The 1,132,603-nt window shown below is 47.8% G+C and overlaps 1 protein-coding gene across 2 annotated transcripts; it reads left to right on the forward strand.

Moving 5' to 3' along the window:
* Positions 1-62,602: 62,602 nt before the first annotated feature.
* PRR14 (proline rich 14) lies at positions 62,603-800,664 on the forward strand. 2 transcript variants are annotated; one of them, XM_069651623.1, is made up of 10 exons: positions 62,603-62,723; positions 158,055-158,248; positions 213,820-215,272; positions 321,935-321,975; positions 470,058-470,161; positions 597,784-598,909; positions 641,182-641,347; positions 641,457-641,572; positions 701,466-701,537; positions 798,886-800,664. In XM_069651623.1, exons 2-10 carry the CDS (start codon positions 158,148-158,150, stop codon positions 799,145-799,147), a joined length of 3,441 nt encoding a protein of 1,146 aa, XP_069507724.1. In that variant the 5' UTR covers positions 62,603-62,723; positions 158,055-158,147; the 3' UTR covers positions 799,148-800,664. The 2 variants fall into 2 exon arrangements, with proteins under 2 accessions (XP_069507724.1, XP_069507725.1); XM_069651624.1 differs by having other exon boundaries at positions 62,669-62,792; positions 798,886-799,356.
* Positions 800,665-1,132,603: the final 331,939 nt, after the last annotated feature.

Raw genomic sequence — 1,132,603 nt, forward strand, 5'->3', positions numbered from 1 at the left:
TAACTGGTATGAGCATTCTTACCAAACATGGATTTTCCCAATACCTGTTCGGGATTGCACACCGCACACTATTACCCAGTGCATATGCTGGTGGGAGTTGGCCATGGGATCAGTTCTCTCCGAACGATTGTTGTGGGTTACCGTCTTGCCCATTCCTCTCCCTCTTCAGGGTCAAGTTTTCTACTTGCAGTGTTCCTGGTCTCTATGCCTTCTAGAATGTGTCAACTGCTTATGGGTCTCAAGACCCTGCACTACTTGTCCGGACGTCTGGGGAGAGCGTACTCTGGATGTTGTGCAGGGGGGGCGCTTGCTGGCTGGTTTGGGCTGGGTTCTCAGAAGGCAGTGTGTCTCAGTTCGCCTGTTGCTGAAGTTATGGGGCACGTGGCGTCTTGCGTGTTTTCCGGTTCCTTGAGCCCGTCTTCGGTTACATCCCCTGGTGTCTTATACTCTCTTCCACTGGCTTCCGACGTCTCGGCTTTCGTAGTTGTGTTTTCAGTGTCCCCAGCGCTGCGAGTCTCCCTGCTGTGGTGGCGGGGGGTTTCAGGTCTACATGCTGAGGTGTGCATGGTCCATCCTCCTGTGGCCTCTCTTACTTCTGATGCCGGCAGAAAGGGTCTACAAGGGTTGTGAGATCTGGGGAGAGCCAGCGATCATCCAATTGGCAAGAGTTGTGCCATTGTCCAAGCTCTGGTGTACTACAAGGAGTTGCTGGACGGTCGGCAGTTTTGATCCGATCGGAAAATACGACGGCCTTGGCATATGTCAACTGCAAAAGGGGTTCCGGCCGCTCCTTGAATGCTCTGGCAGCACTGATAGGCACCTGGGAGAAATCTCATCTGGTGTCTCTGGTGGCCTCACGTATCAGAAGGGTGGACAATGTTCAAGCAGATCTTCTCAGACGCCGGTTTTCACTCCTCGGCAGAACTGGTCCTGTTGGCCCAGGTCTTTGCGGTGACCTGTGTCAGATTAGGGTCCCCGGTTCTAGACCTGTTTGCATCCCCGGCCTCAGCAGAAGTTCCCCTCTTCTGCTCTCGGTTTCAGGACGGGGGGATTGGGGAATGTACGCCCCTCTCTGTACAGTGGCCTTGGGGTTTTCCTTTATGCCTTTCCGCCTATTCCCCTTCTACCCCGGGTGGTTTGGCGCATCAGAGTGTCCAGGGTGACTGTGTTGTTGTTAGCTCAGTTCTGGTCCCGCCGGAGTTGGCTCTCCTCTCTGTTGGAGCTTCGGTCCTAGGAACCTTGGCTGGTTCTGAGGTGGCCGTGTCCCCTTCAAGGGGATCTGCGGTTGGAATTCCACTGGATGCAATGGGCAGTGTGGCTATTGCTCGGTCTAGGTTGATATCTCAGGGGTTCTCAGATCCTGTAGTTGAGTACATAATGGATGCTCTTTGACCCTCCGTTCTGAAGGTGTTCGGCAGGCATTGGGGCCATTTCCGAGACTGCAATGGGCGGTCTGGAATCCCTCCCCTGCGTTCAGGCCTCTGCTATCCTTCAATTCCTCCAGAAGAGCTTTTGACAGGGGCCTGGCAGTTTCTTTTTCAGGCTTCACTCTCAGTGGGCCTCCATGAAATTGATTTTGGGGGACTCTGATGGTCACTTGGATGAGGAGGGGTTGGTGGGGAAGTTGCTCCAGGGTTTTTCTTCTTCCCGTCCTTGTGCTGATAAAGGGCTTCCCCCTTGGGATCTCCCTCTTGTATTACGATTCCTTCAAGGGCCTCCTTTTGAGCCCTTTTCCGCGATTGATATCAAACATCTTACACTGATATCTGCTTTTCTTATTGCCCTCGCTCCTGCCCGTAGGCTTGGGGAGATTGGGGCTCTCTTGTGTCACCCTCCTTTCCTGAGGGTGCTGCCAGACTCGGTGCTCCTGAGGTGTGGTCCGAAGTTCCCCCCTTAAGTTGTATCTCGGTTTTTCACACCTCTCAGGATCTGGTTCTCCCTGACTTCTTTCATGATCCGAGAATGCATGAGGAGGTGGCTTGGCTTAACATTATGTCCGGCGGGACGTGTTGGAGTATTTGGCTAGGTTTGCTTTTTTTCACCAATCTGATAGTCTTCTGATTGCTTGTGGTCCGGCTGGGGCTGGGCATATCACATCTGTGGTTTCCATTTTCCGATGGTTCCGGGTTGTGATCTCCAGGGCCTATGTGGCTTTTGGCTTGCCTGTGCCTGCGCAGGATCAGGGGCGGTCCACCAGGGGTTTGGCGGCTTCCTGGGCCGATGCAAGGAGGGTTTGGCTGGTCTTGGGATTTTCATCAACCGCTATGGGTTGAGTTTCTCCCACTCGGGGGGTTGGTTCCTTCGTGGTTGGAGTTTTATCTGTGGGGATATGAATTAAGAGTTATTGTGGGTGTGTTTGCTGCACTGTCTTTAGCTCTGTGTCTCATTGGGACCTTTTCCCCGTTGCTGCTTTGGTATACCTCATGAAGTAAGTACTGGGACGATGAAGAGTGGACGTGGAGGTAATGCTCTGATTACTTACCGGTAATCTTCATTACTCCTAGTCCTACTCTTCCACAGAAGCCCTCCTTAAGGTGCCTGAAAGTCTAGGAAGGCAGGATGTGAGGGAGGGATCTTCGGACCCCTGCCATGAGTTCCACTGGTAACCCAAGTCGCACTCCTGTTTGATTGGCTGAGGGGACTGTCCTTGCCAGGACAGCCACCCTGCTGTGTGATTGACAGCCAGGCTGTATGAATGGGGGAAAACTGCATAAAAAGCAGGTCTCTGGGACTGGAAGAGCACAGTCACCACTGGAACGAAAGAACCAACGAGGAACTGGAAAAAGAGGACCCCTACAACAACTGAACCGCCCGGTGAAGCCCTGCTGCAGGTCCGAATATCCAGAATCCAACGACAGAGAAGATCCTCCAGGAAACTTCTTCCCTTGAGCTGGTGGGACCAACCAGTTCACCCAAACTGCAAGCCAGGACCCCTCCTCTGGTCGAATTCGCTGTACAGAGCTACAATGGGCCGGATAGCCAGGAAGGTCGGACCCTGCTTGGGTTTTAAGGAGCACACCTTTTATTCATTGCTTTGCTCTGCTGCTGGTTTCTTCCCTGGGTAGTGCAGGACCCTCCAGTCTTCCTACTTCTGATCAGTCCGACAGTCGCTTCAGGAACTGTGAGCCTGCAGGAACTACCAGGAATGTCTGCCCCAGCTACAGCTCCCCCTCTGTTTTAAGGTACTGTGCAAATCCGGTTGTTCGTTTCGTTCAACCGCAGTGAAAGTGTTTGAAATCTTTCTCCAATCGGAGGGCTTGTCCTTCTCCTCTCTTTGAACTAACTTTTCTACCAACCAACCTCGTCCAGAAACCGTGCCACAAACTTTACCGCGAACTACCCTGAACTGTATTATCTTGAGCAAAAGACTTTTGAACCATTGACTTTGGCCCTAAGCCTTTTCTATCTGATTTTATCACTGTAGTCTCTCTTGTTCGCTTGCCCTGAGTACTTACCTGTTGGTGTGGGTTCATTTATGTTAACTTCTGTCTTTCCCTCCCTTTTAAATTGCTAGAGTGCCCTTTTGCTCCCACTTCATTTTGTGAGCTTAACTTGTCTGGAATTTAAGGGAAGTGGTCTGGTGTATTAAGAGAGTGATTTTTAGACTGCTTATAAAAGTGTAATGTTATACAACTGAAGAGTGAAATAAATGTATATTCTTTTACTTGAAAACCGTGAGTCAGTAATTGCTGTCCTTTGTGTAACTATTTGATACTGCTCACTTACTCCTGAGATAAGTCTGGCTGCTCTGCTACTGCTACCACTTTAACTGTGTAGTACAGGCTTGTACCAAATATGAAATTGTACTGTCACTTGTAGTCTTAATTGTGTGTGGTGTTCCCAAAGGGTACTGCATATAATTCTGCCTAACACCCCTACCAGATCCATCTCTTGAGTTCTCACTGAACCTAGGATAGGATCCAAGCATCCTGAAACTAAGAACCCGAATCGAGGAACCTCTGGTGATCCGCTGGAAGGTTTGCCACCCTATGCCCGCTGTTGTCCCGCAGGACCCCTCTGCATCTGATCGAGCTTAGAAGGTCTGCAAAGGCGCTTTGACCCATTTGTGGGAACAACTATTCACGGCACCTTAATCTTAACCTGCAAGTGAGCCTCTTCGGGAGTGTTCCTAGGCCAACCAGTGAACTGACCAGCTTGCGCAGGACCTTTGTTCTGAAACCTCTGCCGTTTCTTGAAACTTGGAATATCATAAGCACTGGGTCCGAGGCGCTCTCCTGTCGAGTTTTGTACACCTAGACGCCCTACGTCTGCTATTAGGAGAGGACGCCTGAAGCAGAGTGCAAACGGTCACTGTGTCGCCCAGCCGTGGTGACTAAGTTCGCAGGTGCCTTGCTGCTGTGCCCTGAATCCTGCTGCTGTGAAAGTGGCCTGATCCCTTCATCAGGAGCGGAGAAATCGCCACTGTCCTGCCACGGACTCATCAATGTAACTCAGCTACTGAAAGCTGCAGAGCCGCACAATTGCCGCATTTGAACCTGCAACCAAAGTTGACTGGACTGCTGAAGTTTGGTCTGGAGTGCACAGGGGGCCGGTGAGTACTTGGAACCCTTACTGGTGGCCCCTAGCGCATCCACCCATTTTTACGCACAAATGTCCCCTGAGGCCAACTCATCTTTTCACAGGTAGCCTGTACTACCGCCCTATTTCCAACTCCTGGAACCTGTTCTGGGGAGACTCTCCTTGAATAGTGAGAACCTATTCTTTTTTGCCTCACCCACCTTCCTGAGTCGCTACTGTCCCTGCAAGAGACCCTGTTTTCGCTCTACCACACCATCGCGTACACCTGCATCCAAAAGTACATTTGAGTGCGAGGCTCCACTCTTCGTAGGGGATTGATTGATGAAGAACTGCCTAAAGTCTATTTGAACTGTTTGCTCCCTTTCTTCATAGGTTGTGGACCCATTCTGTGCACTATTCCTTTAGGGCACTTGGTAACTGTATATATGTTTCATAGTAGTGTTGTATTGGTCTGAAGCATTTGCTTTGTGTTTGATTTCAAAGGCCTTGAATACATGTATATTTGTTTTTGATATATACACCTGACTGGGAGTGATTTGTAGTGTCCTTTACTGTGTATGCTCATTGTGGGCTTTCAGTCACCCTCAACCCTCCTTCGACCTAGTCTTGACTGCCGCCGATGCTACCTTGATTGGTCTGGCTTCTCCAGAAGGTTACCCTGTTCCAAGAAACTAGGCTTGCTTTCTGAACCTCTGCCCACCAGGGCATAACATGAAAGGTGCAGGAAATATATTTTAAAGCATCAATCAAGTCAAATAACTTTTTAATATTATTAAAACATGGCAGCCGCCATTTTGGAAGGAAAAATAGCCGACAAATTCACCACAAAGTAGACATTCAACAAAAGAGTGCAAAAAGAGGTGTGTCGTGTGGTGGCAATGGGTGGAAAACCTTATTGGTTTCACTTAGCGATGGGCGTTAAATGGGTGGGACACATATCCAAACTACCATGTATCCATCCTCATATGCCAATCTGCATTGAAAAGCATTACAACAAACCTGCATCCAAAGCCCCTGTTTCAAGCTCATGTAAAAGATCTTATTTTAATGACCATAGTTTCGGCTTTATAGGTAGCGCTTGCAGAGCCACCTAATACCCAAAACTAAAAAGAGAGAGGTAGGCAATTTTTTTTCTCCCTTTTTTCCAAGAGGACATGCGTGGACAGATGGAAGAGGTGGTTAGGAAAGCTGAATGGGAAGACAGAAAGCCATACATTTCTGAAAAGTACACAACATTCCAAGGGGTCATTTGCACAGGTCAGGCAACAACTATGTAGGTAAAATTCGCATAGTTTGGGAAAAAATTGGAAAAATGACTGAAAAAAAGATAATGCTGAACATGTTCGGACTTGTAAGGTAATGGTTTCTGTGGATATTGAGAAAAGCAATGCACTGCTACATTCCCCTCACTATTCCAGTTAGGAAATCACACAATTTTCGTAATATTTCACAAAACAAGCAATACCACAAGCAAAACACAGAACCATGGTAGACAGGATTTTTATGCTGACGGCCTAAACAGACGTACGAAGCATGTGAAAATAAAGAAAACAAATGTGGTGAGGAATGGCAAGCATACATTTTTTGAAAGAACACATGCAGACCTTTTGAAGTATAGTGACTCGTGCAGGTTACAAAAGCGTACAGTGCCTAAAGCAGCGTCTAGGTTGCATTTAGGAAAGTAAAGGGTTGTGTAACAAAGTACAGTAGCAAATATAAGAAAACCTTATCAAAACCAAGAGAAAACAACAGATGTCCTACCTTCCCACAGGTGTCCCAACGAAAACGGTACCTCACATGTGTGGGTGAACATACCTGGGCGCAAAGGGAGAAGGCTAATCACTGGTACTTCAAATGCCCTGTGGAAGACTGGATTTGGCTTTGTGGACGACCCACAGTTTTGAGCTTGGGTTGTCACAGCCACCGAGGAAAACTGGGAACCCCATGCATTTCTGAAATGAAGACACCCAAAGGATTTCAAAGAGGTCTGACTTGCGCGAATCGCCCTAGAAATTATTACCCACAATCATTCTGAATTTAGGGGGAAAACTCAATTTTCAGACATTTGCTGCCACGAAACCACTGAAACACCGGCAACAACACATGTCCTACCTTCCCACATGCCTACAGGTGTCACGAGGAAAACGGTACCTCACTTGTGTGGTTGCACCTACCTGGGCAGAAAAGAAAAAAGTGCTGACCGTCCACAAGTCCAATGGCAGTCTCAGGGAGCCCTGGCAGGGTCCCAATCCGGAGTGAAAAGCTGTAAGCAGCGCAGCTAGAGATCTACGACGGTAAGCGGTGATGTCCTGGCCATGGGCACCCATCTCCCATGTGGGTTGATCGTCCCCAAGGCCAGGGCCGGTCCCAGGGAGCAGCGGCAGGGTCCCTGTCCCTTCCCAGAGGGGAATTCTGTAATGCAGCCCAACCAGAGCTCCACGCTGGGCTTGGGGATGGTTGACCCACATGGGAGACAGGTGCCCAGGGCCAGGGATATCACCTAGACCATCCTGGAGCTCTGGCTGGGCTGCGTTACAGAATGTACCTCCAGGAAGGGAGTGGGACCCTTCTGGGGCTCCCTGCAACCTCCGCTGGGCTTGGGGACGTTCAACCCACATGGGAGACAGCAGCCCAAGGCCAGGGACATGACCCCGACCATCCTGGAGCTCTGGTTGGGTTGCATTACAGAATTTCTCTCCAGTAAGGGATGGGGACTCTGCCGGGCTTCCCTTGAACCACAGCAGGGCTTGGTGATGTTCAACCCACATGTGAGACAGCCGTCCAAGGCCCGGGACATGACCCTCCTCCACCTTCGAGCTCTGGCTGGGTTGCGTTACAGCTTCTCCCTCTGGGAAAGACCAGTGACCCTGCCACAGCTCCCTGGAACCACCGCTGGTCTTGTGGACGGTCAACCCACATGAGGGACAGCCACCCAAGGCCAGGGACATCACCTGCGACCATCCTGGAGCTCTGGCTGGGTTGCGTTACAGCTTCTCCCTCTGGGAAAGGACAGAGACACTGCAAGGCTCCCTGCAACCGCCTCTGGACTTGTGGATGGTCGACCCACATGGGAGATAGGCGCCCAAGACCGGAGGCATCACCTCCGACCATCCTGAAGTTCTGGCTGGTCTGTGTTACAGCTTGTCCCTCCAGGAAAGGACAGGGACCCCGCTGGGGCTCCCTGGAACTGCTGCTGGGCTTGGGGATGGTAGACCCACATGGAAAATGAATGCCCAACCCTAGATGGCACCGAACCCTAGATGTAAACTCTACCAGATGTTGACTATGTAACGAAGATGATTCGATTGAAAATCTGCAACATCTGGTCATGGACAGCACGGCTTTGTTACCACAAAGAGAGCTTCTAATGACTGCTGTGATAACCATATATGGGCACCGACCCAAAGCACTATGGTGGACGATGTTGTTGTCAGGCGAGTACATTTCAACAACTTTGGTCTTGGTGGAATTGTTAATTGTTATTCAAGGAAAAATAGCCGATGTTTGATTAATTCATTTTTTCTTTTGATTTTACTTAGCACTGTTTTTCTCCTTGATGCATTGAACAATTAACTCGTGATTAAAGGTTGTAACTTGTATAACCATTTAAATCACGTTAAATGAAAAATAAAAAAAGTATTCGAATGAACAACATCAGAGCGTTTTTTTCCCCAGAGGGTTGCCCTCTGATTTTCTGATCCACCTTGGTGGTGGCCTGGCTGCTCACCTTGTGGGTTACTCTGGGGCGTCATCCTGGCAACCCCCAGAGATCGACCCTACCTCTTCGACAATAAAAGCCACTGTCTCTCCGATGAGAAAGATGGCCAGAAGCAAGTGGTACGAAGATCACCTCTTCATGAATCTGACATTGAAAATATTGAGTGAACTGAAACTTATTGAAAGCACTTTTGAATGCCACACAGAGTGTAAAGCAAGTTGAATGCTACTGAAATTATGTGATAGCAAATTACTACATGTAGCATATATCATGGAATGTATTGTTTGAAACAAGTATTGGCCCAAAGCTTAGAGGGGTTTAGCAATTGCAGGCTACAAGCAAACCTGTGTTGGCAAGATCCAGAGGAGTACAAAAAAGTATAACAAAGTGAATGAGCAAGTAACAGTACAGTGTCTGAAGAGTGTGACACTGGGGAATCAACTAAACATCACTGTCAGGGACTGGCCACCAGGGGTGCGGATGGAGGTTGCCTGATCATGTCCCTCCGTCGTCACCCGGGCCCCGAAATAGTAAGTGTGCACCCACTTACACCCCCCAGAGAGGAATGGTTGGAGGCAGACGACCGAGGATCCCGATGGGCATATCTGGCCCCAAAAAAGGAAAGAATCATCCACACACAGCCAGAGTACCACCGTGTGAGAGGAGCGGGAAAGCAAAAGTGCTTTCCCAGCGAGCAAGTCCGCTTGAGAAGCCAGCTCCCAGTCGGAGCAGCTAGTGGTCTGCAGGGGGCTGGAGCCTTACACCCCTCCACCCGCCCACCCCGCGGACAAAGACAAAAATAATCAAGAGGATCCCAGGCCATCAGGGAGAGATCCACATCCCTGACCGCGTAACCCCCATCTGAGGGACGTGGCTTGGGCAGTGATCAGCGGGAGGAACCACCTTTTTGGAGCAAGGAGCTGGCACGGAGGAGTGCAGCGACAGGTACGTTGGCCCACAGGGTTGCTGGAAGAGGTCAGGAGTGGCTCAACCTGTTGCTCTGGAGCACCCAGGGTCCTGAGGGAGCCAGGAAGGGACAGTGAAGAGGCAATCCGATCCTGGGAGTGGGCTGCCCCTTGGATACAAGAAAACCATCTGGGAGGTGTGCGCCCCGGCACTGGGGCGTGTGTCCGCCTTCTGGCCCTCTGTGCCAAGGAGTGGCCAGGAGACTGGAACTAGCTGGCGGTTTCTGTCAGTGTTTTGGGGGTGGTCACCTTCCCCAGTGCGGAGGGGCAGTGATCTACGAGGGGAGCCTTGGCACACAAGGCATTGACAGGGGACCGCGTGGCCGCGGGGGTGAAACCTGACTGGGTCCACCTTAGGAGGAACTCTGTGGGAGGTATGGACTCCCGATCCCACAGCGTGTGCCTGCCTCGCCTGGGGTTTCCCCCCGTACACCAGAGAGTATTCAACAAAGGACATGTGGTGGAGAGGCAGTGTCAGCCCCGTGGGCCTAACGGGGGGTACCGCCCAGTTTGGTGTACTGCTGTATGGTGTTTAAAGCGAAGCTGGCTAAATTCGCCTACAATGGCGCAGTGGATTGCATAGACCATACCCCAGGGAAGACCATGGTGGCCGGCTGGGGGGGGATTTGATGGCCACCAAGAAGGATGTCGCCTCCCTGTTAGAAGAGATCCGAAGTATGAGGGCCGACCTAGGGGGCAAGGTTGACAAGATCAATGTGCGGATTGACAAAATGGAAGAGAGACAGAAGGCAGTCAAATACAATCAATCCTCTTTGGACACCATGGAGACCTAAATCGACGTGAGAATGGGCAAAACTGAGCGGAGAGATGCTGAGATGGTTTTAAAGATGGATGACTTTGAAAACTGCGAAAGGAGGAATAACCTTAGATTTTTTGGGATGCCAGAGACAGAAGGGGAGACCGAGAGTGGCCTCAGGCGGAGGATACATGAAATCACAAAACTCCTTTTCGAAGATGACTCAATTAACGAGACAAACATTTTGAGAGTTCATAGGCCCGGTGGCTCGGGTAGAGGCCCACGGTCAGTTTTGGTACCTTTCCATAACTATCTGGACAAACTAAAGATATTGGAGAAGGCTAGAGTGAAGGGCCTTGTGACCTTGGGCACGGCAAGAATCGCATTCTTTCAGAATCTGTCCTCCCTTACCCTTGTGAAGAGAAGATTGTGCTTGATACTAACGAAATGGCAGAACCAATAAGGGGTCAGATATTGATGGAGATTTCCATTCTCAATCTCTTTTGAACTGGATGGTCGTAAGTACAGGTTGGGCACAGAGGAAGAAATAAACAGAGTCTTTGGAGAGCTGTGGAGAGTCTACCACGGGCCCTGAAGGAGACAATGGAGATAGAGAATGGTGCATTAAAGGACCCAATAGAAGACAAATCCCTGGCTCAAGGAAATGTATGAAGCTCAATACTTCCCTGGCTAACACGTTGTGATTGCACTTCTGGTTGATGGCGGAGGGGGGACTCTAACGGTTCCAACATGGCGGAGTCCGCCTGCAGATTCTGGGTGGAGGGGAGTTCAAAATTAAACTTGTATGGATGAACAGTATTGATATTATATTGATGTTATTTGTCCGGGTTTACGTATGTGACTTCGTGTGGAGAAGAAGCAGTTAATGGTTAATGTTCGGATAAAGGATGGTTGTGGGGGCACCAGATTTGGAGGTGACAAGAGCGGGGTGTGAGGTTGCAGGCTTGGTTGGTGGTTCGGCGCTCGACTAGTGAAAGTAACTGGAAGGGGCCGAACGCCTGTAAGTTGGGGGGAGGGAGGTTTGGGACCAATGACATGGCCATGGTATTGCTCACTAATGGACTTTATTATCACACTGGCAGGGTGGTGACTCGTAGGCGAAAAGGTTTTTTTGTCTAGGGACGTTCTAATGTTCGACCCGGCGAAGGGGAGGACTGGGGACATTTTGCGGGTAGGCACATTCAATGTGAAAGGACTTAACTGTCCTGCCAAGCGGTCTTTGTTTCAAGGGAATTCAGTAGGTCTGAGATTGACGTCTTATTCATACAGGAGACCAAGCATCTGAGGGGCGAGGAGCATAAGATTCCCTGTGGTCCGATTTGGGGGGACGGGGGAGTACTGGGGCTCAGGGATAACAAAGAAAGGTGGAGTAGGGATTGTGGTCCGTAGACGACTCGGGATGGAAGTCACTATGGTGTGGTGAGACTCTGAGGGGAGGGCAGTTGGTCTCAGGTTTGATCAAAAAAATTAGGTTCACATTTGCCAAAATCTATGCCCCAAATCAGAGACAAAGGAGGTTCCTGCAGAGGACCTTGGAGAAAGTCATGAGTGAGGGACTGGGTCATCGTATAGTGGGGGGGAGACCTTAATGTTCAGATGGACCCTGATCTAGACAGGCAGTCGAGAAACCCAGGGGGATTGGAACCTCAGAAACAAGGGGGAAGGGCACTCAAAGCCGCCATGGAGCGATACAGGCTGAGAGACATATGGCGCCACCTCCACCCACAAGTGAAGGGGTTTACCTACACTTCGGCCCCAGATGGGGCCTCGACCGGAATAGATTATCTCCATATTTCAAGGGATTTATGGGATCTGGCACTGGGATCAGAGTTTCACTCTGTTAGTTGGGCAGACCATGATATGGTGTCAGTCGATATTGGTTGGAGGTGTAATGAGTCCCCGTTGCAGGACCCTGTGTTTAGAGAGGAAATGGAGGGGGGAATCAAAGAATCCATTAGCAACAGTGAAGATCATATTTTGGAGGCCAGGGGAGCCAGGGACAAATTGAGACTGTTGGAGGAAGGGAAAATAGTCAGAAATGTAGAATTTCTGAAACAGACATTTTACGAAAAGGGTGACAAGGCTGATGCTCTTCTTGCCGTGAGGTTAAGGGGGCAAAGGGAGGAGAGATGGGTGGCAGAGCTAGAGGTTGGGAACGGGAGAACAGAGGTCTCACCAGAGGGTATCCAGGAGGCCTTTGCTTTGTTCTATGAGGGCTTATACAGGAGTGAAGGGACCGCCATGGCAGAGGAGATTAAGAACTATGTGAAAGAGTCCTGTCTCCCTAGTTTAACGGGGTAGGAGTCCGGAATCATAGACACACCAATAACGGGAGGAGAGATCAAGCTTGCGATAGGGCACCTTCGGCCTGGGAAAGCACCTGGGGTAGATGGTTTCACCTCAGGGTTTTGCAAATTTTTTGCCTCGGTCCTGCTCCCCTTCCCGACAATGCTCTTCAATGACATAATGGAGACTGGAAGGGCTCTGGACTCATTTGTCCGGGCCCTCATCTCAGTGATACCGAAGGAAGGCAGAGACCCGCAATTCTGTGGCTCATATCGCACAATTTCACTTCTAATCATAGGCGCAAAGATATATGCCAGAGTTTTGGCTGCAAGATTGGAGGGTCATCTGCCAAGATTGGTTCACTCAGACCAGGTGGGGTTTGACAAGGGACGCCAGGGGGCAGATACCATGAGGAAAACGTTACACTTGATAAATGAGTCTCGAGGCTGGCCGGATGACCCCACTATCCTCTCTGTCGATGCTGAGAAGGCCTTTGATAGGGTGGAGTGGGCCTTTCTGGAAGCAGTGTAAGGAAATAAGGGCTCCAGGCAGCAGTGATGAAGAAACAGTAATTTATTTCATTACAGCGACAGCGGCCTACGAGAGCCAAGTGCCAACATGGCTCTCTCCCTGCAGTCTGAACTGTAACCCATCAACATTCTTAGAATAACATTCTTAGAACGTAATGAGCTCATAGTGCAGCTCAATGCTTAACTAGGATCTGGTAATACATTTTTATGAACTTGTTTTAACTTACACTTACATCATAACACATCTCATCCCTTATGTGCATACAGCTGTTTACTCCACATAATAATCCTTAAACCAGCTGGGTTTGTTCTTGACTCTATTTGAATGTGTCTCTGCTGCAGACCTTGAATTGTTGTCATCCTTGGAACACTTATCTATGACACTAGAGTCTCTGATACTGTTATTAGCAAATTCACCATTGTCATGTTCACCATTGTCATGTTTATCATATGCATTGTCCTTCATGCATTCTGGACATTTCACAATTCTGGACATTGACCAACACTCCCCCCCTTCTACAATTACTACATTGTTTCTTACTGCAGATATTTTCTTGGGACCAATGTATTTGCTTTCTACACATTTGGGAGTGAATCTAGGGTTCTTTATGAGAATACAAACTCCCACTTTCCAGGTATTACTTTTGACACTCTTGTCCTCATCAAATCTTTCTTTGTACACATCCTGTGCTTCTTTGATGAGAGTCATAATTCTCTCGCAATCAATGTTGGAACTCTTGGCTAAGTCCATCCACCCTGGACATAGTTTTGTTCCAGGTTGTCTCCCTTTCAATGACATGAACGGAGATACATTTGTAACTGAGTGTGGTGTGCTACAGTAGTTCCATATCATTTCTCTTACTACACCAAACCATCTTAGATTAGAATTCATGGCCAATTGCAAACCACCCTTTATGAACCTATTGGCTCTCTCAACGAGGCTGTTGGCCCTTGGATGATATAAAGCAGTTATAGTGTGTCTGATGCAAAATTTCTTCAGGAAAGTTAACATCCTTTCAGAACAGAATTGTACTCCGTTATCAGTGATTAATTCTGTCGGGAAACCCTTCCTGTAAAACACTTCCTCGAAGATTAACACCATCTCTGCAGTGGTTGCCTCATGCAAAGCCTTCCATTCAATCCATTTGGAATGGTAGTCTACTAACACAACAATGTATTTATACCCATTGTCAAGGTTTTGTAATGGTGCTATCAAAACAACCCCTAACACACTTCTCTGCATCGCTGTCAATCCCAGGCCACCAGAAATATTGCTGCAAATATCTCTTTGTTCCTCCCATGCCCAGGTGACCTTGATGTGCTATATTTACTAAATTAGATCTGACTCCACTGGGGGGTATTATCCTAGTTCCTTTTCTAAGTTTACATCCGTCCTCAGACATACTTAACTCATCCTTCACACCAAAATATCCGTCAAACTCTTTTCCCACTATATTCTTGAGAGGCCATCCTTCTCTGGTCCAAATCATAAATTGATTCAATATTAAATCCTCCTCACAAGCTCTTATCCACATCTCTTTATCAATGGCATCATGCTCAATTTCTGCAATGCTCACATCTTGAAATTCAGGTGCTCCCTCCAATTCACCATCACACACAGGTCATCTGGATAAACAATCTGGTACCACATTCTCCCTCCCGGGAATGTAACACACCTTGAAATTATAACTCAAGAGTTCTACCATTCACCTCAAAACTCTTGGAGACCCTTTGGCCCACTCAGAACCGTTCATCAATTGAACCAAAGGCTTGTGATCTGATCTGACAATAAAAGGTCGACCCCATAGAAAGAACTTGAAGTGCGTGACTGCCCAAAATACTGCTAGTGCCTCTCTTTCAATGACCGAGTAATTTTTTTCTGCTCCTCTAAGTGGCCTGGATGCAAATGCAATTGTGTATTCAGTTTTACCTGAGTCAAACTGAGTCAAAACTGCTCCTAAGCCAAGGGTACTAGCATCAACTGAAAGCAACGTTTTCCTGCCAAACATGAATCCACTTAAGGATGGGGCCTTGACTATACAATCTTTGATTTGCAAGAATGCTTCCTGACACTCTTTGGACCATGTGTACTTCACGATCTTTTTTAGTAACTCCCTCAATGGAGATGAGATGGATGCAAATCCATTCACAAATTTATGGTAATATTCCGCTAGTCCCATGAAAGAACGTAGTTGGTCCTTGTCTTGGGGCTGAGGAGTATTACTAATACTTTCTATGAGTGACTTTTTGGGAGAAATACCTTCTTTCAAAACTTTGTGTCCCAGATACTCCACTTCCTCAACACTTATTTTACATTTGCTTCTTTGGACCGTTAACCCAGCCTCTTTCAGTCTGCATAGTACTGCCCTAAGTACTCTGTCAAGCTCATGCTCATTACTTGCAAAAATCAGAATGTCATCTTGAAACACCTTAACATTTTCCAACCCTTTTAACACTTCCTCCATCACCTTTTGGAACACAGATGCGGCCGAGGCCAACCCAAATGGCATGCGATTGTATTTATAAGTGCCTTCAGGTGTGATAAAGGCAGTGAGATGTTGCGATTCTCGGGAAAGGGGAACTTGGTGATAGGCAGCAGAGAGATCAATGACAGAGAACAATTTGGGTTCGCCAAGAGTGGAGAGTGTCTCGGAAATGTTGGGTAGGGGATGTCTCTCCACCAGAATATTGTGATTAAGACTGAGCAAATCTACACAGAGTCTTAATTTACCATTATTTTTGGCCACTAAGACAATGGGGGACAACCACTCTGTGGCCTCAACAGGTTCAATGACACCCTTATCTACTAAGTTATCGAGTTCACTGCGTAGTTGCGCTCTCATGTTTAACGGCACATGTCTCACTTTATGAACAATAGGCTGAGATTCTTTCTTTAGTCTAATATGATGTTCGAAGTTCTTGAGTCTGCCCAGACCTTCGGTGAAGACCTCTGGGAACTCTCTTGACACATATCCACATATCATCAATCTCGGCAATGGTGACAGGCTCAGTGGCACTAGCTTGCACCCTGACTCTCAACTTCCTTTGTTCCTCCCAACCTAAAAGGGAGGCTCCCTTTCTTGCAACCAAAATGTCATCTATGCATTCTCCACCTCTGTATTGCACACTTGCAGTAAACTGTCCCAGCATCTCAATAGGGGATTCCGCATAGCCGCAGGGCCGAATTCTTGGTGGATCCAGCATTGATTCATCCTTTTTTAGAACATCTTTAAATGTCTCTTTAGAAATGATGGTCCATGGGGAACATGTGTCAACTTTCATGAGTATTTCTTGACCATCAATTACAAAAACATCTGTTGGACCTTTGCTGTCTCCTCCTCCAATGGTCGAAATCGCGAAGACATGTCTGGGGTTGTCTTGCGAGGAGTATACCTCCTGTATGTTGTAAGCTGAGTGAGCACCTTCTTCTTGGTTGTGTCTGCTTTCTAAGAGATTTATTGATGACCTCTTGCATACATTAGCGAAATGTCCTCTGGTCCTACACTTGAAACATTCAGCATTCCTTGCTGGGCATGAAGGTTAATTCGGACCATGCTTGACACTGCCACATCTGGTACACTTCGCACCCCATGTTCCTTTCCTGCTTGTATTGACATTAAGTCTCTTCCTGTGATCAACTGCGCACACAGCTTGGGTACTCTGTTTGTCAGACTTCAGTTCTTTGACATATTGTGAGGTTTGTTCTATGCTTCTGGCTAGGTCCACTGCTTCATCCAACTTCATGTCTTTTGCCAACAATTTCTCCTGTATCCTAATATTATGTGTGCACCTCACTAACTGATCTCTAATTAACGAGTCAGATAGATGTTCGAATTCACAGGAGTGGCTTAATGTTCTTAATGAGGCTATGTACGATTCCACGGATTCTGAGGACTCCTGCGTACGCTGAAAGAACTTGTGCCTCTCGAATGTAACATTTTTTTTAGGCTCAAAATGATCCTTGAGTTGTTTAATCGCAAGGGCATATTCATCTGCATCCTCCGCTTTACCAGCTTGTGCACTGCCTAACCCATCAAACACTGCACGGCCTTCCACACCAAGATTGTGAAGTAATAATGCCTTTTTGCGAGTTGAGCTGAATCTCTCTCCTCCCATTTCCACCAGGTAGTTTTCAAACATGTCTTTCCACCTGTCCCACCTAACCTGGGGGCGTCCAGGTTCATTCAAAAATGACATTGGCGGAGGTATTGAAGCTGCCATGACTTAAGCGGTAAAAAAAGTCATAAAGAGTGGGCTTGCTAGATGCAACCAATAGACTCTGGATCAGTTCAAGTATGCCCAGTGGATGCACAGACTGAGCAGTGACAGTGCTGTGCTATGCAGACAAAGGGATCAGTCTTGTATGAGTACAATCCCTTGTGTATGATGTCACAATCCTCCTTACATCAGTCTGAATTGGAACGTGATGGCTGCTCATCCACAGAATGGATACATGTCATAATGGCTGGCTCCTGAAACTTGCCAGAACTGCATGGGCAGGTTGCTCAGCAACGATAATGTCAATGCTAGGGAGGCCACGCCCACTTCCTTGCTCAGTGACTAGTGCTCGAGCCAGGGATCCTTGAAAGTAAACACTGTTGCTTTGAGATAGAGTCAATACAGTAATGGGGAAGGCAAGATTACACCCCCAGGGGACGCGCCTGCTGACCTGTTGTTCCGCTCCTCCTGACCTTCCTGCAGCGTCCGCTGTCGCACGGGAGTGTGGAATAATGCAGGCCGCGCTATGACGAGACTTCAAAGGAGTAGGGAGACACTGCTGAGAGCCATCCTCGTCGCCAATGAGGAAATAAGGGCTCCAGGCAGCAGTGATGAAGAAACAGTAATTTATTTCATTACAGCGACAGCGGCCTATGAGAGCCGAGTGCCACCATGGCTCTCTCCCTGCAGTCTGAACTGTAACCCATCAACATTCTTAGAATAACATTCTTAGAACTTAATGAGCTCATAGTGCAGCTCAATGCTTAACTGGGATCTGGTAATACATTTTTATGAACTTGTTTTAACTCACACTTAGATCATAACACAGTGCTTGCCAAACTTGGGATGGGCAAGAGATTCATGAGGGGTATTATGGCAGTCTATTCTTCCCCTAGGGCGTCTCTGGCAGTAAACTGGAGATACTCGCGTTGGTTCGGCTTGAGCAGAGGGACGAGGCAAGGTTGCCCGCTTTCCCCGGCTCTCTTTGTGCCCTCACTGGAACATCTGGCCCATAGGCAGAGAGAGGACTGTGAAATAGAAGGATTTAGGGTAGGAGAGAAGATGTACAAAGTCGGACTCTATGTAGACGACATGCTAGTAGATGTGGTTAACCTGCTGACATCGGTGCCGGCTGTGGTTGGCTTGATTGAGCAATATGGCCTTATGGCAGGATTTAAGATTAACAGGGGCAAATCAGTTCTCTTCCCACTAGATAGAAAAAGGGAAGACGATATAGGGCGTTTATCATCCCTGGGTACGAAAGTCACCCAGGGAATGATTCGGTACTTGGGTATAAATGATATGATAGAGCTTGGGGGTTATACAAAGCAAATGTCCCCCTCTTGACGACTGAAATGGAGAAAGATCTAAAGAAATCCAGCACACTAACGGTCTCCTGGATGGGGTGCTTGAATGCGTTTAAAATGGTGGTTCTCCCTAGGTTTTTAGACCTGTTTCAAATGCTTCCAATTCGATCCCCGACCTCTACTTCAGAGCTACCAAGAAAACTCTTCTGAGGTTTCTTTGGCAAGGGAAAAAGCCCAGGGTCTCTAGTGTGGCCCTAAGTCTCTCCAAGGACAGTGGGGGTGTGGGACTGCCAGATATACACTTATCCTACAAGGCTGCCCAGCTTAGGGTACTGATCCCACATCTTAGACAGTGGGGAGACCCACAATGGGTAGGCCTAGACAACCTCCATCTACGACCGGCCACGGTGGAAGAATGGTTAGGGGTCGCCAGGGCTCAGTTATTATGCAGGATACGGGAACACCCTATTCTAGGAACTATTTGGAGTATTTGGCATCAAGGAATGGGAATGAGTGGCATTATATCGTGGCCATCACGCCTTGGACACCTGTGGGTTCCGGGAGATGCCATACCAAACCTGGAAAGGTTTCAGACATGGTACAAAGCGGGGCTAGAAAAGGATTGGACAACTGCGGAGGGATGGAGGCTTCATTTCAATAGTTGGGCTAGAGGAGGCCCTAGGACTGGGTACGCTCTCAGTCTTCCAGTACTTACAATCGAAGGGGCACTTATGTGTGGGGCATGGAAAAGAAAGTTACAAAGGGAGCTCAAACCCTTTGAAAAGATCTTAAACTCACCGTCTGACTCTAGTTGATGGATTGGTGCACTGTATATCAATGGATAAATTGAGACAATGGTGGGAGGGAGACCTGGAGATCGAACTTTACCCTCAAACCTGGCAGAGACTGTCATTTCACATAGCATGCCATTAAGCTATTGCACAGGTGGCAATATGACCCGGTCAGACTTTCAAAAATGTATCACTCTGTGAGTCCAATGTGCTGGCATGAGTGCAGATCGAGGGCCGACTACTGGCATATGTGGTGGGGTTGTGTGATGGTCCAGTCCTATTGGGACGAAGTGCTGAGCTGGATTAGGGATCTAGATGGGATCCCAAGAGCTAAAACACTGATGCTGGTTTTGTTTGGGCTACGGGAAGTGGAGGAAGTGGAGGGTGAATACATAAGACTGCCAAAAAAGGTTCACAGCCTGTAGCTGCCTGTTATACTCCTCCTGCTCTTGGATATTGCCTCTCAACATTGCCGTCTGGAAGAGGAAGCCCTAGTGCAGGCGCAAGACTGTGTCGCCTGTCCATTTCTGCTTGGACATACAAACAACTTGCATCCGCCCCAGGCACGCCCCCTGCCTCCCGCGCCTCTGGCCACGATCCACTTCCTATAATTGGCTAGATGCTCGCGCATCACGCGCGCACATCAGAAGTGGGATCAGAAGTGGCTGTTAGGCTGCCTGTAGCTGCCTGTTATACTGCTCCTGCTCCTGGATATTGCTTCTCAACGTTGCTGTCTGGAAGAGGAAGCCCTAGTGCAGGCGCAACACTTTGTCACCTGTCCATTTCTGCTTGGACATACAAACAAGTAATTGGACTTTAGTGACTATTTTCTCAGAATTCTCAGAGTTTTGATGCCGCGGTGTTTGTTTTTTTGATCTGTTTGCTGTAATTGTCACGTTACGTTACGTTCCACTAAGCGTTACAGCTATATTCCTTTTTTCTTTCTCCAGCTTGCATCCGCCCACAGGCACGCCCCCTGCCTCCCGCCTCCCGCGCCTCTGGCCACGATCCACTTCCTGTAATTGGTGTTATAGGTAGGCGCCGTTCCACGCGCCTCGGCCCGCAGCATCGCCGACGCCTGAAGGATCGGGTGTCATTTCGAGCTTCCCCGTTCTGGCAGCATTGGCGGTTGCTGGGGAAACCACATCGTACGGCTGAGCGGCGGTCCCCCGATCAGTTGACGGATGCCTGCCTCAGTGGACCAACGTGCGTAGACAGCTCGCGCCCTCTTCCGCATAAATAACCACGTGACACGAAGCTCAGCGCTTCTAATTAGCGTTTGTGTTTCACCGTTTTACCCTTGTGCTGAATCAAACTCTCCCCTGTATTTTTGATCCTGGAATTGTTTACCGACCTTGCTACCGCGCGCCCCTTGTCTGCCATTTGGATCCACCGGCTGTGCTTCAACTCTGGAACGTTTCTGACCTGCCTTTGTTTGTTCCCTCTCGGTCAGCAGATTCCAATCCGCAAAGATTCCTGACCTCGCTACTCTGCCACAATTCTTCCGGGTGGCTGCGCATTCCCAGGCACCTCTGGTGGTGCTCCACATATACTTTTTGAAGTTTCCCTTCCACTAGCCATCTTCCTGATATCAGCAAGAACTCTTCCATGGCAAGAACAGTCAGCCATCTGTGACTTTTGTGTTCCTTTACGTTCAGTCATCTGTGACAGCAACCTGTTTGTGTTAATTGGACTTTCTGGTTCCTACCACAAGTGCAAGTTGGACGCTCTGCTGTATTACTTGCACCATCCCGACTGTAGCTGTGACCCTCGTGCCGTTCGGGAAAGTCACCCTCTACTAACCCTTCCTGTTTATTATTTTATACATCCGTTGTCTTCTTTCTGGACATTCTCATCAACCAGGGGGGTAAGGCTTCTCCATATTCTTCTATTTAATCTACCCATTGAACAGAACTTCAATTGTGTGACCTTTTCTTCTTTTCCTTCTTTAAGATCTCTTCTATTCAACTAGCTGCCCATCCTTTTCAGGTACTTCCTACTTCCTAGACCTCTCATAGTTCTGGTTCTTATTCCAGCATAACCTGTATTCTTGTTTCTTTCAGCTTGGTGTGGCGGCGTGGTTTTCCCTGCTCTTTTGGGTAATACACCAACCTGCCTGTTCTATTTGTACAGTCAAGGCGGTCCATTATCGTAAAGAGCTGCCTCAAGTGAGGTAGTCCGGTCTGAGGGGTCCTTTTGGGCTATTCTCAGCAGTGACAGAAGTTTCCCGGTCCATTGGGTACTCCGTCTTCTCAACGCCCCGGCCAGTCCATCTGGTGGTGAGTGACAATTGGCTAGATTCTCGCGCATCGCGCGCCCGCATCAGAAGTGGGATCAGAAGTGGCTGTTAGGCTGGTTGGCGTGGTGGTGGGAGTGCGGGCTGGGATATGGTATCTTTTGTATTTATTTGTGTAAATTTGGCTGGAGGTGCTAGGCTATGAGCATATTTGCCTGATATTAATCTGGTTATATACGAACTACTTAAACGTAGTTTGTGCCTAGGTAACGTGTTAACCTGTGGTGTTATATAGGCTTTGAATTGGAGTCTTTGGCTCTTTGTTTAAAGCATTAAGACTATGGTGAATGGACTCAGAAGCGGTAAGAAGCTTACAGGGGTGTTGAGTCCAGTCGCAGTATTTATAGAATCGACAAATGAACGGCCCTCTTATGAGGTCCTAAGGAATCCGGATGTTTCTCAGGAAGAGGGCATTCATTTTGAATGTAGTGAACATAGTATTGTTCATCTACCTCTGCCTCAGAGTATAAATGACGAAGGCGTTGCAATTTTGAATGCCTCCAAAATTTAACTGATGCAGAGTATGGAAGAGGAAGGTGGGGTAACTTTGGATGTTTCAAAGATTGACCAGCTTCAGGGTATTATTGAAGAAGGTGTGATAGCTAAGGATGCTCCCAAGATTGTACAGCAAAATAGTAGAACAATCTCCAATCTTGCCTCATCACCGATCAAATTTGATGTTAAAGAGGTAAATGACTACAATATGCGTGCTAGCATTGATCCTAGCAAGATAGATTAATGGATGAGAAGTAAGGTTGACACAGAGAATGTCACTAATAGAAAGATGGGTGGTTTGAATGACTGCTCTATTCTCAGACCCACTATTGAGATGGAAGTGGGCAAGAGAATGAGATTTTCTCTGGGGCCATCCACTCCTGTATCGCATAGAGTAATAGGAAGAGAAGATGTCCGTATGTTTAGCCTACCAAATCATTATAATCATAACCTCCGCTCCTTTACAGGAAATTTGACTGAGGAAGCGGATCATAGTGGCAAAAATATTAGAGGAAAGGGACATGAAGGGGAACTATTGGTGAAACCTGCACTCCAATTAGTAACTAAGACCAATCCCTTCATGAATCCTAGTGAACAGATTGAACAATTTGAAAAGAACACAAGTATGCTTACTAAAGCTAATATCTGTGATGATGTTAGCCAGTATGAGGAATTGGACTTACGTGCGCGGGATGCCCCAGGTTTTGGTGTAGACTTCCCAGCACTATCAAGGATCTTAGACTTGTTGGATAAGGGTCACGAAAGAACACACTGTGATCTAGTTGATCAGAGAGCGGTTCTAACAGAGCTCTTGTGTAGGGTCAACAAAGTTGAGGGGCTCCTGTTTACGTGTGATGTTGTGTCCAATCTAGGATCTAACAAAACCAAGGTATCTCTTAAGGATTGCTCTACACAAACTCCTGGAGATGAAAGATTGGTGAATGCAGAGATGAAATCATTTGCAGAAATGGCGGCTGTATCTTTAGGCCGTCAGCTAAACCCGGTGCTGAAATCTTCCGACCCTTATGGAAGCTATAGGAGCTTTGGGTAGTGACATTAAAATGCTCAAATTGGATTTCGAGGTCGTCAAGAAATCCGTTATGGGGGAAGTTAAAAATAGGATTTAAGTGTTTTTGCTCGCCTAAATTGGATTCTGTGTCTGTTAGAGAAGAGACAGATAGTCCCTCAGTGCTTCTAGATTTAATTGACTTATATGATGATAAAAATGAAGGGATGAGTGGAAGTATGATTGACTCTGACCTTGAAAGTGAGAGTGAAAAACAGAAAGTGGTACTAACAAGGAGAGAAAAAAAACATAGCGCATGCACAGAAAAGGGAGGCAAAGAGGAATACGTGTCAAAATGCAAAAGATTAAAAAAAATGTAAAATTGAAAAAGGGTGTGGAGGTGGTATCGCATAATGAACTCAAAGCTATGGAAAATAATGTGTGTGAGGAGAGGGGCATTGATCTCCATCAACTGGACGAAGAGTCCAAAGCCCATTTGAATCTCTTCTCAGAGGGCTGTAAGGAAGAGCCAATGCCCCCGAAAAAATGTACACAAAAGATCAAACACTTGAATACAGAAACTGGTCACAGTGGGAATAGACTTGGTAAAGAATGTAATCCCTTGCCTCCAAAAAAGGGTCAGTCTACATCCATGGGTGTTGGTATATCGGGTGTACAAACTGCCCTTTCGCAATTTTACCTGGTAAATAATAAAAGAACTGAAAAGAAAAACAAAACATCTTTAAAAAATAATAATTCCTCTGGCAATAAAGATAATATGAATGTGCCCACTGATGAATGTGACAAGATCGAAATGGTTAGTGGGGATATTCATTGTGAAGATGGAATGAATAATGATGAGGATGGAGAAGAGGGTTTAGAGCCTAGGGGAGGGACTAGACCTGTGATTAAGTCAAAGAAGCAATCTTTGAGTGCAATGAGTGGACCAAATCCTAAACTAGATGTGAATGATGAGGAAGTGAAACAAGAGTTGTGTAAAGAAGAATGTGAATCAGAGTCTGGATTTAACAAAGTGACTCATGATGAAAAACTGGTTCCAGGTATGCCAATTATTATGGGGTGGGAAAGCAATGTTGAAATGAATGGCAGAACCAGTTTAAATAGAACATTCATGATGAAAACCTTTCAAGCCATTCCCCCACTAAGAACTCTTTGCTTAGATGATCTTGACTAGGTACGGTGTCAGTCTAGAAGAATGCATACCTCTACTTTGTGACCGCAAACGTATTTTGGTAGCCGTGGGACAACCGTCTCATGCACGATATGACAGAATATAGGTTTTCAAGTTTGCCAATGAACGGCCATTTTGATGTAACAAGAATCGGCATTTTGTTTTCTAACCATCTCTCATTGCTTTCTGTTCCTATTGCTTCGCAGTGTAATTTCCGCTTACACTGCTCGACTGTAAAACATTGTTGTCTGTATGTGAAAAGGACAAGGCTGCTGGGCCGAGAGGATAACAAGAGTTTGCTGAAACACAAACGTAGGCAGCGCCAGGAAGAATGCCTGGCTCCCTCCCGAATGTAGCCTTGAAGCAGAGCTGCAGGGCATTTAATCATTTCGCAGCTGCCAGCCAGTCTCGTTATATGGTAGAATATGTTAGAATAATACCGCTAAAGGCTTGAATTATGCTTTTCTTACGGCCCCCCTTTGCTGAGCCCTCTAGAGCGTGTCGGCTCCCAGGACGCGAATAGCACCTAATAGATAGCAAGGTCCGGAAAGCAACTCTTCCCCCCCTTATGTAGCTCGCTTCCAAGAACAGAAGCGCTGTGTTCTATTCAACAACTGAAAGATGCCTTCGCACTCACAAATTGCAAATTGTTACTAGAATAGATGTTTGAAGGTGTCATAGTAGTCGGAGATGTCCATCATCACACCAAGTTCAAAGAAACCCAATAAAGGGGGGGTGTTAAACATGTCATAGCTGATTGTTTGATATGCATTTTGTATATATGTAACTGATGTACGTAATTCACTCTCTTGTGGCCCTCAAGGTCTAGAGATACACGTCGCGGGGCGTGAGACCGAGTTGGCCAACTGAGACTTTTGCTTTGCAATAAACCCTAGCTTTGGGAATACAACCTCGTGTCTGGCGTATCTATCGTGTGTGGTGACTCGCCTTGTTTCCATAGACATCAGGGTCCCCTAGGGGCCCCTTTCAACGGCTTGGCAATCGTTGTAATCATTGTTTGTTATACAGTTTCCAGTCAATGATAATTATGAAGATAGTTTGGGAACAAAGAGAGAATGTTATTGCACTGGGTCTAGTTCCATCTGTGTTTATGAATATTAAAGATGCAGAGGAATTCTTAGCAACCCCACAGGTGATTAAAAAACCCAAAGAGGTAGATATGCAATCGGTGCCTCAGTGTAACGCTCACCTGAATCCCTCAGAGGCGCAGGTCTGGGCTGGGGGTTCTCGGAGTCTTCTAGGGTCACGCGCAGGCCTCGAATGCCACCCTGGAAAGGCCCTTTCCTCACTGAGATCTTGATCTGAAGGGTGAGGTGTCTGCAATTATGAGAGCAAGGGGTTAATATGGATATATAAGCCTGACTGGGTAAGCTGCCTCCCCTTCCTGGTACTCCCAAGTAGTTCGTAGGCTAAATGTGCTCACCTTATGTAGGTGAAAGCGGAGCTCTCCATCTTGCGTCTGTGCAGGGGCGCCGAAGCCAGTTACTTCACTGGTTAAATGTCCAGCCTCTTGGTTGCAGAGGATGAAGATTTGGAGCTAGGCCATTGTTAGCAGCACGAACGGCGGTTGCTTGAATATGGAGGTCCGGAGAGCGATGGAATGGCGAAGGTATTGCAGGCAAGTAAGTAGAAAATGTCAATTCGAAGTTAAAAGCACTTCTTAATGTCTCTTTTCCTTTTTCAGGTCGCAGAAGCAGCTGGGTAGAAAAATGGATGTCGAGGAATGCACCGAGGAGTGAGAAAGATGAGCGCTGCCCAAAACACGTGCGTATAGATGGAGTTTTGTCTTTCTTAATGATGTCCTTTTGTTTTGCAGATGCGAGTAGCAGCGTCGGCGGAGGCGAGAAGAATGCAGCGCAGGTAAGGAAAGTTTCACAGAGGTTTACTAACCAATGTCTTTGCTTCCACAGGGTGCCGGAAAAATGGAAAGCTGCAGCCCGTGGCTTGAGATGCACCGATGGACTGGGTAAGTGCTGCGCTGGTTTTTATCTCGTGCTAACCTGGTGTTCTTTTCCCTTTTCAGATGCTGCTGAAGACGAAGATGGTATTTCGGAAGGTAAGATTGCGGATTTCTCTTCCCCAGATGCAGAAGTTGAAGATTCTCTGGAGCTGACACGGTGAGCGTCCTGCTGCTATTGCAGAATAACGCGAAGCACGTTGCTCTGATCGGGCGTGGTTTAAATAGCTTACTGGAGTGCTTAGGTGTCTCCTTCCACAGCAGCCTCGCCCAGGTAAGAAGTCCCAGCTTCCAGAATAGTTCCAGTATCCAGTCCCAGGGAGTGGTGCTGGCCACACCCAGAAGGTAAAGTAGTTCCAGCCATGGATGGATGAGGATTTCATCCTGCAGGTGAGTGAGCAGCATGGTCTGCAGCAGGTAGGTCCACCCAAGCACCATTCCTTACATCATGAGCCCGGCACGTCCTGTGCCGGGACTGGGTCCCCTTATGAGCCTGGCGCCACTGGCGCCAGGACAAGGTCCATAAGGCCGCTATGGGAGCCGATGGGTGCCTGGAAATGAAGTTGTGACCCAGTTTCTGAGGCAGTTGGGCTAAACCTGACTCCTTGGAGGCTGCGGTCATGACAGCACCCCCCCCTCAAGGCCCCTCCCAAGCTTGTCTTTTCCGGAGGTTTTGGCTTGCTGGGAAAAGCCCGATGAAATTTTCGGACTAGACGAGGTGCATGTACATATTCTGAGGGTTCCCAAGATCTCTCCTGGGGTCCATATCCCTTCCAATCAATCAGGTAGTATAGTTTTGATTTGGAAATTTTGGAGTCCAAGATGTCTCGAATTTCAAATTTGGATTCTCCGTCAACTTGGATTGGCTCAGGAGGTTTAGTCAAACGGGTTCCGGGTTGCACAGGTTTCAGGAGAGAAACATGGAAGACAGGATGTATCTTCATTCGAGTAGGTAATTCTAGTTTGACAGCCACTGGGTTAATCACGGCCGTGATCGAGTAGGGTCCTAAATATCTTGGGTTGAAGGTGCGTGGCCCTTTTAAAGATAAATGTTTAGTGGACAGCCAGACTTGATCTCCTTTTTGATATTGAGGAGCCTCTTTTCGATGTTGGTCTGCTCCTTTTTTGTATGATTCTTTAGCTCGTTGAAGATGAGCTGTGGCTTCTTTAAATGCTTGAGTTATCGTCGAATGCAGATGGTCAACAGCAGGTGTTCCGAGAGCTTGAGGTGGGTCCAGATTTGAGGTTTGAGGATGACTTCCATACAGCCGGAAAAAAGGGGTTTTTCCCGTCCCAGAATGGATTGAATTATTGTAAGCGTATTCAGCAATCCAAAGGACATCCTTCCAAGTACCCTCGGATTGATGCAACATGCAGCGCAGATATTGTTCTAAAGTTTGGTTAGTTCTCTCAGTCTGCCCGTCGGTTTGAGGGTGATGGCTGGTGGAAAGTCGTACATCAATTTGTGCTAAACGACAACAACTCCGCCAAAAATGGGAAATAAATTGGCTCCCTCGGTCAGAGATTAGTACTGAAGGGAAACTGTGCAACCGGAAAATGTTTTCAAGAAATTCTCGGGCTAGAATGGAAGCTGTAGGTAAACCCTTCAGTGGGATAAAATGAGCCATTTTTGAAAAAAGGTCCACGATCACTAGAATTGTGTTGTATCCGGAGCAAGGGGGTAAATCTGTGATAAAATCCATCGAGAGCGTGTGCCAAGGGCCTGGTGGAATGTCTATTGGATGTAGTAATCCTGCTGGTTTTTCCTTCTGACTCTTGTTTTGTGTGCAGATACCACAAGAAGCCACAAACTCTTTAACATCTTTCCTCCAAGATGGCCACCAAAAATGCCTTTTAATTTTCTCTGAGGTTTTGGCAACTCCAGGATGTCCTTCCATTAGAGAATCATGGTAGCAGATGATGACCTGTCTTTGTAAGTCAACGCAGGGTAAGAATAGTCTTCCTTGGAAATACAATAGGTTCTGATCTATTGTAAAATCCTTTTCTTTCAATTGCTAATTCAATGAATCTTCGGGAGTTATGAGCTGATTGACCCTTGCTTTAATCTCTTCGAGGGATAGTGTGTTGATTGCTCCTAGTATCTTTTGTTCAGGAATTATTGGCACCGGCTCCGGATTAGCTGTAAGTTCGTCTATCCCTATCCGGGAAAGGGCGTCTGCTTTTCCGTTCCTAACGCCTGGTCGATATGTGATCACAAAATCGAATTCTGCGAAGAATAAAGCCCAGCGTAGTTGCCTCGAAGATTGAGCTTTAGCTGACTTCAGGTACTGGAGGTTACGGTGATCCGTGATTACAGTTACTGTGTGCCGGGCTCCCAAAAGATAATGCCGCCAGGCCTTAAAGGCGGACTTAATTGCCAAGAGTTCTTTGTCCGTAATTGTGTAGTTGATCTCAGGAGCCGAAAATTTGCGAGACCAAAAGGCTACAGGGTGTAACTGGTGCGTTTCGGGGTCTCTTTGTGACAGCACCGCCCCCATTGCAAGACTGGAAGCGTCTGTCTCGACGATGTAGGGAAGTTCTGGACGGGGATGCCTTAAGACTGGAGCAGAGATAAATTTGCCTTTTAATTCTTGGAAGGCTTGTTCGGCTTCTGGAGTCCACTCGAATTTTTTATTCTTTTTCAGAAGAGCCGTGATAGGTTGGACTACCCGAGAGAATTCAGGAATGAACCTTCGGTAAAAATTAGCAAAGCCCAGCATGCTCTGTACACCTTTCACGGAAGTTGGGGAAGGCCATTTGGTGATAGCATCCACTTTTCTTGAGTCCATGTGAACTCCGTTGGGTGACAAGATGAACCCTAAAAATTCCACTTCCTTTGCGTGAAAGGTGCACTTCTCCAGTTTAGCAAACAAGCAGTGTTGGCGAAGTCTCTGTAAAACCGCTGTGACGTGTCTACGATGATCAGTTTCTGAGGCTGAGTATACCAGGATGTCGTCAATATACACGACTACGCACACATCAATAAGTTCTCTGAGGACATCATTCATGAAAAACTGGAAAGCGGCCGGTGCGTTACATAGTCCGAAGGGCATTACTTGATACTCAAATAATCCATATTTAGTGCGAAAGGCCGTCTTCCATTCGTCGCCCTCCTTAATGCGTACCAAATGGTAAGCTCCTCTGAGGTCTAACTTTGTGTATATGCAGGCGCCTTTTACCTGGTCCAATAATTCAGGAATCAAGGGCAACGGGTATCGGTTTTTGACTGTAATCTGGTTCAGGGCGCGATAATCGATACAAGTTCTTAGGTCACCTTCCTTTTTCGGGACGAAGAACAAAGCTGAGGAAGCCGGGGATTTCGAGGGGCGGATGAATCCGTTAGCCAAGTACTGGTCCAAGTATTGCCTGAGATGGAGGTTTTCTGGTTCAGTGAGGGCATATATTCTACTGCACGGAGGGGTGGACCCAGGTATTAGGTCTATCTGGCAGTCGTATGACCGATGCAGAGGCAGGGTGTTGGCTTGATCTTTCTGAAAGACGTCGCTGAACTCTTGGTATTCCAGAGGTAATCGGGGGTCCTCGGAAGTGATGGCTGCTAGCTTGATTTCGGGCTGAGGATAACAGGTTGAAGCGCATTCTGGAAACCGAATTACCTTGGCTCGCCAGTCTATCTGAGGATTGTGCTTTTCCAACCAAGGCATTCCCAGAATCACCTGAAACTGCGGGGCCTTGATTACATCAAACACGATCTTCTCCTGATGTCCGTCTTGACATAACAACGTTACCTCCATGGTGGTATGAGAAACTGGTCCGGAAGCTATTTCAGTACCATCCACTGTAGTGATTACGTCCTTTACCATCTTGGGACGTAGGGGAAGATCCATCCTGATAGCCAAGTCTTGGTCCCCATAATTACTGATTGCTCCGCTATCAATGTATACTTTGATAGCATGCATGCGATCTGGTCTATTGGAACTTATGAGGACCATAGGCATTACCAAATGCGAGGTCAAGGAACTGGTTTTAACGCTCGGCAAGCGGACCTCTACGCTTGTCGGGCGAGGTCGTTTCCCGATTCCAGTTTCTCAGCATTTTTATCAGAAACTCCTACTGTCTTCTTGACCGGTTTCACTGAGCAATCACGAAGGAAATGTCCAGAATTCCCACAGTATAGGCACAGCTGTAATTGCCTTCTTCTTTCCCGTTCTTTCTGAGTTAATGGTCCTTTTACTACTCCTATTTGCATTGGTTCCACAGAGTCATTCCCTTTAGCGGAGCTCTGAGGTCTTGAAAGTACCCGGGTTTCAAATCTGGATCGATCAGTCGTCCTGTTCTGTAGCCGATGATCTAATTGGACTACTAGGTCGATATAATCTGAACAGTCTTGCGGCGGATTAACCACCTGTGCTAAAACGTTTTTAAGTTCCCCACGTAGACCTCTGTAGAAGAGCGTGATTCTCTTATCTTCAGGCCACCTGGTCTCAACCACCAGTCTATTAAAGGACGCTATGTAAGCCAGGAGATCCTGATTACCTTGTCTGAGTGACAGGAGTTCATTGTCCAAGGCCTGCCCCTGTGAATGTCTTGCGAACAACTTTTCCATACTGGTCTGAAAGTCTTGAAAGTTATAGAGGAGCGGGTCATCCTGTGTCATGAGAGGAATGGACCAATCTGCAGCACTACCGCTAAGATAGGAAAGTACAAACGCTACCTTGGCTTGGTCCGTTGGGAATGCGGCGGGTCTACACAGAAAGTGCAAGCGGCATTGATTGATGAATACTGCATATCGCTTTGGATCACCGGAAAAACGTTTGGGCGGGGCCAAAGGCACATTCCCTGGCAGATTAATTTGCACCGGATTACTTGAGGTTGTAGGAGTGCCGCCCCCTCCATAGGGAGGCAGTGGCGTCTGTCCCGCTTGAGCCTGTAGCAACTGTCTGGCCAGATCATCCGTCCGTTCCTTGGCAATGATCAACTCCCTTCGTAAAGCGTTTGTTTCTTGGCGAGATGCGTGTACTTCTGCCCTTAGTTCCCCAAGCAATTGAGCCAGTTGATCTGTGTCCGAGGTTTCCATTGCGCCTGGGTGGGAAAATTGCGGTAGGCTTCGCGTTCTGTAACACTCACCTGAATCCCTCGGAGGCGCAGGTCTGGGCTGGGGTTCTCGGAGTCTTCTAGGGTCACGCGCAGGCCTCGAATGCCACCCTGGAAAGGCCCTTTCCTCACTGAGATCTTGATCTGAAGGGTGAGGTGTCTGCAATTATGAGAGCAAGGGGTTAATATGGATATATAAGCCTGACTGGGTAAGCTGCCTCCCCTTCCTGGTACTCCCAAGTAGTTCGTAGGCTAAATGTGCTCACCTTATGTAGGTGAAAGCGGAGCTCTCCATCCTGCGTCTGTGCAGGGGCGCCGAAGCCAGTTACTTCACTGGTTAATTGTCCAGCCTCTTGGTTGCAGAGGATGAAGATTTGGAGCTAGGCCGTTGTTAGCTGCACGAACGGCGGTTGCTTGAATATGGAGGTCCGGAGAGCGATGGAATGGCGAAGGTATTGCAGGCAAGTAAGTAGAAAATGTCAATTCGAAGTTAAAAGCACTTCTTAATGTCTCTTTTCCTTTTTCAGGTCGCAGAAGCAGCTGGGTAGAAAAATGGATGTCGAGGAATGCACCGAGGAGTGAGAAAGATGAGCGCTGCCAAAACACGTGCGTATAGATGGAGTTTTGTCTTTCTTAATGATGTCCTTTTGTTTTGCAGATGCGAGTAGCAGCGTCGGCGGAGGCGAGAAGAATGCAGCGCAGGTAAGGAAAGTTTCACGGAGGTTTACTAACCAATGTCTTTGCTTCCACAGGGTGCCGGAAAAATGGAAAGCTGCAGCCCGTGGCTTGAGATGCACCGATGGACTGGGTAAGTGCTGCGCTGGTTTTTATCTCGTGCTAACCTGGTGTTCTTTTCCCTTTTCAGATGCTGCTGAAGACGAAGATGGTATTTCGGAAGGTAAGATTGCGGATTTCTCTTCCCCAGATGCAGAAGTTGAAGATTCTCTGGAGCTGACACGGTGAGCGTCCTGCTGCTATTGCAGAATAACACGAAGCACGTTGCTCTGATCGGGCGTGGTTTAAATATCTTACTGGAGTGCTTGGGTGTCTCCTTCCACAGCAGCCTCGCCCAGGTAAGAAGTCCCAGCTTCCAGAATAGTTCCAGTATCCAGTCCCAGGGAGTGGTGCTGGCCACACCCAGAAGGTAAAGTAGTTCCAGCCATGGATGGATGAGGATTTCATCCTGCAGGTGAGTGAGCAGCATGGTCTGCAGCAGGTAGGTCCACCCAAGCACCATTCCTTACATCATGAGCCCGGCACGTCCTGTGCCGGGACTGGGTCCCCTTATGAGCCTGGCGCCACTGGCGCCAGGACAAGGTCCATAAGGCCTCTATGGGAGCCGATGGGTGCCTGGAAATGAAGTTGTGACCCAGCTTCCGAGGCAGTTGGGCTAAACCTGACTCCTTGGAGGCTGCGGTCATGACACTCAGCTAAACATCAGTGCAGACACGCTGAAGCAATTGCTTGCACTAGTGGTTGCACTGAATGGAGTCACCTGTGGGACAAGTGGAACTTTATGTCCACCTGTAAAGGCAAACGATGATGTATTAGCGTAGCGAGGGTCCGCTTAGAATTACATCCTGGAATTGTTGCGGAGTCGCACATTTTCAACGGTGGTTCTATAATGTGAAACTTAGAAAAAAATCATGAAATAATTCTTCAAGAAACGATGCATATGTCTCCTTTTGATATTGCTGGTTATAGTTCATACATTATGGAAGCAACTAGAGGCTTAAAAGGTAGGCTTTCTGGTGGTCTCGCAGTACTTGTAAGCAATCGATGTAAATTTGATGTTATGATGTTGTTTAAAGATGAATGTTTACTGGTACTTCAACTTAAGCCAAAGAGATCACAAGATCTGGTATTAGTAATTATATGCCTGTATTGGAACAGGGCTCGTATCACTTGGGACCAAATTGTGAATATACTTGATGAAATCCTGGAAGATATATTTGTAACTATGACGTATGTTGGGATGATCATAGGTGGGGACTTTAACTCATCTTGCTATGAGATCAAGTACCCTGGAGTGTGCACGGAAAGGAAGAATTTACCTCTAACTATTACAAACGGATGAAAGTGGGTGCGATACCTCTTGGGTTGGGACATGCAATTAATTAAGCCACGGCAAGGATCTCACATATTTACTTGGAAGCGTGGTGATGCTAGTTCTTATATTGACCATTTTTTCTATCCACATGTCTGTGTAATCTATGTGAACCTACTCAAATCCTACATTTTGGCTATGGGGACCATCTAGCTATCTCCATCAGCCTAAATATAAAATATTGGAGTTTAGGTATGGAAGAATCACTTCAACTTGTTGAGGTTGACAGGCCAGGCCTGTCTATTAGATGGAACAGACATATATGTGGAAAACTAGATTGCCAAACTTAAGGGTGATGTCTTCTTTATCTCTATTAATCAGAGCTCCGAGATTTTGAATTCTGAAATCAAAACGAGGCTTGGTAATATAATTCAGGCTTACTTGTTGGAAATCGCCCTTGATCATAAACCGCTTCCAACCTTAAAGGAACACAAACATGCATTCGACTTAAGAGTTCACCAGTTAAAACTCCTCAAGAATTGTAATTTTAGGAAACTTGCTAGATTGAATTTGAGTCTTGCAGCCTATGGAATGGAAAAGAAGCGTATTATTCTTTCTTTTAAGAACCAGATTAGGATATTCAGACAAGAAATTGCCATTAAGGATAACCAGTGCATGATGTATAACATATTGGCACATGATACTAGGAATATCTGGACTCTTATTAGAAATCTTAATGCCCCTAATGGCTCAAATGAACCTTCTATTTCAGCCGCTACCTGGGTTAAATATATTTTGGGAAAATTTGTATTACCTAAATCTTTCCACATTGATAAACCTATAGAGTATGCAGTTTATTTTAGAATATTGTCCTTGGACTGTTGAGGATGTGACAGATGCTATTATCATGTTAAAAGATACTAAAGCATCTGGACCTGATGGTATGCCTGCATGTGTACTAAAATTTGATCCGCATTTTTGAGCTGGAATTCTCAAAGTTAAATTTGACACCATTTTTGCTACGAAACACATTGCTAGTTCATGGTGTTCAGCCATTATAGTCCCCATCTATAAGACGGGCCCTTCCAATGACCCACAACATTTTAGACCCATAGCATTAACCGATGCCTCTGCAGAGGTTTTTTCTCAGCTCATCCTAAAAGAAATGCAAGACTTTCTGTTTGGGAATGATATCCTGTCCAAATATCAGATTGGCTTTCGTAAGGATAAGGGGTGTACTCTTAATGCTACTATCTTATCGCTCCTCCAGTGCCAAACTAAAAAAATGGGAACTGGTGCAATCTATCTGGCTGAGTTAGACCTCAGTTCCGCATTTGACACTGTGATAAGATGTAAATTATGGAGGATTATGATCGATTTAGGGATCCCTGTACATTTAGTTGCTCTCTGTGATCAGAGGGATATGGACGGCATGAAAGGGAAGAGGCGAGAGGAGGGACCACAGGAGAGAGAGCACCCGATCGAAGGAAGACCACCTGAGAGGGGGTACCAACCGACCAAGCTGCGAGGTCGGGAGAGCACAGTCCAGATAATTAACAGTCTTGGGACCCCGGAAGACAGCATTAAGAGAGACGTGGACTAAAGGACTACGGCTGACACCGCTTACATGAGTATAGGATGCACGGGAAGAGTTTGTTCCAGCGAACGGAAAAAACGGAACGGAGGCGATTGGGCCGTCCTTCCAGGACAACCGCTGGCTTACCGGGGCGGGGTTCTGCTCCGAGTGCAGCATGGACCGTGGCAAGCCGAACGCCTTCACAGGCAGATGCCGGCTTCCCACGCGGTTCCTTTCACAACACGGTCGAGGCCATACCCAGTGACGCGGAAGGCAGAGACCCGCTTCCGAGTTCACCGCCAACACTCACCTTCAGAAAGCGTCACAGAGACCTCGAGGGTGCCAGGCCTCTTCAAGACGGGGGTTCCTCGCGGGGACCCGGACTTGGCGGGCCGGGCAGGCAACCCTCCTTCAAACCAAGAGAAAGGGGGCGGGGCTTATGGGGATATTTATAGAGAACCAAGCCAAGTCCGTGCTGATTGGCTACCTGGACCCCAACCCCTATACAAGGTAAAAACCAATGATAGACTATGTGTTTCTTTGCGATTCTCTTCTAGGACTTCGAGAGAGAGAGAGCTGTGCCTGAGACGCTGTGGGTTTACGAGGACTAGCTGCAAGGTCGAGAAGCCACATCCATATTCCAAGAAAAAGAAGCATTCTTGAACTTTTTGTTCCTTTTTGAATTCCTGTATCCTGAATAAAGGTTTTACTTAAGTTCCACTCCTGGCTGCCTGTCCCTCATTCACACTCTCATAGCATTAGTGTACTCCAATACTAACTATATGGTACGTGTTAACAAAATAGGAACACTAACTGAAGAAATTCCGACTGAAATTGGACTCAAACATGGTTGCTCTATGGCTGCGATATTATTTAATTTATATCTTTCTGATATAGAATTGCTTTGGAAGGATTTGATTACTTATCCGGCAGGTCTTGGCCATCTCAAATTAAACTGTATATGTTTTGCAGATGATCTTTTATTTTTTGACAGAACTCAATTTGGCTTACAAATAAGCTGGATGCCTTCCATCTTTTTGCAGAGGATCAAAATCTAAAAATAAATGGGGCTAAATCAAGAATTTTGATTTTCTCTGATGGCAAGAAAAAATCCAAGAAATATAACTGGTCAATTGCAATGGAGGAACTGGAGGTGGTTAGTGAGTTACACTATTTAGGCTATACTCTTACTGACCAGAATTCCAAGACTTGGTGGTCAAAACTTTTAAGGGAAAGAATTAAACCTTTCACATCGCAAATGAGCATTCTGTATAGGAAATATTGTACCTTTTCTTTAATACCCCATTATTCAATTTTATTTGTTAAAAATTGAACCGTGTATATTATATATACTTGATCTATGCATGGTAGAGATGGAAGAATTCCTGGATATGATTCAAGGTCGATTGTGGAAAAAGGTATTAGGCTTAGCCAATTCTGTTCCAAATGCCATTATTTTGCATGAACTAGGATTGTTGCCTCTTTCTGCAAAATGGAATTGGAGACAATTTAATAATTATAGAAAGATGCTTAGTCCTCTTAGGAATTCCCTATATGTACATCTGGGCAAAATAAAAGAACATTATTCTTTATCTATTTTAACAAAATTTGCTAGGAAAATTGATTGTATTCTAGAAGTTACCAATATTCCCAAAGAAGATTTCATATTATGTCTACCTGCAAACAAACGTAAATTCCAACTGTTGGCTTGGTGTCTGCAATCAGATTGTATTGGTAACATTAAATCGTTTAAAGAATATGCACTATTTAGAAGAAAAATGGGCGTTTTGCCCAGGTACATATATCATTTTCCAAATTTTACTGAAAGTAGTTTATATATGCGATTCCGACTAAATCAATTCTGTACTTATGATCGTACTTATTACTGGGCTGGTAATAGCATTAAATCCAGCAATCGAGGTATAGAATGTCGCTTTTGTCAAATACATGGTACTGTTGAATCACTGAAACATCTGGTGATATATTCTAAATACTTTGATGATATTAGAACCAGACATTTGGGAAGCCATTTGTATTTTGATACAGAATTTTCGAGGTTAACATTATGGAATAGATGTATGTGGGGGAACAGTGTCAAACTGCTTATTAGTGTGACAAACTTTCTAAAAGTATTAGCGAAATGTACTTCAGCAACAAATTCAGTAATGAATTGACATTTTTAGCTTTTTTATCTTGTTTAATTCTTTAAATTAGGGAATATGTGTTTGAAACTGATGTATTTTATGTATTTTTTGTATTATTAAGAAGGAAAAGAATTTAACATTTTACTATATTGTTATCTTTGAAAATGAATTGTAAAGTTTATTTCATGAATTAAATACAAAAATAAAAAATAAAAATAAAAGGTTCACAGCCTACTTCTAGCGGGGAGGGCATGCCTGGCAACACATTGGAAGAGAGAGTTGCCCCCCGGAAAGAATGGGTCAACATGGCCTGAAATTTGTACTTAATGGAACGCTTGACAGCAGCGATTCATGGAGACCACGGATCGGTGGAAACAGAATGGGTGGACTTTTGTACTAAATACATCCATCATGGGTGACGAGAACACAACCTTGCTTCGGGTGGGAGAGACTAGGATACACGGAGTACCCCCTGTGTCGTGAACTGGCACTCAGAAGGACGTTATAAGATATCGCAGAGTACAATGACCCTCCCAAGAGTTGACAAGTGAACATGAGCAGGTTAATGCCAGTCTGAGGTAGTTCTGTGAAAAGTGGTGGTGTGGGGGGGAGGTGGGACAGAGGGGAGAACACATTTTTGGAGTGTTAGAGGTGTTCATTCGCGAGTAGCAGATTATCTGTGAGTGCATTGAATAGTGTGTTTTTATTTTTACTCTCTTTGCCTGGAAAATGTTTTAAAACATCATTAGCACATTAGCAGTGGGTAATTGTTGATGTAAGAAGGGGTTTTGGTTGAGTGACCTGTTATGGGTGGACCGTGTCTTCTGACAACTGCGCCTAGACTGAGTGCCTTCCATGGAAGAAAAGAATGAAAGTATGCATAAAGAAGCTTGTGTTTTGCAACAGCCTTAAATGGGAATTTGAATTTAAGAAACGGAACAGCCTAAATCAACTGGTACAAGGTATTAATATAAAAAGAGCGGGAAAGTGTCCAAAGATTTGAACTCTTGGAGAAAGGAACCTCGATATTTTGTGAACTATTTTGAATTTAGGGAAGGGGAAGCTAATCCTAAGTCAAGAGCTGGAAGAGGCTGTGAACTGTCTTTTGAGCACTATATTGATGCTGACATCCCTACACATTGTATACATATACTTGTGAGGGCAAGTATAGGTTTTGGACACACAGTTATGTGATTTGGACATCCTGACGCACACTATCCTGAGTTTTCTTTATGTAGGGAAATCCCACCTTAGCATAGGGCAAGTTAGGCCTTCCTCCAGCCTATATTTTAAGTTAAATAACACTTTTGAAACCAAATTTGAATCTGTTGTCTGTGTCTTACTCATGATGCTTTCACAGGTGATAAGGAGGGAAAACAAGAAGAGTGTGAAGGAGACTACATGGGTGGTGAGGGGGAATCAAGAGTTAGGCAGAGGAGAAGGAGGTGGTGAGAGGAGAGAATGCTAGCACAGGAGAGGAGGCAAGTCAAAGCAGAGGAAAGTAGTTGAGAGTGATATTGAACAAGGTGAAGAGGAGAGTCAGAAAAAAATGTGTTGGAAGGGATTAAATGGGAAGAGGAAGTGACATTGAAAGAGGGTATTGTAAATGACAACTTGAGAGGAGAAGTATACAACGAAGGAGGTTGGAGAGGATACAACAGACTCTAAGAAGACTGAGGCAATTGTAAAGTTGCACGAGGCAATCTAAACCTGAAAAGGGTGAATCTGGGATGATGGTGGAGAAACAGAGCACTGAAGAGGTGCAGGTGAAGCATCAGACTAGGAAGAAGGAAGAGGAAGGTATAACAAAGGTAACTCCTGGTGATACTTGGAGAGCAGATGTGGAAGTGTTGAACAATGCCCACAGGGATGTGAGGGGATAAAGAAGACAAGGAGAGTGTGGATGAGAAGGTAACCCTGGAGCAAGGGGCAGAGTGTGGAGTTACAAAGGAGAAAGAGGGGTGAGTATGTAGATCCCCTTAGACAGGAGGCAGTTGCCACTTGTCAAGGATGTAGATGAGAACTATGTTGAGGACTATTCAGGAACTCAAGACAGGGAGGTAAAGGGGACCCTCACTCACACCTGTAGGGAAGCTGAGGGGGACAACCTCCTGATGCAAGTTTTTTTCTTCCACCTCGCCCAGCCACATCTGCCACTCGTGCACAGGCCTTAAGTGCAGGAGCATGAAGGACCCCAAGACCCAGACTAAGGGAACTCCCAGGAGATTGGGACGAGACGTAGAGGAAAGAAGACTTGCATGGAGACTACCCAGGGAAGAAGTCGCCTGGAGGCTAACCCAGGGAAGAGGTTTCTGGAGTACGAAGCCAGGGGAAAAGAATCTTTGAGACTTTTTCACAGCGTTCTGGACACCAGTGAAACCCCACCATCCTAACTGCACAAGTAAAATATTTTGTCTGTGTCTCAGGTGTAGAGTTGGTTACAATATGCAGAAAGATTCATGCTGCCCCTAAAGCATGTTGCTGTGAATTGAACACAATCTGCCAAAATAGAAAGGTCTCTATGCCAGTTTTTCCATGAATCTGGCTCCACGCCACATGCTTCTGCAGGAGTGGGCCTGCCGACAGTGCTCTTGGGCAGTGCTTAAGGTCCACTATCACATCACACCTCCCTTGGGTGTCTGAAGCCCATGGACAACCCAAAAGAAATCCGGTGCTGTTCCCGCAATAATGAGAAAGGGAGTTTGCGCTGCAAAACCAGTAGGCCACTGTAAGGAATCAGAAATTAAAGTCGGACACAAGGTTCTCATATTCTTGCTCAAAGAAATATTTATTAAAGAAAAATGGGTTGGAAAAATGCCTCTCTAGCACTATTCTAAAGACAAACTTCCCTACCTAGAAAACACAAACTAAGGATCTGTCTGTGTCAGGATGTCAGTAACTGAAAAGCAGTCGGAAAACATCCTATCCTCATACTATAAATAAACAACAAAAGGGTGCAAGGAAATGTTGACTTGATGTTGGCAAAAAGTGTTCAAAACCAAGAGTGACTCCATGTTCTCCCAGGTAAAAACTCTTGGATCCAGAGGTTGATTTCCTTCCCCCAGATTGTTAAACAGGATGGCAAAAATGTTTCTTTTAGCTAACAATTCTTTTCTGTTTTCACCAGACTCCCAAAGTTCTGCTTAAAGCAAGATTTCTGTAACAGTCTTTCTGTAGCAGTTCTTGTAACTTTGCAGATTACCTGGTCTACTTCCCTGCCAGGAATCTTTCTACAATTTCAGCTGCCTGGAGTACTCGCCTGCCAGGACTTCTCCTTAGGGTTTTCAGATCACCTGGTATACTCTACTGACAGGGATCTTTGCACAATTTCAACATATATTGCACAGTTCTTTGATATAGCTTCCAGGTCTTCCTATGCGTTTCACAGTTTCTTGATACACCACAATAGCATATACCATAAGGTGCTTGGTATATCTATCCGTGGTAATATTTCCTCAAACATATTGACTTCACCTGATGATCTCCACTGATGCCGAGGTGTCCATCTGCCTCCTGTGGGCTTTCTCCACCACCCCCTGAACAGGTGGGGTAAGCCTGACTTTTTTGTACAGAGCGCACGTGGCGCGGCACAAATTACTACAAACTGCATCTAAATTTGAAATGCATTATACGCACGTCGTGGATTGACTCTTGGGAGGAGCGTATCAATGTTTTATGTGTTAATTGTGCCCTCGTGTATGATCCTGCATCCCTGCCTCATTGTGCCTTTTCCTTACCAACATGGCTGCACTTTTTCTGTGATTTGAACTGTTAGCCTTCGTGGTCTGGCCCAGCTCCTGTAAGAGGATTCAATTCAACACTACAGCTAAGTCAACGCCTAGTCTATAATACTGAATGAAAACCCTTATTGATATATCTTTATGTCCAGTTCATGCATTCTGGATGACTACCCCTATATAACACCCCTCTCTTGGAATCCTCCTGACCCCACTGAGCCAAGAAGTAGTTCTGTTTTGCAAGTTAAAAGGTTTAACTGATAGTTTAAACAATAGATATATATATATCACACTTTAGAATAAATTAATAATTAAATAGCACACTTAATCTGGTATGATAAAGATTAACAACGGAGAATCTGGCACTAGCACACTGTCATGATCTCTGCTTCCAAAAGGTCAGGGTTTTCCCAACTCCCTTGGAAGCAGATCCATAACCCAGGTTCCGAGTGCCAACCAGTCCCAATTGGGACCTTTTGGACCCAGTCCTGGCGCCAGTGGCACCAGGCTCATAAATATGCCCAGTCCCAGCGCTGGAAGCGCCGGGCTCATAATGCTTGGGTGGACTTACCTGCAGCAGACCATGCTGCTTACTTGCCTGCCAGTTGAGCCTCTGATCCTCTTCTGTTTGGAACTACTTTTCCTGTTGGGTGGGGCTGGAGCCACTCCCTAGATTTAGAACACTGGAACTCTTCTGGAAGGCAGGAACTCTTTTCTTACCAGGAACTGTTTTCTTACTTAGGCGTGGCTGTGGAAGGAGACACCTAAGCACTACAGGAGGCTATTTAAACCACACCCGGTGGATGAATCTTGCTTTGCGTTATTCTGCACCCTCTGCAGCAGGACGCTCATCGTGTCTTCTGCATCCAGTCCTGGGCCTAAGGAAAAAGGCTTACCATCCTGAATCCAGTCTTCAGCAACACCTATAAAGACAAGAAAGAACAGGTTAGCATTCCGGCATCTGAAAGGCAAAGGCTTACCATCCTGAATCCAGTCTTCAGCAACACCTATAAAGACAAGAAAGAACAGGTTAGCATTCCGGCATCGGAAAGGCAAAGGCTTACCTACTCTTCGTGCGCTCCGGAGGTCTTCATACTGCATTCCGGCATCTGAAAGACAAAAGCTTACCAACTCTTCGCACGCTCCGGAGGCCTTCGGCGCTGCTTCCGCATCTGAAAGACAAAACAAGGTGCGTTTAAAGACATTGGGGAACTTTAATACTCACGTGCCATTACTCCTTTCCACATCTAATCCAGTGGGTATTCCGGCACCCTGCAGCCGCTCCGAACTCGTACCTGCAAAATAAAAAGACAGTTAGAGCGCATCGTGAAGCAGGCAACAAGCGCTTACTCACGTGCTTCCAGGCGCTTCTATTCATCACACGGGCTCCATCTTCAACTCACTTCAGCCCGTCATCCGCAATCGCTGGAACCCTGCAAAACAAGAGACATCATTACTAAAGACTTTAAAAAGACATTTGAATGACTCGAAACTTACCGTTCGTGCAGTAAACGACGGACAGCAGTCCTCTGAAGTCAAGAGGCCTGCGCTACCTATCCAGTGAAGAAACTGGCTACAGCACCCTGCCCCGAGGCAGATGGAGAGCTCGGCATTCACTTACCTAAGGTGAGAGCGTTAACCTTTGGGGTCTACAGGAGAGGAGAAGAGGAAAGAGATAGGGACACCCCAATAACCCCAGTTCATTAACCCCATATTTTCTATCTGCAGACATCTCACTCTACACGTCAGGCATACAGTGCACAGAGGTCCAGCCCAAAGAGCCAACCGGGTGCTACACATCACCTTTGAAGATACGGTAGTCGCCCAGTCAAGACCGGCGCCTCTGCGAGAATCAGGTGAGCGTTACAGAACGCAAAGCCTACCGCAAAACTCTCGCCCAGGCGCTATGGAAACCTCGGATACTGACCCCCTAGCCCGGTTACTTGGGGAACTAAGGGCAGAAGTGCATGCAACTCGTCAGGAAACGAATGCTCTAAGAAGGGAACTAATTATTTCCAAGGAGAGAACAGACAATCTTGCTAGACAAGTGCTACAGTCACAAGCCGGACAGACCCCGTTACCCGCATCAGGGGCAAATCTTCCTTCAACATCCTCTATGAATCCAGTGCAGATCAACCTACCTGGGAATGTACCTCTGGCTCCGCCCGAGCGATTTTCTGGTGACCCAAAGAGGTTTGCAGTATTTATCAATCAGTGCCGGTTGCACTTCTTATGCCGGCCAGCAGCCTTTCCAACTGATCAAGCTAAAGTAGCTTTTGTACTTTCGTACCTTAGTGGAAATGCGGCAGACTGGTCGATCCCTCTAGTTCATCAAGATGATCCGGTTCTCCATGATTTTCAAGCCTTTCAGCTTAGTATGGAAAAACTGTTCGCAAGACATTCACAGGGACAGGCCTTGGACAATGAGCTTCTTTCGTTGCGACAGGGTAATCAAGACCTTTTGGCTTATATTGCATCTTTCAATAGACTAATAGTGGAAATGGCCTGAGGACAAAAGGATTACGCTGTTTTATAGAGGTCTACGTGGAGAGCTCAAAGACGTTTTAGCCCAAGTAGTGAATCCCCCACAAGACTGTTCGGATTACATAGACTTGGTCGTTCAAATAGATCACAGGCTGCAGAACAGGAAGGCCGATCGTTCCAAGTTTGATGCTCGAGTATTTTCCAAACCGCCAACTCCTTCCAAAGGAGTAGACTCCGGGGAATCCATGCAAATAGGGGGTCTGAGAGGTCCTCTAACACAACGGGAGTGGGAAAGGAGGAAACAGTTGCAATTATGCCTATATTGCGGAAACTCAGGGCACTTTCTTCGAGACTGTCCGGTGAAACCTGCCAAGAAGGCAGTAGGAGCTGCAGTTACCAAAGTTACAAACTCTGAGCAGGGAAACGACCTCGCCCGACAAGAATAGAGGTCCTCTTGCCGAGCGTAAAAACCAGTTCCGTGACCTCGCATTTCGTGATACCTATGGTCCTCATTAGCCCTGATAATCCGGATCGATTACATGCAATTGAAGCTTACGTCGACAGCGGTGCCATCGGCAATTATGTGGATCATGAAATGGTTTTGAGGATGAATCTAACTCTTTGTCCCAAGGCTGTAAAGGACGTCATTACTACGGTGGATGGTACGGAGATAGCCTCCAGGCCAGTAACGCATACCACTCAAGAAGTGACGCTAGTAAGTCAAGATGGACACCATGAGAAGATTGTGTTCGATGTGATCAAGGCCCCTCAGTTTCAGATTATTCTAGGAATACCTTGGTTAGAGAAACACAATCCTCTGATCGATTGGCGAGCAAGAACGGTCCAGTTTCCAGAATGTGTCTCTACTTGTCACCCTCCACCTGGTGTTGCACTGGCCGCAATTTCTTCAGAGACTCCCCAGTTACCTCCCGAATACCTAGAATACCAAGATGTTTTCCGGAAGGATCAGGCTAACTCTCTACCTCCTCATAGGTCTTATGACTGCCAGATAGACCTGATACCTGGATCTACTCCTCCTTGTAGTAGAATTTATGCCCTCACCGAGCCTGAGAACCTTCACCTTCGACAATACCTGGATCAATACCTGGCAAATGGGTTTATTCGTCCTTCCAAGTCCCCTGCTTCTTCAGCTTTGTTCTTCGTTCCAAAAAAGGAAGGAGACCTTAGAACTTGTATCGATTATCGCTCCCTGAACCAGATCACCGTTAAGAATAGATATCCGTTACCTTTGATCCCTGAACTCCTGGACCAAGTCAGAAAAGCATGCATATATACAAAGCTGGATCTTAGAGGAGCTTACCACTTGGTACGAGTAAAAGAGGGCGATGAATGGAAGACGGCCTTCCGCACCAAGTATGGGCTATTTGAATATCAGGTCATGCCCTTCGGACTTTGCAATGCCCCGGCCGCCTTTCAATATTTTATGAACGATGTCCTCAGAGAGCTCATAGATGTATGTGTTGTTGTTTACATTGACGACATCCTCGTTTATTCTTCATCAGAATCTGAACATCGGAAACACGTGAAAATGGTCCTCGAAAGATTGCGTCAACACAAACTTTTCGCTAAGTTGGAAAAATTTGTTTTCAACGTGACTGAAGTTGAATTCTTGGGATTCATATTATCACCTGGCGGGGTGCGTATGGATTCAAAGAAGGTCGATGCAGTTCTCAAATGGCCATCACCATCCTCCGTAAAAGGTGTGCAAAGCATGTTAGGCTTCGCTAACTTTTACCGCAGGTTTATCCCCGAGTTCTCTCGAATAGTCCAGCCCATCACTGCCTTGTTAAAGAAAAACAAACGTTTTGAATGGTCTACCGAGGCGGAACAAGCTTTCCAGGATTTGAAGACTAAATTTATCTCTGCACCAATCTTAAAACACCCTCGCCCCGAACTCCCCTACATCGTGGAAACTGATGCTTCAAGCCTTGCCATGGGGGCAGTTCTATCACAAAAGGAACCGGTAACCAATCAGTTGCATCCCGTGGCATTTTGGTCCCGCAAATTCTCGCCTCCTGAAGTCAATTACACGATTACTGACAAGGAACTTCTGGCTATCAAGTCTGCCTTTAAGGTTTGGCGGCATTATCTGCTGGGGGCCCGACACACCGTTACTGTGATTACGGATCACCGAAACCTGCAATATTTGAAAACCGCAAAAGCCCAATCCTCTAGACAACTCCGTTGGGCATTATTCTTTGCCGAGTTTGACTTCATAATTACCTATCGACCAGGTACAAAGAACGGTAAAGCCGATGCCCTTTCTCGGATGGGAGTGGAAGAACACTTGATCAACCCTAAACCTGTACCAATCATTCCCGAACAAAGAATTCTGGGTGTAATCGCCACAGAATCCATAGAGGAAGTTAAGGATAAAGCCAAGCAACTTGTAACTCCAGCAGATATACAGAATTGGCATCTGCAGGGAAAGGACTTTGCAGTAAAGGACAACTTATTGTATTTCCAAGAACGATTATACCTACCCAGCACAGATTTACAGAAAAAAGTAATCTCTTGTTATCACGACTCTTTAATGGAAGGTCATCCCGGTATAGCCAAGACCTCAGAAAAGATCAAGCGCTACTTCTGGTGGCCGTCTTGGAAAAAAGATATCAGAGACTTTATAATGTCCTGTGGAGTATGCGCCCAAAACAAGAGTCAAAAGGAAAGACCAGCAGGCCTCTTACGCCCTATTGACATCCCACCTCGCCCTTGGCATACGCTTTCTATGGACTTCATCACCGATCTACCTCCATGCTCCGGATACAATACGATTCTAGTAATCGTGGACTTATTCTCCAAGATGGCGCATTTCATTCCGCTCAAAGGCTTGCCAACAGCAGCAACTCTGGCCCGAGAATTTCTCGAAAACATCGTCCGACTGCACGGTTTTCCTTCGGTTCTAATTTCGGATCGAGGTAGTCAATTTATTTCTCATTTTTGGCGAAGTTGCTGTCGGTCGGCTCAAATTGATGTGAGACTATCGACCAGTCACCACCCTCAGACCGACGGACAAACCGAGAGGACCAATCAAACTCTGGAACAGTATTTACGCTGCATGCTGCAACAAACTGAAAAAACTTGGAAAAATATCCTTTGGATAGCCGAGTATGCCTACAATAACTCTGTCCACTCGGGAACTGGGAAAACCCCGTTTTTTCTTTTGTACGGCAGTCACCCTCGAACCTCGGAGTTGGATCCCCTCCAAGATCTTGAAACACCAGCAGTAGACTACCTGCATTCTACAATCACCCAAGCCTTTAAGGAAGCTGTTTCTCACCTTCAAAGGGCTAAAGAACAATACAAGAAAGGAGCAGATCAACATCGGAAGGAAGCCACTCACTATCAAGTAGGGGATCAAGTCTGGTTATCCACCAAATATCTATCTCTAAAAGGGCCACGCACATTCAACCCAAGATACCTTGGTCCCTATTCCATCACTACCATAGTAAACCCAGTAGCGGTCAAGTTGGACTTGCCCCCGCACATGAAGATACATCCGGTCTTCCACGTCTCTCTATTAAAACCCGTGCAACCTCAAACCCGACTAACCAAATCTCCAAAACCTATCCTAGTGGATGGAGAACTCGAGTTTGAAGTCAAAAGCATTCTGGACTCCAAGATCTCCAAAGAGAGATCCTGGGAACCTGCTGAATATGTCCACGCTCCTCGCCTAATCAAAAGATTTCACCGAACATTTCCTGACAAGCCAAAACCCCCGGAGAAGCCCGGTTTGGGAGGGGCCTTGAGGGGGGGTACTGTCATGATCTCTGCTTCCAAAAGGTCAGGGTTTTCCCAACTCCCTTGGAAACAGATCCATAACCCAGGTTCCGAGTGCCAACCAGTCCCAATTGGGACCTTTTGGACCCAGTCCTGGCGCCAGTGGCACCAGGCTCATAAATATGCCCAGTCCCAGCGCTGGAAGCGCCGGGCTCATAATGCTTGGGTGGACTTACCTGCAGCAGACCATGCTGCTTACTTGCCTGCCAGTTGAGCCTCTGATCCTCTTCTGTTTGGAACTACTTTTCCTGTTGGGTGGGGCTGGAGCCACTCCCTAGATTTAGAACACTGGAACTCTTCTGGAAGGCAGCAACTCTTTTCTTACCAGGAACTCTTTTCTTACTTAGGCGTGGCTGTGGAAGGAGACACCTGTCATGATCTCTGCTTCCAAAAGGTCAGGGTTTTCCCAACTCCCTTGGAAGCAGATCCATAACCCAGGTTCCGAGTGCCAACCAGTCCCAATTGGGACCTTTTAGACCCAGTCCTGGCGCCAGTGGCACCAGGCTCATAAATATGCCCAGTCCCAGCGCTGGAAGCGCCGGGCTCATAATGCTTGGGTGGACTTACCTGCAGCAGACCATGCTGCTTACTTGCCTGCCAGTTGAGCCTCTGATCCCCTTCTGTTTGGAACTACTTTTCCTGTTGGGTGGGGCTGGAGCCACTCCCTAGATTCAGAACACTGGAACTCTTCTGGAAAGCAGGAACTCTTTTCTTACCTAGGCGTGGCTGTGGAAGGAGACACCGAAGCACTACAGGAGGCTATTTAAACCACACCCGGTGGATGAATCTTGCTTTGCGTTATTCTGCAACCTCTGCAGCAGAACGCTCATCGTGTCTTCTGCATCCGGTCCTGGGCCTAAGGAAAAAGGCTTACCATCCTGAATCCAGTCTTCAGCAACACCTATAAAGACAAGAAAGAACAGGTTAGCATTCCGGCATCTGAAAGGCAAAGGCTTACCATCCTGAATCCAGTCTTCAGCAACACCTATAAAGACAAGAAAGAACAGGTTAGCATTCCGGCATCTGAAAGGCAAAGGCTTACCTACTCTTCGTGCGCTCCGGAGGTCTTCACACTGCATTCCGGCATCTGAAAGACAAAAGCTTACCAACTCTTTGCACGCTCCGGAGGCCTTCGGCGCTGCATCCCGCATCTGAAAGACAAAACAAGGTGCGTTTAAAGACATTGGGGAACTTTAATACTCACGTGCCATTACTCCTTTCCACATCTAATCCAGTGGGTATTCCGGCACCCTGCAGCCGCTCCGAACTCGTACCTGCAAAATAAAAAGACAGTTAGAGCGCATCGTGAAGCAGGCAACAAGCGCTTACTTACGTGCTTCCAGGCGCTTCTATTCATCACACGGGCTCCATCTTCAACTCACTTCAGCCCGTCATCCGCCATCGCCGGAACCCTGCAAAACAAGAGACATCATTACTAAAGACTTTAAAGACATTTGAATGACTCGAAACTTACCGTTCGTGCAGTAAACGACGGACAGCAGTCCTCTGAAGTCAAGAGGCCTGCGCTACCTATCCAGTGAAGAAACTGGTTACAGCACCCTGCCCCGAGGCAGATGGAGAGCTCGGCATTCACTTACCTAAGGTGAGAGCGTTAACCTTTGGGGGTCTACAGGAGAGGAGAAGAGGAAAGAGATAGGGACACCCCAATAACCCCAGTTCATTAACCCCATATTTTCTATCTGCAGACATCTTACTCTACACGTCAGGCATACAGTGCACAGAGGTCCAGCCCAAGAGCCAACCGGGTGCTACACATCACCTTTGGAGATACGGTAGTCGCCCAGTCAAGACCGGCGCCTCTGCGAGAATCAGGTGAGCGTTACAACACCTAAGCACTACAGGAGGCTATTTAAACCACACCCGGTGGATGAATCTTGCTTTGCGTTATTCTGCACCCTATGCAGCAGGACGCTCATCGTGTCTTCTGCATCCAGTCCTGGGCCTAAGGAAAAAGGCTTACCATCCTGAATCCAGTCTTCAGCAACACCTATAAAGACAAGAAAGAACAGGTTAGCATTCCGGCATCTGAAAGGCAAAGGCTTACCATCCTGAATCCAGTCTTCAGCAACACCTATAAAGACAAGAAAGAACAGGTTAGCATTCCGGCATCGGAAAGGCAAAGGCTTACCTACTCTTCGTGCGCTCCGGAGGTCTTCATACTGCATTCCGGCATCTGAAAGACAAAAGCTTACCAACTCTTCGCACGCTCCGGAGGCCTTCGGCGCTGCTTCCGCATCTGAAAGACAAAACAAGGTGCGTTTAAAGACATTGGGGAACTTTAATACTCACGTGCCATTACTCCTTTCCACATCTAATCCAGTGGGTATTCCGGCACCCTGCAGCCGCTCCGAACTCGTACCTGCAAAATAAAAAGACAGTTAGAGCGCATCGTGAAGCAGGCAACAAGCGCTTACTCACGTGCTTCCAGGCGCTTCTATTCATCACACGGGCTCCATCTTCAACTCACTTCAGCCCGTCATCCGTCATCGCCGGAACCCTGCAAAACAAGAGACATCATTACTAAAGACTTTAAAAAGACATTTGAATGACTCTAAACTTACCGTTCGTGCAGTAAACGACGGACAGCAGTCCTCTGAAGTCAAGAGGCCTGCGCTACCTATCCAGTGAAGAAACTGGCTACAGCACCCTGCCCCGAGGCAGATGGAGAGCTCGGCATTCACTTACCTAAGGTGAGAGCGTTAACCTTTGGGGTCTACAGGAGAGGAGAAGAGGAAAGAGATAGGGACACCCCAATAACCCCAGTTCATTAACCCCATATTTTCTATCTGCAGACATCTCACTCTACACGTCAGGCATACAGTGCACAGAGGTCCAGCCCAAAGAGCCAACCGGGTGCTACACATCACCTTTGAAGATACGGTAGTCGCCCAGTCAAGACCGGCGCCTCTGCGAGAATCAGGTGAGCGTTACACACACTTCTTGATAATCACTAAGGAGTTGACATGAAATGGATAAGATAGCAACAATACTTTTATGGTTTCAAATGGATGCAATGTGGAATGAAATGCAGTACAGAAAATACTCAATATGATTTCAACAAAACAATGTAATCACTTTCTTGGACAATTCACCCCCCCTTTTTATGCAATGCAAGGAAATGGAGGGAAGACACACAATTCTCAGAAATGCAATTAAATGTGATTCAGTTAACCCCAGCAACTTAGACTACAGACGTTGAAAACACAGGCAAAATGCTTTGATATGTGCTGGCAATGAAGAAAAAATATGCTAAAATGCTTTTAATTCCCTCTAGAGGTTCAGGGTGAGTGAAATCAAGTTATTATTAGTCCAGGCTCACTTTAGCAAGGATTCAGGGATGATTAGCAGGTTAAACGAATTTCTGGCAATGAAACTGCTGTTTTCACACGTGGAGAAATTTGCAAATCGCGGTAAAATTCGCGAATGCGTGTTCCGCGATTGCGGTAAAACTATAAGGGGTAGGAATGTGGTTCTTGGTGCGATTAAAAGCTAAGATTCTCAGCTTTCAGATGAAAGTTACTGCAAGTCTCTAGCACAAACGGTTGCAGAGATACGAGCGATTGAATAAAGGTCGTTTTTCAGATTTGACATTTTAAAGTTCAAAAAGACAAGTGCAGCTTGCAACTAGAAAATGACAAGTGACAGCTTTGCAAATGACAGGTGACAGTTAGGAGACAGTTCTACTTAGATTAAAATAGATTGAATTATATTATTCTAACTAAGAGATTGGTTCTGCACAGTTTTGCTGGGTACTCACACTATATTCTTGAATTAGAATGGACGTCGCCACGGATCTGGTCAGGTTTTAAACTGGACTCTGGTCTCTGCACTTCACAGTGATCTGGTCTCTGGAACTGCTCTCTCTCTGGGTACAGCACTGCTTCTGGATTCTGGAGATTGAGGGATTTGAAATCTCTGGTTTATCTTGGAGTCTAAGTGTTGGCTCTTTGAAGGTTGATGGAGGTAAAGTATGGATTTTTCCGGCAGAGCTTCCAGCTGCAGATGGATTTGAAGGTCCCTATCTGTCCTGTCTCTCTGCTTTTATGTGTTTTTAAAATGGGTGTGTGTGAGCATCACTAGACCCTACCCCTCTCCACTTGCCATTGGTCAAATTTCCATTTCTCACTTGATTGGGGAAGGAACTGTGAGTCAGAGCGATGTCATTTTATGGCTTGCAGAGAGGACACTCCCCTGTCAAATTGCACACAATCTATATTTGATATAAAAAGACATATTTGCACAGGTAAACATTTGTTTAAAATTACATGCACCCCTCACATATCACAGTAGGTATCCCCTGTTCAAACTCTGCTCTTCCTGAGAGCTTGCATTCAGAAATGGCAATATTTTGCACTTTTTAACTGGTTTGCAATACCGTACATTACCCCAAATTTACACACATGTGCGCAAGGAGTATGGACATTAGTTGATAAAGTGTCAGATTTTTCACATGCACACATTTTGAGTAATATCCTCTTAACTGCTAGTTTGCCCCCAGAACATCACACAAATTGGAGTTTGGGCTTGAATTGAAGGTACATTTTTTAAATTAAGGCTCTCAAAGTTATACATTTCTGTCATTTGATTACAAAGAGTTATCAGTGTTTTTGTAAAATATATATTTTACTTTCAATTCAGTCCTCAGAGTGTTGGAGTCCGCCTCCAAGACTTGGGTGGGTCAGTCACATGCATCCTCTGGGCAGGCAGGCCTTTGTTGACAGGAAACAGTAAAAATCAACATATTCCTTTCAGAGGAGAGGGGCCATTGTGTGGTCTCTGGGAAGCTCCCAGCCAGTCTGCCTTCTATCAATCAAGAGGTCATGTGAGATTCTAACTCCTGGTGTGAAGCTCTGGAGGTGAGAGGGTTTCCCAGGCTTCAGGCCTCTGGGAACAGCATGTGGCTAATTTTTAATTAAAATGCAGCCTTTGAAGTCAGCTGAGTCAAATCCCTTTGTCAGCAACTGCACTCAATTCTCCTGTCAGAGTTTAGACCGCCAGTGCCCCCTTGAGGATTTTGTTGGTACTGCATGCAATTTTGGGATTTTCTTGGATTAATGCATTCTAAACAGGAATGGTTCTTACATGGTAGTAAATCCTTGCTTAACATTGTTTTGATGGGGCTCCTTACAGTAAAATGGTTATGTGGAACCTCACAAAAAGGTTGAATCTTTAAAGTGGTCCAATGAGTCACGATTTCAGCAACTTTTGACATCAGTAACAGTGGATTTGGTTAACAAAGACCTTTCTTTACACTGGTGGGTGGCAAGTTAGGTAACCATTTTGGTGTGCACACAACTGCGCAGCTCTCCTGGATTCTGGGATGAAAGGATGGGCGGCGACAGCGCATCCCCATCTTTACCCACTCCAATGATTTATTTTTGTTCTGGGGTAAAATGATGGGCAGCGACAGCTTAATCCCCATATTTACCCCATCTAATGATTCCACATGGGTCAAAACCCTCCACACTCCCCCTCCCATTGGTTGCACGTGGCTTGTTAAGCCAATGAGAGCAACCGGGAGGCGGGAGCTGGCCATCCACCAAAGGCCACAACAAAGGCCCTGTCTACCCCTGTCCACCATGGTACGCCGGATCGCCGACCCCTGTGAGTGTCTGTGTGCCCCCATGCCCCCGTGAGTGTCTGTGTGCCCCCTTGCCCCCCTTTTAGTGTCTGTGTGCCCCCATGAACTCCGTGAGTGTCTGTGTGCCCCATGCCCCCCCTTGAGTGTCTGTGTGCCCCATGCCCCCCATGAGTGTCTGTGTGCCCCCATGCCCCCCGTGAGTGTCTGTGTGCCCCCATGCCCCCCTTTGAGTTCTATGTGCCCCCATGCCCCCCTGTGAGTGTCTGTGTGCCCCCATGAGTGTCTGTGTGCCCCATGCCCCCTGTGAGTGTCTGTGTGCCCCCATGCCCCCTGTGAGTGTCTGTGTACCCCCCTGCCCCACTTACCTGCCTTCTACCCTTTTCCCCTATCCACAATTCCCTCCTCTTCTACTCTCTTCCTACTCCCTATCCTACTTATTTCTCCCTCCTCTCAGCCTTCCCCCTCCTAGCACTTACTCCTATCATCTGTTCCCTTGACTTTTGATAGCAGCTTGTCTGTCTCCCCTCCTCCCCCCTTGTTCTTCTCCCTCCTCCCCCCACCCCTGCTTTTTAAATTTGTCACTGACAAATTTGCTCAGTAGCGTGCCTTGTTCAACTCCTTCTCCCCACTCATATACTACTATACTAGAGTTCTATGCAGCTCTGTGGTCACACGCCAGCTTTCCCTCTCGGACCGGTGTGGAGAATGCTGTTTTGTCGAACAGGCCCACCTCCAAGAGCTCTTATGCGGCTCCTGGTGTATCCACAGCCTCTCCTGCTCACACGCAGTGTCTGTTTTCCTGTTCCGGTGGCCTTCTCTGCTTTTTCAGCCTTGTCGGTGTGCCTCACACATTCAGGAGCCTTCGTGTGGATGGCAACATCTCCTCCTATACTGCTTGTCCCCGTATGACGGTTGATCGCTTCAAATGTCCTGCTCAATAAAGCCTTTGAAAAAGGACTAGTCTTCATGTTGTGCTTTGAGCACCTGTTACTTTGCACAAACTCCCTTGTCCGCCTCCTCGTCTTAGTACCTGGGTGGTTATGGGAGTTGAAGTCCATACCCGTTTTTTGGTTTTTAACTTCCAAATAGTTTTTCTCATTAATTTCACATAAATGGTTCATTTAAACCAAAAGGTGTTATGTGTGAGATCTGGGTGCTTGGGAGAAAAGTGGGGGCCGGACTGGAATGATAAAAGGCCATCAAGAACTCTGGTATCAGAGGGTCTTCCTCATGGGGACGGGGGGACACTGGGACTCCTTCAGTGAAGTCATAACATCTCCCTGCTAGGTGTCTCCTCCCATGTGATCCTCCCACATATTACTAATCCCAAGGATAGGATCAGGTAGCGGTTGCTGTCCCCTAGCCACATGGGAGGAGGTCTGCGCCGAGGATTGTGTGATGGCTCCACTCCACTCTGCCCAGCCATATACTTCGATGATGTCACTATGTATTATGTATTGTACTGTGTATTATAAATATTGTATTGACAAGACTCTAGATACACACTCTTCCTGAAGTTCCTGCACTGCGTTCCTGTTCCATTCATCATCCAGATTCCAGACCCCAACTACAAGGCCAAAGCATTGCTGACCCTACTCCAGGGCCCACTGCAAAACCCAAGCAGTGCTGATCCTATTCCCAGCAAGGCCTCAAATCCGAAAACCCACTAATCTCCTATTAAAAAAGGGAAAGCTGTGGTACCTTTTGCATCCTGAACCAGCCTGGCTTGCTGCCCACTAACTGCATGCCCGCTGCCATCCTGCTATCCTGCAATCCTGCCATCCAGCTGACATTTAGTATCCAGTGACCAGAATTGCCAGTCCAGAAGTGCCATCCGGTGACCAGAACAGCCCAGCTGTTTGCCAGGCGCGCCGCCGTGTAGTGACCAGAACCGTTGACGGTTCAAAAATCCCAAACTGAAAGTGGACTGTAAGTATAAATCACCATCCCACAGAAATCCATAGTATACCTTGTCTTGCCTGTGTCCTTATCCCACTCTCTAAGCCATCCTATCCTTAAACTGATAACCTGTAAAACTGTCAGAATTATCCGTGCAACATTGCCATTGATTTCTAGTGCTAGGGCCATCTCTCTTTTCAATTTTGTCTTGTGTAATCCTATGCCATCAGTCATATTTCGAGTGATCTGACTAGTTTCCGCCAGGGTTGGGCTCTGGCATCATAGGGTTGAACTTGCGAATCAACCTTGGATCTTACTGTGTCCATCTTTCGTGGTCTAATCTGAATACTCTAGTGAAGAGTAAAACTGTTCTTGTCACAAATGATTCCCTTTCCTATTTCACCGTTTAATTTTACTCAAAGCCATCCAATTTACCAGCTATAGACTTACTTTTACTTCCATATTATCCCTGTGATATACCTCTATCCCCCAGCACTCCAAATCAGTGGATTTCACCCGTTTTTAGTAAAAACCGTTTGGGTAATTTAAGGCGGGAATTGAAAAATTCAACTTTTACACGTGTCATTTTGCTGCAATCTGTTTTAAACTTGCCACTCATTTTCGAACTGTATGCTTTTGGTAATCCATTCTTTGTGATTGTTGGTGTCTTTGCATTGTTGCTTTACTGAGGAATTATATTTGCTTGAAGGTTTTTAACACACATTCATTATTTATTTGTCCATTTCCTAGTATCATTTCATAACATTGCAAGGGGTTTATTTGCAAGGTCAGATTTGGATTATGTCTCCTGTTTCTCATTCCTGATTACCTGCCGCTTCTGTTCATCCTCTCAGAATTGATTATTTGTGGGTCGAGGGAGCATTGCAAGGGGAGATCCTAACTTGTGTGCTATTTTTCCTAAACCAAAAAGTGCTCCTATTCCACTGTGCTGTGTATCTGTTCCACTAGAAGGTTAAACCCAGTGCATTGCTCACATTGTCATTGTAATTATCACCTCATTGGTGATTGCTGCCCCATATTAAAAGTGTATGATTTCTTTTGCATTTTAAAATAAATAAATATATATTGCATTTTAACAACCAGCCTGGTTCATGGTCCATTGCGACCCGGGGTACTTGAAAAGGGGGTGTGATATGAGTGGTGTACCATCCCAAAATTGAATCTGCATCAAATAAGGAGAAACGCATCTCAATTGTGCGCTACATACTAGGCCGAGACCAAGGTGCGTGTCGCTTCATTGAAATCCTTAACAACACCAATGCCTGCAGTTTTTCACATCACACAACGCAAGATGATTGTGACTTAATTGTTTTAATATAGACAGTCAGATCCCACATATAGGCAGGTAGATGAGAAATTATAGTGAACTGCATGAACACATTTCTTGTGTGTCTGCAGGTCCACCCAGGAACATACTGTGCATATCCGCTCTCTGCAGGAAAGACAAAACTTCAGCAGGTGGCACCATAATAGTAAGTAGTAGTAATGCTTAGAGCACAGAGGTTGAGAATGTTGGTGCTCGAAGGTTAGTGGGGGGCGCGGTTGGCAACTTAGACCATTCATCCAGTGAGGCCCTGGTGGCATTGCATAGTGTGCCCTACAGGTAAGGTACTTTTGAGATTTCCTGAGGCATCCTTCTATGGGCTGGCATCTCTAGCAGTGGACAGTGTGCAGTGACTGGTTCTGGATGGAATTGGGGAAAACTGGGAGGAGTGGAAGACACAGGGAGTGTGTGGCATTAACAGACAACTGTCAATGCAACAAATTTAACGCCCAATATCTGGTACCCAGTTATGCAAATTGCGTTGAGTAACGGGTAGCGTAAACTTGTTAGGGCACTAGCTGCATTGAGCACCGGTTGCTAAAATCACAACTGGGCACCGGGTTACAAAACCCCATATGAGCACAATGAGACACCCAGGAGCAACAAAACAGTGAGGCAAATTTACAGTGGGACACATTCATTTGTCTTTTATAATGCACTGAATATGGAGACCAGTATATAAGCATGGGACCGGGATTCAAACCTGTCCTGCTCTGCATTGTCTTGCTTTCAAGACATGCGCATTACCTCCCGGCCCCATGGGAGCAAATCCCAGCAGGCGTAAACATAGTGGGACACCTGGGGAGCAGTACAGTACAAGGTAGAAAGTAGGTTAGTGAAGCGTGTAAACAATCAAGCCACACACAGCAAGGCATAACATGGCTTAGCAGACATGATACGGTACGACAATCTATATCAAAGCATTAGAATGCATAGCAAGCATTAAAAGGCCTAACAAGGCAAAACCGCCTTCTCTCATCCCCCTACCTAGGCTTTTCAGACAGCTTTTGTTTCCTCTCCCACTTTTTTCACTCTACCCTCGATCTTAAAGGGCTTTCCCTTATCCCCCCATCCCTTCTCCTGCTGGTCTCCCCCTCCCCGTCTACTTGGTTGCCTGGTTTTACCTCTCTCCCTCCATCTGTCTCTCTATCCCTCCACATTCCTTCTCAGATCTTGCTGCTCGCTGTCTTTGCCTCGCCTGTCTCCCCTCCCTCCAACATTCCTGCTCTCACCACTGCAGCTACCCCTACCCTCTGCTACCTGTCTGTCACTTCCCTCTCCTTCACACACACCCACACTCTGTCTCTCCAACTCTCTTCCGTGAGCACAGCGTTGAGAGAGCAGCTCGCCGGCAGTCCAGGCATCAGAATCAGGCCCCATCCGGCGCTCGGGGGTCCTGTGAGGTTTTTATTTCCTCATTTCTTTGTTTTTGCAATAATTGTGTTTGCTTCTGCGCTCCGAGTGCACGTTGGTTTTCCCCCTCCCCCCACCCCTGCAGCCACTTCCTGGTCCACTCCTCCCTCCCGCCTCCCTGCCCGCCCACCACCCCCCCACCCCTGTGTTCGCACATCTCTCTCTCTTAACGGACCCTCCTGGGCAGCCCCCTGCCCGGCAGCCCCCACGGCTAAGGGCCACTCAGGCAAAGGGCGGCTCCTTCGGTGTCTGCAGGGGAAGCCAGGCACCTGCCCCCTCCTTTCGACCCCCTTGTTCACCCTTCCCTCCGCTTACGAGCTGTAATCCTCTGCTGTTTCACTTGCAAATTCCGCCTGCCTTATTACCGCACTGTGAAATCTAGGCTTTTTTCTCCCTCTCTAGGATTCTCATTTTTTTTGGGAGAGCGCTAAATTGTTTGTTACGGTACCACCTACATAATTTCATATCGTGTTCTGCAACTTGTGGTAAACTAGGGCTTTTTCTCCCCTCACAGGATTCTCAATCTTAGGTGGCCTCTCCACTAGTTACCTAATACTCATTTCTGTGTGTATTTTTGCTCTGAAATGTGATAAAACTTGGGCTTGCCGCTCACTCCCTGTCTGCTTGCTCTCGTCTGTTTCCTCCCCCCTCTCTCCTATTCCATGGTGCTCTCTATCTCACCTATCTTCTCTAACTGCTTCTCCATTGACTATCCTGCTCTCCTCACTAAATCTGGTAGGAAAAAGTTTTAAAAGGACATCCTGGTCTCCAACCCAGGCCTCCCTATCGCTGACACCTACACCAGTGCCTCTTCCAAGGAAACTCTCACTGAAATTCTCTTTTTCGTGCCTTCCCCTGTCCTATGGACCCTTCATATGGCCTCTGTGCTCGCTCCTTTCTCCTTTTCTCCCATAAATGGTGGCACCCGCTGGGATGTCCTCTTGGCCTCCTTCCACTCCTCTAAGGCCATTATTAATGTCTACACTAATGGGACTGTCTTGGTCCAAGGCCCTCAGACCAACCTTCACCTCTTTGATAGACACTTCCCGCGCCTCATCAAGTTCCTGTCCTCTCCTGCTGTCCCCCCTCCTCTGTCCTCGGCTACCTTGCCTCCACCCTCCCTCCCTACCCCCTCTTGTGCTCCTTCACCTCCACTGGGCGTACCTCTGATCTGTACACCTCCCCGGAAGTCCTTCAAGGCTGGCAACCTTCTCTACATTGCCACTGTAAACTCTCGCTCTGCTGTCAAACATTCCTCTGACATCTGTCACCTTCTAGAAAAACTGGACCTTGACGTCCTCGGTCTCACTGAGACATGGTTCACGGACAGCTCTGTCACCAGCTTTGATACACTCCTATTTGACGGCTACAAGATCCTCTCCGTTCCCAGGCACAACCGTGCTGGGGGGGGTGTGGCCCTTATCTTCCCTGAGTGGATTCCTGCCACTGTCACTCCTACGCAGACTTACTCCTCTTTTGAATGCCTTGTCTGTCGACTCTCTCTCTCCTAGCCATTCCCTTACCGTGTCTACTATCTAACGACCACCTGGCCTAATCTCCTCCTTCCTCTCCGAGTGGGCGGACCTCTCCTCCTAACTCCTGTCCTCAACCACTCAACTCCTCTTTCTTGGAGATTTCAACATCCACCTGGATGCCTCCTGTCCCCCCTCTGGACTCTTTCGCGACCTATGCGACTCTCTCTCACTCTCTATTCTCCCTTCTGGGCCGACTCATTCTGCAGGGCACACTCTTGATGCTCTGATCTCTTCTGACCTTCCCCTCTCTCTCCCAATCTCCACTCCTCTCTCCTGGAGTGATCACTTTCTCCTATCCTCCCAGCTCACCTTCCCTACCCCACAGGCAAAGCCACCCTCATCACTGCCACCCTCCTTCTCGGTCATCCGACCCATGAAGCGCATGTCAGTTGAGGCTTTTGCAGCCACCTTCTCGCCCTCCCCTCCCCCTTCGGCTGACTCCCACCCTGACACAGCCCTCTCCACTCTTCACTCTGCTATATCTGATACTCTTGATATCCTTGCCCCTGTCATGAGAATCCGCCTGAAGCCCAAAGCCAAATGTAACTCCTGGTACGACTCGGATCTCGTCACCCTTAAACGCAAGTGCAGGGTGGCAGAGAGGAAATGGCGTGCTTCATGTGCCTCCTCTGACAAACTGGCCTGCCGCCTACTCCAAAGGCAATATCGGCTCTCCGTTCTCACCAAGAAGAGAGCCCTTATCCAAGCCCGCATCTCTGCGGCATCTAACAATTCGGCCGAACTCTTTAAAATCTGCAAGGAGTTGGCCAACCCTGATGCAGTCTCTACCGCTCCTGTCCCCTGCCAAGCCCTCTGCACGGCACTGGCCACTCACTTCATTTCTAAAACTCAGGACATCCTGTCCTCACTCTCCTCTTATCACCTCCCCCCCTCTATTCCCTGCTCTTCCTCTGGCCCTTCTGCAGCCACCCCACCTCCCCCTTTCTCTGCCTTTGCCCCTTTTCTGCTGACGAGGTTTCGAGACAAGTCTGATCTATGAAAGTCTCGTCAAAACAGGTCCACCCATGCTCCTCCAAAACTATCAAGGACCACATCGACTCCCTGGCTCCTGCCCTGGCTGACTTCTGCAAACACTCCTTCGCCTCTGGAGTCTTCCCATCCCCCCTCAAGCACTCCCTTGTGCACCACCTTCTGAAGAAACCCTCTTCCGACCCCTCCTGCCCGGCTAACTATCGCCCAATCTATATCACTGCCTGCCTGGGCAAGCTCCTGGAGAAGCTGGCAATCTCCTAGCTTAATCTCCATGCTGAATCTGTTGGTAGTCTTCACGACCATCAGTCTGGTTTCAGAGCTGCCAGAAGCACGGAAACTGCTCTCCTGAACATCTGTGAGGACCTGCTCTCGAACCTTGACTCTAACACTCCATGTGTTCTCATTTTGCTTCATCTCTCTTCTGCCTTTGATACTGTCAATCATACCAACCTGCTCAACCCTCTCTGTGATAACCTGGGGATCACTGGTCAGGCTCTGGCGTGGCTGACCTCTTTCCTTTCCAATCGACCCTCCCAGGTCCAACTGGGTTCCTTCCTTTCTGACATCTTTTTCTCTACCTGTGGTGTCCTCCAGGGATCTAACCTCTCTCCCTGGCTGTTTGAGCAGTACCTGGCACTTCTTGCCCACTGCATCGCTGCTCTCTGCCCCTACTTCCAGTGCTATGCGGATGATACTCAGCTCATTTTCAGGCTACCCTCGGCCTCCTCTTCTCCTTCCCTCATCTCTGACTGTCTTTCTGCTATCCTGGAATGGTGTGCCGCCAATGACCTCTGCCTTAATGCCAGTAAGACTGAGATTTTACTCTTCGGCACATCCGCTCCCTCCTTCCCTGCAGCTCTCTGGCCGGCCTCTCTTGGCCCTCTTCCTGCTCCTACCTGCAAGGCAAAAAACCTCGAAGTCATCTTCGACTCCACGCTCTCCTTCTCTCCTCACATATCTGACATCTCTAAGAAGTCACACTACCAGCTACGCCTCCTCAGAGGTATCCTTCCTTTCCTCTCCTTCCCCCAGAAGCTCGCTGTCTCTAGAGCCCTGGTTCTCTCGAAGCTGGACTACTGTAACAGCCTCTATCTAAATCTGCCTGCTTCTTCTCTCCGTCCTTTGCAACTCATCCAGAACAGGACTGCGAGACTTGTCCTTGGCCTCAAGCCCAGGGATCGTATCTCTCCAGGACTGAAATCGCTACACTGGCTCCCAGTGGTCTTGAGGATTAAGTTCAAAACCCTCTGCATTGTCCACAATGCCTTCTGGGGCCTTGGGCCAAAATACCTTCAACTCTGTCTTCCTAAATATCTTCCTTCTTGAGCCCTTCGCTCATCCGTCTCCAACTACCTCAGGGTCAGCCGCTCCTCTAAGCAACGAGTTGGGGGTAGATCTCTCTCCGCAGCAGGGGCATCCCGCTGGAACAGCCTCCCTGCCTCCCTGAAACTTGAGGAGAACCACCTCCGGTTCCAGAAGCACCTCAAAACCTTCCTCTTTGCCTCCGCTTTCTCCCCCCTCTCCCCTGCTAAAATTACTGAAACTGCACTGAATCTGCAAGTGGGCCACTCACCGAAATTCGGTCCTTGGCCCAGCCACTCTCCCCTGCACTGCCTCCCTGGCAACCCCTGCACTGAGGGACTGTCTTCATATCCCTACAGCCCCCCTTCCCAGCACTTGTATGCACTTACCTTGCACATGCCACCAGCTGGCCCTTATTTATTATTTATGTTGTTATACTACTAACCCTGTACTGCACTTCCCCTCTCCCCCTTGCACTTTCCCCTCCCCTTTTCCCTTGCACTTGCGCGATCTGAATGACACCTGGCCTAGTAGGATCGTTGTCTGTCTCCCTTCCCCCCCCCGCGCCTTGAAACACTTGTGTATAGGCGCATTATAAATGCCATATCATATCATATCTCCCCCTTCTACTCTTGCGCTCAGCTTTCAATTCACTCCATTATACATACCGCCCAATTGGTGCCATTGTCTCAGGCCAAAGACCTTACCATCACCCTCTATAATAGCATGTCAACAGTCCCCTCAGAATCCCCTAGGATCTGACCTCATCCAAACACCTTTCAGACTTTTTTTTTTAGCTTAGCCTTTCCTGTTGCGGAGTTCCTCCGGGTTTCCATTGCCCCTCCATGGCACATATGTAACAATACAATTATGATGGGTATAAAAGTCTTGAAAAGCAACCTTTCACCTGAAACATGAAGGTAGAATAATTTATGTAGGTCAAGTCACTATTCCACAACACCACCTAGTAGCTGAGAATTCACCTGCAGTTCAGAGCCACATCAGCAACGCATTGTGGGTATGCAAATTGCCCCAATTTCAAGCCTTACGCGAAGTTATTTCATCTATGCTTTGCATAATTTAGATCTACATTTTGCTATTTGTTAAGATCTTGTTTTGTTTCTGAGTTTGTATGTGTTACTTCTGTTCTCATCTCATTACTTTTCAAAATTAAGTGAAAATATTTTAACAGAAAATAAATTCCATTGTGTTACCCTGTTTCATAATATAACTGACCGGTTCCATTATGCCCACTATGACAGGTTAAAGGAAATTCGCTTTTCCTGTTTCAAAGTGTTCCCTAGCCAACTAAGACTGTGGCAGTCATTTAACTACACTTGCTAAAGGCTCTGGTAACAGGGACCAGAGGCCACATTCATACCGTTCAAAAATGGCGATACTGGCCGCAATTCTCTCACTAAGCCGAGTAACTGCTCCCTTTCCAAAATGGTTCCCGGGCATTTCGGTGACGTAAATCAAAGCCCTCCCTTCGGTGTTTACTACCATGTTTGATTGGTGTTTTACCGGAATCTCCTTATGTACGGTGGTCTGTCATTCGCTAAGAATGGTGGGACGAATGTGCTGCCTCTTGTGATTGCTCGAGTCGTGGCATGAGGCAAACACTGCTCATTTCGGTTGGCGGAGCTCCGCCCCTGGACGCCCTAGAGCAGTAGCCGGAGCCGGGAGGTTCAGAGGTAAACAGTCCCGCCGAAACGGCGTGGAAACCGGATGTGACCACAGCCATATCGGAAGCACGGGCATTGGTGGGTGGTCGGTTCGAAGAGGGAGGGTTGCATGTGAATGGGCTCATGTGAGAACACCTTAGTAAAGACTGATGCCAAAGAGAATGGCGGTTCCCAAAAAGTTAGAACTATGGAAAGACTCGTTAAGTTGCCTTAAATGGACAGGAAAGGTGGTCCGAGAGTGAGCGGTTCTCAGGGTAATCGTTAAGGGTGTTTGCGGCTTGGCACTCTTAGGCCGCCTCAAAGCGCTTATGACGAAAGGAGTGGGAACGAGACCGTGGTTGTTAGTCTTGCCATTCATAAGTGGGCTGGCTATACAATCATTGTTTTACAGTTTCCACTCACGTACTTTTAAATATACTACCCAGTTTAATTTATTGGGCGTCCCAGCATGTAAAACAGACGTGCTTTGGTGCAAGTAATTCAAACAAGGGATGGGTGGGGTTACTGTATAAGGCCACGCCAAAGTTCCATGCAGCCTCTATTCTGTGTTGGGATTAACCTATAGAAGGAATTCCCTTGGCAGCTGTGCGCTCCCAACTTTGGGTGAATAGCACTATAAAGTTCCGATGCTTATGCAGTTGATGCTTATGTGGAGTGAGTATGGCTCCTTACGTTCTTATGAAAAACTTTAAGTTTACTTTGGCAACGTTTTAAAAAAACCTTACGTGGTCGTTTTGAGGTGTTGCTCGGTATGCAGTCCACTGGAAGAAACTACTGAGTGCCTTTATTGAAACGTGAAAAAAGTTTACATTCGAGGCATTCTTTCTGGTAGTCGTTGGTGAAGTTTATTTTTTTTAATTATTTTATTTTGCTGATGGAGTGTATTCATTTGGTCACCTCCCGATATGGCACGAAGGGTTTATTCTGCTATATGGCCGCCGAACCTTTAATTTACTGTAGCTTTCTTAGTTTGTAGACCAATGTTTCAGGTGGTTACATGTCTTGATAGCGAGGTAATTTATAACGAATACCCTTATAGCAAATCTTTTATCGTGAAAACATTCATAGCAAATGCATTTTTGTGTTTTGTTTGGCGGTTCCCACCCAAACGCCCGTTTCCCAAAAATATTTAACCGTTTATCTCACCCTAAATACATTCATTATAAAGATTTTCAAGATAAAATATTCGATATATGGGTATTCAATGTAAAGGATTCAATATAAACACTGTATACTATTTCAGGCCTGAGCAAACGTGTTCTCCCACTACCCCCATTTTTTAAATTTAGTTTTATCATTTTACAATATTTACTTTTACTCTATTTGTATTTATAATCCTTGATATGGGCATCGTTTTAATATAGTGCTTAATTTTAGTATATTCTCTTTTTAAATGTGTTTTATTTTACATTTTTGTATTAATACAATCACATAAAGATCAAATCTAAATGCAAAAAGAACACATCTATTATCTTAACAAACCATATTCGAATCCCGATTCCCCCCCCAAAGACAATACACAAAATAGACACACGCACTATCATCTAAACATATGCCACTTCCCAAACCATACACGTCCAAATCTAAAGATTCAGATGACACATATAAATCATTGAAGAACATCCATTTCTCAAAGTAGACCTCAACCATACCTTTTTTTTGTAAATTAAATCTTCTCATTGTTCGACAAAATCTGTAATTCACAAATTCAATAATCAACCTGTGTGTTTTTTTTCTTTCTGTATTTTCAACACTTTCATTATTTGTTTGATGACCACTATCAATGATCCATCTATCCATTGGATATTTGTCCGGGCTATAGTAAATCTTCCAGATTTTGATAACAAAGCTGAAGTGGGCAGACGAGGAAAAGAAATGCCCATTACCAGCTCCTATCTATTATATCCTTCAGTAGTTACTTACTCTTGTACACACTCCCATAACATATTTAGTAAAGCACCTGTCTCCAAACCACAACCACCAACACAAGTCACTATCAACCAGCCCAAGTTTATGCATACGTACTGGCGTCCAATATAAGTGACCCATTACCTTCTGGTGAATCAGCCTCCTCTTTAAATCCAGTTTTGCCCTAGAGCCCCCTCTCAATCTATTTCCAATGTTCCGGTGTAATATCGCACTGTAAATCCACCTCCCATTCATGTCGCAATTTGTCTCAATGATCCACAAATCCCAGTTCCGTTGGGAATCATTTAAGAAAGGTAGAGGCTTATCGTGGAGGTGTTGAAGATTTCACACAAACCTGATCTCCTTACAAGGGGTGATTGTAACAAACTCATTCTATGTAATAACCTATGGAGGATTATATACTTTTTGTCTCTCATTTCAACGCTTCAAAATGTAACATATTTTCATTCTTTAAAACGTCACCAATCTTTTTAATCCCTTTCAAACTCCAGCTCTTCCAATTCAGTGTTAGATTATCAATCTGCAGTGCAGGATTAGTCCATATGGAAGCCTCATAAGTTAACCCCCAAATCCTGTTTCTTCTCATCAAACCAAATAACCAACGCCACACGAGTAGCCTCAATCGAGGGTACAACATTACTTCTAGAGTCTCGTTTATCCCTAGAATATACGTTGTCTAATGAAAACGGTTTTACCACTTCCCTCAAAATCTACCCAACATGGAACCCTATCCTCCTGAAGCAAACTAAGCCACCTGTTTTAGCATGAACCTTTTTTGATACATACCCATATCAGGATAACCAAATCCACCTTCTCTAACCCCTCGCATCAGCATGGATCTAATTTTTGGTCTTATCCACTGCCCCATAAGAATTTCTGAAAAACGCGGTCAATCCGTCTCAAGTTTTTCTTTTTAATTTCAAGGATAACGTCTGAATGAAATAAAGTACTTTTGGAAGGAACTTCTCCTGAAATTGTCCCCATCAATCTAGCAACATTGTAATCCACTACCTTATTCGGATTCCGCAAAATATAAATTCCTAGATATTTCACCTGTTAATCTGACCTTTTACAGTCCCATGACTGAAAACAATTCTTTGTACACGTTGGTGATAAAGGAAAGACCTCAGTCCTATCGCAATTTATTTTGTGGCCAGACAGCTTTCTCAAATACTTTCTTTAACAAGGCACTACCTTTATTATTATTTTTTTTTAGGTTAGTTAAAATCACAACCATTTCATCGGCATACAATAGTACCTTATGTTCCCGGCCCCCCACACACATGCCTCAAATACCAATCTCTTGTCTAATACGCTTTGCCAATGGTTCTAATGTCATTTTAAATAGGGGGAGAGCGGGCAACCTTGTCTATTGCCTCTCATCAAGCAACTTTCCTTCCAGATAACACAATTTAACCAGATCCTCGCCTTGGCAAATCTATTGCACCCACAAAAACCTCTGCAAAGACCATCTCCTTCATTGTATGTTTCAAAAAAGAAAAGAAAGTTATCAACAGCCTTTTCTGCGTCCAAGAAACCCATTGCAGCTCCAGCAGTCATCTAACCACGTAACCCCAAAATGTCCATGAGAAGTTGTCGTACCAGACTCTCTGCTGCATAAATCCAGATTGCGTCTCATGAATAATTTCACCAATTCATACTTAAGTCTATTTGTTAAAATCTTTGTAAAAAGTTTCAAATCAACATTGAGTAAAGATATTGGTTGATAATTGCCACACTTCGTGTGATCTTTATCTGGCTTTGGAGTAAGATGAATGAGTGCCTCACGCATGGATGGACATAGGTTCCTGTTTTTTAGAGAAAGAAAATCCCACACAAGAAAGACAGTTTTTCCTGAAAGGTCCTATAAAATTCTCCTGGCAAACCATCTAAACCTGCTTACTTACCAGCCTGAAGTTCAGAGATCGGTTTCCTAATTTCCAGTACAGTAATCTAAAGATCGACCTACTCTCTGGCGACAACTTTGTCAAATCGATAATACTGAAAGAATGATCTAAATCCTGCACAGATAGATAATTTTCACTGTACAGAGCCTCATAAAAGTTTCAGAAACACACTCAGATCTCAGCATTTCTTGTCACCTATGACCCACTATCATTCACCACACCCTTTATCACTGTTCTCTCTGCAATACCTTTCAGTTTATTCGCTAACAAACTGCCACATTTATCACCACTCTCCCAATATCTCTTTCTGATGGAAAACCCCCTTCTCTATCTGAGAATTCACCACAGCCTGCAGAGAATCGTAAGCTTTTTTCTCCTCCCACCTGTCTTTACGATTACCTTTTGGTGCATAATTCTGCTGGATATCAGGCAAATCTTTTTCCAGTTTTCCGATCTCCACATACCCCACTTTTAAGAGCAATGGGGAGCAGGTGCAAGTGGATCTAGGTCACCTGGCCTAAGCACCACCCACCTTCTTAGCCCTTCCTCATCTTTCCTGCTCTTAACTATTAGATCAAGGGCGTCTCTCGCCCGGGTGTTCTAAGTGAAGGGCTGATAAAGAAAAGGGCAATTCCTGTTTGGACCTGTTCGGACCAGGAGGACCCAGGGCCCGACCCCCTGCTCAGACAGCAGGTAAGCATGTACCAACATGTGTTACTCCCTCTGTCCCCACAGGCCATTCCCACCTCCTCTGGTCCCCCCGAGATGTTCACTTGTGCCCCCACCATTCTCGTGCACAGGTGTTGCCTGTTTTGCTTGATTATTCTACCCTGCTCCCACCTCACCCCCCTCAAGCCTACTTCTGCAGGAGTCTGTCCTGATAAATTCTGGTTTCACCATCACCGTCTTGTGGCCACTGCTGGATTTGACTTTTATTGACTTCATTGATACACGGTGCGTCACCCTTTCTCAACTCTCATGCTGGACTTCCTTTGCATTTTATACTCATGGTGGCCCTGAATCATGCTGTTCCCATCTTCATCTTGTATCCTGGCATGCAACATTGTGTTACTACTGACTGCTGCAATTGTATTTACTCTCCCCTCTCGCTTCTCCACTCTTTTTGACTGCTAACTCTCTGTTCTCTCCTCATTTCTCTTTTCCTATCTCCTCCCCTTACTTTCTTCTATGCACTTACTCTATCAGAATTGTCCCTGGATCTAGTATGATAGCAACCTCGTCTGTCTCCTCCCCACACCCCCTCCTGCACTATCTGAAATATCGTCAGGCCTAATATGATAGTCGCTTGTTTTGTTCCTCCCCTACCTTTCTGCACCCCTCTCCCTCACCTCTTGTTTTTCTCCGGCTTTACCAGAAATGTCGTCAGGCCTAGTACGGTAGTCGCCTGTCTGTTTCCATTTCCTTCCCACTCTCCCCCTCCCTTCCTTATCTATGTCTTAGCTCTTGCACTATCTGAAATGTCGTCAGGCCGAGTACAATAGTTAATTTCACATCCTTACTATTCCTGGCCTCTAAGAATGTCATTGTATTTTCCCTTGTTCCCTCCCTTGCCTTGAAGTGCTTTGAAACACATTGTGTATAGGCGCTATATAAATAAACTATCATATCATTAGCTGATATGCAGAGCCGTGATTCTCTAAAGAAAACTTTGATAAATGTAGACAGAGCGACCACCAAATCCTGAGCCTTCAACATCCCAGTCTTCATTCTCCATGTACTAAAGCCATCCTTTTCTGCATCAACATCTATTTCCAAATCTGTTAATGCGTGGTCCGATATCCCCTTTTCCCTAATCATAACAATCTCCACTTTTTCCAATGGACATCTGAGGGATTTCATATCCTCCATATATAGATAGAAATCATCAATAAAGCAATTAAGATTCTGACTTGCTTTAACATTGGTGTATCTGCCAAACAATCCAATTTATGTTCTGGAACACAATTGAAATCTCCCCCTATAATCCCCTATGCTCCCATTACATTCTGAAATAAAGGTGACATTGTAGTAACAAAAACTGCCTCCCGGAGTACCAGGTCTGTATACTGAACCAATAGTGAATAGGACTCCGTCTAACAACACTTTGACCAGGATTATCCTAACCTCACTATCCTTGGATACCTTCTCAACAATTACATCCCCACTTTTGCAAATTAGGAAACACACACCTCTAGTTCTCACAGTACAATTGTTTGAGAACTTGTGAATACCTCACACTCTTCATGTTGATCTCAACCTCTTCTATTAGATGCATTTCTTGAAGAAAAACCACATCTACTCTGACCCTCCAAATTCTGGCCAATACTTTTTTCCTTTTCTTAGGACAATTTAGTCCTTTTGCATTCCAAGATGCAAAAGAAAACGTTCTCATTTAATATTCCCGCTGTTAAAGTTAACTTTTAGTCAATAAATCGGGTATCCTACTAATTTAGAATATCCTACTTAATTCAGGACACCTTTTTTACATGAAAAAATATATTCAGTCTTAGGAAGTCAAACACTCCACACTAACAAACCAGGACAACACAACAAAACACAAATAGACATAAATATATACTCTATCACCTGCATAAAATCAAGCAGATTATAACGTTCAAAATTAAATTCAGAAAATTCAATTCTTTATATGCCCTCCAGACTCTAAGCCTCCAACTAGAGTATTAAACATAAGGAATAAAATCACTCCCACCCTTTCCCTTCTTAAGTGTAGTCACTTTTTAAAATTTTAAATCCATAAATCATTCCATCGTTACCAGGCTAAATATAGGTGTACGTGAAAATAAACATTTTAACAATTATAAATATAGCCGTTTCAATGGAACACACGGCAGTAGTACACCAAGGCAAATTACGTTTATCTCCTTATTATGTATTGCCCTAACCCACCCACAAACCCTACCAAAAGTGCCACTTGTAACAGAACACCTATAAGCGATCTGCCCTCCAATTAGTAACTAGATGCAATACAAGCTAGCATCTCACACCTCATCTCCCCGTTGCTCCATATATGACGTCTTAATCAACCCCAAACCCTCGCAGTTTAAAATCTATTCAACTTCTGGGTGAAACACCACACGTTTGTCTATTGCAAGCGCACTAAAATATGCCATGATTTCTATACTTAACCATCAACTTCTGTCATTCTCAATAATGAAAGACAAGGGAGGAGCCACAGATATCCAAACATGTCTCCTGATTGACGTTTGTTATGGGAGCAATGTATTAAGTTTTGTGCGTCCCATTTCCACCTTGCCCTCCACCTATTGTTTCCCCCAACTGCTGCTCCAAAAGCATACCTCCCCTTCTCCCATGCCCCCTTCTACATGTCTCTTGACTAAACATGGGGCATACATTTCAAGGGTGTAAAGAATTTTATCTGTACTCCTGCTCTCTATATGGCAGAGGAGAGGCACAGAGGACCCCCGCCAAGATTCTCTATTTGGTAAAACGTGGGCAAGCAATCAAGGTCTAGCTCTCAGGAGGAGATGCAGGCTGGGTCTTAAGTACAGTGTAGTCCCCAAGCACCCACAAAGGAATGTCCACACACTTAGTGAAAACACAGTTCTTTATATAAATAAGGTTCACAATAACACATGGCAAATATATACACAGTTCTACTACTATCAGATTTCATTAAGTGCATCCACTGTAATTGGTTTCAATGTCGCACAAATCAAGTAATAAAGAGAACAGTAGACATAGGAGGAAAATCAGTTGGCTAGAACAATGGGCAGTATACTGGCCCCTACCACTAGCCACAGCAGATATCGTACAAGCTCAGTTCATATATTGTTTGCCAGAGTCTTATTTCCTTCTAAATAGTTCTACAACCCCAATGTACCTGGAATAGCCGAGTTCGACGTCGGGTCGTCGACCGATCCTTCTTGAGCGGCTCCCTTTAAGGCAGGAGCCGCGGATCGTGGAGATCCCACGAGGAAAACCGGTGAACACTGTGTTGCGGCAGCAGCTTTGGTTCTTGCGGTGTTCGTTGAGGATCGGTCATAAACGTCCTGCAAGCGGAGCCGTGCGGTGCACCTAGACGACAAGTGTTCGTTGCTGCAAGAGTCAATGAAGAACTTTAGCCCAGCAAGGGCGTCAAGTCATCAGCGTCTCTGCAGTCTTCGGGTGGCGGGAAACCCACCAGTGGATTCTCCTTGGTCGTCTGCGGCCTTGACTCTCTCAATGACGAGCAAGGGATTCCTTGTTTCAATGTTCTTAGGCAAAGGAGCAATGCGGCTCCGGTCGGCGACAGCGGTCGTCGACAGTGATGGACTTCAATGTTTGGGCGCTTCGCTTCGTGATTCCGCGGCGGTTCCCGTCTCCGGTCGGCAGCCTTTCGAGGGTCTGACATCCAGGGAGCTTTGACAAAGATCAGCTGGTGCACAATGGTCACTCGTAGCTCTTGAAGAGGTCTCCTAGCTAGGTGCTCTCTTGGATCAGTTCCTTGAAGGCACAACAGCTTTCAGATTAGCGAAGGACAGCAGCAGCAGTTCTTCTTCCAGTGGACTTCAAAGTTAAGCATCAGTTTTGACTTCAGCTTCTGAACGATTTTCTAGCAGTGAGAGGCCCCCAGATATACGGTTCTGTCTCTCATTCACTCTGCTGGGTCACACTCAGTCAACCAACCACTCAGAAGGGCATTCAGCAGGCAGGCAGCCAATCGGCTCACAGTGCATTCGGGCCATTCTTCTCCATCCAGACACTCACAACACAGAATGTGGATTCGGACAAGTACCCAACCATTCAGCACTCCACACTGCATTCATGCCAGTTTTGGGTAGGGCTGTCTCAGTCATTGTGTCAAACCAGATACTAGACACCCATAACATGAAATGCGTATTCGTCACACTCCGTTCACCCGGGTCCCACCCCACGGGTGTACCCACAACATACAGTCATTGGGAAGGCTCCAGCCAGTCTGGCCTGGACTTCCCCCCCACACTACCATATATGGAACTTCCACCCAACGGCCAGTCAGGGGGAAGGGACAGAGTCGGGGCTTCCCGGGATTTCGGGAACAGTAAGGTAACAGGCGATAGAAAGCAAGAGGCCACAGGGGCCATCTTGTTTCCTATCAGGAATCAACTGATTCCAATGACCGGGCCTGGGCATCTCAAAATGGAGGATGCGCAGGGCACCTACCAATTCAGCATTGAGCTGCCACCAACCCGTACCCTGCTTTGTGGGCCACACCCAGGTGCCCAAAAACATACACTGGGAGTACAGGGTTGTACTTCCACCCATGGGTGCCATAAGGGTATCCCAAGGGTCTGTTCACCAAACCAAAAAGTAGAGCTGCACCGCCAGGAATCCCACATGATCTACTGCGTGGAAATCAATACAGAACACATGATAAAGCAATGAAGGACAAGGATATGGCGGCCCTGTCCCTCTAATGCATTTCCAGCATCACAGGGGGGAAAAAGAGAAATGTAATATTGTATAAGTGAACGCATGACTTTTGCAATTGATTGTCCCTCCTTATTCATTTCCTGTTTCAAAGCACTAACAAGCCGGGCTTTACAAGCTGCAAAATACTGTCTGTATAGTTTCCCCAATCTCCTGACGGTGATATGTCACGACCTCAGTTTAGATTTTTTATCCATTCTCTCGAGTAACGCTAATAGTCTTAATCCCAGCAACCTCCCAAAATTGCACATGTGCTCTATCATGCGCTGTCTGTATTTGTACAGTACATGGCATGAATCCTTGCCAGCAAGCACCTATTGAGGAAAGCACAATTTACTACGTTTTTAGAACATTTTTTATTGTATTTGGTTTACAACAAACCTTTACAAAACAGCATATTTACATGAGTTAAAACTGAAATACGTATTAGATCCTAACAATAAGATTGATATATCAAAATAAACATTAAGCTACATACAGAACAAAACAAACAACTAAGTCAAATTGATATTTGAACGTATGAAATTGAAAATACCTACAAACTAAAGCAAGGAAATCGATACATTCACACAAACGAAATTAAGACTAGCTAGACAACATAGTCTACTTTTTTGATTTAAGAGCGGATAAGCTGGAAAAGGTTTTAAATCTTGTTTACAGATTTCACAATTATCCATCTCAATCATTAAGAGATACTACAACAGATTAACATGTGTCATATATTGCATTTTATGTAACCAACTTGTCATTTTATAGAATCTAAAATCACTGCAAGTTTAAAAGTCAGAGTTTAGCTATTGCCCCACATACATCTACTCCAGTAGATTCTCTTGAGAGCTCTGCTCCTGATACACGATAGGTGTCAAATGTCCTGGTCCTGATGTCTTCAAAACACTCACAGTACATAACAAGATGTTTAAGTGTTTCTTTCACTGATTGCATAGTACAGAAACGACAAAAACCTAAGGGACCATTGATAGTGTTTTTTGTCCCATGCTTTAAGCTTTTCATTGGTAGGAATTAGATTTGTATCGCATATAAATCTTTCATACTTTATTGCATGGAACCATAAGAATATACATTGCTCTCTCCCCCCATTTTCTGGGAAATTTGCTACATTCAATAAAAGACTTATAACCGCAGATTTTGTCTGTAAGAATAATCCATTGGTATTTTTGAAATTATATTTTGCACAGAGCTCTTCATTTGATACCAAAATAGCCTCAAGAATTGAATACATTTTTGTTATTTTTTTAATAGAGGGAGATTTGGGCTCAATATACATACGGTGCAGCTCCTCATACATGGAAATTCTAGGCGGCTGTATATCAAGCGCCAGTTCCATATCGCAGAAAGGGGAAGAAGTCCAAAGCAATAGCATATGACATTTGGAGTTGATAAAGGCAAACCCACTACCAATTTTCATAGTCTGCCTTGCAGCATATCTAAGCATCCATCTCAAATTGGCAGATATCGATCCCTAAAGAGTAATCGGTTCTAATTTTAACAAATGGAACTGGATGAAGGGTAACAAGGAGAACTTAGAATATCTGTGAAAAATTTTCATTTGGGAAGTAAGAGGTTTGATTTTATTATTTAAAGTAGCTTGCCACATTTCTGCGGAATAATTATCAGTTAAGGTGTAACCAAGATAACGTATTGTAAGTGTCTGTGATTGGTATTTCTTCCAGTTCCCAAACAAACATTAATGTTTTGCGCTTCCCATCTGAAAAAGTAAAGATATGACATTTCAAAGGATTTGCTTGAAGATTATGCTGTTGAGCAAACCGTGCAAACAGCTTTAGCTTGTTCTGTAGCCCAAAAGGCGTCCTATCAAAGAATAAGTCGTCTGCAAAACCAGTACAATTCAAGGAGAGAGGACCCAATTTTGGCAGGATATATGGCACGCTCTTTCCATGATTTATCTAGGTCAGATATATAAAGAGTAAAAACTACCGCTGCCAATTTGTAACCTTGTTTAACTCCCATGTAAGTGGGGATAGGCCCCTTCCCGACTGAGTCTGATCTTATAGTAGATATTGCGATGTGATAGGGCAATGATAGAAACAAGGTGAGAGGGAAAACCCAATTTGAGCATTTTTACCCAAAGTACTTCTCTATGACTGAATCGAAAGTAGCGATTAAATCAAGGGCTGCCATGTAAATCAGGCCCGTTTTAGAGGGGTTTGTTTGATAATGCAGATGTGCTACAATAGCTGCATTGAGAGGACATCCTATAGATTTGCAAAATCCCACCTGATTCCGAGGCAAGATATTATTTTGGGCAATAAAGGATTGCCCTTAGTCCAATAGAAGTATCAAACATTTTAGAAGATGAGTCCATTAGTGCAATAGGTCTAAAATGTTGAGGATCACACGTTGGACCTTTTTTTTTTAATAAACCGGGGTGATGCCAGCAGAATACCAAGAGTGAGGCAATACGCTTGATTGATCAATGCCATCGAATTTCAATTTTAATATCTTGGCCCAAAACGGAGGATCTGTTTTCAGCAGGCAGGGGGGAGACCATCGGGACCAGCAGCCTTGGAGTTCTTAATCCTATTTATTACATGTTCAATATCCTTCTGTGAACAGGACGAATGCCCAGCAATAAAATGATTTATCATTTACCCAATTGGTTACGTTAAAGGTAGGGGTAAACAATATTTCTAGTTAATATAGGTTGACCATACTTCCGCAGATATCGAGGGCTTGGTATGCGTTACAGCATCTGAGGTAAGGGTACGTAATGTGGCCCATATCTGCCTATTGTCTGGCTTTATTAAATTATACAACATTTGTTGATTATCTGCGGTAGGCAGACTGCTTTATATTCTTTTTGTTGTTCAAGTTCTGTCTAATATGCTTGAGTTGTTTGATAAAATCAGTCTGATGAACATTCGATCTATATAAAAGTCTGCAATGGTCGCATTGTACTGATGTAGGTGCTTAACCGGAGGCAAATTGTGCCTGCTATCAGATGCATGGCGATGACATGATGTTGAATTCGCCTTTGATTGAAATCCTCTAGCTCAGCAATATTGCCACCTTGAATAGGTGCACTGAGCTGAATAGCTGGATCAGATTGTATTTGATCAAGTAATAACCAACAGGTTTTAGAATTCCATCTGACTGAGAGCTTATCCCGATCAGGTTCTAATAGCGAAAGGCCTGCTCTGATAGTAAGGGAAATGGGCTGCCCAATTCAATTATCATATGGTCGCCACATGCAGGATTAGAAATCTTGATCTGATCTGGCAATACATATAAGGAAGAAGATATAAAAAAATCAATAAGGGATTGAGAATTGGCTTGTGCCCAAGTATAATTCTACTTTGTCGTATCCTGCTGAACCATTGAAGATCCCATTCTAAAAATAAATTGACCCATCTCTGGCCATTTGATAGTGAAAACAACTAATAATTACCCCGTTCGCTGCCATGGTCGATAAACGAGGAAGCACAGGTAGCATTAAAGTCGTCCCCTATCACAATTCCAATTTGTGGATTATAACTGATTGCTTGTTCTAAGATGGAAATAAGTTGTTGTGCTATATTAAACAGTTTAAGCATTTTATTCCAGTAAATGCAGACAACTAGAATGCACTCTGTAATCCCCATCAGAATTTAGCTGCACAGCCAAAATACAGTAATCCTTGTAAATAACACAGGATGAAATGTTATAGGCGTTATTGATTAGTATCGCCAAACCTCCAGAAGGTCGCTCCTTAACACCTTTTTTAGCCTCCTGAGAATGGAAAGTACAGCCTTCAACGTAAATCGGGGAGCTATGCATTTTCTCCTGCAATAACATAACCACTGGTTTCTCGTGAGTTTTTAGTGATTTGAACCAAATTAAGTTATTATCCCCACATTCATTCCAAGAGATAATTACCAAAGATTTGTAGCTCCCGTTGCAAGGGCAGCTCTTTCATACCCGAAGGTTTATTCATATGACTCTAGCCAAGGTATGTCTTTGATGGCAGGTGCGAGCGCCGTAAATTCTTAGCAAATTTCATTAAGCTGAGCCGGCACACCACTGGTTGAGGCACCAATCGCTGTCTCTAAATTTTGCATCAGAGTAAGAATATAATTGCCTCGTCAGACGAATTAAACACATAAGTAGTCAAACCTATGTATTCAAAGTCTTCACGTTGGTCCCATGTAAATTTCATGATATGTGAAATATAAATGGCATATTATTCTGTTATGATTGTTAAAGTTAAGCTTTATCCAATCTATGTCGTCTGATCTAAGTGTTCTGACAGAGGGTATTCTCTGAAATGTTTTCAGCATATGTGATCGATTAAGGCAAATAAGCCTTCAGAAGCCGTATTGATCTTCCACCCCATTATAGTAGATATATCTTGGGTGAATACAGTTGGAAGCAGGGGAAGTTCGGATTTCTTCCCAAGTATGTTCTTTCCACCCAGCCTAACGGGATCTTTTTGAGGGATGGGATTCTTTTTCACACCCTCATGTTTAACATCCTTCTGAATTCGAGTGAGGGTTGGGGTCATAATCCCCTGCGCCAGCATTAGGGTCTCTGTGGGCTGATTATTGGAGATGGCCTTCTGCGCAGCACAACTGGACCCACCACCAGCGGTTAATCTTACATTCTTTCCTGGCACAGATCCCTTAACTGATCCCAATATCACATTTGTAGTACTTTTAATCCCTGTTGGGAAATATATACATAGATCAGGTTGTTTGTATTTAATTACCGGGGAGAGTGTAAGATCTTCAATTTCTACTTTTACCAAAGCTTTAGGGATGAGGCTAGGAACATTACTAACATCTGGTGAATTAATCCATCCATTGGTTTATCTTTTTGAGGAAGATTCTTCTTCTTTTGACCTAGCTTTTGATTGTCAGTTTTGATGTTCAATAGTACTTTCGACAACTCATTTAATTGGTAGAGATCAATGATTGCATCGGGATTTGGTAGCTTATTAGAATGAGTGGGCTTAAAATTATGGTTCTCACATTTATTTTTTTGGTTCGTTTTTTTCTTTGTCAGCTTTTACTTGGGCTTTTTTTTGGCTTACATTCCTTTTTATGTGCAGGTGTGTAATATTTTATATATATATATATGTCATTTAGATCTTCCTGTGTATGTTTTTGCGGCAGTTGATCTTCATCAAGAGCAGTTAGGTCTGTGAGGGCAGATGGACTATCCGGGCTTTCAGTGCGTGATGCTGCACCTTAGCTATCAATAACATCCTCTGCTGATTCAAATCTGAACTCTTCTACCTCATTGCCAAGTTTAGCTATCTGGGTAATGTTAATAGCAATGTTTTTTGAGTATAGCCTCCTCGGCTCTAGCTCCAAATAAACTCTGCATGGTATCGTTGGAGGCCGGAACCTCAACCTGTAATTATTGATAATGCTGTAAAGGACAAGCCCATTCAGAACTTTGAGAGGTTTTCGATGCACCACTGGCCCCCTTTTGTGGGTTGGCAACAAGTGCTGCTATTGCTTCGCATGTGAATAAGAGCCCCTCAATTTTGCTTAATTTTCCACTTAACTCAATCAGGGAGTTCCCCATAACGCAAATCTCCCAGTGCGTTTGCTTTTGGCTCCTATCGAGCAAATTAAGTACACGGGTCCTGACTGGGAAGTTTGCGTCAATGAGGGACTCTTCAAGAACAGACGGAACAGATAACGACTCTGCGCCAGTACCACCCATCTCTATTTTGGGTAGTTGTTGCTCTATTTCTTGTTCCACGAGCTTAATTTGTTCAAATGATTAAGCATTCAGTAGATCTATTACTGGGGAACTAGCCCTTTGAGGGGATCTATCCACAAAAGGGATATGATCAGTGTGAGAGGTATTAAAGGCCTCTACTTGGAAGAGTTTGTCGGGCTTCCCCTACTTGCGGCTGTACGGGATTAGCACGTGGGTGATTGAATAGAAAGACATTTTCTATGCCTGATCTACATTGAGTAACGGGTGTAGATGGACCCAACGACAACCTCCTGTGCCTTGCTAATTCAGCCTGGATTACTGGAGCCAGCATAGAACAATCAGCAATGTGGTTATTAAAGCATTCTGCCTCAATCATGGACTTGGACCCCTTATTCGTTATAATGTCCACATTGTCAACAGATTCCATGCTTTTCTGATGCACATCATTTACCTCATCTATTTGGTACACTACATAGGCTAGGCCCATTTATACATGGAGCACGGGTTTGTAGCTCCTGTAGGGCGTTTACATGCTCAATGGATGATGGGGGGGGGGAGGGGATCAGAGGGATTAGATTTCACTACATGCAAGGCCCCTTCCTGCATTACATCCTCATCGGAGAAATTCAATAAGCCTGAGTCTTCCAATTCCACATTAGTGCTAACAGTAGTTGTGAGATAGGATGGTTTACAACCACTTCTTAGGACATCGGCCATAGCTTACCAATGGAAGAAGATAACACCAAGAATAGAACTCAAGACAGCAATGCTACTATACTGCTTAACCAGGTCGTAACCTGGCCATGCAGCTTTTCCTCTCGGCTCCGTCTGTCAATCGCTTAAACTGTCGGTAGATGTAAGCCCTATGTACTTCTCAAGAGCTGACCACATATTGTAAACCGGGTAGAGCGAGTAGATGGCGGTACCGACATTTTGGTGAAAAATGCCCTTCATACAATACTTTGAAAGTTCGCTACTCCACTCAACTCAATACCCCTGCTTACCTTGGATAATAAGTATGCACCATCCTCTGTTCTATTATAGGATGTGGGCCAAACTATTCTAACAGCCCAACAGCAGAAACACTTTGAACACTTCGAATGTGCGTGCAAAATGCATGTGCACCCGATGTTATGTTGGGATTCTGGGAGTATTGAGAGGCGGGGTCTTTGCAAGGGATCTACAAATTGAATCAGAAAAAAACACGGTGTAGTGTCACAAACAACGTTAGTATCACAAGTCACGTTCACGCTACCATACAAATGATGCTCAGCCTAACCCAGCCCAGCCACCTTGCCACCCAGCCCAGCAGCTCCTCGCACAGTTCGACCTGCGCAGTGAATGTTATTTACTTTGGTAGATGTAGTGGAGTACAAGCAAGTCCTTGAGGCGTTTCGCCGCCGATAAAAGCTCAGAGCTTACTCTTGCCCATGCACGTTTTCAGCTCTTGCCAAAGTTCAAAGTAATCAGACGGCAATCCGGTAGTCGTCAACAGCCCAACAGCAGAAACACTTTGAACACTTTGAATGCGCGTTATTTGCCATCTATGAAGAGATCTGGCAGATTGTTACCCTTACTCGTCGAGTAATTCAGAGTCAAAGGGTAGGAGTTGGGCTTGTGCAGTAAGCTGCCAACCTCTCGCCACAGGGGTCCCCCTCCCTATTCCCAATGTACTTTCTCAAAGTTTTATAAATCCATTGGCACCATTGCATTCCCCATGCCATGGAATAGACAACATTAGGGTCTCCTTGACCGACCTTTCTCACATGCATCTCCGTATATCAATGTGCCCACAAAGCCAACCAAAGGTTAATTTGGGCACCTACTAGTAGCTTGGGGATGCAGTAGCGCGGGGGTCCGTCCCTCGGAAGAAGCAATATCTCGCCTGCAACAGTCACCATTATAGTCCTCTTACCATGGAGTTTGCGCACCATAGAAGTGATACGCCATTGTAGGATTACAGACATCTATCATGTTCCACGTTAGAGGGTGCTCTTCTCTAACCATCACTCTTGAGCTTCGACACTAGCATTCATAAACAAGTTTAAACCTCAACCGTAAAAGAAAAGTAACAGTGAGATCAAACATTGAAAAATAAATAAAATTGAGTTATTGTAAAAAAGTACATAATTCTAAAACGCTATATAGTCCCAAGAACACTCCAATAAATGTTGATGTACAAAACAGATTACAGCAAATCCATTACCTTTTCTTCCTTGTTGTCCGTAGTGCTGAACTCTCAGTTGGTGCGGCTTCCATGGGTTCACTGTCCAAATCGGATAAAAATGCTTCTGCTCTTTGGTTATAAGTGAATGAGTAAACTTGACCCTCCAGTATCAACCTGAACACCGCAGGGTATATAGCATGTGGTATTTTAAATGTTTGCTTTTGCTTTGTCGGTTGCTGTGTTGAAAGCGCGTCTTCTAACCAGAATATCTTTGCTTAAATCGGCAAAAAAATTACTTTATTGCCTCTGCAGGCAACATCTCCCAATTCACAAGCTTTTTTTATAGCCATTTGTGTCGCCCATTGAGAAGGTTGACCATCCAGCGTTCTCCCATAAAGTAGCCTTATTCGGTGTTCCCCGATGGTTTACACCGTTAATGAAGGATTTTCATTTTGGTTCTTGGACTTTTATTGCTAATATTTGGTGCAGAAATATCTGGAAAATGCCATACTTAAAATTGTCTCTCTTAGGGATGCATATACTCCATGTGCAGAACTTATACTTCGTGGGTGAGATGTTTTCCATCAATATGGTTGCAGTCTATGTATCATGCGTTATGCATGCAGACAACAATAATATCATGGATATGACATCCGAGACTGACTGCAGCAGGAACAATCGTACAGTGGTGAATATTGATGTCAAAAAGTTTTCTCGCAACATGGGATGCAAGTGAATTATTTGTTTTATAGAATGGCCGGTGCTGAAATATACGTATCTTCGCATGTATTTTGTGCCTGTGGTTTTTTGGGTAGATAATCTTATTGCAGAAGCTAATCTTGTTGACCGAGTCAATTGATTTGAAATGAGGTTTCATGATTTTCCTCCTAACGGAAGCTTATATTAAAAAACAGAGCTATTAATGTCTGGCGTAGTGTTAAAGGTAGCATGTATTTGGGCAAAATGAAAGAATGTAGGAGGAAAGCTCCGGGTCCAGAAGGGGTTTCTTTTGGTCAACTGTCCTCTAGAGTCTGTTTTGTCTTGTGGGATTGAGTATAAATACCTTACGCAATTGCTCTCCCGTTCTTGTTGGCCATTTGCAGGGAGTAGTCCATGGAGTCAGATTGCCATAGAGGTGGCTCCAAAAAGCACTTGTGTACTGCTTGCGTTTTTTCGCTGTCTGGTTCGTTTGGATTGCTCACCAACACAGAAGCTCTAAAAGCTGTTCTTAAAAGCTACATTAGGGTACCTGTAATTTAATGCAGTATTGGGAGCTAGAAAAGTTGTTTTGTGGGGCCAGCATCATTCTGAATGTGGCAGAACACTGGAAAGTATAAAACATACATTTTGAAGTTGCTTTGCTATTTGCAAGTGATTAGAAACCATTCAAATGCTAGGATTGTCCCCCCACCCACCCTTTTGGTTAGGCTGGTGTTAAATGGATTCTGTATGTATCAATGTTTGCTTCGGTTGAAAACCTAAATAAGAAAGTAGAAATGGCACTAATCAACTTTTGGATTCATGGCGGCTTTTGCAAATTAACAGATGGTAAAAGAAAAGGTTACAAAAGTAGTGTGCTCCATGCCTTTAGCTAATTTGTACAGTCGTGATTTTTACATTTCAAATATATATTTTTTAAAAATATTTTTATTTTATTTTGAAGTCAAACAAACACACTACAACTGTTTCGAAGCATAGAAAGCATCATAGTCCAACACATTTTCATTAGAACTCCCCAACCCCCCCCCCCTTTAAACTAGAGCCGGTTCTCACATGTCATTTACATGACCATCATTGGGTAGCACAGTACTTAGGCAGTCGTCATCCGGGTTCTCTGTACCGTTGTTACCCTGATGAGAGTTTGCCACAGAGGCCACCAATTGCCAGGCCAGCAAGGGCCCTACTTCCTCCTCGCCCCCCCTAGTGACCGCTTCAAACCAGACTACAGATTCAGCTTCCGCCCACCATAGCTCCACCCTGGGTCTGTGGGCCGCCTTCCAGCCCATGGCAATCCTGCGCTTGGCCAAAACACAAGCCAGGTCCTTCATCTTGCTTCTGTGTTTTGAATGCCGTGGTCTAGGAAAAAGCCCAAGCATGCAAGACCAGGCCGATTCCACATCCAGCACCACCCCCCCACCAGCCAGTTTCGTCTTAACCTCGTCCCAAAATCTGTGCACTTCGAGGCAAGCCCAAAACATGTGTAGCAGTCCCGCATTCACCGCCCCACACCTGGGGCATTGCTGCGTAGCTGGTCCCCCAAACTTTGCAATCTTCCCGGGAGTTAAATAAGCCCTATGGGTAACATACAATTGAAGCTGTTGGAATCTCGCGTTCCGGGACACCTTTTTATGGTACCTCTGGGCCCATTCTCATTGCCCGTCTGTCATGGGTCCTCCCACCTCTTCCTCCCAATCTTGTCTCAATTGAAGCAACTCCTTCCCTGCCCTTGCTATATCCTCGATATTTCGTGCCTGCCCTCCGATATATCATACATAGTTTCCAGGGAGGCGTCAGGGTCTTCCGCTAGCACTATCTCAGGCCATCTTTCTCTAGTCTTTTTCACAAGCCTAGTGTAGCTTATATATTGGCCACCATGTACCCCCGTCTCTTCCTGCAACCTCTGAAAGTCCAATGCCTCCCCTTCCTGCCATATGTCCCAAAGGGTGGCCAGGCCTACCTGTTTCCAGTATCTACGGACCGATTCAAGTAGTTGAGTCGCTCCCGCACAGCGCCGCCAAAGGGGCCTGCTGGGAGTACGGCTCCGAATCCCCCCACCCCCAATCTTCCATGTCCTGTGCCAGATCTCCCAGCCCAGCCTCAGTAGCCGCCCCCTGCCCACCAGTTTGTCTCTGCACAACCACACCACTTCCATAAGAAAGTATGGGGCTGAGTCTCCACGCAGAAGCCTAGCTTCCGCCGAGTCTTCAGCCGAAAGCCACCTGGCCACGTACTGCAGCTGCCCCGCCAGGTAATAGAGTTCAAAATTAGACAGACCTATTCTCCCCCCCCCCCCCGTCACATGGGTTCTGGAGCTTCCACAGAGCAACCCTATTCCTAGAGCTGCCCCACACAAAGCCCCTACACACGCTGTGAAGTTTCGCGAATAGGCTCCTAGGTATCAAAAACGGGACATTCACGAAAAAGTGCAAGAGTCTAGACAGCACCACCATCTTGAGCAAGGCCGCCCTCCCCATCATGGTCAGGGGCAATCTAGACCAAAATACCATGCTGTTCTTGATCCCCTCTATTGCCTTTTCCGTGTTATGCTTGTGTTCTGCCTCGACCTTGTGGTAAATATTTTTCCCAAATACCTAAACGTCACGGGCTGCCATGGTATTGGTAGGACAGGCAGCCTCTGTACCCGGACATTCCTGTATCTGCCCAAAGGAAACAGACTAGACTTTCTAGGGTTCACCGATATGCCAGAAAGGGTGACGTACCGTTCTATTACCTCCAGCACATACTGCAGGTTTTCTTCTGGATAACGCAAATAAAGGAGCATATCATCCGCATATAGTGATATCAGGTGCCCTCCACTGACAGTGCTTATTCCCACCTCCCCATATTGTTGTCGCAGGCATATTGCCAGCGGCTCTAATGCCAGTATATATAGCATGGGTGACCAGGGGCATCCCTGTCTGGTCCTCCTGCAAAGTTGCCAGGTATCTGAGATTGTGGACCCTGTTTTGACTCTCGCCATCAGGGTGCTGTAAAACAACTGGACCCATCTGAGGTATCCAGGTCCCATTCCGCACCCCTTCAGAACTGCTTTCAGCCAGGGCCATCGTACCGAGTCGAAGGCCTTGACCGCGTCTAATGACACTATAACCAACTCGCCCGTGTCCTCCTCAGTTTGGTCAATTATATGGTGTAGCCTCCTGTGGTTATCGGTGATGTTCCTGCCTGGAACATATCCCGTCTGATCTGGGTGTATCAGTTTCCCAATCACCTTCAGTCTATTGGCCAGCACAGCCGTAAGTATTTTGCTGTCCTGGTTAAGCATGGACAACGGTCTGTAAGACCCGCACTCCACGGCCGGCTTGCCTGGTTTCACGAGTGGGATGGTCACAGCCTCGCGGAGGTACAATGGGAGTTCCCCCTGCTCACAGGCCTCGTTGTGGCAAGCAGTGGCTGAAGCAGCTCTTGCTTGTATGTTTTGTAGAACTCACTAGGCAGCCCATCCGAACCAGGCGCCTTGCAAGTGGGCAGATTCCGAATCGCTACCTCCAGGTCATCCGAGGTGACGGGTGCGTCTAACTCCGCGCGTTCTAGGTCATCCAGGGTGGGCAGTTCCATGTCCTCCAATGTGTCCAGTATGTCTTGACACATATCCTCCCCCGAGTCCTCATACAAGTATCTGTAAACCTTAAGGAACTCATTTACCTCTTTCTGAGTGTTGCATATGCAACCTCTACCATCCTTGATCTCACTGATCACCGAGCGGGGGGGGGGGGGTCTCACTCTTATACAGCCAGGCCAGCAGTCTGCCTGGCTTGTCGCCCCCTGCGTGTATCCTCTCCGTATATTTCCTGTAATTGAGTCTGCATAGCCTATCCCAGAGTGCGCTGCAGGAAAACTGTAGCTCCTTTACTTTGGTTCTGTTATCATGAGCGGTGCTCTTGCAACGCGTGAGATCCTCTAGCTTCCTTTCCGCCTCTTGGAGTTCCTTTTCGATACCCCCCGTAGCCCCTTAGCTTGGGAAATGGCTACCCCGCGCACCACCACCTTAAACGCTTCCCACAGTGTGCCCACAGAGCTGACGCTTCCCGTATTTATATCAAAGTATTCTTCGATGGCATCCCTCAGGCCCTCCCGAAACCCCTGGTCCTGCAGAACCTCGGTCCAGAGTCTCCATGTAGGGATCCGTGGTCTCGGGGGCTGGTGTCTCCAGTCCACCACCAAGGGCGAGTGGTCAGATCGTACTTGGGCCTTCTATTCCGCTCCCTCTGTCTCTCACTATCTCGGCTGTCACAAACGTGTAGTCCAACCTTGTGTGCAAGTCATGTGGCGCTGCGAAGTGTGAATACTGCCTATCCATGGGATGCAGCCTTCTCCACGCATCCTCTAGGCCTAGGTTTTTCAGTAAGGTACCCAGCGCTTTGGCCGCCGGTGCCGTTTTCCCTACCATGTCGTTGGACCTGTCAATTCTGGGATTCACGGTGCAGTTAAAGTCCCCCCCCTAAACCCCCCCACACACTACCGTGCCCCCTGCCAGGGGGCCAAGTTTACTGTAGAGGGTCCTAAAGTAAGCCGCTGTGTCGTTATTGGGGGCGTACACATTTATTATATGCACTTCCCTGTTTTCCAGGAGACCCGTCACCACCACCATTCTACCCTCCGGGTCCACCGTAGAATCAAGCACCTGAAACGGCACATGAGCCGCCACCCAAGTAATGACCCCTCTGGCGTACGCTGAGTACGCCGCCCCCACAACATTGCCCTTCCATTTTCTCCTGACCACCTCCAGCCTTTCCCTAGTAAGGTGGGTCTCCTGCAGCAGGGCTATGTCTACACGCATCCTCTTTAAATAAAACATCACTTTATTACGTTTCAGGTAGCTGTTAAGGCCCCGTACATTCCAGGTCACAATTCTGAGATTACCCGATGCCATCTGGTCGCACTATCCCCATCCCATCCCATCCCATCCCATCCCTTCCCATAATGCTCCCCGTGCTAGTTTGTTTCCTGGCTCTCTCCCTTCTATTCACAAACAACACCCCCTCCCCCGCCAACCTCCAACAATAGCCCAGTTCCATCCCTGGATCTCAGGCCTACCCACGTCTGGACCTGTCTTCTATCCGAGGACAAGGACCCTGTGGGGTGTCACCTATCTAACAGTGACCTAACTAAGTGTACTACTATTGGGTACAGAGGGTGCTCCCCAGGAGCTCCCAGTCATCTATTTAGGAGAAGTGCATTCAACAGGACCCGCCAGCAGATACCATGACTTCCTCCCCACAAGCACAATATCGTACTATATTCCAGTCCCAATGTCGTAACTATGGCCTCACGGGTGCCTCTGCAGCGTGTTACTTATCTCCAGCCGCTTCTGTCTGGGCATCCGATTCCTGAGGTCGACCCTGCATATCCAGCCACTCCATCGCTTCGGTCGGCGTCTCAAAGAAGAGGGATCTATTCTTATAAAACACCTTTAACCTAGCGGGGTAGAGCAACATGTAGCGATGGCCTGCTTCTCTAAGCTTCCTTTTCACCGTTCCAAAGTTCATTCGACTCCGCTGTACGAGCAGCGTATAGTCCGGATACACCGTTATTTTTTTCGCTGACCCCCTTTCTATCGTACCTCCTTTTCGGAAAAATTTGAGGATCTTTTCGCGGTCACGATAGTTCAGGATCTTCGCGATCAACGGCCGCTGGGGGGTCTCCTGGGGCCGGTCTCCTGGTCAGGGCCCTATGCGCCCTTTCAACCGCGAACCCCTGGGTCAGCTCCCCGCCTGTAATCTCCTGCAAGAGCATGGTTTCAACGTATTCCGTGGGGTTCGATCCTTCCATTCCCTCCGGAACACCCACTATGCGAATGTTGTTGCGCCTGGCGCGCCCCTCCGCCTGCTCTGCCTTCCAGATTGCCCATTTGTTGCACGAGGGCATGAAGCTCCTTAGCATGTGCATTGCACGCCTCCGTGGTCAGGGCCAACTCCTTCTCCAGTTCCCCAGTGCGCTCCGCGATCGTTCGCACGTCCTGACGCAACAGGTTCACCTCTTCTCGGACCGCTCCGATCTTAAGGTCTAGGCCCTCCTGCAGCTCTTTCATGGCCAGGCCCAACTTCGTCTCCCAAGCCACCTGAAAGTCGGCAATTGCTGCCAGCACCTCCTGGATAGTACCTGGTGGGTCTGTCGCCGCCGCAGGTGCTTCTTTGCTCTTGCCCCCTTCCACGCCCAGGGGTGACCTAGCATAGGCCTCCATCGTGGGCTGTTTGATCCGGGGTCGCACCACCTTGGAGGACATCCTCCTGCGTCGGTTGGGCACACGTGCCCAGCTGTGTCTCCGGCGCTGCGACCCCTTCACAGCAAGGCTCCTCTAAACTCGGGTTCGCTCTGCTGGCACGCCACGATCCACGGCCTCCTGAGTGGGGGCCCGCACTTATGTTCCTGCCACCGGCCAGAGACGCCTGCGACGCGTCCCTCTGGTTGGGCTAGCCCCTGCTCTGGCCGGCTTTGTCTTCCTCAGCTCCACGGGCGGCCATCTTGGGTGCTGCCCTTCCACTGCGCGAGCGCCACCTTCTTCGAAGTCTAATTCTGTGGATATGCAGTCTCGCTGGCGGGGAGGGCACTCACCATGTGCCCCCCACTTTCATGCACCCTTGGATGCACCGTGGGCTTGAAAGTCTGCCGAAAACCATCACTTCTTCCCAGGATCAAAATCGGATCATCGGGAGCTCCTCCAAGGAGCGTCCTCTCACGTAGCCATCAAGCCACGCCCCCGTTTACATTTCAAATATGGGAATTCAGTCTCTGCCAATATGATTTTAAAGGTTATAAATGCATTGGTTGTTTTGAATGTGCTATTTATTGGATGGATATAAAAATATTGATGGTGATTCTGTAAGGATGATTTAATATTTTGTTTATCATTCTCTCCATTCGCGTTCTGTGTGTAATACCGATTGTGTTGGGATGGTCGTACAGTACCATAAGATCTACTCTTGTTGGACTGACTTGGAAGATCTACTCATCTCTGGGAGCTGGTGGCATGGAAGGAAATTATAGGGAAAGGTGAAGGGCTGTAGCTTGTGTAATGCTTTTACTGATTCAAAGCCCTGAGAAGAAAACTGGAGTGGAGGGGTACGGCTGAGCAGGGAGGCTGGTTATTTTTATCCTTCTTTTACTACCTTCAAATTACAATACAGCAGTGTGAAGTAACAAAAGTGGGAATTGGATGCCGAACATGAGGTAGAAGCGAAACGATTGGGAAAGCAGTAAGTGGTGGGAGTGTGGAGGGGGCGGGGGGCACGATACTGTCATGTTGCAACGTGATTCTTGTAGCCATCCCACATCGTTATGTGGGTGGCTCTCCGCTCAGGCCATAGGACTGGGTGGGTACAGGGGGGGGTCACGTGGGTCGGGGTTTTGGCAGTTGGCCATTATGTAGTATGTGAATAAAGACATGTAACTAGTACCTCTGCGCGTATTTTATGGCCCTGTCAGGGCCAGCTAATGTGCCACATGAGAGCGAGAGCCCCTCGCACTGTATGCTTGATGGTGCCGACAACTGGCAACGAGGGATCTGCGTGTCCGAAGTCCACACTGTGACAGAAGCTAAGTCTGTCGGTATTACCCAAATAGATAGTTTACAATTGTTCGAATGAACAATTGACCGAATTTAAGTCTGTCACAGAATGAGGAAACTGACGAGGAGGGTGCCATCGGGCACTGCACACGCGCATCGGGAGCACCTCCATGTGCCGCTGGTGACAGACAGGATCGCAGGTATTTACTAATTAAATGATACCGGAAGCCTGGCATCGTCCGTGAAAGCAAAAAAAAAGAAAAATGACATACCCTTTGTGTTGGGTACATACCTTTTTGTGTTTGGTACCCACTATGCGCGCACAAATTCCCCCCCCTACCCACAATATAGAAAGAAAAAAAAGAAGGGAAGAAGCGGAGCAGTTTGGAAGCCCGGCACCGTTATTATAAAAGAAAAGGAAAATATAAAAATAAGGGGTTCCATCAAGGAGCCCAACATGCACGCGGTATGGCAATAAAGCTTCGCGTAGTTGTGTTAAAAAGCCAGCGAGCACACAAGTAAGGTGAAAGGCGATTTCAGCTCACAATTTAATTTATAAAAGAAAAGGCGTCAAACATATATATTTCACCATCGTGAGTGCGAGCCACGTGCATAAGGCTCAACAAGAAACCTATTGGTTACTAAAAACGGCAGGAAGCTAAAATAAAGAAGTTCGCAAGGAAACAAAGCTCAAGGGATCCAACAAAAAACCCTGAATAAAACGGATATTGTTACAGATAAACTTTAACGAATGCAGTGTGTGAATGCTATATATTAAGTCAGCCAACATGTCTGAGGAAGATCTCACGTCCTCTACAGGGGCCACCCCATGAAATGAGACACAAACCACAAGTGGAGACTCACAAGTATTACAACTACCACATGCCTTTGACATACGAGATACCAGTAACTTGGGACCAAGATGGGCCACGTGATTTCAATTTCTACGTAGGTGCCATAGGACTTAAAGATGACACCAGACTCAAGAATACCCTATCCATTGCAGAAGGTCCTGCAGTAAGAGATACAGTAGTAGAGTTAATTAATCTTGATACTGCCTCATATTATGAGTTACACTTCAAATTGACAGACTATTTCACACCACTGACCAATGTAAATTATGAGACATATTTTCCATGCTACACGTCAAGAGAAGGGAGAATCCATGGACAACTGTAATGTGATTGCGCATCAGGTTGAAGCACTGTGAATTTCATAGTTACTCCAATGAGGAGGCACTTCGATCCCAGGTAATAGCTGGGTGTGACTCGCAAAGGTTTTCGCAAGAAATGTACTACAAAAACAACAGTAACTTGATGAAATTCTTGCCCTGGCCCGCAAAGAGGTGGCAGTATAATCCCAATTAGACAATCTAAGCAACGTCACTATACAGATGGAATCATCTGATCAAGAAGCAGTCAACAAATTGTTTTCATCAGCCAACTCAATATCAAAATGCAGTGAGGCGACCTGTTACAGATGTGGTTATGAGTACCCCCATGCAGGAGAGTGCCCTGCCCTGGAACAAAAATGTGCTGCCTGTGGAGGCTATGACCATTGCAGAGCCATGTGTAAAAATGCAGAAATTCAACCCAACTCCTGGAGAAGTTTCAATGAGCCAAGAAGGTCTGCACCAACAAGCCCGCGTTAAGGAGGTCCTGATGCAGACCAGAGGTGGCAAAGGCGAGATGATAGACTATAAGAAAACATATCCGAAAGATGAACATAAACCATCTGACCCCTCACGACGCAGCAGGCGAAAGCGCTATGTCTGCCATATTGAAATGAAGTCACCTTCCAGTAGTGAATCGTCTTCATCAGGAGATGACCAGCAGAAAAAAGGGGTATATGTGGGCTTTAAATAACAAACACTGCAACTCAACATAGCCAAATAACAAACACTGCAACTCAACATAGCCCTGTTCTGAGCATTGAAGTAAACCACACACCCATCGATTTCCTCATTGACACTGGTGCCACTGTCAATATAATTAGTGAGGTAGCCTATGGCTCTCTACCAAGTGCCCCAGAACTCAAGAAAGCTCTGGTAGACACCTACCCGTATGGCTAAACAACGCCCCTGCCCTGCAAAGGAGTCATTTCAGTTATGTGCTCACACAAATCCCATGTTGCAAAAGTTGCAGGTACATTTACTCCAGACTGCATCAAATGTGGATGCATCCTCAGCTTTAAGACTGAAGTGGACATGGGACTAGTACACATCTTGTACCAATTGATGGCTCACAAGTATTTTTCTCGGCCAGAGGACATCAAGGCGACTTTTCCAAGATTATTCAGAGGACTAGGGAAGCTAAAAAAAAGGAAGGCTCAGCTTCATATTAATCCAGAAATAAAACATGTCGCCCAACATTACTGGGGCATACCTATTATTAATATACAACCCAAAGTTGAGGATGAAATCAAATTATTAAAGCAACATATCATAGTGCCAGCGACGGGGCCTACTCCACGGGTGTCTCCAATAGTACGTGTACCGAAGAAATCACCAGATGGGTCAATCTGGTTGTGTGGCTATGAGAAGAGCAAATGAGGCCATTGAAAGAGAAGGCCAAATACTTTTCGAAACTGAATCTCACAAAAGGACATCATCAAATCGAAATTGCCCCAGCGTCCAGATACATTACCACCTTCGTATCTCACTTGGGACTATTTCAGTACAAAAGACTCTGTTTTGGTATTTCGTCAGCGGCAGAGATCTCCCAGGAAGAAATCCATAAGATCATCCGCCATGTCCCGAACTGTCTGAATTACTTAGATGATGTACTGGTTTATGGAAAATCCAAGGAAGAACATGATGCAGCTCTCCACAAAGTGTTTACCGCACTTAAAATAGCTGGTCTCGCGCTTAATCAGACAAAGTGTGAGTTCCGAAAAGACTCTGATTCTGTGGAGACACTTTTTCAGAAAAAGTAATGAGACCGGACCCTGAAAAAGTGGCGGCGCTCAACTCGGCCCAACCACCACAAAACATATCGGAGCTACAATCTTTTCTTGGGATGGCTAGCTATTGCTCTCGATATCTACAAGATTATACAAAGGTAAATTATCCGGTACTTCTACTCGCACATAATCATTTGAGTGGTCTTCAGAGTGTCAAACAGCTTTTGAAACCATCTGCGACAATATCACCAAAGCAGATAACATGGCATACCTTGACGCGGATAAGAAAACTGAAGTAATAGTTGATGCCAGCCCAGTGGGACTCTGCGCCATATTGACACAATACAACCCAGCAGAACCGAGTGAAAAATGTATAGTGGCGTATGCAAGTAGGAGCCTTACAACAACAGAAGAAGCCTATTCTCAGGCAGAAAAAGAAAGCTTAGCAGTGGTATGGGCCTGTGAATATTTTCATCTTTTTATATATGGCAAAGCATTTACCATCATCACTGATCAACAGGCACTCCTTACAATCTTCGGTGACCCCAAGGCAAGAATGCCCCCAAGAACAGCAAGGTGGGAACTACGCCTCCAAGATTATAAATTTGATATTTTACTCCGCCCAGGATAAGAAAATAACCCGGCGGACTACTTTTCAAGACACCCTGCAGGTCCAGCCCGTGCCAGTCCCTCCATCGCAGATAATTACATCAACTACATCATACATCACCTTCAACCGCTGTCGGTGGAGTAGGCCACAATAAGTAAAGAATCAGAAAATGACCAAGCCCTTGCTATGATAACTCGCTGTATACGGACTGACAGGATATCACATGCCAAACAAGAAAAAGAGACTGTGAAAGATGTGAAGGCATTGGAACCTATAAAGGATGAGCTGACAGTAATTGAGAACTATATTGTGATGAAAGGATCAAAAGTCGTCCTACCTTTGTCGCTACCGGAACGTGTGGTTGAGTGAGCAAATGAGGGCCCCCGAGGACTAGCTTCCACGAAACATCTTCTGCGTGACAAGGTCTGGTTTCCAAAATGAGTTACTCTGGTGGAAGAAGTTGTGGGTAGATGTGAGCTATGCGCATCAGTGGTTCCCCAGCCGCACTCAAATCCTTAACAAATGTCGACACTACCCGGAGGTGTCTGGGAAGAGGCAGCAGTCTATTTGTTTGGACCACTGCAAAATGGAAAATACGTAATAGTACTCATTGATTCCCAGATGCGCGACTCATTGATTCCACGTCAGCAACGTGCGTCATTCCAGCGTTAGACCGAATGTTGTCTGTCTATGGCATACCAAAGGTCCTGATATCAGATAATGGACCCCCATTCACAAGCTATGATTTTGAGAACTTTACCAAATACATGGTTTCCTACACCGCAAGATAACGCTGCGATGGCCTCAAGCTAATGGGATTGTTGAACGATTCATCGCCGATGTCAAGAAATCCTGATCTAGAACAAAAGATGAAAGAAAGAGCTGACACACGAAGGAAAGCACAATAGTGTGAGATAGATCTAGGAGATCAGGTTGTAATGTGCCAGCCAAAGGTCCGGAAGGAAGATCCGGCATTTGCTCCAGAAATGGTGATAGTGACTGCCAAAAAGGGCAACATGGTCACTGCCAGTAGAGACTGCCAACAAGAGATGACGAGAAACTCTTCTTGTTTCAAGAGACTTCCAGGTCGCATACCTGAGAGATGGGAGTGGTCAAGTGACGATGTTGATGGGTCATTTTCAGATGAGTCGCACTAAGGAGATGATGAACCCTCTGATGAAGAACCGCTTGGAGGAAAATGTTCAACTGCCCGAGAACCTCTGTTATCACAGAAGACCCCAACGCAGCTGCCTAAAGCCCCTCAGACTGATTTGAAGAAATGGGCTAAAAGGCGTGGGCAAAGTTATACTCTAAGGGGGTGGAGATGTGGCGTTGCAATGTGACCCTTGTAGCCATCCCACATCGTGGCTCTCTGCTCACAGGATGAGGAAAGGAATGTTGGGCTAGGGAAGGGGTTGGGTACAGGGGCTCACGTGGGTCGGGGGAGAGAGAGAGAGAGAGAGAGAGAGATTCTCTTTCTCTCGAGGGAGATGGATAAAGAGATAGAGAGATAGATATGGCTAACGTGTGAATAGACCTATGCAGCAAACATAGAAAGCTGGGACACAAACTTGACGGCATGTTCTTTTTCAGTGTTCTCAGCAGTTAGTGTAGCTATTTTCTGGATGTAATGGGCTTATTGGGAGAAGAATTATGTTTTCCATTTTCTTTGCTGACAAAAGCATTGTCTTGGAAGTTCTGACGGCAATCATCTTCTAGCAAATGCATTTTCAAGAACCTATTCTATCATTTTCCTGCCTTTTTTCATCTTCTGCAAAGGGTGCCTAATGGAAACCACATTTAGGGGGTATTTGAAAGGTGCTTCTGTAGGGTTTAATTTTTTCTGAAGATAGTTATTTTTATTGTGCACCCAACGTAGTTTGGTGAGCATCTGGGTTGTATGTGGTGCTCGGCAAACAATAAAAAATCATTAAACGGATGGTTTACACTGGCCAATAGAGGCTTCGGAAGTATACATCGTGCTTTTGCAGCTTTGTTTAATGCTGATGGATACAGTGACGGCCTTGTCGGAGTTCAAAATTAAGATTGGATAAACTGGAGCTAAAAGCATATCCTGGGTATCCAGGATTAACCAATGTCCAGGAGCTACCACTGGGGAACTAGGAGCTAGTGCATAGCATTCCGCAATTCTAACTTCCACATAAGATGGAAACCTATAATTTTGTTCATTATTTAGGACCCCCTTATGCTTTGTGTCCTAAAGGTTATAGATTGTCCCAAATGCGCACAGTTACATTAACTTAGGTGTTTGTTTGCCATGAGGCCTAAAAGTAGCTCCTGGTAGCTGTTGGTGACAAGCTAACCAGGCTCTTCTAGGCTACAAGAAGGAGCTAAATGGCTCCCAGCTCCCCTCCATTTCGAACTCTGCTTGTTTTACTGAATCGCTACTAGCACTTCCATCCAGATCCATTTCTAAAATCAATTTCTTCTAAGTCAATATTGTTAGTAAAATGTGTCCTGGAAACTATCATTAGCTATTTACTGCCCTATCGTGGGTTGCAAACATTCAAGAACTGTGCGCACAAACATTTCATTTTCGCACACGGAGTGAAATAATTAGAGGGGATATTGCCCTAGTCCCTGTACAAATCCTATCTTCCCTCCTGTAGGAGTAGAGAGTTGTAAGTTCCTGTACAGGTGGCCGAGGGAATGACTCTTGGATCTGGGGAGCTTTTGAATACATGTGGTTGCCCCTTTAGCAAGTTGGATAAGGGAGTTTACGCTTGGCTGTAATTGTTGGTCCCCTAAGGACATCCTTTTTCATGTAATTCCAAAGCTACGCTTTGCTTAGGATAATGTCTTGGACATTTGACAGGGTCTATTAGCTATCCGTCAGATACTTCAAGGGTTATGTTTGCTATGTGAGACTCACTAGATAGCTTGGTGTGTTGCAGGGATCTGTTCAACAGAACCTCTTGCCCATCCAATGTACTGTCTACTACAATGATCCTGGTTGCTCATCTACATGCATTCGAGAGGGGGAAAATCCCTTCTTCGTCCAGGTTACTGTCTTCTCTTACCTGAATACAGGCAGGAGCGATCTCTGGGATGTCATCCTCAAAATAGCTCTGCTCTTTAAAGTCACGGGTGAGGCTTAAGGCCTTCAAAACCTGTAGCCCCTAAAACTGTCTTTGTGGTGGGCAGAATTTCCATTGTCCTAGTGTTGTTCCGAAAGTATCATCCTAAATGACCCCACCCTCAAAGGCCTTAACTATTTATATTCTGGCTCCCTGAAGGGAGGGACAATATACCTGACCAGAACTAATCTGCTTATACTTATGAGAAGTCACTTTGTTTTTGTGGGATTCACTATGGGGTACATGCAAGTGAGTAGATGCTGCGATCTTCCGTGGATCAAGCTCCTTGGAGTTGGAAGTAAATCTGGGTAACAAACATTAAAAATGTTCTCAAACCTATCTAATTTTAAGGATTCTACATTGTGACCTCTTGCTCATCCCTGCAAGTCTTTCAAGGAAGCACTCACTAAAACAGACCAGGTTCTGTCTTGTATTTCCTAAGATTCTCACAATCAACCCCTTTCCCATACATTCACAAGTCTCGTCCTCATTTCATACAGTTCCAGCAGTGCTTTTAAAGCACTTTTAGGGAGTTACCTGTTCAGAATCGGACAAACTAGCTGTTATGCCAGCTCTTTCAAAGGACTTAAAACACAACAGGACATAATTCCAATACTCAAACCCGTTGGAAGTTTCAAAAAAGGGTCCTGACCCCACTTTGTGCTCTTGGCCTATGCTGCTTCAACCTTTATCTTGAGTTTTAGTGACACCTTGTTAGGGAGAATTCTCTTATAAGGCTAATTTCCCAAACCTAGTGAGTCGCCCAGCAGCTTTGCTGGATTTATTTTTTCTTTCTTTTTCTCCTGCTAAGAGTGAGACTCTTTTACTCCCACTCTTCGGCATGATTTGAGATATGTCTCTGACTATTTGTGTGGTTTTTGGGCTATGGGGTCTTTTACTCTATAGGGTATCATCTAATTTTTGTTTGTTACACAGCACCCTCAGTGCAGTAACACAGGGGTGTCATAGTGACCCCCAAACATAGACTCCATGCCCTGGGACTGACTACTGTCTCCCTGGGCATGTAAAGTCACCATTGACTTTACTAGTCTTAAATTGTGAACAGAACCAGTGCAAACCATCATATTGTGGAAGTACTGAAAGCGGTTAATTATATTGCCCCTTGGTCTGTTTTCAAGGGGGCACTGTCCAGTCCTCCCTTGTCGAGTTTCTGGCTGGTGGCAGTGGTTACCACGTGAAATATTCCACCGGAATATTCTCTATGGGATTTTTCCATTGATGTTAAACACACCACTTTTTGGTGCAATGTTAAAGATACCGCCGGTTTATTTATTTAATATTAAATTCACGGTTGGGTCTTTTTGCCAGAACTCTTTTCTAAAATGGCGTTCGTGTCCGTCTCTGTAACTCTGACCAAGGTCGAGCCCTTTGTTCCACTTTTTGGCGGGCTTCTCCACAGAAGCCCTCCAAATGGTGCCACTCTGTCTGGGTTCCACAGGATGGGTGGGGAGGGGAATTGGCACCCTGGACTGCGTTGCCTTAGCAACTCAAGTCCTGGAACTTGAGGTCGCCACAGGACCTAAGAATCCGAAGAGGGAAGAAGCTGAGCCATCTGCAACGACTACACCACCGGTGGAGCCCTGCTGCAACGATCTCACCACTTTCCTGACGATGAGAAGATCTTCTGCTGGATGAGTCTTCTTCCTCTGAGCTGGTGGGACCAACCAGTTTGCCCTTTTCGCCTTCCAAAGACGTCTCTTGGTCGAATCGCCCGTGCCAAGCACTCCGGCGGCCGGATAGCCAAGCTTCACCACTTTGACCGTGAATAAAAGGAACGCTCCTTTTATTGACGAACTCTGCGGCTGGTTTCATCCCTGGGCAGTGCAACGACTCCACGTTTCCTCCTCGACGAGATCCTCTCTTCCCCTGGTCGAAACAACGAACTGCAACCACTGCCAGGAACAACTGCCACCGCTGGAGCTTCCTCTCTGTTTAAGGTACTGTGTCCTGCCTGGCCTCCCTTTCTTCGGTTTGCCCAAGGTGACCCTTAAATCCTTGGCTTGCCAATTGGGTTGGGCCCAGACCTTCTAACTTTACCTTCTTGAATCACCCAAACCTCTTTTGAAACATTCTGCAAAGACTTTTAGTGCATTTTAAACAGTGTGATCCTGGGCACATTTCGCTTTGCTCCCTAAAGTGGGCCTGGCCTATGAACTTTGGCTCTACAGTCTATACTGCCTTTATTCCCATGCTGAGAACTCCTAACATTGTTGGGATCTGTTTTACTTCTATGCTCTGTCTTTTTCTCCCCCTTTAACTGAACTATTGGAGTGCCATCAGGTTATGTGCTCACATCTGTTTAACAAATCGTGGTCTTTTAATTCTGACTTGTCTAATAGTTATTAAGGGAGGTGTGTATACTTTACCTGACTGTGTTTTAACTTGCTTTTGATTTAGAGTGCTAGTATATTGCTTTAAGTGGGTTTTTAAATAAATAATTATATATTTTTTATACAAAGCTCTGGTCAGTGTTTGTTTGCTCTACTGTGTTTTTGGCCCTATTGTGTATACTCTATATACTGCCTCACTCTTCTTGAGAGAAGTCTGACTGCTCAGCCACAGCTACCAGGTAAATCTGGGTGGTGCAGACTGCTACCAATTGGGTTTACTGCTTACTCCTGTAGTCTTAATCTTTTTGCAGTGTTCCCTAAGGGTACTGCACAGGTTTCTGCCTAACACAGCTCCTTAGCTCTATCTGCTATGGCCTTCTCCTGTTCCAGCCTTTCTACTTTTTCTGCTCTGGCCTTGGCTTCAGGTGCTCCAGCTTTTTGCATTCAATTTCCCTGTCCTTCTGTTGTTGCTCTATCTGCTGTAGTCGGAGAGACACCTCTGTAGCAGGGTTGGTGGAAAAGAGATGGAGCAAGTGAAGCGGTAGATTCAGGAGTTTCTTCCTTTGGCCTTGGTACTGAGATATGGCCTCTATTAGTGTAAGGGTAGGCCAATTTACCGGGGTATCCCCAATTATAAGGGTACCCCTAATCACGCTGACACCAGAGTAAAGTACACCCCTCTAGGGAAGTAAGGCCAAGAGACTATCCTGCAAGGAAAACAAATTTAATCTTTACAGAAATGAAGATGGGGCAGAGAACTCTGCTCCCTGAACAGCCTTCTGTCCCTCTTCCGTTCCTTTATCCTGCAAACCGGTGCCAGGCAGGAGCTTTTATACTCTTGGCTTGGTCACTGGTTATGGGCATGGCTCCATCCCACACCGACCTGCTTCCATGCAAAGGATGCTCCAGTCTTTCTTTCTTCATGGTCGGATTTCTGTTTAGGACATGCAACTTGGCATATTGGTAGCCTATGCAAGATGTACTGTAGCTTCATTTTTTTCCTTCATTTTGCTTTCTATGAAAATGTGTGTATATATAAAAACATGTTCCCGTCATGCTCTCGATACTTCATTCATTCTGCTCATATTTTTATCTGGTCCAGTAATCCCCCTTAAACCTTATTTTCATAAGTCTGCATGTTGTGCACTGAGCATGTTAAAATCCCCATTTAGCATACATGGGCTTTTGACATACAGCAGACAGCTGCTGAGTTATCTCATGCTCTCTGCCAGCCTCAGTGACGCAACGTCGCATGAGCCCTACAATCCATTTTTAGCACAGGCTGCATTCTTCCCGGCAGAGAGCCTACTTCTATTGTGTACTTTGAGATTCTTAGAACTACATAGAATTTGACATTTACAAATATTATTCAGCTAATAGTTATTTGCACCTTGTGTTTATTATATTTGCATAAGAGAGCTTTTCTAGTGGCCCACCTCCCCCCCTGGTTCCTTGTAGTGCCTAGGAGTCAAAAGAAGTCTTGCCTAATTCTAAAGCGCTTGGGGGCGCAGGAAGGCGCTAGCTCCTTCCCAAGATTAGCTCTGCCTTTGTGCCAGCTGAATCACTTTCAAAACCCAATTCTCTTGTTTCTCAACTTTGAATTTGTTGTGGACATCTACAGTGGACACTCTGTCTCGTGTAGCAATACTTTTCTAGGCAAGTAAATCTCTACTGTACACCATGTTGGTAAGTCTCACAGGTATTTTACCACATCATACTCACTGTGCTATGGAACCAGTATCTACACCGCTGAGCGCCCCTTCTTAAGGAGATTTACCTGTGGACCATGACCAGTCCTTTAGAATAACAAGGCATAAATTAGTTTTCAAAAATTGATTAGCTAAATTTACTAATTAAAATGTTCTTGATTAGCAAACAAACTTATTTGATTAACAGTTTAGTACGGATATTTGTAATGTCACCAGAAGTTATTTCTACCAAAGACCTAAAATGAGCAACAATACAGCATTTTGTGTACCACTTAAGTAAGAGATTAGTGAGATGCGTGTCTGTAAAATGTTCAGGTTAGTTCCATGAATGGACACACATAGTCTAAATCTATGGGCAACTGGATTCAGCCAGTGTTGAACAGGGCAATGTCCTGTATATTGTAGGGTTGCCCCCCATCATTTGCTGTGTAAGGAGAAGTTGACAAGTTTTGTGAATGAAAAAGTTCACAATGTTATAGGAAAGTCATACCTGGAGACTAAATACATAGTATGGTGTTGCCACAGACACGGTAGATGTTAACTTCAGGTGGACAAGTTGGCCCTTGCTTGTCATCGATATTGACTGTTTTGAATACAGCGTTCAATACCAATTTTGCGGAGGGCAGGGCCACTTAAAGTTCCACAAGCCAGAGCCAGGTAGGCTCAAGCACAGCAGTGCAGCCCTGCGCAACCATGAAAGCCATGGCTATTGGTACACTGAGCCCCATCTGGGGGCAATACCCTTTGGAAACAGGATATAGTTTGCTTAATACTTTTGGTTTGCAATTATTGAAAAAGAGAGATTTCTTCTTGCCCAGCACTCCCACACAGGCCTTTGGCACTTTGAGTGGAGCAGATGGGTACTGCTGCACTCTCTCTGTTAGTCCCTTTGAACTTGCAGTGAACAGAGACCAAAGGGTGGAGAAAGCCCTGAGGAGAAGAGGAATGCAGGTTGAGCTGTGCTTTCATTGAACATAATTTAAATGGCTAGCTGTGCTACACAAGTGTCAAATTAATTGGCAAACCTACAGAATTGCACAGCAAATTGCATAAGTGACACTGATTATTTTATGCCTTGGCAAAATGTCCCTAACCTTGTCAAAAAGCAATTGACTGCTAAATTGGCCACAGATTGGAATAAAGATTTGATAGTTAATTACATATTCTTGGTATGCAGCATTATACCGTTAGCAGGAGCAGCCCCTGGAAAAATTTGGTGGAAGGTAGCATTGTACAAATATACATTCCACATGGAATGCGAGCTATAACTTTTCTATTACTTTTCTGTTACTTTTCTTTTGTTACAAATGACCCAGTATGCTTTAAAAGTATTTGAGGTTCCCTAGTACACAGTTCGACTCCTTCCAAAACACACAGAGTAAATGTCACATAATTATACCGGTTGGCATAAGGAGTCAGAAATAGCTTTTGCTAGTGGTTTGTGTCAAGGTAAACAGATTTCTTCTAATAACCTGGAGCTAAATAGCTCTCAGCAATTTTAATCCGCCCAGGCAGAATGTAAACTGCAATGATGTGCACATTCAGTTCAAATATACTCTTAGGGTATCTTCAGCTATTTAGTAATTTATAGGGGCATTCACACCTGGATTTTTACGTTTCTCAACTTTATTAATTTTAACATAAAAACCACAGCAAAAGATAGGAACAAAAATTCAAAACAACGTCGGAGAAGAGGCTTGGATAAAAAACTTTACTGCACTATTTCAGAAACCTGTCCAAACCTTCTTGCCTAAACAGCAACTGGAGGAAACAACCTGGTACCTGCCGCATGATACAGAAACAATCATGAGCAAAATGCAAAAACGGAACAGTTTATGAGCTCCTGGACCCGACGGCCTCACTCAAACCCATCTGAGACAGTCGCCGGATGAATGGGTGGTTTTTATTCACGAGGTAATAAAAAAAAAAATCATCCTCACAAAATCAATACCATCGACTTGGACATCATCAATTGTAGTCCCAATATATAAAAGCGGCCAGAGAGAAAGTGCCAAGAACTATAGACCAATAGCATTACTGGACTTCATCGGCAAGCTGTATGGCTCACTGCTATTGGATAGTTTTCAGAACTGGGCCAAGTAGGCAGACGTTGCAGACCCTTTTCAATCGGGTTTTGTGAAAAACGCAGGCACATCAGTGAACATCCTCTGAGTATATTAAAAGGCAGGATAAAAGCGGGAAGCCCCAGAATTTTGATGGCCTTTGTTGACCTGGTCTAGGCGTTCGACCAGGTACTCTGGGAAATACCTCTGACAAAAAACTGCCTGAGGAATATCTTGGAACCAATTCAAGCCTTGCACGAAAACACTTCAATGATAGTTCAACTAAATCAAAATGGTGTCTTGTCACAACCCATTTTGACGGCCAAAGGGGTGAAACTGGGGTGCCCTCTTGTACCAACTCTCTTTAATTCATATCTTTTGGGACTAGAAAGAAACAACTTGATGTGCGATCTTTTATGCCGGCCATGGGAGGAATATCAATATCTCGCCTCTTGTATGCGGATGATTTGATTCTGTTAGATCAGATACCTATAGTGGGCCTTCAGCGCCAGCTGGCTAACCTGACCACATATATTGGAAAGAACTGTCTGGAGTTTTAACAAAATGAAAACAAAAGTAATGATCCCAGAAAAAACGACAAATGGTATTTGGCAGGGTGTAAGAATCCAAACTGTGTTGGAATTTAAATACCTAGGAGTCATCTTGAGCAACAGTCAAGAGAAACAAACATGCAGACAAATCTCTTGGATAAAGTCAAAAAACTAACAGTGCAGGCGAAGTCTATAGACATAAATTCTGCTGCTTCTCCCTGACACCAATTCTTCAATTCTATAAAACAAATGTAGTGCCCTCATTGGACTTTGGGGCAGACAAAAGTTACTTCTGGCGAAACGTCTTGCCGTTACCAACCTCAACACCAATTGCATTGATCAGAAGGGAATTATGTATTCTTTCACTTCAGACCATAGTAGCGAGAAATGGTCTGTTATACCGAAAAAGAATCCTATCAGAACGCACCAAAATCTTCGACATATTATACAGGGAACTCCAAGGGGCAAAAAGCAAAACTCATGTAATGGGCAAAGAAAAATCAGGAAAAATTGGCTGAGAATAGAGGCAACAGAAGAACTAAAGAACAATCCCAACAAGGTAAAAACCAAACTTGAAAGATGGGACTGGATAAAAACCTTGGATAAAGCAGCATGGTACAAACTGACATAACTGCCACTATCGAGCAAAGGACTCGATGAAATCAGGCCGTATTTGGGGAAAATTCCCAAACAAAGTATCACGACAAACATTTGAGGGCCTGCTTTAACCTTTTGATGTCCAACGAAGTAAGGGCCATAAGAGGAATTGTCTAATAATCTCTGCCGTTTATGTGCTCTATCGGACCAAATTGAAACAGTTAAGCACCTACTTCTATCATGCAAGGGACTAATAAAAGAAAGAAACATCCACATGGCCCACCTGTTTAAAGACTTCTTATCAAACAACGAAGAGGACTGGTGCAACTATCTGATAGGAGAAAGAACCAGAGACGGGATTGCCGTGACACAATTTCTGCAAAACGCAGACATTCAGAAATGAGAAAAGACCTGCCTGGAAAAAGAGTGAGTGAGAAGGAGATCAAATGGACACAACCTAATGACAAATTTGAAATTGACTCTGAAATGGACATCTTTGTATCGGACTACATAGATCAGCCACCTTGAGCTGGCGAGAACTCCTTATATTTAGCATTGTATCGAGAGACAACTAAAAGTGGAATTTTTAGGGACTCCGGATGATTGAGATAGGATGTAAGATGTCAACGCAGTTTTAAGGACATGAAATTGTAAAAATTGCACATGCAATTAAATCAATAAAAAAAAGGAAAATATTTAATTTATGGCCCTGAATATTTTTTTCTTAAAGTGAAAATTCAGGCTAACTGCACAAGGGTTTTCTGTTTTTTTCTATCGTAATATCCTACCTACATTGGCAGTTGAGTTAGATATTTCGTCCACATCTACAATTCCTAACAAACGATGTACCACAGTTACAGGTCAATAATTTAGTTCTTTCCTAAAAACCTGGTGTTTTTCATTGTTATACCAAACTTTGTAATGCATTCTTGTGGCTTTGCGTCGGCTAAGTTACGCGATCCACCCCAGATGTGATGTCAGCCAGTATATCAGGAGTTGCCATGCCCCAAGAACTCCATTTCCTGGGAACACCATTTAGCTACATCATTTTGGACTTTGGCTTCATGCCCTCTGCGGATTGTGGGAGACATTATCTTTCTCCGAGCCCCACATGATCTGACTGTATTGTTCTGTGGAAGACCCTGATCAGTTGGATTGCGAGTCATGCCAATCCATGCATCCCAAGGCCCTGTCGGATAGTGCTGCAAAGTTCTTCACCTTTTGCTACTGTAATTGCAAGAGAACTCGTGAGTAGAGAAAGAAAAAGGCCACTGTGCAGTCCGGAAGGACAAGAAGAATCGGCACGAATGAGATCCCACTACCCATGTGACTCATCCAGGCATCATTCTTCTTCTTCATTGAAGAAGAGGAGCCACCGCTCCAGGGATTCTAAAAAGAATTGGCCCCACCGTACTTGGAAAAACGACAAATTCCTTGCGACTTGGTAAAAGCACACCTACGAGGTTGGGCCTGGCTCCAACAGACAGATTCAACCAGGTGTGTGGTGTTCCAACCTCCGGCATCGAGATCTCTGCACCAGCTCCACTCGCTTTGCGCCGTCACTATCTCTCAGGGCTGCTAATGCCAGTGCCGCCCACGAGCATGCCCTGCTTCTGATTGCTTTGCTTATGTCCACAATGTCTGGCATTTCTGACTAGGGGGGTGATCCTATTCCATTTGGAGTGGAGCCCCAATACTCCTAAGGGATAGGAGAATTCCCTGAAGAGTTCTACGGCGAGGGAGGACCTGCCTGCAAACGTGCAGGAAGCCAGCGGCCTTGACACCTCCCTGTAACTGGACATCCTTCTGGAGCCAACTCCAGGTAAACCATATACTTTTTAGAAGCTAATGGCGATGGTGGTAAGAACACTGGGTTTATCGGCACCGACCTGGCCCAAGATTTTCCCTCGACTGACCGAAGTCCTGGTTGAGGGCCTCCAGAGAGAGAGCCCTTGATGCCCCTGCTCTCGGCAGTTGAGGCCTGGCTGTTTAAGACCTGGGAGAAGCCGGTGTTGACACTTGCGGTGAACAGAACCTTCCCAAGAAGCATCACCTGGCACCCTCTGATCTGGCCTTGCTCTCCACCCATGCATCCCCAGAAGGTAAACTGCTGGGGGAAAAGGGTGCAGGGTGTTGGCGTCCTGCTGGTCTGCTGCTATTTTCTGTTTGAGCCACCTTTTGAAGGCATGAAGCAAGACACAGACAACAGATTCAGAATTCAAACAAAATGTTTATTAACCCCTTAAGTGCCACCGATGAGCCGGCTCGTCGGGTTTGGCACTCTGCTTTGCTAAATCCAACCCCGGGCTATGTGAGGGGGAGGTCCCCCCTCGCTGCCGGGGGGCTGGATTACCTTCAGTTTCACGTCGGCGTGCGTAAAGCACGCCGGCGTGAAACTGAAAGTAAATTCCCCGCAGCAGCCATTTTCGGCTGCTGCGGGGAAGAGAGAAGGTAAGAGCCCTTCTTGCTCCACCTCGATCTCCGGCTGTATTTCAAGCCGGAGATCGAGGCGGGTATCGTTGGAAAGGGGAGATTCTCCCCTTTACGATACCCCTGTGTGGCATTGTTACCTGCGGATCGGGCGCAGGGCGCGCGATTCACGGGCAGCAATGTCACCGGATCAATACAGATCCGTTTGTGACGCGGGGCTGCTTACTAAGTAAGCGGCCCCCGTGGCCCCAAAGCATGGGGCCACAGCGCCAGAGACCCCTGGGGGCAGATGATCACTGCCCCCAGGGGTGAAAAAGAAGAAGAAGAAAAAAAATCGGTGGGAGGGGGTTTGGGGCCTGGGGCCCACTAGACCGCCAGGGATATGGCAAAAAGTGGTATTCTTGGAAAGGGGAGGTTCTCCCCTTTCCAAGGACACTACATATGAGGCATTGCTGGTCACGGATCGGCGCAGAGCGCTCGATCCGTGACCAGCAACCCACTAGACCACCATGGATCCGTTTGTGAGTTGGGGGGGGGGAGGGGGATGCTTCAAGTAAGCAGCCCTCTTCTCCCCCCCCCCCCCTTCCGACCCCCCAATGCAAGGGGGCACATGCATGTGAACCCTGGGGTGGGGCAGATGGCTGACCATCTGCCCCAAGGGAATGTAAAAAAAAACATGATGGGAAAAGGGGGTGGGGGTAGGGGTGGGGGTGGAGGGCCACTAGCCACCATGGATTTTTTACTGAATGAAAGGGGGGGGGCCCCCCAACCGAAGTAGAAAAGGGGGCACCCCTTGTAACCCTCCCTGGGGGCAGATATCTGATCCTAGGAAGGGGCTTCTGACCCCTGGGAGGGATGCATGAGGTGGGGCCCTCCATTTGGGGTGGGGTTGGGGTGAGGGCCACCCCCCGTTGCAGTACATCATTCGCTGCCAATTTGGGGTGCCCCTCAGCCCCCCCTAAAATGCAGCCTACGATTTTGTATTATTTTCTTTGTTTACCCAAGTTCGCTTGGCGCAGATGGCCACATTAGTGTGCCAATCTGTCCCCAGGGTGCCCAAATCCTACTGCCCCATCTATTGGGGGTCCTGCCCCCCCTTTTGTGGTGGCCCTCTCCCCCTACCCCAAATGGCTGGGGGGGACACCTCATGCAGCCCTCCCTGAGCCTCCTAGGAAGGGCTGCATGATGTGTCTCCCCCCCCGTCCGGTGTGGGTGAGGAGAGGGCCACCACAAATGGTGAGACAGGCCCCCCAATAGACGGGGCAGTAGGGTTTGGGCACCCTGGGGGCAGATTGGCACACTAATGTGGCCATCTGCGCCAAGCGAAGTTGGGTAAACAAAGAAAATAATACAAAATCGTAGGCTGCTTTTTAGGGGGGGCTGAGGGGCACCCTACATTGCCGGCGAATGTTCTACTGTAATGGGGGGTGGCCCTCTTCCCTGTGGATTCCCACGGGTGTCCTCTTTTGGAAATGCCTGGGGTTCCCTGTTTTCCTTGCTAGCTTCGACACCCTTGGCCCAAATCTGTAGGTTGCCCACATGAACAAAATGGGCAGTGGCGAAAGGCTTGGGGTTACCAGTGGGTTACCCTTTTCCTTTTGCACCCCCGGTAGGTGCACCCACACATGTGAGGTACCTTTTTTGTCGGGACACCTGTGGGAACGCGAGAAGGTATGACATCGGTTGTTGGCGACGTGTTTCGGTGAGTGGACACAGGGAAATGTCTCTGAAATTGGCTGGAAATGAAGACAATTCTCAGACATTTCGCTCTGGCCACCCACCGAATGTTACTTATGTGTGTTCACACCTGTTTTCATTTGTATTTTATTGATTTATAAAGCACCTAACAAAGAACAACCTGATACATAAAACATGAACGATAAACTGTTGAAGCATAACAATATGAATCAATCAATCAATCAAAACAATGGAAAGAGCAATTAACTGAAAGGGGAGGGGGGAAAAGGGAGAAGGGACAGGTTGGGGGTGGAGTGAAGGAGGAGGAGGGCAAAAGGGGGAAAGGGAGGGAGGAAAAGGGGAGGTAGAGGAGGGGAGGGAGAGAGTCGGGGAAAGAGAGAAAAAGGGGGAAGTAGAAGGGGGTAGGGGATTCAAGGAGGATGGAGAAGAAGAGATTTCAGGGAAGTGCGGAATTAAGGGAAGGTGGGGGAAGAACGGATGGCAAGAGGAAGGGAGTTCCAGTGTAAAGGAGCTAAGAGCTGGAAGGAGCGAAACCGGGAGGAGGCACAGGGAGGAGGAGGTGAAGTGAGAAGGAAATGGTCAGCTGATCGGAGGGAACGGGAGGGAGAGTAGGAGAGAAGGGAGGAGAGATGGGGGGGAGGGCAAGACCATGAAGAGATTTGAAGACAAGACAGAGACATTGAAATTTAAGTTGTGAGTGAAAAGGAAGCCAGTTAAGGTAGGAGAGAGAGGAAGAGATGGAATCACGGGAGGTAAGGGGACAAAGGGTGCGTACAGCAGAGTGGTAGATGGATTTAAGAGGGGCAAGGTGAGAATTAGGGAGTCCAAAGAGTAAGGAAGAGCAGTAGCAGAGGCGGGAGAAGATGAGGGAGGAGATTAAGAGTTTAGTAGCGTGGAAAGTGAGGGGGGCAGATTTTGCGAATATTGAAGAGGTGGAAGCGGCAGGAGTGAGAAGCGTTGGGAGAAGGAGAGAGAGGAGTTGAAGCGAACGCCTAGGTTGCGAGCCTGAGAAGAGATAGGAGGGAGGGAAGTGAATGAAAGGGGGAGGAGCGGGAAGGGGAAGAGAGTTAGAGGGAAAAATAAGACTTCTGTTTTGTCGGTGTTAAGAGAGAGAAATCGAGAAGATATCCAGTTCTTGATGGCAGTGAGGCAGGAAGAGAGCTGTAGGTGGAGGTCAGTTGAGAAGGAGAAAGAGAGGAAGAGCTGAGTGTCGTCGGCATAGAAGTGGTGAGCGATGCCAAACGAGGAGATAACCGGGGCAATGAGGGAGGTGTATAGAGAGAAGAGAAAAGGGCCAAGAACAGAGCCTTGGGGTACGCCATAATCAAGAGGATAGTTAGGAGAGGACCGACCACCCCAGGTGACTGTAAAGGAGAGGTAAGAGGATGACCAGTTGAGGACGGAACCTTTGAAGCAAAAGGAGGAGAGTGTGTGAAGTAGGAGGGGGTGACCAACAGTGTCAAAGGCTGCAGAGAGATCAAGGAGAATAAGGATAGAGGATTCTTTAGCATGATGGGCAGTAAGAAGGGAGTTCAGAATAGAGCTGAGAGCAGTTTCAGTGGAGTGTTTAGGACGAAAGCCTGATTGGGAGGGTGGTAGGATAGAGAAATTAGTGGTGAAGGATGAAAGTTGAGAGTATGCAAGGCGTTCGAGAAGCTTGGAAAGGAAAGGGAGAAGAGAGATGGGTCTGAAATTCTAGGTGAGGCATGGGTCAGCAGAAGGTTTCTTTAGTATGGGGATGACCGTGGCATGTTTAAAGGCAGAGGGAAAGGTAGCGGAGGAGTGACAAATGTTGAAGAAGGAAGTGAGGTAGGGGACAAGAAGAGGGAAGGGAGAGCGTCAGTAGGGGCAGATGTGGGATGGGCTTTGGATAGGAGGGTGGAGACTTCAGAGGGGGAGACAGGTGAGAAGGAGGACATACAGGAAGGGGGAGGGGAGGGCGAAGAAGCAGGGAAGTCGGAGGTGGAGGTGAGAATTTCTTGCCGAAGGGAGACAATCTTAGAAGAGAAGAAGTTAGCAAAGTCAGAAGGAGAGAGTGAGGAATTAGAGGAGGGATCAGGAGTGGGGGGTAGAGTGGGGGTTTCATTCATGTGCTTCTTAAAGCTTTCACTTAGTTCAGTATTCACTAATGCTGGCAAAGCTTTTCTTTTAGTACGGTATTAATAATTTCTTAAAAGTTCCTTCACTTTACAGCTCATCGTTTGCTCGTAGTATTCAAAGACCCCTTGCTTTAGGATCAGTATCACTTGCACATAAAGTTCTATTCAGTTGGCATCACTATATGCCCTGCAATAGCCCCAGGAGAGCCCCTGTGCAATTGTTCCGTCTGATTCACTCACTGGTCCACGGCGGTTCCTCCAGGCGTTCTCTCTCCGCAGCGCCTTAATTCGTCCACAGCCCACTCTGGCCACGCTGCCAGTTTCTCTTTTTGCAAAAGCCGGCGTCCTGGCATCAGGGCAGGACCCTCCTCAGCAACCACCCTTTTCTGCAGAAGTTATCCCTTCTCAGGCCAGTCTCTTCCAGCCTGGCGTCTCTCTTCTGCTGGTTTTCTTTTCCTTGCTGTCGGCTCCACCTTTTATGCACATGTGACCTATTAAAGGGTTGCAGGTGTGAGCCCTTGAGTGTAATTGTCTGACTAAAGTTACTAGTGTTCTCTGGACATGCCTGACCCTCGCAATAAGTTCCAGGCTTCTTCCTTGTCTCAATACCAGACTGGTGTAGCTGCATGTTTGTGTGTACAATTTCTCTTCCTCGTCTCAGTATCTGGGGATTTCTGAGACTTGAAATCTAAATTGAGAAACTTGGAGTTCTTTTGAATTTCTGCCTTATAATTATTCTTGGATATTTTGCGGATGTTAGGATTTTTATCCTCCCTCGGTGCTATTCTCCCCCCAGGTGATCCGCCTCCACAGCACCGGGCTGAGGACTGAATCGGGAGGTGTCTGCCGTGTCCTGGCCACATGAGGAGTCCTCGATCGGATTTGGGAAGAATCAAAGCTAATTCTTCACATACCACACCCCGGATCATCCTGCCCACCTCACCTGCAATACCATTTAGCTTGGATTTATCCCCTGCAAGGGCGAAACATGTGGGGTAAAAGAGCGCAGATTGTTGGCGTCCCACTGGGGGTGTTAACGGACCGGCTGTGGTCTCGGGAGCCGGCCATTGAGGCCTGAGGGAGATTCACTCTCGGATCAGTGTTATGGAGGCAGCTGCATTTGCATGTGGGGCAGCGTGCGGACAGACCTAATTTGCTCAACTTGCACGCTGTAATAATGTAACACATTCATCAGGAGCACGACTCGGGAGCGGGAGCATTCCGGCACTAAAGATGGGTACTGTAATCCTATCTAAATTGGATTACTGCAATGCACTTTACTTGGGCAACAGTAATCACAATACTAACAAACTCCAAACTCTCCAAAACAATGCTCTAAGAACTGCCCTAGGCATCCCTAAAGGTCACCATATCTCTGGAAAAAGACGATCCATGAACTGGCTAGCCATTAAAGACCGAATCAAGCTCAGAACACTTAACCTGACATACAAATGCCTCCATAACAAGGCACCTATTTATCTAACGGAGAGATTCACCAAACATACTTCAGAACAACATATTAGAAAGGCACATTCAAGGGGATTGTGTCCACCGACGTATTCCACATCTATGACAGTAATCACCACAGCTGTGCTGCCTCGGAAATGTGTTTGGCGTGCTACGTCGATGACGTTGTCCTCGAGGGCCCCTGTCAAGGGTCCACGTCACCGGATGTTATATATAGGACGCACGGCACCCGTAGCCTCAGTTAAGTTTTTTCCGCCAACGTGTTTGCCTCGGAATATCGGCACGCTCGATTATTCTACTTCGTTTGTGCAATTGGTATACTTCGTTTGTGAAGATGTCTTCCTCTTCTTCTACCTCAAAGTCCAGCTTCAAGAAGTGTCAGGACTGCAGTGCTAAAATGTCCATTACAGACCCGCGCAACGTCTGTTTCTGGTGCCTGGGTGAGAGCTACGCCACCGACGACTGCGATGACTGCCAGTCCCTGACCTCAAAGGCCATGCGGGAGCAGAAGAAGAAATTGTCGGTAGGTAAAATTTCTAAACCCCGTAAGTCGAAATCCGCTGGGCTCTCGACCGACAATTCCAGGGCCGACTCTGCATCAGCGTAAGTCCAGGGAGGTCTTGGTCCCGGAGTGGTTCCCACCATTCCTCTGCCTCTTCTAGGCATTCGCGGAAGCGCTGTCACCGGTCGCCTTCCCCATCCTCGTCCGAGGACTCCGTCAGAAGGCGAGTAGCTTGTCCCAACAAGCGTTCATCACCGGCGCAATGGGACGCATTTCGCAAGGAGATGATGGTGATTTTTATTATTTTTTTAAATATTTTTTTAACTTTTATTTTATTTTTTTTTTTTATCGCAGGGCACCATTCCGTCCGCACCTTCCAGAGAAGCTGGCAAGGAACGAGCTAGGGCCCCCGCTCGCACGCCTTCGGGCTCGGGTGGTTGTGCGATCATCAGGAGCCGTCGAGGTCCCGATCTGATAAGGTTGATCGCACTAGCCGTGCCAGGTCCCGGTCCTCGATGCCCTCGAGACCATCGGAGCCTGTGAGGCCTTCGAAGAAGGAATCCACCCCATCGGCGCCATGTCTGTCGAGGGACTCTCTCCAGGCTCTGAGGAAGACGTTGACGCCATCGGAGCCGAGGCCATCGAAGGACACGCTTGGGGCTCCGGCCTCGAAGCCGTCTGCACCTCGGTTGACGCCGATTCCATCGGCACCCACAGCGCCTTTCGAGGATAATTTACCAGAGGTACCCCGGAGGACAGTGGAAACTCTGAGGAAGGCCCTGAGTAAATCAGTGAGGTCTGTTTGTGACTTTTTCTGTACCCTCATCCAGGGATTTATTCCAGCCTTTGGATTACATCTGCGAGGTGGAAATGGGGTCAGTTGAGGAGGGGTTTGTACCTCCTGAGGTTCCTGATGACCTGTTGTCTGGTCACAGCCAGATGGAAGACCTATGTCGGTCCTTGCATGACGCCAGGGGCCTGGACACCTCTCCGGAGGTTGAGTTTGGCAGGCCTGAGACTGGTACACATGCTGAGTCGTTGTACAGGCGTCTCATGTGGAGGGTGACTGAGTATTTGGGGTGGTCTGCTCCACCTGTGGATTTTCTGCAGGATGACCTGACGGATGTATTGGGCCCGGTGCTGCCATTTCATATGGCCTTACAAAGAAGGGTGGCGGCTTGGACTGCTACGGAGAGTCTCCCGGCAGTGAACATTTTTCGCTACCGAAAAAATACCGTCCAGCCATTGGCTACCCCTGCTACTTGTCATCGCACCCTACGAGAGTTTGGTGGTGCAGGCAGCTACGGCCCCAGCAAAGCAGGCGGCGTACCTTACCATCCCTCCTGATAGGGACGACAAGCGCTTCGATGGTTGGGCGAAGAAAGTATTTTCATCTAGGGGGGGGGGTATGGCTTTAAAGGCAGCCAACTCAGTTTGTGCCTTAACAAGATTCACTCACACTCTGTGGAATTTTTTATCTTTGGCAGCTGAATATATTCCCAGTGCAATGGAGGGGAGCTTCCTTTCGATACTAATCTACCTTTGGTAGATCGAGGGGAGCTGCCAGTCAAAGGAGCCAACGTAGGAGTACCAGAGGTGGAAAACAAGGTACTCGAGGTGCCAAAGCCGCTTGGGCAGTTGCCTCTTTGCCCTCAGGCAATGCTGCAGCCGCGTCAGCTCAGTCATGAGGCCATGCCCCATGGTTCGACGGTTGTGGGAAGGCTGGCGCAGCATCTTGTAGAATGGCGTGCCATTACTTCACATATGTGGGTTCTGGAGATCATAGCCCACGGCTACTGTCTTCCTTTCCGGCAGAGGCCTCGCGACAGTCCACCAAGGAAGCTCTCTTTGAAGAGTCCGGATCCGCTCCTTGCGCAGGAAATCAAATCCCTGCTGGAGAAAGGCACCATAGAACTGGTGCCTGTAGCGGAGAGGAACAAGGGATGGTATTCCCCTTATTTTTTGATCCCGAAAAAGGACTGGGGATTGAGACCCATCATGGACTTGCGTGGTTTGAACAAGCTCTTCAGGAAGGACAAGTCAAGATGCTTACTCTCTCTCAAGTCCTCCAGGCCCTTCAACTTCAGGACTAGTTGGTGTCTCTCAACCTCAAGGATGCTTACTTTCATGTGCCGATTCATCCCAAGCACAGGAAGTACCTGAGGTGTGCGGTTGGCGACTCGCATTTTCAGTTTCGGGTCTTACTGTTCGGAGTGACCTCTGCCCCGAGGATCTTCACTAAGCTAATGGTGGTGGTGGCAGCTTCTCTCAGGAAAGGGGGGATTCACGTCTACCCCTACCTGGATGATTGGTTGATCAGGGCACACTCTCCCGAGCAAGTCCTGGATCATCTGTCTGTCACCTACCACTCCCTTCACAAGCTGGGCTTCTCCCTCAACTTAAAGAAGTCCCACTCGACACCTACCCAGCGGCTCCAGTACATCGGAGCAGTGCTCGACTCTTCCTTGGGGCAGTGTTCGCCTCCCCAGGTGAGGGCTCATCACATTTTGCAGATGGTGGACAAATTTCAACATGCCCGGAGTCTCCCGGCGTTCGAGTTCTTGAGGTTACTCGGCTTCATGGCATCCTGCATTCTACTGGTGCCAGAGGCCAGGCTGCGGATGAGATCTCTGCAGTGGGCTCTCAAGATGCAGTGGTCGCAGTCTTCTGGCAGGATTTCGGAGCCCGTTCAGGTGCTGCCCTCGGTCGCCCAGGATCTTCTTTGGTGGGCCGTCGAAGGCAATCTGATGAGGGGTGCACCATTTTGGCTACCCTGGCCGCAGGTGACGATCGTGACGGGACGCATCCCTCACGTGTTGGGGAGCTCATGTCAACGAGCTGACAGTCTGCGGTCGTTGGTCTCTGTCGGAGTCCAGACTCCACATCAATCTGTTAGAGCTGCAGGCTGTCAGGCTAGCTCTGAAGGCTTTTCTGCCATCTGTGCGGGGGAAGAATGTCCTGATTCTGACGGCCAATAGAGTGGCCATGCACTACCTCAACAAAAAGGGGGGGGGGGCAGGGTCTCTCCCACTGTGCAGAGAGGCGATGCAGCTCTGGGTCTGGGCCATCCAGCAGGAAATTTCGATCTCAGCAGTAAATCTGGCCGGAGCCGAATACGCGGCGGCGAATGCTCTGAGCGGGCAGTGCACGGTCTCTCACGAGTGGGTGCTGGCTCAGGATGTTCTGTTGGAGATCTTCGCCCTTAGGGGGACCCCACAAGTGGATCTCTTTGCCACCAGAGTCAGAAGTGCGAAAGATTATGCTCGTGGGAATTTCCTCTAAGAAGAGCATTAGGGGACACGTTCGTATTGGAGTGGTCCTTCCCACTGCTTTACGCGTTCCCTCCAGTCCCTGTCTTTCCGCAAGTGTTGCGGAGGTTGCAGTGGTTTGGTTCCCGAATGATCCTCATTGCTCCAGCATGGGCCAGCAGTGCGTGGTACCCGGACCTTCTCGACATGTCCATCTTCCCTCTACGCCTTCTTCCCTACCGAGACGATCTTCTCTCATGGGATGGGGGTCGGGTTCTCCATCCAGAGGTCAAGTCACTCCGCCTTCATGCTTGGTATCTGAAAGGTTGAGGTATACGGATTGGGACCTCCCTGAAGATGTGATGAGGTGTTGCTTTCGGCCAGAAGGCCTGCAATGAAATCCCTGTACCATTGCTGTTGGAGAAAGTTCTGCGACTGGTGCAGGGTTAAAAATGTGGATCCTTTTTCATGTGCCATTCCTGTGGTTATGTATTTTTTGCTTTAGTTAGCCCACAAGGGCCTGCAAGTAGGTACCGTTAAAGGTTACCTGGCGGCGCTGTCCATATTTAAGCGCTCGTCTGAGGAGTGTTCTTATTAGTTTCTGAAAGGGCTCACTAATGTGTTTCCACCATCACTTTTCCAGTTGCCGGGATGGGATTTGAACTTGGTTCTGAAGTTCTTCATGGGAGCTCCGTTTGAGCCCTTGCATTCTTGTCCTTTGAGACTGTTGTCATTTAAGACTGTATTTCTAGTTGCGGTTACTTCCGCTCGCAGAGTGAGTGAATTGCCGGCACTTTCTGCCAAGCCACCTTTCAAGGTGTTCCTTAAGGAGGGTTGTCCTTAGGGTTCGTCCTTCTTTTCTTCCGAAAGTTGTGTCGGAATTTCATTTGAGCCAGAAGGTTATTCTTCCGGGGTTTTACCCTCCTCTGCATCCTGGTAAGAGGAGAGGCTCCATAGGTTAGATCCTAGGAGAGCTTTAAGTTTCTATCTCTCACGGATGTTCCGGCGCAGAGTGGGCGATCAGCTCTTTGTTGGATACGCTGGAAGGCGTTTAGGTCAAGCTGTTTCTAAGCAGACCTTGTCCAGATGGATTATCTTGACGATCTCTGAATGCTACAGTCTGGCGGGTAAGGACCCTCCGGTGGGTTTACGGGCTCATTCCACTAGGGGTGTGGCTGCCTCCACTGCTCCGCAGAGGGGTGTTCCCATTTGTAATAATTGTGAAGCAGCCACATGGGCCTCTGTCCATACCTTTGTCAGACACTATTCCCTGGATTCCATCCATGGGCAAGATTTAGCCTTTGATAAGGCGGTCCTCTATTCTGCAATGATATGATATGATGAGTTATTTATAACACGCTTAATACCCAGAGGTTTCTAAGCTCAGACCCGGGGATCGAACCTGTGTGGCTCTGTGCCGTCTTGCTTCCAAGGCGAGCCCGTTCCCACTGAGCTATCCTCCCAATTTGATTGGGCATTCTAAAATGCTAAATTCTTTTCCCACCTCCATACGTTGGTACTGCTTTGGGAGTCTGTCATAGATGTGGAATATGTCGGAGGACATAATCCCCTCGAAGAACAAGTTACTTTCTTACCTGGTAACATTCTTTCGATGGGATGTTCCTCCGACGTATTCCATATCGCACCCTCACAGCCTGCCCCGCTACAGAATTTATTATGCGATTGCAGCTTACGTTTCCGCAAGGCTTTCTGCAGTCATACTGGCAGGAGATTGGTGCCACACGTTCTGGGGAAAAAACTGAGGCTACGGGCGTCCTATATATAACATCCGGTGACATCGACCCTTGAGGACAGCGTATCGACGTCATCGACGCAGGATGCCTACGCCGAAAGTTTTTCCGAGGCAGCACAGCTGTGGTGATTACTGTCCTAGATGTTGAATATGTCGGAGGAACATCCCATCGAAAGAATGTTACCAGGTAAGAAAGTAACTTGTTCTTCTGATAGTATTAGAATCCCTAACTTTAAACTTAAAAATACAGGAGGATCCAGCTTTCCAGTCTTGGCAGCACATTTCTGGAACTCATTACCGGACACTTTAAAAGCATTACCCTCCCTCTCCTCCTTCAAGACTAACATCAAACAATGGCTACACGCTAATGACCACTGACCTCCTTACCCATGAACTGTATAAATTGTATTTACTGTATGTATATTTTTGTACTTATCCTGCACACTCATATATGCCTGTAAAGAATCTCTGTATATTGTGTTCTACTGTATTTTTATCTTCTCATATGTACCTGTAACCTACATTTCTGCAAGCGCCCAGATGCCTGACGGCCCGGTGCACTCTATAAATAAACAATATTGTCTTTGTTTTTGATTTTTTTTTTTTTTGGTCGGTGCTGGGATTGGGAGGCCGATGGCGGCCTTGCTTACTGAGCAGTGAGCGATAAGGTTGTGATGAGGCACACAGTATTACCGTTCCATGTACAAACAATACATGCACATCTGCTTCCTCCTTTCCTGTAGCTCTCTGCCCGGCCTCGCTTTGCCCCCTTCCTGCTCCCACCTGCAAGGCAAAAAATCTCGGGGTCCTCTTCGACTCTACACTCTCCTTCTCTCCTCACATCTCTGACGTCTCTAAGAAGTCACACTACCAGCTGCACCTCCTGAGAGGTATTCTTCCTTTCCTCTCCTTCCCCCCCCAAATGCTGACTGCCTCCAGAGCTCTGGTTCTCTCCAGGCTAGACTATTGCAACAGCCTCTTTCTAAATCTGCCTGCTTCTACTCTCCGCAACTTATCCAGAACAGGACTGCGAGACACTTCCTTGGCCTTAAGCCCAGGGATCGTATCTCTCCAGGACTGAAATCTCCGCACTGGCTCCCAGTGGCTGCGAGGATTAACTTCAAAACCCTCTGCTTCGTGCACAAGGCCTTCTGCGGTCTGGGGCCTCAATACCTTCAACTCTCTCTTCCTAAATACCTTCCTTCTCAAGCTCTTCGCTCCTCTTCCTCCAACTCCCTCCAGGTCAGTGGCTTCTCCAAGCAACAAGTTGGTGGTAGATCTTTCTTCGGCTGGGGCCTCCCTCTGGAACAGCCTCCCTGAAACTTGAGGAGAATCCTCTTCGGTTTTCGAAGCACCTCAAACCCTTTCCCATTGTATCTGCTTTTTCTCCTCCACTCCCTTGCTGATTTCCTGGCGGACATTGAAACTGCACTGGTTACCTGGCCACCCTCTGATCTCGGGCCCAGGTCCAGCTGGCCGCACTTTTACTTATTGTTTATTATCTTATCCCATGTACTGCACTGTCCTCTTCCCCCCGGCACTTCTCTTCTGTCCCCTGCCCATGCACTTGCGCAATCTGAATGACACCTGGCCTAGTAGGATTGTTGTCAGTCTTCCCTCTGTTCCCCCTCCCTTGCCTCGTCGCGCCTTGAAACACTTGTGTATAGGCGCGTTATAAATGCCATATCATAATCATACAAGCCCCGAATTGCCGGTCATTGTTTATTTAAGAAACAACCCCTGCTAATAACTGTTACTAAAAGCATAGCTCTGACTGCCTGAATATTGGGTGCTGCAATCTGAGCTTGCACTCCCCTTTGGAGAAATCGTGCAGAATCATTGGCTTGCGCGCCCTCCTGACTTTTCCATCTAGTTGTATTTCCAGAGGGGCAGGTGGCAGGGGGTGGGGGAGGGAAGCGGCAGCATGGCACAATTTTAAGCTGAGCACCTCGGAGGTGGCCTAGCTGACCAGCGCCTTTTATAGTGCTGCCAGTGGGCGGGGGAGGCAGCGAGACGGACTCTGGCGCCGTTTTAAGCTGTTGGGCGGGCCTCTCCTTGAGCGTAGCGTTAGCCTGCCTTCAGCATCAACTGATTATTAACAGGGTGGACTATTTTAATTTCAGTGGTGGACATCATGGGGCAGTTTGAAGGCATGTGGCTCCAGACGTTGTATGCTGCACTAGCGAATCTTGAAGGTTACCGGTTTACAAGTTAATTGGATTTTAAAATATGGACTCAATATTTTAGGCTTCATAGATTGTATTCACTTATATATATTAAATCTTAAATTATATGTACTGTATATTTAATGTTTGGACAGTTACTAACACCCCATTGAACATCTAGAACAAGGGGTTGGGTCCCAAGACAGGATTTTACTTGCTGACTTACCATTGGTCATACTTGTATCGTATTTCTAAGGCATTTTTATAACTCCAGTTCTGGATTTTATTCGGTACCGAAATATATGTAGCTGTTTAAATTAAGTTTTAATTTTTTTTTATAAGATTCTCCTGATTTCTAGACATATGTTGTGATTACAATTGCACTTGGGCAACAGCACTTAGACAGTGACCAACTGGGGGCTAACAAGTGTTGGAAGCACACAGTTGGCATAAAGTCAAGGCAATCTTGTCCAAAGGAGAGGCTGCAAGCCCGCCATCTGACCTCATCGATGGGAAAACAAACGCCTATGTTTTTTGACTGAATAGAGGAGACCAAATCAAAGATTGATGAAATTGCAGGGTTTTTGTATTATATTGAAGGCAGGCCATCCACTAAAGGGCCCAGTGCCCAGAGGAAGGCAGGCGGGGCTGGGGGGGGGGGGCCCTAAAGTAAAGAATGTAGACTCAAATTGTAGTAGGGTTGTAGTGGGGCCATTATTGACTAGAGAGTGTGTTCAGGCTCTGCCCGTCCCCCTGCCTTCCTCAGAAGAAACAAAATGTATAAGATAAGCAAGGACTCATTTGAAACTGCACCTTAAATTCCCCTGGAAATGCAGCTGACACAAAGAGTAGTTATTTGGCTCTCCACAAGCAGGGAACAGATAAGGCATTTGCTTGCACAATTACTGTGCTTCGAAATAAAATAGATTAGGTGACGGGAAGGCGTGTACACAAACTAGGGATTCGCTACACAAGTAGGACAGAAAATTGTATGTAGATAAGGTTGCTGCATACACGTAGGAAGGGAAATAATGTGACCGGCATGCACCAGGAAATCGGTAGATGGCAAAGCAAATGTTTCCTGCAGATGAAAAAACATGACAAGCAGTTGACATTTTACATTGCACCAGGACAGCAGAGAATTATGCTCTGTAGCTTTAAGAAAGGACCCAGCTAAGCATACTATTTGAAACAGATACATTTAATTCCGGAAAATGCTGCGGTGGCTGGAAATGGCTACCGAATGTCAAGGCTGAGGACACCGTAGGGGACGTTTACATAACGGAACAAGATACCATTGTGAGCGTTCAACTATTAAGGTAAATCAAGTTACGACAACACGGCAGACTGTTTGAAGTTCATGGGACGCACTGAACATCTCAGGAAATTACCCAAGTGGCTGACAGTTTAATGTCTCGGCGATTGGCTAGGCGTGACAGAAACGCAGATGCAGCTATAAAGACAAGTGATTTGTTAAGCTTATCTGGTATCCACGGGGACGCCACCCAGCCAGTTGGTCGTTGGTGCCCTTCTCTATGACTCCCTGGTGTGGTTCTCGGTGTCGATGGGATTCCGCCTGGAAATGAAGACTATATTAGGACTGGACGACCAAGGTAAGTTTTTCCCCACCTCCCTTGTGTTTTCAGCCCCTCCGGATTCTCTTCTCAACTGGCTGTCGGAATTGGTGAGCTCTCCGTCCTGGTTCAGGTAGGTCTTATTGCGATTGATGGCGTTGTTATTCTTGCATGCCTTTTCTCTGTTCTAAAATGTCTTTTTATCACCCTTAGGAGCGCGGAGTATCCGCTTGGAGAACTGGGTAGGCTGGTTCACACTGGTAGATGATGGCGCACAATGGCGCTATGATGCGGTAAGGAGGCGCTTTGCGCAGCAATGTCTTGTCCTCACTGACCTGTGCTTTTCTCTTTTTCGTAGGTCGCGGTGTGCTCCCAGCGCAGATGGAGTTCCGGAGCTATGCCAGTCGAAAATCAGCCAGCCAGGTAAGTCTCTAAGCACTTCGTGGTTGTAATGTCTCTTTTACCGCCTTTAATAATGTCTTTCTCCCCTTTTTCAGGTCCTTCGATCCGGACGGCAAAATCTTCAAACGGAGCTGCCCGGGAGCTGCAAGCAGTGAAGGATGGAGATTGTAGGTAAGATTCTGCTGCTAACGATGTTCTTTGTTTCCTGCAGGTCCGGAATTCGTCAGGCTCGTGAGAAAGCTGGACACGGTGAGCGTCGCGTTGCTAGTAGCAAAGTAACGTGAAACGTGTTGTCTTGTTCGGGTGTGGTTTAAATAGCCACTGCAAAGTAGTCCAGGTAAAGTAGTCCCTAGGCCACCACACCCAAAACACTAGACCGCATAGCTTGGTTCTAGGAATCAAGCTATGTGGATGCCTCACCCTAAAAAGTAGTTCCACAAGCAGATGTCTATCTTTGTTTATGAGCCTGGCGCCAGTACTGGCCCCAAGAAGGCCTGAGAAGTGGATGCCAGGCCTTATAAGTGATCCAAGTCCTGATTCCACCTGGCCAATGGGCTTTCCAGTGGGGATCGGGGCTGAGGGTCGTGACATGATTGGCGTGACAAAATTAACATGGTGGAAGTAGCATGACTCACAAAATAGTTATTCATAAATGTGTCGAACAGAATGGCGTGGTTACTATTGCAAGGACAGGGAGGCCCGGAATTACTGGAATATGGGCAAGAACAGGTCCTTGAAACTCAGACGACATGGGGGAGAGAACATGGGTTGTTTTATTTAATTAAGAACAAAAGCGATACGCTTGTCCTCTCCTCCCATTTACATAAACATGTCATCATGCCGCCAGTTCAGAGTGTGTGACCGCATATTAACTGATAATCGTATGTCCTTTTCACCGTAGAAGTAATTTAGAGCTTGCCAATAATATTCAAGCATGATAAGGGCGTACATTCTTATGGTATGTTTTATAGGTGGGACCTTAGATAGATACCCAATCAGTAGGGTTGGACATACAGATACTCTATGTAGCTTAGCAATTAGGACCTATGATCAGTAGAGAGGTTTCCATAGCTTAGTGTTTATGATGACATCAGAGTCACTCATCTACATTATATAAACTGTTTGCTGTTCAAAACGGAGAGGAATTTGAGAGGGAGGGCTTTGCTGTTGATCTTGTGTTCTCCCCAGCTTTGCATACTTCCAATAAAAGCTGGGTTACCTTGCATTTGGCATACCACACTCTACTCTGTCTCTTTATTGTCAAATACCAGGTAGAGGGCTTTACTGGTTTTGAATCTCTGATTTCATCTGCTAGCATGGTACGGATGGAGTTCTGTGGACTTTGGGGTGCCCCCCGCCACCCTCCTTTTTGGATAGTGGATTGGTCAGGAGAGTAGTATATTATTTTTTGTGCTCAATTTAACAGGAGGACAGCAGGAGCTGGCTTTGTAGTACAATCCTGCCTCGTCTTCCACCGCCTGTTGGAAGCTAAGTGGGAGCTGGATAATTGATGGGACCCCGGCACCCACAATCCTCAAAGGTCCACGGAAAAGTGAGTATGCTATGTGCATGGTAACTTTGGCAGTTGGGAAATGTATTGTATGGTATTTAAGAAACCGTGAAGTTGATAAAGGATATACTTTGACAAGGTCTTGGAAGGCTGCGCAGTAGGACCCAACTTTCTTTTAGAGTAGCGTGATAGAGAGATGTATACCCTAGGGCAAAAGAAAATAACGGAAGACATTGTGTTTTATTGTGTTTTATATTTTGTTTTAATTGATAAAAGATTGCCTGCATTGTTTTGTGTTGTAAGGCAGGTCCTGTAGAGGTGTATTTCTTTGTGTGTTGTGAGCGTAGCAGATAGTATTGTTTGGGAGAGGTTGATGGGGTAAGTATGACATTTAGATTGTGAGCAGATTTTCTTGTAACCCGGAGGTAGGATTTGGACATTGGGGCGTGGCGCCAGACAATGAAAACTGATTTAATAGGTGGTGTATATTTGAAGTGGGGAGGATGTGTGAATAAGGAAAAAGTGTGAGTGACTTGTGAAAATTTTTGTTCTGATTATCGGTAAGCTGATCACTACTTGTATTATTTAGTCTGTGTAAGTGCCAAGCTGTGTGCTGCTTAAAAGTTCTCACCATGTCAGATACCCCAATAATTCGCCTAAGCAAAGCGTTCCCTAGATATAGTACTAAAATCATTAAGTATCATGCTAAGTGGGTGAAGGGGACTGCTGGAAAGATGTACATGTCATGGCCACAAGAAGGCACTCACTTGAAAGATGTATTCCAACATATGTGACATACTTACACGCCATACACAAGGGCAGGAAGCTTAAGAACAGGAACAGACCAATTATTTTTGAGCTCTGGGAGGCCTTTGAGGTAGAGACGGAGGGGCCTAAGACGGAATGGCACACCATTCGTACCAGTGGAGAATGAAGCATGGCGCAGCGCAGACAAAGTTTAGGGATGAGGAAGAGTATAGCGGGCTACATAGCTTAGAAAAGCAGCTAAGAGCAGCTAATGAAGAGCTCCGGAGAGTGAGAGGCATGCAGATGGTCAACTGGTAAGCAAGTGTGCCCATAGTTAATGGAGATAGTGGAGAGACAATGATGGAACCCGAGAAAAGGGTAGGAGGAAAAATTGTTGAAACTCGATGGGAAAGGCACATAAAATAATTATGTGAAGGTAGTGGAGTATGAAGGAAGCAGCCAGGGAGGAAGTCAGGAGGGAGACATAGGAAGAGAGAGCGCAAAAGACACAAGGGGAGAAAGGGGGGGAAAGGAGAGGCAGCAGAGGAGATGCAGAGAGGAACAGGAAAGACAAAGAAGGAAAAGGGAGGTAGGAGACAGGATGTGTATGTGAAGAGGCTAAATGAGAAGAACAGGAGAATGGCAAGAGAAAAGGAAGAGGTTGAAAAAATGAGGAAGGAGATGAGCCAAAAGATGAGCAGAAATACAATGTCAGAGATGTGGGGAGAAGTGAGTGGGACAATAACCCCAGATACCAGGGGCAGAGATGTATGGCCAGAGATGATGAGTGGAACATACGCAAGGGAGCCTGTTAAGGGAGTGAGTTTTGATCTCATACTTGGATGACGAAGATGGAGAAAGAGACATGGAGACAGATTGGGTAGATTTTGATGATGAAGAGTGGGGAGAGGAGGCGGCGCAAGCCCCACACATGGATGCCATAGGACTAGGCGTAGGAGAGATAGCAGATCTGTTGGGGCCAAACTTATGCCTATATCCACCCCTCACATCAGTACCCTCCATAAATGAAGACCATAAAACACCATATTTCTTAAGAAACGTGCCTGAATGCCAGCGACACTGTGTAGCTGAGACATTGAAAAGGAGAACTTGCGCAGCATCATCTTTTGCGCAAGAAAGGGATAACCCAATTCCCACTGCTCCACAAGGGACTAGGGCAGCCCCACTATACTCCATGGAATTAGACAGACAAAAATAACTTGATGGATAAGCTGCCATCACTAACAGCAGGGGCTGGCAGGTGGATCTACAAGCTAGAGCGAGAGACGGCTGGAATAGCATTAGCTAAAGTTGAGAAGCCTATTTGCATCCATATTGGGTGACCAGGCAGAGGACGTGTGGAAGCGAGCAGGCTATTTTGCAGTGACAGAATTTACACCACTAAATGTGATGTCACCATTCAATAATTGTAGAGATAATGTATGGAAGTCATTGAGGGTGCTATTTCCAGACCAATCTGACATGAGCGCCATAATGACTAGGAAAATGGGGCCTACTGAGGACCCCTCTGCCTATATTCCAGACATTAAGGTACGTTGGCGTTTGGAAACTAAAAACCATTGGGATAAAAATATATCCTATTTTATGTCGGGGCCACCCGAAGAAGTACAGAGACAGTGGAAAAGATTGTGGGGATTGAAATGAGACCATGGCCAGAGATACAATTGACTGTTGCCCATCACTGTAGGTTAAATCGGGAGAAGGATCAAAAGAAAATAGAGGAAAGGCAAAAGGAAGAAGCAAAATTGGTACAGAAGAAATTATCCAAAATTGCGGTACAACAAGCAGTATTGATAAATACAGGAGACTAGAATAATGGACAGGGAGCTGTCATGCCACAACAGGGCATGGGTGGTTATTTTGCAGGAAGAGGGGAGAGTCTTTTTTTTTTGTTTGTTTAATTTTTTACCCCGGAGGATGAAGAGGATTTGTTCAGAGAGAGGATTTGGGATTGGTGGGGGAACAGCCCCACTTCGAAGGACCTGGGGGCAGTGGAGCAGTATGTTGGACATGTGGGAAAGTAGGACACATTTCACAAGTGTGTAGAAGTAGAGTAGCAATGCAGCAAAGTGCAATGGAAGATGGGCCAAGAGTGGAATGGCATATCCAGCACCTATGGTGCAAGACTATGGTTATGACTACACACAATATTCACCAAATAAGTCACAAGCACAGCAGGTGCAGCAGCCACAGCAGACGTTGACACAGCAACCACAGAATGCAGCAGACACACATTGGGATTCAAACGTTTTGTCACAGGCACCGCGGATAGGAGGTGTGATGGCGGTTGGGGGCGGAGGGGTTTAGATAGGGACCTTTTACAGGGACAGGACTGAACATGTAGCCCCAATAGGACAGCTCACAGAATGGACCCTGAACAGGAACAGGGGTAGAGGTATATATAGGCAACCAGACTCTTTTGATTTTAGTTGACACTGGGGGCAACAAAATCTTGTGACAGTAGGAGCGCAGACGGCCTTCCTGGCCAAACTCAATATGTCACTATCATTCACCGAGGACAGCATAATATGTTCGACTCCAGGCATACATTTCCAGACAGCAAGGGAATAAATACAAGCCCTTCATGGACATAAAGTACAGAGGAGAGTACCAGTGGATCCTGAAGTATATTTCTATGGAGTACAAGTGATGTTAGCATGGCTTCCCCGCATTGTGGCAGCTATTGAGACTACCCACAGATTTTGTATTCAGAACACGGTTACCTACAGATGTAACTGAAGGGGGACGGGTTCCAATTGAGCTACAGATGGCCGTAGTGAGGGAGGATAGTGATTTTACCCGCCACTGATGAGGAAGGGGTGAGTTGGTGCACAGTAATAGCATTTGGTGCATCACACAGACTGACCAGTTGACAGATGAGTTGTTTGACTACAGTGACTCTGATAATGTGATATTGTTTGAGATAAATATACCATGCCAATTGAGAATAGAGTATGCAGAGGTGCCACAACAATGATAGCTAAAATGCACCATTTATGGAAGATTTGACCATGGTACCCGGCACACTATGGACGACCAGTCCATAGGATGTGGGGTTGTTAAAAGGGATTGGAGCAGCAGAAATCAAATTAAAGAAAGGTGCAATTTTACCTTGAGTGAAACGGTGTTCAATGTCCAAAGAAGCAGATGAGGGTATTTATGAAAGAATACATTAACTTATTAAGCAGGGAGTGATGGTGCCATCAGAATCTCCTAGCAACACTGCTGTATACATAGTGAGAAAATCTCAGAGGGTTGTGGAGATTTATTTATTTTACATTTATAAAGTGCACGAAACACTGGGACATCACGGGATAGCAAGATTGCGTGACACGCTGCATAGGGGATGGCTGTATTATGTGCACGCAGACCGATGCCCAAAACACTGCGACTGTTAGGGAATGAGTTACATGACTATTTGATGTCCGTGACTACCTCTCTCATTTTTTACAGGGAAGGGAAAGGCAGGGAGGTATCGCTAAAGGCACAGAAAAAGACGAAATAGAATTGAATACTACTGCAGTTGTCGAGGTCAACGATACAAGAGTGCCGCCTCCCTGCCCAACTACCAGGTTTCTTTTCTTTAATTTGTTTTATTGGATTTACATACTATTTCTCACATATCACAGCAGCCAATCATTTATCCTTGCAGTAATGTCTAGCCTACCCCAAGCCATTCCACTTTACCCAACAACCTCCCATCCTCCGTCTCACCCCCCCACCCCCAGCTTTTATGATACAGTGTATGATATTTGCATTGGTTCCAGTACCCTGATTATCTGTGATCTTTGCTGAACATGGTTACAGTAACGGTTATCCCTTGCATCAGGTCCGGACCAGGTACCTGCTTTTGCTCATTCAGCGCTTTCTCCATTACCCCCGTTTCAGCTGTCAACCATTTTCTCAGGTCATCCCACTCCCCGTTCACACTAGGAGCAACTTTGGCCTTCCATGCCATGGCTAGGCGTCGCTTCGCTAATACATATGAGGTCTTTAATCTTACCCGTTGCTTTTTGTTTCGTTCCTCTTTTGAACTGCCCCAATATGCATGCCTCCGGTGACTGTACCTCCAAGACAAACCCCCCCCCCCCCCCCCCCCCTCCATGCCGCCTTGGTGGCTATATACTTCCAAAATTCCTGTATTACTGCACATTCCCAGAACACGTGTCATATTTGCATTCACTGTGTCACATTTGGGGCACTGCTGACTGCTTGCTCCTTTGAATTTGGCTATTGCCTCCGGTGTGAGGTATGCCCTTTTGGGTAATGTAAAATTGGAACATCTGTAATTTAGCGTTTCTGGACACCTTTTTTTGGTCTACAATTATTTCTCCCACTCTGTCTTCAAAAACCTTAACCAGCTCTCTCTCCCACCCAGCTCTGCATTTAATTTCCTCCCTTCAGGTGCATCCAATTAGGGTCTCTCATATCCCTGATATAGCATGCCCACCTTCCGAGACATGTAGCATAGTTTCAATGTCATCATTCGTTGTTGGGGCCCAGTCTGCCTCTGGCCACCTATTGTTTTTGCTATAGTCCTGTGCATCAATAATTGGCCATTTTCTATACCCGTGGATGTCTGTAGATTCGGGAAAGCCACCTGATTTTCTCCCTCCCATAGGTCTCCTATTGTCGCTATACTGCAAGGTTCCCAATGTGCCCTGACCCCTGCATGTAGACCTCTTTTGTCCGCCATAACACCCGCCAGCGGCTTCTGTGGCGAAATCGGGTACCTGATCCCCATAGCCCTGCAAGCCGTGCGCCAGATTTTGATGCCCAGGGAAGCAAGGAGCGGATACCTGCTGTGCTCTCTCCCAGGTATCCATATAAGATCCCTTAAATGTGGCTGCTCTAGCGCGGGTTGCAGAAGAGCAGTGTTTCCCATAGGTTCATCTGCCATCCAGTTTACCACGTATTGCAACTGGCAGGCTAAGTAATATAATTCAAAATTGGGTGTTCTCTATCCGCCCTTATCATAAGGGTCTTTGTAACATGATTAGTGCAACCCTGTGCCTACCGCCCTGCCATATAAAGCTCCTACAATCAGTATCCAACTCGTGGAAAAACTTCTTGGGTATGTCGTACGGCACATTCCCGAAGCAATGCATCAGCCTAGTTAAGGCAACCATTTTAAGAATTGAGAGGTAGCTTGCTCCAGAATTGCATTGACTTGCTCAGCCTCTCTTTAGCTCGAATGGTGTTCCGTTAGTGCTCCTGCTTGGGATCATGGTATATGTGAAGTCCAAGGTATCTGAAATGGGAGACGCTCCATGGCAGGGGGAGTACCGGCAAGTCTGTGTTGCGTACCTTTGCCATTTGGGCTAGGGGGATACATTGGATTTGGTCTTGTTTATCCTGATCCCTGAAAATGTACCAAAGTTGTCCAAGACCTCTAGCACATACTGCAGGTTCTTCTCCGTGTCGCGCAGATATATCCACATCCCATCTGCGCACATTGATACAATATATGCGACCCGTCTGTGTTTATGCCAATTTCACTGTATTCCTGTCTCAAGTAGGCAGCTATTGTTTCTACCGCAATGATGTACAACATCGGGGACAATGGGCATCCCTGCCTAGTACCCTTCTGGAGGTTCCATCTTTCTGAATCGGTTGTTCCCATCCTGACCCTTACTATTGGGTCAGTATATATCAATCTTACCCACTTCAGATAATTGGGACCAAATCCCATCTTTCCCATTATAGTGTACAACCAGTCCCAGTGAAGGGAGTCGAATGCCTTAGTCGCGTCTAATGACGCTACTGCGCAATCTTCTCAAATGTCCTTTGTGCTATATATTACGTGGAGTAGCCGCCTTAGGTTCCAGGATATGTTCCTATCGAGGACATACCCTGTCTGTACCCAGTGTATTAATTTATGTATCACTTTACGCAGTCTGCCCGCAAGCACTGCCATAACGATCTTACTGTCCTGGTTTAATAATGACTGAGGCCTGTAGGATCCACAATTGGCAGCACTCTTGTGCGGTTTTAACAATGGGATTATCAGGGCCTCCCTCATGCTCCGGCAGAAGTTCACCTTGATACGCTTCATTGAATACTTTTGCCAGGTACGGTGCTAAGATGTTTGCGTATTGTATTCTTTGTCGTATTCGCCCGGCAAGCTATCCTTACCTAGAGTCTTGCCACTTGGGAGAGATCTTATTGTAGCTAGAACTTCCTCTGCAGTGATGGGTTCCTCCAGCCTTCCTCTCTTTTCTTCATCCAGTTCCGGAAGGCTTATTAAATCTAATACATCTAAGAGAGCCTCTTTATGTTATCCCGGTGTGTGTCTGTATACAAGTTTTTATAGTATTCTTGAAATGCTAAATTGACTCCCGCCTGTGTATGGTCAACCGTGTCTTCTGCTGTTTGTATTGAGTATATTGAGACCCTTTTATCACTGCTCTTACACAGCCAGGCCAGCATTCTACCAGGTTTGTCCCCTAGTGCATGGGCCCTCTCTACATGCTTAGTGTAACTGAACTTGCTCAGTCTGTCCTAGTGTGTGAGACAAGCCTGACGAAGGCCGATCTTCTCTTCTCGGTGCCCCCCCCCCCCACTATTGATCCTCTCCAATTCAGCAATTTTCGCTTGCGTCTTTTCTAGATCGGTGATGATGGATTTTCCAACTCCCCCGTAGTGGCTATCATTTCGCCCCTAATGACTACTTTATATGCTTTCCAGACGGTGCCTGTATGTTGGACACTGCCTTCCTTAACCTCCATGAACTCTGTTGTGTGTTTATGAATGTGTTCCTTGAATGCAGTGGCCAGCAACGCTTTGCTCCCGAGTCTCCATTTGGGTATAGGAGATCTTGGAGCCGCTATCAACCATTTAAGCAGGAGGGAACGCATGATCAGAAAGTACTTGAGGCAATTGTGTGGTCTCAACAAATTCAGGTGTGTGCTCTGAGGAGGTGAAAAAGTAATCAAGTCTGGTGTATACGCGTTGTGGGGGCTAGTAGGGAGAATAATCCCTATCCTCCTCATGTAGGGTCCTCCATATGTCCGCTAACTGGAATTGCGATAGGAGTGTGTTAAGAATTTTGGGTGGAGGGGCCGGTCACTTGAATTTGTCATTAGATCTATCAATCAAGGGATTTAGGGTGTAATTGAAATCGACTCCCCATATCATCGCTCCATCCCTATATGGGCCTAGTCTCATATACTGTGACTTAAAAAAGATAGTAGCATCATGGTTGGGCGCGTAAGTGTTTACTATATTCACAGTCCTGTTTTCCAGCAGACCCTGTATGATCGCCATTCTGCCTTCATTATCTATTTTAGTGTGCAATCCTTTGAAAGGGGTAGTGGGTGCTATCCATTCCAGAACACCTCTGGCGTATGTAGAATAATTGGAGCCCACTACCAACCCTCCGCCCCCATTTTCCAGCCAGTTTAAAAAGCTTCTGCTCAAATAAATGTGTCTTGTGACCTAGCTATGCCCACTTTATTTCTTCTGAGGTATGCGATTACCCTCCGTCTCTTGGTATAGTCATTTAGGCCCCTCATGGTCCAGGTCATTACCCAAGTCCCCAGCCATTGCATACATAACCACACAAGTACAATTAAAGCAGTGGACTGGAGTATGTACTATCAACAAAGGCATTTCAATACTGTTTACTTTCGCCCCCTTCCCCTTTAGTACCCCGAACCCCTCCCATTCCATATAACATAACTACCCATAACTTAAACTTTCTAGCTATGCATCGCATGCTTAGTCTTAACGCTGCTTCCCGTAACTCGAATTCCCGCCAGCTGGCAGGGCTCCTGGTGCCCAACGGGTGGGTATTACTATGTACCCCCAAATAGTGTTATGAGGTAATGGTGGGCTTGTCACAGGTGTATCCTGCCGACAAGACTTCCGAACCCAAGACGTGATGCTCCTATAGTAATCCGTATCTTCGTGTTGCCCAGTCCGTGCTTGGGCATCCTTTCCAGTTTGTCTCTTCAAGTATCCAATGCCGTTATCTGGGCACTGTCCATCCAATCTTTTGTGGTGTTTCAAAGAACAAGGCCTTTTCATTGTACAGGATTTTGTCTGGCAGGATAGGTCAGCATATATTTGAGTCCCGGTTCACGCAGTCTTTCCTTCGCCGTGATGAATTGTGATTGTCTTCTCTGTTTGGAACGTGTAGTCTGGAATGAATGCTTAGTTGGATGAAGCCTGCTGTACTTTGCCGCCATTTCTGGAGAAAGCGAGGATTTGTTCTGTCATTATAATTGAGGACTTTCTCTATGATGTGCCTCAGTAGGGCGCCGCGGTGGTGCTCTCCTCACTAGGGAGCGATGCGCTCTCTCAATGGTAAAACACTGGGGTAAATGCTCTGGCCCCAGTTCTTGTACCAGTAAGTTCTCTATATAATTAATGGGGTCCACTCCCTACGTCCCTTCAGGTAAGATGACAATCCTAATGTTGTTGCGTCTCACTCTCCCCTTGGCATCTTGAGCTCTATCCTCCTGCAGTTTGACCTTTTGTTGTAGCATGTTAACTTCCGTGATCATTTTCACCCTCTCAGCGGTATTCTCCTGAACCTGCATTTCCAGCGTACTCATACGTTCAGCCAGACCTCGCACGTCTTGTCTCAGTAGGCCAACGTCCACCCTAACTTCCTCTATTTTGGCTTCCAGCGTTTCTTGCAGCGCTGCTTGCAGCGTTGCGATGGCGCTCAGTATCAGTTGATTCCCTTGGTTAGCCATTTCTAGCTGCTCTGCACCCTCTCTTCATCATCAGTCTCCTTATCTTTTCCTGGGCCGTCTTTGCTCCTGGCTTATGACTCCATGGTGGTTTGTTTGCCTTTGTTTTCATTGTGCTTCGCCACCATTGTAGTAAATTCAAACGCACTTCCTCAGTGTTCTTATCCCACCAACTCAATGTGTCAACGTTTCTGCAAAACAAAGGGGGGACTGGGAGTCTCTCTACCAGCCCGAACACAGCCCATTGACCTGTTCTTGGGTGGATGGCCCCTGGGAGAGTCTCAACCTAGCCTTTAGCTCACTGTCCCTTTCACAGAGGAGAAATATCACTTTGATTTGCATATTAAGTAACTTTAGGTCTCACCCTAAGTTAACGTTGCAATCCAGACGTGGACCCCCTGCTCACTGTTCTCAGAGAGGCACAGCTCCACCTCAACGATGATGCCCAACAAGGCAGAAATGTGTGTATGGGCTGCTGTTGGTACCCTTGTTCAGAGAAGAAATGCCTAGCATTTCGGTGCTGGACTGCCCCTGGGCAGGACAAACGCTGATATGCAGGGATATTTCTCCTCTGTGAAAGGGACAGTAAGCTAAAAACATGGTTGAGACTCTCTCAGTGGCCATCCACCCAATCACAGGTCAATGGGCTGTTTTCGTGATGGTAGAAAAACTCCCAGACCCCCCTTTGATTTGTCAACCTGTGTGTCACCAGTGGGAGGCCTGCTGTTGTCTTTGCTCAGCACGTGCAATATGGTGTGGTCTCTTCTGCCTTTACTGCCCTATTTTTGCCTTGGCCACAGAACTGCTTTTTGTAGGGGGGTTAGGGGGCCCACTGCCCACCATCAATAGCCTGTGGGACTAGCCTGCCACGTTTTGGTTGGCACCCGGCTTTGTCCGGTGCCCTGGAGTCTGTACTGGTGTCCTCCGGGTCCTACAATATGGTGGTGTTACGAGGGGGGGTGTTGGGTCCTCTCTCCTCTGGCCAGTCTAGGCCCACGCAGTGCATCATTAAGTGAGGCACGCGAGTACCCCTGTCAGCGTGTTCCCCCTCTTAGAAGTGTCTCTCTATCTCATGGCCCACAGTTATCCAGAGGTCCTTCCCCTCTGAACTAGACTGTTATCCCCCAGACCCGCAGTAATGCGTGCTTTTTCTACGAGGCAATGATAGTAGCCCTTTATGCTCCATGTCTGGCCCCCTGCATGCTCTGAACACAGGCCCCGTGTATCAGTCCCCCTGGGCGCTGCCCACCCTGTACCTATCTTCTCGTGTCCATTCACCTTGGTGTAGGGCTCAGGGGTGGAGTTTGTTTTATTCGTGCCCGCACTCCTTCCCTTGCCGGGCCGATGCCTCACTCAGCCGCTTTGTCTGCAGCAGGAGTTCGCCCGACATACCCCCCCCCACCCCCCCCTCCTCCTCCTTACGCTGATGTATCACAAGGCAGCCGTGTCTGCATATCTATTAAGTCTTTTGTGCCGACAACCTCCACAGTGCGCTCCGTGCCTCTGTTGATCTGCTCCTGCACGGGTACTGCGCTGCACTATGCAGTGATGTTCTGTCACCCGGGCCGCTGTTGCCGGGCCAGGATTCCTAAGCGTGCGCTCGTCCCTCGGGCTAAGGTCTCGATCGGGCCGGCAAGTTACACAGCAACTCTCCTCCCCAGTCTTGGGCTGTGGGCCAGCGCTCCTCCGCTACGCTGCTCCGGTGCCGTGGTTATTTCTGCTCCAAACTGTGCCGTCAGCTGGTGCCTTGCTGCTCCTTCAGCTCACTCATCCCTGGCCGCCATTTTTTCGGATAGCAGACGGCCGCAAAGGTCTTCACCGCTCGCCAGCCAAAGGCGTGCAAAACCTCAAACACGCCTTTTCTGGTATGCTCAATGCTCTGACGTCTTTTTGTCAGTTGGAAGTCATTTTTAGTCAAAGAAGCAACACTTCAGCTGATCTTTGAACGGATCGTACGGCGCTATCACAGGGCACGTCCATTTACATGGCTGTTAGCCACACCCCCAGCCACATATATATATATTTTTTCTCGGCACTATTTTTATATTTTTCAATGAACCCCATAATAATGGAAGTGGTTTGAAAGAGTTTGAAAGAAGAAAAAACTATCTTTTACATTATCGTTGGTTGCAAATGCTTTGAAAAAGGTATGTACAGCTCACCTCACTCACCATTGAAAAAAAAAACAATAATTGCATGGTGCTAAGTAAACTGTACGAATGTTTTCATAACCTTATGTTCCTGATATCTTCATAATACCCCGATCAATAGGCCGCAGGACACCTCTGCAAACGACTGACATTATGGCTATTTCGGTCCTTCCGTTTTCCTTTTCTCATGTTTTTATTTCCTATTCTTTTTATTTCTTATTTTATCTCACAATGCATTTGACTGATTATGATAAGATAAATGTGTCTCTATGGCATAATGTTAGTGAAGAAGTTAAAGTAGATTTCCAGTTAAAGCGGGAAATGGTATTCCGCCCAGTTGTGGAGACAGTAAGGGCTAGGAGAAGTATTGCAGATGATGAATATTACATGAAAAGGTATTTTCACAATTCCATAAAAACGAAACTCATGGTATAGGCCAATGGAGAAGGTGGGCAGAGAGAGAGGGATCAAGGGACAGCTGCTTTATTTGCTCACTTATCCCCTAATCCTCTATGCAATGACAGCCTCTCGAGTATTTATACCTCAATAAGTACCTGAGTCCAGAGCATACTTCTTGACACATCTCGCAGAATTCCTGACCAGAGGACAATTTCAGGGACAATCGGCCATGATGAAGCATCTCACAGGATCAGAATTCCCATACCTAGACGACTATGTAAAAGAGGCACACATGATGTAGAATATAAGAATGAAAAGTAAGGTGCTCAAGTACATACTATCAGGTCCAAAAAGAGGGGACGTTGAAGTAGTGGCCCACCAAATATTAAGGTGTACAGATGCCCAGTTTAATTTGATACCTCGTCATGCTGACAGATCACAATTACAAATAGAAGGGAAAGTATATTCCTTGGGAGGATTGGCTGATGAAGTAATTGGATGCAAAGCAGAGGCAGTATGGACTGTGCCAATATAAGTGATAAAAAACACAAGACCGTGTTCCGTGAGGAATGGAAACAAACTGCTATTTTTTTTATCATGGGTGGTATGTGAAGCAGGACCACTACCCATAACCAAACTACACGCGCTGACACTATGCTTTAGAAATAATGGTTCAGTAAAGCTTGGTAACAATGAAGGGTGCAAACGCATTATGGATTTACCAGGTATGAAAGTGGCCACAGCTGTACTAATGGACCATTACCGGGCCTGCGGTACAAGAGCTTATATGCACCTTCCACCCAACTGGGGTGGCATATGTACAATAGTGCTACTAAATACACTAGCATTGGTAATACCACAAAGCGAGGTTGACATTGGGACTTTTCCTTCAATGGCACACCACAGGAAGAAAAGATCCCTAGGCCTAAAACGCACAACCTTTTTTCCCCAGGAAGCCAATACTGCATTCGATGAAATCCCAGAGAGTCGTAAGTTGTTTGGTAAAACGACGTTCTTCACATCCTTTCTAATGCCTCGCCTGCAAGCATCAGCAAATGTACATTGGATCCAGCTAATTAGCTGGGAACTGGTGCAGACTATTCATGCCACAATAAAAGGCTTCAATGCCATCAAGATTGATGATCCCCACAGAACAGGTGTGTTCTGGACCTCCTAACAGCCATGCAGGGAGGAGTGTGCGCAAAGATAGGGCCAAGTTGCTATACATATTCACCCACACATGATGAGGAGAATGGGACCTTGACAGAGGCCTTATACTCGTGAAAGAGATACATGATGAAATGGAGGAGGAAGTGGATGACATTGAGGACAATAGTTGGTTCAGTTATCTATTCTCCTGGATGCCTTCCTAGCTGACCGATGCATTCAAATTTCTGTTGCCAATTTTGGTACTGGTACTAATGACTTTTTGCATCTTGAGAATAGCAATAAGCCAATGTAAAACGACTGGCAAGAACGCACTCCAAATGACCGTAAGGGTTAATGTGGCTGACTGCGTACATCAGTACACTCAAACTGATGACAGACAAAGTTTACTGTCCCATATACCCATCGGGTCCTGGAGACTTGTTTATATTCCCAAAAGATACCCATAACTACAATGAGCACTGGATGAAATGTGATGAGAATGGCGAGTGCTGGCTAATGACATGCAGTCCAGCAGAATACGTAGCGCAAGGAGGTAACTTGAGGGGGGGTCACCAGAGTGTGGCTGCCCAAGGATGGCTAGAATATGATGGGACAAAATGAAGGAGTGGTCGAAGACTCGACCGGGGGTGGGGAGGGGAAGAGAAATGTAGTGGGGCAATTATTGACTAGAGAGCATGTTCAGGCTCTGCCCCCCTGCCTTCCTCGGAAGAAACGCAATTATAAGAAATGACACATTTGAAACTGCACTTTAAATTCTCCTGAAAATTCAGCTGACACAAAGATTATTTTGTGCTACACAAGTAGGGAACAGATAAGGCATTAGCTTGCACAATTTGTTTTAAAATGGAATACAGAAAGGCGTGTACACAATATAAGGACTCGCTACACAAGTAGGACAGAAAACTGTAGGTAGATAAGGTTGCTGCGTACACATAGGGAGGGAAAAATGTGACAGGCATGCACCAGGAAATCGGTAGATAGCAAAGCAAATGTGTCCAGCAGAGGAATAAACGTGGCAAGCAGTTGCCATTTTAAGCTGCACCAGCACAGCAGAGAATTACTGTGTAGACTTAAGAGACGAAATTTCATAAGTGGCTGACAGATTAATGTCTCCGCGATCGGCTAGGCGTGCCGGAGAAACGCAGATGCGGCTAAAAAGACAAATTGCTGCCGCAAAATCTTAGCCTAGTGGAAGTAGCATGACTCTCACAATAGTTATTCATAAATGTCTCAATAACAGAATGGTGCGGTTACTGTTGCAAGAACATGGAGGGCCCGAATTACTGGAATATGAGCAAGAAGAGGTGCTTGAAACTCACATCATGGTGGAGATCACATGGGCTGTTTTAATTGATACTCTTGTCCTCTCATCCCATCTAAATAAACATGTCATCATGCTGCCAATTCACGGAAAGTCTGACTGCATGTTAACCGATAAGCATATTGTTAGGAATTCGTCATCTTCATGGTCCTTGTGGCAACGGTGGCGTCCCCCTTTTGCTTACTGCATCCTCTGACAGCCGTTTCTCATCTCACGGCTTCTGCAGCTTCGGCTGCCTTTCTAACTCCTCTCGGTTCCTGTTGCATTCACTCGCATCCTGGTTGTTGCTACTAATATCACGGATCCTTAGCCTGTCCGAACTGGGATTCCACAGTCGGTGTGTCTATCGCACTGAGGCAGTGTATCAAAGACATATCAGCCTTACATTTATACAGTCCTACTCTTCTGCAGAAGCAAGAACACCTGCACAGGCTTTTTCCCTTTCAAGAGTTTTCCCCCTTTTTTCTTTTGGGCTTGGCCCAAGGAGTTCCTCCAGAGTTCTTTTTCTCATTCAGGACTCTGGAGGGATTTCTGGGCCTTGAACCATTCACGTCATTCCACCCATCAAGGCTTCAAAGAAATGCAGGCAAGTTCTTTTTCTTATAGACTGCTACAATTTTGTGCCATTGGGTCGTCCTGGTTGTCAAGTTGTAACACATGTCCTTGCACCGTAGAAGTGATTTAGAGCTTACCAATAATATTCAAGCATGACGAGGTCATACATTTTGGGTGGGACCTTGGATAGTTACCCAATCAGTAGGGTGGGACATATAGATACTATATGTAGCTTAGCAATTGGGACCAATGAGCTGTAGAGATAGGTTTCCATAGCTCAGTGTTTATGACCTCAGTGACTCATCTACATTATATAAACTGTGTTTGCTGTTCAAAACTGAGAGGAATTTGAGAGAGAGGGCGTTGCTGTTGATCTTGTGTTCTCCCCAGCTTTTCATACTTCTGATAAATCTTGGTTACCTTGCATTTGGCATACCACAATCCACATTGTTGTCTCTCTTTATTGGCAAATACCAGGTAGAGGGTTAGGCTGTTTTTGAACCTCTGAATTTCAGGGCCATCTGTGAAGTGGTTCTAGAGCTGGCTAGTAAGGAAGCAAGACCATGTATTTGGGCAAGGCAGATGCATCTTCTGAAACTTGCCCGGGAGAACATGGGTGCCCATAAATTGAGCCTAATTGCTCTAGTGGAACTGGGTAAAATCTTGCCTGGTTATGAAGTACCTACTGGTCTGCCCTGCACAGCATGTAAGAAAATCTTTTAGCATACCAGTAGAGGTTAACCAACATTCTATTGAGGCTTGCACTGAGGGAATTGGGCGAGTGGGGTGGATTAGGTTAGTGGTACACCACAGGCTGATTCAGATGTAACTTTATGCCTCAACTATCCCCTTGAAGTTACCATCAGCAATCGATTTGCGACCCTGTGTAATCACAAATCTGACCCCAAGGCAACCTCCGAACCCACGTCTTCTGGCCCCACATCACAGATGGTAGAGGAAGTGAATATCGGAAGGGTAGATAAATGGACTTTTATTTGTGGGGGCTGCAAGCATGTTTTACTGCCTGTAGCTTCTCTCCAGAAAGAAAAGGAGGAATTTGAAAAAGAAATTGAGTAAGCTTAACAGAGTGGTAGAGGGGCTTGGTGCTACACTCACTACATGGGAAACATGTAGCAGAGGTAGCATCGACGGCTAGGGGTCCAGAGTCTGGGAGGAGGGATCAAGGTGAAATTCACAAAAAGTAAAGGAGTTCTCCAGCATGAGGTCTGGCATGGATTCACATGCTCATGAATATTCCCCATCGTCGGGCTGGGAATCCTCTGTAAAATAAACTGTTTCACTTAAACTTACAAATTGTATTTCGTATTGATTGTCCTCCCACGTATTCCTCATCTATATTTCATATCGTCGGCTTTGCTGCTTTGGAAAAACAAATGATCGGCAGAGGGCGCTATACACTATGCCGTTGTGTCGATGTCCTTCGAGAGCCGACGTCATCGTTGGTAGAAATAGCGCGCGCAGTGCCCGTTGGCTTCAGTTCTGTTTTTCTGAAAGCTTTCGCTTTGAGTGTTTAACTGCGCACTTCACTTTTCATCAAAAATTATTCATCTTCAACTCCTTCGACCCCAAAGTCGGGATTTAAGAAATTCTACGACTGTGGGTCGAAGATGTCCATTACCGACCCTCACCCTGTCTGCCTGTGGTTTCTGGGCTCCAGGCACTGGACCGATGACTGCGGGTCCTGTGGGGCAATGACAAAGCTCTCAGGGAGCGCAGAGGTAAACTGGCGGTGGGGAGGGCGACTTCGTAGTCGTCTTCGAAGAGGGATAAAAAGTCTGGAGAGTCTAGAGACTAGTCCTGGTGCAAAAAGTCAGAGGTCCCGGTCGAGGAGTCGATCGAGGCAGTCTTAGTCTTGCTCTTCGAAGAAGAGACTCCATATGTTAATGTTAAAGGATATTTGTACCGCACACTATCGCCACAGGAGTGGTCCCCTGGCGGCTCTGAAAAAGGGAAGGGGGTGTGAGTTAGTGGGAATAAGCTGGAAAAGTGCAAGAGAGCAGTGATGTGCTGTTGGCAGCCTCAGCCCGGTGGGTCCGTTGGCTGGGCTTGGGGTGTTTTACGGTCGGTAGTCGTCGTGTGCTGTTGTGCGAGTCTGTGGTTTGTTTTGTTGTTGCAGTGTAGTGAAGTTTGTGCAGATTGTTGTGTTGTGGTTGTGTTTGGTTAGAGTTTGAGATATGTATGCAGAGGGCTGAAATTGTTAGTGGATCGGTTAATTCCATCTGGGTGTGGCACTTGCTAATCTTCAATAGCCTATCCAGATGTGAGGCAGGCTAGTGATCACAATTCCATCTAAGTGGCGCTTGCTAACATTCACACCTCTATCCAAGTGCGACGCAGGCCAAAGTTAAGAATTCCATTCCATCCAAGTGTGGCACATGTTAACATTCACATTCCTATCTAGGTGGGACACAGGCCAATCTTCAGTTTTCTCTGTGTGGCACTAGTTAACATTGGCAAGTAAGTTAGTGTGTAATGCAATGCAAGATTTACAGTCCAGCCATTAATAGTTTTAGGCTGGTGGTCACAAATCTCTTAAGTATGCATGGTGTAAGTCTATGGCAGTCTACATTATGGAAAGGTAAGAAAGAGTGGGAGGGGCTTTCTGGAGTAGAGTAATTGCTCTACACCCCCCCCCGCCACACTTCAAGTTGTTGTTGGTGTCTGTTGACTGCTGGCTTCATTGGCTTCCCCTGCTGACACCTGCAGACACGTCTTGGAGCTGCCAATGTAGGAGCCGCCCTTAGCCGAAGGGGCTTCCGGGCAGGGGCTGCCCTGGGAAGGTCAAGTCATGACCAGGTGGGCGTACCAATCAACGGAGATGGGCGGGTTGGAGGGTGGGAGGGGGAGGGTGGGACTGGAAAAAGGCCAGACACAAACAAAGGACTACACCCCACGGACTGCACCCTCTGGATGCAGCCCAGCACACAGAAAAAAACAGGCTCAGAAGACACAAAAGCACCTGACAAACGCACCAGATTAGCACACAGTGCTCACCAAAAATAAATAAATAAAACATTTAAAAAACTCGCACCACTCCAATAGAGAACATAAAGCAGGCCAAAACCAGATTACAATCATTGTGAAACTACTCACTCAGCAGCAACCAGCCCCTAAAGATGCTTCCAAACGGGTTTCCCTGCCACATCCTTCCACGTGGCAGTCCACAAAGCAAGTGAAAATGGCTGCTGGAGCCAAGACCCAAACGCACCTGACTTTTCCAACCAATTGCAAGAGGGGATGGTGGGACTGGGAAAAGGCCAGACACAAACAAAGGACTAAACACCACGGACTGCACCCTCTGGATGCAGCCCAGCACACAGGAAAACAGGCTCAGAAGATACAAAAGCACCAGACAAATGCACCAGATTAGCACACAGCACTCATCAAAAAAACATTTTAAAAAAGTAGGTCTCACTCTACTGATTCCTCTTCCGAGGTAATCGGGTGCCCCACCAAATCAGAAAGTGGGATGTGTTTAAAAATGGAATAATACGTATATTTGAGAATGCAGCCTCAACCCCCCTGGAAGGAATCACGCAAATGCCATGCCCCGGTCGCTCCTTCGGACGATTTAGGGAAGTGAAAAACTACAACTTCAACGCCAAGCGTTAAGCCGGTGATTTGTTCTCAGGCAGACGAGAAATTGTCGAGGGTATCGACTCAAGAACCGAATCTTATCACCGAATCTTTCTCCGATAACTCTGAAAAAGAGCAAATCATCGACGCATTAGTCGACTCCATCGGAGTTAAGCCTGTCGACGCAAATGTCTAAGGTAGCGCCGAGCAAACCTGGCGCCAAGTCATCTTCGACACCATTGGCGAATCCATCGTCGACTCCATCAACGTTACTTCAATGTTATCGAAGCCTTTGTCCATTCCGGAAAAGCTTTATAAACTTCTCGGATGAACGGGCCTCTGAAGAGGATTCCCCACCCTTTTGTGTTGCGATAAGGTACTGAAAATGCTCCTGAGGAGCTTATTAATGAGGAATCCAAGATGAGCGATCCCTATGATTGCCTCCAGTCGGCTGTGGTATTGACACTTCGCCAGTGCTCGAATTTGGCAGACCTGACCCATCTGAACATGCAGATTCCATGTAAAGGAGCCTCCTGAATAGGGTCACGGAATATATGCATTGGAGCAGGGCTTCTCCTGCCTATGAACAGGATGATATGACCGATAACCTGAACTAAGGCCCTCAGAAGGACCCAGTGTTACGCTTTCATGCAGCCCTTTAGAGGAATGAACAGGAACCTTGCTAGGAAACGCAGGCCTTCTAGCAATGATCCAGGGTATCTAACCAAGCACCCTACACCCGAGAGCTCGCTGGTTCAGGCCGCCACATCCACAAGGCAATCTTCTTATCCCTCTATTCCCCCGGATAGACGACAAGAGGGAAGATGCCTGGGCTTGTAAGATCTTTACAACAGGCAGTATGGCCTTGAATTCTGCTAATGTCACATGCACTGTTTCAAGGTTCACTTACACCCTGTGCCATGGCGGTTGATCACATCCCGGAAGGCGCGAAGAAAGAGACAGCTTCCTGAATATAGTTAAGGATGTAAAGGAGGCAATGGGAGAATGTCTCCAATCGGGACTGGATACTGCTGACCGCATCAGAAGATCCATGGCTTCTAGCACCTTACTACACAGGTTTGTGTGGTTGAGAAAGTCGTGGTTTGCACCAGAGGTGCAAGCCTGACTACTCAATAAGCCCTTTGATGGCTCAAGATTGTTTGGCAGCAAGGCGGATGAGTCTGGAGAAGCTACAGACCTCCAAGGCGGCGGCTAAATCCATTAGCGCCTCAATTCGACAACCTCAGCAACAGCCCTATTCAGGTTCATCTTCCTGGAGGGCTCGCCCTTTTCGTTTTATTCCTCATTTGGAAGAGGAAGAGGACAGGCTGGACAAAGGGGACAAAAAGATTCCCTCGTGGTGGATGAGGAAGGGGTGCCAAATCTGCCCCAGAAGCAGCATCTTTACCCTCAGTCGCTGCTGCCGCCCCCTCTAAGCCACTCAGGACTTAACACACAAGACCCCGTGGGAGGCAGAATCTCAGCATCTGAACGAATGGCGGGGCATTACTTCAGATGTTTGGGCACTGGAAACAGTAGCCCAGGGTTACTGCCTTTTCATTGATTGGGCCAGGAGGACATGGTACCCGGACCTTCTGGACATGTCCATCTGCCCTCCAATATGTTTTCCACAAAGAGAGGATCTTCTCTCGCAAGAGCAAGGTCGTGTTCTCCATCCAGAGGTCAAGACACTCAGTCTTCATGCATGGTTTCTGAGAGGATGAGATACAAGAATTGGGACCTCCCTGATGACGTAATGTAAATTTTGCTTTCGACCAGAAGGCCAGCAACCAAATCCTTGTACCGGTGTCGTTGGAGTACATTCAGTAACTGGTGCAAGGATAGGAATGTCGATATATTCCAATGTGGCATACCTACAGTGCTTTTTCTCCTGTTGCATTTAGCCAATTTGGGGCTGCAGATTGGAACTGTAAAAGGATACCTGGCTGTGCTTTATATTTTTAAGCGCTCCTTGGCAGAGGTCTCTTATTTAAAAAAAACCCTTGATTGTGCAATTCCTGAAGGGTTTCACTAACGTGGACCCTCCAGTCCCATTTTATATGCCGGTTTGGGACTCAAACCTAGTACTAACATTTCTCTCATGTATCCCATTCGAGCCATTACATTCATGTCCTTTAAGGATCCTTACACTGAAAACAGTCCTACGCTTTAAAGCCTGCAGGGTAAGTGAGTTGCAGGCTCTTACTTATAAGCCTCCTCATACCATTTGCCATAAGGATAAAGTCCTCAGAGTCAAATCATCTTTCCTACCTAAGGTAGTCTCTGACTTCCATCTGTCGTAGAAGATAACACTACCAACATTTTATCCTCCTCCTCAGGTAGGTAAAGAGGAAGAGGGACTTCACAGGCTAGACCCAAAAAGGGCTCTAAGCTTTTACATTTCAAGGTTGGCTAAATATCAGCAAGATTATCAACTTTTCTTTGGGTATACCGGCCCCAAATTAGGCCTGGCAGTAACCAAACAAACTATATCCAGATGGATAATACTAGCCATTGGAGAATGTTACAGAATGGTGGCTGGTAAAGAAGGGCTAAGAGCTCATTCCACTAGGGGCATGGCAACCTCTGCAGTTCTGCAAAGGGGTGTCCCAATACATTTTGTGCAGCAGCCACCTGGTCGTCCATACACACATTTGTAAAACATTTCTGTTTAGACTATTCTTCCACTCGAGGGGGCCATTCTTCAATTGGTCCATGACTAAATCAATTTTTTACGCCCTCCTTCAAATTGTCACTGCTTTGGGAGTCTATCATAGATGAGGAATACGTGGGAGGACACAATCCATTCGAAGAACACATGTTCCTTACCACCGGTAACATTTTTCCGACATATTTCTCATCGCCCCTCCCAGCCTACCCTGCTGTAAAATTTACGTGTTTTACACGCTGCGCTTTGTGAGAGCTTGCAGTCTTGGGGTACGGTACGCCTGGTTAATTCCTCGAAAGAAAGATATCTGAAAAACGGAACTGAAGCCAACGGGCGCTGCACATGCTATTTGTACGATGACATCTATGTTTGACGGAGGCACTCAAAGGAAATCGACATGACTGCATTCTGTACAGGGTCCTCTGCCGAGAATTATTTTTGGCGAAGCAGCAAAGCTGCCAATATGAAATATCATAGATGAGGAACATCCAGTAGAAAGAACTTTACCAGGGGTATGTGACTTGTTCTTCTCCTCTAAAACAATCACTGTACTCTGGGACATACTGCCCTCAGCCAATGACATTCCTCTCCCTAAGCCCCTCACCTGGCAGCCATCTTCACATTTTTTACCCAACGTTCGAGTGTTACTCCTAGAGTGTTGCTCTGTGAGCTGCTTCTACAGTTTTCTTTTTTCGACGGGAAAAGTTGCAATTTTTGTCACAAAAGACCCTGTGTGCTCTTCTTTCCATCTGCCGACAGCAGGGATCCGTTTCTCTGTGAATTTCAGCATCCCTCAAGGGCAAGGTTTGTCGAAGTTTCTTTGAGGTTTCCAGAAGGCAATTGGGCTTATTCTCCACCTCCTGCCATGACGGAGGTGACAAAAAAAGGAAGATCCCTCTTCAAGCTCTGCACCAAATTCGGATTACGGAACGTGTTTATTGAGGACAAACCTCTTCAGTGCCTCTACTGTCTTCTGGACCACAAACGAGGAGAATGTTAGATCTGGCTTCTCCAAGAAAATGATGAATTGACACAGTAGACTAGCGGCATGACTAAATGCCAAGGCCTCTGCCCCGTGCCCCAGGCAGGGTCATGCCTCGCCCAGGACTGGCCAGTCTGTGGAGCGAGCTTTTAAGTCTTTTGAGGGTGCCTCATCCGTGGGTTCCCAAAACTAAGCCAAGCACCCTGAGTCTGGTTCTATTGGGGTCTCCATGCAAGCGAGTCCTGCAATGGGCAAGGCCCAATAAGTCACCATCTGCCTCCATCGCCAGCCAGCGATCGAGCTCCTCAAAGAGGAAACCGTCCAACCCGGCTAAGGTGCGGGAGAAACCCGAGAAGCCCAGGATGGAGGAAAAGGTGGCCGACTTGCCCAAGAAAGCCCAGGCGGCGCAGGAGTCGCTGAAGAACATCTTCGACGATTGAGCTGGTGGCCGATGCTCTCTAAAGCCAAAAGGGCTGACCCCGTGAAGGTAACCCCTACTGTGCCTCTGGTGTCCCTGCCTCCAAGACAGGATGCCTCCGCGGGGTGGCGCAAAGCTTGTTTGCATGCCGGAGAATAGGATGTCGTGCCTGAGCCCGGCCCAACCTCTCAGGGTGCCAAAAGGGAAGCGGGGGGAGATGACGTCCCAGGCCATGGAAGTTTCATTCACGGACGAGGCCCAGTAGTCCCTGCACACGGTCCACGAGGACTTGGAGTGGGACGGAGGCAACACCGACTACGGCACAGGGCAGAGTGTTCTGACCACGCCAGCTCAGCCGAGAGATTTATCCCTGTACATCCTAGCAACCCTCCACACCTTGGTGTCGGAAATTTAGAAAAGGATGCCTCAGGCCCCAGTCACTGGGGCCCCCCGACCAGCCGCTGGCTAAGAAGAGGAAGTGCCATCAGACGCCCCGTATCAACCTCCATATCCTTGCCAGGGGCCCTTTTCCGGTAGACCCGGGGACGGACACGTTGATGACTGACTCCAAAGATATTGTCACGGCAGGTGGATCCCTGCAACAGAGGGTGTCCCCATCGGATCAGGTGGGGTTGTTTCATTCCATGGTCGCCAAAGCGTCCAAGCTTTTCCAGCTTAAGCCCGTGGAAACCAAGAAAGAGGACTTCCTATACCAGAGGCACGAGGTCAAGAGGAAGACCATCATGGCAGTTCCCCTCCTGGACGACGTGTGGGAGTAGGGCCTGGCCCTCTTTAAGAATCCTTGTTCGGCCCCGGCCAAGCGGGATAGACTGGAGAAAAAGTACTGGGTGCCGGAGTCCGCACCCAAGTGTCTACAGTCACAACCATTGCTGGACTCCCTTCCTCGTCGTCCTCGGTCCTTCCAGACAGCGAGGCGAAGAATTTGGACGCCATTGGGAGGAAGTTTATTTACACCGCAGCGTCCACCATCAAGGCGGCCAACGCACTAGCAATCCTAGCAAGGTACAACAGGGAACTGTGGTACAAGCTGGGCCTGATTCTGGAATTTCTTCCAGATGAAAAAAGGATGGAGGCGATTGCCCTCTTCCAGGAGGGAGAGGTCGCTTCAGACCATGCCATCACAGTGGCACTGAACATCACTGATAGTTTCGGCAGATTGGGAACGGTGTCTGCCTCCGTCGTCAAGGCTGGCTGAAGGCCACAAATTTCCACCAGGAAGTCCAGGCGCGGGTACTGGACATGACGTTCGACGGCGATAACCTTTTTGGGAAGGTTGTCGACCAATCCCTGCAGCCCATCAAGGCGGATACAGAGACGGCCCGTGCCCTGGGCTCTCCCCACCACTCTTACTTTTGCAACTCCAGAGGAAAGTCGGGCAGGTCGACAAAAGGTTTCTCCTCGTCGTACCACCAGCCCTCTAGGTCCACAGCCCAGGAGGGCTACAGAGACCGTTCCAAAGCCTACGGTGGAGGTGGTCAGCGCCGCCGTCGCCCTCAATGCTGGATGCCGACCCCGAATCGAGATTAAACCGGCCAAGACGTGGGAGGCTGGCTGACGGGTTTCGTCAGCGAGTGGGAGAAGATCTCCACCGACAGATGTGAGCTGGACTCTCTCGCCCACGGACATACCCTAGAGTTCCAACACAAGTGTCTGCGGATCCTTTCCGGTGGCAGCACATGCGTCAACTCTTGGAGGAGGTACGGGCCAGGCTACGAAAAGGGGCGATAGAGCGGGTTCCAAGACGACTGTGGGGCTTCGGTATATATTCCAGATACTTTTTAGTCAAAAAGAAAACCGGGGGCTGGTGGCCAATTCTAGACCAAAAATTCAGGATGGTCATGTGATCGGCCAACTGGAGGAAGGAGACTCGTTGACGTCGCTGGACCTAGAGGATGCCTACTTCCACGTTCCCCCCTGTCTCCCCATTCACAAGAAGCACCGAAAATGCCTACTCTTTGTGGGGCATGGACGGCACTACCAGTTGAAGGTCCTCCCCTTCGGCCTTAAGTCAGCCCCTAGGGTGGACACCTGTGGCGGCTCATCTGCGAGGGATGCACATGTACCTGGATGACTGGCTCATTCAGTCTAGTTCGTGAGAGTTGGCCATCTATGACGCACAGACTACTGTCCAGCTGCTGACAGATCTGGGATTCTCCATCAATTTTCCAAGTCCTGCTTGACGCCATCGCAGAACGCACTGTTCCTAGGAGCCAGGCTCAATAGTGTCTCCTGCCTAGCGTTGCCCTCGGAAGAAAGGGTAGCGGCCATTCTGGGGAAAGTGCGACAACTGCTGTCACTGAAGACTGCCACAGTGCAGACCATCTAGTCACTTCTCGGCATGATGTCGTCTTGCATCTACCTTATCCTGCTCTGCAGGTTACGGATGCGACCTCTTCAGGAGTTCCTGGACGCTCGCTGGGTTCAGGTGTCCGGAAGCTTCCCAGACCAGATCCTGCTCGATGAGGAGTTCGGGGTGATACAGTGGTGGGGTGTTCACTTCATTGTGTCACCCGGAGCACAGGGTTCCAAAGTCCCCCCCCCCCCCTTTGTTAGGAGACACTCACCACGGATGCTTCCATGGAAAGCTGGGGAGCCCACATCAGACGTCTGCCTGGCAGAGGCTGGTGGCAAAGGAGAAGGATCTTCACATCCATGTCCTGGGGCAGTGTACAGGGCCCTCAAGTCATTCCTTTCGTCTCTAAAGGGCAAGGTGGTGAGGATCTTCACGGCAAACACCACCACAATGTTCTACATCAGGAAGGGGGGGGGCACCCGATCCCCAGCGCTCTCCTAAGAGGTGCAGGACTTGTGGCACTGGGCCGTTGGGCAAGTGATGTTCCTCTTTCGACTGGCGGGAGTCCAGAACACCATCGCCGATTCCCTCAGCTGGGAGTTGCGCTTCTGCCACGAGTGGGAACTTCGGCAGGACCAGGTGGACTGCATCTTCATCCAGTGGAGCAGGCCCCAGATCTATCTGTTTGCGACGACAAGCTCCAAATGCCAGAAGTTTGCCAGCAAATTCCACCAATCGGGGCGCATGGAAGGGGCGTTCGCCTTTCCTGTGGGAAGGTATGTTTCTGTACGCCTTCCTCCATTTCCTATCCTACTGCGAGTCATCAATCGTTTCAGAGTGCGGATGCAGGATGATGCTCATCGCCCTGGCGTGGCTGAGGCAGATCTGGTACTCTCCCTCTCGGGCATCTTTTCTCTCACTGTTGAATCCCCCTTCAAACCTCGTCCTCCTATCTTTATAGTTGCTGACACGTCTCCTCCTGTCTTGGTTGCCTACAGCGGCTACTGCTTCCTCAGCACCTGGTTGTATGGTTTTCACAGCTGCTTTCACTGAGATATCCTTAACTCTGCCCTCCAGTGTTTTTACACACTTTTCCATGTGCTCCACTTCTTTGGCCATCTTCAATACAACATCTAACGATGGGTCATCCTCTGTCCATAATTACTCCCTAACCTTGCTACTGTTACACTCCAACATAAATTGGTCTCTCAGTCTCTCCTCTAATTGTTGATTGAATGTGCCGGTTATGGCCAGATATCTGAGCCGTGATGTACTGCTCGACACTCTCCCCTTCCTCTTGTACTCTATTCCCGAATTTATATCTTTCTAATATGGTACTTTTCTGATGTTTGTTAATCTGCTTAGAATCACATACTGTGCATAGTCCGACATCCAGTGGTCACTGCGGAGTATTGCATTTGTTTTTCGTAGTCGAAAAGGGGACGTCGACAAGGCGTGTCTGTAACACTATCCCTATAGTGACGTGCGGTGTACCCACAATCCCTCACGCGTCGAGGTCCCTCAGATTATTTTTTTCCGCCCATATATTGGTCGCCTTTACGCGGAGCATCTCGAGAGACATTGCAAATTCATTTACTCGACCTTTGGTCATTCTTTATTAATATCCCTTACATAGATCCCTCCCTTGACGTAGCTGAGAAGCTGTTTTCTCCGCCGAGCAAGACTTTCGACGGCGGGGGCGAGACGGAGGAGATCCTACGGCGCTGCCGAACACGTGGCCTGGCCTCGCCGGCCTTAACACAGTAGGGAGAGTGGGGTCATGGGACAGATCTTGTTTCCCTCTGCGAATGCCTTTCTCTTTCCCCTTCCTTTCCCTCGGGGTTGTTCAAGGGCAAGTTCACCTGGAAAGACGAGCATAAACGGTGTAACCTAAGCATAAACGGTGTAACCGTTGCTTGCCCCTCGATCACAAGGAAGACGGTTGCATGGCTTGTCAGCTTCTTAGGCCTAAGACTTTAGAGGACCGCAGGGTCAAGAGGTGGGCGGCCTACGCCATGTCGATGTCCGATTCCTCACCTGCCGCGGCTGCCGCAGAAAGTGACAAGGAATGTGATAACCCGACATCCGTTTCGGAAGTCGTACACCTCTTGAAGGAGCGCTCGCGCTCCTCGCCGTCTGTCCCCAGCCCCGACAAGCTTGGCTCACGCCCTGCTTATGGGGATGAACACCCCGGCGACACTGAAGCAAACAAAAAACACTCCCATAAACACATAACCCACGGCTCTTCTTGGTCGAAGACAAAGAAACCACCAGCGCCAACGGAGACGCAGGTTCCACTGGCGTCCTCCTCAGACCATAAGGGTCTTAAGCCCACTCGCAACCGCAAATGCGACCAGCGACTGGGCTTCCCACAGATAAGGGCGCTACCCCCAAACCACCAGACGAAGCACTCAGTCAGAGAGCGCCCGTCGAAGTATAACACGCGACGCCCGTAACATTGAGACCAGAGCCCTCCACAGACAAATTAATCGTCGAGAGCCTGGAAAGGATCGTTTCCACCGATAGTCAGAGGCGGATGCCGAAAGATACGTCGAATACCGCTCAGAAGGCTAGAGAAACTCCGAAAAGGCCGGAAGGAAGACAGGAACTGCCCCCTTCATCTAGAGGGACTCCTAGCCTGCCAGAAGGCTTTTCAGACGGCGACAGAAACCTTTCTTCGACGTTATGGGAGAGGTCGAAGCGTTTTCAGGCCAAATACCCTATTCCCCCCCCCCCCCCCCACCCCCCAGACAGCCCAGGGGTACCTCAGGAGACCCTGGAGAGACTCCAGTTCTATATGGAGAAGATGGAGAGGTTTATGGAGACTCAAAACCTACCAACACCCAAAAGGGCAAGAGGGGGAGCTCGGGAGGACCCCAGGGCTAAATTCCCTAGGTTGTTTAATCCCTCCCAAGAGGATGTAGATTTATACAACCTCACTGGAGAGGACCCCCTCTTCTAGGAGGATGAATTTTTAGGCAACGAAGAGGAACAAAACCCAGAGGAGGAGGGTTTTGAAGGGAATATAGATAAAGGTGAGGGGGGCTTCGGAGAAGACCCAGAGGAGGGTGCTTCACAGCCCTGGCTGTCCCCATCAGCGTTTTCAGACCCTGATGCCCTAAACCTGTCCCCTCCCCTGGACTCGCCCAATAGGAACACGTCACCTATAGACGATCAACCTACATTTAATGCACTACTACGCAAGGCAGCAGCGCATTTCAAAATAGACACTGGGGAGATTTCTCCTGACATTGACTTTGTGGAGAAGGTAATAAAAGAGAAACCCCCTGTCAGCCAAACCATTCCCCTCCTCGCCTCAATAAGGAGACAAATTATCCCTTCACTATCTACCCCAGCGTTGGTCAGAGGGGTCAACCCGAGGATAGAAAAACTATTCAGTTCCTCGCCTTCAGACCCTTTGTACGCCAGGGGCCACTCTGAACCAGACTCCCTAGTGGTGACAAATACAAGAAAAAGAGCAGGGGTCCCGCTGTCAACCAGCGAGGCACCACCAGATAAAGAAGGTTAATTGTATGCCCTAGGGAAGAGGATCACAGCCTCTGCTGCTTTTTCTGCAAGGATTGCAAAGAACTCCTCCTTACTGGCAAGTTACGCAGATGCACAATGGAGCAAGCTACGTAAGGACGTCGAGGAGGTTCCAGAACCCCTACGTACATGGCTTCTAGCCACGATTACTGAAGGGACCCTAGTCAACCAAAGCATCGTGAAAAACACTCTGGATGCTGCAGAAACGGCTGGCCATTCCCTAGTACAAGGAATACTCCTTAAACACCATGTCTGGCTGCGTAATTCAGGGTTTAAACCTGAAACCCAAGCATCTCTGATCAACAAGCCTATAGAAGATGCCAACCTCTTTGGGAAGGCGGTTGATGAGGCACTAGAAACGGCAAAGAAGGAGTTTGACACCATCAAAACCCTAGACCAGATTTCTAGTCCTCATAACCGACGTGGCTATGGCAATGGGCGCTTTTTTCAAGGCCAACGCCAGCAGCAAAATCAGCAGCAGCAGTACTCTGCAAACAACTGGTTCTCTAACCAAGGTAACAGTGGACAATACAACCAGAGGGGACAACGCCGTGGCAAAGGGAGAGGTCCTCCCATGCATCACCGGTCGGGGGTCGGTTAACATCCTTTCTTCCAGCATGGGAGGGAATAACATCAGACCGCTGGGTACTGTCAACCATAGCCCACGGCTACTTTATAGAATTCAACAGTTCCCCAACATACAGACCCCCAAGGGGACAACGCATGACACCAGAACACCTCGCCATCTTTTTGCAAGAAGTGGACCAGCTACTGGAAAAAGGGGCCATAGAGGTTGTGCCTCTATCTCAGGTAACGGAAGGTATTTATTCAGTGTACTTCCTTGTACCCAAAAAGGACTTAACCATGCGCCCTGTACTAGATCTGCGCCCAGCAAACAAATTTGTCAAACCTCAAAAGTTTCGTATGGTGACCTTACAGGAAGTGATCCCCCTGCTATCACAAGGAGATTACATGACAACACTGGACATTAAATATGCATTCTTTCATATTTTAATGTTGCCAGCGCACAGGAAATACCTCAGGTTCATGATAGAGGGCAAACACTACCAGTTCAGAGTGCTACCCCTCGGCATAGCATCAGCACCGAGGGTATTCACGAAAGTACTGGCAGTAGCAGCGGCCCACCTGTGCAGGTTGTCCATCCCAGTATACCCTTAGCTCGACGATTGGCTCATAACAGGGGATTCTTACGAAACATGCTTCTCAAATACCCAAAAGACTGTAGACTTTTTGTTCCAACTGGGCTTCTCCATCAACGAGAAAAAGTCCAGCTTAGACCCCAGCCAGATCAAACAATTTGTAGGGGCTCTAATTCGAACAAAGGACGGCCTCGTCTTCCCCTCAAACGAGAGGGTCCAAAACATGCTGTTTCAGATCCCTCAGTATGTGGCAGGTCGAGAGGTGACGGTACGCACAGCAATGCGCTTGCTAGGAATGATGGCGTTGTGTATTTATTTGGTACCTCACGCGCGCCTGTGCCCAATGCAAGAGTGGCTCAACGGCCAGTGGTGTCAGGCCAGTGGACAATGGGACGATCTAGTGGTGGTCTTGCAGGCCTTGGTTCTCTCGCTACGGTGGTGGTCGAAGGAAAACCTTGTAATTGGGGAAACCATTGCCAACCCCGCAGTGGAAGCCACTCTTAACAGACGCATCCCTCACAGGATGGGGGGGGAGGGGGCCTCACCTATCCCATCGGACTGCTCACGGAGTGTGGACTCCGAGCGTAGCATCCAAGCACATAAACTTACTGTAACTACTGGCTGTGTTCAAGGCACTAAAAGCTTTCCAGGCACACCTACAAGGGAAAACAGTGATGGTCCTCACGGACAGCACCACAGCCATGTACTACCTCAACAAGCAAGGGGGCACTCACTCTCCAGGACTGTCCAAGCTGTCCCAGAACATCTGGAAGTGGGCTCTCAAACACATGTTCCTACTTTCACAACATGTACCAGGGGAACTCAATCTGCTTGCAGACGAACTCAGCAGAGACTTCCCTCTGCCCTCCGAGTACGAATGGCGGTTACACGAAGACATCGTCTGCGACTTTTTCACACAATGGGGATTCCCAGAAATAGACCTGTTCGCAACTCTGGAGAATTCACAATGCCAAGTTTACGCCTCCAGGTACCCCCAGAACCAATCCAAGGGGAACGGTCTTTCGATTCCATGGTCAGGGAAATTTGTTTACATTCCCCCCCCCCCCCCCCCACTCCCTTTCTCAACCAGATTGTGCACAAGATGCACCAGGAACAAGTTACCATGATACTAGTGACCCCGTCAGCCATGGTTCGCTCACCTGATGGTGATGTCTCTATCTCCTCCAGTGAAACTTCCCTGCCCGTACAACATGCTGTCACAGGACAAGGGCAGGACACTGCATCCATGCCCTCAGACCATGAACTTAGCAGCCTGGCTCCTGAGATCATAGGATTTGGACATTTACAGCTCCCGCAGAGATGCATGGACATCCTCAGGGAGGCTAGAAAGCCTAACACTCGTCACTGTTATTCTAGCAAATGGAAGAGATTTGTCATCTGGTGTAGAGGTAGAAGCATCAACCTGGTTGACTGCTCTCCCACGCACATTGTTTTGTACCTGACCCATTTACTGGACTCAGGTCTAGTGTTCAATTCTATTAAAGTCCACCTAGCGGCACTTTCTGCATACACCACTTCCCAACTTAGTGTCATGGTGGAAAATCCCAGTTATCAAAGCCTTTATGGACGGGGTAAAGAGGATACACCCTCTGGGCCCTAAATGTGTTACTTACCAGGCTCATGGGCTCACCCTTTGAACCCATGCACAAGGCAACTCTTAAGGACCTCACCCGTAAGACTGCTTTCCAAATAGCTATCACCTCCATTAGACGAGTAAGTGAACTACAGGCTCTTTCTATTCTAGACCCCTTCGTAACAGTTCACAAAGATAAAGTGGTTCTACGCACACACCCGAGGTTTGCACCGAAATTCATCTCAAAATTCCATGTCAACCAGTCAATAGAACTACCAACGTTCTTTCAAAACCCTTCAAATTTGGGAGAAAAAAGCCTGCATACACTTGATGTGCGCAGAACTGTCATGTTTTATATGGTAAGAACTAGACCACTAAGAAAGACTAATCAGTTCTTTGTCTCGGTGGCAGCAGGAAGAGAAGGGGATGCAGTCTCAAAATCCACTACATCTAGATGGATTGTTCAATGCATCACCCTCTGTTACACTCTCGCTAAGAGAGAACTACCCTTCAAGCCAAGAGCACACTCTACTCGAGGCACTGGGGCATCCATAGCATTAATTGCAAATGTTCCCCTCGAGTCCATTTGCAAAGCGGCAACCTGGAGTTCTGTACACACCTTTTCAAAACACTAGTGTCTAGATGCTCACTCTAGATCTGATTCCCAGGTGGGACAAGCAGTATTAAGACATCTTTTCTCTACTGTTCCTTCTCACAACCTACCTCCAACTCCGGGTACTGCTCGCTAGTCTATGCACAGCATGTGATTCTAAGCAGATTAACAAACATCAGAAGACAATGCATTACTTACAACCATCAGAAATGCTTTTACGGTATCTGCTTAGATTCACATGCGCCCACCCTTCCTCCCCGCTCGGATGGAAGGAACATAGACATCTTTTTATATCTCTCTTTTCTGTACTCACTCACGTCTAGAAGGCTCCCTCAGGGCAGAAACATATAAACAAAGGGACCTGGACGCGTGAGGGATTGTGGGTACACCGCGCGTCACTATAGGGATAGTGTTACAGACTCGCCTTGTCAACGTCCCCTTTTTGACTACGAAAAACAAAATGCAATACTCCGCAGTCAACACTGGATGTCGGACTATGCACAGCATGTGAATCTAAGCAGATACAACCATCAGAAATGCTTTTACGGTAAGTAATGCATTGTCATCTTCTCATAATGCCGGTTCATCTTCTGTATGGGTTTCTCATACTCGTTCATGTCCCCAGACTCACCAGCCGGAAGGTCAGGCAAGACTTAATATTTTTCTTGCCCAGCCGGTCCCAAGCAGTGCAACAGCAAGAATGTTTTGCTCTCTACACTGTAATTTGTGCCACACACTACATTGGCGTAGTGTTCAAATGTCTTGAGCCATCTCTTCCATGGCACTGCAGGTTCACCAATCTCGGGTAAAAACATTTGTGGAGCTGGGACACTGTGTATTGACACACACACCTCCCGCACCTCCTCCAGCAGCCGTGATGGTTCGAATATGTGAGTTTTTTATTATCACTGTTAGCCTCCAAATGTCCTAATATCCACACAAACAGTGAGAGTTCTCCACACAGTATTGCCTTAAATGATTAGTGCATTATTCCACTTCTACCTTAGGTTGGAAAGATTGTAGAATATACTGATAGTTTTTCACTCTCCTTCCTGCATTGACTTTCGCTTTTCGGGAGTTCTTCCTGGACTCCCACTTCTTTTAATGCCTTGAGATTGAAATCAGCCAAAAGTCACTTCCTTTCTAGGAGCATCTTCATTTGCTGATACATGTAGACATGGCCGTATAGGCAACAAGTAGAACCAAAAAAAGATATTTTGCAAATGAAGTAGGGAGAAAAAAAAAAAACTGACGGAAGGAGATGCTGAATAAATGAGGATGAGTAACCCTTGAATGATGGCTGGCCTTCCAAAATGGCCGATGGCAACGTGCTAAGGGCTACGTTGCTCTGTCCTTTCTTCTAATGTGCTTCAGCTGATTATTCCTTACTCGCATGTGCAGCGCGACATAGATTTCAACATGAAACCATCAAATGTCGCTCGATCAGCTGCTGTCAGCACCGGAGCACAAGGGACCCGCAGTCGCCGTGCTCTCACCCGAGTGCATCTAAAGCTTCAGCCGGAGATCATTCTTGACTGCTTCAAATCCTCGTCGCCACTGAAGCATGGGCCGGCGCTGGGTAATTGCCACACAGGATTTATTGGTAAGACTTAACACGCGTGTGGTAGTATTACATTAACTAAATACATTTAACTAAAATAAGGGCTTTGGAGACATGAACGCCACTGTCGTCTGACTGCTAGCTCTCTGCCGTTCTTCAACTGTCACTGCTCACTCGCCACGTTCCATCCTTCGCACTCCCTCCAGCGTTCCACTGATGACGGTGAGACTGCACCATACTACAATGTCTTTTGCCTTGGCTAATTTCTCATTTGGCCTCTGGACATTTTCCGTCTCTGATGTGGCAGAGAGTCTCCGGTTTGGAGAGCTGAGTGAGGGCTTTGAGGCCCAGACAAGATGGCAGGGGAGCGGCACGCCAGATGTTGCAGTCGGGTCTTGACTTGTCCAACTGTAGCAATTACATGGTCACAGAAACCGGGAAGAACTTCTATATGAGAACCTTAGTTTTGCCCGGGAAATTGTGGTAAAACTCCTGGATATGCCTGCAATAGACATAATATTCTTTGATGCAAAAACATTTCAGACCTCTAGAACCAGTGCTAAATTCCCATCGTATCCCCCTTTAGGGGTGAGGGCCAGTTTCCGCCAACACCAATATGTGGCAGAGCCCGGCTATTACCGATGCAGGAAGAAGAATAACAGACAGAAGTCGGAGCTCCTATGCTGCAGTCCCTTTAGCTGCACAGCACACTCCAGCATCCCCTGGACGCCTGAAGAGTCCCAAGCAGGGTCACTAGACCACCCGATGCTTGGACCAGAGTGGCGGCTGCTCGGACTTAACTCACGTGGATACGCTCTTCGGTTACCCGACAAGACAGGGGCACTGTGCAGCGCTGGCCACCTTCAAGCAGCCCTTTGTGGAGAGAAGGGGTGGGGCTTAACCCACCATTTAAAACATTGTCATGCTGGTCCTTGGTTGTTGCAGAGGACTGGGCCAGATTGATTTGGCCAGAGGACCAATCTTGAGGATGAAAGGGCATTAAAAGAAGCCAATGAAACAAGGTGTGGGTTTTTTGGGTGAGGTCCAAGGAGTTGGCAGACCAAGAGACCAGCAGGTGCAAGGACTGTGGTGGTGATTGTGGAGGCGATTTCTGGAGCAGATGAGGCATTGGTTAGTGAATGCAAGTACTACTGCGTTGAGTTTGTATGCAAGGGTGGGAAGCGTGTTTTCAAAGGAAGTGAAAGGAGTGGTTTGAGTAGAAAGGTGAGGAGGAGGAGGAGGAGGAGGAGGAGGAGGAGGAGGAGTAGTAGTAGTTTGGTTGGGGGGGCACTAGTATCAGGTAGCAAGTAACATTGAAGGGGGCGGATTGACAATGTGAAAGGGGCACCTGGCCTCCATCTCGGTCTGTAAAAGGACCTCTGAACCTGACTAAGGCTCTTTCTTCACACTCCACACAGTTATGCAATTTCTGCAGGAATTGTGCAACCAGTTTCCCCCATGCTAGTTTGTTCCTTGAATTTAATGTTGACTTTCCTTATGGGTGCTTTGTTTGCGACCGTACATTCATTTTCGTTGAGGTTGCACACTCTTAGGATGATTTTCCTGGTGGCTATCCCTTCTGCAAGACTGGTGAGTGAACTCCAGATGTCTATTAAACCTCTCAAGCAAAATGAGATTTTGAGAGCGAGACCGTCCTTCCTCCTCAAGGTTATTTTCGGACTTCCATCTCTATGAGAAGAACCTTTTTCCTGTATTTTTTCCTCCACCTTACCCTTCCAAGATTGAGGAGCAATTCCATCGGCTTGATTAGGAGTGGGCCCTCAGTTAATACATCTCTCGGATGATGGACGTCAAGAAAGATTACCAGCTTTTTGTGGGTTATGTCGGTGCTCATGCTGGCAGGGATGTGACTGAACAGACCCTGTCAAGGTGGATCAACATCTTCATCTCAGAATGCTACGAACTGGCTGGTAAGGATGTGCTTGAGGGTCTTCATGTTCATTCAGCCAGATGCCTGCCTCCCACATTTGCCCTGCAGAGGGGTGGAGGGAGTCCCTGCCTTGGACATATGCGAAGCGGCCATGTGAGCCTCTCCACACACGCTTGCCAAACATTATTGCTTGGATTCCTCTAACTGATTCCTCACATATGATAGACTCCCATATTAGTACGTAACTCTGGTGGAGAAAGGAGACCAAAAGGACACTACCTAAACCAGAATGACTGGAGGAGTGCTCGACCAAAGCGAGCACTTGGACCAACACTGTGCAGAATGTGGGATGTGCGACATGTTTATCCACAAATGTATGTGGGCAGAGGGTATGTACAACCATCGTGCCGGTAAAATTGCAGTCATTCGACATACTATCTGTACAAACACAAAGCTTCCTGTGCTGATCCAGATAGGAGATTGTCACAATTGCACATAATAAATTGTCAGTCCGTTGCGGAATGTTGCACAGCTCACCATAAATACACTCTTTACTGGGAGTTGTGTGAAGCCCCAGCTCTTGACACATTGTAGTGGATATGTTTGAATTGTTTCATCATTAATACAATACTAGATTATATATTTAAGACCTGCCTTGTCAAACTTGGAGAACATATTCTATTCAACAGTCCTATGCGAGTAAGGTTTGTTTTTCTCAAATACAGCTAACCGCTAGAAATTTGACTGTTTTTAGTGTAAACTTTGTTCTCGGCTTCCTGCACTTTTATGGTCCTTTTGGCAAATGCAGTCATTCCAGACCTGTAATCGATGCATACATTTTCGCAATGGAATATAAAATGAAAATGCCATTTGTGGTTATTTGTAAAGATTTTTTTTTTGTTTTAAGTTGATTTTTCAATCATTTTGTTCTGCACCATTTGATGTAGTCTATGGGATTTAGAAGACTAATGCATTGTTCCATTGCTGCATAATATTTCCAGTGAATCCTATAAAAAGTATCAAAACCTGCATTTTGTTTTATGTATCTTATATTCAAGCTGTCCGTCATACTGTGGAAGTGGTGCTAAGGTCAGACTTTCAGCACAGTCTCTGTGGTTTTGATGGTTTGCTGGAATTGTTTGGTATTGGATTGGGGTAGACTGGGGTTCGGCTTATAGAGGGGGGGGCACTTTTTGGGCACCAAAATGCTTTTGGGCTGCTAATGCAACAGTTATTCGTATTGGTCTAAGTAAGGTCCACTTTTATTAAACGTCCGGGTGCATCGCCTGGCAAAATAAGTCAGTTTGGGGATGCAATGGGTTAAACCAGAGCTGTAGCAGGTGAGATCAGGGATGGCTGTTAGCATGACTTTACTGCTGCTTAGTTTTGCAGTTGTCTGGTCCGACGTGAAGTTTCAGTCCACGTTTCAGTACTGAAGGGATAGCGTGGCATACGTTTTTCCAGGGGAAATTGGGAGTCCTATGTTTTAGTCTGGGTTTTAGTGGGTCATGCCCAGGATAGAGGGGCAACCAGAGCAGATTTTCCAGAGTTGTATTTTTTTGTGGTTGGCGATAGTCCCGCTTTGAGATAGTGTTTAATGTTTTCAGTGAGTAAAACTGTTTGGTACGCTATCTGTAGGGAGCATGTGACTGAAAAACTGAAAACAATTTTGTGATATGACTTAACCACAGACAAAATATGTGATGGATCCATATTTATTACATAACATTAATGGAGAAAATACATACTATCGCAAAATACAAAACCGTTACCGAACAAATACTTTGCTTTTGCCAGCATGTCATAGGTTTAACTATTAATTTTCTTTTCCATCTACTAGGTGCCCTTGCTGGTGTCTGAAGTAAAGATGCATCGGCAGTGTGTGTGCTGCCGTTCTGGGCAAGAGCGCTGAAGCCCAAACCGATGACAAGCCATGGACACTGGCTTCATGGTGGAGCTGCCAGAGGATGCCAGTGCCAACTCCATCTCAAGCTTTGACCGTATCCATCGACGTCAGAGACTTCTCATCTACCGGTCAGTCATCCACGTTGCTTTGTTAACATATGCCAAAATCTCTAATTTCACAAAAATAATAGGAAACGGTAAGAACGAACCGAGACAGTAGAATGAGCTGGTGTCTCATTTAAACCCGCACTATCTCTGAGCTCGCCCTGTTTAAAGACAAGTAACTGATTCTGCTCGTTCAGCTTGTGAAGTGTGGCAGTTGACTCCAAAAAGTGGCTATGGAAGAAGGAATTGTTTATATAGATTCCTGCCCTTTAGCTGTGTTAGTGCAGTACCTTGCAAAATTGTTTGTTTTGAGCTCAATTAGTACATCGGTCCCTATGACCGGCTTTGGAGAAGGGCCTCTTTCATATACACGTTCTTATTTCAGAAAGTTAACCATAACTGTACTGAACACTTTGTTGTTTACCGTTTTTTTTTTGTTTTTTTGCTTGATCGCATGTCGCCATATCATCCACTAAGCATATACTGTGTGCCCACCCACAGGACCCATTGTTCGTGGCCGTGCGTGGGGACACCAGGTTTAGCAAACCTAGATCCATAGTGCACACTAGGCATGGCCTCAGTGGACACTGTGCGTGCGTGCGTGCGTGCGTGCGTGCGTGCATATATATATATATATATATATATATATATATATTTCTGTGGCTTGTGGAATATGCTTAGATCACATGCTGTGCATAGGCCGACATCTAGTGGAAGCGACCGTTTGTTTTTCGAAACTCGAAAATGGGCGTCGACCTAGGGTGCAGTAATACTATCCCTAGTATGACGTCCACTGTACCCATGATCCCTCACGCGTGTAGGACCCTCAGATTATTTTTTTCCGCCATACTTGTCGGAAGCATAGTTGCAGAGTTCCCTGGCTTTCAGCTATTTTGTCATAATTCATCTAAAATTCCCCGTTCTTCAAATCCTACTTTGAGATTTTGAAGATCGGCGCCGGTCCGAAGAACTAACAGCCGTCGAGACTGCACGACGTTCATTGGGCCTCGGAAGGCCTCTGGCCTCGGCCATGCAAGTAGGGAGAGTGTGGGGTGGACATGCTCACTTATTTTCCTACATACACTCGCCCGCTCCCATAGAATAACATATGGAGAGTACTCCATTTAAATTCTTCCCCAAGTGCAACCGTAAGTTCCCTTGGGTAGATGAGCATAACACCTGTAATCTCTGTCTGCCTAGGGACCACCCCGAAGCAAATTGCAGAGCGTGTAAGCTCTTTAAGGCTAAAACACTAAAGGACCGCTCCACTAAATGTTGGGCCCATTACGCCAGACAGCTCGAGGCCATGGAAGCGGTGGGTTCCTTCAGTGATGGCAGCAACGCCGCCGTATCGGACGGAGAGGGCACAGGGGTGTCGATAGACACCCAAGCGCTAGTCCCCGGCCTCCGAGGATTGTCCAGCGGGGCAGTTATGGGGACCACACCCGGTGACACGAACGCTACCCACACAACTGCTCCTAAGCACACTAACCCCAGCCGAGACTCGACACGCGTGTCGAGTGATCGGAAGAAAAAGGCACAAAGAGAGCAGTCCGCAGAATCGGTGTCCTCTGGGCGTTCCAGGTTGAGATCGCCTTATGACACACAGCAACCGTCTACGATTGCTAAGGGTGCCTCGTTCCCAAAAGTCATGGAGGTTTGGTCGTCGGAAGACTAATCCGACCTCTAACCCCAAGCAGCACGCTTTAAGTCTGCTCTGGCAGTCCTTTCCACGTCTGCCTCAGAGTCGACACACCCCCTCTAAAACTACAGAACCTAGCCAATCCACCTCTGAATCTCGACGCCAGGCGTCAAAAGATTCAGCGAAGGGCAAAGAGTCAGGGAAACATGCCTCTACTCATGGTAAAGGGGAGAAACACCAGAAGTCATCAGAAAAAGCATCTGAACCCCACGTCCAGAAGAATAAACCTAAATCTTCAGATAAGTCTAAGACCCCTGACCCTATCACTAGGCCTAAGATTGTCCCTCCCACTCCACAAGATATGGGAATAGAAGAGGAACCTCAACAAGAGGTGTTAATTCTCAGTTCCCGGGAATGGAGCTCTGAAGACATCGACAGGGTGATGAGGAGAATTTCTTTTATGGCTAATTTCTATGAGAAAAACCCTGATTATTTTCTGAGTTATAAGAATACCCCTGATATCTCTACTCCTTCAGTATCAAAAGACCCTTAGCCTCCTAGTAAAAGACCTCGTAATGAGACTCAAGCTCAGGGCCTGATTTCAGACCCACTCTCTATTCAACCTTACCATCAGTATGCTGAAGATCCAGACATACAAATACTGGATGACCAGGCAGGGGTTGATTATTAGGGAGACGACGAGGACCAGGAAGACGAGGCAGAGGCCTATAGTCTAGACTCACCTATTACCAAAGATCCACGGGTCAATGACTCACCAGTGGATAATCAGCCACTACTGAATGAGGTCTTAGCGAAAGCTGCAGAGCATTTTCAGATAGACACTCAAGGGGCTCAATAAGAGAGGGACTTTGCAGAGGAAATCCAAGGGGGATAAGAAGTCCATTGCCCAAGCCATACAAATTCTTAAGTCCATTCAACGCAGAATTGACCCCTCCCTCCTCACCCCTAATCTCACCTGGGCAGTCACCCCCAGAATAGAGACATTATTCAGGGCCGGCCCTTCCGACCCACTTTTATATAAGGGGTCAGCTTAAGCCCGACTCATTGGTAGTTACCACCACCAGGAAAAGGGCAGGGACACCTCTAGCATCATCTGAAGCTCCACCAGACAAAGAGAGCAAGAAGATAAATGGGCGAGGAAGGAAAGTGGCCTCCACTTCCGCTTACCAAGCAAGAATCGCTAATACCACCACTCTGCTGGCAAGTTACAATTGTCACCAATGGGAGCAAGTAGCTGCCCTCATCGGCTCCGCACCTGTACCGCTAAAGGGCCAGTTGGCCCAGATTGCATCCGAAGGGAGATCGGGGTCCGGGTGCATTCTCAAGGCGACTTTTGACGCAGCAGACAATGCAGGCCGGCTCATCACAGAAAGCAGTCATCAAGAGACACGCTTGGCTGAGGCAGTGGGGGTTCAAACCCGAGACCCAGGCCACTCTTATCGACATGCAGGTGGAACCAAATGTCTTGTTTGGGAAGGCGGTAGAAGAGGCACTCAAGACAGCCAAAGAAGAATGATACCCCAAGGGCCCTTGGACAATTACCCAATAAACCTACGAACCAATGAGGGAATAATTATTTTCGTCGCTCTGGCGGCCAAAATTCCCAGAGCGGGGTCTAATTACTCACAAGGGCAAGGTTCATTGTGGGGAGGCAACCAACAGGCTACCCAGAGTTACGCCAGAGGTCACAAGAGGGGCCGTGGTAGAGGCAGAGGCAGCCCAGGTGGAGGCGGTATGCCTCCCAGCAAACAGTGATGCTGCGCTCAGGGTCTCTTCCCATGCATCCCGATTAGGGGGGCGCATTTCCAGCTTCACCCACGCATGGGAAGGGATCACCTCGGACAGGTGGGTGCTGTCCACAGTGTCCGCGGGATACTGTATTGAACTGTTGAAACGCCCCCGCGACCTTCCTCCAAGACAAAAGATACACTCCTTGGAGCACCAAAAGATCCTCCTCGAGGAAATCGCCTCTAGCAAATCTAGCAAAGGACGTGATCGAACTCGTCCCGGGCAACCAGGTAAGCAAGGGTATTTATTCAACTTACTTCCTTGTGCCAAAAAAAGATCTGCCAATGCGCCCAGTATTAGACTTACGCCCTGCAATCAAATATGTCAAGCCTCAAAAATTTCGCATGACTACACTTCAAGAGGTAAACCCCCCTACTAAAGAGAGGAGATTACATGGCAACATTGGACATGAAAGTTGCCTATTTTCATATTTCCATGTTCCCAGCACACAGAAGATTCTTGTGCTTCAAGGTGGACAGTCAGCACTACCAGTTCAAGGTGCTGCCCTTCGGTATATCCTCGGCTCCAAGGGTATTCACCAAGGTACTGGCCGTGGTGGCGGCACGCCTATGCATGGAGGCAATCCCAGTGTACCCTTACCTAGACGACTGGCTCATCACAGGGGAGACCCCAGTAATTTGCAGATCCAACATCCACAGAACGATCGACCTCCTCTTCGAATTGGGCTTCTCAATCAACGAGAAAAAATCAAGCATGGAGCCAAGCACCTCCAAACAGTTCTTAGGAGCTGTCCTAAACACTCGAGGGGTTGGCCTTTCCATCAGAGGAAAGAATTCGGAATCTATTACTGCAAATTCCTCAACATCAGTCCGGTCATCAGATAAGGGTTCGCAAAGCGATGTGTTTGCTAGGCATGATGGCATCATGTATTTACCTGGTTCACCACGCGCGCCTGCACAAGCGACCCATGCAGGAATGGCTGGCGAAACAGTGGTCTCAGGCAAGTGGTCAGTGGGACGATCTAGTGGTCGTTTCACCAACGCTAGTACAGAGTCTTCGCTGGTGGACAAGGGAGAATCTTTCAAAGGGGAAACCCTTTTAGGATCCAGAAATATAGGATGTAGTCACTACAGACGCGTCCCTCTCAGGTTGGGGAGCACACCTCCTTCACCACACAGCGCAGGGCCTCTGGACTCGCGCAGTGGGCAAGAATCACATCGATCTGCGAGAGCTTCTGGCAGTCTTCAGAGCGCTTTGGGCATTCGAACCCCACCTATCGAACCTGTCATTGCAGATCCTAATGGACAGCACAACAGCAATGTTTTACATAAACAAACAGGGGGGCACTTGTTCGCCAAATCTGTCTAAGCTTGCCCAGAAAATTTGGATATGGGCACTCAGACGGAACATTTACCTGTCATCTCAACATGTTCCAGGGGATCTCAATTCACTAGCAGACGCCTTGAGCAGAGATCCCCTCCCAGAAGAACACGAATGGTGTCTACACGAATAAGTCGTAGGAGACCTCTTCTCACAGTGGGGTTTCCCCACTATAGACCTATTCGCCACAAGCGAAAACAGACAATGCCCAGGATTCGCATCCAGGTTCCCCCAGCCAGGATGAACTGGTAGGGGATGTTTGCCTATGCTTTTCCACCAACCCCTCTGTTGAGGAAGGTGGGTCAACAAGATGCACAGGGAATCGATGATGCTCATCCTAGTTGCTCCCATGTGGGCGAGACAACCGTGGTTCCCGCACCTGCGCAAACTGGCAGTCTGCGAACCCATCACACTCCTGTGCTAGTACAACCTACTCTCCCAGCACGAAGGACAAACCATGCATCCTCGAACAAACTCTTTGAACTTAGCAGCATGGCTCCTGAAGTCATAGAGTTCGGCCATCTCAATTTACCCCAGAGATGTGTGGAGAGCTTAAAAGAATGAAGGAACCTAACACAAGGCACTGTTATTTTGATAAATGGAAAAGATTTGTTATTTGGTGCCAGAATAAGCAAATCAACCCAATTGATTGCACTCCTTCCAATATTGTCACCTACATGCTCCACCTTCTGTACGTGGGGTTGGTATTTAATTCACTCAAGGTACACCTGGCGACGCTGTCAGCCTACACCACCTCCCATAACAAGGTGTCATGGTGGAAAGTGCCAGTTGTCAACCACTTTATGGAAGGGGTGAAGAGACTCCATCCTCCAATTTTTAACCCACCACCAGGGTGGGACCTTTAATGTGGTGCTTGTTAAACTCATGGGGCCCCCCTTTGAACCAATACATAAAGCTAGTCTCAAACACCTGACCTATAAAACTACCTTCTTAGTAGCCATTACATCCATAAGAAGGGTCAGTGAAATTCAGGCTCTGTCAGTGCAGGATCCTTTCATTACTGTTCATAAGGATAAACTGGTTCTACAAACTCATCCTAGGTTCTCACCTAAGTTCATTTCTAAATTCCACGTTAACCTGTCCATTGAGCTACCGGCCTTCTTCCAAGAACCCAAAAGCTCTGCTGAGGTGAAAGTACACACTAGATGTGCGAAGAGCTCTACTATGTAGACAAGACCAGACCGCTAAGGAAGACAGATCAACTGTTTGTCTCCGTAGCTACAGGCAGAGAAGGATATTGCATCTATAAAGGTGCCACCTCGAAATGCATAGTCAAATGTATCCAGCTGTGTTACTCCCTTTCTGAAAAAACTCTGCCCTTTACGCCAAGAGCCCACTCTACAAGAGTCACTGGGGCCACTCTGGCTTTCATTGCAAATGTACCCCTTGACACCATTTGTAAAGCAGCTACATGGAGCTCTATTCACACTTTTACTCGGCACTACTGCATTGACGCTCATTCCAAGACAGATGCTCGAGTGGGACAAGCTGTTCTGAGACATCTGTTCGCTCATGACCCTTCTCACATCCCACCTCCTCCTCCTTCTATCACTGCTCGCTCATCTATGCACAGACTGTGATGTAAGCAGATTCCACAAGCCTCAGAAGGGATACATTACTCACCGTAATTGTATTTCTGATGCTTGTATCTGCTTAGATTCACATGCGCCAGCCCTTCCTTCCCTCTGAGAGAAGGTGCATGGATGCTTGTAGTCTTATCTATCTGCTTGGATAATCTGTACTCTTGCTGCTCCTCAGGCTACCTCATGTAAAAAAAAATACAATCTGAGGATCCTACACGCGTGAGGGATCATGGGTACAGTGGACGTCACACTAGGGATAGTATTACTGGCACGCCCTATGTCGACGCCCATTTTCGAGTTTCAAAAAACAAACTAATACTCCGCAGCTTCCACTAGATGTCGGCCTATGCACAGCATGTGAATCTAAGCAGATACAAGCATCAGAAATACGATTACGGTGAGTAATGTATCTATATATATATATATATATATATATATATATATATATATATAATTTGTAGAGTGCTCTAAACCCAGAGGCATCAGGGCGCTAGTTATAGAATTAGACAACAGAAATCTGGTTACATTGAAGAAAGGGAGTCAAATGTTACAAGGTCATAGGTGCTTGGCTCACAAAAGGCAGGGGCCCTGGGTGAAAAGCAATGTCTTGAGGTGCATTAAAAAGGACCAGTATGATTGTTCTGCTCTTAGGTCAGTGGGTGGTGAGTTCCAATTCTTGGTTGCCGTGACCGGGAAGCCCAGCCAGTTCTCTTTAGTCTGAACTTTGGCGTTACCAGCCAGTGAGCGTGATAGGAGCAGGTAGGTGTTAAGGATTGTGCTTTTTTGATTATTTTAGTTTGTTTGGGAGAGGTAAAATGGAGCTGTATTTACCAGGCATTTGTGGGTGATGGCTAGAGTTTTGAAAATAGGCTCACGTATAGGAAGCCAGTGGGCATTTCTTTTGGTGGCTGTAATATGCTTGTTTATGTATAATTTTATAATTGGTTATTTATAGCTTGTTTAATACCGAAGAGGTTTCTAAGTGCAGATCTGGGATTTGAACCTGTGTTGCTCTGCGTCGTCTTGCTTCCAAGACAAATGCTTTGCCACTGAGCTATACTACCCGTGTTTCTTTTGGAATGCTGAGGGCATTGTTCTTAATCACCAGGAGTTTGTTGCTCCCTCAGATTGTTTTTTCCGCCATTCTAGAAGGACACGTGTAGCGGAGTTCCTCTTTCGGCGTAAAGCCATTGACTTATTTCAATTACCATAGTTCTTTCTTTTTATCCTTTATTTCACCAACCATCGAAATATCACACCAGTGAAGACAAAGACTGCCCGTCGAAAGACTACCACGATGGACCGTTCAGCGTTGGAAGGCCGCCCCGGACCTCAGCCCATACAGTAGGGAGAGAGGGGGGCGGTCATTCTAGGATGTATATGCCCCTTTTCTTACACTACTTTTGCCCAGCTGCCATATTTTGTAGTTATCGTCAAGACCCCCTTTAAATTCTGCCCCAAGCGCAATAGAACATTTCCGTGGGTCGATGAGCATTTAGTCTGTAACTTGTGTCTCCCAAGAGATCACGTCGAGGCTTTTTGTTGAGCGTGTAGGCTCTTCAAGGCAAGACTTTAAAGGAATGATAGACAAAACGCTGGGCCCACTACGCCAGGCAACTCAAGGCCATGGAGGTAGAAGGTGCTTTCAGTGATGGCAGCAACGCTGCCGTTTTGGATGGCGAGAGCGATTGGGTAGCTTTGGCTACCCAAGCGCAGGACCCTGACCCCCGGAGGACAGGCCGGCGGCCCTGATGTGGGGACAACACCCGGCGGCCCTGATGTGGGGACAACACCCGGCGGCCCTGTTGTGGGGAGAACACCCGGCAGCAGAAGTGATACAATTCCATCCACCACTAAACACATAACCCCAGGTCGAGACTCGACTCATGGGTTGAGCGGTGGACAACACACGACACCCGGGGAAAGGAAGGTCAGTTGAGTCCCTGTCCTCTGGGCACGCTCGCTTGAGACCGCCGCACGACAGGACCCTACCGTCGAAAGACGGTGTGGGAGTCACTTGCAAAACTCCCACCGCCGAGGGCAGATCGTCTGCAGACGAGGCCTCGGCCCTACCCGCATCCGAAAATTGACGCTCTGCGTTAGGTCCGGTATCAAGCCCCAAACAGTCGGATAAACATGGCTCAGGGTGCCAGAGGGGGTGGATAAATAGCTCAAGAAAAAGACCTTAAAGACCCCAAAACCCCTCATAAAGAAAAAACTCCAGAATCTAGGCCCATCCCCCATAAGGATAAATCTCTAGAGGCTAGGCCTAAACAGTCTGGGGTAACTCCTCCCACAGATGAAGATTTGGGACTTCCTTCCCAACCCTTGGTCATCCCAGGTTCGGCACAGTGGTTAGCAGAAGAAATAGACATAGTTATGAGGAAAATGTCCTTTATGGGCAGTTTCTATGAAAAAGACTCTTGCCTATTTCTAGAGTTTCCACTCCATTCCCCCTATTACTGCTCCCTCTGGGTCACAAGTCTATGCTCCACCTTCTCAACCCCCTACTAAAAGGTCTTGTTTCGAAATTCCAGTGCGTAGCACAGTCATGGAACTCTATGACCCGGACTCCGAACATGAAGACCTCTCTATTTTAGAGGCAGCAGACCCTCAGTACGATGAGGATGCAGCAGACTCTTATTAGGGGAATGATGAAGGCCAAGAGGATGACCAGATGCCAATATGTACCCACCTATTGATCAAGACCCCCCAGATCACTGATTCCCCAATTGACAACCAGCCCCTTCTAAATGAGGTGCTAGCCAAGGCGGCAGAGCACTTTCAAATAGAGACCCAGGAGGTACAAGAGGATAAAGATTTGTAGAACAAATCCTTGGGGACAAGAAGACTGGTGCAATTTATTCCTCTCCACAAGTTACTACAGCGCAAAATGCAGCCGTCATTAGAGACCCCTAACCTCACACAGGCTGCAAACTCCTGTATAGAGGAGCTATTTAAATCCGCACCTTCAGACCCTCTGTACATTAAAGGTCAACTAAAGCTTGACTCGTTAGTCGTAACTACAACTAGGAAAAGAGCGGGCACCCCCCCACCCTTGCTTCCTCTGAGGTTCTGCCGGACAAGGAAGGCAATAAGCTTGATGCTATGGGCAGAAAGGTTGCCTCCTCCGCGGCTTACCAACCCAGAATTGCAAACAACGCAACCCTCTTGGCCAGTTACAACTGCCACAAATAGGAGGAAGTGTCGGCCTTACTGTCATCTGCCCAGGAACCATTGAAGTCCCATCTAGTTCAGGTGCCCGCAGACGGCAGAGCAGTGTCAAGTCAAGCTGCTTACTTAAGACCAACCTTGACGCTGCGGACAACGCCGGAAGGATTATTGCACAGGGTACTGTTATTAAATGTCACGCGTGGCTGAGGCAATTGGGTTTTAAACCGGAGATGCATGCCACCCTGATTAACATGCCTTTCGAACCCAATGTGCTCTTCGGCAAGACCGTCGAGGACACCCTTAAGACAGCCAAAGAAGAGTATGACACACTTTAATCTTTGGGGGCAACTCGCCAACAAGCCACCCGACCAGAGGGGCAATGGCAATTTTTCGCTGTTTTTGCGGCCAAAATTCACAGCGGGGATCCAATTACAATCAAAGCCAAGGGGCACCCTGGGGAAATAATCAAGGTCAGTCCTCCAAAAACTATCCTAGAGGACTGCGCAGATCCCGAGCTCATGGCAGGGGCAAATCCTTCTCGAGGGGGTACCCCTCCGCAAAAGCAGTGACTATCCAGTTCAGGAGCCCTCCCATGCCTCTCCAGTAGGAGGGCGCATTTCCAGCTTCACCCACGCATGGGAGAGTATCACCTCAGACAGGTGGGTGCTGTCCACAGTAACGGGTGGATACTGTATAGAACTTCTCCAACTACCCCAGAACCACCCCCCATAGCAGAAGATCCATTCAAAGGAACAGCAGCGTATCCTCCTTTAGAAAGTCGCCACACTTCTACTAAGGACGCTATCGAAATCGTCCCGGCCAACCAGGTAAACAAGGGTATTTATTCAACCTACTTCCTTGTGCCAAAGAAAGATCTGACCATGCGCCCAGTATTAGATTTGCGCCCTGCAACCAAAAATGTAAAGCCACAAAAGGTCTGCATGACTACGCTACCAGAGGCAATCCCTCTACTAAAAAAGGGGATTACACAGCAACACTGGATACGAAAGATGCCTTTTTTCATATTTCAATTTCCCGGGGGCACAGCAGATTCTTGAGTTTCAAGATATCGAACCCACACTACCAATTCAAAGTGCTAGAATCTGCTCCAAGGGTAGTCACAAAGGTACTGGCGGTTATGGCAGCACACATGCGCAGGCAGGCAATCCCAGTGTACCCTTACCTAGACTGGTTCATTACAGGGGAGTCCCCCCTAATTTGCACGCAAACATTCAAAAAATTATCAACCTTCTCTTTCAATTGAGCTTCTCGATCAACGAGAAAGTCAAGCCTAGTGCCAAGCACAACCATGGAGTTCTTAGGAGTTGTCTTAAACACACAAGAGGGGTTGGTCTTTCCGTCAGAGGAAAGAGTCCAACATATGTTGTTGTAAATACTACATTATCAAGCCGGCCGCCAGATAAGGGTGCGCAAAGCAATGCGCTTGTTAGGCATGATGGCATCTTGCATTAACCTTTTTCCACACGCGCGCTTGCAGGAATGGTTGGCGAAACCATGGTCTCAGGCAAGCGGTCAGTGGGACGATCTAGTGGTCGTTTCGCCAACACTAGTACAAAATCTTCGCTGGTGGACGATACAAAATCTACTGAAGGGGAAACCCTTCTACGATCCAGAGATACAGGCAATTATCACGACGGACGCCTCTCTTGCTGGGTGTGGGGCACACTACCTTCACCACACAACTCTGGGTCTGTGGTCTTGCGCGGCAGCTCAGAACCACAACAATCTGCTAGAACGTCTGGCAGTATTCAAGGCTCTTCAGGTGTTCAAACCCCACTTTATAAACCAATCTGTGCAGATCCTGACCGCATTACAGCATTGTTTTACATAAACAAACAGGGAGGCACACGTTCTCCAAATCTGTCCAGACTTTCACAGCAAATTTGGAAATGGGCACAAACAGAAAATATTCCTATCGTCACAGCACGTTCCAGGGGAACTCAACACTCTCGCAGACTCATTGAGCTGAGATCCCCTACCAGAAGAACAGGAGTGGCAACTTCACGCAGAGGTCGTAGAACACGTCTTCTCTCTATGGGGTTTCCCCACAATAGACTTGTTCGCTACAAGCGAAAACGAGCAATGCCCAGACTGTGCGTCCAGACTGTGCGAGGGAGCGCCCTATGGATGAACTGGTCAGGGAAATTTGCTAATGCTCCACCCCCACTCAACCCCCCTCCCCCCCTCCCCCCAAAACACCGATCCTTGAGGAAAGTAGTGAACAAGATCCACAAGGAACAGATGACCCTCATCCTAGATGCTCCCATGTGGGCAAGACAACCCTGGCATCCACATCTGCGCAAAGTGGCGATGTGCGATCCCATCAGACTCCTGTGCTCGTACAATCTGCTCACCCAGCACGTGGGACTAACCGTGCACCCTCAACCTCACTCTATGAACTTGGCAGCATGGCTCCTGAAGTCATAGAGTTTGGACATCTTAAGCTGACAGAGATGTATGGATATATTGAAGGAATCGAGAAATCCTAACACCAGGCACTGTTATTTTGACAAGTGGAGGAGATTTGTAATTTGCTGCCAGACAAAACAGGTTAACCCCATAGAATGTACTCCTTCCCACATTCATACTTATATGCTTCACTTGTTAGATGCAGGGTTAGTATTCAACTCCTTAAAGGTCCACCTGGCGGCTTTGTCAGCATATACCACTTCCCACAATGAAGTCTCATTGTGGAAGGTACCTGTCATCAAGGCATTCATGGAGGGATTGAAGCGACTCCACCCTCCAATTTCAAACCCGCCGCCAGGATGGGATCCCAATGTTTTACTCGCTAAGCCAAAAACCTCAAGTATGCCTGGGTCATGCCCCTGCTCAAAAAGCTTAACCTCGACCCCAACACTCGCACTAACTACCGACCAATAACCACAGTGCCTTTTCTCTTAAAAATATTGGACCAGGCAGCCTATTTCCAAATTCAGAACCTTCTTGAGACCAACAACATTCTAGGCCTCAGACAATCCGGGTTTCGCCCCAGACATGGGACAGAAACGGCCCTATTGGATTCGAAAATACAAATGGGTGAGGCAAGAGACAACAGAAAACCTGCCTTACTCCTCCTACTGGACCTGTCTGCAGCGTTCGATCTACTCGATCACAAGATCCTTACCAACCATCCAACCACAGCAGCCACCTTTTCCAACAAATCGGCAGCTTGGGTCAATTCCTTCCTCTTGGACAGATCCATGAATGTCTTCTCCCCTACTTCCTTAGCCGACCCAGCCCCCATTTCATGTAGAGTCCCACAAGGTTCTTGCGTCTCCCCCACCCTACACAATAAATTCACAAAGCTCCTATTTGACCTCCTAGATGACCTTTGTGTATCATATACGAACTATGCCGATGATACGCAAATTCTCATCACACTCTCAGGCGACTATCAAACAGATTCCACTCTCCTAAATAATATCATCAAATTTTAGTCCTGGATGGCCACGCATGGATTATGTCTCAACGACGATAAAACTGAGTCATTACTCATTGGATCAAAATTGACTTCCCCCAAACTTGTCCCTAATTACTCCACCTTCAACATTGATGGCAATCTCATCAAAGTGGACAATGAAGCCAAACCCTAGGCTTTTACCTTGATTCGGCTTTAACCCTACAAAGACAAGTTAACTCCACCTCATCCACATCAGCCTACACATCAAAACTAATAAAGGCCTGCAGACCCTTTTTGTCCACTAGCAGCTGCACCAACCTTGCAAGAGCCCCGATATTGTCCAAATGTAACTATTGCAACACCCTCTACCTCAGCACCAGTCAAAGAAACCTGCATAAGCTTCAAGTATTGCAAAACAATGCCCTCCGAACTGCCATCAACATCATATTTCACAAATACGACGCAACAAAAACTGGCTCCCTAGCCAAGATAGAATCACGTTCAGAACACTCATGATCACCTAGAAGTGCCTAAACAACTCTGCCCTAAGTAATTCTCCAGGAACAGAACCACCAGTCCGACCAGAGCTACTTATACACGCTGCCTCAGCATTCCCAAATTCAGGCTGTCCAAAGCAGGAGGGTCCAGCTTCCCTGTGCTTGTAGCCAAGGCCTGGAACAAGCTACCTCTAGCTCTTAGATTAGACACTTTGTTCCTCTCCTTCCGACACAAAGTAAAATCCTGGCTATTCTCACAAGCCAACTAATCACCTGGCACTTCTACCACTCCCCAGCTCCCCTGCACATTCCTGTATATTGCCAATGTCTGTAATTCTTGTATACCTTTTGTATATTATCTTGTTCATTAATGTAAATTCTATTGTATGTATTCTGTAACCATGATGTTCCTCAAGTCAAGCGCCCAGATATCCTCGGGTTCGGTGCACTATATAAGCAAATAACACAAATATATGGGACCCCCTTTCGAGCCTATGCACAAGTCTAGTCTCAAAGACCTGACTTACGAAACTGCCTTCTTAGTGGCCATCACTTCCATAAGAAGAGTTGGTGAAATACAAGCATTGTCCGTGCAGGACCCATTCTTTGTTGTACACAAGGACAAGCTGGTTTTACGTACACACCCTAGGTAAGTTCATCTCAAAATTTCATGTAAACCAGTCTGTTGAGCTACCGGACTTCTTCCAGGAACCCACCAGCTCAGCTTAGGTAAAACTCCACACACGATGTGAGAAGAGTGTTCCTCTACTATGTAGACAAGACCAGACCGCTTAGAAAGACAGATCAACTGTTTCTCTGTAGCGCCAGGTAGAAAAGGTGACTGCATTTCAGAAAATGGCAACTCTAGGTCGATAGTCGGATGTATACAATGTTGCTATTCCCTATCAAATAACACACTGCCTTTTACGCACAGGGCTCACTCCACAAGAGGTACAGGAGCCACCCTGGCTTTCATCGCAAATGTCCCTCTAGACAGCATTTGCAAAGCAGCTACATGGAGCCCAAGTCATACTTTCACCCAGCACTACTGCATTGACACTCATTCCAAGACAGATACACAAGTGGGACAAGCGGCTCTAAGACATCTATTCGCTGATGAACCTTCTCACATCCCACCTCCTCCTCCTTCTAACACTGCTCGCTAATCTATGCACAGCATGTGATCTGAGAAGATTCTACAAGCCTCAGAAGGCAAACATTATTCACCGTAATCGTATTTCTGATGCTTGTATCTGCTTAGATTCACATGCGCCCACCCTTCCTCCCCTCGGAGAGAAGGTGCATGGATGCTTAGGAGCTTGTCTAATACATATCTGCTTGGATACAACTGTACTCACACTACACCATGTCAGAAAAACAACAATCTGAGAGACCTCGATGCGTGAGGGGTCATGGATACAGTGGACGTCACACTAGGGATAGTGTTACTGGCACTCCCTGTCGACGTCCTTTTTCGAGTTTCGAAAACAACTGTAGCACTCTGCAGCTTCCACTAGATGTCGGCCTATGCACAGCATGTGAATCTAAGCAGATACAAGCATCAGGAATACGATCACTGGCGCTTGTGAATCTGCTTTGAATCACATGCAATGCATATACTGACATCTAGTGGTTGATGCAGAGTATTGCAGTTTCTTATCTTTGAATTTGAAATGGGGATTTCCTAAAACACTATCCCTAACCTATCTGTGTAGTTACCCATGCTCCTTTACGTGTCGCTGTCCTCGAATAAAAAATAAAATAATTCCCGCTCTCCGGTTGCAAGCATGCTGCGAAGTTTTATTTTAAGTAATACTCAAGTTATTGCTTGGCAGCAAGTGTTTGGTATTATCATTACCAAACTATTGGCGACGCATCCATCGAACGCCAGTTAATCCTCAAAGCAGATCACCGCTTAAAAAAATCACACTCCCTCCAGGAGACGGACTACAGTCGAAGGCTCCTAGTGGCCGAAGGCTAAGATGGTACGGCGAGTGGGTGGAAGCTTATTGGGCTTACACACCTGTTCATCAGAGTAGAATGGCTTTACCCCACAATATTCTAAAACCGTTTGGCATCCACTCTCACTTCAAGCCCAATGAAGAATACTCAATTTACATTGTATCCTTCTTGCAATTTAAAATTCCTGTGGGTAGATATGCACTGCTTATGCAGTCAATACCTACCGAGGGATCACAGAGGACAAATGTGAGACTTGTAAATTTTTGAAGCCTAAAACTGAAGAGTGCTGATCTAAGCAATGTGCAATGCACATGCAATGCAGGCCCAAAACGAGGCAGTCACCAGCCAATATGGAAGACTTGGAAGTCGAGGAGGAAAATATTGGCTTCGAAAGCGATGCTGAGGAGCCACATTTGTAGGAATATTTCCTCGCCACCGGTTCACCGCTCCAGAGGGCTGACGTCAAAGTCTTGCTAAGGAAGCCACACTTGGCAACATTAAGGCTAAACATATAAATCGCAGACCACCAAGAGACGTGACCGAAGTTGAGCACACATACTAAGACCTAACCGGTCGTCGACTGTGCAAAACCTGGTCCCCACTTTGTGCCGAAAACCAAACCCAAGACAACCTGTGTTAAACCGGTGCAAGAACTAGAGTAAGCAAACAGATGAGCATTCAAAACCAAAATCATGGATGTCAAGTTAGACCATAAAAGCAAGGTTGCACATTGCTAAGGGACAAGAGGACACTTTGTCAAAGGAAATGCATAAAAAGGACTAGGGCAACATATCCCAGTATCAGAGCCATAGACAACACAAAGGTTTCAAGAAACAATGGAGAAGGACTTCTTTCATGGAGTTAATCTGAAAACATATAACCAAAAAAGTTCCTCCATTCACCTTGACATCCTCAAGGAGGAAATCCAAATTCTGTAAAAATAAGGAGCCATTGAGCTTGTGCCCCTCAGAGCAAAATCAAGGTATTTATTCAATTTACTTCCTTGTTCCAAAGAAAGATCTGACAATGCGCCCAGTGCTGTACCTGCGCCCTGCAAACAAATGTCGAGCCTAAAATATTCAGGATGAAAAAGTTCCAGGAAGTCATTCCCCTATGGAAAACCGGGGATTACATGGCAACATTGGACATGAAAGATGCATGCTGTCATATTTCAATGTTGCTGGCGCACAAAAAATACCTTGGATTCAAATTGGGAGAAGAGAACTACCAATTTAAAGTGCTACCATTTGGCATTGCATCAGCCCCAAGGGTATTAACAAAGGTCCCAGCAGTGGTGGCCACACACTTGCGAAGACAGTACATTCCAGTTTACCCTTACCTAGACTGGCTAATTACTGGGGATTCTCCCTAGATGTGCCTTCAAAACACGCAGGGAACAATCCATCTGCTGTTCCAATTGGGCCTCTCCATAAGAAGTCGAGCCTAGTACCCAGCCAAGTAAAGCCATTTTAGGGGCACTAATGAAAACCGACATCTGGCTAGTCTACCCCTCTCTGGAAAGGGTCCAAAACATGCTTTTTCAAACACCTCAGCATGTAGCCAGTCGTCAGGTGATGGTACGGAAGGCAATGCCCCAGCTGGGAATGATGGCTTCCTGCATCCATCTAGTGCCTCATGCCAGGCTGCACATGCGCCTGATGGAAGTGTGGCTAGCGAAACAATGGTCACATGCAAGCGGGTTGTGGGACGATCTAGTGGTGGTTTCACGACCGCTGGTTGTCGCTACAGTTGTGAAACTGAGTAAATCTGCTAAAGGGATACCCTTTCTACACGCCAGTGATCAAAGCCACTCTAATAACAGACTTGTCTGACAGGGTGGGGCACTTACTTGCTTCACCATACCGCTCGTGGCCTGTGGACACAAGCACTGACCAGGAAACGCATCAACCTTTTGGAACTTCTAGCAGTTCTCAAGGCACTTAAAGCCTTCATACCTTGGCTAGCTCAAAAAACAGTCTTATTCCTCGCAAACAGCGCCACAGCCATGTTTTACATAAATGAACAGGGGGGGGGGGGGAGGAGTAACACTCTCCAGGGCTGTCCAAACTAGCCCAGAACATTTGGCAGTGGGCACTGTATCGCAACATGTTCCTAGTGGCTCAACATGTTCCCGTGCGACTCCATTCTCTGGCAGACTTACTAAGGTACGGAACGGGGGGGGAGTAACACTCTCCAGGGCTGTCCAAACTAGCCCAGAACGTTTGGCAGTGGGCACTGTATCGCAACATGTTCCCGTGCGACTCCATTCTCTGGCAGACGTACTAAGGTACGGAACAGGGGGGGGGGGGGGAGTAACACTCTCCAGGGCTGTCCAAACTAGCCCAGAACATTTGGCAGTGGGCACTGTATCGCAACATGTTCCTAGTGGCTCAACATGTTCCCGTGCAACTCCATTCTCTGGCAGACGTACTAAGCAGGAGTACAATGCTACCCTCGGAGCACAAATGCCAATTAAACACAGATGTGCTACACGACGTCTTCTCAAACCGGGGGTTCCCAGAAATAGACCTTTTGCAACCAAAGAAAACGCACAATGCCAAAATTACATGTCCAGGTTTCCCCAGAAAGGATCTAAGGGGAACACACTGCTGATGAACTGGCCAGGGACATTTGCATACGCCTTTCCCCCAATACTCCTCAAGAAAATGGTCCACAAGCTACACCAGGAGCAAGTAACTCTAAATCTGATGGCTTCAATGTGGGCCTGCCAGACCTGGTTCTCACACCTATAAACAATGTCCCTGTGTCCTCCCATGAAATTACCCTGCATGGACAACCTGTTGATCCAAGATCAGGGAACAACGTGCCCTCAGAAGCTGAATTTAGCAGCTTGGCTCCTGAAGTCAGAATTTTGTCACCTCAACCAAGACCATAGGTGCATGGAAATACTCAAGGAGGCAAGCAAGCCTAGCACACAACACTGCTATTTTAACAAATGGAAATGCTTTGTGTTGCGGTGCCGATCACTGTTGCTCAATCCAACAGACTTTTCACCAACCAATATAATCCACTACCTACTCTACTTAACTTGACTCTGGATTAGTCTTTAACTCGCTCAGGGTACACCTAGCGGCTCGCTCCGCTTACACCTCTTCCCAGAACAGAATCTCATGGTGGAAGGTGCCCGTAGTTCAGGCTTTCATGGAGGGGGTCAAAAAATGGTACCCCTACCATCTCTAATCCTACTCCTGGATGGGACCTCAATGTCGTGCGCACAAGGCTCATGGGTACCCCCTATGAGCCTATGCACAAAGCCAGTCTTAACCACCTCACATAAAAGACAGCCTTCCTAATAGCCGTAACTTTTATTAGAAAGGTTAGTGAACTATAAGCTGTGTCCGTACAAGACCCCTTTGTAGTAATACACAATGACAAAGTGGTGCTACGCACACACCCACGCTTCTCACCCAAATTAATTTCAAAATGCCATGTCAAAGTAGAGAGCTGCCTGTGTTTTTCCCAACCCCTTCAAACGCAGCAGAAATTCTACATACACTGAATGTATGCAGAGCTGTCATGTTCTACCTTCAAAAGACAGTCGATCAGAAAGACACCTCGTTTCTTTGTATCTGTAGCCGCTGGAAGAGAAGGGGACCATAACTCTAAGGCAGCAATTTCTAAATGGATTGTCAACTGCATCCAACTCGTTACTCTCTTGCCAAGAGAACATTGTCCTTGAAGCCCAGAGAACACTCAACTGGAGGCACTGGGGACAACCTTAGCCTTCATGGCACACGTGCCTCTAGATGCCATTTGCAAGGCTGCCAATTGGAGTTCAGTACACACCTTCACCCATCATTACTGTCTGGACTCACATTCTAGGGGTGATACACAGGTGGAACAAGTGGTGCTGAAACATCTATTTTCATCGCTACCTTCTAACAACCCACCTCCTTCTACTAGTACTGCTTGCTGATCTATGCAAAGCATGCAATTCTATGCCGATCCACAAGCCTCAGAAGGGATACATTACTCGGCGTAATCACATTTCTGATACTTGGATCTGCTTGGATTTACATGCGCCTGCCCTTCCTCCTCTCTTGGAGCAGAAGGTGCTTAAAAAAGAAGCATGGATCTTTCGCACCTCATGGTGTCTACATACACTTTGCTTACAACTTAATCTCCCTTTTGTCCAAAACAAATAATCTGAGGGGCCTCGACGCGTCGGGGATCATGGGTACAGGATACGTCACACTAGGGATAGTATTACAAGTCATGCCCTGCCAAAGTCCCCTTTCAAACTTTGATAAATTCATGTGCAATGCTCTGCGACTTACACTAGATGTCGGCTTATGCAAAGCCTGTGAATCTAAGCAGATACAAGCATCAGAAATACATTGCAGCAAGTAGTGTGTGTGTGTATGTTTGAGGCTTGTGGGTCTGCTTAGATCACATGCTATGCGTAGGCCGACATATAATGGTTGCTGCAGAGTATTATATTTTTTGTTTTCGAAACTCAAAGGACCTCGATAGGGCTTGCCAGTAATACTATCCCTAGGGTGACGTCCACTATACCCAGGGTCTTTCACACGTCGAGGTCACTCGGATTGTTTTTTCCGCCAGTGTAGTCGGACGCATATCGCGGAGTTCCTTCTTGGCCGATGCCATTACTTTGAAAAAGTTTGAGGTTGGACTTTCTTTCTGTCCTTTTGACGACAATACACCGCAAGATCTCTGGCAATGGCTTTCAAAGACAAGACCATCTGTCGATCACAGGGACTCCCGTCTCGGCAAACCTTATCCGCGGCCTGCCTAGGCCCCAACGGCTTTTGGACCTGTACAGTATGGAGAGCAGGGGGAGGTTCATATTCCATCTCACTTGGAGAATGGATATTCCCCTTTAATTCCTTCTATTGCGCCAGGCTGCCATCTTTGTACACAATGGAAAATGGTCCTTTTAAATTCTGTCCTTCCTGTAACAGGAAGTTTCCCTGGAAGGATTCACACAGTGTGTAACTTTTGCTTCCCTAGGCACCACGCCGAAGTCTTGCAAACTGTTTAGGCCAAAAACTTCAAAGGACTGAAAAATGAAATGCTGTGCCCACCACGCCATGCAGGCCGAGGTCGCCATGGATGTCGAGGGAGCCTCCAGCAATGGTAGTGTCCGCATCCTAAGTGACGCAGAGGGTGATGGGGATCAAATGGATTCCTGCGTGCGAGCCCCTGACTCCCAACAGGCAGGCAGGCGGTTCTGCTACGGAGACGACACCTGGCTGCTCAAGCACCTCCATTACATGTCACAGCAAGCACTTGTCCCGTGGCCGACAGTTGACCACGTCATCAACCGATAGGCCACATGCGGTGTCAAAGGGAGGGTCCAAACATTCCTTGTCCTCTGGGATATCGTGGTCGCGATCACCACACGACAGGCCCCCGAAACAGATGCCGAAGTCCGTCTCCAACAACACGTCCAAATCTGTAAAGTCTTTGGGTTCTGGCGGCCGTGCGTTGAAAGCGCAAATTACGTCCCTGACACCCTACTGAAGGCGAGAACGTCAAAGCTCAAGATCCTAGATGCCCCAAGCCTCAAAATCGCAAGGAGGGATTATTCTACCCCTGAGGGCACCCTTTCAGGGGCAATGCTTCACAAACAGCCCCCTGCTCCAAAGACCCTTCCTCCTACTGCTCCCTGTTGCCAATCTCCTCCCTATGGATCACAGAACAATTTGATAGGGACATTAGGAGAATATCCAGTTTCGTAAATTTGTTTGATCAACACCCAGATCAACTCCCCAACCTTCAGGGCCCCCCTCAAGGCGAAATAGCTAGCAAACAGCCCGACTCCAAAGCCTGGATGCTACACAAACTAATACCTCATCATAGCAAGACGTAGGTCAGGACACATTACGACACTGAAGAGACCTGGGCTCATTTACAGACCCAGAAGACCAAGGGGACAGGGGGGGACTTAGACCCATACTATGTTGATGACAATGATGACTTGTACTTCATCAAATCCCCAGACCCATACCGACCAACCAGTAGCTGATTCTCCGTTGGACAACTAGCTGCAGTACAATGACCTGCTCTTAAAGGCTGCAGAACATTTTGAAGATGAGTACCCTGGAAGCTAAAGTCGATAACGACTTTGTAGATGACTGTTGGGCAAGAATTGATGTAGTATCCCTGTGGGAGACTACACAGCCCTTGTCCTCTTAGTATTAGGTAACCCACCTATTGGTATAGGCCTGCACTACACACGTTGGTAGTGTGACTGAGCAGCCAGGCTTATCTCAAGAGGGGGTATGTGTGAGCTGTAGAGGTGTAGCAATGAAAACCACAAATGCAAGTAACCCTTATACTCAAGGTTTGTAGTCCAAGTAACACTTATACTCAAGGTTTGTAGTTAAAATAATTATTTATTTAACAATAGTTTTTAAATAAGCATTATTTTAAAAGGGCAATATATGTAGTAATCAAATATATTTCAAAATACTTTCTCAGAATCAAAACAAAGCAAGTATATACTCTTTAGAGATGCTTCATGCACACTTCCTACACCCTGAGGTGACTTCACTAACAATGACTGTAATGGCATTTATATATAACTTGTATACTGTGTAAATTCTGAGTTGTAGAAAGGAAAGGTTAAAGATAGGAAAAAAGGTTAAACAGGTTCTCAGAGCATGTGAGCACTTTAAATCTTCCAATGAAGTCTAGATTAAAACCTTTCCCAGCAATGTTAGTTTAAAACCAATGCATCACCGATGAGGGACAGTAAGAATCAAAGTCAAATGGAATAGAAGTCTGCAGGGAGCCAGGACAGCCAAAGTCAATTGGAGCACATGGAGCTGAGGCACTTCTTAGATAGTAAATGTCTTTCACAAACTTAGTATGTTGCAGAAACATCACTGTAGGGTCACAAGCTGTTACACTTGTGAAGGGTAGGCTGAAATCAACTCTAGAAAGGAAGGTTCTAATGGATGTGTTCTCCCATGTATTCCTCATCTTTGATATTCGTATCACTCAGCTGTGCTGCTTCAGAAAAAGAATTCCCACTGCTGTGCTCGATGTCGTGGCGTTGACTTTCCTCAAGGGCTGACGTCATGTGACGACATCATCCGCAGCATAAGTAGCTCGAGTAGCGCCCGTTGGCTTCAGTTCCTTTTTTCCGAAAGCTTTGCTTCGAGTGTGAACGGCGTGCTTCAGTTTTCTAAGGAAAATGTCTTATAACCCTTGTACCCCGAAGTCTGGCTTAAAGAAATGCCTGTAATACGGTGCGAAAATGTCAATTACCTACCCCGACCGTGTCTACTTGTGGTGCCTGGGTTCTGAATATCGAACCTATGACTGTGGGTCCTGTCAGGCCATGACGGAGAAAGCTCTCAGGGAGCGCCGAGGTAAACTGGCGGTGGGGACGGCGACTTCTAAGTCCTCTTTGAAGATGGGTAAAAAGTAGTGAGCCCAAAGATACGTCCCAACGCAAAAAGTCCCAAAAATCTTGATCGAGGAGTCAGTCGAGACAATAGTAGTCGTCTTCGTCAACGAAGGCAAAAAAGAGACGACATAGGTCTCCATCATCCTCTTATTCCTCTACAGAGGTTATCAGGTGCCCAACCAAGACTGATTCTCCACAAAAATTGGATGATTTCAAGAAAGCAACGCTTCGAATCTTAGAGAAGGCGGCCTCAGCCCCCCCCCCCCCTTCCAATCAAAGGATTCACGCAGAAGCCATGACCTGGTCGCTCCTTTGGAAGACTCGGGGTGGTCCAAGTTTTCTATGGCTAGGCCGGCTACCAAATAGGCAAGCCACCCTCGATCCAACGAAGAATCGTCAAGGGTATCGTTTTGAGAAAGAAGTATCACCAATACCTCAGAAAAAAGAGAAAAACATCGAAGCACTCGACAAAGTAGTCGACTCCATCGGAGCCAGACCCTTCGAAACATAAATCGAAGGCAACGTCGAATAAATCAGCACTTCTGACGAAACCTTAGTCAACACCTTTGTCGAAGGCTTCATCAACGCCATTACCAAAAGCATCAACTCCATTGTCGATGACTGCGTCAACGCCTTCGACGTTCACTTCGACTATTCCTAGGCCTCTGCCCTTGCCAGACAAGGGTTTTCATCCTGCGCCCAGGAAAGACTTTTTCAAGTCCATGGTCCCAATTTATTAGGAAGACCAGGCCTCTGAGGAGGATTCTCGTCCTTTTGGTGTGAGGTATGGCACAAAAAATGTTCCTGAATGACTTATTGATCAGGAGTCCAACATTACTGATCTGTAGGACTTCCTTCAGTTAGTGGCATAGACACCTCGCCAGAGCTCGAATTTGCAAAGCCTGAACCAACTGAGCATGCAGATTCTGCATACAGAAGCCTCATTAATAGTTATTGAATACATGGGCTGGAACAGGAGCTCTCCGACCTACGAACAGGATGACATGACGGATAAATCGACCGAAGGCGCTCAAAGACCCGGCGTTACCTTTTCATGCAGCTCTGCAGAAAAGAGTTTTGGTAAACTGGGATACTCCAGAATCTGGACCCGCTATAAATAAAAACTTTGCCAGAAAATATAGGCCTTCCAGTATTGATACGGATTACTTCACAAAACATCCTAAACCCGAAAGCGTGGTGGTTCAGGCAGCCACATCAACCAGACAGTCGGCCTAGCCATCTATTCTTCCAGATAGGGACGACAGGAGGTTGACGCCCCGGCGCGTAAGATCTTTTTCTTTTTTCTTTTTCGGGAAATATAGCCTTGAAATCTGCTATTGTTACCTGCAGCCTTTTGAGGTTTACTTACACCTTGTGGGACTGCATTAGTTTGGTGGCTGAACACTTTCCGGAAGGCGAGGAGAGAGACGGCTTCCTGGCTATTGTGAAGGATGGGAAGGAGGCAATTGGGGAGTGTCTCCAGTCAGGACTAGACACTGCTGACAGCATCGGCAGGTCCATTGCTTCTAGCACCGTGCTACGCAGATTTGCGTGGCTGAGAAAATCTGGCCTTGCACCGGATGTGCAGGCCAGGTTACTCAATATGCCCTTTGACGGCTTGAGGTTGTTAGGCAGCAAGGCAGGTGAGTCTGGAGAAGCTGCAGACCTCTAAAGTGGCGGCTAACTCACTTAGTGCCTCCATATGTCAACCTCAGCAACACCCCTACTCGGACTCATCTTCCTGGAGGGGTCATCCTTTTTGTTTGTTTCTCATTTGGAAGGGGAAGAGGACAGGCTGTACAAAGGGGACAAAAAAAGATTCCCTCGTTGTGTACGAGGAAAGGGTGCTAGATCAGCCCCTGCAACGGCAACTGTACCTTCAGCCACTGTTGCAGCTGCCTCTAAGCCACTCTGAGGCCTTGACCCACAAGACCCCGGTGTGAGGCAGAATCTCTCAGCATCTGAACAAATGGCGGGGCATTACTGCAGATGCTTGGGCAATGGAAACAGTAGCCCAGGGTTACTGCCTTCCCTTTCAAAGAAGGCCTCCGGATCATCCACCGGGACCCAACTCTGCCAAAATTCCAGATCTGCTCCTTGTGCGGGAAATCTTGCACCTGCTAGAGAAAGGTGCAATAGAACATGTACCTGTAGCGGAGAGGAACAAGGGTTGGTACTACCCTTATTTTCTCATTCCCAAGAAGTATGGAGGATTGAGACCCATCTTGGACTTAAGAAACTTGAACAAGTTCCTCAGGAAGGACAAGTTCAAGATGACAACCCTTTCTCAGATCCTTCAGGCTCTCCAACTCCAGACTGGCTGGTATCATTGGACCTTCAGGATGCTTACTTTCATGTGCCAATCCATCTCAAGTACAGATCCATCTCAAGTACAGAAAGTACCGGAGGTTCACGGTTGGTGGTTCTCATGATCAGTCTCGGGTTCTGCCATTGGGGCTGACCTCCGCCTGAGGGTTTTCACCAAACTGATGGCGGTAGTGGCAGCGATTCTCAGGAGTGGGGGGATTCACGTCTACCCCTACCTGGATGATTGGCTGATCAGGGCACGTTCCCCCGAACAGGCCCTGGAACATCTTGGCATCACCTGCCGCCACTCCCTATGCAGACTGGGCTTCTGCCTCAATTACAAGAAGTCCCATATGCTACCATTCCAAAGACTCCAGTTCATCGGAGTGATCTTGGACACTTCCTCAGGGAAAGCCTCACCTCCCTAGGTGAGAGCTCATCATATTCTGCAGATGGTAACAAAATTCCAAGATGCCCAGAATCAACCGGCCTATGATTTTCTGAGGTTGCTCGACCTCATTGCATCATGCATTTCCTCTGGTGCCAGGGGCCCAGTTGAGAATGAGGTCCCTTTTAATGGGCCCTCAGAACTCAGTGGTCTCAGTTTTCGGGGAATATGTCAGATCTTGTGCAAGTTCCGACCAGAGTGGCGCAAGACCTTCTATGGTGGGATTGCAAGGACAATATTCTCAAGGGAGAGTCTTTTTGGCAGCAATGGCTGCAGATAACGGTAGTGACGGACACCTCACTCGCAGGGTGGGGACCCCACACCAACAATCTGACAATCAGCAGTCGTTGGTCACCATCAGAGTCCAAACTACACATCAACCTTTTGGAGCTGAGGGTAATCAGACTAGCGCTGAAGGCCTTTCTTCCCTCTGTACGGGGAAAGAATGTCCTGATAATGACAGACAACACAAGTGGCCATGAACTTACTCAACTGAGGAGGCGGCATAGGGTTACTACCACTGTGCAGAGAGGCAATGTAGCTCTGGTTCTGGGCAATACAAGAAGGAATCTGTTGGCAGTTCACCTAGCTGGAGAGAAGAACACAGCGGCGGACGCTCTGAGCAGGAAGAGCAGTCTCCCACGAGGGGGAACTAGCTCATGAAGTCCTTCAAGAGATCTTCACCCTCTTGGGAACCCCTCAGGTGGATCGGTTTGTGACCGACATGAATCGGAAGTGAGAATTGCATTGCTCAAGGGAATTTCCTCACAGAGGAGTTCTAGGGGACACGTTCGTAGTGGACTGGAAATTTCTGCTCCTGTACGCGTTTCCTCCAGTCCCCGACATTCCTCACGTGATCAGGAGGTTGAGAAAGTTCGGGAAATCCATGATCCTAATTGCTCCGGATTGGGCCAGGAGGACGTGGTACCGGACCTTCTTGACATGTCCATCTGCCCTCCAATACGTCTTCCGCAAAGAGATAATCTTCTCTCACAAGAGGAAGGTCTGGTTCTCCATCCAGAGGTCAAGATACTCCGCCTTCACGCATGGTTTCTGAGAGGCTGAGATATAAGGATTGGGACCTCCCGTACAAAGTAATGGGAGATTTTGCTTTCGGCCAGAAGGCCAGCACCAAATCCTTTTACTGGTGTCGTTGGAATGAATTCAGGAACTGGTGCAAGGATAAGAATGTGGATCCATTTCTATGTGGCACTCCTATGGTGCTTTCTTTCCTGTCTCAATTAGCCAATCTGGTGCTACATACCTGGCTGCGCTTTCCATCTTTAAGCACTCCTCTGAAGAGGACTCCTATTTCAAGATACCATAAATTGTGCAATTTCTAAAGGGTCTCACTAACGTGTGTACCCTCTATTCCATTTTCATGTCCCTGCTTGGGATCTGAATTTGGTATTGAAATTTCTCAATTGTATTTCATTCGAGCCATTGCATTCATGTCCTCTAAGGCTACTCGCATTAAAAACAGTCCTATTGGCTTTAGCATCAGCACGCAGGGCAAGTGAGTTACAGGCTCTCGCAGGTTAAGTGAGTTACAGGCTCTCTCTTGTAAGCCTCCTTACACCGTATTCCATAAGGTTAAGGTCATCCTCAAAGTCAAACCATCATTCCTGCCTAAAGTAGTCTCAGACTTCCATTTGTCGCAAAGGATAATACTAGCAGCCTTTTATCCTCCCCCCGCATGTAGGCAAGGAGCAAGACATTCTTCACAGGCTACATCCAAAAAGGCCCTGAGTTTTTATATCTCAAGACTTGCAAAATGTAGGCAAGATGATCAACTTTTCATTTGATATACCGGCCACTAGTTGGGCTTGGCCGTAACAAAACAAACTATAGCAAGGTGATAATTTTAGCAATTGGAGAATGTTATAGACTGGCTGGCAAAGAACCACCAGATGGGCTAAGAGCTCACTCCACTAGTGGAATGGCAACTTCTGCAGCTCTCTAGTGGGGTGTCCCGGTACATGCTATCTGTGCAGCAGCTACACATTCATAAAACAATACTGTTTAGATTAGACATCGTCTCAAGAGGGTCTTTTTGCAAAAGCTGTTTTGCACACAGTGCATGACTGAATTAGACGCTACTCCCTCCTCAAAATGGACACTGCTTTGGGAGTCTATCAAAGATGAAGAATACGTGGGAGGACACAATCCATTTGAAGAACAAGTTACTTACCCCTGGTAACTTTCTTTCGACTGGTTGTTCACCCTTGTATTTCTCATCGCCCTTCTCAGCCTACCTCGCTGTACAATTTATGTGCTTGCACTCCGCACTTCCTGAGAGCTTACGGTCTGGTGGTACGCCTGGTGAACTCTTCAATTGATAACGAAAAAACAGAACTGAAGCCAATGGGCGCGGCTCGAGCTATTTTTACTGTGTATGACGTCCCGCGACGGCAGCCCGCTAGGAATGTCGACTCCACAACATAGGGCACAGCGCCCTCTGAGTGATATGAATAGCAAAGATGAGGAATACGTGTGAGGAACATCTAGTCGAAAGAACGTTACCATGGGTAAGTAACTTGTTCTACTGCAATTTTCAACTGAGAAGAGCGGAGCTACAGACAATGAGTACCCCAAGTCAGAACAGTACCTTAGGTTAGAAGAAGAGTGGTCCAGCTGGCTTCTGTCTGGTTGCAGTGATGCAGATCCTGTGTTTCTGGGCCTCAGTCGTGGGGACTTGAGGGAGGACGTTTGGAGGTCTCCTGCACAGCAATTTGAAGGTCTGCGGCAGCTACGGGCTCTTTTTTTGAATCAGCAGCACTTTGCGGAGTCAGCGCTGGTAAACGGCACCACTGCGGATCTTGAACCACCGGTTGGGCTTCCTTCACTCCTTGAGTCGTGCACTCTGGTGAGGGCACTCGAGCTCTGGTCGTCCTGCTTCTGGAGTGTTCTGGGAGATTTCTCGACCCCTGGCATTTGGTTCCTGCAGCAGCAAAGAAGTACAGCCTATTGGGGGAAGGTCTTTCAGCAGAGTTCGTCTCAGGGTTAGTTGGTCCCAGTAACCCAAGGGAAGGTGTCCTTTCCAGAGCTTCTCTTGTCGATTTAGAAAGTTTCAGCACAGCAGCAGGGCTTCACCGGGCAATTGAAAGGTCCAGGAGGATGTAGCAAGCTTCGCTTACGGTTTCTTCGTTAGGTTGTTCTTCCCAGTAGTCGACTGTCTTCAGTCCCAAAACCCTTGCTTTTTAAGCAGGTTTCTCCCATTCATGCACAGCCTAGCTGTCACTCAAACATCAGGGTGGCTGCCTTGCAAGGACAGCCAGCCAGCCAATCGAGACCAAGGACAAGGGAGTTTCGGGAACCTCCCTCACTTCCTGCCCTTGCAGACACACTGGAGCCAGAGGCGGGTTTCAGTACTGAAGCCCGCAAAAGGAACAAAGGGGTCAAACCTGGCTTGGCGTGCAGAACCCAAGAAACACCTCACAAACAGAAAATGGTGAAAAAAGACGACCAGGGTCATTTTGACACAATGGTCATCCATAGGTGCTATACGGCAGCTGAGGATTCAGCCTGTGGTAGAAAAGCACAATGGTAGGATAATTAAACTACCGCCACCAGCCATTTACAGTAGTGAGTTTAACATAACAAATGTTAAAGGAGTAGGTAGGAACAGGGGCTACTAAGGAACCCCCTAGCACTCCACATAAGACAGGGTGTGCTGGATCTACAAAGAGAGAGGGTAAGTAAAGTCAATTTCACTTTAGTATTCGTGGGAACTGTAGTTCACCCAAGAAAAGCAATTTAAAACCTTAGGAGAAATCTAAAGGATTTCTCTGTGCCACTGCTCTGAAGGCGCTTTGTGTCACCATACAAAACGCAGATGCCTATGGAGTTTGTTAGACTAAAAAAAAAAACAAAGGAAACACTTAATCCAAATTGGGTCAAAACACATGAGAGCGTGAGAAGGGCTCACTCCACGTTAATATTAAAAAGTCCTGAAGTGCAGCAAAGGAGCTGGGAGTCTCTAAGGTTGTAGGGAATTGGCACAGAAATGAGAATTCTCCCTAACCAGGGCCTCCTTGGGGATAAAAGATCTGCAGCACAGTTCCTGCGTCTGCTTCAATCTGTCCAGAGGCGTATTCAGTCCTCTCTACCCCCGATCTGACAAGGGCAGTAAACCCACGCATTGAGAAAATGTTCAGACCAGCCCCATCAGTACCTTTATACATTAAAGGGCTGCTAAAGCCCGGCTCTCTAGTAGTCCCCACCACAAGAAAGAGAGCAGGAACACCCCTAGCCTCGGCCGAAGGCCCTCCTGACAAGTAGAGTAAGAAAATCTATACCCTGGGCAGGAAAGTAGCCACATTGGCTGCCTATCGAGTAAGGATAGCAAACAATGCTACGGTATTACCCAGCTATAATTGCCACAAGTGGGACGAAGTCGCACAACAAATAGACTCTGTTCCACAGCCCCTAAAGACACAGCTTTTACACACTATTACTGAAGGGAGACTAGTAGCAAGATGCATTCTTAAAAATAACTTGGACGCAGCAGACAATGCAGGACAAATTGTGGCAGAAGGTACACTCATCAAACACCATGCATGGCTTTGTCAATCAGGTTTCAAATTGGAGACCCAGGATACCCTTTTAAACCTGCCCAATGCATTATTTGGCAAAGCGGTTGAGTATGCACTAAAAATGCAAAGGAGGAATACGACGCCCTCGAATCCCTGGTACAACTCGCTAACAACCCCTTTGGGCAGAGAGGAGGTTCAAATACACGCCGGTTTAGAGGACAAAACTCCCAGCGGTCCTCCAATTACAACCAGGGTGGTCCCCCCACACTCGGCCATTTCCCCCCACACTCGGCCATTCCTCACACAATGTGTAGAGCAGAGAAAAATAATTTGAACGCAGGTAGGCGAAACAATAACTCACAGCCAAATACGCAGCTAGTGAAATAATGAGCACTTATACGGCTATTTATTCATAGCTTGGAAGCAAAAAGTGATAACACAGAAATAAATCACAGAAAAGACAGAGAATTCAAAAGAAAATACATCACCGTGGGCGTAACTGAATACCTCATCTTGCCAGGAGCGGCTGGAAGACCCCGGTAACAGCCAGGCCGAGAGCACAACAGCCCACAGGTATGTCGGACAAAGGCGTCCCCCTTCCGACTGAGGTATTTGTGCTCATCTCGTCTGACCGCTGAGGGGTTCCACATATGTGCACTCCTCAAACAGGGGTGGCAATTTCTCTAACCTTCTAGCAATGCGCTTGCGCATTGATAAGTGACTATTGGTTGCCAGCTGGGTCAACCAACAGTAACCTCAAGGTGCAAAGCGCTTCCCTCCTCTCCTAAAAACAAACGCCACGGAAAACCGTTCCATAACTCATAGCAAGACATAACAAAACCAGCTTTCCCAGCAGAATGTCCTTGACTGGCTGCATACCAGGTTTGGAAAGCATGTTTTTTTTTCAGCAAAGGCAATTCAGCTCTCAGCAAAGTAAGTACAGCTTTTCACTGAGGCATGGAATAAATATCCATTATGGCTCTGAGTGCCCCCAGAATGCACTGGGCACCAGCGCCATGTTTTAGCTCGAGCATAACAGGCGGCCAACGCATTGGCGATCCTGGCCAAGTACGACAGAGAACTCTGGTACAAACTGGACCCGATTCTGGACTTTCTGCCCGATGACAAACGGGTAGAGCCAATCTCCCTCCTCCAGGAAGGGGAAGTGGCGTTGGACCATGCCATTACGGTGCCCCTATACATCGCGGACACCGGCTTCCGACAGATGGTGAACGGTGCCTGCCTATGTCGTTGAGGCTGGCTGAAGGCCACCAATTTCCACCAGGAGGTCCAGGCGAGAGTGCTGGACATGCCCTTCGGGGACAACCTCTTTGGGAAGAGCGTTGACAAGTCTTTGCAGGCCATCTAGACTGATGGGTAGACGGCTCGTGCCCTGGGCACTCTTCAGCGGCACTGCCCTTCCTTTCATGCCTCCTACGGAAAGTCCAGCATATCGAAGGGGTTCGGTGGAGGTTCCTCGTCATACCGTCAACTCTCCCAGTCCATGACCCAGGAGGCTTTTCCAAGGCTTTTGGGGGAGGTGGCCAGTACAGTCACACCCAAGGCAGGACGCAGGCACCAAAGCAGGACTGAACCGCCCAGGACTGTGGGGCCCCCACCCATGCCACCCCGTTGGGCTGCCGAGTTTCGTCTGCGAGTGGAAGATCTCCACCGACAGATGGGTGCTGGGTGCTCTTGCCCACAGACCTACCTTGGAGTTTCAGCATGGTGGCCTGGCAGGGGGTATGGACAATGCTACGAAAGGGGGCGATAGAGCTAGTTCCAAGACATCTCTGGGGCTCTGGAGTCTACTCCAGATACTTCTTAGTAAAGAAGACCGGGGGCTGGAGGCCCATTCTAGACCTGCAGTGTCTCAACAAATACCCCAAGTTCCAAAAATTCAGGATGGTCACGTTGCAGCACGTGCTCGGCCAACTGGAGGAAGGAGATGTCTTGACGTTGCTGGGTCTGGAGGACGCATACTTCCACGTCCCCATTGATCGGAAGCATCGGAAGTTCCTGCGCTTCGTAGTGCAGGGAAGACGCTACAAATTAAAAGTCCTTCCTTTCGGCCTGAAATCGGCACCTAGGGTGTATACAAAGTGCCTGTCACCAGTGGCAACCCATCTACGTCTGCAGGGGCTACACGTGTACCCGTACCTCGATGGCTGGCTCATCCGGGCCAAGTCAAGGGAAGTAGCCGTCTGAAACACAGAGAGGACCATTCAGCTGCTGATGGATCTGGGATTCTCTGTCAATTATCCAAAGTCCTGCTTGACCCCATTGCAGAATGCAATGTCCCTGGAAGCCAGGCTCAACACGGTTTCCTGCCCGTCGTCGCCCTCGCGAGCGAGTGTAGCGGCCATACTGGGGAAGGTGCAACGGCTGTTGTCACGGAAGGCTACCACAGTGTGGACCGTCGAGTCGCTGCTCGGCATTGTCATCGTGCATCTACCTTATCCGACTCTGCAGGTTACGGATGCAACCTCCTCACGAGTTCCTGGACACCCACTGGATACAAGTGTCCGGAAACTTCGCAGACAAGATCCCTCAAGACGAAGAGTTCTGTCGGGCAATAAGGTGGTGGGACGTCACACTCTCTCTTGGCATGGGGGTTTTGAAACCCTGTGCAACAGACTGTCACCACGGACGCTTCCCTGGAGGGCTGGGGTGCCCACACTGGATGTCTGCACACCAGAGACCTGTGGCCGGAGGAGAAGGATCTCCACATCCATTGTTGCGGTCACCTGGTATCCACGGGGACGCCACTCAGCCCGTGTTGGTTGCCGGAATCTTCTCCCCAGTTTCCCTGGATGTTATCTACAGAGGATGTTCAGCCTGAAAATACAGGAGGGCTCAGTTCAAGACTGGCCAACTGAGGTAAGTATCCTCCCACCATCCCGTGTGACTTCAGCCCCTCTGGGCCCTCTGCTCACCTTGTTGTAGAATTAGGCGTGCTCTCCGTCCTGCCTTCTTGGCAGGGGCGCGTTGTCTTCTGTTGGCGTGTGTGACCATGTTACTTCACTGGCGCGTGCCCGTTTAAGTGTCTCTCAGGTAGGTCTTATTGCAGCAGTTCTGTATAGCGTTGTTATCCTTGCATGCCTTTCTTTGTCCAATAATGTAATTTTGTTCCCCTAGGTGTGCAGAGCTTCAGCGTGGCGAACTGGTCAAGTTGGGCCTCGCTGATAAAGGATGGCGCTTGATGGGTGCTATAATGTGGTGAGTATGTGCTATGCACGGTGCTGCCTTGTCTTGCTTTTGTTAACCGGTTTTCTTCCTTCCTTGAGGGTCATGGTGCTTCTCCAGCGTGTGTGGAACTCCGGAGCGGTGCCGACCGGGAGGTGACCAGCCAAGTAAGCTTTCTGTGCTGTTTGTAGTTTAGCAATGTCAGAGTATGCCTTTTCTAATATTGTCCTCTTCTTTCCTCTTTCAGGTCTTTCGAGCCGGAAGGTATGCGGTGTCCAGAAGCAGCTGTTCACTGGACCTGAGAGTGGACAACAGGATGGAGATTGCAGGTAAGGTGCTGCTAACGATGTCCCTTTTATCTCCTCTGCAGGTTCACTTAACCGAGGCTCGTGGGTATCACAGGACACGGTGAACGTCATGTTGCAGTCTGCAAAGTAACGCAAAGTGTGCTTTGTTGCTTGGGTGTGGTTTAAATAGCCTCAACAAAGTAGTCCGGGTAAAGTAGTCCCTAGGCCACCACACCCAAAAAACTATACTGCATAGCTTAGTTCCTAGGAACCAAGCTATGTGGGTGCCTCCATGTTAGCTGCAGGCCCAAATGAAAAAGGTAGTCTCCTTTTACAGATGTTCTTCAAAGTGTATGAGCCTGGCTACAAGAGAGTCTTGGGAGTGAGTGCCAGGCCTTCAAGGCCTTAATGGAGCCCCAAGCCCTGATCCTACCTCGCAAGTGGACTTGCCAGTGGGGTCTGCGGTAAGGGTCGTGACATCCATCCTGGAGCTGCAGCCAGTGGTCTGGGCCCTAAAGTTATTCCATCCGTCCCTGAAGGCAAAGTTTTGAGGATCTTAACTGTCTACACCACCACAATGTTCTACGCCCGGAAGCAGGGGGGCGCCCGATCCCAAGCGCTCTGGCTGAAGCCAAGCTGGTGGCGCATGACCTCATGGAATCCACAGTGGCTCATATCGATGTACACTTGTGTACGAGCGCGATAGAAATAAAATATCAATCAATCAATACCTCAGGCCATGCCATCTGTGTTGCCACGGACATGGCAAGGCATAAAATAAGCTGTATCGCATCGCAATTTGCGATATAATGTTTTGCTGTGTATTTTAATCATGTTGCACCAACTGCGATATGATTTCCACAGTAAAAAGAAAAAAAAAAGTGTGCCTTTTAAAGTTGTTCTGCCTCTGTGCACAGCGTGCACTGCAGGCGAGGCAGAAGCACCCGGGCGGGGCTAAAAACATTGTATCAATGTTATGTCAGGTCTCACGTCGTGAGAGGAGGATATCGGCCCCCTCTCACACTCCGGCTCAATGTTCTCGGGTAAGAAGGCCGAGGGAGTCAGTGCTAGGAGAGGTTTGGGTGGGGGAGCTGGGCGCATTTGATGCAAATGTGTTTGGGTGCTGGTGTAGGTGTCCGACGATAATAATTCTCCCGCCCGCCCGTTCGTTCGTTCGTTCTGAGCCACTTGCTAACACCAGCACCTGCAGTAATAAACGCAGTCTGGCGGGAGAAATATTATCGTCGTCAGACACTTACACCAGCACCTGCCGCCGTAATAACGCAGCCTGCTGCCTTCTGCGAGCAGGCTGCGTTATTATGGCGGGTGCCTGGTGTTGGAGAGCAGCCGCTCTCTAACACTCAGTTCAAATTGAAATATGCATAATTCATTAAATTGCCTTTATACAACCACCCAAATTGCATAGGACAAAAGGCATTCGCCTTCCATAAAATCAACATGTTAAAATGTGCACATGTAAACTCCAAGAACCAATACAAAGGTTTTCCCTGAAATTTGTAGTATCGAACTTGGACATTTCACCTTAGTTGTTTTTCATCAGGTTATGTCGTGCAGTGGTGAGTTGTCTAGCCTGCAAACCTGATGGCTGTGGTTGAATGGGGCCGTGTCCACCCTAACCTGGGCAAAAAGAATGAAAGCAAAAGAAATGCATGTTAGCATTGAAAGTCTGCAAAAAAGAATGAAAGGTGAAGCAGAATAAACATGTTATTTTGCTTCAGCTGCATTCTTTTTGCCAATGTGCTGGAAGCGTTGGTCATTGCTGCAGCGATAAAGCCACACTCAGGCAGGGAGTCTGCGCCGGCGCAGTCCTGCAAGCATAACAAAAAAAACAAAAAAAAAGCAATCAGTGAAAGCTTTCCCCCCATCAAAATTCCTGAGATTCCAGGGTCTTTCCTCCCTCCACTCCCCTACCGTCTCCCTGCAAACTCCCACATATCCCACCAGACCCCTGTTTTTCATTTCTTTTGTTTGTCTCCTCCTTCCCCAAATGGCATGCGCACACACATTAACTCCCACACATGCCCTCTCGCTCTTCTGGCCTCCTACCCTCGCGCTGGTAACTCATGCAGGCACCCATCTTTCACATCCTCTTTCTCCTGCCCTGCACATTTCGTATCTTTTAACTGACCCTTATTTTCAACATTTCACCTTTCCTGGGCTCATTTTCACCCTCCCAGCACTCCACATGCAGGCACCCTTTCTAGCACCCTGCTTTCTCTCATGCACCCAGTCACAGAAACATGTACTCTCTCTACCAGCTTCCCACAAACCCCTTCTCTTGCACCCTGGCTCTCCCCAACACCATCTCTCACACTCTTTAACCCTGGCTCTTTTGAAGCCTTGCCCAAACTAGTCTCTCGCACCATAGTTCTTGACTCTTGCACCAAAGCTCTCGTCGTCCCACCATAGTTCTCACTCTTGCATCGTAACTCACACTTATCCCTCTCAACATGCACACTCACTACTCTCGCACTTCTACTTTAGAGGTACATAGAAACCATTTCTGCATGCTTGTTCATTCTACTTGGGGTACAACTAATTCTGGCGATATTCAATATTGGTACAAAATTGCTAATCAAATTAGTTCATTTGCTAATAAAAAAAATGTAATTAGCAAAATCTGCTAATCAATTTTTGAAACTAATTTCTGATGTTTGTTAATCTGCTTAGAATCACATGCCATGCATAGGTCCCACATCCAGTGGTCACTGCGGAGTATTGCATTTTGTTTTTCGTAGTCGAAAAGGGGACGTCGACAAGGCGTGTCTGTAACACTATCCCTATAGTGACGTGCGTTGTACCCACAATCCCTCACGCGTCGAGGTCCCTCAGATTGTTTTTTTTCCGCCCAGCTACTGGTCGCCTTTATGCGGAGCTCCTAGAGAGACATTGCAAAATAGTTTCTTCGACCTTTGGTCGTTTGTCATTAATATCAATAACTTGGATCCTTCCCTCGAAGCAGAGCTTTTTCTCTGCCGAGCAAGATCTTTGACGGAAGGACGAGCGGAGGGGATCCTTCGGTGCTGCCGAACACGTGGCCTGGCCTCGCCGGCCATACACAGTAGGGAGAGTGGGGTTTTGTGGTCGGTCTTCTCTTTAAGAATTCCTTTCTCTTTCCCCTCCCTCTCTTTCGAGGTCGTAGTCCCACTTCTTGCCCTCAGCTATGGAGAGGACGCCATTTGGGTTTTGCCTGCTTTGCAAGGGTAAATATACCTGGAAGGAAAAGCACAAACGGTGGAACCGTTGCTTACCCCTCGATCACCAGGACAACGGCTGTGCGGCCTGTAAATTACTAAAGCCCAAAACTCTAAAAGACCGCAGGGTCAAAAGGTGTGCGGCCTACGCCATGTCTAGGCCTGACTCCTCGCCCGCTGCCGCCGAGTGTGACGAGGACAGTGACTACACGGCCCCTGTAATGGAGGCTGTAGACCTCTCAAAGGAGTGTTCACGCTCCTCGTCGTCCATCCCCGGCCCCGACAAGCCCGGCTCACGCCCAGCTTATGGGGATGAACACCCCGGCGACAAGGACGCACACGGAAAAACACCAAAGCACATACACCCCGGCACGCATTTGTCGAAGACGAAGGCAGCCATAGCGCCAACCGGGACGCCGGGCCCACCGGCGTCTTCCGCCGACCGTAAGGGACGTCAGCCCTCCCGGCCACCGCTTCCGCGACAGGCAACTGGGCACTCTAAAAATAAGGGCGCTAACACCAAAACCTCCGGCGACGCGCATCGTAAGAGAGCTCACGTTGCCAGCAAGGACTCGACGAGCAAAGACTCGACGAGAAAAGGCTCGACGTTACATAGCGCAACGGCGACCGATCCCTCGGAAGAGAGAATGATCGCCGAAAGCCTCGCACGCATAGCATCTAAGGACGGCCAGAGACGTACGGCGAGTGAGACGCCGAAAACCGTGCACAAGGCCAAAGATACGCCGAAAGCGCCGGAAAACAGATCAGGCCAGTTCCCGACGCCGACGGAAGGCCCTAGCCACCGAAAAGGCTACTCAGAAGGCAAAGGCTCTCTTTCTTCGACGTTATGGGACAGAACCAGACAACTACAGGAGGAAGAAACTCCTTTTTCATTCCCAGACCGTCCTGGCCGACCTCAGTGGACCTTTGAAAGGTTCCAGACCTGTATAGATAAACTAGACAGGTTCATGTCCATCCCAGAAGACCGGGCACCCAAGAGACCAAGGGAGGCACCCCTGGAGAGTCCAAGGGCTAAATACCGGAAGTTTTATAACCCCATACAGGAGGACATATACTCTTACAATCTCACTGAGGAAGATGAGTTCACCTATGTTGAAGACCAACAAGAAGAGGAAGGGTTTCACAAGGACACTAACCTAGGTGAGGAGGGATTCCAGGAGGACACAGGCGAGGGCGACCTCAATCCCTGGCAGTCACCAGCTAGGTCGACAGACACAGGCAGTAGCAGTATAGTCATCAGGTCTACTGAAACTAAACCAGTCAGGAACCCTTCGGCTGTTGATGATCAAGCCACCTTCAATGCACTGCTGAAGAAGGCAGCAGCACATTTTGAAATTGAAACTGGGGAGGTCACCCCAGACACCGATTTCTGTGGAGAGGATTATCGACTAGCCAAATTATCCCCATCCTCGCCTCAGTTAAGAGACGTATTACCCCTTCTCTTTCCACTCCTGCATTGGTGAGAGGGGTCAATCTGAGGATTGAGAAACTGTTCTCTCCCTCTCAATCAGACCCATTATATATTAGGGGTCACTCAATCCCGGACTCCCTGGTCGTGACCAACACCAAGAAAGGGCAGGAGTCCCACTATCTACCAGCGAGGCACCCCCAGATAAAGAGGGGAATTAGCTGTATGCCCTAGCCAAGAGAATCACCACCTCTGCAGCATTCTCTACTAGAATTGCCAATAATAATACCCTATTGGCAAGCTACACTGATGCTCAATGGGCAAAGCTCAAACAGGACATTGAAGAAGTTCCCGAACACCTAAGGACTCGTTTGCTGGCTACAGTTAACAAGGGCTCTCTGGTCAACCAAAGCATTGTGAAGAATACCCTCGATGCAGCAGAGACGGCTGGCCGCACTTTGGTACAAGGAATTTTGCTGAAGCGTCACGTCTGGCTTCGCAATTCCGGATTTAAGGCAGAAACACAAGCGTCCCTTATTAATAAGCCCATAGAGGAGTCCAACCTCTTTGGGAGAGCAGTGGATGACGTGCTGGAGAACGCGAAGAAAGAATTTCACACAATAAAGACATTAGAACAAATTTCAAAACCCCCCTAACAGGCGGGGATTTGGTAATAAGCGCTTTTTTCGTGAACAAAGCCATTAACAAAACCAACAACAGTATTCTACCCGCAACTACCAAGGTAATAGTGGCCAGTACAATCAGAGGGGTCAACGCCGTGGCAAAGGGAGAGGCAGGGGTTCCACCCCAGAGGCTCCCAGCCAACACCACCAAGTGACGCGAAGATTCGCGTCCCCTCCCATGCAACGCCGGTCGGGGGCCGGGTAACATCCTTTCTTCCAGCATGGGAGGGAATAACATCAGACCGCTGGGTACTTTCCAACGTAGCCCGCGGCTACTGTATAGAGTTCAACAGTTGCCCAACATACAGACCCCCGAGGGGACCCCGCATGACACCAGAACACCTCGCCATTCTTCTCCAAGAAGTGGACCAACTGCTGGAAAAAGGAGCCATAAAGGTTGTGCCTGTAACGCTCACCTGATTCCCGTAGAGGCGCCGGTCTTGACTGGACGTATACCGTATCTTCAAAGGTGATGTGTAACACACGGCTGGCTCTTTGGGCTGGACCTCTGTGCACTGTATGTCTGGGATGTCTGCAGATAGAAAATGTGGGATTAATGAACTGGGTTATTGAATGTCTCTCTTCTTCCCTTTCTCTTCTCCTGTAGAACCCCAAAGGTTACCCCTCTCACCTTAGGTAAGTGAACGCCGTGCTCTCCATCTGCCTCGAGGCAGGGTGCTGTAACCAGTTTCTTCACTGGATAAGGGGAGCAGGCCTCTTGACTTCAGAGGACTGCTGTCCGTCGTTTACTGCACGAACGGTAAGTTTCGAGTAATTCTAATGTCTTTAAAATCTTTAGTAATGATGCCTGTTTTGCAGGGTTCCGGCGATGGCGGATGGCGGGCTGAAGTGAGTTGAAGATGGAGCCCGTGTGATGAATAAAAGCGCCTGGAAGCACTAACGCTCTAACTGTCTTTTTATTTTGCAGGTACAAGTTCGGGGCGGCTGCAGGGTGCCGGAATACCCACTGGGTTAGATGTGGAAAGGAGTAATGGCACGTGAGTATTAAAGTTCCCCAATGTCTTTAAACGCACCTTGTTTTGTCTTTCAGATGCGGGATACAGCGCCGAAGGCCTCCGGAGCGTGCGAAGAGTTGGTAAGCTTTTGTCTTTCAGATGCCGGAATGCAGTGTGAAGACCTCCGGAGCGCACGAAGAGTAGGTAAGCCTTTGTCTTTCAGATGCCGGAATGCAGCGCGAGGCGTTGGTGACAGCCGATGGACCCAGGTAAGTGAAGAGCTGTCACTGAAGACCGTAATGCTAACCTGTTCTTTCTTGTCTTTATAGGTGTTGCTGAAGACTGGATTCAGAATGGTAAGCCTTTTTCCTTAGGCCCAGGATCAGATGCAGAAGACATGATGAGCGTTCTGCTGCAGAGGATGCAGAATAACGCAAAGCAAGATTCATCCATCGGGTGTGGTTTAAATAGCCTCCTGTAGTGCTTGGTGTCTCCTTCCACAGCCACGCCTAGGTAAGAAAAGAGTTCCTGCTTTCCAGAAGAGTTCCAGTGTTCTGAATCTAGGGAGTGGCTCCTGCCCCACCCAACAGGAAAAGTAGTTCCAAACAGAAGAGGATCAGAGACTCAACTGGCAGGCAAGTAAGCAGCATGGTCTGCTGCAGGTAAGTCCACCCAAGCATTATGCGCCCGGCGCTTCCAGCGCTGGGACTGGGCATATTTATGAGTCTGGTGCCACTGGCGCCAGGACTGGGTCCAAAAGGTCCCAATTGGGACTGGTTGGCACTCGGAACCTGGGTTATGGATCTGCTTCCAATGGAGTTGGGAAAACCCTGACCTTTTGGAAGCAGAGATCATGACAGTACCCCCCCTCAAGGCCCCTCCCAAACCGGGCTTCTCCGGGGGTTTTGGCTTGTCAGGAAATGTTCGGTGAAATCTTTTGATTAGGCGAGGAGCATGGACGTATTCAGCAGGTTCACAGGATCTCTCTTGGGGGCCGTAGCCTTTCCAGTCAATTAGGTAGAATAGTTTAGATTTGGAGATCTTGGAGTCCAGAATGCTTTTGACTTCAAACTCGAGTTCTCCAACTAGGATAGGTTTTGGAGATTTGGTTAGTCGGGTTTGAGGTTGCACGGGTTTTAATAGAGAAACGTGGAAGACCGGATGTATCTTCATGTGCGGGGGCAAGTCCAACTTGACCGCTACTGGGTTTACTATGGTAGTGATGGAATAGGGACCAAGGTATCTTGGGTTGAATGTGCGTGGCCCTTTTAGAGGTAGATATTTGGTGGATAACCAGACTTGATCCCCTACTTGATATTGAGGGGCTTCCTTCAGATGTTGATCTGCTCCTTTCTTGTATTGTTCTTTAGCCCTTTGAAGGTGAGAAACCGCTTCCTTAAAGGCTTGGGTGATTGTAGAATGCAGGTAGTCTACTGCTGGTGTTTCAAGATCTTGGAGGGGATCCAACTCTGAGGTTCGAGGGTGACTGCCGTACAAAAGAAAAAACGGGGTTTTCCCAGTTCCCGAATGGACAGAGTTATTGTAGGCATATTCGGCTATCCAAAGGATGTCTTTCCAAGTTTTTTCAGTTTGTTGCAGCATGCAGCGTAAATACTGTTCCAGAGTTTGATTGGTCCTCTCGGTTTGTCCGTCGGTCTGAGGGTGGTGACTGGTCGATAGTCTCACATCAATTTGAGCCGACCGACAGCGACTTCGCCAAAAATGAGAAATAAATTGACTACCTCGATCCGAAATTAGAACCGAAGGAAAACCGTGCAGTCGGACGATATTTTCGAGAAATTCTCGGGCCAGAGTTGCTGCTGTTGGCAAGCCTTTGAGCAGAATGAAATGCGCCATCTTGGAGAATAAGTCCACGATTACTAGAATCGTTTTGTATCCGGAGCATGGAGGTAGATCGGTGATGAAGTCCATAGAAAGCGTATGCCAAGGGCGAGGTGGGATGTCAATAGGGCGTAAGAGGCCTGCTGGTCTTTCCTTTTGACTCTTGTTTTGGGCGCATACTCCACAGGACATTATAAAGTCTCTGATATCTTTTTTCCCAGACGGCCACCAGAAGTAGCGCTTGATCTTTTCTGAGGTCTTGGCCATACCGGGATGTCCTTCCATTAAAGAATCGTGATAATAAGAGATTACTTTTTTCTGTAAATCTGTGCTGGGTAGGTATAATCGTTCTTGGAAATACAATAAGTTGTCCTTTACTGCAAAGTCCTTTCCCTGCAGATGCCAATTCTGTATGTCTGCTGGAGTTACAAGTTGCCTGGCTTTATCCTTAACTTCCTCTATGGATTCTGTGGCGATTACACCCAGAATTCTTTGTTCGGGAATGATTGGTACAGGTTTAGGGTTGTTCAAGTGTTCTTCCACTCCCATCCGAGAAAGGGCATCAGCTTTACTGTTTTTTGTACCAGGTCGATAGGTAATTATGAAGTCAAACTCGGCAAAGAATAATGCCCAACGGAGTTGTCTAGAGGATTGGGCTTTTGCGGTTTTCAAATATTGCAGGTTTCGGTGATCCGTAATCACAGTAACGGTGTGTCGGGCCCCCAGCAGATAATGCCGCCAAGCCTTAAAGGCAGACTTGATAGCCAGAAGTTCCTTGTCAGTAATCGTGTAATTGATTTCAGGAGGCGAGAATTTGCGGGACCAAAATGCCACGGGATGCAACTGATTGGTTACCGGGTCCTTTTGTGATGGAACTGCCCCCATGGCAAGGCTTGAAGCATCAGTTTCCACGATGTAGGGGAGTTCGGGGCGAGGGTGTTTTAAGATTGGTGCAGAGATAAATTTAGTCTTCAAATCCTGGAAAGCTTGTTCCGCCTCGGTAGACCATTCAAAACGTTTGTTTTTCTTTAACAAGGCAGTGATGGGCTGGACTATTCGAGAGAATTCGGGGATAAACCTGCGGTGAAAGTTAGCAAAGCCTAACATGCTTTGCACACCTTTTACGGAGGATGGTGATGGCCATTTGAGAACTGCATCGACCTTCTTTGAATCCATACGCACTCCGCCAGGTGGTAATATGAATCCCAAGAATTTAACTTCAGTCACGTTGAAAACACATTTTTCCAACTTAGCGAAAAGTTTGTGTTGACGCAATCGTTCAAGGACCATTTTCACGTGTTTCCGATGTTCAGATTCCGATGAAGAATAAACGAGGATGTCGTCAATGTAAACAACAACACACACATCTATGAGCTCTCTGAGGACATCGTTCATAAAATATTGAAAGGCGGCCGGGGCATTACAAAGTCCGAAGGGCATGACCTGATATTCAAATAGCCCATACTTGGTGCGGAAGGCCGTCTTCCATTCATCGCCCTCTTTTACTCGTACCAAGTGGTAAGCTCCTCTAAGATCCAGCTTTGTATATATGCATGCTTTTCTGACTTGGTCCAGGAGTTCAGGGATCAAAGGTAACGGATATCTATTCTTAACGCTGATCTGGTTCAGGGAGCGATAATCTATTCAAGTTCTAAGGTCTCCTTCCTTTTTTGGAACGAAGAACAAAGCTGAAGAAGCAGGGGACTTGGAAGGACGAATAAACCCATTTGCCAGGTATTGATCCAGGTATTGTCGAAGGTGAAGGTTCTCCGGCTCGGTGAGGGCATAAATTCTACTACAAGGAGGAGTAGATCCAGGTATCCGGTCGATCTGGCAGTCATAAGACCTATGAGGAGGTAGAGAGTTAGCCTGTTCCTTCCGGAAAACATCTTGGTATTCTAGGTATTCGGGAGGTAACTGGGGAGTCTCTGAAGAAATTGCTGCCAGTGCAACACCAGGTGGAGGGTGACAAGTAGAGACACATTCTGGAAACTGGACCGTTCTTGCTCGCCAATCGATCAGAGGATTGTGTTTCTCTAACCAAGGTATTCCTAGAATAATCTGGAACTGAGGGGCCTTGATCACATCGAACACGATCTTCTCATGGTGTCCATCTTGACTTACTAGCGTCACTTCTTGAGTGGTATGCGTTACTGGCCCGGAGGCTATCTCCGTACCATCCACCGTAGTAATGACGTCCTTTACAGCCTTGGGACAAAGAGTTAGATTCATCCTCAAAACCATTTCATGATCCACATAATTGCCGATGGCACCGCTGTCGACGTAAGCTTCAATTGCATGTAATCGATCCGGATTATCAGGGCTAATGAGGAGCATAGGTATCACGAAATGCGAGGTCACGGAACTGGTTTTCACGCTCGGCAAGAGGACCTCTATTCTTGTCGGGCGAGGTTGTTTCCCTGCTCAGAGTTTGTAACTTTGGTAACTGCAGCTCCTACTGCCTTCTTGGCAGGTTTCACCGGACAGTCTCGAAGAAAGTGCCCTGAGTTTCCGCAATAGAGGCATAATTGCAACTGTTTTCTCCTTTCCCACTCCTTTTGTGTTAGAGGACCTTTCAGACCCCCTATTTGCATGGGTTCCCCGGAGTCTACTCCTTTGGAAGGAGTTGGCGGTTTGGAAAATACTCGAGCATCAAACTTGGAACGATCGGCCTTCCTGTTCTGCAGTCTGTGATCTATTTGAACGACTAAGTCTATATAGTCCGAACAATCTTGTGGGGGATTCACTACTTGGGCTAACACATCTTTGAGCTCTCCGCGTAGACCTCTATAAAACAGCGTAATCCTTTTGTCCTCAGGCCAGTGAGTTTCCACTACCAGTCTGTTGAAAGACGCAATATAAGCCAAAAGGTCTTGATTACCTTGTCGCAACGAAAGAAGCTCATTGTCCAAGGCCTGCCCCTGTGAATGTCTTGCGAACAGTTTTTCCATATTGAGCTGAAAAGCTTGAAAATCATGGAGGACCGGATCATCTTGATTTACTAAGAGGGATCGACCAGTCTGCCGCATTGCCACTAAGGTACGAAAGCACGAAAGCTACTTTAGCTTGATCAGTTGGAAAGGCTGCTGGCCGGCATAAGAAATGCAACCGACACTGATTGATAAATACTGCAAACCTCTTTGGGTCACCAGAAAATCGTTCGGGCGGAGCCAGAGGTACATTCCCAGGTAGGTTGATCTGCACTGGATTCATAGAGGATGTAGAAGGAAGATTTCCCCCAGATGCGGGTAACGGGGTCTGTCCGACTTGTGACTGTAGCAATTGTCTAGCGAGATCGTCTGTTCGCTCCTTGGAAATAATCAGTTCCCTTCTTAGAGCGTTCGTTTCCTGACGGGCTGCATGCACTTCTGCCCTTAGTTCCCCCAAGTAACTGGGCTAGCTGGTCGGTATCCGAGGTTTCCATAGCGCCTGGACGGGAGTTTTGTGGTAGGCTTTGCGTTCTGTAACGCTTACCTGATTCCCGTAGAGGCGCCGGTCTTGACTGGGCGTATACTGTATCTTCAAAGGTGATGTGTAACACACGGCTGGCTCTTTGGGCTGGACCTCTGTGCACTGTATGTCTGACTCGAAGGGTAAGATGTCTGCAGATAGAAAATGTGGGATTAATGAACTGGGTTATTGAATGTCTCTCTCTTCTTCCCTTTCTCTTCTCCTGTAGAACCCCAAAGGTTAACGCTCTCACCTTAGGTAAGTGAACGCCGTGCTCTCCATCTGCCTCGAGGCAGGGTGCTGTAACCAGTTTCTTCACTGGATAAGGGGAGCAGGCCTCTTGACTTCAGAGGACTGCTGTCCGTCGTTTACTGCACGAACGGTAAGTTTCGAGTAATTCTAATGTCTTTAAAGTCTTTAGTAATGATGTTTCTTGTTTTGCAGGGTTTCGGCGATGGCGGGCTGAAGTGAGTTGAAGATGGAGCCCGTGTGATGAATAGAAGCGCCTGGAAGCACGTAGGTAAGCGCTTGTTGCCTGCTTCACGATGTGCTCTAACTGTCTTTTTATTTTGCAGGTACAAGTTCGGGGCGGCTGCAGGGTGCTGGAATACCCACTGGGTTAGATGTGGAAAGGAGTAATGGCACGTGAGTATTAAAGTTCCCCAGTGTCTTTAAACGCACCTTGTTTTGTCTTTCAGATGTGGGATACAGCGCCGAAGGCCTCCGGAGCGTACGAAGAGTTGGTAAGCTTTTGTCTTTCAGATGCCGGAATGCAGTGTGAAGACCTCCGGAGCGCACGAAGAGTAGGTAAGCCTTTGTCTTTCAGATGCCGGAATGCAGCGCGAGGCGTTGGTGACAGCCGATGGACCAGGTAAGTGAAGAGCTGTCACTGAAGACCGTAATGCTAACTTGTTCTTTCTTGTCTTTATAGGTGTTGCTGAAGACTGGATTCAGAATGGTAAGCCTTTTTCCTTAGGCCCAGGATCAGATGCAGAAGACACGATGAGCGTTCTGCTGCTGAGGATGCAGAATAACGCAAAGCAAGATTCATCCATCGGGTGTGGTTTAAATAGCCTCCTGTAGTGCTTAGGTGTCTCCTTCCACAGCCACGCCTAGGTAAGAAAAGAGTTCCTGCTTTCCAGAAGAGTTCCAGTGTTCTGAATCTAGGGAGTGGCTCCTGCCCCACCCAACAGGAAAAGTAGTTCCAAACAGAAGAGGATCAGAGGCTCAACTGGCAGGCAAGTAAGCAGCATGGTCTGCTGCAGGTAAGTCCACCCAAGCATTATGAGCCCGGCGCTTCCAGCGCTGGGACTGGGCATATTTATGAGCCTGGTGCCACTGGCACCAGGACTGGGTCCAAAAGGTCCCAATTGGGACTGGCTGGCACTCGGAACCTGGGTTATGGATCTGCTTCCAAGGGAGTTGGGAAAACCCTGACCTTTTGGAAGCAGAGATCATGACAGTGCCTCTATCTCAGGTAACGGAAGGTATTTATTCAGTGTACTTCCTTGTTACCCAAAAAGGATCTAACCATGCGCCCTGTATTAGATCTGCACCCAGCGAACAAGTTTGTCAAACCCCAAAAGTTTTGTATGGTGACCTTACAGGAAGTGATCCCACTGCTATCACAGGGAGATTACATGACATGAAAGATGCATACTTTCATATTTTAATGTTGCCAGCGCACAGGAAATACCTCAGGTTCATGATGGAGGGCAAACACTACCAGTTCAGAGTGCTACCCTTCGGCATAGCATCTGCACCAAGGGTATTCACGAAAGCAGTGGCAGTGGCAGCGGCCCATCTGCGCAGATTATCCATCCCAGTATACCCTTACCTCGACGACTGGCTCATAACAGGGGATTCTTACGAGACATGCTTCTCAAACACCCAAAAGACTGTAGACCTTTGTTCCAACTGGGCTTCTCCATCAATGAGAAGAAGTCCAGCTTAGACCCCAGCCAAGTCAAACAATTCCTAGGGGCTCTAATTCGAACAAAGGACGGTCTTGTCTTCCCCTCCAACGAGAGGGTCCAAAACATGCTGTTTCAGATCCCCCAGTATGTGGCAGGTCGAGAGGTGACGGTGCGCAAAGCGATGCGCTTGCTAGGAATGATGGCGTTGTGTATTTATTTGGTACCTCACATGCGCCCAATGCAAAAGTGGCTCAACAGCCAGTGGTGTCAGGCCAGCGGACAATGGGACGATCTAGTGGTGGTCTCGCAGGCCTTGGTTCTCTCGCTACGGTGGTGGACAAGGGAAAACCTGATAATAGGGAAACCCTTTGCCACACCCGTGGTGGAGGCCACTCTAACCACGGACGCATCCCTCACAGGATGGGGGGGCTCACCTATCCCATCAGACTTCTGGACTCCGAACGTAGCATCCAAGCACATAAAGCTACTGGAGCTACTGGCAGTGTTCAAAGCACTAAAAGCCTCCCAAGAACACCTACAAGGGAAGACAGTGATGGTCCTTACAGACAGCACCACAGCCATGTACTACATCAACCAGCAGGGGGGCACCCACTCTCCAGGACTATCCAAGCTGTCCCAGAATATATGTAAGTGGGCTCTCAGATACAACATGTTCCTACTGTCACAACACGTACCAGGGTAACTCAATCTGCTAGCAGACGAACTCAGCAGAGACTTCCCCCTGCCCGAAGAGTACGAATGGCGATTGCACGAAAACATCGTTTTAGACGTCTTCACGCAATGGGGATTCCCCGAAATAGACCTGTTTGCAACTCTGGAGAACTCACAATGCCAAAGTTACGCCTCCAGGTACCCCCAGAACCAGTCCAAGGGGAACGGTCTGTCGATTCAATGGTCAGGGAAATTTGTTTACGCCTTTCCCCCGACAAAGTTGTGCACAAGATGCACCAGGAACAAGTTACCATGATACTAGTGGCCCCGATGTGGGCCCGGCAGCCATGGTTCGCTCACTTGATGGCGATGTCCCTATCTCCCCCAGTGAAACTTCCCTGCCCGTACAACATGCTGTCACAGGACAAGGGTAAGACACTGCATCCATGCCCTCAGACCATGAACTTAGCAGCCTGGCTCCTGAGATCATTGAATTTGGACATCTACAACTCCCGCAGAGATGTATGGACATCCTCAGGGAAGCCAGAATACCTAATACTCGCCACTTCTATTCTAGCAAGTGGAGAAGATTTGTCATCTGGTGTAGAGGAAAGAGCATCAACCCGGTTGACTGCTCTCCCACACATATTGTTCTGTACTTGACCCATTTATTGGATTCAGGTCTAGTGTTCAATTCCATTAAAGTCCACCTGGCGGCATTTTCTGCATACACCACTTCCCAACTTAAAGTGTCGTGTTGGAAGATCCCAGTTATCAAGGCCTTCATGGAGGGGGTAAAGAGAATACACCCTCCGATAGCTAACCCAGCTCCCGGATGGGACTTAAATGTGGTACTTTGCAGACTCTTGGGCTCGCCATTTGAACCCATGCACAAGGCACCTCTTAAGGACCTCACTCTTAAGACTGCTTTCCTAATAGCTATCACCTCCATTAGGAGAGTAAGTGAACTACAGGCTCTTTCTGTTCTAGACCCCTTCGTAACAGTTCACAAAGATAAGGTGGTTCTACGCACACACCCAAGGTTTGCACCGAAATTAATCTCTAAATTCCATGTAAACCAGTCAATAGAACTACCAACGTTCTTTCAAAACCCTTCCAACTTGGGAGAAAAAAGTCTGCATACACTGGATGTATGCAGAGCTGTCATGTTCTACATGGAAAGAACCAGGCCACTGAGAGAGACTAATCAGTTCTTTGTCTCGGTGGCAGCAGGAAGAGAAGGAGATGCAGTTTCTAAGTCCACGATATCTAGATGGATTGTTCAATGCATCACTCTCTGTTACACTCTTGCTAAGAGAGAACTACCCTTCAAGCCAAGAGCACATTCTACTCGAGGCACTGGGGCTTCCATAGCATTCATTGCAAATGTTCCCCTTGAGTCCATCTGCAAAGTGGCTACCTGGAGTTCTGTGCATACCTTTACAAAACACTACTGTCTAGATGCACGCTCTAGATCTGACTCCCAGGTGGGACAGGCCGTATTAAGACATCTTTTCTCTACTGTTCCTTCTCATAACCCACTGCCAACTCCGGGTACTGCTCGCTAGTCTATTCACAGCATGTGATTCTAAGCAGATTAACAAAAATCAGAAGACAATGCATTACTTACAGTAAAAGCATTTCTGATGGTTGTATCTGCTTAGATTCACATGCGCCCAACCTTCCTCCCCGCTCGGATGGAAGGAACATAGACATCTTTCTACATCTCTCTCTTTTCTGTACTCACTCACGTATAGAAGGCTCCCTCAGGGCAGAAAAAATACAAACGGAGGGACCTCGACGCGTGAGGGATTGTGGGTACAACGCACGTCACTATAGGGATAGTGTTACAGACACGCCTTGTCGACGTCCCCTTTTCGACTACGAAAAACAAATTGCAATACTCCGCAGTGACCACTGGATGTCGGACCTATGCACAGCATGTGAATCTAAGCAGATACAACCATCAGAAATGCTTTTACGGTAAGTAATGCATTGTCTTAGGCCTTGCATGAGAAGAATAGCCCCTCTCTGGGCAATAAAGTTCAACTCGGATGTCCAGGAGTGCATTCTAGATCTACCGGTCGAGGGGGGAAACGGGGGGCTCTTCCACTCCTCTACGGACGAGGATCTGGACAAAAAGAAAAACAGCTCAAAAACGTATCCATCCTTACAAAGACCACGCCCAAATCGTACACCCAATCTCAGCAGCGCTCGGAAAGGGGGGTCATACATATGAAGGGTTCTGCGGATTCCAGTAACGCAGATCCAGGCAGCCGGACCGCAACGAAGGGGGGGGGGGGGAGTGAGGGCTTTTTCCAGTCCCCCTCCTCAGCATCAGGCTCCGAGGGAAAGCAAGCATGACAGGCCCCTGCTGGTCCACACGTCTCTGGTGGGGGACAGGCTTCCTCTCTATGCACAATTCTGGTGCCAGAATTTCGTGGACCCCTGGATCCTATCCGTAGTATCCACATGGGTACCGCCTTCCTATCCCAGCCTCTCCTTCCTCCTCCCCTCCACAGGTTGGGATAGCAACTCTTTTGGCGTTGATCTGTTCGCTCGTAGAGAGCCAGGCAGTAGAGGAAGTGCCAGCCTCCCAGCTAGGCTTTGGCTTTTACTCCAGGATTTTCGCCATTCAGAAGAAGAACCAGGCGGGCCTGAGAGTTGTGTTGGACCTTTCCACCTCAACCTCTCTTTACCCCTGCAGAAATTCAAGATGGTTACGCCAGCTTTTATAGTGAAGACATTGGACAAGGGAGACTGGATGTGCTCCCTTGATCTGAAGGACGCGTACCTACATGCCCTGATTTGGCAGTCCCATCGTTCTTTCCTACGGTTCAGGATCATGGGCTACCATTTTCAATACAAGGTCCTTCATTTTTGGCCTCAACTCAGCCCCTAGGGTCTTTACCTGACTCATGAATGCTGTGGCGGCCCTCCTCAGAGCTCAGGGTCTCCAAATCTACCCATATCTCGACGACTGGCTCGTCGGGGCTACATCTCCGGAGGCGGTTCACCACTCTGCCCATGCCCTTATGAACACACTGCACGATCTGGCCTTCTCGCTCAATCTCAAGTCACAACTGCAGCCCATGCAGACTGACTTTCCTGGGCCTCATCTGCGACATGCGACACGTGCTCCGAGAAGGTCTTCCCGTCGCAGGACAAAATCTCGGCCATCAAGAGGGCCACTGCCCACTTCCTCAGCAGAGAGGTGACCTCGGCATGGTGGTACCAGCATCTCCTTGGTCTACTTGCAGCGGTCCTAAGGATGAGGAGGATTCAGCTGCACTTTGCGTCCTCATTGAACCAGGAACTGGGCGCTCAATCCGAGATGATAAACGTCCCTCCACCTCTCCACCCGGACCTTACATGGTGGTTCAGGGACTGCAACCTATGTACGGGCAAGCCCTTTCGGCCGCCCTCCCCGCAAGCCACCATCACCAGAGACTCCTCGCTTGAGGGCTGGGGTGCCACCCTGGATGGCCTCTCGGTCCACGGCACCTGGACTCGACAGAAGCAGGAATACCACATCAACTGGTTGGAGCTGAACGCCAGAGCATTCCTACTGCTTCTCAGGGGCAAGGTTGTCCTCCTCCAGACAGAAAACTTGACCAGAATGTACTACGTCAACAAGCAGGGAGGCACCAGATCCCCTCCTCTGTGCAGACATGCGATCAACATGTGGAAGTGGGCCCTGGAAAATGACATTTACCTCACGGCAGTCCACCTCCCGAGGGAGTCCAACCTAGAAGCGGACAGGATCAGCAGGCTGGGAGCGGACAATTACGAGTGACGGCTAAACAACCTCGTTATTCAGGGGATCCTCAACAGGTGGGGTCACCCCCACGTGGATCTGTTTGCCACCTGGCACAACAAGAAGTCTCCCCAGTTCGCATCCTGGCAAGGTCAGGTCCCCGGCTCTCTGGGCGACACATTTCACCTCCAGTGGACCGGCATGAAAGCCTATGCCTTTCTGCCCACTCCCCTGATCCACAGGGTAATCTGCAAAATCAAGGAGTCTTGCCGCCGACTCATTATTCTGATAGATCCATGGTGGCCGGCCAGACCATGGTTTTCGGAGTTGCTCAGCCTCTCGGAGCTGCCCCCGATTCACCTTCCGACGGGCCCAGCACATCTTCTGTCACAGGAGGGGGGCAGAGCCATCCACCCTTCCCCAGGGGAAACTAGCCCTCACAGCGTGGTACCTCAGCAGGAGATCATACAGGGTGCCAGGAGCAGCACCACCGGGGCCCAGTACAAAATCAAATGAACTAGATTCTGCCACTGGGCAGACTCCAAAGGCATCAACCCTTTAGCTTGCACTTTGGACACTGTGCTCTCCTTTTCGGCGCACCTCGCTCATTCCGGCGTGCAGGTGGACACCTGCCGCACATACCTTGCAGCCATTGGGGCTTACAGGAACGCGGAGGAGGGCATTTTCTCCTCCTCCAAACCTATCGTCAAACATCTGACTGGTCTCGCTAGGCTCTACCCGCTCGTCAAGGGACAGCACCCTGTGTGGGACCTTAACATAGTCTTGGGCACCCTGGCACACAAACTATTCGATCCGATGGCTTCTGTGGACATCAGGCTGGTCACTATCAAGACTGCCTTACTAGTCGGCCTTACCTCGGCTCGTAAAGTCAGCGTGATCCAGGCACTGGTCGCCTCGGAACCATATACCACTTTTCACAAAGACAAGGTAGTCATGCGGACGCCCATGGTTCCGTCTGCGTTCCACTTAAATGAGGAAATAGTCCTTCCTACGTTTTTTCCTGATCCCAAGGACGAAGCACAGAGTGCTGCGCTGCCTGGATGTCGGGCGTGTCCTGAAATTCTACTTGGACAGGACCATGGGCTTTCCGCAAATTGGACGCCCTGTTCGTCACTTTCTGAGGCTCAAGACCAAGCTATTGGGCCTCTAAGGCTTCCATATCCCGCTCGATGGTCTCTGCCATCAAGGAGGCTTACGAGGGCAAGCACAAGCTGCTCCCGGCCAACATGCATACGCACGCAGTCAGGGCCAAGGCAACGGCCATCACATTCCAGCGGCATGTCCCTTGGCAAGTCATAAGCAGGGTGGCCACTTGGGCCTCCGCCTCGGCTTTCTGCAAGCATTACTGTTTGGATGCCGGCTCTAGATCTGATCCGGCTTTCGGACAGAGGGTTCTAAGGAACCTATTTGCTTAAGGATGGTCTCCTCTCCACCCTGGGGCTACAATCATTGGTAATCACCCATACAGTATGGAGGAAAGGGTACAGGACGTAAGAGTAATTATAAGTTACTCACCATAGTGACTAACGTACTGTTAGTCCATGGTCCCCTTTCCTCCATACGTCCCACCAACCTCCCCCCCCTAATAATACTGGTGTCATTAGGCAATGTTAAATCTAATGTCGACTCTTCAATGGGGACTGAGGTGTGGCACCAGAGGGCGTAGTCAGGCCAGTGGATGCTCCCTGGGCCGCACCCCCATGCGCCTCTAAATTTAAAGGGGAAGGTTTTTTCTTCTGAAAAGGTTCTGTCTCCCATCCCTTGGAAGGGTCGCCCATAAAGTATGGAGGAAAGGGGACTATGGGCTAAGAGTACGTTAGTCACTACAGTGAGTAATTCATAATTTCTCCAAACAACTACACTTTGTAACCCTTTACTTTATTCTAGCATACACATATAATACACCATACTATCCCAGTTAGTACCTCTTTCTCTTTCTCTCTCTTTCTCTCTTTCTCTCTCTCTCTCTGTAATCTCTCTCTCTCTCTCTCTCTCTCTCTCTCTCTCTCTCTCTCTCTCTCTCTCTCTCTCTCTCTCTCTCTCTCTCTCTCTCTCTCTCTCTCTCTCTCTCTCTGTAATCTCTTTCTCTCTCTCTCTCTCTCTCTCTCTCTCTCTGTAATATCTCTCTCTCTCTCTCTCTCTCTCTGTAATCTCTCGGTCTCTCTCTCTCTCTCTCTGTAATCTCTCGGTCTCTCTCTCTCTCTCTCTGTAATCTCTCGGTCTCTCTCTAAATACCTTACCTGCAATCGCTCAAACTTAGCCGCTGTCAGGGACTCTTCATACCTGATGGAATCCCAAGGCTTATCTGGAATACGATAAGGCCTGTCCCCTCTGTCAACCACTGCAACCTCTTATTGGCTACAGAGATGGAAGGTCTTCCCATGGGTTTCAGATTCAAAATGAAAGAAAAACACTGGACTAAAAATCTTAGGCGGTGGAAATCCTCCTATGTCGTTGACCGCGCAAGCTGGTCTGGTAAGCAGCAGAGGTCAACTGCGAAGGTAGTTCTGTACAGGATAATGCAGTTGGCAACAATGAAGAGGGAGATGTATACCAACCCACTGAAAAGAATGTTCCAGAGATAAGCGGGCAAGAGAGAGTGAAATGGAGGCTAAGGAAGTGGTTGGAAGAGGAAACCAAGGACAAGTGCTACACCAACAGGTCGGAGTGAACGTCTCTATATATCCGGCAGGGGCAGTCTGCAATCTTGTTGTGGGTGCATAAGACCTCATGCGGCCACCATCTTGGTGAGATTGGATGTGCAGCAGGAAACCTGCCATCTTGGTTTGGGTCCACTGACTCCTTGGTTACCATACGGACCAGGCACAAATCCAATTCTAGAGCATGCTCTCATCATGCTGCCCCTGGACCCCCTCCTCCCCAGTTTCCATTGATTGGACCGATGGAATATTAGGTCATGGACTTTGTTGTCAAGATCTTTCACATGGTGCATGCCGCTTCCAATCCATTCGGCGTAGTTCTCCACGTCCGTAATGTGAGTCGCAGATTTGTTGGGCTTCATACACCAGGTTGTTCGGGTGGTGTAGAGGGGCCTTTGTTCTTTGCGAATAGTGTCCATATAGATAAGTCTTCAATAGTGAGATATGCAATTCGAGATGGATACTTTTCCAGAAAATGGCATTATGAAGCCACAAGATTAACTGCTTTGGTGATCCTAAATGGTCCAAATGTATCGGGGCTAAAACATGTTTGGTGCTAAGTGAGTAGGCAAGTAAGAGAATAGCCATACCTAGATGATATATGGGTGCGTTGTTGCATTTTTAATTGGCATATCTTTTTTCTCTTCGTAATTTGCATGTGAAGTATAGCAGAGCCCTCAAATGTAGACAGTTCTCATTGGAGTTGATAAAATAATTCCTAATAGCCCGTTCCCTTTCAGTGCTGCGACCCACAGAATATGGCTAAGTCCCGCAGAATCTTCGGTTCAGCTGTCACACAAGCACTGACTTAGTAATCTTCTTTGCACCTGAATACTCTACATTGAAACGGCTAGTGTAATGTCTTGAAACTAGTCACCTTTGTTTTAAGACCACTAATGCACAGATGTGTGCAGCACAAAAAAGACAAATAACAAACTTTCTTCCTGTTAAAATGTCTTTCCCCCACTGCATTCGCAGTGCCAAATATGGGAATCCATATTCTTTCATCTGACTTTTTGCCTTATTGGGTACACAAACTTTGGTAACCCACACAGAGTGTGGTAACGTACAATTCATGTAAATATTTGAAATTCATATTTCTTTATAATTAACGCCAACACTGACCGTTTAGTCCAAGGGTCTGCAACCTTCAGCTTTTCAGATGTTTAGGACTAGGACTCCCATTATTCCTCACCTTTGACTATGCTGACTACGGCTTGTCTGGTGAGCCAAACGTTGCAGACCCCTGTGTGACATAGACTGTAAAATTTGTCTACTTTGATGATGCACATTTGTTAATTTATGTAACAAATATCTGCAATTCCAATGCTTGTATGGTAATTGTGAATGTTTCTAATTTCTTGCCTTTCCTTACTTAGACCTTCCTGCGACAGCCCATCGCCAAGCCCAAGAACCCACCATAAACAGGGGAACCTGAAGACTGAGGATACCTGTCCCACTCCTCGCCGGACACCCAGGAACAAAGCTTTTAACTTTGAAGATCCAAGCTTTCACAGTTTTAGTCAGACTCTAGTAGAAAAAGACTCTCCTTCCCGCCAGGTGGCCCAGAATGCACAGCTGACCAGCATTTCCCCTCACCACACACAGAGAGCTAAAACTGTCCACCAAGACTATCAATATCCCTGCAGTGTCACTCTCAGCGTAGTAGAGAGGTGTTCCACCACTTCAGTAGCAGATAACACTGAGAAGACTTGCACAACCCTTCGACGTACCCCTAGGGCTGTCTCTCTTGACTGTCCTTTTGATAGCAGGGTCACAGAAAACTTGGAAGTGAGGCAGCCAACAAGCCCCCAGGGGCATCCGGGCACAGGCCAGACGACCACCACCCCTCGTCGGACACCCAAGGCCAGGCCTCTCCACCAGGATGACCCTCTACCCACCAGCAGTGCCATCAAGAACTTTGTAGAGCAGAGCTCCCCTGCTTGTCAGGACACTCCAGACATTGGAAAGCTTTGTAAAACCCCTTGTCGGACCTCCAGGGCTGTCAACATTGATGTTAATTTCCCCAATAGTATTACCCAGATCTTTGAAGGGCAGCAAGATACTTCTCACCAAGAGCCGGCGCATGCAGGCCGAACTTGCACCACCCCTCGTCGGACCCCCAGAGCTGTCAACCTTGATGGTCTTCCCATTGACGTTGCACAAAATTTGGAAGGATGGTGTCCTACTTCTCTCTGGGAGCCTCAGGATGCAGGACAAACCTGCAACACTCCCCGCCGGATCCCTAAGACTAGGCAAGTACAGCATGACATCCCACTCGCGGCCAACAGTGTCACCCAGGACATTAATCGGTCCCCTCCTGTTCTTGAGAAGGCTCCACACACGGGCAAGACTGTTTCTCGCTATAGACAGACCCCCAGGTCTTTAAACAGTGACAGTCCTCTACCCAGTCATGTCACCCCAAACTGTATAGGGCTGCACCAGCCTTCCACTCCCCTGGAGAACCAGGGCATGAGGAAGTCTTGTACCACTCCACACAGAACTCCCAGTGCCATACCTGCCATTCATGGTGATCCTCTCCCTAGCAGTGCCATCCGCAATCTGATGGAAACTCGAACACCTGCTCGCCGCAAGGACAGAGTTTACCTGAGTAACGAAGAGGATTTGAGTAAGAGGAGGAAGATGGAGGCTGGATTGCTTATAGAAACACCGGTTTCCCGTATGCCACGTACGACTTGCAAACCTCCAAGAAAGAGAAAACGGAAGAAGAACTTTGGTGTGAACATTTCTCCTATTGAGAAATCTAGCCAAAGGTTTTTAGCTGTAGTTCTCCATGATTTCACTGGTGAGCCTCAGGAGAATCAAGAACAGGTACGTTTTATCCTTCCATGCTATGCGAAGAGTGGAACTGATTTAAGCCTGGTGCCTCTTGTACCACAGAATATCTTGGGTTACTGGTTTTGGTCGGCAATGACGGATTGGCGATTTCGTTCAGCTGCAAATATACAATGTTTTACATAATACAGAGTGTAACAGTCTATTTGGCATTCTGGCTTGAGTGGAATGTTTTGAGTGCGCACAGGGGACTCCTAGTGGTTACTTTAAACTGTATCTGTTTAAAATGAATTTTCTGACATGTTAATCGGGTACAGTACTTTGAAGTTGTCAAATGGCATATTGAATGTAAAAATGTCAGTCAAAAATATTTTCAAGAGTTTTTTTTAAAGACTGCTGGAGTTCTTCTTCAGTTAACCGATTTCAGGTATGCCAGTATGTTTTTATTCACCGCAGTTGAAATCATATCCTTATGCCTTATAATCATTTGCTGATTTCAGACTGCATCAAACTCACAAATTGTTTAATAAACCGGGTTGGAAATGCAGTGAAACTGTATTCCAGTTCTCTAAAAAAATGTATATGGATGCTTGATGACTCCCTAAATATTTGTCATACGAAAAGCTATCCCAATTTTTGAGGGCTAACTGAAGTCCACCAAAGCTATTGTAGTAGAAACAATCTCAAAGAAAATCGCTCTGCCATGCCAAAAGCTGTCTCATGATGCCACCCGAAAGTGCTCCAGTTTTGGTTGGTGGTTCTGTGTGCATTCTTTCATGAATGAATTTGTGTGACAAGTGATAGGCAGCCCATACTTAGAGGGGTACCCCTTAAATACGGGTACCCTTAATCGTGCTCACACCAGATTAAAGTTCATCCCTCTAGAGAATTAAGGCCAAGAGTCTTGTCTTGCAAGGATAACAAATTTAATCTGTACAACGATGAGGATGGGGGGGGGGGACTCTGCTCCCCGACCAGCATTCTGTCCTTCTTCCGTGGCCGGCTCCTCCAGACTTATGCCAAGCAAAGCGGGCGCCTTATATACTGTTTGACTTGGTCACTGGATGCATAGCTCATCCAAAACTGTCCTCCTTCCCATACAAGGGACGCTGCAGTCTTCCTTCTTGCATGGCTGGGTTTCCATTTAGAACAAACTACTTAGCATACTGCTGCCTATGCAGGAATACATTGTAGCTCCCGTTTGTCATTTGCTTTATTATAATCATCTATATATAAACACACCTTCCCCCATACTCTACACACTTCACTCACTATAATCATATTTTATCTGATCCAGTAATTCTCTTTCAATCCTTGTTTTTCCATCGTAATGTGTATATCGTGCATTGAGTTTTTAGTCTGCATGGGACAAATAGCTGCTCAGCCACTTTGTGTGCTCTGCCAGAGCTAGCCATGCCCCCCACAATGCCTGTAGTTTATTTTTTAGCACAGGTTGCATTCCTTTTCCTTTTGGCGCAGAGCTCTTTACCATGTTCTGAGAAAAACAAACTACAATTTAACATTTTTAAAAATGTATTCGGCTAAATAGTTATTTGCACCTTATATTTAAATAGTAACTATTTTCACACCTTCACCATCCTTTCCCCTCACTCTGACCAGCCTCTTGGCCCTCCTACCCCTAACTACGAGGCTAAGAACCTCGGGGTCATCTTTGACTCCAAACTTTCCTTCTCCGCCCACATCTCTGAGGTCACTTAAGTCAAACTTCCTACTGCACCTCCTTAGAGGTACTCTGCCTGTCTTGTCTCCTTCCCCAAGATGCTCACTGTCTCCCAAGCTCTGGTTGTCTCTAGGTTGGACTATTGTAACAGCCTCTTTCTTAATCTACCTGCCTTTACTCTCCGCCCTCTGCAACTATTCCAGAACAGGACTGCAAGACTTGTCCTTGGGCCTCAAACCCTGGGATCGTATCTCTTCAGCTCCAAAATCTCTCCATTGGCTCCCAGTGGATGTAAGGATTAAATTCAAAACCATCTGCATTGCCTACAAGGCTTTCTGGGGCCAGGGTCCAAAATGCCTTCAGCTATCCCTCCGCAAATAGACCTTGAGGGAATCAGAGGAAGAGGAGCGAAGGGTTGTTGTTTTTCAAAGAAACAAGCTGGTGGGTAGAGCTCTGTCTTCGGCTGGGACCTCCCTCTGGAACAGCTTCCCTGCCACTCTAAAAATTGAGGAGAACCACCTCCGGATCCGGAAGCACCTCAAGACCTTCATCTTTGCTTCTGCCTTTGCTCCCCCTCTCCCCTGCTGATCTGCTCTCTCTTGGCACTGTGCACCTGGCCACCCTCCTGCAGTGCCTCCTGGCCACCCCTTGCACTTGGGGACTGTATCTGTACCCATACAATCCCCCTGCCCATTTTCTTCTTCTTTTTCTGCACCTATTAGATTTACCCAGTTCTGCTGCCGATAACACAGCACTTGCCACTTGCTGGCTGCACTACCACGGTTTACTGCCTCCATTATCTATTTATTTTCTGTTCTCTTCTGCTCTGCACTTTCCACTCTCCCCCTTCCATGCACTGTTCCCCTTTCCCATGCACTTGCACGTTCTCAATGTCACTGGGCCTAGTAAGATCATTGTTTTGTTCTCCCCTGTTCCCCTCCCTTGTCGTGCTCTGAAACACTTGTGTACGAGCGTGATGCAAATAAAATATATCATATACAATTTCCACGCCTCCGTGTTATTATTTTTGCATGAAAAAAGCTTTCTCAGTGCTATAGTGCTTTGAGAAGTCTTGCCTAATTGTAAAGCACTTTGGTACAGGAAGGCGCTAGCCAAGGGACTAGCTCCTCCCCAACATCCCCCCCCCCTTTTGTTACTTCTACAGTAACTCACTCATCCCCACCTGACATATCTATAACTCCAGAAAAATGAGTTTTGCGTTTTAATGTATGGCAAGGTGTTTTAGAACCCCCCCCCCCCACAATTGATACAATCAACTTCACAGTATTAGGATTATATGAACACAACATCAGAGACCCAATTGACACGTGCAGACGAGGACCAAGGAGAACATGATCACAGGCACCAGTAGTTTTACTGCTGCACCCAGCCATGACGGGACCCAATCAAAGGGAAGCGATGGCCAATCTGTGTTCTGAACTCCACCACCTTTCTTCATTTGAACACCTAGATTGTGCACCGTCTTGATCCGGTGGGATAGTGACACCACCTCATATGGACCTTTAAACCTGGGGCGGATCAGTTCCCCAGGTAATAATGGCCCAGTTGTAATATGGGCCATGCTGTGCATGGAACTGTGGTCTCACTTTCTACAGGGGTGGTCCCTATTTCTCCCCCCCCCCCCCTTTACCCTGCCCCACTACCGCCCCAGTGTGCCTCCGTTCTGTCCTCTGGTCAATTATTTATGACCCATCAACATATAATATGGCTCCTTCCGTCAATGCATGAGCCGTCCATCAGAGTGGGAAAATAAAGACAACTCCTGTGTATAATCCGGAGTTGCTAAAGCAGGGGCTGTGCAAACCGCTTCTTTTAAGTCCTCAAATTGTCTAGTCGTTTCTTCAGTCCATTCCAAGTCCTCTGTCCTTCCCTGAGACTTTGTTATGGTGGCCTTGTGTAGACTGCGTAGTCTAGGATCCATGCCTTACAATATTTACAAAAGCCCAAAAGACTGCTACATTTCCTTCACAGTACTGGGCCTAAGGGTGGCGCACATTGCCGCCTCCCTATCTGGTAATGGTTTTTCCCCATTGCAAAAATTAGTTGCCCCAAGTATAGTACCTCCTGTTGACTGTATTATAGCTTCTTTTCATCTGCCTTGTACCCTTCACGAGCCGGCAATTGCAATAAGGCAACAGAATCCCTCCTGCACTGATTTTCATTTTCACAACATACCAACTGATCATCCACATACTGGATGATTGTGCTAAGCACCTGACTTCAATGTAATCTGTACTGGGCCACATCTCTCAGTAAGCCGCCATCATGTGGATTAACAGTCCATAATTGTGCTGGCACATATCACATGTCCTCCTCAAAAAATAAAAATGGCTGGTTCACCACTGCCATTAGGGGGCACTGTACCTTCCTATACTGCACTATGATATCACAGGGGATGCAGCTTTCCAAAATCTCCCCATTTTGTTCACTGTCCTCAAATAACTCCTATGGAGTCATTTTCTTCAATTGTACTGTCGAGTCTACACATAGGACTATGCGCCACTCTTCCTGGTCTGTTCCAGTCAGGACTACTCTTTTATCTGATACTACTAGTCCTTATAAATCTAATGACAATATTGTCCCTGCCATAACCTCGGGTGGCACCATGGGTTGGAAAATAAAATCTGTAGGCACTTGCCAACATTTTGTCGCAATTGGAGGCACTGCTTTACTAATGCCTTAATACCATAAAAATAAATATATCTAGGACCCGAGGCACCCCATGAACTACTGATTCCCTTTCTATTCCATTGATTATTACCATTGCTCGAGTTACATGCATCCCTGGAGTGGAACACGCTACCCCTTGGTCTGTGAATGATAATTCTATTTAGTTTACTGAGCAGATCCCTACCCAACAAGTTCACAGGGGAACTCTCTGAATATAACAAAGGGGCTCGTAATACCTTCCCTCCCAGTTTTATATCTAGCTCCTCAGTGTATGGAACTGTAACAATAGTCCCAGAGAGTCCCTGCGTGTAAAGAGTTTTACCTGATAATGGAAAGTTCCCCTCCATGATGTACGATTTAGTTGCACCTGAATCTACCATAAATATAAATTGCCTGTTTCCTATTTACTCTTCCACTAAGAGCTCCTCTTCAGGGTGTGCTGTCATCAGTAGGATTGGACATGCGCGTGCTCTGTGGGCTATCCTGATCAGAATATGTATTTATCCCGGGGAATGAAAAGGGGCCGCCCTCACCATTGCAACTCCTTGGAATGAGGCGCTTGTTCCCCCTGCCATCCTGTTAAACTGTGTTCCTTCACCCTGTTGTAGTTGTTGCTCACGTTGCCCTTGCATGTCAGCCCCATAAGGGATATGATTTTGAAACCCCTTGCCAAAATTGCTGTTGTCCCATTCTTTGAAGCCCTTGGAATCCCTGCCCTGGAGGTGATGGCCCATAATTAAATCTCATCCCATGCCTGTTCCTGCACTCCCTTGTAAAATGCCCCCATTTCCCGCAATACCAGCACTGTGATGTTCATATCCTCCTCCCCGAGGCCCTATCCTCTCAAGGCCTCCTGCTCTTGTTCCTCGAAATCCTCCTCTTCCCCTTGGTGCTCCTTCATACTGCCACTGTGGGTTGGGGTACTGTTCCCCCCCCCCATTGTTCCTGTCCTTCACCCCATAGTGCCGCAAATGTGGCATTCCCGATTTGTTGAATGTCTCCTGTCCTTTCCCCCTGAGCCGGTGCCGTCACTGGTGCTTGACGACAACCTTATTTAGTTTCTTTTCCACTAGTTTTGCCTCGTCTGTTTGCCGCTTCTGGGCTGTCTCCCTGTCCCGCTCCTGGATTCTCTTACAATTGTGGACTATTATACGTTGCATCTCTGTCCACCCTTTGGCTTCAATTCCCACAATTTTATCTAGTGCCTTCAGGACCTCTTTTGGTAGTCCCTTCTTTACAATAAAATAGAAAAATTGTACTGTCTCAACTCTCCATGTTTCCTGTAACCTAAGAATAAACCTAACTGGTTCCTCATCACTGCACTGCATTAAAGAATGTAAGTTAGGGGTATCTGGGTACATCCTTCGTAGGGCATACCATACCCTTACCTCATTAAATGCTGCTCCATCATGTTCATTATCTGAAAGACTTAGCCCAGAGTACCCCGCCCTTGCCCATATGTCCCCAGCCTGGTCCCCAACCATGCTGACCAGTAACTATAAAATCTCCTAGTGCTAAAGCTACCCCTGCTGTTTGTTTTTTTTTTTTTTGCTTTTATCAATCTTTTGATTTTGCAAAGTAGTTTGCTTCGTGTCCTTTCTTTTTCTATGTTTTTATTTTCTGTTTATCGTTTTGTTTCCCACCATTACTTTATGCAGTAGAGTTTTCTGTTGGGCGTTCTGGGACCTTCTTTGCGCATTCATCCAGGGAGGCTTTTAGCATTTTTGCCGTCGCTATGGACCACGAAGTCCTAGACCCACTCATTAAGCGAGACCACCACACTTCTTCATCGTATTGAGAGAAAGGTTCCAATAGGGGGCAGAGAAAGGATCTTCTCCATATGATGGTCTTTGGGCAGTTTAAGAGGAGGTGTTTTATTGACTTTTTCAGATTGGCTCTTGCACAGGCGACAATGGTTTGTAGCAGAGAGGCCCCTTATGGGCCGGACCTCGTTGGTTAGCAGTAAGTTCAGCCTTGCCCTGAGGAGAGTTGCACGTAAGACTCTGTCTGGAAATCTTTTGAATAATTCGAGAGTCGCATCCAGTTTTTTCGGTTGGGCAGGTAGGTGATTTAGAGTTTATTTCCGCAATTGTGTGGGTTTCGATCCAGTCTTCCTGTTCCATTTTCTTTTTTATTTTTATTGGATTTCTGATCAGAGTCTCTTCTGTGCATGCAATGTCTTCTAGGGAAATTCTTTGTTTGGATGCCCATGTGGTCAGCATTTTGCAGGTCTCGTTGTTCTTTTCTGTGTTTATCAGGTTAAAGAGCAGAGGAGATTCAGGCATGAGAATTTTCCTGAAGAGTGACATTTCCCCGGCCTCTTTGGCTGCTTTCAGGGATCTGAGGCCTAGTTCTCGTCTGATCCCTGCGATCAGCGTCGAATTAGGAAGTTGGAGTACCTTCCGCCAGAAGTACCCCTCCAATTTTCCCCAAATCGCTGTGGGAAGAGTGGGCAGGGCATCTCCTCCATAGACTAGACAGGGGACCACTTTTCCTTTGTAGAATTTCAGGACCGGTAACAGAGTGAATCGTCCATACTTCCTGTCGATGATCTGCGCTTGTGTTATCTTTCTGTATTGCGACTTCTGATTTGGAGCTATCCATCATCACACCGAGGCATTTGTAGTTTTTGACAACCTCCAAGGCTGCTTTTTCGATGTGCCAACTCGATTTCTTTTTTGACTTCTTCCCTGTTGGTTTTTCCATTATCAGGATTTTGTCTTTTCTTTGTTAATCTCCAGATTGTTAGCGGATATGTATGAAGCCAGATTGTCTAGTTGTCGTTGTAGTCCTATTTCTGTCTGGTCAAGGAGGATGATGTCATCAGCGTACAGAAGTCGACCCAGTGGTGTTTGACCTATTTTTGGAGGGAAAGATCTTATTCGGTTTGCTCTTTCTTTGTAGTCACCCAGAAAGGAGATAAATAAGGCCGGGGCCAGGGGGCATCCCTGCTTGACTCCTCGGAATGTTGGAATGACTTTCGAGAGTAAGCCTTGGTGGTTCAGTTTAACTCGCATGGAGGTTTCTTTGTGAAGGGCATTGATGGGTTCCAGTAGCGATGGCGGGCAATTTCAAGCGGACAATTTGGACCATAACCTCTCTGTCGACTTGGTCGAAAACCTGGGTAAGGTCTATGAAAGCTAAAAAGACCTTCCCAGAACCTTCCTTGATTTTGCTCTTCAGAATGCTAAGGATCAAGATGTTGACTTGAGTTCCGCAGTTTTTCATGAAGCCCGCTTGAAACGGGTCGTTGCAGTGAGCCGATTTTGCCCAAGTTTGAAAGCTCCTTTGTAGGAACGAGCCGTAGATTTTTCCAATAGTGTCCAGCAAGGCAATGGGGCGGTTGTTTACAGGACCCGACCTGTCTCCTTTCTTGTATATAGGGGCGACAACTGAGGTGGACCAAGAGACTGGAATCGAGTTGGACAGGGTACAATTCTGAAAGACTTGACTGATGAAGGAGGCCCATTCTGACGGGTGATTTTTCAAATCGATGTTAGTAATTCCGTCGGGACCTGGGGCTCTTGAAGATTTTAGCCTTCTTATGGCCGATATAATGTCTTCGATGTCGGAGAAGTCCTCCCAAATATTGTGAACTGATGGCGGGGTTGTACTGGGAGCATTCGGCTCGGGGAGTTTGAAAATAGTGGAGAAATGAGTTGTCCAGGCAACCTCGCCGACGCAGTTTGATGTTGAGGAGGATGATCGGTTGTCATACGTTTTTATCAGCTGCCAAAAGGCTCCGGAATTTTTGTCCGCCAATTTCTTTAGCATTTCTTCAGCGTCATGTTGGTATAAGGCCGATCGATGGAATCTTAGCCAGGATTTGTAGCTTTTTTGCTCTTGGAAGTAAAATTTCACTGCATCGCTTGTTTTTAAGTTTGCCGCTTGTCTCTTCAGTTTCCGAAGTTCTCGCCTTCTGAATACTAGCTCTGAGTTATACTCATGCAGCGGGTTGGTTGAAGGCCAGTTTTTTTTGTCGTTTCACGTAGTGTGGAATTAGCAGAGGTTGGTAGTCTGCTAGATGGTTAGGAGGCCCAGATTCTCTGTACTGTTGACTTCCATATCTTTTCGTCAGTTCTCTGATTTTTTCGCTTGTAAGTCTGAGTCGGTTTCCTTGAGCTGTGGGTCCCGGGGCTTCAGGCAGGAATATTCTTGTGCTATGCTCCACCGGCCAGCTGGCTTTCAGGATGTTGTGATCGCTCTCAACGGTCTGCAGTATCTCGAATGAGGTCATCCTGGCTAACATCTCCTCGGATGTAAAGATGTAATCTATAGTCCTCTTTTGCGCGCCTCTTTCCCAAGACGGGATGGGGTTTGATGGGAGGAGGGCCTCTTCGATGTTATGGAGGTTTCTGGTATTCATCAGTGTCTGCCATTTCTCACCTTGTGACTCAGCCGTGGTGTTTTCTCTCAGGTAGATGGTTTTTTGTCTCTTTTTTGGGCACGTCGCGTTTAAGTCGCCGCTTATTATTATTTGCACTTCTTCTTTGGCTGCCAAAATTCCATCTATCACTGTTTCGATGATAAGGAATTTCTCGTCCGTGATCGACTGCAGGTTCCAGTACGCAGTGATTATGGCCAACCAATGGGTCTCATTTTGGTTTTTGTTTCTGTTCTTGTATTACTCAGCCTTTGCATCGAAAGAGAGAGCCCATTCAACAAGGACTGCTAGGTGGTTTTGAGTAGCGGCCATCGTTTCTTGATTGAAAGACCCACACCGTTCCGGACTGCTATCAAGAGACCAGAGGACAGGCGACCCAGACGACCCTTGCTGGCAGGGGCAACCATGACAGAAAAGCCATAGATACCTGGTTTGTCAAGCAGCCATGTTTCTTGTAGCGTTATAATGTCATATTCCGCCAGATTGACTTCACCCGGTCTTGTAAGTTGACTGAAACCTCTTGTGTTCCAGGACATCATTGTGATGTCTGAGCGGACTTGAGTGGTTATGTGTTGTGAGGCTGCTGAAATTGAAAGTTGGGTCGTTTCTCTGTTTAGCAGACTCACTGCTGTTGATTGCTATTTTGTCGCCGAGTACTTCCGTGCTTTAGGCAACCACGCTAGGAGTTGTTTTATAGGCGCGATTGATGATGCAGAGTTTGAGGCTTGCGGGGCTAACCTCGCACTCGTCTCTTCGTTTGAGGTGGCGTTCATTTCTTTGCTTGATGTTTTAGGAAAGCCTTTTGGAACTGGGCTTGTGTTACTTCCTTTTCCTTCTAACTCCGATGGATTTAGGTTTGCTTTCCTTTTAGGGCCTGAGCCCTCTTTGGCAAGGTCATGTGAGTGAGCCGTCCGTTGGCTTGAAGGTTTGACTTGATCATAGGTGCTACAGTTTGTTTCTGTTGCGGGTTGGTATTTGGTGGACTGAGCGTTAGTCGCAGAATTGGTTTCCTTTTCAGCAGTACTTGTCCATTCTGTGATGGTGTATCCGCATTTGAGGAAATCGCTGGAGTCGGCTCTTGAACCCCTTCTCACTGCGTGAATTTTGACGTGGAGGAAGGCCTTAGCCCTATGCCCTTTATGGTAAGGTTCCACTAGCGTAAGGTCTGCCATTCTCAAGTGGTTTAAGGTTTTGGAGTGTTTCAGGATTTTTAAGACCGTTCCTCTGTTCAATGTTATGGCTTCTGAATTTTGTGGAGTCTGTTCAATCTTGAAAATAATAGACGGCGGGTTGTTTTTCTTAGGTCTGTGGAATCGTGAAGAGAATTTTAGTCTGTTCGGACTAATTTGCCTTTTTGGGCTGTAGCGTCTTCTTGGGCTGTCCGGACTGCTTCTACTTCTTTTCTTGTGGTAGTCGTTATCCTTTACTTCCGCTTCTCTTTGGCGGTTTTTTGTTGGTGATAGGCGTTTTCTTATTTCTTGTGGGCCTCTCGTGTTTCTGGGGGTATTAGCTTGAAACTCGTCCTTGCGAGGGCCGCTCTGTCGTCTACGTTTTTTCTGGAGAGGAGAGACGGGCTTGTTGCTTTTGGATTGGCTTTTTTGGTAACCAAAGTGCCAGTTCTGTGGTTCGGCAGCACTCGTCGTGACAGGTGGATTGTTAGGTTCATGAGGTTGTCGTCTCTCATAAAGTCCTCCGTTGTTATTGGGGACTTTCTTGAGTTGGCGGGACTCGAGGATTCTTTCTGAGGCGCACCCAATGATGTTGGTCTCGGAAGTTCTTTTATTTTGGGCCTGGCTGAAGGGCCGGTTTGAAGCGGTTGGAGATTTAAGGCCTTGTGTGCACCACACTGAGGTTTTGTCTGTCCGTAGTGATGCCTTTGCTGTCTCCACCCTCTTTGGGGACGTTGACACACCGTCCAAAGTTTTCCTGTGGTTCTGGAATTCCTGCAGCTTTGTATGTTGCACTTTAGGTTGTAGGTGCGGGGTAGAGGGCTCTCGTGACCAGTTTGCTGTCGGAAGTACGTTGGTTAGGGCCGGAAGAGCCAGGAAGGACAGGCTGTCTTTTTGTTTGTTCAGAAGAGCCGGAGAGTTGACAGAAGACTGCTTGTTCCACGGCCCTCGTTGGTGGGATGTCAACTGTTGCCCAAGTGGGAAGCCGTTTTCTGTATGGGAGCCTTGGTCTGCGGAATCTTTGATCTCGATGGGTCTCTGAGACTTGGCTGCGTCGATGTAGGGGTCACTCTGGTGGTCGTGAGCAGGATTTTATTGAAAAGTTCAGAGTCCAGTTTTTCTTTTGCTGCAATGTACCCTTCCAGGTAAATCAGTTTCGGATGGGTCATTGCAAGCAAGGTAGTTTGATCTTTGAGTGAGTCACTTATTGCCTCGTATAATTTGCCAAACGGGGCAAGTGCGATGGTAATTGCAGACATTAGGGTTGCTATGTCAAGCCGCTTGGGAGATGACTCTTTCTGAGTTTCGTCCTGTTGCCGCTCCCCTGATTTGCTTTTTCTTCTTGATGTTCCCACGGGCGGTGTCAAGAGAGGGGATGGATTTTGCTCCCGACTCTTTATCTTGTCTCTCCAACTCGAGTCCCTCGCGATTGGAGATAGGTTCACTTGTTGTGGTGAAAGGTTGATGGGGGAGCTGGTCTGGTTTCCCTGATTTAAAGACGCTGAGGGGTATTCTGTTTGAGGAAGAGGTTCCTTGGAAATCTCCGCTTGACCCATATTAGGGGAGAGAAATTCCGGCAGCGACAGTACACTTGGCGTAAGCAATGGCAAAGGGTTCGGTGTGGTGGAGTTGGGGGTGACTGGTTCCAGAGCTTCACAGTTAATAGGGTCCGTATAGTTGATAGGAAATGCTGGATTTTCAGGGACTTGTGAGGTTAACGGACGCAGGGGTGCCTGGATTGCCTCTCCTTTACAAGGAAGATTAGATGGGTCTTTTGCTTTATTGTAGTTTCTGAAGTCAATTTGGGCAGGCATGCTTTGAATTTGTGCTGTTGGGTGCTCAATGGTTACTTCTAATATCTCTGCGTCCGTGAGTTCTTTTAGGACGTCCAATTTTCTTTTCCCTTAGCTCACAAAGTATTCCTTCAGGGAATTGCATATCACCGTGTTGGGCAAAGATTTCAGGGCAGATGGTTTTTTTTTATTTATTTATTTTTTTGGCCGGTTTGCTGAATGAGTTTTGATTTTTTTAACACTGCTGGATGTGCCGCCTTAAGACCCAGTCTAGGTTTGTAGGTTTTTTTTCTTAAGAGGAGTCGTCATTGAAGGCGAGGTGGAGGACTCCGTAATGTCTTATTCCACGATCAAGTCGTCTATTTGGACACTAGCTTCCGGAGATGTGGCTTGCAGCCTTAGCCCCTCAGACGACATCAAGTTTTCTTCTGCTTGGCACCGCTTTGCTCTGCCTTTACTTGGGGGCGGGGTCGCGTTTTCGGAGGCGTGGAATAAAGCCGCCGTCCGCCTCTGTTCTGATGACGATCCTTGGCCCTCCACACCCTCTGGTGCGGCGGGGAAGTTCAAGCCCGATACATCGACGGGAGATGCGTGGATTTGCACGGCGAGTGAGGAGCGTCCGTAGATGGCGGCGAGGAAACGGTCGGTGGAAGTCGGTTCCTGGGCTCCGAGATGTGATCCTTACACGGCTCGTGCGTGGACCCAGGGAAGCAACTCAAACCGGCAGGCAAGTCCCTCGCAGTCCGCCCTTCGGCAGGCTGCACTGGGGGCGAGCCGGGTGTTTGCCCCGCTACGGGTTGCGCCGCCTAATGAGGCACATCCTTTGCAGGTGTCTGTGAGCCTCTCGGAGTCTTCGGCCTCTTCCGGTCTGCTTGAATTGGTAGACTCTACCGTACCCGGGACGGCTGAAGTGAATGTCACCTGGCTAAGGGGGGTAGGAGACCCCACTCGTAGCATCAGAGTTACTGGTGGTGAAAGCCCGCTAATGGTCCCTGAGGCGCTGGTACCCTTGGGGGCTTTGGTGAGAGATAGAATTAGAGGCGGGCAACCTCGAGAGCCTGTGGTCAATCGGGTCGATGAGCCACTGGAAGGCTCTGGTCTGTTGTGTGAAACGCTGGTGCTCCACATCCAGCGCCTATCTTCCTCCTGATCCAAAGGGGGTTTCAGGACCATAGTTGGGAAGCTGCTCGTCCTGCTCACGGACTGCCACAGACTGCAGCTACTCGACTCTGCTGCCAACTCTGCGGCCGCTGCGCAGTTCTGAAGGGGTTTTATGCACCTCCCACACACACTGGCACTGCAACTGAAGAGAGACTCGGGTCTCTGTAGGGAAGGCCAGAGTAGACTGCCACAGACTGCAGCTACTCAACTCTGCTGCCAATTCATAGATCCATTTACTAGCTCTGGCAATAAGCTGGGGGAGAGCTTTAATCAAATAATTTGTCCATTTGAGTCCATGGCACATACTGCGTTATCCCTATTCCTTTATGTATAAGAGGCATCTGCATATCTTTTTTTGTTTTCTACCACTTTAGTATTCTTCTGATCTTGTACTACTATGATTTAAAATCTGGTCTGTCCCTCCTCACTGCCTCTTGTGGCAGGGACAGGTTTCTCACCATCTCCTCTCCTTGATCTCCTTCTTGCCCTGCCTCTTCATTATTTCTACCACCTTGATCTTCCCCTCCATTTTCCCTTGCTTGTTCTACTCGTTAACCCAGGACCGTCCATACCCTCTGCCCATCATCTTTTTCAACACAAACATAACTTATTGCCCCAAGGTTTAATCTAACCAAAGAATCTCCTGAATTCCAATCCCCTATTTTCTGCACTGTGCCCTTATTTCTGGTGATACTTCAGGTTCTTGTAACCTGACTAACCTTTCCCGCCATGCTCTTAACTCGTTATTAGTCTACTTGTGGACCCTCTGGGTACACCAATGCTACAGGCATATCCGCGCTTGTGGATGGGTTATATGGAGGTGCTACACTCTTGAGTCCCTGCCTCCCCCCCACCCCCCTCCCCTAGTTGCTAATCCTGATAATCCTGTTGACACTCCCTCTACCACTGGATGTTTATAGATTGGGTTTGTATACCCTACTGCAAGTTTAGGCGTTGCGTGGTATGTCCCCTTACATTGGATCTCTTTCTCACCTTCCTGATCTTCCATATCCTTGAATAATTCCCGAAGATCTACAATCTTGAATTTTTTGGGACTTGTTCCCTTTATATTTTGCTGCTAAAAAGATGGACATTTTGTCTAGCATGTTTCTGTTTGGGAGCCCTACTCTGGCCAGGTGCAGGACGTACCCTCCTTCCTTTGTTTCTACTATCCATTGTTTATTTATTCTGTGCCAATACAGTGGCAGAACCCTATGCATGTGTTTTTATTGGAGTTTCTTCCTCCATAATGTTGCGTGCATCCCCTAATACTTCACTTAGACCCTACTGCTATGCTGCACACACAGCTATTTTTTTTACACAAAAATACAGATCAACCCACTTTTTCCCCCAACCCCCTCACATTTTCACACTTTTTCCACTTTGATTTCACACTTTTTCCACTTTGATTTCACACTTTTTCCACTTTGATTTCACACTTTTTCCACTTTGATTTCACACATACACACCGCGACTCATCCACCTTCCTGTACCACAAAAGACAGCAAGAGAAAATATACAAAAAATAATGTACTAAAATCCAGGCCCATTCCTTATACCGAGCCACTACTGTTTTTCCTTTTATCCTTTGTAATACAACTTATTGCTTTTATCGTCATAAAAGAAAATTTCATGGTACTACCTTCTCAACCTGTTATGGCTGAGGATCCCTTACCTCCTAGTCCTTATAAGCTGGGCTCCCTTTCATCTCACTCTTTTATATGCTGAGGATCCCTTTCATCTCAGTCCTGTTATATGCTGAGGTTCCTTTTCCATTATACAAAGTAGAAAAACAGAAATACGTGACGATTTCAATACATAACCCACCTCCTATCCAATTTAGTCCATAACACATCACCTGAGATCCTATTCCATCATACATCACCAAAAGTCCTATTCTATAATGCATCACCAAAAAATCCTATTCCATTGACCTCGTACATCATTCACATCACCATAGTATCATTCACATCACCAAGTATTTCGTTCACATCACCATACTATCATTCACATACATATTCCCATGTTGTCATCACTTGCAAGAGTATACTCACGTCGGCGTTGTACACACACCCTGCTTCAGTGAGCAGAGCGGATTTCTTTTAAAATGACTCCTACTAAAGTCGCTCAACATACATGGGGTTTTTGATTCGGGGGACCGATCTCTGTAGATGGGCATGTCTCCTTCTCAGTCACTAGGCCTGGCCCTCTCAAAGTACGGGGGAAAACTGACATCATGTAGGGGTCACCACTGAAAGGCAACCCATACTTACAGGGGTACCCCTTAAATACGGGTACCCCTAATCACGCTCACACCAGATTAAAGTTTTCATCCCTCTAGGGAATTAAGGCCAAGAGTTTTGTCTTGCAAGGATAACAAATTTTAATGTCTACAAAGATGAGGATTGGGGGGGCAAAGGACTCTACTCCCCGACCAGCATTCTGTCCTTCTTCCATGGATGGCTCCATCAGACTGATGCCTAGCAGGCTCCTTTTAGACTGTTTGACTTGTACACTGGATACTGGCATAGCTCATCCAAAACTGTCCACCTTCCATACATGGGATGCTGCAGTCTTCCTTTTGCATGGTCGGGTTTCCATTTAGAACAAACTGCTTAGCATACTTCTGCCTATGCAGGAATACATTGTAGCTCCTTTTTTATCGTCATTTGCTAGATTAAAAACATTTTATATATGAACGCACCTTCCCGCCATACTCTCCACACTTCACTCAATATACTCTTATTTTATTTGATCCAGTAATTCTCCTTCAACCTTGTTTTTCCATCATACTCTGTATGTCGTGCATTGAGTTTTTGGTCTGCATGGGTTTTCCATGGACAGAAACAGCTGCTCAGCTACTTTGTGTGCTCTGCCAAAGCTAGCTGGGCTACACGCAATGCCTGTAGTCTATTTTTAGCACAGGCTGCATTACTTTTGGCACAGAGCTTTTTACCGTGCTCTGAGAAAAACGAACTACAATTTAACATTTCTACAATGTATTCAGCTAAATAGTTATTTGCAACTTTTATTTAAATACTATTTTCATTTAGTGCCTGGCCATGCTTGTGTCTGCTTATTTTTTGCATGAAAAAAGCTTTCTCAGTGCTGTAGTGCTTTGAGAAGTCTTGCCTAATTGTAAAGCGCTTGTGGGGGTGGAGGGGGGCATCAGGAAGGCGCTAGCCAAGGGGCTGGCTCCTCTCCAAGACATGATAGGCAGGCAGGAATAAGTACGCCTTTACTTTTCCAATGGTTAGCCACCATCTCCAGCCTTTTCTGAATGAGTCTGCTTTCCTATAGCCATGACCCCCAGCCCAACAACTGTAAGCCCACCCATCATTGTGTGGGGTGGTATTATCAGCAGAGGCTACTGTTTGTCATTTTCTTGGAGGTCACCATCCTACCCACTGAATTAGGTGGCCTATGTCATGAATTGGTGTACTGAGCGAGCTGGTAGATATTCTATAAGTAGTTGAGTGTGTTGAGATCCATGCCTGTGAGCTGCAGAGTGTGTAATACTTTGGTAAGTCATGACTGAAAAGGCATTATCACTTTACTCAAGAAGACTTCATTACTATTCTCTACTGTTTGCCAATACACATTTACTCTCCCACAATGCACTGTGCTTATCTACTGCAAGGCCTTAATGCCTAATGTTCATTACTACAGGCCTTCATAATACACTGAGCTGGTCTGATTGAAGACCTGGAGCCGTAACATGCACTTTTCTACACTACATCCACCACACTGTGCTGGTCTATTTCAAGACATGGAACAGGCTTATGACCTTTCCCACACTTAATTTACTGCCCACATATATTTACATTGATGCATGTCCACAGTTGATGCATTGGCATTGGTACAGAGGCATCTGTGCTTATATCGGTTTTGCTTATTTTTCAGGGGCAAAACGGATATGAAAAAGAAAGTGGTATTGAAAACACAAGTGCAAAGGGACCACCTATTTGGGGGTATTCCACCCAATAAAAAAAAGAAAATGTAAATACATAGGTCTAAATTAACACAGATGTTAAGACGGTACATATCGCTTCTATACTGAAATCTTGTGACACTGAATCTCCATTTTCTTTTTTAAAGCTTTCGTAGGCATTAATGCGGAATACAATATAGTAGATACTGCTTCCCACATGCATTGTACTGTTTCACTCTAAGGCCTGGAACCTGAATATGAACATTTCACTCTCATTAAGAGTGAATATCCATGTTTTTAAAACCTCTGAGATTGAACCTCAGTGAAATTTGAAGAGCATTAGCGATTGCAGCTGTGCAATGTTGTGGAGGGTCTTTTGGCCTGAATTTTGCAATTCAATTGTATTCACTTTTATTCTTCAAAACATGCACTGCTTTATGGTGAGACTGTGTTTTTCACTTCAGTTTAGTTTACTTGCAGCCTTCTCACAGCTGCCCGCACTCCGTACCATCAAGCACTTGCAATCCGTACCAATAAACTCCCTCACCCTTCCTCCCTCTGGAGAACCATTTTCCACTCTAGATTCTGGCACAGAGCAATTGGGCTTAGTATGAAAGTACAGTAAAATCTACCCTCTGTAGTAACTATTAAACCAATAGTCTATAGTCCCATTTCGCCATACTCTTGGGCGTTCTGTCCATGGGAAAGGGAGCATAGCCATTTTTATGCAGCAGAAACAATTCCCCATATTTGCTCCTCAACGCTCAGTCCTCCACCTCATTAGTCCTTTTGTATTTGCCTATATAGCACTTGACAGATGTCTACATTTAGTGGGGAAGATGGTGACGGTATGTATGGAGTAAATGGGACTATATAATAGGAATACATTAGTCCCTAGAGCAAGTAGTTTTTACTTTTGGCCCATTGCCTTTACTCCATACTCTTATAATACCAAGAATGATAACCTTGAGCAAAAAAAGACCGATCATTAGCTAGCAAAAAAGATTTTGTAACACTGTTTGTCCAAACAGAGCATCAGCCCCATAGCTGGCTTACACAGTTATGTTTGCGCAAAAGCAGATTCAAAGGCTACCTTTGCAAGGAACATATCCAAGGTGTGTGAATCCTTGCTCCTATCCATGTAAAACGTGAAGGCTCGAAGAAGGCGAAGAAGGTACAGATTGTGGTGCACTTTTTTTTTTTTTTGAAGTTTTAAGAAGAGGTTGGGACTAGACCTTTCCTAGTTTCGGTGAAACGTCTGCTTTAAGCATAGAGGAAGTGTGGACCAAGGACACAATGTATTCTTGTGAAAGGCAGTGTTGTGTTCAGAAGAAGACTATGCCTGTAGCTTGGCAAGTCAGAGGGTTGCAGAGGATTGCCACCATACAACCGTCTTCCATGAGGCAAGATGGTTATCTGCTATGGGCCAGGGCAGAGAGATCCACATAAAGGTCACAAAGAGGGAACACGGTTTGCAGGGACTTTCCCATCTTTTCCCTGTTATCAAAGTATTTGTTTAACTTCTTTTTATTGGATTATGGAACATGTGAAAGCACCAAGTACAACAAAAACGCTTTGCCACAACTTTGTTTGTGTAGTCCCCCTCCACCTCCCTTGGCCTCCCACCCCGCCAAAAAGGCAGGAAAGAATATAAACTAATTCAGGGTGACAATTTGATGGATTTAACTTATGTCCAATAACTTCAGTCTCTGCGGTCACCATTGTATTCCGTAGTCCTCTTTCGCAAAGTCCAACACTGCCTCTCAATCTCTTCCGTTCATTTTAGAGAGCGTATGTAACCCATTCTAGAGACACAAATTCCCAAATTTTACGCAGCTAGTCTTGGAATGTAGGAACTTCTCACCCTTCCGCCATTGGCTAACAACCACATTGCTGCTAATATCAACATAATAAATGCTCTACACTTGGCACTCGGGCAACTTCGCCGCCCATCCCCCTCCAGCCCCACCAGAATGCCCAAAGGCACAGTCTCGCAACTTTCCCCGAAGATGGTTGTCACTGCTTCAGTAACGTCTGTCCAGAAATAGTTGAGTTCAGGGCATTTCCACACAATGTGACCAGGCCCCATTTTCCCTGCACCCTCTCCAACACCACTGAGAGCTGTACGGATACATTGCCTTGAGCCTCGCTGGTGTATAGCGCAATATCAGTCGTTTGTACCACATCTCTTGAATTTACATAGATTTAGTTAGCCTGGGGATGTCTTTCCATAGCTTCTTCCATATCGCAGACGTGATTTCCTCCCCCAGAGATATTTCCCATGTACGACCACTTAGCTTGCTCCCTTGCTTTAACTAGGATCCTGTACAGGTCAGAGATGAGACCCTTCGTGCCATCCTGGGTGTTAAGGTATTTCTAATGGCAACTTGTTATGAGCGATAAGAGCAGCCAGTGGGCAGCTGCTGACTTTCAAAACCTGGGTTGATCAGAATGACCCTTTCGTGTCCTCCCACGTATGCCTCATCTTTGATATTCGAATCTTGCCAGCTTTACTGCTTTGGAAAAATATTTTCTCATCAGGGGGCGCTGTGAACAATGTTGTGGCGTTGATGTCCCTTGAGGGCTGCTGTGGAACGTTGATGTCATTGGTAGTATCTATAGCTTGTGCAGCGCCCTTTGGCTTCAGCTGTTATTCCGAAAGCTTTCGCTTCAAGCACTAACGGCACACTTTGTTTTTCTGTGGAAAAATGTCATTTTAAACCCTTCGACCCCAAAGTCGGGATTTAAAAAAATGTTACGACTGCAGGGCTAAAATGTCCATAACAGACCCTCACTGCATCTGTCTTTGGTGTCTGTGCTCCAGGCCCCGTACTGAAGACTGCGGATCCTGTCAGTCCATGACAGAAAAAGCTCTCTGGGAATGCAGTGGTAAGCTGGTGGTGGGGAAGGAAGCTTCGAAGAGGGAAAAGAAATCCAGGGAGTCTAGAGACTCCACTCGGTATAAAGAGTCGAAGAGGTCTCTGTCGGGAAGCCGATCGAAGCAGTCATCTTCTTCGACGAAGAGACGCCATAGGTCTCCCACTTCTTCCTCACACTCCTCTACGGAGGTTCTCAGGTGCCCGACTAGGTCTGATTCCCCTAGTAAATGGGACGCTTTCAGAGTGGAGATGATGCAAATCTTTAAGAATGCAGTCTCAACCCCCTAAAGAGTCACGCAAGGGCCATGTCCCGGTCTCTCCATCGGACGACTTGGGGAAGTAAAATGCTATCTCGGCAAAAAACGAGTAAGCTGGCTGTTCGTCTAGAAACTCGAACTGACGAAAAGGTATCGACAATCTAGTTCATCACTGATACCGTCAAAAGTCTAAATCGTCGAAGTCGTCGACGATTGTGTCGACGCCATGGGTGCGGACTACTTCCAAGTCGATGCCAATTCCTGACAAATCGTCCCCTTTATCGGAGCCATCTTCGACATTGTCGACGGAATCTTCGATTTCATCGAAACCCATATCGGTTCAGACCACATTTAAACCTGCACCGAAAATACTTTTCCTAGTCAATGCCCTCCACATATAAAGAGGATAGTGCCTCTGATGAGGAGACTGCATCTTTTGGGGTGCAGTTTGGCACAGAATATTTACCTTAAGAGCTCATTGATCCTCCATCAAGGATGAAAGACCTCTGTGACTCCCTGCAGCTAGTGGACTTGATACTTCTCCTGAAGTGGAGTTTGGCAGGCCTGACCCATCAGAGCATGCTTACTCTGTTTACAGAAATTTGATGAACAAAGTCACCAGAGTATATGGAGTGGAGTGGGGCTGCCCCGGCATGTGAGCAGGATCACATGACAGACCTCCTAGATCAGGGACCTCAGAAGGACCCAATCTTAACCTTCCACAAAGCCCTTCATAGGAAGGTTGTGGCCAATTGGGAAGCTCCAGAATCTGGGCCTGCTGTGAACAGGAACTTCTATAGGAAGTATAGACCCTCGAGCAGTGATCCAGACTATCTCACAAAACATCCTACCTCGCAGAGTCTAGTAGGTCAGGCTGTTACTTCAACCAAACCGTCTGCCCATCCCTTTATCCCCCTCTGGAGAGAGACAATAAGAAAGATGATTCATGGGCTCGCAAGGTCCTCGTATCAGGCATTATGGCCTTGAAGTCTACTAACGTTACGTGTACATTAGCTAGATTTTCTTACACCCTGCTGCGATTGTGTTGCCATGGCGGCAGATCACATTCCGGAAGGCGAAGAAAGGGACGTCTTCCTAAATTTAGTTAAAGATGGTAAGGAGGTGATGGTAGAATGTCTCCGATTAGGATTGGATACTGCTGCCAGCATCGGCAGATCCATGGCTGTAAGCACCGTACTGCTCAGGTTTGCGTGGTTGAGAAAATCTGGGTGTGCACCAGACTTGCAGGCCAGACTGCTCAACATGCCCTTCACCGGCTCAAGGTTGTTCGGCAGCAAGGCGGATGAGAGTCTGGAGAAGCTGCAGACCTCGAAGTCTATTAGCACCTCCATTTGACAACCTCAACACCCCTACTCGGGCTCATCTTCCTGGAGGGGTCGTTCTTTCTCTTTATTCCTCAGTTGGTAGAGCAAGAGGACAGGCCGAACCAAGGGGGCAAAGAAGATTCCCTCGTGATGGACGAGGAAGGGATGCTAAATCAGCAGCAGCATCTTCACCCTCAGCTGCTGCTGCAGCCACCTCTAAGCCACTCGGAGGCTTTGACCGAAAAGACCGCGGTGGGAGGCTGAATCTCTCAGCATCTGAACGAATGGCAGGACATTACTTTAGATTCTTGGGCACTGGAAGCAGTAGCCCAAGCTTACTGCCTTCCTTTTCAAAAAAGGCCTCAGAATCATCCAACGGGAGCCAACTCTGTCAAAATTCCAGATCCGCTCGTTGTGCAGGAAACTTTAACCCTGCTAGAGAAAGGTGCAATAGAACATGTACCTGTAGCGGAGAGGAACAAGGGTTGGTATTACCCCTACTTTCTCATTCCCAAAAAGGAAAGAGGATTGAGACCCATTTTGGACTTAAGAAACTTGACCTCAGAAGTTTGTGATTTTTACCCTTTCGAGTGGATTGTGTCCTCCAACGTATTCCTCATCTTTGATGTTATTCCATCCAGCTCAGCTGCTTCGGAATTTTTTTTCAGTAGAGGGCGCGTTCGTTGATGTCGAGTCGATGGTCCCTCGAAGGCCTCCGTCGAGGGTGACGTCATCGGGATTAGAAGTAGTACGCGCGGCGCCCGTTTGCCTCAGTTCTGTTTTTTTGCAGTGTACGTTGCTTCGGAGAATCGGCGCGCCTCGAGTTCTGTGAAGAAAAGATAAATAACAAAATATGTCTTCATCATCGATGCCGACCACGACCCCCGAAATCGGGTTTCAAGAAATGTAAATCGTGCGGCTCAAAAATGTCGATTACCGATCCGCACCGAGAGTGTTTATGGTGCCTTGGAGAGGGCCACGACATGGAAGCCTGCATGAAGCATCAATCGATGACGGGGAAAGCCTTACGAGAGAGGAGGGTAAAACTGCAGGTAGGTCGTAAATCCGACCGAAAAGCCTCTAGCGTTGAGTGGAGGTCCCGTGAGGAGAAATCTCCTCGACGCGAAAGGCATCGTTCGGGGTCCCGAAGCGATTCCCATCGTTAGTCGGCTTCGACAAAAAAATAGAGGAAACGACGCCATAGATCACCCTCCACTTAGTCTTCGGACGAATCCACAAAAATGATGAAATGTCCCACAAAACATTCATCATCCAAAGAATGGGAAGCTTTTAGGATGAAAATGTTGGAGGTTTTTGACAAAGCGAAGCCGCAGTCCGCGCCTTCCTCGGAAGCCGGCCGGTAGCGCCATCGCTCAGACACTCGTGCGCCCTCGAGCCCGGGTGATCGAAAGAGGAAGGCTAGAGAACCTTCTAGGACGTCTAGCGAGAAAAGCCGCTCGAGTCGACCGATCGAGGTCAACGACACTGTCCGAGACCGAACACATCTCGAAGGGTGCCTCGAAGTCGTCGACGTCGGATAATACGTCGAAGTTATCGCCGCCTTTGTCGACATCGACGCCAAAGCCCTCGACGCCGAAACTTACAGCTCGACGAGATCAGCTAGGAAGAGAGAAAGAAAAGGCAAAAGCACCTGGGTTGCATTCAGGACCCAGTAGCACTCCTCCGATACCACCCCCAGAGAAGGTTTTTAAGCCTTTACCTAGGAAGGAGTTCTTCAAATCCTTGAGCTCAATTTTTGAGGAAGAAGAAAGATCTGATGAAGAAAATGTTCCCTTTGGCCTTGAATTTGGTACTCCAAATGTTCCTGAATGCCTGATTTTAGAGGAAAGCAGGATGAAGGATTTGGTGGAATCAATACACAATGCAAGTGGTATTGATACGTCCCCAGAGAACGAATTTGGTGGACCAGAGCCAGGTGAACATGCTAATCCATCATATCGTCAGTTAATGACTAAGGTTGTGGATTATTTGGGCTAGGCCAGGCCTACAGCCCAATTTGTCCAATATGATCTTACAGACATATTGGACCATGGTCCTACTGAAGACCCAATTCTACCTTTCCATGTGGCCTTACAAAATAGGGGGGCCAAAAATTGGGAGACGCCAGATTCTATTCCTCCAGTGAATAAATCCCTTTCCTCAAAATACCGCCCTGCCAGTGGAGACCCCAGCTATCTGTCTAAGCATCCCTCTCCAGAAAGTTTAGTTATACAGGCAGCCACAGCTTCAAACAAACTTGCATACCCGTCTATCCCTCCAGACAGGGACGATAAGCGTGTGGATGGCTGGGCAAGGAAGGTATTTTCAGCCGGGAGCATGGCATTAAAATCCGCCAACTCCACCTGTGCCTTGGCAAAGTTTTCGTACACTCTTTTGGAATGTATTGCAATGTCGGCGGAGCACATACCAGAAGGGGAAGAAAGGGAAGGATTCCTAGCCATTGTTAGAGATGGAAAGGAAGCTATGCAGGAATCCCTTGAATCTGGTTTGGACACTGATAGTGTGAGCAGGTCCATGGCCACTAGCAGGGTAATGCATAGATTTGCATGGTTAAGGAAGTCGGGTTTTGCACCGAACGTGCAGAACCGTCTTCTGAACATGTCCTTTGACGGGTCTCACCTTTTTGGCAGCAAGGCTGACGAGAGCCTTGAGAGGTTGCAGACCTCAAAGGCTGCTGCCAAATCGTTGGGAGCTGCTATCAGGCAACCTCAGTCCTTTCTGCGACAAATCAATCTTGGAGGGGACGATCCTATTGTTACTACACCTCATATGGAAAGGTGAGAGGAATGGCCAGTGAAAGGGGCCAAAGAAAGGCCACTCGCGGTGGTCATGCAAGACGTGCAAAGCCAGCTCCAGCCTCTTCGCCATCAGCGGCTGCAGCAACCGCCACAAAACCACTTTGAGGACTTGCATCACAAAACACCTGTAGGAGGCAGGCTGTCGCAGCATCTGCAAGAATGGTGGGCCATTACTTCAGATGTTTGGGCCTTAGAAATAATAGCCCAAGGTTACTGCCTTCCTTTTCTAACGCAACCTCAAAGTAATCCACCAGGGAGACACCCCTTGAAGTCTTTGAATCCGCTCCTACAGCAGGAAGTTCTAACCCTGCTGGAGAAAGGTGCTATAGAACCAGTACATGCAGCGGAAAGGAACAAGGGATGGTACTCCCCGTATTTTTTGATCCCCAAAAAAGGACGGAGGATTAAGAAACTTGAACAAGTTCCTCAGGAAGGACAAGTTCAAGAAGGTTATATTTTCTCAGATCCTGCAGGCCCTTCAACTTCAGGACTGGTTGGTGTCATTGGACCTCCAGGATGCTTATTTTCATGTGCCGATTCATCTCAAGCACAGGAAATACCTGAGGTTCGTGGTTGGCTACTCACACTATCAGTTTCGAGTCCTGCCATTCGGATTGACCTCCGCCCCGAAGGTCTTCACCAAGTTAATGGTAGTGGTAGCAGCGCACCCCAGGAGAGGGGGGATTCATGTCTACCCCTACCTGGACGATTGGTTGATCAGGGTGCGTTCTGCCGAACAAGCACTGGATCATCTGAAAGTCACCTGCCACTTCCTCCACAAACTGGGCTTCTCCCTCAATTTCAAGAAGTCGCAAATGACACCTTCCCAACAGCTTCAGTACATAGAAGCTGTATTAGACACATCCTTGGGAAAGAGCTCGCCTCCCAAGTCGAGGGCTCAAGACATTCTCCAGATGGTTTACAAATTCCAAAATGCCCAAAATCTCCAGGCTTATGACTTTTTAAGGTTGCTCGGCCTCATGGCATCCTGCATCTTCCTGGTGCCAGAGGCACCCTTGAGGATGAGATCCCTTCAGTGGGCGTTAAAGACTCAATGGTCCCAGTTCTCAGGTCAAATGACGGATCTTCTCCAGATTCCGAACAAGGTTCGACAGGACCTTCTATGGTGGACTTGTACAGAGAACATCCTAAAAGGGGAACCTTTTTGGCAACCATGGCCGGAGATCACAGTAGTGACGGATGCCTCACTCAAGGGGTGGGGAGCTCACGCCAACGATCTGACAATCAGCGGTCGTTGGTCTCCATCGGAGTCCAAACTACACATCAATCTTTTGGAGCTGAGAGCAATCAGACTAGCGCTGAAGGCTTTCCTGCCATCTTTCAGAGGGAAGAATGTCCTGATAATGACGGACAACATAGTGGCCATGCATTATCTAAACAAAAGAGGTGGTGTAGGGTCACTACCTCTGTGCAGAGAGGCAATGTAACTCTGGTATTGGGCAATTAAAGAAGGATTCTCTTTAAGGGCAGTTCACCTAGCCGGGGAAGAGAATATGACGGCAGATGCTCTGAGCAGGCAGAGCACGGTGTCCCACGAATGGGAACTGGCTCAGGAAGTCATTCTAGAGATCTTCGCCCTTTGGGGAACCCCTCAGGTAGACTTATTTGCTACCGGTACCAACCAAAAGTGCAAAAAGTATTGCTCAAGGGAATTTCCCCCGAGAGGAGCCTAGGGGACGCGTTGGTGGTGGAGTGGAATTTCCCACTACTGTATGGGTTCCCTCCGATTCCCGTCATTCCTCAGGTCATCAGGAGGTTGAGATGGTTCGGGAGCTGCATGATCCTAATTGCCCCGGATTGGGCCAGGAGAACGTGGTACCCGGACCTTCTAGACAGTACGTCTTCCTCAGAGAGAACCTTCTCTCGCAAATGGAAGGTCAGGTTCTCCACCCAGAGGTCAAAACGCTCAACCTTCATGCTTGGTATCTGAAAGGCTGAGATACAGGGATTGGAACCTTCCAGATGACGTTATGGAGGTGTTGCTTTCGGCAAGAAGGCCAGCAACAAAGTCTCTATACCGTTGCCGTTGGAAAAAGTTTTGCCGCTGGTGCAGAGAAAAGAATGTCAATCCTTTTCTATGTTCTATCCCGGAAGTACAATCTTTCCTTCTGACCCTAGCTCATAGAGGTCTGAATATTGGAACAATAAAAGGTTACCTTGCAGCGCTTTCCATCTTCAAGCGCTCGTTGGAAGAATGCTCCTACTTCAAAATTCCTTTGATAATACAATTCTTAAAAGGACTCACTAATGTGTTTCCTCCTCACCCATTTCAAGTACCGATTTGGGATCGCAATTTGGTCTTAAAAATCTTAATGTGTGCTCCTTTTGAACCGCTGCACACGTGCCCATTGAGATTGCTAACATGGAAAACTGCTTTTCTAGTTGTCTTAACATCTGCAAGAAGAGCGAGCGAATTGCAGGCACTGTCTTCTGGGCCACCCTATACTGTGTTCCATAAGGACAGAGTTGTTTTGAAGGTCAAACCCTCTTTTTTATCAAAAGTGGTATCTGAGTTTCACTTAAATCAAAACATTTTGTAAGACTTTCTATCCTCCACCCCATCCTAGTAAGGCGGAGGAAAGACGCCACAGGTTGGATCCAAAAAGAGCTTTAAGCTTTTATATCTCTAGGCTGTCTAGGCTTAGATTGGATAACCAACTGTTTATTGGCTACCCAGGAAAAAGATTGGGTCAATCAGTAACAAAACCGACCATATCACTTTGGATTGTCCTTTGCATTTCAGAATGCTACAGACTGGCGGGGAAAGACCCACCAGAAGGTTTAAGGGCTCATTCCACCAGGGGCATCGCTTCGTCTACAGCCCTGCAAAGAGGTGTTCCTATAAAGTCCATTTTTGAAGCAGCGACTTGGTCATCACTGCATACTTTTTCAAAATTCTACAACCTAGATGCTTCCCAATCTAAGGAGTTAAATTTTGGCAGAGCAGTTCTATACTTGGCCATCTAAAAAAAAAAAAGAAAATCTAATCCCTCCTCCATAAGGTTTGTCCTTACTGCTTTGGGAGTCTATCAAAGATGAGGAATACGTTGGAGGACACAATCCACTCGAAGAACAAGTTACTTACCAACTGGTGACGTTCTTTCGATTGGATGTTCCTCCAACGTATTCCTCATCGCCCTCCCAACCTACCCCTCTGTAGATTTTTCCCGGGCTATTGCCACTCCAACTCTCGCAAGGCAAAGTACCTGTCTACCGACAGTCTGCTTAGTGTATATCAATAACAAAAGAGGGGGAAAAACAGAACTGAGGCAAATGGGCGCTGCACGTGCTACTTATACACCCGATGTCTCATCCTCGACGGAGGCCTTCGAGGGACCATCGACTCGACGACATCGACGCACGGCGCCCTCTGCCGAAAGCATTTTTCCGAAGCAGCTGAGCTGGATGGAATAACATCAAAGATGAGGAATACGTTGGAGGAACATCCAATCGAAAGAACGTTAACAGTTGGTAAGTAACTTGTTCTTCTCAGATCCTTCAGGCTCTCCAACTCCAAGACTGGTTGGTTTTATTGGACCTTCAGTATGCTTACTTTCATGTGCCAATCCATCTAAAGCACCGAAAGTACCTGAGGTTTGCGGTTGGCGGTTCTCACTATCGGTATCGAGTTCTGCCATTCGGGCTGAAGCTGATGGCGGTAGTGGCAGCAAGTCTCGGGGGGGGGGGGGGGTCGGGGGGGCCATTTACATCTACCCCCTACCTGGACGACTGGTTGATCTAGGCTCGTTCACCCGATTAAGCTCAGGAATATCTCAGTATTACCTGTCACTTCCTACACAGACTGGGCTTCTCCCTCAATTACAAAAAGTCCCATATGATACCATTCCGAAGACGCCATTGAATCGGAGCTGTCTTGGATACTTCCTCTGGGAAAGCCTCGCCTCCTGAGGTGAGAGCTCAACACATTCAGCAGATGGTAGAAAAATTCCAGAATGTCCAACATCTTCAGGCCTCGATTTTATTTATTTATTTTGAGGTTGCTCGGTCTCATGGTGTCCTGCTTTTTCCTGGTGCCATAGGCCCGATGGAGAATGAGATCCCTTCAACAGGCTCTCAGAACTCAGTGGTCCCAATTTTCAGGGAATATGTCAGATCAGCTGCAAGTTCTGAGCAGATTTGCTGAAGACCTGATACAATTTTCTCAAGGGAGAATCTTTTTGGCAACCATGACCGGAGATCACGATAGTGACAGACGACTCAGTCACAGGGTTGGAAGCCCACACCAACGAACTGCCAATCAGCGGTCGTTAGTCTCCATCGGAGTCCAAACTACACATCAACCTTTTGGAGCTGAGGGCAATCAGACTAGCGCTGAAGGCTTTCCTGCCCTCTGTACGGGGAAAGAATGTCCTGATAAAGACGGACAACACAGTGGCCATGTACTACCTCAAGAGAGGAGGTGTAGGGTCACTGCCACTGTGCAGAGAGGCAATGCAGCTCTGGTTCTGGGCAATACAAGAAGGAATCTGTGGGCAATTCACCTAGCCGGAGAGCAGAACACGGGGGCGGACGCTCTGAGCAGGCAGAGCAGTCTCCCACGAGTGGGAACTTAGCTCAGGAAGTCCTCCTAGAGATCTTCACCCTTTGGGGAACCCCTCAAGTGGATCTATTTGCGACTGGTGCCAACCGGAAGTGCGACCAGTACTTCTCAAGGGAATTTCCTCAGAGAGCAGCTTTAGGGGACGCGTTCGTAGTGGACTGGGCATTTCCACTCCTGTACGCGTTTCCTTCAGTCCCTGTGATTCCTCACGTAATCAGGAGGTTGTGAAAGTTCAGGGAATCCATGTTCCTAATTGCCCCGGATTGGGCCAGGAGCACTTGGTACCCAGACCTTCTGGACATGTCAATCTGCCCTCCAATACATTTTCCACAAAGAGAGGATCTTCTCTCACAAGAGGGCGGTCGGGTTCTCCATCCTGAGGTCGAGACATTCGGCCTTCACGCATGGTTTCTGAGAGGCTGAGATGCAAGGTTTGGGACCTTCTGGACGACGTAATGGAGATTTTGCTTTAGACCAGAAGGCCAGCAACGAAACCTTGTACCAGTGTCGTTGGAATAAGTTCAGTAACTGGTGCAAGGACAGGAATGTGTATTCTTTTCAATGTGGCACTCCTGTAGTGCTTTTTTTGCTGTTGCATCTGGCTAATCTGGGGCTCCAGATTGGAACCATAAAATTATACTTGGCAGCGCTATCCATTGTTAAGCGCTTCTCTGAAGAGGTCTCCTATTTCAATATGCCCTTAATTGTTCAATATCTGAAGGGACTCACTAATGTGTATCCTCCAGTCCCATTTAATGTCCCTGCTTGGAATTTAAACCTTGTGTTAAAGTTTCTAACTTTTTCCCCTTTTGAGCCTTTACGTTGCTGCTCGTTAAGGCTCTTAATTCTGAAAATGGCACTACTTGTGGCATTAACATCAGCCCGCAGGCTGATTTACAGGCTCTTTTTATGCAAGCATCCTCATACAACATTTGGTAGTCCTCAGCGTTAACCCAGAATTCCTGCCGAAAGTAGTCTGACTTCCATCTGTCGCAAAAAATAACACTTCCAGCTTTCTATCCTCCCGCTCATTTAGGTAAGGAGGTGGAAAAGCTGCATAGGCTGGATCTAAAAAGAGCTTTCAGCTTTTATATTGCGAGAATGGCAGAATTTCACCATGATGAACTATTTGTGGGATACACTGGCCCTAAATTGGGGCTTGCGGTAGCTAAGCAAACCATATCCCGGTGGATTACACTGGCTAGTGGCGAATGCTACAGGTTAGCGGGCAAAGACCCGCCAGAAGGGCTTTGAGGACATTCCACGAGGGGCATGGCAACTTCTGCGGCTCTTCAGAGGGGAGTACCGATAATTGATATCTGTTCTGCGGCGACCTGGTCGTCCGTTAATACATTTATTAGGCATTATTGCTTACACTTCTTCCCATCAAAGAGGTCTTTTTGCTAAGGCAGTCCTTCATTCCATTCATGACTAAATTAAATAGTACTCCCTCCTCCAAATTGTCACTGCTTTGCAAGTCTTTCAAAGAGGAGGAATACGTGGGAGTACACAATCCATTCGAAGAACAAGTTACTCACCCCTGCTAACAACTTTCTTTCGACTGGATGTTCCTCCCACGTATTCCTCATCGGCCTGACCAGCCTACCCCACCGTACGATTTACGTGAATTACAATCTGCGTTACCGGAGAGCTTGCGGTCTGCGGTACGCTTGGTTAGTTCCTCGATTTATGGAATGAAAAAACAGAACTGAAGCCAATGGGCACTGCACAAGCTACTTATACTACTGATGACGTTGACGATCCACGGCGGCAGTCGAGGGACATCAACGCCACAACATTGTGCAAAGCGTCCTCTGCCGAGAATGTGTTTTTCCGAAACGGCAAAGCTGGTGAGATATGAATATCAAAGTTGAGGAATACATGGGAGGAACATCCAGTTGAAATAACGTTACCAGGATTCTAGAACTTACAGCTCCAGGGAATGGCAGCTTGAGGGCTGAGCTCCTGAGCCCTGTACTTATCTCTCTGTTGATTTTATAATATGGCTGAGAAAACACCAGAGAAGCTACAGCCTTCCAAGAGGCAGAAAGGGGAAGGTGACAGAGTAGATGGCGAAAGCAGAGAAGAAAAAGTCTTGGGCATGCTGACCATAATGACTGCTGACATTGCTGAAATCAGAGCCAAGCTGTTTGCCTCAGAAGAGAGAGATGGTGAATTGACTTCCAAGGTTACCTCTGTAGAGACTCATTTAACCATGATGGATGAGGATTCAAGAAGGATGGATGAGCAGATAGTTACAAATACTAGCAAAGATTGAGTTTGAAATGTTCTGAACAAGAACATTTCTCGCGTAGAAATAATGTGCGCATAGCAGGATTTCCAGAAAATATTGAACAAGGATGCCCCGCAAAGTTTTTGGAAAATGCTTTATTCAAGATGCTTAAATTGGATCTGAAAACCCCACTGGAAATTGAGAGAGCTCACAGATCCCTGGGACCCAAACCTGCCATTTGGCAGAGACCAAGACACTTTATTGTTAAATTTTTGAGATTTCCAGTGCAAGAATTAATTCTGAGAAGAGCTTGTGAGTTGAGACTTGAACTGGGGAGGTAACAAAATTATGATCTTTGGAGATCTTAGTAAAGATGTTGTGGAGATGAGAACATTTAATGTAGCCAAGGATAAAGCTAGAAGTAAGCATCTGAAATACTATATGCTTTACCCGGCAGTGTTGAGAGTGGTTTCAAACGGACAAACTCATTTACTGATTTTCGTAGTGCGGAAGCCTTTCTCTCTAATCTGGAAGTTGAACCCATGGAAGACTCAAGCACACAGAGAAATGGATTACATGGGAAGAAGAAAAGAAGAGACCTTTGGATTTTGATTTGCTACTGTTGGCATTTGTTTTATTTACTTTATTTACTATATTTCATAGTATTCATTTTGCCTAGTTGTATTTTAGTCGATTGCCGTTGGAACTTGTTTTTATTTGGATTTGTAACTAGAGACGCGCGACTTTGCAACCAAAATATTGGTGAAAAGGACCTGATTGGAGTAGGCAACATGATACAACGTGATGTACGTGATGAGGAAGGCGTGGTAGCTTTTTGGAGACTTGCCGGGATCGGAACGTATGACTATGGCGTGAGCGAGGCAACTGAAATTCGATCCTCGGCTGGATGTGGTGATAATGAGGTGAGGAGTGGAAGTGAGGCTGGGGTCTACACAGTGCTGCGAGGCTTATGCTGAGACTTCAGAGAATCGGTCTAACTGTACCTTTAATGTATGCAGGCATACGTCATCCCGCTGTATAAGGTACTAAACACTGGTCGCTGCCTACGTGCAAGCTAACTGGGCCTAGTTCTGAAGCGAGTGTTCGTTCACGGTGCTCTGCTTAACTGATTCCGTGATGCATGCGCTATGGTGATCCCAAACCAGCTGGCAACAGAAGCACAGGCCTGGTCAGTAGACTTCCCTCGTTGCCTAAAGCCGCACTACGAACCTCTCAGCGCAGCCCCATTCAGTAGACAATGACTTGTGACGGCTGTTAGTGATTGCATCTTTCCTCGCTTTTGGTTACAGAGTCGCTTTCACAATCACTATACACCGTTTAAAAAAAAAACATGGATTCTAAAGCTTCTCCTTCATGAATACTGCACCACTTTTGCCGGCTGCAAGCTGCCAGTTCCTACTTGGTTGCCCCTCCGCTTCGCCTGTGTTTCCCACATGCTCATTCGTCATCCACACAGTGACCTGGTTTGATTTTGTTTTGATGCCTTGTTTGCCTAGCAACCGGGATGATATTACTGTAAATTGGCTTTTATTTGGTTGCAAGGAGCATAACTTGTATCTGTGCCCTTTGGTGCAGTGGAATCGTTGGGTGGATTTAAAGTAATAGTCGTCCCTCCAGACATTATGTCTAGTGTATATTGCTACAGACCCTATTGGACCTTTTACGGTTGCTTGGGGGTGTAACGTGCCTCCATAACACATAGCCTGGCCTGAAGGCGTACCTGCAGGTTTAGTAATTATTGGGCACTACCACTGGACATGGAATCGAGCTATAGTGACTACGTGCTGTAGTGACACTTTCAATAAACTTACACTCCAGATTGACTTAAAAATATTTATAACCAACTGTGCATGCAATTTGATATTTGGAGCTTTTGGGATTGGTGTGGTATTTAGTACTGGATGTCTCTCGCGTCCTGCACTTCTATTACTTATATGTTGTGCACCATCATGTTGCGGTGGCTGTGGTTGTTCAATAGACTTATTTCTCTGGTACATTGTGAAGTTGTTTTGCTTTGATTGCAGTATGTTTATATACAGTGGACTGTCTGACTATCGGACAATGTTTGAATGGGGGTGTGCTTCTGAATGGGAGGTTATTATTTAAATACGGTGGACTCAACCCAGGCGAAGGGGGGGTGGTAAAGATTCATTGATGTGATCTTGGGCTGTGGGTTCCAGATATGTCGGGTGGTTGGTGCGTTTTGGTGTTTCTTCGTGCAAGTACTTAGTATGTTTGGAGATTGTGTTATTTATGTGGTCGCTCATTTGAAGCAGCTTGCTATTTGCACCAGGGTTTAGTTGTTGCGTGGACATGATCTGTTGTCTCTTGTAATGATTTGGCTATAGACTTCTGTGGTTGAGATGGGTGTGGGGATGTTTAAGTGTTTAAGTGTTTAAGTGTTTTAGATTTGGATTGGATTGTTCGACAGATACTTAGGAGTATGCATTTGTTCTGTTGTTGGCTTGGACATTATCTAGCTTAGTGTGAAGGGGAATTTTAATTGTTCTAGTAAAGGATAATACAGTTATTTTGACCGTTTGCTGCATATTAAGTGTAATACTCATGCCTCTGTGTAAATGCACTATTTTGGGAGGGTTTTGGGGGATAATTGGGGGGTTTAATGTGTTAATTTGAGTAGAGGTTTTAATTTGAAGAGAAGGAATTCACTGATACTGATTTTGTGGGCTGGGAGGAGATGGGTTGGAATGCGCTATATGCGGGAGGGACATGCACTCATATGAAATCTGGAGGTTGCATCCAGATACTAAAGTGGTTTTGTTCTTTGATGGTTTGTGTTTGTGCTTGTGTGTTTTGTTTTCTGTTTTTGTTTTTGTCTTTGTGGGTTGTTTGTTGTTGGGGATCCTCAATAAGTTATCATGGTGGATTGGGATGTTGGATTCTTAGGTGTATATGTCATTGTTTGGTACAGTGCTTTCTTGTTCAATGTATGGCGGAGTACTATGCAATGTGGTTTCGGATTGTTAATGGAATTTAAGCATTTGAGTGGATTACTATAGTGTGATGGGTACACTGGCGGCTTTGACTTGGAATGTCAAGGGTTTGAATTGTCCACGTAAGCGTAGGAAAGTTATGGCGAGACTGTGGAGAGTGAGAGCGGATATTGTGTTCTTGCAGGAGACACATCTGGTGAATGAGGACAATCATCTTTTACTTCGAGATTTCGTAAACAGTTTTCTAATTTTGTCTAAATCGAGAGGGTCAGCATTCTATTTAGGAAAGGTTTGCAATTCAGTGTTGATAAAGTGGTAATGGATGGAGAGGGTAGGATGATTTTTGTCTATGTCCAGTGTTGTGGTAAGAAAATCACATTGGGGTGTATATATGGTCCATATTCACCGAGCAAGTTATTCTTTGCGGACATTTCACGATTACTCGGTGAAATGCATGGAGAGCCGATTATTTTAGGGGGGACTTTAACTGCGCTAGAGATTATAAAATTGACTGGACTAGTCAATGTAGGAACACTAATTTTGGTATTTGTAATGAGTTTTTCTTCTTGCAGAAGTTCGGTTTAGTGAATGGAGAGAAGTTCATCCTTCTTCAAGGGAATATACATTTTATTCTCCGGTGCATGATACGTTTTCTAGGATAGATTATATTTTGGTGACTGATAAATTGTTGGATAAAACTATTGCTGTGAATATTAGGGAAAGGGAGATCTCGGACCATGCTCTTAGGGACGTGCAAGTGATCATGGATCGAGAGATTCCCACATTTATTAGATGGCGTTTTAAAGTGGGGGTTTTGGATGATAGGGAGATTTGTGACAGCATCCAGACGTTAACGGAGAAGCATTTTGAAGAGAGTGAAGGGTCGGCAGACTTCGGGCTAGTGTGGGATGGTTTTAAGGCTGTGTTAAGAGGGGAATTTATAAGTAAAACTGCACACTTGAAAAATAAGCATTTGAGTGAATTGAACTGTATGGAAGATAGGCTGTCGGATTTGCAACTAATATATGCGCAGTCAGGTATGCTTAAGGATAAAATGGGAGTTGTTACAAGCTCGGAAGTTGTTGGCTATTAAGACTGACCTATTGACTAAGAGGGGCACTTTTTAAACGAAGCAGACATTTTGGGAATGTGGGGATAAGAGTGGGAGACTACTTGCTAGTAGATTGAAGGGAATAACGGAGAAACCATTTGTTCAGTCTTGTGAATGAGCATGGTGATGTGGTGGTGAAGAATGTCGATATTTTAAGTGTTTTAAGGGATTTTATGAGAAGTTGTATTCAGAGGATGTGTTCCCGTCTCAGGTGGAATTGGAGGATTTCTTTATGAATTTGGATCTTCCTAAATTAACGTTGGAGGAAAGCAGGGAGTTAGAAATGGATATTGAGATGGATGAGATTTTAGGGCTATTGAGCAACTTGGTGTAGGTAAATCTCCAGGAATGGATGGTATTCCTGTGGAGTTTTACAGGAAATTTGGAACTTATTTAGCTCCTACTCTGTGTAGGTTGTTTAATATGTTTGTACATGAGGGTGATCTGTGTCAGTCGATGTGTGAGGCAATGATTACTTTGATACCGAAAGAGGGGAATGATCGAAAATATTGTAGCAATTATCGACCCATTTCATTGCTGAATGTGGATGTGAAGATATTTGCTAAGGTTATGGCTAATAGTTTGGAAACCTGTATAGGGAAATTGATTCATGCTTCCCAAGTGGGATTTTTGTGGAACAGATTTGGGTATGATAATATTAGAACTTTGATATAATGAGTTTGAAGCAGGAGGATTTGTCGAACGCAGCACTGATTTTTATGGATGTAGAGAAAGCGTTTGATAGTGAGTTGGAGGTTTTTGCAGTTTACGATGAGGCAGATGGGATTTGGGAGTGGATTTCTAGGGATAATCAGTTGTCTTCAGGGTGGTGCCAAGGCAAGGATCTGGGTGAACAGTGTTTTATCTGAGACCTTTGGGCTAACTAGAGGGACAAGGCAGGGATGTCCTTTGTCACCCTACTTGCTCAATCTCGCTTTGGAGCCATTGTTGGCATATATACGTGGGGAACAAGGTATTGGAGGTCTAAAATTTGGTCTTATAGTTCTTTCATATGCAGATGACATGGTGGTGGTTCTTACGAATACTGAGCGAGGTATTGATACGTTAAAGCATAGCAGCGCGTCCGCTACCTGTCGAGGTTTAACTTATAAATACGTTCTCCGTGCAACTGCAAGCTATTGGGATCCCAGCCTACAACTTCTATTTCATTTAGTCTCAATTTCTGCACACTACTTAAAGACAAGCCAAGACTAAGCCTCAGTAGAAGAGCATGAAGCTCGAAACACGTGTCAGGCTGCAATGTTGTTGATTAAAACCACTTAATATAACTAGCAATTGTGCTTTCTATTTCAATTGTGTGCGCAGTGTGAGAGCTAACCCATTCTTCTCCTAGCTCTTTACTTAGTGGGTAATTCGGAAGGTTCCCACTCCAGCTCTCAGCCGCAGCCCATCCCCAACCACCTAAATTGCCATTGATGCGCTGCACCCTGTAGGGTCCTGTTTCTGCCACTTTCTTCCTTACTCTTAACTGATCCGACCAAGGCAGCCCTCTGCCTGGCAGCCCCTGCGGCTAAGGGCCTAAGGCAAAGGGCGGTTCCAAGTAGTGTCTGCAGGTGTCCGCAGGGGAAGCCAGTGAAGCCAGCAGCTAACAGACACCAACAAACACTTTAAGTTTAGCATGGGTTGGGTGTAGAGCAATTACTGTACACCAGAAAGCCCCTGCCACTCTACCTTACCTTCAATAACATAGACTGCCATAAACTTAGACCATGCATCCTTTATTTGTGACCACCAGCCTGATTTTATCCATGCTAACGGTGGACATGTTGCCTTGCATTGTATCCTAACATACTAGTCAATGTTAACAAGTGTCACTCCTGGAGGGAACTATGGACGCTAGCCTGCGTCACATCAAAATAGGTTAGTGAGTATCTGCATCTGCCCCACTTAGATAGAATTAGGAAAGTCAGCATGTAGCACACTTGATAGAACTCTGATATAAATTACAGAAATATGAATGCTGGCAGGCACCACACTTAGATTGAATTCTTAACCTTAGCATGCTTCGTATCTAGATAGGATTGTGGATGTTTGCATGCGCCACACTTGGAATCGAGAACATTAGCCTGCTCCGTATCCGGATAGGATTGCGAGTGTTGGCATCTGCCACACTTTGATGGAATTGTGATCATTAGCACATGCCACACTTAGATGGAATTGTGAATGTTAGCATGTGCCATACCTGGACGTAATCTTGAACATTAGCCGGCATCGCATTTAGACTTAATTGTAAAACTAGCCGGTGTCTCAACTAGATAGGTTAAAATGTCAGCATGTGACACACTTAGAATTGTGATTGTTAGAATGTGCGCAATTAACCAATCCACTAACAATTTCACCCCTCTGCATATACCTCTCAAACCCTAACCAAACACAACCACAAACCTATAACACAACAATCTGCACAGACTTCACTTCACTAAACTGCAAGAACAAAACAAACCAAACATAGACTCGCACAACAGCACACAACGACTACCGACCAGAAAACACCCCAAGCCCAGCCAACGGAATTCCGGGTTGAGGTCGCCAACAGCACATCACTGCTCTCTTGCACTTGTCCAGCTTACTCCCACCAACTCACCCCCCTCCCTTCTTTCAGACCCGCCAGAGCACCAGGGGACCACTCCGGTGGTGATAGTGCGTGGTACAAATATCCTTTAACATAAACTAAATCATTATAATGAACCAAAACAGAGTCCTTAAGCATGGGGTAAACGTAAACCTCGTCTATGTAGACAATACAAGATAGGTACTGTAAGGAACTCATGGTGGCAACAATAAAGACTGACACAAGTGACCACAGTTCAAGGGTGTTTATTGAACTATAAATGCAGGGTGTAAAAACACCTAAACTAAACCTAAATCAAAGATGGAAGCAAGCGTCGACCATCAAATGAAAAATAAGGCAGTCTTTGTGGCGTTGTCCAAAATAAAAGGGCCTATACTAAGAAAAACCTATTGCCAAATCCTTACAACTAATCACAAAAAGAATGTGGGACAGGGTATCACAATTAAGGAAACAGTGTTCAAATATCAGTCAGAATGTGATTGCTTTGAGGTCTCCCTTCCACAGGTTTTCGCACGGGACAATTAGTCTCTTGCCTTCGAGGCCTGATGCTCTCAAGAAGCACAAAAGTTCTGTTCTACAAACATTTTTAGGTGATTGCTTCACCTCTGGGTCCCCCCTCTTCTGGGCGCTGATCCTTCAGAAAGTTTGAGTGAGGGTTTCACCCCGGATTCATCCTCTTTTGGGCGCTGACCCTTCACAACACTCCACTAATTAACTTGTCCGTTCCTTTTTCAGCAATCTTTGATAACTTTCCACCCCTTGATCTCCCTTGGAGGAGCTCGGATCTCCAAATGGCAAAAGGCACACTTCCCTTCCCCCTATCTTGAAGTACACTTCTTGCTTTCACAAATCTTACTGTCTATTTAAACAGGTTTTCGGGCTTTGCCCTTCTCTGCCGGGATCACTCTCGCGACTTTTGACTGTCTGCTTCCCTCTGCCTGGTTCACTCTCGTTGACTTTTACCAATAATTCCTCACAGAATTTTCCGACTCCATCCCGTTTCATTAGCATCCCTCGCCCAGGTTCACTCTTGCTGATTGCCACAGTTCATGTGTTCGTTTTCAACATGTGGGATTCACTTCCCTTAGATTTCACTGTTCTTTGTCGGTCAAAGACTTTCGACATTACAGAGGATTTTACGAGACCCCTGTATGATCACTTTGACTGTTCTAAGCCTCTTCCCAAGGGCTTCTGGTTACAGTAGTTTCTCTATTTTCGGGTAATCGCCGAGAGTTTCCTGCTTCAGCACCCATGTGGGGCTGTACTACTCTGTTGCTGGTTTATCAATGTATCATTAATCATTTCAAAGTTCTAATTAGCCAATGGATACTTTTCGTTCAACACCGTTCGGTTTCTTATAGATTCTCCCCTCGACTCACTGGCTGTGATGCACCACGTGCATTTCTTTATCCTTGGAGTTAAGGTTTGTATCATTGAGACCAGCGTCCTTCCCCAGCTTGATTATCAGCAGAGGAGGGTCTTGCGTACCATAGGCATCTGCTGCAACACACGCTGGCTATTGTTCGCAATCTTATACTTTCTGCAGAGGTTTCACAGTCCTTGGTTGGAAAGGGAAAGTTTGCTTCTCTCCTTGTCACCCTCTCTGCCTGTGATGTCTTTCTCCCCCTTTTGAGCTTTCGTGCTGAGTTAGCTCTCACGTCGTGCTGTCTGCCTTGCTCTTACTGTGCTTGTATTCTCTTGCTCCACCTTTTATCCCTATGCGGAAAGTAAATGGCCGTCAGGTGTGTGTGATTCTGGTTAATTGCCTGACTCTGCCTGACCCTTGTGTCGGGACATGTCGGGTAAACCGCTGTTATCTTCCGTGGGGAAAGACCGTGTTCGTGTTGGAATGAAAAGGGGTTGGAGTGTCAGAATAGCCTTCTGGACAGGATGGGGAAGAGGTGTTCTCCAGCATTGGATCTTTCATAGATTCAGATGCTTGAATATTCCCGGTCAGGCTGGGAATCCTCTGTGATTTAAATAATTATAAAACATTTTTAATATATATACATTATTGCCATAGAAAAAGAATGTAGATAGTCAATTAATGAGCCATTGAATTGTGTAGTCCCTCCACCTCACTTTGGTCCTTTATGGCCCCAACCAATGAGGTGGCAGGAATTAAGCTCTGCCCCAGGCAGCCATCTTTGGACCTTGAGCTGTGGCTCCATATGTCCAAGCTGACCAAGCACTTGCCTGGAGAACTGCAAGAAGAGGCCAAAGCAATCATATCGGATGGTGAGGCTACCTCCGACCATATGATCGACGCAGCTGTCAACATAGCGGAGTCGGGTTTCAGACAGATGGCCCATGGTACGGTCTTGAGGAGACAAGCCTGGATGAAGGTTACCAACTCTAGACCTGAGGTTCAGGCCCAGATACTGGATATGCCTTTCGATGGGCAGGACCTCTTTGGAAAAAAGATAGACGACCATCTCAAGGGTATAAAGGCTGACACTGATACAGCGTGAGCCATCAGTTCTCTTAAGGACAAGGATAAAGATTGCAGGTCCTTTCGTTCTTTTCGAGGTGCGTCTTCAAAATACAGTTTTCAGTCGCCCCTCCTACAATCAAGACGCAAGGTACCTTTCAAGACAGATACCATCAGTCGACAAGCAGATATACCCATAGGGGTAAACGTGGTTCGAACCACGCCAAGACCTAGAGCAAGCAAAATTGACAGTCCCCCTCCCTCAACGCACCCTTTGGAAGGAAGCGTAAGCAGTTTTTACCAACGTTGATTAAAAATAACATCAGACAAGTGGGTGCTACATGTGGTTCGTGAAGGGCACACCATCGAATTTCTGGATCAACCTCAGTTTCTTGCCCCCGTTCCACGCAAGGTACATAATTTGAAGCAGGTTATGCTGGAAGTTCACAAGCTACTCCTAAAAGCAGCGATAGAACCGGTACCAAACCAGCAAATGAGAAGAGGCTTCCACTCCTGGGGTTTTCTGGTGAAGAAGAACATTGGCCAGTGGAGACAGATTCTGGATTTGAGAGCTCTCAAGTTTATTAAGCGCATCAAGTTCAAAATGACATCCCTTCAGAATGTTCTCCCGTGGCTCAACAAACAAGACTTCTTCTCCACCCTCAACTTGGAAGACTCCCATTTCCACATTCCCATTCATTTTCAATTCTGTGTCCTCCCATTCGGTCTAAAATCAGCACCAAGAGTGTTTACCAAATGCCTCGCTCTGCTGGCAGCATACCTCAGAAGATAGAGAACAGAAGTCTTCCTGTACTTAGACTGGCTCATAAGGGCAAGCTCATTCCAACTTGCGAGCTTTGCGGTGGAGAGAATAGTAAATCTCTTTCAAGAGTTCGGTTTCTCGATAAACGAGGAAAAGTCCTGCCCCATTCCCAGCAAGACGGTGCTTTTTCTGGGAGCAGAACTAAACACCAACATACCCAGAGTAAGACCATCAGCAGACCGAATATCTGCTTCGACTCAGCGGGCTTCATGGTTTCAAAGCAACGGGACAGCCACTGTCCTCTCCCTCAAATCTCTTCTGGGCATGATGCCCTCATGCATATTTCTTACACCAAATTGCAGGCTTCACATGAGGCCGATCTAAGAGACCCTGGATTGCCAATGGAAGCAGGCAGCCTGGTCATGGGAGGATACCGTAAAACTACCAGCAGCCTTTCGCTAAGCCCTCCTATGGTGGGGCATACCTCAAAACCTACTACAGGGAATGCCTTTCCAAGCTCCAACTCTTCTCCTCAGGACGGATGCTTCACCATCCGGCTGGGGAGCACACTTGCCAGATCTACAAACAAAAGACACTTAGTCCTCTCAAGAATCCCAACTGCACATCAATGTCCTGGAGCTCAGGGCGATACGGTGGGCACTGAAGGCTTTTCTACCGGTACTTGCAGGGCAGACGTTGACCGTCCAAACAGACAACACGACATTGATGCACTACACGAACAAACAAGGGGGAACGAGGTCTGGGTTGTCTCAAGAAGCTCAAGAACTATGGACCTGGGCTTTACATCACAAGAGCCACGTCAAGGCAGAACGCCTACCGGGAGTGGACAATGTTCTGGCAGACCTGAGCAGAGACTATTCAGCATCCCACGAATGGGAGCTAGACGAAGGAGAAGTCTGATGAATTTTCCACAAGTGGGGGCATCCACAGATCGATCTTTTTGCCACCAAGGCCAACAGAAAATGCTGCAGGTTCGCCTCCAGGTATCCAGAACATCTCTCGTTTGGGGGATGCCTTTTCAGTGCACTGGACAGGCAAGTTCCTTTATGCCTTCCCTCCGATCCCGCTCATAGCGAGAGTGCTACGCAGGCTGAAGCAAATAGACCTGCTTGATGATACCGATGGCGGCAAATTGGGCACGCCAGGTTTGGTACCCGACCCTGCATCACCTGTGTCTATGGCCCCCTATTCGTCTCAAAGTTCATCAGAGTCTCTTAACGCAACGGGATTGGAAAATGCTCCACCACGACACAGCGAGCTTGTCACTCCATGCGTGGTTCCTGAGCGGCGAAAATGTATTAACCTGAATCTTCCTGCAGAATGCTGGGACATAATCAAAGCCTCTAAGGCCTCTTCTATATGAACAACTTACAGTAGGAAATTGACTTGTTTTACTCAGTGGTGTGAAACATCCTCAGTGAACCGGCTTTTTGCTTCCATCGAACAGATACTGTCATACCTGTTGCACCTAGCCAAAGCAGAGCTCCCCCTTTTTTAATCCATCAAGTGGCATTTGTCCATATCAGCATACACAAATAACCCAGGTCAACAATCTTTGCTCACCAAACCAGCTGTCAAAATATTTTTGAAAGGTTTGATCCGTACTTTCCCGCCAACTCCTACACCGGTTCCGGCATGGAGTCTGAACACTGTCCTGGCAATGCTCATGGAGCCACCATATGAACCGATTCACAGGTGTGACATGTTCTTATCGTGGAAAGCAGCTTTTTTAGCAGCTTTTTTAGAAGCTTTTTCAGTAGCTATCATGTCGTCCAGGAGGATTAGCGAGGTGCAAGCCCTGTCTTCAGAACCTCCATTCACCTTGTTTCTCAAGGACTGCATCATACTGAGAATGCAATCGAAATTCTTACCTAAAGTACTGTCAGAAATGACGCTCACTGAGCGCATCGTACTTCCAACCTTCTTCATGAATCATTCATCTGATGCGGATAGATCCTTGCACTCCCTAGATGTGGCTAGGGTTCTAAAGTTCTACATCCAAAGAACTAAGGAATTCCGCTCCTCGACTAGACTTCATCGCTTTTGCTGGCCGTACTAAAGGGCAGCACATTTCGAAGCAGAGTTTGGCGAGGTTGGGTTTCCCAATGTATCAGTCACTGCCACCAGTCTAAAGGCAATCAACTCGCCAGACCTCCTTCAGCCCACTCCAGCAGAGGGAGGGCAGCTTCGGTTGTTTTTCACGCTGGAGTACCATTGTAAGACATCTGCAGAGCTGCAACCTGGAGCACTCTGCATACGTTCGCCAAACATTACTGCCTGGCAGAAGATACCAGCAAAGAGTCAGCAGTGGATCAAGCGGTTCTTCGCCATTTCTTTGCTTAAGGTAGGAGCAGCCTTCTCTTCCCGCCTTCCCTGGTAATGTAACATATTCAGTTGTATAGTAAGGTGTTCAGAAGGATCTGCAGAATGTACATGATGATGGGCATGTTTTAACTGCTTGGTATTCTATTCAAGCATCTGAATCTATGAAAGATCCAATGCTTTACTTACCTGTAACTGCATTTCTGATGTTTGTGAAATCTGCTTAGATCACATGCTGTGCATAGGCCGACATCTAGTGGAAGCTGCGGAGTATTACAGTTTGTTTTTCAAAACTCAAAGGGACGTCGAACAGGGCGTGCCAGTAATACTATCCCTAGTGTGACGTCCCCTGTATCCATGATCCCTCACGCGTGTAGGACCCTCAGATTGTTTTTTTTCCGCCATACTAGTCGGATGCATGTTGCGGAGATCCTTCGGCGCTATGCCGTTTTATAGTTCAATTAACGTTAAAGCTTCTCATTTTCGACCTTCAACCGTATGATGAAGACAGACGCCGGTGAAGACCGGAGAAATCAGCAGTCGAGGACTGCCACGACGGACTCCAGGCCTTGGAAGGCCTCTGGCCTCGGCCCTATCTGTAGGGAGAGTGGGGGGTGGTCATATAGCTTCTCTATTCCCCCTTTTATTTATATTTTTATATATATATATATATATATATATATATATATATATATATATATTCGCCCTGCTGGCATATTGTACCTTATGGAGAGTACTCCATTCAAATTCTACCCAAAATGCAATAGGAAGCTTCCCTGGGTGGATAAGCACCTTACGTGCAATCTGCGTCTCCCCCGGGACGACCGCGAGGCTACCTGTCGAGCCTGTAAACTCTTCAAGCCGAAGACCCTTAAGGGGACTGCTCAACTAAGCGCTGGGCCCACTAGGCCAGGCAACTAGAGACCATGGACGTAGAAGGGACATTCTGTCAGAGAATTCTTCCTCTGCTTGTGAAGAGTCTGATCCCCTGTCCTCCCCTTCCTCCTCACCTCTGATCTTTCGATGTGAAGCAAGCTTCGGATTGTCTTGTGTTCGATTCTTTCCCTTTTTTTTTTTTGCAGGGAAGGACGACCGTGAAAGAACGCCACAGTGACACCCAATGGGTGAACTGTGGCTACCCTCCTCAGCCGTAATACTGTGGGGAAAAAGCCGGCGGCATAAAAAACCCCAGAAAGGAATGCTTCAACTGAAGAGATGTGTGAACTCGGAATATCCGGATTAACCTGAGTAGGTCCAGTAGTAGTAAGTTTGGATCGCCACAACAATGTACAGGAAAAGGCAGGCAGTCCGTAGGCAAGCAGGAGTCGGTGCACAGGAAGAACAACAAAGTCACTGGGATAAGGCAAAGCAGTCCGTTACACAGAAAGTGGTCGATACACGGGAAGTAAACTCGTAGGTAAGACTGGAAGGAGGAAATGAAGGAAGGTAAGGCTGAAGTAAAGGAACACCAGGAGGAAGAAGGGAGCGGAAGGTAGAAGGAGAAGGGTAAAAGGAACGGAGGCGAAGAGATAAGGTGGAAATACAAAGAGCAAGGACGGGAGGAAAGCGAGGCAAGAAAGAGAGGGCAAAACTCTGAAGAGCGAGTACAAGGAGTACGAAAGCGCAGGCGATCAGGAAAACTGTTCGTTGCAACGCATCCGACCCCGGAAGTGAGCGGCTTATAAACGGGCGTCGGAATGCGTGAAAAAGACTAGACTCGTACTCTGCGCTTCGTTGTACGTGAAGGAACCAGTAATGGAGGACGCAGCTTCCATTTAGTCCACAGCCGCCAGGTTCCTTGAGGTATGACACATTCAGCGATGGCAGCAACGCTGCCGAATAGGATGGTGAAGGCAAAGGGGTGACTTCGGACACCCGATCGCAGGCCCCCGACGCCGAAGGACGGGCCGGCAGCTATGTTGTGGGGACTACACCCGGCAGCAAAAGCGCTACTCTCTTCCACCACTAAATACATCAGCCCCGGCCGTGACTCGACACACATGTCGAGCGATTGGCACCGGACGACACCTCGAGACTGTTCCAATGAATCTTTGTCCTCTGTGCGTTCCTGTTCGCCTCATGACAAGGCCCAACCGTCTTCGGTTGAGAAAGGTGTCGTCCGAACAACAGTCCCCGAGGCCCGGTCGTCGGATGATGATCCGGCCCGGCACCCTCAAGATGCTAGACGCGATGCATCTGACTGTACACCCGAGATTCGACGACGTCCTTCGAATCCCGCCTCCGAAACTCGGCACGATGCGTCAGACCCCTAAAAAGTCAGGTAAACACTCCTCTCGCCACGGGGGAGGGGATAAGCAACAGAAAAAGCCATCTTCGGATCCCCACGTTCATAGGGAGAAGCATTAGGCCCCAAAGGTAACTGGGAAGTCAAAGGTTTCGGAACCTACCCCAAAGACAAAACTCATTCCTCCCACTGCTGAGGATATGGGCACTAATGAGGATAAATGGGCATCACTCTGGAACCAGTAACTATTCCTAGCTCTAAAGAGTGGAGCTCAGCAGACATTGACATGGTCATGACAAGGTTAACATACATGGCTAACGTTTCTGAAAAGGACCCTAACTACTTTCGTAGTTACTTTAACACCCCTCCCACCTCTGACCCTTCTGGGTCCAAGGTAACACCCGTGTCCTCTCAACCCCCTACTAAGAAACACTGTTATCACTTCTATAAGAAGAGTATGTGAAATTCAAGCTCTACCAGTGCAGGATCCTTACTTTTCTATTCATAAGGATAAACTGGATTTGCGAACCCACCCTAGGTTCTCCCCTAAATTAATTTCTAAATTTCATGTAAACCAGTCTATCGAGCTACCTGCTTTCTTCCAGGAACCCAAAAGCTCGGCTGAGATAAAACTCCACACACTAGATGTGAGGAGAGCGGTCCTCTACTACGTAGACATGACCAGACCACTAAGGAAAACTGATCAGTTATTTGTCTCCATCGCACCAGGCAAAGAAGGCGACCGCATTTCCAAGATCGTTATCTCTAGGTGGATAATCCGTTGTTTCCAACTGTGCTTTTCTCTGTCAGATAAACGTTCCCTTTTAGTCCCAGGGCTCACTCTACAAGAGGCACAGGAGCCACTCTGGCATTCCTTGCAAATGTCCCGCTAAACAGTATTTGCAAAGCAGCTACATGGAGCTCTGTTCACACCTTTACTCGGCACTACTGCATTGACAATCATTCCAAGACAGATACACAAGTGGGACAAGCGGTTCTAAGACTTTTGTTCGCTCAACACCCTTCTCACATCCCACCTCCTCCTCCTTCTAACACTGCTCGCTAATCTATGCACAGCATGTGATCTAAGCAGATTTCACAAACATCAGAAGGGATGCATTATTCACTGTAATCATATTTCTGATGCTTGTATCTGCTTAGATTCACATGCGCCCGCCCTTCCTCCCCTCTGAGATAAGACGCTTATCTATTTTATCTGCTCGGATACTCTGTACTCATGCTACCTCATGTCAGAAAAAATACAATCTGAGGGTTCTATATGCGTGAGGGATCATGGGTACAGGGGACGTCACACTAGGGATAGAATTACTGGCACGGCCTGTTCGACGTCCCTTTTCAAGTTTTGAAAAACAAACTGTAATACTCCAGCTTCCACTAGATGTCGGCCTATGCACAGCATGTGAATCTAAGTAGATACAAGCATGAGAAATAAGATTACGGTAATGTATGCCTTCTCCAGCATTGATATCTTTCATAGATTGACATGCGCCCACCCGCCTCCCCTGAGAGGCTGCTCTCTCTCCCAGGTGCCATCTATTAATGTAGTCTTCTAAGGCTCAAAATCTGAAGATGGCTGCCTGGGGCCGAGCTTAAACCCTGCCACCTCATTGGTTGGGGCCTTAAAGGACCAAAGTGAGGTGGAGGGACTACACAATTGAATAGCTCATAGGCCCTAATTGACTATCTACATTCTTTTCCTATGGAAATAACGCTTCTGATGCTTGTTAATCTTTTTAGAATCACATGCTGTGCATATGGTCCCACATCCAGTGGTAACCGCAGAGTATTGCATCTTGTCTTTCGGGGACCGAAAGGGGACGTCGGCATAGGCGTGTCTGTAACACTATCCCTAACGTGACGTGTAGTGTACCCAAAATCCCTCACGCGCCGACGTCCCTCAGATTGTTTTTTCCGTCAACATAACTGGTCGCCCCATTTCGGAGCTCTTCATAAGAGACCTTGTTTATCCTTGTTTACCGACTTTGGTGGTTATTTCCCTACAGTCACTTCGATGGTGCTTCAAGATACTACGACGAAGACTGCGGAAACTTTTGACGACTGTGGACCTCTACCCTCCGATCCGGCAGCAGAGTCTTCCATGTGGCCGGGCCCTCTGGCCTGCCTACACAGTAGGGAGAGTGGGGTCGTGGTGGTCATATCTTTTGCTATGTCTCTCCTATTTCCCCCTCTTTACCCTCTAGGTCTGCTCATTATTTTCATTACCTTTCGCTTTGGAAAGAACACCATTTAGGTTTTAACCCTCTTGCAGGGTCAGATACCCGTGGAAAGACGAGCACGAGAAGTGCAATAATTGTCTGTCCCTTGACCACGACTAAGCGCAGTGCGCGGCTTGTAGACTCCTTAGACCCAAAACTCTTGAGGAGCACTGCGTTAAGCGGTGGGCTGCCTACGGCATGTCGCGGGCTGGATCTTCTCCCCCCCCACTGCTGCACCCGCTGAAAGTGACAGGGGCACCAGTGATGACCAAGCATCCGTATCGGATACCATTCACCTGATGGACCCTTCTAAATCCGCCACACCCACATTAAGCACACAACCCCTTCCCCAATTTCTACAGGTTCGTCGAAACAGGTGAAAGCGCCAACAGGGCTGCTGAAAATTCCGACGGTTTTCTCTGATCTTGCAGATCAACAGCCGTCCCTGCATCCGCAGCAGCGTCTTGCGACTGGGCCTTAGAAAACGATGGGCACTACCTCAAAATCACATTTGACCGGCAAAGCACGATCATCCGATGCTCCGACTCCCCCTATGGCCCTGGTAGGACAAAAAGCTACCGTTAGGCCTTCTGATCAATCGGTAGGCGAAAATCCTACTGGTGGGCTCATTCTGCCTCTAGGCCTCCTTCTACTGCTAGACTTACGGCACGCCCTGATTCACCACCCATCAGCGAAAGTATCGCAAGGATCACTTCGGCAGTGGGGTTGATTCTTAAAGAACCGCTGAAACGCAGGAAGCGTGCCGCAGACACTTTGGAAGACGCGCCACAGCACTGCGATGCTTGCGAAGATTGAGGATAGTCGGGACCCTTTCTCTAGCGTTATTGCTAATAAATTTGGCGCCAAAAGAAAGGAAAATGAAGAATTTCCACCTTTTGCACCTTTTACTTGGTCTAAATGGACCAGGGAAAAGGGTGCATGGACAGCCTGGAAAGGATTGTCACTCTCAGAGCATCCTACACCTAAGGGACCTCGTGTGGATCCTCTTTCTATGTCAACCTTTAGATTTCGTGGCTATTTAGAATCTTCTACCCACCCTTATTAAGAAATTCAAATGGACACATACCAAGATATTTATGATGAGGAAGAAGAGAATAGCTTCCTACAAAACTATACTGCAGATTACCAGGCGGATGCCACGGACAATTGGGAGGATTCTCACCAAGTTGACACGGAGCCATGGGCATGAGTCTCTTAAGTCCCTGCAACAGATCACACAGAAACCCTCCCCCCAAACGGGAAGTGGTTCCCGCCGGTCCTTTCGAGGCAAATCCCGTTCCGCCCAAAACAGATAATACACATGAAACAACTGGAACTCAAATCAAGCATCCAGCACCCCTGCTAACTGTCCATCTAGGGGTCAGCAACACAGGAAAGGCAGAGGCCTCAACTCCAGGGGTGCTGCAGCCTCCGGTCAGAAATGACCTATGGATCCAGGTCCCCTCCCATGCCAACCCGGTCGGGGGACACTTAACATCTTTACTTTCGGCATGGGAGGGGATTGCTTCAGACAGGGGGTTCTAAAGACGGCCGCCTGTGGGTACTGCGTGTAATTCGCCCGGCCCCTGCAGTTCAGACCGCCCAAGACAAGACGCCTGACGCCAGATCGCCTGAGAATACCGAAGCAAGAGGTGGAAGCACTTCTGGAAAAGGACGCCAAAGTATCCGTCCCTATGCTTCAGGTAAACAAGGGTATTTACTCAGTGTACTTCCTTGTACCCAAAAAGGACCTCACCATGCGCCTTGTACTAGACTTGCGCCCATCGAACAAATTTGTCAAACCTCAAAAGTTTTGTATGGTAACTCTGCAGGAAGTAATTCCACTGTTGAAGCAGGGGGATTACATGGTAACATTGGACATGAAAGATGCATACATTTATATTTCAATGTTGCCGGCGCACAGAAAATACTAAGGTTTATGATAGAGGACAAGCACTATCAGTTCAAAGTACTCCCCTTCGGCATTGCCTCAGCGCCAAGGGTGTTTACGAATGTCCTGGCACTGGCAGCCGCACACCTGCGCAGACTATCCGTCCCTGTCTACCCATACCTCGACGACTGGGTCATAACAGGGGACTCTTACGAGACATGCGTAAGAAATACTCGGAAGACAATAGACCTCCTATTCAGTCTAGGATTCTCCATCAACGAGAAGAAATCCAGCTTATACCCCATTCAAGCCAAATAGTTCCTGGGTGCTCTGAGACAAAGGAGGGTCTTGTCTTCCCCTCCAACGAGGGAGTTCAGCGCATGCTTTCTCAGATCCCCCAATATGTAGCCAGTCGGGAAGTGACGCTACGCAAGGCTATGCGCCTGCTAGGTATGATGGCGTCATGCATTTATTTAGTTCCCCGCGCGCGGCATGCGCATGCGTCCCATGCAAGAGTGGCTCAACAGCCAGTGGTGTCAGGCCAGCGGACAATGGGAAGATCTGGTAGTTGTCTCGCCAGCCCTCGTTCTCTCTCTGCATTGGTGGTCGAGGAAAAACCTCTTGATGGGGGAAGATCTTCTCCACCCCGGCAGTGGAAGCCACTCTCGCGACAGACGCATCTCTCACAGGTTGGGGGGCTCACCTACTTCAGCAGACAGCGCATGGAGTGTGGTCCCCACAAGTAGCATCCAACCAAATAAATCTAGAGCTACTAGTAGTATTCAAGGCACTAAAAGCCTTTCGGACTCAACTACAAGGGAAGGCGGTTCTAGTCCTGAAGACAGCATCACAGCCATGTATTACCTGAACAAACAAGGGGGCACACACTCTCCAGGACTATCCAAGCTGTCCCAAAACATTTGGATGTGGGCTCTCAAACATAAGATGTTCCTGTTGTCCCAACACATTCCAGGGGAACTCAATTTTCTGGCGGACGTGCTCAGCAGAGATTTCCCAATGCCCTTAGACTACAAATGGCGTCTACACGAAGACCTAGTCTTCAACATCTTTGCAGAATGGTGTTTCCCAGAGATGGATCTGTTCGCTACTCAGGAGAACGCCCAATGCTAAGACAACGCCTACAGGTATCCCCACAACCGTTCCAAGGGGAACGGACTCTGGATAGCGTGGTCAGGGAAATGATTGTCTACGCTCCACCCCAACAGCCCCCCCGACTCCCATACACAAGATGGTGCACAAGATGTGGGCCCGCCAACCCTGGTTCGCTCATCTAATGGCGATTGCCCCTTCCTCCCCCCGTAAAATGACCCTGCCCGTACAACATGTTGTCTCAGGACGGAGGGCGGGGGGAGAGAACACCCATGCCCCCAAACTCTGAACTTAGCGGCCTGGCTCCTGAGGTCATAGAGTTTGGACACCTTCAGCTCCCTCAGAGATGCATGGACATACTCAGGGAAGCTAGGAAACCTAACACGTGCTATTGCTATTCCAGTAAATGAAAACGCTTTGTCATCTGGTGTAATACCAAGGGCGTCAATCCCATCAATTGCTCACCCACTCACATTGTGCTGTACCTAACCCATTTCTTAGACGCAGGACTGGCCTTCAATTCCCTAAAGGTTAATCTGGCTGCTCTCTCATCCTACACTACGTCACAACAGAAAGTGTTGTGGTGGAAAATACTGGTTATTAAGGCTTTTATGGAAGGGGTTAAGAGAATCCATCCCCCCATTTCTCACCTAGCTCCTGGATGGGGATCTAAATGTGATTTTTAACCAGACTCATGGGACCTCCCTTTGAACCAATGCATAAAGTAAGTCTAAAAGACCTTACTTACAAGACGGCATTCCTAGTGGCTATCACTTCTATTAGAAGGGTTAGCGAACTACAGGCCCTTTCAGTCCTAGACCATTTTGTTGCAGTCCACAGGAATACGGTGGTTCTGCGCGCTCATCCAAGATTTGCTCCTAAATTCATCTCGAAGTTCCATGTGAACCAATCAGTTGAACTACCCACTTCCTTCCAGAATCCCACTAGCATGGCGGAAAGAAGCCTACACACACTAGATGTGCGCCGGACAGTCCTGTTTTACCTGGAAAGAACAAAACCACTGAGGAAGACAAACCTGTTTTTCATTTCAGTGGCAGCTGGTAGAGAAGGGGATCCTGTCTCTAAATCAGCTATCTCAAGGTGGATTGTCAAATGCATCACACTGTGTTACACTCTAGCTAAGAGAGAACTGCCCTTCAAGCCTAGAGCACACTCTACTTGGGGCACTGGGGCTTCCATAGCATTCATTGCAAATGTTCCACTAGAGTCCATTTGTAAAGCGGCAACCTGGAGTTCTGTACACACCTTTACAAAACACTAGTGCCTAGACACTCATTCTACATCTGATTTTCAGGTGGAACAAGCATTATTAAGACCTCTTTTCTCTACTGTTCCTTCTCATAACCCACCTCCAACGCCGGGTACTGCTTGCTAGTCTATGCACAGCATGTGATTCTAAGTAGATTAACAAGCATCAGAAGCCATGCATTACTCGCCGTAATAGCATTTCTGATGATTGTATCTGCTTAGATTCACATGCGCCCTCCCCGCTCGGGGTGGAAGGAACATGGACATCTTACTACTTCCTCCTCTTTATGTACTCGCTTAATAGCCTTGGGGCTCGCTCATGGCAGAAAAAATACAATCTGAGGGACATCGGCATGTGAGGGATTTGATATGACCACCACGACCCCACTCTCCCTACTGTGTAGGCAGGCCAGAGGGCCCGGCAACATGGAAGACTGTGGACCTCTACCCTCAGATCCGGCAGCAGTCGTCAAAGGTTCCTGCATTCTTCGTCGTAGTATCTTGAAGCACCATCGAAGTGACTGTAGGGAAATAACCACCAAAGTCGGTAAACAAGGATAAACAAGGTCTCTTATGAAGAGCTCCGAAATGGGGCGACCAGTTATCTGGGCGGAAAAAACAATCTGAGGGACGTCGGCGCGTGAGGGATTTTGGGTACACTACACGTCACGGATAGTGTTACAGACACGCCTATTCCGACGTCCCCTTTCGGTCCCCGAAAGACAAGATGCAATACTCTGCGGTTTCCACTGGATGTTGGACCATATGCACAGCATGTGAATCTAAGTAGTTACAATCATCCGAAATGCTATTAGGTGAGTAATGCATGCAGTGCTCCAGATATGATTTTGAGGTGGGAGTATTTTACGCATGATTTTTCAAATTGGAGCGTAAATGCAATTTCAAGAGAGTAAAAAGGAGTTTTCTCCTCTGCAAGAGAGTAAAACCTATCCAACACATACGTTATGGGTATGAACACATTTTAAAAGGGTTGCTCGCTTAGCTGTCACAGATTTGGTTTTGCAGTTGGAAATTCACCATCATGCATAAGAAGGCTATGTTGCTGACAAAAGAAATGCTACAGTGCCATGTAGTGGCGAAAAGTATGTTTTTTTTAATGAATAAATCAAAGCGTACACGGTACGCAGTACAAAATGAAATGATCCGTATTTGCCATATTTACATGCGTAAAAGGGCAAGATACGCACGCTAACTGGTAAGCTGAATGCGTGTCGTCAGGGGACAACCCAGACATACCAGGGAAGGGACGTAGGGCATCAGTAAGAGTGAATAGCTTGGTCTTTGTCCTATTGATACAGTGTCTAGAGAATTCAGAGTTTTCCACCATCACAGGACCGAGATTCGCCTCCGGGTCTTGGATATATAGCAATGTGTCGTCCGTGTACAATATTATTTCTGGGTGCCCAGCGATGTTTATGCCCCTATGTCCATGTTTAGCCCTGATGATCGCAGCCAGTGGCTCTATTGTTAGTGCAAAAGAGCAGCGGAGAGAGCGGGCACCCCTGGCGCGGGCACCCCTGGCGCGTCTCCCTCCCCAATTGTATACTCAGAGGATGTACAATTTGTCTGCATCCTGGTAGTGGGACATGAATAGAGAAGTTGTACACAATTTAGGAAGTAATACCGTTCAAGTACTCAATAAGGGCCCCATCCGAGCTAGCATTCCTATTCGAGTATGTCGCATAAAAAGCCCTGAATTCCCCGTTAATATCTTCAGAGTTGATTATAATTCCGACACCCCAGTAATTCCCATTATGTTGCGTGGTTTGGTTTCAAATCAAATTTGGCTAATCTGAAATTCTTCAATGGGGTAGTTTGGGAGGGCGATGAGGAATATGTGCGAGGAACATCCAGTCAAAGAACGTTACCAGAGGTAATTAACGTGTTCTTCCAATAGATTGTGTCCTCCCACATGTTCCTCATCTTATGATAGACTCCCAAAACAGTATTAACTTCTTTTGGAGGAGGGAGTAGAAATTTGAGAGTTAATGGTTGTCAAGAATCGAGCATAGAACTGTCTTTCCAAATCTTCCTTCATTGTTCGAGATGTCTAAACAATGTTTTGTGAACGTGTGGATGGTTGGCCATGTAGCTACCTCGCGGATGTCCTATATCCGAACTCCCCTCTGAAGGGCAGAGGAAGTTGCCATGCCTCTAGTGGAATTTGCCTTTAAGCCTTCTGGGGGATCTTTCCCAGCTAGCCTCTAGCACTCTGAAATAGCTAGTATGATCCATCTGGATAGTTTTTTTTGGTAGCTGACTGACCCCATTTGTGTCCTGTATAGCCAATGAAAAGTTGGTAGTGCTGTCTCAACTTTGCCATTCTTGAAACACAAAAGCTTAGAGCTCTCCTTGGATCTAGTCTATGAAATCTTTCCTCTTCCTTGCCAGGATGAGGTGGAGGATAGAAGGCCAGACGCACAATGTTCTGGCTAAATGGTAATCCAATACAATCTTAATTAGAAAAGAGGATTTGACCTTCAGGACAACCTTATCCTTGTGAAATGTAGTAAAGAGGTTTACAGGGTAAGGAGTGCAACTCGCTCACCCTCTGGGCTGATATTGTTACTAACAGAATAGTTTTGTAAGTTGGCAACCTTAAGGGACAGGAATGGAGTGGCTCGAAAGGAGCACATTTCAAAAATTTTAAAACCAAATTAAGGTCCCAAGTTGGTGTTTGGAAAGGTGTAGGAGGAAATTATTATTAAGTATATATAGTTTTAAAAGACCTTTTTCAAAATACTATCGCAAAATGTTTTAAAACAATTACATTTCATTTCATAACGTGTCTAACATTTGAAATGTATACATAATTAAAAAATTGAACAAATTTAGCATTTTCAACCACACTTTAAATTTTCATCTTCGGATTTCCAATAATTGTAGACTTTGTAATACAAAGATATACAAGGGAACTTATGCAGCAAGCCCAGATTACTCTATCACACTGCCACATGCAATGGATACAAAATCAGAAATATTTGATATTCAACCCCAGCAGCCGGAAGCAGATTTATATAATTTTTCGTTAAAATAATAAATATTAATCAATTTAAAACCAATAGTAAACTAAAATTTCCCCTAACAATAGGGGCATCTAAAAAAAAAAAAAGACAAGCTGCCTCCATTTCGCTTGCTTATAATAATCCACAATCGGTACAATGCAAGGTGCATATTTTTTATTTATTTTGCCTTTTTAAAGCGCTCACACAGCCCGGGGGCCATCGAGGCGCTGTTACAGGAGTTGTTTATCTTAGTTGCGTAGTTGTTTCTTAGTTGCGCATATATAACGCGCTTAAATACCCAGAGGTTTCTATGCGCGGACCTGGGGATCGAACCTGTTGCTTTGTGTCGTCTTGCTTCCAAGGCGAGCACGTTGCTGCTGAGCTATCCTCCCGGGACTTTCAGTGTTCGTGTTAAGACAATAGTCCCAGAATGTGTCATCCTTTATAATATCGTAGCAATACACCATATGACTCAAGGTATTCATATGTTCAGAGCTCAATACCGAACATTCTGTGAATAGGTGTTTTGCCGTCTCTAATATACCATGTTTTTGCACAGACGGCAACATCTATCTTCATATGGAACGCCCAAGCGAACAACCCACAGTCACATATGTCGGTAATAGATTTGTGCTCAATCTTAATCGAAATCTCTGAACCAATAGATTCAGCATTGCCTCCATTATCTCTGGTGTTTCAAATATTTATGCACCACTCTATATACATACTCGTGACTTCTAAATGTCGCTAAATGGGTGTGGTTGCTGACCCATTCCCATTGTTTAAGTCTGTTTAAAAATGCATTTAAGAGTTTGGTAATTTGTCCCTCTCTTAAAATTTGGGCACCAACCAATGTCCTTGTATAGGCCACTTGCCAAAGCATCAAACTGGTCTGTACCCCGCCGAATAGTAGGAATTATACCTATATCCAATACTGCAGGCAATTTACATTTAGGGCACGTATTCATTCTAATGTGTAACAGGCCTCTTCTAATAAGCAGCTCACTTCAAATGGATTTTGTCCTCTCATGTATTACTCATCTTAGATATATTTGTATCTTCAGCTTTGCTACTTCGGAGAAAATCTTTCCACCTGGGGGCGCTGTGCTCGAGGTCGTGGTGTCGATGTTCCTCGAGGGCTGCCGTCTAGCGTCGACGCCATACGCAGTATAAAAGGCTCGAGCCGCGCTCATTGGCTTCTGTTCCATTTTTCCGATAGCCTTCGCTTCGTGTCACGAAAACGGCGCTTCAGTTCTTCGAACTGTCTTCCTCATCGAATCCTTCTACGCCAAAAACTGGCTTAAAGTGTCAAATGTGGGCAGATGATGTCAATCACCGACCCCCATCGAAATTGCATCTGGTGTTTGGGTCCGGACCATCGGGTCGACAAATGCGGTTCCTGTCGGGCGATGACCAACAAAGCTCTTAAGGAACAAAGAGGTAAACTGGTGGTGGGGAAGGAATCCTCAGTTGTTTTCGAGAAGAAAGAAAGACTCGGGGGCGTTGAGTGGTAAATCTCGACCAAAGTCTTGGAAATCAAGATCGAGGAGGCAATCGAGGAAATCGTTGTCTTGTTTGTCAAAAAAATCAAAGAAAAGACGACACTGATCTCCCTCTTCCTCATCTTCGTCATCTGAGACAGGGGTTATCACCTGCCCTTCAAAGCACGATTCCCCCAGAAAATGGGATGCTTTCAGAGCCTCGATGGTGAACATTTTCGAGAATGCGGCCCAGAACCCCTCAAAAAATGTCGTATGAAGACCATGCCCCAGCTCACTCTAGACATGACAGAGGGAAGTCCGAGACCAAACGTGCTAATTCCGGCGAAAAGTCCTTGAGGGTGTCATCAGAAGAAATTTGTCACCTTCTAAAAAAAAAAAAAAAAAAAAAAAAGAAAGAAAAGCAAAATAAGCCTACCGGTGCATAAATCGAGGGTTACTCTTGACAAAATGGCGTTGACTGTTCATCCGCCATTGAAGTCTGTGTCGAAAGTCTCATCGACGCCACTATCGAAGGCTTACTCGATACCGGCATCGAAGGTAGCGTCGATGACTTACTCAACAACGCTTATGTCAAAGACTCCTTCAACAGTGTCTATGCCTGTGTCAATGACATCGACACCTTTCTCGAGGCCAATGTTAATTCCGGCTCCCAAATCGACCCCCTTGTCGAAGCAGAGACCCATTAGATCGGATAAAATGTTCCATCCTGAGCCTAGGGAAGATTCTTTTTCAAATCTATGGCTTCCATTTATGAGGAGCCATCCTCTGAAGAGGAGGTTTCCCCTGCTGGGGTAAAATTTGGAACAATGTATGGGATGGAACAGAAATTACCCTATTTACGAGCACAGCGACATGACATACATTCTCAGTGAAGGCCCCCAAAAGGACTCTGTCCTTACCTTTCACACAGTACTGCAAAAAAAGGGTTATGACCACATGCAAAACCCCAGATTTGGGACCAGCTGTGAATAAGCAATGTGTAGGGAAATGCAGGCCTTGCTCGTCTGATCCAGAATATTTATCAAAATATCCGTCGCCTGAGTTTATTGGTCCAGGTGGCCACATCCACTAGGCATTCGACTTATCCTTCAATCCCCCCAGATAGGGGCGATTAATAAAATTGATGCCTGGTCCCGAAAGATCTTTTCTTCGGGCAGCATGGCCCTAAAATCGACAAATGTGACTTGCACCCTTGCAAGATTCACATACACCCTGTGGGATTGTATGATGGCAGCGGCTGAACACATACCTGAGGGCGAGGAACGGGAAGGTTTCCTCGCAATTGTGAGAGAGAGAAAATAGGCTATGGGGGAATGCCTCCAATCGGGACTGGACACTGCTGACAGCATCAGCAGGTCCATGGCGTCTAGCACAGTGCTACTTAGATTTATGTGGCTGAGAAAGTCTGGTTATGCACCAGATGTGCAGGCCAGGCAGCTCAATATGCCATTTGACGGCTTGAGGTTATTTGGCAGCAAGGCGGACAAAAATCTAGAAAAACTGCAGACCTCAAAAGCAGGCTAAGTCACTTAGTGCCTCTATAAAACAACCTCAGCAACACTCCCACTCAGGCTCCTCTTCCTGGAGGAGTCCTTTTCGATTCTACTCATTTGGGAGAGGGAAGGGACAGGCCAGTCAAACAGGACAACAAAGAAAATGTCCTCATGATGGAAGAGGAAATACTGCTAGATCAGCCCCAGCCCCAGCAGCTGTCCCCTCGGCCGCTACTGCAGCCGCTGCAAAGCCACTCTGAGGCCTTCACCCACAAAACCCCAGTGGGAGGCAGGATCTCTCAGCATCTGAACAAATGGCAGGGCATTACTTCAGATGCTTGGGCACTGGAGACAGTAGCCCAGGGTTACTGCCTTCCTTTTCAACAAAGGCCTCTGGATCATCCACTGGCACCCAACTCTGTCAAAATTCCAGATCCGCTCCTTGTGCAGGAGATTTTAACCCTGCTAGAGAAAGGCGCAATAGAACATGTACCTGTAGCGGAGAGGAACAAAGGTTGGTATTCCCCTTACTTTCTCATCCCAAAAAAAGAGGATTGAAACCCATCTTTGACTTAAGAAAACAAGTTCCTCAGGAAGGACAAGTTCAAGATAGTAACCCTTTCTCAGATCCTTCAGGCTCTCCAACTCCAAGACTGGTTGGCATCATTGGACCTTCAGGATGCTTACTTTCATGTGCCGATCCATCGCGAGCACAGAAAGTACCTCAGGTTTGCGATTGGCATTTCTCACTATCAGTTTCGAGTTCCTCCATTCTGGCTGACCTGCGCCTGAGGGTTTTCACCAAGCTGTTGGCTGTAGTGGCAGCGAGACTCAGGAGAGGGGGGTTCACGTCTACCCTTACCTGGACGGCTGCTTAATCAGGGAGAGTTTACCCGAACGAGCCCCGGAACATCTGACCATGACCTGCCACTTCTTGCACAGACTAGGCTTCTCCCTCATACAAGAAGTCAAATATGATACCATTCCAAAGACTCCAATTTATCGGAGCAGTCCTGGATACTACCTTGGGCAAAGCCTCCCCTCCTGAAGAGAGAGCTCATCACATTCTGCAGATGGTAACAAAGTTTCAGAATGCCCAGCATCTGCCGGCCTTCGACTTTCTGAGGTTGCTTGTACTCATGGCATCCTGCATTCTTATGGTGCCAGAAGCCAGATTGAGAATGAGGTCCCTTTAATGGGCTCTCAGGTCTCAGTGGTCCCAATTTTCGGGGAATATGTCGGATCTTTTGCCGGTTCCGACCAGAGTGGCTCAAGATCTGCTGTGGTGGACTTGCAAGGACAGTATTCTCAAGGGAGAACCTTTTTGGCAACCATGGCCGGAGATAACGGTAGTGACGGGCGCCTGACTCACAGGGTGGGGGAGCCCACACCAGCGATCTGTCAATCAGTGGTCGTTGGTCTCCATCGCAGTCCAAACTACACATCAACCTTTTAGAGCTGAGGGCGATCAGACTAGCACTGAAGGCCTTTCTGCCCTCTGTACTGGGAAAGAATGTCTTGATAATGACGGACAATACAGTGGCCATGTACTAACTCAACAAGAGAGGTGGTGTAGGGTCACTACCACTGTGCAGAGAGGCAATGCAGCTCTGGTTCTGGGCAATATAAGAAGGAATCTCTGACGGCAGTTCACATAGCCGGGGAGAACAACACCGCAGCGGATGCTCTGAGCAGTCGGAGCACAGTCTCCCAAGAGTGGGAGATAGCTCAGGAAGTCCTTCAAGAGATCTTCACCCTTTGAGGAACCCCTCAAGTCGATCTGTTCACTACCAGTGTCAACCGGAAGTGCGATCAGTACTGCTCAAGGGAATTTCCTCCAAGAGGAGCTCTAGGGGACGCCTTCGTGGTGGACTGGGAATTTCCCGCGTTCCCTCCAGTCCCCATGATTCCTCACGTAATCGGGAGGTTGAGAAAGTTCAGGAAAACCATGATCCTAATTGCCCGAGATTGGGCCAGGAGAACGTGGTACTCGGACCTTCTGGACATTTCCATCTGCCTTCCAATACGTCTTCCACAAATAGAGGATCTCCTCTCGCAAGAGGAAGGTCGGGTTCTCCACCCATGTCAATCTGGAAGAATGAATACCCTTCATTTGAATGATAGACGTAACTTGATGGCCGTGGGCCAACCGTCTTATGCACCGAATTGTAGAAATATAGACTGTTATGCTTGACCAACAAGCGCCCATTTTAAACGTAGCAGAATTGCCATTTTGCTTGTTAACCATTGCTCATTGCTTTCTGTCTAAAAACTGCTTTGCAGCTTGCAATTCTTGCGGATTCTCCTTACTCTGCTCAACTGTTAACATTGTTGTCTGAATATGAAAGGACAAGGTCGGGGGACTGAAAAGTTTGCTGAACTTCTCATGAGTAGCCCAGAAAGGAATGCCCACGCTCCCTCTCTGTAGCCTTGGGAGGAAGCTGGAGGGCATTTAATCACTTCACAGCTGCCAGCCAGTCTCGTACGATGGTAGAATATGTTAGAATAATACAGTTAAAGGCTTGAATTATGCTTCTCTTACGGCCCCCCTTCGCAAAACCCCTTAGAACGTGTCGGCTCCCAGGACACTAATAGTACCTCATAGATAGCAAAGCTTGGAATGTGGCTCTTCCCCTGTGTGCAGATTGCTTCCAAGAACAGAACCACTGTGTACTAAAAGATCCCTCCGCACTTTCTAAATTGCACATTGTTACTAGAATAGAAATTGAAAGCATTATGATCGTCATACTCGTCGGATATGTCCATTGTCATCCCGAGTTCAAAGGAACTTAATACAGAGGGGTGTTGAACATGACTTTGCTGATTGTATGATATGCATTTTGTATATATGTAACTGATGTACGTAATTCGCTCTCTTGCGTCCCTCGAGGTCTAGGAAACTCGCGGGGCGTTAGGTCAGAATTGACCAATTGATACTATCTTTTGCTTGCAATAAACCCTAGCATTGGGATTTTGAAACCTCGTGTCTGGCGCATCTTTTCGTGTATGGTCATTGCCTTGTTTCCATAGCACGAGGGACCCCTAGGAGCTCCTTTCACCCAGAGGTCAAGACACTCGTCCTTCACGCATGGTTTCTGAGAGGCTGAGATATAAGGATTGGGATCTCCCGTACGACGTAATGGAGATTTTGCTTTCGACCAGAAGGCCAGCAACAAAGTCCTTGTACCGTTGTTGTTGGAACAAGTTCAGTAACTGGTGCAAGGACAAGAATGTGGATCTGTGGATCCATTCCTATGTAATACTCCTATGGTGCTTTCTTTCCTTTTACACTTTGCCAATTTGGGGATCCAAGTTGGCACGATAAAGTGATACTTGGCTGCGCTATCTATTTTTAAGAACTCCTCAGAAGAAGTGTCTTACTTCAAAATGCCCTTGGTTATTCAGTTCCTGAAAGGGCTCATGAATGTGTACCCTCCAACCCCTTTTCAGGTACCAGTCTGGGATTTTTAAATTTTGCTTTAAAATTCCTCATATGTATTCCATTTGAGCCCTTACACTTTCGTCCGCTAAGGCTCCTTACTTTAAAGAGAATACTTGTGGCAATTACATCAGCCCGCTCTCTTGTAAGCCTCCTCACACCATTTTTCATAAAGACAAGGTTACTCTTAAAGTCAAACCCTCTTTTTTGCCAAAAATAGCCTGACTTGCACCTGTCACAAACACTTTACCTTCCATCTATCTTCCTCCTCATGCTAGTATGGAGGAAGAAAAAACTACACAGACTGAACCCTAAAGGGGCTCTCAGTTTCTATATCACCAGAGTGGCTAAATTTAGGCAAAGTGATCAACATTTTGTCGGGTTTTGCACAAATTAGGACTAGCAGTAACCAAACACACATTGTCCAGATGGATAATACTAGCAATTACTGAATGATATAGATTAGCGGGAAAAGATCCTCCAGATGGGCTAAGGGGCTCATTGAACCAGAGGCATGGCAACTTCAACTGCCCTTTTGAGGGGTGTCCCGGTGCAAGACATTTGTACAGCGGCCACCTGGTCCTCTATCCACACTTTTGTGAAGCACTATTCTCTAGATTCAACATCATCACAAGGGAGCCTTTTTGCCAAAGCCATCCTTCATATAATCCATGATTAAAACGGACTAGTACTCCCACCTCCATTTTTATATACTGCTTTGGGAGTCTATTGAAATTGAGGAATACGTGGGAGGACACAATCCATTCGAAGAACAAGTTATTTACCAATTGTAACGTTCTTTCGATTGGATGTTCCTCACACGTATTCCTCATCGACCCTCCCAGCCTACCCCACCGTACAGTTTACGTCAATTGCACTCTGAATTCCTTGAGAGCTTGATGTCTAAAGATCGCCTAGTCAACTACTCAGCTGGTTATATCGAAAAAACAGAACTGAAGCCAACGGGCGCGGCTCGAGCCCTTTATACTGCGCATGACGTTGACGCTCGACGGCAGCCCTCAAAGGGACATCGACACCGCGACCTTGTGCACAGTGCCCCCTGGTTGGAAAAAATATTTGCAAAGCAGCAAAGCTGAAGATAAGAATATATCCAAGAAGAGGAATACGTGGGAGGAACAACCAATCGAAATAACGTTACAGTTGGTAAGTAACTTGTTCTTCTGAGAGAAACCAGCCAACCAGGAGGAAACACATTTGTGAGTCCTTTAAGAAATTAAGGGTATTTTGAAGTAGGATTCCTCTTCTGAGGTGCTCTTGAATATGGAAAGCACTGCTAGATAACCCTTGGTTGTTCCAATCGGGAGTCCCAGATTTGCTAAATGTAGTAGAAATGAGAACACCTTTAGATGTATATAACAATTTGCAAAACAAAATGTCGGGCGCGATGCAGCGCAATAGCGAGGCTGTCGTCCATCTGGTTGCCTAGCAACCTTCGTTTGAAATAACAAGGCATCCGCCGGCAGGCGGAAGAGCCAGCCCCCCGAAGGCCATCTAAGGCCCTGTTTTGCCCCTGTTTGGCTGCTGGACGGCTCATGGCGACTACCACGAGACCCTACCTTATGACCATAATCCTTCTGTGAGTACGCACATGCAGTCAGCCTGTTTGCCTATCCTGAAATAGTGTTATGCATACGCCTCTTGACGGATATTGTTGACCTGCTGTAGCCATAATTATTCAGCATTTCTGCATACCATACGGCCGCATAATCGCTCATAATGCCATGTACCCTGGTTAGCAAATGCTCATACCGCGTGTTATCCCTATAGACTACTCTACTCTGCTCTAGCTGAACTAAGTCATTCGTACGCTATATTCGTGGTCAGTTGTTTGCATATTGCACGAGTATTCGCTACAGACAACCTCTTCCACTATGCATCATCATATTAAGTGATGCCCACTCAAATACCTGCACTCACGGCTTAAACAGCAGCTTCCATGTTCTTTGCCTAACGCTGCCCCTATAACTGATGTGCACCCTGCTAGTGAATAATGCACTGGGCCCATTTGCGGCTTGTTATGGTTTGTTGCATCTCGCTGCACATTGCACTTTTTATTAGTGCATACCTGCTTGTACATTGTATTTCAGCATTTAATGTGTAACTTAAATCTAGTTGAACCCTATTGCCACAGTTGTACCTGCCTGCAAACTGCTTTTTTTAGCCTTGCTATGAATTTCGAATTTAGGTGAACCTTTACTGTTATAATTGTACCTTCCTACTGCTCATGACATCTCTAGCCTATTGTTTTCCCATTGCAACCCCTATTGCTACAATTAGCTTACAGCGCTAGTGCAGTGATTTGCCATAGCCGTCAATAATGTTGCAATTCCTCTCTCACTTGTATTGCATGAGTGGATGTACTACTAGCTGTGTCTATTGTAGTTAGTAATATCACTTCCTGCCAGTATAACGTTATGATTTTGTGGCCAACCATAGTAGCCGATCGCAATATACATGATTGTAGTTACTAATTCTCTGTCACTGCCTAGATCTGTACCTCTAGCTCTCCAAACGACTTAGTGGATTATTAGTGTTATTGTTTTCCCAGACCCCTCTCCATAGGTGTTGCCATTAGCTACCCTACGGATAGTAGACGCCTAGCCTTCTAAACTTAATTAAACCATGCCAGGCTGGTTATTACTTATGATGTTTCCCTTTTGTATTGTACTGCATGATTTGCCCTGTACAGGCTCCCACTTTATTACCCATGATAATGGCCTCTCTAGAGCAGCATGCCCCTGCCACAACCCCATTCCCTGTCCACACTCACTTCTTACCGCTTACCAATCCTTTTCCCCAGTATCACCACCAGATCAACATTCAAACAGACTATATATCGACCCAAAAGCCACAAATTGCCAGCAAACCGCACTCATCCATTACCAATAAATTGCCTAAAACGCCCTATCTGGTCCTTAGTGCACTAAGACGCACCAGACTTAGATCACCATTCATTGGTGTCCAATGAGGGACTTCACCAACGTTAAGCAAATAAAACAGATCCCATTACAAGGTCTCATTAGAACCCAAAGACTCAGATCCTGATTCATAAATCGCCCTAGCACACATGCCTCTGCCACCATAGGAAGCGCACCACTACCAGCGACCCAAACTAAATCCTCCAAAAGGATTACCACAACCAAACAACAAACCACTGTCACAGGGACCACCAACACTTTCCCTTCTCCTTTAGTCCAAGCGCCACCTCTTCCTATGTACCTCAAAGCAGCCCTCATAAATGCACGCTCCATAGCTGCACATGCCACAGAGATACAGGACTACATTACTGAGCAACAAGTCGACCTACTTATAGTGACTGAAACCTGGCTCCACCAAGCCTCCGGACCTTCACTTTCTATTTCCATTCCTCCGGACTACACTATCCTTAGGACGGAATAGAATTAAGTCAGTAGGTGGGGGAGTAGCTATTATTGCTAAAACCCATCTCAAAATAAGAGCCTGCCCCATAGAGAACTCTGACGGGTATGAAGTCCTGCTAGCCAAACTAGATACGAACCATAAGACTACTATAAACATAATAACCATTTACAGAGCGCCTAATACTAAATCTCAGCCAGAATTAGACATACTCTTACTACTAACGCCACTCTTTAAACCCAACACAAAATGTATAGTCCTTGGTGATTTGAACCTTGGATTCAATGATACCCAAGACCATAAAGCAGAAGCACTACACAGTGCACTCAAAGACATGGCATTCACACAACTCGTGAACGCCCCTACCCATACAAAAGGGAGAATACTAGACTGGATACTACCACTCAATACAACAGTATCCATAGATTCCATTAACATAGTACCCTGGTCAGACCATCATAGTATAAACTTCTCTATCCTGTGCAATGAACCAGACCTACCTAAAACTTATCATAGCAGAATCTTACGTAACCAGAAATATCCGTAAACTCTCAGCAGAAAACCTCAACCCATTGTTAGCTAGCGCCCTCAATGACCAAAGGATCAATAATGACAACCCCTGTGCCTTGGCCGACACCATAAATGCCTCACCAACACGAGAGATACCTTAGCACTTTGTGACAACAAAACCAAACGTAAGGACAAAAAAATCCTCCTCCTGGTTTAATGAGGAATTAGTTTCTCTTAGACGGATTAAACAATCGATTGAACACCGTCTAAATAAAACCCACACCTTAGAAGCCATGGACGTATTCAACACCGCAAATAAAACGTATAAAGCAGATGCCCTTAATACCAGAATCAGAAATGCCTCCTCTGATACAAAAGAGTTATTCACCATACTCAAGGAGCTGGAGAATCCCATCCCTATCATTAGCCCGGTCCAACCAAGTAAAGAATGGTGTACCACCATTCAAGATGCTCTTGCCACTAAAATCAAACTATTAAAAAACAAAATGATCTCAAATCTCCTATCCGATAAACACCCCACGTCTAACCAAATCACCAAGCACATAGGAGACACTACTCCTTCCTTCAATTTCACCCGTCTCCCAAGATGTAGTACGTAGTACTATAACCAAACTCAAACCATCAAACTGTAAAGGAAACAACTTCCCAGCACACCTAGTTAAACTACGCGCCCCTACCCTCACACCCATAATCACCAATTTTGTGAACGCCTCCTTCAATTCCAATCTGGTCCCAGTCAGCATTAAAGCGGCGTGGGTCACCCCACTACTAAAAAAAGCCTACACTAGATCCACTAGCCCCCACTAATTACCGGCCCATAACAACTGTCCCCTTCCTACTTAAAATCATTGACAAAATAGCTTACAACCAAATACAAACCCACCTTGAACAAAATAACCTATTAGGAGCTAGACAATCTGGCTTCAGGCCCAACCACAGTACTGAGACGGCCCTCTTGGATCTGAAAATCCAATTAGACACTATCAGAGACATAGGCAAACTAGCTGCCCTACTGTTGTTGGACCTATCAGCAGCATTCGACCTGGTAGACTGTGACACCCTAAAAAAAAGACTAACTTTTCAAACAACGCCACACTCTGGATCAAATCCTTTTTAACGGACCGAACATCCAGAGTTGCCATCGGAAATTATGCAGCTGACCCTACAGCAATTCCCATAGGAGCTCCCCAGGGATCCTGTCTCTCCCCTACTCTCTACAATGCACATACAAAACTCCTATTCTCAGCCCTTGACGACATGGGTGTCATCTACACAAACTTTGCAGATGACACCCAGATCCTCATCCCCATTACAGGTGACTACACCCAAGACATGTATACCATCAATAAAGTTGGATGGACCTAAACAGCCTTTGCCTTGACGAGAAAACAGAGGTTCTCATCGAGGGCTCACAAAAAAGAATAAGCACCCTCCATCCCGACTATTCACATATCAACATTGACGGCACACAGATCCCAGTACTCAAGCAAGTCAAAACTCTTGGGGTATATATAGATACCAACCTCACTATGCACAAACATCAGCCCTCTCCTCCTCTACAGCATACACAGCTAAACTTATTGCACTCAGCCGCAAATTCCATACCCCCACAAACTGTATTACTTTGGCTAGAGCGCTGATTTTAACGAACCTGGACTATTGCAACATCCTTTTTTTAGGAACATCCAAAACTAACATTAATAAGATACAATTACTACAGAACAAAGCCCTTAGAGCGGCTCTAGGTATAAAGAAATCCAAACACATATCCAACATCAGGAGAGAAAATCACTGGCTGCCAATTGAAGGCAGAATCATTTTCAAAACACTTGGTGTCGTTCATAAATGCATCACAAACAAAGCGCCTAGCTACCTCAACAATACCATCAAGAAAAAAAAGAACTCCTGTAGGACTCTTAAATCCAATAAACTGGCTCTCTTGGAAGTACCACAATACAAATACAGCAGAGCTGGAGGAAGTAGTTTCAAAGTCCTAGCCCGACTCATTGGAATGCATTACCACTCAGCATCAAAAATGAGGACACTTTACTAGGATTCAAAAAAGCGCTGAAAACATGGTTATTCAACAAATATTAACCTCGGCTATTCCCAATCTACTTTAGCACCAGAACGTCCTGACCTAACTGTTTTACAGAATTGAAATGCCAAATGCTGATCCCATGGCCCACATGTATGTCCAGTGGTCGCTTTAGACCCATATCTAGAGTTTTAAAAGAACTGCGATTTCACTGCTTGCGGGATTGTAACACTGCATAAGAAATGTGATAATATACCTGCAATTTCGCCGTGATACCTTTGGGTCTTGGCAAGTAATAAATGTAATAAATAAATAAAAATAAAAAATCGCAATGAAAAGGGTCCACATCTGTCTCTCTACACCAGCTGCAGAATTTGTTCCAACGGCAGTGGTATAAGGATTTTGTTGCTCGCCTTCTGGCCAAAACCAAAAACTCCATTCCGTCATCTGGGAGGTCCCAATCCTTCAATCTCAGCCTCTCGGAAACCATGCATGAAGGCTCATTGTCTTGACCTCTGGATGGAGAATCCAACCCTCCTCGCGAGAGAAGGTCTTCTGTTTGTGGAAGACTTACTGGAGGGCAGATGGACATGTCTAGAAGGTCAGGTCAGCATGTCCTTTAGGATCATGAATTTCACGAACTTTCTAAACCTCCTCTTCACGTGAGGAATAACGGGGTCTGGAGGAAACACCCAGTCCACACTACAAACACGCCCCTTAGAGCTCCTCTTGAGGGAACATTTCCTGGAGCAGAACAGTTCGCATTTCTGGTTGGGACTGGTTGCAAATAGATCTACTTGAGGGTTTCCCCAAAGGATGATCTCTTTAAGGACCTCCTGAGCTAGTTCCTACTTGTGCGAGACTGTGCTCTGCCTTCTCAGAGCATCCATCGCCATGTTCTCCTCTCTGACTAGGTGAACTGGTGATGGGGAGCTTCCTTCTTGAATTGCACAGAACCAGAGCTGCATTGCCTCTCTGCACAGTGGTAGTGACCCTACGCCGCCTCTGTTGTTGAGGTAGTACATGGCCACTGTGTGGTCCGTCATTATCAGGACCTTCTTTCCCCGTACAGAGGGCAGAAAGGCCTTCAGAGCTAGTCTGCTTGCCCTCTGCTCCAAAAAACTGATATGTAGTTTGGACTTGGATGGAGACCAACGACCGGTGATTGTCAGATCGTTGGCGCGGGCACCCCATCCCGGGAGTGAGGTGTCCATCATTACGATTATCTCCGGCCATGGTTTCCAAAAGGGTCCTCCTTTCAGAATGTTGTCCTCGCAGGCCCTCGCATAACCACAATATACAATTGCATATTGCTCATCATACCTCTGTTTGGTTCCTGCCTCCGTTTGGTTATCTCAGAACTTGATTTGAATCCGGGTATGTACACCCTTAATGCTAATTTCCTTTTTTTATCAATAATTGTTTCATAAATGAACAGATTTACGTAAATGTTGATTCATTGCCAATGACCAACTGCCTATTTTGGGTGTCTGTAACCCGACTTTGTGATTTTCTGTTCTTCACTTTTATTACTTTTGATTTAACTTTTTTGATTATAATGTATGGATTTTATTTATGTATCTGTTATTTCATAATTGTACACACATGATCACTTATAACAGCCTTGAGGACGACCTTATTGGTCAAAACACGCGTCGGCGACTGGCCACCAGGGGGCGCGCGGATGAGTATCTCCTGCGTGAGCTCCGTCCCTGTGGTCCCGAAAAGCGGAATGAGCCTCCGCTGATGGATCCCCCCCACGAAAGCTCGAAATTTTGTGATCTGAACGGACCCCCCCGCAACTGAGAAAAAACCCGATGAAAATCAGACCCGCTTTGACCGAGAACTCGGCAGTCTCAGAAGTCCATAATCACTGCGCCACGGAGGGCCCGAAGTCTGGCGTAGTCCGGCCCGTGCGATAGGCGTTACCCACGGTGCGCATCTGTGACCTAAACTTGTGGTGGTGATCCCTCACCCGCGTGAGATAGCCTGCCCAAAGACTCCAAGGATACCGGGCGACTGCACGGGGTGAGTGAGACTTTTACGCAAAACTCCACGACACCAGAGCCCGTGCCTGGTGGTGCCACGTAACACGCGTGACCCTCCGACCCGACCTGCACAACATACTACGCCGGAGGAAGAAGAGCGGCCGGTTGGACTTCCTCCAACTGCGCACCCCAGAACCACACATATCCGCCGTTTAGGGTCGGAGCTGCCCCACATCATATGAAGTGCTGGAGACCGGAGACAATACGAAGCCCACAATCCGAGCCTCCTCATAGAGGGTAGAGCCCCCTCCTCAGGGGCGTGTGCCTCCTCTACCCAGGATTGTGTTGCATGGACCTACGCCACAAACTGGCCAGATTTGCCTACGAACCGTGCGTCTCGCCTTGCGGATCTACAGATGCAATGACCACGGACCCATCAGAAGCGGGGGCCGCCGCCACCAAAGGTGACATCGGCACACTATTGAACGAAATAAAAAATATGGGAGCTAACCTCGGCGGCAAGATTGACAAAATCACACAGAGGATGGACAGATTCGAAGAACGCTTGGAAAGTGTGGAAAATAGCCAGGCCTCGATCGACACCCTTGAGGTTCAGATGGACGTACGGATTCGAAACATCGAAAAGAGAGAAGTTGAGGCGAGGCTTAAGATGGATGTCTTAGAAAACAGAGAAAGGAGAAACAACCTCCGCTTTTTCGGTATTCCGGAACGCGAAGGTGAAACTGAAAAAGATCTCGAAGACACCATCCACGACGACATTCGAATATTGACCGCCGATGAAGACATCGACGAGCCCAAAACCAAACGCATACATAGAGCCAGTGGACCAACCGGCGGCCCGCGGTCTGTTCTGGCCAGGTTTCACCGATATCAAGACAAAGCTAGAATTCTGGAGAAGGCCAGGTCTGGAGGCCCGCTCACAATGGGAGGCGCTCAAATCACCATCTTCCAAGATCTATACTCGTTAACTTTAGCCCTGAGATGCCTCTGCAGCCCCCTCACGAAATGGCTCAAGGATCAGGGCACAAGGTGTACATTGTCGCTTACATTCGAGCACGACAGCAGGAAAATAGTTCTACGCTCTGAAGACGAGATCAAAGACTGCATCGCAGATCTCCTCGGTGCGGACCCGCGGAGCAAGGAAGGCGGTGACGACGGACGACCGGGATCGCAGTGGGAGCTCTGGGGCCCGAGGCGTAAGAGGGTAAAGGGATCGAGAAAGTTTAGAGCCCCAATAACACCCCCGATCATGATTAACCAAAAGAAACAGCGCTGGAATTGTACTAGCTACAGTCACATCTAAAACACGTGGCAATGTCTCCCACGAGGGATGCAACATAGCGGAAGCACACGCTGCGGACAAAGCACCCCCCAGGAATGGAAGATGAAGTGGACTCCAGTGGAAAGTCCTGAAAGCCACATGTAACGTTGAAACTTTCATAAGTTTATGGTTATTACTGTTACTGCTAAAATTGCATAATGTTTGGGGGTAAGAGGGAAGAGATGGGGGCTCACCCTTAAGCTACGATGGTAAATTTGCTCGGGACCATAGGTCAATGGTCCCCACTGATGGTCCGCCGACGGACTGCAAATTCTTATCCAGTCTGTCCCGGACGCAGTCAACAGCTGCCAATGCAGCACCCCCTGTTTGCAAGCTCAAACGAGCACCACCATTTAAGGTGGAATACGAGAAAAGGGGAGAGAGGTAACGAACACTTGGGACATGTACAGATAACAATAAGTTTGCTTCGAAGTATCGCAGCCAAGATGACACAGGGCACCCACTTGCCCCTCTGCTCGCTGATGGTGAGAGACCCTAGTCTCCAAACCGCTCATGGCATCACATGAGAAGTCTAAGGGCAAGGGTCTCCTCAGAATTGGGACTATCAATGTGAAGGGACTGAACTCCCCTACTAAGAGATCGCAAGTGCGCAGGGAATTCCGAAGATCCGACATTGACATTCTCCTCATACAAGAGACGAAATTTGCCAGAGAGGAGCGGGCGGTCCTGGGGAAACGGGGGGGGGGGGGGGTTTGGAATTTTGGGGCTCTGGCCCACTCAAGAAGGGAGGAGTTGGGATCCTCCTCAGGAAAGGAGTAGGCTTTGAGATAGAAAAGACCTGGTCAGATGTGAGTGGACGAACCCTCCTGATAGTGGGGAAGATCGCGAGAGTTCAGGTCACGATCGCTACTATATACTCGCCTAATAACGGACAAGCTGCATTCCTTCGGAAGACAATTCCCAAAATAGTACTGGAGACTGCAGGCCACCTCATTATAGGAGGCGACTTTAATCAGTGTGTGAACCCGACTGTTGACTGGAAGCCAGGCAACCCCGATACGCGGGCCCGGCATTGGAGGGATCACACTGAATTCGCTGCCATGATGGAACTTTACGATCTACGAGACGTGTGGAGAAAACAACATCCTGACGAAGGGGTTTCACCTTCTACTCGAACCCCCATCGCACATTCTCACGCATAGACTATATATTCCTCGCACCTGACCTTGCAAGGTCAACAAGTTATACCAACATTATCCCGACAACATGGACAGATCATGACATGGTCCTAGCAGACGTCGACTGGAACGACCTGCCTGCCGCTGGGGGATCCTGGCGATGCAACGAGTCCCTCTGGACCGACGCGGCGTTCAGAAATGAAATGGAAACCGAGATTGAGGAATATTTCAAGACGAATGACAATGGGGAGGTCTCCAAACAGGTGATTTGGGAAGCGGGGAAGGCCACGTGGAGAGGTATCTTAATACGTCAGGGCTCCTCTAAAAAGAGAGAGCGTAAGATTGTAGAAAACAAACTCCGCAAAGAAATATACCAGCTGGAAGCGGGAATAAGAGACGAAACGACGGTGGACCCCTCCAAACTCGACATGGCCCAACGTAAAAGAGCGGAACTTTGGCTGTTAGAACATGGACAGGTGGTGAGGAAGCTACAATTAATGAAACAGACATATTATGAGAAGGGGGATAAGGCCGATGCACTCCTAGTCGCCAGGCTCAGGGAAAGGAGGGAAGAATGCAAGGTGAAAGAGATAAGAGCCCAGCAACCCCTCGATACATCCACCCCACTCGATACCCGAGAGCTTCACCACCTTTTATGAAAACCTATATACCTCTGAGCTGCTTGCGGCTCACCCTGATATATCCGCTTACCTGTCCCCAATTACTATGCCCACAATATCACACACAGAGTCCGAACTCCTCGATAGCCCAATAACCGAACATGAGACACGAGAGGCGATCAAACGGCTTACACTGGGGAAGTCACCGGGCGAGGATGGGTATACGGCCGGCTTCTATAAGACCTTCGCCGAGCAGCTCTCACCCTTTCTCACGGAGCTCTTTAATGAGATAATGAGCTCTGGGATCGCACCAGATTCCTTTAGGAAAGCCCTCATAACTGTCATCCCTAAAGAGGGTAGGGATCCCAAATTATGTGGGTCATACCGCCCTATTCCCCTCCTCAACCTCGATGCGAAGATTTACGCACAAGTGCTGGCAGCCAGACTGGAAACTCTAATGCCCAACTTGGTCCACCCTGACCAGGTGGGATTTATCCTGGGGAGGCAGGGCGCCGACACAATGCGTAAAACCCTAAACCTTGTCCACGCAGGGCACAGTATAGCAGATGACCCGGCCCTCCTATCGATCGACGCAGAAAAAGCCTTCGATAGGGTGGAATGTGAGTTCCTGGGTGAGGTACTCCAGAAAGTAGGGATAGGCTCAAAATTCCACGATGGAGTGCGAGCAATATACACCTCTCCCAAAGCATCAATATTTGTGAACGGGGAATATTCCAGATGGTTTGAATTGCAACGGGGGACCAGACAAGGATGCCCACTCTCCGCGATCCTGCTTGCACTTTCCCTGGAGCCCCTAGCCCAAAAGATAAGGAACGACCCCCGACTAGAGGGAATTCGCCTGGGGGGGATGGAATACAAAGCAGGGCTGTATGCTGATGATATCCTTCTACACCTAACGAAACCGATGACCTCCATACCACATGCCCTAAATCTAATAAAAGAATATGGCCGGTTCTCCGGGTTTAAAGTAAACACGTCCAAATCCATACTCTTTCCACTCCAAGGTACCCCAGACGATAACGACACTAAGTTCCTCCCCTTAGGACTCAAGGTAGATCACACAACATTACGATATTTGGGCATACAGATCACCAGAACCCTAGGCGAACTATATGAGGCTAACTTCCCCCCGCTCCTTCAAAGCTTTGAGAGAGACCTTGAGAAATGGAGCAAACTGACGATCTCTTGGCTGGGGCGCATCAATGCCATCAAGATGGTATGCCTACCCCGCTTCCTCTACCCCTTTCAGATGCTACCGATAGAGATACCCCAAAAATTCCTCGTGGATGCCCGTAAGATCATGCTGTGGTTCCTCTGGCAGGGAAAAAGACCAAGGATCTCATATGACATGCTTATTCTCCCCAAGGACAGAGGTGGATTAGGGCTTCCCGATTTGAGAAAATACTACAATGCCACTCAGTTACGCGTCCTAATCCCACACTTCAGAGACCACAAACACCTGCAATGGGTCCAGATGGACAAACCACTACATGTCCCCCGCCACGGTGGCGGAGTGGCTGTGGTTGCCACACCAACGGGTCCAGAAGAGAATTAAACTCCACCCTATACTATCCACCATATGGGCTATATGGCGCACTGGGAAAGAGATGCGCGAAGTTACCACCTGGCCATCCCCACTCAGTCACTTGTGGTCTCCTGGCATAAATGACCAAATCCCGAACCTAGACCGGTTCCAGTCATGGTACGAGGCAGGACTGGAGAGGGTGGGACACCTCCAGAAAAGAGATGAATATATTACACTACCTGAACTGACAACGGCACTGGGGATAGGCCCTCTATCGACGTTCCACTTCATTCAGCTAAAAGGGGTGTTAACGAGAACCGAATGGAGGGAAAAACTGAGAAGAGATCTCACCGCCTTTGAGAAACTCCTGGACTCTAGAGCGGAAATGAAAGGCCTTATCTCAATAATGTACCAAACGCTATTGTGTGCAGGCGGCGGGAACACGGAACTCCTTAGGACCAGATGGGGAAAAAGACCTAGGCAAAGAGATACTTCCCGAAAAATGGGAATTAATGTGCAGAGCAGCGCCTAAATCCTCCATATCCAACAAATATAATCTGCATGCAATAAAACTCCTACACCGATGGCAATACGATCCCCTTCGACTCTCCAAAATGTCCCAGTCCATGAGCCCAAAGTGCTGGAGAAATTGCGGAGAAACTGCCAACTACTGGCACATGTGGTGGAGCTGTCCGCGCATCAAAGTGTTTTGGACCGAAGTCCTGGGATGGATCAAAGAAGTAGACTACATCCATAGAGAACTTGACCCACTCCTTGTCCTGTTTGGCCTTGGGAGAGTTGAGGAGGATTGGTTCCGGGTCAAAGGCCTGGCTCCCCAGCTATTACTGGCTGCGAGGGCCCTAATAGCGACCAAGTGGAAATCCCCTCAGGTTCCAGGTAAGACCGAATGGATTAAATTGGCCACGAACATTTATGTAATGGAAACAATCACTGCCTCCCTGCACAATAAATCCGTGAAATGCAAAACTCTATGGATGGACTTCAAGAATACATATATCACGCCTACTCATGACTCCCAACCTGAGGAGCCCCCAAAAAACCGACCGAATGAAGCCACACCTAAGGAACACTACAAAGGACTAGACCCTTACTTCCAGCGACGATGGTACTATCGGATGCAACGCTGTCAATCATATGATACTAACCCTTTTGTCAAACTATTGTACTTATGAGATACACTAACCCAAGTGGGGGAGGGGGGTGGGAGTGGGCTTTGGCGAACAGTCGATGAGACACTTCCAGAAAACCGGGACTGTCGCACTACCAAGAGAATCTAGTATACTGTTTTTACTATTCATTGTCTGTTCGACTTACGCCTCTGGCAGATGTATGATCCTGTTTGAATACTGTTTGCTTCTTTTTGTTTTTTGTAAAACCAATAAAGCTAAATTAAAAAAAAAAAACACATGTCGGCTGTGACCGGAATAAATCAATTTCCACATAATTGGATTTCTTTCTTATTCAAGACATTTGAGTTCTCATTTTACTGTTGAGGATCTGACCATTTGAATACGGAGTCCTCTGCGCACTATAACTGCACAAACTCTACTTCATGCTACCCACTGACAGTTGAGCGTTTTGCTCTTTGAAGGCCTTACCTGTCATCGACTGACTGGATTGACAGTCGGCGGTCTGGTGCTCGACGCCTAGGCACCAGATGCATATTTCATGCAGGTCTGATAAAAAAATTTTGGTGCCTCAATCTAGGCACTTTTTGAAGCCGGTCTTCGAAGTAATAGGAGTCCAAGACGAGGCCATCTCAAACTGGAAAACTGAAGCGCACCGTAATTCTAGAAGCAATCGCATTTGCAGAAAAACGGAACTGAAGCCAATGGGTGCTGTGCATGGTATATCTACTAGATGATGACGTCAGCTGAGATGAAGGTCCTCGCGGGACATTGGTTGATGTGTCTCGACACACAGCACCCTCTGCCAAGAAGACATTTTTTTTCCGAAGCAGCTGAAGCTAGAAATGAAAATATCCTAATATTCAGAATACATGGGAGGACACAATCCAATACCCAATGGTGACTAGTTACCGGCACAAAGGGCTGCAGAAAAGAGGTCCGCATAGCGAGAATCGATGCAGAGTCCGAGGTGTTTCAGGCCCAGGAGAACATCTAAACAAGCCAGCTGTGCGGCATGTGCATTCGCAATTCATCAGCTTTTAAGACTGTCATGGTGACGCGACATGTCCGTATTTCCGCCGAGATACGAGGCTAGATAATCCTAGTTGTAGGTGATTTAAATTCCTACACATGAAGACTGTTTTGTTACTCCTTCAACTACTTGCAAGTTGGCTGAGAAGTAACCCTTCAAGGTTGGCGCCAAACAGTGATAAGAGCCTCCTCAAAGATCTGCCCCCCCTGCCCTTGCACCAAGTCACATTGTCAATCTTTGGATGTGTTCATATAATTGTAATGCCAATTGTTGTTCATAGTACATCACCCCTGAAGAATTTCCCGTCAACTATCTATCCTCTTGAAAGAAAATGGGAATGAAACATGTCGGGTCTTTTTTCTGTGAGAAAGATGTCACAGTTACAATTAGGCATTTAGAGCCACTTTGGATCCAGAGTCAGTAATAGAGAATTGTTATTCGCCAAAGAGATCCAGATTATATATCCGTAATGTGGGTGAACCCAGGATACTAATGTTCTTTTTATATATATTTCTTATGTTATAAGTGTTGTTTAGCATGCAATTGGTTTTGTTTTTGTTGTGTAATAACACCACAAAGAGCAGTATTTGTAATTATAATTCTTTTTTTCTGCTTTGTTGTTGTTTTTCTCCTTCTTTTCCCCCCCGTTTTATTTGGTGGTGGTGGTTCCTTCACGTTTATATGGAACTCTAGAGTCCTATCGAACGACTTTTTGCTTGCCCTCATTCATTCTTTTTTAGTCCTGCATTCAATCATTGTCTGTTTCTGCTCAAAGATATCAGGATTTTTGTGGTTGGTATGATGGTTTTAGGAAAGAAAATCAAATAGTTTTTTAATGCAAGATTTTGTAATAAAATAGAACTATATATATATATATATATATATATATATTTTTTTTTTCTTTTTCCAATTACAGTTGTAAGTGTGATTTGTTGCAACTAAGGAGGGGCAGTAATAAGGTGTTCAAATAGTTGGATTTGGACCCCTTAGAGAAATGAGTTGAGAGGAGCTAGGACTCTTTTGTTTTAGACAACACGAGTAATTTCTTGGGCGCCGTCCTAGACCTCTCCAAAATAAATACCCAGCACTTCTCTAGTCTTATGGTTAGTGTCATCACACCACATGACTGAGCAGTATATTGTGTAAAACCTTTGCTGGCACCATTTGTGGGTGAATGACTCATGCGCTGATGCCAACGTACGAGTCTCCTGCAACAAGAGGACCTTAGGGCATGGCTCTCGATATAAGCCAATGGCCTCCTAGCCTTAACCGGGATGTTAAGCCCTTGCACGTTCCAGGAAATGAACGTTGATTCCCCAGCCGTTAAACCCTCATTCCCATCAGGTATAGTCATCCGTCAAGCCTATTTTGTTATTCAGCAGTGTAGTCTGGTCAGTATTGCAATGCATCGTACCGTTTGCCGAACTATAAAAGCACACCGTCCGCCCAAACATGACAGTGAACCTCCAAACCAAAATGTCTTGATAAATCGTGGTAGTACAGTATGAAAAGCAAAAATTCAGATATATTTTGAGTCTCCGGCCTAGCTTAAAGGATGAATCATTTAGCCTCAAGAGGAAAGCCAGCATCTGAGAAGAAAGCCAAATCGGAGAAATGTAGCTAGCTATTTCCGTATGCCGATGGCAGACTCCAAGATTAACGCGCCTTTCCAAGACTTCCAGTAGGCGGCAACGTGATCAGGGTAATATAAGTGCAAACCTCTCAAGAATTCTCCCAAAAATGTGCCCTACCACCATGCTGTATACAAAGTCTCGATGGGGGAAAAAAAGGATTGACTAGGGAATTTGTCGATCACGTAGTAGGTGCTTGATAGTCCTAGGGTCTCCTGGCGGACTGGACAGCAGTTGAAAAGTCAGGATACATTGAGATTTTACTCTCGTCATATTGCAATAGTCTTTGCTCCCTTGACAATTTAAGGATTTGATCATGCTCTCTTTAATTCAACAATCTCGCAATAATGGTGCAACAAGGAAATGCAGTGAAAATTGTGTATCGGCCAGCAAGTTCTTTAACTTTCCACAAAGTGTTCCATAGGACCCTTAACTGCGTGCTCAGGTACACCCACAATGCGAATATTGTTCCGTCTGGAATGCGATTCGAGGTCCTCACACTTCGACAGTATTGCCGCTAGCTTGAGTTTCAGTCATATTGATACGCCCACTGTTTGTCCAATTTTGCACTCAGTGAACTAATATTGGTCACAATGTCATTCAGCTTCAAATTGACAGATTTAAAGCCTGTCTCCGTTGCAGCCATCAAGGGGTCCCCACGTGCCTGATTTTCACCCGAGGGATCTGCCGCGTCGGTGTCCACGTCCACCTCCATTTGCTTATCCCTTGCTGGTGTACTAGTGAATTAATCCATCGGCCAACGCTTCTTTCTTGTACCCCTGGTCAACGTCATTGGCTTGTGGGCTACTTTTCCAGGCAGGACAGGGTGTCTTGAGCAGGCACAGCAGCAGACAGGCCCAAGTGCACAGATGATAGTTGGGTACTGACTGCAACAGGACACCCCGTTTGGGTAAGAACAGCAATGCAGAGCCCTTCTGTCTCACAGTGCATCCAACAATCTATTCCAGCTCACCTAGGCCACTCAGTAGCCTCAACAAATCAAAACTGCATCAGATTTTTGCTGCGCTGCCCATGGCCATGCAATCCGGGGACACGGCCCACAACTTCTCCCCAGCACTTCTGCAACACCCAGTTATTGCCTCCAAGGCCCAGCAGACCACTTCACCAGCCATGGCTCCGATCCCCCAGAACCAGATGCACTAAATAAACAACATAAGTTGTACCTTGCAGCAGTATGAAATGGTGCCAAAGACTCTCCAGGCTGTTGCAAGAAGAGCAGAGGAGAACTCTGCCCTCTGTCCCAGGGAGGCTTCAGACACCCGTGCCGTCCCCTGACCTTAGCAGTCCAACGTCTGCAAGGCTGAGGGAAGCTGCTGGCTCGGGTCCCAACGGAGCCCAGCAGGAGCAGTGCCTCGGGCGAAACGCTACCTCCGCTCTCACTGCTGCCCACAACTGACCTCTGCAATAGGCTCAGTCAGCACGATGCGCTCGCAGAGTGGGCACCGCCTTCCCCACGTAGTCTGTCCACCTATGTTGCCTGCCAGGTATGAGGCCCAATGTCAGATTTATTTATGAAAGGATATGTGATGTGGCTGGAGCATGAGATCAAGCAGCCATGCCAGTTGCTGCTCAGAAACACCCTCCTTTCTTGGTAATTTCCAATGGAAGATAAAAGGACCAAAATGGTGTGCACATCCCCATTTACAATCCCGAAATAATTGAGAAATGGGGATGCATTAATCTAGATCTGCAGGGCTCCTACGTCCTTGTTCTTGTAAGAAGTTTGCATTAAGTTTCTGTGCTTTGTTGTTGGTGCCCTTTCCAAATTGCATTTCTATTTATTTTGTCTGTAGTCTGCTTCGACTGTCTTTAAAAATGTTTATAGCACTTGTAGACCTGCACCAGCCTAGGCATGGGTCGCAAGTAATCCTTAACCAGACTGCCTTTTTTAAAGTCTCAACCCCAGAGGTAGCAGGTCAGCCATAACCCAGGCAATAACCTATTTTTACAAAGTTGGGCACATTATTTTAGAGAATTGGCGATCTACCCCTCAATAGATGGAAATACCTTCATAGCAAAAAAAAAAATGGTGTTGTATACTCTTTACCCAGCCAGTCTGGGCAATCTTTGTATATCCCCTTTGTGGTTACTAAGCCACACTCTACTAACGATTCTTCTTTTGTTTCTCCACTACTTTGGTAATGTTGCATACATGTTTGTTTTAGCTCTTATTAGTAAAATCAAGACCTCTCACCACACCCCTTTACGATTTCTGCACCATGTTCCAAGCTATCGTTCCTTAAAAACATTCCTCACATCAAAGCTAGGATGATGGTGTTGGTTAGCAGGATGTTTTACAGTATTAATGCTTATACTCTTTGAGCTATACTGGCTTTTTATTTTTAGAGGCCATCCACATTCCTGTCTTACTGATAGGCTGGCAATCTTGCTTGGATCCTAGGCTGGCAATCTTGGGTGGATCCTACCCAGTTCTCAATGGAACATTTACCCTAACCACAAATGTTCACACAGCTTGCTACTCCTACTGTGATTGTCCTGCTGCGTGACTTTGCAACTCCTTCCTATTTACATATTCGACATTGTATCCTTTTTTAGATTTCTGTTAAGATTTAAAAATAAACTTGTTACCCTTGATTTTGATACTCAGTTATTTCAATAACTCTTCTGATCATCTTTTGAGTGGTCAGTTCCCTTTTTATTTTATTTGGGCATAATTTACTTTTTTTTCTCTAATTCTATTTGGCTTCTGACCTAGCAACGCCCAATCTCCTTTGAAGACTAAAGAGAGACCAGTGAACTGGAAGAGTATCCCTTTAACAGCCAATCACAGTGGAGGCTGAGCAGGCCCTGTGGAGCCAAACTGTGCCAAAGGGTGTGTGGGTGGGGAGCAAAACTGCTGGTGTCAGAAAACAGGACCGCAACGCGCACCAAGAGAATTCAGCGAGATGCAGCTTACTAGAGCAGCCCTGAGATGCTGAGAGCGAAAGAGTCGGCGTAGGACGCCCTGAAGCCCACCGAAGAATCCGCCTAAGCGATTCCGCTCCAACCAAGTCGAGAGGACTAGTCTTGCTAAGACAATGTGGAGTCCAGCAAAGAAGCCACATAAGCAACTCAGCCCCAACCACGCTGAGAGAAGGAGAGCGTGTCTCAAAACAGCCACTGAACCCAGCAGAGAAGCCACATAAGCGACTCTGCCACAGCCGAGGCGTGAGAATGAGGGTGTCTCGACAGTGCGACACAGACCTAAGAAGTTACATACGCGATTTCACACCGACTGAGCTGCAAGAACAATATGGCCGAGCGCAGCGGAAGTGTCACTTGAGTGACTCCGCACTGACAGATTGTCCAGGAAGGTAGTCGACCCCCAGGAGACGGACACAGGGACTGTCCGAAGAAACATCCCCCACCGATTGGTGACCGGCAAGACTAAACCGCCTTCCTGAGGGAACACTGCTTGAGACTCTAGTTTACAGTCGCTGTAGTGCAGAGGGAAGAGGGAGAAGATCCACAGTGGGGATGAAGGAAAGAAATTAACTGAAAAAGCCATAGACTGGTGAGAGTGTTAAACACCCCAGAGTTGGAAATGAGAGCAAGCACAGCCTCTGAGTGGGAAGGAAGAAAGGCTGAAAGAATCCCAAAGTGGGAAGAGACTGATGTCTGGGCTGGAACACTCAAAAGCATTGCAGCACACCAATAACTATTGATCTTCAACTTTGGGCAAAAGCCTATACTAAAAATAGACACAGTCAGGGTTCAAAGCCAGCAACCATCCCTTCCAGATTAATAGTTCTACAAAGTAATTCTATGTGTTTTATTTTGGAAGATGGGAACAGTGGTTGGGTGACAGTAGGATTCTGGACAGAGGACTGTCAGTTTACAGACATACTGATGAGCACCCTTTGCATTTTCTTTTAGAATAGGGCTGGAGCTTGCAGATTGAGGGAAAGAGTATGTGAACTTAATACAAAATAAAACTCTTAAAACAAAGTTTTTAGTGTCAGAGTCCAAATTCTGACTTAACCACAGAACCTATTAGGAATGGAAACTAGTAGGAACCATGTCGCAAGCAGTAAAGTCGAGTATAAGTAACTTGATTCGGTCTGAGTATTATTGTGGCTTTAAAGATTCATGTGATCTAAGGTACTGTCGCTGATGTAACATCTACCCCGCATCCCCCATTATTGTAAAATCTCACCCCAAAGTTCTGGGATAAAAAGCAGGCAGTGTTTGAATTTATTTTTTATTCAGATGAAAAAGTCAAAGGTAGTCCCCGAATTCTGTGCTGGGAAAATCACCAGTCTAATTCATACATATAGATCACTTGTCTACAGCCTAAATCTTGCCGCAAAATTCTCACTAATTTTCTTAACTCGCAATCATTCACATGAATCAAAAAGATATACACATATATATCTAAACCTCTAATCCTAAAATGCAACGTTTAAGCAGTGCAATGTCCTCTTTGCTTGCCGCTTATCGGTTAATATAAAGTTAAACAATTTCATTACTTGTAGACGACATAAATCACCTTAATTTGATTGACATCAATTTATAAATCTTTATTTTCGCCACTATCAGTAACCAGTATTGGTATCATGTTTTACAGAATTTTTTATTTTTACGTTTTTCCCATTGGCAATTCGTTCCCGTGTACAATGTGATGCGGTTGGTTTATACTGTTAAGAATTCAAATGAAAAGGTAGGTTGCATCAAAATCTTCAGGCTTTTTTTTAGGGAAGCTGTGCTATCACCTTAGAATAAAGAATATTTACTTATGCTATGCATTTACTCTAAATTATGATTTTATAAAATGTCTATACACCGCCCCAATTCCCTTGGATGAGTTGGGTGTATATATTTCGGGGCCCTCTTACTTCAGTGTGATTTGACTGTAAATTTGAAAAATAATGCAATATTCTCTGTGGGATGGAAGCAGTTCTGCTAAGCTCCCTTCCATCCCAATATTCTTTTTGAATGACTAGGTCTTCACAGGTCTTTGTTTAGTTCTCAGTTAGGCTATGGAGAGTTGGCAACCAGTCCTCCCGACCCCAGTTATTGACTACGGTTGTGAAAAAACACAGGGTTCAATTTACTTTGCTTTGGTTGTAAGAGACTGTGTGTGGGTCCTGTGCAGAAATGCTTTTGGGTTCCAGTTTAAATTAATATTCCTTTGGCTTTGGATATGCTCAGAAATCAGTAAACATTCTACACTAACATGTTGCTGGGCGCAGGGAAATGCAATTTTGTTCTAACCAAAGTTGGATCTCACTTGGGTTTCAGTATAATTAAAATGCAATTTTTATTTCCTCCTACAATGCTAAACCATTCTGTTTGGGATAGGTTTCTCTGAATTACTTTACCTCAATCAAGTTACTTGGCATAGAAATGATTCTAGCAGGCATAACTAATTGCACTGTGGCTTTTTATACTCCCTTCTGGATAATTATTGTAAGTCGTAGAGCCAGTATGGACCCTCGTAGCCTCAAGCTAATCTCCCCAGTTATCTAGGTCCCTCTGCTCTCCACCATATCCGCCTCTGAGGATTCAATCTGCTTCTGGTGAAAGTTGTTCAGGCTGTCTCTTATGCGAGGCCTGTGGTCTCTCTCTTCCCTCAAGATGTCATCCAACTTCAGTGATGATTCACTTGGACAGAGATTTCCCTTTCTGCAGCATCCTGCATCCTAGAGCACTCTCCCTCACTTCATTTGGGTTTCTGCTTATATAAGCTCTCATTTTTTCACACACAATTTCTCAATTTCTGATTGGTACAACCTTCCCATTGGCTGGTGTTAAATATTGACACACTGCGATTAACCCCCCTTTTTTTAAATACGTCTGAAATATTCTGAATGTCACAGGGGTGTTCCTGGACATTTTTTCCATTAATGAAATATGCATTTTTAGATTACCATGATCTAGTCCAATTCATACATATGCAACATTCATTTTTGAGAAATGTATTAAATTATAAAATGCTATTAATATTTGATCTTGTTTAGTCTCCTGTCATGCGGTCGACTCTCGTGATATCGGAGGACTTATTTGTTTAGTTCCAAGTTATTTTGTGGGAGAGTTGCATTGAAAGTCAATGTTGAAACTTTTAAGTGCATTGATTTTTCTTTCTCAAACTCTGGCTGGGAATATTACCATAGCAATAAAGGCCCACCATTGGAGCAGGTCATCTTTAGACCAATGCCCATACTGTAAATATGCAAGAGAAACAGAAGTGCATTTTATCTGGATGTGTCCGCTATACACACAAAGCTGTATTTTGGACCAATGTTTAAAACAAGAAATTTACACAACCGCTGAAGCCAGGATTCTGCGCAAAAGAACAAACACTGTCACCATCGTTTTTACCGCTGTCCTATTTGTACAAAGCTTGGCTGAGAAGGAAGGTTATTTTGAAATTAGGTGATCTGCGGATTTATGGGGTCCCACAAATAAATTGATATTTGAATACTGATGTATTTAGGTGTAATCCTATTTCTGTAATTTGGTTTTAGCACGGGCAATAATGATCGTAACAGGTAAAGCTTTACTGATGATGCAAAATTATCTTTTTTTCTTTTTAATTACTGACTGGCATGGTTAACACATTTATTAGCTGTTACCAGCACACAGTGCCTGCCTCTCCCAGAAGTCAACGCTCAACCCATCGCATCCGCCGTAATTCCAACTATAAGCTGCGGAACTGTTCATAACGTGCACGCTGACTTTCTACATGTTGCTCTGTTAGCCTCATTATCTCCCACTCTAGGGATTCACAAGTATACTGATCCTGCCTACTGTAATACACAAATATGGTACACACTATACTCTGCCCCCAATTGCTAATATTGACCATGATAAATCCTAGTCTGTAGTGTAGCTAATGCACATAGCCAAACCTAATGCAAATATAGATTGTTGCATTTGCCTATTGCAGATTCTAGTATTTAGTGCATCTATTGCATATTAATTATCTCCTAGTATTGCATAGTAGACTGTCACAAGGTGCCACACTACCTTATCCCAGATCATACAGAGCCATGCTAGGCTGTTTAATCATTGCCATGTTCCCATTCTGCATTTTTCAAAACTATGTACTCTGTACAGGTAGTCATTTCATTAGCTATGGAAATGGCCTTACCAGACCGGCCTGTTACCGGCATCAATCAGTTCCCTGGCCCACACCGTTCCTACCCTCTTTGTCACCATTTCCGCCCATCCCAGTTTATGCCCACATAACCAATGCCAATAGCTGTACTCCCTGCTGGTAGACTACCTTCACCATTCACATAACTGCTCACTCTCGGATCCAAAATTCTACAAAGGAGGATCGCACCCATCCTATCCTGGGTAATACTGGACTCTACCGCCTGAGCTTACGTAACACAACTCGCACTCTCTGCCACACCTTAGCCCCCAAGACACTTAAACAGCCAAAGTCTAAAGTTCACCTGCACATTAACAAGTCTGTCTCTTACTGCTCTGACCACCAAACAACTGCCCATTGCCCCCTACTCACAAACACCCATGGCTGCAACCGCATCGGGTCAGGAGCTACTAACCAACTGTAAAGGTGCCCTCATCAGTGCCCGATCTCTAGGAGCCCACGCCATCGAGGTGCATGATCTAATCATTGAACAACTGGACCTCCTCCTAGTCACAGAATCTTGGCTTCACCAAGCATCTGGACCTCTGCTAGCGCTCGCCATCCCACCTGACTACTCCATCCTCAGGACCAATGAATCCCACTCTCAAGGAGGCGGTGTAGCTATCATAGCCAAGACCAACCTACAATTAAGATCCTGTCCCATCGAAGACATTGCAGGTTATGAACTGCTACTAGTAAAATTCACTGCCAATGAGAAAAACATTATCCACCTCCTAGTAATCTACAGATCACCTAATACTAAGTCATCCAGAAATGGATATACCAAGACTTCAAAGCAGAAGCCCTACACTCCGCACTTAAGGACATGAATTTCACACAATTGGTAAACGCCCCACCCACATTAAGGGGAGAATTCTAGATTGGATTCTCTCACTTAACACCACGTTAGTTATTGAGTCTATCTCACCCCTAAGCTGGATGGACCACCGTAGTATAATATTCGAAGGGATTGTGTCCTCCGACGTATTCCTTATCTTAAATATCTCTTTCCAGCTTTTCTGGCCTCGGAAACATTTTTTCTCTAGAGGGCGCTGCGCGTCGACGTCCGCCGAGTCGATGTCCCTCGACAGCCGCCCTATCGACGTCATCCTGCCTATAAAGGCCGCGCGCAGTGTCCGTTGTTCAGTTCCGTTTTTCCGCGCTTACTCAGTGCCTCGGAATATCATTGCTCAGTTTTCGTAGAGAATTAATCCAATTTCCTCGAGATATTCGATCCATACTCGATGGCTTCCTCGTCGGAACCGACGACCCCTCGGTCCGGCTTTAAAAAATGCCGACACTGTGGGAAAAAGATGTCGCTGACTGACCCTCAGAGTTTGTTTGTGGTGTTTGGGAGCTGAACACCATTGTTCGGAATGCGAACACCATTGTTCGGTATGTCCATGACAGCTAAGGCCCTGAAGGAGCGTAGGGGGAAGCTGGAAAAATGTAAGACTTCAAAAGCTTCTTCTTCCTCGACGAAGTCGAGACATTAGTCTCCTCGTCACCATTCGCGCTCCAGGTCTCGAAGCGGGTCCCATCACTCCTCGAGATCGAAGCACTTGAAGAGGAGACGTCGAAGATCCCCTTCTTCATCCTCCTCTTCCTCTGTTTCTCCTAAGAGAATCCCTTGCCCCACGAAACATAGTTCCCGGGCTGAATGGGAGGAATTCCGCAAAAATATGATGAACGTCTTCGAGAAAGCGGCCTCGACCCCCTCGAAGACTGCCGAGAGCGATGCTCTGGTCGAAAGACCCGAAGATCTAAAACGCTGCGAGTCGCAGTACCCGGCGAAGGAAGCTTCTCGAGCGTGTCACGAACCCTCGAGTAAAGCTATGACCTCGAACCCTTCTTCGAAGGTTCCGTCGACGAAGGTTCCGTCGACGCCGTTGTCGAAGGGACCTTCGACACACGGGTCTGTCGACTCGATGCCATCTTCGACACCGGCATCGACGCCAAGGAAAGTCACGGTTGCGGCGCACCCACTGGCTATCCCCAGGTCTTCGATGACGATGGCGTTGAGATTGTCGACTTCCTCGAGCAGAATCCCTATTCTATCGAGGACCTCGAGGCCTCTGCCTTTGTTTTCGACGCCATGTTCGAAGTCTTCGGCGTCTACGACATTGACGTTTTCGAGGCCGATTACAACCAGTTTGGCACCCTCTGCCTTGGAGATGGGTTTCACACCCTTTGTGAGTTCAGACCAATTGCGAACTATGTCCTCAATTATGGAAGAGGGAGAACTATCTGACCAAGAAGAGACATTTGAGTTGCAGGGATCTGCAACCCCAGTTCAAGAGGAGTTATCCTCAGAGGAACGCAGGTTAAAGGAACTCCATGATTCCTTACATGAGGCAAGTGGGTTAGACACTTCCCCTGAGGTGGAGTTCGCTAGGCTAGACCCGGGGGAGCATGCTGAAACCCCCTATAGAGCCTTAATGGCCAGGATCACAGAATTTATGGGGTGGTCAACACCTTCACAGGCTTTCCAACAAGATGACCTCACGGATATTCTTGATAAAGGTCCACAGGAGGATCCTGTAGTGCCTTTTCATAAAGCTCTTCAAAGGAAAATCATGACGAACTGGGAAACCCCAGATGTCGTCCCGGCAGTAAATAAAAAACTGTGTACTAAATACAGGGTATCTTCTTCAGACCCAGAGTTTTTGTCCAAACACCCATCCCCAGAAAGTCTGGTGGTACAGGCAGCATCTTCTGACATATAAAGACTGCTTACCCTACCGTCCCACAGGACAGGGACAGTAAAAAATATGATGCTATGGCAAAGAAAGTTTTTTCGGCATGTAGCATGAGGTTAAAATCTATTAATGCTACTTGCACCCTTGCTAGATTCAGCCATACACTTTGGGAGTGCGCTTCTACAGCTGCTGACCGCATCCCAGAGGGAGAAGAAAGGGAGGCGTTCCTAAATATCATACAGGACGGTAAAGACGCTATGTGCGAATCCCTCCAGACGGGCATTGATTCGGCTGACAGTATCAGCAGAGCAATGGGGCAAGTACAACAACCAGGAGATTCGCTTGGTTGAGAAAGTCTGGTTTTACCCCAGATGTGCAAGCCAGGCTCCTGAACATGCCATTCGATAGCTCTTCTTTGTTTGGGAAAAAGGCGGATGACAGTTTAGAAAAACTGCAAACATCAAAGGCAGCAGCAAAATCCCTAGGTGCTGCAATCCGTCACACCTTTTCGTCCCACAGGATCCTCTGCGAGAGGCAAGTCCTTTCGCTTCTACTGCGCATTCGGAAGAGGTAGAGGACGACAGGCTCAAAGGGGACAAAGAAGAACTACCCGAGGTGGACGGGGTAGATATTCAAAAGCCGCAGCAACAGCAGGTGCCTCTTTACCATCAGCATCTGCATCAGCCGTCCCAAAACCACTGAGGACTTCCCTCACAGGACACCTGTAGGAGGCAGGTTGACTCAACATCTGGCGGAATGGCAGGCTATCACGTCAGATGCTTGGGAATTGGAAACAGTTGCCCAAGGTTACTGCCTGCCTCTCCTACGCATACCTCAGTCATCCACCGGGGATCAGCTCTCAAAAAGCTCCAGATCCGCTCCTCTTGCAGGAAATTTTAGACCTGCTAGAGAAAGGTGCCATAGAACCGGTACCTGTAGCGGAGAGGAACAAGGGCTGGTACTCCCCTTACTTTCTCATTCCAAAGAAAGACAGAGGACTGAGACCCATCTTGGACCTGTGAGAATTGAACAAATTCCTCAGGAAAGACAAATTCACGATGGTAACTCTTTCTCAGATCCTTCAGGCCCTCCAGCTCCAGGACTGGTTGATATCTCTGGACCTTCAGGACGCTTATTTCCATGTGCCTATCCATCTCAAACACAGGAAATACCTGAGGTTCGCAATTGGCAACTCTCATTATCAATTTCGAGTGCTGCCATTTGGGCTGACCTCAGCCCCGAGGGTCTTCACCAAGTTAATGTCGGTAGTGGCTGCAAGTCTAAGGAGGGAAGGGATTCACGTCCACCCCTACCTGGACGATTGGTTGATCAGGGCTGTATCTTCGGAACAAGCTCAGATCCACCTAAATCACGTTTGCCACTCCCTTCACAGACTGGGCTTCTCCCTCAATTTAAAGAAGTCACAAATGATACCATCGCAGAGACTCCAGTTCATCGGAGCGATCCTGGACACTTCCCTGGGAAAAGCCTCGCCACCAGAGGTGAGGGCTCAAGATATTCTACAGATGGTTACCAAGTTCCAAAATGCCCAACGTTTCCCAGCCTTCAACTTTTTGAGGTTGCTAGGCCTCATGACATCATGCATTTTCCTAGTGTCAGAGGCTCGCCTGAGAATGAGATCCCTCCAGTGGGCACTGAGAACTCAGTGGTCACAATTCTCAGGAAGAATGACCTATCTTCTTCAGGTTCCCGACAGGGTGGCTCGAGACCTTCAGTGGTGGGCCTGTCAGGAGAACATTCTGAAAGGAGAACAGTTTTGGCAACCCTGGCCGGAGATAACAGTAGTCACGGATGCCTCACTCACGGGGTGGGGAGCCCACGCCAACGACTTGACCATCAGCGGTCGTTGGTCTCCATCGGAGTCCAGACTACATATCAACCTATTGGAGCTGAGGGCCATCAGACTTGCGCTGAAGGCGTTCCTGCCATCTGTACAAGGAAAGAATGTCCTGATAATGACGGACAACACAGTGGCCATGCATTACCTCAACAAAAGAGGAGGCGTAGGATCACTACTTCTTTGGGCAATCCAAGAAGGAATCTCTCTATCGGCAGTTCACCTAGCCGGAGAGAAGAACTTGACAGGGGACGCTCTGAGCAGGCAGAGCACAGTCTCCCACGAGTGGGAACTAGCTCAGGAAGTCCTTCAAGAGATCTTTGCCATTTGGGGACCCCTCGGGTGGATCTGTTCGCCACCAGTGTCAACAGGAAGTGCGATCTGTTCTGTTCAAGGGAATTTCCCCCGAGAGGAGCTCTGGGAGACGCGTTCATAGTGGACTGGGAATTTCCACTTCTGTACGCGTTCCCACCGGTCCCTGTCATTCCTCAAATGATCAGGAGGTTGAGAAGATTCTGGAAAACCATGATCCTAATTGCCCCGGATTGGGCCAGGAGAACGTGGTACCCGGACCTTCTAGACTTGTCCATCTGCCCTCCAATTCGACTTCCACTCAGAGAGAACCTACTCTCACAGAAGGGAGGTCAGGTTCTCCATCCAGACATCAAAACCCTCAACCTTCACGCTTGGCTTCTGAAAGGTTGAGATACAAGGATTGGGACCTCCCTGATGATGTTATGGAGGTGTTGCTTTCGGCAAGGAGGCCAGCAACAAAGTCTTTATACCGCTGCCGTTGGAACAGATTTTGCAGCTGGTGTAGAGAAAAGAATATCGACCCCTTTTCATGTGGTACACCAATGGTTTTGTCCTTCCTACTCTATTTAGCGAATTCAGGCCTTTAAGTTGGCACCATTAAGGGCTATCTCGCAGCGCTATCCATCTTTAAGCGCACTGCGGAAGAACCATCCTATTTCAAGTTACCCTTGGTAATACAGTTTCTAAAGGGGTTAACTAACGTTTATCCCCCAAGACCATTCCAGGTTCCCCTATGGGATTTAAACTTAGTCCTAACTTTCCTGATGGGCACACCTTTCGAACCACTCCATTCTTGTTCGTTAAGATTTCTTACACTTAAGACTGTTTTATTAGTAGCACTTACATCTGCTAGAAGGGTGAGCGAGTTACAAGCGCTTTCTTGTAAACCCCCTCATACAATCTTTGACAAAGTTGTTCTACAGGTGAAGACTAATTTCCTCTCAAAGGTGGTTTCTGAATTCCATATCACTCAGAAGATTACCCTTCCATCTTTCTATCCTCCTCCTCATCCGGGGAAAGAGGAAGAGAGGTTACACAGGCTGGACCCTAGAAGGGCTTTAAGTTTTTACATCAGTAGACTGGCTAGGATAAGACGAGCAGACCAGCTGTTTGTAGGCTACGCAGGTCACAAGCTGGGGTTACCGATAACTAAGCAGACCATTTCCAGATGGATCATTCTAGCTATTTTGGAATGTTATAAACTGGCAGGAAAAGAGCCCCCTCAAAATCTTAGGGCTCATTCGAGCAGAGGTATCGCAGCTTCATCGGCCCTCAAAAGAGGAGTGCCGGTTAGAGACATATGTGCGGCTGCCACATGGTTGTCCGTCCATACCTTTACACGGTTTTACAACTTGGATTCCTCCTCCAGTCAAGAGACTAGGTTTGGAAGGGCAGTATTGCACTCTATTCATCAATAAAAGGAAGCATGAAGTCCGTACTCCCACCTCCAATAACAGAATACTGCCATGGGAGCCTATCTAAGATAAGGAATACGTCGGAGGACACAATCCCTTCGAAGGACAAGTTACTTCTTACCTTGTAACGTTCTTTCGATGGGATGTTCCTCCGACGTATTCCATATCGACCCTCTCATCCATCCCCGCAGTACTACTTCCCTTGTTGTTGCAGCTTACGTTCCTTAAGGGTGATTAGTCTAGTCCAGAAAGAATCATTGTGGGCTACAAAACGGAACTGAGCAACGGACGCTGTGCGCGGCCTTTATAGGCAGGATGACGTTGACGTCGATACGGCGGCTGTCGAGGGACATCGACTCGGCGGACGTCGACGCGCAGCGCCCTCTAGAGAAAAAAATTTCCGAGGCCAGCTAAGCTGGAAAGAGATATCTAAGATAAGGAATATGTCGGAGGAACATCCCATCGAAAGAACGTTACAAGGTAAGAAGTAACTTGTTCTTCACTCTCATGTGTAATGAATCTTGCCTCCCTAACAACAAAGCTACGGTCACTTATGAAGCCAGAAACATCTGCAAGCTCTCAGCTGAGAATTTTGCCCCTATACTTAGCAAAGCGCTAGAATCAAACTTGGTCACCAGTGACAACCCATGCATCCTTGCAGTCTCCTACCACAAATGCCTCACCGCCACTATCAATGCGGTAGCACCATTAACCACAAAAACGCGACGCGCTGACAAAAGATCCTGTTTTTTGTTCAACGAAGAGTTAGCATTGCTAAGAAGAACTAAACAGGTTTTCGAACGCACCCATGAAAAACATCCCACTACTGAGTCTGCTAATGCCTTTCAGACCGCTAATAAAATGTACAAAGCCGCAATTAACACCCAGAAAGCTACCGCCTACAATACTCGCATTAGCAACGCATCATCGGACTCTAAAAAACTCTCCTCTATCCTGAGAGAGTTGGAAAACCCCATCCCAGTCACAGCCTCTGCTAATTGCAGCAAAGAATGGTGCACCACCATTCAAGATGCTCTAGCAGCTAAGATTGCTCCATTACAAAATAAAATAACAACCAAAAAACAAATTCGAGCTGAGAAAAACGTCTCGACCAACAACTCCCCCCACTAAAACCAATGACAATACCAAATTATTATTTCACTTCACCCCAATCACCCAAGAACTAGTGCTTGATACTATGTTCAAGCTAAAAGCCTCTAATTGTAAAGGAGACAATGTCCCAGTGCAAGTAGTGAAATCATGTGCACCCAACCTCAACCCTATTTTAACAAATGTTATCAATGCCTCCTTCAACACCAACATAGTCCCAGTCAGCATCAAAGAAGCCTGAGTCACCCTGTTTAAAAAAAAAAAAAAAAAAACGCTGGACCCAAGTGTGCCCACGAACTACCGACCAATAACCACGGTTCTTGCTCAAAATCATAGACAAAATAGTCTACACACAAGTACAAGCTCAACTGGAACAAAACCAGCTCCTTGGAACTAGACAATCTCGCTTTAGGCCCAACCACAATACGGAAACAGCACTCCTTGATCTGCAAATCCAGATGGATACTATCAGGCATTCAGGAAAACTCTGCATCCTTCTGCTGTTAGAATTGTCTGCAGCGTTCGACCTCATGGATCACTATAAACTGTGCACTACTCTAGCCAACGACTTCAACTTCTCCAAAGTTGCCAACACGTGGATGAAATCCTTCCTAGCCGAGCGTACATTTGGAGTTTCCATAGGGAAAGAAGCTGCTGATCCCATCCCAGTCCCCATTGGGGTACCCCAAGGTTCGTGTATCTCGCCAACCATCTATAAGGCCTACACAAAGCTTCTTTTCTCGGCATTAGATGACATGGGTGTCATCTACACCAACTTTGCAGATTACACCCAGATCCTCATACCCATTTCAGGAAATTCTGCCCAGGATACAGTGACCATCAACAAAATGTATGCCATAATTCAGAATTGGATGGCCTTGAATAGCCTCTGCCTTAACGATGAGAAGACAGAGATGCTCATTGTGGGATCCCGAACCAAAATAGGTGCCCTCCACCAGAACTACTCTATCAACATTGTTGGCACTTTGATACCAGTACTCGAGCAAGTAAAAACCCTACGAGTTTACCTAGACGCCAACCTCACAAGGGCCAAACATGTAAGTGCTCTATCCTCCACTTCCTACACCTCGAAATTAATTGCCTTAAGCTGCCAATTTCTAACACCCACCAACTGCATCACCTTGGCCAGGGCCTTGATTTTATCAAAGCTAGAATTTTGTAATGTGCTACTACTAGGGACTTCCAACACCAACCTCAATAAACTGCAACTAATGCAAAATAAAGCATTACGGGCTGCATTAGGAATACAAAAATCTGACCATATCACTAAAATTAGGAGGAACTCCCATTGGTTGCCCATCAAAGCCAGAATTATCTTTAAAACCCTATGCATCACTTACAAATGCCTTTACAAAAAAGCACCCATCTATCTGAACAACGCCATAGCTAAGAAAGAATCCACCAGATCACTGAGATCCAACGACAATCGGCTCATGGCAATACCCGAGTACAAAAACAGTAGAGCTGGGGGCAGCAGCTTCCAATTTTTGGCCCCTAAACATTGGAACTCCCTCCCTCTCAGTATCAAAAAAGAGGAATCTTCCCATGGCTTTAAAAATTCGCTAAAAAAAACTGGTTATTCAACCAACTTTAGTAACTGCTCAGACCCAGAACATGTAAATAATGATGCTTGCACTGTTTGCTCCTTTGTTTGTAATTTCTCATTGTAAAGTCTTTGCAAGTCAGACATTTGAAGAATGTGTGGGAGGATTTCCCCAATCATGAGACTGTTGCAAAATGAAAACTTAATAATTCATAAAGAAATCCTAGACTCCTTTTTTCCGTGTAGATGCCAACGCATGAGTCTCTTACAACAAGAGGATCTCGAGGGCATGGCCCTCGAGATAAGCCAATAGCCTCCTAGCCTTAGCCAGGTTGTTATGCCCTCGCAAGTTCCAGTAAATGAATGTCCATGCCTCAGCCGTTCACTCTCATTCCCATTAGGTATAACCATCTGTAAAGACTGGAGGTGGGCATCTGTATTTCTGTCCTCTATATGGTTGGGACAAAGGCACGTGGCAAGCAAGGGCGTGGTGTTGGCGCCGCAGGAGGGTTTCTTCTCTGCGCATTTGCTGAACATTGCAGGCTGAACCCTCCCTCCTTCGCCTCTGTGGCTCTTCCTGGTCACACTGCCACTTTATGTGGTTACCAAATCTGAAGATAGCTTCCAGAGGAGGGGCTTAGGGAAAGGACTGTCATTGGCTGGGGCAGTATGACCGAGAGTTCAGTGATTGGTTTAGAGGAGAAATACAGTTTGTAAGTGAAAGTGAAACAGTTTTTTCTTTTACAGCGGATTCCTGGCCTGACAGGGAATATTCATGAGCATGTGAATCCATGCCAGATCCATGCTGGAGAACAATAGTTACAGGTAAGTAACTTGTTCCTTATGAAAATAGAGTGAAGATCGTGAGAGGGGGAGAGAAGGTGAGCGAGTGAGTTCATGGTAAGAAGGGGTGGGGGGAGTGTGTCGGTAGTGGAAGTAGTGGTCAGAGTGGGATGAAGGTAATTGCAGGAGAGAGGGTGGTAAGATTTAGGGCGTAGATGTGTGTATATATGGATTGTGGAGGTGAGAGGTGAGGCAGTGAGAATTGTAGAGTAGGGTGACCAGGGCACTATACCACTGGGAAGATCTAAAGATTACTGTACCACTGAGCAGAGAAGGAGGTGTAAGAGTAGAAGAGTGAGGTGGTGAGAGGACGGGAGGAAGGGGAGAGATGTGGTAAGATGAGTGAGAGGAGAGAAAGAGTTTAGGGAGAGAATGAAAAGCCCAGGGTGTCTGCTAATGGAACCGACTTGACAGCATCATTGGATCAGTAGTGAAGAGTTGGATATCCGGAGGGAGGCCCTCCCTGCTAGCCAGAGAAGATATTAGACAGTAGGGGTTGCCAACTCTAGTTGCCGTAGTTTTAGGGAATTGGTCAATCCTGGGCTAGGGTGGCGGGTGCCCAGGGGTTGGAGCCCCCACTTAAAGATTCAAATAAAAAACCCTTGATCTGTCTTTAAGACTGTGTTCTTGAAGCCATCTGTGCACATGGTGTTATCATTGGATCAACCAGGCCAGATACACATGCCAGCCACTGTTCAGGAAGATGCGAAAGGTGGTACACATCAGAGACAGCAACATTGCCAACATGGGCCCCACCCACAGCAGTGGACAATGACTTTTTTTTGGATGGAGAAGATGGTGGTCCTGTGAAGGAGAAAGGTGCTAGTTAAGACTGGATACCGTGCTGAGGTCCCAGACTAAATTTATGGGAGACTCGCCCCCAAAATCCGAGCAGGCCCACGGCACTATGTGTACGTGGGAGCAGGAGTCCTAGAGAGGAGGATTACTAAGTATAGATTAAGGGTGGTCTCCAACTTGGGGAACACCTACCCGATCAGACTTGGCCAAATCATTGCCTAGCTAGTATGCAAGAGGATCCTGGTCAAGAAAGGATCTGGTGTACATATCATGGCCTGAAGCCAGGTTTAGAGTGGAGGGTGCCAGGCCACAGATGGACCAAGAACCGCTGTGGGTGTCTAGACCTCTGCAGCAGTGGAATTGGCAGGAGGCCAATGAAGCGACCTCCAGGGGAAATCTGTTTGAATAGCATTCAAGGCAGAAAACAGAACTGGGGAGGACCAGCCCTTCACCGAGAGCAGTTCACTCTGTTCCTGAGCAGGTAATCCGTAGAGGAGGGAATCAATTCATACCACTTTGGGACCCCCTACCCAAAGGCTATGAATGAGTTGATCCCTCCAAAAACAGTACAGTCCCATTGCTGAGAAGGTGGGGGGAATGAGACAAGACTTTGCTTCCCTACATGAAGACAGAATTTTACCACTGATATTGACTGAGGCCCAATGCATGTACTGCTTATTGGAGCTGGCTAGGAATGTGCTGATGCCCAAGGAGGGAAGTCAGTAACTACTCCCTGAGAGACCAAGTCACAAGGTGCAAAAACCTAGGTGAACGGGAACCTCTGGCCCAAGAAAGAGCAGAGTGTTTCGTGCAACAAAGATCCAAGTCAGTGCAGCCAGTTGCAATAAAGAAAATGGCATTTCCTATCCTAGACAAAGGGGTTGGGTTACGGACAGACCCTCGGCCATAGGAGGGAATTTGGTGCCTCACCTGTGGGAGGTAGGTGGGGGGAGGGGACACCTTACTCATCCTGCCCAGAACTAGACTTCTGGGGGGGCACCAGATGGTTCGGAAGATCTTTCAAATTGGCTTCCAAAGAGGAGGCCAAAGACTCCCCATGTTCGACAGTGTGCCACCGTGGGAGAGACATACTCAAGATTCCGCCTTACGATGGCCATCCAGGGTGTAGTGCTGACAGCAAGCAGCACATGACACAGGAAGCAAGAAGATGGCCACCTGGGTAGAACTAATATCCCATGATGAATTCAGCCCAGGGCCCATGTCCCAAGTCTTCTGTGGCTATGTGTATGCAAATCTATATCCTTATGTGAAAGTGATCATACATGTGTTGGAACATTATCTTTCAGTCCCCATCCTAGTAATGCCAGGGCTGCCTGAAGAGGTGCTCAGAAGGACCGAGCTTCCATTATTTCATCCATGTCTGTAGATCCTTCAGAACCAACAGGGAAAAGTTTGCAACACTACCTACTCTGTCACCTAGAGAACTAGAGGACAAGGAGAGTGGCTCAGAAAAAGGGGTGGAGGTATGTGACTGGGTTAGGAGTCTGGCCCTGTCAGTGTGGGACCTGGGACACTTCCCCAACTTGGGACAGGTTTGGCTACCTAGACCAGGGACTCTGTCAAACAATTCCACGCAGTGCTGTTTCTGGCCAGTATTCTCTTTTCTTTTGCAGAACTGCAACTCTCAGAATGCATCTGGGAGCATCCAATAAAACCAGATGAAAGGGGTCCAGAAAGGAATTTACTGGTGATTTTCTTGCCAAACAGAAATGCAACCCCTAATACCTGGTCCTAACCTACACACCCCTGGTGATTGTTGCAGCAACAGAACACCAACTGCGGGTGAGGAGAGAGCAGGCGAACTGGAGACATCCATCCCAACCCAAATTTGAAACCAGACTCACCAGGACTGGTAGGAAATAACACTAAAAACATGCAGCCCCAGCACCTGGCCCCTAGCCTACCATCGGAGATTGTAAACCAAACTGTGGTGGTAAAGGGGTACTGGCTTAAAATAATTTTTAAAGCTTTTAATCTATATAGCCCAGCCCTAGGGAAAAGACTGGCACAGATTAGCCCCAAGTCAGGTGAGCAATTCAGCTAATGTGTTTAGGTGAGTGGGACCAGAACCAGCGGGAAAACTTAGTTAAGGAGAGTGAATGGGAGACAGCGTGTGTGTTGCATGGGTGAGATCTGGAATTCTAGAGTTGGACCGAGAGACCAGGAGGAGAAGGGATAGAGGAACGGAATGCTGAAGAGTTACTGGCAGAGTGGAGTTGAACATTTGTGAGAGAGTGGTACCAGTTGTGTGTAGTGAACTGTGACAGGGCTAGAAAGGTGAGTGTAAAATGATTTAATATGGGGTAGGGGTGGGGGGACAAAGACTAGAGGGAATAAGTGGGAGTGTGTGTGTGTGTGTGTGTGTGTGTGTGTGTGTGTGTATATAGTAAGACTGGGTGTAGAGCATGCAAGGCGGTAATGGAAGTAGTGGTGAGGGTGTAGTGAAGTAGGACAGGGTTGAAGGTAGTTGCAGGAGATATGCAGAGAGGAGTTGGGGGGCAGAGGTGTAGATGGGGGTGGGGGGTGAGGGAGAATTGTGTATAGTGTGTGAGGTTTGTAGCAAAGGATACATTTCCCTGGGAGTCTGAGCAGGGCACCATATCCCTGAGCAGCGAAGGTGTCGAGAATAGTGGAGTGAAGGAGAGAGGAGCGCATAAGTGAGAGAACAAATGGACCCAGGGTGTCTGCTACTGGAACCAACTTGATAACATCATTGGGAATCTGTAGGGAAGGGAGCTATGGATCCCCTGGGATGTATTAGAGGGAGCTAGATGGATAATGATTCTGCCTTTAGGGCCTCACTTCTAGCCAAAGATGATATTAGCCAATAGGGGTTAAAGAGCTCTAATTGCCATCATCTTGTGTGTGTGGGTGGGCTATTAGAGAAGCCTGGGCTACAGTGGAAGGAGCCCATGACCGGGTTTGAATTTGAGATTTAATGAGCAGGAATAAAAATCAGGTCCTGGGTGTCGGCATCACCCTGTAGGCAGGAGCTACCGTAGGGGAAAGGGGAGCGAACACAGATTCTCCTTTAACCTTTTGTTCATTTTGTATGAACAATTGTGTTTAAATGTGTGTAGTAGTTTTGTTCTAATTGTACTTTTGCGTCCTGTCCCGTTTCCTACATACTGTATGGACGGAAACTTTTTCACCAGAAAGAAACCACCTTCCCCTTTAAATGTAGAGGCGCGCAGGGGTGCGGCCCAGACTCCACCGCCACGCCTCAGTCCCCTTTTCTGCGTCGACGGGAACAGGCCGAACTCACCAGCGCGCCTGGGTTTGGCTTCGGCTATGTAATTCCACGTGCAGATACTTCTTTTCTTTGTCTTTCTTATCATTCAGGTACTCGGTCCTCAGCCGTCCCGCTCCTCCCCGGCGCGTGTCCGCCTCTACAGGGTTCAGCAGGTGTCCATCATGCAACGGGCTCTTCCCAACTTCAGACCCCCATGCCCTCTGCCTACTTTGCCTTGGCCCAGACAATGGTTGGCAATCCTGTTTGGCTGTCCTCGAAGGCGCTGAAGAGCAGACTAGCCAGGTGGACCGAGCTCTTCCAGAGGTCGCTTCTAGAGGATCTGAAGAACTTTGTGAGACATCGAACCAGGCCCAAGGTAGGGTCGATATTTTCCATCACACCCCGCAAGGGAGACATCTTCCCAGGGACTCTCCCGCGTGGGAGGGACCGGTCAGGTCCTTCTACCAGCACGTGCACCGAGGCGGCTTCAGCTACCGGCCTTCGGGTCGAGGGATCCTTGGATCCTTCTGGTCGCAGTGTTGAGGGACCAGAAGGTTCTTTTACCGGGTCTCCACCCGAGGTGCTCCGCCCTTTTACTGGCACCATGGCTGAGGGTCTACGCCCTAATACCGGCAATACGTCCGAGGGGGGGGGCTAAATGCAGCTCTACCGACCCCCGGGTCGAGGGTATCACCCCTACCGGGCCTAGGCCCGAGCAGCAGGGTAGGCCTCGTGAACCACACGCAAAAATGTCTCGGAGGAGGCCGCGCCCAGCGGGCTGAGCAACATGTTGTAGGCACGTGGCAGGCAGCTCGACAATATGGTTGCCGCGCCAGAAAGTGACACCCATCCGCCATTCCAGGAATTCGACAAAGAACGAGTGTCAAGGTGGGACTGGCCTCAACCAGGTACGTGGACTAGTCTACCCCTCATTTGCGCAGTGCAGCTTTCCTTTCCGTCCATATGGACAGGGTACACAGCGGCTCCAGCAGCTCCCTGCTACACCGTCGGCACCCCCTGCCACCTCTTTGGCCAGCGAGGAGGTGCTCTTCGAGAAGTTCCTCGGCCTCATGAAGTCACCTCAGATGGGGGATATCAAAGATGCCATCATGGAAGTCCTTCCCGCAAGTCCTTCTGTGGCATCACTATGCTCCAATCAACAGCTGTCCTCAGCCTCTTCGTCTGCGGCGGTGCTAGGCAAGGAGGAGAAGATCTTGGAGGCATATTGCGAGAAACTTTATTCCAACGCCTCTTTAAATCTACGTCAAGCCAACGCTGATGTAATGCTGGCAGCCACCAACCAAAGGTTATGGCGGAAAATTGCGGACTTCCTCCCGGAACTCCCCTCCCAGAGCCAATCATGCTTTAAGGTGGGGCTAGCTGTAGCCAAGCTGGTGGCGCATGACCTCGTGGAATCCACTGTGGCTCATATTGATACCTCAGGCCGTGCCATCTGTATTGTCACGGACATGAGAAGAACAGCCTGGCTCCGGGCAACAACATTTATCCCGGATGTCCAGTCTGCCGTTCGAGGGGTGGGGACCTCTTCCACTCCTCCACAGACGAAGAGCTGGACAAAAAAAAAAACGGCTCACAAACAGCTAAGTCTTTATCCATCCTTACAAAGACCACGCCCAAATTGTACACCCAATCTCAGCAGCGCTCAGAGATGGGTCGTACATATGGAGGGTGCCGCGGCATCCAGGAACGCAGATCCAGGCAGCCAGACCGCTCGCGGTCTCGGAGATGGCGCAAGCAACAAAAAGGGGTCAGGGGGGGGGGGGGAGTAGGGGCTTTTCAGTCCCCCTCTTCAGCGACAGCCTACGAGGGAAAGAAAGCTTGACACGCCCCTTTGGGTCCACGTGTCTCCGGTAGGGGGGGGGGCAGGCTTGCTCTCCATGCACATTTCTGGTGCCAGAATTTCACGGACCCCTGGATCCTATCAGTAGTTTCCACAGGGTACCGCCTTCCTATCCCAGCCACCCCTGCCTCCTCCTCTCCACTCCCACAGGTTGGGACAGCAACTCTTTTGGTGGAGATCCAGTCGCTCGTAGAGAGCCAGGCAGCGGGGGAAGTCCCAGCAAGGTTTTGGCTTTTACTCCAGGATTTTGGCCATTCAGAAGAGGAACCAGGCAGGCCTGAGAGTTGTGCTGCACATTTTCACCCTCAACCTCTCCATACCCCTACAAAAATTTAAGATGGTTACGCCAGCTTTTATAGCAGAGACACTGGACAAGGGAGACTGGATGTGCTCCCTGGATCTGAAGGACGCTTATCTACATGTCCCTATTAGGCAGCCCCATCGTTCTTTCACCCGGTTCAGGGTCATGGGCTACCATTTTCAATACAAGTTCCTTCCTTTCGGCCTCAACTCGGCCCCCACGGTCTTTACCAGACTCATGAATGCTGTGGTGGCCCTCCTCAGAGCGCAGGGCCCCCACACCAACCCATACCTCGACGACAAACGCTTCAGGGTTACTTCTCTGGAAGCGGTTCACCACTCTTCCCATGCCCTTATGAACACACTGCATGATCTGGGTTTCTCGCTCAATCTCAAGAAGTCACAGCTGCAGCCTACACAGACTCTGACATTCTTGGGCCTCATCTGGGACGCATGCTCCAAGAAGGTATTTCCGTTGGATGACAACATCTCGGCCATCAGAAGGGCCACCACCCACTTCCTCAGCATAGAAGTGACTTCGGCATGGTGGTACCAACATATGCTGGGTCTTCTGACAGCAGTCTTATTAGCCGTTCCGCACAGGATACTAAGGATGAGGAGGCTTCAGCTGCACTTCGCAGCTTCATAGAACCAGGCGCGAGGATCTCAATCCGAGATGATCAACGTTCCCCCATCTCTCCGCCCGGACCTGACTTGATAGTCCAGAAACTGCAACCTGCGGACGGGCAAGCCCTTCGGGCCGCCCACTCCGAGGGTCACCATCACCACAAATTCCTCGCTCGAGGGCTGGGGCCACCCTGGACGATCTCTCGGTCCACAGCACCTGGACTCAACAGGAGCAGAAATACCACAATAATTGGCTAGAGCTGAACGCCATCTGGCTGGCGCTCAGGGAATTCCTACCACCTCTCAGGGGCAAGGTTGTCCTCATCCAGACGGAAAAATTGACCTGCATGTACTACGTCAACAAGCAGGAAGGCACCAGATCCCCCTCTGTGCAGACTGGCAGTCAGCATGTGGGAGTGGGCCCTGGAAAACAACTTTTACCTCTGGGCAGTCCACCTCCCGGGGGAATCCAACCTGGAAGCGGACAGGCTCAGCAGGCTGGGAGCAGACAATTATGAGTGGCAGCTAAACAACCTCGTTATTCAGGACATTGTCAACAGGTGGATCGCTTTGCCACCTGGCACAACTTCTTTACCCCTCTCGTACCTCCTCTGACATCTCCTACTCCTTGCACACCTCTGCCCCTCCCTCCTCCCCTCTGCAATATTGTAAATTGTTCTTTATACTGTTTTCAAGTTGTGATTCAATTGTCATCTTATGCTTGCTGTATGTTACGTGTTCTCATGTAAAGCACTTTGGAGTAAAGGACTATATAAATTCAATAAAATACAAATACGAAGAAGTGTCCCCAGTTCGCATCTTGGCAAGGTCAGGGCCGCAGCTCACTGGGTGACGCATTTCACCTCCAGTGGACCGGCATGAAAGCCTATGCCTTTACGCCCACTCCCCTGATCCATAGGGTCATCTGCAAAATCAAGGAGTCTCGCCAGCTCCTCTTCATTCTAATAGCTCCATTGTGTCCGACAGGGCCATGGTTTTCGGAGCTGCTCAGTCTCTCGGAAGTGCCCCCGATTCCTCCCGACGGGCCCAGCACATCTTCTGGCACAGCAGGAGGGCAGTGTCATCCACCCTGTGCTAGGGAAACTAACCCTCACAGCCTGGTAACTGAGCAGGTAACGCTTCGGCACCTTAGCCACTCACAGGCCAATCTGAAGATCATACAGGGCGCCAGGAGCAAAGCTACTTGGGCCCAGTACAAAGGCAAATGGACCAGATTCTGCCACTGGGCAGACTCCAAGGGAATCGACACACGCCACCCCCTACACCCCTATTCCCCGAACCCCCCCCCGGCGTGCACCTTGGTAGACGTACTCCTTTTTTTGGCGCACCTCGCTCATTCAGGCATACAGGTGCACACCTGCCGCACATAACTCGCAGCCATTGGGGCTTACAGGAACTTGGAGGAGGGCATTTTCTCCTCCTCCACCCATATCGTCAAACATCTGACGGGTCTCACAAGGCTCTACCCGCCCTGCAAGAAACTGCACCCTTTGTGGGACCTTATCATAGTCTTGGCCGCACTGACACACAAACCGTTCGAGCCAATGGCGTCTGTAGACATCAGGCTGGTCACCATCAAGACGGCCTTAATAGTCGGCCTTACCTCGGCTTGTAGAGTCGGCGAAATCCAGGCGCTGGTCGCCTCTGAGCCATATACCACCTTTCACAAGGACAAGGTAGTCCTGCGGATACACCCGGCATTTCTGCCCAAGGTTCTATCTGCTCTACACTTGAATGAGGAAATAGTCTTCCTACGTTTTTCCCTGATCCCAAGGACGAAGCACAGAGTGCTGCACTGCCTGGATGTCAGGCGTGCCCTGAAATTCTACTTGGACAGGACCATGGGCTTCCGCAAATCGAACGCCCTGTTTTCGGAGGCTCAAGACCAGGCTATCGTGCCTCTAAGGCTTCCATTTTCCGCTGGATGGTCTCTGCCATCAAAGAAGTGTATGAGGGCCAGCACAAGCCGCTCCCGGCCAACATGCATGCCCATGCAGTCGGGGCCAAGGCAACGGCCATCGCATCCCAGCACCATGTCCCTTGGCAAGTCATAGGCAGGGCTGCCACTTGGGCCGCTCCCTCGGCTTTCTGCAAGCATTACTGTTTGGATGCCAGCTCTAGATCTGATGCAGCTTTCGGACAGGCGGTTCTAAGGAACCTATTTGCTTAAGGAGGGTCTCCTCTCCACCCTGGAGCTACAATCAGTTGTAATCGCCCATACAGTATGGAGGAAAGGGGACTTTACAAGTCTTAAATTGTGAACAGAACCAGTACAAACCATCATATTGTGGAAGTAGTGGTAGGGGTAATTAGATTGCCCCTGGGTCTGTTTTTTGAGGGGGCACTGTGCAGTCCCCCCTCGTCGAGTTTCTGGCTGGTGGCAGTGGTTACCACGCGAAATATTCCACCGGAATATTTCCTATGGGAATTTCCCATTCATTTTAAACGCACCACTTTTTTGGTGCAATGTTAAAGATACCGCCGGGTTATTTATTTAATATTTATTCCCCGGTTGGGTCTTTTTGCCAGGACTCTGTTTTAAAATGGCATTTGTGTTCGCCTCTGTAACTCCAACCCAAGTCGAGCCCTTTGTTCCACTTTTTGGCGGGCTTCTCCTCAGAAGCCTCCAAAAGTGGTGCCACTCTGTCTGCAGGATATGTGGGAGGGGGGTTTAGGCACCCTGGACTGAGTTGCCTCGGCAACTCAAGTCGCACTCTTGTGTGATTGACCCAGTGGTGAGCCACCCGGCTCACCACTTAGCATGTTTGAGTGACAGCTAGGACTGATGAATGGGGGTTTTCTGCATAAAAGCAGGGCTTTGGGGACTGGAATTTGAGAAGTTGCCACAGGACCAAAGAATCCGAAGAGGGAGAAGCTGAGCCGACCTACGACGACGACACCACCGGTGGAGCCCTGCTGAACCGTCTCACCACTTCTCAGCGACGGAGAAGATATTCATCCCGGAGAGTCTTCCTCCTCTGAGCTGGTCGGGATAACTAGTTCACCCTCTTTTCACCTTCCTGGATCATCTCGTGGTCGAATTGCCCGTATCAAGCACCCCGGCGGCCGGATAGCCACGCTTCACCACTACCGCGAATAAAAGGGTAGAACCTTTTAACCGGGAAACTCTGCGGCTGGTTTCTTCCCTGGCAGTGCAACAACCTCCAGCTTTCCTCCACGTCGAGATCGCCTCTTCCCCTGGACGAAGCACCGACTTGCACCCACTGCCAGGAACAACTGCCCCGCTGGAGCTTTCTCACCATTTCAGTTACTGAGTCCCGCCTCGTCTCCCTTGCAACAGACTGTTCAAGGTGTCCAGTAAATCCTTGACTTTCTATCCTGGGGTGACTTGGGACCTACTAACTAACTTTTCCTGACTTGAGCCATCCCTTTTTGAACTCTTTGCAACAACTCTTTAAAAGTACTATTCAACTGTGTGATCTTGGACACATTCCGCCATGCTCTCTTCAAGAGTGGGCCTGGCCTATGACTTTCTTGCTCCTAGTGGATTCTGCCTTTCTGACTTGCTCTGGTGCTCCTAAAGTGTTGGTATTGTGTATGTTCCTACTTCTGGCTTTTTCCCTCCCTTTTTAATTAGCTTATTGGCGTCCCATCTTAAGTTAAGCTCTCACCTCTGTCTGAAAATAAGTGGTGTTTTAACTAAGACTTGTTCAATAAGTGATCAGGGTTGTATACATATTAATAGTGACTGTGTTTGAACTTGCTTGCCATATTAGTGTTAGTGCATTTTACAAAGTGTGTTTTTAAATAAATAATTATATACTTTTATACCCAAGCTCTGGTCAGTGTTTGCTTGTGCTACTGTATTTTGGTACCTATCGTGTATACTCTATATATACTGTAACTCTTCTTGAGAGAAGTCTGGCTGCTCAGCCACAGCTACCGGGTAAATCTGGGTGGTACAGACTGCTAAATGGGTTTACTGCCAACACCTGTAGTCTTAAGCCTTTTGCAGTGGTCCCTAAGGGAACTGCACAGGTTTCTGCCTAACATTCACCACGTCTCTTGTCACTGTCGCACATATGCCAGCTCCTTCTGCCCTCCTTGTCAGCTGTCTCCAAACATTCTTTCTCCAGACTCCAGAAGCCCCTTCCTTTTCTAGTGCATGGGCACCACTAGACCTAACGCAACTTTTTCACTATGCAGCTGGTATTGGAATGGCTAATTGGTCTCTCTCTCTCGTCACTGGTACTCATATCCCAGCACCCTCTGCACTCCTTGTCAGCTGTCTCCAAATAATATTAAGAATAGATTGTGTCCTCCCACGAATTACTCATCTTTGAAATGTATCTCTCCAGCTTTACTGCTTCGGAAAATATTTTCTGGCAAGACGGCGCTGTATGCTGTGTCCAGGGGTAAGAACGTTACAAGGGTTAAGCAACTTTTTCTTCTCCAGACTCCAGAAGCCCCTTCCTTTTATAGTGCCTGGTTCCCACTAGACCTAAAAGAGCTCTAATTCTTCCACTATGCAGATGGTATTGGAATGGCTGATTGGTCCCTACCTCTGGTGGGGCATTAAAGTTTTGATGTGTTAATCGATCTCGATGGGCAGCCCTTCCTGCTAGTAACATCAGGCCCCGTCTGCGGGCAAGACTCCATTAGCCTAACGAGCCCTAGCACAGTGTATGTATGGTGACTAATAGCTGTATCTTTTTTTTTATCTTACTTAGCGTCCCACTCGATTCTCCCTGTGGTTCCGCATTGCAAGCAGAGAAAGCTTTTCTCACCATTTGTGTTGTACTTTCTGCTCCCGAGAGAATCACCTGGGGGTATAGGTGTTGCTTGCGTGGCCAGCCCATTATTGTTGCCTTAAAGGTGCAGGAACGTCTAAGGCAGTTATCTCACAAACCTATGACTCTCTTGTTGGATGGTGGGGTTAGCCAGGGGTGTCATTCTGGGCCCATCACATTGCATGTGGTGGCACATTGCCCCCCTTCGTGACTCTAACAAACCCCCAGTAATGTCAGGCCAGGGACTTTGACACACTACTCGCATAACTTCTCTAATCTCTGTGTGATAGTATTTGTGACTTTGTTCTCCAACATAGTGGGCATGCATCTGTTGTGTTATGTACTCCTGCTGTGGGAGTGAGGGAGGTCAACTTTGACCTGTTTGCACACTGACCTAATCTTTATTCTTTGGCAGGATCTGGACTTAAGTGAGAAAAGCTTGCAGCCATCTATCGGGTGAGTGGAGATACCTTGTTGTTTTCTGGCCAGTAATTGGTGGGAACGGTTATTGTTCCAGTGCCCAAAGTGATATTTGAGATTGCCAGTGTATAAAACTAATGTTGGATGTATAGTGGGGAAACTATATGCTTTAAATAATGCATGCAAACACAAAGGATATTGCTGCGCTTTACTTAGACCACAACATGGAAGCAATGGGAGAGAACTTCCCTTGCACATACCTGAGATTACATACCGATTGAAGCCATGTAGGTTGAGATGAGAACTGTAAGCAATTGGCTGTGCAGGGTGAGTAGGAACCTATGTGTAGAAGTGAATGTCAGGAAGGTGGGTAATTGTTGGGGGATAAGGAGAGAGCGCAGAAATCGGAGAAGGAGATTTGATGGCAGTTCGAACTCTATGCCTTATTGTGGGTGGTACTTGGTCTCCTGGGAAGCTGCAGAAATGAAAGTTAATGTTTTTGCAGAAGGAGAGCTGTTTTGGTTGAGCTTGTAAGTTCAGAGGTTAAAATCGGAGCTGTTGTGCGGGAAAAGGTTTGATTGTTACAATTTTAAATGTGAAAGGGGTTAGTCCTCTTTGGCTTATTGAGCCTTAAGACCCATTTAGGTCTGTGAGTGAAGGAGGGCTGTGGCAAGGAAGTGCTTGTCAAGTTACACCAGCGAGTTTTAAACTTGTTCTACTTTCAAATGAGTCGAAGCTTTTGTTGCACTCCAATGTGGTTTTGTGGTATCATGCCGGCGGAGTGTGGAACATTTTTTGTGCCACCTTGCATTTACTGTTTAAGGCTTGTAGTATAAACTACTGTATTCTATTGATGCCTATAGGTATACTGTGGAGCACAAGACGGCTGGTTGTAGGAGGGTCTTTATTTTCAGGAGTAGGAAGTTTGCACATTTTACAGTTTACTTGACATGTCTTTTGAAGCTATGATGGGTGTGGGGGAGTAAGTCTAGAAGTTAAACTTGTGATACTATCGTTTGGTGATTGGGTTTTTAGATGTCCATGCTTTGTGTAAATGCCAAGAGTGGGCATTATGGTGGGATACCCAGCTTGGTCTAAATTATATTTATGAAGACCGCCATATCACCAACAATTAATTTCGTTGTGCTGGAGCCAAAACGCTACATGGAAAAACATTCTAAGGCAGAACCAGATGGAAAATCATGACATATATTTGGGTCCTTGTAAAAACTGTTTTCTCACAGACTGGTTGAGCGGTCATAAATGCGATCCTTCTGGCCTCCCCGCTCCAAATCAACTTCTATTCAACTTTAGGAAGACAGAACCTTTTACAATGTTGGTTAATATTTTCTTTGTTGGAAATAATAAAAATGCAATTTCTATTAACAAGTAAGGGGTCCTGTGTAGCACCATTCTGTCGCTTTTGGTGGCTTCACTGCACATGGCTCTGTAAGATAGTTATTACTAGGACATTGGGCGAGGCAGATGCAAAACCTGTGGTGTTGATGCATGCAGGTCCGAAGTAGCTGCTTCCCATGTGTCACTGTGCCTTCTGTTGGCGTAGAGATGAGATTTGGGAGTATGTTATTCCTAGGGAAGAGTGCTTTGGGTCTGGTTTGCAGCTGATTTTGAGTGCGATAGGAATAAGTTATAGTTTGATTAGTGTTAATGTGCTGGCGATTTGTGTGTGGTGTAAGGAGATCTTAGACGGGCAGTTGGTTATTCGGTGAAAGAGGGGAGGAGTGGGCCTTACCAGGCAGAACAGCCAACTCTGCATACCCAATGCTTCTTGCAAACCGGTCGCGTTTAACTGTCTCACACTGCCACTGTCATTTGGGCATGCTCTCAATTGATCTGTCTTTCTCAAATAGATAATGGCACCTCAACAAAACTGGTCCTGGATGAAACCCGACTGTTGGTTGTGATGGCTACCAGAATGCTTGTCCCCATGAAAACAGTTTAATTATTTTTCCGTTCTGTCAAAGTAGACTGCCTCTTGTTTTGCACAATGATGTTCAATCTGCTGGATGTGTTTTCCGTTTCCTCCAGAAATGTTTTTGAACAGTCTACACATTTTAGAATGATTTTTAAATTAATGTCTTGGGGCAAGGAGAGGGAATCAAAGAAGCAACTTATTGACCACAAAAAGATCTGCATTTTGCTGATATTTGTTCCAGTTGGTAACTGCTCCTCCATTTTTATTAATCTGATGATTTTTGATGTCTCCTCTTCTACAACACCCCATTAGAAACTTTTTGTTGAGAAAAGAGTTTTTACTTTTTGCACTTGTTTGTTTGCACTGAAATATGTGACATTGCAGTCATTACCTGTGAGACATCACCATTTTCTGTCAACTGTATTTCACGTATGATACCAAAGTGTTGAGCAGAAGCAGGTGTTCAAGCTGCCTACTCTGTGACTTTGCATCATGACACCAGGACACGCAGGGACTACCAAATTGCAGCATACAGTCATAGATGGAAGTGGCTGAGGTTCTGTGCCACCACAGACTCTGAGATACCTGAAGTTAGCCTCACTCCTATTCCCCCTGGATCCTCATCTTAGGTGGCCAGAGAAAGGCCATCGGTCTTGGATCCTAGCGGTCGGGGTGGAAAAGCGAGGGAGGATCACCTGGATGGAGGGTACTAGAGGATTGGGAGTGGGGTAGCCACAGGAGACTCATGGTATCCCCCTTTTCCTATTGTAAACCAACCTAACCCTCCCCCACCCTTTTAAAGGCTTCTGCAAACCCTCTCCTCTCGTTTTCCAAATTTTCCATCTGGTAGGATTCTAGGAGTAGTGAACACTAGTAACCTAGTTCACCACTCTTGTACTGGGATGTGGAAGATGCATGCAGTGTACTGTGAGGGTCAGGTATGTCCCATTGAGAATGCACACCTGCAACCTGTCAAGTGGTTTCAGGTGTATAAATGGAGAACCAGAGAACAGCGGAGCAACAGGGAAGGCCTGTGTGGGAGAGACCAGCAGGAGACCTTTTCTGAAAGGAGGCAGCCATGGTGGGACCGGAGAAGGAGCCAAGAAGCAGGCCGTTATACCGCAGGACCTCGGGTGCACAAGTCGAGGCTGGGACGCTGTTGCATGTGTGGAAGCCTCCGTAGAAAGAACAATCAGCTAGCTCTGCGAAAGAGCGGGACAGAAGAAAGAACGCTGTCCACATCCCTGCACTGACAACAGAGTTGCTGGTGTGTTCAGAACTGTAACCAGCATGCGAGCAGGGCTCACAAAGCCTGTCTGTTGACTGGAGAAGCAGGAGGAAGCAGCGTGAGCCACCAGAGAGGAGGCCGAGGACCAGTGAGTATTGGGGATAGCCACACAAGGCCAGGGCAATCCTGGCAGGATGCGGTACATAATTATCGAATGAAACCAAATGAGTTTCAAGTTTTTGTTTCATGCGTTTCGAATACTGAACCAAATGACAACTTGGAACCAAGCCGCACCATGCATATCAAATACTGAACTGAATTAAAAGTCAAAACAAAGGCGAATTAAGCATATTGAATATCTAACTGAACAAAAACTTTAATTTAAGCACATGGAATACTAAATTGAACATCAGCAAAGCAAATGGCAGATAACGGCCAAAGGAAAATATCCCATGTGAAAGCAACATAAGCAAAAGAGCGCAAGTGTGTAAGAGTGCTGAATAAAGGTGGGGTCGGAATTTGATCACCTGAAAGGGAACTTTATGAACAAATGCAGTGCGGCAAGGCCAAGGACTGGAAAGATAGGAGTGTGAAACGTTGTGGCAAAGCCAAGGGGCTAACCAGGCAAAGCCACAGGAGTGTAAGCCTGCATATAAAGATATGAGGCCAACAAAGAGGAGCTAAGTGAATGTGACTCTGAACACAGCAGCAAGTACAGGAGAACCTATGTGTGCCGAGGAGCCTAGGGATCCTTGTTGCGCGACCTGTGATGGGTGGACCGTCTGGTCTGACAACTGCGCCTAGGCCAGTGAGCCCGAAATTGTGAAAACTAAAGACATTGTGAAACAAGCCAAGAGTGGTGTTGAACCGGTAAAACTGAGCTCCTACTGATTGGTTCTAAGTTGAGACTTAACAAGCTAGGTCCCCAATATTCATCCTTCAATATCGATGGCATCAATATCAAAGTAGACAAGGAAGCCAAAACCTTAGGTTTCTATCTGGACTCCGCCCTATATCTGCAAAGACAAACGCTATCTCGTCGTCAACTGCTTATACATCTAAACTGATAAACGCCTGTAGACCATTCCTGTCTACAAGTAGTTGTATTACCCTTGCAAGAGCCCTTGTACCGTCCAAACTGGACTATTGCAATACTCTCTACCTTGGCACCAGCCAGAGAAACCTTCAAAACTATGCGCTCAGAACTGCCTTAAATATTCCTTGCCCCAATTGCAACTCACAAATCCGACGCAACACCAACTGGCTCCCGATGCAAGACAGGATTACCTTTTTAGAACGCTTATGATTACACACAAGTACCTAAACAACTTGGCCCCCAAGTACCTGACCGACAATTTCTCTAGGAAGGAGTCCATCAGACCCACCAGAGCCAAGTATGCCCACCGTCTTAACATACCTAAATTCAAATATGGTAAAGCTGGAGGAGCTAGCTTCCCGGTGCTTGCGGCCAAGTCCCGGAACAAGTTACCACCTGCATGAAGGACAGATTGTGTTCCTTTCATTCTGGAACATGGTCAAAACATGGCTGTTTTTGCAATCAAATTAACCTCCACCTTGAGCTATTGTGATTCTATGACCAAGCTGCCCTATCAACCATGCCCATAGGTTAGTGATGTACCACCAGATGGTCTCCTACGGCCATACTGCAAGATTGTTCTAAGTTATGTTATAAACTTTGTATATTTTGCATATATCCAACTATTGTACATAGTTTGTTTATTTCTGTAACTATTATTGTATGACTCCATCCATTGTATATATACCGTATATTTCTGTAACTATTATTGTATGTCACTCCACTGTTGTAACCTTATTGTACACTAAGCAAAAGTGCCCAGATACCTTCGGGTTTGGTGCGCTATACAAGCAAATAAAACACACATTTTAGCAAACACTAAAACAAATACCAGTTGCTACTTTGAAGTGCTGGGGAAGGGAGGCCCAAGATCAGTTGAACTGCAAATGCTGTCTTGAGGATGGAGCCTCAAAACCCTTTTCCTTTGAACTGTGTTGCATTGCACTTGGGGACGGGAACATTGAGAATTTAATGGAACTTTCTTGAATTTAGGAAAGGGGAGCTGAGAAGGAAGCAACGAGCTGGAATGAGCTCAACTTTGTGTTGATCACTTTTTTTAAAATTTTTATTTACATCCCTACACCTTGTTTAGCTTTAGTTGTGAGGGCAAGCATAGGTTTTGGACACAGACTTTTAAGTTGAACTCTTTGACTCACTTTCCTTTGTTTCGTTCAGGTAGGGAAATCCGACCTTTGCATAGGGCAAGTTGGGCCTTCTACTGTCCTGAAATTTGAAATAAATTATTTCTGTTTGAACTTTGAATTTGTTGTCTCCGTCTTGCTTCATAGCCTTCACAATCGCCAAATGTTTGTAGGAGGGAGTGTAGCTCCATCTTGGCATTATTCCCGTAGGCTACTCTGCATAGTGCTCTCTCATGCCATGAGATGTAAGGATGCCAAGTGTAACTTCAGCACCCACCACTGTTGCTCTTGAGGAGCTCCACCTCACCAGTGTGCCTTGCCCAGAGTTCACTACTGAGAGGATTCCTTTTGTTGGCACGAGGTGATGGGAGCACCTGGCGGCTTGGGGTGAGAGGCCTTCCAGAGTGAAATATATAGCCAGTCCTACTCCTAAGGTGGTTGGTGGCAGTTGAGGGCCTCAAGTCTTGTTCTCTGTCCCCCTGTGCCAGCATGCATTTCAGCAGTGTACCTCTGATTTAAGCCATGCATCCATTACAAGATGCTTGCCAGTGTTTCTCGGTTTCTTTTAGAGTCACTGCATTTGAGCAAGAAACCAAGAGGAAATGGAATAAAAATCCAGTTCCCTGCCCTCATGCCAACAAAGCTGACGTCCTAACACCTCCGTATCCATTGATTAACAGTGGGAGCAAGCAAACCCACAGAGACAGTGAAGCCTCTGCACCCATGTAAATCGGGACCACAGGACTCAATAATCTGGGTTCCATGTCATAAAATCGCGGCAAAAATGGCTGTGGATATAACATTTTGCTGTCAAAATGCTGTGGTTTTGCCGCCACAATCTTGTAAACCCCCGGACCCATTGTACACCTGTACCGGGTCAAACCACGGATTTTGCCGCAATTTCTTTTTTTACTGGCAACATTTTTGCCGCGATTTTATTACCTGATACCATAATCTGCAGCAGAGATGAACAGATGCTGCCGTGTCCTTGTACGACAGCAGAAGGGTTGCACGATACTGCAGAGCAGCAATGGCAGACGCATGCAAAGGCAGCAAACTTCATATAGCACCAACGACTAAGGCGGGGGAGCCCCAATCCTACCCTCACAGAACCTACCTCAGAGTGCACCCAAAATGTGTTCCCAGGACACAGTTGTCTTTCTGGTCCTCCGTTGTTGCTCTGCAGCAGACTTGCATGGAAAAAGTGGGCAGGGCTTAGCCCAATACTTACGACTTGTTTTTTCTTTAACCTGCCCTCGGTGGGAAAGAACAGGCCAGATTGGTCAGGCACTGAGATGCCATCTGAGGGTAGGGTAATAAAAGAAGGCAGCAGGAAACCAGAGGTTTGGGTTATTCGGATGAGGTCGCAGGTGGTGTATGACCAAGAGACCAGCATGAGGGAGGAAGGAGTGGTGAAGTGTGGAGACAATTTCTGGAGAAGGCGAGTTATTGGCTAGTGAGTGGAAGTGATACTGCAGTGTGAATGCATACTAGTGTGGTTACCTACATCCATGTAGGTAGTGAGTGTGAATTGTTTGATACTGAGTGAAAGGAGGGGGCCAGAGGGAGTACTAATGGGAAGCAAGGAGGTAGAAGTAACATTGTGTGGAGTTGAAGCCTTGGAAGTGTAAAGGACATCGGAGGGACAGAGAAGAGGGGAGAGGGTAAAACCAGGTAGAGGGAGCTAAGGATTGCATTTGTACAGGTGCTGACCAGCCTAGGGCTACACTCTAGAGGCGTGGTGGGTTAATGGATCTCTCTACCTCAAAGAAGCAAAAATGTCACAGTACCTTTGTAGTAAAATTGATTGAGAAATTAATAATTCGATATATAATTACCTTTAAACTTTGATAAATGTTTTGTTCATAGAGAAATTGAAGTGCTAAGATCAAGTGACGGGCATGCCAGGGTTGTGGGTCATTAACTAACATTGTGCAACCAGATAGTCTACAACCCCCAAGGAGATTAAAGCGCTATATAAACACTAAATAAATACAAATGAATGAATCCAATGTGCCTCCTTGGACTAGTCCTATGTGACAAAATTCTTTTTAGTATGAAGTTTTGATTGAATCAAAGTGTGACCGCAATTGAAGGTGGTTGGAGGTAGCCAGCCTCTATACGATGTTTTTGCATGGAAAGGGGAAAGCAGACGACACTTGAGAAATATGCAGGCGTTGCAAATTGTATGTTCCGACAGGCTGGCTTGGCAAAACGATCTCTCCTTTTTTTTCTTTTTTTAATCCAATCATGTTGTGTAGGATAAGTGGAAGGGGAGGTGTGAGCCTCACTAAAGCTGCTTGTGGTGGTCAAAGAAGGATATCTCGTTGGGGTTGGCATACCTAGAACACAGTCTTTCACTGGAACTTGTTGTTGTGGGTTCAGGTGAGAGACGGTGCCTTCATAGTACTCGATGATGCAAAATCATGTTGCTGGGTTTTCCACGGGATCATGCGGTTTTTGGGTTACTGCTGCTAGTCGCCAATGCTCTTCTGAAGTAGTCGTAGTGCTGACAGGGGATGCATGTATTCTCAAGACTGGGGCGGTTGATAGTGGGACCTGGACCTCTCGCCAACCATTTGCATAGCAGTGGTCACAGCCAGTGTCTCTTAGACTCTGGAAGGTGTATTGTAGGATTAACACGCACTTACAGCTGAATACTTTTATTTATAAATAACAGGATGGGGTTGCATGAATGCCTATAGAGACTTGGGATTTACACCTAAAACTTCACAAGGCATCAGGATGGATTTACTCAAAGGTGTGAAAGGGAGTATCTGATGGACCATTGGTCCAATCCGAATTCCCTACTCAGTCTCCACGCTCGATCCATAGTTCGCCCTCCTCGGCCAGTAGCAATACCTTGGACATCCACCTACTGTACTTGGGGTTTTCATCTTTAATTTACTAGCCAGTGGGTGTCCCTGTAAGGCCGTGTCTCTTATCAGTCTCTGGATCACTGTTCATATTGCCATCTCTTTTCCTTTTTCTCTTATCTCTACCATTGTTTGAGATCTAGCCCTCCGCAGACTTCAAACAAGCGAGGGAGTAGAGACCCAGCGCAGTGGAAGGATGACGCTGACCAGATGGAGATGAGTGAGCAAGAATTGGAGAGCCCCAACTGTTAAATGAGGTGCTCAAAAGGATGAATAACATGCCAAAATGGGTGAAGGTGGTGTTAGGGAGAATTCTCAGAAATGTGCTAATTCTCTCCACCTTAGAGACCCCCAGCAACTTTGCTGGATTTTGAGGTCTTGTTTTTTTTTCAACCTGGAGAGAGACTGACCCTTTTTCCCACTCTCTCGTGTATTTTAATGTGATTTGAACTCTGTTTCTTTTGATTATGGAGCCTAACAAACTCCATAGGCATCATCTTTTACATTGTGCAGTGGCACGGGGAAGTCTTTCAGATTTCCCAAAGGTTTGAATACCTTCTCTGGGATAAACTACTGTTTTCCAGAGCAGTAAAGTGAAATTGACTTTACTTACACTTGTAAACTTTCTAGGCCCAGCACCTACTGTTTTTACAATGGGGTGCTGGAGTATCCCCTTTATCTAGCTTTTCATGCAATATTGTTTGTTACCCTTGCCTCACTGAATGGCTGGTGGCAATGGTTACCTGTAAACTACTGTGGTGTGCATTTACTGCGGGCTGCGTTCGCAGCTGCATTAAAGCACCCAAGGGTGCAATTTTTGTCAAAATGGCCCGGTCTTCTTTTTTTCACCATTTGCTTGTGGAAAGGTCCTTCTTGAGATTTACTCTGCACGCCAAACCAGGTTTGGTCCCATTGTTCGTTTTGCCTTTGGCGGGATTCACAAGTGAAGCCAGCCTCTGGCTCCAGGGTTGTTTGGGGGTAGGCAGGAAGTGAGGGAGGTGCCCGAAACTCCCTGTGCTTAGTCTCCTTGGAGACCCAAATGCACTCTGTGGTGATTGGCCGGCTGACTGTTCTGCAAGGACAGCCGCCACCCTGCTGGGTGAGTGACAGCTAGGCTGGAATGAATGGGAGAGAACTGAATAAAAGGAGTCTTTTGGCTTGGAAGGCAGAGTCGACCACTGGACGAAGGATCCAAAGAAGAACTTGAAAAGGACGCCTGCTGCAACTCCTGGACCATTAGTTTGCCCGGTGAAGCCCTGCTGCTGTGCTGAAACTCCAAATTCGTATCGACAGAGAAGCTCCTGCAAGGACGACTTGAGTTGGTGGGAACAATCACTCCAAACTAAGCAACCTGGACATCCATCTCAGAGCTGGTTGAATTTCCACAGAGTTGCTGCTGGAAACCGTATAGCCAGGCAGAGGAACACCAGATTGTGTGTGTTGCTTTTAAGCTTGCCAAGAGCACCAGGAAGATCCTCCGGACTCCCAGGAAGCAGGACTAACTGAGCCTCCTCAACAGAGTGTGGGACCCCAGACATCCAGGAACCGCAGTGTTGCTGTTTGCGGTAGACGGCGAGAAGCTGAAACACTGAACAGCCACTGAAAGTGAAGTTTGCCGGTTGCAAGCTTTGACTGTCCCAGCGCAGTGCAGGAGTCCCCCGACGTTCTCCCTCTTGTCCCCACGACTGAGGCAGAGGAACAGCGAGATCTGCTGAGCTGCACAGGAACAGGAGTCATCTGCTGCATTTCTTCATTTTAAAGGTACTGTACAAAGTCTAAGAGAACTTATCTCTTGCTGTAGAGTTGCTTACATCTTCTACTACTCAAGTCTAATTGGCTTGTGGGCCTAAATTAGATTTTTCTTTTCTTCAAAGACTTCTTAAACATTATGCAAAGACTTTTCCATTAACCTATCATAAGTGCTTCATCCTATATAAGACTTTTTGCCCATTGACTTTGGCCTAACCTATTGTACTGAATGACCCTTCTTGAGGGGATCCAAAAGTATTTGCTTGCTTAAGAATATTCGTGGTCTCTTGTTTGTTCCAAATAATCTTTTCCTCTGACTTATAACTATATGATCCTAAAGGCAACAGCGATATATTGTCCCCAGCATCCTAGCAATTGATGTCACCTGAGGGTGTAGGTAGTGGCTGTGGGCCATCACAAAAAGGGTAGCTACTGATTTAGAGATATTAAGAGTGTATATTTCATAAAGTGTATTTGTGTGTTACTATTGTATTGCTCCCTTCTGAAGAAGTCTTACAGATAAATAAAATAATAGTTTATTCAAGAAATCTTGAGAGTAAGTTTATTTGAATGCTTGTAACTGTCAATCTGTGTAACACATGGCCCCTCTTGAGATGAGCCTGGCTGCTCAACATGCTACCAAAACTGTGTAGTACAAACGTCTACCAAAGGTTGGGTTTCCTATACCTGTATTCAGAGTTGTTTGTAGTGTTCCCAGAGGGTACTGCATACAAACATTGCATAACAGGTGGGAAGGCGAGTACGCAGCCAGAACGGGGGAATACTGATGAGGTGGATCAGACGATAGAAGAATGATTAGTTGGTGGAAATGTTGAGGGGTGCAGGAGTGGTGAAACACCTGGAATGAGGAATAGTTGGTAGTGTTGTGAAACAATTAGATGTTTGAAGAAAGTGCAGAGGAGTAGTGATGGAACAGCAAGGAATGAGTGGAGTAGGAGGAGGTAGAAAGAAGGGATAAGCAAGTGTTGTGAGCACAAGGGTTTCCTCAATTTTTTAAGGGGGCTGTGGTATGTGAGGAGAGATGCAGCAGAAAAAAAACGTACATATACCAATAGCTACCCACCTCTAACACACCGAAAGGTGGCTACTTGTCAGAAATTTACCTCACAGTAGGAATTTCATAGGATTATATCTCCCACCATAGACAAAGAAATGTGTTTAGCATATTTTAATTATTATATCAAACAACATGGTAAAACAAAATAAAAAACCTATTTCCAGCGTTCGTTATTTGTAGAAACACAAATGGGCGGAAGAAGCAGACACCAAAACATTTGCCATGTACAATTTTCGTGATGTTAGTAATGGTGTATTTTGATCGCATTTTCAATTATACAACAACATGGTATAATAGCATCAACATTTGAATATGTTTCTAGGGAGAAGGACAACACTGTTGCAGTTTAAAGCTCGTCAGTAAAGTCCAAAGCCCCGTCTTCAGGACGCAATAGGTTAAAGAAACACGCTCTATAAGAAAAAATTTATTTGACACACTATACACACCCCCCTTACTGAGAACTAGCAAGCAGATCATTATTTACTGCAGTGTTAAGTATACCTTCATAGGATCCATATACACTCAAAAATGGCCGACCCCTTCCTAATACTGAGGAAAGTCCTTCCTCTATTACACACACGAATGGACTGGACTTGGCAGCCCTCTTTCGATGCCAACGAATGACATTTGCCTTACACCAGTATTCAACCAAGGAAAAAGCCACGGGGTAAAGCGATTCTGTGAAGGCGAATGCACACACGACAGGTAAGCCTGCTTTGAAATCCATGCCACACTTGCTTGTTGCTCAAAAACGTACAGAGAGTCTAATTGTACTCTCTGGTGCCTTTGTCTCCCACACAGAGCCATTCACTGACATGCGAGCGGTTTAAAATATCTAACCCAATATATAACAATGCAAGACAGCCTTGGAGATCATTATGGCCAAGTAAGTGTTACTCCCTGCCACTTAAATGCTTGAAAGAAACGCAAATCAGGTGAAACCTATGAAATTGAAAGGCTTTTCGCATTTCTTTTAGATTCCATGATGCACTATGGGACATGTAGTATCCGGAATACCATAGAAACTCGGTACACTACTGAAATTTCTCTGCAGGACTTGAAACAATAATCCCTGCCTTACACATAAAGTGGTAAATATGATTGATTCATATATCAAAATGTAACTATTGTTGGTTCAATATGTTACTTGTTTCAACAAAAATCTAAATAAATGTACGTATTGATTTACAACTTGAATTCTTAAGACGGACTGGTCTGCCGCCTCAATTAAATTGATTCATGCAATCGCTTTGCTCATCACACCAAAAGAAATCACTTTTAAGGTTAGCAACCTGGCTACTTGTTTTGTATGCACACAAACTACACCATCACCATTTTTATCATGTTTGAGTAAAACAATTTTTATTTATCTTTTTAGGTCACTACACTGACACATAGGCGCCATGTTGCCAGTGTAACATCTTTAACCTATTGCGTCCTGAAGATGGGGCGTTGGACTTTACTGACGAGCTTTAAACTGCAACAGTGTTGTCCTTCTCCCTAGAAACATATTCAAATGTTGTTGCTATTATACCATGTTGTTGTATAATTGAAAATGCGATCAAAATACACCATTACTAACATCGCGCAAATTGTACATTGCAAATGTTTTGGTGTCTGCTTCTTCCGCCCATTTGTGTTTCTACAAATAACGAACGCTGGAAATAGGTTTTTTATGTTGTTTTACCATGTTGTTTGATATAATAATTAAAATATGCTAAACACATTTCTTTGTCTATGGTGGGAGATATAATCCTATGAAATTCCGACTGTGAGGTAAATTTCTGACAAGTAGCCACCTTTTGGTGTGTTAGAGGTGGGTAGCTAGTGGTATATGTACGTTTTTTTCTGCCGAGGTAGAAAGAAGCAAAGTGGAGGAGCATCAGAAAGGTGAGGAATGAAGGGATAGTGAGAAATGTGGAGGCGCAGTGGAATAGTACTAAAGTGGCGGAAGGAAACCGTACACTAGCAGAGGGAGGTTAGAACAAAGAGAGGTAGAAACCAGACTTACGGGGAGATGACAGGATTATGATTGGGACTCTTTATTTCCCAGAGAGGCACTTACTTTTGTTAAACTGTCCCAAACCACTAACCACCTCCTGGAGAATAATCATCTTGACTCCTTTAGTTTAGTAGTTCAGCCCAAGCAGTTTATTTTGCCCAATTTATGCATGAGACCCAAAACACATTTTAGTTGAACACACAATTTTGTCTGGCCTTTGTGTCAATCTGTCAACACTGAAACCATTTTTCAGGAACTAAAGATTGTATTAGCACCATCTTGTAACACCCAGACCCAGCCTTACCATGTCTTTGAATGTAGGAACTGTGCTTTTGCTGCTGTATGGTGGCAAGACGGGGACCCTCCTTCTGGCTTTTTCTCATGGCAACTAACCACTTCAGCGTAAAATTACACCATCCTAGAAAAGGAACTTCTCGCCATCAAGGAATCTATTTAGATTAAACGAAGGAATCATTAAACGTGTGAACCCATCACAAGCATGTGCAGCATTTGAGAACCATCTGTTTTCTTAATCCGAAACTGGCTAAATGGTGTTTTTCTAATTTTCATTTTATAATTGCTTATGTGCCTGGAACATGTAATTCGAATGCTGACACTTAGTCCAGAAAGTACGGAGGAACTAAGCAGGATCCTGATTCTCCATCTTTACAACTGCTTGGACAAATTTACACCGTAGGCTGGACTAGATCAAAGCTTCCTCAAAAGATGTGTGGTCACTAAGATTTTGTTTTAGAAATTGAGGGGTACATGCAAGCATCACTCTGTTTCCGGCACTGCCCTTACCACCTCTTTGAGATTATATACATATTTTATTAGAACATTTCTTCATTGTCTGCACATGCCACTGATTTCAAGTGGTGCATAGGGTGCAGTAGACGCTCCTCTGTGGCTGACCCTCAGTCTGCTTGAGCTGTCTTGGGAACTTCCATCTGATAAGTTCTTACAGTTCTGTCTGTATCAAAACCAGATCTCTCAGAACCAGCTTAATCTCCATGCTCAAGAAGGGTCCACAACAACACCCATCATGGACTTCATAGGACGGAAGACTTCCTAGCCTAGTGGTAAGAGGGAGTCTGGACTGTGTGCGGTCTCATATTCAGTATCGCCTCGCTGTACAAGCATAGAGGTTGCCACTTCGGACCCCAAGGTACCTTCCACTGCCTATGCAGGAGTTCACTCTGGGCATACACTTTTGAGAGTACCTCTCGGTGGGAAAGCTCCACATTGCGCAAGAATTGGCCTTCGGTGCCCGGACTACCTTTTCACACCAGATAAGGCTCAGAAGGTACCAAAGAGAAATGCTCCCACCTTGGCACCATCCTGAACAGGCATGAGTGACTCTGACGACTCCCAAATCCTCTGAAGGTGAAATACAGCTTCTTTCTGTTGGAGGTCCCTACACGGTCCTGCTTAGCACTAAGCCAATGCTAGGGATATCTACGTTTGCTACTTTTCACGCCATCCAAATCTTTGTCCTCTTTAGGCTACACCCACCTTAAAAGAAAGGACCATAGACTTCATTTGGCATTAGCCCACTACCGACTAAAGCTCCTTCAAAAAGCAAAAAACACGAACACCTCCACTCTCCTAAGACATTTGGGGGCCAATGTTTGTTTATGGAACCGATTCAGGTTTCTAATGCAGAGGCTGACTTTTGATCAGATTTTTCATGCTGCCTCCTCAACAGCTTTTTGTACCTCCTGCGAACGGTAAAATAATTCTTAGTTTTCAGATATGCTTAAGCAAAAGAATGTATTAGTTTGCTTGCAAGTGAAAGGGACCGCATCCTGGCTTGTTTACCCATTCCCAACCTTGCCCTGCCCTCTAAATCTGGTATTTTTATACCTTCTTGGCCGCTTGACGACAAAGCTGCCAGAGGCCTTGCGGCACACTAATCCCACTTCTCGCCCTAAAACAATATCCCTTTCAAAACAGGGGCCCATCCTTTGTGTTCATGTCGAGAGACAACACATAGTGTTGCAGTTCTGGGTGAACGTGGCTGCTCGATCACACTGTCTCATCCTCATTCGAGGGGAATATGCCTCCACCCCTTTGACGACTTGAGTTCTCGATGAGCGGTCTGCCAGCCTGAACTGGCATGATACATTGGCTTCAGTTCAATGGCCTTGCCCTAGTAAACCCGGCAGGTCCAAAGATTGTAGTCGGCGATTTAGGCGCACATGCTCAGTACAGTTCATGGTGGGCAGATAGGGTAAAGGGACCCTAACCAAAATCACAGGAAATGAAGGAAAACACACTAAGGTGATTTAATAAATTGAGGCCATGATACGGAGGTAGATTTGTGATGATTTTTATTAATACAGGGGTCTGCCCCCCCCCCCCCCCTCCACAGACCCAACCTTCTTCCCCTTTTGCGCTTCTAGTGTATTACCACAGCTGCAGTTTCTTTATTATATTACTTAATGGTTTAGGGGATATAAGATTTGTAGGGTCTGGCCCATCAACCTTTGGCCTTTATCGCTCCTCTAAATTTCCAATCTCAGCATATGTAAACTTTATTCAATCACAGTTTGTGGTTCTAGTAATTGATGCAGTTCATTTTGCAGAGCATGCAATTCTTCACTCAAGAGTATGGTTACGGGTACATTTGATGAGCTGGGGTTGTTTAGTAACCGTTTCATTCCTTATCAGCACATTTGGGGTGAGGATACATTTTGAGTAGTGTGACTATGTTTAACCCTCTGGGGTAACACTCCTCAGATATCCCAATAGGGAGAGCTTCACAGGGAAGAAACCCAGGGGGGTACGTAGCAAGCTTTGGAAGGAACCTTAGTAGCAAATTCACTCCACGTTTCCAGCTTTTCATAAACCCACATGTTTCTCTCACTGCCAGTGGATTATGTACCTCATCCGGTACCATGGCCACATTCCGATTTCCGAGGTGGTAACCAGGTCAGAGAGATTAAAGCTTTGCATCTTCTTGGTGGCAGAGGCATAAGAGACATCAGAGATCGGGAGAAAAATCAATGACTGAGATGCACAAAAACATTCTTTTTCTTTTTCTGCAGTGGGTCCTGTTGATCCAGTAGGGGTGCTCCTGGACTTAAAAAGCCGAATTTGATACCAACAAGTCCTGATGGGGCCCTTTCCAAAGTGGAGCCAAAGTAGATTTGTTCTGGTGTATCTTCAACAGCACAAAGTCTCCTGGTTGTTGCAAGTGGCCTGACAAAAGTGATTCTCTAGGCAGAGCTGCCTTGATCTGGTTATGGACAAAAGTGACAGAAAAGATTGAGGACTTCACGTACCCCAATCATTTGTTGTCTGTCAAACATAGTTTAACACATGCAGGTTTTACAGGTGGAGATCAAGGTGACTCATAGACTGCCTATATAAGATCTCGTATGAGCTAAGCCGCGTTTTCCTGCTAGGAGTAGTCAGCTTACTGAATAGCACAACGGGAAGGTCATTGGGCGGATCTAAGGGATTACTGTGAGCATGAAAATATCATATGCGATAGTTCCAAAATACATAGATGTGAAAACAGCAACTGTGCCTCGCTAATAAACCACTTTAAACTGAGCTAATAGGACATTTCTACGTTTTTTTAATGCAATATTTACTTGTCACACAAAGCATTGTTTGTAGTGGCTGTTTTTTTGTCACGATCTCCTTGTCTCCTAATGCTGTTGGTACTCCCGCCATACTTCGCCTGTCTCAAGTCCTTGTTTGTTATCAACTTTATCAATTAAGTAAAAGAAGCGGGGTGAGCACCCCGTAACCCCCTCCCATTTTTTCTTGTCACAAAACCATGTAGGGTTACAATCGACAGGCTCAATTAATCAAATTAAGGTGTAACAGGTATGCAATTTCCATTACTGCTATAATCGCAGTAAACGTGGGATTGCAGTAATAACTGAAATTTTGTGGTAATACTTAATACTAAGTTCGGGCCACTTGATCCCTGTTTCTTGACACATTTTTTCTAACTTATTCTTTATATCACCATTGCATCTAAACTGCACCTGCTAATTGGGGCTATAGTGTAGGCAGTGCAAGATGTGGTGTCCCTTCAAGGAGGCAATGAGCATTTTTACTGCATAATTCACAAACTGCATTCCTTGGATGATGTTAATGCCAACAGGCACCCCAAACCGAGGTAAAAATTGGACTTATTTAACTTGCAGCATCTGCCCTTTGACAGGGGTTCGCCTCCACCCATGCACAGAACACATCCAGAATAACAAGAAAATACTGCCAATTATTGCAATGGGGGAATTGGGGGATCATTTATCTTGAGGCCTGCAGGGTGGAAGGTGCAGTTTTCTACCACTTTATTCTTGAGGCAGATTGTGCAGCGCCTACAATATTGAGCCATTATGGAGAATTCTGTGGCAAACCAGGACTTATTCAAATACCTAATCACCCCCCTCCTTTCCCACATGAACCTGGCCATGGTGCATCCTGACACATTGTGACTATCTTTGGTTTCACTAATCGATATTGGCCACCTCACCACAGAGTTGTCATGTAATAGACCACCCTTTGTTGTCCTGTTTCTATTTCACTGGACGGGGCATTCTCTTGCATCAGCGCTAAATCCTCCAGAGTCTTGCATGTGGAGGGGTCAGGACTGACTTTAACAGGGAGAATATACTCGCCTTCTGATTCAGATACAGCTACCAATGTTGAGGTCTGGCTTCAAGATAATTGCTGCATCTAATATCAACTAGGGTCTGATGAGCAGCACACTTGATGAATGTTATCTTTTCAGGTGACATAATCACAACTAGCAGTGCTTTCATGTATCTGCTATTTTTAGTAGGGGTCCTGGTCGATGTCAGAAACCTCTTGTTTCCAGAGTTGAGCAAAGTCGTGGGCTACTCCAAAGGCGTGCCTTGAATCAGTATAAACATTAACAGATTGTTAAGCAGCAAGCTCACATACCTTTGTGAGGGCTGTGAAGACTGGAGGGGGGGGGGGTTCTGTACTCCTGCTTGCTCTCTATATGGTAGAGGAGATGCTTAGAGGACCCCAGCCAAGATTCTCTATTCTTGGTAGCAATGGACAAGCAATCAGGGCCTAGCTTCTCAGGAGGTGATGCAGACTGGTTCTCAAGTACAGTGTAGTCCCCAAGCACCCACAAAGGAATGACCGCACACTGTATTAGTTAAAACACAGTATTTATATAATTAAGGTTCATGATTATATACAATATCACAATAACTCACTTTGTACTCAGTCAATCTACAATGAAAAATATACAGTTTCTACGTGGTACCACAATCACTATTCGATCTCTTTAAAGTGCATCAACTGTACGGTTAAATGTCACACAAATCAGTTCGTAAAGGAAACCAACAATAATTCTGAGAGGAAAGCAGTTGGTTAGAACAATTGGCAGAATACTGGCCCTGTTACCTAGGCACAGTTCTGTGTGGAGATCCCCCCCCCCCACCTGGGCGACATGTAGAATAAAGATATAGCACAAACCCAGTCCATGTATTGTTCACAAGAGTCTTTCTAATAGTCCAGCAACCCCAAAGTACCTGGTGTTGTAGAGTTTCTCGTCGGGAAATAGACGGCCCTTCTTGAGTGCACTCCCTTTAAGGCAGTAACCACGGATCGTTGAACATCCGGCGATGAACCAGGGTGAACTACGGCAGTGAAGTGGCAGCTTCGTTCCTAGTGGTGCTCATCGATGACGGAACGTAGACGTCCTGCAAGGAAGAGGCATGTGGGGCACCTCTGTGTCGATAGTTCAGGACCGCAAAGAGTTTGAAGAACTCTGGCCCAGCAAGAAGGGCGTCGAGGAGTCCGGCGTCTCTGTGGTCTTTAGGTGGCGGGAAACCCACAGGCGGATGCTCCTCGGCGCGTAGACTGCCTCGACTTTCTCCGGCGGCACAAAGCGGTCGACGGTGCAGACGAGAATGTCCTTGGATCAAATGTTCTTAGGCAACAGGAGCACTGCCGCTCCAGTCGGTGACGTCGGTAGTCGATGGTGACCGACAATAGTCCGGGCATTTTTCCTTGTGTTTCCGCGGCAGTCCCCGCCTCCGGTCAGCAGCCTTTTGTAGGTCTGTCTACCAGGGAGCTTTGGCAAAGATCAGCTGGTGCATGATGGTCCCTCGTAGGTCGGGAAGAGGTCTCCTTACCAGGTCCTCTCTTGGATCAGTTCTTGGAGAGACCACTGCTTTTAGGTCGGTGAAGTCGAGCAACAGCAATTCTTCTCTTCCAAACTCCAGTTTCTCTTCAGCTTTTGAACGATTTCTAGCAGTGAGAGGCCCCCAGATATACTAGATGATCTCCCATTCATTCTGCTGGGACACATTCGGGCAACCAATCACTCAGAAGGGCATTCAGCAGTCAGTCAGCCAATCGGGCGCACAGTGCATTCAGGCCATTCTTCTCCATCCAGACACTCTTAATACAGAATGTGGATTCAGACAAGTGCCACGCCATTCAACACTACACACTGCATTCATATCGGTTTTGGGCAGGGCTGTCTCAGTCATTCCAGATACCAGACATCCACAACAAGAAGTGTATATTCACACTCATTCACCCAGGTCCCACCCACAGGCGTACCCACAACATACGGTTGTTGGGAAGGCTCCAGCCAGTCTGGTCGGCACTTCCCCACACTACCATATATGGAACTTCCACCCAACAGCCAGTCAGGGGGAAGGAACAGAGTCAGGGCTTCCCGGGACTTCAGGAAGATCAAGGTAACAGGCGATGGAAGGCAAGAGGCCACGGGAGCCATCTTGTTTCCATCAGGAATCTACCAATTCCAAAGACAGGGCCTGGGCATCCCATAATGGAGGATGCTCAGGGCACCAGTCATTTCAGCACGGAGCTGCCACCAGCCTGTACCCTGCTCTGTGGGTCACACACCGGTGCCCAAAAACATACACTAGGGGCACAGGGTTGAATCCCCACCCATGGGTGCCATAAGGTTATCCCATGGGTCTGAACACCAAACCAAAAGAGCTGCACCGCCAGGAGTCCCACATGAACTCCTGCGTGGAAAACATGACAGAACACACAATAAAAAGCAGTAAAGGACAAGGATACAGATGCCCTGTCCCTCCGATGCATTTCCAGCATCACAAGGGCCATCGGCTCTGTTTGCATGGAAGTGACCTGAGGTAGCTTAACTTTTTCCTCCACCTGCCCAGGTTCAAACACTGCATACCCCTGCAACTAATTTTCTGTTTTGAGCTCAGTAACACAACCCACCCACAAAGTAAGTCGGTTCAGTTTCAGGAAGGGATACATCAGTTAAATCAATTCTGGGAATCAACTAGAAATCGGTAATGGCTATACAATCATGGTATTCGAGGGGATTGGGTCCTCCAACGGATTCCATATCTATGACGGTAATCACCACAGCTGTGCTGCTTCGGAAAATCTTTCTGCGTCCTGCGTCTTTATGCCGTCTTCGAGGACCACCTCCGGCCGACATCACCGGATGTTATAAGTAGGACGCACGACGCCCGTAGCCTCAGTTCCGTTTTTTCCATGAACGTGTTCGCTTCGGAGATCTCAGCGCGCCTCGACTCTTTGGAGTTTCTGTTCTTTTGTTTCTTCGGACCTGTTCGTTTGTGAAGTTTATCGGGATGTCTTCCTCTTCTTCCACCCCACGTCCGGGCTTCAAGAAGTGTGGGGACTGCTGGTCCAAGATGTCAGTGACTGACTCGCACGACGCCTGCCTCTGGTGCCTCGGGGAGGCCCACGACACGGATGTTTGTGTCGACTGCCAGTTGCTCACGTCCAAAGCCTTCCGGGAGCGTAAGAAGAAGCCGTCGGTCGGTAAGGTGTCCAAGCCCCGGAAGTCGAGGTCCACTGTGCTTTCGACAGACGATTCGAGGGGCGACTCTCTGCATCGTCGTCGTAAGTCTAGGGGGTCTCGGTCCCGGAGTGGGTCCCGCCACTCCTCTGCCTCTTCGAGGCACTTAGGGAAGCGCCATCATCGGTCGCCTTCCTCATCCGAGGACTCTGCCCGTCGGCCGGTTGCTTATCCCACCAAGCATGCGACTCCGGAAGAATGGGCTTCCTTCGGTAAGAAAATGTTGGCGATTCTTGAATCGCAGGGCACCGGTCCGTCCGTGCCTCCGAGTGGGGTCGGGCGTGACCGTACTAGAGACACTGCTCGTACGCCTTTTGGCTCGGGTGATCGGCACGATTCGCGGGAATGGTCCGCTCGGACAAGGGAAATCGTTCAAGTCATGCCCGTTCCAGGTCCCGGTCCTCGACGTGCTCGAGACCGTGTGCACCTGTGACGTCTTCGAAGAAGACGTCGATGCATGTGGCGCCGAGGTCGTTGAGGGACTCTTTCGAGGCTGTCTTGTTGGAGGTACCCCGTGGCACGGTGGAACCACCTAGAAAGGCTGTGGCCAAGGCCAAACATGTGTTTGTCCCCCATTCTGGGCCCTCTTTCCACCATCTGGATTATATTTGTGAGGTGGATGAGGGTTCTGAAGATGGGATGGTTTCTGATACGGTTCCAGACGAGATTATCTCGGGACATAGCCAAATTGAGGACCTGCGTCAGTCGCTGCATAACGCCAGTGGTCTGGGCACCTCTCTGGAGCTGGAGTTCTGTAGGCCAGAGCCTGGCACCCATGCTGAGGCCTCGTACTGGCGCCTTATGTTGAGGGTCACCGAGTACTTGGGGTGGTCTGCTCCACCAGGGGATTTTCTGCAGGATGACCTGACGGATATCCTCGACCAAGTTCCACCAACTGACCCGGTACTGCCGTTCCATATGGCTCTACAAAGGAGGGTGGCGGCAGCTTGTACTGCTCCGGAGAGTCTCCCGGCAGTGGGCAAGTCTTTGCCACGAAAATACCGCCCTGCCAGTAGCGACCGCTGCTACTTGACCACACACCCCACTCCGGAGAGTTTGGTGGTGCAGGCGGCTACGGCCCCAGCAAAGCAGGCGTTGTATCCTACCATCCCTTCTGATAGGGACGACAAGCGTTTTGATGGTTGGGCGAAGAAAGTGTTTACTTCAGGGGGTATGGCTCTTCAGGCAGCCAACTCCGTATGTGCCTTGTCACGTTTCACGCACACTCTGTGGAACTGTGTTTCCTTAGCAGCTGAACATATTCCCGAAGGGGACGAACGGGATGATTTTCTTGCTATGATACAGGATGGCAAGGATGCCATGTGTGAATCCGTTCAGTCGGGTCTGGACATGGAAGATAGCGTCAGCCGGTCCATGGCGGCGAGCACTGTAATACGCAGGTTTGCGTGGTTGCGGAAGTCGGGGTTTGCTCCTGATGTGCAAGCCCGGCTCCTCATGGTGTACATCTTTTTGGCAGCAAGGCTGACAAGAGCCTTGAGAGGTTGCAGACCTCAAAAGCTACAGCGAAGTCGTTGAGCGCTGCAGTTCGCCAAACTCCGTCTTTTCTTCCTAGGGGACAGCAATGGAGGGGTGGTTCCTTTCGTTATTACTCATCCTTTAGTAAAGCGAGAGGAACTGCTAGACAAAGGGGCCACCGTAGGAGTGCTAGAGGTGGAAAACAAGGTACTTGAGGTGCCAAGGCCGCTCGGGCAGTTGCCTCTTTGCCCTCAGTCAACGCCGCAGCCGCATCAGCTCAGTCATGTGGCCATGTCCCATGGTTCGCCGGTTGGGGGAAGGCTGGCGCAGCATCTGGTAGAATGGCGGGCCATTACTTCAGATGTGTGGGTTCTGGAGATCATAGCAGACGGCTACTGTCTTCCTTTCTGGCAGAAGCCTCACGACAATCCACCAGGGAACCTCTTTGAAGAGTCCGGATATGCTCCTTGCGCAGGAAATTCAATCCCTGCTCAAGAAAGGCGCCATAGAACTGGTGCCTGTAGCGGAGAGGAACAAGGGATGGTATTCCCCTTATTTTTTGATTTCAAAGAAAGACGGGGGATTGAGACCCCTCATGGACTTGCGTGGTTTGAAAAAGCTCCTTCGGAAGGACAAGTTCAAGATGGTTACTCTTTCTCAAGTCCTCCAGGCCCTTCAGCTTCAGGACTGGTTGGTGTCTCTACACCTCAAGGACGCTTATTTTCATGTGCCAATCCATACCAAGTACAAGAAGTTCCTTAGGTTTGCGGTTGGCGACTCGCACTTTCAGTTTCTGGTCCTGCCGTTCGGATTAACGTCCGCCCCAAGAGTCTTCACCAAGCTCATGGTGGTGGTGGCAGCGTATCTCAGGAAAGGGGGATTCACGTCTAACCCTACCTGGACGATTGGTTGATCAGGGCCCGCTCTCCCGAGCAAGTCCTGGATCATCTGTCCGTCACCTGCCACTCCCTTCACAGGCTGGGCTTCTACCTCAATTCAAAGAAGTCCCTTTGACGCCAACACAGCGGCTCCAGTACATTGGAGCAGTGCTCGACACGTCCCTGGGGCAGTGCTTTCCTCCCCAAGTGAGGGCTCATCACATTCAGCAGATGGTGCACAAGTTTCAATATGCCCAGAATCTCCCAGCGTTCGAGTTCTTGAGGTTGCTCTCCCTCATGGCATCTTGCATTCTTCTGGTGCCAGAGGCCAGATTGCGGATGAGATCTTTGCAATGGGCTCTCAAACTCCAGTGGTCACAGTCCTCCGGCAGGATGTCGGACCCCATTCAGGTGCCGCCCTCGGTCGCCCGGGACCTTCTGTGGTGGGCCGTTGAAGGCAATCTGATGAAGGGGGCTCCATTTTGGCTACCCTTGCCGGATGTAACTATTGTGACGGACGCATCCCTTACGGGGTGGGGAGCTCATGCCAACGAGTTGACAGTCAGCGGTGGTTGGTCTCCGTCGGAGTGCAGACTCCATATCAATCTGTTGGAGCTGAGGGCCGTCAGGCTTGCCCTGAAGGCTTTTCTTCCGACTGTGCGAGGAAAGACTGTCCTGATCCTGACGGACAACACAGTGGCTATGCACTACCTCACCAAAAAGAGGGCAGGGGGAAGGGTCACTTCCTCTGTGTAGGGAGGCGATGCAGCTCTGGTTCTGGGCAATCCAGCAGGAGATTTCGGTCTCGGCAGTTCATTTGGCCACGGACGAAAACGAGACGGCGGACGCTCTGAGCAGGCAGAGGGCAATCTCTCACGGGTGGGAGTTGGCTCAGGAGATTCTCCTGGAGATCTTCGCCTTTTGGGAGACAACTCTTGGATCTCTTCGCCTGCAGTGTCAACCGGAAGTGTGAAAGATTCTGCTTGTGGGAATTTCCTCCAAGAGGAGCCTTAGGAGACGCGTTTGTGGTGGAGTGGTCATTCCCACTGCTGTACGCGTTTCCTCCAGTCCCCGTCATCCCGCAAGTGCTGCAGAGGTTACGGAGGGTCGGTTCCCGGATGATCCTCATTGCTCCGGCATGGGCCAGGAGGACGTGGTACCCGGACCTTCTCGACTTGTCCATCTGCCCTCCATGTCGTCTTCCCTACCGAGACGTTCTGCTCTCACAGGAGGGGGGTCAGGTTCTCCAACCAGTGGTCAGATGCCTCAACCTTCACGCATGGCTTCTGAAAGGTTGTGGTATAAGGATTGGGACCTTCCTGAAGACGTGATGGAGGTGTTGTTTTCGGCCAGACGGCCGGCAACTAAGTCCCTGTACCGTTGCCGTTGGAGAAAGTTCTGCAACTGGTGCAGGGTTAAGAATGTGGATCCTTTTTCATGCGACATTCTTGTGGTTCTGTCTTTTTTGCTTTTTTGGCCCACAAGGGCCTGCAAGTGGGTACCGTTAAAGGTTACCTGGCGGCTCTGTCTATATTTAAGCGCTCGTCTGAAGAGTGTTCTTATTTTAAAATCCCTTTAATTTCTCAATTTCTGAAAGGGCTCACTAATGTATTCCCTCGGTCACTGTTCCAGGTGCCCGGTTGGGATCTGAACCTGGTTCTCAAGTTTCTAATGGCTGCTCCCTTTGAGCCTTTGCATTCTTGTCCTTTGAGACTGTTAAACCTTAAAACTGTATTTTTAGTTGCGATCACTTCCGCTCGCAGAGTGAGTGAGTTACAGGCACTTTCAGTTAAGCCACCCTTCACTGTGTTTCATAAGGACAGGGTTGTCCTTAGAGTTCGTCCTTCCTTTCTTCCGAAGGTGGTGTCAGAATTTCATTTGGGCCAGAAGGTTATTCTTCCGGCATTTTATCCTCCTCCGCATCCTGGTAAGGAAGAGGAGAGGCTCCATAGGTTAGATCCTAGGAGAGCTTTTAGCTTTTATATTTCACGCATGTCCCGGGTCAGAGTGGACGATCAACTCTTTATTGGTTATGCTGGAAGGCGTTTGGGACAAGCTGTTATTAAGCAGACTTTGTCTCGATGGATTATCCTGGCAATTTCTGAATGTTACCGCTTGGTGGGTAAGGACCCTCCGGTAGGCTTGCAGGCCCACTCTACCAGGGGGGATGGCTGCCTCTACTGTCCTGCAGAGGGGTGTTTCTATTCGTAACATCTGTGTTGCAGCCACCTGGGCTTCGGTCCTTACTTTTGTACGTCCCTACTCCCTCGATTCTATCCATGGGCAGGATCTGGCCTTTGGCAAAGCGGTCCTTTACTTTGCAATTTGATTGGACATTCTAAATTCTTTTCCCACCTCCTTACGTTGGTACTGCTTTGGGAGTCTGTCATAGATGTGGAATACGTTGGAGGACCCAATCCCCTCGAAGAACAAGTTACTCTCTTACCTGGTAACGTTCTTTCGATGGGATGGTTCGACGACGTATTCCATATCGCTCCCTCCCTGCCTTCCCCGCTACAAAATTTCTTATGCGATTGCAGCTTACGTTTCCGCAAGGCTTTCTGTGGTCATACTGGCAGTAGTTTGTTGCCACACGTTTTTGGAAAAAACTACAACTGAGGCTACGGGCGCCGTGCGTCCTATTTAAGCAGGTGCCGTTGGAGGAGGTCTTCCAAGACGGCGTATCGACATCCTCGACGCAGACGCCGAAAGATTTTCCAACGCAGCACATCTGTGGTGATTACTGTCATAGATATGTAATACGTCATCGGACCATCCCATCGAAAGAACGTTAACAGGTAAGAGAGTAACTTGTTCTTCTGTTTCATGCGGCTCACCATCCTGGGGAGTGAGGAGCAGACATGCTGGTTTCATTACTGGGCACCTGATAAGTAACATTGGAGTTGTTCAAAAGGAGAATCTAATGTTTGCTTGCCTGTGATATGGACATGTGATGGGGTTTGGTTTTCAGTCAGAGGGATACAACAGAGTGTGGCACTGCAACCTCCAAGGGAGATCTCAACACTATATCTCCAAAATACTCGCAGGGAGTGCGGCTGCCGCAACTGATCTTGGAAAAGGCGGTATCCCAGCAACAACTATGTCTAATTCTTTGCTATAATAAGCTACAGTTTTGGGGTGAATTCCTTGTCTCTGGGTAAGGGCAGCTAGAGCAAAACAATTTCTTGTCACAGTATAGGGTAACCCTTTCGTGCAATCTGGAAGTCCTAGTGCAGTCGCAGTGGGTAAGCTGTATCTAGCTCAGCTGGTTGAGCGCTCGCTGCTGCGATCCGAGTGTGATCTGCAGGTCGCAGGTTCGAATCCCGGCAAGGGCAACTCAGCCTTTCATCCTTCCGAGGTCGATAAATGAGTACCAATTTTGGTTGGGTGATATTGTATGTAAATATGTGCTCTGTAAAGCGCTTTGGATTAGGGCGCTATATAAATAACACATCATTATCATTACTTCTGGAGTCCACTGTAGAGGCCTGTGTATTCGGGTTTAACAATGTATGCATGTCCTAGAATCCATTACCGATGGTACCCCACGATACATAAAAATGTTTTCTTCTGTGTGACAGTTTGGCTTTGGAGTCTTAGGTGTATTCTCCTTTCGGGATGGTGTGGGGGCTATCAATTGGAGGCCCTCTGCAATGTCATGACCTTGAGTGTCCAGCTTCTATGCCTCATAGAATAGTTAGGCTATCATTAAATCGTCCACATACGGGACCAAACTTATTTTCCACTGATCCTTTTCAACAAAATCTTTTTTCAGTTGCTGGGGAAAAGTGTATAGCGGACTGTTTCTGCTGTAACCTGGATTTCTATGTGTGAAAATGCTGACTATCCTGGGGGGGATGGAGAGCGTGAGCCTGCAGAGCTCCGAAGCCGGTCTGAAAATATCCTGCAATATCCCGATACTTTGCACGTTTTTGTTTTTTGGCAGAAAGGAAAGTGGAGGTGCGAGTCGGATCGCTGTCTCGTCATCTGCAGTAGGCAACGTAGCCGATCAAGAAACACATTGTGGATTGGCTGCCAAGGGGGTGTCGTCCATCTTTGCGCTGAGACAGCTGTGATGGAACGTGGAAAGGCGTCTGGCAGTCCAAGGGTGCACTGCAAGCTGCATCAAAGAGGGAGATCCACCCCTGCATGCAGCAGTGAACAACAAGGACAGATCCCCCCCCCCCCAACTGCACCGTAGTGCGAGGAGAGGTACGGGTGGGCTAGGCCAGCACTGATCGTAGCAGACAGCCCTGTGGACGCAGTGAGTAGGAGGCCTTGTGGGGAGCGGCAAGGTGGGTCCCTGGAGTGTTAGGTCTAGTGGTATTGGAACTGCAGGGAGCACGCACTGAAGGGGCAATAGAAGAGAGACAGTGGAGGCCTTCTCTATAACACTAACTTGACATGTATATGCTCCACTGTCAACAGCACGGAAGGAAAGGGGCCTTGGAGAAAGGCCAGATTACAAGACCACAAAAGTGAGGGCAGCAGAGGCCGCCTCCGCAACACCACCAGGGAGCTGCAGGGCAGGAGGGGGGACCTTGGAGATTTGCCAGCACGCAAGACCACAGCGGTGGAGGAACATATCCAAACTAAGGGCAAAGATGGGGTTTACCTCTAGACCTCCACAGATGGTGCCAGGGTCGACCAGAAGGACTAGCACAACATATAAAAGGCACACGGTTTGAGAGGAGACGCAAAAAATCAAAGCAACCCAAACCAGTTTTGAACAGCGGGCAGGATGGGGCGGTGGTCCTTTTAACATGGAGTCTTATGGCCGCAATACAGAACTCGTGGAAGGCGTTGGAGAACACATTTCAGGAGGTGGGGTTTATGTATCGCTGGTGCAAGCTGATTTGAAGAAGGTGAATGACAGAGTAACTGAGGGCGGAGCAAACGGGTCAGTGATTTGGAAGACGCACCAGCGTTCCTGCGGAACCAGATGAAGGGCCTAGTGGGGGCAACAATGGTCCTCGAGGACAGAGCAGATGATGGAGAGGACCTTTTCCAGAGATATTGGTAGGGGCATCTGAGCGGGAAGAGAACAATTGCACAGAACATTTTGTGGAAAAACGGGTGCTGGACACTTTGCCTCCACGAGGCCTTTCAAACCTGTTCACGGTGGAGAGAGCGCACAGAGTTCTGGGTCGGCCACCACCAACGGGTGCACCCCTCGAAGGTGATAGTAGCCAAATTGACTACTCGGTCTGAGTTTCATCTGAGCCAGAAAGTGGTGCTTCTTGCTTTCTATTCTCCCCCTCATCCTGGTAAGGAAGAGGTGAGAAACTTCATAGGTTGGACCCTAGGAGAGCTTTGAGCTTTTATATTTCTAGGATGTCCAGCATCAGAGTGGACAACCAGCTTTTTTGTCCTGTATGCTGGACACTGATTGGGCCAGGCTGTCACCAAACAGACCTTGTCCAGGTGGATTATCCTCACCATTACTGAATGCTACAGATTGGCGGGCAAGGACCCTCCTGAGGGATTGCGAGCTCACTCCAGTAGGGGCGTGGCTACATCCACAGCCCTGCAGCAGGGAGTTCCTATTAAGAATATTTGTGACGCAGCAACGTGGTCTTCCATCCACAACTTTGTCAAGCATCACTCCCTGGATATGCCCCATGGTCAGGATATGGCCTTTAGTAAAGCGGTGCTTTATTCTGCCATCATCTGATTGGGTGTTCTAAATTCTTCTCCCTCCTCCATTCACTGATACTGCTTTGGGAGTCTGTCAAAGATGTGGAATACATTGGAGGACACAATCCATTCGAAGAACAAGTTACTTACCAACTGCTAACGTTCTTTCGACTGGATGTTCCTCCAACGTATTCCACATCAACCTCCAAGCCTGCCCCTCTGAAAAATGTCCTATGCTATTGCAGCTTGCGTTCCCGCAAGGCTAGGTGCAGTCAAGCAGCAGTTGTGTATGAGCATGTTACACGTTATGGAGGAAAAACATAAACTGAGGCTAAGAGCACTGTGCGTCTTGTTTATAACATCCTGTGAGGTCACCCTTGGCGAAGGCCTTCGGGGGACATCGACCCGACGCCAGGTCCGGGATAGGGGTTTCAAGAGCTCTGCTACCAGGGTTTCCCCTGAGGTGCCTCCCAGGCCTAATAGGCGTACCTGAGGTTTTCTCCGAGGGGCATGCTGACACCGGATTACGTTCTGAGGTTCACCAATCGGGTGCGAATAGCCAGCCCAGTTGTGCTGAGGCATTGGGTACCAGAGTTCGCTCCGAGGTCTCCTTGTCTGTAGCTTCCCATACAGACACTGGGTGCGCCCTGAGGCCTCTGTTGAGGCTTTCTGTACCGAACCGCGTTTTGAAGCCCTTCTCGGGGGAGCTATATAGACCGGACTCCATTCCGTCGTTCCTCTCATTGAGGCTAAGGTGTGTACCGACATGTGAGGTGGATTCCTCAACATTCCCGCGCTCGCTGTGATACCGGTTCTGTTGCGGGGGCACAGGGAGAGGTCTTTGACCGTATCTCCTCTGTTACCGGCTTTGCCGAGGTTCCTCTCTTGGAGGCCAATTCAAGGGGCCCCTTCAGGACGTCTAGTAAAGGTCTGAGGCCGGACAGTACTGGCTCTGCCGAGGATCCTTGTGTCAAGGCTAAAGTTTCGATCAAGTCCCCTGACCATCCTGTGGAGATACCTGCCTCATCCACACATGAAGCAGTTCTCTTCAGGTGTGGACAAAATGGCGGGCTTTTGTTTGTGGTCTACTGTGGCCATTTTGGATTCTTCCCTTACACCTGCGCTATCGACAACTGGTGCTGGCAACCTTCTTTTTGTTGAACAACCATTTCCACGGGTCAGTGCTAATCCGTTACACCCACTACCGCAAACAGTCTTGCTTCCTGCAGCCTTCCTCATTATGTTTGTGGGGATAGGCCCCTTCTGGGCAGCCTCCGCCCACCCGAGTGTCTAAATCTTCATCAGAAGAGGCCTTTTTCGGGAAGTTTCAGAGACTTATGCACTCTGACCTCATGAAGGAGTTCACCCTGAGGTCTCAGTTTCTGGAGCTTTCCCTGCTGTAACTAGGTGGAAACCTGAGGTTCCTCTTGTGGAGGCTAAAGTCTGTACTGAGTCGTGACTCGAGGCCCCTTTTAAGGGAGCTTTTGGTACCAGGTTGAAACCTGAGGTTCCTCTTGTGTAGGCTTAAGTCTATATCAACAGATCTGAGAGGCCTTCTCAGAAGGTCTTGTCGGTGAGGTATTGTCCTCAACCATCCCACGCTCAGGGTTGTGGTGGTACTGGTTCTGTCGGGGGGGGGGGCAAATAGGGGGGGGTCACAGAACGCATTCCCTCTTGTGCCGACTTGTCCGAGGTTCCTCTGTTGGAGGCTAATTTTGAGACTGGTTCGAAGATGTCGACTTAACATCCGAGACCACCCAGTACCGGCTCTGCCGAGGATCCTTGCAAGGCTAAAGTGTTAAGTACCCTGACTCTCCTGAGGAGGCAATTGCCTTAGCTACGCATGTGACGCAGTTCTCTTCAGGTGGTGATAAAATGGTGGCCTGACCTGCGTGGCCTACGGTGTCCATTTTGGATACCTCCCTTACACCTACATTCGCAACCTCTGGTGCTGGGAGCATTCCTTTCGGCAATAGTAACCCGTTCTGCCCTTCTTTTGACTGGCATGCGTGGGCTCCGTTGCCTCCTACTGTCCAGCTCCCTCCTGCTTTTGCTCCACTGATATATGTGGACCCTGCCGGTGGTGGACCCTCCTGGCAACCATCCTCCTTGTGTTAGGCAGGTTTAGGTCCCTTACAAGTGGTTTCTTCCTCTTTGACACCTAAGCCCTCTGCCTAAGTTTTTTTGGAAGTTTCAGATGCTCATGCACTCTGACCCTATGAGTACGTATTTCAAGCGTCTTTTCACTCCTGTTCCATCCCGGCCCCGGCTGCTCAGATTCAGTTCTTCTATTAAAACCTGAGGCGGTAGCCATGGAAGGACCAGTCTTCTGTTCCCGCCTCGTTGTGATGGGCCTTAAGCGGATGAGGACGGCGATGAGCAGCCCCACTCGGGGCCATGACCGGGAGAGGCTTGTGTAGCTCTATTACCAGGAATTCCCCTGAGGTGCCTCAAGAGCCTAATAGGCGCACCAGAGTGTTCTCTGAGGGACCCTCCGAGGGCCTGCCAAAAGCGGACGGGACTCTGAGGTTCACCATTTGGGTGCTAAGGTTCAGCTCAGTTCGTCTGGCTCTGGATACCGGGGTTTCCCTGAGGTCTCCGTTTCTGGTGCTTGTCACACCGAGCCACAGCTCGAGGCCCCTCTTGAGGGATATATCTCCTGGGTTAAAATCCAAGGTTCCTCTAAATACAGTAATGACTGAGTCGAGGGATCCTCTAAGGGTCCTGTCGGTAAGGTACATTCTCTGACCGTCCTACGCTCAGGGTTGTGTTGGTACAGATTCTGTCGAGGGGGCAAAGAAGGTGATCAGCAACAGGCCTTCCAGTACCGGCTCTGCTGAGATTCCTCCGTTGGAGGCTAATTCTGGATCAGTTCTTAGGTTGTCCACTAAACATCCTAGATCTGCCAGCACCGGCTTGGCCGAGGATGCTTGTTTCAAGGCGAAGTGTTTAAGTCCCCTGACTCCCCTGAGGGGACAGTTGCCTCATTTTCTCCTATGACGCAGTTCTCTTCAGGTGTTGACTAAATGGCGGCCCAACCTCCTTGGTCCATGGTGACCATTTTGGATACCTACCTTACACCAACTTTCACAACGACTTGTGCTGGCAGCGTTCCTTTTGGGGCTGATCAGTTTTTCCATGCTATGTGAACAACAAAAAACAGTTTGTCGGTCCTGGTGACAGCTTCAGCTAAGGCCCCTTGTGCACAGAGGTCAGGGTCTCAGACTTGGTCCTTCTCTAGGATCAGGGGGTTTCAGGGTCGCCGTGCGTGCCGATCTGAAACTCCTGTTGGTAGCTGCGCCTTAAGCAGCTGCGGCAAGGTGGTTGGTTTTTCTCTCAGCCATCTGCCTCCTCTACAGGAACAGGTAATCTCCCTGCCGACAAATCACCAAATTATATTTTTGTTGGTCACACTACACTTGGGTTGGAGGATGAATCTCGTCTCATCTGGAGGTGTGGCAAACCATCACCGAAGGCTGGTGGGGGTTGTCCATCGTTTAGGCGGGTCTTTGCTTGCCCTTTCCTTCTACCCACCCTTCAAACCTCTCTTCCAACAGATCGGGATGCCCTCCCTCAGAGCAGTGGTACAGAAACTTCTATACCTCAGAGCAGTAGAACCTGTTCCTATCATGGAGCAAGAGAGGGGCTAGTACTGCTGTCCTTTCACAGTGCTCAACCAGGCTGTCCTGCGCTTTATCTTCAGTATTTCCGAGAGAGATTAAAGTTGATCACGCCCTGCCAAAGGAAGTCCTCGAATCGGAAAGGCAGTTGGCTCAGTGTGGTGATCTTCCAGGATGCGTAAATGCACATTCTGACTTGGAGCCATCATATGAAATAACTGTACTTCCCTGTGGGAGCAGTAAACTTCAGCATTGGGTACTCCTTTGGGTCTCTACTCAGTGAGACGCACAAGAAACTCCTCTGAGGGGCCCTGCAGCAGTCGGCCAATACCAGATTTTCTTCCAAGGTTCCCCATTTGGGGCCAAGGCTAACCCCAGTTCTGCTGTGGCTTTGGATACCAGGGTTCCCCCTGAGGCTTCTCCATCTGGAGCTAACTGTACCGAGTCTTGGCTCGATGCACCTTTCGAGGTGGCTATAAGACCAGGTTTAAACCTGAGGTTCCCCTGCTTGGGGCTAAATTGTTCACCAACAGAATTGAGTCCCTCATCAAGGGTCCTGGCTGTAAGGTATATCCCTAAGCCTTTCCGCGCGTGTGGCATTACCAGGTCTGTTGAGGCGGCGAAAGAAGGCGGTCATGCACCACAGACCTTCCAGTACCAGCTCTAACGAGGATTCTCCACTAGAGGCTAATTCTGGGGAAGCCCCTGACGTGTCGCGTAAACACCCTAGATCTGCCAGTACCGGCTCTGCTGAGGTTCCTTGATCCAAGGCTAGGATGGCACGCAAGGCCCCTGACTCCCCTGGGGAGACAATTGCTCTACTTGGTCCTGTGACGCGGTTCACCCCTGCTGTGTGATAATGGCGGCCCAACCTCCGCGGGCCACAGCGTCCATTTTGAATACCTCCCTTAAAGCGAGGTTTTACATCAACAAGCAGGGCGACGCAGACTATACATTACCGTAGCTCTATAGATGTTATATTCTTACCTCAATTTGTGCTTTGTATATATTGAAGCCTTCGCATTATTTTTGTACATACCTGATTACTGCATAACCATGTAAGCCTTGCATTTTCATTCTGTCGTGCCCTATTACCTCCTGGTCTGGTGCACATAATAAGTGAATAAACAAACAAACTCTCCTCTCCTTTTGGACCTTGCCAAACAAATTTGGTCTGGGCCATCCAGTATATTGTTTGGCTCCAGGCTCCACACATCCCGGGTCACCTCAATTTGACTGCAGATTAATTTGTTCTACAGTGTACCAGTGTGAGAAGAACAGCAATATCATCTCCAACTTTTCCAACAATGGGGCGCGCCAGAGGTGGTCCTCTATGCAGCTTGTGGGTCAACATGAAAGCTTATGCTTCTCCAGCATGGGGTCTGGCATGGATTCACATGCTCATGAATATTCCCCGTCGTCAGGCTGGGAATCCTCGGTAAAGAAAAAACCAGTATCCGTTTCGTTTCTGATCTGTCTTTCGTAGTAATAACCAATCACTGGTCTCTGCGTCATACTGACCACAGCCAATGACTGCCCTCTACCTAAGCACCGCCTCCGGCAGCCATCTTCAGATTTTTACCGCACGTTCATGTGTTGGGATCCTCGTGCTATTGCTCTCGAGAGTTAGTGCTATTTTTTCACGTTTTTTTCTCAAAAACTTCGTTTTTTCGGTCAAAAGAGCCTCAAGCTCCACCGACTCACCATCCGATCAACGGGGACCCGTTTCGGATTCGTCTGCGCCCCTCAAGGGTGAAGATTTCGTCGAGCTACGCTTTTGGAGGACTCCAGAAGTTTCTCAGGCCCGGCCATGGCCCAGGAGAAGGGAAGCTCGACGCCCGGAAAGCTGTTCAGGGTCTGCCCTGGATGCCAGCTGCAGAACGTCTTCAAGGAGGACGAACACTCTTTTTGTCTTTACTGCCCACATGAGGACAAGAAGCACGTGGAGAAGGACTGTGCGTTTTGCGGCAACATGTCGGAGCGGACCATGAAGGACCGCCATCAACGTCTCGCCAACTGGCTAGAAGGGAAGAGCCCGTCCGGCGAGAAGAAAAGGAAGAAATCCGAGCGGTCTTCTAAGACCTTTGAGGACGCCCCGGCGACGGGGGTCCAACATAAGGCCAAGCACCGCGAGTCCGCTGGCACCGGGAGCGCCGAACGGTCGGGCTCTACGGGCGCCAGGCAGGGCGCACCCTCCCCGGCACCATCAACCACGAGCCAACGCTCTGGGTCGGGTAAGAGGAAGGCCGAGCACCCGGCGAAGCTCCTGGAGAGGCCCCGGTCGAGCTCGAAGGCGGAGGGGGAGCGAGGCAGTGTCCCCCCCCTCAAGGATAAGGCGGTGAGCGCACCTAAGGTGGTGAAGGCCTTAATCCATCCGGCCAAGCCCTCTATCGAAACTGTCGCGGCGGCCCTGGCTCAGCCTGTGGAGGCTACACCAGTAGTGGTGACCTCGGGGCTCAGAGTCTCCCTGCCACCTCGGAGGGAGTCCTCTTTTGTGCCCATCGATAGGACCCCCGTGAAATCCCCCGTGGGGAAGAAAAAGGGGGGGCAGGGCGTCGTCGTAGATTCGGCCTCAACCTCGGAGGAGGAACTGGTCGAGGTCTTAAGCCACGGCCTCGGCGTGGAAGAAGACCGGCCCGTCGGGATGGATCCCGACGCAGGTGACGACGACATCGTCGAGGGTACCGACGGGGCCCCTGATCGCCCGTCGGATTTCCCTCTGCCAGCGCCGCGAGACAACTCGGCGGCCATTTTGTTGGCTATACAGTCCTTATGCTCTGAGATAAGGACGAGACTACTGTTGTCGACGGAACCTCTCCCGTCGGGGGGACCCAGAACCGGGACCTTCTGGTGTTCCCCCTACCAAGAAAAGAAGGATCCACCCTCCACCTCCTTTTCAGCCGTCGCGCCCCTTCCAGCCCTCCTCCCCGTCCACCCGAGGGGATGATACGGGGACTGACACGGCAGCGACGGGTACGGACGACGAGGTATACGACGAGGATTTACCGTCGTCGCCTCCCACCAGGGCTTCTCCGCCCGACGAGATTGGATCGTTCCACTCAATGATCGCCAGGGCATCCGAGCTTTTCCAACTCTGCCCTGAGAAGAAGGAAGGTTTCCTTTATCAGCGGCGCGAGGCCAAGAGGAAGACGGTCCTCGCGGTGCCTCTATTGGACGACATTTGGGATGAGGGCCTCACCCTCCTCAAGAACCCGTCCACGACGCCAGCTAGAAGAGACTGGTACGAGAAAAAGTACCGGGTCCCGGACACGGCCCCCCTGTGCCTCCGGGCGCAGCCTACTCCGGACTCCGTCGTCTCCGCGGCGGCCAGGAAAAAAGCGGGGGGGTGCGGCCTCCACATCGACTTCCCCACCGGACGGCGAGGGAAAGAAATTGGACGCTATGGGACGCAGAGTCATCTCGTCTGCAGCGACGACCATTAAAGCTGCCAACGCCTTGGCTATCGTGGCCCGATACGACAGGGAGCTCTGGTACAAACTGGCTCCCCTGCTGGACTTCTTGCCGGACGACAAGAGGGCAGAGGCCCTGGAGATCCTGCAGGAAGGTGAGATAGCTTCGGACCACGCCATTACCGTTGCGACGGACATCGCCGACACTGGGTTCCGCCAGTTGGGTTTGCCTTAGGCGGCGTGGATGGCTCAAGGCTACGGACTTCCGTCAAGACGTTCAGACCAGACATGCCCTTCGATGGGAACAACCTGTTTGGGAAGACGGTGAACGATTCCCTTCAGGCTATTAAAGCGGACACCGAGACGGCCCGGGCCCTTGGAGTTCTGCAACAGCGACGGACGCCCTTTCGGAGCAGCGGAGGCAAGGGTGCCTCCAAAGGTTCCGGCGGCGGTTTCTCCTCCTACCGTCAAGCGGCCCGCTCGTCATCTCAGGAGGCCTACAGAGGACGAGGCAAGCCTGGCGGACCCCGCCGTCGTCGCCAAGGACAAGGCGCTAAAGCCTCGTCGAAGCAGGATTGAACCGGCCGGGGGGTCGGGCCCCCACCGAAGCACCCCGGTGGGAGGCCGGCTGGCGAGCTTCGTCAGCGTGTGGGAGTCCATCTCCACCGACCGTTGGGTGCTGGACGCCTTGGCCCGGGGCCACGCGCTCGAGTTTCAAAGAAAGTGTCAGCGCGTCCCCCCCCGTGGCCAGGAAAGAACTTCACGTCCCTCAACTTCTCCTGGAGGTGAAGGCGATGCTCAAGAAGGGCGCCATCGAACTCGTCCCAAAGAGGCTTCGGGGCTCCGGAGTCTACTCGAGATACTTCCTCGTGAAGAAGACGGGGGGATGGCGCCCAATCCTGGACCTGCGACGTCTGAACAAGTTCATCAAGACGCAAAAGTTCCGGATGGTCACCCTCCAGCACGTCCTGGGTCAGCTGGAGGAAGGAGACTTCCTGTCGTCGTTGGATTTGGAGGATGCCTACTTCCATATTCCCATCTTGAAGGGGCACCGAAAATTCCTCAGGTTTGTGGTCCAAGGGCGGCATTACCAGTTCAAAGCCCTCCCCTTCGGTCTACGGTCGGCACCCAGGGTGTTCACCAAGTGCCTCGCACCGGTGGCGGCTCAGCTGCGCCGCGAAGGGATCCACGTCTACCCCTACCTGGATGACTGGCTCATCCGGGCCAAGACAAGGGAGCTCGCCGTGGTTCACACGGTAAGGACCGTCCAACTTCTCACGGACCTGGGATTCTCCGTGAACTACGCCAAATCCCACCTGGTACCCGCGCAAGACACTGTTTCTGGGAGCGAGGCTCAACAGTGTCCCTTCTGGCCTCCCCGTCGGAGGAGAGGACCAGGACCATCCTCGGCAAGGTGCAGCGGATGTTGGTGGCCGACGCGGCCAAGGTGAGGTCCATCAAGTCCCTCCTCGGAATGATGTCTTCCTGCATCTACCTCATTCCCATGTGCAGGCTCCGGATGCGCCCGTTGCAGGAGTTCCTGGACGCGCGCTGGATCCAAACGACGGGAAGCTTTGAGGAAAGGATCACACTCGACGAGAGTTTCCGACGAGCGATCCGGTGGTGGGGCACCCACGCGCATCTGACGGCAGGCATGGACTTCCAGACCCCAGCCCACCAGGAGACAGTGACCACGGATGCCTCCCTGGAAGGGTGGGGAGCGCACACCGAAAATCTGCACGCAAGGGGCCTTTGGCTCCCGACGGAGAAATCCTTACATATCAACGTCCTGGAGCTCCGTGCAGTGTTTTGGGCCCTCAGGTCCTTCCTTCCGTCCCTCAAGGGCAAGGTGGTGAGGATCTTCACCGACAACACCACCACCATGTTTTACATCAGAAAACAGGGCGGAACCAGGTCCCCAGCACTGTCGAAGGAGGCGCAGGACCTGTGGCATTGGGCAGTCACCCAAGGGATGTTTCTGGTGCCGTTTCATCTGGCAGGGATAAGAAACACCATTGCCGACTCACTCAGCAGGGAGCTGCGCTCGTGCCACGAGTGGGAACTACGGCAGGATCTAGTGGATCGCCTCTTCTGACGGTGGGGCACACCCCAGATCGACCTGTTCGCGACGGCGACGAACTCCAAGTGCCGGAGGTTCGCCAGCAGGTTTCCCCAGGCGAGGAGCATGGGCGATGCTTTCTCGTTCCCCTGGGAGGGCCTGTTCCTCTACGCGTTCCCTCCTTTGCCACTGCTAATCCGGCTCGTCAACCAGCTCAAGAGGTCACGGTGCAGGATGATCCTCGTCGCACCTGCGTGGCCGAGGCAGATATGGTTCCCGGACCTTCTGGACTTGTCAGCGTCCCCGCCAATCAAGCTGCCGGTGGACGCGGATCTGCTCTCCAGGGAAGGAGGTGCCATCCTCCACCACGACCCGAAATCGCTGAACTTGCAGGCCTGGCTCCTGCAGCGCTAGAGTTTGGAGGATACGACATACCGGCCGACTGCAGAGAGGTTCTTGCAAAGGCCAGGGCGTCCTCGACTCTTAAATGCTACGGACACAAATGGAAGAGGTTCTCTGTCTGGTGCCACGCACAGAAGATTAACCCTCTACGGATTACGGCTCCCCAAGTACTGCCGTACCTGCTGACGCTGGCCAAAGCTGGTCTGGCACACGCGTCCATCAAGATTCATCTTGCTGCGATCTCCCGATACACCAGAACCACGGGACAGACGTCCTTGTGGTCTCATCGTCTGGTGAAAGAGTTCATGAAGGGACTGTTCAGATCGTTCCCGCCGGTGAAGGCTCCGGCCCCGGCGTGGGAGCTCAACGTGGTGCTGACCAAGCTCATGGGACCTCCGTTCGAGCCTCTGCACTCGGCCCCGTTGAAGTTTCTGTCGTGGAAAACAGCGTTTCTTGTGGCCATCACCTCCGCACGACGGGTGGGAGAGATCCAGGCCCTTTCCTGCAAGGCCCCGTACTTGACTTTTCACGACACGAGGGTAGTGCTCAGGACGCACCCCTCCTTCATGCCCAAAGTACCGTCGGACTTCCATCTCAACGAACCCTTGGTGTTGCCTGTATTCTTCCCGTCGCCTTCGTCGCCGGCTGAGAGGACTTTGCACTCGCTGGATGTGGCTAGAGCGCTGAAGTTCTACGTGGACCGCACGAAGTGTTTTCGGAAGACGTCACAACTCTTTGTGAACTTTGGACCTGTCAATCAGGGGAAGGCTCTCTCGAAGGCTTCCATTTCCAGATGGCTCTCCGGCTGTATCATGTACTGTCATCGGTTGGCAAACCGACCGCTGCCCGGCCGTCCGAGAGCCCATTCCACCAGAGCGATCGCAGCTACCACGGCGTTCCTTTCTGGTGTGCCCCTGCTGGACATATGCAGGGCTGCTACGTGGAGGTCGACGCACACCTTCACGAAGTTCTGCTGCGTCGATCGGGATTCCAGGGAGGAGTCCAGGGTCGGCCAAGCAGTGCTGCGCAACCTGTTCGCCTGAGGTGAGCCTGGTGAGGAGGTAAGATGCTTAATGTTGAGTTTGATGCAATGCTTAATGTTGAGCCTTTGCCACCTCCCGTGGTTGTGCATGTGTGTACTGCTATGTATTCTTTATTCATGAGCATGTGAATCCATGCCAGACCCCATGCTGGAGAAGGAACAAGTTACTTACCTGTTGTTCTCCAGCATGGGTCTGGCATGGATTCACATGCGAACCCTCCCGCCTACCCCTCTGCGGCTCTTCACTTGGTCATACTGCCACTTCACGTGCTTCCAAATCTGAAGATGGCTGCCAGAGGCGGTGCTTAGGTAGAGGGCAGTCCTTGGCTGTGGTCAGTATGACGCAGAGACCAGTGATTGGTTATTACTACGAAAGACAGATCAGAAACGAAACTGATACTGGTTTTTTCTTTACCGAGGATTCCCAGCCTGACGACGGGGAATATTCATGAGCATGTGAATCCATGCCAGACCCATGCTGGAGAACAACAGTTACAGGTAAGTAACTTGTTCCTTTCCCCTCATTGCCTCCCATCTATTGGTTGCTCTGTAAGCACATTGAACCGTTGCCAAAGCTGCCACGTGGGTTTTCCCATCAGCTTTTGCTAAACATTACTGCCCATTGGACAGAATGTCCCAAAAGTATGGAGGAAAGGGGACTATGGACTTGGGTGTAAGATGGTCACTATGGTGAGCAACTTTGTTATTCCGTCCAAACTACACGCAATCAACTCGCAACACCCACTTTTGTCCTCGTTGTGGGGATGCATCGACAGGGTTCTGGCATATGACCTGGGATTATCCAGTTATTAAAATGCACTGGGTGGAGGTGATGGCCAATTCAAACTCCTGGACACACAGTACATATGAGTGTGTCCGGTAGATATGTTTGCTGGGATTGGTACCTGGGGGAAGTGAGCCAAAACGAGAAAGATGATGGTAAACTTCCTATTAATACTGGCCAAACGCAGAATAGCGATATCCTGGAAACACTCCAAGGGCCCCACAGTACAATTCTGTGTGGGGAACACACACCAATGGGGGTGGCTGAAGTAGAGATATTAAGAGGACTGGGAGAATCGGAGGTGGGAGAAGGGGGTGGGCTGGATTGAGGGAAAATGCTTAACAAACTGAGGACCACACCAGACCTACAACCACCCTGAGTGAAGGCAGTTCAGGGGAAGGTGAGACTAGGGAGTCTGCCGAGAGGAAGTATAGCACGGGGTGGGAGGAACACGCAGGGGTGCTCACTCTTCATTAGTCCTGTTTTTTTTTTTAAAACAGTTTTTATTATTTTTTTAACAATACAACCAAACTTGCAGTACAGAGTTAACATTATTGCAATATTGCTTTTCTTCAATAATGTATACTGCTCCCTCTGCCCACTCCCCTCCCGAACCTATTCTTCCACACCTTCTGTACCTGCGCCTTTCAGGTGGAGTCCTTCATCTGAATTTTCCACTGAGTCGCGATCACTCGATCCATCATGCATGGGCCCAAATATCGTAGTTACTAAATGCTTCCAAGCTATCAAGGTTTCTGCTTCCTCCTCCCCACCCGAGTTACTTGCCTCCTGCCACACTGCGGTTTCAGCTTCTGTCCACTTTTGTAGATCTTTCCACCACACTTCTACTATTGGATCATGGCATGCCTTTCAGTTCATAGGAACTCTACGTTTCGCAAGTATATACGCCAGGTCTTTAAGTTTACTGACGTGCTTCAATTTACGTGGTCTGGGGAACCCTCCTATCAGGCACGCCCACGCCGATTCTATCATTACCTTAACCCCTTTTGTGTTCAGCCTATCTGCCACTCCCCTCCAGAAACTTTCAATCACTGGGCATGCCCAGAACATGTGCACCATCCCAGCATTATTCTTGTTACATTTAGGGCATGCTTGCTGCCCTGTACTCGCAAATTTAGCTATTCTTTGGGGCGTCATGTAAGCTCTGTGGGTGATATACAGCTGTATCTGCTGCAACCTAGCATTTCTTGACACCTTATGATATCTTTGGGATCTCTCCCACATCCCATCTGTCATAGGGGTGCCCACCTCTTCTTCCCATTCCTTTCGTAATCGCATTGGTTCTTTCCCCACTTTGGACATAACCATCTCATATAGTCTGGATATCTCATGTCCTCCCTCTGCTATGTCGTATATAGCCTCTAGGGTGGCATCCGGTTGGCTTTCCAGTATTCTCTGACCACGTTTCTTTAACCTGCCGCACCACCCTATGGTATGTAATATACTGTCCCCCGTGTAATCCGGTTTCCTCTACCAAAGTCTCAAAATCTATAATCTTCCCCTCTTGCCATACATCACCCAGCGTTGCTATCCCAACTGGTTCCCAGTGCGTCCTGATCGTTTTCATTAGTTGGGCGTCTTTTCTCGCCAGTTCCACAAGTGGCACCTGCGGGGAGCATGGGGAAGGGCTCTCCATTACCCGACGGGCCCTGTCCCGTATGTCCCATCAACATTATTTTCGGGCACTCTTTCATATTCGCTCTGAGCAGCCACATCATTTCTTGTAAAAAAAAAAAACGTGCATTCTGATCTAAACAGCCTAGATTCCGAGGTTGAGCCTTCCGATAACCGTTTTGCTACATATTGTAATTGACTCTCTAAGTAGTAGACCTCGTAGTTTGGCAGTTTTATCCCTCCTTTCTCATGCGTATTTTTTAGCTTCCAGAGGGCTATTCTATTTCTAGTCCCACTCCATAGGAAATCTCTACATATGCTATGTAATCGGGCAAAGAATCGTTTTGGGATCAGATGCGGTATATTACTAAAGTAGTGAAATAGTCTCGGCAGGACCACCATTTTTAACATTGCCCCTCTTCCCATCATCGCCAAAGGAAGCTTCGCCCAGAACTTCATGCTACTTTCGATACTCTTCCTCTCTGTGTTATGCAGGTGCTCTGCCTCCACCGTATGGTAGATGTCTATTCCAAGGTACCTAAACGTGTCCACCTCCCACGGTATTGGCAATACAGGCAAGTGCTCTAGTAGGGTCCCCTTATATATGCCCAGCGGGAACATGCATGACTTTTTGGGATTTACTGCTATGCCGGACAGGAACGCAAATTGTTCCATCACCTCTATCACATATTGCAGGTTTTCTTCGAGGTATTTCAAGTACAACAGTATGTTGTCTACATACAGGGAAATTAAATGTGGCTCAGCTTTAATGGTGATACCCATCTCATTATACTGTTGCCTTAGGTATATTGCCAGTGGCTCTAGAGCTAAAATATATAACATTGTGGCCCCTGGGCAACCCCGTCTAGTGCCCTTGCTAAGCTGCCACCTCTCCGAGATTATCGCTCCTGTTTTCACCCTGGCTAGAGGCGGGCTATATAACAATTGGACCCATCTAAGGTACCCCGGCCCTATCCTATAGCTGGTCAAGGCAGCCATCATCCAGGGCCATTTAACTGAATCAAATGCTTTTATTGCGTCCAGTGATACGATTGTCATCTCTCCCTCTTCTTCATTCGCATACTCAATGACTCGATGGAGCCGCCTATGGTTATTCGTAATATTTCTGCCTGGGACGTACCCAGTCTGGTCAGGGTGTATGAGTTTGGTGATAATTCTTCTCATCCTTTTTGCTAGAACCGCTGTGAGTATTTTGCTATCTTGATTTAGCATTGACAATGGTCTATATGATCCACATTCCTTGGCAGGCTTATTAGGTTTCGGAAGTGGTATAATTATCGCCTCTCGCAGGGACTCTGGGAGCCTACTCTTGTCATACACTTCGTTTAGCATTGCCAACAGCGGGGGAAGCACCTCCTCTTTTTATTTTTTGTAAAATTTGCTCCGGTGTCCATCCATCAGCTCCCGGGATCTTGTTTGTGGGTAACTGTACTACTACCTCCTCCAATTCTTCCAGGGTGATCGGGGCGTCTAGCTTTTCTCGTTCTTCCAAACTAATCTGTGGCAGACCTATATCTTCTAGCATTTCATTTATTTATTCTCCCATGATCACTCCCTACTTTGTCGCCATATAGGGTTCGGTAATATTCTACAAATTCTTGATTAACCCCTTCTTGGGTGTCCACCGTACTCCCGTCATCTCTCGCAATTGTCCTGATTGTGGGTCTGGGGGTTTCATTTTTATAGAGCCATGCCAGCATTCTTCCTGGTTTATCCCCTCCCGCATGCAATCTCTCTACGTACTTATAATTCAGATTACCCAGGCTCTCCCAGCATCACACATTTTTGCTGCAGCCCAAGTATCGCTACATTCTCTGCGTCAGTGGTACCACCCCTTCCCAGCGCTTTCTCCAACTCGTTCTCAGCCTCTTGTAGGTCAGCCACTATCCCCCCTTGCAACCCTTTGGATTTCACTATGGCCATCCCCCTTCTACTACTTTAAAGGCCTCCCACAGCGTACCAGCGGATTCAACACTACCAGTATTAATTTCAAAATAGCTTACTATGTTGTCTCTCAGACTTTCTCTAAATATAGTATATCTCAGTGCTTCAGCACGGAGGCGCCAAGTCGGTATTCTTGTTCTCGGGGCCTGAAATTGCCATCCCAATATCAACGGTGAGTTGTCCGATAGGACCCTCGCTTTGTATTCTGTAAGTGTTACCTCCGACATTAGTTCATGCGTGACAAACATGTAATCCAGCCTAGTGTGCACATTTTGTGGGGGGCTGAGTAATGGGAGTATTGTCTCTCTGGCATATGTTGCGCTCTCCATGCATCTTCAAACCCCAGGTCCATCAGCCGTATCTGCAGCGCTCTGGCCGCTGGGGCAGGTCTATCTATTTTATAATCGGATCTATCGATTCTCGGATTCAGTGCGCAATTAGTCTCCTCCCCAGACCACTGCCCCCCCTAATCCCCCGGCACCTACCCATCTTACTGTACAGAGACCGAAAATACGCCACTGTATCCTGGTTCGGGGCATATGTATTGATAATACTTATTTCTCTGTTTTCTACCAGCCCTCTTATTATCATCCTTCCGTCCTCTGCCACCGTGGATTGTAGCAGCTGGAAAGGTACATGCGGCGCCACCCATGTGATCACTCCTCTGGCATAGGCCGAATACGTGGCGCCTACCACAGTTCCCCTCCATTTTTTACGTATCACTTATAACTTGTCGCGCATGAGGTGTTTCCTGTATCAATGCTATATCTATTTTTTGTCTGCGCAGGTACATCATAACCTTGTTCCTCTTCAGGTAGCTATTGAGCCCTCTTACGTTCCACGTAGCAATTCTGAGTTCTCCCATTATTTATCAATCTGTCTCTCACCCTCCTACCGGTGCAGTTCCTATTCAAAACATTTCTTTCCGCGTGTAGACTCATATAGGCTCGGTCCCCCAACTGCCAACAACACACTCAACTCCCCAACACCCGCCCCACCCTCCCTTTTCCCCATCCCCTTTCCCAACTTGCCCAAACACAATATCTACCCCTCCACTACTCCCCAACCCTCCCAACTGTTGCCCAGCTCCATCCCTGGATCTCAGGCACCCCACATCTAGCCCTTACGCCGGCAACTCGGACGCTCTGGGCTCAGCGGGGTGATTCAGCCCTAGTGGCTTTTCTCCTCTCTATTTAACAGGGGTAGGTCATGTCCCGTTTCTGCCGCCTGCATTAGTAATCACATTGGAATATCAATATTTATCAGTGCCATCTATATTCCAGTCCAGTATGTCCAGCATCACTCATCTTGAGCAATCAATGCAATGCCATAAGGTTGCCCCATGATCTCTTTCTTGACAACCCATAGCATTGCCTCATATCACTTCTCTTGTGCCTCTCGTCTCCGATCCTCTTCAATGTCCAAGCAACCTTTGGCATCCAGCCAGTTCGTCTCATCTTCTGGGGTGTTGAAGAAATGTATTTTTGCTCTTATGTAATATCTTGAGTCTTGCAGGATACAGAAGCATGTATTTAAGGCCAGCTGTGCGTAGTCTCCTCTTCACGGCTAAAAATCCGTAGCGTTGTCTTTGTACTTGCATGGTGTAGTCGGGGTATGTAGTTATGGTCGCTGACGCTCTTTTTATCGTCCCTCCTTTCCTGAAGAACTCCAGGATCTTCTCTCGGTCTCTATAGTTCAGGATTTTCGCGATGATCGCTCGATGTGTGCGTTCAATTGCAAATCCTTGAGAGAGCTTGCCGGCCCCAATCTCCTGCATAATCATGCTCTCCACGTATTCCGTTGGATCTTGGCCTTCCTCTCCTTCTGGAAGGCCCACCACACGTATTTTACGTCTCGCTCTTCCTTTGGCTTCCTGTGCTCGTTTCTCTAGGTTCGATACTTGCTGCTTTACTGCGGGGACCTCATTAGCATTGCTGGTGCTGGTTTCTGTTTTGGTTTTCACCGCACTTTCCAGACTAGTCGTCCTCTGCTAGCGCCCTCATGTCTTGCCGTAATAGATTGACCTCTATGCCCAGTGCGTCTATTTTGGTCTCCAGCACCAGTTTTAAGTCTACCGTTGTTGTCCCCCACAATGTTTTCAGTTCTTTGATAGCAGCCAGGATCGCCTGGTCATCTCTCAAGGGGGCGATTCCCGCTGACCCGCTGGTGGGGGGTCTGTGGTCGGGGACTTAGAAAATATATCTATCGTTGATTGTTTAGCCTTCGCCTTGCCTCCTCTCACCGACATTATCCCACTCTTGGTTGAGTAATTGCGAGTCGCCAACACCTGCGCCCTGCCCTCTGCCCTGGACCCAAAGTCAGTACTGCTTTTTGTGGTGTGTTGACCAGATTTTGGTCTCTGTCCCTCCGATGTGCGCCAGCACTGATATGGCTGTGTGGGTTGTGCCCGTTTGCTCCTCCGTTACATACAGCACCTTTCACCAGCAGTGTCTGGCCTCCACGTCCCAGCCTGTTATGTTTATTTTCGGTCTGTAGATGCCGTCCTTCGGGTGGGAGCGGGCGCCATCTTGATTGAATCTCCACCGTTTTCCGCTGCTTCACTTCACGGCGATGCTTTGATACGCGTAGCCACAGTGTGCACTGATCTGCCAGACCACCGGAGCATGTCAGCTATGATCCTTGTTGCAGCCTCTCACATGCATCCAAGTCCCCTCCAATGTTTCAGATCCGCTTGTATTAGCGAGCGACACCGTTCTGCGATGTGCCAATGCAGCTTTCCTAAGGCTCACCCCTTTGTTCTCACGTGAGCGCCATTTTGTGTCTCTCGCCAACCGAAACTCGCTATCTTCCTTAACTCACAATACAAAACTTCGTGCACAGTTCGTGCCAGCTCCACGACCTCTGTATGCCTCTCGTATTCACGTATCCCTAGTTCCAATAAGGCAGCACTCCGCAGGCTCAAAGTATGTTTTTTTGGTCGGATCAGCGTTGGATCAGCAGGAGCTCATAGGGAACACGTCCTAGCCCGTGGCCATGTAGCCACGCCCCCCCATTAGTCCTGTTATTGTTTGAAATGTTCACCAAGACTGACTGTAATAGTGAAATTGTTAATTGTTCTGTACGATGGATACTAAGAAAACGGAAAAATAAAGAAATAAAATAAATACTGGTCATCCTTGTGTATGGGTACGTATAAGAATGCTGAACACGGGTCTATTACAGTGAGATGGGTAGTTTCGAGAGGAATGCATGACAAGATTGTTGTCAGGTTGGGTTTGACTGGCAACAAGGGAGCCACCACCACATTAAAAAGGTCTTTACTAAACTGGTAGGTGGTCTTTCCTGGTTACTTGACAGGCAATATCGGAGTGTTGCATGGACTGGTGGTTGGGACAATTCTACTTTGGTTTAGGAGTGAATCAGTGACCCGATTCATTCCCTGCGCTGTCTCTGGTTTTAAGAGGTACTGGGGAATGCGTGACAGTTTCTTAAAGGGGTCAACCTTAATCCTAACAGGTTCAGAAATGTGAATGTAGCCTACCTTATTGTCATGGTTTGACCACAAAGAAAAATGTATGGAATTAATTGATGCCAACAAATCCTCAGACCTCTCTCCCTCGTTTGGCGACTGTTCATCTACCTAGAGGGTCACAAGAACGGGTCCGATAGCACAGCGAGTAGAGCGCTCGCTTTGACATCTGTGCAGAGCCTGCTGACGCAGGTTCGAATCTTGGCAGGGCCAAACTCAGCCTTTCATCTTCTGAGGTCGGTAAATGAGCACCACATACCGTGGGTAATAATAAGCAGCGCCCAGATACCCGAGGGTTCGTAGCGCTATATAAATGCTAAATTATTATCCTCTGCATTATTATGGGGATATTTAAAAGAAAAATACCTTGTCTGGGGTGCAATATGTAGTGCATCTACATTTGCACAAAAGGCCTCTACCTAACAGGTTAACTGGAACTGAAGATCTTGGAATGAAAGCATGCCGATGATAGTTCTTAACATGATTACAATGGGTTTGGTAGCTCAGTGTATGACTGGAGCATTGGATTTCCCTTCTGATGTCACTTCTGGTATCGGTAGGCACTGGCACATCAGGGAAACTGTCATTACTCAGGGAAGATTTGCTAGTCTGTGTCCACGGGGCAAGGTACATGTCTTCCACACTGCATTGTTCCTACACCCATCCTGATGTATTGAGATTAGGATCCATCTGAACCTCTTGTGTTTTAGTCAGAAGGGGTGTTTATCTGGTGCATCTTCATAATGATTCCCATATTCTTAGTACTTGCCCTCTCTTCCTCACTACTCCCTGCCTCCATATGCGGAAGAAAGTGGGGGGGGCGCGGCAAGACTTGTAGAGGGGATGCTCGTGCCTACCTATCCCATTCTAAAACTTAGTGACCACATCCTCTTTTGGAGTAGGTATTTATTTCTCCAGCCTGCAGGCATGCTGAACCAGTTGTGACGGTACAAGTGCAAGGATTAGCAGTACTGGAATCAACATGAAGGTATTTTTCTTTATTACAGACCTCCCTCTGTGGTCACCAAAACAGGTAGTTAACCAACAACACTGCCAGGATCTTTCCGAAAATATTAATGAATGCCAAAAGACTAAATGTGACTCTGAAGAGGGGGTTCTTGGATGTACAAATGATGGATTGTGGCGCAAAGACTACAAACTTGTGTTAGATTCTCAGTTACTGGACTTTTTCGAAGAAGTCATGACCCTATATAAGCTGAACATTTGGGGGGCGGGAGCTGGCTGCAAAATATTGATGTACGCTAAGATTCATTTGGCGGTCTCGTATATCAGTCACACAATACATTCATGCTTGAAGGAAGTGTGCACAAATGGACTATGACCATATGGTTTCATGGAAGCTAATCCCTTTGTCCCCGCTGACTGTGGCAATAAACTTAGACTGGCCACGTTCTGGACAAGTGCTAAAGAACTACCTAACCAAAATCACACATTCCGCCACTTGTCCAGGACTCCCCGCTGCAGCACAATTGGTCATGTTTCTGCATAAGGTAGTCCAATTAGAAGGGAGTTCTTTGAATACTTAATGGATTTCACTCTGTTCTAAGTACCATGAAAACCTTTCGCTCCTTTGATTTGTACAGCCACTAACGTTAAGAGGTGGGGCTGTACATCAAACCTTAAGGTACGCAGAGCAGTGATGCTTAGCCCAATGGAGGGGAAATAGACTGCCACAAAAATAAAATGAGTGTGCACACGTACCCATAGAAATACACCACACTGGTATACTGAAAATACCTTCATTAGATTACAGACCTGTATACCTTGAATTCGTTTTTTTTTTTTTTATAACTCTGTTTATTGAGTTTAAACAACACAACTTAAAGGAACAAACATGGATGAGACATGAATCATCGGTATGCATAGGATGAAGACAGCATGGCAATAATAACTACTATCATGAGCCCCCCGGGTCATGGGCCGCGGGACGTCAATAGGTCGAGGCCGGCAAACAGTGTCAACAGTACTACCAGTGTACCCCCACCCGCTGGTCTCAGTGGAGATCTAGCCATTTTCCCCATATTTTTTCAAATTTACGGGGGCAGCCCCGTGCGTTATAAATCCGGCGCTCTGTGGCTGCGCACCTGTCCAGTTCGTTGCTCCAGCGGTTTAGACTCAGTGGGTCGGCGGATCCCCAATTGGCTGCGATAAGTCTTTTGCTTGCCCCCAACGCAATTGCCAGAAACAGTTTCTCATATTTAGATAGATCTACTTCCCCCCCAATGCCCAAGAGTATCATCTTGGGATCTCTAGGGATTGGTGTCGCCAGAGCGGCTGAGATTGTGTTAATACAGTCCACCCAGAAGACCTGTATCACCCGGCAGTCCCATATCATATGGTAGAAGGTGGCGAGTTCGTTTTTGCATCGAATGCAAGTCCCGTCTTCTATTCCATCCCATCTGGCCATTACGGCGCGTGAGTGGTATGAGCGATGGAGGATCCTCAACTGTATTAGTCTGAGCTTGGATTCTATGCCAATTTCCCTGGGGAACATTAGTGCCTCCACCCAATCCTCAGGTTCCAGGGGTCCTACGTCCCTTTCCCACTTTGCTTTGAGCTCGTCAAGCTGTGCCGCCCCGAATGAGTTAAGGGCCTGATAGAGGGTGGAGGTGACCTTAGAGGAGATGCGCTGCGGGAGAACATTGGTCTCAATGGGAGAGCAGGGGGGTATGATCGACATGTTAGGGAATTGGGCGCGGATGGCGTGGGTCAGTTGCGCGTGCCGAAACCGGTCCATGGGTGCAAAGTCGAATTGTTCTCGCATAGTTTCAAAGCCCAGGATGCGCCCCCCTTGTATCACATGTGCTAGTGTGTGTATTCCCTTCGCTTGCCAGTGATCAAAGGAGCCCATTTTCACTATTTCCGGGAGGAGCGCGTTGTGCCATATGGGTTGTGTCAATGTTGGCTGTCCTTTCCAGCCGATTAGCTTGTGCGCGTCCCGCCAGGCGCGCCGGATGTGGTGGGTCATTTTGGGCAGCGCTGGGAGTTGATCGTGGGTGGCATAGAGGATTTGCAGCGGTGTTAATGGGGCCATGGTCTCCAGTTCAATGCGGGTGTGCGGTAGTGTGTGGTCTGCATGCATCCAATCATTCACTACCCCTACCTGTGTGGCCAGGTAATAAGTGCGTATGCAGGGTAACCCGATGCCTCCCTCCCATACTGATCTCTGGAGCGTATCAAGGGCGATCCTGGGTTGTTTCCCACCCCATAGCAGTGTGCGCAGGTTCTTGTCAATGAGAGCGAAGGTTTCTCGAGGGATGGGGAATGGGGCATTCTGGAGGACATATAACAGTCTGGGGAGGGTCATCATTTTGAATAGTGCGGCGCGCCCCATTAGCGAGAGAGGGAGTGATTGCCAGTGGGGGGTGTCTCTATTAAACCGCTCAATTACTGGTTGAAGGTTAAGTTGGAGGTACCTTTCGAGTGTCGGATCAAGCCGTATACCGAGGTATTTAAGTTCCCCAATAGAGACGTGGTATGGACAGGTCCCCGGGATCGCTGGCTCACCACCCTGAATCGGGAAGAAGATGGTTTTGGCATCATTGACCTTTAGACCCGCAAAGCACTGATATTCTCTGAGGATGAGGGAGACAGCCGGGCATGAGATGCTCGGGTTGCTGAGGTATATGAGCAGGTCATCCGCATAGAGCGAGAGGCGATCTTCTCCCCCTCCCGGCCAAGCAAAACCGGTCCAGTTGGTGCCAGCTCTAAGTTCAATTGCTAGCGGTTCGATGGCCAGGAGGAAGAGGAGTGGAGATAGCGGGCATCCCTGTCTCGTACCCCGGCCCAAGGGGAACGATTTTGAGGATCTGCCGTTGACCCTCACCGTGGCCTCCGGGGATGCATATAGAAGTTTAACCCATGATATAAATGTCTGCCCCAGGTTCATCCTAGCCATGATCTCCCACAGGGCATCCCATCCCACAGAGTCAAACGCTTTCTCAAAGTCCACCGCCAGGAGGGCGAGTGGGGCTGGTATTTCCTTTGCCCTGGACAGTGCCAACTGGACTCTGCGTAAGTTCATTCGGGTTGATTTATTGGGCATGAAGCCGCATTGGTCTGGGTGGACAACGGTCTCAATAACCTGCAGTAGTCTGTTAGCAAGTGTTCTGGCGAGGACTTTTGCTTCGCCGTTAATCAGGGATATTGGGCGGTAGGAGGCGCATTCGTCCGGAGGCTTCCCAGGCTTGTGTATAACTACTATGCATGCCTTCCTGAGGTCCGGGGGGAGTGCTCCTAGTTCCCTGCTGCGTAGGAACATGCGGTGCATGTGGGTTGTTAGCATGCCACCAAGGTATCTCCATGTCTCTGTCGGGAACCCATTGGGGCCCGGGGTTTTCCCGGGTTGGAGCTGCGCCAGCGCCTCTTGCACCTCGGTATCAGTGATGTCCGCATTCAGGAGATCCGACTGGTGCTGGGGGAGCATCGGGATCTCGATTCGATCGAGGTATCGTGAGGGTTCAATTGACGGGTTCTCGGTGGGTGGGGAATAGAGATGTTTGTAGTAGGCGGCGAATGCCTCCACTATGTCAGAGTCCTCTGTCAACAGTGTTCCATCTTGACATCTGATGGCTCTTATGTGTCCCCTGCTTTGTTCGCGTCTCTCCAACCAGGCTAGAGTCTTGTTAGCTTTGTCGCCCCGTTCATATATTTGGCTCCGGACTAATTGGTGCGCAGTCCGTGCGTTATCTAGTGATAGATTACTGAGGGCGTCTTGTGCCGTGAGCATCGCTTCCTTTGCTTCTTGGGTGCTTTGAATTAGGATTTGTCGTTCACACTCCAAGACGCGTGCTTCTGCTTTTCTGATCTCCCGGACTTGGCATTGTTGGTAGGCAGAGACCGCTGAGATAGCCTCCCCCCGAAGGACTGTCTTGTACGCCTCCCAGATCGAGATCGGGCAGTCCACGGAGCCCTCGTTGAGTTCAAAGTATTCCACAGTCTTTTTTTCCAGCTCCTCAGCAATTTCCGGGAGACGCAGATGATATGTGTTTAGGCGCCAATTACGATCTGGGCGGCGGCAGGAGTTTTTGATGGTTAGAAGGAGCGGAGAGTGGTCTGAAATTCCCCTTGCGAGGAATTTAGCGTCGAGAAGCCTGTGGTCTATGTTGCGGGGGACGAAAGCATAATCAATCCTGGAGAACGATTTATGGACACCCGAATAGAAGGAAAATCCTGTCTCGTCTCCATGGAGTGAGCGCCATGTGTCTGTTAGTCCCATAGCCTCGGCGAATGCAGCGAGCGGTGTGGAGGTGGGGTGTGTTCCAGATCTCCTATGGGTTCTATCGGCTGTGATGTCCATAACTTCATTAAAGTCCCCTCCAATCACCCACGTATCGGCTTCTTCTGCCAGGAGCAAACACTGTAATTCGGAGAGCAGTTCTTTCGTCAGCGTGGGGGGGGCGTAAACTGCTGCCAGGCCCCATTTCTCACCCCAGATGTCCGCTAGCAACACCACATAGCGGCCCCGGGGGTCTATCCTGGCCTTCCTGACCTGGAGAGGGACACGCTTGTGGATGAGTATCATTGTGCCCCTGGCACCTTTCGTGAATCCGGCATGGTAAGTGTGCGAGTAGTTAGATCTTTTGAAGAAGTTGGTGTTTGTGCCTATCAAGTGCGTTTCGTTTAAGAGGGCAATATCCGGCGAATGTCGGTTCAGGTACTGGAGTACCAGCCTGCGCTTTATGCTGGAGCCGAGGCCGTTGACGTTCCAGGACAGTATGGTTACCTTGTTGGGGTGCATCTTATCTGCGTGAGACCTTCTGGTGGGGCGTCTGGCAGGATGAGTGGCATTTGCACTTTTTTTGGGGGCGTGTGTCGGTATCTTCTTTGGGGAGACCTCCAGGGGCCTTTCCGTACTGAAATGCTTGATGACCGGCAGACCATCGCGTCCACGGTCCCGACCAAGGAGAGTGCATGTTTACCCTGCCTACATTCGTCTGCTTCCAGCCTTTTTGTTTCGTGAATACGTTTCCTTAGGTCCCCAAAACTCCCCCCACCCTGTACTTCCCCCCCAACTGGGAGCACCTGTCGCCCAAACATTAAACTTTAAACTTATAACTTGGTGAACTTCAACTTCCTCGGGAAGATCCGAACTCGGGTGGTAACCACTGCAGGATCACCCGGACTGCGCTTGGGACTGCGGTGCCTAGACGGTGGCGGCCGCAATAATGTAGTTGCCGTGGTATCCCATGGCGAGTTCAGTTCTATGGTGCCCAGGCCTCATCCGTTCCCTGTGGTATTTTTGGGGGAGCGCTGTGGCGATTCGGTTTCCGAGACTGTCTGAGTGTGGGGTGGCGAGTTCTGCCCGGGTCCGGGTTTGCGGACAGGCGGTCCAGAGGGCGGGCGTCGGGCCGCAGGCCCGTTGAGGATTTGCGTTTCAAGCCAGTCCCATGCTTCTTTGGGGTTGTGAAATAGGTGGGTTGTGCCCTCATGGTGGACCTTGAGCATCGCTGGGAAGAAGAGAGCGAACTTGATTGATAAGGAGTGGAGTTTCTTCTTGACAGAATCAAACGATTGGCGGGCCTTTTGGACCTCTTTAGTATAGTCCGGGTAGAACCCCACTTTGTAGCCATTGTATGTGATCGGACCGGAGGCCCGTGCCATCTGCAGGATAGCGTCTCGGTCCCGATAGTTGAGGAGGCGTGCAATTATTGTTCTGGGCGGGGCTCCTGGGGCAGGTTGCCTGGTGGGTACCCTGTGTGCTCTTTCGATAGAGAAGAATTTCGACAGTTTCCTGGGAGCGAAGATGTGGGTCAGCCAGTCTTCGAGGAAAAGTTCGACACTGGGGCCTTCCTCTTTTTCCGGGATCCCAAGGATCCTGAGGTTATTGCGACGTGCCCTGCCCTCACTGTCTTCGGCTCGGTATTCAAGTTGGTTGACTTTTTGGGCAATTATGGCAAGTTGTTGCTCCAACTGGCGGACGTTGTCTTCTGTGTCCGACACTCTTTGTTCCGCTTCTCCGACCCTGGACGATAAGTTACGGAGATCTTGGCGTAGGAGAGATACTTCCGTGGAGACCCCGCCTATTTTGAGTTCCAGCGACGTTCTCGAGTCCCCAATTGCCTTCATTACATCATTCAGGGAGAGTTGGGGGTCCTGAGTTTCTTCCCTGTTGCCTGGTTCCACCAGGCTATGTGTCTCCTGTCGGGAGGGGGCCTCCACAGTGTAGAGGTCCATTTTACTCTGCAGGGTCTGCCGCTTGGCCTTGTCTTTACCCATGTCCAGGGCAGTAGTTTGTGTGTGAATTTAGGCCCGGGTGGATCGCGTGGGTGTCCCTCAGGGATTGTCGTGGAGGCCAAGTTGGGGTGGGCTTGTCGGGCGTCTATCTATTGCCCCTCTGTCCTTGATCCTGAGCCCTGGTGATATTATGTAGGTTGCCGAGAGCCGGCCCTCTGTTCTGGCGTGCTCGATGGAGGGTCTGGAGTTTACTGGGGGGGGGGGGTTGTCTGTAGTTCACCGTGCGTGATCCCTCCAGGAGTTTTTCCCCTTATGTGGGGTGTACGACCGGTGGTTTATGCCAATGGGGCGGTATGGGCCTTTGCTCCCTCCGCAGTCACGCCCCGAGGATGGTCAGCCCGCTAGGCTTTTGGGGGGTAGATGCCTATTGGGGGGGGGGGGGTGTGCCCTCAGTCCCCGCTGCTCCTCGCTGTTGTTGTTCTGGAGTGTGCCGTCTCCCTCATGCATGTCCCTGTCCCGCAATTCGCCGGATTCGGGGGGGGAGAGGTTGCCCGTATCCTGGTGTTGCTGCTGGGGGGAGCGCGGCCGTGCGTTGCCTGCGCCGTCACTCCACCCCAGGTGCCTCCGCCTCGCTGATGGGGGGGGGGGGGGGAATTTGTGTGGCCCAGTCCAGGAAGTGTTTTTACCCCTCCGGCAACGGGGAGCGCGCTCAGCCCCCGTATGCCAGCTCCTCCGCGGGCGTGTCTGCCGCGCCGCCGGGGGACACTGGAGAGGCGCGGGACACTGTCCAGTTGTTCACGGGGTTGGTGGGGGGGGGGGGCTGCGCGTACCTTGTGGTGTCCCCAGGCTTCACTCCTTCCCCGCTGCTTCCAGCCTCAGTTGTCTCGGGGGTGGGGGGAGCCTGTTCTGATGCCTCCGAGGGGCTGCTCCGTGCTGCCAGCTCCCAGCCGCCAGGGGATCAGGTTGCGATGGCCGCAGGTGCGGGGCGCCAGCCGTTGTCGTGCGATCCGGTGCCGCTTCTGGTCGCCACCTCGGACTCCGACGGCAGTCCGCAGGCGTGCCCTCGCCGATCGTGATCCGGTGGTGGTTCGCTCCCCGGAGGGCCAAGGCCGCGGCCGCTCGAGGGAGGAGGGGCGGAGCAGCCGCTCACGTCCGTGCGGCAATGGAGGCAGGAATGACGCCGACGGACTCCAGGGCGTTTCTCCTGTTCCCGGGTCCGATTCTACCCCGGATTGCAGGGTTCGCCGCCTGGGTAGGTGCGCTGCCTCTGCGTTGCCCGAGGTCGGGCGTTTTCAAGCGATTACAGGCTTTTATTTGAAGGATATGTTGTCGCGGCCGCCGGGAGCTGATGCCTTTAGCTCCTCAAGCGCGGCTCGCGCATGCGCAGTCCCTTGAATTCGTTAAATAAGTAATATAAGTTAGAATAACACGAGGGTTGTGTGGAATTCTATAGCCCCACTCCCAAGTCAAGTTCTTTGTTGTCCAGGGACAAGGTGATTTCATAAACCTACTGTACCCTAGCCAGGTAGACAGTAGTTGGTCTGTATAGGTTGTTTTAGACTTTCAAATAATCTTTTACTATTGTATACCCGGTGTGTGCAGTCTAGTAAATGTGTGCGCTGGTTGCATCGTGGTGGGAGATTTCTATTGCCGTAGTGGGCAGAATTGTCAAAGGCTGCCATCTTTCAAAATAGTAATCGGCCTTTTTTTATTTTATTTTTTGATATAACCAACTTAATCAGTTTTACAATATTCTTCCATAAAACAAAACAAGAAACCACATTTTTAACACCTAAAAGAGCATACTCATTTCTACAAGTAAAATAAAGGAACACGTATTTCGGCAGTGCACTTTGCTCTGGATTCGATATCATCAGGACCGTCATACTCTATGCAGTGACTTCATAAAAATCGTTATTTGTACATCACCTTGTATCATAATCAAAATCTTCAGTATAATAAAAAATAAGACTATCAATTTAGTCATATTAAAACACACGTTATGACATTGAGCTTTCCTCTGCTGTGAGCTTGCTTGCAGTGGACAACTATTTAATCTCTAGTCACTGTGGGATTATGTCACTGCCATATCAGACATAACATTCAATGTTACATCAGATCATAGGGCACATTTCCGCAGTTTGATGTTTTAGTCTTCCAGTTCTGAATAACTTAATTCTACGTATACATCAACATTTTCCTCCCAGTTTATCATTTAAGAAGGCAATAGTTGCAATTCTTAGGGAGGTTGTACTGCCACAGTATATCATTATAAGTAGCCTGAAATTCTCCAGAATAAGTTTAAAGTATTGCTCACGTTTTGGCTTCAGCATATTACATTCAGTGAGTAAGTGTCTGTGTTTCAGGTTGATTTGCAGCTTAAATCGGCCTCCTTTAACATTGAAAATCTGGTCCAAAGTGCAGTTGCTCATTAAAACGCATTGGACTGAAATTCGAGTTTAGATGGCCGCAGAATCCAAAAGGCCTGTTTTAGGACTAAGAAAAAGTACAAAGTTCTGTTAACTGTAAAGCACTTTCAGTGCGGGCACTTTTAATACTGGGAGAAGGGTGAATGTCGGCTTGGTCCAGAGTGACAAAACACTACGGAGCAAATCTGGACTGGTAATAGTTTATTGGCAATGAGTAGATTATTAAGGTGGCAACAATATGCAATTATATTTGTGTGCATTCAAATGGGCTGTCGTTTGCTTGGAGTATTCATGCAGCACCTCAGTTTTCCAATTAATCATCAGAAGGGAGTGAACATGCCAGAACGTTGCCAGAATAGTCGCAACGTTTTACCCTTGCTTCTTTCGTCTATGTGGAGACATCATCTTTCCAGTCTGTTCAGCTGCAAGACTAGAGTACCATATTCTCCAATTTACCACTATAGATCAAACCTGACCTTAAAGCACCTCTTCCTCACTACTCCCACACCCACCAAGTTGAAGTGAAAATGAAAACCACCTAATATCCTCCATCTGAAGATGATTTCATGGGTGTGCTGGCAAGTGTGACCTGAAAAATGTATTATTATTTTAATGCGATACAGTTTAAATATAAAACTTTACACATATAAAACATAGATTAAATCATGCTTGTATTAATAACTATAAAACCAATCTTTAATTCAATTATCAGAATTAATATCATTAACATTGCCGGGTGTGCTAGATACAACAAAACAACATTCAGATCCGATAATGGGTAAATGGTGTAGGATGGCTTATTGTGATAATTTAAGATTTATAAAGCGCTACTAAGGCCCAAAAGGGCATCTAGGTGCTGGCGGAAGCGGGTGGGGCAGGCTCGGAGAACTAAAAGCAACAGGTTAGCAGGAAGAAAAACGATTAAACAGATGCGTTTTTAAGACTCTCCTAAAAAGAGTAGTCAGAGTTCTGAAGTCAACCGGAAGGGCATTCCACAAGCTGGGTGCCAACACAGAAAAGGATCGACCACCCAGAAGTTTCCGACAAAATTTGGCGACCTTAAGAAGCGGATGCGAGTTTGAGCGCAAATTTCTTGCTGGACAATATTTTTTCCAATTTGTTTTTAAAAAAGTGGGGGCCAGGATCATAAAAGCCTCAATGGGACAACACAAAGTCTTGAATTCTATGCGGGTAGTCACAGGAAGCCAATGCAGACGGAATAGCAAAGGCAAGGACGGAGTCGGGCGCAGCCCCCAAGTGCCAGACGAGCTGCAGTAACATAAGGATGGAATGAGATGCCCCAGATCGCTCCTGGGCGATACCACTTATTTATTCACAAGGTCCTCATTGACGTGTTCAGAAGCCAATAACTTAACCGCCACGCTCCAGACTCTACACAGAGCCATTTGAAACCCCCTATTCTTGGTGTTAATGCATTGCTTCGAGAACAGTGGATCCTCAATTGTGTCCAAATAGTGCACATATTTACCCAGATGACTCCTGTATACCGTGCCCATGTTTATGCATTCAGGCATGATGTGCTTAGCTGTCTCCATCTTCGTTTTAACAAGGCCAATACGGCAGTACCATTCCTGTTCAGGCAGTGACAGTGATGGACCCATAACACTCAATACTGGTAGGCAATTATTCGCAGTAAGAGCATAATCTCTGTAAATGTCTAGAGGGGCATATGTCCAAATAAGACGGAGCCTTCTTGTACGTGTATAGCACGTCTGAGACAAATGAGTAACTTTTTAGTGTTAAATGCCAAATAATGTAATTATAATCCAACAGATCAATGCGTTTTTCAAATGAGCTCCTAAGGACATGAGTCCTCCCCCACAATTGGGGATCCAACATATACATTCAAATACAACTTTCTTGTTCCTGTTGAGCTATAATTTGTTTTTGCCTACGTTCAGCATTCCCTGGGCTTTGGAGAAAAGGAATATTAGGCCCATGCAGCTTTTTGATATACAGTATTGCTCTCTTTTTAAGGATCATAGCCTTAAGGGGTATAATTCCAAATTCTAAATGCATTATCGCCATAGGGACCCAATCAGGCAACCCAAGGAGCTTCCTCAAGATTCTTCCTTCGATTTAACTGAAGCCATTTCAGATCAAGGCCAACCAGGCTCTCCAAACCATGGGTAAACGTCGGCACCAAACATTGCAAATACAGTAGTCTTGCACCAGCAGACTTTTAACCGCCCCTTCTTTTAACAAATTGTGCAATTAGCAAGGTTAGCTGAGTTACCTTCCAAGTCCGGACCACTACACAGGTTTTATAGCCTGGTCTTGCATTAAATTCCACCCCCAGATATTTATACAAAGCAATATAAGTAATTTCAATGTCCTGGACAAATAATCTGGGTGTGCTATACGCTTGGCAGTAAATAGCATAATCTGGGTCTTGGCCCTATTAATGATCAAGCTATTTTGATTAGCGTACGACCATAGTGCCATGGCCATACGTTGCATAACGGTAAAGGTGTGATCTAAGAGGACAAGATCGTCCGCACATGCCAGTATCGCACAGTATCATCAATTTTGAGTGGACAACCTCTAGATACATACATGTTATAGAGTAAGGGGGCCATGATACAGCCCTGTTTAACCCCATTATACTGTGCGACTGGCTAGGTCATAGACCCCCAGCATCAAGCCTCAAACGTATAGTGTTATTCTTAAGAAATAATGTGTAATAAAGAAGACCCTGCAGATATCCCAGACAATCGAGTTTATGCCAAAAGAGATCCCTACTCAATGAATCAAAGGCCGCTTTGAAATCTATAAATAGAACATATAGACGGGGTACATGTTTGCCTTGTGCTTGTTCGACCAAGGAATCGAAGAGCTGCAGAATTTTGGTGGTAGAGTAGTCGGGGTGAAAACCGCTCTGGTATCTATCCATGATACCCTCGTGTTTCACCCACTTCTGGAGTTCTTTCAAGAGGAACAAAGCAAATAATTTCCCTGTACAGTACAGCATTGATAAAACGATAATTTCCCACATCTCTAGGGCACCCCTTTTTTTTTTTAAGATCCGGGATAAGTATAGCTGTAAGCCAGGGGGTGGGGATCTTTCCTTCCTCTAATACTTTATCTTATAGGATTTTTAACCAGGAGGGCCAGAATTTAGGGTTTTGCCTCAGGGCTACATTGGCCAAACCATCCAGCCCAGGTACCCGGGCTGATTTTAGGTGTTCTAATCTTTAAATTAATATCCTCCCTGTCCACATCAAGGGTCCAATTGGAAGGTTGTATGTCGATCTATGGCGCGGAGGAAGTCCTAATTGGAGTGTTAAGACTTGATAAAGTAACCCATGAATGCTCGTTAATGGGATTTAACATACACTGTTTCCTATTCCCTTTAGCTCTCCCCCAGAAAAGACCAGATACTGCAAAGAGACTCTGCTGCATAAAACTGCAATCAGGCGTTGCCATTGGGCATCTCTATTAGAGGTACGCCACCAGCATAGCCAGTTGTGATAAGCACTTTTAAGGTGTTTTATCTCTTTAAGGTAGGCCTTATGTGGCAATAGTTTAGTTTTGGTCCTGCATAGATCCCCACGTAATTTGCGCTTCATGTTTCTTATAGCTTTATCATAGGTGACATTCGGTTTGTGCGCTCTACTGGCCAAACACAAATTCGTAGTTGCATGCTGGCCAGCAAAGGAAGTTATCCAATTCTCAAGTTCCTTGATGTCCATTTCTTCAAAAGCATGGAGATCAGAATAACCAACGTACTGGGTAGAAAGTTTAGCTCTTAGTATGTTAATTTCTGACCATTTCATACAGCTAGATAATGATTAGTTTCAAAGTCCCCTACGGCCTTTACCATCAGCATCAGAGAGAGAAATCCCGTAACCTAGAATTAACGCGTCATGGTCACTCCAAGAATTGGGGCTCACGCACGGATCAATCACCCTTGAGGCTGCTTCCAAGTTGGCAAAATGGTAGTCCAGGGTCGCACACGAGCTGCCCCTTCTCTAAGTGTAGCCACCTGGACTATCACTTTTGGTACAGCCGTTCAGTATTTTAAGATCCAGACTTGGGGGAAAAACCTCAGCCAACTTAACCCCTCATTGTTGGAGGCATTCTGCTTCGTTATACTTTTGGTCGACAGTCTACCCTTTACATATGTGCGTTTGCCCTTAGCACAGTGGCAGTTGAGATCTCCACCCACAATAATACAATCCTCACTATTGCCACCATCAATGTCATAAAAGGTTTGTGCATATCTACTTGAAGTTTCTCAGTGCCGCTGGAGGATTATATGCATTAACCAACACTACGTTGCCAGACTTTCCATTTATACTGGTGGTCAACTGAACCGCTAATAAAGGTTTGTGTAGTGCAAATGAGATTTTAAGTTGTGGGCCACCCCCGTGACCAAACCCCCATATGGTCTGCCTCAAATGCCCTTGTTTGCAAATGATGGTTAAATGGTATAACTGTACACCAGTATGGGTGTCGTTAACCAGGTCTCCTGCAAGAGGAAAAATTAATGTTGTGTAATGTGGGGCAAAGAGCCAGAAGGGGACAGGAAATGAGCAAAGTCCTGGGTGTTCAGGACATAACTGACCACTCTCATTGTTTGTTCATAGCCACAGGAAAATAATCTGCCAGCCATTTTGACATGATTTGAATATCTGATAGCTGGACCTTACCTTTGCCAGGTAAGAAAGCAGCTGTTACTGAGGGAGTGCTGCCAATTCCCAAGATGGCTGGCAAAGCTGGATCCGCCGAGTCCTCCTTAACGTCCAGCTTCTCTCCCCCAGAGAGTAACTGTGCACGGAAATTACACACTAAAAGTACTGTGTCATTAGGGTTAAAACGGTTCAAAGAACTCAGTCTTCGGACACAAGCACATGTAGTTGAGGAACTTGGTGGAGACAAGCTAGAAAGGCAGATCTGCATAACCATTTATCTCAGATTTTTTGATTAATGTTCTTTATCAAGCACATCTTACTTTCCATGGTTATGTCTGTACATTTATCTCCTTCCAGACGAGCGCCCTTCTTTAAGATTAATCTACAGCCCAGCAGCCTTTTGGCTGCATTGTGGATGCAGTTATTGTCAGGGGCCTTGACAGCAGCCTGCGATACTCTTAAGTCTAAACTTGTATCCTGGTGTGCAATGAAGTGTAGATCACGTCTGCAGACTTACCCGCAAAAACCCAACAAGTTAGATTACCCAAGCTTTTGTAGTGCCGTTTTTTGGTACGTGCCACTGTTTTGCGTGCTTTCTTAGATTGTTTTGGAATATCCGCAAGTGGCAATAAGTCAGCCACTTCACATGATATCTTGCGAGCTGCAAACACCGTTGCTTTCTTAAGAAGATGGTCAAAGTATCCAAGATGTCAGCATTCACGTCTGGGATTGGGTCTAACTCATCCTCCTTATGAGCAGGGGATGTAGGTTCATTTACCAGCGGTTTATCAGGTATAGATGTGCCCTGGCCGCCTTCCAAGCGGGCGGCTGCATGTTTTTGTTTATGCGTCCACAAAGCTTTAGCAGGATTTTCATAGCAAATTATATGGAGGTCATACAAGATTGCAATTCCGCAAAGGCTGCCACACTGGTTATCGAGGAGTCTGGCTGCACTGAATCTTCAATCTGAACCGCTCCAATTGGGTCAATAATGAGATTGGGGAGCCGGACAGACGAGCTGGAGCCATGCTTGGTGCAGGACTCCCCTCTGCCCTGATCACCTGAGCGCTCACCACCAAGGGCTCACCCCTTGCCGACGTCTGTTTTTCAGCTGCTTTCTCCACGTTTTGCTGGATGGTGAGTCAGAGGTCCAAGAGGGAGGAGTTATCGATGTCATTACAATTCAGAGTGTCGTGGATACTCTTCTCCTCCTGCACTTGACCTTCGGTTACTTCCAACGCAGCTGGTGGATTTATTGCCGGATGCTGGGGGAGTAAGAAGGAAGTTATCGTCCCCTTCTGTCGTCAGGAGGCGCATTTCCCTGCTTCTGTCCCCATGTCCGTCCTATTGGCAGAAGCCTGCGTTGCTTCCTCGGCAGGCATGCCCCCCACACCCCTTTTCTCAGATTGTAGCAGTTGGTTTTAGATTTACTTGGGTAAGGCATATTAGTTCCAAACAGGAATGGTTGAGTGCAAGTGGCTGTCTCCCAAACAGCAAAGCTGAAACAATCTACAGAGACCTGTCCCCTGTGAGCCTCGCGATAGGTACGGTTAGGTAGGTGGAAAGAGAAGTGCAAAGTGCCTCGGCACACCTGACAGGTAACTTTACACGGAAGGTGAAATAGAACAAAAGTCACACTCCTTTGAACCTCTTACTGTCTGTATGTCAGACACGTCCAACAAAGAAAAGTTTCCAATACTTCAGACAGTGTCAGTTGAGGCTCAGCAGAGGATTCCGGACTCCCCCCGGCTCACCATGGACCACCAATGACAGCTCGTGCACCGCTCGGCACTGTACTGGGCTCTAAATGCAGTGAGCTTGCAAGCTGGTCACAGGGCACCTCCTCAAGTGTAAAAAGCGAAAAAAGACCAAGGCCACCACGAACGACCACTCCTGCACCACTCCGCTCCTGACATGAAAAAGTAATTCCGTTTTGGTAAAAAAAAAAATCTTCATTTTCCTCAGATAGTAAAATTAAGTACTTCAATTATGCAAAGTGTGGCAGGTCGAAGTAGTAGTCGGACACATTGAGGACCAGTAAACTTTCTTTTAATGAAACTGACAAGAAAAATTCCTATCTTTCCCTATCGCTAAAGGGATCATTCTGCATATCTAAATTAACTAAAGGTTCTAGTCTGTCAGCAAGTCCAAAGTAATCGTACTCGGTCCCAAACCTAACTCTACCTGACCCTACCACTAATGTGAACTACTCAAAATAGGCAAAGAGAATGTCTTTTCTTCTGGTTTCGTTTCCCTTCTTGCCTGCTTCCCAGCGGCATTCTCTTTGGGTCTTAATTTTATCTCTTGTGGTTATTTGGTACACAAATGTCTCTTAAGCATAGGCATTTCTTAGTGATCTTCCCTGATAGTCTCTTGAGGTCTCCTTCATGAGCTCTTGTAGCTCTTCCCAAAGACTTGTGGGTCTTGTACTCCCGTTTACAACAGTTTTCCTTGAGATACACTCACACTCTTGCCCTTCCTTGTATGATCTTTTCTTGAGGTCCCACCTTCGCTAGGCTTTGTATGACATTCTCCAAATTATAACGCCCCCTCTCCTGGGTTCTCTTAGAATCTCTCTTCCTCTATCTTGTTCACTTTACATCTTTCATTACATGATTTTATGCTGTGCTTTCTCCAATTTTTCCACATGAAGTCACAGGGTAATGTCCCTTCCGCCCATGGTATTAATTTCCAGTTTCTTACTGTTTACTGCACAGAATTATTTGATCCTTGTTTTATGAGTTTTTCACACTTCCAATTAACTGGTCTTATTGGTAATATCTCATCCTTCAGACTGGGACGAGTTTCTCTCTTCATATAAAACCAGTCTTCATCTATTTCCCCAACCGGGTTATTAGCGACCTGCTTTGTCAGGTTTTTACAATTCTCTTGACAGTCTTCTATTTAGTATTTCATTCTTATGACTGGAACGAGTTTCTCCATGCATATAATGGTGCCCCAGCGGCCTCCCACACTTTGTTCTCCCCGGTACCTCCGTGTATGCAAGGGAACCCTGCTGTGCTCGGCACTTGCTTGTGTATTCCTCTTCGATATCTGGCTTTTTGTTCCTCAGCTTTTCGTTCCTGGCACTATCTAGCGTCCCTTCTCTGCTTCGCTTATTGTTCAGGCCGTATACAGGCACTGGCGATTGGGAGCTGATCACTCTTCCAGCAGTGATGGTGTTGTCATTGCCCGGGCATCCTGCCCACCATGATAGTCATGGTCACACCACTGCCTGGTACACGGTTCCACTCTCCCACTTCACAATGGTTTCTCTGTTATTGTGTGTTGTTCATTGCTTTCTCAAAGGTTGCTGTCTCTACGGTTTGTTTCTGCTCCGCCTCTCCAAAGCATGTCATCATAGAGCTTCCCTTGCGTTTAATAAAATTCTCCTCCTCCCACACCCCTTCCTCTCATCCCAGTTGAACATTAATTTCTCCTTAAAGAGACATCATCTTTTCCTTTTTTTATATTGGTTTGTTTCAGCATTGCCTTCAGCCAAATACAAAGAAGTCACATTATTCTTCATAGCAGGCAGTCCCATATATGTGGTAATGGTAGGTGGCCTATATAGTTGCTCACAGGAACGGTACTCCTTGACCCTCCCCTAAGGTGGGGTCTCTCCCAGTGAGATCCCACTTGCCTCGACCCCTAGGGAGAGTCTTGCGGGTGGGCTCACCTCCCTAGCCTCAAAGGGGGATGCTCCCCCGTTGGGTAGAAGGGACAAATACCTGCGATTCGTCACAGAAGTCATGAATGTATTTATGTTGCCTATGCCATTTCTTACATTTTTATTTTAACGTATAAAGCTGGTTACTTAAGCAGACCAACTTGTACTTACAGCTGAACATGCTGTGTTGCTTTTATTGCTAAGCATGTATATTTGACAACAAATATAAAATAGCATGTTATGTCTGTCCTATTTAATACATTCAGGTCACCGATTGATAAGTAGATTTTTCTAATATCTTGTGCCTTGAGCAATTATATTTATTTAAATATTGCACCCATGTAATCCCAATATACCCCGGTAACCCACAGTAAAATACCTAGAGTAGTTATACAAACAGTACATTGTGATAAAAAACACACTTCTATATTATATTGTAGATCTAGTGATGGACACATTACATATAGTGACTAGATGTGGGAAGAGAAAGGAACCAGACATTACAACAGACACTTATAGTCCCAACAGAATCCCAATTGCAAAACTAACAAAATTGCAGTATTGCTAGGCCAGACATTCACATTAGCAGAAGTGAAAGACAAGCCTTTAGAAATGCATAGAAAATCAGTTGCAAGCTAAAATTCTAGCCTTTTCCCCAAAACTCCCTTGGTCCAGACTCCATGCTGGGAAAAGGTCAAGGGGTGTAGAAAGGTACCCCCAGTCTCTTTGGGAGAGTTTCAAGGGAGTAAAACGTTTCCCATATTAGTCAACCAGACAAAGTCAATCTGCTTGTATAGAGTAAAATGTAAGTCCCAGTATTACCCCACAGGTATGGATCCAGTGATGAAATACCTCAGTGAAGAACCTAAAGTCGAGTTCCAGAGGCAGGTAAAAAACAATAGCAGCTCTAGGAGAAGATACAGCACATGTCTTTGAGGCATGCCCGTGGAAAGTGTCAACCAATGACCATGAGGACCCCAGCGAGTAAATAATATGAATAACACACCACCCTAGCCCCTACAGGTAAGCTCTTACTATGTTGATTCCTGAAAAGACGGTCCCACGAAGGTGAAACAACCCCAGTGAATAAAATGCTTCAATCCCAGGGGCAGTTTACAGGATTCGAACAGCAAGGTACTTGAACCTCTGAGACGATCCACACAGCGTAAAAGAAACCACCAAGTGCCCTTCCTAGGAGTGGAACCATCAAGCTAGAACCAAAAGCTGTGGCTCATATGACTCTGAAAAGGTGGGGGAACTCAGCAAAGCAGGTTATGGTGCCTTGAGGAAAAAAGGCATGAAGAAATAGTCCCAAAGTAAAGATTATGGTGGAGACGACCTATGAAGACTTGAAATTTACAACAAGGCTAAAAAAAAGATTTGTAGCATGATCAAAAAGAAAGGTTTGGAGAAATGTTTTGGTAGGGTAGGATAAAAAAGAATGAAACAAGATGTTTGTCGTTGGGACTATCAACACAACATGAACAAAGATTGGAAATGCCTGTAAAGCGAAGATGTTGGGAGGGATTCAGAATTGAAGAAAAAGTGTAGACTTTAACTCAAGTGCTGGAAGGAAAGAACCAAACGATCACCCTTTTTTTCTTCCACCGCCCCCTACCCCCCTCCCATCCTCCTCCCCTGGAAACTCCTCTCTGTCAACAATGGACTTGACTCCTCAATTCTGCATTTCAGTAAGGTGCTCAAGACCCTCCTCTTCAAGGATTGGCTCCTCCCTAACACCAAGGTCCACACACGCTCCAGACCTAACCCGAGACTGGGTGATCCGATTCCCCCAGCATCCTTCTATGGTTGCTTGTTGGATCTTTCTATGAAATTGCCTACCCTCACAGTTGTTTGCTCCCTTGTCTCTTCTTCCGCACCTGGTCCTTCTTTTTATGACTTGTAAAGCGCTCTGTTGCTTCCCGAAGCTAGGCCAGCGGATACAAACAATAATGAAGCATATACAACAGGCAATTAAATACAAATTCTTTATAAATATGAGCAACAGATCATATCCCTTGTACGGAAAAACGGAAGAGAAAAGAAAAATGGAAGAGGAGGGAAAGAAAACAAAGGAAATGGCAGGGGGCGGATTCATGCATATCATTCTTTAAGTGTCCCAAATTTGGGACTATTTGTCTTTGGGTTTTTTCAATTGAAAGGACACCTTCCTGCTAAAGGGGGCGCCGCCAAGGGGGGGGGGGCTTTTTTTAATAGCTTTTTTGCTTCTTCTTCTTCTCAAGTATCGGAGGCGTTGGCGGACCCACGCAGGCGCTTCCCCATCCTAAAGGATGATGTGCACCAGACCCACCAATCAATACTTAGTACACCTAAAGGCTGCTGCCCGCGATGGTCTAGAGTCAGAGCCGGAGGAGGGATCCGGAAATGAACACAGCCTGAGGCTGGACACGCGCGTTTCTGCTTTGGCTCACACTTCCAGGCTGTTTATTTCCGGGTTTCCTCCTCATGCTGCATGCCGGTTGCGCCGGCCAGTGCGTGCGCAGCACATCTGTGTGTACACTGTACACGCTGCCAATGTTTGGATTGGCAGTGGTACTGCATACAAAGGAGACATGGGCTGCGGCGCTGAGAGATTCCACCAGGCAGGCAGCCTGCAGCAAGCACTTCAGAGCTGAGAGATAAGCAGTGTGTGTCTGAGATAGTCTGAAGTGATAAGGCAACACATGCGCAACATCATTGAGCTAATAGACCACCAGCCCTGAGCCCCCACTCTGAAATGTGAGCTGAAGCACGCCGGTGGGGAACAGTTCAAAGGATCAGGAACATAGACCTCAGCACATTTTGTTTCTTCTGTGGCAAAACTACAATCTGCTCGGCTGATCAAGCACTGCCATTTCCCTGAGTCACAGTCCCCCTAATAGATGCATGCAGCGGCCCTGGCTCTCCAGCCAGCGCCAAAATAAATCGGACAACACGTTTCTTTTGTCATTCAGCAGCATAGCCTTTCTTATGCTGGATGATGAATTTCCTGCTGAAAGACGACCAGTCACCTTGCAAATCTGTGACAGTTAAAGCAAGCAACACAATAAAGCACCCTTTGAAATATTTGTTCATACCCATAATGTCCAATAGCTTGATTTGCTCAAAAGTAAAATTTGCGTTGATGTCCTTAGTTGAATATTCTTAAAACAATACATAACGCGCTGGAGGTTTGTGACGAATCTCCAAACCTAAGTGAGTTTACTACACAACTTCTTTAATGTGCGTCTTAAAGCGCTGAAAATAAAGTGGGTAAATAGTTTGCCTTTTGCATCTTATAGTTTTCCATTCAGGATGTGGAAAATAAAGGTACTCTGATATTATGTTATCTCAACATGCCGCTATAAGGATTTACATGTCCTGATGCTTTATTATGCAATTTGTGTATTTTGCAAATAAACTCTATAAGAGAGTATTATTGTAGGCCTCGGCTCCCAAAACTTTATTATTTCTTCCAAGTGAAGCGTGGAAGAAGGTGGCTGTGCCTAAATTGGAGAGTGGGTTAAAATCCCTGCTTCACTGTTTAGCATAAGCGTGTGATCCTGGGCAAATAATGCAATCTCACTCTGCCTTCAACTGCAAAAACTGGAGTGCTCATCAGTGGTTATGTTTAGCCCTTATAATAGGACAGTTTTAATAAGTCTAGGGACAAATTGGTGTGCCGTGGTGCTCCTCTGCTAGTGGCTCCAATACTGTCACATGTCATTGCTTGATTGCTGCACTGGCCCTCAACCAGTCTCCAATCACTTGATTTGACAAGCAGCAAGTTTCACCAGCCAGTCAGTGCACCAGAGTTTCTGGTATAACGGAATAACTGTGGTTGAACCAACATTACATTTTCTCTGCTGTTGCCCCCAGCCACTGAAGTTGCTTGTGCCGTCCAGAGTGCTGCCCCACCCTCTGCAATGTCCTGTTATGCTATGATATTGAGTCTTTCATTGCACACCATCTGCCATTTTCACAATCTGCAAGTAATAGGGAAGGGGGGTAGTGCAGTAGCAGAGGGATCAGGCCAAGATTGCTTTGTTACAGCATTGATGTTTGCAGAGCTTAAAAGATATGGCTCTGTACGGTGAACACTTTAGATATTTTGTCAGCGGTGTGGAGCACTGGTTATGTGCGTTTCAGGTAGCTAAGGTACTTGTTTGTATGAATGACAGAAAATTGAAGGGAGGTTGAGTTAGTGGGAGGAAGCAGGAAAAGTGCAAGAGAGCAGTGATGTGCTGTTGGCGGCCTCAGCCCGGTGGGTCCGTTGGCTGGGCCTGGGGTGTTTGCGGCCCTTAGACGTCGTGTACTGTTGTGCAAGGCTATGTGTGTTTTTTGTTGTTGTAATGTGGTGAGGTTTGTGCGGTTTGTTGTGCTGTAGGTTTTGGTTGTTTGGTTTGGAGTTTGAGAGGTGTATGCAGAAAGGGAAGTTGTTAGTAGGGTTGGTTAGTTTGCGTCTCTATCCTGAATTGAAGCGTTCGGCTTTTTTTTTAATTTTTTTTTTTTTTAATTTTAGTCTCCCCTGTCCTCCTCTGTCCAGATCTAGGTCTGACTGGCATACACTTACTCCTCTAGCCCCCGCCTCTAACAACCTAAGAAGAGCTGCCATTTCAGAAACTGAAAATAAGCCTTTTGGTAGAAATGTAGCACTGGGCGCATACCCATCGTACTGCAGTCCAATGGCAAGATACATCTAGTAGTCTATTCCTACATAAGTCAAACCCTGCTGAGTGCACCATATTCGATAGACATGTTGACAATTAAAAACTTGAGTGAGGATTTAAAGGATTCTCTGCCTATGATATATTTTATTTGTATTGCGCTCGTACACAAGTGTTTCGGAGTGCGGCGATGCAAGGGAGGGGAACAAGGGAAGACAAAATAACCATCTTACTAGGCCCAGTGACATTGAGAATGTGCAAGTGCAGGGGTGAGGGAAGGGGGAAAAGAGCAAGGGAGGGGGGAAAAGTGGAAAGTGCTGAGCAATGGGTACAACAATACAAAAGGTAGTGTAGCCAGCAACGTAGCAAGTGCAGGCTTTGAACGTAGACCAGGGGTGCCTGGTAAGTGCAGGTAAGGGGACTGTAGAGTAACAGATACAGACCCAAGTGCAGGTGTTGCCAGGGAAAGTGCGGGCGAGTGGCTGGGTGGGCATGGACCTGGGCCCGAAAGCAGTGGGAAAACCAGGTGCATTGTGCCAAAGGAGAAAGATCAGCAGGGGAGAGCGAGAGCGAAGTTGGAAGCAAAGAGGAAGGTCTTGAGGTGCTTCCGGAACCTGAGATGGTTCTCCTCAAGTTTCATAGTGGCAGGGAAGTTGTTGCAGAGAGAAGCCCCTGCTAAGGAAAGAGATCTGCCAGTAACTCGTTGCTTGGAGAAGCGACGGACCCTGAGGGAGTTGGAGGTGGAGGAGCAAAGAGCTTGAGTGGGAAGATATTTACGGAGGGAAGGTTGAAGGTATTTTGGACCCAGGCCTCAGAAATTCAGTTGTTTCTTTTGGTGTGCCACCCCAAGATTTCCTGTGGCCTCTGTGGCCACCACTGCTTGCTAGAGAGAATTGATAAATCCTGCAACCAGTCATCAACAGTAGGGTCGAGATCACTCTTCCAAAATTTTTAAATGAGTTTATTGGCCACTGAAAGGGCCCTGTAACACCAAAAAGCAAGCCAATGGGTAGGTTGATGCTAGCCGGGAACAGGTCCAGCACACAGATCATGGGTGTACGAGGGAGGGAAGAGCCCAACGCAAGATGAACATGCTCAAATAACCCCTGCCCCCAAAAGGATTACATTTTGTGACAAAGCCAAAACCTAAGAATTGTGCCTGCCTCCCTCTTATAATTGCAGCAAATGTTATTAATACTAAGCTTACAAAGCTTCATTTTCCATGGAGACCAGTAATTGGTGACAGATCCTTTGCTGGCTGTACCTCAATTCCAGATCAACCTTGAATATGCAGGGGGCCACACTCATACTACTCCTTTTACTGTCGGAAACCAAAAATCCTAAATCGGCACTCCATGCGCTTCTTCCATGTTGAGAAAGCATCTCCAGCCCCGTTGGTGACAAAACATTGTAAAGTAAGGAATCGGAAAGAGGCATACTCCTAGCTAAATGTAAAAACCGAAGGCACTCCATGCAAGATGGCATTTGGCGGGGAAAACAATACCTCAAAACCATTACTTGGAGCCTGATGAGAGAGAGTTTGAGGACCGCAGCTTATATTGAAATTGTAAGAACTGACTCCAAGATGGCTGCCAAGCAGTGAAGACACGGCTGAACGAGGTCCGTGCCCCATCGGAAGCTGGATCTGCGGAATAAGCTTTAACTACACAATATATGAAACCAACACCAAATTCAAGTGGGTTATATAATTTCATGAGGAATAACCGAAGGGGATCGGCGTGGAACAGTGTAGTGTCGAGGTGTGCAGACGAGTGTATCGCATTCCCAAATACACTGAGGGACGGCACGTTGGCCCTTGCATGAACTAATACGGGTACGCGGATGCAGAAGGCTCTTCCCCACCCCTGACTCTGCAAGGAGAAGCCCCTGCGTGGACAGACAGCCCTGGGTGCTTAGCGACATGGTGGGATAAAGGTACGCCGCCCAAGTCAACGCCGATACGACAGAGCGCTCTCTTGGAGATCTGCGTGCCCCATCGTGTCCTGGTGCACCTTTGCACTGCAGGGCTGCTTGGTGTTCTCTACACCGCCCAAGACTATGCCCGTATTAATACAGAAGCCCCAGGCATAACTGGTGAGTGATCCCGTTTGCACCCCGGTGGGAACAGCCTGAAGCAGGCCCTACGGGAGCTGGGGAGGACTGACCCCCCGCTGGTAGCACAATGGCGCAGGTGGCAAGCTCTCGATGCCTGGAGTCCAAGTGGCAATAAAATGAGTGCTAGGGCAGAGACCCTGGGGAAGACGGCAGACTGGGGCAGCATAAAAAGAATCCCACAGATTTCCAAAACTCTGCACTATTAATCTGGAGAGTAACCTCTCACCATAGGGGGAACCCTCCAGTGCTCGAACCCCAGCGGGCAGTTTGGACGGATTGGAAACACCACTGTGAAGGCTCTGGAAAACCTGTGGGCATTCGGAATCCCTGTTTTGAACTAACAAAGTCTGGGGAAGTGATTGTACGGTACTATTACAAGTTTCAACCATGTATCGGCGAGTCCCACTCATGCTAATGTTCTCGGGGTAGGAGGAGCGCCAAATCTCTGGTAGACAAGCCGGGTGTGATTGGGAAGCCCCCTATAATTGTTAGTAGGGAAGAACAAAGTGTTGCATTACCCATACTGGTTACTCTTGGAAGATTTGAAGCCCAAAGTGGAACCATAAACAAAAGGAAATGCTTAACCATACCTTGCAAGCAGGAAAAGTCCTAGTTAAGCACTTGGTCAATGCCAGGACCCAGGGAGAAAAGAAAGGAGTGCATTTCCACGATCCCACCCACTCCTAAAGAGAAGCCGCTCAGAACTGCAGGCTTAGGTCGGGTGGGGCCCAAAAAGAGACAGATCACACAAGCGAGTCGGTGGAGTTAGAGACACAGTGCAGATACTAATATGGCGGCCTCAAAAGAAGATATAGAACGTTGTTTTCAGGTCTTTCAGGACAAACTTTCTTGCTCTTTGCAATTACAATTTGACACCTTCACCTCTGAATTCAAATCCACCCCATCAGATATACGAAAAGATATCGCCTCTCTTCGGGAAAGAACGGACTCTAAAGAGAAGGCACTACAAGATCTGGCTCAGGATTCTACGAAGTCTGAGGAGCTCCTTGAACAGCTGGCAAGGACAATACAAAATGTGGAGCTGCAATGCGAGGATTTAGAGAATAGGTCGAGGAGGTCCAATATTGGTATACGAAACAATCCGGAATCAGTCAATGACTCTGGTTTCAGAGAGGAAGTTACAGGAGTCTTCAAAGATCTATTGAATATGGTAGCAGAGGGAACAATTCCTATAGACTGTATTCACAGGGTCGGCCTGAAACTCCAGGATCCGGCTGCCCGACCTAGAGACCCTTGGTGTCATTGGCATGTTATCCTCAGAAGGAACAAATTCTAAGGGAAGCCTGAAAAGCGACACAGATTACACTCAACGGAGATGAAATCCAGCTATTTCAGGATCTATCTCCATTGACATAAGCAAACTGTGATGGACATTCCCGTTTGGCCTGTTATTTAGCTGGGAAGGCAAACAATACAGAGTTACGACAAAGGAGGAGGCGGGCCTGTATTTTGCAATTGGACCAGGAAGAACGGCGCCCTGGTACCGGGACCCGAGTTTACGCCCCCAGGGAACCGCGTTAATGGGAATGGACAACAATACAACGGACCCGAACAAGAAATCAAAAAGGATCCCTACCTGCAGAAGCCCCCAGTATCCTGAAGGATGAAGAGCTTGTCTGGCTAGCGCCAACATGGTGAAATAAGGTACACTTACGCAGATCATGAATGACATTTTGCAAAATTGAGACTTCCTAGAGGCTCATCTTGGACTCCATTAAAGACGGAGGGTTTTAGGATACCCTGCACTTATCCCTGGTTTAGGAGGTAGGGTGTCTCCGAGGACTGAGTCAGAGGAGAGAGTAGCAAGGATGGGTCTACACCAGGGATGGGTAAAAGTTGTTGGGCAATTGTTTGGGGGGAGAGGGCAAGTTGGGAGTTGAGGGGGAACGTTTTGGTTGTGTGGGGCAGTACACTGGATCGAAAACAGAGGGTTGGAAAGATATCCTCAGAGGTCTATTCAAAAGGTAGCCAGTTCGCAAAACGTTTTCATTTTCCGCTGTTTGACACTTAATAGATGGGGCCTTAATACCGCTGTTAAGAGGAGGAAATTGGAACGACTATTAAACATGCATCAGCCCAACCTTAACGCCTTAAAGGAAACGCATATTAGATACCAGGACTGACGCAAGCTTAAACTAAAGCAATACCTGATAATTAGGCAAGCTAATGCAAGGTCTCTATTACGAAGCTACAAGCTGACAAGGAGGGCTGGTTCCACTACATTGTAGTGCAGATGGGATCAGTGACCTTAACTTTGGCCTCTTCATATGCCACAAACACTGGTCAAGAGGGCTTCCTGAAGACAGCATTATCTAACTTAGAACAGTTTGGTCCGGGCAAAATGATCTTGATGGGGTATCTAAATATTGCGTGGGGACCATGTACGAGACAGAAGTTTTAACACTAGATGTGCTCTCTCCCGCCCTCCTTAGCCCTCAGACCGAAATGTGCTCATTTGACACGCACAATATTTGGTTTACCCGGAAGGGAGAGGTGAGGGCATGCACATACTATTCCCGGTATTAACCAAATTGACCTTTTGCAATTGACCTTTTGTCCTAATTGACCCCTATTATAGTGGTCCTAATTGACCTTCTGCACAATTAACCTTTATTATTTTAGTTATTTTTATATATCTATTGGGTTGGTTTTGGATTATAAATGATATAAGGGGTTTGGGGGGATTGACGGGGGGTTTCCCCAACATATGTCCTAATTGACCTTTTAAAAGGGGTCAATTCTCCCGATGTAATTGTGAAAAGGTCAATTAGTATGCATCCCTATTCCCATGTTCACAAATCCTCTTCAAGGATGGATTATTTTTGGGCTTTGGTTAGGCTGATGGGAAGAGTGACACACATTGACACCCATATAATCACCATTTCAGATCACGCCCTCTGATTATTGACCTCAACCTACCTAAAGTCGTTCCCACACTTTGGAGCTGGAAATTCCCGAAAGAGTTGTTGACAGATCAGGCTCTCTGCAATGAAGTAGAATGCAAGATTACTGAATATTTTAATACTACCCTAGGCGGGGAAGTGTGTTTAGATGTGTCTTGGGATGCGTTTAAAGCTTCCCTTAGGGGGAACCTATTACGATACAAGCATATAGGGGGAAACTCGGGCGAAAAACTGAAATAGATCTGGAGGCAGAGGTAAAGGACACTTGAAAACAAAGGGAGGCAGACTCTTAACCAAGCCTCCAGAGGCCATACCGACTTAATACTATCCAAATAGACAGAAACAGTCTACTGTATTTAAAGCAAAGGCTATACATTAAGGCGAACAAAGCAAATAGAATTCTTGCTAGGCAATTAAAACAGAATAGCGGGACAAACAATAAGGGGGTGGAAGACACACTAGGGAAGAGTCACGACGACACAAGAAATTACAACCCAGTGTCAAGCTTTTTACTCTGCTTTTATATAAATCAGACTTCCCATATCAGTTGACACAACAGAATTACTTGCAATCAATCCAGTTGGAGAAAATTTCAGAAATGGATAGAGCAAATCTAGAAAATATTACAAGTGAGGAAGTGTTATTTGTCATAGCTAACCTTCCAATAAACACATTGTCCGGATCAGATGGGTATGCCGCCTCTTTCTATAAAAATGTTCCAAGCAAACCTGGCCCCAAAATTAACAGACCTTCAACTATTTTACTACGAGCGGTAGAATAACGGTTTCTATGGAAGAGGCCAAAATAATCCTAATCCCGAAACCAGGGAGAGATCCAGCTAATTGCGGATCGTATCGCCCAGTTGTGCTTATGAACATTGACGTAAAAATAGACACAAATTCTCACAAACCGACCTGAGGGCATTATGCCTAATTTTATCCACCCTCAAAAGACAGGATTTATAAAAGAACGACAGACCCACAATACCATTCGGCGAATCTGCCACCTAATTGAAAAAGTGAAAAGTGGATAAAAAGGAGGACGCAGCACTATTGGTGTCATTAGATGCCGAAAAAGCATTTGACTGCGTAGAGTGGTCCTTCTGGTTTAATACATTAAGAGCTGTGGGCTTTGGTCCTAAACTTATCGATGGTTCAAGCTAATTATGGGAATCCCTCTTCTGTATGCAATACACCTGGAACCATTACTATCCGAGCTTCATCAATCAGATGAAATACAAGGCATACCGTTTGGGGGAGATAAGTCACAAGTTGATGGCAAATGCAGATGATATGCTACTCGCGATTACTAATCCGGGAATTTTACTATCTGTGGCACTCGCACAATTGGAAGGGTTTGGTAGAGTAGCGGGGTTTAAAATCAACATTACAAAGTCTGAAATCTTACATCTTGGGCTCAAACATGGAGAACTATCCGAAGCAATGGAAACGACAGCTTGGTTGGTTGCCGAAAGGTATTCGGGTGTTGGAGTAAATATTACACGCTCACTTGTGAAACTATATTCTGCTAACTTCCATCCACTACTAGTGGAGGTTCAGAAGCTTGTCCAAGCCTGGTGCCCCTTAGCGGTGTCATGGCTCGGACTGATTAACTCGGTTAAAATGGTGATTCTACCTAAGGTGTTGTATTTATTTCAGGCCCTTCCGATCCGAAACCCAGCTTACTTTTTATGCACGCTACACAAAATATCGAATTACATATGGAAAAACAAACCTCCCCATGTTTCATTCAATACATTGCTTCCCCCAAACCGAGTAGGAGTAGGTCTCCCTAATTTTAGAGATTATCTAGCAGCACAGCTGCGTGTGATAAAGGAATGGTTCAGAGAAGGCACTAATAAGAGATGGAGACGGATGGAAAGGGTAATAGTGGGACTTGGAATGGGAAAGAAACTATGGCTGCCTAGATCCGACAGACCTAGGAATATACATCATAGTTAGATTACTAGATTGGTGGAGGAAATATGGAATCAGGCTGTCCGGCAACATCACTTTGCCTTGTTTCCCCTCCCCCTTCGCCCCCTTATTCGCAAACCCACAGTTCACTCCAGGAGTATCGGCTATCTCCTTCCCCGAATGGAAAAGGGAGGGATGTACAAAGTTTTGTGGCATGTTCTTGGGGAAGGATATCAAATCCTTTGCTTTGTGTAAAGAGGAGTTGGCCCTCCAGGAGAGTCAGCATTTTCATTATTTTCAAATTCACCACTGGTTGATAGCCCCATCTAATAAGTTAGCGGCTTTAAGATAACTTAAACCATTCTAGCAATATTTAACTTCCAGTCCGGGTGATAAACACGTGATTTCTAATTTATATAAGCTTTTAAATAATGAACCTCTGCTAAGTGCTCCTACGGATCAATTGGCCTGGACAAAAACCTTGGGGTTTATGCCAACAGAGCAGAATCATGGTCCTGCTTGTGGTCAGATATCCTGAGACCGACTAGGTCTATAAAGATAAGGAATTTTGGCTCAAATTAATGTTCCGGTCTCTTGTTGGAGGGAAAGTGGGGGGAGAGGAGATTGGTTATGTTTGGTGTCGTGCCCTAAACTGTCCCAATACTGGAAGGAAGACGGAGAGAACCCTCTGGGAAAGCCTTTTAGGTCTGGCACAACAAGACCATAAACTTTGGCCGAAATACAAGAGGAAGGTATTTCACATTCTTTATTTGGCGGCGCCATTAGTGGTTGCTCAAAAGTGGAAATCTGTGGACCCTCATAAGCTATGTAATTTTGTATTTCTGGAATGGGTCACATATAAGATTCAAGTGGAGCAGGCCAAATTTTCAACAGAATGGGCGTTGATCCTGAACACTGTCTGCAGAACTTATGAATACTGCATATTCTTTGAATGTATGAAAGTTTTCTCATCCTGTGTACTTGGGAATGGGGGGTGGGAAGGGATTTTGCGGGGTTTGTGAGGGTTTTGAAAGGGGGGGAGGAACTGTTGAGTTCATTTTGATTTAATTGTGTACTTTTGAAAACCCAATAAAATAATCGGGGGGGGGGGGTGGAGGGGTTGGAGAAATTGCAAGAACTGAAAATCGGGCGTGGAATGACCATCATATACTTGTCCTAATCTCCAAATGCCTACCTTCTGCCAGTAAACCCATGCGAGAGTGCGATTATCAGTCTGTATCGCTGGGTTTTTACATGAAGAGTCGGTGCCAAGCAGATACTACACATCACAGAAAACACAACTCTTCTATTCGCTTATGACCTGTTTGGATGTGGGGGTCGAATCAACTGGAAATCTTTTCTCCATATAAAGTAAACAATCAATCGGAGTAGATTGATCAGATTCTTTCTCAATGACAATCCAGTTCGGACAATCCGCACCATACGACATAAACCAGTAATGCAGGGTACGCAGCGAGAAAGCGGTCTGATATAAGCTTATATTGGGAAAGCAGAAAACCACCCAGTTGTACTGCTCTAATAAGGATTTCAAAGGGATTGGTTCCTACGATGTGTTCCATATCTGACAGGTAATCACCACAGCTGTGCTGATTACCCGTCATAGATGTGGAATACGTCGTTGGAACATCCCATTGAAAGAATGTTACCAGGTAAGAAAGTAACTTGTTCGTCTTTCGTGATCTTCGACTTCCCATGCTCTCCCCAGAGAAACTATTAAATACTTTATGTGCAAAAGCAGTTTGGCTGGAAGCGAAAGAGGAAGCATACTAAAAACATATAGCAACTTGGGGAGTCGGTCATTTTGATCACATTAACCTTTCCCCAAAGTGTCAAGTTTAACCTCTCCCACTTAAGACATAACACTGGAATATCTGCGGTTAGCCTGACATTTAAATCAAGAAGCGAGCCAACATCCCCAGTTACTTGAATAAACCAGTATCCCAAACCACCACCAGCCCAGACATCCCTCTCTATACCAAAGTGCCCCCTGTGGTACGAAGTCGAGATCTGAAAAATGTAGATTTGGGAAACATTAACCTTGTAATCAGAATCTTGACCAAAGGCCTGCAAAACAGAAATAAATTCCCTAAAGGAACATTCAGTGGCCGAAAGCTACACCAGAAGATTGGCATACAAAAGTCATTTGAAAATACACTCACCAATCTGAATATCCTTAATGCCCTGATGTGGCCTGATCATAATAGCCAACCCCTTCTATAAATGTATCAAATAACAGGTGATAATGAGCAACCCTGTTGTGTACCCCTCTGGATAGGGAAGTGCTCAGACACACAGCGGTTAAGTCACTGCAGCATCAGCACCATTATGCAGACCACTGAAAAGCTGCAGGAGTTGCAGACCACAATTCATTTTAATCAAAACCTGGCAAAGAAATATCCAACTCGCTGTAAAAATGCTTTTCCGGCATCAGTGGTAATCGCTGCATAAGCATCAACAGAAGTCTTTAAATGAATTACATTCAGTAATTCTCTCAGATTATCATTATTTCTACCGTGAACAAACCCTGTCTGATTTCTTATGAATCACTTCGGCAACATACTATTAAATATCAAGGCATACAATTTAGCCAGCAACTTCACATCTGCATTCAACAGCGATATTGGCAGGACATTTTCACACAGTGATTGATTCTTACCCGGTTTGGGAAGTACAGTAATTAAAGCAGTCTGCATTGAGACAGCAATTACCTCGTTGCTAATTATCTCAGTGTTTAACTTTGTCAAGAAAGGGGCAAGAGAGAGACTGAAAGTTTTATAACATTCAATAGGGAAGCCATCTGGCCCAGGACATTTCCCAATAGACATAATTTCCATAGAATCTGCAATTTCCTAAGGGCTCAATTCATTTTTCAAGTCAGAGTTTATCTGATCATCCAGATTAGGAAAATCAATCCGCTCTAAGTATTCAGATTCTCTACAGAGATGCATAGAACTGCCAAAAAGCCTCAGATATCCTCATTTTTTATGCAAAAGAGAACCATCCTCATTTGCAATAAAAAGCACCTGCCTCCCTTTATTCTTCGCTTTCAACCGACTAGCTAAAAGCGTACCAGCCTTCTCACCTCCCTTCCAAAAAGCTTGCTGCGTTTAAGACGTCCCTTTCAGTCCTGGACTGTAGCTCCCCATCAAAAGAGCGCTTAGCACTCAGCATAGCTGTCATATTGGGTACTGAAGGAGAATTACTATATGTTCCTCTGCCAGCTTGTACACATCTTCAGCCGCACAACCTCCGCCACAGCCTTTTTCTAATTGTAGGACGCAAAGCTAATCATTTTGCCCCTGAACAATGATTTCAAATTGTCCCCAATACAGAGTTTATCAACAGAACCCAAGTTCTCCTACAGACGTATGGAAACTTTAGAATCAATCTGCTTTACAAAATCCGATAATGTGTGTTAAACTTCCACTGTCTACTACACTTCAACCCACCCATCGACTTATCTATTGCTAGCTCCACTTAAACATTGTCTGAGACTAAAGGACTACCTACTTCCACATTGCACACAAAGGCCTCTGGAAGAAAAAATCAATTTGTGAAGAAGTCCCATGGGGAGCCGAATGTAAATTATACTGCCTTTCCTTCGGATTCAGACCGCGCAAGACATCCTGCAGATCTCGCATACACATTAGTCTCACAGGGGCTTTCCGAGCCTTGACTTATGCATAAGAATGAGGCAACTGCAAAGTATCTAAAGCCTCATTTAATGTTGAGCTAAAATGATCTGCGCTTCACCCATGTTCTTCAATACATTCACCAGCTGTTTAAAAAAACTGTCTGCTCCACATTTGAGGCATACACATTCATAACATCCGACATCTATTCTCAACCTGCAGTTTGACTACAATATATCTTCCTTCTGTGTTAAGTTCAACCCTGTCCACTCAAACTCAGATCTTTCTTCAACAAAATAGCCACCCTGGCAAATGTGCTGAAATATTCCTTTACATATAGCTTCTTTAATCCCGTAACTGCTGAGCGGTTTCCCTCCCAGTGCTGAGCCTTTTTTTGGACATTTAGGTATGTCGGCATTCAATCCCTTGTAACTTTTTTGTTACAAGTGATATCCCAGCCAAAACGGCACCCTTTTCTTCCCACATGTAGGCAGTCATAACGCCACCAAGATACCTAGTTTCTGTTGGGGTTGGGGGGGGGGGGGGGGGAGAAAATAACAGTGACAAAATTGTGTGGTTTTTTTTGGAAAATGCCAATAAAATGAGGTACAGAGAAGCCTGTGGTTCGTTCTTTGTAAGCGCTAGGAACGCATGGTTTGCTTTTCTGAATTTGCCATTTTCCAAGCTTTCTTGAACAGGTTGAGTGGAAACAAAAAACATATTTTTTTATAAGGTTACCATCAGTTTTGTGCGATGCGATTTTTCTTTAGTTCAATGGGGCATGCTTGGACGGAATGGAACAGGAGGGTAGGAAAGCTGCATGGGAAGACAGAAAGGCATACATTTCTGAAAAGTAGACAACATTCCAAGTTTAGGAAGGGGTCGTTTGCAGAATGTTAGGCAACAACTATGTAAGTAAATTCCCATAGTTTGGGGAAAAATTGGAAAAATGACAGAAAATAAAGGTATGTGCTGGACTTCAGGTAATGGCTTCTGTGAATATTGAGAAAAGCAATGCATCGCTTCATTCCCCGGATTCTTCTAGTTAGGAAATCACATCGTAATGTTTCACAAAACAAGCAATACCCCAAGCCAAAAACGGAGCCCTGGTACACAGGATTTGTACGCTGACGGCCTAAACAGACGTACTTAACATTTGAAAATAAGGAAAACAAATGTGGTGTAGAATGGCAAGCAGACCTTTTGAAGGATAGGTGACTTGTGCCGGTTACAAAAGTGTACAATGCCAAAGCAGCGACTAAATGTTAGTTACATTTGGGAAATTAAAGGGTTGCGTAATAAAGCGCAGTAGCAAATGTATGAAAGCGTTATCAAAACCAAGAGAAAACAAATATCCTACCTTGCCACATTCCCACAGGTGTCTTGACGAAAATGGTACCTCACATGTGTGGGTGCACAGGGAAAAGGCTAAACCACTAGTACATGAAACACCCGGAGGAAGACTTGTTGGCTTTGTGGAGAACCCACAGATTTGGGGTTTAGCATCCACCAAGGAAAAGGGGGGAACCCCATGCATTTCTGAGAAGAAAACACCAATGGGAATCCAAAGAGGTTCTGTCTTGCGCGAATCACCCTAGAATGCATTACCCACAAGGCCTGGCACGGTCCAAATTTTAAGGTGGAGGAAAACACAATTTGCAGACATTTGCCACTAGGAAACCACTGAAACATGCAGGCAACAACCCTTGTCCTACCTTCACACTTTACCACAGGTGTCCCGTCTAACGGTACCTCACGTGTGGGTGCACTGGCCTGGGCGCAAAGTGAAAAGGCTAAATGACTGGTAGGGCCTGGGAAGACGACATTGATACGTTTTCTGGGCTTGTGGACAACCCACAGATTTGTCCTTAGTGTCGCAGCCACTAAGGGAAACCAGGAACCCCATGCATTTCTGAAACTAAGACAACTGTGGGAATCTAAAGTGTCTGACTTTAGCAAATCGCCCTAGAATGCATTACCCACAAGGAGTGGCAAAGTCCAACATGTAGGGAAGAAAACACAATTTTCAGACATTTGCCACCTGGAAACCACCGAAACACGCCGTCAGCAGCACATGTCCTACCTTCCCACAGGTGTCCGGACGAAAACGGTACCTCACATGTGTGGGTGCACGGACCTGGGCGAAAAGAAAGTGTCAACTATTCACAAGTCCAGCGGCAGTCCCAAAGAGCCCCTGCAGGTTCTCCATCCCTACCCGGTGGGAAAAGCTCTAACTCGGCGCAGCCAGAGCTCCAGGACGTTTGGGGTTGATGTTCCCAGCAATGGGCGCCTGTCTGCCATGTGGATCGATTTTCCCAAAGCCCAGTGCTCCATGCTGGGCTTGGGGGATGGCCGACCCACATGGGAGACGGTTGCCCAAGGCCAGGGACATCACCCCCAACTGTCCTGGAGTTCTGACTGGGCTGTGTTGCAGCTTTTCCCTCCAGGGAGGCATTGGCACACTCCCAGGGCTCACTGGTTGGGAAAAGCTATAACACAGGCCAGCCCAAACTCCAGCATGGTTGGGGGTGATGTCCCCTGCCGTGGGCAGCTGTCTCACATGTGGGATGACTATCCCCAAGTGCAGCAGCAGTCCCCATCCTTTGGGTTCATTGTGCCAAAAATTGATCACTGGTGACATGTTGACATAGCTGGTTCACAAGTGCTTCATTATATGCCCTCGTAAGCAAGCAGTTTGTGGTAGCGGAAACAAATACACCTACTTGAATCCAAGGTAGTCCATGTTGGAGTTTTATGAGTTTACCACAGATTAGGATTCTGGTATGTGCGAAATAAATGCAATGACTATTCAGTGATATGTGACAATATTACTGGCATTGGATAAAGGGTTTGTTGTCTATGGAACACTAAAGGGTCTTGTGCATTTCCAAGGCAACAAGGGAATGCATTGCGTAGACAGTATGTTTAGATGCCCTGCATTCTCATCTCATGTAATGACCAAGGGTGTGATTTTGAGGTGTGACCAGGGGCATGTGCTATGATTCATTACCATCAGGGCAATTGACTTTGGCTTGATCTCGCTAGAGATTGTTACCCCACGATTGCTCCAATATGGGAGTCTGCATTGGCCCCTGTGGGCTTGCAGAGAAAATCTCCTTGCATGTACTCCAGTTTGGAGGATGACCTCTCTGAGGACTTCTATTCAGACCATAAAGGGGACCAGAGACCCCTGTCCAAGGAGAGATCTCTGTGCCATGAGCCAGAACAGCCGTTTGCTCCTCCAAGGGGTTTCAGCCCGACTCCTGTCCTGGCTGCACTGTGTGCACCCCTCCTGGCACCAACGGACATGTCACTGGACACCTTCACAACCCTGCACACTTTGGTGGTGGAAATTCAGCATAGGCTACCTCCTGTGCCTGGTCTGGCCCGGCCCACGTCCTCCCAGGCCTCCAACCAGAAGTCCTCCCAGACCAAAACGTCAGCCGACGCAGCGCCGTAGGGTGCCTGTCACACCTGGACCTTGGCCAATGACTCCACCAGACGAAATTGGCTACTTCCATTCAATCTCGAAGGCGTCCAAACTCTTCAGTCTGGTGCCAGAGGAGAAGGTGGTTTCCTTTTTCTTAAAGGTGTGAGTGCTACAGTAAGACAGTAGTGTTGGTTCCATTGTTGGACAATGTTTGGGTGGGGCTGCCCCTTATTAAGACTCAAATTACCACTCCTTCAAAGCGGGACAGCTGGAGAAGAAATACCGGGTCTTGGACTCGGCTCCCAGATGTCTCGGGCCGCTGCCTTCTCCGGACTCTGTCGGCTGTCACCAGGAAGCACGCATCCAATCCCACGTCTGCGTCCATGGTGCCTTCAGACCAGGAGGGCAAGAAGCTAGATCTGGTGGCAAATCAATGATCTACCACGCGCTTTCCATCATTAAGGCCGCCAATGCCCTCACCATCCTGTCTCATTATGACAGGTAGCTTTGGTACAAGCTCGGGCTGATACCGGATTTCCTTCCTAAAGACAGGAATGCCAAGGCACCAGACCTGTTCCAGGAGGGTGAGGTGGCATCTGATCACGCCATTACGGTGGCATTGGACATAGAAGTCTTGCGGTTCCGCCCGATGGGGAATGGCGTGACCCTTCATCACAAGGGGGGTGGCTTAAGGCCACACACTTTTGAGCAGACGTGCAGTCCAAGTTCGTAGACATGCCTTTTGATGGAGACAACCGGTTTGGGAAGGCAGTGGATGAGACTCTCCAGGCTATCAAAACCGACTGAGACGGCATGCTCCTTTGGCGACCCTGCAGCAGAGGAGGTTGTCGTTTCATTCCCCATGGCGAAGAGTCTCCAGGTCCTCCAATGGTTACACTATCCCTTATCGTCAGACCACCTGCTTCACCACCCTGGAAGCGAAAAGGCAGCTCCCAGCAGAGGCTAGCGTGATTGTCCTCATGCCAGGATGCAGATGCCCAAGCAGGCTTGAACTGGCAGCGGATTTGAGCCGCCCCTTTCGCACCCCATTGGGAGGCCGGCTATCGAACTTTGTCGAACAGTAGAGACACATCACCCCGGACAAATGGCTGCTGGACGTTCTTCAGCAGGGGCATGCATTAGAATTTCAACTCGGGTCCCTCACATTCCTCCTGTAGCACGTCAAGAACTTCAAATGGCGCAACTGCTGCAGGAGTTTCAAGACATGTTAAGAAAATGGGGCAATAGAGCTGGTCCGTCAGTGACTACAGGCCTCCGGAGTGGACTCCAGATACTTCTGGTACGGACCATCAACCAGTTCTTAAAGTCACAAAATTTCAGGATGGTCACATTCGAGCATGTGCTCGACCAGCTGGAGAACGGGGATTTTTTGGCAACTCTTGACCTGGAGGACCCATACGTTCACATCCCCATTCAAACATTGGAAGTTCCTGGTATTGTGGTCCAGGGTTGGCACTACCAGTTCAGGGCCCTGCACTTCGGCTAGAAATCGGCCACCAGAGTATTCACAAAATGTTTGTCCCTGGTAGCTGCGCACCTATGCCGCAGGAGTATACATATCAACCTTTATCTGGACGACTGGCTCATTCGTTCCTGCTCTCAAATGCTGGTGACTCAGCACATGGTGGAGACCATACTCCTTCTGAGTTGGCTTGGATTCTCCATCAACTATTGGAAGTACTGTGTGGTACCATCGCAGAACGCTCTGTTCCTGGGCGCCAATCTCAACAGGGTTGCATGTCTGGCAACCCCCTCGTAGGAGGTGGTGAAGGCCATCCTAGGGACAGTTCAGCAGTGTCCATCGCAACATTCCGGTCCCTCAAGTCTCTGTTGAGCATCATCTCTTCCCGCATCCATCTGGTCCCCTTTTTCAGACTCCAGATGCAGCCTGGACAGGAATTTCTAGGTGGCAGCTGGTCTCGGCAATTGGTCTGACAAGATCGCCCTCAATCTGATATTCCTGCAGGCTCTACAGTGGTGGGCAGTGCACTTGCATTTCACTTCCGAATTTTCTGTACCAGGCCACGGTCACCATGGACACCTCCCTGGTGGATTGAGGAGCCCACACAGGGCAGTTTCACACTGGAGGCCTTGCGCTCCCGGAGGAGAAAGACTGGCACATAAACTTCCTGGAGCTCCTCCGGGCAGTCTTCTGGGCCCCCAATTCCTTTCAGCCCCAACCGTGGGAGGTGGTGCAGATCTTAACAGACAACCCCACCATAATGTTCTACATCCAGAAGCAGGGCGGAACGCGCTCCCCCGCTCTCTCCCTGGAAGCCCAGCCCATGTGGCACTGAGCCATTGTTCAGGACACGTTCCTCTTCCTCTTTAACCTGGCAGGCACCAAGAACACCATTACAGACCCGCTCAGCAGGGAGTGGCGGTACTGCCACAAGTGGGAACATCAACAAGCGCAGTTGTCTCAGCTATTCAGCAGGTTGGGTTCCCCCCAGAATGACTTTTTAGCGACAGCGGCCAACTCAAAGTGCTCTCCCTGTACGATTTGGCCTCTGATTCTGCTCCTGCTACGTGTGATCAACACCCTCAGACATTGCCATTGCAGGAGGATCCTCATCACTCTGACTTGGCCACGGCAGATCTGGTACCAAGACCTGCTCAATCTGTCGGCGGCTCCGTTCATCTGCCTGCCTCCACTTCCGGACCTTCTCTTCAGAGAAACCGGACCAATACTGCACCACGACCCAGCGTCGCTGAGCCTCGCGGCCTGGCTCCTGCAGCCTTAGTTTGGGCACTAGTGCCTGCCACTGGAGTGCAAGAAGATCCTGGCCAAGGCCAGAGTTTTCTCTGCGTTATCTTATTAGTCACAAATGGAAGTGCTTCAGTGTGGTGAAGGACTCCGAAGATTACGTCTCTGCGGATAACTGCTCCACAGCTTCTTCCGTACCTGCTTTCGCTGGCCTAAGCAGGGCCAGCTCACGTCTCCAAGGTTCACCTGGCTGCCATATCCCGGTACACCCGGGCGCCAGGCAGGTCCTCCCTGTGGTCGCACAGGCTTGTCAAGGAATTCATCTCAAGGACCTCTTGTGGACTTTACGCCGGTGAAGGCTGCTGCACCGGCCTGGGACCTCCAATGTAGTTTTGACTAAGCGATACGTCATGCCCCTCTGATATTTCTCTCGTGCAAGACTGCTTCTTGGTGGCCATCACCTCGGCCAGGCGATTTGGGGAGTTCAAGACCTCTCTTGCAACCAGCTGTACCCAGCTGTGAGGCCAGGAAAATCCTTGTATGGTCTTCCAGTGTCCGGGAAAGCCGAGGCTTTTGGTGGGCTACTGGAGGGCTGTGTCCCTGATGGCAGGGAGTGGGCTGGGACTGTCTTGTCCATGTCCACATATTGGTGCCAGTGTGTCTAGATGAAATGAATGAGTTTTGCCGCCGGTGGTCCTGATTGGAGGGGCAGATCTGTCATTGGCTAGTGGGGTCACCTGCGCTTACCTGGCTTTTTGGATAAGAAGAGGACCCTGCACCCCAGAAACCGAAGGAGCAAAGACTTCTGTCCAGCTACAAGACTTGTGAGGAGACTGTGGACCAGTCGGAAGAAGGCTTGACGACCAACATTTGCTGTTGCTCTAGTAGAGCCCTGTCCTGTGGAAGATCTCCAGCAGATCTGCGGAGGAGCGGCGACCCTACAAGTGGAGGGAACCTCTATTTCCGACATCAGCTGGGAGTCCTACGAAGAAGAGCCTTCGGAAGAAACCCAGGACCACCCTTTGGCTGACCAGCTCTGAATTTGGACTACCGTGCTGCAGATGCCGCCGTTTAGAGGTGTGGCCTGGAACTTGGGGGATCCTCAGCTGGTCCTATAAGCCACATCTCTGCAAGATTTGGTGTACCTAGCATCAAGGGGACCAGAGATAGGAAGGAAAGTCTGACCGCGACTAGTGAGTCCCTTTGCATCACTGTACATCAGTCGTCCGACATTGATTACCTGCGTCCATTCCTGTCGTGAGAGGGACCCTGCATAGTTTTGCTGCATTCTTCCACTGAAAGTCCTTGCACCAGCATCAGACACCGAACTGGAGATCTGCTCGAATCAGCAACCCCTGGGAATCAAAGACTGAGGCTGACAGTAGGAAAAGCTACCTCAGACCTTCAGCCGACCTGCCAGGTCTCATGAAGAATCAAAGTACAGGGAGAAGGGGGGAGTTATAGCGATACTTACCTGGCCCCTAAACTCCCTTTAAAAGTTTTGCTAACTTTTATAAAAACTTTTTTAACACTTTGGCTTTGCCATTGCTTGTTCACACAAGCACTCCGAATGTTGGATAACACATTTATTAGTTAAATTAACTTGTCCTCTGACACTTTGAACTGTTCACTGGACCACAGAGACCCTACCTTCATTTTTTCTAGCTTCACAGACTGTGTGGAAACTTTGCTGAACTTGTAGGCACAAGGGTTGGTCTTCTGAAGTTAGGGTTGATTCTCTTTGGATTTGTAGTGCTAATCCTTACCTGTACCTTTCTTTTCAGGGGGTTAAGTATTTTGCCCTACACCAGTAATTTTATATATGTGGACCCCTTGCTCACTGCTCAGAGAGGCACAGCTCCACCTCATTGATGAGACCCAACAAGGTTGAAACACGTGTATGGGGTTACTGTTGTTAATCTTGTTCAGAAGGGTATTGCCATAGCATTTTGGTGCTGGACTGCCCATATGGGGAGACTGATTTGCAAATGGATATTTCCCATCTGTGAAAGGTACAGTGATCTAAAGTGTGGCTGCGTACTCTCGAGTGGGTACCTTCCCAAAGAACAGGCCAATCGGCTGTGTTTGTTCTCGCACATGGGAGTCTAAAGACTATTTTTTTATTGATTTATAATGCATACTGCTGATATTTCTATGGTCTCCAGGCGCTGCTATGGCTCGAAGGTAAAGTGGGTTGGGTTGGTTAATGAGCAAGAGTGGTGGTGTGCTCATCTTGATGAATGTAGAACCAGAAGCATCTGCTGTCCGTGTGTATGCTTTCTGCGTCTGCTTTATTTCGTACATTAAATGTTTGTTTTCCGGATTCGTGGCGTCCAGTGATTGTGTTGTTGGAGGCTATTTGGGGTTTGTGAGTTGGTATGAGAGTAATGTGTGGTTTGGATGTTTTAGCTGCGGTGTTACTGTAGTGTGTGTGTGTGTCTGGTAATTGTGCGGTGGATGAGGATGGCAGATAAAAGGAAATGGCTAGTGGGTTTTTGGGTGGCCTCTGTTCATTGTTCAGCTATGCTATTTTCTTTTAGTAGGGATTTCACATTTGCATAGGCACGCAAAGGGGGTAGGGGCTTGTCAGTTGTGCCCACAGTACTGTTCCTTTATGGAGCATGGATCTGAACCTTGTAGCAATTGGGCATATCGCTGCCCGGAATCTAATTTGACTCAAACCCTTTAATTCTCAAACATTGTCTAACTCTCTTCGGGAAATTGTCTCAAATAGTTGGCTGGCCTTGGTGTTCTCTGTTCTCGCTCAATCGTGTTCAACCCTTGCAGGAGCTTTGTGAGTGTATGAGACATTCCGTGCACATGGCGAGGGTTGCGTTGTAGCAAGAGGACGAGCCAGGGTCTTAGGTGGCCTCCAAAACTACACTGCTGTATTAGGTAAATTCGAGAATTTATGGACAACGATCTGAACTTGGTCAAGACTGGATTTCAGGAGAGTCCAGACTAAGTGATCCCCCTTGTCTAATCCTCAACCTCCCATGAGCTCCCTCCACCCAATCCAAGATTTTCCTATACCCCAGATGGTTGTACTTCAAGACTAGAGAAAGGTAAACCCCTACTGTACATTTCTAGACTGTTCTTATAGTGGAGGCCTAAAGACTGCAGCTTCTCTAAATGACCACCCCGCTAGTTACTAATGGGAGCCTGCTGTGATCCCCAAGCGAATTATGGTGAATTGTGCCTTCTCTTGCTCTCACCCTTCACGTTCTTTTTCTCTCCTCTGCCTATTCTTTCACCTATTCCTAAACCTACTCCCTCCTTTCCTCCCATTCTCCGGTCTCTGCTGGGCACTTGTTCTCTCCCCTCATCTTTCTCCTCCCACCTCTTATTTACACCTTCTCTCTCTCCCCTCATCTTTTTCCTCCCACCTCTTATTTACACCTTCTTCTCTCTCACCTCTGCCCATACCCCTGTTCTCCATCCTCCTAGGTCCTATTTAACTCTCCTTACCTGCTTCTCCCTCTGGTCTTCCTCACGATTTGCCCTACATGCTCCCCCTCTTTCTTCCCTCCATTTGCCTGTGCCTCTCGCTCACTCTCCTCCTTGTTTCCTCTCTCTGTACTGCTACTCCTTCCTATTTAACCTCAGTCTTCTGCACCGTCTTCCTTCTCACTGTTTCACAATTTTTCACTCACACTCATCTCTCAAGCAACGTCATCTTCTATTCTCATGCTTTTCTGTCTCTTAAGATGGATTTCTAGAATCTGGCCCGGTGGACAGATTCTACGGGGCCACCCTAGCCATAGTGAACAGGAGACCTCTGAGAGGTTAGCCAAACCCAACCAACGGAAGCGTGGAGAGTGGTCAAGGCTTAGTCTCAGGAGACAGTGCGTAGCAGGTAGTAATATAACACAATACACAATTATCAAACATGTATACAGTCACCTTTAGGTTCTTATGAATGCATTCAATAACTTAGACAACACAAAGAAGGTACATTGTGATGCAGTAGAATTAAACCAATTATCAAGAATTATACCCTAACTTTATAGGCCAATCCCTATCATGCATGGGGCTGTGTGCCCAAAGGTGTCAAAGCTTATTCTTAAAATAGGGAACTAATATAGCAAGAGTTCTTGTGGTGAATTTGTTCCAGGAGATATTCAACAACGTTACAGGTGGTCACTGCGGAGTATTGCATTTTGTTTTTCGTAGTCGAAAAGGGAACGTCGACAAGGCGTGTCTGTAACACTATCCCTATAGTGACGTGCAGTGTACACACAATCCCTTACGCGTCTAGGTCCCTCAGATTGTTTTTTTACCGCCCAGATATTGGTCGCCTATCCGCAGAGCTCCTCGAGAGACATTGCAAAAAACTTTATTTGACCTTTGGTCGCCGTTAATTTATATTATTTACATCCCTCCTTCGGCGTCGTAGCTGCAAAGCTGTTCACCGCCGATCAAGATCTCCGACGGCGGTGCCTTCGACGGAGCAGGTTGTTCGGCGTTCGCCGAACACGTGCCCTGGCCTCGACAGCCAAATACAGTAGGAAGAGTGGGGTCGTGGGATATTTATTGTTTCTCTTTAAGAATGCCTTTCCCCTCCCTTTTCTTCCCTTTCCCCTCCCTTTTCTTCGGGGTTGTTGTCACATGCAATCTGTTCCTCAGCTATGGAGAGGACACCCTTTAGGTTTTGCCCGCGTTGCAAAGGCAAATTTACCTGGATAGACCAGCATAAACGGTGTAACCGTTGCTTGCCCCTCGACCACAAAGAAGACGGCTGTGCGGCCTGTCAGCTCCTTAAGCCGAAGACTTTGAAAGACCGTAGGGTCAAGAGGTGGGCAGCCTATGCCATGTCTAGGTCGGATTCATCACCCACCACCGCCGTAAGTGACGAGGAATGTGACAACCCGACATCCGTTTCGTAAGTCGTAGACCTCTCTAAGGAGCGTTTACGCTCCTCGTCCGTCCCCGGCCCCGACAAGCTCGGCTCACGCCCTGCTTATGGGGATGAACACCCCGGCGACAAGGACGCACACAGAAAACACTCCCATAAACACACAACCCACGGCTCTTCCTCGTTGAAGACAGAGAGCATTAGCGCCAACGGAGACGCAGGTCCTACCGGTGGCCTCCTCAGACCGTAAGAGTCTGAAGCCCCCCTCGCAACCGCGACTAGTGACTGGGCTACCCCCAGATAAGGGCGCCTCCACTAAACCGCCAGACAACGTGCACTGGCAGAGAGCGCCCGTCGGCGTAGAGCAAGCAACGCCTGTAACGTCGACGCTGGAGGTACCCTCGACAGACAGTTTAGTTGTCGAGAGCCTGGCGTGGATTATTTCCACCGATAGCAAGAGACAGACGGCGAAAGAGACGTCTGGTACCGCTCATAAGGCCCGGGAAACGCCGAAAAGGTCTGAAAGAAGGCAGGAACCGCCCGCTCCGTCGAGAGGTACGCCTAGCCTACCAGAAGGCTTTTCAGAAGGCGAGGGGAACCTCTCTTCGACGTTATGGGATAGGCCGAAGCGTTTTCTAACAGAAGGCCCTCAGTTTTCTCTCCCTGACCGCTCCGGGGTACCTCAAGAAACCCTAGAGAGACTCCAGTTCTGTATGGACAAAATGGAGAGGTTTATGGAGACTCTGAACCTTCCAACACCCAAGAGATCAAGGGAGGGACCTCAGGAGGATCCCAGGGCCAAGTACCCCCGGTTGTTTGATCCCCCCAAGAGGATGTAGATTTATATGACCTCACTGGAGAGGACCCCAACTTTCAGGAGGATTACGAAATTCTTAGGAAATGAAGGGGAACAAAACCTAGAGGAGGAGGGTTTTGAAGACAACCCGAATATAGGTGATGGGGGGCTTCGGAGAAGACCCAGAAAAAGGCGCTTCGCAGCCCTGGCAGTCCCCATCAGCGTTTTCAGACCCTGAAGCCATAAACCTGTCCCCATCCAAGGACTCACCTATTAGGAATACATCTCCTATAGACGATCAACCTACCTTTAATGCACTCCTACGCAAGGCAGCAGTGCATTTCGAGACCGGGGAAACTTCTCCTGACATCGACTTTGTAGAAAAGATAATTAAGGAGAAACCCCCTGTTAGCCAAACCATTCCCCTCCTCGCATCAGTAAAGAGACAAATTATTCCTTCACTATCCACTCCCGCGTTGATCAGAGGGGTCAACCCGAGGATAGAAAAATGTAGTCGTCCTCCATCGGACCCGTCATACATCAGGGGCCGCTCTGTACCAGACTCCTTAGTGGTGACAAATACCAGGAAGAGAGCAGGGGTCCCGCTGTCAATTAGCGAGGCACCACCAGATAATGAGGGTAATCAATTGTATGCCCTAGGAAAGAGGATTACAGCCTCAGCTGCCTTTTCCGCAAGAATTGCCAACAACAACTCTTTGCTGGCAAGTTACGCAGATGCACAATGGAGCAAACTACGTAAGGACATTGAGGAGGTACCGGAACCCCTACGTACTCACCTTTTAGCCACGGTGACTGCAGGGACCTTAGTCAACCAAAGCATCATTAAAAATACTCTAGATGCTGCAGAGGTGGCTGGGCATTCCCTAGTCCAAGGTATCCTACTCAAACGCCATGTATGGCTACGTAATTCAGGCTTTAAACCTGAAACACAAGCATCTCTTATTAACAAACCTATAGAAGATGCAAACCTCTTTGGTAAGGCGGTGGATGAGGCACTAGAGACCGCAAAGAAGGAATTTGACACAATCAAGACACTAGATCAAATTTCAAGGCCTCCCAACAAACGTGGTTATGGCAACAAACGTTTTTTTCGAGGCCAACGCCAGCAGCAGCAACAGCATCAGCAATACTCTGCAGGTAACTGGTCCTCTAACCAAGGCACCAGTGGACAATGTAACCAAAGAGGACAGCGTCGTGGCAAGGAAAGAGGTCGGGGTCCCACCCCTAAAGGGTCCCAAGCCACCAACACCAAATGACTCAAAGATTCGGGTCCCCTCCCATGCTTCGCCGGTCGGGGGCCGGTTAACATCCTTTCTTCCAGCATGGGAGGGTATAACATCAGACCGCTGGGTACTATCAACCATAGCCCGTGGCTACTGTATAGAATTCAACAGTTCCCCTACGTACAGACCCCCAAGGGGAAGACACATGTCGCCAGAACACCTCGCCATCCTTCTTCAAGAAGTGGACCAACTACTAGAAAAAGGAGCTACAGAGGTCCTGCCTATATCCCAGGTAACGGAAGGTATTTATTCAGTGTACTTCCTTGTACCCAAAAAGGACTTAACCATGCGCCCTGTACTAGATCTGCGCTCAGCGAACAAATTTGTCAAACCTCAAAAGTTTCGTATGGTGACTCTACAGGAGGTAATTGTTACGCTCACCTGGTTCCCACAGGGGTGTCGATCGGTCCTAGACAGCTGCGGTCTCCACCAACGTGATGCGTAGTGAAGAGATGACAGTCTGGACTGGCCCGCCTAATCTTGTCTGCTGGACTCGTAGAAGTAGTCTCCTGCAAGTGGAGAAAGGGATTTAGCCACCCGTGGACTTTAGTGATGGCCCCCCCAACTGTTCTCGTTCTCCCCATTAATCACCTCCGATATCCCCTCTTGGTAACCTCACCTTATGTTTTTAAATGATGAGCTCTCCATCCTGCAAGGCATGCAGGGGCACGTAGATACCAGTTACTTCACTGGTTTGAAGGTACTGGAGGAGTTCCGGAGGAATATTGACTCCAGTGTCTATAAAGTTCAAAGAGTTCAATATGTCCGATGTTCACTCTTGTTCCATTCCCTCGTTGGGTATTACCAAACACTGTCCGGTAAAAGTGGCATGAGTTTAACTTGCTGTTTTCTCTCCCTTTTATAGGTGCGGCATAGAAAGATGCATCGAATTAAAGGATAATGCCTCCGGTGGTAAAGCAGGTAAGCCTGTGGTGGCAAAGAGATTGTCTTTGTCGGTTTTCTCGGCTCACCTTGTTATTCCTTTTGTTTTCCCCCCAGGTGCTGGGTTTCGACGAAGAAAATGATGGAGGCAGCGCCGAGTTCAAAGATGCGGTGGACTGGTGAGTATAACGCGGCGCTGCTGCTGGCGAAGCGACGCGTGCTGAAATAATGTCCTTTCCAGGCTCTGAGATGTGCTCGGTACGGAATCATGTAAGGAATCCGTGATCTAACCTCTTCTCCTTTCTTTTACTTTTGTCTAGGAGCTCCGGATTCGAGGCGGGTGTGGCAGGAGACTGGATGCTGACTTGCAGACACGTCGAGCGTTCAGCTGCTGGATGCAGAATAACACGAAGCATGAGCTGCTGTTCGGGCGTGGTTTAAATAGCCTGCAAAGTAGTCCCAAGTAAGAAGTTCCCCAGAACCACACCCGAGTAAAAAATAGTCCCTGTAATAAAATAGTCCCATCCAGGCCTCACGTTGGCTTGGACTCATTTGCAGAATGGTCTGCATAAGGTAAGTAAAGTCTATGAGCCTGGTGCCTATGGCGCCAGGACTGATTTCTATGATGAGCCTGGCGCCTAAGGCGCTAGGACTGAATCCAAACAGCCCCCAGCCGCGGCTGTTGGTTTTTTAATGAGTATCTGGATGCCTGCTCCCAGGGCTGATGGGCTCGATCCGGATGCCCGGGGGTAGGCATCATGACAGTAATCCCCCCCTGCTTTCACAGGGAGATTACATGACAACACTGGACATGAAAGATGCATACTTTCATATTTTAATGTTGCCAGCGCACAGGAAATACCTCAGGTTCATGATGGAGGGCAAACACTACCAGTTCAGAGTGCTACCCTTTGACATAGCATCAGCACCGAGAGTGTTCACGAAGGTACTGGCAGTGGCAGCGGCCCACCTGCGCAGGTTGTCCATCCTGGTATACCCTTACCTCGCCGATTGGCTCATAACAGGGGATTCTTATGAAACATGCTTCTAAAATACCCAAAAGACTGTAGACCTTTTGTTTCAACTGGGCTTCTCCATCAACGAGAAGAAGTCCAGCTCAGACCCCAGCCAGATCAAACAATTCCTAGGGGCTCTAATTCGAACAAAGGAAGGCCTCGTCTTCCCCTCCAACGAAAGGGTCCAAAACATGCGGTTTCAAATCCCTCAATATGTGGCCGGTTGAGAGGTGACGGTACGCAAAGCAATGCGCTTACTAGGAATGATGGCGTCGTGTATTTGTTTGGTACCTCATGCGTGCCTGCGCATGCGCCCAATGCAAGAGTGCCTCAACAGCCAGTGGTGTCAGGCCAGCGGGCAATGGGACGATCTAGTGGTGGTCTCGCAGGCCTTGGTTCTCTCGCTACGGTGGTGGACAAAGGGAAACCTGTTATTGGGGAAAAATTTTGCCACACCTGCAGTGGAAGCCACTCTAACCACACACGCATCCCTTACAGGATGGGGGGCTCACCTATCCCATCAGACTGCTCACGGAGTATGGACTCCGAGCTTAGCATCCAAGCATATAAACCTGTTGGAACTACTAGCGGTGTTCAAAGCACTGAAAGCCTTTCAGGAACACTTACAAGGAAAGACAGTGATGGTCCTCACAGACAGCACCACAGCCATGTACTACCTCAACAAGCAAGGGGGCACTCACTCTCTTGGACTGTCCAAGCTGTCCCAGAATATATGGAAGTGGGCTCTCAAACACAACATGTTCCTACTATCACATGTACCAGGGGAACTCAATCTGCTAGCAGACAAACTCAGCAGAGACTTCCCCCTGCCCAAAGAGTATGAATGGCAATTGCACGAAGACATCGTCTTAGACGTCTTCACGCAATGGGGATTCCCGGAAATAGACCTGTTTGCAACCCTGGAGAACTCACAATGCCAAAGTTACGCCTCCAGGTACCCCCAGAACCAGTCCAAGGGGAACGGTCTGTCGATTCAATGGTCAGGGAAATTTGTTTACGCCTTTCCCCCGACTCCCCTCCTCAACAAGGTGGTGCACAAGATGCACCAGGAGCAGGTTACCATGATACTAGTGGCCCCAATGTGGGCCCGGCAGCCATGGTTCGCTCACTTGATGGAGATGTCCCGATCTCCCCCAATGAAACTTCCCTGCCCGTACAACATGCTGTCACAAGACAAGGGCAGGGCTCTGCATCCATGCCCTCAGACCATGAACTTAGCAGCCTGGCTCCTGAGATCATAGTATTTGGACATTTACATCTCCCACAGAGATGTATGGACATCCTCAGGGAAGCCAGAAAACCTAATACTCGCCACTGCTATTCCAGCAAGTGGAAAAGATTTGTTATCTGGTGTAGAAGTAAGAACATCAACGCGGTTGACTGCTCTGCCACTAACATTATTCTGTACTTGACCCATTTACTGGATTCAGGTCTAGTGTTTAATTCCATTAAAGTCCACCTAGCGGCACTTTCTGCATACACCACTTCCCAACTGAAAGTGTCGTGGTGGAAGATACCAGTTATCAAGGCCTTCATGGAGGGGGTAAAAAGAATACACCCTCCGATAGCTAACCCAGCTCCCGGATGGGACTTAAACGTGGTACTTTCTAGACTCATGGGCACTCCTTTCGAACCCATGCACAAGGCAACTCTTAAATACCTCACTCTTAAGACTGCTTTCCTAATAGCTATCACCTCCATTAGAAGAGTAAGTGAACTACAGGCTCTTTCTGTACTAGACCCCTTCGTAACAGTTCACAAGGATAAGGTGTTTCTACGCACACACCCAAGGTTCGCACCGAAATTCATCTCGAAATTTCATGTAAACTAGTCTATAGAACTACCAACGTTCTTTCAAAACCCTTCAAATTTGGGAGAAAAAAGCCTGCATACACTTGATGTGCGCAGAACTGTCATGTTTTATATGGTAAGAACTAGACCACTAAGAAAGACTAATCAGTTCTTTGTCTCGGTGGCAGCAGGAAGAGAAGGAGATGCAGTTTCTAAGTCCACTATATCTAGATGGATTGTACAATGCATCACTCTATGTTTCTCTCTTGCTAAGAGAGAACTACCCTTCAAGCCAAGAGCACATTCCACTCGAGGCACTGGGGCTTCCATAGCATTCATTGCAGATGTTCCCCTTGAGTCCATCTGCAAAGCGGCTACCTGGAGTTCTGTGCACACCTTTACAAAACACTACTGTCTAGATGCATACTCTAAATCTGACTCCCAGGTGGGACAGGCAGTATTAAGACATCTTTTCTCTACTGTTCCTTCTCATAACCCACCGCCAACTCCGGGTACTGCTCGCTAGTCTATGCACAGCATGTGATTCTAAGCAGATTAACAAACATCAGAAGACAATGCATTACTCACCGTAAAAGCATTTCTGATGGTTGTATCTGCTTAGATTCACATGCGCCCGCCCTTCCTCCCCGCTCGGATGGAAGGAACATAGACATCCTTTCCTATATTTCTCTCTTTTCTGTACTCACTCACGTCTAGAAGGCTCCCTCAGGGCAGAAAAATACAAACAGAGGGACCTCGACGCGTGATGGATTGTGGGTACAACGCACGTCACTATAGGGATAGTGTTAGACACGCCTTGTCGACGTCCCCTTTTCGACTACGAAAAACAAAATGCAATACTCCGCAGTGACCACTGGATGTCGGACCTATGCACAGCATGTGAATCTAAGCAGATATCAGAAATGCTTTTACGGTAAGTAATGCATTGTCTTCATGACTAGTACGAGTGGAGTGTTGGATGTGTTTGATTTATATTTGCACAGCACAAGGCACTTTCCTGGTACAAACATTATAGGGCTGGCTAATAGCAGCCCATAATATGTCACACTGTCCGTCATAGTGTTACACTGCGTTTTCCAACTGATTATTCAATAACAACCGGTTATTAACCCTTTAAGTGCCACTGACGAGCCGGCTCGTCGGTTTTGGCACTCTGCTTTGCTCGATCCCTGCAACACAGGGATCGAGCAAAGCTGTAATCCAACCCCCGGGCTATGTGAGGGAGAGGTCCCCCCTCACTGCCAGGGGTCTGGATTACCTTCAGTTTCACGCCGACGTGAAACTGAAAGTAAAATCACTGCAGCAGCCATTTTCGGCTGCTGCAGTGAAAGAAAGATAAGAGCCCTTCTTTCTCCGCGTCGATCTCTGACTGTATTTCAAGCCGGAGATCGAGGCAGGTATCGTTGGAAAGGAGAGATTCTTCCCTTTACAACGATACCCATTGTGTGGCAATGCTGCCCGCGGATCGAGCGCAGGGCGCGCGTTCCACGGGCAGCAATGTCACCGGATCAATACAGATCCGTTTGTGATGCGGGGGGGGGGCTGCTTACTAGGTAAGATGATCACTGCCCCAGGGTTGAAAAGGAAAACAAATAAAAAAAAAAATCGAGGGGCTTTGGGGCCCTGGGGCCCACTAGACCACCAGGAATATGGCAAAAAGTGGTGTCCATGGAAAGGGGAGGTTCTCCCCTTTCCAAGGACACCACATATATGAGGCATTGCTGGTCACGGATCGGCGCAGAGCGCTCGATCCGTGACCAGCAACCCACTAGACCACCATGGATCCGTTTTTGACTTGGGGGTGTGGGGGGGGAGCTGCTTCAAGAAACCAGCCCTCTCCCAGACCCCAAAGCATGGGGGCACATGCATGTGAACCCTGGGCAGATGGCTGACCATCTGCCCCCAGGGAATGTAAAAAATAAATAAATGAAATGATGGGTAAAGGGGGTGGGGGGCCACTAGCCACCATGGATTTTTTACTGAATGAAACGGGGCGTGCCCCCCAACCAAAGTAGAAAGGGGGAACCCCTTGTAACCCTCCCTGGGGGCAGATATCTGCTCCTAGGAAGGGGCATCTGACCCCAGGGAGGGATGCATGAGGTGGCCCCCCCTATCTGCCCCCAGGGTGGGTTGCATGAGGTGGGACCCTCCATTTGGGGTAGGGGGGGTGAGTGCCACCCCCCGTTGCAGTATAACATTCGCTGCCAATTTAGGGTGGCCCTCAGCACCCCCTAAAAAGCAGCCTACGATTTTGTATTTTTTTTGTTTACCCAACTTCGCTTGGCGCAGATGGGCACATTAGTGTGCCAGTCTGTCCACAGGGTGCCCAAACCCTACTGCCCCATGCATTGGGGGGCCTGGCCCACCATTTTTGGGTGTCCTCTTCCCCCCACCCCAAATGGAGGGGGGGTGTACCTCACGCAGCCGTTTGTAGGAGGCCCAGGGAGGCCTGCATGAGGTGCCCCTGCCACCCATTTGGGGTGAGGGGGGAGAGGGCCCCCAGAAATGGTGGGACAGGCCCCCCAGCGGGTGGGGCAGTAAGGTTTGGGCACCCCGGGGCCAGATTGGCACACCAATCTGCTCCTAGGAACAGACGCCTGAGCCCAGGGAGGAGTGCAGGACAGTCCCCCCCCCCCCCCCAATTATCTGCCCCTGGGGAGGGCTGCATGAGATGGGCCGCCCCTCCAATTTGGCCATGTTTGGGTTCCCACGAGTGTCCTCTTTTGGAAAATGCGTGGGGTTTCCTGTTTTCCTTGCTGGCTTTGACACCCTAGGCCCAAATCTGTAGGTTGCCCACATGAACAAAATGGGCAGTGGCGAAAGGCTTGGGTTTCCCAGTGGGTTACCCTTTTCCTTTTGTGCCCCCAGTAGGTGCACCCACACATGTGAGATACCGTTTTCAATCGGACGCGTGTGGGGACGCAGGAAGATAGGCCACGTGTTGTTGGCGGTGTTTCGATGGGTGAGCCGAGCGAAATGTGCGGAAAATGCGTTTATTTACCCACATTTCGGACTAAATTCTGGGGCGATCTGCGCAAATCATACCTCTGCGGATTCCCACGGGTGTCTTCTTTTCGGAAATGCATGGGGGTCCCTGTTTTTCTTGGTGGCTGTAACACCCCAGGCCTAAATCTGTAGGGTGGCTCCCCAAACCCTTTGGGGGGGGGGCATAGCAGTGGTTTAGCCTTATACTCCTATACCCCGTCCCCTTTCCTCCATACATGTGGGACATCTTTCCGTCCTGTGGTACGGGACTGGAGCTTTTTGTAAAAAGCATCCAAATTTTTTTCAAAAATGTGTCCCTCCTCTCTTTCCTGCGCGGGGCCCGGCACGCGGCCGTAACCCCGCCCACCTTGGCTCCGCCCCACGCATCGCCCATCAGTCCTTTTCTCCGCTCGATCGGGGCAGGACGCACTTGCATCCTCGGAAGATTTTCTTCCCTTTTTTCCTCTCTGGCTCTCGCTAGCGTTCGTTTACTAGTTTGTGTATGTCTTTCAAATTAGACTTTCCAGATTGTTCGTGTCACTGTCGCTTCGCGAGGGCAGATCCCCATCCTCTTTGTTTAGCGTGTTTGGGTCCGGAACACCGTTGGGACTCATGTTTTTACTGTGACTCCCTTTCGGTCCGGGCACTAGGTGTTCCGACGAACTCCTTCGCATTTTCAGGCGTTCGACGAGAAGAAAAAAAGCCTGGTAAGTTCTTTACTTTTCAGGGCACCCCGACCGGGGAATACCTTCCCGGGTTCCTCTCGGTCAAGGGAGGGGCATTGATCGCTCTGATACCAGGGTTCTCCCTGAGGTGCCCGTTGGGACTAATAATTCTACCTGAGTTTTCTCCGAGGGTCTCCGTAAAGGGCCTGTGAACACCGGAGTATGCTCCGAGGCCCCTCCTGTGGGGGCTGTTTGTAGACCCAGTTCTACTGAATCGTGGGGTACCGGAGTCTGCTCTGAGTCCTCTGTCGGCTTCCCTCAAAAACAAAACCGGGGTGCGCTACGAGGCCTTGGCTGAGCTTGTTACCGAACGGATGTTCCAGGCGCGCACAGAAAAGGTTGTTACCGGACCTGGGTCTGAGGTCCCTCGTTCAGAGGCTAAAGCTACCAACAGTTCTGGGATGCCGGTCAAGACTTTGTCGGTGAAAGCGCACCATTCCCGCTCTTGTGGTGACACCAGATCTGTTGAGGGGGCAAAGAAGCAAAGTTCTTCTTTTACCGGCAGTGCCGAGGTCCATCCTTTGAAGGCTCAGTTGGCCGTTGGTATGTCACAAAAACATTCCAGGCCTCATAGTACCGGCTCGGCCGAGGTTCCTTATGTTAAGGCTAAGATTAAGACCCCTGATCCATCGACGAGGACCCCTGCCTCACTTCCTCACGTGCCGCAGTTCCCCTCAGATGAGGACAAAATGGTGCCCGTTCCCGCCACGATGCTATTTTAGGTGCTACCCCTACAACTACGCCATTGGCTTCTAGTGTAGGGCTCGGTCTCTTGGGTGAACCTAAGGTCCCTTGTGCGCATCCTTACAGGCCGGTTTATGATTGGAACACCCAGATGCCTCTTCCACACAATGTTTCGTTGCCCGCGGGGGAGGCTTCTTTGATTTATGTGGATACGTCGGTGGAGGGCCTGGTGTGGCTCCTTTCCCTGTTAAGTCCCTGGACTTGTCCACCTCATGTGACAATCTCCTGAGGATGCCTTTTTCGGTAAATTTCAAGCGCTTATGCGTGCCGACCCCATGAGGGAATATTTAAAAGGGCTTTTCAAGGAGATATGTCCACCGGCTCCACCTGTTCCTCAGGTGGTTCCGTCGGCGTCTCCCTTGCCCGTGGTGCCCCCCCCGCCCCCTGCTCTCCCGCCTTTGCCTCCATTGTCCCCAGTGGACAAGGCAGTGCCTGACACGGCTCAGCAGGATCCTGACCTGTCAGATGACCCTCAAGGCGATCAGGACAACGAGGACCTTCCCCGCTCTATCAGAGCCTTTCATGACCGGGTACTGGACATGATAAGTTTCTTAGATGTTCCGTTGCCCAAGGCACCCGCTCCGCAGGAGGGCGTGCTTTCTGGGGCGTTCACCCTGTCTCCCTTGGAGCGTACCGGCCTGTTCCTGCAGAAGGACGTTCTGGCCGAGGTCCGAAGAGTCTGGGAAAAGCCACACTCAAAACTTTTAGTCAATAAAAAGATTGACGCGAAGTACAGGCTGCATTCTTCGGAAGAGGTGGCTCTGTCGTCTTGTCCGCCTCCCTCCTCCACAGTGGTGGCTGCGGCCACTTTGCAGTCCAGGCCTGCAGCATCCTCTTTCACGACAGCTACTCAGGTTCTGGGTAAGGAGGACAAGCTCCTCGACTCCCTCTGGAGGAAAATCTTCGCCAACTCGGCCTTGCAGTTTAGGCAGGCCAACGCCGAATTGATATTGGCGGGAGCTAACATGCGGATGTGGAAAGGTCTGTCGGAGTTTAAGGAGCACATCCCGGTCGAGAAGCTGGAGGACTACAAAGGAGGCCTTTCCGATGCCAGGATCTTGGCCCAGGATCTCCTGGAGGCTGCGGCTCATCACGTAGACACCTCGGCTCGAGGCATCATGCTCGGGGTTGATACCTCACAACAGGCATGGCTGCATGCCACTACATTTTCTAAGGAAGTGCAAGACGACAAGGTGTTGGACCTTCCATTCGATTTTAAGGCGCTTTTTCATTCTTCTACTGATGTAGAGCTCACCAAAACCAAGGATAGCACCCGGACGGCTAAATCATTGTCAGTTCTAGTTGAACCTCCTTTCAAATAAATCCCAGAGACCGTTGTCGCAAAGTCGACCCTCCTCTGGTTTTAGGGGCTTCCTCGACCACAATTCTCGCAGAGTGGATACTCCTGCGGGGAATAACTGCCGTAGACGACAACGCACACGGTTTTTCTCCCGCTCCTCATCAGGTTCAGGTGGCACCGCCACCGATAAACCTGCCAAATGAGGGTTTTCAGCGCTCGCACAAGACCCCGGTGAGAGAACGCATTGCGTCTCATTGGGAGCCATGGCAGACCATCACAGAACACAGATGGGTCTTGTCAGTCGCTCGAGCGGGCTTCCGCTTACCTTTACCCCCTACCCCACCCCTCAACCCTCCTTTTCAGCTGTCGGGCTCACCCTCCCTCAAGGCCGAGGTTCAGAAACTTCTGGACCTCAGAGCTGTGGAACCCGTTCCCCTTGGGGAGCGAGGGGAGGGCTTCTACTCCTTGTTGTTTACGGTGCCCAAACCCAACCAGGCTGGCCTGCGCACCATCCTAGACCTTTCCCAGTTCAATCTTTTCCTACCCCTAGAGAAATTCAAGATGATCACGCCCGGCCAGATACACTCCTCTTTGCAGATGGGCGATTGGCTCAGCGTGGTGGATCTTCAGGTTGCGTACATGCATATCCAGATTTGGAATCCACACAGGAGATACCCCCGCTTCTCTTTGGGAGAGGAGCACTTCCAGTTTCGGGTGCTTCCTTTTGGCCTCAGTTCGGCGCCGCGTGTCTTCACGAAGATGATGTTGGTGATTGCGGCCTATCTTTGTCTCCAGGGTATCCATGTGCATCCTTATTTTGACAACTGGCTCTTACGCAGCCCTTGTCCGTTGGCAGCAGTGGGCAACCTCCAATCTCTCCTTCAGCTCCTGTTCCATCTTGGACTGTCGGTGAACTGGCAGAAATCCTCCATGACGGTCTCACAGGACCTGATCTTCCTGGGTTTTCGTTGGAACACAATCGATTGCAGAGTGTATCTGCCGGGGACAGAATGGCGGATCTGTTGGCCACGTGTCAAATGTTTGCGCAGTCGGAGAGCATGACGGCCTGGTGGTTCCAGAGGCTTCTGGGCCTCATGGCCTTGTGTGTACTGGCTCTACCTCTTGCTCGTCTCAAGATGGCTCTCCGCAATTCATGGCGTCAGGCAGTGGATCCGGATTCCATGCGGATAATGATTCCGGATTCCATGAGAGTGGACCTGGACTGGTGGTCATCTCGCAGCAACCTGTCAGTGGGCGCATGGTTTCAGGACCCAGCCCCCATGGTGACGATCACGACAGACGCCTCCCTTCTGGGGTGGGGTGCGACGTTAGATCTTCTTCAGGTCTCGGACCTCTGGTCGCCTCAGGACAAGCTCCTGCGCATGAATCATTTGGAGCTTCTGGCGATTTTTCTGGCGATTCTTCTGGCGCTCAAGACGTTCAGACCGCTCATTGTCAACAAGGTGGTCCGCATAAGAACGGGCAATGTAGTATCAATGTATTAAATAAACAAGCAAGGGGGAACAAATTCTCCCCCCTCGTGGACCTGTCCATCCAGATTTGGGAGTGGGCCGTGCTTCATGGTGTCTGGCTGCTTGTAATGCACATCCCGGGCCAGCTGAATGTCACAGCGGATGCCCTCAGCCGGAGGACAGTGGTCGGCTACGAATGGGAGTTGAAGGTGGAGGTCCTATCATGGATTTTCTCGCATTGGGGCACACCGGTGGTGGACCTCTTCGCTACGGCGGTAAACAAGAAGCTTCCTCGGTATGCCTCCAGAGGGGGGCTGGGAGCCTCCTCTCTGGGGGATGCTCTCGGGATTCCATGGCACAACATGAGCTTACGCCTTCCCGCCTCTGCCTCTAGTTCATCGAGCAATTTGGAAGTTGAAGAACTCTGTGAACTGTTCCCTTCTGCTGATAGCTCCGTGGTGGCCGGCCAGGTTTTGGTTCTCAAAACTTCAACACCTGTCGGCGTATCTGCCGATCAGGTTAACAGTAACTCCCGATCTTCTTCACCAAAGGGAACACCAGATGTGGCACGCCTCTGCACAATCGCTCAGCTTGGCGGCATGGTGCCGGAGTTCAAGTCTTTAGAGCATCTGAGTTTGTCTGCGGATAACATGCACATTATCCAGGCAGCCAGGATATTCTCGACCAGATCTCAATACAGGAGTAAATGGCTCAGGTTGTGTCATTGGTGTTTGGAGAAGAAGTTGGATCCAAGGATGGCCACGATTGACACGGTGCTGTCCTTCGTGTCCTCCCTAGCAGAGTCAGGGGTTCATGTTCTGTCATGCAGGACTTATCTCTCAGCGGTTTCCGCTTACCTTTCTACAGACCTGTGCTCTTATTCTCTAACTAACCTAGTGGTGAAGAGGCATTTTGCTGGCTTGACACGCCCTCTACCCTCCGGTGCGTAATCTGCACCCACAATGGGACCTAAATGTAGTCCTGACGGCGCTGTGCCATAAACCCTTTGAACCAATGGCTACGGTGGACCTCAAGTACTTGTCTTGGAAAGTGTCTTTTTTGGTCACTGTTACGTCCGCGAGGAGAGTGAGCGAGCTCCAGGCATTGTCTGTGGAGCATCCTTTCTTGGTCTTTCACAAGGACAAGGTAGTCCTTCGGACAATCCCGGCTTTCCTACCGAAGGTAGTGACCAAATTCCTTCTGAATCAGTCGATCTCCCTTCCGGTCTTTTTTCCGAACCCTGCCTCAGAGGCTGAAGGAGTTCTACACTGTCTTGATGTCCGAACAGCTCTTAAGTTCTACCTGGACAGGACTTCCGAGTTTAGGAGTTCTTAACTTTTTGTGACCTTCGGTAACTCTCAGGGCAAGCTGGTGTCTAAGGCAACTATTTCCAGGTGGATTGCCGCCTGCATCACGGAGTCTTTCACCGTCCAAAGGCTGAAACCTCCTAAAGGTATCCATGCGCACCTGGTGTGGGACAAAGGCAGCCGCGGTTGCTTTTCAGAAATATGTTCCCTGGGGGTCCATCGCTACAGCAGCTACTTGGGCCTCCCCATCAGATTTCTGTAAGCACTACTGTCTCGACATGAGCTCTAGAGCTGACGCTCAGTTTGGTCAGGCTGTGCTGAAGAACATGTTTCAGTAAGGGGTATTTCCATCCACCCGTAGTTTCTGTAAAGATTGCTGGGAATCTCCCACAAGTATGGAGGAAAGGGGACGGGACGTAGGAGTATTACCAGGTTACTCACCGTAGTGACCACCTTACTCCTAGTCCATAGTCCCCTTTTCTCCATACGCTCGCCCGCCGTCCCCTCTAATAAGGTTCCTCTGTTATTGCTAACGGGTCTGTGACCCGGCTATAGAAAAGGACTTGACAGCGATGCGCGGGGCGGAGCCAAGGTGGGCGGGGTTACGGCTGCGTCCCGGGCCCCGCGCAGGAAAGAGAGGAGGGACACATTTTTGAAAAACATTTGGATGCTTTTTACAAAGTGCTCCGGTCCCGTCCCACAGGACAGAGAGAGATCCCACAAGTATGGAGGAAAGGGGACTATGGACTAGGAGTAAGGTGGTCACTACGGTGAGTAACCTGGTAATTCCTTCGCGCCCAGGTAGGTGCACCCACACATGTGAGGTACCGTTTTCATCGGGACACCTGTGGGAATGCGGGACGGTAGGCCATGTGGTGTTGGGTGTGTGTTTCGATGGGTGAGCGGAGCGAAATGTGCGGAAATGCGTTTTTTTTTCCCCACATTTCAGACTTTGCAGGGGTGTCTGGGTAACAAATACTGGGGCGATTTGCACAGATCATACCTCTGCGGGGTCCCACGGGTGTCTTTTCGGAAATGCATTGGGGTCCCTGTTTTTCTTGGTGGCTGCAACACCCCAGGCCTAAATCTGTAGGTTGGCTCCCCAAACCCTTTGGGGGGGATAGCCGTGGTTTAGCCTTATTCCTTCGCGCCCAGGTAGGTGCACCCACACATGTGAGGTACCTTTCATCGGGACACCTCTGGGAACGCGGGACGGTAAGCCATGTGTTGTTGGGGGCGTGTTTCGATGGGTGAGCCGAGCGAAATTTGCAGAAAATGCGTTTATTTTCACACATCACGGACTTTGCAGGGGTGTTTGGGTAATAAATACTGGGGTGATTTGTGCAAATCATACCTCTGCGGATTCCTACGGGTGTCCTCTTTTCGGAAATGCATGGGGTTCCCTGTTTTCCTTGGTGGCTTGGACACCCGAGGCCCATATCTGTATGGTGTGCCGGTCTGCAGAGTCTCTGAAATTCCGGTCTGAAAACAGACTTGGGGTTACTTGTGTTTTAGGCTTTCACCTTGGCGCCCAGGTAGGTGCACCCACACATGTGAGGTACCGTTTTCATCGGGACACCTGTGGGAACGCGGGACGGTAGGCCATGTGTTGTTTGTGTGGTTTTCATAACATTTTGACCTTTTTGCTGGTGCCCTTTGTCACACAACCCTTTATTTTCCCAAATGTGACCTACATTTAGTTGCTGCTTTAGGCACCATACACTTTTGTAACCTGCACAAGTCACCTACCCTGTGCTCTTTCAAAAAATGTATGCTTGCCGTTCCTCACCACATTGGTTTTCCCGATTTACACATGCTGAGTGCGTCTGTTCAGGCCGTGAGCGTAAAACTCCTGTGTACCATGGCTCAGTGTTTGGCTTGTGGTATTGCTTGTTTTGTGAAACACTACAAAAAATGTGTGCTCTCCTAACTGCAAGAGTCGGGGGAATGTAGCAGAGCATTGCTTTTCTCAAAATTCATAGAAGCCATTGCCATACCAAGCCAACCATGTCCAACACATACCTTTTTTTTCGGTCATTTTCCCGCTTTTCCCCCAATCCATGGCAGTTTCCCCAACCTAGTTGTCGCCTGACCTACACAAATCACCCCTTCCTAAACTTGGAATTTTGTCTACTTTTCAGAAATATATGCTTTTCCGTCCTCCAAATCGGCTTTCCTACCCTTTTCTTCCATTCCGTCCATGCATGTCCAATTGGCCAAAATGGCCAAAATTGCCACAAAACGGTTGATAACCACATCAAAATATTTTTTTTCCGTTTCCACTCAACCTGTTCTTGAAAGCCAGGAAATTGGGGAATTCAGCACAGCAAACCATTCGTTCCTAGCTCTTACAAGGAAAAAACCACAGGCTACTTTGTACATCAGTTTATTGGCATTTTTTTTAAAACCCCAAATTTTCCCACTTTGTGGATATTTTCTCTCACCCCCCTACAGCAACCTAGGATTCCTGGGTGGCATTACGACCGCCTACATGTGGGGAAAAAAAGGAGCCAAATTTGGCCGAGATATCTCATGTAACAAAGTTACAAGCCATTGAATGGCCACATACCGAAATCACCAAAAAAGGCCCTGGCACAGGGGAGAAATACCCATGGCACTTAAAGGGTTAAAGTGAATGCTTTGGCAATCTGATTGCGCTTTAACTTGTATTCTATGGCAATTTGATTGTCCTTTTTAAACTTGATACTGTTGGAATTAATAAAATTGTGATATTTACATTGCCGCCCGAGTTTGTTGGAGGCAAGATGCCTTTCTGAACTTTTCGACTATCTGTGGCTTCTTTTGACTTGAACTAGAGTTGTTCGGCCCCTAACCTCGTTTTGTTTGTTGCTAAAGATTTGTGAACCTACATGAGGTGTGGGCTTTGCTTCCCTTGCACCTCCTTTTTGTTTTGACCAATTCAGAGACCCACATCACGAATACCCCATGCAAAACCAACGCACTGATTAGACTTCGAGTTACCGGCCTGGCATACCTATAAAATGGGCAGGTAGAATGGGAGTGTGGTGGACATTTGGGCAAGGGGCAGCAAGTCCCTCTGGTTCCACATCGGCAAACACCTCTCCTTCAAAACACATATAGCTAAGAAATCTCAGACAGCTTGGCATTAGCTTTCCCTCCTGTGGCCTTGAGGTGTCGTACATGCTGCCGCACACCTCATCAAGATACGACCACATCACCCCGGCCCTCAGCGACCTTCACTGGCTCCCACTGCATGCACGAATCTCCTTAAAATTCTAGATGCATCATCTATAAGGCAGTCGACCTCAAGTGACCCGGCTACCACGCAGCAAAACTCTGCATCTCTGGTGGACAGCACACTAACAGAAGCCGGGACATGTGCAGACTTGAAATACACCGTTGCAAAAAGGAAGGGACCAGAAAACAAGCCTTCACTGCCTATGCCCCAGACTATGGAACCTCCCCCACTCTCCTAGATTTCAGAAAATAGCTCATGACAACCTCTTCGAGGAGTCTCTCCTCCGCACCTAGGCCTTCACGTCCCCACCTGACTCGCTAGACTACATCCGCCCCCTGCCACCCTGTACAGCTGTACTCCCCTGTATCCTACCGCCAGCTGTATATGTTACCTCTGAAAAATGCTCTGATATACATCTGTATTGTTGTATACCTCTGTATAGTGCGCTGTTGCTTCTCGAAGCTAGGTAAACACTCAATAACCGTAATAAAAAGGCTAAGGGGCAGCAATGTGCGGGAGAAATTTGAAAGACTGGAGACGGGCGGTTTGAATAGAGGGAGATTGACGTTTGGTCAGAAGACGCTTATCAAGTGGTGAATGCGGGAGCAGGCGATTCAAGCATGTGGCGGAATGTTGAGGAATCTGGGGGATGCTGACTGTCCACAGAGCAAGGACCATAGGAACGGAGGGGGGTAAAAGGCCTATGAGCGATAAATAAATACATTTATTACATATTTCTCATAATGAAAGATGTATTTTTTTTTTATATAAGAGTGTAAGACACATTCATTGAGTGTTCATTACTCAGTGATATCAGATGACTTTGAACTTGATTAAGTGTGGGGCACCTATTTAAACTACTGTGTATTGATGTTTTAGACAAGTTGCATATCTTTCAGTACACACCAATGGTTAACTGATGGTGTGAGCAGTGGACTATCAATAGAAATATGTGACATTGGTAAACCTCTCCTGTGTTGGTAATTGAGCGCAGCCGCCTACTGCAGAGGTTGTTGCTTGCTCTCATTACTGTTGCACAGTGACCGGTACATGCTTTTCCGTATCCATACACCTGCCACAGCCCCTGCTGGGGTGGTCATGGACATTCCCCTGGGGGTGGTGGCAAGGCTCTGAACGTTGGGGGTGGTGCAACATTTCTTCAAAGCAGGAGACGGAAATCCTGTACTATGTGATGGCATGGCCACGACCAGATCGTGGTGGACATGATGCCCAGCGAAGCACACAGAGACCCTCACAGCAGGGAGTGTGAGCAGCTCCCTGTCACCAGCACCCATATACAACAGCAGCCAGAAGGGAAGTCGACACACGAGACGCCAGATACTGTAGAGGACTGCCAGAGTGAGTGTCGAGCACCGGAACACCCCGAAAAGCAGGACAGAAATTAAGAAGAGAGAAACTCCCATAAGGACAAGATATTCACTAACAAACTGTTTAACTGAGTGTGGAATTCAGATACAGAGAATAACGATTAACTGTGTATGGGAAATAGACTGGAAATGAATACCATGGAAAGAAGGGAAATTACCGGGTGAGTTTAAAGGTGAAAAGTGGGAGGAAACCTGGCATAAAATCCTGTAATGAGGAGTGTGAGCCGACTACCAAGTGAACAAGATAAAGAAAGACTGTTATAGAGCGACATCCCAGGAAAGGGGAATTATCAAATTGGATCAAGTTCACCCCAAGCTAGGAAAGCCTGGGTTACAAGACTGTTAAAGATCTAAAAGTATAGACATGACTGTGGGAAAATGAGAATTATCACAAATATATCGGTAAAGAGACAATAAAACTGAAGAGCATTGTGGAAGAGCTACAAGAGCTAGCAGGATATCCAGAGACCATTGCATTCGGAAACCTATGGAGTGAAAGGGAGACTTTTAAAACACCAGTAGACAAGACAACCACGGGAAGAAAAAAATCCTTTTGGCCTCGTTTTGAGTTGATTATATTAGTGGTAGGATCAGGTAGAGTTTGGTTTAGGGTGACCAACTGTACAAAAGGTTTTGCAGGACACTTTAGACGTGGTAGAGCATCAGAAGTGGCGTGCAGTACATGTGGTTCCATAGGACCATTAGATTCAGCAGACACATCTGTTAGAGCTCTGTCCAGCAAATATGTAAATATCCCAATTTGCATACACGTTAACACCAACATAAGCGACTTCACAGACACTGCAAGAAGCGTCAGGGCAATGCATCAGGGCAATGCAAGAAGAATAATCAGTCTTTGATAGTTAGAGGCACCTTGTGAAGTGACTTTAGAATAAGTTGTTATGAGTACGTTATGTAGGAAATAACTTTGTGGTGTGAAATACATGAATGAAACTATTATATATGAAGCATCTCTATAGTCCTTAAACCATTAGTGGCAATTTCTTTTAATAATGGCTTACAGTAACATAATATAAGATATGAACTGAATCACAGCGACTCCAGATAAGACATAGTGTGATTCAATGATTTACCCAGGATCACACACTTGTGTTAGGGGGTAAAACGAGATGTGGATAATTTAAGCAGTTTACCACATATCTTTCCAGGGTTAGTTGACATACATATTTATTAATGCTTTGTCTAAAGAAATGACTTGAAAGTAATTCACACAACATAATAAACTATCATGCAATAAAAAATAGATGTACACTATATAAATTGTCATAGAAACGGCTTCAGCAAAAAGAGTAGGACTTTAGCTTTATTTTCCCCCTCCTGCATGGCACCGTGCAAAGTAACGTGAGACAAAACAATCTCTTGTGTTTTAAAACCAGTCTTATTTCACACAGTATGCTGCATTATCGACCCTTCTATTTCTCATCACACCATTCACATTTTGTATGCGATGAAGGTTCCTACTAATAGCCCCCTCCCTCGCATTGGTGCCTAATTCCTCCTATTGTAATGCTGTTTACACATGGCGACGTGTTAAAGTGCTGCACAACGTGGTCTGAGCTTCAGCTGTCACACAGAAGTGTGAGAGCTCAGAACTGACAAGTCTTTGATCAGACTGGGGCGAAGAAAATTCGGGACCTTTGGGATCTTGCATCCCGCAGTGGGTGTCGGCAGAACGCAGGCCAAACCCAATCGGTGCAGTTAAGTCCTGCAAAATATGGGACTGTTGGCCACCCTAGTTAGGTTTGGACGACCGGCAAGCACCTTAAGTTCCTTTAGATGGAAAGGGAAATCTCTCTAGCAGTATAGAATGATGGGCCTTATTTAATTTCATTAAAAGTCATACTGTCTTTATGGTGTCGACTCCTTCTTCCGACCCGCCACAGTACACAGCAGGCCCGAGTCCACCAAACGGTCCATACCTATTGTGGGTGATGTGTCTAGTTCCGAGTGATTCAACCAGAGGAACAGAGTCCATAATTCCAGGAGCAGCGGCCAAGCTGAAAGGACGAAGTGAATGTGGAATTAGAGAAGGTCTGTTTAGGGTGGGTGAAGGGGTGTTTTAAAAGTGCAAAATCCGAGTGAATATTTGTGTTTTTGGTACAAAACTAAACTTTTCCCACATCAACTACATTAATGACAATCAATTACATTTCTTTACATGCTAAAAATCTTAACTTGAAAAACGTTAGTTATAAAAATACATCTTATGATGGAAAACAAATATAAAAGACACAAAAACAAGTACACATGGTTAATAGCAAGCATCCCGGAGTGATAGGAAAATGTACAGGAGAATTCGAGGACAGGAGAATTCAAGGACAGAAGGTTTCATTTGGTTTACAACGGGGCAGGGCGAAAAAGGAGAAGGAAAAGAAGGGAACCCTTTCTACTAAGTACAAACAACATCCAAAAATTCAAATAGCCTAATACACAAGTAGATTTCGTTTTGTGTTAAGCATTCTAATCCATAAATCCTCTTCCAATATGTTCGGGCGCAGAACCGTTTTTTTCCAGCCATAACAAGCGCAGCGCTGGACAGGATACACACAGATGTTTGTGTTTCATCATCTTGGGCACAAAGCCTGCAAAGTCTTTTCCCCTTAGGGACCGTACTCCTTTTTCCCAAAACATCCATAGTAGGGAACAAATGTAGCTTTAGTCTCCACATTTGGAGCCTTAATTCCTTAGATGGATGTTTCCTCAGATATGGGGCTGGAATGTTATAGTTCTTCACCGAACAAGAAAAATGATCATTAAAACGACGATATTACAGCATAACAATCTTAAGCTGTATCCACACCTATCTAAAGAGCTTTTGCTTTACTTTGTTAGGATTCATGGACAGTTCGTCCGTTGATTTCAATTTTGGAAACAGTCTGCGTACACCATGCACCCCGATACACCAACATCTTACAATCGCCGTTTACCCTCAATTCATTCAGGTGGGCAACAAAGCGAGGCGTTAGTTGGAGAAACTATGCCAGCGCTTAACTGCAAGTTACCCCAGTCAATCCATCTGAATTGGCAGTTGCCCCAACTCAAAAAGTATTCCTGCTATTGGGACTGAGGCCGGTAGGCGTAACACCCTTCTCCACAACTTATCCTCTAGCCTTTCCCAGCAGGCTCTGTCTTCCGTGTATGGGCCCGAAAACCTAATTTCGGTCCAATTTTCTGTTAAAACAATTTCAAAAGCGGTAGTAATGAGTACCTTCCAAACTTGTAATTAAACTAGATAAGCTGGCTAGAAATTAAGAGTTTACTTCAGCTTCTGGCGCATTTCTTATGTTTCCATCATAAATACACTAGCCAAGGTACTTAAAGATGTTGACCACCTCCAAGGCCTGACCTCTCCTATCCCATCCAAATGTATTCCATTTACTCTTGCCCCTATTGTGCACCATAGGTTTTGATTTCAAGGTGTTAATTGAGAGATCAATCTTACTAAGGACACCGTCAACCGCCTGTAGAGCTCTTTGCAAGCCTATTGGAGTAATTTCGTAGATGACGTCATCCGCGTATGCAAAATATTGTTCTGCTACATTTCCCAACTTGGGCAGATTTGTCTTAACAGTTTTCCAACTGGCAAGCGTATCCTTTATGTAAAAACAGAATATAAACCATACCTGTGTCCCAGTCCCTGGTTCGCGTCTCTCCATTTAGAGAAGGAGCTATGTGAATCCAATATGATTTTAAATTTTTGTGCCACAATGCAAAGCCTCCAGGATGCCAATTAACGCTTATGGACATCAACGATCAGACAGGCTCTTCCAAAAAATTGCGCTATTAACATGGTCAGGAGCTTTACTTACATCCAGGAAGGCTAGATAAACCGGCCTCCCCTGTTCCTTAGTTTGTGTGGTCAAAAGCGCCAGGACAAAACATGTTGGGGCTGTTCCCACCCCCTTCTTAAAACCGGCACGTTAATGATCTGGACAGTTAGCGCCCCTAGCCCACTCTTGCGATTCCTTTAGAATCATCTTGGCAAAAATGTTATTGGAAGCATCAGGAACAGTCTATCTCCTTCCTTAAAGATCAAAACAATCAGACTTCAAGAAGGTCGCCGACACGAGATAGATGCGTCGACGGTGCTCCCGAGCCCAAAACAGCAATTAGCGGTGCAACCACCCTGCAATTGCAACTAACGAAGCCAGGGGAAGCGGAAAGTGTAGCCCCGGAGAAGAAACACCCGTAGAGAGGAGCCCGGACGAGACATCCAGAAGCAAAGAATGCCGGTGCCCCAGTGAGGAAGCGGTGGAGGCGGCAGTGCCGGGAGAAGTGTAGACGGCAGGGCCGACCAAGACCTGGGAGGAGCAGCCGAGTTGGCGCACTCGCCGCCATGAGGGGACCCGCAGCACCAACTCACACCTGGCGAGCCCTCTCTGTGAGGAGAAGATCGAGGAGGCAAGGCAAGTAGCCGCGGCCAGGAGACCAGCCGTAACTGAGAGGAGGCCCGGAGAGCGAAGGAGGAGAGCCGCCAAAGACAGAGCATAGACTACACCACAACTAAAGGCAGGTCACAAGGCAAGCCCTGTCTGGGCCATGCCCAGCAAATCAAACAGCAGGGGCCTCCAAAGCAAACCCCGGAATAGGAGACTGGATGCTAGAGAACCACGCAAACACTCACAGGAGGCCCCAACAGAGCGCAGCACCTTTTGAGGAAGCAGACTTCTCCAGCATGGGGTCTGGCATGGATTCACATGCTCATGAATATTCCCCGTCGTCAGGCTGGGAATCCTCGGTAAAGAAAAAACCAGTATCAGTTTCGTTTCTGATCTGTCTTTCGTAGTAATAACCAATCACTGGTCTCTGCGTCATACTGACCACAGCCAATGACTGCCCTCTACCTAAGCACCGCCTCTGGCAGCCATCTTCAGATTTTTACCGCACGTTCATGTGTTGGGATCCTCGTGCTATTGCTCTCGAGCGTTAGTGCTATTTTATCGCGCTTTTTCACAAAAACTTCGATTCTTTCGGTCAAAAGAGCCTCAAGCTCCACCGATCCTACATCCGATCAACGGGGACCCGTGTCGGATTCATCTGTGCCCCTCAAGGGTGAAGATTTCGTCGAGCTACACTTCGGAGGACTCCAGAAGCTTCTCAGGCCCGGCCTCGGAGATGGCCCAGGAGAAGGGAAGCTCGACGCCCGGAAAGCTGTTCAGGGCCTGCCCTGGATGCCAGCTGCAGAACGTCTTCAAGGAGGACGAACACTCTTTCTGCCTTTACTGCCTTCATGGGGACAAGACGCACGTGGAGAAGGACTGTGCGTTTTGCGGCAACATGTCGGAACGGACCATGAAGGACCGCCATCAACGTCTCGCCAGCTGGCTGGAGGGTAAGAGCCCGTCTGGCGAGAAGAAGAAGAAATCGGAGCGGTCTTCTAAGACCTTTGAGGGCGCCCCGGCGACGGGGGCCCAACATAAGGCCAAGCACCGCGAGTCCGCTGGCACCGGGAGCGCCGAACGGTCGGGCTCTACGGGCGCCAGGCAGGGCGCACCCTCCCCGGCACCATCAACCACGAGCCAACGCTCTGGGTCGGGTAAGAGGAAGGCCGAGCACCCGGCGAAGCTCCTGGAGAGACCCCGGTCGAGCTCTAAGGCAGAGGAGGAGCGTGGCAGTGCCCCCTCCCTCAAGGATAAGGCGGTGAGCGCACCTAAGGTGGTGAAGGCCTTGATCCATTCGACCAAGCCCTCTATCGAAACGGTCGCGGCGGCCCTGGCCCAGCCTGTGGAGGCTGCACCAGTGGTGGCGGCCTCAGGGCCCAGAATCTCCCTGCCTCCTCGGAGGGAGTCTTCTTTCGTGCCCATCGATAGGACCCCCGTGAAACCCTCCGTGGGGAAGAAGGGGGGGGCAGGGCGTCGTCGTAGATTCGGCCTCAACCTCAGAAGAGGAACTGATCGAGGTCTTAAGCCACGGCCTAGGCGTGGAACAAGACCAGCCCGTCGGAATGGGCCCCGACGCAGGTGACGACGACGACATCGTCGAGGATACCGACGGGGCCCCTGCTCGCCCGTCGGATTCCCCTCTGCCAGCGCCGCAAGACAACTCAGCGGCCATTTTGTTGGCTATACAGTCCTTATGCTCCGAGATAAGGACGAGACTACCGTTACCGACGGAGGAACCTCTCCCGTCGGGGGATCCAGAACCGGGACCTTCTGGTGTTCCCCCTACCAAGAAAAGAAGGATCCATCCACCGCCTCCTTTTCAACCGTCGCGCCCCGTCCAGCCCTCCTCCCCGTCCACCCGAGGGGATGATACGGGGACTGACACGGCAGCGACGGGTACGGACGACGAGGCATACGACGAGGATTTTCCGTCGTCGCCTCCCACCAGGGCTTCTCCGCCCGACGAGATTGGATCGTTCCACTCAATGATCGCCAGGGCATCCGAGCTTTTCCAACTCTGCCCTGAGGAGAAGAAAAAGGAAGGCTTCCTTTACCAACGGCGCGAGACCAAGAGGAAGACGGTCCTCGCAGTGCCTCTGTTGGACGACATTTGGGATGAGGGCCTTTCCCTCCTCAAGAACCCTTCCACGACGCCAGCGAAAAGAGACCGGTACGAGAAAAAGTACCGGGTCCCGGACTCGGCACCCCTATGCCTCCGGGCGCAGCCTACCCCGGACTCCGTCGTCTCCGCGGCAGCCAGGAAGAAAGCGGGGGGGGGTGCGGCCTCCACGTCGACTTCCCCGCCGGACGGCGAGGGAAAGAAATTGGATGCCATGGGGCGCAGAGTCATCTCGTCGGCGGCGACGACGATTAAAGCGGCCAACGCCTTGGCTATCGTGGCCCGCTACGACAGGGAACTCTGGTACAAGATAGCTCCCCTGCTGGATTTTCTGCCGGACGACAAGAGGAAGGTGAGGTGGCCTCGGACCACGCCATCACCGTGGCGACGGACATCGCCGACACTGGGTTCCGCCAGATGGGCAACGGCGTTTGCCTTCGACGTCGCGGATGGCTCAAGGCTACGGACTTTCGGCAGGACGTCCAGACCAGGGTCCTGGACATGCCCTTCGACGGGAACAACCTGTTTGGGAAGACAGTGGACGATTCCCTTCAGGCCATCAAGGCGGATACTGAGACGGCCCGGGCCCTTGGAGTACTGCAGCAACGGCGGACGCCCTTTCGGAGCGGCGGAGGCAAGGGCGCCTCCAAAGGTTCCGGCGGCGGTTTCGCTTCCTACCGTCAAGCGGCCCGCTCGTCGTCGCAAGAGGCCTACAGAGGACGAGGCAAGTCTGGCGGACCCCGCCGTCGTCGCCAAGGAGGCCAAGGCGGCAAGGCCGCGTCCAAGCAGGATTGAACCGGCCGTGGGGTCGGGCCCCCACCGAAGCACCCCGGTGGGAGGCCGGCTGGCGGGCTTCGTCAGCGTGTGGGAGTCCATCTCCACCGACCGTTGGGTGCTGGACGCCCTGGCCCGGGGCCACGCGCTCGAGTTTCAAAGAAGGTGCCCGCGCGTCCCCCCCGTGGCCAGGAAAGAACTTCACGTCCCTCAACTTCTCCTGGAGGTAAAGGCGATGCTCAGAAAGGGCGCCATCGAACTCTTCCCAAAGAGGCTTCGGGGCTCCGGAGTCTACTCGCGTTACTTCCTCGTGAAGAAGAAGACGGGAGGATGGCGCCCCATCCTGGACCTGCGACGCCTGAACAAGTTCATCAAGGCGCAGAAGTTCCGGATGGTCACCCTCCAGCACGTCCTGGGTCAGCTGGAGGAAGGAGACTTCCTATCGTCGTTGGATTTGGAGGATGCCTACTTCCACATTCCCATCCTAAAGGGGCACCGAAAATTCCTCAGATTCGTGGTCCAAGGGCGTCATTACCAGTTCAAAGCCCTTCCCTTCGGACTGCGGTCGGCACCCAGGGTTTTCACCAAGTGCCTCGCACCGGTGGCGGCGCAGCTGCGCCGCGAGGGGATTCACGTCTACCCCTACCTGGACGACTGGCTCATCCGCGCCAAGACGAGGGAGCTCGCCGTGGTCCACACGGCAAGGACCGTCCAACTCCTCACGGACCTGGGATTCTCCGTGAACTACGCCAAATCCCACCTGGTGCCCGCGCAAGTCGCACTGTTTCTGGGAGCGAGGCTCGACACAGTGTCCCTTCTGGCCTCCCCGTCGGAGGAGAGGACCAGGACCATCTTGGGCAAGGTGCAACGGATGTTGGTGGCCGACGCGGCCAAGGTGAGGTCCATCAAGTCCCTCCTCGGGATGATGTCTTCCTGCATCTACCTCATTCCCATGTGCAGGCTCCGGATGCGCCCGTTGCAAGAGTTCCTGGATGCGCGCTGGATCCAGACGACGGGCAGCTTCGAGGAAAGGATCAAGCTCGACGAGAGTTTCCGACGAGCGATACGGTGGTGGGGCACCCGCGCGCATCTGACGGCGGGCATGGACTTCCAGACCCCAGCCCACCAGGTGACTGTGACCACGGATGCCTCCCTAGAAGGGTGGGGAGCGCACACCGAAAGTCTGCACGCAAGGGGACTCTGGCTCCCGACGGAGAAGTCCCTGCATATCAACGTCCTGGAGCTCCGTGCAGTGTTTTGGGCCCTCAGGTCCTTCCTTCCGTCCCTCAAGGGCAAGGTGGTGAGGATCTTCACCGACAACACCACCACCATGTTTTACATCAGGAAACAGGGCGGAACCAGGTCCCCAGCGCTGTCCAAGGAGGCGCAGGCCCTGTGGCATTGGGCCGTCGCCCAAGGGATTCTTCTGGTGCCGTTTCATCTGGCAGGGATAAAAAACACCATCGCCGACTCACTCAGCAGGGAGCTGCGCTCGTGCCACGAGTGGGAACTACGGCAGGATCTGGTGGATCGCCTCTTCCGACGGTGGGGCACACCCCAGATCGACCTGTTCGCGACGGCGACGAACACCAAGTGCCGGAGGTTCGCCAGCAGGTTTCCCCAGACGAGGAGCATGGGCGATGCTTTCTCGTTCCCCTGGGAGGGCCTGTTCCTCTACGCGTTCCCTCCCTTGCCTCTGCTAATCCGGCTCGTCAACCAGCTCAAGAGGTCACGGTGCAGGATGATCCTCGTCGCACCTGCGTGGCCGAGGCAGATATGGTTCCCGGACCTTCTGGACTTGTCGGCGTCCCCGCCAATCAAGCTGCCGGCGGACGCGGATCTACTCTCCAGGGAAGGAGGCGCCATCCTCCACCACGACCCGAAGTCGCTGAACTTGCAGGCCTGGCTCCTGCAGCGCTAGAGTTTGGAGGATACGACATACCGGCCGATTGCAGAGAGGTTCTTGCAAAGGCCAGGGCGTCCTCGACTCTTAAATGCTACGGACACAAATGGAAGAGGTTCTCTGTCTGGTGCCACGCACAGAAGATTAACCCTCTACGGATTACGGCTCCCCAAGTGCTGCCGTACCTGCTGACGCTGGCCAAAGCTGGTCTGGCACACGCGTCCATCAAGATTCATCTTGCTGCGATCTCCCGATACACCAGAACCACGGGCCGGACGTCCTTGTGGTCTCATCGTCTGGTGAAAGAGTTTATGAAGGGACTGTTCAGATCGTTCCCGCCGGTGAAGGCTCCGGCCCCGGCGTGGGAGCTCAACGTGGTGCTGACCAAACTCATGGGACCTCCGTTCGAGCCTCTGCACTCGGCCCCGTTGAAGTTTCTATCGTGGAAAACAGCTTTTCTCGTGGCCATCACCTCCGCACGACGAGTGGGAGAGATCCAGGCCCTTTCCTGCAAGGCCCCGTACTTGACTTTCCACGACACGAGGGTAGTGCTCAGGACGCACCCCTCCTTCATGCCCAAGGTACCGTCGGACTTTCATCTCAACGAGCCCTTGGTGTTACCTGTGTTCTTCCCGTCGCCTTCGTCGCCGGCTGAGAGGACTTTGCACTCGCTGGATGTAGCTAGAGCGCTGAAGTTCTACGTGGACCGCACGAAAGGTTTTCGGAAGACGTCACAACTCTTTGTGAACTTTGGACCTGTCAATCAGGGGAAGGCTCTCTCGAAGGCTTCCATCTCCAGATGGCTCTCCGGCTGTATCATGTACTGTCACCGGTTGGCAAACCGACCGCTGCCTGGCCGTCCGAGAGCCCATTCCACCAGAGCGATCGCAGCTACCACGGCTTTCCTATCTGGTGTGCCCCTGCTGGACATATGCAGGGCTGCTACGTGGAGGTCGACGCACACCTTCACGAAATTCTACTGCGTCGACCGGGATTCCAGGGAGGAGTCCAGGGTCGGCCAAGCAGTGCTGCGCAACCTGTTCGCCTGAGGTGAGCCTGGTGAGGAGGTAAGATGCTTAATGTTGAGTTGATGTGATGCTTAATGTTGAGCCTTTGCCACCTCCCGTGGTTGTGCATGTGTGTACTGCTATGTATTCTTTATTCATGAGCATGTGAATCCATGCCAGACCCCATGCTGGAGAAGGAACAAGTTACTTACCTGTAACTGTTGTTCTCCAGCATGGGTCTGGCATGGATTCACATGCGAACCCTCCCGCCTACCCCTCTGCGGCTCTTCACTTGGTCATACTGCCACTTCACGTGCTTCCAAATCTGAAGATGGCTGCCAGAGGCGGTGCTTAGGTAGAGGGCAGTCATTGGCTGTGGTCAGTATGACGCAGAGACCAGTGATTGGTTATTACTACGAAAGACAGATCAGAAACGAAACTGATACTGGTTTTTTCTTTACCGAGGATTCCCAGCCTGACGACGGGGAATATTCATGAGCATGTGAATCCATGCCAGACCCATGCTGGAGAACAACAGTTACAGGTAAGTAACTTGTTCCTTAGCGACTCTCATCACAAGGCAGAACTTTCATGGGGAAATGAGAACCCTCCAGGAATCTTTAGCGAAGACCTTTCAGGAGCAATTTCAATTGATGAGATCAGACCTCAACACAGACCTGGTGGAGATGCGACAGGAAGTAGGGCAGCTGGTCGAAAGAACGGATATATTGGAAAGGGGCCGGCAAGAGATATATAAGGAGACCGCAGCAAATAGCGAGGCTATAGGACTCCTAAACGTGGCGACCCAAAACCTAAAAATACAGATGTAGGATATGGAGAACAGGTCCCGGAAGGTTAACATCAGGCTGAAACTCCTACCAGAGGTGGTCTCGGATAGAGAACTGAAAGAGGAGGTTCAGAGAGTTTTCGCCGGCCTCTTGGGGTGGGAGGGGGAGGGAACCAGGTGCCGTTGAATTGAACAGGATCCACAGAGTGGGGCAGCAAAATAAGGGCCCTAACGCTAGGCCCAGAGATGTCCTTGCAGCATTCACAAGATTTGCACAAAAAGAAGCGGTTCTTAGAGCTGCACGCCAACAAGAGCCAGTGCTGTACAAGGGCCAACAGATCTCACTCTACCAATACCTAGCCAGCAGCACCCTCATTAAGAGATGGAAAATTAGCCCAATAACCAAAGCACTGAATGAGCGGGGGCTTAGATGAGCATGGACCTTCCCGTTTGTCTTATGCTTTGATTGGGCAGGTGCACAAAAATGCATTGTCTCCTCCCAGGAAGGAGTCGACATATTGTACCTGGACTTGGACTAGCCGGAAAAAAGGGCCCTCCGGAACGGACAACATGGAGCGGAGGGGGAAGGGAAGGTTCAGGGAAAGGGTGACACGGGTGGGTCGGGGCGAACCACGATGCTGGGAAGGGATGAGGACCACAGTGTTGCACAAAGCCGGGACGAGATGATAGCCCCAGGGAACAGAAGTAGGGAGGGCAGAATTCAGGGGAGATGAGCAAGAGGAAGGCAAACAGGAGAGACAAAGGAAGCAGAACATACCCACAGTCAAATTCAAATGGCTTACACATAACGCGAGTGGGCTTAACTCTCCCCTTGAAAGAAATTGGAGAAATCTACTAAAAAACTAGGCCCAGACATCCTTTGACCAAATACTTTTCGCCTCAGATCCGTCCAAAACTGAGGGGGTCGCGATAGCCCTCAGGAATACTTTGGATTTCAAGGTGGCATAGATGAAAAGGGATAAGGGAGGGCGATGTATAATGGTAAAGGGGGAAGGTGCAGGGGTCTCCTATACAGTGGCGTCCATCTATACCCCCAATGTTGGACAGAGTCCTTTTTTACAAACTTTTTTTTTAGGAAAACCGGAAACATTCGAAAAGGTTATTTCGTTTTGATGGGCGATTTCAACATTGCATGACATAGGGCACGAGATAGATCAGGTAGGGGAAGGATGGGTGGCGGAGTAGTGGCGTCAGCCGAACTAGAAGAAAGGATTGAACAAGCGGGTCTGAGGAATGTATGGACAGTTTAGTTTATTTATAATGCGCACCAGACCCATGGGCATCAGGGCGCAGAAGATAAGGTTATGTTAAGCTTAGTTACAGGGTACATAGGTACAAGAAATAAGGGATGCAATATACAGTGTTACCTCAAAGATATACAATGTCGGTTACATGATCACAAAGATTACAATGAAATTGTATGAATACCTGCGGTGCAGGACGAGATATACAATAGCACAACAGTATATACAGTGTGGGTTACATGGTTGTGTAGCAGAAGTATGAAGTGCAGGTCGAAATATACAATAGCAACATCAGTATATGCAGTATGTTATATAGCAGAAGGTTCAAAGTGAGCATGTTACAACGGGAGGGTCGTTCAAGTGGACTAGTACAAAGTGAGCGTATCCGCAGGCCTGAAGGGGGAGGAGGATGGATACTCATCGGAAATGCACGTTATGCAATCAAGGATAGATTACATATGGGTATCAGCAACACTACTGGGGAGGCTGGTGGAGGTGGGCCCGCTCGGGATAGCAGATCATAAGACTTGTGTCCATGAGAATGAAGCTTTGGCAGAGGGCGCTGGGAGTGTGGAGTTGGAGAATGCCGGCGGGCCTGCTGAAAGATCCAGTGATTAGAGAGGATCTGGAGGGACAAATTAAGGGGTTCTTTGAACTCAACAATAGTGCTGACACGGGAGAGAGCACTATGTGGGACGGATTCAAAGCTACCATGAGGGGGCAGCTCATCATAGCTGCTGGCGCGCACAGAGAGACGCAGATGAAGGCATTAGAGGTCCAGCTAGAGCAGGGGTGCACAACTGATTTTGACAGAGGGCCGAAAGTACCTTACATGAGGGCTATAGTGGGCCGAAAAGTAAAAGTGGGCGGGGCGGTAGACGGGACATGTCAGGAGGCTTTTTCAACCCCCAATTTGTATTAAACACATTGAAAAAGATATGTTTTTGAGGGGTAACGATTTTTATTGCATTTCAAACTTACATTTTGTACTACACATTTTCCATTGCTATCATTTATTTCGATTTAGTTATTGTATATCGTCTGTTTAATTAAATTATATATATTTTATTGACCCTTGATTGGACATTCCGTTATTTTGGACTGCTATAGTTTGCTGTTTGGGTTACCCAAGAGGAGTATGGCCTTCGTTGAGTCAGGTTTCCTCAAAAAAAGCAAAGGATGTACATCTCCTAACTGTGCCTGTTTTAGCTTTATTATTGAGTTCACTCTTGGAGTGCAACACTATGCCCCATGGCTCCCATCCCCAACCAAACACTATGCCCCATGGCCCCCTCACCCCCAACCAAACACTATGCCCCATGGCCCCCTCACCCTCAACCAAACACTATGCCCCATGGCCCCCTACCCCCAACCAAACACTATGCCCCATGGGCCCCTCACCCCCAACCAAACACTATGCCCCATGGGCCCCTCACCCCCAACCAAACACTATGCCCCATGGCTCCCACCCCAACCAAACACTATGCCCCATGGCCCCCACCAAACACTATGCCCCATGGGCCCCTCACCCCCAACCAAACACTATGCCCCATGGGCCCCTCACCCCCAACCAAACACTATGCCCCATGGCTCCCACCCCAACCAAACACTATGCCCCATGGCCCCCACCAAACACTATGCCCCATGGGCCCCTCACCCCCAACCAAACACTATGCCCCATGGCTCCCACCCCAAACAAACACTATGCCCCATGGGCCCCTCACCACCAACCAAACACTATGCCCCATGGCTCCCACCCCAACCAAACACTATGCCCCATAGCCCCCACCAAACACTATGCCCCATGGGCCCCTCACCCCAACCAAACACTATGCCCCATGGCTCCCACCCCAACCAAACACTATGCCCCATGGGCCCCTCACCCCAACCAAACACTATGCCCCATGGGCCCCTCACCCCCAACCAAACACTATGCCCCATGGCTCCCACCCCAACCAAACACTATGCCCCATGGCCCGCTCACCCCCAACCAAACACTATGCCCCAAACACACTCAAGCATGCACCCATACAGACCTGAACCCCCCACCCCCCAAATCAGCACACACACAAACATGCACCCATACAGACCCGAACCCCCCACCCCCAAATCAACACACATACAAACATGCACCCATACAGACCCGAACCCCCCACCACCCCAAATCAGCACACACACAAACATGCACCCATACAGACCCAAACCCCCCACCCCCCAAATCAGCACACACACAAACATGCACCCATACAGACCCAAACCCCCCACCCCCCAAATCAGCACACACACAAACATGCACCCATACAGGCCCAAATCCCCCACCCCCCAACTCAGCACACACACAAACATGCACCCATACAGACCCGAACCCCCACAAACATTCATAAACATCCAACACACCCCCCCACCCATCCGACACACCCCCCCACCCCCGCATCTCAACATGCACTCAAAATACATTAAAACACAAACATTCAAACACATCCGACACACCCCCCCACCCCCGCATCTCAACATGCACTCAAAATACATTAAAACACAAACATTCAAACACATCCGACACACCCCCCCACCTCAACATACACTCAAAATACATTAAAACACAAACATTCAAACACATCCGACACCCCCCCCACCCCCGCATCTCAACATGCACTCAAAATACATTAAAACACAAACATTCAAACACATCCGACACACCCCCCCACCCCCGCATCTCAACATACACTCAAAATACATTAAAACACAAACATTCAAACACATCCGACACACCCCCCCACCCCCGCATCTCAACATACACTCAAAATACATTAAAACACAAACATTCAAACACATCCGACACACCCCCCCACCCCCGCATCTCAACATACACTCAAAATACATTAAAACACAAACATTCAAACACATCCGACACACCCCCCCACCTCAACATACACTCAAAATACATTAAAACACAAACATTCAAACACATCCGACACCCCCCCACCCCCGCATCTCAACATGCACTCAAAATACATTAAAACACAAACATTCAAACACATCCGACACACCCCCCCCACCCCCGCATCTCAACATACACTCAAAATACATTAAAACACAAACATTCAAACACATCCGACACACCCCCCCACCCCCGCATCTCAACATACACTCAAAATACATTAAAACACAAACATTCAAACACATCCGACACACCCCCCCACCTCAACATACACTCAAAATACATTAAAACACAAACATTCAAACACATCCGACACCCCCCCCACCCCCGCATCTCAACATGCACTCAAAATACATTAAAACACAAACATTCAAACACATCCGACACACCCCCCCACCCCCGCATCTCAACATACACTCAAAATACATTAAAACACAAACATTCATACACACAAACATAAAGCAAAACAAACCCGACACACAAACAGACCACTTACCGGAGACGTGCTGGAAGGCAGGCAGGTAAGCTGGAATCGCACTACGGCTGGCATGGTCCAAGGCTGAAATGCCTTCCGGCATCAAGCCCAGTGTTGCCAGGTCGGAAGGAAAAAATAAGCTGAATGCCCTTCAAAAACAAGCCCAAAACAAGCTGACTCACATCCAAATAAGCGGAAAAAACAAGCGTGCACCTAAAAAGTTGTGGAAAGGTCTCAAAAGTAAGAAACATAACACAACAAGAAAAACATACATAGACAGAACACTGACATAGTGTGTTAGAACAACAATATTTTATTGCATGGTGACTAGAAGTCCCAGATTGCAAAATAATATGGCCCTGAAATATTTGTATTTATTGTTTTATATAGCGCCTTAATCCAAGGCGCTATATAATATTGTAACATGGCCAATTGGAAGCTGAAAAGAAACATGGCCTTCCTGAATACATCTTTCTGAGAAAATGTTGTATATAGATTCAAATAATCCTCTAACCCAGTCTTGCAAAAAAAAGTTTTTAAAAAATAAATAAATAAAGGAAGTGGATAATGCGTCAGCACTGGGGATATCACCAGGATAATATTGCTATAGAGTGACGCTTGCTAAACTAAACCAATCCCCTTCTTTACATGTCAGTGTGTCTGCCTGCATGACAAAACTTTTAAAGTGCGTTTTTTTTGCATATGTTTAGGCATTTGGCATTGATGGGCCACCTGGTGGGCAAGTAACGATCCCATCAGTGCCAAACAAAATACAGGCCGCACCCGAGAGCAAGACAAAGCAGCAATTGCCGTCAAATGCTGCCAGCAGCCCAGTGCAGGACGCTCTGTGCGACGTGTAATGGGCTTAACAGCAATATAAACAAGCCCAATTACACGCGCACAGACGGTCCAACAAGCGGACGAAAACCGCGACAAGCGACCTCCAAATATTATAAGCGACTTTGGCCGCCCTCCATTAGGAAAGTCTTTGTGCCTCGCGGGCCGGTCAAAAGGGCATGGCAGGCCGCAACTGGCCCGCGGGCCGTATGTTGTGCACCCATGAGCTAGAGGAAGAAGTGGAGGTCGTCAGGAAAATGGCGGGGGAAACCCGCACAAGACATACCCTTAAAGCCTACAAAAGGGCGGTAGGGCATCTAGGGGTCTTGAGAACGAAAAAGGCAGAAGGTGTGCTTCTCTTTTTGAGGCAGAGCTAGTCCGCCAATAAGGCAGACGCGTTACTAGCAAGACTGCTGAGGGGAGGGTTGGAACGCAACACAATCCTACCGATAAGGAACGAGAGGGGGGAGCGCCTGACAGGTACGGAAGACATCCAAGAATGTTTGGCGAGTTTTTATGAAAATCTCTACTCCTTGCAGGACCCCCTGGGCCGACATCAGATGGACTTCCTGGAGAAGGTCCAACTGCTAAAAAATAGGGAGGGAAACCTCAGATTTATTAGGACAGGAAATCACAGAGGAGGAATTAAAGGTGATCACTAAGATACCTACAAACAAGGCACTGGGCCCGGATAGGTACACGGCATCCTTTTATAAAACATTGTCAGTAGTGCTGGCACCATATATAGACTGCTTCTTTAACGCTTTTAAGACAAAGGGGTGCATCACCCCCTCCATGGAAGAGGAAAAAATATCCCTTATTCTAAGATTGAATAAAGACCCGGCAGAAGGCACCTACTACAGGCCCATAGCGCTCATTAATGTAGACGCAAAACTCTATACTAAAATTTGAATTGTGTCCTTGACCTCCCTCTGTCATTTTTCGAGTTAGTAGGTGCATGGTCTCCACGCTGTTTTTTCGAAGGGGGTGTGGGCCGCATTATCGAATGTTTAACATGGAGGTTCTGAAAGCCTCCCACTTTTCAGGGGAATCGTGTTTGGAAGGGTAGGGGGTGACCCTAGTGTCGGCCGACTATGAGGAGGAAGGATGAGATCGGTATAGTCTCTTCTTAGCTTTTTTTTTTACAAAGACGAGGAAGATTTCCTCAAACAACTTCTCGATCTCTGTTGAGATTTTCCACCCGATTCCCTAGTTTCTTTTAGTTTTTTCGAAGAAGACTTTCAGGATTACTCCCCCACGGCCAGTTTCTCTGTTCCTTCAGAGCCTTGTTGGTCATCGCCTGACAGGAACTGCTCTCGTCGACCCGATGGTCAGGGCCCAAACACAAGACAATTTCGATGGGGGTCGGTGATCGACATTTTCTTTCCGCACTTCTGACATTTTTTTAAGCCAGTTTTGGATGTGGAAGGGTTCGACGATGAAGACATAATGACTTGAACAGAAGCGCCGTTTTCGTGTCACGAAACAAGCTATCGGAAAAACGGAACTGAACCTAACGGGCGCGGCTCGAGCCCTTTATACTACGGATGACATCAAAGTTCGACGGCGGCCCTCGAGGAACATTCAAAGCCACTGCCTCGAGCACAGCGCCCTCTAGTGAAAAATATCCAAAGCAGCAAGCTGGAAGATACGACTATCTAAGTTGAGGAATACGTGGGAGGGACAGCCAATCGAAAGAACGTTACAGTTGGTAAGTAACTTGTTCTACTGGCGAACAGGTTGAAGAGGAGCCTACCTCCCTGATCCACCAGGATCAAACGGGATATGTTTTCGGTAGGCAAACAGCCGGTAATATCAGGAGGGTAGCCTACATGGTGGAGTAATCCCAGAAAACGTACAATCCCGAAGTGGTCCTGTCACTGGATGCGGAAAAGGCATTTGAACGTGTTGTCATGACCACCACCAGCACCACCTCACGCAACATAGGTTGCCTGGTTATTCCCATGCTCATGGTGCCTGTAAACCCAAGTTCCATGCGAGAAAATCAAGCTGGGTTCAGTCTTGACCCATCTGGCGCCTATTTCATAACCCTTAAAACATTAGTAAGGTAGGAGGCTAGAGACTTCCTGGTTCCCCCAAGATGGCTGTTCAATGAGCCATTGGACATTATCATGGGTTGCTGGCCTGTTGCTGGGAGTGGCTAGCTATGTAAACCATGCCCAAACAGGCAGCCATGCTTTGCGTTATTCTGCCCCTACTGGAAGTGTGACGCTTACTGCTGCTCCGACCTGAAAGAGAGGAACAACACGTTAGCAGGTATAGCATGGCCACGAAGACAGAATTCAACCCCCACGTTTATTTTTGAAGTCGCGTGGCTCGGCCAGATCTGCTGCACTACGGAGAATCTTCCAGCGTTTTAACCCAGCAGCTCGCATGTCTCGGCTTCTTTGCTCCTCTGCTCCTGAGGCTCCGGACCTGCTCCTGACCGATCCTCTGTCCCAGAAGCTCCAGATCCACTCAAAGCTGATCCGGTCCTCTTCCGAACTCTAATGCCTGGAAGGGAAGGACACGGCATTAGCAGGCAAGCTACAAACACCACAAAAGGAACCGCACGCAGTGCGCACTTCAACCTGACTCTCACCTGATTCACACAATGCTGAGCACAAAAACGAACGCACGTGAAAGGCATACCATCATTCAAACTGCAGTTTTTTTTTTAAGAGACTGCTTTCACAAGCGTATGCAAACAAATCACCCAGCAAGGCCAATTATCCAGGGAAGCACTAACAACATATCCACAGGCTACAGCAACTCTGCTTCTATTCGGACTTACCTGCATCTTGGAAGTAACACATTGCAGCACTAACAGGAAGACATTTGTGATATATTTTTAAGCCGCAGCCGGTCTGGGCTTGGCCTTCAGTGAAGCAACTGATGGCGCATTGTATTGCTGCAAAGACTTTAGGCATCCCTGCTAGTGGAAGCAGGGCGGAGAGCCCACTGATTCTAACCTTCAGGTGAGCTGAACCCCAGAGGGACACGAAACCAGGGGAAAAGCAGGAAGGAGGGGAAGAGTACACAAGTGTAGAAGTTAATACCTGTTCCCTCACGCTAGGTGCAGACCCACAGACGGCGCTGACGCACGCCCCAGCTGCAAACACCAGACCAGAGACACCATGCACCCCTGTAAAGACAAGGTAAGCATAACAGGTCCAGAGTGGATGTTTTTGTTCCAGGTTATGGAGAAGATTGGCTTGGGAGGGCACTTTCTGAGAGTGGTGAATGCAAACTACCATGCTCCGGTAACACGCCTGTCCGTAAAATGGCTCAATGTCGCGCCCCATGTGGGCTATATGCTCACGGGTTGAGTGGTTAGTTTGATTTGTTCATACCCTCTGATCTGCCGGTTGTCAAGTGGTATGAATAAAGGTTTAACTGGGCCTTTGCTAGAGCGGTCGCAGGCATGAACTGGGTTAATGTGAAGTGAGGTAACCTTCACAATAAAAAAGGCATATTGTTTAGGAAAATAATCTTTAGGTTTTAAGGTAAATGATATTGCAAATGTTTTATTTAGTCTAGTGTGAGAACCTAGTTTAATGCTTGTTACAAAGCCAAGTAGCATTAACGTGTGGGCGGCATGAGGAATTAGTTAAAGGACATTGTCAGTTTCGGATCTCACCTTCTTGGGTTTGCCATCAGTTTCAGATCTCTCCTTCTTGGGTTTGCTGAGAAGAGATGAGGCCTTTTGCTCCAAGCCGCCACCGTGCCACCCCAGTATAGAAACATGGGAGGCACAGAGGCCACCCGGAGAGCTGGGTCTCGAGGGAACACCCCCCACTGAGGGGGGAAAAAAACCTTGCTGGGCGTAGCATGCTCCCTTCCCAATGGGTGATGGAGCTGTAGGATGAACAGATGTAGAGTAACGTGACCAATCCAGATCAGCGTAGGGAGAGCAAGCAGGTAGTAAGTGGAGATGCAAAGGAGTAAAGAATTGCAAGGACGGACAGGGATGCCAACAAGAGAGTCCACAGAGAAGTCAGAGAGGAGAATCCAGAGAGCATAGGTAAACGGGAATCGGACAACAGGAATCAGGATCGAAGGAGAACACAGACGCTAAGCCCAAAGGCAAGGCAACGGGAAGCAGAACAGGACAGTAGAAAAGGAGTGCGCGGAAGGCCGTGCAAGAACAGAAAGCAAAAAACAGCATACCGCAACAAACGGTTGAAACGCACCGCCTAAATGTTCTTCCGGGTACTGGTTGCTGAAGCTACGTTTTGCCGGTCCTGATGTGAACGTGATGTCGTTCTCGCCCCGGAAGCACGAACGCCGGCCATCTTGGAACGGGATGAAAACCTTCAATGTTTCCACAGTGACCTCCACCTCCGTTGATGCAATCTCCAAGGCTGCTGTGAGCGCTCTGTACAATGTGGAGTTGTCACAGATTTATTAGGGCCACTAACAAGGTTGGGCAAAATCAATCAAAGTGCAGAATACAGCTACAGTGACCAAAACAGGGTGGCTTTGCTCTGATTGTAAGGAAGGGTTGAAGTATACTCCTATGTCCTGTCCCCTCTTTTCCATACGTGTGGGATATTCAGTCCTTCAGGGCAGCACTGGAGCACTTTTTGATATCATCAAAAGAAAAAATAAGCTTGTCCTTTTTTTATTTATACGTGGAACCAGCACATGTGGCTTTAGCCCGGCCTTCTTAATCCCCACCCATCGCATCACACTCCAGTCCTTTTCTCCACACGGTCAGGATTGAACTCGCTTTGCTTTGTCTTTTTTTTGTTCTTCCCGCTTTCTTAATCTGCCTGCCTCTCTACCGTGGTCAGTTCTTTCTTCTGCCTATGCCAGACAATGAGGGTTTTGCCACGCGTTCTTCCCCTGGACGTCACTAGGTGGCTGTGGACCCTCATTACCTTTACCTAGAGTGCCTCGGCCGAGACTATCGTTGGGACTCTTGGTTCTACTGTGACTCACTCTCAGCGCGTGCACTCGAACGAAAGCTAGTCAGGTGAGAGGAAGTCTTTCACAGTGGTGTTCCACCTCATCTTCAGAATTTCATCAACAAAAAAAATAACTCCCACTAAGTACCTTACTTTTTAGGGCACCCCCTCCAGCTGACTCCTTTCCGGGGTCATCCAGTTCCGGGAGGCATCGGAGTGACCCTAGCATTACCCGGGATCGCCTTGAAGTACCTCATTCAAGGCCTAAACTGGATACCGTAGCACTCTGCAAGGTTCCCCTGCAGAGGGATAAACGTGCCAGGGGTCACTCCTGAGGTTTCCCGACAAGTGGCTAAAACTTCCAGCAAAGGTCAAGGATCCCCTTCCTGGGCTAACACGACTGCATCAACTTTTGAGGTTCTCCTCAAAGGAGCTAAATATTGTACCAGCCAGCATGAAGGAGTGCACAGGACAGACCAACATCCAAAGTCCTTATCCACTGGCTCTGCTGAGGATCCCTCCAAAGAAGGCTAAACCATTAATTGATACGCCAGTCAAAGCAGACAAAACAGTCATGGCCTCTGACAAACCTGTGACGCAGGTCACCTCAGAAGGGCTCAAAATGGCACCTCAGCCAGCTCCACCTGTCTCCACCATTTTGTCAGGCCTTTCGGAGTCTGCCATTTTGTCCGCACCCCTGATGGTGTGGGTACAGATGCCAGGCCCAATTTATTTCCTCCATCCGGTGGATCGAATACTTTTCATACAAATTTGCTGTATACTCTGAGGATGCCCCTTCCACCGACTATATTGCTGCCTCCTACATCAGCCCCACTACACTACATGAATCCATACTTGGGAAGTGTTTCTTAGCAACCAGTCTCAACAGAGTTGTGGTGTCATAGCCTGTTTGATAGACCGATTCCGTCACCACATCCAAGTCCATCTTCCGAGGAAGCATTCTTTTGCCGTTTTCAACCTAATGCACTGTGATCCAATGAGGCTATACTTTAAGGACCTCACCAGGGTCATTTTTCCAAAGCCTCGGGAGTCTCCACCTCCTCCAATAGTAGCTCCGCCTTTATCACCTCTTCCTCCACAGGAGCGGGTTCCTGAGCTTAAAGAGCCTGCGCATTGTGCTCCATGTTCTCCATGTTCTTCACTGCCGAAGGACGAGGTCACCAAAATGTTGACTCAAGACAGGCTTGACTTGGACAACGATCCTCCATACTCAGTCAAAGCCTTTCATGATGGGGTGTTTAAACTTATGGCGTTATTGAACATTCCAACACCTGAACCTCCTGCGCAGCAAACCAGAGTGTCGTCCGGTGTTCTTATGTTAAAGTCTTAAGAGCGCTCTGGTCTTTTTCTTCAAAACTACTTTTTGTCAGAAGCCCTCGATGTGTGGGTGAAGCCACACAGGCAAACACGTAAATAAATAGACTCCAGGTACAGGTTGCAAGCATCTGAATATTTCCCCTATCCCCATGTCGTCTTCTTCCATCTTCAACTGCTCTAACAGCGGCTGCCCTACACTCCAAATATTCAGCAAGCTCTTCCTCTGCGGTACAGGTGCTCCCGAAGGAAGATGAGGCCTTGGAGGCGGTAGAGAAGAAAGTTTGCCCTCCAGCTTCAACAGGCAAATACTGAGGCAGTGTTAGCAGCTAATCTAAAGCTATGGAGGCAACTGTCTGAGTTCCAACAGTTCATCCCTCTGAACAGACCTGATGATTTCAAGACTGGCTTGTCAGATGCCAGAGTCCTGGCCCCAGGAGTTATTACAATCTGCGGCACATCGCTTGGAGACCTCTGCCCGAGGGCTTAAGTTGGCCGTGTTTGTGAGTCGGCAGGCATAGTTGCACGCAACCAAATTTACAAAACGGATGCAGGGGAAGATTCTAGACCTTCCTTTTGAAGCTGAAAAACTTTTCCACAGTTCTACTGACGATGAGTTAGCAAAGGCCATGGCAAGCACTTTAACTACAAAGTCTTATCTGTCCTAACAAAGCAGCATGCTGCAAACTCCTCTTACCCTCAAAAGTCTGAGCACCAATCTAGGGCTTTTTCTGGATTTTGAGTTTTCCAAGATCTCAAAATGTGTCAGCTGAACTGTTCCCCAAACGGCCCTAAGCGAAATCTCCAAAAACCAGGAGGCGTTTTTTTCTCCCAGTCAGCAGCCTCTACCCCCAAGACCAATGCTCCCTCCTCTGACAAAAACACTAGATGATGGTTTGGAACGGTTCCACAAGTCTCTGGTGTGGGGACGCATTTCCTGACAGCTGGATGCCTGGCGGACCATCACCAAAGATTCAATGGGTGCTCTCAGCCCATTCGGGTTTCTGCCTTCCCCTGCTGCCTATTCCTCCATCCCGTCCTCCCCTGCAACAGACAGGATCTCCTTTTATCCACGCCGAGGTTCAGAAGCTTCTGGACATGAGGGTGATGGAGAAAGTCCTTCTTGCGGAATATGGCATGGGTTTCTATTCCCGCATTTTTACAGTGCTGAAATCCGACCAGGCTGGCCTGCACACTAGTTTAGACCTGTCTAACTCCAATCTGCACGTTCCCCAAGAAAGATTCAAGATGATCACGCCCTCGCCAATTTGATCCACACTTGCAAAGGACGATTCGCTCTGTGTTGGATTTTCAAGATGCATACCCATATGGCCCCAGCACTGCAAATTCCTTCATTTTTTGCTAGGGGCGAACACTTTCAGTACTAAGTTCTTACTTTCGGGCTCGGCACAGAGTTTTCCCGGAAATAATGGCTGTGATTGCAGCATTTCTCAGACTTCGAGGAGTTCACGTGTATCGATATTTGGACGACTAGCTCCTGCTGAGTCACTGTCCTCATACATCAGCGTCACACAAGCACCTACTACTCCGGCTGCTATTCAGGCTGGGGTTGTGGTGAACTGGAGAAAATAGTCAATGACGGTCTTGCAGGATCTGATCTTCTTGGGTTTTTGATGCAACACAGTCAGTGCCAGGGTTTTTCTAACCAGCGACAGAATGAGAGTCCTGCCGCACATGTGCTCTTTTTCTCAGCTCTACCCACATCACAGTGAAGTGGTTTCAGAGGCTTCTGGGCCTTATGGCATTCTGCATCTTAGCCTGCCTCAAGCTCGATTGAAGATGACATACCCAATTAACGCTCAGACAGGCCTGGTCCTAGGCGACAGACCCAGACACTCAATTCCTTTGTCTCGGGAAATGGCAAACAACATCCTTTGGTGTTCGGACTTTACAAATCATACAGTTAGAACTCCGTTTTTAGATGTGTCCCAACAGATCACGTTAACAATTGACGACTCCTGTTCTCGGCAGGGGCGCAACGTTGAGCCATTTGGAGGTGCAGAACTTGTGGCCGCCCCCGGACAGGGGTCATCATATCAACTACCTTGAAATTCTGGTGATTTGTCTTGCCTTGAAAGCTTTTCAGCCCAACATCTGCAACACAACAGTTTGCATCAGGACGGACAACTGTGTTGCGATGTTCTACGTCAACCAACAAGTCGGGCCCAATTCTACAACTCCAGTACTTTTGGCTGTGCGGATTTGGGATTGAGCAGTGCAAAACCATGTTTGGCTTCAGGCAGTCCATATACCTGGTCAAGAAAAAACTGAGCCGACTCCCTCAGTTGGCAATCTGTCGCACATCAAGAGTGGAAATTAAAATGTGCCAGTTCTGTCCCAGATTTATTTACAGTGTAGACCTGTTTGCAACATTCTCCAACAGGAAACTTCTGCTCTATGCTTCCAGGCCAAGGCCTGGGCTCTCTGTGGGATGCCCTTGAGATCTCTTCGGACGGAATGTCAGCTTTTGTCATTCCGCCCCACCACTTGATCCATCGTGCTCTGCTAAAACTACAGAGGTCTTACAGCTCCTGCCTAATCTTCATAGCACCAATGTGGCTAGCCAGGTTTTGGTTTTCGAAGTTGAAATGCCTGTCGGCCTTCTCTCCAACGCATTTGCCAGAGATTCCTAATCTCTTACACCAGAACAAGCAGCAAGTGTGGCCTCCCTCTTCACAATTCCTTCATTTAGCAGCCTGGTTCTTAAGTCCGTAGCTCAGTTCAATCTGTCAGAGGACAATATGCTCTTCATCCAAGCAGCATACAAACCCTCCACACATGCAATGGCTTATATTCTGCAACTGGCGTCTTGACAAGCAAAGTGGATCCTTGTCAGGCTTCAATCAACTCTGTCCTGTCCTTCATTTCAGACCGTGCTTCTACCGGCATGCATATATGCTCATGCTGAACATACTTGTCTGCTATTGGGGCTTACTTCAACACCGACTCTTGTTCTTTAACCCTCACAAATCCGGCAATAAAACGCCACTTTGCTTGTTTTATGCATCTTTGTCCACCTGTCAGAAGACCCCAGGTGAAATTGGGACCTCACTGTGGTTATCAACACCCTTTGTCATAAGCCTTTCGAGCCCATAGCAATGGTGAATTTAAAGATGCTCACCTAGAACTTTTTTTCTGGTTATCATTACGTCTCCTAGAAGAATCGGAGAACTGCTGGCTCTTTTTTTTATAGAGGAACCTATTCTTTCGTTCCATAAGGACAAGGTAGTGCTCCGCATTTGGTTTAATTTATCACCTTTCCTTCCTGCTGAAAATTCTCTGATTTTCACATTAACCTGTCGATTTCCTTACAGTTGTTCTTCCAAGACCCGGCATCTGATGCAGAGCGGGGTGGTCTCAACCTTGAAACAGGAGAGCGCTCAAATTAAATTGAACTAAAGACTTCAGGACCCCCTAAGGGAACACGGGCCTCTAAAGCCTCTATTTCCTGCTGGATATTCTCCTGCATTTCAGAAGCTTACACAGTACAGGGACTGCAGACCCCCAAGGGCATATATTCTCACCTTGTGCGAGGAAAGGTTGCGGCTGTGGCTTTACAGAAGTTTGTGCCTTGGGAAACCATTGCTGAGGCGGCCACCTGGGCCTCTCCCTCAGCTTTTTGTAAACACTATTGACTTGACCCCAGTTCACAAGTGGATGCTAAGTTTGTTTAAGCTGTTCTTTGGAACCTCTTCAAGTAATGGAGTTTTTTCATACACCCAGTTATATACATCGGTGCTTGTGGATGTCCCACAAGTATGGAGGAAAGGGGACGGGACGTCAGAGTAAAACAGAGTTTCTCTGGTGACTAACATACTCCTAGTCCATAGTCCCCCTGCCTCCATATGCCAGCCCACCTTCCCTGCAAAAAAGTTTCCAATTGCTAAAATGTCAAGTGACCTTGGTGATAGAATGTGTGCTAGGCTGGGCTAAAGCTACACATGCTGGCCCTGCGTAAAAATAAAAAAAGGACAAGCTTTTTTTTCTTTTGATGCTATCAAAAAGTGCTCCGGTCCCATTCCGAAGGATGGAATAGCCCACAAGTATGTAGTAAAGGGGGCTTCTTCCTTCTGGCCTGTTTCACAGGGTGTTTTCTCTATTCCGGTGCTGGTGGTGAAAAATGTTGAGGTGTGCCTGTCTGCTTCTTTGTCCATGGCCTCACAGGTTAGTGCAGTCTGCCAAACTGGGCATTTCCTGCTGAGGGTTCTTCGCAAGGTCCTGCCTTTAATGCCTCCCTCACTTTGGCCCAACCATCCGGTTAATTTTTCGGCTCCAGCTGGTACAGAATCTGGCTTCCCGGGCAGCCACTGCCACGCCATATGGCTCCCATATTAGTCCTGTACTACGAGCTCTGCACTGGCTTCCTGTGAAAACAGAGGATAGTCTTTAAGTCGCTTTGCCTGGTCTGTCGGGCGTACTATCATGTGGGTGCCGATTTTCGTCAAGACACATTTCAAATGCATTGTGTCCTCCAACGTATTCCTCATCTTTGACATTTAATGTCCAGCTTCGGCTGCTTCAGAAAACTTTTCGGCAGTGGGCGCCCTGCGTCGATGGGGTCTAGCTGTGTCCCTCGAAGGCCTCCGTCGAGGGTGACGTCATCGGAGGATATAAGTAGCACACTCGGCGTCCGTTGGCCTCAGATACTTTCTTCTGCAAACACGACGTTTGCATCGTGAGAAACTCGGCACACCTCGTACTTATGAAGTAAACTTCTCTCTTTATCGAGAGAACGACTCGTTATGTCTTCGTCATCTACACCGTTGACACTTTGGTCCGTTTCAAGAAATGTAAAAACTGCGGCTGTAACGCTTACCTGGACTCCTCGGGAGCGTAATGCCTTCTCAGCCACTAGATCTGTTACTTGGGCGCTTTTAGGATTCTTATTATGTGTAAACGACAATATTAACAATAGAACTACTATAATATCTGTTTTCTGGGAAATTACTGTGTAGCAGTGTCTCTTTGATAATCCCTCCCTTCTCACCTGTTTGTTTTGTGGAGCTCTCCATTCTGTATTCTACAGTGGCGTGTTGCTATGAAAAACTTTTAACTTGGAAGGCTGCAGTGTTGAATGGACTCTTGTCTTTATAATGTCCTTGCTTTTCTAGAGTTGTTTTGGGTAAGTATTTGGTGAAAATATTTGTTTGATTTTGAATAGTCCCTACGTTGGAGAGATCTCTCTAATATTTTCCCTTAATCTTGCAGGTTCTTGGATTTCGGAAAGGTTAATGGCTGCGGAATGGCTGTGACATTACTCGGAATGAAGAAACGGTTGACAAACGCAAGTATATCTATAGAGTAATTGCAGCCTTCAGGGAAGAGCGTGGCAATAACTAAGCAGTGGAAATACCTTTTTGTTTGCAGGTTTTCGGAAAGCTGTAGAAGAAATCCCTTCGGAAGATGCAGAGTCTGCTGAGGAAACTTCTGAATGAAGGTACTGCGACCGCGAACAAAGACTGCTGCGAAGAAGATGCTGCGGCTCTGAGGGAACTTCTGACAGAAGATGCTGCGGCTACAAACAAAACAGCTGACTGAAGAAATGGTTCGGCAAGTCTTCTCAGTAACTATGGAATTCTCTTTTTTTTTCCTGTGAAAACTGTCTGTCTTTTCTCCTCTGACAGGTTCTGTGAGGAAAGACGCTGGTAGCGTTACCCGCTGTCAGTGGAGCAGACGCAAAGCGAGCGCACCAGCGGATGCAGGGCTTAAGTAGCTCCCTGTGCAATAGGTATAGAATGTGCTGTAAGTAATCAATGGACCTAGCGGCGGCCATGTTTGGTGTATGAAAACCCCTGCAAGCACTGAGAGCCTATGGGTGCAATGCTATGAATGGTACAAATGCCATTTGTGCCAGGTGTGTACCCACTGCGATGTCCTTTGCTTCTCCTGTATGCCTGAATGGGTACTGTGCTCATTTACTGGGATCATGACAGCGACTCGAAGATGTCCATCACCGACCCGCATAGAGTTTGTCTGTGGTGCCTCAGTGAGTGCCACAAAACTGATGTGTTCCAAGTGTCAATCCATGACAGGAAAGGCCTTGAGTGAATGAAGGGGGAAACTCCAGGTAGGAAAAGTTCCAAACCCCCTAAGTCCCGACCTGCTAGGCCTGCGACCGATGAGTCAAGAGGTGACGCTCCTCGGAGGAAGAAGGCCAAGCGCTCTAGTTCTAGGAGTGGTTCCCGCCACTCATTGTCTTCTTCGAAGAGATCGAGGAGAAAGCACCACCGGTCGCCTTTGACTTCGTCAGACGGTTCCCCTGAGAGGGTGGCATGCCCATCCAAAAAGTCTAAACACGAAGAATGGGAAGCTTTCTGTGTGGAAATGCTGAAGATATTTGAAAAATAAGGTCATGCTCCGACCGCGCCTTCTAAGGAAGCCAGAAAAGAGAGGTCTTGGCCTAAAACATGTGTGCCCTCGAGCCCGAGTAAACAGCGTGATCCTCATTGTGAGCCCTCGAGGCCACGATCGGAAAAGAAATCCAAGGATCATTCGCGACAGTGGGAGAGATCGAGCTCGTCGACGCGTTCAAAGCCCTTGACGCCGTTGGCGCCCATCGGGTCCTCGACCCCTATTAAGCCATCGATTTCATCAATGCCACTGTCGACCATGGCGCCGGAATCGTCGACACCAGCTGCGCCAATTGTCAGCTCAGCCACCAGTGCCTATTGGACCTCTGAAAAAGGCGCTGAATAAGACAAAGTCGACGTCTTCGGCAAAGCCTCTGGGTTCTAAACCAGAGAAGATATATACAGTCCTCTGCCCAAAAATGATTTTTTCAAGTTCCTAACTTCCACATTTAAGGAGGGAAAAAACGCTCAGATGAGGAGGATGTTGCTGTTGTATTTTTGTGTTTTGTATTTTTATTGCGCTTTACATAGCGCCTTTGTCCAAAGCACTTTGCACAAGAAAGTCAACAGTACATAAAATCAGCAATGCAAATCCACGTTCAGATACTGCGGATAATCAGAGGACTGAAGCAGATGGGTTTTAAGAGAAGAGTGCAACAAAGAGTTCAAAGTAATGGAACAAAGAGACAAAGGGAGCATGTTCCAATGAAGAGGAGCAAGGAGCTGAAAAGAACGAAAGCTGGATTGAGCACTGGGGGGATGGAGAACATTCAGTCTAAAAATACCAGAAGAACGGGGGACCAAGGAGAATAAAATGAATGGAGAGATGCAAGATAGTCGAGAGCAAGTCTGTAGAGATTTAAAAACTAGGCAAAGAAAATTATATTTAAGCTGAGAATAGAAAGACAGCCGGCTGAGTGAGGCAAGAGAAGAGATTGAGTCCAGATAAGAAAGAAGGCAGAGTGAGCGAATAGAAGAATGGCATATTGATTTAAGAGGAGTGAGACGCGAAAAGGGAAGACCAAAGAATGTGACAGAACAATAGGATAGTGGAGAGAAAATTAACAGATAAGAATTTTCGTGGCGTGAAAAGTGAGAAGAGGACGGGCTCTGCGAATATTGTAGAGTTGGAAGCGACAGGCGCGGGATGTAAGGGAGATATGATGGGCAAAGGAAAGATTAAAATCGAAATAAAGACAAAGATTACGGGCAGTGTTAGACTGGAGGGAGGAAAAGAAATATAAGAGGGAGGAGACTGTTGGAAGAGAGTATTAGTGGGAAGGAATAAGACTTCAGTCTTTCTGGCATTTAAACTAAGGAAATGGGGGGTCATTCAGGATTTAATGGCAGAAAGACAAGTTGAGAGAGTATGATGAATTTTGGACTTCAGTACGGCACACCAAATGTGCCGGAATGCCTTATTTCTGAGGAGAGTAAAATGCAAGATCTCTGACAATTTGCACAATGCTAGTGGCATTGACACCTCTCCTGAGCTGGAGTTCGGCAAACCAGAAAACCAGGAAAGCATGCAGACTATTCGTACAGACCTCATGTCTAAGGTTGTCGAATACTTGGGTTGGTCAAGACAACCGGCCCCATATGATCTGGATGATCTAACCGACATTCTGGCCAAGGGTCGACCTACCGATCCAGTTCTTACCTTTCCATGTGGCACTTCAAAAAAAGGGTGGCAGGAATTGGGAGACTCCAGAAACTAATCCGGCAGTTGACAAAAATCTTACAAAGAAATACTGCGCCTCCAGTAGCGACCCAGGCTACCTGTCAAAACACCCCACTCTTGAGTCTGGTGGTCCAGGCAGCTACGGCTACCTCTAAACAGGCAGCGTACCCTACGATCCCTCCTGATGGAGATAAGTGTGTAGATGGATGGGCAAGAAAGGTGTTTTCTGCAGGGAGCATGGCATTAAAATCTGCCAACTCCACTTGTACACTGTGTGGGAATGTTTATCTATGGCTGCACAGCATATTCCCGAAGGGGATGAAAGGGACGGCTTCTTAGCTATTGTTAAGGATGGCAAGGAAGCGATGTTAGTCCTTTCGGTCTGGATTGGATTCTGCAGATAGCATCAGCAGGTCCATGGCTATTGGCACCGTGATGCGCAGGTGTGTGTGGTTACAGAAGTCGGGTTTTGCACCTGATGTGCAGGATAGACTTCTCAACATGCCATTTGATGGGTCTCATCTTTTTGGCTGCAAGGCTGACGAGAGCCTTGAGAAGTTGCAGACCTCAAAGGCGACATCCAAGTCTTTGGGCGCCGCTGTTCTTTCAACCTCATCCTTTTCGTCCTAGCAGACAACCTTGGAGGGGTAGATCTTTTCGTTACTACTCATTTGGAATGGTGAGAGGAATGTTCAAAGAGGCCAACGAAAATGTCCTTGTGGTGGACGAGGTAGAGGTGCCAATGCAGCTCAAGCAGCAGCCTCTTGACCATCGTCCTCTGCAACAGTTGCTTCAAAACCACTCTGAGGGCTTGAGTCACAACTCACCGGTGGGGAGGGGGGGGCACACTGACTCAGCATCAAGAAGAATGGCGACACATTACTTCAGATGCTTGGCCTCCGGATACAATGGTCCACGGTTAACGCCTTCTTTTTATAATGAAGCCTCAGACCAATCCACCGGGGAAACACTCTGAGGATTCCGGATCCGCTCCTTGTGAAGGAAATTTTGACCCTGCTAGAGTAAGGCGCTATGTAACCGTTGCATGTAGCGAAGAGTAACAAGGGTTGGTATTCCCCATATCTTTTGATTCCCAAAAAGGATGGAGGACTGAGACCCATATTGGACTTGATACCTCAACAAGTTCCTCAGGAAGGACAAGTTGAAGATGGTCACTCTTTCTCAGATCCTTCAGGCCCTCCCACTCCAGGATTGGTTGGTGTCATTGGACCTTCATGATGATTACTTTCATGTGCCAATACATCTCAAGCACATGAAATACCAGAGGTTCTCAGTTGGCTGCTTGCACTATCAATTTCGAGTCCTGCCATTCGGGTTGACCTCCGCCCTGAGGGTTTTCACCAAACTGATGGCGGTGGTGGCAGCATGTCTCAGGAGATGGGGGATTCACGCCTACCCCTACCTAGACGATTGGCTGATAAGGGCGCGTTCTCCCGAACAAGCACTGGATCATCTGAGGGTTACCTGCCACTCTCTTCAGACAATTACAAGACGTCCCATATGACACCTTCCCAGAAGCTCCAATACATCGGAGCAGTGATAGATACATCCTTGGGAAAGAGCTTGGCACCCAAGGTGAGGGCTCCAGTCATTCTTCAAAATTCCAGAGTGCCCAGAATTTTCCGGCCTTTGAATTTTTGAGGTTGCTCGGCCTTATGGCATCCTGCATTTTTCTGGTGCCACAGGCCTGCCTGAGAATGAGATCTCTTCAGTGGGCTCTCAGAACACAATGGCCCCAATTCTCAGGAAAGATGTCGGACCGCCTTCAGATTTCAACCAGGGTCGTACAGGATCTTCTATGGTGGGCCAGCAAGGAAAATATTCTGATGGAGAACTCTTTTGGCAACCATGGCCAGAGAGAACGATAGTGACGGACGCCTCAATCATGGGGTGGGGGAGCTCATGCCAGCGATCTGACAGTCAGCGGTCATTGGTCTCCATCAGAGCACAAACTATATATCAATCTTTTTAAAGCTGCAGGCAATCAGGCTAGCGCTGAAGGCCTTCCTGCCCTCTGTCCGGGGGAAGAATGTTGTGATCATGACAGACAGCACAGTGGCTATGCACTACCTCAACTGGAGAGGAGGCGTAGTGTCACTACCACTGTGCAGCGAGGCAATGCAGCTCTGGTACTGGGCAATTCAAGAAGTAATCTTTATCGGCAGTGTACCTAGCCGGAGAGAACACGGTGGCGGATGCTCAAGCAGGCAGAGCACAATCTCCCACAAGTGGGACCTAGCTCAGGAAGTCCTTCAAGAGATCTTCGCCCTTTGGGGGAACCCTTCAAGTGGATCTGTTCGCTACCAGGGTCAACCGGAAGTGCGAGCACTGCTGCTCCAGGGAATTTTTTCTGAGAGGAGCTCTAGGAGACGTGTTCGTGGTGGATTTGGAATTCCCACTAGTGTACGCATTTCCTCCAGTCCCCATTATTCCTCATGTCATAAGAAGGCTGAGAAGGTTCAGGACACACATGATCCTCATTATCCCGGATTGGGCCAGTAGTACGTGGTACTTGGACCTTCTGAACATGTCCATCTGTCCACCGATGCGTCTTCCACAAAGAGAGGAAATTCTCACGTGAAGAGGGTCAGGGTTCTCCATCCAGAGGTCAAAACTCTCAACCTTCACGCTTGGTTTCTGAAAGGCTGAGATACAAGGATTGGGACCTCCCGGGTGACATAATGGAGGTATTGCTTTCGGCCAGGCGGCCAGCAACAAAATCTTTGTACCGTTGCCGTTGGAATACGTTTTGCGACTGGTGCAGAGAAAAGAATGTTGATCCTTTTCAGTGTACAACTCTGGATGTTTTATCCTTTTTGCTTTCATTAGCACATAAAGGTCTTCATGTTAGCATCATTAAGGGCTACTGGCAGCGCTCTCAATCTTTAAGCGCTCATCAGAAGAATTCTCCTATTTCAAGATCCCATTGGTGACTCAATTTTGACTCAATTTCTAAAAGGGCTCACAAATGTGTTCCCTCCATTTCCTTTTCAGGTTCCGGTTTGGGACCTCAACCTGGTTTTAAAATGTCTGTGTACTCCATTTGAACCTTTGCACACGTGTCCATTGAGGTTTTTAACCTTTAAGACAATACTTTTGCTAGCTCTAACATCAGCCCGTAGAGTGAGCGAATTGCAGGCACTTTCTTCCAAGCCACCCTTTACTGTATGCCACAAGGACAGGGTTGTGTTAAGGGTAAAACCCTCCTCCTTGCCTAAGGTAGTTTCTGACTTTCATTTAAGTCAGAAGATTGTGATACCGGCTTTCTATCCTCCACCTCATCCTGGGAAGGAAGAGGGAAAGGCTCCATAGGTTGGACCCTAGGTGAGCGTTAAGCTTTTAAATTTCCAGAATGTCGAAATTGAGAGTGGACGACACAAGCTAGGCCAGGCTGTTTCCAAACAGACCTTGTCTAAATGGATCATCCTCGCCATATCGGAGTGCTATAGACTGGCAGGCAAAGACCCTCCTGAGGGTTTATGAGCCCATTCCACCAGGAGCATGGCTACATTGACAGCCCTTCAAAGGGGTGTCCCTATTAAAAACATGTGATGCGGCAACATGGTCATCAATACACACGTTTACAAAGCATTATTCTCTGGATACTTCACGTGCTTATGATGTTGATTTTGGTAAGGCAGTACTTTACTCTGCCCTTTAAGATTCTCAATATACATAAATTCTGCACCCTCTTCCAATCTATTGCTTTGGGAGTCTGTCAAAGATGAGGAATTCGTTGGAGGACAGTCCATTTGAAGAACAAGTTACTTACCAACTGGTAACGTTCTTTCGACTGGATGTTCCTCCAACGTATTCCTCATCGCCCTCCCAACCTACCCTTCTGTAGAATTTCCCATGCTATTACAGCTTTCGTTCCACCAAGGCTGAGTACTGTCATTCCCGTGTTTATGGGCATTTCTGCTGCACATGGAGCAGAAAAACAGAACGGAGGCCACGGGCGCCGTGCATGCTACTTCTAACTTCCGATGTCACCCTCGACGGAGGTCTTGGAGGGACACCAGCTCGACGCAGGACGCCCTCTGCCAAAAAGTTTTCCGAAACAGCCGAAGCTGGACATTACAAGTCAAAGATGAGGAATACGTTGGAGGAACATCAGGTTGAAAGAACGTTATCAGTTGGTAAGTAACTTGTTCTTCTAACTTTATATCCCCAGTCGGGCTCTTTGTTCTAGCCAGGAACGGCTGGTTCAGATTCCTAGATTCCTCCTTCAGAGAGTTGGTGGACAAGCTTTTTCAGTGGCGCTCAGTAAACCCTGGAACGGTCTTTCACTTAAATTAAGGCAGACGGAGAATAATCTGCATTTCGGCCATCTGCCTAAATCTGTACTTTTCTGTTATTCTTGGGGATTGTTGCAGTCGGGCTGTGCATATTCTCGCGCCAAGAGGCCTTCGGGTGACCGTGCGCGTTATAAATGTCACAAACATAACATGGACTAGTACATGAGTCACTACGGTAAGTAACTGTTTTTAGACTGCAAATCTCGCTACAGATTCTTATCCGGGTGTAGGCTTCCTGTTCAGTCACTCAGTCCTTATAGGTTTATGGGTCCCTTGCACTTCTTTCCCACCTTCGGATACCCACATTGGTCCTCTGCTTCTCATCCTCAATCCTGAACACTCCCTCTTCTGCGGTTCCCTGGGTCCCACATGCAACTGCACATTAAGCATGGTATGGGGCAATAGTTTATGTATGGCCATACTGAACAAAACCCCAGAACCTAGATTAAGAGGCTGGTTTTGTGAGTGGGCTCAGAGGCTTAACTACTATCCTCTCACTACTTCCCTGTCCCAGAGTCCTGGCACTCGCCCCCAACATCTTGTCCTTTCTTTGATTCTTGATAATTTGCCAAATTCCCATATCTAGTGGAACATCCTATTCTTCCCTCTCGTCTCCTCACCTACCAGCTCGACACATCACCACATGCTTGTACCTTCATCTCTCCTACACTCCTTCTTCGGGGATTGGGAAAGCATTCTCTTGATGGTTTGCTTCTCTTTCAGAAGCTCTTAACCTATGCCGGCTTCCAGTACCTTTCAAATTGCCTTTATCTTCCTTCAATCTCCTTCACTCTCCTGCTCCATCTCAACGCCCTCTGTTCTTCCTCCTCTTCGTGCCCCACAACCTCCTTTGTTCTCACCTCCTGTTCGTCACCCTGTGACCTCCTTCGACCGATGTGCCTTCGCCTTTGTTCACCACATCCTCTTACAAACCTCAATCCGACTCCTTGCATCACCACTACATTCAAACACCTGTGACATTTATCAGGCCCTAGTCCCCCTTCGGTTTTCTCTCCATGCGAGTGTATGCGGGTGTGTGCAATCATTAGTATAGTTCCCAGGTTTGGGCAGCGGGACTGGGAAATCAATTCACCTGCATCTGCTAAGGATTCCCTGCTATTTGCAGCTCCACAGACCAAGCCTCCTTTAGGCTTGTCTGCCACCTTGCTTTCCATAGTCTACAGCTGCTAGGTGGACCTTGTTTGCACAGCAGCTCCCCATGGATACCATATAGGGACTGTGCTACATGTAACATCATTGCTTGCCTGCTTGCAATTGGTGGCCCAATCAGACTTACAACTATATTCCCCCAGCCTGCGTGACCGCAGGTGAATGGGGATACCTTGCAAAGTACGATTTTTATTTTGCCTGGATAGGGCAATCTCTTGAAAGGGAAGATCACACGTGTACATATCTACAGTGGCAGTCACCTGTTAAGCCTTGGGGAAAGGGGCAGTGGACTGGGTATCACCCATGCCCCTCTGGGCCCAACATCACAGTGCAGGTGGCAGCACACCGCCTCCAGGACCCCCACCATTCAGCACCCCAAGGCGCAGACTAGGGACTCTGTGCTTAAAGTCTTTCAGTCTATTGTGGACGTGGAGTGTGAATCTGATTCTGTGATTATTTTGACCTTCGGAAATGAATTGTAAACCAAATTGACTAATCTAGTTTTATGACTATTCATGAACAGATACTGTTTTGCCATTCCCTGTGCTTCTGGTCTGCTCTTTCTTTCTCTTGCCCATTCCTGCTTGCCATTACCAGTTCAACAGTATTGGCTTTTCATCCAATCCTTTGGAACAGCCTCCCTGCCACTCTGAAACTTGAGAACCATCTCTGGTTCCGGAAGCACCTCAAGACCTTCCTCTTTGCTTTCGCCTTCTCCCTCCCTCTCTCCTGTTGATCTGTTTCTCTCTCGGCACCATGCACCTGGTCACCCTCTGTTGTCCGGGCCCAGGTACCTGCTCACTCTGCCACCCTCCTACACTGCCTCCTGGCCACCCCTTGCATTGGGGTCTGTATCTACCCATACAGTCCCCCAGCCCCCTTCTTTTCATTCTGCACCTATCAGGCATACCCTGTCTGCTGCTTTAAACCCAGCACTTGCCACTTGCTGGCTGCACTACCAGTTTATTTCCTTTATTATTTATTTATTTTTATTTATTATTATGCATCTGTTTCTCCTCTGCTCCGCACTTTCCACTTCTCCCCCTTCCATGCACTTTTCCCCTTTTCCTTTCCCATGCACTTGCATGTTCTCAATGTCATTGGGGCTAGTGAGAACGTTTTGTTTTCCTCTGTTCCCCTCCCTTGCCTTTTCGTGCTCTGAAACACTTGTGTATGAGCGCGATATGAATAAAATATCAATATCAACCACTTTGAAAGAAATTAAACCTAATGGCAATTGACTAAAAACTGTGCACCAGAAATATGCCAATTCATTCTCATTTTGTGTTTCACAACAGGGATCACCCGAGTAGGATGAAGAAGTCAGTTCCGGAAGCACTGCATTCTGGGACCTTGTCTATCAACTCGCCTCACAAAGATCCTTCTGGGCTTAGTTATGCAAGTAAGTGAGGAGTAAGAACGCCTTTTTTGACACACTATTGCTCGGGAGAAATTGAGATCTTGCTCCAGACAACTAGGCAGCTTGATGTGCTTCAAGAGTTTGAATAGATTTGCCCACACAACAGTAGCTACTCCTAAGTCCTGTCCCCTTTCCTCCATCCTGAATGGACGTCCCTTGCTATCGATGGGAACAGAACCTTTTTTCACCAGAAAAATAACACTTTGCCTTTAAATGTATGCGTGTGCGGCGCTGGGGAGCATGCGCTTCCCGGCGCCGCACTTCAGTGCGCTTTTCTGCGTCAACGGGAACGGACCACTTTAGTCAGCGCTCCTTGTTGAGGCCTCAAGCCTTGTAATTCCATGCGCTTTTCCTAACCTTTTCAAAAGCATCCCGGAAGGGCGACTCCTTCGCAGGGAAGCCTACCGACAGGAGGGGTCAGTCAGACCCTCTCAGTGGCAGCAAGGACACAGAGGCTCTTGTAGCTACTGCTTAACCCGCTGAGGGGTCTAAGGGCCCTACTGGTTCCACTGTCAAGGGGCCTATGGGCTCTGGTACCGGGACTCATCCAGAGGGGCTTAGCTCTGCGACCGGGCACATGCCCGAGTGTGTACCTACACTCATCGCAGACAGCACTACCGGCCTCATGGCCGAGGGCCAATTTCCTACCAGGCCCATGCCTGAGGTTCAGGGTGGGGCAGCGCCGGTGGGTCCAGGCATACAGACCGTTCCCAGGCCCATGTCGTCCATAGCGGCATGTGTGGAAGGCACGGACAAAATGGCTGCTTGCGCCGTCAAGATGGTGCCCAGGACAAAAGCCCGCCAACATGGTGAAGTGCAAAGGCGAGAACCTGCAACCAAGGCCGATTGCGGTCCAATGACTCCAGTCACATGGACCACGTCTTACCCAACATTCTCAAGTCATCGAAGGTACCGTGAGGGCATGTACTCGCAAGGAGGGAGCAGAAAGCAGGCCTTTACTCCACCTCAGCCGATGCCAGTGCAGGATCGCACCCAGCCCGCCTGCGAGGAATGTTTTGTGACAAATTCTTGACCCTCATGCGGTCCCCACAGATGGGGAAAATCCTCAAGGGCATAATCCAGGAGATGCTCCCTCCCACACCGCCACCTCAGCCGGTGCCTGCGGAGCATTTACACGTTGATACTGCGAGCAAGGCAATCTGTGTGGCAACTGATATGAGAAGGACGGCTTGGCTCAAGGCAACCTGATCAATCCTGATGATCAGGAAAGGATCCTAGACTTGTTCCACTCCTCCACAGACAAGGAACACAATAAAAAGCGCAGTTCACAGACAGCCGTGGCTATCCTCATCAAGCTAGGGGCCAAAAGCTTCTCACAGGGCCACACTCGATCAGACAGAGGCTGATCCTTTGGTGGTTTCTGGGGCTACCAGGACCGCCGGTCCAAGCAACTGAACAGGTCACCCAGCCAACGCAGGTGAAAAACACCACAAATATTCACACACAGGCTTTTTCCAGTACACCCCCACCTAGCCATCTTCCTCGGACCCAAAAAAGCAATGACAGCTCTTCTCAGGTCCACAGCACCCCAGTCGGGGGCAAGGTGGCCCTGCACAGTCAAGCTTGGTGCTCACCGTTCAGACTTGTGGGTGAATTCTGTTGTCTCCACTGGCTTCTGACTTCTCCTGACCCCCCACACCCCTTCCATAGATTGGGGCTCCTTCACTCTTGGTGGAGATTTGTACCCTGGTGGAGAGCAAGGCGGTGGAGGAAGTTCCTCTCCCACAGCAGGGGCAGGGCTTCTTTCCTTCCTCAATCTCTACTTACCTCTGCAGAAGTTCAAAATGGTGCCACCAGCGCTTCTAGTGGGCACGCTGTGTGGAGGGGAATGAACATGCTCCATGGATCTGAAAAGACGCATATTTGCATGTCCCCTATAGTGCTGCACCATCGATCCTGCCTCAGGTTCTGGGTCATGGGATTGCACTTCCAATACAGGGTACTGCTGTTCGGGTTTAACTCAGCGCCCAGGGTCTTCACAAGACTGATGAGCGAGGTGGCGGCCCTGCTCAAGTCGGAGGGCCTCCATGGGTATCTGTACCTCGAAGACTGGTTGGTCAGATACTCAACAACCAGACTCATGACTACACTCTATGAACTGGGGTTCTCAATCAACTTCAAGAAGTCTTAGCTCTGCCCTACACGAACTCTAGTGTTGCTGGGGCTGCTGTGGGACAGGCAGAAGCAGAGGATGTTCCCCATGGGGGAGAAGGTGGCGGCGATCAATGTTTGTTGCTCACTTACTCAGCAGAACAGCATCTATGACCTGGTGGTACCAGCACCTGCTAGGAATACTGGCAGCATGCCTCCTAGCTATCCCTTACACCAGGCTGTGAATGAGGAGGCTGCAGCTTCATGTTTCGGCAGCCTGGGATCAGGAGTAGGGTCATCAAGGAGCCCCGGTCACTATACCCCGTGCCTGCAGCAGGACCTCATATGGTGGAGGCAGTATGTGAAACTCTTAGTGGGCAGACCATTCAGACCATCTCCGACAGATCATACTATGACTACGGACTACTCACTGCAGGTGCGGGGTGTTACCCTAGGGGCTTACTTAGTACATGGTCTCTGGTCCATGACTGACCAGCAAAACCACATCAATTGGCTAGAAATGATGGCCATTTGGCTCGCACTCAAGGCATTCCTCCCCTTAATCGGGAGCAGTACCGTTTACATTCGGGCGGACAACTCTACCTGCATGTATTACATAAACGAGCAGGGGGCACCAGATCTGCAATCCCTCCACCCCCATTCACCCGTTTTCCTATGCAGACCGACCCTCAACATCTGGGAGTGTGCAATTGAGCAGGACAGCTGGATCTCAGCGGTCTATTGACAAGCAGAATCGAACCTTCAGGCGGACAGACTCAGTCGGATGGGCTCTGATAATTATAAGGGGCAGCTGAGCCCTTGCCCCTCAGGAGATTTTCAGCAGGTAGGGTCACCCTATCATAGACTTGTTTGCGACAGTTACCAACAGCACTTGTCAGCAGTTCACCTCCTGGGGGGGGGGAAATGGGACGCGGCTCCCTCTGGGACATGCTAGAGTTCCCCTGGGATGGGATGTGGGCGTACACTTTTCATCCTACCCGCTCATTCACAATGTTGTTGCAAGATGAGACAATCCCGGCAGCTGCATCTCATCCTCATAGTGCTGCAGTAGCCGGCCAGAAGTCCAACCAGAAGTCCCTCTCCCGCTCGGGGAGGGTCTGCTCCTCGTGTAGCAGGGAGGGCGGTGATTCACCCTTCTCCGGAGCGGCTAGGCCTAGCAGTCTTGTACCTCAGCAGGTGACACAGCAACATCTCCAGCTGTCCCAAGACAACCTAGAAATCATCCAGGGAGTCAGGCTACTCGAATGCAGTACAAGAACATATGGACCAGGTTCTGCTTTGTTTTGCTTGGACCAGGAGTGGATCCGCTATCCTGCTCTCTGGGCCAGGTGTTGTATTTTTCAGTGTACTTGGCCAGATCAGGTGTCTAGGTAGTGTGAGAAACCAGAAGGTGTCTCACCTGCTAGTTCCCAAAGATCTGTCATCCAGGTGGCCAGGGCACGGCCATTGTTTTTGGATTCAGTTCCTGGGGGGTGGACCAGTGCGGGAGGATCACCTGGGTGAGGGGTCTTTGGGGAGTGGGATACTGGATGGTGAGACTCTGTATCCCTCTTCCTGTAACACCTTTACCCCATCCTGTCAGATAGGATACGTGGGAACTTCACCCCCACCCAAACCCCCTTTCCCTTCACAAATACTTCTGCATGGACAGCCCACTCTGGGAGAAAACTCTCGCACTCGAGCAGTGTACCTGACATGTCCTGCTACTATGGGGAAGAGACGCCAACCGCTCAACCGTCCTGACATATTATTTCCTGAACACTTTTCTTTGTTGCATACATTATTGTCCCACCCCTTTCTGTATTTAGAAGTAAGGATTGGCAATAGGTTTATTAGTATAGGCCCTTTTATTTTGAGACATTCCACTCAGACTGCGTTATTATTTTTTGATGATCCTAGCTTGCTCCCATCCGTAGATTTAGGTGTTTTTGGCTCATCCAGTGGTGAAGAGGCATCTAGTCGGATTGACCAGACTTACCCGCCTGTCAGACGCCCGCGCCCAGTCTGGGATTTTAATGTTGTTCTTGGAGCCCTTGCGCACAAGCCATTTTAGCCCCTTGCCACAGTGGACATCAAATTGGTCACGCTCAAACAGCGCTACTAGTGGCGCTTACTTCAGCTTGCAGAGTTGGGGAGATTCAGTCTCTGGTGGCTTGCGAGTTCTACACTCATCGGGACAAGAACATGCTTTGCATGCACACCAAATTCATACCAAGAGTGGTCTCCTCTTTCCACATTAATCAAGAGATTGTGCGCCCCACTTTCTTTCCAAATCCCAAGGAAGACGCTCAGAAGGCTCTCCACTGTGTAGACATCAGAAGAACTTTAAAATTCTATCTCGACAGTACCAAGGCCTTTCGCAAGACTGATGCCATATTTGTCACGTTTGAGGTTCAAGGCCTGGACAACAAGCGTCCAAGGCCACAATAGCCAGATTAATGATTGCCGCCATCTATGAGGCATAGAAGGCTCGGCACAAGGAGTCTCCTAGGGGCATTCACGCTCACACTGTAAGAGCCAAGGCAGCGGCTGTTTCCTTCCAACATCCTGTGGCAAGTAATTAGGAGAGCGACAACATGGGCCACTCATCGGCCTTTTGCAAGCACTACTGTCTGGATACCAGCGCCAGGGCTGATGCAGCATTTATCCAGGCTGTTCTTCGGAATATGATTGCATAGAGGATATAGCTTTCCTCCCATGGCGTTTTCATTATTTGTAGTCGCCCATACAGAATGGAGGAAAGGTGACGGGACGTGGGAGTAGTTGTTACTCACCGGAGTGACTAACGTACTCCTAGTCCATTGTCCCTTTTTCCTCCCTATGTCCCCCCCTAAATAAGAGCACCAAAGTTGAACAGTTCAATTCAGCTGACGGGTCAGAGGGACCCGAGGTGTGGCGCCGGTGGGCTGGGTTAAGCGAACGCATGCGAGGGGCGCCCATAAAAGATGTGGGGAAAGGGGACTTTGGGCTAGGAGTACATTAGTCACTCCGGTGAGTAACACTTAATTTGTGCCCCTATGTTTAGCTCCCTTATGGAATGAAAGAATGTAGCTCCAATAAATGTACTGGCCTCTGGTTATTTGTAATTTCTTTAGGAGTATAGAGCTGCTTTCACTGATAAATTACACGCGAGATCTGCTCACAGAGTTAAGTTATGGATGACCTTCATGTGCCAAATCTTGACCCGCACATGCCCACTACCCTGGTCAGATGTGGCTGTTCCTGCTCATGTAATTTATCAGAGCCTCCCTTTGCAGTCTTTTGTTGGTTTTTGACTTTACTCTGCTAGGGATACAACTGGACAGTTGGTTGGTCTGAGGGGTATTGTGTTCTTTGTGTTGTGACAGGGTCCGAGTACTGACCCTGTCAAGGAGAGAGGCCCTTCTCAACCTGCGGCAGAAAGGCTACCAACGTGTTTGCCAGAGCCAATCCCGCCCCAGAGACAGACTGTTGGGAGGGCCCCAGTCTCTGTCCCCCACCTCCTTTGTGTCTGGTTGCCATTGCAAAGTACCACTATTAATCGCCTCATGCCTCATGCAACAAGCTGTACAGGGTTTTCTTTTTCAATTTCTGAACTCCGAAGGCCAGAAAAACTTGCAGCAAAGGAAAGAAAATGTAACCCACCGGCTAAAGATGCAGTGGTTAACACTGAGGTGGTGCTGCATTGCTTGCTGGGGACTAGCCATCAGGATGCCAATTACACCGGCCTACAAATTCGGAAATGGATAATTGATTTACCAGGCCACTATCGCAAAACAAAAGCCGGACCAGTTTGAAAAGGGGACAGGACTTAAAGGGCTTTGTATGCCCTCATGCCTGTGTAACTCAGCCTGTGGGGGAACGCAAAGCAGTGATTGGCCCCAGGGACAAGGTGAGCATGAGAGCCAGTGGAAGAGGGAGGGGGGCAAAGGATGATGAAAAGGAGGGACGAGTACCAAGAGACCAGACGGCAGTGGAAGGACGGCTGAGCAGCGCTAGGAGGTGACTTTCAGTGTGTTGAAGGTGAGGTATTGGTTGGTGAGAGGAAGTGGTACTTGGGTGTGAATGTGTGTATGATGAGTAAGGTGAGTGAGTGTGGCTATGTCAGAAGGAGTGGGAAAGGTGTCTGGGAGAGTGAAAGGAGGTGTGAGAGGAGGAGGGGTGATGCATAACGTAGAGTGGAGAGAAGGATGGAATAACATTGGAGGGATAGGTGAGAGTTGAGCGAGAAAATAGTGGGAGGAAGAGAAGGTGGAGAGTAGAAGGAAAGGAAGGAAAAAAAGTGAGTACCACCAGAACGAGAGAAAGGAAGAGTGAGACCTGGGCGATTGGAAGGCACCAATTCCTGTAGCCCAGACCATTATAGTGTTTGTGGAACAAAAACTAGGATCCATGTAGAAGACCCTGGGGGTAGAAGATAGATGAGGCTTTTGTTTAGGCTTTTACTGTTGGCCAATAAGATTTTAGATAGTATGGGTTAAAGATCTCTGACCATCTTGGGGATTATGAAAGTCTGAGCTACTAGAGGGAGCCCAGGGGAAGATTAGAGAGAAAAGAACAACCCTTAGTCGGCCTTTGAACCGTCTTTCAGAGTTGGTGTGTTCTGAAGCCCAGTTGTGACCGTGTACATCTCTATTTCTGGGGCTTGTGAATCGGTTTAGATCCCCATGCTATGGATATTCCACCACCCCACTAGTGATAGGTTCCAGAGTATTAAAAGGTGTTTACTCCAAAAGGAAAAATAAATTGAGATTTTAATCATGCTTTGTGCCAGACAGCAGCCTTTAAGCGCTGGACTGAGATTTGAAGTTGTGAAATGTAAAAGTAGGTGTCGACTTGTGAATATCTGTTGCACTCTACCTACCCTACATGTGCAGGTACATGTACTGCCTTCGGTGCCTGTGCCCTTGTATGGAATTCTCCAGACCTTGCACTAGATGGCAGAATATGGATAGAATGTGACTACGAACTGATAAAAACACTGCAAAGACTATAACTGGGTAAGTAGCTGTTGAGATGGATTTACTTAATCTGACTTGGTAGACTGATTTTAGGAACCTACTCTAGTGAAAGTGAACTGGGGAACTCTGAGGTTAGCCAAATCCCAAACAAGATAGCAATGGAGAGCAGTCAATGCTATTCTCAGGAGAGAGTGAGTGGGGTCAGGGGCCCGCTATGAGTCCACACAGCGAAGCACACAATTTAATTTAAACAGGAATGTAACGACATACAGTATTTATTCTTGGCCTCTAACAACACAAAAACATGCATCCAGGTCATATCGCACAACACTCAATAATACATTTGTATGGTCACCATAGGTTATTAAAATGCATTCCGTGGCTTAAATCAACAAGAGGTTTGTAAAGTGATGCAATAAGATGGAGCCAGGTCACAAATGATGTTGCGTAGCTTCAGCAGTCTAATCCCAAAAGTCACATAGCTTCTCCCCAGAATGTATCTGATTCAGGTAAATTACTTGTATTGATTGTTCAAAAGACGAGGTGCAACAAATGTACTGGGTAAGTAAAATGTGTTCTTTTCTTTCAGGTTTAACTGATTAATTGCGACGACAAAAAATAAGTGAAATGGAAGGATGCAAAGAGACTGGTTCTCAAGGTTATCCTATGGAGGGCAAAGGAGGGAGACAAATACTTTACTTTTACTTGCCCCACTGACTTGGATTTTCCCAGATGACTGGATGGGTCGACTGGTGGGGGGGGGAGGGTGGGGTGGGGGATCACTTGAGGTTTGATTTCACACTGTCCTGGTGAGAGGTACCCAGGAAATGCAAGGGCAAGGATTCTTCTGTTTGGTTCCAGAAGCGCAGTGCAACCCTCTTCAGGAGACTTCACAGGATGGGGGAAGGTGAGTTCTAGCAATGGCCATCGCACACAGATGGCGGAAGGTGACCCTTGAGTTGCAGTTGTAGAAGCATTTGGAATCCTTGAAGCTGGGAGGCTGAAATTCAGCAGGACGGCGACTTGTACCACAAGCTGACGACCACCCAGGTTCCGTCTGTAAATGCAGAACGGTGAAGGTTGTAGCAGGGAAGCCCACTGGAGAGCTGGTCAGTCCACCTGGTGGTCCAGGGACACTTCTGAAGGCTCAATATGGCTGGATCTTGAACGGGTTGAGACTGGCTGATCCCACCAGTCCAGGGGTTGAAGCACCACACAGTGCCTTTGAGGATCCGGTAGTCCAACAGGGCTTCACTGGGCTTGATGTAGGAAGGGATGCTGGACCTCTTTGGGAATCTTCTTCGGATCTTCAGTTGGCTATTATTCTGCGAGGGATTCTTGACTCCAGCGCTGTGGCCTCAGGAGTCCTTAACCACAATCCTGCCTCAAAGTAAGTCCAAGCTAACCAATGGTAAGCATCTACACCATTCGAACAGCCAGTAGTTGTCCAGTCAGGGACCACTACTGGTTTCTCTCATGCACCACTAGAGATTCTGGCGCCAGGAATGTGGAATGGGACCAGACAGTTCTAACCCCTTCCAGACCCACAAACGCATTCCTATCCTGTGAAAGCTGCAGTTTTCCCGGGCAAGTGCAAATGGCAGTCCAGCACCGAAATGCAATGGCAATTCCAACCTGAACGAGAGTACCACCAGCAACCCCATACACGTGTTTCACCCTTGTTGGTGATCATCAGTGAGGTGAAGCTGATGCCTCTCTATGCACAGGACAAAGACTGATATGCAAATGGATATTTCCCATCTGTGAAAGGCACAGTGAGAAAAAGCAGTGGCTGCGAACTCTGAAGTGGTTAATAACCACTGAACAGGTTATCAAGCCTTGTTCTATCGAGAGAGGGGCGCCCGCTACCTTTGCAAACCAAGGTTGAAAGTAGTCCCCTTCCCCCTTGACGGGGTCAGTTCCCTGACCCTGTCTTACATGCCAACTCCCAAGATCTTGGAGAATCCACAGGACACTTCAAGCACAGTCAGTTGCTTTGGGGACCCTGTAAAAGGCTATGCTGCCTCCTGTACACATGAGATATAGAGGACAGGCCCCTCGAACCATGACACTACCAGCAGACGATCACATGGAATGACTCTGCAGTATCTCTCACCTCCAGGCGAGACAGTGTCCAGGGAGCAGCGGTGATCCAAGAAGGGCAGTGAAGACGCTGGGGAGCTTCAAATGTCCAAGCAGAGCAGGACAGTTGTGCAGGTCATCAGACTCTTTAGGCCTACCTGTATAATGGAGGGTAGGAGGGGGGGGGCACCCAGTGACGGTCTCCACTTGTTGCTTGAACATGGTTCAGATTTATTGCTTGAAAATGGTTCGTTTTCCCTGGTGGAAGCATTTATCAGTGCTTGTCTGCAGCTGCAGTGGTAGTGTCTTCTGTCTTTGAACACTTGGTTCCATTGGGTGACATCCAGAATGGCGCCAAATGCATTTATGTCCCAAATCCAGGCAGAAAGAAACCCCAGCCCTTCAATCGTAACAGTCTGCACCATTCAAAATTACAATGGTCCAATATCGTAAAGCCAGCTGCCCAACATCTGCCCAGCAACTGGTATTTCCTGCATGAATGTGGATTGGGACCAGTCAGTTCAGATTTGCATAGGACTAACCTTGAGTCTATGGCTGGACCACGCAAAAGTGCATAACCGTATGCATGATTTCCAGTTTCAAAGAGCAGGAAGATGGTCAAAATTCACAATCACACAAAGAAATTGACATGTACCATGAGGATTTTGAGTATATGTTCCTCAAACAGGCACTTTCTCAGTAAAAAAACAGGTGCATGGTAGTGCAGCATAAAAGAAAACCAAAATAGTTTACCTGCTACCAGCCTGTTCGGTGCCCATTAAAATAAGCAACAAGTAGTTAACTGAACCTAAAAGAAAATGGACAAAGTGCCCCTACAACACTCCACTTGAACGGGGTGTGCTACATTCAAACAATGTTAGCCAACCGGACTAACAGTGCACCCCAAACATCAATCAAACAAGGGAGGCTGGGGTCTCAATTTTAGTCAAAGGAAGTCAAGTTGCAAAAAGTGAAAGTGTCGTTAACAGTATGGATTATCTATCCTCCACTTGAAGGACTGTTTGATCTAACACAAACCTTTTTAGGCTCACTCTGAAAGTAAGTAGAAGCCTTGCAATCCCCATTCTTCTACTGAAAAACCAGTCTACAATGCTATGGCCTTGATTCCAACCATGTTTCTCGCAGTTCTAGCCAATCTTCTGTCCAACCTCATTTCACGATCAGACAAACCTGATGCCAAACATAAAATTACAATGAATGGCATATTTTCCTTTGACCAGAAATATGAACGGTGGTCACACTAATGCTGGATGTTTTTCCTGATATTTAACCTGTGCAGTGTTGCTCCCCATCTGATATCTTTGCCCTAATTAAAAGTTGAGCCAGACTTGGTATTTGATGTATTCCCCTGGTCCTTTTCCTTGCTTCTAAAAGTGTGAATGAAAACTCCTCTTTATCCCTTGGATGGAAGCAGGGGTGCCCCAATGTTTTCACACCTGCAGAACCTTTGCCGTTTACTCAGCGGCAATGACTTTGAACCCCAGCAAATTAGATTCACCCAGTCCCTACTCGAGGTGCACGATACAGACCGCACACCACTGCACACTCGTTCGCCATCTTCCCGAGTTCAAGGGAGTGAGCAAAAGCACAGCTCACTAGAGAACTATTTCAGAGTCCAGTGGCTACCATGACAGAGCTGCCTCAATCCAAGATGGCGGCACAGATTTGTGTTCTACACCTCAGGCCAAATAGGAACTATTAGTTAAATAAATCGACACACCAGCGCTGACTAAAAAATACTCCATCACGAAACACATAGAATGAAAATCCTTGGGTGCAGCAAATGAAAAACTATTCTTTGGCCGGCTATAAAGCCGGACCCAACACAAGCAGTGGTGTTGACAGTTTAAAGGTGAGTAGGTGGAACTAAAGTGAGTATCAAACTAGAAGAGGCATGAGAATAAAGAGACTAGAGGACGAAAGAGTGGAACATCAGAAGGAGGGAGTAGTTGTAGATTTAGGCTGGGGAGAGAGCAACCTTGGGCATAGTTGCTACATCCTCATGCCAGACTGGCCTGGTGAGGCTGAGGGGCCGCAGATGGCGGACTCCCTGTGTGGATGGAACCCAGAGATCCTGCCGGTGGGGTTGGCTGTTCCCACCCATGTGGAGGGGGAGCTGGCCTGTGTGTTTGGGAGCTGACAGGAGGATCGGGGCAGAGAGCGAACAGACTGCATGGCACGCAGCAGGCCTGGGGTGCATCGGGCCCCAGGCTGTGGTGCCACTTTGACCCCTTAATAGCCGCAGATCATTATTCTGTTTTAGAGGGGCTGACTAGGCCGGGCCTAGACCCCCGCATGCGGGTGGCAATTGCACATTGGGAGCATCATTGGCGGTGCCGGTGGGGGTGCCCAAAGCCGGTGCAGGGTCCAAGAACTAGGGCAGCATTAACATGTGACCCAGTCTCTAAAGACATCGTTGAGGAGTCTGGCTCGTTTGGAGATGCCCCTGGCATTCGGCAAATACTGGGCAGTATGCAGGTCTGATTCAGGTTGATGTATGGGAAGCTGGATGATATCACAGCATCCATAAATGCCCATACAAACACGGCTGGATAAAGAAAGTGCCAAAATAACTGATATTGAATAACGAATCGGCGGTCTGGAGGACAAGGTATGTGTTATAAAAACCCTATCTGCAACAATCGCTAGGGATGTGAAACATTTTGCCCAGAACTGTGATGAGCTGAAGTGGGATTTAAGGCACAACAGCATGGGTACACTTTGGCCTCCGAAAATGCTGGCAGGTGGCAAACGAGGGAATTTGTTAAAAAGGTGCTTAGGGAAATCCTTGGAAACAAAACCACCCAGCCACAGTTCGCAGTTGAGCTGGCCCATCGTGCTTTCGCACCTAGGACTAAGCTGAGAGCAGTTCTGAGACCCGTCATGGCAAAACTGTTAAGTTATGGCGCTTCAAGATGGCTGCACTATCTTGAGCTCCGTGCAGTGAGTTGTCAGGACGGCCCCATGGCGTTCTGACGGGAGCATATCCCCCACGTACTTCAGGCTATTAATCTAAGCAGGGCCGGCATCGCTGGACGAAGTTTGCTGTCGGCTCGACCATTGTGAGTCTGTCGGCACCCTAGCAGTTTTCCGGGCCTGTGAGATCACCAAGGGGGCCTTGGAGCGGGAGGCTGCTGGTGTGTCAGACCAGTCCGGCAACCGAAATCAGTGAGATAGCATCGAGGGGCCTTGGGTTGGTGGGCCGTGCATGTTTGGCGAGTCGCAGGTTCAGAGCACGCTACGAGGGGAGAGTGACTGTGGCTTTGCGTGCACCCACTGGGGCATGGAGCACGGCCGCAGGAAATACCGGTGGCGCTCCCCGAGGAGCCATATGTGGTGCAGCGTCAACCTCACAGGTGGGGCTTAGTAATGGGGATGCCGCTGTGAGCCCTAGAATTTTTGGAGCTGCCGGAGTCTGGTCCACGGCGTCCTGCACGCAACATATAGTGGAACCATTTCCAACAGTAAAAGACATGTCAAGGTGCGAGTCTGGGAAATGGGAACGGCTGAGGTGCGAGCAGCTGGCAAAGATTCTGGCCTACTGTTGTGTGGATCCAGAGAGAGGCGACTTGCTGTCTATTATTTGGTGCAGAGATAAGGGCGCTGCCCTGCAGACGGTAGAAGCTGGCATAGCTTTGTGGTGGCTTGTTGTGCGGTTATTTTTTGAAGACACTGCTGAACATAATTCGCTGTGACAGCTCATTGCATACTGAAGGGGACTGCATTTGTGGACTGCATCCAGTACCACCACTACAGTAAAGTGGGTGGGGATTCTGGACTTCTTTGACTGGAGAACGATACAGCTGCTCTGGGCTCCAGACCCCCGTTTACATGTTGGTTGTTTGGTTTTCGAAACTACACCCGCGGACTTTGTATGTTTGTTTCAGCCATTCTTAAAGGTTGAGACTCTATTGCAAATGAAGTGGCTGTAAACGGATGATTCTACATTGATAGTTGTTGGACTCTTTCGTATTTGAGACCCTTAAAGCTGTGTCTGTCTGGATTGAGCTGCATAATTCCATTGCCCTCAATGGTGTTTCTCCATTTTATTTTTACCCAAGAATGCACAAAGCTCCTATGAGCCGTTTCCATTCATCCCATAGAGCAGCCTAAGTGACCAACTGTGGACTTTGCATGGCTGGATTGCTGGATGGTGGTATATCGCCATGGGTGAAGGGGGCTGAACAACTAGTGAAGCTCTCCTTTACGAATATGGAGGCGCCCAGTAAAACCAGACCCAGGGCTCCGAGTTCCCCCGCGCTCCAGGAAGAGAATGGGCCCTAGGTGCTGGATTTGGCTGCAGCAGCGTCGCTCCACAGGCTCCTGTTGACATGACTTTCCTCTTAAAACAAATGAAGTCGGAGTTTTAATAATTAACTGGGAAGCTGGACAACCTGGTCTACAAGGTGAATTGGATGCAGCAGAGAATCGAGAAGGAAGATCTCCGAGGCTGAACATAGGATTGGGACACTGGAGGACATGGGCTCAGAGATGTGCTATGTAGTTTGCTCCTTACAGCAGGAGGTGGCCAGAGTGAAGTCAAAGAATGAGGATTTAGAAGCCCAGTCCCGTCGTAACAATGTTCGAATACTGGGGATTCCGGAATCCAAAAGCTGCAAAATCTGGAGATTCTGGATAAATCACCCCTTTCTCAGCAATTCCTGGTGGAAAGGGCACAGTGTCTTCGCAGGTCCCGAAACCGGGTCGTAATCCCAGACCTGAGATTGTCCGGCTCATAAACTGCAGGGGCAGGGATATCGTTTTGAGAAGTAAGAGTTGGGGAACCTGCACTACCAGTCGTCCAAGATTTCAATTTACCCTAATTTTACACCAGCTATGCAGACAGCGCACATTCATTTTGTGGCAGTAAAATTACAGTTATGTGAACAAGGGCTACAATACGCTATGCTGTACCCATCTAATCTGTGGGTTGTGCAGGACAATAAAACACTCTTTACAGATTTGGCGACGGTGCAGTCCTTCTTGGAGTCTCTTCCCAAGCGATGAACAGCTATAGAAATGTTCTCTGTATGCTTTTGTTGTGCTTTGGGGATTTGTGGGAACCGTGTTGCAGGGATTTGAATCCGTTCTACTTTGTTTTAGGATACAATTCTTATGCAGAACCATTGGTATGTGTGTAGGGTGTTATGCAATGTGTAGGAATGTAACTAATGGGTAGAATCCTTGTATTTCCAATCGATCAGAAGCAGGCCGGCCGCCCTCTCTCTCACTGCTGGGGTGTGTGGGGCATAGGTCCTGGCGTCCTTTGCATACTTCCCACTATTGATGGTTTGGGACGGGTGTGGGGTGTTGGATGGGTATTTCACTGCAAGTTCGGGCATGGTGCTAGGTGGGGGGCTTATGCTGAGTTTGGGGGTTCAATTGTTAAAATTACTTCACATGGGATGAGGTGTACGAATTGTTGAATAGTTTGGGTGACAATCTTTCTGGTCTTGATATGGTGGGGTTCAAAAAAGGAATGGGGTTGCCTGCTTGCATGATAATTAGTTGTAATCTACGGGGACTGAATAACCCTGCTAAAATGCACAGTGTGGTTCAATATTGTGAGCGGCATAGGGCGAATACCTTTATGCTAAAGAAGCACACCTTGTTCAGGCACCAAATTAAGCATTGACGAGATCTTGGGGGAATGTGCGGGCCTGTACATCCTATTCCAGATTCTCTGGAGGGGTCTCCATTCTTCATCGATCCCTTGGATTTAGGATGTTGAAGCAGGAGAATGACCCACCAGGTCATTATTTTATTGTTTCTGGGGTGTTGGGGCACAGGCTTTTGACCTTTTTGTTAATGTTTATGGTCTGAATGTGGACTATCTTTGATACATGTCACCAGTGCTCCCATACTCAGTTGATACTTGCTGCAGATCTGAACATGGTCCCGGGCACAGTGTTAGATAAAACTGTGCATAGGGCGAGGCAACACTCCCTGGCTGCACAAGAAATATTGAATGTTATGTCTGAGTTGGGCTTGCAAGATGTCTGCCATACATTACACCCAGAAATGCTAAAGTACACTTTCTACTCCTCTGTGCACGATGTGAAATAATGTATAGAATATATCCTCACCAACTCCTCGTTAGTACACGCGACAGTGGATAGTCTGTTGCCGAGGACCCTGTTGGATCAGTCTCCGGTGGCAGTGGACTTTACAGAGCGAATCATTGCAGCGGCCTTTGAAGGCGCAAGCATTACATGTTTTGTTTAAGGTGGCATATTTGGACATGATTAATAATGAATTCTTTAAGATGAATTTAGGATCAGTCTCGTCCATGGGTACAGTTTGAGAGACTTTCAAGTTCTACTTGCGGGGCCAGTGGAGTGCTCAAGACGATCAAGGGCAAGATGAATGTGCTTGAAAGGGAGTTGAAAGATTTGCAAGCAAATACGGATAGTGTGAGCCAGGAGGATGTTGGTGCTTATATTAGAACTGCAATGGATTTGTTTATGGTGGAAGCATTTTGGGAAGTGCAGCACTTGCTGTTTCCCCGTAGGACTCCACGATATGCGGAGGAGGCTACACCCGGGCATCATTTGGCCTCTTTTGAGAGGTGAATGGAATCCGGTGGACATTGTATTGAGTTGAATTTATATTTTATTTCTATCGCGCTTGTACACAAGTATTTCAGAGTTGACAAGGCATGGGAGGTGAACAGGGGAGAACAAAACAACGATCTTACTAGGCCCAGTGACATTGAGAGCGCGCACGTGCATGGGAGACGGGGATGGGAAAAGTGCATGAAGGGGGGGAGAAGTGGAAAGTGCGGCGCAAAGGAGAAACTGATCAAAAAATAAATAAAGGCAACAAACAGTGGTAGTGCAGCTGGTAAGTGCTGGGTTTAAGGCAGCAGACTGGGTAGGTCTGATAAGTGTAGGAAGAAAAAAGGGGGGGCTGTATGGGTACAGGAGGCAGTGCGGAAGGGTGGCAGGGTGAGCAGGTACCTGGGCCCGGAGGACAGATGGTTGCCAGGTGCACGGTGCCAAGAGAACAGATCAGCAAGGGAGAGGGGGAGCAAAGGCAGAAGCAAAGAGGAAGGTCTTGGGGGGTTTCCGTCCGGAACCAGAGATGGTTCTCTTCAGGTTTTAGAGTGACAGGAAGGCTTTTCCAGAGGGAGGCCCCAGCCGAAGACCGAGATCTAACCCGAGCTAGTTTCTTTGAAAAACGACTGACCGAGAGGGAGTTAGAGGAGCGAAGGGCTTGAGAGGGGAGTTATTTGTAGAGGGATAGCTGAAGGTATTTTGGACCCAGGCCCCAGAAAGCCTTGTGGACAATGCAGGGGGTTTTGAATTTAATCCTGGCATCCACTGGGAACCAATGTAGAGATTTCAGAGCTGGAGAGATACGATCCCAGGTCTTGAGGCAAAGGACAAGTCTTGCATTCCTGTTCTGGATTAGTTGCAGAGGGCGGAGAGTAGAGGCAGGTAGATTTAGAAAGTGGCTGTTACAATAGTCCAACCTAGAGCGAACCAGAGCTTGGGAGACAGTGAACTTCTGGGGGAAGGAGAGGAAAGGCAGAGTACCTCTGAGGATGTGCAGTAGGAAGTTTGACTTTTTAGAGACATCAGAGATGTGGGCGGATAAGGAAAGTGTGGAGTCAAAGATGACCCACAGGTTCTTAGCATCGCAGGAGAGAGTAGGAGGAGGGCCAAGGAAGACAAGCCAGAGAGTTAGGGGAAAGGATGGTGAAGGTGTGCCGATGAGGAGGATGATGTGCACCTAGTGGCTGTAATTGCAGAGGCGTGACTGCTAAAGCCCGAGGCCCGTAGCAGAAAGCAAACCTAGGGACAGAGGAGTGAAGGCCGGACCTGAGACACCTGTGCTGCAGAAGGGTGGCGTCCCAAGTGTCCACAAAGCCATAATAGATGTGGAAGAAGTCAGGAAGTTAAAGCAGCTGCGAACAGCAGTGTTCCTGGAGCTGGTGAGTGAAGCTTGGCGTTCAGGTTCACTCAGAAAACCTTGCTGGTAACTGTTAACAGCTCTAAAGTAACTTGTTTAAGCGTAGGAGCAAGTATAAACTGTTTTCTGTTGTGAAAAGTATTGCTAACCATGGAAATGTATCACGCACACTAATAATAAAAGCCATAGTGTTTGCGTAAGAAGAAAAGCATCTAAATTTCCATTGTAGAACTATTACTGTTGCTGGAGTGGTTGCATGTCCCTAATTAAGAGGCAGGGCCTGCTAAAACATTCCGAAAACCCTAAGGTTGACTTTCACAATTGTTATAAGTACATACAGCATCAAAGGGGACAGCCTGATGTGACCAATTTTGATTCCTGACGGGAGTTAGAAAGCATCTCTGTGATAGTACGTGGTAATAAACTTGCTTGCAGTCCTTTAAGGTTAAAGATTTACCTTAGAGTGGTTGCGTATGCCTAAATCTATTTTACCATTGAAGACTGAACCTTGTTTAATTGAGAAATTATTCTTTAAACCGAGAAGTTGTTGTACTAACGGGAAGAACAAGCATTAACCAAGCCAAGAGGCGAACTGTTTCTATAGTGAAACACATCCTGTTTAACAACTTCGCAGATCAGGTGGCTAGAATTAAAGGCCAGTGTCTTCTGATACAAGTGTGACATTGTTACCCGAAGTTGGAAGTTTGGCAATACAGTTACAGGGTAGCTACTGGAACCAAGAAGGAGTGAATAAAGCTGGGGAAGGGAGCGTGGTGCTTGTAAAGAAGATTGAGCAAATAATCTGTAATGCTGAAACTGCTGAAGTTGAGAGAAAGTTGGTCTTGAAGCCGAAGCAAGTTAGACTTGTTGCAGTAAGGCAGACAGAAGAGGTGAAGGAGGCTGCCCTTTTCTTGGAGCATAGGAAAGAGTGCCTTGCCTACCTGTAGAGGTTGAAGTGGCTTGTCTTTATATGCCTAATAATTCTGAAGTACAAAGTTGAAGCAGAAATACCAGAACTGCGGTTGTGTATAACCCCATCAGTGGCTGTTCCATTTACGTTGGTTGAAGTAGTGGCATACTGTGGAACAAAGGCGTCTGTTCCCACGGTAACAGTAGTAGACTGGTGGTTGTCAAGAGGAAAGCAACAACCCAAGAAGAAGCACCCTGACAATAATACCAAATACACTGCAGAGGTCATAACCACTTGTAAAGTTATAGACTGAGCAGTTGATAATCTATTCTTTGAACTGTGGCAAATCAATCTTGGAAAGAGGATATCCAGGATTACCGTTGGTGCTGTTATCCTGGCTGGGATTGGAAGGGGATCTTTTCAACAGAAAATTGAGGAAATGTTACCAGTGGACTTTTGTTTGAACTTTTGTTTTTACTTGCAACTAGAACTGGTTGCCTTTCTTTCCTTTTGAACCTGTGGCTGAACTGATGACAATTGGTTCAAGACTTTCCTTTTTCCTCTTGAACATTTGGAAAGTTATTCCCTTAGCTTTTATACTAGGTAGGGGATTCCCTGATAGAATAAGATAGAATAGGATTAGCTAGGAGGTATTTGAAACCTTTTTCTTTAATTTAAAGTTCAGTTTTGAGAAAAACACAAGCAGTTGTCCGCTTCGCATTACTGACCCCTCGCAGCCCTTCATTTCCCATTGTAATTTGTCACTATCCCGCTTCTGAAATATGTAATGAACTCAGCAGGGGCAAGAGGCACAGGGCCTGGGTTGTGTAGTCTGGTGCAGTAAGCGGCCCGAAGGGAGTGTCTTCATTGTAGAAAACAATGGACGGATGAAATAGGTCTGGAGCTGGATGATAAAATGTGGACGTATATTTGCAGGTACACCCGCTAAATTGCCTTGAATGCTTGGTTTAAAATGGATCAGTATAAAGTATTGCATTGTCTCTGGAGGATAGCTTGGGGCAACACGCACGTCTGCAAGACGATGCGGAGCAACACAGGTCTGATCCCCAGGTCCAAGCTTAGAAACCTGTGGGTATTAAGCGTTTTATGAATAACCCCTTACAATTACATTGTGTATATTTGACCCTGTCTCACCAGAGCAGGTTTGATGAGTTTGCGGATGGTAGATATCCCAGGTGTATGGAACTGGAGGCAGGATTTATAAAGATGTGGCTGTGTCCCAGGCTAAGTGCTGGGCATGACGGGGCATATGTTACAAGCTGTGATCCCTAGAGAGATGGAGTGCTGCATGTTTGGATGGGGTCTGGGACTGGGTAGGAGTGCTAGGAAGGTCCTTTCTATTAGCCTGCTGTTGGCTAAAAGGTACATTTTAATGTCCTGGAAAAGTTTTGAACCGCCTGCAGTGAATAACTGGCTATGGGATTTGACCTGTTGTAATGATACAGAAACCGAATTCTGTTGGCTTGATCAAGAACTGTTGATACATGGGAGCCATTGAGGAAGATGCAGTGGGTGTAGGTTGATGGAGGTGGAGGAAGGGGATATGCGACCTTCAGTTGTCTGTCGAAGGAGAGACGACAAGTTACATATGTGAGTGAATTAAAATAAATAATTAAAAATAATGATTTGCAGTATTCTGCGGCTTGCAAGGGAGAGGGGCTTGCTGCAATACGGAGCAAGCAAAATCCATGTTTACCCAGATTTTTCCAAAAAGGTTCAAGCGCAGTGCAAGAAATTCTTCGTAGTAATGAAGCTACTGCGTGACCGGTTGATGTCAATCGCAATGCTCTTCCCAGGAAAAAACTTGAGGCTGCAATTTAAGGAGAAGCCCTATTTCTTCACCATACCAGAGGAGGGTTTAATCTTTATCCAAAGCAACATCCCTGCTGCCTGGCTGTAGATCGCCGACATTGACAAGGGAGGAAGTGAAGATGGAGGAGGAGAGAGGATTATCCAAAGCGCCTTTGTAGCAACTTAAGGACTGTATAATACAGAGACTTGATGATTGAACTATCGGAAACCACTGAGGAATATGTTGTAGTGTATACATTTGTTGAGCTGGACTCAAGTGTTTAATCAGAAGAGGAGGAATGCTAGCAGTCGCCCCTAAGTAATCTATGTATTAAGGGGGGGTTAGTTCTTGGGGTCACATTGCCCTAATTTTGAGGGTATTGAGGAAGGGCAGCATAGGGAACTGTGGGGCTGGGGTGAAGCTCACATTTAAAATGTGCTTGGCCGATAATGCAACTTTTAGTACCCACACATCAGCATTGCAAAAACAGTGTTTACCTTACTTGCCATGGGCATGGGAGTCACAATCAAGGGATGTACACAGTCCAGCGATGGAATTGCAAGTCATGAGTTTGAATATTCGAGGGATGGGTGACCCCTTTGAAGCCAGAATGCATTTTTTATTTATCTCTAGCGTATATAGAGACGTAAGATGAACTTACTACTCCTGCAGGAAAAGCATGCCACTGACAGGATATTACACAGCTATGCCAAAATGTGGGGCAACAGCTTTTTCACATTCTACTCCACTCAGGCACGGGTGTCCGTTCTCATTCATAAACAGGTGAAATGTACCTGCTTGAGGGAACCTATAGACCCAGAGGGTAGGTTTGTGGTCATGCATGGCAGACTGGAGGGAGTTGAGGTATCGCTAGTTAACATGTATGGCCCTGCATACTGTGACAGGGCCAGCATTGTGGCCCTGTCAAGGTTTGGGGTGCGGCAACCCAACACAGGTGCCTGATTGCATAAAGACCCCCTCCCCACCACCTCTCTGGCCTTCAGGCTGCAGCTGGATTGGGGCAACTGGCCCCAGGAGCCGGCAGATGCCCGCAGCAGGGCCAGGGAGACCCCTGCCGCACCCCGAAGATGCCAGAGAGTGCAGCGGCATCCATGCAAGGGTTGCCAAAAACCCCACAACACATGGCCGCAGGAATTTTGACATCAATTGTTTCCATGAACAGAATGGAGGACCGCTTTTTCCGAAGCTTCCTTCCTGACTTAGGGTAGAATTAAGGCAGTAATGCTTAGTGAATGTGTATTGAAGACCACGTAGCTGCCTCACAAGGGTTTTTGATAGGAACACCTCTTTGCAGTGCAGAAGTAGCCATGCCCCTAGTGGAATGGGCCCTCAAGCCTTCTGGAGGATCCTTGCCCGCCAGCCTGTAGCATTCGGAAATAGCTAGAATAATCCCTCTGGATAAGGTATGCTTTGTTACATCCTGTCCCAGTCTATTACCCATATAACCTATGAATAGTTGGTCATCCAGACAAAGGTTTGACAACCTTGAAATGAAGAAGCTCCGAGCCCTTCGTGGATCGAGCCTGTGCAACCTCTTCTCCTGCTTGCCAGGATGAGGTGGAGGATAGAAAGTGGGAAACACAAACTTTTGTCCTAAATGAAGGTCTGAAATGTCCTTCGGTAGAAATGAAGGCTCGACTCTCATGACGACCTTGTCCTTATGAAATACTGTGACTGGTGGTTTAGAGGATAGTGCCTGTAACTCTCTCACTGTACGGGCTGAAGTTAATGCTACCAACAAGATGGTCTTGAACGTTAGTAACCTTAAGGGACAAGAATGGAGTGGTTCAAATGGTGCACACAAGAGATTTTAACACCAGATTACGGTCCCAAACAGGAACCTGAAAGGGAGATGGAGGGAACACATTAGTGAGTCCATCAGAAAGTGTATCACCAAAGGTATCTTAAAATATGAAGTTTCCTCAGATGAGCGCGTGTTGGAAAGCGCAGCCAAATAACCTTTAATGGTCCCAACCTGCAGCCCCAGATTGGCCAAGTACAACGGAAAGGATAACGCCTCCAATGTTTTGCAAAGCAAAGGGTCCACATTCTTGTCCTTGCACCAGCTGCAGAATGTGTTTCAACGGCAGCGGTACAAAGACTTTGTTGCTGGCCTTTTGGCCGAAAGCAAAATCTCCATTATGTCACCTGGGAGGTCCCAATCCCAGTATCTCAGCCTCTCAGAAACCATGCATGAAGGGTGAGTGTCTTGACCTCTGGATGGAGAACCTGACCCTCCTCTCGCGAAAGAAGGTCCTCTCTTTGTCGACGGAATACGTGGAAGGAACATCCAGTCAAAAGAACATTAGCAGGGGTAAGTAACTTATTCTTCTGGAGTCTGCACCCACAAGAGACCCGCTAACCCCCCAGGTATTATTTTAAATATTAAAGGCAGGCCTCCAGTAGGTTTTTTTCCTCTACTAGGCCACCAGGAAATATTCTTTTAGAAGGCCCCTTGGAGAATATCCATGGACTCTAGCAGTGTCCATCTTGGAAAAGGGGTGGGGCTTACCAGCCTTTCAAGGAGTATATTCTAAAGAGGGGTGTGTGCAATGTTTGAGTGTGAGTAGTAGGGGTATAATGGGAGTAGCAGAGAGGGTAGTAATAGGAGTCGCGGAAAGGGTAAAGGGGTGAGCAGAAGTAGTAGTTGTAGGGAGTAATGACGGTAGGTAGCAGGAATAGTGGGGTAGCAAGTGAGAGAAATAAGTAGTAGAGTAGTAATTGGTAGACAAAGGTGATTACGAGTGAATGGGAGAGTCTGATAGTAGGAGGTAAAGGTAGTACAGGGATATTGTTCGCAATGAAGTTGGAACAATAATAGAGTGGAATGAACGACAGTGAGAGGGAGAGTAGGAGTAGCTATTGGTGTAGAGTGACAGAGATTAGAACTAGAGGAGGAAAAAGAGGCAGGCAAGTAGAATGAGGAAGGAGATAATGGAGGCAGAGTGGTAGTTGCAGGTGGGGTGGGGGGGATATGAGCGAGCGCAAGTACATGAGTAAGAAATAAGATCAAAGGGTGGAGGGAGAAAGGTGGAGTGAGAGGTCGAAGGCACAGTAACATGGTGCGAGGTGATCATCTTAAAGAGAACAGTATAGAGAAGGGTCAGGTACGAGCGGGTGTGAATTAAGTGAATGTGATACTGGGCGGAAGACACCATCCCTAACTCCCTAGGATTACTAAGCGGGCTAGGTTGGGGAAATCCTAGAAACCCGTTGGCAGACAGGTAGCCATCGTCTTGGGGGACAACATCTGTAGTCCAAGTCAGAGAAGATCATAGCTGGCGCCTATCGAAAGCTAGTAACAGCCCCATTAGGAACGCCTGGGATAGGTAGGTGGGGATAAGGCCGAGGACGTAGACACAGAGGGGCGGTCGTAGTGGCAAATCTCCCAAGAGGACCCGGTAGTCCTTGAAGGACCCTAAAACCTTAAGCCATTATGACCCTTGGGCTTGCTACCAGAGTCAGCATGGTTCTTTGTGTTGGGCTGCCCTGTCTCAATAAGATGACCAAGAGTTCTAGGCACAAATCCAAAGTTTATGTGAATCATACCCACTCACCCTGATCATTTGGGCAGGGGATACACCATATTAGGCGTTTGCATGGATCACCCAGGGAGTAGTAACAGGACACTAACTAGTGCGGGCCGTAGTATACAATGGAACATGATCACTGCAGACCTGATGGACGTCTGGAGGTATTTACATCATTCCCAGTTTGAATACTTATTATTCAACTGTACACAATATGGCCTCTCAAATTGATTTGATCCTGATCTCGCCTGCCCTAATGGGATTCACGCGCAAGGTCGAGATACTACTGCAAACATAATCCTAACACACTCCTGTAGTGTTGCATGGCGGGGCTGGTGGCACCCCACAACTGGTTTGAAGATTCAAACATGCTACATTGCCAGACGTGTTTGCGGCAACAATTCATGTGCACATCCAATAGTACTTCACACAGTGTCTGTTCACTCAGTAGGAATGCTATGGCAGGCTTTTAAAGTGCATATAAAGGCTGTGGCCATGACAACTGAACTATGGATACTAAAAGCCGTAATGTGAAATGAGGTGCGACTGTGAAAGATGGAAAATGCATACTGTCTCGCCAGCTTGAAGGAGACTTGCAGCAAATCAGAATAGCTTAATCATTTTCAGGAATCTGCTGAAAGTGAAACTAAACATATTTTTTGCCAGTGCATAAACTGCCAAAAATTATGGTGAAGGGGGACAGGCTGGAAAGGAGCCTAGCCTGCTCTGCGAGGCAGGAAGCAGGAGCGGGTTGTATTATGCCATTCTGGAATAAAGCTGGGGTAACTTGCCTTGTGGATAATGATATACTTTATTTTTTTTTATTTGACATAACGGTTTCTAGTTTTTACAAGTTTTGCACCTTGTTAAAAGTATGAATTCTTCTTTTCCTTTTTTTCCCTATTCCTTTTTTCTTTGTCTTTTCCCTTCTTAAAAGAAAAGGTCAATTTATGAATAGAAATCCTTCAGTTTCTGATCCCTTTCTGTTGTAAATTATTTCAAATCCAGATTGAGGCTTGCTAAGAAATTCCCCACTGCGATGACCGGTTTGATATATTCGCTGTTCATCAAGTATGCCCACCAGTAGACTTCTTCCAGACTACAGAAATCAGTGTAGAGATGGCCAAGATGTGTGCTTCTGGTGGATGATAGGCCTTTGCAATAGAGAAGCAAATGTTTGTGTTTCCACTGTTTGAGGCTCCTTGCAATATCGGCAGTTGTTAGACTTTGTTTTATCCCGAATTGCTTGAATTTCCTTTGTTTTTAGGATGTTCAGCCTGGCTCTCATAAAGATCGAAAAAAGTTTTTTTGTTGGAGAATTTCACCAGGTAGTTTACAGGCATGTTCAGTTTCGCGGCAGCTGTAGGCAAGTGAGATGTCAGTTTGTTCTTCCCAGCCGTGTCCAGTTTTGTGCGGTTTTCGTTGGATTTTCCTTGAGCTCTTTCTCTGCGCTACTAATTTCCTCCAAGAGCAGCAGATTTTTACGGACCCATGATGCCAACATCTTGTTGTTTCCTTTATTTCTGTCTGGATCATCTGGTAGATTTTCTGAGTTGGTACATAAACTTTCCTAAACAACATTAGACCATTCAGGTCAACGATGGCTTTTAATGAAGTTAGACTAGTTCACACCTGATTGATGCTATCAGTGTTGAGGGTGGCAGATATGTTTTCCTCCAAAATAGTCCTTTTTTGGACCAGAATTCAGATGGTATAGCTGGCATTGCTTCAGCACCGTAGACTAATGCAGGGATTACTTTCTTTTTGTAAAAGTTGATTGATGCTTTAAGGGAGAATCATCTAAATCTCCTGTCCATCATCTGTGTTTGACTGCTTAAGATTTTAGTTTTTTGGCGGATGGTTTCTTGCATGGGTTTTTCTTGTAGGTTAGTGCTGAATGTGACGCCTAGATATCTAAAGGCTTGCACTCTTTCTAGTTTATCTTTAACTAGGTGCCATGTTAGTGATCTTTTCTTTTTTAAGGTTATAGCTTTTTCTAAAATCATCACTTTAGTTTTTGTTCGGCTTAACTCAAGATCGTTAAGTGTGAGGTAAACCAAAAGGTTATCAAGTTCCCATTGCAACCCAACAGCCGTCTGGTCAATCAGGATAATATTGTCGGCATAAAGAAGTCTGGCAATCTTTTCCTCGCACAAGGATGGAAGGAAGATTCTGATACCACTTTCAGACCCCTCTACTCGTTGGAATGCTTCGGGAAAGGAGTCAAGTCTTGAGTCTTACTTACACAAAGGTGTCGGTATGAAGGGCTTTGATGGGGCTAAGATCGACGAAGGGCAATCCCATATAGAGAGTTTGTTCCAAAGTTTGTCTCTATTCACCTTGTCAAAAGCCTGAGAGAGATCTATGAAGGCTAGCATAAGACGAGGCAAGCCTTCTAAGACTTTTGACTTTAATAAGATACTAAGTATCATGATGTTGACATAAGTTCCTACATTTTTGGTGAACCCAGTTTGGAAATCGTCATGACCTTTTGAAGTTCGAGCCCATGATCTAAATTTTTCGAGCAAGAACGCTCCAAAAAGCTTACCGATGCAGTCCAGTAAAGCGATGGGACGATAGCTGGCCGGATTACCCTTGTCCCCCTTTTTGTATATAGGAACAATGTTGGCTGTTTTCCAAGACTTGGGTATTGTGTTGGTCTCTTCACACGTTCTAAAGATGTCTGTAATCGAGGTCGCCCAAGCTTCAGGGTTTGCTTTTAAATCCATATTTGACAACCTGCCAGGGCCCGGCGCTCTAGATGTTTTTAACTTGTTGATTTTATTCGTAATAGATGCCTTTTCTAGCTCTATGTCCCATTTTTCTTTAGTAGGAACAGGTTCCCAATTATTAGGTTGAAGCTTGTCGAAGAGATTCGACAAGTATAGAGACCACTCATGATCACTGACACTGTTGGATAGAGTGTCTTCCGTTCATCTTTTGTCTGCTGAGATTACGGACCAGAAGTCTTTCACTCATTTTCCACTTAATGTTTTCAGCATATTTTCAGAGTCTTTCTGGTATAGGTTGATCTTATGTGATTTTAGCAAGTGTTTGTAGTTCCTTGTTGCAACTTTGGCTACTTCTACTGTTTGAGCAGTGATATGTTTCTTGGCATAACGCGTGAGGCGCCTCGCTTCCAGGCGTTTGTCTCAAGATGAGATTGTTCAAGTGGCAATGAGCCAAGATTTGATTTCATCTTGGAACTGTTCGTGGTAGGGAATGAGCAGAGGACGGTAATCGGTTGATGGTGAGAAATTAGTTGAGGCGGCTCGATTTTTGTTTACAAAGTACCTCCTTGTTATTTCTTCAATAGCTTCATCCGTTAACCTAAGCCTAGTGCCAGATAGGTTAGTCACCACTCTTGCCTCCATTTGCTGGTCCTTTGACGGAGGTTCAAGGTGTCCAGTTTTCCATGTGGTTTTAAGGAGATTGTAGTCGCTGTATCGCGTGCGTATTACTTCAAAAGAAGATATGTTCGGTAGGTTTCTGGAAGTGTAAATATGGACCAGAAAGGCTTCTTTTCCTCCTAGTTCCCATATTGGGATTCTTAAGCCTTTCTTTCTTTGATGTCAACCAGTGAAGATTATAGAGATCCCAGGAATCCATAGCTACACTCCATTTCTTCTCTCTTGATTCAGGGTCAAAGTAAGATTGATTTCTTTTATGTTTGCCATGGATATCTGAGTTTTGAGCATCAACCTGTCCTAGTGATTCAATTGTCGCATTGAAATCCCCGCACACAATGATGTTATCTATTTCACCGTCTTCGTTGGGGTCTTCAAAAACGGCATCGAATTTAGTGATAAAGTGCTCAACGGAAGTGTCTTTGGGGTTACAGTAGAGATTGATCACCAAGTAGGTTTTCCGTTTGATTTTATGATTTCTCAAGGTTTGTGGGTGCCAAGAGATTAAAGTAGCAAGGATGTGGAGGTCACTTGTTAGTGTCTTTTCAAGGTGGAAAGAAGACCCTGACCTAACAGCAGTCAGGAGGCCCGCCATAGGTCTTCCAAATGGTCCTTTTAAAGCAGGCGAAAATGCAAGTTCATAACCGTCGAGTGATGGTTTGTTTTGCATCCAAGTCTCTTGCAGACATAAAAGGTCAAAAGAACCTAGGTTTATGTCAGATCGGGGCATCAGATGGGAAAAGCCCCTTGTGTTCCATGACCCCAGTGTTATCAAATTGGTTTCCCTCGTCAAGGTGCCTGGTATTCAAACGGTGGACGAGGTACTTCGTTGCAGGGATTTGTTGCCTATCAAAGCTCCCGGGAGCCAGGACCATCTGTTTTTTTTTTTTTCTTCTTCACTGATCTTCCTTTGTTTCGTCGAAGATTTTTCATTGGGACCTATGTTCTTTGAGATGTCTTGATCGATAGTAATGAACCAGTTTTTTTTTTAGGGCCAGCTGGGAGCCTCTTTCTCGAACAAGCTCTCCCGATAGGAATTTGCGTCGGCTTTGGTATCCGTAGTTGGATGAAAGTTGATTTTTTGGGTGGCTTTGTCACTAAGCTCTCGATTGCCCGCGTCTTCTGTTGTTCTGCTACGAACTTTTTTCGATGCCGTCTGTTTCCGATGTCTTGAGTGTTTTGTCTCGAGTGAGAGATCTCTTTCCACATGAACCAGATTTGGAACAATGTTGTCCGTTCCTTTCTGTTTTCAGACTTCTCTCCGTCTCATTGGTCCTTTTTCTGGATCCCGACGTCAAGTAATGTGAGCTCCTCGGTCTTAATCGTCTTTGATGAACAGTGATGGAAGGGTTACATCATCTCTTCAAGCTTTGAACCTTTCCTCTTTTTTAGGCTTGGGGAGCATCTTGAATCATTTTGGGTTCAGTTAAATCATAGCCCAGTTTATGGAGATCCTTAGAAGATTCACTTAGTAATTTTTTTGTTGTGGAGTATAGTATATGCAGATAGATTCTATCTGTGTCTCTATCGTTTATAAACTCCACTATGTCAATATCTGTTTTGACCAATTTTCTTAGGGAATGCACGTGGTGCTATAAGTTGAGTATGGTCTTTCTATTCAAAATGACCTGGTCTCAATCTTTCAGGATACGCTCTAGTGCAAAGGAGCAGGTTTTCGTTGATCGCTCTGATCTCGTCAGCCGCTGTCTCTTCTCTTCTCCTTAATAGTCTTTCCCTTCAAGTCTTCTATTACTTCTAGATCTTCGTAGACTACTATGGACTTTTCCTTGATTAGTGAACCCAACTTTTGATGTCCACCTTGAAGACGGGCGAGGGGCTCGATGTTCTGTTGGAGTGGCGTCATGCCACGACTTAGTAGGCTTTCACTCACTGTCACGTGATCTATTTATAGTCGGGACCTGCATTTTATGGTTTCCAGAGATTGAGGACTTTGAGGAAATCCTATCAGGTTATTGTCTTTTCTCACTTTTAACTGGAAATCTGATCAGTTTGTTTGCCAGAGCAAGACATTTTGATTCTGGTTCAAGTAGAGCGGAATCCGCTCGTGATGCATCTGCTTTTCTTTTGCCTCGAGTGCAAGTGCCACCAAATTATGATCATGAGATTCTGTGGAGTGTGCGCTATGGTTCAGGACACCGGCCATCAATTTGCTTTCTGTACGCGATGGAGGGATTTGGCAGCTATTTTTAGTTGTGGGTAGTTTAGCTGTTGTTGACTGTTGGAGGCGGAGCTGGCCTTTCGACAAGGCTCTAGTCCCAAAATTAATAGCTGGTGGTTTACTGGATTTCATGGGGACCCGATCGTTTGATTTCATTTTGGTTGGTGCGTCTGAAAGCACATCACTGCTAAGCCAACCTCTTGTATCGAACAACCATTTTTTCCCTTGGATCTGAAAGTGTTTTTGGGTCGTTGATTTCAAGTTTGAAGTATGTTTGCCAGTCTTTTTCTTGTCTTAGTATTTGTTCATTCCTTTTTTCAGATTTCGTATGGTTACTTTCTGTGCTCAGTCTTTTGTAGTCATTGGCACAGCAGTTGTTATAGGACACACCAAAGTCACCTGGACTGGGAGCACAGTTTGGTCCTGGGCTTGTGACTGGGCCATTGCAGAGAAGGCAAAAGGTTCCCGAATTGGAGGGTCCGTTTGAGTCTGGACCATTTCCCTTACAGTGTTGAAATTTGTTTGTGTTTGGACAAACTGGATGCGGACAGATGGTCTCTCCACCTCTTCTGCTGTTATGTAACCTTCTAAGAAGTTAAGTCTGGTTTGTGTGTAGGCGACCATTGTTAATTGGTTCTTCAAGGTATCATTTATAGCTTCGTAAAGCTTGGTGAAGGGGGCCAATGCTATTGTTAGCGTGGACATTATGGAAAAGAGGTCAGTTTTTCTCTGTGGTGGTCCGGGTTCCGCTGCTCCCTGTTAATCACTTTGACTTTGTTTGCCTCTCGGTGCCTCAGGAAGGGACAGGACAGGATGGTTTTCATGAACTGGAGTGTTATTTATAGGCCGTTGAGGGTCCCCAGCTCCAATTTGAGGCGGTATAACCAATGATATTTCGTTGGAGGAATCCCTGTCATGATCCTTATTGAAAATGTTTGACTTTATTTTGTCAATTTCTCTCGTCTCAATGTGTGCTGTCTCCCCCTTTTGTATTTCATTACTGTTATATGGCACACTGTTCAAGGACCGCTCCTTTTCCTTTTTTTTTTCCTGATGAATGAGAGTAGGGAGTGGATTTTGTGCCAGTGCAAGATGAACTGAGGAGTTAATTGTAGTAAGGCTTTTTTGAGTCGGGGTGCCCACATGCCACTTCTTAAAAAAATTATCATTAGCATTGATGCCAGCAATGTTTTGAGGGATAGTGGTTGCATGTGCGGACTGACTCATTACTCCAATTTCATGCTCTCCCTCAACCCGGAATCCTTCAAGGAGCTCAATGTCCGATATTTCAGCTTTTTCATTGAAAGTCTCTGATCTTGTTTTTAGGGGGAATAATCTCGGAATCTCTCCCAAGAAGGGAAGGGGGTGCAGTGGTTTGTTAGTGCTTTGGTCTTTGGCTGTCTTGGTTTTTTAAATTCATTTTTGGAATGTGTCCAAGATTTGAGGGCTTCAGGATTGGTTGGTCTATACTGAGGGATTTGGTTTTTATGGGCTCCGTCGGAGTTATCCAAGTGAACAAAGTTTTGTACAGGACCAAGTGTTGTCAGGAAATCTTTCTTGATTGGATCCTGTTTAAGGGGGTCAATACATTCATTAGTGGCTTTTAACAGGGTGACACCCGGAATTTCTCCTAAGAGCGGTGTAGACACAAAATTTGAATCAAAGACCTCCTTAGTGTTAAATGAACAGTCTTCCTTAACTGAAGATTGAAGGCCGGTCACGCGTCCAATACAGCGTTTTTAAATCTGGGCAGGGTAGATTTCTATGGATGCTTCCAAAGTATGGTGGGACAGATTTGGACGTTCGCAAGACTTCACTTCATTGTTCTCTCTCAAGGGGCCGACAATTGATGGCTCAGTCATGGCCAAGACTGCTGCAGCCGCCAGTACACCATCCGCTTTCTCGCACGTAGGAGCGGGTAGCTCCGCCCCAACCTTCTCATCTTGGATCGCCCACTCAGCGTCAAAGCGAGGCGTCTCTCGTGGAGCCTCTCCCACGGCCCCAAGAGACCCCCTCACCCCTGCGGACGTCTCTCGTGGAGCCTCTCCCATGGCCCCAAGAGACCCCCTCACCCCTGCGGGCTCGGGACTAGCCTGCGCAAAGGATGGGCACCCCGCCACTAGCGTGGTGCCCCTCCATTTCTCCATAACCTCAGCCAAGGATGGCCCCGACTCTCCCCCTGCCGCTCCCCCCTCTTCTTCCCTGGCTCCCACGACCGCCATCTCCATGCCGGGTGTCGAGCCTTGAGCGCCAGCTGAGTCCCACTGCCCAAAGACACAGGAATCAGCGGCGGCGCCAGGAGTCGGGTAAGGTGGAGACGCAGAAAGGGGCGCAGTATGAATGTGTAACTTGGTCCGGTTGGCGGGTGAGATTAGGTTGTTGGCGGGGTCCAAGTTTGTGCAGTGCAGTTTATTGTGAAATTTGATCTTGGAGACGAGCGTCTCATGTGAAGATTGAGGGATTTCTGTAGAAATTCTCGATGCACATGGTTTCGATTGTTTTCGTGGGATAATTTTGCTGGACATGTTAGCAGACTTAATGTTTTCCTTATTTTCAGTGTTTTTGATACAGCTTAAGTTTACATGTGCTTCATCCATCATAGCTGTGATCTTTTGGCAGGCACAGAATCCAGCCGCTCTTTGTTGACGCAAGGTTTTGTCTCTTTAACCCTTTAAGTGCCATGGGTATTTCTCCCCAGTGCCAGGGCCTTTTTTGGTGATTTCGGTATGTGGCCATTCAATGGCTTGTAACTTTGTTACATGAGATATCTCGGCCAAATTTGGCTCCTTTTTTCCCCACATGTAGGCGGTCGTAACGCCACCCAGGAATCCCAGGTTGCTGTAGGGGGGTGAGAGAAAATAAGCAAAAAGGGCGAAAATTTTGGGTTTTTTCGAAAAATGCCAATAAAATGATGTACAAAGAAGCCTGGGGATTTTTCCTTGTAAGAGCTAGGAACAAATGGTTTGCTGTGCTGAGTTCCCCTATTTCCTGGCTTTCAAGAACAGGTTGAGTGGAAATGGAAACAAATTATTTTGATGTGCTTATCAACCGTTTTGAGAGAGGTAGGTGATTTTGGCCATTTTTGCCAATTGGACATGCATGGACGGCATGGAAGAAAAGGGCAGGAAAGCCGAATTGGAGGACTGAAAGTCATATATTTCTGAAAAGTAGACCAACCGGGGGCGCAAAAGGAAAAGGATAACCCGCTGGTAACCCCCAGCCTTTCGCCACAGCACAATTTGTTCATGTGGGCAACCTACAGATTTGGGCCTAGGGTGTCAAAGCCAGCAAGGAAAACGGGGAACCCCATGCATTTCCCAAAAGAGGACACCCCTGGTAATCCACAGAGGTCTGCCTTGCGCAAATTGCCCCAGTTTCTATTAGCCACAATCCCCGACAAAGTGTGATATTTGGTGGGGAAAAAACACAATGTTCACTTTGTCTGAGGTTCTGGGTATTAAATTCTGGGCCGCTTCGCGCAAGTCAGACCTCTGTGCATTCCCACGGGTGTCCTCTTTTGGGAAATGCATGGGGTTCCCCGTTTTCCTTGCTGGCTTTGACACCCTAGGCCCAAATCTGTAGGTTGCCCACATGAACAAATTGTGCTGTGGCGAAAGGCTTGGGGTTACCATCGGGTTACACTTTTCCTTTTGTGCCCCCCGGTAGGTGCACCCACACATGTGAGGTACCTTTTTAGTCTGGACACCTGTGGGAACGCGAGAAGGTATGACATCTGTTGGTGGAGACGTGTTTCGGTGAGTGGACACAGGGAAATGTCTCTGAAATTGGCTGGAAATGCAGACAATTCTCAGACATTTCCCTGTGGCCACTCACCGAAACACACCGCCAACACCACATGGCCTACCTTCTCGCATTCCCACGGGTGTCCCGATGGAAACGGTACCTCACATGTGTGGGTGCACCTACCGGGGGCGCAAAAGGAAAAGGGTAACCCACTGGTCACCCCAAGCCTTTTAACGCTGCCCCTTTTGTTCATGTGGGCAACCTACAGATTTGGGCCTAGGGCGTCGAAGCCAGCAGGGAAAACGGGGAACCCCATGCATTTTCCAAAAGTGGATACCCATGGGAACCCACACATGGCCAAATTTGAGGGGCGGCCCATCTCATGTAGCCCTCCCCAGGGGCAGATAATGGGGGGCTGTCCTGCACTCCTCCCTGGGCTCAGGCGTCCGTTCCTAGGAGCAGATATCTGGTCCCAGGGAGGGCTGCATGACATGGCACCCACTCCATTGCGGTTGGGGGGGGGGAGGGGGTCAATGCCCCATCCCATTAGAAACTTCCCAGACCCTTTGGGGTGCCCCACAGCCCCCTTAAAAAGCGTTCCACCATTTTCCATTTTTTCTTTGTTTACGAAGCTTGCCCTGGTGCAGAGGGGCACATTGGTGTGCCAATCTGGCCCTGGGGAGCCCAAACCTTACTGCCCCACCCACTGGGGGGCCTGTCCCACCATTTGTGGCGGCCCTCTCCTTACCCACACCGAACGGAAGGGGGGGGCACATCATGCAGCCCTTCCTAGGAGGCTCAGGGAGGGCAGCATGAGGTGTCCCCACCCTCCCAGCCATTTGGGGTGGGGGGGAGAGGGCCACCACAAAAGGTGGGGCAGGACCCCCAATAGATGGGGCAGTAGGGTTTGGGCACCCTGGGGGCAGATTGCCACACTAATGTGTCCATCTGCACCAAGCGAAGTTGGGTAAACAAAAAAAATAATACAAATTCACAGGCTGCTTTTTAGGGGGGGCTGAGGGCCACCCTAAATTGGCAGCGAATGATGTACTGCAACGGGGGGTGGCCCTCAACCCCCCCACCCCAAATGGAGGGCCCCACCTCATGCAACCCTCCCTGGGGACAGATAGGGGGGGCACCTCATGTATCCCTCCCTGGGGTAAGATGCCCCTTCCTAGGAGCAGATATCTGCCCCCAGGGAGGGTTACCAGGGGTGCCCCCTTTCTACTTCAGTTGGGGGGGGGGGCAACCCCCCTTTCATTCAGCAAAAAATCCATGGTGGCTAGTGGCCCCCCTCCTCCACCCCCTTTTCCCATCATTTCACTTTATTATTATTTTTTTTTACCATTCCCCTGAGGCAGATGGTCAGCCATCTGCCCCAGGGTTCACTTGCATGTGTCCCCATGCTTTGGGGACCGGGAGGGGGAGAGGGCTGCTTACTTGAAGCAGCCCCCTCCCCCCTCACAAACGGATCCATGGTGTTCTAGTGGGTTGCTAGTCATGGATTGAGCGCTCTGCGCCGATCCGTGACCAGCAATGCCTCTTATTCCTCCCCTTTCCATGGACACCACTTTTTGCCAAATCCCTTGTGGTCTAGTGGGCCCCAGGGCCCCAAACCCCCTCCCACCTCCCCCTTACCTAGATTTATTTTTTTTTCTCCCCTGGGGCAGTGATCATCTGCCGCCAGGGGTCTCTGCCGCTGTGGCCCCATGCCTTGGGGCCACGGGGGAGGGGGCCGCTTAGCTAGTAATTCACTTAGATAGAATTGTGAATATTAGCATGTCCGCACTTGGGAAGAACTGTGAACATTAGCATGTCCACACCTAGATAGAATTCTGAACAGTGGCCTGCGCCGCTTCTAGATAGGATTGTGAATGTTGGCATGCCCACACCGAGATAGAATTCTGAACAGTGGCATGCGCCGCTTCTAGATAGGATTGTGAAGGCCAACAAGTGCCATGCTTAGACAATACTGTGAATGTTAGCATGCTAAAGGTCAGGTAACCCACTAACCAAAATAACCTCAAACTCTGCATACTTATCTCACTGAAAAACTCTCACAACCATCTCTCGCACCACAAGCCGCACGCACTTCACAACACTGCAACAACACATAAGCCGGAGCAACAGCACACGCGGGCTAACACCCATGCAATACCCGCACCAAAGCTCAGCATCCGGTGTATACCGAGTTGAAGCTGCCAACAGAACACCACTCCTCTCACTATCCTACTCCCTCTTCACCTTACTAACCCCCCCCCCCCTCTTATCGTTTACAGGTCCGCCAGAGCGCCTGGGGACCAATTCCGTTGGTGACAGTGCGCGGTACAAATACCTTTAACATTTAACATGATTGGGCGGGGCCCCGGGAACTGGTCTAGTGGCCGGGATTCTATGTGCCCTTTCCACAACGAACTGCTTCTGTCCCGAAAAGTTCAGTGCATATTTTTTCGATGTGATCTTCCATTTTTGACTGCAGCTGTTGTTCTCTGACCCCTACTAATCGTATATTATTCCTTCGGGAACGACCCTCTGAGTCTTCATTTTTGGCTATTTTTACTTTCATTTGGGCTTCTAGTGTTGACACTCTGGTATTCATTGCCGCGGCACCGTCATCTAGGTCTGACCCCGGTCGATCTACTGTGTCTAGGCGCTCAGCATGTTTATCCAAGCGATGTTGTAGCTGGTCTACTTTGGATGAAAGGCTATCTATTTTGTTATCTAGGTTCCAAATTCCTGCGTTCAAATCGAGAAGTATCTCTTTGATATCGAAGGGTTGGGTGGGTTCTTCCTCTTGAGGTGCAGCTTGTGAGGAAGACTGTGGCCTGCTGCGGGGTCGCGCCATCTTGGACGTTGTTCCTGTCTCAAAATGTAGCTTTCGCTGCTATTATCAGTCTTCCCCATGATCAGTTTGGGTTGCCAGTGATCTGGGGTCTGCACAGCCACTGGGGTGGGGTGTGGATGTCTCAATCGGCCCAGCTAGGCTTGAGATTCTGTCTTGCCCTGGTTCTCCAGCATGGGGTCTGGCATGGATTCACATGCTCATGAATATTGCTCGTCGTCAGGCTGGGAATCCTCGATAAAGAAAAAATCATTATCAGTTTTGTTTCTGAACTGTCTTTCTTAGTAGTAACCAATCACTGGTCTCTGGGTCATACGGCCCCAGCCAAAGACTGCCCTCTCGCCAAGCCCCGCCCCTGGCAGCCATCCTCAGATTTTTACCGCACGTTCAAGTGTTGGGAGTCCTTGTGCTATAGCTCTCGAGCTTTTACTGTGTTTTGTGTTTTTTCAAGGAGTTTTATCTCCGATTTTTCAGTCGATCGAGCCTCAAGCTCCACCATTTCTACTTCCGATCAACGAGGACCAGTTTCGGAATTTTCTACGCCCCTCAAGGGCAAAGTTTTCATCGAGTTACACGATCTGATGCCTACCTCGTGGACATGGCCCAGGACAAGGGAAGCTCGACACCCGGATCCAAGCTGTTCAGGAACTGCCCTGGATGCGGATTACAGAATGTTTTCAAGGAGGACGAGCATTCGAGATGTGTCTAATGCCTTCACGAAGACAAGACGCACGTGGAAAAGGACTGCGTTTTGCAAGAACCCGTCGGAACGGACTATGAGGAATCGTTGGTCCTGCCTTGCCAGCTGGCTGGAGAAGGGCCCAGCAGGTGAGAAGAAGTCAGAGCGTTCTTCTAAGTCCTGTGAGGGTGCCCCGGTGACGGGGGCCCAACAGAAGGCAAAGCACTGCGATTCCGCAGGCACCGGGAGCGCTGAAGTGTCAGGCTTTTCGGCTGCCAGGCAGGGCGCACTTTCACCAACGCCATCAACCACGAGCCAACGCTTTGGCTTGGGAAAGAGAAAATCCGAGAACCTGGCTAAGCTTCTGGAGAGGCCCCGGTTGATCTCGAAGGGATCAGCCGAGGGGGAGCGAGGCGGTGACCCCTCCCCCCAAGGTGAAGACCTCAAGCGCACCCAAGGTGGTGAAGGCCTTGATTCACCAGGAGAAGGCCTCTATCGAGGGAGTCGTGGCGGCCCTGACGAAGCCTGTGGAGGCTATCCCAGTGGAGGCGACCTCTGGGCCCAGAGTTTCAATGCCGTCACGGAGGGAATCCTCTTTTCAGCCCATCGATAAGATCCCCGTGAAGACCCCAGTGGAAAAAGAGGGGGGGAGGCCGGTGGCCGTCACGGACACGGATACAGCCTCTGAGGAGGAACTGGTTGAAGTCGTGCAGGGCCTCAACAAGAGGTTCGAGGAGGTCCGGCCCCACTGGGGGGAACCCCGAGGAGGCGGACGGAGTGAGCGACGGTGGCGCCGGCGAAACTCCAGTGGAGGAGGAGCCACCATCGTGCCCGTCGCAGCCGGGGCCCGAGCCTCAAGACAATTCGGTGGCCATTTTGATGAGAATCCAAACCTTATGCACGGAGATGACGACGAGATTGTCTCTCACCCCAACGGATGACCCAACAGAGCCGGGCCCGTCGGGAAGCCCTCCAAACAAGCGGAGGAGAGTTCATCCTCCCCCACCTTTCCAGTCCTCGCGGCCACTCAGCCTTCATCTCCTTCCCCTGTCCCGGGGGATGACACAGGAACAGATACGGCCACGACGGGGATGGATAATGACGGCAGTGGTGATGACTGGACGGGCCTCCCAGCACCACTCCCTCGGACCTCCTCGCCCGACGAAACTGGCTCCTTCCACGCCATGATTGCCAGGGCATCCGAGCTTTTTCAGCTCTCCCCTGAGGGACAGAAGGAGGAAGGTTTCCTCTATCAGCGGCGCGAGGCCAAGAGGAAGACGGTCCTCGATGTACCATTGATTTACGACATCTGGGAGGAGGGACTTGCTCTCCTGAAGAACCCGTCCACAACGACTGCCAAGAGGGATCGGTATGAGAAGAAGTACCGGGTCCCGGATTCCGAACCCGGATTCGGTCATCTCGGCGGCAGCCAAGAAGAAAGCGGCGGGGGCGTCATCCTCAACTTCGATCTCCCCACCTGACGGTGAGGGAAAGAAGCTGGACGCCATGGGACGACAAATCATCTCGTCTGCGGCGACGACAATAAAGGCGGCCAACGCCCTAGCGATTTTGGCCCGCTACGACAGGGAGCTGTGGTACAAGATCGCTCCCCTGCTGGACTTCCTACCGGACGACAAGAGGTCGGAGGCCCTGGAGATCCTGCAGGAAGGTGAGGTGGTGTCGGACCACGCCATAACGATGGCCACGGATATCGCTGACAACAGATTCCACCAGTTGGGCAACTGTGTTTGCCTTCGACGGCGGGGATGGCTCAAGGCAACTGATTTCCGCCAGGACGTGCAAACCAGAGTTTTGGACATGCCCTTCGACAGGAACAACCTGTTTGGAAAAACAGTGGATGAGTCACTTCAGGCCATCAAGACCGACACAGAGACGGCTTGGGCCTTGGGAGTGTTGCAGCAACGACGGCCGCCCTTTCGGAACACTGGAGGCAGACAGGGTGCCTCCAAGGGATCCGGCGGCGGCTCCTCGACGTACCGCCAGGCGGCCCTCTCCTCGTCACAGGAGGCCTACAGAGGACGCGGCAAGTCAGGAGGATCTCGTTGTCGTCGCCAAGGTGGCCAAGCAGGACTGAACCGGCCATAGCGTTGGGCCCTCACCTGAGCACCCCGGTGGGAGGCCGGCCTGGTCCCGTCGCAGGTCGCACTGTTTCAAGCTTGATACAGTGGTGCGATTGGCCTCGCCGTCGGAGGAAAGGAAGGAGGCCATTGTGGACAAGGTGCAGCGCCTGCTGGCCAAGGATGTGGCCAGGGTGAGATCCATCAAGTCCCTGCTCGGAATGATGTCCTCATGCATCTACCTGGTGCGCCTGTGCAGGCTATGGATGCGTCCTCTACAAGAGTTCCTCGACGCCCATTGGATACAAGCGACGGGCAGCTTCGAAGACAGGATACCGCTCAACGAGGCTTTCTGCCAAGCGATCCGATGGTGGGGCACCCGCGCGCATCTCGCGGCGGGCAAGGACTTTCAGACCCCGGTACATCAGGAGACGGTGACGACAGACGCCTCCCTGGAGGGATGGGGAGCGCACATCGGAGATCTGCACGCGAGAGGCCTTTGGCTCCCGGAGGAGAGGTCTCTCCACATCAACATCCTGGAGCTACGAGCGGTGTTCTGGGTCCTTGGGTCGTTTCTCCCGTCCCTCAAGGGCAAGATGGTGAGGGTCTTCACCGACAACACCACCATGATGTTCTACATCCGGAAGCAGGGAGGCACCAGATCCCCAGCCCTGTCCAAGGAGGCCCAGGATCTGTGGCACTGGGCCGTCGCCCAGGGGATGTTTCTGGTGCCCTTCCATCTACCAGGAATAAAGAACATCATTGCTGACTCACTCAGCAGGGAGCTGCGCTCGTGCCACGAGTGAGAGCTGCGTCAGGATCAAGTGGATCAGCTTTTCCAATGATTGGGCAAACCCCAGATCAACCTGTTTGCGACGGCGACAAACTCCAAGTGCCAGAGGTTCGCCAGCAGGTTTCCCCAGTCGAGGAGCATGGGCGATGCTTTCTTGTTCCCCTGGGACGGCCTGTTCCTGTATGCGTTCCCTCCGTTGCCATTGCTGCTCCGACTCAACCAACTCAAGAGGTCCCAGTGCAGAATGATCCTTGTCGCACCGGCGTGGCCGAGACAGATCTGGTTCCCGGACCTTTTGGACTTGTCAGCATCCCCCCCCCAGTCAGACTGTCAACGGACACAGATCTTCTCTCCAGAGAAGGAGGCGCCATCCTCCATCACGACCCGGAGTCGCTGAACTTGCAGGCCTGGCTCCTGCAGCACTAGAGTTTGGAGGGTATGATATCCCGGTGGACTAAAAGGAGGTGCTTGCAAAGGCCAGCGCGTCCTCCACTCTAAAGTGCTAAAGACACAAGTGGAAGTGGTTCTCTGTCTGGTGCCGTGCACAGAAGATTAACCCTCTGCGAATTACGGCCCCTCAAGTGCTGCCGTATCTGCTGACGCTGGCCAAGGCGGGGCTAGCTCACGCTTCCATCAAGATCCATCTTTCAGCGATTTCCCGTTACACCAGAACTGCGGGACGGTCCTCCCTGTGGTCTCATCGCCTGGTGAAGGAGTTTATGAAGGGACTGTTCCGTTTGTTCCCGCCAGTGAAGGCTCCGGCCCCGGCGTGGGAGCTCAACGTGGTGCTGACCAGGCTCAATGGGCCACCATTCGAGCCTCTGCATTCGGCACGGTTGAAATTTCTGTTGTGGAAAACAGCGTTCCTTGTGGCCATCACCTCCGCACGGTGAGTGGTAGAGATCCAGGCCCTATCCTGCAAGCCTCCATACTTGACTTTCCACGAGACGAGGGTGGTGCTGAGGACGCACCCCTCCTTCGTTCCCACGGTGCCATCGGACTTCCACCTCAACGAGCCCTTGGTGTTGCCAGTTTTCTTCCCGTCGCCTTCGTCGCCGGCCGAGAGGACTTTGCACTCGCTAGATGTAGCTAGAGCCCTGAAGTTCTATGTGGACCGCACAAAGAGTTTTCGGAAGACATCACAGCTTTTTGTGAACTTCGGACGTGTGAATCAAGGGAAGGCCCTCTCAAAGGCTTCCATTTCCAAATGGCTCTCCGGTTGCATCATGCACTGTCATCGGTTGGCAAACCGACCGTTGCCTGGCCGTCCGAGAGCCCATTCGACCAGAGCGATCACTGCTACTACAGCGTTCTTGTCTGGTGTGCCCCTGATGGACATCTGCAGGGCTGCTACGTGGAGAGTTCGACGCACACCTTCACGAAATTCTACTGCGTCGACCGAGATTCCAGGGAGGAGTCCAGAGTCGGCCAAGCAGTGCTGCGCAACCTGTTTGCCTGAAGGTGGGCATGGTGAGGAGGTAAGAGTTGCTTAATGTTGAGTTTATGTAATGCTTGATGTTGAGCCTTGCCACCTCCTGTGGTTGTGCATGTGTATACTGCTATGTATTCTTATATTCATGAGCATGTGAATGCATGCCAGACCCCATGCTGGAGAAGAAACAAGTTACTTACCTGTAACTGTTGTTCTCCAGCATGGTGTCATGATGCCTACCCCCAGGCACCCGGACCAAGTCCATCTGCCCCGGGAGCAGGCATCTAGACATTTAGTAAAACCTCAGCAGCCCCGGCTAAGGGCTATCTGGGTTCAGTCCTGGCGCCTTAGGCGCCAGGCTCATAGTCATTACTTACCTCAGGCAGACCATGCTTCAAATGACTTCAATCCAATCCAACATGAAGCCTGAAAGGGACTATTTTTCTACAGGGACTATTTTTTACTCGGGTGTGGTTCTAGGGACTGCTTTCCTGGGACTACTTTTGAGGCTATTTAAACCACACCTGACCAGCAACACACGCTTCGCGTTATTCTGCATCCAGCAGCGTAACACTCACCGTGCCTGCAGCCTGCATCCAGTCTTCTGCCACGCCCGCCTCGAATCCGGAGCTCCTAAAACAAAGAGGAAAGAAAGGGACAAGGTTAAAAAACAAACGTATTTCTATTCCACACCTGATTATGGATCCATCTTGTCTCCGGACCTGTAAAGAACATCATTTCTGCACGCGCCGCACCTTCATCTGCAGCGCCGCGCCATACTCACCAGTCTTCACAGCATTCTTCAGGTCGGCGCTGCCTCAATCATTTCTTCGCCAAACTTCTGCACCTAGGAGTCAAAAAACCACAAGGTGAGCAGAGGGAACCAACAAATATAATTCTTACCACCATAGACTTACCTGATTTACCATCGGAGGCATCCTTTTGTGACTCTCCATGTTTTCACATGCCGCATCTGTAAAGAGAGACAAAACAACTTGTTTTCCTCGTGCAACATTTACCGGACAGCGCCGGGTAATAGACTCTTACCTGAGAGCCACCAGCTGCCACAAGAGCATCTTTTCACCAGCCAGCTGCAAGACAAGAAAGGAAGGGGGGGAACAAGAGTTAACATCGGACATATTGAACTCTATGAACTTAATACTTACTGGTCCTCACCAGGAACCTCTGAGTCCATACTCTACGGAACTCTCCTGAGCCTTCAAACCAGTGAAGTAACTGGAATCAACACGCCCCTGCAAATCCACGCAGGATGGAGAGCTCATCTTTCAAGAATATAAGGTGAGATTGCTGTGAGGTAATTTCGGAGGTGATTAGTTGGGGAGGACTGTGGGGGTGCCATCACTTGAATCCACAAGTGGCTAAATCCATCCCTCCACTTGCAGGGGAATATTTCTACGGGTTAAGCAGAGAAGATTAGGAGGGCAGATCCAGTCAGTCATCGCTGCACTACGCATCATGTGGGTGGAGACCGCAGCTGTCCGGGTCCGACCGACGCCCCTGTGGGAGCCAGGTGAGCGTAACACATGGGTCTAGCATGGATTCACATGCAAACCCTCCCTCCTACCCCTCTGTGGCTCTTCACTTGGTCATACTGCCACTTTACGTGCTATCAAATCCGAGGATGGCTGCCAGGGGCGGGGCTTAGGGAGAGGGCAGTCATTGGCTGGGGGCAGCATGACCCAGAGACCAGTGATTGGTTACTACTAAGAAAGACAGATCAGAAACAAAACTGATGCTGATTTTTTCTTTACCGAGGATTCCCAGCCTGAGACGGGGAATATTCATGAGCATGTGAATCCAGGCCAGACCCATGCTGGAGAACAACAGTGACAGGTAAGTAACTTGTTCCTTCCTTTTGATTTGCCCGTAGTGTCAGGTAAGTTGGAGTAAGCTCGCAATGTGTGGCCTAGTCAGGTGTTTTCGACTGCCCCGCTGCTGGTCGATGGTGGGGTCGCGAGTGTCTTTCCTCCAGGGAGTTGGGAGGTTGCTGCCTGTGACCTTTGGTTAATGTCGCAGTTGTAAGCTTGTGTGACTGCTATTAGTATAGTTTCTCTTGCATTTTGAGGGATTTGGTTGTGTCTCTGGCCAGGTGGCTGTTGTGTGTCTCCCGTCTGGCCGATTGGTGTTAAGTGTTCAGTTATTGTTAAATTATTGTTCTATTTTACTTTGTAAGCTGTCTTTATTTTGTCATCCTCGTTTCTGATGCTCTTTGTGTACTTTTTTAGGTGAAGGCAGCCCGTTTCTAGTCTGGTGCGAGGTAAGGGTTCTGTTCGTTATGCGTTCGGCGTGTTATTCGTTTAAAATCAAAGTTAGATGGACTGGTACAGTACCTAAGTCCAGAGGGGAACCGTCTCTTCACCAGCTGGCTTGAAGTGTGTTGGCTGCTGCTGGAGGCCTCCGCTTGGGTTTATTCCGGTATCTCTTCGATGTGAGGGCTGTTCTTTGCTGGGGATTTCGGTTTCTTTATCGTGAATCTGTCCGCATTACGTGTGCCCTCTGCCTGCGGTCCTGCAGTGCAGTGTCCTTGTGGTGGCGAGGGCAGAGTGGGGACTTTTTCCTCTGCGATCTCCTTGTCTCAGCTATCGCTGTTCGAGCGCCTCTTATTTTTTCCCTCTGTTTGCTCGGCGCCGTGTTCTAGCCGCGTTTGGGTGGTGGGGGCTGAGTTCGGCGCCGCTGTCTCTGCTTTGACTGCCGGTGGCAGGCTGCCCCCTCGTCTGGAAATGACCCGGCTTTCTGTACCGTGGGGGGCGGATCTACGCGCTGGCGGGCGGCGCCCACAGAGGCTTTCTTGGTGGGCGGGCGGAGGACCCTTGCCACCGGCTGTCGAGTTGAGCAGGGAGGTAGGCTAGGCGAGTCTCTGGCGTTTCCCCTTGAGGATTTCTCCAGTTCTGCAATCTGTTACAGGCTGTTATGCTGGGGGTGCGGCCTACCAACTTCTCGTTCTGTTCAGAGGCTTAGAAGGCTCGAATCTCGTTGGTTTCGGGTCTGCTGTGGAGGATACGCTCGGGGGCAGTAAATCATGGAGAGTATGGGAAGATTTTCTGCTGAGAACCGGGGATTGTTCAGGATTAATATCGAGCCACACGGGAGCTCACTGGGGAGCGGCCATCTTGGTCGACTCTCTAGCGCCCTCTAAGAATAGAAACATAACCTGCTATTATTAGCGGGGCAACTCGCTCTTTTCAAAGTTATAGTGCTGCCCAGGCTTCTGTATATGTTTACTATTGTCCCGATTTGACCGGCAAGGTTTTCTTTGGGGAACTACACAAGAAACTAGCCAGCTTGCTCTTGCATGCAGAGGCTGTATGGAAAAAGTGTGTGAGGTACTTGCTAGGCCATATGAGAGGGGGTCCTGGCAGCACTGCACATAGTTATTGGCTAGCCTCCCTAGCGCAGTTTGCCTCCTATTGATTTAATACAAAGCACGCACCCTTGCATATGTGATCTTGGAGGTAGTAGTAGTAGTAGTAGTAGTAGTAGTAGTAGTAGTAGTAGTAGTAGCAGTAGCAGCAGCAGCAGGAGAGGCTAACCTTGGAACCCTGATGGCAATAAATATAAAGACTGCCAGTTTGACCAGGTGCACACAACACTACTAGCGTGGCAGAAGATATTTGCTAAGACTAGGCGAGCTGTACCCTACTATAAGAAAATGCCCATATGTGGATTCCCAGACATACTCCCGGCTCAGGATATAGAGGATTGGGTGGCCTGCCTTTTGCTGTCATGGAACACCTCTTCCCTGACTGGGTATATATTCACTATTCAGATGTATAACCTACACGCCAGAAACGGCGAGCACCACAGAAATCCTGGCAAATTATAGACTGGAAGCAGCCATTAAGGCCAAATGGCCCGCCCCACCTGCTGAGGACGCCTGCACCACATGCATCTCCAAATCCCAAGCGTATTGCAGAATAGTTGCATCATTTTCACATGATGCGGGTTCGAGCGGTCGCCGTAGCCCCGTGTGGCTTGTTGCTGAGGCTGCCTCCCTAGCCCCGTTGGGCTCCAGTTAAGCCTCCTGTTTATTTTTGTTGTTAGCGCTCCGTGCGCGTCTGTGTGGTGCCCCCTGCCCCCTCCCTCCCCCTCACTTCCTGGTCCTCCTTCCCCTCTCCTTTCCCGCCTCCCTTCCCGCCCACACCCCCCTCCCCTTCCTCTCCCCCTGCTTTTATATCCCACTCCCTCTGGGCAGCCCCCCTGCCCGGCAGCCCCCTAGGCCAAGGGCCCCTTAGGCAAAGGGCGGCTCCTACAGACTGCGGCTCCCTGTGTGTCTGCAGGTGTCCGCAGGGGACGCCAGGCGCCAGCTCCTCTGCTCTCCGGCCCACCCCTCCTCACCTTGCCCACCTCTTCCGCATGATGCCTCGCCCCCACTTTCCAATTTATTGGTAAACTAGGGTGCTTTTCTCCCCTCGCAGGATTCTCAAACTTAGGTGGCCCTGACCTACTACGCATTACTGTTTGCTCTGCATTGTGTTAAACTAGGGTGCTTTTCTCCCCTCGCAGGATTCTCAAACTTAGGTGGCCCTGACCTACTACGCATTACTGTTTGCTCTGTATTGTGTTAAACTAGTGCCCTCCACTCAATTCCTGTCTGCATACTCGTGTCGTCCGCCGCCCCTCCTACTCCATTGTGCTCTCTATCTCACCTATCTACTCTAACTGCTTCTCTATTGACTATCCTGCTCTCCTCACTAAATCCGGTAGGAAAAAGTTTAAAAAGGACATCCTGGTCTCCAACCCAGGCCTCCCTATCGCTGACACCTACACGAGCGCCTGCTCCAAGGAAACTCTCACTGACATTCTCTTTTTCGTGCCTTCACCTGACCTATGGACCCTTCACATGGTCGCTGTGCTCTCTCCTTTCTCCTCCTCTCCCATTAATTGTGGCACCCGTTGGGATGTCCTCTTGGCCCCTTTCCACTCCTCTAAGGCCATCATTAATGTCTATGCTAACGGGACCGTCTTGGTCCAAGGCCCTCAGGCCAACCTTCACCTCTTTGATAGGCGCCTCCCACGCCTCATCAACTTCCTCTCCGCTCCCGCTGTCCCCCTTCCTCTGTCCTCGGCTACCTTGCCTCTCCCCTCCCTCCCTGCCCCTTCTCTTGCTCCCTCTTCAACTCCTTCTCTAACACCTCCGCAGGGCATACCTCTGATCTGTACCCCTCCCCGGAAGTATTTCAAAGGTGGCAACCTTCTCCACATTGCCACTCTAAATGCTCGCTCTGCCATCAAGCACTCCTCTGATATCTGTCGCCTTCTTGAGGAACTGGACCTCGACGTACTCGGTCTCACTGAGACATGGTTCACAGCCAGCTCTGCCACCAGCTTCGACACACTCCTACCTGACGGCTACAAGATCCTCTCCGTGCCCAGGCCTAACCGCTCAGGGGGTGGTGTTGCCCTTATCTTCCCTGAGTGGATTCCTGCCTCTGTCACTCCTACGCAGACCTACTCCTCTTTTGAATGCCTTGTCTGCCGACTCTCTCTCTCTCCTAGCCATTCCCTTACCGTGGCTACTATCTATCGGCCACCTGGTCAAATTTCCTCCTTCCTCTCTGAATGGGCTGACCTCTCCTCCTCACTCCTGTCCTCAACCACCCAACTCCTCTTTCTTGGTGACTTCAACATCCACCTCGATGCCTCCTGTCCCCCCACTGGTCTCTTTCGCGAACTCTGCAACTCTCTCACTCTCTATTCTCCCGTCTGGGCCTACTCACTCTGCAGGGCACACTCTTGATGCTCTGATCTCTTCTGACCTTCCCCTCTCCCTCCCTCTCTCCACTCCTCTCTCCTGGAGCGATCACTTTCTCCTATCCTCCCACCTCTCCCTACCCCACAGGCAAAGCCACCCTCTTCACTGCCACCCACCTTCTCGGTCATCCGACCCATGAAGCGCGTGTCAGTTGAGGCTTTCGCTGCTACCTTCTCACCCCCTCCTCCCCCCTCGGCTGACTCCCACCCTGACACAGCCCTCTCCATGCTCTATTCCTCTATATCTGATACTCTCGATATCCTTGCCCCCGTCATGAGAATCCGCCTGAAGCCCATAGCCAAATGTAACTCCTGGTATGACTCGGATCTCGTCACTCTAAAACGCAAGTGCAGGGTGGCAGAGAGGAAATGGCGTGCTTCATGTTCATCCTCTGACAAACTGGCCTGTCGCCTGCTCCAAAGGCAATACCGGCTCTCCGTTCTCACCAAGAAGAGAGCCCTTATCCAAGCCCGCATCTCTGAGGCATCTAACAACTCGGCCGAACTCTTTAAAATCTGCAAGGAGCTGGCCAACCCTGCTGCAGTCTCTACCTCTCCTGTCCCCTCCCAGGCCCTCTGCACTGCACTGGCCTCGCACTTCATCTCAAAAACTCAGGACATCCTGTCCTCGCTCTCCTCCTCTCTCCCCCCTCCCTCTCTTCCCGGCTCTTCCTCTTGCTCTCTTGCAGCCGCCCCTCCGCCCTCCTTCTCTGCTTTTCCACCTTTTTCTGCTGATGAGGTTTCCAGACAAGTCCGATCTATGAAAGCCTCGTCTAAACAGGTTCACCCCTGTTCCTCCAAAACCATCAAGGACCACATCGACTCCCTGGCTCCTGCCCTGGCTGACTTTTGCAACCACTCATTCGCCTCTGGAGTCTTCCCATCCCCCCTCAAGCACTCCCTTGTGCACCCCCTCCTCAAGAAACCCTCTTCCGACCCCTCCTGCCCGGCCAATTATCGCCCAATCTCCATTACTCCCTTCCTGGGTAAGCTCCTGGAGAAACTGGCCATTTCCCAGCTTAACCTCCATGCTGAATCTGTTGGTAATCTTCATGACCATCAATCCGGCTTCAGAGCGGCCAGAAGCACGGAAACTGCTCTCCTGAACATCCGTGAGGACCTGCTCCTGAACCTCGATTCCAACACTCCCTGTGTTCTCATTCTGCTCGATCTCTCCTCTGCCTTTGACACTGTCAACCATGCCATCCTGCTCAACTGTCTCCGTGATAACCTGGGTATCACTGGTCAGGCTCTGGCATGGCTGACTTCTTTCCTTTCCGGTCGACCCTCCCAGGTCCAAATGGGCTCCTTCCTCTCTGACATCTTTTTCTCCACCTGTGGTGTCCCCCAGGGTTCCAACCTCTCTCCCTGGCTTTTCAACCAGTATCTGGCACTCCTTGCCCACCGCATCGCCGCTCTCTGCCCCTACTTCCAGTGCTATGCAGACGATACCCAGCTCATTTTCAGGCTACCCTCGGCCTCCTCCTCTCCTTCCCTCATCTCCGACTGTTTGTCTGCTATCCAGGTATGGTGTGCGCCAATGACCTCTGCCTCAACGCCAGTAAGACTGAGATTCTACTCATCGGCACACCCACTCCCCCCTTCCCTGCAGCTCTCTGGCCGGCCTCCCTTGGCCCCCTTCCTGCCCCTACCTGCAAGGCTAAAAACCTCGGGGTCATCTTCGACTCCACACTCTCCTTCTCTCCTCATATATCTGACGTCTCTAAGAAGTCACACTACCAGCTGCACCTCCTCAGAGGTATTCTTCCCTTCCTCTCCTTCCCCCAGAAGCTCACTGTCTCCCGAGCCCTGGTTCTCTCAAGGCTGGACTACTGCAACAGCCTCTATCTTAATCTGCCTGCCTCCACTCTCCGCCCTCTGCAACTTATCCAGAACAGAACTGCGAGACTTGTCCTTGGCCTCAAGCCCAGGGACCGTATCTCTCCAGGACTGAAATCCCTTCACTGGCTCCCAGTGGCTGCGAGGATTAAGTTCAAAACCCTCTGCATTGTCCACAAGGCCTTCTGGGGCCTGGGACCTAAATACCTTCAACTCTCTCTTCCTAAATATCTTCCTTCACGAGCCCTTCGCTCATCCGTCTCCAACTCCCTCATGGTCAGCCGCTTCTCGAAGCAACGAGCTGGGGGTAGATCTCTCTCCGCAGCAGGGGCCTCCCTCTGGAACAGCCTTCCTGCCTCCCTGAAACTTGAGGAGAACCATCTCCGGTTCCGGAAGCACCTCAAAACCTTCCTCTTCGCTTCTGCCTTCTCTCTCCCTCTCCCCTGCTAAACCTGCTTAACTCCCCACTGAATTCAGCACTAAACCTGCATCTGGGCCACTCTCGGCAACCTCGGTCCAGGGCCCAGCCACTCTCCACTTGCACTGCCTCCCTGGCTCCCCCTGCACTGTGGGACTGTCACTGTACCCTACAGCCCCCTTCCCAGCACTTGCTCTGCACTTACCTCGCACTTGCCACCAGCTGGCCCTTTTTATTTATTATTTATTAATTATTATTTTTTTACGCTACTTACCTTGTACTGCACTTCTCCCCCCACCTCCTCCCCCTGCACTTCCTCCTTTTCCCCTTACCTCTGCACTTGCGCGATCTGAATGACACCGGGCCTAGTAGGATCGTTTGTCTGTCTTCCCCTTGTTTCCCTCCCTCCCTGCCTCGTCGCGCCTTGAAACACTTGTGTATAGGCGCGTTACAAATACCATATCATATCATATCATGTCTGGAGCCCAGAGACAATGGGAAGCAGACTTGGGGATCAAAATAGCACAGAAAGAGAAGGGGCAAATGTGTTGCCTTACTAAGCAAGCTACGCTAAATGCAAAAGTTGAATACTACATAGAGTGCATTACACCCCAGCAAAACGTAAACTGTTTCATTCAGACACCAGTGGGAAATGACCAAGTGCGAGACAGAGGATGCCGTCAATATGCAAATGATCTGGCGGTAACCGGAACTACAGGAAGTATGGGCTACCATATGTGAGAATTTAAAAATCATAATGGGTGTACAGGTGGAGCCCGACCTTGGGTGTTGTCTGTTCGTCTTTCATAAGTACAAGCCCCACGGCAAGAGGAGGTTTATAAACTTGGGGTGCCTACTCACAAAAAGATGTACATTGAGACACTGGATCTCAAGAAACCCACCACCCGCAATAGTTCAGAACTGGATGTATATCACATCATATGGGCCAATAACACCGAGGAACTGTATGTGGGTACACTGCAGAGTTCCTCTAAGCCTAAGGACATATGGGGAGACTTCAGAAATTCTTTTGAATTTAACTGTGCTTGATGAACAGTCAACCATGTTTTGGGGGGGGGGGGTCTGGGTGGGGGGCAGGCAGACATGGTTGAAGGCCTCCGTGAGGGAGGGCACATACGATCACGATTGTAATAATTGTATCTGAACATAGTTTGACTGAAGTGCTGGTATGTCAATCTGTACATTGTGCCAAGCAATTAGAATAAAGATTTAAAAAGAAAATAACATACATGGTCATGCCATACTGTCCAAAAAAAAGCAGACTGTCTTTTGTGAGTCCACCACAAATAAACACGTAAGGCCTTTTTGTTGTTTCAAGGCTGTTTATTTGTTGGGTAACAATTAGATGGCTGTTGGAATTCTTGAACTTGCCGGCCAGTGGCGATTCCGCAGAGGGGCGATTAGAAGGATTGACATTAAGACATAATTATGTCTCTAGCCTTCCTCTGCCTTTCCCGATTTACCTAACCCACGCCTCTATAACATGTGAGTTCTTTCGCCAGGTGAACCCATACTATCTACCTGGCAAGGGCTATAAATGGTATCCCTAAGGAGTTGACTGACTTTCTCCATAGGGGATTCATATCTTTCTCTCTCCTAGCCCTGCTTAGTGCTCTTGGAGGAGGCCACGCTGGTGCCTACTTCGGCACTTGCTCATGCGTGCACCTTTTTGCCAGACCATCTCCTACCCAGGGGTGCCAAGATGTACTCCGTCCCACCACTCGACTATCCCTCTGATCTTGCACTCCATGTTTTTTTACCTACACCCTTTAATGTTCCCTTTCGAATGGATTGTCCTCCCACGTAGTCCTCATCCTATGATATGTCTAAATCCAGGGTTAGCTGCTTTGGATATTTTGTTCAGCATGTGGCACTGCGCATCGATCCCTGTCGACTCGATGTCCCTCAAGGGCCTCCGTCTCGATGTTGACGTCATCACTGGTTTATAGCGTGCACAGAGACCGCTGGCTTCAGCTCAGTTTTTCCACAAGAGCAATTGCATCAGAAGATCCGCGTGCTTCTGTTCCTTCCAGAAACCTATTGAATTTTGTGAAAAATAATGGCATCAACTCCAAGATCCTGGTTTAAAAAATGGCACGACTGCGGGGCGAAAATGTCCCTTACGGACCACCATCGGGTGTGTCTGTGGTGCTTGGGATCCACTCATATAGCAACTGAGTGTGGATCCTGCCTATCGATGACAGCGAAAGCCCTGAATGAGCATAGAGGCAAGATAGCTGCAGGTAGGTCACATAAATCCACTCCGACCACTCAGTCGAAAAAAACGATCCTCTGACGAGTCGAGAGGCGACTCCTCGTCGAAAGAAAGCTAAAAGATCTCGATCGGGGAGTGGGTCTCACCACTTGTCATGGTCCTTACACCGTTCGAAGAAAAGGCATCACAGATCATCGTGTTCCTCCCCTAAACGGGTCGCTTGCCTAACCAAATCGGCCTCACTGGCTGAATGGGAGAGATTCAGACTAAAAAAGGCTTAAAGTATTCGAGAATGAGGCTTCGAACCCCTGGAAGAAAATAAAGTGTCATGCACATGTCGCGAAACCTGACAGAGAAGCAAAAGACAAAATCTGTGCACCCTCAAGCCCGGCTGTCCTGGAGAAAACTCCTCCGGAATCTTCTGATGTTCCATCGGGTCGAAAAAACTCCTTCGAAGGGAAAATCTTCAACTTTCCCGAGGATTCAACATCATTGTCCAAAAAGTTGTCGACTGTCGAAGCCCTCGAAGTTGGCTGCGTCAAAGACTTTGCCATTGTCGACACACATCACAAAATCCTCTGAGTTATAGAAAACTAGACTCTCTTACCCCACTGCCAAGGGTAAGGCTTTTTAAAGTCACTTTCTTAAATTTATGATGAAAATGAGGTATCTTCTGATCACGTCCTTTTGGATTGCAGTATGGTACACAAGGTGCTCCAGAGGCTCTGATATCTGAGGAGTTAAGGATAAAAGATCTCCATAACACTCTTCAAACTGCAAGTGGGATAGACACCTCTCCCGAAATTGAATTTGGAAGACAAGATCCTTCGGACTATGCTGATGTGTCATACAGACAACTAATGTCTAGAGTAATAGAATATCTGGGATGGAGTATACCTGCACCACTTTTTGAACAGGATGAGCTAACGGATATTGTAGATTCGGGACCCCAGTAAGACCCTATTCTTCCCTTTCATGTAGCCTTACAAAGGCAGGTCAATGCCACCTTGGAGACGCCGGAATGAATACCAGCAGTAAATAAAAAAATTAACAATCAAATACAAGGCTTCAAGCAGTGACCCTGTTACCTAAGTAAACATCCAACTCCAGAAGGTGTGGTGGTTCAGGCCGCCACATCTACATCTAAACAAAATGCATACCTAACAATTCCCCCAGACAGGGATGACAAAATGCTATGATGCTATGGCACAAAAGGTCTTCTCCGCTGGAAGTATGGCCCTTAAGTCAGCAAATGCCACGTATGCTATGGCTAAATTCACTTTTTCCCTATGGAAATGTACATCAATGGCTGCTTAACATATCCCCGAAGGGGAAGAAAGAGACGGTTTTCTAAATATTGTTAAGGATTGGAAGGTTGCAATGTGCAAATCCCTTCAGCTGGTCTTGAGCTATGGCGGCTAGCACTGTAATGCACTGATTTGCCTGGTTGAGGACGGCTGGTTTTGCTCCAGATGTGCTAACTTGGCTTCTTAACATGCCCTTTGACGGCACACAGATATTTGGCAGCAAAGCTGTCAAGAGCCTGGGGAAGCTGCAGACCTTCAAAGCAGCAGCCAAATCCCTTGGTGCAGCTATCAGACAGCCACAAACTTGCCCCACTGGAACAGCTTGGAGGGGCAGGTCCTTTCACTATCCCTCCTCAGTTGGAAGAGGGAGAGGACTGTCGAATCAAAGAGGTTAGAGAAGAGTCCCCTGTGGTGGACGGGGAAGAGGTGCTAAGACAGCCCAGGCAACGGCTGCTTTACCCTCAGCAGCTGCATCAGCCGCCTCAAAACCTCTCTGAGGCCTTGGTCCACAAAACCCTGGTGGGAGGCAGACTCTCACAACATCTGCAAAAATGGCAGGGTATTACTTCAGATGCATGGGCATTGGCAACAGTAGCCCAGGGTTACTGCCTTCCCTTTCTAAAATAAAAAAAAGGCTTCCGGATCCTCCAACGCGGAGCAACTCTTTCAAAATTCCAGATCTGCTCCTTGTGCTGGAAATTCTGACCCTGCTTGAGAAAGGTGCTATCGAACTAGTACCTGTAGCGGAGAAGAACAAGGGTTGCTACTCCCCTTTCTAATCCCCAAGAAGGACAGAGGATTGAGATTCATCTTGGACTTTGGAGACTTGAACAAGTTCCTCAGAAAGGACAAGTTCAAGATGGTTGCCCTTTCTCAGATCCTTCAGGCCCTCCAGCTTTGGCAATGGATGGTATCATGGACCTTCAAGAGGCTTACTTTCATGTGCCTCTCCTCTAAAGCACAAAGTTCCATGAGGTTGGCTGTTGGCAGTTCTCGCCATCTGTTTTGAGTTCTGCCATTTGGGGTGACCTCTGCCCCAAGGGTTTTCACCAAGTTTATGGCAGTGGTGGCAGCAAGTCTCAGGAGAGGGCGGGATTCATGTCTACCCGTACCTGGATGATTGGCTGATAGGGCCCGTTCTTCCGAACAGGTCCTGGAACATCTCTGCATAACCTGCCACTCCCTCCACAGACTGGGCTTCTCCCTCAACTTCAAGAAGTCCCACATACTGTCTCAAAGTCTCCAATTCCTCGGGCAGTCCTAGATGCATCCTTGGGAAAAGCCTTGCCACTCGAGGTAAGGGCTCAAGACATTCTGCAGATGGTCACAAAAGTGCCCAGCGTCTTCTGGCCTTTGACTCTTTGAGGTTGCTCGGCCTCATGGCATCCTGCATCCTGCATTTTCTGGTGCCAGAGGCTCGCCTGAGTTTGAAATCTCTCAATTGGTCTCTCAGGACTTAATGGTCCCAATTTTCAGGCAGGATGTCAGACCTTCAAGTTCCGTGCAGAGCCGCACAGGACCTTCTGTGGTGGGCCTGCGAGGAAAACATTCTGAAGGGAGAACCCATTTGGCAACTATCGCCAGAGATAATGGTATTTCCGAATGCCTCACTCACAGGGTGGGGCGCACATGCCAAAAATCGGCGGTCATTGGTCTCCATCGACCTCCAAACTACACAACCTTTTAGAGTTGAGGGCAGTCAGACTAGCGCTGAAGGCCTTTCTGCCCTCTGTACTGGGAAAGAATGTCCTGATAATGACAGACAACACAGTGGCCATGTATTACCTAAACAAGAGGCGGTGTAGGGTCCCTACCTCTGTGCAGAGAAGCAGTGCATCTCTGGTTCTGGGCAATTAAATAACTAATCTCCCTATCAGCAGCTCACCTAGCAGGAGGGGAGAACAAGGCGGCTGGCACTCTGAGCAGGCAGAGCACAAACTCCCACCAGTGAGAAATAGCTCTGGCAGTCCTTCAAGAGATATACGCTGATTGGGGAACTCCTCAGGGGTATCTGTTCACTATCAGTGTCAACCTGAAGTGCGAACTGTACTGCTCCAGGGAATTTCCTCCAAGAGGAGCTCTAGGAGATGCGTTAGTAGTGGACTGGGAGTTTCCACTCCTGTATGTGTTTCCTCCTGCCCCTGTGATTCCTCAAGTGATCAGGAGGTTGAGAAAGTTTGGGAAATCCATGATACGAATTGCTCTGGATTTGGCCAGGAGGACATGTTCCCGGACCTTCTGGACATGTCGTCTGCCCTCCAATACGTCGTTCACAAAGAGAGGACGGTCCGGTTCTCCATCCAGAGATCAAGACACTCAACCTTCGCGCATGGTTTCTGAGAGGTCGAGATGGGAGGATTGGGAACTCCTGGACGATCTAATGAAGATTTTGCTTTCGGCCAGAAGGCCAGCACCAAAATCCTTATACCACTGCCGTTCGAACAAGCTCTGCAGCTGGTGCAGGGATAAGAATGTGGACCTTTTTTTACACGTTGCACACCTATGATGTTGTTATTGTTAGACCTGGCTAATCTGGGGCTCCAAGTTGGCATTATTAAAGGGTATCTGGCAGTGCTATCTATTTTTAAGCGAGCCTTTGAAAAGATATCTTTATTGAAAATACCACTAGTAATACCATTTCTGAAGGGATTGACAAATGTGTTCCCTCCCAACCCATTCCAATTCCCAGTTTGTGATCTCAATTTGGTTTTGTAATTGCTTGTGTGCTAAAATTTGAGCCTAAAATTTGAGCCTATTCATTCCTGCCCACTAAGATTACTAACTCTGAAGACCCTTCCTTTTGGTTGCTCTTACATCAGCCCGTAGGGTGAGTGAACTTCAAGTCTTGTCCTGCAAGCCTCCTTCCACAGTCTTCAAGGAAAGAGTGGTCCTTAAGGTTAAACCTACTTTTTTCCCAAAAGTTGTGTCCGAGTTTCATTTAACTCAAAAAAATCATACTTCTATTGTTTTATCCACCACCTCATCCTGGAAAGGAAGATGAGAGATTACACGGGCTAGACCCAAGACATGCACTTCGCTTCTACTTATCCAGAATGTCTAAGTTAAGACAGGATGATCAACTTTTTGTTGGTTACACGGGCCATAAATTGGGTATGGCGGTCATAAAACAAACCTTTTCCAGGTGGATCATTTTAGGAATTTCTGAACGCTACAGATTAGCAGGAAAAGATCTGTGTCAGAGGCTCGGAGCTCATTCGACCAGGGGCATGGCTACTACCTCCGCCTTACAGGGGGCAAACCCAATACTGGATCTTTGTGCGGCAGCCCATGGTCCTCCATCCACACATTCACCAAGCATTATAGTCTGGACTCTTCCTCAGGCGAGGAAGGTGGTTTTGGGAAGCCGGTGTTACATTCTGTACACACAAACTAATAAGGAACTCCTGAATTCTGACGCCCTCCTCCAAAAATGCAAACGCTGCTTTGGGAGTCTATCTTAAAATGAGGAATACATGGGTGGACACACTCCATTCGAAGAACCAAGTTACTTAACCGTGAGAACGTTCTTTCGATTTGGATGTTCCTCCGAAGTGTTCCTCACCGCCCCTCCCAACTCACCCGGCTGTAGAATTTCCATGTTATTGCATTTTACGCTTTTTCAGGGTGAGTAACTGTGGGGCGTAAGGTACATACATGAGAGAATTGGAAATACGCATAACAGAACTGAAGCCAATGGTCGCTGTATCTGTTATATACCAGTGATGACCTCAACCTCGAGACGGAGGCCCTCGACGGACATAGTCGATAGGCATCGACACGCAGCGCCTCTGTGGGAAAAAATGGCCGAAGCATCTAAAGCTGCATATGGAGATATCATAAGATGAGGAATACGTGGGTGGTACCATCCAATCAAAAGAACGTTACCACAGGTAAGTAACTTGTTATTTTTTTGGTCTTCCTCCCCTACTTGCTACTGCTACCACCTCCCACTGTTGTCTTACTATTCCCTTCGATGTTACTGCTCCTCCTTCTGCACTATTGTTACTATACTAATCCACGCACAACCACTCCACCGACCCCTCTCTCCAATATCCTCCACACTCCTTCCGCATTCTCCTTCTGTGATCTCTTGGGCGTCGTCCTCCACCTCCTTTCTTCACTAAAGTACAACCCACACTATACCATTTACCACTTAGCTCTTAAATAGCCCACATGCTCCCAGGATTGGCCAGCTCTCCCTGCCAATGACGTACCTTATTCAGAGAGGTGTGATGGGGAAGGCTGAGTGGAGGCTTCAAAAAGAGCTTTTAAGCCTGGCCGCCTTCTCCATATGGTGGTGTCACTTTTCTGATGTGGGTAATCTTGGCCCTTCAGGAACTCGATTTCCCTATTGTTAAGGGCCACCTGTGGGCGCTTTTTCTTAATATAACATTTTCCTGTTGGGTTAGTGCCTTTTTAGAACCTTCTTGGAGGCCTTTGTTTGTTATAAACCTCAAAGGGGTATTTTCTCTCTGCGCTTCTTCCACTGATGATGCATCTCCTCGTGGTCTTCCCACGTCCCCCTCCTTGGGCTTGGCGCTGCCTCTCCCTCTCTTCCAGCGCTTTGAGATGTTGCTGTGCCAGGCCAAATTGCACAGGCCGGCTTCCCTGTGCTTTGTTGCGGCGCTGGTGCCGCACTCCTCGCTGCTGTGGCTAATGGTAAGAAGCTGCCATCCACACACTCTGGCACTGCTGGGCCGTTGGGGATTTTGCTCACTCTTCCCCTGACAGGGGCTGTTTCTAAGCCCTGTCACACTTTCTACACACTTTCTGATTACTTTTGTGTTTCAGAGATCCAAAAACGGTAGTCCTCTGCCAAGTCTGCACAGTGACTACCAGGCTGTCTATTGCACTTGTTTAACAATCGAAACATTTCTTTTAAGTTGGGTCTTGTAGAAGATAAACTATTCATTTTGATGTACGAAGGTCTAATATGTTTTATTGATGCTACTCTTCTGCTGTTCATTTCCCATCAGTTACCACAGTATTTTCTTCATAGCTTGAATGCAGGATTCTGTGTTAGTCTGACAGTGATGACATTGTTCTCCTCCTTATTTAACCGCACTCCCCAGGTAAAACTGTGTTCATACCACACTGAAATTACCATAATTGCTTTAGGAGTGCCACAATGTTCGGCACATCCCTAATCTTGTTCTAAATGTACATGGCCACTTCGTCCAGCATGTTTATTTTTTTAAATATAGTTTTTATTGGCATTTTTTAAGATTATTACAACAAACATATTTCAATTTGGTTCCATTCCCAGAAAAAAGGTTCAGTCAATAACCCATTCCCCCCCCGCCCCCCCATGTGTCGATTTCAAACTTGTCGTTGCAGGGACGCATTGTGCATTTTTTAAGTTCGGACTGTCAAATAGACTAGTGCACACAAAGTCTCGGGCTCAACCTAGCAGCACCCCGTGAGGGGGCGCGTGCGTCGTACAACAGATACCTATGAGGTCCCCAAGCTCCTCCTGGCCCAGAACCCGAACAGGTCAACAGATCAAGGGCTCACCCCTCAGATCGGCCGCTCGTACTTTTCAAAGAAGGGGAGCCAGAGTTCCTCAATGTTAGATCTGGATTCATCCAGGACATGGTTTAGAAATTCCATATCGTATATCGCCCGAACCTTTGCAACCCATTCCTTCTCCTCAGGCATGTGCGGGTTCCTCCATTTCTGGGCCAAGCAGCACCTGGCCGCCACGAGCATGACCTGTAAAATTTGGCCCTGGGTGTCCTCCTGGTCATCTCCCACCTCAATGCCAAATAGAAGCAGCCAGGGGCAGAGGGGTCTAGTAATTCCGTCAACCCCCGATCCAGGATAGGACCTCTCCCCAATATGACTGCACCCTAGGGCAAGACCACCACAGGTGCATGTAGTCCCCTTTTTCCTTTCGGCATTTCCAACAGTGAGGGTCGTAACCTGGACTCATTCTGACTATCCACTGTGGGGGGGTAGTGCCATCTGTGTAAAACCTTTAGAGCTTACTGTCTGTACTGGGGGGTGGGGGGGGGGGGTCGTTGAGCAGTGGGCCCGGATGCACATTTTAGTCCACCTTTTGTCATCTATTGCCATGCCCAAGTCTTTTTCCCATTGTGTCCATGCTGGTGGGGGATCTCTAGGTATCGAGAGCAAGAGGGGCTTGTACAAACGGGATATGACCCCCTTGGAGCCTCGTGTGGAGATGATCGTTTTCTCGAAGTCCGTGAGGTCCCTCCTGAGGGTGTCACCCCATGAGGGTTCGGAAAGGACTCCCTTCAGTTGAAGGTAGCGGAAAGGTGATAGCTTGCCCAGCCCCAGGGCTTCCTCCAGATCCAGAAGGGGCATGAAGGAGCTGCCCACCCACAAGTGGCATGCCCTAACGAGGCCCGCCTCGTACCACCTCTGATATGCGGCAGGCTCCGCTACTTTGGCTAGGAATGGTGGTGCCCAAATACAACTCAGCAGAGAGGGCCAGGTTGTGAGCCATCTATAGTAGCTCCCCTCCTTCCAGACGGACCACAGAACACCCAGTACCGGGTGGTCCAGAACCCGCCTGGGGATGTGTGTTCTAGGGACCCACAACCACTCATCGAGCGTGACCGGGGCGAGTAGCCTATTATCCAGTGCCACCCATTGCTTTTCTGACCCAGGGTTGAAATGGTCGACCAGAATCCTCAGCTGGGAGGCCCTGTAGTATGTGTCAAAATCTGGGAATCCCACCCCCCTGTCTTCCTTGGGCCTCGTTACGACGTCGTAGGAGATCCTATGTTTCTTTCCCGCTCAGAGGAACCTGATCAGGGTGCGTTTCATTGACTGTAGGAACGCGGTGGGCACCTGAGTGGGGAGCATCTGGAAGAGGAATAGAAATTTGGGAAGTACCACCATTTTGATCAGGTTGAGTCGTGCCATCCATGAGAACCCCGAGACTGCCCACCTCTCTACATCTCTCTTGACCTCTGTCCACAAAGGGGTGAAATTGCTCGGGAAGAGGTCTTTTGGTCAGGTGTGATTTGAATTCCCAAGTGTCGGAACCCCTCTCTCTGCAATTGGAAGGGGAGACCCTCCACATACTCCTTCTCAGTTTCCGAAAGTCGGCCCCCCATGAAAGCCACGGCTTTGCCCAGGTAAACCTTGTCCCCGAGAGGTTCCCATAACGCTCCAGTGCCCGCAACACATGAGGGATCATCTGTGATAGTTTAGTGACATAGAGGAGAGCGTCATCGGCAAACAATCTGATCTTACAGTGAGAGCCACCCATCTGAACTCCAGTGATAGCCCCATTGTTGCGCACCGAGATCGCCCAGTGTTCCATGACAAGGGCGACATCAGGGGGGATAGTGGACAACCCTGTCTCGTTCCTCGCCCTAGGGGGAAGGCCTCTGATTCCATCCCATTGGTGGCCACCCTGGCCGTGGGGGCGGAATATAATGCCGCCATCCATCCCAACCACCCGTGGCCCATCCCCATTGCCGTGAGGACCTCCCCCATGAAGGCCCAACTCACCCGGTCGAAGGCCTTTTCTGCATCCAGGGACAGCAGGAGGACCCCTTCGTCCCGGGTTTCCCTTGAATGCAGCACATGGAGGGTTTTGCGCATGTTGTCCGAGGCTTGTCTATTTAACATAAAGCCCGTCTGATCTGGGTGAACCAGGCGGGGCAAGCATTTCTCCAAGCGAGTGGCCAGGATCCTGGCAAAGATTTTAGCATCGAGGTTCTTAGAGGGAAATGGGTCTATAGGAGCCAGGCTCTGTCGGGTCTTTTCCTGGCTTGGGGATTATCGAGATGAGGGCCTGTAGGAATGTGGGAGGGATCGTCTTTGTTTACGGATTTGGTTAAACAATTTGGCCAAGGGTTCCATCAGTATGGGCTGGAATTGTTTGTAGAAATCGGCCGTATACCCATCTCCCCCCGGGGCCTTCCCTGCTTTAAGTCTCATGATGGCTGCCTCCACCTCCTCCTCCGCTATATCCCGCCCCCCCCCCCCAGGCCCCGCAATTCGGCCTCCGTTAAGCGGGGCAGCCGGTGTTCCTCCAGATAAGCCTGGATCTCCACCAATGATTCCCCCTCTTGTTTTGTGTACAGGTCCCTATAAAAGTTTGCAAAGGAGCCTACTATCTCTGCCTTTTTATTGAGGACCATACCCTCCCTATCTTTAATAGGCCCGACCCTCCTCTCCAGTCTGCAACCACTGGCTCTACGTGCCAGTAAGGTCCCCACCCTATCCCCCTTTTTGTAGTACCTTTGTCGTGTGTATCTGTTTCTTGACCACGCATTTCCGATGGGAGGTATTCCCTGTCAGCCCCCTCCTGGGTAAGCTTACCCCGCAGGCTCTTGAGTTCTGCCCGTAACTTGGCCTCAATGAGCCCCCTTTCCCTCTTACGCCTGGAACCTTCGGCTATGAGGAGACCACGAAAGGTAGCCTTCACCGCCGTCCACACTGTCACCATATCCGTCTCCCCATTGTCATTCGTCTCGAAATACGCCTCCATTTCGCCTCTCAGGAAGTCCCTGAAGACCGGATACCTTAGGAGCGTATCATTGCAGCGCCACCGGGCTGACCTGGGAGACAGGGGGAGCGACCAATCTGCCACAAGAAGCTCATGGTAGGACCACGTTATTGCCTCAACCCCTGGGGCTGTAGCTACCTCACTCCCTTTAGAAGTTAAAAGGAAATCAATTCTGGTGTAGGTATGGTGTGGGGGGGAGAAGAATGTGTATCCCCCGGGCTCCGGGTGTGCCACTCGCCAGTCGTCCTCCCAGTAATGTTCCCTCAGAAGGGTCTGAATCGTTAGGTTATCCTTAGTTATCCCTTTCGGTTCCGTTGCCCTTGCCATCCACCAGTCCAACCTGGGGTCTATTATAAGATTGAAGTCGCCCCCCAATATCATGGCCCCTTCAGCCTATTCATCCATTAACCCTAGGTTCTGGGTCAGGAAACCTATCTGGCCTGAGTTGGCAGCGTAGAGAGTGGCCAGGGTTATGCTTTCCCCTTCGTAAGTACCCTTAATCCCCAGGAACCTCCCCCCAAAGCCTCTCTTGGTTTCTGTATTAGTAAGGTGGAATGTTTTACTCAAGAGAATCCCCAACCCTTCCTGCTTTGAGCTTCTGTGGGAGGCCCAGAGGTTGGCTCCAATTTCCCTCCCCCTGATGGGTGATTCCCTCCCCTGTCTGTAATGGGTTTCTTGGAGGAACAGCACCATTAGCTGGTGTTTGCGGAACATGTTACTGGTCAGTGACCTCTTGTTTTGAGAGTTGAGGCCCTTGACATTGAGTGTGCCTATCTTGCCTTCAACCATTGTCGTCTTGGTAATCCATCTCTAACTTCACCACCGTAGTGTAATGCTTGTGTGCGGCCTGCTGTAAAATAGAAGATTCTTGTTCGAACTGGCTAGTCACCCCCCCACTCCGTAAACCCCTCTTGGTGTTGCGATTTTTACCTTGATGATGGTCGTTCTCCCCCCTCTCCCCGTCCCTTTCCCCCTCCCCGCTCCCCCCCATCTTGAGGCGTTCGTCCATGTCTCCCGATCTCCTTCGGGGGCAGTCAACGAACCACCAAGGACTCTACCCCAGCCCCGGGTAGTGTGAACATGTGAGTAGCCCATTCTCTTCAAATCAAAGTGTACGTGTGTGAACCTTTAAGCAAATGTGGGGCATGACCTTGCACCCGGCGCTCAGGTCCATCGAACAAGTCAATAAACATTGTGGAAAGAAAACCAGTGAACAGACCCAAAACCCCCCCCGCGGGCCCAGCTCGGCGCCCTAGAGAGCCAGCAGCGTGATCACTGGGGAATCTCGTGCTCAAGCGATGAGGTGATATTGCTGTCATTTCAGGTGGTCCTCAGAGGCCGATGATGGGTGCCTGGTTTTTTGGAACTTGCGTGCCCTCTTGACCCTGGTCTTGCCACTGGGTTGCCCCAGTCTGTTGGGGCCCCGCGGTGGGTTCCTGGCCTCACCCCCTGATCCACCGGGCGGACCGGCGCGGTCTACCACCAGGTCACCAGTGGCCCGCAGAATGTCCTCTGTCACCAGGTGGTGTCTTTCCCCCGACCACTCGAATGCCAAGTAGAAGGGGTGGCCCCAGCGATACTTGACCCCCTTATCCTGTAACCATCTGGTGAGGGCTCCCCATTTCTTTCTCATTGCGAGGGTGAGGGCTGAGAGGTCCTGGTAGATTGCCACCTTAGAGTCTCCATATTGGATATCACTGAAGTTCCTCGCTTTCTCCAGGATCCTGGCTTTGTCCTTGTAGTAATGCAGTCGGGCCTGCACCGACCTCGGGCCCCTACCTCCTCCGCCGGCTCGATGCACCCTGTCGGGTTTAATCTCGGTGTCGGCCTCCGCCCCCATGACGACTCTTATAATATCGTGATCCTTGCCTTCCAGTGCCTGCGGGCTCTCCCCTTCGGACTCCACAAGGCCAAAAATGTGCAGGTTGTTCCTCCTTTCCCTGTTCTCCATGTTGTCAACCGTGAACCGTAATTCCTCCTCCCTACGATGTACCTCTTGGAACCTGGCCTCCATTTGCGTCTCCAGGATCGCTGTGGAGAGCTGGTTGTTCTCGACTCCCTCCACGCGGTCTTCCAGGGTGGTGACTTTAATGGAAAGGTCGGCCAATTTAGCACCCATGTCGGTCCGAATCCCACATATCTCCTCCAAGATCTGGATGTTATTTTGGGTGGCTCCTAGGTCGGGAGGCGGCACTGAAGGAGACCAGGCGGCCATTTTGTCCCCTCCGGCCGCAAACTGGTACTTGGAAAGGGCCTCATTCCAACTCATGGGGTGCTGGTTGCGGCAGAGTATGGCAACTGTCTGCCGCGGAGCCCACTGCTGCGATAGGACTCATGTAGTGGGAGAGACCGGGAGAATCTGGAGATATCTACGGTGGGCAGGTGCCCTTGGAGTGACTGTCTATGGATGTGCCAGCCGAGTAACTGAAGGATTTCAGCGCCAGTGGGAGAACGGGTTTATCCCCCCCACGTGGTTAGGGAAACCACTAGATGACTGGTCGTGGTCGGTGTGGTCCCCTGCGGGGGGACATGGGGAGGGGGGTCCCTTTAGTCAAGCAGCGCTTGTGGGGGCCAATTCATGAAGTCCTGGCCCAAGGGCATCTCACCTGGAACGAGCCGTCTCCAGTGTCCCCCAGTCGGATGTAGTGTGGGCGCGCTCCCGCGATTGCCCGGGCTGGGGAACTCTGGTGTGCGGATAGGCGGGCCCGTCCAACTCCGCCTGTGGATGGGTAGAGTGCCGGGGCGATGCGGTCCGCATTCAGCTCCTCAGGCGTCTTCGTTCAGTGTCGAGCGTGTCCTCATGTCAGCCCCGCGCTGCCTCGCCACGTCTGGAAGCGGGCGCCAGAGGCTTCGGGGCGTGGCGGAACCTCTAGGGTCCCCTGCCCCAACTTCTCCTCGCTCAAGTGGGCACGCCCCCCGCAGGCGGCCGCAGTGTTTCCTCGCTCCTGTACTCTGCTGTGGCCTTGGCGTGTCTTGGCGCGCACCGCCTGCTTGTTGCTTGGAACCGCGGGGGGGGAGGGGTTCTCCAGGTAATCTAGGCTACTCCAGGTTGGTGGCATGCAACCCCCCGAGTCCTGTTTTTCACAGAATTGGCATTTATACACCAAGGGGATGCTGTAAGAACACAACGTTTCTGCCATCTGCACTGAACATTTTGGATTCTCTCCCACTGCCGTTTCAGCTACACACTGGATTGCTGTAGAGCTTGTTGTGCTATTGGTCACTGTGAATACTGCAACCACATTTGCAAGGTGATAAGAAATTGGTAAATGTATTTGCCCCTGTCTGGGCATACAACCACTCCTACTGGCACTTGCTCACCTGAAGTGGAGTAAGTAGGTGGAATAGTATTGACTATTCTCGGGTCTATGCCACACTCAATTCCACTCCTTCAATTTCAAACAGTCTTTTTTAAAATCAATTGAGTGTTTCAAAACGTTTTCATGTACAACTCATATGGTCTGCACATCCATCTGTAATCTCATATAGCTAACACACATTTCACAGTATGAACAGTGGGTTTCGTCAGGGCAATTAAGTATTCTGAACTGGATTTCTTAAATTGTGTATATAGGTGAATATTTATTTGGGGAATGGGGTGGTCAAATAATACAGGTTGTTATTAAAAGTTCCTTGAGGGGCCAACCACTGATGGACTAGGTAACCAGTGACAATATAGTGTGTCATCCCTTCTGAACTCCCTAGGGGCGTCCCACTTAAAGGCAGAACAGTGAAGGGTGAAGACCAGCTGCTGACCAACCTCTTTGCTTATGAGCCTTTGCTTTACTGTGTCCTGCTACTTGTCTGCAAGTACCCTTAATTGCTTCTCCCCAGCTGCACCCCCGCCATGCACTTCTCATGCGATCTCTTCCTTTCTCCAGCATGAGGTTTTACATGGATTCACATGCTCATGAATATTCAGACTGGAATCCTTGGTAATATTGAAGCAGTTTTGCTTTAAAGCCAAAATTGATAGTCACTTCTATAGCCTATTGCTGTTACTTTTGGCCATACTGCCCCAACCAGTGACATTTGTCCTCCTAAGCTCCACCCCTGGTGGTAATCTTCAGATGTTTACTGCACTTTTGTGTTGGGAGCCCTTGTGTTTCGCTCCTCAAAATATTGATAACTTTTTGCCATATTTTTGTGAGAAACCGTCTAAATATTTCTTAATCATCAGTCACGTTGTGACTACCGGCAGTGGGGACCTATTGCTGGACGAGTTCCTTCCATTGCCCCATCTGTGGAGCGTTGGTGACCCTTGGCTTGGGCCTGCTTCCTTCCATGGCGGGCTCACAAGAAACAGCCTCAAGGATTGTGCATATTGCGGCTTGAAAAACATCTTTATTGAAGATGAGAAGTGGATCTACTGTTTACATCCTGACAATGATGCGGACGGATGCGCCATCTGCCAGGCCTTCTCCTCCAAGACTTTGAAGGACCGGCATCGAAGGTTAGTGGCTGTCGGATCCAAGGCCAGAAGAAATTCCTGTGGGTATTTTGGGTCAATGTACACTTTCCATTTCAACCTTGGTTTAGGCCATAACTCTTGCCTTCAGAACAGGGAAGGGTGCCCAAGCCAAGATGGAGGAAGAGAATCTACACCCTGATTGGCCTGTGTGAGAATAAAGGCACTGAGACCAACCTTCTAAACAGCCTTTCATCTGTCTTGGCCCTTGAGGCAGGTCATGTTTGTTTGTTCCCTTTAAGTGAGGCCCAAGAATCCTGCATCAAAGTAATGGCAGCTTAAAAGGTCAGGAGGATTGAAGCAAAGGAGCTTGACTCATGATGGAAGGGTTATAAATCGGCTCTGATATATCGTTGGCATGACAGACCTGGCTCTGGACTGGTTGACCTCCTTCCTCTCGGACCGACCTTCCCAGGTTCAACTGGGCCCTTTACTCTACACCATCTGACTCTAAACCTGCAGTGTCCCTCTGGGCTCTATCCTCTCGCCATGGCTTTTTAACATCCACCTGGCCGTTCTAGCCCACTTGATCTCCACCGTCTCTCCTAACTTCCAATGCTATGTGGATGACACACAGCTCTACTTAAGCTTCCTTCCTCTGCCTCCTCCTCTTCCTCTCTCATTCCCGACTGCCTGTCTGCTATTCAGGCTTGGTCCACTGCTAACAATCTCTGCCTTATTGCCATTAAGACGGAGATCCTTCTTTTTGGGACCCCTGCTCCCCCTTTCCCTACCACACTCTGCCCCCCCTCCTTTGGCCCCCTCACCCTCTTGTGGGGCAAAAAAACTTGTCATCTTCGACTCCTCTCTCTTTCTCTCCTCACATCACCAACCTTGCCAAGCAGGCCCACTTTCAGCTGCACCTCCTCAGAGGCATTCTCCCTTTCCTCACCTTACGCAAGAAACTGTGTCTCCAGAGCTCTGGTCCTCTCCATGCGGACTTCTGCAACAGCCTCTTCTTCAATCTGTCTCTTTCCTTCGCCCCCTTCAACTAATGCATAACGGGACTGGGAGACTCCTACTTGGCCTCAAGGCCAGGGACCATATTTCCTGAGCCTTAACATCTCGCCACTGCTCCCTTTGGCTGTGAGGATCAAGTTCAAGATCCTCTGCATCAACCACAAGGCTTTCTTGGGCCTGGGATCCCTCTACATCCAATCACCTCCCTGCTGGAGCCCTTCGGTCATCTAGCTCCAATTCTGCAGATCAGACGCTTCTCCAAGCAGAGAGTGGGGGGTAGATCTCTCCTCCGCAGGTGCTTCCCTCTGGAATGGCCTCCCAGCCCCTCTCAGACCTGAGCCCTATCTCCTTAAGTTCTTGAATCTTCTCAAGACCTTCCTTGTCTCTTCTTCCTTCCCTCTCTCCCTCACCTGCTAATGCCCCTGTCTGCACCTTGACTGGCTACCTGGTTCCTTCAGAGTCTTACAGTGCACCAGGCCCCCTAATTCCAGTATATCCCTGCACTTGGTCTCCCCAGGGCCCCCCCTCACCTGCACTACCGGCCGCTTCCCACACGATGGCATGCACTCTTGTAGCCCTTCCAACCCCTTTTCTCGTACTTAGTGGGCCTTCCTTCCCCTACACTCTCTGCTTTCCCCTGGCTCTGTCCACCTGGCCTCACCTGGCATTTGCATTTCTTACGGGCCCTTCTGCCCTGACCAGCACTCCCACCCCCCCTACACTTCTCTTTACTGCACTTACACAATCTAAATGTCACAAGGCCTAGTATGATCGTTTGTTTTGTCCTCCATGTTCCCCACCCTCTTGTCTTGTGGCACCTCGAAACACCTTTTGTATAGGTGCATGAATGCCCAATAATGCCCAAATAAAGGTTTTTCCGAGCAGGAGAAGCCAGCTGCAGCAACAAAAGGCAGCTAAGTTCATGAACTGTAGTCAAATATTTCATTTCGTAGAGACTTGTAAATAATGTTGTGGTATGCATAAACTGTTAACTGTGGCAGATTAATTTAACTACAACATACTCTTACGTCCCGTCCCGTCCCCTCCATACTGCATGGGCGTCCCTTCCTAGGGACGGGAGACAGAACCTTTTTCACTAGAAAAAACCTTCTTCCCCTTTAAATCTAATGGCGCGCGGGGGTGCGTCCCTGGGAGCATGTGCTTTTCTGACCCCGCCCTTTGGCGCCACACCTCAGTCCCCTTTTCCATGTCGACGGGAACGGGCCGAATTCACCAGTGCTCCTGGGTTTGGCTTCGGCCATGTAATTTCACACGCAATTACTTCTTCTCTTCTGTCTTTTTGTCTATCATTCAGGTACTCGGTCCTCAGGCGTCACGCTCCTCCCTGGCGTATGTCGACTTCTACTGGTGTCCATCCTGCGACGGCTCTTTCCAACTTCAGAACCCCACACACTCTGCCTACGTTGCCTTGGCCCAGACCACGGCTGGCAAGCTTGTACCGCATGCAACGCGCTTTCCTCAAGGTCTCTGAAGAACAGACTAGCCAGGTGGAGGGAGCTCTTCCAGAGATCGCTTCCAGAGGACCTGAAGGACTTCGTCAATCTCCGATCCAGGCCCAAGGTAGGGCCACTCTTTTCCAGCGCACCCTGCAAGGGAGACCCCTTTCCAGGAACCGCTCCCGTTCTCGTACCAGCACAAGTACCGAGTATAAGTAGGCTACCGACTGGATCCTCCCAGTGACAGTGCTGAGGGCCCGGAAGGTTCTTTTACTGGGTCTTCACCCGAGGGGCCACGCCCTAGTACCGGCAACATGTCCAAGGGGGTGCCTATACGCAGTACTACCAGCAGATTCGCCGAGGGTGAATCGCCCACCAGGTCTCGGCCTGAAGAGCAGGGTAGGCCTCATGATCCCCACTCAAGAGTCCTGGATGAGGCTGGGCGCAGTGAGCCAAGCAACACGACGTAGGCACGTGGAAGGTAGCTCGTCAAGATGGCCGCCGTGCCAGACATTACAGATCCTTTTTTTGTGCAGTGCAGGTTCCTGCAGCATCCGTATGGGCAGGGCACGCAACAGCAGCCACCCGCTACCCCATCAATATCACCTAATAATAACCCCTCTGGCCTGTGAGGACAGATTTTTCAAAAGGTTCCTCGGCTTATGCAATCGCCTCGGATGGAGGTCATCATCGGGGACGCCATCTGGATCATGCTCCCGCCAATGGCTCCGGAGCAGCAGGTCCCTTACAGGCGCCCCTGTACAGCTTCCGCTGCCTGCTCCGGCCCCCCAACCGGTAGTGCAGGCAGTTCCGTACCAGCCTCCGCTGCAGCCCCCGATCTCCACACCTCAGCCTTCAACTCCCAGCACCCCTCCACCGGTGCCGGACCAACCGAACCCCCAGGTGAACACAGATGGGGAAGAGGACCCAAACACCCCGTCGTCCGCCAAGGCCTTCCACGAATGTCTTGCAGAGTACTTGGGCCTTCCTCCACCTGAGGTCGAGCAACTATCAGAGGGGATCCCTGCCAAAGTCCTCACGCCACGTCCCGCAGCGAGAACAGGGATCCCGATGCAGAAGGACATTGTCGCCTTGCCCAAAAAGGTCTGGCTCAAGCCCCACTTGGTCCAGCTGGTCAAACGATGCCTGAATGCCAAGTTCAGGTAGATGGAGGGGGATACACTCTTGCTATCTGACTGCCCTCAGCTGCACTCCTCTGTGATTGCTGCAGCATCACTATACTCCAAGCCTCCGTTGTCCTCGGCCTCCTCGTCTGCGGCGCTGCTAGACGAGGAGATTATCTTGGAGGCATACGGGAAGAAGCTGTATTCCAACGCGTCCCTGCATCTTCAAGCCAACGCAGCTGACATGCTGGCAGCCGTTAACCAGAAGCTTTGGCAGGAAATTGCAGATTTCCTCCCAGAGCTTCTGGCGCAGAGCCAATCCCGATTCAAGGCGGGACTGGCAGCTTCCAAGATGTTGGCACAAGACATCATGGAGTCCACCTTGGCCCCCATTGACACCTCTGGCCGGGCCATCTGCATTTCCACAGAGATGAGAAGAACGGCCTGGCTCTGTGCTACATAATTCAACCTGGATGTCCAGGAACGCATCTTAGACCTGCCGTTCGTAGGGGATGACCTCTTCCACTCCACTCCACTACAGACGAGGAGCTGGATAAAAAGAAAAACAGCTCTCAAATGTCGACGTCTTTATTCATCCTTACAAAGGCCACGCCCAAAACGTACACCCAGTCACAGCAGCGCTCAGAGGGTTCCGCGGCTTCCAAGAGCGCAGGTCCAGGCAACAGGACTGCTCGATAACCCAAAATCAGCGCATGCAACAAAAAGGGGGGGGCATAGTAAGGGCTTTTTCCAGTCCCCCTCTTCCGCAACAGCCTCAGAGGGAAAGAAGGCATGACAATCCCCCCAACCCCCCCCCCAGGGTCCACGTGTTTCCAGTGGGGGGCAGGCTTGCTCTCCATGCACACTTCTGCCGCCAGAGTTTCGTGGACCCCTGGATCCTCTCTGTAGTAACAACGGGATACCGCCTACCCATTCCAGCCTCTCCTCCCTCTTCCCCTCCACATATTCGGACAGCACCTCTTCTGGCATAGATCCGGTCGCTCGTCGAGAGCCAGGCAGTAGAGGAAGTCCTAGCCTCCCAGCGAGGCTTGGGCTTCTACTCCAGGATTTTTGCAATTCAGAAAAAGAACCAGGCGATCCTGAGAGTTGTGCTGGACCTTTCCACCCTCAACCTCTCCCTACCTCTACAAAAATTCAAGATGGTTACACCAGCCTTTTGTGCAAGGGAGACTGGATGTGCTCCCTGATCTGAAGGATGCGTACTTGCACATCCCGATTTGGCAACCTCATTGTTATTTTCTACGATTCAGGATCATGGGCTACCATTTCCAATACAAGGTGCTTCCCTTTGGCCTCAACTCAGGCCCCAGTGTCCTTACCAGGCTGATGAAGACAGTGGCGGCCCTCCTCAGGGGTCAGGGCCACCATATATACTGGTACCTCGACAACTGGCTCGACAGGGCTTCATTTCCGGAAGCAGTGCACCGCAGTTCCCGCGCTCTTATGAACACACTGCACAATCTGGGCTTTTCGCTCAGTCTCAAGAAGTCCCAGGTGCAGCTCATGCAGAATCTGACCTTCTTGGGCCTCATCTGGGACACTTGCTCTGAAAGTTTTTCCTTCGGAGGACAAGATCGCGGCCATCAAGAGGGCCACTGCGCACTTTCTCAGCAGAGAAGTCACAACGGCTTGGTGGTACCAACACCTACTGGGTCTCATGACAGCGGTCGTACTGGCCATCCCCCTCACAAGACTCTTCTCCCGGACCTCACACGATGGTCCAGGGACTGCAACCTAGGGACGGGTAAACCTTTCAGGCAGCCTACCCTACAGGTCACAATTACTCCAGACTCCTCTCTCGAGGGATGGGGGGGCCACCCTGGACAACCACTGCGTCCATTTCACCTGGACCAGACAGGAGCATGATACCACATCAATTGACTGCAACTGAAGGTCATCTGGCTAGCTTGCAGAGCCTTCCTTCCGGTTATCGAGTGCAAGGTCATTTAGACAGACAATTCAACCTGCATGTTATATGTCAACAAGCAGGGTGGTACCAGATCCCCTCTGCTGTGCAGGCTGGCGGTCAGCATGTGGGAATGGGCCGTGAAGAACATCTACCTCACGGCCTTCACCCTCTGGGAGAATCCAACCTGGAGGTGGACAGGCTCAGCAGACTGGGAGTGGACAATTACGAGTGGCAATTGAACAACCTCGTGCTGCAGGAGAACTTCAACAGATGGGGACACTCCAGGTGGAACTCTTTGGCACCTGGGACATCAGGAAGTGCCAAGTTCACCTCCTGGCAGGGACAGGGCCCCAGCTGCCGTCGTCGCATTTCAGATCCAGTGGAACGGCATGACGGCATACGCCTTGCCGCCCACACTGCTGATAGACAAGATGATATGCAAGATAAAGGAGTGTCGCAGCCTCAGCATCATCCAAATAGCTCCATGGTGGCCAGCCAGGCCATGGTTCTCGGAGCTGCTCAGCCTCTCAAAGAGACCACCCATTCGCCTTCCGACAGGCCTTGCACAACTTCTGGCGCAGCAGGGGGGGCAGGATCATCCACTCTGCGCCACAGAAACTAGCCCTCACAGCGTGGTTTCTGAGAACCTCACGCTAGGGCACCTCATCCTTTCCCAGGCTAATCTAGAGATCATACAGGGGTCTAGGAGCAAAGCTACCAGGATCCAGTATAAGAGCAAGTGGACCAGGTTCTGCCACTGGGCAGACTCTAAGGATATCAGCCCCCTCGCATGTACATTTGATGACGTGCTCTCCTTCTAGGCGCACCTACCTCAGTCGGGCGTACAGATAGGAGCTTGCCATACGTACTTGGCAGCCATTGGGGCCTACAGAAACTCGGAGGAAGAGGTGTTCTCCTCTTCCAACCCGATTGTCAAGAAGCATTTGACGGGACTCTCAAGACTCTCCCCGCCCATCAAGAGGGAACATCCTTTGTTGGCCTTGGCGCATAAACCATTTGAGCCAGTGGCATCTGCGGGCATCAGGCTGGTCACCATTAAGACGGCCTTCCTAGTCGGCCTCACCTCGGTTTGCAGCATCAGCAAAATCCAGGCGCTGGTCGCCTCAGAGCCCTATACTACGTTTCACAAGAATAAAGTAGTCCTGCGGACACACCCAGCATTCCTACCCAAGGTGCCTTCCTTTTTCATCTGAACGAGGAAATAGTGCTGCCAACGTTTTTTGCTGAGCCAAAGGACGAGGCAGAGAGAGTGCTGCACTGCCTCAATGTCAGGCGTGCCCTGAAATTGTACTTGGATAGAACCAAGGGCGCCCGCAAGTCAGATGGCACTGTTTGTCACCTTAAGCGGATAAAGACCGGGGTATCGGGCCTTCATAGCCCGTTGGATGGTCTCGGCCATCAAAGACGCTTACGAGGGACAGCATAAGCCACTGCCGGCCAATATGCATGCCCACGCGGTCAGAGCCAAGGCGACGGCCATCGCATTCCAGCGGCATGTGCCCTGGCAAGTCATAAACAGGGTGGCCACATGAGCCACCCGTTTGGCTTTCTGCAAGCACTGCTGTTTGGACGCCAGCTGTAGCTCAGACGCGGCTTTCGGCCAGGCGGTTCTTAGAAACGTATTTTCTCAAGGAGGGTCTCCTCTCCATCCTGGGGCTACACTCAGTTCTAATCGCCCATGCGGTATGGAGGAAAGGGGACGGGACGTAAGAATAAATATAAGTTACTCACCGTAGTCCTTGGTCCCCTTTCCTCAATATGTCCCACTATCCCCCCCCCTAATAAAACTACGGTGAGGAACTTATCATTTCTGGCAGCATGCTTGTTTCATGACGCACCGTTTAATTCCCAGTGCTGCAAGTTTGTGTGTACGCGCTAAATGGCGTTCAGCTACCATGTTAATAACGCTCTCTTCTAAGCGTTTTCAGTTTCAGGAGTGAGGAAGGGATCGGCGCAGCAACTTCAATTGTGGCTTTATGAAGCTACGTGCCAGGATATCATTTGTAACTTACACGCAGTGGTCGAAGTCCATGCATAGAAGTAGTGAAATTGTTTCCTACTGGCCTGCCACCACTCCCCACAAACCCCAAACACCAGGCATCCCCCCACGCACAATACAAACCCCCAAACGCAGGTGCCTGTTGTTTAAGGTAGCATTCAGTGCAGTGCACTGAATTGCAAGTTTCAACTTCTTCCTACACTGTTATTTTAAAATGAAACCATTCTGGGATGGTAATAAAACTAAAATAAAATGTAATATAAAAAAAGTAGGGGAACACTGCTCCCAACCACTTCTACCACTGCTTACGTGTGGTAACTGACATAGAAGCTGAAAGGCAGCTTCCTGTCAAAATTTCCCTGGAGGCATCAGCGTGGCTCGCGCAGTACAGTGCTTCATTGAAGTGATCCGTTATTGAGGCCCCCTGATGGTCCTCTTTGTTTCTGCACGCATGCAGCTCCAGTGTTTTTTAAATTCTGACAGTCTTCTTTTTTTTTGCGAGGTCAGCGCAGTATATCTACTAAACTCTTTTCACAGCTTGATAGAGCAAGGGGCTTACCTTTTGCAAAACTGAATGCAGACGCCTCAGTTTGAGTAATTGCAGTTATAAGCAGAAGAATTTGGGGTAATTTACTGAAAACTTGAAAAGTGAAGACTGCAACCTGTGAATTTAAAGGGTGATTCTCAGAAATCTTGTGTGGAGAACTTTGCCTGCATCCAGTGTATTGAAAGGGTACTCCGAAAACGGATGTGAAGAACTTTAGACTTTTACACAAGGATCCCTCTAGGCAGTAACAGAGGGAATTCACGTACTTCTAGTGAAATCAAAAGGATTATAAGGGGGAAATAATGACTTGAAAATGTGTAACTTAACATGCAGATATCCTCCAGAGAATAAGCCTGGATTTTGAACTATATATTATATATAGTTATTATACTCTATATCTGAGGCTTGTGGAATCTGCTTAGATCACATGCTGTGCATAGGCCGACATCTAGTGGAAGCTGCGGAGTATTACAGTTTGTTTTTCGAAACTCGAAAATGGGCGTCGACACAGTGCGTGCCAGTAATACTATTCCTAGTGTGACGTCCACTGTACCCAAGATCCCTCGCGCATCTAGGATCCTCAGATTGTTTTTTTCCGCCATACTGGTCGGAAGCATTTTGCGGAGTCCCCTGGCCTTAGCCATACTTTTGCTAAAATATTAATTAATTTACATCCTTTCCCCATCCCAACGTCGAACTTCGACACTCGACGCCGGCTGGAGAAGAAATCGACCGTCGGCTGCTGCACGACGGATTTGGGCCTCGGAAGGCCTCTGGCCTCGGCCCGGGCCTTGGAAGGCCTCTGGCCTCGGCCCTGCAAGTAGGGAGAGTGGGGGGTGGACATACTCTACACTCTTGGTATATAGGTACACCTTATACATTTCCTACACTTAACAGCCCGCTGCCTCAAGGTGCGTATGGAGGGTACCCCTTTTCAATTCTGCCTTACGTGCAATCGCAAATACCGTTGGGTCGACAGGCACGCCACGTGCAATCTCTGCTTGCCGAGGGACCACCCCGAAGCGAACTGCAGAGCGTGTAGTAGGTTTAAACCTAAGACACTTAAGGGCCGTTCGATGCGTTGGGTCCACCACGCCAGGCAGGCGGCCATGGCAGCGGAGGGCGCCTTCAGCGATGGCAGCGACGCCATGCTTTCGGGCGGCGAGGGCATTACGGCGTTGAAAGACAGCCGAGCGCAGGTCCCCGACCTCTGAAGGTCGTCCGACAGGGCGGCTATGGGGAAGACCCCCCGCGACACAGGCGCTTCACACACCACTCACACTAAACACACGAAGTCCAACCGAGACTAGACGACGTCGAGTTCTCGGAAAGAGGCACAAACAGAACGGTCCGAATCGGTGTCCTCTGGGTGTTCTCGATCGAGATCGCCGCATGACTCCAGGTAATCATCCACTCTTGCCAAGAGTGCCTCGCTCCCTAGGCTAACAGAAGTTTGATCGTCGGAGGACGAAGACGACTTCCACCCCCAGGCCGCGCTCCAGGAGTCGGCGCCCGCAGACAAGATCAGCGAAGTCCCACGTTCGAAGGACAGGGACTCTACCCCCGATTCTCGACGCCAGGCGTCGAAAACCTCCGGAGCCACAAAGGGACAGGGAAAACACTTTTCCACTCACGGGGAGGGGGGGAAATAACAGAATCAGCCTCTGCACTCTTCCACACCTTTGAAACACTCCACTCCTCCTAAACAGACAGACAAGACCAGGTCTGCTGATATTTCAAAAACCAGCAAATCTACTCAGGATAAATCTCCTAAACTTTCTGAGAGTCATTCCCAGTTCCAAAAAATGGTCGAGTGATGACATAGTTAGGGTCATGTCAAGGATGTCTTCTTTGGCAGACTCTTACGATAAAAATCCAGACCATTTTCTTTCATATGATCCACAAGGGGCTACACCCTCAGGCTCTAATGATCCTATCCCCCCGAGTAAGAAGCCCGGTTTGAGACACCGATAAGGTCTACAGACCCCTTCGAGGTACAACCATACTCACGGCCATACTCACTGTATCAAGGAGAGACTTCCTTTGGTGAGGACCAAGATTTTGGCAGGATAGAAGAGCAAACCGGGACGGCTACTATGAGGATGATGAGAACCAAGAAGAGGAAGAGGAAGACCCTGAAACCTACAGAGTAGATTCCCCGGTAGAGAAGGAAGCCCCGATTACTGACTCCCCTGTCAATAACCAATCCCTCCTGAACGAGGTTCTCGCACGTGCAGCAGAACATTTCCATATTGACACCCACGGTGTCCAGGAAGAGAGGGACTTCGCCGAGGAGTTAGTGGGAGAAAGAAGGCCTGTTGCCCAGACCATCCCTATCCTTAAGTCTATTCAGCGAAGAATAGACCTGTCCCTGGTGAACCCGAACCTCACCAGAGCAGTCAATCCCAGAGTTGAAAAACATTTCAGGGCAGCCCAGTCGGACCCTCTCTATATAAGAGGACATCTGAAGCCAGACTCCCTAGTTGTCGCTAATACTCGTAAGAGGGCTGGAACACCCTTGTCATCGTCCGAAGCTCCTCCAGACAAGGAGAGCAAAAAACTATACGGTTTCGGCAGGAAAGTAGCCTCAACGTCCGCCTATCAGGCAAGGATTTTTAACTCCACCACCCTGTTGGCCAGCTACAACTGCCATCAGTGGGAAGAAGTCGCGGCACTCATAGCCTCTGCACCAGAACCCTTAAAGGGCCAGTTAGCACGAATTTCCGCAGAGGGTAGAGCTGTGTCTGGTTGCATTTTAAAAGCAACTTTTGACGCCACGGACAATGCAGGCAGATTGATAGCAGAAGGTACTGTTATCAAGAGACATGCGTGGTTACGGCAGTCTGGTTTTAAGACAGAAACCCAGGCATCATTGTTGGACAAACCGGTGGAAGCCGATCTGTTTGGTAAGGCGGTCGAGGACGCGCTGACGAATGCCAAGGACGAATACGAGACACTCAAGTCCCTTGGCCAGTTAACCAATAAACCCCCTAACCAGAGAGGGAATAGTAATTTTCGTCCCCCACACAGCCAAAATTCCCAGAGAGGGTCTACCTATTCCCAGGGGCAGGGTACACAGTGGAACAACAGCCAACAGTCTACCCAGGGTTACGGCAGGGGTAATAGGAGAGGACGTGGTAAAGGCAGAGGCAGCCCCAGTAAAGGAGGCGGCATGCCTCCACCAAAGCAGTGACACTCAGTTCAGGATCCCTTCTCACGCAACCCCAGTAGGGGGACGCATTTCCAACTTCACCCAGGCTTGGGAAGGGATCACATCAGACAGATGGGTGCTGTCAACAGTATCCGAGGGGTACTGTATAGAACTACTGCAGCGTCCCCGGAACCATCCTCCACGACAAAGAGTACACTCTTTAGAACATCAGAAGGTTCTCCTCGAGGAGATCGCCATTCTGCTAGCAAAGGATGCGATAGAACTCGTCCCGGGACACCAGGTAAACAAGGGTATTTATTCAACTTACTTCCTTGTGCCAAAAAAAGATTTGACAGTGCGCCCAGTATTGGACTTACGGCCTGCCAACAAGTATGTCAAGCCCCAAAAGTTTCGTATGACTACACTACAAGAGGTAATCCCCCTCCTAAAAAAGGGGGATTACATGGCAACATTGGATATGAAAGATGCCTATTTTCATATTTCCATGTTCCCAGCGCACAGAAGGTACTTGCGCTTCAAGGTGGACAGTTGGCACTACCAATTCAAGGTACTGCCCTTCGGGATAGCTTCGGCACCAAGGGTATTCACCAAGGTACTCGCGGTGGTGGCTGCACACCTACGCAGGGAGGCAATCCCGGTGTACCCTTATCTGGATGACTGGCTCATAACGGGGGAAACCCCAGCAATTTGCAGGACAAACATTCAAAGGACTATCGACCTCCTCCACGAATTATGCTTCTCAATCAACGAGAAAAAGTCAAGCCTGGTGCCAAGCACCTCCAAACAGTTCCTAGGAGCAATCCTAGATACTCAAGAGGGGTTGACATTTCCTTCAGAGGAAAGAATTCGGAATATACTACTGCAAATTCCACAATATCAGTCCAGTCACCAAATAACGGTACGCAAAGCAATGCGTTTGCTGGCCATGATGGCGTCATGTATTTACCTGGTCCCCCACGCGCGCCTGCGCATGCGTCCCATGCAGGAATGGTTGGCGAAACAGTGGTCTCAGGCAAGTGATCAGTGGGACGATCTAGTGATCGTTTCGCCAACACTAGTACAAAGCCTTCACTGGTGGACAAGAGAGAATCTTGCACAGGGAAAACCCTTTTACGATCCCGAAGTACAGGCAGTAGTCACTACCGATGCATGTCTGACGGGTGGGGAGCTCACCATCTCCACCACACAGCTCAGGGTCTCTGGTCTCCCTCAGTCGCCAAGAACCACATCAACCTGCTAGAGCTTCTGGCAGTATTCCGAGCGCTTCAAGCGTTCGAGCCCCACCTACTAAACCTGTCAGTGCAAATCCGGACGGATAGCACAACAGCCATGTTCTACCTGAACAAGCAAGGAGGGACTCGTTCGCCAAATCTGTCCAAGCTTGCCCAGAAAATCTGGATATGGGCACTCAGACGGAACATCTTGCTGTCATCACAACATGTTCCAGGGGAGCGCAATTCCCTAGCGGATGCTCTGAGCAGAGACTCCCTCCCAGAGGAACACCAATGGGTTCTACACAGAGAGGTCGTAGAAGATATCTTCTCTCAGTGGGGTTTCCCCACTATAGACGTATTCGCCACAAGCGAAAACAGACAATGCCCAGGATTTGCATCCAAGTTCCCCCAACCAGACTCCCAGGGAAACGCCCTGTGGATGAACTGGTCAGGGATGTTTGCGTACGCTTTTTCACCAACTCTTCCAGCCTGGTACAACCTACTGTCCCAGCACCAAGGTCAAACAGTGCATCAGCAACCCAACTCAATGAACCTGGCAGCATGGCTCCTGAGGTCATAGAGTTTGGACATCTCAATTTACCACAGAGGTGTATGGACATCCTAAAGGAATCTAGGAAACCAAACACAAGGCACTGTTACTTTGACAAGTGGAAGAGGTTCGTTATCTGGTGCCAGAGTAGACAAATCAACCCTGTTGATTGCACTCCTTCCACTATTGTTACATACATGCGCCACCTGCTAGATGCAGGATTGGTTTTTAACTCACTGAAAGTAAACCTGGCAGCCCTGTCGGCATACACCACTTCCCATAACAAGGTCTCATGGTGGAAAGTACCAGTAGTTAAAGCCTTCATGGAAGGAGTAAAGAGACTTCACCCTCCTATTTCAAACCCACCACCAGGGTGGGACCTTAATGCGGTGCTGTCTAAGCTCATGTGCCCGCCTTTCGAGCCCATGCATAAAAGCAATCTGAAACACCTGACTTATAAAACGGCCTTCTTAGTAGCTATTACTTCTATAAGAAAGGTCAGTGAAATTCAGGCTCTGTCAGTGCAGGATCCCTTCTTTACTGTTCATAAAGACAAAATTGGTTTTACGCACACACCCTAGGTTCTCACCTAAATTTATATCTAAATTCCACGTAAACCAGTCCATCGAGCTTCCGGCTTTCTTCCAGGACCCTCAAAGCTCGGCTGAGGTGAAACTACACACCCTAGATGTGCGTAGGGCGGTCCTCTATTATGTAAATAAAACCAGACCGCTAAGGAAAACAGATCAATTGTTTGTCTCCGTAGCTACAGGCAGAGAGGGGGCATGCGTCTCTAAAGGTGCCATCTCGAAGTGGATTATTAACTGTATCCAGCTGTGTTACTCACTCTCTGAAAGAACTCTGCCTTTCACGCCAAGAGCCCACTCTACTAGAGGCATTGGGGCCACTCTGGCTTTCATTGCAAATGTACCCCTTGAGACCATTTGCAAAGCAGCTACTTGGAGCTCTATTCACACTTTTACTCAGCATTACTGCATTGACACCCATTCCAAGGCAGATACACAAGTGGGACAAGCGGTTCTAAGACACTTATTTGCTCATGACCCTTCTCACATCCCACCTCCTTCTTCAGGTACTGCTCGCTAATCTATGCACAGCATGTGATCTAAGCAGATTCCACAAGCCTCAGAAGGGATACATTATCACCGTAATCATATTTCTGATGCTTGTATCTGCTTAGATTCACATGCGACCCACCCTTCCTCCCCTCTGAGAGAAGACGCATGGTTGCTTGTAGTCTTACCTTTCTATCTATCTGCTTGGATTATCTGTACTCGCGCTACTCCTCATGCTACCTCATGTCAGAAAAAATACAATCTGAGGATCCTAGACGCGTGAGGGATCTTGGGTACAGTGGACATCACACTAGGGACAGTATTACTGGCACGCCCTGTGTCGACGCCCATTTTCGAGTTTCGAAAAACAAACTGTAATACTCCGCAGCTTCCACTAGATGTCGGCCTATGCACAGCATGTGAATCTAAGCAGATAAAAGCATCAGAAATACGATTACGGTGAGTAATGTATCGCATATATATTATACTATAGTTAGTATATAGATATTATTTAATCCACTTCCCCTTTCCCTTGAGGGTTTTCAGGGCTCTGCTGTTTTGAATCAGGTTAAGTGCTGAACAACTCGGAGGGACTGTGGGGGGGGGGGGGGTTTCAGCAGCTCCACAAGGATATCTCGTTCAATAGTTGACATGACAGTGGCGTGGATTGAGGAAGGGAAGGCCTCTGACTCTGTCTCAGTGCGCAGTCATGCCTATTCCAGGGTTGGTATGCCCATAGAGCTTGCTCCCTCTGACAAGAGGCGGTAGAGATCCTTTGGGGACACTTCCCTGGGGAAGATCCCAAAAAGGGCTTTTGTCTTATGCTTTGATTTCGTCAACGTCTCGGCAGCTGCTTCGCTCAGATCAGATAGATGCAGGTCATTGCCCTCCTCTTCGACGGGTAGTCTACCATTGAACGGCTAGATTCCGTCTGTGAGGAAATAGCAGATATCATCTGCCAAGCATGAGACCTCAAATTTGGAGGGAGGTGCCTCCAGCTCTCGCTTTTCTACCTAAGACTCACCAAGGCTGCACCACTCTTCACCCTCTCTCCTTTGGGGCCTCCCAGAATGTTATCCCCAGTTGCAGCAGTCCATCCCTCTAGTACTTCTGAGGAGGACCTACCAGTAGGTTTTTACTCAGTGCCTTGACAAAGGGCTCAATCATCTCACAGGCCATATCTGCCCCTTAGCCCTTTGCTTCATGGACCAGCATGAGCTCCTGCAACGCCATGGGACAAGTTGCATGTCCGTGGACATTTTGACTACTCTCCACCCGCTGGTGTCAGAAATCCGGCAGCGTCTACCAGCTGCGTCCATACCTGCTCCATCCAAGAGCTCTCCAATGCCTTCCCGAGCCCGGCTGACACCGTCTCATCCAGCCTCGCCTACACCTTTGCAATTGCCGGTTGAACCTCCTCCTGTGATGGAAGAAGCAGCTCAGATGTGCACCAATACTGCCACGACTCAGGATGCACAGGGGACTGATAAGTTTGACTACATCCCTGCGGGTCGGGAGCCTCCTGTCGTCAAATGTGCCCTCCAGGGATTCTCCACCAGACTAGATTGGTTCTTTACATTCAATGATCTCACGGACGGCGAAGCTGTTCAACCTTATTCCTGAGGAGAAGAAAGATGAGGGTTTCCTTGTCGAGCGGCGAGAGTCCCCCAAGAGTACTATAGTTTTACTTCCCCTTCTGGACGACATTTGGGAGGATGGCCTGTTGGTCATGAAGACCCCTTGCATGACCCCAGCAAAAAGGTATTGTTTGGACGAGAAGTACTGTGTCCCAGACACCGCCGTGAAGTGCCTCAGATCTCAAGCATCACCAGACTCTGTGGTTTCTGCTGCGGCTAGAAAAATGTCCTCTAACCCATCTTGCTCTTCTATTGTTCCTCCTGATCAGGAGAGTAAGTAGTTGAATGTGACTGGGAAGCACATCATCACAACGGCAGCGTCTACTATCAAGGCTACCATCGCCTTAGCCATTCTCTCGAGGTATGACGGAGATCTTTGGTTTAAGTTGGGACCCATCCTCAACTTCCTCCCAGAGGACAAAATGGCTTGAGGCCCTAGCGTTGTTCCATAACGGCGAAGTTGCCTCCGACCATACGATTACCATCACCCTGGACATCGCAGATACAGGATTTTGGCAGATGTTCAATGGAGTGGCCCTCCACGGGCAAAGTTGTCTCAAGGCCACAAACCACCTTGCGGATGCACAGACAGAAGTGGTAGACCTTGTAGGGCAGGGGTTGCTCGGTGAGACTCTCACTGAGTTTGTAGATGCCTGGTGTGTAGTGAATAATACTTTGAGATTGTCTTTGATTAATATGGTGATTTTTCTTTTTGTATTTTTATTTTTTAAGTCAACCAAGTCAGGTTGAAAAAAGAGTAATCTTCACGTTAATTCAAACTTCCAAGTGCTCAAGATTATTTTATTTGAAGTTCATTAGCAGAGTCCTGAACCGATGCATTTCACACTTTTTGTCCTTCACGGTGGGCTCTTAAACACATTAACAGATATGAGGTTACCGTTGCCTCTATTTGCAGTAATCTCTGTGCTGTGTTACATAATAAAAAAGAAATGGGTGGAAGTGGGATGTGAAAGTGAGATTGTGCTGTTTTGCTGCTGGTCCTGCTGTCTCCCCTTTTCCAACGGCTACGTGCAGATAGGCGGCCATTGCTGCATGCTGATTGGCCAATTTCTAACGGATTACTCACTCGAACCATTGTCCCGCCTTCTTTCCCGGAGTTATATCAACGAAGCTCCCGCGCATTGCGGAAGTGGGATTGTGAAAGTGAGATTGTACTGTCTTGCTGCTGGTCCTGCTGTCTCCCGTTTTCCAAAGGCTACGTGCAGGTAGGCGGTCCCTGTGGTCATTGCTGCATGCTGATTGGCCAATTTCTATCAGATTACTCACTCGGTACAAACTTTTGCGAGTCACTGGAAAACTTTTCCTGTATTCCAATTCCCTTCTAATCTTCTTCGTTGTAGAAGCATTGTCCCGCCTTCTTTCTCGGAAGTATATCAACGAAGCTCCCGCACATTGCGCGTGCATTGTGGAAGTGGGATTGTGAAAGTGAGATTATGCTGTCTTGCTGTCTTGCGGACTAGCAGCGCTAGTGGTAGTTTGACGCTATTCCGCTCATTATTATTTCCGAGATAAGCTAACCGCCCCTGTATGTCTACGAACAAGTACACATTAAAAACCTGCATGCCCCCAGCCGCACTATCTCGCATTAGATTACCTAAATCTGTTGTCGATAAAGTCAATGCCCTTAAAAACGGAATTCACGCTGACAAGTCTCACAAATTACCACCACGACAGTCTCAGAAAGGTATGCTGCGTTCCATCTCCATTACGTCAGATATTAGAACCTTTTGTAGAGAACACCATCCACTTCACAATAGTAATAGTAATTCACCACGTGTAGAGGAGTCCATGGGTGCTGGCGTGGGGTCTGGAGTCCACAATGATATGCCTGGTTTGTACAAGCTTAGAGTGCGAAAGTGATGTGACGAGCCCCGTGAGAAGCACAGAAGTTATTAGTTTGTTATCAACAGGTGATGAATCTGTATCTAAAAATACATCTGATCCGAAGTTTGTTATGCCTGAAAAAGAGTTCATCCTCTTGACTGCTCCCACCGATATGACCCTATTGACAGCCTGCCCAGACGGCACCGCAATAGTGGAGGAGCCACAGTGCAGTAACGATAACCCCAAAAAAGCTGCAGCTAGTATTTTGGGTAAAGACATTACCACCGCTAGTGCCACTTCCCTTCCCCCATGTCCGCAGCTCAGTGTAGAAATTGTGAACCCTATACCCTGCACTGTTGCGGCTCAACATAAACTAAGACAAGCCTATGCACAACTAACCATGGCGGGTGAAGTGGACGAAGAAGCTACAGACTTTTTTAACCTCACTAGCTCTTATCATGACGGCACCCATGATATTCTCTATATTTGCTCTAACACGGGCGACTTAATCCAATTAGAAGAAAATCGCAAGACAGGGAATGTCTCTGACCATCAGGCAATTGAAGCCCCCACTGGCCCTATGACAAATTCAGCTCAGAGTGCTCCAATTGAGCTAACTCCATGTACATCTGATAGAAATCATATTTACTTTGTAGACAAATCGGTATCTTTTATAACCCCCGACCCCACGGCATTCTCGCTTTGAGGTTGCCCGAGATTTTGAGTTCTTTATCCAAACTGCACAGAACAAGCGCTTTTCGTTTCCTGAGGCCCCAGCTCTGAACAACACTATGAACACTGCGCTACTAGCAGTGGCCAAATTGTATGAAATATTAGATTCTAAACTTTCAATGCAAACAGCGAAAATTGACCAGTTGCTGACAATGACCATTAGCTCAGTTGAACCAGATACTAATTTGATCAGAGAACCTATTCTAGTTCAACCCGTGTCCCCAAAGCAAGATGCTGTTGATCAGCCCTCCTGAGCAAGAGTAGAACCTATTGAACAAGGTAATTGTTCTAAAGTGATTCTCTCCGAAGAGGCAATGGTTGCACAAGCAGCCATCACCACATCGAGTGATGGTTTTAATACTCTCAGAACACAAAAAAATACATTGTTGGATCCAACGCCTCAAAGCATGAGAATTTCTTCCGACTGTGACAATTACGAGCCTGCTAGGTTAGTTTCCACCATATCCCAGTCCGGGACCGAGAAAAACATCTTTAATGTTTTTAGAAAACCGGGTCCCGTGGTCACTAATAATGCCAGAACATTGGCTGCACCAACAATTGAGTCTGATAAATCAACGAAATATTTACTGAAACAAGTGAAAAAAAAATAACAAACCTAGGAGAATAAGAATAATAATTACCCTACTTAAAAAACCTGATAAACAAAATACACAGGGTACACTAAACCCAACAATTGAGTCAAACAAGACCACACATCTGCCATATAAACAGATGGTTTAGTAGCTTTATCAGATAACACTGCCACATCAAGAAATGTTTCCATAGTCCACGAGACAAACGGTGTGAAAGCTGGAATTACTGGCCAGGACTTGCGGTTGGGAGAATCCAAAGTGCTTCTTCATTACAAAAATCTATCTTTTCACCTTGTACTGCGCAAAATAACCTTCTATAAGACATACAACAGGGAATTAAATCATCCATTGCAATCTATTTAACTCAGCTTCAACCAAAATGTACTAAATCTACAAAAGATTAAGTGGCCTTAACGCCAGCTAATATTTCCAATGATCAATTGTCAAATGCCACTCCTGGAAATCAGAATTCAGTGTTTGCAGTTAGGTTGCCCCTTCATCTGCTTCTACCCTAACCCAAGAAGCACTGCACTCAAACTCTACAATAACCACTCAACAACCACCACAAGTGGTTTTTCCAATGTCCCCGAACAGACTGGCCTTAAAAGAATTCCCCAACCTTCCACGCAAGAGTTGCGAGATGAAATAAAAACATCAATCGAGGCTTAAATGTCCCAAAATCAAAGCAGGAACAGCCTGGATGATGTCTTGTGGAATATCCCTAGCACCTCTTTAGCATTGAACTCTCTTCTAAAGGGTCCCATTGATACAAGTCAGGGGGTGAGCTTAATTTGGCTCCTCAACACCATAGCACCAATCAACAAGGTCCGATAGAAGGAAACTGAATTTTCACAAAAAAAACAGAGCCCTATTCACAAATCAAATATAGATCAAGGAAGTAAACAGAAGACTGCTCATCGACTGGTTATTAAATACAGAGATCATCCACACATATGATCTGAACAGAATGAGTATACTTAACATCTGTGCTGAGCTTCCTGCACTAGCAAAAATATCGACAGATATTGACCTGATAGAATTCCCAAATCAAGATAACCTGTCCGAAGCACGAATGCACTTTAAATCAGCCTTAGTGGCAGATGCATTCTGGGAATCTATCAAAGTGTTATTTGATATGGGCTTTCTACTTACACAAGAGGCGATATTGGAAGAGCAGTTGAACAAGAAATACAGACCTAGAATCTTCACAGCTAATAGTAAAGTCTCTCAATTCTATCCCAATAATCAAAAAAGTGGCTGCAAGCATAACAATCCATAGGCACCGACGACATAAAACCTATTTCGTGGAATACTAGAGGCCCCAATCATTTTTTAAATTCAGCCACTGGAGCATGGACCAATCAAGACATTATTGCTTTTCAAGAGACCTGGTTAGTGAATTCACCGACCTGGGATTCTCATGAAGACTTGATAACTCCGACGGTTCAAAATAGTCTGGGTCGACCGAAAGGAGGATTGCTACTTGCTGTTACGAAAAATAAAGGCTTCTATATCCAAGAGTGCCAAGTGCCATCTTCTAGTTTTCAAGTTAGGAAATTATCTAGAGAACACCTGACGATAGCATTAATAAATGTCTATTGGAACTCCCAAACACTTAAAGCAGATGATTTCTTCGAACAATTAATTTCAATTCATTGATATTAGATGTACAAGTAACTGACAATATAATATTAGGTGATCTCGATCTCCAGCTTCATCCTGGAATTGATATAGAACTCAAAGCTAGTGAAGCAACCTGGACAACACTTATGAGAGAACAAAACTTCATAATGCTGAATGGGAGTGTACCAGGAGACATACCATCACAGTATATTTGGCATAGGGAGTTACAGAAAGGAACTCTTGATTATATCTATATTATTCATTCATTAACGCTATTAAATCTCTGAGAGTGGTACACTCTGAGCTAAGCGATCATAACAGCCTATGCTTTTGTTTTTCACTTCCTATACCCTTATGCCAAATGCAGGCAAACCACCTTGTTGTAGATCATATTCTAAGTAATGGGGGAAATCGGCTAAAATGGTCTAGAGCAAAACTGGTGTATCTTAATTCAAATCTGCGTGACTTATTTTTTTATCCACATTATAAACCTGAAATGGATTATGTCTATGCAATGCAAATGTTTGCCCAACCACTTCTGGTGGATTTTTGTCGAATACAGAAACAACGCCATGTATTTGACAACATGCTTCAAAAGCAAAAGGCTCAATTGAGAAGAGACATTCGTACTTTAACTACCTCAAGTGATGTCGATAAATTTACTAAAATCAAATATTTGAAGGCCAGTTATAAAAGATGGCTTAAGGCAAGACGCGTTAACAACCATATACGTGACGGAGAACAAATGTTAAGTTACATTGTAACCAAATCAACAGCGGGCATTTGGTCTCTGAATAAAACTAATAGTTCTCAAGCCTCGACCCAAATGAATTCAATATCAAATCAACAATGGCAATCCTACTATTACAATCTTTGTTTCACCCTTTCCATATATGAAATGGCATTTTATTGAAAAAGATGATAGTCATGAATTTCCAGCTGAGGTGGAGGACATATTGCATTGTATAGGCAAACAAAGTCGTTCCCGGGCAAGGGGCCCTGATGGCCTCCTTAATGGCATGTTTAAGCAACACCCTCAGGAATGGGCGGCGATACAATTTCAAATTTATTAAGAATGTCTTTAAATCTGGCCGCATTCCTGATACATGGCGGAAATCAATAATTCTACCTATATTTAAAAAAGGTGACCGTACAGACCCTAAATCATTTAGACCCATAGCCTTATTGGACACCCCTGGCAATATGTTCACTAGACTACTTCTGATCTCACTAAATCAATGGTTAGATGCCAAAATATCCGGGATCCCTTCCAAACAGGGTTTTCTTCCAGGTCTGGGAACAGCAGTCAACATAATCACCCTAACTAGTATTATTCATCAAAAACAAGCCATATATATTGCATATATAGATTTTAAAATGGTATTTGATGCTGTTTCCCGAGAACTTTTATATAAAAAAACTCGCGGACCTTCAGTGTCCCTGGGCAATCCTCAAGTGGGTCATTGCATTACATTCTAAGACCTCAGTCCAGATGAGATTAAAAAACGATGGCCTGCTAACTGATTCGATACAAACAGACCGAGGCCTAAAGCAGGGCTGTTTTTTTATCTCGGACGTGGGTCAAGCTTTTGAGGGTTTGATTACAGATTCACCAAGACTCATGGGTAGACTGGTACAATGGTTACTCTACGCCGATGACATGGTATTAATATCTCAAATGCCAAAGGGCCTCCGTATTATGCTTCAGGCATTAGATCAATCTACACAAAGGAACTGCATAACACTTAACATTGAGAAAATCAAGAGTCATGCAGCTTGGATCCCTTAAAAAAGGAAAGCTCCTTTGTCATGGCCCCAACAAAAGTCATACCTATCTTCAGTCCCTTCATACACCTATTTGGGAATTTGTATTTCTAATCAGTGGAGTGACATTAGTTACCATCAACAACTTACCCAGAAATTGCGAACAGTGGTGTCTCAAGCCAAAATCATCAAGGCAACATTTTGCAGATTTTCAATAATGCCTTTAATAACCTATTATAAACAGAAGGTTACTCCTATTCTGACTTATGGTTGTGAAGCAAAAAAATGCCAGCCATATAACCTCTGGGCCCTTAAAGAAGGATTATTTTGCAAACTGGTCCTGGGGCTGCCAATGTCTGAGCCTATATCAATCATAAGGCATAAGCTGGGGTTACTTTCACTACATGCTATGGCAAAATGGAAGCTCTGCTCACTTTACCGCAAAACATCAACAGGTTTATTGATGATCATCTCTGGTTATTTAAAAAATTCTATTGACCCTTTTCCTAAGAGTTGGCGACAAAGAGCCCAGAAGGTTCTTGAGGGATCAGATATTTCTGTAGAATTACTACTAGAAAACCCTAATAAAGCAAAATTGAAATTATGGAACTATGATTGGATCAAAACGAGGGCTGCATGCACTCATGATAAAAAATGTATAGAAAATCCATTTCATTTAAAGCGCTACAATATCAGCGAAATATATTTAATGAAATTTCCCAAACCACATCTTCGTTGTGATTTTTTAAGCTTTAGACTCAATCTGTGGCCTACTAGAGAAATTCTAAACAAAAGAAAATGTATTGATTCCAATGAGGTGCAATGTCGGTTTTGTCATACTACTCTAGAAACACTTAAGCATCTATGTACAGAATGCGTTATGACAAGTACGCAAAGAATCTTGCACCTCAAACCCTTGTTTGAAGGTCAGTGTATTTTAACAAGTGATAAATTGTGGCTTTTGCTTTTTCATACAACAAAGAAAACTGTTAGGTATGCAATACTCAACCTATTATACCATTTAGATTTGAAAGGGAAAAGGAAAGGCTCTGGTGATGTATTGTTAAATGTATAATAATTTGTACTTTATAGTTTTAAACATGAAATATTTTAAACCGTAATTGATAGAAATTCATGTAATGAAGTTATTTTTTTATACTGTTTTGAATGTAATGTATTTTTTTTTCCTGTAAATGTTGAAAGGTCATGATTATTCATGACCAAACCAACTGATCTTAAATAAAAAAAAAAGTTCTAATCATTTTTAACATTAAACAAAACATGATTGTCAATTAATCGTGTGCACTGTTAGAATACATTAAGTCCACTCTCCTGTAGGTAGAGTTTTGGCTACCTGGTCAAGCTTTCTTGTGTTTGACCCGTGTGCTACAAACCGAACAAAATGCCTCATTTGTATTGTTTATAGATCTGTAAGTGCATCACAACATTGCTTTGCCTAAACATCACCTTTCGTCCACTTTGTGATAATTACCTTGCTCGCTATTGCAGCATCATGCCAAGCACTCTGATGCGTAGAGTCTAGGTGTATTAAAACTTTAGTTGTAGAGCTGGAATACTTAGCTCTTCGTTTAGCTGCTGGAATAAAAAGAGCCAAGCTCTAGAACGTTGTTTATCTTTTGTTGCTTATTTAATACTTAATATCAATGAGGTGATAAACAGATTGTGCTGTAACATTCGTTTTAACAAACGCTTACTTTGTGTGAGCGTTCGTGAGAAATCGATGATGCAAAAGGGACAGCCGCGGTCTGTTAGTGCAGACAAAATGTGCTGCTACATAGACAAGATCCTCTGTCAATGAGATGCTCAAGTTAGTGGATTTGTTACTAAAAGTGTATCACTATTTGTGCACATATCAAATAAGTGGGAGCGCTTACTTATTGATACAATCCTGTGTTACATCTGTAGAGGGTCCAGCAGCATCTCCAGCAACAAGTGTTGCCCTTGACGACGGGACACCGGGACCCTCGGCCATATTATGTACTAGAGCGTCATGTCTAAACATGGTGACGCAGGAGCATTGCTGCTAGTTTTGTCGGGAATTGTAGTGAGATCGTGCATTGGATACTGAGGACTGGTGCTTTCCAGTGAGCTTCCAGGGGAGCACTGTCTCCTTGCTTTTGAAGTGCAGAAGACTTATGTATTTTTGTTTTAAAATTATCTGGAAAATAGCGTCCTCACTTAGTCGTCGTATATCCGTGCATTATAAACACCTCAAGCGATTTTGTAGAAAGTGGTAGACCTGTCATTCGATGGCGACAACCTGTCTGGGAAGGAGTCTTCGACACCATACAAAAAAGAACACTGAAACCGCACGTTCATTGGGCACTCCAATAGAGGCCATCCTTTCGCACCTTCAAAGGGGTAGTCTCAAGGTCATCCAAGGCGATTACCTCACCCTATCGCCAGACCTCCCGTTCCACCACCCAGGATGCATATAGGGGACGTTTTGCAGCCTACAGAGATTGCAACCAGCGTTGTCACACTTACGCGTCCAGAATGCAGACACCAAAACGAGCCTGAACCAGGGCCCGAGCCCTCACTTCCGCAATCCAGTAGGAGGCCGGTTATTACAATTTGTCGACCAGTGACGCAACATCTCCACACACAAATGGGTGCTCTATATCCTTCAAAAGGGTCACTCTCTGGAATTCCAAGACAAATGCCCTCACAGTCCTCCCATCGCAGACTAGAACAGCGTGTAGCGCAGCTGCTGGAGGAGGTTCAAGCCATGGTAAACAAAGGGGCAATAGAGCCAGTCCCTCAGCTCCTGTGGACGCCAGATACATTCTAGTGGGAAAGAAGTCAGGACAGGGGAGACCCATTCTGGACTTGCAACGCCTCAACAAATTACTCAAGTTTTATTAATTCAGGATGGTCACGTTGCAGCATGTGCTCGACCAACTGGAAGGAAGACTGCCTGGCAACCCCCGACTTGGAGGATGCTTATTTACACATCCCTATTTATCGCAAACAACCATTCTGACCTTCTCTCTACATTATCTGTCATCTGAGATAAGGCCTTTGCTTGGTTTGCTTCATTCCTTGCCCTCAGAAATGTCATGTTTAGCTCCCCGCTCACCCCTCAGCCCCCTCCTTAATGTTGGTGTTCCCCAAGGGTCAGTCCGTGTTTGACTTCTCTATACTCTTTACTTCAGCTCTTGGCATCCTTATCGCCTCTTCCGGCTTATCCTATCGTCGACACTCCGATCTTCTCCTTTCACTCCTTAGCCCAAGAGCTGTTGCCAAAAATGTCAAACTGTCTCTCTGCCAACAAATGGATGGCGTCTCACTCAATACTGAACTCCACTAAGACTGAAGTTCTCTACTTCCAAGCAAACAGGCTAGCTCTTCCTCTCCTCCTTGTCTCTCCTGACTACCTTCCTTACTTGGCTCCACTCGTAACCTTGGTGTCATCCTTGACCATCACACAACTGCTTGCTTTTCATCACCAAATCTGCCACTCCAGCCAGACTCAACCTCCGCAATATCAGAAAAATCAAACCTCTTCCTTTCAATACTGCTAAACAACTAATCTCCTCAGTCCTTTCTGGCTCTGGCTGTGTTGTCAGTCTTCTCTGTGGTCTTCCAAACTATGCTTTTTCAACTCCGGACAAAGTCCTCAACTTCACGGTCTGCACACTTTTCAACCTTTCCCACTTTATCTCCATCTTCTCTGCCTTTTGCCAGATTGGTTAGGAATTCTCCCAACCTAACCAAAATGCAAAATAAAAGGTTTTTGAAACTCAGATTTATTGTGTCTGTGTCTACTGTTGATTCCATGCTTTCCTTACCGGAGATAGGGGCATATGCATTTGCCGCCCCGTTACCACCTTGTGAGGCGATAGATGCTGATCCTTACAGGGCAGCTTGCGAATGCTAAATAGCGCAAGGGGCAAGCAGTGCACCCAGCTTTTCTTTAAAGTGGCGCAGAACTTGGACAATTTACTCTTTAATAGTCTGTTGATCCTGTCCACAACTCTGTTGTTCTGGAGGTGGTAAATTGTGCACATTTGATGCTTGATGCCCAGTAGCGCTGTCACTTCTCCAGCATGGGGTCTGGCATGGATTCACATGCTCATGAATATTCCCCGTCGTCAGGCTGGGAATCCTCGGTAAAGAAAAAAATCAGTATCAGTTTCGTTTCTGATCTGTCTTTCTTAGTAGTAACCAATCACTTATCTCTGGGTCATACTGCCCCCAGCAAATGACTGCCCTCTCTCTAAGCCCCGCCTCTGGCAGCCATCCTCAGATTTTTACCGCACACTCAAGTGTTGGGAGTCCTTGTGTTTAGCTCTCGAGTTTTTTGCTGCGTTTTCACGCTTTTTTCAGGAGATTTCTCAATTTTTCGATTTAATCGATCCTTAAGCTCCACCGCTTCTACTTCCGATAACGGGGACCCGTTTCGGAATTCTTCTACGCCCCTCAAGGGTGAAGTTTTCGTCGAGTTTACACTTCTTGGAGGATTCCGGAAGATCTGCGGCCTACCTCAACGGACATGGCCGAGGACAAGGGGAGCTCGACGCCCGGATCCAAGCTGTTCAGAAACTGCCCTGGATGCGGATTATATAACGTTTTCAAGGAGGACGAGCATTCGCGATGCCTCTACTGCCTCCATGGGGAGAAGACGCACGTGGAGAAGGACTGTGCGTTCTGCAAGAACCTTTCGGAACGGACCAAACAAGATCGTCGTTCCCGCCTCGCCACCTGGCTGGAGAAAGGCACAACAAGTGAGAAGGCGAAGAAGTCTGAGCGGGCTTCTAAGTCCTTTGAGGGCCCCCCGGTGACAGGAGCTCAACAGAAGGCCAAGCACCGCGAGTCTGCGGGCTCCGGGAGTGCCGAAAGGTCGGGCTCTTCGGTTTAAAAGTGCAATAATGGTGTCTCGTATCCCATCTTCCGCTTCTTTGGACAGTGGATACTGTTTCACTCTGGGCAATACAGCGCCTGGCTTGAGTGTAATCCGAACTGGGGCCCCTCCCTGCAAGAGTCCCATCATTGTGGGCATTAGTTGTCCATAATCTCTTTGGGGCCTGTTCGAAGTCGGTTTCAGTGAAGGGAAGCGGGGCGGCAAGGGCCATCAAGGAACATTGCACTTTGCGATATTTCACCATAATTTCACACGGAATAGAAATTGCTAACACAATTTCTGCATCGTCAATCTGATCCTCAAACAATTCTGCATCTGTTCTTAAAGGGGCACCGTTGGGTCAATACACAACAGTGTGCCATTCGCTCCCATCACAGTCCGTTCCAACCACGACAATCCTTTTGGCCGACACCACAAGGCTCTGTAAGTCTAAGGAAAGTATTGTCCCTTCCACAAGCTCTGGGGTCACCACAGGTCGGAAAATAGTCAGATGGTACCCGCCAACTTGCCTTGCCAATCTGGGGCACCGTCTCAAATAGATATGTGATCCCATTCACAAACATTTCTTGGTCCATGGGGATGCAGCAAACCATCGGCTCTCCACCTCTGGCCTGTATTATGCCCATCGCCCTGAAGGCGTACATGCCTGGGGTGGCGCACACTACCCCATGATCCGTGAAGGAGCTGGCCATGTTGAGTTTGCTCAACAAATCCCGTCTTAACATATTTTTGGGGGAGGACTCTTGAGTACAATAAGGGTACACAGACCACTTTTCATCCTATTTTGATCACTTCCTCTTCGGTGTAGGGAACCAATGGCGACAGCCCCAGAGAAGCCCTGCATGTTAGCAGTTTCACCTCCACCTCCTAATGGAAAGTTTCCCTCATTGATGCATGATTTAGTAGCACCTGTGTCGACCTCAAAAATGACTTGCTTGTTTCCGATCTCAGCATCCAACAAGGGTTCCTTGTCATGGACAGGACTGGACATGGAAGAGCTTTCTGTGGGCTGTCATAATCAGAGTATGTGTTGGTAACTGGGAACGTGAAAGGGTTGACTCCCATGACACTGACCACCCTGTAAGGAGCTACTGTTCCATTTAGCACTGTACTAGTTGTGGAAATTTGACCTCCGTACGAGGGGTTCTGCTGAGCTGCTTGTGGTTGGGCATTGGGTTGGGTCTGAGCCTGCACGTGTGGGGTTCTTGGTGGTAATTGGGTATAAGCCTGGTGTATCTCATAGGGTATGGAGGTGGCCATTGGGGGTGGGAAGGAGTAGGGCTGTGGCCATGCAGGGCCAGGGTGACTGTATGAGTTGTATCCCGCCCCCGCCTGCTTCTGCATTCTTTTGCGAAATGCCTCCACTTGCCAAAACTCCAACACTGAGAGCGTCCCATGCTACCTCGGACCCCCATTCCACCTGCTGCTATGGATTCAGCCTTACATTTATACAATGGATTTACCTGTTATATACGGCTCATAGGGCGGGGATCTACACAAATGGCATGACGTCCGAATGTATACACCCAATGTGGGGAACTTGACAGGGCTGCCCCCCCTTTCGCCGATTTTATTTGCGCTGGCAGTGGAGCCGTTGACTTGCTACATAATAGAATTCCACGCACACAGAGGCATACATATACAATCACATCTCACTATTGTCTCCTTATACGCAGACAATATATTACTGTATATAAAGCACTCGGGACGGAATTTGCCACTGCTGACGCAGGAGGTAATTAGATTCTGAGCCCTCTCTGGACTCAAAATAAATTGGAACAAATCAGAAGTCTTACCTCAGACCCCAAGCTTTCAGCAAGCAGATGTAGGGAAGGACTTTTGTTGGTGCCCCCACGGCATGAAATAGCTGGGTATCCTTGTGTCCCCCATGGCGGGTGAGTTGTACAAAGAGAACTATATGAGAGCCATAGAACTACTTGAACATAGTTAACTCATGGATCCTTTTACCCATCTCCCAGTTGGCCCGTATTGCACTGGCTAAAATGGTGATCCTGCCCACGCCTCTTTACATATTCAATAATGTACCTTTAAGACCGCTGGTGCAGTTCTGGACGCGGGTCAAAAGCCTAATGGTGCGACTAGCCTGGGCTGGCAGACCGGCCAGGGTGTCCTGTGACACGCTTACTCTACCATACAAACAGGGTGGGCTGGAATATCCTGATTTCTATTTGGACTTCCTAGCCGTTCAGGCCCAATACATGGCAGGATGGGGGGGTCCCCTAATATTTAACACCTGCATACAGCTCTAGCAAAGGCTATTGTGTTCCCGAATAACCTACAGGTGATGCTATGGGGTACCCGGGGAAAAAGCACCACAAGCGGAGCTCCAACTGATAGAAGTGACATGTAAAGCATGGGGGCTGATCAGCCGAATGACGGTGGCTGTGGCCTGTCACTCTCCCGACCTTCCAGTATACAAAATTTGCAGAATCCCGCTCAACCACGAAAAAGTCTTTCCGACACATTTTGGAAATATGGGAGTCCAGACCTTGGGTAACCTGATAAATGACAGACTATTTATAACTTGGGACACCATGATGTTATATTTCAGATTGAAGGAGGTTATAAGAACTAAATGGCGAGAGTTTCGACGGGCTCCCGCCCTCCATCTAATCCTTACACACACACTCAATTCAATGTCCACCAAAAAACAGAACGGGAAGGGAGGCAGGCGGACCCATAAAAGTCAATGGGAATTGTCGCTTGGGACAGTATTGAACGAAGAATGGTGGAAACTCATAGGCACGCACGCAAATTGTCCCTAAATGGTCGACTGACTTATACACTTCACCAGGTCTGCTATTCCCTGGCCTGGTTTAAGTAGATTCTTCCTGTAAAGATCCACACTCTGTCAAAGGTGTTGGGGGACCCCGCTGATTTCTGCCACGTGGCATAGTCTTGTACACAAATTAGACCCTTCTGGGAGAATGTCGAGGAAGGCAATGTCAGAGATGCTATCAACTACACGGAACTATACACCTGAACTATGGCTGTTAGCAGTAATTGAGGAGGGTTCGCGAACAAAGGCGACTGCTGGGGGATGGCCTCTGTGATGGCCAGATTAGATAACGAGACCATGGGGAAAGTGTAAAGCACCTAGATTTCTGAACTGGTTGCTCTTCATGAACACATGTGAACAAAGAGAAACACAGTATGCAGCCACGCTCCCGATGAGTAGTAGGCCAATTGACTACTGGCATCCATTTAGGCAATACTACTCAGAGTTTACAAGAACGCTCAAATTGATGGGGGAACCCCGTATCAAAGTGAACTAACATATTAATAAATGTGTACTCAGCCAATGGCGTGGATAATGCAGTCAGGAAAGGGCCATTCATGGTGACGAAAGATGTACCTGAATGATGAACACGCTTTATTGCATGGTGAACTCAGAGAGAGCTGACCTGATACAAACTGTTTCTGTTGGTAATGGCAGAGCTTTAACAATGGTATGTTCAGTGGAAGGTTATGTGAAATATCCTCAATGGTGCACGGGTAGCCTGGGATTGGAGAGGGGAAGGGGGGACCTTATGGGGTTTTATGGGCGCTGTGTCCATTGTTACGGTTGTGTATACAAATCAATAAATAGTTTGGAGAAAAAAACTAAATGGAAAAGAGGAACTGATCGGCCCTACTGGTCGTCCGTCTCTGCTCGTCACGTCTCCTGTACTTTCAAAGTGTGTTGAGCTTGGTCTTCATAGTGCCCCATGGTGTCCTACATTATGGACTGCAGTCCAGTGTGTCGGAATACGCCCGCCGCAGCACTTTACACACTTGCGCTCTGATATTGTTAAAAGGCGCCGCATTTTGCGCATCATCGTCTAACTTTACTACTGGATAACCCTGCCTGCTGTCCCCAGCCTGATCTCCCACAGTTTCAACAAGCTAACTTTTGATGTCTCCCACCACCAAAGGAATCCCTGCTGTCTGTTTTTCAAATGCATATGTCCACTTCCCAGCCACCGCAGTGTGAGGCTGGTGTGTTTTTTTTAATCAAATTATTCATATCCATCGGAGCCCAAGGAACATAATGCGCCCTCCCAGGGCCTTTATGCAACTTCATGCCCAACCCTTGCCTCGCATTCCGTCCATAACTTCCCTTTTTCCTTGCTACTGCTACCCGCCCTAATCTGCTTTTCAATCAGTCCCCACTGTCTCTCTACTCTCTGGGAAACTTTTGGTGCTTCCTGCGCGTCCCTCTCCTTGTCCTCAAACACGTCCCAGTACCCTTCCTGCAGGTCTCTTCCGTCCCTATCCGACAACACTGTCCCATAACCTACACTTTCGAATGTATTCTATCCTCCCACATATTCCTCATCTTTGATATACTCTGATAGCCTGCATGTAAGTCACAGAAACTCCTTCTTGACAGAAGGGATGCCTGGGAGGAGCGATGAGGAATACGTGGGAGGAACATCTAGTCGAAAGAACAGGGGTAAGTAACTTGTTCTTCTGATGGATTTTGTCCTCCCACACATTCCTCATCTTTGATATTCTCCCATAGCAGTGCTTTGCAGGAGGTGGGAAGGAAGAGTTACATTTTGATTTACATTGTGTAAAAAAACCTTTCTAAATTTGGATTCCCGACCTGAGGGGGAATTTAAACAGTAATGCTTTGCAAATGTATGCACAGAAGACTAGGTGGCAGCATTGCAGATGTCCTGCAGTGGTGTTACTCTCTGGAGGGCTGAAGAAGTGGCTACACCCCTATTTGAGTGGGCCCGTAGACCTTTGCAAACCTCTTACCCGCCAAGTTGTAACATTCAGATATACACAGTTTCATCTAGAGACGTTTGTTCCATTCTGAGACCTGTGTAACCAAAAAAAAGGTGGTTGTCCAGTCTTATCTTGGAAACCCTGTTAATATAAAAGCTCAAGGCTGTTCTACGGTGAAGTCTGTGTAACCTCTGCTCCTCCTTGGGATAGATGAGGAGGCGGGTAGAAAGCCAGTGAAACAATTTTTTGCATTAATTGAAAATCGGACACTATTTTTGGAAGAAAAGAAGGGCGAACCCTCAAAGCTACTTTGTCTTTACTAAAGACCGTGAATGGTGGTTTAGAAGATGAGGCCTGAAGCTTGCTCACTCTGCGAGTAGAGGTAATGACCATCAAGAATACTGTTTTCAAAGACATCCCAAATGGACAAGAGGGTAATGGTTCAAAAGAAGAACCCACCAGGAAGCTTAAAACCAGGTTAAGATCGCAGACCGGAAAATTGAATGGATCCAGCGGGAAGATATTGGTCCACCCTTTTAAAAACATGATGGCAATTGGAACCTTGAAGGAGGAACATTGTTCTGGAGAGCGAAAATGACCAGCACAGCCAGATAGCCTTTAGTAAGGAACCTCAGGTACAGGATTCCCTGTCTTCAGCCTTAAAGAAAAAGACTATACCTCCTACTGTAGTTCCACCTACTCTAGGTCTCCCACCTCAACCAGTGGTCATTTTTAGTTCAGCCCAATGGTCAGCTAAAGATATAGTCATGAGAAGAATGTCCTTCGTGGCAAATTTCTATGAACCCCCCCTCCCCCCGACTAATACACTAGTTTTCACTCCACTGCCCCCCCCTGACCCTCAAGAAGCCGCAAACCCTTATTATGGGGATAATGAGGATGAGGATGATGAGGGTGATCCAGATACAGACATGTACAACATGGACTCCCCAGTTAATCAGGACCCCCCTAGGTTGTAGACTCGCCCATAGATAATCAGCCTCTTCTGAACGAAGTACTCATCAAAGCGGCTGAGCATTTCCAAATGTCTACCCAAGAGGAGCCACAGGACAAGGATTCCGTTGACGAAACATTGGGCGATTAAAAAGGCTGTAACTCAATTTATTCCCATCCTGAAGTCTGTCCAGCGAAAGGTACAACCCTTGCTGGAAACACCCAATCGGACGCCGGAGGTGAACCCCCGCATAGAAAAACTTGTCAGACCTGCACCATCAGACCCGCTGTACATCAGGGGGAAGCTAAAGCTTGACTTGCTAGTTTTTACTATAACAAGGAAAAGAGCAGGTACTCCCCTAGGCTCCTCCAGACAAAGAAAGTAAATGGCTGTACACAATGGGCAGGAAGGTGGCCTCTTCTGCTGCATTCCAGACCAGACCAGGATAGCTAATAACTCTACGTTATAAGCTAGTTACAGCTGCCATAAATGAGACATGGTCTCAGCTTTACTCTAGTCAGCCCCGGAACCCCTCAACTCAATTAGCACTGGTCGCTGCAGAAGGAAGGGCAGTTTCAACCTGCTTGCAAAAAAGCAGTCTTGACGCCGCAGTCAACGCCAGCAGAATCATAGCTCAGGGAACCATTAAGCGTCACGCTTGGTTACGCCAATCCGGGTTTAAGTCATAGACGCAGGCCACTCACATTAACATGCCGTCGAGCCCAATGTACTGGATGGCAAGGTAGTCGAGGACGCCTTGAAGACAGCCAAGGAAGAATATGACACGCTAAAATCATTGGGCCAATTGACCAATAAACCTCCTGGCCAGAGGGGAAGCAGCAATTTTTGTTGCACACACGGACAATTTTCCCCAGTGGTTCCAGCTATAATCAAAAAGATGGTACGCCACCTCAGAAACAGTGGCATCCCGCTTCAGGCGCCCTCCCATGCCTCTCCAGTAGGAGAGCACATTTCCAACTTCACCCAATCATGAGAGGGAATCGCCTCAGACAGGGTGCTGTCCACCATAGTGGGCGGATATTGTATAGAGCTTCTGGAGCGACCCCGGAATCACTCCCCACGCCAGAAAACCCACTCCAAAGAAGACCAATGCATCCTCCTCGAGGAAATTGCCACGCTGCTCCAAAAGGACGCCATAGAAATCGTCCTGGCCAAACAGGTAAACAAAAGTATTTATTCAACTTACTTCCTGATGCCAAAGAAAGATCTAACATTGCGCCCAGTATTAGATTTACGCCCTGCAAACAAGTATGTCAAGACACAAAAGTTCTGCATGACTACGCTACAAGAGGTAATCCCTCTGCTAAAAAAGGGGGATTACATGGCAACGCTGGATATGAAAGATGCCTATACTCATATTTCAATGTCCCTAGCGCACAGAAGATTCTTGCGTTTCAAGATGGCGAACCAGCACTACCAATTCATGGTGCTGCCCTTTGGAATAGCATCTGCTCCAAGGGTATTCACGAAGGTACTGGCAGTGATGGCAGCACACCTGCGCAGGGAGGCAATCCCAGTGTACCCTTACCTGGGTGACTGGCTGATTATAGGGGAGTCGCCCCTAATTTGCAGCCAAAACATTCCAAGAACTATCAACCTTCTATTTCAATTGGGCTTCTCCATCGAGAAAAAATCAAGCCTATGCCAAGCACAACCAAACAGTTCCCAGAAGCTGTTATAAACGCAGAAGAGGGGTTGGTCTTTCCGTCGGAGGAAAGAGTCCAAAACATGTTACTGCAAATACCGCATTATCAAGCCAGCCGCAAGATAAGCGTACGCAAAGCGATGCGTTTAATAGGCATAATGGCATCTTGCATTTAACTGGTACTTCACGGGCACCGGCGACCCATGCAGGGATGGTTGGCGAAAGTGGTCTCAGGCACGTGGTCAGTGGGACGATCTAGTGGTCGTTTCGCCAACACTAGTACAAAATCTTCACCGGTGGACAAGAGAAAATCTGTTAAAAGGGAAACCCTTCCACGATCCGGATGTACAAGCGATTGTCACGACAGATGCCTCACTCGCCAGGTGGGGGGCTCATTACCTTCATCACACAGCTCGGGGTCTGTGGTCTCATGCGGCAGCAGAGAACCACATCAATCTGCTGGAACTTCTGGCAGTATTCAAAGCCCTTCAGGCATTCGAGTTTCACCTAGCGAACCAATCTGCAAGTCCTGACAGACAGCACTACAGCGATATTTTACATCATCAAACAAGGGGGCACACGTTCTCCAAATATGTCCAGGCTTGCGCAACAAATTTGGAGATGGGCACTCAAACTGAAAATATTCCTATTGTCACAGCACTTTTCAGGGGAACTCAACTCTCTGGCAGACTCGCTGAGCAGAGATCCCTACCAGAGGAACACGAATGTCGACTACACGCAGGAGTCGTAGAGCACCTCTTCTCTCATTGGGGTACCACACAATAGACTTGTTCGCTACAAGCGAAAACAGTAAATGCCCAGACTTCGTGTCCAGGTTCCCCCAGCCAGGCTCCAAGGGGAACGCCCTATGGTGAACTGGTCAGGGAAATTTGCTTATGCCCCCCCCTCATACACCCTCCTCCCTCATGAAAAGGTGGTGAACAAGACCCACAGGGAACTAGTGACGGTCATCCTAGTTGCTACTATATGGGCAAGACAACCTTGGTATCCACATCTGCGCAAACTGGCGATGTGCGATCCCATCAAGCTCCCATGCCCGTCCAATCTGCTCACTCAGCACGGGGGACTAACAGTGCACCCTCAACCTCACTCAATGAACTTGGCAGCATGGCTCCTGAAGTCATAGAGTTTGCATCTTAACCTACCACAGAGGTATGTGGATATCTTAAAGGAAGCAAGAACGCCTAACACTAGGCACTGTTATTTCGACAAGTGGAGGAGATTTGTAATTTGGTGCCAGTCGAAACAAACTGACCCCATAGAATGTACTCCTTCCCACATTCTAATTTATATGCTGCACTTGCGAGATTCAGGGTTAGTATTCAACTCTTTAAATTTAAAGGTCCACCTGGCGGCCTTGTCAGCCTACACCACTTCCCACATTAAGGTCTCATGGTGGAAGGTACCTGTCATCAAAGCATTCTTGGAGGGGGTAAAGAGACTCCACCCTCCAATTTCAAACCCGCCGCCAGAATGGGATCTCAATGTTGTACTCGCTAAACTCATAGGACCCCCTTTCGAGCAGATGCATAAGTCTACTCTTAAATACCTGATTTACAAAATTGCCTTCTTAGTGGCTATTACTTCCATAAGAGGAGTTAGTGAAATAAAAGCATTGTCAGTGCAGGATCCTTCATCATACATAAGGACAAGCTGGTTTTACATACTCGCCCTAGGTTCTCCCCTAAGTTCATCTCTAAATTTCACGTAAACCAGTCTATTGACCTACCGCTTTCTTTCAGAACCCCTACCAGCTCAGCTGAGGTAAAACTCCACACACTAGATGTGAGGAGGGATGTCCTTTACTATGTAAACAAGACCAGACCGCTAAGAAAAACAGACCAACATTTTGTCTCCATAGCAACAGGCAAAGAAGGAGACCGCATTTCCAGAAATGCCATCTACAGGTGGATAGTCAGATGTATACAATTGTGCTATTCCCTATCAAACAAGACACTGCCTTTCACGCCCAAAGCTCATTCCACAAGGAGCACAGGAGCTACTCTGGCTTTCATTGCAAATGTCCCTCTAGACAACATTTGCAAAGCAGCTACATGGAGCTCAATACACACTTTCACTCGGCCTTACTGCATTGACCTCGCATGGTGGTCCAGGGATTATAACCTTTGGCTGGGCAAGCCCTTCCGGCAACCTACCCCAAAGGTCACCATCACCACAGACTCCTCTCTCGAGGGTTGGGGGGCCACCCTGGTCAACCACTGCGTCCATGCCACCTGGACCCGGCAGGAGCAGGAGTACCACATAAATTGGTTGGAACTGAATGCTATCTGGCTGGCGCTCAGTCTTCCTTTGGGTTATCGAGGGCAAGGTCGTCCTCATTCAGAAAGCCAACTTGACCAGCATGTTCGAAGTCAACAAGCAGGGAGGTACCAGATCCCCCCCCCCCCACTACTGTGCAAGCTCGCTGTCAGCATGTGGGAATGGGCCTTGGAGAACATCTACCTCATGGCTGTCCACCTGCTGGCGGAATCCAACCGGGAGGCATACCGGGCTCAGCAAATTGGTGGTGGACAACTAAGAGTGGCAGTTTTTGTTTTTTATCTATTCGGATTTATTTAAAGCGCACGTCAGCCCGGGGGCATCGTGGCGCTGTTACATGAAGACATTCATAATCTGGTTACAGTGGAAGGAAGATGGTTACAAAGTAATTTTCATTACAGGACACATTTCTTATCAGACGTATGCAAGCTAGTGTAGGTGAAGGAGGGATGAAGTTAGTTGAATAGAGTGGTTTTGAGGGATTTGCAAAAGGAGTACAGCGATGGTTCTGCTCTGAGTGAGTTGGGGAGGGCATTCCAGAGTTTAGGTGCTATGTGTGGGAAGCCAATGCCACCGGCTTTGGCTCTTCTTACAGTGGGTACTCGGAGTTGGTTGGCGTGATGGCTTCTTCTGGGACGGATGGAGTAGTTCTTTGTTATAGTTTCAGATAGGTAGGGGGGTGCTGTGTGATTGATGCTCTTGTGTGAGAGAGTGAGGATTTTAAAGTTGATTCTTTCCTTGACTGGGAGCCAATGGGCGAGTCTTCTGGCCTGTGAAATATGGTCAATTTTGGGGATGTGTAGTGCAGCGCGGAGGGCGTTATTTTGCACTATTTGGAGCCTGCTTAGGTGTTTTGTCGATGTGCCTGCCGGGAGGGCGTTGCAGTAGTCCAGTCTGGCTCCTATAGTAGCTCTGGCTATGGAGAGGCAGTTGGGCATGGTAAGGTAGGGTTCTATGGCATAAATGAGTTTGGTGGTCAGAGCAGAAGCTGAGGTGATGGCGCTGGTTTGTCTGGTCATAGAGAGTGTGGCGTCAATGTAGACTCCTAATGTCTTGACAGCAGATGACAGGTATGCTAATACTGTCGATAATCATGTGAGAATAATCAGGGCTGAGTTTAGTTAGTGTTTCGCTGGGGGCTAGGATGATGATTTCGGTTTTGTCTCCATTTAGGCAGAGACCATTGATAGCCATCCAGGTTTGGATAGTGGAGTAGATTTTGAGGATGGTTTCTGAGTCTAGGTCATAGTCTCCGGAGAGGGGGAGGCGAACTTGCGTGTCATCTGCGTAGTTTGTGTAGGCTATGTTGAGGGAGTCCAATAAGTCAGAGGGGTTTGGTGAATAGGTTATAAAGGGTCGGTGCAGTGCAAGACCCTTGTGGGACTCCACAATTTATAGTGGTTGGGGGGGCGCTGTCCTGGTCAGCGGGGGGGCGCTGTCCTGGTCAGAGTACACTTTCATGGCCCTACCTTCAAGGAAGGATGTGATCCAAGTGGTTGCCTTGTGAGAGAAGTGCGCAGCATTGAAGAGGTGAGATGTGAGAATGCTGTGGTCCACCAGGTCAAATGCAGCAGAGAGGTCGAGCAGTAGGAGGAGAGCAGGTTTGCCTGTGTCCATTATTTTGGTAATTTGATTCTTTAGATCTAGAAGGGGAGTTTCAGTCCCATGGCCTTTGCGGAAACCTGATTGCTTTTTGCCTAGGATGGTGTTGGTTTCCAGGTAGTGTTGGATTTGATTGTGTGCAGCTTTGTCTAGGATTTTGAGAAGAAAGGGCACAGTGGTGATGGGGCGATAGTTGTTAGGGGAGGAAGGGTCGAGAGAGGGTTTTTTCAGGAGCAGTTGAACAACCTAGTCCTGCAGGAAATCTTCTACAAATGAGGATACCACTAAGTGGACTTCTATGCCTCCTGGGACAACAGGAAATGCCAACTGTTCGCTTCCTAACAGGGTCAGGGCTCCATGGATGATGCATCCCAGATTCAGTGGGACGGAATGACGACATACGCCTTCCCGCCCACACCACTGATACACAGGGTGATACGCATGATCAAGGAATCTCGCCACCTCGGCATCATTCTAATAGCACTAGGCCTTGTTTTTCTGAGCTGTTCAACTTCTCGGAAAAGCCACCCATTCGCATTCCGATGGGCCCAGCACATCTCATGGCACAGGAGGCGAGCAGGGTCATCCACCCCGTTCCACAGAAACTAGCCCATGCAGCGTGGTTTCTAAACCGGTCACGCTAGCTCACCTCAGCCTTTCCCAGACTAACCTAGCGATCATACAGGGCGCCAGGAGCAAGTCTACCCGGGCCCAGTATAGGAGCAAGTGGACCAGGTTCTGCCACTGGGCAGACTTGAAGGGCATCAACCCCCTTGGATGCATCTTGGACGACATGCTCTTCTTCTCTGCGCACCTCGCCCACTCAGGCGTCCAGGTAGACCCTTGCTGCACTTATTTGGCAGCCATTGGGGTGTAAAACTCTGAGGCTTAGAGTTTTTCCTCTTCCAACCCAATTGTCAAACATTTGACGAGACTCGCCAGACTCTACCCACCCATCAAGAGGCCTCACCCCGTGTGGGACCTCAACATAGTTCTGGGTGCCCTGGTGCATAAACCATTTGAACCAATGGCGTCCACGGACAGCAGGCTGGTCACCATTAAGATGGCCATGCTAGTGTGCCTCACCTCGCAGAATCGGCGAAATCCAGGAGCTGGTCGCCTCAGGGCCATATACTACGTTTCACAAGGATAAGGTAATCCTGCGGACACACCCACCATTCTTGCCCCCTGGTGACCTCTACATTCCATCTGAACGAAGAAATAGTGCTACCTACGTTTTTTGCTGTGCCCAAAGACGAGGCACAAAGGGTTCTGCACTGCCTGGATGTCGGGCGTGACCTGAAATTGTACTTAGACAGGACGAAGGGCTTCCGCAAGTCAGGTGCATATTTCGTCACCTTCAGCGGATCAAGATCGTGTATAGCCCGTTGGATGGTCTCAGCCATCAAAGAAGCTTACGAGGGACCGCACAAGCCACTGACGGCCAACATGCATGCCCACGCAGTCAGAGCCAAGGCAACATCCATCGCTTTCCAGCGGCCTGTCCCCTGGCAAGTCATAAGCAGGGCAGCCACATGGGCCACCGCTTCCCTTTCTGCAAACACTACTGATTGGATGCTAGTTCAAGGTCAGACGCAGCTTTCGGACAGGCAGTTCTTGGGAACCTGTTTGCTTAAAGAGGGTCTCCTCTCCACCCTGGGGCTACACTCTGTTGTAATCACCCATGCAGTATGGAGGAAAGGGGATGGGACGTAAAAGTAATTATAAGTTACTCACCATAGTGACTAACATACTGTAGTCCCCTTTCCTCCATACGTCCCACCAGCCTCCCCCCTAATAAAACTGGTGTCATTAGGCAATGTTAATTGATTGTCGGCGCATCTATGGGGACTGAGGTATGGCGCCGGAGGGCGGAGTCAGGTCAGCGCATGCTCCCAGGGCCGCACCCCCACGTGCCTCTAAATTTAAAGGGGAAGAAGGTTTTTTCTGGTGAGAAAGGTTCCGTCTCCCGTCCTTTGGAAGGGACGCCCATGCAGTATGGAGGAAAGGTGAGTCACTACGCTGAGTAACTTATAACATTCAATATGTGGAAATGACTTTAAAAGGAGCATATTAAATGTAAATGGACAACCCCCTACAGTCAGAATCCTGAGCTTGAAATTCTAGGCACCATTCTAGTGCTCAGACACTTTTTCTGATACCATTCTCCAGAGGGGCACCTTGGGCATTGGACTAAGAATGCAGACGTATTGGTAACATTTTCTATTTTCTCCACCAATATTTTTTTTTTTATTCACAGGCATCCCCACTAGGGTTGATCGATATATCGTGTTTTGAAGATATATCAATATATTTTCAAAAGTGTATTGGATTCTGATGCTCGTTAATCTGCTTAGAATTGCATGCTGTGCATATGGTGCGACATCCAGTGGTAACCACAGACTATTGCATCTTCTCCAGCATGGGGTCAGGCATGGATTCACATGCTCATGAATATTCCCCGTCGTCAGACCGGGAATCCTCGGTATAGAAAAAAATCAGTATCAGTTTGGTTTCTGATCTGTCTTTCTTAGTAGTAACCAATCACTGGTCTCTGGGTCATACTGCCCCCAGCCAATGACTGCCCTCTCCCTAAGCCCGGCCTCCGGCAGCCTTCCTCAGATTTTTACAGCACGTTCAAGTGTTGGGAGTCCTCGTGCGGTAGCTCTCGAGCTTTTGCTGCGTTTTCGCGCTTTTTCAGGAGATTTTTCTCATTTTTCGGTTAAATAGAGCTTCAAGTCCACCGTTTCTACATCCGATCAACGGGGATCCGTTTTAGAGTTTTCTACGCCCCTCAAGGGTGAAGATTTCGTCGAGTTACGCTTTTGGAGGATTACAGAAGTTCCGAGGCCTACCCCAGACATGGCCCAGGAGAAAGGAAGCTTGACGCCCGGGAAGCTGTTCAGGACCTGCCCTGGATGCCAGCTTCAGAATGTTTTCAAGGAGGACGAGCATTCGTTATACCTCTGTCTCCATGAGGACAAGACGCACAAGGAGAAGGACTGTGCGTTTTGTGGGAATATGTCGGAGCGGACCATGAAGGATCGCCACCTCCGTCTCGCCAACTGGCTGGAAGGGAAGAGCCCGTCAGGCGAGAAGAAGAAAAGGAAGTCCAAGCGGTCTTCTAAGTCCTGTGAGGGTGCCCCGGCGACGGGGGCCCAACAAAAGGCTAAGCACCGCGAGTCCGCGGGCACCGGGAGCGCCGAACGGTCGGGCTCCTTGGCTGCCAGGCAGGGCGCATCCTCCCCGGCGCCATCAACCACGAGCCAACGCTCTGGCAAGAGGAAGTCCGAGAACCCGGCGAAGCTTCTGGAGAGGCCCTGGTCGATCTCAAAGATTCCGGCAGAGGGGGAGCGAGGCTCTGACCCTCCCCCCAAGGTGAAGGCCCCAGGCGTCCAGAAGGTGACGATGGCCTTAATTCACCCTGCTAAGACCTCGATTGAGGATGTCGCCGCGGCCCTGGCTCGGCCTGTGGAGGCTACACCAGTGGAGGCGCCCTCAGGACCCAGAGTCTCCCTGCCACCGCGGAGGGAGTCGTCTTTCAGGCCCATTGAGAAGACCCCCACAAAGTCCTCGTTGGAAAAGGTGGGGGAGGGGCTGGTGGCCTTCGTGGATACAGACACGACCTCTGAAGAAGAGCTCATCGAAGTCGTGGAAGAGGCCCAGCCCATCAGAAGGGATTCGGACGAAGGCGACGACGAGAGCGACAGTGTCGCTGACAAGACTCCTCAAGAGCCCTCGCGCCTGTCGTTTCTGGCGCCGCAGGACACCTCGGTGGCCATTTTGTCAGCGTTTCAGTCCTTATGCTCGGAGATAAGGACAAGGTTTCCCCTTCCCCCGACAGAGGTACCTGAGCCAGACCCGACGGGGGAACCGGAGCCAGGACCTTCGGAGAGTCCACCGCCTATGAGGAGAAGGACTCATCCTACGCCACCTCTCCCACCTCTGCGGCCTGCTCTGCCTTCCCCCTGGTCTACTACCCACGGGGGTGATACAGACACGGCTACGACAGGTACAGATGACGACGGGGCGTGTCCCCCATCGCCCCCTGCTCGGGCGTCCCCGCCCGACGAGATTGGATCCTTTTATGCCATGATTTCCAGGGCATCCGAGCTTTTCCAGCTCTGCCCAGAAAAAAAGAAGAAGGGTTCCTTTACCAACGGCGCAAGGCTAAAAAAAGACAGTCCTCGCCGTACCGCTTCTTGATGACATCTGGGATGAAGGGCTCACCCTCCTCAAGAACCCTGCCATGGCGCCGGCAAAGAGGGACCGGTACGAGAAGAAGTACCGGGTCCCCGACGCTGCCCCCTTGTGCCTTTGGGCACAACCTTCCCCGGATTCGGTCGTCTCGGCGGCGGCAAAGAAGAGAGCTTGGGGGGCATCGGCCTCGACATCAACTTCCCCGCTGGACGGCGAGGGCAGGAAGTTGGACACGATGGGACGACGGATCATCTCATCCGCAGCGACGACTATCATGGCGGCCAACGCCCTGGCTATCGTAGCCCGCTACGACAGGGATTTGTGGTTCAAATCGCCCCTCTGTTAGACTTCCTTCCGGACGCCAAAAGGGCTGAGGCCCTTGAAATCCTACAGGGGGTGGAGGGGGATAGCTTCGGACCACGCCATCACGGTGGCAGCGGACATCGCCGACACCGGTTTCCGTCAGTTGGGCAACGGCGTTTGCTTGAGACGACGAGGATGGCTCAATGCCACGGATTTCCGCCAGGACGTACAAACCAAGGTTTTGGACATGCCCTTCGACGGGAACAACCTTTTTGGGAAGGCGGTTGATGAGTCCCTTCAGGCCATCAAGACAGACACAGAGACTGCCGGGCACTGGGAGTGCTCCAACAACGACGGCCGTCCTTTCGGAGCTCCGGAGGCAGACAAGGTGCCTCCAAGGGATCCGGCAGTGGCTCCTCCACTTACCGCCAAGCCGCAAGATCTTCGTCCCAGGAAGCCTACAGGGGACGCGGCAAGTCGGGTGGTGCCCGTCGTTGTCGACAAGGAGGTCAAGGCGGCCTCCAAACAAGATTGAACCGACCGTGAGGTCGGGCCCCCGCCGAAGCACCCCGGTGGGAGGCTGGCTGGCGAGGTTCGTCAGCGTGTGGGAGTCCATCTCCACCGACCGTTGGGTGCTGGACGCCCTGGCCCAAGGGCACGCCCTTGAGTTTAAGAAGGGCCCTCACATTCCACCCGTGGCCAGGAAGGAAAATCACATCCCTCAACTACTGTTGGAAGTAAGGGCAATGCTCAAGAAGGGTGCCGTTGAGCTCGTCCCAAAGAGGCTTCGGGGCTCCGGAGTTTACTCAAGGTACTTCCTCGTAAAAAAGAAGACAGGAGGATGGCGCCCCATCCTGGACCTACGACGACTGAACAAGTACATCAAGGCACAGAAGTTCCGTATGGTCACCCTCCAGCATGTCCTGGGACAGCTGGAGGAGGGCGATTTCCTGTCGTCGTTGGACTTGGAGGCTGCGTACTTCCACATCCCCATTCTAAAAAGACAACGAAAGTTCCTCAGGTTCGTGGTCCAAGGGCGGCACTACCAGTTCAAGGCCCTCCCGTTCGGATTGAAGTCGGCACCCAGGGTTTTCACTAAGTGCCTCGCACCAGTGGCGGCACGGCTGTGCCTACAGGGGATCCACGTCTACCCCTACCTGGACGACTGGCTCATCCGGGCAAGGACAAGGGAGCTCGCCGTGGAGCACACTCCGAAGACCGTCCAGCTGCTCACAGACCTGGGATTCTCCAACTTTCCAAAATCCCACCTGGTCCCGTCGCAAGTCGCCCTGTTTCTGGGAGCCAAGCTCGACACAGTGGCGCGGCTGGCCTCGCCGTCGGAGGAAAGGACCAGGACCATTCTGGGCAAGGTGCAGCGACTGCTGGCCACGGACATGGCCAGGGTAAGATCCATCAAGTCCCTCCTCGGGATGATGTCCTCCTGCATTTATCTGGTACGCCTTTACAGGCTTCGGATGAGACCCTTACAGGAGTTCCTCGACGCCCGCTGGATTCAGTCAACGGGCAGCTTCGAGGACAGGATCCCTCAACGAGACTTTCCGTCAGGCGATCCGGTGGTGGAGTACCCGCTCCCATCTGTCGGTGGGCACGGACTTTCAGACCCCAGCCCACCAGGTGACGGTGACGACAGACGCCTCCCTGGAAGGTTGGGGAGCACTCTCCGGAGATCTTCACGCGAGAGGCCTTTGGCTCCCGGAGGAGAAGTCTCTCCACATCAACATCTTGGAGCTCCCCGCGGTGTTCTGGGCCCTCAGGTCCTTTCTTCCGTCCCTCAAAGGCAAGGTAGTGAGGATCTTCACCGACAACACCACCACGATGTTCTACATCCGGAAGCAGGGCGGATCCAGGTCCCCGGCCCTATCCAAGGAAGCCCAGGATCTGTGGCATTGGGCCATCGCCCAAGGGATGTTTCTGGTGCCTCTTCATCTGGCAGGAATAAAAAAACACGATCTCCGACTCACTCAGCAGGGAGTTGCGCTCGTGCCACGAGTGGGAACTACGCCAGGATCAAGTGGATCCACTCTTCTGACGATGGGGCGAACCTCAAATCGATCTCTTCGCGACGGCGACGAATTCCAAGTGCCTGGGGTTTGCCAGCAGGTTTCCCCAGCCGAGGAGCATGGGCGATGCTTTCTCGTTCCCCTGGGACGGCCTATTTCTTTATGCATTCCCTCCGCTGCCGTTGCTGCTCCGGCTCATCAACCAGCTCAAGAGGTCCCGGTGCAGGATGATCCTCGTCGCACTGGCGTGGCCGAGGCAGATCTGGTTCCCGGACCTTCTGGACTTGTCAACGTCCCCACCAGTCAAGCTGCCGACGGACGCAGACCACCTCTCCAGAGAAGGAGGCGCCATTCTTCACCACAACCCGGAGTCGCTGAACTTGCAGGCCTGGCTCCTGCAGCACTAGAGTTTGGAGGGTACGACATCCCAGCCGACTGCAGAGAGGTTCTTGCAAAGGCCAGGGCATCCTCAACTCTCAAGTGCTACGGACACAAATGGAAGAGGTTCTCTGTCTGGTGCCGTGCACAGAAGATTAACCCTCTGCGGATTACGGCCCCTCAAGTACTGCCGTACCTACTGTTCCTGGCCAAAGCTGGACTGGCTCACGCCTCCATCAAAACACATCTGGCTGCAATCTCCTGATATACTAGGACGACGGGACGGGCGTCCTTGTGGTCTCATCGCCTGGTGAAAGAATTCATGAAGGGACTATTCCGATCATTCCCGACGGTGAAGGCTCCCGCCCCGGCGTGGGAGCTTAATGTGGTGCTGACCAAGCTCATGTGGGCCCCATTCGAGCCTATGCATTCAGCGCCTTTGAAGTTCCTGTTGTGGAAGACCGCTTTCCTCGTGGCCATCACCTCCGCACGAGTGGGAGAGATCCAGGCCCTATCTTGCAAGCCTCCATACTTGACTTTTCATGACACGAGGGTGGTGCTGCGGACACACCCATCCTTTATGCCCAAGGTGCCGTCGGACTTCAACCTCAACAAGCCCTTGGTGTTGCCAGTTTTCTTCCCGTCGCCTTCGTCGCCGGCCGAGAGGACTTTGCACTCACTGGATGTAGCTAGAGCGCTGAAGTTCTACGTGGACCGCATGAAGAGTTTTCGGAAGACATCACAACTGTTTGTGAACTTTGGAACTGTGAATCAAGGGAAGGCTCTCTCGAAGACTTCCATTTCCAGATGGCTCTCCGGCTGCATCATGCACTGTCACCGGTTGGCAAACCGACAGCTGCCCGGCCGTCCGAGAGCCCATTCGACCAGAGCGATCGCTGCTACCACGGTGTTCCTGTCTGGTGTGCCCCTGCTGGACATCTGCAGGGCTGCGACGTGGAGGTCGACGCACACCTTCACAAGATTCTACTGCGTCGATCGGGACTCCAGGGAGGAGTCCAGGGTCGGCCAAGCAGTGCTGTGCAACCTGTTCGCCTAAGGTGAGCCTGATGAGGAGGTAAGAGTTGCTTAATGTTGAGTTGTTGTATTGCTTAATGTTGAGCCTGTTGCCACCTCCGGTGGTTGTGCATGTGTGTACTGCTATGTATTCTCTTATTCATGAGCATGTGAATCCATGCCAGACCCCATGCTGGAGAAGGAACAAGTTACTTACCTGTAACTGTTGTTCTCCAGCATGAGTCTGGCATGGATTCACATGCGAACCCTCCCGCCTACCCCTCTGCGGCTCTTCACTTGGTCATACTGCCACTTTACGTGCTACCAAATCTGAGGATGGCTGCCGGAGACGGGGCTTAGGGAGAGGGCAGTCATTGGCTGGGGCAGTATGGCCCAGAGACCAGTGATTGGTTACTACTAAGAAAGACAGATCGGAAACTAAACTGATACTGATTTTTTTTCTATACCGAGGATTCCCGGCCTGACGGGGAATATTCATGAGCATGTGAATCCATGCCAGACCCATGCTGGAGAACAACAGTTACAGGTAAGTAACTTGTTCCTTGTCTTTCGAGGCTCGAAAGGGGACATTGGCATAGGCGTGTCTGTAACACTATCCCTATCGTGACGTGTAGTGTACCCAATATCCCTCACACGCAGAGGTCCCTCAGATTGTTTTTTCCCATGCAGATAACTGGTCGCACTTTGCAGAGCTCTTTCATAAGAGACATTGTTATTACCTTGTTCATCGACTTTGTTGATTATCCCCTTTCGACGGTGCTTCCTGTACTACGCCGAAGACTGCAATGGACTTTCGACACCTACGATCCGGCGGCAGAGCCGTCCACGTGGCCGGGCCCTCTGGCCGGCCTACACAGTATGGCGAGTGCGGTTGGGGTGGCCATATTCTTTGTCTCTCCTCTTTACCCTTCTTTGCTCCCTAGGTCTGGTCATCGCCTTTATTGCCTTTCGCTATGGAAAGGACACCATTTAGGTTTTACCCCTCTTGCCCGGCCATATACCCTTAGAAGGACGAGCACTTGTAGTGCAACAATTGTCTACCCCTTGACCACGACAAAGCACGGTGCACGGCCTGTAAACTCATGCGCCCTAAGACACTTAAGGCCCGCCGCAGTGGGCAGCCTACGGCGTGTCACAGGCTGGATCCTCTCCTCCCCCACCCCCGCAATTGACGGGGGGGACCAGTGATGACCGTGCCCGACCCCGATAGGCCTGATGCGAGTCACGCTATGAGGAAAACACCCAGCGACAGGGGCGTACAAGATCGCAGCACTTAGCACACAACCCCGGTCCCGATGGTGCCGTCGAAACGGGCAAAAGCACCAACGGAACCGCTGATCCTCAGGATCAGCAGCCATCCCCGCATCCACAGCAGCATCTTGCGACTGGGCCTCCTAAAATAAAGGGCGCTACCTCCAAAACCCATGCGGCCGTCGCGCCTTTAGCGGACGCTCCGGCGCCCTCTAAGGCCCCGCTAGGAGAAAGATCTACCGCTAGGCCTCAGAGTCAACCGGCACATCACCCTGCTTCGCTGAAAATCTCCGAAAGCATTGCTAGGATTGCTTCGGCAGTGGGGTTGAAGGAGAGGTCTCGGGGGACGTCTAAGCACAAAGAGCAGCCTGCGGACGCGCCAACAGATGCGCCACAGTGCCCCGATGCTCATGAGGCTGACATAGAGAGCCCTGTGCTGTTGTCAAGCTCTATTGGGAACAAATTACGGCGCCATAGGGTGGAAAATTAACATTTTCCACCCTTAGACCCCTCTGGCTCATCAAGATGGACCAGAGAAAAATTTAAAGGGTGTATGGATAAATTGGAAAAATTTGTCTCGCTTTCAAAGAACCCTACCCCCAAAAGACCTTGGGAGGTCCCTCCTTCTATGCCTGCTTCTAAGTTTCGGAGAACTGTAGAACCCACTCAGGAAGATGACACTTGTATCCTCTGTGGAAGAGATCCACATGGACACGTATCAGGACATTTATGACCAGGAGGAAGACACTACCTTTTTAGAATACTACACTGTGGACGAACAGGCGATCCTACAGACAACTGGGAGCAAAGCTGCCAGGTTGAGGCAGAACCCTGGGCGCTCCCTACTCGCGACCAGGCCCATGATGTCCTATGTTTGGATTCACCTCCCTCCACTTCGCCAGGTTTCCCCAGTGGACGACCAGATGGCATTGAACACCATCTTGAGAAAGGCAGCTGACCATTTTAAAATTGCCACCCAGGAGGCCTTGCCTGAACAGGATTTTGTGGAAGCTATCCTCAAAGAAATGCCCTCCTCCAGCCAAGCCATTCCTCTTCTGAATTCCATTAACAGTAGATTGGCTCCTTCATTGGTCACCCCAGCCCAGACTAGGGCGGTAAATCCGAGGGTGGAAAAACTATTTTACCCATCGCCTACTAACCCTACCTACATTAAGGGCCATGCCACCCCGATTCCCTAGTGGTGACCATGGAGTCAAAAAGGCTGTACGCTTTGGTAAAGCGTATCACCACAGCAGCTGCTTTTTCCACGCGCATTGGGAACACCACGTTACTTGCCAGTGATGCCGATGTACAGTGGAACATACTGCATGAAGGTCTCCAGGAGGTGCCTGAACCCGCTAAAACCAAATTACTCGCCATTGTGGCTGAGGGCAGACCAGTCAATCAGAACGTGCTGAAAAATACTGTGGATGCTGCGGAAATGGCAGGAAGATCCCTGGCACAGGGCACCCTGCATAAACGGCATGCTTGGCTCAGGAACTCTGGCTTTAAACCAGAGACCCAGGCCGCTCTTATTAATAAACCTGTCGAAGATACAAACCTCTTTGGTAAGGCAGTGGAAGATGCCCTTGAGACTGCCAAGAAGGAGCATGAGACTCTGAAGTCCCTTCAGCAAATCACACAAACACACTCCCCCCCCCCCCCCAAGGGGGGGGGGGCGGCTCTCGCCGGTACTTTCGGGGCCAATCCCATTCCACACAAAATCAGTATAATACAGGAAATACCTGGAACTCGGGACAGGCATCCAGCACCCCCACCAACTATCCACCCAGAGGACAGCGGCGCGGGAAAGGTAGAGGCAGAGGCCCCAACTCCAGGGGAGCCGCAGCCAGAAATGACCTACGGATCCAGGTCCCCTCCCATGTCACCCCGGTCGGGGGGTGCTTAACATCTTTCCTGTCGGCATGGGAGGGGATAATGTCAGATCAGTGGGTTCTCAAGACGGTCGCCCACGGGCACTGTGTAGAATTCGCCCCACCGCCACAATTCAGACCGCCCAAAACAAGACGCCTGTCGCCAGACCATCTGCGGATCCTGTTCCAAGAGGTGGAAGCAATTCTTCAAAAGGTCGCCATAGAAACCGTCCCTATTCTGCAGGTAAACAAGGGTATTTATTCAGTGTACTTCCTTGTACCCAAAAAGGACCTCACCATGCGCCCTGTACTAGACTTGCGCCCAGCAAACAAATTTGTCAAACCTCAAAAGTTTTGGATGGTAACTCTGCAGGAGGTTATCCCACTGTTGAAGCAGGGGGATTACATGGCAACACTGGACATGAAAGATGCATACTTTCATATTTCAATGTTGCCATCGCACAGAAAATACCCAAGGTTCATGATAGAGGACAAGCACTACCAGTTCAAGGTACTCCCCTTCGGCATTGCCTCGGTGCCAAGGGTGTTTACGAAGGCCCTGGCAGTAGCGGCAGCACACCTGCGCAGACTATCCGTCACGGTTTACCCTTACCGCGATGACTGGCTCATAACAGGGGACTCTTAAGAAACATGCCTATTGAACACTCAGAAGACAATGGACCTCTTTTTCAGTCTGGGATTCTCCATCACCGAGAAGAAATCCAGCATAGACCACAGTCAGGTCAGTTTCTGGGGGCTCTAATTCTGACCAGAAGGCCTTGTCTTCCCCTCCAACGAGAGGGTTCAGAACATGCTTTTTCAGATCCCTCAATATGTAGCCAGTCGTGAAGTGACGGTATGCAAGGCCATGCGAATGCTAGGAATGATGTCGTCCTGCATTTTAGTTCCTCACGTGCGGCTGCGCATGCATCCCATGCAAGAGTGGCTCAACAGCCAGTGGTGTCAGTCCAGTGGACAATGGGAAGATCTGGTAGTTGTCTCATCAGCCTTCGTTCTCTCTGCAGTGGTGGTCGAGGGAGAACCTCTTGAAGTGGAAGACCTTCACCACCCTGCACTAGAAGCCACTCTCACAACAGACTCGTCTCTCACGGGGTGGGGGGGGGGCCCTCATACGCAACAGCAGACAGCGTATGGAGTGTGGTCCCCACAAGTAGCGTCCAACCACATAAACCTGTTAGAGCTATTAGCAGTATTCAAAGCACTGAAGGCCTTTCAGACACAGCTACAGGGGAGGACAGTTCTGGTCTTGACAGACAGCACCAGAGCCATGTATTACCTAAACGAACAGGGGGCACAATCTCTCCAAGGCTATCCGAGCTGTCCCAGAACATTTGGATGTGGGCTCTCAAAGAAAGGATGTTTCTGCTGACCCAACACGTTCCCGGCGAACTCAACCTTCTAGCTGATGTGCTAAGCAGAGATTTCCCACTGCCCACAGAGTACAAATGGCGTCTACACGAAGACATAGTCTCCAACATCTTAGCAGAATGGGGCTTCCCAGAGATCGACTTGTTCGCCACTCGGGAGAACGCCCAATGCCAAGACTACGCCTCCAGGTATCCCCAGAACTGCTCCAAGGGGAACGGACTCTGAATAGCATGTCAGGGAAATTTGATTACGCCCCCCCCCCGATTCCGCTACTCAACAAGGTGGTGCACAAGATGCACCAGGAACCAGTCACCATGATATTAGTGGCCCCCATGTGGGCCCACCAACCCTGATTCTCTCACCTGATGGAGATATTCCTCTCCTATGAAGTTGCCCTTCCCATACAACATGTCGTCTCAGGACAGAGGGGAAACACTACACCCATGCCCACAAACTCTAAACTAAGCAGCCTGCCTCCTGGGGTCATAGAGTTCGGATACCTTCAACTCCCTCAGAGATGCATGGACATACTTAAAGAAGCTAGGAAACCCAACACCCGGTATTGCTATTCCAGTAAGTGAAAACACTTTGTCATCTGGTGCAATACCAAGAGCATCAACCGATTGACTGCTCTCCTACTCACATTGTGTTGTACCTGACTCACTTGTTAGACTCAGGGCTAGTTTTTAATTCTCTAAAATTTCACCTAGCTGCTCTCTCAGCCTACACTACGTCACAACAAAGGGTGTTGTGGTGGAAAATACCTGTAATTAAGGCTTTCATGGAAGGGGTTAAAAGAATTCATCCCCCCATTTCAAACCCAGCTCCCGGATGGGACTTAAATGTGGTTCTGACCAGACTTATGGGGTCTCCCTTTGAGCCTATGCATAAGGCAAGTCTCAAAGACCTTACTTCTAAGACAGCCTTTATAGTGGCTATCACTTCTATCAGAAGGGTTAGTGAACTACAGGCCCTTAAAGGCATGGTCTAGTAAAACATTTTATTTAAAAAATAGATAGGCAACATAAAAAAAATACTAGCATTCTCTTTTTTAAAACTTCCTATGTAAAATTTTGAGCTATTCAAGCTCAAAATTCGCAAAAGCAAGCACATGGGCGCATCCATTTTGTGAAATGGAGGCCCTCCTGTGCTGGCTTTTGCGGCACTAATGAAGGAAAAGCCAGCCAGCTGTAGTAAACAAAAGCTACCGCTGGGTGGCTTTCCCTTCATTAGTGCTGTACGCGGAGGACAGGGACCGGAGACCAGAGCAGGAAAGCTGCAGCTGAATCTCAGTAAGTGCTATTTATTTGTTTTTTAAAAATAAGCACTAGCTGCGGGGTTTTTTCTAAGTTTTCCGGGCTGGAGGAGCCCGGAAAACTTAAAAATAAAACCGCAGCTTTAAAAACGTATTTATGTTTGCGGTCGCTTTTGAAGCGACCGCAAACATAAATACAACGTTATTGTGTTGGAAAACGCTGCGGTTTTTCTTTCCAAGTTTCTCAGGCTCCTCCGGCTATTTTTTTTTTATGTTGCCTATCTATTTTTTAAATAACATTTTTTACTAGACCATGCCTTTAAGGTTCTAGACCCTTTCGTTACAGTCCACAGGGATAAGGTGGTTCTGCGCACTCATCCCTGATTTGCGCCTAAATTCATTTCAAAGTTCCATGTGAACCAATCAATTTAACTACCTACTTTCTTCCTGAATCCCACTAACCTGGCCCAAAGAAGCCTACACACACTAACATGTGCGCAGGGCAGTCATGTTCTACATCCGCAATCTCTAGGTGGATTGTCAAATGCATCACACTATGCTACACTCTTGCTAAGAGAGAACTGCCCTTCAAGCCTAGAGCGGACTCTACTTGGGGCACTGGGGCTTCCATAGCATTCATTGCAAATGTTCTCCTTGAGTTCATTTGCAAAGCGGCAACCTGGAGTTCTGTACACACCTTTACAAAACACTATTGCCTAGACACTCATTCTAGATCCGATTCTCAGGTGGGACAAGCAGTATTAAGACCTCTTTTCACTACTGTTCTTTCTCACAACCCACCTCCAACTCCGGGGACTGCTCGCTGGTCTATGCACAGTATGTGATTCTAAGCAGATTAACAAGCATCAGAAGACATGCATTACTCACCGTAATAGCATGGCTGATGATTTTATATGCTTAGATTCACATGCGCCCACCCAGCCTCCTCGCTCGGGTCGAAGGAACATAGACGTCTTACTACTTTCTCTCTTTTATGTACTCTCACAAATAGCCTTGGGCTCCCTCATGGCAGAAAAAATGCAATCGAGGGGACTCGGCGCGTGAGGGATTTTGGGTACACTACACGTCACAATAGGGATAGTGTTATGGACACGCTAATGTCGATTTCCCCTTTCGAGCCTCGAAAGACAAGATGCAATACTCCGCGGTTACCACTGGATGTCGAACTATATGCACAGCATGTGAATCTATGCAGATCCAATCATCAGAAATTCTATTATGGTGAGTAATGCATGTTTTAGACAATATGGTTAACATCGAGATAGTTGGAAATGTTGTTATGCCTGTGGGTTCTTCTCAAAGAAGTTAGCCATAAAAGTAATCCTTGTCATAACCATGTCTGTCTTCAGCAGTCCATGTTGCTGAACTTGGAATGACTCCAGGGTACTGAGGAGTAATGGACTGTCCCTGGAGTGTAGGATGGCTCTGAGGTGTAGACTGGGCCTGAGTTGTAGACTGGCCCTGGTTTTTTAAGGCTTCTGTTAAGGTCCCTTCCTCAAGGGGAACAGAGTGTTTTCCCTGTGAATTGTGGTACACTTGTCCTTGCTAGACTTCTCCTTGTGAGAGTGACTCTTGGAGTGGTGTTTTTTTTTTAACTTTTGATTTAAGCATGCTTTCAGGGACATGCTTTTGCACCAAGTGGGCTAATCCAGAGCTCTTGGTGCTTTCAGCTGTTTTTAACGTGGTGTCGACTTTCGGCGGTGGGGTGGCCGAAGCCTAGACTTTTGGCGTTCTGTAGAGGGTTTGGACATGGCATCTGTTTTGGTTTGTCTTTCGACTTATGCGGCCTGTTGTGAGGTGATCGGGACCTTGAGTGCTCAGAGGACAGGGATTCAGTGGACCGCCCCCTTGACGCCGTTTGTGGGCATTTGGTCACGAAGATGGCATTGATTCCTTGCTTCTGGCTATGTGCTGAGTGCTGGGAGTAGTGCGAGTGCTTCCTCCGCCGGGTGTTGCACCCGTAACAGAGTCCCTGGCCTATCTCTTGAGGTCGGGGACTTGCACTTGGGAATCTAACAGTTCCCTGTCGCCTTCACTGTCTGAAAAGGCTGCAACGCTGCCATCACGGGAGGCTCCCTACACGTCCATGGCAGCCTTGGCCTGCATGGCGTGATGGGCCCAGCGCTTTCTTTCGGTCCCGCAGTGTCTTAGGCTTGAAGAGCTTGCAGGCTCGATCCCGTGCTATACAGATTGCACAGCCGGTGCTTGTCTACCCAGGGAAACTTTATTACAACTGGGGCAGAACTTAAATGGAGTGTTTTCCATATTTATGTGAGATGGCAGCCATGCGAGAAAAGAGTGTAAAGGGGAAAATACATTCTCCAATGTCCACCCCCCACTCTCCCTACTCTTAGGGCTAAGGCACAGTGCGGCCTTCCAAGGCCTAAAGTGTCAGTTGAATCTCAAATTTTGTTAGACAATCGTCCTTTCCACCGCCGTCGAAGATGTCACCCGAAGTCGGTTTGAGAAAGTACAGAAAGAGTATCTAACTTTAATTTTTCAGTATTAAATGGCGTCCGCTGAAATGAACTCACCGATTAAGCATCTGTCACAATGGCGGGAAAAAACAATCTGAGGGACCTCAACGCGTGAAGAACCATGGGTACAGTGGACGTCACACTAGGGATAGTATTACTGGCACGCCCTGTCGACGTCTCTTTTCGAGTTTCGAAACCAACAACTGTAATACACTGCAGCTTATACTAGATGTCAGCCTTTGCATAGTATGTGAATCTAAGCAGATACACGCATCATAAATACTATTACGATGAGTAATGTATCCCATATATCTTTCACCCATTAAATTAAGATGACAAATCAATATGACACAATGTCACTTAATGCCTACTTTAGTGCATATAGGGATGTGTATTACCATTATTGTTGAGATGATGTCCTTTTGAATCCATTGCAATTTTAGGATGAGGTTAATTGACAGTGTTAGTTATGTTTTGCATTTACTGTTCAGTATTAGTACTGTTCGCATCTCACATGTAGTTGGCTTAAAACTGAGCATTTAACCCACATTAACAAAATCGAAATATATATCTTATATCACCATTTAACTAAAAATAAAATAGATATGGCTTTTGGTTCATATCGTCCAGCCCTAATCCCGCCTCCACTGATGAAAAGTCTTAGTAAGACACAATTTGTGCATTCACTTAGCTTGTTCTGGGCTAGTATTGCTTTAATTTGCTAAGCCGCAACAAATCTGATGTATAGTTGCCATGGTAGTCTCCTTTTTGTAGCTTCTGTGACATCACAATAGTACCGAAAAATGTATGCTTCTGTGTTACAATGTGAGCATTGCTGTGCAAATTGATTTTGCCTGGGGTCGTTGTAATGATTCATGTTGTTTAAGGAAATGTTTTATGTTGTTTACCTTTGCCTTTCGTTCCAATTTCACAAGCCGTGCTCTAAGTTCCATTAGGCTTCTGAAACTGGAACATGGCGATTAACGGTTGGTGGTTGGGCGTGTTGGTGCTGGTGGGCCCGCCTCAATAAACGTACCTGAAAGAAATCACTCGATTCACCCCAATTCTTTCGTTGGCGACAAGGTGTGTCCAGGCGGGCCAACCGCACGTCGGTTCCTGTTGTCAGAGCCGCAAAGCGCTTCACCCGCAGTCTGCATCGGCTGGGAGCCGGCAAGGGACTGCGACACAGGAGGGGCTGATCCGCCTCTCCCCGAGGTGTTGCAGCGGCCGGCAGAGTAAGTCAGTCTCTGCTGACAGGGAGATGCTGCTCTGCCTCGTACAGAGCTAAAGAGGCGGAACAGGAAAGGGCTGTTTCAGATTGGATTGGTTCACAGTTTGTGAAAGCAATAGCCGCTCCGCCCCACCCTCCCCTGGGAGTTGCAGCTGCTGACGGATGCCTGTGAAGGGGTGCCTGTCATCTTCCTGCTTCCTGTGTGCTGGCCCTATAACGCCCACTGGTTTATATTGACATTTTCTACCATATGAAGCCGTGTAGAGGGGCACCATCTCTCACAAGTACTGTTACAAGCATTTGTTTGCTTTAAAGAGCATTCAGCCCAGCTTGGCCTGGGTTCACATGCATAAGGCAGCAAGTAAGGCTCAAGATAAATAGAACCCTGTATTAGAGGGACACTGGAATGGTATAGAGACTGCAGTAAAAAGGGACACGCGAATGTACAGCCAAAATTGCATGGTTGCAGCACTAATTTAAATTGCCATCAGTTAAATCAAAGAATTCAACATTCTAATAATTATGTGCAATTAATTTAGCAACAATGGCAGCTGCCAGCATGTCTCCTCCCCCACCTTTCTTGTCAGAACCTGGTACTCTTATGATCAGGTGGGACTGATGGATGAAACTATTTGACATTTGTTTAATTGCCATAGGAGGGAGATAAGTTTGCTCCGGCTAGGAAGGAGGCTGCTGTATTGCACAATTTAGGAACTGAAGGATGAGGTGTCTTTGATGGCTTGTCAGAACCTACAGAAGTGGGACAAGGAGATGAATATCAGTTTTCAATAGCAGTCAGGAAATTACAATTGCACTTTGAGCCAAGGAAGAACGTCACCTTCGAAAGACATAACTTCTTTCCAAGAGGCCAAGAACTTCAGGAAACGGTTGAAACCTTTATTGCTGCACTATGGACCCTGAGCCATTCATGTGAGTTTGGACCTTTGACTGATTCACTCATTCGTGATCAGCTGGTACGCTGCACAAACAGCAGGGTACAAGAAAAGCTATCAAAGAACCTATCTCTCGAACAAGCAGTAGAAGTGGCGAGAGGAATGGAGGAGACTTCCAAGTATATGGTGAGTATGAAGTCAGAGAAGCAAGTCAATGAATTTGCAGCAATCAAAAGTGGAAAGAAATTCAACACTGGGAAGTTTAAAAAGTGGCAGTACTCGACATGTCTCTTCAAATCCGTTTTGTCCTACCCGAAATGCCAATTGTCTCACGTGCAAGAAGAAGGGGCATTTGGCCAGAGTTTGCAGGGAGAATTCTTCAGTAGAAAGTATAGAGACCAACACAAGATGTCCTGAACAGGAAGAAAATGGTGTAGAATACCAACATACGCAAGTTAAACATGTGCTCGAAATTGGAGATGTGTCAAATGGAGAGAAAGGACCTATTGATGTCTTTATAGTAAATGGCAGAGTAGTTACCATGAAACAGGACAGTTGTTCCCCATGGACAATAATGTCTAGACAGACATTCGAAAAATGTGTTGATGGCAAGAAAAAGCATCTGAAGCTACCTGACATTGAACCCTATGCTTACGACAACGTCAAGATAGACGTAATAGGGAAGTGTCCTGCTTACCATCAAGTTTAAAGGGAAGAGTTGTGAAGCTGACATTTTTGTAACCAGAGAAGGATCATCGCTTTTAGGATGGTGCGAGCAGAAGAAGCTGGGAATACGAATGCAAGCCAATGCTGAGTTCCCCGTCATGATTGCTGAAGTGAGGGATCATTTGGAAAAGGAGTTGCCAAATGTATTCAGAGGACCTACGGAGATGAAGGGGTTATGAGCATGAAATCAAATTAAAGAAAGGTGCTGTCCCAAAAGTACATAGTCAGACCTGTTCCTCAGAATCTTAAAGACAAAGTAAAGGCAGAGATCAAAGCTTTACTCCAGAGTTGCATCATAGAAGGGGTGGAAGGATCAGAGTGGTTGTCGCCAGTTGTCGTAGCAACAAAATTCAGCGGGGACATAAGACTGTGTTTGGACTTGAGGGATTTAAATAAGAACATTTTGGTAGACTGTCATCCCCTGCCCATAATTGGTGAAAAACTGGCTACGTTGAGCAAGGCGAATAACTTTTCAGTTATTGACTTGTTGCAAGCATACCACCAAGTTCCACTTTCAGAGGATTGTCAACATCTTACTACTTTCATCACCACTGAAGGGACATTTAGATATTGCAGGATGCCTTTCGGCTTACCATCGGCAACAGCGGTATTTCAGAGAGTGATGGAGACAGTGATGGATGGTGTTACGAATGTGATCATTTGCCAAGATGATTTCTTGGTGTTTGCTGAGTCTAGTGAAGAACATGATCAGTTGTTGAGAGTTGTATTGTCAAAGTTGGGGGAGGCTGGACTAACAGTAAGGAGGAGCAAGTGTAAACTGTCTGTAGACAGTGTTGAATACCTAGGTCATGTTGTGTCGAGTCATGGTATTAAACCTAAAGTGAGTCTTGTGGATGCCATTGAGAAAGCTCCATGTCCTTCAGATAAGGACCAAGTTAGGTCATTTCTTGTGTTAGTAGAGTATTACCATAAGTTTGTGAAGGATTTTGCTGGCATATGAACTCCAATAAGGGCTTTGAGAAAGGGGATACAATTTCAGTGGTCCACGTAATGTGAGGAAGCATTTAAAAAGATCAAAAAAGGTATTGTACGAGCGTCTTCCATTGGGAAATTTGATGCAAATGACCGAACTGTACTAATGGTTGACACCAGCATGTTCGGGTTAGGGGACACTTTGATACAGTATGATACCAATAAGGTTTGGAGAGTTATAGCATTTGCCTCCAGGACTCTCAAAGGAGCTGAGGAAAATTATTCAGTTATAGAGCAAGAAGCGTTGGCCATGTTCTGGGCTATCAATCATTTTAAATACTTTCTGTGGGGAAGAAGGTTTATTATGCGGTCAGACCACAAACCCTTGGTACAGTTGTTTGATAGTGGCAGATGGGATGTGGGATCTCCATGGATAAGCAGATGGGGTCTTGGTCTACAGTTGTACAATTTCGATGTTGACTATTTGCCGGGAAAGAAGAATTTGGTGGCAGATTGTCTGTCGAGAATGCTTGTGGAATGGGGTCAACCAGTACAAGTTAAGGATTGTGAAGAGTGTGTTGTTGCCGAGCTAGTGAGTGTGGACCGTAGGAAATGGGAACAAGCTGAGCTTGTAGATCAGGATCTAAAACTTAAGCAGTGGACTGTGGATGGGTGGCCTGACGAGGAGGTTCTTGAGAAGAAGTTTGTGTCACGCTCACCTGATTCCCACGGAGGCGCAGGTCTGGCTTCGAGTGCTGATGCTTCTTCAATGATGAAGCGCAGGACTCTAAAGATGGACTCACTGGCTCGCAGGAATATTCCCCTGTGCGTGAAAAGGGAGTATTACCTACTGACGGAATAATGCTCAAGCCTCCCACTCCCTTCCAACCCTCCACGATACCCTTCCTCGATTCCCCGTGAAGTCTCACCTTAGGGTCAGGAAGGATGAGCTCTCCATCCTGCTTCTGATGCAGGGGCGCGTTGAAACCCAGTTACTTCACTGGATTGAGGTTTGATGGGAGTTCAAATACGCTTGACTATTCAGGTAAGGCGCTGTAAGAGTTCTGTAGCAATTTCAAAAGTTCAAGCTTAATAATAATGTTCATTGTCTTATTGCAGCAAGCGCTAACGCTTATGTCTTTTTCCCCTTAGGGGCTGGGGTTCGGAATGCCGGAGATATGGCGCCGACCCGAAGTGAAACGTGCAGTTCCAGTAAATGACAGGTAAGTTCTGGATGAACGTTCGGGTAATGTCTTTGCATTCGCTCATTCAATGTCTTTGTCTCTTTTCCCCATAGGGGCCGGGGTCCGGAATGCCAGGAAGCGGCAGGACCCGAAATGAAATGGGAATTACCCAACAGATAAGTCTTAGAAGGAAACTGAGCTTTTCCTATTCCCTTGCTTCTCTCACCTTATGTTCTTGTCTTTTTCTCTCTAGGCTCTGGGAAGTGGCTGCGGATCTGGATGATCGCTGCTGAAGATGGAGGTGCCCAGGAAAGGTGAGTGAAATGCAGCGCTGCAGCCAGCGATCGAAGCGAAATGCTTTTAAAATGATGTCTTCCCTTTCAGGATTGTCGGTGTGATGTCTCTGTGATGCTGCTTTAGCAGGTAAGGTCTTCTTTCTCTCCAATTCTCTCTTAGCAGGTGACCGAGGATGCTGACAGGCGTGGCTGAAGTCCAGAAGCAGGAGCTGACACGGTGAGCGTCCAGCTGCGAGGAGCAGAACAACGCGAAGCGCGAGTTGCTGATCGGGTGTGGTTTAAATAGCTTTGGAAGAAGTTCCAGGTATGTATCCTTCCCCGACCACACCCAGGGAAAGTAGTCCCACAGGTAAAGTAGTTCCATTCAGGCCTCAAGAGGGCCTGGATGTAGCAGCATGGTCTGCATCAGGTAAGTGCACATTAAAACACTTGAACACATGTCTAGCTTTATGAGCCTGGCACCTAAGGCGCCAGGACAGGGGTCCAACATGAGCCTGGTGCCTAAGGCGCCGGACTGTGTCCAAAGGGCTCCAGTTTGGGCTCGCTGGCACTTCCCTGGGGGAAATGATGCCTGCCTCTGGGGTTGCTGGGTCGGACCTGGCTCCTTGGAGGTAGGCATCATGACAGTTTGAGACTTGGTGGGAAGTCAGAGAAGAGTTGAATATTTTGGGAAGCAGACTGAGAAGAGGGAGCTGTATTGTTCCGCCAGAAGGAGTGCAATGGGTTTGTTAGAGCTGGCACATCATGGCTACTTAGGTGAAGGAGCTACCAAGAGGAGTGCGACAGTTACTGGTGGCCCAGGATGGATAGGATGGCTGAAGAATTTGTAAAAAATTGTAATGCGTGTCAACTGAGTGATAAAAGTAAGGTTGTGCGAGAGGTGCATTTGATTCCTAATACTGTGCCGGTTTAACCATGGCAGAAGCTGGCTGTGGATATTTTGGGACCTGTGGCGGGTTTGGGTGATCGATTCAAGTACATTTTTGTTTTTGTTGATTTTGTTTCCAAATGGGTGGAGTGGGAAGCAACGGCTAGAGATTTGGTTGCTTTCTTAGAAAATGTATTCCTCAGGGAGGGTTGTCGCTCTGAATTGGTGTCTGACAATGGTGTGCAGTTTGTTTCCCAGTTTGAGGACATTTTTAGAGGGATAGGGCACTAAACACATCAAAACGGCACTTTATCATCCAAGGGCTAACAGATTGGTTGAGAGGGTAAATGGGTATATCAAGGGAGGTATTCAGCTTGCAATGCGTACTGGACAGAACTGGAGAGATGTATTAAATCGCATGATGTGGAATTATTTAACTACTCGTCATTCCACTACAAAAGTGTCTCCTTTTGTGTCACTCAAGGGTAGAGAACCAGGAACTAAACTTTGTTCCGGGTGGCTAGGATTGGCAGGTGTAGTGGTAGTTGATAGAAATGCTATTAGGAGACTTATAGAACAGGGGCAGAAAACCAATAAAGAGTATTTTGACAGGAGAGAGTGCGTAAAGAGTAGGGAGTGGAAAGTTGAAGACTGGGTGTTAGTGAAGAACCCCAGGTGTTCACAAAAATGTGTAGATAGTAAATTCTTTGGACCAAAGAGAATTACTGCGGTGCGTGGAAGCGTTGTCATCTTGGAAGGAGGTGAAATATGGTCTCAGGGCAGATTGGCAAGAGCTGAAATAGTGAGGAATGAAGATTGTGAGGAGCCTCAGGGTGTGAGTGATGAACAAATCACATGTGAGGAGGATGATAGTGATGACTCAAGTACAAGTTTTAAAGTGCCTAACAATGATGCCTCAAAGAGATTTGCACGCAAACCGAGTTGGTTGAAGGATTTTGTTCAATGATGACTTCAAATATGAATTTCTTTTGTTCTTGTTATTTTGTATATGCCATATTTGTTATGTTAATTCTTTGCTTTTTGTTTCTGTTCTGGGGGAGGGAGATATGTAATGATTCATGTGGTTTATGGACATTTTTATGTTTACCTTTGCCTTTAGTTCTAGTTTCACGAGCTGTGCTCAAAATTCCACTAGGCTCGTGAAACTGGAACATGGCAATTAACGGTTGACGGTTGGGTGTGTTGGTGGGCCTGCCTCAATAAACGTACCTGAAAGAAATCACTCGATTCAACCCAGCTCTTTCAGTCGTTGGTGGATATTCAAAATAAATGGCTCTATAAAACACTCTGGTTGTACACCTAGTGTTGTAGATAAGTAATGCTTCCCTTTCCTCCCAAAACTGACTTGGACTGTGGTTTTCAATGTGTTCATCTGCTTCCACACAGTTTGCAAAGGTTATAGCTTTGATTGTGCTGCCACAATGGAATCCTGCTAGCTTGCAGACAGCGCTTTCTTGTAACTGCAACTTGATGTTGTAGATCATACTGTTTGGCATCCTTCGTAAAACCTTGTGGCAATATACTGTTTCTAAAAGGTTCATTCTGTGTTTCTTTTCACTGCCTAAATAGCTCTGCTTTCAACCCACATTGAGTAATGTTATTCCGATAAGGAGGTTATATGTCATGGTCACGAATTACATTTTTGGGAATTTTGCGGGTATCTCATAAGATTGCTCTGATGGAGTCTTAGCACTTTAGTCTCTTCGAAATATTAGATGTGAGCAGCACAAAATGTTGACAGATTGGATGGTGTGATTTTACTGTGGGTTGCTGAAAGACCTTTCTTCTGACTTGGTCTTCTGCTTTTCTTTGCAGACGCCCTCATAGATGAAACATCAAGAGAGCACACATCCCTGCCGAAGCTTCCTGAAGAAAACTCCCCAGAAAGGAATGATACTGGTGTCGACTGGACTCCAGTTGCTCAACTGCTCCCACCCCTCGCCTCTGCCCAGCATTTCCACCGCTTCCGCCTTGCTCCTCTGTTCAGCAGCATGAAGTCCAAGCTTGGGAGTTTTGCTGAGATCTTCCTCACCCCTGTGAAAAACAAATGGGCTGGAACTGAGGATGCAGAGCATCTGGGCTCCAGCGACATATTTCCAGTAGATGCCACCAGAAACCTGTTCTTAAACTACCCTCCTACTGATGTTACCTCAGGGGGATTTGCATCAGATGCACCCCACTCTCCGTCCTGCCAGCCTGAGACCAGTCTATGGGCTCCTACTAGGAGCCATGGGTCAGATTACCACATATGGGAGGAGGCAGGAGCGCAAGAAATGGCTGAAGGGGCTCATGGTTCTGGAAATCTGCCTGCCGTCCACAGTCCATCACCCAGGCCAGATTCATACTTGAAGATTCACAGCCCTAAACCTGACTCTCCTGTCAACATCCACTCCAGCCAGGGTTGCTGCTCTTCACCATTACAGAGAAGGAAACAATGTAAGGGGTTAGCCACCTGCCGCCGTTCCATCCATCATAGTAAGTCCTCTTCCTATGAAGGAGAGACCTGCTGCAGCCCAGCGTCAAGTACCTCTTCGGAATGCGATAGGGAGGTTTCTGGTACAAGCTCGGATATCCAGCTCGATACTGCTGCCAAGCCCAGCTCCCCCATGGATTGGCTTAGGCAGTGGCCTTTTCTCGGCCGCAGTTATTCCTGTCCCAACTTTTTGTCCTCAGAGTTCAATATTTCGCCCACCTTCCATAGGCCTCAACAAACTCTGAGCTTGCTGCAGCGTCAACGCCGTCACACTGTATGCAGCGTGGAGGTCACCCGAGAAATGTCTCGCAGCGTCCTGTCCTTGCCATGCCTGAAGAAGGAGGTCTTCCCTTTCCCTGGCTCCTTTGTTCACAACCAGCAATTTTCAGTTGGCCCTGTAGTGTGTCCACCCCGCCTCTCCCCCACCACAGAGTGCATCGACCATGCCGAGGAAGCCTCACATTCCAGGTAAATTTACTTTGCTGTCTTTTATCTGCCTGCCTCTTTTTGGGTAATTGGATGTGTGCAGAATTGGTCAAGAATTTCACTAATAGTATCCATTACATTTTATTAAGACAGCACAGACAGCACGTGTGTGTTTGTAAAGCACTTAGTGTATAAATTGCACAAGAACTTTATTTTATAGGCTGTACCTTTTTAATGCTAACCACATCCAAAGACTTTTACAGGCACTGCTTGTTTCTTTATTGCATGCAAACCAATTTAAAGGTCAGCCCCTCTCATATAGTTTCTCTGAAGCCCTTTTCATTCAAACTATATGCTCTGTGATTTGGTGACCCTAAACAATATTTTGCTCTTAACATTGGTTTGTCCATTGTTAGGGAGAATTCTCATTTATGGCTAATTAAGGCTGTCGGGCTGATGTTCCCGCCGTCACGGTGGTACCCAAGCTCTGATCAACGCTGATGGCCATTCCGTCAACTTCGAAAGAAAAACCTTTGACTTAGAATGTCTGCAACGGATCATTTGACCCTCTTTCCATGAGGTCTATTTTCAGTGCTGACCAGGGTGATGATCAAGGGGCATCGATCCTATATATCCTATATAGAGGAGTTTAATTTTTTTGACAAACATGCAGACCTGTTGGCTCTGACCCAAGGGTTACACAATGCTAGCGGCCTGGACACGTCTCCAGATTTAGAAATCCAGCAAGGTCCACCCTACACACACCCATGCTAAGTCCAGGGCTCTAGTGGAAAGCGTAGTAGACACCCAAGCTCTGAAGTCAATGTCTGTGCCTACTTTGGGCTTTGAACTGACAGACATATTGGACGAGGGTCCTGTTAAAGAACATAACATGCCACTTAATCCAGCAATTGCTGATCCCCCTAGCCTCCTTGTAGCAACATCCCCGCACCATTCTCCCGGTTAGCTCTACCTTAATGAGGAAGTACAGGCTGGCGAGAGAAGACCCATAATTTCTGACTTCTCACCCTTCTCCGGAAGTGCTTGTTGTGCAGCCAGCCACAATCTCCACCAGGCCTGCGGCCTCCACTTCTAATCTGCTCCCAGATAGAGAAGGTAAAAGGTTGGACGCAATGGTCAAGAAGGTCTTTACTTCTGGTAGCATGGCGTTGAAAGCCACCAATATATAGCCTGTTGAGTCGCACATTCCTAGTTTGGCTTATGGAAAGCTGTGGAGCAGGCAGCTCAAAACATTGCCAAAGGTGAAATGCGAGATGGATTATCACATCTGGTGGAAGAAGGGAAGGTGGTGGCCAGGCAGTTTCTACAAGCAGGCCTGTACTTGGCTGAATGCTTGGGACGTTTGATGGGGTCGGCGGTAGTCTTGAGACAAGCGTCTCTCAAAACCTCTGGCTTCTCTCTCAATGTCCAGAATAGGCTACTGGAGATGCCTTTTGAGGGTGAATTCCTTTTTGGCCAGAAGGCTGATGTTTAAAGAGTCAAAATAAGACGCAAAATCGCTGGGCCTTGCTGTGCAGCCGGCCAAATCTGCCTTCAGCTTTGCCTCTAGAGGCAGAGGCTACAGACGCTTTGTGCCTTATGGCAGGATCTGCCGACTTTGGTTCTTTAGAACTTGGGCTGAGTGATGCGGTTGGTGTATTCTTCTCTGGTGGGTCTGGATGAGTGTCCCAGAGGGGCTTCTAGAGGCCAGCAAACAGCAGCGGGGGCGGCTTTGCCCTCCAAGCCACTTTGATTTCCCTTCCCACAACTTACCTTTTGGTGGGCGGTTGGCAGAACATTGGCCCCAGTGGTAGGAGATTACCTCTGATGCCTGGGCCTGTCAGCGCTTTTGGTGGGGATGTTTGCCCTTTTTAAGAAAACCCCCGGACAGACCCTCACCACCACCTCCAATCCAACCAGGTCAGGAGCTCAAAGAACTGTGTGCCCTGGTGTTGAAGGGCGCTGTGGAATAGGTACCTCCCGAACGGAGGGGATTGGGTTGGTATTCCTGTTTTTTCCTGGTGCCCAAGAAGGGAGGAGGTTTACGTCCCATTCTGGACCTCGGGGCCTTGAACAAGTTCCCGAGGAAGGATGCATTCAGGATGGTGACGTTGAGAGACATTTTCCACACCCTCGAACTTCAGGACTGGCTGGTGTCAATAGATCTGCAGGATGCATATTTCCATGTGCCAATGCATCAAAAAAGAACAGGAAGTGCCTGAGGTTCCTCATAGGGGACAAGTACTATCGGTTCAAAGTACTTCCCTTTGGTTTGACATCCGCTCCAAGGGTCTTCACCAAGCTCATGGCGGATAGTCGCAGCTTACTTCAGGAGATCTGGGATCCATGTCTTTACATACTTGCATGACTGGCTGATCCAAGAGAGATCAGCGGGACAGGTATTGCCTCATCTAGAGGACACCTGTCTGCTACTGCACAAGCTGGGCTTCTCCCTGAATTTGAAGAAGTCACAGGTGATGCCACTCCAGAGGCTCCAGTTCATCGGAGCAGTCCAATAGCGTTCCGTAACCAGGCCACCATAGCAGCGTCTTCCTTCCTCCGCTTCTTAGGTCTCATGGCCTCCTGTAATTTTCTAGTGCCAGAGGCCAGGCTGCGCATGGGATCCTGTCAGTGGCTGCAGAACGTCTGAGACCTCACGGATTCCCTCAGCTGGTGGACCGACTGCAGCAATCTCATGGCAGGGGAACCCTTCTGGCCTCCATAGTCTCAGGCCCGAGTGGTCACGGATGCGTCTCTGAAGGGTTGGAGGCGCTCACTGCGAGGACTTGCAGGTGAGCTGCCTTTGGTCAGCTGTGGAAGTAAGGTGGCACATCAACAAGCCAGAGTTGCGAGCCGTCCGGTTAGCCCTGAGGGCTTTTGCCCCCCGAATATAAAAAGTAGTATCCACTGCCACCAGCCAAAACTCGGTCGGGGGGACTGGACAGTGCCCCCTCAAACAACCGACCCCAGGGCAATCGAATTGCCCCGACCAGTACATCCACAATATGATGGTGTGTACTGGTTCTGTTCACAATTTGAGACTAGTAAAGCCAATGGTGACTTTACATGCCCTGGGAGACAGTGGTCAGTCCCAGGGTATGGAGTCTGTTTGGGGGTCGCTATGACACCCCTGGGTTGCGGCACGGAGGGTGCTGTGTAACCCACACACCAAAAACACATGAAGCCCTATGGGGTAAAGGACCCCATAGCCCATAAAACACATACAAAGTCAAAGGAACACCTCAAATCATGTCTAAGAGTGAGAGAAAAAGAGTCTCACTCTTAGCAGGAGAAAAAAATAAACCCCAAAAATCCAGCAAAGCTGCTGGGGGACTCACTAGGTTTGGGAAATTAGCCCTTACAGAGAATTCTGCCTAAAACTCGCCCCCCCCCCCCCCAGACTAAGGGACAGGAGGATTTAATCCACTCCTGGATGAATCTCATACCTCTAGTTGATGACATACATCCTAGAGAGACCATCAGCATTTTGGTGGTGACACCCTGACCTGTGCTCAATGGTGAAATCAAACCCTTGTAGGCAGATTGACCATCTCAATAGTTTTGAATTTTCCCCTTTCATTTGCATCAACCATCTCAAGGGTTGGTGGTCAGTCTGAATGACAAAAGTAGAACCATACAAGTATGGCCTAAACATCTTCAGTGCCCACACAATAGCAAAACATTCTCTTTCGATAGTTGCCCACCTTGTCTCAGGATCCTTCAGCTTTCTGCTGATGAAGCAAATGGGGAGCTCCCTACTTTTCTCATCCAGTTGGCTAAGGACTGCAACCTATTCCTACATTAGAAGCATCTGTCTGCCCAATGAAAGTTTGGTGCTAGTCAGGAGCTCTCAATACTGGTGCTTGGCAAAGAGCTTTCTTCAGGTTTTCAAAGGCCTGATTGCATTCCTCATTCCATTTGACCTTCTTAGGGAATTTTGGAGAGGAGATTACATTCAGTGGAGAAGCTATGGTCCCATAGTTCTCTATGAAATTCCTGTAATACCCAGTGAGGCCTAGGAAGGCTCTCACCTGGGTTTGAGTAGTAGGTGTTGTCCAATTTTGCACCGCTTCAATCTTACTGAGCAAAGGCCTTATTTCTCCACCTCCTACCTCATGTCCAAGGTAGACCACCTTACTCTGACCAATTTGGCATTTACTTGCCTTTATGGTCAGATTGGCCTGTCCAAGAGCCTGCAAAACATGTCCTAGGTGGTTAACATGCTCTTCCCAGGACTGGCTGAATACTTCAATGTCATCCAAGTATGCCATGCAGAATTCCTCCATCCCAGCCAGAACCTGATTCACCATCCTTTGGAATGTCGAAGGTGCATTCTTCAATCCAAAAGGCATAACCTTAAATTGGTATAAGTCAACTAGGGTAGAAAATGCAGTCTTCTCCTTGGCATGGTCTGTCAGGGCTATTTGCCAATAGCCTGACGTAAGGTCAAATGTGCTGAGGAACTTGGCTGAACCAAGTCTACCCACCAACGCATATGTCCTTGGCAAAGGGTGGGCATCCGTCTTGGTGACTGCGTTAAGAGCTCTATAGTCCACACAGAATCTCAACTCTTTGGATCCTGCCTTTGGTACTAACACAACTTGGCTAGACCATGGGCTAGTAGAGAGCTCTATTACCCCGAGATCAAGCATCTTCTTGACCTCCCCTTTGATGTGGGTCCTTACATTTTCTGACATTCTAAATACTCTGCTTTCGACTGGCAGACAGTCACCAGTGAGTATATCATGCTGTCCCCCAAGGGGTCAAGCCTGGTGAAAGTGAGAACACGGAGGCAAATTGATTTAACATGGCGTTGCACTCTTCTTGTTGCTCAGGTGTCAGATTTGAAGAGAGATTTACTCCTTCAATCTTTTCGTCCAGGGGTAAGCCTCTGAGGAGATCAGGGAGAGCTTCACTCTCTTCCTCCTCTTCTGTTGAAGCTAGGAGCAAGGCTCCTACTTAAGGCCTGGAGACATACGCCTTTAGTCGGTTGGTGTGGAAGACTATGGGAGCCTCCTTGGGATTGCCCAAGTCCACCAGATAGTTTACCTCTCCAAGTTTACCCACAACCTTGAAGGGTCCCATCCATTTATCTTGCAAGGCCCTCTGCCTTGTTGGGATCATAACTATAACTAGCTGGTCTTGAGTGAACTCAACCATGTTGGCCTTTTGGTCATGCCAATGTTTGACCAAAGCTTGTCCAGCTTTCAGGTTATCACTTGCTTCTGCCATCATTTGTGACATTCTCCTCCGGAGACCTATCACATAGTCAGTAACTCTGACTGGCTTGGGGGAAGGAGCACTCTCCAACCCCTCCTTAATCAGGGCCAATGGAAATCTGACTGGATGGCCATAAAGAAGTTCAAAGGGAGAGTAACCTACTCCCTCCTGAGGGACGTCTCTATAAGCAAAGAGAAGGCATGGCAATAGAAGGTCCCACTTTCTTTTAAGGGGATCCTCTAAAGCACCTCTCATGCTCTTCATGGTTCTGTTGAACCTTTCTTCCAACCCATTTGTCTGAGGGTGGTAGGCGGTAGAGAACTTGTAAGTAACTCCACAGGTTTTCCACATGGCTTTCATGTAGTGGGACATACAATTTGACCCCCTGTCAGAGATTACTTCCTTAGGAAACCCAATCCTGGTAAAAATACCAAGGAGGGCCTTAGCCACAGCCTGAGCTGTAACAGTCCTCATAGGAATTGCCTCAGGGGACCTAGTAGCATGGTCTACTACAACAAGGATAAACCTGTTGCCTGAGGAGGTTGGGGGACCAAGGGGACCAACAATGTCAATCCCTACCCTCTCAAATGGGACTCCCACAACTGGGAGAGGCACTAAAGGTGCCACATTCTTGGACCCAACCTTACCAGAAGTCTGGCAGGTATGGCAGCTCTTGCAAAACATATCTACCTCAGCCCCCATCTTTGGCCAATAAAAGTAGAGTGAGAGCCTTTCCTTGGTCTTCTTGAAACTCAAGTGACCAGCCAAAGGAATCTCATGGGCCAGTTGCAAGAACTGTTGTCTGTTTTCTTGAGGTACTACAAGCCGCTCGTAGTCTCCAGGTGCAGACTCAGTTGGTTCACTGTAGAAGAGGCCATCTTCCCAGTGTAACCTATACTTTCCAGGCTCTTGCCCATCAGCCTGAGAAGCTGCCTGTTGGCGAAGACCTTCCAGAGTTGGACATTCTCTCTGTCCCTTACTGAAGTCTGCCCTGTTGGGTCCACCTTATGCCAGTAAAGACTGCAGCTCAGGATGGTCAACAGGATCCAGATCTCCAATGAGTTCTTGGCCTTCCACTAGCTCTTCTTCAGAGTCTAGCTCCACCATACACGGTTGTACCTCCCTCTCAGCCTAAGCTGGAGGTGGAGTTACAGGTGTAACCTTGGACAACCTAGGGGAAGTCCTAGTTGGAAGCACTGGAGTGCTTGCTGTTGGCTGTTTCTTAGAAGTCTTGGGTTTCCCCTTTGCTTCTTTTTGTTCAGTGATAGCAAGTTGTAACTCCAGTGGAGTGGGAGCGATATCTTTCTTCATCATCTCCTTGGGAGTACCTCTCATGGGGTCTCTCCCTTGCAGGTCTGGTGAGATCCTGTAACCTTTTACTAGGAGGTCTGGGGGTATGTGACACTACTCCGAGAGTTTTCAGGTCATTACCCAACAGAACCCTTCCTGGTAACTCACTTTGTATGCTGACAGGTATCTTCACAGTCATGTCATTACACTGGATGAGAACTGGTAATTGGGGAAGTATCTGCACAGGCCCTCCAGCTAACTTGGTGAGGCGTTTGGGTGCCTTAGCAACATCCTCAGCCTGAAAAAAAGATTTATCCATCACAGTTATGCTGGCCCCAGTGTCCCTAATGGCAGGAGTCTCCTGACCATTCACCTGGACACTATCCTTATAATACTCTTTAGTATTATCTGGGATAGAGTTATAGACATCTAAATTCTGTTGTTCCCACAGACCCAGAGACGCTAAAGAAACACTGGCTGAGGCTCCAATGGGTTCATCAGCCAGCAGTAGAAAGTTTCCACTTGCCATTTGTACTTCCTCCTCTGGAGCGAAGGCTAAGGAGACAAGCTGGACCCCTGAAGGTTTACCCTTACATCTGGGATCTCCTTTCACATGGTCAGGCGAGCCACAAACATAGCATTTACCAAATGCTTTCTGGAATGGTGGCTTGTTCTGACCTCCTTCTGGTTTACCACCAAAGGTTACACTACTCTGATTTGGTTTCCCTTGTGGCTTACCCTTATTGTTCTGTTTGGGTCCCTCTTTGGGATTGGAATTATTAGAATTCTCTTTGGAGTCCTTTTTTGGCTGTTTCCCCTCATCCTTTTTCTGAGTTACCCCATATTCCTTGTGAGTAGCCCTGTTGGCAACCCACAATTCAGCAGCCTTAGCAAGTTTCCTGAATTCTAATTCCTTTGAATCAGCCAAGTGCTGTCTGAGCTTTGGAGAGCAGGCATCATAAATTGACTCCAACATCACAAGATTCTTCATTCCCTCATAAGTGTTCACTTTGTAACCCTTAATCCATCCCTCTAAGTTCTTCAAACTTTCACTCACCCAGGTAGCCCAAGGGTTACCATCATGCTTTATGAGGGTCCTAAACCTCTTAAGGCACTGGGAAGGGGTCTTCCCAAATCTAGCTATCAAAGCTAGTTTCACACATTCATAATCCTTCTTATCCTCCTCCTCCAACTCCATTACCACATCAGTTGCAACAGGGGGGGAGCCTAGAGAACAACCAGGAAAGTAACTCATTTCCTGTAATGTTCTGGAGCCCATGATTATATTCAAACAAACTCAACTAATCCAACACATCCAACTTAGGCTCATACATACCCACCAACTCCTTAGGCATCCAGGGTCTTTTGGGACTGGAACTCCTAGAGGATTCGGAGAGAGAAGCACTTTCCACAGACAATTTTTTCATTTCTAGCTCATGGTTTAGCTCCATTTCTTTGAGCCTTAGTTCCTGGTGCCGTTCTGTTTGAGCACTAATTCTTTTGAATTCTAATTCAAGCTTCATTTTTTCTAGCTCCATATATTGAGGATTAAGTGTGGGACCTGGTAAAGGTCCAGTAGGGACAGCTGGCAGGGCAGGTAGAGGCCCAGGGGAGACAACTCGAACATCTTCCACCTCCTCTTCTGCTTCTGACTCAGTTATCAATACTAGCATTCATATCAATATCATTGCTGTCATCTACAGTTGCTGGAGTGGTAGGTTCCTCTGAACCACCATCCAGACTTTGGTTTGCTAACAACCTTTCTATTAGCTCCATTTTCTTGCCCTTAGTCAGGAGGTTCTTATGCTTACAGAGAACGCTTAAACAATCAGCAGTTTTTGTAGCAAGGCACTCTTTGACTATAACTTTCCATAGTTGACAGGTTTAGAAAATACTTCTTTAGTGCTAAGCTTTGTGGTTAGTTGCACTAAGGTATCTACAAGCACACTAAAACGTATACTCAATACAAATCCCACCGCTGTACACCAGTGTTAGGCAGAAACCTGTGCAGTTCCCTTAGGGACCACTGCAAAAGATTTAGGACTACAGGTGGTTGGCAGTAAACCCAATTGGATTGGTAGCAGTCTGTACCACCCAGATTTACCTGGTAGCTGTGGCTGAGCAGTCGGACCCCTCTCAAGATGAGTTAGGCAGTATATAGAGTATACACAATAGAGAGATAATGTAGCACAAGCAAACAATGACGAGAGCTTTGGTGTAAAAGTATATAATTATTTATTTAAAGACACTTGTAAATTACACTAGCACAAAACGAGGTAAGTAAATTCAACACACAGTCACTATTATGTATATACAACCCTAATTACTTATTAGACAAGTCTTAGTGAGAAACACCACTTATTTTCAGACATAGGTGAGCGCCTAACATAAGATGGCACTCTAACAAGTTATTTAAAAAGGGAGGGAAAAAGGCAGAGTTCTAAAAGCACATAAATCTCAATACTTTTCAAAGAACCACAGTGATGCAGGTTAGGCAAAGTCTACTGGAGAGCAAGGACGTTCAAATGCCAGGCCCACTCTTAGAGGGAGCAAGCAAAATGTGTCCAGGATCACACAGTGGGGTTATGCCCAAAGAGTCTTTGTAGATAGTGCACAAAAGATTGGGATCAAGTCAGGAAAAGTTAGTTAACAGGCCCCAGGCTAGCCCAGGTTAGAAAGTTGAGGATTTACTGTCACCCCGAACCATCTGTCGCAAGGGAAGCCAGGCAGGACACAGTACCTGAAAATGGGAAGAACGCTCCAGCGGGGCAGTTGTTCCTGGCAGCGGGTGCAAGTCGGTGCTTCGTCCAGAGGAAGAGGAGGTCTCGACGTGGAAGAAAGCTGGAGGTCGTTGCGCTGCCAGGGAAGGAACCAGCCGCGGTGTTTCCTGGTTACAAATACCACCCTTTTCTTCGCGGTAGTGGTAAACCGTGGCATTCCGATTGCCGGGGTGCTTGGCACAGGCAAGATGGCCACGAGATGGTCCAGGAAGGCGAAAAGACGGGCAAACTGGTTATCCCCCACCAGTCAAAGGAAGAAGACTCTCCGGGCTGGAGATCTCCTCTGTCGTCGGGAAAAGAGGTGAGACGGTTCAGCAGGGCTCCACCGGTGGTGTCGTCGTTGCAGGTCGGCTCGGCTTATCCCTCCTCAGATTCTTTCCCCAAAGCCCTCCTTTTATGCAGAAAACCCCCATTCATTCAGCCTAGCTGTCACTCAAACATGCTAAGTGGTGAGCCGGGCGGCTCACCACTTGGGCCAATCACACAAGAGTGCGACTTGAGTTGCCGAGGCAACTCAGTCCAGGGTGCCTAAACCCCCTCCCACACCCCCTGTGTTACCCAGAGTGGCACCACTTTTGGAGGCTTCTGTGGAGAAGCCGGCCAAAAAGTGGAACAAAGGGCTCGACTTGGGTTGGAGTCATAGAAGCGAACACAAACGCCATTTTGCAACCAAGTTTCGGCAAAAAATACCAACCAGTGAATTTTATATTAATTTAATAAACCGGTGGTATGTTCGAGGCTATTTTAAAAAGTGGTAGCCTCGAACAATGGGAAAATCCCGTAGGGATATATTCGCGGTCGAATATAAAAAGTAGTATCCACTGCCACCATCCAAAACTCGGTCGGGGGGCACTGGACAGTGCCCCCTCGAACAACATACCCCAGGGCAATCGAATTGCCCCGACCAGTACATCCACAATATGGTGGTTTGTACTTGTTCTGTTCACAATTTGAGACTAGTAAAGCCAATGGTGACTTTACATGCCCTGGGAGACAGTAGTCCGTCCCAGGGTATGGAGTCTATGTTTGGGGGTCGCTACGACACCCCTGGGTTACGGCACGGAGGGTGCTGTGTAACCCACACACCAAAAACACATGAAGCCCTATGGGGTAAAGGACCCCATAACCCATAAAACACATACAAAGTCAAAGGAACACCTCAAATCATGTCTAAGAGTGGGAGAAAGAGTCTCACTCTTAGCAGGAGAAAAAAAATAAACCCCAAAAATCCAGTAAAGCTACTGGGGGACTCACTAGGTTTGGGAAATTAGCCCTTACAGAGAATTCTCCCTAACACACATCAACAAGCTGGAGTTGCGAGCTGTCCGGGTAGCCCTGAGTGCTTTTTCCCCATGTCTCTTAAAGGGAAGCATGTGCTGATTTTGACTGACAACACAGTGGCCATTGTGAGAAATCAGAAGGTGTCTTACCCGCTAGTCCCTGGAGGGGGGGGGGTCTCTCTCAGGTGGCCAGGGCACAGCCATTGCCTTTAGATGCAGACCCTGGGGGTGGACCAGGGTGGGAGGATCACCTGAGTGAGGTGTCTTTGGGGAGTGGGACACCATATGGCGAGGCACAGTATCCCTCTCCTCCCTATAACACTTTTACCCCTTCTTGCCTAGTAGGATATATGGAAACTCTACAAAGGGATCTGAGCGGGGGGGGGGGGGGGGATCAGTGTTCCGAGACCGAACGAGGGAGACCAATTGCAAACCTATGAATCTGAAAATCCTGATGAGAAAGGAATTTTGGTGTTTGTTATGTCAGGCCCTCTGCAATAAGAGACTGTCATTAGGAGAGAAACTTTGGCAGAAGGCGTGTGTGAAGCTCCCAACTTGCCGCCTTGTCCCATGCCGAAAACGCAGGGAAGGGAAGCCAACTGCTCAACTATCCAGAAATGTTTCTTGAACACTTTTCTTTTGCCTACATTGTTGTCCCACACATTTAGTATTTGGAAGTAAGGATTGGCAATAGGTTTATTAGTATAGGCCCTTTTATTTTGACAGACTTCGCTCAGACTGCGTTTTTATTTTGTGATGGTCGTAGCTTACTCCCATCCTTAGATTTAGTATTAGATAGGCGTTAAACCAAAAGCACCTGTAAACTGTGGCCACTTGTCTTCACTGTTTGATACCACGCTTTCCTTGCAACATGCACTACCTGAACAAGAAGGTTGGTGTGCACTCCCTTCCCCTCTGCAGAGAGGCGATGCTGCTGTGGTTCTGGTTGCTGGAGAACCAAATCTCTGTCTCAGCAGTTCTGGTGGGGACAGAGAACGGCTTGGCAGATGCTCTGAGCAGGCAGAGCACGGTCTCACACAAGTGGTAAGTGTGCCAGGAAGTCTTAGAGGAGGTCTTCTCTCTCTGGGGTACTCCAGCAGTGGATCTGTTTGCCACAGAGTCCAACAGGAAGTGCAGACAGTTGTGCTCAAGTGAATCCCCAGCAAAGGGTGCACTGGGGGATGTGTTTCTGGTAAATTGGACCTTCCCTCCGCTACGGCTTCCGCCCTGGTTCCTGTCATCCCATTAGTTCTCAGGAGGTTGAAGAGGTTTTGTGCAACCATGATCCTGATCGCCCTGGACTGGGCGATGAGAACTTGGTATTCCGACCTCTTGGATCTGACCATCTGTCCACCTCACCAGTTGCCTCGGGCCCGGATCTCCTGACTCAGTCGGAAGGTTGGGTACTTCACCCAGAGTCCTACAACTGACATGCAACGCTCTTGAGAGGATGAGGTGTGGTGACTGGGACCTCTCTGAGGTGTTGCTGGCTGCAGTCAGACTTTCTACAGATCCTTTTTATGCGTGTAGGTGAAGATTTTATGCGTGGTGCAAGGAATGCAGGATCAACCCCATCCCTTGACCCACCACTACAGTAATGGGGTTCCTTTTGTCACTGGCCTCAGCAGGTCTTCAGGTTACCACAGTCAAAGTATATTTGGCAGCCTTGTCTATGTTCAAAAGGTGACCGGACAAAGGTTCCTTATTTACAATATAGGTTATGGCCCAATTCCTGAAGGGCCTTGTGAATAGGTTTCCGCCAACTCCCTTTGTTGTCCCAGACTGGGATTTAAATCTAGTTCTGACGTTCTTGATGGTGGTTTCTTTTGAACCCATGCATTCCTGTTTGTTGCGGCTGTTATTGAATTTTGTTTGCGATTACATTACGTCGCTAGGACGTCAGAGTTCTGGAAATCTGATCAGCTGTTCGTGGCCCATTCATTGTCCCGCAAGGGTCTAGTTGTAACGAAGCAGGCTCTCACAATGTATTATTCTTTGCATTGCAGAATGCTACCAGTCTGCAGGAAGGGAGCTTCCTTCCGGCATCAGGGCACACTCGACAAGAGGTGTCTCAGCTTCTATGCCTTCCTATTGGGGACATTTGTCGTGTGGCCCCATTGTCATCCTTGCACGCTTTTGCCAGACACTATTGTCTGGATTTTGCCCGCGGGGCTGATGCACGTTTTGGTAGAGCAGTCCTTTAAAATCTGCGATTGTAACACTTTGTGCCTGCCTCCGTGCTCCTAATTGCTTGGGGAGTCTATCAGTTGAGGAATCTGTGGGAGAAAAGCAATCAATCAAAGGAGCAGTTACTTACCGTAATGTTATTTTTATGGATTCTTCTCTTGCAGATTCCTCATCGGCCCCTCCCATCCATCCCCGCTCAGAGTTCTTATGGCCTGACGCATCTATCTAAACAGAGGCAAATGCCAGACTGGTTAGCCTTGTCTCCCATCGCTTTCCTCAGCAGCGTTGAAGCACGGGGGCAAAAGGGAGAACTGGGGTATGGGGTGTAGTGACGTGGTTTTTATACAAAGCCTGACTTCCCATCCGGAACCGACGATCGGGCACCGAACAAGACCCATCGACGATAGACGGCCGAGACGAGGTCCACTATGCTCCCTTTCGAAAAGTTTCCAAGCAGCAGAGCTGGATAAGGATATCTATCAGATGAGGAATGTGCATCAGAAGAATCCATAGAAAGAACATTACGGTAAGTAATTTCTCCTTTTGAGGTCTTTCTGAATGATGGTACCATTCTGTGATTCTAAAATCTGAAATTTCATTCCACTGTTTAATGGCTTCATGGAAAAACGTTTCCTACAAGATAAGGAGGCAAGATTATACTCCATTCGAGAAATAGAAAAACATTTGGGTGTTTGTCTGGCCACCGGACAAACCCATAAAACAAGATGGGATATTCTTACTATCCGACACAGCAGATGGCTTCAACATTGTTGATAATTTTAAGCTGGTTAACCTGGACACTCAGGCAGTTTTTGTAGGCAGTTTTTGTGCCTTCATTGAGTCAAACCCCTGAGTCAAATGTACCCAATATGCTTTTCTACAACAGCTTGTCAATCGTAAGTAATCTCCCCCTCGCCCCCTGTTCCAGCATGGGGTCTGGCATGGATTCACATGCTCATGAATATCCCCGGTCGTCATCCTAGGAATCCTCGGTAAAAGAAAAAACCATTTCACTTTAACTTACAAAACTGTATTCCTCCCATAAACCAATCAGTCCTCTGGATCATACTGCCCCAGCCAACGACAGCCCTCTCCCTAAGCCCCTCCTCTGGCAGCCATCTTCAGATTTTTAAGTCACGCTTCAGTGTTTTTGCTCTGCAAACTACTTCTAGGTTTTTTGTATTTTTTCTCGGAAAAAGGTTTAATTTTTTTTTTCCAAAAGAGCCTGTCTGCTCTTTTCTCCATTTGCCGACAGCGGGGATCATTTGTCGGTAAAGTTCAGTGCCCCTCAAGGGCAAAGATCGTCAAAGTTTCCAGAAGGCCATCAGGCCTACTTCACACCCTCCGGCCATGACGGAGAAAAAGAAAGAAGGAAGATCCCTCTTCAAGCCCTACGGGCTCCGGGACGTGTTTGTGGAGGACAAGCACCTACAATGCCTCTACTGCCTGCATTTGGACAACAAGGAAGGGGAATTGCGAGATTTGCTGCAGATTCTCCAAGAAGACGACAAAAGTCGAGCAGAGTAGAGTCGCGGCGTGGCTGAATGCCAAGGCCTCAGCCTTGTGCCCCGAGCAGGGGCATGCCTTACCCAAGGCTGGTCGGTCCGAGAAGTGAGCTTCTAAGTCCTGTGAGGGGGCCTCACCCGCAGGGGCCCAAGATGAGGCCAAGAACGCAAGTCTGGGTCCTCCGGGGTTGCTGCGGAAACGGGTCCCACGGCAGGCAGGGTGCGATCAAGCTCCTCGTCGAAAACAAAGTTGTCCAACCCTGCTAAAATGCAGGGAAGCCAGAGAAGCCACGCAAGGTTGAGCTGCCCAAGAAGGCCCAGGCGGCACAATAAAAGTCTACATTGAGGATAGAGCTGGTGGCGGCTGAAAGCTAATGGGACTGACCCTGAGAAGGTAGCTCCAGCAGCACTTAACGTATCCCTCCCTCCGAGCTAAGAAGCCGCTGTGGTGACTTTGACGAGGTCTGCCGGCGCTCCGGATAAGGGTACACCATCTCAGAACCTGGTTCCAGACCCTCTTGGTGGAAAAAAAGGGGGTGGGGGGTGCCCTGGATCAGTCCCAGGCCGTGGCTCAAGTCATGGAAATGTTCACGGTGGACGAGGATATGGAGTCCCTGTACACGGTCCATGAGGATGTGGAAGAGGACGACTAGGGCGCAGGTCCCAGTGTTGCGATCACGCCAATACCGCCGATGGATGTCTCTCTGGACATCCCATCAACCCTCCACACCTTGGTGTCATAGATCCAGAAGAGGCTGCCCCAAGGGCCTCTTCCAACGGTCCCCCAGATCCCTGATCAACCGCCGACGCCCCCTTTTCAGCCTCCACACCCACGTCTGGGCCCATCTCCCCCAGCATACCCGGACACTGGGACTGATACGGCCTCGACAACGGATGTCGGAGTGGGCAGCGAATCCCTGCTGCTTTAGGCATCCCCACTGGATGAGGTGAGATCGTTCCATTCTATGATAGCCAAAGCCTCCAAGCTGTTCTAGCTCGTGCCCGAGGAGACCAGGATGGAGGGTTTCCTGTGCCAAGAGGAAGACAATCGTGGTGTACCCCTCCTGGACGATGTGTTGGAGGGCCTGGCCCTCTTTAAGAACCCTTGCCCGGCTCCAGCCAAGCGAAAGAAGAAAGTTGCAACCATTGCCTGATTAGTGGTTTTGGCGGCCGCCAAGAAGAAGCATCTAACGCCTCCTCATAGTCTTCAGTCCCTCCGGACAGCGAGGGTCAGAAGTTGGACGCAATGGGGAGGAAGGTCATCTACACCGTGGCATCCACCATCAAGGCAGCTAACGCACTGGCAGTCCTAGCCAGGTATGACAGGGAGCTGTGGTACAAGCTAGGGCCTATTCTGGAGTTCCTCCCCGACGACCAGGATGGAAGCGATAGCCCTCTTCTAGGAGAAGAGATTGCATCGGATCACGCCATCACAGTGGCGCTGGGCGTTGCAGACATGGCATTCTGCCAGATTGGGAACTGTCTGCCTTCGTCACCAAGGCTAGATATAGGCCACCAATTTCCGTCAGGCAGTGCAAACTAAGGTACTGGACATGCCTTTTAACGGTGATCACCTTTTCGGAAAGGCCGTCGATGAGTCCCTGCAGGCCATCAAGGCGAATACTTAGACGGACCGTGCCATGGGCACACTCCAACAGCACCGTTCTTCCTTTTGTTCTTCCAGAGGGAAATTGGGTGGGTTGTCGAAAGGTTTCTCCTCCTTGTACCGTCAGCCTTCCAGATCCACCACCCAGAAAGCCAACGGAGGCCATTCCCATGCTCGCTACAGTTTCTTACAGAAGAGTGTTGCAGCCATTCAGGGGAAGATGCAGCGGCTATTGCACCATCAAGTCGTTGCTCGGCATGTCGTCCTGCATCTACCTCTTTTGGCTCTGCAGGTTACAGATTCGACCTCTTCAGGAGTTCCTGTTCGCTCGCTGGGTCCAGGTGTCCAGAAGCTTTGCGGACAAGATCACTGGACATCGGGCGATAAGGTGGTGGGAACGACCTCTCCAACATTGCCCGTGGCACAGGGTTTCCAAACACTCCATTCCAGGAGACGGTCACAACGGCCGCTTTCCTGGAAGGCTGGGGAGCCCACACCGGACGTCTTCACGCCAGAGGCCTGTGGCTGCCGGAGGCGAAGGATCTCCATATCAACATCCTGGAGCTGTGGGCTGTGTTCTGGGCCCTCAAGGCCTTCCTTTCCATCTCTGAAGGAAGCGGTGAGGAGGGGGGAAACTAAGGGGGAATTCACTCCCCGGCCCTCTCCAAGGAAGCACAGGAATTGTGGCGCAGGGCTGTCGGACAAGAAATGTTCCTAGTCCCCCTTAGCGGGAGTCGAACACCATTGCGGACTCCGTCAGCAGGGAGTTGTGCTCTTGCCACAAGTGGGAACTTCGGCAAGACCAGGTGGACCACAAATCTACGCGAAGTGGGGCAGGCCCCAGATCGACCGGTTTGCCATGGCGGCTTGTTTGTGACGGCGGCAAACTCCAAATGTCAGCAGTTCGCCAGCGGATTCTATCAGCCGAGGACCCTGCGGGACGCGTTCTCCTTCCCGTGGGAAGGGATATTTCTGGATGCGTTCCACCGAGTGTATTGATGACTTGTAGCAGGAGAGTCAACGGACAGTGTCAGTGCAGGATGATACAAGGAACAAGTTACTTACTTGGAACTATTGTTCTCCAGCATGGGTCTGGCATGGATTCACATGTAAACCCTCCCGCCTTCCCCTCTATGGCTCTACTTGGTCATACTGCCACTTTACGTGCTTACCAGATCTGAAGATGGCTGCCAGAGAAGGGGCTTAGGGAGAGGGCTGTCATTGGCTGGGGTCAGTTTGACCCAGAGGACAGTGATTCGTTTGTGGTATAAATAGAGTTTTGTAAGTGAAACAAACTGTTTTTTAACCGAGGATTCACAGCCTGACATGCAATATTCATGAGCATGTTAATCCATGCCAGACCCATGCTGGATACCAATAGTTACAGGTAAGTAACTTGTTCCTTATGGACTAGTCGCACAGCCGTTCGCTCCGCTATGACACGCAGGCCACAGCAGGGAAAAGACCGGCAAGGGTTGTGCAACCCTGGCCACGGATGGTGCCTTGGAGTGAGACAGTGCTGTTAGCAAGGGTGTTTGCCGAAAGATCAGCCGTCCCCGGGAATTGGATGAAAGTCAGTGGGCAGCAAGGCATGAATGCCACAGCGACAGACAAGATGGCCTTGGCTGCAGTCCAGCAGGGAGTGCAGCCTGTGTTAGGACTGCAGACAGCAGCCCGCCTGGGACACGGCTGCGATGGGTGTGTGGGGGCGGTGGGTACGGAGGGAGTCCTTGGCCCACATTCGGGGCCCCAGCCCGGAAAGAAGGAAGAGCAGCGTACCTGGTGGTGGCGGCTGGGTTAACGGAGGAGGCAGCAGCCGCCAAAGAATGCGAGACAGAGGACCGAGTACCTGGTGATCCTGGAGGAGGCTGCCGGGACCCAGCTCCAACCCCCTCCCTCCCCCACCAACCCCTGCTGAGTTAGCAACAGCACTAGTGAACTATGGGATAGACCCAGATGGGTCTCACTAGTGGAGAAGCGGGGAGCGGCACATGGCATGGCCAAAGTGAATAGCAGGCAACTGGCAGGAATTGGAAGATCAGAAAGCAATCAATTAACATCTAAGAAAAGGGAGTGAGCTCAGTTCCAACTAAGGAAATAAAGTGTAGACTACCAGAGTGGTGAGAGGGGAAGAAGGCTCCCAGGATATAGTGCACTTCCAATCCATCCACCACCTCTTCCAGAATACAGAGAGAACAGCTGCAGGGGGCATGAAGGAAGGGGGACTGTGGCTGACCCGACAGAGAAGATGACCAGGGATGAAGACAAACGCAACACAAAACAATTGGCAACCATCCTACGATGGGCGTATACATCACTAGTGGGCTGAAGCTGTTACGCTCACCTGGTTCCCACAGGGGCGTTGATCGGTCCCGGACAGCTGCGGTCTACACCAACGTGATGCGTAGTGAAGAGATGACAGTCTGGACTGGCCCACCTAATCTTGTCTGCTGGACTCGTAGAAGTATTCTCCTGCAAGTGGAGAAAGGGTTTAGCCACCCGTGGACTTTAGTGATGGCCCCCCAACAGTTCTTGTTCTCCCCACTAATCACCTCCGATATCCTCTTTTGGTAACCTCACCTTATGTTTTTAATTGATGAGCTCTCCATCCTGCATGGCATGCAGGGGTTACTTCACTGGGTTGAAGGTACTGGAGGAGTTCTGGAGGAATATTGACTACAGTGTCTATAAAGTTCAAAGAGTTCAATATGTCCGATGGTCACTCTTGTTCCATTCCCCTGTTAGGTTGCAGCTGGGTCCAAAAGAATATTGCCTGGAGGCATCTGATGGCGTTCAGGTAAGAGTCTGTATTACCAAACACTGTCCGGTAAAAGTTGCATGAGTTTAACTTGCTTTTTTCTCTCCCTTTATAGGTGCAGCATTGGAAGATGCAGCAAATTAAAGAATAATACCTCCGGTGGTAAAGCAGGTAAGCCTATGGTAGCAAAGAGATTGGCTGTCAGTTTTCTCGGCTCACCTTGTTATTCTTTTTGTTTTCCCCCCAGGTGCTGGATTTCGACGAAGAAAATGATGGAGGCAGCGCCGAGTCGAAAGATGCGGTGGACTGGTGAGTATAACGCGGCGCTGCTGCTGGCGAAGCGACGCGTGCTGAAATAATGTCCTTTCCAGGCTCGCAGATGTGCTGGGCACGGAATCAAATTATGTCCGTGATCTAACCTCTTCTCCTTTCTTTTCCTTTTGTCTAGGAGCTCCGGTTTCGAGGCGGGCGTGGCAGAAGACTGGATGCTGACTTGCAGACACAGTGAGCGTCACGCTGCTGGATGCAGAATAACGCAAAGCATGGGCTGCTGTTCGGGCATGGTTTAAATAGCCTGCAAAGTAGTCCCAGGTAAGAAGTTCCCCAGGACCACACCCGAGTGAAAAATAGACCCATCCAGGCCTCACGTTGGCTTGGACTCATTTGCAGCATGGTCTGCATAAGGTAAGTAAAGTCTATGAGCAGAATCCAAACAGCCCCCAGCCGGGGCTGTTGGTGTTTTAATGAGTATCTGGATGCCTGCTCCCAGGGCTGATGGACTCGTTCCGGATGCCCGGGGGTAGGCATCATGACAGAAGCCCCCTCAAGAGTGGGTGGAGAGTACGGACTACCTGCATAGAGGAGGAAGCTGGACCCAGCCAATCTATGCAAGACATTCTCACAGCCATACGAGCGGCGAGACTGATGATGGAACAGAAATTAGATGCTGTAGTAATGGATGTGGGGTTGCTCCACCAAGACCTACAGAAAGTGCCTGTGAAAGTGGGTGAAACAGAGAGAAGAATATCTGACATAGATTTGAAAACTCTCTTGTAAGCAGAAGTTCAATTCCTTGTCAAGAAAACACGTCAGCTGGAAGATCGGATGGATGACGCAGAAGAAAAAGCAAGGAGAAACAGCATAAGGAACAACCCACTGCTGGAAAAGTGCTCTGGTCCTTCCATGGAACTGTACTTGGAGGAGTGGCTCAAGGTGTTGGGGTCAAGCAGGCTTTCCAACTTATCAGTGCGGCACATGCACAGGATACCGAGTAGAGCTCCTACACTGGAAAGCCCCCAGAGGCAAGTGATAGCGAAGCTAATGAACAATCTGGATAGAGACCTCTCATTGCAAGCGGCAACGAAGAAGGGGCACAGTGGAAATCAACAGAGCGAGAATGGCCAAATACCCAGACTTAACCAAAGCAGTCCAGAAAGCCAGGCAATCATTTGACGCAGTGCAAAAGAAGCTCAGGGCGAAAGTGATCAAATACGCCACACTATGCCCAGCAACTTTCAGGGTAATAGGACCTTGAGGAGTTCTGTTCTTCACAACCTCATGGAGGCGTGGGACTGGATGGAAATAGCTGGCCCGATTGGAGGGTGCAATTCGAAGGTGAAGAGACAGCGATACAAACAGGGAAGGAAAAATGCTTGCAGGCCAACAAGGAAGGGGCGCCCCCTGTGATAAGAACTGGCACGCCTAGCGCCCTGGAGAGAGTGGTAGGATCAAATAAAGTGGACATTGTTCAGACAAAGAGGGTCGAAATATGACCTCTTCGAAGGTATGGCAGAGCCCAGTCGGAGCCGAGCGAGTGCCTGCACAGGCCCCCACCGACCCGGACTCCAACTCCCCGGCCCATGATTCGCGAGCAATTGGTAGAGTTGTTGCCTTCTGGAACGACAGATGCTTCACATTTTGGGGATGTCTTGTGGGGCGGGGGGGAATTTGCAGGGGTCGTTAACGGTTAGAATTATTTTGTTTCATTGGGCAGACACCACGGTTGGAGAGGGGCTTGCTGATTTCCAGTATCCCAGGGCAATATCACACGATCATGAACAAATTAAAACGGACATGTCACAACTAAGTAACAGCAGAGGTTTATCGGAAGATCGCATTAAAATGTGTGATGTAGAATGTTAATAGGCTTAACGATAAAATAAAAATGGGGTTCTCTTTGGATACCTGGGCAGACTGAGGGACGACAGTTGCCTTGCAGTACACACACCTAATGGGCACCTCATGCGGCTTCCGGGTGATAGAACCCACAGGTTACTACGGGGGGGGGGTTGGTGGGGGTGGGGGGAATCCGATACAGAATGTATATGCAATGCACCCCCCTGCAGATGGAGGTCCATACTTAAATAGCCTTGCATGGGGCCGAACTCACAATATTGTGAGATTTGAATGTCATGTGCAGGGGGGGGGGAACACCCCAGACCTCCAATTGCATTATGCTGGCCACATTTGCAGTGGCGATGGCAATGAGAAATGTGTGGACCGAACTCCATCAGGGGTGCAGCAGGTTCTCAGTTTATTCGGGAGAACATACATCACTATATCGCCTACATTTTTATTTTATTGCCCTTTTAGAGTCTGGAGAGAGTTGCTGAGACAGAATACCTCCAAAGAGGGATCTCGGATCAATACCTGCTGATAATGAGACTAATCTGAAGTGAGATGAAGGGCGAGGGGAGAATGGAGACTTAACGCCTACTACATGGACAGCGAGGATATAATGAAGGGGCTGAAGGAAGGGGCCGACTAATATTTCACAATTAATGATGGAACTGTCGATAGCAAGAGTACCCTTTGGGAGGCATAGAAGGCGGTTTTCAGGGGAAGAGCAATGTCAGAAATCAGGCCAGACAAGGGGAAGATTGAAGAGTATCTGGGGAAGATCAAGCTACCAGTGATCGGAGTCCAAACACAAGAATAACTTGAAAGGAAGATCTTGGTGGAAGAGCTACAGGAAGCCCTAGGCCAATTGCAGTCAGGAAAACCCCTTGGAACGAACAGGCTCCCACTTGAGGGCTGGAAGAGGTTGAGTGAGGGTGTATCGAAGCCAATGCTTGATATATTTGTGGAGAGTAGGGACAGAGAGGCATTGCTGGAGGATCTGAGCTCGGCCAATATAGTGGCTATATATAAACGGGGGAAGCCAAAGGAGATCTGCTCCTCGATTCGTCAGATATCGCTATTGAATAGAGAAACCAAAATATTGGCAAATGGATTAATCAAAGTAATAAGCTGGCTGATCCACTGGAATCAGTGCGCCATTGTCCCTGGGAGGGCTAAAAGGACGAACATTCGAATGTTACATACCGCAATGGTCAAGGTAAAGGACCTGCATGTGTTGCGGCACTGGACTCCGAAAAGGCTTTCGACTCAGTATGGTGGGGAATTCCTTCGGGCAGCGATGAAGAAACCTGGAATTGGGTGCAAATACATGGCTTTGGCGAAATTATTCTCTAATCCTCGGGCCATGGTACAGGTGTAAACGGCTTCACTTCGGACTCTTTCCCGCTGCAGTGGGAGACCCAACAGGGATGCCCATAGTCTCAGTTACTGTTCCTCCTGGCGATTGAGCCACTGGCTGAGTTATTTCGCATCGACACCTCAGGGGATTTGTATGGACGGGAGGATGGCATCTCGTTTTATGCAGATGATATGCTACTATACCTGAGTGAGCTGAATTAGACCTGCTCTAGAGTGATAGAGGGGTCAGAAATGTGAGGTGGACAACTTTGTGAAGGCTTTTTCAAAAGATGCCATTTTTTTTTTTTTTCTTTTCATAACAACATTTTATTGATCTTGCAGGATATAGTGTTACATGCAACAATGCAAAATATTATAATTTAAATATTTAATTAGTGTGTTTGTAGCCCAATGTGAGTCGTAGGATGGAGGAAATGGTGGACAGTTTCTGGATGTGGCGCTGGGTGGCAGAGTTCTGGATGCTTGTTCCCTCTGTTCCGGTCTGTTCGGTGATTGAACGGTGATTAGTAGAGAGGGCTACATTGGAGCCATCTAGTGAGTGGAGGTCTCCTGGTGAGGGTTGGGTATTTGGCCGCATAGTCCAAGAATGGGTCCCATATATTCAGGGATCTGTTTAGGGAGTCCGAGCGGATTGCCGTGATTTTTTCTGCTACTGCAATCTCCCAGCATTTGGCCCACCATAGGGCGATCGAGGGGCCATTTTTGTCTTTCCATAATCGGGCCATAGCTTTCTTTGCGGCTAATAGCAGGTGGTTGCATAGTCGGGAAATGTGACCTGAGATTGGGAATGCTCCATCGCCGGTTTCGCCCAGGAGGACAATTCCTGGGTCCCAAGGGATGGAGAGGCCAGAGATTTCTTTGATGTGTTTCAGGACTTCTTTCCAGTATATTTCTGCCTTTGGGCAGCTCCAGACTAGGTGATAGAGAGATCCGGGGGTTTGGCATCCTCGCCAGCATGTGGCGGGGAAGTCCGGGTTGGCTTTATGGATTTGGACAGGGGTGATGTAGTATCTGTAGCACAGTTTGTAGCCTCCTTCCTTGTTCGTGACGCATTGTGAGCTTTTATGTAGTCTGGACCAGATTTGCCCCCAGCTTTCTGTTGTTATTTCACGGCCAATATCCTTTTCCCATTCCGTCATATATTTTTCTTTCTTTGCTGGGTCCGATCTTTCTAGGAGCCGGTATATGGAGGATATTTTCCCTTTGTTAGTCGGGGAAGTTAATGTGATCTCCAGGGCTGATGGTTCCCTCGAGCATTTGTCCCGGGTTCTTCTGTGCGAGATCCAGTGTCTGATTTGTGAGTATCGGAATCTTTCCCGTTCCCCCACTCCAAATTTTGATTTGCATCTCTCGAAGGTGATGGGTAGGCCTACTTCAATAAAATCGCTGGTTTTTGCCAGACCACCCGCTATCCAAGCGTGAAAATCTCGTGGCGGGTTTCCGGGGGTAAACTCCGGGTTGTTCCAGATAGGTGACAAGGGTCCTAGGGGGCTACAGTGTCCCCATTTCCGAGCTGCGGCTTTCCAGCATTGGGTTGTGATGGTCGTGGCCGAAAGAGGCCCGGAGTTGGGTTGAGGTTTTAGCGATGGTAGGTGTGGGAGATCATATAGGGGGACCGGGCACCAGGACTCCTCAATTTGACGCCATAGCGGGGGGTCAGCTTCCTGCACCCAAGCGAATGCGTGTGATAGTTGAGCTGCTTGCGAGTATCTGGCTAGGTCAGGGACACCCATTCCTCCTGAAGGTTTGCCTTTCATCATGATTCGTTTGTTGATCCTGGGCCTCTTCCCTCCCCACACAAATTCCATTAGTGTCTTCTGTAGTGCGCGTATGGCTGGGGGTGGGATTTGTATTGGCAGGGCTGCGCAATGGTATATCCATCTGGGGATTAGGTTCATTTTTACCGCTGAGATTCGTCCGAACCATGAGATTTCTTGTTGTTTCCATCTTTTGAGATCATTTTGAAGGGTGCTAAGTAATTGTGGGATGTTTTTTGAGTATAGTCGCTTTGGGTTTTCGGTGATCTGGACTCCGAGGTATCCTATGGCGTCTTTGGCCCAGGGAATTGGTGAGAGCGGTGTGAGGGCGGCCTCGTCCAGGTGGGTTAGGTTAATGGGTAGTGTTGAGGATTTGGTTAAGTTGACTTTGAATCCTGACATGGTGCCAAACTCCTCTATCTCTTTCCATAGTGTCCTTGGGGAGGCTGCCAGGTCTGTAATCGTTAAGAGCACGTCGTCAGCATAGAGTGCGATTTTATACTCGTGATTACCCACTTGGATTCCTTTTATGGTTTCATTTTGTCTGATTCTAGCGGCGAAAGGCTCCATTGATAGAGCAAAGACCAGGGGCGAGAGCGGGCAACCTTGTCTGGTGCCTCTCGTGATGCGTATCTGTTCGGACCTTGTGCCATTAATTCGGAGCTGTGTGGTGGGAATTTGATAGTTAGCCATGACCCAAGCTGTGAAGTTGGGGCCGAAGCCGAGGCGTTGGAGGACTTCTTGGATGTATCCCCAGTCCACCCGATCGAAGGCTTTGTGTGCATCTAATGAGATTACTGCCATTTTTGTTTTAGATTTGTGAGCGCCTTCAATTAGGTTTAGAACTCGTCGAATGTTGTCGTTTGTCCCTCTGCCAGGGATAAATCCTGTTTGGTCCCGGTCGATTAGGCTTGGAAGAGTTGGGCCCAGTCTTCTGGCTAGTACCTTGGCGAAGATCTTCCCATCATTGTTTAAGAGTGAGATGGGCCGGTAGGATTCTGGGAGTTCAGGGTCTTTTCCGGGTTTATGTAGCAGGATTGTGATTGATTCGGCCATGGATTTCGTGACAGTTTTCGTGGATAGGAAGGAGTTGAATAAAGCGGATAATTGTGGGGCCAGAATTCTGGCGAATTTTTTATAGAAGGCTGCGGTTAGGCCATCCGGGCCTGGGGCGGAGGGTTTGAGAGTTTTGATGGCTTCAATAATTTCTTCTACTTCAATGGGAGCCTCCAGATGCTCCAGATGTGTGGGGTTGCGGGGCGGAAGTGCGCTCAGGTATTCTGGTAGCTCATTTAGTGTTAGTGGGTCACTGGACATTATCGCTGTATGGTATCTCAGGAGTTCGTTCATTTTCTCCGTTTGGGAGAAGAGCAGTTTTCCGTTCACTCCTCGTAGTTTAAGTATGTTGTTCCGATTACGGAGAGCCCTCAGCTTTTGCACTAATATCCTGTTTGCTTTGTTTCCTTTGGCGTAGTAAAATTGCTTTGTGTACGCCAGGGATTTAGCTGTCCGGTCAGCACAGTGCATTTCCAAGGCAGTTTTCGCCTTTCTCAGGGCCCGTTCGGTTTTCCTTGAGTATTGAGCTTTTAGCTGTGATTCGTGGAGGGATACTTCTTTTTCTAGTTTGGAGAGGGCTATGTTTGAGATCCTTCGCTGTTCAGCTCCGGCTCCTATTAGTACACCCCTAACCACCGCTTTCATTGCGTCCCAGATTGTACTGATGTGGGATGTTTGTGTGGTGTTCTCTACAAAGTAATTTATCAGTGAGTCCTCCACTTCGGCCCTTATGCTGATGTCTAGAAGGAGTGCATCATTCAGTTTCCAGTACCTTTGAGGGGGGGATTTCTGGCCTGAAATGGCTAGATTTACAGATATCGGGGAGTGGTCGGAGATCATGCGTGTGTGGATTTCTGTATCAGTGACACATGGGAGTAGGATGCCGGGGATTAAAATTAGATCAATTCTTGAGAATCCCTTATGAACGTTGGAGAAGTGTGTGTAATCTCTTGTGTCGCCGTTTTGTATTCTCCATGCGTCTACTGTCTCTGTTTCTCTGAACAACTTAAGTAAGGCTAGGGCCTGCACGTAGTCATTGTTCGTGGCTGGGAGAGTCTTGTCGAGCTGTGGGTTAGGGATGGTATTGAAATCTCCTCCGATAAATAGGTGTCCTTCTCTGAAAGCTAAAATCTTTGGCAGGATGTCGTTTAAGAACTTGTTTTGGGAGGAATTGGGGCTGTAGATTGAGGCTATCGTGATGGGAAGTTCTTCAAAGGTACCTTTAAGAAGTAGGTAACGGCCGTCTGGGTCTTTTCTTATAGTGATGTTGAGTAGTGGAATTTTGTTGCTGAGAAGAATTGCCACCCCTCTTTTCTTTGAGCCAGAGGTGGCGAAGTAGGACTGTTTATATCTCTTGAATGTTATGCGTCGTTCATCCTCGGCGAGAAGGTGCGTTTCTTGCAGTAGAACGATATCTCCGGCCAGTTGACTCAGGCGGTGCTCAACCGATCTGCGTTTCCTTGGTGAGTTCATCCCCTGAATATTCCAGGAGAGGAATCTTAACTCGCTTGTGTTAGTCGTCTCTGGTGGCGTTGTGATGAGGCTGATTCTTGGGGTTTGTCCCTGGGCTGGTCTGTGGGGGTTGTGTCAGGCTTGATGAGTGTAACGAGATGCGTGCTTGTTTTTGAGTGTTGTTGCATGTTGTGCTGCCGAGTCTATTGTTGACTCTGGGACCAGTGAATAAACGAACTGAGTAAAGCATTCTTGCAAGTTTTCGTACTTCTTTCTGAATCTTTTCTCCTTTCCAAACGTTGGACTGGTAGATGGAACTTCTACCTGCTGCCACTGGGGAACTTGTGGCACCAATGCGCTCGGTGTGGCCAACTGGGCCGTCGAGATGAATCGGGAGTAAGCTCGTCGGGGGATACCTCTCCGTGTCGGAGCGGGAGGGTTGATTGCGATGTGATTGGAGGGTCCTCCTTGGTCTTGGGAGAGCATTGCTTGAGGAAATCTTTGTTTCCTGCCCCGGTGAGCTGCTGTTGAGTGTTCAGCCCCTGTCGCCGTCTTTTTTCGGGGGGCCTCTAAGTCTGCGCCGTCTGTTGGACTTGGACCATGGCCCGCCTGGGGATATGTCTCGGGGAGGGTGAGTTGCCTCTTCGGGTTCGGCGTTGGGGTCGGCACCGCTCACGCCCATGAGTTTCTCCGCCTCTTTTAAAGTCTGTATTTGCCTCTGTGTTCCCTCCCATTTGAATTTTACTGAAGTGGGGAAACCCCAGTGGTATGGGATTTTCTTTTCTTGTAACCAGGATGTTAGGGGTTTCATTGCTTTCCGTTTCAGGAGTGTGGTATTCGCTAGGTCTTGGTAAAGAGAGATCTTGGAACCTCTGAAGGTGATCTGTTTCATTTGTCTTGCTTCTCGCATAATGTCCTCTTTTTTTTGAAAGAAGTGTACTCTGGCCAGGACATCCGGGGGGAGCGTTGAGGATTTCCTTGGGGTTGTTCTGTGCACCCGGTCCAATTCTAGGGGGGAGGTGTCTGGGAGGGTGATGATGAAACGAAAGAGATCCAATATATAGGCTTTCAGATCTGGATCCGGGATCGTGGTTGGGATACCTCGGATTCTGATGTTGTTCCTCCTTGATCGGTTTTCCAAATCCTCCTGCTTTGCGTCAAGGATGTTGCATCTTGCTTCAAGGGCAGCTATCCGGTCTTTGTTGTGTTCATCTTCGAATCTTTGGTCGCAGATTTCGGATTCGATTTCGGCAGTTCGCTGTTCTACTTCCCCCATTCTTTTGTCCAGAGTGTTTATTTTCTTAGTAATTTCCTCGGAGCTTTTTTGAATTTCCCTGGTTAGGGCTACTAATAGCTCTTGTAGGTCTGCTTTGGTTGCAGCTTGAGGCAGGGTGGGATCTGTTTCTGTGGTTGGTGGGGTGGTATTTTTCATGGTCTCCCCCGGCAGGTCGGCTTTCTTTGCTCTTTCGGCGGTCGCGGACGACATAAGGGAGATGATGTCCGCTTGTTTAGGTGCTTTCCCGCTTTTGGACATTGCCGTGAGGGGTTGCAGGGAGAGGCAGTAGTTCCGTCTTAGCGAGGTGGTGAAAGTTATGAGATGCTCGGGAGGATCTAGGGTTGGAGCTCTGGGAAGTGGAAGTTGTCTGTTCCAGAGGTGTGGGGGCACAGTAAGAGGGGAAAAGGTTGCGCCGGAATCCCGGGTGGGTGTCGGGTTTGGAAAGTTAAGCCAGCCAGCCAGCGAGTCCAGGTGGCCCCCCTCTGTCACGCTCCTGGGGTGGGCTGATTGTCCTCCCGCTCTCCCCCCGACTCCTTACCTCCTGTCCCCTGTGGCGGAGTGTGCTGCCGCTGTATTGAGTGCGTGGGTATCCTGCGACCAGGAGCAGCCTGGGAGGATGTTGGGGGCAGCAACCCCTGCCGGCCTATGGAGCGACGGTTCTGGAAGAGGGGCAGGAGACACGAGGAGCGGGTGGCTGTTGGCCTGGATGTAGTTGCTGGGGAGGCTGGATGGAGGTCGTCTCCGTTGGTGGCGTGCGGGTGGCAGGAGGGCCTGATGCTGTGGTGGGTGCTCCGGGCTCTGGACCGCAAGACGGCCCCCGGGCCCGGGGGGTGATGAAGCTGGGGAGGCAGTCGTGCCAGTACCGTTGGGAGGCGTTGTGACTATGTGGCCGTATCACCACTTGCAATGTGCTCAGCGAAGGGAGATGGAGGATCGTAGGTCCGAGCCTCTATGGGTCCGGTGCAGTCCTGTGAGCGGGCTCTGGGCGCGCGCTCACCTGGTGGGCTCAATGGCTGGGCCTCAGTCAGGGTCCTGGTAAAGGCTGATAGTCTCCTGTGGTGGGTGCAGAGGCAGGCCGGCTGTGTGGCGGATCGCCGGCGACGGGGATGAGCGTTGTCTGTGCCTCCACCCGGGGAGCGAGTCTGATCCGGGTGGGGGCGGGTGTCCGGGTGTGGGCGGGTGTCGAAGGTTCTTGTGCGGTCTCCCGCACTCGCCGGCGTTGCAGGGAGTTTTGGGGGGGTGCCTGTGCTGGATGGGCTCAGCGTGGGCAGAGTCGATCCCTCTGTGCTACGAGCCGAGGCGCGGAGGTCGCGGTCGGCGACCGCGTTCGATCGTCAAGGGTTAGGGTTGGTGTCCTCGATTCCTGGGGTGCGACAGTGTCTCCGGGCGGGCTCGACTGGGGAGGTTGGGTGTTGGGTCCAAGGCAGTGGGACACTGCAGTGATCGACGAGCATGGACACTCCAGACCGTCTCCGGCGGTTGCCGATCGGCAGGGCTTCAGTGTCCGCTCCGCCCCCTCTTGGGCGGCCTCCAATTCCCGAAGCTGCGGCGGCCATCTTGCCGCCGAGTGGGCCCCGGGGCTGTCGAGGGTTCTATCATGGCGGTCTCGGGATGAAGCCGGGAATCGCTTGGCCGGTGGGTGCAGGGGAGGTTCCACTGCCGGAGGTTTCAATCCCGGCGAAAAACGGAGGCTAAAAGCGGGGTTTTTATGAAAAGGCGCATTGGGCCAGGCGGGAGCTCTCAGGAAGACATTCCAGTTGAGTCGGCTCCAGGCCACGCCCCCAAAAAAAGATGCCATTTTATTAACTCAAAAGGTTGGATGAACGTCTTACTATCCCTACCCTGGCGAGGATTCCCCTGCCTAAAATAAACTAAAGGGAACACTCTAACAAAAATATTCTGTCCTTCACACTTAGTCATACTCCACTTAAAAAGGTAGATATATGGCAGTTCAACAACAAATATAACCGTTAAATTCACACCAGAATGTTTCTTCCTCTAATCCGGGTGAATCCCCCTTCCCCAGATTAGAGTAGGTGCCTGTTCAACCGTTCCAAAAACATTAAGGAAATTCTATATTGTAACACAGTTCTTTGTTTCCAACTTTAGGAACACAGTTCTGAAAAAGTTCACAAAACCATGTATTCAACAAGATTACGCAGCAATTAATATAACAGTTGCTACAATGTTATTAATTTGTCAGGATGATTCTGCATTAATCAGCAAAATACTTTAGTGGTGCTTCAACTTCAAGACTTTTAACCATACCACACTACTGCAAAGTCTTCAACCTGGTCCATTCACCTGCCAGGCTTATTAAGACCGAGATCTCTGCTCTAGTGTACTCTCCTGCCAGAACAGATCCAACTATTACAACCATCTCTGACCTGGTCTACTCTCATGCCAGGCCAGAGTGAACTATTACTTTTCAGTACTTCAGTGTTCAAGTTTTGAACTCAAACAAATTGGCAATGTCTTTTTGCTCCGCAACTTCGAATAAAAGAACCACTTCAAGGGAAAAAAGAGCCACACTGATACTGTTTGTTACACCCGTGTAGTGGCCACATTATCTGCAGGTCATGCTAAACACCCTCCGAACGTCTTACCTCAGAGCAGCCTTCCTGCCACTCTTGTTTCTTCCCTTTTCCACTAATCGACTGCCGATAAGGTTTGTGTTTCAATTTCACCATTCTTTGGCAGTGTGGATTTAAGTCCTCCTCTCTCGGGGCCTCCTTTTCATATGGGCAATAGATTAGATCAACATTCTCAATTGCTTTGGTATATTTCTCTTTTAGCTTTGGCAATGAGTGTTTATTTTTTCGAGGGGATTGGTTCCTCTGACGTTTTCCACATTTATGACAGATAATCACCACAGCTGTGCTGCTTTGGAAAATTTTCTGCGTCGATACGCTGTCCTCGATGGCCTCCGTCGAGCTGACGTCACCCGATGTTATAAGGACGACGCACGACGCCCGTAGCCTCAGTTCTGTTTTTTCCGCGAATGTGTTCGCTTCGGAGATCTCGGCGTGCCTCGGTTCTTCTGTTCTATCGGTTCTTCGAACTTGGTTTGTGAAGATATCATGTCTTCGTCGTCTTCTACCCCGCAGTCGGGATTCAAGAAGTATCGGGACTGCGGTTCCAAGATGTCGCTTATGGACCCGCACAACGTCTGTCTCTGGTGCCTCTGTGAGGACCACGCCACCGATGACTTTGACGATTGCCCGTCATTAACGTCTAAGGCCTTGCGGGAGCGGAAGAAGCTATCTGTAGGTAGGGTTTCCAAACTCCAAAAGTCAAAATCCGCTGGGCTTTCGACAGACGATTCGAAGGGCGACTCTCTGCGTCGCCGGCGGAAGTCCAGGGAGTCTCGGTCCCGGAGTGGTTCCCGCCATTCCTCTGCCTCTTCGAGGCACTCGCGGAAGCGCCGTCACCGGTCGGCTTCCCCGTCCTCGTCCGAGGACTCCACCAGACGACGGGTTGCTTGTCCCAACAAGCATTCCTCTCCTGCGGAATGGGATGCATTTCGTAAGGAGATGGCAATTTTTGAATCGCAGGGCTCCGTTCTGTCCGCGCCTTCGAAGGAAGCCAGCAGGGAACACGCTAGGGACACCGCTTGCACTTCTTCGGGCTCGAGCGGTCGGCGCAATCACCGGGAGCATTCGAGGTCCCGATCGGACAAGGTGGATCGCTCTATCCATGCCCGCTCCTGGTCTCGGTCCTCGACACCGTCAGAGCCTGTGAGGCCTTCTAAGAAGACGTCAGCGTCATGTCAGTCGAGGGACTCTCTTGAGGCTCCGCCTCCGAGGAAGTCATCGACGCCAAGGCCGTCGAAGGACACGCTCAGGACACCGCCCTTGAGGCCTGTGTCAAAGCCATCGGCACCACGCTCGACGCAGATTCCCTTGACGCCTTTTGTGGCGGCTTTCCCAGAGGTAACCCGTGCTTCGGTCGAAACTCCGAGGAAGAACCTGAAGAAGTCAGTAAGGCCTGTATTTGAGACTTTTTCTGTGCCCTAATCCAGCGCTTTATACCAGCCTCTGGATTACATCTCTGAGGTGGACAAAGGGTCTGATGAAGGTTTGGACTGCTCTGGAGAGTCTCCCGGCAGTGGGTAAGTCGTTGCTGAAAAAATACTGCCCAGCCAGTGGCGACCCCGGCTACTTGTCCATGCACCCTACTCCGGAGAGTTTGGTGGTGCAGGCGGCTACGGCCCCGGCAAAGCAGGCGTCGTACCCTACCATCCCTCCTGATAGGGACGACAAACGTTTTGACGGTTGGACGAATAAAGTGTTTTCTTCAGGGGGGTTGACTTTGAAACCAGCCAACTCCGTGTGCCCCTTAGCCTGTTTCACTCACACTCTGTTGGCGGCTGAACATATTCCCAAAGGGGAGGAATGGGATGGCTTTCTTGCCCTTATACAGGATGGCAAGGATGCCATGTGTGAATCCGTTCAATCGAGTCTGGACGTGGCAGACTGTGTCAGCCAGGCCATGGCGACGAGCACCGTGATGCGCAGATTTGCGTGGTTGCAGAAGTCGGGGTTTGCTCCTGATGTACAAGCCCGGCTTCTCAACATGCCCTTTGATGATGAACATCTTTTTGGCAGCAAGGCTGACGAGAGCCTTCAGAGGTTGCAGACCTCCAAAGCTGCAGCGAAGTCGTTGAGCTCTGCAGTTCGCCAACCTCTGCCTTTTTGTCCTAGGGGACAGCAATGTAAGGGAGGTTCCTTTCGATACTACTCTACCTTTGGCAGATCGAGGGGAGCTGCAAGTCAAAGGGGCCAATGTAGGAGTACCAGAGGTGGAAAACAGGGTACTCGAGGTGCCAAGGCTGCTCGGGCAGTTGCCTCATTGCCCTCAGGCACTGCTGCAGCCGCTTCACCTCAGTCATGAGCTCATGTCCCATGGTTCGCCGATTGGGGGAAGGCTGGCGCAGCATCTTGTAGAATGGCGAGCCATTACTTCAGATGTGTGGGTTCTGGAGATCATAGCCCACGGCTACTGTCTTCCTTTCCGGCAGAGGCCTCACGACAATCCACCAGGGAATCTCTCTTTGTAGAGCCCGGATCCGCTCCTTGCGCAGGAAATCAAATCCCTGCTGGAGAAAGGTGCCATAGAACTGGTGGCTGTAGCGGAGAGGAACAAGGGATGATATTCCCCTTATTTTTTTATTCCAAAAAAAGACGGGGGATTGAGACCCATCATGGACTTAAGTGGTTTGAACAAGCTCCTCAGGAAGGACAAGTTCAAGATGGTTACTCTCTCAAGTCCTCCAGGCCCTTCAACTTCAGGACTGGTTGGTGTCCCTCGACCTCAAGGACGCTTACTTTCATGTGCACAAGATTCATCCTAAGCACAAGAAGTACCTGAGGATCGCGATTGGCGACACGCACTTTCAGTTTCAGGTACTGCCGTTCGGATTGACCTCTGCCCCGAGGGTCTTCACCAAGCTCATGGTGGTGGTGGCAGCGTATCTCAGGAAAGGGGGGGTTCACGTCTACCCCTACCTGGACGATTGGTTGATCAGGGCACGCTCTCCCGAGCAAGTCCTGGATCATCTGTAAGTCACCTGCCACTCCCTTCACAGGCTGGGCTTCTCCCTTTACTTAAAGAAGTCCCACTTGACACCGACCCAGCAGCTCCAGCACATCGGAGCAGTGCTCGACACGTCCCTGGGGCTGTTTGCGCCTCCCAAGGTGAGGGCTTCTCACATTCTGCAGATGGTGAACACGTTTCAACATGCCCAAAGTCTCCCGGCGTTTGAGTTCTTGAGGTTGCTCGGCCTCATGGCATCCTGCATTCTCCTGGTGCCAGAGGCCAGGCTGCGGATGAGATCTATGCAGTGGGCTCTCCAGATGCTGTGGTCACAGTCCTCCGGCAGGATGTCGGATCCTGTTCAGGTGCTGCCCTCGGTCGTCCAGGATCTTCTGTGGTGTGCCGTCGAAGGCAATCAGATGATGGGGGCTCCATTTTAGCTACCATCGCAGGATGTGACGATCGTGATGGACGCATCCCTCGCGGGATGGGGAGCTCATGCCAATGAGTTGACAGTCAACGGTCGTTGGTCTCTGTTGGAGTCCAGACTCCATCAATTTGTTGGAGCTGAGGGCCGTCAGGCTAGCCCTGAAGGCTTTTCTGCCGTCTGTGCGGGGGAAGAATGCCCTGATTCTGACAGACAATACAGTGGCCATGCACTACCTCAACAAAAAGGGAGGGGGGCAGGGTCTCTCCCTCTGTGCAGAGAGGCGATGCAGCTCTGGTTCTGGGCCATCTAGCAGGAAATTCTGATCTCAGCAGTTATCTGGCCGGAGACGAAAACAAGGCGGCGGATGCTCTGAGCAGGCATAGCACGTTCTCTTACGAGTGGGAGCTGGCTCAGGAGATTCTCCTGGAGATCTTGCCCTTTGGGGACCCCAGAAGTGGATCTCTTCGCCACCAGTGTCAACCGGAAGTGCGAAGGATTCTGCTTGCAGGAATTTCGTCCAAGAGGAGCATTAGGGGACGCGTTTGTAGTGGAGTGGTCCTTCCCACTGCTGTACGCGTTTCGTCCAGTCCCCGTCATTCCGCAAGTGCTGCGGAGGTTCAGTTCCCGAATGATCCTCATTGCACCGGCATGGGCCAGGAGAACGTGATACCCGGACCTTCTCGACATGCCCATCTGCCCTCCACGCCATCTTCCCTATCGAAACAATCTGCTCTCACGGGAGGGTGGTCAGGTTCTCCATCCAGAGGTCCAGTCTCTCAACCTTCATGCTTGGTTTCCGAGAGGTTGAGAGATAAGGATTGGGACCTCCCTGAAGATGTGATGGAGGTGTTGCTCTTGGCCAGAAGGCCCGGAACAAAGTCCCTGTACCGTTGCCATTGTAGAAAGATCTGCGACTGGTGCAGGTTTAAGAAAGTGGATCCTTTTTTCATGCTACATTCCTGTGGTTCTGTCTTTTTTGCTTTTGTTAGCCCACAAGGGCCTGCAAGTGGGTACCATTAAGGGTTACCTGGCGGCGCTGTCCATATTTAAGCGCTAGTCTGAGGAGTGTTCTTATTTTAAGATTCCTTTGATTTCTCAGTTTCTTAAAGGTGTCACTAATGTGTTTCCACCTTCACCTTTCTAGGTGCCTGGTTGGGATTTGAAGTGTTAAAGTTCCTGATGGGAGCTCCGTTTGAGCCCTTACATTCTTGTCCTTTGAGACTGTTGACCTTTAAAACTGTATTTTCAGTTGCGGTTACTTCCACTCGCAGAGTGAGTGAGTAGCAGGCACTATCCGATAAGCCACCCTTCACGGTGTTCCATAAGGACAGGGTTGTCCTTAGGGTTCCTCCTTTTCTTCCGAAAGTGGTGTCGGAATTTCATTTTAGCAAGAAGGTCATTCTTCCGGCGTTCTATCCTCCTCCGCATCCTGGTAAGGAAGAGGAGAGGCTCCATAGGTTGGATCCTAGGAGAGCTTTAAGTTTCTACATCTCGCACATGTCCTGGGTCAGAGTGGACGATCAGCTCTTTGTAGGATACGCTGGAAGGCGTTTGGGACAAGCTGTTACTAAGCAGTCTTTGTCTAAATGGATTATCTTGACAATCTCTGACTGTTACCGTTTGGCGGGTAAGGACCCTCTGGTAGGCGTACAGGCCCATTCTACTAGGGGCGTGGCTGCCTCTACTGCTCTGCAGAGGGGTATTCCCATTTGTAACATTTGTGAAGCAGCCACATGGGCCTCTGTCCATACTTTTGTAAAACACTACTCCCTGGATTCTATCCATGGGCAAGATTTGGCCTTTGGCAAGGCGGTTCTCTATTCAGCGATTTAATTGGGCATTCTAAAATTCTAAATTCTTTTCCCTCCTTCATACCTTGGTACTGCTTTGGGAGTCTGTCATAGATGTGGAATACGTCGGAGGACACACTCCCTTTGAAGAATGTTACTTTCTTACCTGGTAACGTTCTTTCGATGTTCCGACGTATTCCACATCGCACCCTCCCGACCTGCCCCTCTACAGAATTACTTATGCGATTGCAGCTTACGTTTCCGCAAGGCTTTCTGTAGTCATACTGGCAGAAGATTGGTGCCACACGTTCTGGGAAAAAACTACAACTGAGGCTACGGGTGTCGTGCGTCCTACTTATAACATCCGGTGACGTCGGCTCGACAGAGGCCCTCGAGGGAGCGTATCAACATCATTGACGCAGAAGCCGAAAATTTTCCAAAGCAGCTCAGCTGTGGTGATTACCTGTCATAGTTGTGGAATACATCGGAGGCACATCCCATCGAAAGAACGTTACCAGGTAAGAAAGTAACTTGTTCTTCTATCTGGCACGGAATGCTAGCAATGCTAAGCGGCAGAGGGTTATGTTCTCCTTGGGTCGACTTTATCTTTCGGGCTATGTGTGGTGCTGGAGAATAGCTTGCTGTTCTTGGGTCCGTATAAAAAATAGACTGGCGAGCACTTTGCACAGAATTTATTGAGTTTGGACAACGGTATTCTGCTTAAATACTTTCTAGCACAAGCAGGGGCATGAATTGGGGCCTTCTAGCTACCACTGCCTTCCTCAAGGTAAGAACTGGCTCTGAATTTCTCCCTAGGCTTCCCAACCCCAGTTTAGCTGTGCTCCCACCCCCTCCTAACAAGGTTAGGAGACTAGCTTTGTCACAATCATTAAGAAAAGGCTATATTAGATTCTTCTCTGCCATTTTACTATAGACCCACCTAAAATCTTCCTTCTATGAGCAAAAGATTGGAGGTATACGTTACTGATCAACTTTCGAAACATATAGAAAGGTCTTCATTATTATCGAATTACCAGTTAAGCTTTCACCCAACATGAAGAACAGACACAACCATTCTTCTGATGCTGTAAAAGCTGCTTGACCTTTGTGATGAGGCAGACCTGTTGCTTTAATTCTACGTGACCTATCTATCTACAGTGTTTGATACTGTTGGGCCATGATATTTTTCTCCACCACCTTGAGCACTTGTTGGGGATTAAAGGTCCAGTCCTGCCATGGATTGGCTCCTTTTAAGGGAAAGGAATCTGACAGTGCAATTGGGCAAGTTCATCTCATCCATGGCTCCTTGACGAGTTCTTAAAGTTTCATCCCTTTTTTCTTTTTTACTTAGCCCTTACATGCTCACTTTTTAGCCCAGGTGGTGGGAGGCTTTGCTTAGCTGTGCCAATGACACAAGGGTCCTAGTGGATCTACATGGAAGTTCCGATAATGTCCATAATATAACTGTCTGGTTGTGTTTCAGGACAACCATACCTTTGAATGTAGACAAATCCTGCAGGGTCTCTTCCTTTTTAATGGCCTGAACATTTAGGAAAGCTGGCAACTACGGTTTATTTCGGTTACGAATTTTGGTGTCTTTTTTTAACCAGCATCTACCTTCAGTTGATGTTGGATGTGGTTGCTAAAATGTAATATCAGGAGCATGGGTGCTCTGCTACAAGTTGAACATCAAATCCTTTTGATTCAGACAATTGTGCCGTCTAGGTAACTACTGTAAATAAGTCAACATGGGTATCTCAAAAAGAGCTTTAGCAAAACCATAGTCTACGAAATTGTGCCCTCTGAACCATCTATCTTCTGGGGGAATTTGATCATGTTTCATCAGCTTGAAAGGCACTGGGCTGGCAGAAAATGGGAGACCTATTCCATTTGCGTGTCTTAATCCTACTTGGGAGGATGGTACAAAATGGTGCTCAATCGTATTTATCAAATTTGCTTGCATGGTACCAGCCTAGGCGACCTCTGCATTCAAGCTAATTGGCAGATCTAAGAAGTCAGATTCCAAAAGACTTGAAGACTTGACATGTAGGCGCAAATCATAAAAATTCCTGGGTAGTTATCTTTGGAATTTGACCTTTTCATATTAGGTTGTGTTTGAGTGAATAGTTTTAAATATTCTTTGAAACATCACTTGCTCACTGGCCAAGTTACTTAAGATTTTGTTGCTTTTTTATAGCCTGATCTGGAGCAAGGATTTCTATTTTGCTGCTAGTGACTATTGTATACTGTTTGTGTTGCTACTTTGATTAGGTTCACGTAAATGTGTTGTGTTGTTGGTATTCCGCCAGTGTACTTGTTTTTCTGTTAATTTTTTGTTTTCAATAAATACTTTTTACTGCTACCACTTCACTGCCTTGGGCTGGATTTCTCAGGATGTCTCATTCGTCGTCCTTGATTTCTGGAATGGCTGGCATAACCACCCCCAAGGCCTTGGGTTGTTGTGTCAAGGACTGGTTGTCAGACTTTCACTGCTATTGGACCTCAGGATTAATAAACGAATCTCCTTCTGGCCTGTGGTGCTGAGCTGTCTGTTCTTCCAGGCCTTCAGCTGTGTCCTTGCCACACCCAACCACTGTTTGAGTCTACTTAGGGTTGAGATGCAGGATACTCTCCCGTTCTCCTCTTGACTCCACCTTCATTCCATTCCTCTCTTCTGCTTATTCCTCCTCTCCTCCCTTATTTTTGTTGTCTTACATTTCTCGGCCTGCTTTCTCTGTTCTTCCCCTTACTTCCTAATCTTGAGCCTCCTTTCCTGTCTGCCAGTCCCTTTGATTTTTCTCTTCAACACTACAAGTTTCTCCTCCTTTGGTCCCCTCCAATCTTTTACTTCACTTTTGTATGCTCCTTTCTCTCCCATGATCTAATTTAGAAGTGTCCTAGTTGAATTTAGAAGTGTCCCTGGTAGCCTCTCTGCGCTATGATGATTTGTGAAAATTGAATTTAGAAGTGCATTAGAAGTAGAATTTTAAAGTGTGCCCAATAGGCCCTCCGTGAAAGTTGAATTTAGAAGTGTGCGCAATAGCATCCCTGTGAAAGTTGAATCTAAAAGTGCACCCAATAGGCTCTATGTGAAAGTTGAATTTAGAAGTGCATTTAGAAGTTGAATTTTTAAAAGTGTGCCCAATAGCCCCTCTGTGCAAAGTTGAATTTAGAAGTATGCTCAATAGACTCTCAGTGAAAGTTGAATTTAGAGGTGCACTTGAAGTTGAATTTAGAAGTGTGCTCAATAGCTTTTAGGTGAAAGTTGGATTTAGAAGTGAATTTTGAAGTTGAAATAGAAGTGTGCCCAATAGCCTCTCTGTGAAAGTTGATTTTAAAAGTGTGACCAATAGCCTCTCTGTGAAAGTTGATTTTAAAAGTGTGACCAATAGACTCTCTGTGAAAGTTGAATTTAGAATCTAGAACTGTGCCCAATAGACTCTCTGTGAAAGTTGAATTTAGAAGTGCACTAGAGGTTGAACTTAGAAGTGTGCCCAATAACCTCTGTGAATGTAGAAGTGTCCCAATTGCCCCTCTATGAAAGTTGAATTAGAAGTGGGCCCAATATCCTATTAGTCTAATACCGTGCCTGGTTGAATCGACTAATCTCCCTAATAACCTCTCTGTACAAAGTTGATTTTAGAATCATGCCGAATACCCGCCCTGTATAAAGTCGAATTGAGAGAAGTGTGCCTAATAGTCTAATATCCCCTTTACTAAAAAAAAATTGAATCTAGAGATATACCTAATAACATTACTTTACAAAATTAAATCTAGAGGTAGACCTAATATCATCTCAGTGTACAGTTGAATTTAGAACTGCACCTAATAGTCTAATATCCCCTCTATATAAAATTGAATCTAGAGGTAGACCTAATACCATCTCTGTATGCTGTTGAATTTAGAAGTGTGTCTAATAGAACCTAATAGCACCTCTGTGTACAGACAAACCTAGAAGTGCACCTAATAGTCTAATATCATCCCTGTGCAAATTGAACTTGGAAGTGTGCCTAAAAGCATGCCCCCACTGAATTTAGAACTACAATTAGAAAACCCTCCTAAAATCCACCTAAAGCTTGTACCAAGCATGAGTTCGCCCACCCCACCAGAGTTTGTCGGAAACGACCACCGTGGACAGCCCCCACTCCCCGATCTGCCTTGCCTTCCCGCCCGTCCCCCCCCCTGCCCAAATCATCCCACCCCCCTTTGCATTCCCTACCATTCCCCTCTCCAAACACCAAGCCAGAGGGGCACGATGGCGAGCCAACCACCCTAAGACAACTCCCCCCTGTCCCCCCCTGGGAACCCCACCACAGACCAGCCAATGTTATCCATGCCCGCTCCCCTCACTATCATAACAGGCACACCCCGCCCTGCATTCATCAACCCCCTACCTTGCCCACAAACCCCCGCCACCTTCCCCCCCCGACCGCACCCTTTCTCCTCCCTAAAAACTGCACACTTAGCCCTAGCAAGAACCAAAGCTGCATCCCTCTCGCCCTCTGAACCCCCTACCCTCTCTCACACTCCAATCGCTACAAAGAAACTAAAGAGGAAACGGAGCTGGTCCCCCTCAATCTCTCAGCACTCCTCACCTCCCCTGTCTCGACACACCACCTCATTCCGGCAATCACCTCCTCCCCCGTGGCTTCACCCTTCCTAAAACCTCTCACCCTCGATTTCTCATCATCTGCAACTGAAACTCTTAACTGCCCACACCCTACCTTCAAATCCCCCGAACCAAACCCGATCATCCTAACACAGCTACCCAATCCCGCCCGAAGCCCGCCAATTTTTCTGCTCGCCCACTATTCCCATTGAGCATCACCCCCACCCATTTCCCTCCCCAGTCTCCACTCTCGCCGCCACAACCCCATTCCACTCCGAGACCAACTTCGCCTGCCAATGTGAACTGCATCCTATTTAATGCCAGATCCGTAGCAAAAAAAACAGACACTGCATCTTTGACCTTCTCGCCTCTGACAAACCATAGACCTGGTTTTCATCACCGAAATTTGGTTCTCGGACGACTTTGCCCCCAATCGCTAATGAAGCCTTCCCCCCTGACTACTCCCTCATCCCACTGAACCGTCCCTCCAGAGGTGGAGGATTAGCATTTGTCTTCAAGTCTCTCTTCCATGCCTCAATCATCGACAACCAACCTTCCATTCCTTCCTGCGAGTCTCTCCTTGTTAAACTATCCATCTCCCCGTCGCTCTCACACAGCTTACTAATCTACTCATACCAACATCCGCCGCTCACTCCACATTATTCTAAGTAAACACTGCTGGTTACGCACCCCCCAGCCAGGTGGTCTCCTCAGGCCTAACGCAGCCGCACCCGGTCTGGATAAATCCTACCAGAACGAACACATACTCCTGATCTCTCAACCACCACACCTACCGCTAAGAAGCAGCTATTACACGGATATCGCACGAGCTGCACACATACCTGGTGCTCACACGCACCTTTTGACTCTCTACTGATCTGAACTTCGGTTCCCAAGGGCATTCAACCTATCAGCGCCTTCAGACCATACCAATGGTATATAAGGCGCTATATAAATGCAAAATAACAATAACAATCTGTTCCTCCACTTTTCTCTTTTTACCCTTTTCGTTCTTGTTATATGCCTTCCTTTTTCGCTAGCCTTCTGCATATCCTCTTACGTGGGCTCTGTCTCTACATCCTTTTGTCATATTTTTCTCCCTCTACTCTCTCCCCTGCTCTTCTCTCCCCCTCACATCTGCAGCATCTCGTCCTTGCTACCTAAGTGCTAGTGTCTCCCACCTTAACTATTTTGCCCCTTTCTCCTCTACCCTGTGTTTCTCTCCTCCGCTTCTGCTCCTTTCACCACCTTAATTCAACCTCTGCGTACCCTCCTTGCTGCACCTCCACCTTATTAATTCCCCATATTCCTGACTGCCACATTACTTGCCTGCCTCTTTCCCCTTTATTCCTGCATGGGGCCTGTCCTCATATCCTCCATATGTTCAGCTATTTTTGTGGGGCTGCGGGTGCGCAGTGTGAATGGACAGTTCTTGTGTGACTTAAAGAAGTGGATTTAGCATGACTCTGCTAGTTATTAAAACACCCAGCTGCCATGTTAGATGTTCTTCCCATGCAGGCAATTCTGCTGTGTCTGAGCTATGAAATCTTCTGCTATCTACCCTTGCATCTTGCTTACCGGTTCTGACAACTGCCAGGGCGCGGGCATGGTCTATGGGCTGCTGCTTATGTGGCACTCTCAAACTGTTGCCTTTCAGTGAACCAGGTATCACTATTGTAAAACTTGTAGGCCCCTGAGGTGGCGACAATACCACCTACAGGCATAGTATATTTTTAATTGTGTTGCCCATGTTGTGCCTCAGCTGCCAAGAGTGGTCGGGGCAGTATGTTGGGGAAAACACAAGAGCTTGAGATGACTGGGACGCCTGGGAGATCCTCGGGTTACCTCTTCTGAGGCCTACATCAGAGTGGGTGTTGTTGCCCGACCCCTAGTGTAACTCTGGTACCATCAGTTACCCTCAAAAATGGGAATTCATTACAGTTAATTGTTTATATTTCATTTCTTGATGGGCATGGTTTGTGTCGATTTTTGTGTAGCGTTTCTGATACTTTTATAGCCATTTAGCATTGAAAATGATGTTGGGGAAATGGGCTTATTTCTTCCCTCGCGCGTGTGTGTGTGTGTGCGCGTGTGCGCGTGTGCGTGCATGCGCGTGTGTATGTGTATAGTTTCCCCTTTATACCCTTTTTGCCATTTATTCTATTCGTCACAACTAGACCTCGCCTTTAGTGCCAGTTAGTAAAATATTGTCTGTCCCACCCTTTCTGCCCCATGTCTTATTGCCTGCCCAAGTTATTGACAGTCTTCCTTTTGACAATTTGCAGGCCTTTTTCTCCATACCAGGAAAACTCGTCTGACAGGGCGAGTCTTATCCACTGTGCTCTAGGCCCCATACAACGGACAAAGACATCCTCTCGTTCCAAGAAGCGGCAGAATGTTCGGAAAAGGATTGGGTCCGAGGAGACCTCGCTATCTGACTCAGAACTTAAGGTAGGGTAAGCTGCCTGAATATCCCATCTGAAGCATGGAGCAATCTGGAAATGGTTGACGAGCCACATAATGGGCATTTTCATTCAACTGGTCTGGCTTTCTTTCACAGAACATGGAATGCTCACAAGATGGAATTGCTGGTAAAGTCTCCCGTTTCAGGATTCGCAAAACACCAGCCAAGCCTGCAGCCAACCTCACTCCAATGGGGTTGCCGAAACCCATCAGGTGAGTCGCATTCCTCACTTACCTTTCATCGGTCGGTCCTGCCATAATTAGTCTGGCAAATTGTTTTTAATTCACACCTGTGGTTCCCAAAACTGGTAAAATAATGTAATCCTTATCTCACTGCTTTAAGAATGGAAAAAGCAGTCATACTTAATATTACGTACTTACCTTCTGTAAAATCAAGGCAGCTTAAGAACATCCCACATTCACTTTTCAGATTCTGCACTGTGTACTCTGCAGTATGAACCCCATATTCACGGTGCCAAATGGGTATTATTCCTTGCAGATTGAGAACATTAAAAAGTAACTTACTGAATTGTTAGACCAGGATTGTGGCAATAGGGTTGTTAAAGCTTCAGTAATTATTCTCTCCTCACCCTCTTTATTTTAACCCTTATAGATAGGAGCACCTCTTATTTTGCAGTGCAAATCTATTAAAGATTGGCATGCTTTGCATCATCTGATGGCTTGGTCCTGAATAGGCGATTTTTCTGTTTTAAAAAGTAAGCTTCAGTCAAGGTGTGACATCAAAGAGACTGCCCTGCATATCAACACCATATTCCTATTATTTCTTTCCATTACTGCTTTGGTGAGACGACATGTTGAAGAAAGGATACATTGACGGAGAAAGACACCCATCAAGAGACTATTAACGTTTTCAAGGTTACTTGTAATTCCAAGGCAGGTTGTGTGATTGACTGTCGAAAAAATTGATTGATTTACTAGGATATTGATGAATATTTTTCAAGATATGAAGAAAACTTTATTTCTATTGGATTGTGTCCTCCCATGGATTCCTCATCTCACATCTATCCTTATCCTGCTTTGCAATATTGGAAAATGTATCGACAGCAGAGGTCGCTGTGCGGCATAGATTCGATGTCCCTCGACTGGTTCCCACGCCCGGACATGGCAGCAATGATAGTATTTATAGCACGCACTGCACTCGTTGACTGTTCAGTTTTTCGGCCTGCACAGCACGCTCTCAGAACGGTTTGACTCGCCTCAGTGAATCTCTCCACCAACGTCTTTTCAGTAAATCTTCACGATGTGTATGCTTCAAGAGATGTGCGGATTGTGATTCAAATATTTCGATCACTGATCCGCACAGGATTTGACTCTAGTGCCTCGGTGAAGAACATCAGGTTGAGTGTCACTGTCAATTGATGACCAGCAAGGCCTTGAAGGAGAGAAGATCGAAGCTTACCCTACATCAGTCGGTCTCAGTCTTCCACACCTTCGAAGAAGTCTTCCGAAGGTAGAAGCTACACCGGAGGAAAGTCTCCGGAAAGACCCAACAAAGACCTACGTCCCGTCCCCTTCCCTCCATACTTTTGGGGACATTCTGTCCTTCGGGGCGGGACCAGAGCACTTTGGGCAGCATAAAAATATTTGCAGCCTTTTTTTTTTTACACTGGGCCACCGTTAGTGGATGTAGCCCTGCCTTCCTGAGCCTCACCCAGCAGACTGCCCTTCAGTCCTTTTCTCCATGCGGTTGGACGCACTTGCATTGTTGAGATTTTTGTTTTCCTGCTCCGGTTCTGCGGTCATCTTCATCTCCGTCTATGCCGGAGCAACAGGGTTTTGTGTCCTGTTCTTGCGAGCGTCGGTTCGCGAGAGCGGATCCTCATTCTCTTTGTCTGGAGTGTTTAGGGCCGGATCATCGGTGGGGTTCTTGTCTTTACTGCGATTCTATCCGTTCGGGCACTTCTGCGTCGGCTCGTCCGGTGGGAGGCCGTGTTCCACCGGTTACCTACACCTCACCTTCAGCAGTTCATCGATGAGAAGGGGAGCTGCCCGGGAAGTTCTTTACTATTTAGGGCACCCCGGCCAGGCAGCTCCTTCCCGGGGTCGTCTGGTGCTGGGATGGGCCTCAAGGGCTCTAGTCTTACCAGGATTCGCACTGTGGTATCCCAATAGGGATCTAATCTGGCTACCGTAGTAGTCTCTGAGGTTCCCCTTCCTGGGGCAAAGTGTTCCGGGGTAACTCCTGAGGTTCCCCAGTCAGGGGCTAAACGTACCAGGATTTTTCCTGAGGAGGTTCCCCAGAAAGGGGCTAAGAGTACTGAGGTAATTCCCAAGGTTCCCCAAATAGGGGCTAAAGAAGACCAGCAGGACTGGGCACCCCCACCCTGGTGTCCTTGACACCGGACATCGTCCTGGGTTCCCCTCTAACGTGCTAATCTCCATTCTGGTCTTGCAGAGGGAGCAAAGAAGGCAGGCAGGCAAAAGTCCAAGGTCTTTCAGTACCGGCTCTGCTGGGGTTCCCTCACAGTGAGTGATTTTGAGTCTCCTAAAAATCCTGTCATAGCAATGGTGTCACATAGGCGGGTGACGCAGGTTTCTTCAGAGTGCAACAAAATAGCAGCTCAGCCTTCACTGCCTGCAGCATCCGTTTTGTCGGGCTCGTCCAACTAAGCCAGCTTACCGAGTTCGTCTGGAGGACTGGGAATGGTCGCTGGGCCTTGATTTTCACTGCCCGACCTGGATAACAAAGATCCTTTTTGGCCATCCATTGACTGGGGCTCAAGCTTTCCTCTTCCGCTAACCATCTTGCTTCTTCCAACATCGGCTCCTCTGTATTATGTTGATGTAGTCAGGGGTGGGCCATCTTGGCAGCTGACTTGAATGGAGTCGTGGGGCTGCGGTCGGTCTGATCGGCCTCTGCCACACTTCAGCTTTAGGGCTTCCTCAGAGGACGCTTCCTTTTGCAAATCTCATGCACTCAGAGCTAATGAAGGCATATTTTAAGTATCTCCAAGGATTTGTAACCTGCACTGTCTCAGAATGCGCCGTAATTGCCTCCTCCACTTCCAACAGGGCCTCCTCCTCTACTGCCTCCGGTGCAGTCAACTCCTGTTGTACAGCCACCAGAGCAAAAAGTGCCTGATCCACCTTGCGCTTTGTATCAGCTTTCAGTTCCCGCCAACAAGGACGAGGGACACATGGATCAAGACAATGAGGATCCGCCCCTTTCTATGAGGGCTTTCCGTGAAGGAGTGCTGGATTTGATGGCGTTGTTAGAAATTCCAACTCCTGAACCCCCAGCTTCGCAGAATGGAGCTCTCTCGGTGGGCCCCTCATGTTAAAATCACAAGAGCACTCGGGTCTTTCTACAAAAGGGCCTGCTCGCAGAAGCCCGAGAAATTTGGAAGAAACCTCATACAGGGCATCACATTAACAGGAAAATGTATGCTTCTCCAGCATGGGGTCTGGCATGGATTAACATGCTCATGATTATTCCCCGTCGTCAGGCTGGGAATCCTCGGTAAATAAAAAATCTGTATCAGTTTAATTTCTGATCTGTCTTTCTTGATAGTAACCAATCACTGATCTCTGGGTCATACTGCCCCAGCCAATGACTGCCCTCTCCCTAAGCCCCGCCTCCGGCAGCCATCCTCAGATTTTTACCGCACGCTCAGGTGTTGGGAGTCCTCGTGTTTATCTCTCAAGTTTTTTACTGCGTTTTCACGGTTTTTCAGAATTTCTCATTTTTTCAGTTTAATCGAGCCTCAAGCTCCACCGTTTCTACTTCCGTTTCGGAATTCTTCTATGCCCCTCAAGGGTGAAGTTTTCGTCGAGTTTACACTTCTTGGAGGATTACGGAAGATTTGCGGCCTAGCTCAACAGACATGGCCCAGGACAAAGGGAGCTCGAAGCCCGGATCCATGCTGTTCAGGAACTGCCCTTGGATGCAGATTATATAACGTTTTCAAGGAGGACGAGCATTCGCAATGTCTCTACTGCCTCCATGGGGACAAGACGCACGTGGAGAAGGACTGTGCGTTCTGCAAGAACCTTTTGGAACGGACCAAACAAGATTGTCGTTCCCGCCTCGCCACCTGGCTGGAGAAGGGCACAGTAAGTGAGAAGGCGAAGAAGTCTGAGCGGGCTTCTAAGTCCTTCGAGGGCGCCCCGGCGATGGGGGGCCCAACAGAAGGCCAAGCACCGCGAGTCTGCGGGCTCCAGGAGCGCCGAAAGGTCGGGCTCTTCGGTTGCCAAGCAGGGCGCTACATCCCCAGCACGTTCGACCACGAGCCAGTGCTCTGGTTCGGGGAAGAGGAAGTCCGGGAACCCGGGTAGTCTGCTGGAGCGGACCCGGTCGATCTCGAAGGGGGGGTGAGGCGTTGACCCTCCCCCCAAGGCGAAGGCCCAGGACGCACCTAAGGTGGTGAGGGCCTTGATCCACCCGGCTGAGACTCTACCAAAGTGATCGCTCCGACCCTGGCGGAGCCGGCTGAGACTACGCCAATGGAAACGGCCTCTAGGCCCAGAGTGTCCCTGCCGCCGTGGAGGGAATCCTCTTTCCAGCCCATCGCGAAGACCCCCGTGAAGCCCCCGGCTGAAAAAGAGGGGGAGGGTGGGGGCTATTACAGACTCGGAATCAGCCTCTGAGGAAGAACTGGTGGAGACTGCGAAAGGCCTCAACGAGAGGTTCATAAACCTCAACGAGAGGTTCGAGCCCAGGGGACGGTCCCTGCTGACGTGATCGAACATAGCAATGACGACGACGACGAACAGGGCCCAGTGGAGCGGCCATCACGTCCGTTGCACCAATTGCCCGAGCCCCAGGATAGCTCGGCGGCCATTTTGTTGGCAATCCAATCCACGCACCCCGACGGAGGAGCCAGAACCAGGCCCGTCGGGAAGCCCTCCGAACAAGCGGAAGAGAGTCCACCCCGCTCCGCCCTTCGTGCCTGCGAGACCGGTGGACCCCTCATCCCCCTCGCCGGGAGAGGATACGGGGACGGACGATGATGGCGGCGATGACACAGCAGGCATCCCGTCGTCACCCCCCTCCCCCAGCCCCACCCCCCGCGGGCGTCCCCAGCCGACGAGGTTGGCTCTTACCACGCCATAACCAGGGCATCCGAGCACTTCCAGCTCTGTCCTGAAGAACAGAAAAAGGAGGGGTTTCTGTACCAACGACGAGAGGCTAAGAGGAAGACGGTCCTCGCGGTGCCTTTACTCGACGACATCTGGGACGAGGGGCTTGCTGTCCTAAAGAACCCTGCCACGACACCCGCCAAGAGGCAGAGGTACGAGAAGAAGTACCGAGTCCCCGATGCCGCCCCCTTGTGCCTCAGGGCCCAGCCCACGCCGGACTCGGTCGTCTCGGCAGCGGCTAAGAAGAAGGGAGCGGGCGCGGCGGCTTCCACTTCCCCGCCGGACAGCGAGGGTAAGAAGTTTGACTCTATGGGACCACGAGTCATCTCGTCGGCGGCGACGACAATTAAGGCGGCCAATGCCTTAGTGATCGTGGCCCGCTACGACAGGGAGCTCTGGTTCAAGATAGCTCCCCTTCTAGATTTCCTGCCTGATGACAAAAGGGCAGAGGCCCTAGAAATTCTGCAGGAGGGTGAGGTGGCATCGGATCACGCCATTACGGTGGCAACAGACATTGCTGATACCGGATTTCGCCAACTGGGCAACAGAGTTTGCCTCTGACGACGAGGATGGCTCAAGGCGACAGACTTTCGCCAGGATGTCCATACCAGAGTGTTGGACATGCCGTTCGACGGCAACAACCTTTTTGGTAAGGCGGTGGATGAGTCTCTACAGGCCATCAAGACCGACTCGGAGACGGCCTGGGCCCTTGGGGTACTTCAGCAGCGACGGCCCTTTCGGAGCCCTGGAGGCAGACAGGGTGCCTCCAAAGGATCCAGCGGTGGCTCCTCCACCTACCGCCAGGCGGCCCACTCCTCTTCCCAGGAGGCCTACAGAGGTTCCGGCCTTGCCGCCGTCGTCACCAAGGAGGCCAAGGCGGCAAGGCCGCTTCCAAGCAAGACTGACCCGGCCGGGTTGTCGGGCCCCCACAGAAGCACCCCAGTGGGAGGCCGGCTGACGAAGTTCGTCAGGGTGTGGGAGTCCATCCCCACCGATCGTTGGGTGTTGGACCCCCTGGCCAACGGGCACTCGCTGGAATTCCTAAAGAAGTGCCCTCGCATTCCTCCAGTGGCCAGGAAGGAGAATCCCGTCCCTCAGCTGCTGTTGGAAGTAAAGGCGATGCTCGAAGGTGCCATCGAGCTCGTCCCCAGGAGGCTCCGGGGCTCCGGAGTATACGCAAGGTACTTCCTTGTCAGAAAGAAGACCGGCGGTTGGCGCCCCATCCTAGACCTGCGTCGGTTAAACAAATACATCAAGGTGCAGAAATTCAGGATGGTCACCCTCCAGCACATGCCGGGACAGCTGGAGGAAGGCGACTTCCTATCGTCTTTGGACCTGGAGGATGCCTACTTCCAGATCCCCATTCTAAAAAGGCACAGGAAGTTCCTCAGGTTCGTGGTTCAAGGACGCCACTACCAATTAAAAGTCCTACCGTTCGGATTAAAGTCGGCACCCAGGGTTTTCACCCGCCTGCAGGGGATCCACGTCTACCCCTACCTGGACGACTGGCTAATCCGGGCAAGGTCACGGGAACTCGCTGTCGATCATACGGCGAGGACCGTCCGGTTGCTCACGGAGCTGGGGTTCTCCATCAACTATCCCAAATCCCACCTGGTTCCATCGCAAGTAGCACTGTTTTTGGGGCAAAGCTTGATACCGTGGAGCAATTGGCCTCCCCTTCAGAGGAGAGGACCAAGACCATCCTGGGCAAGGTGCGGCGCCTGTTAGCCACGGACGTGGCCAGAGTGAGGTCCATCAAGTCCCTTCTCGGGTTGATGTCCTCATGCATCTACCTTGTGCCCCAAGGCAGACTTCGGATGCGTCCGCTACAGGAGTTCGACGCCTGCTGGTTTCAGGCAAGGGGCTGCTTCGAGGACAGGATCCCCCTCGACAAGGAGTTCCGTCGGCCGATCCTATGGTGGGGCACCCGGGCTCACCTCACGATGGGCAGACTTTCAAACCCCAGGGTTTCAGGAGACGGTGACTACGGACGCCTCTCTGGAGGGTTGGGGGGCCCACACCGGAGATCTCCACGCAAGAGGCCTTAGGCTCACGGAGGAGAGGTCTCTTCGCATCAACATCTTGGAGCTCCGTGCAGTGTTCTGGGCGCTCAAGTCATTCACCCGTCCCTCAAGGACAAAGTGGTGAGGATCTTCACCGACAACACCACCACGATGTTCTACATACGGAAGCAGGGGGGCACCAGATCCCCAGTCCTATCCAAGGAGGCCCAGGATCTGTGGCACTGGGCCGTCGCCCAGGGGATGTTTCTGGTTCCCTTCCACCTGGAAGGAATAAAAAACACCATCACCGACTTATTCAGCAGGGAGCTGCACTCATGCCACGAGTGGGAACCGCGCCAGGATCAAGTGGATCGACTCTTCCAACGATGGGGCAAACCCCAGATCGACATGTTCGTGACGGTGACGAACTCCAAGTGCCAGAGGTTCGCCAGCATGTTCCCACAGCCGAGGAGCATGGGCGATGCTTTCTCGTTCTCTTGGGACGGCCTATTTTTATACGCGTTCCCTCCGTTGCTGTTGCTGCTCCGCCTCATCAACCAGCTCAAGAAGTCCAGGTGCAGGATGATCCTCGTTGCACCGGCGTGGCCGAGGGAGGTCTGGTTCCTGGACCTTCTGGACTTGTCAACGTCCCCGCCAGTCAGGCTGCCGGCTGACACGGATCTTCTCTCCACAGAAGGAGGTGCCATTCTCCACCACGACCCACAGTCTCTGAACGTGCAGGCCTGGCTCCTGCAGCACTAGAGTTTGGAGGGTACGATATCCCGGCTGATTGTAGAGGTGTTCTTGAAATGGCCAGGGCGTCCTAAACTCTCAAGTGTTACGGTCATAAATGGAAGAGGTTCTCTGTCTGGTGCCGTGCACAGAAGATTAACCCTCTGCGAATTACGGCCCCTCAAGTGCTGCCGTACCTACTGTCGCTGGCCAAAGCTGGACTGGCTCACACCTCCATAAAAATACATCTGGCTGCCATCTCCCGATATACTAGGACGACGGGACGAGCGTCCTTGTGGTCTCATCGCCTGGTGAAGGAATTTATGAAGGGACTATTCTGATCATTCCCGCCGGTGAAGGCTCCTGCCCCGGCGTGGGAGCTTAATGTGGTGCTTACCAAGCTCATGGGGGCCCCATTCGAGCCTATGCATTCGGCGCCTTTGAAGTGCCTGTCATGGAAGACAGCGTTCCTCGTGGCCATCACCTTTGCACGACGAGTGGGAGAGATTCAGGCCCTCTCTTGCAAGCCTCCATACTTGACTTTTCATGACACGAGGGTGGTGCTGAGGACGCACCCCTCCTTCATGCCCATGGTGCCGTCGGACTTCCACCTCAACGAGCCCTTGGTGTTACCAGTTTTCTTTCCGTCGCCTTTGACGCCGGCCGAGAGGACTTTGCACTCGCTGGATCTAGCTAGAGCACTGAATTTATACGTGGACCGCACAAAGAGTTTTCGGAAAACGTCACAACTGTTTGTGAACTTTGGGTTTGTGAATCAAGGGAAGGCTCTCTCTAAGACTTCCATTTCCAGATGGCTCTCCGGCTGCATCATGCATTGCCACCGGTTGGCAAACCGACCACTGCCCGGCCGTCAGAGAGCCCATTCGACCAGAGCGATCGCTGCTACCACGGCGTTCCTGTCTGGTGTGCCCCTGCTGGATATCTGCAGGGCTGCTACGTGGAGGTCGACGCACACCTTCATGAGATTCTACTGCGTCGATCGGGACTCCAGGAAGGAGTCCAGGGTCGGCCAAGCAGTGCTGCGCAACCTGTTCGCTTACGTGAGCCTGGTGAGGAGGTAAGAGATGCTTAATGTTGAGTTGTTGTATTGCTTAATTTTGAGCCTGTTGCCACCTCCCGTGGTTGTGCATGTGTATACTGCTATGTATTCTTTTATTCATGAGCATGTGAATCCATGCCAGACCCCATGCTGGAGAAGGAACAAGTTACTTACCTGTAACTGTTGTTCTCCAGAATGGGTCTGGCATGGATTCACATGCGAACCCTCCCACCTACCCCTCTGCGGCTCTTCACTTGGTCATACTGCCACTTGGTGTGCTACCAAATCTGAGGATGGCTGCCGGAGGCGGGGCTTAGGGAGAGGGCAGTCATTGGCTGGGGCAGTATGACCCAGAGATCAGTGATTGGTTACTACCAAGAAAGACAGATCAGAAACGAAACTGATAGTGGTTTTTTCTTTACCGAGGATTCCCAGCCTGACGACGGGGAATATTCATGAGCATGTGAATCCATGCCAGACCCATGCTGGAGAACAACAGTTACAGGTAAGTAAATTGTTCCTTGTTACAAACTCCAGTCATCTGAAGAAGTTTACTTGGTTTCTCCGCCCCTCCAATTCCTTCGTCTACAGTAGTAGTAGCAGCAGTGGCTACGCTTCAGTCTAAGCCTTCTTACACTACCGCTTTGCAGGTATTGTCCGAAGAAGGCAAGATCATCCAGGGTATTGGGAGGAAAAGTTTTTGCTAATGTAAGGCTTCAGCTATGCCAGGCAAACCGAAGTAATATATGCTCCGCTACCCTCAGGTTGAAGGGAGTATCTGAATTTCAGGACTGTATTCCTCAAGACAAGTTAGAGGACTTAAAGCAGGATCTTTCTGATGCCAGGAGCTCTGGATCTGCTGGATGCAGCGGGCAATCATGTGGATAAATCAGCCCGAGGCTCATTATTGGAATTGGTTTCCCGCCATGCTACATACTTTTCAAGGGAGGTCCAAGAAAAGATGCTTGACCTACCCTTTGAGGGCAAAGAACTTTTCCATTCCTCCACGGATGAGGAGCTCAATAAAACAAAAGCAACTACGCTAACTGCAAAGTCTTTGTCCGTTTTAGCAAAACCTGCTCCTTCCAACCGGACCTATCCTTGAAAATAAGACACCCAATAAAGATCTTTTTTGGGTTTCAGAGGGTTTCGGGACCGGAAGTCGCATCAACCAGATCGTTCTTCCCGTGGGACTCTGTGCAAGAAACAAAGGCAAGGCTGCTGTTTAGTCTCCCTGTCCTCAGCCTCCTCTTTTGCCACAGGTGCCCTGGCCACCAATAAGTCAGCAAAATTGTAATTTTCATCGGGCCCTCATGTCCCCGGTGGGAGGACAGATTTCTTATCTGGAAGCGTGGAGGACCATTACTGACGACTGGTTGGATTTGTCTGTCGCCCGTGCAGGTTTATCCTACCCCTTCCAAACGCCCACCCTCCTCACCAGACAGGCTCTGAGTCGAGGTGCAGAAGCTCCTGGACCTCAGGGCGGTAGAGCGTGTCCCTCCTTCGCAACAAGGGTAGGGCTTTTATTCCCTTCTGTTCAGTGCCCAAACCCAACTAGGCTGGCCTATGCACTATCCTAGACCTATCCAATTTCAACCTTTACCTTCCCCCAAGAAAAATTCAAGATGATCACGCCTATCCAGATCAGATCCTCCCTTCTAAAGGACGATTGGCTCAGTGTGGTAGATCTCCAACATGCATACATATATATTCCAATTTGGCCTCAACACCGCAAGTTCCTTCATTGCTCAATAGGAACAGAATATTTTCAGTACTGAGTCCTAAACTTTGGTCTCCCCCTCCCAGCCCCCACCCCTTGGGTCTTTACGAAAATGATGTTGGTTATTGCAGCGTTCCTCAGACTCCAGGGAATCCACGTCTATCCATATTTAGACTGGTTACTTTGGCGTCATTGTCCGCAGACTGCCGCAAACAATCTTCAGCTCCCCCTCAAACTACTGTATGACTCTCAGGACCTGAATTTCTTAGGTTTTCGCTGGGCTACCATCAAAGCCAAGATTTTTCTGACAGAGGACAGGAATACAGATTTGTCAGTCACTTGCCGTCAGTTTCTTGATTCATCCCACAGGTCGGCCTGGTGGTTTCAAAGGCTTCTGCGCCTGATGGCCTAATGTGTTCTGGCTCTTCCTCCGGCGAGGCTAAATATGAGATGCACTTAACTAGTGCTAAAGAGCAACTGGTCCCAGGCTTCAGACCCAGACTCACAATTGATTGCAATTCCCCCTTATGGTTACAGACCTCCAGTGGTGGTCGGATCCTTCCAACCTCTCAGTGGGAGCCTCCTTTCTGGAGCCCTTGCCTCAAGTCACAATAATGACAGACTCCTCCCTTCTGGGCTGGTGGGCTATGTTGAATCATCTGGAGGTTTTCGATATATGGACAGGAGGTCTCGTATCAATTACCTCAAGCTCTTGGCAATTCTTTAGCCTTGAAAGGTTTTCTGCCTTACATCTTTGGCAAGGTAGTGAGAGTACACACACACACACACACAATTTGGTGGGTATGTTCTATGTGAACAAACAGGTAGGAACCAGTGCTCTGCCACTTGTGGACCTGGCCATTCAGATATAGGAATGGGCGGTGCAGAACACTATCTGGCTGCATTGGATTCTCTCAGTCGTCAGTCTGTGTCAGTCAAGTTTTTGACCTTTGAGTTGACTCCGGAGATCAGTGTCTCTACAGTGCACGCCCACTCAACTGACTGGGCACAATCTCCTTGGACATGTTAAGAATACGAAGACTTATTTTACAGTCACAGTATTTGTTCATATATTTACAGTATCACTGGCAATTCTGAATGAAGCAGGCAAAGGGTTATGTGGTGCCTGAATACTGATTTTCAACTGGTAACTGAAAACAACGCTACACTCCTACCATATTTCTTCCGATCTTGAATCTTCAGTCTCTGACAGAAGTTAGTGGCCTACTTGTTTCACTTATTAAGAGAGAAAACGAAACCCGGACCTTTCTGCTTGAAGTCGTTTATGAAAGACAGTTTAGAATGTCGGAGGAGAGTCCAACAAGCTGCCTCAGCCTGTCAGTGTTCATGTGCTCCACCTCGGTTTGGGAAGGACTCCTGTTCCTGCAAGGCTGATTAAGGCAAATCAATAACTTTTCACTTCAAACTCTTCCCAAATACATCTGTTTATTTGAAAAAGAACCCCTACTAATCACAAAAACCCCTCCTTGCCTGTTGACAGACCTGAAACGTATTCAGTACAAGGCCTCCAAGCTCCAAAGGGTATCCACGCACATTTGGTGTGAGGGAAAGCAGCAGCTGTTGGTTTTCAAAAATGTCCCATGGGAAACAATTGCCAAAGCGGCTACATGGGCTTCACCTTCACCTTTGCCTTTCTGTAAGCACTGTTCCCGGGCTGGTGCCCAATTTGGGTAAGCAGTGTTTAACCTTTTTCTGTAAGTAAATTTCCATCCACCTGTTGCCTGAATCAGTGCTTGGGTATCTCCCAAAATTATGGAGGCAAGGGGTCTGGACGTAAGAGTATAACAAAGTTACTCACCGTAGTGACTGTTTTACTCGTAATCCATAATCCCCTCTCCTCCGTTGGCCCGCCCGCCTTCCCCTCTAAAAATGTTACTTTAATTTCTTATTCGTCCTTCGACCTTAGCGATAGAAAAGGACTGAAGGGCAATGCTCTGGGTAGGGCTCGGGAAGGTGGGGCTACAACCATGCGCGTTGGCCCCACGTAAATTTAAAAGGAACATCATGTTTTTGTTGCTTCAAAAAGTGCTCCCGTCCCGACGGACGGAATGTCCCCAAAAATATGGAGGAAAGACTTTGGACTAGGAGTAAGATAGTCGCTACAGTGAGCAACTTTGTTAATCCGAACGCTCAAGATCCAGAGTGATGCCCGTCACTCTTCGTAAGCTAAGAAGTGGAAGAAACAACGCAATCGTCCCTAGACCTCGACTAGCATCGGGTACATTTTCCTGATAAAACTGCTTCTATGGCCGAAATGGGAAAAGTTAAGAGAAAAGAGCATGGCAGTCTTTTTGAAGGTGGCGCCTCCTGATCCCTCAAAAGAGCCAAAAAGGCTGTTGAGCCCACTGCCTCCTCAAGACCAGCAAGGAATCCAGCAAGGCTTTGACCCGCGCAATGTAAGGAAGGCATGGTATCAAGAGTAAGACCGACGCAAGTGACCACAGTTCAAGGGAGTTTGTTAAACTTCAAAAGGGGTTGAAAAATGCCTATCTAATCCTAAATCTACAGAGGGGAGCAAACTACGACCATAAAATAATAACTCAGTCCAAGTGGTGTCTTGTCAAATGAAAAAAGGGCATATACTAATAAATTGCCAGCCCTCATCTCTAAATACAATTAATGTGGCCAACAATGTTACGAAAAAGAAAGTGTTTCAGCATGGGATAAGGCGGTTGACTCGAGCGTAGCACAGTCTCTGGCGCTTCTAGCACAAGGATACAGTTCAATCATTAGCATCAGGGCCTTCTGAACCCAAGTCTTTGTCTTTCAAAGTCTTTGTTCCGAAGGGCTCATGTGACAAAAACACAAGTGAAAGGGTTGGGAAACAACAATTCGATACAGAGCTTCACCCTTACTGCTCATTTAAAGCATTAGCACATCAAAGTGGAAACAAGCAGAGAAACAAACACCTCGATGTCAAAAACAAAAATCATTTTATGAATAGTTTTTGATGTTTTTCTGTAGTTTAGCCATAACACTGAACATCATTCATTACAAGAAACATAAGGAACAACAGTTTGCATCATAAAACAAAACGACGACAAGCTAGTATTCTTGTTCAACATTCTATACGGTGGACATCATACAAAGGCTGCTGTTGCTCCCCCGAGGTGGGGACGACAGTGGTCAAAAACAGATAAACAAGTGAAAGAGCAAGTCACTAATACATGCGTTAGCATTCAACAGTCAAAGTTGGTAACACTGTGCTTGGAAGGAGATTGTGTCTACACCCGGTGTTTCGGCCCCGTATTGGCCTCGAGACATCTGGAAAACTTCACCTGGAGGGGGCCGCAATCAGAGAAGCCCACTAGGATCCGCACAACTAGCGACAGGGGCAAAGGAACGTGCAAGACACTCTCTTAATCCCCTCCCCCCCCCGGACAGGGCCCCCACTCAGCAGGCGGGTAAAGGATTTACCGTCACACGGCATAAGGTGGAGGACAAGACTCCTCCTCATTCCGCAACCCCAAGGTGTTGTGCTTCACCCCTGTAGTCTTTCCATACAAAACGTGGGGCACCAGCAAAAGCTGAGCAGACTGCCGCACAGGAACGCCTGCTGCCCGCACATGGCCCCAATCCCATGTAGGGCCAGGCACAAACTCCTCAGGGCCATCTAGCCCCATCCTAATCACCCTGCCCTCCGGCAGACGTGCCATTGCTATACCGCCTCTTGGGGCCCCTGGCTGCAGGGCTGAAGGACAGAGGGCCACGCAGGGGACACCTCGGTGAGGGGCCTCCCAGGTGGCAACAGGCACCATTTCATAAGTGGGGACCAAGAAGCTTTCCCTCCTCAGTCTAACGCACCCACTGGTCTGTAAGCCTGCCATTAAACTCAAGAGGGCGGCGCTCCCTCACGGAGCTCGGTCCCGCGACGACGGGCCTCATAGACCCAGCTAACACCAGGAGGAGGGTCAGGCACATCGTGCCGTGCCGGCATGTAAAAAGGAACTCACGCCCCAACACCAGTAGAGCTTCCAGCCTCCGCTTCACCCAGCCAGCCTAGGAGATCCAGCCGGAACAAGGCGGAGATTGACATCTAAATGCAGCTACAGACCATCCTGGCAGAGATGCGAATTATTGGGCAAAGGACCCAAGAAACAAACAATACGGTGCTGGACATTAAGAGGGACCTGCAAGAAGTCCAAACCCGCCTTACTGTGCAGGCAGAACGCATCACAGACAACGAACAGCAGATTAGTGCGCTGGCGGGCAACTATACAACAAAGGAAACAGACCTTGACAGAGTTATAAGGGAGGTCCAGAGACTCGGCGAGAAAATAGATGACCAAGAAAATCTATCCCGCCGGAACCTCCGGGTGGTGGGTTTACCAGAAAACACTGAAGGTGCGGCTCTCGAGACATACATACGTGGCTTCCTATGAGACACCCTCAAGATTGAGAAGCCACAAGACCTTATAATCGAGAGGATACACAGGGCAGCTATACCCAAACCACACCATATCAGCGACCACAGATCGTGACCATGCGCCTCCTCAATTTTCAGCATAAGATGCTGATCCTTAAAGCATATAGGGTGGCAGGCCCCATAAAAGTAGGGTCAGCCGACATTTGCATCTACGAGCACTATTAGCTGGTCTCCAGGCGCTGCAAACAATTCAACCCGATATTCGAATACATGAAAGACTCTAAACTCAGCCATTTTCCAAATCGCGCACAGGCTTGATAATACATTTCTGGATCCTGTTGACGGACGCTCCTATCACATGCCCTACAATTAAGCCAAGCAGATTTGAGCTGCACGCTACTACAGCCGTCCCCGACAAGGAAAGGACGGCCGCTGCCTCGTTTGGCTCTCTTGGCGGCAAGAAGCACCCGGTGTCGGGTGTGGCATGCAGTGTCTTTCCCTCACCTCCTGTCTTGGCACACGTGCCAATTGGTGGTGGTGTGCTGCAGGTTAGGCCTTCCCAATGTTTGAAATGTATGGTTTGGTTGAAAGTTGGTAAAGACTCACGGAGTCATTTTGAGTTGCTTGCTCCCAGGGTATATCAATGACGTCATCGCAGCACAGCCACCACACACTGCCACAGGTTAAGACGAGATCCAAGGACAGACAACAGATCGATAAATACTCACTACGATACTATGGCACTTGCCATTAACCTTCTGACACTAAACATCCAAGGCTTGCGTCACCCCATCAAGCGCAGGAGAATGTTCCATAACTGTAGGGACCTCCAGGGAGACATAATTTTCCTCCAAGAAACTCACCTGCGGAGCACTAATTCGGCAAAGCTCCAGCGGGGCTGGGTGGCACAGCGATCCACTCCCCTTATTATGGCAAAAGGGGGGTATCCATATTCGTCCACAAGCGGGTCCCTTTCCAGGTCAGGCACACAGTAGCTGACAAGGAGGGGTAGATTCATACTCGCCCAAGGCCTCGTATACCATCATGCCGTTACGCCCACGTCTGACACTCCGCAGTTCTTCACGAAGATGTTTGCGACCTGTGCACAGTACTTGGGGAACCTCACGAATATAGGGGGTGACCTCAACCTCACCCTTGACCCTCTCCTTGAACGCTGAGGCGACACCGCAGGAAGTGGCAGCCCACTCAAGAAACTGAATGCTCTTCAGACAATAACACGCAACCTCTGCCTGATTGACCTATGGAGAGACATACACTGCCAAACACAGGACTTTACGTTCTACTCACACCCATACAACACTTGCTCCCGGCTGGACTACTGGCTAATCCCCGCAAACTCATGCTACCTTTTGGATGATTGTAGGACCCTCCCTACCACTCTCAGATCATGCCCCAGTCTGCCTACGAATCACCCTCCCCGACACACAACGCCAGCCTCCACCGTGGAGACTTAACCTGCGCATGCTCCACTACCCCGGCCTAGTGGAACAACTTGTAATAGACACTCAGCGGTTCTGGGAAGCCAATCTATCTCAGGACTACTCTGCCCATAGATGTTGGGACGCTTACAAAGCTTACAGGAGGGGCCAATGTATATCGTGCTGGGCGCACAAACGTAAAGCGTGGGGGGAGGAAGCTTTCCGCCTAAAGGAGGAACTAGGGAAAGTTGATAAAGCCCACACAAAAAAAGGGCATAAACTCCTCAAGCCCACACTTAACAGATTCTACACCAGAATTGCCCAGCTTTCGGCGGATAGGGCCCAAAAATCATACACCAGTTGTCCTCAGTCATTTTATTTAGAAAGCGACAAGAACCTCAGGTCTATGGCCCTGGCCCTGAAGCAGAGGCAAGCAGCACAAACCATAATCTCCATTCAAGACAAAGCAGGGAAACAACTGCATGGGGACGCTCAGATAAATGCCAGATTCCAAGAATTCTATGAAGAATTATACACGGACTCCGGCCCTCCCCCACCCCCCGCCCCTGGCCCCCTCCCTCGCCCCCCAGCCCAAAAAAATTGAAGGCTTCCTGGACTCTGTACAGAGCCCTAAAATCCCTACAGATCATGAATAAGTCCTAGGGGCCCAAATCACTGCCGCAGAAATATCTAACACTATGACAGCATTGTTCGTGGGCAAAGCCACGGGACCCAACGGAGATGGTCGAGGACATAGCACCCCAGCTAGAGGAAGTATTTGAGGCAATTTCCCTAGGCCACTTGCCCCAATCTATGCTCACTGCTAATATTAGTCTTTCACAAGGTGGGGATGGACCCAGCACTATGAGTCTCATATAGGCCCATCTCCCTTATAAACGCGGACGTGAAGATTCTCTCGAAGTGTCTGGCGAAACGCATAGAAAACAGCCTCCCTAGCATCATCCACAAAGACCAAACGGGCTTTGTATGGAATAGACACTCAATCGACAATATTAGAAGACTGCTAGATCTAGTAGCGGGCATTAGGGACCCGGAAGCCCTACTGGCAATCAATGCCAAAAAGGCCTTCGATAAGGTACAATGGGAGTTCATATTCAAAGTATTGCCACACTACGGGTTCCCCCACCTCGTCCCACTCCAAGCTGCTATATACGGGCCCTACAGCTGCCATAGTAACCAATGGCAATACCTCCCCCGCTTTCGAACTACAGTCGGGTATGCGCTAAGGGTGCCCACTGTCCCCACTACTCTATGCTCTCTCCATATAACCAATTGCAATTAAGCTCCGAGCTGATGGGGATGGGCGGGCATCGTGCAAGGCGGGGAGGAACACTGTGTGTCCCTTTACGCTGACGGATTGCTACTCTACATTAGCATCGGCCCCACAGCTCTCCCATACATTCGAGCACTCCTAATAGAGATAGGCCCAATGGCGGGTTATATAATTAATTGGAGCAAGTCAGAGCTTATGCAGCTCCGGTCAATGTCCCGTGGGACCCGGGGGGGCGGAGGGGGTACCCCTTTCTCTCTACAAATGCACCACATCAAGTACCTCTGTATTCTTGTTAGCGCCTCGCTGAGCGCCCACAGGGACCTGAACTATCCTCAGAAAATATCAGCCTTTTACCAGGATCTCAAGAGGTGGGACATCCTAAACCTTTCCCTGACTGGGCGGATTAACGTGCTAAAAGTGAACTCTTTCCCTAAACTCAAGTACATCACAATGATGCTCCCGGTAGGCCAGTCAGCCTCACACCTGTAGAAGTTGGATGAAGCAATCTCCAAGTTCATTTGGAGAGGGAAGAAGGTGAGGATTCCGATTCCAGCCCTACAAGCCGCTAAGGCGAATGAGAGACTCGCTGCCTCGTCCCTTAAAGCATATTATCAAGCGGCGCAAGTGTGCTGGGCGAAGTGTTGGCTTGACGCAATGGAGGTCGAGTTGATGGAGCGTCTGAACCCAATCAAAACCATGGCCACACCTCCAAAGAAGCTCCCGCCCGAAATACGGAAACACCCCATACTCTGGGCCCATACTCACCCAGCGGCATAGACTCAGGGCAGCACAAGCGATCCAAACTAAGCATGCATCACCTTGGTCCAGCATTCGGGCGGTATTAACCTACGGGCTGACAGGCCGAACACATCCTAGGCAGGACCTGGAATGGGCCAATATAAGAATAATGGACATCATGGAGGGGGCGACAATGCAGAAGTTCCAAGATTCTCGCGCGAAACTCGGCCTGGGGCTGGGAAACTGGCTCTCATACAACACTATCAGCCTCACGATACGGCGCCATACCGCACAACCCCCCGATCCTTGGGCCCCCGCTCCCTGCGAGACAGAGATGGAACGACATCTCAACTCCTTCCCACACCTCTGCACATTCTACCAAATGGCAATCCCGAACAATCAGGGACGGAATCCTACACTCGCACACAACTGGTCTGAAGACCTGGGGGTCCAAATGGAGATTTTGGACATCCTAGATTACTCCACCATACCCTTAACTTCCACCAACCTCAGAAACGGAGAGATCCAATTTAAAATTGTGCAGCGGCTTTACTTCAGCCCCTTTACTTTGCATCGGATGGGGATCACCCAAACAAACAAATGTTGGAGAGATTGCGGTGCCCTAGGCACAATGGGTCGTATTCTCTGGCAATGCCCAAAGATCTCCCAATATTGTAGGGACGTGCAAAAGCAGATGGGCGATATTGGTTGGGCTAATGTCACATTCACAACCGGGGTAATGCGGGGGGGGGCCTGACTCTTGGCATGATGAGCTCACCCGGAAACTCATAGGCCTAATATTGTTCACGGCAAGGAAACTCCTGATAATTCACTGAAAAGCCAAAGTTCCCCCATCCGCTGCCGAGTGAACCTCACTCCTTGCTAAAATCTGCAAGATGGAAAGCGCAGCCTTAGCACGGCAACAGCCCCAAAATCCCTTAAGAGCAAGAGCTGATAGACCCATATACATAGGCTAAGGGAAGGTAAGAGTACCTAGTGCTCCAACTATGGTGGAATGACCCACACTATTACACAGTATCAGAACGGATTATGGCTGGGACTCGGGATGCTTAACCACACAAGCGCTGAACCTTTATTACCTCAAGGGAGCAACTCATAGTTATGAAGGGTTCAGGGGGGATTGGGTGTTACAGTTGGGCATGGATGGGATAGGCTACATGCCAGGGAGGTCCGGGGGGGGAGGGAGATGCTGCTATCGAGGTAATGTGCTTAAAGATTTCTTGCTTCTCCTATAGATGCACTGTTTTCGCGTAACGTTGTTATATTGTCTTAGGTGCGCTTCCTCATCTGCAATTTTAATCAGACTGCCTGTAGCCTGACTCATAAATGCCAATAAAAAGAATTTACAAAAAAAATAAGTTATTTTCCTCTTTCAAACGTTCACAAGTATTTAATTTCTTAGGCGATTCACTATTCAGCCCGGATCCCACTCAGCTGGGCTCAGATCCCTTTAACCCAATTAATCTCCCTCAGCCGGGTTCGGATCAATTTCACATGACAATTCTTAACACAAGCTTGCTTTAACAAGAAGCTCTTAGCTGATTCCCATCAGCAAGGCTCGGACCAACTTCATCTACTTTCTTTATATTCTTACAATCGAATACTTTGGAATGTGCCCGGGTTTTGATTGACCCGTGGCAGTACCACTTCGATTTCACTATTACTTTTCTTGTAACATTTGCCACCTTTCAGTTGGATACCTAACAGACTTTTGAATGAGCACCCACATGGTGCCGGACTAGTGTCTACGGTATCGTATCGTATCTTGGCTTCAAAGTTCAATCAGTCATCTGCTGTTTCATTATGTTTGCGTCACTTGCCACATATGCTTCATACACTGCTCTCTTCAGTTTTCACTATACAATGTTGCTGCTTGCAACCTTGGCTTCAACATCAGTCTCCCCAACTCACCGGCTGTTCTGACTTCATTGGCGCTGCTTTGTTGTAGGAGCCAAGGACAGTATCATGGCGGTAAACAATTCTCCCTGCCTTGACTATGGACACAGGAGAGCCCCTGGTACCTCTGACGCACAATGCAGGTTTCTTCATCTTTGATTCGGTTCTCAGGTTGTTTCTTCTTGAAGGTTCATGAAAGTATGAAAGTAACAGCCTTTCACTGAAAAGGTCAAGGCCATTGCCCTCCTTGCAACCCTTAAACTGCCACCTTGGAACTGCTGCTCCCTCGCGTGCTTTGCCTTGCTCAGAGTGTGCTTTCATGTGTGTGTAATGATCAGTAATTGCGTGACCCTGCCCGACCATTGTATTGCTACATGTCAGGTATACGGCTCTGGTATTAGTCTGTTTTATCTCAGTGAGCTGTCTGTGAGAAAGTGTTTGTGTCGAAAAAGGTGGGGGGTTGAATTCCTAAGTATCCTACCTGGTAGAATGGGGGTAAAGGTGTTACAGGCAAGGGGATACCATGCCTCGCCATCCGGTGTCCCACTTACACTCCCCGAGGGCCCCTCGCCCAGGTGATCCTCCTGCACTGCCTCCCCCCTCCCCACAGGAACTGGTTCCAACAGCGATGGTCGTGTCCTGGCCACCTGGATGACAGATCCCTGAGTACTAGAGGGTGAGACACGTTCAGGTTTTTCCCAGCACGCAATAAATAGCCCGAGTCTCAAGGTGTCTGGGATGTTGACTTGCGTAGTATCGACAGTATCAAACACAGAGACTTGATCGAAGCAGACATTTTCTGTGACTTCCTCCTCAAAGTAGTCGAAGGGACATCGACCTCTGAGACAATTTCAAGTTTCAAAACCAAATTAAAACTCATTTCTTCTGATATTTTGAGTCCATCTTCGAGGAAGATGATGTAATCTTTGGGTATGAACATTTTGTGACTCGCAATGTTCCAGAAGAGTTGGTCTCGAACTATTCCCAGTTTGAAAACCTAGCCACGTGTCTAAAAGAAGCCAGTGGATACCGCTTATGAGGTGGAATTTGATATAGCAGACCTGTACTCTTGTTAAGATTGATTTCTAGAATCTGGCCTGTGGACAGATTTTAACCCTAGTCATAGTGAACTGGGGAACTCTTAGAGGTTAGCCAAACCCAATCAAGGTAAGTGTGGTGAGTGGTCACGGCTTAGTCTGTAGAGAAAGTGAGTGGGATCAGGGGTCCACAAGGAGTCGACTCAGTGAAGCACACAATAATTCAACTTAGACAGGTAAGAACAAAATAAACCTCTATTATATACCCAAAAGTCACAAAGCTTCTTCTTAGGAGAGGGGACAGATGTTGGAGGAGTTCTTGTGGTGGTGGGAATGTTCCAATAAGTTACAGGTATGTAAAATATTATTCCCATCTTTCAGATACAAGCGTTTCGGTCCGACTATCATAAAACAATGGAATAACAAAAGTTTATTCAAAGGTTTATTTTAAGGAGAACAAGAGTCTAAATTTCCCAGGTGACCTAGGTATGTTGACTGAGGGTCGCTGGATCCAGTAGAACAATGCCCAGGGTCTGCGGTTGCAATGATTCTTCCGGTCGGTTCCAGGAACCGAGTGCAAAGAAGAAATGCAGAATTCACCAATGCAGACCTCTTCAAGCCACTTCGCCAGAAGGTGGAAGGCAGTTCCAGCGATGGCTACGGTGCACAGGCCAAAGCAGGCATCTTTCCAGTTGCGGTTAAAGACCACCTTCCAGAGCGTGATCCCTTATGCTGGGAAGCTGAAACTTGGCAGGATGGTGACTTGTGGCATGAGCTGGCGGCCACTGAAGTTCTGCCGACCATAGCCCACTAGAGAACTGGTGAGTCCACTGGATGGTCCAGGGACACTTCCGAAGGGTCCGGACGGCAGAATCCTCCAATGTGTCGAAACTGGTTGGTCCCATAAATCCAAGGGTTGAATGAAGATCAGATCGTCTAGCAGGGCTTCACAGGGACGAACACCCAAATGAATGCCAGACCTCTTCAGGAGTCGTCCACAGGACTTAAGATGGCTGTTCGTCTACACAGGATACTTGGCTACAACGCAGATATGAAGAAATGGCTGCAGCAGTCATCTTCTTCTAAATCCTGGCTTAAAGCAAGTCCAAGCCCACCAACGGAAAGGATCTGCAGCATTCAAGCTACCTGCAGTGGTCCAATCAGGGACCACTGTGAGTTTCAATCATACCACACACCCAGACTCCCTGGCACCACAGATGTGGAGTGGGACCGGACAGTTCCACCTACTTCCTAGCCCACACACAAAGGCGTACTACTAGCCCTCAAAAGCAGCTTTCCCGGGCAAGTGACCTTCTATGGGATTTCCTGTCATGAGCAGGCAGGAGAGAAGGCCAAATAACAGTATGGCAAAAAGGACAAGCTTGTGGCATGCACATTTTAGGGCACTAGCCACATTTGGTAGCCCTACGCGGTAAACGTGAATGTGCACACTAAACTAATGAAAAATGGTACAGTTGGTACAGTTGTATTTGCTGCTACCCGCTTGACTTTATGCACAGATAAAAGTAACCAAAAATCCCCTGTGTAAAAGATCCCCTGTGTAAAAAATCCCCTGTGTAAAAGACTAGGGCGATACAAAAGTATTCCCACTGCACTCGATTTTGAGATGCTGTGTGCACTGTTAAAATGTTAGCCAAAAAAGTACAAAGACAAAAGGGGAACAGTTTCCCCATGGCAGAATGAGCAAACGGCCATGGCAGTAAAGCTCAAGGCTTCACTTGCTTGTAAAAATTCCAGACCGGTTAAAAAACAAAAGCAAAATATTTGGAGGGATCCATAGAATATGGAGAGAAAGTTGCCTAAAGAGAGCTTTCCTAACAACTCTCCCCCTAAAGCGGCCTATAGAATCGTCCTGAATAAGGTGTTTATTTGGGTTGGGGACAGCCTGCTAAGGATATTATCAAGGATTATGGTTTATTTTACTTATATTTTAGATAGTTTTCACCCAGGCGTACCCATGTGAGTGTGTTTTTCAAGGACCCTCCAGTGCCTTGTTTGTTTAGTTTAAAAAAACTTGACCCCCCTTGCCCCCAGGCCCACCTGCGGTTTCGTTCCCCGACCCTGTCCTTAGTTTCCTTTCCCCTTCCGCCCCCCTCCCCTGATAGGCTAGATTGCTACACTTAACGGTCCCTCCCAGGGCAGCCCTCTGCCCGTGCAGCCCCTGCAGCTAAGGACCCCAAGGTAAAGGGCGGCTCCTACAGAAGCGGCTTCATATCGTGTCTGCAGGTGTCGGCAGGGAAAGCCAGTGGCCAGCCGTCAACTAGCAGCGACTAATAAGGTAGGAGTGGCTTGGGTGGGAGTAGAGCAATCACTCTACTCTGGGAACCCCTTCCACATAGCAAACCTACCTACACTGGGATTGTACTGTTTATTAGCCTGCATCGTACCCTGCATATTGATTTGAATCACATGTAGAAAGCACCACAATAAGAATAGTACTGTGATTACTAGCCTATTTATCTCTAGGATTGTACTGTGATTAATAGCCTCTGCCTCTCTTGGATAGTATTGTGATCGTTAGACTGTGCCTCTCTATGATATGACTGTGACTATTGGCCTCTGCCTATCTGGGATAGTACTGTGATTACTAGCCGGTGCCTCACTAGGATAATACTGTGATTATTGGCCTGCGTCGCTGTTAGGAAAGATTTCGTAATTGTATGTAATTTTCCCTCCATGTGTCAACCTCCAAACTTTTAGCTGCTGTTTTAACACCATTGACAGACTTTGCCAGAGAAGCACAGCCCTCAGCTGCACTCCTCTGGGCTTTCGCTCACTTCTTATGGGGAAACTGACATGCTATCGTTTTCATACATCTTTAACCCTTTCTTGCCATGTTAGCTGCATTTACCGCATTTGGCACGAATAGGTGGCCTGGCTCCACAATGGCCATGCCACGAGGTTCTTTGTCCTGTCATTTTGCCATCTTGCCCCTTCACCTTCCCCAGGTCGAGTCGACCCGGGTCAGTCCTTATTTGGTCATGCACTTTCCCGTGAAACCCAATGCTTTCGCGGGCTTCTGCATGCCTTGTGTGTGTGCCTCCAGGATGTGGGCTGGGATGTCTGTTCCCAATACACATCCTGGGTGCCAGAGAGCCTGGAGTGTCCTGAATGCCTGGGACCACAGTGGTCCGTGATTTGTCCACGTATGGAGTGAGTGTTTGTGAGCAGATCTCCCATTGGGTCCTCTGTTTTGACGCAAAGGGAACTTTGGATAAGAGGAGGGTGAAAACACCATTACCATGTTGATCTCCTGAGTTCACACCGAACAAAGGATAAGGAGCCAAGTATCCTGCAACAAGAAGCAGAGTCAAGGAACCACTGGTGACCCGCTGCAAGGTTTGGCACACTGAGCCCGCTATCGTCCTGTGGGACCCCTCTGCCTCTGATCGTCCTAGAAGGTCTGCGAAGACTCCTCGACCCATTGGAATAGTGGGATCAACTATTCATGGCACCTTCACCAAACCCTGCAAGTAAGCCTCTTCGGAAGTGTCCCTGGGCCAACCAATGGGCTGGCCAGTTTACACGGGATGTTTGCTCTGTTACCGCCGCTGTTTTCAGGAGGCCCTCAAAACTTGGTATGCTGTTAGCTCTGTGTCCACGGCACCCTCACACCGAATTTCGTACACTTGGCATGCCTAGGTCTGAAGTGAGACTAGTGCGCCTGTACTGGAGTAAACTCGGTTACCGTGTTGCCCTGCTGTGGCAACGACCTGTGCAAGTTTGCTGCATTTGTGAACCCCTTACCCCTGACCACTGAAGCCTGCTGCAGTGGAATTGGGCTGATTCCTCCACCCGGAGCAGAGAAATTGCCACTGTCCCGTTTGGGAATCCTCGCTGTATCTCGGGAACTAATACACGGTATCGAGATGTCCTGATTGTCGCATTGGAACCTGCCCGTGAAGTGGACTGTACTGGCGAAGTTTGGGTCTGCCTGCGTCGGGGACCAGGTGAGTAGTCCTTACACCAAGCGGTGGCCCCTAGCGCAGGAGCCCACTTTTACGCACGAAGAGGCCCCTGAGGGCCCCTTTCCACAGCTATTGCGAAATAGCGACTCCATCCCGCACTCTCAAACTGCCTTTGCACTCAAGTGGAGGTCCTGCTTGAATAGTGGGAACTTGATCTTCATCTGCTTATCCAACTTTCTGAGCTGCTAGAGACCCTTGAAGAGACCCTATTTTGTCCATTGGCACAAGTGCGTGCATGTACTATTGAGCATAAGGTTCCCCTCTTCGTAGGGCTTGGACTGCCTCCTAGTTGGGTTTATTATTGATGTTGAAGTGGGTCTAAAGATTACTTGCACTGCCTGTTTTCCTCCCCATCTAGGTGATCTACATATTTCGTGCTTTTAACCCCTTAGTACCCATTGGTCTTGTATATATATTGTGTTGATTATGATGTATTGGTTTAGTCTAGTGTTACTGTGATTCTTTGCTATGGTCTATGTTACAAAGGCCTTGTAATAAATGTGTCTATATTTTTAATACAACACCTGTCTGGAGTAATTTGTAAGTGTCCTTGCTTTGTGTGCTCATAGAGGTCTTTGTCACCCTCACCCCTCCTGAGACTTAGTCTTGACCGCCTGCCATAGCTACCCTGATTGGTCTGGCCTGTTCCAAGAAACTAGGTTGGCCTTCTGAACCTCTGCCCCTCCAGGTCAGAGTTCAGAAATCCTTCTTAACAGTCGCACCCTTAGAGATTTGTGCATGTTGATTGTTAGGCAAGATTTGTTGCAGTACCCTTTCGGTGCACTACAGCAACCTTTTCTTCCTGGCAATAGGAACCCAGCATTTGGTAGAAGTCTGTACTACACAGGTTGGTAGTGTGGCTAATTAGCCAGGCTTATCTCAGGAAGTGTCAATGTGAGCAGTAGGGTGGTTACACAGAGATTCACAGTGACAAGTATCCAAATAAACACTTCCACTCAAGATTTCTTGATTAAACAATTATTAATTTATTTAACAGTCAGTTTGGATAAGCCTTCTTCAGAAGGGGCAATATATGAGTAACACACAAATACACTTCAAAACACACACTCTTAGTTTCTCTAAATCAGCAAACACCCATTGAGATGGCACACACACTTCACACAACCTGAGATGACTTAAATAGCTAGGACACTGTGAGCATTAATATATCACTGGTGCATTTAGAGGAATACTGAGATGAATTTCGAAGAAAAGGGTTATAGAATAAAACAAGAGATCACACAATTATTCTGAAGCAGGTAAGTACCTTTGAACCCCCAATGCAAAGGAAGTTACCACCTTCATGGGAGGAAAGGTACAACACAATGTCAGAGGTAAGAAGTCATTCAGGGAGCCAGGCCAGCCAAAGTCAATTGGGCAAAAGTCTAGGTGAGCTTTAGCACTTCTTGTAGGTAAGTAAAAGCCTTGCACAATGTGTTAGAAGTCTTTTATAGAAAAAGTAGAATCGATGTAGGGCCACAAGCTGGGAGACTTGTGAGGTAGAAGATGCAAGCAACTCTACAGAAGCAACCAATACGAGTCTCAACTGAGATCAAGTAAGGCTACAACAAGAGGTTAGTCCTCTCAAACTTTGCAGTACCTTTGCTTAGAAGAAATGGTTCCAGCTGGCTTCTGTTCCTGTGCAGCTCTGCAGATCCTTTTGTTCCTGGGCCTCAGTCGTGGGGTCAAGAGGGGGAACTTCTGGGGGCTACTGCACTGCAATGGGATGGTCAGCAGCAGAAAAGGACAAACTTCAATTTAGCGGCACTTCACAGTTTAAGCTTCTCGGGTCTCAGCAAATAGCACCACCACGGTCTCTCAGATACCACTCTGGACTTTCCTCGCATCTGGGGTCCAGCACTCTGTTGAGGTGGCTCAGGGTTGGTCAGTCCTGCTTACTGGGAGTCCAGAGGATCTTCCACAAGCTTGGGTGTGACTTAAAAGTGATGCACTCCGTTTGGTGTTCCCCTCCCTGGCACTTCGGTTCCAGCAGCAGTAGAAGTACAGCCAGCTCAGAGAGGTCTAAACAAGTTCACTTTGGAGTTGATTGGTACCACCAACTCAAAAGGAGAAGTCGTCCTTGCAGGGCTTGTCTAGTCGAAAGGAATTCGGAGCTTCAGCACAGCAGCAGGGCTTCACCGGGCAAACCAACGGTCCAGGAGTTGCAGCAGGCGTCTCTTCCAAGTAGTTCTTCTGATTCCTTCAACCAGTGGTCAACTGCCTTCCAGGCAAAAAAAAATTGCCTTTTGCGCAGGTTTCTCACATTCATTCCAGCATAGCTGTCGAACAGCAGGGTGGCTGTCCTTGACGGACAGCCAGCCGACCAATCACCTTTGGGTGCATTCCTGTAACCAAGGGGGTAAGCACAAGTAGTTTTGTGCATCTCCCTCACTTCCTGCCCATGCCAGACACTCTGAAGCCAGAGGCGGGCTTCACTCGTGAATCCCGCCAAAGACAAAACGAACAAAGGGACCAAACCTGGTTTGGTGCACAGAGTAAATCTCAAGAAGGACCTTTCCAGCAAGAAATGGCGAAAAGAAAACCGGATCCATTTTGACCAAATGGGCACCCATGAGTGCCTTACTGCAGCTGCGAATGCAGCCCGCGGTAAAACACACAATGGTAGTAAAAGGTAATCCACTACCACCAGCCATTAATTGCAGAAAGGGTAACATAAAAATGTTACATGAGAAACTAGACAAAGGGGATACTAGGTAACCCCTCCAGCACTCTATGGTAAGATATTGTGTGCTGGTTATAGAAAGTTACAAATGTAAGTAAAGTCAATTTCACTTCACTGCTCATGGAAACCGTAGTTTATCCAAGAGAAGGTATTTAAACCTTTGGGAAAGCTATGACTTCCCTGTGCCACTGCACTGAAGGTGCTGACTGACACAATGTAAAGATGATGCCTATGGAGTTTGTCAGGCTCCAGAAACCAAAAAGAAACCGAGTTCAAATCACAGAAAAAATAAGATTCACTCTTTCCAGGTAAAAAATCAAAAAGTCAGAGTCCAGCAAAAGTGCTGGGGGGGTCTCTAAGGTAGAGAGGAATTGGCACATTTCTGAGAATTCTCCCCAACATTGATTTTGAGTTGCATCTATAAAGCACCACAGTAAGAATAGTGCTGTGATTACTGACCTCTGCCTCTCTGGGATAGTACTCTGATTATTGGCCTCTGGCACACCCTTACAGATGTGTGCATATTGATTTGAATCACATTTAGAAAGCCCCACAATAGGAATGGTGCTGTGCTTTCTGGCCTGTACCTCTCGAGGATACTACAGTGATTATTGGCCTGCATCGCACCCTTGAAGAATTAAAGCGGTCTTTAATTCAATCACATCTAGAAAGTGCCACATTGGGATAGTACTGTAAGAATTGTCCCTTGCCACACTGAGATAGTACTGTGATTATTGGCCTTGCCATATTGAGACATTGCTGTGAAAACTAGCCTGTGTCGCACCTCAGAGAACTGTTTGTTGCCTTGAGTCTCACCCAGAGAGTGCCACATTGGGACAGCACCTGAATCGCTCTAACAATATATCCCTGTCTAGACCTCCTCCACCAGACAGCGGCCAAGCTTGTATCGGACAAACCCCCACACCAATCCAACACCACAAGACAGCTGGACCAAAGCACAGTAGACTGACTCTGCAAAAACGAACCGAACAAAACCAATCGGCAAAATGCATGCAACTGTACAATCATAACAAAAACTGAGTCCGCCAACAAAGCACTGCACAGGGGCTACCGCCCCTGCAACCGCAATCTGAACCCCAAAGGAAACCCAAAGGAAATATAAGAACGCAACCGCGACAACCCAAATTAACAAAATAAAAAAAATAAAAGGGAGAAACAACTCGCACCAACCCCACAGTGGACCACCAAATAACTCAAAATGCTACGAAAAAGAATTGGACCAAAAGAAACACAAAGTCCAGAGAGAACAAACCCAACTGAACACCACCAAAGATGCACAACTGTAGAACACACTCCCACCGACAAGAACAAAAACAGAACCAGCGCCGTGAGAAGAGAGAAATCCCTATACCTAACACCATACCTCGCAAATAACCACTAACCAGAACGAACCGACACAACTAACAAATCAAGAAAGACCAACAACCAAACACAACCACGCAGAAGAACTGACAAAGCTAGAGGTAACACGATCGATGCCCTAATCCCATCACCAAAACAAGAGGACAACTCACTTCAACAGCCACAAAATTTAGAGGAGGAACCTGATGAAAACAAAAACCCAAGACTTAACCTAGAAGAGCTATTCGACCACACAGTCACAACTGTACCAACACCACAACTAGAGATCGACTTGGAAAGAAACTAAAACACCAGTTAGAAGACAACACCAACAATAAAGCATAAACCAAACTATACCATAAAAATCAGCTGCAACTTAATCAACTCAAGATCCATGTCAAAACACTCGATCTTCGACCTTCTCTGCGACAACGATATCGACATCCTTTTCATCACAGAAACATGGCTGGATGACGACTACAAAATCACAATCCAAAGCTTCCTCCCCACCAACTTCAAATGCTGTCAGTTAATCAGAAAAAATTAAAAAAGGAGGCCTCACAGTATCATTCAAAGAACACCTGCAAATAAAAGCAGACAAACCTCTAAACATAGTGTACTGCGAAACCATCGTTTTACACCCATCAGCAAATCCAAAAACAAACATTAAATTCATATTGGTTTACAGACCACCGACATGCTATGCATCCTTTGTCGACAACTTCATAGAAGCCATCACCAACATAGCCATTGAACATGAGAATCTGATAATCCTGGGGGACTTCAACATATGGTTCGAAGAAAAACACGCCAACTCTCAAAACTCACTAATCGGGCAACTAACAACCATGAAATTAAAACAGCTGTTCAAAGGGGCAACACACTTGTCAGGACACACCCTTGACACAATCTTCGCCAAGAAAAAAAACTTACCACTGCACCACCAATACAAATATTTTAGAGTGACCATATCCTCATTCCATTCGTGATCACGCTAGCAACCAAAGTTACCATCCAGCCCCTCAAGCTCCCAACCACCACAAAAAGAAACTGGAAAACCGTCAAAGCAAGTAACCTAATAGAACTGAAGCTGACAACCTTCAACGGCAGAACTAGAGAAGGCAGACCTAGACTGGAAAATGAAGCTACTCCATAAATTGATTGCTGATACAATTGAAAACATCCCCCCAGAAAAACAATTTACCCCCTCAAGAAAAATAGCAATGGCAAAATGGTTCACCCCACTACTAAACACCATGAAAACGAACAAGACGACGCTGGAACTAGAATGAATTAAAGAAATGACCAAGATAAGAAAACCCAGTTCCAGAGACAAATCCGATGGTATAAGAATGAAATTCAAAAGGCAAAGAAAAGGCATTATGACAGAATCACCAAAGCCACCAACTTACAAAAAGAAATGATCAACATCATAAACAAAATGAGAAACCCACCAGGTTGCAACAACACTCTAATACCCTCACAGAAACTATGCAACAACCTGGCTGGCAGACCATTTCAAAAACAATCAACAACATTAGACAAATCCTACAAAACGGACCAGCGAACCCTAACATTCACCCAACCGGACCTGGCAAGGAGCCACAGCACAAACTCCAAAACTTCCTGGAAATAACAGTAGAGATATTCGTCAAGCTGGTAAAACAGCACGAAAGCACCAACGGCCATGGATCCCTTCCCCCTGGACATATACAAATCAATACTCACACAAACGCCATCTGAAAATTACAGAAATCTCCTGAATCTGTCACTCAGGACAGGTACTGTACCACTATCCTTCGAATCAGCATATATTAAACCTCTTCTAAAGAACACAAGTGGCGACGTGGAAGACCTCCAACTACAGGCCGATTTCAAACATTCCCTACCCGGCAAAACTCCTAGAAACATATGTATACAAACTAACCAAAGAACGCATAGAAAAACACCAGTTGCTAGACCAAGCACAAGTCGGCTTCAGACCTGCAAGAGGAACAGAATCAGCACTCCTATCCACCTGGGATGACCTAAAAACAAACGCCCTAATTCTGCTCAACCTCTCAGCAGCTTTCGACATAGTAAGCCATGTCACCCTGATCAAAAGATTAGAAGTTATAGGTATAACGGAGATGGCACTACTCTGTTCTGTTTGGTAGGAATGATTTAATACAAACTGTGTGGCTAAAACCCTTCAAGTCTACTCCACAAGTAAACGACTGTGGAGTACCACAAGGATCCTCACTATCACCACTATACTTCAACATCTACCAGCTGGTGTTAATCAAGATTTTCAAAAAATGCAACATTACATGCTACAACTACGCAGACGACACTCAAATCATCTACAAAATCGAAGATACACAAGCAGATTACTCAACTCTAGTAGAATGTCTAAAATAAATCTGACTGGATGAATGTCAACCTAAAAATCAACCCAGGAAAGACAGAAATCATGATTATAGCCAAAAACCAAGAGACCACCTCCATTCCCTGGCCTATTGAATTGGGAACCGCACCCACATCATCTAAGTTCGTAAAAAACCTGGGAGTCCTAATTGACAACGCTCTAACCTTAGAACCACAAGTAAACGCGATAATTAAGAAATGCTTCTTCCTCTTTCACTCAACAAAAATAATCCTACCTTTCCTCTCCTTCACCCACAAAATACTGACAATCGTCGCCCTCATGTCAAGAATCAACTAAGCGAACAGCCTCTACCTTGGGATGCCAGAACACCTCCTGAAGAAGTTACAACGCATCCAAAATGCAGCAGCTAGACTCCTCCTCAAACTATCTAGAAGAGATAACATCACTCCAGCGCTAAACATGTTACATTGGCTTCCAATAAAATATTGTATTGCATTCAAAACAATGTGCATAACACACAGGGCAATCAACGGACAGGGAGCAGAGTTCCTACAAAAGAAAATAATAATCTACAAGCCAACGAGACTCCTCAGATCAAGCAATGAAATACGCCTGGAACCAAAACCATACGTCGGGGGGAGGGGGGAGGGACTAGGAGCCTTCTTTCTCCCACCTAGCCGCTAAAACCTGGAACAACCTCCCGAAAGGAATAAGAAATACCAAAGATTACCTAAAATTTAGAACACTACTAAAAACCTGGCTCTTCAAGACCTCGGAAACCAGACGGAAACAACTGAAACAATCAAACATGAAATACAGAAGAACAGGCTGACTGAATATATGATGACACAGACAACACCTAGGACCAACTAAGGGAATCTCCTACAAAAGAGAAAATGCTAGGTGGAATAGAACACGAGCGATTACCCCATCTGGACAGAACAATAGCAAACATGCCTAACACAAAGGCACAACCACCACCTCGCCCACTCAGACAGGGCGCAGGGTATGAAAGGATTAGTTTGCACCAACCACAAACTGGGATGTAGGGGCTGGCCAAATACAAAAATAGAAGTGCAAAGACTAGCTAACTAAACATAATGACAGAGAGATGAGGGACAGCCTTATCATGCTGAAACCTAATCACCGAAAAGAAGACAACCATGTCTAAATCGCCAGAGACACAATAGTTGTGTGCATATCTCCGAATTACAAGGCTACTAACCAACCTCACAAAAACTTCTAAAACCTCACCACAATCACACACCACACTCTAAACACAACCACGCCTCTTAAACCGCAGTAACCCGCATGCACTTCACTACACTGCAACAACAAACACACAACACAGACCTCCACTCAACATCACACGACTGACTCAGACCGGATACCATACCAAAAAGCTCAGCGGACGGTGTTAACCGAACTGAAGCTGCAAACGGTACATCACAGCTCAGACGGAGACGGCTTGTGCCTTGGGCACGCTTCAGCAGCAACGGCCATCTTTTCGGGCCTCAGGCGGCATATCCCATGGATCCTCCAAGGGTTTCAGTGGAGGTGGCTTGTCTTAGCGTCCACCCTCCCACTCGTCGGCCCAGTAGAACAGGGGCCTTTCCAAGGCCTTCAGAGGAGGACGTCGTCTCCAGGGTCCCCAAGGCGTCCCTTCGACGTCCAAGCAGGATTGAACCGGCCGTGGTCCGGCCCCCTCCTGTGCACCCCGATGGGAGGCTGGCTGGCGAACTTCGTCAGCGTGTTGAAGACCATCTCCACCGACGGATGCATGCTGGATGCTCTCACTCACGGACACATCCTGGAATTTAAACAGAAATGTCCCCAAATACCACTGGTAGCATGGCAGAAAAACCACGTCCCTCAGCTACTGCTGGCGGTGCGGGCCATGCTAAGGAAAGGTGCGATAGAGCTCGTCCCAAAGAGGCTGCGGGGCTCAAGAGTGTATTCTCAATACTTCCTCGTAAAGAAGACCAGGGGCTTGAGGCCCATTCTCGACCTTCCTCGACTGAACAAATGCATCAAGTCCCAAAAATTCTGGATGGTCACTCTTCAGCATGTGCTTGGACAGCTGGAAGAGGGGGACTTCCTGTCGCCATTCGACTTGGAGGATGCATACTTCCACATCCCCATCCACAAAGGACACTCCAAGTTCCTGTGTTTCATGGTGCAAGGGAAGCACTACCAATTCAAGGCCCTTCAGTTCGGATTGAAGTCGGCGCCAAGGGTCTTCACCAAGTTCCTGGCGCCGGTGGCGGCGCAGCTGCGTCTTCAGGGGATTCAAGTCTACCCTTATCTGGACCACTGGCTCAACCAAGCCAGCGCGAAGGAGATCGCTGTCGACCACATGACGAAGACCGTGCGCCTGCTGACGGAGCAAAGTCGTCCTGCTTGATTCCGTTGCACGACGCGCTGTTTCTGGGATCCCGACTCAACAAAGTATCGTGCCTGGTGTCTCCGTCGGAGGAGAGGATAGCGGCCATCTTGGGCAAGGTACAACAGCTGTTGGCCCAGAAGATCGCAAGGGTGAGGTCCATCAAGTCCCTGCTCGGCATGATGTCATGAATATACCTCATTCAGTTGTGCAGGCTACGGATGCGTCCACTACAGGAGTTCCTCGACGCCTGTTGGATACAAGTGTTGGGAAGCTTCGAGGACAAGATCACACTCGACAAGAGTTTCCGTCGAGCGATACGTGGTGGGGAGTGTGCGCACATCTGTCCGCAGGCGTGGATTTCCAGACCCAACCTCATCAGGAGACGGTCACGACCGACGCCTCCCTGGAAGGATGCAGAGCGCACACCGGAAGTCGTCACGCAAGAGGCCTGTGGCTACCGGAGGAGAAGACGTTGCACATCAATGTGTTGGAGCTGCGGGCAGTGTTTTGGGCACTCAAGTCCTTCCTTCCATCCCACAAGGGCAGGGTGGTACAGGTCTTCACGGACAACACCACCACGATGTTGTACATCAGGAAGCAGGGGGGCACCAGATCCCCGCCGCTTTCCAAAGCGGCGCAGGACCTATGCCACTGGGCCTTAGCCCAGGGGATGTTCCTCATCCCGTTTCATCTGGCAGGAGTGAAGAACACAGTCGCCGACGAGTGGGAACTTTGGCAGGACCAAGTGATCGATCTGTTTGCGACGGCCACGAACACCAAGTGCCGGATGTTCGCCAGCAGGTTTCCCCAGCCGGGGAGCATGGGGGGGACGCATTCTCATTCCACTGGGACGGCCTGTTTCTGTATGCACTCCCTCCGCTGCTGTTGCTTCAACTCATCAATCAACTAAAACCGTCCCGGTGCAGGATGAACCTCGTCGCACCGGCGTGGCCAAGGCAGATATGGTAGACGGACCTTCTCAGCATGTCAGTGTTCCCTCCAGTCAAGCTTCTAGTGGTCGCAGATGTTCTTGCCAGGGAAAGCGGTGCAATTCTGCACCACGACCGAGGATTGCTGAGCCTGAAGGCCTGGCTCCTGCAGCGTTAGAGTTCGGGGGCTACGATCTCCCAGCGGACTGCAAGGAGGTGCTTGCCAAGGCCAGGGCATAGTCTACTCTTAAATGCTATGGACATAAATGGGAGAGGTTCTCCGTGTGGTGCCGTACAGAGAAGATCGATCCTCTACGAGTCACGGCTCCGCAGGTGCTGCCGTATCTGCTGTCGTCAGCCAATGCTGGACTGGCGCATGTCTCCGTTAAAGTTCATTTGGCAGCTATCTCCCGCTATACGAGATATCCGGGACGGTCGTTGTTATGGTTACACCGTCGGGTTAAGGAGTTCGTCAAAGGACTGCTCCGTTCGTTCCCACCGGTGAAGGCTCCAGCCCCAGCGTGGGAACTCAATGTGGTGCTGACTAGGCTCATGGGTCGACGTTTGAGCCTATACATTCGGCGCTGCTGACATTTTTGTTGTGGAAAACAGCTTTTCTTGTGGTCATCACCTCCGCACGACCAGTGGGAGAGATCCAGGCCCTCTCATGTAAGCCACCTTACTTGACATTCCACGAGACGGGGGTAGTGCTACGGACTCGCCCCTATTTCATGCCCAAGGTGCCGTCGGACTTTCATCTAAACAACCCTTGGTGTTACCTGAATTCTTCACAACCCCTTCGTCGCCGGCTGAGAGGACTTTGCACTCGCTAGATGTGGCTAGAGCGCTGAAGTTCTATGTGGACCGCACAAAGAGTTTCCAGAATACGTATCAACTTTTCGTGAACTTTGGCCCTGTGAACCATGGGAAGGCCCTCTCCAAGGCTTCTGTTTCCAGGTGGCTCTCCGGCTGCATCACTATTGTCACCGGTTGGCAAACTGACCATTGCCTGGCTGTCAGAGTGCCCATTCGACCAGAGCGATTACTGCAACTACGGCGTTCCTGTCTGGTGTACCCCTGCTGGACATCTGCAGGGGGGGCTACGTGGAGGTCAACGCACACCTTCACGAGATTCTACTGTGACGACCGGGATTCCAGGGAGGAGTCCAGAGTCGGCCAAGCAGTGCTGCGCAACCTGTTCGCTTGAAGGTGAGCCTGGTGAGGAGGTAAGAAATGCTTCTCCAGCATGCGGTCTGGCATGGATTCACATGCTCATGAATATTCCCCGTCGTCAGGCTGGGAATCCTCGGTAAAGAAAAAACCAGTATCAGTTTCGTTTCTGATCTGTCTTTCGTAGTAATAACCAATCACTGATCTCTGCGTCATACTGACCACAGCCAATGGCTGCCCTCTACCTAAGCCCCGCCTCTGGCAGCCATCTTCAGATTTTTACCGCACGTTCATGTGTTGGGACCCTCGTGCTATTGCTCTCGAGCGTTAGTGCTATTTTTTTCACGTTTTTTCTCAAAAACTTCGTTTTTTCGGTCAAAAGAGCCTCAAGCTCCACCGACTCTCCATCCGATCAACGGGGACCCGTGTCGGATTCGTCTGCGCCCCTCAAGGGTGAAGATTTCGTCGAGCTACGCTTTTGGAGGACTCCAGAAGTTTCTCAGGCCCGGTCATGGCCCAGGAGAAGGGAAGCTCGACGCCCGGAAAGCTGTTCAGGGTCTGCCCTGGATGCCAGCTGCAGAACGTCTTCAAGGAAGACGAACACTCTTTTTGTCTTTACTGCCTACATGAGGACAAGACGCACGTGGAGAAGGACTATGCGTTTTGCGGCAACATGTCGGAGCGGACCATGAAGGACCGCCATCAACGTCTCGCCAACTGGCTAGAAGGGAAGAGCCCGTCCGGCGAGAAGAAGAGGAAGAAATCCGAGCGGTCTTCTAAGACCTTTGAGGACGCCCCGGCGACGGGGGTCCAACATAAGGCCAAGCACCGCGAGTCCGCTGGCACCGGGAGCGCCGAACGGTCGGGCTCTACGGGCGCCAGGCAGGGCGCACCCTCCCCGGCACCATCAACCACGAGCCAACGCTCTGGGTCGGGTAAGAGGAAGGCCGAGCACCCGGCGAAGCTCCTGGAGAGGCCCCGGTCGAGCTCGAAGGCGGAGGGGGAGCGAGGCAGTGTCCCCCCCCTCAAGGATAAGGCGGTGAGCGCACCTAAGGTGGTGAAGGCCTTAATCCATCCAGCCAAGCCCTCTATCGAAACTGTCGCGGCGGCCCTGGCTCCAGCCTGTGGAGGCTACACCAGTGGTGGCGACCTCGGGGCTCAGAGTCTCCCTGCCACCTCGGAGGGAGTCCTCTTTTGTGCCCATCGATAGGACCCCCGTGAAATCCCCCGTGGGGAAGAAAAAGGGGGGGCAGGGCGTCGTCGTAGATTCGGCCTCAACCTCGGAGGAGGAGCTGGTCGAGGTCTTAAGCCACGGCCTCGGCGTGGAAGAAGACCGGCCCGTCGGGATGGAACCCGACGCAGGTGACGACATCGTCGAGGGTACCGATGGGGCCCCTGATCGCCCGTCGGATTCCCCTCTGCCAGCGCTGCGAGACAACTCGGCGGCCATTTTGTTGGCTATACAGTCCTTATGCTCAGAGATAAGGACGAGACTACCGTTGCCGACGGAACCTCTCCCGTCGGGGGACCCAGAACCGGGACCTTCTGGTGTTCCCCCTACCAAGAAAAGAAGGATCCACCCTCCGCCTCGTTTTCAGCCGTCGCGCCCCTTCCAGCCCTCCTCCCCGTCCACCCGAGGGGATGATACGGGGACTGACACGGCAGCGACGGGTACGGACGACGAGGTATACGACGAGGATGTACCGTCGTCGCCTCCCACCAGGGCTTCTCCGCCCGACGAGATTGGATCGTTCCACTCCATGATCACCAGGGCATCCGAGCTTTTCCAACTCTGCCCTGAGGAGAAGAAGAAAGAAGGTTTCCTTTATCAGCGGCGTGAGGCCAAGAGGAAGACGGTCCTCGCAGTGCCTCTATTGGACGACATTTGGGATGAGGGCCTCACCCTCCTCAAGAACCCTTCCAGGACGCCAGCTAGAAGAGACCGGTACGAGAAGAAGTACCGGGTCCCGGACACGGCCCCCCTGTGTCTCCGGGCGCAGCCTACCCCGGACTCCGTCGTCTCCGCGGCGGGCAGGAGGAAAGCGGGGGGGAGGAGGGTAGGGCCTCCACATCGACTTCCCCACCGGACGGCGAGGGAAAGAAATTGGACGCTATGGGACGCAGAGTCATCTCGTCTGCAGCGACGACGATTAAAGCGGCCAACGCCTTGGCTATCGTGGCCCGCTACGACAGGGCGCTCTGGTACAAACTGGCTCCCCTGCTGGACTTCTTGCCGGACGACAAGAGGGCAGAGGCCCTGGAGATCCTGCAGGAAGGTGAGGTGGCTTCGGACCACGCCATTACCGTTGCGACGGACATCGCCAACACTGGGTTCCGCCAGTTGGGCAACGGCGTTTGCCTTAGGCGGCGTGGATGGCTCAAGGCTACGGACTTCCGTCAAGACGTTCAGACCAGAGTCCTGGACATGCCCTTCGATGGGAACAACCTGTTTGGGAAAACAGTGGCCGATTCCCTTCAGGCCATTAAAGCAGACACCGAGACGGCCCGGGCCCTTGGAGTTCTGCAACAACGACGGACGCCCTTTCGGAGCAGCGGAGGCAAGGGCGCCTCCAAAGGTTCCAGCGGCGGTTTCTCCACCTACCGTCAAGCGGCCCGCTCGTCGTCTCAGGAGGCCTACAGAGGACGAGGCAAGTCTGGCGGACCCCACCGTCGTCGCCAAGGAGGTCAAGGCGGCAAAGCCTCGTCGAAGCAGGATTGAACCGGCCGTGGGGTCGGGCCCCCACCGAGGCACCCCGGTGGGATTCCGGCTGGCGAGCTTCGTCAGCGTGTGGGAGTCCATCTCCACCGACCGTTGGGTGCTGGACGCCTTGGCCCGGGGCCACGCGCTCGAGTTTCAAAGAAGGTGTCCGCGCGTCCCCCACGTGGCCAGGAAAGAACTTCACGTCCCTCAACTTCTCCTGGAGGTAAAGGCGATGCTCAGGAAGGGCGCCATCGAACTCGTCCCAAAGAGGCTTCGGGGCTGCGGAGTTTACTCGAGATTCTTCCTCGTGAAGAAGACGACGGGGGGATTGCGCCCCATCCTGGACCTGCGACGTCTGAACAAGTTCATCAAGGCGCAGAAGTTCCGGATGGTCACCCTCCAGCACGTCCTGGGTCAGCTGGAGGAAGGAGACTTCCTGTCGTCGTTGGATTTGGAGGATGCCTACTTCCATATTCCCATCCTAAAGGGGCACCGAAAATTCCTCAGGTTTGTGGTCCAAGGGCGTCATTACCAGTTCAAAGCCCTCCCCTTCGGACTACGGTCGGCACCCAGGGTGTTCACCAAGTGTCTCGCAACGGTGGCGGCGCAGCTGCGCCGCGAGGGGATCCACGTCTACCCCTACCTGGACGACTGGCTCATCCGAGCCAAGACGAGGGAGCTCGCCGTGGTTCACACGGCAAGGACCGTCCAACTTCTCACGGACCTGGGATTCTCTGTGAACTACGCCAAATCCCACCTGGTACCCGCGCAAGACGCTCTGTTTCTGGGAGGGAGGCTCAACACAGTGTCCCTTCTGGCCTCCCCGTCGGAGGAGAGGACCAGGACCATCCTGGGCAAGGTGCAGCGGATGTTGGTGGCCGACGCGGCCAAGGTGAGGTCCATCAAGTCCCTCCTTGGAATGATGTCTTCCTGCATCTACCTCATTCCCATGTGCAGGCTCCGGATGCGCCCGTTGCAGGAGTTCCTGGACGCGCGCTGGATCCAAACAATGGGCAGCTTCGAGGAAAGGACCACACTCGACGAGAGTTTCCGACGAGCGTTCCGGTGGTGGGGCACCCGCGCGCATCTGACGGCGGGCATGGACTTCCAGACCCCAGCCCACCAGGAGACAGTGACCACAGATGCCTCGCTGGAAGGGTGGGGAGCGCACACCGAAAATCTGCACGCAAGAGGCCTTTGTCTCCCGACGGAGAAATCCCTACATATCAACGTCCTGGAGCTCCGTGCAGTGTTTTGGGCCCTCAGGTCCTTCCTTCCGTCCCTCAAGGGCAAGGTGGTGAGGATCTTCACCGACAACACCACCACCATGTTTTACATCAGGAAACAGGGCGGAACCAGGTCCCCAGCACTGTCCAAGGAGGCGCAGGACCTGTGGCATTGGGCCGTCGCCCAAAGGATGTTTCTGGTGCCGTTTCATCTGGCAGGGATAAAAAACACCATCGCCGACTCACTAAGCAGGGAGCTGCGCTCGTGCCACGAGTGGGAGCTACGGCAGGATCTAGTGGATCGCCTCTTCCGACGGTGGGGCACACCCCAGATCGACCTGTTCGCGACGGCGACAAACTCCAAGTGCCTGAGGTTCGCCAGCAGGTTTCCCCAGGCGAGGAGCATGGGCGATGCTTTCTCGTTCCCCTGGGAGGGCCTGTTCCTCTACGCGTTCCCTCCTTTGCCACTGCTAATCCGGCTCGTCAACCAGCTCAAGAGGTCACGGTGCAGGATGATCCTCGTCGCACCTGCGTGGCCGAGGCAGATATGGTTCCCGGACCTTCTGGACTTGTCAGCGTCCCCGCCAATCAAGCTGCCGGTGGACGCGGATCTACTCTCCAGGGAAGGAGGCGCCATCCTCCACCACGACCCGAAATCGCTGAACTTGCAGGCCTGGCTCCTGCAGCGCTAGAGTTTGGAGGATACGACATACCGGCCGACTGCAGAGAGGTTCTTGCAAAGGCCAGGGCGTCCTCGACTCTTAAATGCTACGGACACAAATGGAAGAGGTTCTCTGTCTGGTGCCACGCACAGAAGATTAACCCTCTACGGATTACGGCTCCCCAAGTACTGCCGTACCTGCTGACGCTGGCCAAAGCTGGACCGGCACACGCGTCCATCAAGATTCATCTTGCTGCGATCTCCCGATACACCAGAACCACGGGGCGGACGTCCTTGTGGTCTCATCGTCTGGTGAAAGAGTTCATGAAGGGACTGTTCAGATCGTTCCCGCCGGTGAAGGCTCCGGCCCCGGCGTGGGAGCTCAACGTGGTGCTGACCAAGCTCATGGGACCTCCGTTCGAGCCTCTGCACTCGGCTCTGTTGAAATTTCTGTCGTGGAAAACAGCGTTTCTTGTGGCCATCACCTCCGCACGAGGAGTGGGAGAGATCCAGGCCCTTTCCTGCAAGGCCCCGTACTTGACTTTTCACGACACGAGGGTAGTGCTCAGGACGCACCCCTCCTTCATGCCCAAGGTACCGTTGGACTTCCATCTCAACGAACCCTTGGTGTTGCCTGTGTTCTTCCCGTCGCCTTCGTCGCCGGCTGAGAGGACTTTGCACTCGCTGGATGTGGCTAGAGCGCTGAAGTTCTACGTAGACCGCACAAAGTGTTTTCGGAAGACGTCACAACTCTTTGTGAACTTTGGACCTGGGAAGGCTCTCTCGAAGGCTTCCATTTCCAGATGGCTCTCCGGCTGTATCATGCACTGTCACCGGTTGGCAAACCGACCGCTGCCTGGCCGTCCGAGAGCCCATTCCACCAGAGCGATCGCAGCTACCACGGCGTTCCTATCTGGTGTGCCCCTGCTGGACATATGCAGGGCTGCTACGTGGAGGTCGACGCACACGATCACGAAATTCTACTGCGTCGAGCGGGATTCCAGGGAGGAGTCCAGGGTCGGCCAAGCAGTGCTGCGCAACCTGTTTGCCTGAGGTGAGCCTGGTGAGGAGGTAAGATGCTTAATGTTGAGTTTGATGTAATGCTTAATGTTGAGCCTTTGCCACCTCCCGTGGTTGTGCATGTGTGTACTGCTATGTATTCTTTATTCATGAGCATGTGAATCCATGCCAGACCCCATGCTGGAGAAGGAACAAGTTACTTACCTGTAACTGTTGTTCTCCAGCATGGGTCTGGCATGGATTCACATGCGAACCCTCCCGCCTACCCCTCTGCGGCTCTTCACTTGGTCATACTGCCACTTCACGTGCTTCCAAATCTGAAGATGGCTGCCAGAGGCGGGGCTTAGGTAGAGGGCAGTCATTGGCTGTGGTCAGTATGACGCAGAGATCAGTGATTGGTTATTACTTAGAAAGACAGATCAGAAACTAAACTGATACTGGTTTTTTCTTTACCGAGGATTACCAGCCTGACGACGGGGAATATTCATGAGCATGTGAATCCATGCCAGCCCCATGCTGGAGAACAACAGTTACAGGTAAGTAACTTGTTCCTTATGTTGAGCCTTTGCCACCTCCCGTGGTTGTGCATGTGTGTACTGGTATGTATTCTTTATTCATGAGCATGTGAATCCATGCCAGACCCCATGCTGGAGAACAGTTACTTGCCTGTAACTGTTCTTCTCCAGCATGGGTTTGGCATGGATTCACATGCGAACCCTCCCACCTACCCCTCTGCAGCTCGTCTCTTGGTCCTAATGCCACCATATGGCTACTATATCTGAAGATGGCTGCCAGAGGAAGATCTTAGGTAGAGGGCAGTCATTGGCTGGGGGACAGTATGACCCGAGACCAGTGATTAGTTGTTAGGAGAAAGACAGTTCAGAAATTAAACTGAAACTGATTTCTTCTTTATCGAGGATTCCCAGCCTGACGGGGAATATTCATGAGCATGTGAATCCATGCCAGACCCATGCTGGAGAACAACAGTTCCAGGTAAGTAACTTGTTCCTTCCCTACCTAGACGACTGGCAGATCAGAGCTCGTTCTCCCAAACAGGCTGTGCAACATCTCAACAGTACCTGCCACACTCTCCGCAAACTGGGCTTCTCCCCCAACTTCAAGAAGTCCAAGGTGACAAGTTCCCAAAAGCTTAAATTCATTGAGAGGTCCAGGACTCTTCATCAAATTGAGGGCTCAACATTTCTTGCAGATGAGGACGAGATTTCAAAACGCCGAACATCTACCAGCATTCAACTTTCTGAGGTTACTGGGCCTCATGGCATCCTGCATTTTCCTGGTGCCAAAAGCCTGCCTTAAGAGCAGGCCCCTCCAGTGAGTCCTCCGATACATCACAATGTACTCACACCTGGGTAATATTCATTCGACTGGATGTTCCTCCCACGGATTCATCGCCCTCCCAACCCACCCCTCTGACTGTGGCGCGTTTTTCAATATACTTTTATTTTTCAACGCCCATGCGCAGGTTATTTAATCCTCCAGGTGGCTGTACACAAAGAGGGAAAAACTAAGAACTGAGGCAACGGGCACGCTGTTCATACCATCATCGACATTACATCTGGACGGGGGAAATGGTTACTGTCAAGAGACATCAACTCAATGTTGCACAGCGCCCGCTGCTGTCGGAAAATATTTTGAGACTGCAAAGCAGGATATATATATTTCTGATGTTTGTTAATCTGCTTAGAATCACATGCTGTGCATAGGTCCGACATCCAGTGGTCACTGCGGAGTATTGCATTTTGTTTTTCGTAGTCGAAAAAGGGGACGTCGACAAGGCGTGTCTGTAACACTATCCCTTTAGTGACGTGCGTTGTACCCATAATCGCTCACGCGTCGAGGTCCCTCAGATTGTTTCTTTCCGCCCAGCTTTTGGTCGCCTTACGCGGAGCTCCTAGAGAGACATTGCAAATACTTACTATGGACCTCGGTCCTTAATTATTCTTATTATATTGTTAAAGATCCCTCCCCTCGCCGTTAGCTGTGAAGCTGTTTCTCCGCCGAGCAAGTTTTCGACGGAGGGGAAGAGACGGGGGAGATCCTTCGGCGCTGCCGAACACGTGGCCTGGCCTCGCCGGCCAACATACAGTAGGGAGAGTGGGGGTTCAAACTTTTATTTTCTCTTTGAGAATGTCTGTCTTTCTCCCCTATCTTTCCCTTGGGGTTGTTATCACCAGTCATTATTGCCTCAGCTATGGAGAGGACACCTTTTAAGTTTTGCCCACGCTGTAAGGGCAAATACACTTGGAAGGACAAACACAAGCTCTGTGATCGTTGCTTGCCCCTCGATCATAAGGAGGACAGCTGCGCGGCCTGTAAGCTCTTGAAACCAAGAACTCTTAAAGAACGCAAAGTTAAGAGGTGGGCGGACTACGCTATGTCGAAGTCAGTTTCCTCACCCACCGCCGCTGTTACAGAAAGTGACGAGGAGGGTGATAACTCGACATCCGTTACGGAAGTCATTAACCCCCAGAAGGCGCGCTCGCGCTCCTCGATGTCCGTCCCCGGCCCCGACAGGCTTGGCTCACGCCCTGCTCATGGGGATGAACACCCCGGCGACAAGGACTCACACAGACCCCATAGGCCTAAGCACACAACCCACAGCTCTTCTTCGTCGAAGACGAAGGATCCATCAGCGCCGAAGGGGACGCAGGGCACTCCGGAGTCTACCTCAGACCGTAAGGGTCTCAAGCCCCACCCGCAAACGCAGTCGCGACCAGCGATTGGGCTTTGATTAAAACACGGGTGCTACCCCAAAATCATCCGACGTAACGCTCGATAGAGCGGCCGTCGAGGAACAACGCGTAACGCAGGCAAAGTCGACACCGGAGTCCTCTACTGACAACCTTGTTGTCGAGAGCCTGGTGAGAATTGTTTCAGAAGACAAACGTAAGCGGACGACGAAACAAACGTCGAATACCACACAAAAAGCTATGGCAACGCCGAAAAAGCACAAGAGTAGCCAGGAACTGCCCCCTTCATCTAAGGGCACTTCTGAACTACCGGAGGGCTTTTCAGAGGGCGACGGAAACCTTTCTTCGACGTTGTGGGAGCGTTCTTCCCCCTCTAGACTATTCAGGGGTCCCCCATGAGACCCTTGAAAGACTCCATTCTTGTATGGAGAAAATGGAAAGGTTTATGGGAAACCAAAACCCACCCACACCCAAAAGACCAAGAGAATGGCCCCAGGATGACCCTAGGGTCAAGATTCCTAGGCTGTTTCCCCCTTCTACAGACTTATATGACCTCACTGAAGAGGAGCAATACCTCCAGGAAGATGAGGAGTGTTTGGGTGGAGAGGAAGAACATGAGGAAGAGGGGTTTGAAGAAGATCCTTACACTAGTGCAGGAGCTTTCGAAGAAGATACAGCTACCTCGCAGCCCTGGCAATCCCCATCAGTGCAGCCTTGGCAATCCCCATCAGTGCAGCCTTGGCAATCCCCATCAGTGCACTCAGACCCTGATGTCTTTCACCCTTCTCCTCCTAAGGATTCACCTATTGGAAACACCTCTCCCATAGATGACCAACCTTCACTTAATGCACTATTGCGCAAGGCAGCAGCGCATTTTGAAATAGACACAGGGGAGACTCTTCCTGACATAGACTTTGTAGAGAAAGTTATTAAAGAAAAAGCCCCTGTTAGTCAGTCTATTCCGCTCCTGGCTTCTATAAAGAGAAGAATAACTCCTTCCCTTTCCAATCCTGCCTTAGTCAGAGGGGTCAACCCTCGGATAGAAAAGCTCTTCAGCCCTTCGCCCTCTGACCCTTTGTACATCAGAGGCCATTCTATTCCGGACTCCCTCGTAGTTACTAATACAAGGAAAAGAGCAGGGGTACCACTATCCACTAGTGAGGCACCACCTGACAAAGAGGGCAAAAAGCTCTATGCACTTGGGAAGAGAATCACAACGTCCGCCGCCTTTTCAACTAGGATTGCAAATAACAGTTCCCTACTAGCTAGCTACGCAGATGCACAGTGGAGCAAGCTGCGCAGCGAAGCAGAGGGCGCACCAGAACCCCTGCGTTCACGCCTGTTAGCTACAATCTCAGAGGGAACTCTTGTAAATCGGGGCATCGTAAAGAACTCCTTAGATGCCGCAGAGACGGCTGGCCGTTCCCTGGTTCAGGGAATACTTCTCAAACGCCATGTCTGGCTGCGCAATTCGGGATTTAAGCCGGAAACCCAGGCTTCCCTGATAAATAAGCCCATAGAACAAACACATATGTTTGGGAAAGCAGTTGATGAGGCCCTAGAACATGCGAAGAAAGAGTTTGATACCATCAAAACTCTTGACCAAATTTCTAGGCCCCCTAACAGACGCGGCTATGGCAATAGACGCTCCTTTCGTGGCCAACGCCAGCAGCAAAACCAACAGCAATTTTACTCTGCTACCAACTGGCCCTCTAACCAGGGTAACAACACCCAGTTCAGTCAAAGAGGCCAACGCTGTGGCAGAGGAAGATGTTGCGGCTCCAGCCCCAAAGGTTCCACGCCCAATACCAACAAATGACCCGAAGATTCGGGTCACCTCCCATGCATCACCGGTCGGGGGCCGGCTAACATCGTTCCTTTCAGCATGGGAGGGAATATCGTCAGACCACTGGGTATTATCCACCACAGCCCACGGATACTGCATCAAATTCAACGGTTCCCCGAAGTACAGACCCCCATGGAACCGACGCATGACACCGGAACACCTCACCATTCTTCTTCAAGAAGTAGAAGAGCTACTGAAAAAAGAAGCTATAGAGGCTGTCCCCCTATCTCAGGTAACAGAAGGTATTTATTCAGTGTACTTCCTTGTACCCAAAAAGGACTTAACCATGCGCCCTGTATTAGATCTGCGCCCAGCGAACAAGTTTGTCAAACCCCAAAAGTTTCGTATGGTGACCTTGCAGGAAGTAATCCCACTGTTATCACAAGGGGATTACATGACAACACTAGACATGAAAGATGCATACTTTCATATTTTAATGTTGCCAGCGCACAGAAAATACCTCATGTTCAAGATGGAGAACAAACCCTACCAGTTCAGAGTACTACCCTTCGGGATAGCATCTGCACCAAGGGTATTCACGAAAGTACTGGCAGTGGCAGCGACCCACCTGCGCAGGTTATCCATCCCGGTATACCCTTACCTCGACGACTGGCTCATAACAGGGGATTCTTACGAAACATGCTTCTCCAATACCCAAAAGACTGTAGACCTTTTGCTCCAACTGGGCTTCTCCATCAACGAAAAGAAGTCCAGCTTAGACCCCAGCCAACTCAAACAATTCCTAGGGGCTCTAATTCGAACAAAGGACGGCCTCGTCTTCCCCTCCAACGAGAGGGTCCAAAACATGCTGTTTCAGATCCCCCATTATGTGGCAGGTCGAGAGGTGACGGTACGCAAAGCAATGCGCTTGCTAGGGATGATGGCGTCATGTATTTATTTGGTACCTCACGCGCGCCTGCGCATGCACCCAATGCAAGAGTGGCTCAACAGCCAGTGGTGTCAGGCCAGCGGACAATGGGACGATCAGGCCTTGGTTCTCTCGCTACGGTGATGGACAAAAGAAAACCTGTTATTAGGGAAAACTTTTGCCACACTCGCAGTGGAAGCCACTCTAACCACAGACGCATCCCTTACAGGATGGGGGCTCACCTATCCCAACAGACTCGCGGAGCGTGGACTCCGAGCTTAGCATCCAAGCATATAAACCTGCTGGAACTACTAGCGGTGTTCAAAGCACTAAAAGCCTTTCAGGAACACCTACAAGGAAAGACAGTGATGGTCCTCACAGACAGCACCACAGCCATGTACTACCTCAACAAGAAAGGGGGCACTCACTCTCCAGGACTGTCCAAGCTGTCCCAGAACATCTGGAAGTGGGCTCTCAAACACAACATGTTCCTACTATCACAACATGTACCAGGGGAACTCGATCTGCTAGCAGACAAACTCAGCAGAGGCTTCCCCCTGCCCGTAGAGTACGAATGGCGGTTACAAGAAGACATCGTCTTCGACGTCTTCACACAGTGGGGTTTCCCAGAAATAGACCTGTTCGCAACTCTGGAAAACTCTCAATGCCAAGATTACGCCTCCCGGTACCCCCAGAACCAGTCCAAGGGGAACGGTCTATCGATTCCATGGTCAGGGAAATTTGTTTACGCTTTTCCCCCCCGACTCCCCTTCTCAACAAGATAGTGCACAAGATGCACCAGGAACAAGTTACCATGATACTGGTGGCCCCTATGTGGGCCTGACAGCCATGGTTCGCTCACTTGTTGAGACTGCCCGTACAACATGCTGTCACAAGACAGGGGCAGGACACTGCACCCATGCCCTCAGACCATGAACTTAGCAGCCTGGCTCCTGAGGTCATAGAATTTGGACATTTACAACTTCCACAGAGGTGCATGGACATCCTCAGAGAGGCCAGAAAGCCTAACACTCGTCACTGCTATTCTAGCAAATGGAAAAGGTTTTTCATCTAGTGTAGAGGGAAGAGTATCAACCCCGTTGACTGCTCTCCCACACAAATTATTCTGTACCTGACCCATTTACTGGACTCGGGTCTAGTATTCAATTCTATTAAAGTACACCTGGCAGCGCTTTCGGCTTACACCACTTCCCAACTCAAAGTATCGTGGTGGAAGATCCCATTAATCAAAGCCTTCATGGAAGGGGTAAAGAGAATACACCCTCCAATAGCAAACCCAGCTCCTGGCTGGGATCTAAATGTCGTACTTACCAGGCTCATGGGGTCACCCTTTGAACCCATGCACAAGGCAACTCTTAAAGATCTCACTCTTAAGACTGCTTTCCTAATAGCTATCACCTCCATTAGGAGAGTAAGTGAACTACAGGCCCTTTCGGTTTTAGACCCCTTTGTAACAGTTCACAACGATAAAGTGGTTCTATGCACACACCCAAGGTTCGCACCGAAATTCATCTCCAAATTTCATGTCAACCAGTCTATAGAACTACCAACGTTCTTTCAAAATCCTTCAAATCTAGGAGAAAAAAGCCTGCATACACTTGATGTGCGCAGAGCTGTCATGTTTTACATGGAAAGAACTAGTCCACTGAGAAAGACTAATCCGTTCTTTGTCTCGGTGGCAGCAGGAAGAGAAGGAGATGCAGTTTCAAAATCCACTATATCTAGATGGATTGTACAATGCATCACTCTCTGTTACACTCTTGCTAAGAGAGAACTACCCTTCAAGCCAAGAGCACACTCTACTCGAGGCACTGGGGCATCCAAAGCATTCATTACAAATGTTCCCCTTGAGTCCATCTGCAAAGCGGCAACCTGGAGTTCTGTACACACCTTTACAAAACTCTACTGTCTAGATGCCCACTCTAGATCTGATTCCCAGGTGGGACAAGCAGTATTAAGACCTCTTTTCTCTACTGTTCCTTCTCACAACCCACCTCCAACTCCGGGTACTGCTCGCTAGTCTATGCACAGCATGTGATTCTAGGCAGATTAACAAACATCAGAAGACAATGCATTACTTACCGTAAAAGCATTTCTGATGGTTGTATCTGCTTAGATTCACATGCACCCAGCCTTACTCCCCGCTCGGATGGAAGGAACATAGACATCCTTTTCTATATCTCTCTTTTCTGTACCCACTCACGTCTAGAAGGCTCCCTCAGGGCAGAAAAATACAGAGGGACCTCGACGCGTGAGGGATTATGGGTACAACGCACGTCACTATAGGGATAGTGTTACAGACACGCCTTGTCGACGTCCCCTTTTTCGACTACGAAAAACAAAATGCAATACTCCGCAGTGACCACTGGATGTCGGACCTATGCACAGCATGTGTATCTAAGCAGATACAACCATCAGAAATGCTTTTACGGTAAGTAATGCATGGTCATATTTCTGAGGCTTGTGGTATCTGCTTAGATCACATGCCATGCATAGGCTGACATCTAGTCGAAGCTGCAGAGTATTACAGTTGTGGTTTTCAAAATGATATATATATTTCTGATGTTTGTTAATCTGCTTAGAATCACATGCTGTGCATAGGTCCGACATCCAGTGGTCACTGCGGAGTATTGCATTTTGTTTTTCGTAGTCGAAAAGGGGACGTCGACAAGGCGTGTCTGAAACACTATCCCTATAGTGACGTGCGTTGTACCCACAATCCCTCACGCGTCGAGGTCCCTCAGATTGTTTTTTTCCGCCCAGCTTCTGGTCGCCTTCACGCGGAGCTCCTCGAGAGACATTGCAACTCCTCGACCTCTGGTCGTGTTTTCTCTAATATTTATAATCCCTCCCTCGACGCAGTTGTAAGCTGTTCTCCGCCGAAAAGAATCTTCGACGGAGGGTCGAGCGGAAGAAATCCTTCGGCGCTGCCGAACACGTGGCCTGGCCTCGCAGGCCATATACAGTAGGGAGAGTGGGGTCGTGGGACATCTCTGGGTCTTTTCTGAGAATGCCTTTCCCTTTCCCCTTCCTTTCCCTTGGGGTGTTTATCGCGATTTATTGCCTCGGCTATGGAGAGGACACCGTTTAGGTTTTGCCCACTTTGTAAAGGCAAATTCACTTGGAAGGACAAGCACTCGCGGTGTAACCGCTGCTTGCCCCTCGATCACAAGGAGGAAAGGTGCGCGGCTTGTCGGCTTCTTAAGCCTAAAACTCTAAAAGACCGAAGGGTTAAAAGGTGGGCGGCCTACGCGATGTCGAAGGCCGAAGGTTCACCCGCCGCTGCTACCACCGACAGTGACGAGGAACGCGATAACACGACCTCCGCTACGGAAGTCGAAACCCCCTCTAAGGAGCGCTTACGCGCTTCGTCGTCTGTCCCCGGCCCCGACGGGCTCGGCTCACGCCCTGCTTATGGGGATGAACACCCCGGCGACACAGACGCACACAAAGATCCACATAAACACACAACCCACGGCTCTTCTTCGACGAAGTCGAAAAGACCTTCGGCGCCCAAGGAGACGCAGGTTCCACCGGCGGCCTCCTCGGACCGTTCGGGTTCGAAGCCCCTCTCGCAGCCGCGACCTGCGACTGGGCTTTCGGCAAACAAGGGCGCTGCCACCAAAACATCGGCCGGTGCGCATCAACAGAAAGCGCAGACCGCCGTAGAGCGTTCGATACCCATAGCGTCGAAAACTCAAGCTTCCGCCGACAAACGAGTCGCAGACAAGCGAGTCGCCGATAGCTTAGCAAGGATCGCTGTAGCCGACGCCCAAAAGCGTACGCCGAAGATTTCGTCGAGCGTTACGCATAAGTTAAAGGATACGCCGAAAAAGCCCGAAGGGAAGCAGGGACTACCCCCTTCAGGCAGGGAGTCTCCCGACACACCGGAAGGTTTTTCGGAGGGCGACGGGACACTTTCCTCGACGCTTTGGGAGAGGTCGAGCCATTTCGAGTTAGATAACCCTATGTTTCCCCCGCCAGACCGCTCTGGGGTACCCCATGAAACTATGGAAAGACTCCACCTCTGTATGGAGAGGATGGAAAAGTTCATGAGCACCCAGGCCTCTCAAACACACAAGAGGACCAGAGAAGGGCCTCAGGAGGACCCCAGGGCCAAAAATCCGAGGCTAGTCGATCCCCAGCAGGACACAGCCTCAGACTTCCAAGATGTATATGACCTCACTGGGGAGGAGCAAGACTTCGAGGAAGAAGATGATTTCATGGACAATGAAGAACAGAACCAGGAGGAATGTCTGGAAGACAGAACAGACATTATAGAAGAAGGCTTCGGGGTTAACCCAGAAGAGGGACCTTCACACCCCTGGCAATCACCATCAGTGTATTCCGACACTGATGTCCTAAACCTAACTCCTCCGGACAATTCTCCAGTTAGGAACACGTCTCCAATTGACGATCAGCCGACGTTCAATGCACTGTTGCGCAGAGCAGCAGCGCATTTCGAACTCGACACCGGGGAACTCTCTCCAGAATTGGACTTTGTAGAAAGAGTGATTAAGGAAAAACCCCCGGTCAGCCAGACCATTCCACTCCTCGCTTCAGTGAAGAGAAGGATCATACCTTCGCTGTCCACTCCCGCTATGATCAGAGGGGTCAATCCACGGATTGAAAAACTTTTCACTCCTTCACCCTCAGACCCCCTCTACATTAGGGGACATTCCATTCCTGATTCCCTAGTGGTTTCTAATACTAGAAAGAGGGCAGGGGTACCACTTTCCACCAGTGAGGCACCCCCTGACAAGGAGGGCAAGAGGCTATATGCCCTTGCAAAAAGAGTTACTTCCTCGGCTGCCTTCTCAGCAAGAATTGCCAACAACAATTCCTTGCTTGCAAGCTACGCAGACGCGCAGTGGGCCAAACTGCGAAAAGACGCCGAGGAAGCACCGGAGCCTTTACGTACGCGCCTACTGTCAACTATTGGCGAAGGAACCCAAGTGAACCAGAGCATTGTTAAAAACTCTCTGGACGCGGCAGAAACAGCAGGACGTTCCTTGGTACAAGGAATACTCCTAAAGCGCCATGTATGGCTGCGCAACTCAGGCTTTAAACCAGAGACACAGGCGTCTTTGATAAATAAACCTGTCGAGGACGCTAACCTCTTCGGAAAAGCGGTAGATGAAGCCCTAGAGATGGCTAAAAAAGAGTTCGACACTATCAAGACTCTCGACCAAATCTCTAAGCCCACTACCAGGCGCGGCTATGGCAACAAACGCTTTTTTCGTGGCCAACGCCAACACCAACAACAAAATCAACATCAGCAATACCCTGCCACCAATTACCAAACCAATAGTGGGCAGTACAGCCAAAGAGGCCAACGCCGGGGCAAAGGGAGGGGTCGGGGATCCACCCCCAGAGGCTCCCAAGCCCCCAACAACTCCAAGTGACGCGAAGATTCGCGTCCCCTCCCATGCAACACCGGTCGGGGGCCGGATAACATCCTTTCTTCCTGCATGGGAGGAGATAACGTCAGACCGCTGGGTACTGTCCACCGTAGCCCACGGATACTGTATCGAATTCAACAGTTCCCCATCCTACAGACCCCCGAGGGGACGTCGCATGACACCGGAACATCTTGCCATCCTTCTCCAAGAAGTACAACAACTGCTGGAAAAAGGAGCCATAGAGGTCGTGCCTCTATCTCAGGTAACGGAAGGTATTTATTCAGTGTACTTCCTTGTACCCAAAAAGGATCTAACCATGCGCCCTGTATTAGATCTGCGCCCAGCGAACAACTTTATCAAACCCCAAAAGTTTCGTATGGTAACCTTACAGGAAGTAATCCCACTGCTTTCTCAGGGAGATTACATGACAACATTGGACATGAAAGATGCATACTTTCATATTTTAATGTTGCCAGCGCACAGAAAATACCTCAGGTTCATGATAGAGGGCAAACACTACCAGTTCAAAGTGCTACCCTTCGGCATAGCATCAGCACCAAGGGTATTCACGAAGGTGCTGGCAGTGGCAGCGGCCCACCTGCGCAGGTTGTCCATCCCAGTTTACCCTTACCTCGACGACTGGCTCATAACAGGGGATTCTTACGAAACATGCTTCTCCAATACCCAAAAGACAGTAGACCTTTTGTTCCAGTTGGGCTTCTCCATCAACGAAAAGAAGTCCAGTTTAGACCCCAGTCAAATCAAGCAATTCCTAGGGGCTCTAATTCAAACAAAGGACGGCCTCGTCTTCCCCTCCAAAGAGAGGGTCCAAAACATGCTGTTTCAAATCCCTCAATATGTAACCGGTCGAGAGGTGACGGTACGCAAAGCAATGCGCTTGCTAGGAATGATGGCGTCGTGTATTTATTTGGTACCTCACGCGCGCCTGCGCATGCGCCCAATGCAAGAGTGGCTCAACAGCCAGTGGTGTCAGGCCAGCGGACTATGGGAGGATCTAGTTGTGGTCTCGCAGGCCTTAGTTCTCTCGCTACGGTGGTGGACAAAGGAAAACATGGAAAAAGGGAAACCCTTTGCCACACCCGCGGCGGAAGCCACTCTAACCACAGACGCATCCCTCACAGGATGGGGGGCGCACTTATCCCATCAGACTGCTCACGGAGTGTGGACTCCGAACGTAGCATCCAAACACATAAATCTACTGGAGCTACTAGCTGTGTTCAAGGCGCTAAAAGCCTTCCAGGAACACCTACAAGGCAAAACAGTAATGGTCCTTACAGACAGCACCACAGCCATGTACTACATCAACAAGCAAGGGGGCACCCACTCTCCAGGCCTGTCCAAGCTGGCCCAGAATATATGGAAGTGGGCTCTCAAACAGGACATGTTCCTACTATCACTACATGTACCCGGGGAACTCAATCTGCTAGCAGACAGCCTCAGCAGAGATTTCCCCCTGCCCAAAGAGTACGAATGGCGCCTGCACGAAGACATCGTCTTCACACAATGGGGATTCCCAGAAATAGACCTGTTCGCAACCCTGGAAAACTCACAATGCCTAAGTTACGCCTCCAGGTACCCCCAGAACCAATCCAAGGGGAACGGTCTGTCGATGCAATGGTCAGGGAAATTTGTTTACGCTTTTCCCCCCGACTCCCCTTCTCAACAAAGTGGTGCACAAGATGCACCAGGAACAAGTGACCATGATACTAGTGGCCCCAATGTGGGCACGACAACCATGGTTCGCTCACTTGATGGAGATGTCTCTATCCCCCCCAGTAAAACTCCCCTGCCCGTACAACATGCTGTCTCAGGACAAAGGCAGGACGCTGCATCCATGCCCCCAGAACATGAACTTAGCAGCTTGGCTCCTGAGATCATAGAGTTCGGACATCTACAACTCCCGCAAAGATGCATGGACATCCTCAGGGAAGCCCGAAAACCGAACACTCGCCACTGCTATTCTAGCAAGTGGAAAAGATTTGTCATCTGGTGCAGGAGTAAAAGCATCAACCCTATTGACTGCTCTCCCACACATGTGGTCCTATACCTCACCCACCTATTGGATTCAGGTCTAGTGTTTAACTCCATTAAAGTCCACCTAGCTGCACTTTCTGCATACACCACTTCCCAACTCAAAGTGTCGTGGTGGAGGATCCCTGTTATAAAGGCCTTCATGGAGGGAGTAAAGAGAATACACCCCCCGATAGCTGACCCAGCTCCCGGATGGGACCTTAATGTGGTACTCACCAGACTCATGGGCTCTCCATTCGAACCCATGCACAAAGCATCTCTTAAACACCTCACGCTTAAGACTGCTTTTTTAATAGCTATCACCTCCATCAGGAGAGTAAGTGAACTTCAGGCTCTTTCTATTCTAGACCCCTTCGTTACAGTTCACAAAGATAAAGTGGTTCTACGCACTCACCCTAGGTTTGCTCCGAAATTTATTTCTAAATTCCACGTAAACCAGTCTATAGAACTACCAACGTTCTTTCAAAATCCTTCCAATTTGGGAGAAAGGACTCTGCACACACTAGATGTACGCAGAGCGGTCATGTTCTACATGGAAAGAACCAGACCACTGAGGAAGACTAATCAGTTCTTCGTCTCGGTGGCAGCAGGAAGAGAAGGAGATGCAGTTTCAAAATCCACTATTTCTAGATGGATTGTTCAATGCATCACTCTCTGCTATACTCTTGCTAAGAGAGAACTGCCCTTTAGGCCAAGAGCACACTCTACTCGAGGCACGGGGGCATCCATAGCATTCATTGCAAATGTTCCCCTTGAGTCCATCTGCAAAGCGGCTACCTGGAGTTCTGTGCACACCTTTACAAAACACTACTGTCTAGATACACACTCTAGATCTGACTCCCAGGTGGGACAGGCAGTATTAAGACACCTTTTCTCTACTGTTCCTTCTCATAACCCACCGCCAACTCCGGGTACTGCTCGCTAGTCTATGCACAGCATGTGATTCTAAGCAGATTAACAAACATCAGAAGAGAATGCATTACTTACCGTAAAAGCATTTCTGATGATTGTATCTGCTTAGATTCACATGCGCCCGCCCTTCCTCCCCGCTCGGATGGAAGGAACATAGACTTCCTTTATATCTCTCTCTCTTTTCTGTACTCACTCACGTCTAGAAGGCTCCCTCAGGGCAGAAAAATACAAACAGAGGGACCTCGACGCGTGAGGGATTGTGGGTACAACGCACGTCACTATAGGGATAGTGTTTCAGACACGCCTTGTCGACGTCCCCTTTTCGACTACGAAAAACAAAATGCAATACTCCGCAGTGACCACTGGATGTCGGACCTATGCACAGCATGTGAATCTAAGCAGATACAATCATCAGAAATGCTTTTACGGTAAGTAATGCCTTCTCATATAAGATGAGGAATCTGTGCGAGGAACATCCAGTACAAAGAACATTACCAGGGGGTAAGTCATTTGTGCACTGCCAGGGGTCTAATCAGTGGTCCATGCTGAATACTCTTAATGAAGAAGCTGAACTTCAGAGATCAGGCAATGGGAAATTTGCAAGATGGCTCCAAGGCAAGTATTGAACAGCTGGCTCTCTACAAAATATGCAGAGGCTGATTACGCATACAATGCCACCATTCAGGATTCTAATGCTGAACAATGTGTTATGCTGTGTTATTGGATTTATACTGCACACTGCTGCAATTTGCATCCTCCAGGTGCGCGAGTGGATTGGAAAGCGGGAGAGTTCCTTTAAGTAGGCAAGAGAGGGAAAATGCAAGATAGTTTTGCTGTTGTGTTGATGCATGCAGACCTCTGGTACATTGAGGCATTTCTGTCCAGAAAGGAAACCCTACATGCCCATAGTGCTAGGATGCATTGCCGTGACTGTAGCATTGGCTTGGAGGCTATGCACCTATAAACCCAGCATGTAGGCTGGGTTTATAGGTGCAGTTTTCAGTTTGTCCTCTGCTGGGTCATGTTTTAAGAAGCCGTGTGAGTGCCTTAGTTGGTTTTCATGTTGTCTTTGAGTGTGTAAATTGAGTAGTTGGTGGGGTAGGGTTAGCATATACTTCAGTGAGACATTAGAGAGTGGATGTTGTTCCATTTCCCATATTGTGTAGATGCCCAGGTAGATTATCTTTGGGTGCTAAACAAAGCAAGCAAATAGTGTGGCGGTTTCTTGGGTTGAAAGAATTAAACAATAAGTCACTCTTGGAATCAACATCTGAAAGTTCTGATCACCAGCCTGGCAATCCACAGGGCATAATAGTCTTGTAGTTATCGTTTTTCTCTTTACAGCCTCTACATGTAGTTAGTCTAGGCGTCTCTCCTGAATAAGCTACAGAAAGGGATAACCACCTTTTAGGTGTGTGTGTCACCAACTATAGCTTTACCAATCTCTAACCTGTCTTTGGAAGACTAAGTGGGGTCTCAGAGAGCGGCTTCTGGCACTAATTCTGGGGCTCACTGACTGCCCTCCTTTGACCTCCTCATGCCTCCATCTCAGATTCGTGCCTGGGGATCGTTTCTCTTTTGTCTTACTAATCTTGCCTGCATTACTCTAGACTCCATGCTCTGCTACCACCACTGGTTCTCCATATATTGTGTATCGTCAGCATCTCCTATCTGAGCATCTGCCAATCTAATCTTATTTGCTGATATTCTTCTTTAGCCAATACTAGGGCACTCTCTGGGGGGACCTCCCCCTCTTTCCTTCTCCCTGCTTATACACTGCAGGAAGGGTGAAAGTCTCACTCACTAAGGTCAATCAAAACATCTGAGTGAGTCCAACAGTATAGTGCTAGATGGTGTGCAGTCAAAAATGTCAGAAAAAAAGTCGAATGTTTTCTTTTTTTCATTTATCTATTTTATGTGTTTAGTAAGTAAAAAAAGGGGTAAAATAAAAAAAATACTAAAAAAGGGGATTGGGGGTAACCCCCCCATTTCGGAAAAAAAAACGTAATAAAAAAGAAATTCAACTTTTTTTTCGACATTATTTTTTCTATGTTTTGACTTTCAACATTATTGCTTTCAATTTAATGACTATAAACCGTGCTAGGTGGCTCAGGACAGAGATGGTCATATTTCCAAAAGGAAAATCTCCCTAACAGAACCATTGGCTTGGAGGCTATCCCAGCCCCAAATCAGCGTTTATAGATCATTCCAAGTTTTGCCGACAAGACAGCCATACACTTCTTTCACTGGTACAAACACCAGGAGGTAGTTTGGGATGCCTGAGAGTCCCTATTCAGAGCTGAATGCAACTCGCAGCATTTTTGTGGATTGTAGAGAGAGCCCACATAACACAAACAAGCAAAAGGGCCATTCCTCACAAAGAACGACGACAAATCAAAATGGCTAGGTCATGGCTTAAAAACTGCTTGGTTGTCGCATTGTTCCTGTTTAGGCAGCAAGTGGCTACCAACATGGCAAAAAGGGTACTACACTGTTTAGCCAAATAAAGTATAAAGCTGCCACTATCCTGTAAAAGTTACACATTCACACTGCCGCCAAATGGGTCCTTTTTGTAGTGTCCCTGCCCTGCTAGCCATATTGTCTACTTAGGACTACACATTAAAAATATAATTGTGGCCTGAAGCCACCTCATCAGCAAAAATAAGTTAAATAAAAAAAAAAAAAAGCCAGCACCAATTCAGGGGGACTAACAGAATCAGCACAAGGAAGCTACAATGACTTTGGCATAACAAAGCAGTTCCCTAGAGAAATCAAGTTTTCATCGTCCCCTTTCCTGCTTCATGAGTAATAGAAAATAGTGTTGTCACAATACCATTATGTAGGTGAAATCTTGATTGATGACACATGCCATCTGGTCTTCATATTTTGTGGTCTTCCAGATGTAAGCTGGTTGATATGGAAAGCAAGGGTGTGCTTCTGTTTTAGAGCTCGTGGGCTACTATTAGTTGCTTGTTTGACAGGACATATTTGACTAATGGTTGGAAGTCCTATAGCAGCATTGAAAAAACAAAACTATGTTCTGGCATCCACCCTCCACAGGGTCCAATCCAGGTTTTCCCTCTGAAATAAAAGTTCTGTGAAAGTATGTCTTTGCAGTTGCTCACTTACTCTTAATGGGAGAACCGCAGTAATTCACCATTCAACAAACACTCCCCAGGTCATCTCCCACTTTAAGTTTCAATCTAATTTGTCTGTCTTCCTCTCCATCCTGGATGCGCTCTAACATTTCTGCAATGTGCACATTTTCCCCTGTTCGTGGGCATCTTGTCCTTGGTGTACCTCACTGTAAGCAGACCACCCATGCTTCCCATCACAAAGCTGAAGATGAAACTGGTTCCCTCATTCTCTGTTAGACTCGTGCCATGTTTGTAGCTTCTATTTGGGATGCCTGCAGTTACTGCTCTTATTTGTCCCCTCTCCCTTATTTACCCAGTTAGCCTCTTGCAGGTAAGTGTGGTGTGACAATTACTCAGAGCTCCCAGTTCTGCGTCAAAACTCTAACGCCTCCTCCTCAACAATCCTCTGTCCTTTCCCAGCACAACCTTTCCTCTCCAAATGGAAGAGCTTCTGAGATCTTTCATGCTGTCCACCCTACCTCACCTTAAACCCATTGAGTTAGCATGTGAAGCTATCAACACTTCTCTCCCTCGCCTCGTTACCAGAGCCTGTGGGTATCTTGTTTATCATTCACTCACTGCACAAACACTGATTGAACATTCAAGCATCTTGGCTAACCAGGTATGCAGTGTTTATATCGAAAATTATATATTGAAAGAACATATATCTAATATTTTATTTCGAAAAATGTTAAGTGAATGAATGCATTTACAGGTGGGGTAAAGGGTTAAACATTTTTGGGGAACGGTTGGGGTTGGTTTTTAGGGGTTGGAAACAAAGGTTTGGGGGCAACCCCACCCCAGCACCCAAAGCAGTGCTTTCACTATACAATTGTTTTGTTATACAAGTTTCTATATATAATCATTCTTTATATAATATCTCGATAAAAAGACATGCAACCGGCTAACCATTCCTCTACAAACATCACTTACCTCACATCACTCACACTTTGTAATTCGAGGTACAGGAGCTACTTTGATAGCTAGTTCCCCACATCCATTATTAACCTCTTGCACACAGAAGCATAAAAAGATGCTAAGTGTACTGATCTTGTTGCATCACTTACATTGCACCCGTGCAAGCCCGTTGGATAATTAACATAACCCCATTATTGGCTTGACCACACCAGCTCCTGAGGCGCCCACAATGATGAAAATCTACAGATTCATTCCATAAGTGTTCATCCAGAAATCCACAGAATTACTTTGGTTATGCAATGTCCTCTCTTTTTCAGAATAAACAAGACTGAATTTAGCTTGGAAGAGATCTACACAAACAAGAACTACAGGACTCCTACAGAGAAAAGGTGCAGTATGCAGAGTAATTGGGAACATGCAAACAATTGCATTGGCGCGGGTGTGCTGATTTGTGCTGTGTACATCCATGTCTATCGCTGATAAAGGTTGTACCTAGGCTGTGAGCTCTTTATTTAGGTGAAAGATGATTTGTCTCAGTCCCACCATGAATCCGAAAATGGGCTTTCTGTCCAAGGTAAGGCGTCCATATGGCAAGCAAATCCCAATCATCAAAACAGCACGATAAACATTCACTTTTCTTTCCTCTGTACAATAAGTATCTGAGTTGCTGCATAATCCCTTCCCAGACTTTAGAATGCATTGAAATGTCCTAATTTAATCGGTGTATTTTGCCCCTGAGGTTGGGTTGGGGCTTTGGTGGGGAGTGGGTGTGTGGGGGGGTGGCTGTGTGTGGGGTAGGGGGGCTGTGTGTTAGTTAAACCCTGGTAGTAACAGATGTAGAAAGTGGATGTTTTTTAAAATCATATTTTGTTTGCACAATAGGAGGAAACTGGGTATATTCAGGATTCACATGCTCATGAATATTCCCCGTCGTCAGGCTGTGAATCCTCGGTAAAAGAAAATAGTTTCACTTTCCCTTACAAACTGTATTTCTCCTTTAAACCAATTGCTGTCCTCTGGGTCATACTGCCCTCATCCAATGACAGTCCTCTCCCTAAGCCCTTCCTCGAGCAGCCATCTTCAGATTTTTACTGCACGTGTCAGTGTTGAGTCCTTGAGTTTGCTCTGCGTGCTACTTCTACGTTTTTGTGTTTTCGACAGGAAAAGGTTATATTTTTGTTCCGAAAGTACCTGTGTGCTCTCTTAGCCATCTGCCACCAGCAGGGATTATTTGTCAATGAATTTCAACGCCCCTCAAGGGCGAAGATCGTCGGAGATTCCCGAAGGCCATCGAGCCTACTTCGCGCCCTCCGACCATGAAGGAGGAGGAGGGGGGAAGATCCCTCAAGTCCTGCACCAAGTGCAGGCTACGGAATGTGTTTGTTGACGACAAGCACCTGCAATGCCTCTACTTGCCTGCATCTGGACCACAAGGAAAGGGGAGTGCAAGATATGTCTTGGAATCTCCAAGAAGACGACAAAGGATAGTCTCAGTAGACTGGCAGTGTGGCTGAATGCCAAGGCCTCTGCAGCTTGCTCTGAGCAGGGTGATGCCTCACCCAGGACCGGCCAATCCGAGGAGCGGTCTTTTAAGTCCTTTGAGGGCACCTCGTCCCTGAGGGCCTAAGACAAGGCCAAGAACCGCAAGTCCAAGTCCACCGGGTTCACCACAGAAGTGGGTCCCAAGATGGACAGGGCGCAATCGACATCACCCTACGCCTCCATTGCCAGCTGGCAATTGCGCACCTCCTCGAAAAGCAAATCGTCCAACCTAAACTGCGGGAGAAGCCTGAGAAGCCGCTGAACTGCCCAAGAAGGCCCAATCGGCACAGGATAAGACTTTGTCGCCAAGAGAGTTGGTGGCCACTGCTCTCGCAATGGCTAAGGGAGTTTGCCCTGTGAAGGTAGCCCTCGCAGCTCAGAAGGTATCCCTACCCCTGAGGCACAAAACCGCTGCAGTGACTTTGGCAAAGTCTGCTGGCATGCCAGAAAAGGGAACACCCTCTAAGAACCTGGGTCCAGCTCCTCGAGGTGGAAAAAATGGGGGGGGGGGGTAAAGGAGGCCCCAGATCAACCCTCTCAGGCCGTGGCCCAAGCCATGGAGGTCTCGTCCATGGACGACGAGGACTTGAGTACTTGCACATGGTCCATAAGGACATGGAAGAGTAGGACGATGGCGCCGGGCCTAGTGTTCCGATCACGCCAGCTCAGTCGAGGGATCTGTCTCTGGACATCCTGTCGACCCTCCACACCTTGGTGTCAGAGATCCAGGAGCAGATGCCACAGGGCCCAGTTCCAATGGTCCCCGATCAGCCGCCAGCAAAGAGGAAGCGTCATCCTCCGAGCTGTTCCAGCTTGTGCCCAAAGAAACCAGGAAGGCTGGGTTCTTGTACCAGAGGTGCAAGGCCAAGAGGAAGACCATCATGACGGTGCCCCTTCTGGACGAAGTGTGGGAGGAGGGCCTGGCCCTCATAAAGAACCCTTGCACGGCTCTGGCCAATGGGATAGGCTGGAGAAGTAGTACCGGGTGCCGGAATCCGCACCCAAGTGCCTGAGATCGCAACCATCACTGGATTCGGCCGTGAGAAAACGGTTGTCTAACCCGTCCTTGTCTTCAGTCCCTCCGGACAGCGAGGGGAGGATGATGGACGCCATGGGAATGAAGGTGATTTACAGCACACGGCATCCACTATCAAGGTGGCCAACACACTGGCGATCTTAGCCAGGTACGACAGGGAGCTGTGGTACAAGCTGGGTTTGATTTTGGCGTTCCTCGCTGACGATAAGAAGATGGAGGCAGTCGCTCGCTTCCAGGAAGGGGAGGTAGCGTCTGATCATGTCATCACAGTGGCGTTGGACGTTGCCGACATGCGGTTCCGGTAAATGGGGAACGGTGTCTCCCTTTGTCACTAAGACTGGATGAAGGCCACGAATTTCCACCAGGAGGTCGAAGCGAAGGTACTGGACATGTCCTTCGACAGAGTTAACCTATTTGGGAAAGTTGTCGACTAGTCCCTACAGGCAATCGAGACGGAGACAGTCCGTTCCCTGGGTACCCTCCAGCAGCACCGCTGTTCCTTTGGATCCTCCAGAGGAAAGATCTTCCAAAGGTTTCTCCGGCAGGACGCCGTTGCCGAAGTAATCCTGAACCGACCAGGACGTCGGGCCCCCACCTGTGCACTCCGTTAGGAGGCCGGCTGGTGAAGTTCGTCAGCGAGTGGGAAAAGATCACCACCGACATATGGCTGCCGGATGCTATCGCCCAGGGACATAAGCTGGAGTTGGAGCGCAGCTGTCCATGGATCCCTCCGGAGGGGTTACGGCCATGTTTCAAAAAGGTGCGATAGAGCTAGTTCCATAGGGACTCCGGGCTCCGGAGTCTATTCCAGATACTTCTTGGTCAGAAAGAAGACAGGGGGCCTGAGGCCCATTCTAGACCTACGACGTCTGAACAAATACCTTAAGTCCCAAAAATTCAGGATGGTCACGTTGCAACACGTGCTTGGCCAACTGTAAAAAGGAGACTTCTTGTCGCTGGCACTGGAGGATGCCTACTTCCACGTCCCCCTTTACAGGAAACACTGAATGTTTCTGCGCTTTGTAGTGCTGGGTTAGCACTACCAGCTCAAGTCCCTACCTTTTTGGCTTGAGGTCGACCCCCAGAGTGTTCACAAAGTGCCTGGCTGCAGTGGCAGACCATCTACGCCTACAGGGCATACATGTATACCCGAACCTGGACTGGCTGATTTGCGCCCACTTGCAGGAGCTGGCCTAAGGACGCACAGAGACAACCGTCCGGCTACTAACAAATCTGGGATTCTGTGTCAACTATACGAAGTTTTGCTTGACGTCATTGCAGAATGCGCTGGTCGTAGGCGCCAGGCTCAATGCAGTGTCTTGCCTGGCATCTCCCTCGGAAGAGAGGATAGCAGCCATTCTGGGGAAGGTGCAGCGACTGTTGTCGACAAGGATGACATGGTGCGAGCTGTGAAGTCATTTGTGAGCATGTCCAGCAGCTACCTCATCCGGCTCTGCAGTTTGCAGATGCGGCCCCTCAAGGAATTCGTGGGCGCCATCTGGATACAGGTGCCCGGAAGCAACGCAGACAAGCTGTTGCTCAATGACAACTTCCAGCGGGCGATAGTATGGTGAGGCGTTGGGAGCGCACACCGGACTTCTGCACGCCAGAGGCCTGTGGTTACCAAAGGAAAAGGAGCTTCATATCAACATCCTGGAGCTACAAGCCCTCAAGCTGTTCCTCCTGTAAGGTGGTAAGGATCTTCACAGACAACACCACCACCGCCATGTTTTACATCAAAGGGGCACTCGATCCACGGCGCTCTCTAAGGAGGTGAAGGACTTGTGGCGTTGGGCCGTCGGACAGGGGATGTTCCTGGTCCCTCTTTACCTTCCGGGAGTCAAGTGCACCATCGCAGACTCCCTCAGCAGGGAACTGTGCTCCTGCCACGAGTGGGAGCTTCGTCAGGATCGGGTGGAGGCCCCAGATAAATCTGTTTGCGACAGCGAGGAACTCCAAGTGCAAGAAGTTTGCCAGCAGGTTCCACCAGCTCAGGAGCCTGGGGGACATATTCTCCTTTCTGTGGGAAGGACTATTCCTGTACACGTTCCCCCTTCCCCTCGCCCCCCCCCCCCGTTCCCTTTCCTGCTACGAGTCATCAACACACTCGGACGATGTCCGTGCAAGATGATGCTCATCCCCCGGCATGGCTGAGGCAGATTTGGTATTTGGACCTACTTACGTCCCGTCCCCTTTCCTCCATACTGCATGGGCGTCCCTTCCTAGGGACGGGAGAGAGAACCTTTTTCACCAGAAAAAAACATCTTCCCTTTTAAATTTAGAGGTGGTGCGGCCCTGGAAGCATGTGCTACTCTGGCTACACACACCAGTCCCCTTTTTTTGCATGGACAGGAACGGGCTGATTTCACCAGCGCTCCTGGGTTTGACCCTGCCATGTGATGGTTTATAGTGACTTTTTCAACAGTCACTATTTCAACATACCAATATGTCGAACCAAAATTGCCGAGATATGTTTTTCGAATGCCTTTTTTTTAAAAAATATTTTTTTGTGGGGATCCTCCAAACCCCCTTTTTTATTTTTTAAAAACAGCTTTTTTTGTAACTAAACTAAACCCTATAAAACAAAAAACAAATTCCAAAAAAATTAATTTGGCACTTTTGGTTCGACGTTTTGGTATGTCGAAAAAAAGATCTCGACATATTAACTGGATACCCCATGTAATTCCACACGCTCTTCCCCAGATTCTTCTTCCATCTTTTTGTCTTTTTTGTATCATTCTGGTACTTGGTCCTTCGGCGTCACGCTCCTCCCTGGCACATGTCGACTTTAGCGGGCTTCGGCGGGTGTCCAGCCTGTGAGGGGCTCTTCCCTACATCTGACTTCCAGGCTCTTGGCCTCTGCTGCCTTGGCCCCGACCACAGCTGGGAAGTGTGTACCGCGTGCAAAGCACTGACTCCATGCACACTGAAGAACGGGCTAGCTAGGTGGAGGGAGCTCTTCGAAAGGTTGCCTCCAGAGGACTTGAAGAACTTAGTCAGACTGAGATCGAGGCCAAAGGAGGTCCGTTATTTTCCATCGCACCTGTAATGGTGACTCCTTCCTGCGGAAACGCCAGAGCAGGAGGAACCTCTCTGGTTCTGTTACCAGCACACACACACAGGCTAGTCCAGCTACCGGCCTCACGGCCGAGGGGTCATTAGATCCTTCCGAACACAGTGCTGAGGGACTGCAAGGTTCTTTTACCAGGTGTACACCCGAGGGGCAACACCCTAGTACCGGCACAATGTCCGAGGGGGCACCAGCATGCAGCACTACCGGCGACACCGCTGAGGGCAATATGCCTTCCAGGCCTAGACCTGAGGTGTACGGTATGTCTCTTGCTCCACCACCAAGAGTCTTGGAGGCCGGGCCTAGGGAGCCATGCACCACTACTGTGGCACGCAGCTCGACAAAATGGCCTCTGAACCAGACAACATGGGCGCTTGTCCGATGCCACTCCTAGGAACAGAGCAGGCGAGTGAACGAGTTTCATGGTGGGACTGTTGTCAACCAGGTAAGTGGCCTACAGTTAATCCTTCAGCGGCGCAGGGCAGGTTCCCCCTGCAACCTTGGCAGAGTGCGCTCTGGTACCAGCAGCCCCCAGCCACACTGTCAATCTCTCCTGCCACATCCTAAAAAAAAATCAAGGCTCAAGGTAGGGCCGCTCTTTTCCAGCGCACCCCGCAAGGGGGACTCCTTTCCAAGCAAGCACCCGAGCTGGAGGAACCCATCAGGTTCTCATACCAGCACGAGTACCGGGGCTAATTCATATACCGGCCTCCAGGGCTCCGTAGAATCTCCCGAAGATGGTCTTGAGGGACCTGAAGGTTATTTTACTGGGTTTACACCCGAGGCGCTACACCCTTGTTACCGGCATAATGGCTGAGGGGCCGCCTACACGCAGCACTACCGGCGACTTTGCCGAGAGCGATACGCCTACCAGGTCTCGGCCTGAGGTGCAGGGCAAGTCTCATGCTCCACTGTCACGAGTCCTGGAGGAGGCCGGGCCCAGTGAGCCAAGCACCACGACTTTGGGATGTGGCATGCAGCTTGACAAGATGGCCGAAGTGCCAAACAAGATGGCTGCTCTTCCGATACCTCCCCGAGGAACAGGGCAGGTGGGTGAACGAGTTACAAGGTGGGACTGGGGGCAACCAGGTACGTGGCGTACAGCTTATCCATCAGCAGCGCAAAGACTGACATTTTAGAAAGTAGCAGTGGTTTGTTGCTGAATTCACCTTTCTATCCACTGAAAAAGCCTTCACTAACTTGAACACTGCCCTTCATGCTTCCTTCTTCTCTCACTACCCTCTTATTATACTCACTCCTAAATCCTCCCCTCCACAGGCCCTGGATTACTCCTCATCCACTGAAAACAACCATGCAGAAAAGGTTTCCCACTTGGCAAAGGTCAAGACACTCTGACCTCAAACTCTAGCTAACTGCTCTTCAAAACTATTTCTCTACTCTTGACTCTGCCAAATTTGACTTCTCTCTCATTTCGACTCAATCCTCCCAACCCATGCGCCTCCAAAAAGCTCTCCTCGATTCTCCCACCTCCTTAAACCGACCTCCATCTCTACTCATTGTGCAAATGAGCTTGCGCTTTGCTTTGCTTCTAAAATTGCTACCTTTCACAATACCCTCACTAAATGCCTACTATCTCCTCCTGCTCACTTTTCTCCACCACTCCTCCCTCTCGCTACTGTGTCTTCTATAAGACAGCTACTGTCGTCCCTCTCCTTGAGAAACCTGTTCTACATGCCAACTGTCCTGCCAATGTCCACCCTATCTATCTTCTACCACACTATTCAAAAATCCTAGAGTGAGTAGTATTCAATTGACTTACTGAGTTCCTTGATACAACTTCCGGGACCCTCTTCAATCTGGCTTCTGACCTCTGAATTCTACCGAGACAGCTCTCCTCGGTGTCAGCAACTTCATCTCTTCTGCTCAGCATGCAAACCTTTAATCTATCTTATTCTGTTCGATCTCTCTGCTGCCTTAGATACTGTTGACCATTTTGACCTTCTCTCTACATTATATATCCTTGGAATAGGATCAGTCCCTTGCTTGGTTTGATTCATACCTTGCCCCCAGACACTTTCACCTGTCCTGGAACAACCTTACCTCCTCACTCACCCCTTACTGTTGATGTTTGCCAATCGTCAGTCCTTGGCCACTTCTTTTCTCAGATCAACTCTTTGCTGACAACACTCAGATCTTCTCTTTTCACTCGTCACCTGACAAGCCGTTGTCAAAAATGTCAAATTGTCTCTCCGCCATCAAATGTTGGATGGCGTAACACTTGCTCATGCTCCACTAAGACTAAAGTTCTCTACTTCCCAGACAAACCGGCTATATCTTTCTCTCCTTTACCGACTACTTGCCTTACTCTGCTTCTGCTCGTAACTTTGGTATCATCTTTCATCATCACACAAATTCTTGCTCTTCATCTCCAAATCTGCTCCTGCAGCCAGACTCAACCTCCTCAATATTAGAAATATCTGTCATCTTCCTTTCAATACTGCTAAACCTCTAATCTCCTCCTTAGTCCTTTCTAGATTAGACTACTGTGCCAGTCTCCTCTATGGCCTTCCCAACTACACTTTTTCACCTCTGGACAAAGTCCTTAATAGCCAAGATTTGGAGCAGTACCCTTTGGGTGGACTACAACAACCTTGTCCTCCTGGCAATAGGAACACAACCTTTGGTATACGTCTGTACTACGCAGGTTGGTTGTGTGGCTGAGCAGCCAGGCTTATCTCGAGGGGTCAATGTGAGCAGTAGGATGGTTACACAGAGATTCACAGTGACAAGTCCCCAAATAAACACATGCACTCAAGGTTTCTTGATTAAACAATTATTATTCATTGCACAGTCAGTTTGAAAAAGCCTTCTTCCGAAGGGACAATATATCAGTAACACACAAATACACTGCAAAATACACACTCTTAGCTTCTCTAGATCAGAGCAATACTGAAACGCATGTAAAAGAAAGAGTTATAGAATAGAACAAGAGATCACACAATTATTCTGAAGCAGGCAAGTACTTTTGAACCCCTAATGCAAAGTTAGTTAACCCCTTCCTGGAAGGAAAGGTAAAACATTATGTCAGAGGAAAGGAGAGCTATCGAGGGAGCCAGGCCAGCCAATGTCAATTGGACAAAAAGTCTAGGTGAGCTGAAGCACTTCTTGTTGGTGATGAAAGTCTTGCACAATATTTTAGAAGTCTTTGTAGAAAAAGTAGAATCAATGTAGGGTTACAAGCTGGAAGGCTTGTAAGAGGTAGAAGATGCAAGCAACTCTACAGGAGCAACCAAGACAGGTCTCAACTGAGAACAAGTAAGGCTGCAAGACAAAGAGGTAAGTTCTCTCAGACTGTACAGTACCTTTGGTTAAAAGAAATGGTTCCAGCTGGCTTCTGTTCCTGTGTGGCTCTGCAGATCCTTTTGTTCCTGTGCCTCAGTTGTGGGGACAAGAGGGAGGACTACTGGGGACTCCTGCGACAGAAAAGGACAAACTTCTATTCAGTGGCACTTCGCGGTTTCAGCTTCTTACGTCTCCGCAAATAGCTCCACTGCAGTCTCACCGATATATAACCAAATGTTTTTTTTTTAACAAACCTTCTGTCCTTCGGTACAGTCCTAGGTCATCCTAGGCTTTAAATAACCTTCCTAAGCCAACATTAACCAAATGGTGGCACAAACAAATGTTTCATCCTAGTCCGGGCTTTATCAAAGCGTAGCACTACATTTCCAACCAAACCAAATGCCCTGTTCTAAATTACAGTTAATTGTGTTTCTGATGCTTGTTAATCTACTTATAATCACATGCTGTGCATATGGTCCAACATCCAGTCCAGTGGTAACCCCGAAGTATTTCATCTTGTCTTTCGGGGACCGAAAGGGGACGTCGGCATAGGCGTGTCTGTAACACTATCCCTATCGTGACGTGTAGTGTACCCAAAATCCCACATGCGCCGTGGTCCCTCAGATTGTTTTTTTCCACCCAGATAACTGGTCACCCTATACCGGAGCTCTTACATAAGAGATGTTGTTTATCTTTATACTGACTGTGTCGGTTATCCCCCCTTAAGTCACTTCGACAGCTATTAAGAACTTCGACTAAGACTGCAGTCTACACAGTAGGGAGAGTGAGGTTGGGGTGGCCATATCTTTAATTGTCTTTCCTCTTTCCCCCTCTTTGGCCTCTGTCGGGTCATCTATGTTTATACCTTTCGCTATGGAAAGGACTCCATTTAGGTTCTGCCCTGAGTGTAGGGTCAGATAGCTGTGGAAAGACTAGCACAGAACGTGTAATTCTTGTCTCCCCTTAGATCACAACGAGAAGCGGTGTGCGGCTTGTAAGCTCCTTCGGCCTAAGACCCTTAAGGAGCGCTGTGTAAAGCGGTGGGCCGCATATGGTATGTCGCGGGCTGGACCCTCTTCCCCCACCGCCACACCCGCCGAAAGTGATGGGGGGGGCCCCCCTCTGATAACCAAACATCCGTATCTGATGTCATAGACCTTGAGGCGGACACTTTGAATGGATTGTGTCCTCCCACGTATTCCTCATCTTCGATATATTCGTCAGCTTGCTGCTTCTTTCGGAAAAAAATTCACCAGAGGGCGCTCTGCTCGAGGCCGCGTGGCTTGGTCCCTCGAAGGCCGCGGTCGATGTCGTCCTTCGTATAAAGGGCTCGAGCCACGCCCGTTAATTCAGTTCTGTTTTTCCGAGCTTCTGCTTCGTGTATCAAAATGGCGCGTCAGTTTTTCGCATCGAGAAATGTCTTCTTCCTCAACCCTGACAACACCCAAGACAGGTTTTAAAAAGTATCTCATATGCGGAAGAAAGATGTCAATTACGGATCCTCATCGCAACTGTCTTTGGTGCCTTCGTCCTGATCACTGAGTCGACGAGTGCGGGTCGTGTCAGGCGATGTCGAATAAGGCTCTTAAGGAACACCAAGGTAAGCTAGAGGTGGGGGAAGTGTCTTTCAAGCCTGCTAAAAGACTCGAGAGAATAGAGATCTAAATCTCGTCATGAGTCGAGGCTATCGAGGTCGAAAAGTCGCTTGCGGAAGTCCTCTTCCTCGTCATCGAAAAAATCAAAAAAAGCGACGTCATACATCTTCGCCTGACAGGTTAATTTCTTGTCCTTCAAAGCATGATTCCCCAAAGAAATGGGAGGCCTTTAGGGCTTCATTGCTATTTTGAGAAGTTGGCCGGACCCCCTCAAAAAAGGCTACATGAAGAGCATGTCCCTGTCCACTCTAAAGGTGACAGAGGGAAATCCAAAACGTCTCACACTAAATCCGACAAAATGTCGAGGGCGTCCTCGGACGATGATTCTCCAGCGCCTCATGAGACTACAGAAACCTTCAGTGCATAAATCGAGGTTGCCTGAGGACAAAATGGCGTCCTCATCGTCGAAGTCAGCTATCGTCTCGACGCGTCCTTAGACGACGCCGTCAAAGCCAAAAATGGCATCTACCTTCGGCGTAGAAGCCTTACTCGACATCGAAGCCATCCTCGATGACCTTGGGAAATTCCTAGAGTATGTCGAAGCCGGGGTCTATTCTGTCGACGCCTTTGTCTGGGAAATCTTTCATATTGGTTCCCAAGATGACAACTATGGCTAAGGTTAGGTCTGTTCCACCTTTACCAGAAAAAAAATTCCACCCTCAGCCCAGGCAAGAATTTTTTAAATCTGTCTATTTTTGAGGAACAAACCTCTGATGAGGATATTACATCGGCTGGTGTTCGATTTGGGACAAGAGAAGTCCCTGAGGAACTAGTAAATCCTGATTCAAAAATGTCAGACCTTTGACTGCCTACAATCGGCCAGTGGCTTAGATACCTCACCTGAGGTAGATTTTGAAAGGCCTGACCCCACAGACCATGCTGAACCGGGGTATAGGAACCTCATGGGAAGAGTGATATATTTTATGGGGTGGAAGTCAGTGTCCACAAGATATGACCAGGAGGATTTAACAGACATTATTGATGAAGGACCTCAGAAAGACCCAGTCCTTCCCTTCCAAAAAGCTCTTCAAAAGAGAATTATGACAAATTGGGAGACAACTGAATCTCTACCAGCTGTGAATAAGACCTTTGTAGGAAAGTATAGACCTGCTCCCTCGGATCCATAATATTTATCTAAGCATCCTTCGCCTGAAAGTTTGGTAATTCAAGCTGTGACTGCGAATAGACAGTTGGCTTATCCCTCTATGCACCCTGACAAGGACGATAAAAAGATTGATGCCTGGGCGAGGAAGGCTTTTACTTCTGGTAGTATGACCCTTAAGTCTACTAATGTGACTTGTACATTAGCTAGGTTCCCTTACACCCTGCCGAGCTGTTTAGATGCAGCGGCTGATCACATCCCGGAGGTTGAGGAGCAGGATGGTTTCCTGGTGATAGTAAAGGATGGGAAGGAGGCTATGGAGGAGTGCCTCAAGTCAGGACTGGATACTGCAGAGAGTATAAGCAGATCCATGGCATCTAGCGTGGTCTTGTGTAGATTTGCATGACTAAGAAAATCTGGTTTCGCATCTGATGTTCAATCCAGGTTACTTAATATGCCCTTTGACGGCTTGAGGTTGTTTGGCAGCAAGGCGGACAACAGCTTGGAGAAGCTGCAGACCTCAAACGGCAGCAAAATCACTCAGCGCTGCTATAAGGCAACGTCAACGGCACTCTTACGCAGGGTCATCTTCCTGGAAGAGTCGCTCTTTTCGCTTCTATTCCTCTTTTGGAAAAGGGAGAGGGCAGGCCAGTCAAAGGGGACAACAAAGAAAACCCTTTCGTGGTGGAAAAGGGAGAGGTGCTAGATCAGCCACAGCAGCGGCTACTACCTCCTCAGCCACTGCTGCAGCCTCTGCAAAGCCACTTTGAGGCCTTAACCCACAAGACCCCGGTGGGAGGCAGAATCACTCAGTATCTGGACGAATGGCTGGGCATTGCGTCGGATGCCTGGGCACTAGAGATAGTGACCCATGGTTACTGTCTTCCTTTTCATCAAAGGCCTCAAGATCATCCACCGGGAGCAAACTCTGTAAAAATTCCAGACCCGCTCCTTGTGCAGGAGATTTTAACCCTGATGGAGAAAGGTGCAATAGAACATGTACCTGTAGCAGAGAGGAACAAGGGTTGGTACTCCCCTTATTTTCTCATCCCCAAAAAAAGGAGGATTGAGACCCATCTTGAATTTGAGAAATTTGAAAGAATTCCTCAGGAAGGGCAAATTCAAGATGGTGACCCTTTCTCAGATCCTTCAGGCTCTTCAGCTTTAGGACTGGCCGGTTTCATTGGACCTTCGGAATGCTTACTTTCATGTGCCAATCCATCTCAAGCACAAAGTACCTGAGGTTTGCAATTGGCGGATCTCACTATCAGTTTCGAGTTCTGCCATTTGGGCTGACCTCCACCCCGAGGGTCTTCACCAAACTATTGGCGGTAGTGGCAGAGAGTCTCAGAAGGGAAGGGATTCACATCTACCCTTATCTGGACAATTGGCTAATCAGGGCAAGTTCACCCGAACTGGCCCGGGGACATCTGGCCATGACCTGTCACTTCCTTCACAAATTGGGCTTCTCCCTCAATTACAAGAAGTTACAAATGATTCCGACCCAAAGACTCCAATTCATCGAAGCGGTCCTGGACACCACCTCAGGGAAAGCCTCGCCTCCCGAGGAAAGAGCTCACCACATTCTGCAGATGGTATCAAAATTTCAGAATGCCCAACATCTACCGGCGTTCGACTTCCTAAGGTTGCTAGGCCTCATGGCATCCTGCATTTTTCTGGTGCCAGAGGCTCGACTGAGGATGAGACCCCTTCAATGGGCCCTCAGGACTCAATGGTCCCAGTTTTCAGGGGAGGTGTCAGATCTTCTACAGGTTCTGTCCAAGGGGGCTCAAGATCTCCTTTGGCGGGCTCACAAGGAAAATATCCTCAGAGAGGAACCTTTTTGGCAACCATGGCCGGAGATAACTGTAGTGACGGACACCTCACTCACAGGGTGGGGAGCCCACACCAACGATCTGACAATCAGCGGTTGTTGGTCTCCATCGGAGTCCAAACTACACATCAACCTTTTGGAGCTGAGGGCAATCCGACTGGCGTTGAAGGCCTTATTGCCCTCTGTACAGGGAAAGAATGTCCTGATAATGACGGACAACACAGTGGCCATATACTACCGCAACAAACGAGGAGGCGTATGATCACTCCCACTGTGCAAAGAGGCAATGCAGCTCTGGTTCTGGGCAATGCAAGAAGGAATCTGTCGGCCGTTCACCTAGCCAGAGAGCTGAACACGGCGGCCAACGCTCTGAGCAGGCAGGGCACAGTCTCCCACGAGTGGCAGCTAGCTCAGGAAGTCCTTCAAGAGATCTTCGCCCTTTGGGGAACCCCTCAAGTGGATCTGTTTGTGACCGGTGCCAACCGAATGTGCGAACTGTATTTCTCAAGGGAATTTCCCCCGAGAGGAGCTCTAGGGGACGCGTTCGTAGTGGACTGGATATTTCCACTCCTTTACGCGTTTCCTCCAGTCCCTGTGATTCCTCAAGTAATCAGGAGGTTGAGAAAGTTCAGGAAACCCTTGATCCTCATTGCCCCAGATTGGGCCAGGAGAACGTGGTACCCGGACCTTCTGGACATGTCCATCTGCCCTCCAATACGTCTTCCACAAAGAGAGGATCTTCTCTCGCAAAAGGAAGGTTGGGTTCACCATCCAGAGGTCAAGACACTCAACCTTCACGCTTGGCTTCTGAGAGGTTGAGATATAAGGATCGGGACCTACCGGATGACGTTATGGAGATTTTGCTCTCGGCCAGAAGGCCAGCAACAAAATCCTTATACCGATGTCGTTGGAAGAAATTCAGTAGCTGGTGCAGGGATAAGAATGTGGATCTTTTTCAATGTGCCACTCCCATGGTGCTTTCCCTTCTATTACATTTAGCCAACTCGGGGGCTCAAGTTGGAACTATTAAAGGATATTTGGCAGCGCTATCCATCTTCAAGCGCTCCTCAGAAGTTTCATATTTCAAAATGCCTTTAGTTATCTAATTTCTTAAAGGATTAACAAATATGCTCCCTCCTACACCTTTCCAAGTTCCCATTTGGGATTTAAATTTAGTTTTAAAGTTTGTGTTCCCCTTTTGAGCCTTTACATTCTTGTCCTGTAAGGCTCCTAACTTTAAAAAGGTTCTACTGGTGGCTCTAACTTCAACATGCAGGGTGAGTGAGTTGCAGGCGCTCTCTTGCTAGCCTCCTCACAAGGTTTTCCATAAAGATAGTTGTTTTAAAGGTCGAGCCTTTTTTCCTACCTAAAATAGTTTCGGATTTCCATCTGTCACAGAAAATCACCTTACCATCTTTTTATCCTCCTCCGCACACTAGTAAAGAGGAGGAAAGATTTCACAGACTTGACCCTGAAAGGGCTCTCAGTTTTTACATATCTAGACTGGAAAGATTTAGACAAACAGATCAGTTGTTTGTCGGGTATACTGGACACAAATTGGGCCTTGGTTTGTCCAAACAAACTATATCCAGATGGATTATCCTAGCAATATCTGAATGTTACAAATTGGCTCAGAAGGAGCCTCCAGATGGTTTAAGGGCCCATTCAACCAGGGGCATAGCAACTTCCACGGCTCTTCGGGGGGGGTGTCCCAGTGCAAGACATTTGTGCTGCGGACACTTGGTCATCAATGCACACTTTTCAAAACATTATTGTTTAGACACCACTTCTTACCAAGGAGGTCTTTTTGCAAAAGCTGTCCTTCATTCTGTGCATAATTGAAGAACTGTTGTGCTCCCTCCTCCTCTAAATCACAACTGCTATGGGAATCTACCTAAGATGAGGAATATGTGGGAGGACACAATCCATTTGAAGAACAAGTTACTTACCAACTGTAAAGTTCTTTCGACTGGATGTTCCTCCCACGTATTCGTCATCGACCCTCCCAACCTACCCCTCCGTACAGTTCTTATGCTTGTTGCACTTGTACTTCCTTAAGAGCCTGACATCTGCCGACACAGAATACAACTGATGCGACCATAAACATCAAAAAAACAGAACTGAACCAACGGGCGCGGCTCGAGCCCTTCATACGACAGATGACGTTGACGGCGGCCTTCGAGGGACCAAGCTACGCGGCCTCAAGCACATCGCCCTCTGGCGAAATTTGTCTCCGAAAGAAGCAGCAAGCTGACTAATATATCTAAAATGAGGAATACGTGGGAGGAACATCCTGGCGCTATCTTAACTTATTCGGATTGTTAGTAGCTCTTTAATTCTGATGGCGGTGCTCAGCGTGTGTGTGGGAGCGCCGCCATTTTCGGACCGGTGGTTTATTGCCGGTGTTATATTGCTGCGACTAAATGACATTGCGTGTTATTCGACGCATTTTGCGGAACGGGCATCTTTTTGCCGAAATTCCTTGTCAAAGGCAGAATTATTTCAATAAGTTCTGTATATACCATGTACTATTATGGTGCATTAAAGAAAGCCCTCTGTTTGAAAGGGCAAATTATAATTGTGTAATGTACATGATGATATGTAAAGGAGATAAGCGTCTATTGGTTTACTAGGTGTTCATTGGTTGCTTATTAATGATAAACCCTTTAAATTAGGATATAATTACTATAGTTGAGTTGTCTTTATGGTTATTTACATTTGGTCTTAACCAATCCGTGGAGTTTCTAGGGTTGCAATGCTCCTATTTGATAGGAGATGGGGCAAACCATGTGTTAAATGCAGCCCAAATCTCTTTAAGGTTTAGGTAGCTAAGTGAAAAGGTCCATACTTGGAGCAAGTTGATTACATTGGTCATCATAGCACAGTTTTGGTACAGTAGGAAGTGGTCTACTTACGAAACCCGATGGTTGAACAAAGTGGGTTGATGTGAAGCTTCTACTGTAAGGTATAAAATGAATATGCATGGCCCTTGTTTATCTTTTGATGTAACCATGCTTCATTTTCTTCCCTTTTAATTTAAACACATATATTTAAATTTGTCATTCAAATGTTCACCTATTAGCATACATATCTTCTGTGATTGGATACATTTAATGTTCAGTGTCTAGCGATTGGCCTGGGGAGATATGAAATATATTTGTTTCTTCACTTAAAACAACTGTACCACAATCTTGCAGTTTCTGGTCTCCCGTGTTCTCCCAAGAAGTAGTGGATCTTGTTGTCTGCATTGAGGTCTTCGGTGATGGTTCTCAAATTGCTTATGGTCTTGGCTTCTTCTGGACGCAGTGTTTTTTTCTTGGTCTCCTAGTCTTGGGTCTATTCTGATTATCAAATCCCAAAGAATTTCACATTGTCCTTTTTCTCTGACCTATGGTCTTTGTGCTAATGTTCTGCCAGTGCAGTCTTTCGTTCGGGCGTGATTAGGCTGTAGGAATGTTCCCTTATTCGCATTCTTAATTCTTGTATGGTGCTTCCTACATGCAGTTACTCATACGTCCCGTCCCCTTTCCTCCATCCTGGTGGGTGTCCCTCAACCTGGGATCGGTACCGGAACCTTTGGTGGTGAAGAAAATGGAGCTTCCCTTTTAAATTTAGTATAGCGTGGGGCACGAACTCTGGCGTGGGAACACCCCGCCCTTCGGTGCCTCACCTAGGGCCCTTTTTCCGCATGGGCGGCGTCGGACCTGGTAGACAGTGCAGACTTTTTTAGCTTTCCGCTTGCTCCCAGTTTTGTTTTTTCAATCTTTTACAACTTCCCTTCGGTGCCTCGTTTCCTCCAGCGCATTTTAACGCTCACCTGATTCCCGTAGAGGCGCCGGTCTTGACTAGGCGTATACCGTATCTTCAAAGGTGATGTGTAAAACACGGCTGGCTCTTTGGGCTGGACCTCTGTGCACTGTATGTCTGACTTGAAGGGTAAGATGTCTGCAGATAGAAAATATGGGATTAAGGAACTGGGTTATTGAATGTCTCTCTCTTCTTCCCTTTCTCTTCTCCTGTAGAACCCCAAAGGTTAACGCTCTCACCTTAGGTAAGTGAACGCCGTGCTCTCCATCTGCCTCGGGGCAGGGTGCTGTAACCAGTTTCTTCACTGGATAAGGGGAGCAGGCCTCTTGACTTCAGAGGACTGCTGTCCGTCGTTTACTGCACGAACGGTAAGTTTTGTGTAATTCTAATGTCTTTAAAGTCTTTAGTAATGATGTTTCTTGTTTTGCAGGGTTCCGGCGATGGCGGATGACGGGCTGAAGTGAGTTGAAGATGGCGCCCGTGTGATGAATAAAAGCGCCTGGAAGCACGTAATTAAGCGCTTGTTGCCCGCTTCACGATGCGCTCTAACTGTCTTTTTATTTTGCAGGTACAAGTTCGGAGCGGCTACAGGGTGCCAGAATACCCACTGGGTTAGATGTGGAAAGGAGTAATGGCACGTGAGTATTAAAGTTCCCCAATGTCTTTAAACGCACCTTGTTTTGTCTTTCAGATGTGGGATGCAGCGCCAAAGGCCTCCGGAGCGTGCGAAGAGTTGGTAAGCCTTTGTCTTTCAGATGCCGGAATGCAGTGTGAAGACCTCCGGAGCGCACGAAGAGTAGGTAAGCCTTTGTCTTTCAGATGCCGGAATGCAGCGCGAGGCGTTGGCGACAGCCGATGGACCAGGTAAGTGAAGAGCTGTCACTGAAGACCGTAATGCTAACCTGTTCTTTCTTGTCTTTATAGGTGTTGCTGAAGACTGGATTCAGGATGGTAAGCCTTTTTCCTTAGGCCCAGGATCAGATGCAGAAGACACGATGAGCGTTCTGCTGCAGAGGATGCAGAATAACGCAAAGCAAGATTCATCCATCGGGTGTGGTTTAAATAGCCTCCTGTAGTGCTTAGGTGTCTCCTTCCACAGCCACGCCTAGGTAAGAAAAGAGTTCCTGCTTTTCAGAAGAGTTCCAGTGTTCTGAATCTAGGGAGTGGCTCCTGCCCCACCCAACAGGAAAAGTAGTTCCAAACAGAAGAGGATCAGAGGCTCAACTGGCAGGCAAGTAAGCAGCATGGTCTGCTGCAGGTAAGTCCACCCAAGCATTATGAGCCCGGCGCTTCCAGCGCTGGGACTGGGCATATTTATGAGCCTGGTGCCACTGGCGCCAGGACTGGGTCCAAAAGGTCCCAATTGGGACTGGTTGGCACTCGGAACCTGGGTTATGGATCTGCTTCCAAGGGAGTTGGGAAAACCCTGACCTTTTGGAAGCAGAGATCATGACACGCATGTCGGCCGCAGGAGGATTCACAAGATGTGCCTCATGCAACTGCTTATTCCCGGCCGCAGACCCCCCCATGCACTCTGTCTTGACGAGTGTTCGGCTTGCAGCACTGTCACAGGGCATTGAAGAATTGGTTGTTGTGGTTGACGGAGATCTTCCATACTTCTCCTCCTCCCCACCTTAAGGACTTCGGCTCCAGGACCTCTCGTCAAGACAAGGTAGAGGCCCCCTCTGTTCAGCACGGCGCCACAGAGTGGTAACGGGCCTTGGGGGGTTTTGCAGCAACGATAGACGCCCTTTCGGAACTCCGGAGGCAAGCAAGGTGCCTCCAAAGGATTAGGCGGCAGCTGCTCTACATACTGCCAGGCGGCCCGTTCCTCGTCGCAAGAGGCCTACAGAGGACGCGGCAAGTAGGGAGGCTCCCGTCGTCGCCAGGGAAGTCAAGGCGGCAAGGCCGCTGCCAAGCAGGACTGAACCAGCCATAGCGTCGGTCCCCCATCTGAGCACCCCGGTGGGAGGCCAGCTGACGAAGTTCGTCAGCGTTTGGCAGTCCATCTCCACCGACCGTTGGGTGCTGGACGCCATGGCCCGTGGGCACACTCTCAAATTCCTTCCGTGGCCAGAAAGGAAAACCACGTCCCCCAGTTGGTGTTGGAAGTAAGGGCGATGCTGCAGAAAGGAGCCATCAAGCTCGTCCCAAAGATATTCTGGGGCTCTGGAGTGTACTCACGATACTTCCTCGTCAGAAAGAAGACAGGCGGGTGGCGACCCATCCTCAACCTGTGTCGGTTGCACAAATACATCAAGGCCCAGAAGTTCCGGATGGTCACCCTCCAGCATGTGCTGGGACAACTGGAGGAAGGAGACTTCCTATCGTCGCTGGACTTGGAGGATGCTTACTTCCACATCCCCATTCTAAAAGGACACAGAACATTTATCAGATTCGTGGTCCATGGGCGGCACTACCAATTCAAGGCCCTTCCATTCGGATTGAAGTCGGCGCCCAGCGTATTCACCAAGTGCCTAGCACCAGTGGTGGCGCGGCTGCGCCTGCAGGGGATCCACTTTTGCCCCTACCTGGACAATTGGCTCATCAAGTACAAGAGAACTCACCGTCGAGCACACAGCAAAGACTGTCCAGCTGCTCACAGATTTGGGATTCTCCATCAACTTCTCGAAATCCCACCTGGTTCTGGCACAGGTTGCACTGTTTCTGGGAGCCAAGCTCGATACAGTGGCGCGATTGGTCTCTCCGTCGGAGGAAAGGATGAAGGCCATCCTGAGCAAGGTGCTGCGCCTGCTGGCCACGGACATGGCCACGGTGAGGTCCATCAAGTCCCTTCTCGGCATGATGTCCTCATTCATCTACCTGGTGCGCCTGTGCAGGCTGCGGATGCGTCCTCTACAAGAGTTCCTCGACCCCGTTGGATGCAAGCGGCGGGCAGCTTCGAGGACAAGATCCCACTCAACTAGGTCTTCCGCCAAGCAATTCGGTGGTGGGGCACCCGCGCGCCTCTGGCGGCAGGGAACAGACTTTCAGAGCCCGGCACATCAGGAGACTGTGACGACGGATTCCTCCCTGGAGGGATGGGGAGCGCACACCGGAGATCTCCACGCAAGAGGCCTTTGGCTCCTGGAGGAGAGGGCACTCCACATCAATTTCCTAGAGCTCCGAGCCGTATTCTGGGCCCTCAGGTCGTTCCTCCCGTCCCTCAAGGGCAAGGTGGTGAGGATTTTCACTGACAACAACACCACGATGTTCTACATCCGGAAGCAAGGAGGCACCAGATCCCCAGCCCTATCCAAGGAGGCCTAGGATCTGAGGGGACGTTTCTGGTGCCCTTCCATCTGGCAGGAATAAAGAACACCATCGCAGACTCACTTAGCTGGGAGCTGCGTTCGTGCCACGAGTGGGAACTGCGTCAGGATGAAGTGGATTGACTCTTTCAACGATGGGGCAACCGCCAGATCGATCTGTTCGCGACGGTGACAAACTCCAAATGCCAGAGGTTCGCCAGCAGGTTTCTCCCGCCGAGGAGCATGGGCGATGCTTTCTGGTTCCCCTGGGACGCCCTGTTTCTGTATGCGTTTCCCCCCCCCCCCCCCAGCACCACCTCCTCCTCCCCTCCCTCCCCCCCAGTCATGCTGCCGACGGACGCGGACCTTCTCTCCAGAGGAAGCGGCGCCATCCTTCATCACAACCCGGGATTGTTGAACTTGCAGGCCTGGCTCCTGCAGCACTAGAGTTTGGAGGGTATGATATCCCGGCGGACTGCAAGGAGGTGCTTGCGAAGGCCAGGGCGTACTCAACTCTCAAGTGCTATGGACACAAATGAAAGAGGTTCTCTGTCTGCTGCCGTGCACAGAAGATTAACCCTCTGCGAATTACAGTCCCTCAAGTGCTGCCGTACCTGCTGTCGCTGGCCAATGTGGGGCTAGCTCACGCCTCAATCAAGATAGATTTGGCAGCGATCTTCCGCTACACCAGAACTCCGAGGACGATCATCTATGTGGTCTGATCATCTGGTGAAAAAGTTTATGAAGGGACTGTTCCGTTCATTCCTGCCGGTGAAGGCTCCTCCCGGCGTGGGAGCTCAACGTGGTGCTGACCAGGCTCATGGGGCCACCATTTGTGGCTCTGCATTCGGCACTGTTGATGTTCCTGTCGTGGAAAACAGCATTTCTCGTGGCCATCACCTCTGCACGACGAGTGGGAGAGATCCAGGCCCTATCCTGCAAGCCGCCATACTTGACTATCCACGAGACGAGGGTGGTGCTGAGGACGCACCCCTCCTTCATACCCAAGGTGCCGTCGGACTTCCATCTCAACGAGCCCTTGGTGTTGCCAGTTTTCTTCCCGTCGCCTTTGTCGCCGGCCGAGAGGACTTTGCACTCGCTGGATGTAGCTAGAGCGCTGAAGTTCTATGTGGACTGCATGAAGAGTTTTCAGAAGACGTCACAGCTGTTTGTTTACTTTGGACCTGTGATCCATGGGAAGGCTCTCTCGAAGGCTTCCATTTCCAGATGCCTCTCCGGCTGCATCATGCACTGTCACTGGTTAGCGAACCGACCGTTGCCCGGCCGTCCGAGAGCCCATTCGACCAGAGCGATCGCTGCTACCACGGCGTTCTTGTCTGCTGTGCCCCTGCTGGACATCTGCAGGGCTGCTACGTGGAGGTTGACGCACACCTTCACGAGATTCTACTCGACTGGGATTCCATGTTAATGTTGAGTTGATGAAATGCTTAATGTTGAGCCTTGCCACCTCCCGTGGTTGTGCATGTGTGTACTGCTATATAATTCTTATATTCATGAGCATGTGAATCCATGCCAGACCCCATGCTGGAGAAGGAACAAGTTAATTACCTGTAACTGTTTTTCTCCAGCATGAGTCTGGCATGGATTCACATGCAAACCCTCCCGCCTACCCCTCTGCGGCTCTTCACTTGGTCCTACTGCCACTTTACATGCTACCAAATCTGAGGATGGCTGCCAGGGGAGGGGCTTAGATTAGGGAGAGGGCAGTCATTGGCTGGGGGCAGTATGACACAGAGACCAGTGATTGGTTACTACTAAGAAAGACAGTTCAGAAACAAAACTGATACTGATTTTTTTTCTTTACCGAGGATTCCCAGCCTGACTGTTAGGGAGAATTCTCTTATAAGGCTAATTTCCCAAACCTAGTGAGTCCCCCAGCAGCTTTGCTGGATTTTTGGTGTTGTCTTTTCTCCTGCTAAGAGTGAGACTCTTTTCCTCCCACTCTTAGGCATGATTTGAGGTATGTCTTTGACTTTTTGTGTGCTTATGAGCTATGGGGCCTTTTTACTCCATAGGGTATCATCGGTTTTAGTGTACGTGCTACACAGCACCCTGAGTGCAGTAACACAGGTGAGTCATAGTGACCCCCAAACATAGACTCCGTACCCTGGGACTGACGACTGTCTCCCAGGGCATGTAAAGTCACCATTGACTTTACTAGTCCAAAATTGTGAACAGAACCAGTACAAACCATCATATTGTACTGGAAGGGGTTAATTGGATTGCCCCCGGGTCTGTTTCGAAGGGGGCACTGTCCAGTCCCCCCTTGTCGAGTTTCTGGCTGGTGGCAGTGTTTACCACGCAAAATATTCCACCGGAATATTTCCTTTGGGATTTTCCCATTGATTTCAAACGCACCACTTTTTGGTGCAAGATACCGCCGGTTTATTTAATATAAAATCACTGGTTGGGTCTTTTCGCCAGAACTCTTTTCTAAAATGGCGTTTGTGTCCGTCTCTGTAACTCCCAACCAAGGTCGGACCCTTTGTTCCACTTTTTGGTGGGCTTCTCCACAGAAGCCCTCCAACTGGTGCCACTCTGTCTGGGTTCCACAGGATGTGTGGGTGGGGGAATTGGCAACCTGGGCTGCGTTGCCTTAGCAACTCAAGTCGCACTCTGTTCTGATTGGCCCAGTGGTGAGCCGCCCGGCGCACCACTTAGCATGTATGAGTGACAGATAAGCTGTTGAATGGGTTTTTTTCTGCATAAAAGCAGGGCTTTTGGGACTGGAACTTCAGAAGTCACCACAGGACCTAAGAAATCCGAAGAGGGGAGAAGCTGAGCCATCTGCAATGACAACACCACCGGTGGAACCCTGCTGCAACGACCTCACCACTTTCCCGACGACAAGCGAAGATCTTCTGCTGAAGGAGCCTTCTTCCTCTGAGCTGGTGGGATCAACCAGTTCGCCATTTCGCCTTCCAGGACGTCTCTTGGTCGAATCGCCCGTGCCAAGCACCCCGGCGGCCGGATAGCCAAGCTTCATCACTGTGAACGCGAATAACAGGAACGCACCTTTTAACCGACAAACTCCGCGGCTGGTCTCTTCCCTGGGCAGTGCAACGACTCCAAGTTTCCTCCTCGACGAGATCCTCTCTTCCCCTGGTCAAAACCACGAACTGCACCCGCTGCCAGGAACAACTGCCACCGCTGGAGCTTCCTCAACTTTAAAGGTACTCTGTTCCACCTATCCTCCCTTTCTACGGTTTGCTAAAGGTAACCCATAAATCCTTGGCTTTCCAGCTGGGTTGGCCCCAGACCTTCTAACTTTACCTTCTGAATCAACCCAACCTCTTTTGAACATTTTTACAAAGACTTGAATGCATTTCTAAACTGTGTGATCTTGGGCACATTTCACCTTGCTCCATTTAAAGTGGGTCTCGCCAATGAACTTTGGCTCTACAGTAGACTCTGCCTTGTTTTGGTCTTATAAAAGTGTTGGGCACTGTTTTATTTTTATGACCTGCCTCTTTCTCTCCCTTTTTACTTTTTACTTAATTATTGGAGTGCCATCTAAGTTAGGCACTCATATCTGTTTTGACAAAAAGTGGTGTTTTGACTTAGACTTGTCTAATAATTCTTAAGGGAGGTGTGTATACTTTTCTGATTGTTTGAACTTGCTTTGATTTATAGTGCTAGTGTATTTCATTAAGTGTGTGTTAAATAAATCATTATACTTTTGATAACCTCTGCTCAGTGTTTGCTTGCTCTACTGTGTTTTTAGCCCTATTGTGTATCCTCTGTATACTGCCCTACTATTCTTGGGAGAAGTCTGACTGCTCAGCCACAGCTACCAGGTAAATCTGGGAGGTACAGACTTCTACCAATTGGGGTTACTGCTTGCTCCTGTAGTCTTAATCTTTTTAGTGTTCCCCAAGGGAACTGCACAGGATTCTGCCTAACACTGACGATGGGGAATATTCATGAGCATGTGAATCCATGCCAGACCCATGCTGGAGAACAACAGTTACAGGTAAGTAACTTGTTCCTTCTCCTCACGTAGGCCCGTTTGGGTCCTCTAAATGGACTACAGAAAAATTTGAAGGGTGTATGGATCGGCTGGAGCACATTATCAGTTCTTCTGATCATCCTCACCCGAAAAGGGCTCGGGTAGACCCTAACCTCCAAATTCAGGAAGGGTCAGTCTCCTGTTTTCCAACAGAAAGACGTGGTCCAGATGGACACATATAGAGCTATCTATAATGAAGAGGAAGAAGCTTCTTTTCTGAAAAACTATGAGGAAGATCAACATGATAGTACGGACAACTGGGAGGAAACCCAGCAGGAAAGTCAAGACCCATGGACACAGCAAGATCAGGACACTGATGTTTTGTGCCTAGACTCTCCTCTGTCCACCCCGGCTCGCCAGGCCTCTCCTGTAGATGACCAAATGGCATTCAACTCCATGTTGAAGAAAGCAGCTGAATACTTCAAAATTGCCACTCAAGAGGCCTGAGCAGGATTTCGTGGAGGATATTAAGGAAAAACCTCAGGCGAGTCAATCCATCCCCCTCTTTAACTCTGTTAAGAGACGGGTAGCTCCCTCATTGGTCTCACCTGTTCAAACACGGGCAGTGAACCCGAGAGTCGAACAATTATTTCGACCTTCTCCTTCCGACCCTCTATATATCAAAGGGCACGCCATCCCAGATTCACTGGTAGTGACTACCACTTGAAAGAGGGCAGGGGTACCCCGTGCCACGGGAGAATCACCACCGGACAAGGAGTCTAAGCGGCTGTATGCCCTGGGCAAATGTGTCACGTCAGCAGTTTCTTATGGGTGCCCCGTTTGAGCCTTTACATTCTTGCCCTTTGAGGCTGTTAACTCTGAAAACTGTGGTTTTGGTTGTGGTTACTTCTGCTCGCAGAGTGAGTGAGTAACAGGCACTTTCAGTTGAGCCACCCTTCACTGTGTTTCATAAGGACAGGGGTGTGCTTAGAGTTCGTCCTTCTTTTCTTCCGAAGGTGGTTTCGGAATTTCATTTGAGCCAGAAGGTTGTTCTTCCGGCGTTCTATCCTCCTCCACATCCTGGTAAGCAAGAGGAGATACTCCATAGGCTTGATCCCAGGAGAGCGTTGAGCTTTTATATTTCGCGCATGTCCCGGGTCAGAGTGGACGATCAACTTTTCATTGGTAACGCTGGAAAGCGTTTGGGACAAGCTGTGACGAAACAGACTTTGTCTCGTTGGATTATTTTAGCTATCTCCGAGTGTTACCGCTTGGCAGGTAAGGATCCTCCGGCTGGCTTTCGGGCCCATTCTACCAGGGGAGTGGCTGCGTCTACTGCTCTGCAGAGGGGAGTTCCTATTTGTCACATCTGTGATGCAGCCACCTGGGCTTCAGTACATACTTTTGTACGTCACTACTCCCTCAATTCCATCAGAGGGCAAGATCTGGCCTTTGGCAAGGCAGTTCTCTATTCCGCAATTTGATTGGGCATGCTAAATTTGTATTCTAAATTCCTTCCCACCTCCTTGCTTGGTACTGCTTTGGGAGTCTGTCATAGATATGGAATACGTCGGAGGACCCAATCCCCTCGACGAACAAGTTACTTTCTTACCTGGTAACGTTCTTTCGATGGGATGGTCAGACAACGTATTCCATATCGCTCCCTCCCTGCCTTCCCCGCTGCAGAATTTCTTTTGCGATTGCAGCTTGCGTTCCGCAAGGCCTTGTGTGTCTGACTGGCAGAAAACTGGTGGCACACGTTCTGGGAAAAAACTGTAAATGAGGCTATGGGCGTTGTGCGTCCTACTTATCACATCGGGTGCCGTCGGAGGAGGTCCTCTGGGACGGCGCATCGACGTCATCGACGCAGGATGCAGACGCCAAAGATTTTCAGAAGCAGCACAGCTGTGGACATTACCTGTCATAGATATGGAATACATTGTCGGACCATCCCATCGAAAGAACGTTACCAGGTAAGAAAGTAACTTGTTCTTCTCAATGCATATCTACACATGTTACAATTAGAGCATTTGTTGAATCCTGTTATCAGAGGATTGGTTATGATGCTCGTATGCTCTCCCTGTCGCATGTTAGCCGTGCAGTAGGGGCTAAATTTAATTTGTAGGTTGGGTGCCCTGGTTTTAACAATATTGGACTTTTCAGTGATGTGACTTTTTTCTTTAGGTCAACGTCAAACATATGTGCCAAGGCATTTGTGCCAATGTTTAAAAAATATTTTCCTAATGTCATTATCATTGGAGTACTGGGTTATCAGTCTGATAGTATCCATCTTGGGTTCATTAGTCCTATTCCTTGGTGTCAATAGTTCTATTCTTTTTGTGGATGTGACTTTCTCTGGCCTTTCTGACACTTTTGTCGGAGTATCCTCTGTCTAGGAACCTATTTTGAATAAGTTCTCGTTCTTCATGGTATCTTGGCTCTATACTACAATTTGTTCTTGCTCTTGTGAATACGCCGAAGAGAATGCAACGCTACATGCTGATAGCTCATAACTGAGAAGTACTATTAACAATATACCTATCAACAAATTCATAGGGCAGACCATCATCATAACAGGTAATCTGATAACAGGATTCTACAAATGCCCCAATTGCAACATGTGTAGATATGCATTGAACAATATACATTCTCATACCACCAAATATGGTAAAGTCATCAAAATCAATGAATTCATCAATTGTAGGACGTTGTACGTAATATACATCATTATATGCATGTGCAATAAACTGTATGTAAGGAGCACCATGCGAGAATTAAGATCGAGAATAAGGGAACATCTCTACAGCCTAACCACGCCCAAACGAAAGATTGCACTGGCATATCATTGGCACACAGAACATGTGTCGGCGATAAAGGACAATGTGAAAATCTTCGGGATTCGACATGTCAGAATGGACCTAAGACTAGGAGACAGACAAACATTCAAGTCAGGAAGAAGCCAAGACCATCTGCAACTTGAGAACCATCACAGAAGGACTCAACGCAGACGAGAGCCTCTACTTCTTGTGAACACAGAAGTCCAGAAACTGCTAGATTGTGATATAGTTGTTTTAAGTGGAGAAACAAATACAATGCCTGCATTTCTCTGAGGCCAGACACTAGTCGTAGCACACCAAATGTATCCGATAACATAAACTGTTTGCTAATAGGCGAACATTTGAATAACACATTTAAATATGTGTTTAAATAAAAACGGAGGAAAATTAAGTATGGTGACCCCAAAGGATATGAGCAAGGGCCATGCATACTAATTATATACCTTACAGTAGAAGCTCCACATGAGACCACTTGGTCTCACTAACTATCATGTTTCATATATAGATCAAGTCCTACTGAACCACATTTTAACTGTGCCATGATGACCAATGTAAGCAACTTGCTTCAAGTATGGACCTTTTCACTTAGCTACCTAAACCTTAAAGAGATTACGAACTTATAGGGAGCTGAAACAAGCGTGTGCCCTTGCGGCAATTAACTTTAATTTTTACATCCATGATATCGGAGTTTCGCTAGAAGATGCCTGTTTGTTTGCCCCCAAACTAGGTTGTATGAACATTTCTCGATTACTATTTGCAGATGATATTGTAATAATTGATCAAACACCTATAGGGTTGCAGAGGCAGCTAGACGCTCTTGGCAAATACGTAGCTGAAAACTAGCTGCCTATCAATTCTGCTAAAACAAATGTATTGGTCTTTTCAAAAAACAAAATCCTTAGAGTGAAAGAAAAATGGTGGACTGATCGTGATAAACTGGAAGTTGTCACAGATTATAAATATCTTGGTGTAAATATCAATGGGACAATGGGAGAGACAAACTATAAAAAAGATGTGTTAAAAAAATAAACTTGACATCTGAGGCCAGGATTTTAGTACAGAGATATTTTAAATATTCATATAAACCTATGCTGATTTTTTTTTTTTTATGTACAAAGTTATTCCAGTAATTACCTATGGCGCTCATACTAAAAATGGGAATGATCAGCCGAATTGGAGTTACGGAGGGCAAATACTGGAAGGCAGTCCTGGGTGTGCCTATGAGTATACCAATACAAGTTATAAGGTATGAACTTGGTCTAACTTCCTTACAGACAGTGGTAGATTGGCAGTCCTTGAGCTTCTATCGGAAATGTCTCTTGGAAGAGGAACATAAAAATACTTTAATCCCTATGTTAGCAATGGCAACAAACGATATTAAAAACGGGAATATTTGTTTTAGCATTGGAAGAATCACTGCAATCTGTTGTCAAATGCTGGGATTGAAATAAAGCTGCTACTAGAGAAGCCTTATGGCGGTAAGAAGAATCTGTATAATATGGACTCGATAAATCTGTGGGATGAGTGCCAAAAAATATAACTTAATACGTGTGGGATGTTTTAATATTAAACCCAGAAGATGTTTGCCTAAATATTTATTAAAATGTCCGGATCCAGAATATCGAAAAGCAATTTTAAGAATGCGATTTAATCCCTGGCCGACGGAATCGGTTCTAGCTACTCGTACTAAGTGCTTGTCACAAAAGGATAGCATTTGTCGATTCTGTAATGAACCTTCAGCCAGTGAAAATCTACAACCAACATGTATTGACAAAATGCTCCGTCCTGTCTCAACAAAGGAATTAGAGTTATATACGTTTGTTGGAGTTTTTAGACTATTAATGTATTCAGGCATGTGGCAGAGAATTTTTAAGGCTGAGCACATATCTTTGAATCTAGCTGTAATGTCGTTTCTAAATCAATTAAAACTGGGAGGATAAGAAGTTAAATGGTGATTTATATATTTAATGTATTATGGTATTGGAAATATCTGTGAATGTGGTGATGTTATCTATTCCTATCTTCTAAGTAAAAGGATGGTAGATGCGATTTTATACTCCATTGCTGTTTTAATTGTTTTTTGATTTTAAGTTTGTATTAAAAAGGTTAAAATGATTTAATCAAATACTTTTTTTTTTTTAAAAAATGAGAGAGAGATTTGGGCTGCATTGAACATAGGTTTGTCCCATCTCCTATCGTATAGGGGCAGTGCAACACAGGAACTCTACTGATAGGTTAAGACCAAATGTATACAACCATAAAGACAACTCAGAACTACAGTATCCCCCAATTTAAAGGGTTTATCATTAATAAGCAACCATTGAACTAGTAAGCCAATAGACTCTTAGCTCTTTACATATCATGTACATTACACAATTATAATTTGCCCTTTCAAACACAACCTTGCTTTAATGCACCATTGTATGGCATGCTATACAGTGAACTAATTGGAATAATCCTGCCTTTGACAAGGAATGGCGCTGGACTATCTAACAAGATGCACGTTCTGCAAAGTGTGGCCATTTTTAGCATTGATGATGTCACGACGTTGAACATGTGACGTCATCACGTTTCATCAATATAGCGCTGGTCCTAAAATGGCGGCGCTCCCACACACAAGCAGAGCACCGCCATCAGAATTGGAAGAGCTACTAACAATCCTTATAAGGTAAGATAGCGCCAGGCCTCACAAGATTGAATATTATTATGGGGATCATATTGAAAATGAACAGAGGATAACTTAAGGTATCTGTACCCCTTTGTCTATGCACCTAAGCCTGCCGCTGAAATATAACAAAGAAACATGAAATTCTAGCTGAAACCTAGGAACTCTTTAACTTAAATAACTTTATTTCACAGACTTAAGTAACTATGCACTAAAACGAACATGCTGGCAGTGGCAATAGGATTTAACTTTATACAACACCCTACATGAAAGCCTTAAATGTAATTGGCCCAATATGTGGGCCACACATGCTCATTGATGTTTAGTGCAGCGCATGTTTATTTACGGATTTACCTCAATTTACAACACACTTGCACTATAGGCTATCTACGGCAATTTGAATAACTGGGAGCCCCAATTCGCTATTAGGCCCACCCACTTGTATTTAGACAGAGAATATCTACTCGCTAGTATACACAGGCTTGGAAGCCTTGTAACTGAGTTCTACTGTAGATAATTCAATATGCACTGATATTGATTAAGAACTTGATTTGTGACATGATTACTTGGTCACCACAGCACTCTTAAATGAATGACTTTCAAATATAGAATATGGTCCCTAACACCCCTCTTCATTCCTTTCTCCTCTAGCACTATTCCCACAGGATTATTTATAACGTGGGCAGTGACCCAATGTAAATGTAACCTTTAATTGTACACTAGGAATGAACACTAATGTACCAGCTAGATGACAATGGGGTACTAACTCATGGAATAGTTTATACTTTGGCAAAGATTTTGACTAACCAAGATTGCTACCATGCACAAATTGTGAATTAACAATGTCAGGAAATATAGACAACGAATGGAATGTGAACCGCAATGCTACTAACACAATTACCTGTAATTTCGAACATGGTATTTGGTTTTAACTGTTGGAAATGTATTGCTACGCCTTGACTAGATGAAACATTAGCATGTGCCACCATTTGGTTAATGTTGGCTTAGGAAAGTTATGTAAAGCCCAGGATGACCTATGGCTGTACAGGACAGAAGGTTTGTTAAATAAAATCCTTTCGGTTATATATGCTTGAACGGACTCTAATTTGTACTGGCGCACAACCATACATAACTAATTTACACTCTTTGTATCTCAGCCTGGTGTGGGCTATCTGGCCTCTCAGGCAGTCTGGCTTTCAAATTGACCTTACCCCCTTGTGGGTGGTTTTGGTGCTTGATCGCCCTCTTTCTGCGCCTCTGTCAGCCGTGTACCTTGATCTTGGCAGCAGTGATCCTCTGTCTTCTCAATTTACTTAGCACGAGCGTCCTGTGCTGAGGTCTTCCGCTTCGGTTCCTCCTCTCTGTGACTGACAGGACTAGAGCTTTGGAACTGCTGAATGCCAGTATGCTGCATCTGCAGCGGCTTGGTCTTGCTTGTTTTTCAGTCCTGAACTTCTCAGGCTCTCGATCTTACTGGACTCTGCAGCGTTTCTGCAAGCTCTGGGTTTCCTCTGCTCGCAACGTTGTCTGCGTATCCCTGCCTCTAGGATCAGACCTCTCCTGTGTGCTCCTGCGAAGGGCTTCCAGTTTGCACCTCAGGCTTGCTCCCGCTCTTTCAGCATGAACTTTAGCTTTCTTATATACCTCCCTGGAATGGGAGAGTAGATAACACTGTCTCTGCTGTTCTGGTGTGGAGATAAACTATGTGGGAGTTTGAAACGAAGCCATTTATTTTTAAAGGGCCCTGGACATTATTATACTGTTCAAGCCCTGTATAACCAACCAACATTTGGGACTTTGCTTTCAAGGGAGGTCTGGAAAAGTCTTTACCTGGTGCTTCCTTGTCCCCTAAGGCTTGGGTGGAGGTGTAGGGTGGGGGGTGGCATCTCTTCTGTGATCCTGCTTGCCTTGTCTTCTTGGTGGGTATTAAGCATCACAGGCTCACCTCCCTAGTCCTTCCTGTGTCAGAGAGCCCACTGAGGTCTGGTAAAAAGGAAAACACTGCAAGGTGACCCTCCGAGACTTGTAATCCTTGAGGTGCTCAACTAGAGGAACAGTGACACAATTCTGAGAGTGGCAAGAAAGTGAGGGCCCTTTCAATTTGAAAGTCATAACATTGACTTCTATCTGGATTATACACAGGCTGTACAGAAGGCTGGCTGTCCTTTGAAAAGATTCAAAGACATTTGCAATCGCTATTCATGAAATGCATGTGGTTTCCTCCTAAACTGAAGGTTATGGAAGGGTGTCACACTTATCTGGTGTACCTGATGGAGGCCTGGGACTAGGCTGAAAGATGAGCTTCTCGTCCTATCTCCAATGGTCTGACATGGTCGAGAATTGACAAGGGAGTGGATCCAACACTCTGCACCTTGGACAAGGAATACGTTTAGTGCCTGCCACATACGTAGTGCTGATTAATTCTATACTAAATGTATTGAGTTCTTGTGAGGGGTGAGAGCCCATTGGATAGATGGTATGTTAATGTATAGTCAGGGCGAACTGTAGTTATTGAATGCCTGCTGAGATATTATCTTGGAGTGCATTCAGCGTATGGATTATCCTTTATACTGAACTCACCCAGTGGTCATATGAATGTCTGTTACCAATATATATAACATTTATCGTTTATAACCATAAGTTGTAATTTTATCTAAGTGTGTCAAATTTGACAATCGTTTGAATTGAATGTGGTTGGGTTTGGTTGGAGATATAAATTGGGTTGTGGTGGGTGATAGAGCTGCGTCCATGGTGGGAAGGAATATGTGAATGGACCCCCAATTATCTGTGAACTGGGTGCAATGTTGATGGACTGTCAGGGAGCGAGGGGGGGGGGGCCTTGATGGATTGACATGGGGTGTCGAGAGTTTTGGTGTGGAATTTGGCTTGTTTTACAGCTGCAATTGCACAGAGATGCAGTCATCAGGCACTGACAGGAAGGAAACTGTGTGTGAGGATGGAAGGGACCTTCCAACTCATAGCCAACTGTTCTTGGGGTGTTTATTTGGTGTACCATGTCAAGGTGGAGGATCTTAACATGGAATATATGGGGATAAGTAGACCTAAACCGCATTTTGTGTTCTCCTTTTTACAACGTAAACCTGTTTGGAGTATGATACTTCAGAGAACACACCTGATGCAGGAGAAATAACTAGTGTGATGAATCTGATGTCATCACTTCTGTCCAATGGTAACCTCTCATGTTGCCAGAGAATGGCAGGCTGCTACCTGATCCTGATCCTGGCTGCGGCTATTTAATGGAGAACCATATTTTATTTATTTATTGGACATTTGTAAGGCACCTATACACCAGTGTTTCATGTCACCACAGGGGGTAGCACGCACATGGGGTGAGGAAATGCTCAGGGGAAGGGACAGATATCATTGGGTGAGACATGATATCCTCCATTCCCTTTTAGAGATACCCCCTGAATACCTCAGAGCAGGGCTCGCGAAATCTATTAGCCCATTACCACTGGCTAGTAGTTTCTATGAAGAGCGAGCACCATTTGCATGATACTCAACCTTGCTAGCAAGTATCGGGATGTTAGAAATGTATTTTTCATTTACTGGAGAAACACTTGGTTTGCAGTAAATGGCAAATACATGTTTCACTGTGCAGGCTTGACAGCATTGCACCAAATATGAAGTGTGCTTTATGGCGACATGCATTATTTTACACAAAGCATCAGAAAATATTTTGTCACCAGTCACCTTGGGGCAAGTGCATTTCTCTTAGGTCCAGTATGTAAATTGGGGAACTCGCCCTGCCGTCCTAGTGGGATTTTAAAGAATTTGCAAGGCTTGCCTCAGACCCTCATGGCATATTGTGACAGTGGCCCGCAATATTCTCCAACACTTAGCCATAACATTTCTAAACATCATGTAGTTAGAGCTATAACAATGACTGACACTAGGAAGAGAGTAGCCAGAGTGAAGATTGCTCAGCTGGACCAAAGTGAGCCGCCTAGCTGCTGGGGAAGTCCGATTGGTACCAAACCACGCTCTTCAGTAGTTTGGGAGTTTAAAAATGGAGCCAGCAAGAAACAGAGATCCAACCCGCTGAGTGCTGCCGGAGAGCCAAGGAGACGCAAGACCGAAGCTGGCAAGTGTGGCAAAGGAACAGCACAGACAGAGGCAGTATTGTCTCGAGCTGAGATGCTTTAACGTTGGCGATAGAAAAGCCGAAACTGGACAGGAATTGGAGAAACTTCAGACCGGTAAGTAAAGCCAGAGCAGCGCAACAAACGCCTCCAGCTGCAGAAGCAGGCCTCCCGAGCTGTGGAAGAGTGAAGACTACGAGAGAGATGCCGGAACCAGACCTGAGGCAGAGGAGCTTGGCACCGGCATAAGAAGCTGGAGCAACACACCAGACCGCCTCTGCTTGTCGGAACATGCCGCCCGACCTGGGGGGAGAGCACGAAGGCGGAAAGTAACCAGAGAGAGGTCAGAAGCGCAAGGAGCCCTCCGGGAACCGTGAGGCCAGAGAAGGAGGTTGGGGCACCGGGGCAGAGCAGGAGCCATTCTCGGTCCCTAACTGAAACTAGTGCAAATTCATTACAACTCGCACCACAAACTAAGTTTAAAGAACCCTGTTTTTGGGGAGATACAAATACACTAGTAAAAGAGAAACTTTGGGGGGGAAAACCCGCAGACTTTGAAAGTGTTTCGAATATATGAGCGAAACCTGGCAGAGGAGTATACCAGGTATTCTGCGAGTCTGGAACCTGCACCCTAAATTGCATCAAGAAAGTATATGAAAAGGAATCCTAAGGAGGACCCATTCCCTCTCCCTTGGGATTGTGAAGTGAATAATCCGACTAAGAAAGTCCTGACAGCGGAGTATACCAGGCAAAGCCAAGTGTGCATAAAAATCCTAAGGTAGACCCATGCGCTTGGGGTTGTGAATCACCGTATCATAGTCATGGCAGAAGAGTAACCATGAACTATGTGAGGAAATCATCTCAGGAGAGTATACCATGCAAAGCACAGTAGATGGGAATAATTATAAGGAAACCGCATAACCTTTGATTTGTGAACTGAGTGAATCGGCTAAGAAAATCCTGGCAGGAGAGCACACGAGGTCAAGTCAAGTTGGTGAAGTGAATAGAAACTACCACAACGGGGAAGTTAGCCTCTTAGGCTGTAAAGAACTTGGATGTTCGTTTTGGGAATTATTGATTATGTAGAGAGAAACCTGGGGAAGAGCAACCTCCCTAGGAGTTGTGAACGTTGTCCAGTTGGAACCTTTATGTTGGATTTCCATCTTTTGGTTCAACTTGAACATTTGTGCCAAAGACGACATCCTTCACACATTAGAGTTACTTTTAGATGAGGGGGCTAGAATAGTATTTCAGACACAGGAGTTTTTTGCTTTAGACATCTTGACACAGGGCAAACCCTTTGTTTTGGTTGAGGTAGGGAGAAACCTCCTAGATTAGGGACAGTGAGACATTGTCCAACCCCCTTATTTAATAAATGTTTGTAGCCAGAGATGTGATTCACCTGTGTCTGTCTCATTCCTGGTTCCTCACACTATCTAGAAGCTGTATGCAGAGTATTTTCTTCTTGGCTGGGGCATGAGGTTGCTAATTTGGATAGCGGCAGGGGTACAGTTTAAAGTCTTGAATATAAATTCAGACATAGGGGCTGGATTATGCTGCTCTCTGGACAGCTGGATGACAAGAATATCTGTTTATTGAATACATATGCCTGTAATATCCCAGATAAAGGTGTTTTTGATGGGTCAACAGGTTTTTGGGCTGCTACTCGAGACAGAGCTAAGGACCATAAGTAAAAAGTACTGTTCTTATTATAGTCAAGGGTTTTCAATCTGCAGTGGTCCTACCAAGTGACGGTACCCCAAGGTCACAACGAAAACCAAATCAACTTAATTGTGTTACCAAAGCGCTATTCCCTAATCGGTACTTTGTCTTCTTTCATTTACAATTATATTCAAAATCATTGATGACTCATAATATGTTGGTGCACATTTATTTTACTGGGTAGCTTACACGTATTTCGACCTGTGACATCAGGTCTTCCTCAGGGCTCAGAATCCCAATAGTCCTCAGGTTCTGCACAATGCAATCAGGAAGACATGTAATAATACAGTAATTCATGCAAGGTAAGCTATCTCTACAGTTCTCACATCGTTGGAATAGGCAAGTTTGCTTACTATATCATAGCAGCAGCCTAAAACATGCGTACTAGCGCCTAAACGGAAATGCGTGAGTTGTGGACACGAGCACTGCTACACACTAGGCGATGAAGCTTTTGGGTTTAAGGCATTCGCAATGGAACATAGGGCTCACCTCACAATGGCAGTAAGGCACTTATTGAACATGGTGTTATGCATTAACAGCTCAGCATTACAGTGCAGTCTGGGTTAGTTCATTAACATTTTCAAATGACTGGGAGCGGGGGGAGCTCTGTCGCAACATGGCGGTTTAGGGGCATATTGGTCTAGCTCTGCCCCGGCCTTGTGAAGGAAGGGGCCTGTGGCGGCCCAGCGAAGGCAAGTTCCGTCTCCAGGTCCATCAGGGTGAGGAAGATCTGCAAATTGGAGGAGCGCAGGTGGCCCGCCGGAGGAGAAGGAGGGCACATGCTCTTCCGGGGGCAACCAGAGTAGCCGGGAGAGCCGCCAGCTCTGCTGGCGTGAAGTATTGAAGTATTAACGGGTCTCCGGGAGGCAAGGATGAGAAAGCCATCGGTGGGGGGCAGGGTCAGCCACAGAGCCACCTAGCATCCTGGGACCCACTGCGGACCCAAGAGTGTCACCCGGACCCAGCACGAGGGGTGACATCCGGCTCCACAGAAAGGCGCTTGCGGAGTGGCAAGTGGATTTCAGGCCCAGTGGGTCAAAACAAATGGAAATAGGCCCCTCCCCCCCTCCGCGAAAGAGCGCTGGAGGCAGAAGGGCAGGAAGGGGGCCAGCAGTACCTGGCAGGAGAGCGCAGGCAGAGGAGCAGGGCCTGGGTGCCAGGAGGTGGGTGCCCGGGCCTGCCTGGGAGGGTCCCAGTGCAGGCACCCCAGACTGTGCGGCAGACAGGGAGGCAGACAATTGAACAAACGGCAGGCCGGGCCATGGTGAAGGAGAAGTGTTAGGGAGAATTTTCAGTTCAGTGCTAAATTCCTCCTACCTTAGAGACCCAGCATCCTGCACAGATCAGGAGGCAATGGAGAGACAGCAGCATAAAAGCGTTCATGAAACATCTGGATGAATGGTGCTCGACTTAACTGGCTATAACTGGGGAATGTATTTTTGAGCGACCTCAGAAGTTATTAACTGGACTAGCCCAGACAGCAAAAGCAGTGTTTCTGAATGCACTTGATACCACAGCACATATTTAAAGCTAAACTAAGCAGTACAGAGGACTGCTGAAAATGCTGAAGGTGAGAAGTGGGACTATAAACATTGCTTCTGGTTGTGCTCAAGGACGAGCCCTAACTGGGAGGAGATGGGCGAGCGGATGTCCTTGTGACAGGGAGAGAGACTCCTCTGGTTAAACCGACTGTGCTCTTCAACAATATCGGAGATGGGGGAGGCTGGGAATGGACTGAAAAGACTCTGGGTGAAGAACGTTGTTCTAAGGAACTGCAAGAATGAAAGAGCACCAAGAGTGGAGGACTGGCTAACAGGAGGAAGCCAGTAACAATGGACAGTAATTCTAAAATCCAGGTACCAGAAAATACTTTTTGATGGAATTGGGGAGAGGTGGAGAGGGGCTTAAATGATTGGAGTGCTACAACGTTGGCCCCTAATGGCACACAGAGGACCATGGGGTGCTGTGTTGCCTCCAGAGACTGGGTTGTAGCTTTCCTGGCCATGAGGCAACTTGTATCTTGCGAGTAGACTTACCTTACTGTTAGGTTGAATTTTCATATTGTGTGTAATTCTCCCCACTTGCTGAGTGCCCGAGCCTTTTTTGCTGGACTATTGAATTTTTGTCTGACTTTCCCGAGTGAGTGTGAACCCTTTTTTCTCACTCACTTTTCTGTGACTCCGAGAACCCTTTAGTTTCTCTTGATGGAATTGGATTTCCTCCATGTTTTTGTGGCATGTGCAGTTTTCTATTGCATCACACAGCACCTTCTGTGTGGAAAGGTCATGCATGTTGGAAAGGTCCTTCTTGAGATTTACTCTGCACGCCAAAACAGGTTTGGTCCCTTTGTTCGTTTAGTCTTTGGCTGGATTCACGAGTGAAGCCCGTCTCTGGCTCCAGTATGTCTGGCAGGGGCAGGAAGTGAGGGAGGTGCCCGAAACTCCCTGTGCTCAGTCCCCTTGGTTTCAGGAATGCACCCAAAGGTGATTGGCCGGCTTGCTGTCCTTGGAGGACAGCCACCCTGATATGTGATTGACAGCTAGGCTGGAATTAATGGGAGAAACCTGCATAAAAGGCGAGGCTTTTTGGCTTGGAAGGTAGTTGACCACTGGACGAAGGATTCCGAAGAAGAACTTTGAAGAGACGCCTGCTACAACTCTTGGACCGTTGGTTTGTTCGGTGAAGTCCTGCTGCTGAACTGAAGCTCCGAATTAGTTTCGACTAGAGAAGCCCTGCAAGGACGACTTCTCCACTTGGGTTGGTGGGACCAATCCACCACAAAGTGAACTTGTTTGGACATCCTCTCAGAGCTGGCTGTACTTCCATTGCTGCTGCTGTTGGAACCAAAGTGGCAGGGAGAGGAACACCAAATCGAGTGGATCACTTTTAAGTTGGGACAGAGTGCCAGGAAGATTCTCTGGACTTCCCTGGATCAGGACTGACCAAGCATGAGCCACCTCAACAGAGTGCTGGACCCCAGATGCGAGGAAAGTCTGAAGTGGTATCTGAGAACCGTGTGTTGCTATTTCCTGTCAGACGCGAGGAGCTGAAACCGCGAAGTGCCACTGAATTGAAGTTTGCCCATTGCTGCTGCCAACCTTCCCATTGCAGTGCAGGAGTCCCCAGCCGTCGTCCCTCTTGTCCCCACGACTGAGGCCCAGGAACACCAGGATCTGCAGCGCTGTACAGGAACAGAAACAAGTTGGAAGCATTTCTTCTAACCAAGGGTACTGTAAAGTTAAGAGGTCTTACCTCTTGTGATATAGCCTTGCTTGTTCTCAGTTGGTTGACCTTGCAGAGTTGCTTATAGCTTTGCCCCTCACAAGCCCCCCAGCTTGTGGCCCTTCAAGTGATTTTATTCCAACAAACATTTCTACAAACATTGTGCAAGACTTTTTACTTACCTGCAAAGAAGATCTTCAGCTCCCCTAGACTTTGCTCAACTAACATTGGCTGTCCTGGCTCCCTGAGAGACTCTTCTTCCCTCTGACTTTGTGTTTTTACCTTTCCCCCAGGAAACAGTTAATTTACTTTGCATTGGAGGATTGAAAAAGTACTTACCAGTTTTATGAAGTATTTAACCTTTGCTTTATTCCCTTAACTAACCTTTGCACCAAACTCAGTATTGCTCTAAATGTACCAGTGATAAATCAATGTCCACAGTGTCCTAGCTATTTAAGTCACCTGAGGGTGTAGGCAGTGTCTGTGTGCCATCGCCAATGGGTATCATTGGATTTAGAGAAACAGTGTGTTTTGAAGTGTTAGATGTGTTGCTCCCTTCTGAAGAAAGCTTATATAACTGACTGGAAAATAAATTAATAATTGTTTAATCAAGAAACCTTGAGTGCTAGAGTTTATTTTAATACTTGTCACTGTGAATCTGTGTAACCACTATACTGCTCACATTGACCCCTCTTGTGATAAGCCTTGCTGCTCAGCCACACTCCCAACCTGTATAGTACAAACTTATACCAAAGATTCGGTTCCTGTTACCAGGAGGTCAAGGTTGCTGTAGTCTCCCAAAGGTTACTGCTCACATTCTTGCCTAACAAGACGGTTGAAGGTACCCCTGCAAGCGAAGATGGACACTTTCACGATCCCCCTCACCTCCCAAAGTGTCCCATGGGAGGTGGAGAGGGCTGAGTTGCCTGCATTGGAGAGGTCCCCAGGAATCTCCCTCGCTGTACGAACTCCTACTAGCAATCAAGCATTCCAAGACCTCGCTGGAGCGCAAGGTAGACGCGGTGGGAGCGGAGGTGGGCTTCCCCAGACGGTACTTGCACAAAATATTGGCTAGAGTGGGAGATGCAGAAAATAGAATCTCAGAAGTGGAGGACGCACTAGAGCCCACGTGGAAAGACATTCAGTAGCTAAAGCAAAGGACCAAGAACTTTGAAGATAGGGCGGAGAACGCAGAGGGGCGAGCCATCTGCAATAACATCAGGATACTGGGTCTCCCAGAGAAAAAGGAGGGCCCCTTCATGGAGCTCTATTTAGTGAAGTGGTTGTCTGGGTGGATTGGTCCGTCGGGGTTCTCAAAAAGTGCCCCCACACAGTCCTGAGCAGGGCGTCCACAGGGGCCCACCCTCGGCTGGCGATTGCAAAGCTATTGAACTACCAAGACGCAATATTGCAGGTATCCAGGAGTAATGGGCCAATGCTGATTGATGGAGCAACGGTAACAATTTACCCACATTTTACATAATAAGTACAGAGAGCCAGGCATTCATTCGAGGGGGTCATAAATATTGAGAGCTGAGATCAAGTACGCTATGCTTTTTCCAGCCCCCTCTGGGTGGTGGCTCTGGAAGGTGTGTTCTTCCTTTCCCTGAAAGAGGCATGGGACTGGGCAGACGGAGAGGGCCTCGGCAAACAGAATAATAGAGGGACCACAGAGGAACGTGGGCCCCGATATGGGCACAGGAGGGTTGATTCTGAGTCCAGTGCTGCAGGAGCTTACGCAATAGAAGAGAAACCTTAAGCAGGATAGCCCGAGCTGAGAACACCAGTTTGCAAGGAACAAGCGAGAGCAGAGCTAGAGAGGCGCTGCGAACACACATGCCCGAATCGCCCATCAGTGGGTTGGGACGATCACAATTTGGTTAATGTGTAGGCTGACGGATGCTTCATGTTGGGAGGTGGGGGGGCGTAGGGAGGGGTGTGGGGGAGCTGGGTTCCATTGTTTGGGGACAAATGTATCTGTTGTGGGGGGAAGGTTAGGAGGAGGGGATAGAGGGAGAAGTTAATGGTTCAATGCAGGTCCAGATCAAAGTAATTGGATAGGGGGGATTTCCTGGCTACCTCGCAGTTTAGTATAGTCCCAATGAGGAATGCTCTGAGGAAACGGCTCCAAGACCTCGCATTCCAAAGGCCACTGAGGACCCAAACTGTGAACACACAGGACCTCCATAGAACATGCACAGGACCCCCACCACGGGCTAAACCCAACCAATATCCTAGCATTGATAACGACCCCACAAGGTCGAAACATGTGTTGGCTGAGCACATTTGGACTAGAAGTCCACTTTATAATTGACAAATAAACCTGCACTTGCCAAAATGCAAAGTGTGTGAAGAATCTACTTTTTCAAAATTCTAAACTGCGAGGTAGCCAGGAAATAGCCCCTATCCAATCCCACAAGGAGGTGCGGGCTTCACCTCAAACCATACCTGTGACCTTGCATTACCATCTAGAACAGCAGAAAATAGCCAGAGCTTAGCGCAGGACGGTTCCAACTCTAGGGCCCAATTTCGTTTTCCAGATCAAAGAAACTCTGCATTCCCGGGAGAATCGGGGGGGGGGGGGTCAGGGGAAAGGGGCTGACCTGCTTTGAGATCTTGTTCAAACGTTTTCTGGGTGTACATGGCGGACGAGTAGAAAGGGAGGGCTAGGTCGATTAGCTGTATGACTTGGAACGTGAATGGGCTACTGGACAAGATTAAACGGGGCTGGTGGTGAAATATCTCACGCTTCAACATGCGGATATAGCAATGTTACAAGAGACCCAACTGTTTGGGACGGTGTGCAAATTCCTGGGGAAGGAGCGATATTCAATAGTGGAACATGCTGGTTTCACGAGGTTCAAGGGGGTGGCAATCCTCATGAAAAACTGGACATTTGGCACGTGAAGAAGGACCAAGGGGGTGAAGGTATTACTGGTGAGTGGCCTACTATTGGTGATGGTTTGTCTGATCAGTGCATACGCGCCCCTACACTACAGGGGGAGATGTTGGAGCAAGTGCAATCTCTGCTAGTGAAATTCTGGGGAGCATCACACTGGTGGGTGGTGATTTTAATGATACGATGATGTCCACCATCAATAGAACACCATATAGAGGCATGCACAACTACCCTCTCACCAAATTGAAATCCTTTATAGATGCAACCAGGCTGCAGGATGTCTGGCAGGAGCTACACCTGAGATGCAAGGCTTCTCGTTTTACTCCAATGCTCACTTTGCACTCTCACGAATAGACTAAATGTTTATGCACAGTGGCGGGTAGGGCATTCTCGGCTAAATTCCTCCCAAGAGGGATCTCGGACCATTCCTCGCTGCTTGTCCATGTACAAGGGGGAGGCAGGATGCAGAAGGGATTGGGGGGTGGAGATTCAACGCATTCTACCTGAAAGATCTTAAGATAGCAGAGGCCATCAAGGAGGAATCCCAGGAGTTTTTTCACAGATAACAGAGGGACAGTGCAGAAGAAATCCACACTCTGGGAAGCGTATAAAGCAGTAGTGCGCTGATGGCGATGCAACTAGTCAGACGGCATATGGAAGAATGCAGGGGAAGTATGGTCCCACTTGAGCAGGAGGTGGATAAGGCAGAGGACAGGCACATTAGAGAACAGACAGCCGAGAGTGGGAGGGCGTTGGCTAAAGCGATGGGTCATCATGGCCCTCAGTGAGGGAGGATGCCTGGACGGCACACTGGGATAAACAAGCTAGGGTCTTTGACGTGGGAGGTAAGTGTGGCCGACTGCTGGTGTGACTTGACAGGAGAGCTGAGGAAGCAAGATGGGTGAGGGGGATCCGAAGGTCTGGAGTGGGCATAGCGAGTCAGAATGAGGAAGTAGCTGAGGCATTTGCAGACTATCAAGGTTTATATGGGGAGCCATCAAAAGGTGACCAGGCCAGGTTGTCACAGTATGTGGGGGAAACAGACTTTCCCTGGTTGAGTCAGGAGCAGCGGGGAAGTGCCTGGAACTCGACCCAACAGTGAAGAGCTTCAAACAGCGGTGGCGCAGCTACAGGCAGGCAAATCACCAGGGCCGAACGGACTCCCGGCGGAGTTCTGGAATGTGGTAAGGCAAGAACCAGTAGAAGAAATTATCAATGTTCCTAGAGGGTCTCCAGGATGGGCTATTGCCGGCGGACCTCTGCCAAACACTGGTAGTGGTAATACATTAAAAAGGGAGACCTGCGGACCAGTGTGGGTCATATTTAGCTGATTAACAGGGAAGCAAAGACTCTTGTGAAAGTGCCTGCCACCAAACTATTGCCATTAATGCGTAAGCTAGTTCATCCGTGTCAATGTGGCTTTGTGCTAGGCAAAACTAGGATGAACATCAGACGATTGCATAACATGCTAGACGTGGTCTCCACCCAACAAGGCCCACATGCAGTTTTGGCGATGGAGAGCATTTGATTCCGTGAGATGGGAGTACCTGTGGGCAGTCCTAGAAGGCCTTGGGCCTAGATTTATCAGCTGGGTAAAACTGGTTTACAAGGACCCGGAGGCGAAGGTAAAGGTGAATGGGTGGACCTCTGGCAGCTTCCTGCGGGCGACCAGAAGGGGGTGCCCGCTCTCCCCATTGTTATTTGCGCTGGCTATGGAGCACCTATCGGTTCAGGTTTGAGCAGACCTTCGATTGCAGGGCTTTGAGAAAGCCTAAGGAGGAGAAGTCTGTATCTCGTTGTACGTGGACGATGTTTTTGTCTACCTTAATTAAAGATCCCAAGAGGACAGGGCTGATGGTCATGGAGATTTTCCAGGCCTTTGGGAAGGATAGTGGCCTTAAAATCAACTGGGAAATGTCTGTACGGAAGCGGGTCAAGGAGGGTGAAGCAGCTTCCCGGAGGGATGCCCCCTGGTGATAGAAAGATCGTCCTTTTAATATTTGGGCATGACAGTAGGCACCGGAAAGGAGCAGTTTATTAAGAATAACTTGGACTCAGCACTGGAGAGGCTTTGAAGCGATATGAAACAGTGGGCAATGCTGCTACTGACCTTGGCGGGGAGAGCGAGCCTGTTTAAGATATCACTCCCAAGACTCATATGTGTTCTACAAAATGCACCAACTAGGATTCCCCCCGATTCTTCAGGACTATAGAGAGGCTGCATAGAAAGATTATAATGGGGGACAAGGTCCCACGGGTGGCACTGAGAACATCTAGATCGGTGTGGGACAGGGCATTGGAGGGTCCCGGAGGTAAAACCCTACTACTGGGCCACCCTGATACTGGTGATTAACAAATGGATATTTTGGGGGGGGGGGGTAGGGTGGCCACACACAGATCGAGAGCTAGAGGAGATGGGCAGGGTCCTCCCCCCTCCCCCCCCTAGCAAGTGGTCTTCGGTAGTAAGGCCGAACACAAGCTTTCAGGAGTGGGTATCAGTGTGTTAGACTCCCAGAGGGCCGTCTTGAAGGCTATGGGATGGAGTGGGATTGCGACAAAGGAGGCTCCCATATGGGGTAATGCAGACCTACCAGAAATCGGGAAACTGCAGCGTAGATGGCAGGAGAAATGTATCAGGAAGATGGGGAACATAGTGTTGAAGAACCAACTCGAACCCTTCCAGCAATTACAGGAGCGTTATGGGCTGGGGAAGGGAGACTGATACACCCATTCGGCTGCAGCATGCAATGTTCAGAGAAGGGCGCGACATGTGCGATGTGCACACCTATAGATGCCAATCTCATGGAAGAGAGGAACCCCGAAAAAGAGATCACGTAGTTATACCAGATGCTAAACAGTTTTACATGAAAACCTCTGGCGAAATTGAGGGAAGCATGGTAGAGGGACTTAGGCCCGCTAAAGGAGGAGGACTGGGTGGAGGCTATGGGATCACCGAGTGAGGCGAGCATCACGGTGAATCAACGCTTGATACAGTACAAGGTTGAGTGTATTATAGCAGAAATCGCCTGCATCGGATGGGTCGGGCGACTGACTCAGTGCTTGAAACGTAAGGCGGGAACAGGGTTCCTTCTTCCACCTAGTATGTGGTTGCCCTATGGTGAAGTCATTCTGGGACAGAGTGAGGGGTAAAATGTCAGGAATGGTTGGTGAAACGATACTGGACTGCCTGAAATTGATCTTGTTGAACATCTAGGGGTATGCCGGCTTTAGTGCGAAGGATAAATCTGTGCTAGGAACAGCATGGACATTGGGCAAAAGTACGCTGTTGAAAGAGTGGAGTACTGCAACACCCCCCAGATTCCAGCTATGGCTAGAAGGAATGGACTGCTGTGTAGAACTGGAAAAAGAGGGTTTACGAGGACAGGGGGTGTCCCAAAAAGCACCAGAAAATCTAGGCTGAATGGTTGGAATTGGGATGAACTGTGCAGAGTGGTGGACTGATCTGCCAATTTTGGGGAAGGGGGCGGTTAAGAGGATGGGAAGGATGGCCTCTGAGAGGGGCAGGGCCAGAGGAGTTGGGAGGTCGGCGGGCCAGGGGTGGGGCAAGAACGAGGGTGGGATGTATTTTGTTTTTCACTATGATACAATTGACCTGTGGTTCCAACAATTTAAGAATATGTTGTTTTTGAGGAAAAAAGAAATGTTTATAAAAAAAAAATCAAATTACTGACTTGCCCCCACAATACTGAGGAGCTGCTTTTAGCGCCTGCTTATCAAATCTTAATGTTGATCCCTGCTATGGAATGGTAAATGTAGACAGCATACAGGAGTAATAGGGGATCCCTGAATTTATCCGATATAATTATCAGGCATGGAAGAGGAAACACACAAGGATGCTCTTGGGAACACCATATTATCCAGAATGTAAATGGTCCACTGGAATTGAATTGCATGGAGTATATGTTGAAACAGGTGGCCAGGATTTGGGAAGGAAAAGGATGCAACACATGGAACAATTTATTTAGCAGCGATTCTTTCAGATCGTTTGCTATGAGGCAGGAATTTGATATTCCTGCTAGTCAGTTCCTTGTATATGGTAAGATACGGGCAGTTGTATTGAAAAACTGGCCTGACTTTCGTGTGGAGGTCTGCAAATCATTATCATTATTTGTGGAATGGAAAAAGATTGTGACCTTGTGTAATGCTTTGTCCTCTCTGATCTCTCATGATTGTATTTACTTGAAATTTAAAAAGCTATGATCTTTTAGGCAAAGAATGGTAGTGAATATGTTCTTATGTGGAGCATGTCATGAGACTGGCAATGTCACCACTGTCTCCCCTGGAAAGGTCTCTTCCCATGTAGCCAGAGAAGTTCAGCCACTACCTGATCCTGGGGGTGTCAGCCCGAGAATAGACTGCGTGGAGGGAGACAATCCTGACTCATCAGATGGAACGTAGTACTTCTTCCAGTCAAGGGACCCAAAACGTTGTCCTTATGACCCTAAGAACAACCCCTCCCCCAATAGTCTCATAAGTTGTACTACTCTTACCAATCCCCTAAAATGTACTGGAATGAGGAATAATAATTAAGATCACTTTCCCAGTACTGTGACGAGGAATAGGATTGGAGAAGCAAGGATGATCTTCCGCGTGAGAACCACTGTCTGCGGTCTAGACTTTCCCCAACAAATGGGACTAGGAAGAATGAAAGAACAATGCAAAGCCGAAGGAGCCCCAAACTCAATGAGCGTTCTAGTTGCACCTGTGTGGGGGACATTTAAAGATGGAAAACAAACTCTAAAGGGCTGCAGCCGTTTGGGAGAAGTTGTTACACCTCTCTATGAGGCTTGTGGAGCTTGGAAGCACAAACCGGTGTAGCATAGCCAAGCGGTTTGCCAGCGAGTAAGCAGAGAAACGCTGCAATGGCAAGCCGGACCACAGACACGCCAGGAGCCAGTGGAAGACTCTTTGGTGTTCGGCAACCGACAAAAGCAGCGTTTCACCTACCGGGATCTGGAGCAGGACAGGTGTGCAGAAGCGAAGCTGCGAGAGAGACCGGAATGACTCAAGAGCAATCCAGAGAGGAACACAGGCGGCAATCCTTTGCCGGCTAAGCACGAATGGGACCTTAGATGCCACACACAGCCGGTGAGTAAACTCGGGCATAGTGGGGACCCCGGGCATTTCGGCAACCACGCCAAGTACAAAGTATAACAAAGCCGCAGAAACAGAGACGAATAAATAGACTGATTGAATACCAAGAAGGCATATTGCAAATATGGACCCCAGCCATATTTGAGTGCATGGAATGCAAATATGAGGAGAACCTGAAATTAATGATGATTCAAAGAGTGGTAAGATACCAAGGGCGATATAGGCAACTGTGGAAGTGAAAGAGGAACCACGTGTGAAATGAAGTCCCGGCAAGCGAGTGAACCAGGCAGTTCCAAATCTGCAGAAAATCACAAGATGTATGTTATGTTACTTGGCATTTATATATCGCTTTATATATCATTGGTTTAACCTTAAAGCGCTGGTAGGTTGAATGCCCTTGGGAACCGTAGTTCTGGTCAGTAGAGAGGTAGCATCATGGGGTGCGTGGGTGCACCAGATATTTTTGCAGCTTAACTGTGTTTGCTAAACAAGAAGGAACTTTTGAAAGAAGTGGAAACCACAAGACTAAGCAGCTTTGTGAATAACAATGTTGTTGTGGGCCAAGAAAGACTCAGAATCATTTTATATTAAAGTATCCAGGCGAAGGGAACCGCCCCCTGGAACCCAGGGCCCTTTGACCTGGGAGAACATTTATGTGAACCGTTGTGTTGAAGAATCATTTGCATTGAGGTCGAATCAAGGGGAAGGGATCCACCCTATGGAGTCAAGACATTTTGACCTTTGAGAACTTTTATGTTGGAGTTGTTCAATTTTCCTTTATGAACTCTTTTAGTAATCGCCTACGGTTAAAGACTTACACTACACACCAAACTATAAGGTGAAAAGGTAAGGGTCAGAATAGAACCTTTGACACAAGGACAGTTTTCATTTTGACACACAGATCCTTAGTCTTTTGTTTTAGGCATCGAAATTCCTCTTGGAGCATTGTTGGAGAGTTCTTTTCCTAACTGTTTTGTTTCCAATAAGTCTTTAACCAAAATCATGACAACCCTGTGTCCTGGTTTAATTCCTGACTCTTCACAGGCAGGTTTCCACAAATGCCATTTTTAAACTGGATATGTTGAGCCTACTACACAGAGCATATCTTACGCTGCAGGAGCTTACATTTAGGCCCAACGGCTCCCCCAAGTGCATTGGAAGGGGGTTCAAAATGGTGGACTTTGCTCATTTGATATGGTCTTGTGTTAATTTGCAACCTCCAAGTTACAGGAAAGCAAGAGTGCAAAGGGGGGAGGCCAACACCTAATTACCCTTGAACAAAGAGGGGGAACCAGAGGCGAGCCAACCACAAAGAGATGGGGCAGGTTGGGTGCAAAGGGTCAAATGGTTGGTCAGTAGGACCGCCACCTAGACTTGGCCACACCCACAGGAAGTGAGAGGGATATGTGAGGGACCTATACTGGCCCACACCAGTTAACAATATGAAGGCTGCTAATGTGTGCTCACAAATAGCAGAGAGTAGGGTTTTAAAAAAACTTTTGTCTCCAATGGCTACCAAAACGGTACATGGGCCTAACAATGCAATAAAATGACTTGCACCCCTTGTGAAGCAAAAAATTAAGTCTAGCTGCTAAAAACATACACCCTAAAACCTGCGCAGGGTGATAAAATCACCAGTGGGCAAACATGGGGAGCCATAGAGACACTACTGGTACTGGACACCTTATGGGCGTTCCAGTACCATATACCGTTTATATATATGGTAAAAATTGACATAACGGTAGGGGAACCTGAGGAGAAGTCCATTTGACCACCAAAAATAAATCTGAGATCTAAAGAAAGCAAAAAGTCAGTGGGACCTAATAATTGTCCTAGAATTCCCAAAAATAGGAATTCTGACTTTATACCATCAAAAGGATTTCATTATTCCTAATGATCATGAAGAGGACACTGATGGTAGTATACCACAAGAGGATGAGGATCTTGATGATACCTTTGATAATCCCATGGACTCTCCAGATGTCTCCCACTGAGAGTCAATGCGGATATACAGACCTGCTAAAAATCAAATGCTGCAGCTGAGTTCAGTAAAATAACACAGGAGGTCAAGGAGGAAATAGATTTAATAGAGGAAACCCCAGTGAAGCAAAAGAGGAATGCAGTAAGCAAATAAGTCTTTGAATTTGCACAGCCAAAACAGTTTGTCTTTATCTCACGATCCACTATTCTAGCCCATACTCCCCACAACGTGGTTCTCCGTTGCATGGGAATAGGGTCATTAGATGACCTTGCTCAGAAAGCTGAGGCGGTTCTGGAAAACTCCCATGTACCTCCATTGGGATCGCATTGCAATGGGGAGGAGTTTCGCCAGGCACACGAGTCCCAGAATACCCCATGAAAGTGGCTTCTTTCTGTAATGCATTATTTATGTACCGTGCAAGCAGCTCAGTGACCCATTCCATACTCCATACCACTCATTATGGGTCTACCCTCTTATATATGGTCAAAAGCTTTATAAATCTTGGGTAAGAAAAATAACGTTGGGCTGCTCCACCATCAGATATAACCTCATCTGTCAGCAGTCCTAGTCTATGCCAATTATTAAGACTCAATGCAGATGCTACAATGGCCTTGGTTGGGTTAGATGTTTGTCTCATAGAACAACCTGGAAGATTCAGTTGGGTATCAGCCATTTCAATATAATCATCGCTTTTGAGCAACAGAATATATTTTTTTCAAAATCAAACTTTATTGCCATTTTAATTGAAACACGGGTCAACAATAAAACCTTCTCTTACAGTCATCACTGTTCAACCTGTCTACCTCCTCCCCCCCGTCCCTCCTAGTTTCCCAGCAACGAGTTTCCAACATGTTCACAAACATCCAACACAGGATGGTACCCCCTTTTTCGCCCCAACAATACAAGAGCATACCTATCTGTGAATTCGAGGATCCTCCAAGCCCGTTTCATTCCAGTGAGCTGCCAGCAGTACCTTGACCATGTTGTTCCTTCTTTCCTGGTGACACTTCCAACATCGTGGGTCATACCCCTCTTTCATCTGGGCGATCCTCGCTCTGGTGGGGTAGTGCCACCTGTGCAATAGCTTCAAGGCCTGGTGTCTGTATTGGAGTGATGTTGTGGAGCGATTAGCCACCGTACACACCCATGCCCACTTCATAGAAGCCATCACCAACTTAGCCATTAACCACGAACACCTAATCATCCTGGGGGACTTCAACATCTGGTTTGAAGACAGTCACGCCAATTCCCAAAACTCACTGATTGAACAACTCACCACCATGAAACTACGACAACTAGTCAAAGGGGCAACACGCTCAGCAGGACACACCCTCGACGCAATTTCCGCCAAAGTAAAACTCATCAACACGGCACCACCAATACAAATACTGTGGAGCGACCACCTCATCATCCCATTCGTGATCACTCTGCCTACTCAAGTCTGCATCCAACACCCGAAACTCACAACCACCACAAAAAGAAACTGGAAACACGTCAAAGAAAGCAACCTATTCGAACAACTGGAATTAACCAAACCCTCAACTACAGAACTAGAGCTAGCTGACCTAGACGGGAAAGCGGAGATACTACACAAATGGATTACAGATACAATAGACAAGATCGCCCCAGAAAAACCGTTCACCCCAAAGAGCAATGGCAAAATGGTTCACCCCATTATTGAACGCCATGAAAAAGGAAAACAAAAAGATGGAACTGGAATGGAGGAAACAATACAACGCAGACAAAAAAACACTGTTCCAGAAACAAATCCGCACATACAAGAAGGATATTCAAAAGGCGAAGAGAAGACATTACAATGACAGAATCACCAATGCCACCAACACTCATAAAGAAATGTTCAGCATCATTAAAGAAATGAGAAACTCACCAGGCTGCGATAACACTCCAACCCCCTCAGAGAAACTATGCAACAACCTGGCAGACTGCTTCAAGAAAAAAATCAACGACATCCGACAAACCATACAAAAGAGACCAACCAACCACAACATACAACCTAACGAACCTAACACAGAACCACAGCACAAACTCCGAAACTTTCCTGAAATTCCAGCAGATGCATTCGCAATGCTGGTAAAACAACGCAAGAAAGCGGGATCACCCATGGACCCCTGTCCACGGACATCTTCAAATCAATCCTTGCGCAAGGAACGCAGGCAGAACACTACAGAAACCTTCTAAACCTATCACTAACGGGGACTGTACCGAAGATCTTCAAATCGGCATTTATCAAGCCACTCTTGAAAAACACAAGTGGCGACGTAGAAGACCTCTCCAACTACAGGCCGATCTCCAACATCCCCTACCCGGCAAAACTCCTAGAAACCTACGTATATAAACTAACCCAAGAACACATAGAAAAACACCACCTTCTAGACCAAGCCCAAGTCGGTTTCAGACCAGCAAGAGGAACGGAAACGGCACTATCATCCATCTGGGATGACCTCAAAACTAACGCAGACTCGAAGACTACCTCAACCCTTATTCTGCTTGACCTCTCTGCAGCATTTGACACAGTTAGCCACGACACCCTGACCAAAAGACTAGAAGACATAGGCATAGCAGACACAGCACTACTCTGGACCAAATCATTCCTAGCAGACAGAACCAAAACCGTTTGGATTAAACCATTCAAATCCACTCCACGAGTTAACAACTGTGGAGTGCCACAAGGATCCTTACGATCTCCAATATATTTCAACATCTACCAGACTCCGGTCATTCGAATCTTCAAAAAATACAACATTACATGCTACAACTATGCAGATGATACTCAAATCATCTACAAAATCAAAGATACTGATGCCGATCATTCAAACCTAATTGATTGTCTAAAAGAAGTCTTCAACTGGATGAATGCCAACAACCTGAAAATCAACCCAGGAAAGACAGAAATCATGATCATATCCAAAGACCAAGAGAATGAAACCACCATCCCGTGGCCTACTGAAATGGGAAATACACCGACACCATCTAAGGTAGTAAACAATCTGGGAGTTCTAATGGACAACACCCTGGGGGGGTTGGGGGGAATTTCCCCCTCCACACGTCAAAAAGAATTCTACCTTTCCTCTCCTTCACGCACAAAACACTCACTATCGTCGCCCTCATGTCAAGAATCGACTATGCAAACGGCCTCTACCTCGGAATACCAGAATACCTCCTAAAGAAACTACAACAGATCCAAAATGCAGCAGCAAGACTCCTCAAACTATCCAGAAGAGACCACATCACTCCTGCCCTAAAAACACTACACTGGCTCCCAGTAAAACATTGCATCACCTTCAAAACAATGTGCATAACGCACAGGGCAATCAACGGACAAGGAGCAGAATTCCTATAAAAGAAAATAATCTACAAACCAATGAGACCCCTCAGATCAAGCAACGAAATCCGCCTGGAACTTAAACCATAACTTAAGAAAAAAACTCAGAGGCACCTCCTTCTACCCCTTAGCTGCAGAAACCTGGAACATCATCCCAAAAGAAATAAGAAACACAGAAGATCACCTAAAATTCAGAAAATCACTAAAAACCTGGCTCTTCAACACCACAGACTCAAACTGAAAACCGAAACAAAGAAGAAGGATAACTAAACGGGAAAGGACACAGACGACCCCAGAATTGACTGGGAAGGGCCCGGGCGGGCGACTGTGGGCAGACTAACGCAGGTGACACGCATGGAGACCAAGCCAACTACCCTAGCCAACCCCACTCAACATAGTTACCTGCCCCTTAGTTACCACCAGGTACCACAGTGTTGATGAATTGTCAAGAAATTGACAACCACCACACTATCTGAATTGTTGACATTGGCAGATGCACTAGCCACAGGAGTGTGATGTGAGGACAGGTGGGGCTATGAGAGAGCCTGATAGGGGTGGGGACAAGATGAAAAAGGGACCTTGAATGCCTAACAGGCCAAGATCAGGACAATGGCGCATCAGGGGAGACTACGCAAGCCCAGCGCCTCAACTCAGGATAGAAATGCCAACTAACCAACTCGACTAACAATTTCACCCTCTGCATACACCTCTCAAACGTCAAACCAAACGCAACCAAAAAAACCTACAGCACAACAAACCGCACAAACTTCACTACATTGCAAGAACAAAACAAAATTCACTCATAGACTCGCACAACAGTACACGACGTCTAACGGCCGCAAACACCCCAGGCCCATCCAACGGACCCACCGGGTTGAGGCCGCCAACAGCACATCACTGCTCTCTTGCACTTTTCCTGCTTCCTCCCACTAACTCAACCTCCCCTCCTCTTTCAGAGCCGCCAGGGGACCACTCTGGTGGTGGTAGTGCGTGGTACAAATATCCTTTAATATTAACATGCCCACAAGGTATCATCGATTTCTCTACCTAGATCTTGGCCCCACTTGTTTCTGGATGGGAGGGGGTCCCTGGGACTCGCCAAGAATATCCTCCTATACAATCCTGCTTTAAGCCCTTTGCATCCCTTCCGTGTAATTAAAAAGCTTTCAAAACGCGTCAATTCCTTCCTTGGGTTTACACCCCATTGAGCCTGCGTCAGAACCCCCTTCAATTGCAGGAAGCGGAAAGGGGACAACAGATGAAGTCCCAGGGCTTCCACTAGCCCGCCCATGCAGATGAAGATATTGCCTTCTCACAGCTGTCCGCTCTACTCAGTCCTGCCTCGTACCAGGATTGGAAGGCCAGTGGCTCTTCGATCCCATCCCTCGGCGGGGGAGAGCAAATACAGCTCAGGGGCGATGGTCACGTCATGCGCCATCTGCTATCCCCACTCTCCCTCCATATGATCCATAAGACCTCCAACACCGTGTGATATAGCACCCTCTTTGGAATATGGGCTTGGGCACCCAGTGTAACAGAGGCCAATACTGCATTGTCCATCACCACCCATTGCTTACCAGAGAGTGGGTCGAAGTGGTCCACCAGGACCCGAAATCGGGTCGCCCTATAATATGTTGCCAGGGAAAAACCACTCCTCCTTCCTCTTTAGGGAGAATCCGCGTCCTATAGGCTATCCTATGTCTGGCCCCTGCCCAGAGAAACCTCAACATGGCCACTTTCACCTCAGCAAAAAACGATGCCGGGATCACTACAGGCAACATCTGAAACAGGAACATGAATTTAGGGAGCACCATCCTCTTGATACAATTTAAACGCGCCATCCATGACAATCCTGGAGAAAAGGTCCATGGCGTTGTGTGACTTGAAGCCGAAGATAACGAAAGTTGTCTTCCCGCACCTCAAACGGTAGCCCATTAATATATTCCCTCTCCCTATCTGCCAGATTCCCCACCATGAATGCCACTGACTTTCCCAGGTTAACTTTAAACCCTGATAGTCTCCCATATTGCTCCAAACCGTTGAGCAAGAGGGGAACCAAGTGGGATGGTCTGGTAATATAGAGCAGGGCGTCGACGGCAAAGAGACTGATATTACAATGCCCCCCCCCGAGCGTTATGCCTCTGATCCCCTTGTCCCTGACCGCCGCCGCCCATGGTTCCATGACCAATGTGTAGATCAAAGGGGACAACGGACACCCCCCGACACGTGCCCCTCTGTAGGGGAAAAGCCTGTGACTCCGCCCCATTACCCACCACCTTGGCCATCGGGTTTGGGTACAGGGCTGCCATCCATCCAGTGTCGCAAAGACCTCCACCCATAAAGGACCAACTCACCCGGTCAACATCCTTCTCGGCGTCGAGGGCCACCAGAAGTGCCCCTTCTTCTTGTACCCCTGGTGCGTTGAGGACATGGAACGTCTTTCGCATATTGTCGGCTCCTTGCCTATGAAGTACGAAGCCCGCTAGTCCGGGTGGACCAAACTGGCAAGGCAGGACTCCAGGCGCGATGCAAGGACTCTAGCAAAAACCTTGGCATCAACATTAAGGAGGGAAATGGGCCTGTACGTGGCACAATTAGCTTGGTCTTTTCCCAGCTTCGGGATAACCTCTATGAGGGCCTGAAGAAATGTCTGTGGTATTGTCACCCCTGACTATAGAGTTGAACAGCCTAGCCATGGGTACCGCCAGCGAGGCCTCATATATTATTAAAAGAAATCTGCTGTGAAGCCGTCTTCCCTAGAGGCTGTCCATGTTAAACCTACGGAGATTGCGCTCAGCTAAGTATTGACGAGTTGCCCCCACATCTGGCGCAACTGGCTTGGCATACAATTCCCTATTTAAATTCAGCGAAGCACGTCGCAATGTCCATTCCACCCTTCATGACACATTCCCCTGTTATACCTTACCCCGTCTATCCACCTTTCTGCCCTACATCCCCTAACCCTATTTGCCAAGAGGGTCCTCACCTTATCCCCCTTTTCATAGTACCTCTGCTGGGTATATCTCCTCTTCACCACCTCCCCTATCGGGGCCGTGTGAAGTTCCCATCTCTTAACCCTCATCTCCCCTATAAGCCCATCCGTTTCTGCACCACGTTGAGTCAGCTGCGAACGCAGCGTTCGAGGGGATTGAGTCCTCCGAAGTACTCCATATCTATGACAGTAATCACCACAGCTGTGCTGCTTTGGAAAATCTTTCTGCGTCCTGCGTCGATGCACTGTCCTAGAGGGCCTCCGTCGAGCCGACGTCACCGGATGTTATAAGTAGGACGGATGACGCCCATAGCCTCAGTTCCGTTTTTTTTTTTTGTGAACGTGTTCGCTTTGGAGATCTCGGTGCGCCTCGGTTCTACTGAATCCTGTTCTTTCGTTTCTTCGAACCTGTTTCTTCCTTGCGATATTGTATGGTGTCTTCTGCTTCTTCCACCCCGCGGTCCGGTTTTAAGAAGTGTCGGGTGTGCGGGTCCAAGATGTCGCTGACCGACACGCACAACGCTTGCCTCTGGTGCCTAGGGGAGGACCACGATATGGATGACTGTGCCGACTGCCAATCGCTCACATCGAAGGCCTTGCGGGAGCGTAACAAGAAGCTGTCGGTCGGTAGGGTGGCCAAGCCCCGGAAGTCACGTTCCACTGGTCTTTCGACGGATGATTCGAGGGGCGACTCTCCGCATCATCGACGTGAGTCTGGGGGTTCTCGGTCTGGGAGTCGGTCCCGCCATTCCTCTGCCTCTTCGAGGCACTTCAGGAAGCGCCGTCACAGGTCGCCTTCCCCATCCTTGTCCGAGGACTCCGCCCTTCAGCAGGTTGCTTGTCCCAACAAGCATTCCACTCCTGAGCAATGGGATTCCTTCCGAAAGGAGATGTTGGCGATTTTCCATTTGCAGGGCTCTGGTCCGCCTGCGGCTCCGAGGTTGTCGACGGACTCTCTTAAGGCTCTGCCTCCAATGAAGTCGTCAGTGCCCAGGCTGTCGAGACACACGCTTGGGGCTCCGCCCTCGAGGCCTGTGTCGTCGAAGCAGTCGGCACCGCGCTCGATGCAGATTCCGTCAACGCCTATTACGCTCACCTGGCTCCCACAGGGGCGTCGATCGGAACTGGGCCACTGTTGTTTCCACCAGCATGACGCGTAGCGCCGAGATGACTGACTGGACTGGCCCACTCAGCCTAGTTTGTCTGGCTTGCAGGAATATCCTTCTGGAAAGGAGAAAGGGGATTAACCACCCGTGGAATTGAGCGTTAACCCACCTTCCCCACCCCCTGTTGTCTTCCCACAGATCACTCTTGATATCTCCTCTTTAGTCTCACCTGATGGTTTGGAAGGATGAGCTCTCCATCCTGCATCGAACGCAGGGGCGCGTAGATGACCAGTTACTTCACTGGTGTGGAGGAATTGGCGAGTTCCAGAGCGGTATTGACTCTAAGAATCCAGGCAAGGCGCTGTGAGACGGTAGGTAGAAAGAGTTCAAAATGTCTGATCTTCACTCTGTCCGATTCCTTGCAGGTTGCCGGTTTGCCGTCACGAAGAGTTCCACGTGGCAACCGGTAAGATTTAGGTAAATCTATTGTGGGGATAGGTTTTCCCCTATAGTCCTTTGTTTTCCCCTTAGGGGCCGGGGTACGGCGAAGATGCAGTGTAAGCTGCACCGACCCGAGATGAGCTAATTACCCCCCTGTGGTAAATCAGGTAAGTCTTGGGGGAGTAGCTTGCCTTATTGTCCTTTTGTTTCCCCTTAGGGGCCGGGGTACGGCGAAGATGCTGTGTAAGCTGCGCCGACCCGAGATGAGCTAAGCACCCCCTGTGGTAATCAGGAAAGTCTTTGGGGGGTAGCTTGCTTACTTGTCCTTTTGTTTTCCCTTAGCTCACCTTGTTGTTCTTGTCTCCCTAGGTGTCGGCGAGCGGCCGGGAGATGCTGAAGACCGCGATGGAATGCGGAGATGCAGCGAAGGCCGGTGAGTTCAGCGCGGCGCCGCGAGATGCGAGGCGACGCACGTGTGACTTCTTGCTTCCAGCTCGAGTGCGTGATGGATCAAGGATTCAGGTAAGGATTACTGTGATGCTCCTGTTCTAACCTCTTCTCCTTCTTTCTTCTTATTTCTAGGAGCTCCGGGCTTGAAGCGGGCGTGGAAGAAGACTGGAAGCTGCTGCAGGCACGGTGAGCGTTACGCTGCTGGATGCAGAATAACGCGAAGCGTGTGCTGCTGTTCGGGCGTGGTTTAAATAGCCTTGGAAGAAGTCCCAGGTAAGTATCCTTCCATAGCCCCACCCGAGTAAAAAGTAGTCCCTCAGGTAAAATAGTCCCTCCTAAGCCTCATTTGGCTTCAGGCCTTTTGCAGCATGGTCTGCACCAGGTAAGTATGCAGCATGGTCTGCATCAGGTAAGTATGCAGCATGGTCTGCATCAGGTGGGTTTTTCTACTATGAGCCTGGCGCCATAGGCGCCAGGACTGCACCCAAACAGCCCCTAGCTGGGGTCTTTGGGCGTGCTCAAAATGGCATGATGCCTGCTTTCGGGGTTGCTGGGCCTGATCTGGTTTCCCGGGGTCAGGCATCATGACAGCGCCTTTCGAGGCGGCTTTGTCAGAGGTACCCCGTGGCACCCCCCGAAAGGCTCTGGCAAAGGCTAAACATGTCTTTGTTACTTTTTCTGTACCCTCCTTCCAGCCTCTGGCTTATATTTCTGAGGTGGATGAGGGGTCTGAGGAAGGTGAGGGTCCTGCAGAGGTTCCCGATGACCTTTCTGGTCATAGCCAACTTGAGGACCTGCGTCAATCGTTGCATGATGCCAGTGGTCTAGACACCTCTCCGGAGGTGGAGTTTGCTAGGCCTGAGCCTGGCACGCATGCCAAGTCCTCATACCGGTGCCTGATGTCGAGGGTCACATATTACCTGGGGTGGTCTGCCCCCCCTGGGGATTTTCAGCAGGATGACCTGACTGATATCCTCGACCAAGGTCAACCAGCTGACCCGGTGCTGCCATTCCATATGGCCTTGCAGAGAAGGGTGGCTGCGGCTTGGACTTCTCCGGAGAGTCTCCCAGCAGTGATCAAGTCCTTGCCGAAGAAATATCGCCCAGCCAGTGGCGACCCCTGCTACTTGGTCACGCACCCCACTCCGGAGAGTTTGGTGGTGCAGGCGGCTACGGCCCCCGCAAAGCAGGCGTCGTACCCTACCATCCCTCCTGATAGGGACGACAAATGATTTGACGGCTGGGCGTAAAAGGTGCTTTCTTCAGAGGGTATGGTTCTTCAGGCTGCCAACTCCGTTCGTGCCTCGTCTCGTTTCACGCACACTCTGTGGAACTGTATTTCCTTAGCGGCTGATCATATTCCCGAAGGGGAGGAACGGGATGGTTTTCTTGCTATCGTGCAGGATGGCAAGGATGCCATGTGTGAATCCGTTTAGTCGGGTCTGGACATGGTTGATTGCGTCAGACAGTCCATGGCGGCGAGCACTGTAATACACAGGTTTGCATGGTTGCGGAAGTCGGGGTTTGCTCCTGATGTACAAGCCCAGCTCCTCAACATGCCAATTGATGGTGCACATCTTTTTGGCAGCAAGGCTGACTAGAGCCTTGAGAGGTTGCAGACCTCCAAAGCTGCAGTTCGCCAACCTCTGCCTTTTCGTCCTAGGGGACAGCAATGGAGAGGAGGTTCCTTTCCATATTACTCATCCTTTAGTAAATCGAGAGGAGCTGCAAGTCAAAGGGGCCACCGTAGGCATTCCAGAGGTGGAAAACAGGGTACTCGAGGTGCCAAGGCCGCTCGGGCAGTTGCCTCTTTGTCCTCAGGAACCGCCGCAGCCGCTTCAGCTCAGTCATGAGGCTATGTCCCATGGTTCACTGGTTGGGGGAAGACTGGCGCAGCATCTTGTAGAGTGGTGTGCCATTACTTCGGATGTGTGGGTTCTGGAGATCATAGCTCACGGCTACTGTCTTCCTTTCCGGCAGAGGCCTCATGACAATCCACCAGGGAATCTCTCTTTGAAGAGTCCGGATCCGCTCCTTGCGCAGGAAATACAATCCCTGCTGGAGAAAGGCGCCATAGAACTGGTGCCTGTAGTGGAGAGGAACAAGGGATGGTATTCACCTTATTTTTTGATTTCGAAGAAAGACGGGAGATTGAGACCCATCATGGACTTGCGCGGTTTGAACAAGCTCCTCAGGAAGGACAAGTTCAAGATGGTTACTCTTTCTCAAGTCCTCCAGGCCCTTCAACTTCAGGACTGGTTGGTGTCTCTAGACCTCAAGGACGCTTATTTTCATGTGCCGATCCACCCCAAGCACAAGAAGTACCTGAGGTTCGCGGTTGGCGACTCACACTCTGTTTCGGGTCCTGCCATTCGGATTCGCCTCCGCCGCAAGGGTCTTCACCAAGCTCATGGTGGTGGTGGCAGAGTATCTCAGGAAAGGGGGGATGCACATCTACCCCTACCTGAACCATTGGTTGATCAGGGAGCGCTCTCCCGAGCAAGTCCTGGATCATCTGTCCGTCACCTGCCACTCCCCTCACAAGCTGGGCTTCTCCCTTAACTTAAAGAAGTCCCACTTGAAGCCAACACAGCGGCTCCAGTACATCGGAGCAGTGCTCGACACGTCCCTGGGGCAGTGTTTTCCTCCTCAGGTGAGGGCTCATCACATTCAGCAGATGGTGCACAAGTTTCAACATGCCCAGAGTCTCCCAGCGTTCGAGTTCTTGAGGTTGCTCGGCCTCATGGCATGCTGCATTTTTCTGGTGCCAGAGGCCAGGTTGCGGATGAGATCTCTGCAATGGGCTCTCAAGATGCAGTGGTCAGTCCTCCGGCAGGATGTCGGACCCCGTTCAGGAGCCGTCCTCGGTCGCCCAGGACCTTCTGTGGTGGGCCGTCGAAGGCAATCTGATGAGGGGGGGCTCCATTTTGGCTACCCTGGGCGGAGGTGACTATCGTGACGGATGCATCCCTCGCGGGATGGGGAGCTCATGCCAACGAGTTGACAGTGGTCGTTGGTCTCCATCGGAGTCCAGACTCCATATCAATCTATTGGAGCTGAGGGCCGTCAGGCTTGCCCTGAAGGCTTTTCTGCCGACTGTGCGAGGAAAGAATGTCCTGATTCTGACGGACAACACAGTGATGCACTACCTCAACAAAAAGGGGGGGCAGGGTCACTTCCTCTGTGCAGGGAGGCGATGCAGCTCTGGTTCTGGGCCATCCAGCAGGAAATTGCGATCTCGGCAGTTCATCTGGCCGGAGACGAAAACGAGATGGCGGACGCTCTGAGCAGACAGAGCGCGATATCTCACGAGTGGGAGCTGGCTCAGGCGATTCTGGAGATCTTCGCCCTTTGGGGGACCCCTCAAGTGGATCTCTTCGCCTCCCGTGTCAACCGGAAGTGCGAAAGGTTCTGCTCGCAGGAATTTCTTCCAAGAGGAGCATTAGGAGACGCGTTCGTGGTGGAGTGGTCCTTCCCACTGCTGTACGCGTTTCCTCCAGTCCCCGCCATCCCGCAAGTGCTGCGGAGGTTACAGAGGTTCGGTTCCCGGATGATCCTCATTGCTCCGGCATGGGTCCGGAGGACGTGGTACCCGGACCTTCTCGACTTGTCCATCTGCCCTCCACGCCGTCCTCCGACCGAGACAATCTGCTCTCACGGGAGGGGGGTCAGGTTCTCCATCCAGAGGTCAGATCCCTCAACCTTCACGCTTGGCTTCTGAAAGGTTGAGGTACAAGGATTGGGACCTCACTGAAGACGTGATGGAGGTGTGATTGGGACCTCCCTGAAGACGTGATGGAGGTGTTGCTTTCAGCCAGACGGCCGGCAACAAAGTCCCTGTGCCGTTGGAGAAAGTTCTGCGACTGGTGCAGGGTTAAGAATGTGGATCTTTTGTCATGTGACATTCCTCTGGTTCTGTCTTTTTTGCTTTCTTTAGCCCGCAAGGGCCTGTAAGAGGGTACCATTAAAGGTTACCTGGCGGCGCTGTCCATATTTAAGCGCTCGTCTGAGGAGTGTTCTTATTTTAAAATCCCTTTAATGTCTCAGTTTCTGAAAGGGCTCACTAATGTGTTCCCTCCATCACCTTTCCAGGTGCCTGGTTGGGATTTGAACCTTGTTCTCAAGTTTCTAATGGGTGCTCCATTTGAGCCTTTACATTCTTGTCCTTTGAGGCTGTTAACCCTTAAAACTGTATTTTTAGTTGCGGTCACTTCCGCTCGCAGAGTGAGTTACAGGTACCGTCAGTTAAGCCACCCTTCACTGATTCATAAGGACAGGGTTGTCCTTAGAGTTCATCCTTCCTTTCTTCCGAAAGTTGTCGGAATTTCATTTAAGCCAGGAGGTCATTCTTCCAGCATTTTATCCTCCTCCGCATCCTGGTAAGGACGAGGAGAGGCTCCATAGGTTCGATCCTAGGAGAGCTTTAAGTTTCTACATTTCACGCATGTCCCAGGTCAGAGTGGATGATCAGCTCTTTATAGGTTACTCTGGAAGGCGTTTGGGACAAGCTGTTACTAAGCAGACTTTGTCTCGATGGATTATCTTGGCAATTTCTGAATGTTACCGCTTAGCGGTTAAGGACCCTCCGGTAGGCGTACGGGCCCATTCTACTAGGGGTATGGCTGCCTCTACTGCCCTGCAGAGGGGTGTTCCTATTTGTAACATCTGTGAAGCAGCCACTTGGGCTTCGGTCCATACTTTTGTACGACACTACTCCCTGGATTCTATCCATGGGCAGGATCTGGCCTTTGGCAAGGCGGTCCTTTACTCTGAAATTTGATTGGGCATTCTAAATTTCTATATTCTAAATTCTTTTTCCCTCCTCCATATGTTGGTACTGCTTTGGGAGTCTGTCATAGATATGGAATACGTCGGAGGACCCAATCCCCTCAAAGAACAAGTTACTCTCTTATCTGGTAACGTTCTTTCGATGGGATAGTCCGACGTATTCCTCCCTACCTGCCCCGCTACAGAATTTCTTATGTGATTGCAGCTTACGTTTCCGCAAGGCTTTCTGTGGTCATACTGGCAGAAGATTGGTGCCACACGTTCTGGGGAAAAAACTACAACTGAGGCTACGGGCGTTGTGCGTCCTACTTATAACATCCGGTGATGTCGGCTTGACGGAGGACCTCAAGGCCAGCGTATCGACATCATCGATGCAGGACGCAGATGCCGAAGATTTTCCGAAGCAGCACAGCTGTGGTGATTACTGTCCTAGATATGGAATACGTCGTCGGACCATCCCATCGAAAGAACGTTACCAGGTAAGAGAGTAACTTGTTCTTCTCAGCTCTACGCGTTTCCTGTTTTCGTTAAGTCCCCTTTCCCTCTTTTTGCGCAAACCCTCAAGTAGCCTTAGCTGCCTCCCATACCATTGCCATCGTAGTTTCCCCGTTGTCATTGGTTTCAAAGTACGCCTGTATCTCCTTTCCCATCAAATCCCTAAACACCTGGTCCCTCAGCACGGTATCATTACACCGTCAGCGGAAGCTCTGGGTTTCGGGAGTTGCCAGTTCGCCACTACCAACTAAAGTTCTGACCACGTGATCGCCTCCACCCTGGGCCCCCCAACCTCATCCACCCTATCTCTCGGGATCAAGAGGAGATCTATCCTCGTCTGATGTGGGGGTAGAAAAGAATGTGTATACCCCCGGACCTGAGAAATGGCTCTGCCATACATCTGCACATTAGTGGTCCTGCTGGAGGTTCTGGAGGGCCAGGTTGTCCTTACTAACGACTTTGGCGCCCACCCCCTTCACTGACCACCAGTCCAAGGCTGGGTCCTGTACCAGGTTAAAGTGTCCCTCCAGGAACATCGCACCTTCCACCCAATCTTAAACACCTGACGTAGGAACCCCAATTGCCCCGCGTTGGGCGCGTATAGGGTGGCTAGCGTGAGCTTCATTCCCTCATGAGTGCCTTTTACTCCCAGGAATCGCCTACCAAACACCCTCTTTACCTGAATCCCCATCAGTCGGAAGGATCTACCCAACAGGATCCTCACCCCTTCCTTCTTGGAGGTCCAGTGAGAAGCCCAAAAGTTCCTTTCAATCCCTCCACCCTTCACTGCAAACTCTACCCCTTGCCTTTAGTGAGTCTCCTGCAGGAAGAGAATCGCCATTTTCTGCTTATGGAACATGTTACTAGTGAAGGATCTCGTTTGGGGAGTCCAGACCCTTCGCGTTAAGCGTGCCCACCGTGACCGCAACCATACCCCTTCTTTGTTCTTTGCTGATGATCTCTCGTGGGTCCTATAAAGTACCTATCCCTGGTTGCACATGTGCCTCGTTGCTTGTGAATCCCTTCCCTATACTCGCCCCCCACCCACGGCACCCGTCCCTGCCTTCAACCTGCCTCCTTTCCCTCCAGCCACTGTTCCTGTCTGAGGCTTTCGATCACGCACCCTTCTCATGTTGGGCACATCCATCGAATCATCAGGGGTGTCCCTGCTGCCCTGAACATCTGTGGCCCTGAACATCCTGTATAGCAGCTTTCCCTTCCCCACTGCTCCTTGATAGACCACAGGGAGCCCCCCGCCCCCCACCCCACCAACTCCAATTTAAACCAGTGAACCAGTTCCCCCGGCACCCGGGTCTCACCCTCCCACCATTGGGTGCCTCCGACCCCTTCCACCCCCTCAAACTACCCTTCTCTTAACTCAGTTAACATTAACATAGAGCCTCAACCGGATAATCGTTATTATTACAATTGGCCTCTCAACAGGCCCAGTCAGTCCCGCAGGTTGCCCTCCCCCCCCCCCCCGTAGGGGTAGGGTGTCCGGTTAGGGTGTCCGGTTAGGGTGTCCGGTTAGGGTCTGGCTCCTGACCACTGCTGCCCACTGTGGGACCCTCACAATGGCCCACCAGATCCTTCGTGACGTGTTCCACCACAAGATGGTATCTTTCGCGCTCCCATTCAAACACTACTGCAGAGGGGTAACCCCAACAGTACATCACCCCTTTTTCTTGAAGCCATCTAGTGAGGGCCCCACATTTCTTCTGTCTGAGCAGAGTGTGAGCTGGGAGGTCCTGAAAGACAACCACCTTCGAGTCCCCATAGACCACCTCTTTCATGCGCTTTGCCTTTTCGAGAACCCTCATCTTGTCACCATAATAGTGCATGCCTGCCAGGACTGAACGAGGGCCACACGCGCCCCGTCCAGCTCGGTGCACCCTGTACATGGTGACTGTTTCTCCTGCCTCAGCGGCCAGGATCACCCCTATTATTTCCTGTATCTTGTGTTCCAGGGCCCCCGGTGTTTCAACCTCTTGCAGCCCAAAAAAAAGAGATTGTTCCATCTCTCCCGGTTTTCAATGTTGTCCACCTTGATATGATATGGCATTTATAACGCGCCTATACACAAAGGTTTCAAGGCGCGACCTTGAGTCGCAATTCCTCCTCACGCCTCTCCATTTCCATGAAGCATGCTGTCCATTTGTGCCTCCAGGAGTCCAGTTGAGGTTTGATTGGCTTCCACTCCCTCCATCTTGTCTTCCAGGGTGACCACCTTGGCCGATAAGTCTGCCAGTTTCGCCCCCATATCAGTCCTCATCCCCCTGATTTCTTCCAGAATAGTCTGTATGTCGCCCTTGATAGATCCAGGTTCTGCTTGGCTCGAGGTGGGCTTCCTGTCTCCTCTAGCCTCCGCACCTTGATACTGAAAGCGTGTTAATGCCTCTTTCCAGTTCATAAGCATTCCGGGGTCTTTCCCTTTGGCGACCTGGGGGTTGGGGAATGGGTGAAACTCCACGGGTAGTTAGGCCTCTCAACTGGCCCCTCAGCTGCCCAGCTATCCGACGTGGGTCGCTTTCCCCTGCTCCTTCCTGTCCCTCCTGATTGCACTTCAAGAGTATCAGAGTTGGCCTGCCTCAGGTCCACCCGCTGGGCACCCAATCCTCTTTACAGTGATGGGACGGCTGGGTCCCTGGCTGGTGTCCTTGAGCTGTGCGGGTCACTTCCTCCCCTCAGTCCCCAGACAGTGTCCTTGCTGCGCACTTCTCTGCATACCACATGCACGCTGATGTCAGCCCTTCCGCAATCGCCCAGATGACTTTGTTCCTTGTGTACCTTATTGCAGGGCCTGCCCTCGTCCTCCCAGGCCCGCTCTTTTCCATTACTGGGGGGGGCTTCCGGGTAAGTTGAGTCCATTATGCCCCATGGAGCCACTGGGGTTTGGAGGGGGGTAGATATTACCCAGCTGTCTGGCCTGTCTCTGGTTCCCCTGGATCGCCTTATGCCTCCAAGCTGCGTTTCATGGGTGCCAAAATGATCTGCCACGAGGAATCCTATAATTTCCAAGGCGCCTGCACCGAAACAAGGAAGCTGGGGCCCGATTGCAGACCTCCACTTACTCAGGCCCGGCCCTCCTCTTTCTCCCTTGCCAATGCCCTTCAGGAAGCACTTCCCTGTGTCCAGCATAGACTTTGGCGCACGGGGGTTCATGCATATGTGCATGGTTCTTCACTCTGGAGGCGCCTTATTGCAATATGCCCACCTCTGGGACCTGGCTCTGATCCTTCCCCTTATTCCGGAGAGCCCAATGTCTCTATGGGTGGCAGGGCGCCACATGGTTAAGGGATTCTAGGTCCAACCACTCACTTGATTGATGTGCTTGTGGGCTGATAGCACGGCTTCCCTCTCTCCTGGGGTTCCTCACATGTAGACAGCGTCCGTCAGCTCACTGCAGTGGACCGCGGCCCTGGCTCCTCTCCAGCAGCAGCCTCCGCCTTCTTCTCCCTGCTGGAACTCTAAGGGTCAGTTCCTCACTAGGTGCTCCGCATCATCAGCATTAATGTGTGCAGCTGCCTGGGTTCACTGCGTGCTTCTTGTGTCTCGACCAACAACGTGGGTGCCGAGCTGTACGGGCCTCCACCTTTGCGGGTGCTCCACGTTGATGCCGAAACACTTATTCTCCTGCGGGCAATCTGTGGTGGTCTAGAGATCCAGAGACCAGCCTCCTTCACCTGCCAGTCTCCACACATGCTGGCAGTGTCCTCGGGCCTGGCCCACGGGCCCGGCTCTCCCCCACCAGCAGTCTCCGACCTCCTTCTCCAACGGACCTCCCGGGAAGCCGCTCGACGGCTTGGCACCCCGCCATCAGTGCAAAGGGACGCTGCTGTCCGGATCCACCAAATACAGCCCGTCCCTCTCCTCGCTGCGAGGGCGTCGGACGTCACTAGCCGTCAGTCGGGCGCTCCGGCTCTGCACACGAGACACCGCTCCGCAGTCGGCGAACCGTCACCCAAACTGCCAAGCCCCCCGTGTGGGCAGGGGGCCAGAACCTCTGCTACTTCCCCACCGCGGATCGGGTGCAGGGCAGCGGCCCTAAATGAACGTGGGGTCTGGGCTCCTGAAGCACGCCACCTGCGCACCTCCCCCTTCAAGCCTTGCAGCTGCAACGGCCCTGCTAACGGCCCGCAGTGCCCCGTAGAGCGGCGGGTGGCCTTGGCCTCTCCTCGCTGGGGCGGGCACCTCTCTACCTTCTTGACCTCATAGGTTCTGCAGTGATTCCAACGCTTGATAGTGTTTCCAGCAGGAATGTAACAGTGCTCTTCACCATATCTCCTCTTTAATCTCAGGGCAGGGGACAGAGCTCGGTGCGGCCAACTTGCTTGCGCACCCTGGTGGCCTCCCAACCAACATAATAGACTATCGAACCCTGCCATATCGGTGATCTAATTACGCCACTTGCTTGCCCCAATGCCAAACTGGTGCACCAGCGAGTCGCCCGCACTGGCCCTTCTGACCTTGAACCGCCTGACAATATCACATGCCGGATGATTTCGCAGATTGCCCACTGGTGACTGCATATAGCAACAGCCTCTGAACCTGCCGATAAACTATCACAAACGGCCCGTTACCGGCCTTGTCCACACTAGCCGATCATCATGCACAGCGACCTCATTGTACTTGATTGTATTTCTTGCCTGTATTTTGCCTACTACCTTGAGCCTTTCCCCCGAATCCTACTACCATGTACTAGCGTTTGCTTAGTTTTTGAATTTTCCAACTGCCTGTATTTGCCTATCCCTTTAAAACCTGCCCTTCTGTTTATCATGTACTAGCGCCCCCATTGTATTTGCACCTGTCAACGGCCCTAGATTTGCAGACTACCTTAATTAGTAACCTGCCGACTAACTTACAAACGGCCTACCTCCGTTAAACCAGCCTTGTCCACTTTAGCCGATTACCATGTACCAACAACTTCATTTTACTTGATTTTATAAATTGCCTGTATCTTGCCTGTGTTTTGATTAGTAACCTGCCGACTAACTATTAAAAATGGCCTATCACTGTTAACCGGCCTTGTCCAATTTAGCCGATTAGCATGTACCAGCAACTTCACTTTACTTGATTTTATGAATTGGCTGCATTTTGTCTGTAATTTGCCTGTATATTGAGACCACAACCTTGAGCCCTCCCCCTGAATCCCTCTGTCAAGTAACAGCGATCTTTGTATCTGAATTCACTTACAGCCTTGTATTCGCCTATTTACCTCATAACCTGCCCACCTGATTACTATGTACAGCTCCCCATCGTATTTACATTTGTCAACTACCCTATAATTGCTGATTACTGCGACCCCTCCCCACTGAATTTGACCATTATGCACCAGCGGATTCTCTGTATTTGAAGCTACCAACCGCCTTGTACCTCCACTGCACTTGAACTTACCGACTGTCTGCTACTGCCTGTGACTTTTTAGCCTTGGCCACTGAACGTGATCCTCAAGAAGTAGCGAACCACTACCTGCTAGCTGACCATCCCCCACCTTCAGTGGCACCATGTATATGACATCCATATACACCGTCCTACTCAAGATCATCTTTAACATCATTTCCTTGACAGCCAACTCACTCCACACTCCTACACACTTCACAACCCTGACAAGTCACACACTTGCCTCTATGCTGCTCCCACCACTACCATGTAAGGCACGTCCCGCTAGCCACTTACGAGACACACTTACTACCAGCATAGCTTGTAACACTGCTGAGCGAAACCTTAAACTCCGCTCAAGGATTCCCAAATTATATGAACCGCCCGCCAGAGGTTAAGAATCACACCCCTCAACTAAGACTACCACTCTTGACCACTCCCCACTCAAACAACGACTACTAGCCAAACCTAAGTCACACCCAGCAAATGTAACCACCCACCAATCCTCACTGAACACCCACCCAGTTATCACTGCACCGCACCTCAAAGGGGCCCTCATAAATGCCCGATCCATAGCAACGCATGCTTTAGAGGTAGCAGACATTTACACTCAGAAAATCTGGACTTCCTAGCTATCACTGAGTCCTGGCTCCACTCAGCCTCCGGACCCGCACTCATGCTAGCTGTTCCCGAGGGCTATACTATTCTTAGAGCAGATAGAACTGAGACACACGGTGAAGGCATAGCCATAATAGCTAAAACCAGTCTTGACCTGAGACTGGCCCCCTTACCTGACGCTACATCATGCAAATCCCTTATTGCCAAACTACCCATATCTGGTTCCAAAACCCTTACCATCATCTTACTTGGAACATTCGAGGAAGACCTTACCACTATTTTATCCAATAACTTAAAAACTACATCCCAAACCTGCTAGGTGACTTTAATTTAGGCTACAAAGACCCCAAAGATCACCATACAGCCCTAGTCGAAGACATTCTTGCTGAAGAGCTGTAGAGCTGCAATGTGTTGTTGCATAGTTGGCAAAGTAGAGAACAGCACGAGCAGCAATGTGTTTTTGCATAGCTAGCAAAAAGTATAACCGCATGCCCTGAAAAATCAGGTGACAATGAAGAAAGAAGGCCTTGAAGTATCCCTTTTATGGAAGGACGGACGGATCGGGCTGAAGTAACAATTCCCTACCCTTTTGGGCAGCAATAGAATTATTTCGGCCATATCCAGTCAGTCGTGCGGGAGTGTGTTGTAAAAGTGACATCACTATGACAAGCTGGACCTATATAAACTGCTGCTTGAAACCACTTTGGAGGAAGGAGACAGGAAAAGGGAGAGGAGAAGAACGTTCAGAGTCCTTTGCTACTATCCTCATTTGTTAAATTAAACTTGTTATCCTTACTTTGGCCTGATTTCCCTAGCGGGGTGTTTTTATTTTGGTGTGAGCCTTTTAGGGACACCCGTACAAGTGATGAATACCCAACATGATCCCAGCTTTCCCCGTACCTTGCCGAGGCTCCAGGACGCATCTCCAGAAAGGAGCCGCGCCCACCTACACCGACCGGTCCCCCAAACAAAAAGCACGTGTTTCCTGAGTGGTTTTAGAAGGAGCCATTTAAATAGAATTCCTCTCTACTCTCTGAAGCGGGGAGCAGGCCAGTGTCGGACCACGTAACTGAGAAACTCTGGTGAATACACACATGTAAGTAGACTCTTGTAAGCGATGACAAGGGGACAAGTGGGTATGACAGTATGTGAGGTGTGAATGGAAGGAGTACGAGGTCAATGACATATTGGATAGGGCGTTTGGTGATGTATTAAGGTATAGATAGGATAGGATTTCGGTGATGTGTTAAGGTATCGATTGGATATGAGTTGCGTTTTGTATTGAAATTGTCACCTGTTTGTTTTTCTACTCTTTATAATGGAAAAGGGTGCTTCAGTGTATATAGACTGGGAGGTAAGGGATCCTCAGCCATAATAGGGTGAGAAGGTAGTGCCACGCAGAATTCTTTTATGTCGATAAAAGCAATGGGATCCTCAGCATGTTAATAAAATGAAAGCTGAGAAGGTGGTACTACGAGGATATAAGGAATAAATAAATAGCGACTCGGTATAAGGAATGGGCCTGGATTTTAGTAAATTATTTTTGTGTATTTTCTCTTGCTGTCTTTTGTTGGGGGGGGGGGGAGGAAGAAATGTGGATGAGTCGCGGTGTGAAGAAAACGAGCAGTGCGTGAAAATAAAGTGGGAAACAAAAGGGGTGGGGAAAGAAGTGGGTTGATCTGTATTTCTGTGCAACAAACAGCAGCGTGCTCAGCATAGCATTAAGGTCTAAGTGAAGCAAAAGGGACGCGTGCAATATTAGTATGGGAGAAGAAACGCCAATAAGACGCATACATATGGCCCTGCCACTGTACTGTGACAGGATAGAAAAATATCAACAATGGGTGTTGGAAGCAAAGAAAAGGGGGATGTCCTGCTCCTGGCCAGAGCAGGGCTACCATAACAGAAACAAGCTAGAATGTCCATCTTTTTAGCAGCCAAATATAAGGGAAAAAAGTTACAAAAAAGAAGAGATTTTAGATCTCTGGCAGTTATTCGAGGATATGGAAGATCGGGAAGATAAAAAAGAGATCCAATGAAAGGGGATACACGCTGTAACGGCTAAACCTGCAGTAGGTATAAGAATCCAGCCTAGAAGCCTCCAGTGGTAGAGAAATTGTCGACAACAGTATCGTCGGGATCAGCAACTGGGCGGGTGGAGGGGGTCAAGAGCTTCTGCACCTCCATATAACCAAACTGCAAGCGCTGACATGCCTGTAGCATCCATGTACCCAGGTGGTTCACAAGCAGACCTCTGTCCATGCCCAGGGGGCTGTGTATGTGGTTATCCTAATTTTGAGGCCGCTACCGAGAAGACTACAGTTCCCAGAATGCCTTGTGTCAAAATGGCAGATGCCTCCTGCACTTCTCCTTGTTGTCTGGTGACTAGGGGTGTAACTACGAGATCCAGAAAGCTTTGCGAACCACAGGCGGATTTCTCCTCAGTTGCCCACATTGATCCCATGTTGTATAGACATCCTTCATGCACACCCCCGCTAATGTTAAAAAGCCTGAGGATCAAGAAGCAGACACGCTGTAATGCTCGGCGCCTCCATAGTAACCCTTACCCCCGACTTGGCAGCTCATGACAGACAAAGTTTCAAGCTGAACTCCCACCTATAAGTTCACAAGGATATTGCGGGGGGCCTTATCCAGGAAGGACTGCACCCGGATAAAGGAGTGCAGCGGAGGCAACGTTTCTCCATAGAGCGGGAGGGTGGGTGTGACCAGAGACGCTGTGCGTTAAAGGATCAGGGACGATTGAACACAGTTGAGAGCAAGGAAAGGGAGGGGCTGGGTGTTATAAGGGCGGCTTGTATTGATTGTTGGTGTGCTTGTTTTGCGTTTGACAGAACTCGCAGAACGCCATGAAAGCTGCTCCCTGGAAGGAGGACGAGGAAAACTTCTGTTGGGCGTACTAGTGTCGGACTCTGTGCTCACCCCTACCGTGTGACTCCGGGCACCGCCTGACACATCAAAGGAGGGGAAAAAATCTGCATTTGAGTCACCAGCATCCCGCTGATTGTGTTACTTTGCTTGAACCTGAATAAAGGAATGTTTTGTTAAGGCACAACCCGCCTGCCGCTTGGTCCTTTAACAGAAAGGGATTGGCCCGAGAAATCGACCAGATTTTATGGTGGTAGTACAAGATCAGAAAATACAAAAAAAAGGCGGTTGAAAACAAAATAGACATGCAGATGTCTCCGATACATAAAGGAGTAGGGATAATTATGTGCCATGCCCTCAAATAGACAAAAATAATTTTATTAAAGCTCTCCCCCAGTTTACAGCCGGATCTAGTAAATGGATGTATGAATTTGAGAAACAAACATCAGGGGTAGCCTTTGCACTAGGAGACCTTAAGAGTTTACTGGTCTCCATCGTTGGAGACCAGGCCAGGGACATATGGGTAAAGGCTGGGTACCCTGGGATAACTGAATGGCCTTCAGTCACTTGACAAATTCCACTGTTGTTTGAACGGACATAGAGTGATATATTTTCTGATCTGGCACGATCAGTTCATCGATCTTGCAACCGATGATCCAATTGTATAGTAAGGTCTATGAATTTGGAACAACCTATAGGCGGTTTCACTACTTGAGCCAATATGTCTGAGTTCTCCTTGTAATCCTCGATAAGAGGGTTGTCCTTCTCTTCGGGCCAATTAGTTTCTACTACTAATCGATCAAAAGAAGTTTAGTAAGCCAACAACTCTTGACTACCTTGGCGTAAAGAGAGCAGCTCATTATCTAAGGCCTGTCCCTGTGTATGTCGGGCAAAGAGTTTTTCTAATTCCTGCTGAAAGCCAAGTCCGTTTCTTAATAACAGATCGTCTCGATTGACTAAGGGAATGGTCCAATCGGCAGCATGTACACCCAAATAGGATTAAACAAATGCCACCTTAGCCTGATCTGAAGGAAAGATGCTGGGTCGACACAGAAAAGGTAAATTACATTGATTCATGAAGACTGCAAAACGCTTCGGATCCCCCATAAACCTTTCTGGGGCGGCTAATAGAATGTTCCCCAGTAAAACCACCTGCAGAGGACGACTGGGAGCGGAAACCTGAACTGGAGGAAAACCAGTACTGGCTTTGCGTTCTCCAACGCTTACCTGGACTCCTTAGGAGCGTAATATCCCTTCAACACGTACACCTGTTACCTTGAAGCCTTTAGGATTCTTTTTCTGTTAAGACAGACAGATGACAACAATGGAGATGCTATAAATACTGTTAATGGGGGTGTAAGGGGATAACTGCTAGATGAAATGTGTATCAATACCTAGAATTGTACTCCCCTCTAACTCTAGTGCTAAACACCCTTCGCACCTGTGTTTTGTAATTGTGGAGCTCTCCATCCTGCTTTCTACGGGGGTGCGTTGAGATGGTGACATTGCCAAAACTTGGAATGCTGAAGATCTCAGTAATTCTTTGAGGGATAGTCTTTTTAAAAGAATGAGTCTTTAGGTAGGTAAACAAATGAAGATACTGTATTCCTTCAGAGTTTTAAATGATTCCTACGTTGGAGAGATCTCTCGTAATAATTACTTTAGTCTTTTTCCCCTTTTTGCAGGTTCTAAGGAGTTGGAACACTGACTACGAATGATGCGCACTTTTAAGGATGAGTTTTCTTCACGACGAAAGGAACCATGGATGCGAAATGGTTGCAGGGATACTCAGGATGAGAAAACCTAAAACCGTAAGTTTGTCTATTCAAAAGTAAAGCGTGGTAAAACCTGTGAGGTGATAGCTTGGTGAAACTTCAGGTACGTAAGCACATAAAAAAGTCTTCTCTTTTGACTCTGTAAAGTTAGATTTTTAATAATTAAATACCTTTTGTGTTTTCTGCAGGTTTCAGAGTGCTGAGGCAAAACCTTCGGAAGATGCTCTGGCTGCGAGTGAAAACTTCTGACAGAGGTGCTGCGAACGAACAATTATTATTCTACGAAAAACGACAGCGTCGAAGGGTCAGGTAAGTCTTATCTGTGGTCTGTAATGTTCTGTAATTCTCGCAAGACGAATATTTCTCTTTTCTTTAGTTTCTTTAGATTCTGTGAGGAGACACGCCAGTAGCGTTACACCGCTGTCAGCGGAGCAGACGCGAAGCGCGCGTTCCAGCGGAGGCAGGGCTTAAGTAGCTCCCTATGACAAATGATTAGTACCATATTGCTACTTGTAAATGGACCCTCTAGGCGGCCATCTTATGAGTATTGAAATTACTATTGTAATCCATGGACGTATATGGAATTGGATGCTGTGAATGGTCTAAATGCCATATGTGTCAGGCTAACACCCACCTTTGACGTGCTGATTGATGTAACGTGTTCCACCTAGCCTGAATGTCAAGACTACGTGTTCTGACTGGGATCATGACATCCATACACAGCATTGCACATATCACAGATCATAGAGTTGCAAGGGAAATCGCCTGGGGAGGGAAATTAGTTATGGTTGCGGAGGGGATGCAAACAGTCTTCCACTGATTTATTGTGGAGGCAGGAGAGTTCTGAGAAGGTGGTGATGGCCCAAGAATTACTCTGGCATTTGAGCAACTACATTTCCCCTCCCACAGCTGCATTTGAGCAACTACATTTCCCCTCCCACAGCTGTATTTGAGCAACTACATTTCCCCTCCCACAGCTCCAAATAACATATTATGGCGGATATCCAGGAGGACTGATTTGTGCCAAACCTCCAGGAGAGCATTCCGGAAAAAGCAATACACTGTCTGACATGCCAAAGTTTCAGCGCAGTGATGACATTACGGACATTAAAAGTTACATTGCCTCGCTTTACGGTGCCGTTCTGTGAACTGCATATAGATTATGCAAATAAGGGGGAAATGTCCATATAGGTACCTTTATTGAGGTTGCCCCTTTTCAAGGAAGTTGGAAGCACGACCATGTGCACACCCAGATGCAAAGTGTGCGGCACGGTTCCTGGTGAGAGAGGTGTTTCCACAATGGGGCGTGTGCGAAGTCTTGGGATCGGATAATGGCACACATTTCTTTAATGCTCTATTTCAGCATGTCGCAGTGCTATTGGGCATGAAACATTGAGTGTGCTCAATTTACCACCCTCAGGCTAATGGCGTTGTGAGGATCAATGGGATTTTTAAACAGTCAAAATTGTGTTCCACGTTGAATGAAAAACTGGGTACACTATTTGCCCTTGGCATTCTTCAGTTTACACCCACAGCCTAGTAAAGACCACCATTTGACACCACCCAAAATAGTCACAGGCAGGTGCATGCAAACCCCCATATCCCTGGTGAGGAAAGAGTTGGATGCACATCAATCAGCGACAGTACTAGGAGAGGAATTTAGGCAATATTTAACGGCACTCACATGTGCCGTCAGATATATCTTCCGACAGATTGCGTCACCCAGGAGCAAAGTACAGGACACACCGGAAGGGAAGGAGACAGCAACTGCAAACATATCTGCCACAACTGGACCATTATTAGCTGGGGAGCTGATCTATGTGAAAATAAACTCCACATCAATATCCTGGATCTGAGGGCTGTGTTCTGGGCCCTCAAGTCATTCCTTCCGTCACTGACGGTCAAAGTGGTGAGGATCTTCACGGACAACACCATCACTATGTTCTACATCAGGATGCTGGGGCACCCCATCCCCAGTGCTTTCCAGAGGCGCGTCGGACTTGTGGCACTCGGCCGTCGACCAAGAGATGTTCCTCATCCCCTTACACCTGGTGGGAGTCAAGAACACCATTGGGGGCAGGCCACAGATTGATCAATTTGCAACAGCGCAAACTCCAAATGCCAGGAATTCGCCAGCAGGTTCCACCAGCCGAGGAGCATGGGGGACACATTCTCCTTCCCGTGGGAAGGCCTGTTCCTGTACGCTTGCCTGCCGTTGCCTCTCCTGCTGCGAGTCATCAATCAACTCAAACCGTGCTGATGCAGGATGATCCTCGGCATGGCCGAGGCAGATTTGGTACCCAGACCTTCTCAGCCTGTCCACGTCGCCTCCGGTCAAGCTGCCAGTGCTCGAGCATGGACATACCAGAGGGGGCGGCGCAATCCTGCATCACGACCCAGGATCGCTGAACCTGAGGGCTTGACTCCTACAGCCCTAGAGTTCGGAGGATACGATTTGCCGGCGGACTGCAGGCAGGTCCTTGCCAAGGCCAGAATGTCATTGACTCTTAAGTGCTACGGACACAAGTGGAAGTGTTTTGCTACGTGGTGCCAGTCGCAGAAGATCAACCCTCTGACGGTCATAGCCCAACTGATTCTTCCATGGCTATCCTTGGCCAAGGAGGGGCTGGAGCACGCCTCTATCAAGGTGCATCTGGCGGCTATCTCCCGCTAAACCACGTCTCCAGGACGATCTTCTCTTTGGTTCCACCATCTCGTCAAGGAGTTCCTCAATGGACTGTTTTGATCTTTCCCGCCGGTGAAGGCTCCTGCCCTGGGAACTCAATCTGGTGCTGACGAGGTTTATGGGGGCCCCCTTCGAGCCTATGCATCAGGTCCCTCTCAAGTTCTTCTCATGGAAAACTGCTTTCCTCGTGGCCACCACCTCTGCCAGGAGGGTGTTTGAGATCCAGGCCCTGTTATGCAAACACAAATCAAGGGTGGCGCTGCGGACGCACCCCTCCTTCATGCCAAAGAACCGTTGGAATTTCACCTCAACAAGCCTTTGGTGTTGCCTGTGTTCTTTCCTAAACCTTTGTCAGCGACTGGAAGGACTTTGCACTCAATGGTTGTTGCTCGTGCTCTGAAGTTCTACGCGCAAAGAGTTTTCGGAAGACGTCTCAAGTGTTTATGAACTTTGGTCCTGTGAACCATGGGAAGGCCTTGTCCAAGGCTTCCATCTCAAGGTTGCTCTTTGGCTGCTGTCATCAGTTGGCAGAGCGATTGGTGCGACTACGGTTTTCCTGTCTGGTGTGCCCCTGCTGGACATCTGAAGGGATAATCCATGGAGGTCCATGCACACCTTCATGAGATTCTACTTGGTCGACAGGGATTCCAGAGAGGAAGCCAGAGTCGGCCAGGCAGTGCTACGCAACCTGTTTGCTTGAAGGTGAGCCTGTTTCGTAGCTAAGAATAATTGCTTCTGTGGAGCCTTGCCACCCCCCATGGTTGTGTAATGGTTGGACTGCTTTGTATTCTTTATTCATGAGCATGTGAATCCATACCAGACCCCATGCTGGAGAAGGAACAAGTTACTTACCTGTAACTATTCTCTAGCATGGGTCTGGCAAGTATTGAAATGCAAACCCTCCCTCCTAACCCCCTGCGGCTCTTCTTGGTCATGCTGCCACTTTACGTGCTTACCAAATCTGAAGATGGCTGCCAGAGGAAGGGCCTAAGGAGAAGGCAGTCATTGGTTGGGGGCAGTATGACCCAGAGTTCAGTGATTGGTTTAGAGGAGAAATACAGTATGTAAGTGGAACTGTTTTTTCTTTTGACGAGGATTCCCGGCCTGACTACAGGGAATATTCATGAGCATGTGAATCCATGCTAGACCCATGCTGGAGAACAATAGCTATAGGTAAGTAACTTGTTCCTTACTCTAGATGTCAAATCCCTTTATACATCTTTTAGACACAATTTAACTATAAATAACATTGTTTATACCTATCAACACCAACCTCCTTTCTTCCATACTCCTATCCAAATGCTGAAGGAATTTCTAGAGTTATCTTTGAGAAACGTCTTTTTGTTCAATGGCCAATTTTACAGACAGTTGGGATTGCAATGGGATAAAGCTATGCCCAGCTATAGCAGATCTTTTTATGCACAATTTTGAACAAACATATGCCCTGATTGATCATCAGTATTTGCCACAGATGCATCTTTGGCGTAGATATTTTGATGATGTGCTCATGATTTGGAGGGGTACTGAAGGTGTATTAACAGACTTTGTCATGTATGTAAATGCCAATAGCCAGGGAATCAAATTTACCTGTACATCAAGTAGATCAAGCATTGATTTTTGGGATCTCAAGATTACAACCACACCAACAGGGTTTTTTCACTCATACTCACAGAAAATCAACTGCTGTTAATTCAGTACTGCATGCAAACAGCTGTCACAGGAAAAGGGTCGTCAGCAACATCTCGAAAAGGGAATATATTGGAACAAAACAAAATTGTAGTCAGAATTCTGAATATTAAGACATGCAATACACTATGTACTAGATTCTTGTCCAGAGAGTATTGTAGGGAAAGGATGTATGGGATTTCTTTGAATATATTTCTCCTACTGAAGATTTCACTTAGTCCATTTAACTGAAAAACTACGTCTTCTTTTTTTTATGCGGGGGGAGACCACCCCTTCACCCCTCCCTACCCTAACTTATACCCTTACCCCATACTCCACCTATTATGCATTACAAATATACCATTTCCCCTACCATTTTCGGTTACATGGATTCAGTGACGAGGTATTTGGTGTATGATACATGATATGTCATTTATAATGCGCCTGTACACAAGTGTTTCTAGGTGCGACAAGGCAAGGAAGGGTATCTTACTAGGCCTTGTCTCATTCAGATCGTGCAAGGGGGAGGGAAGGGGAGAGTGCAATAAGCAAAGCTCAAGTAAGTGCCACCGGATTTAGCCGGTTCTAAGTAAGTGCAAGGAGGCAGGGGACTGTAGGGTTGTAGATACAATCCCTAGTGTGCGGTAGGCCCAGAGGCAGTGCATGGGGCTACTGGTCATGAAGCAGCCTTGTTCCCATAAGGTTGAGAGAGGCCAGGTACCCAGTTAGTGTAACAGACAAGAACATCAGCAGTGGAGAGAAAGCAGAAGCGAAAAGGAAGGTCTTGAGTTGCTGCCGGAACCTGAGGTGGTCCTACTCAAGTTGGAGAGAGGCAGGGAGGCTGTTCCAGAGGGAGGCACCAGCTGAGGAGAGGGATCTACCCCCTACCCCCCCTCCCCACCGCCTGGAGAAGCGTCTGGCCCTCGGAGAGTTGGAGGTGGATGAGCGGAGGGCTCAAAGGAAAGTGCTTAGGAAGAGAGAGTTGGATGTAGTGTGGGCCCCAGCCCCAGAAAGCCTTGTGCACAGTGCAGAAGGTCTTCCACTTCATCCTTGCAGCCACCAGGAATCGGCGGAGAGATTTCAGGGCTGGAGAGATGGGATCCCTGTGCTTGAGGCCAAGGACAAGTCTTGCAGTCCAGTTCTATATTAGTTGCAGAGGGCGAAGAGTAAAGGCAGGCTGATTTAGAAAGAGGCTGTTGCCGTAGTCCAGCCTAGAGAGAATCAAGGCTCTGGAGACAATGAGCTTCTGGGGGAAAGTGAGAAAATGAGGAATACCTTTTGAGGAGGTGCAGCTGGTAGTGGGACTTCTTCTCTCCTCACATCACGGACATCTCTAAGGAGAGGGTGGAGTTGAAGATGACACCAAGGTGTTTTGCCTCGCAGGAAGGTGCAGGTAGAGGGTCCACGGAGGGGGCGGTGTAAGGAAGGCATGGTATGAAACAGTAAAGACAGACACAAGTGATCACTTCAATTGGGTTTGAATAACGCCAATCTAATCCTAAATCTGAATGTCATGACCGCAGCCTCCAAGGAGTCAGGGTTAGCCCAACTGCCTCGGAAGCTGGGTCACAACTTCATTTCCAGGCACCCATCGGCTCCCATAGGGGCCTTATGGACCTTGTCCTGGCGCCAGTGGCGCCAGGCTCATAAGGGGACCCAGTCCCGGCACAGGAAGTGCCGGGCTCATGATGTAAGGAATGGTGCTTGGGTGGACCTACCTGCTGCAGACCATGCTGCTCACTCACCTGCAGGATGAAATCCTCATCCATCCATGGCTGGAACTACTTTACCTTCTGGGTGTGGCCAGCACCACTCCCTGGGACTGGATACTGGAACTATTCTGGAAGCTGGGACTTCTTACCTGGGCGAGGCTGCTGTGGAAGGAGACACCTAAGCACTCCAGTAACTATTTAAACCACGCCCGATCAGAGCAACTTGCTTCGCGTTATTCTGCAATAGCAGCAGGACGCTCACCGTGTCAGCTCCAGAGAATCTTCAACTTCTGCATCTGGGGAAGAGAAATCCGCAATCTTACCTTCCGAAATACCATCTTCGTCTTCAGCAGCATCTGAAAAGGGAAAAGAACACCAGGTTAGCACGAGATAAAAACCAGCGCAGCACTTACCCAGTCCATCGGTGCATCTCAAGCCACGGGCTGCAGCTTTCCATTTTTCCGGCACCCTGTGGCAGCAAAGACATTGGTTAGTAAACCTCCGTGAAACTTTCCTTACCTGCGCTGCATTCTTCTCGCCTCCGCCGACGCTGCTACTCGCATCTGCAAAACAAAAGGACATCATTAAGAAATACAAAACTCCATCTATACGCACGTGTTTTGGGCAGCGCTCATCTTTCTCACTCCTCGGCGCATTCCTCGACATCCATTTTTCTACCCAGCTGCTTCTGCGACCTGAAAAAGGAAAAGAGACATTAAGAAGTGCTTTTAACTTCGAATTGACATTTTCTACTTACTTGCCTGCAATACCTTCGCCATTCCATCGCTCTCCGGACCTCCATATTCAAGCAACCGCCGTTAGTGCTGCTAACAACGGCCTAGCTCCAAATCTTCATCCTTTGCAACCAAGAGGCTGGACAATTAACCAGTGAAGTAACTGGCTTCGGCGCCCCTGCACAGACGCAGGATGGAGAGCTCCGCTTTCACCTACATAAGGTGAGCACATTTAGCCTACGAACTACTTGGGAGTACCAGGAAGGGGAGGCAGCTTACCCAGTCAGGCTTATATATCCATATTAACCCCTTGCTCTCATAATTGCAGACACCTCACCCTTCAGATCAAGATCTCAGTGAGGAAAGGGCCTTTCCAGGGTGGCATTCGAGGCCTGCGCGTGACCCTAGAAGACTCCGAGAACCCCCAGCCCAGACCTGCGCCTCCGAGGGATTCAGGTGAGCGTTACACTGAAGATGGAAGCAAGATACGACCATCAAATAATAAAGAACGCAGTCCTAGTAGAGTGTGGTCAAAATAAAAGGGCCTATACTAGTAAACCTCTTGCCAATCCATACTTCTAAATACAAATGGTATGGGAAACAATGTTATACAAAAGAAAAGTGTTCAAGAAATGATATGTCAGGATAGTTGAGCCATTAGCTTCCCTTCCCCTTGTTTTCAGCATGGGACAAGGTGGCACACTCGGGCTTAGCAAATACTCTGGCTTTTCTGGCACGAGGATGCAGTTCAAAACCTCATTATCAGGACCCTTTGTGCCAAAATTTCTTTGCCTTTCAAAGTCTCTTTATTCAGAGGGCCTGATGGGATAAACAAATATTCAAAGTTCCTTTCTCTTCGGGATTCTCTAATGCACAACTTCTCTGGTCAATCACTGTTCACCCTGGGTGCCCCCTCTGCCGGGTTCAGACCTACTTTAACACAAAATCTTCAATTGGTCTCCCTCCGCCGGGCTCGGACCAAATTTATCTAATTTTCCAAACTTTCTTTACTATATCAAAATCGAGAACTTTCAACTGTGCGCTGGAATTTGCTTGACCCGTCGCAGGACCACTTTGATTCACAATCCATTGTTCTCTTCTTAATAGGTGCCAAGTAAAGGTTAAAGAGCCGGAGTGAGACGTTAGAGCCCTGGGCAGCACCACATGTGGAGAGAGGTGGTGGAGAGAAAGAACCCCAGTTGGACCTGGGAGGGTCGATCAGAAAGAAAGGTCAACCAATCCGTGATGCCCATGTTGTCAGAGATGTTGATCAGGATGGCGTGGTTGACTGTGTCGAAAGCAGAGGAAAGATCAAGGAGGATAAGGACAGAAGGAAGCTAGAGTCGTGATTTGAGAGCAGGTCTTCACAGGTGTTCAGGAGAGCAGTTTCCGTGCTTCTGGCTGCTCTAAAGCCAGACTGATGCTAATGGAGATAACCAACAGATTCGGTATGGAGAGTAAGCTGGGAGATAGCCAGCTTTTCCAGGCGTTTGCCCAGGAAAGGAGTGATGGAGATAGGGCAGTAGTTTGCCAGAGAGGAAGGATCTTGAGGCAGCTTCTTCAGGAGTGTGTGCACAAGGGAGTGCTTTCGGGGGGAGGGGAAGTTCCAGTGGCAATAGTGATTGCAGAAATCGGCCAGGTCTGGAGTGAGGGTGTCGGTGTGGTCCTTGATGGTTCTGGAGGAGCAGGGGAGCACCTGCTTGGATGATTCTTTCTTAGATTGGACGTGTCTGGAAACATCAGAAGTGAAGTAGAGAGAGAGGAAGAGGAGAGAGAGGACAGGATGTCCTAGTTTTAGTGGTGAAGTGAGAAGCCAGTGTCGTGCAGAGGGCCTGGGAGGGAACAGGAGAGGTAGAGACTGCAGCAGGATTGGTGAGCTCCGTGCAGATTTTGAAGCGTTTGGGTGTGTTGTTAGAGGCCACAGAGACGCAGGCTTTGATGTAGGCTCTCTTCTTGGAAAGGATAGAGTGTGTATTGCCTTTGGAGCAGGTGACGGTCCAGTTTGTCAGAGTATGCGCATGATGCCCGCCACTTCCTCACTGCCAACCGGCACTTGTGTTAGAGGGTGGCAAGGTCAGAGTCATGCCAAGAGTTACACTTAGAGGTGGGCTTCAAATGGATCCTCATAGCAGGGGCAAGAGCATCAAGAGTGTTGGTGATAGAGCGATGCAGGTTAGATAGGCCTGTGTCAGAGTGCGAGTCAGCTGCAGGCGTAGGAGGAGGCGAGAAATAGCAGCGAAAGCCTCCTCTCTCACACGCTTCATGGGCCGGATGGCTGAAAAGGTGGGTGGCATTGCTGGGGTCGGCTTCACCTGGGGGTCAGAGCACCAGATGGGAAGAGAGAAGAAAGTGGTCAGTCCAAGAGAGGGGAGTGGTGAGAGGGTTTGAGAGTGGGATGTCAGAGGAGATGAAAACATCCAGGGTGTGCCCGGATGAGTGTCAGGCCAGGGGGTGGAATAGAGAGTGAGTCACAGAGGTTGTGAAAAAGCCCCAAGGAGGAGTTGGAAGCATCCAGATGGATGTCGAGGTCTCCAAGAAGGAGCAGTTGAGGTAGAGGCCAGGAGAGAGGAGGAGAGGTCGGCCCACTCAGAGAGGAAGAGGGCAACCTGGGCAGGTGGCCTGTAAATGATGGCCGCAGTAAGAGAAGACAGGAGAGATGGAGGGCATGCAGACCAGGCATTCAAAGGGGGAGTAGGCCTGCGTAGGAAGGAATGTATTGTATTATCTTTGTATGTCAGCTTGTCTACATTGGTAGTTCTACAAGGGAATTCAAGACTAGGATACTGGAACATCTGAGCACAAATGACAGCCAGGAAGCGAAATACCCACTTGCCTCACATTGGCAAAAGAATCATCAAATGGATGAAAGACCTGAGGTTCATGGGACTTCAAATGGTTACTACATCCAAGAAAGGAGGAGATTGTGCGCTCAAATCAAGGCATTGGAGGCCAAATTAATTTGTAAATTTAGGAGTGTCGCTCGTGGTTTGAGCTCGGACAGTGAATTTGATGTTTTTTTGTGACTCGTAACATATGAGATGTCAATCGTCAGAAAGACATAAGATTACAAAATGATTGTGTCCTTCTAGGAATTATCATTTTTGGTGTGAAGCGGAAGGAGTGTTGTAATATTAATGATGCACACAAAATGATGTAGTAGTGTACTAGTTATTGCAGTGATCCCCAGCGTGTAGCTCAGGAGCAACTTGTTACCTGCGGCACCATAAATTGTTGCTCACCAGTTGCTCTGGGCCATGCTGTGGAGGCCTAGAAAGAGGTGCTGAAGCGATGGTACCCCAGACAGAGTCCTGGGCAGTGCAAGAATGTTGGCCAGTAAGCCTGTTTTGGGTCCTGGAGAAAATGGTCTTAATCTGTTCCTTTTTACAGCCAGTAGAAGCATAATGGACAAATAAGTGAGGGTTGTGTTTGATCCCACCATGCATTATATTTATCGGAAATATTAATGTTGTTGTCACCTAAATGTATTATTACATGGTGTCCTAGTGAAAGAATTGTCAGTTTGATACTCTGCCAATCTAGCATGTGGATAATGGCAGATAAGGTAAATGCATGCCACATTTTTCATAAGTACTTTGCCCTATATTAAAATTCAATTAAGTTACTTTTGATTAATTTAAATTAGCAAGCCAATTCATTTATACAAATACTTAGTTAACACCACCACACCCCTCTATGATGTGGTCATCAAATGCTCAAAGTTTTGACCAATGTTTGCCACCAAGTCTTTTGTAAAATCCCTTTGGGCAGAGAAAAAAAACTTTAAATCCTTCCGAAAGGTATGGTGTTTATTCCTAACCACTTTTTCACCAATGTAAAAGGCCCCAGGAGCTTTAAAGTGTGCTATTTACAATTACATGACAATGTAATTCTTAGGAGGTAACCTCCAAAGCCCAGAGAAGTTATCTTTAAAGCCTACCATGTAATGACCAGTATTACTCAATCAATATTTATTTAAATCGTATTTCTCCATTAAGTTAGCAACATTTAAAAACATGTATCATATTTCATAAACTTCTCCTAGAACAAGAACAAAATAAAAAAGCAGCTTTAACCTATTCAAACAAGCTATATATAAAACCCTGATCATTACAATTAATTATATAAAACATGTATGCCCACACTTATGCAAAACAGAGAAACAACATATTAACAGGAAATTAACCAAATCTTCGACTCCTACTTTGCAGGCACACTTTGTGCTTCCTCCTGCATACCATAATTTATTGGAGGGGGTGGGGGGTACATTTAAACATACCATAGGCATCAGCCTCCTGCATTCTGGGGATCTTATTTCACAGATTTCTCCTTGCCATTGTATATGTATGTAAGTCTGTATATAAATCTATAGAGGGCAGCCTATGTATGTTTTGGGCATCTGCCACTTTCCCCATGGAACAAGCGCTTGCTTTAAGAGCTATTTTGAGTTGACTTAATGCGCCAAATTCAGTTATATCCTGCCTACTTTCCAAATGGACAGTGCCTTACAAGCCCCCATACCACAAATATGCCTCTTTACCTGGGGCGGTTGCAATCGCATGTACACTGAAATTAATTTTATGATGAGCGGAAAATCCCAAATGTGCTTTTTAAAAAATAAGTAAAAAATCTTAACTGGGCCAACACCATCAAACTGAAAAACGCCAATTCACCTCATAAGCGCTACCAGGTATATCTGCAGGGAGACCTGCTATCCGGCACAGAATTTTATTTTGCAACCCCTCCAGGACATACCAGTTTGAACCACCTTACATTTTGCTGTCATAAAAATCATGGAACAGACCTTTGCCTTCTATACCTCCAGGCACTTGTCCAATCCGAATGCCCCAAACTTGAAATAAAAATGTAAAAAGCCCTTTAATCCTTAATGATGCCCTTTCAGCTGTCTTCTGAAAATGGTTGCCCCAACCACCGCTCTTTGAGAAAAGTAGGCTCAAATAAAAAAGACTACTGCCCCATCTATACATTAATTTAAAAACTAGCTACAAGGTTTCTCCCTTTTTCTGAACACCATCTTTGTTTTTATCATATTTAATTTCAAACTATAGATCCCAAACTAGTAATTTGTGTTTGGCAAGCCCTGTTGGAGACATGCTGGGGTTAAGCTCAAAATAGCTGTGTCTTCGGCATAAAGAAGCATGCTTTAAAATTTACCCTTAAAAATGGTGGATAAACTTTCCTAATAGAAGTACTAGAATCAACATCTGAAAGGAATACTTTGGGGCTGACCGACATCCTTGCTTTTCACCTTTATTGGTCGGGAAAAACAATAAATAATTTCCTGATCTTTTATATCGGACAGGCGCTGAGATGTCGGAGTATCACAGCTGGATAAGATTTAATAAAACATTAGGCACCCCATTAAAATGTAAATTTCACCATACTATGTTTCTATCCATCAAATCAAATGTGTTCTCTAAATCTGAAAAAAATCCAAACATATTCTTCCTCCCTTAACCTTACTGGATTTCTGCATGATGGTGCTCGGAGTGAAACAGTGGTCCGCTATACTAAGCCCTCCCCTGAAACAAGTTTAGGAGGCCTTCAAGTTATTGTTACTTTGAGTCCACTTTTCCATTCTGAGCAACAACCATTTGAAGAATATCTTACTTGCAATGTCCAGTGTGCTAATTGGTATATAACCATGAGGGGCTTGTGGCCCAAGGGCTACTTGTCCAAGGAGATGGCATAATGCCTGTCTCAACAACTGAATTAAACATAAAACAATTTGGTGTCCATTGAAAAAGCTCCCATTGTTTCTTAACAGAACATTTATTTTTGTCTTTGGTGATTTTATATGCCATTTTGAAAACTATAAATCTGACCAGCCATGTACACACTCGTTAAATCGTGGTTGAATTTTCTTTTCAAGATTCTACATTGAACCATGGGTGGGGCATCCCTTTCTATAACCTGGACCTCCTGGACTTTGGGATGCTATTTGCCAATAGCTTTGTCCCGGTTTGTTTCAACCAAAGACTCAAACTGATAATTTCCTTTGTGGCCTCTGAACTGTTTAAGATATTCTCTTAAAACTGTTAATTTCTTGTAATTTAGTAATTCCTTCCAATGCCTCCTTGTCGAGCCTAGGCATTGCCAACCAGCACCTCTGGCTTTAGGACATTTTTGTGGTGCCAAACTTGGCAATTGGAAAATTAACTCTAGCGGATATTGTTCACTCTTTGTTCAAATAGAAATGCAAAATGTCATAACATTCCTGAAGTAAAAACAATCCGCAATACAGTAATCGATGATTGTTGGACGGTGTTGCTGATCTTGTATGCTTAGGAATGAACAATTTGCCACGAAAGATCCCAGAAAAATCCCCTGGCAGAATCCCAAAGTATACCTGAAAATCAGTGTTCCATTTGTGCCCAATTTTAATGTCCGAACATTTGCACTAAATTCCTTTAGCATATTTTTCTCGAGAACCTGAAACCTCTCGTAATGTTTATTTAGTTCTACTATATTTTTTAACAACTTGTCTTGTCCTGTGTCTAAAAATGTACTACTGACCACTCCATTGCCTGTAAACAACCACTTAACGTAAAATGAAGTTAGTCTGTGCAAATTTCCTTTACTAGAATTGCAGGTGGTCCAGTATCTATTAAGTACTGCAAATTAAACTTTTCTATTAGAAGTCATCTGTTTAAAACAGTACGGTTTTGTGTTGCAATCATTTGTCTACCAACTGAGCGCCAACATTTTCAGTCGATACATTGATGTTGCTCACCATTTCACTTGATATGCACATTTTGCTCATTGTGCACAAAAAGTTGGGGATCCTCGAGTTATTGCATATCATGAATCCTGTCCACTCACTGTTACGTGTAACAATTAGAAGGTAGAGGCATCATGGCGCTTGAGCCGTTTTCCATGGGGTGGGAAGGGGCCAATGTTCAATAGGGTTTTGTGCCAATTAAATATGTCCGTGCTCCTGCTGCAATTGGATATGCTTTCTATTACTAATCGCGTATCAGCGCCACCCATTCATTGCAGGTAGTATCTTTCAGGGCTACTCGCATGAATGAAATGTATTAACTGTAGCAAGTTATACATGTGTTTGCGGCAGAGTTCATTGTGGTTATAATAGTAACTCACAGGGTGGGTTTGTTATTCGGCAAACACATATGTATCAGTGAAATATACGCTATTCCAAAATGGCAGACTTGAGCGGATCAATCTGACGCTTCTGGCTGTTGCCGGTGTTCAGGACATCAAGCAGGCGCTGGGAACAGTCAGAAGTGCAGAGTAATTCTGGAATGCCGAAAGCCGAGCAGTCCAATGTAGGAAACATCACTGGGTAAGCAACATGCATTAGTGCAGTTTTATAGTGTCACCATCACAATGGTTCTGTGTAATCGACGTTCATTTTTCTGTTTCAGAGCTCAGCCTGCCCTTACCGCACTGTCGGGTTTAAATGACATAAAGATTGAAATGTCATTAAGCCCATTCGTGTGCACCAAAGTGGTGGTGTTTTATGGTTTCTTTCATGGGCGGCTAACTTTTGCATTTTATCTATCTTTTTCACGTTCACAGACCTTACACTTATTGTGATCGAATAACTTGGAGATAGCACACCAAGTTGTACTTGATACAAGAGTGCTCAAGTTATGAAACGATCGATAGACTGAATATGGTTTGCACTATTTGAAAACACTGGCTTGGATCACACGTACACAATGACTTGTAATTAATGTGTTCTTCAACATTAGGCGGCTGTATGCAAAGTGGTAATTGAAGCCATACTTTGGACTTCACAATAATAGAATTGGTAGGTAGAGATTGCACTTAGGGTGCCATTACACCATATGGGGGTTCCCCCCTGCCGCTCTCCCCTTTTGTTATATACTTGTCATGGTTACAGACGAGAGCAGCACATACTGTGTGATTAGTATGGACACAGATATGAGTCGGGATTGCGTTTCTAACTGGAATGTGTTGAACTTTGACTTCTAATGGACACTGATGATGATTGAGCTATTGGTGTGTGAACGGACTAAGAGGACTCATATTCGGCTAAAGCATGCTCACGAGGGCAGTTGGTTTGGCTCTGGGCGTGGTTGATGTCACAGCTTTGTGATGGTGCCTTGTGCTTTCATGCTATGGCAAATATATTGATGTTTTCCTATTTTTTCCCACTCCACCTTTGTTTTTGTCTTTTTTCATTCAAAATAATTTTGCTTGTGTAGATGATTTTGCTCTCCTTGATGATCCTCTAATGCATTGCCCTGTGATGGTATACACAATGGCAATTATTGGTAATATGATTGGTTGTATTCAATGTATTATTCATATTTGTATGGTATTTTTTGCTTTTCAAACTAGCAATGTTGGATAATACAATGTAGACTGATTCTTACTGGGTTATGTTTTGCATGTACTGTTCATTCCATTATTAATGTACAATGGTATGATGATTGTTCTCTAGTTTTTTTTTTGTTTAAATACGTAAAGCCTGGCGAAAGACCGTGGGTCAAAACATGTCGGGTGTTTCAAGAATACTGTACAATGGCATATGGACCGGCAGTATTTCTGTAGACTAGAAAAATGTGTAGCCAGTCAGCGCAGTTCAACAGTGTCTCTCTAACCACATTTTTGTCTGATTCCAGTAGGATTCTGGCACTCAATTTATTTCTGTCACCTGCTGCAGGCTTGGAATTGTGTATACTTAATAAATATTACAATATACAAGCGGAGAAGGTACTAGTCGAAGTGCCCGCTGTTTTCGTTCACTGGAAATATACTTTGCATCAAATGTTGTACAGAAAATAATCTGTATTAAAAGTTGTCCTATTCTTTTAGAAACGGAGCAATAAAAACAGTGAGGGTGTACCAAAACACCAGTGAAACAAGCAATTGATAATACTCCTACGTCCCGTCCCCTTTTCTCCATACTGCACGGGCGTCCCTCGCTAGGGACGGAAACTGAACCATTTCCACCACAATGTCTATACCCCTTTTAATATTATGCGTGCTGGGGTACGGCCCCTGGAGCATGTGCTCCCTTGACTCCGCCTTTGGCGCCACACCTCTCTCCTCTTTTCTGTGCTGACTGGAGCAACCTACTTCACCAGAGCTCTGGTTGAGGCCCTTTTTTCCTCCTAATTCTGCTGCCTTTTTTTCTAGATACCCCGGGGACATTGGTCCCAAATTACTAACACATTTTGTGTTGCCGTCTCACAGCCTCCAGTATCTTGTGCTTCCCCGGCACATGTCGGCCCATGCAGGCTTAAGTCGGTGCCCTTCCTGCAGGGGACCCTTTGCCACGTCAGACCTGCAAGCGCTCTGCCTGAGAGAAGACCATGGCTGCTCGGCGTGCAACGCCTTTACTCCCCGGCCTCTAAGAACCTAAAGGACTACGTGCGCAGGAAGGCAGAAGGAGATTTAGTTGAAGATCCGTTACTGTAGAAGTCTAGAAATAAAGATTGCAGAGGTGGGCCACAGGTCTAAATTTTGTCACTTTTTTGTGACCAGTTTGTTAAGCAAAGAAAGTTCCAGTCCAGTGCCCTGGAGACAGGCCTGCAGGCAGAGTCCCCATGCAAAGACGACTAAGGCCAACCATTGATTTGCAGTCGAGGACCACTAAGATGTGAAGAAGTCTGTTCAGTGCCTTGTCGAAGTCCCAAGAGAAGAGGGAGCATGGGTTTTGCCAATGGCATAGACTGCACTCGTCGCAGTGATAGTTCTGGGTTGTGGGGTGTGCAGGCAAAGCACCTAACAGTGGAATGGTACCATTGGTTCAGATGAGCTTGGTTGACTTCCAATAGATGACCCTGAAGTTGATGGGCAGTCAAGCGTTTTCAGACGCCCTTGTTTCGAGCCAATTGATGCTATAGTCTGCATTCATAGTTGCACAACAAGTAGATGTTCCATTAAAGAAAGCTGTGACTGGTTGCATCTGCTTGGGGAAACTAACGTATTTAAGGTTAATTGTAGGAGTTCCAGTAAACGGATTCTACCATGCAAATTAGATATGCTAAACAGTGTCACTGTCAGAAAGTGCTGTTTTACACAGAATGATGTTGATGAGTTTGTACTTAGATGGGCCTGTGTGCTTTTGGGGCATTATTAAACTTATCAACGCCTTGACATAACACACCCCCTGTATACATGCTGCTTACCATGAGTAATTGGAATGCCAGCAGAATGTGTAACTGCAATGGGGTTACACATTTTAAAAGTGCCAACACGATTTTTGTTGCCAAATCTGCTCCAGAAGTGTTAGAAGTCTACAATTTGGGTGCCGAGGCGAGTCATTCATAAATACCTTGGGAAGATTTGCTCAAAAGTCGTTCTAGCTGGCATGCATATAACTCAAGTTATTTAAATTTCAACATTGTCTATTTGTGAAATAAAAACGAGAATAGCTAGGAAAGTAAATGAGCAGTTTAAAATTACATAATTGTATGAACCCAGCTATCTCGAAGCAGTTCATGATGGAAAGACATGAGCCATGTCTAGGTTTTTTACATGAGGAATGCTGGGAATATGCAATGATACAGCCACACGCAGTTGATTTCATTTTATTATCAGTCCAGTGGACAGGAAAATATTCCTGTCAGGACTTGGTGGATTGTTTCTGTGCCTAGTTTCACCCATGACAACCATTTGAATGTAGCCAGAGCTCTCGTTGTGATCCTCCTTAGGGTTGGCACCTTGTCTAGAGAGCAGGAAGTCTCCCCCTTCGCAGTTAGTCGGGAACTGGAGCTTCAAAGACAGCCCTGACAGTACAATATATGCGTCACACCAGCATGCTGATTTCTGAAGACCTTTTGATGAAGGCAAAGAGAGGAAGGGGGTGGAGTTAGGGTAGCCCAGAGAAGAGGTTAAGACCATAGATCGGTTTCACTGTTTTCAATTTGCGAGGGCTCCCAAGTGTCTGGTCCATATGCTGACTTCCTGCAGACAAGCCCCTCTGGGTAGATCAGCAGGCAAAGGTCATTTGTTGGCAACCTGGATTGGACTGTTGACAACAGGCTGGATCTCCTAGTGTACAATTGTCCCTATATCGAATGGGGTAGGGGTGGAGGCCCTCCCCATACAGGATTCATCTTTGGAGCAGGCTGTACTCCAACCAACTTCTAGGTGAATTCTTCTTCAGTAGTCCAAAGTCCCCTGTCAGAGACGTGAAGACCAGAGACATCTAAGCATCCCATGGAGGTGAAGCTGCTCTGCGGACCAAGGCCTTACCTGTTGCCTGAACATTGAAGCTAGGATCCTGCTCACTGGAAGTAGTAATTCCTGCAGGTGCTCTCTGGTCACTTTCCCGGGATGTTAAAGTGCAGAACACAGGCTATCGTGCCTCAGGAGGCGCTGGACAGCTCCTTCCAGCAATGGAGATGTAACCACCCTGGTTCTTGCCTCAAACTGATTGTGAGCTAGACAGACTCTGACATTGCCTGTCTGTCAAAAGCTGATTAGTTCCACGAGCCTTAGCTGCCTCGGAAGCCCTTATTAGGTTATTGATTGAGCGCAGACCTAGCTTCGCTAAGCAACCCAACACTTTGCAATCATAGGCTAACCACCCGGTGCGGGAAGCGGAGAAACAAGGGAACAGGCAAACTAGAAACCTGACCCAACACTGTTGAGCCCCCAGAACTAGTAGTACAGGCATTTGTAGTGGCCCTGTTCCCCTAGCCTGCCTTAAAGTGCCCAGGTGACATTAAAGATGCACTCCTTACATTTTCAAAAACAATCTTGGTGAACTACATTGCTGCTGAAATGTTTGCATGTCTCAGACGATCTTCAAACCATTGTGGCCCTTTAGTCCAAAGTCTGCATTCCCTGCGTTTTCTTTTACAAGGGTGGTTATTAGTGTTTTATTAGTTATGTGTATGTTTAAATCAATTTTTGTATTTTTATAGAACCTTGGTTGGACATTTCTTTTATTTTGGCACCACAGTACTATTGCGGTTTTCAGTGGTGCTGTGCTAACTCGCGTCCCTTCTAAAGAGTATAGCCTGCCCACTTTACCAAAAGAGGTGAAGGAGGTATATCTATTGGTGGGGGGCTGGGGGGATGAGAAGAGTGCCAGTTAAACCTTTTATGATTGGGATCACAGCTGGTTTAATAGTAGAGTGTAGCGGAATATGTGCTTTAGCCACTACTTTTAGCCAAAACCTGACTCTCGCTGATCCAGTCTTGGATGTCCAGTGCATACTTGAAGCTCAGCCCGTCCAAGACCAAGTTCGTACTCCTCACCAACAACACTGAACACCTAGCCATACAGACCTGTCTATCAACTATGAACTTTGAGAGCTTCTCACCAGACCTCACCTCCTGCGCCAAGTCCCTTGGGTTCCACATCAACCAACCTCTCCTTCAAGACACACATAGCGAAGAAAACTCAGACAGCTTGCCATCAGCTGTCCCTCCTGTGAAACGTCAAGCCCTTCCTCTCTCTGGACAGCTTTAGATCCACTGTTCAAGCACTGGTTCTGTCCCACCTGGATGAGGGGCAATGCACTCCTCGAAGGCCTCCCATCATCCACCCTTTTTCCCCTGAGAAGTGTTCTACACACGCCTGCATGCCTCATCAAGGATCTACGCAGATATGACCACATCACCCAAAATCTCATTGACTTTAACTGGCTCCCACTGCAAGCACAAATCACCTTCAAGTCTTGCTGCATCCTCTATAGGGGTGTCACCCTGCTACCTCGCAGAGAAACTCAACATCTCTGGCAGACATTGCACCACCAGAAGCCAGGAGACATACAGACTTGAAATCCGCTGCTGCAAAACAGAAAGGACCTGGAAACACTCCTTCTCTGCCTAAGCCCCAAGACTATGGAACCTCCTCCCTGACGGCATCAGACTTGCCCCCACGCTCCTACATTTCAGAAAATCACTCAAGACCCACCTCTTCAAGGAGTCTCTCCTCCTCAATACCTAGGCCATCACGTCGGCCCTCGCGCCACCTGTCTCACTAGATGCCGCCCCGCCACCCAGTACACCTGTACCCATCCTCTGTGCCCCTCTGTATCTTTCCCCACCCTGCTGTATATCTGTTCTGTTACCACTGAAAAGTGCTCCATTATGCATCTGTAATGTTGTACACCTCTGTAAAGTGCTCCATTATCTCTCTGTATTAGCGTATACCTCTGTAAAGCGCCCCGTTGCTTCTCAAAGCTATGTCCAAGCTCAATAAATACTGTGTTCCTGTACTCCCACAGAGCAGTGATGACTTAATCACAGAAGGACAGAGTTCTGCCTGATGCACCTTGCGATGAAGTGAGGAGTGGGCAGACCTCTCCTCCTCACTCCTATCCTCAACCACTCAACTCCTCCTTCTTGGAGACTTCAACATCCACCTAGATGCCTCCTGTCCCCCCTCTGGACTCTTCTGTGACCTCTGCGACACTCTCAATCTCTGTCCTCTCCTCTGGGCTGACCCATTCTGCAGGGCACACTCTTGATGCTCTGATCTCCTCTGACCTTCCCCTCTCTGTCCATCTCTCCACTCCTCTCTCCTGGAGTGACCACTTTCTCCTATCCTCCCACCTCACCCTCCCTACCCCACAGGCAAAGCCATCCCCATCACTGCCACCTACCTTCTTGGTCATCCGACCCATGAAGCGCGTGTCAGTTGAGGCTTTTGCTGCCACCTTCTCTCCCCCTCCTCTCCCTTCGGCTGACTCCCACCCTGACACAGCCCTCTCCACTCTGCTATATCTGATACTCTTGATATCCTTGCCCCTGTCATGAGAATCCGCCTGAAGCCCAAAGCCAAATGTAACTCCTGGTATGACTCGGATCTCGTCACCCTTAAACGCAAGTGCAGGGTGGCAGAGAGGAAATGGCGTGCTTCATGTGCATCCTCTGACAAACTGGCCTGTCGCCTGCTCCAAAGGCAATACCGGCTCTCCGTTCTCTCCAAGAAGAGAGCCCTCATCCAAGCCCGCATCTCTGCGGCATCTAACAATTCAGCCGAACTCTTTAAAATCTGCAAGGAACCGGCCAACCCTGCCGCAGTCTCTACCTCTCCTGTCCCCTCCCAGGCCCTCTGCACTGCCCTGACCTCTCATTTCATCTCTAAAACTCAGGACGTCCTGTCCTCACTTTCCTCCTATCACCTCCCCCCCTCCCCCCTCTATTCCCTGCTCTCTCTCTGGCCCTTCTGAAGCCACCCCTTCTCTGCCTTTCCCCTTTTTTCTGCTGACGAGGTTTCGAGACAAGTCCGATCTATAAAAGTCTCGTCAAAACAGGTACACCCCTGTTCCTCCAAAACCATCAAGGACCACATTGACTCCTTGGCCCCTGCCCTCACCGACTCCTTGGCCCCTGCCCTCGCCGACTTCTGCAATCACTCTTTCGCCTCTGGAGTCTTCCCATCCCCTCTCAAGCACTCCCTTGTGCACCCCTTTCTTAAGAAACCCTCTTCCGACCCCTCCTGCCCAGCCCACTACCGCCCTATCTCTATCACTCCCTTCCTGGGCAAGCTCCTGGAGAAACTGACCACCTCCCAGCTTAATCTCCATGCTGAATCTGTTGGCAGTCTTCATGACCATCAATCTGGCTTCAGAGCCGCCAGAAGCACGGAAACTGCTCTCCTGAACATCCGTGAGGATCTGCTCTCGAACCTTGATTCTAACATTCCTTGTGTTCTCATTTTGCTTGATCTCTCTTCTGCCTTTGATACTGTCAACCATACCATCCTGCTCAACCGTCTCCGTGATAACCTGAGAATCACTGGTCAGGCTCCGGCGTGGCTGACCTCTTTCCTCTCTAATCGACCCTCCCAGGTCCAACTGGGGTCTTTCCTTTCTGACATCTTTTTCTCTACCTGTGGTGTCCCCGAGGGTTCTAACCTCTCCCCCTGGCTTTTCAACCAGTATCTGGCACTTCTCGCCCACCGCATCACCGCTCTCTGCCCCTACTTTCAGTGCTATGCGGATGATACCCAGCTCATTTTCAGGCTATCCTCTGCCTCCTCTTCTCCTTCCCTCATCTCTGTCTTTCTGCTATCCAGTACTGGTGTGCTGCCAATGACCTCTGCCTTAATGCCAGTAAGACTGAGATCCTACTCATGGGCACACCCACTCCCTGCTTCCCTGTAGCTCTCTGGCCGGCCTCTCTTGGCCCTCTTCCTGCTCCTACCTGCAAGGCAAAAAACCTCGGGGTCATCTTCGACTCCACACTCTCCTTCTCTCCTCACATATCTGACGTCTCTAAGAAGTCACACTACCAGCTACACCTCCTCAGAGGTATCCTTCCCTTCCTCTCCTTCTCCCAGAAGCTCACTGTCTCTAGAGCCCTGGTTCTCTCGAAGCTGGACTACTGTAACAGCCTCTATCTAAATCTTCCTGCCTCTACTCTCCGCCCTTTGCAACTTATCCAGAACAGAACTGCGAGACTTGTCCTTGGCCTCAAGCCCATGGACCGTATCTCTCCAGGACTGAAATCACTACACTGGCACCCAGTGGCTGCGAGGATCAAGTTCAAAACCCTCTGCATTGTCCACAAGGCCTTCCGGGGCCTTGGGGCGAAAATACCTTCAACTCCCTCTTCCTAAATACCTTCCTTCTCGAGCTCTTCGCTCATCCGCCTCCATCTCCCTCATGGTCAGCCGCTTTTCCAAACAACGAGTTGGTGACAGATCTCTCTCCGCTGCAGGGGCCTCCCTCTGGAACAGCCTTCCTGCCCCCCTGAAACTTGAGGAGAACCATCTCCGGTTCCGGAAGCACCTCAAAACCTTCTTCTTCGCCTCCGCTTTCTCTCCCCCTCTCCCCTGCTAAAGTTACTAAACTGCAACGAATCAGCAACTGGGCCACTCACCTTCTCGGTCCTTGGCCCAGCCACACTCCCCTGCGCTGCCTCCCTGGCACCCCCTGCGCTACGGGACTGTGTCTATATCCTTACAGCCCCTCCTTCCCAGCACTTATCTGCACTAACTCGCACTGCCACTAGCTGGCCCTTGTTACTTTCCTGTATGCTATTACCCTTTACTGCACTTTCCCTTCTCCCTTTCCCCTTGCACTTCTCCCTTTCCCCTCCTCCCTTGCGCGATCTGAATGACACCTGGCCTAGTAGGATCGTTGTATGTCTCCCCTTGTTTGACCCCCCCCGCCTCGTCGCGCCTTGAAACACTTGTGTATATGCGCGTTATAAATACGATATATCATATGACAGTAGAAACAGTGTTTCTAGTAGCAAAACGTTTTTCAGTCTTACAGGATGGTGCTGGCCAGGAGTTTGGGGAAGCACAGAACAGCTGCAGAGAAGGTTCTGGCTGCCAATGCCAGATAAAGTGAAGGGATCGCAACAGATGGTTCCATCTAGTCACGAAGTAATACAGCTTCCGTTTGAAAGTGGAGCAGGAGTCCTGCAACATATGTTCCAATAGTATCCTTGTCAAAGTGATTTTGTCTCTGGTGCACAGGAGCAGTTCAGGCAGTCAACCCACTAATTGCTTGTAGTTGCCACAGAGATGCACAGAGAGGGCACGGACTTGGTCCAGGACAACCAATCACATTGGGAAGCCACCATATTTCTGAATGTGCATGCAATCAATCAGGCATAGACCCACTATTGTTATCATGGTCATCATCTCAGGCGCATACAAGAATGAGGACTGGGTTGTGTCTCAGATCCTCATCCTAGCTCATATCTTTTCCAACCTGTTTGTTTGCTTTTGGGAGCTCTGAGTTAGAGTTGGCATAGCCACACAGCCATAAATGGGAGGGAGGGGGGCTTTTCTTACCTCACGAAACTGACTGGTATGGCAACTAACCCAGTTGCCTAGTTGCATGACTTGTAGAACCCAAGGCAACCATTCTGCTCCTCATCAGGGAGAAAATGGATACAAGCAGTAAAATAGATACATAGTGGTGCAGCCCAGGTAACTAAAACACAACTATCTTGGGGAGAGATTCACCCAGGGCCACAATGGGACACTTGGTATATCCCTACCCTAGTATAAATAAGAGCTAGCAAGGCAGAACTTAAAAATAGAGTTGCAGTCTTGATGGAGGCTTTGGGTTAAACATTACTGGTGCAAAAGAGACGTCGGAGTACTATAAAAATAGGCAAAAGGTAATCAAGTGAAACTTCGGGTTCCTGTAGGCATCAAATTGGTCTGATTAGATACATCATCTGCTGAAGCTAATAGTATTTTTTTCATTTTTTAAAGAGACTTGCTCACAACATGGTATGCAAAGAAAGCGAGCCGATGATAGTTCAAGCTGCATAACTAGTGTTACTGGTAAGGAAGTACTTAATTTTGGTTTTGTCCAACCTAGAAAAACAGATGTGACTAAGGTAGGTAATGTGTGTGCGTGGGGGGGAGGGGGGTTGTTGTGTTGACAAAATGTAAATGTTTACCACCTCTGATGGGGCTTTTGTCCTTCATTATGGATTTCACAACAAAGGTTACTTTTGGTAGGACGCAGTGGCTGGTAGCAATGAGGGCAGGTAAGCTAGACCAGCCAGAACATAAGGTTGACACGTTGTGAAGGTTCCTTGAATATGTTAGCTTGAAGAATTCTGTTTACCACTACTGACTTGTTCTCCCCCCTCTTGTCTTTTCCTCAGGACTTATGAGACCATCTTTGAGGTGCCACTTGAGCGTAATGGCAACATGATCTTCACCAGCCAGCGCAAAGTCAAGCGCCTTATGGAATTCCATGATGGCAGTGGGCCACGGAAGCGCAAGGCACGACAGAAGGGGAAGACCCTGGGCCCTGGCCGAGGCCGTCGGCAGCAGGCGAAGCCTCCGGGGCCTGACCTGGAGATGCTCCTTCAGCACAAGCTAGCGGAGCTGGATGCACTATTTGCAGCAGATGAGGAGTGCTGAGCTGAGAAACGATGCATTCTACACAGCTTGTCATCCACGAGATATGTGGATATCAATGCCTACTCCTTCTGCAGGGGATTTCATGTGGTTTTGTACAGAGTGCAATTAAGTGCCTCTAACGCCTGTACTCCATAATGATGGACAAAATATTGGGGAGCTTTAGAGTGTCGGCTTTCAGTACTGATGAACTAAAGGGCGCAAAGAAACAACAGTTTTGACAGTTTTCAGTATGTATTGATGGATGAATGGAGAGCAGTGAAGAGATTTCAAGAGTTTCTGCTCTCTGTTTTTACAGTTCCTCAGATTTCACAAGGATTTAGGTCTGTTCAGACAGTGGCTGAGCAACAGAGGGTCGGGGGTTACTTTGCCACAGGTACCAGCTGTTTGCACTCCTCTCTTCACATTGGCAAGGTTTTGGAACTTACCTTGGGGACCACCGTCCACATGGGAATTTGAAATCCCATCATTTATTTTTTCCATTTTGTATTTGCCTGTTATAGGAAGAACTGTGAATTCCCCTTATCTTCAAAGACAACCGTCTAGCTGCCTCTAACAGATTTGAGTGACAATCCAAATCTATCGCCATCCCTCTAACAGTACTGTGGAAGCAGTGAATATCCCAAACATATCTGTTCACCCATGCAACAGGACTGTGGGGTGTCACATACACAATGTCTGCACATAGGACAGGATTTTGGATCGAGGATCATCCCAAAGAAATAGTCCTCTCCGCTTGTAGGTGAAGTAGAACACTGAGCCCAAGGGAAGACCCCTTTTTACCATGCATAAACATGGCTGCATATTGGTGTCTCTTACTAGGTTATAACAGCATACTGGGCACAGCACCCTCTGGTTGTTCAGTTGGTATTTTGAGGCATCTGTTCCTCATAGGGGTCTATCCTTCCCTCATCCCTGCAAAGGTGTCTGTAATGCAAAAGTATTAATCCTTGCAAACCAATCTGCTGAATGCAGAACTCTACTCATTCCAGTCCCTGCAGTCTGACCTACCTCGATTGCAGAGCTGTATTTCTAGTTTTTAGCGCCTGTCCATTCCATTGCTTCACTCTGTTTTAACCCTGTTCAGCAATGTTGTCCTGCCCAAGTGCACCGATCCATTTGCACCCTGTTCATTATGATGTTCACTACTCAATATAGTGTTATACGCAACATATTTGCAGGAATTGGGGTGAGGATGGGCAGGGGAGGGGGCAGTTACTGTCTGATCACTCCAATCAATGAACAGACATGTGCAGGCATTGACTGAATGTCCAGTTTTCTTTGGAGGCACAGACAAAGCGTGGGATTGGTTTAGGATGTAGAGAGAGGCTATGTGTGTGTGTTTACCTGAGAAAACTATTTTGTACATGTTTACAGGGACTGTATGGTGATCCCCACCCCTCCAAAGAGATTACCGTTTTTTTTCCTCTGGTAACACTGCTATACTTGAAGGACATGAATGGCCTGTGCTCTGTCTAATGCCACTAAGTGTCTTCAATTAAATAATGTCTTCATTTTCAGTGAATCCAATTGAGAAATTACTGTACATTATAGAGGAAAAATCCAAGGCTGCTGAAGGCTAGACATGCTCAGTTTTGTGTGGCCATTGCTGTATCAAACACCTTTGTATTATTCGGTCTTCTGCTTCTACAGCTGCTGATCTAAATGCAAGGCCTCCTCAGCAGCATATGCATATAAAAGTCCTATTCAAACGTGTCTCTGCATATAGAACATCTTCACAGTGAATTTCTTTACCTAAGAGACAGTCACAGCTGCATCTCTGTGCACAGCATATGATTCACCAAGGGCCTTTCTACAGCTGCATATATCTCGATAAAGCTTTTTTACGATTGTATCTATCTATCTACCTACTCTACCTGTAGCCTAGTCACTGCTTCTCCAGCATTTAATCTTTCATGGATTCACATGCTTTAAATATTCCCTGCTTACAGGCTGGGAATCCTTGGTAACCTTAGTATTATTGCTTATAGGCTCACTTTAGCTTTTAGGCTCACTTTAGTAGCCCATCATTGTCCTTTTGGGTGTATTCTGCCACAGCCAATGGGATGTCGAGTATCTAGCTCCACCCAGGACACCATCTTCAGAGTCTAACCTCACATTGTGCTGAGGAGTAGTCTAAGCCATGTCTCCTAAGAGAAAGTTCACATCTTAGGAAAATACTTCAAGGAACCTGCGTTTTTTCAGAAAACCAACATAATCTTTCAACAGATAAGTGGCAGTTGTAAGGGGAATGGAAGAAAAACGGAGAGCCCTTTTCAAACCATGCCAAACATGAGGCATTAAAAATGTGTATGGGGGCAGGGGGGAGTAGACATGCTGAATGCATATACTCTCTTTACCCTAACCATCCAAGAAGACTAAGTTTTAAGCTACTTTTAGCACAAAAACTCTTACGGAGAGAAAGAGAAGATTGGCCATACGATTAAAGGAGGGAAAATACCCCCCTTGAGACGCTGAAACCCCGGAAATGTGGTTTATTACAGGGTGGACAGACCTCACCCCCCTAAGAGGGCCAGGTTGGAAGAAAGATAGCCATCTCTTTCCAAGAAGAAATAGGAAGAACAATTAATAAAATCTTTCTGTCCCTCGACAACGCAGAGCAAAACCTTTGACAGAGAGGTGCCAGTACTAAGGGGCCTGAGTCTTCATCCACAATGAAATCAAAATCCTTGTCAATGGTTGTAAACACCTCCTCGACCATGGTTAATAAACCCTTGTCGACAGCATCGTCGTCAACGGTAACTATTGCCCCATTATTGGTCAAACCCACCATGACCAAGTCCTCGGACTGCAGCGTCGGCACCAAGACCCCACTCGATGACAACCCTATCCTCGAAAAAGCCCATCTGCAACAAACCAGCCTAAGACGATGGAAACACAGAAGACAACGTCAGCGTTGACGGTGCATGGTCTATCCCCTACACCAATACAGTCTCCAATAGGGGGGGGGGTCATTTTTTAAGTCGTTTTATTTTTTGTGTCCTAGCCAAACCTCTGCTTTTCACACATAACGATCCACATAAAAAAGGTAATAAAGAAAGGTTTTTTTAAAACTAACATTGCAATAAAATTTAGATACAATTTACACAACTTCTATGCAAAGAAGGCTAAAATTAGAAATAATTTAAGAGACAAAACATATCCATCCTATCTAGACATAATCTACAGAAGGCCAGTGGCTTGGAGGAGGTGCACTACTTGGGTCGTTAATAAAATCTCTTGGCCAGCTGTCGACCTCTCCCAGAACATTTCTGACAATAGCTGCTCTTCTTTTCCCACAAATTGGCCCAGGAATCTTATCCTCGGATCCCATGTGTCCTTGCACTCTGCCCAGATATGTCTGAGTGTCTGGAGGCCCGGGGCCACACATTACGGATACCTTCTTTGGAGATCTCGAGATTTTTAACCCCCCCTCCTTACTGAGACTTTAGCTGTGAGAGGAACACTGAGGGGCGCTGAGCCAGATTCCCGCCGACATCTTCATATAGTGAGTTAGCCTTCGGAATCAAGATCAGTCTAAACTGTGAGATCAGTCTCTGTTCTGCGTATGACCGTAAAGACTGCAGACCTAGCTCATATCCTAAGCTCGTAGTTGGCAAGCTCTGTGGAAGGTCCAATACCCTCTTCCATATTTGACCCTCTACTCCAGACCAATTCATTTTCCAAGACTGTGGATTTACCTCCATCCCATAAAGAATTGCAGGGGCTGCCTTACCGATAAAGAATCTACTGAGGGTGGAGTATTGAGAACTTGCAAAATGTGGCTGAGATTTTACACATTGTGCAACCTTTCCGCTGAACAGCAAGTGGGTCTGAGTAAATGAGGGGGAAGCACAGAGAGGAAAACCCAAATATACTACCTCTGTCACGACCAGAATTTTGTCATCTCCCAGTGTCCTCTTGAAATTAGGGATCCGACATCCCGGCCTCCTAAAGATCATTATCTTGGACTTCTCTGGGTTTATTGATCCGTCATTGACGGAGGCATAAATGCCCAGGGATTTCAGGAGGTGCTGAAGACCGATGGTGGTGGGATCAGGAGGATATCATCGGCGTAGGCCAACTACCTAAAGGACTGCAGCCCTATATCAGTGCTAGCCAACGCTGATAATGATGTGTTATTTATATAGCGCTTTAAACCAAAGCGCTTTACAGAGCACGTATTTACACACTATCACCCAACCGAAATTGGTACTCATTTATCGTTGGCCTTGCCAGGATTCGAACCTGCGACCTGCAGATCACGCTCGGATTGCAGCAGCGAGTGCTCAACCCGCTTAGCTATCTTACCGGCGGATGAGTCCAGTGCTTCCCCCAGATCTGCCAAGTACAAGTTGAAGAAGAGTAGTGCCACCATGCATCCCTGTCTCACTCCCCTACCGCCTCTGTTAGATGTCCTGCTGCGTCCAACCTTATCCTCAGGAAGATAAACTCATGTAAACTGGACAATATGGCCAAAAGGGGCCTCAGCAACGCCCACCTTGCCAACTTTATTCCACAAACGATCCCGATTTGCTGGAACCTTGAAAGAATGTTATTTTGCCTTTCCCACTGTTCCACGTCTCCAAGCAACAGACCCCGCAAATATTTTCCTTTCCACTTCAAGGAGGGAGATCGGACGATAGTTCACGAGTTCCATATGGTCTCTCCCCTTTAAAATTGGTATTACTATTGAAGTCTTCCAGGATGGCGGGAATATTTATTTTTTCTTTTAAGACATTACGGAGCAGGTGGCCCAGCAAACTTGACCACATGCCCACGTTATTCTACAGGACCTGATAGGTCGAACCATTGGGGCCCGCAGGCCTCGAAGAGGATGACCTACAGATTAGTTCAGTTATACTGCTCTGAGCAGTCCATTTCCCAAGGTATATCCGGGATCCTAAAGCTAGATTTTTCCGGAACCTTTTTGTAGAGTTGTGCAAAATGGTTACACCTTTTTGCTACTGAGACTGTGTTCCCCTGGAGACTGGGCTGCTGGGGTGTTCTTATTTAATAGGCCCCAGAAATTACACAACTTCTTATTTAACTGTGCAATGAGCATAGATCCTCATTCTTATTGAAGACGTAGAGCTCCCTGTGCCTGTGACAAACTCCTATAGTTCTTCAGGAGACCTACTCTTTTTTTTTTTTAAATAATAATCAGAAATGTCCAGCTGTTCTGCCCCCAAGTCCCTTACCGCACTTCGTAGTTCCTGTTTCCTTACCCAGGTAACCTCATCAAACACATGGGCACGGACTGGTTGCACTATCGAGCCGTTCAGACCTGGGCGGTCTGCTGATCATAGGAAATCTAAAAAGTTCCCTGGGCTACAGCCACTCCTCAAGATTTGCTCACTCTCCATCACTGTACCTAAGCAGACCACTATTCAGGTATGTTCTGTCCCTTCTGTATTTTACCAGTCTGTTCCCCCCACCCGAAACCCCCCATTATTGACTTACTGGTTGCTGAAAAACCTGCCCATTCTCACTGTTTTCCCTCAACATAGTTGCCTCTAGGTGGATGTGATCACTACTGCCTCCCTCTATGACTTGACAGTTATTGCAGCTCTCAGAAATACCAGGGGTAAGGAAAATATAGTCAATGGGTGGGATTGCCCCTCCCCTTCTCCAAGTCGCTGATGGTGGAACGTCCCCCTCCATCGCTCCATTTACCGTTTGCAGATTCCCTTCAGCAAGAAATGTTACTCGCCTTCTTCCAATGGGTGTCAATTTTGTTAGCCCCAATTCCTCGCTGCGGTGACATAACTATGTATTGGGAATTAACATGGCCGGCCAGAAGAATATTCTCACTTGGATGATCTATATTTACCCTTGTCATTACTTCTGACAATGCTTCTAAAACTGTTGTAAGGTCGGAACTAACTGGGTTCCAATATAACTGGGTTCCAATATAAATTGATGACTACCAGGGAGGGGTGTAATTGTCAACGGCTGTTAAGGCAAAGAAGGTTCTGACGACGTCCTCGTCAACAGACACGACGCAGAAAGCTGTAAAAAAACTAGAAGGGTACTGGAGGAGCCAAATTAACGAAATCACTGGCAGATCACCATAAAACCCACAAATCCAGTGGGAAAAAACCACTGAAGTAATGTTTAAAAAACAAATCTGCAGCTGCAGAAGCCACTGTAAGAAAGGCCTATAGTTATAACTGCCACTCAAAAGCCTACAACCCTCCAAGAAGGTTGGTAGCCCACTACGAGCAGGGAACCATCCTTGTCACCAGTATTGCCTGAGTAAATATTAGAACACATTATAGATTCAGAATTTGAACAGGGCACTCACCCCAGTTCTCGGATGAAGACCCATATTCAAACCCACAACCTTCAGTTGCAGCACCCTTAAAATCGCCAGTATTAAGGCACTCGCCGGGGCACACAGACCCATGTCTTCCAGCTCCAAAAAACCTATCCCAATCTGCCAACCCACTAATAAACCTAAAATCTTTATTATCACTACAAATATTGTCCACACTGCAGCCTCTAGTTCAACAATTAGATAAGAGATTGCCATCGGTGCATGAACCACCGCAGGTGTATGAGGAAGTACCAGGTCCTCCTAGGATTCCTCTAAATCTTACTAAAGACAAAACAGGAAAAGGAAGCAGTCACACCAAGGATACGCCAACTAGACATGCTAAATGGCCCCCAAGGGATACCTCAGCAGAGGAATAGGTCAAGAAGCCCAGTGAGAGCACATGGCTCTTCAAGACCAACACACTCGCCATATCGCGAGTATGAAGAGGGAGAACTTCACTAGTCAGCTTGTGATGATGATGGCGATAATAAGGAAACGAGCAGTACTACTACCCACTCTGCGAAACCAGGTGACTGGTAGGACGCATAACTGAGACGGGACTCAGTACCTGAGGAATAAGCTCGACAGTCTCCACCAGATGAAATAGGCGCTTTCCACACTACAGTACAAAAAGCATGCATATAATTTGCTCTGATTCCCACGGAATAAAAGGATTGTTTCCTTTTAGATTTAATGCATATGTGGAGACAATCGGTGATGTCCATTCCCATTTTCGACCATGTATGTGAGGAAGGACTGCTGCTAATGAAAAGGCCATTCTCAGAACCAGCGTTAAAAGGTAGTCTAGAAAATAAATTCAGAGCACCAGATGTGTCTCCAAAATGCCTGACATCACAACCGACCCCCGAATCAATGGTCTTGGCGGCAGTAGGGAGAAAATACAATACACAAGCCCAGAAATGCGCAGTACTTCCTGATAATAAAAGCAGGAAGTATAATGTGTAATGTGTTCGGCAAAAAGATTTTGGCAACAGGAGCCACTAATCTTAAAGCTGCAAATTCCAATGCGATTTCCAGATATGACTGCGAGCTGTGGAAAAGGATGGTTCCACTATTGGAACACTTGCCAGAGGCAAACGCAAGCAAGCCATGGAAATCCTACGAGGGAGGTGGAGGTGACTAATCTAATCATGCTATCAATATTGAAGTTGATATACCAGAGACTGGCTTCAAACAAATCAGTAACAGGATTGTCTTGAGAAGACAAGCATGGTGTCCTATGCTCAGACTTAATATCAAGGATATAGAAGGTCCTATCCTTACAAACAAATGGACTACAAAACCGCTCCAAGGAGATGACATACAGAAACTACCTCAAGAGGTAGACAAACAAGCCAGACTCTCATTGCCTCTGAGCCCCTGCATTCAAACATCTACACTGAGTGGGAGGCAATCTGCAGTGCCATCTGCAGCAATGGAGGCAAATCACCACAGACCGGTAGGTCATAGACATTATACAGGAAGGACGTATTCCACCTCTGACTCCACTGCGATTTCAACATCAACTGCACTTAAAAATCCTAAGAAGTGAGGTGTAAAAACTATTGTTAAATGCAATCGAAACAGGCCCCAAAACATCAAGGGAACATATCTTCGTCCAACAGCCAAACAAACCCTGGAGACAGATTCTAGACCTAAGAGGTCTAAACAAAAATTCAAAATGGTCACCTTAACCAACGTGATAAAAGCGGTAAGGGAAGGCGACTTCCTGGCATAGTTGGACCTCAAGGATGCATATTTTCACATTCCGATTCGGAAAGGTACACGGGAGGTTCCTCAGGTTTGCCGTAGGAACCAGCCATTGTCAATTCAAGATCCTACAGTTTGGATTGCGCTCAGCCCCCAGGACATTTACCAAATGCCTAGCCCCAGTAGCCGCATCTCTAAGGAAGGCAGGGTACCACGTATATCCCTACCTCGACTGGTTGATATGAGCACCTTCATATGCAGAAACGAAGCCTGCCGTACAACATGTATCGAGCACCCTCTCACGCCTTGGTTTTTGCCATAAACTCGGACAAGTCTTGCTTTAGGGCATCAAACACTTTAGTGTTTCTAGGGGCTCAATTTAACCCCACCGAGCGGTGGGTTCGACCATCCCAAGAAAGGACACAAACAATACCCTGTATTCTAACCAAATTCTACCCGGGCACCAAAGTATCGGTCAGGACATACATGTAGCTACTCGGGACCATGCCCTCATGTATACCACTAATCCAGCATTACTGGCAGAAATGGTGCGTTGGTGGGCGACACCCCTCCACATCACAAGAGGGATGATACGGAGCTCCCCTTCCAAGAAACATTGGTCATAGGCATATCACTGACTGGATGGGGTGCGCACACCAATCCCCTATCAGTGAAGGGGCACTGGAGTGCTTTAGAGATCAAACTCCATACCAATGTCTTCTAGCTAAAAGCAGCGTCACAGGCGCATCACTCATTCCAACCAATACTCTACTCAAAAACAAAATAGAGTGTTGACAGACAGCACAACTATCATGTATTATGTGAGAAAGCGAGGTCCAGAACACTCAAAGGAAGCCCAACGGTTCTGGCACTGGGTAATCATAAACAGCGTGCAACTCTAAGAGTTTCATCTACCAGGGAAGGAGAACGAGGCGGCAGACCAATTCAGCAGAGCTGACAATCGCACAAGTGGCAACTGGTGGACATAAAACTCATATCTTCGCAGAGTGGAGAACATACCTCATCGACCTGTTTGCTACATGGCAGAAAAAAAAATGTGCCCAGTTCGCCAGCATATGCCCACACCACCAATCGCTAGGAGATGGGTTTGCAATTTCCTGGAAAGGATTGTTCGCATATGTATTTCCCCCAATTCTGGTGATAGGCAAAGTCCCACTAATGATCGCCATGTACAAATGTACAATCATTCTAATGGGACCAGCATGGGCGAGGCAACCCTGGTTCTCCAACCTCCTTCATTAGTCTCTGGACCGTCAAATTCCTCTCGGTCATGATCCGACTTGCTCTCAATGTGCAGCCAACAGGTTCTACACCACGACCTGGGCTCTCAACTTAAAAGCCTGACTCCTGATTTCACTGAATTTGGCCAAATCCCACTCTCGCAAGGATGCACAAACATTCTGAAAGCAGCCAGAGCAGAATCCACAAACAAATCCTACAAAAACAAGTGGTATTGCTTCTGCAGATGGTGCGCTCAACAGCAATTAGACCCACTCAATATAGCCCATCATAAGCTTCTTCCAAATTTGCTCAAATTAGCTAAAGACGGCCTGTCACACTTACCTATCAAAGTGCACTTGGCAGCAATCTCTAGATACTACAGAAAGGAGAAAAGATCGCCCCTCCAAGGGGCTCACATAGTAAAACATTTCTTGAGATCTTTTCCACACCTATCCACCACTAAAGAACATACCACCATAGTGTAGCCTAAATACGGTCCTAGAGACCACCTTTTCGAACTGATGGGCACTGCAAACATAAAATGTGTCCTGGAAGACAGCATTCCTGGTAGCAATCATGTCATTCAGACAGGTATCTGAAATACATGCCCTATTCATCAAACTGCCATACCTGCGTTTTGAAACAAACCAGGTCGTCCTGAAACCAAATCCCACCTTCATCCCTAAAGTACTGTCAGAATTCCACCTATAAGCAAAAGTAACGCTACTAGTTTTTTTTTCGCCAGACCTACAACTCGAGCAGAACAGTTGCTTCACTCACTTGATCTTCAGAGTTTTTTAATTCTATATAGACGGGACTAAAGGTTTTCAGCGAACATCGCAGCTATTTGTAGCTTTTGGAGCCCCTAACAATGGTCGACCCATTTCCACACAGGGAATCCCAAGCTGGGTCTCCACTGCAATTACATTGGCACATAGACAATACAATAGATCCTTACAAGTGCCTGTTTGTGCGCGTTCAACCAGAGCAGTGGGTTCTTCTGCAGCATTATGGACAGGGATTCCCCTGTCAGACATTTGCTGTGCAGCAACCTGGGCAGTACCACACACCTTCGTGAAGCACTACTGCATGGAGGGACAAGGTGAAACCGAGGCAAGGATCGAAAGAGCCATGTACAAGGCCTGTTTCAATAAGGTATGCCTTTCTCCCTTACACCGCCATCTCAAGAATGCAAACTGCTGTGTACTCTGTTCAAAGCATGTGAATCCATGAAAGATCCAATGCTGGAGAAAGGAGTATGTTGGTTACTGGTAACTCCTGTTGGTATCTTTAATGGATTCACATGCACCAGCCAACCACCCTGTAGGGATTAAGGCTATTACACGCCAACTCTCATCTCTCTGGGCTATTACACGTCAACTCGACGTCCATTAGCTGGGGCAGAATACACCCAGAAGGACAATGATGGGCTACTAAAGTGAGCAAAAAAGCTCTATTATAAGCTATAATACTAAGGTTTCCGAGTATTCCCATCCTGTCTGCGGGTAATATTTCAAGCGTATGAATCCATGAAAGTACCAATGCTGGATAACGGGAGTTGGAGATAAGCAACATACTCCTTAAGTCTTTTCACAATTGTATGCCTTTGGCCACAGCCTTTTCGCACCTTTGGCACTTTTTCTAATGGAATTGCACAGGTGGACCTCTCCTCCATTGTATAATTGCAGCGATATCTGTCCAAATCCCTTTGAGGTTTATTCCTTGGCCTTTTTACAGTTTTATGTTTCTGCCCATTGCCTTTTGACAGCTCAGCAGAATGCTTTTTTAAATAACAGTGGCTCGTCCAATGTCGTTTTCTTTTAGCTGTGTGCTTTTCCATATCATTATGGGCTTGTGAATCTGATTTGGAATAGCAAGCTGTGAACAGTTTGCCATGAAGTGGTTGCACTGAGGTATTACAGCTTGTTGATTGAGAGTAAAAATGTGCGTCGACGGGGGCGTCTGTTTATAAAAAAAAAAAAACTGATCTTTTGTTTCCCCCATCAGTTTGGTCATGGGTTGTAAGTGTGAAAAAATACTGGATGATTGAGGTTTTGCTATTAATCCAGCGAACTTCAGTGCTGGTGAGTAGACTGGTGGTATATGAGTGTTGTATATTGTTTTTACTGAGTCATGGTCTTAAACCTGTGCTGTCAATGGGGCCAATAGAAAAGATGCCTTTTCAATTTTGCCCACGTTCAATTCGAGGTTCCCCTGAATTGTAATTGCTGCTTGCCATGGGATGACATACTTGCCAGGTGTCAAAAATGTAAGTCGAAGATTAGCCCATCCCAATCCACAAAGTGAAGGGTAAATTGTGGCTATGCAAGCAGATGTAGAGAGTGAATGGGAGGATTACACCATGGATTCACCAGGGGAAAAAAGGCTTCAATGTCTATTTCGCACCTGCGTTCAATGTATATAACCACTTCAAGGTTCAACATTAGAATAAAGGGGGAGTTAGCAGATTATTTAGTAGAAACAATAGACAAGCCACAGCAAATAGTTCATTTGGATCTATGTGATCACTGCGAATAAAATACTGCAAAGCTGGGTTTTTTCCCCTTCTGTAAACCCATTTCACCACATATATGTGCGAGAGAGAGAGACTATCTGCACGCCCCCACATTTATCACCCTAAACCAACCATTCGTGGTCGGTTCAGCCTTGCATTGTCTCTTTAGTTCTTGCGGCTTGTGCCCTTCTCTGTTGGTTCTCGGGGTTATCTGTACCTTCATGGGTTTTTGTCATCTGGGTCTCTTTGCTTTTTTGGTTTTATTGTTTGTTGTTTCCGGCTTGGTCTGAGGTCTTGAAGAGCCAGGTTTTGAGTAGTTTTCTGAATTTTAGGTGGTCTTTTGTGTTTATTTCTTTGGGGAGGTTGTTGCAGATTTCTGCTGCCAGGTGGGAGAAAGGAGCCCCCAAGTTTTTTCCTAGCGTGTGGCTTTGGTTCCAGTCGGATTTCGATGCTTGATCTAAGGAGTCTCGTCAGCTTGTAGATGGTTATTTTCTTCTGTAGGAATTCTGCTCCCTGGCCACTGATTGCTCTGTGTGTTAGGGACATTTTGAAAGTGATATGTTTGATTGGAAGCCAGTGTAGCATTTTTAGCGGTGGTGTGATGTGGTCTCTTCTAGATAGTTTGAGGAGAAGTCTGGCCACTGCGTTTTGGATGCGTTGCAGCTTCTTCAGCAGTCATCGCGAGGTAAAGGCTGTTGGCGTAGTCGACTCTTGACGACGATTGTCAGTGTTTTGTGGGTGAAGGACAGGAATGGTAGGATTCTTCTTGAGTGAAGGAGGAAGAAGCATTTCTTAATTATTGTTTTTATTTGTGGTTCTAATGTTAGTGCATTGTCCATTAGGACTCCCAGGTTTTTGACTAAGTTTGATGGTGTGGGCGCAGTTCCCAATTCTATCAGCCACGGTATGTAGGTGTTCTCTTGGTTTCTTGATATAATCATGATTTCTGTCTTTCCTGGGTTGATTTTTTTTTTTGGTTGTTGGCATTCATCCAGTCCTATATTTCTTTGAGACATTCTCCTAGGGTTTTGTTTTCTTCTTGTGCATCTTTGTTTTTGTATATGATTTGTGTGTCTGTGTAGTTGTAGCACGTACGTTTGTATTTTTTGAAGATCTTTATTAGCGGAGGTTGGTAGATGTTGAAGCACAATGGTGATAGTGAGGATCCCTGTGGTACTCCGCAGTCGTTCACTCGTGGAGCAGATTTATAGGGCTTTATCCAGATAGTCTGTTCTGTTTGCTAGGACTTATTTTATCCATAGTAGTGCAGTCCCTTATACCTATTTCTTCTAATCTCTTAATGAGGGTGTCCGGGCCTACTGTGTTGAAAGCGGGGTATAGGGTCAAGCAGAATCAGGGCCGAGATTGTGTTGGAGTCGGTGTTTGTCTTTAGGTCATCCCAGATGGATAGGAGTGCCGATTCTGTTCCTCTCGCGGGTCTGAAGCCGACTTGTGCTTTGTCCAGCAACTGGTGTTTTTCTATGTGCTGTTTGGTTAGTTTGTATATGTAGGTTTCTAGGAGTTTTGCCGGGTAGGGGATGTTTGAAATGGGTCTGTAGTTGCAGAGGTCTTCCATGTCGCCACTTGTGTTCTTAAGGAGTGGTTTAACGTACGCTGATTTGAAGGATCTTGGTATAGTCCCTCTTGCGAGCAACAGATTCAAGAGATTTCTGTAGTATTATAATGGCATTCCTTGTGTTTAGGATTGATTTGTAGATGTCTGGGGGGGAACGGGTCCATGGGCGAGCTTGCTTTCTTGCTATCTTTTACCAGCTTGACGAATGTCTTTACTGATATTTGCAGGAAGTTTTGGAGTTTGTGCTCTGGCTCCCCTCTGGACATGGTTGGTTGTGTGTTTGGATTGGTCGGTCTGTTTTGTATGATTTGTCTGAAGTTTATTTCGTTTTTGAAATGGTCTGCTAGGTTGTTGCATAGTTTCTGTGAAGGTATCAGTGTTGTCGCAACCTGGTGGGTTTCCTCATTTCGTTTATGATGTTGATGTTTCTTTTTGTGTGGTGGTGGCTTTGGTGATTCTGTCGCCATAGTGACTTTTCTTTGCCTTTTTGAATTTCCTTCCTGTACGATCTGATTTGCCTCTGGAACTGAGTTTCTCCAGCATGGGGTCTGGCATGGATTCACATGCTCTTGAATATTCCCTGTCGTCAGGCTGGGAATCCTCAGTAAAGAAAAAATCAGTTTCAGTTTCGTTTCTGAACTGTCTTTATACTAATAACCAATCACTGGTCTCTGGGTCATACTGCCCCAAGCCAATGACTGCTCTCTACCTAAGCCCCTCCTCTGGCAGCCATCTTTAGATTTTGACCACACGTTCAAGTGTTGGGAGTCCTCGTGCTGTGGCTCTCAAGCTTTTACTGCGTATTTTTGAAGAGTTTACTCTTATTTTTTTCGGTCAATTCGAGCCTCAAGCTCCACCGATTCTTTTTACGATCAACGGGGACCTGTTTCAGAATTTTCTACCCCCCTCAGGGCGGATTTTTGTCGAATTATACTTCTTGGAGGATTCCCGGAAGACCTTTGAGGCCTACCATGTCGGACATGGCCCAGGATAAAGGAGATTTGACGCCTACGGGATCCAAACTGTTCAGGAAATGCCCAGGATATGGACTGCAGAACGTCTTTGAGAACGAGCACTCTAGAACGAGCACTCTCTTCTCTCAACTTGATTGGCTTCCCTTCCTCTCACAACTGAAATTTCAATTCCTCTGCCTTGTCTACAAATCTCTCCATGACCTGGCGCCCCCCTACCTTTCCTCCCTCCTATTTTATGCCCCCCCCTGCTCTCTCTGCTCAGAAAACCTCTTCCTCCTCACTATCCCCAGCCCCATGTGCCTCCTCACGCTTCCGCTCCTTCCAACTCTTGGCCCCCCTACACTGGAACTCCCTCCCGCTCGCCATCCGCTCCACCCCTACCTACTCATCCTTCTGCCATTCCCTGAAAGCCATCTTCTTCACTCCCCCGACCTCCCTTCCCTACCCTTGACCACCCTCCTCTCCCCCATCCTCTCTCCTTCCCCTCTGACCTTAAATTTGTAACAAATACTACTTAAGGGCAATGAGGACACCAGATCACTCACCCTCCCCCCCCTTACTCCCCCTCCCCCACCTCAAATCCTACACCATAACTCCCTTCACCTACCCCCTCCTCTACCCCCCCTTGTAAATAGTTCCTTATTGTTCTAATGACCTGTTCATATTTGTAAATATGCTTCTCTCACTGTGTACCTGTTATATTGTGAAGCGTTTTGGCTTAAAGCGCTATATAAATTCAATAAACAAACTCTGTGCCTCTACTGTCTACACGTCGACAAGTCGCACGTGGAGGACTGTGCGTTCTGCAAGAACATGTCCGTCCGGACCATGAAGGACCGTTGTAAATGACTCGCTGACTGGCTGGAGGTGAAGAGCCCAGCAACAGGTGAGAAGAGGAGGTCCGAGCGGTCTTCTAAGACTTTAGAGGGCGCTCTGGTGACAGGGGCCCAACAAAAGGCAAAGCACCGCGAGTCCGCAGGCACCTGGAGTGCCGTTGGTTCGGGCTCCTCGGCTGCCAGGCAGGGTGCGATGTCACTGATGACATCATCCACGAGCCAATGCTCTGGCTCGGGGAATAGGAAGTCTGAGAACCCGGGTAAGCTTCGGGAGAAGCCCAGGTCGATCCCGACAGAGAAAGCCAAAGGGGGGGGGGGGGGGGTGAGGCAGTGACCCTCCCCCTAAAGTGAAGGCCGCAGATGCACCCAAGGTCGCGAAGGCCCTGATTCACCCGGTGTAGGCCTCGATTGAAGGAGTTGTGGCGGCCCTGGCGAAGTCTGTGGAAAACTACTTCCGGGCATAGTTTCCCTGCCACCCCGGAGTGAATCCTCTTTCCAGCCTATCGCGAAGACCCCTGTGAAAATCCTGGGATGAGAAAGAGGGGGGGGGGCACGGTAGCCCAAACGGACACAGATACCACCTCTGAGGATGAGCTGGCTGGCGTCAAAGCTATCCTGGACAAGCTCGAGGCATACGGGAGGGATCCCGAGGAGGTGGACGTAGAGAGCGACGGTGGAGCCGACGAGGAGCCGCGGGCCATGGCGGAAACGGAGGACCCTGCACCCCAGCCGTCGCTCCCGTCGCAACTGATGCCTACGCCACAGGACAATTCAGGCGCAATCTTGATGGCTTTGCAGACCCTATGTACGGAAATAAGGACCAGGTTGTCCTTACCCCCAGCGGATGATCCAGCGGCTCCTGGACCGTCGGGGAGCCCACCGAACAAGCGAATCCATCCTCCCCCTCCCTTCCATCCTTCACCTCCATCCCCGCCACCGAGGGATGAGACAGGAACAGAGACTACGGGGGCGAACGACTGTGGTGACGGGACGGATCTCCCATCACTCCCTGCCCGGGCCTTCCCTCCCTGACGAAATTGGCTCCTTTCACGCCATGATCGCCATGGCATCGGAGCTTTTCCAGCTATGCCCCGAAGAGCAGAAGAAGGAAGGTTTCCTCTACCAACGACGGGAGGCCAAGAGGAAGACCGTCCTCTCAGTCACGTTACTGGACGACATATGGGACAAAAGACTGTCCCTGCTGAAGAACCCATCCACGGCCCCTGCGAAGAGGGACTGGTATGAGAAGAAGTACCGGGTCCCAGACTCCGCTCCTATGTGCCTCAGGGCACAGCCGTCCCCGGATTTGACGGCCAAGAAGAAATCGCCAGGGGCGACGGCATCAACTTCCACTTCCCCAGCTGACGGCGAGGGGAAGAAGCTGGACGCCATGGGACGACGGGTCATCTCGTCAGCAGCAACGACTATCAAGGCAGCTAACGCCCTCGCGATCGTGGCGTGCTATGACAGGGAGCTGTGGTTCAAGATCGCTCCCCTCCTGGACTTCCTCCCAGACGACAAGAGGGCGGAAGCCCTTGAAATTCTACAGGAAGGCGAGATGGCTTCAGACCACGCCATCACGGTGGCCACTGACATCGCCGACACCGGCTTTCTCCAGATGGGCAACAGCGTTTGCCTTCGCCGGCACGGTTAGCTCAGGGCCACAGATTGCCGTCAGGACGTGCAGACCAGGTTACTGGACATGCCCTTCGATGGGAACAACCTGTTCATCCAGGCAGTGGACGAGTCGCTGCAGGCCATCAAGGCGGACACCAAGACAGCCCGGGCCTTGGGTTCTCTCCATCAACGACGGCCATCCTTTCGAACCTCGGGAGGCAAGTCTCAAGGTGCCTCCAAAGGATTTGGTGGCAGTTCCTTGTCGTACCGCCAGGCAGCCCGCTCCTCGTCACAGGAAGCCTACAGAGGCCACAACAAGATCGGAGCACATTGTCATCGTTGCCAAGGAGGCCAAGGTGGCAAGGCTTCGGCGAAACAAGATTGAGCCGGCCGTGCCGTCAGGCTCCCACCCGAGTGCCCCGGTGGGAGGCTGGCTGGCGAAATTCATCAGCATGTGAGAGTCCATCTCCACCGACCGCTGGGTGCTAGATGCCCTGACCCACGGGCACACTCTGGCGTTCCAAAGAAAGTGTCCGTGTTGGGCCAGGAAGGAAAGCCACGTGCCACAGCTGCTTCTGGAGGTACGAGCAATGCTAAAAAAGGGTGGTTTAGAACTCGTCTCGAAGAGGATCCCGGGCTCGGGAGTATTCTCGCGGTAGTCCACTGTCTGAAAAAAGACCAGCAGCTGGCGGTCCATCCTAGAGCATCGCCGCCTCAACAAATACATGAAGTCCCAGAAGTTCCGGATGGTCGCTCTTCAGCACGTGCTGGGACAACTGGAGGAGGGTGACTTCCAGTCGTCCGTGGACTTGGAGGATGCTTACTTCCACATCCCCATACACAAAGGGCATCGAAAGTTCCTACGATTTGTGGTCCAAGGCCGGCACTACCAGTACAAGGCCCTGCCCTTTGGGTTGAAGTCGGCGTCAAGGGTCTTCACAAAGTACCTGGCACCGATGGCGGCACGGCTGCGCCTGCAGGGGATCCACGTATACCCATACCTGGACGATTGGCTCATCCAAGCAAAGTCAAGAGATCTCGTCGATCACACAGCGAAGACCGCCCGCCTGCTCACAGATCTGGGATTCTCAATCAACTTCGCAAAGTCCCACTTGGTACCGTTGCAGGATGCCCTGTTCCTGGGAGCCAGACTCGACACAGTGGCACGGTTGACTGCACCGTCTGAGGAGAGGACGAAGGCCATCCTGGGCAAGGTACAACAGCTGTTGACCATGGAAGTGGCCAGGGTGAGGTCCATCAAGTCCCTGCTCGGCATGATGTCATCGTGCATCTACCTCGTGCGTCTGTGCAGGTTGTGGATGCAGCCACTGCAGGAGTTCCTCGACGCCCGTTGGATGCAAGCGGCGGGCAGCTTCAAAGACCAGATCTCCCTCAAGGAGACTTTCCGTCAAGCGATCCGGTGGTGGGGCACCAGCGCACACCTCGCGGCGGGCATGGACTTCCAGACCCCAGCGCATCAGGAAACGGTGACGACGGACGCCTCACAGGAGGAATGGGGAGCGCACACAAGAGATCTCCATGCAAGAGGCATTTGGCTCCCGGAGGAGAGGTCCCTGCACATCAATGTCCTGGAGCTCTGGGCCCTCAGGCCGTTCCTTCCGTCCCTGAAGGGCAAAGTGATAAGGGTCTTCACCGACAACACTACCACGATGTTCTGCATCTGGAAGCAGGAGGGCACCAGATCCCCAGCCCTATCCAAGGAAGCGCAGGATCTGTGGCACTGGGCAATTGCCCAAGGGATGTTCCTGGTACCCTTCCATCTGGCAGGAATAAAGAACACCATCGCCGACTCACTCAGCAGGGAGCTGCGCTCTAGCCACGAGTGCAAGCTTCGGCAGGATCAGGTGGACCTCCTATTCGGAAAGTGGGGCAATCCCCAGATCAACCTATTCGCGATGGCGACTAACACCAGGTGCCGGAGGTTCACCAGCAGGTTTCCCCAGCCGGGGAGCATGGGGGATGCATTCTCATTCCCCTGGGACGGACTGTTCCTGTATGCATTCCCACCGTTGCTGCTGCAACTCATCCGTCAACTCAGACGGTCCCGGTGCAGGATGATCCTCATTGCACCGGCGTGGCCGAAGCAGATTTGGTTCCCGGACCTTCTGGACATGTCAGCGTCCCCCCCAGTCAAACTGCTGACAGGCGTGGATCTTCTCGCCAGGGAAGGAGGCGCCATCCTACATCACAACCCAGGATCGCTGAACCTGCAGGCCTGCCTCCTGCAGCACTAGAGTTCGGAGGGTGCAATATCCCGGCAGACTGCAAGGAGGTGCTTGCAAAGGCCAGGGCGTCCTTGACTCTTAAGTGCTATGGACATAAATGGAAGAGGTTCTCTGTCTGGTGCCGTGCACAGAAGATCAACCCTCTGCGGATCAGGGCTCCTCAAGTGCTGCCGTACTTGCCGTCGCTGGCCAAGGCGGGGCTGGCTCATGCCTCCACCAAAATCCATCTGGCGTCGATCTCCCGCTACACCAGAACTCTGGGCGGTCGTTGTGGTCTCATCGCCTGGTGAAGGAGTTCATGAAAGGACTGTTCCGCTCGTTCCCGCGAGTGAAGGCTCCGGCCCTGGTGTGGGAGCTCAACGTGGTGCTGACCAGGCTCAAGGGTCCGCCATTCGAGCCGGTGCATTCGGCGCGTTGAAGTTCCTATCGTGGAAGACAGTGTTTCTGGTGGCAATCGCCTTCACACGACGAGTGGGAGAGATCTAGGCCCTCTCCTGTAAACCTCCATATCTGACATTCCACGAGACAAGGATAGTGCTGAGGACGCACCCCTTCTTCATGTCCAAGGTGCCGTTGGACTTCCATCTCAACGAGCCTTTGCTGTTGCCTTTTTTCTTCCTGTCACCTTCGTCGCTGGCTGAGAGGACTTTGCCCTCGCTAGATGTGGTTAGAGCGCTGAAGTTCTACGTGGACTGCACAAAGTTTTCAGAAGACATCACAGCTGTTTGTAAACTTTGGCCCTGTGAACCAAGGGAAAGCCCTCTCGAAGGCTTCCATTTCCAGATGGCTTTCCAGCTGCATCATGCACTATCACTGGTTGGCAAACCGACCGTTGCCCGGCCGTCCGAGAGCCCATTCAACCAGAGCGATCACTGCTACTACAGCGTTCCTATCTGGTGGGCCCCTGCTGGACATCTGCAGGGCTGGTATCTGGAGGTCGACACACCTTCACGAGATTATACTGAGTCGACCGGGATTCCGGGGAGGAGTCCAGAGTCAGCCAGGCAGTGCTGTGCAGCCTGTTCGCTTGAAGGTGAGCTTGGTGAGGAGGTAAGAGATGCTTAATGTTGAGTTGTTGAAATGCTTAATGTTGAGCCTGGCCACCTCCCGTGGTTGTGCATGTGTGTACTGCTATGTATTCTTATATTCAAGAGCATGTGAATCCATGCCAGACCCCATGCTGGAGAAGGAACAAGTTACTTACCTGGAACTGTTGTTCTCCAGCATGGGTCTGGCATGGATTCTCATTCGAACCATCCCTCCGACCCCTCTGCGGCTCTTCTCTTGGTCCTACTGCCATTTTACGTGCTACCAAATCTGAAGATGGCTGCCAGAGGACGGTTTAGATAGAGGGCAGTCATTGGCTGGGGGCAGTATGACCCAGAGACCAGTGATTGGTTATTAGTAGAAAGACAGTTCAGAAACTAAACAAACTGATTTTTTCTTTACCGAGGAAACCCAGCCTGACGGGGAATATTCATGAGCATGTGAATCCATGCCAGACCCATGCTGGAGAACAACAGTTACAGGTAAGTAACTTGTTCCTTCCCTTCCAATGTGGCACAGGCCAATGGTCACAGTCCTCTCTAGATGTGACTCAAGGCAACATTTACAATTCTCTCTGAGTGCGACGCAGGCCAACATTCACTGTTCTATCCTAGTGTGGCGCAGGCTAGTATTCACAGTTAAATCTTAATCCGGCAGAGACCTGTGACGGGCTAGTATTCACAGTTCTATCTCTGTGGAACAGGCTAGTACTCACAGTTCGAATGGATTGTATCCTCCAATGTTTTCCTCATCTTTGATAATCACATCCAGCTTGGGCTGCTTTGAAAAATAAAATTCTCGGCAGAGGGTGTTGTGCGTGTCGAGTTGATGTCCCTCGAAGACCTTTGTCGCGGGTGACGTCATTGGGTGTATCAGTTTCGTTTTTCCGCAAACGTGTTTGCTTCAGAGACTCAGTAGTATTTATTTACTACGCAGTTCAAGTATCAAAAAATCATCGACATGTCTTCGTCATCAACCCCGACTACACCTTGCTCTGGTTTCAAGAAGTGTAAAGAATGTGATTTGAAAATGTCCATCACGGATCTGCATCGCTCTTATCTCTGGTGTCTGGGGCAAGGCCAGAACACGGATTCCTTCTCGACATGTCAGGCAATGACAGGAAAAGCCCTGCGAGAAAGGAAGGGGAAGTTGTAGGTAGGCTGTAAATCTAAAATTGATCGTTCCTTGACTGTCAAGTCTGGAGATCGTTCTCCTCGATGCAAGAGCGACAAAAAAAATCGAGATCCTGTAGTGGTTCCCGCCACTCGTCGTCCTCGACGAAATGATCGAGGAGACGGCACCATCGGTCGCCATCCTCTTCATCATTGTCGGACGAGACCCCCAGAAAATGTGAGTGCCCCACCAAGCATTCTTCATCTGCAGAGTAGGAGGCATTTTGTGTGAAAATGCTGGAAATATTCAAAAAGGGCAAGCCTCTGTCCGCGTCCTCTTTGGATGCCGGCCGATAGCAGTCCCGTTCCGATACTCGCGCGCCCTTGAGCCCAGGTGGTTGAAGAAAAACCCATTGAGAACCTTTGAGGTCTCTGATGAAGAAAAGTCATCTGAGTCGTGACGAGTGCTCGAGGTCCACGACGCTGTCGAAGACTCCACACACCTCGAAGAAGAAATCTTAGAGGAAGGCCGTCGAATCATCGACGCCTTTGTCGTCGTCGACACCGAAACCATTGGCACTGAAGATTCCTGTGGTTTCAGCACTGCCTTCTGAGCATGTTAAGACTGACAAAGGAGCTAAACTAAAGCCTTCTCTAAAACCTGCTACACCTTTGGTGGTTCCTGAGAAAACATATACCCCTTTGACTAGAAAGGAGTACTTGAAATCAATTTTTCGATTTTTGAGGAAGAAGAAAGGTCTGGGGAAGAGGAGGTCCCCTTTGGTTCTTGAGTTTGGAACTCCAAATGTGCCAGAATGTTTAATCTCAGAGGAAAGTAACATGAGAGACCTTATTGACACACTGCACAATAACATCGCCTTAAACTGAGTTCGGCAGGCCAGAGCCCGGAGAGCACGCTGACACTTCATATCTGTGCCTGATGTCAAAGGTGGTAGAATATCTAGGCTGGGCTAGACCACCAGTTCAATTTATCCAAGATGACCTTACTGATATTCTGGACCAAGGTCCACCTACAGACCCAATCTTACCCTTTCATGTGGCCCTACAAAATAGGGTGGCCAACAATTGGGAGTACCCAGATTCTATCCCTGCAGTGGATAAATCCCTCACAAAATACCGCCCTTCCAGTAGCGACCCCGGCTATCGGTCCAAGCACCCCACTCACGAGAGTCTGGTGGTACAGGCAGCTACGTCAAATAATGCAGCGTACCCTACCATCCCTCCGGATAGGGACGATAAGCACGTGGATGAATGGGAATGCAAGGTATTTTCAGCTGGGAGTATGACCTTGAAGTCAGCCAACTCCACATGTGCCTTAGCCACGTTTTCATTCACTCTGTGGGAGTGCATATCCATGGTGGCGCAGCACATTCCAGAAGGGGAGGAAAGGGAGGGTTTCCTGCTATCGTTAAGGATGGCAAAGAAGCTATACGTAAATCCCTTCAATCTGGATTGGACACTGCAGACCATGTCAGCAGGTTCATGGATAAAAGCACGGTTATGCGCAGATTTGCGTGGTTGTGGAAGTCCGGTTTCGCACCAGATGTGCAGGCCCGTCTTCTAAACATGCCATTTGACGGGTCTCACCTTTTTGGCAACAAGGCTGACGAGAGCCTTGAGGCTGCAGACCTCAAAGGTGGCTGCCAAATCTTTAAGGCCACTGTTAGGCAACCTCAGCCTTTTCGTTCTTCAGGACAACCATGGAGGAGGCAATCCTATCGTTACTACTCCTCATTTGAAAAGGCGCGAGGAATGGCCAGTAAAAGAGGCCAAAGAAGAAACCCATGTGGTGGACGAGGGAAAAGTGCAATGCCAGCTTCAGCTACAGCTTCCTTGCCACCGGCAGCTGCAGCAACCTCTCCAAAACTACTTTGAGAGCTTGCGTCACAAATCACCTGTGGGGGGGGCAGACTGTCTCAGCATCTCGAAGAATGGCAAGCCATTACTTTACATGGTTGGGCTCTGGTGACAATAGCCCAAGGTTACTGCCTTCCATTTATAACAGACTCAACAATCCACCATGGAAAACACTCTTTGAGAATTCCAGATTTGCTCGTTGTGCAGGAAATATTAACCCTGCTAGAGAAAGGTGCTATAGAACCAGTGCCTGTAGCGGAGAGGAACAAGGGTTGGTATTGCCCTTATTTTTAGATTCCCAAAAAAGGATGGGGGACTGAGACACATCTTGGACTTGACATACTTGAACAAGTTCCTCAGGAAGGACCAGTTCAAGATAGTCACTCAGGTCCTCCAGTTACAGGATTGGTGTGGGTCATTGGACCTTCAGGATGCTTATTTTCATGTGCTAATCCATCTCAAGCACAGAAAATACCTGAGGTTCTCTGTTGGCGGCTCGCACTATCCGTTTCGAGTCCTGCCATTCGGGTTGACCTCCGCCCGAGGGTCTTCACCAAACTGATGGTGGTGGTAGTGCATCTCAGGAGAGGGGGGGGGGGGGGAATTCATGTCTACCCCTACCTGGACTATTGGCTGATCAGAGCACGTTCTCCCGAACAAGCCCTGGATCATCTGAAAGTCACCTGCCACTCCCTTCACAGACTGGGCTTCTCCCTCAATTTCAAGAAATCACAGATGACACCTTCCCAGCCACTCCAATATATCGGAGCTGTACAAGACACATCCTTGGGATAGAGCTTGCCACCCAGGGCGAGGGCTCAAGACATTCTTCAGATGGTTAACAAATTTCCAACTGCCCAGAATCTTCCAGCCTTCGATTTCTTGAGGTTGCTCGGCCTCATGGCATCCTGCATTTTTCTGGTGCCAGAGGCCCACTTGAGAATGAGATCCCTTCAATGGGCTCTAAGAACACAATGGTCCCATTTCTCAGGAAAAATGACAGACCTACTTCAGGTGCCAAGCAGTGTAGCACAGGATCTTCTGCAGTGGGCCTACGAGGACAACATTCTAAATGGAGAACATTTTTGGCCACCATGGCCGGAGATTATAGTAGTGACGGATGCCTCACTCACGGGGTGGGGAGCCCACGCCAGCCATATGTCAGTGGTCGTTTGTCTCCATCGGAGACCAAACTACATATCAATCCTTTGGCACTGAGGGCAATCAGACTAGCGCTAAAGGCCTTCCAGCCCTCTGTACCAGAAAAGAATGTCCTGATGATGACAGACAACGCAGTGGCCATGTACTACCTCAACAAGAGAGGTGGTGTAGGGACACTGCCACTGTGCAGAGGCGCAATACAGCTGTTACTGGGAAATTCAAAACGGAATCGCCCTGTCGGCAGTTCACCTATCTGGAGAGAACACAGCGGCGGAAGCTCTGAGCAGGCAGAGCAGTCTCCCACGAGTGGGTACTAGCTCAGGAAGTCCTTCAAGAGAACTTCACCTTTTGGGGAACTGCTCAAGTGGAACTGTTCGCGACCGGTGCCAACCGGAAGTACGATCTGTACTACTCCAGGTAAATTCCCCCCAAGAGGAGCTCTAGGGAATGTGTTTGTGGCGGACTGGGAATTTCCACTTCTGTAGGCGTTTCCTCAAATCCCTGTCATTCAAGTGATCAGGAGGTTGAGAAAGTTCAAGAAACGCATGATCCCAATTTCCCCAGATTGGGCCAGCAAGGCGTGGTACCCGGACCTTCTGGACATGTCCATCTGCCCTCCAATGCATCTTCCACAAAGAGAGGACGGTCTGGTTCTCCACCCATAGGTCAAGACACTCAACCTTCACGCTTGGTTTCTGAAAGGTTGCGATGAGATTGGTACCTCGTGGATGACGTAATGGAGATTTTGCTTTCGGCCAGAAGGCCAGCAACAAAGTATTTGTACTGTTGCCGTTGGAATAAATTGTGTAACTGTTGCAGAGAAAAGCATGTATATCCTTTTATGTGTAAAACACCAGATGGTTTATCCTTTCTGGCAGTGGTGTCCATTTTTAAGCGCTCCTCAGAGAGTTCCTACTTCAAAATTCCACTGGTGATACAAATTCAAAAAAGGGCTCACAAAGGTGTCTCGCCCCATATCCTTGCCAGGTTCCAGTTTGGGACCTTAACCTGGTTCTAAAATTCCTAATGTGTGCACCTTTTGAACCTTTGTACTCCGGTCCTTTTAAGGTTGTTAACCTTTATAACCATTCTATTGGTTTCTCTAACATCAGCCCGTGAAGTGAGTGAGTTGCAGGCATTTTTATCCAAGCCACCCTTTACTATCTTCCACAAGGGTAGGGTTGTTCTAAGGGTCAAAACTTAATTTTTACCCAAAATCATTTCTGATTTCCACATAGGACAGAAACTTGTTCTATCCCCCCACCCCCCTCATCCTAGCACGGAAGAGGAGAGACTACATAGTTTGGACCCTCGTAGAGCTTTAAGCTTTTGTGTATCTAGACTGTCAAAACTGTCTATATTGACGATCAGCTTTTCATTGGATACACGAGTCATAAACTGATTCAAGCTGTCTCTAAGCAGACCTTATCCAGATGGATAATTCTGGCCCTTTCAGGATGTTACAGATTGGCAGGGAGAGAGCCCCGGGAGAGTTTAAGAGCCCATTCCACCAGGGCCATGGCTACCTCTACAGCCCTGCAAAGGGGTGTACCAATAAAAAACATTACTGAAATGGCAACGTGGTCTATTATCCACACATCAGCAAAGAATTACTGCCTGGAATCTTCCCTCAGTCAGGATGTTAACATTGGTAAAGCAGTCCTGCGCTCTGTTCATGAATACATGTCAAATCAAATTTTACTCCCTCCTCCAAGTCAAATACTGCTTTGGGAGTCTGTCAAAAGATGAGAAATATGTGGGAGGACACAATCCATTCGAAGAACAAATTACTTACCCTGGTAACTTTCTTTCGACTGGATGTTCCTCCCCCATATTCCACATCGCTCTCCTAGTCTACCCCACAGTAGAATTTCCCAAGCTATTACAGCTTCCGTTCCTTCAAGGCTGAGTATGGTCATTCCCGTGCTTTTGCTAGTATTTCTGCTGTAAAGGGGGGAAAAACAGAACTGAAGCCAACGTGCGCTGTGTGTGCTATATATGCCTTCGATTGACATCCTTTGACTGAGGCCTTCAAGGGACATCAAGTCAACGCCATCGACGCACAGCGCCCTCTGCCAAATTATTTTAAGCAGCTGAAACTGGACAACACATGTTAAAAGATGAGGAATAATTGGGTGGAACATCCAGTCGAAATAATGTTACCGGGGGTAAGTAACTTGTTCTATCTTAATCTGGCAGAGGCTAGTGGTCACAGTCCTCTCTAGATGCGACTCGGGTAACATTCACAATCCTCACTAGCTGTGAGGCTGGTTAGTATTAACAGCCTCATGTGCTATGTTCTGAGGGTAGGTAGAGTGACAGGGTTCCGGAGTACAGTGATTGCTCTAGTCCCCACCCAGGCCACACCTACCATGATGGCCGCTGCTGGTTGACAGCTGGACACTGGCCTCCCCTGCTGACACCTGCAGACAGTTTGGAGCCGCCACTGTAGGAGCCGCCCTTTGCCTTGGGGCCCTTAGCTGAAGGGGCTGCAGAGGGCTGCCCTAGCACTATGGTCATTTATGGGAGCCTTGGCCAAAAGGGTACGAGGAAGGGTTGGGATATGGGAGTTTTGAGTAGCTAATCGAGCCTGGGGGCCGGCAATGGAGGTGGGACGGACCAGGAAGCAGGAGGGGAGTCAGGGCAAGAACAGGGTATGCAACTATGGGGGCTCAAGCAGGCAACACGTGGTCACCTTCCACTTTCGAAATAATTTCAAGTTACTTCTTTCCATCCCCACTTCTCTTCACACAGTGCATGGCGGTTCCAGTGACAATGAAAAGTTAATTACCGGGGCAACGTTTCAGTCTCTAGAGTGAAATGCTGTAGGATGAATGCCTCCTCACAAGCTAAAACAAAGTAGGTGCTGTAATTTTGCTACTACGATATCTTATGCCACTCTGCAGTGGAACAAGGTTGACAATTGCGCGTCTACAAAGGCACATCATAGATGCCCCTGTAATCGATGGAACTTGGATACTGTTCTCATACCGCATGTACCTCTTATTCCATCTGATACAATTATGCCTTTCAAAAGAAGACAGTTAGCTATACATTTAGCCTTTTCAATGACCCTTAAGTCCCAGGGACCTAGCCGCCCTTCCTGGAAGTGATCATTCCGATATTTAAGAAGGTGGACAGAAGTTACCCTATGAATTACGGGCCGATATTGACCGTTTAAGATATGCTAGAATGGCATATGTTACACCAGTGATGACTAGTATAGATCTGTTTCTTACCAGTAAGAAATAAGATGAGGGTAGAGGTGGGAAGTTTAGTGAATCCAGGGAAATTGTCACTTGTCTCAAAGGGGGAGCCATCACTTTGCGACTAGGGAGGTGAGCCTGCTATGCAATTCCCTCCCTAGGGGACAGCGCATGCTGGATCCCACTGCTAAGGGATCCCTCTCTGGGGATGAGGAATGCACAAATAAGGAGTACATCCACCTCCCTTCACTTATAAATCCTCAATGTTTGTTAGTTATATGGGGTTTAAACAGGGTAATCCTGTACAGAGCCCCATTAAAGTGGATGGGTGGCTTGGTGTCTGACCTGTATTTGTTACCGCCTTCTTGTGAGGATCAGGACCCAAAAGCACCTTTCCTTCCATGGAGGAACTCCAATACACCTGGAGGTCAGCAGCATGAGAGAGAGAGGCAGACGGAGTGCGAGAAACTCAGACCTGTGTGACTACACGAAGGAAGAAGCAAAATAAAGATCTGTGTTAATGTGGTGGGCGGAGAGTTTAGAAAGCCTGTGTAACACTGCCGGTTGGTGTAAAGTTGAGAGCCTGGAACCGCCAAAGCGGGAATAAGCAAAGCCAAACCAGGAGTCGTGTGTAGACGGTTAGAGCCCGTCTGTCTTGAAAGGGCGAAGCCCCCAAGAGAACCAAGACCTTGCAGAGTGAAGCCAGGTTTGACATGTGTAACAGCACCACCCAAAGACACCAACGCCCCGGATAGTTTATGCTGCTGGAAAGAGGTGCATGGCTTTGTACCAAGTAAGGGCAGTGAGGCCAGAGAAAAGCACACGCCGGGTAAAGAATCTGTATACCCCTCGAGGGCGTGAATGGGCTGAGAAAGCCACGAGCTCACACAGGGCTGCGAGACCCAATATCTCATGAAGAGGTGAAGAAACTGAGAAAAGGTAGGCTAAGCCAGTCACAAGCCCATGCAGGTCTGTGTGGTAAGTCAGATTTAGGAAACGGACAAGAGATCATGTTTGAAAACAACTCTGTTTGAAAATTGAAGAAAAACCTTCTCTAAGTCCTACCACCATGATTAGTTCCCTACTCTACAAAAACAACAAATGAGTGCTTGTCAGGATGTCAAACAAATGAACTTGGTCCACGTTCAAAACCAATGCTATCCTAATATATGTCCTACCAATAAAGAAAAACCATCTGATTTATGACTTAGAATAGGGTAGTACTCCCCCCTGCTCCCCCTGGGTGCACTAGGTGGTGGCTAGTTTTCTGACCCCCGCCCAAAGAGTTCTCAAAAGTCTCTTCTGATTCTTGATTTGGTGTTTTCAATGAACAAAGGAAAGGTACTTTCCAACACAGTCTCTTCCAACTGTCTTACTGTTCCCTTTGACACCGTAAGGTCTTATCCCTTAGATCAAACCGTTCTTAGGTTATCCCCTCCTCTGGGATATTTTAAACCTTATGAGATCCTCTGTTTTGTGCCTCTTGGTCTTTAATAGATACCACTTTCTCCTTGTTCCTGTTCGGATATTGCTGCTTTCAGCCGTTGGTATGCCAGGGCCTTGCTCAGCCTGCCTTATCTTCTGTCTGTGATTGTAACTTCTTTGAACCCCTCCTCTGGTCTTTCAATTAAAAGCCCCCAGTGGGCTATAGGCCCTGCTTTGACTGTGGTTGCTCTTATGGTTTCTCTTACCCCCTTTTGGCGGGATCTCAGCTGCTGTGATGAGGCAGCGCTCTGCAGGCTGCTTCGGGTTCTGGCCCACCATGCAGACTGCGTGGCTTTTCTGTTCGGCTTCTGCTGAGAGGCAGGACTTCCTTCTTTGTGCGGCAGGGCAAGCAGGTGTGTAACACCTCAACTGGACCGCCCTTGTCTTAGTTTCCTGGCACCTTTTAGACCTTCCTGGGAGTGGAGAGGGGCAGCCCAATGGTTCTGGCTATCACCGTGAGACTGTAATTGAGCAAAGTCTGTGATGAAACCATCCACCTTAAAGGTGCCTTGCACTTGGCTACCCAGCTCAATTTCCATGTACCCATTGAATGTTTGGGACTTTGCAGTGAGGGGAGGTGAAAGGGAATAAATACCTGTTTTGGCAGGCCTTGTCCCCAGAGTGTGGTCACCCCAATGGGATTCTGCTCTTGCTCTGTCCCCTAGGGAGGGTGTTGCGTAGCTGGCTCACCTCTCTAGTTCCAAATGGGGGCTAACCCTTGGAGAGAAGGAACAATGTCCCTGGATTCATCACAACTGCAAGATCAAATATCCCACGAAAGGGTGAAGAAATTGAGAAAAGGAAAGCTGAGAAAGCCATTCGCCCACAACAGGCTGAGTACCCCTGGAGGTGGTGAGAGAAGCAAGCTACTGAACCGGCCAGTAACCCACGGCAGGCTGAGAATAGGAGTACGCCAGCAAGTGTGAACGAAGCAACTATCACACTATGCCAGAACAGGTCCGTAACCCACCTGGGGCTGAGAAACTGGTTACCCCACGAGAGGCTGTGCAATGGTATAGGTCAACCCGGGTTAGCCAAGCCCTTATCCTACAGGAGGCTAATAAGGTGAATCATTAAGAAAGAACTGAGTGAACTTTATTGCTGTTGTGAATACTCGCCAATCCAGGTCCAGAGTGAATTTCCCTGGAGACTGGATAAAACAAAAGACTTTTTGGACTTTTTGACGAGGATCTGTTCACAACTAAAAAAGTATATCTGACATTTTTGTTTTGGAACTTTGATACTTAACCAAAAACTGAAATATACTGGAAGGACTCTTTGCTTGGGGTCAGAAAACAACCCACCACTAAACTATTGAAACCGGGAAGTAACCCTATCCTAAGCTCAAGCTTTGATTCTCCTTTATTTTTACCTTGGTAGGGCAGATGGTGGGATAGAATAAATTTGTACAGAGGATAGTATTGACGAGCACCCGTTTCTTATAGTAGGGACCCTTCATAGAAATAGAATTATCAGTATTTCTTTTATAAACTCAATTGTTGTCCCATGTCCTCTGGTCGATCTTATATGTCTGATTTACCACAGAAGGATAAAGGAAGCCAAAGGGTCCAGGATTTAATCTAGTGTGGTATAAACACTTTAAAGATGTGTGTAATATAGGGAGCATCGGGTGTAAAACTGGTCTTCCAAAAAGTAAACAATATAAACATATTGTAGGATATCACAAAACCTATGATGAATCAAGTGTGCAAACAAGATCAATTTGAAATTAGCATTATGCTAGCAGGTACATATAAGCCTGGGCAAATAAATGTCTGAATCACCTCACTTGCACTGTAGTCTGGTGACTCTGGCTAGGCTTAACTACAAAGTGATCTGGGTGACCGATTCGGGCCAAGCTCTCAGCAATACATGTCGATGATGCTGCAAATATTGTCCCAAAGAGGGCAGACCCCTGCCCACAGGCACATGTTCAAAGGATAATAATCGAATAGGTCTGAAGTTCAGAACCTTTTCTACAAGCGATGCTCAATGAAAGTGTCTGGCAAGTGGCCTGCACCTGGCCCCTTATTCAATAAAGGTTACAAAATTAAGTATTTGGTTGCAGCTGCCTGAAAGCCGAAATCTCTTAAAGTAATAACACTTAGTGTGAATTTCACACATAATAAATGGAGGGTTCACTTTTCATTTTGCATTGCCTCTGGCTGTACTGCAACATAAACGGGGTGCCAACCAGTCCCCTGCGTACTCTAGTGTCTGAAGCAAATATGGCTTCTCATTCTAGATTCACGTCATGTTATCTTTCAAGCACAGAGCTCATAGCACTGCAATCCTACCTGACTGACATTCTTTAAAGGAATACCATTTTAAAGTCTACATTATGAATGTTTTACATGTGCCTGCATCAGCCCAACTGGCCTTTCTGAAGCCATTGAGCTGCACCTATGGTCTCTACTTATCAACAAAATAACCTCAGTAGTGCTCATGGAAGCAATTCAGCAGAATGAAACTTCATGTATACCCACTGCATGTATGAACATGGCTAGTTTATTATTGTATAAGTAATTAAAATGCAGAAAATGTGATAGCCACTTAAAGTGCTAGGTTTGTAGTCCGATGGGTCACATCCAAACAACATATACATAACAAGTCGTGCACGGCTGATCAACAGTAAAAGACACCCATCCGCAGATGTAAAAAGTGTGCAGAAAATGTCTTGAGTCGAGAAGTTGGGTATCTTTGGATTTGCATCGCACCATTGAAAATTCAATTAGCCAACCCTTTATACTCCTGAACTCCCCCAGGGACCACAAATATTTTGAAAAATGTTCCCTTCCTAAATTGTAAGCAAGCAACCCACCAAATAAAACTGCATCAAGGTAACCTGGTAAGAGGCTGTCAAAAACCTCCAGTCTGCCTTTATTCATGATGTTAAGAACATTCTACCATCCACAAAAAGGCAAGAGTTCTCCAGCATGGGGTCACACATGGATTCACATGCTCATAAATATTCACTGTCAGGCTGGGAATCCTCGGTAGCAAAAAACAGTTTAGCTTTAAGCTAAAAACTGTATGTCACTTGTATAGCCTATTGCTGTCACTTTGGGGGTCATACTGCCCCAACCAATGACATCTGTTATCCTTAACTTTGGCCCTGATGGCCATCTTCAGACTTTTACTGGAGTCCTTGAGTTTTGCTCTTCAAGATCTTGACTCAATTTTGCCTATTTGTGTATAAAGTGGTTTCGAAATTTCTCCATCGCTCACGTTGTGACTTGCGGCAACAGGGATCTGTTGCTGGTAGTGGCTCCGGGTGTCATCAGAGACGTGTGGAGCCATCGTCCCAGGCTTGGGCCCTACTGCAGGAGGTATGGCTGACATATCGAAGAAGATACTCTTCAGGGCCTGTTCGAAATATGGCCTAAAGAATATCTTTGTGGAAGATTGCCATCAGAAGTGCATCTACTGCCTTAATCCGGACCACGATGCAGAGGGATGTTCCATCTGCCAGTTCTCCAAGACCCAGAGAGACAGTCATAGGTGGTTGGTGGCATGGATCGACGAAGGTAGGGCCTCTGACACGGCATCTGTGCATAGTCATTCCTCTGCCAGAACAAGCCGGCCCAGCAAGTGTACTCTCTGGCTATTGCTACTGCCGGCTCAGCATGCCTTGGTTACAGGATCTCTGCTGCCTCAGTTTAACTGAGAAGTAGTCCTTCTGACTCCTGGAGGGTTACAGACCAGTTCTGCCACCAGAGACCTTGCCTGCTTCCGCTCCAGCGACTCTGCAGCTCCTGGATGCTTCAGGCATAACTCTTCCTGGTCTCTGCTCCAGCTTCTCCTGCAAGCGTTCCACAGGCAATCTCATTAGCCTCACTTGGACGGGTAATTTATACCGTCCACCAGGCCCCAGGTGCAGGCAATTTTCCATTCCTGAGTACCGGTCATGGTACTCGGCATCCCTCTTCCTCGTCCCAGTACCAAAGTGGTATTTATGTTAATAAAGAGAGGATGTATAACTCAGAGTTGTCTCTTCCTTGTCTCAGTACTTGACTGGGGTATATTGGGAGAGTGTTCTCTGGAATAAGAGGGTCGAGTTTAATAAAACCCTATTAAGGCTTGGGGGATGTTTGACTCCTTGTGAAATGGTGTCTCACCCAAGGGTGCCTCATCCCCACTCCCAAGTCTCCTCTACCCAAGTGATCCACCACCAGGGTCAGGATCCGAAAGCGACAGCCTTTCCCTAGCCACCTAAGAGGAGGATAGGTGGAAAATTAAGTGAGGATGCCCTCAGATTCCTCATAAGACATTTTGACCGCTCAATACCTTGGTCTCTGAGATTGAGCAGCTCTTTCCGCGAGTGGGTACCAGCGCTCCACTGTGTTCCAGCTCCGACAGGAAGTCCAACCCCTGCCGTTCCTCAGCAGCCACCTGTTTCATGCCTGCCCCTGTTCTTTGGGAGCTTGATCATACAGGCACAGATACCAACACTGGCACCAGTGCGGATATGGATGGTACTCTGGACAGATGAGTACGACTACATCCCTGCGAATGCCAGACTGCCTGACAGACTTGCCAACCAGAGACTCTCTGGATGAGATTGGATATTTTTTGTCCATAATGTCTTGGGCTGCAAAGCTGTAGAACCTCATCTCTGAGGAGAAACAGAAGGAAGTTTTTCTCTTTGAACGCCTCGAGTCCACCTGGAAAACAGCAGTCTCTGTTCCTCTGCTGGACGATTTCTGGGAGGACGGGTTGTTGGTGATGAGAAACCCCTGTTCTGCCCCTCCCAAGGAGGAGCGTTTGGAGAAGAAATACAGGGTCCCAGATACTGATTCCAAGTACCTCAGGTCCCATCCTACACCAGACTCTGGTCTCTGCTGCAGGGTCGGCGAATCCGCCTTCGTCTTGTACCATCCCGCCAGATGAAGAGGGAAAGAAATTTGATGCTGCAGGTAAATTCATCACTACCACTGCAGCGTCCTTTGAGACAAGCTGGGCCCCATACTTGACTTCCTCCCAGACGACAAGAAGGCAGAGACTTTGGCCATCTTCTGCAAAGGCACGGTGGCTTCTGACCATTCTATCACTGTGGCCCTTGACATTGCAGACTCTGGATTCTGGCAAATGGGGAATAGAGTGGCTTTACGTCAACGAGACTGGCTTAAAGCCCTAGCTTTCACCCAGTGGTGCATGCTCGGGGTGGTCTTCCATTTGACAGGGACAACCTTTTTGGCAAGGCAGCGAACAAGACGGAGACCACCCATTCTTTGGGCACCCCTCTGCTCAGGAAGCAGTTCTTTCACTTGTCTAAAGGAGGGGTCTCCAGAACCTCTAAGATTCCCAGTCCAGCCTACCGTCCACCCTCTCGATTCTCCACGCAGGAAGCGTATAATGGATGGTCGCAAACCTACAGGGGAGGGGCCCAACGTCATTGTGCCCCACCAGTCAGGGAGCCAGCAGCCAAAGAGGCCTGGCTCAGCCAGGGCCCGTGCCCCCACTTTTACAACCCAGTGGGAGGCCGGCTGTCTCAATCTGTCTGCCAGTGGTGCAACATCTCCACAGACAAATGGGTGCTCAATCAATATCATCCAACATGGTGACACCTTGGAGTTTTTAAAGCAAATGCCCTTGCATCCCTCCCATCTCAAGGCAGGAGCAGAATGGGGCCCAACTCCTCAAGGAAGTCCAGGCCATGTAGTGGAAAGGGGTAATAGAACCTGTCCCTCTGTGACTCCGAGACTGTGGAGTGTACTAGAGGTTGAGATCCCGCCTGTGTTTAAGACCTCTCAACAAGTTCCTAAAATCCCAGAAGTTCAGGATGCTCACGTTGCAGCATGTATTGGAGCAGCTGGAAAGCAGGGATTTCCTGGCGTCGCTGCATTTGGAAGACACGTATTTTCATATCCCCATCCATCCCAAGTTTCCTCTGGTTCTTCATTCAAGGAAGACACTACCAATTCAAGGCACTAGCCTTTGGCCTGAAATCTGCTCCAGAGTTCAATCCCTTGGCTCTGGTGGCAGCCTTAATTTGCCGCAAGGAGATCTACGTCTATCTGTACCTGGACGACATGCTAATCTGGTCCCGCTCCCACGGTTTGGCAGTACAGCATAAAATATCCAGACCCTAACTTCTCTGGGATTCTCCATAAATTATCCCAAATCCTGCATGGTGCCATCTCAGAACACACTTTTTCTAGGTTCCCGCCACAACACAGTCCGGTGTCTGGCAACACCATCAGAAGACGGGATAAAGGCCATCCTGGGGAAGATTCAACAGCTGTTCTAAGCCAGGATTGTGACAGTCTGGTCCATCTAGTACCTCTTGGGGATGATGTCCTCTTGCATTCATCTGGTTCCTCATTGCAGGCAGCAGATGAGACCACGTCAGGAATACCTGGACGCTAGATGGAAACGGGTCATGGACCAACAAGATCGCTTTCAATCAGGCTTTCCGTCATGCCCTGCTCTGGGGGTCCTTTCGTCCTTGTCTCTCGCAGGGTGCTCCTTTTCATATCGCTGCGTATCAGGAGACAGTCACAACTGACATCTCTCTGGACGGTTGGGGTGCCCACATGGGCCAATCCTACGCCAGAAGCCTCTGGCTCCTGCAGGAAAAGGGGTTGCACATCAACGTCCTGGATCTACGGGTAGCTTTCTGGGCTCTCAAGTGTTTTCGGCCACAGCTCCAGATTTCGCATCTGGAGGGGTATCCGCACCCCATCCCTAACCACAGAAGCCGAATGGAGTATGACCCTCTCACCTTGGCTATCACAAATCCCTGATTTTCTTAATACAGGTCACAACGAGGTAGGCAATGGGGGAAGAGGGTTAGGGAGAGGTTGTGGATAGGTAGGGGGAAAGAGAAACACCAGAAAGACAGTTAGGGTAACATACATGATAGGTAAAGGCTTTTTTAGGAAAAAAGTCATGCAAAGCTTCAGACATCAATTAACTGGTACTATATGGCTCAGCATTCCCTTGATTAGTTCTTGAGCTGTTCCTACCTATCTTACTCTTTTCAATATCTGCACTCCTGCACATATTCCTAGTAATAAACCTTACTCATACCTGCCCTTCTCTCCAGCACTTTGGTCAATTCAACATCACGTTGAAAACATGATGGAATGAAACATGATACTGTCCCAAAAAGGAACACCTCTAACAATGATTGCACAAGAAATGGTAGTGGTAATCGCCACCCACCTTATAACTCCCAGCTGAGTTACCTAACGTAGTCTTTCATATATTTAGAGACACCCTGCTACTTCAGAGTATTTGATTCACAACATAGATTCATGGAAGGCTTAGAACTTTTCATGTGAATTCAGCAGTACTTATCTTGAGCTCGGGAAGCTTCCCAAGGCTTTCCGAGCACACTGATGCTGGCAAAATCCCTCCGTAGATGTCAACTTCTCAGAGCACGCTGAGGGTCCAATGCGTGCTCTCGGATATAGAGCTGCACGGTACTCTGGTTCAGGGCTGGGTTCACAGCCATCCCTGTTCAGCTAAAAAAAACTCTCCAGTGTTCATGCCACGCGTTGTCACTCCGCACCCTGTCCATGCCTCCAGAGTACAACAATCGGCACAGAGCAAGGGCAGGTCCAGGCTTATCAGGACCCGGCAGCACACAAGTAATGCACGTTGCTGCCGGAAATCATGGGTATTGAACTCCCAATGCTGTTTGTGGGCCCAACGACCCATATTGCCAGGGTTTGTTTGCTAAGGGGAAGGTGATACAAGTCTTCACTGACAACACCACCATGTTTTACATCAGGAAGCAGGGCGGAACGCGCTCCCCGTTCTCTCTGGAGGCGCAGAATCAGTGGCACTGGGCTGTTGCTCAACAGAAGTTTCTTGTTCCATTTCAACTAGCTGGCATTCAAAACACCATTGCGGACTCTCAGCAAGGAGTTGCGGTCCTGGCACAAGTGGGAGCTTCAGCAAGTCTCTTCTCTTCAAGTGGGGTCACCCTCAAGTCGACGGATTTGCGACAGCGGGCAGCACCAGTTGCCAAAAGTTTGCCAGCAGGTATCCTCAAGCCAAGAGTCTGGGAGATGCTTTTTCATTCTCTTGGGAGGGCCTCTTCCTGTATGCTTTCCACTCTGATTCCTCTGTTGCTACGAGTGATCAACATATTTTCAGCCGATATCGTTTGAAGGTGATCCTCATTCCACCGGCGTGGCCCAGCTAGATCTGGTACTCTGACCTTCATCTGTCGGTGGTTCCAGCCATCAAACTGCCGGCTCTTGCAGATCTACTCTCCAGAAAGGGAGGGTCGATCCTGCACCCCAACCCAGCATCTGAGCCTGGCGGCCTGGTTCTTGCAGCTCTAGAATTCGAACACTACTCGCTGCCTTCGGAATGCAACGACATTCTAGCCAAGGCCAGGGCTCCATATACGCTTACCTCCCACAAGCACAAATGGAAGTACTTTACTGTGTGTTGCCAGTCGCACAAGATTTCTCAGCTAAGCATTACTGTGACGCAGCTTCTTCCTTGCTTGCTCTTGCTGCCCAAGTCATCTTTATCATTTTTTTTTGTAGAACACCACAATTCCCATAATCCCATTCCCCTATTGAAATACCCAAGGACTGGTACGAAGAAGAGGCAGGTGGGAGTCCTGAGGATTACCCATAGGAATCTATGGGCAATGGATTCCTATGGGCAGTCTCCAAGTTGCCCCAATAACGTCAGGCAGGGAGGGACAACTACTCACACCTGACTCCAATCAACTCTAGGTGGGAGTATAAAAGCAGAAGCCAGAAACAGTATTTGGAGCGAGCTGGGGATGCTGCCAGGTGCCGAGAAGCGAGAGGAAGACCAAGTGAGCAGCAGAGACTGGGAGACCTGGAGGGGGAAATCACCCAGACACTGGACCTTTGAACACAGGGGAGGCTGCAGCGTGGAGAGGGAACTGTACCTCCAGAGAGGACCAAGAAAGCCAGAGTGCATAAAAAGAAGGCATGAGAGACCAGAGAAGAATGTGAAGCCAAGATGCAGATTCAGAGCGAGAGACAGGCTGGGGCATGGTGAGGGAGACTTATCTCCAGGCAGCCAGTGAGTTGAGAGAGCTTGCGCAAGGCCGAGCTGTGTTGAACAAAGGTTGCCAGCGGCGAGAGTGTCACTGATGAAAGCTTGGTGAGACCACAAGTGAGGTGATCCAGATAAAAGTGTAACATTGGGGAAGACGTGAGGAAAGACCCTGTTTTCTACATGATAGTGGTCCGGCACAACATGGGTGTCCAGTCGAAAGATCTCTGCCAGGAAGGTATACTGCTAACAGAACTTTTGAGATTGGATAGAAAGAGCGAAGTGGTCCTGCAAGGGTTTAAGGAAAATCCCTAGCACAATAGAAAGTCTTTCATCCCAAGAAATACCCAAGAGAATCAAAGATAGGCTTGCGCCCGGTCGAGGGGAGCCTGCAACAGTGACCAACATATAGTATTGAAGTTACTCAAGTCAAAGGACGTTACGATAAGTGAAAGGAAGGTCTGAACCTGAACGTGAGGGGTCTATGGTGTCTTTGAAAGCAAAGGGAGTCTGAGCCCGACTGAGGGTGATCCCGGGGTGGATGATCCACCCGATGTGTGCTACAAGTGTTTGGAAGAGAACTTTTATTTGTTTGGTCTTTTTGGTTGACCAAGACTTTCTCCGAGCAAGAGACAATTTGTGCTGTTAAGAGACTCTCTCTTAGAAGGTCCTGCCGTGCGTTATAGACTGCATCCTCATGCTAAGAGAAGCCAGAGTGTGCTATAGAGCCAGAGTGCTCTACCTTACCCCTTGCTGAAAACGTGGGGAAGGGAACTTTATTGCTCTACTATTCTGACATATTATTTTGGATACTGTTCCTTTTTGCATTTCATACCCCTTTCACTTGGTGTGGTATTTTGAGGTAAGGATTGGCAATGGGTTTTTTAGTATAAGCCCTTTTATTTTGACAAGACACCACTAGGACTGCGTTATTTTTTTTGATGGTCGTAGCCTGCTCCTATCTGTAGATTTAGGATTATATAGGTGTTTTTCAAACCCTTTTCAAGTCAATAAACACCCTTGAACTGTGATCACTTTTGTCTGTCGTCTTACTGTTGATACCGTGGTTTGCTTACAAAACTAAATGTGGTGCTGTGGAAACTGATTGGGGGTGGGGCGGGCGATTGAAACTATGTATCAGGCCTCCTTGAAGTTTGTCTTAGAAGACCACCTTCCTGGTGGCTATAACCTCTGCCAGGCGAGTTTGGGGAAATAACATCTCTCTTGCAAGCCTCTATATTGTTACTCAGCTACAGTGGTTCAACAAGCTCATCTGTTATGCCAAAGGTCCCGTTGGACTTTCACTTGAACGAGCTTCTGGTTCTACCAGTTTTCTATCCCTTCTTCGCCTGCTGAAAGATCTTAGCATTCACTGGACATTGCGCGTGCTTCGAATTTCTATTTTGCTTGCACAAAGGACTTTCGAAAGACTTCTCAACTTTTCATCAATTTTGGACCAGTGGGAGATGAGAATTCCAAGGCTTCCATCTCCAGGTGGCTCTCTGGCTGTATCATGCATTCCCATTAGCTAACCAACAGGCTGTTACCAGCCTGTCCAAGAGCCCACTCCACCAGAGCCATTGCGTCAACCACTGCGGTCCTCTCTGGTGTTCCCCTGCTGGATATTTGCGGCGCTGTCATGTCAAGGTCTACCCACACCTTCAAACGATTCTACTGTGCTGACAGGGATTCCAGGGAGGAGTCTCGTGTCAGACAAGCAGTGCTTCGCAACCTGTTTGCATGAGGTGAGTCTGTTCCAGGGCTAATTGTATTGCTTCTGTTGAGCCTTGCCACCTCCTGTGGTTGTGAAAGTGTACTGATGTGTAATCGTATTCATGAGCATGTGAATCCATGTAAGACCCCATGCTTACCCCTCTTAAACTCTGCTCCTTCCTACCTTTCAGAATTACCAAGGTTACCTCCACCAGACCTACAAGATCATCCACAGCCACCGTTTGTCCACACTACAAGTGCACAAGAGCCGGGAGCTCCAGCTTCCCAGCCACTACCGCCTGTCTCTGGAACTGTCTGCCACTACACCTGCGTGCTGAAACCTCCTACTGACTGCTCAGGACACAACGTAAAAATAGACTGTTCAACTGACTCTCCTTCTCCCTCCCCATGATCCCCTTTATACCTACCCCCCCCCTCCAGCCCCCATCTATCTGTTTACTTTGTTTAGCAACCAGCGCCTTGATGCCCTAGGGTTTTGCACGCTTTATAAATGAATAAATAAATGCTGGATCAGTAACAAGTTACTTATCTGTAACTCGTACTATGTTAGGTGGCATAGTATAGCACATCTTTGGCACCATTCTACAGCCCAGTTCAGCAGCTCTAGCTACAGGGATTTAAATGCATTCCTGGTTTGATCAGTTTCTTAACTCATCAAAACTTCTCGGGGAGTGCCTATCATAGAGCAACCAGAGATCCTAACCCTGTTGGCATATAAAGCTATGGGCAGAATGTAAGTCCCAGAAAAGCAGATTCAGCAGGCAGAGGGTGAAGGGAATATCAGATGGTAGAAGGTTGAACGTGATTGGATATGAGAAATTTGGAAAGGTATTTTGTAGGAGTGAAGAGTGCTAACAACATTTTTTAAAAGCTGATGGGCAAGCCATTGTGCAGGTGGGGCAACTAGCCACAAACGCCATTATAATGAGCAGTCTAGATGCTGCATAGACATTATGAAGACAAGGTGCCAGTGCACCGATAATCAGAAGATATGCCTGGCTCCGGGTGACAGGATTTCAGCTAGAGACATAGACGACACTGGTAAACATAACATTTGATAATGAGAACCTGTTTGGAAAGAAGGATTCTTCATCATGCCACAAATGGTATGGTAAGGTAAAGTGGTCTTGTATTGAATCCCTTCCCCAATAATGTTGTTTTTGATGCATGTCGCTGTATAAATAAAATGGAAGTCCATGGGCGTTTTAGTGCGATAGCAGAGAAGGCACGAGCGGAAAGACTAGTGTTTAGTACAGGTCAGAAGCAGAAGATACCCATGTGCTGGCATGTGTTCTACATTGTTTGGGCATGCAAGATCTCCTGGGGCGTGTTGACTGTGAAGGGGGACCCAGTGTTGGGAGGGTAGTCATGGATGCATTGGAGTGGTATGTTTGATAGTGTCATGAATCGATGTGCCTGGTCCTTCTGGTCGGTCTGGCGAGATTCGCGGGCACGGTTTTCCTCACAAAGATGGCCACCGCTATCCTATGCGTAAGCACTTGCTGCAGTCTAGTGTTTGGGCCACATTTGCCGCATCCGTTCTTTTATCTGTTGGGTTTAAAAGACGCTGCAACCTTCTGGTCAGCGCGTCTCAGCGCAGGTAATATTTTTCCCTACTCAGCGCCTTCCCTTGAATTGTCCTTTGCCTTGTTTCTTCCTGGACCCTATCATCTTCCTGGCTGCTGTTTTATCTTGCCTGCTGTCTGTTTTTTCCTGTGAGCTGTATTTTTTCCTTTTTGATTCTCCCACTTTGCTCCTGGATTCTAGCTGTTTTGTTTACCTGGTCTTTTTGGTTATTCGTCCGTCTCTGGCTTCTGAGGACTTCACTGAGCTGCACAGGTTTTTTCTTTCCCCTTTGGGGGAAGGTTTTTTTCTCCTGTGAGTAAAACTTGCGTTCTCCAGCGGTCACTCGGCCTGGGTTCATTTCACTCAGGCAGCGTGGTGTCTGGAGAGTTTCGCCCACATCTCCACGACTCGCGGTCTAAGCACAAGACTCACAAGGGATCCACCCAGAGCAAGACCCCTTAAGCAAAGACACAGGTGAGTGGCACCCCTAATCCTAACAGTTTGAGACGCCAATCGACAACTGTGTTAGAAGCCATGGAACAGCTTCAGGATTTGTTAAAGGGCATGCAGGAGATGAGTAATGTAGTGCAAACCCTGAAAGCAGAAAATGCCACCCTTTGCAAGTTGGTTGTGACATGTGATGTTCTGTCTCAAGAGAATCCTGCATTGGGAACCTTACTTGAAAAAAACGATGGCTCACCCAAAGTACTGTGCCCATTTCTGGATTCCTTTTTGGTGCATTTCACTTTCAAACCGCTCATTTATTCATCTGACAGAGGAAAGGTGGCTTTTATAATCTCACGCTTATCTGGTAATGCACTTTCGTGGGCAACTTTAGTGTCTTCTGGGGACTCGATAACTATGCAGTTTTTCTTGTCTCGTTTAAGGCTGTGTTCGACAGACCCAATATGGTTTATACTGCTCAAGAAAGACTGCTGGACTTTCACCCAGGCACACAAGATATGCTGGCCTGCGTAACCGGGTCTAAGCAACTAGCCAAAGAGGCTGATTGGTCTACCAATGCTTGCTTTAACTTGTTAAGACGTGGCCTGAACGAGGAAATTAAAGACGAGTTGGCCAGAGTGGCTAGACCTGAGACACTACAAGCCCTCTTTGACCCTCGCTATGCAGTTTGGTTTTCATTTACAGTAGAGGAAGGCCAAGAAAAGAAAGAATTGTATGCCACTTCCGAGGCCTTAGTTTCCTCCTTCAAGCTCTTTAGGGTCAAATTTAACTGCTGCTTCTTTTTTTTTTAACTTTTCTTTATTGGCAATAAGTAGTAGCTGGCACATGAAAGGTTACAACAACAACACACATTACATATTTAAATTGTAAATGGTAAAGGACCGGTTTAACAGGAAGCCACACATAGTCATGACAGAGGTTAACAATAATAAAGGCGTTTATGGTGTAGTATGCTCAGTCCCCAGATCTGGAGATGGGGGAGAAGATAGAAGCTCCAGGTCCACCTTACAGTTAAAGTAGCTACAAAACTCTGTCCATATGTTTTTAGGCTGAGCATTACTAGGCAACATATTAATGTAGTCTTCTTCACAAGATTGTGTCCAGGTGAGGGCTTTCAGCCACAAATCTAGGGAGGGGGGGATCTGCGCTTCCAACATTACAGGATGCATAACTGCTTCTTCTGAGCCTATGCATTTGGGTTCTCATTGTGGTCCCTTAACATGGGAGTAGAGGAATTGCAGGATTGAACAAGGGCTATGCCTATATTGGGCATCTCCTAGTCACATGGTGCAAAACTGCCCCATTGTCCCTTTTAGGAAGGCGGAAAAATGCCAGCTCCCGATCCTAACTGGAGCCAGGGCTCGGGAGATGGAAAAAGGCTCCCCATCTTGTTTTTCATTGGAAAGTACTCCATGTACTACTTTGGTCGTTCTTCAAGTGCAATTGTTGCTCAAGGTTAAGGATCCCATTACTGTTCTGGCTCTGGTGGATTGTGGGGCTATGGGTCTGTTTTTGGATGACTCCTGGGATGAACAGAACCACATACCTCATGAGCCTAAGGTACTATATCAGACTGTTGAAGGTATTGATGGTAGGACCTATCACTGACCATCAAGACTGGTGAAGATCCTGATTTAACAACCCCTGTGAGTCTCTACAGTTCGACATAATAAAGGCCGTACTAGGTATGCCGTGGCTTCAAAAGCATAACCACTTCATAAAGTGGGCGTCAGGTACACTTTTTCTCTGTTCAGAATACTGTCTCTCTTTATCTGAAGAGTTCCTCAGAGTTGCTTGTTGAAAGTACTGATGTTCCACTGAACAGTTCAACCGTCGCTCTCTCACATAGAATGTACCTCTGGAATATCCAGATTCCTCTGACATGTTCACCAATTCACTGGAAAACTCTCTACCCCATCATTGTCCTGAGGACTGTTCCATTGATGCCCCCAAGATGCCATCATACCATTCGGCAGAATGTTCATTCTATCTGCATCTGAGAAACTCGCTTTGAAGAGGTATCTGGAAATCAATCAGAAATGGCCTTGTTGGACCATCCAAGCTGCCCGCAGGCGCACCTGTTTTTTTGTTCCCAAAAAGGACACTTCTGAATTCTGCCCCTGTTTGGATTACTGTGCCCTGAATGATTTCACTAAAAGGGACAAGTATCCTCTACCCTTAATAACTGACATTCTGGAAGCACTAAGGGCGGCTGTTCTTTTTTCCAAACTAGATCTACGTGGAGTGTACCATCTTTTTCGGATTAGAGCAGGCAACTATTGGAAAACGTCATTCAGTACCCCATTCGGCCATTCCAAATACTTAGTAATGCCGTTTGGACTCATGAATGCACCTGCAGTTTTGCAGCGCTTTATGGATAGTGTTCTCAGATATACTGTTTCACTGTTACCATTTATCTAGATGACATACTCATTTTCCACGCAAAGCAGTAGAACATCAAGAACATGTCAGGCAAGTACTGGCCAGACTGTGGGAGAACCATCTTCTAGCTAAACTAGAGAAATGTCAGTTTCACTGCACTTCATGCATTTTTTAGGTTTTGTGATATGCCAATGAGGCATAGCCATGGACACTCGTAAGGTTTCAGCTACTTCTTCTTGGTCTTGACCCTCCACCGGGAAACAGATCCAGTCCCTTCTAGGACTAGCCAATTTTTATAGGCAGTTCATACCCAGCTCCTCTACCATAGTCCTACCCATCACTTGTCTCCTAAAGAAAGGAACTTAATTCCTTTGGTCAAACGAACAGGAAACGTCCTTTTGTCATAAGAAGTTATTTACGGAAGTACCTATTCTTTCTCATCCAGACACCACCAAACCTTTTTATCATTGAGACCGATGCATCTGAAGCAGCCATTGCAGCAGTGTTAAAACAGATGCAAGAGAATGGAGAAGAATACCCTGTAGCATATCTGTCTCGTACCGTATCTGACAGTGAAAGGCATTACTCGGTCCTGGAAAAGGAGTTGCTAGCCATGAGACAGGCTTTCCTTGATTGGCAACAGCTCTTACTCTGAGCCTTGCACCTGGTTCAAATCAGGACAGACCATAGAAACGTGCAGGAATTGCAGTCCATGGAATGCCGCAACAGGCTTGTTTGGCATATTTCTTTTTTCAATATCACTTCAATATGACTTATATTCCAGGCTCACAGAATACCCTCACGGACACCTTGTTCAGGCGACTCAATCACGTTTCTATATCCCGGAGTGCCTTTCCACCTATCCTACAAAGAAAGGTTTTTGTGTGTCATGTGGATAGTTTCCTTGACCAGTTACTACGGGATACCCTTTGCTCACAAGAATGGCGAGACACCTCGCCTCATAACTTTTGGGGACGCCACAAAGATGGATGGATTACTGTATCTACACTCAAGGACTGCTCAAACCACTGCAGAATTTACAAAGGCACTTTTGGTGGCCTAAAATGATACTATCAGTAAGGGAAAACATCCGTTCATGCTTAGTTTACGCTCCAAACAAAGCCCCCAAAGACAAACCAGTCGGACTGTTGCATCGATCATCTTTATCCACAAGACATTGGCAAATCATAGCCACTGTTGTTGATCTCCCTCCCGCCAAGGGTTGTACAACCATAATAGTAACCATTGACCCCTTTTCGAGAATGGCTCACTTCAGTCCCTTGCCTAAATTACCAACAGCAGCAGGAATGGGAGACGTCTTTTTTCAGGAAATGTTCTGTTTACATGGGCTACCCTCAACCATCATATCTGATTGTGGTAATCAGTATATATCCCGATTTTGGTCCGCTATGTAAGCTCCTACGAACTAAAAGATCACTTTCCTCAGGGGACTATCCTCTGAGTAATGGAATAACCGAGATGGTCATCAAACCTTGGAACAATTTCTCAGATGTTTTTCTACGCAAATAGACAAGGTCTGGGCTACCTTATTGCCGAATTTGCTTATAATAATACAAACCACTCTTCCTTGAAGCCCAGTCCTTTTTTCTGTTCCTATGGTCATCACCCTACAATTACACCTTCGGTCAGGCCAGAGTCCTGTAATGTCCCCTCAGTCAACACCTGGGTAGCTGACCTTATCCAGGTACACAAACGGTTCACGGAACATCTTGAAAAGACCTGAGACGCTATCAAGCATTTTGCGGACAAAAAATGCAAGGCCAGTCCCCTGTACATTGTGAGTGACAAGGTCTCGCTCTCATTTAGGTTCCTGCCTAGACATCTTCACCCTACTAAGCTGTCTCCGAGCATTTTTGGTCCTTTTTTGATTGAAAGCTAGGGCAATCCTGTGACTTTCCGTCTTAGTCTGCCAGCTTCATGGAGAACAATACACCCTGTTTTTCATGTTTCCCTTTTGAAACCCTATGATGCCTCTCCTTCTACAGCCCAAATACCTCCTACTGTGATCACTGCTGCCCAACAGCTTGAATTTGAAGTCTCTCGCATATGCGATTCCCGTTAACGCAGAGGGCGCCTAAAATACTTTGTATAATGGAAATGATAACCACCGTCTGAAAGTTCATGGTAACCTGTCTCCTTCGTTCATGCCCCTGCTTTGCTTAGAAAGTTCCATTGCCTTCATCCTGGTAAACCAGAGGGGACCATCTTTTGGAGGGTCATGTTGTCATGAATCGCTGTGCTTGGTCCTTCTGGCCGGCCTGGTGTTGCTCTACACAATTTGTGGGCACCATTTTTCACACTAAGATGGATACCCGCTATCCTTTCGGAAGACGTGCTGCGGTCTAGTGTTTGGGCCACAGTCAGTTGCTGCCTTAGTTCTTCTGGTTGCTGGGTTTAACAGACTCTGGGACCTTCGGGTCTGCGCATCTCAACGCAGGTAATATTTTTCCCTGCTCAGCGCTCTCCTTCCTTGCTCCGTTCTCCCAGTTCTTCTGACTTCTTGGTTTCCTTCCTTTCCTTCCCTTGAATTGTCCTTGGCTTTGTTTCTTCCTGGACCCTCTCGTCTTCATGGCTGCTGTGATCTTGGCTGCTATCTGTTTTTTCCTGTGAGCTGTATTTTTTCCTTTTTGATTCTCCTGCTTTGCTACTGGATTCTGGCTATTTTGTTTACCTGGTCTTCTTGGTTATTCATCCGTCTCTGGCTTCTGAGGACTTCACTAAGCTGCACAGGTTTTTTCCTTTGGGGGAAGGTTTTTTTCTCCTGTGAGTTCATCGTGGCTTTGTGCTCCAGAGGTCGCTCGGCCGGGGAACATTCCAGTCAGGCAGCGTGGCGTCTGAGAGTCTCGCCCATAACTCCATGACTCGCAGTCTAAGCACAAGACTCGCAAGGAATCCACCCAAAGGAAGAACCCTGAGGCAAAGACACAGGTGAGCGACACCCTCAATCCTGACGGATAGTGAGGGTAGAGTATGAGTCTGCGTTTAGTACTCCATCATTTGTGTGTCATCAGATGGGATGGTAATGTGGTGTAAAAAAGATTTGGCAGTGAGACGTTAGTAAGGGAGAAGAAGGTGGGGGAGGAATGAGGTGAGTTAAAGATTTCTTCAGATGTGCTCATGGCAAGCTTGCTTTGTTTAACGGTGGTTTTGCGAGCGAGATAGTGAAAGAGCGGTGATGGGCAACTCTGCCAGGCAACCTGGTTCAAATTGAGTCTTTCTTGCTAGTGGGCCAGTGCTTTTCTTGATATGATTTATAATGCGCCTACATACAAGTGTTTCAAGGCGCGACACGGCACGGGAGGGATAACGGATGGAAGAGAGACAGCGATCCTATTAGGCCAAGTGTCATTCAGATTACACAAGTGCCGTGGAATAGGGAAATAGAGGCATGGGAGGGAGGGGACAGTGCAATACATAGGGTAATAGAATAAATAAAAAACAATAAGAGAAGTAGGGCCAGCTGTTGGCAAGTGCCAGGGTAAGTGCAGGCCTCAGGTGTCAAGTGCTGGTGGGGGACTGTAGGGATACAGAAAACAGTACACAATTGCGGGGGTTGCCAGGGAGGCAGTGCAGGTGTGTAATTGGCAGGGGAGGGGACCTGGGCCCGAGATCAGAGGGTAGCCAGGTAACCAGTACAGTTTCAGCCAGGGATTCAACAGGGGAGAGGAGAAGAGAAAGCAGAAGCAAAGAGAAAGGTTTTGAGGTGCTTCCAAAACCGGAGATGGTTCTCCTAAAGTTTCAGGGAGGCAGTTCCAGAGGGAGGCACCAGCTGAAGAAAGAAATCTACAACCAACTCGTAGTTTGGAGAAGCAACTGGCCCTGAGGGAGTTGGAGGCGGATGAGCGAAGAGCTCGAGAAGGAAGGTTTTTTAGAAGAGAGAGTTAGAAGGTATTGAGGCCCCAGGCACCAGAAGGCCTTGTGGACAACACACAGGGTTTTGAACTACTTAATCCTCTCAGCAACTGGGAGCCAGTGCAGGATTTCAGTCCTGAAGGGATACGATCCCTGGGCTTGAGGCCAGGAACAAGTCTTGCAGTCCTAGTCTGGATGAGTTGCAGAGGGTGGAAAGTAGGAGCAAGCAGATTTAGAAAGAGGCTATTGCAATAGTCCAGCCTGGAGAGAACCAGAGCTCTGGAGACAGTGAGCTTTCTAATGGAAGGAGAGGAAGGGAAGAATACTTCTAAGGAGGTGCAGCTGGTAGTGTGATTTCTTAGAGATGTCAGAGATGTGAGGAGAGAACGAGAGTGTGGAGTCGAAGATGACCCCAAGGTTTTTAGCCTCGCAGGTGGGAGCAGAAGGAGGGCCAAGAGAGGGCTGGCAAGAGAGTGACAAGAAAGGAGGGAGCGGGTGTGCCAATGAGGAGAATCTCAGTCTTACTGGCATTAAGGTAGAGATCATTGGTGGCTCACCACTCCTGGATAGCAGACAATCAGAGATGAGACGGAGAAGAGTTGGCCGAAGGTACCCTGAAAATGAGCCGAGTGTCATCCGTATAGCACTGACTTTTGGGGCAGAAAGCGGCAATGTGGTGGGCAAGAAGTGCCAGGTATTGGCTGGACAGTCAGGGAGAGAGGTTAGACCCCTTGGGGACACCACAGGTAGAGCTAGAGGAGAGGAAGGACCCAAAGTGGACCTGTGAGGGTTGATCAGAAAGGAAAGAAGTCTGCTACGCCAGGGTCTGACCGGTGATACCAAGTTTATCTCAGAGACGGTTGGGCAGGATGGCATGGTTGACCGCGTCAAGGGCAGAGGAGAGATCAAGTAAGATGAGGACACAGGGTGTTGGAATCAAGGTTTGAGAGCAGGTCTTCACAGATGTTCAGGAGAGCAGTTTCCATGCTTCTGGCAGCTCTGACGCCAGACTGATGGTCATGAAGACAACCAACAGATTCAGTGTGAAATCCACTGAATCTGTAGGGTTGTTGGGTCATCTAGGCGCCTTATCTATTTTATGAGAAGAGATGCATGGAAGCCAGTGATTCCAGTTGGATTGATCTAGGTTAGTTGGTTATCCAATTAGCTTAGCTGATGAGCCATGATTTGAGCTGTTTCCTGAACATCTGGTGGGTCACTTCCATGCAAAGACATTTGGGTCGGGAGTTCCATAGTTTGATGGTCCGTCTAGAGAAAGAGGATATTAATGGTCTTTTTCTTTTGAAATTTGTAACAAAGATTAGAGCTGGGTTACTCAACCTGAATGTCCTATAAGGGGGGTTAATGTTGAAAGGTACTTGCGAAGCAAGCTGGGCCCTTTCCACGGTAAGCACAGTGAGCAATAGAGATTATTTTAATGAGTGTAAAAGTAATCTTTTTATTCAGGGACCTATTGTGGCTTGCAAAGTGCAGGAGTGGTGTGTTTGTACTTTTCGTCCTGAGGAGTAGTGTGTTTGCCGAATTTTGTGCTGTTTATACCAAGATAAAGGCTGTTGCATAAACTAGTCTTGCTAGAATTAGGGATATTATGGCCATGGCCCTGTGAGTGAACAAAAGGTATGGTTGTATGAGTCTGAATCGTTTTGGGTATTGCGAGTTAGTGGAGCTGTTATGATTGTCTTCTGCATAGATGTAGCAGGTATGGCTGGCTAGACTGATGAGTTCCAGTAGGGTGTCATTCAACTGTTGAACAAGAGAGGTGAGGTGTGGAACCTGGGGAATTTCACAGTCCAGACTTTGTTACTTGGATCGGAAAGGGGCCTTAATGATGATTTTGGGTCTGTTAGTGAGGAAGGAGGTAATCCAGGGTAGGGCTGCACCTTTTATTCCTATGTCTCACAGCCTTGTATGAAAAATCTTGTGGCTAACCGTATAAAAGCTGTTATGTTGTCCAGAAGGATGAGAGCAGTCTTGGAGCTATTGTCTGCATTGCATTTTAGTGTGTTCCATATTGAACAAAAGGTGGATTCTGTGCCTCTCGTTGGACCAAAGCCATGCCGTACTGTGCCTGAATGTATCAAGTATTTTCCAGAGGAATGTTTGAGATTGGATGACAGTTTGCAGAACTGTTTGTTTCCACTGTTTGTTTTTTGGGTGGCCTGATTTTGATTTGAACAGTAGTGGGATGCTCCCGGTTGTGATTTATTTAGATATTATACAAATGCATGTGTCAGACCTGAATGTTTCATGAAGATTTTGCATTTTTTTAAAAATGTCGAAGATGATTCTAGTGTTGATGTCTCCTTGGTTGGTAGGGAATTGGTGGTCCTTTTTTTTTTATCCCGGTTGTTTTTAGTAAGTAGTATCTTTTTGTTATAGTGCTTCGCGACTTTATCGTAGTTCTTGGGTTGTGTGAAAAACTGAAGGGTCTTTCCCAAACTACTCCCCCGAGGATCTTCTACATGGATTGCCAAAGGTGGGACATCGCTTTTGGATCCGACCCTGGGGGAGGATAAGCGAGGGAGGATCACCTGAGTAGAGATACCTCAGAGATTGGGGAGGGAAGACCTGAGGGCGAGACATGGTATCCACCCTTTCTTGATAAGGACCTACCCACTCCCCTCCCAGCCTTCATAGGATTTATTCAGGCACTTTGTGCTATTCCCTCTAAACACCACTCAAGTACTGGGACGAAGTATAGATTTCCCATCAGAAACACCAGTATAGTAATGAGAAGAAGATGATGCAGATCAAGCACATCAACCTCTCAATTTTCTATGTCTCAGTAATGAGGACAGGCCAAGTCAGGCAATTGCCTTTCATTGTCCACACCTGCAGCCTGCAAGCCTGTCCAGGCAGTATAAAAAGCCACAATGGGCACTCAATGGTTGGAACGAGTAGGAGGTTGGACGGAAGTCGCAGTGGAGCCGGAGTATCCCAGGACCGGAAGGCAGAGAACAGGACGCTGAGGGGCTTGCCCCAGCAGAACAAGGCAGGGAGGAGGAAGCGTGGCGAGGGATCCATGTCTCCAAGGAACCAAAGTCCAAGAGTGGGAGGCGGGATGATTCCTACAATACCCACAAGGTTGCTCGTTCCCATGGGCAGCCAGAGAGTAAAGGTTGCTAACAATACAATGTATCCAGGCGAACGCGTGCAGGCTGCACGCTAAGGGAAAAGCTCTTCGTTTTTTTTATATATGGCTTTTTTTTTTACATGATTGGTTTATTTAAAACCTTACATTAAAAAAAAACATTTCATATCCAACATTACATTTCCTCATACATCTCTTTAAAAAGAAGAAAAAGAAGAAAGAACTGAGAGGGGATGAGGAATCGGTAGGATGTACATAATGTCTCTCAATGATCACCATCCTACTTAAGAAGAGATTATAATCAATTACCCACATCTCATCGACCCTTTTCCAATTCCAATACAACCTCTATAAACTTCATTGCAGCTAACACCATCAAGGTACTTTCTCCCAGAATAAACATATCCCCCACTTCTGACATGACAGTACCTGGTTGTTTCGCTCATGTATTGCCTTCTTACTACCTACAAGGTTTGACATTATCAATAGGTGTTGAGAGGTTTCCACTATTTCTGGATTCATGCAGAATCTACAAAAGGATTCGTTAATAGGAATCCGTCACCTACCTATTGCTTAGAACTTCCCTAGTAGGGAGAATATTTAGTCTTAATCTCATGAATAAATCCCTATAGTGTCTACTCAGGAATTTTTAAATATTTCAGGAGGTGATTCGGTGGTCTACTTTCATGTTCCAGGTTCAGTGGTAACCTATAGGAGCTTATTTGTGAAAGAGTAGTGATCCAATCTGTCTTTTCACCTGCAATTTCACTTTGTCCGGATTTGTGTGAAGGACCTCCTTTGTTTGATCAAGCTGGTCTTTAGAGGAGGATTTCCAGACATCCACTATCAAATCACTCCATTTATAGTCCCCTTTATCAAGAATTTCGAAGAATTTCGAATGGGGAGCCTTCCTATCAATCGTGCATTTTGAGAACATGCTCAGCGAGTGCCAACCAATCATTGAACTAGGGGATTGGAGGCCCAATTCGAATCGGATAAGGGGGATAGGTAGAGATTGTGGTAAACCCAACACCTTCCTCCAGAAAAGACCCTTCAATTTATCCCAAGCCGCCTCTGTGAGATTTGGGGCAGATTCAGCACCATATATTGATATGTGTGCCACTTAAGTCAATAAAAACAGACTAGCAGTTTCATTGTAAATTTGATGTTTATTTTCCTTTGGGCGGCAAATCTAAGGCATTTTAGCCTTAGACCATCCACCCATGATTTTTCGACTACACTACAATTAAAGGGGACACCCAAATAGATCATGGAGTCTACAATTTTTCCGAATTCACTTTCTAGATGAACTTTTCATATACCGGGCTTTGGAAGGGCCATTATTTTGGTTTTATTTGTGTTCACCGTCAAATTGTTCGCTTTCAGGTATCGCTCAAGCGGGTTTAATTGTCTTTGAAGCCCTATTAGAGTGTAGTTGATCAAAAACAAATCATTCGCGTAGAAGACCCACAGGATCGGATGGCAGTACATTTGGGGGGGGGGGGGGCATTGACCTTCCTAGCTCTGTTCCATATCCGATAGATATAGATTAAATAGTTCTGGAGGCAGGGGGCAGCCCTGTTTCAGGCCTCTAAAGGTACCAATGGAACCTGTTAGGCTCCCCACAACGTACATCCTGATTTGAATAGATGTTGACAAATACAAGTGCTTTATTGCCTCTAACAAGTCTTGAGGGCAGTGCCAATTGGAGCCTTTCTCTACTAATGGAGTCAAAGGCCTGCTCCATGTCAATAAAGGATAGATAGACCACCTGCTTTGACCTACAGGCCTTCAACTTAGATGTTAAGCAAAAATAGGTTTAGGCTGGTGCCCACCCAAGGACAAACCCTGTCTGCTGTTTGTCATGGTGGCCAGATCTTATCGCCTACTTCTTCAGATGTCCCAACAAAATAGACGCGAAGATCTTTCCAAGCGTGTCCAGTAAGGCAATGGGTCTATAATTTTTCTGGTTGTCTCTGTCCCCTTTCTTGTAGATGAGGGACTATTATTGCCATCTTCCATGAGGCGGGAACCTCTCTAGCTATTAAGATTTGGTTGAAAAATACATCCTATCCTCAGGGTTGCGTTTCAGCATTTCGTTTTGTAGACCGCCCGGGCCTGCTGCTCGTGAGGGATTCCATTTTTTTTACTTTTCCAACATTATCCTCCCGTGTAAACTCAATAGACCAGGGCACGGTGGAGGATGCTGTGTTGACTACACTAGTTTCTGAAAGAGACGAAAAGAGTCAAGAAAATAACTCCATCCAGACCCTTTAATGGACAGCAGGAATCATTGTCTGCAGTTGCTATGTGGTGTTACTACTTAGCAGGGCACAAAGATCGCACATGTTCTTAATGGCTATAATTTTCATGCTGACTTCAGCATCCGCTTGAAAGCGCTCTGTCTTTGTAGCCAGCAACCAATTTCTGTATTGCTGTTTGCACTTCTTTTTTGTCCCCTGTTTCAAGACGATCTAAATCCCGCAAATCAGCTGTGAGATTTTATTTTGCCTTTTTCACATCTTCATTAGGGTAGTGGAGCCTCTTAAATATGGAATTGCTTCCAATCCTTGAAGTTATTTGGAAGCTCAAGAGGATGCAAGGATAGTCAATGCCAAGCGATTTTGAGGATAGGGCATTTTTGTAGGCGGCTGTGATCTCTGGTACCTCCTCCGGGTGTATTCTCAAACGGTTTCCCCCCTGGTTTATTTGGACAGCTCTCCCGTTCTCTTATTAACCTCTTGTTGCTGCTCTTTAAAGCAAAGACGTATAATGCAATGATCTCTATTCGCTGTAGGTGTGACATTCAGGGGGTGCAAGTATTTGAAAAGGCTAGCTGATGCTAAATAATGATCCAAGTGGGCTTTCTGGGGTCCACTTGCCCATGTTGCTCTACCCGGAATGTCACCTCTAAGAGATCCATTTACCATACAAATGTCTTGCTCCTTCAACTCGGAGATCCACAGGGCTGCTTTTTTCTGAAAGGATGCCCACTGTAGTTTGGTCCCTAGTCCAAGCATCTTACATTCATATCTCCACATATCAAGAAAAGGGTAGATTTCAAATCAACCCATCAGTTATCCGTTAGACCAGTGATTAACTCCACAAACTTCTCATCGCCAATCCCCGCCGGATTCCAATATACATGAAATACCACTAACCACAATGGAGCATGACCCGGCAAATCTCTCAATCTAGAGATACCATATGCACATAGGGACTAGGATCACTTATGTCCACAATTTTGAGGCTTTGTGCCACTTTTACTAAAGTCAATAGACCCGCAGACGGTCTTCCTACTTTCCTTGTTGGAGCTGGATTGAAACATACTTCGAACCCTTCGCAGATCGGCTGGGTGGATTGCCATGATTCCTGAAGACATGTAATGACATGGTTTGAAGTAGCTAAGGCTCCTTTCATAAAAAAGTGCCCAAAACCTCTGGTGCTCCACGAGGCCATGCTTAAGGAGTTAGTGGGTAGACACTCTGGAAGTTAAAGGTTCTGTTTCTGGGCCAGTGTTCCAGCTAGCCATGACCAATCTGTTGGTGGACCTGAGGCTCCATATCTCACTTCATTCATCCTGACTCCTTTCTGCTGCATTTTTGCTGTCAAATGAGACTTGTATGGATGCAGGAGTTGTCTGTTCCTGGTTTTCACCAGGAGAATCCAGATCTCTGCTATTTCATGTAGATGGATGTTTTTGGCCATGCGCAGGGTTGGGTAGGAGGACCTTCGGGGTATGAGATTTCGATCTACAAGTCATTAGCTCAAATGCTGGATTCCCCAACAAATTGGACTTTTGCAGATCCCCGTCAGTGAGTAGCCCAGATGTAGAAAGTCAGGGGATTCCTCCAAGATGGATGCACTACCACCCAATCTAATTGTTTTTCGCTCACAAAGGCTACAACCTTGATGTTGTTTTGGTCTATGAATCTGAGTTTTGGCGAGCATGTAGAATGTTCAACACATTCCTCCTATTCATTATAAGGCCGTCTTTCTCCATAATTATCCTCCCGATCATTATGAGGGGCTTAGTAGGGACCGGGGCGTTACCCTGCGATCTCTCATATGGCCTGCCTTCCTTCCGCGTCAATAGAACGGGATGAAAACTGCTGATTTGTTGTAACTGTTTTGACAAACGGTCCCTTCTTTGCTCCTTTGTATGGAAGAGGGGGATCCATCCCCCCATTCAAAGGCGGTTCTCTGATGTCAGAATGTGAGACGTGGGGAGAGCTAGCTTCCAATTGTGGTTCCCCATTATCAGGTCCAGGTTTCTCAACCACAAAAGTCAGATCATGTTTTTCCAGTGATGCTTCGTTTGTGCCGTCTGAGTAAGTTGACAAATTAATCAGTATGAACATGTTTTCATCTTCAGAATCCAGCCCGTCAATAGGCTCTGCTACTCTGCCCTGGATCACAGTCCTTTTAACAGGACCTTTAGGAGAGTGTGGTTCCATATGATCAGCATCTATCAATGTAAGCTTTTGCAAAAAAGCTCTGGAGCCATTTGATGTGCCCTTTTTAGGCATTCAAAGGTGTTTGGATTTTCTCTGTACAAGTGGTTTGGGCATCTGTTTACGTCGTCCTTCAGAGCTGCCTGGTTTTTCAAATACAGATTATAGTTTCCCAGAGGCTAAACCCTGGCCCACCAAGGGCACATTAGCAGCCATTGGAGTTGGCTTGTCAATCCCACTTGGGATCTTCAGTGAATCCAGGGTTAACAGTATGGATTCATTATTTGTTAGACCTGATGACATTGGGGGCTGTCTCGTAGTTTGGCCAGATCCTGATGATGCTTTTTAAAAAAAAGAAAACATGTTTTTATTGAATTTTAACAGAATACCAAAACAATACTTGAACCAGAATTCCCCCTCCCCCCCAGTACACCCCCTCCCTCCTCCGGAAGGTGTACGTAAAGTTCACTTGTGTTTTTTAGTGACAAGTTTGTAGCTCTATTCAAATAAGTCCAGTATCCTTAGTTTGTACGGGCACCATTGTTCCATATAATCACTCTAGAGGTACGTGAGGGCTGAGCCCCAATCGGTCCGGACTGTGTTTGTCCCCTTGGGTATTGTACGTTATCTGTTCCATTGCCAGGAGCGACCACACTTTCTGTAACCATTCGTATATTGACGGAGGGGTGGGCTGTTTCCATTTGTGGGCTAAAGCGAGCCATGGCATTATGAGGAGGCCAATGAAATTCTGTTTCTTATCTTAGACATTTATTTGTCTTTGGAGTCCCAGAGCCTGCACATCCACGCCACTTCCCCAACCCACCCAGCTCCGGGACATCATTTGCATTTGCTCCTGCTTCACCACATTCCCTCCAGCACCTGTTAGGAGTTGTTCTATACATTTCGTGACGTCTTTCGGGGGTGTAATGCCATTGCATTACCACCTTAATCCACATTTCCCTCGTGTGTATGGCTCTCGTGAGTTTGGGCATTGCCCCCCAGAGACGTTCCCAATGTTCCTTAGGGCAGGTTCCCCTGAGTCTTTTCCCACCTCCTCATGTATTGCCATTTCCCTTTTTCCGTTGGTGCGATCAGGAACTTGTAGATGTCTGAGACAAACCTTTTCGTGCCCTTGTGTGTTGTGAGGTACGTTTTAAAAGGGGTCATCTCCTTGGTTGTTGCCGAGATGATATTTGGGGATTGCAGCCATTGGTGTAATTGTTCGTATTTAAATCTGTCTTTCGGCGTTAGATTGAGCTGCTCTACACAGTCTTCATAGGACCTTATTTCTCGGGCTTGGAACATGTCCCCTACTTTGTCACATCCCCCCTTCTCCCATTTATCATACGCCCCTTTCTCCATGCCCGGGGGTAATTTGGGGTTTCCAACCATTGGCATAAAGGGGGCTGGATCTTTCGTCAGTGTTTCCTCTTTCATGGCTTTATCCCATACTTCCAATACTGCTCTCATTACCTCACTGATATGGATGTTTGGATGCCTATATCATTTCCCTTTCCAGAGCAGACGACAGAGAGTGGTTGTGGCCACAGCCTTATCTTGTACGGCCCATATCTTCTGTGAATTACCCAGAATCCATTCCTTCAGGACCCGCAGCTGGGTGGCTTCGTAATACTTTCTAAAGTGTGGGGGGGGGCGCATCCCCGCTGGTACGTTGGGGTAGTGAGGTCGGCTCTAGCCACTCTTGGGGTCTTCTTTCACCAAATATAGGTTATCGACTTGGTTAAGGATTTAAAGTGTGATGTGGGATTCTTATCGACAATGCTTGAAATAGGTACAAGGCTCAGGGGAAGGATTGTCATTTTAACTGCTGTTATCCGGCCCCACCAGGAGATTGATAGAGGGTTCCATCTCACAAAATCCTGTTTGATCTTCTCCAGTAGTTGGGGGTAGTTTGCTTCATAAAATGTGTCTATCCTGTCTGTTAATGTTATTCCCAGATATTTCACCCCTTTGTCCGCTACTTTCAGTTGTAATGCTGTGGCATGATGTGTGATCGCGCCTCTATTCCCGGCCAAGACGAGGATCTCTGACTTTTGTCTATTAATCTTCAACCATTATATTGCCCCCTATTCCTCAATCTCCCGTATGAGGAGCGATAGTGTCCTCTCCGGGTTTCTCATGGCCACTAACATATCATCCGCATATGCGGCCACCTTATGTGAGCTACCTGCCATCTCTATGCCTATAATTGGCTGTGAGTCCCGTATATGTGCCAACAGGGGTTCCAAAAAGATTGCATATAGGAGTGGGGACAAACGGCACCCCTGTTTTGTACCTCTCTCTATCTGGACCCTATCAGATATCCCCCCTTTCACCACTATGCGTACACTTGGGGCGCATAGTTGGCCCGTATCATATTGATAAATCGTTCCCCCATCCCCATTTTCCCCAATATTTGGAATATGATTGACCACTCGACGCAGTCAAACGCTTTCTCCGCATTGAGTGCCAGTAGTGCTGTCAGTGTTTGGGTGTTTCCCGATTTTCTCTATCAGGGGGATTAGCCTCCTTTTATATTATCATGGGTCTGTCTATTTGGTACAAATCCCGACTGGTCCTGGTGAATTATTTTCGGGAGGACCTGTGAGAGCCTAGTGGCCAGTATTTTGGTGTATAGTTTGGCATCTATATTGATCAGTGTTATCGGGCGAAATGAAGTGGGCAGCTCTGGATTCTTCCCTGGTTTGTGGAAAATGAACAGTTTTGCCTCGTTCATAGACTGGGTTAGGTTGCCCTTTTCTTTGAAAGTATTGAAGAGCTCCGTAAGGATTGGGGCGAGTATGTCTATGTACTTTTTATAAAATTCTGCGGTGTATCCGTCTGGCTCCAGGGCTTTGTTTTTAGATAGCTCCCGTATCGCTTTTTTCACTTCTTCTACTGTTATGTCCCTGTCTAGGGAGCGTTTCTCCTCCTCCGACACCTGCGGAAGGAAGGTGGCGCTTAAGTACGTTTCTTGGACCTCCCCGTCTGGATGGTCCAATGCATAAAGAGTCTGGTAAAAGACTTTAAATGTATTTCCGATGTGCGGGTCATAGTGACCTTCCATATTTGTTAGGCTCTTCACTGTTTGATTATCACGCTTCCCCTTTAGTTGCCTGGCCCGGAGTTTGTCTGCCTTGTTTGCTCTAATGTAGTACCAGTATCTTAGATTTAGGAGGCTTTTCTCTGCCCTTTTGGAGCGTAAAATATCTAGTTTGCCCTGGACATGACTCATTGCTTTCTTCAGCTTTGAGGACTGTTTCAGTACCAATTCATTCTGAATAGCTGTCGGTTTCTCTTCTAGTTCGGTTTCCCACTGGCGGAATGGTTTATCCCTTTTTGCTTTGAGTGAAATGAAACAGCCCCTTGTTACCGCCTTAAAGGCATCCCAAAGAATCTGTGGGAGTTTCGGGCCTATCATTCCCAGAGAAGTACTCCAGTCTTGTAAGATGTCCCCTGGTAGCATCCACCTCCAGAGACCCGTTTACTGTCGACTGAGGGCAACTTTCGCCCACAATGGGGCATGATCTGACAATGAGATCACCCTGTTTCCGTGTGCAGTACCTTCCCCAGGAGCCCAGTCGAAACCCATAGTCTATTCTTGACATGGTGTTGAGGACCCAGGAGAAGTGTGTATATCCCGGTTCTTGCCCCTTGAGTCTCCTCCACACATCTTCCAGTGCGAGTATACTCGTCTTTGCCTACAGGGCTCTCGACGCGGTGCCTTGGCCCTGTGGTCTTACGCCCGATCTATCTATGTTCGGGTTCCACGCGAGGTTGAAGTCCCCTCCCAGTACCACCTCCCCCAGGGTGAAGTGCTCCAGTTTATCTAGTACATCTTGTCCTGTGTTCGGGGCGTATATAGTCGCCAGAGTCAGGTGGAATTCCTCTATCTGAATGTTCACGAAAAGGTACCTCTCGTATTTGACTGCCAATGTATTATGAATTCTAATGTTTAAGGTGTTCTGGAAAGCAATTAAGACCCCCCCCCGCCCTTTTCTCTTGTTCCTTGGCTTGGAAGATTTGATTATATCCCCTTAGTCAGTCCTTCCCTTTATCCTTCCCCTTTATATGCGTTTCCTGAAACATTATGATTTCAAATTTCTCTTTATGGAGGTGGTGTTCCAACTTTTTCCTTTTTACTGGGGAATTCAGTCACTGAACGTTAAATGTTAGGATTTTTAACCCTTTCATCTTTCGATTTGTATGAGCAAAATCCTTTTCTTCCTTGTCATTTCATTGTCTTTGTTCCTGCCCTTCCGGAGCAGCCACCTCCCCTCTTTGTCCCCCCTCCCCTGCTTTGCAACCCCCAACTTGCTGAACTCCCCCCGTAACTGCCCTGAGGAGGGCTCTGAGACCTATGGCCGCTCAGGCGTACAGCCCATCACGTCATGCCCTCAAGATACTCGGGGAAAGCTTTGTGGGGAATCCTAAACCCCACGTGAATTCCTCCCATGGCACTGGGTTGGTCCCACCTCCCCTCGTCCGTCACCTGAATGAAGGATACCAATCTCCATGGGTGTCAAGTCTTGCGCTGTAGACATCCCTAGGGTATGTTGAGTGCGCAGCCAGCTGGCTGGATGCCCATGGAGTTCGTGTGGATTCAGTTCTTTTTGCTTGGTATCCGGGAGCTCCTGTTGATGGTTTTCCACCTCCACAGAGTTCTCTGCGGTGGCAGGCCCTTGCTTTGGTTTCTCTGGTCTTCTTCTCGCACCAGACGTTTTAGGACCTGTATCCCTGCCTCACATGTGTTATTCTTCGTTGTTTTCCTTCCCATGCGAAGAGCAGTCCGAAGAGGGAAGGTCCATTTATACCGAATTTGCTTTGCTATTAGTTCTTTCACTACCGGACCCATCTCCTGTCGTTTATGTAGCGTTGACGGTGCTAGATCCTGATACAGGTGAATATCCACTCCATTCATCCAGATGTGGTCCATTGATCTCACTCTTCGAAGGATTTCCTCCTTTTGGGTGTAGGAAGTCAGCGCAACCAGGACGTCTTGAGTGCAAGCTCCCGGTTCCTCCGTTCTGCACGGACCCACACAATGAATTCTGTCTATAGGGATGGTTATGTCATCTTACGAGGTGATGATGTCTTTGAAGACTGTACCGCCTCTTTTAGGCATTTATCCTCTACTGATTCCACCATGTTCTTTATTCCTATCTTCGATCCCACAGAGCAGTTTTCTAAGTCCTCGCACTGTAGTTCCAGGTTATGGGTCAGGCGGACGAGATGCTCCTGTGTGTCTGAGTTCTGTTGTGCTTCCTCTTTTATATTTTGCACTATTTTTTCCAGCGTATCCGTTCTTTCTCCCAGGCTCGCCACATCTGTTTTTCTTTCTTGGATTGCTTGTTTCATTTCATTCTTCATAGTCTCAAACTGGGATTGCATCGTGGTCATGAACTATGCTTGGAGTTCCCCAAAACAGGACCTCATGTCCTCCTTAGTGACCATCTCTGGTTGTGGTGCATCGTAGGCCGCTTGATCCCTATGTTCCCTTTTACTCTTTCCCTTGGTGTGTGATGGGCTGTCAGTACCCCACAGTTGGACCAGATTTGGTTCCTGCCTTGGTTGTGGGGTCTGCACTGCAATCTGTGCTTGTTTTTCCCCCTGGTTTTTGACATGTGTGCTTCGGTATGATGCTCTGTTCCTTATGGTGCGTTCTATGAGATCCGCTACTTTTCGTTGGTCCTCCACCTGTCTTCGCTCCGTACCCTGTGGGGGGGGTATTCAGATCCATCGCCGGCGTTTATGCCCACCTTGGTGTGTGCCTCTGGTGTGTATTTGTATTGTTCTGCCTGATCTGTGCGCCTGGCCACCAACGTTCCTTTCCTGTGCCGGGGCTCTTAACTTCCGTGTATGAACGCTCACGTTGTAGTTATGCAATTGCCATGGTGTATAATATTGCTTTTTTTTCCAGCTCTGCTTATGCCTGTCCACGCCCCTCGCAGGCGGCACCCTTTCCTGACCCTGGAGGTGGGTCCTATTCGAATAGGGTTATTATGCTACACAGAGCTTGTCTGCCACTGATGGGGAACCGCCGCTAACTGTGCCTTGCCCTGCCTTCCCCGCTTCAGTGAGCTACACCACACTGTCCGCGGTATGTTCGCCCCTGTTAGCCTCGCAGGCCCAACGTCCCTTCTTCCGCTCTCACTTCTGCAGGCTCACTTGCTCTGCCCTGGGATAGTCTTCTCCCCATCTACCTAGCTCCACCACAGTTTCCCTCATGCGCCGCGGCCATGGGGAGGTACCTTGGACGTCAGATCCCTTTGCCTCCGGGGTCCCTATGTCTCGTTACTTCACCTTCCGCTCTATTGATGGGTACGTACTGCCCTGCACTGTTCGGTCCCTGCTGGGCCCGATCCGTTATGTCTCTGAGCCGCACTTTGCAGACATTTCATACCTCCGCCCTTCTCTTGCTTGGGAGGTGGAAGGCCCCGGCTCTGATAGAGCTTTCCGTGCTGGGGTTCCTTGGAGGGGGGCAGATCCCCCCTGTTCTCTGGTGATTCCGGCGGGCTTCGGGCCTCCCTTCTGGATCCCGCTTCGGTCTACCTTGATCTTCGCCTGCCCCTATGTTCTAAGCATGCATCCGCCGAATTCACAGCGTCTCCACTGCACCTTCCCTCGGGATGTAATTAACCAGAGATCGGAGTCCGCATCATTGTCTTTCGCCATGGTGTGGCCCAGGAGGGAGACGGAGCGACGCTCAGACACGTCTTCCCCTTGCGGCCGCCATCTTGGAATCCTGATGATGCTTTCAAGAGTCTAAGTTTGCAGGTTTTGTTATGCAATGCTGTCGAGCTTTTTTCTCTAAGTGCCCTTACCGGTAGGTTTGTCTTTGTGCTGTTGGTTGCAGAGTTTTTGGTAGTTGTTGCTATGCCTTCTGTTCCACCACTGCTCCTGTGACTCCTCGTCCATTTCAGTAGGTCTAGGATTCCAGACATTAAGGTAGTTTTCTCCCACTCCTCCCCTCTTGCCAAGTCAAAGAGCCTAGACTTCCATTGTGCAGAATATTCGGCTTATTTGTCTAGTCTTGACTGAACTGCCCCATCAAAGGATTCCAAGGAGGAAAGTTTGCTGTGCATCGTTCCTAGGAGCAAAGTCTGATCCTTTAATGTCTCGTGGAGAGATCCATAGAGCTTCGTGAAGGGATGGATGGTAATGTTCAAAGCCGTCATCATTACATTCTGTAGATGGCTAGGATCAAGTCCACCCAAAGGCACAGAAGGTGGCTGGCCATCCTCTTAGTCTCCCTGAGGAGGTACTACATCCAGAGTCTGAAGAGGAGGCAGAAGAAAGATTTGAATAGTCATTCGGAGTACTTGCGCGAGGGAGGGGGGCATCAGCTGTTATAGGCACCAGTTCCTTCATGGTTGTCATCGATGTGCTACAATTAATACTTGGATGAGGTGAGGTTGTTGATGGGGAAAGGAAGCAAAATCTGTGTTGATGCCATCTGAAGGTCTAGGATCTTCCACTCCACTTTGTCCTGCAGCAGGACTACCAATGGTTTATTCTTCTGTATTAGGGGGTTGGTTCCTATTCCCAGAGGGTCTGACACATCCTGAGATTTTGATTTGAGAGGCAGGAGCTTGCAAGATCACTCAACCTGCATGGAGTCTGTCTGGTGAAGCTCAAGTCGGTGATGTCCGCCGCTAATCTGGCTTCCAAAGCCGCATGTCGATGCTCCAAGGTCTTCACTAGGGGGTGATCGGAAGCCCTGGGAGGTTAGTTTTAGAGATGTCCCTGAGGGGTCTCAATATTGCATACTCGGGCGAATCAGGGCGATTGAAGACCACCTCCAGGTATACAGCAGCATCTTCGAATTCCTAGTGTTCGTTGCCCAAGGGCGTAGGAATGAGCCTGGAGCGAGAGGTTGGTTGAAGGGGCTGGAGTCCCAGGTTTTTGGGTGAAGGGGGGGAGGCGAAATGGACCCCATGTGAGGGGGGAGAGTTGGAACATGTGAGGTGTTAGTTGAAGGATTCTACGCTCTCTCACTTATACAATCAACTCTGCCATCATGTGCAATCAAAAGCCCTGTCTCCCCCTCTTCGGACATGGAATAAAGGTTGGGGGTGGGGAATCTGGCGGAGGAGTTCTTTTCTGTTCACACTATTTGCACTCGTATCGCGGTGCTTCACAAAGAATCCTTTGGGGGTGAATATTGAGGCTGTTACAAGTATGATCTGTGGATCGGTGGAGTAGATATTACTTTGTCGTGCAACTTTCGCCTGGTGCACAGGCATTCACAAGCATATTTGGAATTCTCAAGCGGTCTAGAGGTTCACAATTTTCTTGGCCATCAAACCAATATTAATGTTATTGGTGCAAACACTTAAGAGCTCCACAATCCTACCTTTGTAGAGCAGTCCTTAGTTTGCCTTCAGCCTGCATAGACAGCAGTGACTGCCAACTCTGCTGCCAAACTCCGCTGCCGCACTGTTTGCTGGTAGTTGTAGCCAGACAAGACACCCCTCCAAGGAAAGGAAAGTGAGAGCAGACTCCCCCATGCTCTTGGGCTGCAGTGACTGCCAACTCAGCTGCTAGTATAAGTAAAGCTAATGAATGACAAGTTGGACAGTCGAAGTGGGAAACAATTGAAGTGGAAGCTCCTGTGAGAAAAGGGGAGCTGTGCACAGTGCTGGAAAGGGAGCAAATATAGAGATCCAAATAAAAGGGGAGCTGTGCGAAAACCGATGTGGAAGCAAACTCCCAAAAGTAAAGGAATAGAGACTTTCCAGAAATATACGAATATTGAGAAGCACTTGGGTGTCCCTTCAGGCAGGAGATGGTTCTAGGAAGGCCGCAGAGACCCCACCAAGAGAACAGAAGAAAGCTAACAAAGTAAGGCATCTGGTTGCGTGACTGTCATGGCCACTGGGCAAGGTCCACTAGTTCCATCATATAAAGGGTCCAGGTGGACCCAGTCCTGGCACCGTTGGCGCCAGGCTCATGACAAAGTGCTCTCCCTGCACACTTTATTTCTGGTGCATGTGTTCTTTCCGCCCCTGCAGGGTCCCCACATGCATCCAGGTCGGGCGTGGCCATAGGAAAACATTGGGCTGCAGGTGCAGCATCCTCTGGGTGCGGCAAGGTGGTGCCACAAGGTGGAGCCAAGGGGGCGTGGCTGGGACCATGCTATTTAAGCCTGCCCCGCCCGCATGCAAGCGCTTCGCGTTAGTCTGCTTATAGCAGCGTAACGCTCACCGCCGCCTGAAGCGCTCTTACCTGATTTCAGCAATACCATCGCCTGAGCGCACCTTACCTGACGCCAGCAAAACCATCTCCTGAGAGCATCTTACCTGATTCAAGCGATACCATCCCCTCAAATGCATTTTACCTGATTCCAGCAGTCACCGAAGTCAGAGCTCATCCTCATCTGTTCCGGGCGTCTAAGCTACGCGGGAGCTCATCTCGTTCAGCATCCTCGTGAATCCATCCATCCATCCAGCCAGCAACCGCCGGCAGGCCTTCGATAGCTGCCTCTCGTCAGATGTCGCCAGGCAATCCCTGCAGGAGAAAAGGTCAAACAAGGTTAGAAACAACATAAAGACTTTACGCTAAGGTCGCGCCCAGCACATTCCTCGCGCTTGACCTTGGAACCAAACTTACCTTCTACTTGAGACATTGTAAACTCCTCTGGCCCCCATTTGGACTCGCTTCCAACACTGCAACTCTGCTGAGCCCTTCATCACCTATTGGGGAGAAGGAAAGACATTACAAAGGTTACGGACAATAATCACGGAAAAAAGACATTGCAAAAGGATACAGACAATAATCATTGTTGAGAAACACTTACCTTAGAAGTGGTCAGCCGCAGCCGGTCTCAGCTGTCACACACATGGACCAGTGAAGAAACTAGGTTTGTTAAAGGCGCCCCTGCAGTTGAGAAGCAGGATGGAGAGCTCATCCTCATAAATAAACAGGTGAGACTATATGGGTAAACGCATGCTCATCTCGTTCTGGGAAGAAGAGTTCGAGGGAAATCACAGTCTGACCACAGCATTCACACGGCCTCTCGTACTCTCTGTGGCAGTGTCAGCAACCGGCACAGTTCACAATACCAGATTAGGGAAAGGAGCCTGATCCAGGGGAGCCAAGTCTAGGGAGGGTTGCAACCGTGCCCCAACGCCCCTGCAGAGACCAGGTGAGCGTAACAGTGACCTGTAGTGGGTGGACCGTGTGGTCTGACAATTGTGCCACGACCAGGGGAGTCTTAGCTGATAAAGAAAGTTGCCGGAAGTACAAAGGTGGCAAACCCCAAAAGGATTTGGTTCAGAGTGGGGAAGGGTTTCTAAGCACTGATCCGGGATTTAAACCTGTGTTGCTCTACGTCCATTTGTTTCCAATACGAGCGTGTTGCCACTGAGCTATGCTACCCATACAACTAGGGATGACTGTCCGGGAAGAATGCGGTATGCCCAAAACCTATCCCAACCTCCCTCATCCTACCCTTTTCAGGGTCCCATAATACCACTCACTCCCATTTACTTGGGTAGAGGACTTGCCCAACCCCCATAACCCCCCACACCAAAAGGTACTGGGACGAGGAAGAGTAGGGACTACCTATGTGAGTCTTATGTGGAAACTGGGATGAAAAAGAGTACAAGTAACACAGTTGTGAACTTCACTACTGAGACGAAGAAGGGCCTTGGAGTAATAAAGAGTACCGCCGCAGAACCAAGATCAACATTCTAGTCAATTTGGACAATCTATAAATCAGTGGAACATAGAAAGCTAAGGAGGACTGGGTAAGCCTTCTTTCGAAATATCGAGCAAGGAAGCTGTGCCATGCAAGAGGGGACGAGACACGAAGGCCACTCAAGGGGCATCCCTTTTTTGTCTGCAGACAGTTAGGGGTCTTCTAATGTGTAGAATAGAAAGTCCTCTAGACTCTTTTGTTGACAAAGGTGCTGATACACTGTGGCTTCCATTACTTCCCTTTACTTCTCCTCTGCGGTTTTTGCAGTTTCTTGGCATGTTCTGTTTTTTGCATGGAGTGCAAGACTTGATGGTGCAGTTGTTAAAGGGGAGTTTTGGTTGTAACGGCAGTCGTACTTGCTTTGTTAGTGTTGTGGAACCTGTTTTATTGGCTTCAAAAATTGAGCAGAGTGAAACACATAGAGCTTTTGGTTGATAAAAAAAACTGTGCTATGGATTAAACTGGTATTTCACTGCCACTAGGCCTCGTATTGCTACGATTTAATTGGCAGCTCAAAGATATTGAAGAAAACTACTGTGGATGCAACAGGCATGAAGTCCAATAGTTATTGCAATATTGTGCTAAATTTGTCATACTGTAGAAATGATCTTGAAGTTCTATGGGATATCATTAATAGGGCAATGTAATCGAACTGGTAGAGGGGAGGTGACCACAGATAACTAAACACAATAAAGCACAAGCATAGTTTGTGTAAACCATGTACAATATACCACCCCATAAGTCAGGCATGCAAAGAGAATACATATTTCTGCTACAGGCAAAGGTAGCAGTGCTTCTTCAAAAGACTCTGACGAATCTGAGGATGCCATCCCTTCTCCCCTAGGGGGAACCTCTCTCATGGAGCCAGAGTGATGTGTCCACAGTACAATAGTACCCCTGGCAGTAGTGCACCGAGGGAGGATCACATGGGGAGGAACCCCCTTATGGAATCTGTTAAGGATTTCAATCAGGCAATACACCCTGGTCTCAGCCTAGTATGCATCGCACAGCTGAAATGTTTATTTTATTATGTCTATAGGTCCAATATTCTGAGTGATATACCACTCATATCACACCCCTTCTCAAAACACCCCAGGTCACAATGGATCAGGAATCAGGCTGGTTGGTAAAGGTAATATTTATTTAAAATTCAAATCAAACATATACTTTGTAATAGGGAGCAGAAATCAACAAGGCGGTTACAATAACAGAGAAGAAGGGATGCACGGCCGTTAAATTCACTTTTAGTAACACAGAATACAAAACATCAGAGAAAAAAATACTTTTGGCTTGTTTGGAAGAATAGCACTTAAGTTAGGATTTTCCCCTGCAATATTCATCAACCCAAAAATAAGCAATTCTGAATAGATATAAGGAAGCAGCAGGTATTCAGGAGTAAAGAACAGTAAACAGAATTTGACTACAACCTTCCCTCCCCAAACAAGCGAGGAAAAACTGGATTGAAATCTTGCACTTTTAAAATGACATTCGAAAATGGCTGTGTAAAACAATGAAAAGTGTGAAAATCCTTAAATCGGTATACATTTCTATGGGAGCAACATTGAAAAGATGCTAACAATCATGAGCTACAGTTTGAGCAAAAGTAAACACTTTAAATCCAAATGGAAGTTTGGAAATAATTTAAAATGAAAATAACACGTGTAAAACTTTGCAGAAATGCTTATTCCCACCTAAAATTAACCAAACGATTTTTTAAGAAAAACAGGTGAAATATACTGATTTTTACAGTTTTTGGGTTGGGATGTAGCTATAGGTCTCGGGTATAATCCAGAGTTGAAATTAAGTCTCTAGCTATTAAATTGAGTGAGTTATGCAATGTTGAATGAAAGGTATTTTTGCAAAATAAAGGCGCGAAAAAGAAAACCGAAATCAACTTTTACAAGGATAGTTATGCTCTACACTTGGGCATTCAGGCTAGGTTACCATATTGAAACACAGTGAGCTCTAGAGTTGATCAGCGGAACCATCCCCAGCACCTCTGCGCCCGCCCTGGCGAACCCAATCGGATTACCCGAAGGAGGATTGAGGGTTTAGGATTTCACAAGACACAATTATTTAAAGAAGTTAGCACTAGCGCAAAGAATCAAAAGCAAGGTTTCAAGAATGGTTGTGACAATATTAAGTTTTTGAGGTAAGGATAGGATGGTTTAGAGATTGGGATGGAACAAAACAAGGCAAGGTATGCTATGATTTTGTATGCTTCCTATTAATACTTACAGTCCACTTTAATTTAGGATTTTGGACCGTCAAGGGTTCTGGTCATCACACGGATCGGGTCTAACCAAGGATAGCAGGGCACATCTGGTGGGATAGGGTCAGCTGGGCGGTTCTGGTCACCTGGACGGCACTGGACGGGCCCTCTGGTTTACTGGAGATCAGTGGGATGGCGAGTTTGCAGGCATGCATCTAGTAGTAGTAAGCCAAACTGGATCAAGATGCTTCCCTTGGGTTTTTGGGATTTTTTTAGAATTTGAGGCCTAGCTGAAAATAGAGTCAGCAATGCATAGGCCTTGGCTTTGTAAGGAAAATCAGGGTCAAAGATGAAGAAATCAGGAACACGATGCCACGCAGAAAATCAGGAAGAGGTCAGGAATCGGTCTCTTCTGTGTGTGTCAGGTTCCCTTATTTATCATGCCAAATGACATCACTAAATTATATGGCAGGGGCAGGCTTACTACCCACATCCCTAGTGCTAGGATTGGGCAGGAGCACAGTTTCCGCCTTGCTTTTTCGCTGATTGGATGACAGAAAAGGGTGTCATGTTTACGGTGTTACTTTTACAATGTCCAGAAACCTCCCCTAGCCACTGGAACCAAAATCTAACTTTACCACAAATACATACTTATGCATTTAGAACCTCTGAGGAAATCAGATACACAGGTTACATATTTTGTGGGTCACATTTCATTCCAAATCCCATGTCTGGGGGACCTGGTTTGACTTTCTGCTACATTTTGGCAATTTTAACCATGAAAGATTTGGCCTAACATTCCCAATTGTGTACATAGATGCACAATTACCCCTGGGATATGTGTACACAATGTTATGTTTGCAACACTCATACCTTTCGCGCAATCTGTCATTCTTTATAACTTCTGTTCCTTATGCAGTACCGAGTCCTACCAAGTCTTCAAATGAATAGCATAAAATTAGATTTAAAACTACCAACTTTAAGATTTTTCCTCATTCTTGTGGCAAAGTTAAATGTCTTGAAAGTTCAGTTGCAAAATAGGCTTTTTCAACACCAAATGTCACTTGTCTGTTTTTTTTTCTTTTTCCCAAGTGTAAGCAAATGTCAATCCCTTTGAAGCAGAATGAGGGGCCTCGCCCTTGACTGAAGTTCCCTGCCCCTCCCACTTGAAAGGCGAGAGTCTTAGCCTGCTATTGTCTCAGCCTGGGGCAGAGACAAATGTCTGATGCAACTTGGAAAACCCCATTGTCCTGGGTATTCAAAGCCTCCAAGCTAGCACTTAGCCTTTCCTGTGCCAGCAGTTTGAGGTGTCACCCTTTCTCAGGGCCAGCACTGGCAGAGCAGTTTTTTTTCTTAGATATAGTTTACCAATTTATCCTAGGTGTAGCTTTTATTTTCTCATTTTAAATCTTGCCTGAAACCTAGAAATCAAAACAGTTTATAGTACTTTTACCAGTAAGAAATGTTTGTTACATTTCTAAATGAGCATACATTTACACCACAATGTACTTTTAAATAGGCGAGTTTGCTCTTCATTCAGGAAAAAACACATTTCACTTATTTCTTTAAATTCAGTTTTCATCTGCAACAAATACAAACTTTGGGCAGCTCTATTTCTTTCCTTGAGTGCTGGAGTTGTTTGCAGCATGGATACATGTATCATGCATCTGTTTTAGAGTCTTTCTCTGGACAGCTGATTCTTGATATTTGTTGCAAAGAAATAGCTGCATTTCCCGTGGAAAATAAACAGTCCCTGGTTTGCTTTTCCAAAGATAATTTTGATTAGGGCTGTCATTCAAATGAGGCCCGGTTCCTCTGAGACTCAAGAATGAACCAGAGCACTGCAGGGGCTTTTTGATCATAGTGGGTCAGGAGGAATTGATTAATTTAGCGCCAAACAGCACTTGGAAGGTTGAAAAGATGACATTTTAAATCACCCAAGCACACACAAGATACATTTGGCTGCTTGGCACATGCTGACATACAGTTAAGCCATTTACAACTGCCTCATCAATGTATCGACATTTTAAAGGTGTAACGTAAACCAAGAAACTGTTATTTCAGTAAATGGGAGAGAAAGGTGTAGTCAAATGCTGTAGGTCTTTCAAAGTGGGCTAATGGACAATTCACTCAGTGCAACTGGTTACCTCGATCAGAAAAGCTAGTGAGATACAACCAGCCTTCTTATAAGAAGAGACATTTGTAGCCATAAACGCACATGTCCAAAACACCAGTGTGTTTATTTAGGCCTACAAATGTCTCTTATAAGTTCTTGTTTCGCCTTAACCTTTCTAATGGTAGTAACTGTAATTAAGACTTTCTCCATAAAATGTTTATTAAAATGGCACAGTAGATAAGATCTAAGGCCCATAATACCGAACAGGAGTGTGGGGTTGTCCCCTGCACCTCCAGTTCAGTATTATGGGTTGCAGGAGTGTCCCCTGCACACATTATAGGCGGTGTGGGGGGACAAACAGCCAAAAGACTGGATTGCAAAATGGGGTGTTGCAGACTGCTGTGGGAGTTACTGGGACTTGGTACAGTCAGTACACAAGGTGTAAGTGACCACATGAGAGCCTTAGACAACTCGCCAGTCCACCATGAGGTAGTGCTATTGAGGGAGAGTGATGTTGGGGGTAGCTGATAAATTGGGTTGAAGTTGGCTGCTATGGTGAGCTGCTACTGAAAGGCTATATACAGGGTTGGCTTTCTGAGCAAAATTGTAGCGCCGGAGTGCCTTGGCCCTTGCACTTGTGTTTATCTGGTAGTATGGGAGTGCAGGTGCGCTCCAGTGGTGATAAAAATGAAAGGTAACGACTCTCCGCCAAGTATGGGCACCATTTATTTTTGTTGTAGTTCAAAGTTGTAGTCGGCAGTGGGAGCTGAAGCCTTTGTCAGCCACTGTTGAGTCTTTGCGCTGGGGTTCAGACCCCTTCATTGACTGCCTTCCAGGGTCACATGGGTGGAGTCTCATCATGGAACTCTGCTTTCTAGAATTATTTGCCTTTGTGAGTGTCTTTGCAGATTGCAACAGAGTTTCCTCACATCTAATCTTAAAATCAGCTTCATACAAATCCAATTCTTCCACATGTCGCTGCTAGCAGACCCTACACACTTTAAGACCGGTTTCAAGCTTTAATCATGTGGTTTGCCATTGTGTTTTCCAACCCAATTAGCTCCAACTTTGGATACAGACTTCTTTTAATACCGGTCTAATAAGGTTTTGGCTTGAACAGCCCCTTTAAATCCCAGACTGCCACAGTCGTCCTGTGAGCACATCTGTATCGTACAATGTCGTCATAGGAAAGGTGCCCGACTGACTACAGGGCATTCCAGTGGATTTTAAAACTGTGCTAGCCTGTGGGCAACATGTGTTGCAGTCCCTAAACATTTTCCACAGTGCCACCAACCAGCGCTGCCAGCTATGAAAGGTTGCATGCACAAGTAAAACAAGATTCTAATGGATTCCTTTCTGCCACGGATTCCTCATCTATGATATCCATATCCCCGTGCAGCTGTTCTCCTGCCAGGGGGTGCCGCGCAGCTCCACGTGGGGTCCGTCTGCTGCTTCTATGCGCCCTGTGATGGAAATGACATTAGGGGCAATATAAGTAGCAGTGCAGCATCCCATAACTTGAGTTGCTTTTTTCCGCGCACTCTGTTCTCTTGGTGACGTGCTCGTCAAGCTTTTATTTTTCTTTAATTTATTTATTGCCATATAATCAAATAATGACTTTCTACAATCTCCATCATAAGGTGTTTCCAATATAAATTGCATCCATATACTTCATAAAAGCTAAATAAAAAAGAAACTCATCCAATTCATTCACCAAATTCATAAAATATTCCCATTAAATAATCGCAGTAGTTAACACCACAATATTAAGATTGTTCCCATCCAAGAAACGTTTCCAGAGCTTCTGGTTAGAAAATCTAAAACAATCATTCCTGTATTTAATAAAATATCGGTCCCTAATGGCGTTCAAACTTAAATAATCAAACAACAAATTCCTCATAGTTTCAATAACGGATTCCCTGCATATTCTACAGAACCGCTGTTCACTGGTGATGCTAGTGCGTGCACCAATGATTTCAAATGTCAGCATACAGTCAAACTTAATTAACATATATTTCCTAACTATGGCAGTGTTTGGATAAGCCCTGAGGTATTTAGGTTTGTGCATCCTTTCATCAAAGTAGCCCATGAGTTCATTACTGTTTTTCTTTGTAGCCAGATCAGCAGACAGCTTTCAACACTTTCTTCACCCTATATTTATACTTGATGAATGTCAATCTCCCCCCCCCGCCTCCCAGCTGCTACCCAATGTGATAGTCCAGTAAACCTAGGCCTTTGTTGCCCATTTCAAACAATTGCGCATGGGCATTTTCCGTTCACTATATGTCTTATAAAACATATGAACAGGAGCTGACAGTTCCATTTGTTGGGCTTTTCTAAGTGATTTGCTGTGCCGACTCTGTCCTACAGTTTGTAGCCATGCACGGACTGCGGTAGGCAGATGTCTGTCTCTGATCCGCAATGTGTTTGCTTGTACTGTCTGGGCGAAAACCATGACACCCAGGACTGCAGGTCGTATCAGTCAATGTGTCATACCCCCTGTCCCACGCACTCCTGACAATAATACCTCTCCTGCCCGAGACCTTGGAATCCCAGTTGCTCGCCCCGCTCCCCCCATTCCATCACTTTCCCCTTCCACGGTCTGGGACTCACATGTGCTCTCCGCTGCCCCGCCTGCACGAGCGCGCTTTTTGGGCAACAGAACACTTTCCAAGTTACGCCCTTTCTTACACTGGCAACTTTCTTGGCATCTGGCAGCCCGGAGAAGCGGCGTTGGACTTCCACGCCACAGCCGTCGCTCGTTCACGTGACGCGACGACGTGTCACGTGACACAGGGTAACGCCAGTAGTGCGAGTATTTAAACGCCGATTTCCGTATAATCGCTGCTTCACAGCTGTTACTCGTAACCTGTTTGGCATCACGTGCTTCTTCTTGTTGGACTTTGGATACCTTGGTTTTTCGACTCGGCTTTGTTACACAGACTATCCTTGGAATTCCCTTTTGGCATCAATTTACCCTGGATGTTCACCAACCACGGATTGTTTATCGGATTGCCACACGGAACTTCCCTTTGCATCTGGTAACCTGGACTTTATGTTTTGGAACCTCATAGCCTGGTTACGTTCTTGACATCAGGTGGACACTACACTATACCACTCCTGGATGCTCCAACCTGAGTGGTGCTGTCCCAGATCCCTTACCTCCTATGTTTACAGCCCTTTTTCAGTCATCCCTGGTCGGCTGTCACGTTGTTTGGTATTGCTGCTTACTTGATTGCTTGGTACTTAACCATTGTTTTCTTGCAGCGGATCGGGTTCTCCAGAAGTTCGTGGTTCCGGAGTAACATCTCTACCTGTGGCCTCAAGGGCTGCACAGGCAGTGATTTTGGTCCTCGCTGTGCGGCACTTGGGGACGGAGGTCTCTTCTGCCTACACGACACTCAAGATCACAACAAATGCACCCAAAGGCTCTTAGGGAGCGGACTGTGAAATTGTCCACCTTCATCTACAAGGAGAAGTTTCCGTGGAAGGCTGAGGTTGCACGGTGGGGATTGTTATTCTGTAGATCGAATGACTCCACGCGTGGAGAAAAAGAAACAACGCTTTAAGAGATTGTGCTCTCTGAGTGAGTCTTCTCACCGGCACTGTTCTTCCCTGAAGAAAAAGAGCCACTGCCCTTGGGGTTGTCTGGGGCGTGGAAAAATATTATCATCTCAGATAAATATATGGTGGTTCACCAGTAAAATTTGTTGCTTTGTAAATATCTTTTTTTCCCTCTGTTTGAGCCAGAAAAATATTTTCAAGGGCTTATAAAAGAGCTCAATTGATTTACTAAGTAATCAGTGTTCAGGATGATTGTGCATTAGTCTGGACATAACTCTGATGAGTGGCGGTTTGCTTGAGTTATTGTGGGCACCAGAAGATATTAGCTGCTTAGACATGTGGCTGACACAATACACCCATAAGTACTTGACAGGTTAACTATCCAAACCTATTTAAAGCAATGTAGCCTGAGGGGATTGGTAACATGCCAGAGCCAAAGATTGCTGAATTTCTCTTAGCACTCAATAATTGCTCCATGTGTCTGACTCCCAACAACCTTAGCTCTGGTTGTGGCAGGTGGGATTAATTGAAACAAAGGGGAACACAGGCCAATTCTTAAGGTGCTGGCTATGTTAATGAAGCTGTCCAGGTAGAAATTATATTGCGTATAGCAGATGCTCGTATGGAGTCAGGAATCTGGGTTCTCACGAAGATTGTCTGATCCATGATTAAACTGCACCAGAGCCTATGCATATGTAGCATCCGTAGTGAGCTGGAGAATGAGCCGGGAGTGGCCACGGCCACACAGCTTCTGGTCTAGGTTGGTGAGCTTTACTGACAGAGGGGGGCTGTCAAGATCAGTAAGGACAAATTTCTGTTCAGTGCTGCAGAACGTCAATTGGCTGCCATAGTGGACATAAGTGCACAAAAAAGATCATGGACTACAAGAGCGGCCATATTAGAAACTGGTGTAACAATGGTTGAGAAAAGAAATCAGCCATTTTGTTTACATGCTGATGCTAAACTAAAAGGAAGATGCTGTTTAAATGGTGATGAAAATAGCCCTGAGGGCACTAAGTTTACTAGGGAGCAAAGACTCATCTTAAAATCCATCCCTGCCCTCCATACTGAAATGGGGCAGTGGAAACTAAACTAGTGGGATTGGAGGGAGCCCGATTAGGGCAGAGACTTGAAATGATGGACCTGGGATACACAGACCTAACAAGGCGAAGGCCTTTATCACCTGAGATGCTCAAAAGGTGCATGTTGGAAAGAAGCTTGACATTGGATGCAAAGATTCACGTGTTGGACAATGCGAGGCGGAAGGGAGCAGAGATCTGTGTGTTTGGGCTTCTGTAAAAGAAATGCAGACGGAATTGGAGGTGCTGCTAGCATGATCTGTATGGTTACAGGTAATGGAGAATGGTCTTGTGTGGTAAGCCACTTGAACAGGCTTCCCACTTGACTGCCAAAATATGGAGGGCAAGGGGCGTGCCGATGGTGACCATGAATTTAACAGAGATGTGACCCCTTATGTTCAAAGCAGCAATTAAACAAGAGATGCAGAGTAGCGGCAACTGGATTCAGCTGCTTCATGATTGAGTCTGTAGACATTATCCAGGAAAAACAAAGAATTGTTGTTAGTGAGTTTGCTGGCGAGACATGGCTATCCAAGAAGACTCAAAGTAAATCATGAAGATACATGGTTTCCTTTTCCCCAGGAGTTGGCTGCAAAGAACAATCTTGATCGTGTGAGGCCTGCATGGGAATGGTTGGTGGAGATGTTTTATTTCTGATGGAGTTGTTCTTTGGTTAGTACTGAATGCTTCTATACTTCGTACTGTTGGCTGCAATTGGGGACTCTCCCAAGAGAAAAGGCCATGTTGGAGAGAAGCTTGCTCCTACATGCGATGCTCGCAGGTATCTTTTTCATTTTGAATCTATCCATTTCATCCCATGCCTACTGGCTATTTTTTGGGGCTGTGGTTGTAGGAGCTTGCGCTTCACAAGTGTTAAGTACTTGGATCCTGCCTGGGAAGCATAAGGATGGTCATAATTATCTGAATGCTCCTCCTCTGCTGTCAGACGTAACCAGTAATGGCTCCAAGAGAGGAGCTGTTACAGCTGCCGAAGGACTTCCTAAAATGGGTATGGGAAGGGTGCAAGGCCAGAGTCTCCAGAAAAGTATTGCTGTTATCAAGGTCTCGAGGGCGAGGAGCTTAGCGCTCCCCAAGTATGAGTGGATACTATCAGGTAGCCCAATTACAAAATGTCTCTGTGAAAATGTGGTGAAGAACTGGCTTTTTATGTACTGGGCAGTAGTTTAAATACATGTGGCACATTTTCCAGAGGGAGGGTAGATCGGGGTCAGTTGACAAACAGTACTAATGGGTTGGGGCACCCACTTCAGTGGGTAATATTTGGAGTTTAAGTCTGGTCTGAAATACTTCCTCATGGGTTGGTTTTGATATCAGTAAGGAGGGCAGTCCATTGGATTGGGGCAAGTAGAGCGAAGTAATGGGAGTACAAGTGGGCCAGGGGATGTAAAGATTGTAGAGAGGTAAGGACTGTAGAGACCAAGAGGGGGATAGAGAGAGGTGGTCAGTGAAGTATAAAGGTGCAAGACCCCAGTAGGCAAGGATTGTCAAATTCTAACGCAATTTTGCATGGTGAGCCTTCTAGCATGGTGTCAGTGTGCATTGTTGGGGTAGGTTGCAGAGGGTGTGTGTAGCAAAGGGAATTTTGTTTAGGGGAGAAAGGGACTAGAAGGTGAGACTGAGGAGTAGTCTTGGACAGTATTTGTATTTATTGGTTGCTTATAATGCGCTTATACAAGAAGACAGTGTTTTAAAGCACCACAAGGCACACAGGAAGGGAACAAGGGAGCAAATAAACAATGAAACTGACAGTGAATAAATAGAAAGGGACAGCGGTCCTACTAGACCTTGTGACATTCGGAGCATGCAAGTGCAGTGAAGGGAAAAAAGGAGGTGGGCTGGGTGGGGGTAAGTGCTATCAGGGTTCCCTAGGGGAGGAAGTGCCCGGAGGCAACACCTAAGTGCAAGGGTGGAGACATCCCAAGTGAAGGGGGGGGTCTACCGCCCGATAGGCAAGTGCAGGGCAGAGGTAAACCACCCGACAGGTGGGTGTGGACCCAGACGGCAGTCCAGGGGCAAATGGGCAGAAAGCCAGGACCCTATTGGGCTCCTGAGGGGCCAGGCTACCAATCTCAGCGGCAGAGCGGATGGTTGGCACTGGAGTTGGAGAGGGAAGGCAAAGGAGAAGAGAAAGGTATTGAGTTGTTTGCAGGAAATTGAGGTGGTCCGGTTCAAGACGGGAAGAGAGAGGGAGACTGTTCCATAGGAGATAACCAGCTGAGGAGAGAGATCTGCCCCCAGCTATCTGCTTGGAGAAGCGGTTGATCGGTAGAGAGTTTGGGCCCGAGGATCAAAGGGATCTGGAAGGAGAGTATTTAGTAAGAGAGTTGCAGGTAGTGTGGTCCTAGGCCCCAGACAGCCTTGTGGGTGATGCAGTGGGTCTTGAATTTGATCCTTGCAGCAGCCGGGAGCCAGTGGATAGATTCTAGAGCTGGAGAGATACAGTCCCAAGGCTTGAGGCCAAGGATAAGTCTTGCAGCCCTATTCTGGATTAGTTGAATAGGACGGAGCAAAGAAAGTGGCAGGTAGAGGAAGAGGCTGTTACAGTAATCTAGCCCTGGTCAGGACCAGAGCTCTAGAGACATTGAGCTTCTGGGAGAAGGTGAGGGAAGGGAGAATGCCTCTAAGGAGGTGAAGTTGAGTGGGCCTTCTTTGCAAGGTCCATGATGTGAGGAGTAAAGGAGAGAGAGTCGAAGATGACCCCAAGGTTTCTGGCCTCAGTGGAAGGAGAGGGATGTGAGCCATAGAGGATGGCCAGAGTGCATGAGGGAAACTGGGAGCAGGTGTACAGATAGGAAGGATCTCTGTCTTACTGGCATTAAGACAGAGATCCTTGCAGGTGCACCGAGACTGAATAGTGGACAGGTAGTCAGGAATGATGGAGCAGGAAGAGGGGAGATTGAAGTTATATGTCATCTGCGTAACACTAGAAATGAGTAGAGAAGGCAGAGATCAGGTGAGCAAGAGGTGCAATGTAGATGTTGAAAAGTCAAAGTGAGAGGATGGAGCCATGGTGAACACCACATGTAGAGAGGGTGATGGAGGAGGAGGAGAAGCCCAAGAACACCTGGGAATGGCGGTTAGTTAAGGAGGTCAACTAATCCAGTGGAGATACCAAGAGTATCTTGGAGCTTCTTCATGAGGATAGAATGTTTGGCTGTGTCAAAGGCGGAAGAGAGGTCAAGGAGGATGAGAACATCAGGAGAGTTAGTCATGATTTGCGAGCAGTTCTTTGCGGGTGTTCAGGAGAGAAGTTTCCATGCCTTTGAATGTTCAGAATCCAGATTGATGAGAATCCAGATAGATGGTCATGTTCACAACCAACCAGCTCAGTGTATTGGGTCAATTGGGGGATGACTAACCTCTCCAGTGCTGGACACAAGGGGTCGGCTGAAGGCTTTTTTAGGAGGGGGTGCACAAGGGAGTGCTTGAGAGAAGAAAGGAAAGAGACTGATGCTGGCGAGTGGTTTCAAATGTCAGCAAGTGCCAGAGTGAGGGAGGAGATCCTTAATGGTTCTGGAAGAACAGGGAGGCACCTGTTTGGATGAGACCTTTATAGAGCGGATTACTCTAGAGATCTCATCTGTTGTGATAGGTGAGAAGGTGGAGAGAGTGGAAGTGGGTGGAAGAGAGGCCAAGGGAGGCAGGGGGAGAAATGGAAGGAGAGAGAGGTCCGAATGTCCTGAGTTTTAGAGGTTAAATGGGTGGCCACTGCAGTACAGAGGGCTTGAGAAGGAATAGGTGAGGGGGAGACTGCAAATGGATTTGCTAGTTCCTTGCAGATTTTGTTGTTAGATGCTCCAGAGATGCGGGCCTAGATGTGAGCCGCCGCCTTGGAGCGGATAGAGGGACGGTATTGCCTTTGGAGTAGGCGGCAGGCCAGTTTGTGAGAGGATGAACCAGAGGTCTGCCACTTCCATTCCAGTCTGCACTTGCGTTTCAGAGCGGCTAGATTGGAGTCGAACCAACTGTTAAGCTTTGAGGCAGGTTTCAGGTGGATCCTCATGACTGGGGGCAAGAATGTCAAGAGTGTTGGCGATAGCAAGATGAAGGTTGGCAAGGACAGAGTTTGTGGAAGAATCAAGAGGGGAAGGAGAAGGGATGAAGGTGGAGGCAGACGTAGCAGCTGACACTTGTTTAATCGGTCTGAAGACAGAGAAGGAGTCTGGCAGTGTTGGTGGAGGCTCGGTCATGGTGCAGAGAGTAGCCAGATGAGGAGAGAGTGATCAAAGCAGGAGAGTGGGGTAGTAGCCCAGTTTGCTGGGCACAAGGGTAGAGATCAGGATTTTGGCCGAAAGATAATACTGGCAGAGTGGCAGCCCCTCTAATGAATTGCTAGTCTTAGGTTGCTGTCAAAGAGGGCTCTAAGGTCGAGGAGAAGCAAGAATGGTGCACATGGTTAAAAGATTGGAGATTTGGGTGAGAGCAGTTTCAGTGCTGCGTGCACTCTGAAAGCCTAATTCCGAAGGGTCACAGAGCATGTGAACCTCCACCTAGTTGACATTGTGATTAAAGAGACCTCTTGAGGATTTTTGAATGTGGGGGATAAGAGCAGTGGTAAAATGAGGAATTGTTAGGAGTGGGTTTCTTGCTTATGGGATTGCCAGTGGGTAGTTTGTTGTAGGCAGGGAAGATGCTTGAGGAGAGGGAGAGGTTGAAGAGGGTGATGGGTGTGAACTTTGTGTGCAGTGTGAAGGGGTCTGTAGGAGCACCGGAAGGGTGTGCTGAGTGGAGGATTGGTAGGAGTTCACTGGGGCAGGTGTGAATGAAGTAGGATAATGTGGAAATGGGCGGGGTGAAAGGAGTCTGTCGAAATATTTCACATGTTGGAGGAAAAGGACAAGGCATAGACATCAACTGACTATCATTGGAGTTGCCAACTAGTATGTACTGTGTTGTTAGTGCTACCTGGGTGTAGTGCAAATACATGCTTGGTGGTGTGAAAGCTATTGCTTTCCATCAAATCATAGTGAACCTAAACCACCCACAGAAAAACACAGCACCTGCAGTATCTGCATGATACCATGTAGTATCAGCAGTTAGCTAATACTTTTGTAATTTGAGAGTGCAGTAATGTATTGTATTTCACTGAACAAGGGGGGTGCTTTGACCACAAATGCTGCTGATGAGGATGATTACAGTGAGCAGAGCAATCCACCTGCAGCGTTCTTCACCAAAGTGGTGATTAAGCAGGTAATGGGTCAATTGGTTGAGGGGGAGATCCAAGTAGGGACATGAATGTGGGACATAGTAGATTAAGAACATAAGTTATGTGCAATACATACAGATAATCAAAATATTAATGTAAGCACTCCGTGATTGAATAAACAGTATGTATCATGAACGAGAGATGCGAATGAAGGACTAGAGAATATATTCTGGATTAGGTCTATGGAACTTCCAGGGAGAGCAGATGGAGTTTAAATGTAGTGACAGGGGACCTATGTTGAACTCTGAGCAGTTGGGTCTGTCATGAAAGGGTACTCATCGGAGGCAAGAGGTCCTCAGCCTTGTGTGACTGCTGGGTGGACTCTGTCACATCACCTTCACGTCCAGGACCAGCAGCACAGTGTGAGGCATCAGCAATGAGAGGCGGGCACAAAGTTGTAATGTTCTCAACATTGGCCATGTTTATTAAAAGAAAAGGTTTGGATAAAGGCATATCTTTCCCTATCCAATAGAGAATGTCCCTGCCTATGAAACTAAAACTTAAGCAAATTGACCTTGTGTCTCCGAATTGCACCTGGCCCTCACACTAACATACAGAATCAAAAGATACAAGGGAAATGTTCTCGTTTTCAATTCAATAAAAGTGTGCAAAAACATATACATATAATTTCAACAAAACAAGTCTTGAGATCAGGGTTTTTCTGCTTCCCCTGGACTGTTTCAAGAAAAGTCTTTAGAATGTTCTGTTTCACCAAAGGTCTATTAAAGGTAATAGAAATGTCTCTTTCACTTAATATTCTCCTCAACATGGCAAAGCAAATGTCCTTTCTATAACACTGGTTGAAATATACCAAAAGAAAATCTCTTATGATTTTCAGAATGACAAACCAATATTCTTTCCACATACTGGTTGTATTTGAGCAAGAATTAGTCTTTCTTAATTTTCAGAATGGCAAAGCAAATGTTCCATTTCAACAAAGGTTTCATGTGACAAAGTAACACTTTAACACAAGATTGGATTTCCTGGTATACTCCCCTGCCAGGAACTCCCCAACTGAATAGACAACCTGGTTTACTCTCCTGCCAGGAATATCTGCTTTTTGGTCCTTGCAAATCACCTGGTGTACTCCCCGTGCCAGCTATCTTTTCCCAAAAAGATTCACTACCTGATGTGCATCGTGTATCAGTTCTATCTGCAATGTTCACCTTACTTTTAAAGTATAACTCAGTTGTACTTCTTCACGGATTGAACTTTTGTTGACTGCAGTTAAAACTTGTTCCACCTTCCTCAACACCGACATCCCATAAATGGGGGTTTGCTCAACTGTCCTCTTAATAGAAATCGGCTTTCGTCAATGTTTGTTCTAGGTTTCCCCAAATTACATTTCACATTAGGAGAACTGTACAGGTTTTGCCCTTGTATTTCTTCTTTAAAGATTTTTGGCAATGCTGTTTCCAAGTTTTCCCAAATTGACATGTCACATAAGGCGAGTTGTACCACTTTTGCCGTTGTGCTTCAAATCTACTTGGTCGATATTCAAAATATGTTCCCAAGTGTTGGTTAATTAGTGGTCACATCCCAGGGCCCCCAAATTGTCTAGGTCCACTCACCAGTTCTATGTGCAGCTGTGGCAGCGGTTTTCTGTTTGGTGGCCTTTTCCAATCAGGCCAACTCTGTCTTGGTTCCTGCATCCGCCTTTTACTGCTCTGCTGATGGAACCGTTTCCATTGCACAGGACCACGTCTTCTCCGGTCCCGAAGATGACCAGAGTTCCTATTCTCCGGTTTCCAGCACAGCTTGTCTCTGTAATTCTGCCTCTGGGTCTGCTTCCCGCTCTGTGCTCTATGCAGCTTGCTTCGACTTCTCCTTCACATTCTCTCACCTGTAGGTAATTTCCAAGTTTAAATGTCCCACACAGCTCAATGAGTGATTGACCACTAGAACGTATGTGTCACATTGTATTACTGTACTCCTACATCACATTCCCTTTCCTCCATACTGTATGGGCGTCCTTCGCTAGGGTCGGGAGACGGTGTACCTTTTTCACCAGAAAAAATCTTCTTCCCCTTTAAATTTAGAGGCACGCAGGGGTGTGGCCCTGGGAGCATGTGCTCCCCTGAGTCAGCCTATCGGCGCCACTCCTTGGTGCTCTTTTCCGCGTCAACGGGAATGGACAGCTTTCACTAGTGCTCCTGGGCTAGACTTCGGCCTAGTAATTCCACGTGCTCTTCCCCGGAGAAGTATCTTTGTCGTCTTTATTCAGATACCCCTGTCGCCACGCTCCTCCCCGGAGCCTGTCGGCTTCATCGGCTTCAGCAGGTATCCAGCCTGCGAGGGGCTCTTCCCTACGTCCGACCCCCTCACTCTTTGCCTCCACTGCCTTGGTCCCGATCACGGCTGGGAGGGTTACTCTGCGTGTGATGCGCTTACACCGCACGCTCTGAAGAACAGGTTAGCTCGGTGGAGAGAGCTCTTCGGAAGGTCTCCTCCAGTGGACTTGAAGGACTTCGTCAGACACAAGTCAAGGCCCAAAGTAGGGCCACTGTTTTCATCGGCACCCCGCAAGGACGACTCCTTCCCCAGGAAACATCCTAGCGGAAAGGACCGGTCAGGTCCTAGCACCAGCGCAGGTACCAAGGCTGCTTCAGCTACCGGCTGCCAGGCTGAGGGGGTCGCAAGTTCCTACTGGTGATGTTGCTGAGGGACCGCAAGGTTCTATTACTGGGTTTTTACTGAAGGGGCTATGCCCTACTACCGGACAAATGTCTGAGGGGGCGCCTGTACGCAGCACTACTGGCGACATCGCCAAGGGCACACTGCATAGCAGGCCCCTGACCTGAGGTGCAGGGTAGGCCTCAACCTCCACCACCAAGAGTGCAGGAAGAGTCCGGGCCCAGCGCAGCAAGCGTCACAACACAGACACGTGGCATGCAGCCTGATAAAATGGATGCTGCGCCAGACAAAGTGGCTGCTCGTCCGACACCATCCAGGTTCGGGGAGCAGGTAGGAGAATGTGTTTCTAGATGGGACTGGTCTTCACCAGACGTGGCCTACAGCGTATCCTTCAGCATTGCAGGGCAGATGCACCCTGCAAGCAGCGAGGCAAGGTGTGCCCAGGCCTCACAAACCTCTGGTCCCTGCGCCTACGCCCGCACCACGAAGCGCCCCACCGGCCTGTGAGGACAGGTTTTTTTAAAGGTTCCTCACGCTTATGTGGTCCCCACAGATGGGCGTCATCCTCAAGGATGTGATCAGGGACATGCTCCCGCCAGTCCTGCCTCCAGTTCTGCCGCTAACACCCACACCCGAACCACCCCTGACTCCAGCGCCTCAGGCCCCCATGCAGCCTCTGCTACCCATGCCTGTTCCCACTGTACCGGCCCCCTTGCCTCCTGCAGTCTTGGCGGTTCTGTTTCAGCCTCCACAGCAGTCTCTGGCACCAGTAAGTGCACCTCCGCTCTCGGCGCCCAGTATGCCTCCAGCTTCACTGGACCAACAGGACACTTTGGTAAACACTGATGAGGAGGACCCCGACACGCTTTTCTCGGCCAAGGCGTTTCATGGACATCTTGCAGGTCTGGCCGAGTACTTGGGGCTCCCACAACCCGAGGTTGAACAACCAGAGGTAGGGGTTCTGTCAGAGGTCCTCACTCTACGCCCTGCGGCTAGAACAGGGATTCCAATGCAGAAGGACATTGTGGCTCTGGCCATAAAAGGATGGCTTAAAACCCATTCGGCTCAGCCTACCAACCGCCTCAATGCCAAGTACAAGAAAATGGAATCTACGCTTGCTGTCGGCACACTACTCAGTGATCGCCCTGGCCTCAGTCTACTCCAAGCTGCAATCCTCCTCGGCTACCTCAGCCTAGGCACTCCTGGGTAAGGAGGAGATGATGTTGGAAGCATATGGAAAGAAGTTCTATTCCAACGCTTTGTTGCAGCATCATCCATCCAATGCGGATGCTATGCTCGCTGCAGTCAACCAAATGCTTTTACAGGAAATAGCTGACTTCCTTACGGAACTTCCATTACAGAGTCAGGCATGCTTCAAGGCAGGGCTGGGGGACATAAAAATTGTCACACAGGACATAATGGAGTCCATGGTGACCCACATAGACATCTCTGGCGTGCCATCTGCATCCCGTACGGACATGAGAAGAACAGCCTGGCTACGGACTACCAAGTTCAACCCGTACTTCCAGTAGCGCATAATAGACCTTTCATTGGAGGGTGGCGACCTTTTCCATTCCACCACCGATGAGGAACTTGATAAGAAGAACATCTCCCAGACTGCAAAATCGTTATCTATCCTCACGCCCAAGACGCACCAGCGCTCCGACAAGGGTCAGGCCTTCGGCGGGTTCCGAGGCTTCCAGGAATGAAGGTCAAGACAGCCAGACCGGTCTCCAAGTCAGCACCGCCGCAAACAGCACAAGGCGGGGAATAAGGCCTTTTTTTCAGTCCCCCTCCTCAGCCCCTGCCTCAGAGGGAAAGAAGTCATGACACTCTCATCCGGGTCCCGTATTTCCGGTGGGGGGGGCAGGCTTGCCCTTCATGTCCAGTGCTGGCACACGAGGTTCACAGACTCCTAGATCCTTTCAATAGTGTCCGAGGGCTACCGCCTACAGATCCCTCGCTCCCCTATCTCCTCCCATCCGCTCCCACAGATTGGGACAGCAACTCTGTGGGCGGAAATTCGATTGCTCTTAGAGTCAGGCAGTGGAAGAAGTCCCAGGCTCCCAGCAGGGTATGAGCTTCTATTTACAGATTTTTACCATACAAAAGAAGAACCATGCTGGCCTGAGAGTTGGGTTGGTCCTTTCCACCTGGAACCTTTCCCCTCCCTCTTCAAAAGTTCAAGATGGTTACCCCAGCGCTTATTGTGGAGACGCTGTGCATGGGAGACTGGATGTGCTCCCTAGATCTGAAGGATGCGTGCCTACACATCCCAATCTGGCAGCCCCATTGGTCCTTTGTGAGGTTCAGGATCACAGGCTTTCATTTCCAATACAAGCTTCTACCCTTTGGCCTCAATTCAGCCCCAAGGGACTTTGCCAGACTTATGAATGCGGTGGCAGCCCATCTAAGGGCCCAGGGTCACCACGTCTATCCATACCTAGATGACTGGCTCGTTAGGGCAAGATCTCCGGAGGCAGGCCTACACACCACCTCCGCCCTCATGAATATGCTACACGAGTTGGGAATTTCCATCAATCTCAAGAAGTCAAAGCTGGAGCCTACACAGAATCTAACGTTCCTAGGCCTCATCTGGGATATAAGATACAAGAGAGTTTTTTCCCTTGGAGGACAAGATCACAGCCATCAGGAGAGCCACTGGGCATTTCCTCAGCAGGGCAGTGACCTCAGCATGGTGGTACCAACACCTCCTGGGTATCGTGTCTCCTAGCAGTGCCACACACGAGACTCAAGATGAGATGCTTTGTCACGCTCACCTGGTCTCCAAGGGGGCGTGCTCGTGTCCGCAGGATGATGACTGCACTGGTGTTGCTCTGCTTAAATGAGGGTGCTAGCTTGCGTCTTCCCTTCGTTCTTGCCTCAAGAGATGTTCGCCTGCAAATCGAAACAAGATATTAGCCAACTGAATGGAGCTGGTTTTGGTTTTCACCTCCTTCCGATTTTCCTTCTCTTCCTCTGGCTCACCTTGGTTTTTTAATGGGTGAGCTCTCCGTCCTGCACACTCTGGCAAGGGCGCGGTTACACTGTCGTTCCAGGATCAAGTTACTTCACTGATCCGATGGAGGTTGCTGAAGTGGATGGACCGGAGTAAGCAGGTAAGTCTCTATTCCAATAACTCCTTGGAAAAGCTGCTTTAAATCTTTCTGCTCAAGGATTCCAATGTTCATTCTTGTCTTTCAGGTGCGGAATTAAGTGGCTTTCGGATGATGGGATGACTCTTCTGACAATGATGAGCAGGATTCCTGCCGGTAAGTATAGCGCTGTGCGGGACGTGCTAATTGTTCGCTTTATTTAGCTTTCCTTTGCTGTGTGCGACTAACCTGCTTTGACTTTTCTGTTCGGCAGGTGCGGCGCAATTCCAGGAAGAAGATGGAAGAACCGTTTGACGGTATCGACTAGCGGCGCGATGCAGAATGATGGAGAACTGCTCGATGGAGTTCCTGGAGGTGGCCGATTCAGGTAAGTAGTTACCCGAGAGGGTACCTTATGTTCGGTTCTTCTACAGATGCGTTTGTCCGTGGGTAAGAAGGAAGCGTGTTCAGGATGTTCTGCAGGTAAGGCCTTCAATGCGTGAATAACCCCTGTTCTTCTCTTTTCACAGGTGCCGATGGATAGAAGACTCTGGACGGGCGTGGCAGAAGGGAAGCAAGAGCTGAACTGACACGGTGAGCGTTATGCTGCAGGAGTGCAGAATAACGCAAAGCGTGTTCAGTTTGCAGGGTGCAGTTTAAATAACCTTGCAAGTAGTTCCAGGAAAATAGTCCCCTTAACTGTATCCTGCCTCTCTGGTAAAATAGTCCCAAGCCACACCCTGTACTGAATGGCTTAGCATCTCAGAGCCAAGTATATGGACCAAATGTTTAACACCTACCATGAGCCTGACGCCAGCGGCGCCAGGACTGAGTCCAGGTAAGCCTAGCTGGGGCCTGAGAAGCCCCCAAGGAAGCCTGAGGCAGGGATGGGCTCGTCGGATTCAGGGTTTTGGGAGCATGCACCATGACATGCTTGCAGCTGCATTTTGCAGCCTCCTGGAGTCAGGAGAGGGGTCGCAGGTGGAGCTGGTCAGCATCCCGCTTCAGCTCCACCAAGACCTAGTCTAGTGGAGCATGGACTACAACTGGCGGATAGGCAGCCCCTTCTGGCAACCAGCACCGCAGATTACCATCACCACAGACTCATCCCTTGAGGGCTGGGGAGCCACCTGGACAGCCACAGTGTCCATGGGGTCTGGTCCCACCAGGAGCAGGAAGCTCACATCAACTGGCTCGAATTGATGGCCATCTGGCTCGCTCTCAAAGCCTTCCTCCCGATGGCCTGTGGCAAATCGATCCTAATACAAATGAACAGCTCCACCAGCATGTATTACATCAACAAGCAGGGTGGCACCAGGTCTCCTCCCCTCTGTGCTCTAGCAGTCAGCATTTGGGAGTGGGCTCTGGTAAACAACATACACTTGTCAGCAATCCACCTCCCGGGCGAGTCCAACCTGGAGGTAGACAGGCTCAGCAGGCTGGGTGCTGACAATTATGAATGGCAGTTGAACGAACAGGTCCTTCAGGGGATCTTCAACAGATGGCGTCATCCTCAGGTGGATCTTTTTGCCACCTGCTCCAACAGGAGGTGCCCGCAGTTCATGTCCTGGCAGGGACCAGGGCAGGGGCTCTCTGGGCGATGCGTTTCAGGTAGAGTGGAACAACGTGTACGCATATGCCTTCCCTCCCACTCCCCTGGTACACAGGGTAATCTGCAAGATAAGGGAACCCCAGCACCTACGCATCATTCTGATAGCTCCTTGGTGGCCGGTGACGCCATGGTTTTCTGAATTGCTCAGCCTATCAGATCAGCCCCCAATGCACCTTCTGCTGGCCCCAGGTCACCTACTATCGCAGCAGGTAGGCATGCTCATCCACCCAGCCCCCCAGAGGTTAGCCCTCGCAGAATGGTTCCTGAGCAGGTCCCAATAAAGCATCTGCATCGGCACGGGCTAACCTAGCATCATGCAGGGCGCTAGGAGCGACACTACTAGGAGCCAGTACAGGAGCAAGTGGACTAGGTTTTGTCAAAAGGGCAGAATCAAAGGAAGTCGATCCTCTGACTTGTATGTTGGACGAACGTGCTATCCTTCTCAGCACACCTTGCACACTCGGGGGGTGCAAGTAGACACCTGCCGCACCTATCTGGTGGCCATCGGAGCCTATCGGAACTCGGAGGAGGAGGTCTTTTAATCCTCCAACCCGATAGGTGGGTAGAGCCTGATGTCTCTTAACTATCAAGAAACCACACCCTGTGTGGGACCTCAATGTAGTTTTGGGCGCCTTGGCGCATAAACGAATTGGGTCGGTGGCGTCAGCGGACATCAGGCTAGTCACCATTAAGACAGCCCTATTGGTGGGTTTTACGTCTGCATGCAGAGTCAGTGAAATCCAGGCACTGGTGGCTTCAGAGCCCTATACTACCTTTCATAAGGACAAGGTGCTGCTTAGAACTCATCCTACATTCTCACCTATGGTAGTCTCCTCGTTTCACCTGAATGAGGAGATGGTGCTACCTACTTTCTTCGCGGACCCCAAGGACGAGGCTCAGAGGGTTCTGCACTGTCTAGATGTCTGGCATGCTTTAAAATTCTACCTGGACAGAACCAAGAGCTACTGCAAATCAGAGGCTCCCTTTGTCACCTTCGGTGGGTGAAGGCCAGGCTATCAAGCTTTCAAGGGCTCCATAGCAAGATGGATGGTTGTGGCCATCAAGGAGACTTATGAGAGGCAGCAAAAGCCACTCCCGGCAGATACGCATGCCCACACTATCAGAGCCAAGGCTACGGCTGTGGCTTCCCAGAGGCGCGTTCCGTGGCAGGTTATCAGCAAGGGGGCTACATAGGCTATGCCGTCGGCCTTCTGCAAGCACTACTGCTTGGGTGGCAGTTCCAGGTCAGACATGGCATTTGGTCAGGCAGTATTAAGGAACTTCCTTTCTTAGGAGGGTCACCTCTCCACCCTGGGGCTACATTCAGTTGTAGCCACCCATACAGTATTGAGGAAAGGGGACGGGACATAGAGTAATTATAAGTTACTCACTGTAGTGACTAACGTACTCCTAGTCCATAGTCCTCTTTCCCCCATACGTCCCACCATCCTCCCCCTTAATAAAACTGGTGTCATTAGGCAATGGTAATATTGTCGATGCGTCAAAGGGGACTGAGGAGTGGCACAGGTGGGCGAAGTCAGGGGAGCGCATGCTCCCAGGGCTGCACCTCTAAATTTAAAGGGGAACAATATTTTTTTCTGGTGAAAAAGGTTCTGTCTCCTGTCCCTAGCGAGGGATGCCCATACAGTAGGGAGTAAAGGGGACTATGAACTAGGAATACACTAGTCACTACAGTGAATAACTTATAATTTACTCCACATTAACTTCCTGCTCCTTCTTCGTCCCAGTACTCAAGGCTTTCTGGGAACTGGAGTCCAAAGGATTTTCACACTGTTTCAAGTTACAAAGTGGAGAACATGTGTCTACATAACTATCATCAGATGTCAAATGACAACATGCCATCAAAGACTCTGGAATTAGGGTTTCTTCCTCACAGAATAGGGAAGGATACTGCGTCCCTCCCATTGGAGTCATCACTCCCCCCTGGTATTCATCCCCTTCCCCATAATCATCCTCCTGACACAACCCCCAGGATCAGGTAGCAGCTGCCTTTCCCTGGCCATGTGGGAGGAGACTTTCACCAGAGAATCAGTGATGACTCCGCAGGATTCATCCAACAGGCAGTGTGGGGCTCAAGGTGTACTGCTGCTCCGCCAAATCTCACACAGACTGGGGCAGCTGGGTAACACCCCCGCGACAGGACAGGGGGACAGCCGAGGGGTTTCTGCAAGTAACTGGGTGGAAAAAGACCTAGCTGGGAGTTCCAGAGAATGATGTAGGTGCAGAAGGGAAATAATTCATGATTGATTATTAAGATAAACATTGAAAGATAATGATGCAGAAGGCATTGTATATTGGTTTAAAATTAAGATGGGAGGAGAGGTAATCTGTAAAATTGTGGAATCTGGGAAAGCACGGCTCAAATCCTGGCTTCTCCACTGTATCAAATGATACCCATCGCTGATACCAGTGCCTCCTCTAGGCAAACCCTCACTGACATCCTCTTTGTTGTTCCCTCGCCAGACCTATGGACTCTACATATGGTCTCTGTGCTCTTTTTTCTCTTCTTCTCCCATTAATGGTGGCACCCAGTGGGAGGCCCACCTCAATGTTTACCTGTATGGCACCGTCTTGGTCCAAGGCCCTCGGTCCAACCTTCTCCTCTTTGTTAGACGCTTCCCACGCCTTATCAATTTCCTGTCTTCTCCTGCTGTCCCTTCTCTCCCTTCCTCGGCTTCCTTGCCTCGCCCTGCTTTCTCCTCCGACATCTGCCGCCTCCTGGAGGGACTTGACCTCGATGTCCTTGGTCTCAGCGAGACATGGTTCATGGCCAGCTCTGTCACGAACTTTGACTTTCTCCTCCCTGATGGCTACAAGATTCTCTCTGCGCCCAGATCCAACTGTTCCGGTTGGGGTGTAGCCCGGATCATCCCTGAGTGGATTCCTACCTCTGTCATTCCTATGTAAACCTACTCCTCTTTCAAATGCCTTGTCTGCAGGCTCTCTCCTAGCCATTTGCTTGCTGTCGCTACCATCTATCGGCCACCTGGTCAGATCTCCTCCTTCCTCTGAATGGTAAGACCTCTCTTCTTCCCTCCTGGCCTCAACCACTCAACTCCTCCTTCTTGGAGACTTTAACATCCACCTGGATGCTTCCTGTCCTTCTTCTGGACTCTTTCGGGACCTCTGCGACTCTCTATTCTCCCCTCTGGCCCTACTCACTCTGCAGGGCACACCCTGGATGTTCTGATCTCTTCAGGCCTTCCCCTTTCTATCCCTCTCACCACTCCTCTCTCCTGGAGTGATCACTTTCTCCTTTCCTCCCATCTCACCCTCTCTACCCCTCAGGCCAAACCAACTCCAGCATTGCCACCTACCTTCTCGGCTGACCCATGAAGCATGTCAGTTGAGGCATTTGCCACCACTTTCTCCAAACCCCCTTTCTCTCCCCTTGGCTGACTCACACCCTGACACAGCCCTCTCCATGCTCCACTCTGCTATATCTGATACTCTCAATGTTCTTGCCCCTGTCATGAGGATACGCTTGAAGCCCAAAGCCAAGTGCAACTCTTGGTATGATTCTGACCTTGTCACCCTTAAACGCAAGTGCAGGGTGGCTGAGAGGAAATGGCGTGCTTCGGTACATCTTCTGACAAACTGGCCTGCCGCCTGCTCCAAAGGCAATACCGGCTCTCTGTCCACACCAAGAAGAGAACCCACATCCAAGCCTGCGTCTCTGCGGCATCTAACAGCTCGGTCAAACTCTTTAAAATCTGCAAGGAGCTGGCCAATCCTGCTGCAGCCTCTACATCTCCTGCCTCCTCCCAGGCCCTCTGCAGGGCCCTGGCTTCTCATTTCATCTCTAAAACTCAGGACATCCTGACCTCTCTCGCTTCCTCTCCCTCTACCTCTGGCCCTTCTTCGGCCACCTCCCCCACCCTCCTTCTCTGCCTTTCCCCTGTTCTCCCCAGACGAGGTTTCTAGACAAGTCCGATCTATGAAAGTCTCGTCAAAACCGGTTCACCCCTGTTCCTCTAAAACCATGAAGGACCACATTGACAGCCTGGCTCCTTCCATGGCTGACTTCTGCAACCACTCCTTTGCCGCTGGAGTCTTCCCTTCCCCCCTGAATCACTCCCTTGCCCACCCTCTTCTTAAGAAACCCTCTGCCGACCCTTCCTACCCAGCTATCACCCCATCTCCATCACTCCTTTCCTGGGCAAACTCCTGGAAAAGCTGGCCATTTCCCAGATTAATCATCACACTGAATCTGTTGGTTCTCCCCATGACCATCAGTCTGGCTTCAGAGCTGCCAGAAGCACTGAAACTGCTCTCCAACCTCGATTCCGACACCCCCTGTGTCCTCATTTTACTTGATCTCTCTTCTGCCTTTGACATGGTCAACCATGCCATTCTGCTCAACCGTCTCCATGATAACCTGGGTACCACTGATCAGGACCTGGCTTGGCTAACTTCTTTCCTCTCTGATCGACCCTTCCCGGTCCAACTTGGGTTCTTCCTCTCCTCTATCTCTACTGTTCCACGGGGGTCTAACCTCTCTCCCTGGCTGTTCAATACCTGGCACTTCTTGCCCACTGCATTGCCGCTCTCTGCTCCAACTTTAAGTGCTATGCGGATGACACTCGGCTCATTTTCAGGCTCCCTTCTGCCACCTCTTCTTTTTCTCTCATCTCTGAATGTCGGTCTGCTATCCAGGAGTGGTGTGCCACCAATGATCTCTTCCTTAATGCCAGTAAAACCGAGATTCTCCTCATCGGCACACCAGCTCCCTCCTTTCCTGTCACTCTCTGGCTGGCCTCTCTTAGCCCACTTCCTGTTCCCACCTGTGAGGCTAAAAAGCTTGGGGTCATCTTCAACTCCACACTCACCTTCTCTCCTCACATCTCTGATGTCTCTAAGAAGTCACACTATCAGCTGCACCTCCTCAGAGGTATTCTTCCTTTCCTCTCGATCCCCCAGAAGCTCACTGTCTCCAGAGCTCTGGTTCGCTCTAGGCTGGACTACTGCAACAGCCTCTTTCTAAATCTGCCTGCCTCTACTCTCCGCCCTCTGCAACTCATCCAAAACAGGACTGCAAGACTTGTCCTTGGTCTCAAGCCCAGGGATCGTATCTCTCCAGGACTGAAATCGCTGCACTGACTGCCTGTGGCAGAGTGGATTAAGTTCAAAACCCTCTTCATTGTTCATAAGGCCTTTTGGGGCCTCAATACCTTCAACTTTCTCTTCCTAAATATCTTCCTTCTCGAGCTCTTCGCTCATCCACCTCCAACTCCCTCAGGGTCAGCTGCTTCTCCAAGCAACAGGTTGGTGGTAGATCTTTCCTCTGCTGGTGCCTCCCTCTGGAGCAGCCTCCCTGCCTCTCTGAAACTTGAGGAGAACCATCTCCGGGTCCGTAAGCACCTCAAGACCCTTCTCTTTGCTTCTGCTTTCTCTCCTCTGCTCCCTTGCTGATATCCTGGTTGAAACTGCACTGGTTACCTGGCTACCGTCTGATCTCGGCCCAGGTCCCCTCCCCACCAGTTGCACACCTACACTGCTCCCGGCAACCCTTACACTCGGGGATTGTTTCTGTATCCCTACAGCCCCTTACTAACACTTGACACCTGATGTCTGCCCTTACCCTTACACTTGCCACCAGCTGGCCGCACTTTTTATTTATTGTCTTTATTATTTATATTTTTTAATGGTCATCTTATGTACTGCACTTCTCCTCTTACCCCCGGCCGTGCACTTGTGCGATCTCAATGCCACCTGGCCTAGTAAGATCGCTGTCTTTGTCTTCCCTCTGTTCCCCCTCCCTTGCCTCGTAGCGCCTTGAAACACCTGTGTATAGGCGCGTTATAAATGCCATATCATATCACAATCTTTTTACCTTACGGTGCTGTTAAAATTGCAGCTAGGTGATTTTATTATGCATGCACTATCGAGGTTTTTTTTTCCAAAGGAGAAAAGGGATTATTTTAGACATTTTCCTGCTCCATGTGGTTTTATCAGCGAGGTTCAAATAAGTTGTGCTGGGAATGTGCCTTCCAATATTCTCCCTTTCTAAAGGGAACTGGACTGGATTTCCCCATAGCCTTTCTACTCCCGAATTAATGTTTGTTTCTTCTCGGTCTGGTTCTAGTTTTCCATCTGACCCAGTGGTGGATTCTGGATTTTTGCGTGGCTGTCTTTCAGTCCCTGGGGAAATTATGTATCCTCATACTTAAGACTTTCCAGAGGCTCCCTGGCCCCTCTGGCTTTTCCTAAAGGAACAGTGCCTTCTGAGTTTGCCTTGCAATTGGCCTCTGCAACAGGGCAGGAATTAAGTGAAAGTGACCAAGGCTTCCGCACCAGAGGCCCATCATCCCCCAGGTTAGTGAGTAAGCTGTCCCACTTCACCACCACACTAGAAGTCCCCAGAATCAGGCAGAGGACTTTGTCACACTCCCCTTTCCATCTTCTCCTAAAGATATTCTCTCCACCATCTCTTCCTTAGCTTCTCTCGCCACCTCCTCCTTAGATGTTCTCTCAATGGTCCCCTCCTCAACTCCCCTCTCCACTTTACCCTAAGCGCCTCTCTCTACCTCTCCCTTATCTCCTCACCTTTAGCCTACTCTTTCTCCTGCCTCTCTCTGCCGATGAATGCACCTCCTGCCTTCCACATCTGAACTCTCGCCATCTCCAAACACTCACACCCATCCTTTGGGCTCGCTGCCTTATATGTCACTGCCTAGGTGGAGTGGACTGTGGTTGTTCACCTGGGTTGACTGATTGATTATTGTTGACTGTAGCAAAGGAATACATCGGTCTAACTGAACGAGTACGACCGCAGGCCCCCTCTGGTGTGCATACCGAGCCACCAAGAGGATTGTCTGCCCTCTTGAATTCTAGACACAGTGCACACATCCACAAGGATTGGCGATCCTCGCTCTGCACATCCACTACAGCTGGTTGTGCTTATCGCCCTGCAGAAGGCCTCTTGGGAATGGGGGCCGAGACACTCCAGAGATGTGGTGAGATAAGATTTGCCTAACTTTACATCTGTGCAATAAGTTCTCAGATTGACCGGGTATGATTCATCCATGCCTGCATCCCTTAACAGCACAGCCTATCTTTCTGATGATCCAGTATAATTTTTAAAAGAACTACTTTACCCTCCGGAGGGTCCCAAATGGAGATTTCCTACTATCTCATGGGAGACATGTTGGGGCTAGCCAGGAAATCCTCCCTTCGCTGCCTATGCCCCAAACACAGGACAGAGTAATGAAGATCACTGGTAAGTAATCCAAACATAACTAATGTGACTGCACATTCCAAGGATGTAAGGGCATGGGTTTGCCCTGCGCCAGACAGGAAAGTGTTTTTGCTGCAGGATAGTGCAATTGTAACAAAGCCTATTTACCGGAAAGGTACTGAGGCAGTCAGAGTAAGCAATTCTGCAGGTATTCAAATGTCATTGATAGGGCTCAAGTCCAGAAAAAAGTGTGGGGGATCATTTACATATGCACAGGGACTGATTGTATCCTAAAGTGAAATACGCACATTTAAGTCAACTGGTCTTTCCTAATATAAGAACATTTAAAATAGAAATTAGCATTGTCTAGTTCAGAGGCTCTAATGTTCTCTTGGTTTTGATCTTCCTTGGTTAGGGTTTTTAGGGTCGAGAAGGGGGCTCCCTATTGCTACTGATTCTGGCTCCACGACCCAGGGTCTACATACCCATTATTGTACTGCATCTCACTACCCGCATTGTCTCGTTGGCTCTGCCACTGTTCGAGTCAGTATTACTGCTATTGGCACTACACCTTGCTGCTTTTGTTCTGCCCCGCTGTCTTGGGTGGTTTGTTCGGCTATGCTCCGACTGCCTATTGTTCCGCCGCCAACTGTTAAGTATGCTCTACGGGATATAAGGCTTTCATGGGTTCACTCACCTGCATCACGCTAAACATTCAGCGGTTGGGGCACCTGATTAAGCAGCGATGACTGCTTAACTACATCAGAGGCCTGAAGAGCAATGTCCTCTTCTTGCAGAAAACACATCTGAACATGGCAGAATCAGCTAAACTGTGCAGAGGATGGGTGGTGGCGGCGGTTCACACCCCTTTCCATGAGAAAAGAGGTGTTTCTATTCTAGTGTATAAGCATGTTCCCCCTTATGATCCTGGCTACCAAGACTGATGGGGAGTGCAGGTACGCGTTACTCCATGGGAAGCTATACCACCAGCGGGTCACACTCGTCAATATTTATGCCCCACCACAGATACATGGGCCTTTTTCATACATACATTTGCTAAATGCGCACAATGCATGGGACATTTAACACTGCTTGGAGGGGACCTTAATACAGGTCTCTGGCCCTATACATACCACCACCAGCAGCATGATGCAGCAAACCAGAAAATTGAAGACACTCCTTTCCCTGGTTACGGACCTCAGACTGATAAACGTCTGGAGACATAAGAACAGAGACAGGAAAGGCTACACTTTTTTTCACAACATCACTTAGCTACCTGCAATTGGATTATTGCCTTCTCCCCTGCAATTTGGCCCACGTGATCACCTCATGTGATATTCTCCCCATAACACTCTCGGATCGCACGCTGGTCCGTTTGGTAATCACTCTTGCTGATGCACCCCAGCGCTCCCTTCTTGGCGACTTAACTTGATGGCTCTAGGATACCAGACTTCTTTTTTAACATCTGAGGGATCACTCTGAGGTGTTTAGGCAGAACAACCTCACTGATGACTTCTCTATATTGAAATGCTGGGACGCTTTCAAGGTGTACCTGCAGGGACAGTGCATCTCAGCCTGGGCATATAAACTCAACACCTGGAGATCCCAAGAACTAACCCTTACCGCTGAACTCCAAGTAGTTGAACGAGAACAGAAAAGGTCACACGACCCCGCAATACTCTCATGGATTCTCTGCACAGGGCTGAACGGACACGGGTCACCACATCAAGGGCTCCGAAAGGATTCACCAGCTGGGCGCATAGGCTTTACACAGAGGGGCAATCGACCGATCTGCATGCTCGCATTAGCATTGAAGGGAAACCAGCACGCCGAGCTCATAGAGGTGTTACAGGACAATGATGGGGTCCTGCTGACCAGGGATAAGGCAATCAACTACTGCTTTGCTGAGTTGTATAGTGGGCTTTAAGCCCCTTCCCCAGAGAGTGACCTCAATTTAATTCACGACTTCAGCCTCTCCACTTCCCGTCTGTCAGCCCGGCAGATCTAGATGTGCTGAATGCTCCACTTTTGGTTGGAAGAGGTGCAGAGCGCCGTGGCAAGGCTGGCATCCGGTAAGGCAGCGGGCCCAGATGGCATCCCCATTGACCTCTAAAAATCCCTGAGTGACACTGTGGCCCGAGGCTAGGTCAGATCTTTAGAGAAGCTACAGAGGAGGGTTCGCTCCCTCAATCTCTTAGCCACTAATATAGTTGTGTTCCACAAGAAAGGGAGGGACCTCACCCAATGCAGCGCATATCGCTCAATCTCTCTTATAAACTCCAATGCCAAGCTATTGGCAACATGCATGGTGAGGCGCCTAGAGGGAGTCCTACCAAAATGAGTGCACCAGGACCAGACGGGCTTCATAATGTGATGACACTCTTTGGACAACATGCAGCAGTGCTTGCCCATCATCAGTGACTCATCAGATCCCTCAAATGTGATCCTGTCTCTCAATGCCAAAAAGGTGCATGACAGGATCCGATGGGACTATATGTTTGTGGTTCTTGGTAGGTTTGGCTTTTCAGGTTGGAATACTACAGATGATTCAGCTCCCCTAGAATCAACAGCTTGTCACTGTTATTGCCAATGTCCTGATCTTGGAGCCCCTCCCGCTCCATACCGGCACATGGCAGGGCTGTCCCCTACGCCCCCTAGTATACGCCCTGGCAATTAAACTCCGGATAGACGAGGGTTGGTCGGGCATTACCGGAAGCGGGGCGGAGGACAATATTTCCCTTTATGCCAAAGATATTCTTCTATATATTAACAATTGCAGTCAGTCCTTACTCACGATTCAAGTCATTCTGCTCGCCTATGCCACCTGATAGTTGGTTACAACGTCAACTGGGACAGGTCTGAGGTTGTGTCGTTAAGGCCTGACATACCCTGGCATCGCGGCACCATTCTGCCTGCAATGCTAGTATATAAAACATCTAGGGGTGACTATCGGTCTTTGCCTGGCAGAACTTGCCACTCTTAATTAACCCCCCCCAGTGGCAAATAGGATCATCATAGACATGGATGAGTGGCAGGCATTGCCACTATCACTTGCTGGTTGGATCAATGCCGTAAAAATGAACTCCATATGAGACCTGTTTACTTGCCCATGATGATTCCGATGACCTCACCATCAACCTTGTTTGCGGAACTCGATAGGGCCAACAATAAATTCATCTGGTGGGGGAAAATGCACAGTTGAACAAATTGATATTGCAGGCTTCCACGATTAATGGTGGACCGGCTCTCCCATCATGGAAGGCCTACTACATAGTGGCACAGGTCTCATAGGCCAAACACTGGTTAAATACAGTGGACACAGGTAGTTGTCGAGTCATGGAGCTGCATATATTACATCCATGCACACCACGGGAATGGCTGGCTATCCTGCCCCTGCACATGTCCTACGAGCAATTCAAACTCACCACATTGTTGTCCCTAGCCTTGCACAGTGGTATTGAATGCGTATGCTAACTGGCTGCGATGTGTGGGCTACCCCGCCATGGATTAGCCTACAAGCTTTTATATCATACAGCACTCACACGATCTTCCACACCCGGCAGACCTCACACTGGCAGGACCTGAGGATTATGGAGGTATGTGAGGACTCTGAACTGTTGTCATTCCCAGAGGGGACGGGCCTCCTTGGGCTCGCTGAGAAAGACTGGCTATGTTACATGACCATTCACTGGGGCCGTCCTCCATTTGCCACATCCAACTCCAGAGCTAGTGATCCATCGCCATGCGAATCAGAGATTGGGCATGATGTGCTTGACTTCCCGAAACTCAGGACGTTCTACGACTTTTGTATCCCTAATAATCTTAGAAGGAACGCACAACTAGCTGCGAAATGGACCAAGGACCTAGACACCTCCCTATGTACGGAAGACATATACGCCGCTTTTGCAATCACTAAATAGGCATCATGTAGCCTGAAGCACAGAGAAGATGCAGTACAACATCATACAGAGAGCAAGCTGTATGCAATGGGACTCCCTCAATCCTGACTGCTGGAGACACTGCGGGGCGATAGGCACCATTGGTCATGTCCTGTGGACCTTATCAATCTTTCCTCCATTCTGTTGCACTGTATCCAGAAGTGTTGCCGATGTGGTGGGGTCGAACGTACCCTTGGCACCCACCACTATGTTATTGGGGCTTGCAGAGGATGATTAGCACAGACTGTTTGACGCACAGGACGTTAGACATTGCATTGTTCTCAGCACGTAAAGCCCTACTAATGGCATGGAAATAGCCTAGCACGCAGACATGGCTCACCCTACTGGCTGCAGAGCAATCTCGCTTCAATAGGACAGTGACACCCACCGGTGCCGAAAGATTCTGGGAGCTGGCATCCACCCTTATCTGAGCCCCCTACTTGACTAAAGTACTCACAACATGAATGCAGGCACACTGACGGGGATCTATCCCATGCAAGTACTCCCCTTTTCATGCATGTGTTCATGCATTTGCCCTGCTGCTACCTGGGGCCATGCGCGACATGTTATATAGGGCGGAGTGAGGGGAGGGGGATGGGCAGGGGTTTGGTATTGTTCCTATTCCCGGCTTTGGACTATGTTGCTGGGCTGTTGCATGGACCATATCGTTCAAGAGAGGTCACTCTGGAGTTTGTAGCTATTATTCTATGCCATATCTACTTTAACTCGTCATTTATCCTATCTAATTGGTTTGATCTATGACATGCTTGCAGTTCAACCATCTTGTATAGTGTTCTATCTCAGGTACACAGTCTATGCTCCTTGTTTTGTTGTTTACAATAGCCACAATAAAAAGATTTACAAAAAAAATGAACATCATCTTTCACAAAATGAATCGTCAATACCCGAAAAATAAAAAACAGCTAGAGGAGATTTTCCTAGAACACTGCTGGCAAAGTGTAAAGGGTGTGGACTCTTTTAACCCAAAAATGTATATTGAAATATTCTATGGAAAGCAAAACACCAATACAAGACGTGTGCGTTGAAAACACTTTTATGTGGTTTTGTGGGTTAGTGGGTTCAAACCCTGTTGGGGGAAACTTGAACAAACAAGATTTTTTGCATGCTGGCCTCAAAAACACCCATGGGGGATGGAGTCGGTACTGTGAAAAAAGTGGGCGGATGCTGTCAACCTACATGTAATCTCAACTTGTACCCTTAAAATCAGCACATTGCCAGGTAGAACATCTTCAGTCCAGCAAACTCTCTTCGCACAGCCATGGACCTGGTAAATCATCACAACAAATTTGCCCTCTGATCTTTTCCCGTCCTCACCATGTTTGGCTTTCAACACTACTGTTTTATAAATCGGACTTGAAAAGTAAACGCATCATACATAAATTCTGTAGCAATATAGGAACGCTTATATGATACACAAAAAGAGTACAAATGTTGCATTATTTTCACCCCATCTTAAAAACTACAAATACCAGATTTGACAAAATTATAAAGACAATGGCTTGTAGGCTTTCTTTCAAGACTTAATCATAGAAAAGATCCTCTGAAATGGTAACCTTTTGCATTGTTTGCCAAAAGCAAGCTTTATATGATGCGAGTGAAATGTGACATTCTCCTGAAAAAAAACATGTATTTAACACACCAAAAGAGAACAAAATTGAGATAGGGCACACCTCTTTTTTGTCATATTTTAATTGCCTTCAAAGAAGACAGATTTGGGCAGCAACTCGTTTTTCTGTTTGTGCTTTGTTAGGTTTAGAAGTTTTGCATCACCTTCCATGTTCGTTATCTTTGTATTACTGTTCATCTTTGTCTAATCTGTTGGTGAAGAATCTCTAGCCTACATTATGAGGTCAGAGGTTTTAATTCTATGAATCTTTACTCCTGAGTGGGGTTCTAGAATGGTTTTAATATGTGTTGCAGTTGGAGAGAACGGCCGGGAAAGCAGTGCCTGCGGTTTCTGGGATATTAATAAATTCCTTTCTCCTTCATATATCGCCTGGTGGTTGATTTGGTGGGTCCTCTACAAGGGCTTGGTGATGGATACACATTTGTGGTAGTTATGGTAGATTATCATACCAAATGGCTGGACTGGAGAGCACTTAGAGAGGTTACTACCACTGAAATAATTTCATTTTTTGAAGACCTATTTTACAGGGAGGGATTTCCCACGGAAATAATAACCGACAATGGAGAACAATTTTGCTCCGACAGCATGATGGAATTTCTTGCTAAATTTGGTATCAAACATCTTCGCACCGCACTATATCATCCTAGGGCCAATGGGTTGGTCGAGAGTGCCAACAGATTTATAAAAGGAGGAGTACAACTAGCGTTCAGTGCAGGGTTGGAGTGGATGAAGGTTCTCAAGGAAATGGTGTGGAGTTACTGCACAACTCCTCACTCTACCACAGAGATATCTCATTTTGTGTCATTAAAAGGTAGACAACCTGGGACCAAGTTATGTCCGGGTTGGCTGGAGATGGCAGGATGTGTGGATGTGGATCGTCAAGAAGTTAGGAGACTGATATTGGAGGCACAAAATGTATACAAACAGAGATTTGATGAGGTTTCAAGAGTTAAGGAAGTAGAGTTTGAGGTAGGTGATTTTGTTTTGATAATCCTCGGTTAAGCTCCAAACGTGTGGAGAGTAAGTACCTGGGACCTAGAAGGATTGCGGCTGTGTGTGGAAATGTAGTGATTTTGGAAGGAGGAGAGTGTTGGTCTATGTCAAGGCTGGTCAAAAGTTCATCCAATGTCGGTGTGGGTGTTGTTATGGATAGGGGTGAAGCCGGCATGAATGATGAGACCATGGGAGCAGAGGCAAATGAGAGTGGAAGTGAAATGAATGCAAAAGCATGCAGTGAGGATGGTCTGACTGTAGGATTAGAAACGTATAAAGGTAGAGCTAGGAAAAGGCCAATACGTTTCAAAGATTATTGTTGTAAGTGAAATGCTTGATCTGTTGTAAATGTAAAGGGAGATGTGTTAGGTTTAGAACTTTTGAATCACCTTCCATGTTCGTTATCTTTGTATTACTGTTCATTTTTGTCTAATCTGTTGGTGAAGAATCTCTAGCCTGCATTATGAGGTCAGAGGTTTTAGTTCTATGGATCTTTACTCCTGAGTGGGGTTCTAGAATGGTTTTAATATGTGTTGCAGTTGGAGAGAGCAGCCAGGAAAGCAGTGCCTGCTGTTTCTGGGATATTACTTAATACATTCTTTTCTCCTTCATATGTTGCCTCCGCCTTCATTTAACATGCTTTCAGAATAAAATGCCCATTTGCCCATTTTCAACTCCTTGTCCAAAACAAAGGTTCTTAAATGGACCATAACTTTAAATAAAGAACGTGATAAGCCCTAAATGTGAGGCCCCACGGGTCTGATGGGCTGCTGGGGCGGTGGGCGGGGAGGTATTTGTCTCTAGAAGCACGTCACAAGAGGTTTGGGAGCTGACAGCCCGGCGTCGCTAAAACAGCACAAAGAAATGCTCTGTGGCTGCACGCAGCCCAGTGCTCCTTACTTATACTCACAGCAGCAAGTAGCTGCAGGCCCCCAGGAGTGCTGGGGCGACGGCACATACTGCCCATCTCTCAGGCCAGCTCTGCTCACAAAGATCACTCCCATCCAACTGCAATCTTGATAACACCCCTGTTTAGTTCTTGTTATAGCTTAGTGATACCCACTTGCATGCATCAGGCATTCGCATTCGTCCTCCTTCAGGTTGAATGTTCTTCATTTTCTTTCTACTCCTACTTTCTTTCTTGAGCCTGGATAATTCTAAATTATTCCGATTACTAGCCCACTAGGTCTCTGCTTTGGGATTCTTCCAGGATGCTGGGGCGAGTATCTGTGTTTTATTCTAGCTCCACCATAATGTATTAAAGTGTGAATTGTGGAGATGCTGAGTGTATTTTGTGTTTTAAACAAGAAGAGTGTTGGACACTTGTCTAAGTGTCTGTGGGAATACTATGTATTTTCTTCTGGTATTCTGGTCTCGCTAATATTTAGATTACAACGGCAAATAAAAACAGGACGAAAATCTCGAGTTTTTTTTTCTTTCAGGTCATTTCAACACAAGTATATGCGGGGAAGACCCTCTGCAGCCCTCCCATACTCCCCTTACATTCATTATAACCCTCACCCACCTGCATATATTTGCGTGGAAATTCGACCAAAGAAACTCTGGTTTCATCCTCGATGTTTTCTGCAGCGCAGTAGTCAACGTATACAGAGAAGAAGATTGTCTCCATAGCAGTACATCCCATTTTGATATATTGGTAGATACTTGCTATAGTGATTTTATGGTGATGTTGCAGACATTATTTTAAGTGTAAGTCTCTCTGGTATGACGTTAATATGTGGACACTATACTATTTCGAAGGAGATGGTCCAGCTAGGGGTCAGTTGATATACTGTTAGTGGGTGGAACTATTCCTCGTTGGTAAAAGTCTGGATTCCAATGGCTTGCCTGTAAGGGGCTGCAAAGCACTTAGGCTACTTACACTTAGGTGATCTTGGGGGAGGGAGGGTGGAAACAAATTAAGAGACACAGGGACGTCCTCAAGTTAAAGTGAATAGGTGCCAGAATAATTAATTGTGCCATTCATTCATGTTTATCGCCGGGTACCACAAAAAGGGTGCACCTGCGGGTTACACGTAGTGATTTGCTTCCATGAAAGATTGCACTCAACAAATGGCACAGAGTTTGCCACACATCTGCAACATTACCGAATTGTAAAACAAGCATGCAACCTAAGCCCATTAGCTTGGTTTTTCAGAATTGTAAATATCACAACAAAGCATGCTGGAAATGTCTTATATAAATTAAAACATTTGACCTGTATCAGGAGGATGGCAATGTGTTTTGAACGGCGACACTCCTTGCTGGACATGAAGAAAAGAAAATGCAAATCAGAACATTCAAATGTAATCGCGGAAATAAATGTGAGAAAGGCTGATAAGCGCAGAAGAAATCTTAGTTTACATTGTTGAAATGTATATTAATTGTAGTTAACCAGGAAATCAAACCATATTTAATCGATAAGCTAACATGTGGCATGTTCCAAATGGAGCACATGAGTAGTTAAGAAATGAAAACATGTCTTTTGTTTTAAATTTCAATGTGTGTTTTGGGTAGAATATGGTGACCAAAAAAGAGTGAATTGTAAAGTATTTGCTAACAATGGCTCACATCCTGGGATCCAATGACATCCAACTCTCTCCCTAAATACCTCCCTGCAAGAGCCCTTCGGTCTGCTAGCTCCAACTCTCTAAGAATCGGAGACTTCTCTCAGCAAAGTGTGGGGGGTAGATGTCTCTCCTCCAAAGGAGCCTCCCTCTGGAATGGTCTCCCTGTCCCTCTCAGGCTTGAGCCAGATCTCTGGAAGTTCCTCAAGACCCTCCTTTCTTTTTACCTCCTCCTTCACTCTCCCCCTCCCCTGCTAACACCTTCCACCTCAGTGACTGGCTGACTGGTTTCTGCTGAGTACTACAGGGCCCCAGGCCCTCCACCCTGTCCACCCCCCTCACCCTGTCCACCCCCCTCACCCTTCCCTGAATTCAATGGAACTTGCCCTCCGGCCTCCCCTTAGCACTTGCACTTTGCCCCTTCACCCTTCCCACCATGGCACTTTGCTGCTCCCCCTCTTCCCTCGCACTTCTTGTTCTGCACTTGCACAATCTGAATGTCCTCGAAACACCACTTTTTGTATAGGCGCCTTACAAATATCCAATAAAATAAATACTCTGTGTGAATACAATAGAGGTGAATAAGCCTTTCATGCATACAACATCATAGTGTCTTGAAATGGTGTAGCCAATGCTTGTGTTGCTGTTTTCTGGCTAATCTGACAATGAGATGAATTCTTGTTCAATTCGGCCTTACTGTGGGGTTGGATTTATGTTTCCTGGGAGATTTTGCTGGACCATCTGCAGTGACTAAGGTTTGTTTGCTTTTAATAATGTAAAGGCATTAGGTTCACAGAAATGCAAAGGGCCATGGTTAAGTATGGCCCTGCCTCCTACAATCCCTGACTGCTGACCCTCTATGTCATGCCTGCGCCATGGGCGCATCCATTTACGCTCAATTTGGACTATATGTTTATCATTTATTTACAACAGACTCTTGGATCCATCTATATTTACTTTGGGAACTTTATTTCCCATTTGCGAGACTTTGGTGCTTTATTATTATTTCCAACAAACTACGCATACCGTAATGCACCTGGCTACAATCATCGATTCCTGGCTGTTCCTATTGGTTATCACAGGAACTACACCCCCCAGAAGCCCTAGGGACTTGCCCTGCTTCCACCAGCCCAGGAACAGAAAGGGAGGTGGCCGATTGCCTGCAGGTGTGCTTTGCCAGGTGCAACCAATTAGCCTGCCCCTGTGCTGGGCTAGGCAGTATAAAGGCTGCTGCCTGCAGTGGCTCAGCCTCTTGCATCTGAGAGTCCTTCCTCCACCTTTTGCATCTTCCTACGGATCTTGTATGCTGCTTACCTTCACTCCTGCTTGGACCCTGCCTTGTTGCTTGCTCCACCCTGCTGCCTCCAGCCATAGCCTTCCAGGCTCCCTGCCTCACAGCCCTGCTCCTCTGGGCTCTCCACACTGCAGCTGATCACGCTCTGCTGCCCTCCAGCCTCCGCCCTTGCCCTGCCGGGCTCTCCACATTGCAGCCGATCACGCTCTGCTGCTTTCCAGCCTCAGCCCTTGTCCTCTGGGCTCCCTGCCCTGCAGCCTGCCTCACTCCGGCTGCCTTCAGCCCTTGTCTTCTGGGCCCCCTGCTCTGCAGCCTGCCTCACTCCGGCTGCCTTCAGCCCTGGTCTTCTGGGCTCCCTGCTCTGCAGCCTACCTCACTCTGGCTACCTACAGCCCTTGTCCTCTGGGCCTTCCTACTTTGCAGCTTATCACGCTCCGCTGCCTACTACCTACCTTTTCCGCTGGGTTCTCGGCCTAGCAGCCCTCTACAGTCCTCTGCTACCTTCTACGTTCAGCGGCCCTGTCCCTCAGGGTTCACTCCTTACTGCCCGGCCCTTACGGGATCCTTGCCGTGCAGTCTGCTTTACTCTGCTGCCCTAAGCCCTTTTCCTCTGGGCGTTCTACCTTACAGTCCTACTCCTGTGGGCTTACTCATTGCTTTCCTGCTCCTCTGAGCTCTCAACCTTGTTCCTAACTGTCCTCTGCTATCCTATCCTGTTACACGACTTTCCTTTCATTTCCTTCTGCTAGTTTGCTATCACCTCCTTTCCTGGATTTGTCTGTAGTATCTTCTCTTGTACTGTTTGTAGACCCTTTTGTACAGAGCTTGTCTGTTGGTTCCCATCAGTCAACCTCTGCCCCTTCCCTTGTCCTGTTTCTACATTACAGACACCAAGAGCTGCTGTTCCAAGTCATGAGCAAACAGCGTGGGCCTCTGTTATATCAAACTGTGCAGAAGGCTAGAGTATTTCCAAGGTTCGTGGAATACTCTTTTCCTATATCTGCATACACCCCAAGAGGGTATTCATTCTGTATCTTTTCCCTTGCTACTCTTGCTTACTCTTCGTTCTCTTTCCGTTCCGCTGTGTGTGTTCTTATCTGTCCACTTTATTTGGCACAACCACCCAAACCCTTTCTGGGTGTCCTGTGCCACTCTTAATAGAGTGCCACTCCTGACAGAATGCAAGAGCCAAAAATTTCTTGTTCCATAGGCCGTAAAGGCACACACAGAACAAAGATGCTTTCCTTTCGGGTTAAGAAACCTTTGCATAAACCTAAGGTTTCCCTAAAGACAGCAAACAAGAACCTTAGTCTAAAGGACAGTCTCGCCTTAGTAAACAAAGATTTACAAGCACGGTACTATACTCACTGGCTAGCTGACCCTTCTTCCATGTACAATTATTATGACATTTGCGACTATGACCCGCAGTCCTTATCTGTTGCAGAGCTACAGCAAGATAATGAATTCTTACAGATCTTGTTAAACCAAACAGTGAAAAACACTCCTGGGTCTTCTGACAAGCCTTCTAACACTGCAACAGACAAGGATATAGCACTCATTGTGGGAGACTCTAAACCAGAATACGCTGTTGCCAGAGTGATATGCGCAAGATCAGCTTGGCAAGCTCCCCAGAATGCTGGAAACCCTTATTTGACAGGACAAGGCAGTCATTATCCTGAGGTTTGTGCATCTGGTCCTGGGTACAAAAGACCTATACTAACCATTGGTTGTCTTAATGCTTCCACAGTATCTACTAACCACAATAACCCTAAGGTCAGTCTTCCCATTGCTACAACCAAATTTTCTGCCACACCAGCTTCTGAAGCTTTAGATCAAACTAATGATACTTACCTGCTACACAAACAACTCCTACGCCTTAAAAGAAAGACCGAAGACCTCTATGATGACTTTGTTTATTTGCATTATAAGAATCTTATGAAGGGACACAAGTCACCAGACCATCTGACACTATGTCCAACACCTGACATCTTATCTTTAGAGATCGACATGATAAGGCCTGGAATTGCCATACAGAAAAGTATACAGACTTATACCAAGCAGATGGAAGACTTAAATATAGCATATGTATCCCTTCTAAAGACTGACACAGCTCTTTCACCTTCCAGCCACAGAAACTCAGGTTGTTGTACTGACAGAAAAGAATTAACTCCTCCGGTGGGTCAAATCACGCACACAGCCATTACACCACAAAACAAGGGTGGTCTTCTGATTGGAAATCCCTCTGAGTCAAAGGATGGTTCCGCCCTCACCCTTGCCTATTGTCCAGTACTCACACTTACAACCTCTTCTGAAATGACAATGGCAGCTGAAGAGACTGGCGCAGTTCACACCGAGCATGCTGAGTTGGCAAGCGGGGCTTGCCAAAGTGTGGCTGTGCTATCAGACAACACTCTTGAGCAATCAACATCTTCAGTTTCTTCGATACCCCCTGAATCGCCAGTGGTTGTGGTACCCGATCCACCAGTAGTTGCAACACCTGAACTGTCTGTAGCTGCTACAGCACCCGAAATTCCAACTGCAATTCATGATCTTCCTGCTGCTGTGGTTCCTAAACTCCCTGCCACATTTGAGACTCCTCAAGTCCCTGCTGCAAATCTTGAGGTTGCGATAGCTACTGTGATTCCTGAAGCTACTGCTAATTCTGATGCTCCCGATGCCCAGATTTCTACTTCCTTCGCAGCTGTGCTCGCTGCAGCAGAATCCTCTGCTACACAACCTGATCCCTCAGCACCTTCTCTTCCTGATCCTACATCCGCCATGCTAACTGTTGCAAAGTCAGCGAAGGGTTTCCCTGTTAAGACTACTGCTCCAGTTGTTCCTGCTGGTGTATCTATAGCACTAAGACTGCCAGACTCTACTCTACCAGTCTCAGGTGCGTTCCAGCCCGCTGGTTCTCTCATGACACCCACACACCCAGTTGCTACAGCCTTGATACTCTCTACAGCCATTCAAGATCTCACTGCTGCTGTAACCTCTGAACTGTCTACTAATCATGGGAAAACCGCCGCTGTGACTCCTGAACTCTCTGCGGCTAACCCTAACATTGTCATTGCTGCTCCGGATGTCTTGGAAAGCCTTCCTAAAGCTACCAACTCTGCTGTACCTATGGCTCCACTTTCCAGCACCATATTGTTGCCCGTCAAAGCAAAATCTATCATGGAGCCTGCAGCAGTTTCTTGCAGTTCCTCTTTTCATGCACACACAGTTGGGGTCTGTGTTCTGTTCCAAAGACTTCGTCTATTCTGATTGCTACATCAAAGGTTCTGAACATTGGTACTATCTCCGTCATTCAAGACTCTCACCTTGCAACCCGTTTCTGGTGCTTCATGATGTGTCTTTTTGGATTAAGACTCTTGTACGGTGTGACAGACATTCTTCCTGTAGGTCGGTCTTCAGGGAGCCTGGAGAGGGGCATACTGTCATGCCTGCGCCATGGGCGCATCCATTTACGCTCAATTTGGACTATATGTTTATCATTTATTTACAACAGACTCTTGGATCCATCTATATTTACTTTGGGAACTTTATTTCCCATTTGCGAGACTTTGGTGCTTTATTATTATTTCCAACAAACTATGCATACCATAATGCACCTGGCTACAAGCATCGATTCCTGGCTGTTCCTATTGGTTATCACAGGAACTACACCCCCCAGAAGCCCTAGGGACTTGCCCTGCTTTCACCAGCCCAGGAACAGAAAGGGAGGTGGCCGATTGCCTGCAGGTGTGCTTCGCCAGGTGCAACCAATTAGCCTGCCCCTGTGCTGGGCTAGGCAGTATAAAGGCTGCTGCCTGCAGTGGCTCAGCCTCTTGCATCTGAGAGTCCTTCCTCCACCTTTTGCATCTTCCTACGGATCTTGTATGCTGCTTACCTTCACTCCTACTTGGACCCTGCCTTGTTGCTTGCTCCACCCTGCTGCCTCCAGCCATAGCCTTCCAGGCTCCCTGCCTCACAGCCCTGCTCCTCTGGGCTCTCCACACTGCAGCTGATCACGCTCTGCTGCCTTCCAGTCTCCGCCCTTGCCCTGCCGGGCTCTCCACATTGCAGCCGATCACGCTCTGCTGCCCTCCAGCCTCCGCCCTTGCCCTGCCGGGCTCTCCACATTGCAGCCGATCACGCTCTGCTGCCTTCCAGCCTCTGCCCTTGCCCTGCCGGGCTCTCCACATTGCAGCCGATCACGCTCTGCTGCCCTCCAGCCTCCGCCCTTGCCCTGCCGGGCTCTCCACATTGCAGCCGATCACGCTCTGCTGCCTTCCAGCCTCCGCCCTTGCCCTGCGGACCCTCTACATTGCAGCTGATCACGCTCTGCTGCTTTCCAGCCTCAGCCCTTGTCCTCTGGGCTCCCTGCCCTGCAGCCTGCCTCACTCCGGCTGCCTTCAGCCCTTGTCTTCTGGGCTCCCTGCTCTGCAGCCTGCCTCACTCCGGCTGCCTTCAGCCCTTGTCTTCTGGGCTCCCTGCTCTGCAGCCTACCTCACTCTGGCTACCTACAGCCCTTGTCCTCTGGGCCTTCCTACTTTGCAGCTTATCACGCTCCGCTGCCTACTACCTACCTTTTCCGCTGGGTTCTCGGCCTAGCAGCCCTCTACAGTCCTCTGCTACCTTCTACGTTCAGCGGCCCTGTCCCTCAGGGTTCACTCCTTACTGCCCGGCCCTTACGGGATCCTTGCCGTGCAGTCTGCTTTACTCTGCTGCCCTAAGCCCTTTTCCTCTGGGCGTTCTACCTTACAGTCCTACTCCTGTGGGCTTACTCATTGCTTTCCTGCTCCTCTGAGCTCTCAATCTTGTTCCTTACTGTCCTCTGCTATCCTATCCTGTTACACAACTTTCCTTTCATTTCCTTCTGCTAGTTTGCTATCACCTCCTTTCCTGGATTTGTCTGTAGTATCTTCTCTTGTACTGTTTGTAGACCCTTTTGTACAGAGCTTGTCTGTTGGTTCCCATCAGTCAACCTCTGCCCCTTCCCTTGTCCTGTTTCTACATTACAGACACCCAGAGCTGCTGTTCCAAGTCATGAGCAAACAGCGTGGGCCTCTGTTATAGCAAACTGTGCAGAAGGCTAGAGTATTTCCAAGGTTCGTGGAATACTCTTTTCCTATATCTGCATACACCCCAAGAGGGTATTCATTCTGTATCTTTTCCCTTGCTACTCTTGCTTACTCTTCATTCTCTTTCCGTTCCGCTGTGTGTGTTCTTATCTGTCCACTTTATTTGACACAACCACCCAAACCCTTTCTGGGTGTCCTGTGCCACTCTTAATAGAGTGCCACTCCTGACACTCTATTTGCCCTGTCTGTCATTTTATGTGGTCCCTGAGGTCCATGGGCATGTGGCGCGTTATAAATATTAAAATAAATAAAAAATGCTCATCAGGCCTCCGAGTGAATGTGACACATTCCACCAATTTCAAGGACGTTTTCTAATAAATATAGCTTAAAATTCCACCAATACTGAATCCAGAGGGTGTACTGAACTGATAAGAATCGGGACTGTTCGCCTACTTCTAAGGTTCAAAGAACACATTGCTGCATTTGAAGTGCCACCTTTGACATTCGTTAAGGCAATAAAGACGTCCAGATGCCTAGTAATGAAAAATAGTGCAGCCTCTCAGAGGTGTTTTCATGACTCACTGTGCTGAATGAGGGGTATCACAAATCTAAAAAAATTCAACATAAAGCTGGATTGCTTTTGCTCAAATATATTTATCTGAAAGAATACTACTCATGCATGTAGAAAAGATGTTTGCTTTAAATCCACAACTATATCACCTACAAACAAACATCTTTTAAGATTGTGATGTATTCATCGATCATACGAGTTCAAATTGCCCATGTTTTTTTTATTGATAACATTAATATTCATAACTTCATAAAAAAGCACATGTTCATGCAGCAAATCGAGACCTCAGTTTAGTCCAGGGGAATACCAGAAATCTATCAATGTGGCATGTAACTAATATGAAATCTGGAATTAAATGGATTTTGCATTAAAAGAAAATCATAGCAGGCGGACCCCGCCTTTCGCATAATTGAATATATAATCCACCTATTAAGATAGGGGTGTGTATTATATGGGCTGTGTCTGACTATTAAGTGAATCAATGGAAAGATTTGTGCAATCAAAAAGTGTGAGGTCACGATGACAAAGTGTGGGAATAAATCTCTTTATAAAAGTTGAAACACAGAGGGAATGGGACATCTCTCTGGAATTTAGAGCTTAGCAGAAGGAATAACATCTATTTCAAATGGATGAGAGCTGAGCCTGGATAGCACCTGGAGAATGGGGCCTTAGTCATGAGGAGACTATTACTTGCAACAGGCCTGCTTTCTGGAAGGTGGGAGGTTCTTGAAAACTCATTAATGTCCACCCTGATTCAGTGACTTAAAGTATCATTTCAAAAGTGAGTATAAAGATTCCCCTGAAAATAATTGGATACATCGCCTGCGTTCATTGTTCTGTTAAGTTGCTGGAGTGTGTAGAAAAGATGTTTGCTTTAAATCCACAACTATATCACCTACAAACAAACAAACATCTTTTAAGATTGTGATGTATTCATCGATCATTCGAGTTCAAATTGCCCATGTTTTTTTTATTGATAACATTAATATTCATAACTTCATAAAAAAGCACATGTTCATGCAGCAAATCGAGACCTCAGTTTAGTCCAGGGGAATACCAGAAATCTATCAATGTGGCATGTAACTAATATGAAATCTGGAATTAAATGGATTTTGCATTAAAAGAAAATCATAGCAGGCGGACCCCGCCTTTCGCATAATTGAATATATAATCCACCTATTAAGATAGGGGTGTGTATTATATGGGCTGTGTCTGACTATTAAGTGAATCAATGGAAAGATTTGTGCAATCAAAAAGTGTGAGGTCACGATGACAAAGTGTGGGAATAAATCTCTTTATAAAAGTTGAAACACAGAGGGAATGGGACATCTCTCTGGAATTTAGAGCTTAGCAGAAGGAATAACATCTATTTCAAATGGATGAGAGCTGAGCCTGGATAGCACCTGGAGAATGGGGCCTTAGTCATGAGGAGACTATTACTTGCACCAGGCCTGCTTTCTGGAAGGTGGGAGGTTCTTGAAAACTCATTAATGTCCACCCTGATTCAGTGACTTAAAGTATCATTTCAAAAGTGAGTATAAAGATTCCCCTGAAAATAATTGGATACATCGCCTGCGTTCATTGTTCTGTTAAGTTGCTGGAGTGTGAGAGAGCTAAGGAGGTGGTTTTCACTAGGGGATGCATATTTCAAATAGAATATCTTAATATTTTGTATGAAATGCAGTAATGCTTTCTCATTATATTTAAAGCCAAGTGAGATTTGACTTCTTTAAAAAAAATAACATTTTTCTGCATGCAGTGCGCAGGGGCTGATAACTTATTATGAACAGAATAAGAATGATATTGTAGTTTGCTAGTGTGCGTTATATCCTGATTTCACTGTACTGAAGCTGAAGGAGATTACATTTAAATAAGAATTCTTTTTTCTGTGCTGTGTCTGCTGTGTAAATCCAGAAACACTTCCCATCCCTGACAGTGCAGCATTTTGTGTTCAACCTCATAGCAAAATAGTCAGACAGAACAACTTTAAGTGTGTAAGTTATCAACATTCATGTATATGATTATGGTGACTTCAGCGGCATAAAGTTGGGGGGACCACTCATGCCCCCAACAAAGCCCCCATTTAGTCCACCCCTCATTCCAGCCTGGCCTTGCCCCCACAATACTCCCCCGCCCCATGTCACCAACCCCCACTTTATTTTTTTATTCCAGAAGTCCGTGTTACGCTCACCTGGTATCCACAGGGACGCCACCCAGCCGGGTTACTCACTGGTATGCTTCTCAGCTTTGCCCTGATGTGGTCTGCGGGGAAGGTTCTGCCTTGTGGTAGAATTAGGCGTGCTCTCCGTCCTGCCTTCTTTGCAGGGGCACGTTGTCTTTCATGGGCGAGTACGGTCCAGTTACTTCACTGACACCGGCCCGTTTGATATTGTTCAGGGAGGTCTTATTGCTGTTCTTTAGTTTTTTTGCTATCCTGCATGCCTTTCTTTGTTTAAAATGTTTCTTTTTTCTCCCTTAGCTATGCGGAGCTTCAGCGCGGCGAACTGGCTTGGTTGAGCCCCGCTGGTAAATGATGGCGTATTAAGAGCGCTAAGATGCGGTAAGCGCTATACGCAGTGCTGTAAAGTCTTGCCTTTGCTAACCTGTGTTTTCCTTCCTTGTAGGTCGCAATGTTCTTCAGTGCGAGTGGAATGTCCGGAGTGGTGCCAGCCCGAGAGGCGACCAGCCAGGTAAGCCTTTTGAGCAGTTCGTAATTTGTAAATGTGTCTACTGCTTTCTTTAATGTTGCCTCTATCTTCCTCTTTCAGGTCGTTCTGTCCGGGAGGCGTGCAGATTCGAGGAGGCTGTTCTCAGAAGCTGCAAGTGTTTAAAGATGAAGACTGCAGGTAAAATGCTGCTGCTAAAGATGTTCCTTTTGTCTCCTTGCAGGTTCTGCTTCTCTGAGGTTCGAGGGAATAGCTGGATACGGTGAGCGTCATGTTGCAAACTGCAAAGTAAGGCGAAGCGTCTTGTCTTGCTCGGGTGTGGTTTAAATAGCCGCAACAATAGTTCAGGTGAAGTAGTCCCTAGGCTGCCACACTCAAAACACTACACCGCATAGCTTGGTTCTTAGGAACCAAGCTACGTGGATGCCTCCATGTTGGCTGACAATACAATAAAGTAGTTCCCAAGCACATTGTTTTTCATGGTGTATGAGCCTGGCGCCATAGGCGCCAGGACTGGCCCCATGAGGGCTTTTGAAGAGGATGCCAGGCTCTAGAGGCCTGAGTCCTGACTCCACCTGGCCAATGGGTTTGCCAGAGGGGGTTTTGGGCGAGGGTTGTGACAGCCCGGGGATAAATATGTGGCTGCTCTAGTGAGTAGATGGAGGGTCAGGAGGCTGGGACTGCATTTCCCAGAAGTCCTCATAATCGTGCAAGACTTCTGTGTTCATAGAGGCCATCTTGTTTGCAAGGCTATTTAAGCTACGTCTAATGCCATGCCTGTGTTAGTGTTTTGGAGAGCTAATGGGTTTACCAACACTTAGACCCTGCTTCCTTCCTGATTTCCCTCAAGCTGCACCTGCACCTGGATTCTTCAGCACCTACAAAGAAAGAGGAAAGAAAGAAGGCATGCTTATCATACAGTTAGGTGTTGAGACTTTCCATAAAGGTTGGAATACTTACCTTGTTTAGCTTCCAACTCGCTCAACTTGGCCACTTGGCACTACAGCAGCTCCTGGGAATGTGAGGAGGGCAAAAAATGATAAAATACACGGAATTGCACTAAGACTTGCATTCAATATTAGTAATGATAAACTGGCATACCCAGTGAATTAACTGAGATCAGAAGAAAAGTGAGCAGTATGGGTCTCGGACATTGGCATCGGATGGAAGACCCCAAGAACTGTTTAAATGGGTAATAAACCTGAAGCAACCGGTATTTTCAGCCAAGGGGCGTGTAACAAACTATCCTGGATTGCTTGGAACGCCTAGCCTCCTGATAATTATAGATACTTGTGGGTGAGGAGGGACACTAAGGAAATTAACCACTAATCGTATCGCTTGTTTCCGAGAATAAAGACACCACCATGGGGACAGTAGCTGGGATCCCTCAAGACACTACCCCATTCCCTCCATTAGGCTTCAAACTCCCTCTGTCAAACATGAGGTGTACAGTCTGGTGGAGGTAGTAAGGAATCTGCAACGTTCCTGATAAGCAGAGGCGTTGCTGGGGGGGCAAAGGGGGCTATAGTACCTGGTCTTTTTGTTGTAGCCCCAGATAGAATCTTGGTAGCTACAATCAAAAGGCTAGCTAGCCCCCAGTCCAAGCAGTTCCAACATTAGTGCAGCCCCAGGTCTTTTCCAGACCTAGCAACACCCCTGCTGATAAGGTACCTCGGGTAAGCCGTTACAGAACGCTGAACCCATGCTTCTCTTGGCCCGAGTGTAATGTATCCTTCAGCATCAGCTGCAAACCTGGCCACTATGGTACACATCCTCTAGTTGTAGTTACAGGCGAGTAGGGCCGAGATCAATGCCTCATCACAGCGGGTCAAAGATTTACAGACTCAGTAGTTGGGCCACCTCCTGTGTGGGTCAGCCAGCGCCCCCTGTAATGCCAGTGCAATATTGACACTGCATCCATTACCACTCAACCTGTCTGAGCGCTTCCTGGGAGACCCTCACAAGTTTTCTATTGTTATGACCCAATATAGGCTACACTTCCTCTTTCAGCCCAATGCCTTCTTTATTGATAGCACGAAATTTGAATGTGGAATGACATAGCTATTGCAGTGGACAATGGGCAGACTAAAGGTAGAAACCTGTTGTGTCTCATGACAGTAGCATCCTAGAACCCAGAAGGTCCTGCAGAATATCAAGGCCTGGCTTAGTCTTGAGGTACGCGACCCAAAAGGTTCGCACCTAAGCTCAAAGGAGCAGAGGAAAGCTTGGTACATCCTGTAGCATATATTAATATGGAACAGTGAGGTAACTACTCTGGGACTTTGGACAGTGATGGCTGGGACTTGAAAGCCTGAACACTCGGCTTGAGAATGAGAACAACTGAGTGACAGGCACTTGTAAAATAAGGCCACCTGTATTTTATTTCTTTGCAGAATATCCTGTTTATATTTAAGTTGTCCCACCCCTGTACACAGACCCTAACAAAACTGTTGAACTTGGAGCATCTGCTCGTAACATACTTATTGGTCCCAAAGGTCCAATCTCTGACATTTGTGAACATCAGAAGGATACGGTAAACAAAGACAATGAGGAGGTTGGTGAAGAACATCAGGAGCATATAGAGAGAAAGCCTTGGAACATTTGAGGAGGCCAGCTGGGCCCAAGGCTTATTTAGGGGAAAGACCCCCATCTGAAGGGGTTGTAACCATGGTCAAAGGACTAGGTGAGGTTCTGAAAAGGCTCATGGAGGCGATGAGGAGCTGCTCACGCAACATGTGTAGTGGGAGAGAAACTGCTGCTTTTGTCTCACCTGATCCTTGCAAAGAATTGTATTTTAGACCAACAATTATAAGGAGAAACCCAGTATCATCTACAAAAGCAGTCTGGTGAAAAGATTCACCACAGAGAAGAAAGAAGCTTAAAACCCTTCAGCCCACTACCAAGAAAAGTGATGATCCAAAGTCGCAGAGCGCAGATGGGTGTGAGGACCTCTTATGCCTTGTACTAACAGAGTTGAAGCACAAGAATATGGGAAAGTATGGTATGGGAAACCTTCAAGCCCGAGACTGATCTAACATCGTAAGTCAAGGTGGGACTGTTTGGGGGTGGGTGGAAGAGAGTTGCTGTAAATAAGCATTTAGACCCCCAAGTGATACTCCCAAAGGACTGAAACAGTAATTAGACACACAGTATGCATTTACACAGGTAATGGTCAACATCTAGAAATACAGTACAGTAGTACAATTATTTGCCATTGTATAGATGTTAATAGGGACAGATCAGGATGTGGGTGTCACTTCTTTATATGCAAATTAATTCATTACTTTTTCAGGATTAAAGGAAATTAGCAAGACTGTTTTGTTAAGCTCTAACACAGGTTTCTAAGCATATGTTGGCCTTTAGATTCAATGGTCAGACTTCAGGTATCGGTCTGTTTTTTTCAATAACAGTCTGTGTTGACATGGTTACATTGCGTCGTTGTGGTGATTGGTTTCTGGCATACATGGGTAGCTCGGACATGAAGAGCTGTGTCATGTGTGGTTGTACAGGACCCTGATATGGGTGTACCATCTCTGTGTCTAAGGAGAAAATATGTAATAGTGGTGATGAGGCAGGGTGAAAAGAGATGTGGGGAGAACAAAACAGTCATAGCAAATGAGGACAGATGATCCCCCAGGTTGATGCCTCTGAGGGAACAGTGATGCAAGCATATATGAGGGAGATTGAGGGTCCATAAGGTGAGTGTCTGTAAACTGGCCTAGACCAATGCATTTGAAAGGGAATGGTAATATTGGCTTAAATGGGCGTCATTGGTCCACAGTCTTTCCATTGAATGGCATCTGGCAATTAAAAGGAGTTGGCCAGGGGGTAATGCTGAGCTGTTTATGCTCAGTACACCTGGCCTCCCCTGCACCAGTTGGGTAGGGAAAGTGGGTAGACATGGCAATGGCAGATATTAAAAGGTGAGGATAGTATGTTAGAATGGTCACTTAATGTAAATCTAACTCTGACTAAAACAGGGTGTGCCATCTTGAAATCAGAAGTGAAGGGGGCTTGGTCACATGGGGCAATAGTGAGCTTTGTGAAGTGATGAATAGGCTTTATACTTAATCTGCCTCCTTTCACTGAGCTGCCTAGGCGAGTCTGCCCTAGCCCAGTACAGAATGGAGAACACATAGTCCTAAAGCCTGATGTAAAGAGACTTGAAATGCTGGGAAATAAAACTCAAGCCAACTCGGACAAATGCTAAAAGTGGGAGAACTGATGAACGTCTGAACCGCTAGTCCTATGATCGGTGTGGTAGGTCAAGAGAAGGAGGCGGACCAAGTTGGGACATTTCAGTAGTAGAACTGTATTTAAATAATAGGAAAAAGGGCTATCTATCCCTGTTCTAAGGGTTTTCCCTACCTAACACCAAACTAACTAGGGTGCTCGTCATCAATAGTGTAGTCCAAAAACAATCTGTCCTGATCCTACCACTAAACAAAACGACCAAAAAGGGGTCGAGGAGAATGACTCCCTTCTCCTGGACAGGTTTGCTCAGCCTTAGTAAACTATCCCTATTCTTTAAGCAGTTCTTTGTTCTTCCACCTCCGGGTGGTCCCCTTTTCTTCCTGTACAAAAGACACTTGGTTTATGCAATGAAGGTTCTGGCCCTTACCCTTGTTGGCAACTTGCAGTGTCTTTACCAATCCCTGTATTCATACTTGCTTGCTCTGGTTCCGAACCAACTTTTCTTCTTTTGGCTCTTTATCCACTTCTTTCCTTTATTTGCTATCGATATACTGCCACGAATAAACAGTCCCCAAGCACTCTTCGCAGATTTTTCTACTGGGACGAGTAAACTATGTCCCCAAGTATTCTTCACGTATTCTTGTATTGGGAGACTCTTTATCCACTTGTTTCCTTTATTTGCTATTGATATAATGCTGTCATGGTGCCTACCCCCGGAGCACCAGGCCAGGCCAAGCACCCCCGGGAGCAGGCATCATGCCCCCGGGTAAAAGCCCAGTGGCCCCTTATAGGGGCTCTTTGGATTCTGTCCTGGTGCTGTTGGCGCCAGGCTCATGTTGGACATCAGTCCTGGCTCCATAGGCGCCAGGCTCATAAAGGAAGGTGTTTTGTGCACTTACCTGATGCAGACCATGCTGCAAGATTCAGGCCTCCCTGAGACCTGAAAGGGACTATTTTTTCATTGGGACTATTTTGCCACTCGGGCGTGGCCAGGGAAGGATACTTACCTGGAACTACTTTGGGCGCTATTTAAGCCATGCCCAGACAGTAGCTCACGCTTCGCGTTGTTCTGCATCCAAGCAGCTGAACGCTCACCGTGTCTGCTCCTGCATCTGGTCTCCAGCCACGCCCGCCTCGATCCTGGAACACCTGTAAGGAAAGAAGAGAAGAGAAAGGTGAAAATCAAGAATTTTATCAAACTTCTTACCAGCATCCGGAACCTTCACGCCAGCGTTCCTGTTCCTGAGAAAAGACTTTCATTTAAAAGCACTGCGTTGCTCGCTGCAGCGCCGCGCTTCACTCACCTGTCCTTAGGAGTTCTTCTGGCTCCACCGCGACTGTGTGCACCGGTCGCCACATCTCTGCGCCTAGGGGAGAGAAGAAGAGACAAAAGGTGAGCAGAAGGAACATATGGGGAAAGCCTAATTTTCCGCCATAACATTTACCGGTCTTCTGTTGGTGGACCATTCCTCATTTCGGGTCGGCGCCGCTTCGTTGGCAGGTACCGCACCCCGGCCCCTATGGGGAAAGGACAAAAGACATTACTGGAGGAATATAAAGACATTAAGAGGGATCGTCTCCATCGCTAACTCACCTGAGTTTACCATCGGCAATTCAATCCCTCAACGCATCGCCTTCATTCTGCACCTGAAATAAAGGACAGATCACAGGTTAGGAAGGCAACAGAAAAGGAGGCTCAACACTTGAACTTTTGTAATCTTCATACTTACGGCGTTCCGCTCGGAAAAGTCAAGTGGATTTTGCCAGCGCCATTCTGAAAACCAGTGAAGTAACTGGACTAACACGCGCCCCTGCACCAGAAGCAGGATGGAGAGTTCATCCTTTCAAACCATAAGGTGAGCTTCAACCGGGGATTTCGGAGGAAGTTAGAGAAGAACGAAGGCGGGAAGGGGGGAGCAAGCACACTATTCTGCAGACTGTTAATCCCCTTTCTCATCTGCAGAAGGATATTCCTACGGGCCAGACAAGCAAGATTTGAGGGTCCTGTTCAGTCGGTGTTCCGAGTTCTGCGCATCACGCTCGAAGAGGCCACAGCAACCCAGACTAGACCAGCGCCTCCGTGGGAGTCAGGTGAGCGTTACAAATGCCATGAATAAACAGTCCCCAAGCACTCTTTGCAGATTTTTCTACTGGGACGAGTAAACTGTGCCCCCAAGTGTTCTTCACATATTCTTGTATTGGGAGACGAGTAGGCTGTGTCCCCATGTATTCTTCACTTATTCTTGTACTGGGACGAGTAGGCTATGTCCCCAAGTATTCTTTACTTCTCCAGCATTGCATCTTTCATAGATTCACATCTTCAGTCATTTGAAATAATAATGCATAAATAAATGTTCCCATAGGGAAAACAATGTGAATTGCCTGCAAAGGGGCCCACTTATGTAGCCCCTCCACCTCATGTTGGTCCCTTTTGAAGTGAACCAATGAGGTAGCAGGGCTAGAGCTTTGCCCAAGCAGCCATCTTCAGAATTTTCGCTGCAGTCTAGGGACTAGGGAATTCTCATTAGCTCTCTGAGCTTTCTCCTTAATATTCCACTTTGATGGGGACGTCTTTAAATTCTACCATGTTGGCTCATCTTTTGTATAAAGTGAAAATCTGGTCCAATTTATATGGCATGCCTTGATATGTCATCAGCCTTCGACTGTGACTTTAGATCAGTTTTGTGGAATACACTGTTGATCCCTATCAAACTCATACAGCTTGTGGCACTATTCCATCAGAACATCTCGTTTAAGATTAGGATTTCTCGTGAAGGTGCTCTTACGATATCTATTGCCTCATTCACGGGGGTCAAGCAAGGATGTGTATTGGCATTGACCGTGTTCAATTTATATCTAAGTGACATTGATGACTTCTGGAAAGCTTCTAATATATTGCCAGTGAGGCTGGGTAGGCTTAGGCTGCATTGGTCGGCCTTTGCCGACAATCTCATCCTCTTCAACAGGACTGCTTTGGGGTTGTAGGCAAAAATGAAATCCTTTTTTGCAATATGTTATAGCTAATAAACTCCATGCAAATGCCCTAAAATTCAAGATCATTGTCATTGCAAAATCACATTAAAAAACTATGTATTAGACTATGGCCTCTGAGAGAATCTATTGAGTCTGGGAACTGAGATAGTTGGGGTATAATCCCAGTAATTCATCATCTATAAGCATGTGAAAGGCATCTGTTTTAGATAAACTCAGGCCCCTTGTAATACACATGAAATGTGTATATTGCAAGGTGTGTACATTTTTTATGCTTCCCCTTCTCAAATACTATTTTATGAAGATTGAGCCCATTTTGCTATACGGATTGGATATGTTTCTTTTAGATTTAGGCGGATATCTGAATTGTTTACAGGGTCAGTTATGGAAAGAGGTTCTTGGATTCTCAAGTGCCATGCCAAATGTGGCCATCAGACATGAGTTTCTACTCATTTCACTATTGACCAGATACGGGTGGTGACAGTTTTTAAATTTTACAAAATATCTAAATCCTCCAAGCAACTCACTTTATGTCGACTAAGGTACTATGTTGGATTCCTCCTCCGATTCCGTTGATTTATATGGTTGGAAGATGTATTCTCCTCTTGGTGAGATAGATTCTAGTGAAGAAGAGCTTATTTACCATCCATGTACTGTGAAAAAAAACTTTTTAGACCGGATTGGCTCTGTACAGTTTAACTAATAGGGACTTATAGCCTATTCAGGGAATATGCTCAATTTCCTTGCAAGAGAGATGTTCTTAGTAAATACTTAAAATACTTTTCATTTAACAAAGCACGTGCACTTTATATGCGTTTCTGTTTTAACCAATTTGCTACTAAGGAACGGCCCCACCATTGGTCATCTTTTAAAGCTCTGGTTGTTTATGCGAATTGTCGCTTTTGTAATCAATTAGATTGTTTAGAAACATTGAAACATTGGCTGATTAGACATAGGTTATTCAAATCTGATATCAATTTTGATCATGATCATGCACAAAAGCACTTTTGAGACAGATTGATGTAGGGAGATAATGTTTTATTGATATTATCTCTATCGTTTTTTAACTATAGTCGAATCACAAATGATAAGGATTTAAGTGCTCTTGTAGGTTGTCACTATGCAAACTGCTTTGGGTTTTTTCTTTAAGTGTTCACATAGGAAATTGCACACATTTTTGTGATCTACTATGTTAGGTGAATCTTTTAGTTTGTATGTATCCTTTTATGGATTGTCTGTTTGGATATAATGATTTGAAACTAAGATTACAAGAATGGTCTGTAATTAAGGATCTACAGTTTTATATTTATGTTTTTGTATGTGTTTTTTAATGTTTGATGTTTTTGTAAAGGTTTAAATAAACGAAATACAATAATAAAAAATCCACTTTTTTCCTACACTTTTATCAAATAAAAATATTTTTCTGAGGGATTTCTCTGCTCTAAACAACCTCCATTTTAGAGCACAAGAACACCCATACATCTTCTTTAATTGTTGAGGGAAGTTTCTGCACAAGGCCCCTCGTTGCCATGGCAGACCCAGGCACTGAAGGTCCATCTAAGGGGAGAACCTTCTCTCTTCAAGGACTGCCTTAAATGCAGCAAGAAGATTGTTTTTGTCAGAGACCCTCACCAAGAATGTATCTACTGCCTCCATCCATATGACATCCACAAGGGTGCTATTTGTCAAACATTTACTCAGAAAACTCTGCAAGGCAGACACAGGAGACTTCTCCTTCATCTAGAAAGTGTCATTCTGCAGATGAAGTCTGTTAAAACGGCCTCAGTCACCTCATACAGGGCCCCTGAGAAGCATGCTTCTAAGAGGAGAGTTTCTCAGTGGAGAGAGAATCTTCTCCTCCTACAAAATCAAGAAAAAAAGGATGACAAGGAGTCAAAAACTGGTTCTCACGCCCCTAGGGAGTACAAAGGCCATCATCCTGAGGTGAAAACAGCCAAATCTAAATGTAAGGCGACTCCATAAAGGCTCTGTCCATGGGACACTTGTCCAAAGGCTTGTCCAAATGATGCTCACCCACGGACCTGACGACACTCTCACTCTGTGCTGTCCACGGCTAAGCCTCCATTGACACCTGTCAAGGCACCGTTCACGGGACACTCATCCACTAAAGTGCTGTCAGCGACCATGTCTCAGAGAGAGCGCTTGTCATCGTCGAAGATATCTTTATCCGCCATTTAAACACCATCCACAGCAAACCCATCGGCGACGACTAAGGGTTCTTCGGCGACGACCAGGTCCAAACTCGTCCACGACCAGTCACTCATCCACGATGACTTCCAAGAGAGATAATTAATCGAAAGACACTACACACCACTCATCCACAACTACTCACTCGTCCATGACTACTTCCACAACAGTTAAACCATAAACCGACACTACCTTGTCAACGTGAAATACTTCAACCAATGATTGCTCTCCCACGGATGCTGTACCATACACAGAAGATATTGGAATAACGCTTTTACCTCCTTTGTCCATATGCCAGAGTCAATTTCATACGCTGTCTATACCTAGTTCATCAAGACCTAATTGCCGCCTATCCCCCACTAAGGAAATGGTGGAATTGATGGATTTGATTCTTCAGGAGGAGTTTTCAGACCTAGAAGACACACCAGAAGTACCACAGTCGGTACCCAAAGAGTACAGTCCACCTCGGGAGATACCTCTAATCCCTTCCAGCCAGCATTGATGCAGTCCATGAAGAACATTATGGATGAGTTCCAAAGAAGACAGAGGACGCGCATAGCAGCTGGAGAGGGCCAGGGACCACCTACTGCAGAACAAGGAAAGCCTTTCAAGAGGCAAAGGAGCATTTCCCCACCTCCAAGATGCCACATCTCTCCCATGAGGGCAACACAAATTTCTCCGCAGTGGAGACAGTCGGCCTCCCCCACCACAACCTTTGTTATGGGGCACCAGTGCTCCATCCATTCTGTCTTTATCAGATTGGCAGGATCCTATGGACGACCCGTACAAGGGATTTCTCAGATGCAGATACTTTGGATGACGATGATGAACCTGAGGAGGGAGAGCTTCCCTGGGATTCATCCCAGCAAGATGTAGATGAATGGGACGAGTCCATCATTGAGAAACGGCAGAGAGGTGCTCCCCAGGAGCACCTCTCTGCCAGACTACATTGTTTTCTTCCACACCACTATAGCTAAAGCAGCTGAATTGTTCAACCTGCAAGTGTCCTGCATAGAGAAAACATCAGTAGTATACAAGCAGCACAGGGACAAAAGGCGGAGAATGATTACTACCTTTCCCATCCTGGATACCATATGGGAGGTAGGGTAGAAGATATTAACAGACCCGCTGTCCACCCCCACCTTTTTTTTTTTTTTTTTATTTGCATTTGGTTCAAAATTCATGACAATTCATGTAGAACCTTTACAAAGTTTAAAATCTTACAGATAATCATTTAATCAATCAATACAGTTTAGAAAATAACTCTAATTCATTTTCAATGTACTTACAGAATTTTGCCACTTCATATATTAGAGGTTTATATGATCCCTGCATCATTCTGGACCACAGAACTTCAAGGCAGTCCTCGAATTCAATTTCCACAAATTTCCTCAATTTAAGTGTCCTAAAGTTCTTAAAATGCGGACAGTACAATATAAGATGTTTCAATGTTTCATAAGATTCGTTACATTCAGCAAATCGACATCCCCCATAATTATTTGATTTATTCATTTCCCAGTTCTTAGTTCTTTCCCTAGTATGGTATAGGTTTAGTCTAAAACGGATATATGCCTTTCGGATATTTTCACAGGGGAATAACAAGACATGATCGTAACGTGGAATGCGCTGTTTTACATGTGTACCATATTCTTTATATAGCCCATAGGTCTTAATTGAATCAATTGTTATACACCAATCCATTTCAAAGAGTTTTTTCTTAGCAAAACCAGGACGATATTGAATATCCTCAACAGTAATATTTGCATTGTCCAAGATTTGTTGCATTTTCAATTGGTAGTTAGAAAAAGATTTTGGAGTTTGAGAACCCAACATTTTGTTTAGATCAATGTACAATGAATTAATTGGAGGATAATGAATCTTGACATAGTTGGACAGCTGTCTCCATTTCCAACGAGATGATAGTGCAACCAGCCCCAATTCATGCCGAATAATGGCATTTGGAATTGACATAGGGAGAAACATTGCAGATTTCAAAAGAGAGCCCTGTAAGCTGTCCAGCGCGCTTGCCATGTCACATAGACAAATATCTAATGTATACAATATAACACTCTCAATTTTTAATGTCATAAAATCAATTGGCGGGATTAAAGAGAATTTGCAATATTGGCTATAGATCCTTTTCATTTGGGACAATAGTGGTCGTGTTTTGTTTCTAATTATAATTGACCAAGCGTTAATGGAGTTGAGGGCTGATAAATGATACCCTAAGTAGAGAGCATTGTTCACACGACAAATTTGTGTGTTCAACATTTGCCATCTAAAATTCCCTCCTTTTGATTTAACTCCAAAGGTCATAATGGCAGTTTTCGCTGGGTTCGGTGTCAAATTATTAGCTTTTGCAAAAGTCTCAAATAATGAGAGTTTAGTTTGAAGTCCTACCGGAGTAGGGTCAAACAAGATGATATCATCAGCGAATGCAATCCATTTCAGATGAATACTCCCCACTTTAACCGAAAACAAATTCCCTTTTTCCCAATTTTCACCCATATCAGAAAGATATAAGTTAAATAAGGTGGCCGCCAGATTACAACCCTGTTTTACACCAATTTTTGTACATATGGGGGGAGTAGTCCCACCTTCCGGAGAGATTCTTATTCTATAGGAAGTATTCGTGTGCAACTTAATGATCCAGTACATCAGCACAGTTGGAATCCCTATTTTCAACATTTTCTTCCACAATAAATTGCGGACCACCGTATCAAAAGCTGAACTCATATCGATCATTGCTATATAAACAGGATTGGAATTTTTTTCTTTTACTCCCGAGATGACATGCGACATGATAAAAGCATTTAAGGTTGTACTCATGCTCTTCCTAAATCCAGTTTGATATTTCGAGTACATGTCATTCGCTGCAATTACTTTCTCCAATTCGTTTAAGAGAAGGATAGAGAAAATTTTAGCCTCAGTATCAATTAAAGATATTGGACGATAATTTTCCGGGAGAGATGGATCACCCTTTTTAAATATGGGTACAATATTAGCAGTTAACCATGAGGGTGGAATTTCCCCAGACCTAATGATAGAGTTGAACTTATGGTTTATAATGCCAGACCACAGCACTGGATCCGCCTTATAAAGACATGGGGGGAGACCATCTGGTCCTGCAGCTTTTGAGTATGTCAACCTGGAGATTGCCCACATAATATCAATACAATCCCACTTCAGCCTTGGGATTTCAGAGTATTCAAGAGAAACATCTGGGACAAAGCGAAAACTACAAGGCAGTTGGTATTAAGTCTTTATGAATGTTTGCCAAGTCTGCTCAGGAATACAGTTAAGCGAATACAATGCCACACATTTATTATTAGCTTTCAAGGTGCGCCAAATTACTTGTGTGTCATGAGCCAGAATGGCTCGAATTTATGTGCAATTTGCGTCATTGTATCTTGAAATACGAGCAGATTTCAAATTATGTTTGTAGGCTGATAATATCCTATTCCTCCTTGCCTTGCTGTCTTCGATGCCCAAGTTGCTTCTCTTTAAAGATCTCAACGCCCTATTCTTCTCCCTTTTTAATAATTTGCATGTATGATCATATAAGTGTGGATGTTGCACATTACTTTGTATTTTACCAAGTCGCTCGAGTGCTGTGGCAACTATATCAGGATAGTGCATGCGCAATATATATTCATAATTTCCCCCTGCACGTCTGATCCTCTCAATCACCGAGGAAATTTGTTTAACGACAAAATTGCAGATCCCTCGATTCCATCTAATGGAATGCAGGGGACAATCAATTTCAACCACTGCCAAGGTAATATTTGGCATGAGCGAATGACATTTCAGTTGACAGAAGGTAGAAAGTTGAGCGTGATCTCCTATTTCAATCTGTCCTATTACTAGGGGAGCCATATGCATGATAAGATTGTGAGATACAAATATATAATCTATCATTGAGTGCAACGTACCTCTTGCCCATGTATTTCGTAGATTCATACCATTTCTTACCATTAAATCCATATCCCACTCTGTGAGGAGTTCTCTAAATTTAGCTCCTCTACTATAAGAAAGAGTGGATGATTTAAATTTGTGGGTTTCAGTCAAATCTCTACAATCGCAATTAAAGTCACCACCTATAATGATTTCACAAGTCCGGTATCTACCAGATATGTATAATAAGCATGCGTCCAATTCATCCAGCATCTCGTCGACTGGTAAGACAGCTGGATTCCAATATAGGGTGATTATCATAAGTGAGGAATAACTAAATGAGGGTATTGAAAGATGAATCCCCAGAATACTGGCAGATACCCAAGCTAATTCCGCTTGAGCCTGCGAGGATATCTTAACTCCAACCAACAGACCCCCAGATGGACGTCCTAGCAAAGATCTTCTTGCAGGTGAGGTAAAAGTTAAATACCCAGGAATTACGAATGGCTCAGTTTTCATCGTTTCTTGTATCATTATTATTGTAGGGAGATCTACGGGAGTTAAAGCAGAGTGCCACTTCATTAAGTTTGCATGTCCGCAAGAATTCCAAGATATAATTTGCATATTCGTATCATTGCATAGCTATTTAGCAGGGGAGGGCAATTTTGGACATAAAATTGACGAAAGCATAGGTTCCAGCCATCGTAGCCCTTTTGTATTGGCTGCAAATTTCAAAATTTCCAACATGCCACCATCCAACCCTGCTACAAATTGTGAATGAGGCCTACCTGCTTCTTCTATCTTTTCAATGCCCTTAGCCGGTGTTTCCAGAAATATTAAAGCCTCCGACTCAGAGTCAAACATAAACAGCGTCAAACCCTCCTTTTTTATTTCCTCATGGTTAGACCAGATAAATTTCATAATAGCCTCAGAGGTAAGATAACATATTGCCCTGTGATTATTTACACTTGCCAAGGAAACCCTTGTAATATCTTCGGATTTGATTATTCTCAATTGAGGTATTTTTGAGAATACGGAGAATATAAAGGATCGATTAATGCGATTATCCGCCAATATCCTTTCATCCCCCTCAAATCCAATAATGTACTGTGTTTCCAATCCCCTATCTTGATGCCTAGTTAGAGGTGTATTTTTTCGTGTATTTATTAATGTTGTAACCAGTGAAGATGCCCTAGTAGCCACGCGGGGATTCAACTCAAGTGAAGATGCGCTCTTGCTATCGGAGTGATCGTATTCTTTATTCATGTTAGTTTGTTTGTCAGATAAAGACCTTCTTAAAGGCGGACCATGAATAGATATGTAACTCGGTGCAAAGGGGGCATCCACATTATTTACTTCATTAATTGGTAAATTCCCAGGCTGGGTCCTGAGAGGTGTCTCAGCAATTCCCGCTTTTTTGCCTGGGCCATTTAGCATCACTACATTTCTCTTTTTATCGAATAAACAATTTTCACACCTTATTGAATCATCACTTGTTACATTCATTTTATTACTATTTCTATTTGCTACTTCTAATTGTGTTTCATTACTCACTGTGCACATATTGTTTACATGTGTACGATCATTCGGGACATTGCTACATATCTCGCTATAGGATTTCCTCATAGGAGGTTTCGGGGCGGTGCAGATTGCTTCATCTCGTTGTTTCGTTTGATTTTTTGAGGTACAGCATCTGCCTACTGTAGGGAAATATTCACTTAAAGTGGCTTTTGCCGAGTTTTGAGTAATGAAAACTGTGTTAGACTTTACGGTTTCATTTTGCTGAGTTGAGTGATCTTTTGTAATAATCATAGGTATTTTTTGATGTAACACAGTTTTGGAAATTGAGGTTTTTTGAGATTTTGATTTTGCCAATTGTGAAGTACTAGTTTTTATGATTCCCGTGTTGGTGTGTACGTCATCGTTCAGTAGTGAAGGGGTGCCTAAGTCTCCTCCTCCTTTTTCCACTTCTACTTCAGTAGCAGATGCGAGGGCATACTGGCTCTCTTTCGACAACTCCTCCAAGTTGATATGCTCCTCATCTGCAATCTCAAGGATTGAAGTTGATTTAATGATCTTCGCTTCCCTCTTTCTTTTAGCAAGTCTTTTCACAGCACGCATGTGCATCCTTTTTGCCCGGCGAGACATAAAGGTTGGAGTTGTTTCGGTGTGAGTATTTTCAGTTTCCGTGTTTTTTGTTTTTCAATTTCATCCAACAAGACAGAAGGACTATCGGGCGGATCTAGAATCGGAACTTCAGTAATAGGACTTCGCAGCATATCAGAAGGGCGTGCTTTGTTAAATAGATGAGAAACTATAATATCGTTTAATGCGGTTATCGATGATTTAATCTCACTCAGATCGTTCTTGCAATTACACTTCAATAGCTCAGATGATACCCCATGTGATTGTCCAGAATTGTTACATTCTAGGTTAGCAGGTAGCAAACATTGCATGCTTTTCTCATGACACTCATTCGTAACTACCCTTGATCTTTGGCCACCTGTTTCATATTGCAAAGATCTCGGGGTATCAATTGCAGTTATGAAGCCCTCAATTTTATCCATCTTGGAACAGAAATAATGCATAATTGCCTTTAGTTCTTTTAATTCCAAGTGGGTAAGTTCATGGCCCTTGTCAAGAAGATCTAGTATTTTTGTGATCACTGGGAGGGGGCTAGGAGATTGATGTTCAACACTACACCTCTCTGATATATTACCCTCAGGATCGTCATTTATAAACCTTCTTTGATCTTTGAGTTGCTCGGGAGAGTACAATAGAGCATGCGAGCTTCCTTCAGAGCTTCCTTCACGTGTTATTTCATTATCAGTTTTTGTAAAGCCCTTGCTATAGGTTGATTTAGAAATAGCCCTGTTAGATGATCTGTGAACCAGTGGGGTCATCATTTCAATAGATTGATTGACCTGTTCATCTAATTCAGCCATTTTCTTCATAGTTATTCTAAACGGGTCTTCATTAAAAGTGCAAGGTAGCAGTGGGGTTATGCAACTCCCCAAACCCACCCTAAGATCAATATTTACTTTGTCTTTTATGGAATTGGACGAAGTAGGATTGGCATGAATCTGGGCCACATACGTAGTACGTGTTTCAGTATCAGTATGATTCAAATTATCGTCGTTAGCTACCCCAACTGGAGTATCATTATCGAGTAGCTCATTGTCAGAAATAGTTCCTTTGTGGTCTAAAAGATCAGTATTCGTTTCAGTACCAGCTTTCAATATTGCCCCCATGCACCGCCCGCTACGCAATCCATTAGCCATAGTAAAAATAATAAAAATAGCACAGGTGCAATATATTAATGAAGAGACAGGGTTTTCAGCTTTGTTGGAATAAGACAAGGATCAATAAAGACTAATCTAGCTTTACACTCAAATTTTGATAAAATACCAATTAGCCCGGTGTGTGGTGAGCAACACCTAACACTTTATAATAAAATGTAAACAATTTACAAAAAAAATGGAACCTCACCCACGCTCACCAGCGCTAGTTATAAAATCATGAGATCTCCGTGATCTAGCAGTATATGATATATTACAGTATTTTCAGAACTAACCGGAACGTAACAAGTGTTAAAACGATTGTTGGAGTGGAGCCTCAGGGATCAAAGGGACTATACACTGCAGTCTCCCTTCTGATTGTGCCGCCAAACAGCCGCACAACAGCCAATGGGCTTTTCACTGTCGGGCTTAACGCCGCAAGGGTGGTTTCCTCTGTGCTTTGTAGTGGAGAATAGTCACGTGATAAGTCACGTGTCAAGAGTGAGCTCCGCCTCCTCCAGGAAGCGGGCGTATGCCAGCAAGAGCCCCTAGACAGCTCGCAATGCTGGAAGGATGTGATTCACCAAACAAACGTTCAGGCACAGGTAATTCCAGTAAAAACAGCAGCGCACGCCACTCAGGAGGTTTCCTCTGTGCTTTGTAGTGGAGAATAGTCACGTGATAAGTCACGTGTCAAGAGTGAGCTCCGCCTCCTCCAGGAAGCGGGCGTATGCCAGCAAGAGCCCCTAGACAGCTCGCAATGCTGGAAGGATGTGATTCACCAAACGAACGTTCAGGCACAGGTAATTCCAGTAAAAACAGCAGCGCACGCCACTCGGGAGGTTTCCTCTGTGCTTTGTAGTGGAGAATAGTCACGTGATAAGTCACGTGTCAAGAGTGAGCTCCGCCTCCTCCAGGAAGCGGGCGTATGCCAGCAAGAGCCCCTAGACAGCTCGCAATGCTGGAAGGATGTGATTCACCAAACGAACGTTCAGGCACAGGTAATTCCAGTAAAAACAGCAGCGCACCCCCACCTTTGCTGCTCAGCCAGAGAAAAATGCAAGGCCCCAGAGAACGCACATTTATGTCTGCGCAGACCGCCTACGCCAGACTCTGTCATCACAGTGGCGGCTAGAAAGAAACTCGCAAACCCTGCATCTCGGCTGTCAACCCCCGCCCCCCCAAGACAAGGAGGGTAGAAAGCTTAAGGTGGTTGGGAGAAAGGTGTTGGCTGCAGCATCTGTCGATAAGAGTAGCAAATGCTCTTGCCATGTCAGCAAGGTACGACAGGGAGCGATGGCATAGAATGTCCACGTTGAGCAACCACCTCCCTGCAGTGTTTCAAGGGGCAAAGTCTTTCATTACAGATGGTGAAGTCACTTCAGACCATATGATTGCTTCTGCAGTGGATGTGGCGGAATCCATATTCAGGCAGATGGCACACAGCACAGTTCTTAGACAGCAGGCTTGGATGAAAGTGACACATTTCAGGCCGGAGGTCCAGGCCCAGATACTAGACATGATGTTCAACGGGAATGAGTTTTTCGGCAAGAAAGTTGACGACCATCTCAAAGGGACAAAAACAGACACAGACACTGCCAGAGCCATCAGGTCATTGAGAGATAAGGATGAAGACCAGAGTTCTTTACACACCTTTCAGAGCATAACTGGAAATTACAGAGGATATAGACCATATACTACGGAAAGGTCTTCTGCTTTGTCATTTCTCCCAGGAAACGAATACTAGCACTCATCCTACAGGTATAACACGCAGAGAGGCAAGCGGGTGTTGGGCCAAACAAGGGCCCAATGAAAGCAGAATTGACAGAGAAACTCTTACCCTCCACATCGCACCCCTGTGGGGGAGAGGGTAGGATCAGCCAGCATCTTAACCACTGGCTACACATTACATCAGACCAAATGGTTCCTTCAAATAGTACGGAATGGACATCCCATCTACTTTATAGACTGTCCTCCAGCATTACCACCAAAACTGTGCAAGGTTCACCACATGGCACAGCTCAAGCGGGAGATAGTCAAACCAAAAGGCAGCCATAGAGACGGTACCAATTGAACAAAGAGTGAAGAGATTCTACTCTCGATTCCTCCTGGTCATAAAGAAAAAAGGACAGTGGCATTCAATCCTAGACCTACGGGCTCCAAACTAGTCCATGAAACGCATAAAGTTCAAGATGACCTCACTTCAACATGTCCTACCCTGGCTGAACAAGGACGACTTTCTAGCAACACTCGACCTGGAGGGTGCGTATTTTCATGTTACCATAAATCCGGCTCACAGACTCTACCTCAGGTTCGCAGTGAGGTACATGCACTTCCAATTCTGCGTGCTCCTGTTTGGTCTAAGATCAGCCCCAAGGGTTTTTACCAAGTGTCTAGCTCTGGTTGCAGCACACATCAGGCGCACCGGAATAGAAGCATTCCTGTGCCTAGATGACTGGCTGATTGAGGCAAACTCAAGGAAACAGAGCCATGGCCATCATACACACGGAAGGAACACTAAAAGATTAGGTTTCTCCATCAACAATGTCATGTCAGTGCTTAGACCAGCACAAACAGCTCTCTTCCTCAGAGTGGAACTAAGACACTAGCATTCCTTGAGTATGGCCATTTACCAAGAGAATAGCGGCAATAGTGCAGCTAGTCAACTGGTTTCTCACAGTGTGTGCCTCCACAGTGCATTGCTTCAAATCCCTCCTGGGCATGATGGCCACATGTATATTTTGTGACAAATCTGAGGATGTCGTCCCTTCTTTCCTTGAGGGAGAACTTTCCCATGGGGCCAGGGCAGTGTGTCCTTGGTACAATAGTCCCCCTGGGGGTTGTGCACCGAGAGGGGATCACATGGGGAGGGAAGAGCCCCATTTGGGTTTGGGGATGACAAGTCTCAGGAAATGAAGTATTCCGCCGCCTTGATACATCCAATCCCTTTTCAAATACCAAATACCCCTGATAGGTAGAGTAAATTTACTGTTTTGCAAGGTCAGTCACTTTAATATACTTGACGTACCGCCAAATACAAGAGAATACTAAATATGTTGCCTCTGAATTAAAAACAAGTACTGTGATGAAGATGATCATGGAGAGTCCGAGTATCCCTTTGAAACTGAGTGAGCAGTCTAGCTTTTCTGGAGATGTAATTTGCCCAAATAAATACAGCTGGCTGGCGCGGGAGTTCAAAAGGAACTCAGCTGTCAGACAGAGGGTGAACGATCTTCCAAGGAGGAACTGTGGGACTCCTGCACCAGGCAGGCAGAGAGAAGCCAAAGGGGTAGAAGCTGCGGCAGAGATGCATGCCGATCCATCTCAGACCCGCCATTCACAAGATAGCTGCCGGAACCTTGAAGAACCGCACAGAAGCTGGGGAAACACTGGTACCTAGCAAGAGGAAGAAAACATGTAGGCTGGTTTGCCAGCAGGGGCTGGAGGTCCAGGGGAAGTTAGCGTGTGATTATAAACATTGGATAACACAGGGGGTCTGGGAGCCTAAAGGAACATTGCAAGTCTGGGACCCGCACCCACAAGTAAACGAAAGTGTAAGAGGGCTGGGGACCTTGAGACACCCCAAGAGAAGATAATCATATGTTTGGCAGGAGTGTGAACCAAACATCTACGATACCACATGAATATGTAAAACAGAGAAGTGATATGTTTGGCAGGAGAGTGAACCAAATGTATATCATCACGAATTGCGAGTCTGAGGCCAGCACCCATATGAAATACAAGCGCCTAATGAAAGGCAGGAAAAGAGGGTCTGAGACCCACGTGAAAGAGAGCAGTCAATAAGAGGACACTCTCTTGGTAGGAAAGTGAACCAAGCGATATTGCGAGTCTGGGACTCGCACCCATGTGAGAGACTGAAAGGGTCAAGGACCGCGGAACTGGGAAAAAGGTATATTACATTCTATAATGAACTGTATCCAGTTGACAAGACAAAGGATTGTGGAGCTAAACAACGTATCCTTGAGGATTGTCCATTGACATTTGCCTAAGATGATGAAGGGAATCAAGGCCCCAAAAGGAGTGAAACTGAGAAGAACACTAGGGGAAAGTAGCACAACCCTAACCTGAGAATCTTGCAGTTTTGAACATTGTTTATTTAATCACTTTATATTACTGGAGAGACTGGGAACGTTTTTGTTGAATAAAAGCACAAAACGGATACATATTTTCCGATGTGTATTCGATGACTGGCGTGGGCGGCGACAGTGTTACCTCCATGGATAGTTTGTGCTGCTGGTAATCTTCAACAAAGCTTTGTCTGCACAGTTTTGCCTACCTCATGGCGGAATCCACAAGGAAGAGCTTTTTCAAGGCCTGTGCCTGCTGTGGAGTGAAGAATGTCTACATGGATGATCACCACGATGACGACTGCCTCTACTGCCTTCATCCTCGCCATGTCATCCAGAACTGTGATATCTGACAGTCGTTCTCCAACAAGACGCTGAGGGATCGTCACTCTCGTCACGTAGCTCGAGGAAGCTGGCAGGGCCTCTGACCCTGCTTCAGTACGGAGTCATGCCTCGTTAGGGCGGGGCAGGATGGCCCAGTGAACCACCTCTAGTAGGAGGTCTAGGTCGCATGAAGTCCGGCCACCAGCAAGAGGAGGCATAAAGACATCTCCGGCAACAAGCCCAGATCTTCGGACGCAGCTGCTCTTCACCAAAGGTCAGTGCCCAAAGGGTGTCGACAGAGGAGGAGAGCCAAGGTCTTTTCCATCATCCCAGGGAGGCCACATCTTCTAAGTCCACGTCAAAGTCTGGTGGTCACTCTTCGCCTTCAATGTCAAACAGGCTTGTCGTCAAAATCGGCGATGAGGCAGTCATCATTGACGACCAAGCCTCACTCCAGGTCGTCTAACCCGAGGCCATCAATGTTGTCCGAATCTGTCTACAGCCACGACTACAATGCTACGATTATCAAGAAAGCGCTCCATGGTCGCGACTACCTCGCCATCGACAAAAACATCAAGAGCCATAACCACAAGGATCTTGTCACCCGCATCTACATTCACGGCTGTGATACCCTCATCGATGACACCATTGACAACCTCGTCGACGGGCAAAAGTGGTTCCTCCCACACTATTGTTACAACTGCCATGGTCACTGGCTTCTCAGACACCAGCACAATGTCTTGGAAGCAAGCCCACGCAGAGTAACTGATGTTCAAATCCCAGATCCGTGCTTAGAAACCAAACTCGGGTATGGTATTAGGCACGTTATAAAAAAAAAAACAAATAAATAAATAAATAATGGCTCGTATTCCCAAACCTTGGGGTGGCCTTGCTGCTAGATGATATTGTGGTGTCAGAGCCAACTTTTCCCAATCAGATGTGGAGGAAGCAGAGGAGGAGGCCATCATGTCACCACTGCCAGCACTCAGGACTTCGCCTCCCACAGGTTCACTGCAGGGTGAGGCACGCCTAATCAGGCTACCACGTTTCCCCCTCTGCCCTCAGCTGAAGTCATCAATCTACGAGAGCCGTCACTGCCTCCACAAAGAGACATGTCACTGGACATTTTATCTACTCTAACCGCTCTGATTGTGACCTTGCAACAACGGCTGCCTGTACCAGCCCCAGTTACTAAACCTATCGGGTGACCTGGCACAGAGGTCCCTTGACCATCCAAAGAAATGGATAACATCCCTTGTCCCCCCCAGACGGGGTAAGCACCAGTCAGTGCTGCAGAGGCTGTCAGATACTGGAACAGACAAAGATCCTGACGACAGGGTCTCCACACACACGACCCACACTGATGAATTCGACAATTTCATCAGAGCTGATGGGGAACCAGATGACGTTCCACTCAGAGACTCACCCCCTGGTGAAGTGGAGGCCTACCATTTGCTCATGTCCAGTGAGGCCACGATGTTCGGCTTTGCGCCAGAGCAGCAACAAAAGCAGAGTGCTGTACCAGCACAGATAGCAGCGCAGGAAATCTTTCATGTCTGTCGCACTGTTGGAAGACGTCTAGGAGGAGGGCCTCATCACCTTGGCGCAGTCTGCAACTGCCCCTGCCAAATAATACCAGTTTGACAAACAGTACAGAGCCCCAGAGAGCGCTGCCTCTGCACCCAACCCACAACAGACTCTGTTGTCTCTGCGGCTACCAGAAAGAGGTTGGCTAACCCATTGTCATCCTGCTCTGTTCCCCAAGACAAAGGGCCTCATTACATGGTAGGTGGTAAGGGAAAAACGATGCCGGTAAAGGATTACCGGTATCCCCAGTGCTTTAAGTGGGCCGGGGCCTGCCGGGGCCGGGCCCCGCCAGTCTCCAAAAAGTGGGGCTGAGCCGGGGCCCTGCCGGGGCCCCCCGTCCCACCACGCCATGGCAGGACGCATTATCCCGCCACGGCCGCAGCCGCGACGGGAGATGCGCCCGCCAGTGTAACGTTAGGCAAGTGGACAGAAGTGCCAGCCAGCCACAGCGTCGCTGAAGCTGGCTGGCACTTCTGTCAGTCACTGTAACTTCCCTGATGACCCCCCATCTGAGGGGTCATCAGGGAAGTTACAGTTCCTTTGTTTGCCCTCGCCAGGTCACTGACCCTCTGTGAACCTGCAGGCTCCATGATCTAATATGTAGATTATATCACGGAGCCCGCGGGTTCCCAGAGGGTGAAAGACGCCTCGGGCTCTGTGATCTCTGCTCAGAGCAGTGATCACTGAGCCCGAGGTGCCTGTCTCCTTTGGCAAATCTTTATAAAAGATGCCTTGAAATGTGTACGTTTCAAGCCATCTTTTATAAACGTAGACATATTTCTACGTTTATAACAGACGGCTTGAAACGTACACAATTCAAGGCATTTTTTATAAAGCTTTGTCGACGGACAAAACCACCTTGGGTTTTGTCCGTCCTCAACGCTTTATAAAAGATGGCTTGTACGTTTCAAGCCGTCTTTTATGAACATAGAAATATGTTACAAATGTCTGTGTTTATAAAAGGTGGCTTGAAAGTGTACAAACCATAGTAAGTTACACACACAAGTGTGCGTAACTTACTATGGTTTGTACACTTTCAAGCCACCTTTTATAAACATAGAAATATGTAACATTGCTATGTTTATAAAAGAAGGCTTGAAAAATACACAAACCATACTAGTACGCATACAAATATATAAATGCTCTACTACATTTATATATTTGTTTGCGCACCCTACTATGATTTGTGCACTTTTAGGCTACGCCCACAGCGGATGCCACGCCCCCAAACGAGGGCCCCCCCTCAATTTCTTACCCCACTTAAAGCACTGGGTATCCCTAACCGCAACCGCTAATTATGACCGGCCTATCTGCTATTAGCGGGAACCCTAAGAACGGTGTCTCTAATAGTGGCAAGCTTGCGGGCGCGCGACCCCTCATATCGGCAATAGCGGCATGGTGGAAATAGGAGTCCATCACAAGCCATGCGGAAATGCTAATAGTGGCATGGAGTAGGCCCAAAAAGCCCATACCGGCATGGCGGAAATACCGGCCTCGCGAACCACCCGTTAAGGGACATGTGCAGTGTTCCCAGCTGCCACAGGTGGCCACAATCAGCACAGGTGGAGGCAATGGAGACTGGGGCAGCACTAAAGGAGCACACCACACCCCTTCCCACACCAAGATGATTCCAATACTAGCAGCATTACATGGGCTGGAGGACATGATTGCCTTGCAGCACCAACAACAACAGGCAGCACAGAGGAGATGCAGGAGGAGGAGGAGGAGGAGGGCGAGACAGGACCAGCAAGCCCCACCAGTGCACCTAGTCATATTACAGAAGCAGCCACCAATCCCTAGGATTAGAGCCAGTCCATTCAACCTAACCCCTGAGCAGATACACATCCTGTACCGTCTGGACGGGGATTCCATCACCACCATTGTGATAAACAACTACATTGTGAGCCTCATAGACATCCGTACTGCCATCCCCCCTCTACTGAAGGTGGTAATTGTTCTCCACTTCCTGGCCACAGGGACCTACCAGCATACGGTAGGGCAGATGCATGGCATATCACAACCAGTATTCTCATGCACGCTGAACCAGGTGCTCGATGCCCTCCTGAAGCACACAAGTGAACACATATCCCTGCCACGGTCTGCCCAGGAGATCTCCAACACCAAAGTTGGCTTCTATTCACTGCAGGCATCCCAAGTTGCATCGGGGCCATCGACTGTACCCATGTGGAATTGGTGGTCCCACATGAAAATGAGGCAGTCTACCGAAACAGAAAGCAATACCACTCCATCAACGTCCAAATGGTATGTGACTCAAACAAGATAATCACACATTGTTGTGCCCGATATCCCGGATCAACCCATGATTCAATGGTCCTGCAGAACTCAACGATACCACGCTACATGGAGCAACATGCTGGACAACGTTTGTGGCTTCTTGGTGAGTAGCAGGGCAAGCACATTGCAGTGTGAGGTGGTGTGTGATTGGGGGGGAGCGATGTGTACTCCAACTGGGTGTGATTGGGGGGGGGGATGCATACTCCAACTGGGTGTGATTGGGGGGGGAGAGATGCATACTCCAACTGGGGGTTATTGGGGGGGGGGATGCATACTCCAACTGGGTGTGATTGGGGGGGAGAGATGTATACTCCAACTGGGTGTGATTGGGTGGGGGAGAGATGCATACTCCAAATGGGTGTGATTGGGGGAGGAGGGGAGAGATGCATACTCCAACTGGGTGTGATTGGGGGGGAGAAATGCATACTCCAACTGGGTGTGAACATATGTCCGGATAAACAATGGACATACAGTTTTACACCACTGTCCACCGAGGAAGCCCACAATGGACCTGACACATAACCACATGCAAGTAGTAATCTGCACACCATAGTAATCAATCCATTACGCCAAACATGCCATATCCATCCACATGCACATTGCACATCATACCATACCCTCTATAACACAAAGCAGCAATAATGCAGCCAAAATGGACATTGTAAATGTACGCTGAACAACATCACAACGGATATGCGGCCTTGATTGCATACGAAGGGATCTCCTGTAGCCATTGTACTGATCCACACCCGTACACCACTACTGGAGTGCGGCATCACAGCATGGGGACATCAACTTCGGGATGGCAGTACACTAGCAGTGTAGTACATACGTTGCCAGGACCAAGAGACACAAATGACTTGACCTTACCCAGTACATGCCAATAACTGCCGTAGGCATGCACGATGCATGTCCACTTGCAAGGACTACCTCACCTTCCCAAATTGCAGTTACTCTGATTGCCTACATGCATGCAGGGATTTGTGGATGTCATTCACAATGCAAAGTTGATTTGTGTGATGTGTACAGCTTCCACTTGATGTAATCACTTACACATGCCCATTGTTGCACCCCTGCAGGTGATGCTGGCTATCCCCTTAAGAGGTGGCTCCTTACCCCTGTACGGAACCCACAGAACAGGCGTGAAAAGGAATACAATCATGCACATACCCGTACACGCGTGGTAATTGAGCAGACATTTGGCCTTTTGAAGACACGGTTCCAGTGCCTCAGCAGGTCGGGCAGGGCACTCCTGTACGGCCATGAGAAGGTGGCCAAGATCAACATGGCATGTGTTATGCTGCACAATATGTGTATCAGACGGAATGTGCCAATGCCCCCTGACATTGAACTGCAACCACCTGCTGAGGATGATGATGGGGATGAGGAGGGAGGAGACGCGGCTGCAGGTCATGCAGGTGGCGATGCCCAGGAGGGACGTGCTGTGCACCAGCATCTGATCGACCACATTTTATAATACACATGGTCTGGGCCCTGTCCACCAATAAAGCACTCCTACGCAATGAAAATGTCCACTCCTGGGATTTATCTTGTCACCAGTGTGTTTTATGTATTATTAGTTAAAGAAGTGCATGGACCCAACTACGCAAACACCCTTTCCCCCCTCAACACTCCCAAAACACCCTTTCCCCCCTCCCCCAACAACACTCCCAAAACACCCTTTCCCACCTCCCCCCACAACACCCCCATGAATGGCTTGTACATCAGTGCTGCATAGCTGTACATGTGTCAGCAACATCGGGCTGGCCCTAGTTCCCATCCGCACTGCCACCGTTGGGGGGTTGAGAGGTTGTGCGCTGCATAGCCCACAAGGATCTGCGCCGGGGGCTGGTCTGCCTTGAGCTGGCAGTGGATGAGGTGCACGGGTTGTTCCGGTGCCAGTGGGGGGTTCTGCCTGTCCATTGCGTCTATGCGTGTGAGGACCTGCCTCACAAGTGACATCTCCTCACATAGCCTGTTGGTGCTGGCTTCTATGGCCTGTCTGATGTCCCTTGCATGCTCCCTGCACTCCTCCCTCGCACGTGCTGCCTCATCCACATGCTGGCCAACCAACGCAGTGATGTCCTCCTGCCGCTGTCTGATGATGGCCATGTCATGGCCACTGTGTCTTGCTTGTGGGGTGGGTGCTGCACCTTGTTCTATTGGTCCAGCATCAGGTGATGACACCGGTGGACTCCACCACCCTGCCACTATTTCATCACCAGACTGGCCATGGCTGCTGGATTGTGATGTGGGGCGTGGGCTCGTTTCTTTTGACTGCTGGGGGCTGGCTGTATGTTGTTGTATGGCCAAGTCACAGGAGTCCTCCACATCGGACATGGGTGCTGTGGCTGCTGCCTCCTCGCCGATGGAACTCTTGGCAGCAGACAGTGGGCCTCATTACACGGTAGGCGGTAAGGGTTTACCGGTACCGGTAAGGGCACAGGTACCGGTAAACCCTTACCGCCTTACTACGAGTTCCCTTTGCGGGACCCGACCTTAACGGCTGGTTTTACCAGCCGTTAAAGTAGGGTGCCGCGAAAGGACCTTGGTGCTAATTATGGTACCGCAATTTGCAGTACCATAATTACCACCTTCCTCATTCCCATTATGCCCTATGGGGGCAAAAATGGGAATGGGGAAGGGCCTTGGTGAATGGGGAATTACTGGCTCCGCTCACCTTGGAGTAGGCCGGTAATTCCACCATCCACCAAGGCGGACACGTTAAAATACCGGCGGCAACCATGGCGATAATAGCGCTATGGTTACCGTACAACGTGTAATGAGGACCAGTGTCCCTTCCACAGGTGGATCGTGCGGGAGGGGGGTTATTAGAGTGGGTGCTGCAATTGGTTCCGGCGTAGGTTCACGCCTTGGTGACGTGGGTGGCTTTGTGGGTTTGGCCCTCTGCGCAAGTGCACTCTTCCCTGTGCCCCTCAACGTGCTGGCGATGTTGCCTGATTCCTTTCCCCTGGGTTGTTTCTTAGCAGGGGGAGCCTGCGTCGCAGTGTCCTGCTCATCGCTGTCAGTTTGTGAGCCTGTGGGGGACAAAGAGGAGGATGGCATTGGTGATTGGTCAAGGTGCTTTATGCAGATGTTGTTGTTCATGCTGTTCTATGCATTCGGACTTGATGTTTGGGCATACAGGTCGTAAGGCTGTTGGGTGGGTCATTCATGCATGAGTCTGGGTGACATGTGTCTGTGGTTATGCATGCATGTGTGTGTGTTGGGATGTGAAACGCATATGGGCTGGGTTGTGTGCATGTATGTTTGATGGCCACATCCATGAGATGATTCAGGGCTCACATTTGGGGAAGTACCACATCTTTCACAGTGCAGTTTTGTGTGTGGACACTCACCTCCATCTGACGATGTGGGCACACCACGCTCCATTCCGCCGACTCCCTCAATTGATTCAACCCCTATGGTGCTTGTACAGGTCTCCTCCCACTCCATTAGTTTTATTGGTGATCCTCCACCGCCTCCTGTGCCCATGGCCAGGTTCCGGTTGGCAGCCAGGATGCTGCGTACACAGAGGCGGAGATCGTCCCACCGCTTCCTGATGTCTTTCACAGTGCGGGGGGTGGCGCCCACCGCACTGACTTTACGGGCCACCTCAGCCCAGATCTTTTTTTTTTATTAGGGTGGGACGCCGCATGTCATTGGCGAACACCACCTCTGCGTTGGCAGCAAGCTTGTCAGTGAGCATTATAAGCTCTTCATTAGAAAAACGCTCCTTGCGCTGCTGCTCTGCTCCTTTTTTAATTGCCTTGGGCATTGTCACTGGGTCTGTGAAGGATTTTGGAAGGCTCTGGTGTGGATGCAGGTCCTGGGGGCAGAGGATGGCAATGGATTGTGTTTTTAAAGATGGCCGCCGTGCTATTTCCCGTTCCTGTGCGATGACGCTACTTCCGGTTCCGCTTATTTGCGGTAACCGCTAATAGCGGTCACCGCTAATGCCGTGTTGTGGGAGGGCGGACGTGCTATCAGCGCTTTGCTCAGTGCCGCTAAGGGCCTTTACGGGGTCTTTACCGGCATGGCGGTAGAGTCCTTTCCGGCATGGCGCTAAGCTCGTGCCCGCGTACTTGTGATGCCACGTTATTAGCGGCCTACTGACTACACGGACACGTTATTGGCACCATGCCAGTAAAGGTGGTGACTTACTGCCTACCGTGTAATGAGGCCCAAAGAAGGCAAATGCCTTGACACATTCGGTAAAAAGATAATTACCACCACAACCATGACTATCAAGGCGGATAATGCAATGGCCATACTTGCAAGTTACGATCGCAAGCTGTGGTACAAGTTGGGCCCCTTGCTGGATTTCCTGCCAGATGCCAAAAAGCAAGAGGCCTTGGACATCTTCCATGAAGGCGAGTTGGCATCAGACCATGCCATTACGGTCTCTGTGGACATTGCCAACATTGCTTTTCGCTAGCTTTGGAATGGGGCGGTCCTATGCAGGCAGGGTTGGCTCAATGCCACAGATGTTCGACCTGATATCCAGTCCAGGGTTGTGGATAAGCCCTTTGACGGATCTGCCCTTTTTAGGAAGAAGGTGTATGAGGTCTTACAGTGCATAAAAACAGACGCGCAAACCGCTCGCTCTTTGGGCACACTACAGCAAAGGTGCCAGTCCTTTCGTTCAGGAAAAGAGTGCAATGGCAGGACTTTGTGGGATAACTGCACCACGTACCAGTCTTCCTCCTCCTACAAGACCCCGTACTCATCAGGGGACCAGTACTGGGAAAAGTCCCAGTCCTATATGGGTACGCAGTGACGCCATGGCTCCTCCCAATCTAGAGGCCAGTGTGGAAAACAAGCATGACCAGTCCAGGGCCAGGTCCTTCCACTTCAGCACACCTGTGGGAGGACGACTCTCAAAGTTCGTCTAAGAATGGACACACATTATGACTGACAAATGGGTGCAATTCCTCCTCCAGCAGGGCCACTCGCTGGAGTTTGTAGACTGTCCATGGGACATTCCTCCCACACACAAGCCAGAGACATTGCAACACCTCTTGCTTCAGGAGGTGTGAGCTCTGCAGCAGAAGGGCACAGTGGAGAAGGTTCTCAAGGATGGCATTCCAATGCATCTTATCAGCTCTTCTACTTTGTACCAATACACGCCACAGTCTATCGCACGCTATGGCTATGCCCCTTCCTCCATCTCCTAAGGCTGATGATAACACTTTGGAGTCGGGTGGGCCAGATGAGACAATTAGCAGCGTGATGATTGTAACGACCGCTGTGGTTCATGAAATCATTTCTGCAGCTATTACTTTGTCCTCCGTGGAAGACCTGGGGACTTTACGGCAGGAAGTTCACAATCAAATAAGTTCCTTTTTAGACACGCTGCCCCTCTTTTCCACGAGTGAAGAGTCATTGTTGGCACTCTCCAAACACCTGCAAGAGGATGGGTCCGGTGACTTCGGTTTTACTTCTGCTCAGAGACAGGAATGTCACCCCGACGAGCAGGAGGCTGATCCTCTTGCTCGTTTCTCTGCTCTTCTAGTGGTGCAGACTGAACTTGCCCATGAGTCAAAACATCTACAAGATATTTCTCTCCATTTATCTTCCCTGAATCTTACGTTGAATGGTACCTCTGGTGAACTGTTAGTCAGACTAATGGGCTTATTACCAGGTATGGGCGTTCCTCGGCCGGCCGGGAACCCTGATTCCATGACATCAACTGAAACTGTTAAAACTGATTTAGTTTCCCCTTTGGGTGTGCCAGTAATTGAATCAATGGGGGTTTCCACTGATCATGATGGCAACCTAAACGTTGTAGCTCCCCCTACTGGGCAACGTAGTAATGTAGCGATTTTACCTCGTAAAAAAACAAAGAAGTGTAAAAAGGAGAGCAGAATAAAAACTACTTGAATAATGCATCATAAAATATAAATACGAGTTCTCGTAAATATATGCGTACACCTGCACAAAATTACCTTAGGGACTGTAGCTGCCTCGAGGAAGATGTCATGATAATTGACATAATGGAAGTGAAACGATCAAGTGACCCTTTACTCAATTCAAAAACACTGGGGTAGGTCGGAAAAGTCAAACGGAAACGACCAGAATTGTCCGTTTTGAAATGTTTAAACAGTTGAAAAAAGACAGAGAGATCTTGAAAATAACTGCTGGGACAATCTAGCCTTAGATTGCAGTGTACTATTAGTACCAGACAACACATCTAAAGAGCACGGAAATGTGGATAACCAACTCCTTATGAGCCGTAATATCTCTCCCACTGAAGTGGGGAAACCGGCAAAGAAAGTGTCACCTTGGACTGAGCCTTTTAGCTTAACAACTGAACATTTAATTGAGAAAATCAAAATGCTCAAATCCTCTAGGGCGCCTGGGCCTAATGGGCTTTCAAATGCAGTGCTGGAAAGCCATCCGGAGTTCTGGGCCAATTTGTTAAAAATAACCAACTCTCTGACAATGGTAATATGCTAGGAAAAGGTAAGTCTATGGCTATGCAGTTCACAGACAGAGTTATAAGGGAAATTGTAAAAACTACACTGAATCAGAAATCTGAGGCATCCCCCCTGTCTCTGCGTTTGTTCATAGGGACCTCAAGGTGGCCAGGAACATGGAAAAATGTCATATCAAGGAAGTATTCAACATATACCTTATGATGAACCGGTGCGAGCGCCTCCTCCCAATATGCCCTTGAGTAACAATGATCGGGATATACGAGTCAATGCAGGGTGGAACTATGTGCAATACCTGAGAGACCATATCCTTCCAGATGAGCTGAGCCTGGTGATAAATTACACGTTTGATGAGCGAGGTCCAAGCTCTCTTAATAGAGTGCAACTACTGGCTCTCTTTAATGAAATATCAGCGTTGTGCCTCATTACGTCAAAAGATATTAAATTGGTTGATTTTATTCACTTAAGAAGATATGATCACGTTAGATTGGTGATTCCGTCTCAGATAGTTTGAGTTATTATTAAGTGAAGCACCAAATTTTCATCGTCTGGGCTACGATTTGGTACCATTTATGATCACACTGGGTAACAGGGATTTTTTTGGTTGATTCCCAGTCACTCCCCTCAACAGGATGGAACCCAACATTATTAAAGGTTCAAGCAGCTGCCGCTGAACTGCCCAGGACAAAAGATGAGGGCGATACTGATTGGCGTTGGTTGGCATTCTCGTTAAGAAATGCTATCAAGAGTCCCCTTTAGTAGGGAGGGATACTGTTTGTTACTGTTCTGGAACAGTAGGGGCTACTCTTTCTTCTGACACTTTACTTTGTTCCCAACTGCGAGCATACTCCCTCATCATGCTACACGAGACATGGATGGTGGGTTCGCCGGTGTTTGATGGATATGAATCTTTACTGAGCTAGCTATTCAGGGTGCTAGAGGTCGGCCCACGGGGGGGTTTGCTAATTGCAGCTAAGTCTAGTAGTAACCTATGATTTAAGGCCAATGCAAAGTGTCGAGGGGAATTCATGCTATGGCAATAGAAGAGGCTATGGGGCTTACGCTTAGGAAGTTATTATTAGTCAATCTATATTATAACCCTATTGATAATCTGGAGCAAACAATCAGCCTCCTTAATGAAATCCTGGAAGCTTGGCTCATTTGTTTTCCCGGAGGGTACGCTATGATTGCTGGAGACCTCAATTGTGATTGTCACTCTACTAATGATTTTGACTTCGCATTCCTAGATGCTGGGAAATCAGCTGATGATCTGGAGCTAGGTGGATGGGGGGGCGGTGATTGGGCCTGGCAAACATTGAAAGTTGGTGAAAATATCTAAGCGGAAATAGTGGTGTCAAACTATTCAAGGTTGGGGTCTGATTGTGTTAGAAAAATCCAATGATGGTCATACTCAGGCCTCTACATGGGGACGTGGGAATTCTGCATCAACTATATGTTTGTGTCCAATAACTTGTTTGCGATATCTTCTAAGCTGGATATTTCATTTAATGACCATGCAATGCTCAACATGTGGTTTGAGGGGAGCTCCCAATCTTCTGATAGCCACTATTACACCACCCACCTTGATACTAATACTACAGGTTATCGCATAAAGTGGCATGGTGGCAATATTGTAAAACTCAATACGTTTTTATTGGAAGACTTTGAGCGCTTCTCCTATGTGTCCAAATTGGATACTTATACTGTATCAACATTGGATTGGTATTTACAATCCGTGTTGGGTTATTTGTTTTGTCCTAAAAGGAAGCTGAAAATAGCTCAGAAACATTGCCAAAAGGTTGACCCATTAGTACGAAAAATGAAGAGGATTTGGCAGCCCTTTACAGTCACAAGAATGCACATTTCTGGTTTGTGATCAATGGCCCCGAGTCGAGACAATTTGTAACGCGAATGAATCCAATTTCCGAAGAAACATGGTGCAGTCATTTTTTGGGACTATATAATGCTAGGTACACCCTAGGTGCACATTTCTCCGTCCCTCCAAATACTAGCTGGTCTTTAACTGTGTCAGTAGAAGCAATTGAACATCTGATTGTTAAGTCCATTTCTTCCAGGGCCTGTGGCCCAAATGCCCTATCGAATGCTTTGTTGAAACAGAATTCCCTGCTATGGTCCAAAATACTTTGGCCCTCATTACGAGGTCGGCTGGTAGCCATGCCGTTATTGGCGGCATGGCTGCCGCCGAAATCGCATCCGTGTCCAGGTCCTCGGAATGAGGACTTACTGGGCCATTCCGAGTTCGGATGGCCCGGTAATTCCTCCCTCAAGGACCCGGACACGGTCCTTCCCCATTCCCATTTCAACCCCCATAGGGCTTAATGGGAATGGGAGAGGGAGCAAACAGCGGGCCATAACGAGATGGCCCATTGTTTGCTCCCTCTTCCCCTCGCGGGACCCGGTAACCACGCCTGGTTTTCCCAGGCGTGCTCAACGTGTCCCGCGAGGGGACCTCGTAATGTGGCGGAACGGGTTGAATGGCGCCGTCACCTTTTACGGCGCCGTTTAACCCGTTCCGCCAGGGTCGTAATGAGGCCCTTTGTGTGCTATTTAGAGATATCATTGATACTAGGAATTTTTATTGCATCCATTACTTATCCATGACCTTTAATAAAGTCGATCGTCCAACATTGTGGAGGAAACTTGCTAAAGGCTGCCCAAGGCATTGCCAAAAGAGAACACATTTCGGAGGCAAGAAAACTAGCCCACTGGCTCCCAATAAAGGCAAGGATCGTCTTCAAAGCTCTGACACTTACCCACAAGTGCATTCACCTCACTGCTCCTGCTTACCTCTCTCAAAGTATCTAGCCCGTCGCCTCTACAAGGCCAAACAGATCACCATATACCAACATGCTCTCTGTGCCACTAGTAAAAAGAGCCAGAGCGGGCGGATCCAGCTTCCCATAACTCGCACCTACTCACTGGAACACCCTACCTCCCACTATCCGAGGTGAGGCCTCCCTCAGCGCCTTCCGCAAAGAAAGAAAAACCACCCTCTTTACATAAGGTGCGTCGCACCAGTTTGAATACCTCACATTTGACCCATTGCATATGCAGGAATGTTATGACCAATTGTACCAGTCTTAATACCAGTATTATGCCTTGTAGAAGTACTCAGAATGTGCCATTGAATGTTACTATTCCTGTGCCCTTGTAACTAAGCTCTTGTACGTAACAGCGCCTTAATGCCCCTGGGCTGTTTGCGCACTATATAAATAAATAAATAAATAAATAAATAGGGAATACCCGATGGCCTCCTGAGTATTCTAATTTTCCTACACAAACATTCTTGTATACAGGTGAGGATGACAAGTGATGGCCTGCTATCTCTTCCCATAACCACAGAAAATTGTTTGAGGTAGGGGTGCATATTGGCACCCTGCCTTTTCAACATCTATGTTGTGGATGTGGGGGACTCTTTAGCCGTGGCTTCTTTTGTACCCCTGAGAGTGGGTAGGGAAAGAATGATATGGACTGCATATGCAGATGACTTTCTCCTTTTAGATCATACCCCCATCAGGCGTCAGCATCTTTTAGTGACGTTTGAATTTTATATGGAAAGGAACAACCTTTCCATAAATGCACACAAGTCAGTAACTCTGGAAATGGGTAAAGATACTGGTGCTAAATCTTTTTTCTGGTCTGTAGGCAACACAAAATTGCACATGAAATTCTCAATGGTATATTTAAGTTTTCCCATCATTATCAAACCCAGCAAAAGTTCTACAGTAAGTATGTGAGGCGAAAAACCTTGGCTCTGGCCAGACAGATGAAAAAAGTTGACATGCAGTATGGTAAATTTTCTGTTATTCCAACTCGCAAATTCTATTTGGCAAAGGTTCTACCTAAGTTAGCCTGTGGTTTAGAAATCTTTTCAGAATAGATTATGTCAGAATTAAGCTCATGGGAAGCCCTATTATGGAGATCAGTTTTTTATCATCTCCCAAAATGTGTCCCTATTAGTGCTATCAGATACGAACTATGGCTGCAATCTTTACAGAGTTGCGTTGTGTGGCGCAGGCTCTCACTTTTTAGGAAATGTTACATTAATCCTGAAGGAAACGTGTACTCCATAATGAGTAGGGAAGTGCGAGATGGCAACCTGGACAAGAGGTTTATCTTTGACTTCTGCAAGGAATGTTTGTCCAATTTAGTCAACTTGGACATCACAATTGAAACCCTACTAACGAACCCAAATAAGGCTAAGAAAATCTTAGTTTGTAACCATTGGGCTAATACCATTAACACCCTTATGAAATGTGGTCTGTATAAGCAAATCATATCTCCCCAGAAAGAACTGGGCCATGTGGCACGCCACTTATGTCAATTTCCTAGCAAAAGAATTATGTAACAATTGTATGCGTTTTAGATTAAATGTTTTATCTACTATCGAAATGTTATGTATTAGAAATATGCAACCAGAGTGCAATTCCACCTGTCGATTTTGTAAACAAATATCAGAAAAGGAAAAGGAAACCTACCTTGCCACATCTACTGTATTGTATTACTCTTAGGCCACAGTGAATTGAATATTTTGGAAAATGTGTAAGTAGTAAAGAACTGGTACAGTTGGAATTTCTATGGTGGTCTATGTTACATGGGAAATCAGTTTCTTTAAAATTGGCAGTATTGTGATTTTTATCCAATGTATGTAAGGTCTTTTTACAGAAGTTGGATACTACTAATACAATTTAAATGAATTGCATAAACTGCAATGTTAATTGTTTAATATCATGTCATATATGTTGTACATATTTTATTATATATTTTGTAAAGGTTTATTTAAACAAACACATAAATAATAATAATAACTAGTGTTAGGGACAGAAGCAGGTTTTTGGACACAACAGTGACAGACTCTTTATTTTTGGACTTCCTGACAACTTCACAAGTTTCGTTTGAGGTAGGGAAACCCCTCTCTGGTTTAGGGATAGAGAGGCATTTTTCCAACCTTTTATTACTTAATAAACGTTTATATCCACAAACGTGCCACCATGGTGTCCGAGCCTTACTTCTGCCTCCTTACAATTTCTAATCCCCAACTACAGATTGAGGATGAGGCCAATCCAGGAGGCGTTAGACCAGCAGTGGGCACAAACCACAGGATCATGGGAAGACGTCATACCGCCATCACAATATTTTCACATGGTACTACAATGGTGGCACAGGGAACACAACCTCAATCAGGGCATGCCCTTCCAAGCACCAACTTCCACATTGCTGCTCAGGACGGAACGTCCCTATCAGGATGGGGAGCGCATTTGGTGGAGGAACTGCAAACAAGATGCGTGTGGTGTGATGAATCAGATATGATTCACTCATAAAACCTAGCCTGGGACCCTTCTCATGTAGCCTGGGAAAGGCAGATGCTTCCTGATCCTGGTGGTGGTGTTCTGCGGGAGGATCACATGGGGCGAGTGGGCAAGCAGCTTACGAGGGTTGGCATGGTATCATCAGTAGACACAGACACAATAGATGCAAGTTTCGAAAACCTTTATTTTGTTATTTTGGTTGGGTTGGTAGAATTCCTAACTGGCCCTAACTCTAGAATGGTAGAAGTCTCGAACATTAAGCAAATAACCAACAAGTCCAAGTCAGTCTAGTCAAAATAAAAAGGCCTATACTAAAAAACCTAACCTTGCTCTCCTTCCTAAATAACAAATGTGTAACCGGAATACAAAAGGAAAATAGTGTCTTAAAAGAAATGTCAGAATGGCTCGGGTAACAACTCCCTTCCCCACGTTCAGCAGCACAGGGTCTCGAGAGTTTCTTAAAAAGGATAGGTGGTTGGCACAGTTCTATCATTCTTGCACACTTTGGCTTACTGGCACAATTCAACAGTTCAGAGTGTGCTTTTGCGTGCCACCTTTTATCCTGGGCCAAGCTTTTTAAAGTCTGCAAGGAGCTGGCCAACCCTACAGCAGCCGCATTCTCTACTGCACCCACCCAAGCCCTTTGCTCGGCCATGGCCGCACATTTCACTACTAAAACACAGAAAAACCGGTTCTCACTCTCTTCTGCTCCCCCTCCTGCACCAACATCTCCTGTGTCCACTTCAGCCACCCCGCCCCTTCCCCTCTTCTCTCATCCCTCTCCTCTGTCACACCTGGTGAGGTCTCTAGACTAGTCCGGTCTATGAAAGTCTCTTCCAAAACAGTTGGATCCCTGCCCCCTCCAAAACCATCAAGGACAATATTTACACACTCGCTCCAGTGTTGGTCGACCTCTGCAACCTCTCTTTTGCCACTGGAGTTTTCCCCTCTCCTCTCAAGCACTCTCTTGTGTACCCTCTGCTAAAAAACACTCAGTCGACCCTTCCATTGCAGCAAACTATCGCCTGACCTCCATCACCCCTTCCTGGGAAAACTCAGGGAGAAGCTGGCTATCACCCAACTTACCCTCCACACTGAATCTGTTAGTTGTCTCCATGACCATCAGTGTGGCTTTAGAGCATCCAGAGGCACTGAAACCGCTCTTTTGAACACCCGTGAAAACCTGCTCTCAAATCGTGACTCTAACTCTCCCTTCATTCTTCTTGACCTCTCTTCGGATTTCGATAAAGTAAATTACAACATCCTGATCACCCATCTCCGTGATACCCTAGGCATCACAGATCAGGCCCTGGTGTGGCTCGCCTCCTTTCTCTCTGACCGGCCCTCCCAGGTGGAGCTTGGTCCTTTCTCTCCTCTATCACTCTCTCTACTTGTGGTGTCCCCCAACGATCTAACTTGATCCCCTGGTTCAATATCTACATGGCCCCCTTGGCCCACAGGATCTGCCTGAATGCCAGTAATACAGAGATTGTTCTCATTGGTACCCCTGCTCCTGCTTTCCCACTTTCACACTGGCCGGCCTCCCTTGGCCCTGCGCCCTCTCCTACCGATGAGGCAAAAAATGTTGGTCATCTTCGATTCTAATCTCTCCTTCTCTTCGCATATCTCGAACATCTCCAACAAGTCCCACTACCAACTGCACCTTAGAGGTATTCTACCTTTTCTCACTTTCCCCCAGAGGCTCACCACCATGAGAGCCCTGCTTCTCTCTAGGCTGGACTATTGCAACAGCCTTTTTCTCAACCTTCCTACTTATACTCTCCGTCCTCTACAACTCATCTAGAACAGAACTGCAAGACTTATCATTGGCCTCAGTTCCAGGGACTGCATCTCCCGGGCCCAGAAATCCCTCCACTGGCTCCCCGTGGCTGCAAGGATCAAGTTCAAGACCCCCTGCATAATCCACAAGGCTTTCTGGGGTCGGGGCCCGCACTATCTACAACACTCTCTTCCTAAATACTCTCCCTCTAGAGTCCTCCGCTCGTCCTGCAACTCTCTGCAGGTGAGCCGCTTTCACAAACAGAGATTTGACGGCATATCTTTATCCTCTTCAGGTGCCTCCCTCTGGAACAGCCTCCCTGCCTCTCTTCGTCTTGAGCCAGAGCACCTTAAGTTCCGGAAACTCCTCAAGACTTTCCTCTTCTCTTCCTCCTTCTCTCTCCCTCTACCTTCCTAACCACCATCTTTCTCCTCCTTAACTCTGTTCCATTTTTGCTGACTGGTTGCCTGGTTCACCTCAGAGCCTTACAGGTCCCAGGCCCCCTGCCACTCTTTGCACTTGCCTCCGGGCCTCTGCACTATGTTCAGCATTACTACACTTTCATCTTACGCTCCATGAGCGAGGCAACCTCTCTGCACTTAACCCAGGGCCTTGTTGGATTGGGCGCGTTTGTTCCCCCCAGCCCTTCTTCCACGCACCTCTGTATGTATGCATGCATTACCTAAATGTATTAGGACTAGTAAGCTTGTCTGTCCTACACCCCCGCCCCCTTTTTCTGTCCCCCTCCCTAGCTGGTCGAAACTGTAACACTTCATGCACTTGCACTAGGAGAAATGCTGTCTGGCCTAGTATGCTAGTTTTTCTGTTTAGACCATTCAGAAAATTCAAGGCCTAGGAATGATTACTGTATTCCCTTGTTCCCTTCCCGCCTTGAAGCGCTTTGAAGCACTCCACCTGTGTATAAGCGCTTTATAAATAAACAATTACAATTACAGGGAGTGTTAACAAGTAGTAGGTATGTATAGTTAGGATTACATGCCAGACTCTGCCTGGTCTCATTAAAGGGACAGAGCCATTGCAAGTTAGTAGAGGTAATTTTCCTGGCCTCATTCCTCATCTTCCTCGGCTCTTTAGTGTTGTCAATGTGAAGTGGGGAGGAATTATGGGAGCTGTAGTTTTCCATAAAATAAGCGGGGATAGGTGTTAGGTGGGTTGTGGAAAAGCGGGGTACCCTATCTCACCATCAGGTGCTTCTCCCAACGGGCCCCCTAACCAGGTGATTCTTCCTCGCTTGTCCACCCCCAGGGTCGGTATCCAAAAGTGATTGCCTTTCCCTGGCCACATGAGTATGGGATCCCCGGGGACTAGATTGTGAAACACCCTCAGGTTTTTCACAGTTCGGAATCCCCTTGAATAACTTCCCCAAATACATAGCATCTTAATGTAAATTTGAGTATAACTGGGGGGGGTGGTAACCGCCGAAAAATTCAAACCATTCTCAAATTGTAGAATGTTATGTTATATACAGGGAACTGTAGTGGTGTTGAAAATAATCACCCTATTCCCAACATGCAAGTATTTGAAATTATACTCACATTTTAAGAAAACAACAGAAGATATTAGAATTAATCATAACTACTGTTATAAACCCCTTAATTTAGGGGACATGTGTTTATTTACATGTATTATCAATGAAAATCAAATAAACATCATATCTACACAAGAACAAATCTTTATCATTGTATGTAATCAAGGAAAGTAGACAATTTTTAGAACCAGGTTTACCCACATCTGAGACAAATCATAGGTTCTGAAATAAGAATGAAAGACAATATTAAATTTACTAGGAGATTGCTTTCTGTATGGAAATCTTTCTGAAAAACAATTGGTTCTTAGTATTTAAACCAAAGACGAAAGGTGAGCATAAGCGATTTTTACTGATGCTGTAGTCTTATAACAGAACTTAACTGGTTTGTAATACGACCAGTGTTAGCACAGCGGTTTGTAATACAATCAAACCAAACAAAAATTGTAACCAAGATTCAATGCATTTTGTTCTGTAAATGCCGTTTGGTAACTGTAAACAAAACCATTGTGGTTATGCAAAAGAACATCTCAAATGCTTTAAAGAGTACAAGGCCTAACTCTTTTGGTTTAATTAGTAAAGCAAAGTTTGTGTTGAAATCTTGCACATTAGTGGGGTGATGGCCAATCCTTGGTCTACATCGGGAAATAGAATTCCCTTATGTTTGACTGGTGGCAGGATGAAACCTGCTGCAGTGACATTTCGGCTTTTGGAATGAACAGCCTTCTTCTGGGCCAGAAGGATTGTGATAGCCTAAAATAATGTGTAAGAAAACAGAAATGGCCTGTTTTAGATAGATAACATGCTCGTATGTTTGCATACACGGCAAGTAACTCTGGGTCAACAGTTAAAAGAGAGGACACAGAAACGCATATAGATGTGTATTCTGGTATGGGGGGGGGGATTAAAATCAAACTGACCTTGAATGTGTCCGGGCTGGGAGGGGAAGGGTAGGAATCAAACTTGGACTGGAACGTAGTAGTTGGGATCCAGTAGCAGTATGCGTAACCGGCACTAGTTTGACTTTCTAGATAGCGTCTGGTGTAGGTGGAAGGGTCCGCTGGAAGGGCTGAAAATCTGGCATACCACAGGAAAAAGAAAAAGAAGGAAGGGAAGAGACGAGTTAGGATATTGCGTGGTGTATAATGTGACAAGTAGTCTGACACAATACTGTCGGTGTAATTATAAAGTGTACCTCCAGTTCTAGGCCAACATAGGAGCGGGCTGTTGTAGGGCTGCACCGTGGGTGAATCCGTGTAGCTATGTGTACCGGAGTCAATCCAAGGCAAAATGAACTGGTACGATCGTTCGATAGTGACTCCTGAAAAATGCAAAGTGGCAGACGTTGAAGCGAGACGCTTAGGAACGTAGCCAAATAACATAAAGTAAAAATTGCAGACTGGGGGGGGGGGGGCGCCGGGCGGCAGCCTACTGTAAACGGGTGCCTACCTCCAGAGGACTGTGGAAAGAAGCGTGGACGTCCGCTGATGCAGAATTCAGGGTTGCGTCCGGGCTGGTGTATGGCTTGACGGTGTAGTGTCCGATGTCCGCATGTGTTATAGAACAGTGTCTCTAACAATGAAAAAATGACGTGCAGCTGTGCGCATGTGCTGAGAGGTAGTGGTACAGCTCGTTGGCACTGTGTGTCGTCCCTGATGCAAGAACACTGGTCCTCTCGCGCATGCGTTGCGAGGAGTGTGTTAGGGCTAGAGCTCGTGTAACTATGTGTGGTGCCAACCTTGTAGGCGGACAGCAGTGTCGGCTGGTAAAAACGCATGGTGCGGGCCCTGTATAGGAACCAGAGGGTAAGGTAATCTAAAAAGCCCTACCTGGTTGGAAGCGAACTATATTCGGCGGGACCAGTGTATCTGCAGTCCATCATAAATTGCAGGCGTGCTTTGCACCTGAGGAAGAATGGGTCTACAGTAGCACGGGGTGTGGCTGGACATAGTCAATGGGCTAGGGCCCTCATGTGGAAATCTAGCATACTGGACCCGTACTACTGTAGAGTAGAGAATAGGTGTTCCAGAAGCTTACGTTATGGTAATAATTTTCGGGAGGGGAGGCTTCATTCAGTCCGTGTTCGATTGTCTGCAATTTGAAAATCCACCAAGCCTCTTTATAGTTTAAGGCATTGTTGATATTCGAGGTGAACTGAATTTTGTCAAGGAACCACCATTTCAACTGATCTTGTGTATGTTTGAATTCCAAAAAGTGGGAGACCAAAGGTGCTGTGGTGGAGCGGCATCTTATTTTAGAACGATGTTCCCCAATACGTTTATGTGCTGGTCTTGTAGTTTGGCCCACGTACCGTAGGCCACAAGGGCACTCTATGGCGCATATCACATTCGGTGTCTTGCAGTTGGTAAATTGCCGAAGGGACCATTCTTTGTCTTCAATTTTGAAGGATTTGATTTTGCTTGTGTACTTGCAGGCTGTGCAATTGGCGCACGGGTTGTGACCTGTTGGTGTTCTGAGGTCCCACAACCCAGTTCTGGTTGTTCTCTTTGGCAGGCGAGCATGAGTGAGCCATTCACTAAGGTTTTGTGATCTTTTGAGAGCCATCCTGGGTATCGGTTCATCAGGAAGGTTTTTGATGGACTAGGGGCCAAAATTGTTTAATGATTTTTTTGATCTTCAGGTGTGTCATGGTTCTTGGGGTGGAGTAGGGTTTCCCTTGGGATGCATAAGACTCTTTTGCGTGTGTTCTTGACTAATTTTCTAGGGTAGCCGCGTGCCAGAAGTTTGGATTCGAGGTGTGATGCATGCTGTAGGTATTGAGTTTCCAAACAGTTCCTGCGGACTCTTAGAAATTGGCCAAATGGTAAATTAGTTCTCAGGCTTTGCGGGTGGCTGCTGTTGAAGTGGAGCAGTGTATTGCGGTTGGTTTCTTTACCATACAGTGTGCATTGGAGCCTGTTGTCATCGTAGTGATTGTTAAGTCCAGGAAGTTAATCGCTATTTGACTGTTGTTCAGAGTGAATTGAATCTCTGCTGCTTGAGTGTTCAACCATGTGTGGAATGTAGTGAGCTCAGGTATGGTTCCTTTCCAGACGAACAGGATGTCATCTATGTATCTGTACCAATTTAGAATTTTGTCAAAAAATGGATTCTGTTGGTTCAGCACAAATGAGGCTTCATACTCTGCCATGAAGATGATGGCTAGACTGGGGGCAAATGCTGCCCCCATGGCAGTGCCACTAATCTGCAAATAGAATATTTCATCAAAGGTGAAAAAGTTTTTTGTCAATGCAATTTCTAGGAGTTCAAGAATGAAGTTGACAGGTACTCTATTTTGCTCCATATGGTGAGTAATGTTGTGTCTTATACACTCCAGGGCTGCTGTCTGGGGAATGCTGGTATATAGTGCCTTAATGTCCAGCGTGACTAGAGTGTCATGGTTGTTGTCAAATGGAAGATTTTCAAAGATGTTGCTAGTAGACATGGTGTCTTTCAAGTATGTCGGTGTAAGTTGGCAGAGGGGCTTGAGAAAAAAGTCTATACATCTACACAAGGGTTCCAAGATGGAGCCGCATCCAGAAACGATGGGTCTACCGGGTGGATTGGTGGCGTCCATGTGGATCTTAGGAAGAGCATAAAATGCAGTGGTTCTGCCCTCGGAGGTGTTCAGGAATGTTTCTTCATCCGCCGTGATCCAGTTTTGTTCTCGAGCGTAGCTGGTACTGGTCGTAATTTCCGGTTGGATGGACTGGGTGGGATCTTGACTCAGTTTTCTATAGTTATTCCCATCTTCCAGAAGTGTTGCAACCATGCTTTTATATTGGCTCAGACTTTGTATCACTATCCCACTGCCCTTGTCAGCTGTCTTAATGACAATATTGTAATATAGATTACTGTAAATTTGAAACAGTGAAAAGAAAAGGTGATTTAAACACTGAGGACTTCAAGTCCCACAATGCCCAAAGTACTGGGACGAGGAGGAGGAATGCAGAGGCTCAAGATTGCAAGTGGCAGTCTAATTGCCCTAATGAACCACACCGGAGGGAGAATGGGAGGCATAAAAGACCCCTTCAGGTGAGGCCAGAGAGAGCAGTAGTAGGAGGTGGAGTGAATGTCATAACTCCATGTTGCAATCGAAGTTGAAGGAAACTGTGGGAGACGCCGGAGCTGCCGTAATTAGCAGATTGAAGGCTGGTTCTTAGAGGGAAGCGTTGTTGGTGAAAGCTTTCACCCTGAAGAATGTAGATGCAGAGGTCGCGCAGCGGGAAGCGTAACATATAAAAGCTTTCCCCAGTGTAAAGTAGACCGCGGTGGCAGATGAGCAACCGAGTGTCCCTGGAGCGAGGAGTCCATTCTCAACCGGTGTGTGGTGCAGCAGATGCCGGGTGGCATGCAGCAGTGAAGGCAGAGGATCCAGAGGCAGCGAAGCGAGGGGACGCGTGTACAAAACCCAGTGAGTTCACTACATGCTCCGTGATTGCCCGCTGGCCCCATCCAATGCATTTGAATACTGAACTGATACCAAGAAGCTAAAGTGGCAGAATAAGAACTTTGGACAAGAAGGGTATCATTATACGGGTAAAGGTCATAGACTTAGTCAGAACCAAAGAAGGGCAATATCCAGTCAAGGATATAAAAACCAACATTGCCAAAGCCAAAAGAGGTCAACTAAGAACCAAGTTGTTTGTGAGCCATATTGCCAAGATAAGAGAGAAACACATGTTGTAAATGACTTAAACAAGCATTGTCAAAGCCGAAGGAGAAAGAGTTGGAATAAATGCCATTATCAGGCGTTGGCTAAAATAGAAGTGGGAAACAGAAGTGGAAGGGGGGCTGTCTTCCTGATAGGAAGTATTTAGGAAGAGAGGAGCATAGCCTGCATTGCATGTGGCAATCACGAGTGTGGAATGAACAGCACCAATGTGTTTCAGGTCTACCCGAGAGACGTAGGTAAAGCTGATGTTGTGTAAAGTAAAAAGACTTTGTTGAAGTCAATCACATCACAGAAGTACTTATAGTAGTAATAGTTTCAATAGTTTTGGCAGTTGAATATACCAAGGCAGAGACTTTGCAATGGTAGACCTGGCATGTGAGTGAACGAGATGGAAGTCATTTAAGTAATATGCTGTGTTTGAATTCTTCAAAGAAGAAGAAGAAGTGGTAAAACCACTAAAAAGATGTTGATACAGAAGAACTGTGGAAAAATTCTTAATGTTTGAAAGACGTTGTGTTGAACTCTCTACCACCAGTCGAGAGATAAAGACTGGCTGAATATTTGTAACTGTTGATTGAAGTCCGAGTAAGAGACTTTCTTGGAACAAGAGGAACTTTATTATTTGAACTTTGTTATAAGATGGGAAAATGCCAATTTTGAACTGTGAAGTAAAAATCCTGTCTAATATTGGGAAGGAGAATTCATCCAGGTTATAAAGAAAAACAGTTGGCAGGTTTTAAACAGAAATGTTTATTTTGTGTTTTTTGAATTGCCATATATTACCTTTTTGGGTATGTTGTATGTACAAGTGTGAGGGACAGAATCCTTTTGTTAGAGTGTTTCCTTTAGTTATTTTGATAGGTATGATAGGTAGGGAAATCCTAGTTAGGGTAAGGATAGTGAGCCGTTTATCAAACCCATTTAAGTTAATAAAATGGCATCTTATGAAAAGTTGTCAGCCTCACATTTCTGACCCCTCACAGTGGTCCGAGCATGAAACTGACCCCCACATAAATGTGTCAGAGCAATCTGGTGGGCAATCCTTCCAACCAGTCCTTACAGTCCACGTTTTCACTATTCAGACAGACAATACAACCTCCATGCAATACACCAACAAGCAAGGAGGAACAAGTTTTGCGATGTTATCCGCAGAGCACAAAAGCTCTGGGAGTGGGCCCTCAAGCACAGAGTACACATCAGGGCAGAACACCTTCTGGGGGAGGACAACGTCCTAGCGGACAAACTAAGCAGGGATTTCTTTTCCTCCCATGAATGGGAGATCGAGGACGCAGAGGTCAACTGAATCTTTCAGAGATGGGTTCAGTCTCAAATCAATCTATTTGCGACCAGCCACAATGCAAAATGCCCTCGTTTTGCAGCCAGGTAGCCAGAATACCTTCTCTCTAACATGGAAGGGACAATTCCTTTACACCCTCCCACTGTCACCACTACTCGCCTGAGTACGCAACCATGCAGGATGACCGTAATAGCGCCAGCATGGATCCAGCAGGTTTGGTACCTGGCTTTTCTACAAATGACACAGAAAGCATCCATTCTCCTCAAGGCTCACCAGTCCTTGCTGGCACAGCAGGGGGCAGAAATCCTTCATCACGACCCCACGGCTCTCTCTCTCAGAGCCTGTTTCCTGAGCATCGAAAACATGCCAATTTAACGCTACCATACGATTGCTGGGATATTATCTGTGCATCCAGGGCACCTTCTACGCACATAACCCATGCCAGACAACGGAAGCAAAGTGCTTCACTAACTAGTGTGAGGCATTACGGCTTGATCTGTTGTCGGTCGCTATAGACCAGCTTCTCCCATACCTGTCACATGTGGCTAAAGAGGGATTCAAACAGTCCTCCATCAAAGTTCAACTCTCAGCCATTACATCCTATTCCAGAGGCACTGGATACGTATCTTTTGTTACCAACCAGACTGTAAAAATATTGCTCAAAGGGCTGTTATGCACTTTTCCACCGTTCCCTGAACCGGTTCCCAGCTGTGGTCTGAAGACTGTCTTATCAGCCCTCATGGCTCCTCCCTACGAGCCGATTCACAGGTGTGACCTACGATTCCTATGCTGGAAAATCGCCTTTTTGGTGGCAATCACGTCGGCAAAACAGATCAGCGAACTTGAAGCCCTCTCTGCAGAGCCTCCCTTCATGTATTTTTCCAAGGGACCGTATGGTACTTAGGTCACACCCCAAGTTCATACTTAAGGTGGTACAACAGATGACTCTATCTTAGCGCATGCTTCTCCTGACCTTTTTCAGCAAGCTCTCCTCCAGTGCTGAATGCGCTCATCACTCTTTAGACATTTATCGAGTCTCAATATTCTATCTGCAATGCACCAGTGTTTTTCACACTTCCTCCAGACTTTTTGTTGCCTTCACAGAGCCCACCAAAGGACAAAGCATATCCAAACAAGGCCTTGCTCGCTGCTGGCCCAACTGTATCACTCAATGCCACAAAATCAGAGGTGATGCACTCATGTTGCCAGCAATTGCACACTCCACCAGAGGGAGTGCAGCTACAGCAGCTTTCCAGGCAGGTGAGGCAGTAAGGGACATTTGTAGAGCAACTACTTGGAGCACTCCATACATTCGTCAAACACTACTGCCTGGAGGAAGATGTCAGAAGGGAATCAGCGGTTGGACACGCGCTTCTGTGTCACCCATTTTCGCAGCCATTGTCCCACCCCCTTCCCTTTCATTTTCAAGCTTGCATAAGGTGTTAAATGTACTCCTAGGGGTACCATAGTTACCTGTGTATATGTTGGTGAATTAGGAGGCATGCAACCACTGCTTGGTATTCTATTCAAGTATGTGAATCTATGACAGATCCAATGCTGGAGAAGTCTTAGTTACTTACCTGTAACTGTATTTCTCCAGCACCGGTATCTTTCATAGATTCACATTCGCCCACCCACCTCCCCAGGGAAGCTGCTCCAAGGACAGGCAGTTATTGGGTATGCAGTCACTGTTTGGCTCAATAGCCCTGCCACCTCATTGGTTCGCGTCAAACGGGACCAACATGAGGTAGGGGGGACTACATAAGTGGGTGCCTTTGCAGGCATTATAGGTAATTCACTTTTTTTTCTGTGATTAATCCTGTGGAGTCATCCCCGATCCCCAGCCTAAAGTCTCCTCCCTTGTGGCCAGGAAAAGGCAGCCGCTACTTGATCCTGACCCTGGGGGTGATATTCTGGGGGTGTATCACATGGGAGGAGATGGCTGTCAGGGGCAGGTGGTGACTCTGAAAGCGTGCCCCAATTTACAGGGGCGCCTCTTAAATACAGGGGACCCATAATCACCATAAGCCAGAGTAAATGTACCCCTCTAGGGAATCAAAAGTCATGAGGCTGTCTTGCAGGTGATAACAAGACTTTAATCTTTACAGATCATGAGGAATGGGGAAATGGCAGAGGACTCTGCCATTTGAGGCCATAATTCTGTCGTCGTCGCTGGCTCCCTCCAAGGTCCTCTGGATACTTTACTGTGCCTGGGGCTTAAATACCCTTCACTTGGTGACTGGATACCAGCAGAGCTTCTCCAAACTTGTTCTTCTTGCCATACAAGGGATTTTGCAGAGGCTCCAGTGTTGCATGGTCATGTTCCATTTGGGACAATCTACATAACAGTATGCTGAATATGCAAGAATATTTTGTCGCTCTTGTTTAGCATAATTTACTATGTTATAAACATTCATATATAAACACATCTTCCCGCTATTCTCTCAGCACTTAACTCATAAACTTATATTTGATCTGGTGCAGCAATTCCTACAAAAAACCTGTTTTCCCATAGTATTCTGACGTGCCTTGAATCTTTTTTAGTCCCCTTTGGCCTGTGATTGACAGGACCAGCTGGTCAGCCACGTTCTCTGTTCAAGCCTTAGACTCAGTGATGCAACACCGCACACGAGCTCTGCGATCTATTCTTAGCACAAGCACATTCCTCTTTGGCAGGGAGCCTACTTTTTACCGTGTGTTTTGAACAAAGCTATTTTACAATGTACAACAGTTTTACAAATTAATTCAACTCATACTTGGGATTGAAATATAAGATGCAAATAACTATCTTTATTTAGTGACTGGCCAAGCCTCTGTGTGATTATTTTGCATGAAAAAAGCTTTCCCAGTGCTATAGTGCTTAGATGTCTTGACTAATTGTAAAACGCTTGGGGGGGTGCAGGGAGGGCTAGCCAACGCCGCTCGCTCCTCCCCAACAACTCCAAAAGAGAGATGCAGTATTCTTCCCTTTCCAGTGAAGAGGAAACCCTAATTCTAGAATCCCTGATGGCATGTTACCATTATTCAGAACCTTTCATTAGTAAAACCCTGAAGACCCCTTTTGTTAAACTTTCCAGACAGTACTCTATTTACACTTCAGAAGTACATAACAATTCTAAAACAGATTTAACATCTAATATTTATGATGGTGGTTATTAACCCCTTAACTACTGATGGTTTTCCCTTCCAGTGCTGAGCCTCTGTTTGGACATTTCAGTATGTCTGCATTCAATCCCTTGTAACTTCTTTGTTACAATTAATATCCTGGACAAATTTGCACCCTTTTTTCTTCCCACATGCCACCAAGGATTCCTAGTTTGCTATTGCGGTGTGTGAGAAAATAACAAAAAAGGGGCCACGTTTTGTGTTTTTTCATAAATTATGTACAAAGAAGCCTGTGGTTTATTTCTTGTAGGAGCCAAGAACAAAAGATTTGCATTTCTGAATCGCCATTTTCCAAGCTTTCAAGAGCAGGTTGAGTGGAAAGAATTTTTTTTTTCTCCATAGCTATACCTTCAGTTTTGTGGGAGGTAGGCGATTTTTCCCCTTTTGTTTGAATAGTACATGCTTGCACGGAAAGGAAGAGGAGGGTAGGAAAACTCAATGGGAACACAGAAAGGCATAGATTTCTGAAAGTAGATACAATTCCAAGTTCAGGAAGGGGTCATTTGAGCAGGTCAGGCAACAACTATGTACCCATAATACCAATAGTTCGGCAAAGAATTGGAAAAGTGACAGAAAAAAAAGTATGTGCTGGGCATGTTTGCACTAGTAAGGTAATGGCTTCCATGAATATGGAGAAAAGCAATGCACTGCTACATTCCCCGACTCTTCTAGTTAGGAAATCACAATTTTTTTAATAAGGTTTCACAAAACAAGCAATACCACGAGCCAAAAACCAAGCCATGGTACACATTTATTTATGCTGATGGCGTAAACGTATGCACTTAGCATTAGAAAATAAGGAACCCCAATGTGATGAAGCATGCCAAGCATACATTTTTTGAAAGGGCACAGGGGAACATTTTGAAGGATAGGTGAGTTGCATAGGTCACAAAAGAGTACAGTGCCAAACCGCAGTAGAAGAATGTTTGAAAACCTTATCACAACCAAGAGAAAACCACACATGTCCTACCTTCCCACAGATGTCCCGATGAAAACAGTATCTCACATGTGTGGGTGCAAAGACCTGGGCGTGAAGGGAAAAGGCTAAACCACTGGTACACCGAATGCCATAGAAGACTAGATTTGGCCTTAAGGACAACCTACAGATTTGGGCCTGGCGTGTTGCAGCCACCAAGGAAAACAGGGTACCCCATGCATTTGTGAAAAGAAGACAACTGTGGGAATCCAAGGAGGTCTCACTTATGTTTGTTGCGCTACAATATATTACCCAGAATGCCCAGCAAAGTCCAAAATGTAGGGAAACAAACTCATTTTTGAGACATTTGCGAACAGCAAACCACCAAAACATGTATGCAAGAACACACATCTTACCTTTCCACGTTCTTACAGGTGTCCAGATGAAAACAGTACCTAATGTTTGGGTGCACTGACCTGGGCACAAAAGGAAAAAGCTAAACCACTGGTACACCGAACACCCTGCAGAAGACTGGATTTGACCTTCTGGACAACCCACAGATGTCGGCCTGAGGTGTTGCAGCCACCAAGGAAAACAGGGTAACCCATGCATTTCTGAAAAGAAGACACACGTGGGAATCCAAAGTGGTCTCACTTGCGTGTGTGGCGCTACAATTCATTACCCAAAATGCCCAGCAAAGTCCAAATATAGGGGAAAAAAAGCAATTTTGAGACATTTGACACCAGGAAACCACGGAAGCACGCATCCAACAACACAACCTGCCTTCCCACGTTCCCACAGGTGTCCCGATAAAAACGGTACCTCATGTGTGGGTGCACTGGCCTGGGCGCAACGGGAAAAGGCTAAACCACTGATACACCAAAGACCCTGGGGAATACTGGATTTGGCCTTGTGGTCTGGAGTGTCACAACCACTAAGGAAAACGGGGAACCCTGGGATCTCCGGCAGGGTCTCCATCTCTCCCTGGAGGGAAAAGCATTAATCCAACCTGGCTAGAGCTCCGGGACGGCCGGGATGCTACTCCCGGCCTTGGGCACCTGTCTCCAATGTGGGGTGACCGTCCACAAGTCCAGTGGCAGTTTCACAGAGCGCCGGCATGGTCCCCATCCCTCCGCGGAGGGAAAAGCTGTAAGGCAGCAGGGCAAGAGCTCCAGGACAGCCTGGGGTGTTGTCACTGCACCGGCCTTGGTCGACTGTCCCCAAGTCCAGCGGCAGTCCCAGGGAGCCCCAGCAGGGTCACCATCCCTCCCCGAAAGGAAAAGCTGTAAGGCAGCAGGGCAAGAGCTCCAGGACAGACTGGGGTGCTGCTCACGGCCTTGGTAGCTTATCTCCAATATGGGTTGACTGTCCCCAAGTCCAGCCTGCGACCCAGGGAGCCCCGGCATGGTCCCCATCCCACCCCAGAGGAAAAAGTTCTAACATAGCCCGGCCAGAGATCCAGGACAGCCGGGAGTACTGCGAAGGGCAATGGGCGAAACAGCCCGCCAACCCCAAAATCTTTTCCCTGGTGGTTTAGTGCTCCTTACTGCTTCCTAGGGTTGGCAAAATGGGACCAGACCCTCAATTGTGCCCCCCTCCAAGGAAGCATAAAGCATCTGCCCTTCCATGGGGGGGGGGCTGATGCCCCCAAGTGTGCCTCTGTCAAAATTGCCTTATGTTGTTTTGCCTTCCTTTGGGTGTGAGAAACCTGAAGGTGTCTCAAGGGCTAGTCCCCGGTGATCTGTCATCCAGGTGGTCAGGACACGGCCATCGCTTTTGGTTCAAGTTCCTGGGGGTGGAGCAGTGCGGGAGTATCACCTGGGTGAGGGGTCTTCGGGGGAGTGGAAGTGGGACACTGGAAGGCGAGATGCAGTATCCCCCTCCCTGTAATACGTTTACCCCATCCTACCAGGTAGGATACTTAGGAACTCAGCCCCCCAATACAATGGTCAGGCAGAGTCAAGCAATTACTGATAATTACACACACCTGAGTTACATCACACTTCCCCACATGGATAAAAGGCGGAGCACGAAAGCACACTCTGAGCAAGGCAAAGCAAACGAGGAAACAGCAGTCCCAAGATGGCAGTTTAATACAAGGAGAAATATTGCAAGTCCAAAGAGGATTGCAAGGAGAGAAGTGCCCTTGACCTTTTCAGAGAAAGATTGTTACTTTCATGAGCCTATGAGAATAAGAAACGTAAGACTTGGAATCAAAGCTGAAGAAACTTGCATTGTGTGTCAGAAGTACCCGATAGTCAAGGCGGGGAGGATTGTTCGCCACTGTGGTACTGTCATTTGCTCCTACAACAGAGCAGCACCAGTGAAGTCGGCACAGCCAGTGAGTTGGGGAGACTGATACCAGACTGGTCTGTGTTGAAGCCAAGGTTGCAAGCTGCAACATTGCATAGTCAAAACTGAAGTTGAACAGTGTATGAAGCGTATGTGGCAAGCGACGCAAAAATAATTAAAACGCCGCTGAGTGTTTGAACTTTGAGGCTAAGATATGATGCCATAGACGGAGTGGTCCGGCACCACGTGGGTGCTCATTTGAAAGTCTCTGTTAGGTATCCAACTGAGAGGTGGCAAATGTTACAAGAAAAGGAATTGTGATATCGAAGTGGTCCTGCAAAGGGGCAAGCAAAACCCTGGGCACATTCGAAAGTCTTTGATGGTAAGAATATAAAGAAGTAAATTGAAGTTTGTCCGAGCCCGGCGGAGGGAGAATAGCTAAGAGCTTTTTGGTAAAGCAAGTTTGTCTTTACATGTGAAATTGAAATTGGTCCGAACCCGGCTGAGGGAGACTAATTGTATTAATCTAATATCTTACCTGGGATTGAACCCAACATATACGTAAGCACAAGGAGGGGAGCGTAATTGCAACATCCCTATATTTTACTTTGTTTATTGCACATAATTATAGAAACTTATATTAGGAATCTGGCACTTAGGCATCTAACCAGTGTTCCATATATATTTTCTTTCTCACTCTCAAGTTTGATGAGAATCACTTTATGAACATACCAATGCGCTAAAAACGGACAACTGTTCCAAGTCAATTTCCAGAGTGACAACACATTTCTTTTGAAGTCGGACTGACGGGTCCTTGGGGTAGGATTCAATCTACCACGTATTAATTTAACCGAATTACTAGAATTGTGAACATTAGATGTTCGAATACTGAATGCAATTAGTTAGTCTTACTACTTATATTGGATATTTATTTCCAGATGCAACCACATAATTAGTTTCCTGACGGTAAGCCCGGTTCTTGGTTATGCATGTTATATGCCGGGCAGTAGCACATAGGGTGTTGAACATATTAACAGAGACAGACAATTTGAACACACACGGGTGCAACAAATTGAAAATATTTACCAACTTCTAAATAGGGGTCAATGTTTCTGGACACTGGACTTCACACTAGCCCCCATACACTCATTGGTTCTTCTTACTCTTATTTCCAACTTTATGATGCTAAAATCCAATCTTAATAGTTCCTATACCTCTAATACCAATTATGACTTGAAGCTGGTCTTCTTTTTTCCTATTTTGAATCATATCCAATTGCCATCAACCTGTGTTTTATGTTCCATTTTTTAATAATTTCTCTAATTCTACTGTGCAATGTTTTCTATTTTCTTTTTACTGTTACTTATGGCGAAATTGCCTTGATTTATTTTGACTTACTGGCACCTGTAACAATGTTGATGTACAGCCTTGATAACGACCAAGCTGGTCGAAACACGTGTTGGCTTTTCTACTGACTAATGCAAAATTCAAATGCAAAAATATTACTTTCAAGTCAAGATTCCGATTATTCTTAAGACTGTATACTTTGATTTCAAGCAAGATATGCACACTTTTTTCAAAGATTGTTGTGTCTAGACGACTATCTGCACAAGGACAATTATTGGTACCAAGCGCGAAGTTTGTCTTGTAACATTCATAATAATATATTCACTCCAATTTGAACATTTGTGGGAGGTTCATAGTTAGAGACTCTCGCTGCTGGCCTTTTTCTGTAGACTCAATTGAGTTTGGATAATAGCGTGCAGTCACTCGTATCCAACCCACGATCCAAGTTTTTTTCCTTGTATTAAAAAGGATCTGAGCCCGGCTGAAGGGGATCCGAGATGAACCGTGAGTCACCCGAGAAAGAATATCATACGAACATTGTATAAAGAGAATCTGAGTCCGGATGAGGGGAATCCAAGGTGAAGAACTTTTGTGTTAACAGAATCTGAGCACGGCTGAGGGTGATACGGGGTGAATCGCAAATCGTCTAAGAATGTGAATACATGTGAAATCTGAAAGAGGAAAGGAACCTTTCGTTTATTTGTTGCATCAGGCCCTCTGAAGGAAGAGGCAGAGAAAGACAGAACTTGGGCACAGAAGGCGCTGATGCTAATGATTGAACTGTATCCTTGTGCTAGAAAAGCCAGAGACTGTGCTAAGCTCAAGTGAACCGCCTTATTCTGTGCTGAAAACATGGGGAAGGGAGGCCAACGGCCTGAACATCCTGACATATTTTCTGAACACTCCTTTCTTTTCATAACATTGTTTCCCAAACTATTTGTATTTAGAGGTAAGGCTTGGCAATAGGTTTATTAGTGTAGGCCCTTTTATTTTGACAAGACACCACTAGGACTCGGTTATTATTATTTGATGGTCGTAGCTTGCTTCCATCTGTAGATTTAGGATTAGATAGGTGATTTCCAACCCTTCTTTGAAGTTCAAAAAACAACTGTGGTCATGTGTGTCTGTCTTACTGTTGATACCATGCCTTCCTTAAAGGGGCTAATGGGTGCAAAAACCACTAATATGACCCCAAATTAGGCAAAACAACATTATGCAATCTTGTTGGCATCTTTCAGGGGTGAAGGTGGATTCGCCTGGGGGGCCACCTTGGGAACCCCAAGATCATATCTGTGGTGGCCTAGTAGCCCTTGCTGCTTCCCATGGGTGCAAAATGGGGCCAGAACCCTACTTTTGTCCCCCCAGAAAAGCAGCAAGGATCTGACTGTCCTTGTGGTGGGGCGGGGCATCCTAAGGGGGCTGGCCCACAGGCACAGGCCAGCCCCCCGATATCCCCAAGCGCTCCATTATATGTTGAGTGAATTGTTGTTTTGCCTTCCTTGGGGGCAAATTGATGCAAAAATGCATTTTATGGGGTGGGGGTTTGATTGTCCTGCCCCCCCTCCCCAAGATCATGTCCCTGGTAGCCTAATGGTCCTTGCTGCTTCCCTGGGGTGCCAGAATGGGTTCAGACCCTCAACATTGCCCCTGCAGGAAAGCAACAAGAATCTGCCCCTCACTGGGTGGATTTCTGGGGGGCTGGCCCACGGGCAGGGGCAGCCCCCTAATGCTCCAAAGTGTGCCTTTTTGACAAATGACTTTGTTTTGCCTTCCTTCGGGGCAAATGGGTGCAAAACAGCCCCCATCTGCCCCCAAAGAAGGCAAAACATTGTGCCGCTTTGTTTTTTATTTTTTGGTGTCAGTGGGGGCTGTTTGGCTTGGGGGGGGTTACATGGGTGGCCCACCCCCAAAATCAATTCCCTGGTGGTCCAGTGGTGATTGCTGGTCGAGTGAGTGGGGGCTCGTTGGAAAGAGGAGAGTCTCAAGAAAATCAGGCTAGAAATGCCCGGGCAGCATGCAAAAGCATGGCTGCTATATTTACATGCTTTTAGCATGTAAATATCACTTCCTGATGTCGTCAGCGCACGTAGTGTGCACCAACGTCATCAGGGTGACCCCCAGGCATGAAAGTGGAAGCCCCCCCCCCCTTCACTAGCTCGGCCGGGGAGATCAGTGCTGCAACAGAAGGGGGGGGGGTGATCCGCCCCCCAGAGCTGAGTAGTGCGAAGGATGAGCTATCTCATCCTCTGCACTGTGAACATAGAACTAGATAGCTCGTCCTCCGGATTTAAGGGGTTAAACAAATGTGTGCAACAATGTAACTTGAACCAGTCTAAAATTCCTTTGGACTCCAAGTCCCAGAAACCCTCAGGTATTGAGACTAAGAAGAGGAGCAAGGAGTCAATGGTGAATAAAAGGAATACCAAGTGCAACGTGCAGTCTAGTTGTAAGGGTCCCAATTAGCTGCGTGGGATCTTTAAACCTAAAATTCACCTGCAAGGTAGAGGAGATAAGAGTTGCCGAGAGCGCAGAGTGGGAAGAGAACCCAGAGGCAGTTTCAAAGAGGCAAGCCGTACAGGAAGAAGAAGATGCTTACAGGCAACCGATTGGAGGCGTAGCTACCAGAGAAGAGGAAATCCTGTGAAGTTATAACTGGTGCCCTGGAGGGACCGCAAGAAGTAATTTACCGCGGGACCTGAGGAGATGCGGCCTTCTGGAATGGCAATGGTTCCATCAGCGAAGGAGTGAAAAGCTGATGTGGGAACCGAGATAGACTCTGCCTAACAAGGGTGTTGCTAGGTCTGGAAGAGATCTGGGGCTACGCTAATGTTGGGGCTGGTCGGACTCAGGGCTAGCTAGCCTTTTGGTTGTAGCTCCTGAGCTTCTATATGGGGCTACAACCAAAAGACCAGGGGCTATAGCCCCCTCAGCCCCCCCCTCCTTACCAACGCCTCTGCTGCCTAGCTGGCGAAGCCTGCCAGATATGAACTGTTCACTGCAGCTGCACGTTACACTGGTAAGTCAACTCAGAGGAGTTGGTGGGGCCCTGGGACGTGCAATCAAGTTAACAAATACTTGGGGAGTCATTTTGCATACCGACCAAGAAAAATTCAAGGACAAGGCCAAAAAGGGTGCAATCGCCTCATATGAGATGTCAGTTTGGGAAAATCTAGAAACAGCATTGCCACAAGCCAAGAGATACTAAATAAGAAATAGAAGGGCAAAAGTTGTACAAGTCTCCTTACATGAAATGTCAGTTTAGGGAAACTTGGAACAAGCATTGCCAAAGCCAAAAGACACTAAAAAGAAAGTTGACAGACAGAACTTTAACAAGCCCCCATATGTGGGATATCAATAAGGGGGGAGTTGGAACAAGTGATACCTGGAGTCAGCCAGAGACTTCTTTATGGGAGGGTACAAGGGGCACTTGCCCCAGGCCTCCACCTTGGAGCGGGGGGGCCAACATTCTGCCATATCTAAAGAAATCACTCACATTGTTCACCAAACTTAAATGCCACATTTTATGACATGCTGCTGAGACTCTAAACCTATTTTGTATCTGTTGTTGACCGGAACATTCTGCTCGGCTTTCTGTGTTCACTTTGGCATACATAGTTTGTGGATTGACTGCATCAAAACTACTGTAGCATTCATCCGGTAGTGGAAGGGGTTCTAGAGAGATGATAGTGGACCAGATATGACTGGCCTCTGGCAAGCATATTTTAAGGTCTGCTTATTTGACACAAAAAATGGGTTGCCCTTTTGTACAATTCAAAGGTTTTTCTGTACGCCTATAAATAACAATTTCACAAGCCTGTGTTTTTGGCGTATTCAAAGCTTTAGAATACAAAATCAACATCAACTAAAATGCTGGTACTTATATGCTTCCTTGATGATGGAGACAATAAAGCTAGAATCAGTCCCATTTTGCATAGTATGCTTCTATAACATTTTGGTTTTAGAAATTGTCATTTTGAATTATGTGAACGTTGTACTTTTCAGGTCAGTTCTATAAAATGGGATTATTTTAGTACATGGTAAAAACTGGAAAAGAAAATGGTACAGTGCAGACATTACAGAGTGGGTGCAAATCCCAGTCTCACCTCTTAACCCATGTGTGATCCTGGTCCGCTCATTTAATTTCGTATTGCCTAACCTGTCAAAATTACCAGTCCCGAAACCTTTGGAAATTGTCACCCTTCAAAGGGATTTTGTTCTCAGGGTTTCAGAGTCAAAAAAGCCTCACTCACGGTTTCACTGGCTATAGTGTAGCTTATGCTGTAATAATAGTGAGCATTGATATATTGCATACCAGAGCTACTTTGCTTTCTAATTGCAACACTTCTTGAAATCCATGTCCCTCTTCTAATCTCAGTATGCCTGAATATGGACTTGGTCCTGGTAGCTTCTAATCTTCATCCGCCAGCTATGCAATGGTATCTGTATCTTTCTCCTTGCTTTCAATTGGTTTGCTGTATCCATGTTTGAGCCCTTTTGCGTTCTTTTAGGCACCTAATCTGAGTCATCTGTCTATTCTGGATTATGTGCACCTTTATCATACGATGTATATTCCGCATTTATACTATAGCCGCTCTACCTTCCTCGTGCCTGCTATTGATGAAAAGTGCCTTCTACCTATAGTAGAAAACAAGTGTCCTTGTCGTTAACTGCTAATGTTGGCCTTGAAATGCTACTTGTTTATCATTCAGATTACAGCAAGAATGAAGTGGGTAGTGGGACAGAAAGGGAGAACCCATGATTATTTTGATCCCTGAAAAGCAGCACATTAAGCTATGGGTTGTGAGTACGAAAAGGGGGGTGCAACGAGATATTTTGGATCTTTTAATCCCTTTGGTGCAGTGTAGGGGGGCAGCCGAAGGTGTCCGTGCCCCAGGCTCCAAAAGTGATTAAGATGGCCCTCAGCAAGGTATAAACAGTGAAGACGTGCAACTGTGTTATACTTTAAAGGAAGATAAACATTTTAGCAAAGACCTGGTGAAAGATGAGCATCAGGCAGTGAGCCCTTTTTGGAAAGAGATACCTGGCAGGAGAATACATCAGGGGATCTGTGCGAACCAGAAGGGGCAATTCCTGGCAGAGGAGTACACCAAGAATTCCTAAGTGTCACAATTTGCTCCCTTCGCTCCCGTTCCCAGCACTTGGGGGCATGATTTAGAGTTTATTTCCTACTAGACTTTCTTTCCGAACCTTATGCTACAGTGCCCTGGTGAACTGGGAGTGCTAAATCCTTATTTTCCATGCTACTTCCCTTCCGGCTCCATTCCAGGTTTTTGGCAGCCAGCATGCTGCTTTAATCAAAAGACGATGCTTCCCAGAATGACTGACCCACTGCTTCAGTTCCAACCTTGCAGGACAAGGTTGGGTGGAGGATAAGCAACACCTGTGGCTGGCAGGTGCAGCAAGCGGCACACCTGAGGTGTTTGCTCGTTAAACAGCTTTAAAAGCCTCAGTTTGCTTCTGTCCAGCGCTGGTCATTGATGCAGTGTGACTGGTCCCTTATTCCTGGTTCTTAGCTTAGTGTCTAGTTCCTAGTTTCTCTTTTCCTGTTCCTTTTCCCTGGATTTCGAATTTAATGTGCTTATTAGTGATTTATGCTTCCTGGATTCCCTTTCTGTCTTCCCCTGTTTTGCAGGCAGAATTTCCCAGTGCTTTCCTTCTTTTGTGCAGCCCAGTTTGCAGATGTTCCATATTTGTTTGACTTTGTCCTATTCTGCTGTTAAACATTGATCCTTGAGTCTCTCCCCATTTCTAGAGTTAGCATGTTGCCTCAGGCAGGGACACTCTTGTTAGGATAGGGACATATAGGCCTTTATCCCAACTTCTTTTTATTTAAATAAAAATGTCTTATGTTGAAAACATTACACCTTTGTGTCTGCCTCTCATTTCTGACCCCTTACATTTCCCTATGGGAAAATGTATTTATTTATGTATTATTATTTAAAATTACTGAGGACTCCCAGGCTGTGTCCCCACGTATTCGTGATTTATTCTTGTACTGGGATGAGTAGGCTAAGTCACCAAGTATTCTTTACTTATTATTGTACTGGGACGCATAGGCCATGTCCCCAAGTATTCTTCATTATTCTTGTACTGGGATGAGTAGGCTGATTCCCCAAGTATTCTTCACTGATTCTTTGAAAAATAAAAAAATATTGTTATGGTTGAGAAAATCAACCTTTCAATTAATACAAAAGATCAATTGAAAGAAAATGACAGGAACAAAAAAGAAAGCACTGTTACATAATTTTGCAATTCTAAAAAACGCATGAAATCACAAGGTTAAAAGCAATTCAATGCGTCTCAGTGTTCACACCTTTAACCAACTTGTCTGGCTATCAATAATCTCATAAAAAATAAATAGCAGGTGGAATTTAAAGAGGTGATGTATAAAATCAAGATGAATTTAAAAGACACATTTTTTTTACCTTGTGTCAACAATTATAATCTAAAAAGGACTAGGGCAACAATTTGGCACAAGTTTCAAATGGAAAGGAGAAAGGTGGCACAAATTGACTTGGAGAAAATAGAAATGTCATGGCCGCAATACTAACACATACGCGCTCACCATTGAAAACTCTACACCACAACAAGTCACAAGTTAAATTTGAATAGCGTAAGCAGCTTAGTGTCGGAAGCGGCCTCTGTGATTGTGTGATTGTGTTCCTGCGTATCCGAGGTGCGGCTTGACACGCTGTGAAGGACCTTTCCTCTGAACTGATCTGCTCAGTGAACATGAATGCGGAGTTGAGGAGGGCGGCGGTGGTGGCGGCAGCCGCGGCGTTAGTAGTTTACTTTGCTTTGCTGCATTTTTGGACTGGATTTGTTATCCAGTCATTCAGTCACCAGTCATCCAGTAACCCTTTACCCGGTGAGTTACGGCGTGCACATGCTGGTGTTCTTGTTGTGCTTCTTGTTGTGCTTTGTTGCCTACAACAGGGATTCACTGTGCCTCGGCATCGTTCCTACTTTGCTGCCCAGGTGAGATCCAGTGCTTTTGGGTAAATTCCAAATCCTGGCCACCTGGATGACAGATCACCAGGGACTAGCGAGTGAGACATCTTCAGGTTTCTCACAGTGAGGATCATCTGCTAGTAAGCATTTCTTGAACAAACAACACAATTTCTCCGGTAGGATCCCCCCTCTGTTGGCATTCTACTTGGTTCATGAATGAGTAGCAGCCCCTTCTCATTTTGTATCTGGAAAAGTTAAGTCTGCAAGCCATCTAAACAATGGTCCAATAGCTTTGTCAGCATTGAGGTTTGCTTGTTGACCTTCATGTCTAGATTTTCAAACAATTTCGGTTATGGACAAAAGTGCAGTATTCATAGCGCTAACAGTTAGTTCAACAAGGGGCATTGGTGGTGATTGAGAGATAGCTGTTCTATGTGGTGTAGGGTGAGTGAAGGAGATGGAGAGAGCAGATGAGCATTGAGTGGAGTTAGCAAACTTTATTGGAGACTGAGATAAATTGATTGGACGAGGGTGGCACAGATGGATTGGTGAAAGCAGAGAGGCAATTGCCCTGGCCGCGGAATCGGATGAAGGGCTGGCCACGTCAGTCTGTTCAGCAGCAGTTGAGCGAGTAGCAGAGGCAGAATCGGGATGTGTGTGAAGGTTTTAGTCAACCTCACACTGAGGTGGAAATGGCAGCGGGGTGGGATTGTTATGTACTTGAGCTAATGTCATAGTATCAGACTGCAGGGACCCGCTCAAATCACTTACCTGGCTCTGTAAATTGATTGGTATTTGGAACAGTGTCAAGAACTGAGCAAGCAGCAGTTGACGTGAAGCCTGCAGCCAGAATTAAATCTGGGGGAATCGACAGGTGGGTCTATTTTATTATTATGAGTTGTGAGTGAGGAAGTGTTACTCACCGCACTTGACAGCTCTGGGCGATGAGTTAACGACCCAGCAAGAAGTGTAGCTCTGGAAATGACAACCAGTCTTCATTACTCCAGTACTCCTGAATATAAAGATTCAGGCTTCCTCTAAGAGGGGCTCTTCTTTATGACACACCTCTCTGCTATTCCAATGTGGACAGACAGAGGAGTTGATCATGCAAAAGACCGGGGGACATGCGCACCGCCAAACCAATGCTGCAAGAAAAAGGTAAAGGATTAACAACAGGAATTGAAACTGCTTAGTTACTATCAAGAAAACCCAAAACCTTGAATACCTGAATGACAGACAGCTATGGCTAGGAAGGTAGACTACTGACTTGGTTCAGGACCTAGAATGGAATTGCCACACTATAAGCTGATAACAGGGATGACTAGATTCATTAAGAAATGCCTATTGATGTTCACTAACCTGAGGCTCAACTGAATTAGTAATAGTAAATACCAGGTTAAGCAACGACAAGTAAAAAATAACAAACAGGAAGGTTAATATGGGGGTAATAAACCAGCCGGCACAAGGGACGCACTAGTCACGGGATGGTACATGTAATCAGCAGAGAGAATTCGAATATGCACAAAGGAGCTGGAGGATCACAGTGTAGGTCCGGGTTGGATCAGTAGTCAGAAGTGCAAGTTCCCAAAAAACGATCTTTAGATATGAGATGGCTATAAAGGGTCTCACGGTAGAAAGGACAACTCTCTGGGAATAAACGGACAAGGAGTAACACACAGCAATGATAAGAATGACTTACTTAGATGCAGTAAAGTCGGAGGCAGTCCAGGGACGTTCCACGTCAGATGCCAGGTAAACAGAGACCAAGCAGGGAGGACGGAGCCAGTCCAGGGACGTTCCGAGTCAGATGCCATGTAAGCAGCGGCCAGGCGGGAAGGACAGAGGCAGTCCAGGGACATTCCGCGTCAGATGCCAGAAGAGCAGCAACCAGGGTGGGAAGGACAGAGGCAGTCCAGGGACGGTCTGCATCAGAATGCCAGGTAAGCAGTATTCAATCAGGAAATGGACAAAGGCAAATACAGGGACATTCCGCGTCAGAAACCAGAATAGGCAGGAAAAGTTCTTCCGATAAGGAATTTGGAGGAAGAGTCAAAAGGGTAATGAGTAACGCCACAATTAGCAGCGCCGAACTACTCAACAAAGCCAAACTTAAACCCCAAGGGGAGGAGCTAACGTGTACGTGCGTCTGCAATATGCACGTGACGCGTCACGTGACGCGGAAGTGTCTTTCTTGTAAACAATCTCCACGGCAACCGGTATCTGTGCCAGATGGATGCATTGGCGCTAGGTTTCCAGCGCAAAACGGAGGTAGGCATCAAGGCACTGGAAGAAGCTCGTGCCCGAAGTGTAACAGGAAGGAATGCCTGCCACTGCAATTTTAATCAGAGCCTTCAGGGAGCGTTCTGCACTGCAAAATGCTCTGATGTCAGCTGTTCAAGACCGCTAGCGAAGCTGCAAAGCCACAGCAATTTGCTGTGTCGAGCTTGCAGGATTAACAGACCTCGCCGGTGTACGTTTCGCTTGATTCAACAGCTTGTTAATCTCATTAGGAGGTGGCATGGCTGTTTTCAAAGAGTAAATTCCAGGCATGGAGAAAGATTTAAGGTAGAGTGCTCTGGGTAAAGATAAATTAAGTAGCTATTGGAGAATGCCATATGGGGGGGGAAGGGTGTACAGACTAATAAATGACCACTCACCATTGACCAGTTCAACTGCTTAACTGCACTCGCCAAAGCACTTCGCAATCGTCTTGTACTTGGACGAGTAGGCTGTGTCCCCAAGTATTCTTTACTTATTCTTGTACTGGGACAAGTAGGACAAGCCCCCACCTTCACTGGTGGTATGGAGATAATTATTCTCGTTATTTTATTAGTTGATATTTCTTAATTCCTTATTATTGGAATTTCAGCCTTTGGGCCAGAAATGGTTTACTCTTGAATTCCAATCAGCATATTCACTGAGACAAGTATGATTTACACGATCGTTAATTCTGACATCCCTTCTGAGTCTCCCACCGTCCCGATTACCTTCTCTCCAGGGGACTGGTGTTACTGGCCCTTTTCTCAGGACGGGGATTCTTCTCCTTCTGGTCAGGTTGGCTTTTTGGTCTCCTCCGACCTTCTTGCTCCTTCAACACTCGTTCTGCGTAGTCCCCAGTCGTGGAGGTCTCAGTACTGTTGACGGGTGGCACTGTCGACCCTTGTTGGGTCACGCCACCACCCACGATAGGTTGTCTATGTTGGGGTTTTCTTCCATTTCCTTTGCCTGGTTCCAGATCCCTCGGGTCTTCCTCCGTAAACCAGCTGGTTGCCTCCCCGGTGCACAGGACTTCCTTGCTTCGTTCTGGTGTCCCTGCAACACAGGTTTGAAAATCCCATTTATTTGCTCCCTCTAAAGACTTGTTACTTGAGACCAAGGATTGGCCACCATTACATTGATGTGTAAAGACCTCAACATAGAACATCAGAACTTGGCTGGTTTAAATTAAATTGTATAAAGGCAGACTGAGCATTTTCTAAATAATGCCACACTTTATGCTAAGTGTGGTTGGTTTGCTCTCTTGTTTATTTGTTGTTCTTTTCTTCCCCCTGACCCCAATGTCATGTATATAACAGTGCCCACAAAAACACAACGCACTCCACTTGTTGAGAGCATTTTTATGATTGGGTGAATTAGCACACACTCTGATTGCATTAGATAATATTGTAGCTCTGTTAGTAAATTACAGAGACAATATTAGTATATGGACTTTTGTTGAAAAAAAAAAAAAAAAGTTTTGCTTGATGTACCAGGAACAAATTCTCCTCTGCAGACAGGTTCATGTACAAGAGCTATCTTTTTAACTAAAATGCAAATGTTGATTATAGTTCTTAGCATAGAACCTTTGTTTTCTTCCAAATGGACAATCCTAGTGTTGAACATTATTTATCATCTTGTTGCTTTATACACCATGGCAAAATGTAACATAAAAAGTTTGCTTTGCCTAAAGATGTGAATATGTGTTTCTTTTTCTTTTTTATCATATGTAAATAAATACATGCTCCCTGATTAATAAGGGCGCACAAAGAATGATTGAATCTGCTTTGTTAATTACAGATAAATGCGAGTTCATGTTTCAGTTCTTGCTGGTTTGGAATAGGGTGATCACTTCTAAACACCACTACAGTTCCTTCTAACTATAACGTTCTACATTTTAAGAATGGTTTAATTTTGAACGGCGGTTACCATCCCCCTTGTTATACAGACATGAAAATCCCAGGCTTCTCATTCCTGCCGTTGACTCCCTGATAAGAGGTAATAGAGGGGAACCTTGCTAGGCCCTGATTTACCCGGGTGGCTTTACACTTATAAAATAACACATTAATCAGGGTGAGAGTTTACACACACTTTCATATTTGAATACCTACAAAAGACCAAATAGATTCAAATATTTTCTGGGGGGTCAAAGAAGGGAGAAATCAGTCTCAGCACAGTGATTTTTATCAATATTAGTTTATCAAAGTAAAGGAAAAACCCATGGACACCTATCAATTCGCTATTCTGAACAACATATTAATCGATACAGTCCAGTCACATTGACTGGATAAATAGTGAAACAAATAACATGTTTTTCTTTTTTTAATTAACAAAGATACAATTTAGCAAATAACATGTAAGCACTGATACATGTTTGTAGTGAACAAATAACAGTGTTAATGGTGGACACTGAGGAGGTAAAAGGTCGTTGACACAGTTGTGTTTCAGCCCAAGAAGAAGAGCTGTTGGATGGGGCTCGTATGTGGAGGGCCTTCATAAGGACGGTAGTAAAGGTGAAAAAACAAAGTGGTTCCTGTGGATTTCTGTCGAAACATAATGATAAGAGGTGTGTGGGTTTTAGAAAGTGTGAGATCTCAACACAAACACAATTGCTCAGTTAAGTGAAGCTATTATTGCTTAAAATAAGAGTCCTTCTCTTTTTAAGCTGCTTAGTTGGGCCTCACCAGCAGAAGATCATGGTCCTCTTTCACTGACCACACCAGTCAGATACTGGGATGATGAAGCGACACGCCAGAGCATACATCCTCTCGTTTTGGATTCTTACTCACACAAACTCCACTAAGGATACTGAGATTAGGATCCCACCATTAACACAGAATTCAGACTGGAAGAAGAAACATGAGTGGTCCATTTGTTGGACTCATTATCATGTAGCCTGGAACTTTAAAAGGGGTTCGGCTGAGAGGTTTAAGGGGAGGCACGGAAAGAAGCACACATAAGAGGGCGAAGCAGAGTTACAGGGCATACTTCGTGGTGGCTAGAAGGCACCTTCCCAAGACACTGGGAGGTGTAGAGAGCGTGATCCGGTGCAGCAAGCGAGAGGGGCTCGTTGGCAGTCTGAGGCAGAGCTGAGAAAGCAGTGCGGCATGGAGTGAAGTTACCGGGGGCATTGGAGAGACTCTGAAACGCTCACAGGTGCAGGACCGCCGACTGCAGTTTACCAGAGCTCCAAAGTAAGCAGCGGGGAAGCGAGCAAGCTGGGGAAGACGCTGTATGCCAGAGGGAACCAGCGTGATCATGAAGCTGCACTGACCCCTGGTGTCAGCCGCTTCCGACAATCAGCAGGCAGCGATCTCCAAGGAAGGATCAGATTGGAAGGGCTGCAGAACATAGGTAAAAAGATCAAAACATGAATCTGTACATGAGTTGAATAAAATGCAATCAAACGATGAGAGCTAAGTTAACATATAGGCTAACACTATATAATTTTGTTGTAGATTATAGGAGTGTATGGACTCTTTTTGTATCGGGAAATGTATTTAATTAATTTGTGTGATGTGTATATATATGCTTTTATGAACTTGAAGCAAAATAAAGTATTTTTGATGATGAAGTGATACATGTCGGAAAACAATGCCTATTTTAGTCTAATGCTCATTGAAGGAATACAAAGTGATGAAAGTTGGAATCCAAAGCCTATTCTAATTCTAATATTAATTGAAGGAATACAAAAGGTTGCCCGTTTGAAACCAAAGTCTATTCTAAGGCTGATACCCATTGATGGAATGCCGAGTGATGCATATTGGATACACATCTTACTTCTGTTGCTGATTAAGCGGATACTATGGGATGGAAAATTGAAAGATGTACACACCGAGTAAGATATCCAAAGACAATGAATCATGAAGAAGACAAAAGGCACGAGGTAAGCAAAATCTGTCATAGGATGGATTGAAAGAGTATCAATCACCAACACTGCAATAGCGAGTTAACTATTAACCCACAGTGTGGAGTCCAAAGACTGTAGGGGAAAGAGCAGTACAGTACACAAGTCTACAAGAGACTGATTGGAAAACATTGAGACTTGAGACGTGAAAATGTGCTGCTCCGCCGGGACTGCTGAAATCCTGAAAATATCCTGCCAATCACCCCTGCAGTCCACAGTTGAAATCAGGATGAAAATCGGGTCTGGCTGAGCCCTGCTGCAGTGTCCTACGCTGAGCGGCGGGAAAAAGCTGAAGAGGAGACAGCCCCTGTAGCGACTGGTGAGATGCGGGCCGCAGTCCGAGGAATGGCCCAGCCAGAGCAGGGCACCCGAGGGAGCCAATCCGCTCAAAGTGCTACACTGAAGCCGCGAGGAGCACTTCTACAGAGGACGAGCAAGGGGCGAAGAGGGCCCGGCTCTTAGACCGCCTGTCCCAGACCACCGCAACAAAATCCCACCTAGAGTGGCTTGCCGCAAAGAACATAACCACCCGCACCAGAGGAGGACTCGCTGGCGACCGATACTCAGGTGGGCCCCCTTCACCCCAAGAGCCCTGAGTGTGTATAGGAGCGGGGTGAGGAGGGGGGTGGGTGAGACCTTGGATTGAGCACTGCATAACAACCACACTGAGATAAGGGAGCCCGCTGGGGTGTGGTGGGCACCACAGGGAAACGAAGGGTGGAACCCCCTTGAAGCGGCTTGTGGAACCCGCTTGCTCCCTGGCAACCCAAACTCCTGACACAGTGAGGACTGCGGCCGTACGGAGGAGCCTCAATGCAGCTCCGAAATCCATAGGGACAAGAGGGCTTGAGGGCAGTGCTTTTGCCCAGAAGAAGGCCTTGCCTGACAATGCCTGCGGGTGACCCCCCACCATACTGAGGACACAGCAAACGACAGGGGGCCAGCTCAGGACAGAGAAAGATACGGGACAGTTCAGAGGCAAGTCCATGTTGGCTGCATAAGTGTAGCGAATACTAGAACCTTGCGGGCAAGAGGGACATCATCCCATAGGGACTCCGGACGTGGGGGAGAGAGACCGTCGCTGTGTGGCCCCTAATTAGCACTGCAGGAGTGCCCCGAGACTCTCTAGGGACCCTGGCCAGGGTGGGTTCCTCCCCCCACCTCACTCTAGAGGGGCAGGACCGGGTTGACAGCCTGCCTTGCAGACCAACACATACCCCCGTTACCTACCTGGTAACAAGCACCCCACCCCCATGGGCAGGTGCATGAAGGACTGCAACTCCTGAAGGAACACAGCAATCCGAACTATGGTCAAAGACATGCCCCACAAAGGGACGGCTCAGCACAAAATGGACCGGTACACAACGTGCACCCCAGTGAACCCCACCCTGGGACCACAGATAACCCAGGAGAAGAAGTAGCGAATGGGGCAGTGGGCCAGTTGCCCTCACTTGGACATTATGGCGGTCATTGGAGAATCCAGGACATCATGTGAGACAAAAATTGACGGTTTGGCCTCTTAAGTCTCCTTTCTGCGGCAGGACCTGTGAAATCTGATGACCCGGGGGGGGAAACAGAGCAACGCATATCAGATAGTGAAGACACTATAAAGAAAATGGAAGAACGCCTGGAACGGATGGCACAGAAGCTCACCACTCTCGAGACCCGCACAGAAGATCCCGCCGGGACAACCTGTGTATAATAGGCCTCCCAGAAAAGGAAGAAGGACCGTCCATGGAGTTCTTCCTGGAGAGTTGGCTTTCAGACCTCATGGCAACCAAAAAGCTCTCGAACTTTTTCTCTATAGAACGGGTGCAGAGTCCCTACTGGGAGGGTGCCCCTCCACATACAGTGATTGCCCGACTCATGAATTACAGAGATCGGTATATATTCCTCCATATGGCAAGAGCAACGGGCTTGATCACGTACAATGGCGACTGAATTGGTTTCTTCCCTGACTATACGAGGGAAGTGCAAAAGACCCGCCAATTTTACGACTCAGTAAAGAAAAAACTCTCATCCCTTGGTACCAAGTATCAAGTATGCACTTTTTTTTCCCGCTACCCTCAAGCTATACCACAACAGCACAGGCCACATGTTCCATTATCCTAGGGAGGTCTGGGACTGATTGGAAATGCAGGTTCTCTCCGGCCTGCACCTTGAGCGCCGAGGGACCACACACCTAGGAGGGTCTCCAATGGCGGGAGCCCGGCCCGAGCAGAAACTCTGTCACCACACCAAGACGACAACAGAAGATGATCCCCAAGATGAGCCAAAAACACCTGAGAGGTCCCGAAGAATAACAATCCCAGATGGGATCTTGATGTCCACAATGGGAGGGACTCCCACTTTCTCTAAGGTCCCAACCACTCAGCTGTTTGAATCCTAAGACTGGCAGCTCCGGCCGTGGGTGCAGGGAGTGAGAGTCGGACTGGCTCCTGGGGACTGCCCCGAATCTGTTTTTACAAGTTCAGAGTTTTAGGTGTTTGGGCGACAGGTACTTCTAGTTGGGCGGAAGTGCAGGGAGGGGGGCGTTTATGGGGAATTGTTTGTTGGACCTGGGAGGAAGATATATGGAGGTGCGCTACAAATGGCCATAGAAAGCCTGCATTCCGCAGCTGACCCAGCAACGGGGGTAGAAACTCAAGTTTGATGGTCCCGGGATGTTAAATGTTCATGGTTTAAGATAAAGGGTTACAGAGCAGCAGCGAGGTCGGAAATGTGCTACCATGGCACGGGCAGTGGGAGAGCGAGGAGACAAGGGTGGGATGGGCTAGATATCGGGATGGGGAGTTTCTGCTATATGGCAGCCCCTCCAGACCCAGCAAGTTACCATAAAAGTATAGATGACATGTGATGGACATGTATCCCTGATGATGTGGAACGTCAATGGGTTGGGCTCTAGCATAAAAAGAAAGCTAGTACTTCAACTTTTCAACCATCATTCCCCTGACGTTTCCCCCCCTCACCGAAACCCACCTGATGGGCACAGAGTGTGGCTTCTTTAAGAGGACCAATTACTCACAAAACCCACCACGCTGGATTCTCGAGAGGGGCCAGGGGCACAAGGATTCTCATTCACAAGCGAGTTCCCTTCCAATTGAGAAAAGTGTGTGCTGATCCCTGAGGCCGGTTTGTGGTGGTGCTAGGTGACATGTGGGGTGAAGGTTGGGGTCTTATTGCAGCCTAAGCCCCTTATCCACTCACAATGGAGCTCATGAATGAGCTGCAGTCAGTGTTACTGGTGGAACGGGCAGACTCGTGGGTTCTGGGAGGGGACTTTAATGAAGCCATGGAGGTTGGCAGAGACAGGTCACACAGTGCTAATAGGAACCGGAATACCCTGACTAAACTATACACCTTAGTAGAAACCTTTGGGATGGTGGACACCTGGAGGGCACTACATGCCACTGATGCAGGTTTTTCATTTTACTCCCACGTACACAAGTCACTATCAAGGATAGATTATGTCCTGGTCCCCCGAAGTATGTCCCACAGGCTACTATCCACAGTTTTCCTTGCAAGAGGGGTCTCTGACCACTCCCCCTTACTGATAACACTTAAAAACAGACAAGACAAGCCAGACCCCGCTTGGCGTTTGAGCACATACTACCTGGGCATACCTGAAATCGCAGAGGGCCTCTCTCAGAAGACCTCAGAATACTTTCAGCTGAACGTAGGGTCGGTGACCTGTCCAATCAAGCTATGGGACACCTGTAAGACCTTCTTACGGGGGGAAGCCATCTCCTTAGTGTCGGCTCACTGCAAGCAACACACTCAGGAGATCGCTGAGGCCGAAATGCAGGTGGTCAGAAAAGAAGAACAACTTCTAGAGCAGGGAACCCAGGACGCACATGAGGCCCCAGTGACAGCTCAGGAGCTATTCAGAAATATTGCCTTATATAATGCACGAGCTGCCTACTGGTCGACCCAGAGCCAAATATATGAGACAGGGGACAAGGCGGGTAGAACTCTGGCCTAGCTGGAAAGGCACAAAAAAAGCAAGGGACAAGTGATATACTCCCCCAAGCCCCACCCTCCACGACCCCACCAAGAGAGAGCAGGATCGGCCGCCCACAATTCCTAGACTCCATAGAATCCCTTATCCATCCGGACAAATGTGGATTCATGCCAGGCAAATCTACCCGTATGAATCTACAGATGGTCCAGCTAGCTATTGACCGAGCCCCAACAATCTCAGATCCACTAGCACTCCTGGCGGTGGACTTTGAGAAAGCGTTTGATTCGGTGGGGTGGGAGGCCCTGTGGGAAATTATGGGACATTTGGGATTTGGGATTTGGGCACGGATTCATGTCCTGGGTTAAACTTCTCTATGACTCCCCCGTAGCGGTTGTGAGGGTGAATGGCAGGTCCTCCAGGGTGTTCCCTTTGGGCTGAGGAACCAGACAAGGCTGCCCCTTCTCCCCCTGTTGTTCCTCTTAGCTATCGAACCACTGGCAATCAGACTTAGAATGGATAAGAACCGGACCTGGATCTCATGGCCTTGGGGCGGGGAAGACAGAGTCTAGCTGTATGCTTATTACCTTCTTATCTATCTCAGCAACCCCACAATCTCCTGCCCGGTAGTGTCACACACTCTGTTTTTGTTTATTCACTTAGAGCCCACTAAAGTTCTGGTATTCTAACAATCTACTTCCCACTCCAAGGAGGAGAGGCAGCACTTCCCAAACACTGTCCGTACCCCGTATCGATCCTGGGCTTCACCTATCTGGGTATATGTATCAGCCCATCTCTAGATGATTACCTCCAACTTAACCTGCAGCCAGTGATTGACAGGTTCGCAGCAGATGTCTTTCATTGGCAGTCCCTCCCCCTATCACTAATGGGTAGAGCAGCATTAAAATGATGACGCTCCCGGGACTGTTGTATGTCCTTCAAGACGCCCCACTCCCCATCCCCGACACAACCTTTACTGCTATAGATAGTGTCCTTTGGGGTTTGTTATGGGGAGGGAAACAGCCCAGAATTGCTCTCAAGACATTGCAATGCTTGGTGTGGGAGGGAGGCATTGGATTGCCTTGTATCCGCACCTATTATTGGGCAGAACAAATAGGGGTGGTGAATGAATGGATACACGGAGAACCCACGCTTCCACACAATGGGGGGAGTTGAACAATGATGGCCCAGCCATCCCTCTCCAGATATTGTATGATCACAACAACAAAAAAAGTTGGGGGAGAATGGCTAGAATGACAATGCATATCCGCTGGGTTTGGAGTGAGGCCCAACATCACATTGGTTGGAAAGCGAGACCGACACTGGCCCACCCTCTGCGGCACAACAGGGGCCTTCCTGAAATCCAGAAAATGGGGCATTTCATGAGCTTGGAGAAGCAAGGTATATGCACACTTGCAGATATAGTACAGGATGGACGTCTCCTCGATTTTGAGACCTTGAAGGGGAAATTTGGGCTACAACCCAGGGACCACTAAAGATACATACAACTAATGCACGCTATGAACGCCCAATTCCCCACTCTGGCTGAGGTTCCCAACTGTTCCCCCCCCTGGAGACCAATGTCCTCCCGAACTGTATCCTGACCAAGGTCACCTCCACACTATACCAGGTTCTTAACTCCTTTGGAACCTGTGATCTGACCAGGCTAAAAGAGAAATGGGAAAGGGACCTGGGCCCACTTGAAGCAGAGGAATGGGTGGAGGCATTAATGTTTCTTCGGGAGATAGGTATCGATGGCAAGCTAAGACTGATCCAGCTCAGAATACTACACCAATCGTATTACTTCAGAACAGCAATGGTGCGATGGGGAGAGGTGGACAATGGGGAATGTCTTTGGTGTAGAAGGGCAGAGGACACTTTCTTCCACATGGTCTGGGATGACACTGCAATACAAGGCTTCTGGGCGGAATGCATTAGCAGAATCTCCAGGGTCTTGGGGTCCCCAGTTCCACAAGACCAAAAACTGATACTATTGGGTATCTGGGGGCAGGGGGAAGTCACTAAATATGAAGAGGCATTCCTGGCGGTGGCACTGGGCATGGGGAAGCGGAAAACGGCTGCAACTTGGGGATCGACTGGAAACCTGAGCATAGACCGATGGTCCAATGAGGTGGACAGATGTGCATCCCTTGAGAGATTAATATGTAAGGCCAGAGGATGCCCCACCAAATTCCAGAAAGTCTGGGGAAAATGGGAGTATTCCGGCTAGTCTCTCCCCTCCCCCTGGAGGAGGAGAGCCCGGCTCCCCAGGATCTGCCTCATCGGATCAGAAGACCACATCTGACTGACCACCCCCTTGACCCGCTATGTACTCCCCTGTGCTGATGCGACATAATTTATGTTTAACACTGCTGATCATATAATATGTGACCTTGCGAGTTGTTTTATGCTGTTATGTACTCCTAATAAAATCAATAAACAGAGTTTAAAAAAAAGAGATGTGGGCCAGGTCATTGCCAATCACTGGTGGGAAATTGGCAAAGGGATGCTCTTGGAAGCCTCTTGGATTGCATACAAAGATACTCTTGAGTTTTGTCACTAGGGGATTTACTGCGGGATGGGCACTTATTGTCCTTTAAGGAACTTCGAAGATTGTTTCAATTAAGTGGGAGAGAAAGGAGTAGGTTTAGGGAATTAGAAAGCCTTTTGACCCCGGTATTCAGTATGTTGTCTGTGCCAGTAGAAAAGGAACCAGCGGGATGGACCATATTTTGCTTGTCACCACGTAATGTATCTACATACCTGAAACTCATGCCGGAGAGTGATTCAGTGTTAGAGTCATGGAATCATTTGAAACAGAAATGGGAGATAGATTTAGGTTGTGTTATCAATGATGAAGTCTGGAAATATGTGTGGCGGGTTGGGTATAGTAGTAAAATGGATCTTAAGTTACAATTTATCCATCAGAAAGTGTTGGGACGATTGTATTGGACGCCTGTGCGTATGTGTGCTTTAGGCTTAATAACTAAGGATTTATGTTGGGGTTGTGGGAAAGAGAAAGGGACATTGATCCTTATGTTGTGGTATTGCCCCAGAGTACTAGCCTTTTGGTGTGAGGTGCCAGATAGGTTGGATATGGCCTTATCGATTACATTTCCAAGAGGACCGTTTCAGGTTTTGTTGTTAGCAAATAACGGGCATTGTTAAACTGCTTGTCTGTACGGATCTTGGATAGATAAAATCCTAGTGATTGCAGTAAAGCATATATTGAAGGTGTGGAAGACCAGGAAGAAGCCAACAGTGCAAGATTGGATTAATGATGTAGTGATATTATTATCTGATTTTGAATTAGTCATGTTTAAGAGACAGGGTAAGGAGGAAGCCCATTAGATCTTATGGAAGTCTTTTATTGATTTATATGGTAATGAGATATCAAATGAATAAAGCAGTTATTGAGGTGATCGAATACGAACAATAATACTTTTTGGAAATCATAGTGTGTGTGTAAGTGTTTGTTGTGTGTTTTTCTCTTGTCTAGATGTTAGGAAAAGTGGACAGTTCTTTTGTAGAAGATTTAAAGTTATTATAATGAGTTTTATTGCCCCAATGAGTGTTTTATTTTTTGTTTATGGATGTTTTTTACGGGTATGGTTGATGATTAATATATGTATATGATAAGACATGTTATGTTAGCGGTACTTGTATAGCGCACCGTCACCAACGGAATTGGTCCCCAGGCGCTCTGGCGGATCTGTAAACAGGAAGGGTGGGTACGGTTAGTCGGGAGGAGGGGAGAAGGAGAGTGGGAGAAGTGGTGTGCTGTTGGCAGCTTCAGCTCGGTATACACCGAGTGCTGGGCTTTGGTGCTAGTATCAGATCGAATGAAGGCCTCGAGTGCTGTGGGTGAAGTTTGTGTTGTTGATGCGGTGTGGTAAAGTCTGTGCGGATTGCTGGGAGAGAGATGGTTGTGTGGTTTTGTGTGGTTTTAAGTATGCAGAAGATTGAGGGTTGGGTTAGAGGGGCCTGTATCCTGGTTCAGGTACTTATGATTCCGTTAGAGTTGTAAACCTGTGGGTTCGGATGTTGCTGGTTCCTCGTGGGCTGACTCGCTTTGGTGGTGTTGCGCTGATCCAACTGTATCCTATTGAGTATAGTTTGGATTGGTAGGTGCGTCTGAACCTAATCTTCAGGTGTGGGACTGGGTGGGTGATATCTATTCTCAGGTGATCTGGTGAGACCCTGGTCGGTTAAGGCTTTGAATGGTTCATGGTCGGGGTCGTGTTGAAGTGTTGTTCTAGTGGATCCGTCTTGGTGAGCGTGTGTATTCAGACATTCGTATCCTTCTGTCCTGACTGGTTCTTTGATTTCCATGGGGTGAACATCCTTGGGACTGTTGTTTAGTTGTAGTTTTGTGTGGTGGGGCATTGTGCTTCCTGCTTTGTATTGGTGGGCAGTGTGTAGTGATGAAAGATTCTGTTTCTTACCCATTGCATTGGGGCCCGTGATGCAGTGCTTCCTTTCCCTCTCTATGTTTTGTTCTTAGGGCTGTTGGGGAAGGCCATAGTTAAGGTCATGGTCCTCTTGATGATTCGTTCTAGTCTTTCTGTCTTAGTTTGATATGTTTACTGTCTTTGGTCGTATTGCAACTGTCTCCCATTTGGTCCTTTAGTATGTCGTGGGATATTTACCTCAGCTTTTCCCATTGATTGATCGGTGTGTATCACGGTCGCTCTATGTTCATTGATGTTTTTAGTTATGTCGGTGCCTCTGTGGCCAGTCTTTCTAGTTATGACGTGAAGAGCCATGTTTTGAGTAATTTCCTGAATAATAGGTGGTTTCTTGTGTTACGTGTGTACTTTGGAAGGTCGTTCCAGGTTTCAGGGTATGGTGAGAGAAGGAGGATCCTCCAAGTTTTCTTTTGTTGTTCCAGGCGGATGTCCATGCTTGATTTGAGCGTTCTTGTTGGTTGATGTAGACGCAGTTTGTCTCTTAGGAACTCGGCGCCTTCGTTGTGTACTGCTATGTGCGTAATGCACATTGTTTTGAATTTTATTTGTTTTATTGGTAGCCAATGTAGTGTTTTCAGCGCTGGTGCAGTGTGTTCTCTTCGGGGTAGTTTCAGTAGTAGTCTGGCTGCCGCGTTTTGAATGTGTTGTAGTTTTTTTAGGAGTTGTTCAGGCATGCTTAGGTGTAGGCTATTGGCGTAGTCTACTTTGGACATGACGAGGGCGATGATGGTGGTCGTTTTGTTGGTGAACGATAAGAACGGTAAGATTCTCTTTTCCGCTCGCAGGAGGAAGAAGCATTTCTTGAGGAGAGCGTTTACTTGTGGCGCTAGCGTGAGATTATTGTCCATCAGAACCCCCAGGTTTTTTACAATCGCCAAGGGTGCTGAGGTTGTCCCGAGTTCCCTTGGCCAAGGGATGAATTGGTTTTCTCCTCCATTTTTTGTGACGATCATTATTTCAGTTTTGCCTGGGTTGATTTTGAGGGAATTGGAGTTCATCCAGAAGAATACATCGCAGAAGCAGTTTTCTAGCATTGAGTTTCTTTCCAGGTTGTCTTGTATTTTGAAGATTATTTGTGTATCATCAGCGTAGTTGTAGCAAGTGAGGCTGTGGCTTTTGATGATTCTGATCAGTAGATACAGGTAGATGTCGAATAGTAGCAGGAAGAAGGATAATCTTTGTGATACTCCACAGGTGGAATCTCTCGGGCTGGATTTGAAGGGTTTCATCCATACAGTTTCCGTTCTGTTTGTTAGTAAAGATTTGATCCATAGTAGGGCAGCGTCTGTTATTGCAAGTCCTTCTAATCTCGTTATGAGGGTGTCATGGTCTACTGTGTCAAATGCTGCCGATAGGTCTAGGAGTATCAATGCAATGCTGTTGTCCGAGTCTGCATTGATTTTTAGATCGTCCTATATTGAGAGTAGAGCTGATTCCGTTCCTCTCAGTGGTCTGAAGCCAACTTGTGCCTGGTCTAGTAGGCTGTGCTCTTCTATAAACTCTTGGGTCGTTTTGTATATGTACGTTTCGAGCAGCTTGGCTGTATACGGGATGTTGGAGATGGGTCTGTAGTTGGAGAGATCCTCTACGTTTCCCGCTGTATCTTTGAGTAGTGGCCTGATGTATGCAGTTTTGAAGGCTTGTGGCACTTTCCCAGTTGCGATGGAATGGTTGAGGATGTTCCTGTGATATTCCATGTGCGTTCCTTGTTTAAGAATGGATTTGTATATGTCTGGTGGGTATGGGTCTTCGGGGCCCTGAGTTATTGCTTTCATTCACCAGTTTGACGAATGTCTCCACTGATATTTCTGGAAAGCTTCGTAGTTTGTTTGGGTGCTCGTCCCGGGTGTAGGTTAGGGTTGTGGTCAGATCAGACGGTCTGCTTTGAATGGTTTGTTGGATGTTGGTGATTTTGTTTTTGAAGTGGTCTGCAAGGTCGTTGCAGAGTTTCGCAGACGGAGTTGGTGTGTTGTTACATCCCAGAGGGTTTTTCATTTTGTTTATGATTTTGAAGAGCTCTTTTTGGGTGTTTGGTGCTTTGAAGATTCGGTTGTCGTAGTGTTTCCTCTTTGCTTTTGTATTTCCTTTTCGGAAGCCTGGTTGTGTTGTAGGAATTTCAGTTTGTTCACTGCGTCGTTTTGTTTTCCCCAATCAAGTTCTAGTCTTCGTTTTTTTCTTTTCATGGTGAAAAGTAGTGGGGTGAACCATTTTGCCATAGACCGTTTATTAGAAGAAGCAAAGGGTTTTTCTTTGGCGATGTTGTCTATAGTAGTTATAATTTTTTTTTTAATAGACTTTTAGTTTTGTAAAAGAAAACAAACTTTTTGTCAATCACGTTCCCACTCCCCAACCCACATCATTACATATTTTTACTTTTCGCAGTTTTTGTAATGTTCCATTTAGTTTCATTACACTAAAATTATGCGGACGTGGGCTGGTCAGTCCATCTGTGGTAGCGTTCTTAGGGTGAAGGACCAGATTTATGGTGGTTGTATGAATAGCATATCCATGAAGTTTATCACGTTACAAGTTAGCTGCACATTTCTTCCTGTGATCAAATAGGACCACCACTCCACCATATTGCCGTTTTTAGGGGCATAACTTTCCAGGTGTAGGGTGCGCTGGTCATTAATCTGGGAACATTCAATTATTAGATGTTTAATGGATTCCGGTTTCTGCTTGCAAAAGCGGCAGTTTTCATCAATAATCATGGGATCTTTTGATCTCCTCATGCGCAGCTTTGTATTGTGCAGGTTGAGGCGTAACCGTAAAAATTGATTTCGGTGGTAGTTTGACGGAAATTTAGCCAGATATTTCGGTAAAGTGCCTCTTTTTAGTTCACACAGACCAAGGTCAATTCCAGGGGATAACGCAGATTGTCTTTCCGCATTCTTGATCCACTTTGATTGCATACATTTTATTTTTGCCAGTTTTGGTGTCTGTAGGACCAGAGACATTTTTATATTTGTGTCTTCCAGAATACTTAATAGGTTCTCTTCCCATCTGCTTAGCAGAGAAGTGGATGTATCATTATTCTTATTGGCCAAGATTGAGTATGCCTTTGTCTGTGGGAATAGTCTCATTTTCCTTAGCAATAATATAGATTTCCACAATACTGTTGAATGCAAAGAATCTAGGCCCAATTCGTGTCTCAAGGCCACCATTGACACACATTGGGGCAGCTGGAGGACTTTACGCCAAAAGCAGCCCTCTACTTGAGCCCAGAGACAAGCGCTGATGTTCCACCCTGTTTCACTGCCGAAACATATTGCTGGTGTCACTTTTTGCAAGTAGAAAGTCGTCACCGGTTGAAGTGAAAAATTCCCATATATTGTGTGTAGTTTGCGCCCTTGTAGTGCGAACATTCGCATACGCGAGATGATTTCATTTGTCCAACTCCATTCTCTGATTGATATATTGAATGAGATGCCCAAGTATCGTATCACATCAGTTCTTACCAATATCTCCTTGTCAATTTTCCAGTTGAACCTCGCTTTTCTTGAATTAGTGTTAGGTCCAAAGGCCATCACCTGGGATTTATTCGCGTTTATCATTAAGTGGTTTGATGTTAGGTAGGACTGTAGTGCTACCAGTGATCTTTGTAAGCCTATTTCAGTGCTGTCAAGCAACACTATGGGCCTCATTACACGGTAGGCGGTAAGGGTTTACCGGTACCGGTATTTTACCGGTACCGGTAAATCCTTACCACCTTACTACGAGGTCCCTTTGCGGGTTGGGGTATTTAACGCCTGGTTTTTGCAGGTTTTAAAAACCAACCCGCAAAGGGACCCAGGGAGCTAATTACGTTACCGCAATTTGCGGTGCCGTAATTAGCGCCTTCCCCATTCCCATTATGCCCTATGCGGCAAAAATGGGAATGGGGAAGGGCAATGGTGGAAGGGGGAATTACCGCACCGCCAACCTTGGAATAGGGCGGTAATTCCCCTTTCCACCAAGGCGGTGCCGGTATTTTACCGGCATGAACCATGGCGCTAATAGCGCCATGGTTCTCCGCCTACCGTGTAATGAGGCCCTATGTCATCCGCATAAATTATATGCGTTACATGTGTGCCGTTGATTTTCGGGGGAAAACACCTAGTTAGTGAAAAGGCTTCAGGCAAATCCGAAATTAAAAGTTTGAACAGCAAAGCTGCAAGAGGGCACCCTTGCTTTACCCCCTTTGTAGTTGTTATTTCGTCGGTTAAGTCCCCTTCTGCATTTAGGTGCACGTGAATGCTGGTTTTGGCATGTAATGCCATCAGTGGGGCCAGTAGATCATTTGGACATCCCCACGTCTTTAGTTTTTGCCACAGAAGATTGCGGTTTATGCAATCAAAGGCTTGTTTTAGGTCAATGAACGCTAAAAACAACCTTTTTTTATGTTTTAAAGCGTCTAGTTTTGCCAAGTTTAGTAATAGCAGATTAAGTTCCACGCCGACCCCTTTGGTGAACCCAGTTTGTCTCACGTCGTAGATCCCATTTGTTTCGGCCCATCTAGCGATTTTCGTTTGAAGGAATGTAGCAAAGATCTTCCCCACAGTGTCTAACAACGCTATGGGTCGATAATTTGCTTGATCTTCTTTGTTTCCTTTTTTGAACACTGGGACAATTATTGCTTTTGCCCAGGTATCGGGGATTTTTGATGTTTGGGCTATTTGATCGAATAGGACCTTGATGAACTTTGCCCAGTTTTCTTTGTTCGTTTTGAGCATGACGTTTGATACACCATCGGGGCCAGCGGCTCGTAATGACTTTAACTTCTGAATTGCTTGTGTTATATCTTCAAGTGATTCCTTGACATTCCATTTGCACTCGTATATTTTTGGCTTTGGAGTGTTATCACCGCCACTACTATTAAAAACAACGTCATAGTGTTTTATCCAAGTGGCTGCATTCACACCATTGGCTAGGTGGTTCGATTGTATCAAGTGGCCACTATTTATTATCTTCCATATATTGGAGCTGTCTTTTTGAATTAAAAGGCGCAACATGAGTTCCGCTTGTTCTTGATTACGAATAATTTTAAAGGACTTCAACCAGTTTCGATACCGTTGGCGTCTGGTGGCTAATTGCAGTTTTAGATTAATTCCGCCAGTAGCCTTTAGTTTTTTCACATCACTTGCAAGTAGTTTCTTTGCTTCACTTAGTTCAGGACTAAAAGGGTGGCTATGATCCCTTTTCGTTCTCTTGTTTGTGTTAGTGTACTGTTTCAAGAGAGATGCATATTCTGCATATAGATTTGTGGAGCATGCCTGAATGAAATCCGATGTCATGGAGTCAATCTGCCTACTATTTATCCTTAGGCGGTTTTGGGAGGTGTTAATATCTATTTGAGTGGTGTAGCTTTGTTGCGTTGCTGTTGTACCCATATACCACAATAAGATCAGTGGATTATGATCACTATTGGATGCTTTTCTTACTTGTAGGTCTGAGATTAGAGCGTGCAAATTCTCAGATACCCAGATGTAATCTAGGGTTTTGGTTGAATCTGCCCGCTGCCACGTTGCAGCAGCTGGGATGTCTCCTCTAGTGCATCCATTCAGCAATACACAATTACGAGATGCTAGTTTGTAAGCCCATTTCGTGCCGCGATCAGAGCATTCGGTTGGGATCACTTGCATATCGTTCAGATTACGTTCATTTATTTTGTCAAACCAAGAAAAATTTAAATCGCCACAAACTAGTATGAATGGCGCGTCAAAAGAAGCATAGCAGCTATCTATTTGTGTGGTTATTGACATCAAATAGTCCTCATCAGAAATCATTACAGGATTCCAATAAATGTTTACCAACAACAAATGTTGTTTGTGTTTATTTCCCTGTCGATTGCTTATAGCCAATTCAAGGGTGATAGCTTGAACTAATAGGTTCGGATTTTCAATTCCAATTACTTCCCATCCCGACGAATTTTTTATCATGGCGAGTAGGCCAGAGAAAGGGCGTCCCAAGAGGTTTTTACCAGCCTCATTTAGATATATTGTGTATACATCACAGGACGGAATCTTTCTTAGCCAAGTTTCTTGGAGACAAATAAACAGGCTTTTGATGTCATGGGTGCTTCCTTCATGGAAAAGATGGACAAAACCTCTGGTGTTCCATGATGTTAACAATTGGGTCGTATGCCTAGACCCTGTGTCATCCTATACGTTGTTTCTTAGTCGACTTGCATCAGTGTCGTGTGATAGTTGATGTTTAAGTTGGTTTCTCAGATCTGCCCTTTTTGTAATATTCGGCTTTTGGCATTGGCCATTTCTAAGTGTTTGGTTAGTATAGACTTGAGAATTCATCGCAGTGGTTAAATTGAATCCATAGAACAATAAGTCGTCTTTTGCATCAAGAATTGGTCGTGCTACTGTTTTAGACCGCATGTGCAAGATTACCCAGTCTGATGATCTTGATTCGTTTTTATATTCAACGATTCTGATATCATCGGATCGGATGTTCCTCAGGGCAGGTACGTTATGCAGCAATTTCATCACATTTGATATGTTTAGATTTATTGCGTTTATGTCGTCAAAAAATCTTTCGAGCTCTAGTTTATACAGACTTTCCTTGAATGGTTTCTGTTGTTCAACTCTGCTTTGAGTACCGTGTTGTGTTAAGTTTTTTGTTTGCGCCTTTGTGTACTTAGGATTAAGTTTTAATATCGGTTTGTCAGAGACTCTCTGGAGTTTGCTTTTTGTGACTAACTTGTCCATACAAAGTGTGGCACGTCCTTTTTCGACTCTCACTGGCCGTATCTCAGCAGGGCCAATTGGGTAACGGTCCAATTTGACAAATCTTTCATCTCTGTTTGTTGATTTGGTCCTAAACACTTTCTTTTTCTGACACGTCTCTCCCATGAGAGGCACCCTCTGTTTCATACTCGTCTTCTACCGAGTGGGTTGATAAATCGCAAAGATCAATCGACTCTACCATAGATTGGTCAACAGATGGGCTAATGTCTTCTCTTCTACGTTTTGTAGGTATAGCAGAGTTGTCTACGTTGTGAACTAATTGCGTCTTAGCAGTAGGTTGAACATCCAGTTTTTTTGGCTCTGCTGTGGTTTTTGATACCACAAAACGTGGAGGCGTCGTCAGATTTCTTATGAACTTTTTTGCTTCATTTGTTCGTGGACGTTTTGGTACCGGGCCTTTCTTTGCTTTTTTCAAGGCGCTGGGTTGTTTTGCCTTTAATATGGCCGGAGTTTTGGTTGATTGAATTGTTTTCGCTGTTCCTGAAAATATGTCAAAAGAGATTTTTCTCTCTATTAGTACTGCGTGGTTCACAAGTGCACTCAGGGAAGAAGGGTGCTCTTCAGTTGTCGCTGCTCCGCACACTACCGCTGATGCCTCAGTACTTGATGAAGTAGGAATACTGTGTCAATCAAGGTAGAAGAATCCGCGGTCTTGCTTCGATGGTAGGTTCTGCAACAAGAGGCAAAGCGATTTCAGGTGTCGTAGTTGCCTCATTCGTTTTGGTGGTTATTACACCGCGAGTCTCCTTTCGTTTAGAGTTTTTCTCAGGATCTTTTGATAACAGCGGTGGATAATCGCAACTTCTTTGTTGCAGAGGCATCAGACCCTGATCACGGTGCGCCCACTACCGATTACAGGCTCACTCATTACGTGGCTGAGTGGATGAGTAGCAACATTGTGCCTAAGCCACTTAGTACATTCTACTAGGGTTTCAGCAAGGTCTAGTTTTTCATGAGACTCCCTACGGGTTATTTCATTTAGACAAGAGTGCCATTGATGAGTTGATGCAGCTTCTAGATCCAAACGATTGCTTAGATGTTCGTTGCGTATTTCTAATGCTGACAATTTGTTGTTTAACAATACCAAAATAGAATTTTGATCGCGTACGGTATCGTTTAGAGTCTCATATAGTTTCATAAATGGCATTAGGGCTATTGAAGTAGCCGCCAAAACATTATTGTGAATCTGAATTCCTGCTGCAATGGAAATGTTTCCTTTGCAGTTCATGGAGGTTTCGGATATTTTACTTTCATTTATTTCCAGTGGTCTATTTCCTGCAGGATTGGTTGCAGTTTGGCTGACTTCAGAGTCGTCCTGATTTTCAGTGTCAGTTTTTTTTCCTTCGATTTTTTTGGTGGAGACATCTGACACATCATGATTTATACGACCCACTGTGGTGCCAGGGTTCGATGGAATTACCACTTGATGAGGTGGGTGATTTGTTTCCTTGTGGTGAGTACTTGCCTTGCGCCCAGGAGTTTGCACGTTTCCATTATTAGTTAAGAAGCTTTCATTTAGGCGTTCACGCATCAGGTTGAAATCCGATTTTAGCCGAGCAGTTAGTCATGCTTCACGGGCGGCAATGTCAACTGGCATAGATGTAGTCATGTTGGATAATGGTTGTGATATTGCCAGAGGCATTTCATTTCCAGACGTTACCAACACATTTGGTGTAGCACGACTTTTAGCGTCATTTATTACGCTTTCAGCAACCTTATTTGCGGTTAGTTTTGATGTTGGTGTTTTTGCATACAAATGGGAGGCTCCTTTGTGAATGTCAGGGCTCATGTCAGAAGGTATCGCCATTTTTCGAGGTTCCCATGTACTAGTGTGGCCATGCTGCATCTCAATGTTATGTAGTGAAGCATCAGCCTGCGTGGAACAAGTTTGCATTACAGGTGATTTCATGCGTCCGACTGACGGAGACTGCATTGCCAACAAATCGTCATCGGTTATATCAAACAGGAAGGTCTCAGAGGCATCTAAGTATGCTGTTGGCGGAGGCTCCAATAAGTTGATTAAGATAATTTCAGGGAGAATGGTCGGCACACACGTAGCATGATCATGACCGTAGTTTAGTAAATGCTCAGTTTTTGCTTCTGTAACACTTGAGACACTTAAGTCAGGCACCAACTTCGGTGCATGCTGTAATGGAGTCTTTTCCTGCGGTTGTGACGCTGCATGGGATTCAATGTTACTATTATTGGGAAGTTTCACCACTTTGCAGGCTAGTGCTGGGGGTGTGTTGATAGCCGCAGCCACGGCCACGGCAGCCGCCTCAACCTCCGCCACAGCCTCAACCTCGGCTAACTCGGAATGCTCGGGTGTCTCTGATAGGGTCTGTTTGTAGGTGTTTGACATTGTCAGTGTCTGTTTGTCAGACGTTACAGTTTGTGCCGTTCTGACCCTCCCCTCAGCTCCACGAGGCGTCGAGGACAGATTTCCCGGCGTTGTACAGCCAGGGACACGCGGATCAGCTTTCGACGGAAACACGTTATTAGTAAGGCAATGTTCACTTGGCTTACCTTTCTCTGTTTTGGAATTCTGCTTCCGCACGCGATTTCGCGTGTGTGCTACTACGGCCGAGAGTAAAGTCTCTGCGCTGCCTGGGAACGGTTCCATCTGCCCGGATGCACAGACAGCAATCGGCCGAGAATGCTCTGAGATGGACTGGGCAGACTAGACTCACTGCCGAACTCCGCTGGCTTCTCAGTCGCTGCAGCTCCTCTTTGTAAGTTGAACCATTACCTGGGGCAGAAGTTGTTAAGTCCCACCATCCGCCGAACAGCCGCTCAACAGCCAACGCCCTCTACCCCTGCCGGAGTCAACGCCGCGAGGGTGATTACGGGTGTGTATTACAGGAAGTTCTGGTCACGTGATGCTTCACGTGTGCACCGCCAAGCTCCGCCCCCTCCTGGGAACGAAGCTGCGAGCGGCAAGAGTCCTGAGCGACTCTGGATGCTGGGAATCCGCAATGCTGGGAAAACACTTCACACACCTTTTCAAAAAATGAAGTGTCCTTGAATGCACCGCTCGCCTGATTACGGGTGTGTTTTACAGGCAGTTCTGGTCACGTGATGCTTCACGTGTGCACCGCCAAGCTCCGCCCCCTCCAGGGAACGAAGCTGCGGGCGGCAAGAGTCCTGAGCGACTCTGGATGCTGGGAATCCACGAGGCTGGGAAAACACTTCACACACCTTTTCAAAAAACGAAGTGTCCTTGAATGCACCGCTCGACTGATTACGGGTGTGTTTTACAGGCAGTTCTGGTCACATGATGCTTCACGTGTGCACCGCTAAGCTCCGCCCCCTCCTGGGAACGAAGCTGCGGGCGGCAAGAGTCCTGAGCGACTCTGGATGCTGGGAATCCGCAATGCTGGGAAAATACTTCACACACCTTTTCAAAAAACGAAGTGTCCTTGAATGCACCGCTCGCCTGATTACGGGTGTGTTTTACAGGCAGTTCTGGTCACGTGATGTTTCACGTGTGCACCACCAAGCTCCGCCCCCTCCTGGGAACGAAGCTGCGGGCGGCAAGAGTCCTGAGCAACTCTGGATGCTGGGAATCCGCGATGCTGGGAAAACACTTCACACACCTTTTCAAAAAACAAAGTGTCCTTGAAGTAGTTGATAGTAGTTCTAATACAGGAATGCAGCAGGGTTACCTTTTTGTCCAGGTCATCTTCTTCCATGAATATTAGGTGTGGTTTGTTTAGCTCCAGGAGTTCATGCAGGTTGGAGTTTTTGATGGTTCTCCAATTTATTCTTATGGTTTTCATTGTTTTGTCTGGTTGATTGTTTGTTAGCCTGGTCATTTTGATTATGAAGGGGATGATGAGGTGGTTGCTCCAGGGTATTTGAATTGGCGGTGCCGTGGTGAGGAGTAGTTTGTTAGCGAATATTGCGTCAAGTGTATGCCCTGGCGAGTGGGTTGCTCCTTTGACTAGTTGTTGTAGGTTCATTGCTGCTAGTTGGCTTGTTAGCGATTTTTGTATGGTTGTGCTTTCTCCTTCAAACCAGATGTTGAAGCCTCCTAGGACTATCAGGTGATTGTGTTTGATGGCTAGGACGGTGATTGCTTCTGTGAAGGAGTCTACGAAGGTTGCATTGTGGGTTGGTGGTCTATATATTAGTACAAATTTCAAGTTTGTTTTGGATGTTACTGCTAGACGTATGATTAGGGATTCACATGTATCGATGATTAGTGGGTCTTCCAGTTTGATATCCAGGTGCTCCGTATGAATGATTGCCAGCCCTCCCCCTCCTTTGGTTTTTCTGTTTGATTGGACGCATTTGAAGTATTCAGGCAAGCAGTTGTTGAGGCTGATCTTATAATTGTCGTCTAGCCAGGTTTCTGTTACAAATAGGATGTCGATCCCTCCGTCGCAGAGCAGATCGTATATCTCGGTGGCATGTTTCGACATTGATCTTGCATTGATGAGGTTGCAGTGGATCTTATTGGTGTGGTTTTGCTTGTTGGTTGTACCTTGGTTTGGTTTGTGGTTGTTTGGTTGCTGTGCATCATTGTTGGCGTTGATTGGGGGTGGATGAGGATCAGCGAAGGCTGTATCTTCATTGTAGGAGTGCGTATGAGGATCAGCGGAAGCTGCATCTTCATTGAAGCGGTCTGCTAGATTGAAAGCTTGGTTGTTCAGTGCTGTTGCTTCTCCATTTGTGCTGGTGAGGTGAAGGTCCGTGAAGGCTTCTTTTTTGTTGAATTGCTCAGTTAGGTTCATGTTTGGGTTGTTGGTTATAAGATCTTGGTCGTCGTTATGTCCGGTATGGCGCGGGTGTTGAGGGTGTCCTTCTGTTCTTGTGATGTATGGGGTAATGGGGTCGGACTCTAGCCACCTTCTTCTTGGGTGTTCCCGTCTTTTTTCTGGTTGTCTCTGGATGTTCTTTGTCTGTCTTGATGTCTCTGTGTCGTTGGGGTATCCTGGTTCTTGTTGCGAGGTATGGTGTGAGATATAAGGAATTTTCCCTTTGGAGTTTTGTTCTGGTCGTTTTGGGTTTTGTGTTTCTTCTATTTGAGGTTGTTGCTTCGGTGGTAGGTTGGATTTGTGTGCTTGTGTCCAGTGTGGCCTTGTCTTGTGCCCTTTCTCGGCGTCGCTTTCTGGTCCGGGGCATTTTGGTGCTCTGTGCTCTGTGCGGAGGTGCCGGTTGAGTGGTTGGCTGCTGTGTCTTGTGATGGGAGTGCTGGTATTTCTTCTTGTGTTGGTGGGCTTGGGTGATTTTGCACCATCTGTTCTTCTGGTGGGTCAGTTTGTGTATCCTCCGAGCACTGTCTGGTGGGGCTTTGGTGCTGGGCGTACTGTTGTCAGGGGTGTAGGTGAAAGTGCAGTGCTGTCTGTGTAGGTCTCTCAGAAAGGATGAGGGTGGTTAGAACTATTCTAGCACGGTCTGGTCCTCACTGGGAGTGTCATGAACCATCGGACACGCCCCTTCTGGGCCTCCTGGTCCCTGACACGTCGGGGCTTACGCTCTGTTATACTACCAACATGGCCGCAAGCACAGAACGCTGCCTACCAGCCTTCACGTCCAATGCAGCACGTTCTATAAAGTAGCCACACCCCCGCGGCCCTGCACGTCTCAACGCTACTGTTAGCTGTGGCTAGACATGCGCTCCGTAGTTTGCCTTCACGGAACTCTGTTGTTTCCTGGTTCCCGGACCTTCTGCTTTCCTACTATTCTCACTCCTTCTTATTCAGCCTTCTCCCGGATTCCGTGCACCCGCCTTTGAGTGCTCCTTTCCCCTTTCCTGGACTTCCTGGAGTTTCCTAGCAATCCCGGACTTGAAGCTGAACGAACACTGGAAACAGAAGACGGCCGAGCGGGCTTGTACAAGACCCGAACCATACGAAAGAAAACTCCACCTAAGGATTCCATCAAGCAGCGAAAACAGGTGAGAAAAGGGGAAACCTATGACAGATTGAGACGCCACCTGACCGAAGTCGATACAGACATGGAGGCGGCCATTCAAGATCCTATGCGCGGCATGCAAGAACTAACGTCCGAAGTACAAAACCTAAGGCAGAGAATGCCGCGTTAAAACAATTAGTCTTATCCCATGACTCTGCCACGAAGGAGAGCGTACTATTGGGCGGCATTATAGACAAATACGATGGGTCAGCAAAAAACCTTCCTTGATTCTTTGATTCCTGTTTGGTCCACTTTACTTTTAAGCCCTATTATTTCTCTACTCCCAGGGCTAAGGTGGGCTTTATTATTTTGCACCTTTTCGGGAATGCATTAACCTGGGCCACCCCATTAGTTAATGCCGGAGATGCCCTCCTGGATGATTATGATGGATTCATTCAAGCTCTCAAGACCATGTTTGACCGCCCAGAACAGGTCTATAGTGCTCAGGAACGTCTACTTGATTTCCAGCAGGGCTCCCGGGACATGCTCACGTATGTAACACGATTTAAGCAATTGGCTAAAGAAGTGGACTGGTCCTCTGAAGCTTGCCTCACTCTCTTTCGAAGAGGGCTAAACGAAGATATCAAGGATGAACTAGCCCGGGTGGCACGTCCAAGTTCATACCAGGCCCTTATGGATCTCGCTCTACAGGTTGATTTTTGCATCCAGGAAAGGAAGGCAGAGAAAAAGAAGACCAAGTTACCCTTCCAGAAGAACCCCATAGAGACTTCCTCGAAATCCAAAGGTGGTTCTGTCCCTACTAACGAATCCGAACCCATGCAACTAGGGGCCTTCCGTGGACCCATATCCCCCCAAGAAAGGTTACGAAGGATCCATACTGGCTTATGCATGTATTGCGCCTCGGACAAACATTTAGTGAGAGAGTGTCCTATAGCCCCTCCACGTCGTTCGGGAAACGCTAGCCCTCCACGTCGTTCGGGAAACGCCAACTCCCGATCCTAGATGGAGCACAGTTTCGGGAGAGAGATGTTGGCTCCACATCTATACCATCCTTGAACTCTCCTGGACAAAACAATTTGGTAATTGTACAGGCCTTTCTATCGCCATACAAAAAGGAAACCTACCCCATTCTGGCATTAGTGGACTGTTGGGCCATGGGAATATTCAAAGATCAAGAATGGGTCCTTAAACACCATATTCCTTACGAATCCCAGAATATCATGCAACCTGTAGAAGCAATTGATGGGAGACCTCTTTCTTCAGGATATATAACCCTTCAGACCAAGGAAATTGAGCTTGCAATAAACCACCATCGAGAGAAGATAGTTTGATATCATAAAGTCCGCCCATTACCCAATGGTTTTGGGAATGCCATGGCTACAAAAACACAATCCATACATCAATTGGGCAGCAGGTTCCTTGTTCCTGGGTTCCGAGCATTGTATGTCTCATTGCCTACTCCTGGATCCTGCTCCAACACCATCGGAGGGGCATTCAGCAGACCTTCATGCTCCACTCACGGTCTCAAACATCATCCGGGTTCCTAAAATCTATCAGGAATACTCTGATGTGTTCTCTTCTGCTATTGTTCAAGCCTTACCTCCTCATAGACCTGAGGATTGTGCTATTGAAACCGAACCTTCAGCTGTGATTCCCTTTGGAAGGATGTTCATTTTATCCGAACCTGAGAAAAAGGCCCTCCGTGAGTACCTAGATACTAACCTTGAAAATGGCACCATACGACCATCCAAATCTCCAGCCGGGGCTTCTCTGTTTTTTGTTCCAAAGAAAGACACCAATGAGCTTAGACCTTGTCTTGATTATCGAGGTCTAAATCAGTGCACCCTAAAGGATCGCTATCCGTTGCCCTTGAACTCAGATATCCTGGAGGCAGTAAGAGGAGCCGTAATATTCACCAAGTTGGATCTCAGAGGTGCCTACCATCTGATCCGTATTAGAGAAGGTGACGAATGGAAGACAGCCTTTAGAACACCCTTTGGTCATTATGAATACTTGGTCATGCCCTTTGGACTCGCTAATGCCCTGGTGGTCTTCCAACGCTTCATGGATCGGGTGTTTTCAGATATGCTATTTCTCTTCGTCATCGTGTATCTGGACGACATCTTAATATTCTCTAAGGACCCTCTCAAGCATGAAGAACATGTTAAGACAGTGTTACAACGGCTATGTGAACACAAGCTCCTGGCAAAACCTGAGAAGTGCCTTTTTCATGTCTCTACTGTTCACTATCTAGGATTTGTCCTTAGCCCAGAAGGTATTGGAATGGATCAATCGAAAGTAAAAGCTATTCTATCCTGGCCAAATCCGACCACCGTGAAACAGATCCAGTCTTTCCTGGGTTTAGCTAATTTCTATAGGAAATTCATATCTTCCTTTTCCGAAATAGTCCGACCAATTATTGCCTTGTTGAAGAAAGACGCTCCCTATCATTGGACAACAGCTCAGGAGGAAGCCTTCCAGCGGTTGAAAACAGAGTTTACCCAAGCCCCCATCCTGGCTCAACCTGATATCAACCGGCCCTTCCTAGTGGAAACAGACGCCTCTAACTATGCCATTGGAGCAGTTCTGAAACAGGAATTCAACGACAGACTGGAACATCCTATTGCCTATCTTTCACGGACGTTAACTCCCAGTGAAACCCATTACTCTGTATTAGAAAAGGAACTGCTAGCCATCCGCCAAGCCTTCACTGAGTGGCGTCATTTACTTCTGGGAGCAAAACATCCTGTCCAGGGCCGCATGAACCATCGAAATCTTCAAGTATTACAAGCCCTGGAATGTAGGAATAGCCGTCAAGCCCGTTGGGCCTTCTTCTTTTCCCAATACCAGTTCCAGATTCATCATGTTCCTGGAATACAGAATATAATTGCTGACACCCTATCTCGATGTCCTGACTACGAACCCCCTGAAGACCGGACATTTCCTAAGATGTTTCCCCATACGATATTTGTAGCTCAAGCAATTAGCCTCCTGGAAGAAGTTTGCATGTAAACCCAGTCCTCTGAGCTCTGGAGAGATATTTCAAGGAAGAATCAATGGAATCTGAGAACCAAGGATGGATATTTGTTCAAGGATAATGCTCTAGTCATTCCCACACAAAAACTACAACAAAGGATAATAAACCTCTGTCACGATACCCTTCACTCCGGACATCGTGGCATTACCAATACCCTCCGTCTAGTACAAAGGCAATTTTGGTGACCCACAATGAAAACCGACGTACAACTGTACGTGCAAGCCTGTTCTGTCTGTAGTCAAAACAAACATGATAACAAGAGACTGGCAGGTCTCCAACTGCAGCCTACACTGCCAACAAGGCCGTGGGAATTCATCGCTACAGACTTCATTGTGGAATTCCCACCTCCCAGGGGATACACGACTATCATGGTCACTATTGACTTGTTCACCCATATGGCTCATTTCGCCCCCCTGTATAAACTGCCATCTTCATCAGAACTTGCTGGAATCTTCCTGGAACACATTTTCCGACTTCATGGTCTCCCTTCCAAGATCATATCAGATAGAGGGCCTCAATACATTTCTCAGTTTTGGAAACACCTTTGCCGGATACTAGGGATTCAACGTGCCCTCTCCTCGGGCTATCATCCGCAAACCAACAGAGCTACTGAACGTGTGAATCAGACCTTAGAACAGTATCTTTGTTGTTTCACTACCAAGGTCCAGGACGATTGGTCCCTTTTAATACCTGTGGCTGAATTTGCCTACAATAATTCGGATCACTCGGCTATTAAGACCAGCCCTTTTTTCTGTAGCCAGGGATTCCACCCTTCGGTTCTACCTTCTGTCCTCCTGCATCCTACACCAGTTCCTACAGTCGATTCCTGGATTGAAACACTCATCAATGTACAAAGAGAAGCCAAAGAACAGTTAGAAAGGGCCAGGACTCAGACCAAGCATTATGTGGATTCAAAGAGAAGACAAGGGCCCTCCTACGCACTAGGAGATAAAGTATGGCTATCCTCGAAACTGCTGCCCCGGCATCTACGGCCAAATAAACTGGCTCCCCGGTATTATGGGCCTTTTCCTATAAAAGAAATCAACCCAGTGGCCTTTCCACTCAAATTACCAGACTCCTGGAAGAAATCCACCCAGTTTTTCATACATCTCTAATGAAACCATACATCCAGACCTCTCGGTCTAACCTCAGGCCTACTCCCGTACTTGTCAATGACCAACTGGAATATGAAGTCTCCAGAATATGTGACTCTATATATAACTTGGTCAGCTCCATTACCTGGTGGAATGGAAAGGGTATCCTCCCAGTGAACGCACTTGGGAACCCATCTCAAACTTAAATACCCCCAGGTTACTCAGAAGGTTCCATCTCATACACCCGGGCAAACCCGGTGGGACGGGTTCTCGGAGGAGGCATGCTGTCATGAACCATCGGACACGCACTTTCTGGGCCTCCTGGCCTACCAGCCTTCACGTCCAATGCAGCAGGTTCTATAAAGTAGCCACACCCCCGCGGCCCCGCGCGTCTCAACGCTACTGTTAGCTGTGGCTAGACGTGCGCTCCGTAGTTCACCTTCGCGGAACTCTGTTGTTTCCTGGTTCCCGGACCTTCTGCTTTCCTGCTATTCTCACTCCTTCTTATTCAGCCTTCTCCCGGATTTCGTGCACCCGCCTCTGAGTGCTCCTTTCCCCTTTCCTGGACTTCCTGGAGTTTCCTAGCGATCCCGGACTTGAAGATGAACTAACACTGGAAGCCGAAGACGGCCAAGCCGGCTTGTACAAGACCCGAACCATACGAAAGAAAACTCCTAAGGATTCCATCAAGCAGCGAAAACAGGTGAGAAAAGGGGAAACCTGTGACAGGGAGTATGTTAAGGTGGTTAAGCTAAGTTTGTGCTTGAGGCTAATTCTGACTATGTTCTAGGCTTTTGTATGGAGCCTTATGAGTCCTGCTAAATTTGGGAGACCTGTATAGTGGGAGAGAGGCCTATCAATGTAAACTGAATGGCACAAGATGCAATTTTGGGGATAGAACGCCTGCGACATTTGGGAGACCTGTATAGTGGGAGAGAGGCCTATCAATGTAAACTGAATATCATACAATTGCGGTTTGGAACCAGAGCCCCTGCTAAAATTGGGAGACCTGCACGGTGGGAGAGAGGCCCCCCAATGCAATCCTCTGCACACCAGTCCACTCCACATCAGAACACTGCGCACATTCCCCCAACGTCTCCTCCCAAGGTTCGAGGCTCGGGTGATTCGCTGAACCCTAAGGACTGAAAACACAGTACCAGCTTTGGTGTACGGGCTCGATTGCAACCCTTTCTGCATTGGCAATTGCCTTGGAGAACGTATAGCAGAAGGGGCGGCGTTACGTCTTCACGTCGGTCACGTGATCCAGTATGGCGTTCCTCACGTGACCTTGGTGGACGTCACATGACCCAGAGACGCACAGTATAAAGGTCTGAGAGACAGAATGCTCATTGCTTCTCAGCTGTCCTCAGACCCTGTTTGGCGTTACGAATTGCTCCTTGGTACATTGATCACGGAACTCTACCTCGGACTCCTTCAGACACCCCTTTGTACCTTTGCTTGGAACTGTTTACCTGTTGCCGGATTTTTGGACTTCAACTCGACTTGTCTTTGGATCATCCCTTGATACCTTGCTGAACTTCTACGCCACTTCCCTTCTTGGGATTCAAGTCAAGCCCTCTCTCCTACAGGTGGCTAACCCTACATCCACACTCACCTGCGGTTCTACCATTCCAGGGACCGCCGCATCATCTGAGTCTCGAACCTCTCTACTAGGTTACCTGGGTTTCCCCAACACGAGATAGGTAAGACTCTTTAGATCCTATTGTTTACCTGATTGTATTGTAATTGCCTGGTACTTAACCTCGTTCCCTTTTGACAGCAGCATCAGTGTTCCAGAGGTTCCGTGGATCTGGGAAGACATCTCTCACCTGTGGCCTCAAAGGTCGCACAGCGGGTTTCTATTAGTTCCCCTGTGCGTCACTTGGGGACGGAGGTCTCATCGGTCTACACGACTCTCAAGTCAGAACAGACTGAGAAGCCGTATTAGTCGTGTTTGACGATGCAGGGATCCACGGAAGAACCCATAGCTGCCTTAGTCCAGGCAATTACAATATTATGGGCAGATATGGCCGCCGCGAACACGGTGATCCACCAAAGGTTAGATTCCATACAGAGTGTTCAGCATTCTCTTCCCGCAGACCCTGAGTTTGGAGATGCTAGCGCCACAACTACACCCCCTCCCTTGGCTAATACTACAGTCCCAACTCCGGTGGTCCTCCCAACCCCTTCCCCCCTGGCTGCTCCTGAACGATATCAAGGGGACCCCAAGAAATTTAGAACCTTTGTTAATCAGTGCAAGTTACGTTTCTTATGCAGACCTTTGGCCTTTCCTACTTCCACTGCTAAAGCCGCTTTCGTCCTTTCCCATTTAGCCGGGACAGCTGCCGCTTGGTCTAATCCCCTGCTGGAGAATAATAGCCCAGTCCTTTATGACTTTGACCTATTGGTTCTGGAAATGTCTCGAGTATTCGATACTCGACACAAGGCACAGTCTCGGGATTTGGAGTTGTTAGAATTAACTCAGGGTAGAAGGACTCTGATAGACTACATCACCCGGTTCAATCAACTAGTTGCTGAAACAGCATGGCCAGAAAACAAGCGGGCGGTGGTCTTTTATAGGGGGTTGAGTAACGCCATGAAAGATGCTTTAGCAGTGATCCCTTCTGTGCCCACTCAGTATCAGGAATTGGTTGATCTCGCCCTGCAGATAGATGCACGGCGATCGAGGCGTAGAGCCGAATTGGGGGTCTCTTCCCATCCTACTCTTGCTAGTACTCCTGCTCCCAGTACAGAAGAACCTATGCAAGTGGGAGGTTTACGTAGTCCTATTACAACATCTGAGAGGGAACGTAGGAGGGTGGATAATGCATGCTTTTATTGTGGCACCACTGGACATTTTGTGAAAGAATGTCCTCGACGTCCCAAGAAGAGCCAGGATTTTCGGACAGCTCGACCTTAGATCCGGAGAACAGGTCGAGTGTTCCGTCATCTGCTCCGAGTACCCCTCTTGCCTTTGCTCGTGTTCAACCCATCTCTGTAAAGGCTACTCTATGTCCCTCTACAGGCCTTCTTCATGCAGTCAATATCATCATTGATTCAGGTGCTACTGGTAATTACATAGACATAGATTTGGCCCATTCCCTCAACCTACCTCTAGTGGTAAAAACACGACCTGAACATGTCCAAGCCGTAGACGGCTCTGCGTTAGTTTCTGGTCCTGTTAGACACCAAACTGCACCTCTCTTGTTGAACATACAAGAAATTCACACAGAGACCTTAAGTTTTGATTTGATTACCACACCTCAATTCGGTATCATATTAGGGATTCCATGGTTACGTGAACACAATCCACTGATCAATTGGCAGTCAGGCACTGTGCTCTTTGAGTCCGAGGTCTGTCAGAATTATTGTCTCCCGGTCCATCAAACCGCTGACACCCCCTCTCGGGCCTTGGGAGCCTTAGCTCAACTCACGCTGACTGTTGACGATCCAGAGATTGTGCATTCTCATACTGTTGGGGGCTTGGTGTCTGGGATTCCACCTGAGTACAAAGCATTCGAATCAGTTTTCGATCGTGGCTCTTCCGAGGTACTTCCTCCACATAGACCATATGACTGCCCAATCGAAATACTCCCTGATTCCACTATTCCTTCAGGCAGGATCTATTCCTTGTCCCCTTCGGAGGAACAAGCATTGAAAGAGTATGTACAGTACGCCCTTCGTTTAGGACATATCCGCCCATCTACTTCACCAGCGGCAAGCCCAATATTCTTTGTACCCAAGAAGGAGGGGGATTTACGTCCTTGTGTGGATTATCGGCGTCTTAACGCTATCACAAAAAAGGACAGATATCCAATCCCGTTAATCACACCACTCCTAGATCACTTATCACATGCTTCTATTTTCACCAAGCTTGACCTACGCGGCGCATACAATTTAGTGCGCGTTCGCGAGGGAGACGAGTGGAAAACTGCTTTCTGTACTCGTTACGGCTTATATGAATATTTAGTCATGCCCTTTGGCCTATGTAATGCCCCGGCCACATTCCAACGATTCATGAATGACATATTCAGGGATATTCTGGATGTATACATGGTTGTGTACTTGGACGACATCTTAATCTTTTCTCGTAGTCTTGATGACCATGTAAAGCATGTCCGGGAAGTACTATCCCGTCTGAGAGTTCATTCCTTGTTCGCCAAACCTGAGAAATGTCAGTTCCATAAAACGTCTGTTGAGTTTCTGGGTTTCCACATTACCCCTGGGGCGTTATCCATGAACGAATCTAAGGTCAAAGCAGTATTAGATTGGCCAGTACCTCAATCACTCAAGTCCTTGCAGGCCTTTTTGGGATTCGCCAACTTTTATAGACGTTTCATTTCTTCCTTTTCCACAATTGTTGCCCCGCTCACGGCTCTGACCAGTCCTCAGGTACCCTATCGGTGGCAGAGAGAACATCAGGAGGCTTTTGAGGCTTTGAAAACCGCCTTTACTACCGCACCGGTACTCCAGCACCCCAATCCTGATCTTCCGTTCATAGTTGAGGCGGATGCCTCTTCTTTTGCTCTCGGTGCGATACTGTCTCAAACGTGTCCTACAACAGGCAAGTTACACCCAGTGGCATACCATTCCCGTAAGTTTTCCAGTACTGAGACTCATTACACCGTTACGGAGAAGGAACTCTTGGCGGTCATGGATGCCTTTCGTGTTTGGCGCCATCATCTTCTGGGGGCCAAACATCCCATCACTGTATATTCAGATCATCGGAATTTACAGGATCTGGCTTCATTGAAGTGCATTAATAGCAGACAGGTCCGATGGCATCTCTTCTTTTCCTCTTTTGATTTTCATATTATGCATCGTCCTGGCACTTCCCATGGAAAAGCAGATGCCTTGTCACGTTCCCCGGGGGGGGGGTCGAGTTGCCAACCTTCCCTGACACTGTTCTCGGAAAGAGTCATGTGATTTGTCTTTGTACACCCTCATTGTCATTATTAGACTCGGTCCGATCCTGGACTAGCAATCATTCCGATCAGTTGCGAGAATGGGACCCAGTGTATTCTGATGGATTACCTTTCGTACATGAACGCCTGTTCCTTCCCACACCTGACACTCGTAATCTGGCCCTTGAGTGGTCTCATGATGCTCCCTTTAATGCCCATCCCGGTCAAGAGCGCACTTTAGATCTTCTCAAGCGTTGGTGTTGGTGGCCCTCTATGAAGTGCGATGTAGATTGTTATGTCAATTCGTGCGCAGTATGTGCTCAGGCTAAACATCGAAGGGGTCGACCGGTTGGGTTGTTACTTCCGCTTCCGGTACCTCCCAGGCCCTGGCATACGTTGACTATGGATTTCGTTACCGATCTCCCCAAGTCGAAAGGCTTTGATTCCATCTGGGTAGTGGTGGACACGTTCACAAAAATGGCTCGTTTTGTTCCTTGTAAAGGCATTCCTTCGGCTCCGGTCTTGGCGGACTTGTTTTTTGAACATGTGTTCATGTTATTCGGCCTTCCTTCGGTCATTATATCTGATCGAGGATCACAGTTCACCTCTCGGTTCTGGAGGTCGTTGACGAAACTACTGGGCATTGATACCAGGTATTCTTCGGCCTATCATCCTGAGACCGATGGGCAGACCGAAAGGACGAATCAATCTATGGAGCAGTACCTTCGCTGCCTTATATTGCAACATCAGACCTCCTGGTTGGCCGTTTTACGGCTTGCTGAGTTCGCGTACAACAATGCGGCTCATTCAGCTACTGGTTATTCTCCCTTTTACGCCCTCTACGGCCAACATCCCAAGGTCTTGCCGGTCCCTGATGCTTCTGGTTCTTCGAATCCTGCGGCCACGACATGTCTTAGGGATCTGTCTGCGGTACATGCTAGTACTGTGGTTCATCTCACTGAAGCAAAGGCTTCTATGAAGGCCCGTGTAGATGGCAAACGTCGAGCTGCTTCCCCTCTGGTGGTGGGCTCTAGGGTCTGGTTGTCTTCACGTCATCTTCGCCTAGTGGGTTGCCGGAAATTGCTACCTCGTTTTGTCGGCCCATATGTGATCTCTCATGTTGTGAATCCGGTGGCTTTTCGTCTAGTGCTTCCTAGTTCTTGGCGTATCCATCCTGTGTTCCATGTCTCCCTCCTCAAACCTTGTTCTGATTCCGTCCGTCTTCGAGCCCCTGTTGCGCCGGTGTCCCTGACCTCTCCTGATGTCTTTGAGGTGTCGGCCATTTTAGGGTCCAGATGGTTTAGGGGTAGGCTCCAATATCTGGTGGATTGGAAGGGTTACGGCCCGGAGGAGCGTTCATGGGTTTCCGCCTTGGATCTGAACGCCCCTCGGTTGGTGGCCCGCTTCCATAGGGATCATCCGTCCTACCCACGGGGTCGTGGGCCGTTGGGGGGGGGCTATGTTAGGCGATCCTCTGCACACCAGTCCACTCCACATCAGAACACTGCGCACATTCCCCCAACGTCTCCTCCCAAGGTTCGAGGCTCGGGTGATTCGCTGAACCCTAAGGACCGAAAACACCGTACCAGCTTTGGTGTACGGGCTCGATTGCAACCCTTTCTGCATTGGCAATTGCCTTGGAGAACGTATAGCAGAAGGGGCGGCGTTACGTCTTCACGTCGGTCACGTGATCCAGTATGGCGTTCCTCACGTGACCTTGGTGGACGTCACATGACCCAGAGACACACAGTATAAAGGTGTGAGAGACAGAATGCTCATTGCTTCTCAGCTGTCCTCAGACCCTGTTTGGCGTTATGAATTGCTCCTTGTTACATTGATCACGGAACTCTACCTCGGACTCCTTCGGACACCCCTTTGTACCTTTGCTTGGAACTGTTTACCTGTTGCCGGATTTTTGGACTTCAACTCGACTTGTCTTTGGATCATCCCTTGATACCTTGCTGAACTTCTACGCCATTTCCCTTCTTGGGATTCAAGTCAAGCCCTCTCTCCTACAGGTGGCTAACCCTACATCCACGCTCACCTGCGGTTCTACCATTCCAGGGACCGCCGCATCATCTGAGTCTCGAACCTCTCTACTAGGTTACCTGGGTTTCCCCAACACGAGATAGGTAAGACTCTTTAGATCCTATTGTTTACCTGATTGTATTGTAATTGCCTGGTACTTAACCTCGTTCCCTTTTGACAGCAGCATCGGTGTTCCAGAGATTCCGTGGATCTGGGAAGACATCTCTCACCTGTGGCCTCAAAGGTCGCACAGCGGGTTTCTATTAGTTCCCCTGTGCGTCACTTGGGGACGGAGGTCTCATCGGTCTACACGACTCTCAAGTCAGAACAACAAGACACTCAGGGAACAAAACCCCTGCCAAATTTGCAAGACCTGTATAGTGGGAGAGAGGCCTATCGATGCAATCTGACTGTCATACAATGCAATTTTGGAATGGAACCCCTAATAATTTTGGGAGACCTGTATAGTGGGAGGCAGGCCTATCAATGCAATCTGAATATCATGTAATACAACTTGGGGACAGAAACCCTGATGAATTTGGGGGCCCTGTATACTGGGATAGAGTCCTAACTATGAATCTGAATGTCACACAATGTAATTTTGGAGACAGAACCCCTGCTAAATTCGGGAGACCTGTACAGTGGGAGAGAAGCCCATCAATGCAGTCCGAACATCATACAATGCAATTTTGGGGACAGAACCCCCGCCAAGTTTGGGAGACCTGTAGAGTGGGAGAGAGGCCTACCGTGCAATCTGAATATGATACAATACAATTTGGGAACAGGCCTATATAGTGGGTGAGAGGCCTATCAATGCAATCTGAATATCATACGATACGATTTGGGGACAGAATCCCTGCTAGAATTGGGAGACCTGTATAGTGGGAGAGAGACCTATCAATACAATCTGAATATCATACAATACAATTTGGGGAAGAACACCTAATACATTTTGGAGCCTTGTATAGTGGGAGAGAGGCCTATTAATGCAATCAGAATATCATACAATACAACTTGCGGACAGAACCCCTGATAAGTTTGGGAGACCTGTATAGTGGGAGAGAGGCCTATCAATGCAATCTGAGTGTCATACAATACAGTTTGGGAATGGAGCCCCTGGTAAGTTTGGGAGATCTGTATAGTGGGAGAGAGGCCTATCAATGCAAACAGAATATCATACTATGCAGTTTGGGGACAGACACCCTGATCAATTTGGGGGACCTGTATAGAGAGGCCTATCAATGCAATCAGAATATCATACAATACAACTTGGGGACAGAACCCCTGATAAGTTTGGGAGACCTGTATAGTGGGAGAGAGGCCTATCAATACAATCGGAGTATCATACAATTCAATTGTATATATTTGCTTTGTATTGCTGTCTTACATGTACTTTTTGAAACCAATAAATAAAGATGATTAAAAAAAAACAAAGATACTGTTGAGTTTCTGGTTAATGATTCCACTCTGTGTTTAAATAAAATACTTTTAATTTTACTATATACATCTAGTCTGTGTGAGGATGTCCCATGTTTAGTTTTAGCAGATGAGGCAGGGGAAGACTTGTGGGCTGGATACCACCACCTGCTATGTGATCTAGGGCCTGGAGAATGTAATGGGCCGGTCCTCTAGGCTCCCCATACTATCTCTAACCTGTGGTGTGCCTCCCCTGACCCAATTCTTCCATACTCTCTAAGTCCATCATGCCTCCAGGCAAACCCCGATGGCCAGAAACTAACCATCATAATTCAGCAAGACCTGTGTACTCGTTATGCCCTCTTGAGGACGGGGCGGCTTAGGAATATTCCAATGTGAACAGGAAACCTAAGAACAGGATCTACTTGGCTAAACAAATACAGAGATAGGTGGGCTCCTGGCAGAACAGAGAAGTGCAGCATCCCATTGCCTCACATCAGCCTGCATACAAAGGTGTTTTGACTCCCAGGGGACCAGTGTTCATCTCCTACTCGAAACATGTGGGTGTCATGCCTGCATGCCCTAAACCTAAACATCAGAGACCTCATGCTCACACTGCACACAGAACAGCCAGACCGTTCTACACCCACTGGAGCCTCTTCAGTAAACTCCCGGGGAAGCATCCTTTTTAACAAAAGCACATACGGTATACTTTCTTTAGTTTATCATCAGAGACGCTTCTGTTCCTTTAAATCAGAACATGTCAGGTGGTTTTTGGAAGACGTACGCGTTACGCGAGTCTTCACGTGACTTGTACATAAACCCGAAAGAGTTTCGGGTTTCTTGCTTCTGAACGTTTTTTCATTCGAAGCTTGGAGTTGTGCCCCGCAGCTTCGCTCTATTTTTTCCTGACGGCGTTATAGCGCCTCCGTTGGCAGTATTCTCCTCCCATTCTCCCGGAGGACTCGGCTGTCCGTAGTGCCAACCTTCCACAGCAGTTCTCAGCAGTGCATTGCTAGACAGCTTCCTACGCTCCTTCCATCCGGAGCAGTCGGCTCCTCTACTCCGCCGACTTTTCCACTGCGTTCTTCAGGGGTGCAACGGACTCAACAGCATTCACTCCAATTCCACCTAGGAGTCGTCGGCCCATCCCCTCGCCGACAAGTACATCGCATTCCCCTGCGGTGCAACACATAACAACATCAACGCTCCTTCCCATTTGGAGCCGACTACTGACCATTCCACCACTTCACGTATCTTCAAGGTGCATAATCAGTCTTCTCAGCACGCCCACTCTACCAAAGCAAGCTAACCCCCTCCAGCTCCCATTACTCTAATACTCGGGGAACAGGGAAACACTAGGCTAGCTGGTCCAGTCAGTGGCCTTTCTCTCAGCCTGTCATTTTACTCCATTCTCATTGAGGCCTTACCTGTCATTTGATTAAGGGACCTTGACTTTCCTTCCTCCAAATCCACTGAGGTTTTCCATTCAGGTCCAGTGCACTGAACTTAAGGATGCTACCCTGAGTGCACCAACCCGTCTCTAATGCGGCCCTCGTTCCGTTCGGGGTAGTTCCCATACTAACAACCTTCCCTATTTCGTTGTTTCCTTGGAGGACCATGGATTTTGCATTCTGCTGGGGACTGTTCCTATCACAGGTTAGTGTTGTTTAGTAAGGTTGTAACATTCAGATTGGGTTTGGTATATACTAAAGTCACTCTCATTTCTTTTTACAGTTCTGTGATCTTGGTCTCTTACACGCCCTTTCCACTAATTACTCTCTTTAGCTGTCATTTTCACCCAGCTAGAGAGTGACATTAGTTGGAAGGTCTGATTCTCAACGGACATCGTCCTACTCCTTTTCACTACAGGGCAAGTCCGACTGTATCCTTTTCCATCAGTATCCTTTTATTGGTGTGCTAGTGTTGTTGTAACAGTGGGATTGCAGGAGAGGGGCCCCTGTAACCATAAAAAAGATTGCTCTCGCTGCAGAGGGAGTAGCCGCTGCTGAGCCATGCAACAACTTTTTAGCTTTTAATATGGTGGCCTTGTTAGCGCAAACCAGTTGGGAACGGAGCAAAGGGTGATTCCAATTTTATGAACCAATCACCATGCTTGGTGCTAGAGGCACCACAGATGAGTGCATTCCCTGAAGGATGTCTGTCCAAGCTAGCAGCTAAACAGCCTTGAGCTTAGGCAGAAGGTGGGTGTTGGAAGGTGGAATGCAATAGGAGTGCCTAGCAAAGGGGAAAAGGGAGTAGGAGATGAAAGAGGGCAAGCAGGAAGGAGGTGGTGACAGAAATACAGAAGTGATAAGAGCATTAGAAAGGGAGGAGGAGAAAGCAGAGCAGAAATGCTTGGACGTGGGCAGTAAGGATGGGAATTAGAAACGTGAACGATCTAGGAAAAGAGTTGAGAGATCTGAAACACTTGTGAACGAGCGCGATATATATAAAATATAATTTCATTTCATTTGAGAAGAGGGAAGGATTTGGAGGTAGCCAGTAGAATGAAAGTAGAGAAAATATCAGAGGATGAGGAGAACCAAAGAAAGCTAAGAATGTCTGCGAAAGAGTAGGATGAGAATGCAGAAGCAAGAGGGTGGAAGAAAGAGACAAAGAAGCCAAAGAGAGCAAACCATCTATACCCTCAACAGAGGAAGATACAGGAGCAAAGGTGTGGATGAAGGATGAGCTAAAAGGGAAGTGAAGTTGGCCTGGTTGTTGCAAGGTGACATGGAAGAAAGATCTGGAAGAGATTCTATGGAAGACCCAAAGATAGAGTAGGTGCATAGAGGTGTCTGTTGATAAGACACCTGACTAAACTGTGTTGGCACAGATCGTGGCAGAGTTGGGTGCTAGCAACCTGGGGCTTACATCAAAAGCTTCCCGGCACCAGCAAGCTCTGGCAAAGCATCCTCCATTTGTGACATCATGTGAGAGGACCCAAGGCTCTTCATGCCTGTTGGTAGTAGGGCCTCTGAGGCGAGGTTGAGTGGTTTCTGTGGCAGTCACTTGCCTGACCTTACTGATGGATGGCGGGCTCGCCAAGGGGAATCGGTGCCACCACAAGCCATGTGATGCTGCACCGGTCGCGCTTTTGGGAGGATCCCCTGATTACCTCCGCTATGCCACTAACAGAAGACAAGGGCTCCGAACATGAAGCCAACATGTTTGATTGCCTTTTTAATAGCGCCGCAGCCATTTGAACTTCACAGCCTATAGAGGAAGTTTCCCGGATAGTTCCCACTCAAAGGCAAAGTTACAAAATACCCTGGTAATCAATAATAAGATACCCTGCTAACCAGGCAAAGTTACAAGACATCCTGCTCGAAAATGTTATTTCAGTGCTACCACGCTAACTTTCCAGCAAAGTAACACGATTCAAGGGGACTACTATATGCAGTAACATCAGAACTCTCCCAATTCAATGCCGGCAGGATAACAGGAAGCGGTTGTGTGCAGCTCTCACCATCCTCGAGGAAAACTTCTACCACACACATGCAATTTAGCATCCAGAAATGGCAGACACACTTTTTCATGGTTTGGTCTATGGTGATGGAAGGCTTACAAATTCACACAAGACAAAGTCCTGCTCCAGAATTGGTGAGAACCAATCACAATGCTCTACCAGAGACTGACCGCATCAGACATGGGACAACTGGCCAAGGTGCAGGATACAAAGAGTATAAAATGGCATAAGTGAGATAGTGTGGTGTTGGAGTTTGGAGAAGGAATACATTTATAGATGGCTAAAGAGGTAATCATAAGGAGAGAGAGACCCAGAAAGTGAAAGAGAGAGCCAGAGAGACACAGGAGGCTGGGGAGAGAGGGAAAGAGATACCAAGTGGGTTGGGGAGAGAGAGGGAGAGAGAGAGGCACAGGGGGATGGAGAGAGGAAGAGACCCCCCCAATCCCCCGAGAGGCTAGAGATAGCCAGTGGCTTGTGGAGAGAAGGACTGAAGATGTTAGAAAAGAGAACCAGGAAACTGTGGGAAAAGGGAAAAGGGAGGAGATTGTAAAGTATCTCCTTGTTGCATCCTTGAGAGCTGTCAATCTTCAGTTGATAAAGCTATGTATAAATAGCTCTGCCCTGTATGACAATGACAATTCCCTCATATGGGGCAATAAGTAAGGTTTTTGTCTAATTTGCATATCATAGTTCATTGCTGTTTGGCTCTGATATGGATGTGCTGCTTTTTAGCTAACATGGCCTATTCTACTGTCACATTGCAGGTAATCAGGTTTTTCTCTTGCTTTTTTTCAAACTCACTGTAATATTGATGGTGACTACTACTTTAAGAAAGACACCTGAGCTTGGCTTTTCCAGTTTTTACAGGCAAACTTAAGAGGGCTCAGCAATCACCATTGCTTAGGGTCCTGATCCCCTCTGCAACATCTCACGACATTTGCTCTGTTCCTGCTCTTCCACAATGACATGCCATGCGCTTATTCCTCCTCCCACTGTGGGCTTGACTCCTTCAGATCATGGTCTCACTCCTAACCCTTTTGTTGGGCAAAACCTGCCTCCTTGTGCCTTCCTGAGCTTGCTAGTGATGTCCTTGATTGTATCTCCTCCTGAGGCTTCATTCAACCTCTTCATGCTGATATTTCCGACTCTCCTTCTCCTTACCACCTCCTGATGAGTTAACACAAACTTTTCCTTAGCTCTCAATCGCCCACCTGCTTCTGATTACACATCTCCCCCTCTAATCTCCACCCAAACATCTTCCTTGCTCTCCTACTCAATCTAAACTCCTGCTAGCTCCTACTCCAAGCACCCTGACTGAAACCCTAGGCTTAAATATCTGTGTGGACCCTCTTCTGAGATTGAGATTTCTGTGAGGGTCTACACCTGTGGATGTGCATGTTTCTGTGGCTCTGATTGGCTGTGATTAACTGGTTCATCTATATGTGCTTCAGGACTTACGTGCTGGGCATAGCCTTTAAAAGGTGATCTACCATTTTGGATGCATCTTCTCTCTCCTGACCTGCCCCAGGCTACTCATGACATCTCCTTGGTGTAGAAAGATTATGGACCATGTGCCTGGCTCAGTGGTGGTTCAACTTGAATGTAAGCAGAGTGATAGTATTGTTTTAATAGATGTATTGATCATACATACATGTAACCAACATTCCTCATTTAGAATATATTCAATTATATTAAATTCACCCCATCCAAACAACAAACTCCCTTATACTCCGCTAGTGTTGCTTCAATCTATCTCTGCATCATCTTAATAAGTCCTCTACAAGAGAAAGAAGAAAGACATAGGGCCAGCATAATAAAAGTACCAGTAGATTAGGCAATAGAGTTAATTCCCTTAAGTACTTAATATAATAATGATTAATTATCTTTTGCTCTTCACATTTGCATTCCGCAGTGCAAAGTGAGTACATGCTACCTGACATGCTTGCATGTCAGACAGCGTTTACTTTTAAATGTGAGCTCTGCTTGCCATGCTTGCAGGCGAAGCGGCGCTGTCACAAATCTGGCCAGAGAGCGCAGGGCAGAGGCTATCTCTCACAGTATGCACTGTAGATTCGTGGAGATTCCTGGAGGCAATGCTAGCATATAGTAGAAACAGGGTGCATACCAAGTTGATCTGAGTTGAAACAGGTATACACAGGAACTGCAGCGGCAGAAGCTGGCTGTAAGCAAAGAGATGGAGAGAAAGCAAAGACAAGCAAATACACTGGGCAACACGGATTGATCAGAATAAAGGGTGTAGTGGAATATGATATGGGGTCTCTAGGGATTAAGGAAAGCCCTTGGGATTGGTACCAGCAGATTACTCTTAACAACAGTCATACAGCAGCGTCATGAATTAGGCGTGCCGAAGAAACTGTTGTGCTCAGTGCAAAGGTAAAACTGGAGACCATATACTGAGTCAGGTAAGACTTCAATGGACTAGGTGAAGGCAATAGAAGTCTTTCCCTTATCTGATCTGAACGGAGACCAACCCAGGGGTCACACTGTAACAACAGTGGACCAAGATTCAATACAGGTAGAAAGCAGCATTGAAAGAAATAACTAGGTACATGTAACGCTCACCTGATTCCCGTAGAGGCGCCGGTCTTGACTGGGCGTATACCGTATCTTCAAAGGTGATGTGTAACACACGGCTGGCTCTTTGGGCTGGACCTCTGTGCACTGTATGTCTGGCTCGAAGGGTAAGATGTCTTAGGTAAGTGAACGCCGTGCTCTCCATCTGCCTCGAGGCAGGGTGCTGTAACCAGTTTCTTCACTGGATAAGGGGAGCAGGCCACTTGACTTCAGAGGACTGCTGTCCGTCGTTTACTGCACAAACGGTAAGTTTCGAGTAATTCTAATGTCTTTAAAGTCTTTAGTAATGATGTCTCTTGTTTTGCAGGGTTCCGGCGATGGCGGGCTGAAGTGAGTTGAAGATGGAGCCCGTGTGATGAATAGAAGCGCCTGGAAGCACGTAAGTAAGCGCTTGTTGCCTGCTTCACGATGCGCTCTAACTGTCTTTTTATTTTGCAGGTACAAGTTCGGGGCGGCTGCAGGGTGCCGGAATACCCACTGGGTTAGATGTGGAAAGGAGTAATGGCACGTGAGTATTAAAGTTCCCCAATGTCTTTAAACGCACCTTGTTTTGTCTTTCAGATGCGGGATGCAGCGCCGAAGGCCTCCGGAGCGTGCAAAGAGTTGGTAAGCTTTTGTCTTTCAGATGCCGGAATGCAGTGTGAAGACCTCCGGAGCGCACGAAGAGTAGGTAAGCCTTTGTCTTTCAGATGCCGGAATGCAGCGCGAAGCGTTGGTGACAGCCGATGAACCAGGTAAGTGAAGAGCTGTCACTGAAGACCGTAATGCTAACCTGTTCTTTCTTGTCTTTATAGGTGTTGCTGAAGACTGGATTCAGAATGGTAAGCCTTTTTCCTTAGGCCCAGGATCAGATGCAGAAGACACGATGAGCGTTCTGCTGCAGAGGATGCAGAATAACGCAAAGCAAGATTCATCCATCGGGTGTGGTTTAAATAGCCTCCTGTAGTGCTTAGGTGTCTCCTTCCACAGCCACGCCTAGGTAAGAAAAGAGTTCCTGCTTTCCAGAAGAGTTCCAGTGTTCTGAATCTAGGGAGTGGCTCCTGCCCCAACCAACAGGAAAAGTAGTTCCAAACAGAAGAGGATCAGAGGCTCAACTGGCAGGCAAGTAAGCAGCATGGTCTGCTGCAGGTAAGTCCACCCAAGCATTATGAGCCCGGCGCTTCCAGCGCTGGGACTGGGCATATTTATGAGCCTGGTGCCACTGGCGCCAGGACTGGGTCCAAAAGGTCCCAATTGGGACTGGTTGGCACTCGGAACCTGGGTTATGGATCTGCTTCCAAGGGAGTTGGGAAAACCCTGACCTTTTGGAAGCAGAGATCATGACAGTACCCCCCCTCAAGGCCCCTCCCAAACCGGGCTTCTCCGGGGGTTTTGGCTTGTCAGGAAATGTTCGGTGAAATCTTTTGATTAGGCGAGGAGCGTGGACATATTCAGCAGGTTCCCAGGATCTCTCTTGGGGGCCGTAGCCTTTCCAGTCAATTAGGTAGAATAGTTTAGATTTGGAGATCTTGGAGTCCAGAATGCTTTTGACTTCAAACTCGAGTTCTCCATCAACTAGGATAGGTTTTGGAAATTTGGTTAGTCGGGTTTGAGGTTGCACGGGTTTTAATAGAGAGACGTGGAAGACCGGATGTATCTTCATGTGCGGGGGCAAGTCCAACTTGACCGCTACTGGGTTTACTATGGTAGTGATGGAATAGGGACCAAGGTATCTTGGGTTGAATGTGCGTGGCCCTTTTAGAGGTAGATATTTGGTGGATAACCAGACTTGATCCCCTACTTGATATTGAGGGGCTTCCTTCCGATGTTGATCTGCTCCTTTCTTGTATTGTTCTTTAGCCCTTTGAAGGTGAGAAACAACTTCCTTAAAGGCTTGGGTGATTGTAAAATGCAGGTAGTCTACTGCTGGTGTTTCAAGATCTTGGAGGGGATCCAACTCCGAGGTTCGAGGGTGACTGCCGTACAAAAGAAAAAACAGGGTTTTCCCAGTTCCCGAATGGACAGTTATTGTAGGCATATTCGGCTATCCAAAGGATGTCTTTCCAAGTTTTTTCAGTTTGTTGCAGCATGCAGCGTAAATACTGTTTCAGAGTTTGATTGGTCCTCTCGGTTTGTCCGTCGGTCTGAGGGTGGTGACTGGTCGATAGTCTCACATCAATTTGATCCGACCGACAGCAACTTCGCCAAAAATGAGAAATAAATTGACTACCTCGATCCGAAATTAGAACCGAAGGAAAACCATGCAGTCGGACGATGTTTTCGAGAAATTCTCAGGCCAGAGTTGCTGCTGTTGGCAAGCCTTTGAGCGGAATGAAATGCGCCATCTTGGAGAATAAGTCCACGATTACTAGAATCGTATTGTATCCGAAGCATGGAGGTAGATCGGTGATGAAGTCCATAGAAAGCGTATGCCAAGGGCGAGGTGGGATGTCAATAGGGCGTAAGAGGCCTGCTGGTCTTTCCTTTTGACTCTTGTTTTGGGCGCATACTCCACAGGACATTATAAAGTATCTGATATCTTTTTTCCAAGACGGCCACCAGAAGTAGCGCTTGATCTTTTCTGAGGTCTTGGCCATACCGGGATGTCCTTCCATTAAAGAATCGTGTTAACAAGAGATTACTTTTTTCTGTAAATCTGTGTGGGTAGGTATAATCGTTCTTGGAAATACAATAAGTTGTCCTTTACTGCAAAGTCCTTTCCCTGCAGATGCCAATTCTGTATGTCTGCTGGAGTTACAAGTTGCCTGGCTTTATCCTTAACTTCCTCTATGGATTCTGTGGCGATTACACCCAGAATTCTTTGTTCGGGAATGATTGGTACAGGTTTAGGGTTGATCAAGTGTTCTTCCACTCCCATCCGAGAAAGGGCATCAGCTTTACCGTTTTTTATACCAGGTCGATAGGTAATTATGAAGTCAAACTCGGCAAAGAATAATGCCCAACGGAGTTGTCTAGAGGATTGGGCTTTTGCGGTTTTCAAATATTGCAGGTTTCGGTGATCCGTAATCACAGTAACGGTGTGTCGGGCCCCCAGCAGATAATGCCGCCAAGCCTTAAAGGCAGACTTGATAGTCAGAAGTTCCTTGTCAGTAATCGTGTAATTGATTTCAGGAGGCGAGAATTTGCGGGACCAAAATGCCACGGGATGCAACTGATTGGTTACCGGGTCCTTTTGTGATAGAACTGCCCCCATGGCAAGGCTTGAAGCATCAGTTTCCACGATGTAGGGGAGTTCGGGGCGAGGGTGTTTTAAGATTGGTGCAGAGATAAATTTAGTCTTCAAATCCTGGAAAGCTTGTTCCGCCTCGGTAGACCATTCAAAACGTTTGTTTTTCTTTAACAAGGCAGTGATGGGCCGGACTATTCGAGAGAATTCGGGGATAAACCTGCGGTAAAAGTTAGCGAAGCCTAACATGCTTTGCACACCTTTTACGGAGGATGGTGATGGCCATTTGAGAACTGCATCAACCTTCTTTGAATCCATACGCACTCCGCCAGGTGATAATATGAATGCCAAGAATTCAACTTCAGTCACGTTGAAAACACATTTTTCCAACTTAGCGAAAAGTTTGTGTTGATGCAATCTTTCGAGGACCATTTTCACGTGTTTCCGATGTTCAGATTCCGATGAAGAATAAACGAGGAAGTCGTCAATGTAAACAACAACACACACATCTATGAGCTCTCTGAGGACATCGTTCATAAAATATTGAAAGGCGGCCGGGGCATTACAAAGTCCGAAGGGCATGACCTGATATTCAAATAGCCCATACTTGGTGCGGAAGGCCGTCTTCCATTCATCGCCCTCTTTTACTCGTACCAAGTGGTAAGCTCCTCTAAGATCCAGCTTTGTATATATGCATGCTTTTCTGACTTGGTCCAGGAGTTCAGGGATCAAAGGTAACGGATATCTATTCTTAACGGTGATCTGGTTCAGGGAGCGATAATCTATACAAGTTCTAAGGTCTCCTTCCTTTTTTGGAACGAAGAACAAAGCTGAAGAAGCAGGGGACTTGGAAGGACGAATAAACCCATTTGCCAGGTATTGATCCAGGTATTGTCGAAGGTGAAGGTTCTCAGGCTCGGTGAGGGCATAAATTCTACTACAAGGAGGAGTAGATCCAGGTATCAGGTCGATCTGGCAGTCATAAGACCTATGAGGAGGTAGAGAGTTAGCCTGATCCTTCCGGAAAACATCTTGGTATTCTAGGTATTTGGGAGGTAACTGGGGAGTCGCTGAAGAAATTGCTGCCAGTGCAACACCAGGTGGAGGGTGACAAGTAGAGACACATTCTGGAAACTGGACCGTTCTTGCTCGCCAATCGATCAGAGGATTGTGTTTCTCTAACCAAGGTATTCCTAGTATAATCTGAAACTGAGGGGCCTTGATCACATCGAACACGATCTTCTCATGGTGTCCATCTTGACTTACTAGCGTCACTTCTTGAGTGGTATGCGTTACTGGCCCGGAGGCTATCTCCGTACCATCCACCGTAGTAATGACGTCCTTTACAGCCTTGGGACAAAGAGTTAGATTCATCCTCAAAACCATTTCATGATCCACATAATTGCCGATGGCACCGCTGTCGACGTAAGCTTCAATTGCATGTAATCGATCCGGATTATCAGGGCTAATGAGGACCATAGGTATCACGAAATGCGAGGTCACGGAACTGGTTTTCACGCTCGGCAAGAGGACCTCTATTCTTGTCGGGCGAGGTCGTTTCCCTGCTCAGAGTTTGTAACTTTGGTAACTGCAGCTCCTACTGCCTTCTTGGCAGGTTTCACCGGACAGCCTCGAAGAAAGTGCCCTGAGTTTCCGCAATAGAGGCATAATTGCAACTGTTTTCTCCTTTCCCGCTCCTTTTGTGTTAGAGGACCTTTCAGACCCCCTATTTGCATGGGTTCCCCGGAGTCTACTCCTTTGGAAGGAGTTGGCGGTTTGGAAAATACTCGAGCATCAAACTTGGAACGATCGGCCTTCCTGTTCTGCAGTCTGTGATCTATTTGAACGACTAAGTCTATACAGTCCGAACAATCTTGTGGGGGATTCACTACTTGGGCTAACATATCTTTGAGCTCTCCGCGTAGACCTCTATAAAACAGCGTAATCCTTTTGTCCTCAGGCCAGTGAGTTTCCACTATCAGTCTGTTGAAAGACGCAATATAAGCCAAAAGGTCTTGATTACCTTGTCGCAACGAAAGAAGCTCATTGTCCAAGGCCTGCCCCTGTGAATGTCTTGCAAACAGTTTTTCCATACTGAGCTGAAAAGCTTGAAAATCATGGAGGACCGGATCATCTTGATTTACTAGAGGGATCGACCAGTCTGCCGCATTGCCACTAAGGTACGAAAGCACGAAAGCTACTTTAGCTTGATCAGTTGGAAAGGCTGCTGGCTGGCATAAGAAATGCAACCGGCACTGATTGATAAATACTGCAAACCTCTTTGGGTCACCAGAAAATCGTTCGGGCGGAGCCAGAGGTACATTCCCAGGTAGGTTGATCTGCACTGGATTCATAGAGGATGTAGAAGGAAGATTTCCCCCAGATGCGGGTAACGGGGTCTGTCCGGCTTGTGACTGTAGCAATTGTCTAGCGAGATCATCTGTTCGCTCCTTGGAAATAATCAGTTCCCTTCTTAGAGCGTTCGTTTCCTGACGGGCTGCATGCACTTCTGCCCTTAGTTCCCCAAGTAACTGGGCTAGCTGGTCGGTATCCGAGGTTTCCATAGCGCCTGGACGGGAGTTTTGTGGTAGGCTTTGCGTTCTGTAACGCTCACCTGATTCCCGTAGAGGCGCCGGTCTTGACTGGGCGTATACCGTATCTTCAAAGGTGATGTGTAACACACGGCTGGCTCTTTGGGCTGGACCTCTGTGCACTGTATGTCTGGCTCGAAGGGTAAGATGTCTTAGGTAAGTGAACGCCGTGCTCTCCATCTGCCTCGAGGCAGGGTGCTGTAACCAGTTTCTTCACTGGATAAGGGGAGCAGGCCACTTGACTTCAGAGGACTGCTGTCCGTCGTTTACTGCACAAACGGTAAGTTTCGAGTAATTCTAATGTCTTTAAAGTCTTTAGTAATGATGTCTCTTGTTTTGCAGGGTTCCGGCGATGGCGGATGGCGGGCTGAAGTGAGTTGAAGATGGAGCCCGTGTGATGAATAGAAGCGCCTGGAAGCACGTAAGTAAGCGCTTGTTGCCTGCTTCACGATGCGCTCTAACTGTCTTTTTATTTTGCAGGTACAAGTTCGGGGCGGCTGCAGGGTGCCGGAATACCCACTGGGTTAGATGTGGAAAGGAGTAATGGCACGTGAGTATTAAAGTTCCCCAATGTCTTTAAACGCACCTTGTTTTGTCTTTCAGATGCGGGATGCAGCGCCGAAGGCCTCCGGAGCGTGCGAAGAGTTGGTAAGCTTTTGTCTTTCAGATGCCGGAATGCAGTGTGAAGCCCTCCGGAGCGCACGAAGAGTAGGTAAGCCTTTGTCTTTCAGATGCCGGAATGCAGCGCGAAGCGTTGGTGACAGCCGATGAACCAGGTAAGTGAAGAGCTGTCACTGAAGACCGTAATGCTAACCTGTTCTTTCTTGTCTTTATAGGTGTTGCTGAAGACTGGATTCAGAATGGTAAGCCTTTTTCCTTAGGCCCAGGATCAGATGCAGAAGACACGATGAGCGTTCTGCTGCTGAGGATGCAGAATAACGCAAAGCAAGATTCATCCATCGGGTGTGGTTTAAATAGCCTCCTGTAGTGCTTAGGTGTCTCCTTCCACAGCCACGCCTAGGTAAGAAAAGAGTTCCTGCTTTCCAGAAGAGTTCCAGTGTTCTGAATCTAGGGAGTGGCTCCTGCCCCACCCAACAGGAAAAGTAGTTCCAAACAGAAGAGGATCAGAGGCTCAACTGGCAGGCAAGTAAGCAGCATGGTCTGCTGCAGGTAAGTCCACCCAAGCATTATGAGCCCGGCGCTTCCAGCGCTGGGACTGGGCATATTTATGAGCCTGGTGCCACTGGCGCCAGGACTGGGTCCAAAAGGTCCCAATTGGGACTGGTTGGCACTCGGAACCTGGGTTATGGATCTGCTTCCAAGGGAGTTGGGAAAACCCTGACCTTTTGGAAGCAGAGATCATGACAGTACATGGCAGGATAAAGAAACAAACAAAGTACAAAGGATAGACTGGAATATCAGTATACACAAGGCAAAGGACTAAGACAAGATAGGTTGCTGCCAACACAGCGAATATGGGGGATTCAGGAAACTCAGAGTACTTAAGAACAGGCACTAGAACTATGGACATAAGTCGGGAAATATTACGGGCAATGAACAAACAGGAAAACTACAAAAGGCTAGGTTTGAAAGAAAGAGAGAAACGCAAGGCAGAAGCAGGACAAGTCTGTGAAGCAGAAATGCTTACAGAAAAGAGGGTGTTTACAGAAAGTCAGAAAGGCTGAAAAGATATCAGTAAAGAACTGAATGTCTTAAAAGGTATAGGAAGTCAAAAGCTGGAAATCAAGGAAAGGTTGAATAACAGGCAGGTTGCAAGGCAGGGAGCCCAGAGGAGCAGGGCAGAAGGCAGAGGAGAGTGGCAAGGCTGCCAGGAAGGAAGCCGGGCAAAAGGCAAACGCAGACTGGAGAGGTTGCTGCAAGCAGCAAGAGCAACAGGAGTCTAAAGCCAAAATGAGGATGTTCAGGAACGGTCAGAAACTGGTAACAGGAGCACAAGCATGAACTCCCAGTGGAATCAACTGCTTCTGTTCAAAGTGAGCTTATAAAGGCCCTCCCAGCCGGCAGGCCAACAGGATGGAGCTGATTGCAGACTCTGACAGCTTTCTTCAATTAATCCCAGCCCTGGCTTCAGCAGCCTGCAGCAGTGGTTTCTAATTAAGGGCTCTCCAGCTCTCTGCAGCCTAGTCTGCAGTAGCTTGGAACAGGGGAATGCAATCAGGTCCTCTGCAGCTCTCAGTAGCTTGGTGCAAACAAATGTATTTAGTATGCCTCCTCCAGCCCTCTGCCTTTTGGAAGGCATACATGTACCAGAATACATCTGCTGGTTTAACCCAAAAGCCAGAATGGAACATGAAATTAGATTGGTCCAAAACTGCAGCTGTAAAAAAACAAGTAAATAAATGCAGAGGCAGTTTGCAGTGTGCGCATGTAGCGGTGCTGGGTGGCAGGTGAGTAGGATCATGACAGGCGCTCACACAATTACAATTAAACCCTCCCCAACATGGTAAGTGTGTTCACAATACCAATTAAACCCTGCCTGACATGCAAGCATGTCGGCAAGGGTTTCATAATTGTACAAGCTCGCTGCCAAACTCGCGTGGCCAGGAGCATGCACAATGGATCTGCATGGGGTCCGCCTGCTTTATGCTGGGTGCGCAAAGCAGGCTGACGGCATAGGGATCTCCAGCATTTGCACCAGCATGAAAATCCATGCTGGCGCAAATGCTGGAGCATTTGTATGGCGGAGAGGGAGGGAGCAGCGGGAACACAAGTTACATTTCGCCCCTCTTATCCGTCAAACAAATGCTTGAAAATTAGCCGTTGTGCGAATGGACTTCGGTGTCTATGCAAGGCTTTTACGCCTTCCATTCCTGTTACGGTTCAAAATGAACATGAGCCCCAAAGTGTTTTTAATCTGGTGGATTCATCAACATATCTAACAATGAGCCCCATTGGAGAACCCCTGTGTCACCACTATGTTCTCTTGTATGTTTTTGCAAGGTCATTATCTCTGCTGGAACCCATGTCAGTATATCTTGTCACCAACCCCTTATTGGGGGCCTCTCTGCCCTGGACCACGACATGGCAATGCGCCATTTAGCCAGTACATACAGGAGCTGTGTGATCGTCACAGTGGTTTTCTATTTTCATGTTCCCTTCAGTAACCCCCAAAAATAGGTCCTTGGTGAATATTCAATGGCCAGACCCATCCATTCAATAATTTTCATACCCACCTCCGTCCAATATGCTTCTATTAGGATAAAGCCCCAAACTATGTGCCAGAATTCTGCATTCTCAGAATTACAATTAGGGCAACCATAGGATTTTTGTGGGTCAATTGTGTGGAGACTAAAAAGTCTCATATACCTTCTGTGTAACAGATCATATTGAACAAGATTAAATCTAGCATTCCACTATTCGTTCCTGACTATTAGACAAGCTCTATCCCATGGTCTATCCTCTGTAGGTCTTTGTGTGTCTTGTTCCCACTTGTCTTTGATTGTGAGGTTGGGGCTTCCAGTGAGTCCTGTAAGGCCGAGTACAATTGTGATACCAGCCTCCTACTTTGTTTCAAACTCAGAATGCAATAATAAGTGGGCTATGTCTTGGCTAATTCAGTATACTCACCCACGCTCCTAGTCCTATCCACCTCTTCGATCAGACTACCATAAAGTAAAAAGTTTACTTAGTGTGGATGTATCATTCCACACTTAGAGGGGAAGTTCAATCCTGGCCATAAACAGATCCATCATGGTCACACATCCCACTTGTGCCCATGGACTTTTGTTGAAATCAATGCCAGCGCCCTGTGCTGTGTAAACACCAATTTGCCTATATTTGGGCTTTACAAAGCAACTTTGTTGTCAGGCTGAGGTGTGGATCTGTCAGGAATGTGCTGAGTAGGACCTCCTTGCCCCCCCAAATGAGCGTGTTGAAAACAGACCTTCCCTCTGAGAGAGCTCTGCGCCTGTGGATGGTAGAGACACAGGGTGCAAAAGGCTCAGTTGAGGGTTGGGTGGAGGGTCATCTCTCCCAGTTGAAAAGGAAAAATAGATTAGGTGTGTTATCAAATGATGAGATAACACAATCGGGTCAGAATATACTGAACTTGTACCTGACCCCCGGCTGCTACAGGGGAACTGGACCTAAGCGGCATAAGACAGCATCCAATGGATAAGGGACAGGAGCAAAGGAAGGAAAGAGTGATCAGGCTAACTTGGGCAGCACGAAGGTGCAACTAAGGAGAAGGACGGAAAAGAAGGGGAGTGGCTATCCCAGGCGGCACAAGAGTGTAACTAGGGAAAATTAAGAGTTAACAAATCACCAGATCGTCAGGTTACAGTCAGTTTTATCTAGTTCCAAGAACGTTAAAGAACAGTCCCCAGGAGAAAGTGCCAACCAGATACAAAATCAGAGTCCAAGAAAAACAATTTCCGGGGCAGGCTGGTAACCAGGAAGACGAGATACGTCACTGCTGGTAAGGACAAACACCTAGATTCCAGGAGAACAGACTATGGCTGAAAAACACAAAAGTCACAAGTAACAACGGTTCAACAAACCCTACTCACGGGTAAGTTGAGGAGCACCAGGCCTTCTCTTGAAGGCTCCTAAATGGTGGAGGATGTGGGCAGCGGAAGCTGTGCTTCCTGGTTGTGGGTGACGTCAGACCGCATTGATCCCCAAAACAATCCCCACATTGTGCCAATTATGACAAAACTGATGCCACTCGTAATATCTCAATGCCTCCCAGTACAGTAGCTTGCCACAGTTCTCTCTTTTTTTTCAGAACCACAACTCAGAGAATCCCATTGCAGGTGGCCAGAAAAACACAGACTGGTTCCAAACAACCGAATCCCAGAATTACAACACCTCCTGCAGACTGTGAAGTGGCAACACCATCCAACAGCAGCCAACACACCATTGAAGCTGAGCATTCACCATCCAAGCAGAAAATCGAATCTCAAGCCTACAGCACAACAGAGAAACACAAGACGGTTTGTAAATCGTGCTGGAAAAGAGGGAGGGGCTAAGAAGGTGTTTTAAAGCCCCCCACCCCCTAGATGGGTATCTCTCCTCCTGGGGAAAAGTCAGGTACTGATTGTTACAGGCAATTAGCTGAGCGCTGCAACCAGCAGGGAGGTGAGACAGACAATGCATACAGCAATAAAAGCAGACAGCAGCAGAGGCAGATTGTGGATTGTATACTTGAGGTTGCAAGTGGAGCTGGAGGGGGACCAAGAGATAATAACCCAGAGCGATAGAAGCAGTAATACAGGAAGTGTTTCTAATAGCGGTACAGCAGGAAGAGTTTCAGGAGTGTGGAGAAAGTAGAGAGAAGAGGAGAGACTGGTAGGGAGATATCTAAGAGAGTTGTGGGGAGAAGAGAAGGTGGGCAGAGTTGGTAGGACAGATGATAGCAGGGGGAGAAAGAGAGTAGTGAAGAGAAAATGAGACATAAGATTTGGAAGCACACATACACAACCCTCTAGAACTAACATCTTACTAGTGCAAATTTAGGTAGACATCACTGAGGGAGACAGCCAGCATCTCAGGGACTCCCACTTAGAGAAAGGTAGCAAGTGGACAGTAGGAGTTACCATGCCATAGGAACGAACTGGAGCTAAGGACGCATGGGCTAGGGCGGGAATCCCCGGGGGTTGGGGAGAGGGGTGGAGAGAGAGAGAAAGAGAGCGAGCTAACCGAAGTGCCACTTCCCAGACCACTTTTCCAGCCAGTCAATCTTTTGTTCTGCAACCATTGTTTGTTCTGCAATTATACCGTTTTTAAAACGATCATACCATACCTCTATGGTGTGCTTGACTAAAACCTTTCAAATAAGAGCGGGTCTCTGTGCTTCATTCAGGCCATATGTCATAGATGCTCTCTCTCATTCCCCGTTGGGACTCTTTCGCCTTTGATGACCATTCCTCTGTAGGGTTCTCTCTCTCTGTTTGATCTCTGCATCTGTCTGGTAGCCATTTGGATCTTCCTTCTGAGACGGTAGTTCTGTAGTTAAGAGAAAGACACTGGCCAGTTTCTGAGACATGAGGCACGGCTGGAGATAAGGGTTTGCAAAAAAGCATTTTGTCACATGGGGAGGGAGGCAGGAATTGGGATCCGCCTGGCTGGGCTGGCACTCAGGACTAGGGCTGGCTTGGATTCCTTCCAACTCATCCAATACCCTAAACAAGAGGTTTCACACCCTCATTTGGCAAGGCCAGGTGACTAGCCTAGAAGGGATATGAAGGAGTCAGTTTGTAGTTTTATGGTTTGTTTATTGTCAGTTTAAGCAAAAAAAGGGTCAGGCAGGAGAAACACATATAGTATCTAGAGGTTGGAACTATAAATAATGAACAACAACTCACAAAAAGGTGGACTGGTCAGGAAAATGTGACAAGGGGATTTGGTGGTTGTTATTTACCCACGAGGCTCTTGGTTTTAACACAAAACAAACCCCTATTCTTAGAAAGTCTCTGTCCCTCCGGCCACACCCTATTGTAAACCAATGTCAAGTCTGTAATCCTTGGCCAATGGAAAAGCTCAAAGCCTATTCTTTAACATCCTTCCCTTTGCTAGAATGCAAATCCAAAATGTGGTCCTTTAGAAATCCAGGTATTCAGTTTAGCAGGGTCACAATCTCTTCCATACCTTTTAGCTTGGTTACAGGCTCCTACCCATTTTTGTAATTTGAAGTTGTGCTATGTCTCCACCAAACTACAAGGTCTGCTGGTAGGGGAGTATTCTCTCCCCTCTTACCTGAGGGATATTTTCAGGTTACAAAATTGTCCCTCCTGCCAGCGGTCTTGCTTGGATCTCCTTTCTCCTCCTCGGGGTTCCTGGTGGAAAGGCTCAGCCTTCCAAATGAGTCCTAGGGAGTTTGTGGATAGTTTGAGTCTCAAACGTTCTCTGGCTCTCAACAAGGAGCTTTTTAGGAACTAGCCATGTTTCCAACCCTCCCCCAGCCTATTATTGACACAGGCAGTCTTTCTCCAATGGTAATCTCTTCTGAGACCTTAGAGCCTCCAGTGAGGCTGTCCCCTCACCCAACCAGGGGATTTGCAGAGAGCTGGCTATTGACATCCCCACTTCACCTGGTGGTGCCTGTTGGGCTGCCAATGTTATCTCTTTAACTTCCTTTCAGGTTTAGGAATTCCTCTGGCAGGTTTCTATGATTTTGGGATGCTGTCAAACAGTCCCTTGTATCTCCTCTTTCCCTGGGGTTTGCTAACAAAGAGCCTTGACCTCGGCTCTCAAATTCCCTCTAGGGAGTCTGGAATAGCGTCAATGGACAGAAAAGAAGATTGGGCAGATGAAGAATCCTCAGAAAAAGATCAACCCACCATTCTAAATCACAGAGATGGGAAGATGCAGAAAAGAAAAGCCACATTGTATTTTAAAAATAGATGGCCGAGAGACCCGAGTGAGGACGGAATCTTGATCTGACCTGACTATACTGACAATACACACTTACAAGAAATGGTTGGAAAACATGTAGTAACGGTACTCAAAACAAGAGAACAATGGAATGTATTTGGATGAGCCAGCATACAACTACTGGGCTATGTAAAATACTGAATTACATTTAAAGGTTAAAGAGTGAGAACCAAAGTTTACTTTTCAACAAAAGGCCCAGCTTGGCTGGGATGGGACGACCAAGCCAAACTAGACATCAAGTTGGACCCGAATATTTTAGATCGAGTGTTCTCAATAAAATGTGAAGACAATTTTCCAAATAAGAATTTACTGAACCATTCTCGGAATCCCTAGTATGTGTAAATAATTTTGTATATACAATACAAACAAAGCTTTGAGCATTTCCAGTTGCAGAGTTAGACCGCTGTCTGCTACAGCCCAAGTGACATTAAAAGAACAGTTACATAAAATGATAAGAGAAGGCACTGTAGAGCTAGCGGAATCATCAGAGGGGCTGAGCCCTTTAGTTCTCATATGAAAACCATAGTCCAAAGTGCTGCAAATATGCATAGACTTATGCAGACTAAACCAGGACAGCAACCCTCTTCCTGTTACACCATTCCTGCGATGGCAGGTTAGGCGTCATTGGTCCCTGTGTGGAGGCATGTTACGCGGAAACTCCAATATGGCTAGAGAGAACTGCTCCAGCAGACTAGTTGTTACATGCTGCCGGCAGACGCACATGACTGATCATGTGACCCCTCTTAAAGAAAACGGAACACCGCTTCGATGCGTCGCTTCTGCTGAATGTGATGCTCCGTAAGTTTGCAGAGAACCCTATCCCTGTATCTGTACCATATTGAATGTAATTGAACTCCCCCTTCTGACTACCTTTCTTTCCTTCTTAGAAGTCTGTCTCGTCTTGGTCTTGGTTCTCCAATGGTAATCTCTTCTGAGACCTTAGAGCCTCCAGTGAGGCTGTCCCCTCACCCAACCAGGGGATTTGCAGAGAGCTGGCTATTGACATCCCCACTTCACCTGGTGGTGCCTGTTGGGCTGCCAATGTTATCTCTTTAACTTCCTTTCAGGTTTAGGAATTCCTCTGGCAGGTTTCTATGATTTTGGGATGCTGTCAAACAGTCCCTTGTATCTCCTCTTTCCCTGGGGTTTGCTAACAAAGAGCCTTGACCTCGGCTCTCAAATTCCCTCTAGGGAGTCTGGAATAGCGTCAATGGACAGAAAAGAAGATGGGGCAGATGAAGAATCCTCAGAAAAAGATCAACCCACCATTCTAAATCACAGAGATGGGAAGATGCAGAAAAGAAAAGCCACATTGTATTTTAAAAATAGATGGCCGAGAGACCCGAGTGAGGACGGAATCTTGATCTGACCTGACTATACTGACAATACACACTTACAAGAAATGGTTGGAAAACATGTAGTAACGGTACTCAAAACAAGAGAACAATGGAATGTATTTGGATGAGCCAGCATACAACTACTGGGCTATGTAAAATACTGAATTACATTTAAAGGTTAAAGAGTGAGAACCAAAGTTTACTTTTCAACAAAAGGCCCAGCTTGGCTGGGATGGGACGACCAAGCCAAACTAGACATCAAGTTGGACCCGAATATTTTAGATCGAGTGTTCTCAATAAAATGTGAAGACAATTTTCCAAATAAGAATTTACTGAACCATTCTCGGAATCCCTAGTATGTGTAAATAATTTTGTATATACAATACAAACAAAGCTTTGAGCATTTCCAGTTGCAGAGTTAGACCGCTGTCTGCTACAGCCCAAGTGACATTAAAAGAACAGTTACATAAAATGATAAGAGAAGGCACTGTAGAGCTAGCGGAATCATCAGAGGGGCTGAGCCCTTTAGTTCTCATATGAAAACCATAGTCCAAAGTGCTGCAAATATGCATAGACTTATGCAGACTAAACCAGGACAGCAACCCTCTTCCTGTTACACCATTCCTGCGATGGCAGGTTAGGCGTCATTGGTCCCTGTGTGGAGGCATGTTACGCGGAAACTCCAATATGGCTAGAGAGAACTGCTCCGGCAGACTAGTTGTTACATGCTGCCGGCAGACGCACATGACTGATCATGTGACCCCTCTTAAAGAAAACGGAACACCGCTTCGATGCGTCGCTTCTGCTGAATGTGATGCTCCGTAAGTTTGCAGAGAACCCTATCCCTGTATCTGTACCATATTGAATGTAATTGAACTCCCCCTTCTGACTACCTTTCTTTCCTTCTTAGAAGTCTGTCTCGTCTTGGTCTCCCCGCCGTTCGCTCCCTTCTCGCTTCCCTGAGTCTCTCCCGTCCTTCCGAGCTGGGCTTCCGGTTCGAATCACAAACCCGATACAGAAAGGAAATCTGCCACGCAGAAGTAAGTTCCTTTCGCTACGTTGACTCTCACTTCCCCCCTTTTCTTTTGTGCTGTTACTAACAATCCTTACCTTGCTAGGTGCTCCCTCTCCTTCGATCTACATCACTCCCAGCTCCCAGGATCGGTCAGCTCGAATGACCTACTTCCAGTCACATCAGTCTTCAGTAAGTGCAAATCTCTTCCACAAGACTGCCATTCGTAGCCCTCCGCTCCATCTGTTACTTACCTGTCCTTCTCTCGTCCCGTAGGACTCCTCTCCACACTCGCCACCCTGAGAAGAGCCATCAACCCAAGAAAACTTGCCCAAGACGTCCAGGGTTTTTTCCCCCCAGAGGGTTTCCCTGGGGTTCATGTTTCCCTTCGCTGGTACTCCGATTTCCGGTGATTGGGGGGAACAGGGATCCGGGTGATCCTTTCATTCTGCTGTTGTTGCTCCAGACGAGTTGGTGTCCGATCAAGTTAGTGTCTATCCATTGCCAGTTCTTCCTATGGACTTTGTTTATATAAATATAGTATTGTCAGTGGTGCATAGACGTTGATTTGTAACAGTCGTAACACTTCCAGGCATAAATAAACTCTTCGTGATGATGAAAAAGGCAATATGTTTTTCAAATTAGACACGAGGGACACTTGCGATCAGATCAAACTTCATAAACAATAAAGACCCCTCAGATCATTCATCACCCCTTCCAGCACATACCAATTCACGTGTTTGCCATTTGGATGACTACCTACCGCTTCAGTGTTTCAGAGAATGATGCATTCTCTGCTGAACAAAATTGGAAATGTGTCTTACTATCAATGCATTATTTTAGTTTCCACGGAAGATGAACCAACTCACAACAGAGAACTAAGAGAAGAATTGGAAATACTGCCAAATGCAGAAGTGAAGCTCAGTGCAAAATTAAAACAAAAAAGGTTGAGTACTTGGTATACTCAATTTCACTCAAAGGCATCACATTAAATAAAAAAAATATCTCTTGCAGGCCATAGATGCATCGGCTCCCAATATCAAGCATGAAGTATGATTGTTCCTAGGTATAGCCAAATACTACGCTAAATTTGTACCCCAATGTTCACAGAGAACTGTGAAAATTAGTCATTTACTCAAAGAAAGAAAATGTTGACAACGCCAGAAATGATATGCATAAAGTTGAATTTGAAGGGTTTAAGAGAATGATTGTTCTAAGCCCTTCCATCCACAATGGAAAAACGTAAATTGACATTGATGCCAGCTGTGAGAAACCTGACTGTGTTCTCCCATTTATAAGCGGCACAAAGGTAAAGAAAGGAGAAAGCAAGAGAGAAAGTAAAGAGAGCGGAAAGCAAGATGCCCTAGCAGTGCGAAAGTAAAGAGAGATAAGAGGAATGTGAACTTTAAAGAATATAAGGGAAAATAAAGGTTGCAAGTGACCCAAAACAGTAGAGAAGGGTGCAAGCGACTCAAAACAGGAAAGAGGGTGCAAGTGACCTGACAGATGGAAAAGTGAAAGTAAAAACGAGAGAAAGCAAAGAGAGGGTGCAAGCCACCGGAAAGCAAGAAAAGAGGGTGCGAGAGACCCAGAGGTTGGAATGGGCAAGTGCAAGATGCACTGCAAGGAGAAAGGAAGGTGCAAGGGAACTCAACCAAAGGAATAGAGTGTGCCACGGGCATGATCAAGACGAGAGGAGTGTGCACAAGGCACAGCAAGCCGAAAAGAGGGTACAAGTGTGCACAATAGAAACTAAGGAGTGCAGGAGGCACAGTGAAGTGGAAAAGAACAAAGTGAAAGAGAAAAGAATGGAGTGAAAGAGGCACAGAAGGAAAAAGGTGCCAGAAGAAAGGTACAGAGCAGAAGGAGAGGGTTAGAGGTCCAAGCGATTGTGCCTCAGATGAGTCCGGCGTTTTCGTAAGTCTTTAATACTACCACAATGTAAGAACTGTACAGTGAAAGGAACATCCTGACAAGGAGGACTTTGTTTGTTTGAAGACAAGAGGGGCCTACACTTGGGGAAGGGAACCCTGAGAGGCCTGACAAGAACTTTGCATTTTGTTTGGAACCAGAGGATTGAGTGCTTGGGGAAGGGAACCCCAAGAGATCCAGAGACATTGTGAACTTTATTGACTTGCTGGAAGAGCCCTACATGGAAGGTCCCAAAGGCAACCCTTTTCAGTTTAACTATTTTTGAACTGGCAGAACTGCACCTACTGGTAAGACTACCTGAAACCAACCATGGTTTAGATTTCTTGTTGAACCACTATTTTTCCTTTAAAGAGACTTCCTATTACATTTTGTCAAAGAGTGAGGGCCAGAATAGGTTTAGACACAGACAGAGTTCAGTTTTGGCCTTTCAGACATCGATGGACCTTAGAAACATCAGTTGAGGGAACAATCCCTTTAGAGTTAGGGCCAGTTAGGTATTACACATACCCCAACATTTTATTTAATAAAGGTTTTGGAAAATGTTACCGTTTAGTCTGTGTCTCTCTTGATACCATGCCTGTCTCACACAGCACATATTGTAAAGGAGCTATATTGACACAAAAGAAAGGGGAGGCAGAACACACTGTTGACTTGCTTGCAAAGCATTATCAGAATCATAAAAGATCTATTCCACAATTGAGAAAGATCTTAGCTTGTGCTTGGGCGTCAGAATATTTTCAAACGTATGTGTGGGGAAACAAGCTCTACTTAGTCATGGATCACAAACCACTGGTTCACATGCTTAGCCCCGGAGGGACAAAATCTTCTATGCCAAATGGTAAAAACAACTCCCAAGCCAAGCATGTTGATGCTACTATTAGTAAAGGAGAAAACGGCTCATTCATAGAGGACAAATGTGTAGTAGCTTCTGTAGAAGACATAAGCGGGAACAAATTCCTTGAAATAAGCAAAAAACACTGCATTACGGGTATAATGCAGGACACGGCCACACCCAAAGTGATTGGCTAGATGAAGAAAGAATGGCCCCATGAGAAAGTAATACCAGAAAGCCCACAACCTTTTTGCAAAATCGCAACTGAACTTAACTCAGAAAATGGATTGCTGCTTAGGAATAACAAAGTGATACCTCTAAAAGCATTGAGAAATACCACAATCTATCCTGCCCATACAAGTCATCTAGGCACCTATATATTATAACCATGGGGAGAGTTAGGGAATCCTACATGTGGCCCTGCGTGGATAACCAGGTAGAGGCAGTACTAGAATGGTGCCACAAATGCATGAACAGTGATAAATGCTTGAGAGTAAGGAAACTCTCAGCAGATTGTGGGAAAAGATAGGCTTGGATTTTATAGGTCAGTTGGAATCGATGCACCCAGAACACAGGTACTGCATTGCAACAGTAGAATACTTAACCTAATGGCCAGAAGCCATATTTGATCCTGATCAGAACAGTTATCAGAATCAGAAGGTAGCAGAATGCTATTCCAAAATCCAAAAAAGGTTACCTAGAAAGATGGTATCCGACAATGGAATCCAACTAAAATCCATAGAAATGATGAAATTCTTAGAGATGCACAATATTAAACAGATAAAAGCAGCTTTATACCACCAACAAGCAAATAGACTGGTGGAGCCAACATGTTAATAGAAGAAGCGATGGGGACTCCAAGATGGCTGCCGGGGCAGAGAGGCGTGTGTGAGGTGCTCTCCTGCCGGGCCGCCACAAAGAAGCACTTTAATACAAGCCTGGATGCCCCAGAACAAGAAATAAAGACCCACACCACCCTCGATACCCCCGGCGAAGGCTGCAGGAGGACCCTGACCCTGCGGATGAGGTTTTAAAACAGTAATGGAGCAGTGAAGCAAAGTCAGCCCCTCCCCCACCGAAGAACATCAGAGAAGCCCGCCCAAGATGGAGCTGGGCGGTCGAGGAGGCAAACGAAGAGAATCCGGACGTCAATGCTGAGGATCACGGCAGCAGCTCCCGCGACCCACGGAGAGCTCCCCTCATCCCCCCATCCACAGCAGAGGAATGGAATTCTAGGGGAGAGACTCTGGCTCGGAGGCGACCTCCCACCCGAGCATCTCCCTGCGGTGGGGAGACAACAGCAGTCGACGCGCCTTACGAAGATCCGGAAGGTCCGCACCCAGGGGAGTACATCGGACCCAGACCAGGAGCGAGGTCCACAGCACACGCCGGGAGGCGCGGAAGGTGAGGGCCACACACCCCCACCATCAGGTGGGCACGGGGACACCCCACCATGCTTAATACCTCCCCCCCACCAGGACACCCACCCGAGCAGTTCCCTGCGGCGGGGAGAGAACAGCAGACGCTGCGCATAAAGAAGACTCGGGAGGCCCGCTCCCGGGGAGTACATCGGTCCGAGACCCAGACCAAGAGGAGGGTCCACAACATACGCTGGGAGGTGTGGAAGGTGAGGGCCACACACCCCCACCGCCAAGAGGGTACGGGGGACACCCTCCCCATGCATAATACCTCCCCACTTACCAGGATACCCACGGCAGGACGGCCCTGGGCTCCACCCAGCAACTTGGCACCAAAACGCAGGGCGGGGCTCCTGGGGGCCGTCAAGTGGGGTCTCCGCTCCCCCCCATACAAATCCAGGCCGGGGGGAAGGGCAAACTATTGTAGTCTCTCACCCACAACTGCGGAGGCTGGAAACAGCAGGATCAGCAGGCTTTCCGTTGCCAGCGGGAAACTCACACAACGCTCCCGCCCCAATCTTAAAGCCTCCCCCCCACACCTCCAAGCAGAGGGCAACAAAAGGAGGGCCAAGAATCGACAAGATACCCCCGGCAACCCCACAGGCAGCGGCACATCCTCAAGGAGAACATGTCAAAGGGGAAGGGGACCACGTCTCAAATGAACTCCCAGACCACCAAGCAGGATGCCAACATACTACAAATGTGGTCTACAGACAACCCAGTACAAACCAGAGGTAGGACGCAGGAAAACCCCCCTGGTGAAGGCAATCCTCCCATCCCTCTCCAACAACCGCTTCATGAGACGACATGCACGCATGGTTCATAGAACTTCAAGAGAAGTTCATCTCACCGGTACAGGATCAGTTCGCCACGATTAGGAATGACATGAAGCAGGTGGTCCACGATCTAAAGTTGGGCGTGGCCAAACTGGAGGAACACACAGACATACTTGAGAGAATACTCCAGAATACAAAAGAAGAAGTACAAACAGAGCAAGGAGATGCAGGAACATCTGGTGAGGCTAACCCACAACCTAGAGATACAATGTGAAGACCTTGAAAACCGCTCACGAAGATCCAAAATCCGAATAAAAAATATGGCGGAGTCGGTACTCGACAAGGACCTCAAATTGGCAGTACAGGAGGTGTTCAGAGACATCCTAGAGGCTCAAGAGACAGATTCAATTGGGGTCAACAGGGTGCACAGGGTGGGCACGAAAAGAGCGGGTTCCCCAGGGCAGAGACCACGAGATGTACTAGTTGCCCTCTGTTGGGCAGAATCCAGTGCAGTTCCCTTAGGCAGCACTACACCAGATTAGGGCTACAGGTGAGAGCAATAAATCCCCTTTGGTATCAGTCTGTACCACAAAGATTTAGTTGGTAGCTGTGGCTGAGCAGTCAGACTTATCTCAAGAGGGAGATGAGCAGTATTCAGGGTTTACACAATAGGCAGCACAATACTATGGAGCAAGGAAATACTGAACAAAGCTTTGTATCAAAAAGAGAATATATGTATTCTATACACTTCTAGTTTCAACACATAGATCACAATTGATAAAGTAAATTAAGTTTAGTCAAGGAAAAGCATATACAACTCCCTATTCAATTGTAGAGAAGTTTGCGGTAGAGTGAAAACTGAGCAAAATGGCACAGTGAAAACCAACTACAAATGGCACTTTAACAATTTAACGAAAGGGAGGGAAAGCACAAGTTAAATTGAAATATCTTTAGACACTCCCTAGCGACACTTCCCTGATGTTCTGTGAACAAGTAATGCACAGTAGCACTTTAGCAGAAAGATAAGTGAATGAAAACTGAGCAAAATGGCACTCCACAAGTTAAAACAGTAGGATGGGGGGTTTAGAAGATTTAGGTGCATCCACACATTTCTCATTGAAAACCAATCTAGTGAGAGCAGATCTAACAAATCAGCCACCGTCAATAGGCCAGAGTCAGTGGTACAGGACCAAGAGTTTAGGAGCAAAAATGTTCTTGTAGCTGCAGTCAAGTCTTTAGTAGAAAAATATTGAAGAGGTAGATGGGAGGTGAAAGACAATGTTAAGAGAGAAGGCGGCCGACCCCACAAGTAGTTAAAGGATTTAAAACACCTTTAGGGCTACCACGGAGAAAGGGCGGCCTGGTGGAACAATGTACCTTAAACGTGAAGAAGTGGCTCCTGCGGTTGCGGCTGTTCCTGGTAGTTCCTGCAGGTCGAGGGGTCCAACAGAGGAAGCGAGGCTCTCGTCGTGGAGGAATGTTCGAGTCGCTGCACTACACAGGGATGAAACCAGCCGCGGTGCTGCCAAGCTAAGTTTAAAAGGTATGCTCCTTTTAATCGCGGTCCGGGTCGATAGCTGCCTGGCTATCCAGTCTCCACGTGCGGGGCACTGTCGATTCGACTAAGGCAGGTCCGAGGAAGCGATAGGTGAACTGGTTGACCCCACCAGCTCAAGGGAAGGAGGCTCTTTCGCTGAAGATCTCCTCTCGTTGTGTGGAAGAAAAGTGGTGAGACGATCCGGCAGGGCTTCACCGGTGGTGTAGATGCTGAAGATGTCTGTGACTTCTCTCCCCTTTGGTTCCGTAGTTCCAGTGGCGACGTCTTGCTCTTCCAGTCCTCAGGACCCTGCATTTATGCAGAAAGAGACCCCTTCATACAGCCTAGCTGTCACTCACGAAGTGGAGTGGTCTTCTTGGTGGGAGACCTTCCAGCCTATCAGGTTAGAGTGCGACCTGAGTTACTGTGGCAACTCTGTCCAGGGGTTCTAGACCCCCTGCCAAACAACAGACCCACCCCAGACTCAGAGGCGCCAAAAGGAGGGCTTCTTGGCAGAAGACCACCAAAAGAGCGAACAAAGGATCCCCAACCTGGGTTAAGAATATGGCGTAAGACTCGAGAAAGAAGTTATATCAAAATCCTGGCAAATAAAACCTACCGGAGTAAAGTTAATAATAAAATAAACCAGCAGTATGTTAGAGGCTGTCAGTAAAAGTGTTAGCCTCGAACAATGGGAAAATCCCATAGGGAAATATTTGCGGTCGAATATAAAAGGTAGTAACCACTGCCACCAGCCAGAAACTTTGTAGAGGGGGACTTTAAGGTACCCTCTCAAAAATGAACATAGGGGAAAAACTATTAACCTCTTCCAGTACTTCCATATTAAGATGGGTTGTACTGGTTTAGTTCCTAGAGATTGACTAGTAAAGTCAATGGGGACTTTACATGCCCTGGGAGACAGTAGTCAGCCCCAGAGTATGGAGTCTATGTTTGGGGGTCACTACGACACCCCTGTGTCACTGCACGGAGGGTGCTGTGTAACACATGTGCATAAAGATGGTTCCTATGGGTGAGAGAACAGATCCCATAAGCATTAAACACACAAATAGCCTAGAACACACATAGCAAAGATGCCTAAGAGTGGAAAAAAGAGTCTCACTCTTAGCAGGTAAAAAAAATAAACCCTTCAGATCCAGCAAAGCTGCTGGGGGACTCTATATGTAAGGGAAATTAGCCATAAGGGAGAATTCTCCCTAACACTCTCTCCTCATACCCCCAAAAAGAACAAATCTTGAGGAGGGCGAAGGGGATGGACCATATAAGAATGAATGGTAAGGACATTCAGCTGTACCAATATCTGGCCCAAGTAACTCTGCAAAAAAGAAGAGCGAAGGCCCCTCTGGTCAAGGAATTAATGGCGAGGCATATTCGCTACAAATGGACGTTCCCATTTGAGTTGCTGTTCACTTGGGACGAAGAGTGACCACCTGGGATGAAGGCCTCAGCATGATGGGGATACGAGCAGATGGAGCAGTTGAAAGGGACAATTATGCAAGGGGAGAGCACCAGAGAAAACCGAGGGGATGGGAAACAGTTCGGCAAAGGAAGAACAACACTGGAAAAGAGAACCACAGTTCGACCCCGGACAAGTAAAAAAGGAAATGAAAGGCACGATCTGTCCGCAGGTGGCAGGTCTAGAACAACGGGAGGAATGAGAGGTGTGAGCACAAAAGGGCATCCAGCGAATCACCGCAAGTGCGGCCCGGGGCACAACCCCGGAATTGGAATATGGTAAGGACAGTAGTAGATGCGGGGTTTAGGAACCCCTGTGAAGTTTACACCGAGTTTAAGGAGGGCAGGGGGTGATAGGCGCAACGCCCTAGCATCCTTAGAAACCCGACCCCCACTCGGGTCAAAGTTTGGTTCAAAGTTTAATGTTGGGGGGTGTTAATGGGATTGGGGGGTTCACCCGGAAGACGGAAAGGAATGCTGTAAGGGGGAACACATGTCACCGGACAAGGGCTTAGACGCTAGGGGGAAATTCTGAATTCTAACATACAACCTAAGGGGCCTTAATTCCCCGGTGAAGAGGAAGAAGCTGGAGAGCATGCTTAAGAGGGATAAGGCAGACATTTTACTACTCCAAGAAATGCACATAAGAGCCCAGGATAAACAGAAAGCACACATTAGAGGATATAAGATCTGGGCCCAGTCTAATGCACCATATAAAAGAGAGGGGTGATGATAGTGGTGAAAGATGGTGGTGATTCCATACTAATAGACAAGCTAGTAGATAAAAACGGGAGCTTTGCATTTGTAAACACCATGATTGAGGGATACAGCCTCACCCTGGCATCAATTTATGCTCCCAACTCGGGGCAAGATGGCTTCCTGCTGGACACATTGGAGAAGTTAGAGGATTTTGCAAAAGGAGAGGTGATAGTGGGGGGAGACTTAAATCTGGCTTGGCACCCACAAAGAGATAGGAGCAAGGGGGATCCCAAGGCCAGGGGGCACCATCTAAACACCTCATGCAAAAGATGGAACACTTGGCTTTGTGCGATGTATGGAGGGAACTCAAGGGTGAACAGAGGTGGTATACCTACTTCTCGCATGTACACAACACAATGTCGAGAATCAACTATTTCTGGGTTTCAGTGGGGCTGATGGGTAAAATACAGGGAATGAATATTGGGTCAATCTCACCGTCAGACCATGCTCCGCTATGGATGGAGGTGAATACCCCTGGAAAAAGAGTTGGGCTTTGGCGATGGAGGGTCCCACAGGACCCTATAATGGGAGAATCGATAATGGACATGTTGAACGACTATTTTGCCCAAAACGACACAGGAGATATTCCACTGGGGACGGTCTGGGAGGCATTCAAAGCAGTGATCCCCGGCAAACTCATAGCTCTGAAAGCCTCCAGGGATAATCAGAGGCACAGGTAGGAAAGAGAACTGGAATGCAAAATTGCAGACATACAGGAAAAACCTGGGACTCACCCAACCCGTAGCTTGCAGAAGTCTTTGAGACATGCACAAGGACAATTGGAAATGCTTTGCACCAAGAAAGCAGAGAAAACACTCTTATATCTCAAACAACGAAATAATATTAAGGCCAACAAAGCTGATAGATACTTGGCTAGACAACTCTGCAATAAACAAAAGGCAATGACAAACAAGAGTATCCGAAACGCACACAGAGAGACCTTAACACGCACCCATGACATGGGTGAGGCATTCAGGGAGTTATATCAAATGCTGTATACCACGGAATATCCAGATAGCAGCGCCCAAATACCTACAAACCCTCCCCTACCCACAAATAATCGAAGAAGACAGACTGGCACTTGAGGGCCCGATAAGGGAGGAAGAAGTGAAAAAGGCCATAGCAGACCTCCCAAACAACAAGGCACCAGGCCCAGATGGCTTTACAGCCCCATTTTATGAAAAATATGCGTACATTATAATCCCATTCCTAACCAGACTCCTAAATACCTTCAAAGAGAGCGGGAACTTGACCCCGACAATGAATGAATACAAGGTTCTAGTCTTCCATGAATCAGGAAAAGACCCCTCATACCCCAACTCCTCAGCTCCTCCCGCCCCATAGCCCTGATTAATTTGGACTCGAAGATCTACACAAACATTTTGGCAGCTAGATTATCCCCACTTTTGCCCAACTTGATAAACCTAGACCAATCAGGCTTTAGACCGGGCTGACAAACGCACGACAACCTTAGACGTCTTATACACCTGGTGGAGAAGACGGGCATCACACACACTCGGGCAATACTACTCTCATTAGACGCCGAGAAGGAATTCGACCGGGTGGAGTGGTCATTATTGTTCAAAACTCTAAAGTGTATGGGTTTCGGAGAACACTACATAGATATGATAAGAGCCAACTACAATAGTGCATAAATTAGGATAGCCATAAACAGGGAGGTCTCTGATAGGGTAGAGATCTCCAGGGGCACAAAACAGGGATGCCCACTCTTATATGCCATTTTTCTGGAACCATTCTTAATTAAAATCAGAGAATCCATACTCATAAAGGGGATAGAGATGGCAGGCAGACAACACAAAGTGATAGCTTATGCAGGCGACATGTTGATTGCCCTAGTAGTTGGCCGCAGTAGTTCTAGAATTAGAGATATTCGGGGCTACCTCCAGCCTTAAAATCAAGAGGAAAAAATCTGAGATACTGATCCTGGCAGGCGAGCGGGGGGGAGGTAGAAAGGGAGGCAGCAGAACTAGACGCTGACACACAGGGTTGAGCTACTGTACGAGGGAAACTATCCCCCACTCCTAGAACACATAAGGAGGGATCTGGAGCGCTGGAATCCCTAAATGGTCTCATGGTGGGGCAGAATACAATTGGTAAAAATGAACATTCTCCCCAGGCTGTCATACTACTTCCAGGCTCTCCCAATCAGGGTTCCCAGATCATTTTTCAAGGCGCTATCAAAGGCAATCTCATCCTACATTTGGAAAAGGAAACCCCCGAGGGTCGCCAGAGTGGTCCTCACAGCACCTACTCGAATGGGGGGGATGTCTCTCCCCCACTTTCAAAAATATTTCCAAGCTGCGCAACTAAGGGTGCTGGGGGAATGGCTGGGGGAAGACCACCAAACAATTTGGGTGACACAAGATAGGGCATTTTGCCAGATCCCCATTGGCGGAACTCCTATGGAAAGCTAAACAATCTAGGCACCCGAACCCCACCATCAGTGTAGTCATGAGAACCACTCTAGAGGCCTGGGATGAACAGACGTGAAGGGGTATCATTACCTCGGTGGAAGCTCCCTTCACACCCATCTGTCGGAACCCCCAATTCCCAATGGGAATGTAACGAGGGACCTTTGAAAAATGGGAATCGGCAGGGTGTACGAAAATTGGGGAAATGTTTCAGGACAAAGATTTTAGATCGTTCGAGGCATGTAGATCCCTACTAAACCTTACAGAAGGGGACAGGTATAAATACGAGCAGCTCAGGCATTGGCTGGCTACACCTGAAGTCATAAGAGCGGCAACAAGGGATCTTACTCCTTTTGAAAATCATCTAATAACCAACTCGGGGTCTAGGAGGCTAATCTCGTCGCTAAACACCTTTATAAACTCCCAAGAGGAAGATGTTAAGTGGGCCTACATGATCAAATGGGGGAAAACACTGGGGGAGGATATCCCAAAACAATCAATGGGCGGATTTGTGGATTAGCATTCCAAAAATGACCCGATCAGTTCAAATGAGGGAGATGTGGGTAAAAGTAATAACCCAATGGCACTACATGCCTGAGAGAGTTCCCACAATGTACCCTCAAACATCTAACCTATTTTGGAGAGGCTGTGCAGAAGTGGGTACGTGGAAACACATATGGTGGGACTGCACAGGGATCAAGGGATTCTGGTCCGAGATAAAGACTGAGATGGGAAAAATGTTTCCAGATGCGGAACAGTTGGGGGAGAAGGTGTGACTATGCGGAATGAAAGATAATGCAGCCAGGAAATTCACGAAGGCACACTGGAGGAGCTTCATGGGTCTGGTTATAGCGGCATGGACAGCAATAGCCCAAAAATGGAAAAAGCGAGACCCTCCACTAGTATACACCTGGCTCCAGAAGGTTTGGTCACAAATGACAATGGAAAAGCTAAAGCATACAATCCAGGGCTCAAGTGGATCCTTTACAAAGGAATGGGGAACGGTCCAAGACTATTTGCAGTCAGACTGTATGGAGCAAGGGTGACCCCATAAAATCAAAATAACAGAAATCTTCTGTGCATAAGACATTCCCGTTCTGAAAGACATCAAGGAGATCTTCCGGGGGTGGGAGAGGAAGGGGGAGTTGTGGGGGGTATCATTTAAATCCAAGTTTTTTGTTTGCATTCGAAAACAATAAATACAATTTAAAAACAACTAAAATACAAGGAGCGATCCAACTAACCACATCCTCTGGTATGGATACATACAGTACTGTCATGAAACTGATAGCAGCACACAGACTCCCAATGCCACCGCTGCAGTATCACCCTTCTACATGCTAAGAGGAAGAAAGGCAGTGTGCACACTGTTGCCTCCATGGCTGTCCAGAATACGAGGAGATGAAACACTGGGCATGGAAAGTATTGTATGCAAAATATAGAAAAGTAAGAATCGAATGAAAATCTTGTATGACAAATGCAGAGTGGTCAAAAGAACCAGGGTAGAAGAAGACACTGAAAATAAAAATGCCTGAAATTGATGAACGTAATGGAAGAAGGAACAAATCACATATACACATGAGATGGCAAGAAGTGGAACCTGGAAAGAGTAGCCGTGTTATCCAAGAGAACTCAGAATGGTCAAGATGATGAGACGCGACGAGAGAGAGGAACTAACCAAACCATGGTACTGGAAGTTGTGAACAGATCACAAGAGGAGCTTAAGAACAGACCAGTGAAAACAAAGACATGAACATGTCACAGCGACGAGATGAACATTTGAACACAAAAAGCTCAGTACAAGAGATTGAATCAAAATTGAGACCAGAAGCCAGCAACCATAGCCATCCCTGCAGAGTAAAGAAGCAATCAGCCAGATATGAGAATTTCATGATGGAGAAAATCTCACCACACTTCTCATGAAAATTAGGTGTGTGAGGTCTCACAAGATGCTGAGAAGAGACAAGATCTTGCAAGGAAAGAGGGCAAGAGCGTTGGCAGAGATGGAGCAGAGCATGCAGATGCATACCCTATACATGCCAGCCCCGTACCCGATTACTGCTATTTTTCACTCACTTTCAAAAAACAAAACAAAAAAATAACAAAAGAATAATAAAAACATATTTTATTAAAAAAGAAAAAGAAAAAATAACAAATAAATAATAAAAAAAAATAAAAAAAATAGCAAAATTAACCAAGAGGAAAAAAAGGAACACCCAAATAGCAATGAAAAGACTGATTCTATGGTAACTGCTGATGAGGATTTAATTGATGTTAACCAACTTAGTGAAGAAAGTCAATATGCATTGAGGCACAAAGCTGTAAAGCAAATCCAAATTCCTACTACTGATAAGTTACATTCTGTAAAAAAAAGTAATGACCAAAGACATCCATAATAAACCCGTTCAAATAGTTGAGAAGAAATGCCCTCCAGATCTTGAGAAAAAACAACCGCATCTTAATGATTACCTCATAAAAGAAGAAAGGAAGGCACTTCTATTCCATCGACGGCCAAGTCGACTGAACAAACCCTGCAATCATGCTCTGATCTTCACATTAACATCAATGCAATTACAGCCACAGTGAAGAATACTGAATGTTCATATGCCCAAATATGCCAAGGTTCTATCCCTATAGATTCTACATCCACATTAAAAGTTTGTAATGGCTTTATTATTGTAAGTGGACCAGGAAAAACTTCAAAAATGACCTTGACTCCCATAGTACTACATCCTGATCATACAGTTAGTGGGTATTCCTCGCAACAACTTCACTTGAATACCACTAAAGTAGTGAATTTACCTATCATAGCAGGACCAAAAATGCGAGGCGATAGTTATCACAAAGGGATCGAAGGTAGTAGGAGTCCCCAAAAGTCATTACCATAATGACTGGTTTGGGTAAATCCCAGAATAGTGTGGGTAATGAATCATCTGATCCTAAATCTAATAGTGGAATGTTTAATGATCCTAACAGAACAGAACCTTCCTTAACTGTAGGAAATGTACCAATATTGGGATCTCCAATTTCAACGAAAATCTCAAATGTGGTAGTAAATTCAGAACTGGCTCAGACTACGAGATTAATGGTTGGTAATTCTGGGCCTAGCCTTTGTCAGAATGGGCTGAACACAGTGGTATGCCCATCCCATACAAATCGCCTGCAATCTGACCAGATCGGATCCTTGATTCATGCTTTCCAAAATGGTATGATTGCAAGTGAAGTATTGATCAAAGGACTTGAGGCAAATGCGAAGATTTGCAATAATGACAATACAAGGGGGTATGCTTGTGTAGTTAAAAGTACCAATGAGAAAGTAGTTGATTCGATTCCCCCACAACTGGAATCTGGTCTTATTAGTGCATTTGAGAATTCTGGAACTGGCACTAGTGATTGTAATATTGGCGTTGTAGCACATGCTCTGGACACCCCGAAAGGACGATTGGTTAGGAGGGTAACGCTGAAACTCTTGCTGGTGCCCCTATCAACAGAAGATATTGTCATGAATTGGCAATATCGACCCTTCTGGTCTGCTTGGTCCCTCAGTCAATAGCCATTGCACTGTTCACCTTCAACATGGCCGACGCTATGTTTCAGTGTGGTCTAGTCGTCTGTACGGACCTCATGCTCTTTTGAAAACAGACACGCCCCCGCGCTTCCGTGCGTCTCAATGCTCTGCTTGCCTGCGTCTCGCCCGGCAAGTTGTGTTCTAGTGCCTAGCCCCCCCTCCTTCGTAAATCCTGGTATCCATCTTCCATCCTTCCTGGTTCCCCCATTTTTTCCTAGTGCTCAATTCGGAACCTAGTTGCCCTGTCCCCTTATCCTGGTTCCGTCCTGGACTCTTCCTGGATTCTTCCTGGAACAATTGAACGTACCCGAGCCCCGGCGCCACCGCAACCGGGAGTCGCGGACCTGCATGCTCTCCGAAGCCCAGCAGACTGGATTCAGAAGACTCCAGAGCTTACCTTTATAAGGCACGCTCATCCTGGAAAAAGAAACCTGCGAACTCAAAGAAGAAATCCACAAGAAGCAAACAGGTGAGTCACGAATCCGAGGACTCGGATTCTGACAGATATTTATTTGAAACGTTAGCCCAGATTCCGCCTTTGAGAATGTTGTCCTCTGCAGACTTTGAAAATATTGCCTTATTTTGTGAAAATAATTATAGAATGACCTGTCACGTGCCTTCGGTGAGTAGTTTGAAATTTATTTGGTCATATTGGTCTGAGCTTTTGGAACTTGGCCTTAAATTACATACATTCAACGATGAATCTGTAGCCTCTGAATTTCTGCACTGCACACCTCCAATTATTGTAACTGCTACATCATCGATGAGTGGATCCCATGGTAACATATCGGATGAAAAGTTGTGTATAACCCAACTAATGTCTATTGCATCAAAGAACAAAGCGCTCACTTGGGTTGAACCCATGTTAAAAGCAATATTCAATAACAACATAGATAAAGCTCCTAATTAGCAGCAACAGACTTATAGGATATCCATATATTCTTGGAATTCCTGTGGCTTTAATAACATTCCGAAATGGCTATTGCAATTTACACCTTTACAAAACCCAAGATTTCTATTACTCCAGGAAACCATGAAGATTGCCGAATTTAGGTTTGATGGTTATCTTACATATTCATCTAAGGCACTTAAGGATAATGAGGGGAGACCGACAGGGGGGTTTGGCAATTGTTATTGATAATTGCATTGATTGTGTCTCAGAGCTTGTCTATGTATCATAGTATGTTATGGCAGTTGGCGTTATTTTGGACGCAAGGAAACAGAAATCACTTCTGTTGGTCAACCTTTATTGGAACCCACAAAAAATACAGATTGATGATATGTTTAAAGAAGTGGATAAATGTTTAGAAACTGCATCTGCCAGTAAGTACTATGCAGATATTATCTTGTGTTGAGATTTTAATGCATATTTCTTTAAGAAGAAAATAAGATGTCAAAAGGGTGCACCTAAGAGACCTTGTAAGAGTGGGTACCAATGGGCACAATTTATTGAAGACTGGGGATTGTGTTTTGTGGAGTGCGAAGAAAGGGATTTGAATTATACATGGTCCAGAGGCTCTTTGACATCTCTCATCGATTACTTCTGTGTGTCACATTCAGTGGTGCTAATGACCAAGTCGGTGATTATACATACAATGTAATTTAGCGACCATGCACCTATCGAATTGAGTATTGATATTCAATACTCATTACATAGAGATGATGTACTTCTGCAACTAATAGAATGTGATTGCCCGAATATTTCACTTAGATGGAATAAGGTGGTCACCCAAAATCTAGCGAATCTTGTTGATCATAAGCTTGTGAAATTTCAAGATTTGCTATCTACCTCGGGCTTAACATTTGGCAATAAAGAAATCATTATGTCTACCATAGTAAAGAGTTCCCTACAAGAACTCATGGCAACCCAGAAGAATAAGTTAATTCCATAAAACAAGCAGTCCAATTGCAAAGTTATGTTTGAAAAACGACTTAGAAATCGAGCACTAAGACTCTTGAAGAATCTGAACTTAAGAACTTCCCAATATATGGCAAAAAAATGATCACTAATACATTTAAGAACAGAATGAGAAACATAAAAATCTCGACATATAATCAAGAAAACTATGAGCTTTTTAATGCGATCTGCAGACATGACTCACGACGCATATGGGCGTCTCTTAGACAATCCATTTCGACACCTAGTAGGCCATGCATGCATATAATCCCTGCAGAGTTGTGGGAAGTATATATAAGGAATAAATACTCTATACCTGTCCGTTTCATGAACTGTATCTATGATATCAATTTAGGTGCTGTTGAAAAAAGAATCAATTGGTCAATACAAGACATTGAATGGGCAATTAATCAACTAAATCACTCAAAAGCAGAAGGGCCTGATGGCATTCCGCCCTGTGCCTATAAAGCTAATCCAACTTTATGGGCTAGTATATTAAAAATAAAATTTGATAATATCATGGCCACTTCAAAAATACTGACTTCTTGGGTGACTTTTATAATTGTACCCATTCTTAAAAAGGGTGATCCTTGTAAACCTGAAAACTATTGACCGATTTCACTTATGGATAGTGCTGCAAAAAATGTTTCTATCTTAATTCTATCTGATTTAGAAAAATATATCTCTGCTCATGATTCCTACTCTAAATATCAAACAGGATTCAGAAAGGGTATTGGCACAGTATTAAATGCTACTGCTCTAGCACATCTACTTGCGAGTTTGAAAATAAAAGGAGCAGGCTCAGTATACATTGCCATCATTGATATGACCAATGCCTTTGATTCTGTTATTCGTAATGTTTTATGGAAAAAAATGCTTGCGCTTGTAATACCTCGACACTTAATATACTGGATTATCCAGTTACATACAGATACATCATATATGATCAGACTATCACCCGAAGGTGTCATGAACCGTCGCCTACGTCCTTTCTGGACTTCGTAGTCCCTGACACATAGGGGATTGAATACAGTAATCCTTCCAACTTGGCCGCCGGACACGGAACGCTGTTTGCCAGTCCTTGCACTCCACGCTCTGCGCTCTACTAAACAGACACGCCCCCCGCGGCTCTGCGCATCTCAATGCTACTGCTTGCTGTAGTTGGACGTGTGTTGCCGGAGTTCATTCGGGGTTTTCATCTGCATCCTGTTTCCCGGTTCCTTGAATCCCCCTTCCTTCCTTCCTTTCCTCAAACTTACCTTCGAACTTCCTGGATTTTCGCCCGCGCTCGGGTCACGGCGTTCCGTGTCTCCGAGCTCGGACATTGCTCCTTCCTGGTCTCCGTCCTGGACATCTGAACGTATCCTGGAGTTGGATTGTCATCCTCACGCTGGAATCCGAAGACCAGCGCACGGCTCTATACAAATCCTGGACCGTGCGAAAGAAGTCACCAAAGAAGGTCTCAAGCAAACAACAAAAACAGGTGAGAAGGGGAGAGACTTGTGACATATTGAGATGCCTAAAAAACGATACAGACACAGAGATGACAGCCGCGGTTTAAGACCTCATGCGAGGCATGCAGGAACTAACCACAGAAGTTCAGAACCTTAAGGCTGAGAATGCTGCGTTAAAGCAGCTAGTCTTGTCACGTGACTCTGCAACTAAGGAAAGTGTGTTATTGGGAGGAGTAGTGGACAAATTTGATGGTTCTTCAAAGACCCTCCGTGCCTTCCTTGATTAATGTTTGGTACACTTCACCTTCAAGCCCTACTACTTTTCCACTCCTCGAGCAAAGGTGGGGTTCATGATCTCACACCTCACTGGTACCGCCTTAACCTGGGCAACCCCCCTAGTCAATTCGGGGGACGCCCTCCTGGATAATTACGATGGGTTCGTGGAAGCCCTAAAGGCCATGTTTGATCACCCAGAGCAGGTTTACAGCGCTCAAGAACGTTTACTTGAATTTCAACAAGGATCCCAGGACATGCTTACCTATGTGACCCGCTTTAAACAACTTGTGAAGGAAGCTGATTGGTCTCAAGAAGCCAGCTTTACCCTCTTCCGAAGAGGCCTGAATGAAGAAATAAAGGACGAGTTAGCCAGGGTAGTTCGCCCAAACTCCTTCCAGGCTCTTATGGACCTTTCCTTGCAAATCGACTTTCGAATCCAAGAAAGAAAGGCAGAGAAAAAGAAATCCAAATCAACCTTCCAGAAGGCTACCACAGACCACTCAATCAGACCAGAGCCCGCAGCGTCTCCTGCCTCAGATCCAGAACCCATGCAACTGGGGGCTTTCCGTAGACCCATTACCACACAAGAAAGAATGCGCCGAATTCACACTGGTCTATGCATGTATTGCGCCTCCGATAAACATCTTATGAGAGAGTGCCGTATTGCTCCTCCACGGCATTCGGGAAACGCCAGCTCCCGATCCTAGATGGGGCACAGTTTCGGGAGAGAGATGTCTGCTCCACATCAATTCCTTCCTTGAACTCTCCTGGACAAAATAATCTTGTGATTCTACAGGCATTTCTATCGCCTTCCAAGAAAGAATCTTACCCCATCCTGGCATTAGTGGATTGCGGAGCCATGGGCATATTCATAGATCATGATTGGGTCACTTCTCACAATATTCCACATGAAACTCGAGAGACAATGCAACCTGTAGAAGCTATTGATGGGAGACACCTGTCTTCGGGACCCATAACCCTTCAAACTAAAGGGATCCTACTATCCATAAACCACCATCAAGAGAAGATCAAATTTGACATCATAAGGTCGGTCCACTATCCAATGGTTCTAGGCATGCCCTGGTTACAGAAGCATAACCCCTACATCAATTGGACAGCAGGCTTCTTGTTTCTTGGTTCTGAACATTGTATGTCCCACTGCTTATCACAAGACACCTTACCAAGGCCCTCTGAAGACTCTCAAGAAACGCCGCAAATCCCAGTAACTGTTTCTAACATCATCCGGATTACCTGGGCCTATCAGGCTTACACTGATGTTTTCTCGATAGCCATTGTTCAAGCTCTTCCACCACAGTGACCTGAGGCTTGTGCCATTGATACTGAACCTTCAGCAGTTATCCCTTTCGGGAGAATGTTTATTTTGTCAGAACACGAAAAAAGGGCCCTCCGGGAATACTTGGATACCAACTTGGAAAATGGAACTATACGACCATCCAAGTCCCTGGCGGGCCCTTCTCTATTTTTGGTCCCCAAGAAGGATTCCAAGGAGCTTAGACCATGCCTAGATTACCGTGGCCTTAACCAGTGTACACTCAAGGATCGTTACCCATTGCCTCTCATCTCGGACATCCTGGAAGCAGTCAGAGGTGCAGTCGTCTTCACAAAATTAGATCTCAGGGGTGCCTACCATCTTATTCATATAAAGGAAGGTGACGAATGGAAGACAGCCTTTAGAACACCCTTTGGCCACCTTAAATACTTGGTTATGCCCTTTGGACTTGCTAATGCCCCAGCAATTTTCCAACGTTTTATGGATCAGGTGTTTTCTGATATGCTGTTCCTCTTTGTTATTGTATATCTGGACGACATACTGATATACTCCAAGGACCACCTGAAACATTAAGAGCATGTAAAGACAGTCTTACAACTTCTACGTGAACACAAGCTCCTGGCTACACCCGAGAAGTGTCTCTTCCATGTATCGACTGTTCACTATCTCTGATTCGTTCTTAGCCCAAAAGGAATTGGAATGGACCCCTCAAAGGTTGTTTCCATTCTATCCTGGCCTGTTCCAACCTCTGTGAAACAAATCCAATCTTTCCTAGGGCTTGCTAACTTCTACCGGAAATTTATACCAACATTTTCTGAGATTGTGCATCCCATTGTTACATTGTTAAAGAAAGATACACCCTTTCGGTGGACCTCTGCCCAAGATTCGGCATTCCAGCGGTTGAAGTCGGAGTTCACACAAGCTCCCATCCTAGCTCAACCTGATATTGATCAACCTTTTCTTGTCGAAACTGATGCCTCCAATTACCTCATTCGGGCAGTCCTGAAACAGGAACTTGGCGACAAGTTAGAACACCCTATCGCCTATCTTTCTCGCACCTTGACCCCCAGTGAAACTCATTATTCTGTCCTGGAGAAGGAATTGCTAGCCATCTGTCAAGCCTTCACCGATTGGCGTCATCTTCTTTTGGGAGCCAAACACCTGGTACAAGTCTGCATGGACCATCAGAATCTTCAAGTCCTGCAATCACTAGAATGTAGAAACAGTCGCCAAGCCTGTTGGGCCTTCTTTTTTGCCCAATACCAATTTCAAATCCATCATGTTCCTGGAACACATAACATTATAGCTGATGCCTTATCCAGATGTCCTGATTATGAACCCCTTGACCTTTCCTAAGAAGTTTCCCCACACAATATTTGTTGCCCAAGCAATTACCCTCCTGGAGGATATTCGAATTCAAACCCAGTCCTCTGAACCTTGGAAGGAGGTTAAGAGAAACAATCGGTGGAATCTCAAAATAAAGGATGGATATCTATTCAAGGACAATCGCTTGGTCATTCCCACTCCTGGACTGAGACAAAAGATCACAAGCCTATGCCACAATACTTTTCATTCAGGACATTGTGGCATCACCAACATTCTCCATCTAATACAAAGACAGTTTTGGTGGCCAAAGATGAAGGATGATATCAAGATCCATATCCAAACATGTGCAGTCTGCAATCAGAACAAACATGATAACAAAAGACCAGCAGGTCTACTGATCCAACCAACAATACCAACAAGACCCTGGGAAATCATTGCCATGGATTTTATCGTGGAACTACCCTCTTCCAGGGGCTACACAACTATAATGGTTACCATTGATTTGTTCACTCATATGGCTCGTTTTACACCTTTATACAAACTGCCATCCTCATCTGAACTTGCTGGAATTTTCCTGGAACACATATTCCGGCTTCATGGGCTACCATCCAAGATCATTTCTGACCGGGGACCCCAGTACATATCCCAGTTCTGGAAACAGTTATGTCGTATACTGAGAATCCAACGTGCCTTGTCATTGGGTTATCACCCACAGACCAATGGAGCCACTGAACGAGTAAACCAAACCCTGGAACAGTATCTTCGTTGCTTTGCCGCCAAGGTCCAGGATGATTGGTCACTCTTAATCCTGTGGCCGAATTCACATACAACAATTCAGATCATTCAGCTATCAAAACCAGTCCTTTCTTCTGTAGTCAAGGATTTCATCCTTCTACACCCTACCCCAGTTCCTGCGGTTGATTCCTGGATTGAAACACTAATTAATGTGCACAAAGAAGCAAAGGAACACTTAGAAAAGGCCCGAAGAGACGTTAAACATTATGCTGACTCCAAAAGAAGACCTGGGCCTTCCTATTCAGTAGGCGATAAAGTCTGGTTATCCTCGAAACTCCTTCCCCGTCACCTATGACCAAATAAATTGTCTTCCAGGTATTACGGCCCTTTTCTATAAAAGAAATCATCAATCCAGTGGCCTTTCGTCTCCGACTACCAGAATCATGGAAAAGGATCCATCCAGTCTTCCACACCTCTCTGTTAAAACCATATGTTCAGCCCTCTCGAACTGCTTCAAGATCTACCCCAGTGATTGTCAATGACCAACTCGAATATGAGGTCTCCAGAATCTGTGACTCTAGGTACAGACGTGGTAAATTACAATATGTGGTCGAGTGGAAAGGTTATCCTCCCAGTGAGCCCACTTGGGAACCCGTGTCAGACATGAATGCCTCCAGGCTGATTCGAAGATACCATCTTATCCATCCATGCAAACCCAGAGGACCTGGGCTTCAGAGGAGGCATACTGTCATGAACCGTCGCCTACGTCCTTTCTGGACTTCGTGGTCCCTGACACATAGGGGATTGAATACAGTAATCCTTCCAACATGGCCACCGGACACGGAACACTGTTTGCCAGTCCTTGCACTCCAAGCTCTGTGCTCTACTAAACAGACACGCCCCTGCGGCTCTGCGCGTCTCAACGCTACCGCTTGCTGTAGTTGGACGTGTGTTGCTGGAGTTCGCTCAGGGTTTTCATCTGCGTCCTGTTTCCCAGTTCCTTGAATCCCCCTTCCTTCCTTCCTTTCCTCAAACTTACCTTCGAACTTCCTGGATTTTCGCCCACGTTCGGGTCACGGCATTCCGTGTCTCCGAGCTCGGACATTGCTCCTTCCTGGTCTCCGTCCTGGACATCTGAACGTATCCTGGAGTTGGATTGTCATCCTCACGCTGGAATCCGAAGACCAGCGCACGGGTCTATACAAATCCCAGACCGTGCGAAAGAAGTCACCAAAGAAGGTCTCAAGCAAACAACAAAAACATGTGAGAAGGGGAGAGACTTGTGACAGAAGGTGCACTAACGAAAGTGGTGTTGACACACTTGGGAGTAAAACAGGGTTGCAATTTAGCTGCCCTATTCTTTAACCTGTATTTAAGTGACATCGATGAAGTGTGGTTGGATCATAGGGTGTAGGCAGCAAGGTGTGGTCAGTTGAGGCTACACTGGTTAGCCTTTGCTGATGATGTAATATTACTTGACTCTACTCCTTCAGGTCTTCAGGTAAAACTTGAACTATTTGAACAGTTTGCTTATGAACACAATCTGAAACCAAATCCAGCAAAAACAGGAATGATGGTTTTCAGTATTTTAAATAAATCTAAATGGCATAACTGGAGACTGAATGACACTCGCATTGCTCCAATAGATGAGATGACATATCTCGATTATACTGTTTCCATGAGTTCATCAAATGAGTTATGGCTTAAAAGGATCAGGATAAAAACAAGACCTTTCTTGAATCAAATGAAGTTTATTTTTGCAAAATACTGTGAATTCTCACTGCAACCACTGCTCATGTTTCTTAACTTAAAGATTGAGGCAATAATTCTTTATGCTCTTGATATATGCCTTAATGATCTAGACAAACACCTCGATGTGATAAAGGGTAGCTTGTTGAAAGCTGCATTGCGCCTCACATCTTCCATTCCGAATTGCATAATTAGGCATGAATTCGGTTTGATCTCACACTCATGCAGAAAAAAAAGGGTGTGATCTTACTAACTACTTAAAGATGTTAGTTCCTACGAAGAATTCTGTCTATTAGGACTTCCATGTAATAATCAATGGAGAAAGTTATGGTTCAATTATGCAATTTCAAAAGAAAATGTAAAAAGTTTTGGCAGAATTGCACTTGAGTGCGGAGGATTTATCTCAATGACCAGAATTGGTTAAGAAAAAATTATTTGAGTCTTACTGGTGCAACCATTGGAAGCTATGTAGTGTTATTCTACATATGTTGAGTATGCATTATTCCCTAAGTAGAGGGATTCACACGGCACATATATTGCAATGTTTCTGTGCAATAATGCCTGCATTCAATATATGCGCTATAGACTAAACCAATATCACACCAGGGAAAGGGTTAAGCACTGGGGGAATTCTCCTGGTAAAAAGTGGGATGGCTCATGTCGATTTCCGATTCTAAGTGATTTTACTGAACCCGAAGGTTCACCTTCACAAAAGTTCAATTTTTTATTTATTTTTATTTCCCACAAATATATATGTGGGGGGAGATCCCCACAGCCCCCCTACCTTACCCCAATACATTTTTTATATACTTTACCCCCCACATATATATATGCGGGAAATTGGGGGTCGAACATTTGGGAGTCGAACTTTTGGGGTTAGGTAAAATTGTACTAAACCTCGATTTCCTGGGTGTGCTGAAACAAATGAAACACTCAAGCATCTTGTAACTGAATGTATTCATTTTAAGGAAGCTAGAACAACTTATTTGATGAAATTTGTCAACATCGATTTTGCTGATGCAACTGATTTTTTATGGAATAGGTTGATGGTGGGAACACGCATCCCGTTGATTTTTGCATTAGTGCAACTATTGAAAATAATCGAAGATGAATTAGAAAAATTTGATTTAGGTTGTGAAATAATACTGTAAAATATGTCTTGATGAGATGTATAGTTTATTTCTACAACAACAAACAGGAGTAACAGGGGATACCAGGTATACCTCGGTATTATGATCTGACCTGGAGAGTACCAATAAGTCTATTTAAACAAAAAGAGATCATAGCACCAGTGTTTCAGTGGGTGAGCTCTAGACAAGGACACACGTCTATACAACCATGATCTCACATAAACATACCATGAGGTGACATAAGATCAAAACACATGCGCAGGTGATGTGAAACGATTCAATTCACTTCACTACAACTTCAAAAAATATGATTTTGTAAAAATTAATTAGTACAAAACTACACCCAATTATTATAAAAAGTTCTTTCTAAAAATCATCAAAAAGTGCCATAACAATTGCACCTCTAAAATGTTGAGAAAGATAGTTGACCTATCTACTTGTACAGATAACTCTCACATAATCCCTGAAAACATACTCCAGACATACCTCATTCTCACTCAGACAACCAAACAACCTGACATCACTTATGTCTCATACGCTAATAACATCACAGTCTAAAACAAAGAGCAAAAGACTGCACTCTAAAATGAAAACTACTGTCCTGTCGACAAAGGACGGTAGATATTCACAGAGAAACAACACACAAATATTTAATTTAGTCAAATCAATGCGTTTCACAGTTTAATACGTAGTACAACCTACAACAAATTCAGATTCCCCAACCCAACATGTTTCTTTCCGTGTTTTTTTGTTTATTTCTACACCTCAACGATTTTATTGTTTTTATAGAAATTAGTTGTGATTTTAGGACTAGAGATTTATGATTATAATTTAAAAATTGTAAATAGTATGTTATACAATAATGACGTGATCATTTTGATCTTTTTTGTAAAGGTTTTTTTAACCAAAAACAAATAAAAGTAAAAGTATATTTTTCACTTTCTCTCCAAAAACATTTCTAACCCCAATGCAACCATATGCAAAAAATCCTTTTTCCCGCTTTCTGTAATGAAATCTCCCTCCAGGTGATTCAAAATGTTGGCATGTATAAGAGCAATGCCAGAGGTTAAGATTCATTCTAAACCTTTCACCCATCAACTCTTTTGTTTGCCTTAGTCACCCCGAGTGGGCCGGGTATGCCCAGACGTGGGTCCCGTGCCTTCTTGGCCTAGAGGCCGAGGCTTTTCCTCACTGATGAGCCCCAACAAGGCCAAAACCGGTCTGGGAATGCTTGTGGTCTTGTGCAGAAGAGATGTGATCTAGCAGTTCGGGCTGGACTGCCCCTTTTGGGATGGGACCAACCCTGATTTGCATATGGCCTTTACCCTCCTGTAATAATGGCTTGACAGTCGAAGAACGATGGTCTGGAGGGTTGCTCAGAGAAATGCCATAGGTTAAGATTACTTCTAAACCTTCAGCCATCATCTCTTGTGTTTTGCCCATGTATGATACCCTGTGGCTACTACATTAACTGACAGAGACAATATTGAATTGTCATTATATCTGTTACTCACCGGCCGGCGAGTGGTTCGGGCAAGCGACCAGGAAGGTTGTACTGGATGTTGCTTGAAGAGCTCGAGATGGAGCCTCCACCCGAGCCTCCTCTCTGTTGAGGGAATAAGCTCTTTTTGATGTTATGACCCGCAGCTGCACTAAATTACAGACTGAGAGACCGATCACCCAAAAGAGCGGGGAGAACACACCACCACGGACCCAGCTAAAAGAAAAAGACAATTGGTAAATATTTGGGAAGAGCAAAGATCACCACAAGAAAAAAACCTCTCAAAAGCAGAAAGTACCTGGGTCACCCACTCCCCTTATCATCGAAAAGGAACAGAAATGGAATTTTCCCTGTAAGTACAGAAAAGAGATTAACTTCTATTTTGAGGATTCAGATAGAAATTAATAAAGAAAGTTAAGGAAATCTTACCAGAACAGGAATTGAAATAACCTAAACAATCCAGGTTAGAACAACGGAGGTACAAAATAATAAACAGGAAGGTTAGTAGGGATGCTATACCCGGGCGGCACGAGGGGCGCACTAGTTACGGGTAGGTGCACACTTCTCAGCAAGGCGTCCCTGTGTGCACTTTCAGAAATGAGTCTTTGTGTATAATCAGCAAAGCGTCCTTGCGTACACTTGAGGGAGCAAGTCCAAAACAACAGGATGGAGTCGGAATCCACAAAAGAACACTGGAATTGAAGAAGGAAACAGTACCCAGTACTTGGAGTCAGTTGGGAAGGTGAGGAAAACCAGTTGAAGGCGGTGGTAGGTAAATCAGAACAGAAGGAAGGCAATCCAGTAAACAGGCAGAAGTCCGGTACACAGGTAGGCAGAAGACAGTACAGAATCAGGAAGCAAGCAAACCGTAGAGCAGGCAAAGGTCCGGTACACAGGAAGTCAGAAGAATTTGAGAAGTCTCAAGGCAGTCCGTAATTGGGAAAACAGGAATTGGTACACCGGAAGGCAATGATTGGGAAGGCACAGAAGACGAAACTTCGGATGCCGGTTGCAACTTTAATCAGAAGCAGCGTCCTTCCCGCTGCAGTGTCTAATATACCCAGGAGGCGGAGCGCCGTAAGCCCGTCAGAGCTCACGTTCCGAATAGTCAGAACTACACGCAAAAAGTAGGTTTCCTGGGAGTTGTAGGCAAAGGCTGGGTTGTCGATACCTGGAAGTTTTTGAGCCCAATCTCCAGGGTAACCGCCACCGAGAGAAATAAGGGGCTGAGAAACGTTGGATACTGTGGCGAAGCGTCACGACTTTGGTAGGTACCTTGAAAATGGTCTGTTTCACCTGGCGTGATGAGGAGGCGCGCAGGTCATTCAGACCCCGATGTGTGACAATATCCATCTATATATATATATTTGGGAAAGGTTGTTTGTATGTTCAGGGTTGGCTCCAGCCCCATAACAGTTGGTGGGCTGAAGTTTTGGCCGAGGTCAGCATACCAGTCTCGGGTGTACTGGCAATAGTGAAATCTGACCAACCCCACAGAATCGCCCTGCACACGGCAGTCTGTGCTATCAGTATGGGTGATTTCTGGAGATTGCCAATTTTGTGATTGTTGGCTCTAGCCCCATAACAGTTGGTGGGCTGAAGTTTTGGCCCGAGGTTGGCATACCAGTCTGGGGTGGTACTGGCAATAGTGAAATCTGACCAACCCCACCCATTCACCCTGCACAAAGCGGTGTCCGGCCCTATACCATCAGTATAGGCAATTTCAGGAGAATTTTGCGACTTATTGTTACACTTCAGGCTTCCACGCGGGCCTCCTTGCAGAGAACGACTTCTTTACAAGCTCCTCTATGGACCAGGTACAGGCTACCATGGCGTCTGTACAAACTTCGACGGACTCCGGGTCAGCTGACACGGTTTGTACGTTGAAGACGTACGGCAAGACACGCCCCTCTTACGACTATAAAACCACCGTCTTCCAAGGGGCTCGTTGCTGCTAATTAGCGTTACAAGCCACATGCGGTTTCGTCCGTTACCTCTTTGTGTCTTCCTACACGATTCCTCAACTGAACTCCTGGTTTTGACCTTTGCCTGACTACTGGATTGCCTCGTCTCCTCCTTTATTCCTGTCGTGCTTGTCTGGTTGTTTGACTCGGAACGTTACTGGATCCGGCTCCCTTCTGTCTCTTGCGGTACTTCATTCCAGGTTGCCGCTTCTGCACTCGGAACCAAATTGCTGTCATCTATCTGGAACTTTTCTACAGTTAATCTGGATACATGTGTGCTCAGGTACATATTTAATTGGTTATCTCCATCTCTGCTACTATTTATCTCCACAAATTGTTTGGATATTTGTCTTCTGTTGGATTCTGGGACATTGAGTGACTTTCCTGTGAGATTGTCCTTAAGTGCATATAAACGCTTTCCTGAAAACCGCACCAACCCGACACTAGTGTGACCCTCGTGCCGCTCGGGGCTACTTCCCTATACTAACATCCCTGTTTGTTATTTTCTCCTGTCGTTGTCTTCTGTTTCCTGGATTCCTTTCCTCAATATATCCTTATTCAGGTTAGTTGTTATCAATTCTATATGTAGTTGGGACCAATATTGAATTAGACCATTTCGACTCATTTTGTGTTATTCCTTGTAGATCCACCCCGGGGAAGCTCCACTCCAATACCTATCTAGGTAGTTTCCCAGTTAATTCAACTGTTCTAATCACTTGCACTTACCTCAACACTGTCTAATATCTTTGTATTCCTTTGCCGCATTGGTATTGGCGGTGTGTGTTCTCCCCGCTCTTTTATTCAATTGACACCTCTGTCTGTCCCAACTGAAACAGCAGAGAGGTACATTGTGGAAAAGAGCCCCTCTTTGAGGAAGCCTGAGTCTTGTACTCAGGGGAGCTGGGATGGAAGGCTGAATATCGATTCTTGTACCACCATCATCTCCAAGGTCACTTCTCTACATCTTCGGCCTATTTCGGAGTGGTGAGTAACACTTATTCAAAAATAGGAAGTTAGGACACAAGGTCGGCATGCCAGTCTGGGGTGTACTGGCGATAGTGAAATTTGACCAACTCCACCCATTCGACCTGCACAGGGGTGGAACGGGGTCCGGCCCTGTGCTATCAGTATAGGCGATTTTGGGAGATTGCTGGTTTTGCAATAATAGGAAGTTATGACACAATAAATGCATGTCAGCTACAGACTGGTCAACGCTGTGTGGTACCACTAGTATATATATTACAGGGTCTGCGGTAGCAGCCCTGTAGTTATGGTTAAGTTGCTCAACCCATATGAAGAGCACTTTTTGGGCAGCTTATAACTTCACCCCCCCCAGAATGAATCCTCACATAACTTTGCAAAAAAGGTATATGGCCCCGTCGGATTGATCCTGCGAAGTTTGGTGAGGTTTCGTCAAGGGGGGGCGAAATTATAGAGGGGTCCCAAAATGTGTGGTTTTTCCCATAGACGCAATGGCATAAAAATTTTGCTCATGCCTATAGCCCAAACCACTGGACGGATTTTCATCAAGTTTGCTGCAGGAGCAGCGGCTTCATCCCGAAAGCATGCTTTTGTATATTTGGTGTAAATCCGTCCAGTCGTTTCTTTCAAAATAACCAAAAAGTTGGTCAATAAAATGTGTGATATCCTGGTTTAGTCTGCAGACTCAGTTCACTGTTCGGTCTGCGGACGGGCCTCCGATTGGCCCAGGGGCCGACGTCAGGTCCGCAGACATCGGACGCGCCCGCTTATTGGATGGTGAAAAGTGTGAAGTGCGTCAGATTTTTGGAAACACCCTCCATGTTGGATTCGCGGACACCCTTTATTAGAATTTTATTTTCAAAAGTCAAAATTAATGCCTTATAACAATCAATGAATGAAAAAAATAGCATGTAAATAATTTGAACACATTTATACAGTATTTACAAGGAGCACAAAACTCTGAAAGTTGAGAAAAGGAAAGAGTGGACAGAAACCGGGGAAGAAAGAGAGGCAAAAGAGGGAAGAAGGAAAGTGATAGAAGAAGAGACAGAGAGAGAAGGAAGAGATGAATATATATATATATATATATATATATATATATATATATATATATATATATATATATATATCGTAAAACAACAATGTACCAAAGTGCACTCCAGAGAGCAGCAACCTGCCGAAATGGGCAGGCTGCAATAAAGGACACCGTCAGACTTCACCAACCATAAAATAGAGTCTTTATTAGTGCAGAAGGACAAAAATAGAGAGTGCTCGGAAAATGACGCGTTTCACGGCTATTCGTCTGCTTGATCACAATAAAGAGTGCGTGAAAATTAAGGGGTATTTACAAGTGTAATGGCTACTCTATATGTATATGTATATATATATATATATATATATATATATATATATATATAAATATAAATTGGAGGGAATTCATACATTTCGTTGAAGACACTCCATATTGCAAAATATTTGTTGATTTTTTTTTTTTTATAGCTCTGATAGCCTAACGTCTCTCTGCGATGTCATTTTTGATGTCCTGGGTGTTAGTCTTAGCAGTGCACGGTGGTGGCCCGAGTCATGGTTGCTTAGCTTAAAAAAATTGGTGAATTTCTGAGGTTTTTCAGTTTTACTTGTAAGCATAACGTCCCTTTAACCAAGTTTTTTCATTGAATTTCGTAGGTTTTTATTAGTGCAACTTAACCATAGTGTCCCTTTTTTTAGCATATTTTTATTAACACTTTTCAATTTTTCACATACAAAATGTTCCCCTCCATCCTCAACTTCACTTTCCTCCCCCCAACATCTCCGAACAGCTGCCACCATTGTCCATATGAGTCTTTACAGTCCGATCTGCTTGTACCTTCAGCAGAATAAATCCAATACCCGTATTCTTTGAGGGCGCACGTTCTCTCGACAGTCTTTATGCAGAAAGTCCAGCATCAAATCCCAATACTTCCTAAACTTCTTTTATTCCCTGTGCAACACATATGTAACCCATTCCAAAGAGACATAATGCCAAATTTTCATTAATCAATACTGTTCGGTAGGGGCCTTAGGTTGTTTCCAATTTTGTGCAATTAATGATACAGTGGCCACACTTAGAATCATGTAAGCTTTCCTTTGATTCTAAACCCAACATTATTTCCCCCATTTGCCTACTTATTTGGGGACCAAAAATCTCTTTCCCAATATGCCTTAACTTTGGAACACTCCCACCATATATGACCCCATGTTCCCACCTCCTTATAACCCCACCAACATTCACTTGAAACATTTGTATAAAACGTATGTATTTTCTCTGGGGTGAGATGCCATTGCACCATTATCTTGACCCACATTTCACGTATCTGAAGTGCCTACATCAATTTTGGTATCCCATTCCAAATCGCCCACCATTGGGTCTCCGTAATGGTAGGGCCTGTGACCTTCTCTCATAGCTTCATATACCCCCATTCCACTTGACCTAGATTCTCTCCAATGATCCTATACAGTGCGCCGACCACATGTTTGTCCCTTGAATTTGTGGTAATACATTTCTCAAAAGGGGTAAGATCACTTATTATAAAGCGTTTAACTCCCATTTACCAGTGTCGGAGTTGAGCATACCTTAATCTTTCATTTTCGTTCGGGGAGAAAGCTTGTTTGCTTTGTTTAGAGGACCTAATTTCTCGACCCTCTGCCATATCACCCATCTTTAAACATCCTGCTTCCTCCCATGTCTTGAAAGCACTCTGTTCTAATCCCAGGGTAAACTGGGGATTGTGAAAAAGAGGTGTAAAGGGAGAGGGAAACGTAGTAATACCTGTCGCTTGACCACTGCATCCCAAACCTGTGCCATCAAAGCTGTGATTTTAATGTTGTATATATTAATGGGATGATCTTATTTTTGACACCAAAGGACTTCCAGTAGGGGCCTTCCAACCACTGCTCTTTCCATCCGCACCCATATTTTCTCCATGTCCCCTTTAAACCATTCCCTTATGATTCTCAGCTGGGCTGCTTGATAGTATATTTTAAAATCTGGCGCCCCATCCCTCCTTTGAGTACTGATGCCGTCAATGTTTTCCATGCTACCCTAGATTTCTTGCCTTTCCAGATATAATCCCTTATAATCTTGTTGAGTGCCTTAAAGAATTTCTGAGGACGCATTACTGGGAGCACCTGGAATTAATACAATACTTTTGGAAGAACTATCTTTTTAACTACATTTATTCTTCCCGTCCAGGAGGTGGTCAGAACGTTACGTACTGTGAGCCACTTTTTAATTGAATCCATAAGAGGGAGATCATTTGTTTGATACATCGAATCCAGAGAAGCAGTTATCTGAACTCCCAGATATCTTATGCCCTTTGGTGTCAGTACAAACTGATTCTCACCATAGTCACTCATTCCGGATGTTTTCTCTTCTTAAAATCACATCATCACCGATTTGTGTATGTTTATTTTCAGACCTGCCACCTACCCGAATTGTATCAATTCTGTTGCTAGGGCCTGCATGGAAGTAGTTACATCAGTCACTGTCAATAGTAAATCGTCAGCGAAGGTCATTACTTTATGTTTTTCCCACCCAAATTGAATACCCTTGATTTTATCCTCCTCGCTAATTCTAGATAATAGTGGTTCAAGATGGAGCGCGTATAATACCGGGGACAATCAGCACCCTTGTTTGGTCCCCCTAGTTACCCGCACTTTGTGCGTTAGGTCTTCATTGATAACAAGATGTAAGATTGGGGATTGATGATTTGCCTTGACCATTTGCAAGAATCTGGGACCAAATCCCATTGCCTCCATTGTGAGGAATAAGAAGGACCACTCGACTCGATTGAAAGTCTGCTCAGCATCTAACGTTACTACCCTTGCTGATAATCCTGCTTTATTTATTTTCTAGATCAAACGGCTCACCTGTCTTGTATTGTCGAATGTTTGCCTACCCATAACAAACCCTGATTGATCTGGATGAACTAATTTCAGAACCAGCCTTCCCAGTCTAGTTGCTAATATTCTCGTGTAAAGCTTAGCATCTATATTAATAAGAGCTATGGGTTTGTTTGATAGACATTGGGTTTTATCCTTGCCTGGCTTAGGAAAAAGTACCACCTTTGCCACTTCCATTGTGGATGTAATAGTTTCCTCCCCTCTGAAGGAATTGAAAAGGGAAATCAGCAGCGGGATCAAGATCTCTGTATAGGTCTTATATAATAATGCTGGATACCATCCGGGCCCGGAGCCTTGTTAAGCGGTAGGGATCTTATTGCCTCTCAAACTTCCTCTGGGGTGATCTCTCCCTCCACCTCCTCCCTATCACCTGCTTCCAAGCTGTTCAACTGGCATTACTCCAAATATATCTTTTGAGCTTGAGAATCTGGGGAGTCTGTGGTGTACAGGGCTGAGTAATACTCAGTAAATGCTTTTAATATTTCTTTAGAGGATGTGCTAGTTATGGCTTGCCCGGTTTCTATGCTCCGGATGGTCCTTGTTTCTTCCTTCATCCGCACTTGCCGTGCCAACAGGTGATCGGCCTTGTTAGCTTTGATGTAATAATTCTGTCTTAAATACAACACAGCTTTCTCCGCTTGCTGGCCTGAAGCAAGTCTAATTGCCCCCTGACATACCTACATTTTCTTTGTAATGTTACTCCCCTGTTCGTTTCCATCTATTTCATGACTATTGTCCATTTTTCTTCCAAATCTTTTTGTCCTAATGTTAATTGCTTCTCTCTAAGGGCTTTTTTCGACATCAATTCTCTCCTCATGATCGCTTTGAAAGCATCCCAAACCCACCTTTTGGGCGTTCCCTGTGTCCCATTTAGTTCAAAGTATTCCCTAATCTTGCTCCTAATTTCCTCACACAATACCGGAACTCTTAGTATGTGTTCTGGGAATTTCCACCGCCATAATCCTGACCCTTCCATATTCGGATAAATTCCTAACAGTAATGGTGCATGGTCGGAAAGGATTATAGGACCTATGTCCATCTTCTCTATCCGTCCTAGCAATGCGGCCGAGACACACACATATTCTATCTTTGAAAATGTCAGATGGACAATGAATAAAATGTGTAACCCTTAGTATCCTGCTGTGTTTCTTTCCAAGCATCAACTAAAGACAAATTGGACATACAAGATTTACATTTTTTAGTAGGGAGTCGTTGCGATGTCTGTCCAGCCCCGCTCCTATCTACTTGTGGATCCCAGGCCATATTAAAACCTCCTGTCATGATTATTTGTCCCTCAGCAAAACGTTCAAGCCTGCCCAGAACCCCCTGGAGGAACCCATCCTGCCCTGAATTTGGAGCATACACCATAGCAATGGTATAGCACATTCTCCCTATTTGGATTCGGGCAAAAACGTATCTTCCCTCCTTGTCCATTTCTTTTGCTAGTATGTTCTGTCCCACCTGACCTTTCAAAGCTATAAGGCTCCCTCCCGTCTTCCCCTTGTTGTTTGATTGTATTACATATGGATATCCTGCTACTTGAATTTGTTACTATATTTCCTCGAAAAATTAGTCTCTTGTAGTGTCACCACATCGGGCGTCTCACAACTTAGGAACAATCCCACTTTACGCCTTTTGACTGGGGAGTTTAAGCCTCTTACATTTCAGGATAAGATATGGATTCCTTTCTTACCTCCCATCTACATTTGTGTACACTGGTTATACCTTTGGCGCTGATCCCTCCCATATTTAACCCCACTACCACCTTCCCCCCGCACACCCATATCCCCCCTCGTCTCCCCGGTCAAGCCCAAACCTATTCCCCTTCCTCCCATGCTTTGAGCCATGGAGGTTGAGCTCTACTATGGTCAGAAATCCACGGGACACTTGACCACGTAGGGTAGCCGAAGATTTCTTCCCAACAATACTAGCAACTGGCTGCTAAATAACAGACAGTCTATAGCATTCTTTGAAAGATGGAAACCCACGAACACACCAGGAGGATCCAGGAACACACCAGGAGGATCGTCCACAATGGCGAAGTCAGACTCCGGGTACCTAAAGACAAGGCCTGGATTTAACACTAGCACAAATATACAATTTCCTTAGAATCTAATAATTAACAGAACCCACCTCTAAGAGAAGGATGAAGACAGATGTTGGTAGGTGTGGCAGTAATGTCTATCCTCCCATTCTAGGCAATGCAAACAGAGACAAGAGTGTAAGTAGTGGGGAAAACTAAACTGCTGAGAAATAAGTGCAATGTGGATCTGTGCCTTACCGTGAGCCGAATGATGACCAGCGTGGAAACAGTAAACAATGCCCTGGTCTAAAGGCAGCAACCAGCCCAACTGTGCCCAACGAAATGAGGACGCCTTCGTAGAGTCTCTAGTCCCACAGGAGAAAACTTACGAAACGAGAATGAAACAGATGACGCACCACAAAGGCAGTCACTAGTCCAAGGTGCGCGGTTGAAATGGAACGGAAAGGGCTGTTGCTACCCCGAGACACGAGGCAGTTGTTCTGAAGGAGCGATATGAGTGGCAACACCAGGCAGATCCAGTAGACCAGATTCCAAGATGAAACACCAGAGGAGCTGATGAAAATTGGCAATGTAACGTAGCAGTCAAGGATGAAGCAGAGGAGTCCAAAAACACGGTCTGAAGTCGGAGTACCAAAATTCACTATTCCAGGCAACTACTGCAGACAAGGAGCAGGCAAAAACAAATCCAGGAAAATGAAGTCCGAGGTCATAAGCAGGAACAGGCAGAGAATTCGAAACGTAGAGTCAGGAAACAAAGCACACTTCCGCGTAATCAGAAGCGTGGAAACCATGGAAACCGAACACTATATAGTACAATATGATGATATGCCCGGCATCCAAACGTAATGACTTCAACATTCACGGATGCCATAGTTTCCAAGACAACCGCCAGGAACGCCCATAACGTCCAATACGCCGAGCCCTCTGGGAAATGTAGTGCGGATCATGCGATGGTGAAAAACGGTGTAGATTCTTTTCTTATGCAGAACGAGACGCCTTGAAGCCAGCTGAGATCTGGATGAGGTGAGTGCATGTTTGCTTAGTGAGTTAATAGGCAAGCTAGAAGAGATAGGAAAACCCAGTCTGAGTGATTGGAGCCTTGTGGTAGATGGCCTCCTAACAACCACACTCCTGGGGATTCTTTGTGCGGGTTTACCTAAGCCCAACACGTCCCCTCCCCCTGATTTCAAGTGCCGAGAACATCCCCCACCGCCTCGTTCACACCACCTTCATACCTCTTTCTAGTAATAGAATTGACCATGACCATCTCTTATAGCCGGATTCTTTGACCCCTTTCAGTCTGGCTTTCGCCCTGGCAGCGGTACAGAGTCTGTACTTAACCCTGTCATGGACGATCTTGCCTGGTTAGTCGACCAGGGCAGGGTGGGAGTGGTATTATTATTGGATCTTTCCGCCGCGTTTGTCACGGTAGACCACCCCACTCTTCTGACCCGGCTGTCGGACGCAGGCATCTTGGGTCAGGTCCTCGACTGGTTTCAAGCTTTTCTGACTGATTGAACCCAGTCAGTGTCTTTGCCTCCTTTCTGCTCCCCCTGGGACTGCTCTTCTGTAGCGTCCCTCAGGGATCTGCACTCTCCCCTATCCTTTTCAACCTGTATATTCGCCCTCTCCTGCTTCTATTATTGGCTCATGGGTTTAGATATTATTCCTATGCCGATGATATGCAGATCCTGGTTCGGCTTGACCTCACCAGGGCCGATACTGCGGCCCGGCTACGAAGCTGCCTGGAAGACCTTGGCGCCTGGATAGCGACTAATTGGCTGTCACACTTTGCCTGAAATCTCACCTGTTTATCTTTCAACGTCTTGGACTGGGGTTTTTCCTTCTTCCGGACAGCTCGGGCCTTGTAGAGACAAGGACGCGTATCCTCTGTCGCCAGCGTGCAGGTGAAATCTGACCGAGGTGAGTATGCGTTCAAATCCAGGGAGGAAGAGCAATATTTTGCAGAGTCTCTGGAGGAAGGAAGCCAGGAAGGAACCAGGACAAGTACAAGGGCGGTAAGGAATAAGCGCTAAGGGCGGTAAGGCCCCAGGAAAGGAGAGCGCTGATAAGACAGCTAAGGTAGAGGAGGGGGCTTAACAGAACCTGGAAAGGAAGGGTACTACGCACAAGGAAAAGTACGACCACACTTGCCGATGTTCGGGAAGTTAGTGTTGAGACACGAAGTGCCGCTGGGGCATGTCTCTTTTCAAGGAACTGGCGAACTCCTGGAAACTAGAGCGGTAGTCATGCACTAGCGTCGGCCATGTTGGGTATACTTTGGAAGGAATGTAGCAATGTCTTATGGACCACGTAGTCCAGAAGGGACTGAAACGTCAAATCATGACAGCATGCCCCCTCTTAAACTGCGATCCACCCGGTTTGCCCGGATGGGTCAAGTGGAACCCTCATAGCAAGCGAGGGGCATTCATATTGGACATTGGTTCCCATGTTCGTTCACTGGGTGGATATCCTTTCCATTCCACCAAATATTGTAGACGACCCCTTCTATATATAGAGTCACAAATCCTGGAAACTTCAAATTCAACTTGTTCATTGTTGAGCACAGGGGTAGGTCGAGGAGAGTTCCTAGTGGTTTGTGAATAAGGTTTCAGTAAGGATGTGTGAAAAACAGGGTGAATCCTTTTCCAGGAGCGGGGTAATTGAAGTCTGAAGGCTACAGGGTTGATGATTTCTTTTATCAAAAAGGGGCCATAGAAACTGCTGAGTTCAGTCCCCTACGGGTCAGAGACCACGAAGCCCAGAAGGGACACGCCCGGTGGGTCATGACAGCATGCCTCCTCCGAAACCCAGTTCCTCCGGGTTTGCCCGGGTGTATAATGTGGTACCTTCGGAGCAGTCTGGGGGCACTTATGTTTGAGACTGGTTCCCAGGTGCGTTCACTTGGAGGGTACCCTTTCCACTCGACCAGATATTGTAGCTGACCACGTCTGTACCTGGAGTCACATATTTTGGATAATTCGTATTCTAACTGATCATTGACAACCACAGGGGTAGATCTTGGAGCAGTCCGGGAGGACTGGACGTATGGTTTCAACAAAGAAGTATGAAAGACTGGGTGGAGTAGAGTCAAAAGGCCATTGGGTTAATGATTTCTTTTATGGAAAATGGGCCATAGTACCGCGGAGCCAACTTATTTGGTCGTAAGTGTTGAGGCAGAACTTTCGAGGACAGCCAGGCCTTATCACCCACTGAGTATGAAGGCCCTGGTCTTCTTTTGGAATACACGTAATGCTTGGTGCTTGTTCAGGCCTTTTTGAGCTGTTCTTTGGCTTCTCTGTGTACGTTGATGAGAGTTTCAATCCAGGAGTCGACTGCAGGAACTGGGGTAGGATGTGGGAGTATGGATTGTAGAACCGAAGGGTGGAATCCTTGGCTACAAAAAAAAGGGCTGGTTTTGACGGCCGAGTGATCCGAATTATTGTATGCGAATTCAGCCAGCGGTATTAGAAGTGACCAATCGTCCTGGTGTCATGATGCCCGCTTCCGGGGAGCCGTTTCAAGCCCTGCGTCCCCGAAAGCGGACATCCAGCCCCCAAGGAAGGACCCAGCAACCCCATATAGGGGTCCTTTGGACAGTGTCCTGGCGCCTATGGCGCCAGGCTCATAAAAGACATCAGTGCTTGGGTGCACTTACCTGATGCAGACCATGCTGCAGGATCCCAGCCTCCTTGAGGCCTGAAAGGAACTACTTTACCTGTGGGACTAATTTACCATCCGGGCGTGGTCGGGGAAGGATACATACCTGATTGGAGGAAGGATACATACCTGGAACTTCTTCCAAGGCTATTTAAACCCCACCCGAACAGCCACACGTGCTTCGCGTTGTTCTGCATCTAGCAGCTGGACGCTCACCGTGTCTGCTCCTGCATCCTGACTTCTGCCACGCCTGCCAGCATCCTGGATCACCTGCAAAGGAAGAGAAGAAGAGAACAGAAGAAGGAAAAGTCCTTACCTGCTAAATCCGCATCCCGGAGACATCTCGCCGACAATCCTGAAAAGGAAGACTTTTATTTAAAAGCTCATTGCGTCGATCGCTGCAGCACCGCATTCCACTCACCTTTACAGGGCGCCTCCATGTTCAGCAGCGATCATCCAGATTCGCAGTCACGCCCCAGCGCCGAGGGAGAAAAAGACCAGAACAAAAGGAGAGAGAGAGAAGGGAATAAGGAAAGCTAAATCTCCATGTTAAGACTTACCTGTTGATTCATTCCGTCTTCATTTCGGGTCCGCGCCGCATCCTGGCATTTCCGGACCCCGGCCCCTAAGGGGAAAAAAAGACATCAGCGTTAATGAGCGAATGAAAAGACATTACCAAAAAACGCTCATTAAAGACTTACCTGATTTCTACAAGGATTTCACCTCTCATCTCGGGTCGGTGCCTGTTCCCCGGCATTCCGTACCCCGGCCCCTATGGGGAAAAAGACACTAGCATTAGTACATTAATGCATGGACACAAGGGGAACCTCTTATCAAAAAAAAACTTACCTGGAAGCCAAGCAAGTTTGGTTCTCACCAATCCGAAAATCCAGTGAAGTAACTGGATACCAACGCGCCCCTGCATCAGAAGCAGGATGGAGAGCTCGTCCTTCCAGACCCTAAGGTGAGACGCTACGAGGAATCACAGAAGGGTTTCGAGGAGGGTGAGAGGGGAAAGTGGGAGGCTGATTGCATTACCCCGCAGACAGTTAATCCCCTATTTTCGCCTACAGAAGGATACTTCTGCGAGCCAGACAAGCCAGATTTGGGGGCCCGGTCCAGTCCGTCTTCCGAACCCTGCGCATCACCTTAGAAGAGGTCACAGCAGCGCAAACCAGGCCAGCGCCTCCGTGGGAGTCAGGTGAGCATTACAGAACGCAAAGCCTTCCTACAAATTCCCACCCAGGCGCTATGGAAAGTTCTGAGACTGATCAGGTGGCCCAATTACTGGGGGAATTACGGGCCGAAGTACATGCCGCTCGTCAAAAGACTAATGCCCTCAAGAGGGAATTAATAATATCAAAGGAAAGAACTGATGACCTGGCCAGACAGCTTTTGCAAGGTCAAGCTGGGCAAACTCCTCTACCTGGTTCCGGAGGGAACCCCGCTCCTGTGTTTTCCAGTAACCCTGTGCAGATTAATCTACCTGGAAACATGCCGCTGGCCCCACCCGAACGCTTTGCCGGGGACCCCAAACGATTCGCCGTATTCATGAATCAGTGTCGTTTGCACTTCCTATGCAGACCTGGGGCCTTCCCTAATGATCAGACCAAGGTAGCCTTTGTATTGTCATATCTCAGCGGCTGAGGGAGTTAATGTCTCTGAGCCTATGCAAATTGGAGGGGTTAAAGGACCCTTAACTCAAAAGGAACGTGAAAGGAGGCGGCAGTTAAAATGATGTCTTTATTGTGGGAATTCTGGACACTTTCTACGAGATTGCCCGGCAAAACCGCCCCGAAAGGCGGTAGGAGCCGCTAATAAAAACCATGAAGACTCTGTTTCGGAAACGACTCCGCCCGACAAGTGTAGGGGTCCGCTTGCCGTGCTTGAAAACTAACTCTCAGACCTCGCATTTCATTGTGCCAATGGTTCTCGTAGATCCAGAACAGCCTAAGCGGTTGCATGCAATAAAGGCATACATCGATAGTGGGGCTATTGGAAACTATGTGGATCGTGAATTGGTCTCTAGGATTAACCTCCCTCTCCGTCCTAAAACCAGCAAAGATGTCATCACCACAGTCGATGGAACTGAAATTGCCTCTGGACCGGTAACACATTCCACTACTGAGGTGACTCGTATTGGTCCCGACGGCCATCGGGGGGGGGTGTTGTGTTTGATGTAATCAAGGCTCCACAGTTTCAGGTTATTCTTGGAATCCCTTGGTTAGAGACACATAATCCTCGAATTGATTGGCGAGCTAAGAGAATAACCTTCCCGGAATGTACACAAACCTGCTACCCAGAAAACCTGAAGATTAATCTAGCATCTGTAACCTCTGCCTCCATGCAACTACCTCCGGAATACCAAGACTTTCAGGACGTCTTCCAAAAGGAACAGGCCAACACGTTACCTCCTCACAGATCGTAAGATTGCCAAATCGATCTGGTGCCCGGTGCACAACCCCCTTGTAGCAGGATTTATGCCCTTACCGAACCTGAGAATCTGCATTTGAGACAATATTTGGATCAATACCTAGCTAATGGTTTTATTCGCCCGTCAAAGTCCCCGGCATCTTCGGCTTTGTTCTTCGTGCCCAAAAAAGAAGGCGACCTTAGAACTTGTATCGATTACCGCGCATTGAACCAGATAACGGTTAAAAACCGTTATCCTCTGCCTCTGATCCCTGAACTCCTTGACCAGGTGAAGGACGCTTGCATATACACCAAGTTAGATCTCCGGGGGGCTTATCATCTGGTACGAGTTAAAGAAAGCGACAAATGGAAAACTGCCTTCCGTAATAAATACAGATTATTCGAGTACCAGGTGATGCCTTTCGGATTGTGTAACGCGCCGGCTGCCTTCCAATACTTCATGAATGATGTCCTTCGGGAACTCATCGATGTTTGTGTTGTCGTATATATCGATGACATTCTGGTGTACTCCTCTTCGGAATCTGATCACAGAAAACACGTCAGGGCAGTACTTGAAAAACTGCGCCAACACAAACTATTTGCTAAATTGGAGAAATGTGTTTTCCATACCACAGAAGTCGAGTTTCTAGGTTTCATCCTGACACCCAAAGGAGTCCGAATGGACTCAAGAAAAGTGGATGCCATCCTCAAATGGCCATCACCTAGCTCTGTAAAAGGGGTTCAAAGCATGCTCGGCTTTGCCAATTTCTATCGCAGGTTTATCCCGGAATTTTCACACGTGGTACAACCCATTACTGCACTCTTGAGAAAAAATAAACGTTTTGAATGGTCTGAAGAAGCCGAGCAGGCCTTTCAGGATTTAAAAGCTATGTTTACCTCTGCACCTATATTGAAACACCTGCGTCCAGATCTCCCTTATGTCGTTGAGACTGACGCATCCAGCCTAGCCATGGGAGCTGTCCTGTCCCAAAGAGATCCCGAAACCAACCAACTGCATCCCGTAGCATTTTGGTCCAGAAAATTCTCGGCACCCGAGGTTAATTATGCAATCACGGACAAAGAACTGTTAGCCATTAAGTCCGCTTTTAAAGCCTGGCGGCATTATCTGCTTGGCGCTTGACATACCATCACAGTGATCACTGATCACCGGAATTTACAGTATTTGAAAACCGCCAAGGCTCAGTCATCACGGCAGCTCCAATGGGCTTTGTTTTTCGCTGAATTTGATTTCGTGATTACCTATCGACCTGGCTGCAAGAATGGCAAAGCAGACGCCTTATCCCGAATTGGAATGGGAGAATCTGATACAAACTCTGAACCAGTACCAATAATTCCCGAACAGAGGATTCTAGGCATGACTTCGTTACAGACGCTTGAAGACATTCAAGCCAGAGTGGAACAACTCCTGGACCCTACAACCTTACAGGATTGGATACAAAAGGGATCAGACTTTACCATAGATAATGGTTTACCTTATTTCCAAGGACGCTTATTCCAGCCACATAAGGAATTACACAAACTAGTTATTTCCGGTTATCATGATGCATTAATAGAGGGACACCCCGGTATTGCCAAGACAGAGGAAAAGGTGAAACGACAATTTTGGTGGACCTCTTGGCGAAAAGATGTTAAATCTTTTGTGATGTCCTGTGGTGTTTGCACCCAAAATAAAAGTCAAAAGAAAAGACCAGCCGGTCTCCTTCAACCTCTAGACCAGGGGTGCACAACTGATTTTGACAGAGGGCCGAAAGTACCTTACATGAGGGCTGTAGTGGGCCGAAAAGTAAATGTGGGCGGGGCGGTAGGCGGGGCGTGGCAGGAGGCTTTTTAAACCCCCAATTTCTACTAAACACATGGAAAAAGAATGTTTTTGAGGGGTAACGATTTTTATTTGCATTTCAAACTTACATTTTGTACTACACATTTTCCATTGTTATAATTTATTTCTATTTAGTTATTGTATCTCGCATGTTTAGTTAACTTATATATATTTTATTGACCCTAGATTGGACATGCCGTTATTTTGGACTGCTACAGTTTGCTATTTGGGTTGCCCAAGAGGAGTATGGCCTTCATTGAGTCAGGTTTCCTCAAAAAGCCAAAGATGAGCATCTCCCAACTGTGCCTGTTTTAGCTTTATTATTGGGTTCACTCTTGGAGTGCAACACTATGCCCCATGTCCCTCACCCCCAACCAAACACTATGGCCCTTGACCCCATCACCCCCAACCAAACATTATGCCCCATGGCTCCCTCACCCCCAACCAAACATTATGCCCCATGGCACCCTCACCCCCAACCAAACACTATGCCCCATGTCCCTCACCCCCAACCAAACACTATGCCCTATGGCCCCCTCACCCCCAACCAAACATTATGCCCCATGTCCCTCACCCCCAACCAAACAATATGCCCCATGGCCCCCTCACCCCCAACCAAACACTATGCCCCTTGCCCCCTCACCCCCAACCAAACACTATGGCCCTTGCCCCCCTCACTCCCAACCAAACATTATGCCCCTTGCCCCGCTCACCCCCAACCAAACATTATGCCCCATGGCCCCCTTGCCTCCAACCAAACACTATGCCCCATGTCCCTCACCCCCAACCAAACACTATGCCCCATGTCCCTCACCCCCAACCAAACACTATGCCCCATGCCCCCCTCACATCCAACCAAACATTATGCCCCATGGCCCCCTCACCCCCAACCAAACACTATGCCCCATGGCACCCTCACCCCCAACCAAACACTATGCCCCATGTCCCTCACCCCCAACCAAACACTATGGCCCTTGCCCCCTCACCCCCAACCAAACACTATGCCCCAGGTCCCTCACCCCCAACCAAACACTATGCCCCATGGCCCCCTCACATACAACCAAACATTATGCCCCATGGCCCCCTCACATCCAACCAAACATTATGCCCCATTGCCCCCTCACCCCCAACCAAACATTATGCCCCATGGCCCCCTCACATCCAACCAAACATTATGCCCCATGGCCCCCTCACATCCAACCAGACATTATGCCCCATGGCCCCCTCACCCCCAACCAAACATTATGCCCCATGGCCCCCTCACATCCAACCAAACATTATGCCCCATGGCCCCCTCACCCCCAACCAAACACTATGCCCCATGTCCCTCACCCCCAACCAGACACTATGCCCCATGTCCCTCACCCCCAACCAAACACTATGCCCCATGGCCCCCTCACATCCAACCAAACATTATGCCCCATGGCCCCCTCACATCCAACCAAACATTATGCCCCATGGCCCCCTCACCCCCAACCAAACACTATGCCCCATGGCACCCTCACCCCCAACCAAACACTATGCCCCATGTCCCTCACCCCCAACCAAACACTATGGCCCTTGCCCCCCTCACCCCCAACCAAACATTATGCCCCATGCCCCCCTCACCCCCAACCAAACATTATGCCCCATGGCCCCCTCACCCCCAACCAAACACTATGCCCCATGTCCCTCACCCCCAACCAAACACTATGCCCCATGTCCCTCACCCCCAACCAAACACTATGCCCCATGGCCCCCTCACATCCAACCAAACATTATGCCCCATGGCCCCCTCACCCCCAACCAAACATTATGCCCCATGGCCCCCTCACATCCAACCAAACATTATGCCCCATGGCCCCCTCACATCCAACCAAACATTATGCCCCATGGCCCCCTCGCCCCCAACCAAACACTATGCCCCATGTCCCTCACCCCCAACCAAACACTATGTCCTATGTCCCTCACCCCCAACCAAACACTATGCCCCATGGCCCCCTCACATCCAACCAAACATTATGCCCCATGGCCCCCTCGCATCCAACCAAACATTATGCCCCATGGCCCCCTCACATCCAACCAAACATTATGCCCCATGGCCCCCTCACCCCCAACCAAACACTATGCCCCATGTCCCTCACCCCCAACCAAACACTATGCCCCATGTCCCTCACCCCCAACCAAACACTATGCCCCATGGCCCCCTCACATCCAACCAAACATTATGCCCCATGGCCCCCTCACATCCAACCAAACATTATGCCCCATTGCCCCTCACATCCAACCAAACATTATGCCCCATGGCCCCCTCACCCCCAACCAAACACTATGCCCCATGGCACCCTCACCCCCAACCAAACACTATGCCCCATGTCCCTCACCCCCAACCAAACACTATGCCCCATGTCCCTCACCCCCAACCAAACACTATGCCCCATGGCCCCCTCACATCCAACCAAACACTATGCCCCATGGCCCCCTCACCCCCAACCAAACACTATGCCCCATGTCCCTCACTCCCAACCAAACACTATGCCCCATGGCCCCCTCACACCCAAGCAAACACTATGCCCCATGGCCCCATCACCCCCAAGCAAACACTATGCCCCAGGGCCCCCTTACCCCCAACCAAACACTATGGCAGTTGGAAAAAACATCTTTTTGGAGGTGTACCGTTTTATTTGTATTTAAAACTTACATGTTGTACTATACATTTCCCCAAATCATACAGGATGAAACAGTGAACCAGACATAGTTGATCAGTAAGAAACATTGCAGCGTTTCTCAGCTGTCAGTTTCTGGATCTCGGGCTCCAGTGAGGTTGTTCCTACTCTCAGGATAGCATGGAGATGTTGGTCAGTTAGTCTTGTCCTTAGGCTGGATTTATGTAGTTTCATTTGTGAAAAAACTTGCTCACAAATGTAAGTACTGCCAAAAATATAGAAATCATCTTTAATGCTTCCCGTGAAAGATTGGGGAATTGCGCAGTGTCCAGAGACTGATAGAAGACTAATAAAGGCATCTCTCTGTGCTTATTTTTGAGGGCACTACAGCACTGAAGTTCAATCAGTTCCAGTTGCAGTTCAGGTTGCACACTGTCAACATCAGCTGAGAAAGGGTCTGCAAAAGGTTTAAAAGAGGCTCGCTGGGATTTGAATTGTAAGAAACGATTCTCAAAAACATTTTGCAGTTCCTTTAGGACCTTCACATGCCGATACCACCCTCCATACTTGTCATGGGGGGAAAACCTCTGCACATGCGGGGTAGTGTGCCAGCATCCCTTTCTCCAGTTGGGCTGTCAGAAGCCTTAACTTTATTTCAAAGGCACAAACTGCCTCAAACAGATCCGATATGAGATTTTGGCTTCCTTGCAACTGTAAATTTAAATCATTGAAATGGCCTGTCAGGTCAGTCAGAAAAGCAAAGTCGGCTACCCAGTCAATATCTAGCATGACAGAAGTGTCCATTCCCTTTTCATCAAGGAATGCTTTTATTTCGTGCCGTAAAGCAAAGAATCGCTTCAGCACATTGCCACGACTAAGCCATCGAACATCGGTGTGATATAGGACATCACCATAATCCGCCTTTACCTTTTCTAGAAACGCCTGAAATAATCGGTGATTTAAAGAGCGTGCACGGACAAAATTAACCGCTTTCACAACAAAGTCCATCACTTGAGTGAATTTCAAATGTTTTGCACATAATGCCTCCTGGTGGATTATGCAGTGATAATTTTTTAAATGGACAGCCTTCTCGCCTAAGTGCCTTTTCAAGCAGCCAATAAACCCATTTTGCTCCCCAACCATGGCTGGCGCCCCATCAGTCGTCACGCCTACCAACGCATCCCATGGCAAATTTAAATCATCAATGACTTTTTGAAAGGCATTAAAAATGTCAGCACCAGTAGTCCTGCCATGCAAAGATACCAGGGAAGCCAGTTCCTGAAATACTTTGCATTGATTATCGACCCCCCGAATGAAAATTAAGAGTTGGGCTGTGTCACTTGCATCTGTGCTCTCATCAAGGGCAGCTGAAAAGAACTTGACATCCTTACACTGCATTTTCAGTTGGCTGTAACAATTGTCAGCCATATCAACAATACGCTGCTGGATACTCATACGTGAAAGGGGAACATTTGTAAAAACATCTTTTTTTTCTTTACACACTGCCTCGCAAATCTCCATCAGGCAGTCTTTAACGAAATCCCCATCTGTGAAAGGACGGCTGACCTTGCAATAAGACGAGCAACCTTATAACTCGCAAAGGTGGCACATTCAGATTCTTTTTTTTTCTGGGCAAAAACACCCTGTTGCTTAGCCAGCTGTGTTTTTAGCTCCCCAGCTTTCTTAATTATCGCTTCCCCCTGCAAATCCTTATATTGTGAATGTTTTGATTCACAATGGCGGCGGATATTATATTCCTTGGGGACTGCTATGCGTTCGAGACAAATGAGACACGAGTACACATCAGGTTTGGACTCGATGAAAAAAAACTTCTCAGTCCACTCATCCTTAAATTGACGGTGCTCCTGGTCAATCTTTCTTTTTTTTACTGCACTAAACATTGGCAGGGACATCTTTGGATAAAGATACGAAATCCACTGTTATGCTCCCACTACGACGGTCCAAGTCTAGAGTATATACAAATTATATACTTTTTGGAGAATCCTAGAAGCGACAAAAGAACAAGATCAGATAAAGAACATGGCCTTGCCAGCATACCTTTTCATGCACTTATTGATGGATACTTTGAGGAATAGCGGGCTGCATAGCATATCAACCTGCTATGTTTGAGATTAAGGTGGAAATTGAGGACATACTTTTTTTTTAAAAAATAACATTTCAAAGCACAAGCTGTTGCCAAAATATGAGCTTTTGAAAGGAATTATCACAGGATGACCAATTACTTTAGTGAACATACAAAAAAAATGATCTCAGTTTCTTCCTGGGCAGGGCAAAACTGGCAGGAGCGCCAGAGAAATAGTTTCTGCTTGTGCTTCTATCCCCCTGAACAATGCTTGATGGGGTTGTAGAAAGGTAACAATTACCCACACTCAATGGGTCTCAAACGTTTGATCGAGGTTTAGTTGCAAAATTACAGGAGCAGACATCATCCAGGACCTTACTAGAAAAGGCTGCAGCCGATTTTGAAAGCTTTAGGAATGTACAAATAACCACACCCACTGCTGACCCTTGACACTCTGGCCCAACATCTCTAATGATATGCTATGATAGTTTATTTCTGGTAGAGCCGGAGAATTACACAAGGTGAGGGAGAGGGGAGGAGAAAGGAGGGAGAGGAACAAAACAAGCTTTTATCGTACTAGGCCTGACGACATTTCAGATAGTGCTGGAGAGGGAGAGGGGATAGTAAGTGGGGGTGGGGGGCAAACATTTGTTACTATCATACCATGTCCAGGGACAATTCTGGACCTAGGAGTATGATCTTTAGGGAACTGCAGCGAATGCCAAAGAGCATCATTAAATGGGAACAGAGCTACATGGTGATGCCGATTTGGGTTTGGCCCAGGATTTATACACTGGGTGCAGTTGCTATACATCAGGCCAGTGGCCAGGGTTCGCACTGGCAAACACATTTCACTTGTCTGTGTGATCCTACAGGGCACCAGGCAAGGCTGCCAGTTGTCTCTGATGTTATTCACCCTGGCCCACCTCACCCCCCAACTCAGCACACACACAAACATGCACCCATACAGACCCGAACCCCCCACACCCCCCAACTCCAAACCCCCACCCCCCAAATCAGCACACACACACAAGCACCCAACCAGACCCGAACCCCCACCCCCCAACTCAGCACACTCTCAAACATGCAAACATACAGACCCAAACCCCCACCCCCCAACTCAGCACACACACAAACATGCACCCATACAGACCTGAACCCCCCACCCCCCCAACTCCAAACCCCCACCCCCCAAATCAGCACACACACACACAAGCACCCCACCAGACCCGAACCCCCACCCCCCAACTCAGCACACTCTCAAACATGCAAACATACAGACCCAAACCCCCACCCCCCAACTCAGCACACACACAAACATGCACCCATACAGACCCGAACCCCCCACCCCCCCAACTCCAAACCCCCACCCCCCAAATCAGCACACACACACACAAGCACCCAACCAGACCCGAACCCCCACCCCCAACTCAGCACACTCTCAAACATGCAAACATACAGACCCAAACCCCCACCCCCCAACTCAGCACACACACAAACATGCACCCAGACAGACCCGACCCCCCACCCCAAATCAGCACACACACAGACCCGAACCCCCCACCCCCAACTCAGCACACACACAAACATGCACCCATACAGACCCGAACCCCCCAACCCCCCCAACTCCAAACCCCCACCCCCCAAATCAGCACACACACACAAGCACCCAACCAGACCCGAACCCCCACCCCCAACTCAGCACACTCTCAAACATGCAGACCCAAACCCCCACCCCCCATCTCAGCACACACACAAACATGCACCCATACAGACCCGACCCCCCACCCCAAATCAGCACACACACAGACCCGAACCCCCCACCCAGCACACTCGCAAACATACAGACCCAAACCCCCACCCCCCAACTCAGCACACACACAAACATGCACCCATACAGACCCGACCCCACCCCCCAAATCAGCACACACACAAACATGCACCCATACAGACCTGAACCCCCCACCTCCCCCAACTCCAAACCCCCACCCCCCAAATCAGCACACACACACACACACAAGCACCCAACCAGACCCGAACCCCCACCCCCCAACTCAGCACACTCTCAAACATGCACCCATACAGACCCGAACCCAACACCCCCCCAACTCCAAACCCCCACCCCCCAAATCAGCACGCACACACAAGCACCAAACCAGACCCGAACCCCCACCCCCAACTCAGCACACTCTCAAACATGCAAACATACAGACCCAAACCCCCACCCCCCAACTCAGCACACACACAAACATGCACCCATAAAGACCCGACCCCCCACCCCAAATCGGCACACACACAGACCCGAACCCCCCACCCCCAACTCAGCACACACACAAACATGCACCCGTACAGACCCGAACCCCAACTCCAAACCCCCACCCCCCAAATCAGCACACACATGTACAAGCACCCAACCAGACCCGAACCCCCCACCCCCAACTCAGCACACACACAAACATGCACCCATACAGACCCGAACCCCCCACCCCCCCAACTCCAAACCCCCACCCCCCAAATCAGCACACACACAAACATGAACCCATACAGACCCGACCCCCCACCCCAAATCAGCACACAAAGACCCGAACCCCCCACCCCCAACTCAGCACACACACAAACATGCACCCATACAGACCCGAACCCCCACCCCCCCAACTCCAAACCCCCACCCCCCAAATCAGCACGCACAAGCACCCAACCAGACCCGAACCCCCACCCCCCAACTCAGCACACACACACAAACATGCACCCATACAGACCCGAATCCCCCACATCCCCCAACTCCAAACCCCCACCCCCCAAATCAGCACACACACACAAGCACCCAACCAGACCCGAACCCCCACCCCCCAACTCAGCACACTCTCAAACATGCAAACATACAGACCCAAACCCCCACCCCCCAACTCAGCACACACACAGACCCGAACCCCCCACCCCCAACTCAGCACACACACAAACATGCACCCATACAGACCCGAACCCCCCACCCTCCCAACTCCAAACCCCCACCCCCCAAATAGGAACACACACACACACAAGCACCCAACCAGACCCGAACCCCCACCCCCCAACTCAGCACACTCTCAAACATGCAAACATACAGACCCAAACCCCACCCCCCACACACATCCAACACCCCCCCACCCCCGCATCTCAACATACACACAAAATACATTCAAATCCAAACATCCGACACACATCCAACACCCCCCACCCCCACATCTCAACATACACACAAAATACATTCAGATCCAAACATCCGACACACATCCAACACCCCCTCCCACCCCAACATACACACAAAAAAAAATAAAATCCAAACATCCGACACACATCCAACACCCCCCCACCCCGAATCTCAACATACACACAAAATACATTCAAATCCAAACATCCGACACACATCCAACACCCCCCCACCCCCACATCTCAACATACACACAAAATACATTCAGATCCAAACATTCATACACATCTGACACCCCCCCACCCCCGCATCTCAACATACACACAAAAAATATTACAATCCAAACATTCATACAGATCCGACACACATCCGACACCCCCCCACCCCCGCATCTCAACATACACACAAAATACATTCAAATCCAAACATCCGACACATATCCAACACCCCTCCACCCCAACATACACACAAAAAACATTAAAATCCAAACATCTGACACACATCCAACACCCCCCCACCCCCGCATCTCAACATACACACAAAATACATTCAAATCCAAACATCCGACACACATCCGACACTCCCCCCCACCCCCGCATCTCAACATACACACAAAAAACATTAAAATCCAAACATCCGACACACATCCGACACACATCCGGCCCCCCCTCGCAACATACACACACAAACAAAGCAAAACAGACCCGACACACAAACACAAACAGACCACTTACCGGAGACGTGCTGGAAGGCAGGCAGGTAAGCGGCAGGTAAGCTGGAACGCTGGACTCGTACTACGGCTGGCGTGGTCCAAGGCTGAAATGCCTTCTGGCATCAAGCCTTATGGACCACGCCAGCCGTAGTGCTGGCCCTCCATTGGTGCAGCACACACGCATTACGTGGCTCGTAGGAGCGACGTGGTGTGTGTGTGTGCTGAGCCAATGAGGGCCAGTGTTTTGTCCGGCCCGGAAGACAACAAAGAATTTCCTAATGGAGGTCTGCCGCGGGCCGCCCTCCATTAGGAAAGTCTTTGTGCCTCGCGGGCCGGACAAAAGAGCATGGCGGGCCGCAACTGGCCCGCGGGCCGTATGTTGTGCACCCATGCTCTAGACATACCGCCAGCACCCTGGCACACCCTATCAATGGCTTTTATTACGGACCTGCCTCCTTGTTCGGGGTACAATACTATTCTGGTAATTGTGGATTTGTTTTCCAAAATGGCCCACTTTATTCCTTTGAAAGGTTTACCTTCAGCTTCTGTCCTAGCCAAAGAATTCCTCGAAAATATTGTTCGGCTACATGGATTCCCATCTATACTAATCTCTGACCGGGGAAGCCTATTCATTTCCCACTTCTGGCGCAAATGTTGTCAAATAGCGCAGATCGACGTAAGATTATCGACCAGTCACCACCCTCAGACCGATGGTCAGACCGAGAGGACAAATCAGACCCTTGGGCAATACTTACGGTGTATGTTATAGCAATCTGAAAGCAACTGGAAAGACATTCTTTGGATAGCGGAATACACATATAATAATTCGGTACACTCTGGAACTGGCCACAGTCCTTTTTATACTTTGTTTGGGCATCACCCTCGAACCTCAAACCATGACTCACCTCAGAACCTCGGAATGCCTGCAGTAGAACATCTGCATTCTACAATTACCCAAGCCTTCAAAGAGGCAACTACGCATTTACAACAAGCCAAGAGAAAATACAAGGAGAATGCTGATCTACATCGGAGTGAAGCACCTCCGTATCAGATTGGGGATCAAGTGTGGTTAGCTAGCAGACATTTACCACTCAAAGGGCCTCGAACTTTTAACCCAAAATATCTGGGACCTTATTCTATTATGGCAATAATTAATCCAGTGGCTGTTAAACTTGATTTACCAGCCAGTATGCGAATTCACCCTGTTTTTCATGTGTCACTTCCAGTGGTACCCGGAACCCGACTACTCAAACATCCAGAACCTATTCTAATAGATGGGGAGCCCGAATTCGAAGTGAAGAACATTTTAGACTCAAAAATGTTTAGGTCAAAACTGTTCTACCTAATTGATTAGAAGGGGTACGGACCTCAGGAGAGGTCGTGGGAACCCAACGATCATGTGCATGCACCTCGATTAGTCAGGAAATTCCACCGACCTTTCCCAGACAAACCAAAACCCCCGGAGGGAACAACCTTGGGAGGGGCCTTGGGCGGAGTGCTGTCATGATGCCTGCTCCCGGGGAGCCGGTTCAAGCCCTGCGTCCCCGAAAGCGGACATCCAGTCCCCAAGGAAGGACCCAGCAACCCCATATAGGGCCCTTTGGACAGTGTCCTGGCTCCTCAGGCGCCAGGCTCATAAAAGACATCAGTCCTGGCGCCATAGGCGGCAGGCTCATTATGGAAGTGCTTGGGTGCACTTACCTGATGCAGTCCATGCTGCAGGATCCCGGCCTCCTTGAGGCCTGAAAGGAACTACTTTACCTGTGGGACTAATTTACCATCCGGGCGTGGTCGGGGAAGGATACATACCTGATTGGAGGAAGGATACATACCTGGAACTTCTTCCAAGGCTATTTAAACCCCACCCGAACAGCCACACATGCTTTGCGTTGTTCTGCATCTAGCAGCTGGACGCTCACCGTGTCTGCTCCTGCATCCTGACTCCTGCCACGCCTGCCAGCATCCTGGATCTCCTGCAAAGGAAGAGAAGAAGAGAACAGAAGAAGGAAAAGTCCTTACCTGCAAAATCCGCATCCCGCAGACATCTCGCCGACAATCCTGAAAAGGAAGACTTTTATTTAAAAGCTCATTGCGTCGATCGCTGCAGCGCCGCATTCCACTCACCTTTACAGGGCGCCTCCATGTTCAGCAGCGATCATCCGGATTCGCAGTCACGCCCCAGCGCCTAGGGAGAAAAAGACCAGAACAAAAGGTGAGAGAGAGAAGGGAATAAGTAAAGCTAAATCTCCATGTTAAGACTTACCTGTTGATTCATTCCCTCTTCATTTCGGGTCCGCGCCGCATCCTGGCATTTCCGGACCCCGGCCCCTAAGGGGAAAAAAAGACATCAGCGTTAATGAGCGAATGAAAAGACATTACCAAAAAACGCTCATTAAAGACTTACCTGATTTCTACAAGGATTTCACCTCTCATCTCGGGTCGGTGCCTGTTCCCCGGCATTCCGTACCCCGGCCCCTATGGGGAAAAAGACACTAGCATTAGTACATTAATGCATGGACACAAGGGGAACCTCTTATCAAAAAAAACTTACCTGGAAGCCAAGCAAGTTTGGTTCTCACCAATCCGAAAATCCAGTGAAGTAACTGGATACCAACGCGCCCCTGCATCAGAAGCAGGATGGAGAGCTCGTCCTACCAGACCCTAAGGTGAGACGCTACGAGGAATCACAGAAAGGTTTCGAGGAGGGTGAGAGGGGAAAGTGGGAGGCTGATTGCATTACCCCGCAGACAGTTAATCCCCTATTTTCGCCTACAGAAGGATACTTCTGCGAGCCAGACAAGGCAGATTTGGGGGCCCGGTCCAGTCCGTCTTCCGAACCCTGCGCATCACCTTAGAAGAGGTCACAGCAGCGTGAACCAGGCCAGCGCCTCCGTGGGAGTCAGGTGAGCGTTACACCTGAACCTTGGTGGCAAAGCAGCGAAGAGATAGCTCCAGGGTTTGGTTCACGCATTCGGTGGCTCCATTGGTCTGTGGATGATAACCTGAGGATAGGGCACGTTGGATTCCTAGTATAGGACATAAGTGTTTCCAAAATTGAGATATGTACTGAGGTCCCCTGTCTGATATTATCTTGGAGGGTAGTCTGTGAAGTCGGAATGTGTGTTCCAAGAAGATTCCAGCGAGTTCAGAGGCAGATGGTAGTTTATATAGAGGTGTAAAATGAGCCATGTGTGTGAATAAATCAATGGTAACCATAATAGTTGTGTATCCCCTGGAAGGTGGTAGATCCACAATAAAGTCTGTAGCGATGAATTCCCAAGGTCTTGTTGGCAGTGCTGGTTGGAGCAAGAGATCCGCTGGTTTCTTGTTATCATGCTTGTTCTGAGTGCAGACTGCACAGGTTTGGATGTAATGCTGTACGTCATCCTTCATCTTTGGCCACCAAAACTGCCTTTGTATTAAACGGAGGGTATTGGTGATGCCACGGTGTCCTGAATGAAGGGTATTATGACATAGGCTTGTGATCTTTCGTCGTAGTCTCTGTGTGGGGATGACCAGGCCATTATCCTTGAACAAATATCCGTCCCTTGTCTTGAGATTCCATCGATTCTTCCCAATAAACTCCTTCCAGATCCCAGAGGACTGGGTTTGGATCCGAATGTCTTCTAGGAGACTGATTGCTTGGGCGACAAATATTGTGTTGGGAAACATCTTTGGGAAGGATCGGTCTTCGAGAATTTTGTAGTCGGGACGTCGGGATAAGGCGTCAGCAATTATATTGTGTGTTCCAGGAACATGATGGATTTGAAACTGGTACTGGGCAAAGAAGAAGGCCCAACGAGCTTGACGACTGTTGCTGCATTCCAGGGATTTTAGGACTTGAAGATTCCGATGCTCCGTGCAGACTTGAACAGGATTGTCCCTAGGAGTAGATGTTGCCAGTCTGTGAAGGCTTGACGGATCGCCAAAAGTTCCTTTTCTAAAACAGAATAGTGGGATTCGCTAGGCGTCAGGGTGCGAAAAAGATAGGCGATGGGGTGTTCTAATTTGTCATCAAATTTCTGTTTTAGAACTGCTCCAATGGTGTAGTTAGAGGCATATGTTTCCACGAGGAAGGGTCGATCAATGTCAGGTTGAGCCAAGATGGGGGCTTGTGTAAACTCCGACTTCAACCGTTGAAAGGCCTCATCCTGGGAGTGCCATCCAGTGAAAGTGAGTATTTTTCTTCAACAATGTAACAATCGGATGTACTATCTCTGAAAAGGAAGGTATGAATTTCCGGTAGAAGTTGGCAAGCCCCAGGAAGGATTGAATCTGTTTCACAGTAGTTGGAACAGGCCAGGATAGAATGGAGTCTACTTTCGAGCGGTCAATTCCAATTCCTTCTGGGCTAAGGACAAATCCGAGATAGTGAACAGTGGACACATGAAAAAGGCATTTCTCGGGTTTAGCCAGGAGCTTATGTTCACTTAGACGCTGTAAGACTGCTTTAACATGTTCTTCATGCTTCAGATGGTCCTTGGAGTATATCAGTATGTCGTCCAGGTAAACTATGACGAAGAGGAACAGTATATCAGAGAACACCCAGTCCATAAAACGTTGGAAGACTGCTGGGGCATTGGCAAGTCCAAAGGGCATAACCAAGTATTCAAAATGACCAAAGGGTGTTCTAAAGGCTGTTTTCCATTTGTCGCCTTCCTTTATACGGATCAGATGGTAGGCACCGCTGAGATCCAATTTTTGGAACACTACGGCTCCTCTTACCGCTTCCAGGATATCCAAGATCAAGGGCAATGGGTAGCGGTCCTTGAGGGTGCATTGATTAAGACCACGATAATCAAGGCAAGACCTAAGCTCCTTGGTATCCTTCTTGGGAACAAAAAACAACGAAGCCCCTGCCAGGGATTTAGATGGTCGTATAGTGCCATTTTCTAGGTTGGTATCCAGGTATTCTCGGAGGGCTCTTTTTTCTGGTTCTAATAGAATGAACATCTTCCAAAGGGAATCACTGCTGAAGGTTCTGTATCAATAGCGCAGTCTTCACGTCTGTGAGGGGTAAGGGTCTGAACTATGGCAGTTAAGAAGACATCAGTGTAATCCTGATAGGCCCTGGGGACCTGGGTGATATTCGAGACGGTAACTCGGCCTTGCTGGTCAGTTTGTGTATCTCCAGAGGGTCTTGACGAGGAATCTAGGGATAGACAATGGGACATACAATGTTCTGACCCAAGAAAAAAGGATCCTGCCGCCCAGTTAATGTAGGGGTTGTGCTTCTGTAACCAGGGCATACCCAGTACCATTGGATAATGGGTTGATCTTATGATGTCGAATTTTATCCTCTCTTGATGGTGGTTTATAGAAAGCAGGATCTCTTTGGTCTGAAGGGTTATGGGTCCTGAAAAGAGAGGTCTTCCATCGATAGCCTCTACAGGTTGCAAGATGTCTCGAGTTTCATATGGTATATTGTGGGTAGTGACCCAGTCATGATCTATGAATATCCCCATGGCCCCACAATCCACTAATGCCAGAATGGGATAGGTTTCTTTCTTGGAAGGCGATAGGAAGGCCTGCAGAATGACAAGACTGTTTTGTCCAGGAGAGTTCAAGGATGGAATAGATGTGGAGCAAACATCTCTCTCCCGAAGCTGTGCTCCATCTAGGATCGGGAGCTGGTGTTTCCCGAACGCCGTGTAGGGGCTATACAGCATTCTCTCACAAGATGTTTATCAGAGGCACAGTACATGCACAGCCCGGTGTTAATCCTTCGCATCCTTTCTTGCGGAGTTATGGGTCCGCGGAAGGCTGCTAGTTGCATAGGTTCTGGGTCTGTAGTCGGGGAAGGAGCAGGTCTAGAGGAGGAGTCTGTAGAGGTTTTTTGATAGGGCATTTTAGTCTTCTTACTTTCTGCCTTTCTTTCCTGGATACGAAAGTCTATTTGTAATGAGAGGTCCATGAGAGCCTGGAAGGAACATGGGCGAGCTACCCTAGCTAGTTCATCTTTTATTTCTTCATTCAACCCTCTTCTAAAAAGGGTAAAACAAGCCTCAGAGGACCAGTCTGCTTCCTTGGCAAGTTGCTTGAACCGTGTTACATAGGTAAGCATATCCTGGGATCCTTGCTGGAAGTCCAATAGGCATTCTTGGCCATTGGACACCTGTTCTGGGTGGTCAAACATGGTCTTTAACGCCTGTACAAAACCATCATAGTCATCCAGGAGGGCATCATCTGAATTAACTAAAGGAGTTGCCCAAGTTAATGCATTCCCGGAAAGATGTGAAATTATAAAGCTCACTTTTTCCCTGGGGGTGGAGAAGTAGTAGGGCTTAAAGGTAAAGTGCACTAAACACGAATCAAGGAAGCCACAAAGGTTTTTTGGTGAACCATTGTATTTATCCACCACTCCGCGCAGTAACACGCTTTCCTTGATCGCAGTATCATGTGACAGGACTAGTTGTTTCAAGGCAGTGTTTTCGGCCTTGAGATTCTGAACTTCTGTTGTTAACTCCTGCATGCCACGCATGAGGCCCTGAACGGCAGCCTCCATTTCCGTAACTGTGTCAGTTTGTTGGCGTCTCAATCTGTCACAGGTTTCCCCCTTCTCACCTGTCTGTGTTGTTTGTTCGAGTTCTTCGAAGGAGTCTTCTTTCGCACAGTTCGGGTTTTGTATAACCCGGTGCGTGCATCCTCAGGTTCCAGCGTGCGGTCCGGAACATGTCTCCAGGAGCGTTCAGATGTCCGGGATGAAGTCCAGGGAAAGGCGAAGCGAAGAGCGCACTCAGACCGAGTGCGAAGGAAATCCAGGAATGGAGGTGAAGACAAAATAAAGGGGAGGATGAAGGAGGAGGAATATTAAGGGACCGGGAACCAGGAATCAGTGGAAGGCGCTATACGAACTACGGCAGCACACGTCCGACTACTGCAAGTGGTAGCGTTGAGATGCGCAGGGCCGCAGGGGCGTGTCTGCTTTGTAGAGCGCAAGGCGTACAACGCGGAGACTAGCAAACAGCGTTTCGTGTTCAGCGGCCATGTTGGGAGTACTGCTTAGTTCAGTCCCCTACGGGTCAGAGACCACGAAAACAGCCTCTATGGCGTAATCTGAGGCATCGGTTTCCACCAGGAAGGGTTTGTTAATGTCAGGTTGAGCCAGGATGGGTCCTTGAGTAAATCTTTGTTTTAACTCGTGAAAGGCAGATTCTTGATCCTTTGTCCAGTCAAAAGGAACGTCTTTCTTTAGTAAAGCAACTATGGGCTGTACAATAGCAGAAAAGGTAGGAATTAATTTCCAATAAAAGTTTGCAAGTCCCAGGAAGGATTGTATTTGTTTTACTGATGTGGGCCTGGGCCACGAGAGGATTGAGTCGACCTTGGCAGGATCCATTTCAATTCCTTGAGGACCTAGGATAAATCCCAGATAGCGAACAGTAGGAACGTGAAAAATACATTTCCCTGGTTTGGCGAGTATGTTATTCTCTCGTAAACGTTGTAAGGCCAGAGACACATGTTCTTGATGTATTGCCAGATTCTTGGAATAGATCAGGATGTCGTCCAGATATATGATGACAAAGAGGAACAGCATGTCTGAGAATACTCTGTCCATGAACCGTTGAAACACTGCTGGGGCATCAGATAAACCGAATGGCATTACTAAGTACTTGAAATGCCCGAAGGGTGTCCTGAAGGCAGTTTTCCACTCATCACCTTCTCTTATGCGGATCAGATGATAGTCACCCCGAAGGTCCAGTTTGGTAAAAATCACAGCTCCATGGACTGCTTCCAGGATGTCTGAGATGAGTGGTAATGGGTAACGGTCCTTTCGTGTACATTGGTTGAGCCCCCTGTAATCCAAAATTCCTTGATATCTTTCTTTGGCACAAAGAATAAGGACGCTCCTGCAGGGGATTTCGATGGGCAAATAGTGCCGTTGGAAAGATTAGTGCCCAAGTATTCACGTAGGGCTCTCTTCTCAGGTTCTGAAAGTATGAACATCCTTCTGAATGGTATGACTGCAGAGTCATCGGTTTCAGTGGCACAGTCTTCAGGTCCGTGGGGAGATAATGCTTGAACAATATCTGATGAGGACACATCTGAGAATTGTTGGTAATACTCAGGTACCTGGGTGACGTTAGACACACTAATGAGCGACTTCTTAGTCTCCTGGTTTTCCGAGGAAGAGGGTTGTGTCCCTTGAAACAGGCAATGTGAAAGACAATATTCTGATCCTAAGAACAAGGAACCTGCTGTCCAGTTAATATATGGATTGTGTCTTTGAAGCCAAGGCATGCCTAGCACCATCGGGTAATGAGCAGCCTTTATAATGTTGAAGTGTAACATCTCTTGGTGATTGTTTCTAGTTAGTAACAGTTCTGTGGTTTGTTGAGTAATGGGTCCTGAAGATAATGGATTTCCATCGAACCTTCGACTGCCTAGATGATGTCTTTGGCCTTCCGGGGAATATGGTGTTTCAGAGTCCAATCATGGTCAAGGAATATGCCTATTGCTCCGCAGTCTACCAGGGCCAGGACGGAATACATTTCTTTTTTGGTGATTGACAGAGACACTTGATGAATTACCAGGCTATTTGTGGGTTGACTGGGTTTGCTTGGAGAGGACTTGGAGCATGAATCTTTCTCCCGAAGCTGGGCTCCGTTCAAGATCGGGAGCTGGCGTTTCCCGAATGCCTGGGAGGAGCTATGGGGCAATTTCTTCCAAGGTGTTTGTCAGATGCACAATACATACAAAGTCCAGTATTGATTCTATGAGTCCTTTCTTGTGAGGAAATGGGTCCCCGTAAGGAGCCAAGTTGCATTGGCTCAGGATCCAGCAGGGGATTAGACACTGTCTCTTTATGACTGGTATAATCCCAGGGGGCTCTTGCTGGCAAGGAACATATTTTTTTCTTTTCAGACTTCCTTTCCTGGATGCTGAAATCAATTCGCAAGGACAGGTCCAGTGAAGCCTGGAAGGAGCTTGAACCGGCCACCCGGGCGAGTTCGTCCTTGATCTCGTCGTTCAATCCACGGCAAAACAGAGTGAAACAGGCTTCTGGAGCCTAGTCAGCCTCCTTGGCCAATTGTTTGAAACGAGTGACGTATGACAACATATCCTGAGAACCTTGTTGTAACTCCAGTAATTTCTCTTGGGCACTGTATACCTGTTCAGGTCGATCAAACATAGTTTTAAAGGCATCTACAAATCCTTCATAGTTGTCCAGGAGTGGGTCCCCTGCATTTAGTAAGGCGTTTCCCGAAAGGTGGGAGATTATAAATCCTACCTTGGCTCTGGGTGTTGAGAAATAGGAAGGTTTGAAGGTAAAGTGCACTAAACATGAGTCGAGGAAGGAACGCAGGGCCTTGGTGGTTCCATCATATTTGTCCACAATACCCCCTACTATAGCGCTTTCCTTTAACGCCGAATCCCTGGTGAGCACAAGTTGTTTCAATGCTGCATTTTCAGCTTTTAAGTTCTGTACTTCAGTTGTCAGTTCTTGCACACCTCTCATGAGGTCTTGAATGGCTGCTTCCATAGTAGAATCAATATTCAATCCTTGGCGTCTCAAACTGTCACACTTTGCCTAAAATCTCACCTGTTTATCTTTCGACGTCTTGGACTGGGGTTTTTCCTTCTTCCGGACAGCTCGGGTCTTGTAGAGACACGGTCGCGTATCCTCCGTCGCCAGCGTGCAGGTGAAATCCGACCAAGGTGAGTATGCGTTCAAATCCAGGGAGGAAGAGCAATATTTAGCAGAGTCTCGGGAGGAAGGGAGCCATAAAGGAACCAGGACAAGTACAAGGGTGGTAAGGAATAAGCGCTAAGGGCGGTAAGGCCCCAGGAAAGGGGCGTGCTGATAAGACAGCTAAGGTAGAGGAGGGGGCTTAACAGAACCTGGAAAGGAAGGGTACTAAGCACAAGGAAAAGTACGACCACACTTGCCGAAGCTCGGGAAATTACCATTGAGACGCGAAGCGCCGCGGGGGCATGTCTCTTTTCAAGGAACTGGAGAACTCCTCGAAACACTAGAGTGGTAGTCATGCACTAGCGTCGGCCATGTTGGGTATACTTTGGAAGGAATGTAGCAATGTCTTATGGACCACGTAGTCCAGAAAGGACTGAAACGTCGAATCATTACATTGGCTGAAGCTCAATGACTCTAAAATGGAGGTTCTGGTGGTGGGCACCTCCAGCCCCCTCTCTTTTTGCACCTCTGAGTTCTGGCCTACCTCACTAGGCATGTGCCCTACACCTGCGACCTCAGTAAAAAATCTGGGTGTTCTGTTCTCATCCTCTCTTTCCATGGCACCCCAGGTGGCGACTGTCTGTAAATCTGGACACTTTAAATTACGGATTCTACGTAAGGTGTTCCCCTTCATTCCAGCCAAACCTCGGGCTCCTGTGGTGGCTGCCTTGGTTTTGAGCAACACAGACTATTGTAACTCTCTATACCTAGGCCAGCCTAGTTATCTTACTAAGCGCCTTCAATTGCTTCAAAACTCTGCGGCTCGGGCGGTGATCTGTCGTCCTCCCCGTACCCACATGGCTCTGCTACTTAGGCAACTCCACCGGCTCCCGATTGAGAAGTGCATCCTTTTTAAATCCCTGTGCCTAGTACATTGCGCTTTTTACAACCAAGGCGCCGAATACTTACAGGAATAATTCTCTCGACATGTGGCAGCCCGTTCTTTGCGTTCACAGTCGGCTCTACTGATTGCGGTTCCTCGAGTTAGGCTTTCCTGGATTGGTGGTCGCGCCTTCTCTGTAATGGCGGCCCTATCCTGGAATAGTCTTCCCCTTGATCTTCGCACCAATGAAAACCATCTAATCTTCCGTCGGAACCTGAAGACCTATTTGTTCTAGTATTTGCTGCTGCACCTTTACTGTCTACCTTAGCGCCAAGATACCTCCGGGTGAATGTTGCGCTTTAGAAATTCTCCTAACATAACATATAGTCCATAGTTCTTAAACTTAGAAATAAAGTACTTTTTACCCGCTGTGTTGAGCGTAGTTGTTCATACACCTGTCGACACTTCCCAGGAGTCACTCCTTCGCTGACTTGCCCTGTGACACTTTGGTCCATTCCCGTCTTTTGTACTTACCAGTTTCTCGAGAATTGCCAGTGTCTTTTTGAAGTCCCTCTTCGTCTTCATCGATCTTTAAAATCCTCAATCCTTCTTCACATATAGTAATTCTATGTTGTTGTCCTTCACATGAGAAAAGTAGTCCAAACAGAAATGTCCATTTGTATCGGACTTGCTCTTTAATGAAAGCTTTTACTACTGGACCCATCAGTCTCCTTTTCAACAAAGTTCTCTGTGCCAAATCCTGATACAATTGAATTTCTGATCCATTAACCTTAACAGGATCTGCCTTTCTTCCTGCCTGCAGGATTGCCTCTTTTTGTCCATATTTTTGTATTGCACAACCACTTCTCGGGGTCTCGCTTCTGGTTCCTTGCGTTTCGGGCCGACCCTGTGTATTCGATCCAAAGGAACTTCTTCCCCCGTGTCTAACTCTAAGAGGTCGGCAAATACTTGTTGCATAGTTCCTTTTAAGTCCCGATCCTCAAACGATTCCGGCATTAACCCTAATGTTGCTTCTCCTTGACCATTTTCCAGATCCTCCATCTCTATTTATATTATGGGTTGCCACTGCCAGCTGGTCATGCAAAATGTCAATTTTGCGCGTGTCTTCTGCAAGATCTTGTATCGCAGTTTCGTTGGTTTCCACTCTCTAAGCCAGATCCTTAATGTTGCCTTTCACCTCTTGTAAGGATTGTGCAAGTTCATTTTTTATAAGTGCTAATTGTGCCTGGAGCATTTCAGTCATTTGGTCTTTGAAGTCCTTAAAGCATTGTTGTATAATTTCCTTAGTGAACTCCTGTTCTGGCATCTTTAACTGTGAGGCCGCTATGTGGTCTTTGTATGATGCGGGTTGTTCATCTATTGTCATCTGTTACCCTTCTTTGCGCCGGAACTTCAGGATTTCACCTTCCTGTTGTTGTTTTTTCTTTGGCATTTTGGGAGTGGGGACCCCATCCATGAGATCTTTAGACCTGTTCCTAGACATATGTGAGGCGGATCAACTGTAGATCAATTGTAACCTCAGTGTTTCCCCCTCCGTTTTGTTGAAAGTATAATCTCAATGTTTTCCCCCTAACTGTCGTGGAATTGAACAATTCCTTTCTCAGGCACCCTTGTAGTACCGCCCAGATCACAGACAGCACCATTGTTGTTTGCACCTGATTAGGGTTGATGTTGGTAACTATATGGTTCCACCTTCTTTCTTTGGTGACTCTGAGTTACTTGAACAGCAATATGAAGTCCGATCTACCTCGCAATTTGACTTCTCCCTTGCAAATCTAGCCTTTCTCCCACTGCCTAGGAATTTCAAATCTAGGTGTTTTATTACTGCCTGCCATTCTGTGAAACCTAGACCTTTCTCCCACTGTCTAGGAATCTCAAATCTAGGTGTTTTATTACTGGCTGCCATTCTGTGAAACCTAGTCTTTTCTCCCAGAGTCTATAGGTCTCCGATCCAGGTGTTTTATTACGGCCTGCGATTCTGCGCAACCTAGGCCTTTCTCCCACTGTCTAGGAATCTCAAATCTAGGTGTTTTATTACTGCATGCCATTCTGTGCAACCTAGGCCTTTTTCCCACTGTCTAGGAATCTCAAATCTAGGTGTTCTGTTACTGCCTGCCGTTCTCTGAAACTTACAGCCTTTCACCCACTATCTAGGAATCTCACATCTAGGTATTTTATTACTGCCTGACATTCTGTGAAACCCAGGCCTCTCCCCCACGGTCTAGGTTCCCAATATTCCAAGGGCACTATCTCGCTTTATACCACTCTGTGAAACCCAGGCATTTCTCCCATCATCTAAGTATCTCAAATGTAAGTGGATTCTATCATTGCTTGCCATCATTAACCCCTAGGCCCCCAGCAATCACTGAAAGCTAACAACTACAATCAAACAGCCACTCAAGTAGACCAAGAACTAGTCGTTTTCCCATACCAACCTGCGCTAGCCCCCTACAAAGCATAGTACTCGCCCATTAACAGCCCACCCATAAGATAAAGGAACAACCCAAATTAATCCAGCTAAGAGGACAAAAACCCATAGAGGACACCCACTACAACACAAGAGGATAGACCTCTTTACCAACCAAACGCAAGCCCTGACAGGTGCACTCCTGGCCCGGTGAAATCAATACCCGAACCAACTCTACTACCAAGGATGCAAAATGCCACACCACAGAACTGGAAGTCGCCAAAGATAAATGGAAAAAGGACCAACCCCAATGGATCGCCACGTCCAGCCACCTCGAGTAGAAGCAGTCACGAATACAGAACGCATCCCAGCAAACAATACAACCAACAGAGCAAACATCATAAGAGAAAAATCCCTCTACCTTACACCGTACCTCGCTACAACCGCAGAACCTCAAGACGCTAACGCCACTTACACTTCTCTACAAGCTAAGAACCTTCAGGAAACCTAAATAAAAATACAGTTTATGGAGCAAGCTAAGCGCGTGGGGGGGGTCCTCGTGACATACTGGAACCTATTATGCTACTATATGCAAATACAACCATTCGGATCAGAATTTCCAAGGAAGGAACACTAACAGACGTTATATAAAAACATGGAACGGTCTCAAACAGGGCTGCCCCTTGGCAGCGACACTTTTCAACTTGTTCACTTCACAGCAGACTTCGAGGAATACATCTAGACCCCCTCGACGAATCCCCCTAAATTCAACACTACCTGTCTACCGTGCATTATGTACGCTGACAATATTGACTTACTAGCAAAAACACCAAGAGGGTTACAGATTGCGTTGACCAAACTGGAAGAATATATGATCATCAACCAACTGAAAATAAATGCTAAAAAAACGAAAATTATGTCCCTTTCGCTCCCAAGCAAGCGAAAGGCAACTTCTCATTCTTCCTCGGAAAACAAAAAATACATCAAGTAAAAATGATAAAATATCTTAGTGTGTGGCTAAATCAATCCCCATTGGAGAAATAATGGAACCATCACTTAAAATCGAAGGTACTTTCGTTTGCTTGTCAAGCCCGAACTCTCCACCAGAAATGTGAAAAATGTTCACTTTCACCACTGATAACTTTCTATAGACAGAAGGTTGCAGCTATACTAACCTACGGCGGCGAAACTATGGGCCTCATTACACGGAAGGCGGTAATGGTTAACGGCCACCGTTAATGGTAACGGTGACCGTTAACCATTACCGCCTTACTACGCGGTCCCTTAGCGGGTTGGTGCTTTAACGCCTGCTTTTTGCAAGCGTTAAAAACCAACCCGCTAAGGGACCTCGGAGCTAATTACGGCACCGCAAAATTGCGGTGCCGTAATTAGCGCCTTCCCCATTCCCATAGAGCCCTATGGGGCAGAAATGGGAATGGGGAAGGGCAATGGCGGAAGGGGGATTTACCGCCCCACCAACCTTGGAATGGGGCGGTAAATCCCCTTTCCGCCAAGGCGGTGCCAGTATTTTACCGGCATGAGCCATGGCGCTAATAGCGCCATGGCTCACCGCCTTCCGTGTAATGAGGCCCTATGATTAATATTGAAAATATGACAGGGCAACAAATGGAGGGCAAATACTGGAGGAAAGCTTTAGCCTTACCAGCTTTGTTTCCAATACCTCGCATTCGTTTTGAGCTCGCCCTTCAATCCTTGGCTTCCATCATAACATAGAAACAACTTGACCTATACCGGAAAATAATTAGTGACCTAAACGTTCCAGCACTTGATATTCTCTGGTTCAAACACAATGGAAGCAATGAACAACCATTGGCTATATGGAAAACATTTCTGGACGCCAAAAGAGAAGCAGCGGACATATCGAAAGACATGTTGCAGCACCGGCCGTAAAAAGCAAAAAAGAAAATTGCTCTCAACGATTGGATTGCTACGATCGAATTGAAAGCCCAATACCAACTTGATCTTCTATGCCGATTCGATAAGAGACCCTTGAACAAGCTTCTGCTTTATTTAAAGTTATTTCCATCCCACGGCATACGCAAAACTTTTATGAGACTACGGCTGAATGTCCTGCCGACACGTGAAATTTTGGCAACAAGAAAAATGATACCGCCTGACCAACGATTCTGCCGTTTCTGCAACCACAAAGACACAATAGAAAGTATATGTCATATCATTATGTCTTGCTCTGCATTGACGGAAAAAAGAAATCAATACAGAGAAATCTTTCTCTTCACAATTGTGTTATTCTGGAATAATATCATGGAAATCTCTGAAACTTGAATGAAAGGAAGCAAGAAAAGTGGTGAAATTCTCCCGCACCTTTGTAGAAGGATAACCATATTTACCAAAATGATTGGAATGGTTTTATAGAAAGATTATTTTGAATTAGGATGTGAAGGGATTGAAAGATGAGAGGTTTGGCTAACAAACCGTAACATTTTAATAAAAAATAAAAATAAAATAAATAAGAGGACCAAAGAAGAGAAAGATATGACACCAACGCCTTTACTCTATATATCACAAGAACACAAGGGCACTGCCAACACCTGTCATGATGCCTACCCCCGGGGATATCCAGATCAAGTCCAGCTACCCTAGAAGCAGGCATCAAGTTATTCCAAGCAAGCCCAACAACCCCAGCTAGGGGCTATTTGGGTGCAGTCCTGGCGTCTATGGTGCCAGGCTCATATGGAGAGTCAGTCCTGGCGCCATAGGCGCCAGGCTCATAGATTAAAACTTACCTGATGCAGACCATGCTGCAAACTTACCTGATGCAGACCATGCTGCAAGAGCTCCAAGCCAAAAGAGGCTTGGAAGGGACTACTTTACCTAGGGACTATTTTTTTTACTCGGGTGGGGTCGAGGAGGAATACTTACCTGGGACTACTTTGGAGGCTATTTAAACCACGCCCGAAGAGCAGCACACGCTTCGTGTTATTCTGCATCCAGCAGCGTAACACTCACCGTGCCTGCAAGTCTGCATCCAGTCTTCTGCCACGCCCACCTCGAGTCTGGAGCTCCTAGAAAAAGGGAGAAAGAAGGAGAAAAGGTTAGAACAAGAGCAATACCTTTGATCCTTACCTGAATTCCCGATCCACCGCACCTTCGAGCTGGAAGAAAGAAGTTATTTCATGCACGTCCCCTCGCCTGCTGCAGCGCCACGCTGAACTCACCGGCCTTCGCAGCATCTTCACTATCCACTGCATCCTTTTGCATGTTCCCACCGCACTCCGGCTCCTAAGGGGAACACAAGAACAGCAAGGTGAGCCAAGGGAACAAACAGAGGCAATATTAGTTACCCCCCATAGACTTACCTGATTTTACCGCCGGGGGTACTATTCCTCTTCACGGGTCGGCGCAGCCTCCACCACATCCTCGCCGTACCCCGGCCCCTAAGGGGAACAAAAGTACAGCAAGGTGAAACAAAGGGACAAACAAGGGGAATCCTTCTCACCACAATAGACTTATCTAATTTTACCGCCGGAGGCATTATTCCCCGAGACTTCATAATTTCTCTCAGCACCTGAATAAGGGAGAAAGCAACAGGTTACATACTGACATTATTTTATCGAACTGTGTTGGATAATACAAATCCTTACCTGAATGTTACCGGTTGCCACGAGGAACTCTTCGCTAGGGTCAACCTGCAACCTGCAAGGAATCAGACAAGAGTGAAAGTCAGACATTTGAACTCTTACGAACTATATACTTACGGCGTCTCGCCGGAAATCTCAGAGTCAATATTGTTCTGGAACTCACCAATTCCTTCGAACCAGTGAAGCAACTGGTTATCTACACGCCCCTGCGCTCAATGCAGGATGGAGAGCTCATCTTTCCAAACCATCAGGTGAGACTATAAGAGGGGACATTAAAGGTGATCAGTGGGGTGGGGGTTAACACTCAACTCCACGGGTGGTTAATTCCCTTTCTCCATTTGCAGAAGAATACTCCTACGGGCCAAGCAAACGAAGCTAGGTGGGCCAGTCCAGTCTGTCATCTCGGCACTACGCGTCACATTGGTGGAGGCCGCAGCTGTCCAGTTCAGATCGACGCCCCTGTGGGAGCCAGGTGAGCGTAACAACACCCACATCAAAACATGAAAGATGATGAAGCTGTAGAATTCATCAACCCAACCATCGATTTAACAGACCAACTCAACAATGAAAGGGCATCTCCGGAACCCAAACCGACCAGCGACTACAGCACAGAAGCAATCCAACTTAACATCCACAAGTCAAAACAGCAATCAGTAAACAAACCAATGCACACCAAAAAGATCCACTGCAACCTAATCAATGCAAGATCAATGTCCAAACATGCCACTGAGATCTATGACCTCCTGTGCGAGGGAGGCATCAACATCCTATTCATAACCGAAACATGGCTAGACGACAATTACAAAGATCACACTCCATTACTGCCTCCCTGACAACTTCAATTGCACACAAGCAAACAGGAAAAACAAAAGAGGAGGAGGACTGGCAATAGCTTACAAGGAACAGCTAAAAATTAAAATAGGAGACCCATTAAGCATAGATAATTGCGAATCGCTGATCTTCCGCCTATCAACACACCCCAAAACAAACCTCAAATTAATTCTGGTATACAGACCACCGACTTACGATGCAACCTTTGTGGACGCCTTCACAGAAGCAATCATCAGCCTAGGCATCAAAGAAGAAAACCTGATAATCCTTGATGACTTCAACATTTGGTTGGATGAAGAGACCACAATCACACAAAAATCACCAGCCAAACAACTGAAGACAATGAAACTACATCAACTAGTCAAAGAAGCAACTAATGCAGCGGGGCGTACACTATGCGCAATCTTCGCCAAAAAAAACCTTATCACCACAGCGCCTCCAATTCAGATCCTGTGGAGCGACCACCTCTTCATCCCATTTGTGATCACGCTGGCTAGACCCACAACCAAGCAACCAAACAACCAAACAATAACTGAACTACTGGAAATCAACAAACCATCGGCAACAACCATGGCCGAAGCTGACCTTGATAGAAAATCAGAACTATTTCACAAGTGGATCACCACTACAACAGACGAGATCTCCAAGGGAAAACCTTTCACCCCATCGCACAAAAGAGCAACAGCAAAATGGTTTACCCCGCTACTCAGTGCCATGAAAAGAAAAAACAGGAAACTGGAACTAAAATGGAGGAATAAAAACAACCGCGACAAGAAACTTCAATTCCAACAACAAATCCACTCATACAAAAAAGAAATCCAAAAGGCAAAAAAAAATACTTCGACAGAATGACCGAAGCCCACAACACCCAAAAGGAACTGTTTATGTTTAAAATATTAAACAAAATGAGAAGCCGCCCTGTTGCAACTACACCGATACTCTTGCTGAAACTATGCAACAACCTTGCAGACCACTTCAAAAACAAAATCAGCACCATCCAACAGATCATACAAAGCAGACCAAGCAAACTCAACATGCAACCCATCCGAGGACCATCAAAACAAACTCTGAAGCTTCCCCCAAATATCAGCAGAGACATTCGTCAAGCTGGTAAACAATAGCAACAAAGCAGGCTCCCCCATGGACCCCTGCCCACTAGATATCCAAAAATCAATCCTCACACAAGGAACTCCCATGGAATACTACAGAAAACTTCTCAATCCATCAATTTCAACTGGGAAAGTACCACAACCGTTCAAATCAGCATACATCAAGCCGCTGCTCAAGGACACATCAGGCAACATGGAGGACCTCTCCAACTACAGACCCATCTCCAACATCCCATACCCAGCAAAACTACTCAAAACATACGATGCAGCATTTATAAATCGCCTATAGACAAGTGTTTCAAAGCGCAACGAGGCAAGGGAGGGGGTACAGAGGGAAGACAGAGATAACAATCTTATTAGGCCAGGTGACATTGAGATTGCGCAAGTGCAGGGGAGGAGGGAAAGGGAAAGTGTGGGGGAGGAGTAGTGGGCAGTGGGCAGTGCAGTACAGTACATAGGATCAACAGTAAAATAAATGAAATAAATAAAACAGTAGGTAAAAGTGCAGCCAGCTACTGGCAAGTGCAGGGATAAGTTCAGACATCAAGTGTCAAGGGCTGGTGGGGACTGTAGGGATACAGAAACAGCCCCCAAGTGCAAGGGTTGCCCGGGAGGTAGTGCAGGAATGCAGCTGGTGGGGGAGGGTACCTGGGCCAGAGATCAGAGGGTAGCCAGGTGACCAGTGCAGTTTCAGTCAGGAGTTCGGCAGGGGAGAGGAGGAGAGAAAGCAGAAGCAAAGAGGAAGGTCTTGAGGTGCTTCCAGAACCGGAGATGGTTCTCCTCAAGTTTCAGGGAGGCAGGGAGGCTGTTCAAGAGGGAGGCCCCAGCCGAAGAAAGAGATCTACCACCAACTTGTTGCTTGGAGAAGCGACTGACCCTGAGGGAGTTGGAGGTGGATGAGCTAAGAGCTTGAGAAGGAAAATATTTAGGAAGAGAGAGTTGGAGGTAATGAGACCCCAGGCCCTAGGCCCCAGAAGGCCTTGAGCACAATGCAGAGTGTTTTGAAATTAATCCTTGCAGCCAGTGCAGAGATTTCAGTCGTGGAGGTATACGACCCCTGGGCTTGAGGCCAAGGACAAGTCTTGCAGTCCTGTTCTGGATGAGTTGCCGAGGGCGGAGAGTAGAAGCAGACAGTAGTCCAGCCTAGAGAGAACCAGAGCTCTGGAAACAGTGAGCTTCTGGGGGAAGGAGAGGAAAGGAAGAATACCTCTGAGGAGGTGCAGCTGGTAGTGTGACTTCTTAGAGACATCAGAGATGTGAGGAGAGAAGGAGAGAGTGGAGTTGAAGATGACCCTGAGGTTTTTAGCCTCACAGGTGGGAGAAGGAAGAGGGCCAAGAGAGGTTGGCCAGAGAGAGACAGGAAAGGAGGGAGTAGGTGTGCTGATGAGGAGAATCTCAGTCTTACTGGCATTAAGGCAGAGCTCGTTGGTGGCACACCACTCCTGGATAGCGGACAGTCAGAGATGAGAGAAGGAGAAGAGGTGGCGGAAGGCAGCCTGAAAATAGGGTGAGTTTCATCTGCATAGCACTGAAAGTTGGGGCAGAGAGCGGCAATGCGTGTGCAAGAAGTGCCATGTATTTGTTGAACAGCCAGAGAGAGAGGTTAGACCCTTGGGGAATACCACAGATAGAGATAGAGGAGAAGAAGGACCCAAGTTGGTCCTGGGAGGGTCGACGTGAGAGGAAAGAGGTCAGCTAAACCAGGGCCTGATCAGTGATACCCAGGTTATCACAGAGACAGTTGAGCAGGATGACATGGTTGACTGTGTCAAAGGCAGAAGAGAGATCAAGTAAGATGAGGACACAGGGGATATTGGAGTGCAGGTTGGAGAGCAGCTCTTCACGGATGTTCAGGAGAGCAGTTTTGATGCTTCTGGCAGCTCTGAAGCCACACTGATGGTCATGCAGACAACCAACCAATTCAGTAACAAGATTAAGCTGGGAAATGGCCAGCTTTTCCAGGAGTTTGCCCAGGAAAGGAGTGATGGAGATTGGGCGGTAGTTAGCAGGGCAGGACAGGTCGGCTGAGGGTTTCTTAAGAAGAGGGTGCACAAGGGAGTGCTTCAGGGGGAAGGGAAGACTCCATTAGCAAAGGAGTGGTTGCAGAAGTCAGCCAAAGCAGGAGCCAGGGTGTCAATGTGGTCCTTGATGATTTTAGAGGAACAGCGGAGAACCTGTTTTGATGAGACTTTCATAGATCAGACTTGTCAAGAAACCTCAACTGGGGAGAACACGGGAAAGGTAGAGAAGGAGGGAGGAGAGGTGGCCAAAGAAGGGCCATAGGAAGAGAGGGGAGTAGAGGTAGGAGGAGGAGAGGAAGTCAGAGTACAGGATGTCCTGAGTGTTAGAGATGGAATGAGAAGCCAGGGCCATGCAGATGGTCTGGGAGGGCACAGGCGAGGTAGAGACTGCAGCAGGATTGGCCAGCTCCTTGCAGGTTGACCGAGTTGTTCGATTCCACAGAGACACAGGCTTCGGTGAGGGCTCTCTTCTTGGTGCAGACAGAGAGCCGGTATTGCCTTTGGAACAGGCGGCTGTTACGCTCACCTGGTTCCACGGGGGCGCCACCCAGCAGTTGGGGTTCAGATGTCCCTCCTTGCGATGCCCAGATGCAACCAGCGGAAGAGTTCTGCCTGGAATACAGGTAAGCTATGTTCAGGACTGGGCAACCGGGGTAAACAGCCTCCCACCTCCCTGTAGGTCTGCGACCCTTCTGGACTTCTCCTCACCTTGTTTTAGATGTTGGTGGGTTCTCCGTCCTGCTGTCTTGGCAGGGGCGCGTTGAGCTTGGTGGGCAATGGCGATCGAGTTGCTTCACTGATGCCGGCCCGTCTTTAGGTAGGTCTTATTGCTGTGAATATTGCTGTTCTTGCATGCCTTTTAAACAATATCTTTTTCTTCCTAGGTACGCGGAAGTCCAATATGTGGCAAGGCGGAATCTGTGTTTCGCCGGTAAGTATGGGTGTTTTTGGAGTGCCTTGATGAGGTGAGTAGGCGCTATGCGCTGCGCTTAAGATGCCTTGCCTTTGCTAACCTGTTATCTTTTCCTCTCCACAGGTCGCGGTACTCGGCCGGAGTATGGAATTTCCGTAGTGATGCTGATTGAGGAGCGGCTGGCGAGGTAAGCCTTTCGGCACAGTTCGTTAATTGTACAATGTCTAATGCCTTGTTTCTTCTCTTTTACAGGTCTTTCGATCCGAAGGAGCACTGGTTCCAGGATGATGGTCGGAAGAGCTGCAGACCGCTGGCGATGAAGTTCAGGTAAGCTTCTGCCTTTTTCTCACGGTGTCTTCTCCTTTCCTTTGCAGGTGCTGTTCTTACGATGTTCGTGGCTGAAGCTGAACATGGTGAGCGTTACGTTGCAGTACGTTGCAGTAATGCAAACTAACGCGAAGCGTGTCAGTCTATTCGGGTGTGGTTTAAATAGCTTCAAGAAAGAAGTCCAGGTAAAATAGTCCCCATGGTACCACACCCAAAAACACTACACTGCAAGCCTGGTTTCAAGGAGCCGGATTATGAGGATGCCTCCACATGACTGGCATTAATGAAAAGTAGTTCCCAAGTATAAGTCCATATTCAAACACGAGCCTGGGGCCAAAGGCGCCAGGACTGGCCCCAAGAAGGCCTAGGCTGCAATTTCTTGGGTTTAGTGGGGACTGGAATGAAGACTCTCCCTGGCCCATATGGTTGGCCAGGGGGTCTTCAGAGTGTGGGTCGTGACAGCGGCAGGCCAGTTTGTCAGAGGATGTCCAAGAAGCACGCCATTTCCTCTCAGCCACCCTGCACTTGCATGTAAGGGTGACGAGGTCTGAGTCGTACCAGGAATTTCACTTGTCTATGGGCTTCGAGCGGATCCTTATGACAGGGGCACGAACATCAAGAGTATTCGGTATAGCAGAGTGGAGCATAGAAAGGGCTTTGCAGGCTGTGAGTCAGCCGAAGGGGGACGAGGGGTGAGAAAGTGGTGGTGAAAGCCCCAACTGACACACGCTTCATGGATCGGATAATCGAGAAGGTAGGTGGCAGTTCTGGAGTTGGCTTGGCCTGAGGGGTGGAGAGAGTGAGCTGGGAGGAAAGGAGAACGTGATCACTCCAGGAGAGAGCAGTGGTGAAAGGGATAGAAAGGGGAAGGTCTGTAGAGATCAGAACATCCAGAGTGTGCCCTGCAGAGTGAGTCGGCCCAGAAGGGAGGATAGAGAGTAAGAGAGAGTCGTAGAGGTCACGAAAGAGACCAGAGGAAGGACATGAAGCATCCAGGTGGATGTTAAAGTCTCCAAGAAGCAGGAGTTGAGTGGTCGAGACCAGGCGGGACGAGGAGAGGTCCGCCCACTCAGAGAGGAAGGAGGAGATCTGACCATGTGGCTGATAGATGGTAGCCACAATAAGGAAATGGCTAGGGTAGGGAGAGAGCCTGCATACGTAGCATTTGAAAGAGGAGAAGGTCTGCGTAGGAATGACATAGGAAGGAATCCACTCAGGGGAGATCACAGCTACACCCCATCTGGAACGATTGGACCTGGGCACGGAGAGGATCTTGTAGCCATCTTGGAGGAGAGTGTCAAAGCTTGCGACATCTATAGAATAACACAAGAATTCATAGAAGAACACCTACTGCTGGATCAGGCACATGTAGGCTTCAGACCAATGAGATGAATGGAAACGGTATTACCCACTTTGAGTGTTTCAAATTGACCGTATGTACAACCGGCTGAATTTGGCCAGAACTATTTGATCGCTTTGAAATGACCAATTTGGGTAATCACTACCAAACATGGGGATCAGGGTTGTCCCCCGCTCCCCATGTTTGATAGTGATTGTCTTTGGGGGTAGCGGGGGTGTCTGGAGGTGGGGGGAACAAAATAAATAAAAAAATAAAAATAAAGGAAAAGAGGACCCCGCGGCACCGGATCCAACCTGCGTAGGAGGGACAGATTCGACGCTGCAGGGTAGCAACATGCACACACGGCAAAAAGGTGAGCAGGGGGTTGGTGGGGGTGTGTGTGGGGGTTGGTGGGGGCTTTTAATTAGGGCAGTTTTGGCCACGGTCAATTCAGCAGCGAACAATTTTGCCACGGCCAAAACGTATACATCCACGGAAACAGCACTGCTTTCAATCTGGGATGATCTAAAGGCGAATGCAGACTGTGAAAAAGCACAGCTCTGATATTTCTGAATCTCTCCACAGCATTTCACTCTGTCGAACATGGCATCCTCATCAGGAGATAGGAAGAAATAGGAATCACCAACCTAGCTCTACTATGGATTAAATCCTTCCTAACAAACAGAACAGAAACCCTATGGATCGAACCTTTCAAATCCACCCCAAGAGAATCCACATGCGGAGTACCACAAGGATCATCTCTCTCCCCATTGCTCTTTAACATATACCTGGCTTCACTAATCAAGCTAATTAAAAGACACGGCCTCACATGCTATAACTACGCCGACAACACACAAATAGACTTCAAAATACAGGACACAAGACTCAGTCCTAGAGAGATACAATCCCTGGGCTTGAGGCCAAGGACAAGTCACACAGTCCTGATCTGGATGAGTTGCAGAGGGCAGAGAGTAGAAGCAGGCAGATTTAGAAAAAGGCTGTTGCATATTTGACGATTGCCGTGAGCCTGCACCTTCTCACCAAGCCCCGCCGGGTCCTAGAAGCTACTCAGCCACCAGGCCTTTACAGTCACACCTTGAGAAAGACCCTAGGTCGAAACATGTGTTGTCAATTCTTGACATGCAATTGGCATAACCAATATGCAACTGTATGCAAGTTTGTCTGCCGAAACTGAGTAGTCTGCCGAAACTGAGCAGTCACTGTGACCTTACCAACGTAACATTAAAATTCGATCATTCTTAACATCCAACTGTGGCCAGCAGTTTTTCGAAAGTCAAACAAGTGTACTACTAAACCCTTGGCAACAGCCATATCCAGCCCCATCGGAACCGAGGTTCCAAACCCAACTCTCTCCGATTCTATAGGCATTTGGGGGTTGGCCAGTATGAGGTTTAGGTCAAAGAATTGTTGGCAAAGTACCCTGGGGGGTATTGTCCCTACGTCAATGCTTAGGATTCCCTCCACCAGGCCCCACAAGCTCAGATGGATCTTGATATAGTCAGACCTAGAATTTGGTAATGAGCCTCTCACACAGTTGACAAAATCTTCCCTAATGACTGATGGACATCCCCTTGTCACCCTAAACCAAATGTACCTGTTGATAAACATGGCACATTTGTTAAATCATTGTTGGGCCCGGGTTTACTGGTTCTTTTCTTCCACTTCGCACCTGAAGTGAGCCCCTCCGGCCCCCCAGGGGTGGTAGGTTTGATCCCGATAATAGGATCTCCATCAGTAGGGCCCCTCCATCGACCTGAATGGTAGGGACCTTGGTGCTAATTCTGTGGGTCATGCACTCGTGAGCGCCAGGTCGATCTGTTCCCCGCAGCGGGAGTTCTCCCTACCCTGCCACTTTCAGGGAACCTTGTTACTGTAGGATAGGTATGACCACCATCACCCCCCCCCCTTGTACCTCCTACATCGCATTGATTGCTGTATCCCACCTTATTGTGCTCCTCTGAGGACTTTGTGGGGTTGGCTATCCGTTTGGGGGGCCCAACTTTAATTTCCATTTGCACAGCTTCTACTTTTTTATTTATTGACCATTTCCATTAATCCCTTGCAGTCCTTTAAATAACCCAAGAGGGGGCCCAAATGCCCCTCGAAAATGGCAGCGATTTCCTCCTTCAGGTGGCAGATTCTTTTCCTAACTCTACTGGCTAGCTCACTCACTTGAGATTGTGTTACCTCCATGCCCTCCCAGCCCCCATGGTCTCTGTCTGAGAGCTCATTTCCCGACACACAAACAACTGCCCATCATTGGTGCCATCTTTCTACCATGGGAGCCCCTTTTGATCTGTCTTTTATTGCCACATGGGGCTATTTTCCCCAGTGTCCCCTTGTCAATTTCCCCTTCACAGATTGATTGGGGCTCTTTTACAACATCCCTCCCAGGCAGACCCAAAGTGTCGGATTGGTTTGATTGATTAGATTGGACTATCAGGGTAATAGCCATGCCTTGATCTGGTGGGGCATGGGTCTCGATAATATTTGTCCCTGCCATTGGCTTATTGACCTGCAAAACAAAGGACATCCCACCTTCTTGTCGTGGTTTGGGGGACTTGAAAGGGTACCAGATGATTCTATTTACTTATATGTGGCAATTTAGCCGCCACCCGCTGTCCCTTAGGGGAATTTTCACATGCAGAGATCACTTTATTTGGTCCCTTGGATACACAATTAAGTGCAGAACTCAGGGGTACCTTTACAGCCACCTTCTTTGGTTCCCACTGAACCTTCAGCTGGGTCGGTCGTTATTACTCGACTATCTATGTCAAGGAGTTCCCCCCTTCTCACCTGGGTCCGTTCTTTGATGGAGGCCTTGGTCGCTGCCTTCTTACGGACGGTCCTGGTTTAACTAAGGCTGCTTGAGTCTCTCCCGACTCCAGGGCGCGTTCAGTTCTAGGAACGCGGAATCCAGGAACCCAAGGATCTAGGATGAGTGCAACTAGCACACAAGTCCAGGAAACAGGAAGAAAGGAAAGGGCAAGGAGCGGGCAGGTGCACAACGACAGAGAAAGAATACCGCGAGCTATGGATCACACGTCTGATGGCTACTTGCAATAGCATTGAGACGCGCAGAGCCGTGTAAGGCATGGTCTATAAATAGAGTACGTTACGTCCAGCGCATGGAGCGAGAAAGGGTCTTAGCGCTGGGCGACCATGTTGGGAGTATTAGAGAATGCAAGCCCCGTTGAGACAAGGACCAGGAGGTCCAAAAGGGGCGTGTTCTGAAGTTCATGACAGCATGCCTCCTCCGAAGACCTTTTCCTCCAGGTTTGTCCGGGTGTATGAGGTGAAATCTTCTGAGCAAGCGAGGGGCCTTGATGTTAGTGATAGGTTCCCAGGTTCTTTCACTAGGAGGGTATCCTTTCCATTCGACCAGGTATTGAAGCTGGCCCCGTTTATAACTGGAATCGCAAATTCGGGACACCTCATATTCCAGTTGTCGACCAGCAGAGGAGGAGGTCTACTGGATTTCTGGGAGGACGGAATGTAGGGTTTCAGTAAGGATATATGAAAAACTGGATGAATTCTTTTCCAGAAGTTGGGTAGCTGGATCTGGTATGAGACAGGGTTAATAAATTCCTTGATGGGAAATGGCCCATAGTACTGAGGGGACAATTTGTTTGGTCGTAGGTGTCGGGGTAGTAGTTTTGATGACAACCAGACCCGGTCACCGAGTGCATAAGAAGGGCCTGGTCTTCTTTTGCAATCCGCATATCTCTTGGTCTGTAATCTGGCCTTTTCTAAGTATTTCTTGGCCTCCTGGTGTATGTTGATGAGCGTTTCGATCCAGGAGTCAACAGTAGGTACTGGTGTAGGATGAGGAAGGACAGAGGGTAAAACCGATGGAAGGAACCCTTGACTACAATAAAAAGGGCTGTTCAGGAACGATGAATGGTCGGAATTGTTGTAAGGGAATTCCGCAACGGGTATCAGGAGCGACCAGTCATCCTGGACCTTGGTGGCGAAGCATCGATGATACTGTTCTGGGGTCTGATTCGCACGTTCTGTGGCACCGTTGGCTCGAGGGTGATATCCCGAAGAGAGGGCACGTTGAATTCCTAGAATCCGGCAGAGATGTTTCCAAAATTGAGAAATGTATTGAGGTCCTCGATCAGATATGATCTTGGAAGGAAGTCCATGCAGGCGGAATATGGATGGTAGTTTACAGAGTGGCGTGCCATGTGAGTGAACAGATCTATGGTGACCATGATATCCTCGGGACGGTGGTAATTCTACTATGAAGTCTGTGGCGATGATTTCCCATGGCTTAGTCGGCAGTGAAGACCTGCCGGTTTCTTGTTATCATGCTTATTTTGAGCACAGACTACACAAGTTTGGACGTAGTGCTGTACGTCAGATTTCATTCTTATCACGATAGTCTGTAATATCTTCTTCTTCACTGGACAACTCGGGTTCACCCCCCTCCCCGACTCCTCACCTTCCACCTTCTTCTTGGATTTCCCTTTCTTGGAGTCTGAAGGTCTCTCCTTTTTTTTAATGAAGAAATGGACGTCCCCGGAAGGATGCCACCCTGCCACCAATAAAGGGTGCAACGGGGGGAACCCTTCCGAGACACCAAGAACGGGGAAAAAGCCAGAGGCACAAAAAACCCTGAAGAGGCCCAATCCAAGGAAATGAGGTTCCGACTTGACTGGCTGGTGCTGGTGTGGATGGAGGTTCCAGGGAATGGGGGTGCCGCTGAATGGGTGGCGCTAAAGATGGTTCCACAAGCAAGAAGGTGTTAGCGGACAGGTAAGCACCAAGGGCAAGGCAGAGGCAGTCCGGCAAACAGGCAGAGTTCTGTACACAGCGGAAGCTTAGATGCAAGGGGTTAGACAAAGGCAATCCGTAGAGCAGACCGGGTCCTGGTACACGGTGGACGGGAAGGAAAGATTGGGCGGAGCTGAGCCAATAACGAAGACCGGCTGGTTCTGGTAAACATAAACAGGGAAAGGGAAAAGGAGAGAAGATAAGGAGGGAGGAAAGGCAGAGGAAGATGAGTAACTGAGAGCGGCAGAAGGGGCAAGAGAAAGGGAAAGGTAAGCGGAAAGAAGGAGAACAAGGGGTACACAGCGGAAAGTACAAGGAAGGCGAGGGAGCAGAACATAGAAATGAAACGAGAGCGACAGCAACACCGCAGGAGAATCCGGAAACGTTGCAACGCGCTTGCAACCCGGAAGTGGTGAAATATATACTTCCGGTTACGTGCGCGTGCAACAACTAGAGCGGTGCAGGTAAGAATGAAGGACGTGATGGGAACGTTATGGCAGACCAAAACGCCAGCGGTTCCAAACCCACCATCCCTGTCTAGATGTGACAGTATGGCCCCTCCGAAGGTGGCCTCCCCCAGGTTTGCCAGGATGAAGGAAATGGAATCTGCGAACTAAGAGTGGGGCATGGATGTAAGAGGCCGGTTCCCAGGAATTTTCAGACCAAGGATACCCTTTCCACCGCACCAGGTATTCTAACCTACCCCTACGGTACCTTGAATCGCAGATCTGGGCCATTTCGAATTCCTCCTGGGTGGAATCTGAGGTTAAGGGAATTCTTTTTGGATGACGATCCCAAGTGTCCTCATGAAATGGTTTTAGTTGAGAAGCATGGAAAACTGGGTGCACTCTACTGAGGCCCTTAGGCAGTTTTAATTTAAAGGCCACCGGGTTGATCAGCTGCGTGATTCTGTATGGTCCCAAAAACGTAGGGGAAAGCTTGGAGGGGTGAGCCCATTGTGGTAAATATCTAGTGGACAACATCACCCTAGATCCCACCCCCCACCCAGGCACTGGCTGCCGGTGTTTGTCAGCTTGGGTTTTGAATTGTTCTTGAGCCTCTCTGAGATTCTTTTTTGCCTGCATGTGGGTTTCCCGAAGGGTGGCTAAAACGGAATCCACTGTAGGTAAGTCAGAAGGGGAGGCAGAAATTGTTAATAAGGATTGCGGGTTATAGCCATAGGTACAGAAGAAAGGGCTAAACCCGTGAGCAGAGTGGAAAGAGGTGTTATAAGAAAATTCCGCTAAGGGTAGAAGGGAGGCCCAATTGTCTTGTTGGAGGTTTACAAAACATTGTAAGTATTGCTCGAGGGTACCGTTGAGGTGTTCAGTCTGTCCATTGGATTGAGGGTGGAACCCGGATGTTAAAGCCCTCTCCACTCCTAGTCGACTACAGAGATCCTTCCAAAACCGGGAAGTATATTGGCTTCCCCGATCGGAGATAATCTTCGTGGGTAACCCATGGAGGCGGAAGATGTCCTTGATGAAAACAGCAGCCGACGGAACCCCCGGTAAAGGGGAGAAGTGGGCCATTTTAGTAAAGGAGTCGACTACCACCATGATACAAGTACATCCCTTAGATTGAGGCAGGTCCACAATGAAATCGGTAGAGATGACATTCCAAGGCCTGTCAGGAACAGCGCAGGGTTCCAACAGTCCTACCGGCTTTTGACGTACACTCTTGCTGGTTGCGGAGACAGACTGTGCAGGACTGAACGAAACAAGAAGCATCTTTTCTCATACCAGGCCAGTAAACATGTCTTTGTAGATACTCCAGAGTGCCCTTGGTACCTCTGTGTCTAGCCATCATGGAATCGTGACACCATGTCAAGGCCTGTTTACGAAAAGATCGTGTGGGTAGATACAATTTGTCTTTTACAAAATAAAGGCTGTCCTTGATGTTGTATTTAATGCCTTTGGAATGATTATCCACTTCAAATTGGCCTTCAGAGGCTTCTCTCACCTTTTCTAAGAACGAGGATACCACACCGACTCGCTATGTAGCAGGAAACATCACATCCCGAGAGGTATCCGATTCGGATAGGTAATCACCTCGACGGGAAAGGGAGTCTGCCACCAGATTGAGATGTCCGGGTATGTAGGTGATGTCGAAATCAAACTGAGCAAAAAAGTGGGCCCAACGCGCTTGTCATGTGTTATAACACTCAAATTGTCTCAGTACTTGCAGGTTTTTGTGGTCTGTACGGATTGTAAAAGGATGTTCGCCTTCCTGTAATAAATGACGCCACGCTAGACAGGCTGACTTCATTGCTAAGAGTTTGCATTCTATAACGGAATAGTTCTTTTGACTAGCATTGAGTGTTTTGGAATGATACGAAACAGGGTGTTCCACTCCTTGATGTTCTTGCAATAGGACTCCCCCAATGGCAGACGCGAAGGCATCAGTCTCTACAAAGAATGGTCAGCTTTGATCGGGTTGGCGAAGGATAGGGGCAGTACAAAAGGCTTCTTTCAGGCTGCGAGAACTGTCTTCAGCATCTGTAGACCATTGAAACGGGGCTGAAGATTTCTTGAGCAGGGTGGTGATGGGTACTATCCTTTGAGAAAAATTATTGATGAACTTCCGAAGTTCGCCAAGCCCAGAAATCTCTGTATGTCCTTGATGGATTTGGGAGAACGCCACTCCAGAATGGCAGCCACTTTACAAGGGTCCATGACGATGCCTTGGTTGGAAAGAATGAAACCCAGATATGGTATGGATGTGACAGAGAACACACATTTGCTCAGCTTAACCGAGAGATGATTATCTTTTAACCTCCGGAAAACCTCCTTGACGTGCTCTTTGTGTTCTTCAATGGTGTTGGAATATACCAAGATGTCATCTAGATACACAATGGTGGTCTGACACAGTAAGTCGGAAAAGAGGCAGTCCATGAAACGCTGGAAGATCGAAGGGGCGTTTACCAGCCCAAAGGGCATCACCTGGTATTCATAGAGCCCAAACGGTGTCCGGAAAGCCGTCTTCCACTCATCTCCTTTATGTATCCGTAGCAAGTGGTAGGCATTCCGTAAATCGAGTTTAGTGAAAATAGTGGTACCCTGAATGGCTTGTATGATTTCAGCTGGTTGCCAGACATTTGGTCGAAAAAAATTGGTCGACCAGACAAATGGTCGAACCAATTTGGTCGAAAACCAAATGGTCGAATTTTTTTTTTTTTTTATTTTAACCCTTTTTTTTTTTTTGGGGGGGGTCCCCCCCCAACCCCCTTTTTTTCTCTAAACACCCCTTTTTTAACTAAACGAAAACCCGAAAAATAAATATATAAATAAACAAAAAAATTCGACCATTTGGTTTTCGACCAAATTGTGTAGACCAAATTGCAGTCGACCAGTTTTTTTTCGACGAGTTGACTGGACACCATTTCAGCTATCAGAGGCATCGGGTAACGATCATTTTTTTTTTTTAAAAGATTTTATTACATTTTTGAACAAACAAACAATAAAACTAAACAAAGTGCATGTTCAACAGTTTCATTACACTTTTTAAATTCCCTACCCACTACCCCACCCCCTTACGAGTCTATCGCCTTGAGTCATCAGATTCCACACCCTGTGGTTCGGTCTCCCCCTCAACCGGTTCAGTCGGGTCCTCTAACGACCCAAACAATCCAGCTATCAGTGATTTCCAGGCCATCAGGGACTCATTCTCCTCCTCCCCCCCATTGCTGCACGCCTCTTGCCATGCTATGGTTTCGGCTTCTGCCCATTTTTGCAAGTCTTTCCACCACACCTCTATCCTCGGCACATGGCATGACTTCCATCCCATGGCAATCCTTCTATTTGCAAGCACATACGCCAGGTCCCTTAGTTTGCTTACATGCCTGAGTTTCTGTAGTCTGGGGACCCCCCCCCAGCAGGCAGGCCCATACCGTGTTCACTACTATCTTGACCCCTCTTCCTTCTAGTTTCTCTTTTACACCCCTCCAGAACCTCTCTATGATCGGGCAAGACCAAAACATATGCACCATGCCTGCGTTCTCTTCGTCGCACTTGGGGTATGCTTGCCGACCTGCATTCTCGAACCTCGATATCCTCCAAGGCGTCATATAAGCCCTGTGTGTTATGTAAAGCTGTATCTGTTTCAGTCTCACATTTCTAGGCACCTTCTTATGATACCTTTGCACCCGTTCCCACATCCCATCTCCCATTTGGGCCCCAACCTCCGTTTCCCAGTCCAATCTCAGCTGCGTGACCTCCTTCCCCAGTTTAGACATCAACATCTCGTACAGTCTGGAGACCTCATGGCCCCCCTCAACTATATCATATATAACGTCGATGGTGGCGTCTAGTTCTTCCTCCAACACAGTTTCGGGCCACATTCTCTTAATCCTCTGTACCATTCTGTGGTACGTGATGAACTGGCCTTCGTGCAACCCAGCCTCCTCCCGCAGCCCCTCAAAGGTAACGCAAGAGCCCCCCTGCCAAATGTCCCCCATCGTTGCCACCCCAGCCGGCTCCCAGTGGGTCCGGAGTATCAGTAGCAGCTGAGCGTCTGCCCTGTGAATACCACCAATGGCATCTGCGGCGAGCATGGGGACGGGTTCCCCATCAATTGGCATGCCCTGCGCCACACCTTCCACCCCAGCAACATCATTTTAGGGCGCCCCACCATCTCCACCCTGGGTGGCCACATAACTTCTTTCAAATAAAAGGGTGCACAATCCCACCCAAACAGCCTGAATTCGGAGGTCTCTTCATCAGATAGCCATTTGGCAACATATTGCAACTGGCTCGCCACATAGTACGCCTCGTAATTGGGCAGCTTTATACCCCCTTTGTCATGGAAGTTCTGGAGCTTCCATAACGCCACTCTGTTTCGCGTGCCATGCCACAGAAAGTCCCTACATATGCTATTCAGTTTGGCAAAAAACCCTTTAGGAATCAGATACGGAATATTTCCGAAGGAGCCTTGGCAGGACCACCATCTTTAGCATCGCCCCCCACCCCATCATTGCCAAAGGCAGCTTCGCCCAAAACCGCATGCATTTCCCAATTTTTTGGATTGCCACCTCTGTATTACACCCATGCTCCTCCCCCACGGTGTGATATATATCTATCCCCAGGTACCGAAAAGTACTAACTGCCCACGGTACCTGTAAGACCGGTAGCCTCTCCGCTGGAACCCCTGTATACTCCCCAACGGGAACAGACTAGACTTCTGGGGGTTCACCGCTATGCCTGATAGCACAGCGTATCTCCCAAGCACTTCCAAAATGTACTGGAGGTTCTCCTCCGGGTACCGCACATACAGCAACATGTCGTCCGCATATAGGGAGACCAAATGCCGCTCCCCGTTCACCTCGATGCCTATGGTGTCATATTGCTGCCTCAAATAGATCGCGAGAGGCTCCAGGGCCAAAATGTAGAGCATAGGGGACCACGGGCATCCTTGTCTAGTACCCCTACTAAGCTGCCACCTCTCTGATATCACAGATCCCGTCTTTACTCTAGCCAGCGGTTCATTATACAAAATCTCCGCCCACCTTACATAGCCAGGCCCTAACCCATAGTGTTTCAGGCCTGCCAGAAGCCACGGCCACTTGACAGAGTCGAAGGCCTTGATCGCATCCAGGGACACGATTGCCATTTCCTCCTCACTTCCGCTGCCAAACTCAATGATCCTCTGAAGTCGCCTATGATTGTTGGTGATGTTTCTATGGGGGACATAGCCCGTTTGATCCGGATGTATTAACTTACCAATGACCTTTTTCAGTCTATTCGCCAAGACCGCAGTTAATATCTTGCCGTCTTAGTTCAACATTGACACAGGTCTGAAGGAACCACAGCTGCGCCCTGGTTTATTTGGTTTAGGGAGAGGTACTATAACAGCCTCTCTCAGTGACTCCGGCAGGCGGCCCGTCTCGAACGCCTCATTTATCATCTCTAGCAGCGGGGGGAGGACCTCTTCTATATATATCTTGTAAAATTTGCTTGGGAGCCCGTCTGTCCCCGGGGTCTTACCAGTAGGCAACTGCCTCACCACCTCCCCAGTTCTTCCAAGGTAATCGGGGAGTCCAATTCCTCTCTTTCCTCCTCACTTATCTTGGGCAACCCCATATCCTCAAGTGTTTCTTCTATCATTGCCCGGCTACTTTCCCCGTCTTGCCCGTATAGCACTTTATAGTAATCCACAAACGCTTGATTAACCCCCTCCTGGGTGTCCTCTACGCTACCATCTTCCCTCTCTATAGTTCTGATTGTGGCTCTGGGGGTCTCGCTCTTATATAACCATGCCAAAAGTCTCCCCGGTTTGTCACCTCCCGCATGCTGTGTCTCTATCTACCTTTTATAGTTAAGGTTGCACAACCTCTCCCAACAATCCGCACATTTTTGCTGCAGCTTAAGTATCAAATCTAGTTTCTTCGCTGTATCGTCGCCGGCTTTTAAGGCCTCTTCCAATTTTGCTTCCATCTCCCTCAGTTCTGTTGAAACCCCACCCTGTAGGCCCTTGGATTTCGCCATGGCCGCCCCCTCATAACAACTTTAAAGGCCTCCCATAGCGTCCCCGCCGAGTCCACACTCCCAGTATTGGTTTCAAAATAGTTTACTATCTCCTCCCGTAAATCTTCTCTAAAGAAGGGGTCTCTCAACGCCTCCGCTCGTAGGCACCATGTCGGGATCCTCGCACTCGGGGGGGAATATTGCCATGCAAGAATCAGGGGCGAGTGGTCCGAGAGGACCCTGGCCCTGTACTCTATGTGCGCAATCTCCGCTATCATTTCTGGTGATGCGAAGACATAGTCCAGCCTTGTTGATAACTGCTGTGGGGCAGAATAATTCTAATACTGCCTATCCCCAGGGTGCCACACTCTCCATGCATCTTCCAACCCAAAGTCATCAAGCAGCGTCTGTAGCGCACTGGCTGCAGGGGCCGGTCTATCCAATTTCCCGTCCGATCTATCCACCCTCGGGTTCAATACACAGTTGAAGTCCCCTCCCCAGATCACCGCGCTTCCCACACACACGCTCAGGTTCGCACTAAGTGTCCTAATGTACGCCGCCGTGTTCTGGTTTGGGGCGTACATGTTAACAATACTTATCTCCCTATTCTCTACCAATCCCCTCAGCATAACCATCCTCCCGTCTGTTTCAGCCACCACCTGCAACCGCTGAAACGGGACGTGTGGCGCTACCCATATAAGTACTCCTCTTGCGTAGGCCGAGTACGAAGAGCCCACCAACACCCCCTTCAACTTTCCCGCAATCGTGTCCATCTTATCCCGTGTAAGGTGGGTTTCCTGTTGCAACGCAATATCTATTTTCTGCCTGCGCAGATACAGCATAACCTTGTTCCTTTTTAAATAGCTATTACGCCCCCGCACGTTCCATGTAAGTATTTTAAGGTCCCCCATGGCCTGGTATGATCGCATTCCCTCCCCCCCAGGTGCAGTGTAACCTTGAGTTCCATTCCAATCTATATAGGCTCGCATCCCCTTCTAAAACCCCATTAACCAAAAACACACCAAACTTCCCACTCCCTCTCCCCCCTCCTCCCAACCCTTCCCCAATACTCTCCCCCCAACTGTTGCCCAGCTCCATCCCTGGATCTCAGGCTCCCCCGCATCTAGCTCTTTCCGGCTTTTGCCTGTACTCGAAGCTCCGCAGGGTGAGGCCGCCCTAGTGGCCAACCTACTATAACTACAACTACAATTCGGGGGGTAGGGTGCTACCGACCTGCCGCTCGAATAGCACATCAAAGAACTACACATTGCTATACAGTTTAAACATATGTAACCGCCATTATATTCAAGTCCATCAAGTCTCTCACAATCCGCAATATGTTATCGAATATCAGCCTCCTACAGCCAGGCCCATCGTTCTCAGCCTTCGCCTAGGATGTTCGCTCGCCGCCATAGCAAAATGCATACCGTGTCTGAGTCCCTTTTCACGTCCATTTTGTGTCTCCTCCGTGTCTTGATCCGGGCAGCCCTGCAGATCCAATCACGTTGTCGCTTCTTCCGGAGTGTCAAAAAAGTGCATTTTGCCCTCATACACGACCTTCAATTTTGCAGGGTACAGCAGCATATATTTTATCCCAGCCGCCCGCAGCCTCCTTTTGATGGTTACATAGCTGTACCGCTGCCTCTGGACCAGCATAGTGTAATCCGGGTATGCCGTGATAGTGCTCGAGGCCCCCTCGATTGTACCGCCTTTCCGAAAATACTCCAATATTTTTTCCCAGTTTTTATAGTTCAGTATTTTGGCAATTATCGCTCGTGGAGGGGCCCCCGGTCTCGGCTTCCGCATGAGGGCTCTATGTGCACGCTCGACCACAAATCCTTGCGAGAGTATACCGGCCCCGATTCCTTGTAGGAGTAAGTTCTCGATATAATCAGTCGGGTCCTGGCCCTCCTCGCCTTCCGGCACCACACGAATGTTGTTTCTCCTCGCTCTCCCTTCTGCTACTTCTGCTCGAGAATCCAAGTTGGCCACCTGTTGCTTGAGGACATGGATCTCTTTTGTATTGTTGGCACCGGTGTCTGTATTAGATTTCACTGCGCCCTCCAGGCTGCTTGTGCGTTCCGCCAGTCCCCTGACATCCTGTCTCAGCAGGGAGACTTCGATGCCCACTGCTTCAATTTTAGCCTCCAGGGAAGTGCGTAGGTCCATCATCGCAACCCCCCAAGATTCCTTCAGCTCCGTGATGGCCTCCAAAATCTGACTATTATCAGCCGCTGTCACGCCCTCAGCTTGTGCCATCGGGCCTTTTGTTGAGGTGGCCGCAGGAGACAGTTGTGCTTTCGCAAAAATGTCCATCGTGGGTTGTTTGGTCTTATTCGTGCCCACGGCCCCTCGTGCCGCCATTTTCTGGTCACCGTTGGGTCTCCCTATCCCGATTCAGTGACCGAGTGTCCCCCAGCCGCAATTTCCGCTCTTTACCGACTGTCGCGGTGGTCTCCAGGCCGACGCAACCTCCACCTCCTCTCACCGCTGCTTGTTCATTGCCGAGCGAGCGCTTCTCGTGCTGGTCGTGGGGCGGCCTGCATTTTCACACCTCGGGCCCCTGCCGTCCGGGTCAGCGCCCAAGCTTTCACAACTCAAGACCTACGGCCCACAGGGGGCTTTTGTATTCCACCTTCACCTCGCCATTGTCGTTCTTTCCCCGTGGCCGCCGCCTCTATTCGTCCTGTTCGGGTACCCTGGTTTTGTTTCTTTTGTTGTCGGCCATCTTGTGTGACAATGGACCGAGCCGCCGTTGTTCGTCGAGCAATTCCTCCAGACTCCTGCTTACGATTTTTCTCGATCTTTATACAATGAGCGAAGCATCCATTCCCATGCGTGTGAGATCGATTCTGGAACCAGTGGCGCACTTTTAAAGGTAGTTTGTACCGATCATCTGTTGGATCCTCCGGAGCTCCACGGGAAGCACGTCCTACTCCATGGCTGCTCAAGCCACGCCCCGGTAACGATCTTTAATATTTACTTTATTCAATCCCCTGTACTCGATACAAGGTCTCAATTCTCGTGTATCCTTCTTAGGGATAAAAAACAAGGAGGCCCCAGCAGGTGATTTCGAGGGCCTGATCAATCCATTGGCCAAATTACTGTCCAGATACTCTCTGAGGTATTGTCTTTCTTCCAGAGTCAAAGGGAACATCCGACCGAAGGGCACTAGAGCTCCAGGAGGGAGTTCGATACAGCAGTCTTCAGGTCTGTGCGGAGGAAGCTAGCTCTATTGGAGTCTTCTCTGTCACTTCTTCCGTGAATTCCTGAAGATGATGCGGAAGACAGTGAACGGTTGCGGGTTCGCCACTACATGAGGTCTGGACGGTCTCGAACCTTGGTTCAGGTAGACACTCTGCCTTACAAAAAGCAGACTGAAAGCTCAATAGATTTCTTGACCAGTCAATATAGGGATTGTATTTTCGCAGCCAACCTTTGCCCAAGATGAGGGGAAAGTGGGCAGCACGAATGATATTGAATAAGATCCTTTCCGAATGTTGTTGTACATAGAGAGTGAGTTCTTCTGTAGCGTGGGTGATCATTCCAGAACTTAGAGGTTCTCCATCTATGCCTTCTACTTTCTGGTCTTCTGGTTTAGCCACTCGAGGAATACGCTTTTGTTCTGCCCATAGGGTATCAATAAAGTTGCCGGCTGCTCCGCAGTCCAGTGTAGCCTGGGAGGTTACTTCAGTGTTCCCCAGTCTTAATGTTACAGTAAGGACCATAAGGCGGGAATCTTCTGGGATCTTCGCAGAGGACACAGAGAGTGTAGTATAAGAACTTGGGATAGCCCCTCAGAAGTGAGTCATAACACTTACCGAGGGCGATCGTTTCACGACCTACTTGGAGAAACTTCTGGGCAGTCACGCAACAAATGGGTTGACGCTCCACAGTACATGCATAGGCAGCCTTCCCGTTGTCTCTTCCGTTCCTCCGGGGTGAGTGGGGCTCTGGCAGTCCCAATTTGCATAGGTTCCTCTTTGCTTTGACGTGGAAGAGGCGAAGGAACTAATGAAGGAGTGTCAATAGGGGAGGGTCCATAGAAATTAGTCTTTTTCTATTCGGCACGTCGTTCCGACAGCCTGAAGTCGATCCGGAGGGTTGCAGTGATGAGATCGGCGAATGAGGCTGGTCGAGTGATCCGTGCCAATTCATCTTTATGATCCTCTCGTAATTCTTGCCGAAAGATGGCATATTGAGCCTGCTCCTGCCAACCTGCTTCTGCAGCAATTTGTTTGAAGGTAGTGATGTAGGTCAACAAGTCGGAATTTCCTTGTCCGATGTCCAACAGGTCTTCCGATGCAAGGAACATGCTTTCTGTGCGCAGGAAAGTCTCCTGTAGCAGGGTCTTGAATGCGCTGTAATCCTGCAACACAGGATCAGGTTGATTGACCAGAGGGGTAGCCCAAGCCAGAGCATTACCCGTCATGTGGGTAATCATGAATCCCACCTTGGCGTGATCAGAAGCAAAGGTTTGAGGACGGAACGAAAAGTGGAGGTTGCAGGCATCTAAGAATTCTTTCACTCTTTTGGGTGAGCCATCAAACTTACCCGAAACCAAAGGAAGTGGCGGTAAGTCTGTAGAGGGCCGTTCTCTTTCCGTCATTCGCTGTTGTACAGTTGTGTTAGCGGCCTTGAGATTCTGTACTTCTAGGTTCAGGCTTTGGGCAGCAGCTACCAGTTCCTGCACTTGCTGGGGCGTAGCCATCTCAGGTATTTCTTGGCGTTGCAAACTATCACGATAGTCTGTAATATCTTCTTCTTCACTGGACAATTCCGTTTCACCCCCCTCCCCCGACTCCTCACCTTCCACCTTCTTCTTGGATTTCCCTTTCTTGGAGTCTGAAGGTCTCTCTTTTTTTTTAATGAAGAAATGGACGTTCCCGGAAGGATGCCACCGTGCCACCAATAAAGGGTGCAATGGGGGGAACCCTTCCGGAGACACCAAGAACGGGGAAAAAGCCGGAGGCACAAAAAACCCGAAGAGGCACAATCCAAGGAAATGAGGTTCCGACTCGAGTGGCTGGCGCTGGTGTGGATGGAGGTTCCAGGGAATGGGGGTGCCGCTGAATGGGTGGCGCTAAAGATGGTTCCACAAGCAAGAAGGTGTTAGCGGACAGGTAAGCACCAAGGGCAAGGCAGAGGCAGTCCGGCAAACAGGCAGAGTTCTGTACACAGCGGAAGCTTAGATGCAAGGGGTTAGACAAAGGCAATCTGTAGAGCAGACCGGGTCCTGGTACACGCTGGACGGGAAGGAAAGATTGGGCGGAGCTGAGCCGATAATGAAGACCGGCTGGTTCGGGTAAACAGGGAACGGGAAAAGGAAAGAAGGTAAGGAGGGAGGAAAGGCTGAGGAAGATGAGTAACTGAGAGCAGCAGAAGGGGCAAGGGAAAGGGAAAGGTAAGTGGAAAGAAGGAGAACAAGGGGTACACAGCAGAAAGTACAAGGAAGGCGAGGGAGCAGAACACAGAAGCGAAACGAGAGCGACAGCAACACCGCAGGAGAACCCGGAAACATTGCAATGCGCTCACAATCCGGAAGTGGTGAACTATATACTTCGGTTACGTGCAACAACTAGAGCGGTGCAGGTAAGAATGAAGGACGTGATGGGAACGTTATGGCAGACCAAAACGCCAGCAGTTCCAAACCCGCCATCCCTGTCTATATGTGACAATTCTAGGCCACCAGAACTGTCTCTGTATGAGACGGAGGGTATTGGTGATGCCACGATGCCCGGAGTGAGGTGTGTCATGACAGAGGTTTATTATTCTCTGTTGTAACTTCTGTGTAGGAATGAGCAGTGCATTGTCCTTGAATAAATATCCTTGCTTGGCCTTTAAATTCCACTGTTTTTTTCTTGAGATGTCCTTCCACAATCCAGAGGATTGGGTTTGCGCTCGGATTTCTTCCAGGAGGTTGACTGCTTGAGCTACGAAGATCGTGGGGGAAAACATCTTAGGATATGCCTTATCTTCAGTGGTTACATAGTCAGGACGTCGAGACAAAGCATCAGCAATCAGGTTATGCGATCCAGGGATGTGAGTGATGTGGAACTGGACCTGGGCATAAAAGTAGGCCCAACACGCCTACGACTATTCCTACACTCCAATGACTGTAGAATCTGAAGGTTCCGATGGTCCGTACGTACTTGGACAGGATGTCTAGCTCCCACGAGTAGGTGTCGCCATTCAGTGAATGCTTGGCGGATGGCTAACAGTTCTTTTTCCAGGATGGAATAGTGTGTTTCACTTGGAGTTAGTGTTTGTGAAAGATAAGCAATGGGGTGTTCCAGCGTGTCCTCTAATTTCTGTTTTAATACTGATCCTATAGCGTAATTTGAGGCATCCGTTTCCACTAGAAATGGCTGGCTTGTGTCGGGTTGGGCCAAAATAGGAGCTTGTGTAAACTCGGCCTTCAAACGCTGGAATGCAGTGTTTTGTGGTGTTGACCAGATAAAAGGGGTGTCCTTCTTTAAGAGAGCCACGATCTGTTGAACAATCTCGGAAAAGGTGGGTATGAATTTCCGATAGAAATTGGCTAGTCCTAGGAAGGATTGGACTTGTTTCACGGACGCGGGAGCTGGCCACGCCAAAATGGATTTTACCTTTGATGGATCCATTCCAATTCCCTCTGGACTAAGGATGAATCCTAGGTAGTGAACAGAAGTAACGTGAAACAAGCATTTTTCAGGTTTGGCCAAGAATTGGTGTTCACAGAGTCTTTGTAGTACTGCCTTTACGTGTTCTTCATGCTTTAAAGGGTCCTTGGAAAATATCAGTATGTCGTCCAGATAAACAATAACGAAGAGAAACAACATGTCAGAAAACACCCTATCCATAAAACATTGGAACACTGCCAGGGCATTAGCTAGTCCAAATGGCATGACCAGGTATTCGTAATGGCCAAAGGGTGTTCTAAAGGCAGTTTTCCACTCGTCTCCTTCCCGGATACGGATCAAATGATAGGCACCCCGGAGATCCAACTTGGTGAATATTACCACGCCTCTCACGGCTTCCAGGATATCCGAAATCAAGGGTAGTGGGTATCGGTCTTTGTGGGTGCATTGATTTAGGCAACGATAATCGAGGCAGGGTCTGAGTTCCTGGGTATCCTTTTTGGGGACAAAGTATAACGAAGCACCTGCTGAAGATTTCAAAGGTCTTATGGTGCCATTTTCAAGGTTGGTATCCAGGTATTCTTTGAGGGCCTTTTTCTCGGGTTCAGAAAGGATGAACATTCCTGCCGAAGGGAATCACTGCTGAGGGTTCTGTTTCTATTGCACAGTCTTCAGGCCTGTGTGGGGGAAAGGCCTGGACTATGGCAGTCGAAAACACATCAGCGTAACCTTGGTATGCCTCAGGTACTTGTATGATATTGGAAACCATGAGTGGTGTTTCTTGGTCTTTAGATGGTTCCTTAGGGGGTGTTGACGAAGATTCCAGGAATAGACAGTGAGTCATACAAAACTCTGATCCTAGGAATAGTGATCCTGCTGTCCAATTGATATACGGATTGTATTTCTGTAACCAGGGCATACCCAATACCATGGGGTAGTGGGCTGACTTAATGATATTGAATCTAATCAGCTCTTGATGATGATTTATTGAGAGCCGGATCTCCTTGGTCTGCAGGCTTATGGGCCCTGAACTGAGGGGTCTTCCATCGATGGCCTCCACCGGCTGCATGGTACTTAGTGCCTCGTAAGGTATTTGGTGACTGGCAACCCACTCTTGATCAATGAAGATCCCCATAGCTCCGCAGTCCACCAGGGCCAAAATAGAATAGGTCTTGTTCTTGGAGGGTGATAGAAATGCCTGGAGAATTACCAGTTTGTTTTGTCCAGGAGAGTTCAAGAATGGAATTGATGTGGAGCAAACATCTCTCTCCCGAAGCTATGCTCCATCTAGGATCGGGAGCTGGCGTTAAGCACAATACATACACATGCCCATATGGATCCTTCTCAATCTTTCTTGCGGTGATATAGGTCCACGGAAGGCTCCAATCTGCATGGGTTCTGGTTCTGTGACTGAGCTTGGGTTTGTGTCCGTTCTGACTGTGCTTTCACAGGACATCTTGGATGAATTTCCCCTGGACTTCTTCTTTTCAGCCTTCCTTTCCTGGATGCGGAAGTCTATTTGCATGGCTAGGTCCATTAATGCCTGGAATGAGTTTGGTCGAGCCACTCTGGCCAGCTCATCCTTTATCTCATCATTCAGTCCTCTCCTGAACAGGGTGAAACTCGCCTCAGAGGACCAATCGGCTTCCTTGGCCAATTGTTTAAATCGGGTCACATAAGTGAGCATATCAGGGAGCCCTGTTGAAAGTCTAACAAACGTTCCTGGGCACTATAGAGCTGCACAGGACGGTCAAACATGTTTTAAGGGCCTGTATGAACCCCTCATAATCATCTGGGAGGGCATTGTCGGAGTTAACAAGGGGTGTAGCCCAGGTCAAAGCATTTCCGGAAGTCGTGGCTTAGGATTCTTCTTGGTCTGTGTGGACTTGTCACAGTAGGGCTGGTTTCACAGGGTCTTTGCCATGATAGACCGTGGGTAGCGTTCAAAGGTATTTGTAGTGGTGGCAGTGAGTCTTCTGATCAGAGGGTTCGGGTTCTGATCCAGTCCTTGGCAGAAGTTCTTACTCAGCTTTGCTAGATGTTTGTCTAACATCTCGATGTCCAGTTCTCTGTGAAGGCCAACTGCCCTTGTTAAGATTGGAGCTCCAGACGATATCTGCAGTGCCTTGTTCTGGACTATCTGAAGACTCTTCCGGTGTCGTTCACGGCAGGTCATCCATGCTGGGGGGGTAGGGTCAGGGTAGGTCTGATGATCGCCTTGTAAACGTTGCTCTTTGTTCGGAGGGGCATGGACTTGGTCTTCAGGAGTGGGTACAGTGCTGCCATCTTTTCTGTTGCCTTCTGCTGAGTATACAGAGCTCTGGGTCTTCTTGCTGCAGTTATATGGCATTGGGGGGCGGGGCCAAGCAATAGAGAGTGAAAGGTTCCTGCCAGCAACACCAGCTGCGACAATACTATGCCCTTTCCTGCCACGGGCTTATATTACACGGCCTGTGGTAGCGGCCGTGTAGTTATGATTAAGTTGCTAAACCCATAGGAAGAGGACTTTCTGGGCGCCTTATAATTTCACTCTCCCTGGACGAATCCTCACCAAACTTTGCAAAGAAAGTATATGGCCCACTCTGAATTTTTTTGGCAAGTTTGGGGAGGTTTCCTCAAGCGGGGGCAAAGTTATAGGGGGGTCCCAACATTTTTTTTCTTCCATAGACTGAATGGAAAAAATTCGCGCACGTCTACAGCCGAAACCGTTGGATGGATTTTCACCAGATTTGCAGTCGGAGCGGTGGCGGCTTTGGTGAAAATCCATTCAGTAGTTTCTTTTAAAACAGGCAAAATGTAGGGTAAAAAGATTAGTGATATCTGGCTCCGCTCCGTGGAACCATTTCCTTGTTCGGTCCACGGACAGGCGTACGATTGGTCTAGAGGGTGACATGATGTCCGTGGACATCGGATGCACCCCCCCGATAGGATGGTGAAAAGCATGAAGTGCGTCAGATTTTTGGAAATGCCACCCGCAGTGAAAACATATAAAAAAACACATTACACTTGTCAAACTTACTAAACAATCTCTGGGGAGGTGATGGGTGATGAGGATGGGATGGGATATGGCTATAAGAAGTAAAACAACAGGCGTTTTTCACCCCGAAAGTCCGCGAACAGTCCGGAAGTTCGTGGACACTTCATATGTTCGGGGACATCTGTGCCTATTTCTGCATTACAGGGTTGGTGAAAAGCAGTTCTTGGATGGATTATAACTTTGGTGCCACTCAATGAAAGTGCATGAAATTTTGGAATGCTATTTTAGACTTGATCTGAATGGTTTTGGAAAGTGTGGAGCTGTTTTGTCATGAAGGAACAAATTTAGAGGGGGGGGGGTCCCACAATATTGTAAAGGCTTATAAATGTGGTGCCATTTGATGAATCTACACAAAAGTTTGCAAAAAGATTTAAGATCTAAATATAAATGTTTTTTTTTAATTTTGGTGGGATTTTGTCAGGAGGGGGCTAAATTAGAGGGGGCTCTCAACATTTTAAGATGGCTCATAACTTTGTTGCCGTTTGACAAATGTGGACAAAGGTTTTCAGAAAGATTATAGACCTAATCTTCAATGTTTGTGTAAAGTCTGAATGGATTTTGTCAAGTGGGGGCTAAATTATATGACTATTGTATGTACATACATGTTGACACTTTTCAACGAATAAAACATGGGCTGATTTCAAGCAAACTCGTGTAAGGAGCATTGGCAAGGACCGTAAAGCATGGTTTCGCAAATGTGCCTGTGTTTATTAATGAGCCCGGGTTTTATTTTTTGACAAGTGTAATAATGTAGGTACAAAAATTGTGATTATACTTTTGGTGATTGAGGTATAGCCTGTGGCCATGGGCAGTGGCCAGATTGTCCGAGTCATGATATAAGGTCATGACATGGACAATCTGGCTACTGGCCATGACCGCGAGGGGTGAAAAATGGGGTTAAAGTGGCCATGTCCACCTTAGAATGGCTATGTGGTAAAGTTATTTGAAAGTGCGATAGGTTTGAAAGGGGAAAAAATGTGCTTGTGGTAATGTGGTCATATGGTTCTGTCTTTGCCTTTTGCAGGCTGCCATGGAAAGGGAAGAGGGGCTCTGTACGGGGCCCCGCCTTCCCTTTCCATGGTGGCTATCTTGAAAAAAGATTTTCCTTCATACAGCAAGAAGTAGGAAGAAAAATCTATTTTTTAGCGGCCTGGTTTCCTGCTTTAGGCCTTTATCCCCCATTTCAGGGGCTGCGATGGAGGATAATGGTCTGGAGCCCACCACTGTGCACTGCTAAGACTAACACCCATGACATATGTGCATTTACTTTTCATGTTAAGTCTCTACAAAGGATTCTTATTATGATGTTGGCAAAAAAACTGTCAGGGGTCATTCGGAGAAATATCATGAGCTACGTAGTTCAAGCAATGTACTGCTATAAACACCATTGTATTATGGAGTTCTTTCCAGTATAGGAACCTACTCATCTAACATAGGCATTGCATGCAGCATACACCATAGAGGTGCGATATTCATCATCTGGCCATGTTGGATAGTAAAATGGTAAATGCTTTCGTATTAGAGTTTTGCGTACTGTGAAACATGTAATAAGTAGTTAATAAAGCCCCACTTACTACATAATTGTATTACTACAGACAAAACATAAAGAGACCACACCGCATACAAATATGAGCATATACAGGGAAAGTAAAGTAAGCAAAAAAGCAGCAGTACTACCAGAAATTGTTTGTAACCTAATTGATTTTCATGCACAGAAATGATTGCTGTGTTTCAAGTCTGCTTCTTCCCCTATGCATATGTATCATATGATGTGACTGGACCCCAAAGAAAGTAGTGTAAGAACAAAGCATACAAATATGAGCATATACAGGGAAAGTAAAGTAAGCAAAAAAAAACAGCATTACTACCATAAAGTGTTCATAACCTAACTGATTATCATCGTGCACAGAAATGATTGCTGTTTTAAGCCTACTTCTTCCCCGATGTCTATGTATTGTATGATGTGACTAGACCCTAAGGAAAGTAGTGTAAGAATATATGAGAAGGGTAAGGTCTACAAATATAGTACCCTTTGAATTTTTAGTTCTTGACTGCTAGTGAAGAAACCACCTGGCCTAGATATGTCAGTAAAGAAAAAAAAGAGGGAGCCAGACATGTGATGTCACCAATGACATTTGTGATGTTGTCTTTGATGTCATGGGTGTTAGTTTTAGCAGTGCACAGTGGTGGCGCGAGTTATAGCTGCTTAGCTTACCATAATTGGCGAATTTCTGATTTTTTTTGGTTTTACTTGTAAACATAACATCCCTTTAACCGCGTTTTTCATTGAATTTCATGGTTTTTTATTATTGCAAATTAAC

This window comes from Ambystoma mexicanum, chromosome 3p, assembly GCF_040938575.1.
Source record: "Ambystoma mexicanum isolate Mex_15411 chromosome 3p, UKY_AmexF1_1, whole genome shotgun sequence".
In the NCBI taxonomy this organism is placed as follows: Eukaryota; Metazoa; Chordata; class Amphibia; order Caudata; family Ambystomatidae; genus Ambystoma; species Ambystoma mexicanum.

What these genes read in the sequence shown, in the direction of transcription:
- PRR14 (XM_069651623.1), top strand. Translation starts at nt 158,148, where the DNA reads ATGGACACTGGCTTCATGGTGGAGCTGCCAGAGGATGCCAGTGCCAAC. An exon ending in TTCTGGGCTTAGTTATGCAA is followed by an intron (nt 470,162 to 597,783) that starts GTAAGTGAGGAG and finishes TTTTCTTTGCAG; the next exon opens with ACGCCCTCATAGATGAAACA. An exon ending in AGGACTCCTACAGAGAAAAG is followed by an intron (nt 701,538 to 798,885) that starts GTGCAGTATGCA and finishes TCTTTTCCTCAG; the next exon opens with GACTTATGAGACCATCTTTG.